Raw genomic sequence first — 1,135,926 nt, 5'->3', positions numbered from 1 at the left:
CGCAATGTCTGCGCTTTGGAATGCTAATGTTGACCCTTGGTTTGGTCTAGGTATAGTTTTACATCTTGAAGTATTTTCGCGGGTTTATTCGTGTTGTTGGTATATGTAACTAGCGTGGCAACACATTTTTTTGGAAATGGGTGTATAAATTGCTCTGTATTTCAATAATGAACTATATGATTGGGCTGGAAAAATTAATATGCACGCTCAATATATTAATAAATCTATGGTGAAAAATTCGTATTTGCAGCTTTATCCAGTTCTTCACAAAAAATTTCTAAAAAAAGCCAAAAAACGGCCTTCCCACGGGATGACCCCCTTAAAAATCAATTTTTCCTTTTTGGCTTATAATACAATATGTCTAGAATATTCCCAAAAAAATTTAAAACGATCCGAGTAAAATTCTAAGAATTTGGATTTCGAAGTTGGTCAGTACAGCCACGAGTACGTTCGAAAAGAGGATGAAGATCGCAAAATTAGAGCCGAAAAGGAAGCTATCGCTGGGATTCAAGAAGCAGGAGATCGCCCCCGACAAGAGCAAAAGGGTGCCCTGTGTATTGTCGCTGCAGCAGGCTCTTCATTATATGTGCTGCAATCAACGACTCTATATAAATAAAAAAAATTTTCACAAGTTATTTGAATCTAAAAATTTAATCGGTTTTTTTCCCGAAACTCTATTTTTCAAATTGGTAGCCAAAATTTGTCGATCTTCTTCAAATTTCCCTGTCCTAAATTATTATCCTGATTACGCCGAGCAAACTTTTTTTGAAGAGTCACAGGGGATATGGTGGCTGACTTCCCAAAATTTTTTAATAAAAATTTCACAAATTATTACTCAAATATGTATTTTTTGTGTGATAAACTGTCTGAATAAAATATTTCATTGGATATATAAAGCAAAAAAATGGTAGCTTTAAGCGTTTGAAACCCACTTAACCCCCTAAGAAGGAACTCAAGACATCCCAGTTTTATATCGGATTAAATTACCCGCCTACCGCAACCAGCATTTTGTTCACAACCAAACCGTATGGTATCGCTCATAAATTTCGTCGGTATATAGGCTACGGAATCGTCTCTTGTAGGGGCCCAACAATTTTTCGGAGAATTCTTCTCTCGAACGGGGTAAAGAGTTCACAATTTTTCTTCCTGAGAACCAAAGTCAAAGAAGAATACATGAGGACTGGGAAGATCATTGTCTTGTATAGTAAGAGCTTTGACCATATGGTGAGACGTTTCGAGCAAAACAGTTTTTGTAAGCTGAAATAGGCTTCATTGGCTGCAAAAGTGCATGCGCGAATTTCATCGTCATAGCTGTTATCGGCTGTCATTTTTGAACTTGGAAAAGCTATCATCGGTCTTAAGGTTGCAGTTTCTTCTCTTTATTGTTATCGTGTGACCAGTGTCATTTGATGTTGATGTTTCTTTGGTTTTTGGTGCTCATGTCGCCACCATGTACTTCGTCTTGCTTTTACTAATCTGCAGCCAAAGATATTCGCTTGCTCGACCTGGATAAAGGTAGATTGTATATCTGAGGTTGTTCTTCCCATGGTGTCGTCAGCATAGGCCAGTAGTTGGGTGGGCTTGAATAGGATGCTGCCTTTTTCATTTACCTCAGCATCATGGATCACTTTTTCCAGGGCCTGGAATTGAAATCGATGAAAAGGCCTTTTCAGAATTTTCTCAACCAAATTTGGAATTTTCCAAATCAATTTCAGAATTTTGTGATGACGAAAGGAAGCTACGGGGTAGCTACGAGGGCTGAACTATTCTAAAACTTGAAGAAAACGCCGAAATTGGTTGTGAACGTCCTCCAACATCTGAGGGTAGCTTCACTGAAGCTTCTCGACGATATGTGTTTGCACGCCTCTGTGTTCGCCAGGCTTGGAAATGAAGGAGGGATCCTTTGGGAATCTTCAGTCTCTTTCCGACATTATCAAAAATTTCACATGTCCGCATCCGATATGAAAGACTGGATAATAATAATAATAATCATTGGCGCAACAATCCAGGATCAGCGCCTTGAAGTGTGTTAGAGCACTTCATTCAAGACCGCAACGGTATACTACAGGATTATAGTATCCTATAGGAGGCAATGTGGTCAGCATTGCGCTCGCCCGAGATTATTACCCCGATTTGACTCGGGGACTCATTCACAGCTGAGTTTACTGGTATCCGACATCAAATTACGATACAAATCTCACTGCCACCAGTGAGATTTGAACCGCGACCTTCCATACGACAGCGTTGTGCTCTAACCATTCAGATATCCGGACACTGAAAGATTAGATCCGAACCTGAAATAAGAAAGGAATATCGCGTGACATTACTTAAAAGAATTCGATTTTAAATAGGGCAAAAGCGGCTCGAACACGAGCGTTGACCATCAAACTCCAGAACGGCTGTAGACACTACTAACTAAGAAAGTGGACCCAAAGGTCATTCATTTAATGAAAACGAATAAAAGTCCTTCAATTTCCAAAGAAACTATTAGAGGTAGAACGTAGCGATCCTGATTAATAACCAGAAAGCTATGAAAGTGCCGAAACCCAACCAACTCTTTGAAAAATTAAATATATGGGTGGGTGGGACAATCAAATTGGATAAGCTGGGTTCCGTAGTATATTCATTCAGAAGGCAATAACGAAGCGGATGAACTGGACAGGAAGAAAGCAGAAATGGTGCTCTATGGACTGGAACGCTTCTGCAGAATTGGGGAGGGTTTTATAACCATAACCTTCGGCAGAGGGCTGGAGAATTCTCAGCAAGAATATATTTGCAATTTTTATGAATAATGGTAATGGAAGGTCTTTTTCACAATCATAGGAAAGTAATTACCTTTGGGCTTTTATTAAAAATTGTACAGAGAAGAAAGGGAATGCATTGATTGATGTTCGGAGGAAAGGAGGTTAGAAAGATCGTCGGGTCCGGGTTCAATATGTACATCAAGGTTACCAATAAGGTATTCAGTTCAGGAAGGAAGAAGAAGAAATGTTGCAAAATATGCGGGACAAGCTGCTCTAAATCGAGCGAGAGAAGACGCGAGGGGGGAGTTGTCTTGCACAGAGCAAAAATAGTTATAGAAAAAACCACACGATAACATGAGTCAGGAGAGGAGTTAAAAAATTTGTCAAGGGTCCTAGAGGACTAAATAGGTTGCTTGAAGCAGAATTGACACTAGCCCGATATTATTTTCTGCGGTTTTATTCCAGTTCGTAGAGCTTTAAAGTGATCGAAATCAGCGTGATTTCCGGAGAAATTTTGCCCCTCTACAAGTTTTACATGAAATTCTTTACTAGTCTCCTTTCTTGTTTGGATTATTTATGGTATAATTGTATTATCACTCAGAGGATACAAAGATCGGTCTTTCAAGTTAAGTAGTGTAAACCCCCAATCAAGGGATTATCCTGTTCCTTGCTGTTAAAATAAACGTGTAAGGGATCGACTCGGCGGTGATGTTGCTCTGCAATATCACCCTCGAACAGTAAAGTATCCTTTATTCCTTAAAGTCTGTCTCTGTCATAGTTCGGATGTGGAAGTCACCAACACTTTGTGTAGCTATGCGGTTCGTAATGACCTTTCCGAATGGCTTGGTTTCGATCATTCAGTAACCCTTCCATGACTGCCGTCGAAACTTTACTATTTTCGGATCAGTGAATGCAGACAGAGGACATCGATCAGCCAGATGTGCGGAACGCTGCCAAAAGCTTTGACATAGTCAGTGTAGCAATTACACAATTTTCCAGTTGCGTGTCTTACAACTACCGAGTCGATAATGAGTTATTTTTCGCAATCGTTTGATCCAACTCGGCAACCTTTCTCATCCTCGTTCAAAATGTTGTTATTCAGAGGAAGATAGTCTTTCATCTTCTTTTATTAAACCTTTAAAACCTCGTTCCATAATTTCCCATAATTTGACAATTGAGAAGACATTTATAATTCTGCTTTTCATTGATTAAAGCACCTCCTCAACTTCATAAAGGAGAAGTTTCACTTCAGGTGACCTCGCATGATGAGTTTCCTAATATCAGCACTGAGTTTAGGCGTCCACTGATTCTTTGGGAATTTATTCCATGGACGTGGTCATTCAGACACACTACTAAGTCTTCATTGATGATTCAATTGGCCTTGCCTGTTAAAAATTTTTACTTCCCATACAAGTAAGCCGTTTTGCAAATCAAATTGGTGAAGCCAACAATTGTGTTTGTTTTCGGATGGGAAGCATTTCGTCATTTTCCACAGTAGAAAACTCAATATCGTTATCCACGTTGTACAGATATAATCTCTAAAACTACTGTATTCCTTGTACCAAATAATCCTTCCTGAAAAGTAATTCTTATCCAGATCTTAAATCTTTTCTTATATTCGCGAGTTTGAGGGCCAGTACAGCTATTGAAGATTTGTATTCCTATCATCTTTTACCTTGCGGATCTGGCCTTGGAATGTTTAATAACTTCGTGAAAGCTTTTCCATATAAAATTTTACAATCTATTTGGCCCTTCACTCCTATGCCACCTACGTAATTCATCATCATCAACGGCACAACAACCGGTATCCGGTCTAGGCCTGCCTTAATAAGGAACTCCAGACATCCTGGTTCTGTGCCGAGGTCCACCAATTTGATATCCCTAAAAGTTGTCTGGCGTCCTGACCTACGCCATCGCTCCATCTCAGGCAGGGTTTGCTTCGTCTTCTTTTTCTACCATAGATATTGCCCTTATAGACTTCCCGGGCTGAACCATCCTCATCCATACGGATTAAGTAACCCGCCCACCATAATCTATTGAGCCGGATTTTATCCACAACCTGTCATGGTCATGGTATCGCTCATAGATTTCGTCGTTATGTAGGCTACGTAATTGGTTCGATGATTTTTCCTCGTGAGTAATCTGGGGAATTAAATCCCTTGCTGACTCGTAGTAAGTTAGATTGATATGTTACCTCAAGCATCAACACAACTTGAAGTGGCGTTCCACGACAGGTATTCCTTGCGAACAACGTTTCACATCCAAAATTTACCGGAGGGTCGTTCGTCCTGGTACTTCCGGCTTTTGCTACTTCTACACAGTATTTGATTCCGATCGAATATATAATCCTTGGTGATGAGTTCTCTGCATAGTTCTCGTACTTCTATACATAAGTGGTCGCTATGTAACCCAAGCTAAGACATCTGTAGCTCTGTTCTATCCACTCCCCAAGCTGACAAATAACGCAGCCTACCTTCACTCTTCGTGCCACAGCCACTTTGGGTGCTGCCATTGTTGCTAGGCTGATTGTTTCGATTCACGTCCTGACGTAGAATTTACGTGGTTTTTATTGCCAACTCCTGCAGTCCGATTAGCCTGAATTTCCTACTGAATGCTTCGCGAACCTCCTCCACCCTGTAGTAGTTTTATCTTATTTGTCTAGTAATTTTTGTAAGGTATACTCCAAGCATGAAAGCAGGAGGTGCGCTGTACAGCATTGCTCTCTTAAATTGTTGACTTTTTGATCACGTTCCTAAAGATCAGTCTTAAACAAAACGTGAAGGAAACCACCAGGATTCTACAAATTAAAATAACTTCGTCATTTATTTTTGCATATTACGTTTTTGTACACATTAGACTAATTAGGTGTTCCTCTCCTTCGCCGAGAGAATCGAATAGGACGTTGAAATACAAAAAATGGCAATTTCGATTTATGTAGGCGTTGATTCCATACGAGGTTTTCTTCCATCTTCACCCAGAAACTCTAGTAACATCTACATCTATCGGCCGGACATTTGGAAGGATAATTAAGGCAAGCATCAAGACAGTACACGTCGGCTCCTTCGCGACCAGCAAGTTCACCAATTGCTTCGCACGTTTGCCTAAGAAAGAACAATTTGCAGAGTGAAGTATCTTTTTCCTTTGAATGATAATTGATACTTACGGGCAGTGACATACTGTTTCCGGACAGTTTGGTGGATACCGTAAACAATTCGTCTGACACCAGAATTCCATTCCAGGAAGTCTTCGGAAGAGCGAGGTTGGAATGCATACCTGGTCCCTGTATGAATATAAAAGGGTTTGATTAATTAAGCAATCAAAGTGGGGGTTTTTATCGAAATTTGTTTGCTACTTATCCCTGAGCGCGAAACGGAATACCGCTGAAGCAAACAATGTGTTTCTAATGATTTTTTCTTAAGTCCTTGAAGCGTTAAAAGTCTGGTGGACGGCACCGCATACTGAAGTGTGGATGTAATGCTTAGATGGGAAATGTAGTGGTGGCTGATTTCAACTATGTACGGTTTATTAACTGCCTTAGTATTAGGGTTACAGCTACTGTACAAGCGATATCAAGCGATTAAGACTACAAATCTGAATTCATTATGATTTCAGTGCTGATCGTGATAATGTAATGAACTATTATATTTATTTAACTGAAAGATATTTACAGTTTTTTACATACAACTATCTACAGTTTTATAAATAAAGAAGATATTTGGCTGCTAAAATTATACCTACCTAAATAGTTAATTTAGTGGTTAGCCTCGGAGTAATTAGTGTTTTCCTAAATACTTCAATTGATAAAAAAAAACAGAAGGGTGTGTGATGAAAGTCCTAGCCCGTCTACGTTGCCATGATTATTTCCCCCCCAAGCCTCTATTATCATATCTCCGACCGCTGAAAAAAAGGTTCGTATCCCTCCTGAGCCTGTTCCCACGTTAGACATGAAAATATGGACTGAATAGTGAAGCGATAATTTGCAGAAGAGAGATGAGTAGCGAAGCAAGGGGCATGATAGACTAAACTTCGAATGGAGCTAGAACACCGAGAACTTCATGTCTCCTTAGAACCGGGACGAAAGGTCGCTTATGTCAAATGTTGACAGCTTTACTTTTCAACGCAAAGTCGCAGATGAGGTTGAAACAAATCAACGTCAACTACTACCAAGCGGTGAAGGATCAACTCTCGTGAACCATGGGCGAGAAAGATATCGATATCGGCATACTTAGTGAGTCATATCTTATACACGGTGTTGGCATTTGGGCCAAGGATCAAACTATCCAAGCCATACTACGGACTTGCTGAAAACATGCTTTCCAGCAAATATTGGAGCATCCAGAGCAGGGATTCACAGAGCGTTGCTAAAAGAAGTTCACATATGTAGCTGCTACACTCCACCCAGTGGTACATTTGACAAGAGCAGATAATTATAATACGTAAGCTGGTGCAGTCGAACAGTGGCTGCAAGTGGTCGTACCCTGTTCGAAGCATTCGCGGAACTAGTCGTGGTACTTGCGAATGTTGAGACCTTATGCGGTTTCAGAGCAAGGGATCTGTGCTCTATAGTGGGCTTGATGTAGCGCCGCAGTAGTCAGAAGAATTGTTTGCCAAGTTATGGGGACTATATTCATAGTACACGCCAGGAAATTTGCATGGCAGCCAAGGACGAAGTTGCAAAAAAAGCTGATATAATAGAAACCCTTGGGGTGGGGCTTATAGGGTAATATGAAAATGTTGCGAAGAGCCCTGTAGGTTACCTGTCCGCGCCTTCTGAACGAAATTATTTCCACTTTGTTTCTTCACCATCACTATCGAATGGCAAACCATGTTTGAGACCAACAAGTGCGTGGTACCTCAAATTGCCGAGAAGAAGTTACGAGAAATATGTAGTAGAATATGTGACAATAAGGCCTATGGTTTGGATGGCATCCCTAATAAAGCTTTGCAGTTGGCAGTGAGAACTAAGCTCGAGTTTCCGTTAACACTTTCGAGACGTACCGAAAAGAAAGAATATTCCTGCCTAAGAAAAAAACCAAAAACTGGTGTTGCTTCTCATAAGCAATAAGTCGTCTGTAGATCTAGCATCATGTCTCAGCTCAACCTGCTAATTGGATACAATGAGGAAGATGATAAAAGGACGCATTTAGAATAGAATGTTATTCATCGTCGAAAGCAGCAACGGTATGCCTGTGTGACAATACGGGTTTTGGCGCACCCATTCTACGGTGGAAGCAAAAAGCACGGAGATGATCCTGGCAAACGACGCATTAAATTCTGATCAGAGTTGTGTCCTTTTATACTACCTCTTCGAGATAACGTTCTAGTATGGGAAAGGTAGGGGTCAGGATAGTAAACAGTCACAGCGGGGTTACGAAAGGGCTGGGTTCTGGGTTCCTGGCTGTGGAATGTCATGCATAATGCTTGTCCTCCCAAATGAGGATACGATTGCCGGCTTTGCCGATGATCTGATGGTGCTGCGCTACAAGCACGTAGAGGATTTTGGGGATCTACGCAATGCAGACGGTGCCAGCAGTAAAAAGACCGGGTTGACCGTGGCGAATGAGAAAATGGAAGTGGTCTTAATAAAGAACCGTGGAAAGAATAACACTGTGGCGGTTGGCTATCAAATACTTGGGGCTGATACGAGTTTGTGGAGCGCTGCCTTCAGGGTTGTGATGAACAGGGGGCAAAAGTCACCACAGCCGAAGAGATCTCTGAGATTACTGAAGAGGAACTGAGTGAAGGAGATATATATCATATCAGAGCTAAAGTATGGATTCTGGTCATCCCTCTTCGAAGGACGGAGAATAGAAGTAGTTATTAATCTGATTCGGGAGGCTGCACGGTGAAAACGCTAGATGTCAAGAATGCCTTGATTGGGTTAGGTGGAGTTGGATTAGGGGCATTTTGGCTAAATTGGTATGGTTGGATAGGTTTCTTTGGTATGAGACGGACTACGCGCCAAAAGAATACAATTTCCCAATATTGTTTCTGCGTTATACAGTGTCAAGTAGAATTGAGGGCTTAGTCTTCACGTGCTAGAGGAAGTAACATTGATTGGTTTTGTAGATAACCGGGCGGTGGCTGTAGTTGCGAAACACCCCGAGAACATGCAGCTATAGGAAATCCACATTGAAGCTAGCAGAAAAATAACAATCCCGTCTCAATCGACCTCAAGCTGAATTTGTGGGCGGAAGAACTAGACAATGCAACGAACCGAAGAAGAGAAAAATCTGTACACGGGTTAGTCGCACTGGATGTGATAAGACATCATTAAGAATAATCCACTTAAAATCAGGCGTGTCATCTTTACTAGATAACAAGAGCATTTGAGGTGACAGCGGATTTTCGAAAGCCAATTGGGAAGGAACCTTATAGCATAGATTTCAACAACGGCAGGATAATTCTGAAAAAGGTTGCTGCATGAATACACTGAACCGGTGCATTAAGAAATGGATCGAGCGAAAGCGTGAAAGTCGAATTATCGCCTGTCATAGGTCCTTGCGGGACATGGAAGTATTTGTATCGCTTCGGAGTGGGCTGGTCTTTGTACTTTTTCGAATACGCTACTAAACTCGGCGACTTGATATTCAACTTAGACATTGGTTCCTACACCTTTGTAAAGGAGATGTTGTGATCAGAGCCGAATTGGATAGTAGTCTATTCCGCAATAACTATGATCGAAAAGAAACGCCAAGAACTAGAATGAATTCGATGAGTTCGCCGGATACCTAACCTAGACGTCTTCTTGTAGACTGTTTTTTGCGAAGTAATTCTTCATGGTGGAAAGCTATGGGGAAAGAGTGAGGGTGTTTTTAGTAAATGCGAATTCCACACACACTGCACGTCTTTTCAAGATTGCAAGATTTTCACGACCATCCATGAAAGAAAAGATCCTACTAAATGAACTTTACACTGAGATAAATACATTTGGTTTTCATAATAGGGTCCGCATTTTTTCAATATCAGGCCGTACTTGGACAGAGACCAATGAAGAAACGGTTAAACTAGTTAGGGTAGGAGCAGAAAAGCTCCTATTTGCACTAGCACCGGTGGTGCATGGTCATGAGACTCAAGAAGGTACGGTTGAGGGAGCTACAATGATCGAGGTTACCAGGAATGGAGCAGTCTAAACTTGTTATAGCTTACATAAACTTTACCAGGACCTATCTTAAGATCATAGTCGGAATACTCCTATGTCATTGCAAGGTAAAACATTGCCTGTTTATTATATCAGAAGAGCAGTCCTATCATTTTTATCGGTTATTTGCTTCAGTCCTACAATTTTTATCGGTTATTTGCCTATTCAATACATCGTAATTATGATGGGCACAACATAACCACTAAAGGGCCCAATAATGGTAGTTCGGCGGTAGTAGGGCGCAGGTTAAACTTCCTTAATATTATTATTTAAAAGTTGTCACAATCTTTCTGAGCATTGCTTTGACTTTTACTCATCGAACCGCCGTTGGTTACACTTTTCTCCGAGGATAACTGGAGTCAGTCTGCAATCTACTTTACAAACAGGAGAATACAAGGGACTTGACTGCTCTTTGCTCTCAAAATAATCGCCTAGCGAGTTAACTCAGCGAGGGTCTTTTGCCGTAGCGTCATGACGCTCTCATTTCCGATACCCTGAGGCAAGTTCATCCACTCCAAACAGAATTCGGGTAATGCATTCGGAATTTGGACGTAGTAATCAGTATTTGACGTTGGATGTTTCTCCAATTGCTATTCGCTCCCTGCGATGTTTCGAATATATACACAAGCGAGAAATGAAATCAATAAGAAAACCTAAAACCATATTAGAGAAGTGGTATGGACGTTTATGAGAATAGCAGCTTCCCAGGCTAATATTAGAGATCTCTCTGAGTTTCCCTAAGAATTGTTTACATATTGTCCGCAACCTCTAGTGAGTGCTAGGTAATCGTCCGAGGGTTTCTTCCTCCTCCCCGCAACTCCATCAACGCAGTTATCCCTAGTCTGGCGATGTGGTTCCTTATACGCCAGTGCACCTTGCAAACCGAAGTAATCATGTACGTACTTGCATCAATCTCTCAAGCTCTGACATTCGGGTTTTGTAATTAAAGGGCTAGATCTTCCTTGACTTATGGTAGGTGGTGAGCCTTCGCTCTCTGAAGTCAGACGCTGTCAAGCAGTGCGAGTATATTCTACTCTTCACAGTCGTTGGCGGGACGTCGACTACAGAGAAGCCATCAACGGCTAGTCCATCGGCCCCTTCATGATCCTCTATATTCGTATAACCGGGAGACTTTGAGTGTGCCTTTCAGACTGTTTAGTGCATCCCTGCACTGCTTCATCAGCCTGAAGGATATCGCCACCGAGTATAAGAATTTTAGTCGCTTGGTTCCTGGTCAAAATGACAATGTTACATTTCGGGTTAGATTAATACCCCAGCCATCGACAGATTTCCAGTAGCGCTAGTTCTTCTGCTTTGAATGCATAACTGAATCGCAGAAGAGCTGTACGACTCGGCCCCACTGTGAGTATACGAAAATAACCCCCTCCCAGCCAAAGGATCATGTCTGTTAACAGTAGACCCCAAAGCATAATTCCTCTTGTAGGCTGGTTTACATGAGATGCAGTCCATTGAAAAAGCCTTGAACTTTCGAGGTACTTCGTCTAGGATGTTACAAATGCCACATGGCCGACATCCGGACTTACGGAGTTCAACACCGCTGCATGCTGGGGATATAGAATTACACTCAGAGCTTCTCCCGGGTAGGACTGCAGAGCCTCAGTAGCACTTCGATATACGGTTATTTGGATCCTATTAAGATAGGATCTACTGGATTTCCTCCCAAGCGGTGGCCACCACGCAATAGAACCGGAAGCTAGAATGGGATGAACAATGGCTGCGTAAATCCAAAGAACCATTCTGGGTCGGAAACCCCATTTCCCTAAAATGACCATCTTTCCGCCCCAGAAGGACATATAGGCCATGAAAATCCTTTACTTTTATGTCTAGTTTCCAATTTAACACTCAACTTTACATTGGCGGAATGGGCGAATCTAATCAAATTAATTTGATCTGTCTCGAACAATTGCCAATCTGGTCAGAAAGGTGGAGGAGAAGGTTCGGGAACAAAGACCTGTGAAACTTCTACGGCCTTTACACGTTACGCCACAGGTGTGGGCTCCCAAAGTTATTGGCGAAGATACTGTGTAAATTGTACTTGCACTTTTAAGTTCGTCATATTATAAAATGGTCATTACTATCATCAGCCTCGGGTTAATTTTTGTAAGGCAAATATATATCTCATTCAAAAAGTATGATTCTCTAAAAAGGAAATTAAGAATATTCACGGTATTCCAAAGAGAATTTAAGATCATTCTCTTGCATGGGTGCCGTATCACATTTTTAAGACGCCACTTGGCGGGATAGAAAATTGTCATAGCAGAGGAGGAGAGGATATTTCTCAATCAAGTTTTTAAGACTACAATAAATCTACCTAAAGTTGAATTCAATATAATGAAGCAAATGAAGCTCTGGAAGAGAACACAGCTAGACATCTGCCTTGAAGAAAAGAAGGCTAACTTTAGGCAACCTTGAAATCAAAGCAAATTCTGACCATAAAGCACAAGGCCTGGACAATGGCTGTATGTCATGAAACAATGAAAAATTATCTATTGGAAGTGCATTTTCCATGCGCATACAGTTTCTACCTTTGAACCAGTGCCTGGTCATACCTCTCCCCGGCAGGGGAAATTGTGTCATTTGAGGGCGTATGTGATAGCTGTACTAGGTGACACCGTGGTGAGTTCATGAGGGAAACATGTCGGTGTAGGTACCATTTATCTCCGCCGGTTCAATATTAATATCTGGTATGTTCCCCCTAACGTAACAAAGGCGAAATATGGGTATGTTGGACAATAACATACTTGTTAACGATTTTAACGCTTGTCGCCTGGTATGAGGACACTAAGTGATGATGAGGCAAATTGCGCCAAAAGCTTTTTCGGAGCTGAACATGGTACTGGCCAACGCTGAAAATATGGTTAGTTATGTAGATAAGTGCTTTCCTGTCGGTCAGCCCAATTCCATCCTTATTCAGTGATAAAAAATTTGCATTAAAAATTTGAACAAATTTTGAATTGAAACAAGAAAAGTCTGAATTTGAAATGGAATATTCTGAAGTTAATTTGGAAAACCTGTAGATCAAAGTAATATGAATTTTTGACGTCTTGCTTTATAATGTTAAAAAATGTCATTTCGGTGAAACAAAATTGATGAACGTATTTTTAATTTGCTTTTTAAATGTCCTACATCTCTAACCATAAAATTAATACAAGAAAGTAATTTAAAAATTACAAAATCCGCCGCATGTCGGAATGATTAACTTGCCTCTATTCTTAACCAATTGCTGTGGAGATAGTTTTGACAAGTCGAAAATTCCTATGCTAATTTACCACAATGGACGGAATGATCCTTCGAATAGCAGACCAGGAGGAAAACTACTTTGTGCTTCGCAATCTGAAGTTTTCTACGATTGTTGCAAGACCGAGCCAATAAAAGGTCTATCGAGAAGACGGAGTGTTTCAAGCACCCAACTGAATATTTGCACCTGCAAGAACTACCTGACGACAGCCGCATCGTTCATGTCAATTGAATCGAAATCTTCGCCTAAAATTGCTCCTAGCGAGCTAGTACTCAGGCAATGCAAGTCACTCCTGGAAAGTTATGATTTAGATGTGCCAACGAGGTTTACTGACGGTTCCGAGTTGACAGCAGAGGATCTTGAACTACTTCGGCGTATTATAAGGGCGAATGATCGTTACAATTATCTGAGCCAGGATAAAGTTGAAGTTTTGGAAAGCATTGCAGAGAGTGCCGAAGAGAACCTCCGTAAGAGGGAAGATATGAAAAAGGCGAAAACATGTGGCAGCGACATCGACCAAACTTGGGACGTAATAGAGGAACTTTTTCGCAACCGAAGTAGAGTTCAAGTAGAGCCTACAGAGCTGAACCAACCTTCTAAGTGTCAGCCACCAGAATCAAAACCTATTGAAATAAACTCCCCGGGATGTAGCGAGGAGTTTGAAAAAGTTCTCGGCGTCTTTGAATATGAAGAGGATTCGATAGAATACAATCCTGGAGATATGATTGATGAGATGTCGTGCGACTCCTTGGACCTTCCATCTGAAAATGACTACTCCCAAATTGATTATAGTGAAATTGTGACTGCCAAGGAGCATTTTGAAGATAACCTAAGCTCAAAACCAGAGTCCTCTAGAGCAGAAAAGACAATTAGTGAAACAAAGATTGGATTATCCTCTGGAGAAGACTGGCAAAACTACGATGAAATGAAAAACTATGCCTTTTATCAAGTTGCCTATGAATGGTATGCCTTCACGCAAGACGTGAAAAGGGTATTGCGGTATGTTCGTAAAAAGTCAGCCCTCGTTGGAATTTGTGTCGAATATGAAATTAGGTGCATGACATTTGAAGAACTACAAAAAACAAGTGAATTCTATAAGATGTGCCCTAAGTCAAGTGGGCTAGAATTCACGCAAATGAACATTGACTCCATCAAAAATAGCCCAGAAGAGCTTTTTAGTATTTTGAAACCATCAGATGTGAGCTACCTTCATAGAAAAGTTATGGAAAATATTGAAGCGAGGTTCGAAAAACTGAATGAGAAAGTCCGTAAGATTCAAGAAGGCAAGCATCACGGTAGGTTTGTTCAAAATTGTTGTGGTTGTTTCAAAGACTCTGAGAACTTAATGTGTCTTTTCGCAGTGGTCTCTATGAATACTACATGTAGCAAAAAACCTCAGAATCGCTGCACAAAAGGGAAATGCACCAGAAGAAATTACTCTGCACAAACTGGCGCAAGAGGCAAATTCACAGTGCCTAAAGATGAATTCCAAGAGGCGATTTCATCTTCGGATGAATCGAGGATGTCAGGATATTTTTCGGCTTATGACAGTGACATCTCTTATAAGTGCAAGGGTTCGTTGAAGTAGCATTTTCTTTAGAAGTAATGGTCCATTATTTTTCAAAAGTTAGGTTTATTTGTAACAGCTAGAACGGCATTGTAAATTATACGAGTACTGTAGTAAATTAATAAGACCGCATTGTGGAAAGAGTCGTTTGGAATGTAGGGTAGTGGGTTTGATACCCGATTTTAGATAACGTTGAATTTAAATTGAACGAGATCCAAAAAAGACACACAGCATTTTTAAGCGAACTAATAATAATAATAATCGTTGGCACAACAACCATTATTGGATCACGGCTTTCAAGTGTATTAGAGCACTTCATTCAAAGATTATAACGGTACACTACAGTACACTGTAGGAGACATTGCGTTCACCCGATATTATTACCCTGATTTGTCTCAGATACTCATTCATATCTGAGTGGATTAGTATCTGACATCCAACCCTTTGCCATCAGTGAGATTTGACCCGCGACGTTCCGCTCCGACCGCCCACCGCTCTAACCACTTGAGCTATCCGGACACAATACATTTGCAACACTATGCATAGGAATCCATTCGCGCAGGATGGATCAATCTAGAGCTTCGTGGCCCAAAACAGTCGAAGAAAGTAGATTTTCTGGCGTCACAAGTATCCATATAGGATTCGCAATTCACGCAGATGAACGTAAACATTCACAAGAAACCGGAATTCGAACCCGGTCGAAAGGTTGAGGACCAACTCGATGCTTGCCACAAAGTGACGTAATCCACTGCTAATTGGATTGGTACCCTCGATGGAGCATAAAACCTGGGAAATGTCTGCTGAACCAACACCAACAGCTCTACTGCCAAACCCTATCTCCACCTCCACGTGGTGACCGCTGGGAGCTCTTTCTTAACGAACAGCTTCAGACGGAGAAGAATGAAGGCGAATCTCTCGCGCCTAAAAACGGGACAAATTGTACCAACTGGTCCTCCAAGTTGTTAGTTGGGTAGGGCTGACAACCCTACATGGAAAACAACTTGTTACGGTGCCACAACAGGAGCCTCGGACTGGACGGATTATACAACGACGAACCCGGCACCGACAACGGAATTACGATTTGCGCATTTTCTCATGGAACGTGCGCCCCCTACACAGAAATGAAGCTGATAAGCTTAGCCCCAATATAGGGCTAATGTAACAGCGTTGCAGGAGCTGCGTTGGACAAGGACCGGTTTCCTGGAGAAGAGCCGCTACACCATATATTATAATGGCCATCCAGTAAAAGCCAAAAAATGAAACCTGCTCTTATCGGCTTTGAAAATATAAGCGAACGGCTATGCACTCTGCGTTTGCGAGGCAAGTTTAGAAATATAAGCCTCATTAACGTTCACGCCCATACAGAGGAGACTGCAGATTGGGAGAAGGATACCTTCTACGAGGCAGTAGAACGAACCCTCGGAGCCTGTCCCAGATATGATATCAAAATCATACTACTTAACAGCCAAGTAGGAAAGGAGCCCGTATTCAGGCGATACGTTGGCTGCATACCGCGTAATGTTGCATTCTCAAAGAACGCGGGCACGCGCAGACTTATCATGAACTCCGTCGGGGCGGAGAAGCGACTTCACAGACGGAAGAAGGAACCCTGGGAGAACCAACAAGTCTACGAACTAGAAAAGTACAGGGAGCAACCGCACCAGGCGCGCAAATTTTACCAACAAGTCACCAGGATGAAGCCTTATACACCTCGATGCTCATCCTGCCGAGACAAATAGGGAAATCTGATTTCCGACAGAATGGGCATATTAGAGCGATGGGTTGAGTACTTTGATGAGCTACTGAACAACCAGAACATCGGCGAGTTGGAGGTCCCGCCAACTGAAGACGACGGAGAAACACTGCCACCACCGAGTTTAGGAGAAACAGTCCGTGCAATTCATCGGCTAGAAAATCTTAAGTCGCCAGGAGCTGATGGAATTACAGCCGAATTGGTTAAATATGGAGGCGACCAGTTACACCAAGTGGTTCATCAACTTGTGCTCAACGTATGGGACAGCGAATCAATGCCTGACGATTGGCAACGAGGCATAATCTGTCTCATACATAAAAAGGGAGATATCACACAGTGCAGCAATTATAGAGGTATCACGTTGCTGAGTACCATCTATAAGATATTCTCCACTATCTTGCTAGGCCGGATAGCCCCATACGCCCAGAACATCATTGGCGCATACCAAAGAGGCTTCACTCCAGGCAAATCAGCAACAGATCAGATTTTCTCTCTGCGGCAGGCGATGGAAAACTGTTGGAATATGGACAACAGTTGCACCATCTATTCATCGACTTTAAAGCCGCCTATGATAGCATAGCCAGGGTAAAACTGTACACGGCCATAAGAGAATTCGGTATCCCGACGAAATTAATAAGACTGACTAGGCTAACCCTGACCAATGTGCGATCACTCTCAAGACCATTCGACATCAACAACGGTCTACGACAAGGGGATGCCCTATCATGCGTCGTCTTTAACCTGGCCCTCGAGAAAGTGATCCGTGATGCTGAGGTAAATGCAAGAGGTATGATCCTCTTTAAGCCCACCCAACTACTGGCCTATGCTGACGATATCGACATAATGAGAAGAACCACCCGAGACGTACAAACTGCCTTCCTCCAGATCGAGCAGGTGGCCCGAGATCTTGGGGTGCACATCAATGAAGGCAAGACAAAATCTATGGTGGCAACGTCAGCACCGAAAACCAACCAACCAACAACATCAAACTGCACTGGTCAAACGGGAAGAATAAAGATAGGAGACAACAGCTTTGACACCGTTGATAATTTTTCCTATCTAGGGTCGAAAATCACAACCGATAACAACTACGATGATGAAATCCGCGCACGGTTGTTAGCAGCCAACAGAGTCTATTTTAGCTTACAAAAACTGTTCCGCTCGAAACGTCTCACCATAGGGTCAAAGCTCTTACTGTACAAGACTATGATCTTGCCAATCGTCATGTATTCCTCGGAGACTTGGGTTCTTAGCAAGAAGAATTGCGAACTCTTGGCTGCGTTCGAGAGAAGAATCCTCCGAAGAATTTTTGGCCCCCTACATGAGGATGGACGATTCCCTAGTCTACATAATGACGAAATCTATTAGCGATACCATGATCGTCCGGTTGTGGATAAAATCCGGCTCAACAGGTTACGGTGGGCGGATCACTTAATCCGTATGGATGAGGATGATCCAGTCCGGAAAGTCTATAAGAGCAATATCTATGGTAGGAAAAGAAGACGAGGCAGACTCTGCCTAAGATGGAGTGATGGCGTAGGTCAGGACGCCAGACAGCTTTTAGGGATATTGAATTGGTGGACCTCGGCGCAAAACCGGAATGTCTGGAGTTCCTTATTAAGGCAGGTCTAGACCGGATACCAGTTGTTGCGTCGTTGATGATAATGATGAATCATATCAGCTTCGAATCATTTAAATATAATGTGTAAAATGTAGCTCTTTATCAACTCTTTATCGATTTCATTGTTGTAACATCGTCAACAGCTTCATGTCAGATGGGTATCACTCAGGCCTAAGATAACCGACATGTAGGACGTCCTAAAATGACATGGTGCAAAAGAATGAAAAAAGTGTTGAAGTTTCTCGAAAAGTATTGAAGCTACTTGAGCTTACCAGGAACCACCCAAGACGACGTGTGAGCATGATTGCTGAGTATAACTCTGCCTGGTAGTTGCATGTATCTCACCTTGAAAAGGCGAAGAGGTTCGGCCTTGTAAGTTCAACCCCAACTAATTTGACGAATCGGGTACTTTTAACTTTTGCTAAGAACAAAATAGGGTGAACCGTCACATTTCGCGTTAAATGCGGCTACTCTTTTTAATGACTAAATTGATTGGGCGGAGGTCAGAATAGCAACCTTGTTAAGCGGAATTGACCTTCCCCTCTAAGTAAACTATCTCAAAAATCTAAAATTTTGGCGAAATTTAACGTGAAGATATGGCTACAAAAGTTAAAGTCCAGCGAAGTGTTTCGTCGACATATGTTGGCATGTCTCTGTGCTCGCCTGGCCTGGGAATGTAGGGAAAGGGGCGCTTTTGAGCCCTTGTATTCATCACGTGTCATTGCAACGAAATTTCAGATGTCCTTAAACGGATCCGTGGTTCGCACCAGAACCTGCGTAACAAACAAGCAGCGGATTATCGCTTGATTTTTTCGGGAACAAACACGCTAGCTAAAAGGAGATAATGGTTTCACTGCGCGTGTGGAATCGACCCGAATACTGCGGTCGAGATGGAAGATCCACAACGGATCACATCCTTCGTCAATACTTTTGTTTGGCATTCTCAGGCCATTAAAATGGAGGGAATGAGGGGAGGAGGGCGTCCACAATTCATCATGTATTCTTGGGGCTCTTATACAGTCTGACTCAAACCATGCAGAAATATACCATTCTGCATACATGCCGTGCCGGCGTGCTGCCGTGATTGTGACAACTCGGATAAAAAAGCAAAATAGAGTAAAGCAATAATAGTAGCCGGTCCCAAGCCCGTTTGTGAAAGGAGGAAACTGTGTGGATGCACCATACTCCACAGAGGAGTGAACAGAAGAAATACATATTTATATTCTATGGGATGAATAAGAAATCTAAGGTCCGGTACGGATAAGAGGCGGGAGTCATCTGATTTGGTGAATGGCTCAGGCTGCCATAAAGGACAGCACGGCGTCGAAACAGTTAATAGCTGGGCGATCCGAGGTCTAGGCGCCACGATGACCAGGAGTATGGTTTCACCTTCTGAAGCTGCTTCTCTACAGTCAGCGGATGAAGTGGGCTGAGGAAATGAGCCTCTTTGTCATCGGCTCCTACCACAAAATAACACGATTGTTGGCAGGTTCCACATCTTACCACCCGTTGTTGTACCAAAGAGCGGGTTACAGATCAGTACCACTTTATTATCCGCAGCGAAACAGCGACTGGGGATCGCGGAAACTGGTGCCTAGAATTCGATGGGGTCAGAAGCGACGGCATCAATAACACCACGTTGCATTGCTAGCAACAGTTTCAGTATTCGTCGGGGTACTTTTCCTTGCCGTCCGGCTGAGATCTCCGCTGAATAGAATTATCGGAAATGGTTTCCGTGGTATAAAGCAGATATTCCTAGGCTCCATATATCTCCAGCAGCTCTCTCATCTCAAAGCAATAATGAGATTGGATGTCATTTGTGTGCTGATATACTTCTGCTGTTACCACTTGTGCATTGTTGCGTACAGTGGCGATGACAATCGCCGTGGTTAGAAGATTCGCTTGTGTTTTATTGGTTTGAGCGGCGGAAGAGATCAACAATGTAATTCGTTTAGGATGTCGGTGCAACTCATTAAGGCACACTGGCAATGTTAGCTGACGGGTGAAAAATCAAATGCAAAGAGGGGGGTTCTGGAGAACTATGCCATCCTCAGTGAAACACCCGCAGTTGAAATTCTGGACACAGTTAAACAGAAACTTTCTAACGTATGTAGCCGGTTGCGATGAAGCGGCAAAGGCTACTCCAGATGTGCTTAGAACTTATGCGAAAAACCATTGGAGCTTATTCAATGAATTCTAACAGTAGCAAAAAACGGGGTTACGGCCGTGGAATTTTAGCCTTTATTTAGTGCGATGATTACCTATCACGGTGTAGCACCCAGCAAATTAATTCTTAACGCCCATTATTAGCTGGAAGATGAATGGGCACTTTGAAACCAACAACATTCTCTTGAAAATGGACAAAGACTACCGATTCGATAGTTGTAGGATAGGGAAATAGACGCCAACAAAATCTATTTAGTGGCTATACCGATAGCACCAAGTTTTTGATAGCGTCGATCGATTATCTACGTTCTGCGTCTGCATCGCATTGATATGAAATTGAAAAAGTATTTGGCCAAGAAAGGGCCCTTCTCAGTGCACTCATTTAAAGGTACCAACAAGTCAGAGCCCATCTATATACGGTGAAGTTTGACCTGATATACTCAATGTACTTAGATGACACTAAGTTGTATGTTGGTATCTTAGAAGTTCATCTAAGCAGTTTGTTGTGCGTAGTTAGTTCTGCCGCGATTTTCGGATGGAATTTGGTTTAGACAAGTGTTGAGTCCAAGCCATTCGCAAAGGTCATCACCTACCGCATGCCGCATGCACATCCACATCTACGCTGTGATCGGAATATACTTTTTTAAGTACCTAGGAATTATCCAAGTAATCTGTGCTCGAGAAGGATGTTTTGCTATCAGAATTTCTGCTATGTGTGAAGCCGGGATGGAAATCGTGATTCTCGGGGAACAATAATATATACACACCGGATTCGCCAATCCTTCAGTGGGATATGTATACGGAATATTGATGTGGCGAAGACCTAGATCTAGAAAACGTCCAGTGGCGGATACGGACTACTACGTCTGAATTCCAAATGCATTACCTGCATTTAGCGTGGACCCTTTACGCTTATTTTTACAGCGATGAACAGATGAGTCCCTTGCATGCGGCTGTTTATTTGGTAGATTGCGGGGTGACTAGAATTACGTCGAAGGATCGATTTTTCAAACCTCTGACTGGGGTGAAATCACACGAAGAGCAGATCGATGAGTGAAAGTCGAAGCAATGCACGATAAACATGTGAATTGTCTTTGGAAGTCTTTTGTCGATCTCCATTTGTCAAATCGGTGGCTGCGGTGGCTGACCTTGCCCGGTTTGACTTCCTCGGAATTTGTTCTCAAGAGCTACTTAAGGGAAAGTTGTATAGTAATAAACTTCCAACAGTCGGTTTTTGCAGGCCGGCGTGAGGGAATCGCTGCCATAACTCCATAAATGTTTCAAAATGTTATGAAAATGGCAGCAGAAAATATTGTAGAAATTGCATTGAATCGAATTTTGGCTGGAGAAATTGCAATTGATGCATATTTCACTTACTTATTCATATACACTGTTCATGTGTAAAGTGCAGATGGAATGCTCGGTAACATTATTGACTTTATTTGAGCGGATATCGGAGTGGGTGACATAGATTTCGTCTAGATACATCACTCTGACTTTTAAGAATTTTTCGTTGAATACGTTCTAAAAACGATATCTTTTACTTTACAGCGATTACATCCCTAGCTCTGTTATTTTCCAATTCATTTCCAATCCATTGAAGCTAGTTTCGGAATGCCCTAATTAAGCCTGTTTGTTTGATAGCCAATACGGGCATATTATAAGAAAAAAGAAGGTCCATTTGCATCGTAAACCAGGTTATCCTATGCAGGCCTCTCTATAAGTTCAAACTTATTAAACATCTCGTATGTCAATAAGAAACCAAATCGTGCCACGTTATTTTAGCCAAATAATGATAAGTAAATTATCTAGGACACCTGATGAATACTGGCTTGTACAGGAGAGCCGAAGGAATGGTGTTGTAATATCAATAATAGAGCCACATCTGCAAAACTTTTAGCATACCACGATCAAATTGTGTTCCGTTATATATGATAATGAATAAATAATATAGTGTTTATGATACTGAATCTAAGAGGAGAATGTTCCCAAAAAACCCAAATCCGAGCCCAGAACGGGGTGTGTCCCGAGGAGGTCAGGGGTGGAGATAGAAGCCAGAAGATCCGCCCTTAGCTATGCTAATGCGGTAAAGAACTTGATTATACGACTGAAATATTTCCCGAGCAGTTACTCACTCGTAACGTGGAGAAATTAATTGTGGACATCATCGTCATGGGGATGTGTGAGGGATGGAATGCGGAGCTAGTCTTTACCGGCATACGGACTGGCTTAGGACTATAGTCCACAAATTGCTAGGATAGAAGAAACGGAACTGTCGAAATGTCAGAGTGACATATCAGGGGAATACATGATGATGGTCTACCTTCCAAAGCCCCAGCAATTGCAACGGAGAAGCTTCTGCGTCTCCCTATCACTCAAAACATGGATCTCCATACGGGGTTATGGAGAGTTTTCAGAAGCTAGAAAGTTGGCAAAGGAAAACTTCTTAGGATCGGGGATGATGACCGATCCTTAGAGGCAGTTAAAGGTAGCAACTGCCGCGTTAGATACATATATGACAACACACCTATGCACGCTCACAAGGAGAAACCAAGGAGTGATACTTGAGAGGATACATCGATTGGAAAATATCATCTTCATTAACATGAATACATTCATTGTCGCGATATTGTAGCTTATCCATCGCTTTCTTCAACTCCAAAACAGGAAAAGCTTTCAACTTGGCCGTTACAGATTTGTAGATGTCCTCAATCGTTGCATAATGGGTTTCCTTCATCTCCATTTTCAACCTCGAAGAGGCAAAGTAGTTTGGGGGACTCAAATCCGGAAAGTAGGGGAAGTGGCTAAACTAAGTTACAGCTTTTTATCCAGAAACTGCTGAACAACAGTGGCCGTATGCGGCCGGGCATTGTCGTAGAGGTGGAAAAAATTACTGTCTTTCAGTGGAACAATGTGGACATTGTTAACGGCATCCCTATAGCTCTTTCTGGATTTGACTCCTCTCCATCTGCATTGACAGATGTAGGCAAAAAGCGCGGTCTTCAGAATGTCCGAGAATATCAGCGAGGCGGGGAGCTACCTAAATCGAAGTAAGATTGATAGCGGTTATTAAGGCATTTAGGTCCTGAAGGTGAGTTCCAAACTAGTATGCGAATACCTTAACAGACTGAACACGCTCGATTCGCTCAATAAGGCTCTGGGTTCCAGGCCACATTGTGTTAGAAGGCAATGAGATGGCGGACGAGTTGGTCAGGAAAGGAGCAAGGGCGTCGCTGTATAGGGCAGAGTCATTCTGTGGATTCTGAAATATTTGCATGGTTATGACGTTGAAATATGAAGAGAAATGGCTGTACTGATCGAACTTACTAGCAATGGAACAGTCCAGGGTGTTCATCGGGGGACATGAACCAAAACGCTTGAGAGATTATATAAACCCCATAAAAAAGAGCTTCCGGATCATAGTCGGAATACTCATTGGTGACTGTAAGCTAACCTATCATCTGGGGGAACTAGGGTATTTAAGGACACTGTCTGTAGATTATATGAGGAGAATGACGAAACATCCACACATGTTCTGTGACAGTGTCCGGTACTTGGGCAAAGTAGATAGTGTCACCTGGAAGAATACTTAATTCCCAAAGTCAAGTTGAAATACTTCGAAGTAGGAAACGTAATAAAGTTCCTGTCGGTTGTAGGCTTAAACGACATACTATAGTTAAATGGGATATTGTGATTAGTAAACGGGCACAATAGTTCTTCGGAGACGCAGTGGGAGGTTATTGTTATTGTTATTATTATTACGTTGATTTTAGCTGGTTTTACTCAATCCACAGGGCACGTTTGATAAGCCTAGCACTTCATATTCACCATTGAGATACCAGGACTGCAATTTTAAGGACGGCTCACCTCACCTCATCCTATAATGGAATATTCATCATCATCATCATCAACGGCCCAATAGCCTTAGTAAGGAACTCCAGACATCCTGGTTTTGCGCCGACATCCACCAATTCAACATCCCGAAAAGTTGTCTGGTGTCCTTGCATACGTTCCATTTAAAGCAAGGTCTGTTATCTTCTTTTTATTTTATGAGATATTAAGTATAAGTGAAGAATTTAAGATTAGGTGTATTGTTAATGCTTTGTTCAGATAAAAATAGAGAAAATATTGACTGGGTTGAAGGCAAACACTCGTATTACTAGAAACTGAAACTTACGCAATTAAGGGGACTACGTAATACACAAGGTATGGAGCACTTATAGATATTTTTTTCTCTTCCATCAACTAACTAGATAAGAGCCCCTAGAACTACCGTTCAAATGAAAATCAAACCAATAGCCAGAAAGATACTAAATCTAAAAGTGACTCATATTTAATACTATTCGTGTTTACTATTCTCTTAACTAAATCGAATTACAAATTTCGTTCAAAAATTTGTAGATCAATTTTTATTTTACACTTAATACAAATGAGATTTTAACAACACCCCAAAACCACAACCATTGGTATTTTCCACAATACTTTGCATGAATATTTATCACTAAATTGACTGCTATTGTTTGAGTAAAAGAAGGGAAATCAGATATGGAGTGATTGCATTGCGATATATTGTGTTATTCAAAGCTTTTCATGAGTATCTTTATTGCGAATTCATAAATAGGTACGAGTTTGAACTACTAAAAACCGAATAATGACTAAAGTTTTGCCAAATAATCGTAGTTTGGTGAGAAAAGGTCATCAAAAACGTAAAACAATTGGGATTTTCTTATGAAGATATGTATGTAAGCATATGTCTCATACTTTCCCTTGCGAATTAAAACTCGATTATGAGAAAGAGTGAATCGGCTCACTCAAATACATATTGATTATTGCAATAAAAGAGCGACCTTTTTACTTTCCAAATGTCAGGGTTACTTACAGAGAATGGAGGCAGAGTGTAAAACGTTTCGCGAACATGACAATGCTTTTATTGTACGAGCATATTCCAAAGCAATTAAGATCTCCAGATCTGATTTCCAGCAACGCCCCTTTGATCAAACTGATTGCAACCTTACTTAAAATTTAAGAAAAAAAAAGCCGAAAGCCCTGAAAATTTTTGGTATTTTTTGGTTAATTTTCGATACTGGTAACTAATTGCAGATTAAGATAAAGTTAGTAAGTCGAAGGATTGATATCTGCAAAATAATATAATACAGATTAGTAGCTAATCTACGATGGGGATAAACCGAAGCATATTTACATGGGAATAGTGATTGATCTTTGATGGTAATGTGTCCTTGCCGTTAAGTATGAGAATGTCCTCTGCGAAAGCCCATATTCGCGGCTCGGATTAAAAGCAACTCACTTACCGGATAACCAGGGGAAAGATATTGTGCGGGGAAGGTGCACGGTAGTCTCTGTAGTAGAGTAGGTACGGCGATGGACTGCTGGAAACGAATGCTGGAGGGAGACCCCCAGTGTTTGATACGATGGCAATATCAGCACAATTTCTGAAAGTTTCTATAAAATGGAGATGGAATTAATAGTTACAAGTAACATTCTCTAACTCATTTAAGATATTTTCATAACCACAATAAAGAAATTACCAGCTTTTCCGCATCCCACAGCTTCAGTTCCATTGGCGCAGGTTCCCCACATGTTGGCGGTGTAGTAAGTCCATTGTAAGACACACTGAGTGCAGGTTACGTACGGAGGAAGACGAACGCGGTAACGGAAGATATCCTTCTTCTTAGCAGCATGAGGTATTGAGTAACGAACTTCACGAGTACCCGAAATAAAGAGAGGGTATTGGTCGAAGCACTCTTGCGTTGCTTCGTAATAAGGATTGTTATTTGGACATAGGAACATTTCAAAACGACCATAATGATTTGCAGTCAGTTCCACCTCCACTTCGATTTCCTGTAATATTTATTGAGTTTTGAGTCAGAAGGATTCAAGAAATAAATAAGATTTATTAAAGGAATCTTCAAAGGACTCAAAAAATAGTTCCCTATAAGAAATAAGTAAATTTAGAGAAAAACTCAACTCTCTTGTGAATGTCCAACCAATCAGGATTTTCTCCTGCTTTAAAAATCGATAAAACTTTTCATGTCCTATTGTTGTCCTAAGTTTAGAGCTTTTGGTTTCAGAGGCTGTGCTATTTTGAATAAAATTACTAGAAATTCAAAAAATATTACCATCATCATTAAAGTAGCGAGAATAGCCAACAGTAAACTTGGATATTCCAGCATACTTTGTACGCAAGTGTATTGATCTGGTCCACCAGAATGAGGGTTGGCCGACAGGCCAACAACTGATTATCTTAAAAAACAGCGAGTCAGACACCTGATAAATTGGGTTGATTCAATGGCAACGACCTTGCAAGTGGGTCCCGGATTATTCTATAGGAATATGGAGTGTGCAATTCTTGTGCACCAGCGGCAATAATGCCTTATTATCATCATCATCAACGGCGCAACAACTGGTATCCGATCTTGGCCCGCTTTAGTAAAGAACTCCAGACATCCCGGTTTGCGCGGTGGTCTGCCAAATCGATATTTCCAAAAGCTGTCCAGCGTCCAGATCTAACTCAAAGTTGTAGTCTCCTATTCTTCCCGTTCGACCAGTGTGGTTTGATGTTGTTGGTTGGCTGGTTTTCGGTGCTGGCCTTGTCACCATATACTGTGTCTTGCCTTCATTAATGTGCAGCCCAAGATCTCGGGCCACCTGCTCAATTTGGATGAAGGTAGACATAAGGTATAAAGGTGGAAGGTAGGTACGTTAATCGACAGTTTTTGCAGTTTACATACAAGTGAGTAGATTAACATACTCCAGTAAAGTAATGATAGCATACCACCTTGGGTGTGGGGGGCCACACAGCAATCTTTGCGATAGCGTAGTATAGATAAACATAACTAAAATATGATCAATTAGCGTGCTCTTTGGTGGATCGTATAGTTTTTGGAAAGGCGCACAGTCAGACATCCCGACAATGTCGCAAATACTCCTATCGCGTACTCGGCTTTCAGAGTTGCGTTCTCTATCTTTGAAACCGAATAATGAAGAGCAGACTCACATCACTTTCTATTCTACGCTGGCAAGAATGTTGGTTTTCATTAAGTAGGTGCGACTTTAACGCTTTCTCGAGAAAGTGACGCTCAATAAGTCTCTTTATATATTTGAACGAGAATAATGTTCATCTAATTTGCTTCTAGCTCATTTGGTTTGAATATTCATTTTTATGATACCTTAATCTTCTCTGAAAAGGTAGGCACAGAAGCAAAAAAGATATTTCTTAGAGGTGGTTTGCGCCTTCCTTTAGCGTCGCTGAATAAATACCATCTATGCCAGGTGCTTTCAAATGCTTAAAGGATAGTTTTGCTACTTATTCATTTTCGTTGGTAACACCATTATTTGGAGTTCCGCTTTCTTTTGTAACATTTTCATGTTGAAAGGTTTGCAGAAATTGAAAAAAATGTCTCCCACTTGAAGAGTTTTGGTGCTTTTTGGTTTCACAAATACAATTTATTTTTATTGTTTTATTTTTTTTTTTATTGTTTTCCTAAAGTAATAGGACAATTTTCTCCAGAGGACATTATTATTATTAATAGGACAATCCTCTTCAAATGCACTCTAAAAGAGCATTCAAAGTTTCCAATTGAGTTCCTGTCGAGAAAAGAAACGGTAGTCGCTTAAGGAGCTTCACTACCAAAAAGTTGGACAGAATTCATCCAATTCATTCTTCTCCGACTTTGTATTACAGTTGTGCGTCCCTAATAGAGGCAAGTTAGTTGCAACGCTTTTCCTTTTATCGCTAACTTGGCATTGTAAGATGACTCCAGCTAGGTCCGGGGCATGGAGTTGTGTCCGTGTCGTTGCTTTCCACAAAGCAGGTATCAGGACCCAGGGTCTCAGTCTTGTGAAGTTTTCATCGTGCACGATCTTGGCCCCTTATGGAGCTTACCAGCTTGTCCCAATATCACGCCGAGAGTTCCGCTTTCTTGCGTCCAATTTCTCTGGATATTTCCACACCTGGTAATCGGCATGTACTCATTTCCAAGAAGCTTCGGCTTCTTCTGCAGTGCCTTTCGCTGCCATTGGTTGGTAGTTTTCGCACGTTCACGGTGTCTGGTCTGCGTGGATCATACCATGCATACCAATATTAGACCAGTTGCGTCCACCTAGCCAATTTTCTTTTCTTCAGCTTTTCTTGGTAGAGACGCATGCGTATTACAATACTTGTGCATTTTCGATATCCCAACATAAGCATAATCCGCTTTCGTGATGAGGATACCTTCGGGAGTAAGAGGGTTATTTTTTTGACTGCCCGGCAGACAACTTGTACATTTACCGGTGAATGTTTATGAGCGTTGAGACGTTACTAAAAGGTTTTGACTCTGGTAGACGTTAAGTTATTGGCGACGTTCTAAAGGGGTGAAATCGTGGAAGCAGACGGTTGAACGTAAGGCCGTTTATTATTGTGAGCAGTGGCAGACCTAAAGACTTTATCGCAAACATTCAGCATAGTAGCAATACTAACAAAGTCCTCTAAGCGTTTTTTTTAGATTTTAATGATAATACCGCACGATGGCTATGTGCCGCCTTGATCTCAGTGACATTTTCTTCAAACCGAGTCCTATATTTTGTTATAGACTTTTCTGCATGGCTAAATGTTCATTCAAATTTAAGGTACTTTGTGGGATTTGGAGTCAACAGTATTAACCAAAAAGAAAAAGAAACTGAACTTATAAACGAGTCGGGAAACTGGAAGCTGGACGCTTCAGGTGCGAAAGGTTTTGTGAATTGCGTATTACAATTCTGTTAGTAATAGTGCGATTTCCGCCAAATTTGGTAGGATCATGTTATAGCCTATATCACTACGAAATTTCGTGGTGCTAAGATGAACTTAAGGAGGGTTTTGCAGTCAGTTAGTAATTATATTAATATTATTACCTTTATTTGAACAGATATCGGTATGGAAGGTATTTCGGAGCCCAGACACCATATAGTGGCAGCCTCTTGATTTTTTTTTCAGGTTTTTGGGTTGGGTAGTTTCTGATCATTTTCGACCCCTCGCACTTCCCACCTTTCCAACAAATGTCAAACCTAACACCAGTTTCGGAAAGTAGTACTCGAGACCTTTCTCTTGATATCCCACATGACTGACTATATTTGGTGAACAACAAGTTTTCTCCTCCCTTAAATTCGACGTAAAAGCATGTAACTCACTGTATGCGTGAGCGTTCACAGTTCCCACCTTCCCATTAAATTTGGTGTCAATCGCTGCAACAGTCTCCGAGAAAAATGCGTGTGGCGGACAGATAGACTGTAAACCGTTTTTAATAAGGTTTTGTTTTACACAAAACCTTGAAAAGAACCCAAATCATTGGACATTAAAAAGAATTATGTCCGTTTTGTGTTGAATTTATTTTCTCTGGATTTGTGCTGATTAGTTGTATATTGAAGTGAAATTTTCATAACTTTGAGACAAGTTCGCGTAACGTTCGGAATCCAAACCTCTAATGAGAAGTGTCCAATGTTTACTTGAAAAGGTTATTTATGGATGCAATATGGCTCCACAGAATAGCAACATGCTGGACTACAAATATACGAAACATAAACATATGTATTCTATCAGCTCCGTTGAGAACCTGCCCCATGAATTATTTATGGAATATTATGTTTCCAGTTACAAACTTGTTGAAAGTCTTAAATAGGTCAGCAGGTGAATAACTATCAAAGGAAAAGAAAAAGCGAAAAAAGAAGAACCCGTCGGAAAATGAAAATCATTGCCATGTTTGTGTCACATTAATTCTGCATAAATTTGGTAACATACATATTCATGTTGATGGTGCCAAAAATGAAAAGAAAAGAACAATATTCAGTCCAAGAAGAACAGAAGGAAAACATTTTTGAATAGATGAACTAGCTTTTGTCCTGTCCGGTAGCTGGGTCTAGTGTGTCAAAGCAGAACTAACTAACAATCTGCACTTCAAAGTTGTTAAAGTTAATTTAGAAGATTGGCAGGTGCTACACGGAGTCTCACTCTCAGACAACCGATACTTAGAATTTAGTTTGTCTATTGAGGGGGACCAACCTGCAATAAACGGAATTCGAGGAAAACGGATTGGATAAAGTTCAGTGAACTTCTTGGGGACAATGTGCAGCCTGCGGAACCGCGAACTGCAAAAACTAGCAGTTAAAACGACTTCTGCGCAATATCTTTCCAGCGTGTCCTGCTCTGGTCTATGTGCCTGCATCTCGGCAGAAGGTTAAAGTAGTTTTCATACCTAAGGCTGGTAAAGATGACTAATTTCAGATAGATAAGTTTTATATCATCTTCGGTGAAACGTTTGTAGAAACTGGTTGAGCGTCACATTCGCGAGAAGACGCTAAGGTCGCCCTAATTGAACCATCATGTTTACCAGCGTATGTTTCAAAAATAGAGGACGCAATTCTTAAAGGTGAGCACGCGATAGGAGCGTTCGTGGACATTAAAGGGAGCATTGCCTTTCCAAAAATTTTCTGATGCCACCAAAGAGTAGTTTAATTAAGTGAATGATTTCAACCTGAATCTGAATGATCTTTACTTTCCAAAGAAAAGGGGTATAACCCTGCATCTCTCCAAAGAAGTGAAATATCTGGGACTTATTCTTAATATAAAGTTTCTTTGGAACAGTAAAAATGAGAACGTTTGCTTAGCTTATGTGTTATGTAGGCGGAATATGAATATATGTTGCTATCATTAGATCCGTGTCCGCTTATGCATCCGTAGTGCGGTGGATAAAGGGGAAACAAAACAGTTTTTACTGTGAGAGCAACTCTCGAATCCCCATACATTTGTTTGGTAGAAAATATTTCTATCCTTAAACGGCGAGGAAGCTGGGATGAACCAGAAAAAAGGCTGCCAGGTTTCATTGAGGTGTTCTACACCGATGGTGCAAAAGCAACATGGTTCTGAAGCGAATAGAAATGACAAGTGAGGTTTTCCATTGGGGTAATATGTCTGTCTGAATCGAAGAAACATACTTCACAGTTTATCCTGTCGAAAAGCAAGAAGACTGGCAAAGGTATTGTGGGCATTCTGGCTGGGCATAATTCACAAGATCTAATTGATGACGATTGTCATGTCAGTCACGCTTAAGTTCAAGGATATAGTCAGATAATGAAAATGATGAAGTGGATGCTCACCTTAGTTGGGATACCACCACCATACTGCGTCCTACCTGATCACACCATTTCGTCAAGCGGATTTCATACAACTGACCTGGTCCTCCAGGTTGGGGGTTCAGAACAATGTACTCAGAACCAAACCAAACATCATGTGCAGAGACAGGAGCCTCGGACAGAATTGATACCACAAAAACGACGGTGCAAACGAATAAATGACTACGGCCCTGAAATGTTAAATCACAAATCTGGTGCTTTCAAAGACCAAAGACCAACAGGTCAGAAAGTGCATACAAGCTCATGGTTCTAGCACTCCAGAAAACGAATGGGATTGGTTGCCAGATAACACCTTCGAAGTTATCTGGGAAAGGTGAGTTTGGAGTTGCTTTCATCGTAGATAGAGACTTTAAAGCAAATGCGGCAAATCGACTTTATACCTATGGATGAAGGATTGTCTGCGCTTTGCATTAAACCCAAGTTTTTTAATATACGACTTGTCAACATACACCCTCTAAACTGAAGCAAAAGATGATGAAGTCAAAGAGCAATTTTACGATAGCCAGGAAAGGCTATGGACTTCCTGCCTCCAAATGACGTTAAGATATTGCTCGGTGATTTCAACGCCAAAGTTGGGAATGAGGAGCCACATCGAGGAATGACCAGAGGGCACAGTCTCTATGATATATCAAATAATATCGGACGACGCTTCACTGACTTTGCAAACATCAGAAATTTAATTACAAAATCGACATGATGCCCATGCAAAAGCATTCACAAAAGGACATGGGTGTCCCCAGATGGCAACTTGCCCAAAAGAGCAAACTGCGACTCCAACCATTACATGGTAAAAAGCGTCTGTAAACCAACCTACTTTGAGGTGGGGCAGCTGAAAAATGATTTAATATCGGGAGAATACAAAACACAACTGGAAGGACGATTAGGCTCTGTTCCCAAAAATTTCACTGGGAGGCCTATAGATGGCACCTGGCATGACCTAAAATGCGTAATCGAATAATTGATGAAAATTTACGGCAACATCGCAAGCAAGAACACAAGTCAATCTTACAAAGTAGTGAAGAGCCTGAGGCGTTTCCATCGATCCAAAATCATTCTTTGTAGAAACATCATCATCATCATCAACGGCGCAACAACCGGTATCCGGTCTAGGCCTGCCTTAATAAGGAACTCCAGACATCCCGGTTTTGCGCCGAGGTCCACCAATTCGATATCCCTAAAACCTGTCTGGCGTCCTGACCCACGCCATCGCTCCATCTTAGGCAGGGTCTGCCTCGTCTTCTTTTTTTACCATAGATATTGCCCTTATAGACTTTCCGGGTGGGATCATCCGCATCCATACGGATTAAGTGACCCGCCCATCGTAACCTATTGAGCCGGATTTTATCCACAACCGGACGGTCATGGTATCGCTTATAGATTTCGTCATTTTGTAGGCTACGGAATCGTCCATCCTCCTGTAGGGGGCCAAAAATTCTTCGGAGGATTCTTCTCTCGAACGCGGCCAAGAGTTCGCCATTTTTCTTGCTAAGAACCCAAGTTTTCGAGGAATACATGAGGACTGGCAAGATCATAGTCTTGTACAGTAAGAGCTTTGACCCTATGGTGAGACGCGTCGAGCGGAACAGTCTTTGTAAGCTGAAATAGGCTCTGTTGGCTGACAACAACCGTGCGCGGATTTCATCATCGTAGCTGTTATCGGTTGTGATTTTCGACCCTAGATAGGCGAAATTATCAACGGTCTCAAAGTTGTATTCTCCTATCCTTATTCTTCTTCGTGTTTCTGTTTGACCAGTGCGGTTTGATGTTGTTGATTGATTCGTCTTCGGTGCTGACGTTGCCACCATATATTTTGTCTTGCCTTCATTGATGTGCAGCCCAAAATCTCGCGCCGCCTGCTCGATCTGGATGAAGGCAGTTTGTACGTCTCGGGTGGTTCTTCCCATGATATCGATATTGTCAGCATAGGCCAGTAGTTGGGTGGACTTGAAGAGGATCGTACCTCTTGCATTTACCTCAGCATCACGGATCACTTTCTCGAGGGCCAGGTTAAAGAGGACGCATGATAGCGCATCCCCTTGTTGCAGACCGTTGTTGATGTCGAATGGTCTCGAGAGTGATCCTCCTGCTTTTATCTGGCCTCGCACATTGGTCAGGGTCAGCCTAGTCAGTCTTATTAATTTCGTCGGGATACCGAATTCTCTCATGGCCGTGTACAGTTTTACCCTGGCTATGCTATCATAGGCGGCTTTAAAGTCGATGAACAGATGGTGCAACTGTTGTCCATTTCCAACAGTTTTTCCATCGCTTGCCGTAGAGAGAAAATCTGATCTGTTGCTGATTTGCCTGGAGTGAAGCCTCTTTGGTATGGGCCAATGATGTTCCGGGCGTATGGGGCTATCCGGCCTAGCAAGATAGTGGAGAATATCTTATAGATGGTACTCAGCAACGTGATACCTCTATAATTGCTGCACTGTATGATATCTCCCTTTTTATGTATGAGACAGATTATGCCTCGCTGCCAATCGTCAGGCATTGATTCGCTGTCGCATACCTTGAGCACAAGTTGATGAACCACTTGGTGTAACTGGTCGCCTCCATATTTAACCAATTCGGCTGTAATTCCATTGGCTCCTGGCGATGGACTGTTTCTCATAAACTTGGCGGTGGCAATATTTGTCCGTCGTCTTCAGTTGGCGGGACCTCCAACTCGCCGATGTTCTGGTTGTTCAGTAGCTCATCAAAGTACTCAACCCATCGCTCTAATATGCCCATTCTGTCGGAAATCAGATTTCCCTCTTTGTCTCGCCAGGATGAGCATCGAGGTGTATAAGGCTTCATCCTGCTGACTTGTTGGTAAAACTTCCGCGCCTGGTGCGGTTGCTCCCTGTACTTTTCTAGTTCACAGACTTGTTGGTTCTCCCAGGCTTCCTTTTTCCGTCTGTGAAGTCGCTTCTCCGCTCGACGGAGTTCGTGATAAGTCTCTGCGCGTGCCCGCGTTCGTTGAGAATGCAACATTACTCGGTATGCAGCATTCTTCCGTTCCGTTGCTAGCTTACATTCATCGTCAAACCACCCGTTCCGACTCCTTTTGCGGCTGGGGCCAAGTATGTTTGTGGCCAAATCAATGATAACGTTCTTCAGGTGATTGTGAAGATCATTTGTTGATGCTTCATCTCCAGGTCCTCTGTTGACCGCGGTTATTGCGGCATCCATTTCCCTCTTATAGGTGTCGCGGAGGGTTGTGTTGTGGATGGCTTCGGTGTTCACTCCCACCTGATTGTCAGAGGGGATTCTAGGTGATATTGTTATTCGAGCTCGGAGCACCATGCCAACGAGATAGTGATCCGAGTCTATATTGGCCCCCCTATATGTTCTGACATTCATCAAGGCTGAGAGGTGGCGGCGTTCCATCAACACGTGGTCAATTTGGTTGAAAGTGGTCCCGTCTGGAGAGGCCCACGTATGTTTGTGGACCGCTTTTCGCGCAAACCAGGTACTTCCAACAACCATTTCGAGTGACCCTGCTAATTGAATAGTCCGCAGTCCGTTATCATTTGTTTTTTCGTGTAAGCTATGGGAGCCAACGTATCGCCTGAATACGGGCTCCTTCCCTACTTGGCTGTTAAAATCCCCAAGTATGATTTTGATATCATATCTGGGACAGGCTTCGAGACTTCGTTCTACTGCCTCGTTTAAGGTATCCTTCTCTGACTCTGCAGTCTCCTCTGTGGGGGCGTGAACGTTAATGAGGCTTATATTTCTAAACTTGCCTCGCAAGCGCAGATTGCATAGCCGTTCACTTATGTTTTCAAAGCTGATAACAGCAGGTTTCATTTTTTGGCTGACTAAGAAACCTACTCCGAGCACATGGTTTACTGGATGACCGCTATAATATAAGGTGTAGTGGCTCTTCTCCAGGAAACCGGTCCCTGTCCATCGCATCTCTTGTAACGCTGTTATATCAGCCCTATATTGGGACAGGGTATCGGCTAGCTGCTCATCAGCTTCATCTCTGTACAGGGAGCGCACGTTCCATGAGAAAATGCGCAAATCGTTGATCCATTGTCGTTGCCGGGTCCGTCGTTTTAAAGTCAGTCCTGTCCGAGGCTCCTGTTGTGGCTTCGTAACAAGTTGTTTTCCGTGTAGGGTTGTCAGCCCTACCCAACCCCAACCTGGAAGACCAGTTGGTACAATTTGCCCCGTTTTTAGGCGCGGTAGACTCGCCTTCATCCTTCTCCGTCTGCAGCTTTTCGTTAAGAAAGAGCTCCCAGCGGTCACCACGTGGAGGTGGAGATAGGGATATATAGGGAAGATCATATATGCACATCCATATTAGTGGAACAAAAGTTGCATGTGGCCACAAAAGAGCTGCTGCTCAATAAGTCCTGCCAAATTGTCGCATATGTATACGATAGAAAGAACATTGCGCGATCTTTCACATCAGGAAAGTAGATTCTTATATTTTAGCTTGACATGCTTTTCACATCACGATTGTCAAAAATGAACAGAAGGGTTGCTAGCACTAGTTTAGGCTTTAAACTTAGACTTGGGTGATAAGCGCCAAGAGCCGCTGCTGCACTACTGGAGAATTGACTTTAAAATCGATGAAAACCGGAGAGTTCAAAGTAAGGAATTTAAGTAGTTGCACAGCGATGGATAAGAATGCGTCACACCCCTCACCAAAAATTCTTTGGCAGCGAGGAAGTAAGGAAGAAAGTAAGATAATCGCGGTAGCGGCAGAAATCGTAAGATATGTAAGATATGAAATGACTACTACTACGAAAAATGCTCGGATCATCATCATCAACGGCGCAACAACCGGTATCCGGTCTAGGCCTGCCTTAATGAGGAACTCCAGACATCCCGGTTTTGCGCCGAGGTCCACCAATTCGATATCCCTAAAAGCTGTCTGGCGTCCTGGCCTACGCCATCGCCCCATCTTAGGCAGGGTCTGCCTCGTCTTCTCTTTCTGCCATAGATATTGCCCTTATAGACTTTCCGGGTGGGATCATCCTCATCCATACGGATTAAGTGACCCGCCCACCGTAACCTATTGAGCCGGATTTTATCCACAACCGGACGGTCATGGTATCGTTCATAGATTTCTTCGTTATGTAGGCTATGGAATCGTCCATCCTCATGTAGCGGGCCAAAAATTCTTCGGGGGATTCTTCTCTCGAACCCGGCCAAAGGTTCGCAATTCTTCTTGCTAAGAACCCAACTCTCCGAGGAATACATGAGGACTGCTCGGATGCTATGGAAAAGTTGAATGAGGTGCACTAACTTCACCGAAAGAGGGAAAATATAATGAACTTAACAAATAAGACTTCCAGAAAAAAAGGAAGCTAAACAACGATTAGGCGAACATATAAAGGAAAATTACGTACGTGACGTATATAGGTATTATGTAAGGATAAGAATAAAAATATCATTAACAGCCAAAAGAGATGATTGAAATATTTCCAGAAGTTATTGAACCTCAACCATTCCAGACGTCCAATGGTGACATGCAGCACAAGACAGTTGGTGAAGTAGAAGCAGCTACACCTCATCAAAAATATAAGGCCCAGATACAGGCACAACAAATCAGTAAGCGATTATTACTATTATTATAAACTCAGCTGTGGAAATTGTAAAAGCATCTCTTATAGTTTATGCTCTACAAGATTATCAAAAGGTTGGAGCCGTACACGGCAAAAGTTATTGGAGAAAACCAGATGGAAGTTAAAATCTGGCGATCCAAAATGGGCTAAATATCCGTGGTTAAAAGCATCCCTATATAACGACGAAATTTATGAGCGATACCACGACCATCTGTTTTTGGATAACATCCCGCCCAATCTCACTTAATTCATATGGTCAAGGACGATCCAACGCGGAAGGTCAATAATGGCAATAGCTATGGTAGAAAAAGAAGATGTAGCAGACTTTGTCTCAGATGCAGCGATGACCTATACCGCCACACACCTTTTAGGGACTTCTAATCGGTAGACCTCAGCACAAAACCAGGATGTCTAGCAGACCAAAAGCGGATGCCGATTGCTGCTCCATCGATAATTAAGAAACACATGCTTGAAAAGAGGAGGAAATTCAAAGTTGACCCGCACTAAGCTTTTTGGCGGATGTATGTAGAATGCCAGGTCAACAACAATGGACCTAGAGCTTCCCACCAGCAGAAAAATGCGACCAGGTTTACGCGTGGATGAGGGGCGGATTTCGAATGCACACTGAAATGGATAGCTTCAATACCCTGCAGTTCCGCTGGATAACCTCTGAACCTTCGGCAGCAAGTATAAGATTGTGGTTCTATGTTTACGTTAGGAAGTTTACATGACGAAGAAGAACCAAAGTTATATATATCCGCTTTAAGTGAAAATTGGAATAACTTTTGATTTTATGTTATTGTTTTCAAATATTTGGCAAATGGATTTCTTCCAAGACCTTTCTATACACATACTAATTTACCTTACATCTGTTTGCCTTCAACATACTAACTATTACTGATTGTAAAACCTCTACAATAATATCTGCTATTCCTTGTCACACCATTTGGAATTAAATCTCATCTAGCAACTATTTATATTGCCCCCTGTCAAGCCTTCCATTTATGTCGATTAACTGCTGCCTCATCCGCAGCGGATGCCAGAATGTTTTTCAGAACCTTATTATGCAATCGAATTGGAAGACTCTTCACACTCGTATGTACCTGGAGTGCGTACAGCTACTTTATGAATATAGCAAATTATCATGCTTTCAAAAGGATCTGACATATCTTATTTGGCATATATACAACCATAAGTATCTATGATTGGATTCAAATTCAATTTCAATTAAATCGGCCTCATCTTAACATCCAGAGGGGCAATCTTTTCTAATTTAGAGAACATTAATGGGATACTACGGAGGATTCTAATCCGGAGCGGTTCACCCACTAGTCTGTCTACGAATTGCCCTCAATTGATACCGTTTATTCGACTAAATTTATTTTGATGGGGAACAAGTATTCGTACTTTAAGTGAACGAACTTGATTCATGTACTCGTAAATATCTTAAATGTAAATCGTCACATAATTACCTGTCCAGATGTGTAATATCGTGATATGATGCCTTTGGCGAACTCGCCTCCAGCCTCATGCGGTCGTGGTGTTTGCAGATGGTAAGCATCTCCGCAGACTCCACACTGGCCTCCATTCTGCTCCCATTGGACCGCATAACCTCCGCAAAACAGTTCGTTGTCGTTATAGTTAACTGGATTCGGATAGCCAAATCTCCACATGGCATTCCTCGACGGTGGATCCATGAGTCGTCCGTGTCCGTGCGTTGGCTGCGTCGTCCATTGCATGACCTTTGTCGATAAAAATTCAATTTAAGAATGATTGAGTTAGTAACCTATAATAAGTAATTGTTATGTAGCCCTCCGTGCAAGATATGTAGTGATTTGCCATCACTTCCCAAAACAGTTGGGGGCAGCTTTTATGAAGGCCGCTCCAGATTGGAGGCACGGATGTAGTGGATTTTAAAGATACTTCCGAGCTCCACGGAGATTGTGCAAATAATGTTTAACAAGTTAATTCCGTACCTGAAGTGTTAGCAGGCATAATTTTGCCACACTACCGACTGCGTTCGACATCTGTAATTGAAAAAAAGGTAACTGAATTAATTAAAGGGATTTTGATATTGATGGAAAATAAAAAAACATATTCAATGACAATATGGTGCTAATTACAATATTCGTAAGTTGTGGTAATTACCTTTACCTGTGTTTTGTACGTATTTTCTGGAATGGTGAAGGAAAAAGTGAAGAATGTTATATTTCAAGGTAATGTTTGGCCTCCGTTTAAATTGGATAGTCTCTTATCGAAAATCTGAGGTGTAAGGATACTTGGTTCATACCGTGAAGGCAATTAGTGTCAATAAGTTGAGACTGCTTCAAATTAATCAGTTCGGAAGATTTTTTTAATCATTACTTGAGATACAAAGCATATAGTACCAGTTATGATTGTCGTTTCCATGACTCTTTGGAGGGGTATTCCAATAAAGTTGCACTCTTTGAACCTTCATTATATTTTTGGGAATATTTCACTACGATAAAGGCATAATGTAAGGGTAAGGTGTGCTTGGCTTGGCGCAGATATGGCGTTCCTATCAGCGAAGCGAACGCTAAGACAAAACTTCGGGAACCTTTTATGGTGCTTTTACCATTATACATTTAGACCCACCGCGTGGCAGTGTTCGTGGTGATCAGTTCAACCAAAACATTAGTCGGAAACCGGAAGTTCCATGCTTTAGGCACCAAAGGTTTTGTGAATTTTTATTTCTACATAATGTGTAGCGTATATGCGTTGAATATACCCAATGTCCAATGATATTGACATTTTGATTTGTAGGGAGCAATAATTTGACGGGAAAGGGGTAACTTTGATCTAATATAATTTTGTAAATGATCGTAGGATTTCCACCAATTTTATTACTGCTCTAGGATGAACATAAAAATTGTTCGCAGTAAATTTACAAAATTAAATAATATGGGCTATTATCGACTTTGTTTGAGTCGATATCGCTCCTCTCCTTTAAAACCAATGTCAAAACTAACAATTGTTTCGAAAAATGCTAATTGAGCCTTTTAATTTGATACCCCATATGATTATATTTTGTGAAAGAAAAATTCTTCTCCACTCTTTCAGGTACATGGATACTCCGTTTTAAGTTTAAGTAGTAAAGCAATGTAATTCACTGCATAGTTCTAACCTTTCCGCCTAACTTCTTGGCAATAGGGGCAACCGTGCCTGAGAAAAGTACGCGTATCAGACAAACAAACAGACAGGTAGGTAGTGAAGCGATTTTAATAAGGTTTTGTTTTCCAAACCTTAACTAATTCGAGATCTGCTTAGACATTACGGCTTGTTAGCAGACATGAGAAACTGTTGGGTATTAAATCCAGAGATTAAAAACTCGTCGAGGGATTTTTTGGGTTCTGATATCTTCATATATTTACTACATCCCCGACTGCCTGACTAGGAAAACATTATTTTCTAAAACTGGCTTATTAGAAACCTATCGTCAGATCCTATCTACCGCATTGGGGGTTCCCAAAACAGTTGTGTTCACTCCATTCAGTTTATTGGAGTTCAAAGTTATGACGTTTGAAGGCCCAGTCGTTCTAGCGTTTTATGAATGACGTAATACGAAGTACATGACAGCGTCAGGGAACGTGGTACACCTCCGGTTGCTGCTCCAGCGGGTCAGAAATTTCGGCGTAATCATCAACGTAGTACACATTTGGGACTAGTGAAATGGAGCATCTCGGGTACGTCATCAAATATCGCCATATTTGCGCGGATAGAGGCGATCAAAGACTATAAGCGCTCAGGAACCGTAAAGAGCTTTCGCTGATTTTTAGGATTAATAAGCTGTTACCGATCGTTCCCCAAGGCAACTGAAATGCAGGCACCACTAAATAAACTTCTATGCAAATCCGGAAGCAAATGCATCCTGTGGGCCATCCGAAGCCGAACGTTGCAGAGACTCAATAGTGGAGACAACATAACTGGTTCATTTTCACCATTAGACCGTTCATGGCAGGAACGATACGTAGAACTGTTTTTGGAGCATACAATCGCTGCGCTCACCACAGTAGTCGAATTGATCGGGAAAAAGTTCATCTGGCGGATAGTGCATCGCGACATGCAATTGTGGTTCCGAGCAAGTGCTAGTTGCCATCATATGCTCGGGAGGTTTGCAAGAAGTGATTTTTAGCCGTTCTGGATCAACATTTTCAATACTTTCACTTGGGCATTGTTAGACCGTTTCCACAGTCAGAACACTGCTTGATCATGCTGGATTGGATATCGAACTACGGAACATCGTTGGTCATGACCACTGACTAGAGTCCCCAATTTTAGTCGATGCATGACATCGTATCACCTAACCTTTAATGGAATGATCGAGCTATGGCACTGCACCCTAAAGTCTGCGATCATGTTTCACGAGGGCAGTAGCTATTCGGTTGATATCTTGTCCACTGTCTTGTTATGGTGAATTAGTTTTTTACCGGTCAACAGCAGACCCAGTAAATGGGGCAATATTGTGATTAAGCGTAGAGTGGTTTACCGGCACCAACATAGACGAGTGTGATATCACCTCTTCCTGACAGCATATGAGATTGAGACAGATATCGTGCCAAAAAACGTACGAAGTAACTGCGGACCTATTGGATATGTTCCAGTATCAAGCGATTTAAACGGCCCCTTCGCGACAAAAAACACTGAAGTCAGCCTCCTGGGCAGCTTAGTTGGTCCATTCTCCATCAGTCATCGACAGCGACCTTACTGGGCAAACAACTCAACGACTAAACGAGGTCATCGGTAGTCAGGTTACCGATCAATCGTCTACCGAGGGCATCACCGGTTGAATCCGTAGAAACAATAAACAAAAAAGTTTTGGATGACATCGAATAATGTTGATAATGCCATTGATAGCAATACTCAGAAGAAAGTGATGTAGCGGCTGCATCTATAGTAACTTTTAGAAGTTCATCGCTATGTTTGCGGTGCCGTTGCTGTCATTTGTTAAATACGAATATGTCAGTTTGTCGATCTGTTCGACTTCAGCTATCCAAAAAAGAAAATATCGTTTTTGTCAAATCATTAGCTTTGAATAAATTGTTGTTTCCATTCAAGTTAAAACTGTTGGGATTAATCTTATTTGCATTCTGAACACCAAGAACGAAACAGCAGTGGAACCGGAGGATGCAAACCAGTGGTTCAGCGCCGATCACATCTGCGAACCGAAAAAGTGCTGCTAATTAATCACCATGAGAAAGGCAAAGCAAAAACAGGCGAATATTTCTTCAGTTTTCCTGATCAGTTGGATATTGAAATTTGCCAGAATGGGTCCGGTTTGAAGAAGGAGAAAAAACCTCTTTTGCCAGAACAACGTGCCTTTTCACACAAATGATTATTTCAGGGATACCACCGCAGCCATATATCTTAAGAATATAATAATGATTCCTTCGTGCTCAACAGCAATCCGGGTTATATTCTTCATCGACACTCCGTCTTTACAAAAGTCACACTCGACGTTCCGAATACCTGTCAAGAACCGAACCAAAAATCATTCATATCCGAATTTTGTCATTATTTTCATACGCATTCTTGACAACCCTATTCGCCACACCGTTCAAATAACCGTGACTCAAGCGGGGATTGTCAAGAACTGTGGAGCAACTGACATAGTACACGCAGCGCGGTTGCTCATGGAAAAACATCTTGAGTCGCCCTCTTTGCTTTTCTTTTGTCGATCTGGAGAAGGCGTCTGACCGTATGCCACACGAGCTAACCTGGTATGCTTTGCGACAATACCTAGTACCAGAAGAACCCATGCGCTGGATTAAATTACTCTATCGCGATCCGAAAAGCGCTTCATATCTCCGTTGGTATTTATCAGGAAAGTACCCTCTCACCACTCTATTTTGTTCTTGTTTTGAATACTGTCACACGGGAAATCCTACGTCCAGCAACCTGCGCACAGCTGTATGCCGATGAAGTTTTCCTAGCTTCTCATGGCCTGATCTTGAGTAACTTGTTCAAAAATGGATCGCCTGATGCAATATGGTCTCAGATTGAATCTGAATGAAATTGAATTTTTGACGACCGATCCCCATGAAACCGGTTCTTTCACTGCTAGTGGCAGAACTGAGTGATTTAAATATCTCAGATCAATGGAATCAGCCAATGATGAATTACGTCATGAAATTGCTTCACGTGTTAGCGTAGCCTAGATTAAGTAGCGTTTCATAGCTGGCGTTCTTTCTGATCGACGTATCAAAGAATGTCTCAGGTTTTAGCTAGTTTCTTCTGCCCTTTTGGCATCTGAGTGTTGGCCCACTATAAAAGACAATAAATGGCGTCCGGTGCCAATGGAGATGAAAATGTCACCTTCGACTAGTGGCATAGCATGCCGTGATCTTATCCGACATCAGCATATACAGCGCACCGATCGTGCAAGTATTGCAAGAGAGGCGTCTTCGATGGTATAGTGACGTAATTAGCACTAACGAAAATTTAATTGCCAAGATTGGTCTGAACATTGATGTCGATGGGAAAAGACCAAAAGGCCCGTCGGAACGACGGTGGCTCGATACGCTAGATGGTGATCTGGAAGCCTTGTGACTATATCCAGATCAGGCCTTTGGCAGAATTAAGTGACGCAGCCAATCAAGACAAGCCGACCCAGCTTCTGAAAGGGAAAAAGACTGAAAAAGAAGAAGATATATTGGCAAAGACGATCCTTTCAGTTCAAAAACATAACCGTATTTGCCAATATATGGACGCGTTTGATGCGTTGTGTAAATTTTTAAAATCTATCGCGCAACGGAAACATTTGCGGAATGTGTTGTGCTGTATATGGTTGTGTTGCGCTACGTTCCACAATATTTTTCAGTTGACGGTTGAAATATATTTTTGGTAAAGGTGGAATTTTCAATTTTCCTCATTCTCGAAGGGATGAAAAGTTTATATAGAGGGAAGGAGGAGGTACCTCCTCTTAAAACCCGATGAAAACTCGTGGCGCCACTTTTGCTTTAAATTTTTTTTAAAGGGGAGTCACCCGCTCCATGAAGGTTTTTCACCCTACCCCTTACGTGAAGAGGATAGAATAGGGAGGATATGTAGACCAAGTTTGCATCGGGTTTGGAGAGGGGGCACTGGTTTCGTCCCCTCCATTAACTCCTCATCCTCTTCGAGGATAAAGTTTCAACTTTTACCATAATTTTACCTAGAGTTTGGGGTGAACCTAGATATCAGATATCGCAAAGTATCAAACAACCTTTGCCTAGGAGATATTGTATCCCTTAACTGTGTGTTTTGTTCATACAGTGGAACTTCGATAATCCGTATTTCCGCTTGATTCGTACGCATTTGCCGGTTCTCAGGGTTACTTTTCGTAATTTTATTCCTGCGATAATTCGCAACAATTAGTTACAGAGTGGGTCGAATGATTAATCTAGGTGAAATAAATCCAGCTGAGATAATTTGTTTTGATGTACACAAGTAACAAGTAGTCTCAGGCTCATGGCAGTTATGCAAACATTGAATTCAAAAATTTGGTATAAGTGAGTTAGTATCGGCTGTGGAAGCTATGTTTTTTCATTTAGTTACGCGCCACCTAGCCTCTTCAATTATTTTTCAAAGATGGAAGATAAGTGTATATTTAGGGATTTGCACGTTTTAAATGTATAATTCGTGATCTTAATTGCGTGTTGCGGTCGACATATTTACAATGACCGAATTCACGTCCGAACAAACAAATTGATTTTAGCCAATCAATTTAATTTAGTTTATTTCCCGAATACGTATTTCGGCAGCAACGTGTTGCCTTCTTCAGCGGAACAAGCCTAACCATAAGGATATTGTGAACTCTCTAAATATATACTACCTATTTTATAACTATATTTCAATTCTTAATTACCATATCCCCTTTGTGGTATTAGTGAATACAGATATGAGGCGTGTAACCCGTATCTATATTCAGCCGGTGCTCCTGAGTCTCTCTTTTCCAAAAAAACGAAAAACTCTCTTAAGGGTCCAATTTGTTGACCTTGACCTCTTTCAGCACCGTTACCTTCACCGTTTTAAGGTTATATTCTACCTTATTACCTCAGCTTCTTTTAAATCTTCCTTGACCCGATTGTTGACTAGCTGTTTGGTTTGCCCTACATATGTAGAAGGGTAATTTTCACAAGACATGTTGTAGATGCCGCTTTTTTCCTCTTTCTTTCTTTGGGTATTTTTCCTTGACTAAATGCGTTTTGAGCTTGTGAATTCTGCTTGATCTTACTGCTTCGAAGCCTTCTTTGGCCAAGATGTTAAATTCTGCTGCCTCGTTGTGTGTCTATCTTCATCCTCTTTTCAACAGTTGTTAGGCGATTTCGTTCCTTTGTACTTTGCACTTTCCTAATTAAACTCTGGATTAGAGTTGGCCGAAATAAATTTTTTGTAGCTGTATCTACAATGTACGCCTTTTCTGTTGAAACCTTCCTTTAGTGAGTGGTATACACAAAAGTCTTTGCACCATGGATCGGTAGGACAGAGACAGTTATTCCTCTTTAGCACTTTGATGTCAAGGAAGGGGATGCCACCGTTTGATTCTTCTTCCATCGTGAATTTTATATTAGGGTGCCAATCGTTGATTTGATCCAGTATAATTTGCTTATCCCCCTCTTTTACAATGGTCAGAACGTCATCCACATAGCATAATCAAACTCTACGTTTGGTCATCTGTCAGTCTATTTTCTTTTCTAGGCCTGCCATGAAAATTTCACTTAATAGTGGGGATAAGGGGTTACCCACCGCTGTCCCTTTGGTCATCTTATAAAATTTATTTCAAAAAATAAAATAATTTTCAGAAGCGCATGTCGTCGCTAGTTCGGTATATAGTTTGGCCTTTCTTTTACCCTCTGGAGTACTGACGTGCTGTTCGATCCATTCTTATAGCATACGTAGTGCTTCTTTCACCGGAGTGCTTGGGAATAGTCTCTCTACATCGTATGAGACCAAGATTTCATACGGCACTTACTGTTGTGGTGTTACTACTAATTTCCTGCATTTCACAAATCACCCAGTTGGTTATGTTATACGTTGGGGAGTTCGTATTTGCTATTATCTCCCTCATTTCTTCCCCGACTTCGTAAATTTTTGGTTGCCATTTAATTCTCGGAAACGCCAGGTTAGGCATTCTAAGCTGTGTCATGTTTGGCATAATTGATTTCACTGCCTTTTTCACTCGTTTAATCGAATTCGGCAATGGATTGGTTCTTAATACGAAATACCCTTCAGATTTTAGTTTTTCGAATATTCCTCTGTCATATTCCTGTTTTTCCATGACTACTAACGCGTTACCTTTATCCGCTTTAAAAATCTTTGGTTGGATAGGTTCTGAGAACGAGACCTGTTTCACTTTTTGGGATACAGATTTTGAGCCCTCACTTCTCTATGTTTCACCCAATATCCGACACGAGATCATTTTCGGAAAGTACTGATCAAGTCCTTTTGTTCGACACCCATGAGGGACAATGGCCATATTTGGTGAAAAAAAATGTAGGCCACCCTTTCACTTGTATTGGGAGCCTCCCCTATAACTCAACACAAAATGGCGCTACCAGCTATATGCATGAAGTCCAAATTCAAAAAGGAGCTTTGGTTTTAATAAAAACGGTAATAGAGTAAGCTTTGTTTAATTTAGCAAATTATCGTGCAAAAAAGTTGCTTTTACCAATAGCTTCTGATGATTGATCGGTGTAAAATTTGCTGCAGAATGGGTTAACAAAATAATTTCTTCATCTACATTGGTCATTCAACCCACTGTGCTTAAATCCGTTGACCATACGAATTATCGGGATTCTACTGTATATTATCCACATATACGTATATCCACATACACGGGTATACCATTTGCAAAAAATCTCCGAAAGTATTTGGGTCTAAATCGCCCTTATCTTTAGCCATTCATTTTAGCACTGAAATGCTGTTTGATTGGCACTTGTAAAAAAGATTGTTTTCGTTGATGTATTCAGCGGCCCAATTAAAGAACAATATTGCAGCAAGTCCTTTAAGCCTTCTTGATTGCGCACTTTCTCCATATATATTTTTTTGATAGAGCCCATGTCTATTTTTGAATCGCTGTAGCTAACCATTACTTCTTCTGAAAGCAAGACAATTTATTCGTTTTGTCAGTGCCCTTTTCTTCAATATTGGCCCGCCTATTGGAAGATACATAGCTTCCTCTCGCTAAACTGAACCACTCGAAAACAGCTTTATTAACTGTTTGATTTTTGCATGTTCTATTTCTTTTAACACCTTCAGTAAACTAGCGTCTCCAAACCTGGATTTATCTGCCTAAATGGTAGATAAATTACTATGGAGAGTTTGAAAGTAAACAGCAAATTTGTCTGTTTAGCATCTTTCCCAGTTTCCTTAATCAATCGTATTTTCGTAGAGAGAGAGAGAGAGAAATCTTTCAATCTCCAAAAACAGAAATCGATATTGTTTATGAAGTTATTATATTTTGCATAAAGCCTTATAAATAGATACTTTATGGCCACATTTAGTACACCGATAGAGATCAAATCCGGGGTCAATCATGCACAAAACTTGGTCCGAGATGAGAGATCCATCTTTCGGAGGTGTGAGCTTAGATCTTACTAGATTTCTGGCAAATATTTTCAAAATCTACGTAAAGAAGCAATTGCTCCTACTATTTATGCTCGGGGAGAATTTCATGGAATATGGTTTACTCTGTTGGAACGTTCGCAATATGAATAGAATCGAAGTTTTATGAGAACTTCTCAAAGAAGATTTAGGATATAACAACAAAATTCAGGCAATCCAAGTAACGAAATAGTTCGGATGTATGGTTGACGTTTGCAAAGAGTACTCACAAGCAGAAAAGAATCGAGAAGCTGAGAATTTAGAGTGGCATTTTTCGAGGACAACAAATTCAAAGAACAAGTCATTAATTTCAAAGCAATAAATGAACGACTGTGTGCCACCCGTATCAAAACTAGACAAGTGAGCTGCCATGCACGAACAAATGAAAAAGATGACGCAGTCGAGGATGTGTTCTAAAACACTCTGGAACGAGTTTATGATGTATCGCCTTCTAACGACATAAAAATAGTCTTAGGGGATTTCAACGCCCAGGTTGGACGAGAGGATTCTTATCGAGGTTTAGCATGAAGGCATGAATGGCAACAAGCAACGTCTTATTGATTTCGCAAGCAGTAAAAACATGACGACAAGCTTTACCTGCCTTCCACATCGCGACACTCGTAAAAGGACATGGGCGTCAGCAGATGATCGCTCATTCAGTAAAATTGACCAGTTCTAATCGAAAAACGGAAGCAAACCAGTTTGACGGATGTACGGTCACCACATGTTAGTGAGGACGAAGTTTCAATATCGGCCAGCGAAAACATACGTATTACGCGAAGTAGAGTAGGTCTCAGAAATTCGACGTTGATAATTTTAGAGACAGGCGAATAACAGCTGCATACACTGCAGAGCCCTCCAACTACTTCAGCAGTACATCGCTAGTCGAACTAGATGTCGAAGCAACGTGGCCAATCGGCTTGGAAAACAAAAGGAACCTGTAATGATTGGTTCGACGAGGAACGTCGTGATGCAATCAATTAAAGGAACCAATCTTATCGTAAATACATAGAACACAACTTATGACGAGCTTAGACGAATAGCATACTAGACGTGCAGGAGAAACCCCGAAAATACAACAACGACAGAATATTAAACGTTGACAACTACATGAAAAATAAAAATGTAGGAGCCGCATACGGCGCAGTAAAAGACTTCGTATGGGGCTATAGACCGTAGACAAGTCTCTGTAAGGATGACCACGAAAACATTCTAGGTAACCCTGACGACATCTAGAAAAGATGGATGGAATACTTTAAGAAGCTACTCAACCGAGTGGAAGCACCAGCGAAAAGTACAGTTTCGACGAACCCGGAAGTTATAAACAACACAATGGTTGAATTTCGTTCTATTGAAGAGAAGAGGTGAAAGCAATTCTCCGCGACTAAAATCTAAACAAGGTCGCGGGATTCGATGGTATTCCAGCTGAACTATTACAGAGGGAAGACAATTGCCATGATAATGTCCCCCATAAATTTATTTTAAAAATTTTGACAAATGAAAAATTATTTGATGACTGCCCCCAGAGCGTAATTTGTCCTATAAACAAAAAGGGAGACAAAGTTACCTGTGGCAATTACAAAGGTATTTCATTGTTGTGCACGTTCTACAAGATCCTGACGAAAATCATCCAAGCTAGATTAGAGCCATATACAGAGAAATTAATTTGTGGTTTTCGAAAAGGACGATCCACGATGGCCTAATTTTCACGGTCAAATAACTACTGGAAAAGGCTACGAGTCCGATATCGATGCCCATCAGTTCTTCGTCAACTTCCTTCAAGCGTATGATAGCATCAAACGAGAAGCACTATATCGTAGGTACCAGGAAAAAGGGGTACGTATTATGGAATTGACGATGGATAGGACTGACTCCCATGTAAAGGTATTTGCCAAGCTAACGCAATGCTTCAAAAAGAACTGCGGATTAAAGCAAGGAGATGGACTGGCCCCCATGCTTTTTAACCTAGCCCTTGAATATGTTATCCACAAACTGGAGTTAGATACCACAGGAACATCGCTCTACAAATCTTAGCAAATAGTGGGAACTGCTGACAACATAAATTTTATGGCACATTCAATTCCAGACGCCAAGGAAGTATTCTTAAAATCAAATGAAGCAGCGCAAGAAGTCGGCCTAAGAATTACTGAAAAGAAATTAAAATTCATGACCCAATTAAGAAGACAAGCCTAAATACGACAAAATCTGACAATGGGCGATTTTAATTTTGAAACGTGGACTACTTTGTGTACCTAGGAGTAAATATAGCGAAGACTGGTTATGAAAAAGACGAACTTCAGCGACGAATAATGATGACCAACAAATCATACCACTCAGTCCTACGGATAACGAAAGGCAAAAGGGTGCACAGGAAAAGTGAGCTCCGAACCTACAAGACCATAATATGACCTGTGTTACTGTAAGGCGGTGAAGCGTGGACTCTAATGCAGGCAGGCTCTAATGCACTAGAGAAGTCCATCGACATATTCGAACGCAAAGTTCTACGTTGAATACTTGAATCAGTAACAGATGAAGCTGACTAGTGAATTTGATGCAACCATGAGTTGTACCAGCTTTATGACGAACCAGCAGCATCGGCGATGGTAAAGCTACGAAAATTACAGTGGACCGGTCATGTAGAACGGATGGACGGCAATCGAATTCCAAACAGGGTATTCAAAAGCACACCCGAATGACTCAGTGGAGGGGGCCAGTAAAAAGCTGTTGAAATTGTCCAACTGAAGGATGCGATCGAAGGATCGAGATGGTTAGACGAGATCTATCTTGGAGACCAAGGGCCGGTTTGGCCAGTCACGCCATTGAAGAAAAATAATTTCAAGGGAAAGTGTCTGAGCTTATTGATTATTTAGTGATGCGACCATGGATAGTGGCTTTGATGTACAGATCATGTCTATGTATTAGTAGGTCTTTCTGGGGTACTTAATTGTTTTCGGAGTTTGCTAATTTTCTATACCTCTTTAAAGACTAGTATGATCGGAACATGAATCTGAAAATCTGTACTTTTTGATATCTTGCTGCAAATACTAATTCCGGGAACTCATCATAAGTACTACCGAGGGTTTCAATGTTTAAACTGTTTCTACGGTTGATTAAGAATAGAATGGCCGCCAGGAAATCGGAAATTTTGTTCGAATCGAATAAAATTGACATTTACACTTTAAATCACTCCACCTCCTGCATTTTTTCTCCAAGCTTACCCGTTGGAGTACGTGCAAATCGACAAAAATCTAAAAAGGTTTTCATAATCGCCGACGATAATGCATTATGTGGACACGCGGACATGCTTTTCATCGGCTGTAATCTGTTAAAATTTTATCTGGGTCATTACAGTACGAGTACAACATTTTTCGATACATTTCCAAACCGCAGCACGTTTCTCGTGTCATTTCACCGGAGTACGATTTCAGTTTTATTGAAAATTTGCATTTACTAAATGTTGTAATTACTCGCTTGACCGGAGGAGACAACATTTCGATTTTCCATTAATTCCAATCCGTTGATATCAGATCGATGCGTTTATAATTCTTTTTGGCGAATCAATTGGCTTTCATGCCTTAAGAGAATTGAGTTTATTTTGTAGTAATTTATCATCTAAATATGTCGCTTTTTGGAAAGCTTGTAAACGTTCACATCACGCTATAATTACATAACTGAGACCAGGGAATGGTGATCATGTGAAAATATGTGCATAAGAATTTTTGCCTGCTCTGCTATAAGCTCAAGTCAATCGATCACCTCAACTAGATGCAAGGTCCTTCCATATGATTTTAATAAAATTTACTAGAATAAAACTAATTTAATTTATTTGGAGTTTATTTTTGGAAAATTTCTGCGAAATTTAAAGTTACTTTGGGAAAAAAACAAACAGTCGGAAATTTTCCAAGAAAACAACGAAATATTTCTCCATACAGATCATCAAGGGACATGCTGAGAGATTACTGTTCAAACGTAGCAAATGTTATAAATCTTAAATATAAGTATATTTACCGTTTCGTAGATGTATGTCAAGGAACGAAAGATCAACAACCACCTCTTGACCACATAATAATAACCTTTTTGAATCAAACAAACAAAATCATAATAACGAAAGCCATTTACCTACCCACATTTGCTTTAAAGTCTTTCTTATTCAAAACACCAGGAATTCTAGCAAAAAGCTGGTTGGAGCAGCATGGGTTGACCAATTTATGGTGGACACCTTTGCGCTGACACAATTTGGGGGAAAAGTGTCTTATTAAGATGTCGTCAAATTTATCTTGGATCTAATGGGCCGAAATGACTACCACAGATGTTAGTTAGCAACACATTATTACACGAAATCTCTGAATGTTAGAACATTAATTTAAGATAAAGTTTTTATTAGGAAAGTGTTTGGAGTTTTGATGTGCTCGTGACTCAAAAGCCGCAAGATTTTTATGTCACGTTTTTGTATTTCAAAAAGTAGTTACACTTTTGACGAAATTTTGATTAATGGATAAGTTAGTGAGATCCAGGCATAAATGACGTCGTAAACTTTGTATTATCAACTGATCATATTCCACTAGTTCTAGACCTAACAACTCCAACCAATAAAACGATTATTATACTGCGAATTTTTTGAAGTCATACTTAATGTTTAAGCGAACGTTATCTTGTTGTTCTGGGGGGATGTTTTGCTTTACAATTTCGAGAAAATCGGGAAGATACAAATACAGGCAAATTGGCTAGATCAGAGGCGACCAAACCATCAAAGGACTCCAAAGCAAATATTTGTATATTTCCTCAGTTTACATGGCTCACGACCGATCAGCTCCGCCAGAAGAACTGTAACATTTGACGACCATCATAGCTGGAAACAGGGTCAACCTGTTGATAGGCTGCGACGTCAATGCAAGGCATACGCTTTGGGGCAGCTCGGAAATCAACAAAAGAGGTGATCCATTCTTTGATTTATTATTAATGCAAATCTATCGGTGTGTAACAGGCGCCCTACACTAACTTTCCATTTTCCGAGCTCGATTAGGAGCGATTAGGACGATGTCCTTGATATCAACCTATTACCCGGCAATGAGGGAGAGAGTCTTCTCAGATCATAGTTGCATAGATCCCACCGCAGAGGTCTCCAAATCTTTCAGAGACCCCAGCAGAATCGACTGGAGGAAATTTGATCTGGTTATTAAAAACAAACTTTCCGGTGCACAAAATCTCAAGATTGGCATGACAGACGAACTGGAGTAAACGGACGGGGCTTCGGAAAAGGCATTCGATACCGTCTTTAAAGACTCGTGTCCTGCTGAATACAGCAAGAAGACACTGCCACGGTGGTGAAACGGAGATGTATCCAACCCCAGGAAGCTAACCAGGGAGGTCTTCAGCATCTGCTTCAGGTACAAATATTGCAGCCATTCAAAGGCTGCCTTAAGAAATACAAGAGTGCCAGAAGAAGTACAAGACGCTGAGAGGCGGCCCTAGTTGGATTATTATCAGAATATTGAAAGCACCAGCGAATCTGCAAGGCTCAGTAGGATTCTGTCGAAGGAACGTAGGGGCCCATCCTTTATTAAAAAGTCAGAAGGCTCCAGGACGGAATCTTCTGGTGAAACTTTGGTGCTGCTGGTTCAGACCCACTTCCCCGCTAACGAGGAAAACTGTGAGTTAGAGCCTTGCTTGACGGATATGCAGCCGTGCGAGACTATTAAATCGGTAATTACCGTGAATAAGATCGGCTGGGCTATAAGCAGCTTCTTCACATATAAATCTCCGGGTCCAGGTGGCATAATGCCAGTCATGCTACAGAAGTAGGAGGGAAGGGTTGCACCATGGCTTGTTGAGATTTATCGGAGTAGTCTTTTTAGGATACAGTCTTGGAGATGCGCAGGATTGGTTCTCATACCGAAAGTGAGCAGGAAGGATGGATAAAGTGTTACGGATATTGGGCAGCAGCGAGATGAAGGAAGTGGCGTATGCTGAAGACTTGGTGATGTTGGTGTCAAGGATGGTTCCCTCCCTAGATGCGAAGCTAAAGTGGAGATTGAGCATAGAACTGCAGATTAAGAAGACCTGTATGTCCTTCTATGCATGCAAGAGAACCTTTGCAATGAAATGGGTTCTCCGGCTGAGGATGATTTTCTGTATGTAAACAACTGTGGTGCGTTTCATACTGACATTGTATTGTATGGTGGCAGGCTTCGAACAAAAACGATAGAACGAAGTTTAATGGGATTCGAAGAATCACGTGTGCAGATGCTACCGAGACTCTGAAGCTCTGCCGAGCAGGTGCTCTCAATGTACTCCTGCACCTGCGTGCATTGCCGTCAGGCAACGTGAGTCCAGATGCTGGATAACGTAGCCCTTCGGTTTGAGTAACTTCCTAGGCGAAGTACCTCAAGAAATCGCAAGTTGAACTTCATGAGAAACTTTGCTGTGGACTTTGCGGCAGGCGCATGCAAATGCATACAAGATTGCGGCGGTCTGCACGGGGCAGTCGCCTATAGGGGACCCTGCCTCTAAACTCCGCATACCCTACAATTCGCTTTGCCGAAGCTGTGGGGAGGGTGTGGGGGTTGGTGGAATCATCAGACACTTCCTTTGCAATTGCCCAGTTCGAGCTATAGTCAGACTACGGTAAACGACTCTTTAAGGACCTCATAGACATCTCTCAATGATGACCAAGGCTATAGGATTGGTGACCTTGCTCATAAAGGCCTTTGCTAAATCCCTTGAAGTAACATTTAAATCTAATACCGGCACCTCAACGGACACCGGACACCTGACTCTAACAACCAAAGAGGAAGACCAAGAAAACTTAAATTCACTACTACCTATGATTCGGGCGACATACTCGTATAATGGCGAAAAATATCACGTGGGACATCGAGGAAGGATTTCGGAGGAATTTGTGGTCCAAAGCGGAGTCTGATGAAGTTGGCTTCCCGAGAAGACCTGAAGAGAACTGACGCACATTTTGGCGAGTTGACTTCGTTGACGTATATGGTGGACTCGCTATGGCCTATTTGAGAGGTTTTTTCAAACATATTATTGTAGCAGGATTATTATCAGATCAAAGGGGTCATTCTCCTTTAAATATGTAAATGGAGGTTTCTCAGTATGGGTTCATTCAGTTTCATTGTTCAATATTGTAATACAATTTCCGTCAAGGGTATTTGACTAGGATTTAGGCCTAATTACCAAGGGATTATTTTTGATATCGGCTGATTGCGGACCGAGTTCATCTTTGGTTATTTGACATAACGGAATTTCCTTGGTTTTGTAATGGTCGCGGCTTCGCGACGAGAGCGGAATTTTATTGCCTTAATTTTCTCGACATATTGCACATTATTGAATGTTCTCCATACATGTGAATGGAGGGTGCAATTTTTTTTTCATACAATGTATTCATGTAGAGTATAAAATGAAGGGCTAAGTTAGTACTGTTCGAAACTGGCCCTACATTTAATACCGCGTGAAACGTAGGGGAATGAGGGCTCAAAATATGATCCTCAAAAAATGTAACAGGTTGTATTCTCAGAACCTATCCAATCGAAAAATCTGAAAAAAACCTCAGGGCCGCGCCTCATTGAAAAACTGAGGCAGAATAATCAATGATTGAGGCTGTGATCCGTTATGGTTCTTTCATCCCTCGATCACGGCACTCGGATTCGGAGATTTACGGCTCCACGCGCGAGTTATGTATAAGCCATACATCATCATCAACCGCGCAACAACCGGTATCCGGTCTAGGCCTGCCTTAATATGGAACTCCAGACATCCCGGTTTTGCGCCGAGGTCCACCGATTCGATATCCCTAATAGCTGTCTGGCGTCCTGACCTACGCCATCGCTTCATCTTAGGCAGGGTCTGCCTCGTCTTCTTTTTCTACCATAGATAAGCCATACATACAATATTCAAAATTTGCTGAGTCAATGCGTCGGAAACGCAGCAGACGCACAAAGGTGAGAATATAATATTATACCTGGCTAATGTGCGGACATTGCGTCAGCATTAATTTTAAACATAAGGCCAGTATGCATAGCTCTCCTCGAGTATTCCGATCTGTGTCTTTAGCCGACGTAATGTCCATTTGTTAACCATAAATTAGTAAAAATTGTCCTAAAACGTTAATATGAAAGAGTTTTAATGTTGTTTAACCCCCTTCGGTGATGTAACTACAAATCTCGCGCCGTCGAGCGGTTTTTTATTTTCCAACTTTTGTTCATGTTCTGTTTTTCTGTTTTAGCTCGTTAAGCCGTTGCGAATTCCCTCCTTGTTTGTTTGGTGATTTTAAGATCCGGCGCGGACCCACGCATCGGTACAGAGACGTTAATTTTGTATAATGACACGTGAGGGATCGAAGCACTCAAAGGACCCCTCCACATTCCCGAGCTTGGCTAGCACAGAAACGTGCAAGAACGCTTTGGTGGGGAGCTTCAGACCTTCACGGTCCATTTAACCAATCTCTTTTATATTTTGGGGTAGTCCTTCCCTCTAGGTCATCCTGGCCACTCAGGATGGTCATTTGACCATCGAAATCTCGAAAGTTTCATTACAGTTTCCCATTTTTTATTGATTTGAAATTTCGTAGTATAAATTAATTAGATGTTTTGATCGTATTATTTGCAGATAACAACTTTCATACATTAGGCGTCTATGTTGATATCAAGTAGGAGTTGTAGTGACCGCGACTTCGAGACGGGGGCGGAATTTCATTCGCCTCTTTATGAATTAATTTGTTTAAATAATGCATTACATAATGTGCAATAACCCTAATGTTCGCCGCAGATTGCACATTATTGGATGCATTCGGGCGAATTAATCTTGACAGAGGGGAATGATTTGCCGGAACCGTAGGCGCACGTGCATGTTGCTGCAACATGAACTCAACAAGGCGAACGTAGCGGCATTGGGAGCTGTTCTCGGGTGGAGCAGCTGGACTGCCGGGTGACAAGAGGAGAAGTTTGGATTGAGGCAGAAAAGACAAGAGGTGAGATTGGAAAAATTTTCGCGCGGAAGCATCTGAGCATCCGGAGAGGAAAAGTTTTGATAGTTTTGAGTAAGGAACCGCCCCTGTCCGGACTTTGGAAGCGGATCTTTTTCCGACATCGACAGAGCAGGAGGGTAAAAAGGATACGTTTGAGCAGAGGAACTTGTTGATGGTTGTTGTTATCCCAGATGGTATCGCTCGCGATTTGACTTCTGCCATTTCGGACAATTGTCCAAAGACTTCAATTGTGATTATTGCAAATCTTGTGAACTCGTGTGTATCAATTGCTGCAGAAGTTCTGAAATCCAAAGGAATAAAGTATACCCGTCGTCTGTCCGGTGTTTCAATTTTGGATATTGTCCTTGCTCGAAAATTCATTTCGGATCCATGTAAAGTTGATGTGAATACCGTTGTTATTCCGCTGGTCGGTGGACATTCTATGGTTATAATTGTTCCGGTGATATCACAATGCAAACCAAAATTGTCATTTTCGCAGCCCGATCTTGAGAAAATCCCAGTGCACAGCATAGAAGCAACCGCGAGCTCTATAAGGTATTTTTATTTGAAAAGGAAAATGAAGTAGTAAATTGTAAATTTCTGGAATTCATATTGTAACGTTTTAAATGTTTTCTTTTAGCCACTAACAGAATCCGCATTAGCATATCTACACACCACGCCGAGCTCGGAGTGATCCCATGTGTAAGTGTTAACTTTTCTTTTGTTTGGAGTTCATTTCTGTTTCTACTATTTTCTCATCTTTTTTCTTTGATTTTAATTGTTATTTTCAAATTTTCTTTTATTTTTATACATTTGTTTTTTTTTCTATTGGAGTGAACAATATTTAATGAATCTTGAATAAGTTTTATTGATTTGAGGACTTCCTCCCTCCCTCTTCCTCCTTGATCCCGCAAAACCTTCATAGGGATATCCTCTGAAAGGAAGGGAGGGAACCTCAGAGGCCGCACCTCAATCACGATCTGAGGCAGAAGAAACTATCATCGGGATTGCGATTTGTCGTGAATCCTCCATCTCGATCGCGGCACTCGGGTCGGGAGACTTACGGCTCCAAGCGCGGGGTCGAGCCGTTTTTTTTTTATTTTCCAGGGTTAGATCACGTTCCGGTTTTCATCGTTAGGCCGTCACGAATTTCTTCGTTTTTTTGTTTATTTTGAAATCCGGCGCGGACCCACGCATCGGTATAGACACGTTGATTTTGCATTAATGACACGGAATCAAAACGCTCAAATTACCCCCCACATTCCCAAGCCTGGCTAGCACAGAGGCGTCAAGAACGAGTCGACCGAGCACTTTGATGGAGTTTTAGTCTTTGCGGGCGGACCTTCACGTTTAATTTCGCCAGCTTTTCACAGATTTATTGACGCAAATAGCCGACTACCTTAATGACCATCATCTGTACGACTGTCTGAAGCCTATACACCAATGCTCGCTTGAATATGCACCTTTTAAATATCTAGATCGAAAAGAGAAAACCAGTCGAGTTCTTCTTCAACAAAATGCCATGTTATTATGTTTCTTTAATTATTGCAACTATATGGTCAAATTATTTCCCGTAATAGTATATAAACGTGATCTTGGAGTGACTGCACTCTTTATTGCACCAAGTAAAATGCAAGTTTCTGCCTTAAGTCAGTATCATTTTCATACGAATTTTAGCGCCTCATCATAATTGAAGTGTTTACGCTACTAGATTCGCATTTCAAGCTGCTAATGAGGGGCCTCGTAATTTTACTTGATAAGCTCATCTTAATAATTGGTTTGGTAAGGTAATTAGTATTCTTATTTATAAAATGATTCGTTCCTTTTTGATCAAAAAGTTATTTTAGTTGTCATTTCAGTAGCTTTTCTCGATTATCTTTTGTATGATTGGTTTACCACCATTATCATTTCTGAGAATAGTTGATGAAAGCTGCAGCCTGAAGCTATCTTCTACTCTACACCATCAGGTAATACAACCAAATGAAACCCTTTTCATACATTCAACTGTCCAATAAATCAAACATGTCTCAAGAATCATGTGAACATAACGAACTGTATGATAAACTAGAGGGACCAGAACTTCGAAATGCAAGTGCATACAGTTCACAAGTTGCCGGCATCTTTGGCCCTCGACATCCAATTGTTGTTACCGGATTCAAATTACAGAGAATACTAAAAAAGTTATGTTATTTTTCGCTGGTGAACACGTTTGAGAAGATCAACATATAGCCAGCCGCATTTATCGTTTTTTATTAGTTCTTGGGGGTTACTATTCCCTGAAATCTTCTTCTTCTTCTTTAGCCTTTGTCCCGTTTACAAGCAGGGCAGCTTGTTTTGAGCGTTGCAGCCATTTTCCTCGGTCAAATACCTGACCTGGATGCAGTCGCGAGGTTTTCAAATCACCATCCAGCGTATCAAGCCACCGTTGTTTTTGCCCGTCTTTTGGTCGTTTCTCATCGACTTCGATATTTAGGCCAATATTGACAAGTGAAATCTTGTTAGTGCGAGTTACGTGACCATACCATCGAGGACGAATCTCTCGCAATTTTTCCACAATTGGTGCAAGCCCATATCAATCGCGGATATTCTTATTTCGAATATGATCAAGGCATGTTATGCCATTAGTTCAACGCAACATTTCCGTCTCTATTATGGCGAGGCAGCGTTCATTGTCTTTAGTAGTCGGCAAACACTCAGAACCATGGAGGGAGACAAGGCGGACGATACTACAAAAATTTTCGATTTTAGACGTTCCTTGATAAGCCGATCATAGAGAATGCTTGTTGTGGGAACCTATATCATCTAGGTTGAACTAACGCAATTCATCACTGGCTGATAACATTGATTCCAAATATTTAAATCGCTTAGTTCTAAGCAGGCGTTGGGATCGGTCGACAAAAAATCATATTTGTTCATCAATCTAAGACTATGTTATATGAGGCGATCATTTCATTTTTGGCCAAATGCTCGCGATTATTTTTGCTATTAGACACTAGGAAAGCATAATTTGCATGAAGCAATGCGTAGGGTGCTCGATGTTAGATATCCCGTGTGATAGTGTCCATAACAAGAATAAAGAGGAATAATGAGAGGGTGCTTCCTTAATAAAAACCGACAGAGACACCAATCGGTTTGTTTGTTGTCAGCCACACTTTACTATTCGGATCGTGATAGAGCAATTTAACCCAGAGGAAGAGTTCTTCTGGTATTAGGTGTTGCCGCAGAGCATACCAGATAAGCTCGTCTTGCAGACGGTCAAACGTCTCCTCTGGATCCACAAATGCAATGTGAAGAGCGCGATGCTTCTCACTGACTAACCGTGCAACGTGCATCGCGCCAGAAGTTTCGCAGTTCTTGATAAACCAGGGTTGATTCACGAATACGATTGTCAAGACCTTCAGAAATCTTCATGGCATGGGACAAAAACCGGATCGAAAGGTAACTTAAGTATTCTGCTGGATATCCTTTCTATTTCCATATTGGAACAGTGGTGTTTTCTCGCCAGTCAGATGATGTGCTACCTGTCTCAATTACCCGATTGAACTTCTCACTTAGCCACAGTGTTGTATTACAGCTCTTCGCATTTCAGAATCTCAGAGGCGGTGTCGTCAGATCCTGTTGCTTTGTCCGATTTAATTCATGTTATTGCTTTCTCGAATTCAGTGGAATTGCTTCAAATGTCCGTAGTGCCTTTGGGAGTGGAGTATGAACACATTCTTCCATTTAAATCTGCTCGAAATATTGTTGCCATCTATTCTGCGCTGCATGTCGATCAGTAAGCAGAGTGCCGTGTTTGCCATAAATGCAAAAGAAGTGTTCGATATCATGTTTGCGTTCATATCGGCTAAGTCAATACAGATATCTCTCAACACCCCGAGTATTCAGTTTATTGTAGAGGTCTTTATAATGGACCGCTTGGCATTCTTGTATATTTGTCTATTGGCGAGCATTTTATCATCGCGACATTTATGTTAGAGGCATTTCCTTTCACGGACCTTCAGTGGGATTTGCATGATAATATATTTCCCGGTTGTTGCGCCGTTGATGATGATGATGAATGATTCCTTTTTGACTAGAACATAATTAGACTTAACTATAGTAAAGTGAAAGCAAACGTGTTGTATTCCAAAAGGGAAAGATGGGTTGATTTATCAGGCATCAGAAAATGTTAAAATATTTGGTTTTTCTCTTTTACATATACGAAATATTTTTTTTAGTTCTGGCCTTTAGCCTTTTTATGTTGTGCCATAAAGAAGCGTCGTATATTTCAGTAAACATATTTTAACTTGCAAACAATAAAAAACAAAATTGGATTTAGTTTCATACCTGAGTTAGCTGTCAATCAAATCAACTGCGCGTTGTGAATTTCCACACGGTTCCGGGATCCCGATCAGCTCAGTCATTTAATTAAAAAACCATCAACACCATGCTCTCTAGCGGCATCACAAGGTTTTTGGAAGGGCGCATATCCAACACCCCTCCAGGAATATCCCCAACCGGCTCTCGCAATTCAGAATTGCATCCTCTGTTCTCGAATGAGAGCAGTGTCACAGAACTTTCCACGTTTGTAAGCACGTTTGCTTTCATCTAGTGGATGCAACTTTAGCGCATTCCCACAAATATGCTGATTAATCAGTCTCTCCAGATATTTCAGCAAAAATGATGTCAAACTCATCTGTATGAAGTTCTTTGGTTTTGAATAGTCACCTTTCCCAGGCTTTGGTATGAAGACTATCTTGACTTTCTGCCAAGAGGTAGGCACGTAGCCCAGAGCAAGACATGCTAGGAAAATATTTCTTAGCAGTCGCTGTCAGCGTGTTTCTTAAGCAGCGCTGGATAGATGCCATTTATGCCAGGTGCCTTGAAGAGTCCCAAGTTGTGGTGTCCATGGCTTTGCGACATAGACATCATTTTCTTTGCCTGCGGACAATCCGACGGGGGACGCATTTGATGATACGCAATGTTCTTTCGTCTTCTCTCGTCCTAACACCCCTTAGCTTTCCCAATTTGCTCCTCTCAAATTATCAGTTCCCATTCCTATATTTAATTCAATATTTAACTTTTGAAAATTTAATTTTATTTATTTTACGAAAAACAACTGGTCATTTTCCCCTAAACTCAAGAATTTATTTACATTTGACCAATTCCAAATTTTATTTTAATTTCTGAATAGTGCAAGCCAATAATGAACGAAGAAAATGTACGTTCATCTCTTTTGCTTTTATCTAATGGTCCAAAATAGAGAAGTGGGATCATACTACTACTATTAGTGACTTGCCGGGTAGCTTACCTACAGTGATTAATTGTCTTCAGATTGACAATTGTTGCAATGATCTGAAAAATGCTGTAAAGGTTATAGACAAAAGTGTACACTTTTCGCGCAGAGGTTTGGGTGAAGATACTTAAATGTTTTCTTTCTTCTTCGCTTTTGTTGCATGGCACTGAATTTATTTTGCTTTCCTATATTATTTTTATGCTTCCTTAATTTATCTTTTCTTATTATTTATATTTTGACTGACACTTTGATATGAATTCTTGTTTTGTTTTATTATTCTCCCGCTTTTGTTTTTTTGGTTTTGATGTAAATAAAATATAATGAATTTTAGATAAATTTCTTTTGATTTAAGAGCTATCGTTTTCGCTCCTCTTCTTTAACCCCGAAAAATTCACTTTAGAAAGAGGCATCCTCCAATATAAGGATGCCAAGACAGAATGGGAATCTCGAAGACCGCACCTCAGTATACATCTGAGGCAGGTGGAACATTGATCGAGGTTGCGATCCGTCACGGATCCTACCTTTCCGTCACGGCACTCGGGTCCTGGGTGTTACAGCTTCCCAAGCGCAGTCGGAGCTGTTATTTTTTTATTTCATTTTCAGATTTTGCTCACGTTTTTGTTCATTCATGCGAATCCCCTCCTTTGTGGCATTCTCAGAAGCCTGTGCAGACCCACGCATCCGAAAGGACACGTAAATTTTTCTATAATGGCACGTGAGGGATCGAATTGCTGAAAGGTCCTCCTCATTCTCGAGCCTCGCTAACACAAAGGCATGCAAGCACGTGTCAAAGGAGCACCTCGATGCAGCTTTAATATATGTGGGCGGACGTTCACGGTCTATTTCGTCATCTTTTAGGTTTTCAGGGTAGCTCTTCCCTCTTACTCGTCTGCGGCCACTTAGGATGGGCTTTGGACCACCACCAAACGCTATTTGTCATAAGAAAGTACCTTTTCATTGATAGAACAAGGGAATTTATATCGCTGAACAAAACTCCTCGAAGGCCCTATCAAAATGTTAAGGAATCTAAGTCTTATTACTTACATGTGTCAATATGATATTAAATCAGATTGGTACATTTATAGATTTTTTTTGGTTATTTTGCTTAAAGATTGAAGGGTTATGAGCCCACATGTACTTGATGCCGGACCGGATAGAAAGGGGAGTAAGTTCATCATCATCATCAACGGCGCAACAACCGGTATCCGGTCTAGGCCTGCCTTAATAAGGAACAACAGACATCCCGGTTTTGCGCCGAGGTCCACCAATTCGATATCCCTAAAAGCTGTCTGGCGTCCTGGCCCACGCCATCGCTCCATCTTAGGCAGGGTCTGCCTCGTCTTCTTTTCCTACCATAGATATTGCCCTTATAGACTTTCCGGGTGGGATCATCTTCATCCATACGGATTAAGTGACCCGCCCACCGTAACCTATTCAGCCGGATTTTATCCACAACCGGACGGTCATGGTATCGCTCATAGATTTCGTCATTGTGTAGGCTACGGAATCGTCCATCCTCATGTAGGGGGCCAAAAATTCTTCGGAGGATTCTTCTCTCGAACGCGGCCAAGAGTTCGCAATTTTTCTTGCTAAGAACCCAAGTTTCCGAGGAATACATGAGGACTGGCAAGATCATAGTCTTGTACAGTAAGAGCTTTGACCCTATGGTGAGACGTTTCGAGCGGAACAGTCTTTGTAAGCTGAAGTAGGCTCTGTTGGCTGACAACAACCGTGCGCGGATTTCATCATCATAGTTGTTATCGGTTGTGATTTTCGACCCTAGATAGGAGAAATTGTCAACGGTCTCAAAGTTGTATTCCCCTATCCTTATTCTTGTTCGTGCTTGTGTTTGACCAGTGCGGTTTGATGTTGTTGGTTGATTCGTCTTCGGTGCTGACGTTGCCACCATGTATTTTGTCTTGCCTTCATTCATAAGTGAGTTACTCCCTGTTTTTTCGGTTTACGGACCGTTCGTTTAGGACTTAGAACCCGAACTCCAAAAAAAAATCGGCGAAGACGGCTTAACGGTTTTTTACCAGAGCAAAGCTAAATCGTCGGATTTCCTTATTGACATTTGACTCATCTGTTATCATTCATCCTAACTAAATATTTCCCCTACTCTTATACAATTTCGGTGTCTTGGATAATTGTCCTTAACACGATTTAAATTGACATCACACATATTTTTCTCAAAGTTTTTTCCATCACTCATTTTATATATTGCTTTTCAAAAATTAGGTGCTTTTCCTTTTGAGCATTGGTTAGAAGTTTTCCACTTAAAAAAATGAACAACCAATACATGGTTGCAAAAGAAATTAAGTCAGCTATAAAGAAAATAAAGGTATTTGTTCTATTTCAATTCAATATCATCTTCTGTTGACGTCAAACCCACTAACTTACTACCTCTTGCAACAGCTAATGTACTATCTATTCCTTCCTTAGTAAAGAACCTCAATTTTCCCGATTTTGTTCCTACAGCTGTTTAGTATATTAGCTTACACCACCCCCTCAACTTAGGTACGGTCTGCCACGTCTTCTTATTTTTCCGTATAAATTACTTCTATAGAGTCTCTGGGTTGCATTATTTTCTCCTAACCACCGCATCTGATTGAAACAGATTTTATCCACAAGGAAATGGTTGTGATGTCGCTCATAGATTCCTTCGATATATAGACTAGGAAATTGTTCTTCCCCTCTCTAGGCAATCAAAAATGACGAGAATTTCTCCCTCAAACGCGGCTGAAAGCTTGCAATTTTCCTCGCTATGGACCTAAATGTTCGAGAAATTCTCTTATATGAGGACAGTCAAGGAAGGCAGCAAGCTTTCACGTTATGGTGGGATGTTTCGTTCCACAATTTGTAAGCTGGAATAGCTTGGCTGGCGTTACCAAAAATTTTTTATGGATTTCGTCAACTCGTAACAATTAGTACATTAAAACGAGTTTCTGGCTTGAGTCTTTCGTTTAAATTTCGTGCTACGAGTATATAAGATCGGCTAAAGAAGGAATGGAAGGGCTAAAATCTAAATCACTGAACATGTCGGAGAAATGTATTAGAAATAATTAAAGTGGAATTAAACGAACTGAACGTGGATTGTGAGTGCGAATTGATTTCACTGATATTATTCGATCATAACTGTTCTAAAAGTGTTCATTTTGCGAGATATTGTCCTCGAAGTGCTCTTTAGCACTCAGAAAACATCTTTGTTTGTGTAAATTCTGGTCCATAAGTCAAGTTGAATAATATAGTGTATGGGATCTACAAAAGGCTCAGTTTGTGACAAATTAAGGGCCAATTTACATACATAATAACATGCAAACGTTGATTACTTGCTGAATAGAAGATAAAAATCTGAGCTGCAGGTATTGATTTATCTGTAGTAAAGTGAAAGTTCTTTCTTTGAAATTTGGTTCTGGTCTTCATTCTTTTCATGTTGCCGCCAAAAAGAGAAGCTGCGCTTTCCAATGTTCAGCCTAGTAAATAAGTAAAACCAGAATTGGATTTAGGTCCATATACACTTTGTTCTCTGATTTCAGGTAGCATATTTAGGGTATAGTCTTCCATTTAAGCAAAAAATTAACTGAAATATTATCCTTTATAAGAGGTTACAAGTAAATTAAGAGGAAAATCAGACATATGTATTCCATTGTGGTTGATCATCAATGAAGATTTCCTTAATTGAAAAGTTAATCAATTTTGTCTTGTACGTAATATCAGACCCGAGGTCTTCCTGCGGTGACATTCATGTTTCGTGCAGAATGCACACCTTTCACATAAGCCGAGAAGTTTTACACTTGTTTCTTTTGTAGGTGCTGAATCGGATCGAATATTTCACATGATTCCTGACACCAAGAGTGCAAAATCTTCAATTCAGTTTATGCGTCTCTGATTGAACTTGACAAGGTATTAATGGCGACAGGCAATCCGTAAATTGTGTAACCAATATTTGGACATGGCTTTCAACGCGTGACCTTGTGATGTGTATATCATTTATCTGATGGGTGACGTATATAACTTTAAATCCGTGAAGCAAAATAACTTTTAAAGTACTTATCCCGACAATTAAATAATAATCCTCATAAAAAACAAATTTAATTACATTTGCTACTGAAATGTAATTTATGCAATCTGACAAAAGTAAAATTAAATCTGTCGGTTTTAATTTGAGAATTAGGTTCTTGATAAAAGTGAACCGTTGAATCCGAGGGTATAATTTATGTATTAACTGAGAAGTAACGAAAACATTGCAATTATATCTTCAAGTTGAACATAATATGGGAATTTGCAAAATTTAAAGAGATTAAGTAACCTCGAAACCTATGACACCGCGAGGAAAAGATGAGTTCTTCAAGATAACAACTGAAAATGGTTGGACGTTCTAGGAAATCTCATGTTGGTTGATTTTCTTAGATGCCTGTGTTATTTATTTATTTATTTAAAGAGGACAAGACATAGAGTGAATCCATAGACAGAGAGAATAAAAGCAAACGATACTACATACAAGATATTTTCATTTGATTCTGCAACCTCTGAGGTGATGTAGATATAAATCGTGCCTTTTGTGAAAATGGATTTTTTTATAGCCTCAGGCCGTTGCTAATGTTAGATATTTACTTTAGAGAAATCTCCCTTCGTAAAATCGGAGTGACGTAGTGTGTATGCCGGAAAAGTGAAAAAAAAAACAAAAAAAAAATACGCTGACAATTACGTCACTGTGCTTTACGTGGGTACCGGTCTCGTGGACTTAATCCCACGGTCTTCTTAAGATACGGATTGATTTTGTGACCACAGTCAAAGCCCCGCTGCGACAGGGACAACGGTACGGTCTATACCAATTGCATGGCTTAGCATTCATATTGGTAGTTGGAAGACCTACCTAAATATCTACTGAACTAAGGAGTAAAGCTTCCGTGTTGAAATGCAACTCCACGTTGAGGTCCAAAGGTCCCTGTTGCTTGAAAGTAACCGCAACCTCCATGAAGCTCCCTCTAGGGGGCCAACCGCTACAACCGAGCTGAAGTATGTGAATTCAGGGGCTATCCCAGTTCCCATGGTACCAGTTTTCGTGACATATTTCCACTTCAGATGAGTCAGAGCGTAGACTCGGGTCTGGTCGTCCTAATTAGGTATTTGGAGCCGGCCGGCAAGCCAATGTGATACTGTGTCTCCCGGTGCCACCACTATGGAGGTTTTCCTCGGCCACTTGGTTTTGGTTCAACCGACAGGGTTACCGCACCATCTTCCTCCCCGCCACCTCTGAGCACCAAATGCGATGACAAACACAATTGCGCGGAATTCTTCACTTGAAATCTGTTCTAAATATTTTCGCCATCTAACCGCGGCTCGACGGTTGGTAAGGAAAGTACTGTTCTTTTCATTAGCGCGACAGAAGTGCTCGATATCCTGTGTGCGTTCGTGTCGGATTTTGGCAAGTCTATACAGATCTCTTTCGCCATCCCGAGTGTCCAGTTTCTCATAAAAATCTTTGTAATGGACCGCTCGGGTGACAGCGACCGTTTTCTTTACTTCCCGGATGATTTATAAATTTGTCAATTGGCCAGCATTTTATCGTCGAGACACTTGTGATAGAGGCTTTTCTTTTCACGGACCCTCATTTGAACATCGTCATTCAAAAACCAAGCATCTCGATTGATGAAACGGTTGCCTGGCTTGGTGGCTCCGGGGGTTGCATAGGCCGCTTTTTGGATTGCGTCTTTAACTTGGTTCCACGATTTTTCCACATTTGTAATGGTTGGTAACCCCGTAAGTTATTTTTGTTCCTATGATATCGCCACCATTTAATGTGCGGCGGGCCGGTGCGTTCTTCACGCTATTTTATTGGTGACTTGATTCGCAAGACGGCAATTAACGGGTGGTGTTGCGGTGCGATGGTCTCATAGGGAACGGATTTCTAATCAAAGATGATGGTAAAATGCCGCCGTCTTAGGAGAATTTTCCTACTTTAAAATATAGGAAGATGAGACAATCATTTGATTCACAATTACAAAGTCATGGGTGTCCTTAAAGCCAACAATTCGCCACCCTCATTGCGTGTTCTAAACACATTTCCCCTAAGGCACCTGTTACCGTTTGCCTTTTCGTCCACATGACCATTAAGCCTGAAAAGATGATATAATCATCAACAGTCACGTTGCTAGAAGGCATCTTTCTCGGCATCAAGCGACCTGTCTGTCGTTCGTACGTGGTGAAGAAGTCACTTATGCGATCAGCTGATATAATGGTGAGCTTCATCAGCCGGTTATCAAATCGTTCGACTTCTTTAATGGTGTCACGGAAACCCTCTGAAATGATAATGCCGACACCGTATTGAGTGTGTGAGCTACCAAAGTAAAGAATTTTATAACCATTTTCACCACTTTTGAGCAGCTTTTGGCCCCAGCCCAACGGGTTTCTTAAAAAGCGTAGATATCAATACACCTTTTCTGAAGGGCTCTTGCGATTTCCCCGATTTTTCCAAAGAGAGTGCCAATATTTAGCGTGCAAACAAATATTTGTTTTGTTTGGACTAACCTACTGACGTCGTCCATGCGTCAAGAACACTTGCCAATTTCTCGACAGAACCGGGGCCCGCCGTGCTGGTTTTTCCGAGGCTTGTGACTCAATTTGATCATTTTATTTTTAATGACGTTGGATGTATTTCTTTGGTCGGCCTGTCGCGGGACCTGTCATTAAGAGAGATCAGGTAGGATTTAGCATAGTGTAATAACTCCAACCATACTTTAATCATATATTTCCCTGGTCTCACCATTTTATTTTTGTTTTGCTGGGGAAGTTATAAAGTACATTCCCTCAAACCCTCCTCCTTTACAGCATGCTATGTAAATAACATAGCGGAGTTGGGTGGCACTTTTCTCTATTTTGATACAAGGGTATGAATTCTTCTTCGAAAACGCCAGAAAGGCACCCTGACTAGTTCCAGCTAATACATCAAATACATCCTGAGCTCGCCATTTACTTAAGAGAGAAGCGGAGTGAGTTGGTATTCAAATTAGAGCGGCCGCCATTAGTTGATGGCGGTCTGAGAAACATTCGAATACAATAAATTCACTTGGAATTCAAAGGTTTGACCTTATACAACTTTAATAGTAATTGTTGGATTGCCTTCAAACTTCCCACAATTGTGTCCGGTTCTGATCCAATATGGATTGTTGCGCCATCGATTATTATTATAATTAAATATACTTACTTAACTTTATTTGAGCAGATATCGTAATTTGTTGAATTTTAAGGCTTAGATTCTCTGTCGTTGCATTACTATGATTTTTTCAGATTGTTCGGTTGGATAGGTTCTTAGAACGAGACCCGTCATTTTTTGGTTGGCACATTTTGATTTCTTATACCTCTGTGTTTCGCCCAATATAAGAAGAAAGATCATTTTTGAAAAGTATTAACTGAGCCCTTTCGATTGATATCCGACATGATCATATGCTTTGAAAAAAATTTGATTCCCCCTTTCGCATATATGGGGAGCCCTCACTTAAAGCAAAAAACCTTAAAAATTAAATTGGTTGAAAATCATGAAGTTTTTGCTTTAGCTAAGAGGAACACTTTTTGACTCTAATGCTTAACCAGAAAATGCTTCTTCTCCAGCATATACAAAGTGCTGGAAGTATTGGATGATTTGGGTCTGAGCATTGTCACTTAAATAGCGGCGATCTGTTTCCGTACAAGAATGATCTATTTTCTTAATATTAGTCTGGATCATATCCTTAGCGTCACATTCTTGTTGATTCGAGTACCTTCCAAAAATATATAAACAGTTATCAATCACTTGACCTTAAACGTGTCAACACTCTGGAGTTTTGAAATACACTTTTGTACATTGAAAGCACAACGTAATTGTTCTGAATATAACCGAGACAGAACAGGAATACTTCTTTCCTACGAATACGCTAAACACGACTTCAAAAGTGTCAAAACTTGATACGGTTTATTCTGAGGGCGTTTTAAATGGTATCTCCTAACCGTCAAACTATCGGCATTTTGTAAGGTTTTGTGTGAAGCAAAACCTTATTAAAATCCATTCAATGCCTGTGTATCTATAAAGTGAACTTATATGAGCGGTAGGGGTCCACGTGTGTACCTGGTTACCAGCGGTTTTTAATTTACGTACATAACATGTTGTATATCTATGCTTATGCGCACGGAGTAAAGTGGAAATGTCTGAAGATGCGTTAAATCAATTTAGATGCACATACGCATCGGCAGACAATGTTTGTTTATTTAGGATGAACACAGTATTTATGTCGATGATATGTATGTACATACATATGTGTATCTTGGACTTTGGCAAATTATGATGGAATATTTTGTATTCTTAGTTATGTGCGAATGAGAAATCGTGAATAGAGATTTTCTCACATAAGATGAACACAAAACCTTTATACCCGAAGCGACCAGCTTCCGGCATCCCGACTTGTTTATACATATGTGACTCTAGCTCAAAAAAGCTGCAATTAAATTAGCTAATCCAACTGGGAAGTACTATTAGATACGTCGCTTCCCCCACTAATCAAGTTTTTATTATTGCTTTTAGGAAGGTACTGGGTTGCTCTCAAAATACTGGTGCAGGCAATGATTAAAACTTCACTAACAACGGAAATCTTGAATCACATGTGTTTTCAACATGGGAGGAAACTTCTGGATCTTTCTCCTGCCTGCTCCCGGGCATCTCAGCGTCCCATAAAATCGTTTTCCTGTTATGGTTTTCATGGTTTCACGGTCAACTGTATTAATTCAGAAGCTGAAAGCAGATTGCCTGAAAATTACCGTACTTAGGTGGACCGAAAATACTGGGCAGAAAGAGGCGAAGCATGCAGCCAACTAACCTGTTGATAAAAACAAAAAAACATTTGAATTTAGTTTTATCGGTAGAGAAAAGTTTCTAATCCAGGTTAAGTCAAGATCTATGTAATTTATTTAAGCGATAATTTAGCATTCTATGCATCTGAGTTATTATAGGTAGACACATAATTTGAAAAGTGCGGTATACAGTTTCAATGAAAATATTTCGTCCTTGGACCAATGATGAGCGGTCGCTTGTTCCTCTACTTATACAAACTAATATCAAGTGGATATGGGCTTTGTCTGGACTGCAGATTTTTTTCGCTGATTGTGGGTCGTAGGTATGCCTATCAGGCATACCCCTAGCTAGGCAAGCCATAATTCTGCATACTTCGACACCAAGTTGGAAAAATCGAATTGAATTAAAGTGACTTGAACATCCTTCGATCAACGGGCGCTAGCACTGTCACTAAAGCTGGAGAAAATTAAGATCTCGTCACTTAATGGGACCTACATCGGGATCTCATCAAAAGCATGACCAATGAAAATACCAGCCTCAAGCTTGCTCAAAAAATGCAGGATCTTAGCAAAACACAGGTGAACTACGATCCTCCGAGGAAGCTGCTATATTAGTGCTATGACAATATCGCATGATCTTTCAGGAAATTTTGCAGCGTTTCTAGGGTATTCGGAAATGCTCCCGCAACAATTTCAATGGGTTAAGACAATGCTAAATGTCAGCGACCAACTATTGATCAACATCAAGACAAGTCGAGTCATTCGACTTATTATAATCCTGTTCAGTCTGAAACTGGATGCAGGATCCCTCAAAGAATGGCACATATATATTGGCAGTTTGTAGGATTCGGAAACAGCATTTCACCATACTTGAATCCCTTTCAGCCACTGATTGTCACAGGAATAAGAAACGTAAACCAGGCAAAGAAGAATCAGTCGCTACCCATGCAGCACCGACGCAGGATGATCGGTTGTGCTTGAGATACAAGGAAACTTACAGATTGTTTATATTCTTAAGCAATTGATTCTATAAGCAAGGCGGGATTTTGTAAAGTCTAAAAAAATGCGCTTTAATTGTCTTGTCTAACTCATACACACAATACGTGTTCTTCCAAACATGGTTGCAAGATTTGCCGGAAGAAACACATATCACTCTATACGTGGGTAGCACTCAAATTGATATTCAAGCTCCTTAAAATATTCAGAGTTCTCTGGCACCTGCTGAGATCTCAGAAAGCCAGGTATTAATCACACCACGTAAATCTACGTGGTGTCATGGGTCATTCAATCAGAAAGTGGAATCATTATTTCACGAGGACTGTTAGATACTGGTGCTCAACGGACATTCATCAATGAATGGGTAATGCAACGCTCATGCAGTTACGCAAAAGTTAAAATCGGAATAGTTGGTCACGAAAGGAATAACGACAGTGACGACAATGGTAAAAAATCAAAGTGGGCAGACTCAATTGGGTTTCAGTCCGCTGTTTTGTTACGACACCATTAGCGTCGATCCATACTCCGACGAAAATACCAAGTGGAAATCCTACATATGGCGTACCACTTAAATAGGCAGTCAAAGGACGAAACGTGGATTGGCATTCACGATGGAGCATAAAACCTGGGAAACGTCTGCTGAACCAACACCAACAGCTCTACTACCAAACCTTATTTCCACCTCGACGTGGTGGCCGCTGGAAACTCTTTCTTAATGAAAAACGGCAACCAAAATGGAATAACGATTTGCGCATTTCCTAATGAAAGCTTCCCTCCCTGTACAGACCGAATACTGCTCAGCAGTTAGCCAATACCCTGACCCAATATAAAGCTGATGTAACCGCGTTTCAATGGATGCGCTGAACAGGGACCGGATACCATATCATATATTATAGTGGCAATCCAGTAAACCATGTGCTTGGAGTAGGTTTCCTAGACAGCCAAAAAATGAAACTTACTGTTATCGGTTTTGAAAACATAACCGAAAGGCTATGCAATCTGCGCTTGCGTAGCAAGTTAAGAAATAGAAGCCTCATTAAAGTTCACGCCCTTACAGAGGGGACTGCAGAGTCGGAGAAGGATACCTTCTATGAGGCAGTTGAGCGGACCTTCGAAGCCTGTCCCAAGTATTATATCAAAATCATCGTATTTTACCAGGCAAGTTGGTAAGATCGTTACGAATAGACGGAGTCCGTATTCGGGCGACACGTTTGCTCTCATAGCTTACATAAGGATACCAATGATAACAGACTGTGGTATATTCAGGTAGCAGTATCACACGAAATGGTTGTTGGGAGTACCTGGTTTGCGCGGAAACCGGTCCATAAACATACATTGGCCTCACCAGATTGGACCACGTACAACCAAATTAACCACATGTTGATTGAACACCACCACCTCTTAACCTAGATGAATATTAGAACTACCTCGTTTGCAAGGTGCTCCGGAATCGAATAACAACACCACCTAGAATCCCCTCTGCCAATCAGGAGCGAGTTAATACTAAGGCCATCCACAGCACAGCCTTTTGTAACACCTACACGTGGGATTGATGCCGCAACAACCGCAGCTAACAGATGTCCTGGATATGAAGCATTCACAATCACCTGAAGAACGTTATCATCGATACGGCCATAAACATCTTGGCTCCAGTTGAAAAAAAAAGTCGGGACGGCCGGTTCGAAGATAAATGCAAGCTAACAATGGCCGCATACCGAGCAATGTTACATTCTCAAAGAACGCGGGCACGCGCCGAGACTTCACAAACGAAGAATGGAAGTCTGGGAAAACCAACTGGCCCAAAAAAACCAGAGAGCAACCACAATCTGACTTCCGATAGAATGGGCATATTGGAGCCATGGGTTGAGTATTTTAATGAACTGCTCAATAACCAAAATATCGGCGAGTTGAAGGTCCCGCGAACTGAAGACGACGGACAAATGCTGCCGTCACCAAGCATAGAAGAAACAGTCCATGCATTCCAACGGCTTAAAAACCATAAGTCGCCAGGAGCCGATGGAGTTATAGCTGAACTGGTTAAATATAGAGGCGACCAATTACACCAAGCGGTTCATCATCTGATGCTCAAGGTGTGGGACAACGAATTAACGCCTGATAACTGGAAACGGCGCATTGTCCTATACATAAAAAAGGGGATACCACGCAGTGCAGTAATTAAAGAGGTATCGAGTTGCTGAGTACCATGTATGAGGTATTCTCCGCTCTCTTGCTAGGAGTAGCCCCATATGCCCAGTATATCACTGACTCATACCAAAGAGGTTTCACTCCAGGCAAATCAGCAAGAAATCAGATTTTTTCTCTGTTGTAAACGATGAAATAATTTCTGGAATATGGCCATCAATTGCACCATCTTTTCATCGACTTTAAAGCCGCCAATGATAGCATAGGCAGGGTAAGACTGTACACGACCATGAGAGAATTCAGTTTCCTGACGAAATTGATAATACTGACTAGGCTGGCTAGATGAAAGCAGCAGGATCACTCTAGAAGATCATTCGACATGAACAACGGTCTAAGACAAAGGGATGCCTATCATGCGTCCTCTTTAGCCTGGCCCTGGAGAAAGTGATTCGCGTTGGAGATGTCAATGCAAAAGGCACCATCCCCTTTAAGTCTACCCAGATACTGGCCTACGCTAACGATATCAACATTATGGGAAGAACGACCCGAGATGTACAGTATGTCTTCATTCAGATCCAGCAGGCAGCGCGATATTTTGGGCTGCACATTAATGAAGGCAAGACGAAGTACATGGTAGTAACGTCAGCGAATTTCTCCTATCTAGGGTTCAAAATCACAACCAATAACAGCTATGATGATGAAATCTGCGCACAATTGTTGTCAGCCAACAGAGTCTATTTCAGCTTACAGAAACTGTTTCGCTCGAAACGCGTCATCATAGGATTCTTAGTAAGAAAAATTGCGAACTCTTGGCCGCGTTCGAGATAAGAATCCTCCGAAGAATTTGTGGCCCTTTACATGGATGGACGATTCTGTAGCCTACATGACGTCGAAATCTATGAGCGATACCATGGTTGTCTGATTATGGATAAAATCCGGCTCAATAAGTTGGGGTGGGTGGGTCACCTAATCCATATGATTGAGGATAATCTAGCCCGGAAAGTCTATAAGGGCAATATCTATGGTAGAAAAAGAAGTCGAGGCAGATCCTAGCTGAAATGGAGCGATGGCGTAGGTCAGGACGTCAAACAGCTTTTAGGGATATCGAATTGGTGGACCTCGGCGCAAAATCGGGATGTCTGGAGTTTCTTATTAAGGCCGGCCTAGACCGGATACCGGTTTTTGCGCCGTTGATGATGATAATTGCAATATTGAAGCCCTCTGAGAAAATGCTACCTTAAAAGCGTTAAAAGCTCGGAGTTCCCCTATTTTAAGATTCCAAACAACAGTCTAATTTTATGACTACACAAGTTATTATCCATAGATTTAAACTTTTTGTTTTATGGCCTCATCCTGTTTTATTTTTTTGTAGTTGTTGTTGATGTAGAGTAATGTAGAGTTAGGTATGGTAAGATCGAGTCGGGGCTAAAACAATGGGGCTGAATTGGCAGGACCAAAAGTCACGAACGTTTATTTTGCATCATTGTCAGTTAGCTTTGTGAACAATGGAGTGGCAAATCGCGAGATTTCTCTCGTGGTTTCTAAGTCGTTTTTGCAGTTTTTCTTTCTAGTCCTATAACAGCCTTGTTACCGATTAAATGATAAGTAATTAAGTGAATAGTCATTGAGCTTTCTCTCATGATCTCTGAGTCATTCTAGTTGTTCTTTCCAGCTCATTGTTGGCTCTGTGAACAATAAAATGGTAAGTCATAAATCGCGTGAATAATCCTAATACACTTTCTGTATTTGTTATGACTGACTCGTTGATCGAAAACCATTAAAAAAGTATGACCTCGGGCAAGATATAAAGTGGTTGGATACACGATTTTAAGGAGGGAGAAAAAAGGTTTCAGGACCGGATTTCCACAGTATAGATGACTGCTATTTTTGCAGTACTCATGGCTGAGGATGCAGCTCAAAAAGCAAGAGGGTTATTTCGTACCCAAATGTTCATTTGTATTGGGTCAGTGTAGCATATTGTGTAGATATTTCTATTGCAGAACTATCAAAATCAATAAAGCTCTATGTACTATTAACAGTTGTTTAAAATGTGAGGTACTTCAGCCATTCTTTGCGTTTATTATTTCTTTTACCATTTAGTTAGTGTTTCGCGCTCCTCTTGTAACCGATACCATCTGAATTTTCTGTATCATTAATGTACGTATATTGGCAAATGTCATTATATTCAGGTAGAATCAGTACTGTCGAATGCCAATACGAGTATTTTTATACGTAAAGTAATTTCACACAAAAGACAGAGCTGCGCTCTTGATTAGCACTAATCCATATTAATTGTCTAGTAACTAACTTTACCTGTAAGAATAATAACAGCATTGAAGTTGGACTAATGCAAATTTTGCACGGTTTATGAAGTAGAAGCTGTAAAACAAGTGTTTGACGACAAAGATTTATTATGACCTAAAAGATATTTTCTATGCAATTCAAATCACTTTGCGTTCGTTTTAAGAAAGAATGGACGGAAAAATTTAATCACCCTAAAACAGTTACAAAGCTTAACCATTCGAGTCTGATCCTTAAACTATTAGGCATATAAATTGATTTCCAGTAAGGCTATTTGAATAACATTACGGGAGGGCCATAAAACGAAACTGCGTCATAGCAAGCTTAACTCGTTTAACTATTCCAGTTTCTAGTTTGAAATCGCCTTACAATAATTTGAACAAATGCCAAACCATCAAACCGATCAAAAGTCATGAATAGGCCGACTAAAAATCCTGTCTTTAGAGCCATAATTCTCAAGATTTAATATCTATCCTTCTACTCGATTTCAGCGAAACGGCTTGCATGGCTGGAAACCCACTCAGTGAACTTCTTAAGTTCAAGTCCAGTCAAGGCTCATTCAAAGCACAATAACGAATTTTGTTATGCATATTTTACCAAAATTATTATTAAATGAAAATTTGCAAACAATATTCATTATACTATCACGCATCGCATCAAGCTGATGACCTACGATTAGCCAAAATATATTTTAAATTGCGACCACGTAGGCTGGAACGATGATAGATTAAATGCCAATTTCTAACACTGAATTCGAGTAGCGTCTTATTAATTCAGGGCACGCTTTGGTCTCGGACATTGTTCTAATTGAACTAATTTTAGAGACGCCTTATTCGGATAGTATCAATGATATGCGAAGAACAAGCACGTGTGCTACTGTTGGTTTTATTGTCAGTTCAGCTGAATTTATGTGCGAATGTCCTTAGCCTGATTTTGTTTTCTGTGAAAACGAGTAATATTGAAAGCGCAGGTGAAGATCTATTGGGAATCGTTTTCTGCAGAAGAGTCTGTAGTGAGGATTTTGAACCTTTGGAAAATTTATTATGGCAGAAATTCAGATTTAACGAAGGAAAGGTCAATGTTATTTGCAGTGGAGGTAAGACGATACTGGGGATGATGGGATCTACTACCTTCACTCGGTAGCAATATCGTTGAGAACTGTGAGTTTTTAGATATGTCTTTCTGCAGGTACATGGCCAAACCCCGAAATTTCTACATCTTTCTGAAGCTTGGAGATAACAACAGCAGTACACCCTACAATGCATATTAGCTTCGTTCCTCTGTACCAGTGATAACATAACTTCCAATGAATGGCCACAATGTCGCGTTAAGTGAGAACCAAATGTTCCTGTCAACAATGCACACATTTAGGTGGCCAAAATAACCAAGTGTCTTGAATGAAGTGCTTAAGCACACTTCAAGGCCCTGATCCAATATGGATTGTTGCGCCAACGATTATTATTATTTGAAATAACCAAGTGTTCAGAGTTATTTAGAGTGTCGCATAACAGAAGTCTAGTTGGTTCCCCAAAACGACAAAATCAGGGAAGGATAGAGTATATTCATTTAGACCGGGCAATATACTCTGAAAGAAGGGGGATCTGCTCACATATTGTGAGGATGGAACAAAACCTTCCTGTATAAGGTAAATAGAAGGCCTATGAAGAGTCGCAGGGGATCACAGTATGGCGTCTTCTCCGAAGTTGGCTCCTGCCGATTAAGCTGCCTACCTAGAAGTCAATACTGGTGAGGTAATCATGAAACCTGTCTTTCTGAAATAAGTTTCTAAGAAAGCGCGGTGCACTCTCGGCACAAAAATACAGGAATCTCGGTAACATAGCACACTCTGTGTATAGGATAATGGAAAACCTTTAAAACTCTTGTAGCTGCTTTGCCTCTCTCTTAGCAGTGCTAGCCTGCGGTTCCTTTTTTTGTATTGCCTCCCCTTTAGTGTTTGAGTTCCATTATCATCACATTTAATACTATGCAGGTGATAGGCTTGCAGCTCCGGAACAACAAAACAGATGTGGCTTTCCACTCCTTCTTAATTTTGCATTCTTTATTAAAGGTACAGGCTTTTTCCCGGAATTAATCTGCTGAAACATTTTAGCATTCTGGTTGACATCCGTGACAAGGGATTGGCAAATGTAATGCAACTGAGCACGTGGAAAATGTTATACAACATACATACGAAATAACATCGAGAAGCGCGATCCTCTGGAAGCTCAATCTTTTATTTTAGGCCTTTAAACAGCCCAGGCAAAGGTTGTCTTCACTCGGAACTAAAGGGTGACGACGATTTTTGAGACTATCAAGGATTGAAGTTTTTAACAAATCGTAATAAGTACCGGATAGCATATATGTATTCTGAATTTCGCTTCTTTTCCAAAGAAATGCATCTTTTTCATGGTACTGTCGTCTCTTAGCACATTCATAAGAACACAGTTAAAAGCTCATTAGATCTGTTTCAATTCCTGTTTCTTAACCTTTGACCTGTGCAACATAACTCAAAGGAACATTGGTCTCCTACTGTGCTTGTCGAAAGCTGAAACAGAGAAGATGTGCAATGACACTATTTCAAGTAATGTTGCTAAATACCCATTTGGAACATCTGAAGTGCAATATTGTGAATTTTTCTTTGGATCCTACTTCATATGACAAGTGTTCGAGAAATTTGAAGCAATACTGAATAATACTAGGCCAAGTAACGTCTGCGAATGAGATTCCTGGACTTCATTTATTATCTTTTGCAGATGCAATGATCCAAACAACAATCACATGGAGGATGCAAAAAGCAACTACAAGATACTGACGGCGTGGATCAGAAAAGCATATATAGCATTTTCACTCACTTCGATATTATCTTGTTGAACAAACGAACCAATTTGTTTTGGTGGGGGGTTGGGGTGGTGATGTTGTTTTAGAGTAAAGTTTCGAACGAATCTGAGAAAAATTTGCGTTTGCTCATAAACAATCTTTTGTTTCCCAACTCATTCCGTGTGGTCAACTGAAATACTTAAATCAATTCATGACCAAAATATCCCTTGCTATAGGGACGAAAACACAGACTTACCATGCCAATTGTAGAACAGAATTCTGGATTGCTATGATCGTCGACTAGAGAGCATAATCTCATTGTCTATTATATATTAATAAGTCCATTTAGATATTTCGGCCTTATATGCCTGGGTTTCTACGCAAGATATTTGACTTGTGGATTTAAGTGGACGAACCACGATCAAGGTGACCCATGACCAGTCTATAGAATATCAAGCAGTGGATCGATATCTGATGGGATTGCTAGGGAATCAATATTAATGTTTTTTGTTAATGATTCAATCAACTCCGCCATGCTATTAACATGGTATGCTGATCCCAAGGTCTCCTACGTAAAGGAGGAGGATTTAAGGCAAAGTACTTTGTACTATCCTCAGTAAAACAAAAATAAAATGCTAAGATCAAGGAAAGAGATAAATAACATAAAGTATAGTTGGCGTTATTCCACTAAATCCTACCTGATCTCTCTTGGTGACAGGTCCCGCAATATGCCGACCAAGAAAATGCATCCAATGTCGTTAGAAACAACATAATCTCCATAAACGAAAAGCTTTATTTGGCGAAGCTGCAAGAACAACAAAGCCACGGCAGCCGTTATCGGTTGTACACGGCTGGAGCCAGAAGGTATTATAGAAGGCCTCAAAAGGAACCATAGCCTTGTGGCCGCTTATCTTCGCCTGCTCGCAAGGAACAAATTCAGCACGGCCTGCCTTTGCGATCTGCTTTGCACCAAGCTATGGGAAAGCTTTCTTACTGCATAAGTAACATGGCCTTTAAACAAACAGCAAAACCCGTTAGTCGGTTACATTTGCTTGGTTAAAGCCCTGATCTGAGCGGAGTCCTGAGGCTCTCAAATTACCGTCCAGCATACCAAGCCATCGTTGTTTCGGTCGGTATTTTGGTCATTTCTAATCCATTTCGATGTTCAGACTAATCCGGGCAAGTTTTCATTAGACGAATTACATGACTATATCGTTGAAGATGCCTCTCTCGAAATTTCTCGGCGGGGACAAACAAATTCTTTAGCTGAAAACCGTTCGGAATATTCCCGAAATCCATCCGATGCGGTTTGTCGATTGGTAAGCAAAGTACCGTTCTTGTCTTGTCTTGTTCAAGAACGTGGGTGTCGGCTTTCGGCAAGTAGAAATAGATCTTCCTCACCGTCCCGAATGTCGAATTTGTCGTAAATATCTTTTTACGGGATCGCTCGGGTGGCAGAAGGCGTTGTCTTTACTCCCCTTTGGGCATCCTTGTAAATTTGCCAATTATGGTAGAGGCGCTTCTTCCCAAGGACCATCATTTTGAATGGCTCACTCTGCTCGATGCCCTTGAGGGTTGCGCACACATTGAGGAAGGACGGCAACTGTATTGCGGGGTTCTACCAAGCAGGCTTACTTTACCAGGATGCCTAAGCTTCTCAGAAAATCGTGATGTAAATTAAAGCACATTGCCGATGATCGACTATGATGACGAGTAGAGATTGTTAATGAGATATGCTCTATATGGGAGTTTATAGCAATCACATATAATGTCAAGAACGGTTAAGGCCGTCAAAGAAATTGGATCAACGAACAACCAGAATAACAGCATTCATATAAAATAAAGGAGTTAAAATACTCAACTTTCCTTTTCGAAAATAATATCTTTTGAGGTTCATTAACATAACACGATACCTTCTATGAGCCAATGGAACAGACCATCAAGGCCTAGGTATGATATCAACATCATACTTGGAGATTTTAACAGGCCAAATATGGCGATACGGCGGCTCCTATAGTTTGTATAAAACACGACAAGCAACGGACTAGTGTTTTCCACTGAAGGCATCTAAAACGAAGTCTTCTATAACACCTATAAATTAGACCTGTGATTTCGTCCAGGGCAGAGGCAACTCATCAGACACTGTATCACTTCGGACTTAGAGCTCCCTCCATTCCTTAAAAAAAAGTGAAAAACAACAATTTTTGGTCGGTGATTTTGTTCTAAATAGAATTCAGACACATGTCGTCTTTTCGAATTTATATAAGGGAGCAAATACCACCTTGTAGTACTTCCGTCACATTTAGGCAGTGCCTGGTAAGTTGTCGCAAGTTTAATCTTTGCATTTTGTGTACTAGCCCAAAACTTAGGATCCGGGGACCACAACCATGGAAGTAAGTTAGTTTTCAACTGATTCGCTCCGCCACCGTGGTCGACTTACGACTTCAATTCCTAGACAAAGAATACCCATAAATTATAAATGGATCCTGCAATAACCGCAGGAAGGATCTAGAGATGAACTATCCATAAATGATCTTCATAACGTTATCATTGGTACGGCCATAAACATATTTCGCCCCTGTCGCAAAAAAGTCGGAACGACAGGTTCGATGATGAATATAAGCAAATTACGGAACGGAAAAATACTATACACCGAGCAATCTCCAAGAACGCGGCACGCACATAGACTTACCGCGGATTCTGTCGAGCGAAAAAGTGACAGAAAAAGTAAGCCTGGGAGAACTATTAGATATTTGAACTTCAAATTAAAGGGAGCAGCCGCACCAGGGCTGCAAATTTTCCCAGCAAGTCCATGTTCATCCTACCCAGATAAGTAGAGAAATCTGATTTCCAGCCATTTGTGTTGTGTAATTTAATTAATTACTCAACAAACAGAATATGAGTAGGTCTCGCCGACTGAAGGCAATTGACAAACGCTCCCATCGGATTAAGAATCACAAGTCGCTAGGAGCTGATGGAATTACAGCGGGGGAGCTGGTTAAATATGGAGGTAACAAAGTACACTAAGCAGTTCATCAACTTATGCCCAAGAATTAATATCTTAATATCTGGTAACGGGAGCATAAAGAGGGAGATATTACCCAGTGTAAATTATAGAGGAATCAAGTTGCTAAGTACTATCTATCTTCCGCTGTAGATAGTGACGAAATTGATTAGACTGACTAGGGATACCCTGACCAATATGCGGGGCCAGATAAAAGCAGCAGGACCACTCTTGAAATTATTCAAAATCAACAACGGTCTACGACAGGGTCAAAACCAGTAATAGCTACGTGCACGCTTGTTGGCGGCCAACAGAGCTCATTTCAGGTTGTAAAGACTCTTCTGCTTGAAACATCGCACCGTAGCGTCAAAGGTCTTCCTGTTAAAGACAACGATCTTACTAGTCCATATGTATTCCTCGGAGACTTGTTTTCTTACTAAAACAAAAATTGCGAGCTATTAGTGGCGTTCGAGAGAAAAATTCTCCGAAGAAGTTTCAATTCCCTACGGGAGGATGGACGATTCCGTAATCGAAATTTATGAGCGATACCACGACCCTGCTTGAGATGTAACGATCGCGTAGGCCAGGATGCCGGGGAGCTTTCAGGCATATTGAATTTGTAGGTTTCGGTGCACAGCTAGGGTCTCTGAAGTTCGTTACTAACGCAGGCCTGGATTGATTGCAAGTTGATGATGATGACGATAAAACACAGCGGCCGATTACTTGTACTGGGAGTTGTATACATCTTCGAAAATCGTAGGCAGCTTCAGCTACATGTTGACTAAGTGCTGTTCGAACCTGCTGCTTCTACTGGACTTCATCATACGTAATTGAAGGTGTGATTCCGGTAGAGATTTTAGTCGAAAGGGTAACCGCCTCCATGAGAAATAACAGGCATCAAACCTGGCAAACATCATGGAAGCAGGAGAAGAATGGTCAGCGGACTACATGAAATCACGAGAGATGAGCTATGATTTGACTCATTTCTCAAGTGGGCACAGTGATTGATCTAACTGATTTACCGCATCTTCACGCGGTCCCACTTTACTTCGTGCACAAAAGCATAGTATATATATAAATATATTATATGTACGTACAAACTCCGCCATGCTATTAACATAATATGCTGGCCCCAAGCCCAGGTAAAGGAAAAGGGTTTGAGGTAACGTACTCTATACTATCTTCAGTGAAACAAAAATAAAATGCTGAGATCAGGGAAAGAGATAAATAGTGTATAGTTGGAGTTATTCTACTGTGCTAAATCCTACCTGATCTCTCTTGGTGACAGGCCCCGCGACAGGTCGGTCAAGAAAATGCATACAATGTCGTTACAAACATGATGATCGGATTGAGTCATAAGCCTCGGAGAAATGCTAGGGCGTCCACTTCAATCGACGCGACAGGATGGACTCCGGCGTTAGGACGTAAGCAAGTTAACCCGCACACAACTGACAAAACAAATACGTGTCTGCACGCTAAATGTTGGTACCTTAACTGGAAAGACCGAGGAACTCGCAAGAGCCCTTCGGAAAAGGCGCATTGATATCCGCGATGGTCTGGTGCCAAAAGCTGTGACATTGAACGCAAACGCGGTAAAAATGGCTATAAACTTCTCTATTTTGGTAACCCACACACTCAATGTGGTGTTGGCATTGCCATCTCAGAGGGTTTCCGTGACGCCATTAAAGAAATCGAACGATTTGATGATCGGCCGATGAAGCTCACCATTATATCAGCTGATCGCACTATTCACTTCTTCACCGCGTAAGCACCACAGACAGGTCGACCTGATGCCGAGAAAGATGCCTTCTGGCAACTTCTCGATGAAAAGACTTGTCACGTGCCTGCTGACGATTATATGATTGCCGGCGACCTTAATGCTCATGTGGGTGAAAAGGCAGACGGTAACAGGTGCCATGGGGGAAAGAGGTTCAGACCGCGCAATGCGCGCGTTTTGGATGGTATGGTCACGCAATTCGTGCAAACGAGAATTCACTTGCCAAGATTGGTCTGAACATCGAAATCGATGGTAAACGACCAAAAGGCAGACCTGAACAACGATGGCTTGATACGCTAGATGGGGATTTGAAAGCCTCGAGATTGCACCCAGATCAGGCATTCGATAGAGCCAAATGGCGAAACCGATCACAACGAGCCGACCCCGCTTGTGAACGGGACAAAGGCTGAAGAAAAGGAAGATTATATGCACGTACATTAAAAAACCGTTGGTAACCGGGTATACACAAGTCTATTATATTGGTTACTACCCGCCGTTCATATTAGTTCACTTTATAAAGTGGTGACGCCATACATGCCTTAGGGTGCAATAAACTTACCTGACATGCAAAATTTGGACCTTCTATAACTTTGTTAATTATAGTTGGATTCCCATCAAACTTTCCAAAATGATGTCCTATTTTATCGCCTGCCGTACCGGTTCCTGTAAATTTCTAAAACATGGTAATATACTATTGTTAACTTTATTTGTGTAGGTATCGGAACGGGGTGTATTTTGGGGCCTAGATTTCATACTGGATTTTTTCAGACTTCAGACGGTTGGATAGGTACTGAGAACGAGACCTGTTTTACTTTGTGGGGCATAAATTTTAAAACCTATCTCCCTTGTGTTGACAGGTCTGTTTCGAAAACCACTAATCGAGCCCTTTTATTTGATACCCTACATGACTATATTCTGTTAAAAAAATGTACACTCCTCTTTCGCATGTATGGGGAGCCCCCCTTCAAATTCAATATAAAATAGCGCTACATGTAAGAAGACACGCAGATTACATATTCGTGACGATTGGTGCAAACGTTTCCGACTGCGGACAGACGGATAGAAAGACAAATATTCATTGAATTGATTTCACACAAAATCTTAAAAAGAAAGATTAGGCTCGGCTTTGGAGCAAGTAAGCTACCAATGAAAAATAAATATAGTAAATTAAAAGGTTAGAATGGAAAAACAAACCCAATTCAATTTGGGTTTGTTTTTTTTTTTTAAAATATTTAGATTAAACACTTTTTATGCCTCGATCGATTAATAAAAATATAAATATAAAGTTGAATAAATTTTCCAAACACTTTTGAATAAATTAAATTTTTCCCAGATATAATAATACAAGTCAACAAAATATAGAAATAACAGAAGAGGTTATTATTATTCCAGCAAACTACCAGGTGCCATAAATTAGATAACAAAGCGAAACAGTCTGGCAGCTGTTATAATTTCATTCAAATGCCGTTGACACGAGTGTTAACTTAGATTTATCTTATCTTAATGATGCAGATATGAATGAAATCCGATGCAAACCTTCAAATTTTATTCATTCAAATTCACTGCCAAGTTCACCAAACAAACAGCAGTTGAATGCTGATGATATATTGATCTCCAACCAAATTTTCCAACGTCTTGTCATACATACTCGTCTCCTCAATGCAACCAAACTTGAATCACCCAAGTTAAAGGTGTAAACCATGATGGGTAGATTTATATCGGACAAATTGTTCACACTCGAGTCAGAGACCTAGAAATTTGTGGACCGGCAACATGTGACTCACTCAATCGGTCAGTCCGATCTCGTTTAAGGAATTATTCAAAATTTACGACATTGGTAATGCGGTAAACGAAGATATTTGGGATAACTTAAATGACTATCAAAGCAAACAGACAAACATTCGCCATAAAATTTTGAATTTATGTACTGAGGAATCCGATAAGCGAAAAGTCTCCATTAATTTGCAACAGTCTTAAATTACCCAGAAATTACCTATTTCAATTATGGCCAACTTAAAAGGTAGAAGCAATGCTTTATGGTGCCATAAACTTCGGCTTTAGCTAAAAATCTGAGATGGTACAAATCTATCTAGGAAGGGTAGTCATGGAGTGAGATGTGGACTTGACGTCAAATTTTGCTGGCGATTCCAGTCAGAATCAGTCATTGATCCTTCTCTGGAGTGATTCATTAGAATTATGGGGTCATTGAACTCCGCGATCCATCATCTCCATAAAGGATTCAAAGACCAAACTAATTCCCGGCAACCGCGATTTAAATCACGCTCATTTCGTATGATTTGCATAAACCTGTGCACGATAACAATGAAATGGAAGTTCAACATTCAGTAAATCAAAGAATAGATGGCATGCGATAGATTTGATGTGAGTTATGAGACCCGGCCTAGGTTCTAAAACTGTCGATGATGAAGTCCGGGGCGAGTTTGAAAATGTTGTTTTTGGGTGATGCATTGTTTATATGATTTTAATGGACAAACCAGACCATATTCTTCACAACAGTGATATATGTTTCTCTAAATATGTTCACCTTTATTTAGCCAACGTGTTTTTCATCACTTGACATCGAAAAATCAATGGATATTTTCCATAACCCCAATCAATAACCCGTAAATGATACCCAAAAAATGAAGACCAATTTAAAAACAAACTTTCATTACATGGAATCTTCCAAACGGAGGGGCAAATATTCCACAATTTCAGCTGGGGTCGTTGGTTTCTGACAAATGCTTGTAGACTGCGACCCCAAAAAAACAGAAACTCCATTAATGGTTTATTCGAGACAGTTACAATTGTCCACATCTTTAAGATTCCTCTTAAAAGCACTGAAGAGGTGTGTTCGGCATTCCAGCGCTCTGATTGGCCAGCTGCGAATAACCTAAATGCCGAGATCATCCAAACCGAATGCAATATACTTTTATTGTTATCGATATTCAAAATTTTTGATTACATTTTCGGATTCGAGTCAAAACAGATTTTACAACCTGAAGATTTTATATGGTTTAAACCGAGGGCTGGTATCCTCCATGGTTGAATTAGTCAGTTTTTGCATGTTCTCTTGAATTTATCAGCCATAGATTGCAAAAAATTTGCGTTGAAATTTTTAAAAAGAGAAAATTGGCCTTAATTACCTTATGTATATTACGGACTATAAAAACGCGAACTGATTAACAGCCACGCGAGGCGAGAATTTTGTTTACTCCTTGCAATGGGAAATGCACGCTATGGTGGTTATCTGAGTATGAAATTATTTTGGCAATGAATTTTACACCGGATGATCTAATTGTTTATGGTTTATTAAGTCATGTATATTTAAATAAGATAATATTTTTAAAACAACACTTTTACGTTTTTGTTGATTTTATATCTCCATTATCCTTTGGTGACATTCCACAACTATTGGTAGAGTTTGCATCCATCCACAAACAAACGCTCAACCAAAGTGTGGTCTGAAAGTTCTGACTGTATCTTAGTTTATTATTTTACTTCTTAAGGATAAATCCCGTCAAAGGCGATTCAGAGTCACATTAGGAACGAATAGTAAAAGGTACATTATAGGGATTCGATGGGTGAAACATAAAAATTAATGACTGCTTCCTTTGTAAGTTAACGACAATTTTTTGGCTTAACGTAAGAGTTTACTTAAATATCCCCTCTGGGGATCAACGCTTTAAAGTGTCAAATTTTCTTACTTCAGAATTGGTGACAGTCGAAAAATCGTCCAACTACTTCAATCTGTAGAATGTTATTCAAGGTTGATCCTGCTGATTGTACTCTTGTGGTGCTCTTAGCGTAAAAAATTATAGGTTTTTCTTTTTGCTAGGGCTAATTTTGGTACGCATATACCGATATTTCGCGAAAAGCTTGATCCCTTTTTCAGTGCTGACTTATATTACTGAAGGAAGAAATAAAATAAACACTAGCAAAAAAGAAAAAACACGTCTATTTATTTCAACCTTGTAACCTTGCAGAACCAACACCAACGGGTCTACTATCAAACTTTATCTCCACCTCTACGTGGTGTTCGGTGGGGGTTCCTACTGGAAAGGGTTGGCAACCTTACATTGAAAGACCAATTTGTTACGAAGCAGCGAAAGGAGCCTGGGACTGGATGAATATAACAACGACGAATTCGGCAACGAAAACGGAATAACCATTTGCGCATTTTCTCACGGAAAGTGCGCTCTCAGTGTAGAAAAGCAGCTGCCAAGCAACAATATAAAGCTGATGTAACAGTCTTAGAAGAAATACGCTGGACAGGGACCGGTTTCCTGGAAAAGAGTCACTACGCCATATATTATATTGGCCATCCAGTAAACCATTTGTTAGGAATACGTTGGCTTCCATAGCATGCATAAAAACACTAATGATAACGAACTCCGCGGTACTCAAGCAGTGTCGCACGCTTTGTACGGAAAGTGGTTCACAAAGAAAGATCCGCCTCTCCAGACGGGTCCACTTTCAACCAAATTAATTGAACGCCGCCACCTCCAGCTACAGACTTGGATCAATGTCTGGTTGGCATGGTGCCCGAGGTCGAATGGCAATACCACCTAGAATCCCTTCTGACAATGAGGTGAGAGTCAACACTGAAGTCATTCATAAGAAACTGCTTCGTAACACCTATAAAGGGAAATAGATGTCGCAATAACCGCAGTTAACAGAAGTCTTGGAGATGAAGCATCGACAGTGATCTGCAGAACCATCTGAAGGACGTTATCATTATTTATTCATTGGCAAAAAAATAGTAATTTCTGGTTCGACGATCGACACAACCAGTAGGAACCTAGAATCTCAGCACTTCAGGTATGAAAGGTCTGGTATATTTTTTATGGGAGAGAATTTGGCTACACGATGGTTGCACTCATATATGCATAGCTCGTAGTGTATACATATTGAATATACCCGATATTCAATTCGATGTGGCACCGACTTTTTATCTCTTAGCGAGTAGAAGAAGAAGCAACGTTGGCCAACTATAACTTTGTTAATAATAGTAGGATTTCCACCAAACTTTTCTGGATGATGCCTCTTATTGAAATCTACTCTGTTATATTTTAAGCATTTATGATGGATATAGAGTAAGTAATTGTCGCTTTTCAGCCCCCCCCCACACTCATTTCCTTTACAACTAATGTCAAAACTAATATCGGCTTCGGAAAGTACCGGTGGAGGCCTTTCGATTTGTAACCTACATGACTAGATTCAAAGATAAAAAAATGTACAACCCCCGTTTAGGTAAACGGGACCCCTCTTAAGTTCAGCGTGCGCTAATGTAATTCACAACATGCGTAGGAGTGTGTTAATCGATACAGTCGTTTCTGAGTGCCGGACGGACAGGCAGACAGTGAACCGATTTTAATAAGGTTTTGTTTTCAACCAATCTTTAAGAAGGAAGTCTGGGTGAACCAAAAGAGCTCTGAATTCGGAAAGTCCAGGGAGCAACCACAGCAAATACAAAAGTTTTACCAACAAGTCAGCAGGACGAAACCATAAACATGTCGATTATTATCCCGTCGGAACAAAGAGGGAAATCTGATTTTTGACCGTATGGGAAGCAATAGGTTGAATATTTTGATAAGTTGATCAAAAACCAAAATGACGGCGAGTAGAAGGACCCACCAACTGATGGTGGCTAAATTGAACCACCACCAAGCATGGAAGAAACACTCTATGTACTCCATCCATCCATTCGATGGAATCACAGCTGAACTGGTGGAATATGGAGGCGATCAATTACATCTAGTGTTCCGTCAACTGCTGCTTAAGGTGCGGGACAGCGAATCAATGTCGGATGACTGGTAAAGAGGCATTATCTGTCTTATATATAAGAAGAGCGATATCACGCAGTGCAGCAATTATTGATGAAACCAACTTGGTGAATACTATCTATAAGATATCCTCTACTATCCTGCTAGGTCGGATGGAAAACTGCTGGAATATGGTCATCAATTGGACCATCTCATCGACTTGAAGACCGCCTATGATAGCATAATTTAGATCCGAGATTTTGACTGTATATTGTGTTACACTTTCGAACTATAAAAAGGAAAACAATTCGATTTTTGGAAATCGTCACATTGTAACACAATTTTGAGCGAGCTATCCCGTGTGTCAGAGAAATCAATTTTTTGGCATTAATTGTATTTAGATATAGTGTCGAATATTTGGGCAGAGTGATTTTTCGATATTCTGAGTCGTTCGAATGACTTAAAAGAGCGAGAATTGAAGCCAACGCTTTACATGTGTTTTTTTTTAAAAAACCGAAGGGACAGATTAATGGTCAGTCAATAGTTTCATATATCATATTCTAATTTTTAAATACTTTTTCTCGAAACTGCAAGTTGGAGCCGCAAATTAAACACTAAAATTTACAAAAAAAAGTTTAAAAAGAAACTAACAATACACTTTTTGATATTTTTTAATAGCTCCACTTTGAAACCCATAATAGTTTTTTAAGAAGAGCACAGCGCTCTCTAGCGTGGCACCCCGTATGGGTGTATAAGTTGCTCTGTATTTCAATAATGAACTATGATATCGAGTTGGAAAAATTGTTATGCATTATTATTATTCTGTTAAGGGGAAGTCGCATCTTTAATGACCTATTGTGCTTCTTTTGCTGGTTATACTGTATCTATTATTCATAGTATCTCAAGCAAACCTATAACCGATAGTAATTTTAGTACAATATATTCCCTACTATCAAATCTTTCAACTTTGCATCTGGTATTGAGTGTTCTCCCAGGTGCCTCAACTTACTTTCCACAAGTGCTGGACACTCTCCCAGAACGTGTATTGAGGTCCCATCAGACTCCGCACAGAACTTGCAGGTAGTGCCCGTAGATATCCCTAGTCTCCCTAGGTGATAGTTCAGCCGACAGTGACCGGTGAGAATTGTCACTATTATCGGAGGTACTTTTTGGTGAGGTTTAATTAATCCTTTGTGCGTTTGGGTTCGTGTCCCCCAATAAGCACCCTGGACTGCTCCATTCCAGGTAATCCCGCCCAGTATAGTTCCCTCAACCATTCCTCTTCATTTTTTAATGTCATAGCCATAAACCCGTTTCTGACTCCACAGAATGGGCTGGAACCATGTAAAGGCGTCCCTGCACCCTTCTCGACTAGTTCCTCCGCTGCCTCATTGTCTTCCAACCTAACATGGCCTATAATCCGGAGTATCCAGACCTTGTTGAACGTGCCGAGCGTATTCAGTCTCTCAAGCCATTCCCATACTTTAGAGTTTAGACTTCACCCGGTTGGACCTAAGTGGCTTGATCGCTGCTTGGTTGCCGGTGAGAATAACAATATTCTGCCCCCTGTAGTTCCTTTTGGGATTACAGGAGTACATCTGTCTATGACGTATATTTTTGCCTGGAATATGCTAGTGTGTGGACTAATGACACCGACACCCGCACGCTCTGCTGTGACGGATCCGTCATTGTACCATGTAATCAGTTGCTGGTTAAAGCTGTATGTCACAGCCACGCTCTCTCAGTTTGCCTTGTTTCTCCAACGTGTTTCAAAATTCTTATCAAAGTGAAACCTCATTGTCATGTTATCCCTTGGTATCAATAATTCGGGATACCGCCTAGAAAGAATATGAATCTTCCTTCGATTTAGGTAGCTCCCCACCTCACTGATACTCCCGGCCACCCTGAACATTGCCCTCCTTGCCTGCATCTATATGTGCAGATGGAGAGGGGTTAATCCCAGAAGGACCTTCAGATTCAGACGGGACCACTTTCAACCAAACTGACCACGTGTTGATCGAACGCCGCCACCTCTCAGCCTTGATGAATGTCAGAACATATAGGGGGGCCAATATAGACTCGGATCACTATCTCGTTGGCATGGTGTTCCGAGCTCGAATAACAATACCAGCTAGAATTCCCTCTGACAATCAGGTGAGAGTGAACACTGAAGCCCTCCACAACACAACCCTACGCGACACCTATAAGAGGGAAATGGATGTCGCAATAACCGCAGTCAATAGAGGACCTGGAGATGAAGCATCAGCTAATGATCTTCACAACCACCTGAAGAACGTTATCATGGATACGGCCACAAATATACTTGGCCCCAGCCGCAAAAGGAGTCGGAACGGCTGGTTTGACGATGAATGTAAGCTAGCAACGGAACGGAAGAATGCCGCATACCGAGTAATGTTGCATTCTCAAAGAACGCGGGCACGCGCAGAGACTTATCACGAACTCCGTCGAGCGGAGAAGCGACTTCGCAGACGGAAAAAGGAAGCCTGGGAGAACCAACAAGTCTGTGAACTAGAAAAGTACAGGGAGCAACCGCACCAGGCGAGGAAGTTTTACCAACAGGTCAGCAGGATGAAGCCTTATACACCTCGATGCTCATCCTGCCGAGACAAAGAGGGAAATCTGATTTCCGACAGAATGGGCATATTAGAGCGATGGGTTGAGTACTTTGATGAGCTACTGAACAACCAGAACATCGGCGAGTTGGAGGTCCCGCCAACTGAAGACGACGGACAAATACTGCCACCACCAAGTTTAGGAGAAACAGTCCGTGCAATTCATCGGCTAAAAAATCATAAGTCGCCAGGAGCCGATGGAATTACAGCCGAATTGGTTAAATATGGAGGCGACCAGTTACACCAAGTGGTTCATCAATTTGTGCTCAAGGTATGGGACAGCGAATCAATGCCTGACGATTGGCAGCGAGGCATAATCTGTCTCATACATAAAAAGGGAGATATCACACAGTGCAGTAATTATAGAGGTATCACGTTGCTGAGTACCATCTATAAGATATTCTCCACTATCTTGCTAGGCCGGATAGCCCCATACGCCCAGAACATCATTGGCCCATACCAAAGAGGCTTCACTCCAGGCAAATCAGCAACAGATCAGATTTTCTCTCTGCGGCAGGCGATGGAAAAACTGTTGGAATATGGACAACAGTTGCACCATCTGTTCATCGACTTTAAAGCCGCCTATGATAGCATAGCCAGGGTAAAACTGTACACGGCCATGAGAGAATTCGGTATCCCGACGAAATTAATAAGACTGACTAGGCTGACCCTGACCAGTGTGCGAGGCCAGATAAAAGCAGCAGGATCACTCTCAAGACCATTCGACATCAACAACGGTCTACGACAAGGGGATACGCTATCATGCGTCCTCTTTAACCTGGCCCTCGAGAAGGTGATCCGTGATGCTGAGGTGAATGCAAGAGGTACGATCCTCTTCAAGTCCACCCAACTACTGGCCTATGCTGACGATATCGACATCATGGGAAGAACCACCCGAGACGTTCAAACTGGCTTCATCCAGATCGAGCAGGCGGCGCGAGATCTTGGGCTGCACATCAATGAAGGCAAGACAAAATACATGGTGGCAACGTCAGCACCGAAGACGAATCAACCAACAACATCAAACCGCACTGGTCAAACACAAGCACGAACAAGAATAAGGATAGGGGAATACTACTTTGAGACCGTTGACAATTTCTCCTATCTAGGGTCGAAAATCACAACCGATAACAACTACGATGATGAAATCCGCGCACGGTTGTTGTCAGCCAACAGAGCCTACTTCAGCTTACAAAGGCTGTTTCGCTCGAAACGTCTCACCATAGGGTCAAAGCTCTTACTGTACAAGACTATGATCTTGCCAGTCCTCATGTATTCCTCGGAAACTTGGGTTCTTAGCAAGAAAAATTGCGAACTCTTGGCCGCGTTCGAGAGAAGAATCCTCCGAAGAATTTTTGGCCCCCTACATGAGGATGGACGATTCCGTAGCCTACACAATGACGAAATCTATGAGCGATACCATGACCGTCCGGTTGTGGATAAAATCCGGCTCAATAGGTTACGGTGGGCGAGTCACTTAATCCGTATGGATGAAGATGATCCCACCCGGAAAGTCTATAAGGGCAATATCTATGGTAGGAAAAGAAGACGAGGCAGACCCTGCCTAAGATGGAGCCATGGCGTGGGCCAGGACGCCAGACAGCTTTTAGGGATATCGAATTGGTGGACCTCGGCGCAAAACCGGGATGTCTGGAGTTCCTTATTAAGGCAGGCCTAGATCGGATACCGGTTGTTGCGCCGTTGATGATGATGATGACCTTCAGATTATCGCCCCATAGGTAATCATTGGCCATAGTATTGCAGTGTATATCCAAAGTAGTGTCTTCGTGCTGCAACCCCATTTTTTCCTGCTATGTCAAGTGATCTGTTTGATTACATAGGGTATCCTCATATTTGCCCCTACAGATTAAAGCAATATTGTGCGCGTAACGCAGGATCTGCATTCCAGCATTTGTCAGCACGTCCAGGAGTTCGTCCAGTACCATACTGAACATAAACGGCGATAATACCCCGCTCTGTGGACAACCTTGAGTAGTATTCATGACAATATGAATATGCATGTTGAAAATACTAACAAATATGTATATGGTGAAAAATTCGCGTTTGTACTTTTATCCAGTTCTTCACAAAAAGATCCCCCAAAAAGCGAAAAAGATAGCCTTCGCACCGGGTGACCTTGATTCAATGTGGGTTGGAAGTGAATCGCCACGCGAGTGTGCAAGGAGCTATATCACTAGAAGAGCAAATAACAAGGCGGATGGCAGATAGCGAAGAAGTTTCTCAGCTGTCAAAGTATTAGATAATCTTTGGTTAAGCTTCACAGTTCATTTTGGATGAGCCCTCAGTGGAAAACGCCTGATGAGTCTCCTCAATTGGGAATCCCTGTAGGCATCGGGTAGATTATCTGGTGACATTGCCATTATTCAAACGCCATACCAATTGCTCTACATCGCGTTTACCGATACCATTTCATCTAATGAGTTTCTATGCCGCTTTTAGATTCGCATGAAACATTTGTATGTACAAAATGTAAACATGGGTCCGGACTTCAAGTTTTTGCTTTATCATGAATTCCGCAAAAATTCTTTAATGCATTTTTACAAGTATTACACAATACCCGCGGTGCGGTGTCAGTCCTCTGTTTTAATCCATAAATTTTTTCGTTGAAAAAATATATTAAACTTTCTTCTCTTGTAAGATATCTTTTGTCCATTTCCATTATATTGTAATTGCAAGATGTACGGATAAGATTGCTGATCCATGTTAAGCTGGACATTGTAATTCATGACAGCTATTTCACTTGTTAATGCAATCCATAAAGAACCATGACGATTTCCAACGTTAAGTTATCCCAGAGATGTCGAAATTGAGATGGTCTGTCGATCTTTCGTAATGGCTCGAGTCCTACGGATTTAAATGTTTGACCTTGAGATTTGTTATCAACGATATTCCGACGATAACCAGTGGCTCAGATGATGGTTATGGAGGATGGTATATGCTCATGGTTTTAGTTGTGTATTACTTGCCTATAATTAAATCTACATAAAACTGTTAAATACTTTTACAGTGTTTATCATAATTTACATTTAAATGGGGTTTTTACTCATTCAAAACTATGACTGATAAAAGGGGTTGACAATGGTAATATAATTTTCCTTCGAAATGGTTATCATCATAGTTATTTGTTATGAGTGTTAGTGAGAGTTGTGAGAGGAAAGGGGTAATGTGGTCCATGGGCAGTGTAGTGTCATATATTCTCTACGTTTTCGAGTAAATTCAGCAACATAGAGTAGAATGTTATCATGAAATAAATGGAAATTTTCGAATCTATATATCACCTATCTTTTAATCTAATTATATTAAGCCTGGCAGCCTTTTGGTAATCTTTTGAAGAGACCTATAAAAATCGATCAGGAAGCACAATGTAGCTTAAGAAATCGAACCCTAGGCAGAATAGTTTTATTGATTGAAGAGTCAAGCAGGAGTACTTCGTAATTTCCAAGAACTATCCACTCCAAGAAGTTTGTAAACAGATAATAAATCTCACTTAAGAATTATGGAACTCATATTAATCTTAGTAATTCTGTTAAGAAACAAATTATTAATGCAAATAACCCGCCTTATTTATATTGAACAGACACACTTATAATCACAAAAACTAATGGCTTAATGTTCAGCATTCTTTCCGGTAATCATCAGTCCTTAATTCTTGAAAGATGATTTTAAATTCAAGGGTGAACGATACTAAAACATAAATGAGAATATACGTGTTCGACAAAGGTTTACGGATATGCCGTTTTCCTTACGTGCCTTCTCCCTACCTGAAGGTCCTGAGTTCTTTTCTTCGAGGAAGTCTTAGTCTCAGGTTGTTAAGAGTAAGCAGGATAATATATATGTAATCTCAAAGACTTTGGAGTGCCTAAACCATGTGACGAGATTTAAAAGCTGGTTCTCGCCAAGTGATAAGAAGATTGAGAACGATAAAAACATAGATCCCATGGATGACATAATAGCTGTTAGTACCTACCAAAAACCTTAAGACGGCTCTGAACCTAGATCGAGTTTCGGATCTTGAAACGTCCATTTGTCCTTACCTGCAACGTCTGATTACTCATTCTACAAAGTTACCAAAAGTTAATGCCCGGCCCAGAACTGATGCCGAAAAAAGTGCAGAATTTGGCAATTATTTAAAATCAGTGTGATACTAACATTCTACGTACCGATGACCTCTTAGGGTGCTGTAAATTTACGGGAAAAGACTATTTTAACTCACTATAACTTTGGCAATAATAGTAAGACTTCCACAAAACTAGGCAGCATGATGCTTAACATCAGAGCCTATATACTTGAAAGGGGTTGAGAAATTGACACTAAACTGAGCTTTACGAAGGACCCAGAGTATACGTACCAAAAAGGAGCCAGTTTCACCGCGTTACTTGTAGGAATATTACTAAATATTGATGAGCCGAAACCTAGTCGGAGAGGTGCGATCATTCTGTTTCAGTGCTCACATGTGTAGGCAGAAGTGCTTGCAAAACCTCAGAGACGGAAGCACGTTAATTTAGTTCACCGACTGATGGCTTTGAGGGTTTGCAACGCTTTTAGAACACATCAGATGAGCCCGTACCAATGGTGGCTGGTATGATTCCTATCGACATTTTGTCTAAAAACTTTGAACGCCCGAAAATCCCATGGAAGATGCCCCTTCGTATGCGGACGGGCTCTAATGAACGCAATGACAAGATATTCAATAACCGTTGCAAAAAATTTTACTAATTTTGGATCTATACTGACGCAGGACTTCGAATAACCAGTTGTGCGTGATGCTTTCAAAACTCTTCGCGTAATCGACATAGAAACTGAAGAAATTTCTTTGGTTTCTACATAGTTATCTGTCTCACAACTACCGAGTCGAAATGAGATATTCTTTGCCAGCCCTTGATTCGACTTGAAGGCGTCTCGGTTCCTCAGACGAAATATAGTTGGTCCAGAGGTGCGAATTGATCCTTCCACTAACAACGGATGATATGAACTTGTAAAGAAGTCCGTAGGGTTCTCCACTTTGTCCTTTTTAAGGTTTTATGTAAAACAAAACCTTATTAAAATCGGTTTACTGTCTGCCGGTCACACCCATTTTTCTCGGCAACGGCTACACCTTACTGACAGTAGAATTGGTGGCAAGATGGGAACTGGAAAGGCTAATGCATGCAGTGAGCTACATCGTTCTACGTGGAATTAAAGGGGGGGGGGGGGGTACCATATATTAAATGTTTATTTCATTTGTTTCACGAAATATAGTCAGGTTGGGCATCAAATGAAAGGTCTCGATTAGTTTTGTCATTTAATTCACAACGGAGGAGGGCGGGGTTGGAAAAGGGTCATTTCTTTCACGGGGCCATTCTCACCTATCCAACCACTTTATGGTGCCTACGCTCCGGAATACCCTTCATTCCGATATCTGCTCAAATAATGTTAATAATAGCATATTATTATAAATAATATGCTTAAGTCCATTCTAGAATCATCAAATTGCATGATCTTACCAATTTTGGTGGAAATTGCACCGTTACTAATAAAGTTATAATAGGCCTAGGTTGTCGATTCACTGCAAATTCTAAGACTTCAAACATCATACCACCCAAAAGTGGGTATTCTGGCATAATATATGCACCTACATCACGTGATGTTTTCATGAGGAAAATACACAAAAGCGTTCATAAATACAGCGTCCAGGTTCCGGTTTTCCGATTTCTTATGGATAAGGTAGGTAATCTTCCGAATTTTATACTTTGTGCCATGTATACATACATGTAGGGTAGGTAGGTAGGTATCAGTGGCCGCTCCGAGGAGCCCAATTAGCGCATTGGTGCGCCGTTTTGATGCCACAAACTCCTAAGACCGTGACTATTGTTATAAGAACAGGGAAGCTGAGTCCAGCTGGCTCGGATCTTCAGAGCCAGCCCGTAGCATTCACGAAGGAAAGCAGCTCTCCGACCCTGCAGCTAGAAATCTCAATGAGGTCCCCAAAGAATGGTTTACCCAGCGTCCGCAGCCTGACTCGAGTCAGAGCTCGGCAATCGCAGAGAAAGTGCAAGAGGGTTTCCCTTCCTTCTTCGCAGCTTCGGCAATGCGAGTTGTAGGGTAAGCCGAGCCTAGCGGCATGGTCCCCTATGTACTGGCGCAATTTTTTTATCAATTGGCAATGTTATTGAAGTCAGTCAAGCAATGAGGGGTGCCGATGTTCCAGACGAATTTTCTGTAGTATATCTCTTCGGTCATTCAAAACTATAACGCGAAATTGAATTTTCTGGTTATGCAACCTGACAGCCTTCACTGTATTACAATAGACAAATAAATTTGGTTGCAGGAGCGACATATCAACATATAGTCGAGGTGCAATATCATCATTGATTTGGGATAGAATTCTCTATTTTCTCCGTTATTAGGGATGTATGTAGCCCGAGAGTTATTGGTCTACACAAACATCCATTTCCGATACTGGTTTTTGGAGTTCGTCTCGAACCTCAGCGGAGACTTCAGTTGGCCGGTGAAGAAGAGTGTTTCGATGAGCATTGAAGCTGTTGCCCGCAGTACGGCGTGATATTGTTGCCCCCATCCACTCTAGATCACTCGTTTCCGCCATGACCTGGGTATGATATTGTACCTATTCTCTCCAGGTGTTTTTCGTAGTAGAAGGTCATTCCATTTCATCGATATGTCTTCAATGTGATTAGGCATTTTTATTGCCTTGGGGAACGACTGTTCTCTCAAAATATGAACGTTAATTCCATTGAGTAATTCTTTGATGTGAGGAGTTCTTCTCCTCTTCCTCCTAACTTCCTGAAGAGCTTACACTATATCCAAGGGGCATCTTCAATCCAGAAGATATCAAATCAGAGAGGGGACCGCTGCGGCCGGGACTAATTAAGAGACGAAGGAGATACTACCATTCAGGACGTGGTTAGTCGCAGAACTTCCCTCTTTATAGCGGCATTTAGGCCATACATTGTCCGGTGTGGAATTCTGTTAATAATGTGGGTGGGAGAGATGTGCAATGCCAAGAAGCCCCCCCCCCCCCCGCCTTCCAAAAGCTGCAAACCTAGATCGTTCTAGGAAATGCAAGCGCGTACCGACGAGGCACTTCATTGGAGCTACACCGCTTTGTTATACGACAGATAAATCGCTCGAATATATTAATTAAAAGTTTTCTAGCTAGATCAGGCAGTCTAAAGCGGAGTAAGTTTTTGTAGACAGACGAGTACAATTAGGGAGCCTGTTAGCTTTTCAAAATAACTTATAGCACTAGTTGGTAACACAGAACAAAAGATTTGCTATGCTTAGCGGCTGATAAGAGGAAACTATACCATCCGACGGATCAATATTTTGAACCTGTTCGCCATGGATAAGTTCTGTTCCTTTTACCTGTTTTAATAAGGTATTAGCGCTACACGCTATAAAACTTAATTGAAGAGTCAAGGTCAGTTCCCAATTCTTGAAAATCCTCTTCTACGTCAAGTGATTGTCCATAAAGTTATCACTAGCCTACATAGGCCACATATCCCCGATGTTGCAGCGTGGCGGATTAATCGTTTTATTCGACAGGGTCGTAAATGTGAGATTGGTTTCGTACGTACATAGCTGACTTCTTAACACGTTTCTGCATATAATGATTGCTCCACCTTTACGATCGCGTCGAACAGCGCCAGAGATTGCATTGTTTTAATTGCGAGCTGTTGTTATTTTGCTTGAATAAACAAATCAAGTCTTGGACGTTGCGTGTGTGTGGAATGTACAAAAAAAGGTCACCTGGATGGCAGAAGGTACTATGTGATCTGCATTTCTATAATTTAATAGTGGAGCTATTTGTTTACTCATAGTAATTTACAGTATTGCTTGGGTATTACGTAGATATTGGAACGAGTATCTGTCGGCAAGGTGTAGGTCAGTAAATTTAATTTGTTGCAGACGTTATTGGCATTGTCAGAACTGGATGGCTATTAGCTAATCTGTTTGTTTGTTTGTAAAGGGTATGTATTCGCGATTTTACATATATAAAACGTGAAAAACCATAGTTTTAAAAGGTTGGAAAGAAGCAATATATCTTTCACAAATATCTTATTTTGGGAGCTAGCTTCTAGAAAAGTCACTATACAGAAGAAGGGAACTTCCGCAGAAATAGTACTCCTTTTATTTGCTTGCATATGACCACTGGCTGAAAATCGCTTCAAACCTCAAATATGATATTTTTCGCTTCCTGGTTTGAACGGCGTTATATTGTGCATGTGTTATCATTATGGAAATAATAGCAAATTTCCTCATGAATAGAAGATTCTAGAAAAGTCATTGTTCAAAGGTAGAAGATGAATTTTCCAAGAAGCACTTACATGGATAAACCGAGCCCAAGATTATTGTGCAGGTAATGGACGTGAGACGCGGGAAGTTCTTTCTTTGTAGACCTTTGGCTATTGAAAATCATCTTTACGGCAAATCATGACCCTCGACCACCTAGTCATTTTTTACCCACCAGATAAACTACCGTCGCCGTGGCTCTAATAAGAAGATCTCTATCTCGAGTTAAAATAAATAAAATGTAAAGCGCTTGTTAAGGTGTTGGCATTAGAGGTCTATGCTGTCCACACTAATTCGATTTAAATTCAGGTGCTCATCCCTAAGAAGCATATCGGTGTCACTTATCTGCATGCTAAGAACGGAAACATTGCTAACACGTTGTCAATTGACCATTGGATTGGCGACCAGCCTTCAGAAGAAGAGATTTATTATGTCTTTGGGTGAACTAGACTCGAAGCTTATTGTGGTCACTCAGAAAGAACAGACAACAAACCAACAACTGCTCGATTACTTAGTCTCGGTTCTTAGACTCTTTCGATACCTCCGTGGTAAGAATGATGACCGTGACTTGTTGATTCAATGTTTTTTTTTCTTACGCTCGGAATATATGGAAATGGATATAGGTAAACGTCCGCACTAAGCATCATAAATTACTTGCACTTTTCTGATAGAAGGATTGACTCTTTGAAATGATGTGGGCTTAACTAGCCACAACCGCTTCAGATGTCAGACCACAATGAGGACCGCAGTGGTTGATGATGGTAATGGAATAGCTTCCGTTCGCACATATTTCTTGGATGATTTATAATTGACTCATTGACACGATGAGTCTTATTTCTTTAGACAGGCACGCGACTGCGGGATAGAATCCATTTACAATTTGAGTTGTTTTTTATGAAATGCTTATTTAAACCAGAAGATATCATAAACTGTCAACATAAGAACCTAATTTGTAAACATTATACCTGGGTAGCTGAAATTTGGATTTTTTTGGTAATTAAGTCAAGTTTTGACTGCCTTTTAACAAAGATATTATATTTAGAACTGCTGCAATATTTTTTCAAAGGTGCGTTGTTTGCAAATGGCAAATATGGAATAAATCCTTGGATGAGATGAATTGAGGATTGACTTTCTTTATATGAAATTCCAATATTTCTGGCTTGAATCTTTTGTTTACCTGAATTAAATATTGAATTATTTTGGAATTTCCAGTTTCCAGTTAATTTCGGATATTTCTCACCCATAGCCTAAAGTCTATTGGAAAATATTTGGTTTTGCTGGGTTACGTTGACTCAATTTTTTTTGAAAATTGATGAAGATACGTTTGTGGCGCGGCAGGATTCGCGGCATTCGAAATTTATTTCGAATGTTGCGAATACCAGCGGACAGATGACGTCACCGGTGCTCTCCACTCAGTTCAGACCTGGTTACAGGAGTGAAGAGCGGAGTAGGTGACGGAAAATGTCATATTTTTTTATGGAGAAAAAAGTGAATACGGAAAGGGACAAGATGTCATTAAATTAATAAAAATCATTAATCATTAAATTAATAAAAATAACGAGCACCAGTTGTGTTGTTGGAAAAATTGAAAGGATTCTTATAAAAGGTTGAAGGTATGAAATTCATCCTTTGTTGAAGTTGTCAGTTCCATTGTTTTTTAATGAAATAAATGAAGTGTTGTAACCAGTGAATATCCTTGTTCTTAACTTCTAAACGTTTATCTTATTTATGAATCTTTGCACGGTATTTGGGAACAAGGATAATTCCGTATGATCTGTCGCGGATCAAACGGTTTGATTCACAGAAGAATTAATAATGGAAACTGGCGAATCATCCTCGGAGGTTTACAAGGTTAGCAAGGAAGCCAGTAAAATCTTATTCCCTTCATACCACCTGATAAATTCGGTTGAAACACCGAATAAGGCAATTCATGTTTACCGGTCTACGGGCAGGAAGCTGTCACCTAAATTGGTTCGTCGAAAATAAGAGCGCTCTCAGTGCTGATCACATTCACAGTCCAAGTCCGAAAGCCTTCATCTCCATCGTTCTCATATGTTGGTACCACTGGAGGTTCAGGTCCAACACCACAAAATGCACAAAACTTTATATTTGAACTTTGAAAAGTTTAATGAACAATCATTAGTGGCGGTGGACGACCACGTTTCATCCTTTTTACGCTAGTTTTTTATGCCTTACAGAAATATGACAACACGGTTTCTCACAGACAAAAGTGCTGAAATATCTGTGTATCTGGGCTTCAAAGTTCAAAGGCCATAAGACGTGAAATACTACAACTTAGCCTTTGACAAGATTTTGCTGGGAGATTAATCTCTCCTTCTCTCGTTTTAGATCTTCCGTTGTCCGAGATTCAACAACTCAATCTACAAGGAGAGGTGGTAGAATACACAATACTGACTATTAGGCAAGTTACTGAAAGAAAACCGTTTTAGAACATCCTGCTGGAGTTTCCGGAAATAGCTTGCCTGGATGGAGCCAGAAGGATTGCATGTCATCGAACTATCCATTATATAGCCACAACGCGAGCTCCCCTCCCCACTCTTCAAATGATATATAGCTTGGGGGTCTAGGTGGCGGCAAAATGACCGGAAAGTGGAGGAACCGTTGTCACTTGAAAATAACGTTAACCACTTAACTGTTCTAAAGATTAATATAATATGTAGTGGTAGTGAATCTAAACAAGAGGTCAGATTCTTAAGATACTTCGCCCCTAAGGAGGGAACATGTTCCTTACCAGCCATCGTGAAAACGGTCCTGAAAGATGCAGCTAACCAATGCAAAACTGCTGAGAGGATTTTTAAGTATGTTAATTTGTTTGGGACGGTTTTGCCATAAACAGCAGGTGTACAGGCACCACCCAACGAAACTCGTTACGGTAAAATCAAGGGGATTTTGCATCTGCCAATCTACTGTAATTTTCGAAGATTCCAAAAAAAAAGTTTGTTGCGCTACAAATTTTGGACATCCTCTGCAATGCATTTTGGTTTGCGATTTATCCAATTTTTGAACAATAGATAAATTATAGCTGATAACCATTGAGTCTCTTCTCCAAGCAGCTTGATTTCCTGAAACATAGATACTGACCTGACGTATCTTGCGATAAAACACTTTCGTTGTATGATTGAAGCGTTTCTTGGGATTATAAGCCGCTAATTTTCATCTTTCATAAAATACCACTGGATTCTTCGTTGACTCCGTTATCTCTATTATGTCATACGAGAGCTCAAAATGCTGCAACAAGAAGACAGGGTTTCGACTGAAGCAATTGCAGGTTTTGCAATACAAGGTGTAGTATGATGTGATACCAATCCCCTTTCTATCATTTATCCATTGCGGTAAACTGTTTTCAACAAGTATCATCACTTATTGCCCGCCAGAGAAATCAATACGTCAAATTGGTGACACAATTGTACGACTGTACGAATAGGTTGCGCAATTCGGGCAGATGTGTCTGGATCTTATCATTATGTAATTCAATATTATGTAATTATAGTAAATCATTTCTTACGTTACCCGAAGGTAGCATCACCTTTCAATCAAGAGACCGTCATAGTTTGCCAGAACATATCCACACGTATAAATCTAAAGATTTGGCATATCAATTCGAACTACCTTAAATCAGGAAAGGCTAAATTGAATTTATTTAAGAGACTCAGTAATAATTTTAGAACAACAGCGTACAACCTTGCGATTAATAATATGGTAGGGGTAGAGGTCAAAGCAAAAACGCGCGGTACCCATAGTTACTGGACGTATGCATTATCTGTCGTGCCAATAGGCACCCTACAGCACTTGCAAGTAAAGCCTATTCGCAATCGTTGCAATACAGTGTTACGTGCAGTCAATAGAAATCGACACGATAGCAAACGAGTTTCCAAATTAACGGACCTGGCGGCTACTGAAATGGTGGGAGGAAAACCCCTTTTCAAAAGGCATTCGACATTAAAATAGTGCTATTATTTTGCTGACAGTATTCCAACGAAATTCGGTAGGCGGATTAAATTTCGTAGTCATTACTATGCAAAAGTTAAGCAATTTCTCATCCAACAATTTCCTGCAATCACTAGTGCTCTGAGGTGGCGAGGAGGTAATTGGGGTAGCAAATCAGTCGAATGAATCAACACCAAGTAGACGAAAGCTTCAAGGGCTTGGGCGATCAGACCCATGGGAACTCATTTAAAGTGGCTTCGGCTATCAAGCCTCACCAGAGGTTATTTGGTACTATGAGGACCGGGATAGACCTCTAAATTCATATGTTTCAAAATAATTCCTGTGGCATGTATTCTCGGCCCGGTCATTTGCGGTTGACCACCAAGTGGGGGTTTAATGGGGGTTGTGATTACATCCACATCGCGGACAGAGTGCTCTGGGTCGCGAAGAGTGGAATTGCGGTGTATAACCACCATGAACGCCCAGGCTGTATTCAGTATAAACGAGGACCGTTGGGTTTGTTAAAACAGCGATCTAATTGTGGTCACAGAATCAATCTGCGCCTTAAAAAGGCCGTGGGGTTGGGTCGATCCGGTGGGAACGTTCATGATAAACCATCAGGACGTAACTACATGCCATCACGAGCAACACATCGTGGTTCAAATTATTCTCAAACAGTTATCCGGAACAAGAAAGTCAAGTGCTTTAACTACCTTTCTTTTGTGCCGAAGTGATATTTTGCCTAAACTGATGTTCCCCCAGATGATTTCACACCACATTAGCACTCGCATAACTTCCCTTTCGTGCTGTTATTTTTAGTCTAATTTAAATTTCGTCATCTTCAGTGTACTTTTCCATAAAGAATCTGCGCGTGAAGAATTGAGGGTATTTGGCAGAACCACTCACGAAAGGACTATACCAGTTTATGAAATCGGATCAGAGAAGGCGCTAAATTGGAAGTAGGAGAATGCTTTCCATGGAGAGATAAGACCCCGTTGTGAATGACAACATTCTTCATAGAAGTCGGTAGAGAAGGCATCGAGTCTTTGCCGGTAGAATGTGGGGAAAACCTAGTGACACATCAACCGTAGCGTATGTTTCCAACTTATATGATTGAGCTTATGGCAAACAACATAATAGTCGGTCATATAATCCAATAGCACCCTGAAAAAGTTGCGAGATTCCCTTTATATCTTTCTGATGCAATAGCCATGGATCCGATCTGACAAAATCGGTGGTCCTGGATCAGTTAAGGAAATTAGAATCTTTTACGAAGAAAGATACACATTCACTAGAAGCAGCCACGCTGAGAAAATTCTGTATCTAGGATTTTGCCTTACAAGTAGCCTTGATTTTTTTTTGATTTTGTCTTACAAGTAGCCTTTAGTTGTATAGGTTGTTGTCAGCATGACGTTCATATTTGTTGGCGTACTTGATTTCATGATTATTGCTGCGAACGTAGGGCCTTCAATCCGAAATCGAACTTTCATCTCCTTGTGGTGCCTGCCAGTAGGAGTGGGTGTGAGCCATTACCAATAATGAACCGGGAACCCGTTCTGGCATTATCCTTTGATATGACTCCCGATTAAATGCCTCGCAACGGATTGGATCAATAGGAACGACCATGTAAATGCAAGCTGGACTACTCTCTTGGATCCTGTGAAGTGTGATCGTTGTATAGATCTTGACCACTAAATAACCTCTCCGAGTAGTACAAATTGAATATTGTACCAGCCCCGGAAGTGGGTTTTTGGACATGAAATTTTTAAAAGCTAGAAATCTGTTGGAAAGATAGGGGTTAGAATGACATCCGCTGTTCCGGATTTTAAGCAGAATGACTATTGACAACTTTAGAAACAAGTCGGTAAACCAAAAGCTGGACGCTTCGGGTATGAAAGGTTTTGTGTATTTCTTATATAAGGACATTTGAGTGTGCATTTGCTCCATTACTACGTAGCACGTAATATATGATATATTATGGGAGAATATCCATATTCAGGTGATATTGACATTCAATTGAATTTACAAAGAAGCAACAATTTCGACCTATTATAACTTTGTTAGTAATAGTGCGATTTCCAAACTTGGTAGGATTTCTGCTTTATACTATATTCTATTATATATTGTTGCAAAATTTCGTGGTGCTAGAATGAACTTAAGGGGGGTTATAGTTATAGTAATATAGTAATATACTATTATAAACTTTTTTTGAATAAATATCGGTGTGGGGGGTATTTCGGAACCTAGGTACCATATAGTGGCAGCCTCGTGATTTTCTCAGATATTTCGGTTGTGTAGTTTCTAAAAATGGGTCCCTTAAAAAAATGATCATTTTCGATCCCGCGCACTCCTCGACTTTCCAACAAATATCAAAACCCTCCCATTAAATTCGATGTAGAATTATATAACTCATTTTATGCGTGAGCTTTGCACCAACTTTGGAGTGAATCGCTACAACCGTCTCCGATATCCGATCCGAGATAGGAAGAAGAGGTATTGGAAGCGGCCGAGAACATCAAAATCAACAAGACTCCTGAATTAGATGGCATCGCGAACATAGCTATCAAATTGGCAGTAGGGATAGCACCAAAAACTTTAGTATTTACTGTCTGCTTGAAAGAAGGTGTTTTCCCTGCATAGTAGAAGAAACAAAAATTGAAACTCATCCCGAAGCAAAGTTACTAGGCGAACCATCATCGTATAGACCAATATGCCTCTTAAGTACTATCGGCAAACTTTTTAAGTGAGTAATCTATTATAGATTACTCCCAATAGCGGAAAAGGAAGGCGGTCTATCAGAGGCAGGCAGTTTGGATTTCGGAAAGCAAAATCAACGACCATTGCGGTCAATTTGGTGAGAAATGTTGCGAAATCGGCTATTGAAGGTAATAAATATAGTGCAGTGGTAATCCTCGACAAAAAAAGGCCTTTAACTCGACGAGGTGGAAAGAAATCATTGAGGCACTTGCCAGGCTTGGTACCGCGACGTACCTTATACATATTTTTCTCGAGTTACTAACAGAAAAGAAGCTTTGTTGCTACTCAGATCAGGGTCCTAAAGAATACCGAACAACTTGTAGTGTACCACAAGGATCAGTCCTCGGTGCTTTTTTATGGAACATTATGTATAACGCAGTGCTAACTTTGTGTCTCCCTGGCGGTATCATCTCTATTGGATTCGCAGATGACATTGGAATTACAATCGTGGCAAGCCACGTTGAAGACGTCGTGATTGGAAAATACTCGCAGAGCAGAAGACAGAGTTAGTACTGAGTCTATAAAGATTAAAGTAGGAGATGAAATTATAGAATCCCAGTCTGCTCTCAAATATCGCCGGGTGATTTTCGATCAGAAGTTGAACTTTAAACAATATTTGCAATATGCAGCTACAAAGGCGTCTAACATCAGCTCGTTGATTGCAAGAATGCAACAGAATATAGGAGGTCCAAGACAAAGCCGTCGACAACTCATTTCAAGAATTGCTACTACTGTGTGGGCAACTGTACTAGGTAATATTAGCTTCAGAAAAAGAATAGCAGAGCCTTGTCGACTTAGTGTCCTTCGAACTTAATAATAATAATAATCGTTGGCGCAACAATCCATGTTGGATCAGGGCCTTGAAGTGTGTTAGAGCACTTCATTCAAGACCGTAACGGTACATTAGGAGGCAATGTGGTCAGCATTGCGCTCGCCCGAGATTATTACCCTGATTTGACTCAGGTACTCATTCACAGCTGAGTCGACTGGTGTCCGACGTCAAATCACGATACAAATTCCACTGCCACCAGTGAGATTTGAACCGCGACCTTCCGTACGACAGCTTTGCGCTCTAACCACTCAGCTATCCGGACGCCTTCGAACTTGCTGCGCTTATTGAGCAAAATCCGACGACGCATAATGTATCATAGCTGGGATGGTACTTATCGATATCTTGGCGGCTGAAGCCCAACGGATTCGCGAAGGTGGTGAACCTAACGCGGTTCGACGAAAGTCGGCAAGGAATCTATCACTGGTAGAATAGCAAAAACGATGAGACAAGAGCAAGAAAGAACGCTAGACTCATAGGCTGATACCGAATGTTGAAGACTGGACTAAACGGAGGCATGGTAAGACGGGCTATGATTTGACGCAGTTGCTAAGTGGACATGGTGGTTATCGAGGATGCCTCCACCGTGATGATTCTCCGAACTGCCCGATTTGCGAGTGCATAACGGAGGATCCGGAGAAAGTCCTTTTCTTTTGCACAAGGTCCGCGTCATACAGAACGCAAGTGGAAGCGGTAGCCAATATCCATTTATCGGCGGAAAACATAGTTGGAGAATATGTTGAGTTCGTTTGAGGTATGGAAAGCGGTAGAACGATCAATAAAGAATATTCACGGAACGCTAGGCCAGGAGGAGTTTAGAAGGAAGAAAGAGAGGGAGAGGGTCACCATCTCGAATAACAGTTATAGTTATATATCTAGTTCCGCGACGTAATACCATAAGGCAGTACCGCGGGGAGTGTGGATAGAGAAGTAGGTGGTTTTAGTGGGCAAAAGCCCCCCCCCCTTTAACTGTATGGCACAAGTCAGCGGTAGCTTTTGAAGCTTTTCACCTACTATTCAAAAAGACAGACAGACAGTAAACCGATTTTAATAAGGTTTTGTTTTACACAAGACCTTAAAAACGAAATGCGATTCTGATTACTGTGACTGTAGAAAAGTAAAATCAGTCTCAATAAAAGCCGCGACATTGGTAGACTTCAGAATAAACCTGTGGCGCAGGCGTATATTTCTTATCTGGAGAAGAAATGAATACCCATTCTCTACGATAATGTCGAAAATGATCCCGTCAGTAGCATCTGAACAAGAGTAAGAAACCCTTGATTGAAGCCGTTACTGAGGCAATATTGAGAACGGAACTCTAATTTGACGCGGAAAGCCTAGAAATTATGGATATGAAAATCGCTGCTTACAAACACGTTGACAGAATGATATACTTCTGCATGGTTTGAACCAGACTGCGTGAGAAGGGAGGCCGTGAGGGATTTAGGTACAATACCTGTAGCTGACAATATTATTGGAACTGCAACTGCCTTCTCAAGATTCTTCCCGATCCAATAGTTCATAGTTCACCCTCTTCCCCTCGTTTAAATTTGCCAGTCCCAGTACATGCTGAGAGCAGAACTGTCGAGTATTGCTTGCGGCTCATACCGGTATACCGGAGATGTTCCACCCCCATGCTTGTATGTAAGGTTCTGGTAAATCATCTTACACACAGCGTTATGCCTGTTTGCGTATTGCATAAGTGCCATGGTGCTATGCCTGGTCGCGAAAGCTATCCGCTAACTTTCCACTGGATTTATTAATACCAATGTCAGATCCCCTTTCTGCGTTCGCCTGATTTAGCTCATACTACTGCTAAAGTCTGTCAACTTCAGATCCGTTTTCACTTTCTGAAGGCAAATTTCCTTTCTTGGAATTACTGATTACATCTGAGATGATCTCGCCTTTGTTTTTTTGTTGCCCACCTTTATCCCCGGCTTAAGTCTACAAGTCTTCCACTGCCCCCCCCCGCATTAATCAGGGTTTTAACAAGTTTCCCGAGGAGATTCGTCACCTTAGTTTGTGTGTTCTATATGTTCCATATTCTCAGGAGGTCGTGGGTCTTTGGTAGGTGCGTGATGCAATCCTATCCTCAAGGAAAACATATTTGCGAGAAGACGCAAAATGGCTTGCTTACAGGAAGGAAACTGGACCTGTCGAGCATATGAATTGATTGCACTTTGAACTTTTGCACTCAGTACCTTTATCAGCGATAAACAAGAGAGATAGAACTTCGTGCCAAAAAATTGTCTTCAATAGTTTGAAAGTTCGAAAGGCTACTCGTTGTTTAACTAACAGATAACTTTTTATTAATTTCAAGTTGCTCGCTTGAATCTTTTGTTTGAATAAAATCTGAACTCGAAGTAATAATTAATCGTATTGTAGCTGCTTGCAACATATTCACGAGCTAATGCCAACATAACAGTAGACTAGAAGACTATTTAAAATGTAGTATTGAATTATACAAATAATGTGAAAATATTGTGTAAATTATTTCAGGTTTGTCGTCTAAGTCTTTCTTCGGGGATAGAATTTGCTTCTCATATACGTAACTATCATCTGCTTTCATTCGAATTTGATGGTCGAATAATTGTCAGATGAATGTATAAATCATTGGATGTAAGGTTTATGAGGTGCAAATCGCTTCTGCAACCCACAAACATTCTTCTATTGTTAATATTTGGAACCATACCGCTATACAATTTGGTATGTTATTATGGAGGAGTATGTTAGTATACTTGAAGGTATATGAAGGAGTAGTAAAGAAAAGTTAACGCTTTTGTATTCACTTTCATGGATTCGTTATTTGCAGACACTCAATCCTAGTGGACAGACTATTATATCTTTGATGACTTAATAATAGAAAAAACCTGTTCTAGTAGCCCACGGGATTATGGGACCTCTTTAGAATGATTTATAGTCAATTCAATCTGGTGATAATATCAACTGCAGAACATTGATCTATCAACTATCCTTACTTTATGTGTTTTTTTTTTATGATGAAATGACAGACACATGGGAACAGTAAGCTTTCATGACGGATTGTGTGTCGGCTTTACCGCTCCTGAGTAGATGAAGACATTACTAAATAAGAACTGGATACTCACTAAATGTGCGGTTTTATGTGTTCTTGTGAGTCACTTCATATACATTCTGCCCAATTCATCAATCTTTATTATATTAAACGAAAGTCATTGAAAAATCCAGGAACCCATTGTTATTTACGTGGGAGTTGAATTGTTGATGAAGTGTAAAATTAACAAACAGACAGCGGTGCATTACTGAATTTGAAACAGATTTTTTTCTTTAAGATTTATTCAAACACTTTTATTTGACATGATCTAATTTGAAGGTTAATTCAAATTAGTGTTTTGATCAATGATTTTATTTTTAATTAGATGCAAATGTTGGGTGGATTTTTTTTCAACCAGATGCGGTGGGTTTGTTTGTAAGCAATGGCAGGGAAACGGTTTAATACGGGAACATTTTTACTCATCAGAAATTGTGTTGATTTGATTCCATATATCAACATATGACAATTTAGTTACTTATGTGCATAATTATTTTATAGGTGTAGTTGATAGAGTGGCAATGGATTATATGGTTACATTTGTTATTTATATTACCAAATTACATTTTTTTCAGGCTAATTGTACTTGATTATCTTTTTTTTCAATGTTTCAATCAACTTTTTAAACAGTTCAAGGTTTAAAGGCGATTAATTCGAACCCGCTGTCTGTTATTTCTATGCTCTTATTCATATTCTTCATTGAGAATGTTCCTCCTCATCTGTGACTTCAGGTGACCTTATTTTGTGCGAAGATCTCGATATGCGTAGACAGCCAGTGGGTAGCATTCTTCTGGCCGACCCAAAATACTGCATTCATTTTGTAGACTTTAACCTCATTAATATTTTTTAAAAAATGCAACATTCCAAAAGAATTCATTTTGAAAAATATTTTGACCAGGTATCGCATCTTCAAGCACCACTTTTCTGAAAAAAGTAAGTTATGCTACATATGCAAGATAAGACGTAGAATCTGCATAAATTACTGCTGCAGTTAACTGGATCACACAATTTTATTACCATAAAAAAGTAGACACCGTGTTAAAGTCAGCCCCGTTGTTTACAGTCTCGTGAGATTCTATAAACTGGTTATTTATTCTTAATCTCATAGGAGGCCGGTGTACAGCACGCTTTTAAAAGAGAGAGGCGGTGTGGCTCTGTAGTTTGCTATTGACAAAAATTTGGCTGAAAATCAAGTCCATTGACATAGAGGCTTGGTCGCAAAAATAAATTAATTGATAGTTTGGAATTCCATTTAAATTTGATACTTTGTATTGTAGAAATATGACTTCAGAGCATTCGAGGTATTATTCATTAAAAATTCGGAGTGAATAACATTCCTTGCAATAAATAAAGAGGAAGATTTATTTACGAGTCCTTCGGCGCTTCTCGTTTGTAAATGAAAATTGCATTAATTCAATTTGAGAATAGGTTTTATCAAAACTGTGTACAATTTAAATTCATACTGGCTATTTGGGTAATTTGGCATTGTTATTTATGCCCCCAATTTGCAAAGCAATTTTTCAAAAGGTCCAAATCGATTCTTTTGTCTTCTATCGAAACTGTTCATTCACTCTAATCGGATTTCAATTTTGGATATATTTTAGAAATGATAATCAGTTCAGATAATATTCCTAAATTCGGGGTCGTTGGTATCACTGAATTTAAGCTTAATTCAATCAAATTGATTTAGATAAATTTCATTCAAATGAATTCATTCTGAAAACGGCTTCACGCGTGATGAAAGATGCAGCTTGAGAGGAGAAATGAAAATTGATAGTTTCTTTATCGGCGTTTGGCTGAAAAGTTATTCTGCCAAATTATAAACCATAAATTTCGTAAATAATGATTTGAATGCTCACAAATTGGCAATTTCGCTTCACACTCTTAATAAGCTTTATTAGGGTTGTTTTTTAAAGGAGGGGCCCCGCGATATAAACTCTGCTTTTATCATTTTCTAACAACTTAAACGATGGTTAATATCAGAATTTACCAACCTAAATGTAGTCGAAGCGGCTTGATGAAAATTGTATTTCTTAAAAGAGGTTTGCCGGCTTTGCTTGGAAGTAATTGATGGGCAGCCTCGAGCGCAGATTGTGTAATGATTTTCCATAATTAATAAATTAACTTCGACCGAAGTGCCTTTATGCGTGTCCAACATGAATACCACGGAGCGAAATATGGTCAGAATAAATCACATATTGGGACTGAAGCTACTATGCTGATCTGTCCTCGCGATTATATCAATTTAAATGAATTACAGCCGGGCCCCCGCCGCCATGGTACATGGATATCTATATTCATATTTTCGAAGAAATTGCCGCGGCAGACAATTCTCTAGTACCAAAAACTTACAGAAATGCACATCATGTAATGCGTATAATTGCATATGAGCCTAAAATACTGATTGCAGGCATAGCAATATTTTATCAGCAGCTTCAACTGTCATATTTTTATAGGTGCATAAATAAGCCGGCGAAATAAGGCAGCGTGAAGCTTCATTATTGAAAGTGGATTAATAGCGTCTTAAATTTACATTAAGTTACCCGAAAAGAGTGCCTCGAACATAAACTGATGGTTACAATTACAAATTGAAGATGAAAACCATAAATGAAATAAACGATGATATAGAAAATTGCAGGTGTTTGGCCTTATTGATTTTTGGGGAAGATTTTTATATAATAAAGTCGGCAATAATTTTAATGTCTTTTCGAAAATTCAGTTCGCTATAAAATACAAAAACCTTATAATTCTGAAAATTACACTGTTCCCATGAATTTGATATCCAGCTTGATTGTAGATCTGCAGATATGAAGCATCGCACTCTCTGGTCTCTGGCGGCCCCTTGCTTAAAGAAAGAACGTTGAAATTCTACTAGGGGAGTTCAATGTGATGTCCAGATGGAAGAAGTACGTATCTTCACAAAACATTGAACGGCTGATCGATTTCATCAGCAAGGGGGATATCCTTTTTTGTCTTCAGCTTTTCTCCCGTTTAGAAACGGGGCAGGCTCGAAGATGTTCGATATGCTTTCTATAGGAGGACATTCTTAGAAAAGTAGAGGCTTCTCTAGATTATCGCTACTGGAACCAAGTAGACGATGTTTTATTCAAAAGGGGGCCAACCAATAAGCGTGGATCACCGATAGGCCTTTAGTATATAAACACATTTCTTAAGTATTAACAACATCAAATTCTTGTTTGGTTACATCATTTTACCTCAATAATTGGTCGTGACCATTGAGTGCCAAAATAATGATTTTTTTAGGTTGTTTTATGAGAAATGTTTGCTTTCTGGATGTAGATACGTATTGTCTGGTATGAAATTCGAACCCGAAGAATGAAAATTTTGAAGTCATTAAAGTTTTTTCTTTGAAGATTTTTTTACCTTCCAAGTGCTCCGGTATTTTTAAGGAACTTTCTCTAGATATTCAGTTCTGTTCCTTAAATGCCAACGACGGTAAAGGTGCCCATGAGTCACGCCTTTTAAACATCTGATGGCTGAAAAAGAATGAGGTCGAGGATACATTTGTAATGTATTTTCCCACTCTGCTTGCGACTCTTGGCCCGCGGGATTCAGCTCCTTTCAAGCGGGGTTAAAGTATCCAAAAGAACTCTTCTATATTCCCTTCAAGTGAAGCTGCACCTAGGACCTGAAAAGCCTACACTGTCAGCTTTTCCAGTTTTATGGAGAGGCCGCTATTAATGGTTGACTTTCGTCTACTGGAATGATCTTGTTGACCTCCCCTCCGCCCCTCTGTCTGTGTCGCATTTCAGTTCCTAACTTTGTTTTTATATGACAGATAGAGTCAGTCTGTCAACTTGTTTTCAACCTATCAGTATACCTATATTCAGGTATACTTGACTTTATTTCCTATATTCACTTCCCACTTTGAAGCCAGTGTTCTTTTGATTTACCCCTATGCTACCCTGCTAGCTGCACATCAACGATTCAAGGTTCTAAAGGCTTAGCCAAGCAGGGCAGATATATTACCATTTTAAAGTTTGTACCTCAAAGTCGAGCTAATGCAACGAAGGGCTCTTCTTAATACTGAGTTAACCAACGAATCATATCCCACAGCTCCTTCTCTAACACACATGAACCAGCTGAAAATGTGGCACTTGAACGCAAACAACATCCGTTAGCATAAACTAAAGTGGGGCACTTTTTATTTGACAAAGATATCGACATAATACTCCTAATATTTAAATATTCGAAGAATATTTCAATACTCTGAAAAAAAATTTTTGCCCCAGAGGATTTCAATACTAACAGACTGTATACATCTCTAAACCTAAAAAAAAAAACAAATAGAACGAGCCGCGTTCAAACAGGAGTTACAAAGCCACTTGTGGAACTTGTCACGACATTTTCCTTCAGAAAACTATTTAAAGGATAATGATATCTGCTGAATGTGAACCTCTGGTAAGATCAGCAGCAGCTGCAGAGTTGTCCATCCTATTGAAGTGCACTAAAAACTTTTCGAACGTAACCACGAGCTCACTATTTTTCTTGCTGAGGGCCCTCCCCTTCTTCTTTCCCCTTTTAGGAATGCATGAAGGCAGGAAATATCATCGTCTTGTACAGTTTGAGTTTGACCCTAGATGTCTGGAGCGAAACAGTTTTTGTAAGGTGAAATAAGCTCTCTATGAACGGATGTCATTCTGGTATTTATTATCAGTTGCGATTTTCGACTCTAGATGGACAAATTTAGGACCTTTTCAAAGTAATAATCTCTAATGTTAATTATTTTCCACAGACCAGTGCTTTAAGACGGTATTGTTTTTGCTTGAACAGCATGCATACCATTCATCTTGCATTTTGGTTCCTTGCTTCTTTGCATGAAAAAGCCATGTTCCGCCCTATCCTAATATGCGATTCTATTGTGTAGTAGCGGACGTCAAGCGTCAAATACATCGGGAGCAAGTTTGAAATGATCCAAAGATCGCATGTGCAAGTCCTCAAGTTACTCTCTTTCCCCTCACTGGACCTTGAATTAAACACGTTTTATCGTGCACTACCGTCTAATTTCGTGAGTCAGGAAGCCGGACAGCAAGTTTTACGGGCATAATAACATCCTAAATGAAGTACCACGGGAATTGTGGTCATTGCATGTGTACTATGCCAAGCACAAGGACTTTCAACCAGGGAAGAATGGAAGGGGCAACATGTTGTGGGATTGTGACGTGGTATTGTTTTTCAAAGAGTCAATTTGATTGGAGGTCGTTCCATGTGAAGAGATCTATGTTTTTTCTGGATCTCTTTCCACGCAAACCAGGTATTTCTCCCATATTCTGCGATCTTCTCCTCTTTTAGTGGAGGAGATGAGAAAAATACTCAGTAGCTTCTGTCGAAAGAAACATGACAATGTTAAAAAGCCGATTTTCAAATCCCTTTCAAAAATTCCTATTGAAATATTTGAATAAATATCGAAATAATAATTTGGATTTCCTTAACAATCTTGGTGGCTACAAGTAGTTCACTATTTACGCTTGGACGGTAATTATTTAGAGAGCATGTCTCTACCCTCTGACTTTAATATTTTTTATAGTACATACATGTGTTGTTGTGTATCTAAACGAGATCTAAGCCTCAAAATACAACCGGTCCCGATAACTGTACAAATAAAGTTAATAATATTAGCATATTTTAGAAATTTGGCCCCAAGTTGGTACTTGCATAGGGGATAATATAAGGCATAATTTTGCGAAGTTCGAAGGAAATCTATCTATTATTAACAAAGTTATAGAAATCCAAACTTTTACATTTTATGTGAATTTCGTGCATTCTAAAACGTGTATGACGTCATTATAGCATGTCAATTCGTCAATACCACAACAAAGTCAGTTCACGTCAATGAGAAAAAACATTTCGTTTAATTTTTTCAATCATTTATATATCAATATCGATTACTCCAGCCAGCCATACATATGTATGTATTTATATATAGTTTTGGGTAGTGCCTATTTCAGATAGATGTACATTTATACATTGAACAAGCGGTATTCAATATACATACTTGGTATGTACATATATATGCTTTTATGCATGAAGTAAATCGAAAATAGGTGTACGATCAATTTATATGCATGGATATAGAATACAGTATTCGGTAACAGGGAATGTTTTTTTTTAGGGTGAGCATAATATCTACGTCTGTAATATGCAAGTATTTCTTGTAGTTTGAAAAAATATGAAGGAATATTTCGGGTTTTTAGCCATATACGAATGAGAAAGTGCGTAGAAAGTTTCTCACATAAGATGAACACAAAACCTTTTACCCGAAGCGCCAGCTTCCGGTATTTCGAGTTGTATAAATATTAAAATTGCTGTTTAACTTCTGCAAAAACCTATGACAACCTGTTTTTTAAAATGAAGCTAAAAATAATTCACTATGCTCTACTTATTACAATATTTAGGCGTTGCAATGTTCGAATTTGAATGTTCCAAATACATTTATGTATGCACATCTCCAGGGAATAGACTTCGCTTAATCAAAGCCGTCTGAGTTTGATATCATCACATCTAAGAGATACCACTTTCCCACCAGTCCCCCATACTGTTTTATTGCACACTGCACATCTGAACTCAATATTTTAGTAATAAATCCATCCTCGAAATTAAATTTTTATCTTTGCTAATTAGAATGCATCAATAACCAACTGGACTTTTATATGCAAATATTATACACAAACTACGAAAACGCCGTAAAAGCCATTCATTGGAACATGAAAGTTGACGCTCGTCCAATTAAGTTAAATAAGAAAAAGTCTTAAAACGGTGCTTGAGAATTCTAAAATCAATCGATTCAATATTGTCCCGGAGAATCCGTTAGTTCAACGTGTTTATTAATTGTTTCCAAATATGAGCTTAGGAGAAGGTGCCAGAAACATAGAGATCAATATTTGTCGAAGCTATATTCGTTCGAAGTGGAGATTTAGATAAGTCTTATAAGAGAAAGGTACTAAAAGGCAAATGTACTGCTTTTCGATTCAATCTATTAATTCTTTATAAGCCATCAACAGATAGATAACAGATTTTTCAGTATGGTGCATCATTTGCGTATTCTTTTGGCAGCAATAAAATATCTCGCTAATGGCTCATAAGTGCAATGAACTGAACCCAGTGGTAAGGAAATTTGCAAATCAAAATTATGTTTAGAATAAAAATATGAAGAGAATTAAATTTTTTTCTAATTTATTTTTATGACCGTTGATTTTTTATGGATTTTCATCTGATAAATTTGCTCCTAAATGTTTGATATAAAATAGGTTGGGGCAAATCCCCAGCATCGTTGTCCGTTTATGCCAATGCGTTTCAACTCTCTTCTTGGCTTACCGAGAAACTTGCACTCCTCCTCCACTGTTCTATAGCAAGCTGTCAACGCGTGCACGTATCTATGCTGCTATATTTGTTATTGTCTCACACCTGAATAATAGAGACGACGAAGTTATCCTGCAGTCTCTGTTCCTCATTTTTGTTCATATTTTTTTTTTAAATTGTTTAGAAGTTGTAAAACCTCTGATGAGAAAGGTATTGGCCTGTTTGGAAATGAAGCGAATGGTTGGCCACTTTTGATAAAGCCAACGGACTTGGTCGTTGAGAATATATCAGATTTCATCGACAAAAGAAGGGTCTGCGACAAAACAATATGAAGCGATCTATTAGTGTTTGCTTTTTCTAAATGAAAATGGATGCAAGCTTGACTTGTAGAAAATTAATCCATGTTGAAAGAATTTCGTAATAAATTTTAAAGAGCAAAATAGTGGTCCAAACTAGAATAAAACTCGGAAAAAAGAGGTTTGTTTATTTTAGATGTACCATTTTTTAGAACCATTCCATTTGTATGTAGCCAGTAATATAGGTATATGCATTTAGCAAGTCAGACTACTCACTTTAGTGTGATATTCATTATCACCAACGGCGCAACAACCGGTATCCGGTCTAGGCCTGCCTTAATAAGGAACTCCAGACATCCCGATTTTGCGCCGAGATCCACCAATTCGATATGCCTAAAAGCTTTCCGGGTGGGATCATCCTCATCCATACGGATTAAGTGACCCCCCCACCGTAACCTATTGAGCCGGATTCTATCCACAACCGGACGGACCGTCATTGTGTAGGCTACGGAATCGTCATCCTTATGTAGGGGGTCAAAAATTCTTCGGAGGATTTTTCTCTCGAACGCGACCAAGAGCTCGCAATTTTTCTCGCTGAGAACCCAAGTTTCCGAGGAATACATGAGGACTGGCAAGATCATAGTCTTGTACAGTAAGAGCTTTGATCCTATGGTGAGACGTTTCGAGCGGAACAGTTTTTGTAAGCTGAAATAGGTTCTGTTGGCTGCCAATAACCGTACGCGGATTTCATCATCTTAGCTCTCAAAGTTGTATTCTTCTATCCTTATTCTTCCCGTTTGACCAGTGCGCTTTGATGTTGTTGGTTGATTGGTTTTCGATGCTGATGTTGCCACCATATATTTTGTTTTACCTTCATTGGTGTGCAGCCCAAGATCTCGCGCCGCCTGCTCGATCTGGATGAGGCAGTTTGTACTTCTCGGTGGTTCTTTCCATGATGTCAATGTCGTCAGCATAGGCCACTAGTTGGGTGGACTTGAAGAGAATCATACCTCTTGCATTTACCTCAGCATCACGGATCACTTTCTCGAGGGCCAGGTTAAAGAGGACGCATGATAGGGCATCCCCTTGTCGTAGACCGTTGTTGTTGCCGAATGGTCTTGAGAGTGATCCTGCTGCTTCTATCTGGCCTCGCACATTGATCAGGGTCAGCCTAGTCAGTCTTATCAATTTCGTCGGGATACCGAATTCTCTCATGGCCGTATACAATTTTACCCTGTCTATGCTGTCATAGGCGGCTTTAAAGTGGACGAATAGATGGTGCAACCGTTGTCCATATTCCAACAGTTTTTCCATCGCTTGCCGCACAGAGAAAATTTGATCTGTTGCTGATTTGCCTGGAGTTGAGCCTCTTTGGTATGGGCCAATGATAGAGGAGAATATCTTATAGATGGTACTCAGCAACGTGATACCTCTATAATTGCTGCACTGTGTGATATCTCCCTTTTTATGTATGAGACAGATAATGTCTCGTTGCCAATCGTCAGACATTGATTCGCTGTCGCATACCTTGAGCACAAGTTGATGACCCACTTGGTGTAACTGGTCGCCTCCATATTTAACCAATTCGGCTGTAATTCCATCGGCTCCTGGCGACTTATGATTTTTTAGCCGATGAATTGCACGGACTGTTTCTCCTAAACTTGGTGGTGGCAGTATTTGTCCGTCGTCTTCAGTTGGCGGGACCTCCAACTCGCCGATGTTCTGGTTGTTCAGTAGCTCATCGAAGTACTCAACCCATCGCTCTAATATGCCCATTCTGTCGGAAATCAGATTTACTTCTTTGTCTTGGCAGGATGAGCATCGAGGTGTATAAGGCTTCATTCTACTGACTTGTTGGTAAAACTTGCGCGCTTGGTGCGGTTGCTCCCTGTACTTTTCTAGTTCACAGACTTGTTGGTTCTCCCAGGCTTCCTTTTTCCGTCTGTGAAGTCGTTTTTCCGTTCGACGGAGATCGTGATAAGCCTCTGCGCGTGCCAGCGTTCTTTGAGAATGCAACATTACTCGGTATGCGGCATTCATCCGTTTCGTAGCCAGCTTACATTCATCGTCAAATCAGCCGTTCCGATTCCTTTTGCGTCTGAGGCCAAGTATGTTTGTGGCCGTATCAATGATAACGTTCTTCAGGTGGTTGTGAAGATCATTTGTTGATGCTTCATCTCCAGGTTCTCTGTTGACTGCGATTATTGCGGCATCCATTTCCCTCTTATAGGTGTCGCGGAGGGCTGTGTTATGGATTTCTTCAGTGTTAACTCTCACCTGATTGTCAGAGGGGATTCTAGGTGGTGTTGTTATTCGAGCTTCGAACACCATGCCAACGAGATAGTGTTCCGAGTCTATATTGGTCCCCCTATATGTTCTGACATTCATCAAGGCTGATATTGATATTTAGCTTTTTGGGTTGCAGTAAATTTGCACCGAAAAGACAATTTTCAGCTAGTTTACGTTTATTAGCAATAATACGATTTTGATCAAATTTGGAGATATCGTGCCTTACACTATAATCTATACTATTGTCTCTAGGTGGCTTTCTAATCGTCGTTGTAGCGTGGACACCGTATGGAGGTAGCTTCATGATTTTTTTCAGATTTTTCGGTCTGGTAATTTTTGAGAAGGGGTCCCTTAGAGAAATGAACACTTTCCACCCTCGCGCTCCCCGCCTTTCCAACAAAAGGCAAAACTAAGACTTGCTTTGAAAAGTACTAATTGAGACCTTTCATCTGACTACTTATGACTAAGTTGGGTCAAAAGAATGTTACTGTGGCGCGGCAGGATCCGCAGCATTCGAAATTTATTTCGAATGTTGCAAATGCGGACAAGTAGATGGCGTGGAATTCTCCACTTGTTTTTTTAGAACTCGCCCCGAGAGTGGAGGATTAGCGGTGAGAAAGTGCCGTTGGTTGGGACAGGAAAAGACCGCCTGGAAATAAGCCGGTCTCTTCTGTCTCCAACCGTGGCATGTAACTCTCACGAGTAGTTTTGGACATTTTAAGCCGCCTTAGCCCGACTAAAGTGCGAAAGAAATTATAATTTATTAATAATAGTATACACTATCCTCGAATTTATTTTCTTTGACTCAACTGTGTTTCAGCTACTATTATTAACTTCGCATCGTACATCAACCACGAAAGTAGTGTAGCCGGTTAACAATCCAGATTGATTATTGCGTGTTTTTAAACAAAGGAAGTTAAGTGATTGCTAAATTGGTGACCCCGACGTGATATGAACACGTAACCTTCTGCAGATCCTGCCGCGCCACATTACACTCCCCTTTTACATGTATGAGGATCCCCTCCCCCTTAACTCAACGTAAAAAGTGCAACTGCTTACAATTGTGGGTTTTCCCACCAAATTTTGACTCAATCGCTGTAGTCGATTCTATGGTAAGTACGTGTGCCAGACAGATAGTCGGACAGATGAACAGACAGACATTCCTGTACGGAGTTTCTAGATGTCCAATTATCCGCGACCCCAGGTGCGGTTAGGGGCATACCTATTGATGTGTAAATATGTGTGTATGTGCTTTTCTTTTCTGACCATGCACGGCCTAGTGTTTATTCATTTCTGGTGAGTTGACCACAATGCAGAGGCTCGGAATTCCAGTATTGGCCGCTTTTGGGAGTGAGCAAACATGCTTCCGGTCGTCAAGAGTGGGATCTTCTAAGTAATTAACAGCACCTAGGAGAAAAAATGCGGACAGGCGATTCCAAAAAGCGGCACTAAAAGTCAAGAAAAGAGAAACCATACAGCCAAAGTAATAAAAACAAGTCACGAAACCGGAAGCTGGACGCTTCAGGTATGAAAGCTTTTATATATTTCTTATATAAAGGCATTTGAGTGCGCATTTGCCCCCTTAGTAGGTAGCACGTAATATATGTATATATTATGTGGGAGTATCCACTTTCGGGTGACTTTCGTAGTCTTGAATTTGCAAGGGAACGACAAATCTGACCTATTATAAATTTGTTATTAATAGTGCGATTTTCACCAAACCTTTTAGAATTATGCCCAATGTTATAACCTATATTACTGCAAAATTTTGTGATAATGGGATGAACTTAAGGGGGATTTGCATCCAATTACTAAAAATTATAGTAATATACTATTATTAACTTTATTTCAAAGCAGAACAGTATGGAAGGTATTTCAGAGCATATGTACCATATAGTGACAGCCTCGTGATTTTTTTCAGATTTTTCCGTGAAGTAGTTTCTGAGAATGGGTCCTTTAAGGGAATGATCCCTTTCAACCTCCCCCCCCCCGCACTGCCCACCTTTCAAACAAATGTCAAAACTAAGACCGGCTTCGGAAAGTACTAATCGAAACCTTTCCTTTAATACACATGTATTTGGTGAAAAAAATTTACACATCGCTTTTGCTTGTATTGGGACGCCCCTTAAATTCAACGTAAAGGGATGTAACTCATTGCATGCGTGAGCGTCCACAGTTCCCACCTTTTCACCAAATTTGCTGTCAATCGTTATAATTGTCTCCGAGAAAAATGCGTGTGATAGACAGACAGACAGTAAACCGATTTTAATAAGGTTTTGTTTTATACAAAACATTAAAAATGGAAGGTTAAAAGTCACCAACAAAGAAGAAGTGTGAATTGTAGCAAGGGCTATCTGTTCTTCGCGGAAATATTCAAAAAGGTCAAAGCTGATCCCAGTCTGGGCAGAAACGTGAACAGAATCCAAATAACCCAGAACGGGGTAGGCAAAACTGATGGTTTTCGCACTCAAATTAGGAACTTGCCTGGGAAGAATGCTGCAGTACGTGCTCAAAAACATGAGACCTACATACAATGTAAGTATCTGAATGAGGTGACAGCGGAGGGAGAAATTTTCACTGCTTTGAAAGAACCATTTAAGTTGGAAGAACTTGCGGAGGGGTCCATTGTAAGTTTAAGAAAAGTCTATGGCGGTACTGATCTCACTAAAGAGGTGATTTAAATGAATTATGTTTGGACCACTCTCGAAGACATGCGCCAGCGACATTACTCGATCCAATTGATGCCGACGGTGTGGGGAGAACATCCATACTGCATTGTGCAATAGGGACCCGTAATGTTTATTATGCCAAGTAAAAGAAGGTCGGGATAACCGGCATATTGCCCGAAATTGAGGAAGGCGCTGACTCCAATGAGAAAATGAGGTTTACTTAAATAAACTTCAATAATTGCAAGGTCGCTTAGGACTTACTTGAGTACACAACGTATATAGGTGTATGAGTCACAAATTTGACCAATGGAGTGGAGATGTGAGCTTGTGACTTACAATCTATTCAATGTACTGCGGGTCAGCCGGTGGCTGTGTGGTCGAAAACAAGTGGGGTATATGTATACAACCGCTACGCCCCATCAATGACAGTCTTTTTCTTGGCGCAAGGGGACGAAGTCTAAAGGTGATTGCTGGTAATTTCAACGCTTGGGTCCTTGAATAAACGCAATGTCAATACCACCAGTCCTTAGAGAGCTGCTACTGGAAAACTTGTAGAAAAAGCGACCATAAAGCCTCGGCCTAGACGGAGTGCTGAATAAGTCCCTTAAGCTTGTCGTGAAATCCAGAGTGGACATGCTCGCTGAGTTGTTCGAAGCAAAAGATGTCGTATTTCCAGAATCTATAAACGAGTGAAAGTAGTAACCATATGGAAGCCGCAAGGATCCAAAGAACGGTTCTCCATGGAAATCGTCTAGGTTGTCAGTTTTGCTGCAGAAATCTTTTTGCTTCTGTTCGGAATTGCAATCCACATCGTTGCACCTTTAAAGCTTCCTGTAATTGTGAATGAGAAGTTTACCGTTAACGTTCCGCCCAGGATCATGAAAACGAGCAGGCGACCATCTGCAAGTTTTTTTGGTGATGCGATTTACAGCAGAGAAATTAGTGATATTTCCGGCAACTTCTGTTCTTCAACAAGACAATAATGGATTTTGTTTTCTGCCACGGCAATATAGTTCCCGCACCCAAAGGCTTGTCGATATTTTCCCCCCTTTTGCTTGGATACTGCGTTCTTTGTACAAAAAGATGTTTTTTTTTTTTTTAGATTTGAGATCATTGCGATTACAATGTCGCTTGTTGGCAGATAACGGTATGGATGGTATTTCGAAGCCTAGATGAGATGTCATTTAGAGACATCAACAAGATTTTTTTCAGATTTTTCTGGTGCGTGGTTTCTGAGAATGGCCCCTTAATTTAATTGACCCCTTTATGACCCCCTTAGTCCCCCTTCTCGCGATCGGGTTTCAAAATTAAGAGATTTGAAAAATTCTAATCGAGACTGACGTCCCTTCAAGCGACTCTGCTATCAAACAAATTCTGACGAACGGGGAGGTTCTTACAAGTTAATTATGTTACCAATAAAAGGTAAAAGGTCTCCTTCTATTATGTGTCCCCGACTGCTGTAGAAAATCGTTTCGACACTGCGACACTGTTTAAAACCTGATTTAAAACTAGCTCGTCAAAAAGCAACGAGCATCAGCTCGTCATTAGCAAGGATGCTTCCAAATAGGCGGTCCGAATCATAGTCGACGATTACTTTTATCGTGAATCGTCAGTTGTGTTCTTTTATATCTGAACCAGTATGGGCATCAGTGATCAAAATTCACAATCACAAGGCAGGATGCCTGATTCCGGGGATGATTCCAGTTAATGTTTTAGCCGATGATGCAACCCGTTTGTAAGAGAAACTGGAAGCGCGTCTTAGCAAGCAAATGGAGCGAATGAGATCATTGGCTGCGTGGCAAACAGCATGGGTCCAGGTGAGAAAATATGGGTGATTTTAGTCGGTAAAAGTCCAGCGTTCGCGTCCTCGATTCTAGATGCGTATCCTTGATGTATTTCCCCCGCGAAAAAAAGGAGAGACAGACATAGAGTCAACCGAATTTGATAAGGTTTTGTTTTCAACATATATAGTTGCATCATCTCTTCATAGACTTCAAGGCCGACTATAATACCATAGCCAGAGTAAAATTTTACACGCCTGTGAGAGAATTCGGTATCCCAATAAAGTTGACGTAGACATATTAGGTTGACCCTTTCCAAAGTGCGAGGCCAGATAAAAACAGTGGAATCACTTTCGAGGTCGTTCAACAACAACAAAATTCTAACACATGCTATCATGCATCCTTTTTCACCTGACTCTGAAAAAAGCGATTCGTGATGATGCAGTAAATACGTATTTAAGTCCACCCAACTACAACCTATGCTGACAATAGCGACATCATGGAGAGAACACGAAGAGATGTACAGTCTACCTTCATCCAGATCGAGCAGGCGACGCAGGATCTTGTGCTGAAGTTCATTGAAGGCAAGACAAAATGTATGATGGCAAAAACAAACAGACAACACCAAAGAGCGCTAGTCAAATAAGGACAATAAATACAGGAGATTACCACTTTGATATAGTAGATCATTTCTCCAATCTAAGAAATCCGCGCACGGTTGTTGGCTGCCAACAGAGCTTATTTCAGCTTACAAAAACTGTTCCGCTCGAAACGTCTTACAATTTAATGTACACTAAATGGTCTTGCCAAAAAATTGCAAACTTTTAGTCGCGTTCGAGAGAAGAATCCTCTGAAAGGATTTTGGGCCCAATAAAAAAGGATGGACGATTGATAATAATAATCGTTGGCGCAACAATCCAATTAGATCAGGGACTTGAAGTGTAATAGAGCACTTTATTTGAGTCCATAACGATACAATACAGTACACTGTAGGAGACAATGTGGTCTACATTGCGCTTGCCCGTGATTATTATCCTCATTTGAACCGTGACCCTTCGCTACTTCAGCCCAGCGCTCTACGGACGATTTCTTAGCCTGTATAACGACAAAATTTATGAGTGATACCATTATCGTTTGGTTGTGGACAAAATCCCACTCAACAGGTTGCGGTAGGCTGGAAACCTAATCCGGTGGTCAAAGGGTAGTATAGGTCCCTGGGCGAAACGTGGATTGGTACCCAGGATGGAGCATAAAACCTGGGAAATGCCTGCTGAACCAACACCAACAGTTCAACTACCAAACCCTATCTCCACCTCCACGTGGTGACCGCTGGAAGCTCTTTCTTAACGAAGAGCTTAAGATGGTTAAAGATGAAGGCGAGTCTCCCGCGACTAAAAACGGAACAAATTATACCAAATGGTCCACCAAGTTGGAGGTTGGGCAGGACTGACAACCCTACACGGAAAATAACTTGTTACGAAGCCACAACAGGACCCTCGGACTAGACGGATTACACAACGACGAACCCGGCAACGACAAAGGAATACGATTTGCACATTTCTCATGGAACGTGCGCTCACTGTGCAGAGATGAAGCTGATGAGCAGCTAGCCGATACCCTGTCCCAATATAGGGCTGATGTAACAGCGTTACAGGAAATGCGTTGGCCAGGGACCGGTTTCCTGGAGAAGAGCCACTACACCATATATTATAGTGGTCGTCCAGTAAACCATGTACTCGGAGTAGGTTTCTTAGTCCGCCAAAAAATCAAACCTGCTGTTATAGGCTTTGAAAACATAAGCGAATGGTTATGCACTCTGCGCTTGTGAGGAAAGTTTTAAAATATAAGCCTCATTAACGTCCACGCCCCCACAGAGGAGACTGCAGAGTCGGAGAAGGATATCTACGAGGCAGTAGAACGAACCCTCGAAGCCTGTCCCAGATATGATATTAAAATCATACTTGGGGATTTTAACAGCCATGTAGGGAAGGAGCCTGTATTCAGACGATACGCTGGCTCCCATAGCTTAAGAAAAAACAAATGATAACGGACTGCGGATTATTCAGTTAGCAGTGTCACACGAAATGGTTGTTGGAAGTACCTGGTTTGAGCGGAAAGTGGCCCACAAACATACATGGGCCTCTCCAGACGGGACCAATTTCAACCAAATTGACCACGTGTTGATCGAACGCCGCCACCTTTTAGCCTTGATGAATATTAGAACATATAGGGGGGCCAATATAGAGATCACTATCTCGTTGGTATAGTTCTCCGAGCTCGAATAACAACACCACCCAGAATCCCCTCTGACAATCTGGTGAGAGTTAACATTGAAGCAATCTACAACATAGTCCTCCGCAACACCTATAAGAACAGAGGACTTGGAGATGAAGCATCAACAAATGATCTTCACAACCACCTGAAGAACGTTATCATTGATACGGCCACAAACATACTTGGCACCAGCCGCACAAAAAACTTTGAGGTCGTTGATAATTTCTCCTATCTAGGGTCGAAAATCTGTTGTTGTCAGCCAACAGTACCTATTTCAGTTGATATGCTCGAAACATCTCACTGTAGGGTCAAAGCTCTGATTGTACAAGACAATGATCTTGCCAGTCCTCATATATTCCTCGGAAACTTGGGTTCTTAGCAAGAAGAATTGCGAACTCTTGGCCGAGTTCGAGAAAAGAATTTTGCAAAGAATTTTTGGGCCCCTACATGAGGATGGACGATTTCGACGCGTAGCCTACATAACGACGAAATCTATGAGCGATACCATGACCGTCAGGTTGTGGATAACATCCGGCTCAATAGGTTACAGTGGGCGGGTCACTTAATCCGTATGGATGAGGATGATCCAGGCTGGAAAGTCTATAAGGGCAATATCTACGGTAGAAAAAGAAGATGAGGCAGACCCTGTCTAAGATGGAGCGTGGCGTAGGTCAGGACGCCAAGACAGCAAAACCGGGATGTCTGGAGTTTCTTATTAAGGCAGGCCTAGACCGAATACCGGTTGTTGCGCTGTTGATGATGATTTGGACAAAATCCCGCTCAACAGATTGCGGTAGGCGGGTCACTTAATCCGTATCGAAAATGATGATCAAGCCCGAAAAGTCTATAAGGGTATTATCAATAGTAGAAAAAAAATACGAGGCACACCCTGCCTGAGATGAAGCGATGGCCTAGGCCAGGCCGCCAGATACTTTTAGGATATCGAATTGATGAACCACGGCTCAAAACCGGGATGTTTGGAGTTCCTTATTAAGGTAGACCTAGGCCGATGATCGAGCTAAATCAGACTGAGGTAAACATGAAGGCAAACACAATACTGTCAGTATGTGAATGATGTTAGGACGAGCTTTGAATATTACCAGGAGAAGGCATTACGGTCCAGTTTACGTATCGCAAAGATTATGCCTAATATGGGAGATCCAACCCCAGTTGCATGCTGCTGTGGCCATAGTGATGCAATCCAAGTTGCTTTATACGATTAGGAGTATTGGCCATAAGTTTTGCCATCTCATCTAATTTCACTGGATTGCACAATGCATTTGAGATAAAAATAATCCCTAGCGAAAGTGTAGAAGTACTATAAATCACCAATTTTTACTGGACATGATGGGCCATACGTCCTGCTGTTTTGGAACATTGTGAATGTAGACATACGACATTGCAATTCATAAGAAAATATCTAAGGAGATGTCACTTGTAAATGAGAAAACTTATATCTGAAAATTGGTTCCAGTTGAAATGCCGCAGATCTAGTCCTAACCAACCGACCAAATGATCTTCTAGTGAACAGTCTTGACTCTTTGATTCCCACAGATTTTTATTTTGTTTCTTTATTATTTAGGAAAGTTTCTGAATCCAAAATTTTCCATAGATTTGAATATTTCGCAAATAACCTAATATAATATATGTTGGCACTACGGTTGTACGGATCAAATGTGTATGTCAGATCTTCATTCTTAATTAAATTTAGTTCAAATAATTTTATTGGATTGCAATTTTATTGCTGAAGGTGTGAAATCTGAGCCAATGAGGTGTAATCCTATCGTTCCGAAATTTACTTCTTAATTAGTAGAATTAAAAATATATAAAAATCGGATGCTTCTGCAGTGGCTAATGCATTTATTGCTTCTTGGGTTCCAATCGTAAATTCCAGAAGGCGTAAGTGAACAGTTAAGTGGTTTTTATATTTACATTCGCACGAAACTTTTTAGACATTTAGTGCCAGAAATCTTAAAAGGCGCAAGCCAGACAATTAAATGAAGATAAAGACAAAAGCTGGAAAAATCACTTCAAACTGAGAATTTATGGTGATATCCTTGTAGAACTACTGCTTATAATTCATGGTTATTGCGGAGCTGTTTATCTGAAATACATTTAGATTTTCAAACAAAAGCTAAAACCATGGACCGCTAGATGAATTTGACGAGTTTGTTATCTCTAATATTCTGAACAGGTTGTAGTTTTCCTCTTGCACGGGGAAGGGGAAAGGTACAAACCAGTGTCGCCTTAATCCGTGCTAATAGTTTGCGTGTTCCCCCGCAGTTGTCGCGTGATATTATACCATGCATGTACCGCCGAACAAATCTTGGATTACGATTTTTCTTGTTGTGCGGGAGTCGGACACCTCATCCCAAAAAGGCGACTAAAACATAATTACGTGACAGAATGTAACATAAATAAAAAATTGATATGCCTATTTTACTTAGATGCGAACAATCATTCAAAGAATTGACGATAGACGCGTCAAAAGAGGCAAATAGATGTCGCAAAAGCGCAGCAGGAGATTCAATTCCACCGCGCAGAATATCATGACTGTCTCACCCCAAGACACTCGTTGCTTGACGCCAATTAAATCGAGCGTAATAATATTCAAAGACCGCCAACTTGCTCTAATGACTTTTGGAAAATTTAATATCTTCCCAACCTTGAGATTTTATGCTAATAGTATCTTTGAACTTCATCTTGGAACGTTGTATCTTAGTCGTTTTTAAGTCCCTGTTTGGGAGAAAAGTTTGCCTTGAACTTGACACCTGATCATTCAGTGCTTTTTCGACATTTAGAAAATTAAATTAAATTTAAAAAGTTTAATTCCGCGTGAAATTTCAGTTTTTGGTTGTTCAAAATTTCAAGAGATTAAATTTTATTCAAATTTCGATTCAAGTATCCGAGCTGTTGGAGGCGTACGGGAAGCAATAAAGGTATGCCTGCTGAGCGCTGCTTTCAATGCTGTACTGTTACCAATATTCACCTTCAATTAAAAGAATTTGGCGGTTTCGATTTGTCGTTGAGAAAGAGCCTGATTGAGTGCAAGGTTAGCAGTTTTGTCGATTCGCACCTCTCCACGTTGAGTACTTGGATGGCGCTGGTAATTCCCATTGTTATGGATGGGACGAATGCTATTTGCGATTACGTTGATTGAATTTACGTAAATGGAATGCTCATATTGCGGTTTATTTCTTGGACGACAATCGATATTGACCGGTGATATTGCTGTTAGTTCTTTAACGAGTTACTCAATAGGTGCTTGGAAGAGTTGGCAGTGCAATTGCTTCGTACATTGTTTTACACATTTCCTCTTATGTAGGTCCTCATTTGTGTTCAGGTTTGAGATTTATTTTCGACGAAAAACCGCCAATAGTCAACTCCATTGTTTGTAATGCAAATTTAATTTAGTTTAAGGTGCAAGCGAAATTTTCGGAGCGTTGAAAGTCCATTATTAACGTTTGTTATTAAGCACTCAGCCATGCATGAAAAAAAAGTTTGACTTATATTTTTCGATTCGCAAAAGCATTACATTGAAGGAGCACGTATGGTCTTAAAACACGATAATTTCGCAGCTTTTTTAAGCGAATAATTGTTGTTCTTCTTGCAATCACACATCAAATTCCAAATGGCTCTGTGACTGAAGAAGGTTTTCCATCGAATTGTGGATGGATGTACTTTGTCACGTATGATCGAAAGTACAATACCTTAAATAGGCCCGAATGCAATTCACTTTCAACCACACATCAAGTGAAATCATTTAAAATTTTATCATGATCACTTTTCCCAAAGGAAAAACACTTTCAATTTGTCTGAGAAAAATGTTCGTTCACTTTCAAAAAATCGTCTGGAACTTACCTTTATTGTTGCAGTGCAAATATAATTAACGAAATCAGCTTAATCAAAATTCAAATTCGGCTTCAACCTCCAAAAATGCAAAGTACCGCGCCGACACTATACAAAAGGCCGATCACTACTCAACTTACACACGTTAACCATTCAAATTAATATTCCGTCGATGTGCTTCCCATATAATTGATGGGACGATATTTCGAATTTGTCTTGGATCAAAAGAATTCTTGTCTTTTTCACGTCTTTGACCGACTGTGAAGGAAGAAATAGTCAATCACTGAAAGTCACTTATATCCAACTATTATCGAAAATAGATCACGATCTTGACTCCGGTCCTCCTAAAATTCTTTAAGCCGCCTTCTTGCGGGCGACTGGATATTATATTAGTCCACAAAAGCTAGTACCTTTGAAGCTACACCCACACGGCCACCGTTTTTCGAAAATAACTTTACTGAGCTCCGGTATGTGTTGTAATTGTTCACCAAAATCGAACTGATCCTAATGTAAAACGATCAACGGATCCAAAAGTCCCGAGTGTACTTTAAAAGTCGTTACTTGGCCAATGTGCCTTCAACGGAAGTCTCGGATTCACTGGAGAATCTGTTAGGCTGTTGTTTGGTTTTCTACGCCCGCCATAGTCGAGTCTGTCGTTGTCAACCATTCAGCCAGAGTTTTGCTGTCTTTGCTTGCTTCTTCAAGACTTCTTTGAGACTTCTTCAAGACGGTATCGGTAACGTTGTCGCCTCTTCGTTATCGATCCAGCAGCACCTATACTAATGCAACAAACGAAATTGTGGAGAAAGATCGCCAATAGTGTTGCGTGGTTGATTTGGCTGGTTACCCTTATGAACAGTGAATTGAGAAAAAATAGAGTTTTGTTTTGGGCAAAATGATAAATGCGCAAATGGACAAAGCTTTTCTCAAGGACATGGTCAATTGCTTCTGGAAAGAAGAATAGATAAGGTCAAAATTCACTTAATTGGCGTGACGAAGAATCTAAAACTTTTATTTGCGAATCGCAGCAGTATTTCTATTCTAGTTGCAACGCATCAGAAATTCGGAACTCACATAGATTTCCTGTGGTGAATTAAGCGTAAGAACCATGTAATTATAGCGAAGCCGGCAACTAAATATTATATCTTATTATATTACTGAAGTAAAGAGGTAGGTATCCCGCGAATCCTTAAACGTATGAAACTATATAATAGGGACTTCTATCCGCTTCTACAATCTTTCTTATTCAGTTGACCGAAGTTCAGTCCTTTGATTTGCACAGATCAATAGCCTTTTGGATCAAGCCCTACTATTTCGGGGGGTGTGTAACCCTTAGTAAGCTCCTTTACTTTTGTTATAATTACTTTACATAATGGCCCACCCCTGGTATAAACTTTTGTTATAAAAACCAAAAAAAAAAACTTCGCAGTTCGATCATAACTTGCACATTTGAACTCTTCTGCAACCATTCGCAGGAGTGTCTTTGTCAGAAGATTTTCTCATTTTAGCTAGTTCTCCTTGGAGGCCATCATTTTCAAGGTTTTAAACAATACAAAAGTAGTTTACCATCAGTCTATCTATTCCCTTATTAACCATGCATCTCGGGACCTATTCCCTAAAGCCCTGCAGAACATTTATAATTACTAGATCTATAGCTTAAACGTTGGTACGGGCTGAGCTGAGCCTCATCTAAAATTTACTCCGTACATTAAAAACTGCGCTGTTAGACCAAATAACAAGAAGAGTATATTCGTGTGGGTTTGTGTCCTAGTTGGAGGGGAGACAAACCCTCTGGCTACCCAGACCGACGTGTCCATTGTATCCGATTCCGCTATCTAACGGAATATCCCAGATTCGTTTATGTATTGCTGTATTTCCATATTGTGGATGTGATGTTACTCGCTGCAGTTGCAGCATATTGGCACAAAAATCTGATGTCCGATACGTCCCTAGGCAGGGTGCTCACATAGAAAATTGCATGGTTTCCGCTTCCTCTGCTCTGCTTTGACAGCTGTCATTATGGGAAACTTGTTCCCAGGTCTTGATAGCAAAATTAGCCAACGCTACTGACACCCCAATTGCTGATTTCGGTTCGGAGATGAGGGAAATTGAACCCTCTTTTGCTGAAGTATCCAAGATTTCATTTCTTACTACACCACACTGCCCGGGTACCCAGAGTAGTTCCACCATATTAAACTTAGAAACACATTCCTGAATGTTTTTTGAAGTGATCAAAGGCTGTTCAACGGCAACTCAGTAGCTTGACTACCCGTACAGATTGCGATGCGCCTGCCCTGCCAGCACTGGCCAATACTGAAAGACATTTACATATTATCCTAAAGTGAAAGCTCACCTCTAGTGTCTATTAGAGAGCTAGATTCCTGTTCTAGAACTCTGTTCTATTTTTGATCAATCGGTGTAGAAGATGTCAGTATATCCTAACATAAATTTCTCTGGATCATCTGAGTATTCTCTACGATTCCATATAACTTCATATTTTCTACCAAACAGGGATCCAAGAATCAGAAGTCATTGCGAAAACAGTACTCAGTTCTCTCCAATAACTCTTCCAATGCTCTGTGCCTCCATGTCCATTGCTTCCCCATAGATCCAATCGAATTAGTCTACGAGCTGTTCTCATTGTAGTGCTCTGAATAAACAAATCCAAGGAGTGGTGCATATAGAGCTGCGCCGGATGTGGTGCTCATGGCACCGATGGAACCAGACATACAGTCCTTTGCAGCGAAAGCTCTTTTGTTTCTTCTCAACCTGCTATACTATGGATGCATAAGCAAACATCGACCTAATGATAGCAACATATATCCACATTACTATCTGAGAAATGAGTCCCCACGTCTAGGCAAAGGACGCTTTACATAGTCCAAAAATTGTGAGAGCTCGTTTCAACTTTACCTCTACATGTTTGTTTCAAAAAACTTCTTGGCTGGAATTATTCGCACATATTTCACTTTTTCAGAAAGTTGTAGAATTGTACCGCATCCCTGGAAGGCAAAGACCATTCAGTTTCCTCCTTTTTGTAAATAATAATAAATAATACCATTGTGGTTTTACTTGCATTTGATGGATGTGAAAGTCCATGCATGAGGCGTAGGTGTATTTCCACATGCTATTCCGAGATCTCGGTCAACAACTAGCACAACAAGGCCATCCGCATAAGTTTGGGCGTGTATTGTCAAATTCTGCAGTTCGCATAGTAGGGAATCGATCAATATACTTCACAGAAGTAGCAATAGCACTCTTTGAACGCAGTCCTTCATCACCTCCGTTATTAGGTAGCGATCAACCCCCATCACTATACACAGAAATATCTGCATTAGCATAACATAGATCCACTTAATTAAAGTTTCATCAACACCATGCTCTCTGGCGGCATCACAGAACTTTTGGAAGGACGCGCAGTCGAACGCCGCTCCAGTGACCATGAACACCCCCATCACGTACTCGACTTTGAGAGCATCTATATTTGGAACCAAAGAGTGAAGAGCAGACCCACAGGGGTCACCACACTGGTAAGCATGTTGGTTTAACGCCTTCTCGCGAATGTGATGCTAAAGCAATCTCTCCAGACATGTTTTCGAAAATGACTAAAAGGCTAGGAGGCAGGAACAGGACGGAACGGTTTTAGAAATACCGGTATATGGGTAATTTTTATTCGGACTCTGTATAGCCTGGAAGTCTGCCTTTTACCTGCCAGTTCCTCAAAGCATTCTTTAAAGGGGTCTCGTTTCGAACGTCTTATGAGCCCCTCATATTCACGCTGTGAGATCTGGACGTTTAATCAAGTCATCTGTTTGATTTTTGGGGCTTTACAGACTATGGAATGGTTTTACTCCTTTAGCCTCGAGAAATAGGACAACTGATCTTCTGTCGCCAAAGGAGTCTTTAGTCTTCTCTTCTTCCTCGTCAAGAAGTTAATTAAACTTTGTCCAACACGTTTTTATAGGATTCCGTCCTTGTATTTCAAACCGTTCACCTGCAATAGCCAGACTAAATTTTAAGTTTCGATTATCTAAGAGTGAGATTTCATATAGTACTTGCCAGTCTCTAATCAACTCTAACAACTTGAAAGTAGGGATTATTAAGTCAATAACCTGTTAAGCGTTCAAGGCTTCTTCATTCCGCATACACTACCAGATCTGTTAGTTCTTACGTTGGCGTAGGACACATATTTAACTTAGTTCTAATTGTCATATCTAATAGCTTCATAATCCAAATGCGGTATGAATGGCTCCTCCTAAGCCCTCAACAGCGGCTTGGTTTGTGCGTCCCGAGTAATTGGCTATTCTGCCCGCTGGATGTTCCGCTTCTTCTAGCCTCTGTCTTTGCTTCAGATCGCGAAGGTACTGATCCATCTGTTGTTTGGTTTTTCGGCTCGGCACTTTCTCCCGAAGTAGATGAATCATACCCCACTCAGCCAAAGCCGCACCTTTTGGCTACCTTGGGCCACCGCTCCTTTTTCCCACTTAACAGCATGGTTTATCCGAGTGTGAAGTTTTGGGTATAGTGTCAGCTGCTCCTGTGTTCAGAACGAGTTAGTATAGCTACAGTTCACCTTGAAGGGTATCCGAATCCTAGTTGGGGATCACCCTTAACGTCTACTTGAGAGGTGTTCTCCTTGCTAGGAACCCTAGTGGCGCTCATGCTGAACGGAGTAGCTAAAATCATTATGGGCCTCTTTTAATTTGCTTTGGGTTTATTGATATTAAAGGACCAAACTTGCATCAATTTGACCAGTATTGACAGATCAATTGATGAAATAATTGAATTTATAATGAAAAGGGTGGTTTTGAGAGAAATGCAAAAAATTGACATGGTTACTTATGAATGGGAATTAGTTGGAGATTTATGCTTATAAAAGGGAAGAATGTTTCTATCTCTAACAAAATTAGTTTGGGCAAATGATTTGAAAATGGAGAGTTTAGTGCACCAGCCTGGCATTGGATTTTCAAAGAAGATGGCTGAGCTTAATGATATGAATTTGTTCCGAATATCTCTGCGCAATCGTCTTAAAGGTGCCTCCGAAATTGGTCTGGGGTTAATGGATGTCCACCATATAGATTCAAGCAGCTCAGCTGTAAAACGGTGGGAAAATAGTTCCAATGTCAGATGAGCCTAGAAGAAGCCTTACAGCGAAATGTATTCCGATCCGCTAAGTTGGTGCAAAAGGAGGAAAAATTGGTCAGCAGATAATGGGGCTATTATAATTTCCTCTAGCGAAAAAAGAATAACCCTAGTTGGTCCAGATTTTGGAGTTATGGTTCGACGTACAACCACGGGACGATGCAGTGATGAATGAGTACAGAGTACTGTAGGGTATTCTCCATATGTTATGAGCTGGTTAAGTAATTACAAGCTATGGTATTGGAGAAATGATATTGCTGGAAGGCACTGTAAAATAGGCAGCCTATGTAGAAACTATAAAATGGGCCTTTTGCCAACATTCGAGCCTTCAACTGAGCACACATGAAAAGTGGATTTCTAGAATCATTCTGTATCGTGCTATTATTTGGAATTGCTGAGAACAGCGCAGAAAGTTTTTTATATGAATATTTTGTTTCATTTTTCACAAATAACAAAAAATTATATTTCATAAAAAAGCAAAAATTGACTGACGGTTTCGTCCAGGGCAGAGGCAACTCATCAGACGCTGCCTCACCTCTGCCCTGGGAACAGCGTGACCGAAAGTAACGATAGATGGTGATTGCTCCACCTAAATATAATCGGAAACACGTAATGGGTACGAATTATTTTCAAGTGACATCCGTCATCAGTCTAGACCTAAACCAGACCGAAGCAAATAATATTTTTTTTTGAGGATGCAGTCAATTTTTGCTTATTTGAAAATCTTGGGGGGAGAGGGACACTTGGGAGTCTGTGAACTACAAAAGAGGGAGTAAGTTGCTCCCCAAGTGGTTCGGTCCGTCACTAATTGGGTGCGGACTCAGGACTCCCAGCATCCTCAACCAAAAAATATTATATTTCATGGACTAAGTCCCTATAATAGCTTGCAAACAGCCCGGAGATCAACCCTATTGGGAACGTTTTATTCGTTACAAATCTAATAATAATATTTAATAAGCGAAGCGAATCATTAAATTTGTTACAACGCACCTTCGCTAGAATGAAGAACGTTTTAAGATGATTGCGCAAAGATATTGGGGACACATTCCTATCTTTACGCTCACTCGTCTTCCCTGAAAATCGACTGTGAGACTGGCGCACTAATCTTTTCCTTCTCAAATAATAATTCACAGGCAACACCATCTCTCCGAATTTTGTGACAATTGGTTGAACCTTTTCCGACTAAATCGGATGTGCCCGGCAGATACACTTTGAATAGATTTTAATAAGGCTTTGTTTCATACAATACCTTGGAAAGGCCCATTATAAACACCTCATAATCACCTGTTCCCTCTTAGACTCTCGGCTTATTTTTAACCGCAATTTACACGGCAATCGTGTGAATGGCGTAGAAGTTGACCTCTCGCAGCGCCATCTGGTGGCAAGCTACACTGATGTGGCTGGTAGCAAAATATTTGCCTTGGGAAAATACAGAGTTAACACTGAAGCCATCTACAACACATCCCTTCGCAACACCCATAAGAGGGAAATGGATGCCGCAATAACCGCAGTCAACAGAAATCCTGGAGATGAAATATCAACAAATGATCGCCAAAAGAGTCGGAACGGCTGGATTAACGATGAATCTAAGCTAGCAACGGAACGGAAGAATGCTGCATACCGCATAAAACTGCATTCGCAAAGAACGCGGGCACGCGCGGAGACTTATCACGAACTCCGGCGAGCGTTGAAGCGACTTCACAGATGGAAAAACGAAGCCAGGGACAACCACAAGTCTGTGAACTCGGAAAGTACAGGGAGCAACCGCACCAGACGCGCAAGTTTTACCAACGAGTCAGCAGGATGAAACCAAGGAGACAAAGAGAGAAATCTGATTTCCGACAGAATGGGCATATTGGAGCGATGGGTTGAGTATTTTGATGAGCTACTGAACAACCAGAACATCGGCGAGTTGAAGGTCCCGCCCACTAAAGACGACGGACAAATATTGCCACCACCAAGTATAGTATATAATGGAATTACAGCCGAATTGGTTTAATATGGATGTGACCCATTACACCAAGTGGTTCATCAACTTGTGCTCAATGTGTGAAAAGCGAATCAATGCCTGACGACTGGCAAAGAGACATTATCTGTCTCATACATAAAAAGGGAGATATCACACAGTGCAGCAATTATAGAGGTATCACGTTTCTGAGTACCATCTATAATATATCCTGCTTCTATCTTGCTAGTCCGGGTAGCCCCATACGCCCAGAACATCATTGGCCCATACCAAAGAGGCTTCACTCCAGGCAAATCAGCAACAGATTTTCTCTCTGCGGCAAGCAATGGAAAAACTGTTGGAATATGGACAACAGTTGCACCATCTGTTCATCGACTTCAAAGCCGCCTACGATAGTAGTCAGGATAAAACTGTAAACGGTCATGAGGGAATTTGGCATTTCGACGAAATTGATAAGGCTGACTAGGCTGACCAATGTGCGAAGCCAGATATAAGCGGCAGGATCACTCCCAAGACCATTCGACATCAACAACGGTCTACGACAAGGGGATGCCCTATCATATGTCCTCTTTCACCTGGCCCTGGAGAAAGTGACCCGTGATGCTGAGGTAAATGCAAGAGGTACGATCCTCATTAAGTCCACTCAAGTGCTGGCCTATGTTGACGACATCGACATCATGCGAAGAACGATCCGAGACGGGCAAAGTGCCTTCATACAGATCGAGCAGGCGGCGATTGCAGCGAGATCTTGCTGCACATAAATGAAGGCAAGAAAAAGTATATGGTGGCAACGTCAGCACCGAAAACCAACCTACCAACAACATCAAACCGCACTGGTCAAACGGGAAGAATGAGGATTGGAGAATACAACTTTGAGACCGTTGATAGTTTCTCCTATCTAGGGTCGAAAATCACAACCGATAACAGCTACGATGATGAAATCCGCATCCAACAGAGCCTATTCCAGCTTACAAAAACTATTCCGCTCGAAACGTCTCACCATGGGGTTAAGGCTCTTACTGTACAAGATAATGATCTTGCCAGTCCTCATGTATTCCTCGGAGACTTGAGTTCTTAGCAAGAAGAATTGCGAACTCTTGGCCGCGTTCGAGAGGACAGTCCTCCGAAGAATGTTTGACCCCTTACATGAGAATGGACGATTCCGTAGCCTACACAATGACGAAATCTATGAGCGATACAATGACCGTCAAGTTGTGGATAAAATCCGGCCCAATAGGTTACGGTGGGCGGGTTACTTAATCCGTATGGATGAGGATGATCCAGGCTGGAAAGTCTATAAGGGCAATATCTTTGGTAGAAAAAGAAGACGAGGTAGACCCTGCCTAAGATGGAGCGATAGCGTAGGTCAGGACGCCGGACAGATTTTACGGATCTCGAAATGGTGGACCACGGCGCAAAACCGGGATGTCTGGAGTTCCTTATTAAGGAAGGCCTAGACCGGATACCGGTCGTTGCGCCGTTGATGATGATGAAGATAAAAATAGATACATATACAGCAATTTTCAGGGCGATCGGGTGAAGGTGTAAAAATAAATACCTTGCAGCGCCACCTAGTGGCGAACAACAACATATATATGGGGTATAAACCCTTTCAATTAAAAAATATAGGATATATATGTACCAATTTTGATGGCGGTCGGTTGAACGGTTTCGGTGTCTATCGATCGCAAACATATACAGTGAAACTTCGATAATTCGTATGGTCAAGGAACTGACGTCTTTGTACGAAATATCGGGATTACTAATTATCGGGAATACCGGAAAATTCCTACGAATTAAGGGGAAATATGAATAATCGATGTGTGATAAACGAATTTGTTTCTTTATTTAACAAACTATTTATTACTCAAAATATTCTTTGCATCGTTTTCTATAACCTTGGCCCATTTTCTGCCAGCATCCGGATTCCACGTTGGAGGAACTCCCCATTTTGATTGGGGATCCTGTGAGATACCCGGCACTTGCTGCAAACTCGAAACTCTGGTTAGCTAATTGGTTGATCATCGACCGAAGTCAATGATAGTCTGGTGGGGCAATATCTGATGATTACGGCGGATGGGGTAGCACCTCCCAGCCGATTATTGGCAGTTCCTCCTGAACCACTTTTCCGACATGCGGCTTTGCATTATCATGTTGGAAAACGACCTTGTCGACTCTGTCCTTCTATTCTGGCCACTATTTTTGCAGCATCTGATTCAAATGTAATAGTTGCTGCCGGTAAAAGTCTGCCGTCACCGTTTGACTAGGTTTCAAGACCTCGTGGTAATTCATTCCTTTCTGGTCTCACCAGATGCACAGCAATGTCTTCTTACCGTGGATGTTCCTCTTTGGCTGGGATGTTGATGGGAAGCCTCGTAAAACCCACGATCTTTCGAATTGTCGTGGTAGATCCACTTTTCGCCATCCATTACAAGCAGGAATTGCTTTCCTTCATGCCTTTCAAGATGAAATTTGCTGGCTTGTGGAAGTCTTCTAAGGGTTCTCTCAGAAAATTAATGTGTCATCCATTGTCCTTCCTTCTGAATCTTTTCCCATGGCTTTTAGACGGTATGTAATATATAATGGTTTGACCCCCAACGAGTCAGCAAGTTGCTGTTGCGTTTGACAGGAGTCTGCATCGAATACGGTTTGCAATTTTGCATCATCGAACTTCTTCGGTTGTCGGTGATCTTTGTCTTCTACACTGAAGTGGCCATCTTTGAATCGCTGAAACCACTTTTGGCGCATGCGAACTGTTGTTGCATGACCATCGTATGGTTTTACAAACAGTCGATGCGATTCTGACGAACTTTGCTTCACGAAAAAATAATTCCGCAAATGACGTTTTACAGGCACAAAACCTGACACCTTTAACATGATACATCATACTCTCATGTAATATAATAGATATATAGATGAGTGACATGCTTTGTGTTAGATATAAGGGGTTTCTCATATATGTGGGGTGCACATTTGTTTGTATTGAAATATGGAGTGTGGGGTATCAAATTAAAAGGCTCAAGTAGTGGTTTTGAAAGCTAACATAAAGGATAAGGGAGTAAGAACTCGCTACGTCTAGTCCGTAGTACCTATCTAGACAAAAAATCTGAAATAAATTAAGATGATGAACGTATATTAAATTAAAGCCTCAAAATGCATTCTGGTAAAGTAAACGTAATAATGTTATATGTATTACATTCCTTGTGAATATCATACAACTTCAATGCATTTCGTCACAAACCCTTATTCTAGATATGAAAGCAGATTTTCTGGGTTGTTTGTCTTGTGCTGCCTTTTCAGCAGAAACGGTCTTCTGAGTTCTTAAATAATTTTAAAATTTTAATACTTAAAACTTTTCTGACAGTTTTATTTCCATGTTATGAAACTTTTCTTTCATTGACATTTTCATTTAACCTTTTCCTGGAAAAAGACTAAAAAGTTTAATATCAGGAGCAAAGATATTGACTTAAAACAAAGTTTCGCGGGGTCTTGATTGCCACGTGCTTATGGAGAATTCCATTCTGGATCATGGGTGTATAATTTGTAGCCGTTCGGTTAGAATGAAAGATACTGAAAGATGCTGTTAATAGTAGAGATTAGGATAGCCTTGAATTTTCCATTGCATTTGAGGTCAATGAAAGTTGTCATTCGAATTTTTCCTCAGCCTGAGAAATTGATACATGACCGAGGACCCCATTTGAAGGATCAATACTGGGAAAGAAAGGTACTTTGGAATCGATTCACATCATCCAAGCTCTTCTCATTGACATTACGCCAGGCGTGATTTGCAGATTATGAAAACGAAGATCAACTTTCACGTTTCCAAAGGTGCAATTCCTTGCGGTTAAATCCATTAAACGTGAATCAAAACAATTGTCTGTCTGGTCAATACAGGAGACCTTGATCTTTACGTGTCCACAATAATTCACACGACGCTCTCCTGTCGATAACATTCCAATCATTTGTTACTGAACATTCCATTACCAGGATTTTGAGGTATGGTATGTACATTTGACCGTTATGCTAAGAGCACTTAGTCAATCGCATTTGCTGTGATATCTTTGATCATAACTGGTTTCACCGAACTAAATCATGTACCGAGCGTATTTGGTGCTGAATTAACATTGTTTGGAAGGTGTGAATGTTGCCGAAATAACGAGCAAGGTCGCGTCAATAAATCAACAAGAAGAAGTACTGGTACCCTCCCCTTCAAGTTCATAACAAACGCAAACAATTCTCGCGACAAAGTTACGTATTATCCGTTGAAGTATTGAAATGAAGCAAATAAAAAGTTATTATTGTCAAAATGCAAATGGAATGAATATTTAATTGTATATAGTTTCGTGTTTTTTCTTAGCTCAAGAATGAATCCACGTTACTTGGTTCGCAAGGTCTCTCGTGCGGTTGGGAATCTTTGTAAGATTATGGACTGGATGACTTCATTTTGCGAACGACCTAAATCGCTTGGAGAGAAGATAACCGGAAGATAAATAAAATTTTTACTTTGAGGAAATAAAATGCGAAATCCTCGCATATTTTCCTGGTTACCGTATATCAGCGTATTGAGATAAAATAAAACCCTCATATCTTAGAGACTATCTGCAATGAATGCAGAGTTTCGTTTTATGATTTGTTAGAGTAAGATTTTATCCTAAAATACGATGTTCGTGAACGGTAATGTCATCCATATTTTCATGTAAAAAGAATTAAATTGAGATAAAGAAAATTTTGGGATCTCAATTATCACGACATCATTAACTTGAAATTCCCATTGGGGATTATAGTTACTAACTAAGGTAACCTTAATTTCTTAGTGTGTGTTTTGTCGGCTTCTTTTCTAATTTACCCAGGCCCCATCGCGAGAGGCAGAGGGATGATTTCCTATAAGCGCTAAGTTTTCTAAAGGGTCAGGAATAGAGTCTTAACAAAATTAGATCGATTCAGCAATTTTAAGGGAAGAGTGCTCGTAATTTTCACCTTGGGCCTGGATTTTCTTCCTGTAATGCTTAATGCAACTTCTTCTGGTCTCTTGTGATCGTAATATGACAAAGCTCTTAAGGTGCATGCATGATTTACAAATTCAATATGATCTCTGGGGCACCCTGAGGGAAAAACAATATATCGTCACTTAGACATTCCTTTCTAGAATATACGCCAAACTCACTTCCTGACTGCATTTATGTCGATCTCGCTCACTGTATTATTTAGCTGTGATATCTGATGTATCAGCTCCTTCAGATGGTCTTCTGATATCAGCCAAAATATTCACTTCATTAGTCATTCTATCTATGGGAATCTTCCGTACAATGACATATGCTGCAAGATATGACGTAATCCCTAAACTCAGTAAGCTGCTATTTACCATATTTGCTTCACAGAGTTCCAGATAGAGGACTGAGTCAGCAACTCACCAAGGAAGTCGTAGATTGATGAACCTGTGCCCACCTACATATGTACCATGTATTTGGGACATTGCTTGGATGTAGATCATGAGGACAGTGATGGTGCAATAGCTGGGATGACTGGGATATGAATCTTCTGGGCCCATGCTTTTTATTCGAATTCTAGTTGCAGGCATGGATGTGTCTATTTATTGTTGCGTCACTAATGCGGGTTTATTATTTGCACAGCATGCGGATGTCCTGCAATCTATAAAGAAGTTAGCACAAGATAGATAAGTTTGTCACATAACATGTAACATGTAACAGGATAGCCAGCAAATGTTATTATAATTCTCAGCTATCCAATATATAATCTATCGTATCTAACTTGAATATCGACGAAATTTTCCACTAAAGATGGGTTTATACCAAAGCTCTGCGTAGACGCGGCCCAGGCCGTCTGGGTCACACTACCATTATCCATGTGCTGCTTCCATATAACTGCAGAGAAAACCTTATTACGGAAGAGCCCCAAGATCATGCTGTCATTGAGAGAACGATATTCCCTGATTTTGCTTAGAGTAGATATACGTGGGCTTCACCAGACGGGACCACTTTCAACCAAATTCACCGCGTGTTGATTGAAAGCCGCCACCTCCCAGCATTGATGAATGTCAAAATATATGGGGGGGTCAATATCGACTCGGATCACTATCTCGTTGGCATAGTGCTCCGGGTTCGAATTGCAACACCACGTACAATCCCCTCTGACAACCAAGTAAGAGCGAATACTGAAGCCATTCATACCACAGTCCTCCGTAACACCTGTAGGGGGAAATGGATATGAAGCATCAACAAATAACCTTCACAACCACCTGAAGAACGTTATCATTGATACGGCCACAAACATACTTGGTCCGAGTCGTAAGAAAAGTCGGAACCGCTAGTTCGACGATGAATATAAGCTAGCAACGGAACGGAAGAATACTGCAGTAATGTTGCATTCTCAAAGAACGCGAGCATGCACAGAGGCTTATCACGAACTTCGTCGAGCGGAGAAGCGACTTTACAGACGAAAAAGGAAGTCTGGGAGAACCAAAAGGTTAGTCACTAGGATGAAGCCTTATACACCTCGATGCTCGTCTTGTCGAGACAAAGAGGCATTATTGGTCTCATACCTATTATGCAGTGTAGCAATTAAACAAGTTGCTGGCTTTTCGGGCTGGATCATACTTATCCAAACAGATTAAGTGACCTGCCCACCGCATCTTATTGAGCCGGATTTTATCCACAACTTGACGGTTATGGTATCGTTCATAGATTTCGTTGTTAATTAGGCTACGGAATCGTTCGTCCTTATGTAGGGTGCCAAAAATTCTTCGGAGGATTCTTTTTCAACGAGGTCAAGAGTTCCTCTCCGAGGAATACATGAGGACTGGCAAGATCATTTTCTTGTACAGTAAGAGCTTTGACCCTATGGTAAGACGTTTCGAGCGGAGCAGTTTTTGTAAGCTGAAATAGGTTCTGTTTGCTGCAGACAACCGTGCGCGGATTTCATCGTCGTAGCTGCTATCGGTTGCGATTTTCGACCCCAACTTGGAGAAATTATCAACGGTCTCAAAGTTGTAGTCTCCTATTTTTATTCTTCCCGTTTGACCAGTGCGGTTTGATGTTGTCCATTGGCTGGTTTACGGTGTTGACGTTGCCACCATATATTTTGTTTTGCCTTATTGATGTGCAGCCCAAGATCTCGCACCGCTTGCTCGATCTGGATGAAAGCACTTTGTACATCTCGGGTGGTTCTTTCCATGACGTCGATATCGTCAACATAGGCCAATAGTTGGGTGAACTTTAAGAGGAACGTACCTCTCGCATCTTTCTTTATCTCAGAAAAATCCTTAGTTTTGAAAGATATAAAAATTTATAGTTTCAATCCCAAATCTTTCCTAGGATCATGTTTGTGGCGAAAATATCTACTTGCCTTGTTTCAGTCCAGCGTCGTGTCTATGATCATTCAAAAATATTTCACTTCATTTATTTAAATTCATCCTGCTTTCTCTGTTCGGTGAAGCCGAAGGTTAGAAGGCTGGCCTGGTTGAGGCGTATTGTGACATTTTTCTAACACACTATCCTTTTGCTACATTTGGAACTCCGATATGAGTGGGGGAATTTGTCTTATATGAATACGTTGATGATAATAGCCTATTCAGTAACACTATATAATAGTTTAAACACCAAAAGATCCCTAAACTCCTTCCGGTAAAAATCCCCTACATGTGGCGGCATATAAAGTAAAAAATATAATGCGTATATACATAGTCCGCCATTCAGCAACGATTATTCAAGTCTAGATACAATGCCTTCTACATCGCGCTTACCAGCGACCAATATCATATTGTCGAAAGTTATATCCATCAAAGTGTCCGGATAGTTCAATGGTTAGAACACTAGGCTGTTCTACGGAACGTCGCGGTTCAAATCTCACCGGTGGCAGTGGGATTTGCATCATGACTTGAGTAAAATCATGGTAATAATCATGGGCGAGCGCAGTGCTTACCACATTGCCTCCTACAGGATACTGTAATCTGATGTACTTTAACACAATTCAAGGCCCTGATTCTCCGCCTCTACCAGGAAAAGTGGAAAAAAGAGATGCTGGTGATGTGGACGAAACTGAAATATATCGTTGTACCCCGGACATCGTGAACCTGGGTGGGCTCCTAGCCGTCGACAATGCAATGCACTGTGAAAGAAGGGGTAGTTTCTTGGAAATGAGGAACATGGGCGTTGCTACACCATCATGTGTAGTAATATCCTGAGAAATCGGATGCAAAAAAGCGGAACTTTCGGCAGAAAGTGGGGACAAGCTAGTAGCCCCAGTGACATTCGCATCGGCTGCAGGTAAGTTTTGCGTTAGCGGCAGTTTTCGCATTAGAATAAAGTTGTCTGTACAAACATAAAGGTTAGCCAAATTTAACTGCAGTATGTCAAAACCTCTTCCTATCTGTAGTATTGGATCAATAAAGGAGATAGAAACTTCTTCGATGGGATATCTTCGAAACAGAGAGCCTTCGTCCTGATCAAAATTGTTAGAGGCAACCATGCCAAGATAATTCTGTTCCCAGGACTTTGTTGCGGTCAACTTACAATACCAGGTTAATGGCAAGATGAGAAACATCATAGTTGCCCCTGCTTATTTATCCTATGGTTCTTAGTATCCTCTTTCGACGCAAGAACTAAGGGATCTGGTAGTGTATGTAGAATCAAGTGGCTCTGAACTCTTAATAGGTTGTGATGCAAACGCTCAGCATATTTGTTGGGAGGGTAGCAAATGCAACCCCGGAGGAGAGAAGCAGTTTGATTTTATCCCTTGACCTGGTCAGATGACCGCGAACGTAAGGTGCGCTCTTATGTTCGTGGAGCAAATAAGTAGTTTAAAAGTAGAGCTAACAATCTGCACCACAAAGTTGTTAGAGTTGATTAGAGGCTGGTTAGAAGTTAGTTTGACTATTGCAGGCGAACAGGTAAAGTTATTAGAATTGATTAGAGACTGACGAATTTATTCTGGCAGCCGAACAATCTGAAGTACTCGGACGGTATCCTAGAAAACGGATTGGACAAAATTCAATGAACTTCTCGACAATAAAGCGCAGTTCCGTAGTTCTCCTAGTTCTGCGGTGCTTGAAGCTCAATTGGAAACCCTGACTGACAAACATTTAAAGTACTTTAAAGTTCTATTCCCGAGGCCAAAGCGGTAAAACGATTCCATGGTAAACGAAAACTGCATAGACTCAGGAAATCAACCAGACGACTACTGAATCGTGCTGAAGCAATAAGAATGAAAACTGGTTAAACTTTCAGTACTCACAGCGTAAACATAAGAAGCTCATTACACATTCGAAACGAAACTCCTTTAAAGCATACTGTAAGGAACAGGAAGGAGAAAAGGAGACTTCTAAATTGTACCAAGTCGTTAAAAAGATGAGTCGGCTAAGTTGGAATCTCTTAGAAAACCAGACGGAACTTTCACGAACTTCAGAATTGAGACTCTCTTGGAAGTACACCATCTGGAAGAACAAGTTTCAGAAAAGTGAATGAGAGAACTGGCGGTTTCCACAAACCTTTTAACACAAGTGAAATTGGGACTCTACAAGAGCGGTTGTTACCAGTAAAAGGGCGAGAGCTGTCATATAACGCTTTGAACACTCAAAGCACCTGGTATGAAAGGCATCCAGTGATGCTAAAGGAGGGTATAGAGCACTTAAAGCAACCTCTAGGAAAGAAGAATATTTTTCGAAGCTGTCTTGCTCTGGGCTACATGCGAGAAGGTTAAGGCTACGGTTGTGGAGCCTGGGAAAAATAAATATTCAAATTCAAAGAAAAAGACAAATCAGCTCAGCATTATTTTCCCTGAAATACCGCTTACCAGCGTAGAAAATCCTGTAACCCTCCTCTTCATTTTTTGGTGTCAATGATAGAGGACGCAATTCTAAAAGACAAGTACGCGATGAGGGTGTTAGTGGATATTGAAGGGACGTTTAACTGTGCGCCTTTCCAAAAGCTCTGTGATGCCGCCAGAAAGCATGGCGTTGACGAAATTTTAAGTGGAGCTAACGCAGAGATTGCCGTGTGCTGAAGTGGGTATTGATCTTTGCTTAATCACGGAAGCGACGAAAGACTGCTGGAGGTATGCTACCGCCGCTTCTGAGTCTGTTGACCGACTCTCTACTATGCGAACCGCGAACAGCCGAACTTGGGAGTGCTGGATGATAGTCGGGATCTCGGAGCGGTTTGTTGATTTGATTGATAGTTGGTGCTTTAGGCATGGAATTTCAATAAATCTAAATAAAAACAAAATGGGATTATTTACAAAAAGGAGGAAACTGAAAGGGTTGAGTTCCAGAGATGAGGGGTACAAACCTTGAACGCATCGAAAAAGTAAAATATATCTGGGAGTTATTCTAGACAAGAAGCTTCTTTGGAACAAACACGTAGATGTAAAGATGAAAGGAGCTTATGGACTGTGTAGGCGGAACTTTCCCTCGACATAGAAACTTAGGCCTCAGGTAGTCATGTGGATATATGTCGCTATTATTGGGCCGATTGCTTATGTATCAAAAATGTGGTGGGTTAAGGTGAACCAAAGGAACTTTATATGTAATATAGCCACATTAGAAAGATCTGTGTGGCTGGGTATTATAGGTGACATGAGCATGGATTTGATTGTTGAAAAAATTGTTTCGCAAATACCGATATTTCGGGAACCACCTGTTCCCTTCATCAGTGTTGTTGCAAAATAAAATTCTACACTAGCGAATAGGAAAAACAAGTTTTAGTACTTCAAATAAATAATCGCTAGAAAAACCGCGTAATTACACTCAAGTAGACATGAAAGTATCTTGAAACAAAGAGAAAACTGGCACGAACCAGAAGAATGTGGGGCAGGATATACTGGCATCTTCAACACTGATGGCTTAAGAACAGAACAGCGTTTTTCCTCTCAAATGAAAAGAGAAGTGAGCTTTTCCTAGCGGTCCTTCAGACTGCAGTATATTGTATTCTAAGGGCAGCAATCTGAATGATTGGCGAGCGGCTGAAGAGCAGGCGCATCGCAATCTGTAGGGATAGTCAACCAGTATTTAGGACCTTGTGCATTCCCTTGATTACTTCAAAAATCATTCAAGAATGTAGAAGCTGAACTGAATTAAACTCTGTTTCAAGATTCAATACGGTGGAACTATTCTGGTCATTGTGGTGTAAAGGGAAATGAAATCTCGGATACCTTAGCAAAAGAGGGTTCAATTTCCCCATGCCCGGACCGGAACCAGCAATTGGGGTGTCGGTAGCATTAGCTGATGCTGCTATCAAAAACTGGGTACAAGCTTCCCTTAATGACAGGTGGCGAAGCCTTAATGCTGCTAGACAGACCAAACTTTTCCTGTCAAAACCAAACACACAAACCTGCTAAGTTTATTCTATTCGAAAAACAGGAAGACTTGCAGAAGTATTGTGGGCATTTGCTCGACATATGTTGAGAATAGGAATTCCCCAAGATACATGCCTATCTTGTAATGAGGAAGCAAAAAAAGTCCACTAGTGGATAAATTATGCGAATCAAAGATATTGTAACATTTCGAAATTATAAAATGTGATTTGACGATGGTCAATCACAATTTTGAGTAGTCAAAGACGACCAGGAGATTAATACTTTTAAACATGAATGCCAACAGTCGACAATAGATGTATCTGCACATCAAGTGCAGTTGATGTAAATGTGAATGGGACATGGGAAAACAGAAATGGGTTCAATAGTAGAGTTGTGAAGGTGGCTTACATAGGTTAGCCTCACCTAATTGCCCACGTTATCGCATAAATAAAGCACATTTTTTGAAGGGATTCGCCAGAATTCCCTTCCCCCTCTGGATGCACCAAATTCTAAGCCTTTTCTGACTTCCTTTTATTACGTTGTAATGAATATCTTTTATCAAACAGCACATTTTGGGCATACTAAGAAGGGAACCGATTATTGCAATATTATCTGCGGGCAACTAATTTTGCTTCTACTGTAAGCAGGTAAACTGTTATACTTAACAATACCCAATGAATATACATCAGTTGTTTGGTTCGAGTCATAGATATATATCTCAAGTTTACTTGAGGTTCCACATTCGTATTGTAAGAAAAAATGGACCTAAGCGAGCTATCTTTTTTCCAGGACAATATTGTTAAGTTGCTTCTTATGTTCGCTTTTGTTCTCACATTTTCAAACTTCGATAGAAAACGGTTGCGTAATTCGCCCATGTGAGTTCCGCTCGTGAAGGTTACCCAGCATGCTTCCCTTCCTGGCGGGGAATCGTGAACTTCGAAAGTTTTCACCCGTCACCATATGTCCACTTCGAAAGTAGCTCCTCCACATTGCAATCAGAGCGAGGCCGAAGGCCGTTAATGAGAAACATCCTCATGTCCTTTTGCGAAGGCTGGATGCTCATGAAAAATTCATTCGAAGGTACGACGTAGACTTGGAGGCCTCGACATTTATTTCCGCGCGCTGAGTCCTTGTGCTTAGCGGGTTCGAGCGCGAAGTTCCAGGAATTCCGAGTTGAATTGCGGCGCCGGGATTAGGTAGGATGCGTTTTGAGGATTGCATGGGATTTGTATGATTTCTTTGATTTGCCTTCGTCTGTTGACTGAGGGCTTTGCTTCGTGGCCGCGAAAATGGTTGTCATGAACGTGGTTTGGGAGGGCGATGGGATGAATAAAAATTTTTATTGATTGGGTGGTTGGGTTGCAAAAGAGTACAATGGCAATGTTGAGGGTATCCAACTGTTTACGTAAGCATGCACAGTTCTGTATTGTACATAATAAATATGCAGATACTCTTGGTATAGAAGGGGTGGGTGCTTTGAAAAATAATAGCATCTGTTCCACAATAGTGGACACATCTAGGTCATTGGTTAATTTTTAAACGGCGTTGCATGGAGCCTTTTGTTTTGTAAATAGAAAATTGTAATTTAGTCATGTGTATTAGTAGCTGGATTATTAACGCAGTAAAAATTCTATAGGAAAGATGGATTTGCATCTGGAAATCGACATGGACATTCGCTTGTTTCTTAAAAATGATAGCATGTAAATTAGCGCACATAGTGGAATAAGAAAGGATGTTGTGAAAGAAAGCTAACAAAAAATTTTATCGGATGGGGATAGAAAGACATCGAGAAGTAAATGCAGTCTGAATAGGTGTACGAGTACTTCAGGCACTGGCTGGAATAAAGCCTTAATATAGGCGAACCCGTTGGCAATGTTCATGATGAGATAAGAGAAGTCGTCCTTTTTGTGTTGGTTGCAGCACCCTTTCGTATTAAGCCTGTTGAGCCTGGTTTTTCCCATGACTGAATAGTCACAGTATCGCTCAAAGATTTTGTCGTTATACAATTTGTGCGTAGGAATTCATCTTCATGGAGGGAACTGAACATTCTTGCTCTACGGGAATAAAAGTGCGCGATTTAATAATTTATTACCGAAGTTTCGGAAAAAAAGTCTCAGATCTAGGAAGATAATACACTTATGGAGTGAACTATCTAGCCAAAGAGACATTTTGAGTGGAAAGATTTTGAAAGACTAAAGTTGGTTCTGTTGGCTGCCTACAAACGTATGTGGATTTCTTTTGATACTCTACAGGCGAATGATTTAATTTATTCGAAGTTCTGCCTTCCTACCTGTAACTAACCATCCCTTTCCAACACTGATACCGCTATCATAAACTTGGTTTTGCTCATGCTGGGTCTAACTAATCTAATAAATTTTGCTTGAATAATGAATTCTCTCCTGGTTGTATATATGTCTTTATGAAAAATTATAGTACAATTTCTGATCGTATCCCAGAATTTTTTGTCGACTGCCGCGAGGAAAGTATCTGAGGGATTCCCGCTTTTCCTGAATTAAAATGTTCTTGAATTCTTTCGCGAACAAATACACAAACATATCACATTCTGAGTTATTTAAAAATGATGGTCTCCTATATGCATTATTTTTAATTGATTAGTGCTATCGTTGAAGTATTTGTTTTGGAGCTGAAGCTGTAACCATATAGTCTTCCTTAATTTTGTTGATATGCAGTTAGAGATCTCCCGCACCATTCTCGTTCTGCATTAAGACAGCTTGTATAATTCGTGTTGTTCTTCCCACTACATCGATATCGGCAATATATAGGCCAGTAGTTGGGTGGACCTAAAAAGAATAATGCCCTTGTCAACTTTCCATATCATTTTTTCAAAGGCTAAGTAAAAACCGTGGACGTCATAGACTGTAGTTGATGGTAAAAGGTCTCGAGAGTGATCTGGCTTCGAACATTAGCCTGGATCAGTGTGGTAAATTTTACTAACTTTTAGTCAGTGCGTGTTCACGGTGTTTCTAGCGAAAAGATTAATGGATTAAAACACAGTACCTTCTCCGTTGCTAGTAGTGGTTTTTATTTGACATATATCGACATTTCGGGAACAGCTTCTTCCTTTCTTAAGTGCCGGGTGTTTACTCCCAACAGTAAAATTTTACGGGAGCTATGTTAGCATGTACGACAGTAAAGTTAATCAAAAGGTGTTGAACCTGTTCTCCTTCTTTTTCTGTAGTCTGTGTTTGCTCAGGAGCGGGGTCAGCTTGCATTGATCGCTTGTACCATTTTAGAAAGCCATAGGCCTAATCTGCGTGCAGTTGCAAAACTCTCAAATTATCATCCTGTGTAAGCCATCGTTGTTTCGGCCAGCTTTTTGTCGCTTCCTATCGACTTCAATGTTCAGTCCTGTCAAGTGAGCTCAAGTGCTTCTCTAGCGAATTTTCGATGATCGGTGTAACCCCATATTGATCGCTGATGAGATAACTCCGGATGTGTCTATGGCACATTACGCCACTGCTCCAACACAACATCATTGCCTCCATTATATGGTCGGCCAGCACTCAGAAGCATAGAGAGTGACAGTATGGGCTAGCCTGCGGTACATTTTGGAATTGAGGCGTCCGATGATGCGCCGATCACACAAAATGCCAATTGTGGAACGCAAATTCAACCTAGTTGCACTGATGTGTAAAGCAATTCCATAATGTTGTTTTGTTCATAGTGTTGATCCTCAACGACGCAACAACCGGTATCCAGTCTAGGTATACCTTGATAAGGAACTCCAGATGCCCCCGTTTTGAGCCAAGGTCCACCAATTCTGCATCCCTAAAAACTGTTTGGCGTCCTGACCTACGCCATCGCTCCATCTCAGGCAGGGTCTAACACGTCTTCTTTTTTCTCACCATAGATATTGCCTTTATAGACTTCCCGGGCTTGATCATAAGCCGCCCGCCCACCACAACCTGTTGAGCCGAATTTTAACCAAAACCACACAGGCAGGGTATCGCTCATAAATACCATCGTTATTATTCTGTATCCTAATTAGCGGGGTCAAAAATTCTTCGGGAGATTCTTATCTCGAACGGGGCTAATATTTCGCAATTTTTCATGCTAAGAACCCAGCTCCCTGAGAAATACATGAGGACTGGCAAGATCATTATCTTATAGTAGGATGTAAGCTGAAATAGGCTGCTGCCTGAAAACGCGCGGATTTCATTGTTGAAGCTATTATCGATAGATAGGAGAAATTATCAACAGTCTCAAAGTTGTAGTCTCCTATCTTTATTATTTTCGTTTGACCAGTGCGATTCGATGTTGTTTGTTCTTCAGTGTTTGGTACAGGCATCCCGTTGTCGTAGACCGTTGTTGATGTCGAATAGTCTCGAGAATGATCCTACTGCTTTAATCTGGCCTCGCACATTGGCCAACTACAGCTTAGTCAGTCTTATCAGTTTCGTTGGGATACTGTATTTTCTCCTGGCCGTGTATAGTTTTACCATTTTAGGCGCTTTTGAAGGCAATGAAAAGATGTTGTAACTAATGACTGTATTCCAATAGTTTTTCCAACGCTAACCGCAGAGAGAAAATCCTTTGCCTCGAGTGAAGCGTATTTGGTATGGGTCGATGATGTTCTAGGCGTATGAGGCTATCCGACATAGTAAAATCCATGAGAATATTATGCAGATAGTACACAGTGATACCTCTATAATTACTGTACTACGTGACATCTCCCTTTTTACGTATGGGACAGATTATGCCTCGTTGCCAATCATCAGACATTGATTAGCTGTCCCACACCTTGAGCACAAGTTGATGAACTGGTTAGTGTAATTGGTCGCCTCCATATTTCCCATTCGGCTGTAATTTCATTGGCTCCTGCAAACTTATGGTTTTTAAGCCGATGAATTGCACGGACTGTTTCTTCTGTGCTTGGTGGTGGCAGTATTCGTCCGTCGTCTTCAGCTGACGGGACCTCTAACTCACCGATATTTTGGTTCTTGAGCATTTCATCAAAGCCCCAGTCACCACCATTTAGTACCGCTAATTGAACAATCCAGAGCCCGTTATAATTTCAATATGTAAGTTTTGGGAGCGGACGTATCGCCTGAACACGGGCTCTGTTTCTACCTGACTGTTAAGATTTCCAAGTATGATTTTGATATCATACTAGGAACAGGCTTCGAGGGTCCGCTCAACTGCCTTGTAGAAAGTATCCTTCTCCGTCTCTGCAGTCTCCTTGGTAGGAGGGTGAATGTTAATGAGGCTTACATTTCTAAATTTGCCTCGCAAGTGAAAAGTGCATTGCCGTTGGCTTATGTTTTCAAAGCCGATAATAGCAGATTTCATTTTTTGGCTAAGTAGGAAACTAACTCCGAGCTCATAGTTTACTGAATTGTCGCTATAATAGATGGCGTAGTGACTCTCCTGCAGGAAACCGGACCCTGTTCAACGCATTTCTTGAAGCGCTGTTATATCAGCCCTATATTGGGGCAGGGTATCAGCAAGATGGACAGCACACTATCTGCACATGGAGCGCACGTTCCATTAAAAAATGCGCAAATCATTCATCCGCTTTCATTGCCGGATTCGTCATTGTAAAATCCAACTTGTCCGAGGCTTCTTTTTTGGCTTTGTAGCGTTGGTTTTCCGTGTAAGTTTGTCAACCTTACCTAACCACCATCATGGCGGACCAGTTAGAGACTCGCCTTCATACATCTCTGTCTGCAGTTTTTCATTAAGAAAGATGATCACCACGTGGAGGCGGAGATAGGGTCCGATGGAAGAGCTGTTGGTGTTGTTTCAGCAGGCGTCCCCCAGGTTTTATGCTTCATCCTGGGTAGCAACCATCGTTTCATCCTGGGAACTATACTACTCTTTGCCGCCCACAGTGTTGACCCGATGTATAGCTCATGACACAGTATTGTTCAATCTGCCACCTCACCTCTGTAGGTGAACTGTCCTGTTGAATCTCGGAGACAACCGTGCTGGAAATCTGGAAGGAGTCCGCAATGTGCTCAGAAATCTTCTCCGAGTATGAGTTTAGTAACGAAAGCAGTTATAGATCTGTAAACCTCCAACCAAGATCTTGCTTCTATGAGAAATGTTGTGCACTTCTTTCGCCAAGCTTCTTTCGTCAAGTTTCACCTGTCACTTTTCTGCCGAACAAGCTGGCGCTCAAGGTTTGGGACGGCGAATCACAGGCTGACGACTGGCAACGAGGAATCATCTCTCTCATTACGTTGCTGAATACCATCTACAAGATTTTCTTCTCTATCTTGCTAGGCCGGGTATCTCCATACGCTCAGAACATCATTGGCCCATATCAAAGAGACTGCACTCCATGCAAATCAGCAACAGATCAGATCTTCTCTCTGCGGCAAACGATGGAAAAACTATTGGAATATGGTCATCAGTTGCACCATCTTTTCATCGGCTTCAAAAGCGCCTATAATGGCATAGCCAGGGTAAAACTGGACACGGCCATGAGAAAATTCGGTATCCTGACGAAATTGATGACCATGACCAATGTGCTAGGCCGAATAAAAGCAGCAGGATCACTCTCGAAACCATTCAATATCAACAACGGTCTAAGACCAGAGGACGACCTATCGTGCGTCTTCTTTAACCTGGTCCTGGAAAAAGCGATTCGCAATTCAGATGTGAATGCGAGAAGCATCATTCTCTTCAAATTCACCCAACTACTGGCATATGCTGGCGATTTTGACATTATGAGAAGAACAATCCGAGATGTACAGTCTACCTTCATCCAGATCGAGCAGACGCGAGATCTCGGGCTGCAAATTAATGAAGGCAAGACGAAGTTTATGGTGGTAACGTTAGCACCAAGAACCAAAGAACGAAGAACATCAAACCGCACTGGTTAAACGAAAACAATGAAGATAGGAGACTATAACTTTGAGACCGTTGAAAATTTCTCTGGCTAGGTTCAAAAATCACAACCGATAACAGCTATGACGATGAAACGCACGCACGGTGGTTTTCAAGCAACAGAGCCTATTTCAACTTACAAAAACTGTTCCGCTCAAAACATCTCACCATAGTGTCAAAGATTTCTTTGTACAAGACCATGGTCTTGCCAGTCCTGGGTTCTTTGCAAAAAAGAATGTGAACTCTTAGCTGCGTTCGAGAGAAGTATCCTTCGAAGAATTTTTGGCCCCCTACATGAGGATAGACAATTCCGAAGCTTACATAACAACGAAATCGATGAGAAATACTATGACCGTCTGGTTGTGGATAAAATCCGGCTCAATAGGTTGCGGGGGGCCGGTCACTTAATCCGTTTGGATAAGGACGATCGAGCCCGGAATGTCTATAAGGGCATCTATGGCAGAAAAGGAGACGAGGCAGACCCAGTCTTAGATGGAGCGAAGGCTTAGGTCAGGTCTCCAGACACCTTTTAGCGATATCGAATTGGTGGACCTCGGCGCAAAACCGGGATGTCTGGAGTTCCTTGCCAAGGCAGGCCTAGACCGGATATCGGTTGTTGCACCGTTGATGATGATGAAGAATTTTCAACTCTATTATACCAACCTATGTAGTTTAACTTTGAGATTTGCCTCAAGAAGGTTAGTTCCTTCATAGAACAATCCCCATTGTTCAATTGATCTTCTTGAGAGTCCTGCTTATGTTTACTCCCGTTTGGCTCGAGGTTTTTGGCTTTCTGAGAAAAGCATCTCATTTGAAAACCTCCCTTGACTTCGTAACAGTTACTCACACGTTATGTAGTCAATGGATAAAGCTGCTGAACTTTTCTTCGAAACGGACCACCAACTTAGCGGCAGTGGAGAAGATCCATTCAAAATAATTGTTCTATTTCGAGATCTTCAAAATCAAGGGAGTCACAATTTGCTAATACTTTCTGCTCAATGAATTCTACAACAGGAATATGCAACGTTTGACAACATTAACAGATTTCTTTATCAAAGTTTTTTTCTCATACATCTTCGAAGATGTTGTTTGCAGCCTTGATGATAGCTTTAACCAGTATGTTCTTTGTCATATTTGTCACATTGTTTGTGTCTCTTTTGCAAATTAAAAATTCCGTGTGACATGGGGTCGTAATGATTGGTCTGACCTAAATCATTCCTTCCTTGAGAGTTTTAGCGGCAACCCTTTGTGACATGAGGTTGCAATGTCTGGTCTGACATCACGTTTTTATTGTGTTTTAAGGACACGGAGAAAACTTGGAAGAATTTGCCCTGCACGTAAAAATTCCTTATAAGCAATACCATTATGGTCGAAGAACGAATCCAAAATTGATTCTTAGAAAATCGCCCAGACAAAGAATTTCGGGAGCAAGTTGAACATTTTTAAGCGTTAAACATTACTGTATATGGTTTGAATTAGGAGGTAGTTTGTTAGCCGAAGTCTTAAGATGAAAGATTGCCTTGGAAGGTGTTTTTCTTTTTTATTGGCAAAAAGAATCTAATCTATACAAATACTTATTTCGGGGACCAATTGTCCCCTGTCTGCTTGTTGTGTTTCATCTAGATAAAACACTGAAGAAGGCGACAGTTGGTCTGCGAAATACGTATTTGTATAGATTAGATACTTTTTGCCAATAAAAAGGAAAAACACCTTCCAAGGCAATCTTTCATTACAGTATAATAATTTTTAAAATCCTTTTGCAAAATTGAAAAAAAAAACACCGTAATATAGGGTACAGTCCTCGTTTCCGTCGCTTCGTCGCTTCGTCATAGAATGTCTACTGGCAAAATAAAAGCAATAATTGCCGTGATTGTACATGTTCTATTATGTTGTCGCGACAGCCTGGCAGAATGTTTCCGTCAATTCGCAACGGAATTTGTACGTCACATGGTTAAACCAACTCGTTTGGCTGGATGAGGAGACAATTGAGCTAGTCTTCGACGTGCTCGAGGACAGCCCTTACAAAAAGTTGAAGAAGCAGTTCATTAAACGCTTCTATGAGAGAAAATGCTAAATCTAATCATTGACAGATGGGCTAATGCTAAATGACCAGGTGCCAAGCTAACTGCTGTGCGAAATGAGGAATTCGGGAGGTGACAAAGTCGGCACTGCTATAGAGACTTCCTGAGAGCACACACTTACGTGGTTCCCATGCAACCTGTGGTTAGCGTAACACGATAAACCAGGTGGCTCAGCTGTAGCAGACAGTGGTAGCGCTAACCGTTATTAAACCGGTAGAAATATTCTATGCTTTGGGTCGGTAAGTAGGACTAGATCATGGTCTAGCTCTGCCTCCCAAACGAGACGATCAGGTAGTGGGGCGTCAGGATCCTCGATTAGTGCCGGAATGCTGCCGCGAAGGTTCGTGGAAAATTTCACGAAGTGTACCAGCTCCTGCACTTTTTCAAAAATGCGAACTTAGGGGCTCTATCCTTGATTACCGAAAATGCAGCACCACGTTACTTATCAATTTATGACCCTTGAGCCGGCCCCACTGCTTTATCCCTTAATTATATACTTATAGCGCAGACCTTAACAGTCGCGGCAGCCCACGTATGGTTTGAGGTGGGTGGATATGAGTCAAAGACTTTGATAAGCGTTTTCCTCACTGCATTATCGCGCAGAACTCCGATGGTAGGCGAAAACTTCCTGTACCCCTATGAATTGCTAGTTAATTGGACAGTGGATCCCTAATTGATCCTACAACCTCCCATAAGTTATCAGGAAGAATATCAACTTGCACCTCCAACACTCTTTCCGGCGTTTTTGAAGGCGTTGCTGACCCACGTATTCGCGTACTTCTTCAAAAATACCGCAACACTACTGGTTCCGCTACCTTTTCTTATACACGTTCACTGCCACCACAGATACAGATGGTCCCTAAACCCATTGATTAATGGACCCCTTGTGACGATTACAGACGTCTAAATGTCCAGACTATCCCATAGCGCAATCACTGTGTAATTCGCGCAAATATTTCAGAGATTCGTCAAATCTGCGCTGCTTTTGTTTCGTTTATTTGGGTGATATTCTGCTCGCGTCTTCCTCTGAGTCCCAGCGTTTAGAGTATCTCGGGTGCAATTTTCAACATCTCCTTGAGGTCCGCCTAGTACTCAATGCTGAGAAATGAAAATTTCTCGTCCACCTAATAACTCCTAGACGCACATAACCGGACCGGGTCAAGCCGTAAGCAATTTCTAGTTTCCCGCTTTCGAAGAAAGTTTTCTCTTGAAGACAGGCTGTTTATAGTGTTCACGGAGTTTAAGCTACTCACCTTCGTTTTGAAATAGAAGCTCGACAAAGCGTTGCATTGCCAATTTCGGCCCCTGAGCCTTATCAGCCGGTACATTTGCGACATTCAACACGTGCCTGGAAAGAATAACACAGTTGTCGATGATTTACCACGTGCTGTAGAGGTCAAGACGCAGTTCTTCGGAGCCTCAGGACCAACTACAAATGCACATTTAGGGAATTTCCTATGTTCCGCTCAACCGCCAGTATATACTCCAAAACTTCAGGCAAGACTATATATTTCGACTGATTTCCGCCGTTTTTCACGCCGTTCACGATTTAGTGCATCTAAGCATCCGGTTAGTCAAAAACATTTCTCGCCGCCCATGACGTTGACTCCTGGACCAGACAGTACATCGCATACTACCGCAAAACCATAAAACGTGTGAGGAAAAAGGGAGGTATGCTCCATCGGTCCACTACCACGCTCTCGCAAAATCTATCATATCTTATTATTTGACCGTCGAATCTTGAGGCATATTTGTCTATCCAAACATAACCTGTCGCCACCAATTGATGGGGTCATTATTATCCTTCATTGCTCGTCGACATAATGAGGAAAATCCCTTCATTTTTCCTCCTAGGGTATCTTTTTATATTTTTAAATCTCCGGAATAATAGCTGCGCCTAATAAATTAAGATTGAAATGAGATTGTCTAGTTTCCATTTAGCGAAAACACCATCAGGTGACCGAAACCATAACCGTTCTGAAATACTAATTAAGCTCCGCAACCACCAATAATTTTGAATCTAAACTCACCCACCAAATCTAACGGTCCGATCGCCTTTTGATTTAATTTGCCCCACTTCGGGTATCGATTGCGAGAGTTTTTCCCGGTGCATCCCCGAAATTTTACGTAATTTGAGGCAGCATTTATCTGGCTCCGAAACCAGCCAATTCATTTGGTCTGAATTAAACAGGGAAAACTGTGGTTTTTGGTTTCCACGTAACCTTTCAATGGAAAGGTGAAATGTATCAAATTTTCATTAGTTTCATAGGTGAGTAAACATGTAGTTCTGGTGCAGCGGGTGGTTAATGGATGTGGTTGCGGATTAAATATTGACTTAAACATGCAGTTCCATTTGATGTGCGGACAGTTTTAATGCAGATCGTTGCTGGTATAATTTACTAATTGCGACGATTGAGGTAAGCAGACTAAATTTGATAATGGAATTGAGCAATCAGCATGAAGTCCAACGCTCAAATCTTTACACAAAACGGTTGGAAATTGACATTTAATTCCGTTTAATCAGAATCCTGCAATTGGTGGTTATCAATTCTGACTTCTCCGACAGACAAGAGACAACCTCAAGCTCTAGATCGTTGCTGATAAGTAACTTTTTCCACTGATTCTGTTCTGTTCTTTGTGCAAGTCCTCAGGCTCCATTCACAGACTCTAATGCGCGTCCCTTTTGTGAGTTATTCAGGCATTTCCAGTGTCTCTAATTATCATCAGCATTATTAGCGTTGATTTCATTAAGCGCTTTTCACGGTCTCATGAATTGTCTAAAACAAACAGACAGACGCCCACACGGAGGGGGCGTAATATCCACAGCTTAATCTCCGCTTCAAATCTCCTGCAAGCAATACTTTAAAAAGCACTGAAACGGAGTCATGTTGAAAGGCAAACACGGAGATCTCGGAATGTTGACTCCAATATTCACGCCTTTATCTCTCCCTTACCCTTTTCCGCCAGTCATTTCCCGACTTTATGTATATTCATGTACTTACCCATGGCCACCCCATAATCCTAGGGGATTGGATCAACACGAATCTGTGCAGTGTATTTGGCTAATTTGCATTTTTCCTTCCTTTCGAGTAATTAACCTTCTTGTGCCAATTTTACATTTCCTTTCCCGTTTTTTCCCTTGGCACTTTACTTTTTATCCTTCCACCCTGTTACTGAGTCCGCTATATGGAAAAGGAGTGGATCCAACAGAAGGATTCCTGCAGAGTACCGCAAACCAATCTGTATATATTCCCAACTCTGAATCTCTGAAGCAAAAATGAGATTAGTGGAATTTCGGGTAATGGTCGTCGTGTGGCTGTGGCTTTCCGTCTTTTTTCAAGGGGATTTGTAGATTCGGGGGAGATGGTTATGGGTGAGAATTTCAGGGAAAAGGAAAATGAGCATGATGACAAATATAAGCTATTTTGTTTGAAAATGTAAGAATATTGAAGAATGAGTTAGGGAAGGCTATCCTCTTTCCTTTCCTTTACATTACGATGCACCTTGGCTAGAAGTGCTGGGGTCTTGTGTATCTACTGGACGATAGTACGGATGAGACTATACATTTATGATGACCAAAGGCTTGCTTGAACATCATGCTATTATCCACAATTCTGTTTTCCCCGTAATGGTAAAGATATAGTGAAGCTGTTGCGATGTGGTCAACGTGTTTAATAAAAAATGACAGTCGGGACGAAATCCCTTCGATATGATGGGCGAAGAGAAGTTTAGAGATTTAAGTCCTTCAGGGTTTTTAGACACGGGTATACATAAATCGTTCAGAAGTTGTGTCTATAGCGGTCAAGTGCTGGTTTCTCTTGAACAAATAGCGTTTGTCTGCGTGTTAACAAACCGGATATACATATTTCCCTGTACACAAAGGAAACAAGCAACATAGCTTAAGTGCCGTTCTAAAGAGGATAAGCCGAAAGACATATTTATATTTACTACCAGATGGAGCTAGTTTTCAAGGTTAAATAGATATTTGAATGTTAGGATAGAGACTAATAAATGGGTTGACCTTAAACTTTGAAGACAAAAGGGCAGCGGGAGGAAGTACAACATGAACGCCATCTTTATACAATAGAGTGGTCATATGGACACACTGGTGTAATAGTGTATAGGGAAGCTCAATGAAGCTCAAATACCAGTGGTAGTAGCAAAGTAAGATGCTTTTACCAGTTGGAATGGATGATAATACGGGGATTCCCTTAAAATTAAGGACGCCTCGATATAACTTCACGTTCTCTGAGTTTAAGTTTACGAATTCATTCAAAGTGTTCCCTGCTTGCCGCAAAAAGCGACTAAAACCATCGAATTTTGTGGGTTTGGGATCTGCAAATTTCGAAATTTTACTGCTACCAAAGCGTCAACAACGCCTCGAATAGGGACTGACCTCACCGCTACGACCTTTGGCTATCAAAAAGGGCTAATGATTGGAGTCTGGAATGTACGCAAGCTCCTCGGCAACGGTATCGACGGTCCACAGAATGCTTGCTTTCTCCAACTCAATATAACCTGGGCATTTTGGACCTAAGCAAAGGAACATGGTAGGACTCTGGAAAGTTCTCTTCTCCTTCTTGTGGTAATGTCTTTTTGTACTCTGGAAAGCCAAGTGGTAGCTACGTGCCTTAACATGCGATCTGGTGACCCGGGAGCCGGAGTCTAACAGGATTTTGAAATAACTGAAGTTTCTGATAAAGTGGAGAAGGACGGTTTCTATGAACCATTATACACAATTCAAGAGTTTGCCAAGGCATTATGAAGCCTAATGTCAAGGTAAGCTCTGACAAGAACTTGCTTGAATATGTGATGGAGAAACACGGTCTTGGAGACCATACCGATAATGGTGGGAAATTTGTTGATTTGTTTGACCGGCTCGTTCTTGGTGGCACACTGTTTCTGGGCCGATTCTACCATAAGATCAGTTGGGTATCGAAAGCGATCACCATCTGATGGTTGTTTACGTTTGCATGCGTGTTGTGTCCGCCAATTCTCGCAGCTGCGATTCTCCAAGTTCAGCATCGACTGCTTGTATGATCCAATTGTGTCTCGACGGGGGGTAAGCTATTTTGTACCTTGCTGACTGGATGGTAGATACGTTGAGTAACCCGTCTGAGAATATCGATAAACATTAGGTCGCCTTCAAAAATATTCTACACAGGTCGTCAGTCACGTCCTGAAGGAGCGTCAAAAGATCTGGTTGACTACTATCATGGATTGAAAGGATTGAAGGCTTGCGTGGCGCGCTCTAACACCGACACGGAGTGAAATTCCCGTCAATTGAGGGTAGCGTCCGGCATGATAAAAGGGAATTTGTTATTACGGTGGTCAGGGAAGCGGAAGATAACGCAGAACACAATTATTTCAAAAGAATATTTCAAGAAGGATCTTGAATGCATATTTCGATTGTCCTGTGAAGGACGTCAACGGTCGACTTCCCAGCCACGATGACGAACAAATTTCCACGTGAAGAGAGCATTTCATCACGGTTCTTTACCGTACCACACCCGGTGAGGTTCATCCACTTGTAGATGAAATGGCTAATCACCATAATATGCGGATATGGACTGTTCCTCAAATGGAAATCAACGCAGCTATCATGCACTAAAACGGAGTGAAGCCGCTGGGCTAGCCGGTCTCCCCGTAGAATTATATCCAAATGCAGTTACTGCAGGTCTGGTGCTTCCACTCGTACGGAATTTTTGGAAATGTCGACAATGGATGATCCTTAGGATTCTAAAGAAGGGCACCCATTTGAAGTGCGACAATTGGAGGGAGACCTGCGTGTCCCTTGCCGTTGCAACGATAATGCTCAAAATAATCTTGAAACGTATCACAGAATACTTTGAAAGCTTGGTCCACAGAGAACGGATTTTCTTGTATTGATTACATCAACAACCTGTGGACCATTTTGGAAGAGTGTGTTGAGTTTACGTCTTTGCTTCACCTACTCTTTTTCGATTTCGAAAAAGCTTTCGACGGCTTTGGTGTTCGTATGGCTCATTGGTTAGAGCGCTAGACGGGAGCTCGTGGCTGGAAACTCATTGATGACAGTGCGATTTGTATCGTGACTGGATGTCAGACACCAGTTGACTTAACGGTGAATGAGTACCTGAGCCAAATCAGACTAATAATCCCGGGCAACGATTATCATTATTATTATTATTTAGACAGCGTGAACAGGGAGTGTATCTGGCGCGCTCCACGCAGAAGGGGCATGCCCAAGAAAGTAATAGATAGTATCATGACGACATATGGCGGCGCAGAATGCAACGCGAGGTAAATCTCGAAGGAACCTTAAGTCGAAAGCGGAGTCTGCCAGGGTTTCACCTTGTCATCGATATTATTTCTTCTTGTTATTGGTGACATTCTTCAGGCTAAAGGACATGGAAAAGTGCAATGGGAAATGACATCTTCCCTTAAACACCTCGGATAGAAGATAAACACCAACAAAGCCAAGCTCCGTGGTCTGACGGGCCATCACATATAATTTTATTAATGAGTGCCAATTAATTTTATAGGGTGGATAGCTGAGTAGTTAGAGCGCAAGGCTATCATACGAAGGTCGTGGTTCAAATCTTCCTGGTGGCAGTGGGATTTGTATCGTGATTTGACGTCGGATACCAGTCGACTCAGTTGTGAATGAGTATCTGAGTGAAATTAGGGTAATAATCTCGAACACATTGCCTCCTACAGTGTACTGTAGTGTACCGTTACGGCCTTGAATGAAGTGGTCTAACACACTTCAAGGTCCTGATCCAATTGGACTGTTACGCCAACGATTATTATTTTATTAATTAATTTTATATCTAGGAGGTGTGGTACACACAAACAACAGTAGATTCGCCTTCGATGTCTTGTTTAAAATCTGGAAATATAATCATCTTAACACCAACTTCAAGTTGAGACTGTTCTATGCTAGTGTCTTTTCTGTGTTGCTATACGGAGGTATCACGTGGAAAGGAACCCCATTGTTACTCAGAAGCTCCCAGCCGTCATGAACACATATCTGCGTCGTATCATCGGCGTAAGCTGGCTTGATACTATCTCAAACGAAGAATTTCGTCGGCGCATAGGGCTGTTACCTGTACGCGATGTGATCGGAAGGTTTAAGTGGTAGTGGAGAGGCCATACATTAATGAGGCGCAACAATTGCATTGCTGACTATGTCTGCAGTGGAATACCCTCCCAAAATACCCCACGAGTGGGTTGCTCCAAGGGCACTTGGCCTAAAACAGGAGACAAGGATTGTAGACATTTCCGGAAGTCGTGGGGGAGGGAGGGAGCAGTAGTGCAAATCGGGTAATCACCCATTCGTAGAGCTCCTGTGTTACTTCAGCTGCCCCTTGCCCAGAATGTCATTTGATTATACCTGTTCGCTGCTTAATCCTCTGTTTCATCTCTAGCCAGTCATAAAAATAGAATTATTGCTGGACTGTAATTATTTTCTGTTTTTATATATTCTTTTATATATAACTGCAACGATGATGGCTCTACCAATGAGTTTTTTATTTTACAACACACAAAGTTTAACCCCTTTTACTAGTTATAGTGTACCTATTAACTATAGTATGTCAAGGAAGCCTATAACCTTTAGGGATTTTAATATATTCCCTACTTCCAAGTATTTCAATTTGGCATCAGGTATTAAGTATTTTCCTAGGTGCCGCATCCTACTTTGCACAAGTACCGGAAACTGCTCCAAAACGTGTATGGAGGTTTTGTCACACTCTGCACAGAACCTGCAGGCAGTTTCCGTAGCTTTCCTAGGTGATAGTTTATTCGGTAGCTCCAAGTGTGTAACCCCTTTATAAGTTGGAGGTGCGTCTTGGTGAGATTTAAACATTAAGTAAGTCTTTAAGTAAACTGGAATGTTTTTTTGCTTGCTGTGTTGTTCGCTGCCTCACTGCCTTCTATTCCAACATGGTCTGGAACGCAGAGTATTGCGCGAGCCGAGGGTATCTCGTTTTAAGGCATTCCCATACCAGTTTGGAGTTCACCAGGTTCGACCTCAGCAATGTTCTTTCCCTATAGTTCCTTTGGAGGTTAGCGTGCTTACCCATTTATTCCAAGGACTTTTCCCTTGGACCAATGACCCCGGTATCCTCTCCTGCTGTTGTGAGGGATCCGTGAGTGTACCAAATAATCAATTGCTGCTTTAAGACACATATCACAGCCGCGCTCTCCAAATTTGCCCAATTACTTCTGTTCGAAGTAAAACCGAATAGAAAGAATATCAACTTTCCATCGGTTTAGGTAGCTTCCCACCTCTCGGCCATTCTGAAGATCATCTTCCTTCGCTGTATCAGTATGTGCAGATGAAGAGGAGTTAACACCAGAAACATCTGCAGAGTTGCTGCGGGGCATGTCCTCATTGCCCTACTGCTATTTACGAAAGCGAGTCTTTAAAGTCTGTGTAACCCCCTGGCTTTTGTGCTGAGTTTAGTTCTCGCTGCCCAGATTACTACCCAATATGTAATCATAGGTCTTACTACTGCAGGGTGTCTTCAAAGTATTACCTTCAAGCTGCACCTCATTTTCCCTCTTATGCACTTGCAAGTCATTAGAGCTCTCGTAGCTTTTTGACAAGTATTTCTAACATGCGTCAAGATTGCCCCACTTTGGCGGTCCATAACTTTTTAAGAGGGGATGGGGTGCTGCTATGAGTTTTTATCACATTTGAAGAGGGAAGACTTTCCATTCTAAAAACTTTCCACCCTTGCGGGGATGGGGTTAATATTTCGGGACCAACTTGGTATCTTACATCCATTTGCGGCTTCTTTGACATTTTTTGATTTCACTCTTCACAATGGTAGAACTTTCGCTGGTTTGGGAATAAGGTTTTCACTGGAATATTTTTTTTGTAAGTCATCGATGTTTTTTTTTAATTGTGGTGAGTGATTCATGCTATGTTCATCTCTGCTTTATTGTGGAATTTTCCAATAGCGTGAACTGATTTTTCATTGAAAGGTCGACTTACTCAGATGTTGGGTCGTTGGATATTGTTTTTTCCTGGGGGTTCTCGAAAGCTAAGTTTGCTCGAAAGCGTTTTTTTCGCATTCTGGTGCCATTTTCGTTCATTACTGGTTCCTCGGAATCCAAGTATGTTTGCTACAAGGGATAAGCCGACCACCGCTGAAGTATTTCAGTAATTGAGTGCCAATGGGTGGGAACGTCTTGCTCAAACTTCTCTGCTGCTGGTAGGAATTATTCGAAACACTGCACCACTAACTTCCATGGTTGCTTCTCAGTTCTGATTCCATTTGTTGTATAATAAATGGTTGCTTTACCATTTCAAGATATTCTTTTTTTCGTCGGCGGCTAAAGATTACCCAATGGTTACCACGAGGTTAAGGGGAAATATCTTTTCGAATATATCTTTGTATGTTGTAATTTGGCAAAGACATATGGGTCTTAAAATAGAAATCTCTTTGTGCACGCTCTAGTTCATGGTGCTCTTGCGATGTATAGAAACATACGGGTGCGTAGGGTGGATTAACTAATCAAATTATATTAGAGGGACATTGGCAGCCACACGATGTATTAGTGCGTAACTTGATTTGTTAGGTTCCTAAATCTCCCTTTCTGAATCACCTTTTGCAATGATGAGGACAACATAACTTAAAAACTTTCTTTAAATCAATTTTACCTAAAGCTCATGGAATTTGGATCGGATATGCTTTGAAAATATAAGAATATGTCATTCATTTATATTGGAGAACTCTTCAAAATGGGGTCTTGGAAATAATAAACGTGCCACGAAATAAGGATCTCAATTGAAATTATTGATTTTTCACAAAGTATCTGCCTAGGTCTGAGTCCGTGGTGAGGTGGAAAGCAGGAGAATCCTGACTTATCATCGACCGATGCTTAATTTGGAGAGGAAATCATTCGTTATTAAAGAGACGAAAGGCAACGCTCCACCATAATTGGCCTAATAGAATATTATCACATTAACGGTTCAACGAATTAAAGCGGATACAGAAGGAAAGCGTTCATAACGAAGATTCTCGATCCTAGCCACGTTGCAATTAATTTTTCTAAAAGGTTCCAGTACTAAGCCCATTACCGTCCTGCCTAACCAGTAGCACTTCCAATTTTCATAAATCACCGACACAACCTTTTTTCTGCGTAAAACCTGCCCTGGGCACTGAATCTGCGAGTGTGTTGGATCTGTGTCACAAAGATACGAAGGGCAAACAGAAATTGAATTGAATTTAAACTGAACCGAATTTCAAGCCCACCCGCCAGTTATTTCAGTTATTAGCATTAGTCACGGTTGGGGCTGTTTCATTTTTCCCTTTTTTTCTCGCTTGACATGTCGCCATCTCTCGGCATCTAAATCCGTCCGAAAGAATATGCTCCTTGCCTACCCGGATAAACAAATAAAGGGACCTTAGAAGGATAACTGAGTGTATAACAAATTGGACCTAGACACGAAATACTGCTTGCTTGCCGGTCCTCAGAACTTCTACAAGAAATCCTCTTTTCAGACAGGAAGGAAAAAACGAGGGAAATATCCTTCGGGAGCGGCACGGTGGACCTCATTCTCACGTCAAGGTGAGAATATCTTAAAATATGGTTTCTTTAAGTGTCTGTAGCATAAACATGCCAGGGTATTATATCACTTGCTTAGAGATTGTATACGCTCCTGCGAACGGTGACAAGGAAGGAAGTGGAAAAGTGTGTTGAGCTCCTCTTCTGGATGCTTTTGTATGATAATGTGGATTACATAGAACCTCGTGAACTAGGTAAATATTATCCTTTCCTGCTAATGTGAAGATATGTATCTTGGGACAGATTGCCCCCTCACTCGAAATTTCTGGAAATGGTAAAAGTTCAGAAGGTTCGGTATTCAGGCACGTCATATATTTATTTAAAAGCATGTTGTGGAGGCTGCGATGCAGGAGCGGGGAACAAGAGCCCAAACTTTCGAATTTATTCATTATTTGCATCTCATTTATGATACCTAACACTACCGAGCCTAATTAATTTAATTGTGTTATCCTCCTTCTCGTTGCAGTGAGGAGAGTCGAAGTAAAAATTGGGTGGAAAGAAGTCTCCACGTTATGGTCGAATGGACGATTGTGCTATGGGGACTCTTCTACATGTTAGTTGGTTTAATTTTTGTGTTGGTTTTGCATGAGTTTCAAATAATTGACATAAGTTAAAAAGGCACAATTTGACCATAATACGTTTTCAGTTCAATGTTATACAAGTTTTGGTGAGTCAACAGAATAAAAACAAGTAAGAGATATTGCGATGAAATCTTTTATTTGTTGCTTAATGTCAATGCCCCTCTGCCAGTTCGTTTTTTTTCAAAGAGTGGGTTCCACTGTATAGTGTTACCTGCAATAAAATTGTCACCCCTCTTAATGTGTGACCTATCCATTGCCACTTCCGCCTTCTGATCATATATCGTTCACGGGTAAATGGCTTGGGAAACGATCAAGTTCTTTGTTTGAAAAAATTCAGAACAATAGATCTAGCTTTGCTAATAAGTCGACCAACCTCCAGTTCCAGTGGCACCGTAGGCAGAAACTACGCCTCCTAGATATACAAACTCAGTTCAAATTTGCCTAAGATTTTACCTCGATGAAGCACGTGACCCGCTGCCTCATCTTTTATAGCCTTGATAATAGGTATTAGTTTCCCCGGAATGCCCCCTTCTTAGATCACTCCAGATACAATCTCTGTTCACGCAGTCGAAAACTTCCGTGTCTGCGTGTTACGGTCACTAGCCATTTTATCTGCAAGAGAAGCTTCTGTCGATGTGATACCGTAAGGAATCGTGATGCAGTGTTCTTCCCATCTTTTTAGCTGTTCGCCATCGTGGAGAGACGATAGTTAACTCCCTCGTCAAGACCGTCGAAAGATTTGCGACCACTTGCAAGTTTATGATGTGGTATACACTGTGCTAGAAAAACAACAAAGGTAGTTAGAGCTACAGAAATTCACAAATCTCTCACTATTATGGTCACGTTCGTCCGTGTTTTTGCATCACATATCCGAGCATGTTATCAGAGCCCACCTTGACATTCAGATTGCATATTACGATCACAATGTCTCCTATACAACAACCCGACACCGCAATCGCATCTGCTACCACTTGACTTTCTAGAGTACAAAAGCGCATTGCTGCACTTAAGCAAAAGAGACATACTCTCCAGATTCCTACCGTCGTACTTAGGTTAGACCCTCGTTCGAGTTAGAAGCGACACCCTTGTCGTGGATTATGCGCACATTCTAGAAATAGTCCTTTTTCGATAGCCAATCGTCCTTGCCGTGAGTCTGTTCCTTATCCGAAACCTTGTTGACGTTCCGGAGGCAGTAAAGTTTTCAAATTTTTAGGTTGGTAGCCTACAAATTTCTATCCCTTTTAGTGCCCATTTATGGCAGCCAGGGAATAATTTGAGTGTATTATTAAGCCCCGACTCACAATGCAAAGGAAATATCTCAAATAGTCGTGCCAAGGATGTTGTTTCCCCGAATGATAACTCGAAGTTTGATCATACTCTTGTTCCGCTTTGCGTTAATCTGTGCTTTAGTCGCCGGGTAGAAATCGGTTAAGGAAATAGTGGCGTACTGATCCCTTGTTCTGCGCCATGTTTCTCGCTCGAACCACTCATCAACTTTTTTTACTAGGTGACCTATGCATTCCCACTTCCAGATTTGCTTCAACATATCCCTCGGTATTTGGCCCATGTTTAGGCGAAGTCCACCACTTTTATACTTTTTATTATCTCAGAGCACTCCAATGACATGCAGCAAACATGAATTGATGAATACTTTTGAGTAGCAGGGGTGGTTTCGATGTACTGTTTCCATATAGTAGCGTAGAGAGAAGGGAATTTCGAACAAAACAGCAAAGGCGGATTTAGCTAGCTAGTAGCAACCGGAGGACATCTGCATCATAGATCTGATGCCTAATGGGTCCCTAGACGGGCATTCACATAGAAAATGATCCGTGGATTCAGTTTCCTCATTACAGGAGGGAGATGTTTCATCTTGTATAATTTCTATTTTGAATATATGTCCAGCTAGTGAATTATGATCTGTCAGAACACCTTCAATACTCTTGCAAGTCTTCCTGCTTTTCGCCAGGATAAACTTTGCGGTATAGATGTTAGGTTCTGGCGAGTGTCTAGCAGCGTTTAGGCTTCGCCACCTGTCATTGTGGAAAGCATGTTCCCAGTTTTTGAAGACAGTCTTCTTTAATGCTACTGATACCCCAATTACTGGTTCCCGTCCCGGCATGAGGGAGGGGGGATTCAATCTCTTTTGCTAAGGTATCCGAAATTTCATTCCCCTCTAAACTACAATGACCAGGTACCAGTGGTAATTCACCCGTATTGAATCTAGAGAGAGGGTGCAGGTGGTTTATGCATTCTTAAAGGATTTTCGAGGTGATCAAGGGATTCAAAGTCCTCAGTGCAAGCTGGTGTAATGACGTAAATGTGGTTGCGATGGTCTAAGACCATCCTCAGTGGGCGGGCAACCAAGAGGGGAGAGCTATCCCATAAAGCTAAAATCTTGAAACTCTACCAAGGTGATTCTTTGACACAGGCTTGCATGCTTCTGTACTAGTCAGGCTCAAGAATGGGTGGCCCTCTGAACACTTCAATCCCTCACGTGTCATTTTACCAAATTCACGTGCCTTTCTGATGCATGGGTCAGCACCGGATCCTGAAAAATTTACAATCACGAGGGTATGCCAAAAAATGACCAACACGTGAGCTAAACCTGAAATTTTTTTTTAAAAAAATGACGGTTCGGCCGCTGCAGATCCTCTTTTTCGATTGCGACACTCGGGTCCGGAGTTTAACGCGCGCGGTCGAGCCGTTATTTTTTTTATTTCATTTTCAGGTTTAGCTCGCGTGTTGGCCGCACGAATAACGGTGATTGTAAATTTCCCATGTCCCATGTTTCCTATATCTTCACTCACGAAAGGTCCCATCTGTCGACACCAGTGAAGATGTTTCCACTTAACAGATCCGATCACACAAACGGGTATCAAGTCACTTTCCTTCACGTCTCTGGCTTCCCTTTCTTGCGCTTGTTCCGTAAATGGTATAGGAAAATTTCTACTACGTAGAAGTAGCCCCTTCGCCTGTGCAAGCTCCCATACGGAGGTTATACCATTGTATGCACTTGCCTTCGCGCGCAGCTCCATTGTGGGAAACTGCACCGAAGATGCTGCAATTGCTCTATCTTATGTGAGTCGAAGACCGTAATTGTTTTTCATTTTCAAATGGAGATGGAGATGGTGCTCTAAAGTTTCCTGATATGACTGCATTTCAGTCTGTGGAGCAAAAAAGTGAAGCACCGTGTGGCGACTGTTCCTGAGCACCTTCAGACTCCTTTGGTCCAGTTTAAATACCAAGCTGGCAGCCCACGTTTATAGATTGGTGTTTCCTGGCATTCAAGAACTTTACCCTGCAGCGTGCAAATCCATGCCCGGATTCTGTTCACCCAATATGCGGATGACGTCCCCTGCATTCCTTCGAGGGCCAGGTATCCAACATCCGACAAATTCTCTCCAGCGCAACTCAATGTTCAAAATAGTGAACTTGGCCCTAACGCAGAACTCAAACCTTGGATTACCTGCTGGAGCCACTTTAAGGCAGTCTCATGAGTGCACTCCAAACGGAGTAGCCTATCGCGAAAACCTTGATTGTTAAGTTTTGGTTTCATTCCAGGCGCCAGAAATTTTTTCCACTTGCATTCCCAGAGAATGGTAAATTGTCCTTTTAATATTTTGTCATCTTTGGAGGAAACTTCCTCAGCATCGTTCAGAAATCAGGTTGCAGGTTGCGCATATGTCCCCTTCCTTCCCCCTTTTGTGTCCATATTCCTATGGGAGGGACCATCTTTTTTGGGATCCCTCCTGGCATACTGGACCTAAATCGGAAAATATCCGTCTCTTTGTCGGTGAAGCAATGTTATTTTATATGTTTCAGTATTATTTTAGCTATTCTCATTGCAGCTGTATCAAGCACGCATATATTTCTTTGCAAGCGATCTTAAAATCCTAGAAATTTCACCCACGGGGATACCATTGGTCAATCTTACCCTGTTTGAGTGCATTGATGTTAGAGATAGTTTTGCTTTTATTTGGAGAAGGAGTACGCATGTTGCAGTTCGTCCGAAAGAGTTGGCATTTTTTCCAGATGTTATACGATAAGGCATTATGCTGTGGTGCGCCTTATATCTCCTCAGTGGTTCACCATTACGAAAAAGGAGCCACTTTAGCATTAAGATCACCTGCCATGTTCGCAATGTTACCTATGTTTATTAACGAATTTACCTTCATTAATGTGCAACCCGAGATCCCGCACGATGTGGATAAAGGTAGACATAAGGCAAAAAGGTAGAAGGTAGGTACGTTAATCGGCAGTTTTTCCGCCGCCTGCTCGATCTGGATTAGGGCAGTTTGTACGTTTCGGGTGGTTCTTCCCATGATGTCAATAGCGTCAGCATAGGCCAGTAGTTAGGTGGATTTAAAGAGGATCATTTACCTCAGCATCACGGATCACTTTCTCGGTTAAGGAGGACCCATGATAGGGCATCCCCTTGTCGTCGACCGTTGTTGATGTCGAATGGTCTTGAGAGTGATCCTTCTGCTTTTATCTGGCCTCGCACATTGGTCAGGGTCAGCCTAGTCAGGTTTATTAATTTCGTCGGGATACCGAATTCTCTCATGGCCGTGTACCGTTTTACCCTGGCTATGCTGTCATAGGCGGCTTTAAAGTCGATGAATAGATGGTGCAACTGTTGCCCATATTCCAACAGTTTTTCCATCGCTTACCGCAGAGAGAAAATCTGATCTGTTGCTGATTTACATGGAGTGAAGCCTCTTTGGTATGGGCCAATGATGTTCTGGGCGTATGGGGCCGGGCCGGATAGGTCTAGCAAGATAGTGGAGAATATCTTATAGATGGTACTCAGCAACGTGAGGAGAATATCTTACAATTTGAAAAATCTCAACGGAGTCAGTACATTGACATTGACATATTAGACTATCTGTCCGGCTAAGACAGTCAAGTGAATAAGGGACGTACGCTAGTGGAACAGGAACCTAGCGAGGATGAGATAAAAGGTGCAAAAGCTCTTCAATCGAGTGAAAAAAACCGTGGACTGGCAGAGGTACAAAAGACGACTGACACATAGCAGTATAGCAACGCAATCACGGAAGCAAAATGAGGCAGATTCAGGGAATTTTGTGAAGGAATAGTACAAACCACAAAAGCTTCCAGGCTATATAAAGCCGTTGGCGAAGATAAGGCAATATCTTTTGTTTGTCTGAAAAGGTTAATGGGGCATAAACCAAGAATGGGTGGGGGAGAGGATACATCTGCTTCTCAGAGCTCACTGTCACGAACACTACTCAAGGTTATCCACAAAATGGTGTATTATCATCATCACCAACACTGTAATACAGACCCAGGGTTACGCTGACAAGATTGTTTTAATCTGTAGGGGCAAATATGAGGATACTCTATACGACAGAATCCAAACCGGACTTGTTCTTTTTCTACAGGCTTTGTCCCATTCACAAGTGTGGTCGGCTCGTCGGTTTCGCCATTTTGTTTTATCAAAAGCCTGATCTGGAGCAATCGCGAGGCTTCCAAATCCTGTATAGCAAATCATGCCACCGTTGTTTCGTTCGATTTTGATGTTCAGACCAAGTGGCGACTGAGTTTCCGTTAGCTTGAGTTACGTAACCATACCGTCGAAAATGCATCTCTCGCAAATTTTCGCGGATATACTCATTTCGGATGTGATCAAAGCGTGTCACGCCAGTAGTTCAACCCAACATTTCCGTCTTCATTACCGCAAGCCGTCTCTTCCATAGTTGGTCAACTCTCAGAACTATAGAGGGTGACCAGGCGGACGACACTGTGGTAAATTTTATATTTGAGACTCAGTCTCTTATAGCTGGTGCAGGAAAGCGAGGCTGTGCTTCAATCTAGCGAGGGCCAATATAGTAACATTTACTAGGAAACGCAAGCTTGATCACCTGGGAGCCATTAGATTACATGGTGTGGAGGTGAAACGAGTAACAGAGATCAAATATTTGGGAATCACACTAGACCAAAAGCAACTCTCGAAAACACATGTTAAAAACATTTATCGAAAATCCACAAGCGCTTTGACAACTTGCGGGTTCATAATAAGGAAACAATTTGGATGCGTCCTGAAAATAATGGATTGTATACACACTGCAATGGTTGTCTATGGGACGGTAATCTGACAGACAGAACGCGACTCAGCGCAGCAGCCAGGGAGTTCACAAGCTTCAAAGACTGACTTGCATGTACCTCAGTGGGACAATAAGAACTCGCACAACGGCGCCCCTACAGGTCCTTCTGGGATTGACTCCTCTCTATCTGAACATACAAATGCAGGCAAGGAGGGCGATTTTTGGAATGTCCGGCAGTAATAGTGAAACGGGGAGCTGCCTAAATCGAACGGAAATAGTTATTCTTTCTAGGCGGCATCACAAATTAATAATACCAAGTGATAACATGATAACAAGGTTTCACTTCGATAAGAAATTTGAAACACTTCGGAGCAAAGGGGCGAACTGGGAGAACGTGGCATTGACATATGGCTTAAACCTTGGTGTCGGGATCATTGATCCAAGAAAAAAGCATTTTGGCCCAATGGTGGAAATATAGGCCATACACAGCCGTGCCTCCTTTAACCTCGAAAGGATATATAGGGGGCAGAACATTGCTATTCTAACCGATAACCTAGTGGCTATGAATGTACTTGAATTCCACCAGGCATATTCCAAACTGAACACTATCGGCTCGTTCAATAAGGCCTGGATGGTTTCAGATCAAATTTGACGAGAAAGCAATGAGTTATGAGGAGGAAAGGATCAGATATACCGCTATACTCGTAAAGGACAAAACCATTTTGTCGAGTCGGAAATGGGTTCATGATCACAATATTGAAAACTGAAGAGGAACCGCTGAGGGAGCTTTACTGGACGAATTTACCAAGAATAGCACAGTCCAGGGTGCTCGAAAGATTGTCTAAGCCTCATAAATCATAAACACCAGGCTAAGCTAGGGGTATCGACGGACACTGTTTGTAGATTCTGTGAGGGGAGCGATGAAACCTTCCCACATGTTCTGGGGCAGCGTCCGGCACTTATGCAAAGTAGGTTCAAGTACCTGGGAGAATACTTAATTCAAGTTAGGATCATAATAAAGTTTCTGTTGGTTACGGGTTTAAGCGAGATACTATAGTTTATAGGTATGCTATAACCAGTAAAGGGGACAATAGTTCTTTTAGGACGCAGGGCGACTTTCCTTGACGTTATCATTATCATTAAGATCAATGAAGAAATTTTTAGTTAAAATTAGGTCCAAGTTTCCAAAAAGTACCCAATTAAATTTGAGATAGACGTAAAAAAAATGTTGGCCGTGTTTTAATTACCAATTTAACTTGGATAATTAAACAACCCAATTATTAAAATGTGGGGTCCTTAAATAATCTCATTTTTCATGCGGGCTAAAAACGGCCAAATATACTTTTAGCAATAACAGTCAGATTAAAGTTTTCCCTTAAATTCTAATTAAAGTTCGCAAATACTGGATAGATTTGGAGAAATTCAATGCGTTAAGTAAGCCTTGTCTTCCTCAACCACATTAAATCGGTATTAAATACAGCATTTCCCATCAATGTATATTGTCCATTGTGATAGTGTCAACAAAGCAAATACCATTCTGGGTTGAATAAAATAAATAGATCCTGATTGTCGTATTCAAAGCTGATTGTTTGCCTCCACCGAGAGACCCAGGCAGTTGCATTGAAATTTCACTTTCCATTTAAATGCAATCATCATTGTTGTATCGAATCCTTACAGTTCAGGACAAATAAATGCACAGACACTATTCAATAATGTAATAATCCCCAAAACCATCCACAATCAAATCACATCAAATCCGGGAATCCTTTAATCCATCATTAAAACATGTGTTTGCTGCCCGCATTCATTTGATAATGTAAATATGGAAAGCGTCTCTTTCAACTTATGTACTTTACTCATTAATTTGTAATTCAACCGGAATTTGCAATTAAACTCGGCGAACTACGGCTAAATTACACACCAATAATGATAAGCGAAAATGTCCTGTCTGGACGCATGTTACATGTGTAAATCTGGGGGTGCCAGCGAGGAATTCGTTTCACCATTTATTGCCATTCAAGAATGCGTTGTCCGGAATTGTCTGCCATAATAGAGCCGTAAACAAAGCTCGCATTTACATTATAAATTTTTGGAATTAATCCAATTAGTGATATATGCACTTTGGAGTGTATTTTAAATGGCCGACAGTCGCTTTTACAGGGATCGCGGTATCACCGCGTCTCATGGGTGGCATTATCGCGTTTTGGATACAATTCACCAACTCGGACGATTGAATTTGGAAATTGGAAACATTAATTTTGCACTCTCTTGTTCCATTGTTGCGGGTTGCATTGTTGTTGAGGAGGGTTTGACCTTAACCTTAAATTATTTACTAATGTGAATAGATAGCTAATGATTGTGGTTTTGGTTTAGTGAGGTTTGCCCGGTCCAGTTTGCAATTTGTTTTATTATTTACTTTTTGAGAGACTTCTAAAATAAGTAGGTGGAATTTCCGCTGGGGTGAAATTGTTTTTTAATTATCTTTACATAATACTAGCTGATCCGGCAGACGTTGCCCTGCTTAAGTATATTTGCAAAAACTGGGGATATTTTTCGTGTACTTTAAGGAGTAATCAAATCAGATGATACACTTGCTCTTGAACATCGCCCCTACATATTCGAGGAGGGCTATCAGATCCAAGTCTGCAATGGGATTCATCTCAAGTGCCACGAAGTTTACCAGAGGTTATCTAGTACCATCACAATTGCCTGACGCATATGCTCCAGAGAAATCCTTGGGAGATGTGCTCCCGGCTCGATTATTTGCGTTTCAAGGTCGTTGTGGTTGTGCCGATATCGCTCTAGTCTGGAGTTACGTTGCGCAACTCGGGACTCGTACCTCTTAATTGAGGAAGATTGGATAGGCCTCTCATGCATTCAGTATAAACCTCAATCCTTGTCTGAAGAGGACCGTAGAATTATGTTTACTTGGCAGCTATTTACGTTAAACTGCCTAGACCTTCACGCCCTTGCTACTCGAACGTGTTTGGGAAATTAAGATATTTTGCAAACTTCGCCGCTTCCAACGGGTTGGCATAAAAAAATATAACTCACGAACGCGTGGACCAATTTCGCACAAACTTCACATACACCATAGCCTAAACTTTAGGAGCATACTCTTAAATGTTGATGCCTGTCGGTTCTTTAGCTCTAAAATTACAACGCACTTGCCCATCAACTGATCGACTGATAAAGGTCACCATTATATCACTTGATCACACTATTCACTTCTTCACCGCGTACGCGCCATAGACAGGTCGACCTGATGCCGAGAAAGATGCAGTCTGGCAACTTCTGGATGGAAAGACTTGTAGTGTGCCTGCTGATGATTATATCATTATTGCCGGTGACCTTAATGGTCATGTGGGTGAAAAGGCCGACGGTAACAGTACCATGGGGGAAGGAGTTTGGAGTGCGCAATGAGTGTGGCGAAAAAACACCCATAACCTTGTACTTATGAATATATGGTTCATCAAACAATTGTCCCATCTTCCTACATTTTATAGTGGGAGCAAATCCACTATATTCTCATAAGACGCCAACATTTTACCACCGTCACTGATTGCAAAGCCGTTTCCTATGAGACCAACTCACCTCAAGATCAACTGAATTTTTGACGACCCATCCCCATGAAACAGGCGCAACCACTGTCAATGGCCAGAACTGAGCAAGTTAAATATATTGGGTCAATGGTATCAGCCAATGGAGAACTGCATTATGAAATTGCTTCACGCAATAGCCCAACCTGACTGAAGTGGTGTTCTTTGTGATCGACGCACTTACCAACGAATGTCTCAAATCTAAAATTTACCGCAGTGTTGTCTGCCCTGTCACCCTCTATGGTTCTGAGTGTTGGCCGTCTATAAAAGACAATGAACGGCATCTTGCGGTAATGGAGACGAAAATGCTGCTTTGTACTAGTGGCGTGACACGTTTTGATCACATCTGAAATGAGGATATCCGCCATCGATATGGGGTTGCACCGATTGTGGAAAAACTGCGAGAGAAGCGTCTTCCATGGTATGGTCACGTAATTCGCATTAATGAGTATTCATTCGCCAAGATTGATCTGAACATCGAAGTCGATAGTAAACGACCAAAAGGCAGGCCGAAACAACGGTGGCTTGATACGTTGGATGGAAATTTAAAAGCCTCGAGATTGTGTCCAGATCAAGCATTTCATCATCATCAGCGGCGCAACAACCGGCATACGGTCTAGGCCTGCCTTAATAAAGAACTCCAGAGATTCCGGTTTTGCGCGGAGGTCCACCAATTCGATCAAGCATTTGATAGAGCCAAATGGCGAAACTGATCACGACGAGCAGGCCCCGTTTATGAACGGGACAAAGAAGAAGAAATTAAAGGAGGCAGCTTGGCTATTAAAAACCATTAAGCCTGACGCATTTGAAAGTTTGTGGATCAGTAGGCAATTTACGGACAATAGTCTTAATATAGGTCATTTTAGTTCTATTACTTGCGCCCAGGTTCCACAGCGTCCTTTCATCTAGCTAACCTGAGGAACTTAAAAACTTCTTGGTTATTATGATACCATTGTCTTTTTTCTACTCAGGTTGGTATAGTCTTCAGAAAAGGATGTATTACGTTTCGTGGGCGTAGTTCAGACTTAAGTAGGAATGTTGACTTATGGGCATCTATAGTAGACATTACAACTTTTTAAAAAACACCTTTCGCTAGATAGATAATATGTGTATAAATGCAGGAGGGTCCATCTCTGACTTTTATAATTTTCCACGAGACACAAAAAACTAAATTTCTTCCAAAGTATAATCATCATCAGCGGCGCAAAAATGGGTATCAGATCTAGGCCTACTCAATAAGGAACTCCAGACATCCCGGTTTTGCCAAGGTCCACCATTTCGACATCCTTAAAAGTTGTCTGGCGTCCTGACCTACGCCATCGCTCTATCTTAGGCAGGGTCTGTCTCGTCTTCTTTTTCTTCAATAGATATTGCCCTTATAGACTTTCCGGGTTGGATCATCCTCATCCAAGCGGATTAAGTGACCCGCCTACCGCAACCTATTGAGCCGGATTTTATCCACAACTTGGCGGTCATGGTATCGCTCATAAATTTCGTCTGCATATAGATTATGAAATCGTCCATGTTCATGTAGGGGGCCGACAATTCTTCGGAAGATTCTTCTCTCGAACGCGGCCAAGAGTTCGCAATTTTTCATGCTAAGAAACCAAGTTTCCGAGGAATACACGAGGACTGGCAAGATCATTGTCTTGTACAGTAAGAGCTTTGACCCTATGGTGAGACGTCTCGAACGGAACAGTTTTTGTAAGCTGAAATAGGCTCTGTTGGCTGACAACAACTGTGCGCGGATTTCATAATCGTACCTGTTATCGGTTGTGATTTTCGACCCTAGATTGGAGAAATTGTCAACGGTCTCAAAGTTGTTTTCTCCTATCCTTATTCTTCCTGTTTGACCAGTGCGGTTTGATGTTGTTGGTTGGTTCGTCTTCGATGCTGACGTTGCCACCATATATTTTGTCTTGCCTTCATTGATGTGCAGTCCAAGAACTCGCGCCGCCTAGATCTGGATGAAGGCAGTTTTTGTATCTCGGGTGGTTCTTCCCATGATGTCGATATCGTCAGCATAGGCAAGTAGTTGGGTGGACTTAAAGAGATCGTGGCTAAGGAGGTTTACTCGCCCAAAAGGAAAGGGTTTAGGAGGATGGGCACAAATGGAAACGTTCTGCTTGTCCGCGGCTATTTATTTACAAGATTAACTTGCGATATTCGTAGCTGACCCGGTAGGCCATGTCATTATTCGCAACCCATGACACGCGCCTGGTCGCATGCCGCTCTGCGTTTGCCACTCAGGTCGAGATTAACCTAGTACGCCAGAATAAAGGACAGATAAAGGATCTTTCTTTCCTGCATGTATTCTACAGGATTACCACTGTCCATTTCTTCTATTAGGGAAGTCTCTTCAATTAAGTCTCCAGGTCTTTTTATACCATATAATACCTCACAGACTATAACATCATTTCGATCTGTTTTATTCTGAGTTGCGTTGAATCCTGAAAACTTGTTGTCCTCCTTATCTGTTCCCACCGTACCATGTTGGACCCTCCCCTTTTAATTTAGAAGCCATTCGTCATTAACTTTGCTACTTTCAGTATATTGTTTCTTTAATTGATAATCCATTTTCAATACAAAACTTGTCAGCGAAATCCTCCCTGAAGTTCTTGAATATTCTCTTCATTGTTTTCGTTTGACCAGTTCAATTTGATGTTGTTGGTTGGTTGGTTTTTGGTGTTAACGTTGCCACCATATATTTCGTCTTGCCTTCATTGATACACGATCGCGCGCCGCCTGCTCGGTCTGGATGAAGGCAGTTTGCTCGTCTCGGGTCGTTCTTCCCATGATGTCGATGTCGTCAGCATAGGCCAGTAGTTAAGTGGGCTTAAAGAGGATTGTGCCGCTCGCATTTACCCCAATATCACGGATTACTTTTTCCAGGGCCACGTTGAAGAGGACGCATGATAGAGCATCCCCTTGTCTTAGACCGTTGTTGACGTCGAATGGTTTCGAGAGTGATCCTGCTGTGTTTATCTGGCCTCGCATATTGATCAGGGTCAGCTTAGTCTTATCAGTCTTAAAGTCGGTGAAAAGATGGTGCAACTGATGTCTATAGTCCAATAGTTTTTCCATCGCAGAGAGAAAATCAAATCTGTTACTGATTTGTCTGGAGTGAAGCCTCTTTGGTATGGGCCAATGATGTTCTGGGCGTATGGGATTATCCGGCCTAGCAAGAAAGAGGAGAATATCTTATAGATGGTACTTAGCAACATGATACCTCTATAATTGCTGCACGGCGACATTACTCGGTATGTGGCATTCTTTCGTTCCGTTGCTAGCTTCCATTCCAGTCCATTCATCGTCAAACCAGCCGCTCCGACTGTTTGTGTAGTGGGGGCCAAGTATGTCTGTGGGCGTATTTATGATAACGTTCTTCAGGTGATTGTGAAAATCATTTGCTGATGCTTCATTTCCACGATCAGTGTTGACTGCGGTTATTGAGGCATCCATTTCTCCCTTGTAGGTGTTTCGGAGGGTCGTGCTGTGGATGGCTTCATTGTTAACTCCCACCTGATTGTCAAAGGGTATTCTAGATGGTGTTGCTATTTGAGCCCGGAACACCATGCCAACGAGGTAGTGATCCGAGTCTATATTGTCCCCCCTATATTTTCTGATATGGCTCAAGGCTGAGAGGTGGCGGCGGTCGATCAACACGTGGTCAATTTGGTTGAAAGTGAAAGTGAAAGAGTATATTCAAATTAAATGCGGGGATTGTTTTTAACCTGCCATTTTTTGGGCCACATGTATCATACCGAAATAATTTAAGAGGGTCTCGGGAAGTTTTGGGGGAGTTAAACCACATTGTCAAGAACTGAAAGCGATGATTAGTGGGTGTAGTTGATGCACTATGCTCCACATTTGGTTTCATGGTTGCGCAAATGTGTGTATGTGATAGCAAAAGAAAGGTGCACCTTTTAAATTAAATTTCCAAGATCACCCCTTATGAAAATTCCTGATCCAAACGTGAATAATTCAGCTGTAACTTTAATTTTCATGAATAAGAGCTGAAATCGGAAAATTTAACAATATTGTTAACATGAATGCAGCCATGTGCATTGCTTCACGAGTTGAATTTCTCATAGGAAGTTTGTTTGATTGCAAATCTTTACCACCACATTTTCATTCATGCTTGTCTGCAAAGCCAAGTTCAGCAAGTTCATTGAATAAAGCTAAGTTATTTACACTGAAATAACCGCCAAATCATTCAGATAGGGAAAAGATAACTTTTAGCAGACTTGAACCATTTTATTCTGTTGAAACTTGTTACTAGATAGAGATCAGTCACTGAAATATCCATTTTATGAGACACTCGATTAAATTAATCACTTCCAACCATATTCAATAATTTTTTCTCGTGTCCCCAACCATAAACCAAGATGAATATTACCTTTCATCGTATAACTTGCAGGTGTCCAGATATTTATGATCCCCCAAATAATACTCCCATGGGATAAGGCATCAGATTATCTATGGCTCTGTCGATGTATAGAAGCCGAGCAAGAAGCCAACATTGCATCTCCCGGTCCTCCCTTTATCAATACAAATGAAATATTGGAAGTATTCAATATTCCCCTATTCCAATCCAACTTCTACTTGACCTCCATGGATCCTCATCAGAACGTTGTCTCTCCGTAATATCTGTGCATCGCAAGCCATAGTCAACAAAGCCAACAATTCTTCATTCCTGAAATTAAATCGGCTGCGAAGAGGAACCTACTCGTACATTCATAAAATCTAAAACAGGAACGAAAATGTGGTTTGCGTTCATTTGGGAAGATCCTCGAGCGTATTCCTTTTTTCCGGTCACAAATATGCACAAGCATGGAGAGTTCTCTGGTTGAGGATTAAGTAAGTAAACTGGATCCGTTTTGTAGTGGAATTCCATTTTCTATTTTGACTTCGAATAGATTTTTTTTTTTTTCAATCTGCTTCCGTTCGCTAGGTGGAAGGATACATACATTGTGCTTTTCTGCAGAGTTGTTCGTCCGTACATACTCCTATGCTTCGGTACTAATATGGGCTGGATACTCGCAAGATACTACATATAGGATGAGATACGAGCAAAAAAGCAACTTAATTCATTTACTTGTTATGGAACAATGCATTGGGCTTAAAGGATTCAGTTAACTCAATGTAGCGTCGGGATTAGGGGAGTTTTGTTGTTTAACCAATTAGGTTTTTGTCTCCAGAGTGAATATTTGCAGACGGCCTGACAGAATGTCAGCATAATGAAAGAGGGAATAGATTGAAAATTCTGGTTTCTCTGGATAAACGTTGCTTCATACATTTTTCTGGGAGGGAAGCACATTATGAGAACAAGGTACATATTTCATTGGAATTTATTGCCAGTAACATTTCCATGCTTGCGTGGTTGGAAGTAAGTGGAGAAAGGAATTCTTTAATCTCCCATGATTATGATGTGGCACGTACGAGTGTTGTTGGGAGTTCCGAAATTTTTTCAATTAATGGATCTGTGAACTGGGGCAAGGTCTCTTCTGTAGTTTTTTCTTCAAATCCGAAAACGTGCCATAGATAACTTGACTAGATAAGTTACGGCAACACGGAAGAGTGATCGTCCGTCATAATCCGAATCAAAAACTAACTCAACCAGGACAACAGAATCTACTTCGACAATTCACTCCGCACTTAGATTGGACTCAAATCTTTGCAGCGTATCCAATATTCGGCACAGCCCCCATCTAAGTTTCTGTGATTCAATAGTCCCGAACTTATGTAATTTCCTGTTACTAAGAGCCTAACTTATTTTTTTTCATAGAAGCTGATATCCTCAGGGTGGCAATAAAGCGCCAAGCATTTCGTTAAGAACAGAAGAATCGAGCCTGGGCATGATGAATTCCGATAGGGAACGCACTAAGCCTTCAGCTTCCAATGCTCCTTTTGCAAGAAATCGTATTAAATATTTAGTTGATAATTTGTCCTTAGCAGGAACAGAGGAAAAATCGATGGAGATTTCATTTTGGCAATTGGCTACTGTCCGATGAAAGATACAGTACAAGATGTTACACGTCACTTTGTCGTTTTATGTGTTCCGTATTAATAAAATAACGGATGACTTCTGGAAGTTTAAGATATTTCGGTTCAGAACATACCAACTGGGCGATAATGGCTGTGGCAGGGAAGACTCTGTCAATGGAAATAGCTGTTAATTGAAATCTCTCGTCTTAAGATTATGGTATCTGGGAAAATATTCAAGAAATTCAGGGAAGATTTTGCTGACAAGTTTTTTATTGAAAATGGATTATCAATTAAAGAAAAAATATACTGAAAGTAGCAAAGTTAATGACGAATGGCTTCTAAATTAAAAGAGGAGGGTTCAACATGGTACGGTGGGAACAGATAAGGAGGACAACAAGCAACTCAGAATAAAACAGATCGAAATGATGTTATAGTCTGTGAGGTATTATATGGTATAATGAAACCTGGAGACTTAGTTGAAGAGACTTCCATAATAGAGGAAAAGGAGAGTGGTAGTCCTGTAGAATACATGCTGGAAAAGAAAGATTACCTGTCTTTTATTCTGGCGTACCAGGTTAGTCTCGACCTGAGTGGCAAACGCAGAGCGACATGCGACCAGGCGCGTGTCATGGGTTGCGGATAGTGACATGGCCTACCGGGACAGCTATGAATATCGCAAGTTAATCTTGTAAATAATTAGCCGTGGACAAGCAGAACGTTTCCATTTGTGCTCGTCCTCCTAAACCCTTTCCTTTTGGGCGAGTAAACCTTCTTAAAAAATCCATAATCTGGGCTGAATTGCAGTGACGTTACATTGTATTTTAGCAGCTCCTCTCCAAATGCCTTCCATACCTTTGGAGGTAACCATGGGGCATTCCAACATTAGGGCTCTGTTGCAGAGTTGACCCAATATACGTGGGAACAAAATTGGGGAAATTATTTTAATGGGACTCCAGGGATCCGAAGACAGTACTCAACCTGTTAAAAGTCGTTCAACAACGTCAGAGCAGTTCTTAGCACTTGGATATTTTGCCGGTTATGCTGTCAACCACTAGGGACGGAAGACGTAGGCGTCGTATGGTTTGGACGAAGAAACTCAATGAATTTATGGTCCGCGCCAGGGGTTTGGAATGGAGTCCATCAGGGTATAGACACCGCCTATATGAAGCGTTCATAACCCGATTTCCGGAACTAAGTTATGTTCTGGAACAGAACATCGTCAACCAGTATCGGGTGATAATCAATAACAACCGAGTTGTCCTAGCAACTAGCAAATCTTTGAAGAAGTATCAATTGAGGGGGGAGAAGTTTTACTTGAGCTGGGGAGTCATCAACTTACCGGACTAGTCAAATGGGCAACACAAGTACTCCACTTGTAAGGCATTCTATGAACCCAGTAGTCAAGAGAAGCTTAGTAACTGAGGATGTCGACCTAATTTATAATGAGGCTTTGACCGCATTCTAAATCGCATTCACAGAACATGCTGAGATCCTCCCAAATGCTAGGACAAAGACCCCAAAACTGAAGTTCACTTCGGCAACTACGAACATCACTACTGCCGTTGACAAAATATTGGCTGATTGTTTGGCTACAGAGGTTCACAACCTGGTTGGAGCTGCCACGGTTATTCGTCTCAATAATCAACACGTTGGAGCGAATAACAGAAGCATGCATAGGAGGAGTTTACCGTTCTGGGAATTTCGGCTCAACAAAAGAGTCAAAAAGTTGGAGATGGAAATTCACGCAAGCACTTCTTGGAAATCCTTCACCAAGGGTGCACAGTTGCGTTGCCAACATGATTGGAAGTTGTCATCACTCTAATGACATGCCAATCGTTGAGGTGCTGAAGCAGAAGCTTGCGGTATTTTCCAAACGCATCAGTCGGTATCAAAAGAGCTTGCAGCAAAAGACAGATAAAACTTTGTTTTCCAGAACTAACTGGGATTTTATATAAATTTTATAAACTCAAGTCGTGAAAGTAACCTCGATCTAAATCAGGCAGAAGACTTTTGGAGAAGTGTTTGGAGACAACCTAGCCGTTGTAATTTATTACCCTGAACTGATTCAAAATCACGATACAAACCCCACTACTACTGGTGAGATTTGAACCGCGACCTTCCGTATGACAGCCCTGTGCTCTAATTACTCAGCTATCCGCACACATTCTGATGATTGCCCATCCTGAATTAGTTCCACACTTTCTCGTTAACAGGGTGCCTCTTGCCCTTCAAAATGTCTACCAATTACAGTTCTGTGCGTGAACATCTCCAAACATCTTTATGTTCATACATTGATAGCTGAGGAGCAAAACGGATGCGCAAAAGGCGCCCGAGGTTGTAAAGAACAGCTTATAAACGATGCGTTAGCTGCGAAGCAGGTTGTCCATCAAAAAGCAAATATCTCTACAGCCTACATCGATTATAAATCAACCTTTGAGTCCGTATCATATTCGTGGTTACTACAAGTTCTTCTCTTGAGAACAGTGATGAAGAATTGGAGCACGAAGCTATCGGTATTCTCACAAACATCAGGAGAGATACCAATTAGGTGTGGCATCTTTCAAGTCGTATATCAAAGCCCACTGTTATTTCGTTTGGCTTTGAATCCGCGATCCCATCTGCTCTGTGAAAGCAAATACGGGTTCCAAATTAAATAACGCATACGTACATTAAGTCATTTAATTTATATTGACGACATCGAATTGTATGCTACAATCCAGTTCAGCAGGGATATTGGCATGCGTTTGGGTTTGGAGAAATATTACATAAAAACAATTGTTCAGGGAAAATCTACCGACAGCGAAGGATACAGCTATAATAACATCTAAATTGAGGGTATGGATTCGGACGATGTCAGACACGCTCTTTCTAAATTGTAACGGTTGGGTTCGCTCCAAACACTTCTCCAGAAGTCTTTTGCCTGATCCAGATCGAGGTTACTTTTACGACTTGAGTTAGTGAGATTTTTATAAAATCCCCATTGGTTCTGGAAGAACAAGGTGTTGTCTGTCCTTTGCTGATGCCTACGGATGCCTACGGATGCGATTGAAGCATACCGCAAGTTTCTGCTTCATCACCTTCAGGATTTCTTCGATTGGCACATTATTGCGCAGATGATAGTTTCCATTGATGTTGGCAACGCATCTGTTCAGTCTTGGTGATGGATTTCCAAGAAATGCTTGCGCGACACGGCGAATCTCCTTCCTCAACTTTTCGACTCTTTTGATGAGTCGAAACACCCAGAACCGGAAATTGAGTTATCAATGCGTCATGTAATCGGTGTCCGTATGGATTCCGTTCCAAATCCGTGACACGGTAATAGGCGTGGACGATAAATTCATATAGCGGGTTCGTCCAAATCATACGATGCTTACGTCTTCCATACCTGGTGATTGATGGCATAACCGCCAAAACATCCAAGGGTCAAGAACCGCTCTGGTATTGTTGAACGACTCTCAACCATATTAGGTACTTCGTGTCCCTGGGGTCCCATCAAAAAAATTAAAGCAAATTTCCGAATTTTGTTCCAACGAGTATTGGGGAAGCAGTCAATCCTGCAACACAGCCTCAATGTTGCAATGCCTCATGTTACCTCCAAAGGCAGGGAAGGTATTTGGAGGGGAATCCAGTGTAACGTCACTGCAATTCATCCGATAGGCGTGTCGAATCCTTCACCCCAGCTACATCACGCTACATAGATTTTAAATAGAAGACAATACGGATTAAAGCCAAAATCCACAGATTGCGTTGATGACCGTTTTGCATTTCCATGTATAGTCCAGCTCTGAAATCGAGCGATTTCAGCACTTCATGCAAGTTCTGCAGGACAAATCCCGTCACTGAAATCACCACTGGAAGTATTTCAATTTTCTGTAGTCTCCAATTCTGCTTCATATCGCCCGCTAAAGCGCCGTAGTTTCGGATTTTCTCTGGCGGTTTTTCAACAGTGTTCCGGTCCCATAGTACGGCTACATCGATGATGAAGGACGCTCGTTCTTCCTTTAGAAACAGAACTAAATTGGGTCTATTGTGATACACACTGTGGTCGGTGGCTATAGTATGATCCCACAGTAGTTTGGCTCGGTCATTTTCCAACATTCTCCGTGGAGTATACTAATAATATGGAGATTCCTACAAAGTTATACTTTAACGCAAGATTTTGATAGAGAATCCCGCAGATGGAGTTATGACGAGAGGTGTACTCGGTAGTATTCAACATCGTTCACGTTATGTGCTGGTTAGAGCGTTGGGCTGTCGAAGTGCAAGGTCACTGTTCAAATCTCACTGGTAACAGAGGGATTTGTTATCGTGATTGGATGTCGGATACCAGTCGATTCAGCTGTGACTGTGACTGTGAGTACGTGAGTCAAATCAGAGTAATAATCTCGAGCGACCACAATGCTGACCACATTACCTTCTGGAGTGTACTGCAGTGCACCGTTACCTTCTAGAATGAAGGCTCTGTTCTAATACGGATTGTTGTGCCAACGATTAGTATATTTTTCGAGTTGCCCCAATTTGTCACAATGCCAAGCATTTAGGCTCGGACGATCCTATCTACTTAACTTATAAAGGGGCGCTGGTGATGGTGGCCGGTGGTAGGTTAATGGGAGAATCCGTTGAGTACTCCCCGCAACATCGAGCATGTATACAGAATGGTGTACTTCTGCATGGTTTGAGCCAGACTGTGTGAGAGTCCTAGGACATCAAGGGAAGCCGTGAGGGATTTAGGTACAATACCTCCAGCTGACAATATTATGGGAGCTACAACCACTCGCTCAAGACTCCAGATTTCTTTGATTTCCAGAGCCAGTGACTCATAGTTGACCTTCTTCTCCACATCAACAATATACGCGGAGCAACCCGTCTTGCCAACTAACAACACGTCAGGCTTGTTGTATGGTATGCGGTGATCAATTAGAACTTGCCCGACCCAATACATGCTGTAAGCAGAACTATCAAATATTGCTTGCGGCTCATATCGGTAAATAGGACATGTTCCCGTGATTAGCCTATGCTTGTATGTTTAGATTTTGATGAACCACCTCACATACAGCATAATGTCTGGTGGTGTATTGCACCGGTGCCATAACATTGCAGCCATGAATGAGAGGGTCCAACGTAGGTCATTATTGACCCGCTCGTTTATGATAAACTTTTTATGAGCTCGGGTGGCGGCCACGCCATCCTGAATGGCACAAATGAACCCCTCCATCTCAGCAAAGAACTTCCAGCACACAGCCACCTGTTCGAAAAATGCAAATCGACAAATGGCTTCCAATCACAATTCACATGTTTACCGTGCATTGCCTTCGACTTCCATTCATTGTTCCGCTCTTGGTCCGGCTTCACCACACTCATTGGATTGAATGATGGATTCTTCAAGTAAAGTGGAGTCAGTTCACAGTCTGCCCTACAGACAGCCGCATGCAAGAAACTCGCCTGCTTTTTGCTGTAAAAATAAGCCCACAACGAGTTGAATTGGTGATGATGTTGTGCCGCCACGTCAACGGCCCTACCTCCGATGTCTCGAGGCAGGTTCATCCGATCCTCGGTAGAGTTTGGATGATGCATTCGGAATTTGGACATAGTAGTCCGTATCCGCCGCTAGACGTTTTCCAGATCGGTCTTCGTCCATGGCAATATTTCGAATGCATAAACCAGTGGGGGGATATCGAATACATTCAATGCGCTTATCTTATTCTTCCCCGAGAGATGCGGGCTGAAGACTTCATACGTGGCAGTAGAACATCCTTTAGATCACCAGCTCGAGCATGAGTTCCTTGCAGAATTCCTAGGTACTTGTAGAAATCTGTTTCGGTCACAGCTTCGATGCTATGTCCGGCATGCGCCTCGTGATGACCCTTGCAGATGGCTTGGATTCAACACTTGTCTAATACCAATTCCATCCGAATATCACGGCTGAACATGTCTATTATTCGCAACAGACTTGTAAGGTGGTCATCAGGACCAGCATATAGCTTGATGTCATCTAAGTATATCAAATGTTTTAAGTGTACACTTAGAACGTAGGACATATTTTATCGCAAAACCATGGCCTCTAGCATCATTCAGAAGCCATGCAAAACCAAAGGGGAATCAACGAATCCCCCTAGAAGATGTCTCTCCGTATACGAATGGGCTTGAGGTATTGGTACCTTCAGATGAACATACTGATAAGGTGGTATGCCACCCTTCCATGACTATCGCCAAAAACTTCATTAGTTTGGGATAAATACGATACAGACGTAGGATATCGAATAGCCAGGTATGCGGGACGCTATCGAGAGCCTTGGTATAATCAATATAGCAACTAAGGAGGTTTCTTTGGCCTCTACATGCTTGTCCTACAACTACCGAGTCGATAATGAGTTGCTCTTTGCAACCCCTTGACCCAACTCGGCAGCCCTTCTGCTCCTCGGACAATTAGCCGATTTTAGAAGATTATCAATTGATCTGAAAACCTTCAAAAGATTAAAAGTCAAAATTTCTTTTTATCTTATTGTTTGGACTTATGTCAGTTGTTATATGTGAAGAACAACATCTGTGGAATAGATACCACTTGGGAATTTGCAGGAATCGATCTTCCGAAGTAACTGTCGGTGGTTTTTGACCACAAGCATAGTGGCATCTCTAAAATGTCAGTCTTCAATCACTTTCAGTTTTCTGCGTAAAGCATTATAAGATGAAGTTCTGGGTCATGCCCCAGATTTCTATAAATGTTCGTACCTGCAGGATCGACTTGAAAATTGTTTTCTGGTAAAGCACTTTCATAAAGACCATGTCAGGATTTCTGTTTCTTTTTTTTCAAATTTTCGCCAAGAAATCTTTTTGTGATGTAGTAACACCGTATTCTTAGAAAAAGACTGTATATCCCCTTAATATATATTAGTGATAGCATTTACAGACTCATCTTGCACTTATTTTCTTGAAAAAGTGTTATCACAGTTGTGGTAAACACAGTTGCCGCGAAAAAACATGAACTCCCGGACGGTATTCGAGGTAATTTGTTCCTTTTCAGGTAACTTGGACCATGTCGTCCTCCCTCATAATTTTCACATATGCTAGCAATGCAGCTTAGTTCACGGAATATGAATTCTTCCCATCTGACGCTGCGCATTCCACATTCAAAATTATCTACATCTGCTGAATTTAATCCACTGAATTGGATTACATCTTTAACAAATGCAGATTAAAAATCTTCTGATTCCCATTCAATCTTTCAATCTTTTTCCATAAGTTTATATTTGGACATGCAAATCAGATTAGGTTCAATGGATCCATCTTCTTATTTTTTGGAAACGTATCTATATTTGCCGCTTTTTCACTGTTATATGGACTTCTCTGCTTTTTCATTTGAAGAAACTAAACTTCATTCCACAAGATACGTTTGTGTATCTAATGAAGCTTTTTTCGGGCAGCTTAGACAAAATTCACTCGCTACCTATCCATCCGCTTGTATGACTCGGTGAATGTGGAATTAAAGCTGGTGCCTGCAAGGGTTCGAGGCTTCGGTTGCTTCTTATAGTATCTAGTGGCGCGACAATCATAGAGTATTGTTTTAATAATTTTAAAAGGGACAAGAAAAACGTTACTTTAACTACTTGGACATACAGAACACGTTTGCCAAAGCTGAACGCAGCACCCAACATATTTCATGACTAAGAAACATTCAAGCTGTCAGCGAAAAGATGAAAAGAGCCAAATAACCCACGTAGATACTGGAGTCAAAAAATTTTTGTGAGCTGCGGTTTAACAATTCACTGCAAAATATTTCATGATTACTGCTGAAGTCATTCACTTAGTGGGGTAGAAATTTGTAGACCGGAAACCTACAAATTCTACAAAGGGATTAACATGCGAAGTGTCAGGAAAAGAAGGATATTAGGAGAATCTCGATCCCAGAAGATACTTTGACCTAAACTTGCCTCTTCCCTGTTTCTATTTAAGAGCTATCTCCAAGAATGTCTAATTTACCTGTTTTGAATCAGGCGGGGCTGAAGATTAACAGTACACCAGTTTTATATTGAAGCCGGAAGATCTGAACCTCGAGCTTCCTCGGTAAAATGCCGTTCGCAACAGACGAAACGGACAAGTTCTTCTTACATCCTTCTCGTACCGGAGAAAAATATAGTACGTATTTCTTTATTATTGAGTGGTACCACTAGGAGGAGGAGGTTCTAGAAGTTTAACAAATAGGTAAACTTCGTCAGATAAAAGCCCCAAAAATAGGAACGGTCCTGGTCGATAATGATGAACTGAGCTTATGTTGTATATGAAAACTAATAAGTAGACACATGCCGAGGGAAATTTGCATTGTCCTTATTCCTTCCAGTTTTGAAATCGGTGTAGTATCTTGCAAGTAGAAGAGCTGAGCTTTGTTAGCTGTGAACGGCCACATAACGTGCTGTACTTTGGGCGCAGAAGTGTAAAAATCTTAGAAAGACATATTCGCTCCATCCCAGCCAGAGGAGCATTTGATTTCACGCCCCTTCCCAGCGCTTGATCCAGTTCAGGTTCTTACTCTCCACCGAGAAACTTGATCAGTATACAAGGTTATTGGGCAAAGCGGTGCAGATACTGTCTGTAGCAACTAGCATGTCTTCTGAGTAACTAGGTGATGCGGTATTTAGTCTCCTCATGGTTTTCAAAGCAATACCAACCTTTAGAGGATATTTTCTAGCCAGCCTTGGGATGATAGTAAGTCTACAGACTTCCATTTTCAGTGTGGCATTCTTACTGCGGTTTATTATTACGTTCCCGGTTTCCCACCGGCCAGAGTCAGCCGGACGTTTACCAACCAAGTCTCCACCGCTATCACTTTCTGCGTTGCGTAGACCTTCACATCCTCTGAGTGCTTTGTTGTAACAACTGGTGCTCAGAGGTGGCGGTGAGGAAAACGGGCGGCCACCCTGTCGGCTGAACCAAAACCAAGTGGTCGAGGAGAACCTCCATAGTGGTGGCACCGGGAGACGCCGTATTCACTTGGGCTTGCCGGCCGTGATTCAGTAGGCGAATGCTCCAAAGGCCTAATCGATCAGACCCGAGTCTGCACGGGGACTAATCTGAAGTGGCAATTGGCCACGAAACCTTACCAGGGGTATACTGGTACCATGGGAATCGGGATAGCCCATGGACTCACATACTCGGGAGAATTCCTGTTGTATGTGAGTACAGCTCGGTTGTTTGCGGTTGGGCTCCTAGTGGGAGTTTCATGGGGGTTGTGGTTATGCTCAAGCGAGAAGAGACCTTCGGGCCTCGGCGTGGTGTTGCGTTTCAACACGGGTGCCGTACTCCTTAGCTCGGTAGAGATTTAGACAGGTCTTGCATCCGCCAGTATGAATGCAATGCCATGCACTTGGTATAGACTGCTACCGTTGTTGCTTGCCACAGCGGGGCTCTGATTGTGGTCACAAAATCAATCCGTGCCTTAAGAAGACCGTGGGATTACGTCTCCCTGACAGGTGCTCACGTAAAACCCTCAAGGACTCACTGTTGCAACAACTATACCCAAGTCACTCACAATGCCGAATCCTAGCCTCTTATTCCACAATAGGGGATACAGTACCATGTATTACTTTGACTGTGACAATGTACTCCTTTGTACCAGAAATTCTCCAGGAACCCCAACGACAGATAATAGGCCGTTCTGGGCTTTATTTTAAGGCTCTGTTAAAACTTCTTTTCCCGGATACATGTGGCTCGAAAAGTTATGATTTCGTTCTTCCACCAGTAGTTTGCCTACTCGGGAGCAGTCACCTTCTGGACATAGTATTGTCGCCTGCTCCCGCCATTCATTGAGTGATCTGGGTGACTTTTTCTATGAACGTATCATTCAGAGCGCAACAAAAAAAAAAGTTTTCCTGGAAAACTTTCGCCGTCTACCTGCCGGTACTGCTTGGGGTCTCGTTTTCGAGTTCGGCTTAATCTTGATGCCTATCCAGATTATCTGGTGATTACTGTGAGTGTAATACTCACTAACTTACCAAGCTAGCCTTCTTACTGAAGCGACGCTTACATCTGTCAGGAAACCAGAGATGACTGAAGCGGCAATTAAAACCCGAAGCCAAGATGTGACTACCGTGCCGAGGGCTGAATCGTCACAGGGATTAAGATGTGGCCGCGAACGGTGAACTCTGGGCATCAGCAACTAACCTTGTCTCGCCAAAAAGGGACTCGGCTGGCATCGACTTATTTTGGGGGAAAACAAAGCCATAATAGCCAAGTATAAAAAAAATTAAAAACCTAAAGAACAAAATAGAAGAAAAGCACTTCGCTCATGTGGATTCAATTCTGAGCGAATGGAGAATCTGAGTCAGACTCAAATGACTGCATAGAGAGCTCGGCCAGCAACGGCCAATTCTTCATTTGTAGCCAAGGCTATCGAAGCCGATGGATGGGTCTCGTATGACGACACAAATCCATCCGGCTGTGTCCACAACGGTTTCAGTAATATGTAAGCGTTAATTTTGCGTCTTGGCATAGAGGCATCACCGGCTGCGACCTATTTCGGCGTCAAACTTCTTTGAACTCGACCGCTTCATCCGGCACGACAATGTCCACCGAAGAAAAAGCTATCAACCCGCTGCTATTAGAAAGCTTACTTCCCCATTCGGTAGACCATGCGTTGAAGTCTCCCGCGATGACAACGCGAATTTATGTAACATGAACACTGCTAATTTTAGCTACTAAGAACGTATTACTAGGCCTGCGGTTATTTCTTCGAATGGATATCGTCTTGTTGTCTATCCTATACCGGGTTATCTTCCCCTCTGTATGGTTGGCTAACATTCGCCACTTCCTCATCGAGCTCTTGGACTCACTGGCTCAAAAGATCGCGTTCGGCCTCACAATAGTTGAAATTTATCTGAGTAAAATTCATTTACTGTTTGGTTTTGGTTCCCTCTTAGAAAGCGGACATTTTTCGCTCCCTACGGCTTGATCCTTTTCAGCAATACCAATATCTTTACACAACATGCATTCAGGGTGCTTGCTTGGGCTAAATCTGGCTATATGGCCGCACATCAGATATTTAAAATACATAGCAATAGATATTTTCTCCCGAATCCTGCAATTTTTTTTATCTAAATATAGTAATGTCGGGTATCAAATGAAAGGTGTCGATTAGTACTTTTGAAAACTGGACTCAATTTTGACATTTAATTCAACAGGGGGGGGGGGGGGGTGATCATTTCTTTCGAAATACCCTCCATATCGATATCTGTTCAAATAAGGTTAATAATACACTGTCAGACGCAATTAACAGCCATCCTTTTCTTTCTTTCAATTTGCAGAAATTGATAAATGTGGAGGATAATTTATGAGAGGTACGTTGAAAACTATCTTTGAGGTAATAAAAAAACATATCTTGTAAAAAAAGTCGTTTTTTAAAGGACGTTTATCAAAAATTGGTTTTGTGAATATCTTCGATAACATCAAACAAGTCGGGAAACCGGAAGCTTGATGCTTCACGTATAAAAGGTTTTGTGTTTCCTTATGTGAGGAATATAATGCAGTTCTCCATTGGCTGACATCATTGACTCGAGATATTTAAATTGCTCGGTGCTGTCAGCTTCAGTAACCTGCCCAGAACTGAGCGAATTATATATCTCGAAGAACTGCAGAACTGCGTCATGAAATTGCTTCACGCATTATTGCGACCTGCATGAAGTGGCATTCCACAACTGGTGTTCTTTGTGATCGACTTTTCAGCGTACGTCTTAAATCTAAAATTTACCGCAATGTCGTCCGTCTGCCGCTCCCTATAGTTCCGAGTGTTGGCCGACTATAAAAGGCAATGAAAGGTTTCTTGCGGTAATAGAGACGAAGATGTTGCATTGGACTGGTGGCGTGGCACGTTTTGATTACATCGGAAATGAGGATATTCGTGATCGATACGGGTTTACACCAATCGGGAGAAACTCCAAGGAAGGCGTCTTCGATGGTATGGTCACGTAGTTCGCGTTAATGAGATTCACTTACCAAGATTGCTCTAAACATCGAAATCGATGGTAAACGCCCAAAAGGCCGCCCGGAACAACGGTGGCTTGATACGCTGTATGGGCATTTAAAAACTTCGAAACTTCCCATCCATCTGGCATTTGATAAAATAAAATGGCGAATCCGATCACGACGAGCCCCCTGAACGGCACAAAGGCTAAAGGAAATCAAGAACATGTGAGGAGCGACCAGGGCATGACAGCTCCGCGTCACATAGTTAAACATTCCATTGCCCTCTTGTTTTTAGGAAGCGATTTAAATAAATCATTTGATGGAAATCATTGTATTGATAATAGTCAACCTCATACTCTTCAGACTCTGAGTTTAATATTATTAGCAAATGCGAAAAATTTAACCTACATCAGATACAAACAAGTCGGAATACTGGAAGCTCGCGCTTCGGGTATAAAGGTTTTGTGTTCATCTTATCTAAGAAATTTCAACGCACATTTTTCTATCCGTATATAGTTACAAATCCAACATACTCCTTCATATTTTTCCAAACTACGAGACATACGTCCATATTACAGCCGTAGATATTACTCTCACCCTAAGCAAACAAACTGCCTATTTCCGAATACTGCACACATATTGGCACGTAAATTGATTGCACCCATATTTCCGATTTACTTCTTATATCTATCTGAATTAAGCACTACCCGCAAAGTCCATGTCACATATCTCGTTGGAATAATTGATATTCACATACAAATGAATAAAAAACTAACACAAAATAATCCTTTTCCACCCAATTCATGCGAACTTATTTCGTTGTGGTATTGACGAATTGATATCTGATGATGACGTCATGCAGGTTGTAGAATGTACGAAATTCACAAAAAATTGTAAAGTTTTACCCCCTATAACTTTGTTAATAATAGTTGGATTTTCTTCAAACTTGATCGAATTGTGCACCATGTTCTTCGTTACACCTATGCTAATTTTTGTACTTCTGGGATGAACATAAGGGGGGTGCCGGGTAAATTTCTAAAATGTGTAAATATACTATTATTAACTTTATTTGTGCAGATATCGGAACCGGATATATTTTGAGGCCTAGATTTCGTAGAGATGCATCACTTTGATTTTTTTCAGATTTTTAGGTTGGATAGATTCTGAGAACGAGACCTGTTACACTATTTGATGGTCATATTTTGAGCCCTCACTCCCCTATGTTTCACCCAATTTCAAATATTGAACCAGTTTCGAAAAGTACTAATTGAGACCTTTCATTTGGTACCCCACATGGCTCCTTTCACATGTATGGGGAGCCCCCCCCTTAAACTTAACACCAAATGGCGCCAGTCACTGCATGTAAAGGGAACGGCAGATCACATACTCTTACCAATTTTCGTGACAATCGGTCCAGCCGTTTCCGAATAAATCGGCTGTGACAGACAGACAGACAGACAGACAGACAGACAGACGGACAGACAGACAGACAGACAGACAGACCGACAGACACAGCGCGGGACGATCCTTTTTTTTCTGAAACATTAAGCATTAATAAACAAACCCCAGTTTAGAACCATTTGCGGGTGGATAGCCCTCAGTTCGATCTGCAGCCAAAGCAAGAGTGTGTAGGAATCAACAGACAAATTTGTTTGTAAATTATTTCACTGCAAACAGTGGAGGAAGCCGAGAATTTCGGGGGGCTTCCCACTAGCAAAACGGCTAGTGGGGAGTCGCCTTTGATGGTTTTTAGCCTTAATGATCCTTTTAGGCGGAGCGGTAAATTAGTGCGATCGCCTCCAGCGAAATCGAGTGAGAAACAGATGTCGGATCAAAGGAGCAGCAGCGGTGGAGTCAATTCTTTAAATGAGGCCGACGCGTTCACGCAGCTGGGAGCAATGATCCAAAATCTGATGGAGTACGTTGGTCAGCGGAGTAACGTCCATCACGCTATCAAAGACCAAGTGCGTTCTATTAGGGCGACGTACTTTAAGGCTAAAGAGGATGTAAAAGCACGCGAAGAAGGTATACTGCCGAACAGCCAACAGAAAGTGATGGTTACTGTAGCAACACAAACTATGGTGAAAACATCTCTTCCCAAGAGGCTTTTTGACAAAGAAGGTATCCAAGGTGAAAGAGACATCTCAGCAATGCGCAATAAGCGACAAAGAGACCCCAACGAAGAGGTACAATCACCCCAACGGACAGCGAAACGCAAAAAGGAGAAACCACTTCCGGCGCAACCTACGAAGACAGGAGACGGAAGCTTATCGGCCCACCCGGAAAAAGCCACTAACCGCGCCGAAGAATCTACCTGGACTAAAGTAGAAGGTAAGAAACGGTTGCAAAGGAGAGCCAGGCCAGACGCGCTGATCATAACAAAAACTAGCGAGCTGACGTACGCGGAGATTTTGCGCAAAGTAAAAGCAGATACCTCCCTGACTGAACTAAGTGGTAATGTTACGCGTATCAGACGTACGCAGAAAGGTGATCTGTTGCTGGAGCTTAAAGCGGGTGAAGATGTAGGCGAAAACCTACGAAAAAAAATCGAAGTGGCACTAGGTGAGGCTGCAGCAATCAAAATGAGCAGAGATTCAGTGGTGATAGAATGTAAGGACTTGGATGAAATCGCCACGAAGTCGGAGATCTGTGAAGCCTTGCAATCTCAATTAGGAATACAGTCAGTGAGCGAGGCCAACGTGCTACGACTTAGGAAGGCGTACGGGGATACACAGATAGCGTCGATAAGTCTTCCTGTCGAAGCAGCAAAAAAGGCTATAGCAGCAGGTAAAGTTCGTATTGGATGGGTGGTTTGTCGGATACGAGAGCAAAGTCAGGTGCATAAATGTTTTAAGTGCTGGCAGTTCGGCCACATTGCGAAAGCCTGTACCAGCTCACAAGACAGATCTAGTCTGTGTCGCAAGTGCGGAGAGCAAGGCCATTTTGCGAAGGATTGCAACGGAAAGCCCAAATGCGTGTTTTGTGTCGAAATGAAAAATAGCGACAGCGCCCACATTGCAGGAAGCAGTAATTGCCCAGTATTCAGAAAGGCGTTCATAAATAAGCACAAATGAAGTTTATGCAACTAAATCTGAACCACTGTCGAGCGGCCCAAGACCTGCTCTCCCAGAGCGTGTTTGAAAATAATGTCGACGTAGCTATTGTATGCGAACAATATGAAAATCTTCATAGCGGAGTATGGGTAGCTGACAAAAACAGCAAAGCCGCGATATGGAGCTGCGGAAGTCGTGCTATAGAAGATGTAAAAAAACATCCAGAGAACGGATTTACACGTGCCAAAATAGGAGGTATATACATCTATAGTTGTTATGCAGCCCCGAGCCTTACGCTGGAGGAATTCACTTTGTTGCTTGAGAAACTATCTTTTGATGCCAGGCGCTATAATCCCAAAATAATTGCCGGTGATTTCAACTCATGGGCAGAAGAATGGGGGGGAAGAACAAATGCAAGGGGGCAAATACTGCTAGAGGCATTCTCGCGTCTAAATGTCGTACTTGCGAACTCTGGGGGAGCCAACACATACCGGAGGGGAGAATTACAATCGGTAGTAGACCTCACTTTCGTCAGTGACACCCTTATCAAAGACTTGCAGTGGCATGTTAGCGAAGAGTACACACACAGCGATCATCAGGCTATTGTCTTCCAAACCTCGCGTAGGAATTACATGAAGCCACAAAAAAGAATAACGATGAGCTGGGTAACTAACAAATTCGATGAAGAAATGTTCAAGGAGGTACTTCTAGATGACACATTAGTATCGGGAAGCGCACAAGAAAAAGCTTTACAGGCCGCGGAAAAATTGCAGCGAGCATGCGATGCCTCTATGCCACGGCGTAGCGCTTTCCGAAGACGAAATCCCAATTTCTGGTGGAATTCAGAAATTGAGGAATGTCGGAAAAACTGCCTCAGAGCTAGGAGATGCTCCCAGCGCAGAAGAAATCAACCTGAATTCGTTGAGCTGCACATGCAATACAAGAACGCGAGGAAAAAATTGCAAGTAGCTATCACGAAGAGCAAATCCGAACATTTCAAGCGGATGTGTACCGAAGCTGATTCTGATCCATAGGGTGGCGCCTACAGGTCTGTAATGTCATCACTGAAAGGCAAGCGCTCCCCACCGATTACCTGTCCAAAATTACTACAAAACATAGTGGACACTCTCTTCCCAGAGGATGTGAACTACACAAATCTGCCTAAAGTGCATGTAAACCCCGACGAAATCCCTGAAGTGGTAGAAGAGGAAATTTTTGATGCAGCAAGTAAATTGGCTGAAAATAAGACCCCAGGGCCAGATGGAATCCCGAATATCGCCCTGAAAGTGGCAGCCAGGTCAGCACCAGGTATGTTTGCTAAAGTTTTTACGGCATGCCTCAGAGAAGGAGAATTCCCCGAGCAATGGAAGCTGCAAAAGTTGATACTTATTCCGAAGCCAGGTAAACCATTGGGAGACCCCTCCTCATATCGACCGATATGTTTGGTCAATACCATTGGTAAACTATTTGAACGAGTATTATACAACAGGCTGCTCGCTGTTGCGGAAAAGGAAGGAGGCCTATCCGACAAGCAATTCGGGTTTCGTAAGGGGAGATCAACCATCGATGCAATCAGCATGGTGACTGGCCTGGCTCGCGCTGCAATACAAGATGACAAATGCTGCGCAGTGGTGACCCTCGATGTAAAAAATGCTTTCAACACTGCAAAGTGGACGAAAATCGTAGAGGCTCTAACCAAACTAAAGGTTCCAAAGTACATTGTACGCATCGTTGTTGCATTTCTTCTTGGAAGAAGATTATATTGCGACTCGGACGATGGAGAGAAATTATTCCCAATGACGTGCGGCGTACCACAGGGGTCTGTCTTAGGTCCCTTACTGTGGTTAATTATGTACAACGGAGTGCTGACGCTACGCCTTCCTAACGGCGTGACAACTATTGGTTTTGCGGACGATATCGGGGTAACAATAGTGGCAAAACGCTTAGACGAGATCGAAATCTATGCAAATGAAGCGATATGGGAGATAAATTCCTGGTTGAAAAAGTCCGGTCTATCACTTACTGAACATAAAACGGAACTAGTGCTAATCAGCAAAAGAAGGAAAGACACGACCGTGAAAATTAAAGTTGGTGGAAAAACAATTTACTCCCAAGAGTCGCTTAAATATTTGGGAGTAATGATTGACAAAAGACTCAACTTTAAAAAACACATTGAGTGTGCTGCAACTAAAGCATCTTCCATCGCTGTAACGATCTCGAGGATACTACCGAACATTGGTGGACCAAGACAAAGTCGACGTCGTCTTATTTCAAGGGTAGTTAGTTCCGTGCTACTCTACGCAGCTCCAGTTTGGGCAACCGTTCTGGAAAACAAATCAAACTGCGGAAAACTAGGAATGGCGTATCGGTTAAGTGCACTCCGGGTATGCAGTGCATATCGGACAACATCAGGAGAAGCGGCATATGTACTAGCAGGGATGCTCCCCATAGACATCTTGGCGAAGGAAAGTCGGCGACTCTACGACAAAACGTATGCAGCTGGAGAGTCTAGCGCATTTCGACGGCAGCTGGCACGGTGGGAATCTATCGAACGGTGGCAACAGCGATGGGACGAGTCCCAAAATGCTCGTTGGACATACCGCATCATTCCGGATATTCGGAGATGGTTTGAACGAAACCATGGGGAATTAAGCCACGAGCTAACACAATTCTTGAGTGGACATGGAGGTTATCGTGCTTATTTACATCGATTTGGTCACGACGAATCACCATGCTGCCCAAGATGTGGTAACGTGGCTGAGAATGCGGAGCATGTCATATTTGATTGCCCCAGGTTCACCGCGCACCGAACAAGAATGGAAGCGGTCGCAGACAGGCGTTTAACACCCGAAAACATTGTGGAGTTTATGCTGGAGTCAACGGATGCCTGGAACCAGGTTGTAAGGGAACTACAAGCTATTCACCAACAGCTTAGGCAGGAAGAACTACGACGAAAACAAGGAAGGGAGAGAACCATAATGAGCCGCAGCTAAAAGCTGATCCAGCCCCGCGATGCAATACTTGATAGGAGTTCCGTGGGGAGAGTGGAATGAGAAGGAGGTGGTTTTAGTGAGTAGAAGTCTCACATAACTGCGTAGCAGGAGCCAGCAGTAGGTTTTGAACCTTTCCACCTTCCAACGCCGAAAAAAAAAAAAAAGACCGACAGACAGACAGACAGACAGACAGACGGAGAGGACACTGTGGTACGACACGGATGAGGGATCCAAGCAGTACACCGTCACCGCAGGAGTACCACAGGGCTCAGTGTTGGATCCTCTCCTGTGGAACGTCATGTACAATGGGGTCCTTGTCCTTCCCGTGCCAAAGGAGGCCACGATCATCGGTTTCGCAGATGATCTAGCTGTGGTTGTCGTCGCGAAAGAACCTGAAGACGTCGAAATGTACGCTAACGAAACCATTAGCGCCATAAAAGCGTGGCTGGAGATGGTTCAGCTTGACCTTGCGGAACAAAAGACGGAGGCGGTCTTGATTACCAATCGTAGGAAGAGGAATACGATTAATATTCGCGTTGGTGGTCACGTCATCACTTCGAAGCCGGTTATCAAATACCTGGGGGTGATGATTGACGCTAAGATCAATTTCAGGGGACATCTGGACTATGCCTGTGAAAAAGCGGCAAATACCAGCGTATCATTAGCGCGGATGATGCCTAACATTGGAGGTCCAAGGTACAGTCGCAGATTACTTGTAGCCGGAGTGGTTCGCTCCACACTATTATACGCGGCACCAGTTTGGGAGAAAGCATTAGCGTGTGAGAGTAATCGTAGGAGAGTGAATATGACTTACCGCTTAGTGGCGCTAAGGGTGTGCAGCGCCTTCAGAACAATATCAGGCGAGGCAGCGTGTGTTATTGCGGGAATGATCCCGATAGACATTCTGGCAAGTGAGACACGCTGCCTGTACGAGGCAAGGAAGATGAATCCTCTTGAAAAGGATGCAGAATGCCGAAAGGCGGCAAGGCGAGAGTCGCTGGAAAAGTTTGCAGAAACGGTGGGATGACTCGCAGAGGGGTCGCTGGACCCACACTTTGATTCCCCGTATTGAAGAGTGGATCCAGCGACGACACGGTGAGATTAACTACCATCTGACGCAATTCCTGTCAGGACATGGTGGTTACAGGAAGTACCTGCACCAATTCAGGCTGGATGATTCTCCCTTGTGTCCTGAATGTGGTTGCACACCTGAGGACCCGGAGCATGTTATGTTCCACTGTCCACGATTTCTCTCAGAAAGGAGGAGTCTGGAAAACTCCCTGAAAACCACTCTAAGCCCGCAGAATATCGTCGGGGAAATGTTGAAATCGGAGGGAAACTGGTGTGCGGTGAACACCGCCATCAAACAAATACAAGAGGAACTGGCAAGAGCGGAGCGCGTAAGGAGGACGCGAAGAACGGAAGGCGTGGTCGCGTAAAGCGCAGTCCACCCCGCGAAGTAATGCTTTGCGGCGGTCCCGCGGGGAAGGAAAAAGGAGAAAGTGGGGGTGGTTTTAGTGGGTGAGAATCCCACACGCTGCTGCAACCTGGCGCGGCAGTGTCTTTCTAAGATTTCCACCTCCATTCATAAAAAAAAAAAAAAAAAAGACAGACAGACGGACAGACAGACATCGAATCGATTCTAATAAGGTTTTGTTTCACACAAAACCTTAAAAAGGGCTAGAGAGAAGTGGATCCTTCATTAATGGAATTTTAATATTTCATTCGAATGTCAATTATTCTGGTTAATTATGACGTCAGCATCTTATTTGTATGGCTTAGGATGCGGTAAATTCGCAGAAAATTGATAAGTTTAACTGTTATAACTTTGACAGTAACAGTCGGACTTCCATAAGAGCACGAGATAGGATGAACTTAAGGGGAGTTTCTCAGTCAATTTGTAAAAGTGGGTAATATACTATTAGTAAGTTTATTTGAGCAGATATCGGAATGGGACATATTTTGAGGCCTAGATTTCATCTAAGCGCAACATCCTGTTTTTTTTCGGATTTTTGGGTTGGGTAGTTTCCGAAAATGAGTCCTGTCTCACTTTAAGTGCGTATATTTTGACTCCTTACTCGTGCGCTTTGCAATTCATGCCAAAACTAATGTCAGTTTCGGAAAGTACTAATCGATGCTTTCCGTTTGATACCCTACACGACTATATCCGGTGAAATTTTTTTTAAATCCCCCTTTCCAAGTATGGGGAGCCCCCCTCTAAGTTCCACCAAAATTTATGTCACTCGCTGTATGCGTAGAATTTCATAGTTCCCATCTATCCACCAAATTTCGTTCGTATCGGTTTAGCCGTTTTGGACAAAAAAGTGCGTATGACAGACTGACAAGGAGACAGACAGTGAATCGATTTTAATAAGGTTTTGTTTAACATAAAACCTTAAAAAATCAAGAAAAAAGTTCCAGTTGAACAAAAAAAAAAACAAAATTAATAATGATGTGGCCACCTCTGGCCCTTATGACTTCTTGGAGCCGGTCGAACAATCTTCACGACATGTTGAATATTCTATTGGAAGATATTATACCACTCCTCTACCACAGCTAGTAGGGTCGTGGGGGTTGGTAATTTTGTTCTCCAAATGTGTTAAATTGAGTTGAGATCGGGATCGCGTGCCGGGTTCGGTGGAACTTGAATTCCGACCTCATAACCCTGGAGTTATCACCAATGAATGGTGCGAAAAGTATGACACAATCTTGAAGAACATCTTCCACGTATTTTTGAGCGGTCACACTGTGTCAATCGAAGACAACAAGATCGAGCTATATAACGGCTACCATTATGAAGCGTCAAACCAAACCATTATGAAGCCTCCCTAGTAATATACGGATATATAAAGCGATATATAAAGCGTGTGACAAACCCTTTATTTTGGAGCCTGTACACACACTGACGTCGATCTAGACCTCTTAAAGTTATCCTGCTTTCATCCGAGAACAGAACGTCCTTCTATTCTCCACACAAAAGCAAGTCTAGCTCTACGGTGTTGTGGGAGCAATTGTGGGACGCGAACTGGACGAAAAGCCCATAGATTTCTTTCTGTCAATCTTCTTCTAATGATACGTTCAGTAGCGGTGCAAAAGCGAATTCTCAACACGTTGCTGACAACGCAGGAGTACATCTAGTGTACAAGCAATGCGACCCAGTGCTGTACCCAGTGCCAGCAAAAGCCACTGGCCTGGCTACACCAGTTGCATCGAGTGGCATTTTTTACAGTCACACACAATAAGCGAACACTACAAACCCAAATGAAGGTTAACTATAGTTGTGTTATAACAATGTCAAACAACGACTAAATTCCAAAAACCCGTCGGTGACGCAAATTTAACGGTATTAACGTTTAATTAATTACAAAGTACCCTTCCATAACAAGCCATAGTTCAGGAAAACAAACAGGGCCACAAACTATATAAGGTTACTTGTGCCTGTGGGGGTAGTACATTACTATCATTTCTGCAAAACCCCGAATTCTGTGAACTAGAAAAGTACAGGGAGCAACCGCACCAGGTACAAAAGGCGGAAGTTTAACCACCAACTCAGCAGGATGAAGCCTTATACACTTCGATGCTCATCCTGGCGAGACAAAGAGGCAAATCTGATTTCCGAAAGAATGGTCATATTGGAGCGATGGGTTGAGTACTTTGATGAGCTACTGAACAACCAGAACATCGGCGAGTTGGGGGTCCCGCCAACTGAAGACGACGGACAAATACTGCCACCACCAAGTATAGCAGACGCAGTCCGTGCAATTCATCGGCTTAAAAATAATAAGTCGCCAGGAGCCGATGGTATTACAGACGAAATGGTTAAATATGGAGGCGACCAATTACACCAGGTGGTTCATCAACTTGTGCTCAAGGTATGGGATAGCGAATCAATGCCTGACGATTGGCAACAAGACATTATCTGTCTCATACATAAAACGGAAGATATCACACAGTGCAGCAATTATAGAGGTATTACGTTGCTGAGTACCATCTATAAGATATTCTCCTCTATCTTGCTAGGCCGGATAGCCCCATACGCTCAGAACATCATTGGCCCATACCGAAGAGGTTTCACTCCAGGCAAATGAGCAACGGATCAGATTTTCTCTCTACGGCAAGCGATGGAAACACTGTTGGAATATGGACAACAGTTGCACCATCTATTCATCGACTTTAAAGCCGCCTATGATAACATAGCCAGGGTAAAACAATACAAGGCCATGAGAGAATTCGGTACCCCAACGAAATTGATAAGACTGACTATGCTAAACCTGATTATTGTGCGAGGCCAGATAAAAGGAGCAGGATCACTCTCAAGACCATTCGACATCCGGGATGCTGAGGTACGATCCTCTTTAAGTCCACCCAACTACTGGCCTATGCTGGCGAGATCTTGGGCACCACATCAATGAAGGCAAGACAAAATATATGGTGGTAACGTCCGCACCGAAAACCAACCAACCAACAACATTAAACCGCACTGCTCAAACGGGAAGAATAAGGATAGGAGAATACAACTTTGAGACCGTTGATAATTTCTCCTATCTAGGGTCGAAAATCACAACCGATAACAGCTATAATGATGAAATCCGCGCACGGTTGTTGTCAGCCAACAGAGCCTATTTCAGCTTACAAAAACTGTTCCGTTCGAAACGTCTCACCATAGGGTCAAAGCTCTTACTGTACAAGACAATGATCTTGCCAGTCCTCATGTATTTCTCAGAGACTTGGGTTCTTAGCAAGAAGAGTTGCAAACTCTTGGCCGCGTTCGAGAGAAGAATCCTTCGAAGAATTTTTGGCCCCCTACATGAGGAAGGAAAATTCTGTAGCCTACATAACGACGAAATCTATGAGCGATACCATCACCATCCGGTTGTGGATAAAATCCGGGTGGGCGGGTCACTTAATCCGTATGGATGAGGATGATCCCACCCGGAAAGTCTATAAGGGCAATATGTATGGTAGAAAAGGGAGACGAGGCAGACCCTGCCTAAGATGGAGCGATGGCGTAGGATGCCTGACAGCTTTTGGGGATATCGAATTGGTGGACCTTGGCGTAAAACCGGGATGTCTGGAGTTCCTTATTAAGGCGGTTGTTGCGCCGTTGATAATGATGAAAACCCCCTGAAGTTCATTCTAAAATCATAGAGTTTTGAAAGCAATATAAGCTATAAAATAAAGCATGATCCTACTCGGTTTGGTGGAAATCTCACTATTCCAAACAAAGTTAAAATAGGTCAAATTTCTCGCTTCAGTCTATACATTACGTGCTAGGTACTAGTGGGACAAATGTCCACAGAAATGTTTTTATAAAAGAAATACACAAAACCCTTCATACCTGAAGCGTCCAGATTCTGATTTCCCGACTTGATTGTTTTCTAACCTCCACCAAAATTTGAATTTATCTAAACATTTCGCCTAAATTTATAACACGATGGCATATGTGACAGATTCAATTGTGAATTCAATGCTCTAATTTACCCTGCTTTGAATTTGAACACTAATCACTTTTCCCATTGTTTTGGAAATACAATAATTGAAAATTAAAAGTGCCGAAAAGAGCCTTGATTGAAACGACCACCATTTTCCCCATACTATAGTCCTGCCAAGCAGTAATGAGAGCCTAAAACGTGGTGAGGTAATTATAATAAATATTTAACCAGCTTGTAGGCAGTGTTTGCAGCAAACTTTTCAAAATAAATACTTATGTTCACTGACTGTCGCAATTGAAACAGTTAACGAAAGGTGCATCACTGAAAATTTCCCAATGAAGAAAGTCATTTAGATGCCATTAGTAGCACAGAACCTACGTACTTAGCCTTGTGAAATAACTAAAGTCAAACCAGTCATGGACTGTAAGCACGATTTACGCTGTCACTGCCAGTTTATCTCCCTCTCCAAACTTTTGCTCTCCGTCGACAGAAATCGAAAAAAGTCCTGAAGCCTTTTAAGTGAGTCTACGAAGTTCTTATAAACTCCCCATTTATAAGGTAACAAGCACCTGACGTTGAAAAAAACTCAGAAAAGTAACGACATTCATGAGAACTTATGTGTTTTCAAATCGTTAGAGTCCTGTTAACCGAATCAAAAGCCTTAAGAAAGTGAGTCCTCGATCTAGGAAGTGGCGTGGTGCGAACTTGTACGAAATGACTGTCACTAGACGTTTCATAACGCAAAGGAAAATGTTTTCAACAATCTTGAAAACTCCAAGTCTTATGAAAATATGTTAGCAGAGAATGCTCGAGAGGGGTGGAATTACGCAGGAGCACGGGGTGGGGTGGAGGTTTAGTTGACAAGTTAAAGTAGAAAGTAAATTGATGGAGGATTCCTCATATCATACATGAGTGCTGGGAAGACGTAATAGTACCTTTTCGCTTTCTGCTGAGCGCCTGTCAGGGAATCATTCCTTTCATCCGAATTCCTCTCCTTTGGTTCAAATCGAAAGTTTCGAGTTTTCCGAATTTCTTACAAATATAGTAAGCAACCAACTGATATTCTGTTCAAAATACCATTCACGTGGAAACCGATGATATTTTCCCTGACAAACGGGTGTTCTTTGACGGATGGAATGCAAAGTCGATCCAATGAAATTTCACTTTGTGAAAGATGACGAAGGCACCAAATTGCTATCGTTTCACATTGAATTGCACTTAAACTTCCTCAAATAGAACAGGTTCCATTTCGGAACGCAGGCATACCTAGCATTGGGGAAAACTTTTCCGGGATTCATGATGGTCTGTGCCGCGTGGTAGTTTCTCGGAAATTCATTCTGAAGTATGTTAACATCGTGAGCCATGCATGCGATCTCACATATCCGATGGCATTTCGCTGACATTAGCACAAACCATCCTGGCAGGTGGAAATTGAACTGAACTGAAAAAATGTACATCCCAGGATAGCAGAGGCAGGGAAGGCAAATACGAAAGTTAAAAATACGGCGAGGTATGTCTGGAATCGATATCATATGTGAAATGGATTCCCGGGTGTCCTTTTCGGGAGATTTGAGTAATATCGGAAAATTCGATTGGCAATTTAAGGTAAATTTTAGAAAGGAAAAGTATTGGAGGGAATTTGTAGAGGTTTCTCATGGTAGGTAAGATGGCAGCAGAATTGGTATGAAGTGGGCAGCTTCTTCTATAAACTCTAGTTGCTATTTCTGCATATAATTTGATTTCTCAGCTACTGTTTGGAAGATGCGTCAGGCCGACGGGCACATCCCCTGATATTCCTACTAAGTAACTCTCTCACCTCGCTTATTCCGGGTCGTTTCCTATTGTCCGTCGGGACTTTCTCCAAAGGGCAGCTGAAAGTTGGCTAAAAAGCTTGGGACGGGATTAGAATCACAACGACTTCGGTTTTCATAAATATAGAATTCGTTTATTCTAATAAATTTTATTACTCTTAACCTCCTATTGATTCTATGCTGCAACTTACCGATCCATTCCTTTCGGGCGTTGGCGTACTACTCGACTTCTCACTCTTTTTCCTTCGTATAAGCCTGAAAGGATCTCAGCGGTATCCGCCTCCAAGAAGAACTTGTCATTCTCAGGAGCCACAAATACAACCCGATAGGCAACTGCTATTCCCAGATCCGAGGTAAAATTTTTCGCACACAAATAAATAGGCGATTGTGGTGCTTGATAGCCTCCATAGCTACATCCGATATTCAGGATAGGCTCCCAGTTGTCGTTAGACTAGGTAAATACATAACGCCTAAATTCATGAGTCGCTAGCCAAAAGAGACACGAGACCAGGGGACCTTTTTGAGCGATTGATTTTGTACACGACGTTTGGCTCTCGACTAATATCATCGACTTGGAATTCGTTTGGTACCTTGGGTTCTTCTGATTGTAATTACGCGGTGTTTCGAGCGATTAATTAATTGAAATAATAAAACTCGTTTTTCCTATTCGCTAGTGTTGACTTTTATTTTGCAAATACCGATATTTTGGCAACCACTTGTCCCCTTCATCAGTGCTGACAAGTCTCCTTGAGTTCCTCGCAGTGATCTCGACCTGTCCTTCCCAGCAGCCTGTAATAGTTTAATACAACAACATGAATATAGAACCTAAGGATTTTAACTCTCCAAGTTGCAAGAAGTCGTAAACTTCGAATCCGCCCGCAATTATGTCGCAGCCGAGGCGCAAATTTTGGAGGCCCCATAAAATTCATGTGCCTTTATGGAGAAACCAGTAGAAGATATGCTTTTCAACTGCGGAGGAAGGTGAACCTTGGGACTGCGGACATAGGCGTAACTGCACCAATAGATACGGTAGTGTGCAGAAATATCGGACGCATGGAAGCGGAATATTCGGCGGAAAGTGGGGAAAAACTGATAACCTCGGTGAGACCCGCTCTGGACGCACCAAACTCTTCATTCGGCGGTAATGGGCGTAAGAAGCGTAGGATCAATGAATCTGTGGTGGGGATCAAATCAGCGCGAGAGATCTCAATGAAGCTGGTTCCTTCCTTAGGCATACGGGCACGAAGGCGAGAAGCTGCAACTTCATTTCTGACCACTGCCATGGGAGTTTTCTCCAAGGAGGGCAAAATTTTAGAGGGACAATTTACAATCCTCCGGTACCTAGAATGACACCAAGATTTAACAATAAAAGTTTTCGTGATGGGCTCCGCCGTTTGGAGTGCACTGATGAGGTTGCCTTAGAAAGAGTCCGGCATCTAATCCCGGCTTTGAGTTCTTTCGGTCGGCCCAAGTTCACTATTGTGAACACTGAGCTGGCCAGGACAGAACATGTCGGATGTTGTTTATCTGGCCCTCGAAGGAAGGTAGGGATTTAGTTTGGTGTTTAAACTGGACCAAAAAATTCTGAAAGTGTTCAGGGACAGTCACCATATGATACTTCACTTTTTCCCAAATAGGTTGAAATTTAATCATATCAGGAAGCTGTAAGACATCATGTTCATTTTGAGAGTGAAGGACAATAATGGTCTTTGATACACACAAGATAGAGCAAATTGTAGCATCTTCGGTGCGCTTTCCCACAACGGAGCTGCGCGCGAAGGCAACTGCACACAGTGGCTGAACCCCTGTATGCGGGTTCGCACTGGCGAAGGGACTAGGGAGTGAATCCTGTCTCAAGTAACTTCTCCTGCACCATGGAACAGGCGGAAGAAAGGGAAGCCAGAGACGTGAACGGAGCTGACTTGATGTCAGTGTGTGTGATCGGATCTATGCAAACCGTACGTTGCAAACGAGTGAAGTTGTTAAGTGGAAAACAGACGAACGCTTTACGTGATGCCCCATCCATTCTCCATGAGAATCTCAGAGAAATCAAACACGTGGAGATAGAGTCTCTGCCGGTATGGTGTGAGCGAAACCCGGTCACTCCCAGACCGTGGCATAGGTTTCAAGGTTTTTAAGGTTTTTCAAAACAATTTTTATTTTTAAGAAATAGGTAACAATAATATACATACAGATTGAAAAAATGAACAAAAAAAAACAATCTTTTAAACTAATAAAAATAACTTAAGTCTAATGGCCACTGTAGGCTCTCAAATTTTTTTACAGATAGAGAAGGGAAACAGTAAGAAATAAAAATCTAACTTTATAATAAATTATCGGGAAATGGTGAAAAAACCGACAGAATTCTGTGCCGTGGGTTGGATTTAAGAGAATCTGTGGCATTGGATCAGTAAAGGGGGCTAGGATATTTTACGATGAAAGACTCATAAGACCGTGGGCTTGTGCCCTGTTGCGACGTCAAAGCGGTAAAACATTTCCTTGGTGAACTCCGAACTGCAAAAATTCAGGAAATCAACCAAGCTGTGCATAGTCCTTAAAAGGAATGAGTCGGCTAAGTTGAATTCTCTTAGAAACCCCCATGGTACTTTCACGAACTCCAGACTGGAATTAGTCTAGGTCCTCTTGGAAGTACACCATCCCGGAGAACAGGTGTCAGAAGTGGGGAATTGGTGGTTCTTGCAAACCTTTCAAAACAAAGGTATTGAAAGGGGAATTGGGACGCTGCGAGAGCAGTTGTGACCAATGAAAGGTGAGAGCGGTTACACTATCCTTTGAACACTTCCAAGCACCTGGCATGGATGGCATCTATCCAGTGATGAATGAGGGTATAGATCACTTAGAGCAATTTATAAGAAATATTTTTCCGTGTGTCTGTCTTGATCTGGCTTACGTACCTACCTCTTGGCAGAACGTTAAGGTAATCTTCATGGGAAAGATGCCTATTCAAATCCAAAAAACTCCAGACAAATAAGCTTAACATCATTTTTGCTGAAATATCTGAAGAGACTGGTTGAGCGTCACATTTGTGAAAAGGCGCTAAGCTCGCATCCACTAAATGAAAACCAACACGCTCACTAGCATGGAAAGTCCTGTGAGTCCGCTCTTCTTTCTTTGGTTCGTGGACATTGAAGAGGCGTTTGACTGTGCCCCTTTCCAAAGACTTTGCTGACGATCAAGTTCGTGCTGATGACGTGGCTGTGCATGCTGTTGATCCGCATCTCGGAACGATGTGTAGAAATATACACCTTGCCGTTTATTTGATTGACAGTTGGTGCCTCAGGCATGGACTTTCAGTTAATCCAAATGGTATTATTTAGAAAAAGGAGAAAACTGGATAGTTTTTGTATAAGTACAATCCTTCAACTCTCCGAAGAAGTAAAATATCTAGGCGTCAATCTAGATAATAAGCTTCTTTGCAACGAACATGTAGTAGTTAAGTTGACACGAGCCCTCTCAGCCTTTGGACTATACAGATGGACTTTTGCTCGACAGGGCTCATGTGGTAATATGGATATACATTGCTATCATTAGGCCGATGTTCGCTTGTGCATCGGTAGTGTAGTGGGTTAATGTGAGACAAACATCAGGCATCACCATTACTCAATTTGCAAACCTTGGATATATTTATTCAAAGCACTGGAATAAGAGCAACTCTTAGACTAATTCTATTAGATCCATTGGGAAACAACAGAGGTGGGGACACAAAGCATTGAAAGAGTTAGAGGTACAACTAAATCCAGTTCTTATAATGCTTTGTGATTCTCGGATTCCAATGCATCTGTTTGGTAGTGGATATGAAATTACTCAGAAGCGTAAATAGAACTGGGGCATCCGAACGGAATGGGTGGCAGTCTTCTACAGCGAAGGTTCAAAAACAGAACAGGGTTCTGGAGCCAAACAAGAAATTATCTTTTGGGACAGTAAGCAACAGGTTTTTCAAGCTGGAGTATATGCGCTCCTAAGGGTGGCAAACTGGGTAATTGACGAGCGATTGAAGGGCAGGCGTATCGCAATCTGTACCGATAGCTGGGCTTCAATGAGGATGTTGAGTAGTCTTTTGATCACCTCGAAAATCATTCAGAAATGCAGAAACCTTTTGAACTCTATCTCTTGATTCAATACGATGCAACTACTCTGGGTGACCGGTAATTGTGGTGCAGAGGGAAATGAAATCGCGGATGCTTTAGGAAAAGAGAGTTGCATCTCCCCCATACCGGGACTGATAGTTGGAGTATCAGTGGCATTGACTAAGGCTCCGCCTATGGACGCATCAAACTTGAGATCTATGGTGGAAATCCTGCTACACATCCTCGTACAAACAGGATCTGAAAGAGAACAAGTATGTACATTGTTTAAATATATCCATTTGAGGTTTATAGGTAAGTTGATTGTTTTGAATTTCGATTTTAGTGTTAGCAACAGGTTTAGGGATTACACAGTTTATATCGCACCATCTCCGGGAAGTGGAGTGAGGAACGCACTGGCTCACCACGCATTAAATGATGGCGATTTTGTGATAAGAAAGAAGAAATGATCTCACGCGATTACAAATCAGTACGAATATGGACGAACCGTGGAACCAAATTAAAGACACGATCCACAAAGCGGCCTTTGTAACCGAGATTCTTGGCTTTGGAATGACGATATTAAAATGAAGGTCCATAGAAAGAAACGCCTCTACCACAAGTTTCTCCAAATCTATAAGAATGTCAACCGGGAAGCAAAGAAAGCAATCGCTGTCACCCGAAACTTTATGACTGGACAGTCGCAGTGCCGAGAGAGATCTGTATCGACTTGTCAAAAGCCGACACAAACGCATTCAGGATATCGTACATGAACGCATTTAGGATATCGTAAGCTTCTGTTATGTTAATGACAAGGCAATTTGCTTACCGACCGTTGAGTCGCGATGGATAGATGGCGAGAATATTCCGAGCAGATTTCAACTGAAGAATTTGTTCATCGTCCACTTCCACAATCATTGCCGGCATTTTGAGCAGTTCCACCTGTCAGCGCAACTGGTGCTGAGAGGTGGCGGCGAGGAAGATGGGGCGGCAACCCTATCGGCCAAACCAAAACCAAGTGGCCGAGGAGAACCTCCATAGTAGTGGCACCGGGAGACGCTGTAATCACTTTGGTTTGCCGGCCGTGATTCAGTAGGCGAATGCTCCAAAGGCCTAATCAGGGCGATCAGACCCGAGTCTGCACGGGGACTCATCTGAAGTGGCAAATTGGTCACGAAACCTTACCAGGGGTATACTGGTACCATGGGAACGGGGAAAGCCCCTGGACTCACATACTTCGGGTGAACTCCTGTTGTATGTGAGGACAGCTGGGTTATTTGCGGTTAGCCCCCCTAGTGGGATTTTCATGGTGGTTCTGGTTGTGCTCAAGCGAGAAGAGACCTTCGGGCCTCGACGTGGTGTTGGGTATCAACACGGGTGCCGTACTCCATAGTTCGGTAGAGATTTAGGTAATTCTTGCATCCACCAGTATGAATGCTATGCCATGCACTTGGTATAGACTGGTACCGTTGTTGCTTGTCTCAGCGGGGCTCTGATTGTGGTCACAAAATCAATCCGTGCCTGAAGAGGATTAAGTCTCCACGACAGGTACCTACGTTAAACACCGAGGTCTTCACTGTCAGCGCAACTGAAGTCGAGGAAGCAATAAAACGAATGAAATCGGGGAAAGCAACAGGACCTGACGACATCGTATTTGGGCTCTGGAAAGCGACAAGCTTTCACCCAACACTGGGGCTCAGTGAATTCTTTAATTGGGTTATTCAGGAAGAACAACGTCTGATTAGCAGGAAAGCGCCACAGTTCCAATAAGGAAAAAAAAAAGTCGTCTAGCAGAATGTTTAAATTACCATGCGATCCGGTCACTTTCCCACACCATGAAGATTTTTGAACACATCCTTGACTATCGTATTCGCGAAATGAATCAAGCCGGATTTATCAAGCACTGCGGAACTACTGACGCAATACATGCTGTACTGTTACTTATGGAGAAAATTTTTGATGATCGATCCCCATGAAACAGGCAAAATCACTGTCAATGACAGTGACTTGCCCAGAATTGAGCGATTTAAATATTTTGGGTCAATGCTACCAACCAATGGGGAACTGCGTTATGAAATTGCTTCTCCCATTAGCCCAACCTAGATGAAGTGGCGTTCCGCAACTGGTGTTCTTTAGGATCGATGTATCAACGAACGTCTCAAATCTAAAGTTTACCGCAGTGTCGTCCACCGGGTTGCCCTTGCCTTCATGGTTGTCAGCGTTGGCCGACTATAAAAGACAATGAACGGCTTCTTGTGGTAATGGAGGCGAAGATGTTTCGTTGGACTAGTGGCGTAACACGCTTTGATCATATCCGAAATGAGGATATCCGCGATCTTTATGTGGTTGCACCGATCATGGAAAAATTTCGCGAGAGGCGTCTTCCATGGTGCGGTGGCGTAATTCGTGCTAACGAGAACTTACTCGCCAAAGTTGGCCTCAACATAAAAGTCAGCCGCCCGAAACAAAGGTGGCTTGATATGCTAAATGGGGATTTGAATGCCTCGCAATTGTATCCAGGTCAGACTTTTGATAAAACAAATTGGCGAAATAGAACACCACGAGCCGACCTTGTTTGTGAAAGGGCTAAAGGCTGAAGGAAAAGAAGAAGATGTCGATCGAAGTTGATGGGCTGCACCTAGAGGCAAGATTACAGAAAACCCTCAATTGCTGTGACTGGTTTATTTGGATGGATAGGGCTTAGGAAGATAGGATAGAGATTCGGAATGGAAAAGGAGAGGGACTTGGAGTGGCATGAGCCGTTTTGCTCAGGTGGACGGACGTGTTGAGTGTGCGAGTGGCGACCGGTATAGAGGACTATTATATCTTCTTTGTCGAGCAGACAGTTATGATTATTACAGGGAATAAAGAACTGCGCGAAGTGGTTTTTATGGAGGAATTATTTCTCGTCAATCTCAATCCACAGACACTCGGGCACTAGAGAATTGGGGTGTGACTGAAATTGATCGCGTATCTGGCGATCAAGGCATCGATGCGTGGCATTTGGAAAGAATCATAGGGAATTCGATTGGATATGCAGTACTGTCATCTTTTTTAAATGTGTAAGTTCAATGGCGGATAATTTATCGTTCCATGATGCGTCCATATGTCTAAGGGAGGTATCCTTCCAGAAGACGAAACTAAAAGTGATCAAACGTCTAACTGACTGTGTATAATAGAAAATTTTGCCCTTTTGTGGTGTGAGTTTATTGAACCGAAAGATAGGATATAGGGATTTGAAGGCACCTTCTAAACGGTTTAGTCGCTTGTTAACATGAGTAATGTTGAATAATTTGGAGGTGATGGCGACGCCTAGGCACACGACTTGTTTAGAATTAGGAATGGGAATCGATTTGATTTTGAGGGATTGGTTCTTGGCGTCAGAAGGCATTTTCGGAGTCATCCCTATTCTACGAATGCAGGATATTCGGCCATCACGGTCTGAGTGATCAGAGGCTATACCTTCTTCCTCACCAGAAAGACATACACACCCGAATCCTACTCTTCAACTATGTGAGACGATTTTCTTCATCGAATTCAACTGAACCTTACACAAGTGAGTACTGGAGAGTTTCTTATGAAAACACCGTAACAACTATATCGTAAGGTACTTGTTTTCGTATTAACCGTTGATGGAATTGAGCAGAACTGTTCAAGGAAGGCCACAAAATGCATCAAGTGGAATTGAAACGTATGAGTAGCTTTAAGAAATCATTCGCACTAATAAGGAAACAAAATTCGTCAACATCGATATGGCTGAAGTCCGCGAAAGACGCAAAATGCAGTAAAGAGTGAAACCTACTACTAGCAAGACCGTAAATCACCTTATGCTTGAACACTTTTCAAAGAATTAAAAACAATTAAAATGCAAATAGTAACAGATTGTTCCCCGACCACACAGCCAAAAGCTGGTGCTTCGACTGCTTCCCATTCAAATTTTCCACACACGTTTAATCGATAAAAACAGAAATGAATCCATCGAAAATTGGAAGTGATGCTTGGGAAGACGCGTAATTTGTCCTTCGCTGTTTTCATTCCAAAGAGCCCGCGGATCGGACATTCATTATTCCTCTTTTGCATGAATAAATAATCAAGGACCATAACCAAAAGCAAAAGGAATGCCTGAAATAAATTTGGGTCACTTGAAAACGGAAAAAAATTCAAGGTTCATTTATCCACAGCCAACTTTTGTAATTATGTCACTCGTAATTTATAAAGGAACATCAAATTGATAGTTTCCACTTCCCTTTCGTCTAAAAATAATTTAATCATTACTTTTGTCCGTAACTTCCCGACTTGCTCAGCATCATTGCTGCAACAAAGTAAAACATTCACCTGCTGAGTAGAAGTCCTCCCTCTACATCTGGAATCGTTACGTAAAAACGTCCACAGATAGTGGATACTCCCGGGTTCCAAGGAAAAAATAATAATAACATAAAGCTAAGATACAACTGCTGCCGGAGAATATCCTTTATGCTTTACCGGCACGGAAATTGTTGGGATTCCCATTCAAGGACACTTCCCTTGAATTCATTGTGACTCGCAGGAGAGCGGAACCCAAGCAATCAATATTGACACCGCGGGTAGACTATAAAAGATTTGGTCGCTCCGGTAATGATTTCTGGAGGTATCCTAGTTTTACGACTTCACGGTATTGTGTGTACACGAGGACAAGTCTACAAAGTTCTATGCAATGTGTTCTGCAGAGTGTGCTTTTTCGATGCTGTTGTGCATGTATTTCTTGAAAGTGGCAATTCAAACGGGAAACGTAAAACCTTGCAAAGTTTATGGAATGTTGCCAAAAGGGAATGTACGATTTCATCCCGAACTATGAATAAAAACACTTCGGAAGTGAAATGCGGTTTTACTCCTTTTGTCATGGGAATGTAGGCAACCGTCCTGGAAACGAACTTATGCTGGTTTTGGTTTATGGATAGCTGGAAACCTGCTCAAGTAAAGCGTCACAAAGATACAAACCATTCAGTTCAACTCTTTCACCTCCCTTTTAGTATTTATTTCGTAAATAATTCTGCTCCACACTCTAAATTAGCCAGTGTTGGGACTATTCGCAGCGCAGCTAATTGAAAAAGGGAAAAAGGAGTAGGTGAAGGAACGCTAAATCCTATTATTGGTAAACCCTTTCCCTTGAAATGTGCCAAAATTTTCATTAAGATAGTTGTAGGGTTGCAAAGTTTAATTAGAGATTCGGAATTAGGCTAGCAAAGTAAGCAAAGAATCTTTTAGGATTGAGTATAATCGTTTACTATGAGTTTGTACCCTCGCATCTTAAGAGTGTCCAGCCATAATTTCAAGAAAAAAATTTAATGACTTATTGGATGGTGAAAGGACCACCTTGGAATAGTAGGCTGACATTTGTAGAGAACGGCCCCCCACCATAAGGCCTAGGGGCACTCGGATCGGTCGTGGAGTCCGCAGCGAGGAGGATCCAGACTTGAAAATAGCCAAAGTGAGGATTGCCAATCTTGCAAGAAGAAATGGCGAACTGGCGAAGACACTCGAAGATTTGAAAAATCAAATGACAATATTGATAAAAAACAAGTCGGGAAACCGGAAGCTGGACGCTTCAGGTACGAAAAGTTTTGTGTATTTCTTAGTACGTAGCACGTAATATATCCATATATTATGTGAGAGTATCCACTTTCGGGTGATATTGACTTCGAAGTCTTCAATTTTCAAAAAAGCAACAAATTTGAGGTATTATAACTTTGTTAGTAATAGTGCGATTTCCACGAAACTTGGTAAGATCATGCTCTATATTATAGCCTATATCACTACCAAATTTCATGGTACTAGGATGAACTTAAGGGGGGTTTCTGACCAATTACAAAAAATTGTAGTAATATACTATTATTAACTTTATTTAAACAGATATCGGCATGGAAGGTATTTCGGAGCCCAGGCACCATATAGTGGCAGCCCCCTGATTTTTTTCAGATTTTTGGGTTTGGTAGTTTCTGAGAATGGTCCCCTTAAAGAAGTGATCACTTTCAACCCCCCGCGCTCCCCACCCTTCCAACGAATGTCAAAACTAGGATCGGCTTTCAAAAGTACTAATTGAGACCTTTAATTTGATACCTCACATGACTATATTTGGTGAAAAAAAATTTTACACCCCCCTTTTGCATGTATGGGGACCCCTCCTTAAATTCGACGTAAAAGGATGTAATTCACTGTATGCGTGAGCGTTCACAGTTCCCACCTTTCTACCAAATTTGGTGTCAATCGCTATAACTGTCTCCGAGAAAAATGCGTGTGACGGACAGACAGACAGACAGACAGACAGACAGACGGACAGACAGACAGACAGTAAACCGATTTTAATAAGGTTTTGTGTTTACACAAAATGGAAAGCTTACGGAGCAGCTAATGGCTGGGGAGGCGGGCCAGCCGTCTTCAAAGGTAGCCAGAAAAAAAGTGAAGCTTTCTTCGACTACTTTTGCAGTCATGGAGGAACCGGGCTGCCATGAGGGCGAACAAGTTTTCGGCAGCGAATCTATCCGTATGCAGGACATACAGAACAGTAAAGCTGACGATACGAGAGTCAGCGACAACGGTGGCGATGGAAATGTCCCAGAAGAGGGTGCTAACCAGGCAAGTTGTAGTAATGAAAATGGAAAATTGGGTGAGTTTTTGCTCTATGTTTCCAAAAAAATAAAGAACATGAGGTCAAGTTCCTCTCAGTGTCACGGTCTAGTACGAGGAGATCCGTTTTGGAAAAACGAATCCTGCCGTACTTCCTCGTGCAGATGAGCCCGGAGAGGCGGGGAAGCGATCTGATCGGCATTAGGTCGCTTAATTACCAGGCCATTCGTTTTGAGCGCCTGCTAAGGGGCGAAATAGTCCAGTGTCGAAGATGCCAGCGCTATGGTTACTCGGCAGTGAACTGTCAAATGACCTTACGATGTGTAAAGTGCGGAAAAGACCATACCGCAGCCGAATGTTCGCTGACTGAAGCAGATGGCAAGAAAAAAACGTTCTGTGTCAACTGCGGAAGCGAAGGGCATCCGGCTTCGTACCGTGGATGTCCTGCATACCGCAATGTTAAGGTTACAAGGCAGCAGGCACCGAGATCGGCCCAAAGAACGAAGGTATCAGCGGCGTTGAACGGTACCGTCCCTTCGGCATCAATCGTCTCGAGGATCTCATTTGCAGAAGTAGTTCGACAAGGGGAGCTAAGAAGCCCCAACAAGATGCAAGTGGCGGGATGAACACCATCCTCAATAAAATACTAACCAACATGCAGCATACACTACACGTACACAATACAAAAATAAATAGGATAACAGGATATTTACACAAACAGCATGTCCGCTGCTAGGTCTGCAGTGACAGCGGTACCACTAGATGGTCTCCGAATCATGGCGATTAATGTGAATTCCATCGTAGGAATCCATCGAAGAGTGGAGCTCCTTGATTTCGCTGCCAGACAACAGCCTGACATAGTCTTAATTTCAAATCCGAGGCATTCGATAACATTCATGGATTTTGAATTCGTGAGGAACGATAGACGAAATTGCCGGAATACTTGTTGATCGCCATTATCGTTTCAGGCATATTAATAGGCCTGAATTTGAAACCTTTGAGTGTATCGAAGTCTCATGTATTCTGTTTTCGCTGAACACCACAAACAATCCCAGAGGGGTATTCCTCAAATCTTGAGTAGAGCAATACCTGATAGAGTATAAATGCGAATTATATGAGTCAGAGAGTCCAACCTGGCCCAGGGCAAATTCCTATCTGGATTTGTGCATTGCTGACGCGCGCTTGAACTTTAATTTTAGGAATCCTCAACGGAAACTACAGACTCTTCCTTACGATAGCGATCATAACGCTATTCTTATTGAAGTTCTGTTTGATGGACGAAGAGTTCGCCTTCTGCCGATGGACAGTGGCGTCCACAGGCTGAACTTTAAACAAACAAATTGGAAGAAATTCCAAGAGAGGTTTATTCGGGGATATCGAGAGGAATGCCCACCTCTTGATGGGGAAAACGATAGTACAATTGCACCAGGTGACAGGAACTTGAGCAACGAGGAAATACTTCAGTATCTTCTCAAGCTGGAGAACTTGACGCTGGAAACAATTGAACAAGTCGTCCCTAAAATTAAACCTCGCAATAATATGGAAGGATATGAAACTGCAGCCATAAAACGGTTGAAAAAAGTGAAAAGCCTTCTGCTCACTCGCGTCAACAAAATCTATCGGAGATATGGGGACTATCATCATCCCATATTGGTTGAGTTCAAATCACTTCTAAAGATGGCGCGGGATCTTATCCGTCAACATTACGTAAATGAAGTGAACTCCCAGTGGCGGGAGAAGTTAAAGGGTATTTCACCAAGCGATCCAGATTCCATGTTTACTAAGATAAATACGTTATTCCGGAAGACGTCACGAATAACTGTACCGAAAATTAAAGTCGGTGGCAGCGAGATACAACACCTTATTAACTCAGGTATAGACACGAATAGTGTAACTGCTGATGCGCAAGGCAATTACATCGTGATGGATGATGCTCTGAAACACGAACTTATAGGGGAGCGCTTTGAATCGGTGCATCGGCCCAGAACGGACTTAGAGCCAACGCGACTTTCGGAAATTGTAGAACGAGATGTCCACAATTTCAAATATAGCCTGAACGGCACCACAGTTCTCCAATTTAGCTCTCATACCGAGTGATAATCTGCTTGATTATTTTGTCTCATGTGTAGAGTTAACTTCCATATTCAGAAGAGTAAACAATAAGAGATCATCCGGTATGGATGGCATTCCTAACGTGGTCCTCAGGCATTTACCAGACATTGCCATTCGTAATTATTGCATTTTGTTCAATAATTTATTGAACAATTCCTTCTTTCCAGGACAATAGAAGAAAGCCCGAGTATTCCCGATTTTAAAGAGAGGGAAGGATTCATCCAGCCCTCAAAGCTACCGCCCAATCAGTTTGCTGCCTAACATCAGCAAGGTGTTTGAGGTTTTGGTATTGAAAGCCTTGAACGGGCATATCAAGAAGAAGGAATTATTGCCGAACGCGCAATTCGGATTTCGATCTGGACATTCGACAATACATGCAATAACGAAGGTAACGTCTGATATTTGCTGGCGGATTAACAATGGTGAGTGCGTAGGCGCTTGCCTTATAGACATGGAGAAAGCCTTTAATACCGTCTGGTTGGATGGACTGATTTTCAGGCTCCTGAAGAATGAGTTTCCCAGCCACCTCGTAGCGATGATGTGTAGTATGCTGTATGGCAAGTGCTTTGCCATTACGGACGGAAATCTCACTACTAGCAGAGAATTTCATGTTCTAAATGGATTACAGCAAGGGACAGTGGCTGCGCCCACACTTTTTGCGGTATTTGCCGGCGAATTACTCAACTCTTTCGATTTGAATAAATCTCCTAAAAGGTCGTTGGTTGCCTTTGCTGACGATGTGATAGCCTATACGGCACACAAGAAGGTAATTGAGGTGCAAGTTGAACTTCAGAAGATGTTCAATGATATTAAGTTCTTCACGAACAGTTGGCGGATGAAAGTCAATGCGCAAAAGTGTGAAACGATTCTGTATCGAAATTCCTTGGCGTATGCCAGTAGGAACTTGCAAAGGAATTGGAGAGATTTCCACATTGTCGCGAACGAGGATAGTTCTGAGCGCATTCCTCATAAGAAGTGCGTTGGATACCTGGGTGTGCGTCTTGACGAGCGTCTCCAATTTAACGAGCACGTTAAAGTCGCGCTAGAAAGCGCTCGGAAGGCATTCATGTCTCTTCGAAGACTCTTTTATGCTCCACATCTTAGTCGGAAGGTTAAGATTATTTGCTATCTTACTTTGGTTAGACCGGTGCTCACCTACGGGTGTGCTATCTGGTTTAATTTGAGTGCTAGCCAAATGGAGAAAATAGGATCTTTGAAAGAAAATGTCTGCGTGCTTGCACGGGGCTTAATAGTACTGCTTCGTCAAACTATGAGCACTAGGTAACTAATGAAGTGATGTATGCAGCTGCTGCTGTGCCAAGAATCGACACAATTATCGTCAGATTGATTCGGAATTATATAGTGCGATCTGCTTCGCATGGTGAGAACTCTTGGGTTTCGCAGCCGTTCTACCCAAATGATGGGTATTTCGAGAAAACTCTCACGGCAGGCTTCATTCCTCCCGAAGCGTTCGTGTATCTTGACAGGAATGGTCTAATTCTTGATTCTGTCGGTGATCTGGTTATGTATCATATACATAGACGAGCCACGGACAAAAGGATAGAATACCCCCGAATTTGACAGTGGGGGCTCCGGGATTCGAGTGGAGATACTCCAGAGCGAGAGCAATTGATATTGAGCGGGATGAAAAAGAGAAATCCTGGTACTGGTGGCTGCGGGATGCCGGTTAGCGGTGGCCGTGCTCAGTTCTGCCATTTGTTTCTTGGTGGGGCTTTGTAAATATGTACATATTGAATGGGTGCTGACTTTGCCTCCAGTTGTAACTTATACATACGTTATTATTCTTTGTTTCTTTGTAAATATTACAACTGTTATTATTACCTTTTCTAACTATGAATGTTATTGTAAAAAAATATATAATATAAAATATATAATTATGATAGTTTTAAGCACAATAATTTAAGTTAAAAGTATCTTTTGAAGCGATAAAACATTTAAGGCCAAGTGAATTCTGTCGGGTTTTGACCATTTCCCGACAACTTATTGTAAAATTAGATTTTTATTACTTACTGTTTCTCTTCTCTGCCTGTAAATTTTTATTCGAAAACTTTGAGAGCTACCAGTGGCCATTAGATTTAAGTTATTTGTGTTATTTTAAAAGATTGTTTTTTTTATTGTTCATTTTTCCAATCTATATACTATTGTTACCTATTTCTTAAAAATAAAAATGATTTTTTAATAAAAAAAAGAACCATCTTGATCAGCTGGAGTATAACCTAGAAGGGAAATTTATCCCAAAAATCTGAAAAGTTGCTGAAATTCAGCGTGTAGGTCCACCCGCAATTATTGGAGCTCTGAAGTGCTCTGTCGAGACGCGTTCATCGCCTCCTTGCAAGCCAGGTTATGGAAGTTGAAGGGATTCTTTGAAAACTTCAGTTCTTCATGTGTCATTTTATAAAAATTCAAGCCGATCTTTTTGAGAAATAGCATGGCGAAAAAAAACAAGAGAGAGTCCTCAAATGGGAAGACACATATAATACCGGCATGCAGCTATAGTTAGAAAAAACGAAATTCATGCAAAAAATGGGGAAATATATAAAAAAAATTATAAAATCGACTAAAAATACCAGACATAAAGAGAGGACAAATTAATTAAATTTGGAAAAATGGGGAAATGATTAACAAAGTAACCCATTAGTATTGAATGGACGCCCCTCTCGTAGAGCCCTAGGGTTGGTTTCCATGAATTATACAGATTAGAATCTAGACTTTTGGTAGTGGGTTGTTATCAGGGCTTCAGGGTTTCCCCATCGGTGACCTTCTTCCTCTTCATCGAGATTTATGCTCAAGCTATTTCATAGAAGTTAATCATGGACTCGTGTAGAATTACACACCTGGACCATCATACTGTGCAACTATCTCGCATAGGACGGATAACGGTTTTCAAAAATCCCAGGCCGAGAGTTCCTTACCGTAAAATCCAGGTTCTATAACTAATAATAACGCCCACACATGTGCCTAGATTAACTGCTAGTTTGGGTAGTATGAATCGGGCACTAATGTGCGCAAGTATCTTTGTAAATTGGGATAGATAAGAAAAAATGTGGGGTTGAATGGATTCGAGTATGAGCTCAAATTTACAGAAACGGATGGAAAAATTTACGTTACCAATATCTTCATCAACCACGCAACAACCGGTATCTAGTCTAGGCCTGCCTTAATAAGGAACTTCAGACGCCGCGGTTTTGCGTCGACGTCCACCGATTCGACAAATTGGCCAGGAGGGGAGGAGAAACACCTCTACCACCTCTCTGTGGAATCGGAAATGGGTTCGTGGCTATGACATTAAAAAAGGAAGAGGAGTAGTTGAATGAACTATATTGGATGAACCTATCAGGAAAAGAGGATTCCAGTTTACTTAAAGGGGGGATTCGAACCCAATCGCTTCAAGGACTGTTTAAATCTTACCAAGAACCACCTCCGAATTATAATAGAGACACTCACTTGTAGGTAACGACTAAACTCTCTCCTGGGAAAGGAACATACACTGGATGTAGGTTCTGTGCAAAGTGTGACAAAACCTCCATACACGTTCTGGGACAGTGTCCGGCACTTCTGCAAAGTAGGATGAGAATACTTAATACCTGATGCCAAGTTGAAGAAGTAGGGAATACATTAAAATCATCATCATCATCAACGGCGGTATCCAGTCCAGGCCAGCTAAACAAGGAGCTACAGAAACCCCGGTTTTGCGCCGAGGTCCACAAATTCCACATCCCTGAAAGCTGTCTGGCGTCCTGACCCACGCCATCGCTGCATCTCAGACAGGGTCTGCCTCGTCTTCTTTTTCTACCATAGATATTGCCCTTATAGACTTTCCGGGTTGGATCATCCTCATCCATACGGGTTAAGTCACCTGCCCATCGCAATCTGTTGAGCCGGATTCTATCCACAACCGGACGACCATGGTATCGCTCATAGATGTAGACTACAGAATCGTTCGTCCTCATGTAGGGGGCCAAAAATTCTTCGGAGGATTCTTCTCTCGAACGCGGCAAGAGTTCGCAATTTTTCTTGCTAAGAACCCGGGCTTCCAAGGAATACATAAGAAGATAATTGTCTTGTTCAGTAAGAGCTTTGACCCTATGGTGAGACGTTTGGAGCGAAACAGTTTTTATAAGCTGAAATTGGCTCTGTTGGCTGCCAAACACGGTGCGCGGATTTCATAGTCACAGCTGTTATCGGTTGTGATTTTCGACCCTAGATAGGAGAAATGTTCAACGGTCTCAAAGTTGTAGTCTCCAATCTTTATTGATTTCGCTTGACTAGTGCGATTGAACGTTGTTGGTTTTTTTGTTTTTGGCGCTGACGTTGCCACCATGTACTTCGTCTTGGCTTCATTAATGTGCAGCTCGAGATCTCGACTGTACATCTCGGGGTGTTCTTCCATTATGACGATATCGTCAGCGTAGGCCAGTAGTTGGGTGGACTTGAAGAGGATAGTACCTCTTGCATTAACATTTGCTTCGGGGGCCAGGGCCAGGTTAAAGAGGAGGCATGATAGGGCATCGTCTTGTCTTACACCGTTGTTCATGTTGAAAGGTCTTGAGAGTGATCCTGCTGCTTTTATCCGGCCTCGCACATTGGTCAAGGTCAGCCTAGTCAGTCTTATTAATTTCATCGGGATACCAAATACTCCTATGGTCATGTATAGTTTTACCCTAGCTATGCTATCATTGGCGGCCTTGAAGCCGATGAAAAGATGGTGCAATTGATGTCCATATTCCAACAGTTTTTCGATCGTTTGCTGCAAAGAGAAAATCTGATCTGTTAATGATTTGCCCGGAGTGAAGCGTCTTTGGTATGGGCCAACGACGTTCTGGACGTATGGGACTATCCAGCCTAGCAAGATAGCGGAGAATGTCTAATAGATGGTACTCAACAATGTGATACCTCTTTAATTGCTGCACTGGGTTGTTTTTCCCCTTTTTCTGTATGGGGCAGATAATGCCTCGTTGCCAGTTGTCAGACATGGACTCGCTGTCCCACCCCTTGAGCATCAGTCGATGAATCGCTTGGTGTAGTTGGTCGCCTCCATATTTAACTACTTCGGCTGTAATTTCATCGGCTCCTGGCGACTTATGATTTTAAAGTCGATGAATTTTCTGTCTGGGAAGTCGCTTCTCTGCTCGACGGCATTCGTTATATGCCTCTTCGCGTGACCGCGTTCTTTGAGGGTGTTGCATTGCCCAGCATGCAGCTTTCTTCCGTTCCGTTATTAGCTTATATTCACCGTCGAACCAGACGTTCCGACTTTTCTTGCGGCAGGAGCCAAGTATGTTTGTGGCCGTATCAATGATAACGCTCTTGCGGTGATTGTGAAGATTATTTGCTGATGTTTCATACCCAGAACATCTGTTAGCTGCGGCATCCAGTTTCTTCTTGTAATTATTACAGAGGGCTGTATTGTGGATGGCTTCTGTATTCACTCTCATCTGTTAGAGGGGACTGTATGCGGTGTTATAACTCGGGCCCGGAGTACTATGCTAATGAGATACTGATCCGGGTCTATATTGCTGTCCCACCCCCATATGTTCCATTATATATATTATAACCATTTCGTGCGATACTGCTAACTAAATAATGCGCAGCCCGTTATCATTGGTAGCTATGGGAGCCAACGTATCGTCTGAATACGGGGTCCGCCCCTACTTAGCTGTTAAAATCCCCAAGTATGATTTTGATATCTTACTTGGGAGGAGGAGAGTGGCATCCCAAAGGTGCCTGAGCAAGCGATCCAAATTGCCTAGCTGGCATTAGACTTGCGCCCTAGGTAGTAGCCTCGAGAAAATATCACCTCAGTGTATTCTCCGGGCTAAAAGCTCTCCGTGGTGGCAGTTGTGAGCAATACGCTTCTTAGGAATTGAAAAATTAGAATTGGCTGGGTATTGTGTAGGATGCGATGTGGGGCAGCCCCCACCAGTGTTACAAATGCTTTGATTATGGGCACACGCATGCAACCTACCGAGGAAATAATAGGATTTAGTTCACATAGCGAATATCTGCGACGAGAAGGAGAGTTGTGTTCTTCGCAGAGATTGTCGCGGATTGTCTGGTGAGAATGTTGCGCATACTGTGGGCTCGGGACGATGGTCCGTAACCAGAGCGAAATTTGAAAGAGGTAGGACGCGGTTAACGTTATCCGCATCCCTCTGACCAACATTCCAGAAGTGCAACCTTTTATGTATTGTTAGCACAGTTCTCTGTGGAGGTAGTAGTCAATGTCAATATTTTGCGTTCAGACTGTGAAGGAAGCATTTCAGATGTAACCTTTTCGCCGGAATCTGTGGTGTCGCTTGTGGGCCGGTGGCATTGGATGTGGTTGGCGCTACCTATCAGTGTGCACTGTCGAAACCCTGTTCACTTGTAACCGAACAAATTGATTGTATTACATGGGCAATATTTCTTGCACAGCCCATACAGTAGCGTGAATTATGTGAAGACTGCTCACCGTTCTCCATAAAGAAGATGGAAGAGGCAGTACTCTCTATGAGAAATACAAAGGCGCCAGGACCCGATGGTATCCCGGCAGAGGTGTACAAACTTGTGTTTATTGGTCAAACCTACTGCAGGGCACATTTGCTTCCCGGTGGAAGATGGCGAGGCTTGCGCTGATTAGTATAGGGAAAGGAGAACCTGCCCTCTGTATACTGACCACTGTATGATTAACATCGTTAAGAGAGTGCTCGATAAGTTCATCAGTATTCGCTGAAGCGAGCGTGCTGCCTGGGACTTATTTCCAAGACAGTTTGGTTTGTGAGTATCGAGGTTCACAGTGGATGCTGGTAGGAAAATCGTTCATGCATGCGAGTTAGGAGGCAAATGGACTGCACGGCTCATTGACAACCTAGTCGCGTGACTGAATAAAAAGCACGGTAAGATTGATTATTCCCTTATCTAACCTGCACAAGATTAAGAAGAGACGATATCCTGACTGCAATGGTGGTGTGAACAACGTCAATCATATCTTCTTTACTTGTGGAAGATGGGATGGAATCCGTCAACAACTGTATACAGACACAGGGGAGCTCTCTTTAGATCACATTACTAGAAAGATGCGGAAGAGCGCTGGAGTTCTTATTATTGTTTAGAGCTCGACCGCTGGAGCGGCTGGATGACAGGTGGTTCCTTGAGCTAACAATTCTCTTTCTCATCTCCACCCCCGTTAGTGAAAATGCAGCGGAGGATTAGGCCGAAGTAATGTGATAAATGGTTCAGTCTTCTTCTCTGGGAGTGTAGAGGTGCTTAGTTGATACTCCGTTCGAGCTTGAGAATACACTAAAAGTCTGCCCTGCTTGTCGTCAGAGGCGATTAAAGGTACGACCCAAATTACGCTGCGCAACGTGACGCAGCCACATATTATTTTGCAGGCAGTAATGCACATTTGAGTGATACTGCGCGAGGCGACATTCAGCCAAGAGACGCGACGCGGGCGAGTTGCCTGACAGAGAATATTTTGCAGTGTTGCGTGCCATTTCCATATAACGAACTCAGTCACTGATACGTTTTCCAGTTTTGGGTTGTATAAACCTGTTGAAATATCAAAATATGTATTTTTGTATAGTTGACTGCCGCATTAGTGCAATATAGGCATGCTGTCGCGGCAGTTGCGTTGAACATAGTGTCGCATCGCGTAGTGTAAATGGGGTTATACCTTAAAAGAGATGGAAATTTGGATATTAGCAACCTGCAAATTTTGAAACTTTACTGGCCCCAAGGCTTCCTTCTATCGAAAATGGACCACAATTGGTTTCTGAATGTACGTGGGGCGATAATCCTAACGATATAAGCTGGGCATTCTGGGTCTAAACGAAATAAGATGGTGCAACTCTGGAGAGTGCCACAATAATGGCAATGTGCTTTTATACTATGGAAAGTCAAGTGGTAGCAGGTGTCGGGTTTTTTTCTGACGAGAAGAGTTCCGACATAGTGGAAAGTCCTGGGGTACCTGCCGTGAAGGCTTAATCCCACGGTCCTCTTCGGACGCGGATTGATTTTGTGACCACAATCAGAGCCCCGCGATGCAAGCACAGCGGTTCTGGTTTATACTGAGTGCAGGCTCAGCATTCATACCAGTGGATGCGAGGCCTATCTAACACCTCTGCCGCAACTAAGGGGTACGGCACCCGAGTTTTACAGCGCAACTCCACGCTTGAGCTCCGAGGAGCTCTGCCCGCGATGTAGGCATAACCACAACCACCATGAAACTCCCACTAGTGGGCCAACCGCAAATAACCGGGCCGAGAACACATCTTCCAGGAATTCTCCTGGAGCATATGCTCTCAGAGGGCCATCCCGGTTCCCATGGTACCAGATAACCTCCGGTGAGGCTTCGTGGCAGAGCCATTTCAGATGAGTTCATTGCAGACTCGGGTCTGATCACCCTCCTCGAGTACGTGGGGACGGAACTCCCCAACGGGTTAACTGGAATCAGCCCGAGGTCCGACATAGCGGAGAAGGATCCTTTCTGCGAGTAATTACATGCAGTGCAGGAAAGGCTTCTTAAAGGTGACATTGTGATCGTGATGGGTGATCTTTATGCCAACGTGAGCTCTGGAAACAGCTTGCTCGGACATGTGATTGGGAAACACGCTTTTGATGACCATAACGATTATAGTGGAAAGTTCGTGGATTTCTGCAACGCCTATTCCCTCGTCATTGGTGTCAGAATGTTCGAGCACAGAGCCTGCCATAAGTTCAATTGGGTTTCAACTTACCAACATCGTATGAACAATTATGATATATCGACCTCTTCACGATCAGCAGTAGATTTAGGAGATGCTTCCTGGGTTTATGTAGTAAGAGAGCCGCTGATGTCGACCTTGAAAAGGATCATCGTCCTCAGGTCGTCGATCACATCCTAAAGGGGCATCATAAAATCAGACTGACTGCGGTGTTGTGGAAGCGGATCGAAGAACGGAAGCGGTTGAAGGCTCTGTTGACCGCTTGGAGTAATTGTGTGTGTAACGCATTTGAACTGCGAGCGAAATCCGGAGAAATTCAGCTTAGTGTGCTCCGTGACAGAAAGAAATTCGCTATTCCGCTGACCAGGGAAGCGGGAGATGGCGCAGAACTTAGTGATTTCAAGAGATCAGAGGTAAAAACTCGGAGGATTTTGGGGTCCAAAGCGGAGTCCGCCAAGATTGCGCTATGTCTTCGATGTTATTTCCTTTTATTAGTGGGAACGTTCTTTTTTAACACATAATATAAAATGTTTTTTAAATGCTATTATTGCTTTAGAAAATAGATAGCCAAAATATATGGGCCTATGGGAGATATTGTGTTTTATAGAAATAAATGAAATTCACGCTTTTATTTGTGTATTTACATTTTAGTTGCCATTACTTTTGGATCGGCGTATGATTTTTGACGCGGGGTGAGATTTATTAATTAAGTAAAGTCTGTACTTTCCCGTACTAGTATTAATAAGCATACCTCAACTAGTGCTTTCTGGCTAAAAAGCGGGGTTGATATATGAGGCAGACATAAGCTGATGAGAACTCCCTATCTCAGTGCCCGGCCGAAAGGCATACCGTTGGTTTGGTTTGGTCACAAACATCGAAGAAGTGTATAGTAAACTTTTTATAAAGTCCTTGAGGGTACAACCCGTCAGCTTATCTCACTTTACCTGCACCTTTTCATCTTGCTGCATTCAGATATTCGTTCATCAATATACATATATGTATATATTGAAATACTTAACTTCGGTATTTTAGTTGTTTCGAAAATACGCGCAAACTAGAGTCACATTACCTACCATATTCATATTTCTCTCAACCGTAGAGAGAGCCATCTTACACATTCCTTTGAATCGAAGGCATCCGTTTCTGCGCATCTTCACCGCCGCCTTTTCAGTTACTCACTCCTTATCTCACGTCTCTCAGAATCCGATTGCTCAACGCTTCGACGTTTCCTCGCCAACCCCAATATCATTCAGACATCCTGCGAGAGGGACGTTGTTATGAGATAAATCTGGATCTGATATAGGTCATTAGCTGTTGTCAAGTAATGGCTAAAAGGGATGTACACGTTGGCATTTATATTAACTGGAAAATCTGCGAGGGCATGTGTGGAGTGTGTCCAAAAAAGTTTTGATATCCTGTGGCACTCGCTTCCTGTTGCTACGTCTATATAAGTCGTACATATGTACATTCCGTCCAAATACGCATTCCAGGATTTGAGTTCCGTAACCTGAATGTAGGCTTTTGGAAAATATTCAGATTTGATGGACAGCCTCATGTCCATAGGGACTGAGGAAGTACGTCATTCCTGAACAATAAAATAATGCAGAGAAATATTTCAGCATCACTGGATAACAGAGAGAAGGACTCCTATCCTGTGCTCGGCTTGCATTGGACAGGTCAGACAAAGGCGAGCAAATTTAGCTATGACACAGCAAACATGTGAGGTTGACTTCAATGAGTAATTGTGAAGTCTGTGTCTGGGATTTGAAAGGATGAAGGCGGTGCACATAAAGAGCTTGGCGCTGAGAGTAGGATGAACGGGAATGAGCTTGCTACAGTAATGATGGGGGATTTGCATGATTGCAATTTGTTTCCATGAAAGACAGAAAATGGAATCTCATAGTACGAAGGTAACAGTAATGTGCTGACAGGTTAAGTGACTGGCACTCCATACAATAGAGCCTTTGTGATGGGGTCAGCCCAGTAAATTCAAATGTACGCATTTGAGGTGAAACCAAATTCTGTTTTGCATCTTAAATCCTTCGCACTTGATGAAACAGTCACGAAAATTTGGTATGCATTACGTTCATTTCCTTTCTTTCCCCTTTTTGTAAAAATAATTTCCTGAATATTTAAATGTCAAGTAAATTTGCAACAAAACTTAAATTTTACTCTTGCGGAAAGTGGGAGGACGCCGGTAGCTTCCTATAATGGCTGGTGGAAATCAACGTCGTTCATCATCAGTGTTTCAAGGAGACGAATATACTTGACGGTGTATCAACTTCCATTCGCTTGCCATGATACCTTCAGTCGTTGTTATTCGCATTATTTGTGTATCCTTTCGATGTTGGTTCGGAAGCTGGCAGCAACGCCAATCTTCTTTCTCGCGCTTCTAGATTCTATGCCATTAGGGCATGGGTTATGGTTGAACGGATGTTCTAATGTTCACAAATATGTGCAAACTAAGAGTGCGTAGGAATTGTGGGGAATTCGTTGGCATTGATTTTCCGAACCTGATGCAAAATCGAAGATAAAATTGGTTGAGCGTATAACATCGATTTCTGTGCAATTAAATTGATGAAGTGTGTAAAGCAAATTTGCAGCAGTGAAATCGCGGAACGTGACACGGAATAGGGGCGAAAGTGTTCGCTAATTGAAAATCAAACAGAATGGATGATAGGATGTATGATAGTTAGCATCAGTTATTGGGAAACTCAAGTTTTGTAATTGCACAAGTGAATGAAGAGGTCATAATTCAAATCTAATTTCATATTATCCTATCGAAAGACTATGGGCGGGGGGGAGGTGAGAGGGGAAGAAAAGAAGGTTTTTCGGGGCATAGCATAGGAGACTTGAACAGAATTAAAGAGATATTTTGGCAGTTTTCATCATAGATCCGCATTATTTCTCGAGGATCTTGATGCATGTAAAAGGGTATTGAAGGTCCTGCAGGTTTAACGTGAGTACCTGCCGTGTAGGCATAATCCCATGTCCTGTTCGGATACGGATTGATTTTAAGTCCACAATCATGGCCCCGCCATGACTATTACAGCGGTACTGGTTTACACTGAGTGCAGGCTCAGCATTCTCACCAGTGGATGCAGAGCCTTTCTAGCACTTCTGCCGCAACTAAGGGGTACGGCACCCGAGTTTTACAGAGCAACTTCACGCTTGAACTCCAAGGAGCTCCGCCCGCGATGTAGGCATAACCACAACCACCATGAACTCCCAGAAGGAGGCCAACCGCAAATAACCGAGCAAAGGAGGCGAGCTACATTACAGCACACGCCAAATATCCAACTGAAACAGAAAAATAAAGTTAATTCCAAAGTAGTTTTTGAGGAACCTCTCAGAATTGGCAATCCTAAACCACTTTCGAGGAAAATCTACCGAAAGTGCTACTCAACGAAAGTTATTTAAATATGTATCGGAAATGAGAGTTTGATTTAATTGTGGGACTGACCTCCGTTAACGATGCGATGGTGCCTAACATAACTTGCCATTTTAATGCTGATTATCTCATCAGCGGCCATCGGGTCATTTTATTCCAGGAAAAGGCTGTTTAGTTGCCCGGCGATAGTCCAGCGAATTCATGGTGTGATTGGGAGAGATGGTTTTGTAAAAGCTGGAAATCACCAAAAAGATTAACATCAGTGTTTACGTTCCCAGAGAGTGTGGGAAAGGCCCGGTGGTCAACCCCAACACTTTGATTGGCTTTGTTCTAGAACTTTCTGCCCCTCAAAAGCTTAATTTAGCTACGGCGCCTGGTTGCACTACTGTGAGGGATTTCCTTTAATAGGTGGCCAGTAGTTGGGTGGACTTAAAGAAGATCGTACATCTTGCATTGACATCAGCATCACGGATCACTTTCTCGAGGGCCAGGTTAAAGAGGACGCATGATAGGACATCCCCTTGTCGTAGACCGTTGTTGATGTCGAATGGTCTTGAGAGTGTTGCTGCTTTTATCTGGCCTCGCACTTTGGTCAGGGTCAGCCTAGTCAGTCTTGTTAGTTTCAAACTGAAATGCTTTTTATTCCTTTCAGCCGCCAGCAAAGTTTTTGACCGGTGTGTTCGTAGGAGTTTGGGTTTTCTCCTTTTTCCTCTACCATAAGACTTCTTTCTTAGTTCTGCTTTTGGTGGACATACTTCTTCAGGTGTTACAGAATGTGTAGACGTTCGAGGTACTGCAGGAAGAGGATCATTTACTAATATCTGAGGGGGACGATCAGACATATTAGAAAGGACATATTACACTAAGACGAAATCATGCAGTTGTATTGGATGGAGTCAAAGCAAGTGGGAATGCAATGTTTGCTATTTACGGAATATGATAAATAGTCATTGTTTGTTCTGGATTGTTCGTTACCTAAGAGTCAGAGGCAGAGTTAATATGTTTTTTTGAGTCTCCATCATCCAACCTAGTTTGTTAGCATCACCTTTTGAGCCAAGTGGTGCACCTTGGAGAAAGTGCTCCTTGAACTTAATTCGTGGAAAAACAAAGGAAGGGGGAATCGTAGCTGAAACGCATGCTCCGAGAGTTAGAAGACATCCTCTTTCAGCTGAGGTTATGCGTCCTCTTTGATTGAATCCTTTTCGTGCAGTCACTCTGTCTGGTTTTTGCACTGTTGTGATTCCTGTCTCGTCAACGTTGTGTATATCTTGAGGCTCAAATTTATATTTATCTAATACTGATTTTAGCCAAGTAAAAAATCTTGAAACATTTATTCTGTTGAAACTTGTAGCTTTCGCCAGACTGGTTGCTTCCGGAGTGCACAGGGGTGCTCCTTCATGAAGTTATAAAGTCAATCTGATGCTACCATCTTGTTTACTCTCCATGACTGGGATATTTTCATCAAATTTGCTTTCGCATACTGATAGGCAAATTTCCCCACCTCTTTCGGTGAAAGCCCACACACTATGCAGCCGATTTCAAGTATTCAAACAATAGCAACTCTTGTTCAGGTGTAAATACCTGTAAGAAAATGGAAGCATAACCTAATAAGGTAGATTACTCAACTGCAAAGTTACAATTAATATAACAGCTTATAGAGGAGAGGCCAAGGACCGACTTCGAACAATAGCGCCATTGAAGAAGAAGAATAGAGGATCCTCGGAAAGACATATCCACAAGATAAAGATGAGGCTACATGAATAGTTTCAGCATTGGACGTTGTAGCATTCCCGACATATCTTGCAACCTCAGGTTCGTTTTCTTTTTGGCAATGTCTGGCCAAGCTACGAAGAGGGAATTCGGCTGATGTGAGAGATAGACTCGCGTCCTCAATAATGTGAGCTTCACTATCTCAAGAGAGTCCATTGCTCGATTGGACTTTCTTTTATAAATTCACACCATGTTGATTTGCAAGGCCAGCATTAAGTGTAGAAAAAATGGGTATATACGTAGGATTTACTTTTGAGAGGCATCTGTGCATTCATTTTGGAATAACATTTCAAACCTGTGTCTAATTGCAACTAATAGCTTATTTTTAATTCATTTTCTAAACAAAAATTTTATTAATGGAAGTTTGAGGCTAGTTTGCATAGTCCACCTGCCATGCACCAACTAACCCCAGACCTCTAAATGCCAACTAACTTCAACAAGTCGGGAAACCGGAAGCTGGACGCTTCAGGTACGAAAGGTTTTGTGTATTTCTTAGTACATAGCACGCAATATATGCATATGTCCACTTTCGGGTGATACTGACATTGATAGTCTTCAATTTTCAAAGAAGCGGCAACTTCGACGTATTATAAATTTGTTAGTAATAGCGCAATTTCCATCAAACTTGGTATGATCATGCTCTACATTATAGCCTACATCACTGCAGAATTTCGGGCCGCTAGGATGAATTTAAGGGGGGTTTCCAGTCAATTACAAAAAATTATAGTAATATACAATTATTAACTTTCTTTGAACAGACATCGGTATGAAAGGTATTTCGGAGCCAAGGCACCATATAGTGGCAGCCTCCTGATTTTTTTCAGATTTTTCAGTTTGGTAGTTTCTGAGAATGGCCCCCTTAAAGAAATGATCACTTTCAACCCCCCGCACTCCCCACCTTTCCAACAAATGTCAAAACTAAAACCGGCTTCGAAAAGTACTAATCGAGACCTTTAATTTGATACCCCACATGACTATATTTGATGAAAAAAAATTTTACACCCCCCTTTTCCATGTATGGGGACCCCCCTTAAATTCAACGTAAAAGGATGTAACTCACTGTATGTGTGAGCGTTCACAGTTCCCACCTTTCTACCAAATTTGGTGTCAATCGCTATAACCGTCTCCGAGAAAAATGCGTGTGACGGACAGACAGACAGACAGACAGACAGACGGACAGACAGACAGACGGTAGACCGATTTTAATAAGGTTTTGTGTTTACACAAAACCTTAAAAATGATTTGAAAACAATATGGCCTCCCAACCTTTTTAGAAAATGGAAAAGAAAGATTTTCAGATGGACATGCGATCACAGTTAATCAATAATCGTCAATGGATACATCGTACAACTTTCCACACTTTCACCAAACCAAATAAACTGATATCAAAAAAATCTACTTACCTGGTAGAAAAACAGAAAATTGGCAGTCCTCATTTGCTGGTAACTTCAATCAGGTTGAGACAGTAGTGGATATTGTAACACAATGGGCGACTCAAAACAATAAACGACAACATTGTGGCATCTCCGTGGCAAAATTGGGAAGCTGCATGCCAACTTACCCCTTACGCCAACTAGCCGCGGTTTCCCCTATGGTCTACCTTCATCCAGATCGGGCAGGTGGCGACGGGTCCCCGGTCCTGTCGAGAAATGGGCAAGGGTTCTTGACGCATGTACGCCGTCATGAGGTGATAATTGTCTGAACAAATACGTGTCTGCATGCTAAATATTGATACCCTCACTGGAAAGATCGGGGAACTCACAAGAGACCTTCGGGAAAGGCGGAAGGACATCTGCGCTCTACAAGAAACATGATGGTCTGCTACCAAAAGCTCCGATATAGAACACGAACGCGGTATAAACTTTTATATTTTGGTAGCCCACACACTCAGTACGGCATTGGCATTGCCATTTATGAGGGCTTTTGTGATGCCATTAAAGAAGTAGAACGATTTGATTACCGGCTGATAAAGCTCTCCATTATATCAGCTGATAGCACTATTCACCTCTTCATCACATAGGCACCACAGACTATCTGGTGCCGTGAAAGATGCCTTCAGGCAACTTCTCGATACAAAGGCTTGCAAAACTATATTTTAATAAGACACTGACGTTTTACCGCCGTTTCCTATGAAACCATCGCACCTCAACATCAATTCAAAGGCATGATCCACGAAGCATGTAACACTCGGCGTCACCAAGCCAGGTAAGTGGCTGAGAGCCAGGTAAGTGGCCAGATACCTGGCTTTGGAATGACGATGCTCAAATCACCGTTGGTGAAAAGAAATGTCTCCACCACAAATTTATCGACGATAAAACGCTCGCCAATTGGCAAATTTACAAGAGTGGCAACCGGGAAGTAAAGAAAGAGATCGCTGTCACTTGAGCGGTCCATTACGAAGATTTTTACGACAGACTCGGGATTGCCAGAGAGACCGCTGCGTTAATAACAAGAATGGGACTTTGCTTACCGACCGTCGAGCCGCGACAGATAGTTGACGAGAATATTTCGAGCAGATTTCAACTGAGGAATTCGTTCATCCTACACTTCCACAAGTATTGCCGGTATTTGGAGCAATTCCACCTGTCAGCGCAACAGAGCAAGAGCATTCGTCCATGTGCACATAAACTCATCTAGTGTGCTCTAGGACAATACCTAGTACCAGAGGAATTCATGCACTGGATTCAGTTGTTTTCATAGTGAAAATAATCATGAACAACATGTCCAGAAATGGAATGATCGCCTCATGTAAAACGGTCCCGAATTGAATCTGAATAAAACTGAATTTTTGACCACCGATCCCCATGAAACAGGCACTATCACTGTCAATGGCAGTGACCTACTCAGAATTGATCGATTTAAATATCTCGGGTCAATGCTATCAGCCAGTGGAGAATTGACGGAAATTGGATCACGCATTAGCACAGCCAAGATAAAGTGGAATTCCACAACGGATGTTCTTCTTGATCGATGTATCAATGAACACCAATACACAAGTATTGGCCGAATATAAGAGACTATGAGCGGCATCTCACGGCAATGGAAGGGAAGATGTTGCATTGGACTAGTGCGGTGATACGCCTTGATCACTTCCAAAATGAAGGGTTGCACCGATCAAGGAAAAATTGCGAGAGAAGCGTCTTTGATGGTATAGTCACGTAATTCGCGTTAAGGAGAATTCAGTTGCTGAGATTAGTCTGAACTTCGAAGTCGATGGTAAGCGATCAAAATGCAACAATGGTGGGTATATGCCCTGGCCGGGAATTTGAAAGCCTCGCGACTGCATCCAGATCAAGTTTTTGGTAGAACAAAGTGGCGTAACCGATCAAGACGAGCCAACTTCGCTAGTGAATGTGACAAAAGCTAAAGAAAAAGGAAATTAACTTTATTTGATTAGATAGTAGGTATGGAAGGTGTTTTCAGGCCTAGATAACTGGTTTACGGACCGCAATGATTTTTTTCAAATTTTTCGTTTGGGTCGTTTCTGAGAATGGGTAGTTGAAGTAATCGATTCTTCTCGAAACTCACCCCCCCCCCCGGCTCCCCTCTGTCACTCCTCTCGCTTTGAAGCAATGTCGAAACCAGTACCTGGTTTTATATTTTTAAAATATTTTCTTTCAGTGTTGCACTATCTAGCAACAAATTCTTACCCACGATTTCAGCCGCAGAGCTTCGTTTGCCATAAAACATGATTTCAGAATGAGAAAATATAGAATGAATCTTCGTCCCTCCTTTATTTCAAATTTCGAATAGTTGTAATTATTCGTAGTGCATTTATATTATATTAAAATGTCACCATTTTTCCCAATATTAATGTCCTATGCCAGAAACCACACAAGGGACGTTATCAGCATTAAAATTCCGAAGCATATAAACACACAAATGTCCTCCACAAATGACTCATCTCCTGCTAGGCTGTGTCTACTCGTATATTGAATCAATGGGTCCATCTTCTGCAATCCTTTGAGTTAATTCCTTGGAAAATATTGTCCAAGTGATTTCTTTGCTGAGAGTTGATTAAACAGGACGAGAGCTCTCAATGTCCATTTATTCATAAAATTTTCATTCAAATTCCATACCCATGGCCACAGACGTACATACAACCGAAAGATTTCAATTGATTGACGACGATTGATAGAAAATGTATCCCCGAGGACAACGTTAGGATTTGATTAAACAATTTTGCGAAGGGTATTGTAAACATTCTCAGAGGAACTGGATTCAATCAACATTCTCTCGGTTGGTAGGACCGGCTGGCCCATACCTTACATTCTACGCACACATGGAGATACTCAAGTGCTTCATTTATGTATATTGAAATGCTGATGAAATATGTATGTACGAATGTAGCTGCGGCTATGATAGCAGGCAATATTCGGTTGAGTCCCAGTACCGCAAGGCTTTCCTGCATCCTTTCCGTCCCCGAGGCTTCACATATTGCTTCGAAAACGTTCAATTACTTGCGGTCTTTTTTCCAGAGTGGCTTTAATTTCAGTGAGTGTACGTCTCCTATCAGCACTGAATTTCCAACCCCTCAGCTCCATGGGGCCATATTCCGATGACTTGTAGGAAAGTAAGGAATTATAGCGTAAAATTTCCGAGTTCACAAGAAATGACATTCGAACGAGCAGCCACTTAGGACATTTGGATTGAAATTATGTGCCTTTTTGAAAATCACCATCCCTGAATGCCGCTAAAAGATTGCAACCATTTTGGAAACGGATGTCCTTTCCCATGGATTCCCTCCGAGCAATTTCATAAAATGTGTCAGTTTTCAATTTCCTGCACTCCAAGTATCCTTCTCGGAGCATGTTTCGTATCTGCCTGGTCTTCGAAAGTCCATTAACCAATATTGATTTCATATAAATGATGTCCCTGAAGAGTTATACATTGCCGATTTCTGGAAAACGTTTATGTCATCCCATTCTCCTCTCAAGTGAACAAGAAGAATATTTCCGTATTGTAGACTTCAGTGTCTCACTTCGAGAATATCTAGCGAGACCGACATATAAACGGTATTTCTAAGAGGATGTGTACAGGCTCGGATAATGTGAAAATGGGCATAAGTGACCGGAGCTAAAATACCAGCAAATAAAGGCAATTTTACTCAAGGGAATTTTAAAGCTGGTACCAACGCGTTGAACACTTGAATCAGAGATGGGATTGAGGACAAGGAAAAATTCTGTTTGATTAAGAGTCTTCCGGAGTAATTGTTCTTCCCCGGGCTATTAACAAAGTACTAGAAATAGCTATCGTTTTTAGAGCGTGATTATCCTGATTGTTTGGGTTGGAGCGAAGTGTTTATTTTGATTAATTGTTCTATCTGAAATAGAGTTTTTGCTAAGTATGTGGGAGTTCTCTGAAACGAGGAAGTGAAGTTCTATTTCGCTGGAAATTTCCAGCAGAATTCCCAATATTTCTCCGAATGTCTTGATCAAATACACAAGTACTTCCGTGCTATTACTAGAACATGAAATGATTTTTCCGTTCCATCTAGATAACCAGCATCCGCCCATCCAGGACTCTGAAAATGATATTTGCATTATATTATATCAGAATTACCGTTTGCTTTGTATATTTGTATATCAACTATGCATTGTAAATTGCTTTAGAGTATCATGAATATTTCAGCACCGCTTATTCACTACTTACCTTTAATCGGCTCTCAAAGGACATTGCCTACTAGGTTTCGACTAACAAGCGAAAATGGAGTTGATATATAAATCTAATTAGTTGCTTAATTTCCTACAATATAATTTGAAAAGGGAACAAACAACTCCCGAAATGCATTTCAGTGAGAAGGCGGGGAATGCTTAGTTCAAGGAAACCACTGCCAACCGGCCCCTTCACCAGTTGAGTTCTATCTTCTTCACAACAAGAAAAATCCGTCCCTCAGGAGCTCCCTGACAATATTGTCTGGAGTAAGCTTCTCTGTGCCTGCATAAAGTTGCCGACAAACCCATCTCACCTTTTACAAGAAAAACAGTTGTGATCGGCGTCGTCCACAACTCCATTGCAGAATGCACAGTCACAGTCACTTCTCACGGGGTTTTCGGGATCCCTGCTTACAATAGAGTCCTCATGGGTCCCTCGTCTCCTAGGTCTGCTTTGCTTCTGCTTGTTCCAGAGCGGAGTTTTCTTTTATCTGATACTCCTTCATTATGTGTCATGGCTCCCCACGATCGTTTAAAAGTTGTGCCAAATGGCGGAGCTTATGATATTGCCGTTTGCCGCGCTAACAGCTTCCGAGTGTCGTCTTGTGTAGTTCTACATGTTCTAAGATCTTCGAAAAATCTGCCTGTATCCGTCTTTACGAAGTTTCACGCAGAAGAAAAGTGGCGGACTGGGGCACACCGCATGCCATTTTTACGTACCCTGTTATTGAAGACACCCCCAACCAGTATTCGTCCATAATATAACGTATCGTCCTCTGGAGCGTCAACCCTGCGTCGAAAGTTCAGAATCATCTTACTCGGTGTTAGATAAAGGATTAACAACGTTATCCCTAAGCTGTGAATCGAATCCAGGCAAAACCATCCCTTGAGTAACAACGCTAAGGCCGATGCAGTCTCGAATTCGGATGGGTACCTGATAAGTCGAGGTGGCGAAGATTGGAACAATTTTTGCCTCTGCAGCAAACTTCGCTGGGAACTCATGATGAGAACCCAGATGGGAGTTATACCTGATAAGTGGAGGAGATGAAGACTAGATCAGCATTTAGCTCAGCAGTGAACTGCGCTGGTAACTCATGAGCGGTTGCACTCTGGTGCATGCTAATCTATAGGATAATATCATATTACCCGCGTCCTAGCTTTTTCCATTTCTGCTCTGTAGACCGGATGATGCCCCGAGCCCGCAGCACGTGCAACCTTCTCACCAGACGCGCCACTATTCCTAATGCACCTCTCCCTTTCGCTGCAAGTATTCACTTCACCGGTTGCAAATGGGTGCCGATAATCTAAGCATCTGTAACACTTGGTGAGGATTGGCCGAATTTGCATCTTTCTTATTACACAACAATTCTGATCATCCCGCTGCTAAGAAGTTTTTGCACGTATTGGTCGGAAAATCGCATCACACCGAATTTTTTTATCTCAGTGATTCGCAGAGGAGATACTTTTCCCGGCGTTGGTAACTTTTAAACGTTTATGTTTTTATTTCGTGTTTTTCTGTGAAATCAAGATCTCAAATTTCCAGATAGCGCGTTCTAGGCTAAAAACCAAAGCCTTGCTTTCCAGTCGCCGCGTGACTGCCTCACAGAACGTAGTTTTGTTTGCTGTCTTCGGACTAATGTACTTTGATGTACTTTGCGATGACTCCACCACCCTTTTTTTCCGTATGAAAGATATTTCTGATCCGAACTTCTGCAAGCTTCTTGCAATCCTTGGTTTAATAACCAGAACTCGCCCCAGCTTTTCTTTTGGTGCTTTGCTATTCGTGTCCGCATTGTTTTTAGGCAGAACGTTTTCTGACGACGCGGTGTATTATTTCCTCTTGTTTGTCTATGTCTTTTGAGTCCTTGAGATTACCCGGGTGAATTTTCCTTCAGACGTGCCCTCATCCTTCTGATTTTTCACCAGTTTACCCTGCAACGGACTCTCTACGATACCTTTGTCTCTTACCGTGCTGTCAGCAAGAGGTGTAGTTACTTCTGCTTTTCGCGGAACTTCGGTTGCTCTCTATATCCACCTGTAGAAGGAAATACGATCCAGAAGTTCCTCCAGCTTCATCAAACGCTTTTAAGCCTTTGCTGACTTTTTTCTGGAGGATGGTTGCAGACTGCATGCGCTTCATAACTGCCGCGCACTTCTTGATAAGCTTTTCCCTTCGGAACAGCAGCACTGTTGGGTACCAAGGTTGCCCTCTTCCCCTCTCCCCCCTCCCTCTTCAGGTACCGGGGCACTTTGCGAGCCTTCCTCATTATTTGGCTTTGTACACCCCGGTGTCTCGTCAGATAGTTCAGCCCTTGCTGCCAAGAAGAGGAGTTCGTGGAACAAAAATCTGGGAGACAGTTTCTCTTTAACTGGTCCGCTCAAATGTCAAGCAGCTGCGGACCCAGGGTCTCTCAATCCTTACAAAAAAAAAACTTATTCAACCATGTCAGATATGAACAAGGTTGTTTTCTTCCCGGGGCAGAAGTGAGCCACTATCTGATCAGTTGCTTCTGGCTTGGACAAAGCGGATCCAAGTTGGAGAGCTTCTAATAATCTTACCCTATCGTCCTTTTTAATGCGTTGTTTATATTGATACTGGCAGGAAGTGGTTATCAGAAACAGCTATGTGCTTTTCCTGGAGTAGGTTCGATTGCATAGAAGAACCCACAATGTAATTGCCGCTCTTCCGTGACGTAAGCATTACGAGTATGCTATTCTAATTGTTGCAATCAAGACGGATCTTTTTTTATGGAATTTTGGTGATTATCACCCCTCTTCCGCAGTCTAGAAAAGGCCTTAGTTTTCCAATATGAAAGTAGCGACTCAGAACTGCGGAAGATTCACAGAACAGTTCGTAGACAAATTGCCAAACCCGATGGTTTTAGCCAGTTCAAGTGCATTAAATGTTGCGGGGCTTGCTATATTTCCCAGGAAGGAAGAACTTGACCAGATATCATAGAATGAGAGTCGTGGTAAGGTGTCAGTTCCGCCTCTTGAGTTACTCATTATCGTGATTGAAAAGTCTGTTGTTTATATCCATTATAGGCTTATCAATAGCTTTATGACCAGCTTCAAGCACTTTTGTAATGCGATATACCATTCTGAAAGCTCCTCTCTGCTTCCATCGTTGGCGAAATGTCATCGTAATAGACCCTCAGCGCATCGCGCTTTTCCTTGCCTACAATAACCAACAGAGGTCTCAACTCCTTACTTTCATCCATATAACCCCATGTCCCGACAGCTTTACCATCATCGTTTTTAATGGTGGTCGAATACTCGTCATGTGAAGGTAAAATCACCAGATGATAGCCTTTTTCGAGCCCGATGGCAGCACCTCTTTTGCTACGCGCATTCAGAAGACAATCTTATATTTACTCCTGATTACAATGTGATTGATCTCATTAGATATTCGTTGTGAGTCAGTTGTAACACAAGTAATCTTGTGGCAGATCCATCCATGACCAGTTGATGAAAATTGCAGAAACCATTGTTCTTATGGTCACGATGACACGTTGGCTGGTTTAGTCTAGTTGCACATTCTGTTCATTTTTTACCAAAGCTTGGTTCAAGTTCAGCATTTACCATTTCACCAAGCTTTAGTGACTCACGATACATCACACCTGTTTCATGCTACCAAACAAACAGCATTACGTCGCGATGATGATGGCCCATGAATCTTCTTGCTTTAAATTCTGGAAGTAAGTCCATCTCTTGTCAGCCGGCACGATTCAATGGAGAAAACTCCACTTCAAACCTTCCATTCTGATCTAATAGAGCATAATCGCATTATGCTTCCCAAACCGATCGAGATGATTCCCCTACAGTTTCTTTGAGTGGAAAGCAGAAATGTAATGATTGCCTCAAAGTGAGGTTGTGAGGCTCGAAAGCACATTATTACAAAACTACTAAACTTCGGTGTAAAACGTCACCCAAAATATGCAGCACAGTAGCTAGCTTTTGGAAAAAAAATTACCCAGTACTGCACGCGCAGGAATCACTAGTGTTAATGGTGCAGATATGATTAGTTCTGGAAGACTTCTCCCTTAGTAAGTGAGATAACGGTCACCCGAATCAGAGCATTGGGAAAACGCTGATCACTTAACAAACGTTTACTCGTGGAAGACCCCGAGAATCCCCACTTTTCATCTTGAGAAAACTGGTCTTCTCTATGAAAGATATGGCGATGGCACTAGGACCTGTCGGTATTCCAGTGGAGTTATATGAACTGGCACTCCATAATTAGCCAGACTGCAGCGCTCGGTGCATTAAACGCTTCCCTGAAAAGGACATTTTCCCTCTTTGCTAAAAAACGGCGAGGCTCACACTGATCAGCAAAAACACAGGACACCCTGAACTGTGGTCTGCATATCGAGTGATCGAAAAACTTATCAAGAGTAGACTCGTCGAAACGATATGTAATACCTTCAATGCTACCTTTTTCGGCTATTGAGATATTATTTGAAGGACCAGTTCCTATTCGATAAGATACTGGCTTCCGATAATTGTAGAGACAAAATAAACGATTTGTATATTGGATTGACACCCCATGCGGGTAATAGTAGACAAGGATATAACTAGAGCTTTGGCCTTAAATCGGCTAATATCAAACGTTGGAGATTTTACCTCCAGCCGGGGGTACCTCTCACAAATGCAAGAAGATGTCCCAAAAGCGCCTTAATCAAGCATAGAGACGGGAAGCTTTTTGAAGGTGGCGTCTGCCTACTGTGCTATCTCAGAACTTTCTGTAATGGGGTCCTCAGGAGTGATATTTGCCCTCCCTGCTAAGGGACGAAAAACCATCTAGGAGGGAGAGAACTCAAGGAAGGGTATTACCCCTGAACAACGGCAAAATATACTGAATGGGTGGCAACTCTCTTCGGAAAATGAATCAGGATCATGGTTGTACTGAAAATATGGTAAGGTGGATTGTTTCACTCTCCGAATAGAACATGCAGGGCAAGCCCGTGGGTATCCCCAGCTTTCCCAGGTGATAGCTTAATCGACAGTGACCAGTGAGTATTCCTGTTGCTGGTGAAGTTTAAAAAATGGACGGCACATTTCTGGTAGGTTTGCCCAGTACAGTTCCCTCAACCGTTTCTGTTCATTTTTAATATCATAACCTACTACTGCCTGTTTCCGATTGGACATAAGAGTTCTGGTCCATGTAAAGGCGTCCTTGCTCTCTTCCTGTCCAGTTCGTCAACTGCCTCATTGCCTTCTAACCCAAAGTGACCTTGGCCCCAAACTATCCAGACCTTATTAAGCGAGCTAAATGCATTCCCATCTTAGTTTTGAGTGCACCTGGTTTGACCTAATTGCCTCGATCACCGATTGGCTGTCGGTCAGAATAGACCACCATTCTAACTACGATCGATACTAGGCAAATTGGTCTGAAAGATTTAGCGTGAAAAGGGTTCTTTTTACCCTCTTTCGGAATAAAGATCACTCTTGCCCGTCTCCATGACGAGCGCTATCCTGCCTCTTATCACCTTTGAAGAGACTCTACAACGCTTTCTAGTCCTCTCCGGAGTAGAGCTGGAAAGATTTCAGTGCTTTAAAGGTTCCCACTCCTCACCTTAACCTAGCATCCGAGCATATCTCTTTCTTAATTTCCAGTTTTTCTTTTTTCCCTTTTCATCGATATTGGGGTTTCAGGCAAGTGGGGCATACTATCGCCTTCCGCCATAAGATAGCACTCCGGATAATGAATTCTGAGAAACAGCTGTACTCTGCCTTCCTCATTCTCGGTAAATCTCCCATTTTCCTTCTTCAGTCAAATAGAATACATTGCCCTCTTTTTGGCTATAACTTTGTATAGTGTGGTTGCTTCTGTGGTTTGTTTTACGCCTTCACGAAATTCCCTGACGCTGTTCCATTTTGCTTCCCTAATCGGGCTGCTATATACACTCAGTGCATTTTTGGACCTCCAGTTTTCTTACCTCTATTCTCATTCTGACTAGATTCCTATTCCATCAGGGTACATCCCTTTATGACATTGCTGTCTTTGCCAAACGGCTGGCCTTACATTCGTCAATGAAGACTTTGTTGAGATCTGCTACCATTGTTTCCAGTTCCAGTTTGCTCCTGATTTGAACGCCCCTTTGTAGGTAAGCTATACTGTTGCTTAGGTGCGCTTTATATGAACCCCAATCCATTCTCCTGGAATTTCTTATTATTGTATCTACTTCCGAATTGCCCTCAATGTCTGATGATTGTTGATGATTATTCTGTGATCCGATATAGAGGGTTCATGCGACACCCTCCAATTCTTGATCATCTTGTTCATCAGAGTATTCCTTAGAGTTATGTCTAGTAGCTCTTGTCTAGTCCTGGTCACGAATATTGCAGTGCCCTCTGTGTTAAATATTTCTAACTTATTGCTAAGAATAAATTCATGAAGGTACTCACCTCTTCGACTGGTGCCGTGCATCCGCAGCCCTCATGATGGGTATTGGCATCGCAGCTAAGGAGAAGTGATTACGCCTATCTTTCACAGAGCTTCAACAAATCTGGCGACTAGCCTCGGTGTCGCCTCCTGGGAAGTAGCTCGATGACACTACTGCCTCTCAAGCTCTCCCTTCGGCTTCTAGTGAAGCTTGGACAGCCACAAGGAACTCTGGAAGACTACATATTTTAAATTACTCTTAAGAATGATGAAAGCTCTTGGTTTTTTACAAGAAGATTCCTAAATTACCTGCATATTTCCTCGTTGTAGACTATGAATCAGCCCCCGATATACCCAGTTCTCTTCAGCCAGCACTATTTGAATGTTGTCCCTGGAGGTTTAAATGACAGCAAAGTTCTTGCATGGTGGGGATTTGCCTTCTTAAGGGCGTCTTCTGGTATCAGACCTTACTTTTGATAACGGAGGTCCCATTTAGCGCCTGTGCTACTGAGACCTGCGTCTTTCTTAACGTCTAATATACTGATCTTAGACGTGTTTTTATTTCCGGTGCTTTTTGAACAATGACCTATGTTGGTTAGGATTATCGCAGTAGGTTAATGTTGAACTTAGTTCCATTGCTTGACCTTCCAACTCCTCCTTTTTCGGGTATAATCACCTGGCTCATATTTTTTTGCGCCATATGTGCGGTAGTGTCCGGATAGCTGAGTGGTTAGAACACAAGGCTGTCGTACGGAAGGTCGCGGTTCAAATCTCACTGGCGGCAGTGGGATTTGTATCGTGATTTGACGATACCAGTCGACTCAGCTGTGAATGAGTACCTGAGTGAAATCAGGGTAATAATCTCGGGCGAGCGCAATGCTGACCACATTGCCTCATACAGCGTACTGTAATGTACCGTTACGGTCTGGAATGAAGTGCTCTAACACACTTCAAGGCCCTGATCCAATATGGATTGTTGCGCCAACGATTATTATTATTATTATATGTGCGGTACGGGGTCGTACTTGTTTGTTATTAGTTTTTTTTTTAAATTTTTCATTGGCTTATTCATTTGGTTTCCACGAGTATGAGGGTTAGGAGGTCAATCGTGCACGGTAAGGTCAAACTCACTTAAGCGACCAGGTATGAGTGGGGCTGCGTTCGAATAAAGCCATTTCCCGCCGACTAAAAACTATCTAATGAGCATGGTTCGTATGATACCCTGGATTGCGGAAGGTATTTTTCGGATCCCTAGTCTAGATCCGTGGTGCCTTGTTAATAGTAGGGTCACGTTGTACAGAGTGAGCCTATTACCACCTACGTTTGGCCGCTGAAAGCCACATATCATGCTTGAAGAGCGATAAGTTGGCTCCCAGTCACATATCAACCCCAGAGAGAGACATGTTAGATCCTAAAGAGTTATATTCCATGTCAGTCTAACCTGCAGTCCCAGCGCTTGTCCCCCAAAGTGTAGTTACTTCAACGATAACTTCAGATAGAAAATCGGAAAATTACTAACAAATAAAAAAACACTTGGAAGCGGTGGTTACAGATATTATTTGCTCCATATTACCATCAGGTTTTTTACGCCTCAGCTGAATTGAGATTTAGATTTCTCAGACCAAATGCCATCACCTCTTCATTTAGGGTGTCATTAATTCCAAGCATATATGTTAACAAAAACAATGCTGTGCGGAAAACCCTTTTCGTAGGACCACAAGGGGTCCTCCCGGAAGCAAACGTACTTTTAACGTATATTCGAGCCACCATTTACGCCAACAATTTATCTACAATTTTAAGGTGATCAGCAGGGTTGCTTTCAATTTGCGCTTCCAGATTATCTAATCCAATAATGTTTTCGCGTCAAATTTAATATAGCCATTTTTCAGCAGTTTTTCCAGCCTGTTTAATATTAAAAGTTATGATGAAAAATCTGCAACATTTTTAGTTAAGACTCTTAAAATTTAACTTCATAAAGAAAAGAATATTATGGCTATTAGTTATCTTAACTCTCGTCTTCCTTTCCTTGGTTTAGGTTCTTTTTTCAGTGTTCCTTCAGTGAATTTATGCAATTAATTTCGGAGTGAAAATTCTACAAGGAGCACTAACTGTTGCTCCTTTGATATTCCCCACGATATGCTTCACTTCCCGTGACTTTTCCAAACTATCATTTTCGACTGAGCATAAAAACTGCAAGATGAGTTTTCATCTCCTCGTTCGTTCCCTTTGATGGAAGTGCTTTGGAAGTTGAAAAATAAGTGTTATTTGGTACCCTCACGAAGGAGTGTTTAATGCTTCGCTACTTATCATCGCTACTTTGTTGGAAATGGCAAAGCATTCGGAAAACGAGATTAAAATTTTCTGCTCGAAGGTGCATAATTGGATTTCCAAAAGGTCATTTGTTTGTTTTTCCTGAGGAATCTTTGGAATATAATATATTTCCAGATAACTGGCAGAGCGACTGTAATGAAGGAATGCCAGATATAAGCAATATAGATTGATATGGAAGTATTGACTACGCTCTTGAACTGGAAGCAAAATCATTTTAATTATTCATTCAAACTTGGAATAATTTCCAGTGAAGTAAGATGGTCTCTAAAATCGTTGATATCAACGTAAGTCGGATAGAAAACTGCAAAAAGGGGTATATCACCGTAAAACTCGACTCTCTCAGGGTTTGGAAGAAGCCTTTGGAATATTTTCAACTAAGGTCCTCAGATAATTAAAATTATCTTCAAAGATTTTTCCGGTGAATGAGGTTTTTCTCCTCAAAATCTTAAACCCTTAATATTTACATTATTGGAAAAAGCTTTGATAAAAGCATCTGAACCGGCAATATCTACAGATTTGAAATAAAATCTGCCACAAAAACTAAGTACAAGAACGCTGAAATCTCCAAGAAGAGATGGTGGAGAGAAGCTTTATTCGAAAAAATTAAATTAATTTTGAGGAAAATACTCTGGGGAACTAGTAGGAAAACATCAACCTAAATAGACCCTGAAGAGCAGCGTCAAAGGTTGAGTAGTCACAGGGGTAAGATAAGAGCATGAACGGTGAGCTCACACTCATCACCATCACGTCAGCGTTTACTGTCTCAGTTAACCTTATCTGAACAAAGAGAAGCTCCAGCAAAATCGATTTGCGTTTTCCTGCAAACCTGAGCTTGTGGAAGCCAATAACGAATATCTTTCAAAAAGTAACTAAAAAACGTAACTTCGGTTCTGATTTATTCTGAATCTTCTGTTTTATGCTTCGGTGAATTCTGAAAACAAACTTTTTCGGGGAAGGTACAAAAGTGGTTCTCATTCAGTGCTGCTCCTTCTTCAGCGATCTCTTGGAGGAGGTGTAATTTATCCTAAAAAGACTTACTGATCTATTATCGTCCACATTGGCTTCGTTGGCATACTTACTTTGTATCCAGAACAATTACAATACCGTCATCTGAAGAAACCCAAGAAAAAGAGCTGTTTGACTAAGGGTTTCTTGAAAATCGAGGTGCATCAAAAAAGAGAGATCAACGAGACGAAACAACAAATCTATTCTAAGGATGGATTTAGAAAGATAACTGAGGATTTCGGTATGGGAAAAGGATAATACTAAACAAACCAGCTTTAGAGCTGCAAAGGCTGAATGATCCCAATGAAAACAAAAAGGCCAAGGCCAAAGCCAGGATATGGAGTGAAATCATTCAGTGTGATATTGAATCGAAACAGAATACCGCAACTTTTACTCAAAGTTGCGTTGAATCTAGAAGCTTGTAAATTGGGAAAAAAAGTTCGCTACTTCTTGCACAGAAGAGTCACAGTGGAAGAACCACGTAAACGCATTAGTGCTGTTCTGGCCATGGATACCAGGAATTTGGCCACACCAAGTCATATTGTACAGTGTGTATCCGGAAAATTCCATTAAACAGTTCTTCGCACCAAAAATGAAACAGATACTACGAACAGAAAATGCATAGTGCGATTTGGTGATGTAGTGGAAAACCAAGGCCAAGACGAAAATACTGCTAACAATTCAAGACAAGAATTATCTTCGATTCTTGCTGCAGTATCGAACAATCTTAATCAGTATATCAATACTATCAGCACCATGATCCAGGAACTAATAAAGAACCAGAATATCAAAATTGCTCATTGGAATGCAAGCGACCTAAGCCAACACAGAACTGAAATTATCCTCTTCTTGAAGACTCATTACAATGATCTGTTTCTAATATCGGAAACTCACTTCACAGAAAAAAATAACAGGTTCAATATTCCCGGCTACCTTTTTATGATGCTAAACACCTTGGAGCGAAAGCCAGAGGCGGGACAGCAATTTTGATTAAACGTCAATTCAAACACTATTCACTGGAAGTGGATTTCAGTCAAGCAACCTCGCTATGCTTGCAGATGTGGTCAGGAGAACTTGTCATATCATCGGTTTATTGCCTGCCGTGACATAAAATAATATGAAAGCAGTTTACTCAGTTTCTCAAGGCTTTAGGGAACAAATTCATCGCTGCTGGAGATTTCAATGCAAAGCATACCCACTGGAGTTTAAGGTTAGTCTCTCCTAAAGGTAAAGAACTGTATGAGGCAGTTTTAGGCAGCAAACTCGGCCATATATCTGCAGATTAGTCTACTTATTGACCGACTGATATCAACGAAATTCCAGGCCTAATCGACTTTGGGGTCTGAAAAGAAATCCCACGCCAATGTAGAATAGCGCAACCAATTTACGAGTTATCATCAGACCACTCTCCCTTAATTATCACGGTGAAAATTAGTACAATAACTCTCAACCTGGACTGTCTAATAAATCTATCAATCGGCGAGTATTCAAAAAGGAAATCAATAATAGTGTTTGATTCTACGTTTGATTAAGGAGTAAATCCGAGATTGATAAAGTGCTTGAGCGTTTCAACAAAATGCTACTGGAAGCTGCCTCTGTAGCAACACCAAATATTTCGAAGAGAGTCGAATTCAGAGAAGTCTAATCGTCGATAATTTTAAAGCTTTTGCGGGATAAAACATGAGCTCGAAGGGAATGGCAACTGCATAGGCCTCTTCAAGCAAGAAGCAGATTCAATGAAATCACAAAACAGTTCATATTGGCGCTTATAGAGGAGCATGAGCCTGATATTCAACGATTCCTGGGCGGGCTGTCTGCTTATGAATCCAGTGACTATTCGATATAGAAAGCAGCTAAAAATATTAATAAGCCAATGTTCAAAGAGTTCTTGCTAATGACTAATGCTGGAAATTGGGCCAAAAGTAATGACCACAAATCTAAAGCATTCGCACCCCACTTGGAAGAATATTTCAGCCAATCGATCTTCAAACGCTATTTTACCTTCCCTGATGTGCAATTAGCACCAAGCTAAGCCACCTGCGAATTTCCCTAAAAGATCACTTTTACCGAAATGTCAACAATGTTTCAGATAGGGGCTGACTGCAGGACGAAGATGTTTGGCTATCGAAAATGGATTTCTGGAATGTATCGGCCTCCACAATCTCCCTTTCTCCAATTCCAACTGGACATTTTAGGCCTAAGCTAATCTCCCTGTAAAGTGCTTTTGTGTTCTAGAATACTAAGTGCCAGCAGAAAAGAATCCGGTGTGAGGCTGACTGTGCAAGCCACCAGAAGGCACGCTCTGTTGAGATACAGATATGCAGATATACAATGCTTGATTTAATTTTTAATATTTTGTGTAAAATAAAGTCTTATTGAGCTGAAGTTTATATCATGCAATTAGTAAGGAGTATGTTGTCCTCTATATGAAACGAGCGCGGAACATTTCAGGGACTAGGTAAATAATATCCAGCTGTGTCACCAGGGACTTCCCTGTTAAGAAATTGGGAAGTTTGAATTACCAGATTGTCTCCTAAAACAAAGAAAACTACCCTGGCAACGAACCTTCTCGTGAAGAATCTGTCTGAGTTCTTTACTCAGCCTTCTCATGGAGAAAATAACCTTTGCAATAATTCGTGGTGTTAACCACACCTACTCAACCCAGGAGATTACCGAGGACGTTAAGGCCCAAGGTAACTCCAACGTGCTGTCCGTTGAACATTTCATCGTTAGAAGGCAAAACTAAATGGCTGTTGAATATCCCTGTAGCTTATCACATTTGTCACCCCTTTCGTAATAGACGACCTAATCTCTATAATGGCTATAAACCGAAGTTTGGTTGGCTTCGAATAGATGTTCAAGGAGCACGTCAAGTAGTATCAAAGCTGCCAGCGGGTTGGACATGTGGTACTGAATTGTCACCTTTAGTATTGTCAAATGTAAAGGCGCGCGCGGAACTAATGATGAGTGATCTGGGAACCAAGTGACTAACCGACTAGCCAACGCCATATGAGCCAATCCTGTCCAAACCAACATACCACGCGTGATTTCAAAACATTCCTGCACTCGGCCATTCATATCCAGTCGTATCAACCACATCGGCTCCTCAAACGAAAACCAATCAAACCATTCCGTATCTTGCACAGTTTTCCGAGCCAAGATACACTACCACTAAAGACTCCTATTTACAAAAACGCTCCTATTTCAGAAAGCCATCCCTGGCATCAGTAGCCACTTTGCCACAATTTTCAAGGTACGATTCCCCCATCAAGCCCCACCACCATCACTAACAGGACCTGTTCACTTACCTATACCTTAGATCCAGAGTCGTCTAAATCCAACTTCCCCACAACCGTCGTCTATCGTATGATGGTATAAACAGCATAGTTTGTCAGTAAACTGAGACAATTCAGAAAATATGAGAAAAACTTGTGCTGAGACTCGCCCTTCACTACCTACACCTCATCTTCCTTCCAGAAGACATTCTCCTAGACATCTCTTACAAACCCTTACATACATTCTATGCTGGATCATCCTCACCTATACGCATTAAGCGGCGCGCGCAAACCTAATGAGCGGGATTTTATCAACATGCAGAAAGACATGGTATCACTCATAAATTCAATCGTTACATAGGTGGCGGAATCGTTCATTCTCCTGTGGGTGCCAAAAATGCCTGGGAGGATTACAGAGAATTGACAACATTGACTTTTTAAGTAAGATCTCTCTCTCTTTTTGGTGGCAGGCTTTGACCAAAAAGTACAATAGAATGAAGCTTAATAGGATTCAAAATACCGCGTGTGCAAGTGCTGCCGGGGCTCTGCAGTCCTGTCTGGCAGATGCTCTCAATGTATTCTTACACGTCCTCCACCTAAAGCTCCAAATTGAATACGTGCAGTGCCGTTAGATTACGAGAGTCTAGACGCTGGACAGCAAAACCCTACGGCCTTAGTAACATTCTAGACAAAGTAACTCTGGGCATTCACTTCCGACTACGCCTTCGTAAAGGCTACGGGCTGGCCCTGAAGGTCTGGATCGAGTGAACTACGCCTCTTTGCTCTCATAATAGTAGTCACGGTTTTACGGGTTTGTGGCATCAATTCGGCGCAGCACAGCGCTAGTTGGGCTCCTCGGGGCGGCCACTGATACCCGCCTAGTCCACAGTAGGATATTTGGCCCTACAGTGGGACGTTTCGAGCAAAACAGTTTTTTAAATAGACTTTGTTGGCTCCGAACAACCGAACGCGGATTTCGTCTTCATAGCTTGGGTGAACGAGAAGAGGATCTGCCTCTCGCATTAACATCAGCATCACGGATCACTTTTTGTAGAGCAGGTTAAAAAGGATGCATTATAGATCATTGCCTCGCTTTTATCTAATTAGTCATATCAAGTTGACAGAGATATAGAATACTCACTTGACTGTTTACAGTTTTACGCTTGGTATGATATCGTAGGCGACCTTGAAGTCGATGAATTGATTATGCAACTGGTGGCTATTTTCTGACAGTTTTTCCATGGTATTGTGTCTCTGTCGCTTAGTGGTTAGAGAGCTAGGCTGTCCAACTGAAGGTCGCAGTTCAAAACTCGCTAACTCGTAATGCTTGGTTACCAGTCATCAGGCATTGATTTGCTGTCCCAAACTTTGGGCGAAGTTGACGTTTGGTGGACTTTCCACAAACCCATTGATGGTGCTGAGTGATATTTTGCACCAAATATTAGTTGGACCCAGACATAGACTCAACAAAAAAATACATAAAATGTACGATGGAAGAGGAGGTGGTGATGCTAGACGCATTATCAAAGGACGAGCTGCTGGCATGCAAGTAGGAGACAGCAAGCAACCGTTGAGGACAGTACAATCGGTGCCAGTCATAGCTAGCTGTGCTGAAATCAACTGCAAGGACCTCCGGGATCAAGGCGGCATACCCTCTAGTAGTTTCCAGCTTGAAATCCGCTGCTGCCGAGCTGGGTGTAGCGAGTATCAGCCCGAAACCGTTCACATCGGGGATACCCTCAAAAGTAAGGGCTAACAAGAAACGGTGAAATCTTTTCGCTGCCACGGTCGCAAGTCGGGAGGCCTCCAGGTCATGATTTTGGGAGTTTGTAGCATGAACACGGTGCAGCACAGTTCTAATTTGGCTTCCCTGAGTAGCCACAAATCCACAGTTGTTTGTTCGCAATAATAGTGATAACGGCCTATTCAGCTGTGAAGGTAGAGTAGTCCTCTAGGCAAGTCGCCACTCCATTGCTCAATATATTCCTACATTTAAGCAAAGTGGTCAACTCTATTCCAAAATCACCACCTTCCCCATTCTAAACTATGCCCTTTCTATGCCTTCTCCCCCTTGCTTCTGCCGAATCATATCACATCAACGATTGGAGGTTCATTTAATCTTTCATCCAGGTACCTCCCATCATCGTTTTAGGTGAAACTCTGTTAGTTTGAGTTTCGTATGTTTAAATTTAGATTAAGTTTGCAGTTAAGATTTCTGTTAGGTTAGTAAGTACGTTTTATATGTGGAGTAAAATGCTGTTTTGAGGGAAGACATGTTTTGAATCTAGAAGTATTTTAACGGATATCAAGCTGAAAGTGGTGTATGGACCAAAAGTATATCAGATTTTATGGTTTTTCTAAGAACCTTCTATGGACTTTAAGCGCCATGTGATAAACGGAGCAGAAAAGGAGTTCAGCAAATAATGATATCAGCCTCAATTCGTATACATCAAAACTCCGTGGACTAACTTTACTACATATGGAAAAAAGTTCATTACGTGGTTGAAACTTTCATAGTGGTGTCCATAAAAAATGATGTGGAAACTGATTAAAAAATCCACTAATTAATCGTACTTTGTGAACCTCCCAAGCCGTTGGGGTGCAACTTACACCTATATACAGAGCAGTCCTGAAATTTAGGGCATCCATGCGGTCTCACGTGAGCTCCAAAGTCAACGTTATTGCTGCCGCTACTGCATATTAAGCGCCACTCATTGTCGTTATAGCGAATACTTTCATTGGCAACGTCAACCTCCATGTTGCACGTTGGTTGGCCTTTCATACAAAGTTGATAAAATAGTCCTGCGAAATTCACATTCTGACGTTGAATTTAATTTATAACTCGTAACAGATGGCTGTAGTGGAGTAGTGCACACAGGAGATTGGCACTTTACCCCCTGTGCATGTAGATACACTCCAGCGCATACCGTTGGGCAAATTTAGAAGGACATATAAGAGCTTCTCGTATGGGGTACATATCTCGATACATTTGCGATAATTTTCCCGAAATCTTCTTGTGTGGGGATGCATTAGACGCTCGATAGCATTTGTTCCAATTCATTGCATCTGCGAACCAGACAAAGCAACCACTTATCAACTGCGGCTTGTGTTCGGCGTTGATTATATTCCCATTGTTTTAATTGACGCCTTAACCACTTGATAACATGCCGGGATAATATACTGTTCAGGACATCGCCTTACTTGTTTTGGTTAGAAACTGAATTTCGTTGAACGATATTGAAATGAGCTGTTGAATAAATTTAGAGATACAGAAACCGTTTTCATGGTCCTTGTAGAGAATAAAGGAATTTAACCAAAATTTTGAAAAAGAAACACAAAAAGATCTCTGCTCTCTGCTTCGAGTATGAAAATATGTATTCCTATTTTCTTATGAGAATGAGAAAAACATTTACTAAAAGTTCCACCACTCATTCCATTATAGGACCCAATATTTCCGTATTTCAGTAACTTTCAGTACTTTCAAGCATTTAATTATATTAGTTAATCAGAAATATTCCGAATTCAATGGCTGCAGACAGTGGCTTATACCGCTGACACCATCAAATGCCCCTCCATGTTTTTGGCATCCTAAATGCTAAGAAATGAGATTAGAATCTAAAAAGCATGATTATGGGTAAACTTATGGAGAAGCTGTTTGTTGTTTTCTGTTCTACGTTCGCCAGCTCCTTGCGATCACAATTGTTGGCCTCGCCCATTAGATTTCAAATTTCCTCTGACTCTAGCTGCTTTGGAGTGGATGCCTTAGTCTTTGATATACCATTGAATGAGGCGCACTACCCCACCATAAATCTTGGGCAATGGAGCAAGAGAGAGACAATTCGAATTTGCAAATGAGATCTGTCTGGTAAGCTGCGAACACAGAGAATACGGACTCCCCAATTCTCATCATCATCATCAATGGCGCAACAACCGGTATCTGGTCTAGGCCTGCCTTAATAAGCAAATCCAGACATCCCGGTTTTGCGCCGAGGTCCACCAATTCGATATCCCTAAAAGCTGTCTGGCATCCTGACCTGCGCCATCGTTCCATCTCAGACAGGGTCTGCCTTATCTTCTTTTTCTACCATAGAAATTGCCTTTATAGACTTCCGGGGCTGAATCATCCACATCCATACGGATTAAGTGACCCACCCACAGCAACCTGTTCAGCCGGATTTTATCCACAACCAAACGGCCGTGGTATCCCTCATAGATTTCGTCTTTATGTAGGGGCAGTCTTTCTTGCTAAGAACCTAAGTCTCCAAAGAACACAAAGGGATTGGCAAGATCATAGTCTTGTACAGTAAGAGCTTTGACCCTATGATGAGACCTTTCGATCGAAACAGTTTTTGAAAGCTGAAATAGGCTCTGTTGGCTGCCAACAACCGTGCGCAGATTTCATCGTCATAGTTGTTATCGGTTGTGATTTTCGACCCTAGATAGGAAAAATTTTCAACGGTCTCAAGGTTGTAGTTTCCAATCTTCATTGTTTTCATTTGACCAGTGCGTTTCGATGTTGTTCGTTCTTTCGGTTTTGGTTTTGCCGCTGACGTTGCCACCATGTACTTCGTCTTGCCTTAATTGATGTGCACTCAAAGATCTCGCGCCAATCGCCGCTCGATCTGAATGAAGGCGGACTGTACATCTCGGGTTGTTCTTCCCATGATGTCAATATCGTCAGCGGAGGTCAGTAGTTGTGTGAACTTGAAGAGGATAGTACCTATTGCATATACATCGGCATAGCGAATTTCTTTCTCCAGCGCCAGGTTGATATAGGGCATCCCCTTGTCTTAGCCCGTTGTTGATGTTGAATGATCTCGAGAGTGATCCTACCGCTTTTATCTGGCGTCGTACACTAGCCACAGGTGGCTCAAAATTGGATGAAAAGATGGTGCAACTGATGGCCATATTCAACAGTTTTTCCATCGCTTGCCGCAGAGAAAAAATCTGATCTGTTCCTGATTTGCCTGAAGTGAACCCTTTTTGGTATGGGCCACTGATGTTCTGGGCGTATGGGGCTATCCGGCTTAGCGGAGAATATCTTATCGATGCTACTAAACAACGTGATATCTTTATAATTGCTGTACTGTGTGATATCTTCATTTTATGTATGAAGCAGATAAAGCCTCATTGCCAGTCGTCAGACATTAATTTCCTGTCCCATACCTTGAGCATCAATTGGTGCTTGATGATGGTCTAATTGGTCGTCTCCATATTTAACCAGTTCGGCTATAATTCTATCGGCTCCTTGCTACTTATGATTTTTAAGCCGATGAATTGCACGGACTGTTTCTTCTATGCTTGGTACTGGCAGCATTTGTCCGTCGTCGTCAGTTGGCGGGACGTTCAACTCCCCGATATTTTGGCTGTTGGGCAGTTTATCAAAATATAATACTCAACCCATCGCTCCAATATGCCACCGAGGTGTACAAGGCTGTTGGTAGAACTTCCGCACCTCGTGCGGTTGCTCTCTGTACTTTTCTAGTTCGCAGACTTGTTGGTTCTCCCAGGCTTCCTTTTTCCTTCCGTGAAGTAGCCGCTCCGCTCGACGGAGATCGTAATAAGTCTCCGCGCGTGCCCGCGTTCTTTGAGAATGCAACATTACTCGGTATGCGGCATTCTTCCGTTCCGTTGCTAGCTTCCATTCCAGTCCATTCATCGTTAAATCACCCGTTCCGACTGTTTGTGTGGTGGGGCCAAGTATGTTTGTGGCCGTATCTATGATAACGTTCTTCAAGTGGTTCTGAAGATCATTTCTTAATGCTTCATCTCCAGGATATCTGCTGACTGCGATTATTGCGGCATCCATTTCGCCCTTATTGGTGTTATACATGGCTTGAATATTCACTCTTACATGATTGCCAGAGGGGATTGTAGGTGGTGTCGTAATTCGAGCTCAGAGCACTATGCCAACGAGATAGTGATCCGAGTCTACATTGGCCCTCCTATATGTTCTGACATTCATCAAGGCTGAGAGGTGGCGGCATTCAATCAGGACGTGGTCCTAGTTGAAAGTGGTTCTGTCTGGAGAAGCCTACGTAAGCTTGTGAACCCCTTTCCGCGCAAACCAGGTACTTCCAACAACCATTTCGTGCGATACTGCTAACTGGATAATCCACAGTCCGTTATCGCCTGAATACGGGCTCCGTCCCTAGCTGACTGTTGAAATCCCCAAGTATGATTTTGATATCTTACTTGAGACAGGTTTCGAGGGTACGCTCAACTACCTCGTAGAAGGTATCCTTCTCCGAGTCTGCAGTTTCCTTCGTAGGGGCATGAGGCTTATATTTCTAAACTTGCCTCACAAACGCAGAGTGAATACCCTTTCGGTTATATTTTCAAAGCCAATAACAGCAGGTTTCATTTTCTTGATGACTCAGAAACCTACTCCGAGCACATGGTTTGCTGAATGGCCGCTGTAATATATGGTGTAGCTGCTTTTCTCCAGGAAACCAGCCCCAGTCCATTGCATCTCTTGCAATGCTGTTATATCAGCCTTTTATTTTGACAGGGTATCGGTTAGCTGCTTGGCAGCTCCATCTCTGTCCAGGGAGCCCACGTTCCATGAGAAAATGCGCAAATCGTTAATCCGGTGTCGTTGCCGGCTTCGTCGTTGTGTCGTAAATTCAGTCCGAGGCTCCTGGCGTGGCTTCGTTACATCGGTTTTCCATGTAAGGTAGTCAGCCCTACCAAGCCTCCAACCTGGAACATTTTGTCCCGTTTTTAGGCGTGGAAGACTCGCCTTCATCCTTCTCCGTCGGCAGTTTTTCATGAAGACAGAACTCCCAGCGATCACCACGAGGAGGTGGAGATAGGGTTTGGTAGTAGAGCTGTTGGCGTTGCTGTTGGTTCAGCAGGCGTTTGCCAGGTTTTATGCTCTATCGTGGGTACCAATCCACGTTTCGCCCTGGGACCTATACTGCCGTTCACCGCCTTATTCTCAACCGATTTTGCGATTTCGATTTAATTGCTGAATATGGAGGCAAATCCGAAAATTATCAATTGATCTCTTTTCTTTAGCCTCTAGAGTGGATTCATTACTCAGTTTAAGTTTTAAACGTGGTCCGAGGACAGCTGAGAGGATCTACAATCACCATCTAGCGTGTCAAGCTGGCGTTGTTTCAGTCAGGCGTTGGATTATTTTCCATTCACTTGGATGTTGAAGACCATCTTAACCAGTTAGTTGTCGACAGCGCCTCTCTCGTAATTTCTTCACGAACCATGGTATATTGATCCTGATTGACTGACGCACTTCAAATATGTGCCATTGTATTTTATGCCATTAATTCAATTCAACATCTTTGTCTTCATTGCTGAAGTTTTCATTGACTTTTGTGGCAGGTAACCATGACAGTAACAGAGTGTACGAGGGTGTGGTAAATTTTTGAATCGAAACGTTCATCGGTAGCTTGATCGCAAAGGACGCTAACTGTGAAGCGCTACTTCAGCCAGGCTATACTGGCGGAGAATATTGGTGCGATATACTTAGTTAGCTTAGATTAGTTTTATTGGGAGTCGATCTCAAAAAAATGTGCACACTTCTCTTGTATGTATTAGGAGCCAGCTTCTCTTAAGCTCAGCATAAAACTAATTCAGACCACATACTATTACCTAATTTAGTAACAATAGCAGTGGTCGTTTTCGAGCAATTTACGTTTGTCAGATAGACCTAGGAGTGACTAGATCTACCGTCGGGCCTTCCATTGCGGTTGGAAGTATACCTTAATTTGGTGGTAGCGAAAATCAACGGGTACCTGGTGCCACCAATTACTGAGAAGCAACTGTGGGAAATATGTGGTAGGACCATCGACAACAAGGCCCCAAAGTTGGATGGCATCCCTAACAAAGCTCTGAAACTGACAATCAAGACTCAGCCCGACCTTCTCGTCAGCATTTTCTAGATGTGACTAAAAAAAGGGGTTTACCCTGCTCATTGGAAAAAGCGAAAGCTGATATTGCTCACCAAAACCAATAACCCACCTAAAGATCCAGTATGATATCTTCTGATCTGCTTGTTGAATACAATAGCGAAGAGAGCCATCTACACAAAACTATTTCCAATCGTCCAAAGCGGCAATGGTCTGTTGGAGCGCTGTTAAAGCGTTCTACGCGTAAACTCAATAGATTCTACCAAAAAAAAGCACCGCGATAGGTATCGGATTGTGGTGGAGCTGGCAATTGGCGGGACATAAACACGGAGTTGTGAATGAAAAGTTAGCCATGACTTCTAAAAAGAGAAAAAAACTTTTGAGTGGACATTAGTTTCATTAGTACCTCGCACGTGATATATATGCATATATTATGTCAGAATGTTTACTGTGTAATTTCCATCAAACTACTATATTCGGTGAAAAGAGATTTTACAACCCCTTTTTGCATATATTGAATTCCGCATGGAACGATGTAGCTCACTGTATGCATGGGCGTTCACAGGTCCCACTTCCCACCAAATTCGCTGTCATTCGGTATAACCGTTTCTGAAAAAACTCGTTTGACAGGCAGACAGGGAAACAGCTTTAAGTATTTTCACGTGTGAATGTCGTTCTGGCAAATACTGGCAGCGTTAATACTTCTCGGTGACGGGATATGGGGTCAGTGATACACCTTACGTTGGTTAGCGACACATTATCTAAGGATCTCCACTGGCAGGTGAGCGAGGAATATACGCACAGCGACCACCAGGCTATCACCTTCTAAATAGAGCATAAGACAGGAGCAAAATATATAAAGAAAGTTACTGTAGCGGGTTGGGCATCAAAGCAAATTTTCGTGGAAATACTTCTGCAGAAGACGATACCGATAGGAAACGAAGAAGGAAAGGTGATGCAGCTTTTTAAAAGGGCACAAAAAGCATGTGATGCTTCTATGCACTGCACTCAATAAACGAATGCCCAACTTCTGGTGGAAAGCCGAAATTGAAGAATTTTGCAAAGGTTGCTTCAAAGCAGGACAGGAACCTATGTGGGTATGAAGAGTTGCAAAATCGATATAAAAAGACGAGGAAAAAACTAGAACTAGCCATCTCTAGAGGTGAATTATAATAGAATACTTACATACAAGAGGTTATGCAATGAAGCGGATATCGGCCCATGGAGAGGTTTATACAAGGCAGTCATGGCATCAGTAAAGAATAAACGCTCGCCAATGATCGTATAACTGAATTTTGAAATTGGAACTGCCCAAAGGAGTGGTAATTATTGGCTTTGGAGACGGCATTGGAGTAACTATCATGGCACAAGATATTGAAGAAATCGCGGTGCTCACTGATTAGGAAAATTTTGAAGTCAGATCTTCGCTAGAAGATGCTGGTCTGACACTCGCACATTTGCAACCAATGCTTAAATATCTAAGAGTCATGTTTGACCAAAGGCTGAAATCCAAGCCTCATCTTCAAAATTTAGCAACAAAATCTTGCCTAGATTTACAGTAACTACTATCAAAACAAGTGAGATCTAATGAAATTAAGCTATTCGGACTACAGTGGCCTTTCACTCTTTCATTTTCAAATGAACTTAGGACAATTCTTCCAAGTTTCTCAAAATCCTTGTTGGGGTACATCAGCATCAAAAATCTAATGTCTGATGCATCCGTAGGCGGGGCACTCACATAGAAATGTTCCATGAATTCCACTTCCTCATTATAGAATGGACACGTATCGTCTTGGGGAATTCCTATTCTGAACATATGCCCAGCTAGTGAATTATGGCCAGTTAGAATGCCCACAATACTTTTGCAAATTTCCACGCTTTTCGACAGGATAAACTCTGTAGTATGCTTGTTTGGTTGTGACAAGAAAAGTTGGGTGTATTTAGCAGTATTCAGGCTCAGCCAACTGTCATGACGGGAAGCTTGTTCCCAGTTTTTGATAGCAGCATTAGCCAATGCTACTGACATCCCAATTGTCGATTCCGGTCCGGGCATTGGGGAAATTGAATCCTTTTTTGCTGAGGTATCCGAGATTTCATTTCCCTCTACACCACAATGACCAGGTACCCAGAGTAGTTCCACCGTATTGAATCTAGAAACAGAGTTCAATCGATTTCTACAATTCTAAACGATTTCTGAAGTGATAAGAGAACTGCTCAACCCCCTCAATGCAGCTTGGCTGTGCTGCAGATTGCAATACGCCTGCACTTCAACCGCTCGTCAATCATCCAGATTGCTGCCCTTAGGATCGCATACGCTTCAGCCTGAAAGAATGTTGTATATTGTTCCAAAGGAAAACCTTACTTCTCGCTTTTAACCTATAGGAAGAATCCTGCTCCAGAATCCTATTCTGTTTTTAAGCCATCGATGTTGAAGGTGTCAGTGTATCCTGACATGCGTTCTTCTGGTTCGGGCCAGTTTTCTCTTCGTTTCAAGATAATCTTATATTTTCTACCAAATAGATGTATGGGGATACGAGAAAATTGATTGCGAAAACTGAATTCTGTTCTACCAATAACTCTTCCAATGCTCTGTAACCCTCATTGTTTCCCCATAGATCTAGTGGAATTAGTCTATGAGCTGCTCTCATTGCAATGCTCGAATAAACAAATCCATGGGCCGCAAATTGAGTAATTCATTTTGAGCTCCGCCGGATGTCGTGCTCATGGCAACGGTGATACCCAGACATACAGTTCTATGCAGCCTGGCTAGTTTACAGTGAAAAATCGTTTGCTTCACCTTAAACGACCGCATTACAGAAGCATGAGCGAACATCGGCCTAATGATAGCAACATGTATCCACATTATTACATGAGACCTAAGTTCCCATGTCGAGGCAAAGGTCCGCCTACATAGCACATAAGCTGTGAAAGTTTGTTTTATCTTTACCTCTACATGTTTGTTCCAAAGAAGCTTCCTGTCTAGAATAACTCACAGATATTTCCCTACTTCGGAGAGTTGAAGGGTTATACCTCTCATTTCTGGAAGGTAAAGATGATTCAGTTTCCTCCTTTTTGTAAATAATTCCATTGTGGTTTTATTTTGATTTACTGGAAGTCCATGCCTGAGACACCAACTGTCAATCAAATCAACGGCGCGTTGTATATTTCCACATACCCTTCCGAGATCTCGGACATAAGCTTCAACGTGGGATTGGCAGATTTTGCAGTTCGCATAGTTGTGAGTCGACTATGCATCCTCCATGGAAGTGGGGATAGCACACCTCCTTGAAGGCAGCCTTTCGTCGTTTCCATTATTAGACAGCGATCAACACCCACTTTAGTACATAGCAATCTCTGCGTTAGCATAGCGTAGGCCCACTTAATTTAAGTTTGCTCAACACCATGTTCTCTGGCGGCATCACAGAGCTTTGGGGAAGGAGCACAGTCCCCCAAAACGTTGAATAACAGCTCTCGCCTTTTCATTGGTAACAACCGCTCACACAATGGCCAAATTCCCTTTGCAACATGTTCGCTTGGAAAGGTTTGCAGAAACGGCCAATTCTCTTCCTCCCACTTCTGAGACCCCGGGGCGGTGTACTTCCCACAGAGTCTGTATAGACTCCACTCTGAAGTTCATTGAACTTTGTCCAATCTGTTTTGCTAGGATTCCGTCTTTGTATTACAGACTGTTCGCCTACAATAGTCAGACTAAAAACGAAAACTAATACATCGCTTGTAACTGCATTAACGACCTGAAATAGGATTTTACTGACAACTGTTGACAACTGTTGACATGCTTAAGAATCCACCTGTAATTGGCCACCTATATAAAGGTTAGGTGTCAAACAATGTCCTTTGATAATGTATATATAATTTCTTGAAGTTGTTACTTGCAGCTCCAAGTAAGCTAAGTTTCAACTTTAGCTTTGATTGTCATGTAGGTATCATCTTTAAGAACGTACTTCTCGAAACTCTAAATGGTGTAGGTGAGCCTTCAATTCGACTCGGAATCGTTACTACTACGTCCAGGCTGGCACTGCTTGTTTTTACAGCTTCCCCAAACTAGTAACTGATTTTAAGGTTTCACGTTTGGCATTGGATATTCAAAGGCAGATATTTCGAAGAGTCAACCAGATATATGAGTGATAACAATGTATAAATATTGCAGGAACTCTTGCTAGAATTTCTGTATATTAACACTATATCTTATTTTCGCATTCCCTGAATAATTCTTATCAAACCATACTTCAAAATTTCCGTCAGCTTAATGCAGAATTCAAACAATCCGGAAAGCGAAACTCGTAAAACGTTCTTGCGTTAAGAGAAGTCCTGCATCGTTGTCACTTTATCTAGTCGAACCTCATTCTCTGCATACCATTCCGCTCTTTACGCCCTGCTATGCATGCACTATCTCTAAACAAATGGAACTCCATTTCGAAGCAAAACTCCAAAGCCTAGTCATGTAATCCCTATGTTAAGCAAATACCACTCACAAGTGAGCGCTAAAAGTTTTCTCAAGATATTGCCAGACACTTTGCCTGGGCACAGATAATCCCTGGAAATGTTTGCATTCCGACTTTCTACGGCTAAAAGCAGAATGTCGGAACTAATGACAGGCCTCGAATTGACCAGGCTTAAGGAGACGGAAACTTGCTCCTTCTACGTAGACTTGCGGTGCTATATGGACAATTACAAGAAATCGAATTCACATAAATCCAGCCTGCACACTACCCGGCTTCCAAGGACTTGGTAGTCCACCTGGGACCAGGGGACGGTAGTTCGGGGTAACGTGAAACAGGAAAGTGGATGATTTCCGAAAATGGTTGAGATAGGCCACAATTTAAACCAGATGACTCGGTTACATGTCCACGGACGTTTCGTGTACTTTTGACCTTCTGTGGAATCAGGAGATGGATATCCTTGACTTACTCGAAAATGAAATGAAAACATAACCAGTCCTCATCGCCTCATATCATGGGAGCTTCCCTTGCAATGGATGCAGTAAAATCAAGTTTAGATTGTCGATTATATAAGAAGTGGATGGGTGGTTACCCATGTTGCGGTTGTAATACACACGCGGGCAATAAAACTGGACATCCAACTTTACAAATAGTGACAACTTTGACGGTTGAACTTACGGTTGTTTGGACATAGAAACGGGGGCGAATCAACCATAATTTTATAGCTAAATTTTTTTGAAGTGCAATGTAAACACTGTAAAGTATGATAGTTAGTCAGGTATTCAAATTTGACTGGGGCGCACTGTTACTTAGGCTTGTCTGCAACAAGACCGTCACAGGAGCCAAACGAAGGAAGCAGGAAACGATTTCTTCAATCCTATCTTCCGGGGATGAAACATGCCGCACTCTAGATGGATCTCCTAGAGCAACCTCTTTTCATTTTCCGCTCCAGTGGGTAATCTTCAAATATGGAAAGAATTTCAAACCCACGAGTTAAAATGTCTTGAGCCGAGGAAACTCTTCCATCCTCTCCTTCGAATCAAGAGGTATCCAATATTCGAATTTCATTATTGCGGGGAATTTCCATCATGCGAATTTCAAATTACCCTTGCTCATTCCTAATTTTTTTTAATCTGATTGAATTTATTGCAAAACTACCCTGAATTGGAAATGGGTTGACTTTGGTTTTGAGAAGTATGTGGAGGAGGAGGAGAGTGTCGGGAATGTGATGTTAATTGCGTCTAGGATATGCGGAGATGTTTTGTGGACAGAAATGGGAAGGGACCAGACTAACCGAATGAGGCAAATACAATATGCAATATAGAAGTTCAATATCGTTTATTTTGCTATTTAATATGTTGGAAAGCGTCGCACTCATCGTCTGGCAAATTGTTCGCTCTTTACTATACAATCATCGAAAGGCGAAATAGGCCATAAATGAGGGAAAGATTAATAAAAGCTTGGAGAAGAGATACTTGTATAGTCGCATCAGAGCTACCGCTTTAGCTCCTCCTTAGCCACTAACAAAAAATTCGTGATTAAATGGATATAAATAAGCTGAGAATGGACGATTCCGTAGCCTACATAACGACGAAATCTATGAGCGATACCATGGTCGTCAGGTTGTGGATAAAATTCGGCTCAATAGGTTACGGTGGGCGGGTCACTTAATCCGTATGGATGAGGATGATCCCCCCCGGTTTATAAGGGCAATGTCTATAGAAGAAAAAGATGACGAAGCAGACCCCGCTTGAGATGGAGCGATGGCGTAGGTCAGGACGCCAGATAGCTTTTAGGGATGTCGAATTGGTGGACCTCGGCGCAAAACCGGGATGTCTGGAGTTCTTTATTAAGGCAGGCCTAGATCGGATACCGGTTGTTGCGCCGTTGATGATGATGATGGAATAAGCTGGATGCTTAGGGGGAGAGAGTAAAGCCGAGAATACAGAAATGATATGCATATCTCCATATCTAATAGCGCAATAACACATTACAAATTTTGACCTTCAGAAGCTGGTGTAAATTTCGCTTTGAAGAAAAAACATATAATAGATCGAAAGTGGGTTAGCCAGTAGCGTTGGTTCGATGCGTCCATCACAATGGAAACGCAGGATAGCTCAAATTGATTAAAAGGCACCATATTAAGGAGCCCTCCCTAGATGGCTGCTTCATAGGTTTTCTTTGCTAGGATCTAATACTTTCGTGGCTGTGCAGAAGTCAGGTGCTCGTTATAAGGGCTATTTAAGGATTTTTGAAATGATCATACAACTGTAAGAAAAGGAGCAGTCAGAATACTATTATCTCCGCAATTTTCGTAAAAATCTTTCATCATGTCCACCCATTCAGCCTTGGCTTCTATCTAACTTTGAGGTCGGTTTTTAGAGCATGTCAAGTTCTTCGATTTGGTGGCAGATGCAACAGTAATCGATGGAGGACAGGGTCACAGTGGTGCCTTTAGGCTAGGTAAAAATAATTCATAGTTTCTAATCTGTAGTTAGAGTTTATATTGCACGGTTATTAAGTATAAGTTAAATGGATACATATTCAGTAGCCTGAATGGAAGGAAAAATCATATAAAAAAATAAACGCTTTTCCAGCCAAAAGCAAGTCCGATTCTGCCCGGGCCTCGTGCGGTGGATTTATAATTTTAAAGGCGCCCTCATGTGGTGGTCGCAGCCGGCTCCAAGAAGCGTCCTCCCTAATAAAGACCCGCGAGCATGTCTCGAGGTCGCTAGGGTTGTCGACCTCCGATGTCATATGTCGAAACTACGTCCCTGTATAGACGCAGCATGCTGCACTTGTTGAACCCTGATCTGGTGTCAAGTACAGGGTCGGCGGGAAGCTCATCATGTATACCATATCCGCGGTATTTGCTACGAATTCCTCCCGGTGGGCAGTTCGAAGGCCAAGGAGAACGAAAGGAAAGACTCCGACAAACGGCGGATTGTCATGAGCCATTAAAGTGACCTTCAGCGTCCGGTGCTATCGTTGCAGCATCCCATTGGACTGCGGATGGTATGCAGTGGTCCTGTGGCGTTTGAAAACCAGGAGCTTGTGTAACTCCGAAAAAAGAGTAGACTCAAATTGCATCCCTTGTCTGTGATGATTACGGCTGGTACACCAAAACGCGGGTCCATTCGCGACAGAGGACCTCGGCACATGATTGTGCAGTAATATTATTGAGGGGTACTTATTGCTTCAGGGTACCGCATAAGCCTGTCGATGCCTGTAATAATAATACTGTGCGAGTCTCGCAAAGGGCCAATGATGTCGAGGTAGATATGCTTTTTTGTTCCCTTTTTTTGCGTGTTTGTTGATTTGACACCACTGGCATGCATTACACTACCTGGCCCAAGAGTTCACGTCCTTATTCATGGACGGCCAGAAATATTTTCCAGTAACTAATCGCTTCGTCATTCTGATGCCTGGGTACGCTAGGTCGTGTGCTGCGTGAAAGACTCCCTTGTGAATAAATAGCCTAGTTCCCTTTTCCGAGCCTTTTTGCGAGGAGTAGGAGTTGGTAGGAGTTTAAGACGAAGGTAGGAAACTCCTTGAAGTTGAATTTGGAGTTTTTTCTTCAGCTCTGAACCTCTACATTGTCCTTTTGCGCCTCGGCGATTTCCTTATAATCGACCGCGGTGGGTACCGTAACCTTAGAGATATGTGGCAAAGCGTCTGAAACGACGTTGTCTTTGTCTTGATGAAATTGGCGAGGAGACGCTTTGCCGGGCTTTTGTTTAAGTGTGAAGGTAAGGGGATTGATGGCCGAGGAAATGCCAGAAGTGTAGCATTAACCAGCTGTTGTTTGACGGGTTCAAAAGCCCGAACGGGCTCTGTAGACCATACAGCCTCGTGAGAAACTTTCCTTTTGAGCCCAGACAAGTAAGAGTTAAGGATCACTTGATTGTGAACGGCCATGGGCAGGAAATGACCGTAGAAGTTTAGCATGCCCAAGAACCGTCGCAGATCCTTCACCGTGGACGGCAGGGGAAAGTTTGTAACCGCTTCAACCTTGTTCTGGGTCTGGTTGGATTCCGTCTGGGGTCAGAAATTTCACTTACTTTTGTAGAAATTGCACTGTGGAATGTTTAGAATAAGACCGGTCTCGAGGAGAAGTTGAAAAATGCACTTGCGAGGGCCGAAATGCTCAAATTCGGAAGAAGAGGCGACTAGCACATCATTCATGCACACAAAACAGAAGTCCAAGTTTCGTAGAACAGAGTGGATGAATCTATGGATTGTTTGCGTTGCATTGCGCAGGCCAAAGGCCACCCTGATGAACTTGAAAAGTCCGAGCGGGGAGGACTACCAGTATTGAAGCTACTCAGAATGCTCGTTTTCTCTATGATGAGCGAGAATTCTAACCATATATGCTGGACAATCTAGGCCTTCATTCCAAGCTCTGGAGAGTGCTCCTCTCCTCTTCTCTGTACATTAGAAAGCCAAGTATTAGCAGCCGCAAATCCGGTCTCGAGTTATTTTTCTCTCTTGACTTTGAAGTCGGTTTCTGACAGGATTCTAATTGCAAGATTCCGCTCCACGTTAAGGAGTATCGCAATTGTTCTATGCTATGCACCAACGGAGGTTTCCGATATAGAAGAGAATGTTGCTTTCTAGAAGCAATTACGCACAGTTCAGGAGAGTCTTCCTAAAGATGACATTGATAGCTCTTTTGAATGTCAAGATGGGCTCTGACAACACCTTACTCGGGCATGGAATAAATTGGATTTCAACTGACCGATATCGAATGAGCAATCAAATTGACCACTTTGCTATCAACAGTAGATTTAGGAGTTGTTTTCTGGATGTGTGTAGCAAGAGAGGTGATGACATCGGCCTCGAGAGAAATCCCCATCTGATGCTCGCTTGCGTTCACTTGCATGTTGTTTATGTCATTTTTCGCAGGGTTCGAGAGCTGCGACCCCCCTTCTACCGCTTGTGGGATCCAGCTGCCGCTCAAGAGTGGGAAAGCTATCTTGCTGATCCGACGGCAGTTACATTGAGTAACTCGCCTGAGAGAATCGGTTTGCATTAGGCCGCCATAAAAAATGCTCTTTTCTCAGGTGCTACGCAGGTAAGGGAGGACATAAGATCTCGTTGTGGATTTTCAGATTTTTTGGCTGGGTAGCTTTCGATGGGCCCGTGACAGAAACTATCACTTTGAAACGTCTATGTCCTATTGCCTATAATGCCAGAACTGAAGCCAGTTTTGAAGATGTTGGTTTGGTGAAGGGAACTTGGGTTAAAATGGGTTGGGCTAATGGAGAATTTCCTAATAGGGAGGCTTTTCTGGTACGGGATGCGTGACGATCGGAAAGAGTACGCTGAGCCAGGAGGTGTTTCTCGAGATTCTGTTTTGGGATCCTCCTTGTAGAGAATTATTTACGATAAAAGCAGGTAATCTATAATTAGTTATTTAGAGATCCCGCCTTGAAGTTAAGATCCTGAAGAGGACGAGTTCGGTATACCAGCTGATAGCTTTCGAAAATCTCACTAAAGCGAACTTTCTGCAAATCGATGCCGTTATCAATCACGCGCATATTTCCGAAACTACATCTGTAAAATTTGTGAACGAAAACCGTATATCTTGTGAAAAAAGGGTGGCGAAAGAGCTTTAGACCTTTTCTTTTTTGTATAAATTTTAAATGAAAAGAACAAAAGTCTATTTTTATGTTTTATTATAATGCGATTTTTCATGAATTCCAAGATTTCCTGTCTGAAACTTTGGCACAAATTTTTTAAATCCTCCGTCCAAATTGCGTGTCGCCCATCCTGCATTGGTTGAATCAACTGCTGCCTATTCTTTCTTTCTTCTTCCTTCGTAAATATACTTCCCTCAAGCCTGTAACCCACATTTTCGATGAGATTCAAGTCCTATATGAAATGTGGATAAGATTTGGTTGGTAAAATAGAGTTTCTGAATTTGGAGGTTACTAGCCCACATAAGCGCCTTTGGAGCAACTAAGAGTTAGAATTAAGGGGAAGCTTCCTGACAGTTCTAAAAGTTTCGAGAGCAGGGGTCGTCCAATATTTTGATTCTCGAAGGGATGGACTGTCTTCAAGGGCCGGACAATGAGTGGTAAAAAACTTTCGGAAATTGGTAGCAGGAAGAGTCAAAATTAGCTATCCTTTGGTAATGGATACTAGGGCGTAGAGCCCTTGAATATTTTTGGGCGATATCAACTCGTGAAGCTTTAGAGTGGGAATGCCAAGTTAACATGTGATGGCGACAACCTAATTTTAGATAAATGGAACCTTGACTTCCTTAGTCTGGCCTTCTGAAATCATCAATTTCATTTAACAAAATATCAATTGAAACCATTTTTTATTCAAATCCATTGCAGGGCATACTACCGAAACATAGAAGGACTAATAAGGTTCAGAAGAATTTCAAGCTGCAGAACCACTTTGCCGTGCGTACAATACCCCATTATAGGTTCCAGGCGTCAAAAAAGGAATCATGGCACTTCCACTCAGACAATCGCTTTCGTCTCCGTGCTTCATTGCGTGCCAGTAAATCACACTCTTTACCGTTATTAACACCTGACTAGGAGGTGCTATGCCCGGCCGCCCACAATGCTTCGCTGTTTCTCGTTCCTTCTGCAGCAAGCAAGCAAAGACAATATTGACGCTGACTTCTTCGTGATTTCGTTTTCATTTTTTCTCTTTGTAGGGAAGGAGAAAAGGATGCAAGTGTACCATTTGGTTGGATAACGGGAATCGTAGGTAGGTGATGGATTCGGCCGTCCCTAATAGTGCATTCTTATCTCGCGTATTACCCTCGCGCCATGATGCATATTCGCGGAACTCCCCGCTAGAATCGACATCGCCGACTACTCAACCGAACTCTCCATATACGGAAACCGCCTTGGCCAGAATCGACTCCCTGGTGTATGACCCCCTGCAAGATGAACGAGCAAGCAGAATTTTTCCGCCATGTCCTTGCAGCGGAGCATTGCTCTACTGTTGAACTGCCGACTTTTTCCCCTGAAATGATTGGAACATGAAATTTACGGCCTAGGGACATGACATTTCTCAGAAGTGGTTTTTACTCTAGATGGAAGCATTATCGCGGTGAAGCACACCCACAAGCTATTTAGCCACATGGTAGCTGGCTACTACTGGTAGCTCACTGCTACTGGTCCGTCAAACTGGGAGTTATTGAAATCGGCGCTTCGTGACCGCTTCAGAGACCAGCGTTTTTATTAGGACTTAGGAGACTTAATGCGGCAAAGAGCTCAACAGAAAAACGGAACCGTTGATGAATTTTCCGAAGCTGCCCTCAAAGTCGTAAGTCAGTTGGAATATCCCTTTTCGGAGCCAGGCTAGTTTTAGGCCCGCTCTCTTCAATTTTATTATTACGAAATCCTTACAATAAACCGTTGTTGCCAATTTCTTCAATGTTTTGTTCCAAAGGGGCACATAAGGGTAATTCATTGATATCTGTGCTGAGGGCTAATTTTGCATCAGAACTGAGAAAGTCTAAATGGTCTTTTGCCAAGCAGTTTTTGTAAATTTTGGAGGCTGTCCCTAGTTTCAACATCCAGAGTACCTTATGATTGTTTAATTTTTGTATCCCTTAAGAAGATATGATGTCGCGTTCGATATTTCGCTTCGTGTGAGGTATATTTTCTGTAAAAATTACTGATCCACAAATACCGACGGAGCTGCTTCATCGTTTTGCCATCTCATATTTAACGATGGACTGTACTCCCTCTTAAGATAGTTTACATCTCTTAGCACTTATCATGCATCCTGAAAATGTGACCTCATCCTGGACAAACTTGCGTTAACTGTTATTTCTCAAATTATAGTTTCGCAGTTGCTGGCGCTATGTATGTAGTTAATGCTCTCTATCGTCTCTTATTAGAATACTCGTAACATTCATGTAAACGAAACTCAAGTCGAGATTTGTGAAAATTTAATGAATATACTTTTGGAAAGACCTTGAACCATTCGTGAGTTCGAGAAGCATACTTGTCCATGCAATGAGACCAGTGGTTTTCTTGCCCATAAGAACCTGATTGAAAGCTTTTTGCAGGTCCACTGTTGCAGATGTTATATCGGCAAGAGGTCCGGTTTTAATGGACGGATCTGGAATACTTTATGCATTCAATTTTCTGTAGTCTAGATATGGTCTTCTATTTTCGACTGATTTTGCTTCAGATGAAGTAGACTTATCCCGTAACGTTTACGTTACCTCAAATTAGGATCATCTGAGTTTTCCTGCATGTTCTGGAACACATTGCTCTGAAGCCTAATAAGAGGAAAGTGGTTTTTCAAACTCCTACAAGAGAGCTGCGTAAGCAGAAGGCAACGTGAGAGGGTCTTTGTTTGGAGTGAATATGATACTGCTTGTTGATTTCCCTGGCTGTACATTGAAAGTGAGGGCCATGATAGGGTCTATCGTTAAGCAGTCTGAAAGGTTAATTTAGAAGACCACATTCCGCAAGAAAGTCAGCGTTGATGATTCGGATGGTCGTGTCAGCTATTACAACTTTACGGCGGAAATCCTAGGTTTAAAGTGACTAGATGTTAGTCACATGTTTTGTAACTGACAAGTGCAATGCAAAGAGCATGAGTGATATTCGTTTGTGTTTTTCCGTCAGCAATTCCTGTAGCTTATTTCTCTCAATCCTGAGATGCGGGGGGATTTCTTAATCATCAATTGAAGAAATCATTTAACGGGGAACCTTAATAAGTGCAGGGGTCAAAATAAAGTTCTCGACTAGTACTTTTCGGAGCAGGTTAGTTTCCAAATCAGTTGAGACGGAGGGGAAAGCAGGGGTTAGAAGTTAATAATTTATGTCAAGAACCTGTGTACAATGAAATCTCCGGCTCAAAAGACCCTACTTCCCGATGTCTAATCAAATAAAGTCCGCAATAGTATAAAACTGCAGTTTGTAAATTTACCTCATCCTAGAACTATAAAATTTCGCAATGAAATAGAGCATGATACTGGAATATTTGGTAGAAGTCGAACTATTATTAACGTAATTATAACAGATCATAATTATCTTTTTTGCGAGAAATTTCTGCACCTTAGAATAAATAGGTAAATTTAAGTATGGCTTTGAAGCGATTAGTATATATATGGAACCATTGTGCACTCGAATAATTTTACCTAAAAAGTCCATAAAACCTTTCGTATCTTCCGCGCCGAGCTTCCTGTTTTACCTTTTGTTTTCAATACGCAGCAACGATTAGCCTTTCTTGTGTTTATTTAAAATATTATAATATAAAGGGACAAAGGATAATGAAGAAAACTGATTTGCTTCTAAATACTTTGGTGAAACAAATCTAATACGATGGTTTCTACAAAAAAACACGGTTGATAGGGCGACTCTGTCACCTCATTTTCTTATCTTAAAGATATTCGCATAGCCATGCAACTTTACTATTGGCAACTCGGTACATTCAATTTACCATCCTGCATACGAGTCCTGGGACATATCAACAAGAGTGCAATTGAAAATAATTTCGCGATTCGTCTATGTAGATTGCAGTTGCTCTTGGGACGTGAATTGTTATGCTGGTATGATGGTCAAATATGAAGAGCATACTTTAGATACCATTATGATGACGGCTAGCATGACGTGTATCCGGATGCCAATATTGGGTATATCACATATACGAGTAATTCGAATGGAAGTTTGATCCAAATAAGTTTCGGAAATGCTACTCAAACAATGGAGGTTTTAAGTTATCCTGAATGCTGTTTGCAATGTATCTAGATAAACTGGCGACCATTACTTTAACCAGAGATTTTGTGTGTACGTATGGACGTTGAACTAACACGGGTAGATAGGTAATAGCTTTATTATTTGAATATTTCGGTGTAAAATCAATCACTTCTATTGATTGAAGTAATTTAGGTCTTAGAATTAAATTAATGCGATTTTGCTACTCAAGAGAATGCGAATGAGATGTAGATCCGTTTGTATTTTTTATTTTGTTCGTACATAGATACGCCTGCCCTTCAATCGCTTGTCAATCACCCGGGTTGACGGCCATGAGAATCGCATATACTTTAACGGAGAAGACCGTTGCATTTTGTCCCAGGGGAAATGTTCATCTTTAGTTTTTATTCGAGATGTAGACTCCTGTTCGAAAACCCTGTTCTGTTCTTGAGCCATTGGTGCAGAAAAGGTCAGTATATCCTGACATACAATTTTCTGGCTCGTCCCAGTTTTCTTTTCGTTTGAAGATAATTTCATATTTTCTATCAGATATATGGGCATCCGAGAAGCGGAAGACATTGGGAAAACTGAATTCCGTTTTCCCATTAACTCTTCCAACGCTTTGTGCCTCCGACGTCCGTTGTTTCCCCATACGTCTAAGTAAATTAGTCCATGAGCTACTCTCGCTACGGTGCTCTGAATAAATAAAATGTTTCATCTTAACTCAGCACGAATGAATATAGACCTAACGATGGCAAAATATGTCGACAGTATTACCTGAGGCCTGGTTTCCATGTTGAGGTCAAGGTCCGTCTACATAGGCCATAAGCTGTGAGACATCGTTTCATCTGTACCTCTACATATTTGTTCCAAAGAAGCTTCTTTTCTAGAGTAACTCCCAGATATTCCATTTCTTCGGAGAGTGGTAGGATTATGTCCCTCATCTCTGGAATGCAATGAGCATTCAGAAATGTTGTGTATTTTTCTATACTGTTGAAAGATCAACAACTAGTAAAGCTAGGTCATCCGTATAATCTTGAATGTGTGTTGACAGATTTTGTAGTTCGCCTAGCAGTGAGTCTATCAACACCTTCACCGAAGTGGTGTATATAAACGAAATCTAGACCTCAAAATACATTCCGTTCCGAAATCACATATAAAATTAATAAGAGTATATTTCCATATTTTACCAATTTAGCCGGAAACCCCTCTCTAGGTTCATGCTAGAAGTACAAAATTGGCAAAATGGCACATTTATAAAGGATAGCATTAGGCATAACCTTAGGAAGTTTGAACCATCAAAGCTGGCATGGGTGTAGTGTGGGATCCGCACCCACTAAAAAAGCACCCCACCTCTCTCCTGCTTTTGCCCCCGGGACCACCATTTGGGCATTACTTCGCGGGGCGAGCTTGCCTTCCGTAGACCTTCAAGTTTCAAGCTCTGCAGTCTTCCGCTTCTTTGCTTCCTTCACCAGGTCCATTCTGTCTTTAGGGTAATGCCTCTCTATTTCTGTGCGCTCTTCTTGCGCGTGCTTCTCTGAGGAGCTGGGTTTGTATCCACACAATTGTGGGGAAGACGGAAGTCCAGTTTGCCTCCGACCTTAGCATTTCCCGGATTAAGTTTTGGGGTCTCACGCCGACTCCCAGGGCCTCGCTTAGGCTTTTTCTCTCCCCCCGGAATCTTGGGCACTCTAACAGCACATGCTCCGGGTGTTCTGGGATCCCACGGCATTTGTAACAGTTCGGGGAATCATTCGCACCGATAAGATACAGATACGTTCGGTAACAATCACCGTGTCCAGTGAGAAACTGCGTGAGGTGATAGTTCATCTCCCCGTGTCGTCGGTCAAGCCATTTCCTAATATCAGGAATAAGCTTGTATGTCCACCGACCCTTCGACGACTCGTCCCACCGTCGTTGCCAGAGTCTATGCGACTCCTCTCTTGCCGTTCGCCGGTGATCTGCTTCCGTTCCTGATGGACCCGCCTACCTCCGTCCAAACAGGCATCGCATCTCTCTCGCTAACATGTCAATAGGGACCATCCCTGCGATTACAAACACCGCATCATCCGAACTAGTTCGAAATGCGCGAGTTTATCTTTCTCCAGTTCCGTACGTTATCCAAAGCCTCCGCACACACAGGCGATGCATACAACAATATGGACTGTATGACCCCAGCAATCAGCAGCCTACTACACTGTTTTGGCCCATCTACGTTCGGCATGATCCTGGCAAGGGCCGTGGTGGCCTTTGCAGCTTTTTCACAGGCGTACCATGTCTGCCCTTTGAAACTCAGTTTGGCATCGAGAGTCACGTCAATATATTTGATGGTCAGCTTTGAGACGATCATATGGTTTCCAACTTGCAGACTGATCGTATTTCTTTTCCGGCGATGTGTAATGAGAATTGCTCCTGCTTTTTCCTCTGCCAGGCTCAGTCCGGCCCCTCAAGCCAGGATCTTACAGCCATGACCGACTCGGTGGCGTAAACCTCCACATCCTCTGGCAGTTTTGCAACGATTAGTATGGCAACGATCACTGTGGCTACGGAAAGCAAGAGCACCCCATTATACATCACGTTCCAGAGCAAAGGTGCCAACACCTAACCTTATGGTACCCCCGCTGTAATGATGTGTTCATTAGACCCGTCGTCTGTCCCGTACCTGAAAGCTCTGTCCGATAGGTAGCTCTCGATTAGCTTAGCTAAGTGACCAAGTGCATTAATTTTGGCAAACGACTCCTTAATGCGGCCCCAGTTGGCGGAGTTGAATGAATTTTTACATCCACTGTCACCACGGTAAAGCACTTGCCAGAGAGCATTGTCTCTCGAGCCAAGTCCACCACTCTTCCCAGCGTGCCAACAGTAGAGCGAGCTTTCCGGAACCCATATTGTTCATCCGGAAGACCATTCCCGTCTCCCACGATAGGGAGCAATCTATTGTAAATAATGCGCTCGAACATCCTCCCCATAGTGTCCAACAAACAGATAGGCCGATAGGATGCTGAGTCCCCCGGTGGTTTGTCGGGTTTGAGCAACAACACCAGATTTTGCCTTTTCCATCGTGGAGGAAATACGCCTTCCGCCATGCACGCCTCGAAGGTATTTATGAACCAGTCAGGTCTGGTCCCCACTGCCAGCTTCAGTGCTTTATTAGGGATGCTATCAAAATCCAGAGCCTTGCTATCGCCGATCCTTCCGCAGACCTTCCGAAGCTCCTCCTCGGTAACACGAGGTATTGCCTCCACCTCGAATTGGGCCTCCGTTTGATACCTGCTCCTCGTATGGTGAGGAAAGAGCGTGGTTACAATTTTTTGCAGAAGCCGTGGACAGGTCACCTGAGGCGACCTTTGCCCGTGTACCTTCTTCATAACTAGCCTGTAGGCCATGCCCCAGGGGTTTATGTTCGTATCCACACACAGTCGCCTAAAGCAATCTCTTTTGTTCCTACGAACGGCATATACATATAGGTGCATGTATGTACATATGTGTACAGTATTCTAGAGGCGTCTATCAAATGCCTGCAGGTGATAATTAACACCAAATTGAGCTTTAGGGAATACCTAGAATATGCATGCCAAAAGGCAGCCAGTCCCACCACTTGCAAAAATGTTGCTGAATATAGCCGGAGCTGACTAAAGAAATGAGTGTTCTGTATCATGCAAGGTGTATGGAGGCGAACACAGATCGTAGAAATGCGGCAAGGTCAGAGTCACATGATCTCTGGCAACGCAGGTGGGACGAGTCTACGAAGGGTCGGGGGACACACAGGCTCATTCCCAACATTAGGGTATGGCGGAAATATGGTGAGACCAACTACCACATTACACAGCTCTTCACGGGATATGGTGGGTGCTACAGGCAGTATCTGCCCCGCTTTTGGTTGGATGATTCTCCGAATTATCCCAGATGGCATACCGGAGGATCCAGAGCGGAGCAAATTCGATTCAAAAACACTGGATTTTATGTCATTCAAAAAGTTCCAAATCGCAAATTCCTGCTCACTAGTTAACTTCCGCATTTTCGTTTTTTAACACTCCAGTCCCTACTGAAAATCACTTCACGCGCATTTTCTTCGTTTCTTTGTTCAATTCCAATAATGCGACTTCTAAACCAACTTCACAGTAGCGATCTTAAAAATATTGTAGAAAAAACCAAACCTGCAATTCTCGAGTGTCTTTGAATCTTTGCATTGTACAATTGTCTTTCCCATACATTTAGTGAAATTTTGTTCAAACAAATGGTACAAGTTGGAAACGGTACGAGTAACATGTCATTAAAATGCTATTGCATCTATCTGCATTGTGATCGCGTGCGACTCTTAACTAGTCTAATTTATGAACTACATTTACTTTCTCCTCCTAATTTGAAAATTTATTTGAGGGTGGACCCAAATACTTTCAGAGATCTTTCGCGAATGGTATCTCCCCATATATATATTAAATATAACAAACAACAACCCTAGGAAAAATTATGGTAAGAGTTGAATTAATGGAGTTAATGGAGGAGGAGGGCAGCCGCGTGGGTGCGGGAGGGTTAGAGGGTCAAGGAGGTCGCCCCTATGTAGTCCCCCTTGCACATTGGGACGGTAATTGCCCTACCACCTCATTTATGATTCGATTACAGGCCATTTTCGGGGGCCGTAACCTCAACAGAAGTAGAAAGAGAGAACCTTTGTTTTCTTCTACATATCCACTCTTTCCTCTTACTCTCCGGGGTATAGTTGGCAAATCCAACTTTACCATGATGATATCAAAATACATCCCATTAGACGGGGGCATTTGAGAAAGAGGACCTCCTTTACCACTGCGGGAATCACCATCATCATTGGCGCAACAACCGGTAACTGGTCTAGGCCTGCCATAATAAGGAACTCCAGACATTCCGGTTTTGCGCCGAGGTCCACCAATTCGATATCCCTAAAATCTGTCTGGCGTCCTAACCTAGGCCGTCGCTTCATCTCAGGCAGGGTCTGCCTCGTATTCTTTTAGATATTGCCCGTATAGACTTTCCGGGCTGGATCATCCTCATTCATACGGATTAAATGACCCACCCATCGTAACCTATTCAGCCGGATTTTATCCACAACCTGACGGTAATGGTATTGCTCATAGATTTCGTCGTTATGTATCCTTTTTATAGCTGTTATCGATTGTGATTTTCGAACCTAGATAGGAGAAATTATCAACGGTCTCAAAGTTAAGGTCTCCTATCTTTATTCTTCCCGTTTGACCAGTGCGGTTTGATGTCGTTGGTTGGTTGGTTTTCGGCGCTGACGATGCCACCATATATTTTGTCTTTATTGGTGTGCAGCCTAAGATCTCGCGCCAGTTGCCGCCTACTCGACCTGGATGAAGGCAGTTCGTACGTCTCGGGTCGTTCTTCCCATAATGCTGATATTGTCAGCATAGGCCACTAGTTGGCTGGACTTAAAGAGAATTGTAACCCTTGAATTTACCTCAGCAACACGGATCAGTTTTTCCAGGGCGAGATTGAAGAAGACGCATGATAGGGCATCACTTTATCGTAGACCGTCGTTGAGAGTGATCCTGCTGCTTTTATCTGGCCTCGTACATTGGTCAGGGTCAGCCTAGTCAGTCTTATCAATTTCGTCGGGATCGTGCAACTGAGGGCCATATTCCAACAGTTTTTCCATTGCTTGCTGCAGGGAGAAAATCTGACCTGTTCCTGATTTGCCTGGAGTAAAGCCTCTTTGGTATGGGCCAAAGATGTTCTGAGGGTATCAGGCTATCCGGCTTAGCAAGATAGTGGAGTATATCTTATAGATGGTACTCAGCAAAGTGATACCTCTATAATTGCTGCACTGTTTGATATCTCCCTTTTTATGTATGAGACTGGTAATGCCTCGTTGCCAATCGTCAAACATTGATTCGCTGTCCTATTTGGTGTAATTAGTCCAATCCATATATGACCAATTCGGTTGTAATTCCATCGGCTCCTGGCGACTTATGGTTTTCAGGCCAATGAATTGCACGGACTGTTTCTTCTATACCTGATTTCCCTCTTTGTCTCGGCAGGATGAGCATCGAGGTGTATAAGGCTTCATCCTGCTGACTTGTTGGTAAAATTTGCGCGCCTGGTGCGGTTGCTCCCTGTATTGTCCTAGTTCACAGACCTGTTGGTTCCGCCAGGCTTCTTTTTTCCGTCTGTGAAGTGTATTCTTCGCTCGCCGGAGTTAGTGATATCTCTGCGCTTGCCCGCATTCTTTGAGAATGCAACATTGCTCGGTATGCAGCATTCTTCCGCTACGTTGTAAGTTAACATTCATCGTCAAACCAGCCGTTCCGACTCTTTTTGTTGCTGGGGCCAAGTATGTTAGTCGCCGTTTTTATGATAACGTTCTTCAGGTGATTGTGAAGATCATTTGTTGATGCTTCACCTCCAGGATCTCTGTTGACTGCGGTTATTGCGGTATCCATTTCCCTCTTATAGGTGCTGCGAAGGGTTGTGTGTGAATGGCATCAGTGTTAACTCTCACCTGATTGTCTAAGGGGATTCTGGGTGGTGTTGTTATTTCCGACAAATGGGATATTAAAATATATAAGATTTTCTGAACGAAGCGCACAAAATTAACTAACTCCGAGGCTATGAACCGTGGTATTTTCTCAAACTCGGTGGAGTGTGACCTACGCTATCTGAAGGCCAATAGACTAAATTTTATAATTTTTTTACAATAATTTGATTCGGTGATTTTTGTTTATTCGTGCAGGCAGAACGCCTTAGATTCATGTAAGAGGTTATGGCAGACAAGTGCATGTCGACTATCAGTAATTTTGAACTATGCGTCTGTAGTGGATCTAAGTGTATTTTCTTTTATAAAGTACTAGCGCTACTATGATAGTTAGTTTTCCTCTTTATAGGTTGAGGGAATGAGGAAATCGATTTGAGTGCTTATTAATGAACAGTACTTCATATGGCAGGCTCAGACTTCCTTCAGCTCGAGTACGCTCGTAACGCATAGAGGACCACTATCGCAAATTTAGTATAAAATAATTTCCACATCTCTTTATATTCATTATCATCACGAACGCTAAACCTACCTTATCCATGTCAGAGTTAACCCAAAATAATTTATTAATATATTGAGGGCCCAGGATTTTATCTAGCTTAGTAAAACGCCGCCATTCGTGAACGCACAGAACACTGACCCAAAAAATTGGCTTTACAAATTCTTCCTCTGAAAATTCTCGAAATGGCTCCATTGTTGCATTTGAAACTGATCGCTAATTAGCACACATCCCATTTCCCTCCATGAAGTCTTTTTTCATTCCGCTCCGAACTAGCTTGCGTTCAGATTCAGATTATGCCATTGAAATTATGAAAGCAAATATTCCATTCCTTTGGGAAATTTTTAATCAAGCATGCCAGATTCTGAAACCGTGCGTTGAATTTAAATACGGAGACATTCTAGCCGGAGGGTTGGCGGTGGTATAATGAAGTCGGACATTTAGCTTTTTAATGCTCATAATAACGAACCCACGCTCCATGTCCGGCGACATGATGGCATCGTTCGGGATTCTGCCTCCTGCGTTACCGTATCTATACTATTCCTAGCCTATTTTCCTAGCTTGACTGTAGCGTCTCCTGCGCTGGGTCTTCCTGCCAAATTTTCACTTTTAATTAAGAACTCATTTTGTTCTTGTAGGCATTCTGCAGTGAATATTGGGTATTTGTTTCAAAGCACAAAAATGGAATGTGGATGATGTAGTGTTGTGGTTATGGGAAGGTTGTTAAAGGTATTTGCATGGATAGTCTGAGAATAGTTGGTGCAGGCATAGGAATCTTCACAATTGTGACGAATTTTTAACAAGCTTCGTTGCATTTTCCCCTTTGTAGTTCCTCATTGTGTCCTCTAAATAGGTAGATAGGTAGGTATACGAGGGCAGTACTGCTACACTATTGCGTGTCGTTTTGATGCCACAAAATTTTAAGACTGTCAGTGCGGTGAGGTGGGGAAGACAAAGTGACCAGAGTCAAACTGGTTCAGATCTCCAGAGGCAGCTCGAAACGCTCATAAAGGATAGTAGCTCTCACACTCTACAACCAGAGTTTACTCCAAAGAATTGTTTTCAAGGTATAGCTACAGCTGGGAAATCGCAAATGATGTGCCTGAGGGTTTCTACCTCCTCTTCACAACTTTGACGATGCGAATTGTAGGGTATGCCGAGTCTGGCGGCTTGGCTGTCGGTCAAAATGATTGCTTCGGAGTCGGACCATGTCTCAGCCATCGACTGGGCTTCACTATCGTCAGTACCTTCACTTGAAACACACTGATGTATTTTGGAAGATCGTGTGACTACTGGGGGATTATCCTCATCCATACGGATTAGGTGACCCGTTCAACGCAAGCTGCTAAGCACGATTTTGTCCACAACCGGATGGTCATGTTATCACACATAAATTCCGTTGCTATATAGGCTACGGAATCGTCCATCCACATGTAAGGAGCCAAAAATTCTCCTCGAACTAGGCAGGAGTTTGCAATTTTTCCTGTTAAGAACTTAAGTCTCTGGAGAATACATAAGGCCTGACAAGGTCATTGCCTTGCAAGAGCTTTGATATTATGGTAAGACTTTCGAGCGAAACAGTTTCTGTAAACTTAAATAGGCTCTGTTAGCGGCCAACAACCGTGAGCGGATTTCACCGTCATAGTTGTTATCGGTTGTGACTTTTGACCCTAAATAGGAGAGCTAGATCTATTTCAATGCTATCATTGGTGCTTGCCCTGCAAATGATGATGACGATTCACCTAAGCTATTTTAGTGCTCTTCTCCAATGTAGCAGCAGTATCTTCCTCCTCCGCATGACACTTCCTTGCGTTTCGCTGACGGACTTGGGCCCTAATAGTTCTAGGTGAAGGTCGTCCAGCTTCCCCTCTGCCTACAGCAGGTCCACTTCCCGGGTCTAGAAGCTTCTCCGTATCAACCTTTGTGGCTTTGGAAAGGTATACCTTCACCATATGTGCCCCTGGTATATCATCCCAACATATATCGACAGTTCAGTTCCATCCAGGCAGTTTGGGGACTATAGACATAAGCCAGTCCGCCGCGTCCTCCATTGAATCCCCATAGCGATTTCTCAAATATTTCCTACTCCTGACGAGTCAGTATTAGCTCCAAAAATACTTTTGGCACTGCAGCCAGTCGAATGTTCTTTACCAGATTAGCATAGGTAATTGCAGGTATCCTGCCTCCTATCATTACCCTTGACTTACCTGGAATTTCATTCCTCTTGTATTCGAATTTCGATTTGTTGTTAAAATTCTCTTGTGGGGTGAACTCCTCTGCTCCCCGCTTTTTGCTTCTGGTGAAAAATTGAGTCTGTCCTGAGCGTTCATAAGGGCCTCTTCCGGTTTCAGGCCTTCCTTCAGATAATGCAGGTATCATTTAGCACCTGCTTTACTGAGGAATGTGTCCTTCCTGACGACCGATACGGAAACCTCAAATATTTCCGTGCTCGTCCCTGCTTTTTAAGCGGGGACCTTTATTGAATACGCTCTTCTACATGATGACCTTGGACTCATTGCTTGACACTCACACTTCACTCTTCTTAGGAGTAGTCCCCTAGCTCTCAATGTTGCGGAGATGTTCTTTCGCCTGGTGGGCCAGTTCGTGTGCGATACAGGGCCTCACTTGCTTGTTGTTAGGTTTTTTATTATATTATTATTTGTCACATTTGAATCCCACAAGTATGGAGGCTAGGAGGTCCGCCCTGCACAGCCCCCGTAGCACGGTAAGGTAAAACTTATTCAGTGGAGTGACCAGGTATCGGGAAAGCTCCGTTCGAATGCAGTAAGTTACCCTCGATTATTCAACAGGCACCGTGGAGGAAGTATTTTTCGACTCTTTAATCTAGATTCATAGGGTTTTGTTAATAGTGGGATCACCCCGTACAAGGTGTGGCTATCACCACCCTCTAACGACCCTGGTAGACGAGAGGCTTAGCTCCTTGGACGCCACATATCAACCACGGGGAAAGATAGATTGGCTCACATTCCGAATCAATCTATCCTGCAGTACACTCCTAGCCCCTATTGTACTTATTACATACCAATAGATTCGTTTTATTAGTAAGGTCGAACAAGACTAATCTCTCTCGTTTATTTCTGAAACTACAGCGTTGCGTCAATAGTTGCAATTAATCCGGTGGTGTTGGTGGTGCTCCAGTTTGGCCGCGGTTAAGGCACTAAGGTACAGACTCTCACTGGCCAACATGCATGCTCTATGTCTTCTTCGAGCAATATCGGTACTGTGGAATAAATTGTAATATTTGCCTGCTCAACGCGGACAAAGACCAGCAGGTTAGCTGAGCCACTGTTAGGGCGCCACGGGTATATCAGCGCTACCCTAAGCATGATCTGCTTGTGTAGGAAAACAACGGTCACCGTCAGATCGTCGATCTTCATTTCTTCTACGAACTTGTTGGCGCCCTCGACTAGGTCGCCGTCCGTTTCCGCAGAGCAAAACACTTTCACCTTTGGTTTCCTCTTTGGTCAGATAAATATGAGCTTCCTGGTCTGTCAAGGAATGTTGACGACGCAGGAACTTAAAATGTTTTTGGAGAACTGGTCTAGGTTTTTATAATATCCAGAGACTACCCGAGAGGAATCAGAATAGGGAATGCATCTTTCCTGTTCCTTTTTGGAGCGCTTGAGATGATCTATGGTTCCAACAACCTAGCTTTAAAGATTCCTCCAAACCTCCGTCAGTTTGCTGCTATTCGCAAGACACCCGCAACTGACTTCTGGCCACATCGTTTAAGGGCTTTACATCACGTGTCCCTTCACTAGGCCACTGATACTTCAGTGTCTTCAGGGGTTGCATGGTATCGGAATCTTTGCAAACTCTGTTCCTTTTGCTTCCCTGCTCGACCTTATCACGAGGTCAGCTGCGCTTAATGGCGTTAGGTTTCGTTTTCTGATGATTATAATATTTCTTAACGGGGCCTAGTATATATAATAACAAAGTCCTTTTCGTCCGACTCGTCGAAATTATGAGCCTCCTTATTCCTTTCCGTTCTACCCAAATGACGGGTATTTCGAAAAAAACTCTCACGACAGGCTTCATTCCTCCCAAAGCTTCCGTGTATCTGGATAGAAAGGTCCGTAAAAAGAATGCCTCTACCACAAATTTCTCGACGATAAAACATCGGCTAATTGGCAAATTTTTAAGAATGCCAACTGGGAAGCAAAGAAAGCAGTCGCTGTCACCTGAGCGAACCATTACAAAAATCTTTACGATAAACTTGACACTCGGGATGGCGAGAGAGATCTGTATCGATTTGTTAAAAGCCGTAACGAACGTACACAGGATATCGAACACTTCTGTTCTGTTAATGACAAGAACGGTACTTTCCTTTCTAACCGTCGAGCCACAACGGATAGATGGCGAGAATACTTCGAGCAGATTTCAACTGAAGAATTTGCTTTGACCAGTTCCAACGTTAGCGCGACCGAAGTCGAGGAGGCAATAAAACGAATGAAATCGGGGAAAGCCATACGACCTGATGACATCGTATTTGAGCTCTGGAAAGCGAAGAGCTGGGACCCAACATTGTGGCTCAGTGAATTCTTTAATCGGGTTATTCCGGAAGGAAGAACACCATCTGACTGGCAAGAAAAAACGACTGTTCCAATATGGAAAAAGGAAGGTAATCCAGCAGAAGGTTCAAATTACCGTCCGACCCCATTACTTTCCCATACCATGAAGATTTTTGAACGCATTCACAACCGTATTCGCGAAATCGTTGAAATAACCGTGAATCAAGCCAGATATTTCAAAAACTACGGAACTACTGACGCAACAGATGCTGCGCGGCTACTCATGGAGAAACAACGTGAGAAGCGTCGCCCTCTTTACATTGCCGTTCTGGATCTAGAGAAAGCGTTTGACCGCGTGCCACACGAACTCATCTGGTATGCTTTACGACACCACTTATTGCCAGAAGAATTCATGCACTGGGTTCAATTGCTCTTCCACGATCCGAAAAGTAAAGTTCGAAGTATGGCCGCTGTATCAAAACCGCTTCGTGTGTCTGTTGGTGTTCATCAAGGAAGCACCCTCTCACCACTCCTCTTTGTTCTTGTTATGGACACCGTCACAGGGGATATCCAACGTCCAACGCCTACATACTGCTTTATGCAGATGATGTTTTCCTAGCATCTGATAACAAAAATGATCTCGAGCAACTTGTCCAAATGGAATGGAATGATCGCTTCATGCAACACCGTCTCAGATTGAATTTAAACAAAACTGAATTTTTGCCCACCGATCCCCATGAAACAGGCACAATCGCTGTCAGCAGCAGTGATCTGGCCAGAACTAAACTATTTAAATACCTAGGGTCAATGCTAATAGTCAATGGAGAACTACGTTATGAAATTGTTTCACGTACTAATGTAACCTGGATAAAGTAGCGTTCCACAACTGGTTCTTTGTGACCGACGTATCAACGAACGTCTCAAATAAAAAATTGACCCCAATGTCATCCGTCAGCCCTCTATGGTTCTGAGTGTTGGCCGACTATAAAAGATAATGAACAGCGTCTTGCGGTAATGGAGACGAAGATGTTGCGCTGGACTAGTGGCGTGACACGTTTTGATTACATTCGAAATGAGGATATCCGCGATCGTTATGGGGTAGCACCCATCGTGGAAGAATTGCGAGAGAGGCTTCTTCGACGGTATGGTCACGCAATTCGTGCTAACAAGAATTCACTTGTCAAAATTGGTTTGAACATCGAAGTCGATGGTAAACGACCAAAAGGCAGGCCGAAACAACGATGGCTTGATACGCTGGACGGGGATTTAAAAACATCGAGAATGCACCCAGATCAGGCATTCGATAGAGCTAAATGGCGAAACCGATCACGACGAGCCGACCCCGCTTGTGAACGGGACAAAGGCTGAAGAAAGAGAAGAATTATGGTTTGTTATTTATTAGCAAAAAGCTTTGAGTGCCCACAGTGGTCATAATGTTTATTCCATTTTTTCTTGTTAGATTATAAGCTTCTTTTTCATTCATTTTTCTCAATCTACATTATTAATGTTCAATATTTGTTTTGAATAAAAATGGTTTTGAATATGAAAAAGTTAACTTTCTTCTAGCTTGGCCCTACATATTCTCTGCTCGTCTGAAAGCAGTTTCCAGCGGCCACCGCGGGAATGTCGTGAGATGACTTGCCCAATTAACCTTAACGTTAGTCATAATCGGATCTGGCCCTTTGGATATGAGGTAATAGTAAGGCTATTTTCGTATATTTAAACCGCAATGAAATGTTAATAATTTCAACTTTAATATATGCAAATATGAATCTCGTACGTGACTTACTGGAAAATTTCGAACATGATAGCTTCTTTTCGTCAAGGAATACTAAATCCAAATGTACTGTATTCACTGCTGATTTGGGATTTCAATTATAAAAAGTAGCTTCCTTAAAATTTCCGAACACATGTCAATTCTCTGAGGACCTTGTTCTTCACTGATATATTTCAAAGCGTCCTGGTTGCCTGCTGCTGACACGGGTACCCTGAGCATGGTACTTCCGTATGATAATCAAAAATTCATCTATTTCTACTCACGGGCATTTAAAAGTATTCTTTATTTCCCGTTTTTCAATATTCCTTAACCTTCTAATTCCAATTGTGTGTAAAGGTCGGATTCTGTGAAGAGTGCCTGGGACGAATGAGCGTACATGCAGGACGACTGTCACTTTTTGTATACAAGCAAAACTGCTGGAAAAACATACAATCGTGCTCCTCTTGTATTAGCCGTCCTTCCGAGTCAAATGTCTAGGGAACAATGGTATGTTTTTACAAGAGAACCTTTAAAAAAGTTTGGAGGACTTGCCATATCCTTAAAAGCTTTTATTTGTCATTGGTGATATTTTCCGTTATATGACCGTACTTTAGGTCAAAACTTCATTATTAGATTTTTCTCCAGAGTCCCTTGTATGATTTTCGACTTTGGTCCTAGGCCCCTTAATCCTGTAATGACGGAACATAATCTCTGGGGACCACAATTTGTGAATTCTCATTTCTTTCATTTACTTTATGGCAGTGACTTGTATGTTTTTTGGAGAATCAATGAAAGGAATGAAAAGTTGAAAAATGGGAAAATGGAGGAAACTTCCTCGTCGAGCACATGATGTATTCAATTTTCCATTATCACGACATATGAATAGCCTTTATGCTTCTGGTGCTTCAAGCCACCTTGTGTGAAAATTTCGGTTATTGTTTTGAGCTTGCCACATCGCTTTCTGGGATACCCAAGGCAAAGTATCCGCTCCCGAGGGCGGAATGACTATTCAAATAACCGAAACAAGTTGAAAACTGCTACAATTTGCATCACCGTAAATCATTATCCTTTTGTTTGGTTACCCCAGTTGGAAGTCGCGCTCCCAACTCCAACTTTAATTGGCTTATTTAGAGGGCCATTCAATTTCATTCCTAACTCAATAACAAACTTTATAATTACATGATGCATGGTAATATCCCGTCTCTCGATAACCAGTGAATATGTGAAGAGTATGCAGTGAAGTGAGGAGGACTCTGTCCTAACATATTACCATCTGGTTTGCAACGTGGGTTAGTTACTAATTTGGGATTTATTTCTGATTTAGAGCTTATCAATCAAGTTGATTTGTGTTGCGAGTTTAGGTGCTGAAATTAGCGATAATGTGTTTGTAAACTGTAACGGAGATCCAAAATTTACCGACGGGATTCATATGAAGAGCAAAATGAAATTAAAAAGATTTGCGCTATTGAGTATATTAAGGAAGCGTTTGTAGGAGCGCTGAGATATTTGAAAACAATCAATCCGAAATTCTAAAAGGAATGCAACATCTAAATTGTTTACGTACTTTGCTCTAAAGTATTCAGTTAATTTTCCTTTGTTGACGTTTCACGGATGGAAACTCCGCTGCCTTTGCTCCAAATATAACCTGCATATAAAGTTTTTTAATCGGTTCAATGTCTGTCTGTCTGTCTGTCTGCCTCTCCATCTGTCTGTCTTTCTTTTAAGGAAATTTAAGGTGGAAATCTTGAAAAGACTCTGGCCTGGGCACACCAGAGTGTGGGATTTTTACTCACTACAACCACCCCCGACTTCCCCTTCCCAGTGGAACCACCTTTATTACATCACGGGGCGGAGTTAGCTTACGTTAGCTAGATCTCCTTCCGTCTACCCGCGAGGTTCGTAATCGCGCCTTCCTCACTTGTTCTGCTTTCCGCAGTTTTTCCTGGATTGCAGCGATCATGGAATTGATCGCATCCCAAACGGACAACATTTTTCGGTGACAGCATTTCACCTAGAGTTTCCTCCTTTCTTCCGCGAACCTAGGAAAGCGTGCGCTGGGTCCTCTGGGACCTCGTCGCAGTTTGGACAATTAGGCGGGGTGTCCAATTTAAACCTGTACAGGTATTGACGGTATCCTCCCTGCCCGGTGAGAAACTGGGTGAGATTATAATTGATCTTCCCATGCTTTCTCTCCAGCCACTCCCCGACGGAAGGGATCAACCTGTCCAACGACCCTTTTCTGACTAATCCCATCGCTGTTGCCATCTGCTTATGGATCTCTCTCTTTTGGCTTTTTCACCTGAGATAAGGGAGAGATGGACCTGGAGTTATAAATGTTCATCATTTTGGTTTGCAGGATGTCAATCGGCATCATTCCCGAGATGACGAACGCTGCATCGTCTGAGATGGTCCTGAAGGCAGAACACACCCTTAGGGATGTTTTTCCGTAAACTGTACTCAGTTTATGTGTATTGCCTAAAACCTGCAGTGCTTTTCCCCAAATTGGGACTGCATACAGCATGATAGAGCTCACCACCCTGGCTATGAGCAAGTATACCGCGGGACTTCGGCATCATCCTTGCCAGAGCAATACTCGTGGTGGATGCCTTTTTGCAAGTGTGCTCTATGTGCTGATTAAAATTCAGTTTTCCGTCTATCATCACCCCCAAGTATTTGATGACCGACTTGGAAGCGATGATACGATTCCCAATTCGAATGCAGGCGTAATTTCTTTTGTGGTGCTTAGTAAAGAGGACCGCTTCCATCTTTTCCTCCGCGAGTGCCAGTCCAGGATTCCCTAACCAAGCCTTAACACCACTGATTGCTTCGCTTGAGTACAACTCAACATCCTCGAGATGCTTTGCGACAACCAGTGCTATTTTATCGGCGTAACCCATCACCGTGGCCTCCTCTGGAACCGGAAGGTTGAGTACATCATTATACATGATGTTCCACAGTAGTGGACCCAGTACAGAGCTCGTGGGACACCCGCGGAGACAACGTACTCCTTGGGTCCATTATCGGTATCATACCAGAGTGTCCGCTCTTTCAAGTAGCTGTCGATAATAGCGGCTAGGTAGGTGAGAACACCAATCGTCGCCAGCGACTTTCGTATAAGGTTCCAATTGGCGGAGTTAAATGTTTTCCTCACATCCAGGGTCACTAGCACGCAATATTTGCTGATACAACCCCTTCCGTGAATTACATTTTCGGCCAAACCAGTAACCATTTTGATGGCATCAATGGTTGATCTGGCTTTACGGAACCCATACTGCCGATCTGAAAGGCCCCCTTGGCTCTCGACGACTGGAAGCAATCTATTATAAATAACCCGCTCCAACACTTTCCTCACAGCGTCTAGAGGACATATGGGTCTATAAGAGGACGGTTCCCCTGGAGCCTGCCAGCCTTAGGCAGCGGCACCAGCTTCTACCGCTTCCATGATGCAGGAAAGATACCCTCGGACATGCACGGTTCGAACAGCTCCGCGAACATATCCGATCTACATTTGTCGGCAAGTTTGAGGGCCTTATTGGGTATGTCGTCAAGGCCCGGGGCTTTACTGTCGCCTATTCGACTGCACATCTCCATCAACTCGTCCCTGGTGACTGGTGGGATCGGCGTCACATTCTTACTGGGGAAATAACCCCTGGATTATTTTCAACAACACTATAGGGCACGTGATCTGCGGAGACGATCTGAATCGTCCTGTCACGATTTTATAGGCGCTACCCCACGGATTTATGTCCGCTTCCGAACAGAGCTCCATAAAACATTCCCACTTACTCCGCTGGATGGCGAGCTTGAGGTTCTTGCGAGCTTCCCTATGCATTCTCCTTTTGCCCCTGATCGATCCTACCTATTGCCCTCTGAGCCGTTCGTCTGGCTCTGTGGCAAATTGATTGAAGGCTGGCATGTTCACTATTCCACCAATAATTGGGTTTTCTAGTGGGGAATGAGCATCTCCTAGGTATCGACGCGTCACATGCTTTAGAGATGCTCTGTGTGATATGGAGAGCTCCATCCGTAGAGGTGCCTGCTTTGCTAGGCAAGTTTAGCCTCACCTCTATGAATGTCTGCTAATCCATCACTTTGGAAGACCATCCTGGTGTTCTTCTGGATTTCGGCTTCCGGGGTGCAGGTCTCCTGCCTTGTGACTCCGTCCTTAGTTCAAAGGTGATTGCGTGGTGGTCGCTGTACCTGAAGTCCTCGGTAACTTGCCAGGACATGTCCGGTGTCAACGCAGGGCTGACAAAAGTCAGATCTACAATTGAACCAGTTCCCACTATCCGATAAGTGTTTATATCGCCTTCGTTGGCCAGAACCACATCCAACTGGCCGAATGCTTCTAGTAAGCACCGCCCCGTTGCGTTAGTCTCTTTGCTGCCCCATTCGATAGCCCACTCATTAAAATCACCGGCTATCACCTTTGGACCTCGTCCCCTTGCGTCGTGAACAAGATCATCTAGCAGGTCTTCAAACTCAGGCAGTGTGAGGCTCGGTGGGGCGTAACAGCTATATACGAATATACCGCTTATTTTTACCAACACAAAGCCTCTAGCCGCCTGACTCATGCTATTGCATGGCTTGACGACCGCACGCCCATATCACCGCTCCACCAGTCGAATCGGTGACCCATATACCACCGTCAAGATTTCTGTACGGTTCACTAATGATAGAAATCTCCATCACGGATTCAAAGGTGGTCTACGCAAGCAAATCTTGTGCGACCCTGCAATGATTAAGGTTTATTTCTATTAACCTCATTTTTTCACTGCAGTTAACGCCTTCCTAAATTCTGGTCATTTACCACTTCCAGCAATATGCCGGTTATCCCTTCCCTCCTATTCTTCGCATAAAATGAATTTAGGGCCTCTATTGCACTCCTTGGCAATATGCCTTTTTTCCCCACACCTTCGACATCGATCGGACCGATCGATGCTGCTAGTGCACGCCTTCGAGAAGTGTCCAAACATTAGGCATTTGAAGCACCTTTTTAAAGAGATCTGTTCCCTTAGTTGGCAAACAACCCATCCAATCCGAACCTTCCCCACGGCCAACAACTTCTGCGCTGACTCCGCTGGCAGTCGCATTGTGGCCGTTTGAGTACCCCCATAAGCTTTTCTTAGGCTCACGATAGATTCTTCCCTGAATTCCTCCAACTTGAATTGTTGATTCAAGGCAGTGCAGATCTTTTCTCTAGATGTTACCTCATCGAAATCCTTGCATTGTATATATACCTCATGTTTTTGAGAACGAACCGCGACATTCTCCCCAAGTGAATTTATAACTTGGTTACGAAAGCCGTCAGTTTTTCCCAAGCTGGATTTTGTCAGATCAAACATGAGATCCGCTTTCTGAGTTCTCCGGATTTTGCTGACATTTCCGCCTAGGTCTTTTAGGTCGGGGTCAGATTTCACCTTCTTCAGTATCTCCGCATATGTTAGATGTCCTCTGCTGGTGATTACAATTGCCTCCGGGCGAATTCGCACCTTTGGTTTTTTACTTCTTTTATTCACGACCTTAGTCCAACCATCGTTCTTATTTTCTTTCAGTGTCGGTTCGCTGGTTGGTATTTGCATTCGTTGCTGAGGTCACTAAAGCATTGCAGTCACTGGTTATTGGCGACCACGGACCTGTTGATCGGTGTGGATATACGAGTTCCTGCATAGTAATTTGATGCTTCAAAGCGGTCGTTAAACCCAAACGGTGCGCTTAAATTTTGAAGTTCGAAAGGCCACATTACCAAAAAAGGTGAGAAGTCTTTCAGACAAAATCGATAATCGGTTTTTTTCTCCTTTTGCGTCTGACTACCCATGGAAAGTTCCGAAAGTGGTGTGGCATTTGCCATTTATTTGAAAACAGTATTTAGTTATATTTCTCATTATCGCGCAGGTATTCGAAAAGGTATAGCAGAAAGGTCTAGCATATAGAGTGAAAAAGTGTCTTCCTGGAGAAATGCATCGCATTTTGGAAACTTTGCTTGCCGAACGCGAGTAGGGTAGAAAATCCTTCGATCTGGAAATCATTGTATGCTGGCAGAACTCCGCCAAGGCAATGTATTATGCAAGACCCCGTGCTATACCCGACATTCACCGACAAAACACTCCAATCCATAAACCACTCAGTGTTCATCTCAGTAGCATGAAGTATTCACCTGGAGCGTGGAGAGTAAAAGTGCAAGAAACTATAAGTTCCCTCTTTTAAGGGGGAATCGAGTCGATATCAGACAATCCGTCTGTCTGTCTGTCTGCCTACATTGCATACCCGGTTTATTCGGAAACGGCTAGGCCGATTGTCACGAAAATTGGTAAGAGCGTGTGATCTGTAGTTTCCTTTACATGTAGTAAGTGATGCCATTTTGTGTTAAGTTTAAGGAGGGTGCAAAATTTTTTTTCATAAAATGTTGCCATGTATCAAATGAAAGGGCTCAATTAGTACCTTTCGAAATTGGTTCCTTATTAGATATCGGCGGAAACATAGGGGAGTGAGGGCTCAAAACATGATCATCAAAAAGTGTATCAGGTCTCACAGCGGTGCATCTCTACGAAATCTAGGCCTCATTTGCATAAATAAAGTTAATAATAGTATATTAGCATATTTGGAAATTTAGCCGGAAACACCCTTAAGTTCATGCTAGAACTACAAAATTGTGTAAAGTACAACATAACAATTTAGTCAAGTTTGAAGAAAATCCCACTATTATTAACAAAGTTATAGAGGGTGAAACTTTGCCATTCGCGGTGAACTTCATGCATTCTACAGCGTGTATGACGTCATCATCCCATATCAATTCGTCAATACCGCAACAAAGTCAGCTAATATGAATTGGGGGTTACAAAGAAACATTTCGTTTTAAGTTTTGGGTCATTTGTGTATCAATATCGATTATTCCAGACAGACATGTGTGTATATAGGTATATATGCGTGGTAATGAAGTTTGCGGGTAGTTAAGCCAACCAGATATATTTGTACATTAAACCAGCCGTATTCAATATACGTACTATATACCATATGTACATATGTCTGTTTTTATGCATGAAGTAACCCGGAAATTTAGGTACGATCACTTTATATATGTGGATGGATATGTACAGCATACGGTAACAGGCAGTTTGTTTGTTTAGGGTGAGAATATCTACGTCTGTAACATGTACGCATATCTTGTAGTTTGGAAAAATATGAAGGAATATGTTGGATTTGTAGCTATATACGGATGGAAAAATTGGCTGCGCGACGGGAGCGGAATCTCATTCGGCTCTTTCTTAATTAATTTGCTTAAACAATGCATTTAATAGTGTGCAATTGCCTTAATGTTCGCCGCAGATTGCACATTATTGAATGCATTCGGGCGAATTGATCTTGACAAGAGGCGAATGATTTGGCGCGTCCGCAGGCGCATGCGCATGTTGCCGCAACATTGCCTAACGAGTGAGAAAGGCTATGTAGCGGGAATAGAAGCGGTGCGCGAACAAAGAACGGGGAGAGGCTTGCTTTTTGGAGCGTTGAAGCGGTGCACGGAAAAAGAACGGGGTTTTTTTCGATTTGGCGTTCGGAGAACTTGGGAGGTTGAAGAAGCACCGGTGATGAACCGCAAAGGAGACGAGGGAAAAGGAGAAAGGCAGGAGCGGCTGGAAAAAGAAAAAGAGAAGGTGAAAGGTTGGAGGAACACCGGGGAAGAGCAGCAAGTGAGTTTAGGAAGAAGAAAAGAATAAAGTGTTGACGCGGGGCGCGCGAGAAAAGAAAGGAAGGGAGGCGAAGTAGCCCAGACGGGAGAAAAGAAGGAGAGGAAGGAAGAATTGACAGTTGGAAGGAAGAATTAGGAAGAAGTTCAAGCCGACGAAGGTGAAGTGATTTAATTTGTGACGGGATTGATCGTTAGTGTCAAAAATTGTGGAGAAATCACAGAAAGACCTTCGTAAATAGAAAGAGTTCCATTGCTGTACAGTTGAGAAACGTGTGGATTCTAACATAAATGATTAATCGTTACGTAAGAGTTTAAGCAATACGCCTGCTATTTCATATATAAATGAAATTAATTTTTTAATAATCGGTTTCATTATAAAATTTGTTTTTAGAACTTTGTACAGCCACCAACCGAGCTCGGAGTGACGACTAGGGGTGAGTCATTGTTTTTATTTCCTTTTTTTTTTCTTTTTTTCTTTTCTATTTTCTTTTTTTTTTATTTTTTTCTTTTCTATTTTCCTTTTTTTTTATTTTTTTCTTTTCTATTTTCTTTTTTTTTGATTTTATTTTTTTTTAAATCTTAAGTAAACCCTTAAGGCACTAAGTTATCATCATCATCAACGGCGCAACAACCGGTATCTGGTCTAGGGTTGCCATAGCAAGGAATTCTAGACATTCCGGTTTTACGCTGAGGTTCAATAATTCGATATCCCTAAAAACTGTCTGGCATCCTGACCTATGCCATCGCTCGATCTCAGGCAGGGCCTGCCTCGTCTTCCTTTCCTACCATAGATATTGCCCTTATAGACTTTCCGGGTGGAATCATTCTCATCCATACGGATTAAGCGACCCGCCCACCGTAACCTGTTGACCCTGATTTTATCCAAAACCACACGGTCATGGTATCGCTCGTAGATTTCATCGTTATGTAGGCTACGGAATCGTCCATCCTCACGTAGGGGGCCAAAAATTCTTCGGAGAATTCTTCTCTCGAACGCAAGACTCCAAGAAATACATCTTGTACAGTAAGAGCTTTGACCCTATGGTGAGACGTTTCGAGCGGAACAGTTTTTGTAAGCTGAAATAGGCTCTGTTTTGTGGATTTCATCGTCATAGCTGTTATCGGTTGAGATTTTCAACCCTAGATTCAAGAAATTTTCAACAGTCTCAAAGTTGTAGTCTTTTATCTTTATTCTTCCCCTTTGACCAGTGCGGTTTGATGTTGTTCGTTCTTTGGTTTTTTGGCGCTGACATTGCCATCATATATGCGCAGCCCCATGATGTTGATGGTCTTTTATCTGGCCTCGCACATTGGTGAAGGTTAGTCTTATTAATTTCGTCGGGATACCAATTTTGCTCATGGCCGTGAACAGTTTCACTGTCACTATGCTATCATTGGCGGCTTTAAAGTAGATGAAATAATCGTGCGCCCGATGGCCATATTCCAACAGTTTTTCCATCGCTTGCGGCAGAAAGCCAATCCGATCTGTTGCTGATTTGCCTAGCCTCTTTGGTATGGGCCAATGATGTTCTGGATGTATGGGGTTATCCGGCCCTGCAGGATAGCGGAGAATATGTTATAAATGGTACTCAACAACATGGTACTCTATGATTGCTGCACTGCGTGATATCCTCCTTTTTTATGTATGGGACAGACAATGCCTTGTTTTCAGTCGTGCATTGGTTCGCTGACCCACACCTTGCGCATCAATTGATCAACCTCTTGGTGTAGTTGGTCACCTTCATATTTAGCCAATTCGGCTGTAATTTCATCGGCTCCTGGCGACTTATGGTTTTTAAGCCGATGAAATGCACGCACTGTTTCTTCTATAATTTGAGGTGGCAAAACTTATCCGTCGTCTTCTGTTGGTAGGACCTTCAACTCGCCGATATTTTGGTTGCTGAGCAGTTCATCAAAATACTCAACCCCGCTCCAATATACCCATTCTGTCGGAAATCAGATTTCCCTCTTTGTCCCAACCGAATGAACATCAGGGTGTGTAAGACTTGTCAAAAGGTGGTAAGGTGGAACTTCCGTGCCTGGTTCGTTCTCCCAGGCTTCCTTTTTCCGTCTGTGTTTTTCTGCTCGATGGAGTTCGTGATAAGTGTCTTCTTTAAGAATGCAACATTATTCCGTATGCAGCATTTCTCCATTCTGTTGCTAGCTTACATTCATCGTCAAAGCAGCCGTTCCGACTTTTCTTGATCAATGATAACGTCCTTAAAGTGGATGTGAAGATCATTTGTTGATGCTTATTCTACAGGACATCTGTTTACTGCGGTTATTGCGGCATCCATTTCCTCTTTATAGGTGTTACGGAGGGCTGTGCTGTAAATGGCTTCAGTGTTAACTCTCAGCTGATTGTCAGAAGGGAATGTAGACGGTGTGCCAACGAGATAGTGATCCGAGTCTATATTGGCCCCCCTATATGTTCTGACATTCATCAAGAGTGAGTGTTGGCGGCGTTCAATCAACACGTGGTCAATTTGGTTGAAAGTGGACCCAAGTGTGTAAACCAGGTACTTCCAATAACCAATTCGTGTGATACTGCTAATTGAATAATTCGCACCCCGTTATCATTGGTATCCGTACGTAAGCTATGAGAGCCAACGTATTGCCTGAGCACGGACTCCCTCCCTACTTGGCTGTTGAAATCTCCAATTATGATTTTGATACCAAATCTGGAACAGAAATCGAGGGTTCCTTCTACTGCCTCGTAGAAGGTATCCTTCTCCGACTCTGTAGTCTCCTCTGTAGGGGCGTGAATGCTAATGAGGATTATATTTTTAAATTTTCCTCGCAAGTGCAGAGTGCATAGCCGTTCGATTCTCTTTTCATTCTCTTTGACTAAGAACCCTACTTCCAGCACACTGTTTACGCTATAATATATGGTGTAGTTGCTCTTCTCCAGGAAACTCGTCCCTGTCCAGGGCATATCTTGCAACGCTGTTACATCAGCTTTATACTGGGACAGGGAATCGGCTAGTTACTGAGCAGTATTCGATCTGTACAGGGAGTGCACGTTCCATGAGAAAATGTGCAAATCGTTATTCCGTTGTTATTGCCGGTTTCGTCATTGTAAAGTTCAACCTGTCCAAGGCTCCTTCTGTGGCTTCGTAACATCGGTTTTCCGTGTAGGGTTGTCAGCCCCCAACGTGGAGGACCCCATGGTGCAATTTATCCAAAAATCATATCTTCGAACCTCACGATCGTACCCACGCTTGGGAAGGCATCTCTAGGCTCAACGGTTTGGACTGAGCAGACTGTTGCTTGCTAACTGGTGACTCCAATCAAGAGCAAAGTCATATCTACACAAATCTAGAGACAGTAATTGCTCCAAAGCGAACTAAAGCGATATTTCTAAGAGGCAAGCCGCGCCCACGGGGGCCCATCTCACAATGCATTTGCGGCTAAGGTAAGCTAAAGCGGCGATGGTCTTCTTAAAATCTCATATTTAATCTAATCGACGCCAAAGAACACTCAGCCGGTAAAGTCTTTGGACTCATTTTCAGCTAAGCTTATTGAAACTGATGGATAGCTCTCATATAATAACACTAACCACTTAGCTTATGATAGCAAAAGGCGCAAGCAGCATATGAAGAAACCCCTGTCTTAATGCTGAGAAAAGTTACTGCGAGGTCATCGTTCAATAAGTGTCCCCTCAACCATCTGGATGAAAACTGGTCTGACTTTAAACGTGTGGATCACCTTGGCGTTAAAAATAATTTTTACACCACTACCTGAATGGCCAGTAGATTTTTAGGAACAACTGATAGGCCTAGGCTATCGTCGCGTTGCTCAAGGAATATACGTGTTTGTTTTGACAATTCTCGGTGGACTGGGATAAAGCTTACAACTGAAAAATTGGTCAACTGAATCCAGACGAGCTGGAAAGAAGGAGATTAATGCCTATTAGAGCCTATTTCAGCTCACAAAAACGATTCCGCTCGAAACGTCTCACCATAGGGTCAAAGCTCTTACTGTACAAGACAATGGTTTTGCCAGTCCTCATCCTCGGAGATTTGGGTTCTTAGCAAGAAGAATTGCGAACTCTTGGCCGCGTTCGAGAGAAGAATTCTCGAAAGAATTTTTGGCCTCCTACATGAGGGTGGACGATTCCGTAGCCTACATAACGACGCATTCTATGAGCGATATCATGACCGTCAGGTTGAGGATAAAATTCGGCTCAATAGGTTACGGTGGGCGGGTCACTTAATCAGTATGGATGAGGTTGATCCAGCCCGCAAAGTCTATAAGGGTCTATAAGTCTATGGTAAAAAAAGAAGACGAGGCAGATCCTGCCTGAGATGGAGCCAGACAGCTTTTAGGGATATCGAAGTAGTGGGCCTCGGCGCAAAACCGGGATGTCTGGAGTTCCTTATCAAGGCAGGTCTAGACCGGATACCGGTTCTTGCGGCGTTGATGATGATGGTGATATCTTTCACTGAAGTCATATATGTATATCCTCCAGGTGTAGGTATTACGCAGACTTAATCAGGAGAATTATGCTTCTCAAAGCAGAGGTGAGAAGAAAAACGGGCGGTCTGGTGAATGCGGTAAATAAGGCTTGGCATTACTGTGGACGGTATTTACCTACAATGCACGTCAATAGTAGAAAGAAGGCTTGAAAACCAGTTAACCAGGTCCTTCTAAGTATATTCAGTGTTATAGCAATCTGTTCGGATTCACAACGGCAAGAAGAGTATTTGCTAGTCTTATAAGTACGGTAGAATGGATTACTAGAACTTTGGAAAAGTGAGAAAATCTATTTCCTATTTTCTCAGCAGGTCGATTTTCAATTTGGCATCTGCAATGCCATAGGGCAAGCTGTCACTGACTTTTATTCTGCTTAAAACCGCTGATATCTGAGCCAACCAACTCCTAGTAGTAGTTTTATTTAAGCAATGTCTGCATCAAAGGGCTTCCTTTTCCTATCTTTCAAAAATTTGTACCATACGGACAATTTAAAAATTGGTTGGAAATCCGTCCCCGTTCATTTGTCACATAGTATATGTACTCCAAATAAGTAAATATTTTCAGAAGGTAGCATCCAGGGTTTTGTTACACTATCCAATCTAGAGAAATGTTGGCACGTCTCTTGTCGACATCCTTCAATAGCTTGATTAAAAATTTACTTACTACACAGGATCAAAGTGATTCTCATAAATCCATATTTGATGCTAACTGAGCCGATCCTTTTCTAAATGAGTCCATTCAATGTCCGAAATGGACTCTCTAACTCAGAGTACAGTAAATGCTCTCTGTTTTGGAAATTGATTCCCTCACAAAATGAAATTGACCTTTCCGTTAAATCAAAAGATGAAGAAATAATGGAAACCGTTTTAATTCAACTCCAACCATTCCGACGGCTCTAACTGCTCCCAACGGCATCTTAAATGACGTCTATTTTCCAAAATGAACAGAATAAACAGATACTCGGCTCGCTGCTACACTCGTATGTAGAGCATTCCGTGTTAGTCCTGGTTCTCGGTCCAATTTTTTGCCGTCACAAGTCGCACCGATGTTCCTTCCACCGCACCGTCGAGAGTATCAACTTCCAGTGAATTTCGATTTGAAACCACAATTTCCATACCTATCGACACGTCATCACCGTCGTTTGCCCGAAAAAGGACTATCGTTGCGAAATAAGTGTGAGCAAATAACGTGAGAAAAGGACATTGAAGTCTACCAAATTGAAGTTGGTTCTGGGTGATGGCGGGCTCCAAACGGGAGCAATAAAAAAGCCTAGTCGTATTTGTGTGTAGGGCCTTCAATAATCGATAGAATCGAATATGTAAGTTAGGTACTCAACTAGGAGGGTAGGAGAAATTGGTGTTGGACAAAAAATGTCCTTCTCCGTTAGCGAGGCCTAGATAGGGCAAATTGATGGAAGAAGCTTTTGGGTGTTTCTCATCATAGGCACGCTATTTGAGCAAATCGTCTATTTAGAAAAATAGTTTACGCTATATCCTCCTTCCATTTGACAGCGACAGTTTCCTGGCATCACTTTTACATACTTAGAACAAGTTCGAACTTACCACAATACTCACTACTCTCACCCAATATGCTGCACTCCGTTGTGCTATCAATAGGACATTTAGAGAGGACCGACGACTAGTGTAAGAAATCAAATAAACGGTTCCATTTTCGCCATACATACAGCGTATTCTGCTCTCTCCCTTTTACGGGTTCTTGAATCCTTGAGGAAAGGATAACTCGAACAATTTTGTCAGCATTCAGTCAGCAACAACAATAAACATTGCTCGTAAAAATTCATCCTTACAATAAACTGAGTACTAAATCTTGCGAAAATGTGAACCCAAAAGTGGGGTTTGTATTTCAGGATAAGGATTCCTGGAAAAAAAGGTCCGTTCGTCTCGTCAATCTGCAATCAAGAAGAATCGATAGCTGTCTGTGGGCGATTCATCGATAATAATATATTCTAATTTCGTCTGTATGACATTGACAGAATGAAATCCAGGCGGCATCTGACCCTTGCAGGATTAGCAGGTTGATGTCCCGGCGTTGGTTTTAAGGGAATTTGCAGATTTACAATCAGATCAAATCAAAGGGCGTGCGCTACGAAAATCGAGTGGAAAAACAAATCAGCGTAAACGAAATGAATTTTTAAATAATTTTTCCTGCCTAGTCGTTTGAATTCCGAAACGGTGTTGAGACAATTAATAATGTTAACGCCTCAATAAATGTCACGTCCCTTAGAAGACGAGTCCCTGCAAAAACTTAATTCTATTTGAGCCCTGGCAGCGAAAATGAACCCACATTTATCAGTGCGTTCCTTCTGTAGATTTCAGGCGCAATACTAATTTTAATAAGCAAAAAATATTTAGATCAATCATACCCTCATCGTTGAAGCTGAAAGCGATAATATTTTTCTGTGAGACACCTGTCACTGGAGAGTTCTGAAAAAAATATTCTTTTATCTGCTCCTTCCACTGTGTAGCTCACAGAATACGGGGGAAGGCAGAATACTACAGGTGGCAGTGGAGCGTTTTCATTTAACTTCCAAAGGGAATCTTAAAAGAAGGTCAATGATTTCTGTAGAATCCTTAATTTATGTTTCTTTCCATCCCACGGCTTCGACCTCATTTTCAAAGATAAGCGACTACGGGGGGGGGGGGGGGGGGAACTATGTACAAAAATTCAATAAAATAAATCAGTTGGAATGATATGGGATATGGAAAGAGGTCGAAAAATATGTGAGCCATTTGTGTTCAGGTGAATAATTGATTAGAGCGGAAACGAGCGTAGTTGGAGCTTCAATGGGAAATCAATTTGAAAATCACATTAGACTTAAGTAGGGGAAGAAGATGGAAAACTGGATTTTCTTCAAATGCTTTCTAATGATTTGCGAAGCATTTGTTATGTTTCGTCTCCTCTTAAATCGTCCATTGCTATGGTCGCTCCAGCATTTGAAGATGAAAGAAGGGCGCGCTTTGTATACATATTTGTGCAGTATCTAAAATTAAAAATATTAATAAGATCGAAAGCTATCTCCCCCAAATATATTTCGACTGGTTTCATCTGAATAATAGCGAAAAAGAAATTTAATGGCATCGGTAAAATTTAAAAAGACCCCAGTATCAACGTTGCTGTGCGCGGCTGGTAGTCATAAAATTATGCACGAAAATATCTGCCTTGTGGACTACCAATGTGCTGAATATTGATAAATACTTCACTTGAATTTGAAACTTATTACCGCTTTTTGGGATTTATTTATTCGAACTTGGCGGGCTCAATGTAGAACTCTACAACAGGAAAGCATATCAGCATCATCCTTGACGCAATCCACTGAAAACTCGAGAGTCTCTTCAAAGTAATATTCCGATATTCTCTTTAATTCCTTGGGCGAGGCTTCCCACACACAATTTTTAAAGTAAACAAAACCTAATTAAAATCGGTTTACTGTTATTTTTAAAATTTGGAAGTGGAGCGCTTTAAAAGCTACCTTTAGCTTCTGTCAGCCAGTTATCTGGGATTTTTACTCAATAAAACCACCTTTTTCTCCTTCCAATCTTTAGGCGGGGCTGCCAATACGTCGCAAAACTGAATCATTTGGTGCTCGTTCAGGATCCTATGGCTCTCTCGTTCCCTTTTCCGTCCGACATCTTGCTAATTAAGTATCTTGTGGTTGACTATTATTGCTTTTACGATTTGAGTTCATATCTATTTATTGGGGTAGGAGTGTTGGTCACATTACTTAGCCCCGAGCTCTCTCGCCTTGGGGAGCCTTCAAATTAGGGAATTTCCATCACCAACGAGACAAGAGAAGAGGAAGGGAGCTGTTCGTTCTAGGAAACTCCTGTCATCCGGTTCCTCCACCGGCCAAGGTCACATCTCCTTGACAATCTTGTCTGGGGAGAGATCCCCTGTGTTTAAATAAAGTTGTTGACGAATCCCATCCCACTTTCATCAAGAAGAAAAAGTGATCGGCATCGTCCACAACCAAATTGAAAGCACACAATCAGAAGATCGTGCCTTCCTACTCTTATGCAGGTAAGCCTCCTCCAAGTCCACCTAGGTGGTGGGTAAGGGATTAGTCAGTCTCACTATACTTCCGGGTTAGTTACGCACCTAATTTGCCAATGAGCCGCGCAGTCCATCTGCCTCTTGTCTCGTTTCGTCAGAGTCGCCACTGATTTGGTGTACGCTGCCTTTCTTCACAAACAACCACTTCTCTTGACTGTTCTCCTTTGGGTTTGTATATGGCTTTGCGGTCCTTAGTAAGAATGGCAACGGAAATCACAATCCCATAATCACCACTACGGTCGGTTCAAAGATATTGCGGATACCACCAACAAAGACTCTCGTCGCTGTACTTGCGCAAAGGGTTTACGATAGACCTCATCAGAAAACGTCGCCCGCTAGATGTAGGTCCTCTAGTGTTTGCCATTAGCAGAAGTAAGGATCAAACTCTGATTGCAGTTTTGATTTGCTTGAAAAAGCTCATCAATGAATCAAGCATCAATGCAAGGGGCAAGGGCCAACAATGAGCTTTCCTTCTGTTTTTTTTTCGCGCTGCGGGATCTTCTTTTGGTTGACTTGTACTTCGTCATTGTGGTAAATACATCCCCTCGGTGGTTTATATATTGTATCAAGCGGTAGCGTTTCTGACACTTCTTCAAGAGCTCAGTAATTTCAGCCGTCCACCAATACATAGAAGGTTTGCAACATCTCAAAGCTTTCCTGGGTATGGAAATTCTGCAAGCTTTCGTTATCAGGTTCCTAATTGAATTTGGAACAGTGTTAGCTGCAGCGCCACCACCTCCGGAGTGCCCTCAAGAACTTTGGTGGATCTACCGGAATTCACCTATGTGACATTTCACGGACAGAAAAAGTGGGGGTGACGCAAACATAGAGATTGCGTCAAACACTTTGATCGCGATGATTGATGGTCGCTTGCCGAAAGGTTTTCCAGAACTCGCCACCCGTCCATCAACGACACCAGTGATTCCGACACAGTGGTTACGTCGAGAATGTTTTCCTTACAATTTGGGCGCTGGATCGTTGAGGCGAATCCAGTATTTAAAACTACGAGTTATCTTCTCGGCGCTATTTCGAGAATTAGTTTCAACCTGGAGTTGGGGTGAGGTATACTATCAAGTGATCTGACATTGAAGTCACCCCAACCAGGATCAGCTCCGTCCTCAAGGTAACGTCAACATTCGGTGTTGAATAGATACTGAAAAACCTCAACCCGAAACACTGAATCTATACAAAGTCATCCTCTCGGCCTCGCCGTATCGTCCTGTCTCAGTACTTTTCACTGAGAAGGACTAAATCAGCATTGATCTCCCCAGCAAACTGCACTAGCAACTCGTGAGCGTTTGTAGTTCTGCTCTGAACACAGGACACCGCTCTAAGCCCGCAGTGTGCACAGTGCTTTCATCAGACGCGCCAGTATCCCTGCATTAAACGCAACTCTCTTTTCGTTGCAGATATTTGCTTTATAGCTTACCTGGCCGCATATATAGCAAATTTCCCTCCTGTCGAGTCCCCGAAAGGTTGCAGACGTATGCCCATAATGTAAACAGCTGTAACATTTGCTCGAATTTGTATCCTACATACCACCCAACCAATTTCAATTTTCCTGCTCTTAAGAAGTTTTGCCGTGTATTGCTCGGCAATATCCACCACAGAGAGTTTTCGGCCTCGGGAGCTTGTAGAGGTAATACCAATTTGGGCATTGTTTATCTCCGGATATTTGCGCTTGATGGCCTTTTCTACTCCATTTTTTTCTGTGAGGTAGCCAGGATCTCGGATTTCCAGAAAGCACGTGGTTCTAAGCTAGAAACCAAGCCGTGGCTTCCAGCCTAGAAACCAAAGTTTTCTTCATTTTCTTTGTTCCCGTCGAGCTTGATTTGACGAGGACTCCACTATTCCTCGTTTTGCGAATAGAAGACTCTTCTGCTCCGCTATCTTCAGAGTTGATCCTAAAACGAATGTCGCTAACGGCTTCCGCAAAGGTTTTGCCTTCCGTTGGTTTAATGAGCAGAGCTGGCGGTGTAGTGCCACTTTTTCTTTTGGTGTTCCAACATTCGTGCCCGCTTTAATGTTAGGCAGACGCTTTTCCGATAACGTGGCGTGCTGTTACCTATTGTTTCTCTTTGCTTTCTTCTTTTGAGCCCTGCAGAACACGTGGGTGAAACCTCCTTCAAACACACCTACCTCCTTTCGTTTATTCTGAGTTCGCTGCGATTCGTTTGGCGATTACTATTAGCGAGAGGTGCAGTTAGTTCTCCTTCTAGCGCTCCGTTTGCTCTCCATGTCCGTTTGTAGTACGAAAGACTATCCAGAAGTTCCTTCAGTTCCATCAGCCCGTTTTTCCAGCTTTTGCTGATTTTTTTGTTGTAGGGCAACATTGCAGACCGCATGCGATTTACAATTGCCGCGCATTTCTTAATAATCCTTTTCTCCTTTCAGTTTCGGCAACAACAGCCAACTGTGCTCTTATTCGTCTTATATTCGAAACCATCTGCCCAGTTTCAGTGGTTTCCACTATGCCTCTTTCCGCGGCATCAATATGGGTGGTACTGTCTTGGGGATGGATACCACATCACTTTGCAAATATTGTTCTTTATTTGGCTGTGCGCATCTCAATGGCTCGTTGGGTATTTTATGTCCTTGCTAGCTTTTTTAATAGCACATCGTGTGCAAGGAAGCGTTCCCTGAGGCCTGATCTATGCTTAGCGGATCCGGGAACTTACGGACAGATCAGCTCTCGCTCGGGGCAACGCACTCTACTAATACCAGTGGAATGCATACTTCACGACCAGGGCCTCGAAGGGACTGGCTTCTGATACACGTCAAAATTATGACCTTAGCAGAGCTATGCTCATATCATCGATCGACGTCCGGGAACTCCAGGGACTTTTCACCGGGAAACTTCCGCGTGGCGCGTCCTTTGCTAAAATTCGAGCATTCTAAGCAATATGGTGCATCGTCATACCTAAAACGATAGAAGTTGCTCGTGCCTGTTGGAAAGCTATGTTATATCGAAACCAAAGGTCAAATCAAGGGATCGCTGGATCAATCTTGAAATATCCCGTATGATTCTGTGTGCCCAGCGGTTCTTTTCTTGAGTCTTTCTGCGTTTCAAACAACAAAGTCATACTTTCTTTCCGTACAAACTGTCGCCGCGCCGGACAGAAAATTCTTCGATAACATTTGCTCGACTATAAAAACGTGGTCGTTAAAATCGCCAGGTAATATGGCAAGGTTTTCGACACATGCATCTATCGCTAGCTTGTCTGCTCTGATTTGTACTTCTCTATGTTTTGAAATAGTACGCGAAGTTTTCGATTCACCTGCTCTTCATCAATTCCCAGAAGACTTTCGATAGCGTGGGCAGGGGCTTTATCCGGCGTACTCTTCACAGGAGGGACATTCCGGAAAAACTATTAGTTATTATAATAGGTAAAATCTCAGAGGAATTTGAGCTCCAAAGCGTTGTCCATCAGGGTTGCATAGTATCACCGATATTATTTGTTCTTGCTATTGATAAGGTTCTTCATGCTGCCTTGTCCGGAGGAAGTTGAGGAGTTCAATAAACCAGGGTGTCTTTCCTTAAACATCTCGACTATGCCGATGACATCTATTTGCTCTTTCACCGAGTCATGAACATCGGACAAATGCCTCTGGATTTGCAAAAAGGGAAGGTTGACTTTGACTAACGATGAATACCAACAAAGCCAAAGTTCTCAGTCTAACAGGTGATGGTATTAGTGGGCAGATCATTTAAGGTGTCGATTAGTTTATAAATCTAGGAAATGTGGTTTCTGCCGACGGTACATCAAACTGGATTGTCGGACGCATTAACAGCGCTAGACCCGCATTCACGGTTTTATCTAAAATCTAGAAATGCAGTAACCTCAGCACCAACACAAAGTTGAGGTTGTTCTGCGATAGTGTTTTTTCTGTGTTGCTATATGAGAGTAGCACATGGACAGTGGTCTCCTCTGTCACTCGAAAGTTCAAAGCCTTCGTGAACACGGGCTACGCTGATCTGTTACTTTCAAACAAAGAACTTAGCCGCCGCACAGCCTTGGCACTTGTACGCACTATTATTGGAAGGCGGAGTGGCAGCGGATAGGTCACACATTAAGTAGGGGCAACAATTGCATTGAAGGCTACAACATGCAGTGGAATCCACTCTCTCAAGATGGCCGCTGATTGGGTCATCCCAAGGGTACTTGGTATAGAAAAGTAGAGGACGTAGCGCGTAAGTGTAGCTGACTGCGCTATATCCCACCAAGGGGTAATTAGAAGCCCTTTATATATAATTAGATCTATTTGGGTTGTTTACCGCGGAGAAACCTTGGATTTTTGTTGCCTGCTTTGACGAATAGTCGATTATAGGGGCTCAGTATTAATTAATTTATTAATTATTAAAAAAATTTAAAATTTCTGTATAAGATACTCCTTCTTTAATCCATCGTTGTTGAAGATCCTTTATAACTTTCAAGTCAAGATGCAACATCAATAACATTTCTATTACTCTTTAATAGATTCGATTATCTGCGTATCTTAAAAAAATGACCAGATATATAATATGTGTCTAATTTACTTACCATGTTTACTATATTATCTTCCGCTGGTTTCCATATTTTTGTTCAGTTCTCATTTAATTCTCTGCTTCATCCATCACTTTTAGACATATCATATCCCGCTTCTTTACTCCACTTTTAGTTTTATCCTCATAAAGACACAAATAGAAATACATTATCCTTATCAGTATTTGATGTTGCCTCATAAACGTTGTCGGCATCCTCGTTTGAATCCAATGATACAACCTTATTGTGAATATTGAATACACTGAGCACATTTATGAAAACGTCAACTATAATCTATTGGAATGGACGTTGAAGGGTCCTCCAATTTTCAACCGGCCCTACTATCTCACCCTCCCTTCAAAATAATCAACTCGAATGCGTGGGTCATTCGAGGTAAGGAGGTACACCTTTTCCGAAATTGCGTCTTGATATTTCCAAATCACAATTTCAATTCAATTTGACGATGTCATCTCACTGCACTGCCAACTTCTTGATTTTTATATGAATTCCTTTCAACCTTTTCCGAAGAAGGATGACTATTAAATACAACACACGAGCCTAAACTATTTGTATCATGTATGAGATATTCCTTATTTAGCCTTAATAAGGGTTGACACTAATCAACCCGCTTTTAAACAAAGTTAATCTCTTCAAAGCTACTTGTCCATCTTTCGTCTGCAGCTGTCATTTCACCGAATTCAAAAGGTAACATGTTTTTTTTATTTTTTTCGGGAGGGTCTATTTTCTTGTGAATACACTTTCACCATAATTTTTTCCACTGGCACATATTTTACTATTCACCCTTAAGGAGTATTTCAATTTGATTCAATCACGGGCTAATGTCCTTTAGCTCCCACAAGTTCTCTTCTACTGTTTTGCTCCATGTGTTTATGTCACACCCGTTCTTAGGCCACCTTGACATAGTGGATTCCACTGCATAACTATGGGGTTGTTGCTCTTTCTTAATATGTTATGAGTGCAACTTTCACCTTCTTTTGAACGCGACTGCGAACATCTGCTTCGTATGCTGAAATAGATGCTTGTTCCAAATGTTTTTGATCCAGAGTATGATATGACGCGGGTTGGTGTTAGCTTAAAAGTCTTAAAATTTTCGAGTTAATGTGCGATCATTTTCTATACGGTTCAACCACTCCGATGCTCTGCCCATATATTTCGATAGAGAAATATGGAGAAACGTCAAACTGGCAAACTGCGCTTACCTCCGTGTCTAACTTCAAAGCCATTTGGCTAATGTCGAACCATTGAATATCAATAGCGTAATCGAGGTGTGTAAGGGAAGATCTCATAATCTACTGAAACCATGTCCTCCGATAGAGGCTTAATGGAGAATGTCATTGACTAAAAAAGAAGTGGCATCAATAATAGAAGGCAGCTCTGGAGATTAAGTTCTTTCTAGATTTTACTTCGATATATCACCGTTGTTCAAATTAATCAAGAACCGAATAAGAAACGCCAACGAACACTAACGACAAAAACTGCAGCGAAATGGGAGCTGGAATGCATTCATTGAATGTCGAAATACCATCTAGGACACCACAAAGGAGGAAAGCGAAGCAGATAGTAAAAACAAAGGTGGGGCAACCATAATTTCCCGATTTTTTATAGACCGAAAATACCCGCAGTCATTAAGTACCAGAACCATGAGATAATCAATATTACCGTACCCCCTTTGCAAGTCTCTGATGAATTTTGCGGTCCATTTTCGTCTGGATTCGCTCTCCCAGGATGTGCTAAGATTCCAAGTCCTCTCTTCACCAGGAGTTTGCCTCCTTACCCTCCTCATCTTTTCCCAGGTGTACGGATTTGCGAGCCCCAAAATGTACAACAATCGGAATGACTCCTCCTACCACTAGCACCACCAGTAACACTGGCTTAAAGAGAATGGGGTAAGTCGCTTTACTTGCTAAGCCCTTCTCCTTATTCCAGACGTCTCCTCACACTTTAGAAGAATAGACTGAAGCACACTTATCTGCGAACAATATCCATCAGATGCGGAAACTCCACCGTTGATCAGCAGCCGACTAATCACTAACATTCGAGCAGCAGCACCAAGTCGTATAAAGAAAAACAATGGAAATCATGGATTTAGTAAGGTCAACCGGTTCCTTTTTTTTCCAGAGTTAAGAAGAATCAATACCTGATGATTCCGCTACTTACCTGAACAGTGAAAGTCAAAAGTATTTCACTAAATATCACAAATTTGGAGGCATTTCTCACGTCCAGAGTTACGAGGAGTATTACCAATTGACCACAATGGTTTAATACTTCAGCTCTTGTGGCCTTTTAGACTACCTCTTCAATTGCATGAAGGTAAACATTCCCATGAATTGGAACCAGTATTTGCACGGTTTTTGAAATACAGCAAGCTCTCAGTTTTCGGGTGGTTAACCTGCAAACGAAGCATCATAAGACACCGTTAATGTCACCCACAAAATGCTTTTTGCCTACTTATTTCGTGATGAGTTGTGAGTTTTCTTTTAATATCCCTATATTCTATGGATCTAAGGGTTATCTCGTCTTGACGTCTTGCTCTATAGTCTACCGAAAACTAACGTACCCTTTCGAAAAGTGGAGATTTCAGTTGTCCAGAACGTACAGACAACTTTCTGCGACGGAATCCTCTTTGGGCACTGAAATATTGTATTCTTTATTACATCCGTGTTTTTGGTCCATTCACCCTACGCAAAATTATATACATTCGGCGAGCGGCAGAACACCGAGAAGTGAAAGGAAATGTGCAGTCACCATCAGTCAGCATTTAATCTAGCAGTAGCCTGCAACGAGGACTACCTCCACTACAGAATGTCAAAATTTACAAGAAGGAGTCCCATCTTATCGCCTCTAATGTTAGCGACAGTCTGGTCAAGTCATGCACTATGAATCCAGGCGAAACCATCACTCAGGCCATGCCCCGCACTAAATTTATAATATCTCTTACTCAGATGGCCACAGTGCTAGATATTTTGGAATACCATGGTTATAAGAACCTATCTTGATACGTGCGGTGTTAACTTAACCTTTGCTAAGATGGGGTCATCATGGTCGTTGTCCAAATCAGATAGTTATTGCAGGTTTGTAACGCGATAAACGTTAATTTACGTGGTATTCTAGATTTCTTTCCTTATTCCATTCTAGCCTGCATTTAGAAAAGCGGGAAGTTGTTATCGAAATAAGGATATATACTGTAAAATAAAAGACTCAGTAAAATTTGAAGTGTGCTCAAAGGGTAGTATAGGTCCCAGGGCAAAACGTGGATTGGTACCCACGATGGAGCATAAAACTTGGGAAACGTCTGCTAAACTAACACCAACAGCTCTACTACCGAACCTTATCTCCACCTCCACGTAGTGATCGCTGGGAGTTCTTTCTTCACGAAAAACAGACGGCAAAGGATGAAGGCGAGCCTCCGCGCCTAACAACGGGACAAAATGTATCAAGTGGTCCTCTAGGTTGGGGGTTGGGTAGGGTTGACAATCCTACACGGAAAACCGATGTTACGAAGCCACGGAAGAAGCCTCGGACAAGATTGATTAACGATTTGCGCATTTTCTCATGGAACGTGCGCCCCCTGTACAGACCGAATGCTGCTGAGCAGCTAGCCGATATCCTGTCCCAATATAAGGCTGATGTAACAGCGTTGCAAGAGATGCGATGGACAGGGACCGGTTTCCTGGAGAAGAGCCGCTACACCATTTATTATAGTGGCCATCCAGTAAGCCATATACTCGGAGTAGATAAAAAATGAGACCTGCTATTATGGACTTTGAAAATGTAAGCGGAAGATTATGCACTCAGTGTTTGCCACGCAAGTTCAGAAATATAAGCCTCACAAACGTTCATGGCCCTACAGAGGAGACTGCAGAGTCGGAGAAGGATACCATATATGAGGCAGTTGAGCGGACCCTCGAAGCCTGTCCCAAGTATGATATCAAAATCATACTTGGAGATTTCAACAGGGGTAGGGGCCGAGCCCGTATTCAGGCGATACGTCGGCTCCTATAGCTTACATCAAAATATAGTATAAAATATAAAATAAATGATAACAGAATTATTCAATTGGCAGTATCGCACGAAATGGTTGTTGGAAGTACCTGGTTTGTGTTGAAAGCGATCCACAGACAGCCGTGGGCCTCTCCAAACGAGACTATTTTCAACCAAATTCACCACGTGATGATTGAACACCGCCACCTCTCAGCTTTGATGAATGTCAAAACATATAGGGAGACCAATATAGACTCGGACCACTATCTCGTTGGCATAGTACTCCGAGCTCAAATTACGACACCACCTGCAATCCCCTCTGAGAATCAGGTGAGAGTGAATACCGAAGTCATTCACAACGCAGCCCTCCGTAACACCTGTAAGGGCGAAATGGATGCCACAATAACCACAGTCAACAGAGATCCCGGAGATGAAGCATCAACAAATGATCTTCATAACCCACTGAAAAACGTTATCATGATCATATGATACGACACAGAGATACTTGGCCCCCGCGCGGAAAAAACTCGGAACGGCTGGTTTGACGATGGATGTAAACTAGCAACGGAACGGAAGAATGCTGCATACCGAGTAATGTTGCATTCTCAAAGAACGCAGGCACGCGCAGAAATTTATCACGAACTCCGTCGAGCGGAGAAGTGATTTAACAGATGGAAAAAGGAAGCCTGGGAGAACCAACGGCCTGTGAACTCGAAAAGTACAAGGAGCAATCACACCAGACGCGGAAGTTTTACCAACAGGATGAGGCCTTATATACCTCGATGCTCATCCTGCCGAGAATAAGAGGGAAATCCACTGGTAGTTACCGGTCTTTTCGTTTGTCCGATATATATGTTCGGGCAATCTGCGCAAGCGATTTTATATATATCGTTCTAAGAACGTAGTAATCTCTTCTTCTTGCCCTTATGACCATAATTTATCCGAACATTTCTACGAAGTTCATTATTTGTGGCGACTTTAGTTTTCGTAAGCTCGAAAATCGCCTAACAATTCTCCTTTTCCCAATAACTCCTTCCCCACCTTCTATTGCTTTTTTTCAAGCTCCACATGTCCTTAACTTTCGCTTTTTTATTCACCTCGCCGCCAAGTTCAACTTTAAAATGATCACTTCGGAAGGTTTGAATTCAACCCTATCGAGTGCCAACTGGTATCTCAATATCACTTCCGTAACATGCGACCAAACCCTCTTATTACAGCATTCTACTACATCTATATAACCCGTTTCTTTTTTACATATTTCTCTATTTCAACCCCTGCACTTTTACCGATTCGAGTATACTACTAAAGCTCATAAAATCTCTGGTTCAAACTAGCGGCATGGAAAAATCTGCTTGCTGTAAAAGGCGACTGCTAACTTCGAAACTTAAATGCTACCAAAACGTCAGCAATGCCACGGAAAAAGACTGAACTCACGGAGGCAAAAACGGAAAACGAGCTATGGTTGGTTTCTGGAAGTATGTACGATTCTCGACAACATTAGCTAGGATCCTGAGAATGCTCGCTTTCTCCAACTAGACGGAGAATTCCAACGATATACCTAAACCCAAGATTCTGGGCCTAAGGGGCCTAATAAGTAGAAGTGTCTTCCAATCGACAAACGAAGGATGTTGAAGTCCTAGTCGAATTATACCCGAGGACAATAGATGAAGGTACGCCCTGTGAAGCGGTTAAGGGAGTACTGTGAGAGAAAGCTTTGGTTTCTAGACTAGAACCGACGTACTATCTAAAAGTCCGAGACTGTCTCACAGGTAAGAATGAGATAGAAGAGGCCAACAAGCATGAATGACCGGAGGTAACCAATGCCCGGATTGGTATCACTTCTACGAACTTCCGATGCCAAAAACTCACTGTGGTGTCGTTACCAAGCAATACGGGATGGAGCTTCTTAACAGTGGGAAATTCGAAATTGGTTAGGCAATATGTGGGATACCAATCTAAAACCGCTCAAACCAAATGTTAGAGAGCGTTGCACACATTGTGGGTTCGGAACAGTGTCCAACTTTTAGAGCAGAGCTGGAAAGAGCTTGGACGTGGCTAAGATGATTGGCATCTTTCAGATAAATATGCACCAGAATGGAACCGCTGACGAGCTGCTAGCGCAGTTCGCTGTGGAAATCAAAACTGATCAAGTGCTCATCAATGAACACTACCAAAATAAGGACCCAGCTTCATGGCACCTCTATATATCAGTTACAGCTGCTATCTGGGCTCGGGCTGGCCCTCACTTTAGGGTTCTTGTCCAAGACAGTGGAGACGGCTTTGTCTAAATTCGGTGTTTAAAGGTAACGATTTTCAATGTTTATCTAACACCAAATGAGGTGATTTTAAACTTAAGACGCAGACTTAATATTCTAGAGGACGCTATCTTGGGCGCAGAAGGGCTGATCTTGGTCGGGGGTGACTTCAATGTCATGGCACTTGAATGGGGCATGCCAGACCCAGACTCCAGAGGGCGACTAATTCTCATAATGGGAGCTAAAACAGGGTTTATAGTTTTAAACATCAGATCCACCCCAAATTTTTGGCGCCCAGGCTACGAGGGAAGCATTCCCGACGTCGGAATCACTGGTGTCGCTGGTGAATGGGTAACGAATTCTGAAAAACCTCTCGGCAAACGAACATCAATGACACCTAGCGCTTTTTCTGTGCGTGGGATGCCGGGTACCAGACCTACTGCTCGGCGTATTCAACGCCCATCGAAAAGAGGGTATTTTCCCCTTTGGCGGGAAGGTAGGTAGTCCCGCGCCAGTCAGCGAAGGAAAAGAATACCCTGAGCTGCCGTCTACATACCGACTGTTGTGCATGCTTGACAAGGTTGGGGAAGTGCTCGTAAAGCTCGCTAAAGTAGTCCCCGCTGCTGCGGACTTATACCTACGGGAGTTAGGCTTTAGATGCCATTTAGAGCAAGAAGATCTTTAGTTGATCGTGGCCGCCGGGCTCAACGGGGGGTGCTTCTCGTAACGCCTGATGTCAAAAATGCCTTTAATTCCGTAAGATATAAAGACATTCCACGCATACTAGACGATACTTTCCACGCGCCGAATAATCTCTTACGAATATTAGGGATTATCTAATAAATCCCTGACTGCTCTATGAGACGCTAGAGAGTAGGACGAGGATGCAGGTCATGCAGGAAGCAAGGATCGATTCTAGACCCGGAAAATGCTAGGAGAGTCACCTCCAGTCGGTTATGCAGATAATCTTGCGGCGCTTATTGCTGGAAGCACTGTTGGACAGGCACAAAGGGGGAGGGAGGCGGTAATCATGCCAAAATCAACGGACCTCAAAGGTGAACTATTTCGTGAGAAGAGCCAACGGAGTTGATAGCTCGTGAAAAACGGTAACGTACACTAGATGAGCGGCAAATTTTTTGGCAAAATAAGACTAGAGGCAAATGGACTGCACAGTTCATTGGCTACTTAGGTGCGTGGTTGAGCCGGTGGTGAGATTGATTACTTCCTTACCCATCGCCTAAGTGAGGATGGAAGTTTTCAGTCTTACCTGCACAAGATTGGGAAGGCGCGATCTCCTGATTATGTGTTTTGCAATGGGCTAGTGGACGACGCGATCACATTTTTTTTTCAACATCCAGACAACATTGTTAAGCAGATGCTGTGGAGCACTGACTGGTGGAGCAATGTTGCGCATAACTTTCGGGGTCTTCTCGTTGCAAAAAAGGTAGGGCTCGAGGAGTATAGGAGCCGGAACGCAGTGGGTTCCTTGAGCTGACAGTTAGCTCCCTTCTCTGTCCTCCTGTTGGTGAAAGAAATACCCCGATTCGAAGGCTCTCCAAGGCAAGGAAGTACCTGAAATAATATGACAAACGGCTCCAGGCCTTCTGACGATGGGAAGGTGTCTTGTTGGTAGTCTGATGATGTACTGTTGTAGTCCAACACTCTGTGCGTAAACGCATTCACCAACCCTACCAGAAAAAAGGCTAATAAGATAGTGCGACTCTGGAGAGTACTCAATTTTTTAATCGGCTTATCAGTGTTTCGTTTATGGTAGCATATCCAGTTCAGTTTTCACTTTGGTTCACGGCAGGATTTCATTCCAGATCCAAAAAATCCTTCCCTCTCTCCTACTTGTCTTTGCTTACTTTATGCTGATTACGAAGGAGCTTAATCCTTTTCCATCTAGCTTCCACAAAAGATTGTGTTTCTCTAAAATTGAACTTAAATACTATGGAGTCCTGTTGATGAGTTTAGACAAAATGCACCCAACGCAACTCGATGTATTACTCCTCTCTTCAACTCTGTTTTCCCACTGTTTTGAAGGACACCGTTTATCATATCTGAACTCCCACCAAGGCCTCTATGTAACCTTAGAAGATAAGCCCTGCTTCGACAGCCATCGTAATTCCAGAATTGCTCGCTTCATATTGCGTTTTTCTTCTAATTTTCACTTAGTCCCAACCTCCTCAACACTCTTCAATTTTGTCGTTAAAAGCATTGTTGATTTTTGCTCCGCGGTCTGGTCCCCTTCCTAATAAAATCTTCAACCACATTCTACTTGATGGCGAGCTGGATCTATTAGAAAAAACTTTCTCCAATCTATTTCCGGAATAAGCACTCGATTTAAAAAGAAAAACAGCTGATTTCTGTTTTCTTTCGTGAACTTTGCTGAATTGTTGGTCACGCGTTCTATAGGTTTATTCAATCCTCAAGTAGTTCTCCCAAAAATTGTAGGTCACTCTATTTGATGTTGAGTTTGATCGTGGACACTACTTTAAAATGCTGTAAATATTCCGGTAGCCATTACGACAATTTTCTAACTAGAGCATAATAATCCTTCCTTTCTTTGTAAAAGGACCATATTTTTCGCTTTTGTCAGTTTCTTTTTATCCTTCCGCAGTATAATAGTGTCATAATGGAACTTTTCTCACTCAAAGTACATTCATATCCTTTCCAGGCTACAGTAGTAGAAATAAAGTCATCCAGATTAACTTCTCATGTTTAACAGTCGACAAATTCCACATAATCGTAAACCTCTGCCCAACGTCTGTAGAAGCTCCAAGAAAAAATTACGGAAGTGAAGGAAGTTGGGGGAAGTAATGCAGTAGTGCCGGTGGAAAATCCTGAAAGAGTCGACTGGCTTTTGGGGCTCAATAAAACTTGAGTTAAACAGAATACGCCGACCAATAACAATAAGTGCTGCAATAATCATTACCATTTACTACTGATGCTGCGTTTGGAATATTGCGCTGCACACACTTGCATAGCTCCTTCGTTTCAATTTGAACTTAGAGAAACATTGGAGTTTGCAGGACATCTGACTTCGCAAATATTTAGGAACAAATTCAGAATTTCTGCAAGTAAGAAAGAAAAATCTTGATCCACATGAAACCACCCCCCAGCAACATTAAGTTTGGCAGAGGCTTCTGCTAAAGTTGGACTTCCCTAGAGAATGTCCTTCCGCAATGAAATAGTTTAGAAAACATCCATGTCCGAATTGAAGCAGTTGCAACTCAATGCTGAAGTTTTCCAACTATTTGCAATGTCTCCTATTCCTCGTTCACTATCACACACAGCTTGATTTGGAAACTTATGAGCTCAATTCCAATCGTCCATTTCAGTGGCAGTAATCGAGAAGCCCATATTCTGAATAGCAATGTAATGCTTCTGAATCCTTTTAGGGATGCATTTGTAGATGCAGATATAAAACTACATTCAACCGTGGAGGAAAATCCATGAGGATACCCATCGCACTCGGCTCCGAATCATCTCCTCTGATAGGGATGCAATGGTGTGAAGGATAATTTCTGGGTAGTTTTCCTAGTTTGGAACTTAAAGGACAAATAATCAGTGCTGGTAACTGCTCCAGATATTCAGAGTTACATAATGTTCAATCGTCCGCGAACTAATTTAAATTCAGAACTTCCCAAATAAGTACACAATGGAAGCGATTATTTTGTTGCGATTGTTATGTAACTTTTGGTAACTATATTGTCGAGGTGGAGCTTGGGAATTAATGCAAATGGAGAAAAGGGGTGAACGATGCGGTACTTTGGTGTATATGTGGTAATGGCTCAGTTCAAGTGAGAAGTCCGGAATTTCAAAGGGAGCAGGAGTGATGTTATTCATTGCGGCCCAGTGAATACAAAAACAATTGAACCTTTCGGGATGGAATTTGCTTATGAACAGATTAATATTTAGCACCGTGAACTATTGTATATTTTCAGTAGAGCTTAAGGACTTACTGATACCCCGAGTGAGATAAGTGTTGTGTGTTTTAGTTTTAGGTGGCAAAGGAGGCATTCCTATATTTCGAAAAGGTGATTTGTTTCCCAGGTCTCTAAATTTAGATCACCATTCCTACAAAGTTCATGAAAGCCCCAAGCAATGTATACACAGATAATAGCGGCTAATATATTGAAATAGTTGTGCTAATGCTTTCGGAGCGACTTTTTTACATTGTAAGCATTTTGGATAAATTCATATTGAGGTCATTGGAGTAATACCCCGTACTGATTTCCTAATCTGAGATGTATATAACTCTGTCCTCACAGAAACACTCAAACCAAATCTCCATAGCCTACGAAGCTCTTCATTTTAAATTGTGGCGACACTGTCACCTGATGACATGGCGGAGCCAGGTGTTAATGAAGACCTGAAGTCTGAAGCGGCTGTCACTTTCCATGTGCTACTCCAAAATAGCAGCAAGGAGTACGGGCAAGGAACAGTCCCAATTTTAAGGAGGATGCACATACCCTTAGCATGTGCATCTATAGCCAGGCGATCAAAGTTTTGCGCTTTGACAATTCGACATTCAGCGAGCTCTTGAACGTTCAATGGCGGTCCAGTTCTCATCAATATTCTTCGGTAGACTCTCCAACACATTGGACATTCGATTGCTGAGATGATTTTCCCGGTGTTCAACCACAGATGATAGTTGCAAATTTCAGGAGTGATGCTGTCTTCTCACGAGAATCATAAATTTCTAGTTACAGTGAGGTCAAGTTTTAACGATCCCTTGGAAACTTGGAAGTTCCGCCTTTTCAAAGTAAGTCACCCATATCAGAAGTTCTCAAATTCCGCAAAACTAGTTACTTATTTATACTGTTACCCAAATGGTTTATGGGTAAGCCATTGAATCCGACCTCTGAGGGCTCATGGTTCAACAGTCGCTACTAGGAACACTATTCACTGATGAAAGATGACTTTCACCGCTTGACAAAGCTTGCTTCACTCGACGCAAGAGCAAGCGTTTAGACACTTCGACTTATGGAGAGAACCAGAAAACAAAGTTGCCATTGAAGCCTGTTTCCCTCGCCAAGTAGCTCCCACTTAAAATGTAAACCGAAACAAGAAACTCAACTTTGGAGTAGCAGAAGCAGCCTCCTAATTATATATATATTCTGCGATACGAATCCGGCGAACTCGTAGAGAATTAAAAGCCTGCCTCAGGTGCAGATTGGAAAGGTCCAGAAATAAAAACAACTGATATCACGTACACTATGTACGTAATTTTGCAACTTATGCAGCATTCCATTCGCCTTGTCCAGGGACAATCTGACGGGAGAATTCATTTCTTCGTTTTCTCACATTTAAGCAGCCCTTGACTGTGCCAATTTACTCCTTTCAAACACCCATCCCGGCATTAACGTATATCAACAATTTAGTATTTAAAATGATTGTTTTTATTTTATTTAAAAAGACCTAATAATTGGTTCGTTTCCCCTAAACCCTAAAATCCATTTCGATTCAAAAAATTTCAATTTTTATATTGCAATAATTCCCAAGTACATATTGCAAGCTGAACGTGATCGAGCAAAGGGGATGTTATTGTTATTATTGAATTCAAGCCTAGCGTTGTGCCCCTTGCTGCTCTGGGGGAATGTACATCTAGTAATGTGAAACATTTTACGCAATTTTTGCTTCTGCTGCTGAAGACTTGTAGTTGGAAGCTAGTTACAAATAAAATTGGCGGGCCTGGACCGGCTGATCAAGATGGACTGGTGATCACCAGGACCGATCGAGTGTAAAAGAGCTGACTGGAGAGACTGGCTTCGTTACCCTGGGAGAGGAAAGTGTTTGGAAGGAGTTTCTGAGATATTGTTTCGCTCGGTCGATCGTGGCCATTTTTCTAATCAAATATTAGTTCCGCTGGTGAAAATTACTAACTAAATTTCATGAATGCAATGATTACATATGAATTTTCGCTGAAAGGGCGTGAATAAATGCAGGAAATATATGCGGTCAGAACAACCGGCTGCCGTCAAGTAAAATTTGTCTAAATATCGGAGGCTCAAATGCGTTGTTTATGTCTGAAATTTTACGGTCTCTGTTTTGTCTTCGCGGGGTCCGTCACCGTTTCTTTTTGAGGGACAAGATAGCTAATTCCCACAGTAAGAAAAGGTTAGGAGTTTCTTAGGCGACTAGTGATTTATGATATATGCCAACCGACCATGTACACTGTTAAAATTTTAATGCCAGAAAGGTTGTGTGTCTGGTAGGGGAGAAGCTACAGCTTCTGAACACTCAGGCCGCGTGGGCCTATTGTACTCGCCAGATAGGTTAATGCCAGAAACTCTACATCCGGTTCAGATCAATACTCTTCCGATTCTTCGACCTATTTATGGCTCGTTGTTCCTCGTCTTCGATCACGACGAGTCGACTCCGCTTGTGAACGGGACAAAGGCTGAAGAAAGAGAAGAAGTACCTCGTCTTCGATAACATTCGCAAAATTCATTCTCGGCATGGTGAGATAGCGGATGTCTTCAGCGGCAATCCATTCGGCATATTGGGCGAATATCCCCCAAATTCCACTCCAATACTCTTTTGTTTCTGTTAGCGCAACTTCTGCTGGTTTCTCGCGTACGTTGCACTCTGCACACGTCTTTCGCCATACCGTCGCCAATCGACTGTATGCGACAGAGAGTTCCTAGTTTAGTGTGCCCAGAATTTTAACTACAGGTTATTTTTTTCTTCAATTCCAATTTGGATCGCATGTTGATCATTCCATAACTTTACATGAAGTCCCGTATTGGACCCAGGCATCAGTTAAAGGACACGTAAAGTTTTACTAGATGACACATGAAGGATCGTAGTGTTCATTTCTAGACGCAAGGATACACATTCTACGGCACAAAGCACTGAGACAACAAGACTCATGGTAACACTTCGCCCTGAGCAGTTACTGCAACTAATACCTTCAAGCTATATCTATTCGCCTATCCGAAGCTAGCGACGAATCAGCCGCATATTGCCCTCCAAGGTTTAAATAATCGGCACAATAGTTTACTGATTTCTTCAGCGCTCGTGGCAAGATATTTTTAGTGCCCAAGGACTATAATATCACGCACCCGCACTGCAGATCAAGAATGATATTTAAGAAAGGCGGACAACAGTTCGGCACCATAGGCAAGTCTAATGGGTTCCATGTCATTTCTTCCGGACAGCTTACGTATTAGCCTACAAAATTTCTGATCTTATCGATTTTAGGGTTACAAAAAGCATCCGTCGAGACCACAGCCAACAGTGATTTCCTCGCCTATTATAATCAGTATCACCAGCCAACCAATAAATTTGAAGAGAGCCGACAAACTAACAAATAAGAAGACAAACCGGTTTAAGTACAAGAAATACATCACTGCTCATCCCCATGTCAGAATTGCACTGGAAAATTGCCATGATGTCGACAGAAATCCAACAGCTGATAAGGAGTAAACGAAATTTGAGGCGAGAATGACAACAACATCGACCCCAAGACTGAAGCAGGAGCTCGCAAAAGTAACCAGAAGCTAAGAAATGCTCTGAAAGCTGAAACTGACAGAAACTTCCAGCACTTCGAGCGCAGTCTAAGTCCCTACCACAGCAACGACTACTCTCTTTGGAGGACAACCAAAAAGCTGAAGCTACTTATATAGACTGAGCCACCATTAAGGCTTGCTAATGGAAACTAAGCCAGGAGCGATGCCGATAAAGGAGCAGTGTTTGCGACTTATTTGCAGGGTGTTTTTCAACCAAATTCCTCGGGCAGTGATACACTTTTGCCCAGATTACCCCCGTGCTAGAAAAGAAAAAGTGGGTTTTGCATAAAAACGAAATACACCCTCAATTGGTACTGCAGAAAGTCAATCCGAAGAAGCCTCTTGGTTTTGACGCTAGATGAGTAACCGAACTGATCCGTCCTGTGTAAAGGCGTCCTTACTCTTTTCTTGGCCAGTTCGTCCGCTGCCTCATTGTCCCCTAACTCAAGATGGGTTGGAATATCCAGATCCAGTATCCAGACTTTATTGTGCGAGCCGGACGTATTCAGTCCCTCAAGGTGTTCCCATAACAGTTTAGAGTTAGCTTGGTTGGACCTAAGTATCTTGATCGCTGCCTGACTGTCAGTCAAAACAGCAATGTTCTCCCCCCGTAGTTCCTAAAGAGACTAAAGAGGCACGTCTGTGTATGGCGCATATTTTCGCCTGGAATATGCTAGCGTGCTTACTTATTGGTTCCAAGTACATTTTCCTTGGACCAATGACCCCAGCATCCGGTCCTTCTGCTGTGCGGGATCCGTCAGTGTACCAAGCAATCAGTTACTGGTTATGTCCAACCTGTTTCAAACTTCTTATCGAGGCGAAACTCTTGTTGTCATGCTGATGTCAATAATTCAGGGTGCCACCTAGAAAGAATACCAATTTTCCTTCAATTTAGGCAGCTCCCCGCCTCACTGGTACTCCTAGGCATTCCGAAGATTGCCCTCCTTGTCTGCATCTGTATGTGCAAATGGAGAGGGGTGATACCAGAAGGAACTCCAGGAATGCCATTGGGCATGCCCTCATTGCCTCACTGATACACACACTGCTGAGTTCAGTTTTCTCTGCCCAGATTACCACACCATAGGTAATCATTGGCTTTACTATTGCAATATATTTCTAAAGTAGTGTCTTCAAGATGCTTTGGACCCGCAAGTTGTCAAAGCCATCGCAGCTTACCGACAGGTGTTTCCGACGTGCGTTTTCCAGAGTAATTTTGCCTGGATTGATACGCAGCCTCGTTTTCCTGCACCAGGCGCTAGTAAATCTTAATCCATTTTAGATTATTTATAGGGTATTCTCAAATTTGCCCCTACAGTTTCAAACAATGTGATCCGCATAACCCTGGACTTGTATTCCAGTATTTGTTAGCTCGACCAGGAGTTCATTCACTACCTTACTCAACATGAATAGTAATAGTACCCGACCCTGTGGACAACCTTGAGTAGCATTGATGACAATAGCATTTGTATCTATCGCTACTTCACTTTGTCTCGCTATCGCTACTTCTGTTTGCCTCTTTAACAATCTGAACATCCAGAAAGTCAGAGCGTTTTCCACTCCCTTGCGATTCAAGACATCTTTTTTCTCTGTGTACGATGTGCTCCTTCGATATCCAAAAACGCACTCAGTGCTATTTCCTTTGGTTCTTGGCATCCGGTAATACATCCGTCTTCCCTGGTAAGCCTGCTGACACTAATGTAGAGGATTATACATTAGAGCGCTAGTTCTAATATAGTTGTCTATGACCTTCTCCACCGTGTTGAGTACGAACCATATTATTAGGCAAATTGGTCTGAAAGATTCAGGGTGAAAAGGATTTTTTTACCCGGTTTCGGAATAAAGACAACTTTTCTTCGCCTTCATGCCCTTCGTATGTATCGCAGGGCTATGTTGTCCCTTCCACCTTTTGAAGAGACTCTAAGATGATTTCTAGACTTTTTCTGGATGACGACTTTGTTGAAGTTTTCCACCACCGTTTCTAGTGCCATTTCGCTACTGATAGCAACGCTCCTTTGAAGGTGAGTCATGCTGTTTGCCAGCTGCGTTCCTTGTTATTCTTTTTATATCGTAGTTGCGCTCATTCTCGAATCTGATTATTTTGTGGTCCGACATAGATTGCTCCCCCGGCTTCCAGTAAGACTTGGATAGCCACAAGGTCGCCGTCAAGAACTCGGAAAGGCATATATATTTTAAATTACGTTTAAGAATGGGCAGTAAATCTACTTTCTTTATTGATCCAGTCCTTTCCGCTTCTTTGGCCTCCGAGATTCCTTCGAGAACCTCGGTAAGTTTTCCACCCGATGTTTCCGCCCAAGTGACATGACGCATGTATGTTGCCAAATGAATATTTGATATGGCACCTCCAACGTTTGATTGCCTTCATCGACCCCTATAGCGAGGAGTCTGCCCTTGCCTTCCACCTTGCTTTTGAACGCGTATGGAGATCCTCATTCTGAGCGATTAGGAGGCCGATGACGTCTTCCGCTTCTATTCCTGAAAATTTAGGAAGAAACACTGTCACCATATGTGCTTCTGGTATATAAACCTCAGCACATGTCGACAATTCTGCTCCTTCCCGGCCTGAAGAACTATAATCCTAAGCCACTCCGCAGTGTCCTCCGTCGCGCAGTCCGCCAGTATATAATCTGGTCAAAAGCATATCTCGGTGAACACAAGCTTCGCAGTCCATCCCTTGCACATTTGCCTGACGACAAGGTCTTCGATAGTTTCCTGCTCCTATTTGCCCAGGAAACGTTTTTGGCAGTATAGCCAGTCGAATACTCTTGATCGCATTAGCAAAGCTAATGGCGAGCTTCCTGATTCCTGCCTTTAACCCGTGACCCTCTTCGGTTCAGTTTTGCGTTTTTGAGAGCATTCGCCTCATGTGGGCTAATCTCCGCTGCTCCCCTCTTTCTTGATTCCGATAAGGGTCTGTTCTGGTTTCTGGTCGCCCATCAGATAATGCAGGTATCATTTAACGCCTGCGCCACTGGGGCCTGTCTCCTTCTAACGTCCAACAAATGGATCTCAGACGTATTTCTGCTTGTTCCTGCTATTTGCGCAGTGGTTTCTTAGTCCTTCTGGAAATCACTGAGGGGATTTCGTGGATTTCTTAGTGACAGGTCCCCTTGGGATTTAAGAAGAATGTGGAATATCTTGAGTATCTGACTGGGCAATACAATCCCCCCCCCCGCCGTTTCTCTCTCCGTGATGTCTTCAGATATCCCAAAGTGTCTCTGCCTTTCTATTCAGAAAAGTTTACTGCGGTTTTGCTCAAGCACAAGCGTACCTGTGCTACTGCACTGATAACATCACTTATCAATATGTACACTGGTTGGCGCCTGAAGTCCTCTCGGCTTTGCTACAGGGGCTTAACTTTATCTGGTGCCATTTGATTCCACTCGAGTATTGGTCCATTGGTCGGGTAGCACCCATTCCTAAAACTCTTAAGGATCCTGAACTTTTAAAGAGTTACCGCCCTATTGCCCTTATTAATGTGTTTGCCAAACTATTAAATTTAACCTTGAGCATTAAGGTTCGTATCCATAATTTCATTGATGAATGCAAAGTCCTGCCGGCCAACTGTTATTCCTATTCTGCAGGCAAATCTACGTCTTCTTTCATTAATGACGTTCTGTTGCACATCTCGATAGTTAAAGGGAGAGGTCGGCAGTTTCCGACTGTGGTGCTTTATGCGAAGAATTCCCAAGAGAAGGTGGGTCTTGCAACCCGGTGTGAAATAATGTCACGTTTCCATTTTCCTGCGGAAATTGTTTTATGAGTGTCAAGGATAATGTCCAATCGAAGGAGGGCTGGACAGCGTTGGCAACGGCATCCCTCAAGAATGCGTTTTAAGTCCGATGTTGTTCAACCTCTATACAGCATCCTTGCATAATAAATGTTCTGATAGAATTGAAATTTTCCAATATGTGGACGAGTTCCTTATTTTGGCAATCGGTGTCAATTGAAGCTCGACTTTCAAATGTCTGAAAAGACAGGTTAATCTGGATGAAATCTGTAGATTGGGCCCACCACTCAACGCAACCAAATTCTAACCTATATCCTTGAAGCGAAGCAGGGTAACACCGCTGTTCATTGTAGTCAATGATCCCACGTTTGTTTGTGTCAAGTCCATCACCTTCTTAGGCAGGGAGATAACGAGGATGTGTTCGGTCAGAGATCATCTGAACTCCATTAACACGAAAACCTTAAAGGCCGACAGACTGGTTAATTTTGCAACTGGTTTCTCTTGGGGCCTCACACTCCAGAAGGCCATCAATCTCAATAGATTGGCGGCAAGGCCAATCTTAGCGTACACAGCTATATTCACTATGAATCCGCCCAGATACTTTGAAAATAAGCTCTGCTCTATATCTACTTGTATTCTGAGAAGATGCATGGGGCTGACCAGAACTACTCCCTTGCACCAGATTTTTGCTGCATCACTCCATTTTAGAAGGCCCCTCTTAGCAGTCAAAGAACTTCCCAATCTAAAGGGAGGAATCCTAAAAACTATAATCTGATGATACAAAACCCGGATGCTTGACAATGATCTGTCCTCGATCTATAGATCTTTCCGGATATTGTTTGATATTGTAGTTCCCAGTGAAGTTCCGTGATTTCAAATAAGGTTCAGGTCCCCTTATCTTATGATTTGGGAAGAACCTGTGGCAGGACCCACGTGGCGGCTACCGGGCTTAAATCTAGAGGTTTTTTGGTCCTGGCGTCGGGTGCTGCCTTCAGTTCAGTCTATGCGGTGATTATTCCGGACGCGACCCAGATCTCACGCTTTTCCTTGAATATCAGTTCTGTTTTGGCGGTTGAACTTTTTTCTGTCCTTGGATGGGGGATTTTACGATGGATGAGAAAATGGTTTCTATCATTATAGACTCTTACCAGTCTTGTAAATTACTCAATCAAACTTTGCGATCTCACTACCTAGTGGGCCAAATACGTGCCCTGGCTTGTGACCCCTGTTTCAAGTCACTGAAAATTCTCTGGTGTTGTGGGGCACCCATTAAATGAACTTGCCCATTTATAGGCGCGTAAGTCTCTAGGTTTGTATGAGATTTGTCAAACCCTTCCCTTCTGATGTCATGAAACCCTCTGATACAAGGTGCTGGAGGAGGACTTTATGGTAATGTCGCGAGTAAAAGGACATTTTTTCGCCAACATTTAACCGAATTTACCTATAATCAAACCGGGGCCACGCGTGTACTTACAGTTTCCGAAGAAAAATTACTGAATCGTCTTCAAACCAATCACACACATAATAAAGTCTTTCTCAACAGGTTTGGAAACATAGCTTCGGACATATGTAACACTTGTAAAGTAAGGGAAACTAATGAACACATAATCTTCTGGTGTAAGGAGTATACCAGGTTCAGTAAAGTGTGGTATAACAAGTATTTTAACCTTCAACAAACCATGTTGAGTAGAGATCCTTGTATGATGATTGATTCAGGCTTGAGTCAGATTATGATCAGCAACGCAACAACGACTAAACACCAATTCCTAAAGCATTATTGACCAATATTGGAATACATCCTGTTTCCGGATCTCGTCGACTATACACTAAAACCTTAAATAAATCTTCGTCATTCATTCAACTGGATAACGGCTAAAACTGCTAATATGCATCATCGCTTGAATTAATATTATCAACTTAACGATTGGAACTCATTAACGACTAGACGCTCATAATCCCAAATCATTAACGACTTATGCTTGTCAATATAAGTCGTTAATGTTTGCAACCCGTGTCCAGTCTGTTCGTGCAGGCTCTGACACTCATGTGTTTGTAAGTGTATCGGTTAATCAACAAAGAATCTGATTTAATCAATTTGTGTTTGACCTTTTTCTGGCCATAAACGATAGGGTGTTTCTAGCAACATAGATTAAGTGCCTGCCATCAGTCCTGTTGGTGTACTTCGTGGGCAGTATCGAGTCCTGTTTGGACTGTTAGTCTGCCAGGTTCCAGGGGACAAAACAAAACCAAACAACAAGCAGTGGTCTTTTTTGGTTGTTTCCCTCGTAGTATGTCAATGTTGACATTGGATCCACTGGTTGACCGTAATCCCCTGGCTCTCAGTATTTCGGAGATGTTATTGTTGGTACACGTGTATTCTCTTGATTCCCACGAACATGGGTGTTAAGAAGTCCGCCATGCCATAGCATCGGTAGCACAGTAAGGTCAAACTTACTCACTGAGGCAACTAGGTACCAGTGAGGCTCCGTGCGCATACAAACTATCAAATGGGCACGGTTCGCATGATACCCTGGATTGGGGGAGGTATTTTTCGACTCTCCAGTCTAGATCCGTAGCATTTTGTTAATGCAAAGTGTGGCTATCGCCACTCACTAAAGGACTTGGTAAACGAGGGGCTTGGCTCCTGGAAAGCCACATATCACCCTAGAAGAGAGACAGCTTACTCTCAGAGAAAGATAAGTTGGCCCCAGGGAGCTATATACCGCGCTAATCTATAGTATCCTGCAGTAGACTGCTTGACCCCCTCTGTAAATGAAGGATCCTTTAATAAAGGAAAATGTTTAAAAGAAATGAGTGAGGTAAGTAATCAAGTCCATTTGCTGCAGCCGAAAAGTGGTTATCTTAGTTGTATATTTCGAAATGCGATTGCTGATTGTGTCAGCCAAGAAAACATCGGCATAGTTTCTGGATTGAAACAGTTAATGAAATAGAATTATAACGGGCTAGGCAGCGCGGGGTATTTTACAAGGTGGTGTACAAATTGAAGCTTACGGGCAATGGTACTGCGACGATAAAGGAACTTTGAGCTTAATAAAGGATATGCTACATACATCACGCCATCGGCTCAAATTAAATAAAGGTCTCTGTAGATATTTTCTTCAATGCTCTTTTCAATCCAATTTTTCCTTCGTAAGTGGCGTGAAACATTTCTAAAGTTTCATTTGCAGCTCTAGACTGAACGTTTAATTTGAGACACCATTAGCTTCTTCTTTCAACTTTTCTGCAACACCCTGACTGAAAGTGAAGCTTCCGTACTCCCACAAGACCCTAATGGACCAGGTTTTGTCCTAAGATACAATTACTTTCTAAAGCAAGTCCATAGTCTAAGAAGCAAGTTAGATTATCTTGACGGCAAAGTGGAAAAAAATATACTTTTGAAACTTTATCTACAGCAGATGATTTCAGTTCTAGTTTTTCCTAATGAATAGGGAATTTCCCCCATCTTTATAGTGTTCAGTGTTCGCCTTTCATTAGGCAAGATGGATTGCTGTCTCCCCTGACGCAAGCTCTCCCAGTCATAATGAGGCAAAAACAGAAGGTGCCTCCATAGCGAGTTAATTATGTAAATTCCAAACTTTTAGTTACAGAACACAATTAGTTATCCTTCCTTTGAAAAATTACACTTAAATAGATCTGCATAGTTTATTCCGGCATTGAATAAGGAAAGAATCGGAGGAGTATATTGTGTTTAGTGGCGAGCAAGTGGAGTTAATGGTCTGTTGAAAGTTAAATGTAGTGGCAAGCACTTGCCGGCGGCACCATTTATCTAAGGAAGTGAGTAATAGACAGAAACAAATAAATTTGATGAATGACGGTCTGGAGAGCAATGATGAGATGAAAATTTGGGACGAGCGTAAGTGATAAATCGGTGACAGCTTCATAAATTTTATCGAGTCGGAGTTTCCTTCATTGACTTATGAGTAATCAGTTCATTCTGCCTCAGTGTACCAAGAAATTTAAATAATAACGAAAATAAATTATTGTAAAGTTATTGCAGAAATTCGAAAACAGACAGGCAGGGATAATGTCTAAATAATGGGCACATCTTGTAAATGGAGTGTGGAATTTTACTCGAATCTACCCTAATCACGGCCTCAATTGAGTGAGGCCGAAGAAAGGTTAAGTATGCCAATATTAGATATAACTGGGACAGTTGCTCTTTGCCCTAACTATACTAATGCGCACTCTCATACCTAAATACGAATATAATGCCAAAGTAATCAGAAGGGCTACTTCAGCTTTCTCACATCAGATAAGACAGTCGGCGGAATTGAAGGCGATCTTTACATCTAGCGTTATGAGGAATACCACTTATCGATAGTGATAACTGCGAGCCCGGCTTGTTTGACTGTTTGGACAACTTTCCCAATCGTGTATTGCCCGACTTTTAAATCATATTTTTCATGATTATAATCAGCAGGTCTTGACTTGATGAGCTTCTCGAGCACCTTTCCAGTTGCTGGACACCATACTACTGGCAACTCATGGTCTTCTCAAATATGCTTTGAACGCGCTGAGTAGTAGGTCCGGTCTATGCCTAGGCACGACCTAGAGTCCTTTGCTGGTGATATTATCCGCTCCCGATGCCCTTTATGTTCCTTTATGGTGAAGAGTCGTGTTACAATGGCCCACTAGCTCCTGTGAGGCGTCTTCTTTTTTACCCTTAGATTTCATAACGACGTGACGAGGTAACGGCATACCCCTTTGCGCGTTGAACGAAACGCAACGTTTTCCATGGCAAATTCAAACTAACACATAGGTGGCTGCACTTAGAAAGGTCTCTTTTCGGAAGCTGATCTTCTGACTTCTCTCTTTCGAGATAATTTTAAAAATTCAATTTTCAAGTCAATTTCGAGATCTCGAGGCGAGCAGACGTGTGCTGCGAAATAAATAGAAAAAGTGAAGGTGTTAAAATTAAAAAAAAAAAGTAACAAGCGACGGACGGACAAAGGAAGTAGTGAAATATACAGCGTATCTCAATATTATTGAGACACCGTATAATAAAGTACAATTTACATGCAATTGTTTTTTTTTCTGTTTTCTTTCAGTAAACCGGAGAATTTCTGACATCCACGCGGGACAGGATTGGAGACAGGATGTCCGCCAAGAGGGCGAAGACCGGAGGCCCCTCTGACGAAGAGGCGAGCCCGAGCCCCGGAGACGAGAGTCGAGCAAATCTGCTCGAAATAATCAAGATACTGAAGGAGGAGATCGCGGAGCTCCGGACAGAGCTCAGAGCAGAACGGGAAAAACGGCAGAAGAAGGAAAACCTTGCAAGCTGGACACCCGATTGAAGTGAAGGACATCGTGGGATGTGCGTCTGCTTTCTCCGAAGCTGTCTTGATAGAGCCGAACCCAGAAGCCAACAACGTTGGAGCCAACGAGACTATAATCAGCAATATCACTGCCGCAACATCGGAGGACGAAGACCCATTCAATTTCGTCACATGGTCTAAGCCAAAAAGGAGTAAGGTTAGTGCCAAAAGTGTTAAAATTAGTGAAAGCACTCCCCAGGCAAATATTACCACAACCCCCGCTCAGAAACCAAAGAAGCAAAAAAACCGGTAATTACCGGATATTCATTAAATGTGCCTGTTCTGTTAAGGTCCCTTGAGGCAAAAGGGATAAAGGCAACTCTCAAGAACACGAGGGCGGATAAGACCCTCATTTTCGCCGAATCCATCGAGGATCACGGCAAAATCTTCGCTCTTATCAAAGAGCAAGGCTTAAACGCCACAGCGAGCACCCCTCAATCCCTGAGGACGCAGTCCCTCATTATTCGAGGACTACATCGGGAAACCGATGCTGTAGAAATTCTGGCGGAGCTCAAAGCTGAGCATCCGCAGCTTAAAATCCGGTCTGTAGCCAACTTTCTGACAAATCAGGACAAAGTCTACATAAGGGAAATCCTTCTCTCCCAATGAAGTCTCAATCGGGACTTTTTATAGTGACCCTCGAGCCCTCTCAAGAGCTCAACGACGCCTTCAAGGTGAAATACATTTTACACCAGCAGATTACCTTAGAAAAAAACGTTGGGACAGATTCAATGTTTCAATTGTCAAAATTTTGGGCACGTTTCTCAAAATTGTACAATTGTACATCGGTGCGTTAAGTGCACCACAAAACACCCGCGTGGTGACTGCCCACGCCCCTCAACGGAGGTGCCGCAATGCTGCAACTGCGGCAAAGTCGGACATCCCGCCAGTTTCCGCGGTTGCCCAGCATATAAAGATATGCTGGCCCGAAAAGAAGCTGCCAAAGCTCGCAAATCTAAAGAAGCACAGCAGACCAAACAGGCAGTAGCACAACTGTCGCAAAGTTTGGCCAAATCAGGCATATCTTACACCCAAGCCATGAAACAATCACTGCCCCGGGTGGCCCCTGCACCTCCACCTCCAACAAAGTCTCTCCCAAACCAGCCGGCTGCATTCCGTGAATTGGTTGGAGCCCTCATCTCAGCCAGCACGAATGAACAACGGTAATTCGCTGCCATAGACAACCTGCTAACCTGTTCCGCTGCGGCGGCCTTCATTAAAACGGCTGGCAATAAACGGATTCTCATTGTCTCCGTTTATATTAGGTGCCAATCTAGAAATGAGGAACTGGGCCATGACTTAAAAGTCTTGAGCGATCTCCAGTTGAAATCTCATTACCTTGTCTTTGGAGGCGACTTCAACTCCAGCCACACTCATTGGGGCGACACGGCCATTAACTGTAATGGAAAAACCCGGCTCAAATGGATGCACGACCCTTTCTCGCCTACCAATCTCGTGATGGGCTTTGCCGAATTCTCCGTCAAGGCCCAGTAGTCAATCTATATTAGACTACTTCCTTCTGTCTATGGAAATTAAGCAAAGCTTTCAGGTAATATCATGTGATACCTTACCTGGCATGTCCGACCATTTCGCGGTCAATCTCAAATTGCCCTCACCTCTTTCTCTGAAAAAGAGAGTAATGACGACAATTAGGTCTTTCGCCCACACTGACTGCGATAAATTCAGGGCTGAGTTAGCACCAAAACTCAACTTGAAAAACCTCTCAAATAATCGCAATCTTTCGGACAAAGAAATCGACGAGGCTATTAACTTGGTGTCTGACGCTATTGACACTGCTACACACAGGAACTCTAAGCTGATAAAAGTCGATGAATTTGAATTCAATTCTCTTCCACATGAGATAATGTTCCACTTGAAAGTTAGGCGGATTTGGAGGCGTAATCTCAAGCGCAAATTTCACGAGCACGGGAATAAAATAAATGCGGAATATAAAGCATTACTCTCCCGGATTAACTGTCTCAGTACGCTAATCCGTGGTATGGTGACGACCTTCCGTAGCAAGGAATTGACCCGCAAACTTGCAGACATTACGCCCAGATGGAATTACGAACTCCGTCTTAAAAAAACTTCCAGTAGCCTCCATTAAGTTCCTGCTTGCGGTTTTTAATAACTGCATTAATAATGGGTACTTCCCATCCACCTGGAAAATAGCCAAAATTATAGCCATTCGAAAAGGGGGTGTCTCCTTTGAACCTGGTAACTTCAGACCCGCTTCACTTCTATCTAACCTGGGGAAGCTTTTTGAGAGAGCATGGACCGTAGTTCTGGCCCAACAGTGCAATCTTAACAACATTATTCCAGACCATCAGTTCGGTTTCCGTGCTAAACACGGAACACAGCACGCCCTGAGCTACCTCCACGATACTGTGGCCAGCAGACTTAACGTCAATAACAAACCCACGGTAGCTTGCGCTCTGGAATTAGAAAAGGCCTTTGATTCCGTCTAGATAAACGGGCTAATTTATAAACTGATCAAATACGAATTCCCAATCCCGACGTTCAGACTTGCCATCAGTTTCTTCGAGGATAGACATTTTTACGTCAGTGTCGGAAATGAGATTTCCGATCTCTTGCCGGTTACTTCTGGGGTGCCGCAGGGATCCATTTCTGGTCCTACTTTATACAACATTTTCACTGCTGATGTCCCCTCCCCTGAGGTCGGTACAGAACTTATGCAGTATACCGACGACACACTCGTCTACTCCTCTGACAAGGCAGATAGCGATATAGAGGATTACTTGGTTGACCTCTGCTACTACCGCCAGAGCTGGGGTATCAAAATTAACTCAACCAAGACACAAGTCTGTATCTTCAGGAGGAAATCTAGATACTGTGGATCTAGATCCATCCGCAGGAAGGCTAAACGCCTGAAACTGGAAATCGGGAATACAATAGTAACAGGGTCGAAGTCGATCAAATATCTAGGAATCAATTTCAACGAATTCCTAAGATTTAACGACCATGTTAAACTCGCCATTGGAAAAGCAAATGGTGCATTGCGCAAGATCTACTTTCTTCTTCGCAATAAAGTGGGTCTAAGCATCAAAACTAAGCTGATCCTATATAAGACTCTCATCAGGCCCATCATGTGCTACGGAGCCCCTTCGTGGACCACTTGCGTATCGAAAGCCATGGATAAATGCATGTCTTTCGAAAGCCGTGTATTATGACATTGCACTGGATTGTCTTACAATTGGAAGACTAAGAAGTGCGGCAGGAACGCCATAGTATACCGGTGAGCGAATATAGACCCCAGTAGAGAATATATTCTCAACATTACGGAGCGGTTTTTCAATAAACTTGAAAATATCCAAACCCAAAAATTAGAAGACTGCATAAGCAGGGCAAAACAATCCCACTAGCGACTTTCCTTAGGCCGTGCCAGATACTGAACCCTGACCTAAAATCAATAATCCTGTCCCTCTTCGACACACCTGGTAGGAGTGCAAAGAGGCTAAGCACTATATGAATATTAAGTGCTATTGTATATAGTAGAATTAAGTATTTATGTAAGTAGAAATAAGTAGTAGTAAAAAAGTAGTAATAAGGTAGATGCAAGTAAGTAAAATAAAACCTTCTCGCGTCATTAGTGCGGACGCAGTTTTGAAAATAGGTTAAGTAATGTTTTAATTAAATACAAAGCCAAAAAACGTAGTAAATTACAGTTTGTTTTTACACAATAAAGTTAATTAGAGAGAAGGTCGGGTAGGCCAAACAATGTATAGCCACCCATTGTAATAATTCTAAGCTAGCTAAGCTAATTCTAAGCTACTCTTAAGCAAAATGTATCAGATGTAAGGCAGTAATTGGATATAAATAAAAAAAAGTCAATGGCCTAATAAATATTTGCTGATATCTGAACATTCACCACCACCATCAACCATTCACCGCAATATCGACTAAATACCCATTTTTTTTAAAAAAAAGGACCCCTGACAGAAGAGTGTAAGAAAGTTTCTTCTCAATTCGTCCGGTCTGCCATCAAGTCAATGAAGGACTACATATATATGGTTGTCATTCATTCTTTGGTGAGACGTAAAGCATAAATAACACCTACACACATTTGTTTCCTATTCGCTGAAATGCGCTTCAGCTTCATCCAGGGCTTCGCGAAACACCACCGATTACAAGAAGAAATAATATCGGTGATAACCCTGGCGAACTAACACGCAAGGAGATCCAGGGCGAATGTTATCTGTCGACAAACCTTCGAAGTATGATTGATGTGCTCCAAAATTATTTTAGCTATTATCTTTTGTTGTCACACTCAAGATGGGTATTCGCGGAATTTCCGTACGAGGAGTAGTAACAGATCTGTAGAAACTGCAAGTGCAGCGATAAATAACTGTGCGGGGAAACTGTCAAACCCAGTGGTTTGACTCCGTTTGAGTGGATGGATGGTCGATATAATTTCTCTTCTGTACGACTTCTTATCATTTGGAGAGTATTTATCCACAAATACATATTCTTGTTTTGGACACTTTTAATGGAGTAGTGAACTAGCACGCCAAGGCAGTGCCCTAAGGAACTTCAGGATGAACAGCTCGAAATAAAGAAAAACCCTCATCAGGGATAATTAGGTATCGGCAAAGCTTAAATCGTATTTCCTCATGATTTATTGACACCCCATTCGCATAGCAACTAACCCCGTGAGAGCTTTTAATTAAAATATGTAGAATCAAGATTTGAGTAAAATATATAATTGCTCGTAGCCAACTGTTAAACTCTAATGCTTCTAACGCTGTTTTAGTCAGGGTTTCTTTGTTTTCGACATGCTTTGTAAAAACTATACTAAGAGAAAATTATAATCCACTTGCAATACCAGCAAAGAAACCTTTTCCATTACCCACTTCCTAACAGCATGCTGCTTTCCAGATCCTCGCTTTCCTTTAACCTTTTCTGAAACCGCACAAAGCAACCTTCCGTTACACGATCCCTACATCATCAGAATAATCCCAGAGAAGTTGTTCATTGGCGTATTTACTCCCTGAATTTTAAAGCTCATTACTTTCCCTATCCTGCGCCACACCACACAAAATGCCAGAATTCAACTTCGCCGGCTCCCTGGATTCGCAGCGAATGGCTTATGTTCCGCTTATCCAAAGGAAGTGATAATATCATAGGATACTAAATGATTAATGAGTGGCCTTTACCCTGCTCCATGGAAAGTTGATTTATTTTCTGCTGCATTAATTAGCCCCTGAGTGGATTACGGTTCATTGCAATCCTCGTGCATAAGAGTTCCTCCAGGCAGGTAATTGCTTTGATCAATTAAAACTGCATTCCTTTTATCTGCTTTCAGTTGAGCTGCATTTAAGGGGAAAGAATCTGTTACATGTCTCTATAATTAGATCTAGCATTGCTCTGGGGAGATTTATTTATGCATCCTAGATTTTTTCTTACAACCGTTCCAATTTCAAAGTCATCGATTGCAAATCGATTTGTTATCCGACACGTTGGCAATGACACTTCCCATTAAGTCTCCGATAATGGATGCATTTTATAATCAAATACTCACAACTTTTCCCAGCTCCTCGGTCATTTCGTATTCGGATCTATCCAAAAACGAGCACATCTACTTTCCTATTCCTACCCTGCCATGCAATACCTGTCGGTGGCCGTATGCCTGGTCCTAGGTAAGAACTCGTGCGAAGGAAAATCCAAGCGTTGGATTAGTAATGAAGAAGTCAAAGCTGTTTGTAGCCAGAATTCAGAATTAATGTGGATTTCGTCTCTTATTTGCGTTGGAACAATCGTCTAGAATTAAGTCAAATTTTGGAAAGCAAATTGAATGTAAGAGAATCTTTTTGAGCGCAACTGATATTTGTTAGTGTCCCTTCTGTGCAAATATTCTAATGTTGCTGATTCTGCTGTCCAAGATAAGTGGAACACCTATCATAACTCAATCTATACCAACATATTGATGATTAGACATATTTTTTTTTTGCGCGTACATGGAGGTGGAAAATCTTAGAAAGACACGTCCGCCGTAGCTCCACCGCCCGAACGCCGGAACTACAGCGGGCGCGTGTGGGATTCACGCCCACTAAAAACCACCCCCGGTCTCTCCAGCCCCAGCCACGCGGGACCACCATTGAGGTATTACTTCGCGGGGTAGGTTTGCTCTTAGGCACTCATCCTTCTCCTATTTGCAGCTTTCCTCCTTCTTTGTTCCTTCAGCAACTCCTCCTGCATGATTGCGGAGCCAACCGCAAGCCACTTCTCGCAAATCGTGGGCAGTGAAACATCACATGCTCTGGATCCTCCGGTATGCCATCGCATCTGGGACAGTTCGGAGAATCATCCAACCTAAAGCTGTGCAGATACTGCCTGTAGCAACCACCGTGTCCCGTGAGGAACTGGGTAATGTGGTAGTTGGTCTCCCCATGTTTTCGCTCAAGCCACCCCCTAATGTTGGGAATGAGCCTGTGCGTCCACCGACCTTTCGTAGACTCGTCCCATGTGCGTTGCCAGAGATCAAGCGACTCTGACCTTGCCGCATTTCTACGCTGTGCATGCCCCTCCATACGTCTTGCATTGTACAGGACACTCATTTCTTTGGCCAGAATGTCAACCGGGATCATGCCTACCACCACCAATACTGCCTCATCTGATGTATGATAGTTCTAAAAGCACTGCAAACCCTCAAAGCCATCCGCCGGTAAACCGAGTTCACCTGCTTCCGTCTCTGAGAGTTTGCAAACGCCTCTGCCCACACAGGCGACGAGTAGAGCAGGATGGAGCGCGCCACTCCGGCTAGCACCAGCCTCCGGCAATGTTTCGGACCACCAATATTTGGCAACATTTTTGCAAGTACCGTGGTGGCACTGGCCGCCCTTTGGCATGCATACTCTAGGTGTTCCCTAAAACTAAATTTGGTGTCAATTATTACCCCCAGGTATTTAATAGCCGGCTGTGAGACGACCGTATGTCCACCGACCTCCACTTTCACAGTGTTATTTTTTCTGCGGTTCGTTATTAAGACCGCTTCCGTTTTCGCGTCCGCCAAGGTCAGCCCGGCCTTTTCTAGCCAGGACTTTACCGTTCTCACTGTTTCCGTCGCGTAAACCTTCACATCTTCTGGGTGTTTTGCGGCAACAACCACAGCTAGGTCATCAGCAAAGCCGACAATTGTAGTCTCCTCTGGGACGGGAAGAGCAAGCATCCCATTATACATGATATTCCATAACAGGGGACCAAGTACCGATCCCTGTGGTACCCCGGCTGTGACAATGTACTCTTTGGGGCCCTCATCCGTCCCGTACCAGAGAGTCCTCTCTGAGATGTAGTTTTCCACCAAATTCGCTAAGTACCCGGGGACACCTATGTCAGCCAACGCCCCTTTAATTCTATTCCAGTTGGCCGAGTTGAATGCGTTTTTGACACCACCACGGCACAGCACCCGCCAGAAATTAGTGCACCTTTTGCCAGATTTACCACCATGTTAATTGCGTCCACCATAGAGTGGGCGCGTCGGAAACCAAACAGACGTTCCGACAAACCATTGCTGGCTTCGACGATGGGCAGGAGTCTGTTGTAGATGACTCTCTCCATCATCTTCCCCATTGTATCCAACAGGCAGATAGGACGATACGACGCTGGGTTTCCAGGTGGCTTGCCAGGCTTCGGAAGCTGATCATTAGACATATGATAACCGGTTTCTGGCCCAAGCCTCATGCTATGAGGGCTTCCTGGTGTCACAGCCTCACTTTACGATGCGTTTTGACACAAAATGTCTGCGCTTTCTAGCCCTTCATTAAAAATTTTACCCTTATTAACATTTGGGCTTTCACGAATGACTTCTACATCAATAAGGTTAGTCAAAATCCTCAATTTCTACCGAATATATCATCCAAGCAGGATGGAGACCCAAAAAGGAACTGAATACATTGAAATATGGCCAAAAGAAATTGAATAAATTGAAATAGGATTTATCAACAAAATGTAGCAAACTATATCCCATAACATCCTAGCCATTCAACATTTCCTGTCAAGCAGGATAAACCCATTATTTTGCTTTCTCAAGGTTACGGTATAAACGTCACTGGACATAATTAAATCAGGAGGCTTCAGTCTTAAATTTACACCATTCAACCCCCAGTTGAAATGCAGATTTTGTCGAAAAGATAAACACCATTTGGAGCATGATATCCACAAATGACAAAGTATAATCAATGTTCATTCGTGGTTGACATATGTAGCGTTTGCCCAGAACTAAGTATGCAATTCGTTTGGTTGATAACTGATTTTAAGAAAACTAGAAACCGCGAATATTTTAAATTTAATAGGCTGTGAGTTGCTTAGGAAGAGTATCGACCCCAAAGGTAGCGCCTTATTGTTAGCTAAGATAAAAGTGATTAGCCAGTGAAGGTGCAATTCGGTAGGCGTATTCCCTCTTTTCCGAAGTTTTCTATATAACTGTTAAACATTCGGGCCAAAAATCTGACACCTGACGTACCCATCTACAATTGATAATCGATGAATACGCCTCGCATTTGTAGGTGCTTATTGTCTCTGCCGCTTGTCCTCATAACAAGCTTACCAATGCTACTGACATTCCAATTGCTGGCTTCGGCCCCGGGATAGGAAACATTGAATCCTCTTTTGCTAGGACAACGGAGATTTCATCTCCCGCTATGGTACTAATATAAGTAGCCAAAATATTTCCATGCTATATAATTTAAAATGGGTTTTGTACAGCTGAACGATTTTTCAGATGATTGAGGAACTGTTCAACGAGTTCAAAATTGTTTGACTATAGTTTCAGTTCCCAATGCGGATGTTTTCCAATCACTACTTAATCATCCAAGTTGTCGCTCTTACAATTCGGAAAGGTTGTTACCTTTAGTCCCAAAGAGAAAGCTCACTTCTCGTTTTTATTCAAAAACTAGGCTCCAGAACCTTTTCCTGATTCTGAACCATCGCTGTAGGAAACCTCAGTATATTCTGCCACACATTCTTCTAGTATTTTTCAGTTTTTCTGCATTTGAAACTAACTTTGCATCTACTACGGGTGTATGAGGATCCGAAAGTCAGAAGACATTAGAGTCAGAAGATAGATATCTTGCCGAAAGATACTTCTTGTCTATCAAATCAAACGCACTTTCAATATTTCCACACACCTTCAGGTTTCGAACAACCGTGCTTTTCATATATGCTTGTAGGTGTATAGTGTCTGCGGTTTAGTGACAGGAATGGAATTTCGTTCGCCTTTTCCGCCTTTTTTCTTCAATGATGTGTAATAGTCTCTTTATCCCCACATTTTTCTACCCCTTTAGTTTTCCCAATTATCCCCTTTATTTCACAATTCCCATCCCGTCCTTCATTAAATACAATACTTAATACTTCAACTAGCTAATGTTATTTTTTTAAAACAATCTAACAACTGGCCCCTTTCCATTAAACTTCATAGTCCAATTTCAATTAAACTATTCCAAATTCTATTTTTTCATAAATTTCCAATGGTTCCATCCAGAATTGACAGAGACCAACTGTTCATTGATCCTCATAAACTTGCCCACTATTGTACATTATTGGGTGCAGGCAGACGATTGATCATAACTGGAGGGGAATAATCCTCCGAGGACTTTAACACAAGAGTGTACGTTGCTATTGATGCTGAGCCCGGCATGGACTTTTAAGTTTGAGGCCATGAACCAGGAACGAAAATTAGCAGGACCGGGACCAGCTGATCGATGGACAGTCGAACAGCTGGACGGAAGAGTTCATGGTGTGCCTCGGAGGGAGTGAAATGTTTTGGAAAGCTTGGAGATCGCAAGTTTTTGAAGTCGGATGGTGTGTTTACTTTCGGGATGCTTGTAAATCAAGGAACGAAAAGGAGATGCGTGGAGGATTAGGCTATTTATAAAACGCGAGTGAAAATTTCTTGGCCGTAAGATGTAAAAGTGGAAATGATCAAACATTAGTGAAATTGTCCGAGTGAGCAAGTAGAAAGTAATAGGCATCGAAAAGAAAGATTTTAACTTGAAGTTTAAGGAATCTGCGCCCTAGGTAGTATTTAAATTCTATCACGGATAGCTAATCAGCATCGCATTCGTCATCAACTACAATCGCGATAATTTTTGGTCCGGGAATGTTCTCGAATGCGACTAATGGGGAGATCGGAAACACCAATTCAAAATGAAGAATAAGTATCTAGTTAAATTTGTTTTGTAAGGAACATTTACAGGTTGAATTCATAAAACGCTGATTTCTTAATCTACAGAACAAGCTAACGTATTCTGGTGTGAACCTGTCTTTTGAGAACTCTGAACTGGAAGAACGCCTTGCTTTTTTGTTACAAAGTAAATGTTTTTTAATTTTATTTTTACTTTCTTATTCTTTTATTTTTCTATTTTTAGTCTTTTCTAATTTTCATTAGTCTAAGTTATTCTTCTTAGTTTATTTTCTTCAACATTGAAAATCTTGAAAATGTTTTAATATTTTTCTTTTTCTTTAATGGTTTACTTGCATTAACTCTTTTCGTTTTTATATGGAATATAAAATAAATTGATACGAACTCGAGATGGATTCCTTTTGAGGACCGCCTTTTCCCTACTCCCCTCTAGTCATGCAATACTACTTTAGAAAAAAGGACATTGTGCAAAATCATAGCCTGAGGATGTCAAGGCAGAGTGGGAACCTCAGAGGCCGCGCCTCACATTACATCTATGGCACTCTCTGTCTTAGCAAAGCATGGATCCACTTAACTAAAGTACCAACACCGCTCTCTCTGGCAGTACTACTATATGGTTGCCACTCACGCCTTCGTGGCACATAACTAGTCCGCTTAAATGCGCTTCAATTCCCTCGCCCCTTCTTCTACTATTCCGCGACAAGGGCTCTTGAGGTAACCCACTCGTTGGCCATCGTACGAGAGTGGATCGCGCTGCCTGGTATAGCCAACAATGCAATTGTCGGCTTCTCTTAATGGTTGATCAATTCATTGCCATTTTCGCCTTCTCATCACGTCGTCCACGGGAAGCTGGCGAAGTTCTTTGTTCGTTCGTTCGCAAACCCCATGGTGGAGTGCAGAGTAACAGTGACGGTTACTTTCCATTTGCTACCTTCCAATAACAAAGGAGAAAGAACATTAGCACAGAACGCTCGAAACTTGATCTGCAGTTATCGTAACCTGCATTTCCAGATTTTAGACAAAGCAGCGAAAGCGGATTTAGCGCTGTTAATGCGTCGAGCAGCATTTAGTGCGGTTTAATCGTAGGCAGAAACGATGCTTTCTAGATATAAAAATTGATCAACACCTTCGATGGTCTGCCCATTAATGTAGATAGGGCGCGTGCGATGACCCATCAGAGTGCGAACATTGATTTTGTTGATATCTTGACTCCAACTCTAATTGCCTCTGCTTCCGGACAAGTTTCATGAGCCGATGCAAACAGATGTAACGTAGTCGAAGTGTTTGAGCGAAGATGTAATTGAACTTCTCTATGCCCCTCGGGCAAGGCAGCATGAAGAATATCAGCGACAATAAGAAGAAACAATATGGATGGCAAGGCCTCCTGGTCCGATTATGCTTGAGGTTAAAGTTGCATAATTCGGCAAGTCCTCTAACGACCTTCTCGCGGTGGCCGCTTTCCGACGGGTCAAGAGTGTGTAGGACCGGGCTGGGAGTAGGATCTGTTTGCCTGCAGGTCATGTGTTAAGGGCAAGTGGATCTGGCGGAGCGATGAGCCCATTCTGGTCTTCCCTATATTGGAGTGAGTGCTAATGGGATCCAAAGCCGAGCATACGGGTGAGTGGCAAATGGGGAGCTTGGTCCTTAGTAATCGAACTTGGGCACCTTCAATTTCAAATAAGACTCTTACCTTGGTCGCCGGCCTAGCCAGGGTAGGTATTCTTCCCGGACTAATTGTGGACCAAGACATGGACCCAATTAACAAAACTAAAAATAAAAAACCGACGAATACAAGCAGAGTAGAGTGGGCAAGAGCTCGGACGCTAAGCAACCTCTGGAGAAAGGTAAGCACAAGCACCAGCCACGAACTGTTGGAGATGGTCATTGTGCATCTCCTGGAAGCCAAAAGTGAACACACGCGATCCATCCTCTACTTCGATTCCTCTCAGGTGGTCCGTGGATTCCACGTTATAACTTCCGGAGACCACTTCTCCAGGAGCTTTCTCGGTTCGTGCGTCGGTAAGATCAGCGACGCCTGAGAGGGCATTCCCAGGAGACCGGTCGCACGCCTCTGGTTGCCGAACATCCGTATGGATAAGGATAGATTCGTCCAATCCCTATGCCTCCAAGACCACAGATGAACTCCAGACGAACAGACAAACTTTCTTACTCCGTATAAAGTAATAGTGCCTGGAGGCACTGGGAAAGGTAGACTAGAAAGTGCGGTTCGGAGTAAAAAACGCAAAGGTGAAAGTATTCGGCTCGGTTTTGCAGAGCTGCAGATGAGCTGTTGGAGGTGATGAGGATCGACGGTCCCATGGGAACTGATGAACACGCCAGGCAAACAGATCATGCTGACGTTAACACAGATAAATTTGCATGACTCGAAGTATGCTTCGGCGAATCTGCTTGACTTCCTTCTAGAGGAAGACATCGACATCGCGCTAGTATAGGAGCCTTTGATCGGAGGCAATCGAACCATCAAAGTGCTCCAAGGCAAATATTATAATTTATTTCACAACACAAGAGACGCTGATCAGGTCAGACCTAGAGCGTGTTTCCTCGCATGGAAGAGTCTGCCGGCTTTTCCGTGCTCGGATCTGAGTTCCACGGACCTAGTCGTGGTCAAACCGGAGCGATTGTGTGTATATTTCCTCGGCTTACACGGCTCACAACCGATCAGCCCCACCAGAAGAACTGCAACATTTGACGACCAGCATTATAACACAGAAGGCAACACGTTGATAGACTGCGACGCCAGTACAGAGCATGCGCTTCGCGTTAGCTCGGACAGCAATGAAAGAGGTGAGCCATTCTTTGATTTTATTATTAATACAAATCTATCGGTGCGCAACAAGGGCAGTACATCAACCTTTCATTTCATAATCGACAATGTGATTTTTGGATAGAGAAGTGGAGAGTGTCTGACCAAAGATCGTTCTCAGATCATAGTTGGATACTTTTCAGTCTAGATCTTCAAACCTTTCAGCAGGATCGATTGGAGGAAGTTTGGTCAAGTTATCAAGAACAAACTCCCCGGTGCGGAAATTGGCATGACAGACTAACTAAAGTCAAAGGTTGGGGTCCTGGAAAAGGCAGCCGATACCGCCTTTAAAGTCTCGAGCCCTGCTAAATACAGCAATAAGACATTACCACGGTGGTAGAATGAAGATTTCTCCAACTTCAGGAAGCTGACAAGAGCTCCTTAACATCTGCTACTGGCATAGATATTGGCAGCGATACAAGGAATTCCTGACGAAGTACGAATCGGCCTTCAGCCTAGTTGGACTATTATCAGAACATAAAAAACACCGGCGAACCTGCAAGGCTCAGTAAGATTGTGCCCCAAAAGTGTAGGTGCCAATCTTTTCTTAAAAAGTCGGAAGATTCTTAGATGGAATCTTTTGGTGAAACCTTGGAGCTGCTGGTTGAGACACACTTTCCCACCAGCGAGGAGGACTGTGAGTCAGAGCTTTGTACAAGGGGTTTGAAGGGTTTGCAGGTACCCCAGCCTCGCGAGATTATCAAATTGCTAATTACCATGGATAAGATCAGCTGGGTTATAAATAGTTTCTCCGCATATAAATCTCCGAGTCCAGATGGCATAATGCCAGTCATGGCACGGAAGTAACAGCAAAGGGCTGTGTGGTAACTGGTCGCCCGCACCGGAGCTGTATCTCTTTGGGATATGTACCACAAACTTGGAAAGCGGGCAGGCGCGGCCATGAGTCCGCGAAGGACTTTCAACCAATCAGCCTCATCTCTTTCATGTTGAAGACCCTAGTGCGTCTCCTGGACAAGTGTATGTCGCGCGACTATGGAGGAAACGTCTTTATATAAGTCCCAGCATGCCTACCTCAAAGCAAATCCACAGAAGCCGCTTTACATGAGGTAATTGGCACGGTTACGTGCTCCCTGCAGCACAAGGAGTATACCCAAGCTGCCTTTTTAGATATATATGGAGCATTCAATATGGTTAGTACCAGCGCCATTAAGGAAGCATTGACCAGTGTTGGATTGGAGGGGTATCTTACGCATTGAATAATATCCATGCCAAGAACCATGATAATTCAGTCGGATCTGACAAGCAATCACTTGACCAGAGCTGTAAATAAAGGTACCTCGCCGAGTTTGCGCTATCTCTCCGGTGCTCTGGTTAGTAGTGATGAGGGTCAGGTATGCTTACCTCCATTATGAGTGACATCATGGAAGGAGCGTTGCAAAAGGTGTGCCTGCGGGTCGCAAGACGCGGATTCGGCATAAATCCAACCAAAGCGGATCTGATGCTATTCACCACCAAGACAGGGGTACCTCAATTCACCTACCACGGCTGAATGAACAAAGATTGGTTCTTTCCTCCAATGTAAAGTATCTGGGTGTAATCCTAGATCCCAAGCCAACGTGGAGATTGAACATGCGGGTTAAAAAGGCCTGTGTAGCCTTCTATACAAGAGAACCTTTGCAATGAAATCGGGTCTCCGGCCAAGGATGGTTCTCTAGATGTACACAGCTTTGGTGCCAGCTTAATAGGATTCAAAAAACCGCGTATGCAGGTACTACGGGCACTCTGGAATCTTGCCGGGCAGATGCTCTCAATGTATTCCTACATCTCCTCCCCTAGATCTCCACATTAAGTACGCTGGCAACTGTCAAGGACGGAAATTACTCGCAGTGCTTAGCAACCGCGAACTTCAGACGGTTAAAAACCTTCCACCTCTTCTGCTGCTCGTTATTGTGGATGAGGGTCGACCGGCAACGTTCCTTACAATATCATTATCGAGGAGCGGGTTCATATTCCAGAAACCAATCATAGTTTGTTATCGATAGCCAAAGGTCTTCGCCGTGACCTCAGCCCATCCCGTGGCATAAAAATTCGTAATTTTCAAACTACTAACCCACAAATTGCTATTCCCACATATACTACATGGAACTATATTAATATCGCCACATTTTGACTTTCGTTTCGATGTTTTTATGATCCTTGGAAAACGGGAAAATTGAGAGTCATGTCAAATTTAGTAGACTGTGAAAGGCGTTAACTGATGTTAAAGAGTTTATAAAACGGTGACCAATATAAGAATTTTCCGTAGTTTAGATCGCGCATTTAAATGCGGTCAGTATTCTTTGATGAGTTCCAGGATTATTTTAGCTATAGTCTTCGCGGAAGCCGACAACAAATTGCGACATTTCTATTGTTGACAATATTACATTTGAATACAGAGGAGCTTCCATGCAAGCCCCTAGAAATAAGTAGCAGAAACAATTGAAGGAAGAACAAATTGTCTTGATTGAGAGTGACTCTACCCTCGTGAAAAATCTTCTTCAGGATTCGCAAGAAACACGTACAGATATTTCATGCTTCTCAGAAGTGAACACTGGGTAGCCGAATACTCTAATCCCAACTCTAAGTAATGAATACAGAAGATCATCCCCGCTCCACGCCTCTGTTTGCAATAAATCCTTCTGCTATTCATAACTGCTGCCCTTCATTGGAAGTTTAAAAACATCCATTGCAATGACTATCCGATTATGATCTTCTAAAAAACTTTTTAATCCTTGCAAACACACAACACTAAACATTCCCATTTACACAGAACTTTAAAGTCTTCTTTCCCACATTATTTGCATATTAGTGAATACAAATTAGCATTCACCAGTCGTGCTTGCTCCTCCACAATAAACTTTCTATGGCGAAAGCTGCAAAGAACTTTCACTCCTCCATAATTCATTTAATTAGCAGCACATTGTTCCCATTGTTCTGATAACAGAACAAACGAAAAGGCAAAGGAAAAAGTGCAAATGAAGACCAAACGTCCTTCTATGCGGGCTCATCAACATGGGAAAGGTTGAACCTCATCCTAGCTTTTTGCTCTGGAAGACAGGAATTTGTAATCTACTACATCCTACATGGTCTGAATATAAAATGCCGCTCCAATTGTGATCCTTGCATTCACTATGCATTGGGCCGCGGTTTGAAGCGACATGATGCCAGGATGGAAGGAATTGTCTGCGCGTGAACCCTTTTAGCATTGCAAAGAGTATGAGGTATTCTGTATTTTACGAAGGACCTTGAATCGCGATGTGAAGCAATTTGAAGAGAAAGCCACGTTGTAATCATATTTTGATAGTGCGGTGGCTAACTTTTAACCCGAAAATGTCATTAATTATTTACCAGGAAGTTTCATATCCTGGTGGGATGGAAGATCAGCTTTCCTTATTTGGAGGATGCAATCAAGTTTACACCTTGGACTGCCAGATGTGGACTTTGAAGTAAATATTTCATGCTGAAAAATACATAGGTTTGCAGCAAAAGAACTGAAAATATTTGAAAAACCGGAACAATGAATATTACACTCTAGCAGAATACTGCATGGAAAACGGACCCATATTCTTTAGCTCCGGAAATGGTTTTTATTTTTTCCTTTACTTACAGGTGGAACATAGCCAATAAAGGAGTTTTCGGGTCCTTCAAGTCAGATTATTATCAGTATTAGAATTTTTTGCGTGATTCCTCGCTTTGGACTCGTATTGTTAATAATGTGTACTTGGTGCTTCGATTTTTTGTAAGTTGGAATTTTGTCGAGCATCACGATCTGGTATTAAATAATAACACAACAGGTTTTCCATTAACAAAACTTTCCACGCATAAATTTGACAAACCACCGATATTATCGATCATAGTCTCAAATCGGAACCCAGAAGTATCTGAGTTCGGGCAAAATGCTGTAACCAGCAGCAGAAAAGTTGCAGAAGTTTAAGTTTGAAACCATCCAGCGAATCAGAAATAAATTCGGAACGAATTCGCAGAAGAGGCATAGCCTATCGTATTTTGAAGAGAAAATAGAGGAAACATTGAGAAAATGGGAAAACATCATCCAAAGGTATGCAGCCTGCCTTTTAATGCAGCCCTGAAAGGATATTTACCAGGATATGAGTAATTAGGAATAACAGCGATGGATACATTCTGATATTGATAATATGATATAATTGATGATAACCCATGCCAAGGTAGGAATGACAAGACCTTGTTCGGCCATGTGGGTCAGGGCCATGATCTTGGTGACCATACCAGCGACGGTGAAAGATTTGTAGACTTCTGCAGATTTTCCTAGCCTCGTCATCGGCCACACAGTACCTGCCACAAGGTCAGTTGAGTTTCGACTAGCTGGTAACGGATATTTAATCAGATCGACCGTATCACGATAGCCAACAGATTTAGAATTTATCTTCTGAATATGCGTAACAAAAGAGTCTCTGACATCGGTCTCAAAAGGGATCATTATATGATGGTTGCTTACCTTTGCTTGCATGTTGCTGTTGCGTTTACTCACAGGAGAGTAGATTATCGAGCCTTAAAATTCAATACAGATCATCCCCATAATTCGTCTGTCCAACGGGGAGAAAATTTTCTTGCAGCAAACGGCACATTTTAGAAACAATCCAACCGAGAATATTGACGAACACTGGACCACCAACAAAACTATCTTTCTCTCTGCGAACGCCCTAAAAGGATGTTATATAATCTGGCTGAGGGGTGAGCTGCGGAAAAATGGAAGCGGTTCGATAAACGTAAGGAGATGAGAGCTCTGTTATGGCTGCGTTACCGTGAAAAAGTGGGTAACATACACCAGTGACAAAAGGAATTCCACTATTGCGTTTGTGATTGGAATAGCAGCTGTTGTACTTGTGGATAAAATGGCAAGCCACCGTGAGATGGGGATTGATTTTCCAAACAAACAACAATATTCTGGCCATGATTGCAAGAAGTGAATGCGTCGGTTTTGGCGGTTTCCATGTGAAACTTTTCGGTGCAGCTCCTACTGTCTCTACATAGTTTTCACTTCCACTCATTCGTGAAATCTGACCGTCTGAGATCGTTCCCAACGAGTAGAAGACGATATTCGTTAATATTCTCAAAAAGGGAACCCAAATAAGACTAAAGTTTGACTCCAAATAAATCAAATTCTGACTAGACATTGCACTCCATCTATCTGCATCTCCTAAGGCGTAGATGTGTCGATTACCTTGATGGTGGTTTACCTTGGTGGCGTTGTTGCTGCCCCTGGCAGAAAGATACACCTTTGTTGTTTTATCTAAAATTTGTAAATATTAAGGCCATTATTCTGCGCCAAAGTTCTCCCTGTGCTGTTATATGAAGGTAGCCCACAGAAAATGGCCATCACTGACTGCCACCTTCTGCCTCAAGCGTGTCACCGGAGTTCTCTGCCCCAACAAAATTTTGAACGAAAAAGTTGGGGTGCGGATGGTGGGTATGTTAATTTTAATACAGAAGTGGCATTCGATAGGTGGTAATTTAAGGGAAGGAGACAGCTGTACCGCTGACTACACCATTTGATAGAATCTTTTGATCTTTAATCTTTTTAATCTTCTACCAGAGAACCTGACGAGAAAACATGGTGCTGCAAAATAGAGAAAGAATGTAAACTTCTCGGGAAGGACTAAGGAAATCTGAAGTAGATTTCGGTGAACAAGCAACGCTTCGAACGATTTTAGCAATTATATTATCACAAAAGGCGACATAGAATCTTTTGACGGATGTTTATATTGTAAAGGATGAGGAGTATTCTAAGTAATAACCTTCAACAATTATCGTAATGTTTTTGGTGAAGGTTTATTTTACCGAAAGGGAAGGAAAGTTTATAGAGAGGGAAAGCTAGGTACTGCCTGTTCAAACCCGATTAAAACTCGTGGCGGTCACTCCCCCGCCCCCCTAAAGAAATTTTGATACCTAAAAATACCTAAAAGACAAAACTGTCAGCCATTTTTTTTTTAATAATTGGATAGTCGTTTTCTAACAATAACCCTTTACTTATTAATTAATGATTAAATGATTAAAGTTTAATTCATTTAAATGAAACACTTATAAATTGGTTGTTTAGCCCTGGAATCAAAGACTCGATGAAACTAAATAAGTTAATTTTAAACATGAAGAACACAAATTTGAAACTTCAAACGGGGTTATCTCAAAATCGTGTTTTTTCTATTGTACCATTGCGGTAGACGCGATTACTAAAAAACTGCTAGTCCAATCAACACCACTTATTTGTTATGAAATAACTAGTTACCGGACGAAGGATTTCCAATTCTTTTAAAATACTTTTTTAGGCAGGAAAATAAAAAAAGTTACACCTCGAGACAGTAAAGAACGGCATCGCAGTCAGCGAATGTGCAAAGATGTCGGCCTGTTACGAGAGTGTAGCCGATTCGCGTTTTACCGTTCCCACTTTGAAATATAAGAAGATGAAATAATCGTTTGATGTACCAAGTATTGACAAGCACAAGGACGTGAATATCCACAGAACTGACTATACGCTCGCCACCCTCATTGTGTGCTCTATGCCCAGGTCTTTGCATCGAGAAGTTACCAAAAGGCATCTTTCTGTGGTGCGTTTGCGATGGATATAGTTTTGAGACGCAACAAATTGTTTGACTTCTTTAATGGCATCACGGAAACCCTCTGAGATGGCAATTCCAGCACCGCTTCGAGTGTGTGGACTACCAAAATGGAAAAGTTTATAGCCATTTGTATCGTATCCGCGTTCTATGTCGCAGCTTTTGGCACCAGATTATCGGGTTTCTTAAAGTTCGCAAATATCAATGCGCCTTTTCCGAAGAACTACTGCGAGCTCCTCCGTCTTTCTAAGTGAGAGTGCCAAAATTTAGAGTACAGACACGTATTTGTTGTTTCGGTCTAATTTACTTACGTCCTGGCGCCGTCTATGCGTCGAGAACCCTGGCCTATTACTCGACAGGACCGCGGTCCGTTCAGCCGCGACGACTAAGGTGAATCGTCTAGCATTTCTCCGAGGCTTAGGATCTCTCAACCCGATCATTTTGTGTTTTTAACATTATAAACAGCACAACGACCAGTACCCGATCAAGCATGGCTTAGTAAGGAACTGTAAAAATCCCGGTTTGCACAATTCCCGGTCTAAAAATTCGATATACTTAAAAGCACTCTGACATCCTGGCCTACTCCATTGCTTCATCTGAGGTACAGTCTGCCTCGCCGTCTCTTTCTACCATAGATACATATTGATGACCCGCCCGCCACAACTTATTGAGCCGGATTTTCTTCACAAACTGGCGGTCGTGTATCCCTCATAAATTTCGTCGTTATATAGGCTACGTAATCGCCCTTCCTTATGTAGAGGCCAAAAATTCTTCGGAGGATTCTTCTCTCAAATGCGGCCAAGAAATCGCAAATTTTCTTGCTAAGAAACCAAGTCCCCAAGGAATACACTGGGACTGCGCGGATTTGTTCGTCATAGCTCAAAGTTGTGGTCTCCTATCTTCATTCTTCTCATTTGATCAGTGCCATTTGATGTTATCGCTTCTTTGCTGTTTAGTGCTGACATTACCCCCATGTGCTTCGTTTTGCTCTTGATAAATGTGCAGCTCAATATCTCGTCCCTATCGCCGCCTGCTCGATCTGCATGAAGGTAGATTGTATAACTGGGGTTTTTCTTCCCATAATGTCAATATCGTCAGCATCGGCCAGTATTTGGGTCGATGGTGGCTCTCATATTTCCATTAGCATCGTAATTCACTTTTTCCAGGGTCAGATTAAAGAGGATGCATGAAAGAGCATTCCCTTCTCTAATTCTCTAATGGTTATGTTATCGTAGGTTGCTGGAAGTCGATAGACAGATGGTGCGACTGATGGGCATATTTCAATAGTTTTCCATCGCTTGCCGCAGACAGAAAATCTGATCTGTTGCCGCTTTGTCTGGAGTAAAGCCTCTTTAGTATGGGGCGATGATGTTCTGGACGTATTTAGCTATCCTACCTAGCAAGTTAGCAGAAAATATATTATAAATGGTACTCTGCAATGCAGTACCTCAAAAATTGCTGCACTGCATTTCACTCTTTTGTGGATGGGCCAGATAATGCCACGTTACCAATCCTCAGGCATTGATTTGCCGTTGCATGCCTTAAGCATTAGTTGATGGACCACTTGGTGTAGTTGGTTGCCTCCATACCTAACCAGTTCGGCTGTTATTATATCGGCTCGTGGCGACTTATGATTTCAAGTCAACGATTTGCGCGGACTGTTTCTTCCATGTATGATGGTTGCAGTATTTATTAGTCCTCTTTAATTGATGGGGCCTCTAACTCGCCGATATTTCTGTTCTTGAACACTTCATCAAAATACTCAACCCATCGGTCCAATATGCCCATTCTGTCGGAAATTAAACTTTTCTCTTTATCTCGGCAGGATGAACATCAACCACGGAGGACCCTGTTATGGATGGCTTCACTCTCACCTGATTGTCAGAAGGGATTCGAGGTGGTCTTGTTATGAAGCGCCATGCCTACATGTTCTGACATTCATCAAGGCTAAGAGCACATGGTCAATTTGATTGAAAGTGATTCCAACTAGAGATGCCAGATACATCTAATATTACTGGTTGCTGTTTTGTCATTAACCCGTTGGAATACTCAAACGGGCGGAATTACTTCACGGGCAATTCATAGCATGATATTCTTCATAATATGAAGATGCGGATTATGATCCATAGTTTCCTTTAAGTAATATATCGGTCCAACAGCATAAAATGGAAAATAAGTCCAAATCATAATACTGGATCTTCCATGTTTAATAGTGTTTGTTATCTATTGTGGAGTTTGTCCGTCGTCTGGCATATAGTCGAGATCATTTTGCACCATGCAGTATGATTTTAAATTCATCTGCCCATAAAATATCTCTCTCCATTTCTTGGCGGGTCAATCCTATGAACATGTTTAAATTTAATAAAAACAACTCACTAAATTTTCTTCAGCGGTGGCTTTGCAATCAATTCCCAAAAATGGTCTGAAATTCTTGTTTGACGGTAGAAGACCGCCTTAAACGTGGGCTAGTAATCACAATTTTTGAACTCCCTTGCACATTAAATTGCAGCAAAATGGAAACTGTGCCTGACACTACATCTATTCCTTCAACCCTCGGCCGTCATTGAAACCTCCACTGAAATTTAACATATTGCCTCACGCTCCCACACCACCCCTCCCCTCCCACCGTTTGCCTAACTGCACTCGTTTTCTAAACAATTCTTTAGCTCAAGGTTTGGGTCTCCTGGCAGTCAATTTCCATTTCCAGCTGGAAATAAATGCTATTTTATTAACACCAGGAGACTGCCCAAACCCCAAGGCTTTAAATTCATTGATTCTACAAGGTAGCTCTTACTCCTATCTGAATGTGCTCTTGTGGTGTTTCTAGCGATAAAATTAGTGGAAATAATTAAATATTTTTTAAGGTTTCGTTTGCAAAAGAAATCTTCAAAAGACACTAACCTGGACACGCCAGCGTGTGGGATTCTAACCCACTAAAACCGTCCACCGACCCTTTCCCGACCGTTCCCAACGCTCTTGCCATTTATTTAGAGATCTCCAAGTATTTGATGACAGGCTTAGAAGTGATGATCTGATTCCCAATCTGAATGTGGGCAAAACTTCTTTTACGGCGCTTGGTGATCAGGGCCACTTCCGTTTTTTCCTCCGCAAGTGTCAGACCAGAACTCTCTAGCCAACCCTTAACAGCACTGATCTCTTCGCATCAGTATAATTCAGCATCTTCGAGGTGCTTTGCAACCACAACCAGCGCTATATCGTCGGCGTACCCCACCACCGTGGCTTCCTCCGGAAGGGGAAGATTAAGTTCATCATTGTACATGATGTTTCACAGCAGTGGGACCAGTACGGACCCCTGCGGCCTCCGTTCTTGTAAATAACTGTTGACAATAGTTATAACATAAGCGGGAATACCAATTTTCGCCAGAGATTTCCGTATTAGGTTCCAATTGGCCGAATTGAATGCATTTCTCACATCCAGGGTCACTACCACGCAATATTTGCTAGTACTGCCCTTTCCGCGGATTGCATCTTCAGTCAAGTCAGTAACCATTTTGATGGCATCAATGGTTGATCTGACTTTACGGAACCCATACTGCCGATCTGAGAGACCTCCCTGGCTCTCAACAACCGCGAGTAATCTATTATAGATTACTCACTCTTGCATTTTGCCCACAGTGTTCAAAAGAGAAATAGGTTTGTAGGAGGCTGGCTCACCTGGAGGTTTGCCAGCCTTAGGCAGTAGCACTAACTTCTGCCGTTTCCATGATGCAGGAAATATCCCCTTGGACATGCACGCTTCGAACAACTCAGTAAACATGTCCGGTCTGGATTTGACAGCAAGCTTAAGGGCCCTTTTCGGAATGCCATCCAGACCCGGAGCTTTGTTATCTCCTATCCTAGCGGAGATCTCCAGCAGCTCGTCACTGGTGACTCGTGGTATTGCTGTGTCGTTCAGAGGTCGTTGGAAGCTGTATATGCCCTCCTTTTGCTGTGGGAATAACCCCTGGATAATTTTTAACAAGAGTGAAGGGCACGTGATCTGTGGAGATGATCGGTCTCTGAATCGCCCCATTACGATTCTATAGGCGCTCCCCCACGGGTTTACACCCGCTTGCGAACAGAGCTCCTTAAATCTTTCCCTCTTAATCCGTCAGGTGGCGAGGTTGAGGGTTTTGCGAGCTTCCTTATAGGTGCGCTCTTTTTGCCCTTGGTCGATTCTGCCTACCGCTCTCTGAGCCGCTCTTCTGGTTCGGTGACAGGCTGATCGAAGGCTGGCCAGTTCGGTATTCCACCAGTAGTTTGGTCTTCTACTGGGGAATGAGCACCTCCTCGGCGTGGACGCGCCACACGCTTTGGTGATCCATTGGGCCACATGGACAGCTCTTTCCGTAGAGGCGCCTGCTTTATTAGGTTGGTCTAACCACATCTCTATGAAGGTCAGCTCATCCAGAGCTTTAGCGAACCAGCCGGACATCTTTCTCGGTTTCGGGCATGATGGTCTTCTGCCCGGTGACTCCACGCATATCCCAAAGAAGATTATCATACAATCATACAATTACTAACAAAGTTACAGTAGCTCAAAGTTGACTTTACCGTGTAAATTTCCTGCAATTATCAATATCACACTGAAGTGAGTAATCTGACATGCTAAATGCATATATATAATGGGCTACGCATAAATGGGATAGTTCTGCTAATATTTTATTTTAATACGCATATACTGATATTTTGGAAACTACTTATATCCATCTTCAGTATTACAACTGTGGTGCTAGAAACACCACAAAAACATGTTTAGATACGGACTTGTAGTTTAGTATGTTTACTTCGGATGATCATTTGAACATCTGTCAACTCTCATGCCGATTTCACCCTCTTAAAAATGGAGTTAATGCTTCCAGAAAAGATTCCTGCGGAAAACTATTACCTCTACTTTCGGTACTGTAGGAAATTTCAACAAATATTAATTAATTTTTCCCTTGTGTTACAGAAACAAAAGACGTAAATCTAATTCACAAAGGAAAGAACCATTTTATTGTTAAATTCATAAGTTTTCATGACATTGCTTTTCAACTATGGCCAGTTGAAGCTCCTTTTCCGCAAAATTGTCAACCCGGTCATGTCGTTATCAGTATTGATGAAAAACTTTTCAAACGCTAAGTGCAGTGAACTATAACCCAACATTAATTACCCTTTTGATAGTATATTAAGTATGCACAATTTACCCTACACTCCTCGTTTGGAGGGACGACTTTCTCCACGACATTCGCTTTACAAATGTTACTCGGCTTTCCAACATGCCCTCGCATGCATATTTATAGTCCTCGAGAATGTAGCGATTGCCACTCATCCCGGCTGAAGGGTAAACGTCTTACCACTTCTCAGTCCCCTCCTTCGACACCCAGTCCGGAAACTGAAAAGGCTCTTATTTGTTAAATGTGTCAAGCAATAAATCGCTTTACGGCGCTGTTGATGTGTTTCTGCTCACCTGCAGGAACTGTAATTCTTGAATCCCCTTGCGGTGCATAATGGAGAAATTACTCAGCACGCTTAGAATGGGATCTTGTCCTGGTTCTGGGTTATGATAGGTGAGTGGCATTCAGGACATTTAAGTGAATTCAAAGTACTTAATAGTTTATTCGCACAATAGACGTTTCTCATACGACGCCTTGTGGGCAAGGCATAGTGAATGGTTTTCGTTGGAATTCAGCTTAAAAATATGGCTTCCGCATGAAAGGATTAATGCAATTATACATACATAGTAAACTGTTTTAGGGTTTCGTAGAGAAGAGTTTGAGAATTGGTACAACCGCGGTGTGTTTTCAATGTAATGGAAATCAAATAGAGAACTGGCTATAAATATTAGGATTTTAAAGCAAGACAGAAGCGGAGATAAGAGATTACCTTTCTCACAAAATGATTGATTTCTATGGTATTCGCTTTTTTCGTTTTGATCTTCATCAAGATGACTTCATGTGCGTAACATCTGTAACATATGTTGATAGAACTTTCCCCTGAGTTTAAGGAGTTAGACCACGGTAGAAATTTGGAAAGTAGGTCTTTAATTTCTTTGCTGAAAAATACTTTAAGATCTTAAGAATGATATACTCAAAGGACTAAGGTGAGAAAATAATACTTCTATTTTGAATTATGGTGCAACCCGTCTTGTGTGTGTGTGCTTAAGGTTGGGGAGAGGCAAAGCCACTGAGCACTTAGACCTTAGTGGTTCATTGTATTCGATTCCCCCTCTAACGGAATATCCGGGATGTATCCCAAGATTTCCGTTAGTGGATATGATGCTACCCGCTGCGGTTGAAGCACATCAGCACCAAAAATTTGATATATGATACCCCCATAGAAAATGTTCCGTGGATTCCATTCTTTCATTACAGAATGGACACGTATTATCCTGCATAATTATTCCTATTATCACCATATGCTCAGCCCACAGTACCTCTGCAAATCTTGCCTTGCCTTGCCTTGACAGGATAAACATTGCAGTATGTCTGTTTGGTTTTGACAGGAGAAGTTTCGTGGGTCCAGCAACATTAAAGTTCCGTCACTTGTCATAACAGGAGGCTTGTTCCCAGTTTTTGATAGGAGCAGCATCCAATACTTCTAACACCCCAACTGACACCCCCATGCCCCCAAGGCATAGGGGAAGTTGAAGCTTCTTTTGTTAAGGCACGCAAAATTTCATTTCCTTTCATTTAACCGCTCGTCAATAATCCAGGTTGCCGCCCTCAAGATCGCATACACTTCAGCCTGAAAGACCGTTGTATACTGTCCCAAAGGAAAACCCACTTCTCGTTTTTATTGAAGAGATAGACTCCCGCTCTAGAACCATTTTCTGTTTTTGACCCATCAGTGTAGAAGACGTCAATATGTCCGGACACGTATTGTTCTGGTTCGTCCCAGTTATCTCTTCGTTTCAAGATACCATCATACCTTCTACCAAAGGGATGTGTGGGAATCCGAGAATCGGAAGGCAGTGCGAAAACTGGGTTCTGTTATCCCAATGATTCTTCCAATGTTCTGTGCCCCCTCGTCCTCCTCCGCCATTGTTTCCCCATAGATTTAATCGAATTAGTCTGTGAGCTGCTCTCATTACAGTATTCTGAATAAACAAAGCAACATATATCCACATTATTGCCTGAGGCCTATGTCTCCATGTCGAGACAAAGGCCCGCCAACACAGCTAAGCTGTGAGAAATCGTTTCATCTTTATCTCTACATGTTTGCTCCAAAGAAGCTTCTTGTCTAGAATAATTCCCGGATTTTTCACTTTTCAGGGAGCTGAAGGATTGCACCTCTCATCTCTGCAACACAAACACCATTCAGTTTCCTCCTTTGTAAATAATACCATTGGGGTTTTATTTGGATTTACTGAAAGTCTATGCCTGAGACACCAACTGTCAATCAAATCAACGGCGCGTTGTGTATTTCTATACACCATTCCGAGATCTCGACCAACAGCCAGCACAGCATCCATCATTCGCATAAGTCTGAACATGCATTGGCAAATTTTGCAGTTCGCATAGTAGTGAGTTGATCAGCATACTCCGCAGAAGTGGCGATAGCACACCTCCTTGAGAGCAGCCTTTCGTCGCTTTCGTTGTTTGATAGCGATCCACACCCATTTCAGCATGTCCGTTAGCATCGCGTAGATCCACTTTATTAGAGTGTCGTCAATACCATGCTCTTTGGTGGCATCACAGAGCTTTTGGAAGGGCGCACAATCAAAAGGCCTTTCAAGGTCCGCAAACAACCCCATCGCGTACTCCTCTTTTCGAGCTGCGTCCTCTACCTTTGAAACCAAAGGATGAAGAGCAAACTCATAGGACTTCCCACGTTCGTAATCATGTTGGTTTTCATTTAGTGGGTGTGACCTCAGCACCTTCTCGTGAATGTGACGTTCAACCCATCTCTCCAGACATTTCAGCGAAAATGACGTTAAGCTGATTTACCTGAAGTACTTTGGAATTGAAAAGTCATCTTTTCCAGGCGTTGGTATGAGGACTACCTTCACTTTCTGCCAAGAGGAAGATACATAGCCCAGAGCAAGACACCCTCGAAAAATATTTCTCAGAAGTTGCTCTAAGTACTCAATACCCTCCTTTAGCAAGGCTGGGTAGATGCCATCCATGCTAGTTGCTTCGAAGTGTTCAAATGATAGTGTAGCTACTTCCACCTTTTTATTGGTAACAACGGCTCTTCCAGCGTCTCAATTCACCTTGCAACTCTTTCGTGTTGAAGGGTTGGCAGGACCCGCCAATTCTCTTCTTCCCACTTCTGAGACCTGTTCTCCCGGGTGGTGTACTTCCAAGAGAGTCTGTATAGACTCAACTCTGGAGTTCGTGAAAATACCATCCAGTTTTCTAAGAGAACCCAACCTGGCCGACTCATCTTTTTTAAGGACTCTGCACAGCCTAGAAGTCTCCCTATCACGTTCCAGTTCCGCACCGTATGTTCTAAAAGAGTCTCATTTCGAACATTTTACAAGCCTCTTATATTCACGCTATGAGTTCCGGAAGTTTAGCCAGTCTTCATCTTTATTGCTTTTGCAAGCACCATTTAGAAGTCGTCTGGTTTATTTCCTGAGTCTTTGTAGTTCTCGATTTCACTATAGAACCGTTTCACCACGTTCACCTCGGGAAATAGGATAAGCTTCTTCAAAGCACTCTACAAGTGTGCGATTGAAAGTTTCTAATTGATTTTATACCGCCAATGAAGTCTTTAATCACCTAGGGAGCTCAACTTTGTCGCCAGGAAGTTCATTAAACTTTGCCCAATCCGTTTTCCTAGGATTACAATAGTAGTATTACAATAGTCAAACCAAACTTTAAGTAACGGTGATCTGAGAGTGAAACTTCATCTAGCACCCGCCAATTTGTAATCAACTCTACCAGCTTTGAAGTGCAGATTGTTAGGTCAATTACTTCACTTCTTCTTGACCCCGCGAACTTAGGGGCACACACTACGTTTGCAGTCATCAGTCCAGCTGAAATGATAAAATCAAATCGCTTTTCTCCTCTAGGATAGCATTTACTACTCTCCCAACAAATATGCTGAGCATTGGCATTACAACCTAATATAAGTTCAAGACCACTTGATTCTGCATACGCTACCAGATCCCTAAGGTTTTGTGTCAGCGGAGGAACTATGACGTTTCTCCTCCTACCATTAAAGTGGTATTGTAAGTTTACCACAACAAAGTCCTGGGAACAAAATTCTCTCAGCATGGTTGCCTCTAATAATTCTAACATCAGAACGCAGGCCCTTGTAATTTTGCCAGCCTTGTCGCTAGTAGATAGGAAGGAGCTTTGGCATGCTGCAGGTTAAATTGCGTCCAGGTTTTTTTTGCATATCGCCACACTTGGTGGTGTAGCAACGTCCATGTCCTTATTTCCAAGAAACTTCGCCTTTTTTCACGCCTTCCGTTATCGCCAGCGGGGAGCCTTTCCAGGTTCAAGGTGTCCGGGCCACATCGATCTGTTTCCACATACCGGCGTTAGACCAGTTACATCCACATTACGAGCTTCCCTCTCTTCCGCTTTTCCTGGTAGAGGCGGAGGAGAAGGTTCTGACAGGTAACCCTGTAGTCCCTTCTCCTTTGTGGCTAAAGTTTCCTTCTGCCGACCCTTCCTCTTCCGTATTTTAGAAAAGTTAGGCAACAGTGTCACCGACAGGCCAGGTTTCCAGTTCCTCTCATTAAGGAAGTTGCTGTAATATCCTTTCTGGCTGACCGCACGTAGACACCGGGTGCAGGTTTTCCACTGAAATGGAGAAGCAGGAGAAGAAAGAAGCAAGTTTTTATGTCGTTGTCTTTGGTGATTTTTTTAAATAAAGTGCAACTACATAGGTGGAATTCTCGTTTTAGATACCTGCAGCAGGCTACCGAGGTCTTTTAAAAGGAGGAGAATCTAAATCTGATCATACGAAGTTGTTGATTTCAAATTTATCACCCAGACGAGCTTCCAGGATTGCATTTGAGTTAGATTTCAGCTAGGTGGCAAACCTTTTTGCAATATTAATTGTGAAATGTCGTGATTTCTTTCATAGGACAAGACGACAAATACCATTTTCATTGATTTACGATTCGGCGCTGCCACCTGCTGTCTTTGCCATGTGCCTAAGCACAAGGTTTGCTACACGTTCAATAATTTGGACTGCTTGTCTTGTGTTATATTACCGATAATTGAACACCCTACTCACTACTTAAACCATCCTGATTGGTGATCATTTTTTAGGTACTGTGTAAAACAGAACCTTATTAGAATCGGTTCATTATTTGTCAATCTCTCCATCTGTCTGTCACACGCACCTTTGTAAGAAACAGTTATACCGAAAAGAACAGGGAATTTTGTTTGGAACTGTGAACGGCCGCGCATACAGTGCCATATCTTTCTGTGATGAGTTGAGGTGAGGTGGTGGGTTCCTCATATCACCTTTGATGATGAATGAAGCGGAGATGTCATTTTTTTTCACTCAATACATATAGTTATGTGAGGTGTCAAGTGACTGGTTTCAATAATAACCATCCAAATCCCTTTTGACATTTGTTGGAAAGACGGTGAGTGTGGAGCGTGGAAAGTGATAATTTCTTGCACGAACACATTTTTAGAAACTACCTAGCCCCTATTCGGTGTTCAAGAACAAAATACCCTCCATAATGATATCTGTTCAACTTAATACTATATCATTATATTTTTGGGAAATTTACTATAAACCCTTTTTAAGTGTATTCTTGATTCAGGCAATAACATAGACTATAATATAACGCATGAAAGCTCAAAGTTGTCTGTTGCAACCCAAAACAGTGAATGTCAATATCACACTAAAGTAGGTAGCGTTGCATGCTAAACGAATATACACAAAACCCTTTATTGCTGAAGTGTCAAGTTTGGTTATTTTCATATTTGTTTCGTACCATTAAGTTTTTTGTTTGGCTCCTTATAGACATGCCATTTCCTAGCCCTCGTAGATGACACATATCTATAAGAAAGGACCATCTCGATCTTAATGTAATTGATGCAGAAAACAATAGTATATTTGAAGATGCATTTCTTCATTCGATTTACTAACTTTTACTTCCAATACACATCGAAACCATTATTGAACGTTAATCCTTCCTTTTTTAATCCACAAAGTCTACCTGTAACAAAGTTCTTACTTTTCCCAACATGTAATACACAAAATACTTGTGGCTGTTAAATGCACAACAATTTATGTCGCTGAACCGCAATTATTTTCATCACCGTCGCAAATAATGCAACAATGCAGGACTTGTTGACAAGTAATTTACAAACCTTGGGAAACTTTTTTAAACAGGAACTCGTGTGTAATACACAAATGACATCGAATTATATACTCCACAACAATTTTCAGAACGTAGAGGAATGATTCCTTAGTGACAGTGTTTCTAGGATACGTTAGGTTCAAAAGATACAGAGGGTGTCAAACAATGTCAATCACTAAAATAATAAGACAATGAGGCTCTAAAAAAGATGGAAGATTCTAATCGCATGTCCACATAAAAAGCGCGGATAAGCCTTTATTTGCTAGTAGGTGCCTCCTTAAGTTCTGATCTAGTACCTTGCCTTACAGATAATAGTATCAATTAGATTGAAATAAAGAAAATCAACTACAACTTTCTAATAAATTCCCGCAAGTTCCCAGTAATATTGCAGTCCGAGGATACTCAAGGTGTGGGACAGCGAATCAATGCCTGACTACTGGCAAAGAGGCATTATCTGTCTCATACATAAAAAGGGAGATATCACACAGTGCAGCAATTATAGAAGTATCCGTTGCTGAGTTGCCATCTATAAGATATTTTTTTGAGAATTATGGGGTCCTAAGTCCGCATCAACTTAATGCTGGAGTGAACCAAATGGGGAGCATCTTACTCCCCCTTTTTGTCCACGGACCTCTCGTTTAGGGCTTAGTACCCAAACTTCCAAAATATTAGGCGATAGCAGCTTTACGATTTCTTACCAGGGCGGAGGCAAATCGTCAGACGCTGCCTCACCTCTGCCCTGGGAGCAGCGTAGCAGGGAGGGTAGACGTGAGACATAACAGTTAAACGATAACAGTTACAACGATGAAGTCCGCACACGGTTGTTGGCAGTCAACAGAGCTTATTTCAGCTGACAAAAACTGTTCCGCTCGAAACGTCTCACCATAGGGTCAAAGCTCTTACTGTACAAGACAATGATCGTGCCAGCCCTTATGTATTCCTCGGAGACTTGGGTTCTTAGCAAGAAAAATTGCGAATTCTTGGCCGCGTTCGAGAGAAGAAACTTCCGAAGAATTTTTGGCCCCCTACATGAGCATGGACGATTCCATAGCCTACATAACGACGAAATCTATATACCATGACGTTGCGCCTTTGATGATGATGGGGTTTGTGAAGAGAATTTGAGTAGCTTCGGTCAATTATACACTGTATGTGAATTTTTCAGGTTTTTTTTTTGTGGAAATATCAGTGTACATATTTGCCTTCACGAATACCACATTACCCACGTCATCTGCCCATAATAACCCTCCGCCAAAATACGAATTTTAATTTTTTTCACTGTGCCTATTTTATGTACATATGTATAATATTTCCTGTCCATTAAATAACTTGAATAAAGCACAATGCATATATTGCTCTCTATAAACACTAATTATTCACGAGAATATTTCGGTTTGCTATGAATGATATCATTCTAGATAACAAAATATAAAGGAAGATTAGCATCTTACCCTATACCATCACTAAATGTCTGATTCAATAGCCGAGTATTAGCCAATTGAAATAAGTCAGAAACCAGAAGGTATGCTAGATTTTGTGTAATCTTTTCTATAAAAGACTTTTGTCTAAGAGTATTTGGGTTCACGACGATTTCATTATACACAGGTCCTGATGTACCCGATATTCAATTTGATGTGGTACTGACACCTTATCTCTTACAGTAATTTGATGTAAAAGGGGTATCTTTGATTCTATGTCCATGGACAACCATATTTTTCCCAAATTTTTCCGTTGAGTAATCTCTCCTTAAAGTAATTGAGCCTTTATGGACCCATGCACTCCTCGCCTTTGCATCCAATAACAAAACCAATACTTGCTTCGAAAAATACCGATCAAGACTTTCAGTTGATATCCAACATGGCTATATTCGGTGAAAAAAAATTGTGCACCAATCTTTTATTTGTATAATGTATAATTCACCACATGCGGGGGCGTTCACAGTTCCAACCTTTGAACCAAATTTCGTGACAATGTGTTTCACCGTTTCTGGGAAAAATGCATGCGACAGACAGATAAACGGACACGCGGACAGGCAGTGAATTGATTGCAATAAGGGATGGTTTCAAAGTACCCTTAAAAATAGAGCTGGTTGGTATACATACCCGTTTGTGATCGGTAGACTTGGTTTTTGTAAATTTCACCAAATGATGCAGCAATGGATCATTTTATCCAACTTTTAACCAGTCGTCATAACAAATAATGACTGTTGATTGGGAAGACACTACATTGTGAAAATTTTTGAAACTTTCACCCAAAAAAATCAGACATTGGAAGATCAAGCAGGCATGCATGGCAACTGGAAGCCAATAGAGCTGCTGAAATGTTTGTCATGACACCCATGATTGGAAATATAAAAGAGCAGCGCCTTCACGTTAAGAACTGTCGAAACATGAGAAGAATAAGACCCATGCCGAAAATATGAGCGGATCAGATCCTCTACTACAAGACCTGCCGAAAAGCCAAGTGGATGATTTGACAATATACGAGTTTGAGCTTTCACCTCAAGTCCTGCGGAAACATCTCGTTTACAAACCTTGTAGCAAAACACATGGCGTGTAGTTGGATACTCACTAGAGGCTCGAAAAAAATTGAGAATCGATTCCAATGAAGCAGTATTCCATCACAATGAGGGCTGAAATTACAAAATGCATCGAAATGCCCCCATTGATCTGATGGCTATATTATGCTGACATCGCCGCGCTTTGTCAGTAAGCGAATGCCTGGCATATATTGTTACCCTGACAAGATCAATTTGTCACCACTGACTGATCGGTGCTCTGAGATGGCGACGATGAAGGCGGGGCGGCAACCCTCTCGTCCGAACCAAAACCAAGTGGCCGAGGAGAACCTCCACGTGGTGGCATGGGAAGATGCTGTATTACATTGGTTTACCAGCCGTGATGCAGAAGGCGGATGTTCCAAAGACCTAATTAAGGAGATCAGACCCGAGTCTGCACGGGGACTCATCTGATACCATGGGAACCGAGATAGCCCCTGAATTCATATACTTCAGGAGAATTCCTGTTTTATGTGCGTTCAGCTCGCTTGTTACGGTTGGCCCCCTAGTGGGAGCTTCATGGGTGTTGTGGTTGCACCCAAGGGAACAGAGACCTTCGGGCCTTAACGCGGTATTACTTTTCAATACGGGAGCCGTACTTCTTAGTTCGGTAGAGATTTAGGTAGGCCTTGCTTCCACCAGATTGAATGCTAAACCATGCACACGGTATAGACTGGTACCGTTGTAGCTTGTCACAGTGGGGCTCTGATTGTGGTCACAAAAACAATCTGTGTCATAAGAAGACCGTGTGATTAATTCTCCGAAACAAGTACCCACGTAAAACCATAGAGACGTAACCACAGACTGACCAGTGCTTTGAGATGACGACGAGGAAGACCGGCGGCAACCCTGTCGTCCGTCCGAAACTAAGTGCCCGAGGAGAACCTCACGTGGTGGCACCGGGAGATGCGATGGTTCGCTGGTTGTGATGAGGTAGGCGAATGTTACCAAATTCTAATTAGGATGATCCGACTCGAGTCTGCACGAAGATTCATCTGAAGTGGCAATAGGTCACGAAACCTTAACAAGGGTATACTGATACCATGGGAACCAGGTTTATGCCGAGTGCATGAAAGGTTCATCTAACACCTCTATTGCAGGTAGAGATACGACGTCCGAATTGTGCAGCGCAACTTTACACTACACCCTAAAACGAGCTCTACTCGCAATATGAGCACCACCACAATTACATTGAATCTCCGACAAGGACCCGGCAGGACATCCGCCGAGAATTCTTCTGAAGCGTATACTTCGGACAGTGATCCCTGTTTCGATTGTACCAGATTACTTCCGGTAAGCTTCGTGGCATGGGCCACTTCAAATGAATTCCATTGTTGACTCGAGTCTCATCGCCCTCATCGACTACGTGGGGATAAAATGCAAGGGCAAGTGCATCATCAGATTTGTTCTTCCAATACAAGAAGAAAATCCGCAATTTTTACAATATAACTAGAGAGAACAGGGTCTACCGGGTTCAGCTACTTTATATATGAAAATATTTTGTTATACGACGATTCCATTCACATCGCAATCTCAACTAATTCCCGTAGAGCACTAAAAAGGGGTATCCCCTACTACTATGGCTTGAGGATGCTTAGGAAGAGAGAGAACCCCAACGGTCGCGTCTCCTGAAAATCTGACGCAGGGGAGACGTCGACTACAGATGTGGTCTATTGTGGATCTTCCTTCAAAAATTTTTTTGCTGCTTCCACGTTTGGGAACCGACGACTACGGAAAATTTCACCATTTCTTCAGATTTATTGGGAGCACTTTTAGTTTACTTTTGCCAACGCAGGTGGTCATTTGGACATTTCCAAAAAAAGAGACAGTAGATTGCTAGGAGATAATAGTATATATGAATTTCATAAATACAGTCAGGCAGTCACGCTATTTATCTCATTGTGATACTTTTTGCGGTTGTGTGTGAAACAAAGCCTTATTAAAATCGGTTCAATGTTCTCTCGCTGTCTTTTTTTCAGCGTTGGAAGGTGCAAAGGTTCAAAACCTACCACTGGCTCCTGCCATGCAGTTATGTGAGACTGCTTCTCACTAAAACCGCCTCTTTCTCATTCCATTCTCCCCACGGAACTCCTATAAAGTATTGCGTCGCGGGACTGGATCAGCTTTTAATTGCAGTCGTTATGGTTCCCTCGCTTTCTTGCTCTTGTAGTTCTCCCTGCCTAAGCTTGGTGAATAGCTTGCAGTTCCCTTACAATCTGGTTCTAAGCATCCATTGACCCTGCCTGTGTGAAACCGCTTCAATTTTTGTTCGATGCGCGGTAAACCTGAGGCAATCAAATATGACATACTACGCATTCTCAACCACGTTGCTACATCTTAGGCAGCATGGTGACTCGTCGTGATCAAATCGATGTAAATAAGCACGATAACCTTCATGTTCACTTAAGAGTTGCGTTAGCTCGTCGCTTAATTCTCCATGGCTTCGTTCAAACCATCTCCAAATATCTGGAAAGATGCGGTATGTCCAACGACCAGTTTGTGGCTCGTCCCACCTCCTTTACCACTTTTCGATAGATTCTCACCGTGCCAGCTGCTGTCAAAATGCGCTTTACTTCCCAGCTGCATACATTAGAGTCGCCGGATTTCATTCGCCCAGGTGCTTATGGGGAGCATCCCTGTTAGTACATATGATGCTTCTCCTAATGTTGTCTGATACTGCATACTCGGAGCGCACTTAGCCGATACGACATTCCCAATTTTCTGCACTTTATCTTATTATTCAGAACAGTTGTCCAAGCTGGTCCTGCGTAGATTAGCTATCTACTCTGGAAAACAGAAAAAGTCGACTTTGTCTTGGCCAACAATGTTTGATCCTCGAGACCTTTGCAGCAATGGAAGACGTTTAGTTGCGGAGCGCTCGCATATCTGTCTGAATGTCAGTCTGTCTGTCACACACGATTTACTCGGAAACGGCTAAATCGACCATTACGAAATTTGGTCAGAGCATGTGGTGTCTATGTTCCTTTACATGCAGCCAGTGGGGCATTTGGTGTTGGATAATAAGGGAGGCCCCCCATATATGCGAAAGGAGGGTGTAATTTCTTTTTCCCAGAACATGGTCATGTGAGGTATCAAATGAAAGGAGTATTTTTCGAAAGTGATCTTATTTCTGATATTGGGTGAAACTTGAGGGAGATAGGTGCCCAAAAAAACTGAAACAGGCCTCGTTCACAGCAGCAGCCCAACCGAAAATTCTGAAAAAAACCGGAGTGATGCAACTATATGAAATCTTGGCCTGAAAGTACATGCCACTCCGAACTCTGCGCAAATAAAGTTAATAAGAATTGTATATTACAATATTTTAGAAATTTACGGGAAGTCTCCCTTAAGTTCATCCCAGGAGAACGAAATCTGACATCAGCATAGACGACAATATAAGACCTAATCCGACTATTATTAACAAAGTTATAGAAAGTCAAAGCTTCGTATTTCAGATAAATTTATGGCACCCAAAATGCATAACGTTATCATCATAAATAAATAAATAAATAAATCATAAAAAGTGAACTTATATGAACGGCGGGATCGATGGGGACTTTTTAGTTCTCCTTTTTGGCTCGCGCATCAACATCAGGTAATAGACAGTGTTTCTTTATTTAGGCTGGAAATAGTATTTATGTTGTTGGCAAAATATGGTTAAAAATCGTCATTAAATTTGAACAAATGGCAAAGAATAACAAGTACCTAATTAAGTGACGTCAATGATTGCCTCGGGTTGCTCTAAACGTTGGAAGTTTTTGGTTGCTATTGCTGCAAAATTGGTGGACATCGGCGCAAAACCGGGATGTCTGGAGTTCCTTATTAAGGCAGGCCCAGACCGGATACCGGTTGTTGCGCCGTTGATGATGATGATGATTGCTGCAAAATTTTAATGTTCTGTGTGGATTCATACACCGTCTAGCTAAGTTGGTTTTCTTTCAAGTGGAACTAAATGCGCTCACCGAAGTACAGGCATTCGAAAAGATGTAGTCTAAAACGCCGGACCATTCTGGTCATAGTTGTACACTCACCAAATGACGAAAGGTCAGTTGGGGAGGATTTGAACCCTTTAAACGCCACTTTAGTTTCTGGATAATTCGAAAGTATCTTGGAAACTGATTACTATATCTCCACCTACTACCATCAGCGACGTAAGAATATCAGCAGGCTATGTAAATAAGTCACTTGCACCAACAAACTGCGCCATTTGCATTCTTCACGATTATTCCCACTATCCTTGAGGGCAAATCAAGAATCTTTCATATTTCCTAATTAGACAGAAGAACCGATGCTACTCCCGCGGTGGCTCCAAACCTATTCACCAGAAATGCAGGCGAAACGCCACGCAGATGCTTCAACAATACTTCTCGACTATTTGAATGCAGAAAAATAATTTTTACGATTTTATTTTCTGAACTTGCGGTCAAGCACAAATTATCATCATCATCATCATCAACGGCGCAACAACCGGTATCCGGTCTAGGCCTGCCTTAATAAGGAACTCCAGACATCCCGGTTTTGCGCCGAGGTCCACCAATTCGATATCCCTAAAAGCTGTCTGGCGTCCTGGCCCACGCCATCGCTCCATCTTAGGCAGGGTCTGCCTCGTCTTCTTTTCCTACCATAGATATTGCCCTTATAGACTTTCCGGGTGGGATCATCTTCATCCATACGGATTAAGTGACCCACCCACCGTAACCTATTGAGCCGGATTTTATCCACAACCGGACGGTCATGGTATCGCTCATAGATTTCGTCATTGTGTAGGCTACGGAATCGTCCATCCTCATGTAGGGGGCCAAAAATTCTTCGGAGGATTCTTCTCTCGAACGCGGCCAAGAGTTCGCAATTTTTCTTGCTAAGAACCCAAGTTTCCGAGGAATACATGAGGACTGGCAAGATCATAGTCTTGTACAGTAAGAGCTTTGACCCTATGGTGAGACGTTTCGAGCGGAACAGTCTTTGTAAGCTGAAGTAGGCTCTGTTGGCTGACAACAACCGTGCGCGGATTTCATCATCGTAGTTGTTATCGGTTGTGATTTTCGACCCTAGATAGGAGAAATTGTCAACGGTATCAAAGTTGTATTCCCCTATCCTTATTCTTGTTCGTGTTTGTGTTTGACCAGTGCGGTTTGATGTTGTTGGTTGATTCGTCTTCGGTGCTGACGTTGCCACCATGTATTTTGTCTTGCCTTCATTGATGTGCAGCCCAAGATCTCGCGCCGCCTGCTCGATCTGGATGAAGGCAGTTTGAACGTCTCGGGTGGTTCTTCCCATGATGTCGATATCGTCAGCATAGGCCAGTAGTTGGGTGGACTTGAAGAGGATCGTACCTCTTGCATTCACCTCAGCATCACGGATCACCTTCTCGAGGGCCAGGTTAAAGAGGACGCATGATAGCGCATCCCCTTGTCGTAGACCGTTGTTGATGTCGAATGGTCTTGAGAGTGATCCTGCTGCTTTTATCTGGCCTCGCACATTGGTCAGGGTCAGCCTAGTCAGTCTTATTAATTTCGTCGGGATACCGAATTTCCTCATGGCCGTGTACAGTTTTACCCTGGCTATGCTATCATAGAAGGCTTTAAAGTCGATGAACAGATGGTGCAACTGTTGTCCATATTCCAACAGTTTTTCCATCGCCTGCCGCAGAGAGAAAATCTGATCTGTTGCTGATTTGCCTGGAGTGAAGCCTCTTTGGTATGGGCCAATGATGTTCTGGGCGTATGGGGCTATCCGGCCTAGCAAGATAGTGGAGAATATCTTATAGATGGTACTCAGTAACGTGATACCTCTATAATTGCTGCACTGTGTGATATCTCCCTTTTTATGTATGAGACAGATTATGCCTCGCTGCCAATCGTCAGGCATTGATTCGCTGTCCCATACCTTGAGCACAAGTTGATGAACCACTTGGTGTAACTGGTCGCCTTCATATTTAACCAATTCGGCTGTAATTCCATCGGCTCCTGGCGACTTATGATTTTTTAGCCGATGAATTGCACGGACTGTTTCTCCTAAACTTGGTGGTGGCAGTATTTGTCCGTCGTCTTCAGTTGGCGGGACCTCCAACTCGCCGATGTTCTGGTTGTTCAGTAGCTCATCAAAGTACTCAACCCATCGCTCTAATATGCCCATTCTGTCGGAAATCAGATTTCCCTCTTTGTCTCGGCAGGATGAGCATCGAGATGTATAAGGCTTCATCCTGCTGATTTGTTGGTAAAACTTCCGCGCCTGATGCGGTTGCTCCCTGTACTTTTCTAGTTCACAGACTTGTTGGTTCTCCCAGGCTTCCTTTTTCCGTCTGTGAAGTCGCTTCTCCGCTCGACGGAGTTCGTGATAAGTCTCTGCGCGTGCCCGCGTTCTTTGAGAATGCGACATTACTCGGTATGCGGCATTCTTCCGTTCCGTTGCTAGCTTACATTCATCGTCAAACCAGCCGTTCCGACTCCTTTTGCGGCTGGGGCCAAGTATATTTGTGGCCGTATCCATGATAACGTTCTTCAGGTGGTTGTGAAGATCATTAGTTGATGCTTCATCTCCAGGTCCTCTATTGACTGCGGTTATTGCGGCATCCATTTCCCTCTTATAGGTGTCGCGGAGGGTTGTGTTGTGGATGGCTTCAGTGTTCACTCTCACCTGATTGTCAGAGGGGATTCTAGGTGGTATTGTTATTCGAGCTCGGAGCACCATGCCAACGAGATAGTGATCCGAGTCTATATTGGCCCCCCTATATGTTCTGACATTCATCAAGACTGAGAGGTGGCGGCGTTCGATCAACACGTGGTCAATTTGGTTGAAAGTGGTCCCGTCTGGAGAGGCCCACGTATGTTTGTGGACCGCTTTCCGCGCAAACCAGGTACTTCCAACAACCATTTCGAGTGACCCTGCTAATTGAATAGTCCGCAGTCCGTTATCATTTGTTTTTTCGTGTAAGCTATGGGAGCCAACGTATCGCCTGAATACGGGCTGCTTCCCTACTTGGCTGTTAAAATCCCCAAGTATGATTTTGATATCATATCTGGGACAGGCTTCGAGGGTTCTTTCTACTGCCTCGTAGAAGGTATCCTTCTCCGACTCTGCAGTCTCCTCTGTAGGGGCGTGAACGTTTATGAGGCTTATATTTCTAAACTTGCCTCGCAAGCGCAGAGTGCATAGCCGTTCGCTTATACTTTCAAAGCCGATAACAGCAGGTTTCATTTTTTGGCTGACTAAGAAACCTACTCCGAGCACATGGTTTACTGGATGGCCGCTATAATATATGGTGTAGTGGCTCTTCTCCAGGAAACCGGTCCCTGTCCATCGCATCTCTTGCAACGCTGTTACATCAGCCCTATATTGGGACAGGGTATCGGCTAGCTGCTTATCAGCTTCATCTCTGTACAGGGAGCGCACGTTCCATGAGAAAATGCGCAAATCCTTGTTCCTTTGTCGTTGCCGGGTCCGTCGTTTTAACATCCGTCCTATCCGAGGCTCCTGTTGTGGCTTCGTAACAGGTTGTTTTCCGTGTAGGGTTGTCAGCCCTACCCAACCCCCAACCTGGAGGACCAGTTGGTACAATTTGTCCCGTTTTTAGGCGCGGGAGACTCGCCTTCATCCTTCTCCGTCTGCAGCTTTTCGTCAAGAAAGAGCTCCCAGCGGTCACCACGTGGAGGTGGAGATAGGGTTTGGTAGTAGAGCTGTTGGTGTTGGTTCAGCAGGCATTTCCCAGGTTTTATGCTCCATCGTGGGTACCAATCCACGTTTCGCCCCGGGACCTATACCCCTTGACCAGCACAAATTATAAACTTATAAATACAGTGTTACCCCGGCAGCAGACCCGAACGAAATCCAACAATGAACATCCAGTAGCCAGCTGATTTCTGGTTCGCCTTCGTCTGCTGTCCAAAGTCCCGCAAATTTTTCTTCGAAAAACAAGGACTAACAGTTTCATCCAGGTCGGGGGAAACCCTTCAGATGCTGCCTCACCTCTGCCCTAGGAGCAGCGTGACCGAAAGTGGCCACAGGTGGAAAAACCATACTTTACATAATCGCAAAAGCACAACAAGGTTGCGAACTATATTCAAGATAAACCGTCAATAGTTTAAGCCTAAGCAAGGCTAAAGCTAGATTATTGTTTAGGATATAGGGGTTCTTAAGTCCACATCCACATGATGTTAGATCGGAACAAATGGAGAGCAACTTACTATAAACTTGTATTCTTCGAACTGGCCCCATTCCACCAACAAAATCAATTTTCATTCGCATGCATTTCGCCTTAGTCAGAAATAAGCATTAGCAATGCATTCAATAATATGCGGCATGAGCAGGCTTAGCAGACAAAATATATGGTGGCAATGTCAGGACGAAAAACCAACCAGTCAACAACATCAAACCGCACTAGCCAAACGGGAAGGATAAAGATAGGAGACTACAACTTTGAGACCATTGATAATTCTAAGCGTCGAAAATTACAACCGATAACAGCTACGACAATGAAATCTGCGCACAGTTGTTGGCTACCAACAGACCTTATTTCAGGTTACAAAAACTGTTCCACCCAAAACGTCCCACCATAGGGTCAAAGCTCTTACTGTACAGGACAATGATCTGGCCAGTCCTCATGTACATATTCCACGGAGGCTTGGTTCTTAGCAAGAAAAATTGCAAACTCTTGGCCGCGTTCGAGAGAAGAGTCCTCCGAAGAATTTTTGGCCCCTACATGAGGATGGACGATTCCATAGTCTACGTAATGACGAAATCTATGAGCGATACCATGACCGTCCGGTTGTGGATAAAATCCGGCTCAATAAGTTGGGGTGGTTGGGTCACTTAATCCGTATGGATGAGCATGATCCAGCCCGAAAAATATATAAGGGCAATATATATGGTAGAAAAAGAAGACGAGGCAGACCCTGCCTGAGATGGAACGATGGTGTAAACCAGGACGCCAGACAGCCTTTAGGGATATCGAGTTGGTCGACCTCAGTGCATAACCAGGATGTCTGGGAGTCCTAGACCGGATACCGGTTGTTGCGCCGTTGATGATGATGATGAGCAGGCTTATGTGAAAGTAGCAAAAAAGTTAATGATGGTTTTCGGATTATTTGAAAGATGCTATTTGTATTTAAATTTGGAACTATTTAAATGGATGGATGGTTTTGGGGGATATGAAAATTTTCATTTTCGAAATTAATAAGTTAATGCCCGGGTGGGAATTAGGAAATTGAAAGGATTGTATAGAAGAAGGTGAAGGGTGCTAAAACTTATATACTTTTTTTCTCCCCCTTTTTGCAGTCGGAGGATGTAATCGGCAGATGTATGTAACGGTCGTATTTCTTATCAAACTCAATCCCATCATTTCAGCGGTGGCTGGTATAGGCATCCAGGTGAGGACAGACTTCTACTTAGATGCTAGTGAACCTTGATTGAATTCAATTTTATCACAAACATTACATCACATCTGTATTATGTAGAGTTTAAGACCTCAACCATACATGTCGGAATTTGTATCGCAGTATGCCAATGGAAAAAGATATAAATTTCCCCCTACCCCATCTTAAATTTTGATTTAACAAATCCGAATAGCTGATATTTCGATGTTATTTACAGTCGGCGTCTTACGTATGTATGGTAGGTATGTGCCGCAGGGTATTACAGTAGTTGGCGCCAGTGGATGTTCTCTGCTACTATTAAGATAATTTATCTAATTGAATATACGTACACTATATATATAGATATTCATTACATATACGTATCTCATCTGCGACTTCATTACAGGCTTATGCCGTTCTATGGAGTCTCTAATTCTGGATACACAATGTTGATTGACAACACGCTGCCTTCAATTGGTATCACAACAGGAAACACGGGCATTTGCCTATATTGCTCGGAACCTCATCGCATCGTAGTATCTATTCCATCATTCATCGAAACACAATCATATCTTGATTATCGTGTAATCTGAAGTTGGATTTCTAAGGCCCACTTGTTCGCAATTCTAATCAGGTTAGTATCTATTAAGGAAATTAGATAAGAGCCATGAAAAGAAATCGTACGTTAACCCAGATGTCTTGCTGATTTCGTTGCGAGTTTCAAATGCGAGAATTTGATGTACGCTCACTGGTTATGAAAATTGAGTCGATATGGAAAAACAAGTTTTTTGTTAAAGAGATAGATATATTGCTACTGTTATTGTTAAGCAGAATTTGAACATTAACATCGACACAGTGCGCGAAATTTACTTAGCCGCACATAGTTTTTTTATCAGTATGAAGTAAAACAGAAGTGCCTTGATAAAGTAGATATACACGTTTTTAATTCAATAAAAAAATATGCTAACAATTCTTGCTCCAATTTGAACCAAAATAGAAATAATAGCAACTTTCGAAAATATGAAGCGAAATTTCCTTTCCTCCTTTCTGGTAAGTAGTTGGGCCACCACTTTTGTTAAAATTTTGTTTGACAATAAATAAATTAACTTTCGAAGTATCTTTATGACTAAATCCAACCACACTTGCAAAATTGCCGTTTTTAAGTCCGCTGCAGTCAGAAAATAGCGTTGAAGGAGACGGAATTTTTTTACGTTTTTGTTAGATGAATACTGTTATTGTCTTGCTAAATTATAAATTCTATCCTATTATTTGTCTTTTGAATAGCTAATTAAAACTTGCGGCGGCAAATTCCTCGCGCATTAACACCTATGGTTACAGGCAAGCGGACGTGAGTCTTGGCTTGCGTAGGACGTTCCCGTGGAGATTCATCCTGGCGGATGTCAGTTCCCCCATTTTAGGCGCAGACTTCTTGTGCCACTATGGGTTGCTAGTGGACTTGCAAAACAGACCCCTTATAGACTCCACAACCAATCTTAACTCATCAGGCCGAATGATATCTCACCCCAACAACAATATTTCCGTACTTTTGGAGGACATTACTGACTCTCGTGTTCGGGCACTCCTACAAAAGTTCAGCCAGATTACTACCTAGTGTAGTCTCTCAAAACCAGTGAAGCACAATGTGCAGCATCACATTAACTCTACTGGTTCCCCGATCTTCTCGAAGGTGCGTCCTCTACCAGCCCAGAAATTGGCTATTGCGCGGAAAAAATTTGAACAACTTGTTCAACAGGGTATCTGCAGGCCCTCAAACAGCTGTTGGTCTTCCCCACTGCATATGTTCCCTAAGCCAAATGGCGAATGACGCCCCTGCGGGGATTACAGAAGGCTAAATGCACAGATTGTTCCTGACCGATATCGAATTCCCCTCATCCACGACTTTGCGCATCACCTCGCGAATTGCCGCATCTTTTCGACCTTGGACTTAGCCAAGGCTTATCACCAAATCCCAGTAGCTCATGAAGACATTCCAAAGACGGCAATATGCACACCCTTTGGACTCTTCGAGTTCACCCGAATGACTTTCGGATTGTGCAATGCGGCGCAAACCTTTCAAAGGTTCATTCACTCAGTCCTGCGGAACCTCGACTTCTGTTTCGTATATTTGGATGATATTTTGGTCGCTTCTTTCTCAGAGTCAGAGCACTTAGCCTATCTCGAGTGCATTTTTCGACGTCTCCTTCAGGCGGATTTTGTCCTAAACGTTGATAAATGCAAGTTTCTCCAAACTTAGGTGAGATTCCTCGGCCATTCCATTTCCCCTGACGGAATACAGTCCAACCCAGATAAGGTACAAGCGTTCACAAGCTTCTCGTGCCCGAAAACTGTGAAAGAGTTACGGAAGTTCTCGGGCATGCTCTGTTTCTATTGTCGTTTCCTCCCCAAGGCCGCCCGTTTTGAACTCGTATTTTTCTGGCCCAAAAACAAAAGACACACGAGAGGTTGTTTGGTATGAAGAGGCTGTCCATGCGTTTGACAAATCCCGACAACAACTGGCTGATGCTACACTCTTGTCATTTCCTCGACAAGATGCACCCCTAGCCGTTTTTTTATGCCTCTGACATTGCAGTAGGTTCTGTTTTTCACCAAAAGGTGAACCAAGTTTGCCAGCCGTTGAGCTTTTGACAGTTAAACCCCGCTCAACGGAACTACAGCACTTACGATCGACAACTGCTTGCCGCGTACTGAGCATTAAGTACTTCTGCTTCTCCCTTGAAAGCAGGCCGTTCATAGTGTTCACGGACCATAAGCCTCTCACATATGCTTTGAAACAAAAGCCCGGTAAAGCGTCCCCTCGTCAGTTTCGACACCTGAGCTTTATAAGCCAGTTTACGTCCGACATCCAGTAAGTGTCCGGCAAGGACAACATAGTTGCTGACGCTTTGTCACGTGTCTGCGAGGTAAACACCCCCGCCTCACTCGACTTCTCGGCTATCGCCAAGGCGTAGGAGAATGACGGAGTACTTCAGAACCTCAAATCAAACCACAAATACAAATTTCGGGAGTTGCCCATTTTCGGCTCGAACCTTTCTCTCTGCTGTGAGTACTCGGAAAAGGGACCTCGGCCTTACATTCCGGCCACCTTTCGCAAGGAAGTGTTCCACACTGTTCACGACTTAGCGGATCCAGGCATCAGGACAACAAATTGGCTAGTCACCGAAAAATACTTCTGGCCCTCCATGAATAAGGAGGCCAACTCTTGGGTCAGAGAGTGCATCGCACGCCAGAAGTGTAAGGTGATCAGGCATGTAAGAAAAGAAGTGGGTTTATTCCCACGCACTACCAAGCGATTCAACACAATGCACCTCGACATCGTAGACCCTTTGCGAGACTCGCACGATTTCAAGTATTGCCTCACAATCATCAACAGCTTTACGCAGTGGCCTGAGGCAATACCTCTGAAGGATATTGCGGCGCAATCTTGTGCCGAAGCCCTCTGTCGAGAGTAGATCCCTCGCTTTGGTGTCCCTGCAGTGATTATCACTGACCAGGGAATGCAATTTGAGACCACCCTTTTTTAGGAGTTAGGCAAACTCCTGGGATTCATACGCCAGCGGATTACGGCATACCACCCACAATCCAATGGGATGCTAGAACGTTGGCACTGGACGCTGAAAGCCGCCATTATGGCACGCGACGATCCGTCCTGGACACAAGTCTTGCCTCTCGTCCTACTCGGCCTCCGAACAATCCGCCGAGGGGAATTTGCTGCCAGTCCCGCCGAGTTGGTATACGGGGAGAACCCAAGGCTTCCAAGTGATCCGGTCTTCGACAAGAGATCGGGTCTCACGGAGTCTGGATTGCTGCGTCTGCTGAGAGACAACCCTCACCGCCTTAAACCCATATCTCTCACCCGTCACACATCAGCACCTGCCTGCGCTTCCAAGGAGCTCGACACGTGTATGCAAGTCCTGGTCAGGGCGGATGCTGTCCGGAAGCCGCTGCAGCCTCCATACGAAGGCCCGTATCATGTTCTCGAGCGTGGAGAACATTTCTACCAGCTCGAGATCGGGGGACAGAAAAAGGCGGTCTTCTCATCCAGGCTGAAGCCCGTTTGCGCCCCAAAGCAACGTCGCGTTCGCTTCGCACTTCCGAGTTCGGTCGCTGAAAGCCCTTGGTTTCATCTGGGAGCGGAGTGATGTGGTGCAGCAGTTGGCAAAATTCGAAATTTACCAATAGTATTGACTAAACATATCGGTCGATATGAGGAAGGATCACCCAATGGTTTACCTGGCTTCGGAATAAGTATAAGCTTTTGCAGCTTCCATTGCTCGGGGAATTCTCCTTCTCTAAGGCATGCCGTAAAAACTTGGGCAAACATACCTGGTACTGTCCTGGCTGCCGCTTTCTGGACGATATTCGGGATTCCATCTGGCCCTAGAATCTTATTTTCAGCGAACTTCGTTTCTGTATCTAGAATTTCGTTTTCGAACACTGCAGAAATTTCGTCGGGGTTTACATGGAATTTAGGCAGATTTGTGCAGTGAACATGCTCTGGGAAAAGAGTGTCCACTATGTTTCGTAGTAATTTAGGGCCGATAATCGGTGGGAGCGTTTGCCTTCCAGTGATGACATTACCGACCTATAGGCGCCACCCTATTGATCTGAGTCAGCCGCAGTACACATCCGCTTGAAATGTTCGGATTTGCTATTCGTGAGGCAGTTTTTCCGACATTCCACAATTTCTGAATTCCACCAGAAATTTGGATTTCGTCTTCGGAGAGCGATACATCGAGGCATAGAGGCATGCCCGCTACAACTTTTCTGCGACCTGCAAGACTTTTTCTTGTGCGCTTCCCTCCTTGAACATTCCCGCATTGAATTTGTTTGTTTGTCTTCTGTCTGTCTGTCACACGAACTTTTCTCAAAAACGGCTATATCGATTGACACTAAATTTGGTGAGCAGGTGAAAACTGTGAACGCCCAGACATGTAGAGAGTGACATCTTTCTATGTTGAGATTTAGGGGGGGTCCTCATATATGCAAGAGAGGGTTGTGTAAAATTTTTTTCACTGAATGTAGTCATGTTGGGCATCAAATGAAAGGTCTTGACTAGTGCTTTTTTATTTTTGAGATTTGTTCGAAATACGAGTAGTGGGAGGGGTCGAAAGTCACGATTTCTTTAACTGACCGAAAATCTGAAAAAAATCATGATGCTGCCTCTATACGGGGTCCAGGGCTGAAAATACTCTCCATATCGATATCTGCTCAAATTAAGTTAATAATAGTACATTACTATATTTTGAGGGAAACTGAGTAAAAACCCCGAGCTTCCCGTTTCCCAACTTTTTTTTAGTTTTTTCCGATTGTTGACAAACAGAAAATTCCATTGTCATCATAGGATCATTGCCAGTAAGGTAGCTACTAATATCAATATTTTGGCAGAGTTATTCTTGGCTAATATACATTTGGTACAGTGTCTAGCCTTCTAGTGATTTTTTTTTGTCGTTTGTACTTTAGTGTTTCCTCCTTAAACTTACCTGGAGATTATGTTAAATATCAGATGGTTTCAAATTCTCATAAGTAGATAATTTGATTGTTCCTTATCGTTCGAAGAAAATAGCACTTTTCGCAAACATAATACTGTTGACCAGGACGAAGATTTATCCACTTAATCTGTCGATCATTTATCTTTCTTCGATGCATTCCCATCAATACCAATAATCAGTTAGGAGGAAGAAGCCTAAACAGTTTCTCATGAGAAAAATCCCAACTTAAGTTGGTAAGTATTGTCCAAGGAAGAAATTCCCAAAGATTCATCGAAAGACAACTGCAAGGAAAGTTTGGAAGCCGAAGAAACATTAATCACTTTTAACAAGTTATTTCTTGTACGAAACAATGATTGAAAATATTAAGATATAACATATCGAAAAGCGGTAGCTCGGCGAGTCAGGTATGAAAGGTTTTGTGAATTTCTTACTGAGGAATCTTTGTAGCTCGCATGAGTTAGTATGTTAAGATATTCACTTTAGTGTGCTTTGGGTTGCTGAAAATTTACACAAAAGGGATAATTTTGACCTGCTGTAACTCTGTCCGTAATTGTAGGATTTTCACCAAACTTAAGGATATAACGCTTTATATTATAACCTATTACCACTCTAGGATAAACTTAGGGGGGTCATCCCGTGTGTCGGGTTGGAGAAATCGATTTTTTTTTTGCATGAATTGTATCTTTCTTTCAAGCTATACTCAGTTATATTTTGGAGTCAGTATTGCGCTGTTTGTGTGTTCAGTGATTTTTTTAAATGGATCGTACCGAGGGAGATCGCTTTAACGTTCAACGACCTGGCGGTCAAAGGGTAGTATAGGTCCCGGGCCGAAACGTGGATTGGTACCCACGATGGAGCATAAAACCTGGGAAATGCCTGCTGAACCAACACCAACAGCTCTACTACCAAACCCTATCTCCACCTCCACGTGGTGACCGCTGGGAGCTCTTTCTTGACGAAAAGCTGCAGACGGAGAAGGATGAAGGCGAGTCTCCCGCGCCTAAAAACGGGACAAATTGTACCAACTGGTCTTCCAGGTTGGGGGTTGGGTAGGGCTGACAACCCTACACGGAAAACAACCTGTTACGAAGCCACAACAGGAGCCTCGGATAGGACGGATGTTAAAACGACGGACCCGGCAACGACAAAGGAACAAGGATTTGCGCATTTTCTCATGGAACGTGCGCTCCCTGTACAGAGATGAAGCTGATAAGCAGCTAGCCGATACCCTGTCCCAATATAGGGCTGATGTAACAGCGTTGCAAGAGATGCGATGGACAGGGACCGGTTTCCTGGAGAAGAGCCACTACACCATATATTATAGCGGCCATCCAGTAAACCATGTGCTCGGAGTAGGTTTCTTAGTCAGCCAAAAAATGAAACCTGCTGTTATCGGCTTTGAAAGTATAAGCGAACGGCTATGCACTCTGCGCTTGCGAGGCAAGTTTAGAAATATAAGCCTCATAAACGTTCACGCCCCTACAGAGGAGACTGCAGAGTCGGAGAAGGATACCTTCTACGAGGCAGTAGAAAGAACCCTCGAAGCCTGTCCCAGATATGATATCAAAATCATACTTGGGGATTTTAACAGCCAAGTAGGGAAGCAGCCCGTATTCAGGCGATACGTTGGCTCCCATAGCTTACACGAAAAAACAAATGATAACGGACTGCGGACTATTCAATTAGCAGGGTCACACGAAATGGTTCTTGGAAGTACCTGGTTTGCGCGGAAAGCGGTCCACAAACATACGTGGGCCTCTCCAGACGGGACCACTTTCAACCAAATTGACCACGTGTTGATCGAACGCCGCCACCTCTCAGCCTTGATGAATGTCAGAACATATAGGGGGGCCAATATAGACTCGGATCACTATCTCGTTGGCATGGTGCTCCGAGCTCGAATAACAATACCACCTAGAATCCCTTCTGACAATCAGGTGAGAGTGAACACTGAAGCCATCCACAACACAACCCTCCGCGACACCTATAAGAGGGAAATGGATGCCGCAATAACCGCAGTCAACAGAGGACCTGGAGATGAAGCATCAACTAATGATCTTCACAACCACCTGAAGAACGTTATCATGGATACGGCCACAAATATACTTGGCCCCAGCCGCAAAAGGAGTCGGAACGGCTGGTTTGACGATGAATGTAAGCTAGCAACGGAACGGAAGAATGCCGCATACCGAGTAATGTCGCATTCTCAAAGAACGCGGGCACGCGCAGAGACTTATCACGAACTCCGTCGAGCGGAGAAGCGACTTCACAAACGGAAAAAGGAAACCTGGGAGAACCAACAAGTCTGTGAACTAGAAAAGTACAGGGAGCAACCGCACCAGGCACGGAAGTTTTACCAACAAATCAGCAGGATGAAGCCTTATACACCTCGATGCTCATCCTGCCGAGACAAAGAGGGAAATCTGATTTCCGACAGAATGGGCATATTAGAGCGATGGGTTGAGTACTTTGATGAGCTACTGAACAACCAGAACATCGGCGAGTTGGAGGTCCCGCCAACTGAAGACGACGGACAAATACTGCCACCACCAAGTTTAGGAGAAACAGTCCGTGCAATTCATCGGCTAAAAAATCATAAGTCGCCAGGAGCCGATGGAATTACAGCCGAATTGGTTAAATATGGAGGCGACCAGTTACACCAAGTGGTTCATCAACTTGTGCTCAAGGTATGGGACAGCGAATCAATGCCTGACGATTGGCAGCGAGGCATAATCTGTCTCATACATAAAAAGGGAGATATCACACAGTGCAGCAATTATAGAGGTATCACGTTGCTGAGTACCATCTATAAGATATTCTCCACTATCTTGCTAGGCCGGATAGCCCCATACGCCCAGAACATCATTGGCCCATACCAAAGAGGCTTCACCCCAGGCAAATCAGCAACAGATCAGATTTTCTCTCTGCGGCAGGCGATGGAAAAGCTGTTGGAATATGGACAACAGTTGCACCATCTGTTCATCGACTTTAAAGCCGCCTATGATAGCATAGCCAGGGTAAAACTGTACACGGTCATGAGGGAATTCGGTATCCCGACGAAATTGATAAGATTAACTAGGCTGACCCTGACCAATGTGCGAGGCCAGATAAAAGCAGCAGGATCACTCTCAAGACCATTCGACATCAACAACGGTCTACGACAAGGGGATGCGCTATCATGCGTCCTCTTTAACCTGGCCCTCGAGAAGGTGATCCGTGATGCTGAGGTAAATGCAAGAGGTACGATCTTCTTCAAGTCCACCCAACTACTGGCCTATGCTGACGATATCGACATCATGGGAAGAACCACCCGAGACGTTCAAACTGCCTTCATCCAGATCGAGCAGGCGGCGCGAGATCTTGGGCTGCACATCAATGAAGGCAAGACAAAATACATGGTGGCAACGTCAGCACCGAAGACGAATCAACCAACAACATCAAACCGCACTGGTCAAACACAAACACGAACAAGAATAAGGATAGGGGAATACAACTTTGATACCGTTGACAATTTCTCCTATCTAGGGTCGAAAATCACAACCGATAACAACTACGATGATGAAATCCGCGCACGGTTGTTGTCAGCCAACAGAGCCTACTTCAGCTTACAAAGACTGTTCCGCTCGAAACGTCTCACCATAGGGTCAAAGCTCTTACTGTACAAGACTATGATCTTGCCAGTCCTCATGTATTCCTCGGAAACTTGGGTTCTTAGCAAGAAAAATTGCGAACTCTTGGCCGCGTTCGAGAGAAGAATCCTCCGAAGAATTTTTGGCCCCCTACATGAGGATGGACGATTCCGTAGCCTACACAATGACGAAATCTATGAGCGATACCATGACCGTCCGGTTGTGGATAAAATCCGGCTCAATAGGTTACGGTGGGCGGGTCACTTAATCCGTATGGATGAAGATGATCCCACCCGGAAAGTCTATAAGGGCAATATCTATGGTAGGAAATGAAAACGAGGCAGACCCTGCCTAAGATGGAGCGATGGTGTGGGCCAGGACGCCAGACAGCTTTTAGGGATATCGAATTGGTGGACCTCGGCGCAAAACCGGGATGTCTGGAGTTCCTTATTAAGGCAGGCCTAGACCGGATACCGGTTGTTGCGCTGTTGATGATGATGATGATGATGACGTGCTCGCACTAAAAAACCAGTATTTCATGGGAATCGGTACTTATCAGAGAAGAAAAAGGACTTCGCAGTTTTCTCCGGCATTTCTGCAAATTTCTGTAAATAACAAAATATACGTAGTTGTAAAAAAGGAGTGAAACGCAAAGAAGGCATTGGTAGAAAAGGGGCTGGAAAACTTACCGATAAGGTTATTAACGACCTCACTACATTTTTGGGGCAAGCTATTCGTGGACACAATTCGATAGAAGGTTGGGCAACTTTCTTCCATAAATGTTCTACAGACGAAAATCCGCAGCATCAAAATTGTCCAGCAGGCGAAGACAGTTGGTGCAAATGGCGCAAAGTGGAAGCTAAAGGAGAACTGGATAGTTTCCACCACGAGAAGGCACCTTTGACTCAAGAAGTTCAATCAGTCATCAAACCAATCTACGAAGATTTGTCACAAGATGATCTCTTGAACAGATGTTTAGGAGCAGAGACCCAGAATAACAATGAGTCGTTAAATGCATTGATCTGGACTTTCGCTCCTAAACACTTTCATTCTGGGGCCAAGGTCTTAGAAATAGCCACTTTTCTGGCTGTAATTATTTTCAATGAAGGATTCAATGGCATTCTCAAAACCCTAGTGACAATAGGATATCAAGTTGGTCACATATGTCAGGTTTATGCCGACCGCCGTAATGAAGCACGAATTTGGCGGTCCGAACGACGATCGATTGACCTCGCTAAAAGAGCCAGAATCGAAACCAGAGAGCAACAATCGCCTTACAAGCCTTACAAGACTTTTTTGAAGAAACGGAGGGTGCTCTCTATGGACCAGGTGTAGCAGATTAATGCTGAGTTAAAATTTTACTGTTGATAATCACATTTAAATTTTCAAATGCGTTTTTCTTGAAACTGCATCTTGAAAATCGGCTGCCACCATAGCTCAAAATCGATCCAACCAAATTCTTTGAAATTTTCACGACTTCTTTAATATATATTTCTACGGTCCGCAAACTAGGATAATTGCAATCGGACTGGTCGTTTGTTTTTATTCATAAAAAAGCCGTAAAAAAACACCAAAATCCAAAAAATTAAGTTTAAAAGCCCACCAAAAATTTACCTTTTAACATTTTCTAATTATGCAAGTTTGCGGACCGTGGAATATTGTCCACATTAAAATGCCGTTTAGTTTTTTTTCCTCAGATGAACACAGCGCCCTCCAGCGTGGCAGCAGAAAAACACCTTTTTTTGGAGGTGGGTGCATAAATTGACACGTATTCCGAAAATTAGCTACGATATCGAACTGAAAATCATCACATATACTAGAGATATCAATAAACATATGGTGAAAAAATCACGTTTATATCTTTATCCAGTCCTCTAAAATAATTTTTCAAAAAAATGCAAAAAAAAACGGCCTTCACACAGGATGACCCCCTTAACAAGAGATTTTCACTAAATTTCCAAAAAGCATCGTTATATACTACTGTTCACTGTATTTGAGTGGATATCGGTATGGAGAGTATTTTGAGAGTCTTTCTTTCTTTCAAATGTTTCGATTGGGTGGTTTCTAAGAATGGGCCCGTGAAAGAAACGATAACTTTCTAGCCCCGTACTCCCCCCTCTGAGGCAGCTGCCAAAGCCGTGCCAGTTTCGGAAAGAGCTTACCTAAGCTACCTTTCATTTGAAACCCTAGATGGCTATATTCGGCAAAAAAAATATTACACCCCTTATTTGCATATTTCCCCCCGCCCCTAAACGCAACGATGTTACTCATTGCATATATGAACGTTTAAAGTTCCAACCTTCCCTCCAAATTTTACGTCAATAGGTATAACCCCACCTGAGAAAAGTGCTTGTGATAGACAGACCGACAATGAACCAATTTTAACCAAGTTTTGTTCTATACAAAACCTTGAAAAGGATGAAAATAAATTATTATAAATTTTGCTTCCAAATAATATCGACAACCGTGACCGAAGAATGCATACTATTAAATCTCCACTTCAACCAAGTGCTTGGGGCATGTAGGAATATGGAAACAGTGAAAAAAGGAAGAATGGGAGTCACATGATACATTTGGATAGAGAAGTCTGTCCTCTATGTGGGATTGTATTTTGTAGAATGAAAGTGGGGCACATGCCCACCCTAAACAGTTAATTAGGCAAATAAAGCGGCCCACGGTCAGAAGGTTGTAAACCCACAACATAGGTCAATATCATGTCTACTTAAAAGCCACAGCGATTAAGGAGCACTAAATTTCCACCTTATTTAAAGGACTAACAATTCAACCTGATTACACTGATAAAGATACAATCCCAAACGAATGGATATGGGGAAGCATCCAATATAAAATTAGATTTGACTCAAATTCCCAACCACAAATAGTTCAAAACTTGTATGCATCAGAACCCACTAGTCAATGGATACAATTTCCTAATCAAGGTTCATAGCATCAGATCAATTTTATCATAGCTACCCAGCGCCAGTGTAAAGGCGCTGGTTGAGTGAATTTGATTGATTCGGAGTCGGGGCTTAAATCATTCCTGCCATATCGTCCTGCTGCTGACCAGGCTAACATTTCCGACCTTTAAATCTCTTTTTAACTTGATTTCAACCAATTCCCGTTGGTAAGTAATAGCATCGGACATCAAACGAAGAGAAGGATTTCGAGCGAGTAGAATCCTTTGCGAATGGAGCTACCAAGGTGAATTGAGAGAAAATAAAAGCAATCACTGATGGAATTAATTCGATCGTCCGGCTATGGTCGTTGTGTTTGGGAGCTGAAAAATTTAGAAAGCGATACGTTACAAAGTCGAAAATTACAAACAAATTCCAATCATTTCCAACTTTGGGAATGTTAAATGAAATCAAATGAAGGGTCGAATCGTTCAAGAGAAAGTTCCAGGAAGAACTTTCTGTTAGTTTCAGGTTGCGCAATTGGAAATTAATTTAGTTTAGAGTGTAAAATGTTTCTTTTTTATTGATTGTTGCAACAAGTTTTCCGTGGATCATCTTGAACTTATCTGATGTTGAGTTATTGATGATAGCCCACCAACATAGTATATGTCACGTTCCCTGCGCTTTGACCGCTTAAAACAACTTTGATCTTGGAAGCACCCGGCCCTAAACAAGTCGAAAACCCGATGCTCCATGTGTAAACGGTTTTCTGTATTGCTTGTGTAAAACTATTTAAGTTCATTTTTCTATTTCACGTAGCTCAGAATTTACATATATACATTTGATTACAGTAAATTTACACGAGAGAAATAATTTTGAGCTGATATACCTGGTAACCTACCTCTGCGATTCTATGAACTTGTGGGCTTTTCTCCTCAATTTTTCAAAAATATAGCAAAATACTATCATTGATTACTTCAACAGATACCGACATGACAAGGATTTTCAAGCTTAGATGTCCCACAGTGGGAACTTCATAATTTTCGAGATTTTTGGGGTGGGTAATTTTCGAGAATAGTCCCGTGAAATAAATGACTACCTTAATAGCTAGCAACTCCTCTCCTTTATAACGAACCTAAGACCGGTTCCAGAAAGCACTAATCCAGACCATCCATTTGATACCTCGTATTCTATATTTAGCGAAAGAATGTTACCCGCCCCCCCCCCCCCCATTTTCCTTGTATAGGGGCCACCTTTAAACTCAATGTAGAACAATGTTACCCACGCATTTGTGCAAGAAGAACGACCGCAAAAGATTCACCAAAACCAAAATATTCTGGAAAAGCTCTTCAACCCTTCGTGCTCCACCAATGCCAATAATGACGCAAATCAATATCAGCAAAGCACATTCAATGATAAACGTGAAGGAGAGTATAAAAGGAACAATATGGCCAAGCCTTTTAGGTACCAGAGCCCTCACGCGAAGCAATGACCATTCATGCTGCTTGGAGCAAAAATGGTTGAGCCTTCACGAGTTTATCAAGACCAAGCACAACGTACATCAAACAATCAAAAACGCAGTAGCAGCCATCAGGGTCCTCTATAATAGAAGAAGAAGAAGGAAAGGCGAAGAAAAGAAATGTGCGATGTGCGATGCCTCTAAACGACAATTGTTATCTGGTAAAGGTCGACGTTAATCCCGACCTAGAAGAGCTAGGATGAAATGCCAGCAAAATCCGAAGGAACCAGATAGACGATCTCATGCTTAAATTGAAAAACACCCAGTTTAGGCAAAACCGTAACCAAGTTAAGAACTCACTTCGTGAAAATGTTACCCTGAGTGCCTACAAAACATCTTCTTTTTCTTTTTCTTCAGCCTTTGTCCCGTTCACAAGCGGGGTCGGTTCGTCGTGATCGGCTTCGCCATTTGGCTCTATCAAATGCCTGATCTGGGTGCAATCTCGAGGCTTTCAAATCCCCATCCAGCGTATCAAGCCACCGTTGCTTAGGTCTTTTGGCCTTTTGGTCGTTTACCATCGACTTCGATATTCAGACCAATCTTGGCAAGTGAATTCTCGTTTGCACGAACTGCGTGACCATACCATCGAAGACGCCTCTCACGCAACTTTTCCACGATCGGTGCAACCCCGTAACGATCGCAGATATCCACATTTCGGATGTGATCTAAACGTGTGACGCCACTAGTCCAAGGTAGCATCTTCGTTTCCATTACCGCAAGACGCCGTTCATTGTCTTTTATGGTCGGCCAACACTCAGAACCATAGAGAGCGACTGGACGGACGACGTTGCGGTAAATTTTAGATTTGAGACGTTCGTTGATACGTCGATCACAAAGGACACCAGTTGTGGAACGCCACTTCATCCAGGTTGCGTTAATGCGTGAAGCAATTTCATAACGCAGTTCTCCATTGGCTGATAGCGTTGACCCGAGGTATTTAAAACATGATGTCTATATGCAGTGTAGATCTTGACCAAGTAACATCCAGAGGAGAAACAGAACAATTTAAGATATAAGGACTGGGAGAAGAATCCATGGTGAATTTGATAAAAGCCTATGATAATTCTTAAACGACAACAATATGATTTCCATTGGAGGCAGAGCAGAAATTGTTGTTAACCGGAAAAGCTCCAATAAGGAGGGTTGCCTGTTGTCTGAGATAGCAGATTTCATTAAAGATATACTTCAAATGGCTCAAATTTGGACCTTTGCATGCACTGACGGCATTGATTGATCCATTCGATGCAGATGGTTTGGGCTGAAAGGTCATATTACCAGCATACTGTAAAAAGTCGTTAAGTCCTATTTGCTTAGAATTTAGGAGGACGTTACCCGCAATGAAAAGATGAAGTTTATTTCAATAAACCTGAATCATTGCGCGGTGGTTCAAGATTTACTTAAGCAGACTAACTACGAACCCGAGATGGTAATTTCTTTGAATAAGCAAACTTTCATAGGGGTGTGGCTAGGCTATCATATTATAGTAGGCGCCTCTCCGGAAAGGGCTCTCCATGTGACATAATGCATCGTCATCGTCCTGTGAGTTGGGGCTGAAGAATACACATAAAGTCCTCCCTGCTTGCCGTAAGAGGCGACTAAAATGTAGCGAAGGTCCTCAGAATGATTGCCTTCTCTAACTTAAGCGGAAATTTCAATGATATAAGTTGAACATTCTGGCAAATACTTCTCTCTCTCTTGCTACGCTCAAGGCAATCTGTTTTTATACTATGAAAAGCCAAGTGGTAGCAGACGCGAATCCGGTGTCGGGTTGCTTCTGACGGCTACCGCAAGACATGCTCTCTTGACCCGGGAATCGGTTTATGACAGATTTTTAACTACAAAATTTCGGTCCAGATTAAGGAGCATCACAATTGTACAAAGCGGAAGAGGGTTCCTGAAGAGAATATTTTGATCGTGAAGAGTGATGTGAATGCAAGGTGGAATTTGACAACTCCTTGCTCGGATATGCGATAGGGAAGCACTTTTTTGGCGACGGTAACAATAACGATAGGAGATTTGTGGCAGGAAGCACATTGTTCGAACCCAGAGCCTGCTATAAGGTCAGTTGGGTTTCAACTGACCGATGCCGTACAAACAATCAGATCGACCACTTCACGATCAGCAGTAGATTTAGGAGTTCCCTTTTGGATGTGTATAACTAGAGAGACGCTGACATCGACCTCGAAAGGCACCATCATCTGATGGTCGCTCACGTTCGCTTGCGTGTTGTGATCACCACTTCTCACAGGGTTGGGAAATTGCGACCCCATAAGTTCAACATCGACCGCGTGTATAATCCATCTATCGGAGGCGAACTATCTTGCTAATCGGCCGGCAAATATACTGCAGAAAATCTCCGATACCGAGAAAAATCCTAAGAAGTTGAACGTAGTGTGCACTGTGAAAAAAGGAGTTGTTAATCGTATCGCATCTGGTGAGGTTCTGCCGCTTGTTGATGAAATCGTCAGTCACAGTACCATGCGGTTAAAAATTGTTCCTCTAGCAAAAGAGAAACCATTTCGGTCATCAATGCACTCAAACGGAGTAAAGCCACTAGGTTCAGTGGTCTCTCCGTAGACTTGTTTATCGCTGCATCTGCAGTTACTGCAGATCTACTACTTCCACTCCTACCGAAATCCTGGTAATCCGAGACCTTTCGCAGAAAGTGGAAGAAGAGGATGCTTATTAATATTTCAAAGAAAAGTACCCGTTCTGGGTGTGACAATGGGAGGGGAATCTGCATCCTGCCTGCCATCACAAAGATAATAGCTAACATAATCCTGGAACATATCAAAGAACATTTCGAAAGCTTGATTAACAGAGAGCAAGCTGGTTTCCTTTCCGGATCGTCCTGCATTGACCACATCAACACCCCACCCACTTCAAAGTGTGCGCGGAGTTTAGATCTTCGCTGGGCCTGATCCTCATCGATTTCGAGAAAGCCTTCGTGAACGGCAAATCTATCTGGAGTGTTCTACCCAGGAGAGGCATTCCGGAGAAAATAAAAACTATTATCATAGGGCCAGGAAGAATTCTCAGTTCGACGGGTCATCATACTCTCCCTATCTTCATTCAAGGGCAGAATATCGAAGCAGAAGTAGAGGATCGCCAAATCGTCGTCAGTACCTATACGGAGTACTCCGGCCTGATACTATTAAAATGAAGAACTTGGTGGGCGCACTGGCATCTGTATGCCATGTGTGGCATCTGTATGCCATGTGATCGCAAGGCAAAACTGGCAGCGGATAGGTCACATTTTAAGGAGAGGAGGCAGGTATATTAATGGCTCTTACAAGTTGGGCGAGGAGTGAATCGCCTGGACGCAGTACGGAAAAAAAGGGTGCATTTATCTCAGGAAATCGGGGCGGGAGGGGGGGGGGGGGGTTGGCGCGCATTTCAGATAACCGCGAAAGATGGGCGTGGTGGTACATAGGTATGGTTGACGCGCATACCTCTCTCTTCAAAGCGTGAATGGTAACCATTAACCAAACGATATTTTGGTGTATATTTCACCTTTTTTTAATGATTTGCGTTCTTTCAGTGAAAACACTGCAGTTCCAATTTATCGCCTTCTACACTTGTCTTTGTCAATGCAGGATCAATATTGTGGGGCTTCAGGCTCTTGCAAAAATAAGGCGGAGTGGATCTGATTTCCACTTCTAATCTCTTGTAGCATTAGTAGCCACAGTAGCTATGGTTCCCACTACTGAGACGCGGTGATCGCCGGATATCTACGACCCTTGCTAAAAAACGACCGAGTTACAAAGCCCTGCACGGGAAAACAAAACTTCTTTTCTCTTTATCCATGTTTGGTTAATTTTGGGTGTCCTTCCCAGAACGAACATTTATTCATAGGTGGCCAATTGATCTCATCTAACCGGACCAGTTCGATGGAAACTGTGACAACTAGACACGGTGAACGCAAAGAACAGACAATCCTGAGAAATTGTAATATATTCAATGGAAGGTAGTCATATGTATGTATATATGTTCTACGAGAATAAATCAGAGTTCATTGAACGTTCACATTGTTCAGAAAGATCGAGGAGCAAATGAATAAATCAAAATCAAATTGTCGGTATTGTGTGAACAGACATGCTGTATCAATTATTCAGTCAGTTCCACGGTTTCTGTAGACTCTCAACACGAGATAATTCAATTAGTCATTACAATACATCATTACTAAGTGACATGAAACTCGATATGACATTTAAGGACCCATTCCAGTCCGCCCATATTATCTATGCATGTGCATTAACACATGCATATCAGAGTCAATGGTTCTCATTAGTAAGTAAAGCACTTTCGCGAAATCATGATATATCAGGATTACACATTAACATGAAATTGGAGAGCAAATAAACACGTTATTGGAATAATAAACAGTTCGCAATCCCATCCAATCCACCCTTAGTCATACGCAGGTAGTGCTCGACATTTGTCATTAAGGGTTGATTAATTATGTTTCTGGTAGGTAGGTATAGCCTGTATTAAACCAAGTTTCCCGGGTCAATCCACAGATAATAATATCATCCGCTATTATTAGATGAACCGAGTTCCACGAAGTAATGAAAGTGCAAAGATGTCCCATTAGGCATTTAAGAATGATTGCACCTGCAGCTAAATTCAGCCAAAATGCCCGGATTAAATATGAGAAGGTTTCAATTACATGTTCTGCAGATTTAGCTTATCAGGGGTGAACGAAGCAAGGATACACTCTTACAAACGAACGAGAATCCCACTCGTGTCCTCTTGAGAACCCACATTTCAATTAGATACAATCAACCTTCGGTAATCTGATTGAATACGACATTTGACCTGAAACTTAGTGATGCGTTTCAAGATGCCTCGGTAATAGGAATCCAAGCGTAAACCAACCAGTATCCAATACTTTTAAGTCAATTACTGTCAACTTAACCACCATCGAAAAAATCCTCCCATATATCGAATTTCCAGTAAACATTTAAAAGTGGGAAACTTGATAAGGGCAAACTCGTTAGGAAGATTTCAACCGAAAAGCCTGTGCCATTTGAGCAGATAATTCTAGCCTGCAGCGAACGGAATGCTGAATTTCCAGAAGTCCCTGGCTCTGCACCAAACTCTCTGAGCTTTTTAAATGCAATTATTCCCGATTTTGCTGTTTCATGTCAGTCGAGTCGAACGGAGGATGCTGAAGGTTGCAAGCCAGTGCGAATGATAGTTTTATGCGATTCGCTAGCCTGAAGTAAAATAAGATGGAATCCGATTTCAATACTCCCATGAATCCTAGAATCAGGTTAGGGGTGGTTAAATGGGGAGCAATTTATTTGGAGTTTGACGAGGTTTTGGCAGTAATGATATTTCACTGCAAATTAGTTTGGAGCCCAAATGGTATTAACTTGTTTCGAAGCTTATCGTTTTGATCCAGTAATTAAGGTTGACGCAAATAACCAGTAACAAGCTCGGGATTGGCGTGGTTGCTGTCTACTGGAATTGATTTACTTCAGAGATACGTATAGATACGTATAGATACGGATAGGTGAAGGTAATAAGACGATAATTAGTAAGCCTCTGGCACGGTGCGATTTTGGATCTACCGCCACTATAGCGCAATGCACTTCATTGGCTACTGGGTACCGGAGTACCCATAATATTTAACATGAACCTAGCTTCGTTGCAAAGTGCTAAAACTGTTTATCTCTCATATTCTTATCGTTACGAGAAGTTTAGATAAGATTTTACCGGTTCAGTAGATTAAGAATAATTTTCCAGATTGTCTGCACGTGTGCTGGGCAAAACTTAACCTCTAAAGAAATAAAAACACTCTATTTGCTATTTCCTGTAACGAAATTAAATTTTTTAATTCTAGAAGGACATCCTGGGCATCAGTTGTGCCCTTCTTCATTACACTGTCAACTGTTTCCACTAAGTCTGCCTTCTGTTATTTATGATACTTTAATCCACGAAATCAGTGGTCCCCTAAGTGGCTGCCAGATGATTATTATCACGTGTCTCATTTGCCATCTGCCGCATCTGGTTTTATGCGGCTCCTGAATTCCCTAACTGCGTAATCGTTGTCCCTTGTGATCTTATGTCCATCCTCTATGAAGTACCGTGCTATAATCGATTTCAGAGAAATGGGGTGGCCACATTTTCGGTACTCTACCGTGTTTTCCCCAGCATACCGAAAGTAGTCTTTTATTATAATTTGTATTACATATGTAACTCTATAATTTTCTCACAGTCTCGATAGGTTATTTTATATATTCCGCTGGGTTTGTGTTTTAATTTGCGGTCTTTAATGGATTTGATTATGGATGAAAGATATCAGCACCCGCGCGTCTTGGTGTTTCAACTTTTAATGAGGGTTTCAATCACCGATGGTTGGACGCTGTTCTTAACTTCGGTATCGTATACATATTCCTCATCATTTTAAAATCTGAGAGAAGAATGGATATATCAGTATATATCTATATATTGTATCCATATTTTAGCAAGCATTTACATCCCAACACAGATAATTCTTAATTTGATTCATGAATTGATGACCCAAGAGGGGAGGCAGAGGGTTTCACACGTTCTCTCTCATATATATCCTAACAAATTTTATACCGGTTTCCCGTTTCTAAATCAAATATGTTGAATTTTTCTTTAGTTATCACTCCTCCAGTTAAAAAACGCCCATTTTACCGGCATGCCTAGATACAATTCTTCCACGTCGAATGACAGTCTTTCATCTGCTGAAGTAAACTTCCACTAGTTCCCTGATGAGATCCTGTCTATGCCTAATGTATTTTACAAAGGCAAATTCGATATTTTCTGAGGGCAAGTTTGTTGCTGTTATAATTTGCCGGAATTTATGAATCTAATGGCAGTTCGCCTTCAATGCTTTCTCCACTTTTTTAATAGAATCCGGCAAAGGGTTTTCCTTAATTCAAAATATTCTCCCATGCAAAGTTTTTTCACCATTGGCACGTCGTAATCTCCATGAAACTACTGCATTCTTCTTGTCTTGGCGGTCAAAGAGTAGTATAGGTCCCAGGGCGCAACGTGGATTGGTACCTTCGCAATCACCTGCAGAGCGTTACCATTGATAAGGACACAAAGATACTTGGCCCCAGCCGCAGAAAAGTCAGAATGGCTACTTCAACGATGAATGTAAGGGAGCAACGGAATGAAAGGATGCTGCATACCGAGTAATGTTGCATTCTCAAAGAACGCGTGCACGCGTAGAGACTTATCACGAATTGCTGCGAACGGAGAAACGACTTCACAGACGGAAAAAGGAGATCTGGGAGAACCAACAGATCTATGAACTCAAAAATTACAGGGAGCAACCGCACTACGTGCAGAAGTCATACCAACAAGTCAGCAGGATGAAGCCTTCTACACCTCGATGCTTATCCTGCCGAGACGGAAAATATGATTTCCGACAGAACGGGCATATTGGAACAATGGGTTGAGTATTTTAATGAACTGCTCAACAACCAGAATATCGCCGAGTTGGAGGTCCCGCCAACTCATCCTCTTCAAGTCCAACTACTGACGATATTGACATTATGGGAAGAACAACCCGTGATGTACAGTCTACCTCCATCAAGATCGAGCAAGTGACGCAAGATCTCGGGCTGCATATTAATGAACGCAAGATGAAGTACATGATGGCAACGTCAGCGACAAAGAACAAAGAACCAATAACATCGAATCACACCGGTCAAACGACAACAATAAAAATAGGAGACTACAAGACAACTTCAATACCTTTTTTTTTTTCTAGGGTTGAAAATCGCAACCGATAACAACTACGCTGATGAAATCCGCGTACAGTTGCTGGCTGCCAGCAGTGCCTATTTCAGCTTACAAAAACTGTTCCACTCGAAACGTCTCACCATAGGGTCAAAGCTCTTACTGTACGAGACTATAATCTTGCCAGTCCTTATGTATTCCTCGGAGACCTGAGTTCTTAGCAAGAAAAATTGCGAACTCTTGTCTGTGATTGAGAGAAGAATCTTTCGAAGATTTTGTGGCACCTTACATGAGGATGAACGATTCCGTAGCCTACATAACGACGAAATCAATGAGCGATACCACGCTTTCAGGTTGGTGCACCTCGGCGCAAAACTGATTTGTCTGGAGTTATTATTAAGGCAGGCCTAAACCGGATACCGGTTGTTGCGCAGTTGATGATAATTATTCTCCTTGTCGGTTTTCAAATAAAACACCGGACTTTCTTGCAGTTCGTTGATACTTTCTGTTAGTTTTTATAATTTCCCTAGTTTTTTCAGGGGCGATTTATTACAAAATTCATTAAAATATTATATATATTATAATATATTTAAATCGAACGCCTACCTTAATATTCTGGAGCTCCTTCGTTAGACAGGGTTGCTTCAAGCCCATGTTCAGCAGTACTTCCTGATCCTTAGTGAAGGTTTGCTTGGATTTACGAAATCTGTCAGAATTTCTGATCTATTCGCATCAGTCGCCCGAAGACCTTAACAAATAATTTAGTTTGTTCCGCAACGGTTAATTTTACGATTAAAAAATGATGTACCCTGCCCCTGCCCCTTTGGAAATTATGGCGTGGATCAAATCGACCAAATTTAAACTAAAAACTATGTTATGCCATTCATCAAAACTTCGCCTTGAGCAATCGCTAATACTGACAGTGGAAGTCCTACCAATACACAAATATATGGTTGTCATTTACCGCTTGGCGGGATGTAGCCCGTAAACCATATCTATGCGCCATCATTCCCGGTTACCTGAAATTCGATTCAGCTGCTCCCAGGGCTTGCCAAAATGCCCACTCTCTACCCGCACTGCTCTACGTCAAGTGCCCTTGGTTCGACCCACTCGTTGGCAAACAGGAGGGAGTAGTAGTCAGCAGTCGTATACCATCCACTGCCGCCTCCGCCTTCCGATCGCATCGCGTACGGATGCACGTCTGTCCGCCGACCAAGTTCCTCGCTTGAAATCATATCAGACTAACGTACCCCGATGATACGACGCAACAAGGTGTTGAAAAAGGCTATCTTCGTTGCTGCATAGCACTGTACAATTGTGATACTTTTTAACCAGGACCGAAATCTTGTAGTCAGAACTATTCATCTTATATCGTTGGAATTTTCGCTCGATATGAAGAAAGTCAGCATTCTGAGGATCATCGCTATTCTTGTCAAGGAGCTTGTTTACATTCTAGAAGTCAATCCTATTCCATTTTCGATAGCCAAAGGTCTTGGGCAGCCAGAGGTCAATCTCTCTCCGTTCTTGACTTTTCGGTGCCAGGCAAGTTTCGGAATTTGGGGATAGTTGACCGAGAAATTTCTATCCCTTTTAGTGGTCTGTTACGATACTCAGGAAAGACTTTGAGTGCACTCTCAACCCTCAGCTCAGAGCCAGGAAGCTCCAAGCTATCATCAATTAATGTCAACATCGCGTTACCGGGGTAATCTAGCCTGCGACTCTACTGTTTTTAATATGAGGTACCTTAGGCAAATTGATCTGAAAGACCTAGGATGTGTTCCTAGGCTGTACTGTCCTCTATCACTTTCAGGTTTTGATCGAGGCTCCTTGAGAATAATGCTTGGAATGTACCATTTGTTCCAGTTGATTACAATGGTTCAGAAGTTCCCACTGCGCTATTGACTATTCCTCTTTTTCAACTTTCCTTTTGTTATGGTCTCAGACAAAATGTTACCATCGTACGCCATGGGATAATAATAATTGTTGGTGTCAAAATTGCATCCAGGACTTGAAGTATGTTAAAGCATTCGAGACCCTAAACGTCCAGTACAGGTTCGTCCAGGGTCCTTAGTGTTTCCTGTTCACTGCTAGGCGGAGTATAGGCTATCCACACAGCCAGATTGCGCTTCGGTTTCACTATCATCACACATGCACACGCTGTGCAAATGATAGGCATTGCAGCGAGGCAAACATAGGCACCCATGAAGACAGGGTCCTTGAACCAACACTATTCTAGTAGGTTAGATATTGTCTTCTATTTGTAGTTAAGTCTAGAATTGATAGACCAGTAGCTTATGCCAAACTACAATTTTATTTGATGGTGTATATATATATTTCGGGAGCAACTTACCCCCTTCATCAGTACAAAGCTACTATTCTACTGCATCGGGGTATTATCCTCTTCCTTCATCATGGCATTTGTCTGGAATTCATTGTCCGCCTTGAGCCTAAAGAGATTCAGCTCTGGATCGACCGACCTCTCTTCTTGAATAGGCACCCCTTCTAGACACTTTTGGTCTCTTCCTTCCTCATGGTGCTAAACCATTCCATGGTCGAAAATGTAGACTATCAAACACATATATAGTACTAAAAATAATAAATCCAAACCTTCACTAAATATTTTTATTGTTTGCAAATAAATATGCATATTTCGGCCATCGCTTGTCGCCTTCATCAGTGCTTCGGTTTGAATGGGGAGGGAACTCCAAAGATGATAGATATTTATACTCACTCTCCTAAGTAACGTGAGGTTGGGGGTGATTAAACCTTCATTCACCCGTTACCCCATATTACTTGTCTCACCGATGAACTGGATGCTATCATTGTATTCAAGAGTGCGCCTCCTGATGAATTTGAAGGGTCTGGGGTAACCTTTGGTACCTGTTGAGAAGTGCACCTTTCGATGTTCTATAGACTTTCGGCCACGTATTAATTCCTAGCATCTATTACGTGCTTCACTAGTCTTACGTTCTCTTTGGAAATCATATGGTTATTTCGGACCATATGTTTCGCTAACTTCGAATTAAGGACCGTCGCATCCTTCTTTTTCGTCGTTTCCGTCGCATTGTTCATTTCCGCTAATTCTGTTTCCTTCAAGTATTCTTCAATATGTATTTCCACGTTATTTTCTTTTGTCCGATGTATACTTTCCTGTAATGTGCGCAGGAAGTTTCGCATATTTCGCACTTGGCCATTTGATTGATTGCATCCTTGGTTGATGCTAAAGGGATGTTGAGCTGGTTATTCCTGCTGCTAAAAACGACGTCCAAACCATGTTTTACCAGATTTGGTTTCAAAGAAAGGGAAATTTCATTGAATTCCATTTCATCTGGGTGGTTGATCCGTAGCCTACATAACGATCAAATCTATGAGCAATGCCATGACCGTCAGGTTGTGAATAAAATCCGGCTCAATAGGTTACGGTGAGTAGTATAAATATGTATGTTCTAATCCACTTTCATATAAAAATCTTGCGGTTTTGAGACGGCATGTATGTTCGAATCCAGTTTCATATGAAAATGTTGTGGTTAGGGGCGGCCGGTTTGGCGCGTGCCGGGGGCGACTTTTAGGGAAGCGTAGTTCGTAGGGGGTCGTCCGCGGGGGGTTCGGGGAGCCTCGGTCCGGACCGGGGCGGGGCGGGGCGGCGTGCGTTTTTGTTGTTGTTGGATGTCATGTGCGTATTGCTTGGGTGATGGGGAATTGCTTATCAGGTTGACGTATTTGGGAGTGAATATTAGACCGTGGGTGAATATGTAGTAAGTTTGAAAATGATGGTTTTTTTTCTAGATTTTAAATGTACTTGGCTGATTTGTTTGTTGTTGTTGTTGCTGAGGTTGCTGATAAGAGGCGATCGTTTGGGTGCCATGTGCTAATTGTTTGGATGACAAATTAATATAAATAATGGAATTTGTGAAAAGATTTTGTTATAAGTGAAAAGTTGCCGTAGAGGATGGATTCGATTAACGAATTATTGGGCTGCAAGCCGCTCATTTATATTAAAACGTCAGAGTTAGAAGTGGGAAAGCGGTACCACATCACTGGAGGCGAGAGAATGGAAACACGGTAAGTTAGAATTTAAAATTAAACTTTTCTTCTGCTAACAAGTTCTTTTTTTCATTGCTTTTTCTATAGATATGGACAGACTATCGTCGTGGATTTGGAGGGTACTATGCGGCTATTTTTACCATCGCGCTATAGTAAATGTAGCGATAATGTGTTGGACGACTTCAATACAGGGAAGTTGTCCTTGAGTTGCAGCGGTGCGGCCAATTCCAAAAACTTGGAATTCCATCTTCATATATAATAATAAACCATGAAAATGTAGATTTAGATGTGAACATTTATTATTATTCACAGAAAAATTACTTACAATAAAGAAAAAAAACAAAATTTATTATTTACAATGAAAACTTCTTTTTATTACATTTGATTATTATTTTGAGTTATAAATTTTTTCAGAAGGAATGCGTTTTGTAGCGCGCAACATCCGCTGTGGGCATTACAGCGTAACATGTCGGGATAATTTTGTTTCAGTGATTTTAGATTCGGACAGCTATGATCTTCCACATTGAATACTAGTGCAATATTTCCCAGCAAATCATCCAGCCATTTTTTCTTCTCTGTTCCTTTGACGTAGATGGTTGTATTTTTCATGTTTAGAAGTAAATATTCTTTCACTTCCCAAAATGTTGTTAGTCCACCTTCCCATTTCAATCCATGATGATTTTCGTATACCCAGTGTGCCTGGGATTGCAACTCTCTTGATAGTGTTGAAAAACTGAAGGGAGGTTTCAGTATAAAGTGTCGATGAAAATTTTCGTTTACATTTACGACAGCTAACTCTTTGATGATGAAAGTATTGTTGCATCCTCTAAATCCTTGCATATCGATAACGAAAATCGTCGTCATGGTGATGAAATGGTGCAGTTTGCTTGCGTGCAGAATGTAAACGTGATACTGGATTAACATTTATAGTTTCCATAGTTTTTATACAAGTTTTTGAACTGAAGAAGTGAGTGGGTTGTACTCTATCACACGATCATGTAGGAGCAAGCAGTAAGCTGTTGTTAAGGCAGGCACATCTACAGATGTTTTCATGTCTAACCTCATGTCCACTGAGCCAGATTTCATGGATTCATTTTGACGTGAACAATCAATTACTATAATTGGTGCAGATTCCTTATATTCGCTTCGTGAAAGTAGTGGCTGAGGTTGTACACCGTAATAAGATTGTTGAAAATTGCAGTACATATCATAGAGAAGAGCGAATCGATCACGGGAAAATTTAATATTCATATCGTCATAAGGATACGATTCGGAGTTTAAATGTATTTTGATATTTGTTAAATCACAGTGATCAAATTTGCTGGCATCTTTGTCTTTGAGATTTTTTCGATTTGTCTGTAAAGCTAAAATAACATATCGAGGTTTTTCGAGTTGACCTGTGGTTTTCACATTCCACACATGATCTGTTGTTGTGGGTAGAACTGGATATTCGTACAGTTCCCAATTTCGAAAGCTTATTTGAATCGGATGTCCCGATTCAATATATTTCAACATTGACAATTTTTCAGCGCCATCGGGATTAACATGGGGCACCTTCCACTGTAGTTTAAAAATTTTGATGTGTACATTATCAGTGGATGAAATAAATGCATTTTCATCGCTTCTTGTGCGAACCAAAATTAGCTCGTGTTTAGCGTTTACAATAATTTTCTTGTAGTCCTCGGCAAATCCCAAAAGTTTTCTTAGAGGAATAGAAAAGTTGAAGTAACCACTTGACGGTGTGATAGATTCGTTCGGTGACCAAGCGGCATTATAAAGCATTTTACTTTCGTTTTCATTAAGTGATACATAATTTTTTAACGTCGATGTTATTCCCACATTTTTGTTTCGATCGATTTCTACTCCATTCAGTTCATATCTTATCTCATCAAATAGGAAAGCTACGCTATTATTCGTCAATTTAGCTAGTGCTGATATTGTTCCATCTGTTTTATGATAGTTAAGGCGCCTTCAATGTAAATGAAACTCTGACTCGGCAAAATACACAAATCCTGTTGTTGTATGGGTATTCGGATTTCATCACTGGAGTTGTATGATGATAAGAATGGAGAGTAGCTATGGTATTCGATTTTTGATATACTATTATCAAAACTGATTTTACGTGTAACGTTCAGGATATCGCTCATTATTTTTGTTTCAATTTGAATCCCAATAACTTTAGATACTGTTTATTTTGCAATGTTAATCGCGGTCTAGCTCGTTCGATTTTTCTGATTGAACTGGTTCTATCTACATTATCGGGCAGGTATTTATCATCGTTATATAGCAGCATCCTGCGGCTTCAAATGAAGTCTAATCGTTATTGTTTCCCCTTTGAAGTTTATTATATCTCCGTTTTGATCAATCAGCTTAAGAGTTAGCGTGCTTATTCGTTTAAGGCTTACCGGTAAATAAATGACGTTACTAGGAACCTCCACTATTTTATAACCTGGTCCTACTTCAGGTGAGAATTCATGGATTGTGTGTGAGGGAATATTGTTGATGTAAGAATTTCCAACTATGTTACACTCAATCCGTATTACGTTCACTTTACTTATACTCACAGGTAGATCAGAAGTATGTTTTTCATTGATTTTCAATTCTCGTTTAGCGAATCCCAACAATTGACCAATGGATCTTTCTTCATTGAAGTAAATTGGAGCATTTGACTTTATTTCACTTTTGAGTGTATTATTATTAGCCTGTATTAAAAGAATTATTTTGTCATTGATCTTCGCTAATTCTTTATACAGATAGTTGGCAATATCATCAATTTCGTACGATCCAATGGGTATTTCTATAATGTGCTTCCCAATGTGAAATAAATTATTTTTTTCATCCACGTTAGGTATAGAATTATATGTTTGAAAATCAACAAGTCCGCATACGTAACCACCTTGTAAATCGATTGGTGGAAAATATTCAGTTGTAAGAATGGATGAATTTCCACTTAGAGTTAATGTAAGTGCCATGGCAGCATATAAAACAATGATTGATTTTCAGTTTTAAAAGTATTTATATATATATATTTACAAAAGATTGTACAAAAATTTCAAACATAAATGTCCACAGTTATATGAGTCGTAGCTTTGATATGCATTGTAGTTGTATTTTATATTAGAACCTAGATAATCTATTAGCTCTTTCGGTGGAGGTAAATTTCCAAAACTATCAAAGTATTCCACATATCGATTCTGTTTTTTGTATGCTACCCAATGAGTACCAGAACCCTGCATATTATCCAGATTTACAATACCACATTCGTTTTGCTTTGCAGCTCCCCTCGGTAAATTATTTCGCATGAAAACTCCTCTGAAGTTTGACAAGAATCTGGCGAATCTCTTTAAATCATTCTCATTTAATGCTCTCTTGGGTAGCGTTTTTAAAAGTTTTTTGAAGCAGGATTCAAAAACAACCCTAATCCTTTTCTGTACGGTTTTAAATGCAATCCTCGGCCTAATGTTATCTCCTCCATTTTTTGGTTATGACGCTGTTTTTCTTCTAAGGTCTTTTTGGCATTGGTAGCATCATTAACAGCTTTCGCTATTCCCGCAGCTCCACCTGATAGAGCACCAATAGCAGATAATCCTGCGAAAAGAGGAACTAGAAAAGGTAGAACTCCACCAACTTTAGGAATGGGTATTATCCTTGGAGTCTTGAGAGTCTTCTTCCGTCCCTTTGTTATATTCTTTGCAGCAGCTAAGGCTACTTTAATACTCGCTTTCATTGTGTCGGGTTTCTTTCTTTTGACAATCCTTCGGACTTTGGAAACAATTGTTCCAAATTTCGGTTTATTCTGCATTCCCATTCCTAATTTTACTTTAGCTTTCATCATGTTGGTTACAAGTAGTGCGTTAGCTCGTTCTGACAATCCTGCGTCTGCTGATCTGACTCGTTGCCATGCCTTTTCAGCTAATATTTTATCTAATATATGACGATCAGCCGTTTCTTTAAATTTTGAATATCCAATATCATGCTCTTTACAGGCTTGATCCAATAAGTTTATTCCTGGATCACCTCTAGCAAGCCGCTCGCTTAGTTTTGTACCAGGACCACAGTATTGATAACCAGGTAGATGCAGTTCAATTGGAAGTTTATTGATTAGGGTATTAATCACACCTCTTCCTTTCACCGCTTTTCGTGTTGTACTAGTATATTTATTTTTATGATCAATCATTTTATAGTGACCGTTCTCTTTGCGTCTATGTATGCGTATAATCCTGCTCGGTTCAACAACTCTCGCAGACTATAACACTTTTTGCAACAACGTAATTGCTTTCAGTCTGGTTGTTTAGTTGCACTGATAATGCGGTTTATACAACAACAACAAAGGTTGGTGGTGGAAAACACTGACATTACAAATGAAAGCTGTATAGCTAAACACAGCAATTTATTGCCTAATAATATTCGGGGTATTATTACGGGTCCTTCTAACTGCGGCAAAACTAACGTTATGCTTTCTCTATTGAAGCATCCAAATGGTATAAAATTTGAAAATATTTACATCTACTCGAAATCATTACATCAACCCAAATATGAACATTTGAAGCAGGCTGTTAAAGCTATTTCCGGATTGGGCTTCTATACATTCTCAAATAATAGTGAAGTGATTTCGCCTGAAGAAGCCAAATCTGACTCTGTTTTCATTTTCGATGATATTGCCAGCGAGAAACAAGAGAATATTCGATCATATTTCTGTATGGGACGACATCATAATATTGATAGCTTTTATCTGTGTCAAACATATACAAGAATACCGAAACACCTTATTCGAGATAACGCAAATTTTTTGATTATATTCAAACAGGATGATATGAATTTAAGACACATTTACAATGATCACGTAAACACCGACATGACTTTCGAACAGTTTAGAACCATTTGTGCTGAATGTTGGAATGACAAATATGGATTCTGTGTAATTGATAAAGACAGTTCTTTAGAGAAGGGTCGATATCGAAAGGGATTCGATATATTCATAATACTATAAAAGCAAATCCACAGTATGGAAAGAACCCCCCATCTATTAAAAGCATCATTACCAACTTAGCAGTCCAGGAGCAGTTCAGAGCAGTTCAAAGCAGTTCAAAGCAGTTCAGAAGCAGTTCAAAGTAGTCCAGGAGCAGTTCAAAGCAGTTAAAATCAGTTCACGAACAGTTCAAAGCAGTTCAGTTCAAAGGACCAGTTTGATGCAGCTCAATAGCTGTTCAATACAGTTCGATAACAGTTCAATACAGTTTGAGTGCAGCAACAGTGAGGACAGTTCCAAACAATTCAAAAGAGAAACAACAAATCGATTTAGGTCCTGCAAAAATCAGTTCAAAATCAAACTAGAACCTATTGAAAGAATATTTCAAAACATTTTAGATATATTTCGAAATTTGACCGATTGCATCCGTTTGCATAAACAATGAAAAGAACAAAGCTTGACAAACAGTTGCTAAGTGATATTGTAAAGACAACCGATTCAATAAGGAAAAAATATCAACAGCTGAAAGCTAACAAAGCCGGAACAGAGATTCAGTTGGAAGAAACATTTAAGCCCATCACGGAACCCCTCAAAGAATTTGTTAAAAAAGCTAAAGTATTGCAGGAACAAGACATAAAAAAACCAAAGATCAAAGAAGAGTCTTCATCAGCTCGTATTAAATGTAAAGATGAGGAATTAAAGAGAGATCGTGTTTATGAAGAAAATGAACACATTTTTGAAACCCCTAAGTCAAAGTTTAACCGGAAACTTAACCTCACCAACACTTCTTCTTCTTCTACAAAAGCTGTTCGCCAATATGTTGCCACTCCGGAAGGACAAGAATATCTGGGAGAATACCTGAAGCAAAATCATTTTTCAGATATTGCTAAGCAATATCTAGATATCTATGTAAATCAACCATCTGTAATTGACAGTGTTTATGGGGTATATAGGGATGACAATAATGGAAATCAGTGGAAAATAGGAAATTCAGATTTCGCAATCGATGATAATCATATAATTGTAGATGAAAAATCTTACATTGGAAGTCGGGGTTTATATGAACTGCTTTTTATGAAGTATCCAGATGAAACAATATATTCCGACGATGATTTAGAGAATTATAAAAGTATTCTTCTACACTCTAATGCTCACAGGCGTTCTTATGACAGTAGCAGTCAAATCAATGGAAATCGAAGCTTTAAATATACAAGAATAATTTCTAAATTGTTAAATAGAAAAGAAGGAAAAGGGTTAACACGAACCCCTAATATTAAATGCAAAAACCCTAATTTAATGGAAACGTCTAACAAACAAATTGACTATATATATTGGGATGATCCCAATGAACTAGTAAGTCGATTGCGGTTACTCATTGCGTCACAGCAAGCCGGTCACAATAATCATAACAATGAAATTATATCAATCATTGAAGAATTGAAAGAATCACAAATAATAGAATAAACACGCAGCTCACATCATTTATTAAATGGGTGTTGATAAATTTGGTCGATTTTCAAACGATACTGGAGGAGGAAAACGTGGTTTGCAAGGACTTCAAGGACCCCCGGGTCCTCAAGGTCCTATAGGTCAGCAGGGGCCCTCGGGTCCCCGAGGTCCGGAAGGAAAACCTGGTAAGGATGGTCTACAAGGTTTGCATGGTGCGGGATTTAATAAAACGGAAAGCGGTGATTACAACATCAAATTCAAACAACTCAAGAATCTTGGAGAACCCGTTGAGGATGCTGATGCTTCTACAAAGAACTACGTTGATATTAACATTGAGAAACTCAAAGAATATATAGACAGACAAATTCAACTTGAAATCGACGAACTTACAAAACTATAATGATGATGACAGTTCAAAGTCATACCTTGAAAACAACAACAAATACAATTATCAATCATATTACGAAATTCAGTTCATTCTAAAATGAGCAAACGGCAAGTAGTAAACGAATTACATAGGTCAGCTCGAAAAAATTTTAACCGACGACGAGTCATAATTAAAGGGTTGGATGACTAGTGGCAGGCCGATTTAGTTGAAATGGGAGCATATGTTGGCGACAATACGGGGTTCCGTTTCCTTCTTACGATCATCGACACGTTTTCCAAGTTTGCGTGGACGGCTTCCATCAAAACAAAAACGGGTAAAGAAGTTGCTATAGCAATTGAACAGATTCTCCAACGAGGACGCATTCCTAAAAACCTACAAACAGACGACGGAAAAGAATTCTACAACAAACATTTTAAAAATGTTATGACAAAATATCAAATAAACCATTATTCTACGTATAGTCCACTTAAGGCATCAATTGTTGAACGATTCAATCGTACCCTAAAGAATATGATGTGGAAAGAGTTTAGTATGAATGGAAACTACAAGTGGATCAATCAAGTCGATGATATAGTTGACGCCTACAATAATAAAAAACACCGAACAATTAAAATGGCTCCGTCTGCTGTGAATAGTTCCAATGAAAAATTACTCCTGTCTACCGTATACAACAACATTAAGGTGATGGGTCCATTTAAATATAATGTGGGTGATCATGTTCGAATCAGTAAATACAAGCATGTATTTGAAAAGGGCTACACACCCAATTGGACCACGGAAATTTTCAAGATTCGCGAAATTCGTATTACCAATCCCGTTACATATCTATTAGAAGATTACGAAGGAAATAAAATTGAAGGTGGTTTTTATGAGCCTGAACTATTGAAAGCTGAGCATCCGTCAATTTATCTTGTGGAAAAAATATTGAAAAGGAAAGGTAACCAAGCGTTTGTGAAGTGGCTAGGGTTCTCAACGAAACACAATTCCTGGATAAATACCAAGGATATGATATATTAAGATTCACAATGAAACACTGTAATTTTGATTGATTGAAGAATAAAATTTATTTATTAGTTAATCTTTTGTAAAACTGAACAAGGTTTTTCATTTCATTTATTCTCCTACGAACACTATAACATTCACAAGTGTCTGGTCCGCATTTTGCATCGTCATATGCCCACGGGCAGCTCACGTAATGTTTTCCAAATTGGCTGACTTTCTGCGACATTTCAGCGTATGGTTTCAAAAACGTATAGCTGCTTATAAATTGGTTAAAGTGCTCCGTAAGAATTAGCAATCTGTTGGTACAAAAAAATTGTTTCAACTCCTCAATAGAACGTTGAAGGTCGTCGTCCACATCGTTGTTATTTTTATTCGTCGTCGCCATTTTTTTAATTCGTTGTGCACAGGTTCGCGGTTCAAGCAATACTCATAGAATAGGTTTGCTTCATTTTCTTCAAGTCCAGAAATTCTATATTGCTCCTATAGTCTGGATCTGCCTGTTTTATATACTCAACCTCGCCATTACTGAGTATTCTTTCGGTTTCGAACTCATGGTATTCATAACATGCGATTTTCAGTGAGCGCATGGAATAGTTGCTATCATATGTACATCGAACTGTTAAAATTTTGTCATCATCGAACTCTAATTTAAAGTGCCTGTAAAAAATATTTTCGCTCTCGATAATTCCAGCTATTTCCATTTCCTTCTTAATCAAAGCTTGCCAAAATCCTTCTATTGCTTCATCGACTGTAACATATCTTCTAGACGGTTCTGTTGTTGTTGTTGTTGTTGTTGTTGTTGTTGACGTCGACGTCAGCCATGATGATGATGAAATAGCAACATCGGCATCATTTTGAAACGACGTGTTCGTTTCTGTTGAAACTGTACTAACAGTCATAAGTCGAAAAGATAATGTCACTTGCGCTGTATTGTTATCAGGTAGCACGAGATTAAACGCTAAATTGTTTGTACTTTCGTTGGTATTAAGATTCACCACTGGTAATGGGCTACCTAAAAGAAAAGGCACACCAAAACCTAACACAAGAAGTATATCTAAGAACTTCATTCTATTCCAATCGATTTGCGAAAACCAACTAATTGTATATTTACCATCATGAGATCTATTTATACTGCTCTGAACGATTGAAATTACCTACCCTTTCGGCTGCTTCTATTCCATAAAAAGAGAGAGAGAAAGAAAACTTTTTTTTTTTCTAGTCTACATTTATTTATTATTATCATATGAATCATTTTATTCTAGTTTGCATCCATTCTTATATTAAAATGTCCCCAAGCATATGTTCTAACCCCGTCCTCTCTTATGAATCGCTTATCATCTAAATAGTTTAATGCAATTTTATTAATACATTCTGTATACAAATTATGCATCTTAGACCTAAATATAAACATGTTACCTCTAAATATTTTTTTTCTAAATAGACAATCGCGATAATCATCTAAACTTAAACCATCCATTATTATTTTCTTAACTCCTTTGGCTTTTTTAACAAAACCGTCATTTTCTACGCTAAATGAATACATTTTAGATCTTAATCCTATAAATTCTGTCATTATCTTACCATTATTCTTATCTTTCATCAAACCCAAGACTTTAGCATTTTTTGGAGGAATATTATATATATTATCGATAGCATATTCTGATGTATCAAATTGTGTATCAATATCAGACAAAATATCTTTGTACACATCTTCCGTTTCGATAGTGTAAATGAAACTGTCCGTATCCATGTAATTTAGAATGAGCTTATCATTATACTTAGGTTTCATATAATGATAGTGAAAATCATACATTTTCAGTTTGGATAGATCAAGCACAGTAAATCCCAAGTAAATTGGTTTGTCGTAACAAGTAAATACTCTATCCATTTGAATAGCTGCCATGTTTGGTGTAAATACAGCTGCGCTGTGAAAATTGGGTTTTGAAATAAGCACTCGAGCGCCTGAATGTCTGCCTCGACTCTCCCAATCGGTAACAATTTTTACGTCCTTTCTTTTGTCAACGTTTTCCATGGTTTTGCCATAAACTGCATTATTCAAAAGTTTGAAAAAATTTTTCTCGAAAGGATTTTTACTCATTTTCCTGTAATGGGTATTTAAATCGATATATTCCTTCAACCAACTGGATTGTTTAAACTGTAAAATCCTGTAGATGCGAGTCAGTTTCAAACCATTTTGAATGCATTGCTGCAGATTCCGATAGTGGATAACATATTTTTGCTTGTCTGTTAAATCCACAATCAGTTTGTTAGTTTTCGAATTATGCGGGATTTTATTTTCTGGACATAATGGCAAATCATTGTGCTCATCATGTTTTGATATTGGATACTCCAAATCAACTTCCAATATGTATCCAATATCCGAATCTGCTGCAATATTCAAAACATCAAAATCAACTATATTTTCAACCCACTTGAATTCAGCATAGGGAAGCGGCTGTGACATTGCCCATCCGTATAGATTATTAGCATCTACATACATTAAATATTTGGAAGGATCCTCTTCTTTATAATTTTTCATATATTTATTATTTGCAGTTGAATGGCGATGCGAACATTGCGTAATACCCCCCCTAATTCCTCTTTTCACAAAGTGATGCATTTCGATATCTGTGAGAAGCTCCAGTTTTATGGATGTAATTTTAAGCATGGCATCCCATGATAAGCCAGGAGTCGTATAATATTGACAAGGATCAAGTCCATATATATTTTTACAAACATTTCGAAAGTTTTCAAAAACATCTGTTAGAAGCAAAACATCTGTTTTCAGATACAACTCCAAATAGTCCCACATAACACCACAATTGAATTGCTTCCAAACATTGAGCGCATGTTGATAATCTGCTTCTTTGCACTCAGTGTTTGACATCTTATTGAAAAATTTCTCTCGAGATGGTAGAGAAGTTTCATTAAGTCGATCCCAAGAGTTTATATATTCATAAGGAAACACACCCTTTCGCGTAAGAAGACTGAATTTTTCGCCATCTCCATATACCCCTGAAACAGTTTTCAAATCTTTATGAGCCAGATTGTTTACGAGTGCATCAAGACTGCTATGCATGAATCTGAACGAATCCAAAAATCTTAATTCAATGGTTTCAGAATCATTAAGGGGTATTTTTTTGGAAAGCGACACGTACAGTTCCTTATTAATGGGTATTATTGAAATATCTCCATCAATGCTTGACAGCTCCTTGACAAACAAATGACAATCATACCCTGAAAAGTTATGAAATAGAATTGGGAAGAATTTAGGAATCTGAAACAAAAGATTGCATGAGCTATGAGCCGGACCTCTATACTTTCCGGTAAAGTGGCAATGTTCGCGAACTCTATCACTATCCAGCGTTTTCTTACAAATGCAACATAGAGTTGCTTCTCTTTGCGTTTTTTCCTCATCTAAAGTCAAAGTATTTGACGATTTGGGTTTCTGAATATGATTTATATAGAACCATTTTAAATCAGATACTAACGAATTAATAAATTTTTTAGGAGAATCTGGTCCCTTGTATATTCTAAACCTATCTAAATTAGAATCGTAACAACACTTAATATATGATAGTAAGCAAAAGCACACGGTATATGCTCTTGAAGAGTTGTTGTTGACGCTGATGCTGGATCCGGCTGACAACTTTGAATATCTTGAAGTAGACATTCGAAATCTGCATAGACTACAAAAGGCACATCTATTTGTCTCTCGAAATGTCTATACTCCAACGTTGATTTCTCCGGGGACACCATTTTCGTGACAATTTTGCTGCAATCGTTTTCATGACTCTTCAGCTTTTCAGTTGAATAGAAATGCTGAAGACATTTGTTACATATAAATATTTTTGAGCAGTGCGATGTTTGTTGCTCTCGTATTAATCTAAGAAAATAATAAAATATATGAAAGGCTCTGAAAGAAAGACTAATCTGTTATATTCTCTTACCTTGACATATCTTTAATCCAAATGTAGTGGTTTTTTTCTCCAAATTGCAGCAGCAGCAAGTTGATGTGGTGCACCTTTTCCTCCTTCGACAGGTGATAGGGACCCACAATCTTTTTCATTTCTGAATCATACCCGAATAAATTGATGCTGATTGATGGATTCAGCTCCTCGAACACACTAATGTCTTTCACTTTAAGGGGGAAATCAAGCCCCCAAAAGTTTATAATTCGTCCATTTTTTAGCACTATTACACTATCTGTGATATCATCGATTTCATATGATGATGTTTTTTCCAAGTGAGTGTTCACGGGGTATAGGGCAGAAATGATGCTCCACTTGAAGCAATAAATATCTTTATTTCTTACATTCACACATGCACGTTTTTGGGCTATATACTTTGGGGATGGAATAAAATTCGTTCCCCGCAGTGGTTTGAACTCATTTAGGTTTAATTCGCAATGCGTTAACCTCAATAAAGCCCATCCACTGTCCTTCTCCTGAAACCCTTCCATTTTTTCCACTATTTGAGCCGTCATATTGTTAAACGCGGGCTCTATCTCATTAGCACTTAATATTGCATGCATTTTGGTATTGAAAGACTTGATGCTCACAACACTTTCACTGTCCTCATCCATTATTTTTATAAACTCCGCGAAAAGTTCAATATTAAATTTGAATGCCATGCGCTGCTCTAACGCATTACGAAGGTATTCCATCAAAGGAGCCTCCATCCTCTTTAAAAACTCTGTAGCATTCAAAAGAGCCTCGTCCATGTTTTCGTATACCAGGGTTTCGATCCGGTTACCAAAACAACCTTTCACTCTTTTCAGGTTGGCATCAATTGCCTCGGTCGCGTTTCGCTTGTGCAAATTTGTTCGCAGATGAAACTGCCACGACGAACTCCCTACCTCAATTTTACAAAATTCACAATACATAGTTATTAGATTTAGTTAATAGTTAATAAATTTTACGAAAAAAAAAAGTTTTATAACCCCCCGATAACAATCAATCAATCAATCAGTTTTTTGTTTTTATTGTCTACAAACACTTTGTACGCGCGGCAACACAAACACAGCCAGACACACACACACGCAAAATCACTTTTATCTTTATTATTATTATAACTTCACGTAACTTAACACGCAAATTCCAATTTATACCGACGGCAACACACAATCAGTTTTTTTCTAGTTCGTTCATCCGTATTGACTTCCGCGAATTCGTTAGAAATTAACGTAACTCAACTATTTATATTAGTTTATTTCATAAGCGATTTCCATCACCCCAAGCAATACGGACATGGTACTCCAACGATTACCACTTATCAGTAACCACAAGAAAATCAGCCCGAGTACATTTTAATCTACAAAACCATCACTTTCAAACTTACAATATATTCACCTGCGGTTTAATATTCACACAGTCCCTAATATACATCAACTTGATAAGCGATTTCCCGTCACCCAAACAACAATTAGCACATGGCACCCAAACGATCGCCTCTTATCAGCAACCTCAGCAACAACACAACAACAACAAAATCAGCCAAGTACATTTAAAATCTAGAAAAAACCATCATTTTCAAACTTACTACATATTCACCTGCGGTCTAATATTCACACGCTCCTAAATATGCCAACCTGATAAGCAATTCCCCATCACCCAAGCAATACGCACATGACATCCAACAACAACAAAAACGCACGCCGCCCCGCCCCGCCCCGCCCCGGTCCGGAACGAGGCTCCCCGAACCCCCCGCGGACGACCCCCTACGAACTACGCTTCCCTAAAAGTCGCCCCCGGCACGCGCCAAACCGGCCGCCCCTAACCACAACATTTTCATATGAAACTGGATTCGAACATACATGCCGTCTCAAAACCGCAAGATTTTTATATGAAAGTGGATTAGAACATACATATTTATACTACTACGGTGGGCGGGTCACTTAATCCGTATGGATGAGGATGATTCAGCCGGAAAGTCTATAAGAGTAATATCTATGGTAGAAAAAAAAGACGAGGCAGACCCTGCCTGAGATGGAGCGATGGCGTAGGTCAGGACGCCAGACAGTTTTTAGGGATATCGAATTGGTGGACCTCGGCGCAAAACCGGGATGTCTGGACTTCCTTATTAAGGCAGGCCTAGACTAGTTGTTGCGCTGTTGATGATGATGTTGATCCGGAATCAGTTTGGTCAGCGCTTGCCGTTGAAGCGTCCGATTTCATTTGCTGATCAAGTTGTTCCGGTTCGGCACAACAGGCCACGGTTGGCTCCTTAGCATGAATTCCCAACTTCTGGGTTTTATCAGTATTGCGAAGATGTGCCTTCGCCAGTAGTCAGGTAAAATTTATGTCATTTACTCTCCTCAGTCTTTTATTCAGAAGAATACAAACATATGCAGTCACCGTAATGTACAATAAGGTCAGGATTATATTACGCGGATACTATAAATTACAATACTCGCAAACGAAATCGCTCAACATCAATCTCATAGGCAACAAATTCTATATCGCTTCTCCTCAGGGTTGCTTCTTCCCTTCATTCTGCTTAACTAAATTTCCGTGGAAAGTTCATTTCCAACGCTCTGCATTTCTAGCTCTGCTTAATTGCGACAATTTACCTATTCTCGCATTAAACAGAGACAATTTGTCTTATTTATTTCGGTCCAAAATCACACGGAATCACAGTAATACGAAAAGAAGGCGAAATCAGTTCAACTCAGTTGAATCCGACTCACTTCATTTACCCTGACAAATTGAATTGCTCTTTCATCTTGAAAATCTATTCAACAATGACACAGTAGCCATCTTATTTCTCATCCCTTCAAACGATTTTTTCGAGCCTACATCCCTTGGTGTCGCTCCCCGACGCGCTGACTTTGTCTTTTCACTTAAGTACTAATGGCGAGCCCACAAGTAATTTAGGCTTAAATTTTCGCGACACAAAGTCGCATTTCTTCACTTTTGCGCTCTGTTTGTGTAAAGAAAAGTAGCGGACGGAAAAGTGCAAAACAGTGGAGAATAAGAAAATCAGCAAAGAGGCCAATTTCGGGGGTTGAATTTACTCTAAGGCAAAATAAATATCAGAAGCAATAAAGAAAAAATAAGAAAAAACGTACGGAAGTCGGCCAGTAACGAGAAAAATAACTTTAAGACTCTTCTGAAATTTTATGGAAGTCGAATGGCACGGAGATTGCTCCTGATGGCAACATAACAGGGTGTTGAATAATTTATGTCGACTAAGGAATGAGGACATTATGCTCCCTTCGCCTCTACTTCCTTTTCCAATTTTGTCCAGGTTGCAAGGCAGTGCCAGCTAACTCCAGCAAAGCTCGATCCTGTCAGTAGTCCGAACGAGACACGTGCTTCCAAGAAGGAATTCCCTTGACGCAACCGGAAAACCTCGCCCGCAAATTTTAATCCGCTAACTGAATTATGCCGAGGTTCTGTAAGAGATGCTATTGCTTCGAATTCAACAAGTCAATATTGGAAAACTTCCGCTCGGAAAACCGTTCAAAGGCACTGCACAAGACGATTCCCTACCTCTGCTAAATCTTTCATTTTCTTGACAATATTTTTTCCAGTTTTTTTCTCGACTTTCTACGTGAAACACTGTTCACAGGATGCCTGCGTGTCTTTTGCCCTTTGCCTGTTAGTCTGGAAAAATCTGAATTACATGAGAAAATTTATGTCGGACATGATGCCAAAGGCTAGGATTAGTTCTCATTAGAATACTTCGGCTAAGTTTTCTGTTCGCTTCGTTCTGCGTGGCCGCCCTCGAAAAGGCAGACAATATGACGTCCCGTGGACGTTGATAATGATAGCCAACTGTACACGCTGTATTTGCACACTAAATTAATATTCTGTCTTTTTCACAGGATTCCCAGCTCGCGGCGAAGTGAACCTAATTGCTTCTAATGTTCAGAGGATTAAAGGAAGTTATATCTTCAAATTGCTAAAGTTTACACCGAGAAAATTCAGATGTCAGTAAATCTTCTCCAATAGCGGTTTTTAAGGAGTTTTATGGACAGAGTTTCAAAGTTTTCATCTTGTTGAAATCTGTCAGAGTTTAGGTCTTATTTGTCTACTGGTTTATGGAGATTCTTTGATCTGAGCAGAATCGGATTTAATACATCCGCTTCTGACATCAGGAGGTTACTCAACGGCTACAATCTCATTCCCGTTGATTTAATTTTTCCCTCAGAGAAGACCGTATACCCCCAACCACATCCCGTAATACAATTATTTCGCGTCATCACATGCGAATGTACGACGAGTACCACCGGAAGGAGATACATAATTTATGCAAATACCACCCTCGACGTATTCATATGCTCCAACCTCCGAGATGCTTATCCATCCGGGTTAACTTTTCTTGAACAAACAGCCAAAGTTATGCAAATCCGGCTAACCGTTTATCTGCCGTAGATTTGATAGTACCTGCGGCAGACGTGGCAATCTAGAATGGCTTCAGTAAACGCTCTAAGAGAGGCATGCTGAAATCCTACTCAAGTTTAAGTAGGAACATTTGCACAATCGGATCAGATAATTAAACTGTCGCTTCGTGAAATGCAAACGTACGTCCTATGCATGTTAATTCGTCTCTGAAAACGACATTTCCATTCGATTTCATCAGGTAGATTTCATTACGGTGTTGTTTCAAAGAGCGCTCTGCCTTTCTTCACTCCTTAAAAAACAGGCAACTGCTAATTGAACGAGCTTTAATGTTGCCTTATTGAGAATGATAAGCGTACTTCACTACACATATTCTTCCCATTTAAAGTTAAATCTGGAGATTTATTAGCCTCCAATTAGTCCTTCATTACCTATATTACTGTTTTTGCTACATATTTTCTCTTTCCAAGGGAATGCAAAATAGCGGCCTAGTTGCAATATGCCGCTTGCCCTTGTGCAATGCCCACACAATCAACATTGTGGTATTTTTGTGGGTTTCTGACAACCCCAGACATCCCAGATAGATTTGAACACGTAGGGGTGAGTAACTCAAACATCCCCAACTGCGCTGCTTTACAAAAGGGGTCTGGTCGACACCTGTCTTCGGAAGGTCACGTCAAAATCAAAACAAGAAACACAAAGGTGTCCCAGGGAGCTTTTGGCGGTCAAAGGGTAGTATAAGGTGGTCGCTGGGAGTTCCTTCTTAATGATAAACTGCAGGCGGAGAAGGATGAAGGCGAATCTCGCGCGTCTAAAAACGGGACAAATTGCACCAACTAGTTCTCCGGGTTGGGGTTTCGGTAGAGATGACAACCCTATACGGAACGACGTTACGAAGCCTCGAGAGGAGCCATTGACAGAATGGAAAAATATCTTCTACGAAGCATGACATCAAAATCATGTTTGGAGTTTTTAACAGTCATATAAGGACGCAGCCCGTGTTCAGACGATACGTTGGCTCCCATAGTTTACATAAGGATACCAATTATAACAGACTGTAAATTATTCAGTTAGCAGGTTTCTCCAAATGGGATCACTCTGGACCAAATTGACCACGTGCCAATTGAACATCGCTACCTTTCAGCTCTTATGAATGGCAGAACATATGGCAAGGGGTAATATAGATAGACTCGAATCACAATCTCATTGGCATAGTCCTCCGGGCTCGAATTACAACACCGTTTACAGTATCCTCTGACAGGTGAGAGTAAATACTGAAGCCATCCACCACACAGCCCTTCGTAACACTTACAAGGGGAAAGTGGATGCCGCAATAACCGCAGTCAACAGTTGTCCTGGATATGATGCAACGACAAATGATCTTCACAACGACCTGAAGAATGTTATCATTTATACAAGATAAACATACTTCGCCCTAGCCACAAGAAAAGTCGGAACGGCAGGTTCGATGGTGCATACCGAGTAATGTTGCATTCTCAAAGATCGCGGGCACGCTCGGAGACCTATCACGAATTTTGTCTAACGGAGAAGCGACTTTACAGACAAAAAAAGGGAAGCCTGGGAGAACCAACAGGTCTGCGAACTCGGGAAGCACAGGGAGCAACTGCACCAGGCGGGGAAATTTTACCAACAAACCAGCAGGATGAAACCTTATACACCTCGATCCTTATCTTGCCGTGAAAAAGATGGAAGTCTGATTTCCGACAGAATGGCATAAGCAGCGATGGGTTGAGTGTTTTAATAAACAGCTCAACAACCAGAATATGGTTGGGTGAGAGCTCCCGCCAACTGAAGACTATGGGCAAATGCTGCCACCACAAAGTCTGGAGGAAACAGTCCGTGCAATTCATCGGCTTAAAAATCATAAGTCGCCAGGAGCCGATGGAATTACAGCCGAACTGGTTAAATATGGAGGTAACCAGCTACACCAAGCGGTTAACCGACTGATGTTCAAGGGGTGGGACAGAGAATCAATATTTGATGACTAGCAACGAGGCATTATCTGTCCCATACATAAAAAGGGAGATATCACACAGTGCAGCAATTATAGAGGTATCACGTTGCTGAGTACCATCTATAAGATACTCGCCGCTATCTTGCTAGGTCGCGTAGTCCCATACGCCCAGAACACCATTGACCCATACCAAAGAGGCTTTACTCCAGGCAAATCAGCAACAGATCAGATTTTCTCTCTGCGAGAAGCAATGGAAAAACTGTTAAAAAATGTCCATCAGTTGCACCATCTTCAAGGCCGCCAATGATAGCATAGCCAGGGTAAAACTGTACACGACCAGTAGAGAATCCGGTATCCCGACGAACTTAATAAGACTGACTAGGCTGACTCTGACTAGTGTGCGAGGCCAGATAAAAGCAGGAGGATCACTCTCGAGAGCATTCAACATCAACAGGGGTCTAAGACAAGGGGATGCCCTATCATGCGTCCTCTTTAACCTGGCCCTGACCCGAGATGCAGATGTTAATGCAAGATGCACCATCCTCTTCAAACACCCAAATACTGGCCTACGCTGATGATATTGACATTATGGGAAAAACAGCAGGAGATATACAGTCTATCTTCACCTAAATCGAGCAGGCGACTCGAGATCTCGGGCTGCATATTAATGAAGGCAAGACGAAGTACATGGTGGCAACGTCAGCACCAAAAATCAAAGAACGAACATCGAATCGCACCGGTCAAAGAAAAACAATAAAGATAGGAGACTATAACTTTGAAACCGTTGAAAATTTCTCCTAGGTAGGGTCGAAAATCACAACCGATAACAGGTATGCTGATGAAATCCGCGCACGGTTGTTGACTTGTCAACAGAGCCTATTTCAGCAAAAACTGTTCCGCCCGAAACGTCTCCCCATAGGGTCAGAGCTCTTACTGTACAAGACTATGGTCTTGCCAGTCCTTATGTATTCCTCGGAAACCTGGGTTTTTAGCAAGAAAAATTTCAAACTCTTGGCCGCATTCGAGAGAAGAATTCTCCGAAGAACTTTTGTCCCTCCACATTAGGATGGCCAATTTCCCAATTTCTGTAACGATGAAATCTATGAGCGATATCACTACCGTCTGGTTGTGAATAAAATGCGGCTTAACAGGTTGTGCTGGCGGGGGGGGGAGGTATGGGTGAGGGGCATGTGATGATAAAGCACGGTCTTGGCGACTGTAACGCTAATTGTGGGAGGTTCGTGGGTTTCTGCAACTTCCACCCCCTTGCCATTGGCGACACACTGTTCTTGGCTAGAGCTTGTCATCAGGTCAATTGGGTTTCAACTGGCTAGCGCCATACGATCAATCAGAGGAGTTAGGAGTTGTCTTCTGGATTTGCGTAGCAAGAGAGGTGCTGCCATCGGCTTCGAATGAGATTACCATCTGATGTCATCTGCCACTTCTAGCAGGGTTGGGGAGCTGCGACCCCCTAAGTTCAATATCGACCGCTTGTACAACCCAGCTGTCACTCGACAATGGGAGAGCTATTTTGCTGATCGAGCGGCAGATATACTGAGTAACGCGCCTGAGAATGTCGATTGGCATTTGGCCGCCATCAAAAATCCTTTTTTCTTGGATGGTGCACAAATTGTCGGCCACGTTCCGAAGAGGCTTCGCAAGATCTGGTTAACTGTGGACTCGTGGAAGCAGATCGGTTAACGGAAGAGGTTTAAGGCTCTAATGATCGCTGCAGCAGCAGCAAAATCTCGAGAAGTGGTCAGGGAAGCGGAAGATGTGGCAAATAGCAATGAGTTCAGAAATATATATCGTAACACGAAAGAGATTGCATATGGTTGCAAATCTTTCGATGGTCCTGTGAAGGACGTCAACGATTCACTTCTCATTCACGATGATAAACAACTGAAGAGGTAGTTCTTAAACGTATTACATCCAGTTCTCCTCTTATGGAAGAAATGGCTATTCACCACAACATGCGTATACGAGCTTTTTCTCCAAGCAGAAGAGAAATAATTTCGGCCATCAATGCACTCAAACGGTGTAAAGTCGTTGGGTTTGAGGGATGGAAATCTTGCAAATCCGAGACCCTTCTTAGAGAGTTATAGAAGGGGACGATCGTTAAGGTTACGGAAAAAGGCAAACCTATCAAGTGTGACAATTTGAGGGGCGTCTGCGTACTCCCTAGCGTCCCAAAGATAATAGATAAAATAATCCTGGAACGCATCAAAGAACATCTTGTAATCTTGATCAACAGAGAGCAGGCTTGTCTGGCACTATCTCAAACCAAGAACTTAGTCAGGGCGCAGGCTTGGCCCTCGTGTGCAATGTGATCGGAAGATGGAAGTGGCAATGCATAGGTCACACATTAAAGACAATAAGTGGAATCCACTTCTCCCAGATATCCGAGGAGTGGGCCGTCCCAAGGACACATGGGGCAGAACAGTGGAGAAGTAATGCGAGCTTCTCGGAAGCCGTGCTAAAGCGCATTTCAAATAACCGCGAACGATGGTATTTGACGCGCTATACCACCAAGAGGTGAATGGCAACCATCTATACAGGACGATGGACGATGGACGTTTCCGTAGCTTAAATAACGATATATAAGGGTTAGAGTTAAGTAAAGTAAGTTATTACAAAACAAGCACTGAAGAAAGACACACGTTGTGTCTGAAACACGTGTTTGCTACCTTAAAATAAATAAAATTATATAGTAAAGTTGGAAACTTTCCTTTTAATAACTTTATTTAGAAACAACTCTAGTAGACTAAGGAACTATTTTTATAAAATTCGTAAAACAACGGTTTATAACTTATCAGCTTCTGTAGCAGGATCAGCGAGAGTCGCCTATAAATATCTGTTTATATCTATGTTTATATGTCTAATAAGGAATTTTGTTGTTGTTTCCATTTGTAAGGCTTTCTAAAATATTTGTTATGGATATGGTACTACTAAAATTAGGAGGTCAGACCAAACTGTTCAGATCTCCCTTGTAAACATACTGAGGTCGAAGAAAAGGGACGACGATACTCACGCAGTGTGTGCGTGGATAGCACTCCAGAGAAAACTATACTCACACCAGGTATGCATGATCAGTAGTGAACGTGTTAAAGCAACCAAATGGGCTCGCCCCCATAGCAAGCCCATAAATATGTTAGCCACAAATTGGAGTTAGGTACGACGGGAACGTTGCTCTGGAAATCGTCGTAAATAGTGGGATTCGCTGACGGCATAAACACATGGCACGTTCAATTCCAGACGCCAAGGAGGCATTCTTACAACTAGGTGAAGCAGCGCAAGAAGTCTGCCTAAGAATTAATGAAAAGGAAACAAAATTCACGCCACAATCGAGAAGACAGGCGCCAATACGACAAAGCTAACAATGGGCGATTTTAATTTTGAAAACATGGACAACTTTGTGTACCTAGGTGTTAAGATAGCGAGTGATGGTAATGAAAAGTATGAAGGACGACAAGCGAATATCTAACAGAGTGTTCAAAGGCACACCCGCAGAACACCCCCCAGTGACAAAGGCACGCAAGCGGTGAGAAGTCTCAGTGGATGAGGCCAGTAAAACGTATAGCCTGGGGCCAAAGACCGATTTGGCCTGTGGCGCTATTGAAGAAGAAGAAGAAGAAAACATAAAAATAAAAAAAAAACATTTTTTGTTTATAAAAAATAAAAATAAAAAAAAATATTTTTAATAAAAAAAGTTCTGAAAGTTGTTAAATGTATGCCTTAAGATAATATAATGATCGTTTAAGGGGGTCATCCCGTATGTCGGATCCGCGAAATCGAATTCTTTTCTTGACATCAATTATATCTACATATAGTGTAGAGTATGTGGGCAAAGTGATTTTTTGATATTCGGGGCCGTTCGGAAATTATAGTGTTAAACACGTGATAAGCCACATACTAGATTTATGACGATCGCCGTAATAAAGCGCGTGTTTATCAGTCCGAATGATGTTCACCTAAGGTTTGTGGACTACATATAGCAGATTAATGATCAATTAAGATTTTATGGCTAAAAATGGCATTCTACTTTTTAAATGCATGTTGAAAATCGGCTTCCTCCATAGTCCAAAATCTATCCAACGAAATTCTTTCAAATTTTCACGACTTATTCAGAATATATTTCTACGGTCCGTAAACCAGGATAATTCCGATTCATTCAGTATTTTTTTTTCTATTTATTGAAGGAGCCTTAAAAAACACCAAAATTCACAAAAAAAGTTTAACACGGCACCAAAAATTTAGCTTTTAATATTTTTGATAATCCTAGTTTGTGGACTGTAGTTAAGTCTGTACGTTAAAATGCCGTTTACTTTTCTTCTTTAAAATTATCCCAACGCCCTCTAGCGTGGCAGCAGAAAAACACCTTTTTTGGAGATGGGTGTATAAATTGCTTTGTATTTCAATAACCAACTATGCAATCGGGCTGGAAAAATTATTATAACGCTCAAGATATTAATATATCTGCGGCGAAAAATTTGTATTTGTATCTTTATCCAGTTTTTCACAAAAAATTTCTAAAGAAAGCCAAAAAAACGTCCTTCACACGGGATGACCCCGTTAAAAAGTTTGGAAGTTTTCTTGAAAAAACTTCCTGAAAATGATTTATTTTTAAGGTTTTCTGTAAAACAAAATGAATGGTCTCGATTAGTACTTTCTGAAGCCGGTCTTAGTTTTAACATTTGTTGGAAAGGTGGGGAGCGCGGGGGATCGAAAGTAATCGTTTCTTTCACGGACCCATTCTCAGAAGCTACCCAACCGAAAAATCTGAAAAAAATCAAGAGGCTGCCACGATATGCCCAGGCACCGAAATAAAATAATAATAATAGTATAGTATATAGTGTATAGTATATTACTAAAATTTTACTGACTGAAAAACCCCTCGTAAGTTCATCCTAGAATCATGAATCATTTTGCAGCACTGTAGGCTACCGAGTGTGATGGAAATCGCACTATTATTAACAATCACAGTAAAGTGGATATTCTCACATAACATATGCATATATTACGTGCTAGGTATTAATGGGACAAATGTCCACTAAAATCTTCTTTTTCATCAGCCTTTGTGCCTTCCACAGCGAGATCAGTTCGTTGTGCTCGGTTTCTCCATTAGGTTCTATCAAATGCCTGATCTGGATGCAATCGCAATGATTTCGGCCGGCCTTGCATGAATGAAGTGAATTCTCTTTAGCGCGAATTACGTGGCCATATCATCGAAGACGCCTCTCTCGAAGTTTTTCCACGATCGGTGCGACACGGGTCGCGGATATCTTCATTTCGAATGTGAGCAAAACGTGCCACGCCACTAATCCAACACAACATCTTCGTCCCCATTACCGCAGGATGCTGTTCATTGTTTTTTGTAGTCGGCCAACGCTCAGAATCATAGAGAGCGACAGGACGGACGAGATTGCGATAAATATTAGACGTTCGTTGATATGTCCATCGCAAAGAACACCATTTGTGGAACGCCACTTCATCTAGGTTGCGTTAATGCGTGAAGCAATTTCATAACGCAGTTCTCCATTTGCTTTTAGGAATTTACCTATTTATCGCAATTTCAGGTTGCAAATGGAAAGTTCCTCGTGAGCACTAGACTTCCATGCGACGTATTCAAGTATTTTTGTTTCGGATGTAATTCACCAACTGGCCCAAAATCATGCCTCAAAAATTATTTTTAACGTCTCGGTATTTTTGATGAATGAAACTCAACTTGATGTGAAAATTAATATTATTCTACCAAAACAATTACAAACTACTTTTTTCCAACTTAAACTTCAATCAATAATCGAATTTATTGTAAGGCATAGCGAAACACGTTATATATGGCAAAACGGTTATGAAATTTTTTCAATTATTTCTATTCTGTCAAAATGGTTGGCAAAAGCCTACTTCGCAACGGAGAACACCGGCGGTGGCATCTGTCAGTCGAATTAACAAGATTCGTTTTATTCAGATTCAATCTGAGATCAGAAGAAGAGAAATTCACAAAGCCTTTCATTCCTGAAGCGTCCACCTTCCGGTTTCCCGACTTGTTCGTGTAATATGTGGGGTTAATTTCCTAATTGGTTACGGTGGGCAGGTCAGGAAAGCGTATACGGGCAATATATATGGTGGGAAAAAATGCACGGTAGACCATGTTTCAGATGGAACTGTGGCCTAAGTTTTAGGGATATGGTATTGATGGACCTCGTGCTCGTAAAAGGTAGGAAAAAGCCTTGAACGACGTAGCACAAACGGCAATCACAGTAATCGTGTTAAATATATAAAAACAGTTTCTTTTAATTCAAATTATTTATTGAACATATTTTGTTGTTTTACTTCCTCGCTTATATACTAATATTTATTATTCCATTTCAATTAAATTAGCATTTCTCTTAATGTTTTCATTACCTCATTTTTTCCATTACCTCTTATTTATTTTTTTCTCATTTTCTTTAATTTGATATTATTAAATATATTATCAACATTATTGACAAAATATATATAATTAGCTGCGTGTAAGTATGTGTTCTGTTTTATGCAAAGTATCCTTTTTTAATTCAGTGCAAATGCAACTTATTAGTACACTAGTTATTTATATCATTATCATTTTAAAAAATATTTACTAGTTTCATTTTTTTTTATTATTTTTTTCTGTATTTTTCTCAGTTTATTTAAAATGCAGAGCGGTTTAAGCAATGCTTCTCTGAATCGCTGTGATTATTTCGACGCAGTATTTCTATTTTTTTTACCTTTTTTTTGCTTCTTTTTAACATTTTGTATAGCTAATGCATAAAAATGCTACAATACCACACTAGAGTTCATTTTTTTCTCCAAGAATTTTTTGCTTTATCTTCAAAATAAGTTCTGTTATTTGCATGTGGGAAAGCAGGACGTGCGCATATATTTTTTTTAAGGTTTATTTTATTTTTTGCCTCTTAATATAAGTCATAATTTCATAATTAGTATTTTTTTTTGTTTTAATTTATCTTGGCAATTATAGGATTTACAAATTTTCTTTTGGTAATGTATCAAGGAATTTTGTTAATCTTTTTCTTTCTCTAATTTTATTTTCAATTTTCCTTAAGTTACTTGTCTTACGATAAAGTTAAGAGAAGAATCGATACAATTCAATGGATGGAGAAAATATTTCGACACGCAAAATGCCTAATCACAAAATAACTTTTGACCGAACGCTTTGAATCGATTTTAAAATTTCTCATTTATTCAAGGACAACGATTATACACATAAGGACAGGTTCTGTTGATAAATTTCGGCTAAGAAATAGGGCTAAATGGAAAAATCGGGTAAAACAGAAAACAATAATCGAAAACTAAGGTCTTTCTTATTTAATCGATTCTTAGAAACCATCACCCAAATATAACAACTATGTTAAAGAGACTAAGGATGGAAATGTTTTCTCTATATTTATGTGTAAGTACTTTCTAGGAAGAAACGAAATTTATCTAATTTTTTAAGTACATAAAACACTTCGGAAATCCATCATCCACTTGAAGTTGCTAGTCGCATACGACTACATTAAAAAGGTAGTGATATTTACATAATAATTCAGCTTTGCATGGCGCTAATTTCCTTATTCGCTAAATAATCTATTATGGACAGAATGGTGCAGAAAATTATTTATACACGCACATATGCCTTTAAAGAAATTTTGATTTCGGACCACTGCATTTATGCAAAAATTAGAAAGGTCAAGAAATTCAAATTGTTGTATCCGCAAAAAAACGCCTTTCCTTTGTTCTGGTCCTTCCTTTCAATTCGCAGTTCATGCATTCCTACGGGTTCCGTATTGGCGGAATGTTTAAATAGATACAAAATATAGTTTTTGGGAAGCGTCTTGTGCTGGGAAAAGAGGGGGGATTTGATTATTTACTGGAATGGAACTCAATTGGCGTCGAAAAGAGGTAGATGTCAGTGGCCGCTTAGAGGAGCCCAATTAGCGCTGCGGTGTGCCGTTTTGATGCCACAAACTTCTAAGACCATGAATGCTGTGATAAGAGCAAAGGAGCAGAGTCCAGCCAGCTCAGATCTTCAGAGCCACCCCACAGCATTCACGAGGGAAATCAGCTACCCCACCCTGCAGCTAAAAAGAGGCTCGGATTAATTGCGGAGCATTAGAATCAGCTATCCAAAGCCTATATATGTCCGAATTTGATATTGGGCTTTTAATTTTCGAAAAATTTATAAGGACTATTGCTTTAATTAAATGACCCTAGAAAAACAAAGGGAAATATTGACTTTTCTCTCGACTGATGGTACGTAGAGCACATAATACTCATCTTTTGACAAAAACTTATTCCATTCATTCTTTTGATGATTGTTGCCAGGTAAAGGCTTGCTCAATTTGTAGAAAAATATGATTATTCTGAGAACATTGTGGTTCCACCTTCTCAATAACCAGCCCTCCTCTTTGGCTGTCATTTCCATCTATGGCATTTGGTAAGGATGTGAAATATGTAGGTAAGTTCCATAAGCAAACAAAAGTTCATTCGAAAAATTCTACGTGACTTTAAACTTCCCTTTGATATCTGCGCTACATCATTATTCCTTTGTCGATCAATTCTAATAGCGAATATGTTGTCACAGAGAATTGTACGAATATTTTGCATGAAAGGCTCAAAATGCGTTTAAAATTAGCTGAATAAAGTTACGAAACGAAAGTCAATTTCAAATTTAGGGGGGTAAGCTTGCTTGCATTGATCATATCTGTACCAGTGCAAATCTTTTCAGTCACAAAACCTTGCCTTTCTTAATATATTCTGGTGATATTGGAATCCATTCCCCTCACACTTAGAAACGGCTAAGACTAATCATATGATACAGAGTGCCAGACTAGGAAGATGGGACAGATGACCCTTAAGGAGATTTCCTTCTTTTCTGTGGTAGGTCGTGATCTTTAATCTTTTTCCCAACTCCTAACTTCCGCCAATTTATTTGCAGCTAATATTAATATAAAAAGGTTTTCTATTGTTATCTCTTTAACTTGACTATTTACATCATAAGTACGGTGTGATTCCTTACTAAGGTATCTGTTATATGTATAAATTGAATTTTCGCCCCTAAAAGTTTTCCATTGAACATGTTTTAACGGTGTCACGAACGAGGTAAACAGATTCCGCCACTTGAATATTTCATCAAAACAAAGATTTTCTAATTTTCCATAAAGACTAAATTTTCTCTACGTGAATTGCGTTAAATTGGCAATAGGGTTGCATTTTTTTTTGGAAAAAGAAATATCAAATGCAGACTTCTAAGTACATATCCGGAAATTTAGTTGAATAAGTTATCTAATAAGGGTTTTTCGTAAGTACATATTTATGTTTGAAGCGTATGCGGATCTTGCAATTGTCATCTACGGAGTTACTCCTTTTTAGGTTGCATGAAATTGTCTACTAGATTCCTTTATATTTAATATTACTTGTTGTGATTTACTCCATTGGGACGCTACTTTGGGCGAGTTTACCCGTCGTTGAATTAATGAGGTTCCCGTTTGATATCCGAAAGAAAGCGATCCTTGGCAATTAGATTGCAGGACCATAAAACAAACAACAACGACAACTACATATCTTACAGGAGGGAATGTTAAGCACATTGTCTAGATCAAATTGCTTGAATAACGAATAAAACCGAAACTGGAAAATGTGTAAATTTCACAAAAAGGAAAGAAAAACCTTAAAAATTTCAATACCTAGTCAAATATAAATGTAAATATCAATATAAGTGCATTTGTCACGAAACTCTTTTCCACTCTCACCAGTCGGAAACAAAGTGGTTTTAAGTACAAACTATGTGTATTTACGGTTTCGAATAAAACATTTTTATAACCCCCACCACAATATAAATACCGCTATCATGTTTTTAACTACGTCTACCATTAAATTGTAACAAATGTTTCGAATAATTCTCTATTTTTAAGTACTTAGAATTAGTAATGTGTGATTTGTATTTAATATTTGGCCGCAAGTTTTCTGTTTATGTTCATTTTGGAGGTGATCCATTTCCGCGTGTTTTTGCGTTTCGTTTTGACGATAGACAGTTTCTAGAGGTTTTCGTATTTAAAAGTTATCCTATCAAGTGCACGCCTACACCCGGACAAGGACTAATGTACGTGCAGTTTATTCCCGTCGATAATATCTTACTGGAAAGTATGTACATAATGCGAAACTGTCCCGTCGCCACTTAAGTTAGTTTTCGGTTCACGGTTTTTAAAACATTTTATCGCCTTCATTTTAATATTAACGCTAGATTAGCTTTAATTCATTATCATTATTGTGATGACTTTTAGTTATCCGTTACCTCACCACTGCAGTACTCAGTAACGCTGTTGGTATTCGTGGTGCCATCTGTTGAAATCGATATGGAACACAATTATTGAACCCGTGGACAAACCTGCCAGGAGGTACCTGTAAAACAAAAAAAAAGGAGTTATTACTAGTCTGGTTCTAGAGCAATTTATTTATACAGGATCATCCAAAAACATTTAATGAAGGAAGAAATGTCGAAACAGACCGACACCAAATAGTTTTGGCTAAAAATCAGGGGGTTCAAAAACTTTCAAGATGAGTCCAGACAACTTACGCCATGGGATAAAGACAAGAAACAAACATTTCTCACAGAAATAGAAGGTAATTATGGCAAAAGGTATGTAACCCTAGATACAAAACCTTATGCCACCTATTATCATGCGAACTCAACAAAGTTCTTGCTAAGCACAAGAGACAGTCCACTCTAGGTAATGATAAGATGTTGTTACGTTTTTTCCGTTACATAATCCCACCGCTCTCGCCAATTGTTATGTTCTTCGCTATTCCTACTCGTCACTACTTACCTTACTTACTTACGTATGCTAAGATTACTGAATTGCGTAGCACTGAAAAAACCCCGTGCTATAACTTTGATATAAGCGTTTATTAAACACTAAATTATACAACCGTACTGCATAATTAATTATAGAACAATTCCTTCAACTGGTGCAACTCGAGGCGTATTCATAACCGACGCGATCTGTTCTAACTCTAGAACTAGACTGACTCGGTGGGCGGACCTCCGGCCCTTTTATATTCCGCAGAACATTCGAGAAAGTCATGCAAGCGCTCTACTAGAAAATTACTTCATCAGAGCCATCTGTTAACAATTATCGTAATTAAACATTCGCCCTACTGTTATACAATTTGGGTGCCCTGGCTAATTGTCGTTACTACGATTTACATTAACGTCACACATAATTTTCCAAAGTGATTTTCATCATAGTACTTTACTCTTATGAAAACTGGCTGAATGAAAAAAACTAAATTACACAAGTGCGCTTAATGAGGCCGTTCAACCACGACGAGAATGGAGGACACTCAAGATTATTCCAATACCCAAAAACCACGCTGATCTGAACAACACCATGAACTTCAGACCTGTCTCCCTAACAAATATTTTCAGAAAAATCCTTAACGGTATGATCAAGGCAGAATTTTCCTTCTTCCTAAAAACAAAAAACGTGATTGCGGAGCATGATATGCTATATGCGTATAAAAAAGGGAAATAGACCACGACCTACTTAAAAGACCTGTTGCCGAAAATATCTGTTGCCAAGAGTAAGGGCAGAGTTGTGAAAGCGGTGCAGATGACTTTACCATCCTTACTATGGGGCACAGGTTGACCTTTTTGTGAACAAATATAACACCCTGAAACTCCCAATGAACAGAGATAAGTCTGGCGTCATTGGCATCAGTCTCTCTAAAACAGGTACCAGAGATAACATTTTTAGCCAGGAAATAACAAAATCCCTATCCCTGAAGGATCACATCAACAATACGATTATAGAGGCCAAATAACCTTGGATGGTAGTAAGCTTTGCCACAGATTTTTCATTGGGATTAAAACATGAGAGAGCCGTAAAACAGTTTAGGACCATTGTGAGATCAGTGCTTGATTAAGTTGTTGCCTCCAAGCTCTTGATGTCTAAATACCTGGACAACAGAATAGCGACGATTGTGGCATCTAAGTTGAAAATATGCTGTTATGTTGAGCGAAATTATCTGGGAAGTGATTGACGCAATAGTGAATTTTAACTTCGACGAGATAAAAATACTGTGATACCCAGCTAAAAGTGAAATTATATTGAACAAGCAAGCACTCAGCAGCAAAGGTAGCTCTAACCAGCGGAAGAACCATAGTTTTTTCTTTTGCAGCTGAGGATGTATTATGGGTGGTGCACAATAAAATTAAGAAGGATTGGCAAGATGAATACCAGGCAACGTCGCGATTAAAAGGCGAAGATTTCGCGACAATCTTTCTGGAACTACCCATTAAAATACCAACTTTCATCCCAACAAATAGTGTAGCAAAAACTTCAATAGACTTTACTCAAACCATGTTTACAGGAACCCTTTCCTTCGGAGACCGGTTTATCGGCTTACCGTGAATTAGAGAATTAAGAGTCTGTGCTGTAGAAATGAAAATAAGTCTCAATTCGTTGAGTTGCATTTCAGTTTCATTATTTATTGTTTGTGATTCGTGAACATCAGATGTGACCCGAGGGAGGCCCATTGAAGGAAACTGCGTGCACTACGACTTAGTGTGTCCGTTTTGACTTTTCTTTTCTAATTTTTCTCGTAACGGAGAGAGTTCCACGCATGGAATTTAGCGGCAAATAGAAATGCAGATCCGCGTAGTATACCAGTTGAGCCTTCGCCTGCTTATACCTGAATTCTGTTTGTTGTTGTCCAGGACAATCCGTCCTCGATTCTGTCCATGACCAGGACAGCTATAAGTAGTGCCAACTAGTTACTTCCGCATTGATCACCGTAGCAGAAGGACTAGCGAGAAACAGTTTAGCTCCTCTAACCCCATGCCAATGTGTTGCCCGCTAAACTGCGTCGCGTCCGCGAAGGCCCAAGATTGCACACTTTATCCTGACAGCTACTGAATTTGTGCTGAATTCACATTTTAATGGAATTTCATAAAAAAACGAAAAAAAACTATCAAAACATCTTCCGAGAATATAAACACAACGATTCAGTTTAAAAAGTCCAAGTTGGAGAATTATAAAATTTAACAGTTTTCATGTGACATGTATTGTAGTCAACAGAAAAGGATAAAAATAACCACCAGGAAAATCTGAGTACTTTTGAAAAGCTTAGTCGCGTGTGAAGTGGATCATCCAAAAATCCTTTTTTTTTTGTGGAATTTCCGTACGACCGGCATGGAAAACAGAATAACAGAAAATAGGTTGTGACTCGAGTAGTGTGCGCCGTTGCACCGTCCTGTTAGAACCACATGTTTTCCAGTCACAATTCATACAATTGAGGAAGAAAAAATTCGGTAATCATGGCTCTGTAGGGCGCGCCGTCCACAGTCGCCGTTTGGTCGGGTGCGTTCTCAAAGAAAAATGGCCCGATGATTCCTCCAGCGTAAACAGCACACCACGCAATAACTTTGAGCGGGCGTAATGGCTCTTCGTGGGTGATGCACGGATTTTCGGTGCCTGCGAAATGATTATTTTGTTTATTCACGTAACCGCTCAAATGGGAATGGGTCTCATCGCTCATGATAATTTTCAATGAAAAATAGGCATCCTCTTCATCGTCTGTCGATCTTCGGAGTTCTTTTTCGACATCTTGGGCAACAGCAGCGCTATTCTCAGCAGAAAGGCTACTCCGGGCCAGCTAGCCTGGCGAACATCAAGGCGGGTTCCAAACGACACAGTTTTTGTCCAGTTGGTCTCGGATGGCCAGGAAATCTACGACGAAATTCTCGCTGCGTAAACACAGCTGATATACTACTACTTTGGATATATACTGCAATAGTAAGACCAATGATTACCTATGGAGCGGTAATCTGGGCAGAAAGAACCCAACTCAGCACACAAGCCAGGGAATTACATAAGCTCCAAAGGCTGGCTTGCGTGTGTATCAGTGGGGCAATGAGGACATGCCCAACGGCATCCCTGGAGGTCCTTCTGGGATTAACCCCTCTCCATCTGCACATACAGATGCAGGCAAGGAGATCAATATTCAGGATGGCCGGTAGCATGAGTGAGGCGGGGAGCTGCCTAAATCGAAGGAAGATTGATATCCTTTCCAGGCGGTATCCCGAATTACTGATACCGAGGGACAACATGACAACGAGGTTTCACTTCGATAAGAAGTGTGAAACACGTTGGAGTAACAAGGCAAACTGGGAGAGCGTGGCTGCGACATACGGCTTAAACCAACAACTGATTACTTGGTACACTGACGGATCCCTCACAGCAGAGGGAGGGGGTGCCGGTGTCATTGGTCCAAGGAAAATCTACTTTGAGCCAATGAGCAAGTACACTAGCATATTCCAGGCGGAAATTTACGCCATAGACAAATGTGCCTCCTTTAATCTGCAAAGCAACTACAGGGGGCAGAACATAGCTATTCTCACCGATAGCCAAGCAGCGATCAAGGCACTTAGGTCCAACCAGGTGAACTCTAAACTGGTATGGGAATGCCTTGAGAGACTGAATACACTCGGCTCGTCCAACAAGGTCTGGATACTTTGGGTTCCAGGCCATGCTGGGCTGGAAGGCAATGAGGCAGCGGATGAACTAGCCAAGAAGGGTGCAGGAATGCCTTTACACGGGCCAGAACCCTTCTGTGGAATCTAAGAAACGAAGAGAAACGGTTGAGGGAACTATATTGGGCGGGCCTACCAGGGATGGAGCAGTCCAGGGTGCTTATTGGGGGATACGAACCCATGCGCACAAAGGATTGCTTAAACCTCACCAAAAAGAACCTCAGAATCATAGTGGGAATTCTCACTGGTCATTGTCGGCTGAACTACCACCTAGGGAAGCTAGGGATATCTACGGACACCGCCTGCAGGTTCTGTGAGGAGGAGGACGAACCCTCTATGCACGTCCTGGGACAGTGTCCGGCACTTGTGCAAAGTAGGTCGATACATCTGGGAGAGCACTTAATACCAGATGCAAAGCTGAAACTTCTGGAAGTGGGGAACATACTAAAGTTCCTAACGGTTACTGGCCTGCTTGAGATACTATGATCAACAGGTACACTATAACCAGTAAAAGGGGCACAATAGTTCTTCAAAGACGCGGTGCGACTTTCCCTTAACAGAATAATAATAATAATAAAACACAACTGACGAATTCTTGCGCAAAAAAATGGAAATAATTATTTCGCGTTGTTGCGGAGTAAACCAATGCATGGCTTGCCGATTTATATTCTGCGTTTTTTTACTTCACAAATGTCAAAACCGAATTGACAATTGGGACCATTTGCAAAAGTTATAGCGTTTTCCAATAAAGTGATTACTTTTGCCCCAACTTGTATTACTGCACAAAGTGATCTTAGGATCTTGGGACAAATATTTGATTACAGTTTCGTATTTGGGAATTTAATTAAAATCAACACATAACTAATCACGCAGAGCTCTGGGTGAGGTTTTTTTCTTAGTTGTTGTATTCTTTTTGCTTTGTTTCATTGGATATGATTATTTACTTTCATTTTCTTTTTGTCGTTTGCAAGATTCGCTTATTATCATATTATGAATACAAGTTATTAGCATGAATTGGAAATAGCGCTGTAACCTGCCCAGAACTGAGCGATTTAAATATCCCGAGTCAATGCTTTCAGCCAAAGGAGAACCGCGTAATGGAATTGCTTGACGCACTAACACAACCTGGCTGAAGTGGCATTCCACAACTGGTGTTTTTTGTGATTGACGTATCAGCGAACATCTCAAATCTAAAATTTCCCGCAAAGTCGTCCGTCTACCGCTGTCCATAGTTCTGAGTGTTGGTAATGGAGACAAAGATGTTGCATGAGGATATCTGCGATCGATATGGGGTTGCACCGATCGTGGAAAAACTGCGAGTGATGCGTTTTCGATGGCATGGTCACGTAATTCGCGCTGACGAGAATTTACTTAAGCGTAAGCGACCAAAAGGTCGGGCAAAAACAACTGTGGCTTGACACGCTGTATGGAGACTTAGAAGCCTCGCGATTACATCCAGATCAGGCAGTTGATAAAATAAACTGGCGAAACCGATCACGACGATCCGACCCCGCTTGTGAGTGGGACAAAAGCTAGAGAAAAAAGAAGAAAATGTGGGGAGCGACGAATGCACGTGACACATAGCTAAAAATTCCATTGGCCTCTATTTTTTAGAAAGCGATTTAAATGAATTATTTGTTGGAAACCTCTGCATTGATAGTAGTTAACCGCATTCGCTTCACACTGTGAGTTTAATATTATTAGCAAATGCGAAAAATGTATCCTACATTAAATATAAACAAGTCGGGAAACCGGAAGCTGGGCGATTTAGGTATGAAAAGCTTTGTTTGCTTCTTCTGTAAGTACATTTGAGTGTAGAACTATCCCATTTGTACGTAGCCCGTTATATACATGCATTTAGCATTTCAGAATTAGTGCTTCGGGCTGCAAATTTACACGGTAAAGACAACTTTGAGCTACTGTAACTTTGTTACTAATAGTATGATATTGATCAAACTTGGGGATAATATGCATCATATTATATTTTATACTATTATACTACCGTCTACCGGTACTACCGTCTACAACTCTGGGATAAACCTAAGGGGGGTTTTACTCAATTTTCCCAAAAATATTGTAATATACTATTATTAAGTGAATTTGAACAGATATCGATATCGAGAGTATTTTGAGGCCTGGGCACCATATAGAGGCAGCTTCATGAATTTTTTCAGATTTTTCGGTTGAGTAGTTTCTGAGAATGGGTCCGTTAAAGAAATCACCCTTTCCACCCGTCCCACTCCTCGCTTTTAACAAATCTCAAAACAAAGACCGGCTTCGAAAACTACTAATCGAGACCTTTCATTTGATTCTCCACATGACTACATTCGGTGAAAAAAATTTTTACACCCCCCTTTTACATGTATGAGGACCCCGCCGACGCCCCCCCCTAAATTCAACATAGAAGGATATCACTCACTGCATGTCTGGGGGTTCACAGTTCCCACCTTCTCACCAAATTTCGTGTCAATCGGTATAACCGTTTCTGAGAAAAGTGCTTGTGACAGACAGACAGACATTGAACCGATTTTAATAAGAAACACAAGTGATAAGCATTTAGATAGAAAAAAAATTTATGACGAATATATGACGCGTCTATGCAAAATTTAGTACAATTCTGACGTCAAGGAATGCCTCAAGGTCTGCCCCAAGGCAAGAAGACAAGGATACAAGCAACTACATGAGCAATACAAAGAGGGACGGAAAAATCCCATGTGGCTTTGGTGAAAGGTAGGAGCGAATGCTTTTAGTGACTGGTTGAGAAGGCTGAGTCAGGTTCTTGAAATAGAGCATTTAAAGCAGTAACTTCTCAACTCATAAGGAAATCAAAGCTACCCCAAATAGTAATGAATTTTTGCAGTGAAGTGGCCACCACTGGTTTCCCACATTGAACCGATACTTATTCACCCTTGCTCGAAAAAATTTAGTCGAGCGAAGCAATTCATGACACTAAAGCCTGCTAGGAGAATGCCGCCCTATTTGTCTTGGAACATAAGACAGAAGTATTATTTATCATTAACAATAACACACACCCGCCATGGTTCTCCATCCTGGCAATGATCTTTAAGTCACCCCACGTGCCCTTGTCCCACTGTTTTGTGCAATTAATTCCATTCGCTGACTGTCTTGTGTTGTTGTGTTGCATAGCCCGCAAAGAAGTTATCGCCCTTTCTCAAAATATGACTTATCCAGTGCCGCCTCCGCCCTCCCATCAGCGCGTCTATAAACATTTCGACATAGGCCGGCAAAGTTCTTCATCTGGTATTGTCTCAGGCCAAAGTACCCCCATGACACAACGTTTAAGCCATTGGAGAATGTTCTGCCCGTCGGTGATAGTTTTACGGAGTGAACCTGTCCCTGAATAACAGGAGAGATGGAACGAGCCACAAAAGGCCGTTAGATGCATGCAATTAATGCATCTAACGTAGTTTTTGGGCGGCCAGGGGAATTATCGGGTTTTTTTAATTGGAACCTAAAAATAAGCGATAATAAAAGCCCTATTACAACAGGTGTGATATAGTTCCTTAATAGTAATAGTAATTCTGGAAATTATATCGCAAAATACAGAAACCACACACTAGAGCGTCGAAATCCATCAATAATTCGTAATTCGAAAAAATACGATGTTTTTGAATGTCTGGCTCATTGGTACCATCGTTCAACAGAAAATAAAATAAAATCGCCTAGATCTGGCGATATATAAGCAAAGCTAATACTGTAAAAGGTGATGGTGACAAACTTCAGCAATTGATGTTCAAAGTATGGAACGACAAATCAACGGTGCATAGATATCAATTGTGCCGCATAAAAAAGGATATGATACTAAGTGCACTGCCTGTAGAAGTATCACGCTCCTGAGTACCGACTATAGGATGTTCTTCGCTCTCCTATTTGAGAATGTAGCCCTATATGCCCCGAACATCATTCGTCTACATTAAAGCGAAGAAAATCAGCAGCCAGCATGTGATATACATAGGAAAAACTCCTAAAATACCGTTATAAACTGTACCTTTTTCTTGTCGACTTTAGAGCATCTTATGTTAGCGCAGATAAAGTGCCGCGGCGATGAGAGAAATCAACATCCCAACAAAAATAAAAAGAACGATTAGGCTGCCAATGGCTAATTCACGGGACCAATGAAGGTAGGCAGGGATCAGTGTTCGCTCCGACGAGCCCAACTAGCACTGTAGTGCGTCGTTTTGATGCCACAAACTCCTAAGACCGTGACTGCTGTTATCAAAACAGGGAGACAGATTTCAGTCCGCTCAAATCTTCCGAGCCAGCCCGTAGTATTCACGAAGAGAAGTAGCTCTTCCACCTTGCAGCTAGAAATTTCTCGGAAGTCCCCCGAAAATGGTTTACCCAGTCCGTAGCCTGAATTTAGCTAAAACTGGGCAATCGCAGAGGAAGTGGCTGAGGGTTCCCCTCCCCCTTCTTCGTAACTTCGGCAATGCGAATTGGGTATGCCGAACTTGGCGGCATGGGTCCCCTATGGGCCAGTACCTCGTGCAGACCGCCGTAATCTTGAATGCATTTGCACGCGTCTGGCACAGGAGTTCTCGTAATCGGGCTATATTATAATCGGGCTAAATCCTCCCCGACTGGGCACAGGTGGTAAGCTTTGCCTATTTAAGGCCCGCGGCTGCTAAGTAGTGCAAGTAGATTCCGCCCTTGACCCACCGAAGGACTGTCAAGAACAGAGTCCTGCCTGCCAATTTATCAGCCAGCTCATTCTCCTCTATGTTCCTATGACCGGGAACCCAGAGGAGGGTAACCTTGAGCGTGCGGCCCAGACTGTTCAGCGCATTTCCGCACTGCTTCACTAGCCTGGAGGATATCGTCGCTTAGTGCAAGGCCTTAATAACTATGTTACGCTTGGGGTTCGGACCATGCGCCGACCATCGACAGACTTCCAGTACCACCAGTACTGCCGCTTGGAATACACTGACAAAACCTGGGACACCATACGAGTCGGATACACTGTGTGTACTCGAGAAAACCCCTGCGCCAATTCCACAGACGAGCTTTGATCCATTTTGCAGGACGCCGCCGGTCTTCCAAAGCCAATGGCAGTTAGCGCGGAGCAATAGTAGAGGACGAGTGCGACCGTCTCGAGAAGTCGAGAAGAGAGCTGAAGCGCATTTCACGCTATACCCCACCAAGGGGCGAATAGCAACCATATATAAGTTGAAATTAGCGTCCATGTTCTTTTTTTTACAGTTAATATATAAATTAAGAAAACAACTAGATATTGTTTCTTATACTGTATATATTTTTATTTTCTTTCGCAACACAAACAACAATTGTATGCAAAAGGAAAATAAAAATATTTACTGTATAAGGAACAATGCCTAGTTCTTTTCTTAATTTTTTAACCATATAACATTTATAATGCTTTTATTTTAACAATGCAGATGTAGTAAATGTAGACTTACTTTTGGTCATGTGTCAGTGCCAATGACCGTATTCCACTGTTGCATGCTGGAAAGGCGTACAGCGGAGCTAAATTGAACGTTCTCCATACTTCCACTATACCCCTATCGCCAGCAGTCATTAAGTATTCTCCGTCCCGTGATAGCAGCATGCACTGTAAAGGAAAACGATAAAAATTTAGCAAATTCTTGAGGGATGGCTACAGATTTAGATTTTCTTCGTAATCCCTCGATGGGGTTTAAAAATTTACCTGTAAGTTGTCGTTATGACTCTCATGTCTCAACTTCTTCCCGTTTATTGTGAAAGCAGCTACGTTGCCTTTATCATAATTGACCACTATGAAGCCTTCCCGCGACATCGCAATAATTTCAGGAGACAGGAAATCAGTTGGGGGATCGAGTGAGCGGAGGAGGTCGCCGAAGGTTGTATGAATGAGCACAGGACCATCTATTGGTGGAGAAATTAAAACGAAATTGTCAGATGACGCTCCCAGAACACCTCTAACTGCAAACTTACTTATTGAACCTGAAACCACTAGTCCTAGTTCAGCACTAATAACTACCGAAGTTACAGCCTGTTCATGACCGGTTAGAGTAGCCCGGGGCGTCGGAACATCTCCTTCTCCAACAATGCTCTGGGTCCTGGCGTTCCAGTGCCACAGCAAAACAGTACAGTCCGCAGAACCAGAGGCGATGTAACAGTCCGATGTGATGTTGCACTCGGATCGCGACAGGCAAGTGACAACACCGAAGTGACCGAACACGATTTGAACGATTTTCGCTAAAGGGAGAAAATATAAGCCTAATCAGCCGTTATGTTGCGAAATATAGAATATCTTATCAGGAGGAGTAATCTGAAACTTCATAAAATGTAATGAAGCTCCTGCTTGCTTATCAGGGATTGAAGTCGAATTCACTCTGACACGGACGAGTTCACTCCTGCTACCGTCATACAATCAAACGAAACCCGAAAGCACCCACCTGTTTCCGTTGAAAACACTCGAAAACTGTTGTCCCAAAATCCGCAAGCAATCAAGAATCGACTGTCCACGGTGGTAACGAAGCAATTCGATCTAATTTTCAATTTCTGGCTGAAATTATCCCCCAAATGCCTCCTATTCATCGGATTATTGTGAGCGTTTGTTTGCGCTGTGAACAAGAAGGACAATGAGGGGACAGGATTAAATACACAGGCTCGAAACGTCGCGCCCAAATACGCATTATCTAATCATCATCAACTTACATAGCACCGGATCCATGGTCAAAGGTAAATTAGCACCAGGTGATTGTGGCGATTCCGCGTAGCTAGGACTCTGGACGGATGCTGTATAATTGCAATTCCAACGGTTCACGGCAAACTGATGCCCAGCCGTGACTGTGACTACGGACGGAAGGGATAATTGAGGATACGTGTTTGCTGAGATGTGAATAATGGGCGAGTTTAAGTGGAATTTCATGGACATGCAAACATCGTCCGGCATCGCGCTAAACATCATAGGGGAAAGGTGCATTGCCGAACTTCGGGGTGGATGTGGTTCCATGAGCAATTGGCTCGGGGTCTGTCCGAAATTTCTAATTTGATTTTCAACCGCTTCGCGCATAACCGGATCCGTGATGGCGTCTAAGTCGACGCTTCCCTCGTAGGTTAGGTAGTAGAATACATTAGTGGCGCGCACTGCTTCCGGTCCACGTTGCTTGTATCCGAAAATCAAATCAATCCATTGATGGAGTTGACACGACACGAACTCAGACTCCAGGGCCATTCGATTAATACGGACGAATTCTTCTGCCGTTTTAGCCCATGGCGGGAGCTCTACATCATTGACAAGAGTGCCATCCTCTCGTGTCCCTAGACGATATCCTGAAGAGTTGTAGAACATTTCCGGCAAGAAGTACCACTCGGGGATTAACTCCTTCACGTCAGATGTATCGCGTTGGCAGTTTTTCCATGATAAACTAACTGATGAGAACAGTCGGTCGGGGTAGTCAAACTTTCCACCTTGCATTGCTAGGAACATGGTCGTAAACGGCTCAGCTCTTACTAACCAACTCAACACAAAACTAGCCGTAGAATAGTGAGTTCCATAGTGGAATGGAGGGATTGTATCGTTGTCCCAGCTTTCATAGCGTTCTTCGAAATAAGCTCGTCGACTAGGATTCAAGGCTCCAATGGGCTTGGAAAGATCACGATAATTGGACGGTTGGCTCAGATCTAGTTCCTTCGATTCATAATTCGTCAACACCCAGGGGAAAACGGGATATTGATTTAGATCGTTGTATGTCCTGCCAGCAATGGTGTTTAAGAACATTAAGTACTCAAAGTTTGAAATTTCTCGTCTCTGCCATTTCTGTGTCATATTTGAATTTCTCATAAGCTGGCGCGGAGACATCATTGAAGCTCGTCTGGTTTGCGGTATGCCATACTTGATGCCAACTCCGACTCTCGGCAAGGCTTTGATCACTTTCTTCACGGTGTGTTGATCGGGGAAAGCGAATAGGATAGAAGTTCTACTTGCCAAAAAGATTTCTATTGCAACATTTTGTAGGAGATAGCGACGCGAAAAGATGGCCCTAACTTCCGAAAAGTACCATTTTCCGTGGAGATGATCGCAGTATTTAAGGACTTCTGGGTCAATTTTCTGGAATTCTGGATGATCTTCATCGACTTCAAAAAACATTTCGGTACTAGTAATCGACACTGTTCCAGGAGCTATGATACCAGGCGCAATCAGCTTGGCTTTCGTGCTAATGTTAACTGGGCCTGTTACGTCGAGATCGAGTTCGCGATCTTCGATAAGTAGTTCAGCATCATCCAGAAGATCTGCTGTTTGCTGAGACGGTTGGTGTGATCTGGTTACGGCAATTTGAGAATGGAATTCGTCTCTTGTTTGTAATATTGCATCTTCGGGAGTGCCATTTTCTAGAGCGGCTTTCAGAGTTGCTTGTGGGTGGCTTGATCCTCTCGGATTTTGGATCATTCGTTTTCGCCTTCTGGCATCATCTTCCCAAGCATCTAGTTTCCAGTATACTTGTTTAGTCGTACTGCCGCTGGCATCACCCCATGCTCCGTGTCTGTTACACATTATATTCCGCACTTTTTCTAGTAGGCGACTGGCAATCACATTATCGCGTCTTCGCGCGGCAGTTATCAAATGGTCACACATTCGTTCCTCTTCTCTGCGTTCCATCAAAGTTTGAGCACACTGGGATTCGAAATCGGCGTGTTTGAGGACATCATCAGCTCGCATGCGGTTCAAAATGAACTCTGCCTCGTTCGCAACTCTCACTATGTGGTCCTTCATAGCATGCGACAAAAGGCGACCTTCATTTATGAGCTCTATGAACGCTAATCCTGCGTGCTTTTGTAGACTGTTCTGCCACTCTTGCGAGCACAGCAACATGACAAGCTCTACAACGGAATGACTGTTCTTGAAGGTCGTCAGACCTTTGCCTTCCATTAGGAGTTCCTGGCCATGTGACCCAACTAGCGTTTTAGACAGGAATGGGGCAAAGTCGACCATAATCTCTCTGAGCAGTGGACAAACAGGTCCCAAGGCAATTTCCAATTTTTGCGTTAAGCTCGCCTCACGCGAAGGTGTGGTCATAGGAAGTTCACTAACCAGAGGTGGTTTAATGGAAATTTCCTCGGGTCGATTTCGATTTCCCGGTGCACCAAAGTTATCTGGAACACGAACGACAGAAATTTCAGAGTCGGGCTTATCGCCGCGTTCACCGCTTAGGTGATGGATGTTTCCTTCCATGTCGCGGATCTTCTCATTGCCATCTTCGTTTAGGTTCACGTCCGTCCAACTTTCGTCGTTCGAGTTTGTTGGCTTGTTGTCGTCCACCATTATTTCGCTGGATGATTCCACTTCTGGAACTTCATTTTCAGTAGAGTTCATGTTGAGTGATGCCACATCAGAATCGACACTCTGGGGAGAAATGAGAGAAAAATCGTTCGTTGTTAGAAACTATATGAACAGGAGTGAGTTCTGTATATATTGCAGTGGCGTCGGGTCTCCAATATATTGTAACAATCAACAAACACAATGATTTAGGGCTACTATAAGACTGGGTGAATCGGGATTTCTAAACAGCGAACAAATCATAGACACTCAAAAGGCTATTGTTAAACTACAGCATGCAAAACACACATATGTACATAGCTAGAAGCTCATTCTATACTCTCATTTTAATTACCTTTTTGCTAGTTGATGCGTATATATTGTGATTTTTACATTAGTTCACCTAACAAACGAAATACCAGTGTGGAAACGAATGCTAAGGATGTCATATGCAATGAGAGCCTATTGTTCTGCTAACTAAATGAAACAAACAGTTTGATATCCTGGTTTTCTAAAGGATATGCAGCGCTATCCTAATTCATTACCGGGGGTTGAAATTTAGCAATTTAAAGGATAAAGGCCTGAATTTGTATGAATTGATGATGGTCATGTAAAAATGTAAGCATAGTCCCCTGTATGGGTATTACCATATTCAATAGTAGCTTTGCTTACGTCTCGCTGATTTAGTATTGAAAGGATCATACCAAATAAATTAAGCGGAATGTGTGTAGCATCACATGATGGATTATCGGACGATTATGGAATTATTCGCGTATCTAATGCAAGATTGGCCACACATATCCAGTTCCAAAGGAAACATATTCCGATAATTTATGCATTTTGGGAGAATTTGTTCATCTGGAAGCTGAATCTTAGGAGCCTCACAAACAATACTCAAACATGCGGGGATAATGAGCCAAGTCCCGATGAGATTGCAACTGCGTTTAACAAGGGTAATGACAATAGCGTGTGTTTTGCGGCTTTGCAAAACTATGCTTCAGAAAGACGTAATTGAAATGCTTTTGCAATTATTCTATTATGCGATGTCATATCCAGATACCAGCTCGAGGGAGAATAGAGGCATTAAAGCACGCACCAACAGATGTTTCTCAAAAGAGCCTCTGAAATCTGGTCATCTTCCTGAAGTGAGTATGAAAATGATATTGAATTGGCGTTAGAAATATCTATATTCTGGCACAGAGCTGACGCGAGATTCTAATCCAAAGGTTTAGGACAAAATAGCGAAGAGTTATGATTCAGCAATCAAACGAATCGAAGATCGGAAGCTCGGCGCTTCAGGTATGAAAAGTGTTTTTTGATCTACGCGTAGTGCTAATCGAAACCTTTTATTTGCTATCTGACATGATTATATTAAAGATATTTAAAAAAAAAAATCACGCCTCTTTTACGAGGAAAAAAGGTAGCGGTCCTCATCACCAAGACTACCATCAAGCACGTGCAGTATACTTGCGACAAAGCCAAGAAACACAGCCAACGTAGCAGGAACGTACGTACATGAGTTTGAAGAGTTGCACAGCCGATATAAAAAGGCGAGGAAATCTCTAGAAGTAAAATTGAACACTTCAAAATTTACGCAAGAAAGCGGATCGCAACCCATAGGGAGGGCAATTATGGCACCGGCATACAAAGCCTGATTTGCTACGAGATATTATTAGTAATCGCTTCCCACAAATTTCATGTGAATCAAACCCACTGTCCAGACGGATCCCGGTGAAATTCCCCTGAAGAAGTCCTAGAAACCGCGAAGAAGGTTGTCGAAAATAAAGCCCTATTCTTAGATAGCATGGCGAAGAAAGCGCTGGTTGTGCTAACCCCGGAGTCAAATAACCTTGGGTGATCGTCCATCTTATAAGTATATATACCTATCAAACGGCTTCGACAAATTTTTCAAACGGACCATCTTCAGTAGGGTTGTACCGATCACAGTAAAGCAGAGTGGTTTCTCAGATAAGCAGATCGGATTCCGAAAGGCAAGATCTGCAGCCAATGCAATCAATACGGTGACGAAAATTGCAAAAGAAGGAATCATTATCATCAACGGCGCAACAACCGGTATCCGGTCTAGGTCTGCCTTAATAAGGAACTCCAGACATCCCGGTTTTGCGCCGAGGTCCACCAATTCGATATCCCTGTAAGCTGTCTGGCGTCCTGGTCTACCCCATCGCTCCATCTTAGGCAGGGTCTGTCTCGTCTTCTTTTTCTACCATAGATATTGCCCTTGTAGACTTTCCGGGTGGGATTATCCTCATCCATACGGATTAAGTGACCCGCCCACCGTAACCTATTGAGCCGGATTTTATCCACAACCGGATGGTCATGGTATCGCTCATAGATTTCGTCATTGTGTAGGCTATGGAATCATCCATCCTCATGTAGGGGGCCAAACATTCTTCGGAGGATTCTTCTCTCGAACGCAGCCAAGAGTTCGCAACTTTTCTTGCTAAGAACCCAAGTTTCCGAAGAATACATGAGGACTGGCAAGATCATAGTCTTGTACAGTAAGATGTTTGGCTCTATGGTAAGACGTTTCGAGCGCAACAGTTTTTGTAAGCTAAAATAGGCTCTGTTGGCTGACAACAACCGTGCGCGGATTTCATCATCGTAGCTGTTATCGGTTGTGATTTTCGACCCTAGATAGGAGAAAAAAGAAGCAATGGAGATTAATAAATCTTTAGTTACTCTTAATGGGAAGAATAACTTCAGTACTGCAAAATAGAGCAAAATAATTGCGCCTTTAGCCAAATCAGGCGCTTCCAAATACCTGATGCGCATAGTTATAGAATTCCTCTGGGGACACTATTGTTTTACAATGCGGGAGTTGGACCTAACGCGTATAGAACACTCTGCTGGGTATGACATGGATCGGTTCCCGGCCCTCTTCGGCGGTAATTTTTTAAATCAGATCCTAGCTAGAAGACGCTGGTCTGATGATCACAGAGAAGTTTTTATCATTAGGCGAGGGAAGCAAACGTCAATGAAGATCATAATTGACAAACGCATTATACATTCGCTGCTGCGCTAGAACCGGAAACTGAAATTCAAACCCAATCTTGAGAATGTAGCAACCAAAACTTCCGGGGCTGCTAGATTGCTGATAAGAATGTTACTGAATGTAGGTGGCCCTAGGCAAAGCACTCGTCTCGAGAGTTGTCAGTTCCACCTTGCTTGATGCAATTCCAGTCAGTGTATCGGCATTGAAGCAAATAGAAGAAAAATCACAGCCACGTATCAATTGAGTGCATTGCGAACGTCATGCGTTCCCGTACAACATCAAGTGAGGCAACATGTGTGATAGCAGGCATGGTTCCCATCAGCATCTTGGCCAACGAGGATCGGCGCCTTTATGACCCATCATACGCTGTTGGCGAGCCTCGCACCTGTCATCGACAATTGGCACGAAGTGAAGCTATTTTGGTATAGCAAACTAATGACAGACTAATAACAGAAATTCAAAAGGCAATTAAGGAAATTAAACTGAGGCGAATAACAGGACCTGGCGACGTTCCAGCTGAGCTCTGCAAGGCAAAAAGCTGAAATTCATCACTCACGCATAGTGAGTTGTTTATCGCATCAAAACCTGATCTGACTGTCACTACTACTCTCCATGCCTAGTCCCATCCCATTCATACTGCTTTACACAGACTGTATTTTCCTGGCAGCTCCCAATCAATTTATTTGACTAGGACAATAAACAGAAAAGCAAATTCCTTGTTACATATTGTCCTCAGAGGGAGCAACAAGTAAGGAAGGAGACAAAGTCAAAGGACCCAAGTTGCATGGCGTTGTAGGACCGGCATAGCTAAGGGATCAGGGAGTGAAAGTAGATATCGAGATCCGCAAAGGGTACTTCAAAAATGTCCATACTATATGTATTATGAGAGGCGGTGCGGAAAATGATACCAGAGTTGGCAGAGTAGTCCATCAGGCAATTGTAGAGTTTAAAAAGGTACACATGCCAAGGAAGATAAACCGTTGCTGCAGGGAAGCGAGCTTGAGGGTGCGTAGCCATGACGGATAAACCACTCGAGGAAGGTTCTTTTTGAAGAGAAGATGTCAACGATTGAAATGAAGTTTGTCTGCGAATATTACAACCAGATCTTGAAAGGAGGTCAGTAGTAGAGAGGGTTGTTCACTATGAGAATAAGGAAAGGATGTCGGGGAGAGTTTAAGCGAATAGCACATCCAATGGCATTCGCTGACATTCAGTATGAGCTTGTTAAGCGAACACCAACGGACCAGAGAATCAAGGTTGGATTGCAAAGGAGCACAGTCTAGGTGGCAAAATAGAGGCAAATAATTTAAGGTCGTCTCCGTAAAGCAAGTACGGGCAGATAAGAGGGGAGGCGAGTTCATTAATAAAAAAATAGGAAGAGTAGGGAGGCAAGTATAGAACCTTGGGAGCACCAGAGGTACGAGATGAGTAACCATCAAAAGAAACTCTGCGGGGACGATATGAGAAATTCGAGGAAAGTCAGGAGATGATTGAGGGAAAGAAGATGAGTAGGGAGAGTTTGGAGAAGAATGGCCAAAGATTCGGAGCAGTCTGCTGAAGAGGCGATGATGGAAGAATGGAGAGATGGGGTAAGATTATGGGAATAGCGAGTGTGGAACTAAAAAGGTTTTGAGTTACCGCGGGCAAGAGCGGTTTCGACGCTCAACAAGTACCTTTTACGCTTGCGCTTTAAACATCTACTTCACAGTCGAGCGCGTAGCTTTAAAGCGAGCAAAATGCCGTCGTCCTTAGAAGTCCGAAACTACTTCCGCAGTGCATGTTTCAGGCGAATGTTAAGGACCTTCGTTGTGGACCAATTTGGATACGAACGCAGGAAAGCAGGGAAAGAGGGGACATAACAGGAGAGGAGAGCGGACAGGATATTGCAAAAAGTGCTAAGAGCTTGATCACACATTGAGTTGCATAATATGTGCTCCCAATTGAAAGACGCTCAAGTTAAGTTGAGGAAGTTGAACTTAGTAGGTTTAGAGCAGTTTTGAAGTTTAAGCGGGGGATCTCTTCTTCAAATTTAAGTGGGAAACGGTGGGCGTCAGTTTCGACTTACGGGGATGTTCAATGAAATAAAGAAAGTTGGCGCGCGCTGAGGTTGGCAAGAAAGAGATCGAGAGTGCGGCCCAAGGAGTTTCTGGTGGTATTCAGGTATTGATAAAGGAAAAAAGTAGAAGGGAAGAATGGGAGAGGTTGTTGGCAGGAATTGGAAGGCTAGGATGATTAGGCCAGTGGAGCAGGGGGGGGGGGGTTAAAATCTGTGGAAAGGAAGAAAGCGAGGGAAGGGGATCTAGTAGTAAGGAGTTCCGGCAAACTGCCAAACAATTCTTGCGACAGGTGGGCAGGGCAGGAAACGTATATGCAAGATACAATGAACGGGAGGGAGTTGGGCGGGGAGACACGGCGAGAAACACAGTCTTAAGGAGAACAGGAGGAGGAGAAGACGAGTTCGGTGCGAAGTGTCACTTTTATTGGAATTAGGATCCCATTCTCGATGAAATTAAGTGATGCATCACGGTCTCTGTTACAGCGCAAAGTGGAGTAGCCTTCGAAGAGCTCGGAGTTCCATATGGCATCGTCCAGTCAGTCTTCCGAGATACAGGTAGCATGGTATTACTGAACCAGCACAGATAAATTGAAGGCCCCAGCTTTGTGTTTAAGCCCCTAACAATTTTGATAGAACAGTTGGCCAGTAAACAAAGATTCAGTAACATTGCTCGGCGAGAAAGGCGGGTAGTCCTCAAATTTACCCGCGAATTGGTGCGCTTGATGAACTCACCTTCAGGTCAGAAAAAACAGATTGCCGATGACGTCAAATTCGTGAGCATAAGTGACCTTGAAAGACGCTATCACTCTGTCGGGATTGCTGGTGATCTTGAGTAACTAGTACAAACGTGGAATGATCGCCGACATTGGTTTGACTATCCAAGTCAATGGAGAACAACCAAAGAGCTTGATACATTGAACAGGGATTTGGACAGACTTTGGCCTGTCGACTCCACGGTCGATAGAAATGACAAATTCGATCCAGGACAGCTGATTCCATTGTCAAACAAGATAAAGCCTCTAGAAGAAGAGGAATATGTATAGAACCGATGTCGTGACATGTGACACGTGGCAGTCGGGAATGTCGAGTGTTCAACGCATATCAACATTAAATTAAATTTTCATTTTTAATGTGCTTATCATATTTGTAATTAGTAACATTAACATGTCAGCTACAGTGACATTCTTTAATCAACAAAAGGCCTCCAGTTGGCAACACATCACTTTTGTTCAGCACTATTTGAGGTATTCAATTAAATGGACAAACCAATAATGAAAAAAATTATTTGCAAACTATGCTGATTCCTATCATAAATTTATGATTGAAAAAAAAAACCTAATTGCCAAATTAATTTCAAAAGCAACCTGACAATTCGCTAAATATTCTGAATTCTGAATATTCCCACCCGCTATTTCATTAATTTATGCAATTCGCATCAGCAATAATGAGATTTCCAAGGTTTTACTTTTTTTCCTGCGTAGTGACCCCATTGCTTTTGATGGAGATATTACCGGTGTTCATTGTATGTGATTACATCACACCATATTTATCAATTTCAAATATGAATATATTTGCGAACGCATTCATTCAGTGCTACCACAAATAACATTTCGCATATTTTGCCAATTCGCTTTAGCTGATAAGCCAATTTAATATTTGCAGCTTTGGGTATGTCATGGAGCACTTGATGGCGTATCTCATTAAAATTGCATGGCCACTACAGATACAATATTTTGCAAATTTAATTTGCTTATTTAAGCTTGTAAAAGCAATTTAAGCTTAGCCCAAATAACATGCACGAGTCCAGACTGCATTCGGCCTCTATGCATTTATTCCGCAGATTATTATTTCGTGGAAATATATCATTAGGGGATGAATTTAATATTATTTCCTCTGTAGCAATCAGTAATATCCAAGGAAGATTAATTCGTTTATGGATGAACTCTATTACGAAATCATGTACTTCGCATATATGATTATTGTTGGATATGAATGACTTGGACATGATGAACTTCCATGAAAGCGCCCAGGCCAGCAAGGTTGCCTTATATAAGATTTTTCCAGATCGATGGTATGATAATTTTAGTGCAGGACTTCATATTATGAGGATATAAAGGAAAATTATGAGAAGGAATGTTTTTGTCCAAAGCAAAAGTAAGGCGTGTGATGCGGACCAGTATTTATTACATCGGGATCATTTCCTGTGCGTCCCAGTATGGCCGAAATATACGAAAGAGCTTCAATAGTAGAATGATGAGGGGTCACCCTCCAGAAAATATTCAATCTACTGAGATACATAATTGCCTCGATAAAGTTCGAGGCATTCTAGGATATACTGAGAAGGATTTTATCCTTATGCGGAGCGACAGGAAAAAATATGGAGGAGGTGTGAAGACTTTATCAACAGAGATTATATTCAGGGATTTTAAATACTTGGGGGAATCCTCTAGTAATAACTCCCAGCCAAAGGCAGTTTTTCACATGCTGCCCTATTTTGAGAAGGCATATCGTAACGCATAAAATTAATGCCGACTGAGCTTTAATTCAAAGGCTATAAATTCGAGTTTATTCTGATTGTTGACCGCGATACTGACTTCAAGCGTTCCTTCTAGGCCTAGATCCAAATTGGATTATTGAGCTATCGATTATTATAATTATTATTTCGTGTGTGGGGTATAATGCGCCAGCATCGCCTACGCGCTATCGTTATTAATTACTGACACTGAATCTCGACCTCCCCAGGATTTCCAAATAAACGCACAATGAATTGAATACCAAATACTTCATTCAAAAATGCATTTATATCTGGGGCGGACAAAGCCGTCGCCTACGTCTTAAAAGGAGGAACCTGGTTGGGGGCAGATCGATGAACGTAAGGAGCTGAGAATTCTATTGATGGCTCTGAATGGGAGTGAGTGCAAGGCACGGATGTTCCGTTAGTGTGAAAAAGAGGCTGCCGCAAAGAGCAAAAATGTCGCTACCATATATGATACTATGGTATGTTAACGGTAGGCTTCTCATCCTCAGTGATGGGCAGCTAAAGTGCTGCCACCGCAATTCTCCAAGGATACGGCAAACTACATTGATATGAAAATATACAGACTGTTCCCCTCAACAGAAACCAGAACAAAGCCACCATTCTTGATTGTCCTCGTGCGGAAATTTCCCGTGCAGCCTCTACAGTCTCCGTAGAATTGTTACTACCACACATTCAAAGATCGGAGAAACTGATATCTTTTCCAATGAGTGGAAGAATGGCACCCACCTCGAGTATGACAACCGGGTATTTGCATGCTTCCTGCCGTCTTGAAAATACCAGCTAAAGTCTTTCTCGAAAGCATCAATGAAAACCCCTAACAGAGAGCAGGTTGTTTACCTTTCTGATACGTCTGTAGAGACTATATTTACACCCTTCGGATGATTATGGAGAACTTGCGGTGTTTGCATCCCAATTCCACCTGCTCTTCACCGATTCTGAGCGCGCCTACAACAGTATCAAACGAAGATAAATGTGGAATGCTCTACGTAGGAGCGGCATTGCGAAAAACTGATAGCTATTGTCATGTGCTGGACAGAACGAAATCTGAGATTAATTGGTCAGGTAAGTCAAAAGTGGAACTCACCAGGGTTGCATCTTGTCGCCGATATTATTTCTTCTTGTTATCTGCGACGTTCTTCATACTGTTTTGGTGGGAAGAGCCGGTGGAGTTCATTGACTCATATCACTTTCCCCCAAACACCTCCAGATAGGCCAGGAAAAGGAGGCGAAAGTTCGCACTTCTCCCATTTGAATCGAAGACGTTAAAGTATCTATATATCTTGGTAGCGTTATTTCTGCCGACAACAGTATCGAACTTGGTACCGTTCGACGTTTGAGCAGCGTAGAATTCACTTTCGCTGTTTTGTCCATAATCTGAGATTATTTGTCACTAATGTTGTGTAATCGTATATGGAAAGTTACAACCATTGCTACCCTTTCGAAGCTTTCATAAATTTATGTCTGCGTAGTATCATCGGGATATTATCGTCTAAGACAATGAATAACGTAGAAGTATAGGCCAGATACCCGTGGACATGTAGGTCAGAATACAGAAGTAGCGGTGATAGTGGGTAAGTCACACATTAAGAAAGAGTACTAACTTTATTGTGGGTTATGCCATGCATCCGACTGGGGCGAAATGAGTGGCGAGTAGGTCACCCTTGAACTACGTGGCGTAGGTCTATTCTACGCCAAAAAGAAAGAAAAATCAGGGAGGGGGCTGTAAATGTATTACAGCAACCGACAGCGACAGCCCATACATGTAAAAGGGGGGGGGGGGGGGGGGGGGTGATGAACATTTTTTTACAGAATATGGTCTTTTGGGATATCACGTGAAAAGGTTCAGTTAGTACTATACTTTTCAAAACTCTGGACATTTTTGATACCGGGTGAAACTAGGGACCGAAGGCTCAAAACGCTTGCCCCAAAAAGTGCAGCAAGTCTCATTCTCGGAACCTATCCAACAGAAAAATCTGGAAAGCATCACAATGGTGTATCTATACGAAATCCAGGTTTCAAAATACATTGCATTCCAATCCTGCTTAAAGAAAGTTAATAATAATATATTACCATATTTTGGAAATTTACCTGAAAACCCACCTCCTTCCTAGAAGTACAAACTTTGGTACGGTTATAAATACAGTGGAATCCAGATAACTCATACACCGATTATTCGCATTCCGGCTAATTCGTACAAATTTTCCGGTACCCAGAGTTAATTTTCTTTTTTTGCACTCCCGATAATTGGTAATTCCTATATTTCGTATCAAATCTTCCCATGACCATGTGAATTATCGGAATTCTACTCTAATACACTACTCTAATACATAATTTTGGAAAGTTTGACTAAAATCCAACCATTATTAACGAAGTTATAGAGGGTCAACATTGTGTATTACACGTGAATTTATCGAATTCTAGGACGTGTACGACGTCATCATTACATAAAGTGAACTCATATGAACGGTGTAGTTGGAGTTTGGCAATAAATATGTATATTCAGAAATATTTTGAATTGGAGGCATACACGAATGGGAAAAGGTGAATAGGGAATCTGCCACACAAGATGAACCCAAAAACCTTTATATTCGAAGTGTTCAGCTTTCGGTATTCCGACTTGTTGAAACCTCTTTTGGTGGGTATTACACGCAACAGCGAATGTTTCCATGTATTTTTTTAGTGTTTCCTGTTCACTTCTTAGTGGGACTGTGCTTCAGTTTCACTATCATCATACTTAACGCTGTGCAAGCACAGCAGCAAGACAAACATAAAACGAAGACAGCCACTAATGGCCACTGGGATTCGAACCCAGAGCAGCGAGATTGGGAGACTGACGCTTTACCCCATCAACCATCGCGCCGTGGATTCCTTTGGTGACTTACTAAAGAGCTCACCGCTTTTCTTGGTATATCGCAAATAATGTATATTCTATAAAATAGCTCCCTTAAACTTTTCTGGCTTGTGAAATTTCCATTGGTTATCACAAATGCTTTTTCTTTCCAGACTTGCGCTACACTCAAATAGCACCGGTGCGGATTAATGGCTAAACGCTACTAAAACTCCTATCTTTTTAATGAGTTCATACAGTCGCCAATATATGTAGAGGCTTAACCTAACAAAGTCCTTAACAGCTGACTTAATCTCCCTGGTATTTTATTTGAGCTACTAAGACATACTTCGTGGCGTTTGGAAGATTTCGTTACGAATTGGTCCTGGGGATTTAACGTGAGTGCCTGCCATGTAGGCACAATCCCACGGTCCTCATCGGACACCGATTGTTTTAAACCCGTGTCTAACACTGGGACACTGGTTTATACTGGGTGAAGTATCACACCAGTGGATGCGAAGTCTATCTAATACCTCTGTCACAATTAACAGGCTCCAAGGAGCTCCCTCCGCGATAAGGACACAATCGCAACCACAAACAAACCCAGATAAGAGCACCATCAGCAAATAACTGGGCCAAGAACACATTGCCCAGGGATTGTCCAGGAGCATATGCTTTCAGAGGGCCATCTCAGTTTCCATGGTAGAAAATAACATTCGGTAAACCTTCGTAGGAACAGCCACTTCAGATGAGTCTTCGCAGATCCTAGTCTCATGGGAGTTCGCTCCCCAATAGATTGACTGGAATCAGCGCAGTGCTGAGAACGGCGATGAAACTTTTCCACCAGTTAATCAACGTTCTGCGTACAAATGAACATATAAGACGTCACACCAACTCAAAGTACACGGAACCGATGGCTGTCTTCCACCAAGGAAGGAACTGTCTGCGTCACCGGAAGGCAGCAGGCGCATATGAATTAGCGTATTGATGCGTACCCCTGCTGGTAAGGCACTGATTCACTACATGAACCGCCATGTTTCCAAATTGCGGATGTTACATTACGCTGGACAGAATTTGAAAAGAGAAACTCTAACATGCTCCGTCAGGAGGAAGCTCGTCCCGACAACAAACACCACAATAAATCTCTCTCTCTCTGCTAGCTTGCCGGACACTACTAGATCAAAAACGAGCAATACATACATGGCGTCAGTCACTAATCAGTGAACTATTTCGCAACGGTTTTTTTTTCCGTCGAAACCGCAACACCGACGGAGACTAAGCACGATGCCCATATTCAGTACCTCGCTGCTCGAGCTCAAATCACGGTTTCTCCCTAACAAAAATGAGGATATCATCCGCGTAAGAAGCACATTCAACCATCGAATTAAGCTTAGCCAACAGTTCATTCATAATCACGTTCCATATAAACAGGCTTGCTGTAGATCACTTTGGGCAGCCATACTCCCCAATAATCCACATACGCTCAGCGACACCTCGGAAGAATACTTTCTGACCACTTTCATGGTGGCTTTTTCACGGAGCTAATTCTTGGCAGCCACACTGACAAGTTTCAACAATACTAGTCATTAATTAAAAGATTCCAAGGACGTATCAGCCAATGGAGAACTGCGTTATGAAATTGCTTCACGCATTAACACAACCTGGATGAAGTGGCGTTCTACAATTGAAGTTTCGTGATCGACGTTTCAACGAACGTTTCAAATCTAAAATTTACCACAATGTCGTCCATCCTGTCGCTCTCTATGGTTCGAGTGTTGGCCGACTATAAAGGATGATAAACGACGTCTTGCGGTAAGGCATACGAAGATGTTGCGCGTTGGACTAGTGGCCTGACACAGTTTGGTCACATCCGAAATGAGGATATCCGCGATCGTTATGGAGTTGCGCCCATCGTAGAGAAGTTGCGCGAGAGCTGTCTTCGATGGTGTGGTCATGTAATTCGTGCTAACGAGAATTCACTTGCGAAGATTGGTCTGAACATCGAGTCGATGGTAAACGACCAAAAGGCCGAAACAATGGTGGCTTGATACGCTGGATGGAGATTTAAAAGCCTCGAGATTACATCCAGATTAGGCATTCGATAGAGCTAAATGGCCAAACTAATCACGACGAGCCGACCCCGCTTGTGAACGGGACAAAGACTGAAGAAAAAGAAGAAGGAGGAGGTAATTGTTTGCACAACGAAAACTAAATTTTTCACATACATGAACGCATCAATGGACCTGCCGGTTTAGAAGCCATGTTACTTTTTCGATACTAGATGGCTTTGCATGCAAAACTGCAAAGGAAGAGTTTTTTCACTGCCTCCTTCACTATGACCGCCAGTAGACACCGAAGGCTCGGATCGAGAAAATACTATCACGCCATGGGTATGCCTTCTCCATTCACTTCGATGTCGGCAATGTTGTGACTTCGTTTCCGTTTACATACTAGGTAGACAGTTTTCCAAGGATTATTTCTCATGTTCACCGACGAAATGCCCCCAAGCTTCTGGCTTATTCGTCCGAATAAGATAATAGACTTCGCCTGCTTAAATTGATCGGCATCAACAACGAGGTTAACTTCACTTTGACGTTACGCGCTTTGGAATCTTTACGAAGAACATTCATCCACCACGTGACAGGCTTCAGTTACAACCACGGGTATTCCAACGAATCGACGTAAGTGGGGGATCGACACCACCCTAACCTCAACATACACCGATCCAGTAAAGTTCATGACTGGGCAAATGCATTTTCTGTAACATTGCCCAGCGCAATAATAGACTTCATTTTGTTATGGTGCAAGCTACGGTGCACCTTCCGAGATTCGTCACGGTATCGGACCTCGAGCCCATCACGTTCGTCATCACCATCCCTTACGATTACCGGCCCGCTTTCAAGGTCTACAGTTAGTCTGGTCTTGTGACAACTTTAGAGATAGATTCTAAGGAAGAAACATTTTTTATCGCGGCCTAATGTTCATCAGAGTGTTGCTCACAGTGTTTCATTCTCGAAAAAGTCTAAAACTATATTGGTCCTTTTTTGCAAAATACCGCCCAGTATGAAAAAAAAGCCATTAGAATATTGTTCAACAGACAAGTAGTAACGTATTCTTTCTACTTTGGTTAAAACCATTAGTGGCCTCATCTTTTATTGTTTTCTACTTATTTTTCCCCATGCTGATAATCTTCATTCAAGCTTTATAAGTATCCACAAGTTTTCAAACAATAAACTGTTTTTCTAACAACTCAGATTCCACCCAAGCAAACCATAGAAACCAAGTTTTGCTTGCCTCATACGTATGCCTGTACAGATATTCCTCTACTGAAGAAAGTCTACAATTCCAAAGAAATTCTGCATTTCAATTCCATAATGGAGCGAATTTGAATTGTAAAATTCCAATCAGAACAACAGCTAGATGCAAACGCTTCTATTGTCCCTTTTTGCACCCAAGAGATGCAAATTCCGTTGCTTTGAATAATCATTGACGTCAATCAAGTGCGCTTTATTTCCTCACAAAACGAGAACATCTTCTTGCTTGCGTTTCCCACAAATCAAACAATCAAAAGGACTCGTCCATGGTTTTTCCAGGAAAATCCTTATTCAGCACTTTCCATGAAGGATATACTGCCACGTAACTAATCAATTTGTCGGTTGACTAATCAAAATCGAGATCCATTTATCTTTTCTATGTGAAGGGTTTTCACCTGAATACCATCTCATTACAGGATGATAGCTTCATTTTTCGAGACCATAAAACATAAAAGCAATCAGACATCAGCGCTATAGTTCCACCTCTGAACATACCACCATATATAGGTATGCTGGATGCGTTCCAGGATCAAGCCGTCTCCCAAGTATACAAAAGGAGAAAGAAACTGTAGTCTAGGCCTAGAGAAAAACTCCTGTTTTTATGGAGAGACATTAAAGCATTGAAAGTCCGACGTTTCGGTCTATAAGCTCAGCACAATGCCCGGATGAGAAAGAAACCCACAAATCCTTGTAGGTTGAAAAAAAAAAGCTAGGAAAAATCTTCGGAAAAAAGTCAGAGGAGTACAAAAGCAAAACAAATTGTGCAGATGTATTACACGTTGGAAGATGGAAAATTGTTAAACACTAACACCTTTTTTCTGGTGACGATTAGTGTCGTCTTGCGTAAATTAAAACGTGTGGGAGCTAGAAAAATGGGGTGAAATTCTGTTTGGAATGTGTCATACAGCGGAAATCTGTATTTATTCTGAGGGGCCAAAGGAGCTCGGTACATATGTAAGGCCAAGGGGAAATATTTTTAACACAATTTATGAGATTTAGTACTTCAGGTGATTAAAAAGTAAATCGGTACAGATTGCTACATGTGTGTGTATTTTCACAGGCAATTCTTTAATTTTTGGACGATAAAGTCCAGCATAAATCTAGGATATTGTAAGGTGTCCTGATATCCATTTTCAAAACCTAGATATTTCCATTAAAGTCCTGCAAATTTGTTTTGCAACGTTTACATGCAGAGCTTTACGCGAAGGAAGGGAAAGTCATTCTATAAAAATGTCCATCCTAGAAGAGATAAAAGCAGTCCTGTTCATGGTCACCCAGAAAGGCATACACTTTCCATTGGAGAATTCTAAACACAATACTGCACACTTATTATGTATCAAGGTTCATTTACGCGCAAGGTTAGGTCCTTGCTGCCAGACTGAGGGGATAAATTACTAGGTCCACCTGAACAAGTCACCCTTCAGGGTTGTTCATTCACCAAGTGGTGTGTTTCCATTTCCGAGGTAGCGCGGGTCAGCATAATAAGATGGCTAAGGTGATTTCCATTCTAGATCCCCATCATGTTCAGATGTTTTTGTACAAAACAGCATCCTGATTATTAGACTCATCAATCTCCTCATTCAGTTTCAGGTTTTCGACTGTTTTAATTCCTTGTAGTTCTGTAGTAATTACAGCCCCACCGCCCCTCTATAGCACACCAATATTTCCCGTTAATGAATTAATTATTGCAGTTTTGCATGGCTCTCATTTTCCAGTTTTTTAAGGTTTTACTGGTATTCGTGGGTGCGATGGCTTTTTATGCCGTTCCTTTTCTTGGGAGTATGGGTTACAGCAGATTCGTACTTCCTCCTTAGGTTATCAAAAATATCTATGCTTATCGTATTCAAATGAGTACAAAAAATAAAGAGACGAAAAAGACATACAATAAACAAGCGAGACTCCGTACCGTACACAAATTGGCCCATCAGGTGGAGGCAAATCACCGCAATACTGAGAGCCAGGTGTCTACACCCAAGACCCAAACATTCAGCGTTAGGGCTAAGAAAGCGGAGAGCAGTGGAAATCGGGCCAACAAGGGAAATACCCCCAAGAAACCTAAGCCCGAGTCCCAGAAAGGGGAATTCTCGGGGCGATCAAGGATGAAGGGATGAGCCAGGAGATCCGCCGTAAGCTATGCTAATGCAGTAAAGAGCACTCAACTGGCCATACCCCTGAATATATTCCCGGAACAAATACTCACGTGTGAGGAGTAGGAAATAATTGAGAACATGATGGAAATGTGTAGGGGATGAAATAAGGGAAGAATGCTTCGGAGGACACATCGGTTGGAAAGCCCATCAAAGCCCCCGCAGAAAGGGAAGAATAGACTGGGACTCCTACACAAGACATCTGATTGATAACAAGGCTTATCTACAGGACACGGTGGCAGAAAGAGCGAAATAGAGCTAGAAGCCGTGGTGGAAGGCCTCAACAGAGTCGTCAATGACGCATATCAGGCCAGCTATCCAGCTAAGACAATTAAATCGTGAGGAATGTTCACTGGCGGAACAGAAACCTAGCCAGAATAAGAAAGGAGGTGCGGGAACTCTTTAACCGGGTGAAACAAATCGAAGACTGGCAATAAAGGAGAACTGACGACGTATAGCATCGCGATCAGGGTACCAAAATGAAACAGCTTTAGGGAATTCTGTGAAGGGATAGAACAAACCATAGGGGCATCAGGGCTATATAAAGCTATAGTCAAAGACAACACAATATCTTCTGTATGTATGAAGAAAGAAAACGGGAGATTAAATGAGAATGCTTCTCGGAACTCATTTCCCGGGGTCCTACCCTCCGCCTGGAGGCAATACTATTCCGCCTGATACTCAGATAACGGACAGAAGGGGAAAATTAGCAAAAGAGGTATGCTCGGAAGCTAGAGTAAGAGGAGCAGTGTCAACCTTTAAACCACTGAAATCACCCGAAGCAGATGGCATTTTCTCACCACTACTACAGAGGCATTGAAATCACCATAGGATCTCTCCTAAGAATGGTAAGGGGCAGCGTAGTATTGGGATATTTACTAAAAACATGGAGACAGGCAAGAGTAGAAAGCATCCTTTTCACCCTAAATCTTTCAGACCAATCTGCCCGACATCGTTCACTTTTACGTCGGTTCAGAAGGTAATAGACAACTATATAAGAACTAACGTTCTAATGTGCAATTCCCCACATCCATGTCAGGATATTTACCAAGCAGGTCGGTCAACCAAAAGTGCCACCATTAATGTGGAACATAGTAGTCCATGAACTTATTGCTTTAATCTGTAGGGGCAAAATATATACCGTAGGTGACAGAATCCGAACCGGACTGGAATCGGTGCAGGAAGGCGAGGCTTAGCATAAATCCAGTCGAAGCCAATATAGTCTCATTTAGTAAGAAGCGCCTGAGAGCCATTAGATTACATGGGTCGGAGGTGAAACGAGTAACAAACAGAGGTCAAATATTTGCAAATCAAAAACTACTCTGGAAGATGCATGTTGAAAACATATGTTGGAGAACCACAAGGACTGACTTCCAAGTCCATAGCAGAGAAAAAATGAGATGCACCTGGAAAATACTGCACTATATATATACTGCAATAATAGGGCTAATGATTATCTATGGGGTTATAATCTGGGCAGACGGAACAGAACTCAGTACAAGTTCCAACACTTAGGGAGTTACACAAACTTCAAAGACTAGTTTGCGTGTGTATCAGGCGGGCAATGATATAAAATCGATATCAAAAGGTCCCTTACCTCCCGTCCCGTTTGTCAAATGCACGCTCATATTAAACATGCTTGGTGATACTGACATAAGGATCTTTATGCATTTCCTTTTAAAAATGGTTTATGAGGAAATCCCAATTTCAATTATATAGAATCAATTACATTCAATCGAAGTTCGATAAAATAATGGAGAAATGGACATGCCAGCCTTAAAACAAGTTGCGACATCTATGAATTGCTATCTAGTCCTTTCAGCGCTTCATGGATGAGGTGCTAATGGAATCCTATTGATATTACATTTGTGATATTTTAATCCCATTAAACAGACACGAAAGGCACCAGCAACCAGCACGAATCGTTTTGGAGGGTCTTAGCCACTTTGGCATCGTAGGAAAATTAGTCCGAGCAAAGCAAATACGTGCCTGCATGCAAACATTGGTATCCCCACTGGAAAGACCGAGGAACTGGCAAGAGACCTTTGGAAAAGGCGAATTGATATTTACGCTCTATAAGAAACAGCATAGTGTGGGCCCAAAAGTTGGGACGATGAACGAATTAAGGTTCGTGGAAAGACACGCCTCTGCCACAAGTTTTTCGACGATAAAAGGCTAGTCAACTGGCAAATTTGCAAGAGTGCCAATCGAGAAGGAATGAAAGCAATCGCTGTTACCCGATCTTTTCAATAAACTCGACACTCGGGATGGCAAGAGAAATTCGTATTGACTTGTCAAATCCGACACGAACACACGAGATACTGTACACTTCTGTTGCGTTAATGAAAATAACAGTTGTTCGCTTACCGGACTGCGAGCCATGATGGATAGGTGGCGAGAATATTTGAAGGAGATTTAAACGGAGCAATTCCACCTGTCAGCGCGGCTGGAGTCAAAGGAGCAATAAAACAAATCCAATCGGGGAACGCAACAGGACCTGACGACATCCCATCTGAGATCTGGAAAGCGAAGAGTTGAAACCAAGCTCTGTGGCTCTGTGACGAAAGAAGGAAGTAGGCTTCACCGTTTAAATATGGAAAAAAAGGTAGTTGAGCAGAATGATCAAATTACCTTCCGATCCGGTTGCAGTCCCATAGCATGAAGATTTTTGAAAGCACGCTTGAGAACTGTATTCGCAAAATCGTTCAAATAATTGTGAATCAAGCCGAGTTTGCCAAGAATTGCGGAACTACTGATGCAATACACCCTGTGCGGTTACGCCGGGAAATCACTTGATAAAATGGTTGTACCCGACTTAACATATTTTAGAAGATTGTGATGAGATGATATATGCATCCCCTATAGGTTTTCCTAAAAAGAGGGCAAGTGTTTCAAAAATGTGAAGTCGTTTCGCCAGAAGAACCGTGCTGCAACCAGCAAGCTGGCAACTTGGAAGTTCAAAAAGGAAAACAACAATTGGGACGAGTTTCTGCTTTTCAATTAGACGATCTCATCATTAAACTAATTATTTTTGTTCAGAAGTTGAACTTATTTTGGTGCTCCTTAATTTCCACAGGACCCTGAAAATTAAAAATCAGATCCTTACATCCTTTTTCCTTTTACTTAAAATAGCATTTCAACGTAAGTTTTGGCGACAATCCTACTTGAAAGTTACAATCAGTCAAGGATTAAGCGTTTCCCCAGAGCCCAGAACAACGAACAACAAGAACAAGGACTAGATTTAGTGGTGGCTTTTATTTCGCACTGCTTTCTCCCTATTTTTTCCATCTACAAGCATTAATTAAGCCACAACTTGTGTGTTAACATCCCCGTTCTTTGGGTGGGGTGTGGTACTGCAAGAACAACAGGTGACGTTTCACTACGTCCCGTTAAATAGAATAAAAGGACATGAGTCGTAGGAAAAACGGGTAGGCGTCGAGAAAGGAGTTTGGGGGTGCGAAGACGGGAAAAACAAGGTGCAAAACGGTTTACCAGTGACAGCTACTCCTCCGTAAAGTGTCGTGTGCGGAATACGCTTACAATTACCCGCTGCTCCCCATACGTACGTGTACTGAAATCAGCAGTGAAGTAAGAAGTAACAGGTGTTTGATAAGTACTACTACAATACTTGGCTGGGCGGTGGTAGCATTTCTTGTGGGGGGTGTGTGATGGATAACGCAACATATATAAAAGGAAGCAACCAACAAATGGATGAATACAATGTGGAAAAAATCGTACGGAACAAAGTGGAATGGTAAATGGTGTGGGTGAACGTGTATTTAAACGAACAAAAGGGAGAAAATATAACAAAAAATAGAAAAAAATATCGCAATGTATTTCTATAACGCAGGATGTGTTGTATTTAATATGGACGTGATATATAGGAGTAAAAACGACACGAAAAGAGACAAATAACTGTGTGTAGTTTTTTTGTAAGCATTTACAGACTGAACATTGTAAATTACCTTTTTCAATTTTCGATGCGGAACCGGCTTTGGTGGCGACAAGGGCTGAATGTTGTCACTTAACGATGATCGCTTAATCTAGCATGCAATTAGTATTATGGTTTCGAGTTTTATGCTTTCAATTTGTTTTATTTGTTTCGTGTTATATTTTGTTAAATTAAATGTTTAGAAAATATAGTTTGGATACAAAATAAGAAAAAATTTATTGGATATAAGAGGAATACCTAATAGTACAAATTTCTGCTCTACTTACTATCGTTCCGAAAGAATTTCAGAGCCGATTTTTATTCGTTTGTGATGGTCATTTACTGCCGGTCTAATTAAGCTTGATTTCGCCCAATGTAAATCTTTTACCAGGTACTCATGAAAGGTATTTCAATAGGAACGATATGATTCTAAAACACTATGACTACCACATTTGTTATATTAAAAACGCGTGTGGGAAAATAGCTTTTGTATTTAAGGTAATGCCATGACCTTATATTTTACTTGTGGCATGTAGCACTGCGCCCATAAAAATCACCTAACTCGTAATACCCCTCCCTGGCGCCAAATTATCCTCAAGTTTCTACAACAGAGCAGATTCGGTGAATCATGATCACAGGAAAATAATATCAAAGAGGAAAAGATATTGCTTAAAACTTTTAAAACAATTTCGTCCACGCCAAACGAAACGACCATCCTCCTCGTTTGCCGAGCAAGGCAGCAAAGGCAATGTCATTGTTGATAAAGAGGGGTACCGACGATAGAGTGCAACGTCGCCGGACTGCGCTTTGGACCACAACATTTTCAGAAATTGCGCGGTCATATTCGCTCTATTAGTTTCGCTAGAATTCCCTTCCTGAGTAGAACTTTTTGAATATATTTCGAGTTTACATAATTAAAAGCCTCCTCGAAATCCATGAAGATCAGTTGATCTGAACTTCGAACACCGTCCCAAAATGTTGCCCAGGATATTAAGGTTAACATTGTAAGAGAGCCCGGAGCGTAAAATAGTCTGCTTCCTATAGACCCAGCTTTCACCGTATTCCTTGATGCGATCCAGGATAATTTTAGCTATTATCTTTGCCACCGCAAAGAATCCTGATGATTATGTGCCTGTTGTGAGCTGACTGGAAAATATCTCGGATACTCAGGACTTACGAATGAGCGGAAGTGGGAGCTATGCAGAGACTGCAGGAGCTCCAAAGAACAATTCCGCAAGGTGACCGTCAAATTAAGCGGCGTTGCCCCGCTTGAGGGCATTGATGACCAAGATGACATCACTTTTGTTTTGAGGAGCAGTCCGTATCCGCATGCCACGTTGACTCCTTTATCCATCCAGCCTGATCGTTATCGTGGACTATCGAAAGCCAAACGATCACTTGCAAGTTCTTTCTTGATAAGGTATATGGTGGCGAAATTATTACTACCTCAATAATAACTTCGCTTTTGTCATGTCATAGCTACGCTGCACTTCTGCAAATTAGCCACGATACCGGAGCTCAAGCGCATTACGTTCGCCTCTACTTGCAGCAATGGGAACAGCCTTCAGCTTCCTATTCGCGTTATTTGCCTCTGTTTCGTCTCCGCTGGATAGTGCGCTCTTGCAGTCCAACCTTGACTCTTTGGTCCGTGGGTGCTCGGTTAACAAACTTCGCTTCAGTTTCCACTTCATTGATATCCTCAATCGAGCTTCCAAAATGTCTGGTTTTATTCTACGCTCCTCCTCTGACTTTACGTCAAGCTTTACTTAACACTTTTCAACATCCTTGAATATCTCTGTGTAGTTCGGTCCCCAATATAAATAAATAAATTTGTCATGAATAATCTATTGATGCTGATACCAACTTCCGACGCAATTTCAACGATGGGGTGGCGGTGATTACCCTCGATAAGGCAACACCAGATGCTCCTGAATCTATGAATGTGGCCATTTCTTACTTCAATTATAGCCACCTATTATTCAGATCTCTAGTAAGAATGTCAACTCAAAATTCCTATCTATCATAGATACAGTGGCGGAAAAAAAGTTTTTAACGATGTTTTCTGTTAAAAAATGAATGTATTTTTAATTTTTATGTTATATAGTACATATGATTTTGTAGCATACTTTATATAAAGTGAGATGTGTTATTTCAATTTTCGAAAAAAGTCTTCATAAAGTAATCACTTTCAGTCTCGCCATTTTTTCATTGCTGGGATTAATATTTCCAATTTATGGTTAATTTATCGGAGGAAAAACCTGATCAATGTAATTTTCTTGATTTTCTCTTGATGATTTCAGAATATGCTGTTAGAAACACTTCCTCGAGAGGCTGAAGCCCCTTATAGTTAAAGTGATATAAAAGGCCCTAGTCAGAGAGTCGTTGCTGAGGAATTTAACATCTCGCAATCCGATTCCATAACACGAACCCCGTTACAAGAAGGAAGGGTAGCGGAAGTTGGTAATCACGACAGGTATATTTTGCGATGAACAATGCAATTTGTTTTTTTTTGTCTTATTTATGTTAAGTTATGTTGTTCTATATCCAGCAATGCAAAACCGATTCCTAATCGACAAACTCGAAACGCATAAAATCGACAAAAATTGTTACGAAATATAATGGTTCGCAAAAAAGAACGTTGAATGGAGCCTAAAAGGCTGGACCGCCCTATCTTATCAAAATGTATCCCCTTTTCAACAGAAGCGATTCGTCAAGTTTGACTACCTTTTAGAAAACGTTAAGACACCAAAAACCGAGTTCTGCGTTCAAACATGAGGCCGGACCTATGATGGTGCTCTTTGGTTTTGATATATATGGTCCAATGTTTAAGGTTATAGTTTCAACGGCTGCAGCCAAACATTATAATTTTTTATCATCATTGGTCCTTATTCTCACGACAAATCGGGTAACAATTGCATTTTTAAACACATCAACAATCCGGAACTTTCATCTCGAATGCCGTAGAGTTGGCTGGACGACAATGATATAAACGCCCATCTATGGCCTGCATAAATCCCTCACCTGAATCCGAAAATCTATGGAAAATTATTGACAAAAAGGTCAAGGAACAGAATTTCACAAAAAAAGTGACCTACATACTGCCAATGAGTAGAGTGCGCGAGATTTCCATTGAATCTGATTTTTTGGTCTGTTTACTCCATGCTTCAGCGCGGTCGTGCAGTTTTTACTGCGAAATTATATACGACAAATTATTGAACCTCTAATTAGCATACTTGTACATTTTCTCATTTTTATTCAAGTTAGTTTCTAGTAAAGATTTCGTATTTTCGAAATTTTTTTTTTGCCCAAAATATTGACAAAAGTGGCAAGAATGGATTGTGATACTTTTTCTTTAAAATTAAACATCTTATTCTATATAAAATATGCTGCAAAATCATATATAAACATATAATATAAAGATTAAAAATATATTCGTTCTTGGACTACTTTTTTCGGCACTCTATGGAGAACTCTCCTGTGACAAAGGAGCTACACTCACAGGTAGTTGCCGTGAACGAAACCGCGAGTCGTCTACACATTTTTAACAAAGAGACTATGTGGATGTTCTATGCTCCACAAATGAGTATACAGGAGACAGATTTTTCGTTGTCCCTTAGATGCAGGAATTGTTTCAGTCTAGCTTTTGGTAAAAATTTACTTATTAAGTTAGCTCAGTCACTAGCGGCTGGATATTTCCCTTTTATTTCCGAGTACTTTCAGCCAGATTTCGTTTCATAATCCTCTTTCTCCTTCCTTCCTTTGACACGGAAGCTAAGAAATTAGAACCAAACCCCAAAGCGACTCCTTTGCATAAACTCAAAACTGTAACCAGCGTGTAAATTTTTAATCTACAAAACAATTTGGACACCTTTCTTAGATTAGATAGATTAAATTCTTAGATTTGCGGAGCTCAACTCTAAGGATAAACGAGTATCTCAAATGATAACCGGTGCTCCATGTTAAATGAAGTAATCGAAGATCCACAAGGACCTGAAAATTCCAACTCCCCGGGGTGAAATTGCTAATTTATTAGATCGGTAAAAAAGCTGATGAATCAAGTGAATATACTAGCTAAAAACTAAGGCATGGAAATTAAAAAGCTGACTCTCATAACTGATTGGTGATCCACCTAAAGCATGTCAGTCAGCCAAATATTTTTCAATTGTACAACCACATCGTTAGAATATGGATCTTCGTTTTCCGTCGATGTTAATATTGACCGGACTGCCAGTAGTTTACCGGCAACACTACTGAGTGTGGTTGGATTGAAAGTTTCCATCAAAGGTACCCACCAAAAGCAAAGCAGGGCAGATAAGTATTTATGTTAGCTTTTTGGTAAGTTCTTCTATCATAGAACATATCGTCTCCATTCTGACAACCTGCAGGATTAACGAATCTGCACTTCGATTGTCAAATGAATATTCTACTACAAAAGTTTATTGTAACAATAGGTCTTCACCTTTTCCATTAATATAATATTATTCTCCAAAAATTGTTTTCCATAATAAAAAAAATACAATTTTGCAGTTTTGTAGTTTGCCACACTGCAGACGATATACAGCTTGATGACATTACCCTGACCTATCTCCCACGATAACAACAAGAGTTTTTCGTCGTGATTTTACATATATTGCATGTTGGCTAAAATGTAAGGCAAAATATCATTACTGATTTTAAGACTTATGTTAGTTTTCGGCATAACTCTGATGAATTGGTAGCTACAGAAAATTCGAGATCCCTTCTTGGTAATTACGAAAAACACGCACATAAAATTAGTCCAAGGCGCAAAAGGAACACGCAAGAACAAGGTTACAGTTAGCAAGCAAATCGCTTAGGTGTAAGATTGCGCATAATCCTGTGATGTTTTTTTGCGAAATAAAGTAGAAAAACTAGAAAACACTTTTCTGGCAGAAGAACCAGCCTTTGACATTCTGGACAGATTCCCCTTGGTAGTCCATTGTTTTAACTGTGTTCTTATCTCCCTAAAATAATAGTGCATCCAAGTTTCAACTTCAGTGATTGTGTGTGTATGAAGTAGGCGGGAGGCTCTGAACACTCAGGTCGTAGTGGTCCATTTTACTCGACTCCAAGGGAATATCCTAAATTCTTTTATGTATCGCGGGATTTCACATGTCCAACTAGTGAATTATTACCAATCGGAATGCCCACAATACTTCCGTAAGTCTTACAGCTTTTCGATAGGATAAGCTTTGGACTATGTTTGTTAGGTTCTGACAGGGAAAGTTTGGTGTTTAGCAACATTAAGCTCAGCCACCAGACATTATGGGAAACTTTTTCCGAGTTTTCAACAGCAGCATTAGACAATACTACTGACATCCCAATTGCTGATTCCAGTCTCGGCAAGGGGAAATTGAACCCTCTTTTCCTAAGGCATCGGGGATTTAATTTCTCCCTACCCCAGAGTGATCAGACCCGGAGTAGTTTCACCATAATAAATTTAGAAACAGAGTTCAATCGGATTCTACACTCCTGAATGATTTTTGAGGTAATCAAAGGACTGCTCAACAGCCAGATTGCAATGCACCTGCCCACTTCTCGTTTTTATTTATTCCTACATTCTCTTCTTGTTTCAGAACTCTGTTGTTTTCGAGCCACGATGTAGAAGACCTCAGTATATTCTGCCACGTCTGGTTCATCTTAATTTTCCCAATGTTTAAAGGTAACTTTATGTCTTCGACCAAAATCAACTAAACGCCTTCAAGATTCTAATTTATTGTTCCTAAACTACGCTAAGAAAGCATTGGAAATATTTATTCAAACAAGTTTTTAGTCCAGAACTTGGGTTTGTGAATGCCACCCAAACAGCCATCTCTGAATGCGGCTTATTAAAATTTCAACATGTAAACTGATGGCGATATATCATTAACTTATTCACACGATTGTCAAAGAATTACTGCGGGTCCAAAATAACTGAAATTTTGGAAAGTGCCTATCAGAGATATTAACAACTAAAACTTTTCAGATAGACCCCGTAATAGAAGCAGTTTTTAGGACGCAGGAAACACGAATTAGGCTATATTCATATAATCCAGCAATTGTTCCATACATTCACAAAGAGTGTATTCATACAATCCACCAGCAGGCATTCCGGATTCGGCCAGATGTAGCTGAGCATAGGTCAGAATTCTTGCAAAGAATATTTTCCCCATGCTGGAAAGTTTCCCAGTAGTGAGATTGAAAAGCTACTCCATTAGAAGTGAAGAAGTACAGACGCAGCATAAATCATGCACATGAGTTTTTTGGTAATTGCTCCATCGGAGGTCAATCTATATCAAAATATACCTCTCACCTAGTATGGAACAATTCTTGCGCATTATGCTGGACACGCTAGCTGCTGGATGGTATGAATAGAGCTTTTTATTTTTTGAAAACCAAGATAACCAAATGCAGTGAAATGGCGTGCAGTGTTGTACAGCGTCATAGATTTTTTAAATGTAAGCGACCATTTGTTGGCATGAAAAGTAGTTTCTCGACAGTACTGTGCTGAGAACAATAGAATCAACAAAAATTGCTTCCACTGTACTATCTTATTTAAGCCACCTGCCTCCAGTTTTAGCATCCACCCTCCATAACCGCAAACAACTGGTTCTTGAAGTACTAACAACGGAAATGGCAAATTTCAACTTAACAGCTAACTTCTGATTTCTTTTTGATAATGTGATAATCTAATATCATCCATAAATTATACAATCAATTCATAAAAAAGAGAGATTGATTATGAAGATTGAATATGCTCTGTAAAAAGGGCTTATTTAGTCCGGAAATCACATCGTTCTTACTGAAAATACCTTACACAGCCCGTTCTTTCAATTAAAAAAACAATCTTGAGTCCTAACAAAGTATTCCATCTTATATCCAATTATTCCATTTCCAAAAAAAGAATAGAATCATATCATTAACAAGTCTAAAAAATCATGCGTTTAATTCATTTTGTCACGAATTCAACGATAGTCAATCTATTCTATTTCTATACTCCATACGTTCTATACATATTAATTCAAATTTATTCAAATTAAGGAGAATAAATTTCCACTTACCTTTATTGACGGAGGACCACTGGAATGGGAGTCGTTGTCAGCCAGGACGGATGGATTGTTCTCATCAACGACAATTATCTCATAATCGCCATCTTGGATCGTTCGCGAACCTGTTGGGGAAACATACTTAGTTTTGAAAACCATTTATAGAAAATATGAATTATGGCGAGACTATAAAGAAATACATTGCAATATGATAATGTAAGGAAATATGCAAAATTGAATTTAAAACATTTGTGCAGTAAAAGGATAGTAAATTTGAAGTGCCACTAAGCAATACTTGACCACTAGTATCTATGTTATCTAAGTATGCGTGAGCCGAAAGATTAGTTTAGAATGCAAGCTGCATTTCAGAGTTAGATGTTGAATCATTACCATCAGCTCGCTTTGGCTGAAAATCGTCCTTAAGTGTAAAACAAATTGTTATATTTAGTTTTTATGCTTTTAATGTTTTAGACAATTTACACATTTTATTCATTGTTCTCAGCGGAATGAACTTTCCTCCTTCGAATTGTTAATCTCTGAAATAATTTTGTTTCCTGCAAAGTAACGTTAGCGCTGCCATGAGTATCCCGTGGTCATATCAAGTATCGAGGGAAGCGCTGAAGGTATTTTTGGCAAATTGGTCCCAATTAGAAAGTGACGCGCCGATTCATATACTTCATATAACGCTAGATTAGACTACCAAATCACTGGATAAGCTTCTGCGAACCTTAGTGCAATTATGAAAACAACGCTTTCATTCTCATCATCTTAGATCAAATATTCTCAGCACTTAATGCAGAAAACAGTTGGAAATATTTTGGTTTGCCTATTCTAGAAATTCCATGATCCTTCAGATCATCCAGTGAAGTATCATCGATTTTCTTGCGTCCTCGATATTCTGACCATTAACACAGATAGGAAAAATGCGATGACCTTGATAGACAGAAAACCTTGGTTTTGTTGGTTATTATTTCCAGTACACCTCAGTTTACCTCCGTCAATAAGTCCAGAGTAATTTGGTTAGGGTTCATGACTCAGTGAGACATATTTTTGATGTTGTCAGTATAGTCGAGGTGTTAGAAAATAGATAACATAGCCCGTTGAACGCCTCCAAACTTTTCAGCCACGACAGCATGAAGCATGTCAACAATAACAGAGAAAGACATCGACGGACTTCATTTTCGTGGACTCCACTTTGTACTTAAAATTCCTCCAAAATTTTACTTGAACGCAGCACACTTTGTTCCATCATATGTTTTTTCTTTGATTGGTGGAACTCCCAGGTCTTGGTGAATATGGAGCGTAAGAGCGTACCGAAGTGATGGCTGTTAATATTTTCGGCTGCAGCCTTTGTAGAAGAAGTCCGTAGGTCCAAATTAATGTTTGTATGGTTTTATAGATCATGCAAGTTGGAATGTCTATTCAGCAGTCGAATAGGGTAGTGAATTTCAGAGTAGAGAGGGAGAGATTAGAGTTGGGTTGTGAAACTTTGCTCAGCGTAAATGTAGAATAGCATAAATAAAAAAATTTCCGATAGTGGCAGTATCTGTCGTATAGGAAAGGCACAACGAAGGAACGAGCAAACTGCTTTGTAACACCCTATTTTTGAAGTTAGATATCCATAAAAAAAGTCATTATTTATGACAATAAATTCTCTGGCTGTAATTCTGTAATAGTTTGTGAATAAGTCGAGGTAAAACAATTGTTTTTGAGGCAAACGTGGTAAATTTTGTCGACCGCTTATGCTAGATCTAAAACAGGAGCTGAGCAGAAGCACCTTCTTCAAACTTTCTGACTATTTTTTCATTTAGGCGACATACTTTCTCAGTATTGCTATTTTTTCACGTGAACAAGGATTGGGGAGATTTCCGTATCAAACTGTTGCAGAAATCCTGGGCGGAAAACCCATTTAACACATTTCCGAATAATTTTGAACACCTAGGTCCTCTAGGTGGTCAGAACAAGCTAATTTGAACACTCACTGATCATTTAATTTGGCATTATGCTGATGATCGCTCCATAAATGCTGAAGAAAATGGGGGCCCTTTTCCAACATTCCTCCGAACCCTATTGCCGTCTAGTGATGGGCGGACTGACCTATTCATAATTACCACTCCTCCCGATATGAAATAATACGAGGTTGAAATGTCGGAAAAGGAAAGAGGAAAAGTCGGATTTTCTAAAAAAATATTTGGAAACCCCTTTCTTCATCTTAATAGTTTCATTCCATAGCTTTTTTTCTTTTGCAATTTTTTGAAATGGTGGGGGTAGATTCTCGCTAGATCAGGTGCGTTCTGTAGCCGATTTATGAGCGTCATTAAAAAAGTTCATTGTCATGTCGAGTTTAACGCTCAATTTTAAGCATGCATTCGTTATTAGGGGTTTGGTAACATACTGTTAATATCTAAGCTGGTTAATTTTCTTTTACGTAATTTTTAAAGACACAGAAATATGAGTGCCTATATTCGAGAATGATGGCAAAACTGGAATGCTTTCGGCTGAATATGCCGAAATGGGTGAACAATGTCATTAGACCCAAAAATGCACAACAAATGTATTAAGAAACATTTTAAAGCAAATATTAACCTGTTTCTTTTAACATACAATAAAGATTCGTTATACAAATTGAAACAGCTTGAATTTAATCTTAAGTGATGTCGTTCATCATTCGGAAAGTATCAAAAGACAAAAGCTAAGTTTCCTAAGGTCTCTCTCATTATGTTCTCTATGGATACTGGGAATTGTTTCATGCTATGCAGAAACTGGAGCATCATTGATTTAACACTTCCTATCGAGTTGTGAGGGGTCATCAATTTGCATTGCTTCTGGAACGCCTGCATAACATAAGGACGGTAAGGTAATGCAGTACTAGTAGTAGAGAAAAGTAGTCTTGCCTATCATTATCGCATTAAAGATCGGTTGGAAACTTTGGAGCACTTGAGGTTGCAAATGCACTCACAGCAATGCGTATCAGCTGTCATTCTCAGAACACATAATCCAAAAAAAATCACCGTTTATATGAAGTCTGAGCCTCAATGTGGATGTTATTCAGATATCTCCGCAAATAAAATTAATAATAGCCTGCTTGAGTTGCTCCTCGTCTACCTTCCTCGTCTACCGCTTTGGGCCATTCAATTATTGGGCAAACCCATGCATGACATAGCCCACAATCATTTTGCCGATGTTTCTCAATGTATGTCCAATCCATTATGCTTAATTCGAATATGTTGATGGGGTGTTACGTCACTGATCCAACATTTTCATCTACATTACTGCGAGGCGGTGTTCATCGTCTTTGATAGTCGGCCAGCACTTAAAACCATTCAAGGCGGCAGGCCGGACGAAAATATGGGAGCTTTTGTACTTGAGACGTTCGTTAATAGCGCAGTTAACTGTTGCATATCTGGCCCATTCTTGTTCCTGTCCCCTGACCCGTTCAAAAGTGGGTAATCTGTCTGATTGAAAATCTTGAATTTGTTGGTATTTATTTCCATTCCGACTCAGTTTGTCTCGTTCTCCAAATCTAATCCATTTGGCGAAGGCCCATCATTCGGTGAGTAACCGAGAAGACCCTTTCAGCGAAGTTGAGCTCTTTGAGGAAGGAGGATTTTGCGCTATCATATATCGCTCTGATAGCAGCTACTAGTTTTACTAGATTCTCCTCATACATAGAGCACTCCAGATATATTCCCTATTGAAGCTGCCGACAGCTTTCATAAAATCAAGAAGAATAGGTATAACAAGGCACTTATCTCCGCGAACTGTTCGGAAGGAATTAATGTGGCCGATACAGGAAAATTCAGAGGGGAAACCAGCATGATCACTATAATCTAAGCAAAGAGTTTCAAACTAAAAATCCTTCCAAAAGCAGGAAAGTGCACATTGCGGCAGTTATTAGTGCCAGTGTGATACTCGACTTGCGTATACTACCAGTAATCACTCCAGTGTACAAAAGAACAGGATCACAATTCTCGCTCAACTAGGAGCCATTTAAGCAGACATATATTTGTTAGATTCATAAAGTAGAATTCTCAATGGCTATTGCGATTAGTGATGTAACTGTTTTTTGAAGTTTCGCACAAAAGATAATTTTATTAAAATCGTTTGTCTGTCTCCCTGCCTGCCAGACATGTTTTACCTGGAAATTGGAACTATAACCTCGTCGATTGAAATCAGTTTTCTACCAATTTAAGTCAAAAGAGTATGGAGAATGGTTTAAAATGTCCCAACTTGATGAGTCCAGTATTGTGTGCAAGAAACGCTCTCTCCTTTTTTGTCAACATTCCCATTTGTTTTGAATATCTTTCTTGAACTTACTTAGGATCTCACAGTATCCTGGAATATAATAAATCCGCGCTAAGGCAGAAGTACGACCAAAATGATCGCTTTTCGGTTCTTAGAAATAGTGGGTGTGATTTTTTTACCTGAATTTGAAATCTTGGATTTCTTTTTCCTTTGCAGATGGGGATATATAACTGCCTTTCTGTTTCAACATTGTAATGACCCATTCAGGTTTCATCTCCAGCCACAATCAAGCTTAGAAAATTCCCATCTCTCCATCCCCACCTTCGGAATTCTGTTGGTTGTTTTAGGACATATCTTGAACACAACTTTCGGAATACCGGCATTTCTGTAATTGTTCAATATAAGCGAGATCATCGCGGATTGTTTTCTCCATTTTTCTGCACTAACTTATGGTTCAAAATGGAAGGTTTTAGACTCGCCTGATGATTATGAACATTCGTTCAGCTTTCATTAGACTTACAACGCCACTTGAGTAGGATTGTTCCAGTGTTTTACCTCCGATGAGATGAAACCTGATAACAAAATGCACCTCATAGGCTTAGTTCACAAAAACGGGCAGTACGAGATGAATTGCTATGACGTCCACTAACTTCTGCCAATTGTTTTGAAAGGCTACTTGTGCAAGCGCACGAAAAACTGAACGTATGGCTCTATGGCTCTATGGCCAGCAGAACAGGGTGGGACTAACATATACTTTTGAGAGTTACTCCATAAAATTTCCATAAAATTTTGAAAAAGCTTGAGATCCTCCGTCAGAGCTAGTTCAGTGCCAATTATTGAAATGATAAGAATTATTACTACGCTATGCAGCCCACTGACATAGATCCACAAAAGTGTCTGTTTAATTCGTACGTTAAAGGGACTTTGGGACTCTTAGGTATTACAAAACAAACGTGACAATAACAAACGTGACAATTGCTAACAGTGCCAGCGTTGGGATTGCGTAGCTGAAAATATTTTCAAACAATTCGAGAATTTCAATGTAGAGCAGCTGAAAAGAAAGGTGGCGTCGCTGGAGCCTGTGAAGGTAAAATTATGGGAGCGACTTCGTGAGCCTCTGAGTGTACTGCAAAAACTTACGAGCATGCAACGACAGACAGAAATTATGAAATGCCACGAGAAAAAAATAGACAAAATTTTAGCAGACTTGGGGTAACTGGGAAGCAAAAGGCAAACATTCGAGAAGTAACAGAACAACAAGTAGAAAGTACAAAGTGGCTAAAGGATTCCCTTAGGAAAGATCAAGAGAGACAAGAGTAAATGTAGAGGGGTAAGATGAAAAGGCAATCCATAAAAAAATGGGAAGAGAGAAGATGGCAATGCAGGATGAGAAAGTCATGCGGGAACTTCCAAAACCGCAGGTGGTGTTCACCCGCGAAGTTGAAAAATTATCGAAAGAAGATGCGAAATTGGACATAGATACCAGTAAAGACATTAGAAAACTGCAACAAATGACTATTCGATAGATGTTAGGCTAATAAGCGGAAAACGCGAAGGAGCAGGAAAACGTCGAGCAGCAACTCTCAAGATAGTAGTAAGGAAATCCGAAGATACAAAGAGTCAATATAATGATAACAAGAATAATTCGAGGACTTTTAGAACAAAGGTAAGAATAGTCATATGGCAGGGAATCTAAAAGCAACGTACAATCCATTTAATGACTTGAAAACAACGGCTTGCCTAGCTATGAAATTGCTGAAGTTAACGTTTACGTGCATTTTGAAAGCTAGTGTTATAATAGACTCCCCACCTTATTTTCATAGTACAATTTAACAAAATCCTCAAAAACCGTTTTTGAAAAAATATTATACTTTTTAAGTTATTAGCATTTTAAATTTCAACCAAATACAAATGCACTAAAAAGCTCGCGCCTTTGGGAGTGACGTCACAAACCGCGTCAAGAAACTTCAGTAGATCGGTAACTGGCAATTGCTCATTAAAACCTCAAAATTTCGAAGTTAATTTCGCGCGTGAAATGTGAAGAAGGGCGGCGAAATATTGTTTCGTACCTTGCTGCAGAAATAATTCCGTAAAAATCGCGCTGAAAGCATTTTGAGCTGCTTCAAAAGGAAACATTGGATTTCGACAGAATCCAGTTTCTCTGAAATCAGGTTTAAATTGTGAGAATCATTTCAATGTGAATAAAACTTTAATTCCAATCTTAATTGATAATAAACGATTGCGTTAGAATTTTGTGTCACTATTACTCAAATTCAGATCAAGTCACAAGAGAAGAGATACCTCAGAATAATCAACCGGGCCAAGGTTCTAATCCAGCTCAGCGCAAATTTATTTTTTTTGCGGCTTGTCAACCTTTCAGAAACGTATGTTCCATTGCCACCCAGGTGAGATGTCAGAATTTGCTATATAATTTGTTACCATCGCTACCAAAACGTAAGATAAATTGAAGGATTGTTCTTTCACGCAACAATTACCCACTTTTCTGTTAATAACTGATTGATTACTTTAAAAGTAAAAAGTAACAAACACTACACCGTACCTTACGTAGATAAGATCCAAATTACTCGCTCCGTGACGTCACTAGAAGTGTCAGCCAATCATGGCGTTTTCTTTTCCGTCTTGTCAGAATTCAATTTTGAAACCAACTACTAATTGGCGTCAAAAAAACATATAGTTACGCGGGGATTCTATTGGACCAGAAAGAGGCACTTAACACGGAATTATAAGAAGTGAAGGGAACAACTACTGTGAGTAGGGCGAAATGGTGCACAAAAGAAGATCGGACAAGTTGGCAAGCAAGGATACACCAGCAGCATCGTGATGCGATTCAGTAGTGTTTGGCCTTTGTGAAGCTATTGTGAAGGAAAGGATGACTCTGAAGCAAGTATGGCAAGGCTATAGAAGCGATCTAAAAGTTTAGGAGACAATTAATTTTGAAGAACAGAATCAACTCTGTCAGTTCCCATAAAGAATTCACAACCGGGTAAGGAAAAATTACTAGTACCGAATGACAAGCGATCCAGTGATACGGTTCCATGGAAATAATGTGTACAATTCGTACTACTGCTAAGAATTACGTGCGAGCACGGACAGACAAGTGACCATCCACCTAACAAAACAATAGGCGCGTACGACGTAATCCAAGCCACATATCGTTTCTCACCAGAGCCTTTGTGGTTCGAGAAACCAAATAAGGGTTAAGGCAACTTTCAGTTCATCTGGTATAAACTTCAGATTTTCATCTATAGCAGACCAAACCTCTCGTGAGTAGAAGTGTGCTTCAGGTGTGTGAGCACTTCCGGCCAATACTACGGTAACCTTGGAAGTTTCACATTTAATGTGTACTACTATGTAGACAACCAATAACAACCACGAGAATACTGAAGATATTTATATGTACATTTAGCATTTTCCAATACCTTAGTTTGCAGATTTTGCCTTGACTCGAGACCCGATGGATAAACATAACCCTGGGGCTTTGAATTATGAGCGATTAAGATACTTTATCGAAAGCGCACAGTGAACTTTATCGCATATTAAAACACCCTTTAGCACCTCTTGAACGATTTTGAAACGCAATGCGGAATCAGTAATGGCGAAGTTTCAAAGTTGAATTTTACACACGATTTGCTGATATTGCTATTATGTAGTTGAAAGATTCCTTCAATTTGACATTTTAAATTTACATATCTTCGTGATTCCAGCCAGCACGTACCACATGCTCAATCGCACCTAATGAAAGCTCTCATAAGAGATTGATTATAACCATATCCTTTCTGCAAATAACTTTGAAATTCGAAAATTATGAAATACAACCCTCGCAACAGACTTAAAGTGGCTATCTTTTCCCTGTTCATATCCATCCAACTACATCATGAATAATAATTTTATCGATCTTATGTTGGTAGTCACCAGTATCGCTCAATTCGATTACGACAATGAAAACTTGAGCAAGAGGCAAGCGGACGGGCACAAGGTTTATACGAGGACGATTGAAGGCGAACCTTGAAAAGGATGGATATGTGCGCTATGCAGAAATTGTGTTGATCGGGTGAAAGTTGCCCGTTATCCATAATATCCGCTATCCGTTGCCGTGTAAGGACCCGAGCCAAGTGCTCCATACGATTTTATGCTCTATTTGTTTTAGAGGCAAACCCATTTTGTATTTATTACTCGGTTGAACGCTCATATGCAATCCTTGTTATATCTTCATACATTTGTGTGCAAGCTTACATACATATGTGTATGCACACATATGAACGGTAAGTTTATTGGAAAGTGTTTGTTTTTATGCGTCTATTTCAATAAAAAGACATGTAAATTCGAATCGAATCAATAGGTTTTCACATTCACTGAATCTGAAAACCGTTCGTTACGATTTCCCCTCCAGAGCATTTGCTCTAGGATAACAGGTGAATTTCATGCTTCCTGAAAATGGTAATGATATCCCTGCTTAACGAGTTTTTTTTTTAAGTTCAATTCATATGCGAAATCTGATTGGATTCATTGAAATGATTTCGATATATTCCAGAATCATTGAATGGAAAATTTTAAACTGGAAAATATACCTCTAGGACGCCTAGATTTATTTGAATATTTTACAGATTTAGGATGAGCGCTGTAATTTTTAAACCTATGGAGAATTAAATATTAATCACTGAAATGCTAATTCCTGATAGGAAGGTTACTGAGTAAGGACAAAGAGGCAGGGAAGAGGGGAGCGGAAGGAAAGATTTTGTAATTTCAAATGTCATTGGAACTGCCCACAATCTGTAATTTATATGGAATGATGATTGAATTTTTATGCGTGTCGTGAAAGTAGAAGAGATGGTTCTAAGCATAAGTCCTGTTTCTTTTCAAATTTGTACTTTCAACCCTCTGCGTTGCAACCGATATCCAATTTGTGACTAGTTTCGTAAAGTACTAATTGGTAACTTTCGTTTGATGCCGAGCGTGGCTATATTCGAAACACAAAAAATTTCACTCTCTCCCAGCCCCTGAATCGTTTTCAATTCCACACAAAATCATTATTTTCACTAGGACGAAACAAATAATCGCCGGTGCCTACTGCCGTGTCATAGATTTAGAACAGAATCGTGCTGGGTACTGACATAGACCCCATGACGCGTCGATAACCCGATTCTTGGAATTACATCATGTTTCCGGAAGGAACATCGTCCTGCAGTACCAAGTGATAATGAAAAATAATCGAGGTATCCTAGCAAGTAGGCAGCAGATCCTGAGTGAATTGAGCTCGGTATTGAGTCATCATTTAATCGGAATTATAGAAGCAGCAACTTGGATATCCCATTTGAAAAGTACTCCATGAGCGCAGTAGTCAGATAGGGTTATCAACGGTTGAATCTAATCCTATTTATAATGAGGCTTTGCCCAAAAACTCCCAAAACTAATGCTTACTTCGGCAATCAACAACATTATAGCTAGCGTTCATCGCTACGCGTATGAGATGACTGTGCCAGAGGTTCATAGAATGAGTTACCGTGCGGTTGCCACGATTATTCGTCGCCGCAAGCAACCTTTTGAATTGAGCCAAAGAGGTATGCGACTTTACCATTCTGAATGTTTAAACTCAACAAAAGGGTCGGAAAGTTGACAAAAAAAATGGTCCTGGACTTAGAAAATCCTTCACCTACAATAACATGTCAACTGCTGAAACCTTGGAGGTACTGAAGCAGAAAGTTGCTGGATGTTCTAATTCGACGCATCAGTGTCAGGACAGCATATCTGATAAAACAGAACAGAACATTTGATACAAATTTATTCAACTCGAGCTGTGAGAGTAACCTCAATCTATATCAGCCAGGAGACTTCTAGAGAAGTGTACCAGCGACTGCAACTTAGAAGCAGCAGGGCTTCCACGTGCTATGCGTTTATAACCCGCGAAATGGTTTCACCTGGTAACTGAAGGGCGCCAGTAATTGATAAGGTACGCAATTTGTAGTAAAAGTGGATTAAGAACATCCATAAAGTATTGGCAAATTATTTTAGTCACTTAATTGCTGACCCAAACCAATTCCATGATTCTCAACCAAGGGGATAATTTGCCTTATCCCCAGCGAGTAGAGTGCTCTTCCACTTCTCAGCGCGGATATCACAGAACTTCTTGATATTCATAAATTGATAGCTGAGGAGCAAGAAAGATGTAAAAAATGTTTCAGATGTTGTAAAAAAGGACCAAATAATCGATACAGTAGGATTTAAGTAGGCTACTTGGACCATAAATCAGTTTTTAAATCCATACCACATTCGTGGCTACTACAATTATTACTTACAAAGTCAACCCCCACCTCCCCAGACCAGTGATAGAGAATTGAAGATACCGATCAAGTGTGGTATATATTAAGGCGGCTTTTTCCTTGAAAGTAAATACGGGTCTAAATTCAAACATGCCATATTGTCAAATGTACATTGTGCCATTTAATATATACTGACGACATCACACGGTACCTCCGATCTAAAGTCCCTCACTGACGCGCGTTTTTAATTTAGAACGTCCTATGTGCATTTCGTTGCAATCGAAGCAGGAAATTTTGTATACTTCAAATTTAGAAATAAAACGAATGAAACCGGGGAAAGCAACAGGACCCGACGACATCGCATCAGAACTTTGGAAAGCGAAGCGCTGGGACCCAACATCATGGCTCAGTGAATTCTTTAATCGGGTTATTTAGGAAGGTAGAACACCATTTGACTGGCAAGAAAACACCACAGTTCCAATATGGAAAAAGAAAGGTGGTTGAAATTACCGGTTCGATTCATGCCATGAAGGTATTTGAACGCACTTTTGACAACTGTATTCACGAAATAGTTCAAATAACCGTGAATCATACCGAGTTTGTCAAGAACTGCGGGACTTCTGATGCATTAGACGCTGCGCGGTTACTCATGGAGAAAAACAGTGAGAAGTATCGCCCTCTTTACATTTCATTCCAGGATCTAGAGAAAGCGTTTGACCGTGTGTCACCCGAACTAATCTGGTATGCTCTACGACAACATTTAGTGGCAGAACAACTTGTGTACTGGGTTCAATTACTCTACCACGATTCGAAAAGTAAAGTTCAAAGTGTGGTGGGTGTATCAAAACCGCTTCGTGTCTCTGTTGGTGTTCATCAAGAAAGCACCCTGTCACCACTCCTTTTTGTTTTTGTTATGGACACTGTCACACGGGACATCCAACGCCCAGCGCCCTATACACTGCTTTATGCAAATGATGCTTTTTAGCATCTAATAGCAAAAATGATCTCGACCAATATGTCTAAAAATGAAATTCTTGCCTCATGCAACACGATCCCAGATTGAATCTGAATAAAACTAAATTTTTAACGATCGATCCCCATGAAACAGGCACAATCACTGTCAGCGGCAGTGATCTGCAGAGAACTGAGCGATTTAAATATCTCAGGTCCGTGCAATGCTAGCACAACCTGGATGAAATAGTCAAGAAGACAACGAACTTCTCAAATCTAAGATTTCCCGCAGTGCCGTCCGCCCTGCCGATTTCTATGATTCTGAGGCTATAAAAGATAATGAACGGGGTCTTACGATAATGTATACGAAGATGTTGGGTTGGATTAGTGGCGCGACATGTTTTGATCACATCCGAAATGAGGATATCCGTGGTCAATATGGGGTTGCACTGATCGTGGAAAAACTACGGGAGAGGCGTCTTCGATGGTATAATCACATAATTCGCGTCAACGAGCAAGATTGGTCTGAACATCGAAATCGAGGGTAAGCGACCAAAAGGTCGGCCGAAATAACGGGGGCTTGATACGCTGAATGTGGATTTGGAAGCCTCGCGATTGTATCCAAATCAGGCATTTGATAGAGCCAAATTGCGAAACCGAACACGTCGAGCAGGCTCCCGGAACGGGACAAAGTAGGGCGGCCGAAACAACAGTGGCTTGATACGCTGAATGTGGATTTGGAAGCCGCGCAATTGCATCCAAATCAGGCATTTGATAGAGCCAAATGGCGAAACTGATCACGATGAGCCGACCCCACTTATGAACGGGACAAATGTTGAAGAAAAAGTAGACGGACCCTTGATGAACAACAGAAGAGTTTTTACCTGACTATTCCTCTTAACACTCGCAAAGAGCCCACATGTTGAAGGACATCAAGACTTTGTCTTTCCTTGAAATTCTGAAATTTCTTAGCTAACCATTTGGCTATTGGATGTACTGGTAAGACATTTGTAGAAACGATTTCAGTAATTTCTTTTGCTTGGTTTCTGGATCCTGGAAGGCTCTTTGATTCTAGGCAGTACTAAGAAAGCGATTCTCAGTTTGTTGTTTCCGCAGAGTGGTTGATATTCTTTGATGACGTTATCCACCTGTTTTGGTTGAGGATCAGATCGAAATTTTCCATATAATCCACTCCTGCGCTTGTCCTTTATTTTATTCTTGTAGTCCACCAGTTCCGATACAATTAGTGCATTTTCTCTGTCCGCTTTAATGTAAAATACTGACTCCTCTAGGAGCTCGTAATTTATCTTCTCTAATGTGCGGTTTTCAATTGATCATCGGCCGCCTGAACAATTCAAACTCACAGGTCAGCCGAATTTCACTCTTTCAGATCGCCATTAAACTGCGAACCGACAGGCCGGCCTGATCCTGGATAACAGGCATTAGATTGAGTTAACTGTTAACGTTTTCGTTCTTTTAAGAATATTTAAAGGGGACATTTATTTTCTAATTCGAAAAAAACTCTTTTTTTTTCATAATTCATAATTTCTCAAACATTACGGAAATACGCTCCCACATCGTTTTGAGAAATTCTATGTATAAAAAAAGTTATAGTCACAATCGTAGCCGTAACCTAGAGCTAGGTTTGGGGGCGTCGAGCACGGTTTGTGCAATATTTACTTCGTCTCGTGTATATGCAGCTTTTATATGGGCATATAATATACATATTTTGTTTACATATATTATAGAGCTGCTTTGTATCATTCGCCGAGAAGCACGTACTATATTTTCTTAAGCTTTGACTAAAAATTAAGTGTGTGAAAATTGCAGGTGGAGATACATAATGCTGCCGATCTACAGTATTCACCACCAATGACGGAATAATAGATTATGTACAGAAAAATATATTTTTATGTATAAATTATCAACAAGAATGTCGAGCGTGTCAGACTGTAGTCATCCGATTTTAAAAAAAGCATTCCATCTTTTATATAAAATATTAGAGGATATACCTGAGACAACTCTTTCTTTTTGTAATACACCTAAAGAAATAATCAATTTTTCAATCTTGTTTAAAAATCATGAATAAGAACACGAAAGAAATTTTTTTTCATCCCCTAGAAAAATGTCTAACGAATATAACCAATTTTTAGTTTTGAGCTGATATTTATTAGGAAGCTAACAAATGTCCCACCGTTTAGAACGTGACTTTGGGAAGGCGCTCCTACTGTCGATATAGAAAATTGAAAGTCATAAGAAAGTCATCCAAACAAAGCTTTTCAATACATATAAATTTAAAAAAAAAAAATTTAGAAAGCAAGTGTCCGCTTAAATGTGACTTCTAGTATCTATCAATGAAAATATTGGTTTACGGCGAAAATATTATTTTGGGACCAACAGTAAGAAAGAAAGCATCACTCTTGAAGAATTTCTTCTTCTCCGCAGCACCAACGCTCTATTTTGGCAGCATAACATTTGTAGAAAAGAAACGAGTTTGCTCTAGCAAAGAACAATTTATTATGAATAGACCAGTTAAAGCTAAGCTTAATCTAGGGAAACTACTTTGCATTGAGATTCGAACCAGGGAAAATAAAATCGAGGGGCCGAGAGGTTCACCCAATTCAAACTCCATGTTTGCACCATTAGGTTGAGGAACTCATGCTTACTATATAATTCAACTTCACAAAAATCGTAACGGAGTCGGAAGCTTTCCATTGTGCTGATAGCGTTCTTAGCATAGCAAAAATTCAAACCATCCCCCCTTGTAGTTCGCCATATCCTCGGTAAGGATTATGCAATTTCTCGTGCCCTGAAATTAAGCAGCTACACTAGTGGCACGGATTCAATATCCGGCCATCCTGAATATTGATCTCCTTGTCTGCAGTTGTATGTGCAGATGGAGAGGGGTTAATCCCAGAAGGACCTCCAGGGATGCCGTTGGGCATGTCCTCATTGCCCCACTGATACACACGCAAGCCAGCCTTTGGAGCTTATGTAATTCGCTGGCTTGTATGCTGAGTTCGGTTCTTTCTGCCCAGATTACCGCTCCATAGGTAATCATTGGCCTTACTACTGCATTATATGTCCAAAGTAGTGTCTTCGGGCTGCAACCCCATTTTTTTTTCTGCTATGGGTATACAAATCATCAGAGACCTCGTGGCTTTCCGACAAGTGTTTCCGACATGTGTCTTCCAGAGTAATTTTCGGTCTAGCGTAATTCCCAAATATTTGACCTCTGTTTCTCGTTTATGTAATGTTATGGCTCTCAGGTGATCAAGCTTACGCCTTCTAGTGAATGGTACTATGGTGGTTTTGGCAGGGTTGATCCGCAGTCCCACCTTCCTGCACCAGGCACTAGTAACCCTTAGTCCAGTTTGGATTCTATCACATAGGGTATCTTCATATTTGCCCCTACAGATTAAAACAATGTCGTCCGAGTAACCCTGGACCAGTATTCCAGTACTTGTTAACACGCCCAGGAGTTCAACCACTACCATACTCCACATCAGCGGCGATAGCACTCCACCCTGTGGGCAGCCTTGAGTGGTGTTCATAATAATAGAATTTGTACCTTTCGATACCTCTATTTGCCTGCTTTCTAGCATTTTGCCCATCCAGCATGCCAGAGTGTTTCCCACTCCTTTGCAGCTCAGGACATCTTGTATCTCTGTGTGCGATGTGTTGTCGAATGCTCCTTCGAAACGCAAACAATATATTCTAAGCAGAATTTCCAGCATATGTATATTTGTCAATACAAATAATATAGTTGCCATAAACCCCCACGTAGAGCATATCTCGCCAATAACAAAAGTTGGTTCCTGGCATCAGCTCACTCCACGGCTTTCAGATAAACTTTCACTCTGCCTCTACCATTGTCCATCATGTAAGCCTAGGGATTCAATCGTCGACAATCTTGGGATAGTGGGTTTCAGTCAAGGGCATAATCCGCAATCGAATTGTCGCCCTTTCTTACTGTTACTTCCGCCTTCTCATCAACGTGTCCACAGGTATCTGGTGCGTACATGGCCAAGTTTCCCATTTCTTGTTGTCTTATGCCAGAAATCGATGACACAACGTAGGTATGAAAGCTTGGAGCCTTCACGTAACGGTGGTGGCCACCTTCAATCAAAGCGATATAGAGAGAATGCCGGAGCAGGATAACCTTTACTTTATGTTAATGATGAGATATTTGCATTTTGGGCAGGACAGCAGGGTGGATTTAGCGGTGCTAATGCATCGAGTAACGTCAAAGCCTTCCTTTAATCGATGAAAAGCAGATCGACCGGCGAAGCAAATTTCGCACACTGTTCCACAATGTTCCGAAGGGTGTTGCGGTCAGTACAGAAGGTTCCAGACCGGAAACCAGCTTACTCCCTGTCTATCAAGCTTTCGATTGGCTCTTTGATGTGTTCCAGCATTTTAGCTCTTATTTTTGAGATGGCAGAAAAGACGCAAATACGCATAACTTTAGGTTCCCAGAATTTAAGAAGTTCTTCAGAAACTGCATAAATTGTAGAAATAATTTGGTGTGGAAACCGACGAGTCCGTATCCGCCTATTATAATATGTAGTTTGCTATATTATCCACAAGAACTGAAACTTTATCGTATGCTATACAATTCAGAATCGTGCTGAAGTTTTCCCTTCATGCTCATCGCAGATGAGAAGCCTATACAGGTTCATGGTATGGTGGTGGAATTGTTGGCACCTTTCACTTCCCCAACTAGCATAATGATCCCTTCGTCGTGACATACGCTACAATGTACTTCACGTACTTTGTCAAGGGATGATTTGAACTGACCTAGTTTTCGAATTGAAACCAATAGTGTGCCGCTAATTATGAGGTTGTGAGATTTGTACGATTGGCGCAAACTTCTCATTGCTCCTACTACGATCACGTACTTTGTCGTTCGTTGACATACTGTCACATTATTTCAACTCGAAGCCAGTAAAAACAGGCAATTTGACACCTTTGCGTGTTTCCAATGATAATTCATGAAAGCAACGACATAGAAATCATTCGTTAGAGGTCCAATCGTCACCACAACTGAGTTTGCTCAGCCACCCAAGTCGTGGTGGACGTAGGAATATTCAAACTTTCACTACACTTTGGAATGAATCTAACCGTAAAATTTTCACTGAGAGGCTACTTGAAGAAGCCTTTATATATTCTGTTAATTCGTTTTGACATATCCTAAAACATCATTGTTATGTGGGCAACTATGAAATGGAATATTTCTTATAGATACATTTTGAGTGAACTGCTTTCCCCAAACTACCGAAGATGACGATACAGTCTTCACCTTTCTTCCCCCAAAAATGATGCTGCGTAACTCGACTTCAGAGGTTTCATAGAAAAGATATTAAGAAAAGCAGAAACCAGTTCTTCTGATGTGACTCTTAGGTTGGCCAGTATAGCATTATCCGAAAGTAACAGATTGTTAAACTTCTTTCGTTTTAAAGTTCACATTATCTTGAAGAAGTCACAAATTCATGACGCCTAGCAATGTGAAGAAGTCCAATAGGTAGCCATAATCCACCTTACTGACTTTTTTTAATTTGCACAGGTGTGATGTATTTCCACTATATATTTTGCTGATTAACGTGGGTTTTGTTTTAATAAAATTGCCAAAGTCTAAAAGACATACCTTCACGGTTCATCTTTTAAAGTCGGCTTTATCTTCGGAACGGAATTTAGTAACCAAATTTCTGACTGTCCGATAAACAACTAGCCCTTTACTATATAAACTGTATATTTTTTCAGCTGCCGTTTTAGTACTATTGCTTTGTTTAAATTCGTCGTTGTCACCTAGGCTCTATAGCCCATTTCGGGCGTTGGCCTCCGGGGATAATCTTTCTCCAACCATCTCAAATCCATCGATCGCGTCCTCTAAAATAGAAATCCAAATAGTGCGCTGTTTTAGCCAACAGGATCAGCAGCGTTTTCAGGGTTTTCCCATCGGCCTTCGTCCATCTGTTCTGTCTTCGAATAGTCTTTTAGGTATCCGAGTATCGTCTATATATTAAACGCGGCCCGCCCATTGCAGCCTCTGAAGTTTTATTATTTTGGAGACTTCAAGGCCGTCGTCGTTGATACAGTTTATGATTAACGATTGGTCGTCCTGATGTTCAGCTCCTATTATTCTATTTTCCTCCAAGGTATTGGCCAGTTTTCGGAGGTTTGTATTAGGGTCCATGTTTCTCATATTTAGCAGCGCGCATGTATCATTTTGTATGTTCGAAGCTTTGTTTTCCTGTGTATCCAGCTGATTTTTAAAATCGGCAGACGCGAATAGAAGACAATGTTTCCCAACTGAACTCGGTGTTTTATTTGGTGCACTTCATTCCCATTTTTCGTCAGTTGTACTCCTGCCAGTTGTGATATTTTGTCTAGTGGCGTTCATTTCATTCGTTTTCCTCAGAATTTGTTGGTCCTCCAACCTCGTCAAAACGAAGTTTATAAAAATCTTCTTTACGTATAGGAAGGATCGCACCATGATGTTTATATTGTTCGCATGTACAATGATTTGGCATGACCTATAGAGCATCGCGCTTTTTGTTTTTACAGACAACTTTCATATAAACTGCTCCAGCGCCAGAATGAACAGTAGAGGTGCCAGGCGATCTTTTACTTCAACCCGACGTTTGTCTCAAACGCAACTCTTAGTTTGTTATTTATTTTGATCTGCACTGTTGAGTGGGATATTGTCATTCTAGTAGGGATTACCAGTCAAGTCAAGTTAACCATTATTTTATAGAGTACAAGTCGGCCAATATTGCAGTATGCTGCTTTACAATTTGTTTGTATGACTCGTTTTTCTTGTCAAGCGCTTCCTGGCATTCGTTGTCAAACCAATCATTTCGGACACCGGGATTCATGTTCACCTACTTCTAGTTTTGACAGCACGCTATATTATCTATGGGTCATAGTCATTTCTCCAATTTAACCTTTTCTGCTGTCAAATCATGTCCTTTTGTGAATGTGATTGTGTAGGAAGTATGTCGATTTAATAATTAGATTTCTGGTATTTGTAAAGTCAATGAGGCCGTTGTCATTCGATATATCATGGAGACTGTGCCCTTCGGTCGTTCCTCGATGGGTCTTCTCGTTCTCAACCTTAACGTTGAAATCGTCGAGCAATATCTTGAAGTCATTTGGAGGCGTCTAGCCTTTCCGCACCAACATCAAATTATTCTTGAAGCCCTCAGTTGAGACGTGTGTGTTGACATATACATATATTAAAAAAGTTTGTCTTGATACGAAGCGCACACAATCTTTCGTGTATAGGTTTGAAGTCAGTAATATTTGCTTTAAAATCCTTATCTGCGATGAAAGTGGCTGGTTCGAATTTTCCGTTTCTTTGATGGTTTCCCACTGTTGAAGATTGTGTACTACCAAATGTCAGTTTCGATTTCAATTCCTTTCCGGGACTGCCAGAACCTGGAGCTTGAACTTGCTGGCTTGTTGGAATAGGTCTTTGGCAGTACCAGATTTGTTTAGCGATTTAATATGCCAGGATTCAGAATAAAGTCATTCTTTGGTTTGCATGGTAGTTTCCGTGGTATCGATCCTGTCCGAGACTGTTCATCCTCTCTCTGTATCTGATGTTTGATTTTTTGATGGCTGACAGATTGTAAGTAGAACCCACACCTGGAGGGCCAGGTCGGCCAAAACATTACAAGAGAGATATGCCCTTTCTTACTCCTCATTTCACTTCCGTGTAACGCACATTGCATAAAACTCGTTCCCGGGGCAACCCACCGCGGATAGATACGAATAATATATACATACTAAGCTGCCTCAGAAGTTACTTATAACTCGTCCTAATATTGTTTAATTAAAACGAGAGTTGTTGATCCAACCCTATTTGTTATTGGACCTACAGGGCAGTAACTTGCAACAAGATACTCACTTCATTAACCGAATTTGGAAGTATTAACAATTTTCTTGAAAAACTTTACTCAATTTTCGTATTTCCAAAACATAAAAAAATTGATGTAAATGTTATCCGGATTTCTGGTTCTACAATTTCCATTCCTATTTTTTGCATTCTACGTGACTTGAAAACAAATAAGAAGGATCTGTGACAGATTCTGATATTTTACAGCATATTCGACGTTACCTCGAATGTCCCAGATTACTTTTCCCAAGTACATGAACATCTCGACTCGTTCCGATCCAGACAATATACCACTTTCGTCCTTCTCAAAAGCATTCGCAACGTAAGATGCAGTTCGCATCTCTGCATTTCTCTTCATCATAATTTCCTTCCGCTACTCGAAAGTAAGCAAGCAAGCGCTGCAACATGCACTACATATTCAGATAATTAAGTTTAGCCTGCATTATGTCATTTTGTGGGACTGTCGTGCATGAAACCACCATAATTGACCTACAAAATGGAACGGAACCATTTGCGAAAATAGTAGGAAGCCTTGACCTACACAACCTTGAAATGACTAATCTTGGAAATCATTCAGCCATGCAGGTGGAAGCATGTCAGGATGCCATGAAGGGCTGTGGGGAGGATATAGATGCATGTAGAGCGTACGGTAATTGCGGTTAGTGCAAGCGATTAGCATATTGAATTTTTGTCCTGAATAATGTGGGTTGTAAAATTTGATGTGCCCGGAAGAGCGTCCTTGCATCGTAATGAGTGAATTCCAGGACATGGAGTGATATGATAACCGCTTGCCTCCCGGCGTTACAACATTAGCAAAAAGGCTTCAAATGATTTTGTTTGGCAGCCAACATAATAAAAACGAGTTACTTCCTGGAAGGAAGTTGCTGGCAAGAGAGTTTGAGTATGTGTTCGGTATCGCTAAACAAACATGTACAACACAAATAAAGAATATACAATGGAAAACATCATGATCTCTTGGTCACCTGTGTTGTTCCTAAAGCGATAGTTATTGCTGAGTCCATTATTTTTAAGATGCATTCCGACACCACCGCCGCCTCCATTGTTCATGGGACCGATGCCGACTCCGCCGCCCGTCGTACCCCCACTCAGTCCGTTTCGACCTCTCATGTAGCCCGAGTTGTTCATACCGGAACTACTCATGATGGTGTGACCACTGTCCACCATGTTGTTTCCGCCGTTGGCGCCTCTCAAATAATAATTTGTATTCAAATCGTTCTGATAAGCCGTGCTATGGTTATTGTGGATGTAGTGCCCGTAGGACTGGTGTCCAGGGTTACCCGACATATTTATGATTGTGCCCCCGCTGCCATTAGTGCTAGCATTGCTTGAGGAGCTACCACCGCCATTTCCTCCCCCGTTAGTTCCGTTCGTCAGGGATGAATTCATTAACATGTGGAGATTTCCACTGTGACCGTTTAGCGATTGTGGCGGCTGGTGTGAGCCCAGGGAATGATCCAGGCGAGGGTTCGAGGGTTGCTGACCAGATTGCTGCTTGTGATGGTGAATAAGTCCTGCCTGCGACGGAGGCACGGCGGGCGGGGACGACGAAGATGATGATGATTGATGACTATGATGATTATGCTGATGGTGGAATTGATGATTGTGTTGCATTTGTTGTTGCTGAAACGCAGACTGTTGTTGCTGTTGCGAGTAATGGTAATGGCTGTGTTGTGGGTGGTTTGGATGCGATCCAGGCAAAAATTGAGGGTAGACGTGGTGCGACCATTGGGGGAATAAAGGTCTAGCTGTTGACTCTTTTTTCATGGGTTTTAATGATGGTATTTTGCAGGTATTTGATTGGTAGTTACGGGGTTGTTAAATGATATATTATACATTTGAATTTTGATTACCAGGGATAAAAATTATGTCAATTTCGGATTAGATGCATGAGTTAGAATTTTTTTTCAATAAATCCGAATAAAAGCAGCGTGTAAATAAAAAAGTGGGAAATACGTCGGTTAGCAATACGAAAATTCCAGAATTGTGACATGAGAAAATATACAAAGAACGAAAAATCTAAAACTTGATGGATTCCTTCTACCTATGCATATGCTAACTACGACGATGCCAAGTACATAGGAATGAAAATATAAATATGTTGAAGGAACCTTGCGAGCTTTGCGTCTGACTTTAGAAATAGTGGCCTTATAAGTTGACTTACCTAGGCCTACCCGAAATCATTGGTCGTCGCATACAAAGACGCAAAACTCACAAACTCCTCAATAAATGACCTAACGAATAGTGTGTACTCACCTGATGCTGTTGCAGCTCTTTGAGCAACGGGGGATGATCTGATTTGCGGTTCCGCCGGTGGCTCAAGGATGTCGCGATACTTGGAAACCATCAACACGGAGATAAAGTACACAATCGCTAACGATAAGAATTGGGCTTGCTTCGTCTCCTCCTGAAACATTCGTTTCTTATACCAGTGTTATTTTGAAAATATCTCTCCCACGTTAACTGGGGGATGGAGCTGTTCTCGATTTTGAGTTGTTTTTGTTGTCAATTTTCGTGTTTTCAATTGGAAATTTGATATTTCAAGCAAGCTCGAAATGAAAACAGCTTGGATGAGGCAAATAGATGGGACGTCGATTGGGTGGAGGTCTCCTGTATGCTGGAACCATGTGTGTGACAAAGTTCATTTTTCATAATTGCATACAACCTATGAAGTGTTCCCATGGAATAGCATGAATATTTGGTTTTGATACTTGACCATAGATAGCCTGTCAGCAGTAAGGATTTCCTAAATCAAAGTAGCTTCGTGTCAAAGTTTGCTAAAGACTTTTGGAATATTCACTGATTTTGTTAGACTCCAAAGCAATATATGGCCTTCGAGGATAATCTGATTTGAACCACGTATGGAGAAGTATCAGTTTATTGATTCACTAAAGTTACCACTAAATGCGACTGATAATAAATCGAGGGGTAAACGGAAAGTTAAGTGGAAATTTTAAATGGGATGAGCGAAAACTGAACGCCAGATTATGCTTCTTTTGACTGTACATAATTTCCGTTTTTTGATGGATTATTCCTCACGACGTTTTACATAAAATTGAAACTTACATACATAACATAATATAACATAAATTTGAAACTTGTGGCAAGACTTCTTCAACAAATCGGTGATTTGCCTCCCCGATTCCTGGTCGCCTCAGTGAGTAAGCTTGGTCTTTCCGTGACACTGTGAGCCATCGCACAGCAGACCTCTAAATCCTACACACGTGGGAATCAAATGAAAGGGCAATCTAAAATAGAAAAGAAAAAAACAAACAAACAGCCAGGACCTCACACCGCGCACAAACTCATCCATCAGGTGGAGGAACATCTTCGCAATAATGTGGATCTGGGAAGTCAGACATTGGAGCTACTGCAAAGACTACAACCAACGAAGGTCTTCGCTCGGAAGCCAGGAACAGCAAAAATACGTCCGAGATTAGTATATCAAACGACAGCAAGCAGTCAGACGTGGGTGCTAAATGGAAAAGAAGGCCTGGAACCAAAATAGGCCTTTAAAAGGGTTCAAAATAGAACTAAACCTTCAACAACGGAACGAAGGAGATGGGAGCAGCAGAGATCAGCCCTCAAGAGGGGAAGAATGCTTCCAAGAAACCCAAATCCGAACCCAGAAGGGAGGAAATCCCGCGTGGGTCAGGGAGGTGTCTCAATAAATGCTAGTACGCTTAAAGACATTTTGAAGCAAATATTCGCTTGTGAGGAGCAGGAATCATAGAAGACCTTCTCCTCCTGCGAATATGCAAGGAACGAAGTACGCAGCTTGTGTTCACCGACGTATGCTTTACACCAGGTCTTGTACTGATAGACTGTGAGATGAACGACGCGGTGATACGCCTTAGCACCATATTCCTTAAATTGTCACAATAGAAGGTAGCAGAACTGGCAATATGTGCTGGGCATGATATACCATAAGTACGCGTGGTGACAGTCTACCTTCCCAAAGTGCAGTGGTTGAAACGGAGGAGCTTCTGTGCACGATCTCAATGCACGATTATTGACAGTCCGCAGAAGCAGAGAGGAGGGCAAAGACAAACTATTGACGATCGCTATAAGAACGTAACTCTATTAACAATTACAAATGGAAATACACTTATGCATGTACACAGAAAGGGACCAAGGAAAGATACTTCAAAGGACATAATAATCGTTGGCGCAACAATCCATTTTGGATCAGGGCCTTGAAGTGTGTTAGAGCACTTCATTCAAGACCGTAACGGTACACTAGGAGGCAATGTGGTCAGCATTGCGCTCGCCCGAGATTATTACCCTGATTTGACTCAGGTACTCATTCACAGCTGAGTCGACTGGTATCCAACGTCAAATCACGATACAAATCCCACTGCCACCAGCGAGATTTGAACCGCGACCTTCCGTACGACAGCCTTGCGCTCCAACCACTTAGCTATCCGGACACTCGGGAGTAAAGCCTATTGAAATCCCCAAAGGAATCGCGGAAGCTGCAGAGGCCGGAAGAGCAGAACTGGGGAAGGACGTGCCCACTGAGAAAAGCTCAGGGCGAGCAGCCGTATGCAGAGAAGCGCGATGCTGGAGGAGAGGGATAATATTCCAACATAAGAGAAGCGCCGCAAGCATCAATGAATCCAATGGCCAGTACTAAGATAGCACAGGTAAACCTCCATCATGCAACAGCTTTACCTGGAATAATTGCAAGCGCAATTTCCAAGGTTAAAATTGGAATAGTGCTGGCTTAAGAATCCTGAGTGTACCGGGGCAGATTATTGGCCTTCTTGCGAAAAACAAACGGCTGCATCATTCCTAAACGCAATTAAAAATATACACCTCTTTCACAGTTCCTGGAGAGAGACCTGCAGACCTGGCGGCTGTAAGTTTCATTGGAATACGGGGGAGAACTCGAAAAGATCCTTTCCATCCGAAATTTTTCAGACCAATTTATTTGCCATCGTTTGCATGCAAAACGGTGGGGGAAATCGTAGACAACTGTATTAGAACTAACATTCTAATCCATGTCAACACGATTACCGGCCAGGACACTCAGCCGAAACCGCTTTGCATCAGCTCGCGGATGTATTACGGAATGCCACAGAAACAAAATAAATATGCGTTTTTGGACATCGAAGAAGTTACACTCTGACTTTCTGGATAGGAAGAATGTTAGAGAGTAGAAAAATGGAAGTGCCGGCAAATATACATTCTATAGTTATGAACAGTAGTCAGCATTATTCACAGGGAAGGATAATATCATCGTTAGTATGAAGCATAGTAGGTGATGAACTCTTAGGAGAGGTAGAAAATGCAGGAATACAGATCTGTAATTACGCTGACAACGTTGTTGTAGGGGCAAATATGAGGATACCCTATGTGATAGAATCCAGACCGGACTAAGATTTACAAGTGCCTGGTATAGGAGGGCGGGGCTGCGTATTAATCAAACCAAAGCCACCATAGTACCATTCACTACGAAGAGTATGCGTGATCATCTGGGAGCCATTAAGTTAGATGGCATGAAGCAAACAAGTTAGCAAGCTGACAAGTTAGCACTGATGAAGGGAACAAGTGGTTCCCGAAATATCGGTATTTGCATGAATAAATATCCACACCAACGAAAAAGAAACAACAAGTTTTTATTATTTCAATTAATCAATCGTTAGAAACACCGCATAATTTCACTCAGAGCGAATGATTACCTAGTATATTGTCGGATAGCTTATAACAGAGAGAGCCTTCGCCGCGGTCATTGGTCCAAGGAAAACACACTTTGAACCAATAGGTAAGCCCACTAGCATATTCCAGTCGGACATATACGGAAATATACAGATAGATGTGCCTCATTCATCCTGCAAAAGAAATATAAGGGCAGAACACTTCTATTATAACTGACAACCAACCGGCCATCAAGGCACTTGGGTCCCTCAACTGGCATGGAAATGCTATAATAGACTAAATGTGCTCAGCATGCTAAATAAGGTACTTGGGTTCTGGGCCACAACTGGTAGAATGCAATGAGGCAGCGGCTGAGCTAACCTAGAGGGGACCAGGAACGCCGTTACACTGACCAGAGTCTGTCTGAAGAATCAGAAATGGGTTAATGACTATGACGCTGAAAAATGCAGAGGAACGAATGAAGTAGCTGTGCTAGCCGGAGGTACTAGGAATGGATCAGTTCAGTTACTCATGGCGAGGTAAGAACCCAAGCGCTAGAAGGGTTATTTAAAACACACAAAAAAGAGCTTCCAGATCATGGCAGGAATGTTCAATGGTCATTAAAGGCTACATTATCACCCGAGGAAGCTAGGGATATCTTCGGTCACTGTTTGCAGATTCAGCGAGGAGAGTGACGAAACCTTTATATATGTTCTGGGAAAGTGTCTGGCGCTTGTGTTAAGTAGCTTCAGGGACTTGGAAGAATCCTGAATACTAGATCTCAGATTCTAGACAGGTAGAAGCAAGGAACTTACTGAAATTCCTATTGGTTCTAGGCTTCATTCGAATAATATAGTTCATAGGTATATTCAGCAAAGGGTCACAATGATTCATCTAGGACGCAGTACCGCTTCGCTTGACAGTATTATTATTATTGTTATTAAGTAATTATTAGCTCGCCCAAGACAAAGTACAGGCCGCTACCCCTTTACCTCGAACAATAAACTAAAAATTTATCCCCGGCGTAGAGCAGCAGTATTTTCAGGCCTTTTCGCCACTTGTTAATACTGCTGCCGCAGTAACAAAAATTTCAAATGGCTTTTCCTACTTGCAATTTTTGCAACACGAATTCACAGCTTCACAATTTTACATAAATATTGATTTCTCCATTGCCTGTATCGATCCGTTGGGCAAAATATATTTGTCTGCACACTGCCGTGGGAATAGCACTATGATGCTAACTATTAGAAAAAAGGATAATAAACATTTCTGGTCCAAAAATATTTATAATTATATGAGTACGAATTAGCATTTACAGATTCGGAAGATTTTAATGTTGAGGGTTTTTGGTTAGAAATTAAGTTAACATGATCATTTGAAATAAATATTTATAGGACATTAAACTTTGCTATAGTGGGACCGAGATGGGTCGAAGGAAATGGAACTGTGGTTATAAAAAATGTAGTAGGAAAAATCTCTCCATCAGCTCCAATCAAATAAATGGAGAAACAATGATGATTTACAAGTCGTGAAATTGGTGCATACCACGAAGTCCACGACGGAAGTGCTGGTTAGAAGGTGTGAACAGAATCACGAGAGGTCTGGAATACACCCAATAATTTCGATTATCAAACTGCGGAAGTTCCAAGTAACCCTATCGATGTTGAATTCAGAAGTTCCAGGGTTTCATGTAACAAAAGCCACTGTGTATGCAGAAGTTTCGGGACCTGATGATTTCTGATTTGAAAACTATTGGAAACTCTAAATGATGTGCATCAAATCACCCCGAGTATCTACTTCATCAATTACTTCATAAACACATTTGAAACTGAAGCGAAAATTCGAAAGTGAACTTAAAAACCTCAAACACTTCCACAACAATTGCTTCAAATTTAATTAATTATATTTTATTGAACACAATCGCCTGCCAAAATTTTCAGCTTCAATAAAGGCTTGTGCTTAACCAAAACCCCAAAAGGGACAAGCGAATTGCGAATGTGGCCCTACAATAATAATTAGTTGTAATAGCGTAACCAACACATTTTATGCGCATTTAATTACATAAATGATTGCAGCCATCAATCGAATCCTTGACAGAGAAGAACAACCCAACTACATGCCAAATATAATTAACTCGAGTGGCATTGAAACTGCACACACATCACCATACGCATCTGAGGTGGGAGTAATGAATTCCACCCTATCGCCATCTACTTGCCTCTTTAATGAAAATGACCACATAATAAATCAAATTGGAAATTAAGCACTTTCTCTTTTTCTGTCTACTTACCACATCACGATATATTACGGCTCGTAATCGATTAACATCCATATCCTGCAATAACTTTTCAGGATCCTTGACAGGCGATAATTGACCGGTGATTGATTCAACAATATTCTGGAAAAGGAAGGAAAAAATGAATATCTAGAGACAGATCTACACTTGTAGATTAAAGAGCGTTTTCTTTGTTAAACTTTTTAGCTTTTAATTAAATATTTCACGTAATGACAGGGCTTTCCTAACTTTCTAGCTAGACAAAGGACACTAGCAGGGGCTGACATCAAATTTGAAACCTTCCAACTACGCCTAAATATCCTATCCACCTTCAAGGGGTTTCAGTGATGCAGCCATCGATAACCTTGAAAGGAATGATTTGCCAAGCATTTCCTACAACATAAACGCGGATTTAATGGAAAATATAACGTTGCGAAATGATTTCAAATATCTTTCATTAAGGTTCTAACATATTCAAAGAAGAATTTAAATGTGATTTTCCGGTCTGCTAAAATATGGCGCAGAAACCACTTGAAACGCATAGTAGTCCATTTGGGAAGTTGAAAAACCGTCGAAAAAAGCTGCGACGTTGCATCGTCTGCCAGAGTCTATAATCACATGACGTTTAAGAAGGCTATAAGACAGTTAGCCTGTTGATATCCCACTGAGTTTATCACCCATACATAAGTGTCTTCGATTGCAATAAATTCAAGCAAAATGCAAAATTTTGACCTTCTATAACTATAATATAATAATAGTTAGATTTCCTTCAAACTTTCCAAAATTGTATTGTATATTATATTCGCGGTTTTCGGGTAAATTTCTAAAATATGGTATCATGTTATTATAAACGTATTTAAGCAGGTATGAGAATGGGATGGATTTTAAGGTTAAGTTTTTATATAGGTGCACCACAGTGATTTCACATTTTTCGGTTGGATATAGGCTCTGAGAACGAGACCTGTTACACCTTTTGGCGCATACATTTTCAATCATCATTCCCCAACGTTTGACTCAATATCAGAAATAAGACCAATTTTGAAAAGTACTAATCAAGCCCCCTTCTTTCGCATATATGGGGAGCCCCCCTTTAAGCTCAATAGCAAATGGCGCTATATGTAAGGGGATTCACAGACCTCACCAAATTTCGTGACGATTGCCGTTTATAAGTCAATCGGGGTGGCAGACGGACATGCAGAGAAAGAGACAGACAGACGGACATACATCACAAATAGGCTGAAAGCTTCGTACGCCAACAGAGGAAACAATTCTTTTTTGACAGAATTTGATTTTATTATTCAATATAGTTGCCTTTGAGGGCGGTACAACAATTATAGTGGTCAGACAATTTTTCGAATTCATTTTTATAGAACGATTTATCTTGAGTTTCAAAATAGGCCCCAGTTTCGGCGATTACCTCTTCAGCCGCGCTAAATTTCTTTCCGGCGAGTTTTCTCTTAAGGTCTGGGAACAGGAAAAAATCACCTTCAAGCAATTCGTATCCTAATTCGTGCAATTTTACCATCGTTTTAATTGATTTGTGACACGGTCCATTACCTTGAAGAATCGCCACTTTCTTTTTCTTCGAATGGGGCCGTTTTCCATGATTTCATTCTTCAAACGTTCCAATAACGTTATGTAATAGTCGCTGTTGATGGTTTTTCCTTTCTCAAGATTGTCGATGAATATTATATCATGCGCATCCCAAAATACTGATGCCATATCCTAGCCAGCCGACTGTTGCGCTTTTGTACGTTTTGGAGTTGATTTACCGCGTGCAGGCCACTCAGATGACGATGGTTTTCACTCTGGTGTGAAACAATGGAGCCATGTTTCGTCAAACGTCACATATCAACGCATAAATTCGGGTTCTTTATGGCAGAAGAGCTTCATGTTCGGATAGCTGAGTGGTTAGATCACAAGGTTCTCGTACGGAAGATCGCCGTTGAAATGTTGCTGGTGGCAGTGGGATTTGTATAGTGATTTGACATGGGATGCCAGTCGACTCAGCTGCGAATGACTACCGAACTATCGAACGTAATTCTGACCACATTGCCTCCTATAGGGTACTATAATCCTGTAGTGAACCGTTACGGTCTTAAATAAAGTGCTCTAACACATTTCAAGGCCCTGATCCAATTGGATTGTTGTGCCAACGATTATTATTATTATTATATTATCGATTGTGAACTCCCGCCAGACCCACTTTAAACACAGCATTTCATGCACGATATGTCTAACACATTCCACTTCACGTTGCGGTCATCCTTTTGTTGTTTTGGTCGGTAACCGCCTTGTTGTGACGTCCACTGCGTGCATCGTTCTCAATGTTCATTTCGCCTTGTTTAAACTTAGCAAACCATTTCTCAATGGTTGATTTTCCTGGCGCAAAGTCCCAGTAATATTCATCAAGCCAAGCTTTGAAGCTTTGACTTCAGCTAATATTTTTTTCGCTAAAAAACAATGCTTTATTTATACACACAAATCCTTTTTATTAATTTTCTGCAAACTAACAAAAGTTCCTTTACTTAAAATGCTTCATTCCACAAAGTAGTATAATAATAATAGTCAGCTACATTGAATCGATTTTATTTAAGGTTTTGTCTCACACAAACCCTTAAAAACGGCAATTGTTAATATTACATGACCTTTGACAAACAGCCATGCTCTTTTTGGTAATAGGTTTTTGGGACTTCCCGGAGCATTACTAACTCCTTTTATGAACGTCAGTAGGAACTTACGGCCTGTTAGTTGGGGCTTAAGAATTCACGCAAAGCCTTTCCTGCTTGTCGGCAATTAAAATGATAGAAATTTGTATTTAAGCAACGGCAAAAACCCTCGAATAGGGACTGACCTCAATGTAACGAATTTTGACTATCGAAAACGGCCTATGATTGGTTTTTGAAATGTGCGAGGGTCCTCAGAATACTCGCTTTCTCCAACTTGAGTGAGAATTCCAGCGATATAAACTGGACTTTCTGGACCTAAGCAAAGTAAGATGATGGGATTCTGGAGAGTACTCCCCTCCCTCTTATGACAATCTGCTTTTGTACTCTCGAAAGCCTATTGGTAGCAGATGTAAATCCGGCGTCGAGTTGCTTCTGGCGGCAACCGCGAGGCGCGCTCTCTTGACAGGTTTCTGAGAGACTTATAACGCAAGATTTCAGTCCAGTTAAGGACATCACAATTGTACAATGTTACGCACCAATGGAGACTTCCTATTTAGTGGAGAAAGATGCTTTCTGCGAGCAATTAAACGCAGTTCAGCGGAAGCTTGCTAAAGGTGAAATTGCGGTGAAGATGGGTGATCTGAATGCGAATATGAGATTTGAGAACACCTTGCTCAGATATGTGATAAGGAAACACGGTCTTGGCAATCGCAACGATAATGGTAGGAGGTTCGTGAATTCCTACAACTTCCACTGCCTCTTCATTGGTGGCACATTGTTCGAGCTCAGTGCCTGCCATAAAGTCATTTGAATTTCAAATGACCGATACAGTACGAGTAATCAGATCAACCACTCGGCGATCAGCAGTAGATTTAGGAGTTGTCTTCTGTATATACATAACAAGGGAAGCGCTGACATCGCCCTCGAAAGGGATCATGAGATAATGGTCGCTTACGTTCGCTTGCATGTTGCGTCTGCCACTTCTCGCAAGGTTGGGGAGTTGCGACTCCCCAAGCTGAGTATCGACCACTTGTAGGATTGAGCAGTCTCTTGTTGACCTAGTAAGTAACCCGTTTGAAAATATCGATGAGCATTGGACCGCCGTCAAAAATTCTCTTTTTTCGGGTGCATCCCGAAGGAGCGTCATAAAATCTAGATGACTGCGGAATCGTGGAAGCGGTTGAAGATATTACTGACCGCAATGGGTGATGGTGGGCGTGACGCGTTCGACCTCCGACAGAAAGCGAAATCTCGAGAATGTCAGCGTAACGTAGGCCTTTGCAAGAGAGAATTTGCTATTGAAAATGAACTGTATACCGTATCACGAAAGAGCGTGTAGTCGAAAATATTTGGGTGGTCCTGTGAAGAACGTCAACGGTCGACTTCTCATCCAAGATGATGAACAACTGAAGAGATGAAAAGAACCAGTCACCATGGTTTTTAACCGTATTACATCAGGTGAGGTTACTGCTCTTGTGGATGAAATGGCTAGTCACCGTAGCAACCTCCGCGCAGAAAGGAAAACATTTCGATCACCAATGCATTCAAATGGAGTAAAGCCCGTGGTTTCGACGGTCTCCCTGCGGAGTTTATTTTGCTACAACTGTAGTCACTGCAGACTTGCTACTTCCACTCGTATGCAAATCTTGAGAATCCGTGACCATTCCCGGAGGCTGGAAGAAGGGATGATCGCTAAGATCCAAAGAAGGGAACCCGTTTTGTATGTGACAATTGGAGGGTTATCTGCCTACTACTTGCCATCGCAAAGATAGCAACTAAAATAATCCTCGAATGCATTAAAGAACATTTCGAGAGATTGATGGACAGAGAGTATCGCTGGTTTCCATGTCAGATCCTTTTGCATTGCCCACATCACCTCATCATTTTGAAACTGTGTGGGTCTTCGCTGCACCTGCCGAGAAACCGAAAAAGGTTTCGATAGCGTGAATAGAGAGTTACTTCGCAGGAAGTGCATTCCTGGGAAACTAATAATTACTACCATGTCATGCTGCACCGTCCGGAGCACGTGAAGGAATTCATTGGACGATGACATCTTTTTTCAAACACTTCGACTACGCTCATAACATCTCTGTTTGCTCCCTCATCGGATTATGGACCTTTGCCAAATTGCTCTGGATTTGGGAAGAGAGGCAAATAGGGTTGGACTGAATATAGACACCAACAAAACCAAGGTTCTCAGTCTGACGGATCATCGCACTCTCCCTATTTGCATTAATGGGCAGGATATCGAAGGCATCGATCAATTTGTGTGTCTAGGAAGTGTGATTTCTGCGGACGATAGCAGCGAACTGTACGTTGCCTGACGCGTTAACAGCGGTAGATCCGTCTAAAATCTGGAAATGCAATTATCTTAACACCAGGATCAAGTTGAGACCGTTCTGCGCTAGTCCTTTTTCATACTGCGTCGCGCTGTTTTCATACTGCACGTTTCCGCCCTGTGTCGTCTCACTTTACGTTCAACTTAGCGTGTTATTTTATACCTTTTATGATAATATGGTGGACTGAATTCATCGAAAGGGCTATTTTGTTTTTGCAAATTCACGAGAGCTATTTTACAAAGTGGCAACAGGCAGCCTAACGTTACCAGTTCAACGGTTCAGTCATTTTATCGTTCAACTAAAGTGGTATTGCCAAATATTAATTTCGTCAGGGTTTTTGTTGAAAGGTACTAAAAAGTAAGCACTGAAAAATTGGAAAAAGTGCTGAGGTACTAATGAACTTCGAGAGGTACTAAATTTAGTACCTTTGATATTAAAAAGTCAACAATAATCGGAATACTTCTTTCAGATATTGAGGCATTGTCCAGGAGACCACACCCTAGTCTAACTAATGTTGGAGGGTCAGAGGGGATGCAGATTGCAGATCTAAACCGACTGGTTAACATCTAGACTGAGCAAAAGCGGCTACAGGTCGCATGTCACGCTGCTTTCCAGGCAAGATGCGCCGAGGCAGCGTCTGATGAGATTTTTGAAAGCGCCCAAGAAAAAAGTAGTCCGCGCACTTAACAGAAGAAGCGAGTTGCTTCTTAAAGTAGTGCGGTCTAACATTAAGTGGATGGGGGCTTGAAACAAATTATTCCCAAACAAAATTTTGTTTATCTAATAAGAATAAGTCCGTGGCTAAATCTCGCACTGGGAAAACCGAAATGGATATGTTGACTAAAAAGAGAATCCCAACCAGGTCCCGCAGCTATCGATGAAATGACACTTTGCTCGGCGTTCGGGGTTTTTTTTTTTTAATTTGAACACTTCTTAGGGAGAAAGCGCAGAGGAACTAGCCCGAAGGAAGGGTCAAACGATTCCAGGCTAGAGAAGGGGTGTGTTTGATTGCTAGCCCGATGACTTACGGCTGCAAGAGTATAACACTCACTGCGAAAACAAATCCCACCCACAAAAGTGTCTCTGACGTCATTTTTTTCCGGCGGTGTAATCAAATGTCTTAGCCTAGTTAGAATACTTTAAGCATGATCCATGATCTTATTCGCCCTAGTTTGAGTAATCCAATTACGTGTGCAATACGACGAATATCCATTTTTAATGAACCGTCTTTGAGATCATCGTTAAGATTTAAGAGCGAGGGCATTGTTTGTTACCTAACATACTGCTGCGGGCTCCAAACTCACTGTTGCAAATGAATTAATGCGTGATTTTTGAACCACAATAAATGATAAGAAAGGACACCTACAAATGTGTGAGAAAAATTCTGCAGTTTATAGCTTTAAAGGATTACCTAGGGCTATCGTAATGTAATCAGTTGCAAAAGCTAGAAAAGCAACACGAAATTATGCTACTCCTACGACACATCAGTAAGGGAGGTTGTATTTATCCACTATATACCTATAAGCAATGATCCTTCCACTTTCTGCTAAAGGCTTGAACTGTTGCACTAGGAACTATACAGGAGTACGGTATAGTAATTGAACTTTTCTGATTATTGTGTGAGAGCGTAATATATTCGCAACGGAAGATGAAATTTAAAACTAAAGGCAGCAGAGCTTATCAAATATTATGATTGCTTAGCCTCGACGACCGTAGACATAAATGCCAAGTAACGTCGTGGTAAAATCATAAAATCAACGTTTGAATCGTCGTTATTCTAAATAGCGTCATAATGCCATATCTTAATTCTTATCCTTTTACATAAATTTCCATTACACTCTGAACTTTCGCACATTATAACTTCTTTAATACTTCAATTTCTTTAATTTACTGCTCCACACTGCAGAACGCTCCATGCACGAAAATATCATATCTTGATGAGCTTATCTACTCTAGTGCACGAAGCACTCAAAACCCCAAACCAATCCCGTAATAATAAATAATTCATTAGCAATGCCTGGAAGTATGTCTAAATTAGCATCAATTAATCTTACCTTGGGAGAGGCCTGTGCACCACGAATTAGAGCCTGCAAATGTGCTGCTCCTGGAACATCGCGTGCTATGCCTCCATTATGGTATCTGGTGCGCTCCTTACATTCCAAACAATTTCTCACGGCACACGTACAAACTAATCGCAGGCACTGACGTAGGATTCCGCCACTGGACATATTCTTCTCGGCCTCGAGTTCACCGAAATTTAAGGATGTAGCAAAAATGAGTACATCGGCCATGTTAACGAGCCGCTGCAGGAACGAAACGGCCACTTCGAGGGGCATGCCTTGCGTAGGCTCGAGGACATCAAGCTCGGACTGTGGGAAGGGAAAGCAAAAATAGAAATCAGCTGCTGAGGCTAATTCGAAAAGGCATTTATCCAAAATATAATTTGCACCTTATCCTCCTTTAACGTGAGAAGGTCAGATGCTCGGATCAGTTTCACGCTCCAGTTTTGGAAATGAGAAGCGAATGGCTGTCATTCGTCATATCCCAGTAAAATTTTCCATATAAATTCAATATTATTAATCCAATTGATTACGTGCAATATCAGAAACTGATCCGAGCATTCAGGGCACGTGGTTTGTGGCGTGATGAGCCTTCGTAACGATGGCGTCTGTACTTACATTCGGGGATGTTGCGCTAGCCAACAAGGGTAACAGTCCCCCGCAGGCAATAATGAGATTATCCGCCAATTGAGATATCAAATGAACTGTATTGACAACGAATATAGCATTTTCGCTGGAATTGACGAAATCAAGGACACTTTTAGTCGAATGACTTCGCCACACTTGAATATCAGTTTCGAGAGAGAACAGGACATCGGAGAGGAGACGTTGGTGGATGTACGACCACTTAAATTCTGGTATCCTAAATGGCGGACGTGTCGGTCCTGGGCTGAACATGGGTCGCGTTGATCCCGATTTGACTCGCTTGTGTTCTGTGAAATATGATTATAAGTCCAATGTCATTACAAACAAACAGGAGTTGCGAACAGTACAACACAAATTTCAAAGGAAATAGACGCAAAGCCAGTGGAGCTCATATCAGATGCTCATTTGAATACAAATGAAATATTTATGCTTTGTACACAGAGTATCGGAGCGCTTCATTTGTATCAGGTTAAGCACCACCCCTCCACCTTCTCGTCAAAATGCGCTTTGCATCCTATTTCGGTTGAATCAACATTTCGATCAATAACTCACCGTAATGTGCATTTTCGTATTGCGTACTGGTAGACGTGCTTTGTGACTTCCTAATCTGTGATGGTTGGTCCTCACCGGGCGGGGGAGGAGGCTCCTTGGCTGGCGAGGGGCTTAACGAAGCGTCATCCATATCTCTAGCATTTCCATTCACATGACTGGTGGCTGCTGTGTCGGAAGGCTGCTCTTGAACGGTATCTCTCACGCAGCTATCTACGATTTCATCAACAATGCTCTTAGCGATGGTTTCATTGCATTCCTCTTCAATCTTGGAGGCTGCGGTGTCGACGGCATTCTTAAGAACCTCCTCGACCACTTCCTTCGCATGCAGCTGGAGAGCTTCGTGTTCAGGACTGCTATTTTCGGGAGCAGATTCACCCTCAGCCCCCACAAGGCTTTCTCTATCTACGCTAGTGGTGATGGTGTTGTTATTGCTCTCCTCAATGCACTTGTCGATTACATCGTTTACAATTTCCGCGATGATTTCTTTAATATCCGCGTCCTTACTTTCGCCGCTATTACTAGTTGGACTACCGTTATTATTATTGTTATTAATATTTGTAATTATTGCACTTGATAATGTTAAATCAGTCTTTTGATTATCAATGTTAATGGTATCTATCAATTTGTTGCTAGTCGCCGTGGTAGTGGTTAAATTGCTATCGCTAAGGTTGTTGTTGACTAAGTTCTCCTCGTGACCATCCGGCACGTTACTTTCCTCCTCGGTTGCCTTGATATTCTCTCCTGGAGGACATTTGCTATCTGTTGTAGCCGCATCACTCGGCAATGCTGCGGACGTCGTCAAAGACGACTTTTTCTCTGTCGACGTTTTAAGGACACCTTTCACAACTTCATTTACAGCCAATTCAATTTCCTCGTCTTTTATGACTGGCGATGCCGTCTCGTTTTCCAATCTGGTCTCGTCCAGGAATTGCTTGCAATCATCCAACATTTTTTCAGGCTTTTGCATAACTTCATCGACAACTGACTGGGCATCGAGAGGATTCGCGGCGTCTGCCTCTTCCTCGGCCAGGAAAGTGTCGATTTCCAGTGATTTTTTCAGGATTTCTTCAGAATTATTCTTACTGGGTTGCTGGGGTTCTTTGCTTTCCTTGGCTGGAGATTTTTCATCTTCCGTTGTCGGTTCACTATCTCCGACTGCTCCATTGCACACTATTTCGTTTTTAATCTGTGCATTATATACATCACTAATGTTTGACACACTGGTAGCTGTAGCTTCTGAAGCGGAAGGCTTGCTACCGTCTTTAGGTTCATTGTCATCATCACAGGCACATTTAAGGTTTTCTATATTTATCTCCTCCTCGCTGCATTGTTCATTTTTGTTTACTTTGTTACTGGAATGCGTCACTTCAGGCGTTGATTTCGAATCACTGGCTTTCTCAATCGCAAGTCGGTCGCTCGGTGTCTGAAGGGCATGGTCATCGATGTGATCCTCACGGTCATCGCGGTCCCGGTCCCAACCGCTTATCGTGCTGATTGGACGAGCCTGGCGAAGGGCAGGATCTGTGATGTTGTCAGTCCTTTGACGTTCGTAATGTTCGTACATTTGAGCGAACTGAAGCTTGAACTCCTCATAAGACACCTTCGAGTGGACGATGGCGAGGGTATCGACCCAAACGCGCCATCCCCCATATTCGTATTTGATAGCATGATGAAGGAGCATGCGAAATAACGAATAGACCATATCGGATATTTTCTGTTCTTCACTGTTTTTCGGATGAATGTATGCCATTGCAATAAGCCACTCCTGCCAAACGGACATTTGTAGAACGGTTCGTCGATTTTCACGATTGCTGTTGCAGAGCAATGTCATATCGGAAAGGAACAGCTTTTTTACTTCGATTAGCTGCTCCGTTTGCTTCGATTGCCGAATTAGGGTAGCAACTACTTTAAGGATCACTGAAATAAGGAAGAGAAAGAAAGAAATTAGGTGATGAAATATAGATTTTGACACCTTAATAGGAAGAGAAGTGAAGTTTTTATTTTTTTTTGGTAGAGCTCATAGAATCTGAATTCTAGTTCATTTCGCGGTTTTCTCTACCATTATTGCAAACTAGTGGCATTAGCAACCAATTAAAATACTCAATTCAGCTTCGGCCTGCTTATGGCCAGAAATACTAGGTGGTTTTTTTTTCCTGGATATAATTCGCAATCATGCCGCGTTTGCGGATTAATAAAAGGGAGCAAACTACATCTGTTAACTACTTCGGTCACGCTGCTCCCAGGGCAGACGCAGCGTCTGATGAGTTGCCCCTGCCCTGGACGAAACGTAGCCGAGTTGCCTTCACTCCGGTCGATATTCCCCGAGAAGGGATGAGATCCGTTGGGGGTCCTCCGCTAAGCCCGGATGGTCGAACAAATATCTTTTCTGGTTTTGGCTCAGATTTTACATCCCGCATGTTGATTTATAAGATGCGGCAGACTGTATTCTCTTGTCCTTCTCTGTCTTCTTTTTACTGCGGCCTCGAAGCTATCTGGATTAAGTCTCCTCCTTTCTCTATTTGGCTCTTACGGTGAGCTCCCAGCGAGGATTACGGTTGCTTCCGCATTCTTTTGATGACGCATCTTAATAGATATGCATTTCCAAAAAGGCTTCCTGTTCGACTCTAGCAAGAGCAACCACTAGATCTAAGTCCGAACCACCTGCCCAGTTTTAATGAACTAGTGTAGACATCTTACCTAAACATCAAGCCCAACAGAGTACTGGAGTTAGCAAATATAAGCAGTCGCATCATTTTCTGATACTCCCTTTGTGTTTGGACGTGCGTAATCTCGCTCTACACTTTAGCCATTGATACCTCCTTGGCTACGCGCTGCGGCGTGCACCGTTTTCGTACTGCCACCACTTACAGTGAGCTCTTCCTCCTTCCCCACCATCTCTTAAATTTGAGTTTTGCTATTATTCATGGAATTTAAAGAATTTATACCAATGCATCAAGATCAAGGGAGAAGGCTGCAACAGTCAGGAATCGGTGTACCCTCGTCTACAAAGTCCCTAACCCTCCCTCCCTTAGCTTATCTCGGGACTCACGGCGGATCAGTGGTTGGTTACTATAACACGATTTACTAAGACTGGTTAAATACACGCTCCCAAACTGGAGTCCCGCCCTTTCCGGTTTTGTCGGTGACCTATATCGCCTTATCTTTTCCTCTGTGCATTTCTGTCTTTCGGCAAGTTCTCATGACACTTTCGGAGTGAGTGGCTCAACAGATTGTGCGATCTTGCTGTGGTTAAAGTTGCTTCTTTCTGAACTTTCTTAGCAGCAGGCATGTTCCCATGGCGATTGTCTCCAAGACCTATACCTTTGTACAAGTAAGTAGATTGCTAGGTTACTTCTTGAGAGACATTTTTATTCAAAGGAAATTTTCAAATACCTAGCCTCGGTTTCTTGTCTTACAGCCATATTTTCCAACCTAATGGCTTTCAAGAATTTCAGCTTTAGTTTACCAACGAATGGTATCGCAAGAGTTTTCGCTGGATTGATGTTCAATCCGTATCAGAGTATCCTGGTATATATACCAGAATAACCCTGGGCATTTATTGCAGTATTTTCCGGCATTCCAGAAGCTACTACGATACTCCGTTTAGATGGTGATAATAGCTGACTTTATGGACAATTTCCAGATCATAGTTCCGCTAACTTACTCTCCAGCATCTTGCCCATCTAAAAGGCAAGGGTGTCCTTGACAGCTCTACGGATAAAGGAGTTCTACAGTTTCTTAGATCAAATGCTGGCGAAGGAATCTTCGATATTCAGAAACATACACACGACTCTTTTGTTTCTATCGTATCACATAGTGCATCTGCCAATGTCCAACCCAGTGTTGATATAGATAAAGAGGATTATGTGTTGGATCAATAGTTCTAATATCGTTTCCAGGAGTTTCTCTAATGTCTTCAGTACAAAGGATGTCAGGGATGAGAAGGATCCTTTTTACAACTTTTGCTTGCCTTCATGCTTTTATTTCCAGGCTGCACTGCACTCTTAATATTATCGAAAGTGCATCCAAAAGCTTATAGGCCTCTTTGAAATAATGCGGAAATAAAAGAATTCGTACCGGGTGATTTTAGTAGCTTAAAGGCCCCCGTATACCATGTTATTCTAAACTCTCATATGTCGATTCCGCGAATCTCTAGGTTATACCAAAGTGTCTGCCACATGATACTATGTCCCTCGGAAATGAATGTTCCTTAATCGAATCGCTGTACAATGTCTTGACTAGGGCCTAGTTTGTTCTGCTCGATTTCTGATTTATTCTCAACTTGGCTAGGTTCTTCCTCAACCAGGGTATATGACGGCAAACTCTTCTAGTATTGTTGCGAATTCCAGTTCTTTTCTGCTATCTCTTCCGACCTCTAGACCAGTTGTGCTATTCCTCAGATGTCCTACATAGAAATCCCACTGTGTTTTCCTAGAATATCTTATTAATCTTTTATAGTTTGTCATAGAACGCTTATTTCACATTATCCAGTTTCTAAGTAACCCAGTGACGCTAGGACTATGTCAGGACCCTCTGTCTAGAACTTGTAGAAGTATAATTTGATGAGTAGGAGAAGAAAATATTGGCGAAATCTTCTTGTTGAAATAAGAATAATCCACTGAAACCGCTGCTAGAGTCGTTGTCCAACTTTCTATCCTAGGCTCAAATTATATAGCCGTACACAACTTTGCTTATATCTTCGGCAATATAAGGAATTCTTTGCATTATCACCAGAGCCATTGTACAAATCCAGCATTTAGTCCCCATTGTAAGTGAAACCCGGCATTCATCAGAACCCAAAAATAGACGGCATTCGTAGAATAACTTATCATAATGCAACATTCAGATGATTTTTTAAACTTGACCCTTGTACTACCTTTCTTTAGGTCGATACATGCCTAATTTCGCTCTAATTGGTGAGCATATTGACAAAAAGATTGGCTTGAGTATTTAGTAATGAATTTTATCCCATTTTCATTGGACCCTCTCTCTTAAGTTCCAAAATCTGCTATCACAGAGGCTTATAAGCATGGCTGGACGGGATAATTGAGTGAAGTTGCATTTAGGTGCTGGTGGATCTTTTGCTATTTTTTTTCTATTTTTGGGACATATCCTCCCTTGCGGTTGATCCCAGCCAACCCAGAAGATCATTTTGGCCTTCGCCAACTTCGGCGATCATTACAAATGGCGCCCAATATGAGACTAAACATTCGGTAGGTTCCACGATTGTGAACCTGTGGTAGCCTATTCCGAATACAAATTTCTGGATTCAGTTTGCCGGATATATATGTCATAGTATCATTCCCTCGGCTTTATTTCTAGTTACGGTTCACGAGCATTTGACTTGAGTTTCCAGGCGTTGTAGCCTTGCCCCCGGAAACACCCACCCCAACATCTCATCTCTATCCTTCCCTTCACTTCAGTAAAATATCACGAAAACTGGCTTTTCTTCTATTGTCTTGGGTCCTCCCATCTTGCAGGTGATTTTTCTTCAGAAATCTCGAAAATGCTCGGTTTTGCGGCTACTCTCGTCGCAGCTTCTTTCCCTACCTTTATGTGAAACGACATTCGAAAATTATTAATATGTAGTTTCTTCCCCGTCTGGATGAGAAGACGAGTATGTTTGACGTATTGATGGAAACGCAGAGACAATTGACAAATGCTGTGCCTATTCCGTCCGCAATAGTCCATTCTAATTATGTTCGCTCTTTGGTTTTATTTGGTTATCTTATATTCCACAAGGAGGAGCTGATGAGCTTCTTCTTAGCTTCTCTTGAGTCTTACGTGGAGTGACAGTGGGATATTTAGAAAAAAAAAGAGTTTTCAAAATTTAATTTATTGTTTTCAAACAAATTTGAAATTGCGCATATAATATTATTGTGAAAATATATTTACATATGTATTGAGCAAACTACACCCAATAATCTTTGCATCATTCCAAAGTAGTGGTAGGCATATTCTGAGCGATGCTGGCGCCGTCTTCGTTGGGCGTTCAAAACACCATTGCTAGGGGCAGTCTTACAAGGAGTCAGTCTATCGAAGCACAGATGGCACTGACCTGCCCAGAATTGAGCGGTTTAAATACCTCGGATCAATGTTATCAGCCAATGGAGTACTGCGCTATGAAACGACGCATTAGCGAAACCTGGATGAAGTGGCGTTCCACAGCTGGTGTTTTTTGTGATGCCGATCTATCGTTTCAAACCTAAAAATTTACCGCAGTGTCCACCACGGCTCTGAGCGTTGGCCGACTATAAAAGACAATGACGGTCGTTTCACGGTAATGGAGACGGAGATGTTGCGTGGGACTAGTGGCGTAACACGCCTGGATCACATCCGAAATGAGGACATCCGTGATCAATATGGAATTGCAGTGATCGTGGAAAAATTGCCAGAGAGGAACTTCAATAATATGATCAGATAGCTCGCAGCTAACGAGAATACACTTGCCAAGGTTGGTTTGAACATCGAAGTCGATGGTAACCGACCAAAAGGCCGACCGAAGCAAGGGTGGTTTGATATCCTGGATGGGGATTTGAAAGCCTTGCGACTCCACCCAAACCAGGCCTTTATTAGAATAAAATGGTGCAATCGACCACGATGAGCCGACACAGCTTTCAAAATTGACAAAGGCTGAAGAAAAAGAAGAAGAAAGCTTGCGGGCCCAAGCCAGTGAATATTGTCGTTTGAGGACGACGCTGATGAGTAGTACTGGAAATCCCATCAACTCCGTGGAAACATAGATTGTTCAGATATCAGATCTTGACCTCCGGGACTAGATTCGAATCTATATCGAACCAGACCGGAAACACCTTGATCAATTCTTCAGGGATACCCAGAAAATGTTGAATTTCTCTCAACGCCCGCCACGAGAAAGGATGGAGACCTTCCAAGGTGAGTTATGACAAAGCTTGATGAAAACTTTTCCCCTAGTATCCACCGATACTGTACAAGAATTGCAGGGTGGACTCACACGGTCGAGAAATGTTGGGGTCTCGACGGCAGATTGCTGCTACCTTCCCAACGGTACGCATCAGAGTTTGACAGTTACATCACGGATATCAAGATTGTCTAAAAAGCAGCAAAAGTAGCATATTCTGCTACCAGTGTGTTTCTTTCAATATCTATGCATTTAATGTACTGACTTAAAAACCGAAACTCGGAAAACATTAAGCGTCTCTCTGTCTTTCACCCAACATGTAATCCTTGTGATCCAGCTACGGTGACCCTTCACTTCTTCGAATTGAACATTGAACAAGAATAACCCAATATCATTTTCCATCATTTCGAAGTCACTGACACTTGCGATTCTGAAACCATTTCACTGAGACCAATAGCAATACCAAACTCCTAGGAAACGCATCTTTAGTATAACAGAAATAACATATGGACACCTAATAGCTCCAAAAAAATTCAAACAAATACGAAGATTCTTACGAAAATGTGGTTGGTACCAGGGTTTTGTATTACAGCTAAACTTCGCTAACTGCACCTCTGATAGTTATATTTCAAAAGAAGAATAAAAATTGCTGGTCCCCAACCATTCGCCATATATTATAGCGCAAATCAACATGGTTCTGGAGCAGTTCTGATGCCTATATGCCGAGGAAGCTCACATTGACACAGCGAAGCTACACCATTACAAAGTAAGAATATATGACAACGGTGGAAGCAATAGACAGAGTATAAATAGAAAGCACAGTTTTTGAAGTAGTGGCAGATCTGCGGGTATGCGACGTCTTTCTACAGAGATGTTCCAATTTTTCTACAGGAAGTCAGCTGCAGGCGCAATAGGTCTGCACCTTTTGATTCTACCTCCACTGTTACCCCTTGAGCGTACAAGGGAGTTGGTATAACCCTAGGACGATTGTGCATGTAGTTCCATTGACTTAAATTGGTTTCCCAACTCAAAGACGGCTGTGTAATTTCGTCCAGGGCAGAGGGAACTCATCAGATGTTGCCTCAAACAAAAATGGGATATTCTCGTCTCCAAGAGAATATTTCATTATTGGCAATATTGCCTCAGATTATCGACACAGGCAATATCAACGTACGTTTCACAATTCGGTGGCTATTTGAGTGTTTATTGAATTCCTGCAGTTATTTGTTTTATTTGTTTGTTCGTCAGAATACATAAGGTTAAGACTGATATTCAAAGTCTTGGATTTGCACAGAAGTGACAAATTTGACCTATTATAATTTTGTCAGTAATAGTGCGGTTTCCACCAATCTTGGTAGGATTGCGCTCTACCTTATAGCGTATATTGTTGAAATTTCGTGATTTAAGATGAACTAAAAGGGGGATTTTGCAGCCACTTACTAAAAATTGTACTAATCTACTATTATTAACTTTTCTTGAACAGATATCGGTATGAAGGATATTTCGGAGCATAGGCAACACATGATTTTTTTCAGATTTTTCGATTGGGTAGTTTCAGAGAATGGGTCCGTGAAAGAAATGATCACTTTCGCGAAAACCACCACCCAGAAAAGAGTGTAGGGGGCGGGATGTATGGATGTACGATTAATCGCTGTGGTTTCCTCCTGTTGAACATGGCCCTAATATCTAGAAGAAGTTCCAATGAATTCTTTTTTGCTAATTTTTTGCAATTTCAATTGCCTCCGCAACACATTTAAAATAGCTTGCAAGGGATGAAGGCTCACATCCTAAAACTTGATAACGCAGTAAATTACCAACTCCTGTAACTATCCACTAATTTCCGAAGAGGAGTTAAAGCTCTACCCGCTTGACTGATAAAAGTTGGCTCTCCACTTAACAATAATCTAAAAAACTGATCTTCTATGTATCTATAAAAATATTTATACTTACTTGGATTTTCGAGACGATAGTGACTCTCGGGCTCGGGATGCCTTGTATACAGGATTTGTTGCGAAATATGTTCGGTCATGATTTCATAAAGGACATTATATGTCGGCAGCGACAACGATTCTTCATAAAGTAATAAACGCTCGGCTAGTAGTGTGTATAAATTGTGCGGCGACATAACGTCATATTTTCGTCTGTAATAAAGTCAGCGAGCTCATATAAGCAAGGACAACATAAACAAATGTTATTTTTGCAAAGCAAGGATCTGGGAGGGTAGTAAAGTCACAGTATATTGAAAGTCTCATATTTCACGACGAGACTAACAAATAAATATCAATTTTGATGTCAAGTATATAAACGTGATTATGCAGCTTAACGACTTGTGTGACGTTACTGCTCCCTTCGGGGTCGAAAACAATATTTTCATTGATGATGGGAGACACTTTTCGACAGGAGTGTGGAAGGTGGTCTTATTTTGGATAATTAGTATAGAGAGATCACGTAAAATTCAGATACTTACTTGTGTGTACTCCGTGATAAAAAGAATCCTAATAATTTTAACGCTTGTAATCTAATCAATTGACTCTCGGCGGCCAATAATTTAAATATAGTTCTAACGCCATGTTTAACATCGAATGCAGGTACCATTGAGCTCGGATGCTCGGACATTAAGGATATTAACATCTGTAGGACATCATGAAGATTTTCATCCTAGTTTTCATTGAGAAGAAGGAAAAAACGCATTATTGTATGTTCTTGATGTGGTGAAGTAGAAGGTTTCGAAGCAATTTCTCCCAACCTGTTACTACCATTCCATGCCATTTTGGCATTTATAGGAAGCACAAAGTGAGACATTCTCTGCTGCTTATATGAGAATCTAGTACGGAAGGTAATTTTCAGAATACAACGCAATAAATGGTAGAAACATTTGGAAAGTAATGCTAGGTTCGAAGGGATACGGCTGAATGTGATACAAACCTCATGCATTGTTGTTAAATAATTTAGAATGCTCTGCAACTCATCCTCCTTCACGCCATTCCCAATCATAATAAGTTGTTTAAGAAACAAAAGGATATAAGCACGTATCGCCAGAATATCTTTTTGTGCCGGACGTGGTCCATCTGTTACCAAAACATAAATTTCCGAATTAATTCGTATCCATCCCCCAATCGTCAATCATGTCCATATTTCGCTGTAGCTCCTACGACCTACGTGATGCATTACAACTTACCTAAACCTTTTGGAATAATTCCACTTTTGGTACGTGGATTCACAACCCAATAGTAAAACTTAAGCGTATGGACTGTTTGTAGAACGGTACTAACACGTCTAACATTACTGTAAATCTGTGTATCACTTAGAAATTCGGTTGCCAAGTAGGAATATAGGCGAGCCTGCACATTGGCCGGCGTGTATATCCACAACGAGGGGTTGAACAGCACGTGATCGAGGAGCTGCCATGTGAGGAATGAAAAACAAAACAACTTCACATTAGTTTAGTTAACATATCTGTCCTGCCACACACCAGTTTTTTGGGCATGCAGCAAGGATACCAGCGGTAACACAATGCAAATCAAATCAGTCCGAAAAATACAATTAAGGAATTCAATAATTGCACGAATATCAAAAGCAGAACAATTATTTAGAACATTCTGAAGCAAATATGTTACTTTTTCATGATTTATGATTAACATCTTATATTTTGATACGGATTCAAATCCAGAAACTTAGGCAAATATTTTGGAAAACAACTGGGGTATATTAGTAACTTCTGCTTCAAAATAAAGCCCACAATATTTAACATTTTAACGATATTATACAACAATGGATTGCATGAATTTGGGGCTATTACCCAATTTAAAAAACATATATCCAGGATAGTTCTTTTCAAATAGTTCTTCCAAATAGCTCCTTGTGAAAATTTCTTATTTCATGCCAAAGTATCTGGGTTTTAGTCGCTTCCAGTTTAACTAGCTTCGTCCCAGCAAAAAGATATCGCGTCGAGACCGACTTATTTTCATCTTTAAAACTAAATCCTTCGCAACTAATCATAGAAACACTACATATAAAAGTTAACAAAATTTTCGACTCAAGGATTATGAGAGATCTAAGCGAGAGGCAATCCAAAGCTCACCCATGAATATTCCAACTTAGACTCCAGTTTCCGAAATATTCGATCAAGAACTCCCCCGCACCCCTCCCACTTTTAGTACAGGAGTCCTCTTATCAACGGACGAGTCAAAACAGGGCCTAACCGCCAACGCCGACGCCTCAATGTTCCAGTCAGTGTCCTTTTTGTTATGCTAAATCCTTGCACGCGCTTTCAAGCAAACTGTTTCGAGCAGGCCGCCTTTGGACAAACCGCAAGTCTAAACCTTGGAGTGTACCACCGACGCACGAAAAGGTTGCTCTAGGACAGTTGCGATAGTTGCTGATAGCGAGCAGTGCGCACATCTTAAGAGGCATCTACCCTTAGCTTTAGAAAGTGTAAAGTGCAAGTTGCAAAGTGGTATTGGTTGCCATGAAGCAAGTGGTTCAAACAATACAGTTCCTCCGTCAATAATATGGAGAACATTTGTAATTAGTCCCAGACCTAGGAAAAGTAATTGCACTACCAGCTTTCAAACGGTCTGCATTTGGAGATAGAGTTGAAAGGCTCGAAGGTTGTCCGACTATCAGCCTCCTGAAAAAAGTCCTAGCTTTAATACGTAGCAATCTAAACGGCTGATATATCTGATGAGAGTAGAACAATCCAAATTAAACCACCATTCACTGAAATGAAAAATCATCAATATTACGGGTGCATTCCCTTGGTTTAGTGTCTTTAGTCGGGCCGTGGAAGGTATCAAACCATCTCCCAACGCGTTTAACTGTGTCAACTTGATTTCTATGGAGTTTTGAGCGCAATGGGTATCCCGAAGAGAGTTACGTCCGCATTACGACTAGGGCACATCTACATCTATGGACACCGCCTCAATCACAAGAATTTGCGCGAAGGCTGCGGATGTAGTGGACTGAGAAAACGAACCCCTTTATCATTCGCTTTTACTACAAAAAAATAACGTGTACCTGATTGTACAAGAGATTGCAGACCAGTGCCGGTTCATTATTCGCAGCGATACAATCCTGGTAATTATCAGAGTACGTATTCGACTTGAAGCAATCGTGGGGACAAGCGGCAGAGATGGCGGCATCAATAACACCACGCCGCAATGTGGGCTGAAGTCTCGGCTGAGGTTCGGGACGAATTCCAAAAAGGGTGTATAGAATAGGTATTCCCAGGCTCTTTGTATCTCCAGCAACTCCGAGAATTCTATCTCAAATCAATAATAAAATGGCATCTAGACTGTATGCTGATATGTCGCTACTGCAACTACAGCCACTTGTGGCTGCCAGGTTGCACGGTCAGAAGATTCGCTTTCTTGTTATTGGTTTGAATGAACACACATGAGTTCCACTATGGGGAATTAGTTTGGAATATTGGCACGACTCATTGAGGCAGAATATTACTAGGCTGCATTTTATTCAGCAGCAGCGCAGAGGAACTATGCCATCCTTAGCGAGACATCCGTAGTTGAAATTCTGGTCATACTAAAACAGAAACTTTTTGGTGTATGAAATCAATTACGATGATACGGCGACAGCCACTCCAGACGTATTCAGAGCGCAACGTATCACATGGGCTTTTGCAGATCACCCAACAAATCTCAACGGAATGTCTAGACAAAAAAATATAGAGGTGAACTTAGGGGTTACCCGTCCAGCTGCTGAGTGGGGACACGAATTTTGCGGATATTACCGAAGCGAGCTACAAATAGCTTGAAAAACTAGAGGCGCCCTGTTCTGCCTCGGGTGCAGAAGTTCTGGTCCAAAAAGTTGACTAGTATTCACGGTCGGTTGACAGTATAAATCAGGCCATTAGTCGAATTTCCTCCTTCCTCAATGCGTAGATTACCTATCCTGCCTAAAGTAGAAACGGTGCAGGACACCCGAGGCACAAACCCATTACTTGCTTACCAACGCTCTATAAATTCCTAATATCCATTTTTAGTGGTCAAGGTTTTGTATAACACTGAACCCCATTTTATGGATATTGAATGGGACTAAGAGACGTGGTTTTCCAAGTAAATATGGTTTACGTGCTGAATGCAAGCTGAAACACTTGGTACAATTAAATGACATTACGCTGCATACTTCGATATTTTAGAGACTTTAGATGTCTGTTGCGAGTAATATCATAGATATATTTAGCCGTGATATTCGCATGGCATTTAGATTAGATAAGAGTCAAACCCGAGCCAAGGTCACCACGAACCGCATGCTGGACAGAGCATTAGAGACCTCCATATCCAAGCTATGACCGAGACAGATCTCTTCAAATACCGAGCAATTCTACAAGAAACACATGCTCAACTTATTAATATACGACGTGTGGGGCTAGTGCTTAAATTGCATTCCTCGGGGAAGGATAAAATAATGGCGGATACGAATCACTATCAGTCGATTCCGAACCATATGAAGATGCCTCGTGACATCGGAGGCAGGGGTGTAGTCAACGTGTTTATTTTTGCAGTAAAGAGCAGGCGAGTCCGTTGCATGCAGCTGGTGATCAATCTTTCAATCCTGTAAGTGGGCTGGGGTCACACCCAAAGCGGATCGATGAATAGAATGGACGATGAAAGCAATGCACGGTAAACAAGTGGATTGTCCCTGGCAGCAGTCTGTTAATCTCCATTTGTCGACCGCGAGGGAATTTTTTTCTGAGATGAAGCGACGTCGGTAACTACGTAGCGCTCAAGTAGATGAAAGTGGTACAATACTGTCCTTGTCGATGAAATTACCAAGGAATAACCCCTCAAAAACACTAATCCAAACCAAGCTGAGTTAATCACAATGCCACAGGTCCTTAGTCATCGTAAACGCAAAAGCTTCGCGTGTTACCCCGAGTTCTGGATTGAAACAGAAATATCGTCAATGTATGCAAAGGAAAAATCAACTTCCCTTAGTGCCTTATTTACAAATGGAAGGATTGAGCGGAATTTCATAAATCAAACATTATTATCAGAAACTCGTGCAAGTAGAAATGAGTAATTATGGCGGTAATTACACAAACCAAAAAAATTCGTCTTTTTGAGTACCTGAGATGAAAACTGTTTTCTAAATAATAGTGTCCGCTCCGCAGAAGAGATTTAAATTCTAACTTCGATGCGGCTAACTTTTCGAGGGTCAGCCGGCGAACTTTTCGGGGACTGGTGAATCGGTTATTATAATACTGTATTATACGGAACGTTGCTGTCCTGTAGGCCCAGGGGTCAAACAAATTAACGATGGAAATTGCTTGAGCAAGCTATGATAGCCGACTTGCTCGGCGATAAGGACGACTACCAACCTTAGTTGATGAATTAATTACGTACTGGTTACGAATATCAATAGACAACCAAAAGTCACGACAGAAGTCTGCATCGAAAATAGGCTGAGAAACGACAGCCACATATTTTAGGTAGGTTCCACCGTAATCGTGAATCTCCAAAGTAAGTTCTGAAGTAATTGTAAATCAACTATATCTTGAACGCTTTTGAATGCGCGGATATTAGTTTTTCGCCTTCTCTGGTCTGGACAACTCTTTTCGTATAACATCCAGTTGTGAGAATGGCCTAGCACACTCCATAACAAAGACACAAGCAAGAAGTCGTGCGTCGGAGACTTTATCCGTAATATTGACTAAACGTGACAGATTCGCAACCTCGAATAGGTTACTATACATAGCTAATACATCTACTATACATAGCTAAATCAGTTTATTGAATTTGTGCAACTAGATACTCGTCCTACCGAGATCAACAAGGATATCTGATATTCGGCTGTATACGTATATTGCTAGCCCGCCATACCAAGGCGGCTTCTCTCCAGGCAAATCAGCAATAGATCAGATGTTCTCTCCATAGCGGTCAACGAAGAAATTGTTGCACTATGGTCATCAGTTCCACAATTTTTTCATTGGTTTTAGCCGCCTATGATAGCATAGATAGGATAAATCCATACACCGCCGTGAGCAAATTGGTATTTTAACAAAATTGATAAGACTGGCTAGGTTCATGATGACGAATATGCGAGGCCAGAAAAAAGCAGCAGGATCACTTTCGGGACATTTTGCCGTAAAAAAAAAGTCTAGTGCATTGGCCAGGTTCAAAACAAGTGCCCCAGAACGCTGAGCTAACTGCTAGAGGGAAATGGGAAGAAAACCACGAGATGTACGAATGTACTCGAGCCAGCCGAGTGGGGGTACGAGATTTTGGATTGCATCTTAAGGAAAACATGACAAAATTGATAGTCTTAACGTCAACCTTACAAACAACATCAATATCCAATAGGACTGATCAAAAATACGAGACTATAACTTTGAAACTGTTCAGGCAATCTAGGCTCGAAAATCACAACCTTTTATTCGAAACGTGTTACTCTAGGTTTCAGGCCTGGCTGCGGAAGTTTCCACCATATCTCGTTCAGCGTACACCGTACCTATTTTGAAATCTCACCTTCAATTATTCGGTGCCAACGTGACGTCAGTTACAACGCAAGAAGCTGCAAAAATCCAGTTTGATCAGGGGTTCAAGAAAGTTTTTGTTTTACCATTTATGTAGCGAATATTGGCTGGGTAATATTTGGAGTCGATTTTCTAGCGCATTTCTAGCTTCACTGGCTTGCGCACCCAGAAACATAGTCTTAACAGAACTTAAAATTAACAACTCAAAGTACCTCAGACGCAACAATTGTGTCAAAATAATTACTGTATTGTGCAGCTCTACATTCTAGCCTCTTTACCTCCTGTTGCAGAAGCAGAAGCATTCGATTCAATGTTAGAGCGTGACATTTGCCTCCCATTAAGCAGTCAGTTTCAGAGTCCAATACAGGGGGTTAAATAGAAATCAGGAGGGACAAACTTTCCAAAAGACGCTTGAAAACCAACGGTGGAATATGTTTTTTTTTTCTTCGGAAAAACTCCCATAGACTACATTGCGCAGAGAATTAGCACCAAAGAAGTGCAACGAATGACAAAGGGCCCTCAATAGAACACTAGAGGAATATCAGCGTTTGAGTGGTGAGAGACTCAGTTAGCAAATGCACCATTATTGGCGCAGAACGGAATCCAATAGCGGATGTTAGCGGATGCATGGGGGCGGTATTGGAACCAGTAGCAAGATTATGACGACTTCAAAATTCTTCTCTCGCAAACTACAAAGGATTGAACTTCGCTACAGTATCTCCGGCAGAGAATCAGTTGCTATTTGTGATGCAGCTAAACATTTTTGTTATATGGTAAAGATTCGGAAGTCATACATTAAGATAAATCACATACCCCTGATCTACAGTTTCCCACAACAATAGGATTTTTGCAAGACAATCACGTCAGTTCAAATTCCTGGCAAAAGCCTCGACTGGCATTCCGTATATTTTCGGTGCTGGAAATAGCGTTGCGGATACGCTCTCTCACGGTGAGCTTCCAATATTTATCAAGACTGAACAGTTAGTAATTGTTCAAACCGACCCTGGGCTGAAATAAATACTAAAATCGGAAACTGCACTTCGACTGCACAGTATTAATGTTACAATTCACTCGATGTCGCGCGATGTCTCTACTTACAAGCATCCAATTTCCTAAGCCATCTCAACGTTTCGAGCATATACATATCGATCAGGTTAGACTACTCGCATTAGACTGATCCTAGCTGATTCAAGCTCTTAAGACAACCGTGGAAGTTTCGGCAGACCAGTCAATTACAACGGAACAGTACACATGTAAACGGTGGTCGGCATGTATGTGGAGTTAAGCTGACTTGTCAGTTCAGACTGTACAGGCAGCCGGTGATAGATTGAAAAATGAATCGGTTAGTCGGGAGGGAGTTTAGGTTACTGGCTTGCCTTGTGTGAGTAGGATGCGAAGCCAGGCCGACGGTCGCCGATAGGTTGTAGGGAGTGTTCCGTTTATCATACGACATGCATGAATTTAAAGTTTAGCGGTTTGCATAATCAGATTTCAACTGATGTCACCTGGCTTGTCAGTATCGGTATGAAATATTCAATTCCAGCTGTAACCGGATGAATTCTGGACTATTGCGGCGTAACTAATACGTTTGCAGGACGCATACGTTTACCTTTAGGAAAGTGGTTGGTTGCAAGAAACCGCAATTCACAGGTAGGAATTGAAAGCTACCCCTTTTAGCCTGAGAATACCGCTCAGAGCATCGGTTGCTGAGCGGCAGGATGGATCTTCGTTGAGAGTCCCTAAGGCATTTATTTTGACGAGTTTAAGCTCGCCTGACAGTCAAAAGCATTTGCGAATCGTATAAATGAAAATCACAGCTCATGATTCGATTCCAAATTTGATCTTCTTCAAGGAGCCTCATACTTGCACGCACGTACTCCTTCAAACTAACGCTATTCGAAAATCATGGCAGCCACTGGCCATACATAGATCTTGCTAATGAAAACCAATTCACCTTCAAAGTGAAAAACGACGAATGCTGGTGTCAACCGATCGTCTGAAACCAGCATTCTTAGCACGTACCGATGAAGGACATGTATTCAATAGAACTGCAAAAACACGGTTCTTCAACTTACAGTACAGGGCAAAAAAATCCGATCAGTTAAGTGCGCGTCACGTACTTTCGCGTAAGTTCGTTATTTTAATTGGAATTGACAAGCGGTTTTTGTTGTTGTATAAATACAAATGTGGAAAAGGTGTTTGTACAGTTAGATTGTAGTTTCTCGTAGTGGAAAGTTTTTGAAGTGCGTTAATTTAGAAGAACGGCAAAAACGCGTAAAATGTGTGAGATCGACAAAGGTGAAATAATTGCCTTATTTCATAAAAAAATATAGTACACGACACGGTCGTTATCGGTTTTAGTCCGCCCTCTGTCGTTGACTTTTTAAAAAAAATCCTGGCAACTGGGTCTACTGCCCTGAAACAGGGTTCTGGAAAGCCGAGAAAGACTACATCAGCCGAAAACAGACTGATGCAGAGATTTTGCCTAAGGGGTTGGTTCAAAAGTACATCGGACATTAGAAAAGAGCTCAAGGATGCCATTGGCACAGAAGTTGATGCATCAACGGTTTCAAAGGCTTATAGAGAGTGGATTTCATGGCCGACGTCCCGCGAAGAAGCCTTTTTTAAATGGAAGAATGCGGAAGCAACACTATTTATGGGCAAAGGACCACGAAAATTGGACCCTGGAACAGTGGCAAACTGTAGTATTCTCCGATGAGTCCCAATTTAATATTTTTGGGTCGGGTGGGATTCATCACGTATGGAGGTGAGCGATTCAGTGGGGAGTGTATCCAGACGACAGTACGTCAGCCGGTGAGCAGAATGATATGGGTCTGCTTTTCGTTTTACGGTGTGAAAGGACTGTTATTAATTGATGGAAGAGTCAATGGTACAACCTATAAACAAATCTTGGAGGAGCATCTGATACCTTGCATTGAAGAACAATATCAGTATTCAAGTGAGGTCATTGACGATTCTGCGCTCTGTCACATGTTCCAAATGATAATTAATATTTTTTTTTTATTTTCTCTGATTTATAAGAAATATTGAAGATTCTCCAATAATTTGACCTTTTCTGCTTGGGAGGTGTGCAACTTTCTGGCCGAAAACTGCAGCTGACCTGGCCCGAGAACAGCCCAGATATAAACCCCATCGAAAACTTGTGGGCACTAATGAAGAAAAAGGTAGCTAACCAGAAGCCGAAAAGCCAACATGAGCTGGATTTAATCCTCTTAAGGACATGGAATGATGAAGTTGACCTGCAGATTCTGCAAAATCTTATTTCATCAACGCCAGCGAGAATTAGAGCCGTAATTAAGGCAACGGGAGGTGCAACGAAATACTAATTAAGCATTTATGAGTTTATTATTTAGTTACTAAGTAAACAAAAACAAAAATTATCATGATACGACTAGTTTTGTGATTGATATGAACATAAACCAAATTTACCTACTTTTCGTAAAGTAGATTAATTTTTTTTGGCCCATGGACCCCTCGTTTAGGACTTAGCACCCAGACTTAAAAAAAAACCTTCATCGCTTAACATTTTTTAAAGTTTGGGCGCTAAACCCTAAGCGAGGGGTCCGTGGACCAAAAAAAAGAGGGAGTAAGTTGCACCTTATTTGGTCCGGTTCGGCATTAAGTTGATGCGGACTTAGGACCCCACAATTCTCAAAAAAAAATATCCTCATATTTACTTTTTTGTCCAGCTCGATATTGTTTCTCAAAAATCAGATTTTCTTACTGATCGGATTTTTTTGCCCAGTACTATATGTACATATAACACATATACAGCATTAAGTTACGTATTCGGACTATTTTTTAATTCTCATTAAATTCAATTACGCCACCTTTTATTTCATAGGGAATTTGAATATACATTAAAATACCATGCAATTTTCATTTCTTATGAGAATATCCATATTCTGAGTGAATTATCTGACTTTCCCTAATCGCCCTAGTGTTTCTTTTTAGTATATATCATTCTGTTGCTAACGGTAACATATTTAACCTGAACTCCCTAAATTTTAATAATTAATGACAAAATGTATTTGAAAAAAAAACCAAGAACTTCCCAAACGACACAGTCAAAGCGATAATCAATAAAAACATACCATTCAAAGCGTATTCAGACAATTAAATGTACAAAAGTATCTTCAATCTTTTTCGTAGGTTAACAGTTCGATTTCATTTAATTTACAGACAAAGCTCCAAAAATTGACAAAAGCTAAAAAATTCACGTTCAATTTCAATATCCCAAAGTTCGTACTTGGGCAATTCGAGACAAAATTCATGCAATTCATTTGAAAAAATAACAATAAACCATGCTCTGATAGCATTATCGACATTACAGAAAAAACATTATTCTTTATAAATAAGGGAAACGAGCAAACAGTAAATTCTTTCATTTATGTACAAGACTTTTAATGAAACGTTGGTTTCATGAAATCATTCGTGCAATCAAGTTTTAAAAAAAAGAAACAAGCGCATAGCATCAAATCTAATATTTAGATAATTTCAGCGGATGAGATTTTGAATATTTTCCATCTAGATATTCTAATTCTATGCATAATCTTTTGTAAGAAATATTTGTTTCTTTTTCCAAAACAATTTTATGTATTTTATGTATATTATTTATGTTTTTAAACGGAATGAGCTTTAAATTTAAACATTTTCCAGGAAAACATTAATTATTATACAAGAGGAAAGTCCCCAAGTAAAACTAATTAAATTCTCGATTTTCTGATTTTACTTTCAATTTTTTGATGATGAATTCGAGGATGAAGAAAGTACAAATTTCAACGAAGCAAAATAGCAGGCTTACCTGTTTCAAAAGGAGATCACTATTTGCTGATAAACAGGTAACTAGATATTTCGTTAGGTTTAAAAACGAGCCCAAGACTTCCAGCGTTAAGTGCTCACGTGAAGATCTTTGCAACATGAATGAAATGACTAGAAATCCACGATTCTGAATCATATGCTGTTGAACGGTTTGGGAGCTCTCCACCAGCTCGCATATGAAACCCAATAGCTTCGAACTATAAAAAAGATATTCGAAAAGCAGATATGAATAACAGATATAGAAACAAGGTATTGAAGCAAGCACATGTCGTTATCTGGTATCGAAACATTATACCTGACTAAATTCGAAAATAAAACAACGACCCTGTGAACAGCAATCCCGAAATGCAATGTGATATCATAATTCAAAATAAGGACGATATAATAACACAAAATAAGGGCGAAGACAAAAGATACAACATCAGAAATAGAATGGATTCATACAACGTTCGTATGTTCCACCCTATCCACCTTGCTACTCCTGAACCATTCAGCAAATATGCATAGATTTTTGCCCCATTATCCTGCCAGGAGTACACTGTACATTTCGGAATGCCCGACATAAGTACGTCTACGCTGCCGAACGACATGCTGCCTGACTCAATTGTTACCGATAGGAAATGTCATTATAAATGTATTTCGTAATTTACATACCATAACGTGGGATCCCGCTTGACATCACTGCATCCGTCGTAGGGCATATCGAGTTGGGAGAACAGCGGAAACAGGACTTGAATTCCGCCAATAGAATTCAATGTACAATGAATGGAATGTGTAACAACAGCTTTGACATCCTGTGAAGTTAAAGAATAGAATAAAATTTTATAGAAATATTATTCGAAATAATTTTTGCGTATATTTTTGATTCGTGCTTTTGGTAAGGTAAGAGTTGTTTTTTCGGTTATTATATTAAATATTTTGTATTGACAAATTGTGGCTGGCAGTGGTCAAACCACCATTCTGAGTGGTCGGAGATGACCATTTGGATCCCTCAATTGTCATTGCACAAAAATGCACGTGTCCTTTCTGATGCGTGGGTCCGCACCGGATCCTGAAATAAACAGCAAGGGGTTTCGGGCGAGCCAATCGAATGACCAACAGACGAGCTAAACTTGAAAATGAAAAAAAAGAATAAAATCTCCGAGAAAATAATAAACTCAAACTGCATTCCGTAGTTCGTGATGATTACGGCTGGTACAGTAAAGAGTGGGATCCATTCTCGACAGTAGGCCTCGGCACACGATTGTGCCGCAATGTCAAACTCCTTGAACTTGAAATCTGAAATAATAAAAAACTGTTGTTCTTCCTCGTTGGTGTGCATATTTATTCTTGCAAAAACCGATATTTCGGGAACCACTTGTTCCCTTCATCAGTGCTAACAAGTTTGCTCATCTGTAGGCTTATTAGTTGTTACAACAAGTGGTTCCCGAAATATCAGTATTTGCAAGAATAAATATCCACACCAACGAAAAAGAAACAACAAACTTTTTTATTATTTCAGATAATTAATCGGGCTTAGATGGGAAAATAAGCGGTTTGTGGTCCGTGAACACGGTGAATTGCCTTCTATCGGAGATATTTTATAGCGAAGTGCGCGAGTAGCTCACGATCGTAGGCGCTGTAGTTACGCTGAACTGGGTTGAGTTTTTTCGAAAAGAAGCCCAACGGTTGCCAGGTTTGCTTCCCCCTTGGTGAGGTCCGGCGCTTACTGCTGTGTCTGAGGTATCAATGAATGCAGCTAGGAGTGCACCTGGCGGAGGAAATTCCAGTAGTGTAACATTAACAAGCTGTTGTTTGACCATTTCAAACGTCTGCACCGCCTTTGGTTGTAGGACCAGACAAGTAAACGTTGAGGATCGCTTGGTGATGAACAGCCTTGGGTAAGAAACGATGATACAAGTTTAACATGGCCAAGAACCTTTCTTCACCGTGGTTGGCAGGTGAAAGTTTTTTTATCGCTTCAACTTGTCTCGCCCTGGTTGAATTCCGTCAAGGGTAATCAAGTGGCCGAGAAATTTGACCTAGTTCTGTAGGAATTTGCATTTTTCACCGTTTAGAACGAGCGCGACCTCATGGAGATGAAAAATGCACTCGAGGTGGTCTAAATGCTTAGATTCGGAAGAAGAAGCAACCAAGACATTATCCATATGAACGAAGCAGAAGTTTAAGTTTTGTGGGACAGAGTGGATGAACCTCTGAAATGTCTGTGCAATATTTCACAAGTGAAACGTGATCCAGTCCGAAAGCTACGCAGGTAGCAGGTTTTTGGTATGTTTTCGGGAGCAACAAGGATTTTTTGATACGCCTTGGCCAGATCTAAGGTCGTGAAAATGCGGCACTTTGTCAGTACGCGAAATCATGAATGAGTACAACAGACTACCGATCGGGAATTGTCTGAGCATTTAGAGGCCTGTAATCTCCGCAAAGCCTCCACTCGCCATTTGGCCTAGGGACCAAATGTAGTGGAGATGACAAACAGCTGCAACAGGTCTGCAAATACTCTGTTTCATGAGATATTCGAAATCTTTTTTTGCATTAGCTAGCTTTTAGGATGATAAGGGACTCACCTTTGGAAAGATCGGGAAGCCGTTTGCGCAGGTGGAAATCTTTCCTGACGACTTTCAAAGGTTGCGGGGTCTATTAGGGTTTTGTTCTGAAGGTACACCAACAGCCCATAGTGACACAAGAAGTCGGCGCCTAAAATGGGGGTGCTAATGTCTGCCAAAACGAATCGCCAAGAAAGCCACTTCGGTCACGTTGCTCCCAGTGCAGAAGTGAGACAGGCGTCCGATGAGCTGCCACTGTTCTGGACGAACTCGCAATTTTTGAATGACAGTTGAAGTCTTTAAGATTGACAGCAGCATATAAACGTAAATTGTAGATTAGACGAGTGAAGATATTTGCTTAGGATGGAGAAAGCAACGTTGGAAAAAGTGTCATCTTATAGAGGGTTGCGAGAAAAAAAAGGGGCCGAACAAGATAGTCTTGGTTGCAAATAATGGTTCAGTAGCTTCCTTGAATACTAATCGTTGAGGATTTCGTTTGTAAAAGGAAGAAACACTTATAATTTTTTGATACTTCTCTGATTTGCATTCACCATTCTTCCTCTTATATCCTTGTTGTCGATTGGAATAGGTGTGAATCCTTCGATTTTGCTAATTCAGGGGGCATTGAATCGAAGCCACTTTCTATTGATGACGATGATCTAGTTTGGCAAACAAAGGATATGTTTGATAATTAATTTGGTAACTTCCATGAACGAAAAGACCACAAATAGTAGTAGCGCTAACTGTAAAAGAAGACGACCAAAAATAGAGGAGGCCGGAGGAGTAATTGTAGACTTGATGGGACGAAGACCAAATTTGTTGAATGTTTGCCTTTCGACCTTGTCACCCCGGCTTCGAATCCCGCTTGGTCATGGATGTTTGTGTTCGTCATTGTATTTTCTCGTTGCCAGAGGCTTAAAACTTGTTCAAACATAAATGTGATAACAGTGAAACTTAATCACAATCTCACTGAAAATCAATCTGGAGAAAAGTCACAATACGAGATACAGATTGTGTGGATGACTCTATGCCTCACAAAGGAGTGGGCAGGAAAATTATTGCTAAAGATGCTTGTGTGCTTATTCGAATTTTGCGGTTGCACAGGTTTGGGGAATCGATTCCACAAAACTAAACATATTAATAAGGAGAAGCACGTGGGCTTCCTTATAGCAGGTAGACCGATACAATCGCCATCGGGGAACATTATATTTTCCCTATTGAATACGTTGATTGCTTTCCAGCAGATATAGTCATCTTTTATTAATCCATAAATCCTCTTATGATGCTGATTAATTCCTTGCTTCGTTTCCTGAATTATATAGCCACCCACCACTAATTACTAGTCATATTTCCTCGAATGAAGGTAACATTATTATTCCCACGCCAACTTGCCAATTACCGTATTCAGTTACCAATATTATTGTCAACAAGAGCTCCCAATGAATGGAATTAATGGATATCTGGTGCTCAAATCAATTTCATTCAAAATAAAATATTTTCCCTATAGTTGCCAGGAGATGTAATATTGATACAATTAATAAACATGGGATACTTTACCTGTAGCATAAGGGCATGCGGTGTGTGAACAAAATATGAAACATTGCCTTTGGGGGCTGATTGTAAGCATAGCTGGCCATCAGTCGCAACTGGATTGTACATAAACACAATTGCATTCGATAGTTTCCCGTCATAAAGAACCTGCAAATATTTTACCTTTATTATTTCATTTTTAATTGGAGAATAAACTACGCTAGCGGTAATGGAGCTCTACGCATAGAACGCTAGTACATTTACTACTTATTTATGAAAAGTCAATGTTGTAGGCTTTAATTGAGTCTGATTACAAAAATATGCACGTTGATAGTATGTTATGTAACTATGCATTTGGAACGAGGTGTGTACATAAAGCTCGTCGATATCAGTTGTATCGGGAGTTCCGGCGAATATTTAATTCAATTTGTAAAAGCACCAAATAAACGTTGAGTGCCAAGCGTATAAATTAATTGGAAAAGGAAAATGAGAGCAAAGAAAAACACTTGGGTAATAAAATAATTACAAGGATAAAATAATTGGTTGTGATATGGAGGGCTGTGTGTCAGGGAAGAAGTCAAGTGCTCAGCAGCTGCCCTTTTGGGTGTAGAGTGACGACCGGCCACGCAATTTGCAGCCCCTTGGGACTCAAAACACTACTTTCCATGAACAAAGCCCAGCCCATCGACAGCAAAACAAAGTTCATGAAAAGTCAATCGAAGCCCATACTCGTTCATCTACATCTACTTCAGGAGACCACGTAACAAACTATTCTCTATCACAAAATGATCTATGCCTGGCTGAATACCGCACTGCCACCCTCTCCATTCGAGTGTCCTCCAGGGAACATTAAAGTTCCCAGCAAAGTGAATAAATTAAAAATAATAAAGATAGATTGAACCGACGTTGATTAAAAACACGAGGATGATGATCCGTACGGGCACGGAGGATACCATATGCAGTATGCAATTAATCAGCGAGGCACCATCTACAGAGTCCCAAAGGCTCGGTGGCAATTAAATGTGTATTATTTGCAGAGGCTCAGGTATAGGAAATTCTGTTCGGTGTTGCATGACATAGGTGCACTCCAGCGATGGAAGCTCCTGCGTCAAGTGCTAACACCAATAATTAACGAAGCAAAATATGCTACAGTTCACCTTTGAGGATGTTTCCACAGTTCGATGGGTGAAGTGATGGCAGATAGGAAGGTCAAAACGTCTCACTCGAAAGACTTTTCAGAACAACATACAGAAATCGACGGCTTCGATAACCGTCTAGAGAGATTCATTAATTTTTCCAGAAAGTTTCCGCTAGGGCTGACGATGATGCGGCAAGTTTTTCAGGGGTTTTCTATAGAGGCTCATTCAGGTTCATTTGCAAACTTGCACACTTGTTTGTCTTCGTATCTGAAAACGTGGATAAATGGGTCATCAAATTGAGGACGAGTCTCTCAAGTAGATCAGATAGGGAGTTGAACAAGTCAAACTGAGGCCATACAACTTTGGAAACAGGAAACCTGAGCAATTGGGAGTAACTGGAAAATCACAACCTACTTTTGTAAGCTTTCACGTTTTGAAATAAAATGAAAGGATGCGAACTGAATCAAAATTTGAAGCCGAATCGAACCAAGGGAACAATACTGCTATAACTTAAACTAAAAAATTATTATTATAGTATTTTCCAATCAGCACTGGATTTATAGATAGATAGATTTTTTTATTTCTTTCTCGTTTTTACTTTCCGTATCTAAGCATGAGCGTGGAATTTTTTAGAAGCACAAAATTGAACCCAGAGGGTGTCTCCCGATTAGTTCTTGTCTTTCTTAATTCAGTAAATTGAAAATGATTATCAGCAAATGGAGATATATAGACTAATCTGAAGTTTCTTGGTCCTCGGGGAAACATTGCCCAATGCAAACAATTGAAATTTCGAAGATTTTAGATAATTTCAGAACAAAAATATTCAATATAGGAAAACTGCGGGGTGCAAAACCACTCCTCGGCCTAAATTCCAGTGCGAATGGAAAAAAATAAAATCACTAAAATATCGATAAAAAATTGAACTAACTAAAATAAACTTAGTATAAAGTACAAATAAAGTAAATAAAAAAAGCATGCTTACTGATCGCAAATTAAGTTCATCACTACTAGTGGCACTGATGGACGAAGCAGCACCTGCTGGAGTAGCGTTTGCCAAATTCGATGGCGCAACGTTACTCATTTTCCGTCCACTACCAACAACAGGCGTTACCGATCCCGACGCTACGCTACCAGTTGCCGTTACATCTTTCGAAGTACTGGTCGTTTCTGTGGCTATTGCTCCAACAGGATTAAAAGGATCACTAGTGACCAGATCGCCAATGGATAGCGGATCTGTACCACTTACGTCCTCTAGTACACTCACCCGCTTATGATTGTCCGGCAAATTTAAATAGCACTCGTTGTCGAAACGAAATTGTGACTGTTGTTTTTCGTTAGGTGCAAAAAGGATTTAGGTCATTGTAAGGAGTTTCGTCCAGTGATTTTGGGTCCAGGACATTCGGTAGTCAGTCGGATGTTTGTTTATTTTGTTTTGGTATTTGCAAGAAACAGCACAACAACACGAATGCAATTTAATATAATTTGCGGTGTCGCCAGTTCATATACATAATATGAGACAAAACACAAGTGCAGCGTGTAAAAAGACGAGAATGAAAAGAAATGAAAAATTATAAATTAAAAATCGTCAAATTCTAAACATTTTAAAAAATTCTGTCACAAAATATTATAGGTTGAAATTATTTACAGATACTATTGATTTTGCATCTATTGTGAGACTGTCTGGGATGCGAAGGGAAGATTTTACTCACCTTGTAACCGGGTCCTAATCGATGCATGGCGCAAATTTGTTGTGTTGTTAGAGCTTCACTAAATAGATAAATGGCCGACATTTGACCACAAAAGACACGTTCTTCGTCCAATTCTGGTGTTGCACCAATGTAACATTTGTCGAATGGCTGCAAAACAAAGAAATTGTAGCGAGAGAAAGTGAATTTCAAACAATAGAAAGGCTTTTGATTCAATAGGAATCAAAGTGAATATCTTCTTGTAGTAGCCGAGATTTGAGTTGAGGCCAACAAATAGAAATGGCTACTCACAGCTACTAATATCAATAGCGAAACAATGGATCTCCGAGGCAATTTCCATACCAAAACTAACTGGCATAAAGTCTGTCAAATAAGCGTTTATGAGCGGGTTTTTGCCTATTAATTTACTTAAGTAAAGTAAAGATCAAAGATGTTGGTTCCCCAGAGCCGTGAAACTTTAAAGAGGGATACTACATTCCATCCTTACATTGTGTTAAGAATCGCGAAGAAGCAAAAAATCTGCAATGGAATTATAAAGTTTGACTATTTCTTCTGAACAGACTCAGCCGGCAAGCCAGTTGAAAACACAGCGAGGATTTCATGTTTGTTTAGACTTTCGCGAGAATTTATCGCTGGTGTACATTTTTGATAAGTGCTCACATACAAGGCCTTCCACGGCCACAGTTGAACTAACGATGTTGGGGCTTGCCGCTACAAGGGTGGTGCTTTCAGTTCAACAGGCAGCCGGGTGAATTGCGGGCTCTTCCGGCGTAACTGGCAGCCCGAACTGAATGTAGATGGCGGGCTTAATACGGATCCCGGTTGTGCATCCACAGTGATCCACTAGCGATAATGCGTCACTATTCCAAAGAATCGCCAGAAAAATTCCGACTCATTTCGTTAAAAATTTGTAACGGCTGCTGGATTCACACCACAGTGGAAATTCACGTGCTGCGTTTGGCCTAAATCATATCTAGACTAAATTCTCTTCCTCCTACAGAGTAACATTTTGAGTCCTTTTGCTGCTAATCCTTAGTTCCTCCACTACACACCTAAATCCTTAATCAACGAAATGGTCACTTTCAAAGCTAATAAGAATAATAGTAACACCTGTGGTAAGTTTGTTTTTAAAATAGTTTTTTTAACCGTTCCTATTCTCTCCTCAGCGTTATGACCATAAGCCCTTCCAAAAGTATTGAACAAACCAAGTGTATTTCATATATCAGAGCATTCCTCTTCTAGTGTTTAATCCTTCTGGTTGGGTCTGACTGCCTTAATAGCGACCTGCCTGTGAGTTAGAACGGCAACGCTCTGCTTCCTACAGTTACTTTGGAGGTGAAAATAGGAACACGTATCTAAGGTGTATATTTTGCTTATCATTATTTGTTGAAAGTACTTTTTTCTTAAACCAATGATCCCTGGCGGCCAAAAAGTGGTATAGGTTCCAGGGCGAAATGTGAATTGGCGCTCACAATGGACCTGGGACACGCCTGATAAACCAACACCAAGAACTCTACTACCAAACCCTATTTCCAACTCCATGTGATGACCCCTGGGAGTCCTTCCTTACTGAAAAACTGCAGATGGAGAAGGATGAAGGTCTCCCGCGCCTGAAAGCAGGCAAACACAACGATAATTAATTAAATAAATAAATAAATAAATTATAATAATGGCCATCCGTTAAACCATGTGTTCAGACTACGATTCCTATTCAGCCAAAGAAATGAAACCAGCTGTTATTGACTTTGCGTTTGCGAGGCAAACAGAGCAGGCTGCAGAGTCGGAGAAGGATACCTTCTACGAGGCAGTAGATGGAACTCTCGAAGCCTGCTCCAGGTATGATATCAAAATCATGCTTGGAGATTTTTACAGCCAAGTAGAGACGGAGTTTGCATACAGGCGATACGTTGGCTCCCATAGCTTACACAAAACAACCAATGACAACGGACTGCGGATTATTGAATTAGCAGTGTCACACGAAATGATTGCTGGAAGCACCTGGTTTGCGAGGAAAGCGGTCCACAAACAAACTTGAGTCTCTCCAGACGAGATCACTTTCAACCAAATCGACCACCGCCACCTCTCATTCTTGATGAATGTCAGAACATATACGGGGGCCAATATAGACTCGAATCACTATCTTGTTGGCATGGTGCTCCAAGCTCGGATAGTAATCCCACCTCGTATCCCCTTTGATACTCACGTGAGAGAAAACACTGAAGTCATCCATAAAAGGGAAGTGGAAGTGAAAATGGATGCCGCAATAACCGCAGCTAACAGCCCTGGAGATGGAGCATCAACGAAATGATTTTCACTTCTGGTTCGACGATGGATGTAAACTAGCAACAGAACGGAAGAATGCCGCATACCGAGCAATGTTGCACTCCCACAGAATGCGGGCGCGCGAAGAGGGCTATCCCGATCTCTGTTGAGCGGCAAAGCGACTTCACTGACAACAAAAGGAAACTTGGGGAAACTAATAAGTCTGCGAACTCAAAAACTACAATGAGGAACCGCACCAGGCCCGCCTTATGCACCTCGATGCTCATCCTGCCGAGACAAAGAGGAAAACCTAATTTCGAAGGAATAGACATATTGGAGCGATAGTTCAGTATGGAGGCGACCAACTATACCAAGCGGTCCATCAATTGATGCTCAAGGTGTGGGACAACGAATCAATGTCTGATGACTGATAAGCAAGAATTATCTGTCCCATGTATAAAAAGGGAGATATGGCGCAATGTAGCAATTATAAAGGTATCATTTCGCTGAGCACTATCCTAGCATATTCTCCACTAGGCCGGATAGCCCCGTACCCCAAAATGTTATCGGCCCATACGAAAGAGGCTTCATTCCGATGAAAAAACTGTTGCAATACAGAAATTAGTTGCACCATCTTTTCATGGACGTTAAGGCATAGTTAGTGTAAAGCTATACACGGCCATAAGAGAATTCAGCATCCCGACTAAATTGATAAGACTGATTAAGGTCAGATAAAACCAGCAGGATCACTCTCGCGACCATTCAACATCATTAATGTCCTATCATGCATCGATGCAGATATTAACGAAAGAGGCACCATCCTTTTCAGATCCACCCAACTACTGGCCTTTGCTGACGATATTAACATTATGGGAAGAACAATCCGAGATGTACAGTCTAGCTTCATCCACATCATCAGCGGGCAGGAATGGAAATGAGATTTTCGGCTGAAGATTAATGAAGGCTAAGGCGACAAAGAGCTCTCTACATCACTGATATCCCCGCATATTTTGGTCTCCTCGACTGCATCTCTTTGTGAAGACGAAAGGAAGTTAACCCCAGAAGGACCTTCAAAGATACTTTTGGGCATGTCCTCAGAGTATAACGCCAGCGATAAACACAGAAGCTAGTTTATAAAGTTTATCAAACTATTTCACTGTTTGGTCTAGCGTAATTCGCAAATATTTTACCTTTGTTGTCCCTATTGGTGTCAGTAGCTCACCCTGTGGGCAACTTTGAGTTGTGTGGATGACACTGAGCAAGAAAGACGACTCACAGTTTCGGAGCGATTCCCGTCTGTTGCCACCTTCGATCACGCTGCTGTCAGGCCAGAGGTTTGCCTCTGCTTTGGACGAAACCATTCGTCACCTTTCTTGCTTTTTTGCTTGCTTTCTTTTTGAATTTCGGTTGATGGGGAGTCGAGCTGCTTCGTGTCAGAAAGGAGTAGCGATTGATTGTAGTCTAGTGGATACCAGAGATACCCCTGTGCTAAAACTAACTACTGGGATTTCCGGTAGTTAGGCGAAAAACGGATTGTCGGTTTGTAGCTCGAAAACTATATCAATATGTCATCAAAATGGGTTTATTGCCTGTAGTACAGTAAAAGGCGGACCATTAACTACAGTTTAGGGTTTATGGAGTAAAGGACGGTAGAGATCTGGATCCAGTTGCCATCACCAACCAGATGTTGGAAGAATTGAAGATCAGCGTCCTAACGAGGATGTCCACCACTATACAAGGAACGGATTTGACCGTGGTCGGATTGGAATTGATGGAAACAGAGAACTTGTAAGTTTCTTCGGCATAAATGGAGGAAGTGGAAACAGCAACGTAGATATCTTCTGTGAATGACACACATCCCCGATCTCACATCTGGAGATGCATGCGGGTAGTCTCCAAACCGAAAGCAGGCATACGTAGTCATGAATGAAATTTGTGTTGAAAACAGTAATGTGTGTCCTAGATGTCCACATAAGGATGATTATTATAGAAAGATCGCATCTTTGCAACCCTCAACGCGTCTACCTGGTCTTGTTTCTTTACAAGGCAATTAGTACATTTGAACAAACATGAACATGAAAAGGACATTAAATAATATTAGAAAGGCCTCCTACACAATGGGTATATCTATGCTAAGAATCAGGACCGTGAACCCTGCCATGGTAGCGTCATCTCGCTAGTATTCTTCCTCGACGCGGACGGTAGCGTCTGACGTCGACGTGGCAATATTGATACCAGGGATGTTTTCCACATTAATCAATGGGATTTTGGAAGGAGTACTGCAAAAATGAGTCCCTGTGCTGCAGAATAGGCACTTGTCATAAATTCAACCTGAAAGTATTCACTACCCGATACCCGCCTGTGCTTGAATGGGAAAGTACTGCCACTTCCTCCGAATCCTCGATGAAACGATATAGTGGGGACTAACCACAAAACTGCGGATTAAGAAAGCTGGCATGGCAAAACGCCCTTCGTGAAAAATATGGTTCTACGGATGCAGTTGTACTTACGTTATTATTATTCAGTGCCCTGCCCGGAGCAGGGAGTACAATAACACCAAGCATAAAAATACCCTAAGAAACGGTTGCGTGGGCGCTACTGGAGCTATGCGCTCATTCGGCACCCTCAAAGTTTCCGGCAGCACCTTCCACTTGACATAGTAGCATATTGTCGAGCTCCGGGAATTGGGATACTGGAAAGCGAGGCCCGATGCCTAGGCGACACATAGACCTGTTTTTAGGAGAAACTTCGATATGGATTCCCAACCAGGGAGGAATGGAAGGGTGATGTATTACAAGGTTATGATATCGTATTTTTCACAGAAGTGTTCAAATTGGACTCTGTGGGAGTTTTCCCACATGTTTGAATCGTACAGTGATCTAAGTTAGATCAGCGTCTTTCGAGCGAAGATACGGACTAAGCAGGAAGGATGTCGACGGATATGAGAACGATACGAATCTTAAGCGAAATATAGCTATCTTCACAATTTAAGAGTTAACCTTGACATCTTCTAGGTTGGTAAGGCCATTACCCAGCTTTAGATAGAGGCAAAGGACACAATATAAATCGTTCTTTTCCAACTTCAAGGAAATCTCTCTTGCCCTTCACCCCTTAGCGTGAATTCCAGTCTGGCTCTAAGATTTCGAGCTCGTCAGATTTGAAATCTTCTCTGAAACGCTATGCGTCCACTTTTACTTAAAATCTAGCAATAGTCGAGATTGTGACATCTCGGAAATAAAAATAAGCAAGATACAATATCTTATATGGTTTAAATCAGGTAAATATGCAGAAAGAAAGAAAATGAATTTTCATTTAATTATTTGCATCAATGACTTTTTTAAATACCACAAATCAGGTTCCATTCGTTCAATTTTCTCTTTTCATCCATTGAAATTGCTTCCAATAAAAAATACCTTAATAGACGATAAATATGTATATAACGAATTCATGCCCTACTTCAACACAACTAGAGACACTTAAGTTAAATTTTTTTATTGAAATCTCAGGAAAGCTTTTCAAAACAATTATTTCCTGGAAAAAAAAGTTTAAATTTGGAGTGAAGTATGGAATCATGCTTGATTCGGCTGTGCTCCTTGTTTGACCTAAATTCAGACACAAAAGTATTTCTCAACTGAATTTTAAATTGCTGAGTGTTACAATTACGAGCAGAAACCATTTTTAATCACTACTTTCTCTTGAATTTCCCTACAAAATTTCAGCACCCCTTGGGCAAGATTATATAATATCCTTTTGTATATTTTAACCGTTAAAAATTGGTAGTTATGCAACAATTCTTAGGTTCTTCTATGAAGGTTTTTAGATATTGTACATAAAGTAAAATTCTTTCCTTTTCACAAGCAAGATTGCTATATGTAGGATGTGGGCAAGCTGTCATCAAAATAGCTAGCTTTCCTAGAAATTTACTTAAGGGAATTCTTTGAGAAAATATGACCAGAAATCTTTTCTCTTCAAAATGACCAGAGGAGACCTAATTTTGGTACTTTTCTTGTTCCATAACACAAAAGAAGTATTCAAGTTACATTTATTGTCCGCTGGAAAAGTATTTTAGCTTTTAATAAGATGTTTTCCTTTGTCCTCTTGCTCATTACATTCTTCATCTGTGATTCGAAACCACATGGCGATGAATCATGGTAGCCTATTGCCTGTTTTGGACATTTCATCAACTTATTGGACGCACAAATTGGGATTTGAATTTGGACGAGCGAGAGAAGTAATTGTGTGTTAATGAGAGGACTAATTTGTAAGTGACAACAGGAATGTGAGAAATTATCGAAAGGAATGTGCCGAGCTAAGTAGATTCTCAGGAAGCTATACGAATGCGAGTGCATAGTCCTTTATTTAATCCTTCATGTGAATGGCAACATCAATGCTTGTCAATTTCAGAAGAAGGATATAAGGCGAAAATAGCTAAGTAGAGAAGTTAACTTGATAAGCTTAATTAGGAAAAATAATTTTGGCCAAATGAAAAAAGTTTCAAAATATGCTATTTTTCGAAGATTCCATTTTAATTCGTTCCGTGCGAACAATAAATATCTTCAAGTCCAACCAGATACTATGCACTCATCTGTACATCTACTTTTTGACATTAATGGTCAGCAAACTCCACCGCTACTCAACAGGTAATCATTTATGTGTAAGAGTGAAGTTTGTTTGATATTATCCATTATTATCGATGGTGTTGCCATCTTTCTGGTAGAACCACGATCCCATCTTCATAAAGTTTCTGTGGTTTGTGGAAAAGAACTGGGATAAGTGATTTTCACAGTCACTTTCTGAATTCAACTTTTTCCTCTGTAAAGAAGAAGAAACTGGAGGGGATGATTTTGATACAAAGTTAGGTATATACAGTAAGTGGGTCAAAACTTGCAGCCAAGCTCCTCCAGTTTTTGTCGGGTGATCAAAGATGTATGTTGTCTTGCTGGAAGAAGACACCACAAGATATCGTCAATTCTGATGGGTTTTTGAGTATTGAGTCTCGTTAATTATTGACAGTAGAGATCGAATCAATAGTTTGGCCAGGCTGGAGTAGTTCATGGTGGATGATTCAGTTGTAGTCCCACCACACATCATCACCTTGTTATTTTGAAACCATTTCTGGAGCTTCTGATGGTTTCTCCTACGGGCGTTTCCACTGCACATTGTCGTACGTGGTCCATTTCTGATCCTTCGATTTCTAATCATCCGTATCAGACTTCCCATGTCATCTAACTATATGATACAGATTACACACTCGTGGGGATTAAAATTTGCTGGGCCAGAAGGATCCCTGGCGATAGACTGACTTTTATATCGAGTGGAGACTTTGAAAAAAAATATATAGAATAATTTCCAACTTCTTACCTACTCACATGCTATTTGAAGATGATGCGGCCGATTGGTGCTGAGAATACCACCAACCCAGAGGAGGTTATAGATGACCAGATTTTTCAGAATCAGTTAGATAGGTATTTGGAAATGAGCTCACAATCATACCCAATAGGGGCAGAATCATTCAAAGACTATCAACGATAAATTCAAGTCAGAAATCGGAATCCGCCAGTCAACCTTCTCGATCTTCTTCGGAAACTTGGTTGTTTAACCCAAAAAAGAGGAGTCCGTGGACTACAAAAGAGGAAGTAAGTTTCTTCCCAAGTGGTGCGGTCCGTCACTAAGTGGGTCCGGAACAGAAATAGTGGGATGTCCACCTGGAATAGAAATAGTGGGATGTCCACCTGTAGACCTCTTCTTCTTTTCAACATTTGTCCACTTTACAAGTGGCGTCGACTTGTCTTATTTGACTGTCTCATTTTGCACTATCAAAGGCTTGGTCTGTAATAATGACGATTTCAAATCACCATCCAGCGTATCAAACCACCGTAGTTTCAGACGGCCTTTTGGTTCGGTTTCCATCGACTTCAATGTTCACACCAATCTTTCTTGCCAGTCAGACAATGTTCTAGCTTCCCTAATAACCCGACTGAAGAGCTCACTGACACACAGTTTTATAGAATTTTGCTTATATAGAGAATGAGCAAATTCTTCCGTTGAAATCTGCATAAAAAATATTCCCGCCATCCATCTGACGCGACTCGTCAATCGATAAGAGCATTAAAGATTCCTCTGGCTATCTCGAGTATTTGGTCTATCGTCAAGATCTTTGATATTAGAACTGCGCAATTTTATGGGTGTATGATAAACGAGTAGTTTCAGGTTGCGGATCCTCCTTCTTCCGGGCCAATTAATGTCAAAACTAACATCCGTTTCGAAAGGCACCAATCGAGACCTTTCATTTGATACCCCACATTCCTATATTCGATGAACAAAATTTTACATTCATTCTCTACGTGTATGGGAACCCCCTAAAGTTCAACGTATAGCAATGTCATTTAGCGCATATGTCGAGGTTCACAGTTCCAACATTTTTAACGAATTGCGTGTCAATAGGCAGGCGAACAAAGAGTCCAGTGCGTAGTTGCAAGATTTCCCATCTGTCACGTGCCTTTGTGCAGATAAGCTTGGCAGGGCGTATGTATATGAACGCATGTTTAGGTGTGCATGGGTATATTTATGCGCAGGTCAGGTAGGTGGGTAGAAAATGCCCACCCGTGGACAAAAATTACTATGGGGGGTTTTGGAAGTTGGCGACTGCTGTGGTGGACAGCTCATTCCCCGCAATACCTAATCTTACAAGCAGATTAGGCAAGGAGGTGTTAAACCAGAGCACCTTGTTCCCTGGAACATCTGTTACAAAAACGTAAAGAAATGCGCTCAGGAGAAAACGGTGGATATCAAAAGCCGTAGTGACACCAACCGCATCCGAGGGAAAGGCATCAGTACAGCATCTTCAGGATCGAGTGACGAATCCGTTCAAGAAAATCTCAACAATTATGAGATCTCTTAAAATATCCAAAGCAGTAAGAGGCCTGGGCCAGCCAAAGGAGGAAACCTAAAACAAGTCGGGAAACCGGAAGCTGGACGCTTCAGGTACGAAAGGTTTTGTGTATTTCTTAGTACGGAGCACGTAATATATCCATATATTATGTGAGAGTATCCACTTTCGGGTGATATTGATATACATAGTCTTCAATTTTCAAAGAAGCAACAACTTCAACGTATTATAAATTTGTTAGTAATAGTGCGATTTCCATCAAACTTGGTACGATCATGCTCTACGTTATAGCCTACATCACTGCCGAATTTCGTGCCGCTAGGATGAATTTAAAGGGGGTTCCCAGCCAATTACGAAAAATTATAGTAATATACTATTATTAACTTTATTTGAACAGATATCGGTATGAAAGGTATTTCGGATCCAAGGCACCATATAGTGGCAGCCTCCTGATTTTTTTCAGATTTTTCGGTTTGGTAGTTTCTGAGAATGGTCCCCTTAAAGAAATGATCACTTTCAACCCCCCGCACTCCCCACGTTTCCAAGAAATGTCAAAACTAAGACCGGCTGCAAAAAGTACTAATCGAGACCTTTAATTTGATAGCCCACATGAATATATTTGATGAAAAAAAAATTTACACCCCCCTTTTGCATGTATGGGGACCCCCCCTTAAATTCAACGTAAAAGGATGTAACTCACTGTATGTGTGAGCGTTAACAGTTCCCACCTTTCTACCAAATTTGGTGTCAATCGCTATAACCGTCTCCGAGAAAAATGCGTGTGACGGACAGACAGACAGACAGACAGACAGACAGACAGACCTGTGAGGAGTTGCCAGATCTCCCATCAGGCGCGACCCCAGGTGGCGGATAGGGGCATACCTATTGATGTGTAAATATGTGTTCATGCACTTTTCTTTTCTGACTGTGTATGGGCTAGTGTTTGCTCATCTCTGGTGCGTGGACCAAAATGGCTATGGGAAGGATACCCAGAACATAAAACCACCATGGAAGACGAGAGAAAGAGTAAACTTACGGTGCAGGGGCTCGGAACCCCAGTACCGGCGGCTTTTGGGAGTGAGCAAGCGGGCTCCCGGTCGTCGATATCCCTCGACCGCAGTGCCTCGGTGGTGGACAACTTGGCCACCTTGGCATATAATGTTACAAGTGATTTGGATCAGGAGAAGGAAGTGTTCAAGCGAAGTGCGACCTTACCGAGAACACCAGTAGCAAGAACAACCAAGGATGAACTGAAGATGGATCGTTGGACGACAAAAACTGTAACAACACCCACAGCATATGTTCAAGATGCGCGACAGCAAGAGGTGCTCCAGGAACAAGATAAGGATCCATTCAAAAGAAGCTCATCAACTTTGAGATCTCCACCAATGCTAAAGGCGATGAAGGAAAAAGTACAGGCAAGGTCAATAACTGGCAAAAGTGAAACAGCGTATAAAAGGAGTAACCCTGTCGGGGCTTATAAGGAGTGGAGTCCCGATCCGGAGGAATTACCCTTCGCCCAGCTTGGGGCAAAGATAGTTGAGCTGTCCGAGTTTATCAAAGACAAACACAACGTGCACCAAGCCATAAAGAATATGGTGAGGGCCATTAGAGTCCTCTATAATAGATCACAGATGGAGGAGAAGAATAATAACAACACGCCGAACCCCGCTGTGCCAACAGTATCACAAGCGACCCAAGTGACGCCTAACCGTACTACCATCGAATCCCAGCGAAATAAGCGAGTACGTGAAAAAGAGGGGGATCCTTTAAATAATCAGCAGGCACCTAAGAGAAAAAAAGGCGGACAGGACATCCTGAAAACCAACACCAACAGTTCAGAAGGAGGAAAGCATACCTCGAATCTAGGAAACTCGACCAGCGTTGCGAAGCCCAAGACGAACGAAAACGATGGATGGACTAAAGTAACCAACAAAAAAGCGAAAGGAAAAGCAAAATTGCGAACTCGTCCGGATGCGATTGTTATCTCCAGTAAGGGCAATCTGTCCTACGCGGAGATACTCAAAAAGGTCAAAGCTGATCCCGACCTAAAAGATCTGAGCGGAAATGTGAACAGAATCCGAAGAACCCAGAAAGGGGATCTCATGTTCGAGCTGAAAAGATCCAGCGGTGGCAAAACTGATGACTTTCGCACTCAAGTGAAAAACTCACTTGGGGAGAATGCCGCAGTGCGTGCCCAAAAACATGAGATCTACCTTCAATGTAAGGATCTCGATGAAGTTACATCGAAAGGAGAAATTTGTACTGCTCTGAAGGAGCAATTCAAGTTGAAAGAACTTACAGAGTAGTCTGTTGTCGGTCTACGGAAAGCCTATGGTGGCACTCAAACGGCCACCATACGAGTGCCAGCGGAGGCAGCGCAGATGTTGTTAGCTGCCGGAAGGGTTCGGATTGGATGGGTTGTTTGCCGTTTAAGGGAGCAAACTTCACTAAAGAGGTGCTTTAAATGCCTCATGTTTGGGCACTTCGCGAAGGCATGCACCAGCAACATTGATCGGTCCGATCGATGCAGAAGGTGTGGGGAGAAAGGCCATATTGCCAGAGAGTGCAATAGGGACCCCAAATGCCTATTGTGCGTAGCCAAAGAGGGACAGGATAACCGGCACATTGCCGGAAGTGCCAAATGTCCGGAATTTAGGAAGGCGCTCACTGCAATGAGAAAATGAGGTTTATTCAAATAAACCTCAATCATTGCAGGGTCGCTCAGGATTTACTTGAGCAGACCACGTTCGAATCTAAGATGGAGGTTGCCATCATAAGTGAACCGTACAGAAACCGCCACGGTGGCGTATGGGTCACAGATTCGACTGGTGGAGCGGCAATATGGGCTTGTGGTCGACAAGCCATACAATGTACTGCAAGTCAGGCAGCCAGTGGCTTTGTGTGGGCGAAAATAAGTGGTGTATATGTATACAGCTGCTACGCCCCACCAAGTTTGACACTGCCTGAATTCGAGCAAATGTTTGATAATCTTGTTCTCGACGCAAGGGGACGAAGTCCAAAGGTGATTGCTGGTGATTTCAATGCTTGGGCCCTAGAGTGGGGTAGCAGAGAATCAAATGCTAAGGGGCGCAGTCTATTAGAGGCTTTTGCGCAGCTGGACATGGTTTTGGCTAACGAAGGTGCCGTAAACACCTTTCAGAAAGGGGGGTCAGGGTCGGTTGTGGACCTGACCTTTATCAGCCCTGCGCTGGCGCGTGGTATGTCCTGGTGCGTCAGCGAACGCTACACCCACAGCGATCACCAGGCAATCTTCTTTGAGACATGTGTCGAGCCACAGGGCAAAGAGCTATCATGCCCGAAACCGAAAAAGGTTTCAGGCTAGTCTGCAAAATCTTTGGATGAGCAGAGCTTCTTAGAGGTGTGGTTAGATCAACCTGATATAGCGGGCGCCTCTACGGAAAGAGCCGTCCATCTGGCTCAATGCATCGCCAAAGCATGTGACGCGTCTACGCCTAGGAGGTGCTCATTCCCCAGTAGAAGACCAAACTACTGGTGGAATGATGAACTGACCGGTCTTCGATCAGCCTGCCACCGAGCCAGAAGAGCGACTCAGAGGGCGGTAGGTAGAGTCGATCAGGGGCAGAAAGAGTGCGCCTATAAGGCAGCCCGCAAAACCCTCAAGCTCGCCATCCAGCGAAGCAAGACAAAATGCTTTAAGGAGCTCTGCTCAGAAGCGGACATCAACCCGTGGGGGAGTGCTTACAGAATAGTGATGGGACGATTCAGAGGCCGCTCCTCTCCGCAGATCACGTGTCCCACCCTCTTGCTGAAAATCATCCAGGGGTTATTCCCCCAGCAAGAGGAGAGCACCGACATATTCCAACCACCTCTGAATGTGACGGCAATTCCGCCAGTCACCAGAGACGAGCTGATGGAGATCTGCAGCAGAATAGGAGACAATAAAGCGCCGGGCCTGGACGGAGTGCCGAATAATGCCCTTAAGCTTGCCGTGAAATCCAGGCCGGACATGTTCGCTGAGCTGTTTGAAGCGTGCATGTCCGAAGGAATATTTCCGGCGGCTTGGAAGCGACAGAAGTTGGTACTTCTGCCTAAGCCTGGTAAACCTCCAGGTGAACCATCGTCATACCGACCCATATGTCTTTTGGACACGGTGGGGAAAATGTTAGAGCGGGTAATCTATAATAGATTATTCCCGGTTGTTGAGAGCCAAGGCGGCCTTTCAGATCGGCAGTATGGGTTCCGAAAAGCCAGATCAACCATTGATGCCATCAAATTGGTTACTGGCTTGGCCGAAGATGCAATTCACGGAAAGGGTAGTACCAGCAAATATTGCGTGGTAGTAACCCTGGACGTGAAAAATGCATTCAATTCGGCCAATTGGAATCTAATACGCAAATCCCTAGCGAAGATTGGTATTCCCGCCTATCTCGCTGCTATCGTCGATAGTTACTTAACTGAAAGGAGGCTATGGTATGACACTGATGGCGGACCGCAGGAGTACGTTGTTTCCGCCGGTGTCCCACAGGGCTCCGTATTGGGCCCACTATTGTGGAACATCATGTACAACGATGTACTTAATCTTCCCCTTCCGGAGGAAGCCACAGTGGTGGGTTATGCTGACGACATAGCGCTGGTTGTTGTCGCAAAGCATCTTGAAAATGCTGAGTTATACTCAAGCGAGGCAATCAGTGCTGTCAAATGCTGGTTGGAAAGCTCTGGTTTGACGCTTGCGGAGGAAAAAACAGAAGCGGTCCTCATCACTAAGCGCCGGAAGAGAAATTACGCCTGTGTTAGAATCGGGAATCATATCATCACTTCCAAGCCGACCATCAAATACTTGGGGGTGGTGATAGACAGGAAGCTCAGCTATAAGCAACACTTACAGTATGTTTGTGATAAATCATCCACTGCTAGTATGGCCCTGGCGAGGATGATGCCGAACGTGGGAGGGCCACGGCATACCTCTAGGTTGCTTATAGCCAGGGTGGTGACCTCGATCATGCTCTATGCGACCCCAGTTTGGAGGGAGGCGTTGTGGATGTCAGGGAATGCTACCAAACTGAGTTCAGTCTACAGGAGGACAGCCCTGAGGGTATGCTCTTCCTTCAGGACTGTCTCAGATGATGCAGCATTCGTCATCTCTGGAATGATGCCCATTGACATCTTGGCAGATGAGATGGCGAATATATACAATGCAAAGCCAACCTCTTCCTCATCGCGGACGAAGAACGCTGAGAGGGAGAGATCCATAAATAGATGGCAAGAGCGGTGGGAACGCTCGGGAAAGGGCCGGTGGACGCACAGGCTCATTCCTGCCATCAAGGAGTGGTTGGAGAGACGACACGGTGAGACTAATTATAATCTCACCCAGTTTCTCACGGGACACGGAGGATATCTCCAATACCTTCACAGGTTTAAATTGGAGACCTCACCCGATTGTCCAAATTGCAATGGAGTCCCAGAGGACCCAGAGCATGTATTCTTCCACTGTCCGAGATTTGTGGAAGAAAGGAGGAATCTAGAGGAGACTCTAGGAGAGGTGCTGGTACCAGAAAATCTGGTACCGAAAATGCTAGCACATCAAGAGAATTGGGATGCGGTCAACTCCATGATCGCAGCTATTCAAAATAAATTGCGAAAGGCAGAGGAAAGGAGAAAAGCGCGGTCACGTGCGCCGCGTATAGAAGAAAGGTGACAAAGCTAGAGTGAGCTGACTCCGCCCCGTGATGTAATACCTTATGGTGGTTCCGCGGGGCAGGGAGGGAGTCGGGGGTAGTTTTAGTGGGTAAAAATCCCACACGCTGGTGTGTCCAGACCAGTGTCTTTTTGAAGATTTCCACCTCCTCAACAAAAAAAAAAAAAAGACAGACAGACAGACAGACGGTAAACCGATTTTAATAAGGTTTTGTGTTTACACAAAACCTTAAAAAGAAGTAGAAAATAAGAATCCGTCCCGAGACAATCATTATTTTAAACACGGGTAGCATGTCTTATGCAGATATACTACCAAAGAAGAAGAAGACTCTGATCTCAAAAACTTGCGGTGAAACGTAAACGAGATCTGAAGGGCCAAGAAAAAAATCATGCTGGAATTGAGAAGGTCCGAAGAGATTAACCTGAAGAATTGCGCAACCAAATAACAAAATATAAAAATACTGCCGTATGTGTTCAAAAGCATCAGATCCCTATACAATGCAAGTACCTAGACGAGGTCGCTTCTAAGGGAAAAATCTGCACTTTTTAGCAGAGCAGTTTAAGCTACACGGCTTGAAGGAGGTATCCATTGTAAGACTTAGCTACCTGCTACTAGTAGAGGCTGCGCACAAGCTGCTGGATACCAGGAAGCTCCCTGTTGGAGAGGTATTTTGTCGCTTTACAGAGCAAATCTCTTTGAAGAACTGCTTCAAATCTCTCTTAAACGGATATTTGATGATGCAGAAGATGAGGAGTAAAAGATCATATTGCCCGAGAATTTAAAAAGGATCTCAAATGTATGCGGTTCAATGAAAAGAAGAGCCTGGACAGGGGTGTACTGTCGGAAGTAACAAGTTTTCTGAGTTCAAAAAGGGGCTACATGGAATGGGAAAATTAGATTGATCCAAAGGAACCTCAACCATTCTAGGGTCGCTCAAGATCTGCTCCCACAGACTTCTTACGAAGCGGAGCTGCAACCCAACAGAAACCCAAACAATAATGTATGGGTAGCTGATTTCACAGTTAGGGCTGCTTTGTGGGCAAGCCATATAGGAATGGCAAAACTAGAAGACATATCAGTCCAGATTTGTTACACTCCTCCCTGGGTCAGTCAATTCAGGGTAATAATTTGGTGACCATATTGTTTTCTACAGTGTACTCTAGTACACAATGACGGTCTTGAATGAAGTGCTCTAACACGGTTCAAAGTCCTGATCAAACTGCATTGTTGCCTCAACTATTATTATCATTATTTGTTTACTCAGAAGAGCGTCAGCGGTAACAGTCTTCAGAGACATTTAGATAAGGCTGTAATACCAGCAGTAACGACAAAAGAAGTACTGGAGATTTACAGTAAGCTGCAACACAACATAGCATCATGGCTCAACAGTATGTCCAGAAAAGTTCTTAAGCTGGCTGGCTGGGCATATTTCTAGAATTATTTGAAACATGCTTGGTGGGTGGAATCTTTCCTGAGATACGGAATCGCCAAAGGCTAGTGCTGTTGTCTAAACTTGGAAAGCCTTTCTGGTGAACCATCTTCCTACAAACCTATATGTCGACATTATGGGAAAAATGCTGGAGCGAATAATTTATAACAGATTGATTCCGGCTGTAGAGAGCCTCGTAGGCTTATCAGACTGACAATTCAGCTTTTGTATTATTAGATCAACCGTCGACACTCTCAAACTGGATTCTAACTTGTTTGAAAATGCGGTGAAAGTATTGCGCAATAGTTACCATTGATGTGCAAAATGCATCCAACTCGGTCAATTAGAACCTTCTAAGAAGGCCATTGGCGGCGATTGGTGCACCCAGTTACTGACCAGCACTTGTCGAAAGCTATTGAAAAGATAGAAGGCTGTTGTACGACACAAACAATAGACCTAAGGAATATGTTATCTGTAATTTTACTGCTGTGTATGTCTAGCTCTGTCCAGTTTATATATATTTGGTTAAAAAAACCAAACAAGTCGGGAAACCGGAAGCTGCATGCTTGAAGTGTAAAAGGTGTTGTGTATTTCTTTTGCAAAGCCACTTGAGTGAGCATTTGTCCCATCAGTACCCAGCACGTAATACATGCATATATTATGTGAAAATATCCACTTTCGCGTGATATTCACATTCAAATTCTTGAATTTGCAAATAAGTGACAACTTTCACCTATTATAATTTTGTAAGGAATAGGTGATTTTCACAAAACTGGCGCTATGCTATAGCCTACACTGCTGCAAAATTTCATGGTTCTAAGATGAACTTAAGGCGGGTTTCGCAGCCAATTACTAGAAGTTATAGTAATATGCTATTATTAACTTTATTTGAACATATATCGGTATGTAGAGTATTTCGGAGCCTAGGCACCCTATAGTGGCAGCTTCGCTATTTTTTTTAGAGTTTAGGGTTGGATAGGTTCTGAGAATGGGTCTGTTAGAGAAATGACCACTTTTCAGCCCCCTGGCCCTTGTGAATAAAATGTCAAAACTGAGACCACTTTTGAAAGTACTAATCAAGACCGCTCATTTGATATCCCACATGGCTATATTTAGTGAAAAAAAATATAGCCTTTGCATGCATGGGGACCTGTAGCTCACTGCATGCGTGTGCGTTCATAGTTCCAACGTTCCCACAACATTTTATGTCAGGCGGTATAAACGTTTCTGAGAAAAATACATCTGACAGACAGACGAACGGACGAACAGAAGGACAGTAGAACGATTTTAATAAGGTTTCATTTTACACAAAACCTTAAAAAGACTAAAATTTCGTAGAATGCTGAAAAAGGTTTTTCATGTATCATATATCGATATTTTTAGGACCAGTTGTCATCTTTCTCGGTGAGTTTTAGTCCGACCTGCTCATAGTACAGCTTCTCCTTTAAATACCTAAATTTTAGTTCTATCTGTTAATCCAGAAAGCCAATTGTTGTTCCTCTGATCTGCACGTGGAAAACGTCGAAAAGGTGGAATCGTTAAGCAGGCGGCAATAACTCTGAAACCTGTGGAAAAGGGTCGATAGCCCCGGAGATTGATTCGCAGCGTTAAAATATTAAAATATTTGAAATTTGATAATTTTTAAAATTATTAAAAAGAGTATTTTTCTACGACACTTTTAATTTAATTTTTTAAGTTTTTATTATAATTAATTTTAGTTTTTTAATTTTTGAAAACGAATATATTCTGATTAGTAGCATTTTCAACAGGATCTTCCATATATAAGGTAACTAGTGAATAGTGAGTTGAAGATGGGATGGTTTTAAAATTTACCCGGCTTCACTGGTTAATCTTTAACTTTGAAAGAAAAAAGCCTATGTAAGTCATCTCCTCAAACTACGATGATTTTGCCCCGAGAATTTTATATGGATCCAGTCAAGGTTCACTTTCAACCTATGATTTTAGAAGTGTGGCCATTCTTCTACTTTAAGTACTTTTAAGGACTCAGCGTTTTTATTACCCTGCGATTACTTAACTGACTTGATTTTCTCTTTATTTTAAATAATCTGAAATTCTGAAGGGACAGTATCTATACCTATTGTTATATACCATATTTATGATACCTTCTTTGCCAAGTTGCTTTTATTGTTTCAAGCCATAGCAACATTTGCGATTACGAAATTTCTTCATCATTTTCGTGCGAACTAATTACTTAGATTACATAAAACCAAGGATAAAAGAAGATATTCCCTACAATTCCCCGCGCAAAAATAAAGGATTCCGCAAAAGAATAAAAACAATGAAACAAGATGCTTTATCTCTTGCCTGCAGCGAAGGGACTGCAATAATGAAAGTAAAATACTTACATCGTTTGTCGAAACAAACCAAGCCATTTCCGTACTAGACGCTAATTGTCCGTTGACGAGGCACTTTATTTCACTTTTAGTCCAACGATTGTAAATATACACTATTGCTATCATATACCACTGAAACGAGAGAATAAAAGTTAAAGAAATTCAATGCAAATGAAATGGGGCTGAAAATGTAAGTGTATTTATCAAAGAACAATGGGGACTTTAAGGCAGACTTTGCACCAGATATCCATCTGAATAAGCCAAATGCGTATCCTTACGAGAGACGAAAGATATTCATTTTCACCTGTCGTTTTCGAACAATCATTTTTACCAGAAACGGAAATTTCTGGATAGAACTCTTCCCCCCACCAACCATCGCAAATTTAGATGCTGCAAGTTGAATCTCTCCATCGTAGAGGAATTAGTTTCAACTTTATCTTCCAACAATGTATTGTAGGAAATCAAAACTGAAAGCTGAAGCATCCTCCCCGCACAGGGCAAGAAAACTGAAATCTTCAGATTATCAGGAAACTTCTACGTACAAGTTGGAAAAAGTTGTGGTAATCAATCAGCTTAAACTTTGTCAGAGAAAACATGCTTCCAGGAGAAAGCCATATTCTATGAAGCTGGAAAATAGTAACAAATTATAGAGAATAAGTCCAGCAAATAGAAACTGGAAAACTTCAAGCTGAACAGTTCGAAAACTTCTTTCTGGAACCTAAAATCGAAAAGTACGAAAAACTTTGTTTCAGGACAGAAGACCGTGGCGGTCAGGTGTCCTAGCGCTTCAAATCGAGCGTCGCACAGCTTCTGCTTTGAAGACCTGCTCACGTTCTTGAATAATAAATTAGGCCATGATGAACTAACAGAACATATTTCACGGCAATCACATCACGTTGTTGCCATCATATATTATTCCTGACGATGTTCTAATTTTCAAATTGCATCCACCCTCCTCAGTCCCTCATTCATATGTGATGACTACCCGTTCAGCAAATTGTTATGAATGTGCCGGATAGGCGGCCGCCAAATTACAAATTTAGCTTTGTAGCTTAATTTGTGCTACAACCTTTCTCGTGACACATCCTGGCCTGACATTTCCCCGATACTCATTACTCATGCATGATGAAAAAGACCCCATGCTTACCTTTCTAGGCTGGAATTCATATTTGACACAATGTTGGAATCCTTTTCCCTTAATTTTCATCGAGGTTAGAACGAGACAATTGCCAACAAAGTGTGCTGTATAACCAACACCTTTCGATGTTTTAAAGCTGGAAATAGACAGAAAGTCATTAAAGGATTATTTGCAAATGGACTCGTAAAATGTTTGGATATTTATATTTTATTGACCCAGGACTGCGGGAGTGAGAAAAATCTGGGAGTTTCCAATCATTCTCAGCAACTTGAAAGTACGAGCTAAGCTTCCAAACATCTCTCCCTGAATTGCGGAGATTTATCCTCAAATCTTGTACTTACCAATATAAGTAAGGTTTCTCCCGTTCAATATTCACGGAATTGATTGGGTCTAGGCGAAACCACGTCGTAAACGTGAAACCGTTTTCATACGGCCATTTAGCTAGTGGAGGTAATACAACGGCCTGAAACAAAAAGAAAATTAATTTTCTTAGTATGATTAGCACAAATAAATTAATAGAAGCAGAAAAAAAACAAATTAACTGAGCTCCATCATGAAAGTATAGGCGGCACCCAGGAGAAGTCAAGAATAAATCAAAATCTAAACAATGTAAAACGAGAGAGAATCAACCAGAAAAGATTTTCAACAACTTCTCCATTAAGTTTTTATAATCTCCTCGTTGTTAGGCTAATTTATTGTTGAGTCATTCTGTGAAATGAATTCCATTCATTGCGTCCTAAAAGGAGCGAGATTCAAATCACCAGCTGCGAGCAACCGGCCCAACACGAATAATATAAATCCCGAAAAGTTAGCGAAGAAACAAAAAGGAAAAAATGCAGACGAATTTTTTCCTTTCCGCAGGAATCTAAGGCATGTTGTCGCCGCCCTCCGCAGAAATCTAAGACAGTTTGGCGAGCAAGCGGAACCCACTCACTCTCTCATTAAGGACACCTACACTTTTGCCCCAGCTTCCTATTCACGTTTCCTCTAGGTTGGCTCCTTTTTGCCTAACGCGTCTCGTCGAGGCACTGGAAATTTGAAATTTCTTTAATTAAAAACTTTTCTGACTTAACGCGCCGCAGAAATCCGTAGTTAATTTGTTCGTTAAGGTCGACACGAGAGGGAGGTGGAGGTGGCCAAATGGATTTCGGGAAAACTTATCACTTTTATCCAAGACTAATTTCTCGTCCCAACGTTGCTGTTTGTTTGTTTATATTTAATTTTTAAGTTCGTCGAATTTTTCTCTGACAAAAATTTATGCAATTTGGTATGCTTGGATAGGGGTGGGTCAGAGATGCATGAGCAATTTTGGAAATATGGAGATAAATATTGACTTTACTGCGTATAGAAATTCGAGAAGTCTCCCAGAAGCCGGAATGTTTGAAACAATGGAAATCAGAAGCTCTTGTTACGACTTTATCTGGCGAAAGCTGGAAAATTGAACAATGAATGTTTGCTCTGACTTTGCAGATATTATACAATGTTTACCCTCCGGATAAACATGTGCCGGTTTAATTGGGTATGCGTTTAAATTTCGTTTATGTTTTCAAGAAAACAGGTTGAATCTATTTTGCTAGAAAGCGCCTACGGATCACCGTGATATTACAATCTTTCAGAAACAATTACGTATTCTACTGGATACTATTCAATACAGTTCCCTGTTATGCTACATCTCCGCATGAGCCTATACAACTGTTCTAAACAAGAAAAATTTGGACTTAAATCAAAAATGAGAATCTTTTCTTAATACCAGAGTTCACATCAAGCTTTTTCCCCAAATGTAGATTGACAGAAAAACTGAAACATGCCCGTTTATCTCCCCACCGCCAGAAGCTTTGGTACAGTTTATTTGACGAATTTAATTTGACTTGAAAATCACGGTACCTATACAGGCGGATGTCATGCTTTCTCTGTTAAATATATCCCCAAGATTAGTTTCATCCCAAATTTGGTGAAATATGATACCCTTGGGGTATGAAATAATGATGGGTCAGATATAATTCGTGGAGCAGGTGGGCTGTTACAACACACAAGTTTCAAGTCAGAAAGAACTCATTCGTAGAAACCACCTAACGAAAAAATCTGAAGAAAACAATGATGAAGGTACATCTATGCCTATGACCTGCAACGCCACGCTTCCAGTTTCCGACTTATTCTATAGTAAATGCTATATACTTTTGTATGTGTTTAAATCAGGTACATTTTTACCTAGCGGATCGATGCTGGCAACAGAGAAGCACTTAATGGTAGTGTATTGTGAACAAATGCACACTGCACTATTCGCAGACGGCCGAGGCAGCCTGAAGTGTTCGTTGTTGGACTCCTGTACTGTTCTATCTTTCGTATAACCGGTTGATGACATTATGAAATGCGGCGACCGGTTAGGCAGAATAGCAAGTTAACGATTCGGAAGATCGGGCAATCGCCGTTATGGAAATTTCAAAATCGTATCGCATAAGCTAGGGAAATATTTTTCACGTCGCGTTGTACTGCGAATTTCATGAGTTATTCACGTGACAGCAATTCTCTTGATATAGGATGTTTTAATAATTCCCGGATCATGTGAACTGACTGTCCCCTAACTAACTGACTGAAAGAGTGCGGATTACGTGCACTATTTCCCGCAGGGTTAGAGAAGTACCACCTTCCAAATTCAATAACGCCAGCTTGTATGATCCAGCTGCTGCTAGACAATGGGAGAGCTATTTTGCTGATCGGATGACAAATAGTGAGCAACTCGGCTCAAAATATCGCCGAGCATTGCGCTCCCATAAAAATGCTCTCTTCTCGGGTACTACACATGTCGACCATCATGTTCCGAAAGGGCGACATAAAATCTAGCTAGCTGCGGGATCGTAAAGCGGATTGATGATGAACGGTAGCGATTGAAGACTCTGCGAATGATGGCAGGAGTCACGTGAGAACTCCGATACCATGCTAAATCCAGGAAGATGAGCGTAATTTGTGCGGTGATAAGTGAGAATTTTTTATTGCGCTCGTAATGGAAACAGAAGATGCCACAGAATGCAATAATTTTAGAAGTGTATACCGCATCACAAAAGAGCTTAAAGAACTGTGTAATCGCAAATTTTTCGGTTATCCTGTGAAGAAATTTAACGGTCGGTTCCTCATCCATGACGACGAGCAGCTGAAGAGATGAAAAGAATACTTTTTATATCACAGCCGAAGAAGTTCTTCCCCTTGCGAATAAAGTGGCTAGTCACCGTAACATACGGTTACGGACTGTTCCTCCGTGCGAAGAGAAATCATTTTGGTCATCAATGCACTCAAACGGGTGAAACGGTTGGCTTGCCCGTTTACCTGCAGTTACAGCAGATCTGCTGCTTACACTAGTACGGAAATCTTGGGAATCCGAGACCTTTCCCAGAGAGTGAAAGGGGATGATCGTTAAAATTCCAAAGAAGGGCACCCGTCTTGAGTGTGGCGAGTGGAGGGGTATCTGCGTGCTCCCTGTCGTTGCAAAGATAGTAGCTAAAATAATCATGAAACTCATAAAAAAACGTCTCAAAATCTTGAACGACAGACTTGCATTTTTTAACCTATATTATTTCTTCTTGATATTGGTAACGTTCTTCACTGTTCTGAGGACGTGCAGGAGTTCAATGGGCTATGACATCTTTTCTTAAACACCTCGACTACGCTCTCTTCCCGGGTTTTGCACCTTGGCCAAGTGTGATTCCAATTAGCCCGACTGTCACTCAAAAGCTCCAAGTTTTTATGAATACTCGTCTGCGACCACCTCAAACAAAGAACGTCGGTGTTCAGGCCTGTCACCAGTGGATAATGTGACCGAAAGGCAGAAGTGGCCGTGGACAGCTCACACATTGAGGAGGGGCGACAATTGCATTGTTGACTGTACCATGCAAGGGAATGCACTATTCTAAAATGGCGATGGTCGGTTCTCACCAAGAGCACTTGATAAAGAACAGTGGAGGAGGATTCCGGGTGCCTGGGGAACTCCTAGGGGGAGCACATTTCAGTGAATCGTGAACGATGGCGCGTAGGTATAGTTGACGCGCTATACCCCACAAGGGGTGGTTTGCAACCATGAATATACAACATGATCAGCAATGGATTTGTGAGCTGAAAACCGTCAGCTTTGGTGATCTGCGAGAACTACTTTTCAGATCGAACGATAAATATTTTGAATAGGATACCAGATAGGTAAGCACTGGATCACCCTGACAAGTGGTTATTCTCTGATAGAAATCTAGTTGGTGAAGACGTCCGAAAGGGGCGCCATAAAAACTGGCCGACTGCTGAAGCTTGGAAGCTGGCTGACGAACGTGAGGATATAATTGCTCTCATTGCCATTACTATTGAAAGCATGTGCTCAAAACCTAAAATGTCAGTCTCACATTGACCGGTTGGCCGAATCATTTTTTATTGGATAACCGACCGCCTGAACAATCAAAACTGACAGACCAACTGCATCCCAACACCGTTACGGCCGCTGGTCATATGCGTCAGGCGTGTCAGAACGTGGATTGCGATCTCATTTAGGCAAATTACAAAATTTTGATTTGCATTTAAATTTTTCAAATTGACAAACCTGAATTTAAGTGGGAAAGCAAAGTAATTATGAGTGAAACATTTTCAAATTATAAATACTCTTGTTGCAAGCCGCTTATCTACCTGTCGAATTTTATGATTTTTTTCAAGTTTTTATTTTACTCTGCTTGGAACTGTGGTAATCGCATGATGATGCCCTTGGAACGCTTTTCAGTAGGACTTGTCAGGATTTTCAGCAAATTGGAATTTAAGGTTGGATGAACATCAACCAATTTCTTGGAATACAGAACACCATCATAATTTGTAGCTATTTTTAGATTTTTATTAATGCACGAGTACGTACTAAAATTTGCATTGACCTAGGATTAAATGAGTTCAAAAGCGAGTCCTTTTCATACACACGTATATATGTGCATGTACACCTTCATCATCGATTGTATTTAATGCAAGCTCTACAATCATTCCATATCAATATCCAATTTTAATCCTCAAATGCATAAAGTTTCTGTTCACGATAAGATACAAAGGCTTAAGAGCTAATGGGTATTAAATTTTTCAATTTTTTGTGGGCTATAACCATAAACGAGATTGACAATCACGGTCTTTAATCAATAGGAAATTAGTCTCTGAATTCCACAAATCACTCCTTCGTTGGTCAATTTAAAAAGTAGTGTTGAATTTCAGTGTAGTTTTCATCCTCCCGGCAGTTCAAGCCCGATGTCGACAAGAACAGGAATTAGCGGGAAGGAGACCGGCTGATCGGATTAACAGCTGATCAGCGGGACGCAGCAAGGGAAGTTGATTTTGTCTTCACTTCACATACTCCAATTTGAAGTTTTGGAGGAGATCGGTTCTTGTATTTTCGACGGAAGCAGAAGGTGACCGTTTTTGGTATTTCAAAGGAAGCAAAAGGAAACCGTTTTTGTCTTCAAAACAAAAGCGATGTGGAGTTTTGTAGACTTAATCTTAACCGTTTCCGTAGATTTTATGGATTTCGAGTGTGATGCTTCTGAATTTATTTTTAAACGCTGCAATTGAATAATTTCGGCAAACACCAGTTCGTTGCCGCGCGCTGCCTCGCCGCCCGATAAAACATGAAATCCAATTCAAAAATTTATCTTTAGTGGAGAGATCGGAAACACCAATTGGAAAACAAAACTTGAGATGCAGATTTTTTTTCTTGGATTCAGTTTTAAACAGAAATAAGATGCTCAGCTGTTTATTCATAACGAATTGCCGGTTCCATGTGTGGAATAATTGCGCATAGACTATGAGCTATGGTAGTTTGTGATTTTTAAGAAAACAAAATAGAATCTTCGTGCTACTTCAGAAAATGAAAAAAAAACGAAAAGAAAAATGATTTATCAGATACCAAATAGAGCTCTATGTGAGCTTCCGGAATGTCTTCATATTTTACTAAATTTCATTTTGATTTCTTTTTTTATTTAATTTCTTTATATATTATTTTGTTTGTTAAATTACCGTCCGATCCGGTTACTTTCCCGTACCATGAAGATTTTTGAACGCATTCTTGACAACCGTATTCGCGAAATCGTTGATATAACCGTGAATCAAGCCGGATTTGTCAAGAACTGCGGAACTACTGACGCAATACACGCTGCGTGGTTACTCATGGAGAAACACCGTGAGAAACATCGCCCTCTTTACATTGCCTTTCTGGATCTAGAAAAAGCGTTTGACCGTGTACCAACTCATCTCGTATGCTTTACGACAACACTTCGTGCCAGAAGAACTCGTGCGTTGGGTTCAATTGCTCTACCACGATCCGAAAAGTAAAGTTCGAAGTATGGCGGGTGTATCAAAACCGCTTCGTGTCTCTGTTGGAGTTCATCAAGGAAGTGCCCTCTCACCACTCCTCTTTGTTCTTGTTATGGACACCGTCACACGGGATATCCAACTTCCAGCGCCCTACACACTGTTTTATGCAGATGATGTTTTCCTAGCATCTGATAGCAAAAATGATCTCGAGCAACTTGTTCAAAAATGGAATGATCGCCTCATGCAACACGGTCTCAGATTGAATTTAAACAAAACTGAATTTTTTACGACCGATCCCCATGAAACAGGCACAATCACTGTCAGCGGCAGTGATCTGCCCAGAACTGAGCCATTTAAATACCTCGGGTCAACGCTATCAGCCAATGGAGAGCTGCGTTATGAAATTGCTTCACGCATTAACGCAACCTGGATGAAGTGGCGTTCCACAACTGGTGTCCTTTGTGATCGACGTATCAACGAACGTCTCAAATCTAAAATTTACCGCAATGTCGTCCGTCCAGTCGCTCTCTATGGTTCTGAGTGTTGGCCGACCATAAAAGACAATGAACGGCGTCTTGCGGTAATGGAGACGAAGATGCTACGTTGGACTAATGGCGTCACACGTTTAGATCACATCCGAAATGAGGATATCCGCGATCGTTACGGGGTTGCACCGATCGTGGAAAAGTTGCGAGAGAGGCGTCTTCGATGGTATGGTCACGCAATTCGTGCAAACGAGAATTCACTTGCAAAGATTGGCCTGAACATCGAAGTCGATGGTAAACGACCAAAAGGCAGACCTAAGCAACGGTGGCTTGATACGCTGGATGGGGATTTGAAAGCCTCGAGATTGCACCCAGATCAGGCATTCGATAGAGCCAAATGGCGAAGCCGATCACGACGAGCCGACCCCGCTTGTGAACGGGACAAAGGCTGAAGAAAAAGAAGAAAGAAGAAGTTAAATTTTCCTTTTATATGATTTTCCATTCTATTCCATTTATTTAATATTTATTTATTTTCGTTTATATTATTTTGTATTAGTTACTCCTCCTCTGACCCCGCAGAACTCTTTACATAAGGAGCATCTCCCAATGGAACGGCCTGAGGATATCAAGGCAGGGAGGGATCCTCGAAGGCCGCGCGTCACCATACATCTAAGGCAAGAGAAACATCGATCGAGGATGTAATCCTTCGTGGATTCTCCCTTTCGGTTGCGGCACTCTGCTCTAGAGTTTTACGGCTCCATGCACAAGATTGAGCCATTATGTCTTTTTATTTGATTTTGAGGTTTAGCTGGTGTGATGCTATTGCGGTAGGCCTGCGCGAATCCTCGGTTTGTCAATTTTCAGGATCCGGTGCTCACCTGCGCATCGGAAAAGCCACGTGAATTTTAGTATAATGACACGCGAGGAATCGGGGCGTTGGATGGACCCTCCCCATTCCCGACCTTGGCTAGTATAGAGACATGCAAGCACGTATCGACGGAGCTTCAATATTTGCGGGCGGAGCTTCACGGTCAATTTGACCACCTTTCTTGGGATAGGTCTCCCTCTTGGTTATCTCCAGTCACTTAGGATCTTTTGACCATCGCTCGCCCCATTCGGTCATTATACATTTTTCCTCTATACATGCACGTTATAGTTCATACATTGAACTACGAACTATAAACATATTCAAAGATTCCTTTTTATCATAGATGCATCTATTTTCAAATTATGTACATTTTCATTATGAACCTCCTAAAATGAACACTTTAATCTTAATTTTCTTGACAATACCAGAATTTGCATAAAAAATATTTGCACGTCGAGACACATTTATTCACACCCTGTGCTTCGGAAAATAGGAATCGAGAAAATGGCATTGGAATAGACAATTAAAGTTAGAATAGGTAATTTTTGCTTTGTGATGAAAGAAGGAAAATTCAGCGACACTTGGATCAGAATAGCAAAAATGAGCAGAATGCGACGAAAAGATAAAGGACAACAGCTTGAACTTCTCCACAAATACCATTGCGTTGGGGATTGGTTTAAATTGGGTTGAAAAAAAAATAAATGTTTAAAAGGTTTTAATTGTTGAAAAGGTTTTTTCTTGTACAGAAGCTTTCAGTGTTCACATTTACCAGTATGCGCTGCATACGAAGTGCACTAATTAATACAATAGCATTCCATCTAGATGCAAATTGCATCTGATGCAGAATAAATTCAATTGAAACATTTTTTTTAAATAAAACTTCATACCGTCCAAACAGAAGTTGGTCAGACCTAAAGCTTAATTAGATTGACAGGCTTTTAGCTTCGGTTTGACAAACTGATACCAATCGCTTTGAGGTTTTTACATAGGATCAAGGAAATGTTCCTAGATTAATCAATCCTCTTACTTAAAATGTGGTACAACCACAATCCAGTTATGAAAGTATCATTTACGTATGTACATTACATACTTGTTATGATATGAACAATGAACCCAAATAACCAAATTCATCGAGGTTGGTATCCAGAGTTTCTAATACACCCAGGGAAGGTGAAATTATCCGTGGTGGTTATCCAACGTGAAAATAGAGGAAAATATTAAAAGAAAACATACAAACGTGTCCATTCCATTAACTTGAGTACAAAACTAGATCTGGAGCCAATTTGGAGCAATTATATAGCCATTCTTTTCATCTGCTAAAGCCTGCAAAAATGAGTACCTTCCACAACAATATGACCACTTGCAAACGAAAAAACTGGAATAATAACTACATTGTCTACTTAAGCCAGACTTTTTTCAGTATTCAAGGAGACCATAGTTTTTATTAGTGGTAAATTGATTGCTTTCGGAACTCCCGAGTTTCTTTTCAAATATGGACAAAAACGTCTTTAAAATTAACACTTCCGATAGTAACTCAGTCTAGAGGCGATACTTCAGCAGTGGATCGCTGTTGAGGTCAGAAGGAAATACTAGAGTCCGTCAAACAACATAAAAACCCACATATAGAATACCTAAAGCAAACTCCAAAAGCTTAAGGCAGATAGTTCTATGTGGTTCGCACAAGGGGTGCTTGAACTCAAGCTTGGTAAAAGTAATGATAATCGAGTGCAAGGACTTGGATGAGATCACCACAAAAGCGGGGATCTGTTAGCCCTTGAAAACAAAACTTGGATTACATTTGATGGTGGTATTCAGTTGACAATAATAGTCCTCTTAACCAGAGCAGCAAGAAAGTTATGTGTTTCTGTGTGGAATTTGAACACATCAAAAGAAATTGCTTCAGCAAGAATGATGTACGTGCAGAAGAGAAGGTCACAGTCACCCTGCAATGGAAATCCCACATGTCTGCTACGCAGAGAAACCCAGGAGAATAACATTGAGCATATCGCAGGCAGTACCAAATATCAGGCGTTCAACCAGAAGATTTAAGATCTTTGTAAAATGATTTCTTATAGCTGAATTTGAATCATTACCAGGTAGCTTGGTAACCGCTTTTTTTAAGAGTGCTTGACGTTGATATCATATGCGAACAATAAGGAGACCTTCTAGCGTTATTTGAGTATCTGATAGGAGATGCAAATGGACAATATGTACCTGCGGAAACCGAGCCATTGAAAACACAATCCATAGTCCAGAAGACGAGCTAAAGTCACCTAAATATCCAGTTGCTCACTAGATGCATTCAAATTCATGGTGGAAAGACTACTTTCCAAAGCAAATCGCCATAACCGAATAAAAACAACTGGCATAAAACCGCAAGAAGAATTTTCGGGTCTGAATGTAGTCCTGGCAAATACCAAGGGGATCAATACTTTTTGAAGAAGCGATATAGGCTCGGTTATAGACTTTAAGTTTGTTAGTGACATATTATCCAAGGATCTCCAATGGCAAGAGAAAGAAGCATATACCCAAAGTGACTATCAACCCATCATTTCCCAGCTGAAGAATGGAGCAAGAATAGAGTAGACCAAGAAAACTCTGGTAACAGTTTGGAGATTTACGAAATTCAATAAACAAACGTTCGAGGAAATGTTATTTCAAGTTACAACACGTATGTCCAGCCTCTGGTGAAATTCCAAAATTCAAAAATGCCTGAAAGTCAAGGAAACGACTCATGGGAGAGGGGGGGGGCATTCAAGGTGATTTTGTTATCAATAAGAGACAAGCGATGTCCCACATCACACACATTCACTACCAGAGTACAAGGGTCCAGAACACATGAATACGGAAGCTACAGTTTATAGCTCTTCAAGCGGTAGGGAGTCACAGACTTCCAACCGACTTGAACCAATTAAGTCGCAGCCGAAGCACGTAGGCTTTACCAGGCTCATATTCACTTACCTGTAAATTTACGGAAGACATGCTCTCCACTCCAGCGGAAAGCCTGCACTTACATAGTATCTACCGCGCGGTCAGTCAGAAAAGAAAGAACAGCAACTCCGATATGGAGACGGAGTGGAAACCCAACCATGGCTACTCTGTCGATGGGAAAATGTAAGAGGAAGGCTTGGCAGAAGGGGACTTCAGCCTTAAGGAGAGGGAAATACAAGCTAAATCCTCCTTGTCGGAGCCTTTTCTTCCGACTCTATCAAAAAACCCGGCAGAAAGCAAGACTGGTAATATGAATGCAGGTGGTTCAATACCAGCACTTGGAAACGGATTAATGCAGACTAGACCAGACTAGACTGTGAAGCTGGGAAGGTTCCCAATCGACGACAGTGAAAGGTGCTGCCAAAAAGCGCGCACCTTCTTGGAATTGAAGACATGCGTTGCTGGACTACCAGGGAGAGAAGAGTACTTTAAAAAAACTTGTCTTATTACCCCAGCCAAACGGTTTCCGAGAACTTCAAAAACAAATAATCAACCAGAAAACTTCTAAATCGGGCTTGTAAATGCAATAAAAATGAAGACTGGTTAAACGTCTAGAACTCACAGCGTAAATATAAGAGACTCGAAAGAAGCTCGAAACGAGTCTCCCTTAGAACGCCCTGTGATGAACTGGAACGCGAAAGAGGAACTTCATGGCTATGCTTCTTAAACGAGACGTATCGATCAAGTTTGCTTTCTCATCTTATCTATGCTGTACATTAGTAGCAAAGACCGCTAGTTGTTGAAGTAAGTTATATGTTTCATGACAGCAGAAACAACGAAAGGCCACCGCAAGCAAGTATTATACCCCCACTTCGAGGAAGTATGTTGAACGACTCTCTGCAATGTGAACTGCGAAATTTGCCAATATACGACCGCACTTTATTTCTCTGAAGAAGTGAAACATCTGGGAACCAATCTAGATCAAAAATAAACTTGGAAAATCCAGCAGTATGTGGGGCAGAACATACTGAGGTTTCTTACACTGATGGCTCAAAAATCGAAGGCGGTGAAACGCCACGGTCTTTGAGGCCAAAAAATATGGGATAGTAAAAACCGTTCGAACCTTTTTTTTCTTGATTTAATACGGGGAACCAATCCGTATTAGTGATCACTGTGGTATGGGAAATCTCGGATGCCTGAGGAAAAGAGGATTCAATTTCTCCCTTGCAAGTGCCCTGATTTACCATGTGATATTACTGATACTCTTTTCCTGCGAATGCCGGACGAGATAAGCCTATCCGCTATGCAGGTAAATCTCAATGAACTTGCCATCATAACACGGAAACACTAGAAATTATGAAGAGTACTTATAAGACCAGGGCTTCAGGCTTCCAGACATCCCCAATAGCTTTGTTGGTGGCTACAAGACTGTACCAAATTAGTTGACTGAAACATTCTTCGTAAACTAATAGCAACAAAAGCCAGTGATGACTGTAAAATCAAATAAGGTTCTAGGCGGCCCGTCCTATAGGGTTACGTGGCTACTAGGACGAGTCATCTACATTAGGCTGTTGCCAATCGCAGAAAAGGAAAGTGGTCTCTCAAATAGATAATTTGGACTCTCCCGAGACAGCAATGGAGGCTATTTAATATTGCACGAAGGTTACGCTTGTTGTTGCGAATTCCTTCAGTTGTGCGAGATAATGCACAATTATTGGAACTTTAGCTACACACTCAATTCAGCTGTGAATGAGCAACTGAGTCAAATCAGGGTAACAATTTCGGGCGAGCGCAATGCTTACTACACTGGCTTATACAGCACTGTAGTTTACCGTTATGCTCTTTAATGAAGTGCACTATCATGCTTAAAACCCTGATCCAATTGGATTGCCGCGCCAACGATTATTGTTATTATTATTGGCCACATTACGTGCTATCATAAATAATAACGTATGACGGCAGTCTGAGGTGACAGCATTCTAAATGGGTGACGTTTATTGACATTTGACATTTGAGTGGCTACCATGGAACAGGATCGAGAAGACCGAAATCTTTATACGCGAAGAAAATTTTCGAATTTGATCCTAACTTGAGAGCGCTGGCCTGGGATAGTGATGCATGGTGATCACGAAACACAGAAAGGAAACCTTCATTAAGATCAATAGCCGCAGACAGCCCTCAAATATCTAGGAGTAACGATTGACTAAAAATTAAACTCCAAAATGCACCTTGGCAATTTAGCCACAAAAGCATCTGGAATGGAATGTTCTTGACGAGAATGTTGCTAAATATGTATGGGTCAAGCCGTCAATTCCCCTCGTAGGAGTTACCACCCCCATTTTCTTATATACAGCTCCGATCTGGGCCTTGGCCTCAGAGAAAAAAATGTTATAATAAAAAAAGGGCTTGGTATTGTTTGAGCACGAACATTGCGCGTCTACCATACAATATCCAACGAAATAGTATTAGCGATAGCAGGCATGACCTCCATTAACATTTTGGCAAAGGATGGTCCCCGCTTCATTGACTCAAATATACAGTCAGCGAATCTCAGACCTATCTTCGGCTGCTAACAGAACTGAATCTAGTCTGGAGTGGCAAATGAAATGGGACGACCCACCTAAAGGGCGCAGGACCTACAGAAGTATCCCCAATGTTTTAAAGTGGATTAAACAATGACATGGGAAAGTTGCCTACCTAAGTTTCTCAGCGGACAAGGGGGGGGGGGGGGGGGGGCTGCTGTCACCCGAGAATATCGTGGAGTATATGCTAGCTTCAGAAATAACTTGGAAATCATTGGAAAAATTCTTGAAAGCGGTCGACAATGTGATGGGAAAGGCGAAGCTACGAAGGAAGATGATGAGTATCAACAGCCCCAGTTAGTGGCTAATCCTTTCCCGCTGTGTAATATCGTAATGACAGTCCTACAAAGTAAGTGGAGGAGAAGAAGATGGTATTCCTCAGCAAAAGTTTCATAAAAGCGTATGGCAGGAGGTAGGTGTTGAACCTTTCCACCCTCCAACGACCAAAACAGATAAAGAGGCAGACGGACAGAAAGACAGATAGACAGACAATGAATCGATTTTAATAAGGTTTTGTTGTCCACAAATTTTCAAAACTAAAAACATTGACTTAGAACTCAGAGAACAACTGGAATTCAAATAATATACTGTTCTTCTGGGCGTAAAAGAATCTATGAAGGTTAAATCAGAACATTAAGGGGGTTTTCCTATATCGCGGTTTGGAGAAAATTATTTTGGAGGGGAATGTACTGAAGAAATTTTGGATTTAAATCCCAAATATTTATCAAGATACAGTAAATAGAAAAGGACGCGGTATGTGGACGAAACCACATTTTTTCAACTGGTGATCGGACTAGAATTTTTGACACATTATCTGTTCTTCTGGCCCGAACCACGATTACGTATTTTCATTAATAATTTCCTAAATTTACACTGGATTTCCTCGTAGAAAGCACCGTCATGAGTTCTTTCATATTTTTCGGCTAGTTAGTTTTTGATAATGAGCCCATCTCACCTTTGGACTCCCCCGTATTACAGATGTGTTGCACTGATGAAGGGAACAAGTAGTCCCTGAAATATCGGTATATACAAATAAAAATAAATAACACTAGCGAAGAGCAAAACAGTCTGATTATTTCCAATCTTCCGTATTGCAATTCAAGCCTAAACAAAGACCTGATTCGGAAAATGCAAATCGAGATCCTTCATTTGATCTCCCACATAATTATATTTGGAGAAAAGGGTATGCACCGCTCGACTACTCAGTCCGTAGTTTCAACCTTTCCACCGAGTTTCGTACCAGTAGATCTAACATAATCCTTTCTGAGAAAAGTGCATGTGGCAGACAGGTAAACCCAACAACGTAAGGGAAATTAAGCTGACATTAGAATTGAGAGTCATTAAATACTTATGAGCGATTATAGATGCAAAAGCCAATTTGAAGCAGCACGTGAAATATACCTGCAACAATCCATTCAAGTGGGAGTCTGGCAAGAATGACGCCACTATACTTACAGACCGCTTATAGACAATTTGCATTAGGCCGTCGTGTTTTATGTAACGCACAAAAAATTAGTCCCTTAGGGGTGTGTGCTGCTTTCAGGACCGTCTCGGAAGATCGTTAGTATCTCTACGGTTTTAAACTGGGCTCTTCAACTGAATGTCCAAACTGTGGTGGGGGGTAAAGCAATTCCACTTTCACCATTTAACCTTCATGAAAGAAAGAAGAAACCTCCCTTTATGGGATGAAATGAATACAGAATTATGGGAAAAACAATTGCGAGGAATCAAGACGGACACCATTCACTCGACTGGATGACATGAACTATGCGAATGATATAGTATTACTAGTGCACATGGTAAGGAACCGAGCTGAGAATTAATCAATAATAAAGTAAATAAAAATGCAAGAAAGCAGAAACCGAGCGAAAAAATTTGCAATGGACAGAGACAACTCCTGATGGAGAAGAGGTCTTACGGCCGAACAGAGTGTAAAGCAGAAAAAAAAATTAAAAATAGGATGTAACAATTGAAGTAGCCGCTTTTGAAGGCTCATCTAGCGTTTTAGTTTTAATAAAGACAAGAGTTCCTGCCCAGCTCTAAACTAGGAACAATGAGATGAGTGAAAATCTACAAACTCCCGAACAACTTCACATGAACATATTTCTTATAACGATTGAAATTAGTATTCTATGTTTTATTCAAATAAACCAGGGCTATTTATTATGCATTTTCATGGTATGCATAGTTTTATCTGCTTTAAATACTTTTCAATGTTAAAACGGTTTTTCTCATATAAAAATCCTTGAAGTGCTCGAATCCCATATGTACTACATTGATTCGCAATTGCGCTGCAATTAAACAGAATTGCATTCAGTTTCGATGGTCCTGTTTTCTCGTTTCCACAAATTAACGAACAATCAAGTACATTCAATGCTAATTTATGTGCAATCACTATCTGATAGGGCAAAGAGCACACGCCTGCATATTTTCTCACCAGTCGATTCAGACAATGCAATTTTCTGAATTTTTTTCCCAATATACATTTATCTTTTTTTAAACAGATACGTTTGCATTAATGTCGAAGCGGTTTATCAGACATTATATCGAAAAAAGTTCCCATTGGTATCCAATGCAACCCATTTGCCTTCAATTTGTAATCAATATTGTTGGTCGCAGATAAATTAAGGTTCATGATGAAGTAAATAAAATATATTTCTCGACAGTTCATTTAAAATGCGTATCGCATTGAAAATATTTACTTGGCCCACGTTGACAGTTTGGAATGCCTTAGATGCATAGCAAATTATAGGCTACAATTTCATCCCTAATTTGTAAAGAAGACGAAGGAACATCCCGTCAGACCATCATTGTATCTACTCTGCATTATGACAGGTAATTGCGAAATGGATATTTTTGAAACAAACACATACCCTCAAGGGAGAATTCTGTTGACTCCCAAACAATATCAATTTTAAATGAAATAAGAGAAATGGACCTAAGAAAATGTCAAAAATATCTGTGCGTAATGATCAATTTAAAAATGTCTTACCGATCCTTTGCGACCTGGAAAGCTAAAAAACACATCGGGACCATTTCGATGTGGCATCTGCCGAAGTACGTTCAGAAGTTTGGCAGAATGTCGGGGCTGAAAATAAATATTTGATAAATGAAAAATATTCTGAAATTTATGATAGAAGTTGGAAGAATTTGGGAAAATTGTGGGATGTAAGGAATCATTAATATAGCATAGATGGTTGACACTTACCCATTTGCCGTTAACAGCTTTCATGGCTCCGAACAGTAATTTTAGCTCTTTGACTGTTATACTATAACTGGCCAAAACGCCAAGCATTTCTATTAGAAGATCTGAAAAAAAGATGGAAACAAATGATAACATTAATTCTATATGTATATGTGTAGTAGAAAATATCAATATTGGTAATTCCTGTAATTCTGAAATTAAGCCCTGGAAATATTTCTATCAACATTAGATTATAAAAGGACATTTTATGCTCGTTATTCTTTTATTCAATCAAAGATTTGATTTTTGATTCGTTTATAACTGATAATTTCTTACAAGTTAGATTTATGTGCCTAACTATTACATTTGGATATCTTTGTTAAAATTCGAATCCAGGAGAGACACAGTATGAGAATGCACAGGCAATTATCCGGATTCGTAACAACCGCTCTATTTTGAAAAATTTACAGGACTTCAGCCCGTGTATTCAGACAATCGTGATGATAGCAAAGAAGACAAGTCCGCCTTTCATCCATTCATTTAATAGAGCATTCATTCATACATTTTTTTCTTCTGGATTAATTGCGCAAGAAATCCAAAATTTCCAACTTTTTTAAGGTTCGAAGAAAATGTGGTTTTCCAGAAAAAAATAACTCACTTCGACTTGATAAAAAAAATCATAAATTTTTCATTAATACTTCTTCATTTATGAGTGCCAATCTTAAAAATGAAGAGTTTCAAAATTCTAGGTGAGAAAAAGTACCATTTTTGGTATACCTCATAGTTATCCGCCTACCAACTATTTCAATCCATAAAGTAGTCCTCCATTCTCTTCGAAAAGTTCGTTCACATATGTTTGCTCTAATCTACAGCTGCCCTCAAGGAGGTGTGCTATCGCCACTTCTGTCGAATATGCTGATTAACTTGCTACTATGCGAACTGCAAAATCTGCAAATACATGTCCGAGCTTATGCGGACGACGTGGCTGTTGGTCGAGATCTCGCAATGGTGTGTAGAAATACACAACGCGCCGTTGATTCGATTGACAGTTGGTGTCTCAGCCATGGACTTTCAGTAAATCCAGATAAAACCACAATGGAAGACTGAAAACTGAATGGTCTTTGCCTTCCAAAGATGAGGGGTACAACCTTCAACTCTCCGAAGTAGTGAAATATCTGGGAGTTATTCTAGACAAGAAGCTTTTTTGGAACAAATATGTAAAGGTAAAGATGAAACGAACTCTCACAGCATATGGGTTGTGTAGGCGGACCTTTGTCTCGACATGGGGACTTAGGCCTCGGGTAGTAATGTGGATATATGTTGCTATCATTAGGTCGATGTTCGCTTATGAATCTGTAGTGTGGTGTGTTAAGGTGAAACAGAAGAGTTTTCGCTGTAAACTAGACACACTATAAACAACTGTATGTCTGGGTATCACCGGTGCCATGAGCACCACATCCGGCGCAACTCTGAATTCATTACTCAATTTGCAGCCCTTGGCTCACAGACTAATGCGATTAAATTGGGAAAACAATGGACGTTGGGGACACAAAGCATTGGAAGTGTCATTGGGAGAACTGAATCTAGTTTTCGCAATGCTTTCCGATTCTCAGATCCCCAGTATTGTGGGTCTTCTGACTTGCCATAATTCACTAGCTGGGCATATGTTCAGAATAGGAATTATCTAAGATGATACGTATCCATTCTGTAATGAGGAAGTGGAATCAGATTTTTGGTGCTGATGTGCTGCAGCGGATAGCGTCACATCCACTAGCGGAAATCCTGCGATACATAAACGATTCCGGGATATTCCGTTAGATTACATCAATTAAAATTTCGAACTGGAGAGCAGCTATTATTTCAGCTGCTTTAGGAAAGTTTTAAGCTCAAATACACCAATCTAACTCTTCTCAAAGATGCTCAATAAGATTCAGATGAAGACTTTGAAAAAAGCAGGTTTTTTTTGTAACTTGGTTGTCATTTGGGAAATTCGGGACAAACTTGGACATGTGTTTAGGGCCATTTTCTGTGAGAAGACCCAGTCTTTTCCCATCTTATCATAAGCATGTAATGACATGTGCTTCTCCAAAATGTCACAATACATTGGCTATCTCATCACTCCTTCAACTTGAACTAATGGACTAACACCATCACGGGAAAAGCACCCAATAATACATGGTGTTAGTGCCGAAAATTTCACACAGAAGTGATATCAGCCCCAAATTATTACGCTTTCACTCCCATGCTTCACCGTTGGTACTTGATATTTGGGGTCGTTTCAAGCCTTACCCTGGATGATAAACATCTAATTCCATCAGCACCTAACAGATTAAGCTTGCTTTCGTTCCCCACAAAACGCGACCCCAATTAGCCATTGATCAATCTTTATGCATTTCTGCAAATGTTAGTCTGCTTCTCATATTTTTCTTTGAAATTCAAGGTTTCTCATGGCCGTCGTCCCATTAGTCCATTTTTACTAAAAATTATTATATTTAGGCAATATAAATAAAAGTCAATTCAAAATACGCTGAACAGCTGGTGTCGATATTTGAACGTTGTGCACTATTTTTGTACTGATTTTCTCGTACAGCTTTAACCAAGGAACTACGTATTGATTTCGTTAAGTTGGGAATCCACCTCCTTTTGAACGATCTACCGTATCCCGTTACCATTAGTTCCTTTATCTCATTTGAAAATATTTTAGTGCCAGGAATCTTCTAAAAACTGTTATATCGAATGTTAAAACTAAAGTTTCCAAAGGTTGGACGGGCTAAAAATTTTCCGATTTTAATTTTTGTTTTTTTGTTTTTTAAAAATTTTAATTCACAGTGGTTGGGAGGGGCTTTTGCATTAAATGTCTTAACTACAGCATTGAAAAGTACTAATCGAGACTTTTCATTTGATACCCCTCATGACTATATTTGGTGAAAAAAAATTGAACCCCTCCTAAATTCCACGTTGAACGATATAGCCTACTGTATGCGTGATCGCCCACAGTTCTCACCAACTTCGTGTCAATCAGTTGAACCGTTTCTAAGAAAAGTTCGTGTGGCGGACAGACAGACGGACAGCCCACCCCACGATCGACGCTATAGGCGTGTTTTTGCAGCTGGTTCGGGACGCGATGTCGTCTAATGAATGCAGGGTTATGGTGACGTTGGACGTCAAAAATGCGTTCAATTCATTGACTAAAACGAGTGACCTTAGTTATTTGACTAAGCTCTTCAGAAGTTACCTCTCGGCAAGGACACTTTGGTAAAATACGGATGAGTGACCCAAACAGTACACCGCCAGAGCGGGGGTTCTTTACTGGGTCCTTTCTTGTGGAACTTGATGCATAACGGGGTCCTTATGTTTCCCATGCCAAAGGAGGCCACAATAATTGGTTTCGCAGATGATCTAGCCGTGGTTGTGGTCGAACAATAACCTGAAGACGTTGAAGTACCAGTTTGGGAGGAAGCATAATCGGAGGAGGGTAAACACTGACTTACCGCTTAGTGCCGGTAAGGGTGTGCAGCGCCTTTAGAACAATCTCTGGCGGGGCAGGGTGTAGGTAAGTAAGGCACGCTGTCCGTACGAGAAAAGGAAAACGAATTTACTTGGAAAGGATGCAGAATATTGAAAGGCGGGAAAGCAGGAGTCGTTGAAAAAGTGGCAGTGGCAGGGGAATGATTCGCTGGACCAAACGCTTTTAGTTCCCGTATCGACGAGGGGATTCAGCGATGACACGATGAGATTAACTACTACCTGACCCAATTCCTGTTAGGGCACGGAGGTTACGGAAAGTATCTGCACTAATTCACCTTTTGTTCTGAATGTGATCCTACTGTCCACAATTTGCTCAGAGAGGAAGAGGAAGAGGAAGAGGAAGAGGAAGAGGAAGAGGAAGAAGAAGAGGAAGAAGAAGAGGAAGAGGAAGAGGAAGAGGAAGAGGAAGAGGAAGAGGAAGAGGAAGAGGAAGAGGAAGAGGAAGAGGAAGAGGAAGAGGAAGAGGAAGAGGAAGAGGAAGAGGAAGAGGAAGAGGAAGAGGAAGAGGAAGAGGAAGAGGAAGAGGAAGAGGAAGAGGAAGAGGAAGAGGAAGAGGAAGAGGAAGAGGAAGAGGAAGAGGAAGAGGAAGAGGAAGAGGAAGAGGAAGAGGAAGAGGAAGAGGAAGAGGAAGAGGAAGAGGAAGAGGAAGAGGAAGAGGAAGAGGAAGAGGAAGAGGAAGAGGAAGAGGAAGAGGAAGAGGAAGAGGAAGAGGAAGAGGAAGAGGAAGAGGAAGAGGAAGAGGAAGAGGAAGAGGAAGAGGAAGAGGAAGAGGAAGAGGAAGAGGAAGAGGAAGAGGAAGAGGAAGAGGAAGAGGAAGAGGAAGAGGAAGAGGAAGAGGAAGAGGAAGAGGAAGAGGAAGAGGAAGAGGAAGAGGAAGAGGAAGAGGAAGAGGAAGAGGAAGAGGAAGAGGAAGAGGAAGAGGAAGAGGAAGAGGAAGAGGAAGAGGAAGAGGAAGAGGAAGAGGAAGAGGAAGAGGAAGAGGAAGAGGAAGAGGAAGAGGAAGAGGAAGAGGAAGAGGAAGAGGAAGAGGAAGAGGAAGAGGAAGAGGAAGAGGAAGAGGAAGAGGAAGAGGAAGAGGAAGAGGAAGAGGAAGAGGAAGAGGAAGAGGAAGAGGAAGAGGAAGAGGAAGAGGAAGAGGAAGAGGAAGAGGAAGAGGAAGAGGAAGAGGAAGAGGAAGAGGAAGAGGAAGAGGAAGAGGAAGAGGAAGAGGAAGAGGAAGAGGAAGAGGAAGAGGAAGAGGAAGAGGAAGAGGAAGAGGAAGAGGAAGAGGAAGAGGAAGAGGAAGAGGAAGAGGAAGAGGAAGAGGAAGAGGAAGAGGAAGAGGAAGAGGAAGAGGAAGAGGAAGAGGAAGAGGAAGAGGAAGAGGAAGAGGAAGAGGAAGAGGAAGAGGAAGAGGAAGAGGAAGAGGAAGAGGAAGAGGAAGAGGAAGAGGAAGAGGAAGAGGAAGAGGAAGAGGAAGAGGAAGAGGAAGAGGAAGAGGAAGAGGAAGAGGAAGAGGAAGAGGAAGAGGAAGAGGAAGAGGAAGCATAAGCCCGCAAAATATCGTCGGGGAAATGCTGAAAGTGGGGCAAAACTGGTGTACGGTGAACTCCGCCAAATGATTTATTGGAACTTGGGGAAGTGAAACGCGTACGGAGGGCGTGAAGAACGGAAGGCTTGGTCGCTTAAAGCGCAGTCCTTTTTTTATGCTTCTCGACAATGTTGTTTCGGGCTTAGTTGCCAAGGATCTATCCGGGGTAATTTGTGACCATAAGTACACCTTCTATGCTCAGAAAGTTTGAGATGAAGATTCAAGAACAGAAAGATAAAAAAGTTAATTATGCGTGGACTCAAGGCAGAAACACTTTGTTAGAACATATTGAAGTTTGCTTAAAGTATTATTAAGTTGGCAGCGCACAGAAATGGTATATAGGTATTTATAGCATATGAAATTATTCACTGCTTAGAACTTTTCGGTTATGGTCTACCCACAAGAGGCCGCTTTTTCGTTGCGCACTGATTTCTTTCTGGCTCCACCATAGCCTATTCGAAAGCAGTGTCGATGTAGCCGTTGGGTGTGAACAATATGAAAATCTGCATAGCGGAGCCGCGAGCTATAGAAGACGTAAAGAAATACACAGAGGATCGATTCGCACTTGCCAAGATAGGAGGTATGTATATGCTACCCAGTCTCACGATAGAGAGATTCATGTCATTGCTGGAGAAGTTATCCTTCGATACCAGCAGCTAAAAGACCAAAATAATAACTGAGAACGACGCATAGGCAGCAGAGAGGCAGCAGAGAAACCAATATAAAAGGACGGATATGACGAGAGACATTTTCATGCTTGAACGTGGTACTTATGAAGACTGGAGGAGTCAATAATTTTCGGAGGGAAGAATTCCACCACCAACCTTCGCCAGCGATACGCTACCCAAGGATCTGTAGTGACATGTCAGAGAGGAGTACACACATAACGATCATCCCACTATCAACTTCCAAACCTTGCAAAGCAATCATACGAAGTCAACAAACAGAATTAAGATGAACTGGATAACCAACAAATTTGGTGCGAAAATAGCTAGAGGAGTGCTCTATTGTCAAGAAGCGCAAAAGAAAAAAATTCGGAGGTCGTGCAAAAATTGCAGCGGATAGGTGATGCCCTAAATCAGAAATCGACGAATGTCAGAAAAATTGCCGCAAAGCTAGGAGACTTTCCCACAGAAGAAACTAACCTGAATTCCAGGTGTTACATATACAAATTGCAAGTAGCTATCATGAAAAGCAAAAAAACAAACATTATAAAAGAGTGTTTACCGAAGTTGACTCAAATCCATGGGGTGGCCCATATAGCTAGGTGATTTCATCACTAAAAAGTAAGCGTTTCCCACCAATTGCTTGTCCTAAGTTACTGCAGAATATAGTGAATACTCTCTTCCCAGAAGATGTACACTATACGAGAAAGTTCCTGTAGTGGCAGATGAGGAAGTTTAATAGGCAGCGAAGAAATTCAATGAAAATAAGACCCAGGGCTAGATGCAACCCAGAATATGCCTTAAAAGTGACAACCAAAGCAGCACCAAATATGTTTGTCCAAGTTTTTATGGCATTCCCCGACCAATGGAAGCTACAAAAGCTAGTACTCATTCCGAATTCAGGTGAACCATTGGGTGACCCCTCCTCATATAGACCGGTATCTCTGGTCTATACCAAACTGACAAACGATTCGAACGAGTGATAAACAATAGGTTCCTCAAATTCCAAAAATGGAAGGAGGATTTTCTGACAAGCAATTCGGAATTCATAAGGCGAAGTCAACCGTCGTCGCATTCAATATAGGCAAATCCTGTGCAGTGGTAACACTAGATTTGAAGAATGCCTTCAGCTGTGCAAAATCGAAAACAAGTCAGAATACCGGGAGCTGGCACTTTAGGTATAAACATTCTGTGTTCACCTTATGTAAGGAACTTTCTATGCACGTTAGGCACATTAATTTGTGAATGATGTCGTATCGTATCAGGCATACTGATGACAAATTTTGTACTTCTAAGATGGACTTAAGGAAGTCTCTGGTAAATTTCGAAAATATGATAATGTGCTATTATTAACTTTGTCTGAGCAGATATCGGACTGGGATGTATTTTGGAGCCTAGAATTCATATAGATGCTTCATGGTTATTTTTGTAGATTCTTTGGTTGGATAGGTTCTGAGAATGAGAGGGCACCAAAAAGGATTCACGGATCACACGTTTCATGACAATATGTTTAACCGTTTCCGAGTAAATCGACTATGATAGACAGACCGATAGTCATTGAATCGATGTTGATAAGGCTTGGTTTCACACAAAATTTTAAATATCATCGAGGTACTAGTCAAATTATAGGCCCCAATATACATTGTATGCATTGTTGTCGAATTCCTTCTGGAGAGGAAGCTGCATTGCGACTCGCACGATGGATTCAAGACATTCCCGACAATTTGCGGTGTAGGACTGTAAAGTCGTCTCTGTCTAACATTTTTAATAGTTTTGGTGCTAAGCCCTAAACGAAAGTTTCATGGACGAAAAAAAGAGGGAGTATTATTATTATTATTCTGTTAAGGGAAAGCCACACCGCGTCCTTGAAGAACTATTGTGCCCCTTTTACTGGTTATAGTGTACCTATTGATCATAGTATCTCAAGCAGGCCTATAACCGTTAGAAACTTTAGTATGTTCCTTACTTCCGAGATCTTTCAGCTTTGTATCTGGTATTAAGTGTTCTCCCAGATGCCTCGACTGCTGGCAGTGTCCGTAGATATCCCTAGCTTCCCTAGGTGATAGTTCAGCCGACAATGACCAGTGAGAATTCCCACTATGATTCGGAGGTTCTTTTTGCTGAGGTTTAAGCAATCCTTTGTGTGCATGGGTTCGTATCCCCCAATAATCACCCTGGACTGTTCCATCCCTGCCCAGTATAATTCCCTCAACCGTTCCTCTTCATTTCTTAGATTCATAGCCCTGAAACCGTTTCCGATTCCACAGAAGGGTTCTGACCCGTGTAAAGGCGTCGCTTCTTGGCTAGTTCGTCCGCTACCTCGTTGCCTTCCAACCCAGCATAGCCTGGAATCCAAAGTATCCAGACCTTGTTGGACGAGCCGAGTGTATTCATTCTCTCAAGGCATTCCCATACCAGTTTAGAGTTCACCTGGTTGGACCTAAGTGCCTTCATCGCTGCTTGGCTATCGGTGAGAGTAGCTGTGTCCTGCCCCCTGTAGTTGCTTTGCAGATTAAAGGAGGCACATTTGTCTACGGCGTATATTTCCGCCTGGAATATGCTAGTGTACCTGCCCATTGGCTCGAAGTACATTTTCCTTGGACCAATGATACCGTCACCCGCTCCCTCTGCTGTGAGGAACCCGTCAGTGTACCAACTAATCAGTTGCTGGTTTAAGCCGTATGTCCCAGCCACGCTCTCCCAGTTTGCCTTATTAATCCAACGTATTTCAAAATTCTTATCGAAGTGAAACCTCGTTGTCATGTTATCCCTTGGTATCAGTAATTCGGGATACCGCCTAAAGACGGAGTAAGTTGCTCCTCATTTGGTCCAGTCCGACATTAAGTGGATGTGGACTTAGGACCCCGCAATCCTTACAAAAAAATGTTCAACTCTGACCAAGCTTTGGCGTAAAGTATGAGCGGATTTACGCTCAATATAATTCGCAGTCATGTCGTATATAAAACTGCACTTAATATCTGCGAGCCGATTCGGTCACGCTGCTCCCAGGGCAGAGGTGAGGCCGCGTCTGACGATTTGCCTCTGCCCTGGTTAGAAACCGTAAAGCGGGCTTCGCTTAATATTTTTAACTTGTGGTGGGTCACAGGGTTCTGCCCTAGGTCCCTTGCTGTGGTTAATTATGCATGATGGAGTATCAATACTACGCTTTACCAACGGCGTGACAGCCATTGGGTTTGCAGATGAAATCGGGATCGCAAATCGTCTAGACGAGATCGAGATTTACGGCTAGGTAGCTAGGTGAAGGTAGGAAACAACCGTGAAAATTAAAGTTGGCAAACAAATAATTTACTAGCAACCAGCGTTCAAATACTTACGAATAGTAATTGACAGTAACTAAAGTAACTTCCATTGCTGCAACAACCTCGGGGACGCTGCCGAACATTGGCGGGCCGAGACAAAGTCGACGTCTTTTTCTTTCAAGGGTAATCAGTCCTGTGGTACTTTACGCAACTCCAGTGTGGGCAACTATGCTGAAAATTAAGTTAAACTGTGGGAAACTAGGAATTGCGTGTCGGCTAAGTGCACCCTGGATATGCTGAGCTTACCGAACAACATCAAGAAGCCATCTCTACTGTAAAACGTATGCAGCAAGGGACAAACGCAGTTGGCATGTTGGGTATCTGTCCCAGAATGGCAAAGAAGATGCCACGAATCATAGAGTGCTCGTTCGACATAGCGCATCATTCCGGATATTCAAAGATGTATTGGACGAAGCCAAGGGAAATTAAACCACGAGTTGGCACAGTTCTTGAGTGGAAATGGTGGTTATCGTGTATACCTACATCGATTTGGGCACAACGAATGGCAGTACTGCCTAATATGCGTTAATATGTGGAGCACGTTGTGTTTGATCGCCTCAGGTTTACAGTGCATCGGACAAGATTGCCTGTCACAAATAGGTGCTTGTCAAACTCATGCTAGTGTCAACGGAGACATCGAGACAAGTTGAAATATTCACGAACGGGTTAGTCAGGAACAGCTCCGAAGAAAAGAAGAAAGGAATTGAACCAGAACGAGCCGCAGTTAAGAACTAATCCAACCCCGCGATGTAATGCTTTAGAGCAGTCCCGCGGAGAGAGTGGAAGGAGAAGAGGTGGTTTTAGTGAGCAATAATCTCATATAACTGCATGGCGGGAGCCAGCAGTAGGTTTCGAACCTTTCCACCTTCCATCGATTTTACTCGATATTACTAAGGTTTTGTTCCACGTAAAACCTCAATAAAAGCGAAAGATTGATACTTCGTGCAGTTTACATTTTTCTAAGAATATGAAAAAATGAACGAGAGCATTCGCGATGTGATTCGCACAACAATAAACTTTAAAGCTCCATATTCGCCATTCATGTTCCCCAATGTTTTCAATCTGACTCGGGCAAATGAAGGACTTCTCAAACTTTATTTTGTATTCGGGTCCGAACCCATATCAAAAAATACTAAAACCTTCCATATTATAGCCTTTCAAGACTGTCTACTCTGATCATATTCTGTCCATCCCCAGGAGATAGCTGAGACTTCATGTTTTCCCCAGCACACTAACGAGAAAAGGAAGCTATTGTTATTGAGGATTTCTTTCACTTTTAACAACATTAACATTAACGGTGGAAATGCCATTGTTATGGAAATGATGTACTTAACATAATGCTTCCTGACAAAGTCACTGCGGGAGCACTCTCACACACTCTCCTTTAATCCTGGGCTACTTTCTATTCATTTTTTTTCGAACCGTAAGCACTCAGGAATCTCCTGAGCACGTAATCTTTGTGAATTTTTATTATTACTGTTATTGCGATAATCTTTATCGAATTCATTTGCAATATTGATTTCGGCCTTTGTGTTCGTGGAGGACGCGGACGTGATCCTTGTGCTGATAATTCCAGAATGGAACATAATGGCCAGAAAATTTTAAATGGATTATTGCAGTGATTAATGCAGTATCAGGGTTTATTGGGTCGGATTGAATTTTTTTCATGAGTGATTTTGAAAGATACTTTGGGAACATGGGAAACGCGTGATTTGGATGATATTTCAAATTATAAATTGAATTTACAAAAAAATGCGGATTGATTGAGGATAGTTGTAGTGTAGTGTAATTTTTTCAATTGTTAATATAAATCATTCTTATAACATCTCCTGATTGTCTACAATAGTATATCATTCATTGTAATCTTTTTAAAAGGTGCTTTTGCACATTATGTTAAACAAGGAATCCTGTGCTATCCGCATCAACACCTTTCGGACTATAGTATAATATCTAAAAGGGACTGGAACTGAGGAGAGCCTAGATTCTAAGTCTAAAGAGTCTTCCAAGCTTCCTATTGCATTGGTGAAAGCTGTTCAATTTGCTTAATGTATAAGAAGCCTTAACTACTCCTCCGCTCTTTAGGGTGGAATTAGCAACCTTGATAACTTCAAGTTCAACATTTCTTCTTTCGTTCTTTCCGGCAGGACTGGAGAAAAGATTCTACGGCTGACTGAACTCTACTGTTGAATACACTCACTCAATAATGAGAGGCGCTGTGGAACTACCCGCCGCGTTCATTTATCTATTTTCTTGTGAAAAAGAAGCCATAGCCCTCTTAAGTGGTCCTACATTCTTGCTAATCAGACTGTTGTTCAAACCATGACTAAAAGTAAGATTCGAGCCAGGGCACTTCAGGTGTGAACACCTTAACCACACGATTAATGGAGGGAAGAAGCGTAGGATTGGGTCACATAAAACACCGTTTAATCTTCTAGCAGTACTTGGAGTTGCGGAAGTTGCAGGCTTTGCTGCAGCAGTCTATAATTTACACAAAGGCTACGAAGTGATTAAACGATCACCCGAATGGACTGCAACCAACTGTGAGGGAGTATATTCCAGTATTCAGCCCTCGACGCTAGGAATTAATAACTCAACAGGTGGTATTGGAAACTATAAAACAACTCGCCTATTAATGTTATTAACAAATGTAAACATAACTGACATAATCGTCATCCGTCGACTGGAATTTGGTACCAATATAGATGCTCTCAAGCTTACTTGAGAAAGGAGAAAAGAAAATTCTCGATAGAATGAATGTTAGCGAGGTCAATTGGAATGTTCATCTCTTTCAATTTGAGTGAATATGGGCTGCTACACACGGAGTCACACCTAATCAAGTCGTGAGCTCGTTTATTGATCTTCATATTCTTGTGACCGTGAACTCAGAATAGCAAGACTTTGAAAGAACTCCCGCGACTGCGCGTCACCGTCAATATCTCTATCTGGAAATCACTGGTATATCCTAAAAGGCTTTGTAGTTCAGATATGAACTCCACAGGCCATTTTTGATCTATCGGTGGAAAATGAAGAATCATAACTACGCTGCACATTGTCGATTTTTCACTCTGCCTCGATTTTGGATCCTGCAGCAATGTCTTTCCTGAAGTTCAGCCTTCATATAGGCAACCCGTTGGAGATATCCGAAGTCTCTTTAATCACAGGTCCAAGATCTTACTGTGCCCGTAGGAGCTTGCCTTTCAGCATTCTCACTTCCGGGGCCCGACGTACTGCTATCAGACAATGTCTATATAATATGAAAATTAAGTGAAAGGGGGGGGGGGGGGGCAAGAGTACCTTGAGGGCGTCTGCTGGGCAAGATTGCATAGCCACAACAGTGTCTACAGTTCATTGCATCCAGTTAAGTTTGGTCCTATTGTATTCATTGATAAACGCCGATTAGCACACAACAAGCGATAATCGGACGAACTGCCAATTAGAACTGCTTTTGGAGGAAGGCCCCTTAATACGCAATTCTACAAATATCCGGAAACATGCGAAGAAATATTGGAAGAAACTTAAACTAAAGCATTTTCGTCTTAACGGTGAATAGCATCAGATTATGGTAGCTTCGGGTGGATTCATAGTAAGTCTGTAACATGCGACCTGCAGCTCATCTTTTTCGAGTGTACCCTCCACTGAATACGATGGGAAAATATCGATTATCCCAATATTACCACATCCCGGCATTCGCTATTGTCTTCACACCACAACTGTCCAGTTTTCTTAGCATTTTATCCATGACTATTAGCTTACGGGAGTTTACGGGAGAAATGGCGCACGAGGTGCGGCTCTCTGTCTACGGTCCTTGTTAGGTGGGTGGTACCCAGATTGGATTGGATTTCTCTCGAGAAGGACAACTTGTTGTATAATATCCGCTCATTCATGCTCATGGGCCTAGTGAGAGTTCGCAAGAGATGACCTTTCCGAAGTCGTCTTTAAATAGATGTCTAGGATACGTTCCAGGATTTTCATCACAGTAGTACACACGATTGCTTAAGTCTTTCGTAAATTCGAAGATGCGTCTGCCCGTTGACATTTTAAAAATTACCGGAGCACCTCTCCAGCCGTCTGGTAAGTACCTGAGCGCAACACAACTCCAATAAGCCTCTACCAGCTACGGGACAATTCAATCTTCCTGCTGTTAGAACATAGATGGTATTATTCCATAAGGGTCAGAAGAGTGACAAATGTCGCCCATCAAATCACATATCCAACTCTGGGAATGAGCAGTTCTTTAATGTTATCGAAGTTCTGCTAGGGCTCTAAAATTGAGACCTTAACAATTAGGAGGAGGTTTCTACGGAAGTATAGGCATGTTAAAATCTATACATTTTTCCGACAGTCAAGTTTCGTCAATAGCTATTGCACCACCTGCACCCACATCTAAATTAGTGTGGGAGTGCCAGCAAAACTTGAAGGCCCTGCAACTGAAAACGAAATAACAGAGATTTGTAGGGTAGCAACCTGCAAATCCCCAATCTTAATATGGTTTGGAAATTACTACCATGTGTAGGAGGCAGTAAATTTTCTGAAATTTACCAATCCTATATCACGACGGTAACGAAGCCAACAGTGGTTAATTGCTCGAACTTCATTGCTAAGAGCTGGACATTCTGGGCTTAAGCGAGATAGGATGGTGAAACCCATCCTCTTGTGGCAGCATACTATCATATTCTGGTAAGCCTACCGCTAGGCGTATTTTGATCTCGTAGGAATCGGCACAGGACATAATATTATCTACGAGATTTCGATCCAGAAGCGGAACATCTCAGTATTGAAGTGCAGAGGAGAAGGAGGCATGAGCAACTTAATGTAGTCCAGAAGAAGCTTCCTAAAGGTGCAATACTGAAATCAATGGCGATCCGAATGCCAAAGTGTGTTCTGATAACACCTAGTACGAATATGTGATAGGAAAACCTCGTGAAGACAGTAACAGCAATGATGCAAGGTTTGTGGCTATCTGCAGCTTCCACCACTTCATCATTGGCGACACACTGTTCGAGCGAAACATTTTTCGTAAGGTCAGTTTCAACTGACTGGTGACGTGCATCGTACCAAATCGCCCACATCGTAGTGAACAGTACATTTAGACGTTTTGGCTATGCAAAACCAGAGAGGCGATAACATCGACAACTCGGGTGAGATCAGCACTTAATCTTTATCGACATTCGCTTGCGTATTGTGCGGTGGAACCCACTCGCCTTAAGTATATCCCTGTGAAACTGTTCCTTGCGGAACACACAGGCTCGTTAATCTTGAGAATCTGCAATCCTTTCCAGGGAATAGAAGAAGAGTTGACCGTTAAAATTCTGAAAAGTATTCGCGTTTCGGGTGCGACAATCATAAAAGTACTGGGGTCCTCCTTGCTGTCGCAGAGATAGTAACTAAAACTATGCTGGAGCGTATCAAAGAATAGCTCGAAAGTTCAATCCACAGAGAACAGACACGTTTTCGTTCTGGATCGTCCTGTACCGAACTCGATGTTACTCGTCGCATTAATAGCACTAGATCCTTTTTTGTTGTTCTGTCTAAAATATGGAAATGCAGATACCACGTCAAAAACATCAAATAGAGGTTGTTTTGCCCAATGTGTTGTTATATGGAAGCAGCAGATGGAAAGTGCCCACTCCAAGACTCCAAGCCTTCGTCACCACCTGTGCTATCACTTTACTCTGCCTCGATGTAATCGCGATCGAAGAAGAACCTTGAGATACGAGTGAGGCATCAATGGAAACGTTGATGAGAAGACGGAAATGGCAGTGGATAAATAAAACATTGCCATGCAATGGACCCATTATTCCAGAGTGGCCAACGAATGGTCGCCCCATAAAGACGTGGCGCAAAATAGTACAGGGGGAACGCAGGCTTTGCGGGAAACCTGTAGAGTGCTGAAACATACTTCAGAGAATCGATACCGACACGACATAGGTGTGCTTTATGTGTTATGGTCATTCGGGTCAGGGTGTAGTAGTACACCTTGCATTTTCATCGGTATTCCAATAGATATTTCAACTTATATTTCAGAAGGAGAACTGTAATAAATTTACGAAATCGTGCGGGAACTCAGCAAGGAGAATTCTCCCGGGAGTTAGAAGAGAAACCTGCAGCTAAACAATAATCAAACTCTAGGCCAACGGGAAACTACCGCGACGAGGGCTGAATGTTCACAGGGGTTACGATGTCGCTGCGATCGGCGAGCCCTGGGCATCGTGCGACTCCCAGTTTCAAGTAGCCTTGTGTCGTTGGCAAAAAGGAAACCCCCTGACATCGGTCTAGGTCTGTTATGGAAGCAATAAGACTGTTTTTTCCCGCGCGTCCGTGGGTATCTGGAACGCTGGAAAAACCGACAAGCAGCTTGTGAGCTGTTGCAGAGACTAAGTCGCTTATAATGTCAACCCCTGCCAACATGTTTCGTCAAGGAGCGTTTATTGGAATAACGGTACGCGGTCGAATTTTCAGTAAAGTTTGGTAAAATGGGCAAAAATCTCACGACATGATTAAGGAGGATTGCGGTGATACTGTCATGGATAGTTCGGGTGTTCGACCACCAAGACCAACCAAAATGTATGAAAAATTTACTGAACAGTGATCATAGAATTTGTATCAGAATGAGCGCTAATGACTTGATCATCGCTAAAAAAAGTTTCTGAGATCCTCACAGTAAGTCCTCAGAAGACTGCGAAAATGCATTGTTATTATCCACCCAGTTATGGTCAACAATTGGGGGATCTACCATGACGCCCTTACAACCCTGGCTTGGCCCCACCAAACTTGTTTCTGTTCCAGAGAGGCAAATCGATGCTCAAGCAAAACATCACGAGGGAGCATTCCGATTCAAGCGGTTCCAGAGGCGTACGAAAACAGAAACAAACTCGTTGGTAGTAGAGTAAGGGTAGGGTAGGATAGTACTTTGAAATATTCAAATTGTTTGTACTATTCCAATAAATAACTTTTTTTAAATGAGCCCTACTACTTGTAGAACAGACCATGCGCTCCTGTAAAGCAAAAACCATAGCAGCCAATTATGAAAGATATTGCAAATAAATTAAACCAAAACAAAATTTCGATCGTAACCATTCAGCCTTGCAACTGCGCTCATTGCTAAAACCTAACTCTATAATCAGATTCTCTACTTATTCCTTTGGGAACTAATTCATAACGAACGACCTAAAGGAAGTCTCACCAATGAGCACTTCTGACCCTGGTTTCCAGATGTCACCACATGCTCAAGTAAAAGTTCTAGCCAAAAGTCAGCATTTGCCCCTGTGCTGAGCGCCTGTGCTACAATGATCGGGAAGCCCATCAAATCCACTGTCAGAATTGAGTGAGCAACCCAGATTGTATAAGAGCATTCAAAAAGAAATTTTCCAGTAAGATGAAAGAAAGGGCAAAACACAACGCTAAAACTAAAGTTTAACAAAAACAGAAGAGAACGACAAGGGCACTGTTCGCCCAAATCCTGAAGTCTTTTTCAACCGTTGGTTGAAATCGGTATTCTAAAAGGTTAGGTTAAACGATGATTATGAAGAAGCTTTTTCAATGTATGTACGCATCGTCTGGTGGTCGATGTTAGACTTTCTAACAGCAGAAAGTTCAAAAGTTTGGTGCGTAAAGAGTACTGGAGTGATGAGAATTCCGTCGAATGTGGCACTCGAAACTGTTCTAAGTCTGTCAAGCCAGTTGATGTGCAAATGCCGCTTAAAGAAAGATAACTCGGAAAGTTTTTCTACAATGAAGAATCTGCATACTACCTGGTTCAGATAGACATTTTCAAATTGCCGTCTGGTAAGCCATTTTCGAGCTTCACGCTGACCTATTGCATGCCAACTGAAATGCTACCCCTCGCTCAGAATGAAAATTTGAAAGGACTTCTAGGCAAATCTAGTTAACGACCTATGGAATGGTGACATCACAGCGGTCAAGTTAGCCATACGAAATCAACATGAAAATATGCAAATTCTTTGAGGTTCTGCTTATTTTCCCAACAATGAGGATGGATGAAGTTACCAGCGGAATGCTCATAACACCCATTCTGTAGGCCAAGACTAAAGGAATTATGGTAACAACAGGCTGTGCTTTTAGGGCCCACCATATTTGTTTAGAAAATTCTAACAGCAACATGAGGGGATCCAGGTTATTATCTAGTAGGGACCGAAATATGGATCTTCTTCATAAGTAATGGAGCCACAGTCTTCAATGCTGTCAGACGAAAGATCATTGACATCGAGGTAGTAGTCGCTAACAAAGCACGCTAGTAAATCAGAGGGCTATTGAAATCGTAATGGGCGGAGATCCATTTTCAACTGGTTCCTTTCGGGTGAGACTCTAACTAGTGCTCACGATCATTAGGAGGCTAATTGAATCCATTGCCAAAATTGATTGATGATGACAACTTATTAGCTTTCAGACAGAGTGAACCACTCAGTACGTCAAAAAAGGGTAAATTACCATAGGGGCGTTCGGATTTGCCAAAAACAGAGGAGAATAACAAGGGCATTCCTTAACCGAGCTCTAGAGTAGGATTCAGCTCTTGGTACGAATTGGTATAAAGAGGTTTACAGAGCTCTGAAGAAATCCATAGGACTAAACAGTCGTTATAGAATTTCGGTAGCCAAGATCTGCAGCCTTTCATATAACGGGTTCACTACTACTGTATACGCCTATAATAACGACCATTTAATATGCATACATCGTCCGATGACCGAGGTTGAACTTTGTTAACAAGAGGAAGGCCCAAAAACAAATGGTAACACTCAGTTTGGCCGCTAGCACAAGCCTAAACGCTCGGTTGCCTAAGTATTACTGGAATAACGAGAATTACGCTGACCGCTGCATATATCTACCTCCTCTTTCCTGACTCATTTGGCGCCGACCAACCACATTCGATCGTCATTACCAAATGAAAAGAATGATTAACAAGAGGGGATTACAAATTTAATAACCATCACGAACATCAGTCATGGAAAACGGATCGGGCTCAGAGGTTTTTTATCAGGGATCTGTCAGAAAAGCGGCGACCATATTCCAGGAAGTATAGGGCATTTTATTGATAGCAGAAAAATGTTTGGGTCAAATATGGCACCATTCAAACGCGTTCCGACAGTCAGGCAGTGTTATTAGCACTAAATACCAACACTAGATCCATCTAGTTGGTATAAAGCTGTCACGATTTGCTGTTTAGAGCAAGATACGTGGGAAAGGTTTTCTAGAACGTGTGGGCACTCTCTGGCTGTAGAAAACGTTTTCAAATTCGCGAATGTTTGTGTACGCGGTAGGGGGCAGTACAACCAGACATAATAAAATGCGATCTTGGACAATTATCAAACTTTATAATAATGTGTTGTTCTATAAATTTTATTTTTGCACTTAATTCACTAATTACACATATATCTATATTTGCGACAGGTCTCGATAATAACACATTTCTGATCAAAAGAGTCAATTCTACTTTGAAATATGACCTTGTGGTATTCCTTCCATCGACGGAGCCGAACCGGTTCCTTTTCTAAATTTCTCGTGCGTTCAGTCACACCGCAATTGTTATCGGTAAACTGTCACGTTCATACCCTCACCCTATTATCCCTATCAAATATGTTCGCCAGTGTTTTGCGATACATTTTCCTATGATTGTTCATACCTCGTGATAAAATGCATCCTTGGTTCAGTGTAGGTCATCATATGCTAACTTTACCCTACCACAACTAATGTCAGTTGTCCTTCGATTTGGGGAAATTGAAAGTAGCCATTTCCGATGTACACTACACTACTATAAACATGCTTACAGACATATAATGCAGTTTCATTTCTGGATAACTATTTGAGCAATGTCGCTACTTTCTCTAAGCTACACTTTCCCCCCATTCTTCTACATATATCCTGCTCTACTCAGAACAGGAAGAAAGGGCAATAGGACTGAAATATTAATAAACTCCCATATTATGGGCAATAAGCAATGGTAATGCCTTCAACAAAGCGTACGAGGTCGTTTAGTCCAATGTGTTCTCTTTTTTATTCGCCATGAATATTTTATGCGACATTGCTTGCTGTGCTATCAAAATATGAGTAATATATAGTTCGTGCTTATGTAACTCGACCACTATCACCACACATACACGAACGGAAATATATCCTTGCGCAGCCAAATTAATCCTCCACGAACATACAATTATTACGGCCATGAAAATCTGTCGAATGTTTGATGAAAGCAATATTAATAAAGGCCAATATCATTTTCCTCGCCACGCTCACTCTCTATAAATTTTCTTGTATCGATTTCGTTTAGCACTAAGAAATAGTAGATAATATCTTAGAGGGATGATTTTTCTTAGGATGCCGAGGATAAATTGTGTACCTTACGCTTGTTGTGTTGAGTGGCATTGCGTAGAGAGAAATCAGGTCACGTAAACGACATAATCGCGCAATCATTTGCTTTTGTGGGCAATTCTAATGGTAGATCCACTTTTATTATCATGACCACCAAAATCGTATTTCGGATGATAGCTTGCGTCCCTTATTTTTATTCTGATCACAGGCAGTTCTTTTTGAAGAGCACGCGGACTGCTGTATATGTGGTTGGGCGACATGTAAAGTAGGAAAGGGAAAGATGCGAAATTGGCAAGGATTCCCGAAGAAGTAAACGTGGAATGATCCAAATCGATTGATGATGCGGGTGCAAGCATTTTATTTGGAATACGAGAAATGTAGAAAGCTCTGAATTTTTCTCTATGAAAAATGTGTTAAAAATTCACATGGAGTACATGCGTGAAGAATTTCGCTTCCAAAACAAATGCTACTCCTTGTTCAATCCGTGCAATACAACAATACCTTATGAGGCTCACTTGCGGTGATTTTGATTACATTTTGACTGCTGTACCAGCTGATATAAAGGTGGCAGGACAAAAGCGAAAATATTCTGCAATCGACTCGATGAAAACCCGATACCACACCGATTCAAAAACCAATCAACTAAAAATCATTTTCGAAATGGAGTATATTCGTCTATTGATTGGTCCCCCAAATTCCTGTACACCCAAGTACCTACATTCAGGTCTTTTCTTTTGGTGCTTAGATTCGCAAATGTAAGCTACAATAAACCTACGAAATGAGTAATATCCAAAATGGATCCATTCTACCTATTCATTGCCTCATGCAAGTTGTTAAGCATGAAGTCATTTGGCTTCCTACATGTACTTCAAATATAAGTTGTATTCGCATTCGTTATTTCGCCATAGACATGGGATGGCCGCATAAAAAAAAGCACATACAAACCCTTGAAAGTATTACGGCAAAATGTACGTGTTTTATTACTAAAGATTTCACCTCACCTGCCACTACGGTTTCCGAACGTTGCAACCTTACTAGGACGTGTTCAATTAAACCTACATCCGTGCAAGCTTGAAGATTTCGTACGCTTTTTCGTAATATGGCTATGAAAACGCTCCATATTTCAGCCTGAAAAGAGATAAACAAAAAAATATTTATAGAGAATTTATTTTGAATAAAACATTTTAGCAAAAACTTGAAAAATAAACCTGAAATCTAACAAACAATTAAAACTAAGGTAGAACGCATTAGGAGGTGGTGGATTGGGATCAGCCAGTTGATTCAAGAGGGAGAGATTCAGTTGAATAATTCGCAAATCTAAATTTTGGTTCTATCGATAAATCTGGAGAATTTCATTCAATATATGTAGGGTGACGCGGATTTATGAGTTCAGGATATTTTTTCGCAAAGAATAGGTACCAGAAATATTCGTAACAGCTTGAACTACTATGTTTGAACATTTAATAAAGATAAGAAACACGGGCCTACATTTTCCAGCGAGGTTTGCTCTTCTTTTATTTCTTTATGTTTGGAATGTAAAAGGCTTAAAACCTACTGTTGAGTCCTACCATTTAATTGGGGAAGGTTTTACCCGCTAAAACTATCTTTTTCCCGTTCCACTCTTCTCACAGAGTTGCTCTAAAGCATTGGGTCATAGGGCCGGATCCCTGACTGCGGCTCATTCTGGTTTACTCTCTTTCTGGTTTTCGTCTGAACTCTATAGTAACCGTCGCTTTGATGGTCCTCGAACGAGTCTCGGGAACCTGCATCTGTGGCTTCACGATATGCAAATTTCTTTCGTCTCTATATTTTCTTGCGCCGAGCCACAGGGAAAATCTATTTGATTGTACGTCACCTTTCTCCTTTTCCTACTATATAGCATCGTTTATCATCGCCATCATTCCACATTCGATTTCATAAATCTCATCCTGACTTAACATTAATAACAAGTCGGGAAACCGGAAGCTTAACGCTTCAGGTATGAAAAGTTTTGTGTTTCCCTATGTGAGGAGCATAACGTAGTTCTCCATTGTCTGATAGCATTGACCCGAGATATTTAAACCGCTCAGTTCTGGGGAGGTTAATGCCATTGCCATTGAGATTTAAATATCTCGAGTCAATGCTATGCTTCACGCATTAACGCAACCTGGATGAAGTGGCATTCCACAACTAGTGTTCTTTATGAATTCAAAAAAATTTACCGCAATGTCGTCCGTCTGCCGTTCTCTATAGTTCTGAGTGTTGGCCGACTATAAAAAGCAATGAACGACGTCTTGCGGTAATGGGGACGAAAATGTTACGTTGCACTGGTGGCGTGACACGTTTTGATCACGTCTGAAATGGTTTGCACCGATCGTGGAAGAACTGCGACAGAGGCGTTTTCGATGATGTGAATTAGGTTCACATTAACGAGAATTCACAAGCAACCAAAAAGCCGGCCGAAACAACGGTGGCTTGATACGCTGGATGGGGATTCAAAGTCCTCCCGATTACATCCTGATCAGGCATTTGATAAAATAAAATAGCGAAACCGATCACGACGAACCGACCCCGTTTGTGAATGGGACAAAGGCTGAAGAAGAAAAAGATGTGAGGTGCGACGAGTGCAAGACAGCTCCGTGTCACATAGTTAAAAATTCCATTGCCCTCTATTTTTTAGAAAGCGATTTAAATAAATCATTTGATGGAAACCCCTGTATTGATAGTAGTCAGCCTCATACGCTTCACACTCTGAGTTTAATATTATTAGCAAATGCCAAGAATGTAACCTACATCAAACATAAAAAAAGGCTGGGGGAATTAGATTCTTCTTCAATAGACACTAATAGTTGGATTCTGATGAAACTTGGCATGTGTATGCACGTGTATGTGTATGTCGGTGCAAAATTAAGTACACCTAGTCAATTTCTAAAAGTTGATAATATACTATTAGTAAAATTTATTTGACCAAATGCCGGAATGGGACATCTCTCGAAGATTAGATTTTACATAAGTGTTTTACACAAAACCTTAAAAAAGAGCTGCAGGTAAGTAGATTCTTCATAAATGCGATATTTCACGCGAATGTCAATTAGTCCCGTTAATTATGACGTCAGCATCTTATTTGCATGGCTTTGAAAGCAGGTAATTCCCGCGAAATCGCTAAGTTTGAACTGTTATAACTTTGGTGCTAGTGGCCAGATTTCCATGAAATTTTGCACGTAGGTAGAAAATTCGGAATCCCTAGGATGAATTTAAGGGGGGTTTTCAGTAAATTTCTAAAAGTTAGTAATATACTATTAGTAAGTTTATTTGAGCAGATATCGGAATGGGACATATTTTGAGGCCTAGATTTCATCTAAGCGCACCACTCTGATTTTTTCGGATTTTTAGGCTGGGTAGTTTCCGAAAATGAATCCTGTCTCACTTTAAGTGCGTACATTTTGACTTCTTACTCACGCACTTTGCAATTCACGCCAAAACGAATGTTTCGGAAAGTGTAAATCGAAACCTTTCATTTGATACACTACACGACTATATCCACTGAAAAAATTGGTTATATTCCCCCTTTGCATGTATGGGGAGTCCCCTTTAAACTCCACCGAAATTTATGTCACTCGCTGTATGCGTGGGATTTCATAGTTGCCATCTGCCCACCAAATTGCGTTCGGATCGGCTTAGCCGTGTTAGAGAAAAGTAAGTGTGACAGACAGACAGCCAGACATTGAATCGATTTTAATAAGGCTTTGTTTTACACAACCGTTCAATATCCACCAACACCTTTTACATGTAGTCACTTTTCAGAGTTTCATCATCAACCAATGAAGCCAAAGACTGAAGCGCAGACTAACGGGACTTTCTACGTCGGTAACCATGTTGCTTTCATTTAGTGGGTGTGATCTTAGCGCCTTCCCACAAATGAGAAGTTCAAACAGTCTCTTCAAGCATTTTAGCGAAGGTGATGTCAAGCTGATCTGCCTGAAGTTCATTGTGTTTGAACAGTCATCCTTCCCAGGATTCGGTATTAAGACTACCATAACATTCTGCGGAAAGGCAGGCACCCAGTCATTCTAAGTGCACTATACCTTCCTTTAGCATCGCTGAATAGATGCCAGAGCACCTGCCATGTGCTTAAGTTGTTCAAAGGAGAGTATGACTGCTGCCCCTTTTTTATTAGTAACAATGGCTCTCGTAATATTCCAATTCCCCTTGCAACATATACGTGATGAAGGGTTTGCAGGGACCGCTAACTCTCTCCTGTTCATTTCTGCCACCATTTTTCCTGGATGGTGCATTTCCAAAAGGACCTGTACTGTTTCCAGTTTGACGATTGTGAAAGTACCATCAGATTTTCTAAGAGAGTCCAACTTGGTCGACTCATCTCGTTCAAGGACTCTGCACACCCTTGAGTCACTCTTTCACCTTCCAATTCCTCAGGGTATACTCTAAAGGTGTCTTGTTTCGAACGCTTAACGAGATTTTGATATTCACGCTGCGAGCTCCGGAAGTTTAATCAGTCTTTATCCATATTGCTTTTACAAGTACGATTCAGAAGTCATTTGGTTGACATCCTGAGTTTTTGCAGTTGTTGATTCCCCGAGGAATTGTTTTACTGCGTCTGCTTCAGAAAATAGAACAAACCGCTTCATAGCACTAGCAGTGTGCGATTCAGAGTTTTCAATGCATCTTCTATCGCCAAAGGAGTTGGCAGTCGCCCGAGTAGCTGCACTTTATTGTCAAGAAATTCATTGAACTTTATCCAAATCATTTTTCTAGGATTCTGTATAGACCGTTCACCAGCAATAGTCAGAATAAATTCTAAGTAACAGCGAATTGACAGTGACACCTTTGAAATGCAAGGTGGTTGGTCAATCAACTCACTTCTTCATGGTCTTATGAACAGTGGGACACACCCTATGTTTCGCCTTCCTCCTCTGAGATTGCATTTGCTATTTCCCTAACAAATATGTTGAGCGTTCGCGTCCAAGTCTGAGTTCAAGACCACAAGCCAAGAGTTCAAGACCACTTGATTCTGCATACGTTAGCAGATCTCTTAGCTCTTGCATCAACGGAGGACACAACGAATCATACGGTAAGTAACTAGGGGCTACTATGATGTTTTTCCTATCGCTTTTAATTTGGTATTGCACGATGAGCGTAACTAGGTCCTGGGAACTGTCTCAGCACAGTTGACTCTTACCGTTTTGAGATTAAAACACAAGCTTTCGGACTGATCCAATGCCACAGATTCTATTAAATCGAACCCATGGCTCTTGCACCAAAAAAATAAAACGGCAGGCCTGCAGCTTTGTCAGTTTCGCTGCCAGCAGATAGGAGGAGGCTTGCCTTATTGGGGGTTATTTTGAGCAGCCCTATTGTTTTCCAACATAAAATTAGTCTAATATTCAATCGGAAACAGTTGAAAGCGTATGCCACGATCATTGATAAACCCGATTTCCCACACACCATACCGTCAAAGAGTCGATCCACTCATTTTTCATTTCTGTGAGAATTGTCGCATTTGGAGGTGCAGCAGTGCCCTCATAAAGGTTGGCCTCTCTTCACGCAGAGCATTTTTCCGTTTTGCACTTAACACCTTCTTTCATTTGCGATGTCACCTTTGCGTAGATTCGATAATGGAACTAGTTCAATTCACGTCTCCGACTTCTCTTTCTTCCGCTTGTTCTGTAAAAGGGGTAAGAAAAGTCAGAGCGAACCCCCATCGTATGTACTATTCTCCGCGCCCAGTTCCATTGTGAGAAGGCACGAAAGATGCAATTTGATCTATTTCGTATGGATCGAAGACCATTATTGTTCATCGCTCTCAAAATGAAAATGATACTTTACAGTTTTTTGACAATTTTAAATTTCAATCAATTCAGAAAAACGTGAAGCAACATGAAGTCCTTACCCCTGAGCATCATCAGATCCTTTTGGTCTAGTTGGAAGGCTGAAACCCTCTACGTTTGTGAATTTGTCTTTCCTCGCACTCATGAACTTTACCCCCCAGCGTCTGAAGTTAATGTCCGGGTTCTGTTCATGCATGCGGACGATTTCTATTCATTCTCCTCCCTTCCTTCGAAAGCCAACATTCGACATTTTATTCCCGGTACAGCTGGATATTCACAATAGTGAACTTGGACCTACTGCCAGAACTCAAAACTGGGATTACCTGCTGAAGTCACATCGTCAGTGCACTCCAAATGGAAGAGCGAATCGGGAAATCCTAATAATAAAATCTTTGCGTTCGTTCCAGATTTCATCACTTTTTCCACAGGTATTCTTGGAAAATGGTAAATTGTCCCTTTGAATTTAGCCGTTATTGGAGAAAACCCCCATGGCAGCGGTCAGAAACGAGGCTGCAACTTGCGCATGCATCCACTTATTTCCCGTCTTCATTGCTGTGCTCCTACGGGAGGAACCATCTTCATTAGATATCTTGTTGACTAGATCACCTCCCAGCACACCGGTACTATGATAGTTCTTGCTGGAAGCGTAAATGTGAGCAATAGTACGGGGCACAATAAAACGTTGCCCAAAGATATGTTGATTGGGCATTACCACTGACGGAAAAGTTTGGTGCGTCCACTTCTGGTCTCATCGGGGTTACCAGTTTGTCCCCACTTCATGCCAAAAATTACACTTTTTTGCGCCCAATTTCTCTTGATATTACCGCAACTGGTTCTGCAGGCACATCCGTGTCCTCGTTCCTAAGGTATTCCACTTTCTTTCGCTTCACAGTGTCCGCGCCACTTGGCTCCATTTTCACATACCGGGGCTAAACCAGTAGCGCCCACTGCACCAGTTTCCCTTTCTTCCGCTCTCCATAGCAGTGGTGATGGGGAACGTTTTGGCAGAATTCAGTCTGTAGCCCCCCTGGCTGAAGTTTCCTTACACCGAGTCTTCTAGATTTAGGTAGTAGCACCGGTTTTCCAGTTTCCAATGTAAGAGTTGCCGTACTTTCCTTTTTGCCTGTAGGCACTTCATGTTAGCTTTCCATCGAATTGGAAGTCTTCAAATAAAGTTAATAATAGCATGCTAGACAATTTTTTGGAAATTGCCTTGATCCCCCTTGAAGGTAATTCTAGAATTATCAAATTTGAGCGTAATCATAATCCCAAGCACGATACTACTAATTTTGGCCAAAGTTACGTCAAATTTATCTCTTTTGTATAAAGTCACTGCAGCCTGTTCAAATGGAAAAGCTGTACCCAAATGTCCTTACGTAAAAAGACGCAAAACGTTTCACACCTTCTGGTTTTCAACTTGTTTCATAATACTCCGACTGAACATTAAATTATAATCAAGCTGGTGTCAATAGAAATGGCAATTAAACTGATGCAAAGAGCAGCTTCTGATTTCCACCCTTCGCCACAGTCCGAAGCCAACTTTAATGAAATCCTTTGTGATCCCGTTCGCTCTAACAAAGTAGTTAGCATTCAGTATTTTCGGAAATAGCAAACACCCAAATCCCGAGTGTATCGAAGTGCAGAGACTCCCGCTGCAATTTTCAAAACAAACTGCGTTGCAGTTTTCGAGTTAGTTAATAAAATCCCAGAGAAGTTTTCGTAACTATTTAATTTTATTTCATTCTGAAAGTTTGCGCTACCAGAATATTTGCATCTGAATATAATTATACGCCATGGAAATGCCACGTAGTCCCCTTGGAGCTGATAGATACGATATGCAAATAAATAAGAGCAGAATATCTATACAGAGACCCCTCCCCCTAGATTCTAACTAACTTTCGACTTTTACTGATTGCAGCAGAACTTTTTCTAACTTTCAAAACACCCACAAAATAGTGAAGTCTCCTACAGACGCCCCGGCTCTAAGCTGCATTATAAATTCCTCAACCACTAAACTATCAAATGAATGTGAAATTTCAAATAGAAACTTTCCAGGCTTAAGCTTCCGGTACACATAACTGACACCCCATACCGATTAGCATGGCACCGGAAAAAAGAGAGAATTCCGTTTGACTGCATCCCATGTCGTTGCCCAAGCATCCCCTTGTCCTGCAGCATCCCGGGTAGATGGCAACATGTACCACAAACTGCAGATGCAATAAATTTACTTCGAAGCTTTTGTGTAAAGTTTGCCCTAAATTGTATGCACTGTACAAACGAGATGACTTCATCCTTTGGCAAATATATTTCAAAATTTACAATCACCTTCGAGAAGGCTGGGAAGTTCCAGAGAATGAAGGAGGATTAAAGTGCCAAATCGGGAACAAACTACGGAGTAGAGAGTGTATCTTTGCATGGGTCTCGACGGCGGATTTAGTGTCGATGATTTAGTGGATGAGTTATGGGTGGTGGTGTGATTTAGAGGAGCTCAAGTTATAAATATAACCAGATGATTTTCAATGTGGTCATTTGGTGGAAGGAGATTCAATGGTAGATTATCGATTTTCTTAGCAAGAGGAATATTCTTGTTGAGGAAGATATATATGACATGGTTGAGCGCTTGGTGAATTGTTTCATTTTTATTTATATTTTGGCAACAAACCTCTACGTTTTAGTTCCCCGTCATGACTTTCCGAGAAGCCTGCACTCCTTCTCTACTGTTCTGCGGAATATAGCTTAAGGCGATCCACTAGTCCGACATTCTGGGATACTAGATTCCATATGATGGAATATCCAATAATGGATATCTTGCCTTCTCTCAATATGTCACCCATCCAATTGCCACTTCCTCTTTCTGATTAACACGTATCTGGTCCATACGCCGACCCAGGTTTTCATATTTGGGATCTCATACCAGAGTGCCCCGAAAACATTATGCATACAAGTGTCAACGAACGCTTGAAAATTTCGAATAACAATGGTGGTCACATTTCACATGTTGCTTTCACGTATAAATATACAAACTAATAACCATTCCAGAATCAGATCAAAACCAACAACAAAATCTTTCGATTGCCCAATCGTGGATGATAACGGTTGGCTCCTCACTCAAAACGATGACTAGCTTGAGAGATGGAAGCAAGTTTTCATCACAATACTCAATCGTATAACGTTCTACATCTTCCGGACGAAATGATTAGTTAGCGTAATATGCGGAGACGAACTGCTCCTTCAAGTAGAAGTTAAACGACGAGGAATTGTTCATTTCAATCCCATTAACCAGAAATCTTGATAATATGAGACATTTCCCAGGGAATGTCAACAGGGGATGCACGTTAAAATTTCGAAAAGTAGCGCCCGTCCTGTATGCGGCAAATGAAAGGACATTTACGCGCTTTCGGCTTTCTTAAAGATAATAGCTCAAGTAATACAGGAACATATCAAGGAATACTTCCAAAGTTTGGTTCACAAAGAGAATGCTTCGTCCTAGATATTATTGCGCGGATCATATCAGCACCCTGGGGATAATATTGGAACAAAGTAAGAAATTTAGATAGGCGCTTTGTCGGGGAGAAGCGCTAACAAAGCCATCATCGTATTCTTCTGACTTCCATTTATTTGTAGAGCATTAAAGCCATTGATTAACTTGCAGGTGTTGCAGCTACAACGATTCATTATTCTTATTAAGCCTACAGGTATTTGCGAATTTGAAAACATTTTCGGCAGAGAGTAAGAAAATTCGTCGTTCAAAAGAATTGTTATCGCACTATCTTCCACTAAGGCCTGGGGAATCCGGATTGCTGTATATGCTGTTTCAACCACTCCGACAGGGTGAAAGGTTACATCTCAAAGAACAGTAAAAATTTCACTATTGAAACCCCGAGTTTCTTCACGAAGATTTTCGGGTGCTGATAGGAATTCAAATTTCTGCCTTCGGCTGCGTGAACCTTTACAAATTTGTCTTTCAGAGTAGACCACCATTATAGCGACAGAGTTTTGACAAACCAATCTGCCAGCCTAATCATTGCCAACGGAATTCGCACTAACTAGTGGGAACTCCACACCAAATATTTAGTGATGATAACCCTACCAGACTGTCGTAGCAGATTCGAATGGAATGACTCCTGCATTTCTGATGCAAAGCAGTTTTCTGTTGCCAACAAAATGGTGTATATCCTCACCGGGAATATGGTTGTCATTTTTCTAATAGGTCAGACCAGTTCCATAATCGCAACACCTTCCAACCCGATCCGATCTTGTAATTCCAAAAGGCTAGTGGTCATACATCAACAACTTATCTATTTTCCTTAAAGATAAATCTGAAAACCATTTCAGGTATCGGAACAACCTGGCTTTGCCCGGGAGTTTTCAAAGGGACGCATGGCAATTCACAAGCCAATTCCCTTTTACCTCTAAATGAATAGAAACTAGATTTAGGATGGAACGTAACTATTACTCTTTGGATCTGTACTAGCAACTTTCCACTGTCAGCAAAGTCCAATTTTGGCCACGAGACGATGTATGTGTACTTCAAAATGAATTTTATGATGGATGTGTAGATTTAGTGAACCCGTTTTGGTCCCCAGGTCTTACCTACTGCAGTTCTACAGCACCAGAGCCATCTGAACGATTTCTGACATTGTTCCTGGATATGATGCCTTAACATTAACTTGAAGCCGACATGCACTTCTAAATACTAGACTGTTCCTACCAGCTGAACCTCCATCCCTGATAAGGTGGGTAGCGTGTAGCCTCATATAATCCTCTTTAGCATTTATCTAATATTCTTAGCAGTTAACGTGAATCTCTTACTGAGGCGCAAACTCCAGGATTATCTGTAAAGTTACGTTCAAGTGGTCACAAACTGCGTCTGAAAACTCGCCGATAATTACTAAAGCCGTGCCGTGCTGTGATTTGGGTGTCTTGGGAGTAAAAAAATAGAAGTTTCCCGCTTCCTCATAGCGCGTACTTCCTAGTTACGTTTTTTCACAAGGACTCGTTTAAACTCGACCTAGTAAGTCTCTTCGCAAAAGCGTCTTTATGGTCATTATTAAGCTGACCTTATCCTCTACTTCCTAGCTTTCTGAACCTCTTTCTACCGGTTCCAATTTACATTTGATTCAGGCTTCTGACGTCCGTTGAGGAGTTTTCTTGTCATTCTCTTCTATTTTGTCAGACACGAGTAAACCATGGTGATGTTGAATTCGGCCGATCAGCGTTAGTTAAAAGTCACCCAGTTAATCTGCCCCAGATTCCAAAATGGAACGGACTTAGGTGGTATCCATACTCACTACAACAACAATACGTGTGTGGTCTACAACTGCTAATAACCGCCACTCCCCGGTAAAGACCGCTATGCCAAGGAATGCCAATGACTTCTCCTCCTGTCACAATGTCAATTTTCACCTTCCAAGTTGGGAATGCTCAATATGGTCCCTATTCATTATTTTAGTAGTTTTAATTGTTGACGTTAGAACTTCCCTCATGCCTTTACTTTGACACCGGATATCTTCCTAAGGATTTTCCACTCGCAACTTCGTTCTCACTGAAAGGGAAATAAGCAGAGCAAAAAATCTTCTTATTCCATTGTTAGGTTTTTATAGTTAATTTGATTGCTATAGTGTCCCAATTACATAAGTCATTAACCGAGATAGCCTGGAGATCTTACGAAATCACCACGAAAAAAACGAATTCTAATACTTCTGTTGATATGCGGAAGATGTAGGTCCCTAACTTCCTAATCAACAACTCATGGTTCTTTCATAAGGTATACAGCTGTCTCACAGAAATTTATTGGGTGATTAGTGTGGCGGCTAAGTTACAACGCTGCAAATTTATCTGAGAAACATTGCTTTGCATGTATGCCTCAAATAAGATGCCGCCTCACCTCCACTAGCGTTATGACGATTGCAAGACTGAAGTAAGCTGGCAGCTCGTTGGTTTCCGAACTTACTTAATCCCTTTCAGGAGTTCCGAAACTTAATCCTTTGTACTTTTGGCAGCAAGATATATCAAAGCTTGACGCATTGCAATGATGCTCTCTTTACCGTTAGGAGTTTCATTTTAAACTGTTTACGCTGCTTCCTATCCTATCCTGTTTTTTAAACGGGGAACTGTAGTTCCAGCGCTCAGGCTTTTTAGTAGGCCCTAACCCTTTCGACAATTACAAACATCCATGGCTATAACCGGGATTCGAACTCAAAGCACAATGTAGAGATCGTGAAACTGACGTCCCAACTATTTCGGCCATCGTAACGCCTATCGTAACCTAATGGATTAGTTTTTCTATTCTATTCATTTTTGTAGCTTTGGCTGCAAATGAAAACTTAGCCAGTGCCTCCCGAGTCTTGTTTGCTACTATTTAGACTGGCTTGTCCTTAGTCATACTTCAGAAGGTCCTTTCCCCTCGACATGGTGTCGGCTGTCCGATGGTCCTAGTTGTGAAGACGGTTTGCTAGCAGAAAAGCCACTGGGGTTAAAGATCGAGGGTGTAAATAAAAAGGGTCTGCTTGAGTTCGGCCGTTATCGACAATTGGATGGATGAATTTCGAATCGGGTTCTCTATGAATGAGCTCAGGACTGCTTCTTCACTTAGGGTTAGATGATCAAGACCGACATTTAATTTTAGTTTTTGTTATTATAGATTTTACTGAGGAAAATTGGTCGGTCTCGCAAACCTCAGTTCTTTCGAGAAAAGGCTGGCCGTCTAGTAGCAAAAGTTAGTCGGCACGACTTTTGCAGTGGCACAGGCTTGAATCATTTATAATCATTCATAATAGTTTGAGATTTCTCCGCTAGTTTCCCAGAGGCTATTCCTTAGTGAGCTTCTTCGTTCCGGTAAGGTAGGGCATGATATCCAGTTTATATGTTTGCTATTGCGGTTGCCATCTCTGAGCAAGGTCAAGCGTGGAACTATAGCTAATACTTTCATAGAAATGGGGGGAGAGTGAAAAGCTCCGTAAGTCCTTCTTTAGAGGTCGCTCGGATGAGTATCCTCCATGACACGATAGTATGCTACTCACGCATCCTTTGATAATTAAATTAAGGAAGTTTCCAGACTATAAATTTCGGCAGCCAAAAGGAAAATTCGCAACCATAAACAAGTCGGGAAACCAGAAGGTGGACGCTTCAGGTATGAAAAATTTAGTGTATAAATATATAAAAACATCTGAATGGCTATTTGTCCCAGTAGTACCTCGCACGTAATGTATGTGCATATATTATGGCAGAATATTCACCTCCGCGTACCACTGGCAAGTCTTAGAATTTGCATTGTCACTAATTCGAATTATCTCTGCATAGCGCGAATTCCTATGGGGATTTTCGAATCACCGAACTTAAAGAGGTGAGGGTGGCTGAAAACCTTAAACAACTTCCGTAAAGACTTGATGTTCTACCGATATTATTCGAATCAGTCTGTCGAGATTTTCGGTCGTTAACCTTTTTGCAGCACTTCTGATCCGATATTCAACAAATTTAAGATAACAACGTAATTCTCAACAGCAATCAATGATTAGATTCCTTTACAAAAAGACGGTATCCTGGGAATTCGCTTACTTCCAACTTATTGGTGGCCATTTAGTGAATTATAACCGCACTAACTTCTCTTTTTCCAGGTTTTGTTTCAAATTTGCTAACCTCATAGATTCAGCTTTTATTAAATTTACTCTACTTTACAAAAACATTTCTTCTCCAGCTGTTACGAGGTGGCACGCAGCATAACCTTACTAATCCTTGATTTTACCTTACCAGTCACTTCTATCGAGTTACCGATCGGTCATGCGAAATGAACAGAATTGCAACTTCAACACGCACGAAAAATTTCATGTGACCGTTGCTGCTTGTAAATATATGTTGCTTCACAACATTACCTACCTAAATATTCCTTTATTGGCGCTATTGAATTGCTAGAAAAAAATACGCCCGATTGCATTCTAACATGCTAAAATACATAACATCGCCCATACCAAATGTCTTTTTCGAAAATAATAAAAAAAAAATAATTGTGTAGTTAGTAAATATAATTAGTAAATAAGATTTTAGGGTTGGAGGGATTTATGGGTTGGCGGGTTTTGTGTAGAATTTCAAGAAAAGTTAAAATTAAACATGATGTATATTTAAAATACGCTTATTTTCATTAAAGATGAGTCGGGAAGGAAATTACGAAATAATGAAAGAGATGATAAAAGAGGATAAAAAATGGATGCTGTGCAATCAAATAGATTTTCCAAGCTCGGCATCAGGAAACAGAGAGGCAAAAGAAATTTGTAGTAGGCTATAGGGCAGCTTGGCTTTCTTCTCGAAAAAAGATAGACATGACAGCTTCACTAAAATACTGAAACAATTAGAATATTTCCTTCGCATTAATTCAAAATTATAAATCAAACAAAACGCAAGAAGCCTACTGAATAGTTATCCATATCACCGGGATAAATCATAAGGCGGCGGTGCGATAGTCGAGCTTGTTGGCCGTTAGCCTCTCTATGTGGTTAACTCGGGTTCGAACGCCGGCTGCATCATAAATATTTATGTTCGACTAAACGCCTAGCCCACTGCCGTAGGCTCATGATTTCCATAGAACTAATATGGTTGTAGGGGAACCAAGCACAGACCCTTTGTAAAAGAACAGGGAAAAAATAACAATAAGAAGGAGACTGATGGAAGCCCTCTGTTCCTCTTAAAAACTAATAAGAAACAAAACTTCTGGCAAAAAAACTCATAAGACGGATGCATATTACTTTTGCATTTCATTTACTTTATCAGTTTCTACCTACGTTTCTATTTATCGGTACTCTGCAATTGTTTGGCACAAAATTCACATTCAAATCCCTTCTGAAGTCCCAGAGTAATCCGCTACCATTAGAGTCAAATGGAATAAAATATCGACTTCTCAGATAAAACACTGTAAAAATATCAAATCCAATCCTTTTGCATCAATATCCCAGAAATGTAAATATGTATGCTATTCAGCTTAGCCTGACATTTTACAAGAAAGACCCTTCCACCCATTTTATCTAGATATTCTGAAAAGTCAGTTTCTCGCAACTCTGCATAAATACTTGTCCATTGGATTTCGCTTCTACTTCTAAAAACACAGTACTTGGCGAATATTGCGGGGTCTTCTGTTCTCGTATTTTACACGATATTGCACATGCACACAACGAATGTCCGTAGATATGTTATCCTTTCAAAAGGATTTATTATATCAAATAACAAGGAAAATGTTCCGTGCTCTCTACAAAATTCACTCGTAGACACAGGCGGACTAGGACGAAATACATAATATAAAAGAAGATATGGCATGGCAAATGGGAAAATAGAGTTTTTATCGTACTGTAAGCTGCAGATGCATATCTATGTATATATGAATGTAGGTAGAACAGTAGCAGCTGGTATCTACTCCATGCATTCTCTGCAAAAAAGCCAAATTCTCTTCTCCTACATGGAGTTTTGTAAATATTTTTTTATATGATAATTTCTGGTTTCTCGTTTCCTGGCAATTTGTTTAAAAGATATTACAAAGATAATGGAGACAAACATTCATTGTTTTCATTCAAATTTCACTTAAGAAAAGCGTAAATTAGTGAAAACCACGCGCTTTGTTGGCCTAACATTTCTGGGCTGTTATCTTAATTGGAAAGCTCCGGTCTGCGTAAATCCACCTGCCACTTCGTGTACACTTTTTATCCACAGTCGCCTTTTACAGGATAACAAACAGGAACATTATATCCTTGTAATACTTGCGGAATGTAAGTGCACATTGTGCATCTTAAAAAAAATTTTTGAAACATAACCCGTCATCGTCTAAATGGTCTTGATAAATGTTTGCACTCAGTCTGCAGGTCTTCCTTTTTTGTGAGGAATTGCTTGGTCGGTAGAGGTGGACTTAATATTTTTTACTCTTTCTTTATGAATTATAATGTCAAGTGAAATTAAGGAGAGTATGCTGCTGAGAAATTTTTTTAGACGAGAGCCTCGTTCGCAATTATTCGTAATTGAAAAGCGAGCGTACACAAGGGGGGAAAAATTCATAAAAAATTCAAGCTCTCTGCAAATTTCGCTCCTATTTTATATAGCACTTAACACTTTTATTAAAATTGCAGAAATCCTTGACGCCGGTATTGAATTGTGATCAGGGGATCACTAATAAAATAAATGGCTCCCACTTCTTGTCTTGGGAGCATCAAACAAAATTTTCACATTTTCTACATATTTCCGATTTTCAATACTAAACTATATTGTAAAACCCGTTTTTAAGTCTACCATCTTGGGAAAAGGGTTTCTTTGACCAACGAATTCATTGCTGATGCCCGGGTAAAGTGAAATGTTACCCTTTCGAACTATCCAATGCCCATACGTGTAACAACTTACGTTATTGTAAAGTTGATTTCGAATGACCTGGACCTAGAAAGCAATTTGCGAACTGTTTTTCTACCTTTATAAGAAAACCATTGGGTTTACGGTTCTGGGATGTGAAAAATGCATGCACTTGACATTTGCAATGAAATGGTTGTTTCATGTACTACGTACATACTAAACTGCTATAAAATGGAATATTTTATTCGTTTCAGGGGGATAGTTTGGGGTTTGCATATTTTAATAAGAGTTAGGTCCGGTCTTTCCTATACTTTCTCATATTTAAAGCATATAGCGTTGAAGTGAGCCAGCTCTGGAAGCCATTTTCAGATTAACTTGGTTTTTATGAAGGTACGATTATGTGTATATGTACTTTATTTCAAGCCTTGAAAACTGTTTGAACGCAAGTTGCACCGTAAACCAAGCTTCCCTTGTTTCCTTATTGTCTTCAGCTCAAAATGATCAGTTTACCTTTGCTAATTTTTAACCAAAACTCTATCAATCTTAGAACTTTCCGTAACTGTAATGAACAAATTGATATTGGGATGGTCAAACGACCATCCTGGGTGACCGAAAATGACCTAGAGGGAAGAGCTATCCCAAAAACCTAAAAAAAAATGGCTAAATCGACCGGGAAGGTCCGCAAGCAAATTTTGAAGCTCCATCGAAGTGCTCCTCCGACACATGCTTCCACGGCTCTGTGCTAACCAAGCTCGGGGATGCGGGGGATCCTTTGAGCACTTCAATCTCTCACGGGTCATTATACAAAATTTCACGTGTCCTTGCCGGTGCCTAGGTCCACACCGCGAGCTAAACCTGAAAATCAAACCAAGTCGAGAAACCGCAAGCTCGGCGCTTCAGGTATGAAAGGTTTTGTTTGCTTCTTCTGTGAGTATATTTGAGTGCAAAGCTATCCCATTTATACGTAGCCAGTAATGCATATGCATTTAGCATCAGACTACTCACTTCAGTGTGATATTGCAGTAAATTAACACGGTAAAGTCAATTTTGAGCTACTGTAACTTTGTTAGTAATAGTATGATTGACTGCTACAAGCTTTTCTAACTCTAGGAAAAACTTAAGAGGGGTTTTTACTCAATTTTCGCAAAAATATGGTAATATACTATTATTTACTTATGATAATTTGAGCAGATATCGATATGGAGAGTATTTTGATGCCTGGGCAGCTTCGTGAATTTTTCCAGATTTTTCGGTTGGGTAGTTTCTGAGAATGGATCCGTTAAAGAAATCATCGTAAAGCAGGCGCTCTACGGAAAGAGCTGCCCATGTGGCCCAATGGAACGCCAAAGCGTGTCACGCGCCCATGTCTAGGAGGTGCTCATTCCCAGTAGAAGACCAAACAACTGGTGGAATACTGAACTGCCCAGCCTTCGATCAGCCTGTCACCGAGCCAGAAGAGCGGCTCAGAGAGCGATAGGTAAAATCGACCAAGGGCAAAAAGAGCGCGCCTATAAGGAAGCCCACAAAACCCTCAAACTCGCTATCCAACAGAGCAAGAGGGAAAGCTTTAAGCAGCTCTGTGCGGAAGCGCAGAGTTGTGATAGAGTTGTGATGGGGCGATTCAGAGTCCGATCATCCCCGCAGACCACGTGCCCTTCACTCTTGTTAAAAGTTATCCGGGGGCTATTCCCCCACCAAGAGGAGGGCATTGACAGCTTCCAGCGACCTTTGAACGACACCGCAATACCGCCAGTCACCAGCTGCTGGCGATCTGCGCTAGGATAGCAGCTAACAAAGCTCCGGGTCTGGATTCCGAATAGGGCCCTTAAGCTTGCCGTGAAATTCAGACGGGACATATTCGCTGAGTTGTTCGTGCATGTCCGAGGGAATATTTCCTGAATCATGGAAACGACAGAAGTTGGCGCTATTGCCTAAAGCTAGCAAACATTCAGGTGAGCCAACCTCCTAAAGACCTCTTTTGGACACTGTGGGCAAAATGCTAGAACGAGTAATCTATAATAGGTTACTCCCGGTTTTTGAGAGCCAGAGAGGTCTCTCAGATCGACAGTGTGGATTGATGCCATCAAAATGATTACTGGCTTGGACGAAGATGGAATCCACGGAAAGGGCAGTACTAGCAAATATTGCGTGGTAGTGACCCTGGATGTGAGAAATACATTCAATTCGACCAATTGGAACTTAATACGGGAATCTCTGGCGAAGATTGGTATTCCCGTTCATCTTGCAGCTATTGTCAACAGCTATTTACAACAGCGGAGGTTTCGATACGACACCGATGACGGACCCCAGGAGTACGTACGTACTGGTCCCACTGCTGTGGAACATCATGTACAACGATGTGCTTAATCTTCCCCCTCCGGAGGAAGCCACCGTGGTGGGCTACGCCGACGATATAGCGCTGGTTGTGGTCGCAAAGCACGTCGAAGATGCTGAGTTATACTCATGCGAAGTGATCAGTGTGGTTAAGGGTTGGCTAGAGAGTTCTGGTCTGACACTTGCGGAGGAAAAAACGGAAGCGGTCCTCATCACCAAGCGCCGTAAAAGAAATTGGGAATCATATCATCACTTCTAAGCCTGCCATTAAATACTTGGTTATGATGATAGACGGCAAGCTTAGCTGTAAGCAACACGTGCAGTACGCTTATGACAAAGCATCCACTGCAAATGTGGCCCTGGCAAGGATGATGCCGAACGTGGGAGGACCACGGCATGCTTCCAAGTTGCTTATAGCTAGGGTAGTGAGTTCAATCCTATTCTATGCAGCTCCAGTTTGGGGAAAGGCATTGCAGGTTACATTTAACGCTAATAAACTGAGTTCAGTCCACAGAAGAACAGCCCTAGTTTCTCACGGGGCATGGAGGATATCGCCAGACCAAACAAAACCTTAAAAAATGGCTCGCGCGCGTGGAGCCGTAAAACTCCGGACCTGAGTACTGCGATCGAAAAGGAGGATCCAAGTGGGCTCACATCCCAAAGAAATTGCAGCGCTAGTCAACCTAAGTGAGAAAGTTTCAAGAATCAACTTTCAACTTCTCCTGGAGTCTCGAAAGACGAATGAGAAAAAGAGAATCTAATTAAAAGAACCACAGTAGAGGAGCGGTACTTCCCCAGATTACTGAGTTAACTATGGAATTGAAGGGAATTTGTACAACTATTTCAAACTCCAGACAAAGTACTTTTTGCAAGTACTTGCTTGCGTTCACACGCCGATGATGATAATCATTGTTCGCCATTGGCATCCGAAAGAAAATAACTCCCGCTATTTGTTACCTGGAATACAGCTACGTCACCAAATTCTAAACCTAAACAAGCACTGTAGATCTGGTCGATGCAGATAGTGTAGCGAAAAAGCACATAACAAGGAACTGCAAGAAAAACTTTGCATGCGTGTTTTGCAAAGATGCAGACTTCAATGACAAGGAGGACCACGTCGCAAAAATAAACAATACAGTAAATCAGACTTATTCTGATAAGCCCTAGAATTTCGAGGCAACACACAATCTACTCGAGCAGCCAGCTCAAGAGTTCGGTATACGCTTAGTGACCATTAACGATCTATACAAAGAAAAAGCCAGCGATAGCAACCAAAAAGTGTATCTGCTAAGATAACAAATGAACTCCAAGGCTATGATAACGTGTGGAAAATCAAACGACTTTGATTGTTGAGTGGCGAGTTTTGGCAGATCAGCAAGACTCTTCGGGAGCTGAGGGACTGAAAATTCGATGTGAGCTTCCTTGAAAGTTGTATTAGTATCAGACTTGACTAAGAACTACTCAACAAACTAAAAATATTACCGCATGATACATCTTCATTGGCTTCAACGTAATGTCCCATCATAAGGATCGTACATTGGATGATTTTTTTATAAAAATGTCCCTTCTTTTCGAAAGTATGGCTAGGGTTCATGGGGCCGACAATCATGCTGGTGGCTACCTTATCGATGAAGACACGACCAAAAGTGTAGAAACATCCTTCTCACTTGCCCGTACTTTCATTGAAACATCATCAAAAGACCGTTTGGGTTTCAGGCCTTGACGGAATCAACCGCATTCGAGGAAATAACCATAACCCCTAGTAATGGATTTGTAGGAGCCAGCTGTACTCCACAAGTTGCAACAACGTGCAATATGAGCAACTATTACATGACTAATGTTGGTCGTGTTGGATGTTAAGATTCGATCGCCCATTTTATTGTAGGAGTCTGTCTGCCAAGTGATAAACCGAAATGTAAAGTAATAGGGGTTGATACTATTGAAAGCTTTTTCATCACTGGATATTATGGTTATAAACATGGGGAGTACCAATTCCCGCCTTAAGCAGGTAGGCTTTTTAGCATAATGGAGGATCAAGCAGCGAGGTTCGATGTTGTTTGACCCGAGCAGATTCCCGAAACTCTGATAAAATGACAAAATCAAACAAGACGGAATCGCCAATGTGCAAGCAATTGGCAGGTTATTGCTCGACATATAAAACTTACCGAAAAAAAGTTGCGAAAAACGAGTCGTTTACGGAACTGTTCGAAGAGGTCAACATCAACCCGTGGAATGGAGCTTATAGAGTCAGAGCTTCGTAGGTTAGGTGCCCCGTAACAGACTGGTAGTAACTGTAAACTATGTGCCTGGAGAGTAAATGGAACCCACTGGTCAATCTGACTGAGGAAGCAATTGCTGGCGTAATGTTTGGGTTTAGGAAAAAATACTATACTTTCGTCACCTGCGATATGAGGATTCGAAGCATATTATAAGATCCCTTAACCAGCTGGACGTGATCAAATATATTTGGAAAGTCACTGGGAACAATTTTGCAGAGAAGATGATAACATATGACGTAGTTGAATATTTGCCAACAAGCGGAGTACCTAAAGGATCTATACTGGGTATATACCGGGTACATTACCTTGGATATGTTGAACGACTATGTTACCGAGCAAACTCCCACATAGCATGTTAGTGAACGACGACAGTGCTTAACAAATACTTTGAGGATTTTATTTTGGCATGTGAGGCATCGGCTGCGGCTGGTATAATATCCCAGTTTTGCGATGAGGTCTACCAATTTGATATCCCTAACAGTTCTCAGGCATTCCGATCTACGACATCGCTCCATCTAGGGTCTGCCTATCCATAAATAGTGCCAACCGACAAATTATATAGTATCAAGGAAAGACAATTAATGTATAATACCAAAGTCATTTCTGAAGGCATACTTGTAAAAGGATTAGGTACCATATTCCCATATTTGCCAAAAAATATCACAACTTTGTGGGTAATCCAACCATTCGGATAAAGGAAGCTACTCAAACGAACAGATATCTGAAAAACAGAGACTTCTCGAAACTCAATGCAGTCGGCGGAAATTTATTTCGATAAAACCAATTTGATAAAAATTCAGCTAGCACACCATTAAAAGCCAAATACTCCATATGTTTGGAGTGTAGAAGCACATACAAAAAAAAACATACTAAAAGCTCACATCGTAACGATTTAATGCCCCCAGGAACAACCAAATTCCCTTTGAAGTTCATTTGCTCACTGTTTGTTGCATATTCCGGGAACAAATATTCCCAATTAATCCTGATTTCTCGAAGCTATCATTTAAATTGAAATTCGGTTCCATGTTTCCCTGTTCCGTGAAAGCACGAACTGATTTAACAGTCCTAGCAGTGATTGGCTTTCATGGCAACTGGATTCTGATAAAATAAAATAAAGTTCCAAATGAATTGATACATATATTGGATAGAATTAAATATTTGTTTGTAACAGAAAAATATACAGTTTTGATGGAAATGTGCATTGCAAAACTATGCTCAAAAAGCGAGGATTCAAAGTGAAAGAGTAGATAAGGTTTGTTGTGAATAAGTCCTTGTTAGTTGAAATTACTCTACCCAACTTTATTCAATAGAGTTTCACATCATCACAGTTAATTGAGGAAACTTTTAATTCGACTCGCTATAAATCATTCAACAGATTTCAGATAAATATTGAGTTTTTGGAGCAGCTACCGATGGAGAGCATTAGCAGTTTGGGTGTGCAACCTAACTCGGCCGGCTATTTGGCCTGAAAACGCATTTATTCAAAATATATTATTTTAAGTATGGTCCATCGCTAGACGCTACTTTCTCTCAACTTTTTGGCAACTTTAAGTAATCCAATTAAGTAATTATGATTACTTATATTTTTATTAAAATATTTAAGCGAACTCAATGCGAATTCTATACAGCAAACTCAACGCGAATTCTATACAGCAAACTTAACTCAAATTCTATTTTTTTAATTCAAAAAGGACTTCCATATTCTTTAGCAATTTTCAACTTAATAATTAAAATTCAGTGACAGGTCTGAAAAACATAATTACTGCGATCTTCCACTCCCTTGGCATGCCACGCAAAGTGGATAGATCCGCGCCATCTATTCGCTCGCAACATTCGAAATAAATTTCGAATGCTGCGAATCCTGCCGCGCCACATCACTCCGCCCCCAGATGAAACCTAGGGGGTTTCAGCGACTGATCCCCGAACTTCGTTCGCCGTTAATCCACAAAGCGGACACGACGTTGCTTCGGGGCGCACGCGGGTTTCAGCCTGGACAAAGAGACCGCCTTTTTGTGACCACCGATCTCGAGCTGGAAGAAATGTTCTCCCCGCTCGAGAACGCGGTACGGGCCCTCATATGGAGGCTGCAGCGGCTTCCGGACGGCATCCGTTCTGATCAGCACATGCGTGCATGTGTCCAGTTCCTTGGGCGAACAAGCAGGTATGGACGAGTGTCGAGTGGGTGGTGGTGCCTTGATGCGCCGGAGATTGTCCCTCAGCAGACGCACCAACCCCGACTCCGTGAGACCCGATCTCTTGTCGAAGACCGGATCGCTTGGGAGTCTTGGGTTCTCCCCGTAAACCAGCTCCGCGGGGCTGGCAGCAAATTCCTCTCGGCGGGTTGTACGAAGGCCGAGTAGGACGAGAGGCAAGACTTGCGTCCAGGACGGGTCGTCGCGTGCCATAATGGCGGCTTTCAGCGTCCGGTGCCAACGTTCCAACATCCCATTGGATTGTGGGTGGTATGCCGTAGTCCGCTGGCGTTTAAAACCAAGGAGTTTGCCTAACTCGGAGAAAAGGGTGGACTCAAATTGCATTCCCTGGTCAGTGATGACCACTGCAGGGACGCCAAAGCGAGGTATCCACTCTCGACAGAGGGCTTCAGCACATGATTGCGCTGTAATGTCTTTCAGAGGTATTGCCTCAGGCCACCGCGTGAACCTGTCGATGATTGTGAGGCAATACTTATAACCGTGCGAGTCTCGCAAAGGCCCTATTATGTCGAGGTGTATGGTGTGGAAACGCTTGGTAGTGCGGGGGAATGAGCCCACTTCTTTCCTAACATGCCTGGAGACTTTACATTTTTGGCATGCGATGCACTCTCTGGCCCAGGAATTGATATCCTTGTTCATGGAGGGCCAGAAGTATTTTCCGGTGACTAACCGGTTTGTTGTCCTGATGCCGGGGTGCGCCAAGTCGTGAACTGCGTGGAACACTTCCTTGCGAAATGTGGCCGGAATGTATGGCCGAGGTCCCTTTTCCGAGTCTTCGCAGCAGAGCGAGAGGTTTGAGCCGAAGATGGGCAACTCCCGAAATTTGTATTTGGGGTTGGACTTGAGGCTCTGAAATGCTGCGTCATCCACTTGCGCCTTGGCAATAGCCGAGAAATCGAGTGAGGCGGGGATGTTAACTTCGGAGACACGAGACAAAGCGTCAGCAACAATGTTGTCCTTCCCGGACACGTGCTGGATGTCCGACGTAAACTGGCTTATGAAGCTCAGGTGTCGAAGCTGACGAGGGGACGCTTTGTCGGGCTTCTGTTTCAAAGCGAACGTGAGAGGCTTATGGTCCGTGAACACTGTGAACGGCCTGCCTTCTAGGGAGAAACGGAAGTATTTGATGGACAGGTATGCGGCGAGCAGTTCACGATCGTAGGTGCTGTAGTTCCGTTGAGCGGGATTCAACTGCTTCGAGAAGAAGCTCAACGGCTTCCAAACTTGGTTCACCTTTTGGTGAAGGGCAGCACCTACTGCGATGTCAGAGGCATCAACAAAAACGGCTAGGGGTGCATCTTGCAGAGGGAATGCCAAGAGTGTAGCGTCAGCCAGTTGTTGACGAGATTTGTCAAACGCGCAGATAGCCTCTTCAGACCACACGATCTCTCGTGTGTCCTTAGTTTTGGGGCCAGACAAGTACGCGTTCAAAATGGACTGGAGATGGGCGGCCTTGGGCAGGAAACGACGGTAGAAGTTTAGCATGCCCAAGAACCTCCTCAACTCCCTCACTGTCTTTGGACGCGGGAAGCTTGTGATTGCTTGCACCTTGTCTGGGTCGGGCTGTATTCCTTCAGGGGAAATGAAATGGCCGAGGAATCTCACCTGTTGTTGAAGGAATTTGCATTTCTCAACGTTTAGGACTAAACCGGCCTCAAGGAGACGTTGAAAAATGCACTCGAGATGGGCTAAGTGCTCAGACTCAGTAGAAGAAGCGACCAAAACATCATCCAAATATACGAAACAGAATTCGAGGTTTCGCAGGACTGAGTGAATGAACCTTTGAAAGGTTTGCGCCGCATTGCACAATCCGAAAGTCATTCGGGTGAACTCGAAGAGTCCAAAGGGTGTGCATATTGCCGTCTTTGGAATGTCTTCAGGAGCTACTGGAATTTGGTGATAAGCCTTGGTTAAGTCCAAGGTCGAAAAGATGCGGCAATTTGCGAGGTGATGCGCAAAGTCGTGGATGAGTGGAATTGGATATCGGTCAGGAACAGTCTGTGCATTTAGCCTTCTGTAATCCCCACATGGGCGCCATTCGCCATTTGGCTTAGGGACCATATGCAGTGGGGAAGACCAACAGCTGTTTGAGGGCCTGCAGATACCCTGTTGAACGAGTTGTTCAAACTCTTTCCGTGCAATTGCCAGTTTCTGAGATGGTAGAGGACGCACCTTCGAGAAGATCGGGGAACCAGTAGTGATAATGTGGTGCTGCACATTGTGCTTCACTGGTTTGGAGAGACTACAGTTGGTAGTAATCTGGCTGAACTTTTGGAGAAGTGCCCGAACACGAGAGTCGGTAATGTCCTCTAAAAGAACGGAAAGATTATTGCCTGGGTGAGATACCATATGTCCCGACGAATTAAGGTTGGTCGTGGAATCTATAAGAGACTTGTTTTGCAAGTCCACCAGCAATCCATAGTGACACAGGAAGTCTGCGCCTAGTATGGGGAAGCTGACATCCGCCAGGATGAAACGCCACGAAAACGTCCTACGCAAGCCAAGACTCACGTCCACTTGCCTATACCCGTACGTGTTTATGCGAGAGGAATTTGCTGCCGCAAGTTTGAGCGGTTGAGGGAAAAGTTGATGATGCTGGGGTACGGGAAGAACCGAAACCTCCGCACCCGTGTCGACGAGGTAGTTGCGCCTGCTGAGGGGGTCGAAAATAGTTAGGCGACGTGGCGCTGCGTTCTGGGTGGCCGCCGCCAAGACCCCCCGCGGACCTAGTTTTTTGCGGTAGGAGAGAATCTACACGGTAGCGTACATCGTGTCGCTTTATCCCCGAATCTGCGGTGGTACCAGCAAATCCCTTGGTCCGTGGACTGTCTTGACGACCTGCTACCTGATCGCCCTTTTCGGATGGCAGACCGCGAGCGTGCTCGCGATCTGGCGCCCGAACGCTGAGCGTCCAACGTCGCCCGCATCTCGGCCATACTGGCTGTTAATGCAGCAATCTCGCGCCTCATTTCACCCACCTCATCCGACGGTGGTTGAACGGCCGCCAAGGTTGGGCGTACGTACACCTCCTGAACCTGGTCGGCCGTCGCTGCCAGTTCCTCCAAGGAACCGGAGACGCAAGCGAGGATCGCCTGGGTGCCCTCCGGGAGCCGACGCAGCCAGAGCGACTTGATCAGGTCTTCGCCGATCTTACTCCCACCCAATTGCCTCATTTCACGAAGCAATTGGCTGGGAGTTCGATCACCTAAGGTTAAACCTGCCAGCAAGTGGTCTAATTTTGCCGACTCGCTTGCCGACAGGCGCCTGATCAACTCGCTCTTGAGCTGCACGTACGATGTCGACTTCACCACGTCGGACACCAGAAGTATGGACTCTTCGTCCAGGCCGACCACCGCGTAGTTGAAACGTGTCGCGTCCGATGTGATGCCGGACATTTGGAACTGTGCTTCCAAATGCACGAACCACAGCTCGGGGTTCCGCCGCCAAAACGGAGGGACGCGTACGGCGAGGGCGGTCACTTGCGGGTTCGATGGGCCTGCTGCGTCTTTATTGTCAAAAGACATCTTGTTTCACGAAAAATACGAGATTGAAATGCAAACGCGGTGAGTTTATTCTGAAACGCGGTGAACTTTACACCGACACGGCAGGCCGCACCCACAAATGCACGCACGAAACGAGAAAAAAAAACGAAGCGGACGCTATCCAGCGCAGACCAAAAACACCACCAATGAGAATGGAGGACTCGCGATGTTAAACACCTGCACGCCGTCTCTTGCAGCGATTTCAATTTTTTTATTACTATTTTTTTTTTTTTTAACTGAATAAATAAATAAATATTATATATAAATGAATAATAATTTCTCTTAAGTATAACTCCTCGTTGTTTGTCGGCTGTAGCTGCGGTGTTGGCGGTGCTGGGGACGTCCGTTTGTTGCCGTTGTTGATCGTTGTGGCAATGATGACTAGTCCGGTGCGTGAAAGGTGTTGTGCAGGAGGGCGTGCGTACGGGAAGTCGCGTGAAAATCCACTTCTGGTGAGGGTCCGACGTGTGTCGCGCAGTACACTGTGTAGAGAAGGTTTTCTCGCGTTTTTCTTTCTTGCCTCTGCTCCGACTCGGGATGTGGAGATGTGACACGTTTTCGTGATGTTTACCACGGCACTCCACACTCAACTGTAGATGCGAACGCGTGAAAATCGCTTGCCGTACGGTCTACTGATGTTTTGGAAGGATTTCTCAGTCCTTGGAAGTTCTATTTCTGCCGTGTTGCTCGGACGAATTTTTGTCGTTAATAGAACTTCACCAATGTCGGCGATGGTGGACAATTATTCACTTTTAATATTGACTTAGAGTGAAATACAATTAACTTATAACAACTAAAACGGCGGCACCTGCTGAGGAGGCGGCGATGGTGGCGGAGCCTTCGGCTCCTGCTGCGATAGCGATGGTTGCAGCGGTGATATTGGTGTCGGCTGCGACGGTAGCGGCTACGGCGGTGACGGCGGCGGCTTCGACCTCTGCGGCGATGGTGGAGTTGAGTGCGGCGGCGAAAGTGGCTGCGGCAGCGATGGCGGCTGCGGCTGCGGAACTCTTACTTAACTCCAATCGGTTGTTGCGGCTGCCTGCTGGGCGATTGTGCTTGCGCAGACTGCGATTTGTTGATGGGGATGATGATGTGCTTGAGTTTTTCAATTTTGCAGGTTCTGGGAATTCGGGATCCTAGTTGTTGATGCTGTTGGTGCGAGTTCCGGGGTCACCAATTAAGTAATCCAATTAAGTAATTATGATTACTTATATTTTTATTAAAATATTTAAGCGAACTCAATGCGAATTCTATACAGCAAACTCAACGCGAATTCTATACAGCAAACTTAACTCAAATTCTATTTTTTTAATTCAAAAAGGACTTCCATATTCTTTAGCAATTTTCAACTTAATAATTAAAATTCAGTGACAGGTCTGAAAAACATAATTACTGCGATCTTCCACTCCCTTGGCATGCCACGCAAAGTGGATAGATCCGCGCCATCTATTCGCTCGCAACATTCGAAATAAATTTCGAATGCTGCGAATCCTGCCGCGCCACAAACTTATGGGTTACGTCGCGAAAGAAGCTTCCATCCTTTGAAGCCAAGAATGAATCGGCCCAATTTTTGACATCCTGTTCTGAAGGGAAGCGTATTCTAGTCAAAGCGTTTTACGTTGATCGAAACAGATGATAGTCGGAAGGAGCGAGGTCTGCGTCATAAGATGGTTAAGCCAGAACTTCCCATCCGCTATTTTACAAATCGTTTTAATCCGAACAGCAGTATGAGGTCGAGTGTTATCATGGTGAAATATTATGGACTCGTGTCTGGTTGCATATTCCAGATACTTTTCGGCTATAGCTTTCTTTAAACGGATCAAATGTTGCTTGTAGAAGTCTTCCATGATTGTTTGGCCAGGCTTTAGAAGTTCAAAGCAGATCACAGGTTAGCCGGGCTTTACATAACATACTACCTTCGACTTTTTGAGTTGTTGTACTGAATCCATAGGAGATGAAATCTCCGATTATGATTCAATGCAGAAGCGATTTTTTTTGTCCTTTTGAAGCAATATTTCTTACATGCAAAATCGTCGTTCAATATCACCCGGTATTAGCTCGAATGAGAGCCGATTCCCTTGCTTGGAGTCACTCCAAAATAGCTTGTTGAGTACTTTCCAACGAACGTCGAACTTTAACGCGAAGGCTCCACTGAAATTAGATTGACCCGGTGGGCGGATCCACCATAAACTTCCTCCAGCATTCAATGCGCCTTTTCTTCCAATTGAGACAGAAAATCAAAGCTTGCTGCAAATGGTGCTTATTTGGAACGCGACTCGACATTTTCAACGCAATTAAAAATAAACTTCTTGTGCTGGATTCAAAGGTTTCTAAGCATTATTTGGTTGGCAAATATCGACATTTCACTTTACATCAGAAGACAAATGTTTCCGATAAGCATCTAACCATATTTGGGAAGCGGACCGCATTAAGTTCTACAGCTAATAGCTTAATAGAATATTTATTTACATCAGGGAGATGTAAGAAAGTTAGAAAATCATGACCAGTTCTGTTTGAATCACTACGAGTGGGACCCGAGCCAAAGCGTGCATATATGAATTCACGCACTAAATGTTACTTACATCTCTTCAAAGCGAGTTTTCTTCATTCTTGCGTCCTGTAATAGCTCCCTTAATTTTTACAACTACAAGCGGGCAGTTGTTCATTGCAGCACACCCTAGAATTTTCAACGGTAATCTTTCAGTCTCGCATCTGCTTTAATGGTGTGATCCCCTTTTCGTGGTAATTAAGGGTAGATAATTTAAAGCAGTACGGACGTGCTTTATAACATCCTCTGCCCTCCATAAGAAAGTACGTAATATAGTTCTTCCTTTCTCCACATCTCCACTTAAGCCAATCCCTAATATACATGTATCCACTAACCCTTTATCGACTTATCCCATCCACTCCACTTATCATTTCGCGACTCTATCTTTGCCGCTCGCCTATGTTCTGTAGTCGCTGCCTATGTATCTATCCGTTTTCTAAGGTAAGGCAAATGAATATCTATCGAAAGTATGTCGACTGAACTCATATCTTAAAAATGCACATCCTCAGTCGTTCTGCAAATTTGTCAGTACCGCAATCCGCATGAACCACGTGCACCTAAAGCCAAAAAACCTATCCCTAAATGAAACCAGTTCTTCTATATATTTCCTACAAACCCACCTGGGCAACTGCGTATCGAGCGTTGGTTGTATTGACCATCATTTGCTTTTGAGTTTTAGCGCTGAGTAACCGCCATCAGCCCACTTTGCTCTGCCCGCCTAAGTCGTTCCGTCCCCACGTACTCGGGGAGGGCGATCAAACCCGAGTCTGCAAGGGACTCATCTGAAGTGGATCTGCCACGAAGCCTCACCGGAGGTTATCTGGTACCATGGGAATCGAGATGGCCCTCTGAGAGCATATGCTCCAGGAGAATTCCTGGAGGATGTATTCTCGGCCCGGTTATTTGCGGTTGGCCTCCTAGTGGGAGTTTCATGGTGGTTGTGGTTATGCCTACATCGCGGGCAGAGCTCCTCGGAGCTCAAGCGTGGAGTTGCGCTGTACAACTCGGGTGCCGTACCCCTTAGTTGCGGTAGAGGTGTTAGATAGGCCTCGCATCCACTGGTATGAATGCTGAGCCTGCACTCAGTATAAACCAGGACCGCTGTGCTTGCATGGCAAGGGGGGGATTGTGATCCCAAAATCAATCCGTGTCCGAAGAGGACCATGGGATTATGCCTTCACGGCAGGTAGTCACGTTAAACTCCCAGGACTTTCATGCCCGCCTAAGTCGACTCGGCTTCCTCCCACAGTGGCTCGAAACACCGCTCCTTCATACAGCCTCTCTCTTGCTCCTTGACATTACTAGCTCTTCCTCTGAGTCGTTGATTAGAATCAAGTCACAAGCAATTGTACTACTAGAAGACATTCACCCTCTAAGCATGGTTCCGTTGAATACTTTTGTAACCTATTGGGCAATTTGGATGACATTTGCCATAAGAGTAGATCAGAGCAGCGTGACTCAGAATCGAATATACTGCAGGCGTACAGATTGTAATATAAAAACGGGATCGCAGCAAAACGGATAGAGGTAGTTGAATAAAGGGTTAGATTTAGGGTGCCTTGAAGAAACTTCTACTCTCACAAATACGATAAAACTGTTCCTCAGTGAAACCGAGAACTACAAAAACTCAATCAATGAACCGACTTAGGAATCGTGCTGGTAAAAGCAATAAGAATGAAGATTGGTTAAACTTCCGAGACAAGTATGTTAATTCTCCATGTTGAAGCTCCGGCGACACACGCGCGCTTCTAAATTTCGTTGAATTCAATTTACGAGATTTCGATCAGTACTATGTTTTACTGATTCCACCCTGAAACACCTTGGGGCTTATCAAGGAGCAAAGAAATTAAAAAGGATTCCGGCTTTTGACTTAATCTATTCTACATTAAAATTATGGCCTATTGCTTCACTAGATACCTGACAGAGACTTTTCAAGTCTTCTCAAAAGAAAAGTTCGACTTCTAACTTGAAGTTACTTGCTACCTCACTTTGATTGCAGAATCGATTGTGGCAGGGTATTCTTCACTTCCGGAGATTATCTACAAATTTGTCTCCTCTATTCAGCCACCAATGGTGAAGGATAAACCACAGGCAAGATCACTAAACGCCAAAAGCGAGGTAACGTATAAAAGGAGTAACCATGTCGGGACTTATAGGGAGCAGAGTCCCGATCAGGAATTACCCTTTATCCAGCTTGGGGCAAAAATAGTTGAGCTGTCTGAGTTCATCAAGGACGAGCACAACGTGCATCAAGCCATAAAGAATATTGTGAGGGCTGTTAGAGTCCTCTATAATATATCGCAGATGGAGGAAAAGAATACTAAGGATACGCCGAACCCCGCTGTGCCAACAGTGTCACAAGCGACCCAAGTGACACCTAACCGTACTACCATCGAATAACGGCGAAATAAACGAGTACATGAAAAAGAGGGGGATCCTTTAAATAATCAGCAGGCGCCTAAGAGAAAAAAAGCGGACAGGAAACTCTGAAAACCAGCACCAATAGCTCTGAAGGAGGAAAGCGTACAGAGAATGTAGACCAGCGTTGCGAAGCCCAAGAGAACGGAAACGATGTATGAACTAAAGTTACCACCCAAAAAAACGAGAGGAAAAGCAAAAGTGCGAACCCGTCCAGATGCAATTGTTATCTCCAGTAAGGGCAATCTGTCCTACGCGGAGATACTCGGAAAGGTCAAAGCCGATCCCGACCTAAAGGATCTGAGCGGAAATGTGAACCAAATCCAAAGAACCCAGAAAGGGGGTCTCATGTTCGAGCTGAAAAGATCCAGCGTTGGCAAAACTGATGACTTTCGCACTCAAGTGAAAAACTCACTTGGGGAAAATGCCGCAGTGCGTGCCCAAAAACATGAGATCTACATACAATGTAAGGATCTCCATGAAGTGACATCGAAAATAATAATTTGTACAATTTGGCAATTAAAGTTGGAAGAACTTGCCGAGGAGTCTGTTGTGACTCTACGAAAAGCCTATGGCGATACTCAAACCGCCACAATACGAGTACCAGCGAAAGCAACGCAGAAGTTGTTGGCGGCCGGAAAAGTTCGCATTGGATGGGTTGTCTGCCGTTTAAGAGAACAAACTTCACTAAAAAGGTGCTTCATGTTTGGGCATTTCGCGAAGGCATGCACCAGCAGCATTGATCCATCCAGGAGATGTGGGAAGAAGGAGTGCAATAGGCACCCGAAATGCCTATTGTGAGAGGTGAAAGAGGGACAGGATAACCGGCATATTACCGCAAGTAGTAAATGTTCGGAATTTAGGAAGGCACTCACTGCAATGAGAAAATGAGGTTTATTCAAATAAATCTCAATCATTGCAGGGTTGCTCAGGATTTACTTAAGCAGAATCTGAAATTAATTATGATCTCGCCCAGTTTTTCACGGGGCATGGCGGATATCGCCAATACATGCACAGGTTTAAATTGGAGACCTCACCCGGCTGTTCAAATTACGATGGAGTACCAGAGGACCCAGAACATGTATTCTTCCACTGTCCGAGATTTGTGGAAGAAAGGAGAAATCTAGAGGAGACTAGGAGAGGTGCTGGAACCAGAAAATATGGTGCCGAAACTGCTAGCACATCAAGAAGGAAGGTGACTAAGCTAGATTGAGCTGATTCCGCCCCGTGATGTAATACCTTATGGTGGCCCCGCGGGGCAGGGATGGATTCGGATGTGGTTTTAGTGGGTAAACATTCTACACGCTGGTGTGTCCAGACCAGTGTCTTTTGAAGATTTCCACCTCCTCAAAAAAAAAGACAGACAGACAGTTGGACAGACAGACATCGACTCGATTCTAATAAGGTTTTGTTTCACAAAAAAACCTTAAAAATGGTATGTGTTAGAAAAAAGGAGAATTAAGCCAACGAATGGAGACGAAGAAAAGATATGCTTCCGAACGTGGGCGAGAGCAGCGGCCAATAGAACTTCGTCAGTAGTGAGTCGATACTGTTTCGGGCACGACCCTCTTTGCTCGACATTATACTTATATCCACTCCGACCTATTCGACCTATATACCCCAATATTGTTGACTTATTGTTTGCCTGTTTACTTTGCAGGTAAAAGTCACTACTAAAGGTATCAAATTGTAACGTCCAGCTACATATTTCTGGACCATTATTCACACTTGAGTGCAAGATACTTGCGTCACTGTATGATAAGGAAGATACATCAACAGAAATCGAACACACCATTAGCTACGAACAAATGTAGGATACAGAACACTTACTTCCGACATGTTAATAAATCTTGACAAAAACTTGACCTGATTTGCATGAATGAATAGAATCGCCACCAGAACTAAACAGTTTCCAACCCAGCACGAAACTATACCCAATAACAATTATGTGGACGCTTAACCGCTCGATTGCCCGCCATCTTATTGTCTCAGTAAATACGATGCTAAACCATGTCGGATTATAATGAAATGTTCATTTCAAAATTACAAGAGGAACCATTTGTTACAAAATGGGTAGCACAAAACTCGCATGAAAAACATATCCACAACGAGAGATTGGTAAAGCCTGGTCATGATTAAAAGAGGAAGTATTCCGTGTTACATTTCCTGCCGTCGCTCCCAATGGCTTACGGAAGGATCCCAAGGTCTGAAGTTATGAGGAGAACAGAAGTTGGGCGGGAAAAGGGAACAGAGACCATCACACTGCCACAAGACGGTCGGAAAAACTTGGATGGAGAGAGTCTGGAAAGCATTCTAGTAAAAATGATTAAATGCCTGGAAGAGTTCTCATCCTGCTTCCGGGTTAGAACCGCTTTCCTCATGACGTTTTTATTGGATGTATCTATGCATATATAAATTTGTGGTCTTTCTGTAATCTTGCAAGTGAAATCTTTTTGTTGAATTCCATTCTCGTGAATGAAATATAAGACAAGAATCTTGCGGTCTTGAGGCGATGTCGGTAGTGCTGCTGGAATCTAAAGTGGATTATCTTCTGGTGGGTACGTACACAATGTGGTTACAATTTCGAGCAAGAGATTCTGTAAGGTTGCTAAATTATCTTATTTGTACTCAGTGGAATTATAAGATATGAAACATGGCATTTTTTGTCTGGAGTTTCCTACGAAACAGTCATGGGGCTGACATGTCTCTGTTTTAATTGGCAGGCAGACGAGCTAAAGTCGACTTACATTTTTATACAACACCGCCGGCTAATCCAAGAAAATCTTGAAATATCCCCTAAAAATGAAATTAAAAGAAAATTAAACAGAAAAGACGGTTAAGATACTCAGGAAAAATATTGATCTTTCCACACGAAGGGAGGAATAAGTAAAACATAAGGAATCAAACATTCAACAGAAAAATTCCAGGAAAATTGGCAGAAATTGAGCTTATTTTTGATGTGAAGTCAGAGGCCACCAGTTACACGACATTTTCAATTGAGCGGAAACATCACAGATGAATTCGACAAATTGGGGGCAAAGGCAAGAAAATCTAGGCCAACATGAGTTAAACTCAAGTCAAAAGGAAGAGAGGACGCGACGAAATATTTCTATGGCGGGGGACTATGAAAAATATTGAAAAAATAAAATAGCGAGAAATGAAAAGCAGCTGAGCATGCTTTAGAAGCAAGATAGAAGAATTAGGTGGTATAATAAGATTAAAACTGTCCTATAAAAATTCAGGAACGTGTCTTGCTTCCGGCATTTTCGAATATTGTATTAAAAACAAGCAAACAAGAATAAATTGAAAAAATGAAATATTTACTAGGAAAGACCCTATTGCGGAAACAATTCAGCAAAAAGGAGGATTGGTGTTTTGTTTTGTTTTTTGTTTTTAAAATCATTTTTATTTTTAAGAAATAGGTAACAATAGTATATGGATTGGAAAAATGAACAATAAAAAACAATCTTTTAAAATAACAAAAATAACTTAAATCTAATGGCCACTGTGGGCTCTCAAAATTTTTGAATAACGATTTACAGACAGAGAAGAGAAACAGTAAGAAATGAAAATCTAATTTTACAATAAGTTGTCGGGAAATGGTCAAAAACCCGACAGAATTCACTTGGCCTTAGTGGCAAATAAAGAAATATAAAAAGTAATAATAAATATTTGATCGCTTCAAAAGACACTTTTAACTTAAATTATTGTTCTTAAAACTATCATAATTATAGATTTTATATTACACATTTTTTCTTTTTTTTTTAAATAACATCCATATAATAATATAATAATAACGTATGTATTTACAAGTTACAACTGGATATTTACAAAGCCCCACCAAGAAACAAATGGCAGGACTGAGCACGGCCACCGCTAACCGGCATCCCGCAGCCACCAGTACCAAGATTTCTCTTTTTCATCCCGCTTAATGTCAATTGCTCTCGCTCTGGAGTATCTCCAGTCGAATCCCGGAGCCCCCACTGTCAAATTCGGGGGGTATTCTATCCTTTTGTCCGTGGCCCGCCTATGTATATGATACATAACCGGATCACCGGCAGAATCAAGAATTAGACCATTCCTGTCAAGATACACGAACGCTTCGGGAGGAATGAAGCCTGTCGTGAGAGTTTTCTCGAAATACCCATCATTTGGGTAGAACGGCTGCGAAACCCAAGGGTTTTCACCATCCGAAGCAGATCGCACTATATGATTCCGAATCAATCTGACGATAACTGTATCGATTTTTGGCACAGCAGCAGCTGCATACATCACTTCATTAGTTACATAGTGCTCATAGTTTGACGAAGCAGTCCTATTAAGCCCCGTGCAAGCACGCAGACATTTCCTTTCAAAGATCCTTATTTTCTCCATTTGGCTAGCACTCAAATTAAACCAGATAGCACACCCGTAGGTAAGCACCGGTCTAACCAAAGTAAGATAACAAATAATCTTAACCTTCCGGCTAAGATGTGGAGCATAAAAGAGTCTTCGAAGAGACATGAATGCCTTGCGAGCGCTTTCTAGCGCGACTTTAACGTGCTCGTTAAATTGGAGACGCTCGTCAAGACGCACACCCAGGTATCTAACGCACTTCTTATGAGGAATGCGCTCTGAACTATCCTCGTTCGCGACAATGTGGAAATCTCTCCAATTCCTTTTCAAGTTCCTACTGGCATACGCCAAGGAATTTCGAAACAGAATCGTTTCACACTTTTGCGCATTGATTTTCATCCGCCAACTGTTCGTGAAGAACTTAATATCATTGAACATCTTCTGAAGTTCAACTTGCACCTCAGTTACCTTCTTGTGCGCCGTGTAGGCTATCAGATCGTCAGCAAAGGCAACCAACGACCTTTTAGGAGATTTATTAAAATCGAAAGAATTGAGCAATTCGCCGGCAAATACCGCAAAAAGTGTAGGCGCAGTCACTGTCCCTTGCTGTAATCCATTCAGAACATGAAATTCTCTGTTAGTAGTGAGATTTCCGTCCGTAATGGCAAAGCACTTGCCATACAGCATACTACACATCATCGCTACGAGGTGACTGGGAAACTCATTCTTCAGGAGCCTGAAAATCAGTCCATCCAACCAGACGGTATCAAAGGCTTTCTCCATGTCTATAAGGCAAGCGCCTACGCACTCACCATTGTTAATCCGCCAGCAAATATCAGACGTTACCTTCGTTATTGCATGTATTGTCGAATGTCCAGATCGAAATCCGAATTGCGCGTTCGGCAATAATTCCTTCTTCTTGATATGCCCGTTCAAGGCTTTCAATACCAAAACCTCAAACACCTTGCTGATGTTAGGCAGCAAACTGATTGGGCGGTAGCTTTGAGGGCTGGATGAATCCTTCCCTCTCTTTAAAATCGGGAATACTCGGGCTTTCTTCCATTGTCCTGGAAAGAAGGAATTGTTCAATAAATTATTGAACAAAATGCAATAATTACGAATGGCAATGTCTGGTAAATGCCTGAGGACCACGTTGGGAATGCCATCCATACCGGATGATCTCTTATTGTTCACTCTTCTGAATATGGAAGTTAACTCAACACATGAGACAAAGTAATCAAGCAGATTATCACTCGGTATGAGATCAGCCTGCAATGCAGAGCTAAATTGGAGAACTGTGGTGCCGTTCAGGCTATATTTGAAATTGTGGACATCTCGTTCTACAATTTCCGAAAGTTGCGTTGGCTCTAAGTCCGTTCTGGGCCGATGCACCGATTCAAAGTGCTTCCCTATAAGTTCGAGTTTCAGAGCATCATCCATCACGATGTAATTGCCTTGCGCATCAGCAGTTACACTATTCGTGTCTATACCTGAGTCAATGAGGTGTTGTATCTCGCTGCCACCGACTTTAATTCTCGGCACAGTTATTCGTGACTTCTTCCGGAATAACGTATTTATCTTAGTAAACATGGAATCTGGATCGCTTGGTGAAATACCCTTTAACTTCTCCCGCCACTGGGAGTTCACTTCATTTACGTAATGTTGACGGATAAGATCCCGCGCGATCTTTAGAAGTGATTTGAACTCAACCAATATGGGATGATGATAGTCCCCATATCTCCGATAGATTTTGTTGACGCGAGTGAGCAGAAGGCTTTTCACTTTTTTCAACCGTTTTATGGCTGCAGTTTCATATCCTTCCATATTATTGCGAGGTTTAATTTTAGGGACGACTTGTTCAATTGTTTCCAGCGTCAAGTTCTCCAGCTTGAGAAGATACTGAAGTATTTCCTCGTTGCTCAAGTTCCTGTCACTTGGTGCAATTGTACTATCGTTTTCCCCATCAAGAGGTGGGCATTCCTCTCGATATCCCCGAATAAACCTCTCTTGGAATTTCTTCCAATTTGTTTGTTTAAAGTTCAGCCTGTGGACGCCACTGTCCATCGGCAGAAGGCGAACTCTTCGTCCATCAAACAGAACTTCAATAAGAATAGCGTTATGATCGCTATCGTAAGGAAGAGTCTGTAGTTTCCGTTGAGGATTCCTAAAATTAAAGTTCAAGCGCGCGTCAGCAATGCACAAATCCAGATAGGAATTTGCCCTGGGCCAGGTTGGACTCTCTGACCCATATAATTCGCATTTATACTCTATCTGGTATTGCTCTATCCAAGATTTGAGGAATACCCCTCTGGGATTGTTTGTGGCGTTTAGCCACGAGGTATGCTTAGCATTCAAGTCGCCAGCTATAATATAGTAATTATGCAGCCTATTCAGTTCGAGTATCGTAAACAGAGAATGGAATTCCTCCCTGAACTTGGCTCGGTTGTTTCCCACTGCATAGACTGACAGAATGTATAAATTCCCTCCTCTAGGCAGTGAAAAAAGAATACATGAGACTTCGATACACTCAAAGGTTTCAAATTCAGGCCTATTAATATGCCTGAAACGATAATGGCGACCCACAAGTATTCCGGTACCACCTCCCCCATCACAATTTCTTCTATCGTTCCTCACGAATTCAAAATCCTTGAATGTTATCGAATGCCTCGGATTGAGGTGGGTTTCTGAAATCAAGACTATGTCAGGCTGTTGTCTGGCAACGAAATCAAGGAGCTCCGCTCTTCGATGGATTCCTACGATGGAATTCACATTAATCGCGATGATCCGGAGACCATCCAGTGGTACCGCTGTGACTGCAGACCTAGCAGCGGGCATGCTGTTTGTGTAAATATTCTGTTATGCTATTTATTTTTGTATTGTGTACGTGTAACGTATGCTGCATGTTTTCACACATGGTTAGTATTTTATTGAGGATAGTGTTCATCCCGCCACTTGCATCTTGTTGGGGCTTCTTAGCTCCCCCTTGTCGAACTACTTCTGCAAATGGGATCCCCGAGACGATTGGTGCCGAAGGGACGGTACCATCCAACGCCGCTGACACCTTCGTTTTTTGGGCCGATCTCGGTGCTTGCTGCCTTGTGACCTTAACATTGCGGTATGCGGGACATCCACGGTACGAAGCCGGATGCCCTCCGCTTCCGCAGTTAACACAGAAAGTTTTTTCCTTGCCATCTGCTTCAGTCAGCGAACATTCAGCTGCGGTATGGTCTTTCCCGCACTTTACACATCGTAAGGTCATTTGACAGTTCACTGCCGAGTGACCATAGCGCTGGCATCTTCGACACTGGACTATTTCGCCCCTTAGCAGGCGCTCAAAACGAATGGCCTGGTAATTAAGCGACCTGATGCCGATCAGATCGCTTCCCCGGCTCTCCGGGCTTATCTGCACGAGGAAGTGCGGCAGGATTTGTTTTTCCAAAACGGACCTCCTCGTACTAAACCGTGACACTGAGAGGAACTTAACCTCAGTTCCCGTCTCCCGGAGCATTTTGAGCACCTCGTCGGGCTCTTCCTCCGCATCCAAGCCTTTCAGAAGGAAGATTTGCACCTTCTCTTCCTTTGGAGTGTAGGTGAAGTGAGGAGCCTTCACTCGCTCGAGGATCTCCCGTGCTTTTTTATAATCTGCAATTTTATTGCATTTGACTTGGGCTCTCTCGGCCCCCGTCTTTTTAATAACAAAATTTGAGAGCCCCGCGCTCCTATTAAGTAGAGTGGCTAAATCTCTACCACCTAATTTATAAACATTAATGGGGGGCACCCTTTCCCCCTTTTCTTTATTTCGGGTGCTAATTGTATCCCCAGTCGGACCATTTTTTAAATTTTCACTCGTACTTGCATTATTTTTTAAATTTTCACTGGTACTTGCATTATTTTTAACATTATTTAACATTTTTTCTTGAGTTTTGTTTTTTTTCTTTAATTTTTTGGAAACATAGACCAAAAACTCACCCAATTTTCCATCTTCACTATTGCAACTTGCCTGGTTAGCATCCTCTTCTGGGACATTTCCCTCGCCACCGTTGTCGCCGACTCTCGTATCGTCTGCTTTACTGCTCTCTATGTCCTCCATACGGACAGATTCGCTGTCGAGAACTTGTTCGCCCTCAAGGCAGCCCGGTTCTTCCATGATTGCAAAAGTAGTCGAAGATAGCTTAACCTTTTTTCTGGCTACCTTTGGAGACGGCGGGCCCGCCTCCCCAGCCATTAGCTGCTCTGTCAGCTTTTCATTTTTTTTTATCAATATTGTCATTTGCTTTTTGAAATCTTCGAGCGTCTTCGCCAGCTCGCCATTTCTCCTTTCAAGATTGGCTATCCTCACTTTGGCTATTTTCAAGTCTGGATCCTCCTCGTTGCGGACTCCACGACCGATCCGAGTGCCCCTAGACCTTATGGTGGGGGGCCGGTCTGGTCCGCCACCCGCCGGCGGCTCACCGCTCATTCCCGCCAAGCCAAAAAAAACGAATGTTTTCTCAAAACTTTTTAAGGAAAAGTAACTTAGATAATAACTCAAAAGTAAATTAGTTTCGATTAAGTTTTAAATTATGTATTATTAATTAAGTAATATAAATATCTTTTTATATTCTTGATAAAAGTTAATTTAATTTCAATTTTAAATTATTTTTATTAATAATATCAATTTGTAGACACGTCCGTTCTCTACAAATGTCAGCCTACTATAGGAGGATTGGTGGATGTACATATAGATGTACCCTGAATACTTTAGAATAATAGGAGCTTCCTTGTGCCACTGAGTCCTTTACGTGAACGAATTACTAAATAATTTCCCTAGTCCCCCATTTCTATTGGTAGATTTTATTTGTTTCATTTTTTGAAGGTAGGCGTCAATATTGACATTCCAAATCTTATTAGGAATCACTAATGTTTCGTGCAATCTTCTTTAAGCAGCGTGGCTTGTAAAATTGTGGACTCACACAGATTTTCAATATTGATGACCGGAAGATAGTAAGTTAGGGAGGTATTTCTGAGAAGCTTGCACTCTCCCTTCATTGATCCGTGCCAGGTAGCATTAAGGTATTCCACTCAAAATGAGTGACAGAAAAATTGTTCGAATCCAACATAGCAATGATTTGATTAAAGAAATTAATTGCAAGTGGGAAAACCAAAGCTTGACACTTCAGGTATGAAAGTGAGAGAATGTTCCTCTCCTGGTCCAGCCAAAAATCAAATGGCTACGGACTTAGACCGTTCGTAATTCTTAAACCAAAAATTTGTATCGGCGAACAAGATTGAACAAGGTGGTTTTAGGTCGAAATATAATCACACTCACGACTTGTTTACGAATATGGCAGCAATCAGCACCTAGGAACCACTTACGTTGCTCGGCTTTTCATTTTAATATGATTCTGACATCCGGATAAGAGGAAGGAACTTAGGGATCAAAGGCCTTGAACTCGCGGCCTTTGGCAGTGATCATTTCGCAATCGTGAGAACACCACCACTAGACGCATAGAAGGAGAACACTTCTGGCAAAGGGGGTCTGGGCCTTCGGAGGAAAGTAATGATGAAATCGAAACAAAATATAATGTGCTCTTAAGGGATGAAATCAAAAAGCAGTTAATGGAAATTGTTAAGCTACCTAAACAGGACTCCAGCAATCATCGACAGGAAGCTATCAAGACAAACAAACACTGATGTGCTACTAAAAAGGGCTGCTCTATTCGGACGAGCCAAATATTTAAATCCGATCTTATCAAAAGATTCGGCGATGAAAAAACGGCAAAGTGACTCGTTTCTAAAAAATGTCAGAACAAAGCCTATAGGAATCTACTCCGAAATCTATCTAATCCCGCTTCATTGGCATACCTACTATGAGTAGTATGAGGAGGATAATGAAAAGAAGGCTGATGAAAAATGCATAGCATTCAAACGAAAGCAAAATGCGGATATTACAAGGAAAGCAAGCAAATGGGGACAGGTAGCCGACTTGCTCCTCGAACTCAAAAGGATTGCAAAGCACCGACCATTAGACGAGGATTGGGGAGAATGGTTCCGCTACACTTAAGAGACAATACTCGAGTGTAGAGACCGAGCCACTCCTAAATACGACCTTCAACACAGAAAACACGCAGTGGAACACAAGTAGCCATCATTAGCTTGATAGAAATGGGGCAATGGGGTTCTTAATTAGTGAGGAAAAAGTTAAATGGATCATCTGCAGGTTCCGAGAAAACGTAACGCCGACCAGGTATTTTAGTTGTTTGAAATACGGCCACCTGACTAGAGCCTGGGAAAACAATGAAAATAGTTACATTTAAAGCAGAAGCGCCATTGATGCAGTCAGTGGAAGATGAAAACAATAAGGCTGCTACTTGGTTTTGCGGAAAACATATTTATTTTATATATGGGATGGCAGGTGATGCAGTGTTAGAAGCAGAGCAGTTCATCAGATTCGAGGGAAGTTGGAAAAATGTGCATAATTCCAGATAGGTTCCTTCAAGGGAACACAATCATACTTCGAGGATACTTCTTACGCGGCGTTAAAATCAGAGAGGAAGCCAAGTATAAAGCCCGCCAATTTTGCAGGCCGATTGGTGACTTCCAGGCAGTGGGTGCCCGAGCAGAACTTATTGTCGAAAGTCGCTCCAAGTCCTGATATCATATGATAGAGAATATCCGCCAAAAGAGTAGAAAAGGAAGTGGGTGAAAACTTAAGAGACGTTAAAAACACCAAAACTATGATTGGAGAGAAACAAATTCTATAGGCGACGATATACTGGAAAAGAACTTAAGGTCGTCGACATAGAGCAAACATTGAAAAGTAAGGAAGTGGAAAGGTCATTGATAAAAAATAAAAATAATAAAGGGCCCAGAATAGACCCCTGTTGGACACCAGAGGAGGAGAAGGAACGGGATGTGCACTTATCAAAAGAAACGCAGTAGAATCGGGTGGAAAGGTAAGATCAAAGCCGAGAAACAAGTGATTTGGGAACACTGAGAGGGGAAAGTTTGAACAGAAGTCTCTTGTGAATTACAGTATCGAAGGCTTTATTAGAATGAAGTAGATAGCGTGCACTGCTTGCTGTGAATTTAGACATTTGGCAATAAATTTAGCGAAGTTGAGGTAGTTGGAGGGGTGAACCTACGCTTAGCAAAGCCGTTTTGTTATTTCAAAATGAGGTTGCCAAAGTGGGCGAACAACCCGTTGCATACATACTTTTCCAATATTTTGGAACAGGAGGAGAGGAGGGAAATGGCACGGCAATTCTCAGCAAGAGCGCGGTCACCACGTTCATGAGTGGGGAAGATGAGAGCCTCTCTCCACACGTGAGGAAAATGGTTCTCTTCGAGGCTCATCTTGTAAATAATGGAAAAAGAAAGAGAAATAGACTGCACAGTCTTAAGCAAATAGAGGTTTCAAGCATGCCAAGGAGAAGTGTAAAGAGGGGAATGCTAGGAGATACGGGGCAGGCTACACCCATTAGTGGGAGAGGAGAGGAGGAGGAGAGAAGGCATGGACTGGGGGCAAGTAGCTGTAGAGTAAATCACAAGATAGTTGGGAGGAGTTCGCAGAGAAGTCAGAGAGACTCCGGGAGTTGCGAATGGTTTGAGGTTTCGCGCTCCAGTGAGTCTTCAAAACGGGCCACATATTCTATTCTGGGCTTAAGTATTAAGGATGACCGAGGAACACAGATTATTGAAAAACAACAGGTTCCTGGCAGTGAGTTTTTGATGAAGCTGGTTGTGAGCTTCAGTGATGAACCAAACAGAGAGAAAATAATAAAATAATAGGAAAGAAGATCTGATTGAATGGTATAGAATGCTGAGTGATTGGTTAATTCTCAACCAGGGCCGAATTTAGAACTTTGTAGTTTACTTGATGAAAGTTAAACTTGGAGAGAATCAAGGGTGCCATTTACGTGATTTCTGGAAAGGTGAAATTGGAAGGCAGCAGAGGAAGCGACAGATGGTTGGTGTTATTGGAAAGGAAAGGAAGGCCGTTAGTAATAGATCAAAGGAGCATAGGAATGATAAAATTTGCACAGAGGTTAAAAGGAAGAGACAAGAAGAAAACAGTTATAACTTTTGGTAATCAATCGAAGAAACCTTCGTACATGAAAGGTTGGCTGAGGCAGAGAAAATATACACAGGATATAGGTTCAGTTTCTATCACAACAAAGGGGAGAGTAACCAGAGCTTGGAATCTAACATCCTGTTATCCAACCAGGTTTCAGTAATGCAGATAACGTGATGTTGGAATGCTAAGACAGATAATTTGAAACTCGACAGCTTGGTTCTTAGACTCCTTACATTTTGGGAAAAAATTATAAAAATTATTCAAGGTCAACAAAGCAAGTGGGCGGGCTGGAAGTTTTTTCGGCCTTTGGTCCTTTGATAAGGCTTGAAGAAGACCTTCACGCTCATATCCGTGTGGGAATATGTAACTCTCAAGGTAGTTTTCACTCGGTCGAGAGAGCCATCGTTCGCTTCATGCATCAGAGAGGTGAGAAAGTTGAGTTTGCTTTGCAGCTGATGTAGGGTTTCGGTAATGAGGAATCGTTCATGCCAGGGCCACTGGAGGGACATGAGAACGGAATGACGGCATATGTGGCTTGTGGCTTCTGGCTTCAGCGGTGGCAGGCGACGATGAAACGCTAAAGAGAGCGCAGGGAGGCGCCCAACAACGACAGTGGGGCGATCGTCGCAGCTACGTAGCGCAACCTATGCCCGGTAGCGAACGTGTCCCTCGGATACAAGGTGAACGCTAAGAATGATTTGGCTGTGAAGGAGTAGTCCGCCGGGGAACTAAGGTATGGCGCCAGTATTGTTAGGCGCATTCGGTGGCAGGCTGAATGCAGAGCCAGGCTACTATGGTGCCGGGTGAAGCAGAAGCTTCACGCAGCAGATTAAATGGTAACGTTGAAACTGCATATTGAATCGACGCTAAAGTAGCCGTGTGTAAATGCAGCAGTTGAATTGCATCAGATAGCTTAGTACCACAACGTTCAGAGAAGGAACGCAGACGGAATCCCCAGACACGCAGTCCAAAAAGTTTTGAGCGAATAGAGTCTGGCTCTTTACAAATAGCACAAAATGTGCCATCGATTGGCGAAGAAGTTGTCATAATAGATATGAGGATAATGAATATGAATACAGCTAACCACGGGAGGCTAACGATGGAAAATGATACGCCGTGTAGTCACTGTATCCAACTGTCGGCAATAATGAATAAATTGCCCAACAGAATTTGTTTTTAGCGAAAAAAAGTGGGAACCACTTTTTTGCGTATCAAACTAGGTACCTTACGTACACTGGCCCAGTGAGTGAGGCAGTAAAGTAAAAACCTTTATGGAGAAAGTTGAAGCTAGCCACACCTGGTACAAGTCATTCTATCATGACGCGAACATCGATCCCTGCGAGAGAACCTATAGAGCGATTATGATTAAAGTTAAGGGAAAAAATTCACTACAATTTAGCTCTAAAATGGTGCATAAAATAGCAAGTGCACTGCTTCCTCGACGATCAGAAGTTGTCGTACTGGGTAAAAGAGTATCGCTAATATGGAGTTTCCACCAACAACTGCACAGGATCTGATGTCCAAGGAGAAATAATAATGCATGGTTTACATGAAATTCCTAATAAAGTGAAAGTTGCAATCGAAAATAAAGCGGATACATTCATCAGCGCCTTAACCGCTTATTTGTAAAAGGGAGCAATTCCCAGCAGCGAAAAAGTGAGGAGGAATCGTTGATATAGGATTCGACGTTGCAACAGTCTTTCATTTAAAATGTATAACATGGCTGGGGAGGGGGATCCAGAGCAGGTCTTGTTCCATGGCTTATTTATGGGAAGAAAGAACTGCACTCGGGCCGAGTGGAGCATTGAGATTTGAAACACCTAACCCCATAAATGCCAGAAACGAGGAAGTATGGAATGCAGTGAAAAAGGCCATCAACTACATTCACAGTGGATTGAGAGAGGCGAAACGGAGAAGAAAGGCGTGGATTGAGGAGAGAGTTAATGCTGACGGCAGGATGTGATGATTTCCAAATTACCGGAAGCCGAGCGCCAAAGTGTTGGATAAAATAATCCAAATGAACCAAATCCGAAGAGAATGCATTTTGAGAAGTCAGAAGTAAAGTCAATTCAATATAAAGAATTGGACCCACGGGTCAGCTTCCTTTTATCTTAGTGTTATGAGCTTTGCTGGTATTCGTCATCTCAGGCTAGTATTTCGTGCAGACGGAAGTTAGCCTTTGCCGAATGATAATGCACTAGATAATAGATCAGCTTTAATAATGGAATTTTGCCAGAAAATGTTTTGTCTTTAGTACTAACGTTTCACCGTATTCACCTGATTCGGAGCTGTGCATTCAGAAAATTATGTTTAAAAGAAACGCGTTATTCAAACATTGATCATATCCAAAAATCGACCACCGCCGCCATGCTGAACAAATTTTCTGAAGACGAAATATGCCTTAAAACGCAGAACGCGGATTGAATCCAAAGGGGATTATTTTGAATATATTTTTAATATATTATATCAACTTTGTAGAAAACAAATTTTACTTTTCTGGGAGCACTTAAAATACACCACTAGGATAAAAATGGACTATGGAAAGGATACCCAGGAATAAAAACGAACATGCAGGAGAAGTGGAATGCGAGGAAACTACACTGCAGGGTTTCGGAATTTCTGTATCGACGTGGAAAGTCGGCAGGTGGGCTCCTAGTCGTCGATATCCAACGACCATAGTATGCTGGTAACTTGCTAGTAGCTCCTAACACCTCATAAGTTCGCGTCGCATTCTGAATTCATGTGTTTATCTTATCAGTTTACCGAGATGTCATCTCTCACCTCCCATCTTCTACTTCCCCCTGCAGAAGAAAATAATTAATAATAATACCTTAAATAACATCCTCAGCTCAAACCAAGGGCTCCTATTAAAATCGTTCCTTCAAATTTTAGTTTTCTCCGCTACCAATTCATTTTTAATTTTTGCCTCCCTAGCAATAGGAACAGATGTCATAGTTCATTTACAAATGCAATGGTCCCAGACGCCCCTATGACACAATCATCATCATCAACGGCGCAACAACCGGTATCCGGCCTAGGCCTACTTAATAAGGAACTCCAGACACCACGGTTTTGCGCCGAGGTCACCAATTCGATATCCCTAAAAGCTGTTTAGCGTCCTGCCGACCTACGCCATCGTTCCATCTCAGGCAGGGTCTACCTCGTACTCTCATCATTCCATCTCAGGCAGGGTCTACCTCGATTTTATCCACAACCAGACGGTCGTGGTATCGCTCACAGATTTCGTCGTTATGTAGGTAGATAGGGAGGAATCGTCCATCCTCATGTAGGGGCGAAAAATTCTACGGAGAATTCTTCTCACGAACGCGGGCCGTTCTTTCCATGATGTCGATATCGTCAGCAGAGGCCAGTAGTTGGATGGACTTAAAGAGGATCGTACCTCAGCATCACGGATCACTTTTTCCAGGGCCAGGTTAAAGAGGATGCATGATAGGGCATCCCCTTGTCGTAGACCGTTGTTAATGTTGAATTTTCTAGAGAGTGATCCTGCTGCTTGTACAGTTTTACCCTGGCTATGCTTTGATAGGTGGCCTTAAATTCAATGAAAAGATGGTGCAACCGAATGCCATATTCCAACAGTTTTTCCATCGCTTACCGCAAAGAGAAAATCTGATCTGTTGCTGATTTGGCTGGAGGGAAGCCTCTTTGGTATCAGCCAATGATGTTCTGGGCATATGGGACTAGCAAGGCGGAGGAGAGTATCTTATAGATGGTTTTCAGGAACGTGATACCTCTATAATTGGTGCACTGCGTGATATCCCTCTTTTTATGTATGGGACTGATAATGCCTCGTTGCATTGATTCGCTGTTCCATACTTTGAGCATCAGTTGATGAACCACTTGGTGTAATTGGTCGCCTCCATATGTAGCCAATTCAGCTGTAATTCCATCGGCTCCTGGCGGCTTATGGTTTTTAAGCCGATGGATTGCACAGACTGTTTCTTTTATGCTTGGTGGTGGCCGCATTTGTCCGTCGTCTTCAGTTGGCGAGACCTCCAATTCGCCGATATTTTGTTTGTTGAGCAGATCATCAACATACTCAACTCATCGCCCCAACATGCCCATTCTGTCGGAAGTCATATTTCCCTCTTTGTCTCGGCAGGATGAGCATCGGGGTGTATAAGGCTTCATCCTGTTGATTTGTTGGTAAAACTTCCGCGCCTGGTGCGGTTGCTCCCTGTACTTTTCTAGTTCACAGATTTGTTGGTTCTCCCAGGCTTCCTTTTTCTGTCTGTGAAGTCGTCTCTCCGCTCGACGGAGTTCATGATAAGTCTCTGCGCGTGCCCGCGTTCTTTGAGAATGCAACATTACTCGGTATGCGGCATTCTGCCGTTCCGTAGCTAGCTTACGTTTATCGTCAAACCAGTTGTTCCGACTTCTTTTGCGGCTGGGGACAATAGGAGACCCAATGTACGAGTATTATTCAGACAGTTTCCTAATTGCGCCGTTCGCAAGTTCTTGTACATCTAAGGATGTCTGCTAAAGATAAACTTATTTCACTGACAAGCAAATATACTGCGGGAAAACCTTTTATTTGTTACATTGCGTATATCTAAGCGGTGTTTCACGAGTTCTGGTTTACCTTGACAAGTATATAAATTCGTCATAGAAGCAGTGCGTGCCAAGGTAGTATAATCTTAAGTTTGAGGAAGTCGACTACATAGAGATGAGTTTTCCTCCTCTTTACTTTTACAACAGATAGTCAGCCCAACAATGCCCTGTTAGAACCCCCATTAGTATTCACATGTTTCTCTCCTTTCGCGACATTAATAATGCCTTTCTAACGACTTCAGGTTCCAACACAAAGATTTTCGCTCCCTTACTATGTACATTCAGAAAAATCTTGACAATACGAGGCAGTCTATCAGCTTCTTCATTAAAAAATTAATCTAAAATGCCATATCATTCACCATTCAGTATCACTCCTTCCAGTCGAACGAGTTCAAGTATGATATTAGGCGCTGCAGTGAAGTCGCTCTTCAAGGAGGCAGGAGGTTATTAATATTATAGACCAGGGGATACGAACGAAAAGATTTGTATCTGAAAACGAAAAGATAACAGTTGAAGCAAAAGCAAAAGTCACAGGTCTGGAGAACACAGTGACCTTTGAGGATGTCAGTAAATCTCTATGTCGGAATATTCGGATACGGTACAATAAACTAAATAAGTAAAGTAGGAAAGTACGTCGGCAATCGCGTACAGGGAGAAATTGTTGCGCACCTTATGTACAAATTTAGAGTTACAGGTGAAGTGATCCATCTTCCGCCATTCAGTCAGTAACTTTTTTAGAGGTAAATAATACTCCTAAAGTTTTTTAGTAAAAACTGATTATTCATGCATTCAATTTTTCCCTTACTGGCAACATAATTTTGTCATTTTCGTGGACAAAATTCAGTATCTACTGCCCTAATTTCCGAGTATAATTTATTCTCGGATTTATGTCACACGCTCTTGCTTTCGATACTTTGCATATAGAAAAAATTAAATCCGCAAACCATGACCATATATGCATGACAAGTTAATATTTTAATATTCTGGGATGAAAATAAAAAATGTATGCGTACTACCAATACTTTGACCTCAATTTACTAGGAAAAGCCTGGTCATCATAAACCCCTCAACCAAAATTTATTTTAGGGATTCCATCCGTCTGTCAATATTAAAATTTCCATTGTGAAATACACCATGCACTTTAACCTTTTGTTTTCCACAGAGAATTCTGTGTAAAATTTTATGCAAGTGACAGAAAACTAAAAGGGGGTAGTCATGAAGCCGAGATGATCCGCTCTAAATAAATTATGAAATGGCGGACTACTGATGTGGTTCCATTGTGTAAAGTAGAAATGTGTTTTTTTTCCAGAGCACGTCCATCATCGCGTGCAAGGACTTTGTGTACTTAACTACAAAGCTATTATTTTGACTCAAAAATGCGATGGCACTTCAGGGAGATATTATCGTAGGATACTTTTTTTCTGGAGAATAATTTCAGGCTGGCTGTAAACTAAATTCCCTGGTACGCTGGATAATAATAAATACGCTAGACCCTCAGAATTTTACTAGGTTTTAAGTTAGAAAATGTCCATTAAATTTTATTTTCTTATGACCACTGCTACTTTCAAGAAAATTTCATTAAAAGTCAATGGTTCTCAATTTTGGAAAGGCAACACTAAAGGCGATCCATACAGATATTTCTTGAGGACCGCGTCCAGTGGGATCGACACAACACGACACGACAGTTTTCCTAACGGCCACGTGGAACGACACGACACGACAGATTTGCTAACGCCCACTGGGAACGACACGACAGAATATTGCCTAATGTATTTGCAAGGCGAACACATTGAAAATACTATTGTTAACTTATGTTTGGCGTAGGATAATTCCTCTGGCTGCCTCAAACAAAGACAGACAAATCTGTGTCAGACAACAGACAGATAAATATCTGCATCAGAAAAATATCTACGTCACACACATGTCTCTTTCAGACCAAATGTTTCTCTGCAGTTGACAAATGTCTGTGTCTGTTTCATACTTCAGACCGACATCAGTCAGGCAAATATCTGGGTGTGGAATCAGACTCAGACATTTGCCTGAAAGATGTGTGAGGCAGACACAGACATTTGTCTGACAGATTGGGAGGCAGACACTGACACTTGTCTGATGCAGAAAAAGGTTTTGTTTGAAACAGATATTTGTCTGTCTGATGCCTAATACCGACTCAGACAATTGTCTGACTGATGTGTGAGCCAAACACAGACATTTGTCTCTCTATGTATGAGGCAGCTGGAGTCATTTCCCTACGCCAAACCATAAGTTAATAGTAGTGTCTTCAATATGGTATACTGTCTGTCGATCCCAGTGGGCGTTAGCAAATCTACCGTGTCGTGTCATTCCCAATGGGCTTTAGCGAAACTGTTGTGTGTGTTGTGTCGATCCCAGTGGGTGCACTCCTTACGGGTGCAGGCTTAGTCCATCCCAATTCAAAAACAGATACTATCAGTATTTACATTAGCACTTCGTGCGGACATTCTATTTATAAGGTTTAAAAGCATTGAAATCTAGAATAATCAAATTACTCTACCACTCCATATGGACGAAGTTTCAAATTGACTAGATTATTTTCATAAAATCAGAAGAAGTGGAAATGATTGACATATAGAAACCGATAATCTGAGACGAGAACTTCTTGTGACTTTTTTAAACTACATATGACATTGGTTTTAAATTGATAGAAGGAGTCCTGATATTCAATTGTTGCTTGGTATTCCCATCATTGCCAACTATATACCGCAAGAAGCTCTGTTTCTATATTTATATCTCGTTTCTCGTCGTACAACAGAACAACCGAAAGTCTAAGGAAATATTTATCAATCATCTTTCTTTGATAGAAAATAATTGGAATCTATGCTTTATTCGAAGTATTAGGTTGCAGTACATGAAATGACCAATTTGGCAGTCAAGTGGAGTTAGTTACGATTTTGCTGTACCATACCACCACCAGTTGGCGTTGTTGGTGTCGGATAATGAAGTACAAATACTCCTACATTTAATCAAGGAGTTATTTCGGTTTTGACCATCGTTGTGATAACAGCGGATAAAAAAGAAAACATGGAAAAGAGCCAAGAACGTATAGCTTTCTTTATGAGTTCAGACTCGGTCATACAGTAGCGGAGGCGACCACCTTTGGAACTGATTCGGTAAGCGAACGAACCACGCGACGGTGGTTCGAAAAATTCCGGTCAGGCTACGTAAACCTTCAAAGCGAGCCACGTGGACATCCAGGACCATCGATTGACAACAATTTGCGTTTGCTAGTCGAATTCGTCACATGTCAGTCTATGAGAGACATTGCAGAGAAACTGGGCGTACACTATTCGACAGTTTCCCGACACTAGCAACAACTTGGAAAGGTGAAAAAGCTCGAAAAATGGCTTTGGCATGCCCTTACGGAGCAAAACATGACGCTTCGAATGGAAATTTGCAGTTCTTTGCTCTCTCGCAACAGAAGCGATCACTTTTTGCATAGAATAGTGACATGTGATGAAAAGTGGATATTATACGACAATCGTCATTCATCGTTTCAAATTTTAGTACCAAATCGGCCATTTCATGTGCAACAACCTAATAAAATATACTGCAGTTGGTTCCACTATCATCCCATTCTCAATACAAATAAACAGATTTATTGAAAATGAAGATTCCTTTTTCAAACTTGACTTGACATCACGACTAGCCTGATGAATAGAGAAAATTACCCAAAGAAAGTGTAGATCATTGTCTATGACGAAAACAAGTTGTACAACCGTCGTAATCAATGAGATTGAACACCTGTATAGAATAAAATGTTTGCTTCACTTACTGTCATCATTAGAAGATGAAACGAAGAAGTCTGAAACTTACCTGCAAGAAAAAAGAAAATTTTAGGTTAATTTAAGAGAAATGTCTATTATATTGGATATAATTTTTTTTCATCCAGGTGGAAGTTTTTAATATACTGGCTTCTGCGCCAACATGCCCTGAAAGTGGGAGATTTTTGCCCACTTAAATACTCTTTGCTAAACTACCAAAGCTCTCCCCATCCAATAGTTTCCTTTACGTACCTTGACCTTGACATTTGTAAGGAAAAGACGTTGATGTCAACCCTAACACCTCGGTGGACTTTATTCAGACTGTTGTATGCTTTTTGATAACCTCACTGAGTGTTTATACTCGAAAGTCCCTACGATTTTTTTTTGTTTTATGCAAAACCTTATTCAAATAGGCTTACTGTCTGTCTGTACGTCCGTATGTCTGTTTATCTGTCTATCACACGTATTTTTCTCAGAAAGGGGAGAGGGGGAAGGCAAGACATCCATGCAAAAGGAGAGAATAAAATTTTTGTTCACCGAATACAGCCTTGAGGGGTATCAAATGAAAGGTCTCAATGAGTACTTTTTAAAGTCACAGTTGAAAGCACAGAGTGGGAGGGCGGGGCTGAAAAGTGGTCACTTTTTTCACGGATTTTTTTCATCAATCCGCAAAATCTGAAAAAAGCACGAAGCTACTACTGTACGGTACCTGGGCTCTGGGTGGTTTAAGCTTCCTTGTTGCTTCCTCAGTATTTTTTCTCATGGTGAAGATAGCTTCTTCACTGGATTAAAAGACTGCCCTGCGGTACGCCACCTACAATTTTTTCGATTCAAGATATGCTCCCTAGTATTTCACTGTAAACAATCTCTCAGATACATGAGAGCTCAGAATATCGAAAAATAGCAGGGAGCAAATACCACCATATAACCACTTCGGCCACGCTGCTCCCGGAGCAGAGGTGAGGCAGCGTCTGATGAGTTGCCTCTGCCCTGCACGAAACCACAAGTGATAGGTTTTTATTCCATTTCAGGGTTACGTTTTTATGCCGCACCTCATTAAATTTCTGAGAAATGGTGAAGCAAATAGTAAAGCACATCTACTTTTTTGTTATACTGTCAATCAGATTCGTGATACTATACACCTGAAGAACCGTGGAAAACCAATACCCTAGAGACCATAAATTCATATATTACAATCCACGTAATACAAACTGGGAATTCTACAAAGCGAAACCTTACAATTGAGATGGGCATATAAAGAGGGTGGTCAAAACTACATGCCACATCCAGGTGGTATTAAATGAACGAAACTACAAATCAATCATCACATTGTATGAGACATAGAAACGTAAGCGCAAAAAGTCTTGTTGATGGAATCATAATCTAACAAATTTGTTGCAGAAGGCACGCGGTCTACGTCAACGCAAGCAAAGAGGACAGAGCAGGAATATACCTGAACATTCACCAAGTATAACAAGATCCTATGGAGAAATGGAAACTCGTCCAGAATAAATGTACGTCCAAAGAACTCTAGCTCAATATCCAGCTAATACCGATAAACCGCATACATAGATTGGAAATGAAACCACATAAATCATTCTATTAACTCATTTTTCTAGTCCCGAAATAGAAAAGCCCAGTTGAATGAAACAATTTTAAACAAATATGGCATGTAAAATATCTGGCACCTTGCGAACTTGATCGTAACATTGAATAAGGTGAAAGGAAAGGCCATAAACTCATTTAACTCAACTCAATTAGTCCAGATGTAATCTAACACATTCTCTTTCAGTTGAGGATTATAAAGCTGCAACAAGTTAAAATCAATATTAGTGGAGTTGGACTGGGATATATATTGAAAGTGATGGGCAGATCGAACCCGTGCAAAAGGGTGTAGATCAATAAGACTCACCTTCCTGGCCAAAATCATAGAAAAACTGGTTCAAAGACACATGAGAAAGAGTTCCCCCATATTACAAGGAGCGCGCTAACTAATGACAAATGCTTTCGATACTTCGATAATATCTCCACGCGAACAATGACAATGTCAGGAGACACAGTATCAAAAGTTAAAAAATTAAGTCTGCATCACTCACCTTAATAAAGGCAAGTGTACAGTTTTCATCACAATTCCAACGCTGAGACCACAACAACTAGGGCAAGTGGGAATCACTGGATTAATAGCCATCTGAGGAATCACATGTGTATACAGATGAATATATGGCAGAAGGTGGACCAAGAACAGATGTACAAGGAATGAATTCACATCACTACATGTCATAACCCTCCAGGTGAGCATATCACTTTTCAGGCAACGGTATATACAATGAACTTGTGTGCCATTCAGAACTTATAGAGGAAGTACGAACATGCTAACATTCATATTGTCCCGGACAGCCAGATGGCATTCAGGGCTATCGCATCATCCGAAACCTAATCAAAACTAAACTGAAAATGCGACCGGAGTCGTTACGCTGCTTGTTCATAGGCTTAGTCTAGGTGGAGTCAGGAACCTCTTAAATCAGCCACCGCTATTCCGGTCGCCCTTTAGGTTCTTTCCTATCGACCTCGTCAGCGCAAATTACATAACTATACCCTCGGGGGCGCCTCTACCTCCATTTCCCCTGAAGGGGGCAACCCCATATCGATGTGAGGATCTCCTCATCTCAGCTGACTGACCGAATTAAACGGAGATACTTAAAACTTTTACAATTGTTGGCAGATCGCTATCACTGACAGTGATACTGAGTCTCTTGCATTGAGGGTCAGTAGTAAAAAACTATATTTTATTTAGATTCACGGAACGAATAAAGGAGCACAAAAATATTAATGACAATGAACGGGAATTAAATAGCAAGAAAGGGGTGAGAGGGGAACCCGCATTTGCAATCCGGAAAGTTGCAGTTGGTGGTTGCAGTCAAACGGTAGTATAGGTCCCAGGCAGAAATGTGGATTGATACCCACGGTGGAGTTTAACACCTGAGAGACGCCTGCTGAACCACCACCAACAGCTTTACTATCACACCCTATCTCCACTTCCACGTTTAGATCGCTGGGAGTTCTTTCTTAATGAAAAACTGCAGACGGAGAAGGTTGAAGGCGAGTCTTCCGCGCCTAAAAACGGGACAAACTGTACCAACTGGTCCTCCAGAATGGGGGTTGGGTAGGGTTGACAACCATACACAGAAAATTGACGTTACGCAGCCACGAAACAAGTCTCAGACAGAATGAATTTTAAAACGATGAATGCAGCAACGAAGACGGAATAACGATTTTCGCATTTTCTTATGGAATGCGCGCTCCCTGTCCAGACCGAATTCTGCTCAGCAGCTAGCCGCTACCCTGTCCCAATATAAGACTGACGTAATAGCGTTGCAAGAGATGCGCTGGACAAGAATCGGCTTTCTGAAAAAGAGCCTCTACATATATATTATACTAGTCATCCAGTAAACCATCTACTTAGAGTAGATTTCCTAGACAGCCAAAAAATGAAACCTACAGTTATCCGCTCTGAAAACATAAGCTAAAGGCTATGCACTCTGAGTTTGCGAGGAAAATTTAGAAATATAAGCCTCATTAACGTTCATGCCCCTACAGAGGAGACTGCAGAGTCGGAGAAGGATACCTACTACGAGGCAGTTGAGTGCCTGTCCTAAGTATGATATCAAAATTATGCTTGGAAACTTTAAGTAGGGACTGTGCCGGTATTCAGGTGATACATCGGTTCCCATAGCTAACATAACGATACGAGTGACAACGGACTGCGTATTATTCAGTTATTATTCACGTAATGATTGTTGGAAGTACCTGGTTTACGCAGAAAGCGGCGCAAAAACATACATGAGACTCTCGAGATGGGACCGCTTTGAACAAAATTGACTATATGTTGACTAAACACCGCCACCTACGTATTAGGGGGCGAACATAAATTCGGATCTCTATCTAGTTGGCATGGCACTCCGGGGTCGAATTACAACAAATTCCTCCATACCACCTATAAAGGGGAAATGGATACCGTGATAGCCGCAGTCAACAGATGTTCTGGAGATTTCTTGCTAGGCCGGATAACCCCATATGCCCAGAACACCATTGACCCATACCAAAGAGGCTTCACTCCAGGCAAATCAACATCAGTTAATTTTTCGCCCTGCCGCAAGCGATGGAAAAACTGTTGAAATATAGCCATCAGTTGCATCATCTTTTCATCGACTTTAAGGCCGCTATGATAGCATAGCCAGGGTAAAACTGTACCCTGCCATTAGAGTATTCGGTATCCCAACGAAATTGATAAGACTGACTAGGCTGATCCTGACAAATTTGCGAGGCCAAATAAAAGCAGCAGAATTACTCTCGACATTGCACCCAGATCAGACATTCGGTAGAGCTAAATGGCGAAACCGATAGCGGCGAGCCGACCCCGCTTGTGAACGGGACAAAGGCTGAAGAAAAAGAAGAACATTACTCTCGAGAACATCAACAATGGTGTAAGTTAGAGGGATGACCTATGATGCGTCTTCTTTAACCTGGCCCTGGAAAGAGTGATCCGTGATGCAAGAGGCACCATCCTCTTTAAACCCACCCAACTGGCCTACGCTGACGATATTAACATTATGGGAAGACCAACCCAAGATGGATAGTCCACCCTCATCCACATTGAGCAGACAGCACGAGATTTTCGGCTACACATTAACGAAGGCAAAACCATGTACTTTGGTGACAACGTCAACTTCAAAAGCCAAAGAAATAACAACACCGAATTGCTCTCGCCAAACGAGTGAAATAAAGATGAAAGCTACAATTTTGAGACCGTTGAAAATTTCTCCTATCTAGGGTCGAAGATCCCAACCGATAACAGCTATGACGACGAAATCCGCGCACGGTGGTTGGCAGCCAACAGAGTATGATGAGGCTGAGGATTAAAGCTCTTACTGTACAAGACTATGATCTTACCGGTTCTCATGTATTCCTCGCAAACTTGCGTTCTTAGCAAAAAAAACTGCGAACTCTTGGCCGCGTTCAAGAGGAGAATTCTCCGAAGAATTTTTGGTTTCCTACAGGTTGGTGGACAATTCCGTAACCTACATAACGATGGAATCTATGTGCGATACCTCGACTGTCTGTTTGTGAATAAAATATGGCTTAGCAGGCTGCGGTGCGCCGGTCGCTTAATCCTTATGGATGAGGATGATCTAGCGGAGAAAGTCTATAAGGAAAATACCTATGGTAGAAAAAGAAGACGAGGCAGATCCTGCCTGAGATGGAACGATGGCGTAGGCCAGTCCGCCAGATAGCTTTTAGGGATATCGAATTGATGGGCCTCGAGACAAAACCGGAGTGTCTGGAGTTTCTTACTAAGTCGGGATAACGGTTGTCGCGCCGTTGATTATGAAAGTTGCAGTTGTGAGAAGGTCTAATAACGGATCAGCGGCCCACCTAATACGATATGAAATAGTCTCCCACATCTTATTGAACTACCACGCACTTTCGCGATGGAAACATACCACCAGTAGAAGGGAATAAGAAAAATGAAAAAGGGTTGATCAGGTGTTTCTAGGGAATTATCTCCTTATCCCAGTGGCTAAGATAGGGCTTTTCACATAAATGACATACAACAGGCTGCAGTATGGGGTATTCGTAAATTCACTCATCTCAAATAACAAAGTTCTGGTAATGTCAGCAACAGTGCGTATGTCGCTTCAAGGGGTGGCCCGCGGCAAGTGAAAGGTGGTGCACGCTTCCAGGATTGCTGGTGAGAATATAAATGCATAGCCCATTAGGAATTCCCGAGCTTATATTTCTATTCTCCTCGTACATTAAGGTTAAGGTTAACTCGAGCTTTAACCAAAGACCGTTACTTGAAAAAAAAAAAGTATGTCAAAAAAATTGGTCCAGGAATCGGATGAATCTCCTCAAAAAGAGTTACATCTTCTTCCTAAAGGCCGCCTTAAAAAGCAATTTAAAATATAAGACAGAGGAAAGAGTATCTATAAATAGCTTGTCACGGTCTTAAGTTATGTCCTTCACAAGTCTCGTATAAATCTCGCTAGGATGACGCAAATACAACTAAACCCATTATAGTTTCATCTCCAGCTCTGGGTGTATTCAGTTTGAATTTCAAATTTCGCTAGTACCACACATTACGCGAAATGAAAACTTTCAGTTTTCACGCTAGGGCTGTGTATCTATATAGATAATACCATATACTCGTATATCAGAAAACGTACGTAAGAACGTACATATGTATGTCATTTAAGTATGCAATGTGAAATCGGCGACACTAGTCATGGAACATAGTCCTGAAGCTCTTGAAGAACTAGGTGGGCATGTAAACGGTGTGAAGAATTTGAAATTTAAACTTACTTCCGCGTTACGTTGACGCTACCGCCGTATGTGTTGGAAGCTGTGAATTTTATGCTTGTAGATACATATATCTACATTCATCACATCTAAATATGTACATATAAAGTACATTATGAAGAATATCCTTCTCTTTTCCAAATCTAGGAACCAAGCTAAAGTTGGATGATACTTAGGCAAGGATATATAACGTACAACTTCCCACAAATCCTTAGACGCGTATGTATCATGTGGCTGACACTTTTGCATATGTAAATACATCTCTGCCCCATATTTCATCTACAAAAGAATAAGAATTTCTTTCGTTCGCCATTCACAATGCAAATTACTGGGATGCTTCCACTGATACCGCAGGGTAATTGGGATTTTTCTTTTCGTGACGGTTCCCGTAGTGCGGGTAAGTTCTCTGAGCTGAAAAGTATCTGATTCTTTTGAATTTTCGCGGCTACCTTTTGATGTACAAGATTTCGTTGTTGTATTTTTATACGGGACTCCTGAAGTTTTGCAAAATTGTCTCTAGGTCCTGTGATGATTTGTACTATTTTTAGCGATTTGTTTATTCAAGGTAGAATGAGGTAGTTTCGAATTTAGAAACATTTCAGCCAAGAAGTATTGATTTTTTTGTAAACGTGCTTCTTGGCAGCCGAAACCAATCGATGAAATTTCCATCTAGGCTTTAATTCTCTAACAATATTTACATTGTGACAACTCAAAGTGATTGCGATAGAATTCCCCAGAACGCGTATCAAAAAATTCAAATGAAATCCGAATTGCAAATCATTCTTTGATATTATTCCTGGAAGCACTTTATGTCCATTTTCCGTCACTCAATAATCATGAACGGTTTTAAGTTGCCATTCAGAGTGCGCGTTCGCGTTCTTCATTGCTCCCACTCAACGATATGAATTATTTTCCTCATAAATTTGCTCCAATTACTATGATTATACCAAAGTATTATTTCCCAAAGAATGGGACAGAAGGTAAGCAAGAGGCATCACCATAGCGACGCAAGTATCTGCAAGAAGATATTCAAATAAACACTCAACAGCAAACTGATACTGTACCGCACTCCCACAGGAAACACCATTACGGGAGTCCTTAATAATCGCCTTCGCCTGTATTTCATCGATTCGTTTCCTACTTTTCGAAGAGAAGGTACGTTGCCTTGTTTTTGCTCTGTCGTTCATTGTTTATTCGATCCACGTATTCAAGGTCCTCATTATACTCGTGCTCACGAGAGCGCCTGTGTCTAGATATTTGGATGGCCATACATCTGCAGCCGAGGATATCCTTCAAACGATATAGACGGCCTAGCAAAATATAAATACAGGCGGAGGCCCATTAATTCAGTCCGAAGACATGAACATCCAGATAGCGTAGTAACGTAATCATTGGAAGTTTCTACTTCTGCGGGCGTTACGCAGACGACCGAATTTGCATAAAAATTTCATTTTGCAGAAGTTAATTCAATTTTCACATCAATGAAAAGAAGACGACGAAATGGAATGACAGGAAAAGGCGTTCTTTTGCTCTGGAGGGCGGACAGTGGAGGCAGCAACGGTGTGGTTGCGTTAAAACACCGAAACGGTTTATCGCCCTGTGACTTTGCTTTAAATATTTTTTTCATTCCCTTTCCGTGTGAACAAGAATGTCGAGGCCTGCTCAACTCCCATACATTATAAATGAGCCAAGAGCCAGCAGTCAGGCAGAGCTCTACCGTTTCCTGATGTACGAGTGTAGCTGTATTGACTGATTCCGTCAAGGGAATTTGGCAAGAAAGGCTTTATTGTGGGAATTTGACCAGAGAACCAGGAAGAGGAAACACTGCTCCATGGAAAATTCATATCAGCATAGCCATGAATAATAAAAGAACAAACAAGCACATGCAGAATAATAAAACAAAGCCCAGACTGCTCGAGGAAAACTGTTCCAAATTCATTTATTATGGGTATTTTTCTAATGCTTAGGAAAATTCTGAAGGACACTATGAAAACGTTCCTGAAAATGCATACAAAAATGACTGTTGACAAATATCCTCAAGTTCCTTTAAATATTGACAAAAAGTGCAGGGACATACTTCATTCGAAAATGAGTTCGGTAACCAGCACGGCTATCATCGTATAGTACTCGTCTTTGAAGCTTCAATTTTAATAAATTTTAAGAGGGTGGATGCACCCTTCGTTGGCGGTAGAAATTGAATTCCATTCATTCATTTTATTCACTCACTGTTTTGAGTTTGGAAAATGAATCATTTGCTTTTAAAAGAGAAGAAATGCAGAAGAGAGATTAATCAAAACTTTAATATAGATTTCAGCATTCCGACAAATGAAATGTATCTATGGGTACACACTTACAGGGATTCGGATTTAGAGGTAAATAGCGCCTTTGTTGCTAGTTTATCTTCCCGAAAAAATAATAGAAAAAATTCGTCATGATCCGAGTAATTAATTACTAGTAAAATTGATGAAATATCATGCAAACCGGCATATCAGTCGGCTCTAGCACGAAATTCGAAATTCAAAACCATCATCACCAAATTAAGAGGAACTCAAAAAGTCTTGGAACTCTCTACGACATTGACAAAAGCGGAAGTTCCAAAAGGACTTCATGAAACTTTGAATTTGGTAGGTTTTAATATTGAGGAACTTCATTTCCTGCATGATTCTACATCGGTTATTGAAGCTCACAAGGTAGCATCTGGAACGTCAGCTGTAATAAGTGAAGGTAAGCAATAAAGCGGCGTCAGTGGCGTATCCCCATGACCTCCACTCCATTATCTAATCTTCTTTTTAGCTGCGCTGCGAAAGAAACTATGATGAAATTTCCGTGCTGAATTGGTTATTGTTGTAAGATATTTCTACCAAAATCTGAAAGATCTAAGGACCCACTTTTACGCTTCAATTGATCTACTCTGAATGAACAGCACGGGAACAACTGGGAGACAAGTCCTTACTGCTATTAGGTCTCTTTTCCGTTCTGAACCCATATTTCACTCTTTCTGTTCCCCTTAATACTTCTTGGCGTGAAAATGTAATTGGATCCAGGACTAGAAGTGCGTTAGCACACTTCATTCAAGACGGCACGCTACAGGATCACGATACCCCGTAAGAGGCTTCCCGATCAGCATTTCTTTATTTAATTAGTTTATTAAATTTAACGGACAACAAACAGAGCAAACTCCAATTACTTATTGTGCTCAGGAGGAGGAGAAAGCAAAAATCTTATGTCACGTTTAAAACTACTTAAAGTAGAGAAGTTATTAGGACCAAGCTGTTGTGCGTTGTGATTTCGGTAAAGCCTAGGAATCAGGGAGTGGAAGTAGACTTCGAGCTCTGCGAAAGGCACGTTAAAAATGTCTGCGTAACGTGTATTATAAGATGCAGGACGGCAGATCATGGAGCAATACTCGAGGGTATTCATCACGAGGGAGTTGAAGAGAGCTAAGGAGGGTTGGATGGAGTCAAAATCAGAAGAGGAGCGAAGTATAAAGCCTAAAAATTTTGCTGCTCGATTGGTGACTTCGAAGCAATGGACGTCAAAGTGGAGTTTATTGTCGAAAGTGACTCCGAGGTCTTGACTGGAAGTTAAGCAGAATAAGAAATGACCGTTGAGAGAATGAGAGAAAGAAGTGGGTGAGGATTTTGGGGAGTAGCACATAGAGTGACACTTTCTGACGTTTAGCGCTAAACCATTAGTCGAGCACCAACAAACCAGACTGTCCAGGTTAGATTGAAGGGAAACACGGTCCATAGGCGATGATATAGCGGGAAAACAGCTTAAGGTCGTCTGCAAACAGGGACAAGTAAGGATTGATTTTGATAAAAGAGTGTAAAGCATTGTGCTTACCCATCATTACTACCCTGATTTCACTTAGGTACTCATCCACAGTTGAGTCGACTGGTATCCGACATCCAGTCACGATACAAAGCACAAGGCCACCAGTGAGATTTGAACTGTGAACTTCCGTATGACAGTTTAGCGCTCTAACCACTAAGCCATCCGGACATCGCTTTTCCTCTTAGAATTGTATTACAGTACGTATTTGCGCCATACCTATGTCGTTTTCGTTGTCTTTATTCCCCTATCCTAGATATTTTCCCCAGTACGAGTAATCTTTCAGGAGATTGCCGGAAATCATATTTAGAGTAACTTCAATGTCCCTATGCTTCCCGTTAAATCTCAACAGAAATCACTGAAACGAAACTCTTGACCTTGTCTTCTCGAACCTGGCTAGGTATTTTATTTCCCAATTTTCAGATGTCCCTCCTTACTTCACCCCTGATGCTAATCATTCTGCTCTTCAATTTAATAAGCAAATTGCTTATTTTAACTCCCATGTAGCCGTAAACCTACTAAGTTTAACTCTCGATAGTCTGAATTCAGCCCTGGCAAATACCAACTCGGATCCAATTCTCACTCCTTTAATACGCGAGAAAGTGATCAACTCCATTTACACCATTCTACCAAACTTATTTACTTCTTACTTCCCTTCTTCCCTCGCGCTCCCGCACTGTTGACCATTCCAACTCACATCCACAATAAGTTGTCTGAAGCTCGCAGCAAGGAAAACATATAATTCTTTCGGAACCCAAGCTGATTTCGATTACTCTTCGGACATAAGTGAAGTCACTTACAGTTGAGTCCAGGAACGAGTATTTGGCCAATGTTGAGCCGAATTGATAAGAGGAAACCTCAAACTTTCTGGTCTAGGATCCGCAACAGAAATTACGCTCCCTAGATATACATACAAATTAATCAAAAGTCACCCATCAGTCTGAAAACCTTGGCTTCGTTGGAATTTATTTTTAGTTCAGGTTGACCACTTGTCTCTCTTTCCAAATCCAGAGCCATTTGACCAAATTCTATGACCCGGTGAAAAAGCAAACAAATATAATCAGTGGAGTTGAGGTTTGGGAATTGCCTGATGAAGTTGATGGTTGGAAGCAGAAATTTAATAAAAGTTTTTTTTATAAACTTAAAGTATTTATTTGAATCCATTTTCGGACCTGTTTGTTACTGTGTTTTTCACAATACGAGAGCTCTGAGTAGGCTGCCGCTTCTACCGAGTGATTGCTCTACTGGACGCTCTAGTAATTAGTTTACTTTTAGAGAGTTGATCACTTCGGTAGAAAAGAAAGGTAATTAAACAAGCCTTGATTCCAGGCGAATGTCTGGAAGAAATTAGCACCGTCAGAGAGTCAACGGTAATAAGAAGAAATAATATTGGTGACAAAATACAACCCTGGCAGACTCCGCTTTAGACCTCAAATTCTTCAGAGATTTTCATTAATTTTTCTAACGCATGCAAGGAGAGTACATCGACACCTACGCGCAAAAGTGGTGATCGTACTGTTGAAAATGAGTGTCCCGTTTTCTTCCCTCCCCCTGCTCCAAAATCCTTGGGGATTGGCTACTTATTTTTGCGACCTTATAGTCAAGGAACACACGGGTTTGTGAAACGCCGGACCGCTATTAACAACCTACAAGACCTCGTAGTCAAGTGTCTAAATTCTTAGCAAGTCCACATTAGGTACACGCATTTCTCTAAAGCCTTGACCTCCATTGACCAAATGGCCAAATTCGCTTTGCTTAGTACTCCCTTATTAACTATTACATGGCTCGTCCCTTATCTCTATCCGTTCCGACACCGTTTTTTTATGGTTGCATATTCCGCAGCTTTTACGCCTTTATTTTTTTATTTATTTTTATTCTCCAGTAACGACCCTACAGATAACCTCACTATTCCCTGTTTGCTTCATGTGTACGAACTCAAGCTCCTTTACTCCGTAGCTTCCCTAAAAAACTGTTAACTTAACTCTTCTTACTTGGACTCTGCCCCACTTCCCTTAACACTCTTCAATTCGATTGCTCGTAGCATCCGGTGGCGAGGTGTCGGCGAAGAAGACTGGGTAGCAACCCTAACAGACCAAATCTGAGTGGCCAAGGAGAACATCCATGTGATGGCACCGGGAAACATTGTACTCACTTAGTCTTACTAGCCGTGATGTAGTAGGCGAGTGCTCCCATCAGAATGCCAATAACGGCCATCAGACTCCAATCTGCACTGGGACTCATCTGAAATGGCTTTGGGTCAAGGGTATACTGGTACTATTGGAACTGGGATAGCTCCTGAATTTTTATGTTTCAGGAGAATCCCTGGTTCATGGACGTTCAGCTCGGTTGTAGCAATTGGCCCCTAGTGGGGGTTTCATGAGGGTTGTGGTTAGGTCCAAGCAAACAAGAGGCCTTCGGGCCTCAAACGTACTCTTTCGTTCGGTGGAAATTTTATAGGTCTTGCATCCACCAGTATGGATGCTAAGCTACACACTGAGTATAGACTGGTATCGTTGTGCTTGTCTCAGCAAGACTCTGTTTGTGGTTACAAAATCAATTCATTTCTTAAAAAGGCCGTAGGTTTAAGTCAACTCGACAGGTACTCACGTTAAACCGCCTAGGATGTAACTGTTCGTAGCATCCATGAGTATTGCTCCGTGGTCTGATTCCCTTGCTGGAACTATCACTCGCTTTCCCTTGCAAAAGCTCAACACAATTTCACTGGATCCCTCTTCTTTAAGAAGAACTTACCTCATCCGGGAGACCTTACCCGTCTCCAATTTTCTGTGGGTAAGTTGGCTTCCACGGCATATTGCATGAATAACTCCACTTTGTAACACGTACAGTACGTGAGTAGGTTAACAGTGGACGGGATTAATAAGCAGCCGAAACATTTTTCAAAAAAGCTAAACTGCGAACGAATCGATTTGGAAACGCTAATTCCACGAATTACAGAGTCAATAGTCTTAACAGAATCGCGCCTTTTTCTTTAAAGTAAGTACTCCAATTGTAGCAAAAAAAAGGTATACTGATCCGAGTCCACTAAGGTTGGCCGATAGCAGAATAAGTAAGATTATGTATACAATGTGCACCTCCAAAGGTAGCCAACCACGTTCAGTTCGCTCCTTCAGTTACGCCTGAACCGTCCGCAGTTGACCGGCGCCCGGGACGTGGATTCATAATCGAATGAAAAGCGATTCGGCCAACCGACCACCCGAAAAGTGATAAGGAAAGCCAGTACGTGTGTATATTAATGCGCCCTGCCGATGGTTGCTCTACCCACCCCTGTTTAAGCAGTGAGCAAAAATTTGTTTGTTTAAGCTGTGTGCGAGAATTTTTTGGTCACCTTCATCGGTTACTTACATTCACAAAATTATCTATGATACCGTTTAGCTTACTAGTGCGTGGGTGGTCCCTTCAGTTCAACCAGCGTCCAGGTGCACTGCGGGCCATTTGCGTGTGTCTGAAAGGTTGATCTAAACGTGGATAGCGGCTTTAAGAGGACGACAGAGATAGGTTGGAATGCGACGCCAGAACAACATACATCCGAATGTGATTTTATGACTGAAGCAAAGCCGTAATCGTTAAGTGACAAAGAAAAATTCTATCTATCAACTATTAGAGCAAAAGCGGATTCCATTTGAAAGCCAGTGTTGTTCAAGAATTTACAATAAAATATAGGGAAATCGCTAAATGCACAATCAAGATTCAAAGGACCATGTTGGGAAATCAAAGAATTTAATGATTTTGATAAATGATTAAATGAATTCCAGTTAGAGTACTGGACTAAAGATATCTCAAATGTCAAATGCCCATCTACCTAGAAAATTCAGCGAGGTATAAATAAGCTCACAGTCCGCCCTCAGAGTTAACAGTCAGTCAATTCACGATGGCTGACAGAAAAATTAATCCACCGTAAAGCGAGAGCCCTGGAAATTAACTATGCGTGCAACGCTATTAGCATCTCACGTACATGCAGCAACCCGACCTTATATAAAAGTGGGTACTGAAATATGTCTTAGAAGTAAGGGAACTAGAAAAGGGAGAAGGTAGCAATGGCAACTGACCAGGTAGGTCATGAGAACCTTTGGCTTATCACACTCAAAACAGAGCTCCATTTTCGCAAAAAAAAAACCCTATTAAAAACCCTCCACAACAAAGTTCTGCCCATTTCAAGCAAATTCAATATATAGATGAAATACTCTTATAATAAGAGGGTTAGACAATTCTTACCCAGGAAGCAAAAGCTGTCTGTCCTTACGATGTAAGCTACTCATGTCACAATCAGAAAGAGCTGTATTTCCTCAAAATTAGATTAGGCTTCTTGCTTGCCAAACCCACTGAAATTCGCACTTTGCTCCGTACGATAGTGCCTCTTGGAGCTACCAGAGCACAAGAAATAGAAGTAACACACTGTTAAAACTACTAGAGCATCGATCATCATCATCAACGGCGCAACAACCGGTATCCGGTCTAGGCCTGCCTTAATAAGGAACTCCAGACATTCCGATTTCGCGCCGAGGTCGATATCCGTAAAAGCTGTCTGGCGTCCTGGCCCACGCCATCGCTCCATCTTAGAAAGGGTCTGCCTCGCCTTCCTTTTCTACCATAGATATTGCCCTTATAGACTTTCCGGGCTGGATCATCCTCATCCAAACGGATTAAGTGACCCACCCACCGCAACCTATTGAGCCGGATTTTATCCACAACTGGACTGAAAACAACCGTGCGCGGATTTCATCGCCGTAGTTGTTATCGGTTGTGATTTTCGACCCTAGGTAGGAGAAATTATCAACGGTCTCAAAGTTGTATTCTCCTATCTTTATTCTTCCCGTTTGGCCAGTGCGGTTCGATGTTGTTAGTTGGTTGGTTTTCGGTGCTGACGTTGCCACCATATACTTTGTCTTGCCTTCATTGATGCGCAGCCCAAGATCTCGCCCGGATCGCCGCCTGCGCGATCTGGATGAAGGCAGTTTGTACGTCTCGGGTGGTTCTTCCCATGATATCGATTTCGTCAGCATAGGCCAGTAGTTGGGTGGACTTAACGAGGATCGTACCTCTTGCATTTACCTCAGCATCACGGATGACTTTCTCGAGGGCCAGGTTAAAGAGGACGCATGATAGGGCATCCCTTTGTCGTAGACTGTTATTGATGACGAATGGTCTTCAGAGTGATCCTGCTGCTTTTATCTGGCCCAGTCAGTCTTATCAATTTCGTCGGGACACCGAATTCTCTCTTGGCCGTGTACAGTTTTACCCTGGCTATGCTATCATACGCGGCTTTAAAGTCGATGAATAGACGGTGCAACTGTTGTCCATATTCCAGCAGTTTTTCCATCTCTTGCCGCAGAAAGAAAATCTGATCTGATTTGAGAGCATCGATCATGCGCGTAAAATGTTGTATAGTTGCGTCTTAGGTCAATGTAAACTTAAAGAATGCCAGAAGAAGCGAAAAAATCCCTCATATATGGCTCACGGTTTCTACTCCCATCGATCAAAAAGATAATCCTAAGAAAGTACTAAGAGACGAGCACTCCTCTCACCCCTTTGTTGAATGAGTCCCATAAATGGACCTTAAAATAATTCATTTCAATAAATACCCGAAGAAATACAACTACAATCCTGTCGGCTTACCATCTAAAATGTAATGTAGCTAAGGTATCAGTTTTATTGATCTGCGGTACTTTTACAGCCCTGAGCAGCCTCCAGACCCAATCGAATTTTCCTGAATAATACAATATCTTAAGAAATAAACCATCACCATGCTAAACAAACAGCCACTATTAACCTTTGCTAAGGACTTCAGTGCAAAGCATTAGCTCTATTACAATAAATTTACCAATTTTAATGGCACGTCTATTTTCAATCAGTATAGCCAGAACTCTTCTACCCTCCAAGCAACTTTGTTATCTGTTACCTACCTTTGACTACCACCGAAATAATTGCCTGCCTGTTCTAGGTTTTTCACTGTAAGCCACGCTTCCTTCATCCTCCCTCACCCCGTGATCTTTCCACCATTCCAAAAATAAGTGGCCAGCATACATTCAAAACCGTTTCCAATTTCAAGTTTGTGAACTACAACCAAATATACCGAAGTTTAGTTGAAAAAACATGACACCTTTCTACTGTAAACCTAATCCTAATCGTTCTTCACTATAATCCGCGCCTGCCGAGTTATGTAAAGATATCCCACCATCATCTAAACAGTGCCTAGTGACTCCAATCCCCTGAAAACATTATCTTGAATATGTATTCATCTGCGGATACCATAGAAACCATGCAGAAAATTCTCAATAAGTATTTTCCGCCTTGCATGATTAATTTTTGTGGTGGTCAAAGGGTAGTATAGGTCCCGGGGCGAAACGTGGACTGGTACCCACGATGGAGCATAAAACCTGGGAAATGCCTGCTGAACCAACACCAACAGCTCTACTACCAAACCCTATCTCCACCTCCACGTGGTGACCGCTGGGAGCTCTTTCTTGACGAAAAGCTGCAGACGTAGAAGGATGAAGGCGAGTCTCCCGCGCCTAAAAACGGGACAAATTGTACCAACTGGTCCTCCAGGTTGGGGGTTGGGTAGGGCTGACAACCCTACACGGAAAACAACCTGTTACGAAGCCACAACAGGAGCCTCGGATAGGACAGACTTTAAAACGACGGACCCGGCAACGACAAAGGAACAACGATTTGCGCATTTTCTCATGGAACGTGCGCTCCCTGTACAGAGATGAAGCTGATGAGCAGCTAGCCGATACCCTGTCCCAATATAGGGCTGATGTAACAGCGTTGCAAGAGATGCGATGGACAGGGACCGGTTTCCTGGAGAAGAGCCACTACACCATATATTATAGCGGCCATCCAGTAAACCATCTGCTCGGAGTAGGTTTCTTAGTCAGCCAAAAAATGAAACCTGCTGTTATCGGCTTTGAAAGTATAAGCGAACGGCTATGCACTCTGCGCTTGCGAGGCAAGTTTAGAAATATAAGCCTCATAAACGTTCACGCCCCTACAGAGGAGACTGCAGAGTCGGAGAAGGATACCTTCTACGAGGCAGTAGAAAGAACCCTCGAAGCCTGTCCCAGATATGATATCAAAATCATACTTGGGGATTTTAACAGCCAAGTAGGGAAGGAGCCCGTATTCAGGCGATACGTTGGCTCCCATAGCTTACACGAAAAAACAAATGATAACGGACTGCGGACTATTCAATTAGCAGGGTCACACGAAATGGTTGTTGGAAGTACCTGGTTTGCGCGGAAAGCGGTCCACAAACATACGTGGGCCTCTCCAGACGGGACCACTTTCAACCAAATTGACCACGTGTTGATCGAACGCCGCCACCTCTCAGCCTTGATGAATGTCAGAACATATAGGGGGGCCAATATAGACTCGGATCACTATCTCGTTGGCATGGTGCTCCGAGCTCGAATAACAATACCACCTAGAATCCCCTCTGACAATCAGGTGAGAGTGAACACTGAAGCCATCCACAACACAACCCTCCGCGACACCTATAAGAGGGAAATGGATGCCGCAATAACCGCAGTCAATAGAGGACCTGGAGATGAAGCATCAACTAATGATCTTCACAACCACCTGAAGAACGTTATCATGGATACGGCCACAAACATACTTGGCCCCAGCCGCAAAAGGAGTCGGAACGGCTGGTTTGACGATGAATGTAAGCTAGCAACGGAACGGAAGAATGCCGCATACCGAGTAATGTTGCATTCTCAAAGAACGCGGGCACGCGCAGAGACTTATCACGAACTCCGTCGAGCGGAGAAGCGACTTCACAGACGGAAAAAGGAAGCCTGGGAGAACCAACAAGTATGTGAACTAGAAAAGTACAGGGAGCAACCGCACCAGGCGCGGAAGTTTTACCAACAAGTCAGCAGGATGAAGCCTTATACACCTCGATGCTCATCCTGCCGAGACAAAGAGGGAAATCTGATTTCCGACAGAATGGGCATATTAGAGCGATGGGTTGAGTACTTTGATGAGCTACTGAACAACCAAAACATCGGCGAGTTGGAGGTCCCGCCAACTGAAGACGACGGACAAATACTGCCACCACCAAGTTTAGGAGAAACAGTCCGTGCAATTCATCGGCTAAAAAATCATAAGTCGCCAGGAGCCGATGGAATTACAGCCGAATTGGTTCAATATGGAGGCGACCAGTTACACCAAGTGGTTCATCAACTTGTGCTCAAGGTATGGGACAGCGAATCAATGCCTGACGATTGGCAGCGAGGCATAATTTGTCTCATACATAAAAAGGGAGATATCACACAGTGCAGTAATTATAGAGGTATCACGTTGCTGAGTACCATCTATAAGATATTCTCCACTATCTTGCTAGGCCGGATAGCCCCATACGCCCAGAACATCATTGGCCCATACCAAAGAGTCTTCACTCCAGGCAAATCAGCAACAGATCAGATTTTCTCTCTGCGGCAAGCGATGGAAAAACTGTTGGAATATGGACAACAGTTGCACCATCTGTTCATCGACTTTAAAGCCGCCTATGATAGCATAGCCAGGGTAAAACTGTACACGGCCATGAGAGAATTCGGTATCCCGACGAAATTAATAAGACTGACTAGGCTGACCCTGACCAATGTGCGAGGCCAGATAAAAGCAGCAGGATCACTCTCAAGACCATTCGACATCAACAACGGTCTACGACAAGGGGATGCGCTATCATGCGTCCTCTTTAACCTGGCCCTCGAGAAGGTGATCCGTGATGCTGAGGTGAATGCAAGAGGTACGATCCTCTTCAAGTCCACCCAACTACTGGCCTATGCTGACGATATCGACATCATGGGAAGAACCACCGAGACGTTCAAACTGCCTTCATCCAGATCGAGCAGGCGGCGCGAGATCTTGGGCTGCACATCAATGAAGGCAAGACAAAATACATGGTGGCAACGTCAGCACCGAAGACGAATCAACCAACAACATCAAACCGCACTGGTCAAACACAAGCACGAACAAGAATAAGGATAGGGGAATACAACTTTGAGACCGTTGACAATTTCTCCTATCTAGGGTCGAAAATCACAACCGATAACAACTACGATGATGAAATCCGCGCACGGTTGTTGTCAGCCAACAGAGCCTACTTCAGCTTACAAAGACTGTTCCGCTCGAAACGTCTCACCATAGGGTCAAAGCTCTTACTGTACAAGACTATGATCTTGCCAGTCCTCAGGTATTCCTCGGAAACTTGGGTTCTTAGCAAGAAAAATTGCGAACTCTTGGCCGCGTTCGAGAGAAGAATCCTCCGAAGAATTTTTGGCCCCCTACATGAGGATGGACGATTCCGTAGCCTCCACAATGACGAAATCTATGAGCGATACCATGACCGTCCGGTTGTGGATAAAATCCGGCTCAATAGGTTACGGTGGGCGGGTCACTTAATCCGTATGGATGAAGATGATCCCACCTGGAAAGTCTATAAGGGCAATATCTATGGTAGGAAAAGAAGACGAGGCAGACCCTGCCTAAGATGGAGCGATGGCGTGGGCCAGGACGCCAGACAGCTTTTAGGGATATCGAATTGGTGGACCTCGGCGCAAAACCGGGATGTCTGGAGTTCCTTATTAAGGCAGGCCTAGACCGGATACCGGTTGTTGCGCCGTTGATGATGATGATGATGATTAATTTTTATTCGATCCCAGCAAATGTGAATTATCGTCTTCCAAGGAATGAAAATGAAGCACGATGACATACACCCTAGAATTGTTGTTTGGGAAAAAATACTCCAAATGAGCAATCTACGACATACTTCGGCAAAGCCACACCACGCCTAAGAGTTATCGTGATTAGTTCATCAATATGTGCTTCCAGGTCTTTCCGAGAAGCCTACACTCCTCCCCCACTGTTCTGTCCCTCGTGTTCCTGGGTCGACTTGCTTGTCAACCATTGCAGTATATAGAATAAAATAGCATAGCTAGCCTAGGAGTTGCCATTCTTCCTTAAGGTGTGATTTATTCATCGCTGCTATCGATACCAAGGGCGAAAAATTGACATATATCTTCGATGCTCTGTCCGCTGATGCAGAACGGAAGAGTGTGATGACCAGTCAAATTGAGAACTTTGAGCTTACTAGTGTTTCCTTTCAGACCATCCAGAATCATTAAGTCACAGCGCAAAACTCGACCAGAAAGTAAACGCATGTCATCAGCGTAGTAAAGGTTTTTGAGGAAACATATCAAGAACGTCACCGAAAACAAGAAGGAATAGTACCTTGTCGGGCCCACTCTGAACTCCTCCGAAACTTTACCTTGATCCAGGACGTGATATTTTTCCCACGTCATATATCGCGTAGAGCATTCCAGATACCTGCTCAAATTGTCGCCTCTTAGCGGTCAATGAAAAGCTGATGAAACTTACATCTCCGCACACTGATCCAAAATGATGTGACCAGTATTGGAAGATCCAGAGCGGAAACCAGTTGCTCCCTGTCGATCAAGCTTTCGAGGTGTCCCTCGATACATTCCAGGTTGATTTTAATTATTATTTTTGCACTTAAATACCCCTCCAATTGTGGGATTGAAGCTTCTAAAGGAGTCGGATATGTCGACCGCATGTCTCTACCGGTATATTTTTGGTACCACAAAAATAGATTATTTCTCTCAAATAGAATGATATGTCTATTCTATATCACGGGATCTAGCAGAGTTTTAGCATCGGTTGTAACCATTCTAGGAGCTATTTCCAAGTTAACTTCTCTCGACCTTTGAATACCGAATATAATTGACAAACACATGGGCGTAATCTCCAATCTGATTTCCATCTTATCTCTTAATCACAGGAAAAGTACTGAATCCGGTTGCTATACTATATCCCTTCATTTCTGGAATGTGTTCAGGACAAATTTATTTTGTAAAGGTCAACCAACACACACACCTTTGATGTGAATACCCAATTTACTTCCCTCAGAGAAAAGCTAGGTGATATGATACACACATTAAAGGAACATATGTTATGTAGTAGCAAACTCACGAAATGTTTCAGAAGGGGAAGATAAACAATCCGAAACCCAATAAGGAAAATTCGATTTATATGCTAAGGAAAAGTTTCTGCATGGAATTGGAGCATCCTTGAGCATCTAACTTGAGACAGTTTCTCTGGTACATAAATTTCAAAGAACTTGGAGATATTTCTAATGCATTCAATTCCCAAATTTATCAAAAAGAATGTGGTTAATAGAAAATTTGGGATTGGGGTGAATCCGCAATGACATTTGAAATGCCACATATATGAATGTGTATTGGATGACCCTCTCGCCTTTTTGTGGAACTCAGGATTACATTTACAGACATTGAAGGTGGCTGAATTTACTAAAGCTGAATACCAGTCAATTTCCAGGTAATTATGGTCGTCTTACTCACTTTTACTAGCTTCAGCGCAAATGTAAGGGAAGATGCGACCATATCTAAGTTATATGAGAGCATTACGAGAATATCTGGCCTAATTATTATTTATGAGGTATTTTGACTCTTGATGCATGGAAAAGGTCAAAGGACCTTCATCACTTATTAGTTGTAGACACTCATGGGAGTTGGTGCTAAGTTGTTCTATTACCTTTGGTTTAAATCTCGTGGGCGTTAAGTGTTTGGTAATTAAAGTTTGATGAAAGTGGTCCACTTGGCACCGGGTGTAGTCACCTGTTCAGTTTACTCGGGTTAAATCAAATTTGTGTTAATTGGGGCGCTTGTAAATTTGCAGTTGATATATATTTCTGCGAGTATTTGTTGGTTCAGGTTTACATTTTCTTGCAACATGCTACTGCTATTGGTAGATTGAAGATGGTTTTTTTATGACAACTGCCTGAAAGAGATTCTGTTGAAGATAATTGGCTCCACTGGCTCATTTTCCTCATCAACTCCAACAATATCTTTAACATTTATCTACTGAAAATTGAAATATGGTACTTATTTATTGATGGAACTAACTTTTTCACAACTGGGTACTTTTGGCTTCCAACTATTTTCACTGTAGGAACAATGAGCGATTCACTAGATATATCCGAGTAAATTTTAATATTTGTTCCCTTTTGCTGTCAACACCTCAGTTTTGCGGTTTGTTTTAGGTGTCGAAACGCAGCGACTTTATCGTACTACGAAAAAGTCGGCCTTGTTACTGTGGTCTCGCCTCTTTTTTCCCCTTTCTGTTACCGTGTCACCATAAAACCGAAATAGCCAACAACCTGGGGCTTTAGAAACAGAATCTGGCTCAATATTACAATATCTTGTCCAGTGGTAACTGATTTCTTATTTTTTTTAAATGTCTACCATACCAACTTAGATATCAATTTTGAGGCTTCCTTTCATAATTCTTCATTTTTCTTCTCTCTTAAGAGAGCACAAAATGTACTTTGAATTTCAAAATACAGGGTTTGCTGAATCCTGCTTGCCAGAGTTCAGCTAAGAAGTCGGCAGGTCCGGTACCCTTCCCCGATTTCGTTTCTTGGACTTGCTTTTTAACTCTTTTGACATTGACCTGGTGAAATTACTAAGATGGTAGTTGAGCAAATTGCTCCCGTGAAATCTGCTGACTGTCTCCGAGGTAGCGAGGTCGGCTTGTTTTGATCGATTGTTCGATTTTGCAAAGTCAAAGGCCTGATCTGGATGAAGTCGCGGGGCTCCCAAATCACCAACCAGTGTACCAAGCCATCGTTGTTTCGGTCGGTGTTCGCCATCGTGAAAACGGAACTAACCATGGCAGATGTTCGATATATTATCTTGGAAGGAAGGCAGGAAACAGCATCTGCATGCGGAACAGAAGGTGGGTGCTGACCTCGGACGCTAGAGAGACTAGTTCGTAAGCGTGAAGAAGGAAAAATCCACAGATGTAGAAGGTTTCATTTTGGTATCTAACAGCAACCTGCAATAGCGTTTATTTCATTGGAAGAACGCATAAATGAGCTCTATGAATTCATCAAGGAGGGAAGGCTTTAACACGTTGCATAATTATTAGGGCAGTAGAGGAGAAAAACACCCAAGTGTCATGTGGCAAAGTCACAGACAGAGTCACACAGCTAGGCGACGACTACTCAACATAAGGTAGGTAAGAACGTGGGCAAATAGAATAGGGACAGAATAAGTGAACCAGCATGCGGCCAAAAAGAAAAAAAAAATCTTCGCCCTGAGCTGACGTAAATGTCGGGTAATTCTTCGATTATGACCCCAACTTTGACAAAAAGGGAGGGGGGGGGGGCTCGTAGGCCTGAACAATCGAAAAAGGTGGCCGGCAAAAAGCGGCAAGAGGAAAAAAAGAAGATTCGTCTGGAAATAATCATTATTTTCATGAAGGAAGATATGTCTTACGCCGATATCCCTCGAAAGGCCAAAGCCTATCCGGAAGTGACAGAGCAGAGCGGCAATGTAAGTCATATCAGGCAAAAGGCGGGCCTGACACTGGAGCTAAAGAAATTTAGCGAGAAGACAGTGGATAGTTTTCATGGCCAGGTGGAAAAGGTGCTAGGTGAGCAAACTAAAGTGAAAACTCGAAAGCAACAGATAGTTATCAAATGCAAAGACCTAGACAGGGTCACATCACGAGAGGATATATGTGCTGTGCTGAGAGAACAATTCAACCTTAGCGGATTAGAAGAAAGCGCAATAAAGAGAATAAAAAGGGCCTATGAAAGCTTATAGACCGCTATTATTAGTTTGCCGGTTGAATCAGGGATTAAACTGACTACCGCGGGTAAGGTAAGAATAGGTTGGATTATGTGCTGACTTAGGGAGCAAGCTTCAAATGCTTCGATTTCAGTCACTTTGCACCAACATATACTATGAGCACGATAGGTCGAAAAGGTGCAGGAAATGTGAAGATGAGGGCCAGCTTATCAAAGACTACACTGAGGATATTGTGCAAAAGGAAAAAGGTGTCCATTCCGATCTGCACGCTACAGGTGGTGGCAGGTGTCCCGCATATAGGAGAGTGCTGAAGGGTGGGGCTCAATGAGGTTGATACAAATCAAAAGAGTCGAATGTGGACGTGGCAGTAATCTGTAAACCTAACTGAAATTACAGCAGTGGTATGTAAATGAGAGCCTAATTTAGAAATGCTGCAATATGGAGACGCAGACGGCAAGCAATTGAAGAAACAATAGCATTCCCGGGAGCCGGTTTTGTAAGGGCAAAATCCAGCGGCGTCCAAATCTACAGCTCTTTTGAAGAGGAAATGCTAGACGGTTTGGTTTTGGACGCTAGGGACCATAGCCCCAAAATCATTACCGGCGATTTCAATGAGTATGCTTGAGACTGAGGAAGTGGAGTGACGGACATCAGGGACCAAATCATGTTTGCATCCTTGGTGGAACTGAACACCGTACCTTCCAAGGCAAAGTACTAGGCTCGATGACTTACCTCACTACCACGTTGTCAATAAGGATGGTCTGGAGGTTGCGTTGGGCGGGGGGATTGGACGGGATTCCAAACAAAGCGCTGAAGTAGGCTGCTAAAATTAGCCGCGCATGACTTGAAAGTACAGTTGGATGGTGGAAGGAGAGTTTCCCACCCAGTAAAAAAGACAAAGGATGGTTCTGCTACCGAAGCCCCAGAAACCACCTAGCGACCCCTCTTCATATCGCCTCATCTGTCTTTTAGACATTATGGGGAAGGTGTTGGAGAGGGTGATATACAACAGGCTGCTTCCGTTCTTCAAGCTAAGAAGTGGTCTATCGGAGCCGCAGTATGCGTTTCGCTGAGCACGGTCAACTTTCGATGGAATAGCAACGGGGACCACCCTGAGGACGTGGAACTGTATGAAATTGAAAACATTCATGGTGATACTGGACTTGGTGGAAGATAAGACGGAGGCGGTCCTCAATATCAATCGCAAGAAAACAATACTGTCAAAATCTGGGTTCTCAATCACGAGGTCGTTTCAAAATTTGTCATTAGGTACCTAGAGGTAATAATCAATGCCAAATTGAGCTTGAAGGGGCATCGGGACCATGCGTGCGAAAAGGCAGCAAGGGCTAGTTCATCTCTAGCAAGGATGATGCCTAATATTGGTGGATAACACAGTGAACCAGGGAAGAGTAAGTTCATCATAATGCCCAATCGCTCTGAGGGTGTCCAGTGCAGATAGGACCGTATCCGGTGAGGCGGTGTGTGTCATCGCGGAGATATAATAATTTCCTTGGATCTTCTGCCGAATGAGGCACAATGTCTCCACCGGAAAAGGAGGGCGACTTCGGCCGAAGCGACTGCAGACTTTTAAGAAGCCACTAGGAAGGAGCTATAAAGGGGGTGGAAACAAGGATGGGATAATTCTGAACCATATACTGATCCCGTGTATTAAGAGTGTATTGTGCCAGTTTGTAATGATCAATGGGGAAAGTACGATGGTAAGATGAACGTCCTCAATGGCCGGATATGACCAAACATGAAAACTTGCGGAAATTAACCGTGAAGGTCCGCTCGCAGAAACTGAAGCTCCATCCAAGTCTTGCGTCAAATTGCGCTTGCTTGCTTCTTTGCTAGGCTTGGAAATGTGGAGAGGTCCTTTGAACATTTCAGTCCCTCCCGTGACATTTAGCAAAGTTTAACCTATCCTTAGACATATATGCTTTTATGCAGATTCCATTTTCAACTAAGCCCTAAAAAATGAATAAACGGTTACTAAGGTGGTAAATGATTAGTAAAATATTATCATTGTGGAATGTAGGAACCAGCTCTAAAGTTGATTCACAAGAACAATATAATTTAATTTTTTAAATTTTACTTATCTAGTTATCGCGCATTTCTATTACCAAGGCTAATTCAAAGAATTAAGACATCCCACCACGGAGTCTTCGTTACTCACAATAGCGCCTTGCACTGCTCTAAAGTCGTTCTCCAGGCAAATTCCAAGAGTGCCAACTTGCCGACGTCACCTTTTAATCACTTTAGTTCACTCTCATGGAAGAACTTCTCCCAACAGGAACTGACAGTGTCATTTACTCAATTACCTTTCGATTCAGGACAAGAGTGGTCTTCAGATTCATTGTTGCACATATTCCCAAAATAACATTTACATCCAGGGGATTAGCTTTACCCTGTGATTCAACCGTGATCCATAACAGGCGCATGATCAACCAAGTTCGGATAATCATTTAATTCCTACGACAGTTTCGAATCCTGCTCGCAATTTGACGCCTCGCCTAGCTTTTTGCAGTTTGCCCAACACACGATGATTATTACGATCACCAATCTGATGATTTCTAGATTCCGCTAAGACCACAACCACCGTTTTACCACCGTTTTACACTAGAAATGTGTAAATTGAATTTTCCAAAAAGGAATGGCGCACTACTTGCTGTTGGTCACTGACTAAAACTGCTCAAAACAGCAACGGTACCAGTAGATCCCTGCAATCGCATGCATAATATTTCACCCTAGCCAGGAACACGCGTTAGCAATGCATTTCGTAATATTCAATATGATTTAATCTATGTGCAAATAACAACAAGAAAAAGAAATTATGTAGACGCCGGGAAGACTTGGACACTACAAGCAACTACTAGTATCTTCCTTCAGAAACTGTGGAGCCTCAAAATAGGCTAGAATGAAAAAAAATTTCTAGATGATATCATAAGAGCCTGCAGAAGCTAAACCAAATTAAGGAGGAAGGTAATTGAATTGTTGTTGTTGAGCACTAAACTTTTATGAAATAGACGGTTCTAGGTGGGTAACAAACAAAAAAACTTAATGGAGGGTTTGCCGAGAATCTACACAGCAATCAATGTGTAATTCGAATCCATTTTTGGACGGGTTCAGGTTAATAAGGGGTAGTAGACGGCTGGAAGCTTTGAGCTTAACTTATGATAAGAAATTGATTTTAAATGATCTGAAAAAAAAGATCTTCATGTCGGACGACAGGTTTTATTGGCAATATAGAGGTAAAGATTTTGGTCTATCAAGGGCAAGGCAGCCATAACATCATTCGTGGGAAGCGCGAGAGCTAAACGATGACGATATCGATTTCGCTGGCCTTCTATAAAATCACTTTCAGGACGGAGGCAACCACGGGTAAAAAGCGTACCTTTTTGTTACTTTACAACCAAGGCGGTTTACCTAAAGCTGGTGACGAACGTAACGGCAGAAGAATTTCTTAACACGATGAATCGATTCATCGAGCGGAGAGAACAATGCAGTTAACTTCATAAGCGCAAAAGATCAGCCTGCAGTGTTAAATCGCAGCATAATTCAATTTAATAAAACAATATAATTTGCTTCGATTAGTGCAGATATTCAGGTACTCATGCACATAAGGAGAAGTCTTATCTGGTATTTACTCCTCCGAGGAGTATAAGGCTTGGTGACCACTTTTCCCTTTATTATTTTTTTCGAATTGTAATTTTTAATAAGACTGTGCCCCATTTTTATTATCATCCCTCTTATGACTGCCGCTATGCCGGGTTAAGCGCAAAAATAGACATCCATAAGTCAACTATGATTTGAATCCGAAGCATTAAGCAGCCAACCAACTCGAGCATCATATCTGGGAAGAAAGCTATGCTCAGTAGCGATCCGTTCCAAATTTAAGTCATAGTCTCGTCGTGCAAGACTACTCTACTTACGTAACTCGTGTAGTAATAAAACAAGTAGAAAACCCGAAGCTCCTGGACTTAAGGGGGTTTCCAGTAAATTTTTCGAAAGTGTGGTAATATACCATTATTAATATTATTTAAACAGATATCGCTATGAAGGGTGTTTTGAGGCCTAGGCACCGTATAGTAGCAGTTTCGTGATTTCAGTTTCAGCTTCTGAAAAAGGGTCCTTGAAAGAAATTACCACTTTTCCCGGCTCCACACTCCCGCCTTTCGTATCAATCATCAGAATTGATGTTACTTTTGGAAAGTACTGATCCAGACGTTTCATTTGACAGCCCATACGAATATATTCAGTGAAAAAAATGGACACCCTTCTGTTGCATGTACTAGCACCCCTTAAACCCATTTTGAATAATAGAGACTAGAGGCGACACTTTATCATTAAATTTTTGCAAAGTTTTAGGTAAAGTCCAACATGTTAATCACGTCTACTACAATACTTCACTTGCCAAGCCTTTATGCAAGTGTACGTTTCTAATTTTTTTTTTGGAGCCAGTAGTCGATCTTGTTAGAAGAATGGATTACGCAGCCATTATTGGCCTTTGTTAAACTGCAGTTTATCCCCTGTTTTGTTTGATTTTTTGTTTGACATTGTGTCAAGTGAGGGTACCCCGATAACAAGACCAGAATTGACAAAGCTCTTAAAGGTGAAAGTATTTTTTTCCATTTGCTCATTTCAATATTGGAAATAAAGTACCCAATTGAAAGGTTTCAACATTCCCGGGAATTCGATATGCCCAACCAACGGGAGCCATAGTGACCTGATTTCAAATTAAAACCATTCAATCTCCGAGTTTTCGCGGCCGTATTCTAGCAGAAATAGGAAGTTAACTTGACTCTTGTTTAGTACTCTACCTGCGGCATCGAATTACCTTAAAATTGAAAAATAACACAATTGGTGGCATCACAAATCTCCATTTTCTCCAAAATTGGTTCAAACTGGAGAAAATGTTTGTCAGTAAGAAGTTTATTTGCAAATTTCTTACTTAGAATGTTCTTTGCAGTAATTCCCTCCCCCCCCCCTCTGGTTTCCTTGTTGCTTTTTTGTCAGAATGATAAAACTTTTCTGTTTGTTTTCAGTTGCACGAGTCAAATTGAAAGCGAAATGAAATGTTATCCAATTTCATGAAATTTGCCCCAACATTTTTGTTCCTGAATTTTTTTCGATAGGAGGGCGATAGATACTAATGGAATGATATTAGGGAAAAGTTTGTTTGGAAAGGATGTTCAAGATTGGGTAATTTTAATTCGTAAAAGAAAAAGATTTTCAATCCAAGCATTAAGTGATGAGAATTAAATTGAATGTTGGGACACTGACAGCGTCTCGGGAAAGTTGGTTGATAAACAAAAAAGATTGAAAAGTTTGAAAAGATAAGTGGCCAAATGCTATCGACGCTGAACTGATCTGGGACGATGGCCCCTGGTGCAAATCGATACCCTTGATTTATTTGTACCTATTTTCCATTTTCCCATTTTTCGGGGACCAGAAAAGAAATTTCAGGTAAAAACGCCAGAATAAAAATACTTCATTCTTTAACCTTATTTGGATGAGGAGCTACGCAAATCTTGATGTCTGGAATCTCCTGAAATTAAGATGCTCTACATGTTATCAAAGAAAAACCAGCCCTTGACTGAATCTAACTCCAGATATCCACGTGATTTAAAATTGTGCTCCGTTATAGAAAATTAAGTTACTTTCACGTACTATCATAAAACCACTCTCCTTTTTATTTCTCAGCTAATGCCAAAAATCCACAAACTTTCGCAGCATTGCCAAAAAAAACTTCTGCCTCTGAAACATGTCCTGAAAGGGTGTCAAGCCAGCATTAAAGTTGTTTACTTTCCTCCAACACTTCGCTAAATATTAGAGAGGGTGCTCCCTCATACACGAAATTTGTGCAAAGCTAAAAGCTTTTACTCGCAAGGGGATATGCAAGCCGCTTTTAAGTAAAAACCTAAGATTTTATCTCGTCAATTACTTCACTTACAGCTGACGGAAAGTGGTTGCTAAGATATTTGTATCTGAAAATGTTGTATTTAAGCTTCCGTGTCTTTTTCCGCCATACACTTAGAGTAAAAGCAAACACATTTTTTGTGACTTTTGCTAGCAATTTAGCTCCCTCGCTTTTTTTCCTACATCGTCCCCATTGATAGTACAACATTGCGGAACATGGCTTAATGTTAATGTTATCCTTGTCAGTTGTCTAGTTTGTTAGATTTCGGAGGTTTCACTCTTTTTGTGAGTGTGATAAAAGGGGATTGTGAAGCGCGCGTAGCAGAAGCAAGAGAAGAAAAAGTCAAATCGGCTCCTTTGAATTCTCGGAACAAAAAACAGCACGGAGTGAAAAGCAGAGGAAGCTGACGTCTATCTGCCCCATTATCCTAAAATCTTATCTAAACTGAATATTTCTTTTTTGATATTAAAATAAAACTTATATCAGTTGGCACTCTAAATGGATTTGATTTCCTCCCAAAGCAGAATGCATGATGGGTTCTTAATCTGAATACCAGGATGCAATGGGGGTTCACTACTGATTCATGCAATTACCATGCTTTACTCTATATTGATCCAGCGCTTTTCAAGGATAACGCACAAGGAATAACGCGAATCGTGACAGCAAGTGGATTTGATATAAGAGATCAAAATCGCGCCATGAGAACTTCTTTCTTCAAAAAGTTGGGGAACAAATTGGCAGCAACAATAAAGGGAGAAAGCGATTGAACGTCAAATGAGAAGGATTCATTTGAAGAAGGTGTTCATAAAGACGCTTGGGGGTAATAATAGGCGGATTGGAAAACTACAATTTCACGAACACACAAAGAAACGGAAAGGAGCATGTATGATACATTAGACAAGAACGAAAAAATAGGCTGAAATTGTTTCCTTCCCGGAATACAGTTTTCGTAATTAGGAGAATGAAAAAAGGACTCAAATAAAAATTATTTTTCATCCTGCTGGAAAAATTGCTTACCGAAGCGCATAAACAGTGCGCCTCTGACAATGTACCATGAAATTAGCAGACAAGTGAATATTAGCGGGAGCAATTTCAGCCTGGCCGTATCCTGGAAAATAGCGGAACTGTTTAAGGGCTGAAAAGTATGTATCAGTTGTTTACAGTCTATATAAAATGAATCTCATTAAAAATGGAAGGGAGTTCATTTGAAATTATATCTTTTATCAAAAGGGTATTCACAATGTTGTAAGGAGGGGATTTTGAATCATATGCAGATCAGCATTTCAGGTTCATGGCTGACCCGATGTTTTTTGCTTTTGCGGGTACTTTTCGTCTGAATAATAATGAAGAAAGAAAATTTGGTTGGACACTTGGCTGTATGCATAGAATTACATGAATTTTGATGTGAGATTTCATTATTCATTCGAGGAGAGAAATTCTTTTCAGACAGAATTTAGTGACTAAAAGAGGATTTTCAATTTCTCTATCTTTACAGACTACTTGAGAAATGCCCATAGCTTCTATGCGCTGTCCTTTACAAACATACCTAGGGGAAAGGGTTATGTATTTGATACGATGTCAAAAGTGAAATACCTCGGAGACAGGTAGTATGTACATTTGCAGTGAAATCAGAAAAGAACTTTCTACGGCTGGTATTTTACCATGACCATCGACAAATTCTAAAGTACCAAGAACCGGCCGGTAAGGATAACTAGGTTTCCACAAGTCACAGTTCTTGGGGTTAGACAAATTTCGTTTTGATTGAATGCTGCAGTGCTTTAAGGACTGGTGACAGAAGGAGGTTAGACAGGATTAGATACCCAGAGTGATTCTACGAGACCTACTTCATTCATAGACTAACATCGCAGGTTTCCATATAATGCGGGGGAGAAGGGAAGGTTGAATTTCCCAGAGATTTTGTTGAAACTCCCACAAAATGAATATTCTAGCTATATGGTAACTATTGAATATGAAGCCTCAAGGATTATGCCATACACACTGGAAGCTGTGATACGACCGACAAAGCTATTTTATGCCGGTCAGAAAATGTCCACATACCACAACATTCGGAAGGTGTATCGCAAATAGTAAGGGACTGACAAAAAAGGAATGGAGCTACCCAATGATTACGAATAAAATAGGGTAAGCAATGGAATCTAATGAAACCATGTTCTGAGAGGAAGGAGGTAAGAATTGGCCTTCCCACAGAGTTAACTCTTTAGAAGAATAACATGTCTTCTGTTTGCAAATATATTCCTTTTTCAGGTTATCCTCTAAAAATTTTCTTTACAGAGAATGCTGTGTAGCTTACTGAACTTACCAAAGCAGGAAATATTCCGTGAGAAATGTAATGAATAAATACTGAAGAATTCATGGAGCCAAGCAGTGTACTGCAGGATAGATCGATGTGAAATAGAGCTATCCAGCCAACTAATCGCTTGAGGGCTAATATATGGCCATTCAGGAGAAAAGCTTCTCTCCTGCTCAGACCTTTAGTGCATGGCGATAGCCACAACCTGTATAAATTGATACTACTAATAATGAAACGCTACTGTTCCAAGACTTTAGAATTGAAAATCGCGAAAAGTTGTCAGAAAGTAAACCGGCGTCAGTGGCTTAAGCGCCATTTGAAGAGATGGAAAGAAGATGAAACCGATCACAACGAGCCGACCCCGCTTGTGAACGGGACAAAGACTGAAGAAAAAGAAAATAAGTTCGGAAGAGGCTGCCAGAAAGTACATGGTAGACTTAATCTTCAACGGTGGAACCAACAAAGAAGGAAGCTCCCTAGAAATGCTAATCCGAAACCAAGAAGGAGGAAACGGCGGAAAGGTCAGAGACGAAGGTAAGAATCAGAAAACTCGACATTAGCTGCTACCTCGGTGAAGGATATTCGATCGGCCATTCCACCCAGATCATTTCCAGAGAAAATACTCAATCGAGAGGAGCATGAAGTTATCTAGAACCTTGTCGCAGACCCCTAGAGGCAATCAAAAGCAACAAGCGCAGTATCATACAAAATGGAAGGGGAATACTTCGAAGGACATATCGAATGGAAAATCTACTAATATCCATACAGCAATCAGGGAAATTGTGGAAGCCCAGACAGCAAAAGCGAATAAGCTAATGGACCTGCTGCCGATTCAGAGGGGCTGGACGATCAGAGCGAGCCACAGGGGAGTGTCGTGCCGAAGGAGCAGGATGATACTCCGGTATTAGGGAAGAGCTCTAAGCACTCACGGAACCAATGGTGAAAAGCAAGGTAGCCCAGGTAAACTTCCACCATGTGAAACATGCGTATGCAGTAGTTACAGATTAAAGTTGGCTCAAGAGCCCTAAGTGCGCAGGGAAGACGTATGCTGGTAATTTGGGACTCTTTTCCTGAGCTTGCATTATTTTTAATTTCAAATTAATATAAATATATATCTTTGACTAGAGATCTTTTCGGTGGCCAAATCCCACTGGAAACCAGTGAGGTAGTTAGAGAGGCAATCACGATATTAGGCTACTTGCCGACACCCCTATCCCATCGAAACGAATTATAAGACTAGTGAAGTACTGCGAGAGAGAAGTGTCCCCACTTTCATTTCGCCAAGATGCTGTTTTACAGACGAAACCTTGGGAAAGCGAATACACCTAACGAGAAAGTACATTCATGAATTTATCGCTAGTAATAGGTGTGTCCAGATAGCTCAGTGGTTAGAGCATATGGCTCTCGTATGGAAGGATGCGGTTCAAATTTTACTGATGACAGTGGGATACCAGTTGATTCAGCTATGAAGTAATACCTGAGTCAAATCAGAGTAATAATCTCGGGCGAGCGCAATGCTGACCTGCTATAGGGTACTACAATCCTATAGTGTACCGTTACGATCTTGAATGAAGTGCTCTAACACACTTCAACGACCTGATCCAATTGGATTGTTGCACTAACGATTCCGAAGAATTTTTGACCCACTACATGAGGATGGACGATTCCGTAGCCTACACAATGACGAAATCTATGAGCGATACCATGACCGTCCAGTTCTGGATAAAATCCGGCTCAATAGGTTACGGTGGGCGGTTCACTTAATCCCACTAACGATTATTATTAATAGGTTAGAAGTATACAATATAGGAAAACACCAAGTTTTATGGCTACCATCGAAATATGTCATAGATATAACCTTCGGGAACCCTCATATGAAGGGTTTAGTCGGAGAAACTCTATGTCGAATTACAGAATAATATGAGGTGAAGTGGAGGGCTGCCCTGAAATAAAGAAAATAGCCCGGAATCTAAGGAAAGATTAGGAATACTGTGAAAAGCACTTGTGCTATACCACAGTTCATATACAGATGGGTGTTGAGCATAGTGAGCATAGTCAGCATAGTCATTCTTAACGGATATGAAGCCAGCGATCCGGTTCAGATAACTCATCAAGGGATGTACCCTAGTGTAATCTAGCCAGAATAATGACAGCGGCCAGAAAACTGATGAACCGGACGAACCAACCTAGAGACTGAAAAAATTCTCAAACGCACTGACAACATATAGCGACGTGATCAGAGAAATAGAGCGAAATGGCTTTAAGAAACCCTGCGAAGGGATTGATGATGCTACAGAAGTAACCAAGATATACAAGGTTATAGCCAAGGACAGAATAATCTGTCTTCCTAAAGAAAGAATATTTTCCGAGGATGAGGAGGACAGAATACACCTACTTCTCACAATTCATTTGCCGCGGTCCTATCAATAACAGAAGAAAATAAAACTCGAAAAAATTAAAGAAATAAGCTCGGACACTAGGGAATTATGGCAGTAGAAGTTTAAATCACTAAAATCAACTAGTGCAGATGGGCTTTTCCCACATTGCTTGAAAGCAGTTTAGAATTCATTCTAGATTCTCCCTCGGGGATGTTAGAGAAGTATAAACTCGGCACAGATACTAACGGCATAGATGCCAGCAAATTATCTTCATTCTAAAAAAGGGTAAAAGGGATCCTTTTCAACCCAAAGCTTTCACACCAACTTGCCTGACATTCTTCATACTGAAAACAGTGGACGTACTGGGCAACTAATTGGGACCAAAATTCTCACGTATAATCCCTTACGTTCACACGATCGTGCTTATCGGGCAGGCCGATCAGCCGAAACTACCTTGTGTCGTTTTACGGACGCATCCCCCCAATGTAATAGAAATGAACAGAATATCTCTGTGTGTATTTTTGGATATTAAAGGTGCTTTGGACAATGCAGAATACAGAATGCCCTAACTCACAAAGGAGTCAGGAATAGTGTGGACTTCTGGATATCAAAATTTTAGAAAGCAGACAGGTAGAAGCACCAGCAGGAGCGTGCTATTATCATGAACACAATCCGAGGATGGAGTACTTTCACCGCTAATGCGGACTACTATTAGAAGGGTTAAAAAGTATTAGAATAAAGGTCCAGAGTTTCGATGACGATATTTATTAGCATGAAGGGATAAATATGAGGACAGCATATGAAGACAGCTCGATCACTTAAAAGCTATTAGACTGTACGCCATAGCGAGGGGGGTCAGTCAAATAATTGGGAATTTACACTAAACTCTGGAAGACGCACACTGAAACATAGCAAGAATTAGGGGTGCATCCCGAAATTACTACTTTGGATATATACTGCAAGAGTAAAATCACTTTGGGAGTCCCATAAATTTCAAAGAGTGGTTCATGTGTGAACCACTGGGGTGATGAGAACATTGCCAACGGCATCCCTAGAGGTCCTTCTAGGATTGGCTCAACTTCATCTACAAATGCAGATTCTTGGCAGGGATGACAAATTTCACGTCTTCTTCTTTTAGGTGAGATCCCGAATCACTGATACTAAGGGATGGCCTGACAATGAAGTTTCTTTTTTTTAAAGATGATAAAACAACAAGGCAAACTGGGAGAGCGTAGCAATGATCTATCAGCTTAAACCATTAACTGTTTTCCCAGTATACTGATCCTCCTCCCAGAAGAGGGAGTTGACGTAGTGGTGGTCTGTTGTCCAAGGAAAACGTACTTTGAACCAATGGGTGTACCGTAGGTAGGTGTCCCCATTTTAACCTCCAAATGAACTATACAAAACAGAATCTTGCAATCCTAATCGAAAATTAAACAACTATTAACTCAGGCGAACTTTAAGCAACGGAAAAATGGAAATGGCTTTATAAGTTCTAACTGGCTGGAGGCTTTGTTCGAGTTAGTGTTGATTGGATGGTGATCTTTGAACTTAGAAGTTGGTTAAAATGTTTTTGTGAACAAACGAAATGTTATAAAGGGACGTAGGCGAACTATCCACAGGAAAACCACAGTGGCCGGCCACGTGATCGGAACAGGGGGATCGATAGTAAGTTAGCAGGGAACAGTTACCCCTTCAGTTATCATACTCAACGTAGCAGCGCGAAGACCGGCCTCTAGTTCTAAAAATTCTAATTGGATCTTTAGGCAAGGTGGAACAAAATACCCCTAGGGCTGCGTGGCCAAATGCAAGCTTAAGCATTTTCAATTTCAAGTAAAACCTGGTGGCCGGGTTCGCCAGGCTGGATATTTTTCCCAGATAAATTGTGGAACCAAACCATCGACTAAAATCTTACAAAACAAAATAGAAAAGCACGACGAAAGAGGAAGAAGAGTGTTGATGTCAACCGCATCATTGTTGGTGGCTGCCTGGAGACAGTAGCTGCCGGAAGCAGTACAGCCGGTGCCACTCATAGTGCCGCTATGCCGGAACAAACAGCTGAGATGTTAGAAAGCGAGGTGGCAGACGGATCAGTGGTTTCTAGTCTGGAAATTTGTGTCGTCGAGTACCAGCAACAGTACTACTACCCCGGAACCGTCGAAGTCGAGGATTCTGCCAGCATCAACCGTCAATAAGAATTTCGGCTACCAGAGGTCAGCGAATAACCGAAGTCCGGTGGAACCCTGGTCAAGAGCCAGAACCAGAATGCCATCCATATTTTGAGCAAGACTGCGAAGAATAAAGAGGAGGGATGGAAAGGACCTCGCTAAATACCAGGTGTTTGTCGAGGAATATTACAACAAACGCCTGAGAAACCAACACAAGGCATATGGGTATGCAGTCCCTGCCGTGTCAGATTCCCCGCAAATAAATGTTTGGGCTCAAAATGCATAACAGCAATGAAGGCTAGTACCGTGGCTTGTAGGCTGTAGGTGCGCCCCGGAGTTTGTGAACGAATTTCGGCCAATCAGCCTTACTTCTTTCGTGTTGCAGTCGCTAGAACGCATTCTGAACATCCACTCCTCCTCCAAATTTCACCACGCCTGCCCGAAAGATAAATCCAAAGAAACAGCTCTTTACGTCGTTACATTCAAGGCAGTTTATCCTAGCCACTTTCCGGAATATAGGCGGAGCAAGTTAGTACCATAGCCAGCAAGGAGGCTCTAATCAGAACAGGATTAGAAAGGTGTCTTATGCATTACATAGCGCCCATGCTAAGAACTGTGATAATAATCTTGAAGGTAGCTACTTAACCAGACCCGATGGGTGAAGGGGGATATCAAAGATTCTGCGTATATTGGACAAGAGGAAGGGGAGAGGGTGGCGTGTACTGACGACTTGATTATATTATTGTCGTGCATATACCATAAAGACAAACGCAACCGATCCACACGCCCAGCGGCTACATGGGCAAAGATTAGTACTTTCTTCTGATATAAAGTATCTGGGTCCTCGTATCCTCGATCCTAGGGCAAATTGGAGAGAGAGCATAAAACTGAAAGTTAAGAAGGCCTATATAGCCTTCTGCACCTGCAAGAGCACCCTGTAAGAAAATGGAGTCTCTCTCTCTATTCAGCGTGCTTTTTATACAACAATCATAACCTTCGAAGTTTGTGACGTCAACTCTCCACAAAGCTAATTGAACTCCTCGGAGCGGCCACTGATGCCATCCCTTTTCTTTTACTCATTGAAAAAGACCTCGGAATTCGAGAATTTAGGAATTATTGGGCTCGTATTTTGGGCCAAGTTATCTTTAGTTGATCAGCGTTAATTAAGTCGTTCTATGGTTTATTTCCAAATTAATTTTGCAAGGTAAATTCTCCCGTCAAAATAAAATGCCCCAACTTCCTTCTTTTCGGCTATCTTCTGTTTTTAACGTGTATTTTGTTCGTATGTTATCTGCTTTTCATAATCCTTTGTGGGAGAATTCGTCCTATTTCTTTCTCCATGCCTACTGTATTTAGGTGGTTGCATAATCCGCTTCCAGGTCTTTATGTCCGGGTTTCAGTTTTTCCGTTCTCTGTGGCATTTCCACGGAATATCATTGGTTGGAAGTTTCAAAATTCGTCAATTGTATTTCGAGTACTTTTAACTCTGTGAAAATCAATCATCCATAATGAAAGAGTTTTTAAGGAATAAGGTCTACTTCTCGCCAAAGTTTTCCTTATTTAGAAACAAAACTAACGTAAAGAAGGTAAAGATACTATTTGCTAGTCTGCATCTAAGCATTCGAAGCAAAAAGTAACTTGATAAAAGTCATCAATTTCGTTTTAATGGATTGAGGAAACTAAATTATTAATTTGGCGAATTTGCCTATTCGTAGAAAGCCCGCTGGTCAGAACAACAGCAATGCACGGCAGTCATGCGAATATTATAGCTTCCTAATAAAAGGGATACGACAAGCTTTACTCTCCATAGAGCCCAATTCTTTAAAGAAAGAACTCCTTTGTGAAGTGACGGTTGAGTACTACGTTGGTTCCCTTTGACCCTGTTTCATGCACCTTGACTTCCGCCTTGAGAATCCATTCACTTGCACTCTCCCACTTCTAAAGAGGAAGATGTCCAATAGTATGCATCTCCAGACTCTAAGGGAATTAAAACAGCATTTCTATTGCCCTTCTCCTTGAGCCATGACTTTGCTATTCATTTCTAGCTTTTGAAATGAAATTTCTTTTGAAAATTCCAAAACTACTTTCATGTAAGGTATGATCGTTCTAGGATAATTAAGTCCCTCCTTCTGTCTTTCCCGACCTTGACAATTAGGTTGAAAACATCATATTGTAGAGTATTCACCCATCAGTTACCTGTTTGACAATTCTAAAATCACCGGTAATGAATGGAGTTATTCTGGGAAAATTCACTAACTTGGCTAGGAAAACACATTACCGATTTTACTATTATTCCTAAATATTCAGCTCTCATGAATTTTCTATTTAATCCTCCATTCAAAGTTGCAGCAGTTCCCTGAGTGCCAAGCAAACACTGTTCAAACTCACACATGTACTTACCTACCACGTCATGTGTAGCATCATCAACTCTACCTAATTGCAACTATAACATTATATACGATATCGTAATATATTTAGGACTAATTACATCGCCACGATGAATAAAGGATCCGTGCATACAGCGCCCTACACGGCCTACTTGCTTCCCACACCCTGTTTTCCTCTCTTCATCATTTCTTCATTATTTATTCCTCTCGTACGGTATCTGCTCATAAGGGAATTTTATATGCAATGTCACTTCGCACTAATTAGTGACTCAGTGAATAAAAGCAAACCTCTCCCTCTTATCATTAATTAACCGTCAGTCAATAAAAGGAGGGAGCTGGAAATTGAGCGAATTCCACTAGGTGCTTCTGGTGTACTACGATAGTTATGACGCAGAGCTAGTTATTCATAAGATTCGGTATAAATAGCATTCCGTTGGAGTGGTCTATTTGAAACGTCCTCGGGGGACATGTCTCGCCAATTTGGCACAGGCAAAGCGTTGGAAATTGTAGTATTTAAAGGAAGACATATAAATATCTGGGAAACTGTGATTTACAAGTTTTTCATTATGAGATTACGAATAAAGTCCAGGGGATATGCTTCACGTGCGGGGAAATATGAAAATAAGCTTTTGGCTTCGTATCTGTTCAATTCAGTTGGTATTTATACTTCAAATGGCAAACTGTAAAAACTTTCCTTTTATTTGATGACGATGTCAAAATAGGAGATTAGGCAATATCTTCATACGGAAAGTCCTTACATTGCTAAACGGTAATGTGCGCTATACCACTACTATAGATTCCTCCTCTTGCACGTAAATTTTTTAAGCCCTTACTATATGATTTCCGTCTCAAACTCAAGTTATTCAATGACTTTGGCAGTAATCACGGCAAATAATTGGAGCATCATTATCAAGATATCCAAATAGGTAGCAATTTACAAATTGTCGGTTTGTCAATTTTGATAGGAGTACGAGAAGACATATTGCCTCATAATTTCAATGCAACCTTTTTTTTATATTTACAAGTTCCAGGTGTCAGATATTGTTTTAACTAGGTTAACTGACGGAAGGTTCTTGATATGGATGCCAGACGTGGTTGACAATGAAGAACTTGATAAATTGACTGAGCTAACTACAAAAATAATGAGACCAAAGTCACCAGTAGCGTAATTTGAACCCCTGTCAGCACTGATTTAGAGAACCTTAGACAACATAAAGACTCTAGTAGAGAGGCCGTGGCGGCATAGGTCATTTTTAGGCATTGTCAGACGGCACTTCATAACCATCCACAGTCTCACATACTTGAAGCATAGACACCTCGGATGAGTCCCCTTCAATGAAGAATCCAATTGCACTTCGATAAGGGAGACAATCTTAAATGCAAAGAAGTCTGAGAGTGATGCAGCAATAAACTATTTGAATAGACCTGACAACAGTAGATTTGGTCTATTACGGGCTAATTATTTGGAGCTGCGGGGATCTTAGGGCCAATATTTAAATTGTCTGGTGTGATTAATAACCTGTGTGAGAATATAAAAAGTATGTAATATACTATTTTTTTCATTTCCAAGATAATGCTGAGATGGATATAGTACTGGCCACTTTCTAGAGTTAATATCCTGCCCAAATTCATTACTAGGATTCTCATAATTCTTTATGTATGCCGTATATCTACTTTTCAGCATCTTTGATAAAGATGCGTTTGGCTTAATGATGAATTACGAACAACATGAAGCAAGAATCAGAAGAAAAGTTATTCAAGCAGCTAACGCAGCCAGTTGTCAACGCAAGGGCTGCAGAAAGGACGAGGAGAGCACCAAGCAGAAAAGGCTCGCGTTCTTAATGATGCAACGAGGAAATAAAGATACTTAAGGCTAAATGTCTGCAAACCCTAGGGATCACCCTACGATCTAAAAGAAGACTGCACTTTCAGGAGCAGCTTGCTACTATCGTCTCCCAGCCGTGATTCCTCAGGAGTGAGTACTGTCTCCATTCTTGTGGAATATCATATACAATAGAATTCTGCGCCTGCCTTTACCAGAAGCAGTAAAGTGGACAGCAGCGAATGAAAGAATCTCGGAAAGGCAAAGCTGGCTTGAAATTGCGTAACTCGGGGATCATAAAATGAAAGCCGCTGTACGAGAAGAGAAAGAGTCTAGGATACTTCAGAATACAAGTTGGCAACCACTCCCGCGGTTGCTATCAAATATTGATTGATCCAGATACCCCATGAAAATGTGTGGCTCTATGCCGTTACTGAATGGGTTGCAGTATTGACAACCAAGAAAATCAGAGGAGGGCTGTCGAGGTCATACAAGTGTCCGGATGTAATTAGCGGCTTTGGAACTATATTGGATGATGCAACGTTCCTCATAGCCGATTCTGCATTAGGAGATCGACAACTCAAAATGGTGTTTTCAAAAACCAGGAAAGGACAGCATCGACGGCCAAATGGCAAACGGATATTTAAGCCACAATGCTCAATTTTTTTACGCCAGGAAGAAAAAGTAAAACATCAAATATTCATTTGTAGTCGCTTCGCAGCGTGTCCTGGCAGAGCACTTGCTACCAGCGGAAAACGAATTGCCAGAAGAGGTGGCATTTGTAATAACCTTTCAAAAAGAGCTGCTGACAGCGAAAAGAGGGAGGCAAGGTAAAATGATAGCTACCTGGTTACACGAAATAATATCCATGTGGAGAGAGGTTGAAGGGTGCGCGGGTATGACTTAGTACGTAAACGCGAATTTTTTGTCATACATCAGCGATTTTCACTGAGAATATTGCGAAGATTCCACATCCTTATGACTTAGTCGTAAAAAATACATCCACTTTGCATTTGGCATGTGCCAAGGAGATTTCCCCTGTGAACATATACGAGACATTAAAATCCAGTTAGCCCTCTGTGTACTAGCAGTAATCCGAGAGCAGCGTTCGCGACCTTTTGGAGTAATGCCCTCAGAAGCCTTTGAAAGCCCCAGGCCTCCAAAATCCGCAGTTTTACCTATTGGTCGAAAATGAATAATTCTTACTAAGGTGCTGGTCATATTACCATACACCAGACAACGTCTAGCTTGAGTGCATAGAAATCAACGAGAATAAAGATAATCTCGAAAATGACAGCTTTCAAATCCAGTAGGTGCCTACAAAAGATTGAAAGTGGATGTTGAGATCTGAAGTCAACGAGAACAGATAATCAAGAATCAATTTGACTTAAAAGTAGAGAATCTGCCTCAGGTGGGGGTAAATAAACCATTTCGCAGAACCGGAGACATCCGATATCTTGTTATGCACTTCGACAAATGTAACACGTGCCAAAAGCCATTGAAGTTTAAAAAAATTGATACATATAGTGGCGACAGCACATTAACGTTAAGACAACTCAGAAAACTGGAAGTTGCGATGCTTCAGGTGAAAAAGGTTTTAGCAATTTCTTATGTCAGAATATTTGGCTACACGATGGTTTCAATTACATATACCTCATAGTGTATATACGTTGAAGATACCGTATATTCAGTTTGACACAAAAGAGGAAACTTACCGTAACTTTGTTAAGAATAGTAGAATTTCCACCAAACCTCCACCTGATACCTCCAGCCAAAGTCCATCTTCCGAATGAACTTAAGGGGAACAGACATCGTAACAGGGAGTATTTTGAGGCTTAGAACTATGTGCGCGCACCGGCATATTTTTTTTTAGATTATTGGGTTGGGTATTTTCTGTGAAGTTGTCCCTGAAATACTTGGCTTATTTAGGATCCCCGCACTCCTCGCCTAACTAATGACAAAACTAATATCTTTTTCGCGATGTGCTAATTAACACCTTTCATTTGATACCTCACATAACAATATTTGGTGAAAAAAATCACAGCCCCCCCTTTTGCAAGTATGGGGGCCCCCTTCCTTAAAACCCAACATAGAGCGATGTTACACGCTGCATACAAATGGATTCGCATCAATACAGGTAACCACTTCTGAGAAAGTGGGTATGGCACGCAGAAATGCAGTGACTTTTGCAGAAAAAGGAAAAGGTTGCACTGAAGTAGAAAACGTCCTTAGAAGAAGTTCCAAACAAGTCGACATATTGAATGCTTTACATTCTTATCAAACATTGAACTCCTGCAAAGAGGGCAGTCCAAAATACTTAGAGCCATCACAGACGGCTCTTAGCACGTCGAAAACGATTACATGCACGGCCCTCAATCGAAAGGTAAATTGACAGAACAAGCAAATCATGCAAATACAAATTGCAATATAATCTAAACGAATTGGTCTATTTAAATTGCCAGCAAGCAAATGAGACAGGAAAGAAGACGCTTTTGACTAGTGAGCCCGCATAGTATGCAATTCGTCACGGTATATAAACTTCGAACAATGGCCCACTTCGACCATCTCTGATTATAAGATTTGCTCACATTCCGTAAATTTTCTTCCAAATTTGGATATAAAGGGAAGGATGCATCACAATTTTACGTCCCTCTCCACTATCACTACTCTATTCGGGACAAGGTCCTGGGGGTTGAGCCTGAATACCTGCTTTAGGATTGAGCAGACCACTCACCAGTCGGAGATGGAAGTTGCTATGGTAAAGCCCGCCAGCGACGTTTAGTTCGGCCTGTCAGTTACTCCTAAAGAACCCCGTGCAGAGTGCAGTTGGTCTTCCATTTTGACTGTTCAGGCGTTCTGTATTCGACTGAAAAATGATTCAACCGGACAGACATGTTTGTTTAGGATGTGAGCGAGGATTTTTTGGGCATCTTTATGGCTAATGAACATTTTTGATAAGTGCTCACACACGAGAGTATTTCAAATTCTCGCCTCAAGGCCTTCCACGATCAGAATTGAACTAATTATGCCTTGCCAGTATGTGGATGGAACTTTCAGTTTAACTGGCGGCTGGGTGGATTGCAGTTCCCTCCGGAGAAACCGACAGGTGAAACTGAATGTAAACCCCTGGGGGAGCATGTAAGCCCCTGGGGTGCGCCCATAAACTGATTGGACGATTCGGAGGTAGGTTATTCATTATTCCCCCAGTAAGAGAGGGGTGCTGGCACATTCAGAGAAGTCCATATGTAACGGCAATTTCGGCAGTAACCACAGACTGGCTGTTGGAAGCGGAATAGGTGACAACAAAGTTCCGGGCCTGAACGAAACACCTTAGGCTCGCCGTGAAATTCAGACCGAACATATTCGTCGAGTTGTTCGAAAGATATTTCCTACAGCATAGAAGCAGCAGAAGCTGGTACTGCTGCCTAAGGACGGTAAACCTCCTCCGGTCGATGTCCCATCCTCCTATAAACCCATGTGGCCCCTAGACACTATAGGGAATATGTTAGAGTCCGTTATCTTTAACAGATTGTTCACGGTCATTGAGAACCATCAAAATTATTGCATATCAGATCGACAGTATGAGTTCCTTAAAGCCAGATCAACTATTTATGCCATCAAAATGGTTGCTGGCTTGGCCGAAAAAAGCAATTGACGGAAAGGGTACTACCAAGAAATATTGCGTGGTAATAACCCTGGGTATGAAAAATGCATTCAATTCGGCCAACTGAAACCGTATACAGAAATCCCTGGCGAGGATTTAGTCATATATCACCACTTCGAAGCCTGCCATCAAATACTTGATAGTAATGAAAGATGCAAAGCTCAGTTTTAAGCAGCACATGGAGTTTATTTGCGAAGGGGCATCCACTGTCAGTATGGCTCTGGTAAGAATGATGCCGAATGTGGGAGATTCACAGCATACTTGCAGGCTGCTTGTAGCCAGAGTGGTGAGTTTTTTTTTGTATGCAGTCCCAGTGGGTGACTGAGCGCGGCTACAGAAGAACAGACCTAAGATTGCACTCCGCCTTCTGGACCGTCTCAGATGATACGGCGTTCGTCAACTCAGGAATATACCTCCTTTATTAAAAGCGAAAAAAGCCAAAAGGGAGAGATCTATTATTAGATGGTAACAGCCATTGGACCACTCAAGCAAGGGTCATTGGACAACCAGGTTGATCCCTAACAACAAGGAGTGGTTGGAGTGAAATTATATCAATACCTGCATAGGCTTAAATTGGACAGGATTGGGATGCAACCAACTCCATGATCACAACGATCCGAAGTAAACTGGAAGAGGTGCGGAAGGCGCGATTGCCGCAGGTAGACGTGTAATATCGGAAGGGGTCATGGGTGGTTTTATTGGGTGCACCGACGTGTCCGGGTCAGTGTCTTTTGAAGACTTCCAACTTCTTAAAAGGAAAAGAAAGGGAGACAGTAAACCGATTTTAGTAAGGCAATAGGAAGAGTCGGCGATACATAATTTATATGGGCGGCCCCCTCGTGAGCTACGAATTCTTTATTTGGTTTGTTTCCTCGTATTTTACGCTCTTCAGCTGAAATCATAATCGGCACCAACAAAATATAATTGTAGTTCTCCGATCATACCCAATCACTTTATTAAGGATATCTTCGGTTTCCCAACTTCCCAATTTTCAAACATTTTGAATCTTCTAACCCTTATCAAAAACATCTCTCTGTATCAAGTAAATCAAACTATTTGAGGAAGAATGCAATCATGGTCACTTGGTTGCTATTTTGTTTCTCTTTGTGTGCTAAATTTTCACCTCCTTCAAAAGGATTTACCACTTAAACTTACTAAAATGGAAAACTTCTTCTTCATTTAACTGAAAATATCTTGACTTCCATTCCGGAAGAATTCCTTCTTCTATGCTAAGTAAAAAGTAAATGGATTTCTGGTTTTTCCACTCCCGCTTTTAACTATTTAAAGGGAGTATTTCGTTTCTCTTATATTTTCAGAACTTTTAAGTTTTTACTGCAGCATCCATTTATCACAGCCCATGCACAGGATAAATAAAATGAAGGAAATTAATGAACATTGTGCTGCTTTAATGGCGACAAAAGAATAACTTGAACACAAGCTGGTGCAATGAAAGGAACTTTTGCCACAATTTCAATTACGAAGAGAGAGAAAATAGGATTAGAGAGTGCTCATTGGAGACTTCTTAAATTAAATAAGAAGAAATTAGCTTAAAAAGAGGATTCAGAGATACAATGGAGACGCTCATCTAGACGATACGATGTCCGAGTTGTTGAGTGCCAGCCAGGTGGTCTCGACTCGAATCATGGTTGGGTCATGGATCTTTGTTTTCGCCTTTGTGCTTGTCCCGCTGAGCATTAAGTGAAATGATAATGAAATTGAAGCACAGTCTGATTGAAAGCGAAATGGAGAAAATAACAATAAGAAAGAACAGACTGAGTTCCCTCTGCAGTTGGCGTCCGCTATCGAATTTCGAACGTTTCGTAGAGTACCCTCTGATGCTCTAATGCCAATAACTAATGGAAGAACAAACAAATATTGAGGTTTATATCATTCACATTGACAGACATAGGATATGAATGAGATCTTTTCCCATCAAAAGTTGAATCCTTTCACAACCAGTCGATATTCAATTAGGTGTGGAAGTCACCGAATGAAATTCAACTTTTCCAAATCACTTACATAAGCTCCGTAACAACACCCAACGCAAACATTCAAGTTTCGTAACAAAGTTCACAGCAACATTGTTAAATTTTCCTCATTGCTTGCGTTGCTCGTTTCAAGCACTGCAACTTCCAGCGGCAGATACGGCTCCTGCTCACATGTTTCCATGATGACGGACGAACTTTGCAAAAGTGCAGCTGGAAACGCGAAAACTTCCCAGGATGCTCTTCTCACACCGTTACAGTGGAAAAAACACAAGTTTCAGATGACAAAGTAGAAGTCGGTAAAAGAAAAGAAAAATTCAGTAAAAACTCTCTGAACTCTTTTATAGATACATTACGACCCTGCTGGAAGTGAGTCAAAGGACCTGATGGTGCTTGCTATACTTTTCGAATTCCAAAACTGAGTCGATAAAACGCTTCCTTGCTTGCATAGCAACTGAATTGTTCAACAGCAACTGTCAGTTGGCTTCCAATTGAACAAGGAAGTCAGGCGAGGGAAAATTATTCAGAAGAAGTTTTGACAAAGAAAATCAATTTGCCACTGATAGCGGTAATGGGTGAGGACAATGAGGAACATTTTACATTACCAAAACGATTGCATGTTCGGAGGATTGTTTGCTTGGCTTGATTTCTTAGAATTGATGATGACAGAAGGTCCTTTCGGTTTTTTTTTTCGTTCTTCTTTTTTGTGAAATTGCATTAGCAACTGATGTTTAGAGCTAGGATGCCTCGAACCTGATTGCGAAGCGGATCACGAAAAATGCTCTTCATCTTGTTATTTCCTGATGGTTTCGGAGTATCTGTCGGTAGGTATTAATCAGTCCATTACCTTATGTCCTTGTTACCAGGAGCAATAAAGTCCTGAATGGGCAGCAGATTATGTGTAGGTTCTTTACTTTAATGAGGAGTATGGAGTTTCCTGGGTTCATTCTGACATAACAGGATTCTAGTTCTCACTTTTCAAATTTTGGTTGTAATATGTATAAAAGCAGGAGGTTCCTTATCCCTTTCTTCAATCTGGTGCGTGCTGGTATGTTTTCTAACATCTATTATACTCTACTAGAGGCGACTATAAGTTATGTCAACATTGTCTCCGAAAGTTGACATTTGTTCCTCTCCTGGTATAAAGTCATCTTCAAATATCATTGTTAGAGCAAGGGTTATACTGGAGGAACACTATGGCCAAAACTAGCTTCAATTGGATCAGTGGTTTATAAATGAGAGCTTTCTCAGGATTGTATCATCAAAATTGAGTGAATTTGGTTGGTGAAACTTGTTTTGAAACGATACTGGTTCAAAACTAATTCGAAACTCGTTTCTGATAGAACGAAATTTTGGGCGGCCAAAATTCATTCGAAATCGCATAGTGTGTTCCCAGGATAAGAGGTAATTAAGAATTTTAGTTTTTACTGGTAGAGGAAATTTCAATAACGACTGAAAGCATTTCCTGTCCCGATTTGAAAAACGGGAAAACCGCAAAAAATGTCAAACATAAAATCATTGAGACTCCTTCATACATATGTGGTCAAACATCTCTACATCCATAAACAACATAATCGATGACGAAAAACAAATGAAAATGCTTAGCTAGATCTTGAAAGGTCAAGTAAGAGAGCGCAGTATATAATTAATGTCAACCTTTCGCTCCCGAGGAGTCAAGCCCCTCGTCTACCAAGACAGATAGTGGCTAATGGTAGGCACACGCTGATCGAGGTCACTCTACTATTATCAAAGCGCTACAGATCGGGAATGGGAAGTGAAAAAACACCTCCCCCAATGTATGTAAATCGTGCCAATTGGATAATTTGTAGTCAGAGGTAGCTGACTGTATTTGAAGAGAGCGTCGCTGCTACCTGGTCGCTTCAGTAAGTTTGATCTTACTGTGCTACAGGAAGTTATGTCAAATGAACAAGCAAATTAAACAAAAAAACCAAGAAGAACAACATCAAAAAGGGGGACTTCATACGGAACAAATAACTGACACCCATCAGGCGGAAGCAGTACTGATAGACGGTGATTATACCCGAAAAGAGAGAAATTGGGAAGTCAGCTGTGAAAAACGCAACAATCTAAGGTCCTTGATCGAAAGGCAAGGTCCAACAAAAGTACGTCTCAGGTCAATTTATTAAACGTCAGAAAGGAAGCAGGCCTGGTGCAGGCGCTGAATGGAATCTATGCCATTTGAAGGACGATCTGAAGCAAGAAGGAGTCCTTAAAAAAGCACAAGATAGACCTAAGCCTTCAACGGCGGAACCGAAGGAGAGAGGGCCAGCCCACAAAAGAGGAATGCTACCAAGAAACCAAAATCGGAATCCAAGAAGAAGAGGTTAAATGATAGGAGCCAGGAGGCCCGCAATTAGCTCTGCTGCTCCGTAAAAAGGGTATCCGACTGAGCATGCTGCCGCAATCAATTCCGGAGGAGATATTCACTCGCGAAGAGTAGAAATCATCAAAGTCCTGGTCTGTAGGCAGATGCGCAAGTGATGGAGTTCTGCTCTCATTTTCACCAGCATATGCTTTCGACCGGGCCTTTTGCTGGTAGACTACACGATGAAGACACGGGGGAATAGGTTACTACCGCAGCTTCTAAGTTGCCAGGTTGGAAGGACCAAAACTATCGACATGTGCTGCTCACAAAGCAGTGATGGCGAGATGGGAACTGTTGAGCCTCTTAATCGCTTACAGTAGACTTTCACACGCGGCTGGGGGGGTTTTTAGAAGCTAAATGGAGGGTAAGGACGACAATACCTTGGCATTCAAGAAGAACTTCAAGCATTAAAGAAGCCGATGGCCAGCGCTTACATAGCCCATGTAAACCTACATCGCAATGGCGATAACATTGAATGCCTTCTTCTTCAACTGGCAAGAAATATATTATGTAGGGAAAACACCAACATTCGTAATCAGCACCAGGCAAGAGATGCTAGACATAACGCTAGGGAATACTCCAATGAACGGTCTGGTGAAGAATTGCCAGATAAGTCTCCTATGTCTAATGATCACAGAACAATCGAGGGCAACTCTGAAGTAAAAAGAATATAATAGTAAGGAATCTCAGAAGAAAAGATTGGGACTCCTGTGGAAGCAATAACATGGCTCATCTGCAAGAAGGTGGTGATATTAGAAGCGAACTGGAAACAGAGGTGGAAGGATTCAACAAAACCGTTGTTGATGCATGTGAGGCCAGCTGTCTGTCTACGGTCTGTCTAGGAAAGGATGCAGTGTAGCAGAACAGGAATCTATCCGAATTGAAAACAGAATTCCGAAAACTCATTAACCGGGCAATACAAAACGGGGACTGACCGAGGTACGAAAATTTACTGATGACGTATAGCAACGCAATAAGAGAAGCACAACAAAGCAGCTTTAGGGATCGAACAAACCTCAGAAGCATCCAGACTATTCAAACCAGATGCCAAAAACAGGAATATCCTGTTTATCTAATGCGACATTTGCCTGGCCCTTAACACACGACGGAAGGCTAAAATATTTTGAGTGACACCCGAGCAAAGGACGGTAGAAAACAAAAGGAGAATTAGAAACTAGCAAAAAGGGTATGTTCGAAGGCTAGAGTAGGTAAAGGATCCTTTTTACCCTATATTTTTCAGACCAATTTACCTAACGTCAGCCGTACTCAAAAGGGTGCAGAAAGTCATAGACAATCTAATGCGTAATCCCCTACATCCATATCGGGAAGGACGATCATACAAATGTATTACGGGATGCAATAGAAACAAAAGAAATATCAGTGTGTGCGTTGTTGAACATCGGAACAGCATTCGATAACACATCGCACACAAATAAACGAGGTACCCTGATCTGCAAGAAACATTCTGGCCTTTCGAATGGGCAGAATGTAAGGAGTCGGTAAATAGTAGGACACAGGTCATGAACACTTTTCAAGATTGTCCACAGAGTGGGGTACTATCACCGCTTATGTGGAATGTTGCAATTGATGAACCCCTGCGGGAGGTAACAAATAATGGCATAATTAATTCGTAGGGGCCAGCATGAGGGTATGTGATAGAATGGAAATTGGACTGAGAATTGCCTTGTAGAGGAAAGCGGGGTACGCCTTAATCCAGGCAAAGCTGCTATAGTACGATTCACTAGGAAGCCCAAGCTTCATTATTTGAGACTCCTATTACACCATTACGGACGATTCCGTAGCCTATATAGCGACGAAATCTATGAGCGATACCATGATCTGGTTGTTGATAAAATTCGGCTCAATAGGTTGTGGTGGGCGGGTCACTTAATCCATATGGGTGAGGATGATACAGCCCGAAAAGTCTATAAGGTAGAAAAAGAAGACGAAGCAGATCCTGACTGAGATGGAACGATTGCATAGGCCAGGACGTCAGACGATGCGGAGACTCGCCCAAGTCGACGGAAAACTGATCTTCTTGATCTCGAATTACTGACACCAAGGGGTAGCATGACAATAAGTTTTCATTTGGGCAGGAAATCTGGAACATGATGGAGTAACAAGGTAAAGTGGGAGACCGTGGCAGTGACCGTAGACAAGCAACTGATTACCTGATGACGTATACTTCACAACAAGGGGAGTGCGCGCAGGGGTCCAAGGAAAACTTATTTGAACCAAGCGCACTAGCATATTTCATGCGAAAATATACTCCTTAGATAAATGTGCCTCCTTCAACCTTGAAATAATATATTGGATACGCTCGGCGCACACAATAAGATCTGGATACTCTGGGTTACAGGACACGTTGGGTTAAAAAGGGGTGAGGCAGCGGATAGACTGACCAAGAAAAGAGCAGGAACGCAGGAACTTCTATTGAATTGTAGTTCATAGGTATGGCGATAAAGAACGGCTGAGGGAACTATACTGGATGGATAGGAACGCAAGCGCTAGAAAGATTGTTTAATACTCAGCAAGAAAAGCTTTCGCAGGAAGCTCATTGGCCATTGCAGGTTAATTGAACACCTGAGGAACAAGAGATATCTACAGAGAATATCTGCAGATTCTGTGATAAGAGAAGTCTTCATAGCTGTTTTGGGACAGTGTCCGACACTTGTGCAAAATAGGTTAAAGCTCGTTTCACAAATATATGATTTCATTCGGTTTGGCTTCGATCGTTGCCGACAAGTGTGAAATGGTATTTCGGTTTCAATTTGGTGTCTGTTCGGTACCTAATTGAAACTGCATAGCACCATATAGTCCCTCAGCACGAATGGGTTTTATCAGGTTTTAATACAATTCGAAATATTTTGCAAGGAACAAAAAACAATCAAGTCATTATTATTATTATACGAACTGCGGCCTAACAGAGCCGTCACAATTTAGTCAAATGTCATTCGTGAAAAGATGACGGATTTTCCAGAAAAGGTCTTATGGAGGGAAACAGTTTGTCCGACTATTACCTATGACTCGGTTGTGTAGTGGCTTGGGCTAAGCAAGAAATACAATACGACAAAGCTATATAGAATTCGAGGAATCGCACGATTGGAGTAATTCAGTGTTGACCAATAGATGCCCTCTAAGAAATCGTGCACCTCCTTCTACACGACCTCTATATCAAATGGATATCGGGCGACGCTGTCAAATTTATCCATCGTGATGACGGACAGTAAGGTTAAATTACCATAGCAACATCTTGAACCTTCAAAGGAGGTCTTGACATTTCCAACGGACTATGCTATATGTAACTTAGGCTACAGGAGCAAGTTTGCTATGGCATCCTCAACAAGAGCGAAGTGCGAAAGTAGCAATGTGTGGTAAGATAATGGCACCGTATTTTTGAACGAAGCATAGAAGTAAGCGGTGTAGTTGGACCAGGAGTTTTCTCGAGTTCAATGTCTTTCAGTCAAGCTGCCACCAGTTTTAGAGTCGATGATGACATCCTCAGAGCTGGTGAGCCAGTACAGTATTGAATTGAACGGTCTAGGCAATTCGCTCAAACCCTCTCTCTCTTCTGGGTTCTCAAATATATGAATGTGGAAAGGAACGAGTAGGCCAACGACCTGACAAAAGGGGCTCTGCTTTTCGGCGGCGCGTTCGCGTCCAACTGGCAGCGACAAAGAGCAGAATCCACCTGTGTTGCTTGTCAGTTGCTAACTCCTGATGATCCTTCGACAAAACTCGGACATGAGAGCTTATGAGGTATGTACGTGGGAATACTTACACAGCCGCCAGATTCGATCAAAGCTAAAGAAAGACAATTGACACCACCATGCACTTCCTCTGCAAGTTAACCGTTCTTCCGCAATCTCAAAGAATCTTTTAAGTGTACGCTCAGAGAGTTCTGTTGTCTTTCCTTTTTCATGAACGTCACGGGGTGACAGAGTCCATCAAATTTGACTCTTAGAGTTGTGCAGGCAGGTGAGAAGGATGTGATCGAAAGTCGGATTCAAATGATTCCTGATCCTGATTCAATGCGGAATGACATTTTTGGGAAAAACCTTGGTTAGACAACAAAAAAGTAGGTATTTTGTCATAGCACAGACTGGTTGACCCTTAATACGAAAAACGGAAACGGAAATAACGCACAAATAGAAATCAATAAAATTGAGTTATTCGATCCAAAGGCGCACACCTTGCTTATCTGCAAAGGTATACAACTTATGTTACTTCACAGATAAACAGATAAAAAGTTTGAATAAAACTCTATATGTATTCGCACAGGCAGATACTTTCCGTGAATGGCGTGTTGAGTTGACTCTTAGATATTGTAGTCAAATTTTGGTAAATTTTCATAAAATCTTGGTCATTATTAATAAGATGCTCGTTCTGCGAAAAGTTTTTACTTACAACTCTTCATTACTCATTCATTCAAGCGGAGGGTGTGGCACTTACCTGAAAATAAATGAAAATATTATTGCAGAATATCAATTACCGATTAAAATATGTGAAAACGAGAGAAAGAACTAACTTTAACTTCGCGTACTCTGAGCTCAGTCAGATCCAACTTTGAGTAAAGAAGAGAATGGAGCAGCATTTCAGAAAACCAAAAAGTTCAAAAAGTATCTGGAAGAATACCAAGGAGGAAGGAAGGAACTAGAAGCCATAAAATCGCGCACATATTATCACTTCAGTAGCCTCAGAAGGATTGGCCCAATTTCAACATCCCTTTTCTCAACTGACGTGTCGTACAACGAAATTAAGTAACAGGACGAAGCACCAAATATTTTTGAAACAAAAACTTTTAGTTTAGTGGCGCTTCCTGATTTAAGTATGCCCTGCATGTAGAAAACATATTTCTAATTAAAACGGCAAACTTTCGCCCAATCTAAAACAACTTAGTTCGAACTTCCAACATTCTAGAATGGAATTATCCAGAAATAAATGAGAAATTTGATTCCGGGCCCAGATATCCTCTCTTAAAAGGTTTGAATACGTAGATCTCTCATAGATAAAAGATTATTGTTTAACTTATTCAAAGCCATTAGACACATTAACAGATACCAGGGATATATTTCACAACTACCCAATTCGTAGAAACATGTTCCCAAACTCTAAATCCTTTTCAGTATTGATTTTATATTCTCGGTAGGTCCTCTTGCTCCGAGGATATTCCGAATCCATGACGTCGTAATGGTTTGTATGTAGTTCTGGATTTTAGTAATTTGAATCTCTACCATTGCCTTTCGTTCCAGTTTTACATTGAGCATACCTTAGGGACTTTTGTACTTTATGACCGAACGAAGCAGTGCTGGAACTATTTTAGGCACTTATGAGGGATGAGGTATTTTATTTAGTTCATTGGAATGAATGTTTGACTATTTCAAGGATTTCAGAATTGAAGAGAGCAGGGTTGGAAAGTTTATCCTGTCAAAATCTCACTAAAAGTTGGTAGTTAACGGCGAAGACCCGAAAAGATGAATATGGAACATGCAAAAAGGATACAGATAAAGAATGGATCACCTTCGACTTGAAATAGTCAGAAAATCATATACCAAATCCCCCCTGATGTCAAATATAGAAATTCAACAAATACTATCCATTACAATATCTGAGAAAGTATTGCCCCACAGGACTCCCACTTACAATATGTCATCATTACAAGAGCGGCCTATTTTGCCTGTAAAGAATGGGATATTCGAGGAGCAAACGTCGCCACTGAACGAGGAGAAAAAACATTTGTAATATAGCACTTGAAAGGGTTCCGGAGTAAACCTTATTCCTCTTCAGCACTCTTGCTGTAAACGGCAAATTGTTGAAGTGAATTGTAAACTGAAAAAGATTTCTTTTCCAGAAATGAAGGAATCCTTTTGAACTTCCAAACAAATAAGTTTTTTTTTCTTCGTTGTTTGGGATACTTTTCATAAGCCTGCGTCTTTGAGTTCCTTTACAAAAATGTTATGTGACGTTTAAAATTGAATTAAGATTGAAAAGAAGGAAATTTAGAATGCATAAAGGCGTATGACCCTCGCAGGAAGTTAATGGAATATTTGTTAAGATCTCATCAGAAACCAACCACAATGGCAGGACTATGACTTTTAAATGTTAGTCGGAGCGATGGAGCTATGCAGATGAGCTTGGCCTATTCGAACCGGTTGAAGCTTTCCTCACAAAGGAAGTTTGCTCTCATTCGGTTTCTGAGTATACTTTTCTGAATCACTTGAAGAGTCATATACGGATCCCGAAAGCCATACTTTTTGTATACAGAAATATAGCACAAACGTATTTATAGAAAAATCTTCTTGAGCAAAATTTGGTGCTGAGATAAATTTAAATATGGAAGCTGATACTTCGTTTACATTTGGGCATTGATAACGTTCTCAGTTTTACATCGCAACCATACATGCTTTCACTTAAATCTTATTGTATGAGACTAATTGAACGGCATTTCAAAGGGAGCATCCGATTTAAGTGTCTTCCCTGCTCACTTAAGCTCCCTGGACACGATACTTGCTTTAGATACTCGACTGCCTACGCGAGGCACACCCAGAACAAGAAACCAATATGAAGGAACCATGGAGTAAGCAAATTATCATAGAACATTACGTCATAGGAACTCGAAACGCCTGCGCCAATGGTATCCTTCGACCAAAGGTGTACATCATTAACAGGGACACCCTTTGCAAAGACAATGAAATATGCCCCATAGCCGGAGCATTCGTCAGTTCACAGTGGGGCGACTGCACCTGGTCAGGAGTGCGCAAAAAGAAAATCAAACAGAGGAGCAACGCCAGATGACTCATCTTTGGTCCTGTTTGAAGGAAGAATAATCCACCCAAAAGGACAAATAGACAAATAAAATGTGTACCAAGCAATTGAAAAAATGATTAGAACCTTTAGTATGGTATAACTGTGTCAACGATGAAAAATGCCACGACGGAATCAAGGGTCACTCAGGGAACGCAAGTAATGCTCACTCAAAACTCAAACAGTGGTAAACTTGAAATGAGGACTGGAGAGGGAGTGAATTACTTTTTTTTATCTTCGCAGTACACTCAGAGCATAAAAGCCTCTCACTGGACACAGGCGAAAATTAACCAAACAACCAAAATTGTAGAAAGGAACACCGCCAGCTCCAAAGAGTATAAAGAAAGTAAAGCCCCCAAAAGCAACTGCAAAAGCATGGATCAAGATTTGTGCAAAGAAAAAAGCGACTCGCTAAGGCAGATTACTGCCCGAATTGAACATCATCTCTAAAACAGGTGATACGACATACACCGATACTTTCAGAAAGATCAAATCCGATACGTAGCTGATGGACCTTGGAAAAAACGTCAGCCGAATCAGACCCAATTTGGATCCCTGTTTTAAACGAATTCGCAAGCAGGGAACTTAGGAAGCATGCAAAAGGGAACTATCATTTCGCGGCTGAAGTAGTACTTAAACTACTTCACTTGGTAGAATGGAAATAAGCTGGGTCTTTTGCAGATTCAGAGAGGTGGCGTTGGTAAAATTTTGTTTGACTTTGAATTGAATTGCTACAGTGACAGAGCTAGGTCAAAAAGGTCAGAGGTAGATCAGAAAGGACTGTCATGTGGACGAGCAGGTCATGCATTCAACGAGTGCAAAGCTGGCCTCAAGGGGAAAGGGGCGTTAACTGTCGAGATTTCGCAGGTAGCCCAGTATTCAGGAAAGTCTTCCATATAAGGACCATTGCAGGACTCCGCAAGACCTGCTCTCACTGATAATCCATGAGAAGGGAGTTGAAATGGGTATGATCAACGAGTCTTTTCGAAACAATAACACCAGAAGCTGGGCCATGGATGTAACTAGCAAGAAATTATGGAGTTTCCGAAAGTCGGATTCATTAGGGTAAAAATAGCTGGCATTTACAGTAGTTGGCAGTTGGTTGCTCTACCAAGCACAACAATGGTACACTACAAGAAAATGCTAGGTATGTTGATATCAAATGCAAGTAGTGGAAACCAGAAAATCATTTTAACGCATGGGCTGCGATTTGGGGCAGCCGAACTACTAACACGACCGGCCTCATTCAGCATTCTACTTGGTATTTGTAAACATTGGAAATGTTGAAATAATAAAACTTGTTGTTTCTTTTTCGTTGGTGCAAACAGTTGTTTGCACTGATGAAGGGAACAAGTGGTTCCCGAAATATCGGTATTTGCAAGAATAAATACCCACACCAACGAAAAAGAAACAAGTTTTATTATTTCAATTAATTAATCGTTGGAAACACTGCATAATTTCACTCTGATTGGAAATGTACCGGAGGGACGGTCTCGAACTCAACAGTCGACCTGATACATCTACGGACAAGGAGGATACTCTGGCTTCTTAGTGAACACTATCCTCTAGGTTGAAAATGGGTCATGCAATGGGAGTTGGGGAGCTGAAATCAGGATTGATCTAAGCAAACGTATTCGGGAAGACGCTATTGGAATGCCATGATCCTTCAGAAAAGATAGCGCCAGAAAACGCATAACGAAATAAGCGATGCTGGCGCGCTAAGGCGACAAGGTTTCACAAGTAGACGAACAAACTTTTGGTGAAATGGGGAAAAATGCGGGGTTGTGGGCGAGCAAGCATACTTTCGAGCAAGAATAGTCTACCGACAATCTAAAGGAAGGCTTAATTTCGGCGAAAAACAGGAAGCATACGTGAACCGTCACGATAGGCTTAAGTAGGTAATACGCACCAGTAAGCGATTATGTTCTAAAGTGCGCACTACGGCTAATCTAAACCCCTGAGGAACACTGTACAGAGTTGTGACGAAAAAGATGAGGGCTCAACTCCACAACCGACGTGCTCGAGACTTCTTCTCGATCTAGTGACCGCGTTCTTCCTCCCTCAGAAATGGAGATTGGAAAAACTATAAACAAGCGTCGGACGGCAACTGAGGAGGAAATTGTAGATATTCTCAAGAGAGTCGGTAATAATAAAGGTTCCGATTTCGATGTCTCTCTCAATAACGCCCCCAAAATTCAAACCAAACGTGGCTAGTTTATCAGCGTATTCAAAGTATGCATGATAAGCGAAGTTTTCCCCGCTTGGTGATTTCTGCAACCTAATAAGCAACTAGTAGACCCGTTAGCATATCGCCCAATTTCTTTTAAAGAGATGCTTGAAGGGGTTGTTTAATAGTCTGCTCCCAATCATAAAATATAGGGATGGTTCATCGGAGCGATAATTTAGTTCTCGTCAACATCATTCAACGATTGATGCTATAGACGTGGTTTGAAGCTGGCCCGCGTCACGATGTTCTCCAATAAATGTGGTGCCGTGGTAATAACAAATATAAAGAGTTCATTGGTTTAAATGAGTGTCCTTGGTTGCCTGAGTAAGCTACTCGAAGATTACTAAAATTTTAGCACGATACGGATAAGGAACCAAAAGCAGTAGACCATCACGGCCGATGTACGGCAAGCTTCAGCTTTCGGTCGTTCCTTGTGGATCGTGATGCACAATAGAGTGCTGGTCCCTCCCGGGCCGAAGGGTGTTACGATAATCGGTTTTGCAGATAATCTTCTGGTGAATCTGAGAATATTTAACTGCGCCATCAACACCACAAAAGTGTGACTGAAAATGTCCACTATGATTTAACGGAACAAAAGACAGATGCGGTCTTGACCGCCAAATGTAGGAAAAGGAATGTCATTAGTACTCGGTGGTGGGCACACCATCATTTCAATGTCGGTTATCAAATATCTGACTGGTATTAGGATGTATTTCCAGGAACACCTGGATTATGCTTTTGAGAAAGCGACAAATATCACCGTACCGCTAGCACGGATCATACCTAACACTCAAAGCCTGAGGTACAGCCGCAGCACCCGATACGCAGCATTGGAGTAGAAGGTAGCGCTAGCGTGTGGAAGCAAACTGGGGAGGTTAATTATGACTTACCGTTTAGTGACACTAAGGGTGTGTAGCGCCTTTAGGACAGTCTCAAACGATGCAACGCGATTTAATGCGGGAATAATCGCGATTGATATTCTGACAAGTGACAAATGTTGCCTGGGCGAGAAAAGGAGTATTAATCTACAGAATCCCAATGATCAGCGAGGCGGGAATCATTTCATCTCCAAGTGGGAGCAGCAATGGAATGAATCGCTGAGGAGTCGTTGGACTCACAAAGTGACTCGCCATATGAAGAAGTGGACCCAATTCCTGTTAAGGCATGGTGGTTAGAGAAAATATGTACCCCCAGATTGGATGATTGTCCTTTTTTTCCTGAGGAATCACAGCCGGCCATGTTCTACTGTCCGCGATTTTGATCAGATTGGAGCAGTCTGAAAGACTCACTGCAAATCAGTCTAACCCCACATAAAGTTGTTTGGGAAGTGCTCAATTCGGAGGGAAACTAATGCACATATAAAGAATGAACGCGAAAGGCGGGACGCTTGAAGTGCAATCCTCCGCGTAAAGTAGTGCTTTGTCGCAGTTCCGCGGAGGAAGAAGAAGGACAAATTCGGAGTGATTTTAGTAAGCAAAATTCGCAGATACTGCAGCAAACTGGCACATTTCTACCTAGAGCCATAATAAAAACAAAAAAAAATACACATTTCGATTAACTGCGGAGTGGTGTGACTATCATAATACTTCAGATTTATTGCAGACGCTCAACGTGAGGATGGCCTGTAGACCATCCCAACAAGCAACACTCCAAACGACAATCTATAGACCAAGAGCTTGAATTCCAGGCAAGGTAAAGATAGAATTTTTATCTAAAAATCTCCGCCAACAAGAAAAGATATGCAGGTTGGCTTTTATTGCGAACTATTACTAGGAACTAAATCTAAAGTCAACCTAATCGAAAGTTACTTTTACAATCGCCTAATCATTATTTAGGAGCAACAAGTGGAGGTTTTTCTGAATCCAGTTGGCACAATTCTTTCACATCCAGCGAGCAAGTTGCCTCTCCTTATAATTAGCTTAACTACGTCGAATATGCTGAATATTGGTTTAAAATTGAGAAGCATTCACGGAAATCACAAAGCCCCATTTTGAGGATCGGCAAGCATTTGCATTCAACACGCCTTATCAAGTATGTACATTGTCAACATGGTAATTGAAGAAACCACGAAGGACTAAAAACTAAAAATTCCTATTATGGGGAATGGAATTTGTAATCTAATAAATACGAGTACAAAGCAAAGCTAACCACTCACTCAAATAAAATGAGGCCGGAAAATTAATGACAAGATGTAGGGGAGGTAACGACTATTTACCTGTGTTGGGTGATGACGTACATACAACTCATATATAATTTTGAAAATTCAGTCATACTTACCCCGGAGTTTTTAAACCCTTGTGCCGCTCTAGGACAACCTTCGACTATGTAGATGTACTCCTCGAAACCATCGGAATCGAATAAAGAGATCGAGACAACCTAACAAACAACCTAAAAATTATGTACCCATCCACCCTAACATCATTGGGAAAAACTCAATTCCAGAGCCTCCTTTCGCCATTCACACTCACTACGCCCATTCGCTCAAGTGGGGACGAAGTAAAACAATCCCAGGCATAGCTTGGAACCGATTCAATTATTCAACAGCTCCATCGTTTATCATAAAATATTCACCCTTTAACCACCAGCCGACTTCTACTATCATCATCATTCATCTTTTGCATAAATTTCGCCTTCCGTTTATGTTCCGGCATGTGCCCCCAAGCCTTCACTTTAAGCTCCATTCAAAGGTGGCAGGAAGGGAGCGAAACTAAGTTCCCTAAGAAGTTTATCATCATCGTCATCATCATCACCGCAGTCGTTTCCATCTCATGTTTTGTATTCGCCCTTATCCTTATGCTCTCGTTTTTTGTCTATGCCTAACAGCTTAAATGCCAAAAACAGTTTTGAACCGACCTTCAAAAAACCAGGAATGAATGGGAAAATGGAAAAAGCGGAAAATTATTTCGGGGAAAATATAAAAACGCATTAAACGTTAAATACGTAAGGAATGTACCCATTATGGTAATACTAAATAGGCTATCATTAACACCTTCGCGCCAAACTGAATGACATGGAGTAATTCCCCACCAGTTATTATGACAACGGTTTTTATTTGTAAAGGGATCGCGTGTAGTCCTGCCCTGGTTTTCACTTTCAATTCACAGACAATGTAATGAAAAATTTTTAGGTCAAGGAATGGATTAGCCGAAATGGAGGGTTAATGTGAAATTTACAGTTTTAAAGATTAGCTGAGAGGATGATTTGAAGGCACGCATGATAAAACTCGACTTTATGATGACAGGAGCACGACTATTATTAGAGTCCTTCATGATAGGAAATCCAGTTTAGCTTGCACAGGCACAGGGACTATTCAGCTAATATAGGCCACATATTAAAGTTGCCAATCACCAAGTTACCCACATCAATTTGAATGTCCTTCAGCTTTCCCAACCGCACAAATTTCTAAAAACTGGGATGTTACCTTAAATCTTTCCAACACGACTTTTACGCTAACCTTTTCTAGCCACCTACTGTGGCCTAAATCATCACGATATGTTACAAAATGCGATATATCATTTTTTACTACGCCTTCTTCCGTCAACAACACCAGGTTTCATCACGCTACAGGTATGCAGCAATGGCTTAGTGACAGCAATTTTTTATTCGCCACATTTCGCCTGAAATACAAACACCGTTCATAAGGGTTTAAAATGCTCTGGCCAGCAGCATCCGGTTCCATTCAACTAGAATTTCCGTTTTTGTCCTTGATACCTTAGAAGCCTGGCAGCGTACGGTGGTGACATGTATTATAATGGAGTTGATAGATGGAAAGGATTTTCGCGAATGAAAACCTGCAAAATTTTTAAGGAACGAACCAAAGCCAGAGTTTTATGTGGTGTTAGGCTAAGGATTGCAATGGGAGATGGATAACCGTTATTATTTCGTTTTTGACTGTTAAATGAAAATTTATGAAGCTGGAGACGGTTTCGCCGGTCATTAATCTAAATTCTGATGATGCATGGAAAGGGATGACATATGATCCCGACTTTGCTACTGCATATTACCAAAATTTAAAATAATAAAAGACTTGTCGCGGAGTATGTGGAAAAATGAAAGACGTTTGTTACGAAAACATAATATCCTCAGTTAAGGCATCATACCCTCGAAAAGGCTGAAAAATCAATTCGAAATTAAAACTCGTGTACTGATCCGCGGCTTGAGCGGATTGCTTAAGATCTAGTGGGGATTAGCTTAACAAATTCCGTTTAATTTTGCGTTTTTTATTCGTTCAAATTTCAGGCCTATGTTTTCTTTTTGTCCTAATATATTTCCATCAAAGTACATTTTTTGCAAAATTCGCCGGCACCATACAAATTCCGAAATTTTGCCAACTTCCCAGACATTCATTTGATATGAGGTCTGGAATGTAATTTTTCTCCCGAAGGTGGTTTTGAAATTCTGATCGTGATATGTGAGCATACCATAGCAAGATGCCGTTGTTAGGCGATCGCTTGGAATTTTGTTTTGGGTCAGGAGGAAAGCTGGGGACTTGATAGTACGATTTTGAATGGAGGCAGTCGTTGTCGTTTTCGTTGAGGAGAAGACGTCGCAAGATCAACCTCCAAGGTCGATCGACTGCTTTTTGATTTAGAAGTTGAAGAAGGCAATTCTCCAACTGATGCAATGAATAGTCACAATTGCAACTCTTTTTGATTGATTACTGTATTCCATTCTATTATGGACTTTCTTCGAACTTTTTATACAACCCATTTGAAGTGCACTTTCAGGACTTCCCAGAGAAATTTCAGTTCATTTATTTGCACTGTAAATTGTGCTTCGCATTTTTTGTGATCAGAAAAATTGACTTGCCCATGTGGAGCTAGATGGAGAAAACGAGAAGGAATGCATTTGTCGGGAGTCACCAGGAAAAGGATTTGGACTTTGTCGTTGTCGTCGTACTTTCTCTGGATTTCGAATAATTTCTAAGCAAATTCTTGATTTTTCTAGAAGTTCCACCTCACGGTTGAAGGGTCTAATGGTGAAAATGGATAATCGCGCATATTGAAAATCCGGTGTAACCTACCATCTTCAATTACAACCGCAAGGAAAGCAAAAAGAGCGAAGTTGGCAAGGGCTCTGGTACCAACCAACTTCTACATATAGCGAAGCAGCAACGGTTAACTACGGAAGACGCACTGCAAAATACTTTAGCGATGGGGTCAGGAGCCACTAACAGGTGGCATTGACACTAGCACCAGCGTTGATGGCAGTCTACTCTTGTAATCGAATATATCTCGGGCCGGTTCGTGCGTCGCTAAGATGAATGACACCTACGAGGGGTGAAGCTTACGACTGCTCTATACGACGAGATTTCCGGGAGATCAGTTGTTCGCATCTGGTTGTCAAAGATATACATAAACAAGGACAGGCTCTTTAAATCCTTGCGCCTTCAAAACTCCAGGAACGCCCTAGGCGACTTGGTGGTAATAAAGGATCCCAGGTTAACAGTCAAAATTTCCTACCCGCAAAAATCGATAGTGCCTGAAAGCATTGGAATAGGGGAACTACAGAGTGTGATTTGGACTCAGGGAAGCAAAGGTTAATTTCTGCTCTACAAAATAGGAGAACGATTTGGACCCAGTCAACGCCGCCAACAAACTTTTCGAGGAAATAAAGATTGACGGTGTTACAGGCCCCAACGATTCTGCTATGCAAGTACACCATGTTGATATACTGATCTAGATAGATAGGATAGGTATCATCGGCTTTCTGTGGCTGGAACTGAGTTCTAACGACCGAACCGTGGCAAAACTAGAACAGCCGACAACGAAGAACGTCTCTTCGATTAGCTCTACCACAGGAGTTACACTATCAGATGTCTATCGTCGTAGCGAGGAAGGCTAAACTGTTGTAGCAAGCGATAAAAATGGGAGGCCTACACATTAGAAGCGGATTATCAGGATTAGGAGGAGGTCGCTGATATCACTTACTACAGGGTGAAATATTGAAGATTGTCTGATTCTGATCTGATGACATCTGCATATTTTTCAGCAAAATCTGTTTAGTTTAGTTTAGTCAAGTTATCAAAGCTAAAACCTTCTGTCCTCCCAATGTCAACATTGGCACAATAGACCCACCTGAAGTTAAAAATATTCGAGTAGTCTTCCGTAATGCTAAATACGGCAAAAACACGTCACAACCGTAATGGAACATAGATTTTTCGAATCTCAGGAAACTAACTAGATAGGTTTTCAACATCTGCAACAAACATAAATATTGGCTGCCATATATAAACTGCTTGGAGAGATGCAAATTGGACATCTTGACTGCCACGAAGCGTTAGACAATCGGTATGCTACAATGAACCTTAACTGCTTTCCTAAATATATAGCGAGCATACCACTAAGTGATTAATAGACTCATCAAGAAGAGTTTAATTGAGAGGTGTCTTACGCGATGGGCAGCACCTGCTCAACCAGAGTTATCAGCAGAGCTACGCCCTTGAATTGCACCACATCTGTGGTGCTCTGATTAATGGATGAAATTCTGCGGATCTTAATGGAAAGGGTAAGGTAGTGACGTATGCCGATGAAAGGCTAATATTGGCATCAAACATGTTCTCTCCATTATGAATGAGATTATGGAAAAGTGCACGTATGGACTGTAAGACAAGATGAAGCATAAATCCAACCAGTACGGAGCTGTTAGTATTTACCACCAAGTCAAGAGAACTTGAATTCCACCTCCCGCAACTAAATGGACAAAGATTGTCACTGCCACAATGTAAAGTGCCTGGGTGTCATCTTGGATCCTAAGTTAAATTTGATATTAGACAAGGATTTAGTCAATTTAGTCTTCGACGCCTGCAAGAGGACCTCATAAGGAAATAGGATTCCCAGCCGAGGCTGATTCTTTGGTGGTAGATAGCTACGATTCATCCCGTCTTAGCGTACGGTTCCGAGCTGAGCAAAAATTACAATAGGACCAAATTTAGTTGGACTGCGTTTCTGTTCGAATATGTTCTGTTACATCCCCTTCCATGGACCAACATAATAATGCAGTATAGTGAAATGCAATTTTGTCAAACTCCGAAAACCCGGATGCTGAGCAGCGAAGCCCTACGATCATAGTAATATCCTAGACGCCGTGCCTCGAGAATGTTTGTCATTCCCAACGGACTATGCCACAAGTGTAATTTTTCCGCAGGCTTTCCCACCAGAGCGCAATGGAAGATCGGGGGTTCACTACGAGGTTACGGCACGATATTCTTTACTGACGGATCGAGAGCGGCTTTCTCAGCCGGAGGGGGAGTATTTAAGGGAGCCAAGTCGTATTGTCTTCCAGGATTCGCCAATATATTTCAAGCGGAGATTCTAGCAATACTAGAAACCTGCAGATAGCTTGGATACGGTTCGATCCTCAAGTATCACATAGTCATTCTAACTGACAACCAATTGGCCAATGGATATTCTCCAGGCTGGAGGAGATTAAAGAGATGCGCTGAATAGCCTGGGTGGCAGGCTCAAAGTCACCCTGTTCCAATTACCTGGTTGGAATCATAAGCAGTAATGCGGAAGCCAACGAATTGGCGAAGCGAAGCTCCACTATTGATAGCCTCTCTGTGAGCGCAACTAGTGTCTCGCTGGCGACTGTCAAAGGTGGAATTTACTCGCAATGTCATCAAGCTCAGCATATCCGAAAATCCACATTTTTAACATCGCGTAGACGGAGGAGAAACCCTGAGGAATTTTCTTTGTGGTTGCCCAATTCTAGTTAGAGCCAGGCTACCAACATTGGGCAAGGTAGGTAGGGATCTCCAAGAAATTTCTGGTTGTACGATGTAGTCTTTCTTTTTAATGGTTGAAAGCAAAATTTGATTGACATATTTTGAGCCACCAAACTCGAACTGCCATTAAAACTTAAAGCAATCAGACCGTTAAAAGGATTATCAATTAGGAATGAATGACAAAATGCAGTATAGCATCCCTAAGGACCGAATACGATATTCAACAACTTCCTTGAACCTGTTTTCCACAAAGCATAACTAATAACGTTTTCGCAGATAGTTTCTACTAGAATTAGGTTATGGACTCCTTTCGACTCACTGCCACTCCTTCGCTAACAGGGTGATATCTAGTTCTATCTTCTTATTTAATCTTGAGTCAAACATGGTTCAATAATTTGCACAGATAAATGATTATACCGGCCTTTTTTCCAATTGCTCCTGGGAAACTTCTAGACTTCAAATCTATATATTGGCATTGAACGGAAGGGAAAGCACCCTTTCATCCATTTCTTGATTTTTTAGGTAATCTGAAACGCATCCAATCATACGCTGCTCAAAGTATTTCGATTTGACGTTTTATTTTGCAGATTCTAACATAGTACTGTAATTGGAAGTGTGATCGTCTTGGTTTTCTTGGTATTTTGATATGAGAAAGTTATTCCATCAGTCCATCAACATCAAAAATCTGTGTATATAATAGGTAGATACTAACCGGGTTAGAACTTGTGCCAAGAAATTATTCACGTCCTGGGCCACTATAGGCGAGTCTAGAAAACTCAGTATCTAGCTAGTTTGTTAGTGATTTCGGTAGAATGGACCTTGGTAGTCTTTTGTAACTAGCACCGAGGCAGATGCTAGGTAGGACTATTAAGTCGGACCCTAGATGTATAAAAAAGTCAACAATTTATTTCGTTTTCTTAAAATTGTATTTGGAACTAAGTTGGATTTACTTTCATTATCATTCTAGTTTACGCTGTTTAAGTCGCAAGGACGAATATGTACCTAACGGGCTTCGAGCCCGGGCAACGGGTTTTGATCCTCTTGTTGAATTTTCTAAGTCATGATAGCCCCAAGATAGTGCTTCTATTTAAGCAATACTTGAAGAAAGTCAGGAAGAGCGCATCTAGGATATTGTAGGCAACTCCATTAAATAGGCGAATCTAGCTAGTACCACGATCAAACAAAAAAAAATTCTTCAAAGCAACTCAAAAGGATATGTGCTCCTTTGAACGCAATTCCACGAAAACATCTCTCCTTATTCGTATCGATTCCACAAATAAATAAAGTTACGCATTCCACCACACCTCAAAGAAAAGCTGTGAAATATCTTTGAAAATTTCTCCAACTCAGAGAATGTCCTATAATTGATGTGTCACAAGCAAAACTTTGCAGTCTTCCACTTTGACTCTTTGTCGACTTGTTTTCCTTCAACTTGGCGAACAGACAGATCACGGGGGAGGTATTGCATTCCTTCCAAGTCAACTATTGAACTAGAAGCATTCAAACTACAAAGCCGAACAAGAACAACATTCGATCTCACTTTTCATATTCTTCCTTTGTCCTTGCAGAGGGTTGAGTTCTCGGGAAAAACTTTCATGGATTTGCATGCAAATTGAAAATTTCTCAAGTTGCTCGGCTCCTAGGGGAGGCAAATATGCATAGATACTGTACATACACATGTTTGTATGTAAATATTCCACAATTTGCATTTGTTCGACTTTCAGGATTCAGTTATCCTTCTTTGCCGTTTCACGACTTCACGGAAAAGAATAATGAAATTCCACCAGAATTAACGGGGCACGCTCTGCTGGAGAAAAGCCGACTTCAATCATACGCTTCAATGAGAAAACTTAATGGGAAATTTCTAATCTATTCCCAGATAACAGATTCGAAGGCCGGCGCTTAATAAAGCTTCTATAATGAAGTATCAAAGTGAAATAAATTGAATTAAGCCAGTACAAATGGGTATCGATAATGTGGCCAGTAATTAGTGGCAGTTCTTTGAACTACTTTGAAGCTTTTTGCCATTCTGCTCAAGGACTGCTGCTTCCGCTCCAGTGCGAATATTCATGGATATTTTCAAGGCAAACGAATGTATGAGTGGTCTTGTAAGTCAGTAGTTATCTAAGGAGTTACGCTTGAAATCAGGGTTCTTACTATTCATTTTTATCAAAGGTAGGTAAACATCCCTTAGAACTCGATGGAACCGTCTTCTTCGTTAATATATTTTGGAACTACTTTTAGAATGCATCCTTTGCTTCGAAAAATCACCTATTTGATCAACGAAAGTTAGAGGACGAAACTCCGAGGCGAAAATCGCTACTATTGACAATTTATAGGATACCGCCATTCTTTACCCCAGAGCCAATTAATTTATACAGTTTATGCCGCCAGAAACTTATTACTAAGTCTTAGCTGGGGTGTTTACTAATATCTCTACCTATATCTATTAAGGATGTATTCACTCCAGAATTGTCCAGAATTGACAGAACGGGGCCAAAAATATTGGAATAATTGATCTCATTCACGGCTATCACCTGCAATGTTGGGAGTGCACGCTTTAAAAGACGCTTTAACAAGGAGCAACCGAAGGAAATAGTGGCACGCTTTTGTGCAAGCATTAATCATGATCCACAGGAAAATAAAAAATACAAACTAACAGGCGAAACATGAAGCTGATGCAGGATTTTCTCAATGGAGGCCATCGAGCAACATATGAGGAAATACCCGTGACACGGCTATCAACTTCATCGTGAAAAGTGCTTAGCAAAAAACGAAATTTTCGGCTCGTTAAGTCCATTACTGACCAATAAACAGAAGAAAAAACATATGAACATCGTAACACAGACCTCTTCCTGACGCTCCTGGTCAATGCTTAGCCAACGATGGGAGTCCAGGAATGGTAACCACCGTGGCATTAACCAGTAGTCCTTTATTCGATATGAAAAGGAAACCAAAAGATTATAGTTGTTAGTAGAGAAGAGATTACAGTGTAGAGACATATCTAACCAATACTGGCAGGCAACTCTTATTTTTATAGATGGCAGCAAGTAAATAGCAGTTATAAACACCATCTTTGCTGATATTCCACAAGAAACCATCCTTTTGAGCCTGATATAATGTATGCCAATACATATAATATCCACAAAGGAGATAGCATTCGGGGATGTCTATCCAGGTTGGATATCTTGTCCTCGACCCCTTAAAATGCCAGTTGATAGTTTTCCTCTGAAAAACCAGAGTGAGATCCAAGGTAGTATCGAACTTTTAGAACCTCTGAACCAGAAGTTACACCTTGATGTCATTGAAACCTCAAAAGTGTTCACTACCTTTCACATGCAAAACAACTTCGATCTCGATTTCATTCTCAGTAGCAAGAAGCCAAGTTACAATCTTTTGCCGTAGACAACTAATTCGACAATAAATCATTTTTTATACATCTATTGCGTCAAAAAAAATCTGGGACCATACATAGTCGTAACGAACCAACTCGGTCGGCAGATCGCTCGCTAATTCAAGATGCCTACATAACTCAGCAGAGGTGATGATGACGATGGTGAGTTCTATAGGTGCAAAAGCCTTGTCTTTATCAATGTTAGGGTGACCATGGAGTCACACGAGGAACAAAGATTTGTTAAAATTCAGCTTTAGTAGTGTACGGAGCAAAGGCGTGAGCTCTTTACGAATGGATTTGGTGACGCTCTTATATGCCAAAGCCGCGTACGAAGTTTCGATACTATCACACAGCATACACCCTTAGCATAATGCATAATAGATCCATCAGATCAATTCAGATTATTCTCAAGACTTACAAGCTCCCCTTCAAAACGTTTCGATTGCGACAGAATTTTTTCCAAGCGAATCTTACCCCAGTTAATTCGAGACTGCCAAATTTTCTGTACAGGAACCGTAAACGTAATCGGCACTAACCAGTGAAGCTCGTCGAAAATCAACGCAATCGTTGATAAAAGGCACTTCTTTTTTAGCCTCCTTAGCGATACTTTATCATTTTAAGGCTAAAATCGTCCTTCGAAGGGTTTCATATTGCCTGTAGCACGATCCCGTGTAATTCAACTTCGTTGGATTTCTCCGGAATATTGCGTACAAGACTAGGATCATTCAACGGTCACTTGCGTGGGTTAAATTTTTCGGACCTTAGCAGTCCGCAAGCTAAGTAACATACGCTTAGACGTGTGATACTAAGTAAGTACCTACTCTTAGACTCTTGATCCGCAGATGGACTGTGTAGTAAGCACCATATTTTCTAAGTCATCCTGCCGTCTCGATCCGGTATAAAGTTTACAGTTTAGGTTCACCCCGATTGCTGTAATTTTATTGTGGAGGGTTTCAGCTGTCTTTAGACTGTGTTATAGTATATCTATCGTCGGCGGGGTACTAACCTCACTTCACATTCACCCATTAGGGACACGTCCTCAACTGTAAGATCAAGGTTAAAGAAGCGAGAATCTGCTTAGGATTTGTTAGATGTGAATGTGTTAACTCCAACGTTGTCCAATGGAACATTACCCGACACAATCTAGTTCCGTCTCCTGAGGTAATAACGGCCTACCCTTTCGCAATCTTCGTCTAATTATCTCTTCAAAGACCTCCGCTCCTAGAGTCAAATTGATTCCTACTTTGATACTGGGACCAGGTAACTGTAGGCTGAATGTCCATTTTGGCTTATGTGTTTATTTGCTTCATTTCGAAGCAATGACGTCAAAAAGGTAATTATATAGACTTCCATCATTAGTTAGAAATTGGCCGATATGTGTACGAAAGCAGACTTCCTAATGGTTGCTGTGTGTACGCCACCAATTATGCTTAACGAAGGGAGTGTGTCTCGCTTCTAAAGATACAGCTTTCAATGAGATAAAGGATGTTTGGGATTCTGTATCAAGCTCATGAAACTGTGAATCTTTCATCAATACTGGACCGCTTCGCGAGGGCGGCAGCTCAAAGAATATGGGAAAACTATGGCTCTGCAGCCATGTGCGTATTCCTTTTTGAGGTATAATAGCGTACGCTGATTTCTGCTGCACTTGAGGCAGCGTGCCTTACCGTTGCATTTTTGGCATGCACTAAACAATTTCGCTATAATCACTACCGTTTTGGGAACCAACACCTCTCCCTGTCTTAAGCTTCTTAAGGGCATCACAGACAAATCACAAATGTTCCCAGTTGGAGCAGTAACTGTTGTTGTTTGTTTTGATAACGGAACAAACGACTTATGTAAAACGAGTTACGTTTTGAAAGGCTGTGATCTAGTCGCTACAATAGCGTTGCGTAAATTGACATCACGCTATTTGTAATCCTGTTTGTTTGAGTCCTTGACGTCATTGTTTGAGTCCAGGATTTTTGATGCCATTTGTTGGGTACTCACAAACTGTTTCTCCAGTATGGTAAGCGCCGCCTTGTATTCTGCATTCTTTAGCTGAAGATAGACTGTCGCATCCTTTGCGGACCCTGCAATTTTGGATATCTCTTGAGCTCCTATTATTGTAAATTACGGTCTCAAAGAAGCTAATGAACTGGCTCCCTTTCTGCTTTGGACTGTAAAAATCTGGATTTGTCACTAGTAGCAGGCGCGACAACGCGATCTAATTTTTGGTTACGACAGATCGGGCTGGACAAAAATCATCTTCGAGCTTACCCTGTTGTTCTTAGATTTCTTTGAGAAGGTCTTGAAGTGCTTGAGGACCTCATTTTAGTGCTTTAGCGCCACGGTGGAGATTTGGGCAATTGTTTTTGGCACCAAGGAAAATAAGTAGCTAGAAGAATTTTAAAGAAAATAACGCCCTGTGAACCTTGTGAGGACAGGAGAGGGTTACTAAAGATAACATTGTGGTCGTTATGGGTTAAGCCAAATTCAATATGGGCCGTGTCCGCGATCCGGACAGTTGGAAAACGATCTTTCTGCATAAAGACACAAACACTAACCAATCCGCCTGAGTTCATTGGTAAACATTGGTCCACTATCAAAAATGTCATTGTCCCTGGTGCGGATGAAGTTGCGGTCACGTTTCACAAGAACATCACATCCGGTTGCCAAAAAGCTCTCTTAATGGCTGCACATGAGGTAAGCACGCTATACCGGAGCTCCATTACTATGAAAAAGAATGAGAAGTACCACGTAGCCCACGCCGTGACAAAAGTAATTCTACCATTGTGTTGATCAGGGAAGCAGAAGTTGTCGCAAATAATAACGATTTCGACAGACTATTTTGCATTGTCATAAACCTTTCCATGATACTCTGAAGGATGTTTCGCCTACGCTTCTCATCCACAATGATAAGCAGCTGAAGAGGTGCTCACCATGATTCAGAATCGTAGAACGTCCAGTAATTTTCCACGTCTTGTATACGATATTATCTCTATATGTGATATCATTCAGATATGCACTGCTTTTTAAAAAAAGCGAAATTATCGTTGCCATCAACCCGGCCAAGGGGAATAAGACCCTGCGGAGTTGGTGTTTCCCTTACTCGTAAATCCGGGTAATCTGAGGCCATTTCCGGTGGTTGGTAGAATGAGATGATTCTTAAAATTCCAAAAAGGATATCCGCCTTGAGTTCGACAACTGGAAGGATATTGGAGTCTTGGTCGCTATCGCGAAAATACTAATTAAAATCATCCTTGAATTCAGCACGAAACACCACAAAAGCTTAATCGACAGGGCTGCTTTCCGTTTGGAATTCTCCCAAAAAGACCACATTAACACCCTTCAGATTAATTAGGAGCAGTGTGCAGAGGAGCCTTTCGATAGCGTGCACAGGAATGCTCCACGCAAGAGGAGAGCGACATATAGTGGCGTAAAATATCACATGATATATTGAGGTAAAATCTCAGAGGAAATTAATTTGGAAAGTGAAGTCCAGCACAGTTGCTTCTTGTCTCCGACATTTCTCCTTCTCATTATCGGTGCCGTCCTTTATGGTGCCATTTTCTGAGGAGTTGGATGGAGTTTAATGCCTGAAGTCACCTATCTTCAAATTTCCACACCACCAACATTAATGGCATCGGTTCGCTCTCTCACTGAGCCACAGACATTAGGCCAACGTCTCTTAATTTCGAGGAGGCAAGTCGAGTCCGACTGAAGATAAACACCAGCAAAACCAAATTTCTCAGTCTAACAGGTCAGCAAAATCTTCATACTTGCATTAATGGAAGAACGTCGAAGACATCGGATTAGGCACTGTTGTTTCTGCCAATGTCTACTGACGCATTAAAATCCCTTACTTTCACCTCTGTTGCTTTGTTCAAATGTAACCATCCCGACATCAGCATCAAGCTTCGGTCCAATATTCTCTCTGTGCTGGTACATGGGAGTAGCATATTGGGCCGTCTCCGTCAATCGAAGGATCCAAGCTTTAAGCAGTTCGTGTTTGGGTTTTGTCATTGGTGTATTCTGACCTGAGAAAAAAAAATTTCTTTGGCATACGGGTTAGATAAGCGTGGACATGTTGAGAAAGGACGATAATATCATTGCGATGGAGCCCACTATCCCAAGATGGCCGAGAAATATGTTGCCCTAGAACTATATGGCGCAGAATAGAGGAGAGTGCAAGCTTCTCGGAAAATCCTGACGTGAACTGAAACGTAATGTCTCCAACCGACACTGAGAGCGCGCAACAGTAGTTGATGCACTATACCCCATATCATCTCACAAGCCGTCCGATTTTGGGCCGACGTCCACCAATTCGATATGTGTAAAAATCTTGCGTCCTGGTCCATGCCATCGCTACGTCTGGCACGTCATCGTTTTGTTCCAGAGAGATCACTCTTATAGACATTTCCGGCTAGATCATTCTCTTTCAAATGAATTAAGAACCCCCCCCCCAAGGCGAGATGAATTTTATCCGTAACAAGACGGTCGGTCAGCATCACGGATCATGTTTTTTTCAGGGCAGGTTAAAAAAGAATGCATAAGAAGACATCTCCTTCTCTTAGACTGTTGTTGATGGTGAAAGATCTCGTAGGTGACCCTCCAGCTTTTATCCAGCCACGCACGTTCGTCAGGGTCAGTCCAATAAGTTTTATCAATTTAGTTGGGATATCGAACTCTCTCAAGGCCGTGTATAGTTTTACCCTGGCTATGTTATCATAGGCGGACCTTGAAGTCGATGAAGAGATCGTTCAACGACTGGCCATATTCCACAAGATTTCCATTGTTTGTCACAAAGAAACCGATGGTACTTGGGAAAAATAAGGAGCAATGAACTGGACAATTTTGTAGTTCACCTAGCTCGAGACTACTACATAAGAATTCCACAGGGGAGAGCGGTGTCCACCCGATGACATAGTGGGGATTTTATTTGAAAGTCTTTCATCCCTAGGATTGAAACGAAACACGCACAAGACAGATATGTTGGACTGCGCTGAGTGCTACGTACACATCAGAAAAATATATTAGATTTGATTTTATCTCCACTTTGACGAGTATTGGAGCTGTGAAAGAAACATGATTGCCTGCTACCCTTGTCAACACAATTATATCTCCAGAAATATTTTCAAAACTCGAGAATTTTTCTCGTGTAAGCTTTTCATATCTCTCTTCCGAAGAAAACTTTCCTCTCGGTCTTCCACATCATTCCGAAGATCAATGGTTCCAAATCAATAATACACAAAACTTTCAACAAATTACTTTTTGACCCTTTTCTCATTCGATGCCAGGTATCCTCGTTGGGGTTTCTACATCAATCGTTTTCTATCACCAGATCTAGATTTATTCAACAAGCAGATCTCATCTCATCGCTTCGAGCCTGTAGTTTCATCCTATCCCCATCTCCTATCCTCTGCAATCAGTCCTTGTGTATCTCTTTTTCAATACGTCGAAAATTACATATTCGAGAAAAAAGATAGAAACTTCACAGAATCGAATTTATTGCAAAAAGATTGATGAAAAGACCATCATGAAAAGTTCCATACGGAATAGGTCAACCTGAGATTTGAAATTCCGTGAGGGAAACATATCGCATATACTCCAAACGTTCGATGGAATAGTACGGGAATGAGAAAACTTGTTTCGGAATATTTCCATTCCTCTGGGGTTTCCAACACGGTGCCCTTTGGGGTCGAATATCAGTGTCTGCATGAAAAATCTTTTCGCCTGTGGGAACTGTCGTTATGGAAAAAGTTTTTGGAGATTCTAACCGTCTTTCGTCAGTCGTTTGTAATCTCGAGGGTAGGAGTCGGCCGGAATAGGGAGTGTCATTTTTTTTTCTGAAATTGAATTTTTGGGACATCATTTGCCTTTTCCGGACCCATTCCAAAAAATGCTATCCTGCAAAATCAACTGCATAAGTCGATGGTCTGAAAAGTTTTGGAATATTGGGGTGTGATTGATGCATAACGATGAGCTAATGTCGGTAAAAGGGATACCATAAAAAATCTACTTTATATGGCCTCAATCAGAATTTTAATGATATTCTCTTTTCTTGTTTGCACTAGGGATCATTGTTCATGTTCAATACAAATAACACCATCACTTATATATGTTCCCCTAAATAAGGACTGAATTGTTGCTGGATTAAGGCTCCCTTTATATCTCCCAACAGACTATGAACTGGAAAAACTACAAATTACGAATAATTGAGCTGAAAGTTGAAGAAATCCCATTGTGAACAAAGAACCTAAATTGGGATTATATTTCCAACACCCGATGTACTTCGGCACTTCCTTCCCTTCCTCATGCAGTTCCTCTCGCAACAGTAAGAAAGCGAGAGCCCTCACATCCGTCCCATGCCGGAATTATCGACCCTTCTTTCACAGCTGGACACACCGAGGATGGATCGGCTTTGAAATCGCATCCGCACCGGCCAGTCCCATAGAGACCATGAAAACTTTTAATTGAATTGAACCGTATTTTCAGCTGATGTTGTTGCTGCCAACCTCGGTGGATCCTTAAAAGGCTATTATTTATGGGAATAGCAGTTTTTCACAGGATAAAGCAGCCTGGCAACTTGTGGGTCACTGCCAGGTCACCTGAAGAAAGACAAGATTTTCAATGTGATTAATGGTTTTACGGCTGCAATTTTTACTTTGCGATGATGTGACACCAATGGCCACAAGAAGCATTTTGCCGTCGTTTGGGTGCTTTGTCGTTTCACCCCAATTTGTATTGACTTGGAAATCGATTAATTTATGAACTTTTTTGTGCCATGCGAATCATTTTTTATTATCATCCATTAAACTTTATTTGGGGCATTTCTTTTAAAAATTGGCTCCAAAGTTTTCGCCGAATTGATGAGAAGCATAAAAAATTACGGGGCTGTAACTAGTTTATAAAAAACGCTAAGCATTTTACCAATTAGGGTGAATGCCAGCCCCCGCGTCGGAGACTGCTATTATGGAACAATGCTAATTATAATCTACAAGGAGTAATTACCTCGGCAATTAGGTCACAATTTCGAAGGCTCCTTGGTGAGCTTCGATTACAGTTGCGAATTATCGAATTGTCTGCTCCTCTGGCCATTCCTACTGTCATCCTGTATCTTAGCCTTAGATTTCAAGATCAATTTAATGGAAATAAGTTCATTGTCACGCTCCCAAGGTGAAGTTTCTTTTCCTAATTAACAGCTTTCCGCTGAAATTTCACAGTTTATATTTCGGCATACAATTACTCGTACCTCCTGAATTAATTTGGTAAAAGCTATTTGGACAAAAACCCTCCCCAGAAATTATTTGGTAAAGCAAAAATCAAGGGGCTTTTAGCAAAATGAAAATTGGAATTTGAAATTCGAAATTCTGAATATTTTATTATATGCTCCAAGTCTCTAGGCATCAGTTTGTTTTTGACTATGTGAGCTCTATTTTCAGAATGAATACGGAGAGCCCTAGTTATTTCGTTTGCATTACTGAAAGTGCCACTGAAAAATACTGAAATGATTTTTCCTATTTTAGACGAAAGAAGTAAATTTATCTTTATATAAGGCAAAGTGGGATGAAATAAAAGCTGCTCCAGTTAATTTTAGGAACGGAAACGAATATTGCAGTTCAGGCTTCACCTCAGTTAACTCTCACCGAATCTTAGTTAGTTAGTTCTTAGAGAACGCTGAATAATAAAGACAGACTTATTTATTGATTGAAGGATTTACTTATGTCCTCTAAACCTGGTGCTTTAAGATAGCGAGGAAGGAGACGGCAGTAATGCTGTCGACTGAATCAACACTAAGTAACTGAGGAAAACCTCCACGTGGTGGCACCCGGAAACGCAGTATCCACATCGACTTGTTGGTTGTGATGCAATAGGCGAATGTTCCAACGGCTTGGACAAACAAAGCCGAGTCTGTAGCCATATGAAGTGGCTTCGGTCACAAATCTTCACCAGAAATTATGTCGTACCATGAGGAACACTGAAACCCTCTGAGTTGTTGGGCCGTTGTGACAGCAGGGCTCTGATTATAGTCCTCAAATCAATCCACGTCTTAAGAAGCCCGTGGGATTTGGCTGACATGGCAGGTGCTCCCGTAAAACCACCAGGATCCAAATGTCTACTGTATACTTTGCGGCATTTTGCGACAAAGTGCACCACTGTTAACTATCTAGGCTTACAGTACAGGCACGGAAACGCTCCGAATACTACTCGGCAATCCAAACATACTGAATTGTGTGATGTTTCTGCTACTCCTAATAGCAGATACCCCCAGCAGATAACCAAGAAATACATTTTGAAGAGGAGAAAACCCCTCAATGCGACTCGCAACGAACAGTCTCATCTACAACAAACAACTTAGTTCAAGAGGTCCCATCAATCCGGCCTGACGGTAGACCGGCCAGAGGAATTGAAATGTAACCATGGGCGGTGAAATCTCGATATCAAACACCCTCTCTCCCGTGTTCATATTTCCTCGGAGAAAAGCAGCTTTCCCCAGGCAAATTAAACGCTTTACAGCCGACCGAGAGAACTCACAAAATTTTCGCAAAAAAATGTTTGGTCAAATGGCTGAACGTCAGCCTCTCGATCTCTTAAAATAAGCTTCCATTTATATTGAAGATTTATTTGATTATTTAGAATTTTGCAAACTATTCTATAGAAATAGCACTGAAGAATCACACATACTGTGTCCAAAACACGTCCTTACGAAATTCTAAATAATCAAATTAATCTGCACATCCACAGACCTACAGCGAAACAAAAGAATTTTTCTTTCTGAAACCTCTCGATTTCACTACCCCGGGTTCGAATTCGTGTCATCCCAGAAGTTTGCGTTCATTTTCGGTTGGTCCGCTGCCGTAGACTTGTCACTTGCGCAGCGTTAACTGTGATGATAATGATACTGAAACAAAATTTCATTGAAACCAGATGTGGATACTTTATACTCCACAAAGGAGACCAGGAGAAAGTCGTGGTCAAGAGATTGCTGAGACGAAGAGCAGTGGAAACCCCACTTTGCAGGGTCTGCATTGAGGTTCTAATACCTGCGACCTCTGCATCCATAGCTGAGGAGCTTCCCTTGGAATTCGCATTGGTCGAACTGACAGCCAACTTCACAACACTACCAGCAGCCCCGAGAATCCATAGTATTCATCAGGGATCATCTAATTACAGCCTAGACTATACCATAAATGGTACTTGGATCCCCAAGCTCTAGTAACTGTTTTAGTGATTTAACCAGGCAAGTGTCAGGTTTTCGTGCTGTAGCACCAACGGCCGCATTATTCACATAGTTGGAACAGAGAAATAAAGAGTGACCTAGAAATAAAATTTCCAAGCATTTCCGACTCTTATATGGAACACTCTAACCGCTCCGAAATTCAATGTACAGCTTTGGAAAACTTATAGAATTTCTAACTTGGCTGTTGTGTCTATTGCTGAATCACTTCTTACAGGTTATAATCGGACCATCGGTCTCTAAAATGATCCTGCAGCCCAAATTTATAGAAAGTCCAATTCAGGATACGACCGATAATACTGTCAACATAACATGAAAGCATATTAAGACAGTAAATCCCTCTTTTGGCCAAGCATGGATTAACCTAATGTCTCGGCCTGGAACAGGAAGCGCTCCATGGGTTACAGTCTTCCTTTTTCGAGAATTCAGCAGTCTAGACGATGATAATATGAACAAAACTGTCTGTTATTGATAAAGGGGGGACCGAGGAGCTGGTACTGGAAAAGAAGGTACTTGTGAGGTAGACGTGGTTGGTCTGGAGCAAAGACATAGGCAAAAATTTTAACTTTGCCAGCTCGCGGTCATGCTCCATGGTGTTAATCTTTCCTAGTACTATTTCCACTGGTGTAAAGGCAGATAGAGACTGGCGTTTCAAGAAGATACGCCATTGCCGATGACAATGCAATCATCGGATTGATGTTCAATACATTCACGGAAGTTTGTTGCGAGGTAAAGAAGCTCGTGCCTTAGGTTTGACCCCTCGCCTACTATCAAAGCTGGGACGAGGTATCCCCCCAGTGGAATTCTCCCGCAAACCTCCAAACGTTCACAGGACCCGGAACAAAGATCACTGTCGCGCACACGGTTCGCATAGAATATGAAAACCTAGGAAAGGAAAAGGAAGGGAATCTTCTTCAAGCACAAAACATAGTCTCCGGCCTTTACCATCAAGTTTTGAGCAGGGAGCAACCCTGAGCGCATTAACGATATTGAAATGTTGATATTGCTGACACAACACGCGGACAGCGATAGAAGATAGATTCCAAGTGAAAACGCGAACTTGGGTTATGCTACTTTGAGTTGCACCAACGATAAGAAATCCCTCGAGATATTAGCAGTCAAGGGTAAACTAAAGCGGCCACAAAATTTGACTATTAAAAGTCATCCAATCTAATCAGTTAGAAAGGGCAGGTCATCAGACTACAAAAATGAACGGCATAAATAGTTCAACACCTGGTTCTATACGGTGACAAAGTAACAAAGCCGATCAATTTAGACGAATCAACCCCATCACTAAACAGGATAAAGGGAAAGGATAACACCATTTCCAGTGGTGCCCTTTTGAAATTCGGGGAAGATCTTTTAGCCAATGTACAAACTAACATTGAACGGCTAAGTCAAGAGCCCTTGGAGGGGTTTGCATTGCCAAAGAGAAGCCAAGTGTGCTTGTGAAAACAACCCGGATGGTCATTACTAGCTTGAGAAAAGATTTTAAGAAAAGGCGCCGTCAGAGCGTGACACAGAAGGGAAAAATTCCATAGTGGGACCTAGATTTTACAAAACATGTCAGAGTGAGAACGGCGCTTTTTAACCGAACTACAAGACCTTACTAACCTTGGTGTACAGAGGTTCAAAATGCTGCGAAGAAGAGTGGAATCTATACGAAACGATAATTATGGAGATGATTTTTCAAGGGGCCAAATTCGCTTGAAGCAACCTCGCCTGCTTTCAAATTAAAAGAAATCCTAGCATAGCCAGCAGCTGGGCAACTCTTGTATACAGGACGAGAAAAAGTATGGATACGAAAAGGGATGTAGGTCCACCATTTGCTTAAAATACACTTTCAAGGCGGTATCGAAATCCATAATAAAATCTGGGCCGGTAGAAGTATACAGTAATCAACCTGGGCTTGCCTGTTCGAAATACACATATTTCACATGATTATATGCTAATTAACTGATGTGATGTCAAGGCCATATTTACTACCAAATTTGGAAAAATAACCTGTTTAGAAGTAAAAATCTTCCAATTGATCAGTCCATCTTCATCTGTATATAGGAAAACTTTCGACACCGGTTTCTAAAGGATACATTAAAGAACCCACACGGTAGGAAGATTGGACTAGGTGACCAGGGAGTGGAAATCCACCTATCGCAATCAGTCAAGTATCTAGAAGTGTATATCAAATTAAAGGGCAAATATTCTGGAATAGGTATTCTCATCACCACTGGTTTACTGGAAGTGCATAAAAAAATAAAAATCATGCATCCATGATCTCGAGCTAGCACCTATCTAAAGGATCGCTCGGCATACGATTGCTGATGCGAAGTGAATTTTACCAACTGTGGCAAAGCTAGACTTATCTATGGAAAACCCTGCATCATTGGCGCGTGGTAAGGGATTAAACGTTCATAAGACTTCCAGACTTCCCAGAGAAACTACACTCCGTCGTAATCATCAAAGGGAACAATGGTAACCAGAGGTCAACGTGTCAGTTTTAGAAGAGGACCAAATGCTCTCTGAGTTTTTGGGAAATCGCGCTATGGAACTTTTGGAAAAATGAAGCAATACACCGTTAACCTTCCGTGAACTGCGAAATTATGAAAATTAATTTATGCAAGCGAAAGGACTCACAGCGGCAGATGTAAATCTTTGTGGAAGACCTTCTGATCACAGAAGAGTATTTCTATTGTCCCCTAAGAAAAACAACATGAAAATCATAATAGGACTTGTAATGACACACTGATCCCTAACCTATTGAAAGGTGTTATTTGCTGGGTATTGAATAATAATCGTTGCAGCAATAATCCGATTGGATCAGGGCCTTGAAGCGTGTTAGAGCGCTTCATCCAAGACCGTAACGGTACAGTACAGGATTACAATACCCCATAGGAGGCACTGTACTCAGCTTTGCGCTCGCCCGAAATTATTACCCTGGTTTGACTCAGCACTCATTCACGGCTGAGTCAATTGGTAACCGACGTCGAATCACGATACAAATCCTACTGCCGCCAGTGAGATTTGAACCGCGATCTTTCGTGCGATAGTCTTGTACTTTAACCACTCAGCTATCTGGTGTTTGATTAAGCTAAAAAGTTCGCGAGACATGCTCCACTCCACACTGATTGAATTCAAATGGACCACAAAACTGAGACGATGCTCATCAGTGCAAGAAGACCCCAAAATACTTAGAATATAATATATAATAATATAAATCTCTGATCTTACCTTCAATAAAGTAATTTGGGGTGGTAATTGAGGAAAGGACGGTATTTAAAGGCCAACTCGAGATGCTGAATGAGAAGCCAGAAAAAATCGCCGAATTATCGCACATCTAACCAAATATTGGACAAAAACAATCCACATACGGCAGTTACTGCTACCTAAAGTGGACAACTCATAATTTACTTAAACGGCACCTCCTCGGCCAAAGCAAAAAAGAGGCCGTTACGCAAGAAGTCACTGGCAACAGTATCCCACTGAAGTGCTCTCAGAGTTGCAGGTACTTACAGAACGACATCGAAAGACGTAGTTGTTTGTGGTGGCCGGGAAGATAAGGGAACCTATGGTTTTGCGAGGAACATCTTCAGCTATCTGGTAAAGAAAGTGGGATAAATCGCTGGAAGGAAGGACTGATTGCAAGAATCGATCCATGGCTGATGAGTAGACACAGTGGAATAAATTATTGCCTCATGCAGTTCATTACTGGATTTGGACAGGAGTTATTTGCACCGCACAGGACGTGGCAATCGATGTGGTGCATTACAAGATTCAAAACACGTCAATTTACGAAAGTGCAATAACTGCTGGGGTCGACGTTAAGTATAAGCTGAGCTTGAGTTCCTTCGTCTGTCCCGTGACATACCTTGAAAGGAATTACGTTAACGGCGTGGAGGCCCACACGGCAGCTTTCGGGGTTTTCGCATCTACAAAAAACAAACAGTCTATCAATGTTTATAGGGTTTGAGTTTACAGACAGTCTTTGAAAATTTGGTTCTTCGGTAGTAGCAGACCGCGAGATAACGCTGAGGCAAGTGTGCGAAAAGCCCCAGGAATTTTAAAGGATTCTGACAATTTCAACAAGGCGGGTATACTTGGTGCTGGTTTAAAAGAGCCTATTTTCTCACTAACTGCGGTTGATGAAGGTTCTAGAGTAGACTGACACGTCACAAATAAAAGTTTTCCATTATAAAGAGGCTTGAACTGACATGAGAAACTTCGGCAGCTACAAAGAAAGAATCGAACCGCAGTGTAAGGATTATAGACACAGCATACTAGCACCCCAACAAAAAATTCCAATAATTTTGAAGTAAATCGTATCATTAGAAAAGATATTGCGTGAAAAATTAACAACATCTAAGCTGGTAGCTTCTAAATATGACTACAAACAAACAGAAAGAGGAAGATGAATTAGTATATATATAATATGTATGTCACCAGATAGGACATCAACTTTAGCCACATCGTTTGCGTGCTCAATATTTGCGAAGTAAGAACCAACATATCCATCGAAATAACAGAAAGCAGGGTCCATTGGCTTTCACAAAACCTCCTTCTTCTTTCCGTATTTGCGTCGCACTAGCAAATTAATTGCAGTGATTTTCCTGGCAAACTCTCATCTCATACCTCACCCTCTAGCCTATCAATTTTCATTAACCACTTAATTTGAAATTCAAAGACATCACTAGTAATTCAAATACCCCACCGTTTCCAATTTGGATGATGCTATGTGACGCAGGACACGCACACTTGAGGAAGCACAGAGCACAGTCACATCCTGGAGGACCGACTTTCTAAAGATAGGCGAAAGAAGTTTCGAGTGAAAGAAGTCAAGTTCGGGGCTAAGTAATGTTTTGTCCTGAATTTGAGACAGTTCACCCCCATGGCTATTATGTTCAGAACAGTGGAGCGTGGGGAGCTAGTAAAGCTATAGTGAAACTATTCATCCCGGTTTGTAAACCGTTTCACGGGAACATAACATACGCATACATAACATATGAGTGCATAAATGATGTTAGGTGTAATTATAATTGACACTTACAACGCTAGGCTGATACAAATAACTTTTTGGCAAGGTGCAAAATTTGCGAAGTGCGTGTGAATTGTTTTATGATCAGAGGACAAGGGTGATTCCATTGAGGAAGGTGGCAGACAGTACCTTTTAAATTCGACAAACAAGAAACCAATTATCTAACAGCACCCGCTGAAAACAACTTGCCGAACGAATAGCTCTAATTTTTGCGAACTAGACTTCCGCTATGAAAAACTTCGGTTTAGGGTTCCCCTAGCCACCCCACCCCTGACTGCGTTTTGTGTTCATCTAAAGCATCATTGGCTTTGTTAGGCGAAAAAGGTTGCATAAGAAATTGAGAATGAGGGCTGTATTTGGATCCCGGTTCACATCGTGTGAAAAAAGTCGATTTTTATTGATACCGCAGTCTTTCAGATGACCACTTCCATTACGCAGGAATCAGAACCGATCAATTCACGAAACACTAAAACTCTTTGAATTTGCGACTATTGATTGACCAAGAGTCACCTCAGTTGCTTCCTTCACTGTCCTGTTCGGTTATTCTCTAACTAACTCTAACTCTCTAACGCGAAAGTAGCTTTTAAGGTGGGTTATTTTGCTTTTGGTTTCAGAGCTAAGTGTTACTGTGCCTTGAGTTGACTTTAAATCGAGTATATAAAATCTTAAATCTGCTAAGTCAAGTCGCTATATTATTTAGACACAAATAGGCAAACAGTAAACATTTTGCCAGGTAATTTGCACCAGTGTCAGTTCAGTGTTCAAATCCTAGTCAGGCTTCTGCAGGGAGTTGTCAGATCTTCCATCCAGGTAGCAGATAGGGGCATACCTATTGATGTCTAAATATATATTCATGAACTTTTTTCAGACATGGGCACGTGTCTGCTCATTGATGGTGCGTGGATCAAAATCGTGAAAGATACCCAGAACACAAAACTAACATCGAAGATGAGAGAAGGTGTGAAGTTACGATGCAGGAGCCCTGGACCTCATTACCCCCGATTTTCGGAAGTGAGCAAGCGGGCTCCCGACCTTCGATATCCCTTCACCGAAGTGGGTCGATGGTGGACAACGTGGCCGCCGTTGCATCTTTGAAGCAGGAGGTAATCAAACGAATCACAGCCCTTCGAAGAACACCAACAATAAACACAAAGGATGCTGGGCTGAAAGGAATTGGCTGGCCAGAGAAGGCGATTGCGGCACCCACCGCATCTACTCAAGAACCGGTAAAAAGGATTAATCTGGCCAAGACGCACCGAGAACAGAGCACTGATCCAGAAGAACTGCCTTAGCTTCGAGCCAGAATAGTGGAACTGTCCGAATTCATCAAAGTATAATGGGCCCCAAGCCATTTCGAACATAGTGAGAGCCATCAGGCTGCTTTATAACAGGTCGGAAGAGGAAGAAAGAAGGAATATGAAAAGTGACACCAAAATGCAAGATCAACGACGCCCAACCACGTAAAAGAGTGCGATAAAGCATGGCACTTTTAAGGAATCAACAGGGGCCTAAAAGAAAAAAAAAGAGATTCTGACCAGTCTAATAAACGGAATCAAACGTTTACAAAGGGGAAAACATGTGGCCAAAGTGGAAATTTCGGATAGCAAAGCGAAACCCAAGGAAAATAAAAACTGTGCAAAAGGTGCATTTGCGGAGACGAAATTCTAATCTCCAGCAACAAACATTTATCGCATACAGATATACTAAAACAGGTCAAAACTGACCCCCACCTAAGAGACCTAGGTGGAAATGTTAGCAAAATCCGATGGACACAGAAAAGAGATCCAAAAAGATCCAGCATGGGAAAAACTGACGACATTTTTAATCAAGTTATACAGTCGCTTGGGTGAACGCCTCAGTACGTTCTAGAAAACATGAGATATATGCACTGCAAGTATCTTGATGAGGTGACATCCAGAGAAGAAATCTGCACTGCCTCGAAGCAACAATTCAAGTTGAGGTGTTTTCGTGTTTAGATGCTTTGCGAAGCCGGACGGAAGAGTACTTTTGGAAGGTTTTCACCAATAGGAAACATTGGCATTTGCAATTTTCTCCATATAAAAGAAGTCTGGACGCGATTGTCATCGAGAGCAAAAGTGGTAAGATTTGACATTATACTACCTAGATGGCAAAGTTTCAAGAATCAAAAGAATGCTCCTAGGGTTCCGGAAGACGCAGCACGAAAGGAGATCCAACTGCCAGATCCAGGTGAATAGATCCTTAGGAAAGGAGGTAATAGTGAGGCTACTGACCCACGAGATATTAGTAGACTCGAAGAACAACGATGGCTCGTTTGTAGGATTCGAGAACGAAATATCGTTTGCTATTTGTTTTACGTGTCGGAAGTACAGTCATATAACCAAATCTTGCACAAACAACCACATTGGATCTGATAGGAAAATGCTCGCTGTCTAAGAGGGACCCAACCACAAGGAGCAAATGAGGTTTATTGAGATAAACCTCAACCACTGGGAGTATGCCAGTCAGTCCAAGAACTCTATGTTGATATGGCCATTATTGGAAAACCATGCACAGTAAAGCACAACGTGGAATGTACAAGTGACAAAAGTGTACAGTGGTCAATTTTGACAATAGTAAGATACTTATTCGAGAAAATAACCTGGTGACGGATTTGTAGGAGCCAAAATTAATGAGTGTTTATAGTTGCAGACGCAAGCACACAGTTCCTAATTGTCATCGTGCGAGACATCAACGCATGGGCTAACGAGTTGGAATGGAAAGCTTCAAATAACAGGCAACTGATATGACTGGAAAGCTTTCCGTTGCTGGAGTAGGGTAGGTTCAGTGGGAGATTTTACCTTCGGAAGCAGATTTTACCTTCGGAACCTGGCGAGTTAGTGGACACTACATTAATATTGACTGTCAACCTATACCCCTTAGCAAAATGGATAGAAGGAAAAGGAAGCAGTAGAGTTCAATGATGTCTGAAATGTTCGTTGAGATATTTAAAAAAACTTCCAAGCCAATCGGTACGGAAGAAAAATCTAAACAAATTGTTAGCAAAGTGGTCGCAGAACGTAATGCCTCTATGCCAAAGGCCAAAAATAATGCCCACAGATTATCGAAACCCTGGAGGAATAATGAAAGCTTATAACCGCGTACCGAATGCCTGCAAGCGATAAGGAAGTGGAAAAAAACAGATGATAATGCTGCCACCAAAAAATGACAAACTACCTGATATGCCGTGGTCGTATTGCCCCATTTCTTTACTAGACAGTATTGGAAAGCAGCGGAACCACATTATATGCGAAGGTCTGATGCGAATTTTAGATCCCGCTGGAGGGATGTTTACACAACATCCGGCTTTTGCACTAGAGGATCAACAGTGGATGCCATCAATACAATGGTCAATCTGATTACAGAACCAACTACAAACCTACAAGGTGTTAAACCGATATCAAAAAATGCTATGCTCTCAAACTATGCTGATGTGGGTACGTGATGTACGGCGATGCGCTACGCATCAAATACCTCAGGAGATTGCAATAATAGGCAAATAACTTGAGGATATTATCTGGGTGAAACATCGTTCAGGCTGACAAAAGAATGGCTAAAAGCATTCGGATTACAATTCGGTGTACAAAAAACGACGATGCGGGAACTTCGATATCGTGCAGAATTTCGTGTCGAAAGGGAATTTTTAATTGCGCTGGTCAGGAAGCGGATTTCCGTAGTGTACACCGCATCATGAAAGAGCTTGGATGTAGTTGCAAATCTTTCGATGGTCCTCTGAAGGACTTTAATGGTCAACTGATCATTCACGCTGACTGAAGAGGTGGAAAAAACACTTCACCACGGTTCTTAATCGTATCATACCCGGTGAAGTTCCTTCTCTTGTATAAGCAATGGTTAATCACTTTTAAATGCGGATACAGATTGCTCCTCCAAGTAGAAGAGAAATCACCTCGGCAATGAATGTACTCAAACGGGCTAAAGTCGCTGAGTTTCATGGTACCCCACAGAGTTATTTACCGAGGCGCCTGCAGTTACTGCTGCTTTTACTCGTACAGAAATCCGAGACCTTCCCAGAGAGTGGAATAAATAGACGATCATCAAGGTCCCAAAGAAGAGTATCCGTTTTGAGTGTGGCTATTGGGTAATAGTAAGTGGTATAGGAACACAGCAAAGAACATCTCGCAAGCTTAATTGACAGATAGCAGGCTGGTTTTCGCTCCGGATGCTCCTGCACTGATCACATCAACACCTTACGGGTCATTTTGAACGTTCTTCACGCTGTGGAGGAGTTCAATCGACGATGATATCTTTCTGCAAACATTTTGACTACGCTGCTATATGTTTGCATCTGGGAATTATAGACCTTGGCCACATGGCTCTGGATTTGGAAGTGGACGCCGGACTGGAGGTCAACACCAACAAAACCAAGGTTTTCAGTGTGACGGGTCTTCACAGTCGCCCTATTTGCATTAAAATGCAGAGTATCGAAGGCGTCGATCAATTTGAATACAGTAGAATCCCGATGATTCGTATGGTCAAGTGACTGACGATTTGGTATGAAAAATCGGGATTACCCATTATTGGGAGTGCAAAATAAAGAAAATTAACTCTGGGAATTAGGAAATTTGTACGAATTAGCCGGAAATGCAAATATTCGATGTGCCAATTATCGGGGTTCCACTGTATCTAAGAAGCGTTGTTTCAACCGACAGTGGCACCGAAGTAGATGTCGCCCAACATGCAGCACATGGAAAGTGACCCCCACTGTTACTCAAAAGCTCCAGGTACTACACCTGCCGACGCACGTACCATTGGAGTACACTGGCCTGGCATTATTATACTATTACAACTTGGTCGGTTTGACAACCGCACGCGATGTGATCGCAAGGTGGTCGACGGGTGAGTTGGCCCAAGGGCACTTGGTGTAGAACAGTAGACAAGGAGTACAGACGTCTCGGGAAATCGTGAGTGCAGTTTTCACCCTGCCTGATCAGCAGGGTATATCATCAATGCAGTGGACAATCTATCAGAAGAAACAATAGCAGTTATAAGATGGCAGTGCGGCGCTATTATTAGCCTCGACGTGAGAAATGGTTTCAACTTTGCTCGATGCAGCATTAGATCTCTAAACCAGCTGGGTATGCCCACACATATTCAGCTAATTATCAGGGATTGTTTCGTGGATAGAAAACCCCTCTATAATACCGACATTGGCCAAATTGATAATTGGTAACTGGTAGAGTGTCTCAAGGATTGATGCTGGGCCCGTGCTTTACATTAAACTGCTGTGACAACGCGTTTACGACATCGCAATTGTGCTAATTGATAAACATCTGGAGGATGTTGGTTAGGCATGTGAGACATTGGTTAGGCTGATCAAGGAATGGCTGACATCAGATAGTTTAGAGCTAACGAAAGACAAGACTGAGACTGTATTAGTCAGCCGCCGCAAGTTGGAAAAGCTCTAAGATTATTGTAGGATAGTATGTTATGAAGTCCAAGCCGGACGTCGAATATCTCGTAGATGAAGATCTATTTTGTTATGCGCAATATCAGTTTGAACAAAGGCCCCTAATGTTAACGTGTAAAAAAAGAAACTATCGGCAATATATCGTCTAAGCGTATTAAGATTTGCTAGTGCATTTTAAATAATCTCAGATCTTTTGGCTAAGAAGATTCGAAGATTGTACGACTGGAAAGAATGCGGTGACCATAATCCTGAAGAGTGGCGACGTGCAGCTCTGGGGATGTCCACTATAACTTGATTTGGTTTCTGATAAGGCATGGCAAAGAGTAAATCGATTTTACTGTGATTTTTCTTTACATAGAACGTTTAAAAAAACGAACCAAATTAACCAACCATGTTAATGTGAGAATACGATATACCTCTTTAGCTTTGAAAGACCATTACTGATTTACTGATGACTGGGAATGCCATCAAAGAGTCTATTCTGGATGCTGTTTCATTTCGTTAGGAGTATATCATTCCTAAAGGTAAGATTATCTCTCAACCGACTAACTAATTTTCTACATCAATTTCACATCCAATATCTGCAATCTCATACTCCTTTGATCAAAGCAGATTTTATATTCTCTTCCCTCCACTGCAGTCTGACGATGCCACAGTACGTACTGTTGGGGCCTTTCCGCACCCTTGTAAGACATACAGGGACTAGCCAAATGGGATAGGGTTATATTGTAGGAGGAGTAATGTACAACGGCCAAGCCATTTACCACCTCACACATAACAAATTTAGTGCGACACCACAAAATAATGTTTCACACGAAAGATAAAAGCAAATTAATAGCCAGATTTTAGGACAATGTCTAACATCTAATGTGACACGTTACGTTCTCTCCGCATAAAATGCCATAGAGCCACTGTGACCATCACAAGATTCGATGATGTTGGCATGACATTGTTGGGCTTGTCTGCTTGGTATCACCATAAGTGCTCGACAAAATGTGGAGATGGAATCCCTAATAAGGAGCATAGATGACATAAATTCGACACTAGTGGGATACATTCATTTTGGTAAGTAGAACTCTGTTGTGAGCAGACGGTGTGTAAGTATATCCCTGAACACTGGATGCGATGGTGAACCTATTCTCTCTGATTTCCAGGACTCCATAATTTCCCATGTTCATAGCATCATGAATTCATTGTTTGTGGCTAACACTATCTATGTAAATTAACTTACCTGCAAGTTAGGTGGACAATGGTCTAGTAATTCGAGCATATGTTTTATATTTTGTGCATCTTGAATTACAAAATTTAATTCCATGTCGAATTCACCACCGACGAGCTGAAAAAGACAGAAAATATATTTTTAGTACAAAGAAGGCATGAATGGAATATAATCTATAGAAATGATTCTGAGAAAGAGAAATAGAATTATATAATAATAAATTACGCGCGAAATAGGGACCACAGATTTTTTTTTAAATAAAGAGAGCAGTAGGCAAGGAGATGTCCCCTGGAGCCTTTTCATTTTTGGGGAAAATATACGCCAGTAAGAATAATCTTATCATTACCATTCGAACACAAGGAGCCAATTTCCTGGTCTTTTTTCTATAAATATCTTGCTTTTTTTCGCCACAACTAAATGTCTTAAAAATAGAACTGCTACCCTTACGGATCCATCTACATCACGTCAGTTTTAATTTTTCAAAAACTCCGCAAGCCATATCCTGTCTTACTTATCAAAGCGTTCTGTCCTTCGTTTTTTTTCATTCTGTCCATATCAAAGGAAAAGTTCACGGAAGGGACTTCTTGAACACGCCCCAAGGATATTTTCATTCATCCAATTCATATTCTAGAATCGAATTCAGGAGAATCTAACTAATTCAACAAAACTTCACGAAAATAACACACGTGCCTGGAAATCTTATTTTACCCCCGCACGCCATTTTTCTGTTGCGGGTGAAGAGAGAAGTCAGGTCGTTTACAGTTTCTCACCCGGATGCCCTTTTGTGATTTCTAATTACCTTCTGAAGAGCTTCATTGCTGGGGTGTAATTTCAAGCGATGGTCGTTGCGCAACAAATGATTGAAGTTAAAGGAAAAATGTATTGAGGGTTGAAAACTAATTAAAGGAAGGGTACATTACAGAATCGTTCTGAAATAAGGCGGGTGATTATTCGCAGTGTTCATTGAACTGAAATGCATAATTTTCGATTAGCTGCATCCAGAAGCACTTAACTGGAGTCAAAGCAAGTATATTTCCTTTGCCCGAATTTTCTTTTTCGAAGGGTAGCCCTGGTATTTATTCCCAGATTATATATTAAATCCAATTTGCAACCTGACTATGTGGAGCTATATTAACATATCATCAATTAAGGAAAACCAGATTATATAAGTTTGACTTCTTTGGTAACCATGCTACTAAATAGGCAACAGAAAAGTAAGGTCTGTCTTATATTACTTATGATTTTATGCTTTTATAGCAAAATGACGACAAGATTGAAATATGGGTCGAGCTACCTAAGGAAGAACTCATTACTATCGATACGGGCATCACGCAAAAGAGAGCGTCTTATGAGTGAACTCAAGCTTTTTCAGCAAATTAATGACTCTTGGCTTCAGTGCTCTGGATTGGATCAGCAATAAACTCATTTCGCCTTTCTTGCTTTTATACTCTCGTCAGTTCTAAGGTCCGATTTGTGAGATGCAAAAAATATCTAGGAAAAAAGTTGAGAACTTTCACCTTTGGTACAACATTTTAACAACAACATTTAATGGCCTCAGTTAGATACAATAAAATATAAGTCTAAAATGGAGTGGTATGCCCTAAATTATTTTGTGCATAAAATATTACATTGCGATGAAACAACCAGGTTGTCGGTACGAAAATTTTCATAGGAAAACGAGTCATTTGCCAATTAGAAAATGTACAATTAAAGCATGTCGCAACTAGAGAGGCCAGCATAACCTCCTTTTATTTGAATTTTTGTTTAGAAATTTGAGAAACTTTGTTCCACTGTTTTGGACCATGCACACTTCTGTTCTGGGCTAGCACCCAAATTTACAAATAGACTGCTTGCAGTTTTGCCCCGAGCAGAGGCAACTCGTCAGACGCTGTCTCACCTCTGCTACAGGAGTAATGTGACCGAAGCAGCCGGTAACCTTCCTGCTGTGATTCCTTAAGGGATTCTAAAGTTTATATTATAGAGCCCAATTTCCTAGATCTTTTAAAATCGCGAACTATCGCAGATTCTTCAAATCTAATAACTAGAAAACGCATTATCCAAGAAACTGTTGATAAATTTTATCCGTAGGTCAGTTATCGCACATTGTTTCTGATATTGCAATTATAGCCCAGAATCCTGAACAACTCTATACAAAAAATATAATAGTAAATGGAAGTTTTTCTGTTCGTTTAAAAAGAAATTATCGAAAACTTCCAGAGAATGGTTTGCACGGGAAGCGATACTTAGCTAATATTATTTCGGGTGTTATCATTCACCCCGGATAACAATCTAGCATAATACGACTAATCTAGTGCAAATTATCAAAGAGAAAACCAATACAAACCCTATAGATCACAAAAAAGGAAACCAAGCCGACTTACGATTTCGTCCCCCCATCACCCCTTTTTTCCCCTCACCAGACGTTACGTCACTTCCGCATACGAGGGAAGCATAACTAAAGCGGGTCTCAGATGTTTAACGCTCCGTTTTTATACATTCACAAACCCAATGTGGAGCCAGAGTTGTTCTTTAGGGATTGAGGGATGCCAACTTGGCATCCGGGCAAAAACAAAATGTAGATTACACACTCGAAGATCTATTTTGCGACTAAAGACTAAACTGCAAATGTGCATGCAGCACTATATCAAGTGCAATCAGGACTAGTAATAATTCTAAAGTGTACAAGTTCATACACAGTTGAAGCTATAAAATCCTATTAAGAAGCCCATCCAGAGAGCTCTTCCGGCAGACAGAAGCTAAACATATTTAACTGGGAATTCTAACAGTATAAGCAACATATTTTGAACCTAAGGGAAGTAAGGTAGGGGCAGTTTAGAGTTTACTCCTCCCACCTCCGTCTATTACCGCCAGGCGTTTCAGAATACAAAAGCACACAATTATAGAAGACATTCCATGAACAACTATAAGTAGTTCGGGAGAGGCTTCCTAAAGGTGAAAGGCTTGTACATTTCTGCAACTTTCTGGAGCGAATATTTAATCAGATCAACCACATTGCCATCGACAGTATATTTAGGAGTTGCATTCTGAATGAAGGTAAGAAAGGGAGCAACAACTTCGACCTCCTAAGGGACCATTCTTCGCAGATCCCTACCTTCGCTTGCGTCTCATTATTCCGTCTACTTACAAGGAAAGGAAGGGAAGGGAAGGGAAGGATGTAGAGCGTCAGCTCCTCGATCTCGTTGCTCTGACTTCGGATAGATGTCTGTGCTCGTCTCGCTGTTGTAAACTTATCACTTACTCAGCGTTGAGTGTGATGATAGTGAAACTGAAGTGCAGTCTGACTGTGTGAAAGCCCTATACTCCACTGAAGAGCAAGCAAGAATGCTTTCACGATGCGGTTATTGTTTAGCAGTGGAAAAGCTATCTTGTTCCCCGATGAACTTCCGTGCAGCTCCTGTTGTTTCTACACAGCTACCACCATTCATTGAAATACTCCGGAATCTGATATGTTTTCCAGTGAGTGGAAGAAGGGGTATCATAACAAAGTACCGGTTTTGAATGTGACAATCAAGTCGGAAACGTCATGTTTAAAATAATTCTGGAACGTGCGAAGCACACCTCAAAAGCTTGATCATAAGAAAAGTGGATCTTTATGGATTTTGAGGAGGCTCTCGACAATAGCTATTATCACAATGACATATAATAGCGCAAAACGTCACTGCTGCATTGAGGTTCAGTCTCAAAGGAATTTGAAGTTGAAAACTGAGTCCGCCAGAGTTACATTTTGTCATTATTACTTTTTGTTCTCGTTATCTTTTGTGCTGTCTTCACTGAAGAATGCGGAAGGGTCGAATAGTCAAATGCTATCTTTTCCCACACACTTCGGCTAGACAGCTGCTTGCTCGCCGAGTATTAAACCATCCCGAATGCTTCTGGACTCGGAATAAAAGGCAGAGTCAGCCAGCAGATAAATAACAACATAAGAAATATTCGTAATTTGTCTAGTCACCACATGCCTCTTATTTGTGATAATAGGCAGAATATCAAGGGCGTTGATCATCCGAGTTAGTTAGGCTGATATTACCCACTAGCAAACGAATGAAAAACGCGCTCCGTTCTTACTAATTAGAAGTAGAACTGACTATCTTACAGAATATTTAACAAGAAAATTAAAAATTTGGAAGCTTCCATGTAAAATGAAACTTCATTAAAATTGATCCATTTCCATTTGCAATGATTCCATTGTTTGTCTGCCTATGTACCTACGCGTTTATCAGACACTCCCAATTGGTTCGAACGCACTTGACACTTCACAATTATCCGGTGGCATGTACCAACGAAGAGTTCCGACATGGTGGAGAAGGATGCTTCCCATAAGTAATTACACGAAGTTCTGGGGAGGCTTCCTAAAAGTGACATTGTAATTTCGATGGATAATCTAAATGTCAAGGTGGGTTCTGACAATACGTAACTCGGTTAGGCGGACTGATGGGGGAACAAGGTATTGGTGACTGTAAACATAATATTGGCAGGCCTACGGATTTCTGCAGCTTTCATCGTGATTGCTGGCACATTGTTCGGCCATAGAACTTGCATCACAAAAGACATTGGCTTCGAAAGGCATGGTGTTGCATCCGCTACTTCTTGTAAGTTTGGTGAGCCGCGACCCCCTAGCTAAATATCGTCTGTTTATATGATCCAACTGTCGCTTGACACTGAGAAAGTTCATCGGACGGTAGATAGATGGACTAACCCATTTGAGAATATCGATGAGCACTGTGCCTGGGCCTGCGAAAGATAACCTCTAGTACCGTACGAAATCTCGGGAAGTTCAAGGTAGTATGTACTATGAAAAAAGACAGGTTGTTGTTTCGCTGGTTAGGAAAGTTAAAGCTGCCGCAGATGGCAATGATTTAAGAACCATATACCGCACCACAAAAGAACACCTGGTCGCAAACCTTTCGATGGTCCTGTCGGGGATCTTAACGATTGACTCCTTATCCACGATAAAGAACAACTGTAGAAGTAGAAGAAACGGTGACGATGCTAGTTATTTCAAAACACTTGCCTGGAATTAGAACTAGTTTTATTATCTTTCTTTTCTACCGAAGCGATCTTCTCCATAAAAGTTAGATAATTGCTAGAGGTTCAGTAGAGCAGTCCTCCGGTAGACTCCTCGGAGGTCGGATGTTAGAAATCTATTCAAACAAACACGTTAGGTTTACATTACAAATATCAACTTCATCTGGTAATTCCCGAAAAACACTTTACCACGGTTCTTAACTGTATCACATTCGATGAAGTTCCGCCCCTTGTAGATGAAGCTATTTCCCAAACAGAAGAGAAGGCACTCAAACGGAGTAAAGCCGCGGGACTTAGCGGTCTTCCTGCAGATCTACTCATCGCTGCTCCTGCAGTTCCTGCAGATCTTGATAATTCCAGAGCTTGCCTTGTAAGTGGAAGAAGGGAATGGTCATTGAAACTTTAGAGAAGGGTTCCCGTTTTGAGTGTCACATGCACGCAGATACCCGTTCGTGCTCCCTGGCGTCAGAAAGATGATAGTGAAAATAATTCTAGAACACATCAAAACACTTTTGATCGACAGAGATCAAGGTAGTTTACAGCCGGGGTTTTCGTACAGTTACCACACAAACACCCAGCGTATCATTTTGAAACAGTGCGCGTGGTTAAGGTTTTCGCCATGCTCACTGCTTTTCATCGATTTCGAGAAACATTTCTGCAACGACAACAGAGAATCTATCATTGCTTTACGTAGGAGAGGCATTCCGGAGAAATTAATAGCTATTATCAAAGCCACATATAATTGCGCAAAATGCGCATGGATTTAATCAAGATTGCAGCCAATCACCGGTATTATTTCTTCTTGTTATTGACGACCTTCTTCACTCTGCCTTGCCCGGATGACCTCAGTGGATAAGGACAAAGACTCTCGAACACTTCGACTACGCTGGTGACACATGTTTGCCCTCTCACCGAGTCACTGGCTTTGCCCAAATAGTTCTGAATTTAGAAAGAGAGCCAGGTGGATTCAAACTAAAGATAAACATCAACAAAACTAAGATTCGCAGTCTGATGGGTTATCGCACTCCACTTTCAGAGAAGAGCAAGTGTATCGTAGGCGTCGGTCAACTTATATATCTAGAAAACGTCATTTCTGTCGAACATAGAACCAAACTGGATTGCGTTCGGCACATTAACAGTGTTATATCCGCCATCGCTATCTTGTCTCATCTGGAAATGCATATATCTCAACACAAACATTAAGTTGAGACTGTTGTGTGCTCCTCTGTGGAAGTAATACATGGAAAGTGAGCTCTACAAACTTGTCCGCGACGGATCATGGCGGTACGCTAGCTTAATAACATTTCGAAGAAAGAGATTTTTCAGCGAACAGGCCGGTTACCATCAGACGATGTGATCAGTAGGCGGAAGTGGCAATGGATAGGAACGAAGATAATCTAGCTCGTAAATTCTATAAGGACAATATCTATAGTAGAAACAGAAGATTTGGTGGACCCTACTTGAGATGTAGCGATATCATAGACAAGTAGCCCAAACAGCTGCTATAGATATCCAGTTAGTGAACCTCACCTCAAAACCGAACCGAAACTGAAGTATAGAAGCCTCAATATTCAAAACTCCACCTTAAATACTACATGTCCAGCGAAAGTCACAGAGTTTAGGGTTTAGTCGTTATACGTTATTAATGTGCTAGTAAAATTCATTGGCATTACCTCAAAACCAACTCTACTGATTTACTAGTTTTTTGGTAGTTTAAACTGTAAAATTTTACACTACCCTGGTATTGACAACACTAAGAGATCTGTATTGTCAATACCAGGGTGGCAAATAGGTGGCCAATAAAGCACATTCGATTTATGAGGGAAGGGAAGTAAATCTGTCTATTGTGACCGCAAGCTTCTGAAAAGGTAAGAATTGTACAAAAAATGGTAACGACAAACACTCCACTCGGAGAATAACAGCAAGAACCAAGCATTGCGTATTTAGAAGTCAGGAAATAAATGACTACCTAACCCAATCCCTTAGTGGTCATAGAACTAGTCCGACTCGTCCATTCATCGCCACATACGAGGACTCGAATCATCCCAAAATCCCGTAAGAAGCTAATGGACCTCATGAGAGTGAACATGCCACTCCATAATTGGTTTGAAAATATATTGAGGTCAAAAGAAAACTGGACCGAGGTAAGCACTCAACAGCGGCGATGCAAAACAAGCGGGGTCGGCTCGTCTTGATTGGTTTCGCCATTTGGCTTTACCAAATGCTCAATCTGGATGCAATCGCGAGGGATTTAAATCCCTATCAAGCATAGCAAACCACCGTTGTTTCGGCCGTTTTTTTGGTTGCTTACCATTGACTTCGAAGTTATGACCAATCTTGGCTTCTCGTTAGCGCGAATTACGTGACCATGCCATCGAAGACGCCACTGTTTCGTGCTAGCGTTCTTTCTGTATTGCTATATGGGAGTAGCATATGAAAAGTGACCACCATTGTCACCCGGAAGCTCCAAGCCTTGATTGAAACCTGTCTGTCTCATACCATCGGAGCACGGTGGCCTGTTGAAATTACAAACGAAGAACTTGGTCAGCGCACAGGCCTGGCGTTCGTACACGATGTAATCGGAAGTGGTAATGCGTACGTCAAGCATTAATTAGTTGCGATAATTGCATTGATGACTACGCCATGCAGTGGAATCCACTCACCCAAATTGACCGACGGGTGAGTCACCCTAAGGGTACTTGGTGCAGAACAATAAAGAAGGACTGCGGGCGTCTCCGGAAGTCTTGGGGAGAACTGATATGCATTTCAGGCAACAGCGAACGATAGCGCATAGGAGTGGTTGATGCGCTATACTCTAACGAGAGGTAAATGGTAACCATATATTATAGATTAAAGTCTCGTCCGAACCGGGAAGGCTGGAAGTATATGCTGTCCGTTGAAGAACAATATACCTGGAGAACTTTAACTGTGGCGGGTATACAGTCCTTTGTTTTCGAGAATGACATAATAAGCTGCTATATTTTCGAGACTGCCCAATCTAGGATACTGTCCTGGAGCTCATGATACTTGCTGACAGGATAAAGTATACCATAATAAACAGCATGTTGCATGGATCTATGCCTTTTTCCGACTCCCTATGAAATTCAACGAAACGAAGGCTCACTGTTATATTTATACTCTAAATGAAGTTGTAATCCAATGGCAAGACATGGACAGGTTGAAGCGGCGTAATTACCCAGACAGCAGAGTCGAGTATATCGGAATAGAGTACGACGCTTCAGTATAAATTTAATTGGGGAGAGGTTTTATTAAAAGCTTGGTGGAAGAGCCCCAATCTACTTCTATTTTCAGATTTTTGCAATTAATCTACTTAATTATATTTCGGAGTAATATGATATGTCCCCAAAAACATACTCCTAATGATTATTTTTGTCCTTGAATTTATAAAGAGACGCATGCAAAACTTTGTTGGTTCTCCGTACATCACCTGAGGCTCATGTTACCATTTTCATAAAAAACATTCTCTCTACCCACTCTGCAATTAGGCTAATGTCATATTACTGTGGGCGGATATTTTTCATTCATTGTTTTTTGGTCGAGGCCATACACGATTTCATTTAGTAAAAATTTCCAACTAATCATACCTCCTAGAACCACCTTTTTAATCAAATCATTTTGGGAGCCACATTTTATTCAGTACGTGTAAAGGATAATTGCAACAGCAAATAATTAATATTAAAACTTCTTTAATGAAACCCCATCTATCTTCCCTACATAATTGAACTTTCATCTACCTAAATAGCCCACGGGACTCCTAGGGTTTCCAAACTCTATTCAAACAAGAGCGTTATTATGCCGTAATTATTTAGTTTTGTTGCATTTCTATGAAAATTTAGCTACAAAATAGAAGTTAATCTATGCATCTAAAACTGTCTAGGGAATTTCCATATTGCAACAAATTTGTGGAATATTAACCGCACATAATTCAAATTTAGTCAGCTAACCAAATGTGCTTTTACAGGTATTAACGAGCTGAATTTTTAGGTTACCAAGGGAATAATTCCAATTTTACAGAGATATGTAAAGGATAAATTTCAACCAGTTGTTTTCTATTTTTCTCGGTGACTTTCGATGTCTTCCTGGTAATTTCACGAATCCGAATTCAGACTGCGTTTCCCTTCTCTCTAAGTGTGAATTTCGTGTACATATGATCTAAGACCTCCCTTGTCAGTGACAATTCCTATATGTCTTAATTGGTCAAACGATCAAATTCAGTGTTAGTGAATCAGTCAGCAGAGAGTACTGCCACCCCGTGTTTCCAAATCAGCGCCCTGCGTCAGTTTGCGGCTAATTCAGTAGACCATTTCCCAAGATTTCAGCGAGTTTTGTTGGCTCTTTGCATACCTTTTTTTTGCGGCTTCGTTCTTTGCGCTGTTGTTAAGTAGCAGTCTGCTCTAAGACCCCAGTTGTTCCCTCGAGGAACAAACGCCGGTAACATAACATGGTTGGATTTAATAAAGGACTCATTGATAAGGGCATAAATAACCAGAATCTCGGTTATTTCGGACGGGAGGATCCTAGTGAAACCACAAATTAAGGATAAAAATGTCAATTCGACTAATTTTTGTTCGGCTATTCTCTGCTCGAGGACCTAAAGTTAAATAACATCTGCAAAGTTGAGGGAAACAATTTTGGATGCGTTAAAGTCATCTTTGACGTAGTGTAGTATTAAGCTCTCTACATCGGAACGACACATCGTGAACAAGACATCTTTCCAATCGTTCATACCCAATTGATTCACGAAAGTTGCTTTCCATGGTGCAGACAAAATTATTTTCAAACATTGACAACTCAAAGTTGTAGGCTCGTCTGTAGCTACGCCTTGTCAATGCATAAAACGCCCAGGTTTAGACCATACAGAAAGCTCAAGATGTTTAAAAGGGGGATCGAGGACAAATGTGAAGGAAAATGTCCATAAACCTTCAGCATATTATTCGAAGGCTCCTTATGCAATGCAACTGATCACTCGTGCATAACATGGCATCAAAGTCAACCCGCTTGGAATTGCAGCAGTTCACAAACACAACAATTGGAGAAGCGGCAAAGTAGTCAGTCAACTATTATATTAGCTTAAATTCCGATGAATCATGTTCATCATCAATAGCGCAACAACCGATATCCGATCTAGGCCTGCCTTAACAAGGAACTCCAGATATCCCGGTTTTGCGCCGAGGTCCATCAATTCGATATCCCTAAGCTATCTGCGTCCTGACCTAAGCCATCACTCCATCTCAGGCGGGGTCTGCTCGTCTTCCTTTTCTACCATAGATATTGCCCTTATAGACTTTCCGGGCTGGACCATCCTCATCCATACGGATTAGGTGATCCGTTCACCGCAACCTATTCAGCCGGATTCTATCCACAAGCAGATAATCATGGTATCGCCCATAAATTTCGTCGTTATTTAGGCTATGGAATCGTCCATCAACATTTAGGAAACCAAAAATTCTTCGGAGGATTCTTCTCTCGAACGCGACCAAGAGTTTGCAATTGTTTTTGCTAAAAACCCAAGTTTGCGAAGAATACATGAGGACTGGCAAGATCATTGTCTTGTACAGTAAGAACTTTGACCCTATGGTGAGACGTTTCGAGCGACACAGTTTTTTTTTAAGCTGAAATAGGCTCTCTTGGTATTCAACAACCGTGCGCGGATTTCATCATCGTAGCTGTTATCGGTTGTGATTTTCGACCCTAGATAGGCGAAATTATCAACGGACTCAAAGCTGTATTCTCCTATCCTTATTCTTCCAGTGCAGTTTGATATTGTTGGTTGGTTGGTTTTCGGTGCTGACGTTGCCACCATATGTCTTGCCTTCATTGATATGCAGCCCAAGATCTCGCGCTGTCTGCTCGATCTGGATTAAGGCAGTTTGTACGTCTCCGATGAATCACTTGACAATAACTTCCCCGCATTATCCACCTGCAGACCTCCAATGAGCAAAAACTCCCAAGAGGAGTTAAAAAGATTGATGACCTGTAAAAAGGTCGGACAGTTTGTTCCTAAAGAATTACAATATAGTCATACTCTCTCCGCGATATCCCCATGTAGGTGAAAGGAGCCATGAGACTCAATGTGCTCCGTGTTCGAACATTAGTCCTTCGCCAAATTGAGCGAGTTCTAACCGTTCCTCAGTCAACTCACCAACCTAGTTAATGGTCTAACTGCCCAACAACACTGACGTTCAGAAAACCCTGAATGATACAGTACAAGATGACAATCCTCTTCAAACTGCATGTCCCACTCAACTACCTGAATGAATGATTGAATAATCAAAATCCTACAGAACAATATTCAAAATTTATCCAAGATTAAATGCACGATCGAATTCTTCGCACAATATGACATACTTGTCTTGCAAAAGACCTACAAAATAAGTAGTATGTACGTAATATGTAATAAGCACAAAGGCCGCTCGGCCCCGGGATGAACTGGATTACATTCTAACATGTGGCCTGGCTCAGTTCCAAAGCCGAAATGGCTCTGCTTGAATTATTCCAATTCCTAACAGAAGAAAAAATCTCGATGATCTATGTCAGTTGAGATAAATTGCCCTAATCATTGCGGAGCGACACTATTTACCCCCTAATTCCTATGCGTACGGGCCTATCCCTGGCATCCATCTTCGTTGTCAGAGCCAAGGAAAGTTACGTTCATGCTATTCGCTTTGACGTAAAGAACACTTACGAAAAGAAGGCCTTACCACGCTGGAGTACAGCTTGGTTTGGAACCAAATACCCACTGACATATCGGTTTGGATAGTCATATTCTTGCCCCACAGGAGATAGATTCCAGGCGAAGGATCCACCGAAGTGTGCAATGACAACGTTGTGCTCTCATCCCTGTTCTGTATATAGATTCACTCTTTTCACACTAAAGTATCCAAGGACATTAACATTTTCCGATAAGCCGATGAGTTTCTGATGATAGTGGGAAAGCCCATGGAAATGGTAGTTTTATCATTATCCACACAACAGACTCACGAATTTATAAGCCAATGCACGAAGCTGTCGCACAAACACGAAGAATTTAAGATCATTTTCTCAAAATAATTGCACGTCAGGCCTTTATATCTTCGGATTACAACTTCTGCCTAGAATTAGTAAGACCCATTAAGTTTCGGGGGAGAGTGCTAAGTAGTACCTTTCCTCTTAAGGAGCACATAAATAAGGTGTTTCGCAAAGTAGAAAAAGCTGCTGGGATACTCAGGTTTGTCTCGAATCATGCAAGAGGTCTTCCACCTTAGCTACAGAGAAGAAAAGAAGAATTTATACAAGTGTCCATAACTGACTATACAACTTGATCCACCTTGCTCTCCCCCAAGTATATGGAATTTGAGCGAATTAGTCCTCACAAAAACACTCTCTGTCCATATGGCCTTCACCTTGGCCTCCTCCCCAAGAGACAAAGCTGCTTGCAGCTAAGGAACTCATCACACTGAAAATGAGATGCCCAATCATCTTCCATATTGTTTCAAAAAACCCAGATGCTGCAAACGGCTTTTCGAAAGTCTATAAAAGCTTAGAAAGATTCTTTTAAATATACTGCGGGCCAACAAGGCATTGAACCCCTTCATCTAAACTCTAACAGTTGCAGACGAGATATAACTGAGGCATGCGAACAATACTCCTTACAGTTTAGTCGAAAAGGTTTCACTCCTATGGCGACTAACACCACACCACTAAATCAGATGTTGTGCGCCTACATACCCCTGACGCTGTGAGACGCTTTATTCTAAACGAAGTCTCGATCATCACAGTCGACCTAGTTACCATCCTGCAAGCCTTTCTAGCTTGGCCGATGCACTCCATACCTGCGCACTGGCTTCCAAAATCCCTGTTCAGTGTTTGGCGCAAAGAATTCATCAGTTCTTATGGAGCCAGGAGCAAGTGCGCCCACTGTGGTGTTTCGCTCATTGCGCCAATACCTTAAATGAAAGTAATACAAACTCACAAGGGACCGCCCTGAACATACCACTTGTTAAATCTCACGGACGAAGGGAAGATTTTTTGTGAGCTTATTTGCCAGCCTACATTTCTGTGTTTTACAATGATATTATGCAATACTGTACCAGAAAGACAAGATGCTCCTACATCAGCTAAGAGCAGATGATATGAAATGTCAGTAGCGAATCCTTGAAAAACCCTGACCTTCTCTACTTTTGAAAATTGAAAAGATTTTCTTGTCAAGCCAATAATGCATAAAGACGTCCCTACAAAGAAATGCCAACATTTTTGACAGGATTTAATAAAGCTCCATTTATCCCTAATGTGTCGTATAACGGAGGTTGTGTCCTTTCTGAATTGTGAACCTATTTCAACGTTGTAATATTATGCTTACGTATAATGTCACTTTGCAGCAAGTCATCAAGTAACTGAAGAGATCTAAGGAGAAATTAATAATGTAATCAAAAGGTGCCTTTTTTTCTTCAGGAAACTTTTCTAAGGTGGGTCATTTGCACTTGTTTTTCGTCTACAAAGGAATGCATGTAATTAGCTAATTTTACAAATGCGTAAGTCCTAATTTGGACAGAGCGCTGACTATGACATACATTTTGTTATTACAAAATATGCAAATTATTTTACTGCAACCCACCAGAAGTTTATTATAAAATATCTTTTCTACCAATAATTTACACACGAAAAGCTCTAAATTACATTCCTTCAAAAAATATAAATTTAGCTCTTCTTGGAATACGCCCCGATTGGGCTTCATATGTGCAAATATATAGGCTTCAACCACATAAAAGAAAGAGCTGGGAATGTTTATTTTCATCATATTTAAACCTTCATGGAGTTACCGACATGCCATTTGTAAATTACCAAGCACGTATCGTCACTTGGGAAGGATTCTCAAAACATAACACGTGAACCGAAATCAAAGCAGAAGCCAACGGAATATTTCATTTAAACTTTTTTATCTAACATCGAAATCAATTTTATTGGTTTGCATAGTCGTCGAATGCAAATAAATACTTTTGCATGGATGTTTGCTGTCTGCAGATCCAATCAAATTATTCAGTCTACGATTATAAATGGAAAAGGCAAATTCAAACGTGGCTCTCTTGAAAATTTGTTTAAATTGAAAAAAGAAAATGTTGACAATACAGAAAAGGTTCGAAAACATTACGCACACGTTTCTGCCTGGATTTATATATTTTCCAAATATTTACGCCATTATGCAAAATTTGCCTTTGATTTACTCCAAGCATACATTGTTAACCCCACTTAGAAGTTGGAGGGAATTGCCAGGCAACGCAACTTCTGTAAGTAAAGGTCATGGTCTTGAATATATGATGCGGTTTATGGTGAAATAAAATGAAGTCGTTGAAGACAGGCTAGGTACTGCTTTGCACATCGACCAAGCCTAAGAATCATTAGTGTAGATTCTAGTTTCATTTTTGTTTCCAACTTTGTAAGTAAAAAAATCGGCCTCGTCGTGAGAGTAGATTTTAGAGACAAGATTTCATCAAACTCAACTTCGAGGCTTACCGCGACCTCCCTCGAACGAAGAAGAGGTTTCACACACAGCGAAAGGAAACCTAAGAAATCTGCCAACTCGAGAAGTACAGAGAATAACCACAACAGGGGCGAACATTTTATCAACCAGGTACCAGGATAAAACCACATACGCGCCGATAATCACCCTGCTGAATATGGTCATCAGTTCAACCTTCTTTTCATAGATTCAAGGCCGCCTATGATAGTATAATATGGAAAAAACTGTACACGGCTATGGAATAATTCGGTATCCCGAGAAAGGTGGTCTGTTTTAATTATGCTTCAGGTTAAAGATGCATAATTCCATATGGCCTATGGCATATGGACTAGACAAAATTGTGCAGGGCTGGCCTCGGAATAGCTTCATCCAACCAATGAGGATTTGTTTGTCCACTGCTCATGTTCAGGAAAGAAAGCGACAGTCCGGAAATGATCTTCCTTGTACTGGAAATGGTTGCAATAGGACAGCATACTTCGGATTCCACGTGTCGGAGGGAGAGCTTATTCTATAATATGCGGTCTCTGAATACCATGGGCACTTTCAGTCTCAAATAATACCTTTATCCTAGTAGGATTACCTAGAATGGATATTTTTCCCGGATTACCAATGGGGATAAGAGATGGACTTAAAATTTATAAAAATAAGAACTAACAGTGATAGGTTCGGAAGAAGTGCTAATGCCAGGTGTATCACCGGAGCACAGCTTTCCAGCCTGGAAAACACTGTCATCGAACTGGATGTAGCGAGTACCAGCTACATTATTGAAGAATAAGTAGATGGTTAATGTCGACAAGCGGGACAAAAAAGACCTCGCTAAATACCAGGCGATTGTCGAAGAAAACAATGACACACCGTTCGAAGCCAGGAGAAACCGAAACCTACTGCCTTTCAGCGCAACTGATCTCAGGATGAGATCAAACAGGAAAACAATAGGAGCAGACTTTGTAGGGGTCTGGCTGCCCACCAAGCACTGGTAATAGTAAGGCAGCAGTTCTCAAGGGAGAGCCGACGGAGCGCACATTGCAAAGCGTATTAGCGGAGGGACCAGGAGTCAAAGCGGTTGGCTAGTCCGCTAGCGTAGACTGACGCCCGAGGTATGGACCAGTGTTGAGACCGCACTTGCGGAAAAAGATAAAGAGAAGTAGCGCGGATATATTTCCAGTTTTGATTCTTCCCAGGAACCACCAACCAACCGTGGGTACCACGTAATCGCATGCATGGAGCAACTCTCCCGCGGCGTTTGCAGTTGACACGTCAATAAAGCCAAGTCCATTGAAAGTAACAATCCTCCTACGCAAATAGATTATGCTTGGAGGCCAGAACAACGAGTACCTCAGCTAATCTGTTGGTCTTCTTCCGAAAGGAAGACGTCGATATCGCATTAATGCAGGATCTCTGAATCGAAGAAGACTGAAAGAACTCCAAGGTCAATGTTATAACCCATTCCACAGCACAAAAGATATTGATCGCAACAAACTCAGAGCATGCATCTTGTATCTGCAAGCGAGGGCCAGGAAGAGGTATGTCCCGAGTTCTAGCGGCATAATCGTGGTCAAACTGGTGCAAGCGCACGATTTGGACAATTCGTAAATCAACGGAAGAAGTGAGTCTCTCTTGGAATCTGTTACTAATATAAACCAATCAGAGCGTAACAAAGGTAGTACACTAACCTTTCCCATCCGCAATTCAGAGAATTGTGGCGGTTTTGACGAAGTCTTCGATATAGATTTTCTAACCGATAATGAAACTTTTAGGGTAGAGAATTGGAGAGAGCCTGACTAGAGATCCGTCTCAGATCACGGTTGGATGCTTTTCAGTTCAAATCTCGCTGCAGAGGTTTTCTACTCTTTGAGAGACCCCAGAAATATCGACTGAAGGTTTGGTCAACATGCCAAGAGCAAACTCCCTGATCCTCGCATTGGTAACATTGTCACGATAGACGACTAAAGTTAAAGATCCCGTGCCCCGCTAAATACAATAAGAAAACATTGCGATTGGTTGAATGAATATACCAGGGAGGTCTTGAACATATACTGCAGGCACTGTTGTCATCCAGACTTCGTAACAGCCCTGGCCCTAACCACGGAAGATGCTAGCGACGGATGGTAGGACTTTTTGGATTTCCACAATAGTCTTTCAGCTTGAATAGCTGAATGCAACCGGTAGTTTCAAGTACGAGACTTCTTACAAAACATAAAACATGAAGGTTGAATCGGTGTTGGTGCATTAACAGAAGCAATCTGGTGGTAATTCCGGGCAAGGTTGATAGCGTTAGAAAATCTTTTGAAGCAGGGTGGAGTTTAGTTTTCTGCAAAAGCTTTGAGCGGGATAGCCTTCCAATAAATTCAAAGAATTAATTTGAAGTAGTTTTTTTACTTCCCTTGAAAGAGTTGCAATTTTGGTTAACGGGGGGTGGGGTAAGTTAGTGATTAAATATTTTAGGATTTGCAGCATAACCCAGAACGTTCAAATATTACAAAATATGAACGGCTCCTCAGCAGAGCGAGCACTACAACAGAGTAAGGCCGATCCAGAGAGAGGCGTCGTTCTAATTTGGAACACTCCGGAACAGGCACAAATACTGACAAGTATCCAAGGACTGCCTGAAGGGGCGTAATGGGACTGGATTACTATCAGAACACTGCACAGCAATTCTGCGAGGCTCAAAGAGATTCTTAAAAAGTCGGAAAGCTCTCTGGAGCTGCTAATCCGAACATCAACATGGAGGACTGTGAGTCAGAACCCTTCTTGGACTTTATCCAGCTCCAGCTGTGAAATGAGTTCAGCTATATACAGCTTTTCGCATATCAATCTCCAGGCCCAGATAGCATAATGTCAATTATGTTCCATAGACAGCAAGAAAGGATTGTACTTGAAAATTCTACCGCAGCTGTATTTCGTTCGGATATGTACCGCACTCCTGGAAACGCACGCATCTGGCTTTCATACCGGAAGCGGACCGGTGCGGCTAAGTGTGCTGATCAATCAGCCTCATCTCTTTCATATTGTGACAAGGTAGTGAAATTGGTGTCAGGAATGTTTCCCTCCGCCATTAAATTATGGATGGCACATTGGGAAAAATATATGTGTGGGCTGCAAGATGTGTACGCTATATAAATCCAACCACAACGAAGCTGATGCAATAGACAACAAAATTTAAAATACCGCCTTCTATGGCTAAATGGACCCAATGGCACTTTGTCCAACGTAATGTATCTGAGTATGATCCTGAATCCTAAGTATTGGAGACTAGGCACAAAACTGAGGGTTCATTTTTATTTTCAAAGTTATTTTTATTTAGCAAAAATATCGAATAGCAATAATGTAGATTGAGAAAAATAAATGGAAAACAATTGTATTATCTAACAAAAAACTTGAATAAACATTATGGCCACTGTGGAAACTCACATTTTTTGCTAATAAATGAACTATAATTAATAGAACAAAAGACATTAAATTGAAAAATAATGTGTAAGTTGTCGGGAAAGTTACTGTTAACTGTGTCTTGTTGTCGAAAAAAAATTGAAAGAAATCTCCTAACCTAATTCTATATGGCCTTCTTGTGCCTGCAAGAGAAGTTTTGTAAGAAAATAGGCCGAAGATGATCCTCTGGATGTTATATACTACGCTTTATTGTGTGATGAACTAAGCTTCATAGGATTCGACGATTCGCGTGTCCAGGTTCTGCTGAGGCACTACAATCTTGCCCAACGGATGTCCCCAAAATACTCCTGCATCTCCTTTCTCTGCACCTCAAGATTAAATACGTTGTAGCCCGCAATGATATCACACTATATGAGTCCGGATGTTGGGCAACAAACCCTTATGACAATAGTAGCATTATAGACGAAGTACCTCGGGAGCTTTGGGTATCCAAACCAACTACACCGCACGCAAACCTAGCTTCAGGAGGAATTTTACTGTCAGCTTTTCAGTCGGGGAAAGTGAAGGACAGGACGCATGTTGCGAGGATATGACAGTAGAGAGGTTTCCTAGGGTAAGCATATTGTAGTCGAGTGGCACTTTCTGCCAGGATTTGCCAGTGCGTTCCAAGCTAAGGTACTCACGATGCTGAAGCCCTGTCCGTGACTGGGCATGATCCGCGCTCCACGCGCAATATAGTCGCTCTGATCGACAGCCAGGGGGCAAGTAAGGTTTTTTACTCAGTGACGATATCCGGCTGGTGGGGCAGCGCGATACACGCTGAACAGTCTACGTGGTGCACTTAAAATTGCCCTTCTCTGGGTTCCCAATCATCTTAACTGTCTGTCGGTGGGCTCGTTTTAAAGGATTGGTGTCTATTATTGCTTAACATTCGCTGACTTCAGGTAGTAAATGCTTACCACCACCTAATAAGACAGTGATGCCTCCCTAGTGAAGCGGCTCTAGCCGGTTATATTTTTCCAGCGTCCATTTTGTTTGTTCGTCCGACCATTCCGTTCAATTGTGAGTGCCGGGTTGGTTAGGTTTCATAGGTGTAAATCGTTTACCGGCCTTAAGAACGGAATAATCAGTAAAAGTCAGTCGTCGTGATGTTATTTTTGTCAACCAACCGAATTTTGATAAGCTGTTTATCATTATCAATTCTTTCATTACTTCTGCAAAATTTCTTTGAGTTTCTCCTCCTCCCCCTCCCTCCCTTCCGGCTTCCTTACATTATAAATATTACAGAGCAAGGCTACTCTAGGTTGAATATTTCTCCAATCCTTAAAGGCTTGCAACAGAATGGGGCAAAGGCTAAGGAAGAAGAAAAAGTTGCAGGTCTTCGTATACTACGACATCTAGACCAATTTAATTACTAATCTTATCTCAATTTTCTCGCATGGTCCTGCCTTAATTTGAACTATTTCAAAGTATAAAATTTTTGAATAGACTGTCACACCCATACTGAATACATACGGCATTGAGGCCATTCGTGATTTGTGATTCTATCGGTTTGTTTTCAAAATATCAACGGTTTTTCAACCGGAAGTGGAAGTGGATCAACATCATTTCGGTGATAAAGAGACGACATGACTTTGAAAAGAGTTTTCCATATATCCGAAATGCATTGTTTAAAAGTCAGAGGTGTTTCCTTCTGAACTTTGCCTTGCTTTTGAAATTAACCGGAAAAGATAGTTCAGGTGCAAAAGTGTCATGAAACTCATTTATCTGAAAATCACAAGATAGGAGCGGTTACACGTCTCGTCAGAGAAATGAAAGCAGCAAACGCTCTTTCTAAAGAGTTGATATCACTGACGCTGCCTTTGCATTCAGCTTGAGGCTAGTTCCTACAGAAAAGCAGTCGAATAACGCCGTATCACGGATTTCATAACCCTTTCTGTACATATATTTTCGCAAATTTAAAAAAAAAGTTATTTAAAAATACACTTTCAGTTCGTCATTCAATGTTAACACTTTTAACACAAATGATAGTATGAACTATCGGATAGCCTTCCCGAGGTATACTTTTGTGTACAACAAAACCTTATTCAAATCGTCCTGGTATTCACCTGTTTATCTGGCTGTCACAGCTGATTTATTCAGAAGCGATTATACCCAAATACGAACTTCGGCGAGGATACTGGAACTGTGAACCCTCACGCAAGCCGTGCATTACATTACGCTGTTTTTTACGGAGGATCACCATACATTGTGCGGCCGGATAGCTCAAGTGGTTCGAGCACTGGGCTTTTGTAGCGGAAGGTCGCGGTTCAAATTTCACTGATGACAGAGGGATTTGTTATCGTGGCTGGATGTCGGATACCAGTCGACTCAGCTGTGAATGAATACCTGAGTCAAATCAGGATAATAATCTCGGACAATATGGATTGTTGCGCCAACGATTGCTATTATCATTATCATCGTATATTCAAAAGGCAGGTGTAAAATGTTATTTATATTTTTTAGAAATTGAGATAGAAACCCCCTCAAGTCCATCCTAGACTCGGTTTTACTATAATATGGAGGATACTGAAAAGTTTGGTCGAAATCCAACTACAAAGTTATAATGGCCCAAAATTGTATCTTTCACTCAATTTACTGCAACCAAGAAACAGGATGAAAGGAAACCCTAAAACTGAAAACCAAATCCGAAAATACCATATACGAGTATGGTAGAAATTGTTCTACTACCCGGACTCAGTGTGTTAATTGATGCTACAGTACCAAATCGCCATTCATTTGTTTAGAGCATAAAAAAATTGCAGAAGTTTTCATATTTGGCGTTCATTCCGTAGTTCAAACTGAAATACAAGTAAGTTTGCCTGGAAATCTAATCTCTACCAAATAAAAACTGTTCAACCCATTCATCGTGTGTAGGACTTACTGTGTCACCTCTTCACAAACATGAATATTGGCGTAAGGTTTAAATGTATGCACACCCTTCTATTCTTTACCCCCTATGCAGTTGCAGGCATATGTTATTTTGCAGTTTCACATGAATCCCCGAGCGAAGGGCAACATTGCAGTTGCTTTCATCCAGGAATCATCTCGGAAATAGACGCTTTGCAAAAATTGAACTGACGTATGTATGCCGGACATCCATTTTTACATTCTCGTCATGTAGATGAAAACCAACTTTGATCCGTAACTCGCATCCAAGGTCTGCTGCTCTGCATCTCTCACAGTTTGTGGGGTTGGTTTTTTTTCCCCAAGATTAGATTGGACAAAAAAGGTGAAACTTTACATTCACCGGACATGACCAGAGTGTGTACCCTTGCTTTCCGCCAATGACATGCTTTAATCTTTTCTAATTAAAAGTTTTAGCCGCAACCCAACTATCCGGAGATTTAGCTCTCCGTTCCTACTTTTCAGGTTTTTGTCAGTTTTTCATCCGTTACGAGAGTTTTTTGGTTTTCGTATGTGAGTGAGGGAGGAGGGCGGTATGCCTCAATCTCTAGACTGAAAGTATATGTATTCATATAGCCATACCAACGGTGTAATGCTTTTTCGCCCATTCCTATAATACCATACATTTGATTTAAAGTTTAATCAACGCTGTTAAATTTTCAGCACTATTTCGAGCGCAGAGCGGAATTAGTGTTGTGAAGGGGTTGCAGCCATTATTTGGGACAGAATGCAATACAAGTTGGTGGGGCTGGAGCTGACAATATGAATTGGAATAAACGGAAACAAGGTTAACTTTCAATCAATATCAGAGTGTCGGTAGTTTTGGGGTCTTTTAGTAAATAACGAGCTTTGATTAGAGCAAGTGAATGCGGAACACGGAACTCTAAAATTCAGTCGTTTTCGTTGGAAATCCTGGAATGAAAATGCATTCAAAAGTAGGTAATACATTGATTTGTATTAAATCCTATTTGAATGAGATATGAAAAAAATTTATGAAAAATAACAGAAGTTAGTCAGTGACCCCTCATGTTATTTGTTATGCGCCTCTCTGCTTTAAAGCTTGCACCCTTTCTGGCTAGCCCACATTGTATTTCTATTGTAGCCAAACCTTTGCATATGCTAAAGTTGTTCTCCCCCTCTTTGGATTTTGATATCTCCAAGGTTAGTGAACTTAGCAACAGCTCCAGGAAGATCCCCATTCTGAAATTGTATCACTGCTCCCAATCAATTGTGATGTCAATCAACCTTCCCCTTTCACTCTCAAGCACTCAACTGAATTTATCACTGAAAACCCCAAACCATCAGCACGACTTTATGATCTGTTTACATTTCATCGATCCTAATCACCTATTCAGGTTGTTTTCTCAACTACCACCATAGCGTAGTGTATGTAATACTTCGCTACCTTTTTGACGATTAGCATAATATTTCCCCGAAAACCATTGGCACAGAAAATATCCTACATCCTCGGCGGTCTTATTTTCTACGTAATTTTATCCCAACTTGCCTAGTTACCACCGGACGGCAACAACAACCGAGGGTTGTCAATTAAAATTTTATCCAATTAATACTTAATGATGGGTCGCATTTCGCTTTCGCCTTTTGTGAAGGGTCCATAAATTCTCGGGTAACCGAATTCAATTATGATTAATACAGTGGAGATATTGATGGAGGTAGGCTGCTACGTAGGTAGCCGAAATGAATGGTGGTCTGTTACAAAGTACACATATAAATTCTGCTCATTCCATGAAATTACAAAATTCGAAGGATACTACGGTCGTCCGTACTACGGTTGGCGTTTGTGTATTCTGGAAATGTTACAAAACTTTTGCCATTTTATTTTATTAAGCCATAAAAGACCTTCTATGAATGTTTAGGATGTATGTATCCTTGCGGTGAAAGTTAGGAGTTCTGGTCGAATTTCATGAGGAACGTTGTGGAAACTTTGGAGGTAGTAACGGGCTTGGAACAAAGAAATGGCTTTATATTATTGACTAAACGTTTCAAGTTTGTTTAACCCAGTGCTTGCTTCTCATTGCCCTTTACACATGATGTATTTGTCATATGCCTGTCAACTTGCTTCCCCAGAAATGAAAGGTTTTTTTATGTCTTTGGTTGTATACAAATCAGAATCAAACAATGAATTCAGAAGAGCAGGGGAACTACGGGTCGATTTTCAAACTATGAGGACTTAATTAGTCCTGCTTTGAAAGATTGCTTTTATCGCCACAGGGGGTATGGATATGTTTTTTCCACAATATGTACCAGAATATATTTTGAATCAATGCCACTTCACTTCCTTGAGATACTGGCATCCCAAAAGGCCATGTTCCTTTTCAAAAGTAAAAATCAATAGTTATCAGGTTATATAGAAATATATGGATGTCCCTTATCTAATGATAACAAACTCCGGAGCTCTACTTTTCAAATATGACAGTTTTGACGTTTTACTATCTTTTGAACTTTGGGTACACGATTGTTCTATTTTAAAATAATAATAGCTGAACCCGGTAGACGTTGTTCTGACAAGGTATATTTGCAAAAACTGCAGATTTTTCCGTGTACAGGAAGAAGAAAACAAATCAGTTGATACACCAGCCCTTGCATTGCTAGTCGGCAATGGGACTCATCTGGCTCTTACCACAAAGTTTATCGGAGGTTACCTGGTACCATTGGAACCGGAATGACCGTCTGAAGAATATGCTCCAAAATATGCTCCCAAAATCAATCTGTGTCTGAAGACGACCGTGGGATTGTGCCTACAAGACAGGAATTTACGTTAAACTCCCTGCACCTCCATGAACTTGCCTTTCGAATTTGGGTGTGAAATTACCATATTTTGCAATATTCTTCGCCCTAAACGATGCTATTTGAAAGCATTAATTGCATTTCCGAATATGCTTTAAAAAGTGTTAGGTTCTTAAGTAGCTCTAGTAATATAAGTTAGAAGTGGCTCTGGCGGCTCAGTTAGGCGTGACCATTTCTTACTGAAACTTCAAAGCGCAACAATATAACCATTACATCAATGACAACATTTCGACACATTTTGCAATCGTAGTCTTCATTGTAATTGATTGGCGCTTTATGGGCATCGATTCTCAATATTGATCCGATCTGTCGTGAGCATTCAGTTTCACCATGTTGTATGTCTCGCCCTTCGTGAATTGTAGCAGCTCTGAAAGTAGATGCTTTTGCTCGTAGATTTGTAACTGGTTCAACACTTTATTGAAATGTTTCGACACATCTTAAAGTGAAAGTCCAAACTCGCAAGTTTTAACAACTTCATGCATCTCACTTTTTTCATGTTCCAGTAGCTCTAGAAATAGAGTCTCCGATTTGTTTTGTTTAGAGTCGTGAGTTGGGCTCTTCAAATATTTCACCAGCTCTACTGGCTGGCAGCCCCATCTCTAGAGTAGGATGGACGAAATGCGGAATATTTTGATGTTGTCATGATTAAGTTAGATTTGTCAACTGCACCGCAGGAAGGGAAGGAAGTAAAGGGAGAAGGAATAAGAAAGTCTATCCTTTCTGTCCCGTGCTAACAACTTATAATAATTACTTCTTCTTAAAAAGTTACGATGCCCTGAAAATTTCGGAGAGGGCGTTTAGACCGCTTCGCTTCAGCACTTCTCTTCTCATTACTGCCAGTATTATTACCACATCGAAAGGATTCTGGAAGCCGTGGCACGTCCGTTTTTTCAACTAAATAAATTCTGTACAGAAGTAGATGCGAATACGTAATTTGCGGAGCTGTTTCACCTTTGAGTCAAAACCCTGCAATCATTTCTACAAGGAGTTATATATCCACAAATGTTTGCTCGTCAATTGCGTTTGTAGGCCAGTCTGATATACTCAATCCATCTTAGACATCCCGAACCGCAGGTATTGTTCTTCAAGATGAAGACAGTTGTGGTCGCTGTGGGTGTATTTCCACTGTTATGTATGTTTTGCCCGGCTTGGTTTTTAGCAAAAAACAAAAAAAAGACAAAATTTTCTTGTACTGTAAAAAAAATTTTATTTATCATATTTCGATATTTTGAGAACCAGTTGTCCTGTTGTTTAATAATAGCTAGTTATTTATGAGAGTTAAGAGTCAACTGTCTTAATAGAGTTGAAAATATAGGAAATAAAGAGTCCTCAAAAATTTGCATTAGGCTTAGCATTATTACCTTCATTTTTCAGACTGAACTATATATGTATATTTTGTTTCGGCATGTTGATATCCCAATTTTTTTGTTTTTTTTTTGGTTACTCAAAGTGGTTGCTACCTGATATAGATGTTCTCTTTCCTTTTGAGAGTAGAGTTTTACTTCTCTTGCCTGTTGGGAAAAGTACAGAAGAGAAACGGAAACGGCTGAGAAATATAAAAAGAACAACCTGTCTCTGAAATCAATGGTAGCACACCATATCATAGAAAGAGAAACGTGAAACATGGGTCTTAGGAAAGAAACGAAACTGTATTTATTTTTACTCTAGCAGTTCTTACAATTGACCGGGGACTATTATTACTTTGAGAACAGTAGTTCGATGAAATTTGAAATCAGTGCAGTTTTGAGGCCCTGGGGAAGATCCATTGCAGGAAGTGCAATAGCGCAGTTTCAAACCAACGGGTGGTGTTAAACCGAAAGCAGCAGCAGCAGTTCCGTCGCAAACTCGGAGACTATTTTGAGTATATATTCGTGTAATACTGAAACTCCAGCTAAATGGGCAGTGACTAAGTATGTATCTACATATAACGACAGTTAATATAACTCTTCCACCAATGCTTCTATTTTGTGTATATTGATGGACTTCTGAAGAACCATTGGAACTTAGGAAGCTGATTCAGGAAGAGAGAATGTTTCCTTGCAGCGACGTTCCTGGTGGATATTTCGATATATTGAAAATTGTCCTCATTTCTCATAAGATTTCATATCCTTAAATAGTTTAGTTTTTCTTATGTTCACCGTGAATCCGTTACTGAGATGCGGACTATTATTACAGCTAAATTGCCCGTAAATGCCTGCATAGAAGCCAAGGTTTAGGAGTAAACGATAACCCCGCTCTGTTGGGAGCCCCTAACAGATTCTGTCTCACCAGATTTCTGTCCGACCACTGTGCGATATTTTTCCATTCCAACATATACATATTTTTACTGATCAATAGCGGATCAATTCCATATTGCTTCGTTAAAATCGAGGCATAGTTAAAGGCACTCTCGATTGTCATGAATATGCCCAAGTCATGTGTTTCTTTTTCGATATCGAATTCTCAATTTTGTCGTAGAGAATTGTCTCCTTGGTTTTGCTAGAAATGTATATATTTGTTATGAACCAATGTCCAAGTGTGTTCACGGCTTTTTAGAAAGGAAGCTAGCCTGATCGACCAGAAGCTTCTTACGACCGTGTAGAGCTTTCCTGGTTTGAGAATAAATATCGCGCCACTCACTTAGAATATAAGCGTGTGCCCACAATACCTGGTACATCTACTACATATGGAGATCCAGGGCATCTATGCCCTCTACTATTAATTCAGAAATGATGTCATCTTGGCCTATATATTGTCCACTTTACTTCTTCAAGTGACACTATCTTGCATGCCAAAATTTAGTCACTGGATTGACGCTCCCTTGAACAAGCTGCCAGCCCGTCTTTGTCAAAAAACTGAAAAGTCATCAATCACCAAAAATGAGCGAAATGCTTCCAAATTTAACAAAGATTTGAAACAGATGTTGAACTGTTGGTGACAGAAGTTAGGTGTGATAAGAAGTGAAAGCGCAGCGGTCCTCCAAAGCTAATTGGTAGGCATTACCTCTTATTAGTCCAGGCAAAGAACAACAATGTACGGATGGCTGAAGTGGTTAGAGCACTGGGCTGTCGTACGGAAGCCCACGGTTAAAATCTCACTGGAGGAGGACGAAACCTTTAGACACGTCCTGGGACAGTGTCCGGCACTTGTGCAAAGTAGGTTCAGGCATCTGGGAGAACACTTAATACCAGATGCAAAGCTGAAAGATATGGAAGTAGGGAACATACTAAAGTTCCTAACAGTTATAGGCCTGCTTGAGATACTATGATCAAAAGGTACACTATTACCAGTAAAAGGGGCACAATAGTTCTTCAAGGACGCGGTGTGACTTTCCCTTAACAGAATAATAATAATAATATCGTGACTGGATGTCAGATACTAGTTGACTCAGCTGTGAATGAGTACCTTAGTCAAAATCAGGATAATAACCTCGGGTGAGCGTAATGCTAATTAGATTATCTCTTACAGTGTACTGTAGTGTACCATTAGGGGCTTGAATGAAGTCCTCTACCACACTCCAAAGCCCTGATCTAATATGGATTGTTGCGCCAACGATTATTATTATTAAAGAACCAAAATAGCGAAAATAATTAAAGGGAAGCTAATTTTGGCACAGTTGTTGGAGAAAGTTGTCTGAATAACACACTAAAGGTGCTGATTGTGAGTCTCTAAAGGTCTTTTTTTCCCGTTTTTCGCTAATTACTTGAAAACGACTGCCTCTGGAGAAAAAATGTCCTAACATTAAGGGGATCATCCCGTGTGTCGGGTTGGAGAAATCGATTTTTTTTGCATGAATTGTATCTATATATAGTGGAGAATATGTGGGCAAAGGGATTTTCCGATATTCCGAGTCGTTCAGAAATTACAGTGTTAAACAGGTAAGGAGTTTGCAGCCGCAGCTAGAGTACTCGATGAGAAAGAGCATTGAATATTTTTTTAACTGAGACTTATAAATTCGAACACAGGTATAAATATAAAAAGATAGATAAAGATAAAACCAATCAATTGTCTAAAGTTATTTCCTGTTTGGAATAAAAAGGATAATCCAGTCTAGAGTGAGCACTGAAAGGCGTTCAAGCTATAATCAGTTATATTTTGTTGTAAGTATTGTGCTGTTTGTGTGTTCAGTGATTTTTTTAAATGGATCGCACGAAGGGAGATCGCTTTAACGTTCAACGTCATGCTCGCACTAAAAAACGAGTATTTCATGGGAATCGGTACTTATCAGAGAAGAAAAAGGACTTCGCATCAACAGCAGCAAAGAAACTTTTAGCAAGCATGAACATGGATGTTCCAATTGCGACAAGTTTTGTATATTGTATATTGAATTTTACTGGAGTTTTCTCCGGTATTTCTCCAAATTTCTGCAAATAATAAAATATACGTAGTAGTAAAAAAGGAATGCGTAGGACATGTCGAGAAAAGAATAGGAACGCGGCTTAGAAATGCAAAGAAGAATCACAAAGGCATTGGTGGAAAACGGGCTGCAAAACTTACTGATAAGGTTATTAACGACCTCACTACATTTTTTGGGCTAGCTATTCGTCGACACGCAAATTCGATAGAAGGAATGAAGCAAGAAATTTGGGAAACTTTCTTCCATAAATGTTCTACAGACGAAAATCATCAGCATCAAAATTGTCCAGCTGGCGAGGACAGTTGGTGCAAATGGCGCAAAGCGGAAGCTAAAGGAGAACTGGATAGTTTCCACTACGAGAAGGCACCTTTGACTGAAGAAGTTCAAACAGTCATCAAACCAATCTACGAAGATTTGTCACGAGATGATCTCTTGAACAGATGTTTAGGAGCAGACACCCAGAATAAGAATGAGTCGTTAAATGCATTGATCTGGACTTTCGCTCCTAAACACCTTCTTTCTGGGGCCAAGGTCGTAGAAATAGCCATTTTGCTGGCTGTAATTATTTTTAATGAAAGGTTCAATGGCATTCTCAAAATCCTAGTGACAATGGGTTGTCAAGTTGGTCACATGTCAGGTTTATGCCGACCGCCGTAATGAAGTGCGAATTTGGCGGTCCGAACGACGATCGACTGACCTCGCTAAAAGAGCCAGAATTGAAACCAGAGAGCAACAATCGGCCTTACAAGACTTTTTTGAAGAAACGGAGGGTGCTCTCTATTGACCAGATATAGCAGATTACTGGTAAGTGAAAATTTTACTGCTGAAAATCACATTTAAATTTTCAAATGCGTTTTTCTCGAAACTGCATTTTGAAAATCGGCTGCCACCATAGCTCAAAATCTATCCGAGCAAATCCTTAATACATCCTTCTTTAATACATATTTCTACGGTCCGCAAACTAGGATAATTGCAATTGGACGGGTCGTTTTTTTTTCTTCATAAAAAAAGCCGTAAAAAAACACCAAAATCCAAAAAATTAAGTTTAAAAACCCACCAAAAATTTACCTTTTAATATTTTCTAATTATCCCAGTTTGCGGAGCGTGGAATATTGTCCACATTAAAATGCCGTTTAGTTTTTTTTTCCTCAGATGAATACAGCGCCCTCCAGCGTGGCAGCAGAAAAACACCTTTTTTGGAGATGGGTGCATAAATTGACACGTATTCCGAAAACTAGCTACAATATCAAGCTGAAAAATTTATCACATATACTAGAGAAGAGGACCCCTTAAATTAATCTTAAAATCCTATGTGTATCTTTTTTGCTAGAATCAATATATAGAGGTGTACGGTTTGGCACTCTTTTAGAGATAACGCTGGTTAGTATACTATCTGAAGAAAGCACTTGGAATGGGTAAAAAACAACAGTTCAAGATTTCAAAATACACTTATAAACGGCGTTTGTATTTAAGACAAAAGTCATAAATAATTATATATTGCATGCCTTTGTGTTATGAATGGGGAGAAACTTTTTTATTCTGAATTCATTTCAATAGAATCAAAATGGTACCAGCTACGAATTTCCACAGTATCTGAACAAATCACTCTCTCTTTTATCAATTCAACATTTATAAGCGTGCCCTTCACTGGCACGATCGTGCAATAAATAGCACAATCAAAGGATATTGGAAAAACTCCAGCTGAAATGTGAGAATAGATATTTTTCTTAGACTTCGCACCAGGTGAAATATTGTCACCGATTCCTTTCAGTCGTTTTTCTGTCGGCGTTTTCAATAGGTTCCTCCAACCCTCTAGCCGGCATATATTGCAGATTTCCAGCACTTTTCTGTATTCAATTTATGCGCACATTTGTTTACAATTGTCACCTGGCTGTATCCCGTCTGCAAGTCAAAGACGTATAGTATGGGAACGGAATGAAAACACCTATGAAAGGAGTTCTAGAATGGTTGGCTGGGGCTGTATTGAAGGTACATTGATTCGTGAAATTGGTAGTTTAATTCTATGTGTATATTTTTTTATTGCTATAAAATTCGCGTACCAAACAGAGAAATAAGTAAAGATTAAAATCTCCTGGAATTTTAAGATGAAAAATAGAGCAAGGACCGTTCGCGAGTGTTAAAGAAGTCTGCATTTAATATTACTATAATAGTTCTTTGTTCAAAAACCGTTAGTATCAAAAATGCAACATAATCACCGAAGCCACTCAAAGCGGCACTTCAACCTTCGTAGGTCCTTAAGCAGTTTTCCGCTCCTTGCACAGTAACTTCACATTTTGCATATTCCTTCAACTTTTTCACCTCTGCCATTTGTTGTGTTTACCTGCACATGTTTTTATGCATATTAAACCATATTCGAGGATGTGCACTTACACTTACTCATGGCAACTGAACGCATGAGGAAACTATTGAAATTTTAAAAGAGTCACCCACGAGTTACGACAAAGGACCCCATGCAAACGAGCTCGACTAAGAAAGTGAATTATGATGGCACTTAAAGGAGCATAAATCTGAGAAAAAAACACAAAACGGAGCTAAGGCGCACATAAATATCGACATCTATTCAGCATATGAGGGATGAACAGGGTGTGGGAAAGAGCACCTGCCACTTTTCGTGTTTTCCTTTGGGACTCGCCTAACCAGAACGAACGGGAAAAATTGACAATTTAACGAGCATAAAAGACTTCTCGTTGTTGGTATTTCTTTTCCTTATTGCAGACCAGCACTTGAGTGTTCAGTGCTATTCTTTACCCTTTCTTTGACCAGGTGTACAGGTTATTGTTGCTCTTGTTTATATTCTGCACGTACGAAAATGTCGATTTTACGTTGATGTGCCGGGAGACGAAAATGCTTCAGAAAGGATGAGCTTTGCAGAGATTTATAAGTTAAAATAGCTCATACTGTATGCATGTATGAGTCAAAATCTGCAGGATGTTTCTAGAAGAAATTGTGAAGAATATTCATTCAAGGACATTGTTGTTTTCAAAGTGAATTTTAGTTGAAGCATGACTTGGTTCGAAAGATGTGAGAACATAAGCATACAATTTCTACGCGAAGAGCTTTACGATAGATACAGACAGATAAATCTTACCCCATTCTACTACAATATTTTTTATCTCTTAAGTGCTTCTAGTGAAATATCCCTTCGAGCTTTCTTGCATAATTAACATATTATATGATTTCCGTGATTGAGTTTTTTTTTATAGTTTTACTACTAATAGAGCATCTTATTATTCAAAGGTTGCGCTAGCGCTCTACCCGAAGGATTTATTAAGGGCCAAGTTTCATGTTCCAGCAAATGCATATGTAAAGTTCTACTTTCAGGCGAAAGAAAATTTAGACACTGGAATTTTCGCGTCACACGTAACCTACCTTTTGTATTTAGAAATATCCTATACAAGAATAATATGAGAAATCCTGCAGATTACTCTGTTGCGAGAAAAAAACCGGGAACTTTCACACAACAGACTGGGTGTATCCATCCATCGACGATTAACTACCTTGTCGCAGTAAGGGTATGGCCGTGAACCGTGAACTTTGGATACTAGACATTCCTGATTCCAACAAGCCTTGTCTCGGTAATAGCCCCGCCGAAGTCGACTTACTTTCGGCGGTAAAAAAAGGCCATGCAGTCAATTATGAAAAATCGCAAAACATAAAACCTAAAACCAAACCAATTAAACTACGATCGAGGTAATCCAGCACTGAGCTCGTCGGTGGAGAACCTGAATCTAAAAACAGATTCTCCACTTATTTAATTGGGAACCAATCTAATTGGGATCCCGTCCTTAACAAACGAGCCGAAGCAGTCCGCTTCTGTTGGCGCTCTTGACACCCAGCTAAAATCTTGCAAACGAGTAAGCATTTGTCTTTGGACAAAAAAACAGCCTTCGGACAACCCGCCTTTAGGCACATCACAACCCTCGGGTTGTGCCTAGATTAAGGGAAAAGAAGCATCCGGGGCAGCTGTGGTTAAGGGAAAACGGACCGACAGTGTCCTATGATGATCCCAATTCTTCGGCCCAAAATGGACGGGTCTTGTATGACGACACCAATCCAGCCGGTTACAATACCGAGTAGTGCAAGCAGCTTAGGAGGAAACTCCTCCTATCTGTAAGGACTGTGTCCTCGGAGGGTATTAAGCCTCGCTTTGAGCTGCCGGGTTTACACCGTACAATACTACGAGAGCATGAATGAGTGGCTCAGGCAGTGCTACTCCTCCTTTAACGGAGAGGGTCTTTGAGCTGCCTTTGTTCAAAAAATGCTTCCTCCGGCTTACAGACGAGGATCGTATTGGTGCTGAGGTTTCGGAACAACTTAGTATCTGGAATAACTTAAACACCTCCACCTAGATGCGTTTAGGCAGGAGAAGATAGGACGATATACTTCCCTACTACCGGCGTTCCTGAACCACATATTCAGAAGATTCGGGAACAAACTTGCTGTCTTTCTGCTAGGTGCCGGCTCATAAGACCATTGAAGGGAAGGTGCAGCCCACGGCATCTTCATCTAAAGAATGGTGCTATATTTCTGTATTCAATCATCATCATCAACGGCGTAACAACCGGTATCCGTTCTAAGACTGCCTTCGTAACGAACTCCAAACAACTCGTTTTTGCGTCAAGGTCCACCAATTCGTTATCCCTAAAACCTGTCTGCGTCCTAAACTAATCCATCACTTCATCTCAGGCGGGATCTGCCTCGTCTTCTTTTTCTACCATAGATATTGCCCTTATAGACTTTCCGGGCTGGACCATCCTCATCCATATGGATTAGGTAACCCGCTCACCGCAACGTATTAAGCCGGATTTTATCCACAACCAGATGATCATGGTATCGCTCACAAATTTCGTCGTTATGTAGGCTATGGAATCGTCCATTAACATTTAGGAAACCAAAAATTCTTCTTCTCTCAAACGCGGCCAAAAGCTCGTAATTTTTCTTCCTCAGAACCTAGATTTCCGAGGAATAAATACTTTATCGTCATAGCTGTTATCGGTTGTGATTTTCGACCCTAGATAGGAGAAATTTTTATTGTTTTCGTTTGATCGGTGCCACTTAATGCTTTTGGTTCTTTGTTCCTTGGCGCAGGCGTTGCCATCATGTACTTCGTCTTGACTTCATTAATGTGCAGCCCGAGAGTTATCCTTGCCATAATGTCAATATCGTCAACGTAGGCCAATATTTGGGTTGACTTGAAGAGGATGGTGCCTCTTACATTGACATCTGCATAGCGAATCACTTGCTTTAGGACGAGGGTAAGGAGGACGCATAATAGGACATGCCCGTGTTTTAGACGGTTGTTGATGTTGAAAAGTCTCAAGAGTGATTCTGGTGTTTTATATCGTCTCGCACATTGGTCAGGGTCAGCGTAGTCATTCTTATCAATTTCGTCGGGATATTGAATTCTCTCTTGGCCGACCAAGTACAGTTTTACACTGGTTAAGCTACCATAGGCGGCATTGAAGTCGATGAATAGATGGTACAACTGATACCTATATTTCAGCAGTTTTTTCATTGCTTGCCGCAGAGAGAAACTTTGATCTGTTGCTGCCTGGAGTAAAGCCTCTTTGGTATGGGTCAATGATGTTCTGGGGCTATGGGCCTGGAAAAATAGTGAAGAATATCTATAAATGGAATCACGAACGTGATACTTCCATAAGTGATATTCCCCTTTTTATGTATGGGACAGATAATGCCACGTTGTCAGTCGTCATACCAATGCAAGTGATAGACCCTGCTCCTGCATGGTGATTTCAAAGGAGGTCCAGGCAATCTTAATTAACGACCTATTTCATGGCAACACTGCAACGGCCAAAATGGACAGAAGAGGTTAATTAGCAGAGAAGGAGATTCTTTGAATCAATGAACTGGTTGAATTTTCGTAAGTATCTGCCTTGAAAACTAGAGGTGAAATAGACAAAGCGCTGTTGAAATTCAACGGAATCACGACATGTATCGCCAATCTTTCAAAAAATAGTATATCATTACAGAGTTACTTACGAGGTTTATCGCCAGTCACATCAAGTGATTTTTCGCCGTGGAAAGCTACAAGAAAATTGAAGAGACCTGTCCAATGCCATTCGCGACTGAGATCAGCAGACTGCAGGTGGACAAGAAGTAATGACGGGAAAGAGGCAGCATTTGCAAAATACCTGCTAAAGGTATTTTTCCTCCAGTTACCGGGAATGGATTCAATATATCAGGGCCTTGAAGTGTGTTAGAGCATTTCATTCAAGACCATAACGGTACATTACAGTACACTGTAGAAGGCAATATGGTGGCATTGCGCTCGCCCGAGATTATTACCCTGCTTTGGCTCAGCTACTCATTCACAGCTGAGTCAACTGGTATCCGACGTCAAATCACGATACAAATTCCACTGCCACCAGTGAGATTTGATCCGGGACCGTCTGTACGACAGCCTTGTGCTCTAACCACTCAGCTATCCAGACGACAATGGAGTCAAGGTTTCCAGAAATATCCACGCCTTCGCCGAAAAGAAGCTTCTCATTTAGAGAGAAACAACTTGCTCAAGTCTTTAGAGGACAAGTCTACCTAATTACGGGAATAGTTCATAGGATTGCATCTGAGGTATAGAAGCACTGGAGAATGGGAAACATTGCTCAGCGGTTTTTTTGGGTATGGGGCAAGCCTTCGACACAGTGTGGTACGAACTGAACTGAACTGATTTTTAAAATAAAGAAGCTGCTTCCAGTACAGTTTCATGGAATTTGAGAATCATTTCTCTTGGAGGGAAAATTCGTGTGAAATGCAAAAGCTTCGCGGCTCGTGTGTATAACATCCAACAACCTGGAGTCCTTCAAGGCTTTCCTGTGTCCTTGGACCGACACTCTACCTCATCTACACTTCGCATCTACCAACGGATCCTAATCTGATAACTCTAACATTTGCGGATGATACTGCCATTTTAAGTATTCACACTAATCCTCAGGCTACATCAAAAAACTTACAAATCCACCTAAGACGAATTGAAAAGCTGTTTACAAAATGGAAATTTCATGCTAAGGTCTTCATCAATAGTGTAACGATCACTCAAGAGAATAGTGTAAAGTATCTCGGTTTGCACGTAAATAGACGACTAACATGGAGGGAACATATTGAGATGAAGGCAATGCAAATTAAGCTTATATCAAAAAGTATCTATTGGCTTCTAAACAAAACTACTACTTGACTCGACTAGAAACACTTATTCTACAAAGCCGCCATAATGCCAATATCAACTTACGGAATTCAGTTGAGGGGTTCAGCGTGCACATCTAACATCGAGTTGCTGCAGCGATCCCAATTGAGGATACGGATGATTACCGGTGCACCTTACTATATGAAAAACCAAAACCTTCACAGGAACCTTCAAATTGCGACAATGAGAGGTGACAAAGTACAAAGCAAGGTTAGCTTCCCATCCTAACCCCTTAGCCAGGAGACTGCAGCGTGTGCATGGTATCTATATTTCTTTTCAGATATTTTGGTTGGATAGTTTCCGAGAACGGTTCGTTGAAGTAACTGACTCTTTTCGGACCCTCACAGTCCTGTCCTTTGCAACCAATGGTGAAGTACTAGTCGAGATCTTTCATTTGATACCCCACACGACTACACACGATGAAAAGAAATTGTGCACTCCCTTTTAAAAAGTATGGGGACCCCCTTAAACTCAGCGTGAAACTATGTTAATCCCTGCGTGTGTCCCACCCTTTTACCAAATTTCGTATCAATAAGAGTAACTATTTCTGAGATATAAGGTATGACAGACAGTCAATAAACCGATTTTAAGAAGGTTTTGCATTACACAAAACCTTAAAAGCAGGCTATTCTAGTTGCTTGTTTTCAATTCATCCGGAGAAACGATCCACCGGGAAGAGTTGTTTCGGAACTGGATAAGGGCTGACAATTTTCTTTTCTCGCATTCATCGTCGTAGAGAAAATGGACGTCGTGTTTCGTTATTCGTTCAAAATTAAACCTGAAAGTTGGATATTTACTTATTTCCTTTCTTCTAATTCATTCATCTCACGCCATTTCACCCCACAAAGCTATCCACAGAAAATAGCTTTGTTCTAATAATATATTGTCATTTCTTTTGAAAAAAAAATTCTCCCTTAAAACAAATGAAAGTTGTTGTTGATTACTGTTGTTCCTTCAAGCTTGATCCTAATCTAACATACGATCCCTAATAAGTAAATTCAAAGCTCTACGTGCCTTATAGGCCATAGATACTTTTATTACTTTCAGATAATATAATTTTATCTACAATATTCGTGCTACAACAAAAATACTCTCACGCATTTCCATTTAGATTGAATAACTTACAACAGTCAAACCCTGTGTACATTAATTCCGAGAAAAAATAACTGAATCCTGACACGACAAAAGAAAATTCTCAAAAGTTCATCCTTATTCCATATGTATTTTACGCATATTTACTTATAAAATGTGAACATTTCCCAAAAATATCTATACTGAGGAACTTACACGAGTCAAGGATATCTCTCAAAGCAAAATAAAAAGATGTGTTCGTGTAGTGTATTGTGAGCATATAAATAAATCCTCCCACGCTTCAGAAAGAAAACTTTCTCTTTTCCAGTGGAGGAAGAAGCCCAACAACGACGCTCACATTATAATTTGGGTTATTCAATCTTCTGTCGATAGATTATTTGAAGCATATCCTTGGACTTAACCTGGAATACCATAATGTATCCTTGCTTTTCTTGAAAGTATTCAGGGATCCACTGCGACTGAAGTTCTTATAGGTCAACTGCAGCTCAACGGTAAAGGCAGGAATTTCATTATGCAAAATGATTGCATAAATCTTGAAGAGACTTTAGATCTGGCTAAGAGGAATATTCAGGACTAAGTAATTTATTTTGAATAAGTTGCAAGGATTAAAAGTTGCTGCAAAGAATATCCTCGAGAAAGATAAGCTTCCTGCGGAGTAGTTTTGGCTTGCAGTATTTAGTTTCGCTGCGCAAAGCTGTGCTGGAATTGGCTTTTGTTTAGACAAGGAGAGGGTTCATTATAAACAAAGTTTATTCAACTATACTTTCCATCTGAGATAAAAAAGTTCTAAGGACAAATGGAAGGAAATATTAAAATGCACCCGCAACAGCAGAGGGGACACTTTTAGGATCAGTCATGAACTCACTCCACTGTTTTGTGTTCCACTGATTGACTAGCTCCTTAGTTGTAGGTGATTGTATGAGTCCTCAAAATGGTCAGAGGGAAGCTCGTGGTTTCAGTTCTTACTTCGGTTCGGTTCGTTTACCTCCGTAGAAGCACTTTCTTTCCAAAAGTGGATGATTCCCTCAAAAGAATAGCGGTTGCTTATACTTCCTTATGTCTCCTAGCAAAGGTCCATTATTCACATAATAATATAATTTCATCAAAGGCCGTTGAGAACCACAACAAACAGCAACCGACAGTGGCTCCACTTTGCCTACTGTTTGTGGCCTGTGGGCGGAAATTTCCTCCTCTCAGCTTCAAATATAGTGTTATCAACAATGCGGTTGAGACTGCAATTAAAAAGTGGTTGTCATTGAGACCATTGTCAGCATGCAAATTTGAAGTCTACTTATTCCTCATTTATAAGTCTTCCATTTTCCGGGAGTAGTCAGGCTCTCATGTGAACCCGGCGGACCCCATGCCTGTAATAACAGTTTGAATTGCAGCAAACAATCATGGAAAGACTCCCTGCGGTATTTCTCCGCGGCGAAAGTGCCTTTAATCGTACGCGAGTGTTACAACGTGAATCCTGATTAATATTGCGATACGACATTGTAATGAACGATGATGATAGCTTTGCGTCAAATAACGTAGAAACAATCCCATAAGGAATTCCCCCAAGGATTTCAAACATGAATATGGAACATAATCATACATGGGGTGGATAATTGTTTACCAAAGACAAAGGTTTGGCTCTGGAATTGTTAATTAGAGGAAATTTGTTTGAAGCAAGGCTGATAAGAGACGGAAGGTCGCGGGGTCATGAATCGGGCATGAAATAACTCAGTTGGGGATTGGTAGTGGATCACGTTCTAGTCTATGCGTACGTAGTTTGTATAGCTGAAATATGCACTTCAGAGCTTTCGTTATGCGACTGTGCATTCATTAACTCAAGCCTTGATTCCATTGTCTGATCACGTGTTTAACATTTCACGGGAGTCTACCCCCAAGTGCTAAAGCAAACTTGGCAAGTTAACAGGGTGTGAAATACACCATTATGAAATGCATACAAAGAGATGTTGAGATGCTGAAGTAGTGTAGACTTTCGTAAGGTTTTTGACCCCCTTTTGCTTATACTGATCACATCTACTCATTTTAGTCAGTTAGTTAGTTATATGCCACAGCAACAGTTTGATTTTGTGCACCTGATGCCACTAGGACGTGCAACTACAGAGAACAAATGTCGACTGGGAAGATAGGAAACTACCAAAAACAACTTGTAAGCCATTACTTTTTTCAAGGATTTAACATGAGTTTGCACTATGCGCGGACAACATGACAACATGATTTGCACAACAAGGTTCAGTATTTCTCAAAATCTTTCAATTCGGGTGAAAGTGATATGTTTCTGGGAACGAAAACAATGAAAAGTACGCAACAGAGTGACACATTTGTTTACTGAACACAAAAACCATACTCCGGCGTACAGAGGATCTCTGCCACTCTATCGGGCATCTCAGAAATCTCCTGAATGGTAAATCTAGTCGGTCTCATCCTGTATCTTTCTGATTACATTTGCCTACGAGTTTCCGATTCTTCCACTTCCTATCTGAATTCAAAACTAATAAAGTTGAAATTTTAAAACTTTAATTGTAAAAATTTCTCCAGTTTACATTCTACATAGACTTGTTGAACCCCCATATAAAAGATATTTGCTTACATTGAGTTTCCTTAATATTGTTGTTGTGCTGTTGCCGACTTGATCATCATGGATGTAAGGGTCGAGCATAGGCTAACTGATGAATGGCAGCAATATAGCACGGAGTTATTGTGATAAGTATCTTAAAAGGAATTGAGGAAGTACAGCTAGCAACAGATAGTAGGTATATCTAGAAGTAGACGAACAGCTGAACCCATACGACAGAGGGGGAGGGAGAGAGGGAAGTTATGCAACGATAATAATACAGAAAGAAGGATGAATTATGGAGGGTTGAAATTGAAACGACTTTTTGCGTATTTCTATGAGCCGAATTTCACATTGATAAATTGTAGCTGCAATGTGGACTAAAATATGGTCAAAATGGAAACGCTGAGGAGAAAGGCATGGATAAAATGACTTCCAGAATGGTATATCTAAGAGCCGGAAAAAAGAAGAAAAATGTCAATAACTGTTTTGAGAAGATTTTCAAATCGGATACATAAACAAAAGACCGGCAGAGAGGGTTTATGCAAAGAATGTGTACATCAGGGTTTTCAAGATGGATGTGTAAAATTCGCGGTTTTCAGCGGTTAGTTGATTGTGTGCCCATATCGCCAGCAGAGATCCTTGTGAGCTCAAGTACGGAATTGTGCTGGACAACTGGGGCACGGTCCCCTTAGTTGTGAATGAGGTGTTACACATACTTCGCATCGACCAGTATGAAGCTGAACCTGATCGAAGTATAAACTGATACTGTTGTAGCAGTCACAGCGGGGATCTGGTTAGGGTCTCCAAATCAATCCATGTCCGAAGAGGACCGCCGGATTATATATAGGCAGCAGGTACCCACGTAATACCCCGAGAGGCTTCAAGTGTGGTTAGGAGGACGCAAGTTGACCACGGAACAGAGTAGGTGGTAAAGTACTGCGAGGCTGTAACTCTTAATCAAAATTTTAATAATTTGTAGCATTTGATAAATCTAAATCACAATAATTCTTCTGAAAAACCGAGCTTACGTCAAGCAACTTCTGTGTTTATTAGCAATTTTCATGTTCAGTAGTAAGTACCATTTCTGGACCGCCTGTTCCGAAGGTTCGCATTCACACTTTGTGCAATAAATCAGACGGATCAAGCATACATGAAGATAATAAGAGTTCCTAATGGGAATAACCTCCAGTATTGATAACATATTATCCGGAGAAATTAGTTTTCGTGGCCGCTATATAATTATGTGCATCTTTAACCGTGCGTGGTTCACCTCATCCTAAACTACGGTTTTAATGTGCGGTGGCTGGCAAAGTGCGAAAGAACCAGACTTAGTAGGGTCCTGAGGATTCCACATGGCAGGGACCCAGTTCGGCTCGGTGGAGACTCTCAATGTGTTCCTACGCTCCCCCTCTGAGCCTCCATACGTGGTTAGACTACGTGAGTCTTGATACTGGACAGCGAAGCCATAAGACCATAGTTACATTCAAGACGAAGTGCACCGGAAACTGTGGACATTTCCAGCGGACTACACCATACGCACGTCCAGCTTCATGGCAAACTTTGCAGTAGGCCTTCCAACCATGGCATAGTAGAAGACCGAAGATGATCTACAAGGTTTTGACAAAGTATTGTTTACAGACGGATCGAAGATAGTCTGCGGAGCAGGTGGAGGAGTAGGAGCATAGTATAATTCGAGCGAAGGTACTGGCTATACTGGAGACTTGTCGATAGCCGCGGCATGATCCGGGCCTTAAGAGCAACATAATGCTTTTCATTGACTATTCGCAGGGTTTTTCCATCTCTCCACAACTTTGTTGAGAAAACCCTCACACAGCCTTAGCTAGTGTCAGACTACGAACACTAAGTAAACAACGCCTTGAGAACATCAAAGATATCGGTAGTCTCCTTACATTCCTCACATTTCTTACATACCTTACATTTTCCTCCAGTTGTCCTTTCTAACATTAGTCCTTGATTTAGAAGTTTGTGATATCAAAACGGCACACCACAGCGCTAGTTGGAGTCCTCGAAGCAGCCACTGATAGCTACCACCTTAACTGTTGTTACATTTATTCAGCGATTGTTTACGGAACTATTTTGGGCGTTTTTTCTATGCATTCCCACGATTTATGTGTTGGCAAGGCAGAGAAAGGATCTAATAGGGCGAACATTGCTAACAGCTGAGACAAAAAGGGATATTAGACGGGGATGCATTCTACCTTAAATTTTCCCTCGCGCGATGATGGCATTCAGGTTATTGCATAATTGCAGAGCTTTCGGGGATTTAAAATGCGTGAGTGAATCAGGTGCATACCAGCTTCTTATTCACTTCTTTGTCGAATATAGAGGATTCAAACGTCCCTGTTTTTTACTGGTTTTCATTGTTGAGATATTGACTAGGAACCCCCATTAAGTTTATCCTAGAATCATCAAGTTTTCTAATAATAAAGGCTATACTACAGAGATACTTCTAAGTTTGGTGGAAATCGCATTATTACTAACAGAGTTGTAATAGGTCAAAGTTGTCACTTTTGTGCAAATTTATGCATTTAGGGAATCACCAGGTGAGGTTGATAGCAGAAATTCAATGAAAGCCTTTTTTACAAATTTCATGTGTTTATTTGAATGCAACATCGCTCTTGAATCTCATCACAATGTGATAGCTATGAGTAGGGTGTCTCTTCTACCGAGTGACTGCTAGAGGGTTAAGCAGTTAGCTAACTTTTAGGAATTTGATAATTTCCTTAGAAGAGAAAGGCGATTAAAAGTTCTAATTGCAGGCAAGGGTCTAGATAACTACTTCTACCTTCACCGCCGCAGCATTCTAAAACATTGAATAATAATACTAATGTCAATGGTCTGACAAACGGGACAAATGTCCACTCAAAGATGCTTAAAGAAGCAATACATAAAACCTGTTATACCTGAAACATTTAGCTTTCGATTTCCCGACTCCTTTTCTAAAATGTGCGATTTGCTAAATGATTCGATAGACCCAAATTTGCAAATATCTACTGGCATACAAGATCCTTTCCGTGTTAACACCACCAGTTACTATAACGTAATTCCTAAATTCAGCCATCCACGTTCAGTTCGGCCATTCTGTTATGCCATAAAAGCCCGCAATGCACCCGGCCACCAGTTTATCTGAATATTCACGTATCGGCAAACCGCAACATCTGTCCGTTTGGTCGAACCATTTTTCGTTTGACCGCCGACCGCATGAACAGTCAAAACTGCCAGACAAACTGCACCCATCCGCGTTAAATGTGGACTACCCAAACGTACCCGACAGGCCGAACTGAACATGGATGGCGGTCTTGAGAGGCCTAGGATGAATATGCTTCCAAAGGCACACAATTTATCCACGGAGAAAAGCACTTGCCTCCATAATACATCACTACATGCTGCATTCTATTGAACTCTGGAAGAACGAGTGCAAGCCCACAATAGAATTGATGTTGATATAATCTGCAAGGCGATCGCTTACATCGTTTGAGTCGATTCCAGACAGACTTTTTCTTAAGGTTTTTCTACTTAGTTTGAAGCAAAATATAAAGTCCAATCTAATGCAATAGTGAAGCGACTCATGGCCTATACCTAAGGGGTGCATTGTCACTATAGTAAATTTGGACCGGAGGATAGACTCGTTTCGTCTGGACTCATGAAAGAAGAAAATATTTGACTATTTCTGAAATTTCCACTGATACAACATCGATGAAACTCTGTTTGAGACAAACACTTGCCAAATCGACTGCTTTCCTGGGGACCAAGAATCATCCAGATTTTTATCAAAATCACATTAAAAATTTGGCTTTTGAGTGTATCTGGAAAAAAGCATTGATATTATCCTGCAATCGACCCACAATTCGATTGTTCCGGGCTTCTATTATGGCGCAGTATCCAAGCCTAAGCGAGACTTCAGCGAAAATAAACCCTGGACGTGCGAGACCAAAAAGATACACACGAATGTAAAAAAAGCGAAACTGACCCAAAAATGTCTGCGACAAAAACCCCTAACCGATTCCAATCTGAACAAAATGTTGAAGCATTTTCAATGGAACAAGAGATATCAGTACAAGTGATCCATTGAAGGAAAATTCTGAGCCAAAAGAAGTGAGCCAAAACAGAATAGCTTCTGTCATAGCGACTACAGATACGTGTAATGATACCTCTTATACCAAAGCCGTTATACCCACGCAACTGTTTTTTATTGAGTAATAACGACAATGTAACACAATAGAATTCAAGTTGTTGCAGAAATATCCCTGAAAATGAAGTAAATCCATGGTTTCTGCTCCCTAGAGCCGTTTGTTCGCAACCATGTTTCAAAATCAGTGATACACTTCAAAAAGGAGCGCTAAATTGGCACATTCGAATTATGTAGTGCTCCTTCCCAGCTTCAATGACCTCGCACTAATAACCAGCTTGTTACAATTCAAAAGTGTTTATATCCAGTGTTTACGACCACAAGCTACTTTACCACCAAGAAGACAATAAAGCGCCGGTAATAAACTTAACATTCTCCCAATGTTACGGGCTGTTTGCGATGGTAGCGCGCCTTCACTGGAGCGAAACCGAACTCAGCAAGACTTGTAACCAAAAAGCAATTACATCTATCTGCAATGTTCCTTTTTGTTGTGCCACATAAATGAGTGTATCTAACACAGTTCTCTGCACTTGAACTGATAGAATCAACCGTCTAAGATGGAATAAAATCACTCCAGAGATCTCAATCCGTAAACTGAGGAGAAGGAAAAGAAGAAAATCATAAAACCCAGACGGCAAACAGCTTAAGAACCAATAGAGAGAAAATACAAAGAGGTCTGAACTTCATTCTTGCCGTCCCAATTCGCTCTCTTTGTGGCAAGACAAGATTAATTAAATCTCTTGCAATTCTGGCACAATTCATTCATATCGGTCGAAATGATCCTTTCAAATTCGCTGCCTTCCGTCACCCTTACTTTCTGGTTTGCCTCCTTTCCACGCTCTCTGCTGGCCTTTATTTGAAATGGAAACTTCAAAAATAGAACTCGGCTAAGAAATGATCCCTTTAATCGAGAAATGTTAGGGATTTAGTCGAGCGTACATTTTCCAAAAAAAAGGACGAAAAGATTGTAAAAGGGAGTTCATGGCTCGCAACGTCGACGCGATGAAATGAGATGCGGATATGATGCGATATGGTGTGGTTTGCAAATTCTACCACCGAACCGAACCGTATCCTCAACTAAGAGATGTACACAATTTCGAAATGAAAAAGGTCCTTTTGCTCGGGTTGTTGATTCTGGTGGTAATTTTATATGATATTACATCGGGTTTTGGAGTTTACAGAGATATTTTACAGTCAACGATTGTTGTGTGGAGTCGAACATTTAGCAAGCATTTCTGGACAAATTATGTCAGACAGATCATGTCTTTTGGAATTCAAATTCACTTAATAGGGATTATTTCAACTATTTTTTTTCCTTTATCTTTTGTGTTTATATTTGGCAAATGCGGACGAATTTGGTTGCTTTAGTTAGGGCAACTTTGAAAAACAAAATTGTAAACAAAAGTACTCAAAAACTGAAAAAAATCATCCATAGTAAAACACGTGTGGCGTCCTGATCTACGCCATCGCTCCATCTCATGCAGGGTCTGCCTCGTCTTCTTTTAAAGATCTACTTTAACCTGATAACTCCCTGAACCTACAAAAAATTTGAAATAAACCATTTTTTAGGAAGTCAAAAACTGTCTAGTTCGTCCGTCGTTACTAACGGGTAAAGGGTGGGATATCCAATCCATCCATCCTTCCAATAATCCAATGCGCTAGCCTTTCCAACCCACTCAAGAAAAAGATTTCGGCTCCCACAATGCTGAATTTTCTGGGGCATGCATTTTTCCAATTGGCCAAAACATTTCAGAAAACGTGTTTACCAGAAACATCAGGTTCTCTGGTGAGCCTGGTTAGACTTTGCCAACATTAAGCAGATGCTGGTATAGATTCAAGGAAGGCTACCTGAACGTTTCTAACTAAAACTAATTTTACTTCCTCCACCTTTAGCTTGGAAAGTGGACCAATTGTACAACTTTCATTTAACATTTTACAGAAAAAATTCTGAATCAATGTTTAGTCTCCTTCTGTTCCTAGTGGTGCCCTTTGGTCTGAGGAATGCCATTCAAGTGTTCTAAAGTCACATCAATTAAATCATCCGAAACCTTCCATTCATCTTCGGCTACATCGATGGGGTCATGGTCACACTAAGCTTAAACGATTTAAATATCACGGATTGTCAATAAGTCTAGACAAATGCGTATTCAGGCAGCACAGATGGCTTATCCTTCATGAGGAAGGACATAAAGCATACTGCAACAATTCAGCTTAAATTTCTGAACGCAGAAATCAAAAGGAGCTGCTACTTCCCCTGGGGGTCGTCAATTCCTACTGCAGATGCACTCCCAAAAAATTGAGTTCATCTGAAAGTGGAATAAAAACAAGAGACCTAATGGGCACCATTTAAGAATACATCCAGACTCAATTGTCTTCTCATGATATCAACGGATGTATCAAACGGACCAATTGTGCAGTGAAATCTGGAATCGGATGAAGTGCGTATTCATAAGATCCAATTTCCGACAATACATCTAATCTGACAGCATTGAAAGCATAACCTTCCCCTGATGAATTTTTACTTTTGAAGCGGTATGAGGCGAATCTGTGCATTCTTTTAAGGGATCCATGTTTCATCACTAATCATAATATTTTTTTAAAAAAGGTTAATTTTATTATTTGATTTTAGCAATATATTGTAGTCGTTAATACGACTCGTCAAATTAAGGTTCAGGTTAAGGCGAATACTTTCTTGATTTACTTTTAATATTTCTTCAATGTTGCCGGTCGTGGGTTTGACTTGATCTCTGCCACAATCTTCTTTTGACCGTCAGTCACCAAGGGTCATCTTTGATACCGCAGATCTTTTTGGAGCATTTTCACCGTGAACTTCAAAAACAATTTTCACGGACTCCACTCATAGACAAATATGGCCCAAATGCACTTTGGTCTTTCATTTTTCAACTTATTTTGAAATTTCTAAATATTACCGGCACCTTGAATCGTCACCTGTCAAACAGCATGTGACAAACGTATAAGGTGTGGCGGACCCCACTGAAACCAAAACTAAATCAACACTATCTGAATTCAGAATTCACTTTTTATTCAATCCAATACCGCCACTGAACATCGACTTGAGCACATCAGCCTACTGTCACACCTCAATGGAAACAATACACAGCCTGTGGCAACCAAGTTGAAAAACCAACTTGCTAACAGTTACGGCAACATGCTAATCTGCTTGATTTTAATGCCACCTGAAAAACATATAATGAAACTGAAGTTCGCGATTAACAATTCGACCACATTCACAGTGACATGATCATGCTACCGGGGGTCGAAGGATTCAGGTGCAAGTATCAAAAGAAATCGTTTTTAATGTTGGCTCGAAGCTGTACCGCTCAGGAATGGCACCGCTGATATCCCTCTTACAGCTGTATGCAGCTATCGAATCTCCTACTTTGAAACTTCCAAAACCAAAACGAACAACCAATGCTGTTTAACGCTTTAACCGACGTGATAAGTGGGGAAAGAGTAAGGCGCAAATCATATCACCCACCACGAAATGAATTAATTGCGTACTGCCACCACTCGGTAAAGGCATCGCTCATGTGCTAACAAAGCCCATAGTCCGACAGTCTTGCTGGGTAGATAGGGTAGGTATCAGTGGCCGCTCCGAGGAGCCCAATTAGCGCTTTGGTGCGCCGTTTTGATGCCACAAACTCTTTAGACCGTGACTGTTGTTATGGGAGCAGGGAAGCAGAGTCCAGCCGGCTTGGATCTTCAGAGCCAGCCCGTAGCATTCATGAAGGAAAGCAGCTCTGCGACCCTGCAGCTAGAAATCTCTCTGAGGTCTCCAAAGAATGGTCAACCGAGTGTCCGTAGCCTGACTTCAGCCAGAGCTGGGCAATCGCAGAGAAAGTGAATCAGGGTTTCCCTTCCTTATCCGCAGCTTCGGCAATGCGAGTTGTAGGGTAAGCCGAGCCTAGCGGCATGGTGCCCTGTGGGCCAGTGCCCCGTGCAGACCGCCGTAATCTTGAATGCATTTGCACGCGTCTGGCACAGGAGCTCTCGTGATCGGGCTATGTTATAAGTGGGCCAAATTTTCCTTGACTTGGCACAGCTTCTAAGCCTTCGCCATCTCAAGCCCGCGGCTGCTAGGTAGTGCGAGTAGACTCGGTCCCCGACAGCCGCCAGCAGAACACCGACTGTATTCGCCGAGGGACTGCGAAGAGCAGAGCCTTGCCTGGCCAATCCGTCAGCCCGCTCATTCCCCTCTATGTTCCTATGCCCGGGAACCCAGAGGAGAGTGACCTTGAGCGTGACACCCAGATGGTTGAGCGCGTCTCTGCACTGTCCCACTAGCCGGGAAGATGTCGTCGTTGAGTACAAGGCCTTGATGGCCGCTTGGCTGTCGGTCAGAATGGCTATGTTCTTGCTGGGACTTTTAATAAACTTTTAATAAACTAACAGCTAGCTGCCGATTTTACCGCACACAAGCACTGGAATCACTTTGATTATACTAAGTGAACAAATTAGAACTTGATCCGAGCTCAAGTAAAAAGTAATATTCATGAAAAGAAGACTTTGGTGCTTATCTAGTGGAACCAGAAAGGTGAAATATATTCTAAACTACTAGACCAAAGTGAACGCAAATAGGTCGCTCTTGCAGAAACTAATTATTTGTAACTAGGTATTGACGGTAAAACGCGCGAAGTATGTTAGGTTTGCTTCAGGACAATGCTCGGCCGTACTTTTCAAAAGTGGTCCAGGAGACGTTAGAGACACCAACCTGTGTACTAACCAGACAGCTCCCTGGTATTGTGATCTGTTTTATTTAAGGCATTGGGGAATGACGCCCCACCCATTAGAAGAGAGCAATCAGACATATGTTGGGAAGGGATTCATGTTACTTATAACCGGAGGTTATCTGGTACCACGGAAACCAGGAACATATGCTCCGAGAGAATTCCTGGAGGATGTGTCCTCAGCCAAGCTATGTACGATTGCCCCCATCGCAGGCAGAGTTCCTTATGAGCTCAATGCATAAAGTTGCGTGTTGTAACTGAAGGGCCGTACTCTTTAATTGCAGAGGAGGTAGATAATTTTTGCATCCCTTGGTGTGAGTGTTGAGCCTGCACTCAGTATAAACCAGTGGCGCTTTGCAATCTTTAGTCGAATATGACCGTGGGTTTATGGCTACACCGCAGGTATTCACATTAAACCGACAGGACCTTCAAGTGTGATATGTGTAAAACTAATTTTTATTACAATCGGAGGTGTAGAAGGCCGCCCGCTTAACGTTTTGAGTTCCCGGACTAATTTGAATTGGAGGTTGAAGATTTTTTATGCTCGATTGCAACTGGAAGTGAAACGTGCGCGGGACGAGGTATTACACTTCTGAGAAAAAAACAGACAGCACGCCAGTTCCGGCATAATAATAAGGACCACTAGATATCGGGACCAAAAAAGACCATTCTGATCGAATTTCGGCTCAGAAGGCGACTATTAAGCATGGTGAGATCATGAAAAAGCCTAGGGGAGCATTTCGAAGCAAATTAAGGGGAATATCTTTTGGTGACAACGTTCGACAACATACGGTCGACGTTACCGAGTTGTTTTTTGAATCACCGACGGTTCGAACATTTTGAGCACCCCGAAATACTCTCCTTATTCCCATACTTTCATTTTCCTGGAGACCCACATGCGTGCTAGACAATTTTCAACCGGCAAGTTGGTGAAATAAGAGGTCCTAAACTGGAAAAAGAAAATGAGGAGGGAATTATTTCAGAGCAGCATGAAAACGCTTGTGCCATGGCTCACTACCTATATATAATAGAATGATAAGACCACTACTGACAAATTTACTGACGAAATCTTATAATTTTATTTTAAATATTTTCACATTTACCTACCCGCAGTATGAGCTACGGTAATATATAATGCGAAGAGACCTTCTTTTCTTTTTGAATCGATGCACATTCTTCGAAACAGACTCAACGTCTTGAAGGATGAAATTCGAAGCATGGAACCGAAAGTTCTAGTTAGAGGAGACTTTAACACCAACCAGAGTCTCGAGGCGCACAAATTTTAAAAATGGTTGCGTGGAAGGGACTTATTATCCTAAATATCGGTATCACTCCGATATTCCGACGCCTTAGTGGTGAAGGCACTTTTCCTAACGTGACCTTTGCTACAAAATCCTTAGTGTCAGCGGTGATGGAAGATTTCACGGCTAATGATCACCAGTACATTTTCTTCGAAGTGACAAACGGTTCTACCCGATGTTCTGATGGTTCGCTGCATCTGAATCGTTAGCGAACTCAACAATGAGCCTTATCACTGAACCTTGCTATACAACGGCTCCCCAAAATTGAATTATGAAAGAATTGTCTTAGACTTCGGGGGACCACACAGTACGCAAGAGACCAATAAGAGGCTACTCTTAGATCCGAAGAATACAAGAGAGCAAAAAAGGAACTCCACCATCAAATCAACAGGCAAAAAAACATGCTACTGGGAGTCACAAGTCATCGATATTAACAGAGATCCACTGAGCCTCAAGTATAAGTTTGTTAACAAAAAAATCGGTGCTAAGAGGGAAAATTGACTGCAAGGGAGCTGGAAGAGAAATTTTGTCCAAAAAAAGCACCGCGATCGTATGGTATTTCCAGCCCCTAACCGATATAAGCCAGACTTGTTACTTACTGCCTTGAACGAAGACCGGCTGTTTTTCGTTTCCAATGGAAAGTTGCAAGGCTCGTGCTAAAAAGCAAAGACAAAGGCGACCCTGACGTACCGTCACCCCAACGTTCTCACAATATGTTTGACGCAGGAACACTCGAACCACTCAAGATGCCTGATGTACGGCATCTAATCAAATACGCAGATAATGTTGTGGCACTACTCGCCTCCCCCCTTGATTTAGGACAACACCATATAGAGACCTACCATTTGAGACGACAGACGTCCAATATTTGAAGGTAATCCCTCCTTCAGAATGAGAGACATTTCAAGTGAAACCCGCATTTTATTGTTTCCACACTCATACAGCTAGAAAATACTCACCCGATTTTAACAAACATCGACCCAACGTACTTCTTCCTTTTCGTGCATAGCAACATTAAAGTCTACGGCGGAAAGGAATTAAATATAAATCTCGGTCCTTTTAATGTCCTTTTCTGCTTCTTATGCCTCCTCCTCCTTTCCACAGAGTTTGTCATTTTTTATCCGATATTTCCAGACAATTTCAGCCCAACAACAAGATTCAACAATCAATACCATCCCATCCCCGAAATTACCCCTCAACCCCCAGAAATAATTCCTCAACTTTCAATTCGGATTTTGCTCATTTTTGTCGAAACAAATTTGCTGTCTGCGGGTTAATTTCAGTAGTTAATCGCCAGAGACATTTTATAGCGCGTAAAAGGTTGATTGGTGCTACTGAGAGCTGAAAAAAAAGAAAGCAGAACTTTAAGATTCGAAATGGGATGGGGGCCTTTCTCTTCCTTGATGGGACGATAAAGTAAGGGACGAAAAAGTGGTTGCGGCTATTGCTGTGATTTTCTCTTGGATACAATCCAAGGTATGATATACGAGCCTGCAGAAAGATGGGTTCGCCATTAGTGGAAATCATAATGGTTTTTCCTGAAAAGCGCCAAAAGCAATTGTCCGTTTCATGGTTTGGCGATTGGATTTAAAAACTTGACTGATGGGTGCTTTCAAAACCATCAAGTGGGGATGTAAAAAGGGAAATTGAAAAGGTCATGCAACTATAAAATGGGTTTTATTTTATTCTTGGGTAGACTGTTAAATGAAAAAAGTATCAGGAAGGTTAATTAATAAAGCAGCAGGCGCTCCACGCAAAGTCATTTGCCGCGTTTTAAGGTTATTAAACACACATTCGCGTATATAAAGTTACCGGACCCATTTAGGGGTAATTCTATGTACACGTGTGCTTTCTCTAGATTGCGAGGTCTCGTAAAATTTTCATTTGACTTTGCAAACACACAAGCGTATCCTTTTGGGAATGAGTTCAATTGTTTGATTTTGAAGATTTGTGGAAATCGGGAAATTGCCGTACTAAAAGCAGAAATTATTCTCCTTAGAATTCATATATTCCCTGGATCCGTTATACTGTAGTTTCCGGGAATATTTTCCTAAGGATTATCGCATTAAAATCTCACTTGGTACGATTACTTGCAAAATTTTCCACTTCCACTTTAAACATGATGGAAGCTGTGCCCAGTACACCCTTGGTATCCGCAACGTAACTCCTGCTTTCGAGGGAAATCTTGCAAACTAATCTTTTGTTTATGTTACAGGACATCAAATTAATCAGTGCAAAGTTGCTGCCAAGGCACACTAAAATTCACTAAGCAAACAACCACAGGAAAATGCATTATGCGTGCTACATGATAGCGAGGCACTTTACAAGCATCGCAACATTAGACTGAGGTGGTTTTGCCAAGCCACGGGATCGTGTTCAGGTGAAACATGGATCCTACTTTCCGCATAGCAGATAATTCCGCCAAAAACACAAAAACAAACAGATCCTTTCCACCATATCTCTTCTTGTTTATGAACACAGTACATATTCCTTCTGGTTAGGAAATAGTAGGGTTCTACAAGCCCATGACCCGGTGCTGTTTTGTGCAGAAACCCTCCAGTCTGGACCGACAGGGACTCTCGGGCTATAGAGAATTGTAGGCTATTATAAACGGTAATCGAGTGAGCACAAGTATGGTTCGCCTAATTGCTTTCATTCTCCATGTTTTGAGATGCGGGGCCATTTTTTCATTATCCTGGACGTTCCTTGCGTACTACGGATACATCTAGCCTAATCTTGGGCCAGCAACCTCCAGCAACAGCAGGAAACTTTACGGTTATTGTGGGGACGCTAGTAAACAAAAAAAGGATTTTGTCATGACAGCGTATTTAATCCTTACGGTATTTGTTTTAATTTACTTGAACTGTAGCCGATGCTTGGAGTTTTCCGGATCATGGACCGATGTTTATAGTTCTTCTGCTTTTTTTCCTACGGAACGGAGATAAATTTCAATTTTCGTTGTTGGGGTGGAATCTTTATTTTACAAGAGCATCATACACAAACCAGATAAACTCACTGATGGCATTTTATCCTTGCTACAGTGGAGCAACCGAAATATGGAGGAAGAACTATAATATTAGAAAATGAAGATTGGGATTTTCTTTTATTCCTAACTACCGCAGTAAAAGAGAAACCGAATTAAGTTTTAATAGCACATAAAACAAAATGGGCAATAAAGTTGCAGTCAATTCAAGAATGGAAAATGCATGAGATATTTACATTTTCCGAAAAATTGTTGCCAGACATCATGGCGTTTTTCATTAAGGAAATAAGCAACTTGAACGCTCGGCCTAAATACCAGCAACCAACCTTCTTAATTCCTCAGAATATCTGCAAACTTTAAGAACCACCAGAATACAATCTGTAGTCTCCTCTCCTCCATTCTCCGACATAACAAACTTGAAACTCTGATTCCAAATCGATATTATAAACAATTAACACAAAATCCAATCACAACGATGTTAACGAGAAAACTTTCTAATCCGATCCTGTTCTCCTTCCGTTATCCTTTACTATTTCAAATCGATTTTTCCCGTCGAAAAGGGATATCTACTTTTTTCTCTATTTTAATTTGTGGCTTGTGTTTGCCAGGATTAAATTTATTTTCCATTAGATGAATGTGACTATACATTTCAAATGAGAACGGGGATATGAAAAGGACAAGAACGGGATGGGGCAGTGACGCTAGAATAAGGGCTCCTGACTCGGATAAGCTCTAACGACCAACCCGTTCCGGAGCTTTGTTAAGAAATGTTCAGAATGCGGTTGGAAATTGTTTCAATTTGCTTCCCAAAGCGAATATATATTTAGAGATTATCCCATCTTGTATTCTGATTAATGGAATTGGAAGGAGCCGATAGTTTAATATGTGGATTATGTGATAATCCCGCCTGGGGAATAGTTTGTGTAGGATGTTTGTACAAGTCCCACGGAGCTGAGAGTAGAATGAGAATAAATGGGTTTGGATAGTGGATATCAGGGGTTAGAGCTCACCCGGCTGATCATGAAATATAGTACCGTAAAAAATCTATTATATGGTTACTTCTCCTTGTTGAATTTTACGGAATGAATTTATTAGACGACGCGGAAGGGGAGAAAGTTATGTTTTCTGAACATGAGGGAAAAGGACGGGTGTCATAGCGTAAGTGAGATGAAGGGGAAAGTGAGGCTACCTAAAAAATGGAGAATGTTCCCAAAGGACATCTCGAAAGCAATAAATGGTTGCAAGTGATCAGCCCAACAATTGACATTGTCGGAGTTTATCCTTCTCACTACACTATTCTCTAAGGAAAGTGGCTTAAAAAAGCTAAACTCTAAGAGCGTTTTACTTAAACCTCATGGTCCATGAATTTCGGCCACGTCAATTATAGCTGTTTTATTATTTTCGAATCTCCCCAGACTGGCGACCTTTTAGGTGATTTTTCAATTTAGGGAAGAGAAAAAGTCACCAGAGCTCATGTTTGGTGGGAAAGAAAGATTATGAGTTTTTAAAGAGAGTCTCGGTAAAATTGACGATTGACGGTTTAGTTTTGAAACACAAAGAATACAAGCACCATTCCTTAGTTATCAAAAATAAGCCATAAAAGCAGTAGAGGACAATCGTTGCTTATTTGGCCAAACTGGAGGATTGAAGCGGTGTGTGTGCTGAACGCGGCTTTATGACATATGCAACATTTCCTTTGCGTTGTCCAGGGGCAATCTGACGGGAGAATGCATTTAATAACATGCAATATTCCTCCGCTTTCGTACGTTTGATTTCCCAATTTATTCCTTTTTGATCTCCCAATTACCATTCCGGCATTCATTTACCTCATCAACAGTTAACATTAAAATTCAATTTATTTTACAAAAACTTAACAATTGGTCGCTTTCCCCTAAAATCCTAAGAATTTATTTATATTTGAACAATTGCAAATTTTATTTATTGGTAAGTTCCGAACAGTGAAAGCGAACAGTGAATGAACAAAACTTGCGTCCACCTTTTGCTTGCAAATTTGCAGTGTCAAATTTTGAAGTTCAAGGTGAAGGGGCAGGAACGGCAGGAACGGGATCGGCTAATAGTTGGTAGTTGATCAGCTGGACAAAACAAGATCGTTTTCGACCCTTGGAAGGAATAAGAGCTCTGTTATCGTGATACTTTGGTGATACTCGGCGAAATCCCCATGAACGTTATTAACTTTCTTTTTGGAGTATAACGGCAAAGACTACATATAACCGTGTCACGACTAACAGTAAGTATAGAATTTTCAAGATGTTCCGAATTGAATTGAGTTCGAAATTTTCTTGAGGAAGTGAAGTAGAAGCTTTTGATTTGATTTTTTGTTCATTCATAAGCTTAATCCTAATATCTCGTGCAAAAAAGGGGAAAACTAAAAAAAAAAGAAAGTGAAACATTCCTAACAAGAATTTATCCAAGAATCAAGTAAGTATCTTTTCGTCATCCAGAATTTCCGCGTGGTGTTGTTGATCATCAACTCTTGGCACCAGTTTCCGCTGCCGATCTTCAGTTCAATACGCCCCCTTATCATGGCCGGGATTGTGCCGCTGCAAGTAATAAAGTGATGCTGGTCTGCAACTCGCAGCACAGTCACGTGCATGTATTGCGGAGAATGATCGACAAGACGAGATTTTGTACCTGCTTCCGCCATTGCAGGAACGGATAATAAAGAGGTTCGCCATAGATTGTGGCGAAACAGTTATGGCAGACGGAACCGTGCTCCTGGTTATCGTGGTCCTTGAGATCGAACCGCCCACGGATTCGACACCGTGCTGTCCATTACGAAAGTCCGACCGAGTCACCCGAACAAAAGATTCACGCCAGTTACTCATACCGGATCTTAAATTCCTGCTTCTCCTGACTGTATGCGTTTGCATTTTCTATCTAGCTGCCAAGTGTGGTGATAGCTTCTTTAATAAATAATCTACAAGACTAAAAACTTCATCCTCCACATCTCGCTGCGGTGGCGTATATCCATTAAGACTAAAGCTATCCATCCCTTCTCCTTCTTGGGACCGGTTAAAGGGGAGTCATGATTTTCCTTTTTATTACATTGTTTTTTTTTTCTATTTTGGTTTAGTATTTTATTTTATCCTTTAGTATTTTCCATTTTTATGTGTAGTTAATTTCTTTCGGATTTAAGGTCTTTCTTTTCCCCTCGTGGGTCTTCACTCTCGATAGCGACACTCGAGTCCGAAGTCTAACGGGTGCACCACGCCTGCAGTCAAGCCGTTATTTTTTTTTTATTTTCATTTAAGGTCTACATGTCATAAGGCCGTTGGTGGAATTTTCAGATCCCCTTTGCAGCCATATTTAATGATGAAAAACACCATAACGCTTTGTGCCAAGAACTACGACTGTAGGCACTATTTCATAAAGGAATAGGACGGCAAAACTTCTCAGTTATGGTAAAAGCGACACAACCACGAGACCTTATGCGCAAAATTTATCTCCTGCAATTACCGTCACGGTCGAAGATGCGCAATAAGTTTTCTCCCCATACAATTTAAGAGAATGTGCTGGGAGTTGAATCTCCTGTAAACAATCTTCTTAGAGATAAACTATTAAATTGAATTGACGGCTGTGGTATACCCTGGTAAATTGCATTAATTGCATGTTCTGCGGTTAAGGAAACAGACAACCTGAAAAGCAAAGCTCTCCTAGGCCACGATTACCTCCAACAGGTCAAGGTTTAATTCAGAAGGCATCTTGGATATCAACTTCGCCCTCTAGTCCCATGCGAAATACACCTAAACATGTTAGTTCGGAGTGGGCTTTAACATATCCTTCCGCAAATCAAAGCTCCTAAGAACTCCACCCATTGAAGTCTGTAAATATCACTTGTATTCGATCTCGTTGTTGGCTGGTATATTGTATACACATTGGTACTGGAAACTAGCCTTGAGTAGCGTTATTCGTACATTATACTCACAAATCCTTCTTCTTTGGACAATATTAAAAGCTGTCAACTTACCTGAAAAGAGAAAAAAATGAAAGATAAATAATTGCACTCAAATTAAATAGTGAAGTAACAGTATTGATAAGGTTACGAAAAAGCTAACACGTATTTATGAGGGAAGAAACACGTAGTTAGGAAAACTGGACACCTATTAATGGAATCCCGCTTATTCAGTTCAGACCCTTTATATAAAAGACCCGGTCTGTTCGGTCATACCTTGAAGATTTTCCTCGCTCAGTGGAGAAGAGATAAATTGTTCAATTCACTATGCGTAACAAATATGATTGTCGGATCTGGCCGGACTTGGGATTCCAATAACACATTCAGCTCTACCGATTTGAGCCGAGTAAAAACTGTTGGCTGAAATACCATAGGTGCTCTCTTTTAACTTAGAAAAAACTGTGGCTCGCTTTTGGGGTAACTGCATTCTGATATAGATCGTAGTACATTATCAAAGCGAAGAGTGAACATGTTTAGATAGAAAAGGTCGGCCAATAAAGATTTGGTTGAAACCGTACTTGGCTGACCTAGGTGAATGAAAAAAAGGTAACCCGATGATCACGAAGGATAGGAACAGAGACATTGCCAAAGCGAAAATCGTGGGACATAAGCCAACTATCAACTAACTACAGTTTGTCCATCAAAGCCAGCGTTATTTGCACACTTGCACTTATATGGTGCTGTATGAATCAGTCAAAGCAAGGTAAACATTTGTAAACTCCCGGAGTCGAAAGAAGGTAAATTCATTCATTCAAGAGAGACGTTGGTAAACTCGTTGAGTTGAAAGAAGGTCAATTCGGTTTAAGCTTGATGGCTATAAGGTTCTGTTAGTATTATAGTTGGAGAAATGACAATTGGTTTATCCATCTTCTTGCGTTGGAAGTGCGTGTGCTCTACCAGGGAGGGTGGATGGCCATATCGATTGCAGTCATATAATCATTAGCAGCAGGAGTGCGATGAATTCCCGAAGAAAAGAAGGAGAAGACGATGGTTCGAACAGAAACAGGAGGAAACGAATAACCAATGTTTACTTTTTTTCATAGGACTCTTGTGCTATTCTACGCAATATTTACACTGTTTTGAACTGATTATCGGAATTTTTACAGATTCAGTAGCACACCCTAAAATGCAAAGCCTGTGTATATTAATTACCCATTGTTCCTGGTGACGAAAAGAATGCTGATCGAGGGTGCGAAAGTGAAATATCACTAGGAAGACTCCCACCTCAAAAGAGAAATTTCTTGCAGTTACCCCAACAAGAAAAATGCAGGACGTGCTGTTTAAAGGGAAGACGGATAGGAAAATTTAGAGAATTCCACTCATTAAGGCCTAAAAACAGGATCAATTTGAAGAGCAACAAATCCGCCACAGAATTGTTAACTTAATTGTGAACCTCTGCTTTATGCTAAGCATGATATTCATACTTCTTAAGGTGACAGCGGACTATTGTCCATCAGAGAATACCACCACCGCAGTACTATTTCAAGACTTATCAAAACCTTATCAATGAATTTATATCAACAGCAGACTAACACATGGAGCTTCCGATTGGTAACTCTAAAATGGCAAATCTATAGATAGCTCTTATGCAAGACTAAAGTCTTGACATAGTTTCCAATGAAACTCTAGCGTGCTGATCACCAGGCCTAAAAGCAACTGCTAAGCTCATAGGCTTTGCCTTCTAATTGTACTTCCTTATTAACCCCTAATAATAAATACAAATTAGGAATATACAGGCATAAACGCTCTGTCATTAGCGAAAATGGTGAATATCCGGAGTAATCAAATACGAGGGCAGAGTTACCCCAAATAGAAAAAGTGGTGAAAGTTGACTATCCAGGTTCTCTAGCATCTAAGTACACTGTCCTTTCGGTGCTCATTTACACGACCCTGTGCTAACCAGTTTGGAAGGAGTGAACCCTGATCACTTCAGCCGCGTAATCTCTGCATTATGTGAAGAACTACACATGTTTGCCCGGTGCATTATGATCAAAACAAAATTTGAAAAAGCAATTTAGGAAAATCCACGGAAGTCAAGTTAGGAAGTTAGGAAAACAAGAAAAAATCCCGGCTCAACTATGCACATGGAACCGCAAAATTTGTGATACTAGTACCGCGACTGACGAGGGAAGGTTGACGACCTATCACATACTCAACCGATACCTGCTCCGTAGAGTAAGCAAAGTAACTGCAAAGAACACATCGTTTTCGCCTTGTATTAAGGGAGTTTTAATACACCTCACGAAAACTGGATTCTTAACAAGTTTACGTTTGAACAGACCCCTGTGAAGGAAACGCCTAAGGATAAAATAGTTTTCACAGTTTCAAGGCGATCGTTTTATCAGTTTATGAAAATGCTATAGGGGCCATATTTGGATAAAGTCATCCCTGCTACTTTTAGACGAAATGGTTTTTATATGAGACGCACTAGCCTGACATTGAAAATTTGTATTGAAAAAGATTCCAATTTGGGACACATTATAAGATGCGCTAAGTAACTGCGGAGATTCTTAGGAAAGTATGGTTGGTACTAGCGAGTTATGTAAAACTACGTGTCACTGACTTTACCCCTGACAGATATGCATCAAAGTAGGCGTGCATTCCTCTGGACTGAGAAAGCTCTTCTGTAGCAGTTTTGATGAAAAAGGCAGAGGGACGAGGTACCGACCCCTACCTATCATGAACCGCGGAACTATATGATTACTCGCAGCGGTGGAGGTAGTGCTCAAAGTAGAATGTAGGAGACATAGCTTTGGAAACGGTGACAGACCGCACTTCACCCAAATAGCTAATGGACCAGTTTGACTTTTACAATAGATTGGCTGTGAAGCTTCATGCATATTTGTTCACCATATTAGCTGGAAAGACACGCAACATGTGTGGGATTCTCTATTTGGTGAATATCAGCTGAAGTAAACTTTTTACAAAGACGCCGCAGACATGGGCTTGCACTCATCTCATTTTAGGTCTGCTAATTGGGAGCCTAGCTACCAATGGGTAAAGTTCCCGCCTCCCAGAGTACATTCCAGCACCCGTATATTGATTTGATCGGTCCTTATTATTTATAGCGCCTAGGCGACTTTTTGATTCTCTTGTGAAGTTGTGTATTAGCGTCACTTCGGACAATTCGTTATAGCACACATTTTCAGTTCCACATATGCAGTAGCCCGAATTTTTGATTATTTCATTTCAAATTTTCCTCCTCTGAATTTTTATTATTTCAGATTATAGAGTGATCCCAACGTGCCATGTATAAGACACATGACGTGAGAGGGACTAAAGTATTCAGAAGAATCCCCTCCCCCCTACATTCTTGAACCTACCTACACGTGCCGACGGGACACTTCAGTGCAGCTCGACTTTGAAGCAGCATTTTCTCCGTTTTCTCCATTTTGGGGGAGTCCTCATGGTTGACCATAGTTAACCCGGATGGTCATTTGCTTCATTAAAAACGGAGAACAAGGAAATCCACATGTTTACTAACTTAACAAGGTGGCAGCTTTTTATCCAGTGCCGGATCGTACCTAATTCAACAACCTTATTTTCGAAGTTATCATTAATCTATTAAACAAAAAAATAAGTATAAGACTAGGTAACTGATGTCAGCGAATAAGAAATCTATTATGGTGCTTCAGTATAAGGAGCTTTAAGACTGAACAATACTTTGAAAAATTATACAAAATTCAGTCAATGTTCACTTTGAAAAGCGACAAAACCTTTGAAGGGACATACAAAATAAATATCTGATACTATTACCCAATGGCACCAGGGTGAGCAGCGATAAGGAGAAGGGAAGCGGATTTTGTTGAACACTTTAAAGAATTTCATTATTAAACACGACATACACTACCATAATAAAATATCGAAGTAGAGATCCCTCAAGGTAATAACATTGGTGCTATGCAACACATACTTTAAGCAGCAGTCTGCAATAAAGGTTAACCGAGGATTTACTTCCTAAACAAATGGAGTTACCTTTCTTGGGGTCAATCTAAATTGAATAGCTTACAAGGTACAAACTAAGAAGACTACAGACAGGAGGAGCAAATCAAGTTTTTAGCGAGCACGGAACCTCATTGGTAGGTGAGCACACTAATCCACTACACCATACATACGGCACTAACACCAGAGTAAATACGCAAAATTTTTCACGCGCAAGTGATCCAAGAACGTCAAACATGTGCAACGCTTTTCTTCGACCATACAAATTCAAACAATGCGTTAGGAGACGAGTCTCCTCTGTGTAGTGATCTTGGTGCAAGCATATTCAAGCAAAAAAAACGCAAATAATAAACTAATGACTTGTAAGAATCGTACAAATGGGCTATAAGGTGTTAATATATGTAAAATGCTGCTGCATGCCCATGCAGACGTATGTTTTATTGAGTTCAGCACGAACAGCTGACGTCGGCCTACTGCAAAAGGCTCAATCTCTGATATTAAGAACAATTGCTAGGGAACTCCATTTTCGCAAAAAAAAAATACATCGGAATCTCGAAATCCCGGCGCTAAACCAAGGAGTTTTCTGATTCAAATAAAGGGACAAAGAAGGGAAAAATGTACCAGCGAGAAACTTCACCAACAGATGCAGTGTGTGGGCAATGTGATTCTAGTTTAGATGCAAAAAAGACAGTTCCAATTTTCCCTCGTTACGAACGCCTACTCTATTCCAAAAACTCTACCCTTACATGTAGAGGCTCACAAAATATACACAAATTCCAAATAAATTCTCGGAACATTTGTTCAAATTACTCAAGGAATTCAAATCATTCTGCTGAATCTTAATCACAATCAGCATCAACATCTCCTGCGCCCCCTCGTAACCTTACTTTATATTCGCTGACGAAAACATTACAAAACTCAAAAAAAATTCAATCCCAGCACATACCGCGTGAAGAATTTCATGATTAGGAGTGTCAAATCCAAGAAATTTAGTCCTGGCTACAGGAAAATACATGACGAGTCCTGCAAAATGGAAGCCAGAGCACGTAACCCTAGTCCAAGTACAACATAGTCATTCCGCATTCCTTTGAAGCAAAATAACAAGTGCGCTACACGTAAATAACTAAACATGGTCTATTTAAATTCAGCTCCTGTGTCTGCCGCCACCGCTCGGAGACCAAAGGGACCAAACGAGGAATAGCAGACAGCAGAGATGTATAGGGGTTTCTACTCGTCTATGTCCCATTGTGAGTTATGTTACGTGTAGAGATAGTGTAGGGCTCCAGGATTTTCCAGTCGAATAGACGAGCTATTAGGAATGCTGAGTTCCATCGTCGCCAGGATTCGAATAGATTCCAGCTATGCGAGCCTTGTTATGTGAACCATGTAACTAATTTCGGAGCAGAGAATTTTAAACAGATTAGTAAACTACTTTTAAAAGAGATACCTATTTCAAAGTGGTTTGAAAATGAACTGCAAGTATCTGTATAATATCGAATTCAGCATAGTGGAAGACTAGAAAGTCCAAAATTTCAGAAGCAAACTCTTCCAATTACATAACATTCTGCTGGTCCAAATAAATTCCTTTCTGTTAGATTACTCGCACATTCTGATGCTGCATACTGCCAACCCTCTTTACAGCTTTTCTACCACATTCACTCCTTCCCGGAGCAGATATTATTTTGTATTCGCCGACAATCATCAAAGCGCGTCCTGAATTCGTAATAGAGTCGTCTCTATCCAAGTTAACACGCTAGACCCTGCCGCAGCGATACGAATATAAAATGTGTGCTCGCTATGAGCACCTATCCTAACCCTTGAAGGATAAATAAATTTGAAGACTCTATTCGCTACGTCGGAAAAATAACTAACTCAAATAAATTTACGTAGTAGTCAGAGTTACAATTAAATTGAGACCTCACCTACGTATACCATAAATATCGGAGGACGTTCTGTGTAAACTAGGCTGCTGGAATTCGTGGAGTGGGATGCGAAGCGAAGAGAAAAGTTTGGATAAACAGAGGCGTCTCCTAATTGTTTGTGAAGGGAACCGGGGGTGGTTATATTTGTGTACAAGAGTAGTTTAGTGAGATAAGAAATTATTAAAATTCTAGAGCTCTTGACAGGTGTGTGTACTCCTAAAAAGGAGAAACACTAAACCCTTACTAATCACATTCTCCAATTTCCTTCCTCTAACTCAAAACCATGAGACATACACCTTGGTAACCTTTGAAAATTCTTTACTTGGAACGACCTACGTTCTAAAAAGTGGAGCTCACGTACTTTTTCCCTGGTGACGGCTGCTAGGTGTAGCCATCGCCCAAGGTCATCTCCGTAACTAGCCAAGCTCAATAAATCGTCAACCCGCAGCCAATTGACCACGCTAACCTCCATGTTGAGAAATATCCATAAAATTCGAAATGGTCACGCTGAAACCAGTCCTTTTTCATATGTTTGTTGATTCGGTTAAATCATTTCACTCCGATATGAAAGGATTACGTGGACTGTGACGCCACAACACTCAACTGGGCTGGCAAGCGTATGGGTATTTGGGAAGCAGAGCAATAATATTCGGGTCAAATCTATCCATATACATCACATCCTGGACCCTTGCGATTGAGCCCGACATTTAACGGACAATCATACTCATAATACAGGACTTTTTCACAAGATTGACTACTTAAGATATGATCCATCTTTTACTGTTCTTCGTATCCTTTTTCATTCAGCGCAATGCCGCTGTCCCTCGACGAGGCTACGCATATGAATCGATTGGAAATTGTAAATTGATGCCTTTTAGGTTGAACTTTGTTCAATTCATTTTGTCCATTTTACAAGGGATGCCACCAATGAAATGTGGGTTTATTGTTGTTAAATCCAAACAACTGTAAAGTCGTACCGAATTTATGCAAAACTGTGGAAAATGGGTTCAACTTGGGTGATAATTTCCAAACCGAAAATCTGCTCTTGATACTATTTGCGAGTATGCAGGTTATTTGATAATGGTCCCAGAATGGTTTTGCTGATTGCGGAATAATTTATGTGATTTTGAATATCATGATTTTTACGGGTTTGTTGCTGTGTTAGACTGAAGTCGATGAAGATGGTGATTGTTGAAGTGTGATAAGTTAAGGCTTCCTGAGAGCTAGCAGAGCGTGGGGATTAATTAATGCTAATGGCCTGATTTGTCTAAAATGTCCCAAATCCAAAAGGTAGCGAAAATAAATCACAATATCGTCCAAAATATGTGATATCTTGACAAACGGGCTCTTTACAATGCAAAAGAATTCCGGAGGGCTTGAAAAGATATCCACTTATAAGGTGGCGATTCCTAGACCTTTGCGGCGGGAAAGTCGTCAAGTAAAACAAAATGGTAGTGACCGCATCTGAATTACAAACATGTAACTGGAATACACCAGTATTTTCACCACCATCAGTAAGAGTAGGTGTCTTAAGTAGGAATTCATCGAAATCTCCTTTCTTGTTTTTCGTATCCTTGTTTCTAATGAAAATATTGGAACGTTGAACCAATTGACGCTCCTCGTCTGAATCGTAGGGCAAATGTCTTTAAATTGACTGGTTTTTTTGTCAACCACAGTCGGAATAACATAGTGGAGTACTTTTGGACAAAGTTACAGTAATACGATGTAAATCCATCATAACGTACTAAAAAGGATTCCAAATAGAGGAATCCCATTGGGTCGCTCAAACGACGACGAAAAAGGAATTTAATTAATTATTTAATTATAAGCTTTCTTTACTGCGAATATCATATTCACTTATCAAACCTGAGAACCGTCTTGATTGTGCTGCGAAACCTACTAAACTCCTCACAATTAATGGCGAATTCGATCGAATTCTAGAACGTTGGAGGTTTCAATTAGTATGCTAGTTTTGTTTCTTGGGTTACCAAAAATATTCCCGTTTTTTTAGCTCAGTCCCGAAATCTAAGAAGTAGTCAAACGAAAAATGGCAATTTGGGCGGAAAGAGTTGAGTTATAGGAGTTTATCAAGGAAGAACACTAAGTTCAACAAGGCCAATGAAATATGGTTAGAGCCCTGAAAAACAGTGTCGCAGGCGACAAGTGACACGCCTAATATTGTCATCGACTTTCATGAAACAAAACGAGTCCAGAAACAACTGGACGAATCCTCGAAAAAACCAGAAAGTCCTTAAAAGAGAAAAAAATGCTTTGATCATTCCTCGAAATGGAACCTAAATGCATACGCCATGGAACAAGATGAAGTCATGGAATAAGTGAGAGAAAATTTCAACCGGATTCGAAGAATTTTTTGCGGAGGCCATTAGCTTTTAGCCATCTGGCTAATAAATGCATAGTGCGCGGAAGAAACCAGACTGGAAAGGCATTCACGAGGACAGAGCTGCCGATATGATGAAAGTATAGGACACGTTAATGCGTTAATGCGTTAAAGCAGAAAACCCAACTACCGATGGGATAGTGAATTGCCAAATTTTGAATAGGCTTGCAACCAAGCTAGAAGAGCCGCTCACAGAGAGCTGGTGACCAGAGCAAGCATGGAAGCACGCAAAAACTCCATGTGAACCGGCCGACAAAGCAAGGAAGAATTATTTAAGGTGGACGTAAAAACGAGAAGGAATGCCTGTTAAGTGGACGTCCGCCCTCTTCAGCCGAAGTTCCGAAATTATTCATTATTGAACAATGCAGACGTGTTTTGTTCTCCAGTTTTTGGTAGGGATGATGTTTGACATCACGCAGTTCACAGATGACCTGCCCAAATCTGCCTATCTACAGACAATCCAATCAATTCACTCAGTAAGCGGGAAATTCTTTACTCCAGAGACCTTTGGATGCGACAGCGCAACAATAACCAAACAGGAGCTGCCAGGAATCTCCAATATAACAAAACTCCAGGGGTGGACGGCATATCAAAATAAGGCCTTTGCAATCGCAATGAAGTTCAAAGCTTATTATATTTTATAAGTGGCTTGGGGAAAATATTGAAGCGAATTATCTACAGTCGTTGCTGCGGGCCTTGGTCGATTCATTAGATCAGTAGTGTGGTCTCCATGAAGCCAAAAATATCAATGGCATTATCAAAGTAGTCAAATAACCGACAATATATTTCAAGGTAAGGGTACGAATAGAAAATACAGCGAGGAGGTTCCCATAGACCTCCGTTTTGTGCGCAGATTTGCCGAATTAAATAGCTCAAAACAAAAATTGGTATTCCTAACAATCGCGATGCTAAAAAAAGAAAAAAGGAGTTTCTATCAGTTCCGGAAAATCCCACGATAGTGACTTACGCCTACGATGGAACACTGGTAGTGATTATAAAGTATTTTGAGAAAATTTATTTGCACTCATGCGATGACAAAGCTTACAGCTCTTTGCTTTCTGGCACTGCACTCACATTTGTGTAGAAAAATGTAGAAGCGCAACTCATTATAAAAAGTCACAAGAGAAATTACGCTTGCGTTAGAATTCACCATGTTGACCATCACATGCCTGGGAGGCGATGACGAGCACAAAGCTCATTTTAATCAACCTTATGTTCGCTACAAAGCGCCCTGATAGTGCTGAAACTCCAAAATTCGTAGCGCTACACTTGTAGATTGCTCGTAGGCAGGGTACTCTATGTAAAACGCCAGGTTGGGAAAGGGCACTGCATAGCTTTTACAATACACAGAAGATTAGATCAGTGTACAAAAGGATATCCCCGATAGCATAGATAGACATTTTGGAAGATGAAGTGATGAATTTACTATATATGCAGAAAGCGTCGAAAAAGGAGACGAGACGAGGTCAACCTTTATTATTAAGGGATATCGCAGAGCATGGACGATATCGGCAGTATATCTACAACACACTTCACAAGATTGTTCAAGTTTCGAATCCCAAAGGACGTTCCATCGCCCGAGATTTAAGGACGAAAAGGGAAGGTAAATCTGGGCGGATTGGTAGGCTTTCGTACAGCGAATATTATTATTTCAGGAGAAATGAATTGCACTCAACCCCATCTTCACCGTAAATTGATAGTCTCTGAAACTCAAAGAATCGTATTCATTATATTGATAACAAGCCAAGAACTCCGCCATAGACTATCCCCAGCCCGTTTAAGAGAGAAGAACGGAAAAATCCCTTTCGCCTAAATGGCCGTGCGACAACAAGCCTCTCATGAAACCGCTGAGATAAACTTCAAATGGACTAATAGTACAGTAGTACCTCGCTGAGGTCGTGACTGAGAGCGGGGTTGGGGAGTTGAAATTCACTCGAACATTGTTGGAATAAAGATTTTTTTGCAAGCAGTTGCAATTGTGGAATTCCTTTATGGATTGGAAATGGCTACAACGAGTCGGAACTGACTGAATGGACTGGTCTTTCGGCTCATAAGGGGCTTATAATTTGATTCTGGAATGTGCGGACGATTCTCGGTGACGCTATCGGGTTCCTCAGAATGCTCATTTGCTCCAACTTGAACGAGAATTCTCAACGATAGAGGCTGGACATTCCTGTGTTAAGCGAAGTAAGACCCCCTCTTTCCTCTTGCGGCACTGTACTATTGGACCTTGGCGGAAGTAAGTACAAATCCCCTGTAGTGTTAATGCTTGCCACATCGAATAAGCGTGCTTTCTTATCCGGGAAGCCGTTATCAGACAGAGTATTAGTTATGAAATCCCGCTCCAAAAGGAAGAATAGCGATAGGCTTTAATAAGACCTTACTCGGATGTATGATGAGAAAACACGGTTTTGAGGACCGCAATGACAATGGAAGGAGGTATAGAATTTTCATCATTGGCAGCATGATGTTGCACTATAGAGTCTACCATAAGATCAGTTGACTTTCAACTGAACGCAACGTACATATGATTATATCGATCACATTGCGATTAGCGCAAAATCTAGGAATTGTTTTGAGACGTGCGAGATGAAAGATGCGCTGACATCAGCCTCAAAGCAGATCGTACCTTAATAGTTGGGTATTGCGTCGGCATCTTCCCGCATGAGTGGGGATCCTCGAAGTTTAACGCGGTCTGTTTTCTGGATCTGGCTGTCGTTCGGCAGTCGGAAAACTATCTTGCTGACCAGACGGTAAACATTTTGAACACCTTGCTAGGAAGCATTGACGAGCATTAGACCCTTTGCCACAAGTGAAGTTGTTGGCGATATACCGAACGCACCCCTTAGGATCTTGTTCTCTTTTGAAACTTGGAGTGAAAAGATGAGCGTTAGGAACTGAAGGCTTGTATTCCCGTTGCGAAGGGGGGGGGGGGGGGGGGGGACTATAACAACTTTTTTCACAAACATCGACTACGCTGATTACATCTGTTAGCTCTCTCACCGAGTCAAGAGTCCTGACCAAATGGCTTTGTATTTAGAAAAAGAAACAAGTTGAGTCGAATTAAGAAAAACACCAACAAATTCAAGGTTCTCAATCCGACCGGTCATCGCGATTTTCCTATCTGAATTAATGAGCAGAGCATCGAGGGCATTGATCAATTTGTATATCTAGGAAGCGTTGTTTTTGACGACGGTGGTACCGAACTTGGTGTTGCTCGGCGCATTGATAGCGCTAGATCCGTTTGTCTGTAGTAATATCTGGAAATGTAGTTATCTCAACACCAACATCAAGTTGAAACTATTCCGTGATGGTGTTTTTTCTATATGACAGTAACACATGGAAAGTGGCCAGCACTGTAACTCAAAACCTTCAAGCCGTCTTTAACACTTTTCTCCGACAGATACAATTTCGGTGAAAACAAAAGGAAATTAAATTTAGAAATCTTAGAAGTGAAAAATGGCCAGATCTCCCATCATGTTTTTGGCCGGAAGCGGAAAAATTAGAAAGGTAGGTTGCAGCGATGTATGGTATTCTTACACACTAGAAGCACCCCGTCTCCTTATTCCTTCCCGGTGGAGCTACTGCAAAGCATTACTTCGCGAAGAGGACTGTGCTTCAAATATTATCCATTTTTCGGGCATATCTTCCGCTCTGCCTGGATAATCATTACAGCGAAGTTCTCTGCACGCTAGTTCCACTTCTACTTTAGCATTTCTTCGATAATGGATTGCGGACTCAAGTTTGCTTTCGCAGAATCCTCCAAACCCCTCCTTTCTGGGAAAATCGCGGGTGATAGAACCTGATATGCTTTAGATCTTTAGGCAGGCACCTACATTTAGGATAAAAGGCAGAATAATGGAACCTGAATCAGTGCACATATCTCCTATACACACCATGTTTTGTAAGGAAAATTGTCAGGGACCAGCACTTTTTGCGTGTTGTTGCTGAACCCACCCCCTAATGCGGTGGGTACGTGCAGATTAATTGTGATGTTCGACCCCACAGCTTCTTTAATAATAACTCCGTACATTACTAACTAGGGATTTTGAACTACTTTGCAGAAGGTCCTTTGAAGCATCCCGATTTGCTGGTGCCCATGGTCTGCTTTAAACTACTTAAAACTACGCCAAACTAGGGCCCTCTTTTGGTTCGGAGGCAGATAACACTCTCTAATCATCTTTCCCTCTTCCATCGTGCCTTCTTGAGATAGCTTGGCCACCGTCTTTTGGGATTACAGACCTAATAATTTTCACTGACTAGTTAGCCATGGAAAACTCATCGGGTGCAGGGGTGTCCTCGGGAAATCCGATTATCTAACTGGTCCGAGACTTCAGAAAAATGATGACCATATTCCAGACGGAGATGTACGCCATTTCATTGGTAGCAGAAAATATCATACTTGCAACAAAAATAGTGGGATCGCACCATTTCAATCTATTCTGAAAGTCAGGCAGCGTTATCGGTACTAAACAGCAGTAACGCACCAAGCCAGAAGTTGCAAGAATTGCAGCCGAATGGAGAAATTTGAGATCCTGTCTGTAATGATTTGCAATTCTTGAGGGAAAAAACGGAATTGAATAGAAAGACTAGCAACCAATTCAATAATTAGTTACTTTTGGAAGGCGAAATGAAGTGTAAACTATTCCGAATATCCAATCAGCTAATTACTTACAAGCTGGCCAACATATTATGGCAATGGTGTTCAAAGCCGCACAATAATTAATTTCGTAGAAGCTATAGTACTCAAAGGCGGACTCATTCAATCATAGCCACAAACAAACATTTATTGCCCATCAATTGGAATCCATCAAACCGCTACACACGAAATGATATCCTTGGAACTCTCTCATCATCAATGAATTGAGCAGTCCTTGGTTGGTCAAACAGCACCAACAGGTCAATCATTTACGCTATCGATATCCTCTCCATATTACCTCGGAAACGCAACCGTCCATTATGCCTTTGAACAAACCCAATGCTGGTCCTTCCGAAAGCTTCACAAAGTATCCACACGGCGAGACCGTTTATTACAGAGCGCCCTGTGCACGCGGTAGAACATTATAATCCACTGTGAAGGCACGGTCGTGCCCTGGAATCAGGACGATAGAACTGTATATGGTCAACTAGACTTGACGGAGCGAACTCACCACCGCACAGTGATAAATTTCATCCATTAGAGTTCTTATTAAACCGTTCACCAAGCGACATAAATCGTCCTCTGCTCATTTGGAATGTTTGCTCATGTCCATCCCGCTGTCAGCCATTTGTTTATTTTCTTCGCTCTTCATTTCAAGGAGCAAATGTACGCGTTCGCCTCTGCATTATACGAAGCTTGTTTAGCATTACCTCGTATCACATCGTTTAATCCTCACTTCTCACATCCGTGCGATATCTGAACGTATCCATTCTGCCATTCCTTGGACAGAGATATATTCCTTGGCACTTTATCAGATGGGAGTATGTAAGGCTCCTGGCACCAATCTCTATCTTTGCCTCCGTCATCACCGCCTCCGTTTCACAGAAATTACAATGCATCACCGTTTTCAATTCATAGTTTCCATTGCTGTTGTCCTTTCTAATGGCGGTGGTGGCCGTGGTGATTTCGGACTTAATGCGGTCGCCATTTACGTTAATAGCCTTGGTCAGTTGCCATGACATACAAAACATCAGAAATGATGGGCAATTAACTGTAAATGCCGCGCCAAGGTTCGGTTCACACAAATTAAAATGGTTCGCCAATTTTTAGGAGTGGCGGCTGAACTATCTTGAATAAATGTCCTTTTAAAGGAGGCAGTCCCTGAAATTGTGAGAAGAAAGATTGAAAGGCGTAAAGGCTCTTGTATTATGCTGCCCTGTCCGCTTTGTTTCTGACTTAGAGCGAAGTGAAATAAAAATTACTGGTCATAAATTTGGCGTTCAAGTACTAGGTGGGTGGAGGAGGCTAAATAAATAAAGAACACTTTTGACAGGTTCGCAAAGGAGTCAAGAGAGTTGGATGGAGGCACCGGAAACATTTTAATTGTGGTTATCAACCGCTTCGGGTGGTTATTTTTGGAAAATTACATTATTTATTCTAGAAGGGGAAATTATTTTTAAAAGTTCAAACATAATCAGATTGGAAGGCAACTTTTACCCAATTAAGTAAATTTATCTCGTTCGATGGTTTAGAAGGAATTGAGAATTTGATCTGAAAAGATGGTGTGATAACCTTGGCTTGCGATACAAAATATTTAGATGGTGCTAACAATTACTGTGGCTTATTGTATATCTATGTCACAAAATGTATCTCATTCCTATTCATTGTTTATATGTTTATATCCTTACATTTTGAGTGCTTATCCTAGGATTACTTCACAAAAGCATGGAGTTTACTGATGGTGTATTGTTTTGTGTAAAATACGCTCTCATCGAAAGAGATTCTGCGCACAACGTTAAGTTAATCAATCTGCATCTTGAATCGCCCATCAACTGTTGTTACCTTGCATGCGCACAAGCATTGTCAGATGATAGTGATTTTCGTTTTTAAATTTAATTTCTTCGGTTCAAATATATCGTAGTTACACCACCCTGCCGATAACAACTTCTTTTCTTAGTTGGTTTTCTTTCGGATAATTTCCCTTCGATTGCTATAAATCGTTGTAAGACTAAAAGTTTTCAAGAGGCATGCTATCTAGAATTCTAGATGAGGTCCAAGCCGTCGCAGATTTCAAAAAGATGAGAGCAATTTTTATGATTGTAGTAGTAACAATAATGGATGATGGTATACATATTTCAGGTTTCATCATTATATGAGTATCCATAACATCATGCAGGAGGATCAGCCCACGTAAAGGAAGAAGTGTTGATGTACTGTGCCTAGTGTTATTGCCTAGGCTAACCCCCGAACTGCCCCGCCCTGCAAAGTCTCCATATCAGGGAATTCCTTTCACCAACGCAAATAGAGTAGAAAGGGAACTGTTACTTCAACGCACAACTCCATTGCAAAACACACAATCTGGAGATGCCTTTCAAATTTTGTGCAGGTAAGACTCACTTAAGAACTGGCTAAGGAAATAATCAGTCTCACCATGCTTTCAATTCAGCTACGCACCTAAAACAGCGTGAACCGTGAAGTCCATTTGCCTCTAGTTCAATTTTGCTAAGAAAGTTGCCACTCATCTAGTGTGTGTTGCTGTTAACTACCTTCCTTGTATCTTTTCCCTTCCGTTTGTATACGGCTTTACGTTCCTTAGCAAGAAGGGTAACGGGGGTCACTCATGTGATCATCATCACGGCTGGTTCAGAGACAGTGCGGTACACAGACGCCACCCACAGAGCTCCCCGTCTCTGTACTTGCGTGAGATGCTTTCGATATACCTCCTTGTTAAAAGTGTCAGCCAATACCTCTGCGCCGAAGAACAGGACAGACTGCGTTGAACTCATCAGGAGACGTCGCCTGCTAGACGTAAGCCAAAATTTGCCGTTAGCCGACTTAAGGCCGAAACTCCAGTTGCAACCTTCTTAGCTGCTGGTACCTTACCAATGGTTTTGACTCGATTATCGACAACGCCGATCGATATGTGACGCAGGGTCTGAATTCTCTTTTTACTCAGGATGACTACTTCGGTTGTTTCCAGTGCAAGGTCGCAACCATTAGTACTCATCCATCCACTTACCCGTGGCATCAATATGCCAAGTCTGCTTTACGCAGACAGTGCGTCCAGCAACAAGCAACGCGACATAATCTCCTTAACAGACCAGGCAGGACTCCTCTGGCATATTCAGATTAAGTAGGCTATCATAGGAAGCGTTCCAGAGGTCTGGCCCTAGGATAGATCCCTTCGCTACCCTCGACGTGACCTCCATCCTCTCTGGCCCTCCAAAATTTCATAGAGCAGGAAACGGTTTCTCAGATAGTCGTTCAATATCCATGATAGATAGTTCGGCACGTATAAAGTATTGTCTAGTGTGCCTAGAATGTTTTTCCATTGTACGGAATTAAAGGCGTTTCTGACGTCAAGCGTTACAGGGAGCACCACCTGTCGAGCCCGGCGGCTATGTGTCTCCGTTCCCCGAACGTCATCCACGACGTGCATGACAACATCGTATAAACGCAGTCAACACATTCTCCATTCACACTATATCCTCGTTCGTATTGTTTGTTTTCGCCATTCAAGTTTTTTCAGCGCATCGTGCGCAAGGAAGTGGACCGTAATACTCAGAAACGGGTATACCCTTTGGGGATAAAGCCCCTACCTCAATTTCCTGAGGGCTGACCTAAAGATTAACTGATCCCGGAACTCACGGAGTGATCAGCGCTCGCTGGTTGCAATGTGGTCTACTAATACCGGCTCAATGCATGCTACCCGACCAGGGTCCCGAAGGGGCTGGCTTCTGATACATGCCGCAACTACCACCTTGGCAGAGCTAGGCTCACATCACCTCATCGACATCGTCGAGTTGCCGACGGCTCCAGGGACTCCTAGTGTGTACTGGCATGGATCGGTCATTAGCAATTTGCTATTCACCGAGAAATTTTCGCGGGGCTACTATCTAGGACGCAGGTATTTTGCCCGCTAGGGGGTAGGACTACTTGCTCGAGCACCGCGGGGACGCCACTCCCCGTATCATAAGCGACCCGTTAAAGATTATTGACGACCCCTGAGGAGTAGTCCCGAAAGTTGTGACGTTGGTCGACAATATCGTCAATAGACTTCACCGCCGTTACTGAGAACAATCTTGCCTTTTTTCTGCATGTCGGCCTGCCCTATGCGAACCACATGGAATCAACTCCCAAAGAAAAGAAGTGAAATAACCAAGACAGCCGACTTGTACACATTTCGGCCATCGTAGAATCGATAAATCAAAATGAGGGTCAGTGAGAACGGGACAATAAACCACCGGCTAATCTGTTGGAATGCCAAGTTTGGAAACAAAGAAGCGGTTGCTGTTTATATGATGGCCTACTACTAATAACTTTGCGGCAAACATGGCGAGACAATGAACAAGATTCGTATCGTCTAGTCAAAAACTAACATCAACGTGCTCATTGCATAGAGTATAGAAATGAAAGAAAAGCTTCCAGAAGCATTGAGAACATTCAGTGTAATTTAACATGCTATCATCGTCACAGAAGTCGAATGGAGATCAGTGAATTTTAACGAAGAAAAAACGACAGGACCTCCAAACATTATAGATGAGCTATGGAAAATGGAAAACCGTAATATGACGACTTGGCTCAGTGAAATGTTCAATAGCCGTTTTGAGGAAGACAGATCATAATCTGACTGACAAGACAATGTAATGATATTTGCAAACCACCGTCTAATTCCATTGCTGAGTTTAAATACTCATAAGAACCATCCACCAGCATCTAGTGTTAAGGAAACTTATCGGTTTGGTGAAGCTTGGATACTATAATTCGGGATATTCAAGGTGCCTCAAACCGAGGAACTTCTGCTTCTCACTACAAAGCAAACAAGCAACCCACTAAAATTTGAAATGATTGCCTCCAGCAACACGTTCCGAGGTTTATTTTTCAGGAAGCCCAGTTTCTGATGGTCCTGATGTAACTGTCAGCGACAGCGATTTCGCTAGAGTTGAGTGCTTTCTATGATTTTAAGTGTCACTTAAAACAATGAAGACAACTTGTAAATCTCCATGAACCAATGAGAGGTAATAAAACCCAGAAATCATCAAAAGTGGTTCTTGTCACCAAGCTATCTAGTGCGATGGAAATGCGGGTAGCTTCCATTGAGCTAATGCTTCAAAAGAAATCCTGGGTATATCCTTTCGTTCCGATAATCTGAGCTTTGGAGAGATTTATGGGGGCTATAGTTATTATCACAACAAAGTACCTTGGAAGCTTTAATTTCGATCATAGGTTCGCCCACATTGCTCATGGAGCACAGACAGCGATGCGAACTAAACAAGCCTATCCTCCTACCGCTGCCGAAAGGGATAATGGTTATGGAGGACGGAAGGGCATACTCAATGAACCTGACTAGCTGACCAAGGGCATACTTAATGAAACTGACTGGCTGACGAACTTATATAAGGCATCAAATGTTCAAGAACAATGGAATGGCGTTGTTGGGCTGGACTCCCCAAACTCAATTCATTTGCATGGTCCCCAGGAACTTATTAAATGTAGATGAGCTATCCCAAATATAAGTATGGTGTTCGCCTGAAGCATCGTACTAGACTGCATTCGCTATTCTCCTAAAAAATATTTGGACCGAACACTTATAATAGGCCCCACTCTTCTAGATCTCAAATCTCTTTCCCACTCACAACTGCAAAGCGAGAAGAGGACAATAACCGGGACAATTCCAGCCATACATAAGAAGTAGTAAGTGGCACACCCTGCCAATAGGTTCTGTGTGTTAGAGAGAGACAGCACAATAGAACTTTCAAGCTTCTATGCAATATCGCTCGCTTTGGCCCTTTGTTGCTTTGGGTAAAGAGTTTTACTTTGAGGTGATGAACACTGTTACTAGCCACTTGGAGAAACAAAAAGTTTCAATAAGAGTGGAAGAAAAGAATTCTTTTTTTTGAGATTCTTCTTGAATGTTCCAAGGGAGATTAAAATAAATCACCATGACGTAATTTTTCATAAATTTTTCATAATTGTAGATGAGTGTGCAAAATTGTCAGATTATTCAACTATAAGCAAGATGACAAATGGATCGTAGCTTCCACTTCATCGATATGTGATACTATAAGAAGAGAATAAAATAAGAAATGCAACTTACGGTGTATACCAAACTAAGAAAAGGGTTCTAAAGGACCAAGCTACAGACCACTGACCCTGACATATTCTTGGAGTCGACGAATAACAGCGGAGGGGGGATCGAGTTAAGGTCGAGAGAAGAACATAACATAAAGCGCAACATTCCAAATGAAGAATCAGTGACATTGAGACAGCATAATTTAAAGCTTCTAAAAAAGATTGGACTCGCTGTCTGTCTTCGTCTCTATATCTGTCTGTCTATCACGCGCAGTTTTCTTTGAAACGGTTAACAAGATAAGAAAAAAGGGTCAAATATTTCAAGGACCTAGCCTCACTGTTCAGTATTTAATTAGAAAATCTGAAAAAAAATGATGGCCCATGATGCCATGTAGGCTCAACACCACGATATATGCTCAAATAAAGTTAACAATAATATATTTTTATATTTTCTAAATTTACTGCATACCATCCTGAAATTCATCCTGAATCCATAAAATGCAGCAATATAGCTTTATTGTGGACCATCATACTGGAAAGTTTGGTGGAAATCCCACTATTATATGTTATAGTAGGTTGAAGTGGTCCTTCTCACGTCAGATTATATTGAATTGAACGTCGGGGATGTTCAATGCATATACACAACAAGGTATGTATAAAAGGAACCATCTTGTATCCAAATATTCTTATATAAAAAAAAAAAATCTTTAATACCTGAAACGCTGAGCTTCACTTTTCCGACTTATATTTGTATGGTAATCATCATCATCAACGGCGCAACAACCGGTATCCGGTCTAGGCCTGCCTTAATAAGGAACTCCAGACATCCCGGTTTTGCGCCGAGGTCCACTAATTCGATATCCCTAAAAGCTGTCTGGCGTCCTGGCCCACGCCATCGCTCCATCTTAGGCAGGGTCTGCCTCGTCTTCTTTTCCTACCATAGATATTGCCCTTATAGACTTTCCGGGTGGGATCATCCTCATCCATACGGATTAAGTGACCCGCCCACCGTAACCTATTGAGCCGGATTTTATTCACAACCGAACGGTCATGGTATCGCTCATAGATTTCATCATTGTGTAGGCTACGGAATCGTCCATCCTCATGTAGGGGGCCAAAAATTCTTCGGAGGATTCTTCTCTCGAACACGGCCAAGACTTCGCAATTTTTCTTGCTAAGAACCCAAGTTTCCGAGGAATACATGACGACTGGCAAGATCATAGTCTTGTACAGTAACAACTTTGACCCTATGGTGAGACGTTTCGAGCGGAACAGTCTTTGTAAACTGAAATAGGTTCTGTTGGCTGACAACAACCGTGCGCGGATTTCATCATCGTAGTTGTTATCGGTTGTGACTTTCGACCCTAGATAGGAGAAATTGTCAACGGTCTCAAAGTTGTATTCTCCTATCCTTATTCTTCTTCGTGTTTGTGTTTGACCAGTGCGGTTTGATGTTGTTGGTTGATTCGTCTTCGGTGCTGACGTTGGCACCATATATTTTGTCTTGCCTTCATGGATGTGCAGCCCAAGATCTCGCGCCGCCTGCTCGATCTGGATGAAGGCAGTTTGTACGTCTCGGGTGGTTCTTCCCATGATGTCGATATCGTCAGCATAGGCCAGTAGTTGGGTGGACTTGAAGAGGATCGTACCTCTTGCATTCACTTCAGCATCACGGATCACTTTCTCGAGGGCCAGGTTAAAGAGGACGCATGATAGCGCATCCCCTTGTCGTAGACCGTTGTTGATGTCGAATGGTCTTGAGAGTGATCCTGCTGCTTTTATCTGGCCTCGCACATTGGTCGGGGTCAGCCTAGTCAGTCTTATTAATTTCGTCGGGATACCGAATTCTCCCATGGCCGTGTACAGTTTTACCCTGGCTATGCTATCATAGGCGGCTTTAAAGTCGATGAACAGGTGGTGCAACTGTTGTCCATATTCCAACAGTTTTTCCATCGCTTGCCGCAGAGAGAACATCTGATCTGTTGCTGATTTGCCTGGAGTGAAGCCTCTTTGGTATGGGTCAATGATGTTCTGGGCGTATGGGGCTATCCGGCCTGGCAAGATAGTGGAGAATATCTATCTATATATGTATGGGAATAATAAGGATAATCTTTGGCTAGGCAATTGGTTTGCTTCAAATTTCCTATCAAAAACTATGCTAAGGAATGCACCGATGAGTATTTAGAAGAATAAGGCTCGGAAGACCTACAGGATTTTTTAGGGCAGCTAGTAGTGTAGTAGTAGGATAGAACTGAGATGTGAGATGAGAAAAGTTTCAAATCCATGCACTTTAAGAGGGCTTTTGACGGTAGTCCAGTAACCAGAGATTCCAGAAGATTCTATTGAAGATTTTACAACGAAGATGTGAAATAATCAAAGTCAGTTCGTTTCCAGAAGTCAAAAACTCTGTACTTGCTACATTCTTTAGACAATAGGGAATCTGATTCGGGAAGAGTGTAGATACTTGTAAGAGAAAATGACGTAACTAAGAAGCAGGTCAGACAGGCCATAATAAAAGTAGTAAGGGCTTAATGCCGCGTTAAAGAAGTCAGCTTGTAAATCTAGTAGACTGTTTCCAGGGTAATTTCAGACCATCGGAATTCCTCCCTCGAAAGTTAAATTTAGTAGGATCGTGTACAACCTTTGAGTTAAGATTTCAGCATCATATTTGAAAGTTGGATGAGAGAAACCAGCGCTCAGAAAGTTTGGAGATGACAACATCAAGGATACTATTCAACTGATTCTTGGTGAAGAGCCAAGCAAATGATTTCCAGTGTGGATAAGAGTAGAAAGATATTAAATAAATAATAATTCATTTCGAAATTTGAAATTCTGGCTTCAGAGTCACCCGAATACATCTAGATTAGGCCTATTAGAGCTTCCTCCTTACTCCTTAATGGAGTATAGGGCATTTACGAGGTTTACGGGGTTTCATTATCATAACACTTAATACCGGGCAACTAATAAGCTCACAACAGCAAAACAAACACAAACATCTAAGACGCCTGGGATTCGAACCCAGAGCAGACAACGGAGATAACACGATCGTAAATAAGGGATAAAATGACTTCAGTGTGGATTGGAGGCTTAATGGCGATGAAAACACCTTGATAGGTAGATTGACCAAACTACGCCGCATTCTTTCTCAGCAAGAAACGAGATTATCCGTCGAGTAACTAAAAACAACATTTTTTCATCTAGTCAATTTTTGGAACGTATAGAGTATGACCTGAAAAGGCTAGGTCTAATAAATTGAAACTTGATTGTTTAGTTAACTGCCTCACATTTTGATAGGAAAGTCTACAGCTCAGAAAGGGTTCATATATGTAGGCATTTGATCCAAAATTTGCCTGTGATTCATTATTTAAATAAGACCATCCATATTCTTTTTCAACTAGGAAGAATGGTTTGACAGAGGTCACTTAAATGATGAGAATGCCACTTTTCCATCAGTTTAACACAAGAAAGTGACAAAGGACATAAGGCAATCTTGTTTTAGTGCAATCTGAAACCTCGACCGACAAAGCTGTACATGCTAACATAGATAAAAAGTTGTCTAAGTAAGGAACTTCCAGTGGAGTGAATAGGATGAATGCTTCTTTTGAAGATCGATGAAGTCGATGTTGCCGTGGTAGATATCGAAGGTATGTTAAACGTGCGATGTGGTGTAGACGAGGCACAGTTCAATATATATCTGGTTATTATTAATTGTAGCATTCCCCCAACATATCAGAGGAGACACAAATGGAAGACGGGAGAGCACAGAATTTATTGTTTCTTCATGAAAAAGCATGTAGAAGTTTTCTAATCAATACGAATATTGAAGGTAGCTGAAATTACTATTCAAGTTGATTGGAATCAGCCACAGGGACAATTTTTACCGTGTTCGTTTTCTAATTGTGGGTTTCTCGTCTTTTCTATGAAACGATTGCCCCTTTGTCTCGTTCTTAGCTCACCTTATAAAGTAGGGTTTTCAGTTCTAATTTTCTCAACATAAAGGAGAGCCCATGTCTTCTTTTGAGTACTACTTAGTGTTAAATTATTTCATTGTATTACACACAAGCCATTATTCTACGACTAGTACTACAATCCGAAGATTCCTGCTGGATAACTGTACAGCCCAAAAAGGAGGTTTTTCAATATGTAATCTGTACAGTTTAGAATATTTCATCCAACTACAGAGACAGAGTTTTCAATCAGCACGTCATTGCCTGAAATGTTTGAGACAATTCGGAATATTGCAATATATTTGCGGATACCTGCTAACACTATGCTCCAATGTGAGGCATAGCGCATCAATCAGACCACACCAGATCAAAACCACTGCTTGAATTTACTACGAAAATCTTTGCCTATTCAAAACTATTTTTGAAGGATTTTGTGGCAAAGTCTATCAAGAATGAATGATAGCGTCTTACCTTGTAATCCATTCCTTTTATATAAAACATACCATATAGTATCAAGATCTAGCTATAAGCGCTAAGACACCAAACTACTCATGCAAAAATTCTCGACACTAAATGATGTTTTTTGGTTTCCAGTTAAATTGTTCTTCCTAATTTCCAGGTGGCTCCCAGTAAGAAGAAAACTGGGTTTTTCAAGGGAGAAGTCTTTGAAAGTATTCGTAACAAATAGCAACCATTATTCTGAACGGTGAAGCCAAAGAACCCATTAATCAACCTAATTTGAACGGAACAAACTTCGGAAATATGTGTAATGAGTTCGATGAATATGAATAAGCCAACGTTCCAACTCACCACCAGGATTTCTGCGGTGAATTTTAACTGCGGTGTGGTAACTAACAGCCATTCTTCGGAGTATGGAGAAGATGCTTTCGCGGATCTTTTAAAATAAGCAGAACAGAACTCCAGGAAATAGCACTACTGATGTAGACCAGAAGCCGAACTGGAAATGATGGAAATAATGAGCTTGGTTTAGAAGAACGCGCTGAAAACCTAACCAATGTAATGAATTCGAACTAAGAAGCTCCACCTCTTATCTGAAATCATCTCCCGAATATAAAGAGAATGGACCATCTATCCTCATTCACCCCATCCCCTTACAATCCTGAAATAAATCACATGCTGTCCAACGACCTGGAACAACAATATTATCAATACCCCGTCCTCCATACCCGTCAGAAGACGCAGAGTCAGAAATCGAATGACCGACAATTCCGCAAGACGGTACTACTTGAGACTGATTGATAGCTGTTTAAATGACATATCTTCCTTTCCCTATTTCCAGGACTCAGACGCTCAGCACACAATGAAGTGGAATCCATGATATCTCGCCCGCTGTCTCCTGATTGTTATGATATACTTCGCCGCATGATATTTTTTTATTTCGCCAGCAAAGATTATGATTAATGGCGGTTTGATGTAGTCACTTTTGAAACGAGGGCGCTCAATTGTTCTGACAAATATGTCTGTCACGTAACAATAAAATAGAAATAGAAACGTAGGAATTATGGTAAGCAATTGAATATGGAGGTAATGCTTGCGGATATGGAGATCGATATATTTTGCGTTCTTTTTTTGAAGACAAAGTAGACAATTTTCAAGAAGGGGCCTTCGTTTGTAGGGGTGTATTCAGAGGCAGTTCAGTGGCGGCGTCAGCATGAATCACTTTGAAGATTGCTTCAATTTCAGATTAAAGCTCTTCTGCATATAATCATCTCCGGTAAATGTATGTAAATGAGCTTTCATGACGACTACATTAAATTGTAAATTACAGAAGTCTTGAAACGTACTTGCATAATTAATATGTTTTCCCATTCTCTCTCTAAAACCCACCCGGCGAAGTAATATAAATGGAATCGATTATAGCAAATCGGATCAAAATGAGGATCTGAGAATCCCATATACTCGTAAGTAAGCTTCAATTGCAATCATATAATATTTTACTAAAGATGCCCTGTTTTGCTGTGGTTAATGTAGTGAAATGGAAATGGAACTGACAGAGTCCCCAAAGGGGATTTTAACAGCAAGTGAGTTGAATTGAATGGAGCAAAGAGAAAAGTTGACCAGAAAGTACCATTCAGGTTCGAGCGTCAGTGGCAGTCAATACAGACGTACCCCTTAATTGGTCAGCAGCATCAGTAAGAAGGGATCTGAGCACGCATTCTAGAATTAATAATAAGTCACCAAGCAAAGTAAGTCTTCAATGGGAAACTTGGATGTTGAATTGCTGAACATTAGCCGAATAGAAGTTCCATCAGGTGACAGAGCAGGATCACCAACATTGGTCAGGAAGATATGCCGCAGACTTCAGTTATGAAGAAGCCTTTATTTGGCCTGAATCTACTAGATACAATAAGGCAAACAGATTAGGCGCAGGAGTTTTTGGGGCCAAAGGAAATATATTTCAAGCCAATCGGTAAGCACACCAGCATATTTCAGGCGGACGTAAAGTTCTGGCTAGAATCATCAGAGCTGACGTTGCCGACATGAAAACGAAAGCGGTTTCGATAACAAACCGCAGGAGAAAGAACACTATGAAAGTGGTCGTGTCAAACACCTGGGGGATAACTTACACCAAACTTAGCTTCAGGAAACACCTAGAGTATGCATGCCAAAAGGCAGTCAATGCCATTGTGGCACCAGCAAATATGTTGCCGGATATTGCTGTACCGAAACACTGTCGGAGGTTGCTTCTAGCCCGAGTGGTGCGATCTGTTGTGCCTTACCCATCACCTTTGTTGGCAGAGGTGCTTGTAAACTCTCGAAGACAGAAGGTGATTCGGTTTATCGGCTGATGCTTTGAGGGTTTGCAATGCTTTTAGAATCACATCAGATGAGGCAGTACTGCTGGTGGCGGGTATGATCCCTGTCGACATTCTAACGAAAGAAATGATTGTGCTGTACCATGCAAGATGTATGGACGGGCACACAGAACGTGTGCAAGATCAGAGTCGAATGATTTCAGGCAAAGCGGATGGGACGAGTCTGTGAAGTGTCGATGGAGGCTCGTTCCCAACATTAGGGTGTGGCTTGAGCGTGAACGTGGGGAGACCAACTACCATATTACCCAGTTCCTGACCGCATACGCTGGTTACTCCAGGCAGTATCTGCACCGCTTTGTATTGGTTCATAGGATGCAGAGCATGTGATTTTTCATTGCCCAAGGTTTGCAATGGAGAAGAGAAGCTAGAACCAAGTGTTGAGCAGGAGCCCGGAGAAGATGCTTACGGTTTCCTCCACAATAGTGAAAATACAAGAGATGCTACTGAAGGAGGAAAGCCGAAAGGAGCAGAAGGATAAGTGCCTAAAGGAAAACTCACCCTGCGAAGTAATATCTAAATGATGTCCTCGCGGGGCTGAGGCGGGGCTGGGTGGTTCTTAGTGGGTGCGAATTTCACACTCGTCCGCTCTGCCTCCTGCTTTGATGCCGCAAAAATTTGTCACCTCTGTGCACGCACAAGAAAAAAAACCAAATTTTCAGGCAGATGCCATAGAGAATTGTATTGACTTCAATTTCCAAAGGAAACAGGATGACAAGACAGTCAAATCCAACTAGGTGCGCTTCGAATTAGTATGGGAATATCGTGATAAATGTAATGCGCTCCCTTTGTACAATAAGGTCTGGTTAGCATGGGTTCCAAGCCATATTGGGTAGAAGGCATTGAATCAGCAAAAAAGATAACAAAGTACAGATTAGGGACACCGTTTTATGCAGCAGAACCCTGCTATACACGATCCAGCAGGCCTAGCAGTGACCCTTGAAAAGTCCAAAGACAGCCGGTGGTCGAAACATGTGTGAGTTGCAACCAATCGGTCAGTTCCGATTTTATATATAGGCTGACAGTTATCGATTGAACAATTAATTGGCTAGGTGGCTGACTTGAAGAAGGTTCAGATAAGCCGGGACGTCAGATACAGATAATAAGCATTCAGTTCCCCATATTAATTTTATGTCCGACGTTTTTCACGCCAAGAGTTCAACCGTTCAGCTTGCCGGCACCTGAATTGAGTTTTCAGTTCACGAGACAGTCAGATGGAATGTAGACAGTTTCGGTGTAACTAATAGCCCTGCCGGAACGTTTATGACTGATTTTACGATCATGGTGGATATGCTTATAATCCATAGTTCGAAGATGGGGGCAGCAGTGGAACTTACATAAAAACGCTGAGGCAATGGTCGGCCCTCGTGTCCAACAGAAGAATACCTAAAAGCAAGTGAAAAGCATTTTAAAGTAGACGATATACTTGTAGGTTACGGGAGTGGCTGATATACTAAACTATCGAAGGGTCACAACAGCTCTTCGGGACGTAGTGCAATCCTCTTTCATTATTGTTATATCTGGAATGCCATAGTATTGTTGTGTATTACCTAATGCAACCTTTAAGTGCCAAGTTGTTAAGCTCGTACGACTTTAAGAGCCTTGAAAGGAAACAAAAGGGCTTTCGTGGTGGTGACCGAAAACGCCCGTGGAATTAAGCATGTTTGCAAATTAACCACTTCAACATAGTTTGATTTATGTTTTTAATCAGGTATTGCGTATTTATTGAGGTGATCAGAGATAGCGAGGAGGTAGACGGCGTAGCAACCCTAAGCAAGGAGAACCTCCAAGCGGTAGCACCGGGAAATGCTGTATCTAAATCGGTTTGTTGATCGTGATGCGCTAGGGCGTTCCGACCCGAGTCAGTACGAGGACTCATCTGAAGTCGCTCCGGCCATAAAAACCCATCAGAGGTTATTTGGTACGATAGGAACCGGGATAGCCCTACGAGTTCATATGTATTAGGAAAGTTCCTAGAGTATGTGTTCTGGGTCCAGTTATTTACGGTTCGACACATTGTAAGAGTTTCATGGGGGTTTATTATGTTGATTATGTCCGTTTTGCGGGCAGAGCTCCTTGTGAGCTCCAAACATAGAGTTACGCTGTACACAGACAAGTACTCACGTAAAATGACCACGATTTATCTCCATTTTTATTGAGGTCAAGCACGGTAAGGAATCTATAAATGATATTAGAAAGTGGATCCGGTGTAGTTTCCTTCGTTCAATTGCGGCATCAGGACTAGCAAAATATAAGAACTCATACTATATCAAGTCCGATTTTACATTTTCTACCAAAATTAGCCTTAGACAAGTCCCAAATGCGCCAGATTAAGATACATTCTTTTGATGCCATGTGAGGAACCGAAATGTCAGAGCACACACGTATCAAACTGTGTGGAGCTGCACTAGTGGACTTGAATGGTCAAAGTTCCCTAATATTCTGAAAAAAGTTATAGCACTGCATTATTGCTAGCTACCAACCATCAATTCGGGTGATATTTTGACTACACCCAATCCCATGGCTATTATGGCATCTACATGAACTTTTCGCCCACGTTCAATTACAAAATTCGCATGAGACATTCAATGGTAGGGCGCGACACTACTCATCAGCTGGACACATGTCGCTAATAATGCGTTATCAAAACCTCGGATAAAGACAGATTTATCGGTTAAATGACAAGGATGGTCTTTTTATGTGTACACACGATCTAGGTGGCCACTGAAAAGCTCGTTATTGTAAATAGGACGATGGGACTCTGGAGCGCGCTCACCTTTTTTATATGTGCGCTCTAGAAATCCTGTCGAAAGCACGCGTCTAGTCGCAGGGGTGGGACATTCCGAGCCCTTAAATTCAAGACGAAGCGCATTCATGACCCAGCTGTTATTCCGCAGAAGTAGGGTTAGCTTCCTGATCAGACTACAGATATCTGAAATATGCAGCTGGAGAGGGAGTCATCGCCGTCAAAAGTGCTCTTTTCTATAGCGCTAATAAAATTCGAGGACACCACCAAACTGGAAATCAAAAGACTTGATTAAGTACAGAAACGCGTGAACAGATTGTTCGACTATCCGCTATAAGTGAGGGTGAACATGACGAACATCTTATTCAACGCCATTGGAAATCGTGTAAAGTGTCCTGCGGTAACTAAATAAAATGTACTCAATTGTCCTGATCAGAGAAGCAGAAGCTGCCGCAAATGATATAAATTTCGATAGAGTATACCACCAATTACCAAAGAGCTTGAGAGTGATACTCATAAGTCTCTCAACGGCTCAGTAAAATATGTTATAGATAGGCTCCATGGAGGTGCCGTCTGAACTATGGAACATCGAAGAGCAGGTCGTTCCAGCTAGCTCTCATCGAAATTGAGACGGGTAAATGCCGTCTTTAAAGCCATCCTCTATTTCCCGGCAGAAATTTGATAAGATGACAATTATTAACTGCTTGTATTCCTTTCTTCTAAACGTTAATCTGTAAGTCCAATGGTCTCCTTCCGATCGGTCCTATCATTGTTGCGACATATTTAACAGTTTCCGTCATTAGGAATCTTCGCGTGCCAATCAGAGGAACTGCATTTCCATCATCGGAAATGATTCTGACTACAATTTTAGGGCTGGCTACCCGGTTGGTTGTGGTTGTGTGTGGTTGCTGCACTGGGCTTTGTCGGTTGGCGTCATACTTGCTACCGCGATGATGGAACGTGTGAAATGCTCGCGAAGAGGACGTACTCGTTGGGCAGTCCTGTCAGATAAGTGTAGCAGAGGAAGTAGGTACACCTGTCGTTTCCAAGAATTATTTTATTAGGCCTCAAATGACCAAATTTAGTGCATTGCTTGCAGCGAAGACAATCTCTGAACAATATTTCCTTGTACTACTTTTTCCATGTATTGCACTCGTGGTCGAGCTATTATTCTCAGAGAGGGGGCCAATACAATGATGATTCGCCCGGTGGTTTATCGCTTTAGAAACCAAAACCAGCTTCTGGCGTTACTACGATGCAGAAAGGACCTCATCTACCAAACATGCCTCAAAAAACTCTAGGAAAATGTCTGGCATGAACTTTCTCGATATTCTTCCATCCCCGTCCTGGTACGCCGGTACCAACATGGTCCCGAACGTTTCCAGAGATGAGGATTACATCCGCTCTCCTCAAGCAATAAACGTTAAATGAATCTCAGAAGGAAATGCATGTGATTCGTAGAGATGCATGGTTCTGAGTCTCGTCATTATAGCCGTGTGGGCATTTCTTCATGGCTTCACTTTCGTTAGCCAATATATGACGATATGAAATCTGGTGAGATGCGAACTAACAAATATCCACGGCATAATTTTAAGTTGAGTTAAGGAAGAAACCAACCATTATCTAAAGGAAATATTTAATTAATTTTTCCCCGAATATAGTAATGAGAAATAGCAGATGAAAGGCCTCGATTAGAACTTGATGAAAGTTTCCTTTGGCACTACTTGCAAGGGAAGGGAAGTGGGAAGGGGATCGAAGGGTCATCGATTTCAGACATAAAGACATGACAGAAGAAACCAGTCTGAAAAAAAATCATAATTTCTCTATCCATTTCGATATGGTCAATTAAAATTAATATTAGGAAGTCCATCCTATCAATGCAACAGCCGGATCAATGTAACAGAAGGCACGATACTTGAAAGTTTGGTAAGAGTCCTGCTATTATTTACAAAATAACATCAGATCAAAATTGCACTTTTCGTATGAACTCACCGCACACGTTAATGGAATGTCAGCATCATATTAAAGGCAATAGTTTAAAATACCAAACACCCATATGTATATATTTAAATGTATATATTTTATACCGTGTAGATGCAGGAAAATCATAGAATGACGTTTCTGCAGGCTCACCGCCTCCTCGTGCGAGACCACAACGTCGAGCATTATTGCATAGGGTGTGTTATGATTTAAGCCATAATATTAACAGATATCCGCATCCTTCTCTCACGTTGCTTCCCCCATGGAATTCCCCCTTCACTCTTTAGTAGAGTATAATGCATCCAATCTCCCTGCTGCTATAATATTGTTTTTTACCCACCATTATTCAATGTGGCCAATCTTGGCCAAGTAAAGTTCGTTTCCTAAACAGTTTCAAAATTACCAGTCACATACACATATGATATAAAATTACAATATATAGTACATTACACTTACAATTGATGAGAAGATGAACTCCAGGTGAAAGAATAAAACCATACCTCACCTGGCCCAATGGTTAGCTAGCATTTACATAGGGGACCAAAAAAAATGGCTGCGATTGTCTCCTAAATGGAGCATAGTATTTCAACCGCATTTCCGCGCCATAATATTAATGCGATATAAAAACAAAACAAGGAGCTCTTTCCATAAATTTTGGATGATGCAGCACTTACCATCACATAATATAAATTGAATTCACCAAAAACGAAAACTCGGCAAACCCGTGCGACCTCAAAGAACAGCTTTGTCATGCTATCAAACAAATGATCCAAAACTTCTTCTGGTTCGTTAAAGTTTTCACTAAGTTTTCGATGAATTCCTTTCAACTTGAATATCAGAACACTACCTTCAGACTCGTATGCCTGTCAGAGGTTGGTTTACCATTCAAGATGTTATGCGAATACCTTCCTCAAATTCTGTCGAGTAAAGTTTCTATCACCCACATAATATAAAACTTTCCTGCTGCTGATAGGAGATAATTTCAGCTAGGACTAAGCAGATTATCGACCTTGGAGACATTCTTTAGTTGGACATGTTGAAGGACGAATAACAAAAAGTATATTCCTTCGAAATAGTTTTTGTGGCATGATATTGACAGCAAGCTTAATGACATTTTCGTCGAACGTAATATTGCGGTTACCTGGATTTAATTAATCCAACACAACTGAACATATCGAGAAAACTTAACGGTCGACGGATAAGTTCCAAATTCGGAACCGGAAAACCAGAGCTTTGCTGAAGTTGAAGTATGTAGATCTACCAAAGTTTGGCTGATTCAAACTCTTAATCCCTTTGCGGTGACAAAATGTTATGCTTACTCCAGATTTCCATTCACAAAAAATGTCCTGCATCTGCTGTTGACGAAACAAAGGCCAAAATTCACCTGCGTAAAAGTAATGCTGGCAGCTAAGCCCTGATGTTTCGTGCCAACTAAAATCATTTTTCACCTTTCCTCCATGACCTGTATAATCGCTTATGAGTTGAAAAACTGAAGATAAACCTTTTGGTTGTCCCTTCCGATTTGTTATTCTATCAACCCCTTACAGGATATGCGACAGTGTGTTAGTCCTTGCAAAGCGAAAAGCACCAATCTGGGAGCACGAAAGCCAGCTACAAAGCATGCACATCCACCCAACCCGAATAAATACCGACCATATTGTATGGAGCAAGGACATGGAATAATAGTAAGTAAATCTGTGATTCTGTTATCCTTGAGGTTTTTGGCCCGTGTACGAAATTTAAATCTGATGAAAGCTGCTCCGCAATACGTGAAATTTTCCTTATGTCTATTATTTTCCACAGAATGATGGGAATTACCGAGAACACGACCGACAACAGGAAAGATGATAGACGCACGCATAGATAGTCGACAAGGAGAAAGGAAAACTGATAGAAACGAGAATGGGTTTTCCATGCAGCGAAAGATACGACGACCACAGTTTTCGGTGAGGTTTAGTTATGTCGTATATGAGGCAGGTTTTATGGAAAAGATATTATTTTTGGGAAGGTGTCTGGATCTGTCGGTAAGGAGGAATGACATATTCATTTTATTTACATTTTTTCCAGCACGGTTTCCCTTATCCCATGTCCTTCGGAATATTCTTTCAAGTTGAGCTATTTCAAGATTCGGATGGCAAGGTTTCGGCTACGGCAACAATAGACCGGAATATAGTAATAGGATGCGTGAAAACTTTTTCCTTTTTTTTCACTTCCTATCGGGAGTCTTCATCACTGGAGAGGAAAATTGATGTGAGCTGCGACCGGCATACATTATAAGGCTCAAGGGCTTTGAAATATTACGTTCATAAGCATAATGTTCTTGAGCAGAATAAATTGTTTCGTTGCTTCTATGAGATATATTTTGTAGACGTCGACGTGGGTCGATTGGCCTCGACGGCGAGATTTTTTATTTTTTCACGCGTTATACATTTGAATAGGCGCATTCAGGCAGATACATTTTAGTTTGAAAAGATTGCGTTAGTGATGCGCAGAGAAAGTTAAAAGATATGGATAGATGGAAAGATGTTAAATGCATCACTTCAAGTAGCACGTAAGGGAGGAACGCTTACAGGCAAGGATAAATATAATAAAATCATAAAAAATAAACAGAGCAAACAGAATAATATAAAACTGTAGTTAGTCATGTAATCAAAAAAGTGAGTGTTGTCTTCATTACGGAAAGGACTCTTTCAAAGCAGTAGCTTGGAAACCGTGCAAATTTACTTCAAGCGAATATTGAAAATATTTCCGTCTATTTTGCTGTCGAGTGTGCTCCCTCTCTACACCAGAAGACTAGAGACAGCACAGAAATCCTTCGCACAAGTGTTATTTTTCGTTACATCCTTCGAAAAAGATGTAAACAATGTCTACTCAAATTGAGAACGTGATCAAACCAAATATCAAGTATGCACACTCCACAAAATGCCTGCCATGAGTGACGAACCTATTATATTAAATTGTTGAGAAACGTTTTAGAAACTGTCAGTGTTACAAATTGTTTCGTTACATCCCGCGCCAGGCTTCTAGTAAATGCCTACGAAGTAGTCACGAACTTAGCTCCTCTCACCACTCTTGAGGTAGATTTTAACGAGTCCACCCGGTTTCATACTGCGTCAACGCTTTCAGGAGATGCTACGGTAATTTAGTTGAGACATTTTTCACTGAAGCTCCTTTCGAAGGACTTTGTGGGCGGCATAAAATCATTAACAATGTCTTGGGAATTCCGCCTTGGATAACCTGGCTAGGAAAAAGTCAATTGGAGACGGTTTTCTTCTTCAAATGTTTTCGGAGGAGAAGTAGAGTGAATTAAATTATGAAAGTTAATTTGTTGCCTGTCCCAGTTGCTGTTTGCCTTTGTCAAATATTATTTCATAACTTGACAAAGAAACAAATAAAGACTTCTATTTAGACAGGGAAAGAATAGAACATGTGATGATACTTTAGGGAAGCGGAAGTGAAATTTATAAAAACATATAATGATGGAGAGCTGCTCTGGAACAGCACAAAATGAAGGAAAACAACCAGGAAGAAATCATGCTGTACTTCATCAACGGGCATTCAATCTACTGTCGGCCATAACCCAAACGTATGTTTGGAACGAAACCACTTCTTTATGCCGTTAGGAAGGAACACTTAAAGTCCAGCGCACAGATCCCTATCTGAAAGATACATTCGTACAAAAGGTACAAGTTGTGAGTAGTTAGTTATGAAATATTTTCTGTGAATTGGCTACAAAGCCAAACGTTAATAAACAACGTCATCTAATATATTGTGAATGTCGAGGCTTGCGTACTCAGACGTAAATACACTTCCTTGATCTTCAGAGTAGCTCGTGCTCTCCCCGGAATATACTTGTTTCAAGTGGATTTTTTGTAGGATGTAGTCTGTCAATCATCTCTACAAGCCATTACTTCTCTAAAAGATCGTCCCTGAAGACTGCATATCTCCTCAAGTGTTTTGTTCTCGAAACACGCAATGACCCAGCCTTACTTCCCATTTTGTTCCAAATCTGAAACAATACGAACCAGATTTCTCGTTAGGATACAACTCCTGCTGGCTTCTCCGCTTCTATCCACCCCTTTATATAAAACACCAGGTATTTGTGGACCGAGATCGAGAAAAGAGATAAATAAAGTATAGTTAGAGTTACTCCACAATACCGCGCATTAAATGATTGCAGTTTCCTGAGAAGAAAGAAGAAATGATCACACTTGCGCGCTCACCAACCATTACGAATGAAGAAGAATCGTGGAACCAAGTTAAAAAATACAATCGACAAAGCGACAATGCAACCCCTGGGATCACCAGGCGTAGCAAGCAGTTCATGAACCGAAATAGTTGGTTTTGGAGTGGCGATGTCCAAAATGAAGATTTTTGGAAAGAAAAGCCTCTGCTTTAAGTTCCGAATTTATAAAAATGCCCAGTGGGAAGCAAGGAAAACGATCGCTATTATCGGAGCGGCCCATTACAAAGACCTTTGCGATAAACAGCCGGGATGGTGAGAAGGACCAGTATCAGCAAAAGTTGGCACCAACGCATACAGAATAGCGAACACCTGTGACAAGAACGATACTTTGCTTCACTAGAGGTTAGCTGGTACCATGGGAATAGAGGTAGTCCGGCGTCAAAAGAGAATTCCTGTGGAATGTGTTTTCGGCCTGGTTATTTATGAGTCGCCTCCTTAGTGGGAGCTTATGAGGATTGTGGTTATGTCCACATCGCGAACAAAGTTCTTCGAGTGCCAAGCGTGGAGTTGTGCTGCACAACTCGGATGCCGTACTATTTATTTTGATAGAAGCTTTAGATAAATCTTGCATCCACCAAGATGAATGACGAGCTTGCACTTCATATAAACTGGTACCATTGGGCTTCTGAAAGCCGGGCTGTGATTGCGGTCACAAAATCAACGCGTGTCTTAAGGAGGACATAACTGTCAGTGCCACTCTAGTTAAAGAAGTAATAAATTGAATAAAGTCGTTAAAAAATGTGAATCAAGCCTGGTTTGTTAAGAACTACGGAACTGCTGACGCAATACACGCTGCGCGCTTACTCATGGAGAAACACTATGAAACGCATCGACTTCTTTAAATTGTGTTTTTGGATTTGATCGTGTGCCACACAAACTCATCTGATATTCTTTGGGGAACCAGGCGAACTGGTGCGTTGGGTTAATTTGGTTTACCACGCTCTGAAAAGTAAAGTTCGAAGTGTGGTGGTATACCAAAACCAGTCCGTGTCTCAATGTTCATCAAGGAAGTGCCCTTGTGATGTTTTCCCAGCGTCTCTTAGCAAAGCTGATCTAGAGCAATAAAAGAACTAATTTGATGAAGAATTCCAAAAAGCGACCGCCAAGAAAACAAAGCTTGCCGATTACCAAGTGAATGATAAACACCAGCTAGATAAAACTCAGGCAACACAGTACGAGTATGCATGCCGAAACAGGGAAATCTTGATGAAATATAAACAAAAGGATGTTGACAATACGCCCAAACAAACAAACAGGATTTGAAACTGCGAACGGCCCTCTGCCAAAATAAAGATATTCTGAAAAACCCTAATAGGCCTAAACGATGATGCAGACGTCGGAGAAGTAGATTGACGCATTTGAGAGGGAAGTGCTCTGAAAAACACATGGAGCGCAATGAAGGAGGAGCATTTCGAATCTAAGGCTCTCACGTGTTGTTTTTGATGTTTAATGGTCCAACTTAATTCAATTTTGCAAATGGAATGGACCGACCCCTTAGGACGAAAAAACGAAAATCGAAACCCGGGACGATTAGTCAAAGGCAGAGTCCAAGGAAACCAACCAATAGAGAAGCCATGTGAAAGACGAGATGATTCCATTAACATGAACAGCAGATGACTTCTAAAATTTTTAGACCAACAGAAAAGGAAAAGATGCCCCTAGGATGTTAGAACTCGTTCTTCAGCTTAAGCGCCGCAGAAGGAAAGTGGATACTCACCACGGCACAATCACTCTTCGAGTAGACCTAAAGTGTCGAGATCACTGGAATTCTTCCTCAAACAGGGGAAAGTGAGCCCCAACGTAGCGAGTAGCAATAGGTGGTTTGCTATTTTGCAACCGAAATTCTTATATATTCATTTTCAAGCGGTCACTGAAGAGGAATAATTTGAGTCGTTCCGACTAACTAGGAATGTTGCGTTTCTTAACTCAATTTGATGGTCTATTTCGCAACCTCTACTACTTCTATGATTCGATTTGCAGGTGTTATTTCTATCGAGATTATTAGGTTAGGTCCCAAATATTTACCTCTCCCTTGGTTTATATCCGTGTAAACTAATCAGTGACAGGCTCTCAATACCATCTATTCAAAAGTGAAATAGCAAGTCCTCGATCCGCATACAGATAGACACGAATAAAAAGAATTTTTTCCGCTCTCCCTACGACTAACAGAATAGCACTTACCAACCACTACTTGCTAAATACAGCTTGAGTTTAAGGAGGGTCTTCATACATGCAAAAGGCAGGTGTAAATTATTTTTTTACTAAATATAATCATGTTGGGTATCAAATGAAAGGTCTCAATCAATACTTTTTGATGCTGGTCTTAATTTTGACATTTGTTGGAAATCTGGAGAATCATACTACTACTAATAAAGTTGTCAAATTACTGCAACCCAAAATGTGAAATATCCACACACTAAAGTGAGTAATTTGACATGCTAAATATGTACATACAATACAGGTTGCGTACAAATGGGATAGTTCCGCACTCATGAATTTTTTATGAATGACTTCAGTTATGACAGCTCGACTTTCTCAATTTATTCAAAAATGATATCCGAAGTGACTCTTTGGATTCTGTATGACCTACGGGATGTTGCGATATCTCCCATCAGGCACAGGTCCTGTTAAAATTTTCTTGAGGCATACCTTTGAATCACAGTGGATATGGCAATATCTGCACATATCAAATTTGTATCCCAAAATGGCTAGAGGACGGACATTCCAAAAAAGATACCTGAAAGTTACGATATATACATCAAGTTCACAAAGATGTATTTCGAGGTATAGATTTCTTATTGTGATTTTTTCAGATTTTTCTGTTAGGTTCTAAGAATCGAGACTTGTTATACTTTTTGGGGCACACATTTTTAGCCCTCATTACCCTATGTTTCACCTGGTATCAAAAACATCATTAATTTCGAAAAGTACTAATTGGGTCCTTTCATTTGATAGTTCACACGACCATATGTGAAAAAAGGAATTTACATCCTTAGACCTAAGGCGAAACGATACCACCCGTTGTATGTAAATGTATTCAGACAGGTTCTCACCGAATTTCGTGGCAATTGAATTAGCCGTTTCCGAGTATATTGGGTGTAGGCAAACGGAGAGACAGACATCGAATCGATTTTAATAATGTTTTGTTTTACACAGAACTTTAAAAACGCAAGCGCATCTACTGGGAAGATTTCACAACAATTACAAATAGGCCCATTTAAGAGGAACTTCGTCAATCATTCAATTTCTACGAATACTAAAAGTAGTAATAGGTGAAGGTCGAGTTTCTTCCTGTCAGAAGAAAAGTCTGAAATCATTAAGAACAATTGTGATCAGTTATCAGGTTTTTATATAACAATACGAGGGCCGAGAAAAACGTTACGAAGAGATTAAAATTCGGAGGACGCAGTAGCCGAAAGGAGAAGTAGGGAGGGCAGGAATGAGCCTCTCGATTCCTTACAAGATTTCAAAAAACAAAAGGGATTCAAGCCAATGAAAGCCAAAGGCTATTGCTCCTGTAGAAATAGCGAAACTAGCCTCTATGTGTTTTGAGAAAAAAAGCCTAGAAAAAGAAGTACGGAGGCGTGGATAAAGCTTGGCTCAGAGAAAAAGAAATCAATAAACAGAAATGCTAGTGAAGCCGCCTCGCCTGGATCGGATTTGGGACTTCACGCTTATAAATCCACCGCTCTGAATTCAATGTTTAAATCAAAATTAGCTAACGAGTTATCATATAGGTGGAGAGCGTTACCGTACCATCGAAGGCCTTTTGCAGCCTCTACACGATAAGCGCAACGTCAAATTGATGGCGAACGTCCTTACTTCGGATCCTGGGGAATATCTTCATTTCAACAAGATAGTGTTCATTATCTTTGGCCCTTGACTATCATTTGGAAACACAGGGAGCGACAGGACGAATGACGCTCAAGTGTTTTGTACTTAATGCGTCTATCGCAGGGGTTCTGAATTGCGCATCGCCTTATTCACCAGGTTGTACTAACACGGTAAAGGAAGGATCAATGTCGAGCCTAACCCATTCTCCTACAGCAGAGATTTCCAGAAAAGAGCTTTCAAGAAAATTTCAAGCAAAGCAACATGTGTCACAGGAGAAATGTCCCAGATAGAACCTTTGATAGAGGAAACAGCGTAGGAAAAATTCTTAAACGGCTATTGAACTCAACTGAATAAATCACCATTCCTCTTTGCTACCCACTAACAACACGCATACAGGTGACGACATAGCGAATAGTAAAAACTACTTGATATACTTCGTAACGGGACACGGTAATTATGTAATGCTCTGTTCTTATGACCAAAAGCAACTAGGATCGTTTTTAACGATCATCATCATCAACGGCGTAACAACCGGTATCCGCTCTGAACCAGCCTTAGTAAGGAACTCCAAACATCCCGGTTTTACACTGAGGTCCACCAATTTGAAATCTTTAAAAGCTGTCTGGCGTTCTAACCTACGTCATCGCTCCATCTCACGCAGGATCTGCTTCGTCTTCTTTTTCTACCATAGATATTACCGTTGTCGATTTTCCGGGCTGGATCATCCTCACCAGTAGGAATTAGGTGACCCGCCCATCACAATCTATTGAGTCGGATTTTATCCACAACCAGAAGGTCGTGGTATCGCTCATAGATTTCGTCGCTATGTAGGCTACGGAATCGAACATCCTCATGTAGGAGCCCAAAAACTCTTCGGAGGATTCTTCTCTCGAACGCCAGGCCAAGAGTTCGCAATTTTTCTTGCTAAGAACCCAAATTTGCGAGAAATACATGAGGGCTGGCAAGATCATAGTTTTTGACCCTATGGTGAGATGTTTCGAGCGGAACAGTTTTTGTAAGCTGAAATAGGCTCTGTTGACTACCAACAACCGTGCGCGGATTTCATCATCGTAGCTGTTATCGGTTGTGATTTTCAACCCTAAATAGAAGAAATTATCAACGATCTCAAATTTGTATCTTTATTATTTTCATTTAACCAGCGCCAGTCATTGTTGTTGGTTCTTTGGTTTTCGGCAATGACGTTCCCATCGCCCAATCTTATAAGCCACACGACTCAACATTCGTTAGTTTCGAGATCATCGTTTGGCCCAAAATAAATGAACCTATGCAAGGTAGCCGTTTCTGGCTTCCAACTGCGTTTTAGTGTGTAGGATAGAGAGATAACATTTTGCCAACTATGATCCCCAGCTAAGCATTATGGTTTTTTTTCGGCATTTTCCCCTGAAGTAAGCATTCCTATGTCTCGTTACCATCCCACCTTGTAAAGTAGAGTTTCTCATTCGTTCCTTTGGTAGTATATCTCAAGAGCTTATCGTTTTTGTGTTTGATTTGGGACTAATTGTCTCCTAGGTGATGGCCTTCCAGTCTATGGATACACGGGCCTGTGCCGTTCGTGAAGAGTACCTTTCCATAAAATGACTATCGCTTCTTTTGTTTATTTCAAAAATATTATATTCTTTCTTATTCGTCGATGAAGTGCCAAGTGAAATGGAACTCCGATGGAACACGGACCAGTTGACTTAAGATATGCCTCTTTCGCTATCAATGTTTCAGACTTAAATTTATTCTTGAATTTTAGATGAGGAAAACTAAATTTTTGCGACTCTCTTTCGTTTTTATTTGTTATCACGTATCCTACGACGGGGAGCAACTCAACTGAAGTTTCTTCTTTTAACTAATGCATTATGTCCGGGAGTTTTTCTTGTGCACATGAAGCTACCAAACTTTGGGGTTGCGGTTGAGCGTCGATAATGAATAATTTGGGAAGGAGAGTCCTCAAGCCTCACAGGCTTTCTTTCCTTTCATCTGCGTTTTGAATATTTTTTTTCTTCTAAATATTTTTATGCTTTTCCGCTTTATTTATTCCTTTTCTTACAATCTCTTCGTTTCCTTTTGGATTTAGCCACATTATCTGAACTCTAATTTTTATGTTCTCCTTTTTGGGTGACCTTTGCACAACTTTTTGGCGTTCTCGTTCTTAGGTAACCTGAAACATGTTGCATGGTAGAGGTCACTTGCCACACGATCGACGTCGCCGTCAACTTCCTTAGGCTTACTCTTCGGAACACAGCGCATACAGTGGAATGAGGACACGAGGATACATCCTGCTGGTTGCAATGGTCCTTCCACGCCGGATGTAGGATCGATGGACGCTTACACCGCATCACAAGTTGAGATATTGGTTCAGGTGCGATTGGCTGCGGTTCAACCCTCGAACCCGAACATGTAACCAGTACACCAGGCATCACAGCAGCTATCTGCTTCAACACATGTACTTGAGGAGGACGATGAAGTCCGAGTCTCTAATGGGACTCATTTGAAATGGCATTTGCCTCACCGGAAATTATTTAGTACCATGAGAACCGAGATGACCCCCTGAAAGCATATTTTCCGGGAGAATTCCTGGGAATCAATTCGTATCTGAAGAGAACCGTGAGATTATGCCTAAATCGCAGGCGCTCACGTTGAACCTCCGGGACCTTCATAGCTTTTACAGACATGATGCGAATTCGGACTTGATTACACGTATTGATACCACAAGCAGAATCGGTAACCTCTAGGATTTGCTATATGATGACACAGCAACATCTTTGCCCATCAACTAGTTACTTTTCCGCATGGGTAATTGGGTGATCCAAACCTACATATGCACGCATCTTTTCCAAAAGTAGAGCAACAGGTTGGTATAAGGATTAATATGCAGTATGCCAGACAAATCGACTAAACCTCTTTTCATCGCAAACAGCTTAAATACCGGTTGGATAGCTGGAGTATCCTTGAACTTATGTGAGGTCACACCCAACATTCATGTAATTTCTAATGCTGTGCGTTCGTTAGCGACCTTAAAGCTGAACGAACAGCTAGCAAAGCGACTAGAAACTTACTTAACGGAAGATAAATTAGTAGAGTTGCTATGTGGTTGACTGAGAGCCGAAGTTCAGAGGCAACTTATTTAGTTTTTGGCTAATATGATCCACCACAGCAGTTAGTCCAAAGATTTTAGGTCTGATTTGCCCTGCTCGAATAATACGCAACCATCATCTTTATTACTTTGTTTTCCTCACCAATCGGCCCAGCCGATGTGTGATATCCGATCTTATGCGATTTTACAGTTTTGATTGAACCTCCGGACTGATTGACATCAGAATCATCGTAAGTTATTTGGCTTTCTATTTGGCATGGAAGATCATCAACGACGATAGTCACAAATGGAAGAGGTTACGAATGGGTTTGAAGGCAGCAAATGTGACTAACGACTCGACAGTAGGCGCAGTGTCGACTGATAACACGTTTCGCGATCGAACTCCTTGTATCGTCGTCAACATAAAATCTGTATCTTGATGCTGATTTTATGCGCAAGATCGAACTCACACAGGACATATTTCCATCTTCGGTTTGTACAATAGAGAATATCCACGTCACGTCACTTTCTGTGTTCATGTTTTTGGGATAACTGGCCTGGGTCAACTGGGACGGTTTGCGGATCATCCTTTATTAAAGTCTAAAACCGACAAGACCTGTACCGTAGGTTGCCGACTGATTCATTTCAAGATGTCAGCCGCATGCCAGTCACATCAATCCCATAATTCAATACAAATGGTGCTCAACTTGGGGCCCAATAATCGTTATGCCCAGGGCGAGGCATCGTTTCGCTCCACGTAGATGAACCTGTGGAAGATGATTTTTTCCAGTTCCCTACTTCATTGATGTGCCGTATAAAGAGACAATAGTTTCCCTACTTTGCCCCGGCTAGATTTCAGGTGTACTCGACTTCGTTTTTCATTCGCATCCCAACTTGTAAAGCAGAGTTTCCTATCATTTCCTTTGGTGGAATCAATGATGCTGTGGCTTCATTTCGGGTTTTTTGCCTCTCTTTCTCCTTATTTGATAATCAGTAAAAAACTCGTAGTTTACAAGAGACACTTATAAGCTAATTATAGAGACCAACGATTCTAATTCCAAGATTAACTACAAAATTGTACTTATCACTGCAGGATGCTTATTTCAGATTTCAGATGCTGTTTCATGAGTCTGTGAACTTCTATTCATTCACTTACCTGAAAAATAGAAAAAAAATTGGTCAGTGAAGTTGTCCTTTCAATGCTTTTCTCTGTGTAAATTGATGTAAATTGTGTAAAATAACTACATATTGGAAATTGCATAAGCAACCCTTTATCAGCTCTGAAAACAGAAGGCAAAACACTTCGAAATAATTGAATGTCACGAAACGTTTCCATTCCTCAAAACATCCTGAATATAATCTCCACTTCATAACAAGAAACAAACCTGATGAAAAGTGCACATTTCGCAAATACTCCTAAATGAGATTAAGGGAATTACATCGATGGTGAAAATGTTAATTTCCATCGAGTGCGCAGACCAGCTCTATTTCACTTCGTGCCAAAACCCAACGTTGCAGTTCGCTCATTAAAGGAATCATCCTGTAATTGGGCAAGAGCAATTTTTACTGCGAGTTGTGTAACACCCAGCAGTCTCCTTTCTACTTTCATTTATTCCAGCAAAATTAATTACATAGGAGTCTCTGTTTCATCCCCTTACCGTGTCTGCCTGTCAGGGTAGTGGCAAAAATGGCGCAGCCTGTTTCTCTCTTTGGCAACAAACAACACACCTGAAATTAAATTTCATTTTGCCAACCATCACTTCCAACAGTTTTTCCATTTGTCTAATGGCGCCCTTGTTACCATCATCATCACCACCATCATAATCATCAGCAGCCCGACGGCGTAAAGAAAGATTTGGGGGCATTGGAAAGGATAAGGGCGGTGACGGAAGTTATATGTGACAATGTCAAGGATATACTCCAAGTGTAGGTACATTTAGTTAATTTTAGGTATCGATGCTACTATGTTCATTTTATTAAAAAAACAGGTAAGAATAGGGAGCAATATGGCTCCAGTCATATCTGAATTTCAAGGATATTTTTTGTAAAAAAATAATGTAGCAGACGCTTTAGTTAGCTAGAACTTAGGGAGTCTGGGGTAGCTAATTGGAGCAAAAAGCGTAATATGATCTGGAAGCTGTCGACGTTCCACGTAAGAAGTCTCTAATTATTTGCATTTGGTCTTCATTTGGCTACTCATGCTCTGTGCTCGTCCTGGCACACGATAATTTGAACCCAAAGCACCCTCGAGAGTCAGTCGTTATGGAAGCTCAGGACTATTACCATCATAACTATGAAACGAGCAAAAATAGCATCCACTGTAGTCCCCTAGACATAATGCCAACTTCAACACGAATGAACTGAGAGTGGAGATGGTTCACGATGTCGATGGAACCTGCTACCAAGTAGATGGTCCTCAAACGATAAGTTTCCTCTACTTTGCTGAATGTAGTGTACCTACTACTTTGAAAAGGTTATCGTACTATGCTCCAACTCAAGTGAACACAAATATATATGATTATGTGCATATATAGAGAGTAATATCGAGATATTGTAGACATCGCGCCTTGGGGGTTGAAAAAGTATCGCCAGGAAGACTGGCGACATGGAACTTTTCTGTTTTTTTTTGTTCGATGTCGACGACACTTTCGTCGTAGCTATCCTGACTGTGGTATAGGCGGTTCGTAGAAACTATGCATATTTTGATGGCTTCTTATTTATCCTGACACTGTACAGTGTACACTCTGCATGAGTGTATTTATAGAATAAGTGTAGAATTTCAAATTTAGCTTTATGATGAGTAGAGGTGGGAGACGGGAGTCCAATGAATGTATCGATCACATTAAGAGAGTTTCGGGTAGAGATGTCTTTTTGTGCGGCGTCTAAAGTTACAAGAATGAATGAAGTTCTTCCGAAGAAAGTGGGCAGTAATTATATTGCTGTCATTGAACTGTTGCGAAACAATAAGGAAGGCTGAAAATCTTCGTACTTAGTATCAATATGCATTGTATTCTGACGAATACCCATATATGAAGATGCTACCTGAATAGAATATTTTTAACAATTACTACATATATGTATATGTGGTTGTCACCCCTTGGTAAGGTATAACGTGTCAACCACACTTATACGTCATCGTTCCTGGTTACCTGAAATGCCTTTCAGCTCCCCCCACGGCTTCCCCAGACGTCCGCACTTCGCCTCTACTGTTCTGCGCCATCATCATCGGCAATCTTGGAAGAGGGAATTCCACTGCATGGCGTAGCCCACAATGCACGTCCCTCCTTACAGTGCGACCTATCCACTGCCACTTCCATCTTCCGATCACATCGCGTACGAGTGCCAAGCCTGTGCGCCGACTAAGTTTGAGATAGTGTCAGACCAGCGATGATACGACGCAAACAGGGTATTGATGAAAGTTTAGAGCTTTACTACTACTGCCGTGGGCAACTCATCCTTCAACCAATCGGTTTTAAAAATTCCAGAAAAATGGAAAGCAAGCAACGAAATTGGACAGAAAACTCTTTACCAATGGTGATGAATAGAACCACGAAAGTATTTCTACAGCATAGGAAACTCACGGGATTGGAACGTGGACAAATAAGCGGGGAATCCTTGCAAGATATTCTTAGCCAAAAACATTATGAGAGTCTTTAGCAGCTTTAGCAGCGTAAATAAGGAGTTCACCTGGTGATCTGTTATGATGGGATTTTATCAAATTAAAGAAAAGAAAATATTAAATTAGAGAAGTCTTATCACTTCTATTTAAAAATAGAAATGAAAGTATCTTTCCATACGGAGCCTTATTATTCATACATAGGGCACAACTTCATGTCAAGCTTTCTATTACGAATAAGGTAATCAAATAAAAAAGACACAGCTTGCAGTGAAGTGGAATGGATTTCCATTTCGTCAGTCCTACAACTGGAAAAATACGAACGGTCTAGCACATATCGACCCTAATATGGACAAATAACAAATGGGACGAGGACCATGTAGGCCAAAACATTTATGGAAAAAGGCAGAGTGCGATGAGTAACCCGAAATGTGACGATGTGGATGCAAACTAATCACAGTTCCAATAATCGCAATTCGCAATGGCCTTCAAACTTGAATAGCTCTCCAAATCGAGGTAAGTAAGTTCAACCAGATATTGAAGCGGATCTGAAACCGGTCATTACAGAGCGCCTAGTCTCCGTTTATGATTTGCTAGTGCTGCGCTAGACGGCGAAGCTTGTGATTCGTTGCTGCAGAAAAATGGACAGTCACTTTTTCGTGAACAAACTTGGATGCAATGTTTCAACCAGATTCCCGTAGAAGATTCCCTCACCGAATCTAGTAACACACGCGGATCAGGTTGTCGGCTTTCTAACTAAACAGCGTTTTTCCATTTTGACCCTCTAAGTCCTTTCAGCAAGAATGTGGAGGTGAGTGTGAAAATAAAACTACTGCACAAGAATATAGACGGCTTGTTTGACACCCGTACATATTAGAGCGAAAGCGACTGACCATTTGCAGACAGCACGTAATTATCAGCATCATCAACTGCGCAATAAGCGGTATCCGGTCTAGGTCTGCTTCAATAAGGAACTCCAGATATTCCACTTTTGCACCGAGGCCCACCAACTTATCCTTAAAAGATGCCTGGCGTCCTGGTCTACGGCAACGCTCCATCTCACGCAGGGTCTGCCTCGTCTTCATTCCTACCATAAATATTGCATTTAAAGAATTCCAGGCTGGATCATCCTCTTCCATACGGATTAAGTGATCCGCCCACCGTAACCTATTGAGCCGGGTTTTATCCACAACCAGACAGTTGTGGTATCGCTCATAGATTTCGTCGCCATGTAGGGTATAGAATCGTCCATCCTCATGTAGGGGGCCAAAAATTCTTCGGAGGATTCTTCTTTCAAACGCGGCCAAGAGTCCGTAGTTTTTTTTTGCTAAGAACCCAAGTCTCCGAGGAATACATGAGGGCTGACAGGATCATTGTCTTGTACAGTAAGAGCTTTGAGCCTATGGTGAGACGTTTCGAGCGAAATAGGTTTTGTAAGCTGAAATAGGCTCTGTTGGCTGCCAACAACCGTGCGCGGATTTCGTTGTAGATAGGAAAAATTCTGGTCTCAAAGTTGAAGTCTTTTATCTTCATTGTTTTCGTTTGACCAGTGCAATTTGATGTTGTTCGCTCTTTCGATTTGCGCGCTGACGTTGCCACCATGTACTTCTCCCCGCCGTCTGCTCGATTTAGATGAAGGTCGACTATACATCTCGGGTTGTTCTTCCCATGATGGCGTCATATCGTAGGCCAGTAGTTGGGTGGACTTGAAGAGGATGGCGCCTTTTGCATTTACATCTGTATCGGGAATCACTTTCCCCCGGGCCAGGTTGAAGAGAATGCATGATAGGGCATCCCCTTGTCTTGGGTGGTTGTTGATGTCGAATGGTCTCGAGAGTGATCCTGCTAGCCTAGCTGTCTCCTTGTCTGTTTTTTTGACACAAGATTTTCCGCACAGGATTTCCGGGTTATAATACTTCACCTAGAATTTCCTCTAGTTTATCTTTTCTTGCAAATCTCTGGCTCTTCCAGGACGCATCGTAGTTTGAACAATCAGGTGAAGTGTTCAATTCAAATTTGTAGAGGTACCGATGGTGTACTTCATCCCCTCAGAGAACATGAATCAGATTATAACTAATTTTCCCCTACTGTGTCCAATGGGTAGTCCCATCGGCTCCCCTTCTACAACAAAGAGGAGAATTACAATTAATGCCTTTCTGAGACATTTGAAACTTCTCTTGCAGGGCAAACGATTCATTCAATTCGAGTTTTTCCTATGGTCAACAATTTCTCCGCTGCATACACTGGTAGTCGTGTTTTGGCCATTTGAATACCACTATAGGATTTTTCCAGACCCACATTCAAGTTCCTCGAATTTAAATTGTTTTCTCAAGGGAGACTTCTCTTGTAAATGTCACCTCACCGTGCTCCTTGAACAGAATATAGATCACATGTTTTTGGGAATTACAACGCATTCTCCCCAAGTAAAGTTTTAGCTTGGTTATGAAAACCATCCAGTTGATCCACGATGGATCGTTTCAGCTCAAACAGTAGGTCGCCCTGCTGGGCAGTTCGCATCTTCCTGACGTTTCCGTCTTTTACTTCAGAGCCTGCTTTGACCGTGGACGATAGATTGCCTTTGTCGGAGATTACAATTGCCTCTGAGCAAATCCACATCTTTGATCTCGCCTTTTCATTAGCAATCTTGGTCAGTCTATCGCTTTTATTCCACTTGGATTTTTTTCGTTAGCCAATTCTTCCCTCCCCCTTCTACTTAGTTTCTTTTTTGAATTGCCAGAATGTCTTTTGTCCTTTTAAACGCTAATCGACATTAACTAAACGATTCCCCTATTTATCCAGCATTGTTTTGTTGAGGGACAAGTCAGCGGCAGTGTCATCCAATGTCTCTTGGGACTCTTGTAGCACTGTTCGGCTTTTCCTTGAGACCTCCTTCTATCTACCACGACTCATTATAAATTACCTAAATAGCTCTCACCATGTTTTTGATGACTTGGCACACGGTAGTAAATTCGGACAGCTTTAATATTTTTGCTCTAAGCTGGTGATTATTCCGAATTAGGACTCTGTTTTCTAGCGGTTTTGATTCGGCTACTTTTTATACTTCCAGAAAGTATATCTTTTACCGTTTTTGATATTGGAACAGACCTTAGAATTGACAAGCTTCCCAACAATGAGTTCATTTTTTGTTTCCGCAGTATCTTTTGAACACATGCAATGGATGTCGAAACCACTTGTTGGCCAGTGATCTCCTTTCAGCCCATCATTCTTCGTCTTCGTTTTTGGTGTTCTTGGTTGAGTCGTGTTTCTTTTGAACACCTCCATCTCAACATCTCTTGGTTTGAGTTAGGAGGTGGCTAGTTATCATCATCAACGGCGCAACAACCGGTATCTGGTCTAGGCTTGCCTTAATAAGGAACTCCACACATCCCGATTTTGCGCCGATGTCCACCAATTCGATATCCCTAAAAGCTGCCTGGCGTCCTGACCTACGCCATCGCCAAAGTTTAAATAAAATGAGACGATGAGAAGATTGTTTCCTTTATTGGCTAAAAATTTGAGGTAAAACAAATACCGTATTTCAGGAACCAACTGCCCCATTCTTTTGTATGTTCTCTTATTTTAATTTCTTGTAGCGTTAAACTTAAGGTTGTCGGTTCTGCATAAATTTGCCGTAGCCTATGGCTAACAACAGTGAAACGGCCAATGAAGCAGCGATCATAGCGGCGAGCAGGTAGCCAACAAAAAAAATATGACCTCTTGCACATCCATAAACAGAGCTCCCAGTTCCGTATCAATCCGTCATCATGATTCTGCTATCAAACCAGTCTTGTGATGTTCTTTTAGGAGTGGCTGACAAGTTCGTTCGCCTCAAAGGTAGACACCCTTAATGCGACTCAGCGCTCATTGTTTAGCGTTTACGCCGTTTGCAAGCAACACAATCAAAATTAACGAAAGTGAATATGTTAATTTTCAGAGAAAACAGATGAAATAATAAGGCAAGAAGAAAAGATCTCAGTTTAACATATTAAGGAGCACTAATAGCAACTGAATTACCTACTTTTATATCTTTGAGGACCAATCGAGAATGTATTTTCGGTTAGGCGGAATTCCTTTCCGAATACAACAACAGATTCAAATATTTGGATTTTGATATTAAGAATATAAATGGCAAATGTGATAGGCTGGCATAATTGTATGCAAGCGGAAAGATATTTCTTGGAAGCTGCAATTTGGAAGAAGTATCCCTACACAATCAGTATTCGCCACCTTCTGTTGTCTAAACGAAATTTGTGTCAATTGGAGCAATTTTTTAACCCGACTCTGTTTTGAGGGGTTTTTACTTGTCGGTGCTTCTCTAAATCACGCACAAGCATTAGCATTAAACCTTTAGTATTCATTGTGTCGCGACATATAAATCGAATCGCTTCTGTCCTGCACTGAATGACTGGAAAATCTATTTGCCTGTATGCAGCAGCTTTTCCAAGCAGTATTTTTATCCACATCCATTATTCCCTTTTTAAATTCCTAAATCCCATCCCGACTCGACATTTGTAAATGTACATTAAGGTACAATATTTTAGATATCTATTTATACATAACTGATCCTTTTTAATCCTCTATTAAAGACAAAACCCCTCACATATAAATTCCCCGGAACTTTAAAGCCTATTTAACCATTACATAAAATCAAAATGATCACTAATTTCTTTTTTGGCTTCCCCAATAAATTACATTTTCCGGTTATGTACATACCCATGTTGACGTGCGGATCAGTTCGGGCAATTGGAAAACATTCATGTATTTATAATTTCTTACAAAAAAACTGAATGTCTGTGGTCCTCCAAAGTTATTGTTGTTGTGGGTTCAATGGAAATTTCGGACTATTGTTTGGGGAAAGCACAGCAGATGCTGTTTTTTTATCTTTAGTGGGCGGCGCACTGAAATCCCCGGAAAAGGAGCGAATTTTGGAAATTACACGAGAGTTAGTAGTAGGGCGTAGAAAAACTAAGGAAATTTTTGCATTATTGCAACCAGAAAATCAAAAAAGTGAATCCTTATAAAATAGAGTGAAATTTAAAGAAAGAGAATTTAATTGAAGTTTTGTTGGAGAGAACAGACACAGCTTTTGATGAGGGAGGGTTCAGTACAAAAGGAGCGAAGATTAAATAGGACCTGTGAAGTGTTATTTTGAGAGCATATGGCGACGAAATTTTGCCACAATTGGATAGAGAATGTAAATCTTTTCGGCAACTAACAGGAAATTTTCATTCAGTTTGCCGAGTATACTTTTGAGAACACCAAACACAACATCCTTATTATCTGATGCAGGAGAAACGCCAATTGAGACCGTGCGTTGTGGATGTTTCCTCACGATTGCGGCACTCAGTTTCCGAATTTTCCAATTCCATATGGCATTTTAGCGGGTCTTTTCATTTCTTCATTTAGAAAGAAAGTTTTGCGTGCATTTTTCTCTAGACTCTCACCACATTCCCCGTATTGTAATTCAGGTTTTGTTATGGTCCCCAAATTAGATTTATTAGATTATTAGATTAATTAGATTGAATTAGATTGAAAAAGTTGTAAATCACCTGAAAGGGCCTGGAGTAACAAAAGGACCTCTTCCTCTCACATCCCTAGAACTGGCTACCACAGAAAGACGCAAATGCATATCGACGAGACATTAATTGCAAGCAGACCTCTACGGTCAATTTAGCCACTCTCTGCGACTGGCCATTGCTTACCGTCTTACAAGGCAAAAATATCTTCTTTCCGGAAATGCTTTGTAGCTTTTTTGTGGCTTAAGAGGATAGAACTGCTAGAAACATCCCCAATTTCGGAGCACTTAAGGCATTGCATCACAAGAGAGAAGTTGATATTGGGTGAATCACGGGCCATATAATCCTCTAAGCTAATCCTACGCCTTATATAAAACGGAAAACGAAAGAAATTTAATTTCCCCTCTCTCTTTTTTGGATTGAAATGGTAAACGGTACGATGATGGAATTATTTGGGCGCACGCCACTCGACCAATTGGCTTCGTTTTCGACAACTGCTTGAGTAATAGGAGTTAGTGTTCACTGTAAATAATAAAAACTTGTTTGTCCTATTCGCTAGTGTTGATTTATTTGTCTTGCAAATTTCGTCCTTGGACCTGTTAGCACTGATGAATGGAGTGGTTCCCGAAATATCGGTAATTGTAAGACAAATAAATCAACACTAGCGAATAGGAAAAACAAGTTTTTATTATTTCAAATATTTAATCGCTTCAAATACCGCGTGGTTACACTCAGTTATATCCTTCCCTACTATACACTTATCTCCTGTAAGAAAATTAGCATGAATAATAAAACTGAAATAGAATCTTATCGAAAATCAAAAAGGGAAAATTACCGATAAAAGAAAATAGATGCTCCATGCTCACAAAAGATTGAACAGGAAGCATAAATTGGATTTGTATTTAGCACTGAAATTTTCCCTCCTTAAAGATGGTGAATAAGCCTTCCCGCCTACAGAAATCCCAAGGTAATGAAATTGCAATATGTAACTACAACCTATAAGGACTACGTCTTTACGCATAAAAGCAATATATTCAGAACTATTTCTGGTTTGTATTTCACCTATTTCTCAAAGGAATAGCCAAGGAAAATGCAGGTGAAATAAATTTTCTAAAGATAATTGAAACGATATTAATAACATCCGAATTCGAAAAACATTGCCATCTTACAAGTCAAAGGGCAGTGAATTTATCTTTCACTCGATTCGTAAAAGTTGTCACAGTTTCAGGTTTCTAATGAAAAAAGTTTTCCAATTAATCAAGGACTAGGTGATACGGAATAAAAGTTGATATTAGACAAGTTTGCAAGGACATGACAGTCATATTCATAGGTTTGATTCATGCGTAATGGAGGATAGATAACCGTTGTATTTCTTTGCTTCTTCTTAGGTAGGTATTAAGGTATGTAATTTACTCCAGGGAGTCCTGTATCATTTTGTCCTATTACGGAAAATAATAATCTTATTTCGACTTTGGTTTCATACTCCTTCGTAAGACATGACCTTCGATTTGCCAATAACATATGAACGTTGGTTTATAAAATTACATGATTCAGAAATAACTCCAACAAAAATAAGGATCTATTCTTTGGAAATCTTCTATAAGGATCAAATTTTTATGTAAAAATGCGTATTATGGATATGTATAGGAACGTGCTCAGTTCAAGTGAAAGAGATAAGTCAATAGAATCCATGAAACCATACCAAGCAAGACACGTTTTACGTCGATATTATGGATAACAAAAACTGTGTCCTTGATTTCCCAAAAGGGATGCACATTTCGAAAGAATTTCCTTGTAGAAGCCGAACGAGTATAGCATAGTGGTATGTTAGTCTAATATTTTTCAGCATCCCATCAATGGTTTTCCTGGAATGTGGGATGAACTGTGAAGCTGATACAACGGTTAGAGTAAATATCCTATCCTGAAGCAATTTCTTTTCAATAGAGTCTAATTAAGCTGGGAAAGCCAAAAACCTAACTAGGGAAGGTTCGTGGCTGGGTTGGCTCTACTTATGTTATGAACCATTGCCTCCAGGTTTTTCCAGGAAGGAAAAATCCTATTAAATTTTGTTCTACTCGTGGTTCGTTTCATAAGTTGGGTTTAGCTATTAGTGTCAACCTCATATCAACATTGTGAACATCCCACGGTCAAATCTGAAAGGAATATGATTTCCTTTACCGATGGTATATAAGCACTAATTCCAAATCATGAAATATCCTATAGATTTAGAAGCTTGTAGCTCCAGGAATATGAGTTGATTAAGGTTTTTCCAATCGGGAGAAGAATAGGGAGGAGGATGAGTATAGTTATTATTTGTTGATGCGATGAATTGGTGCGAGGAAATCAGTTTGTCCACTATTGGAACCTCATGTGAGGAAATTGTGGCATTTGGCCAGACTTTTACTCATATACTTGCAGTCACTAAAAAAATAAAAAAAATGTTATGTACGATTGGAATCATTAGAGAAAAATTACAAATTTTTATATTCAGTGATCTCACTTTGTCAAAGGGTAACTGCTTATAAATTAAGCGAAGTCACTCCACAAATTTCACATTTTAAACATAAAAACTAAAAGGCATCCACACCCATATAAAAGTAAATAGGTGGAGAGTTCAATGGAGGTACGAGCTACGTCTTTGTAATCTAATGTAAAAAGGGCCCGCCAATCCCTTCTTTTCGAATACTAAGTAGTGGTAAACACGTCGTCCTTTTAAAATATCAGATAGATATGTTTTTTTTTTCGGACGGACGTCACCTTATTTGGTGAGAAAGTAGGTAGGTTACTATCTATTGAACCTAGTACTAATGTGCTGCTTTTGTGAATCATTGTTTCTTAGCATTTTCTCCGCTTTTCATTGCTTTTCCACGGGCCCATTTCTAATCGTATCCTCTGAATATACTTTGAAGCATTTGAGAGTTATCTGTCGATCGATCGGAAAGTGGTCGGCGACCTGCAAGTATCGAAGGGAAGCATCGACTCACTGGGTTCAAAGTGAATACTGAAGTCGGATCAATCAAACAATATAATACATATCTTTTATTTGCATCAATTTTCTGGTACTCTGGCCTAGAATAATTTGTTGATCACTGTCCCAGTGGAAAGGTATCGTATCGGGGAGCTTGCGAATGGCGTCTGCCTATTGTACTGTCTCAGAATCGGCTGTAATGGTGATAGCGGGAATGATCCTCGTTTCTCTCCTTGCTTAACAGTGCGAAGTCATATACAATCGCAAGGAAACAGACCCAATAAAGGAGGAACGACATCATATTTTGAATGAATGGCAACTCTCATGAAAAAACGAGTGAAGAGGCAGATGCAATGGACAGCTCATCGGCAACTTAGGTTCGCGGCTGAACCGCAAGTATGGTGAGGTTGATTATTTCGTCCACCAGCTTCAAAGCACCTTACTTATATAAGATTGGCAGGGCACGATCCCCCGATTGTGTATTCTGTAAGGAAGTGGTGGACGACGACAGTCGCATCTTTTTTTCTTGTGGAAGATAGAGTGGCATTCATCAATAAATTACCTTAGTCTCCGTTCGGATACCACCTTGACACGTTGGGGCAACCGGAAGTAGTTTACTACCACTGGTGTCCAAGACAAAGATTTAGAAACTAGACGCTGTAAGTAGTAAAAAGCCAAGTCAGTTCCAATTAATCCGCAGCTTTGAGCAAACAAGTCCCGATTGAGGGGTGGATTTTGGAGGTCTCATTAAGTTCATGTTCTCTACAGCGAAATCTATGGAGGAAATGCTTTCCACTTCATTAAAAAGCCTACACTTCATACCAAGGCATAATCAGACAAAAGAAACACTGCAATAACTTCCATAATACTCCTATGAATGATGCTCTAGAGCACACTTCCAAAGTTTCCCCTTGGGTAGCGACTAGTACGCGAGGAGGTATTCAAATCAGCAGACAGGATCTTAATGAAACTGATCGCTTCTACAGGAGCACTAACATGAAGGCGAGAAAGTAGAGGTCGAATGCACAAGCTGCAGTCTTGTTTATGACCGTTGCCTCTATCTTATCTCTACGGAACATAAAATGTCATACGCACAATTTAATATATTGCGAGAATCCACGTGGAGAAAGCAAGATTGGAGCCTGGAAGCCAAGGTCCAATGATTAATGTTTCGCGATTGACTGGTTCACCTTGAGTGCTCTGATGAAGGCTACCTTAAGCTGGCTCGCATAGGCAATACCAGCAATAAGTTCTGGTTGTCGACTTAAGTTCCTCAACGCAGACACCGAGCTATACAGGGCGAAGCATGTTGGATAGTGGATACCCGACCCTCAAAGGAAAGAAGAAGAAATCATTAAGATGTTTACTGAAGAAAATCCAGGCACTGATTTCAGATGCTGGAACGTACAGTTCATGAGTGCCAAGAAGGACAGAAGTAGAGGGTTTACGTTTTGCATTTGAACTGAACCCAAAGTGCCTAAGAGCCTCATATGAAATCCATCCTAGCAATAAACTGTCGGGTTAAATTTTTATTCGTAGTGTGAGCCTGCTTGATGTGAGCTTATGACGACACGAAAATGATTTGCGTGAAAAGGTGTGAGGCAGCGGCTGATGAGTTGCCTCTACCATGGTACGAAACCGTGGCCATCTTCGTCCCTCTTTTCACTCTTAATAGGTTTTAATGCGAATATATACGCTGCGAAGTAGGAAATTTACTCCTAAAAAAGAGAAGTTATTTGAAATGAGCACCGCATAGAGAGGTAGAAGAAGGTAGAAGTGGAGTAATTGACCTCATAATTAGTACTTCAAAGATGATGGAGTTGATTAGAAGTTGGCCACAGCGAAATTTCACTAGCAGACCACAGCTGCTTGGAGCTAGGTTGACCATTACGGGCGATTAAACTGTAATACTAGGATGAAATCTAGGGAAAGCAGACTGGATGGAGTTCAACAATCTTCTTGGTACTAAAGTGTAATTTGGATTTAGGTTTTGAGGGATTCTATATCCGCATCCATTTGATGCCGGACCAGATCAAATGGAAAGCAACTTGCTCCCACTTATTTTGGCTGTTCTTAGGAGGAACAGCGTGACCGAAGCGGCTCCCAGGTGTTAACATTGGTGTTCTTTACATTCGTAAAATACTCCGCGATATAAATCCGCCATAATTCGCCTTGTAATGTATAAAAAAAAGAGGAAAGATGAGGTAGCACCTGATGGGTCCCTCTGCCCTAGACGAAACCGTAAGCCATCTTTGCCTTGAAATAAACCGCAGGTCCTCAGGCAACTAAGGACTTCGACGATAGGAGGATAGAATCCGAAACGTTGAATTTCACAATTTTAGAGTGCTCTAAAGAGGATTGTCCTATTACCCGAAAAACAAGACTTAGTGGAATCGAAAACTGAAGAAACTCAGGAAATTCACCAGACAATTTCTGAATCGCGCTTATAACGAATATGAGACTTCTAATCTAAGGAGAGTCCGTAAGTGGGAGTTGCCCTCTCTCACAAAACCAGATCGATCACAAAGCAAAATCCTAGACCCCAAAACTCAGCTGGGAGAAGAGGTAATAGAATTGAAAAGGAAGGAAACACTTGTTTCTGGAAACCTTTCAACAAGAAATTGTTGAATAGAAATTAGAACACTATGAATTCTGTGAATGACGGAAACTATTATATTATCCTTTGAGAATATGAAAGCATTCCAACGCATCCTGAAAGAGAATAGGAACACCTAGATCAACTTCTAAGAACAATTTTTTCTGTCGAATCTTGATCTAGACTAAGTGCCTACGTCTACACAGAAAGTTCGGATGGTCTTCACCCCCAAAGCCTGAGCGAAAAATTACTAATCAAACCCAAACAACTTAGTAAAATCAACTTCACATTTACTCTCTCAGAAATGTCTGGAAAAACTAGTTGAACGCCACATTCGCGATAAAGCGCTAAGATCGTACTCATTCGGTGAAAATCAAGATGCTTAATAGCTCAAAACATCCTATCTGCCTACTCGATTCCTTGGTTTCTAAAATAGAGAACGCTACTTGAAAAGACGTGTATGCATTGGGAGTTTTCGTGGATATTGACGGAAGTTTTGACTGTGTGCCTCCCCTGCTTCGCGTAATATTATAGTCGAGTGGATCTGCGCTATCCCAATGCAAAGATGGATGCGTGCTAAAGTGGGTGTTGATCACTACCTAACGATAGAAGCTACGAAAAGTTGTCTCAAAAGGGTGTCTTATCGTAAGGCAAGAGGCAAAAGCACTTTCACCGTAAGTTAGTCACATGAGACTAACAAACGTGACATTCGGTGAAGCGATGCAATGAGAATAGTGAGACTTTATATAAGAGATATTGAGAAAACTAAATCGAACTTTTCTGATCCTTTTTACTCCTCTAGCCTCCTTTTATCTGTTTAGTAAAAGTATTGAGTTAGCCGTAACCGCGGAGAAAACTGAGAAGGAGTCTGCTACACTCATGACTCGCAAGCGGAATAGGATTTTGCATCAAGGGTTTACCTTTCGATTTTTGTGCAACACGGCCTTTCAGGTTGAAGCATATGACGAACGATCTATAGCGACTGCCAGGCAGCCTTGAGGGCATTATTCACCTTAGGAATGCACAACTCGTTTAAATTCTACATCTACATTCAATGCAGTGGAACTACGTTGGGTTCCTCGTCACTATGGCGTGGAGAGAAGTGATTTCTCGACTCCTTAGCAGAATTCAGTTTCTCCCATGCCAAGAGTGAAGCAAGCAGTTGAAGCGCTGATAGCAGTTGCCCATCCTGCCATCATAAACTGGCAACAGGCTTCCCATTATGACAAGTAGCAACACCTAAATATTGGTAGAAACACGAAGATTTTCCCGTCAGAACCAAACAAACATACTATAGAGTTCGTCCTATCGAAAACTAAGAAACTATGCAGTAATATAGTGGACAGTCTGATTTTCGAAAATTCACTTGCTGGACATGTGTCCAAAATAGAAATAGCTAATCCTTTCCCTGCTATAATAGCGAAGCAAAGGCGCCTATATGTGACCTGGCAATGGACACAAAAGACTCCAATTGCGGCGGATAGCATCACATCTATTAACCGAAATTTTGCACTATGTAACCGAAGCTAAAATATACTGTTAGAAGGGAGCGTGTAAAGAAGATGAGACTCTCCCCATTTCATTGATACATGGCATGAGGCAAACATCACATTTCTTTGAATGCCGTATCTCAAAATTTAGTACCAGAGAAATGTCTTGAAACCAAATTTTGTTACGACATAATATCTTCAACCCTTCGATTCATTAAGAATACGCAACCACCGACATACTTCCATACTTTTCATACCAAATCAATAAAAACGATGCTTCAAAAGTGTCCCACTTTCATTTCTGAATACCAAAAAGGACTCTAGCTAATTCCCGAAGTATCGCACCACGTTCTCTTCGATAAAGTATTCAATACCTAAGCCGCGATACAAGAAAAAGTTATAAAAAATCCTGCATTTACCCTCTTCAACATGATACCCTTTGATAACAAAAGAAACGAATGGCGTTATTACCCACCATTACCACCATTCTTATGCCATCATTTGAAGCAAGACCTAGAAACAGCAGAATAAAAGGTGGGACGACGATGATAAGTGGTAGCGACAAGGTGGCACCTAGGAACCAGGCCCTAAGCGCATTTTTTGCCTTTCGTTCCTTCTTATTTGTCTTCCGACGTAATTTCTTCCCACTTTGATATTGTTGCCAACGGTACCCGTTAACGCGCTGCCATAAAGGTGGGCACAGATGAGTATGTAACGTTACACGTCCTTAGAGGGAACGGAGTGCAAAAGACATTAAAAGGCTGCCGATTGAATGTCTTGGGAGGTGTTGGAAAAACAGCAAATATTATATCGACTCCCACACTTGATCTATTTATTCCTGGGTAAGTTTTACTCATGCACTTGAGGGTCCTCATGGCCGCTTTTCATCATTGTAATAGCAGGGAATATACAAAAGGCACATATGTAAGTGGCACTGTTTGCTAGTAAATATTGAAAAGTTTCCGAGAACGCTGGAGGGAACTCATATTAAATTTCAGAATTTCCTTGGGAAGTTTCCCCAGAATTCAAAGCGTACAAATTCGAAGTTCTAAAAAATAGCTTGAGAGGAAAAAATTAAAACCACTTTTCTCTAGTGATCACAAATAGAAAAGTTAAGTGAAAACTTTGCGTTAAATCTATTCTGTACTTGCTCAAGAATGTCTCCATACTGAAAGCTGCCATACAAAGGTACCCGCTGTCTCCTTCAGGGAAAGCGGAATGGAAACTACTAGTGCGAAACAGTTCACTCCAAAGTCCTTTACATGCGCCTCCTGTTTCCCGCCAGAAGAGCACTTTTGTTTCTTCCTTTTAACTTTTCATTCCATTCAGCGTGAAATGGAATCAAGAGATAACAACTGTACCGAATCTGCGTGGAAAGAAATGTTGAAAATAATGTCAAATGCTTTTACTTTTCATATCTAGCTTAAGGCATTTCGAAGAGAATATTCTCTTTTGTGATCTAGTTTCTTTGTATCTTAAAAATGGAACTCAATCGTTAGGTCACTGACGCTTGGGACCGTGGACGTCCCTTTGCGGGTGTTCGGATATAAGAAGGTAAACTGCGATAGTCGGAAACGAGAAAAGGAATTGCAGGTGCGCCCGTGGACTTTGAAATAAATATTTTCATCATATTTCAAAAATCTGGGTCAAATTGCTCCGCTAGAAGCGTTTTCCAAAAGAATGATTTGAATCCACCAAGGAAATTTTTAATTTGATAAAGAAATTGTTCATTGGAGGGAGAGAAACTTTTAGAACAATCGCGAAATGCTTCCTTTTATCGTCTTGACAATTGTTTTTTCAAGCGTTAGAATTACCAGATAGTGCAGATATCGTGGAGACAAAAATAAATCTTAGATAAGTCTCAGTTTTTCTAACCATATTTTTGCTTCCATATTCGAAGCCATCTGAAGTCTTGTGTCTTCTTTGCGGAGCACAGGGTCGTAAGAGCTTATTCGAAGAAACTTCTTGTCATCTTGACATTCCCTCCTATCATCATGATTACAGCCATCTCTCCTCCATTTCTAACAAGCTTACAGCGAATTCCATTTAATATCTCGCTGGGATAACATCGTCTTATTATTTCACCCGGTTTTGCTTTACTTTATTAGGATAAATCTGACAGCGGATCCATGCTATCCTCGGAAAACTGCCCATATCAGTGGCCATCAAAACTGTGGGCCGCTAAAGAGCAGTTGGTTGATCTATCGGTATTTTATGGAGAAGGCATTTCGGGCTGCTTTAGGGTCAAGGAGTGAAGAGAACAGCGATTCGAAAGGTAGGTCGACTGTGTCAGCCTGTATTTGAAGCATATGAAGCTATAATACCCCCACGTCGCTTGCATCACAGTATGAAACCCAACTATAAGTGAACCCAGGAGATCCTGATATTGAGCTTGTTTCCGCTAGAAGAGACGTTTCCGAATGGCAAGGGCGAAGCAGAGTATCAGGAGCTGGCAGAAAAATACCCAGATTTCATGAGCAAACCGCGAAGACCGCAAACAACATTTTTAAAAGCAACTAGTATTCAGCTTAATACGAACCCTGGAGGTAATGCCTACAAATTTGTAATGAACAAGATACATATGAGAGTATCACCTTGAGTAAAGTGACCGCGGCTCTTGTTGAAGATACTTACAATCTTTTCTTCCCAATAGGAAGAGGGTGTACCTCAGTAACTGGTTCAACAGAGTACCTTCTTGATTGTGGAAATTACCAAAGGAGAACTATTCAAAATCTGCGGGCATATTGGAAATAGCACAGCACCAAGATTGGACGAAAATCTTAACTAAGTTGACTGCAAAGGTTAAGCCACCGTACACGCTGAAGAAAGTATGTATTTCCCACTCAGAGGAATAGGCAGAAATTCATTTTGCTACCAAAGGACCAAGCGCTACCCAATGTGTTCTTTTCTTATTGTCTTATCTTTCCTTTCAACACTCTAGACAAGATGTTAGAGAGAGTCATACAGAACAGGTTGCTTTCATTGATCGCCCAACGTATGGTTTATTATAGCCATTCTAGGGGCTTTCGCGAGCCTGTTCTCCATTCGATGTGTTGAAAACCGTCATGGCCATGGCAAGTGGTACGCAGTTATGCCGCTAAATGTCAGGAATGCGTCCAATTTGAGGAACTAAACAGAGGCTTCTCTAGTACGAAGCAGCATTCGAACCGAAAGAATAAATTATGACGGCAGGTGTTCGCCAAGGTTCTATATAGTGACCTTCGTTGTGGAACGTTATGTAATATAGAGTGGTTAGCTTTGACTTTTGTATTATAGACGGACTGGGTTTGTGGTTGTGACATTGCTAATTCGCATGAAGCTATATTGAAATAAAACCATTCATGTAAAATCAAATCATCAAATCAGGCAAACCCATTTATAACAAGAAGGATACCTAATATCGGGGCCGAAAATATAGTCATAGGCTACTCATCGAAAGCGTAGTTGAATCCATTCTATTATATGAAGCTACTATTTCGGCAGACGCAGTGAACAACAATAGGACAGCATCAGAAGAGGCAGTGCCTTCTATCGCAGTAATAATCTTCTAATGTATGATTGCTGACTTCTAAAGAAGTCCTAGGAAGGAACTGTACAGAAAATGGCAAATAGTCGGATAATTCTGACGAAGGCCGTTGGGCTTATACACTGACTCCATGTATTAAAAAACTGATCGAGTGAGGCGACAGAAAATTAGATTATTGTCTGACACAGTTCGTTTAAACGAGGCCTTTAATATAGGCGTTGGAGCCGACAACCTCGTAAAGGAAGTGCTGAGTTGAGAGGTAAACTGGAAATGCTGCAATAACCGTTGTTCAAAAGAAGCGTGAGGAACTAGAACGAACCCAGAAACCTCGATATAAACATTACCCGGATGTGCTGGCTAGTGCTGGACTAGGGCCCTTCCCGTGAAGTATTCCGCGAATTAATACTTCACAGTAGTTTGGGGAGAACTCACGTGGTTTAGTGAGTGAATGCAGCAACGTCTTTCAGCTTTATCTGTGAAAAAGAACAGTATCACCCTGCGCATGGACCCTTTAAAACATCATCAACGGATTAAAAGTGATCAACTAATACTTAAGAAGTATACTTGGAACACTCTGATCAAGGTGAACAGCCTATGGAAAACGAACTATGAACTGATAGCGATATAAATTAGAAAATCGAAATAGCGCTGGACTGGACACTAACTGCAAAGGTTACTAAACAGCATCTTAAGCCATGGCGAAAAATGTAGAAACTAAAGACAAACAAGGGGTGAAAACCACTACAATGGTTCAAAAAATGTCCTAAAAGGGTGACTTGCTGCGTCTCAACTAGGAGAAAAATATTCAAAGTACTTTGCTGCGATGTATTCTAAAAAAAAATATGGCGCTGGGATCAAATATTATATCTGAAAAACTTACTCTTAGCGTTTAAATATTGTCGTCTGCAGTTTGTTTCTGTATTTTTCGAAAAGTTCTACCCCCAAAACGTAAAAATTTAAGTACTCCAACTGCTGAATCATTTCCTTCTGTCGGCCAAATATACTTGAATAAATCATCTTCAAAAGTACTATTATTCGATGGTCCTGAATACTGGCTGACTACCAAAGACAATGAACCCCGCCTCGCAAAGCAAAGCTATTACGCTCTGCCCCTTGGTTGACCCTGAGTTCAACCCGGATGTTCATCCTGAGTATCTTCAGGACTCAAATTCAGTACACAAGTGATATCCAGGTTTCGACTTTGAGAATGCATGGATCGATATAATTAATCTCTAATTTAAGTTCGCACGAAATATGAAATGCACCCTAGATATCTGGGAGACTAGCGCTTTTGAAAATCTTTAAATAGGATGTCTATCTAGAAATCTCATAACTGCCTGTATAGGAAACCTTCAGGATTGCTAGAAAGCGCCGGAAATGCTCCATGATCAATAAATCAATGACATAAAACTACCAGAACACATGGATAATGCGGCAATTTCTTGCGAAAGTTATTTACGGAAATTGGTCCTTTTCATTTATTTCGTGTTCGTTTTTTCCTCACTTAGTTCTGAACGCTACGTATGTATATTACCCATAATTCGAATATGAAAGGCATACAAATGAATGAGCTCAGTAGATTGCCAAAGTTCAATGACTCCCCGCATACCTACCAGCATCCATGAAATTCAATATTATCCTCATATAATCCCATCCTACACGTCCCATTCAAATCCAAGCCTCACAATTTCTTACACTTAATTGAAGTGAATCTGATTTTGATTGATCTTCCTACAATTCGTCGCATTGCTGCTCAATTGAGCATGTAGAGGAAAAAATCAGAAAATTCTTTATTAAGCTCAGATCCAGGCAGAAGCAGCTATGCCTTCTCATATCCTTTAGTCGTTACTTCCAACCCTCAACTCCCCGCCAAAAGTTTCTTTTTACAGTTGTCATGTTCCTGAATAGAACGACAGATTCATTGAAATCAATATTTCCACCCACATGCTATCGAATTGTTTTATATCTTTTATTTTATCTTTATTCTCGCTATTTTTCAAAAAAAGGAATATAGACAGGAAGTCAGGAGTTCTAATCAAGTGTGATTCTTGACGCTATTCATCCTTCGATATTAATGCCCTGTTGATATACACTGGATTCAGTGAATAGGATTCCATCGAGATTTTGAATGTTGAAGCGGGAAGGGTGTTCTTTTTGAATTAGTTCTCTATGCGGGGATGATAGGATCATCTTGTATCAAAAGAAATCAATAGAGTTGCTTTATGTTTACGTACGCGATGTAAATTGAGAAGGGCGTGGATGGAAAACGCTGTACAGGGTTACAAGGATCGGAGCCATATTTTCGATATCTCGGCTGCCATTACTTATTTGCCAGAAGCAACCCAACAATTTGTGCTTGCTTACATTGTGATACCTTCGCGGGTTTCTACAGGCGCAAAGTCCAATATTCTTTTTTGAGCTGTTTTGCGAAACTTCCTAGGCAAATACATTCTTGTGCTCACCATGGCACGGAACGTAACAACAGTTTTCAATTTAAGAAATTCCCTTAAGGCGCATTACGAAAATATTGTGTTTGAAACTGTATTTGGGCCACCCATTATCAGCGTGTTTCGCTGTCTGCTTACTACCGAACCTCTTCAGCCACCTCACATTCCTCTCACTATAAATTCTATCCCATTGAGGAGTTCCTCCTTTGACAAATAAAGGATGCTATCATTTCAGCGTTGCATCTTTCAATTTCAGGGGATGTTATACGATCTCATTCACTTGTTAGCACATGTAAGGTACTTACGGGGACGACGAAAATACTACATAATTTCTTGTACGATACAGCGGAGACTTTCGGTTTTTTGCAAGATAAATTAACTGCTGGCTTCTGAGATAGATTGCTCAGAAACAAGCTGCATCCAAGGCGCATTTCAGCAATAATCATCCACTCTTCCTGCCTTCCTATTCCCTTAGTCTTGTGCGACATCATTCAAATCCAAGACCTGGTACGGAAGCAACCTGAAGTCGAAATGCTGGAGGAAGCTAAGACGATATGTGCATGACGTCGAAAAATGCAAAAGGCGAGAATCAAACCAAAGAGTTGGAATCTTCGTTAGCAAGTCTGAAGTGAAAATAAGTTAGTGGCATAGAATGCACTCCGAGTTAAAGGTTACCGCGGAAGTGCTTAGATGAGATAATTCTGCAGAAGAAGTAAACCTTTTCTTCAGCCTTTGAAGTCAAATCGTTTAAGTGTACGTGTGTGTGCTCAGATGTGGTTTTCTCAAGATAAAGATATTAAGGATAAGAACCTTTGACTTTGACGATGCTAAGTTCAATGTTGTGTTTTCTCACGGAGTGGCAGTCGCATGTAGAGACTATTAAGTGGTTACGTTTCTTTTCACGGTACAAACTTCCTTTGATAGTTCTTCTTCTGGTCTACATATTTTCGTCTTCGTTTTTAAAGAGATGTTTTCAAACTCTTGGCTTTTGCTCTCGTCATTAGGGATTCTAATTTAGTTCAGCGATAGCATCGTGTAAAGAGAATGAAAAAATTGAAAAGTTAACACGTCCACATACGCTTTTAAAATTTAGAATTGGAATGGCTGAGATCAAACTTGGGTTGTAATTTTCAGCCTCCTTCCGAGTTATCTTTTTCAAAGAAAGACAGCATCATAAATTCATGGAAAAAAATAATCTTGAGACAAAAATCAGTACTCACTATAAACTTTTAGAAAATATACGACAAAAGAAATCATACAATACCTAAGGATCATCATGACTCTTAGGGTCAACTTTTGTCAACATAGCGTACAATCTCTGCATCATCAGAGATAGTGACCTATATACATGTATAGTATTTTTTTTCATTGGTTGTCAAGGCTACCCAGTTACATAAGTTAAGGACAGTATCCTTTATATGCAAAACGTATTCCCTTTCGCGAAGTCGTGATCGATGAAGCATATTTGAATTCTCCGACATCATACCAGAGATGCGTGAAACATCACCTTAATAGGTAATATGATTTCACTCCACTTTTGAGAGAAGTTATATTACAAAGCAGTATCACAAACGTCACCTTAACCAACATATGATGTTATATCACGAACATCACATATTACACTCACCAGCCGATGTCATCAAATATTGCCCTGCATTGCCTCATTCATAGCACAAAATGAATGAAAAATGAACCATTTATGCAAGAGAAGGAAAAAAAACAAAAAATTAGCATGCATTATAGTATTATAAAATATTTGCACATACAAAGAATCATGATTCTTGTGAATGAGCGTTACTTATCGCTTAGAAGGATAGCATTTTCCAGCACTTTGTTGGGCTTTTCAAAGAATTCGCACAGTCAGAAGTAATCGCGCGCAAACCCGAAATCATTTTCCAGGGCAAAACTAGTCAAAAGAACAGGGAATCATAAGACTAATAGATTCGCAGGCGATAGTCGGAATTGGCACTCGATAACCACCACCACTAGGTGATGTTTGGTGATCCTTTGTAATATGATATCACATCGGCACAAATAGTACATAACATGACCTATTCTAATTGAATCACTGAGCGCTGTAATGTGAAGCAATGTTGTAACCTTAAGTGATGTTATGATGTTGGGAGATGTTGTAGTATTTTATCAAACGCGTATCGTCTTCGGTGATGGTAACACCACCTCACATTTTAAGGTGATATCACTTTTCGAATGTTCTATACATTGCCCACATTCCACAGGATTAGACGATCCTCATTTGGGGGCCAGCAAATACAAAAACATCTGAGGCGGATGTTACCCAAGACCATAAAATTGGCTCTTTTCGTAAATACAGTGGCTTAACTTATCTTTTGGCTCCTGAGGATCGAACAGAATGTTTAAATCGACTTTGTATACATCTTTCGAAAGTGTTCAATAAGGAACACTTTGCCAAACCTATAGGCTTCCCTAGCAGATATATAAACCAATTTGAGTCCAATTATTCAGAGGAAAATCATCTTCGGCTCGGCTCTGATGAGTACTTTTCCTCAGACCGCTAGAAACCTAAAATAAGCTCAGTGAGGTGAGAACCAATGAAGGTTAGGAACTGTATGGCTGGAGGAACTATGACATGAACGAAATTCTAGAGGATTAAGGCGGACTGCAGTGCGATTGTAACGCATGAAATACAAACCGCATTTAACTTTCACGAAAATAAGAAATTATAACGACCCTAGTTATTAGACTTTCCGTGTTTGCCCACCATCCACCGCGCAGAATTAGGATCTACGGTACGGTAGCCCACAATATTACTGTTTCCTAGGTTGTAATGTTACCCTTGTTATACATCTCTTGAGTATAGGCTCCGGCTGTGTATCTAAATCAGGTCAACTGCTTGCTAGTTTACTTACGGCTCAATTAGGCATTGATTTTGTAAACGTACTAGCATATTCCAGCCTTCAGCCCGGAAGCAACTGTACGGCGCAGAATAGTGCTATTCCAACCGACAGCCAGGTGAATTTCAAACTAGTTCAGGAATGGCTTAAGGCGGAATATCATTGGTTCGCTTAGTAAGGTCTCGATACTTAAGGTTTCAGGCCGCATTGGGTTAGAAGGCAATGAGGCGTCGGGCGAGCTGGAGGCCGCCACACGGGCCAGAGCCATTCTTTGGTACAAATAGGTTCATGGTTACTGAGATGAAAAAAGGAAAACAACGGATGAGGGAATTATATTGGCTGAACTTACCAGGAATGAAATAGTCCAGGGGACTCATGGGGAATATGAGCCCAAATGCTGTAAAGATTGTGTGAACCTCACCTAGAAAAACCAAGCCAAACCTGTTCTCCTCCTCTATTGTTCTGCGCAGAGTTATTTATGGGCGCACCTACAGTTTCTGCAGATCTGCTACTTCCACTCGTATGGAAATACAGGGAATTCACGATTTTTGCCAGAGAGTAGAAAAAGGGGATGACCGTTAAGATTTCAAAGAAGGGCACCCATTTTGAATGCGACAATTGGAGGGGTATCTGCGTACTCCCTGTCGCCGTAAAGATAGTAGCTAAAATAATCAAGGGACACCAGAAGTTTGGCTTTGGCACTAGATCCTCCTGCATTAACCATATCAACACCTTGTGGATCGTTTTGAGAGCGGGTGGGACAGGGGCCACATTAAGGAGGGGCGACAACTTGAAGAAGAATTTCAATCACATTGACTAGACTTTCTGGGTCTAGACTCATTCTCCTCATTTAATAATATACTATCCTATTCTGGTAAGCTCAGCGATAGTGGGCGGTGATAGACTTATGTTTTGTGAGCCTGGACTTCGACTACATACATATTTTAGGAGAGAGAAAAGGCGAGGGACGAGAGAGGAAAGGACTGCCCCCAAATTAAACTTTAGACATTTCCGCAATCCGATTGCTAATTTTTGCTCTATCGACAACAGAAACAAAAATAACGGATTGTTGGAGGCTCTGCCACTTTTTTGTGAACCAAGTTGTCTCCTTACGTTCCTTGCAGTTCGTGTAGTTTTTTTTTAGAATTGCTTCTACCGCTTATTCGACAATCCTGGGGATCTGAGACCTTTCTCAGTGAGTGGTACACTCAGACACAGGCCTTCAACGAATGCTTCTAAGAGCCGTTGGATTTAGAGCCAAAGGCAAGGGGATGCTCACTCACAAAACAAACAATAATGTGATGCGTTACTCTCACCAACGGTATTTTCAAACCTCGAAGTTTTTCGACGTATTAGCACCGCTGAATATATTTGCTGTTTTCAAAATATGACGCCACTACTGGACAATTTTTGGAGTTGGAATATAAGAATGCCCTCAAAGGCCTCACTCGCAAAAGGCCACTAAAAGGATTGAAAACTTGTGGGGTAACAACCTGCAAATTTCCAAGACTTACTGTTACTGGCTATCGAAAATAGACTATGGTTGTTTTTTGGAATGTGTGCACGCTCCTCAACAACCGTATCGTGGGTTCCCAATATACCCGTTTGCACTAATTCCAGTAAAATTTCCAAAGATATAAGATGCCAGTTTATATTTTGGATTAAGCGAAGTAAGATTGTAGAACCCTGGAGAGTACTCCGTTCCCTTTGGCCACACTTTTGGGAATTCGCTTTTGCACTCAGGAAAGCCATGTGGTGACAGACGTGAATACGGTGTAGGATTATTTCAGACGGCTACCGTACGGCGAGGTCTATTGGCCAAGGAGTCGGTTTCTGACAGAATTGTGACTGTAAGATTCCGGCTTTGATTAAGGAGCATCACAATTTCACAATACTACACACCAACGGAGACTTCCGATATAGTGTAGCAGAATACTTCCAACGAGCAATTACACGCAGTTCAGGGGAGGCTTCCTAAAGGTGACGTTGTGATCATATCTAAATTCCAAGGGGAGTTCTGATAACACCTTACCCGGACATTTAATAGATAAACACGGTGTTGACAACGCAACGATAATGGCGGGAGGTTTGTGGACTTCTACAGTTTCCACCGCCTCGACATTATCGGATACTGTAGGAATAATCAGATTGACCACTTTGCGATCATCAGTGGTTGCGTGGTTAGAGCACAAGGCTGTCGTACGGAAGGTCGCGGTTTCAATCTAACTGGTGTCAGTGAGATTTGTATCGTGATTTGACGTCGGGTGCCAGTCGACTCAGCTGTGAATGAGTACCTAAGTGAAATCAGGGCAACAATCTCGGGTGAGTGCACTCCTGACCACATTGTCTCGTACAGGGTTCTGCATTGCACCGTTACGGTCTTGAATGAAGTGCTCTAATACACTTCAAGGCCCTGATCCGAAAAGGATTGTTGCGCCAACGATTATTATTATTATTAATGGATTTGCGATATCGGCCTCGAAAGGGATCTAGATGGTGATCGCTTACGTTCCTTTCCGTGTTGTGTCCGCCTCTTTTCGTAAGGTTGGAAAGCTGCAACCCCCCAAGTTCAATATTGACCCCTGTCGCTCGTCAGTGATATTGCTGAAGATTGGATCACTATCAAAAATGCTCTACTGTCGGAAACTACGCAGATCATCGGCTACGTTGTAAGGTCTGCTTAACTACGGAATTGGGGAAGTGGATTATTGAACGAAAGGGCATAAAAGTGGCGAGTGATGATGAACGCGATGCGCTCGAACTCCGATACCGTACGAAATCTCAGGAAGATCAACATAGTGTACGCCGTTACAAAAAGAAATCTGTTATCACGCTGGTCAGTGAAGCGGGAGATGCCGCAGAATACAATGATTTCAGAAGCGCATACTGCCTTACGAAAATACTTACATGCAAATCTTTTGATGGTCCTGTGAAGGATGGTAACGGTCGACTCCACATCCACGATGACGTTGAAGAGGTGGAAGACGCACTTCACCATGGTTCTTAACAGTATCAAACCCTGTGAGGTTTAGCCATAATCGTTAAGATTATAAAGAATGGCACGCGTTTTGAGTGTGACAATTTGAGTGCTGCTAAAATAATCCTGAATTTCTGCCAAACAAGTAAAAATTTTCTGCTTCGGATATGAGGGATCCTAATCCCACATCTACTTGATGTCGGACCGGACCAGATAGGGAGCAATTTACTATGACTATTTTGGTACACGAACCCCTCGAGTGAGAGGGTAAGTTGCTCTCCATCTTCTCCGGTCCAACACCAACAAGATGTGGATTACGAATCTCTTATATTCCAAACAAAAAATTTTGCTTTTGCTTGGCTTAAGGTACTGGCGGTTCTAAGTTGGATATGCGATTACATATATTAAAAGGAGCAATTTTCATCTGTTACCACTTTCGGTCATGCTGCTCCCAGGGCGGAGGTAAGGCAGCGTCTAATGAGTTGTCTCTGCCCTAAGTAATGAAACCGTTAGCCAAACTACTTTCTATTTTTAAGAAAGAATGCATCGAGTATATCTTGACAGGAAAAAATTAAATGAACTTCCAGGAACTAAATTATTAAAGGATAATCTCATTACGATCTAGACGAACTCAAAAATAGGCACCTGTAACATACATGCATGAACTCCTCGTTAACGAACAAATTACAATTGCGGTACTATTAACTTCCCGCTGGAATTCACACTTTCTGATTTTATCCGCGTAATTTCTTTCCACGTTTCCGCATACTTCCACCCAACCCCATGTACATACATTATATTCAGTACAAAATTTCACTTCCCCCCTCCCTATGAATTATTTTTCAATTTAAAGGTGTACAAGTGTACATACTTACAGAAACTTGGTATGCACGCATGGTTTACCGCAAAACCAGGAAAATGCTGTGTTACTTACTCGAAACACTATAAAAGTTCCGTCAACAAGTTCCAGAAGTTTTGATTCCGACTATGTCACCCTGATCGGTGGGGAGCATGTTTTCACATTTGAATACGAGTATATGTGGAGTATCAGGGTGAGTTTAGCAATTAGTTACAGCCCGACTGACTTCATAGCACAAAACAATGTCTACACTTTAAGTTCTCCTTACGCTCGTTAGCAATTGTGGTTAGATAGGTTCACTCAAGATTGATGAGGATAAGATTTGCCGCGTGGTTACATGTCTACGTTAACCCAATGAATTCGGCAGCCGAAGCTGGTTCTAATCTATTCCTGGAACTGAAGTGAGTTTCAATTCAGATTACCTTGGATATGGGGGAGTACCAGAGACAAAGTTTGCTTGTTTTCGAGGCAGATGTTCGCTACCGCAACAAATTGCTAGGAACATGTGCTCAAAATAGCGGTAGACGCTACGGAACGGAAGATGAACAACATCTATTATGTATTCTTCATCATTTCAGTAGCCATTAGTGGTATACGACCAGAAATCAGATTTCGAGAAAGTGATACCCTAGTCAATAAAAAATGAGGAGCACCTTTCTAACCTGTAAGACCTAGGGTTAATATTCCCAACCACATTACTCCAACAAGGAGGTTTGCTATCTTAAAATTATCCTCACGTAAGAAATTTAGAGCAGTATAAAATCCAAGGAGTAGCCAAGAATGAGTTTCAGACTTTCAAACTCCTTGAACGCTTCGAGTAAGTTGTTTCCCCTCCGCGGTTGCTCGCACGTTCAAAGATGGAGGTAGAATCCTGAACGAGGGAGAGCTTAATCTAAATTTATGATACGAATTGACGGCGTTATTTCTCTCCCGTACTAAAAATTATTCTAATTGTGCACTTTAGTAAATATGTCAAGTGCTAAGCCAGTACAAAAATATACACCGCACAAAACATCAAGGAGAACCCTTCATCCATCCTTTGCGCTTACGTTTTTAGACCACAGTTTAGTAGTTTCAATAACCCTGTGAGCATTTTTCGTGCTTTCTCATATGTTCACTTTCAATTAAACTTTTCCTTTCATATCACGAGTCGTTTAGGTTATTCACACACTGGGTTAAGGGGGCGTAGTTTGATGAGGTTGTGGAGAAAGCATTCACTGCGGATTATAAATTCTGGCTGAGTTGACAGGATTCATGGAAAACATTTGTCACATTTAAATGGAGTGCATGTAGTTTTTTACAGTCGCTGCAAGCAATTAAAGATAATTTATTCTTGTGACTTGCTCTAATTTACACGAAAAAAATATATTTTTGCGGAACATATAATTCATGAAGATATCATATGATAACGGCCAGAAAAGTGCTTTTTGATGAGGCTTAGCGATTTATACTAAGTATACTATAAAAGGAGTCACCTGATAGGGGACATTGTGTAGTAGAAACTGCTACTAATATTAGATGAAAAATTGGTTGTTGTTAATATCCTCAGATGGGTTTGCTGACATCTACTGAAGTGACCTTACAGTATCGCACTGCAAGTCCTCAAAAGGGATCATTTATTTACATTTTTTGACCCACATTTATCGCGCTTACGCAAATGGAAAGTGCACAAAATTTAGTTACCATCCATTTACTAACCTTCTGCTGTCCTTCTTCATAATTCTGATAGAGAGAGATATATTATCGAACTGAAGACGAGAAATATGATATGTCACTTTCGAAAATAGACAAGTCGAAAACCGGAAACCTAAACATCAACGAACAGTTTAATGTAATTTAGGGTCTCCCCTTCCATTTAGGGTACGCTTTAAAGATACTCTCCTCTGAATCAACTAATAAGCGAAAGACATAATCATGTGGTAAAAGGACATTTTTATCCTGGCAGTGTGCTACCATAAATTTACTATTCCAATTCAAAAGGATATGAAATGCGTTCAAGTGGTTGGTAACAAATCCATCGACCTTGTGTCTATAATATCTTGGATTCCCTAGAGGCGAACTACGGAAACAATGACCGTATATCCTTCCAGTTTATAACAAAGGTGGAATTCCAACGTTTGCCTTGACAAATTTAAACAAATGTAATGGCTGAGACTGGGAAATTTCAAAGTGAACGACTAGAGGTCTTTTTTTGGATACCAACTCTCTTCAATATAAATCCTAAGACAAAGATTTTGAAGCCTTACAGGATCCCCGGGAGAATCGACAGGACCCAGCCAGGTTTTTAGATGTAAGTTAGCAATACTAACATCTGAGATATATCCACGAAAATTGAATTCAAAAGTAAAAACCCTAGAGAAGGATATATGGGGAGCTTACATGCCCTCCTGGTCGAACAATATAGAACTCCTACCAAAGCAATGAACACAAGACATCTCTGATCTAAAAAACTGATAAACTCACATCGAATCATGAACCTTGGTTCTAGAGAAGGAAACAACCAAAATCGAACTGAAGGTAAATACCAACAAAACCAATCTGCATTCACGGGAAGAGAATTGAAGGCGTCATTCAATTTTTTTATCGATCGTGGCACTCAACTCGATATTACTCGATGCAATCACAACACTAGATCCGCTTTGGCTATTTTGGCCAAAATCAGGATATTAAGGTACCGGAACGTCAACATCACGTTCAGGTTGTTCCGTACCAAAGTCCTCTCTGAGATGTAACCGCTCTCAGTCGGGAGCTCCAAGTGATCGTTAACAGCTGACTCCGCCATTTTATCAGAATATTATGGCTACACACAATTTGGAACAAAGAACATATGGACCCAGTACGAGTAGCCGTGTCTATTAGGAAGCGGAAATGACAGTGGATAGGTTACATTTTAAAAAAGCGTAGCAACTCCTTTGTTGACTATACCATCAATGGAAATCAATACCCAGGCAAGAACTAGTGTGGTGCAAAACAATAGAAAAGCAGTGCGCGCTTCTCAAGACGACCTGGCAAAAGCTGGGTCATATCTCAGGAAATTGACCGTGATGCAAGTGTGATTGACGCACTATTTCCCATTTAGCGAATAGTGGCAACCATATATGTATATAAAAACCGCTTTGAAATTTTTAAAAAGGCCATCAAAGCTGTCAACAAGTTGCAACCCTTCTAAAGGAATTGGACGGGACTTGGATACATCCATTTCTTCTATATTACAGGTTATGTGTGTGTGTTTGAGGTGGGGGTGATGCAAAGCCTCTGAGTACTCGAAAGCTAGCGGTCCATTGTACACAATTCCTCCGTCTAACGGAATATCCCGGATTCATTTCTGTATCGCATCCGAGATTTCATTTCATTCTACACCACAATGACTGTAACCAGAATAGATCCATTGCTCTTGACGGAATCTAGAAATTTAATTTAGAAATAGAATTCAAGCAATTTTTGAAGTGATCAAAGGACTGCTCAACGCACTTCATGCAGCTTAACTAACCGCTCGTCAATCATCCAAGTTGCCTCCCGTAGGATCGCATAATCATCATTCTGAAAGACCGTTGTATATTGTCCCAAGAGAAAAGCCGAGTTCTCGTTTTGATTCGACAGGTAGACTCCTGCCCCAGAACCTGGTTCTGCTTTTGAGCCAGACGTCAGTGCATGACAGACATGCATTATTCTGGTTCGTCCCAGTGTTCTCTTCGTTGCAAAATAACTTCAAATCTTCTACAAAACAAATGTATGCGGATCCGAGAATCAGGAGGCATTGCGAAAACTGGATTCAATTCCCCCAATAATTCTTCCAATGCTCTGTGCCTCCACATTGTTTCCCCTTAGATCTAATTGAATTAGTCTATGAGCTATTCTCATTGCAGTGCTCTGAATAAACAAACCCCAGGGCTACAAATTGAGTAATGCATTCAGAGCTTCGCCCCATGTCATGCTCATGACACCGGTGATACCCAGGCACACAGTTCTTTGCAGTCCTAGTTTACAGCGAAAACTCTTTAATTTCACCCTAACCCACCACCCTACGGATGCATAAGTGAATATCGCCCTAATGACAGCAACATATATCGACGTTACTATCAGAGGCCTAGGTGCCAATGTCGAGGCAAAGGTTTGCCTACACGGCCCATAAACTGGAATAGTTAATTTCATCTTTACTACTGCATGTTTGTTCCAAAGAAGCTTCTTCTTTGGAATAACTCCCAGATGTTTCACTTCTTCGGAGAATTGAAGGGTTGTACCCTTCACCTCAAAAGCAAAGACCATTCAGTTTGTAAATAACACCTTTGTGGTTTTATTTGAATTTACTGAAAGTTTATGTCTGATTCACCAACTGTCAATCAAATCGACGGCGCTCTGCGTATTTCTACACACAATTACAGGTCATAGTACTAAGTATGAGTGCACCAGGCTGAGTAAATATTCGATCGGTACCTATAGAAGAAACAATAAAAACCATACAAGTCCCATGGCTTTAACGGGATATTGCCGATAGCCCCGTGGCTAAAAGGGGTCTCCGGAGACTATGTTTGGCCCAACTATATTCCATATCCCCGAAGACGAGCGCTAGTCTCCTTCATCCCAAAAGCTGAGAAGTAAAGCTACGATTCTGCGAAGAAAATCAATCCTATCAGCTTTAGCTCTTTATCTACTTTGATATAAAAGAGAGGTCCTAACCCTATCGTCGCCAGCTAGCCGCAGTATACTTTTCTGAAAGGAAGATTCGTTGAGGTCGGTACAATCGCTAGAGACCGATGAAACTGCAAAACATATGACAAATCCAAACCTTCCCCGAAGAAGGTAAGGATGACTGTTCGGTGATCTGCAGCGGGAGTTATCCATTATTCCTTTTTTGCAAAGTGGTGCAACGATTATTACTCAGAAGCACTGCGCCCTATTCAATAAAATTCATGAAATATGGGGAATGACCTAAATTGCTCAACCAACGATCTCACATATCCAGAATAATGGCCAAAAAATTTAACAAATTGATGTATGAGACTCTTCCTCATCTACCATATCCGCCCGAACTCTAGACAACCAACAACCACCAGTGTAAACAATTAAACCATTTTTTGGCGGTAAACAAAGTTGCCTTCGATTTTCCGAAATTTGTTCACACTAGTCCATCAAACTGGTATAGGTGCTATAGTATCTCATTGAGAGAAGAGTTTCCATGCAGTGACTTCAAGAAAGCAACCGCGCTCTCTTGGCCTGCACGATTTCGGGGTCGCGAGGTGATGTCTGCCACCGTCTGCAAAATCCTCGAGGTGTAGGCGCGCCCCGTGGTCGCGTGGTCGGTATCCAGGTATACACGACGAGAGGTTAACGACGTAAGGCAAACAACTTTGCTCTCAGGAGTTAGATCTCGATCGCAGTCAAGGTCGAGGTCTGTTACCCTAAATGGCCATTCGGGTAGTCGCTAGGTGCCTCGATGGCGACCATACGAAGTGCACTACCACGTCGCCCTGTAATATTCAACCCTCTGAGCAGACGTTGCTTTTTAGTCGACCAAACGACCAACTGTGTCCGGATGGCTCAAGTGGTTAGAGCGCTGGGCTGCTGTAGCGGAAGGTCGCGGTTCAAATGTCACTGGTGGCAGTGGGATTTGTTATAGTGACTGGATATCGGACACCAGTCCACTCAGCTATGAATGAGTACCTGAGTCAAATCAGGGTAATAATCTCGGGCGAGCGCAATGCTAAGCACATTGCGTCCCACAGTGTACTGTGGTGTACCGTTACGGTCTTGAATGAAGTGCTCTAACACACTTCAAGGCCTTGATCCAATATGGATTGTTGCGCGAACGATTTATCACAATCTCGGCAGATGCCGGATTTTACCTAATACTAGCAATCATTTAGGCTCGGACGATCCTACCTACTTAAAAACTAAAGGGGCACTGGTGGTGGTGGCCGGTGGTAGGTCAGTGGGAGAATCCGTCGAGCACTCCTCGCAACATCGAGCGAACGATTATTATTATTTTTATTATTAAACACACTAGTATCGCAAAACTTACGACTGGCTGTCGCGAACTCCTTTCCAATTAGTACTTACTGATTATTATTGTTGTGTTAAGGGAAAGTCGCACCGCGTCCTTGAAGAACTATTGTGCCCCTTTTGCTGGTTATAGTGTACCTGTTGATCATAGTATCTCAAGCAGGCCAGTAACCGTTAGGAACTTTAGTATGTTCCCCACTTCCAGAAGTTTCAGCTTTGCATCTGGGGGGGGGGGGGTACTTACTGATACAGGCCGGTGAACGTGAATGAGACACTAACACCCCCATTTTAGGCGCAACATCCTGGGTCATTATGGACTACTGATGCTGACAATCGGCCTATGGAATGCAGCGCAGACTTTTCAGGGGTTCATCCACTCTGCCCTATGTAACTTAAACTTCTGTTTCGTCTAGATAGATGACGTTTTGTTCGCCTCTTCTTCCAAATCTGAGTATTTGGGCCACCTCGAGTGCATTTTTCAACATCTCCTGGCTGGTATTGTCCTAAATGCCACATAATCACCCCTAACGGAATTCAGCAGGCAAGGTTGAGGCGATCAAAATCTTTCCCCTGCCGACCACGGTGAGAATCTGCGACGGTTCTTGGGTATGCTAAACTTCTTCGGTCGTTTCCTGCTCAAAGTCGGTCACACTTTAACGCTTACTTTTCTGGACCCAAAACAAAAAACTCTCGTGAGGTTTCATGGGCTTACAGAGGTCGTCCAGGCGTTTGATTTCCGATTCACTGAACTAGTACCGATACATCTGGTGGCCAATCAATAGGCCTGTGTGGAGCGGTACCTTCTTCTCGCAGTACGGTCCGCGTAGTGCAGTAGTATTTAATCAAATTACCAATGATTTTCAAACAAAGAAAAATTGTAAGTTATAAAAAAGTTGAAAACAAAGAAAGCAAATAAAATAGTTAGAATGGGCTAACGTGGAGAACTAAAGTATTATGTATCAACAACCTGGTAGTTCCTCCGATGAGAAAGCAAGTAGAAGGCTAACTGATCAACTTTAATGATGCCTTTCAGTGACTTGTTAGAGGAAGCATTGTCATGCAAAAGTCTCAGTTACTTCATCGTTTCCTCAATCATACGAATTCCACACACAGCTAAACCCATAAGCCTTTGGGTGATTTAATGCACTTCCACTGGCTTGTATCTACGAGTACCACTTCGGTTGTTCGCGCACTTGTTTGATGCGGCAGTACTTGGGTGGAGATATACGAAATTATCTGTCTTTCAAGAAGGAATTGCATTGTTGATTTGCAGCTCACTTGTCTCCTCAAACAAGCTTATCAACTGATTAACTCAACTTAGGCTAAAAACAACTCGAGAAGCATCCCTTACTTTTAGCTTTCTGGAGTGAATTTATTAACAAGTTAGTCACGAAACGTAATTTGTTCTTATGGCTTACGCTAAGTAGAAATCCACATACACCCACCTAAAATGCCCACTTTTTGGAATAAGTTGAATCGAATCTTTTAAACGAAAATATCTAAAGATACATAACCCTTCATGTACTCAATTCAGCTTCGAATTCAAAGCGACGCATCCCCTCAATTCTGAAGTCAGATAGGAATAAATTTACAACTCCACCAGCGCACATTTCAGGACTTAACCACAAATGCAAAATTCCTGTTAGATACTCTCCAACGGTGGTTGTGTATGCACCCATGAATTTATCTGCAATATTTCAGAGTATTAACCCAATTTCATATAGAGTCTTACTTCCATACAGTTCAATAGTAGGGAAGGAAGTCTCCAGTAAATAAAGATGAAGAGGGAATGGTGTTTAGGTTTATTAAATAAAGTAGGCTCAGGTATCAAGTGAAACCGGTTGAAATAGAGTCTTATTTTTCAAAGCTTTTTAATTGGAAGAGGAAAGGAAGGGAAGTTTCGCTATGTGAACTGGTTAGGGAATGCGTACAAACATTTTTCGTTGATTATAAATATTTGTAGCAATATCACTTTCTTGGAAACGACACCCTTTTGAAGCCTAACTTATAAATCTGCTATTGTTGAATATTGAAAAACGAACGATAATAATTGAAGACTTTTGGCAACTAGATATTGAGTTTTAGAACCCATCTTCAAAAATGAACCCCCCCACACAAATGCCATAATTTCAGGTGAATATGAAACAACAATAACAGGCACAGGTGACAATTTCTGGCAGATTCTTCCATCCTATAAATTGAGCATAAATCTGGACGTGCGCATGAAAGTCGTCGGCATTTAATATGAGTACCTGCCATATAGATATACATATTTCCACGGTCTGCTTCGGTCACGAATTGATTTGGCGAACACGAACAGACCCTTGCCGTGATCAGCACACCGGTACTGCTTTGTACCATACTAAGTGCAGGCTCAGCATTCACACCAGTGAAAGCAAAGACTTCTACCGCCTCTGCTGTAATTAAGGGATAGGGTGTCTAGTAGAGGAGTTCCACGCTTGACTCCACAAGGCGATATGGGCGCAACCACAACTGTCATGAAACTCACGTAAGGGGGCAACCGCTGGACCGAAAGCATAACCCTCCAGAATATTCCTAGAACGTATACTTTCAGAAGGGCAACCCAAATCTGTATATGTTCAAATAAAATTCCCTGGCTCGCCGCAGATATTTTTGAATGTCGTTATAATCAGGTTGTTAAAGGCTAACCATTCCAATAATTAAAATATTGTAAGGATTTCAGTCCAACTAGTTGAATCATCTTTAATGCTATTTTCAGAGGAATTCCTCTGAATACATTTACTCCCACCCTCAAACTGGAACACATAATTCTAAATAAAGCTTTCAAATGAATGACAACCGTCAGAAATCACCCCTCCGTCAGGCTCAAAGCAAGAAAACAGAATTAACTAATCATTTTCAACTTTAAATTCCTGTAAAGTTCAAATCGAACGGAATCTCTACGATACAATTCGAACCTTATAAAACGTTCATTATCAAATTAATTAGATTAGTCTAGCTCTCTCTCTGAAATTTCTCGTTATTAGATTCGTTTCATTTTCCTATAATTCGATACGATTCCAGGAATTGTTCGGGAAATGAGACATTAATGAGTTGCCATTTACACAACGCCCAACGAAATCCTTCCTTGACTTAATTCTTCCTCTTGACTTCTCCTCGGGATCTTCTCTTTTGTTCAAACCAAAAGCGAAAGAATCGGAATCAACGCACAATTTTTCTTGCTCACATACATCTCTGGTACTTATGGTACGGAATCATTAATTTGAAATCTTAATTAAGCTCGATTGCCAAGGATATTAAATATGGGTGGCTGCAAGATGTATTATAATATGCGTCTGTTTTTGCCAAAAACCATTCCAACTTTATAATTAATTATGAGTCAAGTGAAAAGGGAGAATTGTCAGGGAAGAAAGTTTGCCCTTAGCAGGGGCTTGTTCTTTGGAGTTTTTGTCATCTTTGGTTTATTAGAAAGGATTTCACTTGAAGCCTATCAAAAACTCGAGGAGATTGTTAAGAATGTCATCTAAGATTTAAGAATGCCTTGATATTGATGTACTTTGGTGGCTTCGATTTCTGAGTTGGAGGAATTCGAGGGTATTTGGGGTAATTGACTCTTAGCATTATGTGTCAGGGAAAGTGAGGAGGAAGGGTAGTGAACAAAGCTTCATCCTTCAGTTACTTTTCTGCTCGTTCATCAATTGTAATAAAAGTTTATTTCCCTTCACTTTTCGCGTTTCATTAATCCTGGATCATTTATTCTTCGTTCTGTGGTCTCGTAGTCGGAAAAATTGGGGTATTGTTCAATTGTGCAACTCTTGCGAAGCTTTCTTTCGGTGAAATGAAATTGTAAGTGGTTTTCTTCGAGGAACGAAGAAAGTTGAAGTGCTATTTATACCTACTTTGTTGTTTTCGAAAGCTAATACCGAATTTTCCCTTACCAATCTTGGGTCTCCCACGCAATTGTAAGTTTGTTTTTATTTCTTGAAAAAGTATGCCAATTAGTTATTCGACACAAACGGTAGATCACATCCATGCAGTTTCATCCCAACATATCTTTTTATTCAAAGTTACACCGACTGGGGTTTATAAATAAGCCAACAGTAGTCAATGGAAGTCATCTTGGTGAAGAAGTATTACATTGTAGATATAAATATCACAAAGCGAAGCATTGCGTCGACGTGATTATGGCTACTTATCAAAAAAAGAAAGAAAGAACATAAGCATTTTCTGTAGCTGAAGGATATGGTATGTATCCTGCCAGAGTCCTTCTGCGACGTTAAGAAACGTGGGGACCTTCCAGACCAAACGTCAGGATTTTAAAATTCCCCAATTCTTGGTAGTCTTTTTTAGTCTGAGTCTACCTGAAAAATGAATTCACGGAATGGTTGCGACGAAATTCCAAATTAAATCCGTGTTGAGGATCTAATGGTAATAGCTTCGGGTAAAATACATGTGTTGTTGAGGACTTTCGATGAGTACTTCTCAAATCTTCTTACTAGGCAGCTTATATTGCCTTTAACAAACGAAAAACCAACCCATCTAGCATTGATTTCTTGCAGTAAATGTATATTTTTGTAGTTAGGCACATCATTTTATTTTGTAATATCTGATCCCCGGGTTACGCGATAAGGGATCTACGACTGGAATATTAGGCAAGTCTCAGACGAGATGTTTTTCTCACTAAAGATAGATAACTGATGTATGTGATATCACAAAAGCGATATCATCTTAAAGTGTTAGACATTACCGTCACAGAGAGCTTTTCAAACATCACCAAATATCACAGCATTATTTCGCATCACAACATTACAATAACACTTAACGTGACAATATCACACACACCCAGTAAAGAAATGAAGATGATTGTATTACTTTAAGTAATATTTTGTAATGTCAACACCGATGTGATATCACATTACAAAATATGACGACGATGGTGATATTTGTGATATTACTGCATAAGATTATTTTTTTTTCAATATGTGATGTAGTATGACACTACCTTCTAAGGTAATGCCTCGCACATTTCTATTTAGGAGTCCACAGCTAAACACTAACCATGAAAAATTTGAGTTGGAACCATTATCCAAGAGATTTGCCTGCTAAAGCTATGCAAAATATTGGGAAGAGTCTGAAAGAACTGTTTATCAGTCAACATTTCATGCTATTTGCGTTGGATATTTGGTTAAGCAAAAAATCAATCGAAGCCAGTACGTATGAGACATTTACATTAGCTTGGTTGCATTTACTAGATTTGCCACAATGCGATAATCAAGTTCGTTGAGCGCCAGTTTCCCGGACTCGTTACTCCGGCTCTTAATCTAAGTTTGCCACTGATGTTTGTCCTCATCTTTTAAAAGTCGCGTTGCTGTAGTCCTACTACATCTACAGCATTGCGTGTGAGGATAATGGAATAGAAGCAGAACAATACGACCAAGTGGGGAAACCGGAAGCTGGACGTTTCAAATGTGAAATGTTTAGTGTGTGTTTAGTGTCATATAAAAATATTTGAGTGGACATTTGTCCCATTAGAACTTAGCAAGTAATATATGCATATATTATGTGAGAATGCCCACTTTCACGTAACACTGACATCCAAAGCCTTGAATTTGTACAGAAGCGACAAATTTGGCGCGCGATTTCCACCAAACTTGGTAAGATCATCCTCTATCTTATAGCGTACATTGCTACGAAATTTCGTGATTCTAGAATGAACTTAACGGGGTTTGACAGTCAATTACTAAAAATTAAAGTAATATTCTATTGTTGACTTTATTTAAATATACATCGGTATGGAGGGCATTTCTGAACCTACGCACCGTATAGTGGCAACTTAGCTTTCTTCAGATTTTTAGGTTGAGTAGGTTCTGAGAATGGGTCTGCGAAAGAAACAACCTTTTCCAGCTCCCGCACTCCCCCCATGCAAGAAATGCAAGAATGATTAGCGCTGGTCTGAAGTGAGAATCGCAAATTTATTGGCCAGCGTCCCAATTTGCGTATCGATATTGCATCTGAATAAACCACGTATTACATTATTACAAGCACCTGAAGAAAGAAATATCAGAATATATCAGACGAAGCTTACCGGGGATTGCAACGTAAAAAAAGCGATGAAAACTACTATGAGCGAAAGTAGAACAGGATTGGAGGAACTGTTTTTTATAAGAGGTAACGAGTTATACTGATTTTCACTTGTCATTAGAAATCTAAATTTCTGCATTCACCTGTGAGCACCTTTGCAACTTCAACCTTCAGAATAGTTTCTAAAACCTTGGCGAGCTAGTCTGTCAGACTCCTCATTACCAGTGACGGTCTATACTTTGCTTTGTGATCCTGAAGTTTGGATCAAAATAGTGGAGGCAACCTTCCTGAGATATAACACAACAAATCTACGGCAGAAAAGTTTGCGATATCACTAAAACGTTGGTGATAGATAGCTCATACATCTATATATGTGGACAACTTACAAAGAGATTGTGTGCTTGTCAGGAAAAGAGAGCGTGCAGAGGACGAGGTCCCAGAAAATCATCCCAGTTTCTCCGTCGCCTCTAGGGTTTCGGTGGCAGAGTATGAAATATATGTCTAAAAAGTCTATCATCGGCTTTTCAGACAACTACGACAATGTTACGTAGCCAACGACAGCAAACTGCAGCTTAGCTGGCAAAGTCCATGTCGCGCTTTCTTAGATACCCACTATCGCCAGAAGAACGTTATGTATACCAACATCTTCTTATTCAACGCAGAAACACACTTAAGGCAGTTTAACATTTGTCAACCAACTACAAAATTGCGAATGGGGATATAGGCTGCCAAATAGGAAGCGCACTACGTGATTTCTTCCGGTCGTAAATTTACAATCGAAATCCAAAAGTCGAGTTTATCCTCCCTCCGGAAGGATACGACATGCGTAATATGATAAGGCATTTGATAGAGTCAAATGGTGAAACCGATCACGACGAGTCAACCCCGCTTTTGAATGGGACAAAAGCTAAAGAAAAACAAGAAGGAGACATGATTGCTACATGTCACCGATCCTACATTCATCCTCAACCATCGTTTGGATTTTTCCTAGAGGTTGATTAAAGTGCACTTGTCCAAACTCATACTCGTCCAACAACTCAATTTACTTATCAAGGAAAGGTGACAGGATGTTCTATATGAACTAGAGAGGAAGAATCCTGTGTCAGAATATCCTATTGGAGGTGCTAACGACACTTCTATAGGGTATGTTGATCGACTCACTACTGTGTGAACTGCAAAAGCAGCCAATACATGCCTAAACTTATGCAAATGTCGTGACGGACAAACCGTATGTAGAAATATATAGCGGGGTGTTGATTTTGTTGGGTGGTGTTGGGCAAGACAAAGCCTAAATGCTGTGAGACCTACCAAACTTCCCTGCAAAAAATAAGTCAATATGTTTGAAGTTGTTGTGTCCAAACTTTCCCTTTTTAAAAAGAAACAGTCTGTCTCACCAAAGATATTAAGATTTAATTACTGTTGGGAATCACTCCACCTTTGCCAATCAAGAACTAGAAACGGAATGTGTACAAATGTTTCGTTACCCACAAAAACTGACTCATGGCGAAAATACTACTTTACATTGACCAAACTATCGTTATGATACCTCTCCTTCCTTCAAACAAATTGACACTTCTTTGTATAGCCCCAACGCAAAGTATCAACCAATTCAGAAGTCTTTTTCCATTGAATAGCCCTGTACAATCGAGTAAGCCTATGAGAAGCTATATGAATTTCGGTTCAGAAAAAGGGAATCGCACTAGAGGGTTGTTTCTGAATATACCTCAAGCCTTGGTTAGGATACGGATCAAAGACACAAACGCCAATTACAAGTCAAGCCTCCAAGAGAATTCTATTCTATTCTAAAAAAATCACGTATCCAGAATAAGCTTTAAAGATAATCTCAGGAAGTCTCTCTAGTTCGCTACTATATTTACTATATTGGTCGAACCCCTTCCCTCACAGCCGACACGGTTATTTTCTAAGTCCATATAAATCCGATCATAGACGTGAGAAAACTACAAAAACTTGCCAGCAAGGTCTTAGACTGGTCCGGTGGAAAACAAAAATTGATAAGAGTAAAATGGAGCAGACCACTTTCACTTTTAGCATGGAAACATCTAGATCGATTAAGGTCAATGGAAATAAAGACTTGATGTATCTTAATATTTTGCTTGATAGGAAATTCAACTGGAGGATAACACACACGAAAGAAAAAGAAGACTGCACAAGACTGAGTTCTAAAAACTTCATTACCTCTGAATCAATACCAAAGAAACCAATCTGGAGTTAAGACCTTCACAGATAACAGAAACCGAAACCAAAATCGAATTTAGATGCAACCCGCTACGAAATAGGGATACACTACGTGGTACTGAATTAAATACTAATTATATAAGAGAACAGCACAATCACCACAATGGCTTCAGCAAAAAAGATATTTGCTGATTAGTACAACACTAAATTGCTTACGCTAAACTTTCACAGACTTTAAACCAACATAAAATCACTTACTCTCAAACCTGAACTTATTAAAGGGGTGAAAACGAAAGTGAGGCAGGAGAGTGTAATTTGTGAGATGCTCAGGTCAAAGGAGCACATATTTTTGATTGCCTCCCCAATTGTAAAAGTACAAAATGCGATGCTGAAGGGGCAGGAAAAAGGGAAACTGAAGTTGAAGCATGAAGCCTAAGAGCAAAATATGAAGGCCTAAGAGCAAACCTATCCCGAAAAGTAAATAGTGTGCCCGTGGTGCAAAGGACGGAGAAACTGGGGCTGATTTTGATTGAGTGTAAATTCCATATGCAACCGCTTTTATGCCTTCGTGTATTAACAAAAACAGGCTAAATGATGCTTTATTGAAGAAATCAATGAACACCTCCGTTTGTTTGCACGTAAGGTTGTATGTTTTTGCCAAACTGGCAGACCTATGCTCTCCCGCTAATTTTGCTACACCACGGCCATATCTAAAGAGAACTGCTTACAGTATTGATTTCGATGATTTTAGCTCATTTGAACCAAGCTCAATGATTCGAAGCAACAATAATGCTTAATGAGGTAAAAGTCAACAGTCGACAGTTGAAAAAATAATGAAGTCAATAGAGAGACTCCGTCTAGAAAGTGTCATCTTTTTAAAATTACTTGAGTTCACTGGCTTCCTGAGAGGAATAGTTTAAAGGAAGAGCTTAAAACACAAAAAATATTATACACAATATAAGGCTAGAAAGTGAAGCAAGGCTTCAAAACTAAGTAGGTTTTTGTAGCTAAGCGATTAGTAGGCTAGTTTCAGAGACTGAGGAGAGCAGCTCTAATCATTCAGGCCTTTTATTAGGCTCATTGCATTATCCTCTAAAATTGCTTATTCAATGGTCTCCTGCGACGCGTCGGCAGACTTTTCTTTATAGAAAGGAACCTTTCCGAGGTAGGTGTATTCGCCTAAAGCCTGAAAAGATTGGGCACCTGCATATGAAGTGCTTAGTGCTTTCTGTTTACTCCTTAGTGGAGTGTAGGGCATCCACACAGTCAGATTGTGCTTCAGCTTCACTATCATCACACTTAACGCTGTGCAAGTGATAAGCACACAGCAACGTGACAAATACAAGACGAACACGGATGCCCATGATGACTGGGCTTCGAACCCAGAGTAGCAAGATTGGAAAATGGTCTCCTCAACCATCGCGCCGTCGAATATGAAATGCTTGGCCATCTCCTACTCTTTCTCACATCGCACTGGCGCAACCACACTATTTGGAAATTTCCAAACATTCTCATTGCCAGCTTCAAGTCAGTAGCAAAGAATAGAAAATAAATGCAGACAAAAGTTTAGATATTGGAATTCCAGCGAAATTTGCTCAACGAACTAGGAAGACGGATGACCAATTCAAAAGTGCATAAGTTGTCCTTGTTTTTGCATCTACCACAAAAGCGCATAGTATGTAAAGCGCCAAAACGTTACCAAAAACCAAAATATAGTATATCTTCGTAGACAAACTAGATCTGCGCACACTTTGCAGAAACACAAATCAGTACCGCACGCAAGTCCGAAATTCTTTCTAAAAAGGGTTCTTCAGTTAACCAAAGCTGGAGAGGACTAATGACGAATTAAATGCAAACAAAAAATGCACAAAATATTTAATAAGCCTTACATATCACAGTTCCGGAAGATAATTAAACGAACATAAATTCCTCGCATAGAAAGTCAAACGAACTATGAATTCTTGAGAGAGCCTAGCAGAATCAAGGATCAAATTTGCAAATCGGAATATGTGATCCGATACCATTGAAAACAAAATTCTCTGAAGATAGAGAGCTGAATGCACTGTAAATCAGGATCACTACAGAGTTGCATTTGTCCTGTTGTATCTTAATCTTCCGTTGGTAATAGATAGAATATTGAGTATAACTGTCATAGAAGTCAACCGCAATCTCAATTTATAATCCAATAACGCACCCCCTATATCTTACGATGGAACAAAGTTTTTGGTCCTAATTTTCATAAACACTCCATACTTAACTTACAGTTGTAAAAAGTTTTGATATCATTTGGAATCCTATTCCTTTTCATTTAAGCAAACCTTCGTGGCTAAAGGAGCACTTCAAACTTTATACCTGCGTCATCCAGTAAGAATACAAACATGTATTCCTTTATCTAAATCCGTATATCACATTTTTCTTATCCGAAGCTTTTATTTTATTTTATTGTCATTCTATTTTAATGGCAATTACTCCTTTCGCTGTCCTTCCTAAGACCGAGATGCACATTTATTACTTACAACGTTCCAATTCTCGGCAATAAAACTTGACATTTCTTTAAAATGATATCATCTTGAATTCAATTCATTCGCTTACCTGGAAAAAGAATGAAGAAAGAGAACGAATTAGTGTTTTCTGTTGAGAATCTATGATAGTGTTGTAGATATTTATGGGGGCGTAATAGATACTGTATGAAAGTGCAGACATACATATTTAAGTTCTCCGTACAGGTAGTCAATGAAATCGATCAGACCCCCAATGTGGAATGGTATCGAATACGAGTCCTTATCATGTCCAGGTTTAATGCTTTCCACGGCAATAAAGATTATTTATTTGTATGTATCTATTATATATGCATGTGTGTGTTTGTTGGTAGAGAAGATGTTTAAAAGTTTGTGCTGAAAGAAGGTCACTTTGATGGGAAGGAAATTTTGTCTGACTGAATTCCAACAACTTTTTGAGTACTACTCGTATATCTGATCAGGGAAAAGTTACGGAAAAATGTTGAATGGAAATTGAAAAGAAAATGAATTTAATTTTAAACTCTTTTATGGATTTTGCCAAATTTAAAATTTCGAAGTTCGATTATCCCAAATGAAAATTAAGCCCGTCATGAATTAATTCTGGTTCGGTTATCTGTTCATTATCTCTCATAATTACCCTTCACATAAATATATTTCATAATTTCATTTTTCCGGTTATATTATCTCTCAATAATTTCCAACAACAAACTAACACCAACAAATCTGACGCAGGGGCTTTTTTTGAGTGGGAAGGAATATTCAATTCAGGTTTCCTCCGAGTGAATTTTGAGAAGGTATCAAGCGGCGAATGCCTGGGTGCAGCAGGATATACTCGCAGGGTTTACGAAGCCCGTTTCAAATAAAAAAGTCAGTATTTAAATCTTTTTTTTTATTCCCGTCCGTTTATCAAGGGTACGTTCGTCAATGGCCTTATTAGGAAAAAAATTTTATTAAAATTAGTTCACTGTCTGTCCGGCAGTCCGTACATCTCTCCGTCTATCTATAACTTTTATAATAAAGTGCAAATTTTCAAAAGATTAAACTAGACACCCAAGGCACAAAAGCTGCCTCCGATACCCTATACCTAGAGAAACCAGCATGAGACATGACAGCAGAGGTTGCTTTCTAGCAAGTCATTTTACTTCTTGCAGTTTACGTTGTATATATCCGATCATGGAGATAATCGCATTCCAATTTTTCCGCCTTGCTAGCGCAGATACTAGGCCTTGATCTAGAGTGTCCTCTAGCTTTCTTTTAATGAATCTCAATGGGAAAATATGAGCCCTGAGCCTCCTGGGACTACATCGCAGTTTGGATAAGCAGTTGAAGGTCCCTATTCAAAGCTGTAGACGTAGTGACGATATCCTCCATGTCGCATAGTATATGTTCGACATTTTATCTGTCAAAATGCCAACTAGCTAACATTATTGCTGCGCTAACGTTCTCAAACTGGAACGGCATAGCGCAGAATGCAACTCGTCAGCCTATATATTGTATAAGCCCTCCTACGTGAGGCATCATCCTTGCCAAATCCATACTCGTCGTTGATACTTTGCTATACTGCATATCGCTAATGTTTTTTAAAGTTGAACCTCGCGTCTATCATCAATTCCAAGTATGCCATGCCAGAGCCTTCTTTCTTCTAAGTAGATAACGACAATAGCAGACAGCTGGGAGTACCAATCGTCGCCAGGGACTTCCGTCTAAAGCTCCAACTGGTCAAATTAAATGCATTTCTCACGTTCACGGTGATCACCATACAGTATTTGCTAGGAGTACCCTTTTCATAAATTATAATTTCGCCAAGCCAGTATGTCATTGATGGTTGATTTAACTCTGCGAAACTCATACTACTGATGAGAAAATCCACCTTAGTTTTCAACAACTAAAAGCAATCTATTTTATAGGACCCGGTTCAGCATTTTCCCCATGGTGTCTACAAGACATGTGGGTCTCTAGAGCGATCTTTAGGCAACAGCAACAAACTTTTCCGGTTCCACAATGGGAAAAATATCCTCGGATATGCGCGCTCAAACAACTCGGGAAATATATATGGTTTAGACTTCACCGCCAACTTAGGAGCTTTATTCGATTACCGCCTAAGTCCGCAGTTTTGTTGTGCTCTATTTTCCAGCGGATTTGCAATTGTTACTCTCTGGTGACTGCAGCAGAAATTACTGTTGCATCAAGATGTTTCCGAAAGCCATCCGTATTTTTCTATTTTGAGAAATGTGAAGGGGGAGGAGAATGTACATATACAATTTTTGCCACTGAATTATAATGGCAAAATTGAATGGGCGATGGTCAAGCGACCATCCTGAGTGATCGAAGACGACCAAGAGGGGTAACTATTTCAATAACCTAAAATGATGGCAAAATTTACTGTGAAGGTCCGTCCGCAAATATTAAAACTCTATTAAAGTGTGTCGTCAACACGTGGTTACATGCCTCTATGTTAGCCAGGCTCGGAAATGTGGGGTCCTTTGAAGACTTCAATCTCTTACGTGTCATTCATGTTTAACAAATAAGGGACATCCTCCAATGGAATGACCTGAGGATGCCAAAGTAGGGAGGAAACCTCGACGGCTGCGCCTCATTATATTCAATCTCATTTTATCATTTCTGTAATGATATATGCAATCAAATGAAAGGTCTAGATTAATAGGTTCCGAAGCAGTGCATTCCAAGCTATAATATTACAAATCAATGATATAAATCCGAAGCTAGTCCAAAGAAGAAGCAACAATAGCAACAATAGATTCGGAAGTGATACTCGTCGTCGGCATCAGTTCGACACTCGACAATTCCCGCCGCCGCTTGTGCCACAAGAAGCGGTATTGTTAGGCGGTGTGGTGATATCACAAAACATTACCTATCAGAGAAGTAATATCAACATCACCTTTCTAATGCATTAATGTAATGTTAGAGAACGCGTTGATATTAGGTAATGCGGTGATGCTGTAATGTTTGGGTCGCGCTCGGTGATGGTATTGTGATATGACACTTTAAAGTGATATCACTTTTGCGATATTATCTGTATCAGCTAGCTATTTGTAGAAAATGGGAGAAATATAAATATGACAATTTTCTTCGACATAAAGAATTCAAACTTCTTTTAACCAACCTAATCCGAAAAATTTAATTTCAGTCCAGCTTGCTAAAAAACTCGTGTATACGATATACATAGTTTAATGTAACATGTAACGTCAGAAAATTATCATGAACTTGCTAACCATGAGTGAGTGAGTAGTGAGTTCAAATGGTTAAAGCTGGATGTAGTCAATTGCGAAAAACTCTTGCTGGAATTCGCCAAAACATGGAGCTCCTTTTCAGGTAATTTATTCGCCTCAAAAACATCAGACAAAACCCAGTTAAGACGCAATATTTAATCTATCTTTATCTACTATTTACCTAAACTATCTATCTAAACAATAATTATGCGGAAAAATGTCTGGCCTTTCTTTATCTTCCAATCCAATTTCCAAGTGTAGAAATTTCTTGCAGATATTACATATATCTTTAAATAGAAAAATCCATGAAATTTCTTTTATTGCCGATATCTATTCTCCATAATTTTCAATAACTTTCCATAGAAATATTTTTTTCGTACTCAAACTGTATGTTCAATGAAGGAGAACGATTCAATACTGATATTCCACGATGGTCCGATAATTTAATTTGGATGCGTACATCCAACCTCAGGATATGGAGATAAATAGGTCTTTCTAATGAAACTCACATCAAGAAACCGGATATAATTCTAGATAATGTGGTTTGGGCTTAATTCAAATGGTTTTCCGAAGACCATCATTTGCTATTACGTATCAATAGGCTGCAATTATTTAATTAAAATTTAGATGAAAGAAGGTGGCTTTAAAAGCGGCAGGCGAAAACCTCAGTAAGAACCACTTTCATGGTCCACAGATATTCGCATTATGCGGCAAGTAAACTGCCTAAAGCCTGCAACAAATACCGGTTTTAAGTGCCACCAATGAGAAAATGTGAAAAGTTGGAAGGTTATGTCTCCTTTGCACTGACGAAGAAAGGTAGAAAATGTAACGTTACCATCAATATTTCCCCCTTCCTTTATCATTGTCAGCGACTGACAAAGTTGGTCGTTTCTTTCCTCTGTTGGAATAGGGAGCCATAAATGGAGCTTTTACCTAAACTTCAAGGAGAGAAAAATAATTCTAATGAGAAAGAAATTTCCTGCCTCGTTCATTCCATATTCTGGCATTTAAAAAAACGGGTAGGTTTGTTTGTAATATTCGACTGATGCGAAAACGCATGAACATATTATTATAAACTGTAGTGGGAGAATATAATTTGTGAAAACTTTCATCCCTATAATAATGATAAAGGCATCCGAGCTTATGCAAAGCTTATCATGAAAAAGCGGGTGAAGAACGACCAGTGCAGAATGTGTGGTTCGGCGTTAGAGACGTTGGATCATCCCATTTCTGGCTGCACTGTTATGGCGCTGCTGCAATGCACGAACAGGCATAATGCTGTATGTAAAGTCATCCATCAAAACCTTGCATACAAACATGGGCTGATCACGGGAACATATCCGGTTTACCAGTATGAATCGCATGCAGCAGTTGATAGTTCTGCTTACAGCATGTATTGGGACCGGCAAGTTTTAACTGTTCACCACATTCCACGCAACAAGCCTGACGTACTGTTAGTTAACAAGACCGGTCGCTCCGCCTATATTATTCATGTTGCTATTCCCCATAATAGGTACTGAAGTCGCATCTCTCGGGGAAGAATAAAATAAGCGCATTATTCGTTTTGCTATTCCTTCACTTGCCGTGGAGGAAGACCGATCTGGAAAACGTCCAGCGGCGGATACGGAGAACTATGTCCAAATTTGGAATGCATCATCCAAAGTCTGCCGTGGAGCGGATGAACCTGCCTCGTGACATCGAAGGTAGATACGTGGTTGACGAAGCGGCACAACATCATCGCCAAGTCGACTCGCTGCGCGCTTACTTTTACAGCAAAGATCAGGGAGTCCCTTGGATGCGGCTATCTGTAAGACAGACTGTAGATTGACTCCACTTAACTTGAAGGATCGATCTTTCAATCCTCTGAGTAAGGTAAAGTCAGACCAAGAGCGGATCGATGAATGGAAGTTGAAGGTAATGCACGGTAAACACGTGAATTGTCTTTGGCAGCCATTTGTGGATTTGCATTTGGTGAACACATGGATGTGTGCTGGGGAGCTCTTTGCTGAGACGGAGAGATTCATGTCTGCCATTCAGGACGGTGTGGTCGCTACCCGAGCTTATAGAAAGGTCATCATGAAAGAACGGGTAGAGAACAACCAGTGCAGAATGTGTGGTTCGGCGTTAGAGACGGTAGACCATCTCATTTCTGGCTGCACTGTTATGGCACCGGTGCAATACATTACCAGGCGTAATGCTGTATGTAAGGTTATCCATCAAAAGCTTGCATACAAGCAGGGGCTTATCACCGGAACATTACAGCATGTATTGGGACCGGCAAGTTCTGACTGATCGCCATATTCCACATAACTAGCCCGACGTACTGTTAGTTGACAAGACCGGTCGCTCCGCGTATATTTTTGGCGTTGCTTCCCCTATAATAGCAACATTGAACAGAAATACGTGGAGAAGAAGGTAAACTATGAGCCGCTGGTTCGTTCTCTCCGAGTGACTAACCACCGGCCACCACCATCAGCGCCCCGTTATAATTTAAGTAGGTAGGATAGTCCGAGCCTAAATGTTTGGCACTTAGTGCTAGTATTAGGTAAAATCCGGCAGCAGCCAAGGTTGTGACAACTCGGAATAATTATTATTAATGTTCCTGTTTAATCATTTATTAAGAAAGTTTTCGTCAACGACAGTGTGAGATCCTTCGGCCACCACCCCAAACTGACTTATATAGTAGTATGCGATAAATATCGGAGAATATTTCTCTGGAGCTGCACATCAGCTAAGTAATTTTTTCACTCCTTTCCGGTATTCAAATATCAACCATTGCAGGTTTTTGGGATCCCCAGGAACTTTGCTAACATTAGTGAGTATTGAAAAACCAATTGAAGTTCGCCGATGGCCTAGCGGGTAGCTGTAATATCGAAAACCACCCACTAAAATATCTACATATGTCTATCATCCTTTTTTACAAAAAAAAAGTATTTAAAAACCAAAATTGATGAGAATACAATTTAACTTTTTTCGCATACCTACATATTCAGTTTTAATTTCAAAGTGACGCATAAAAATACCAAAGGTAAGGAGAAACAAAGGCGTGATTATTTGCAAGGTTTAGATATTAATTTCTTCCATATAAATAGAAGGTGCTCAAGGATGTCTACCGTGTGGGATCTGCCTCGAAATTCAAATCATTCAGACTTGAAATGTCTGACGTGACGATACGTGCGGATGCAAAAATAAAATTGGAAAATGAATCAAAATGGTGGAGAAAAGGCTGAGCTCACATCCCACCACTTAAGGATTCCTCATTAATGCAGACATGTGTCTAAAGAATCACGACAAAAAACCGAAGGAATGAAAATCTCAATGTGCGAGCGCTTCAATGCTGCAAAATTTCTACGTGTGAGAAAACGAAAGTGGATATGTGATTTATGTTCAAAGCTTCGAATAATGGGAAGAAATTTTCATCTTTGGATTGTAGCCTTCATTCTCCCATTCTTTCTTTTCGTAATCTAATGTCGATTCGAAATCAGAATGGTAAACAGATTCAATACTCTTATGATGCTACTTAGTTTGAAGGAAATTGTTAAAACGATTTTTTTGAAACAAAATATTTGAGAGTTTCTTCATCGCAGACTGAAATAGGGGGAAGGGAAATTCTTTTTGATCAATGTTAATGAACTCAACGCCGGACGTTTATTCAATGTGCCGAGGAAGAAGGGCGAAGACGAAGAATAATTGTAGTGTCTGCGGCTTCGTGGCATGTGAAACATTCCGTTTGTTTTTTTCCGGTGATAAGCTGAGAAGAAAATGTTTTTGCTAATATGCAGCATTTTGCTTTTCCACGTCCTAGCATCCCTTAGCTTCTCCGATACACTCCTTCCAATTTCCTAATTCCCATCATATTAATTTCATTCATAAAAGAAAATTGAAAATGATCAGTTTTATTTATAATTTTATTTGTAAACCCTATCACCTTTTAACTTACCCCAAAACCTTTAAATCCATTTATATACATATTTTCAAATTCCCATTATTAACCCATTTATTTTTATTTTCACATAGGCTCGGTCATGCTGCATATTACCAGTGGTATTCTTAGCGTTTGTTTCTGGCTAAAGCGATATCCATACTATTTTCTCAATAGACGGGTTTATGGACGAGGCCAAACAAAAAAAAAAAAATAGCGGGACATTGGGTAGCTGATAAAAGTTGAATGGGTAATCAGTTGATTTGACACGTGCAAATTTGGGACGCCGGTGGTGTCGTTGCATTTTGTTGGTGAAGAGTCTAGAATTTAAAAGTTAACAAAAGGTTGGTGTAATTAGTATTTTGTACCGTGATAATTCAAGCTGTTTCACTACTGCAATCGCGAGAGAAAGTGCTGACGTTTAAGTCAATCGTTTAACAAGATTATTAAGGAATTTCAAGTGAACAATTGTGGCTAAGTTCAGTCGAGAGGTATCCTTGACGCATCGGTTTTTTGTGTAAGAGCGAAATTTGAAAAACATGAACTCAAGTGGAGGAATTGATTGCCGTTTTGGATGGCCAGATGCCCGGCATTTTTTTTGCACGCCAGTACTAAAGATGCCAAGGGATGGTGGAAACTCCAAAAGCCGCGCCTCTTCCCATCCGATCGCGGCACTCAATTCCAGAATATTACGGCTCCACGCGTGCGGTTCAGCGATTATTTTCCTCTTTGTTTTATTTCCAGCGTTTCGAGGGTTGGAACACTTCAGTGATGCTTTAATATTTGCGGGCGGACCACCACGGTCAATTTCCTAAAGTTTTAAGGTTTTTGGGATAGCTTCACCTCTTGGTCGTCTCCGGCCAATTAGGATAGCCCTGACCATTAGCAAATCCACTTAGATAATTACAGAGGGTCTGCAAGAATATTTTTGGAACAATGCAGATGAAAAGGAAAGTTGAACCGCCTCTGTAAAACGCACTTCCATGATTTCTTTCGAATGAAACCAAGCCCTTCAAGATTCTTCAATGATTAACTAGGCTAGCTAATAGCCTAATAGCTAATAGCCTCTTCACAAAAAATTCTCTAGACAGAATTTATGAATATGGCGAGTAAAGCTTTCTCAATCAAGAAACTCGCTTCCTGCCTGTTCACAGGCTGCCTAAAGAACGGATATCTTCCCACAGAGTGGAAATTACAACAGCTTATATTAATTGCGAAGTTAGCTAGGCCGAAAGGTGAGCCAGCATTTTATAACATAGGTTATCAAAGCGTTCATTGCGGGACAAATACTAAACTGTACATAAGGTATAATCTTCGATTACTTCCGACAACGAAAGTTATTTAAGCTATTTAAGCTATCACTGACTTTCGATTTCAAATTATGCTTTAAACCCCATTTGAAGCTTATTGGAGAAAATGCAGCAACCGTCAGCTCAACATTATCAAGGATACGTCTAAATACAGGCGGTCCGAAACACAGCCGACGACTACTCTTATCGCGAGTCGTCAGCTCTTTTCTTTTATACGCGACATCACTGTATGCATCAGCGATAAAAATCGTAGAAAGTCGTAAACAGCTTCAAGCTACATATCGTATGAGGCAGCATGCGTAATTGCGGAGATAATTCCAGTAGATATTTTAGTCGATGTGTGTGGTTTGCCACGTATATGACAAATAGGAAGCATGACAAACAGCATGGGACCAAGCGAAGTGGTCATATAGGCTAATCCCAAAGATGGTTATATGGACTACGCGAAACTACGGCGACACGAGCTACGATTTGACACAATTCTTAAGCGGACAAGGGGGTGCAAGAAGTACCTGTACAGATTCGGGTTGGATGAATTGCCTACGTGTGCATTTTCTTCGCATGTCTAAGATGCCAAAGCCCAAGGAGAAACCTCGAGAATGAGCTCCGTCCTCCTTAACAATGAAAAATCTGGTATATACATATATGGTGAAACCGGATACCGCGTCGAATGCGGTATTTGCAACGGATTTACCAACGGCTAAAAGGAGAATCTGAACGGTGGGATAGAAGCTACTGCAATTAACACTGCGGAAAGCAGCAGAAGCTAATCCATGAACAGCCCCGCGAAGTAATACCAAAACGGTAGTCCCATGAAGACAGTAGGGAAGGTTTTAGTCGGTAAGAATACGGCATGTGCGTCCCCCGTTCCAAATGCGTATTCATAATGGATTTCCTGCAGCAAAAAGCAAGTTGAAAACCGGAAGCTTAGCAAGCGTCAAAGGTTTTGTTGAATTTTATATAACAATATTTGGGTGCATGATGGTTCCATTTATATATAGATCATAGTATACGTAGTATACGTAGTAACACGTAATATCTACCCGATATTCAACTCAAAGTGCCACTGACATTTTATCTTTAGTAGTAGTAGTAATTTGATGAGAAAAAAGCAACTTTGACCCATATAACTTGGTTAATAATAATAGGATTTCCACCAAACTTTTCGATATGACGCCCCATGCTAAGAGCTATATTTATGCGATGAACTTAAGGGGGTTGGCAATAAATTTTCAAAGAATAATTAGATACTATTATTAACTTTATTTGACCAAATATCGAAACGGAGATTGTTTTAAGGCCAAGATACTATGTAGGTTGTCTACCATGATTTTTTTCAGATTTTTAGGTTTGGTATTTTCTGAGAACGGTTCTTTTAAATAATTGATTGCTTTCGGATCACCGTTCTTCTCCTTTTTTAACCAGTTTCAAAACCAACATTCACTTCAGAAAGTGCTTATCGAGACCTATCATATTATATCCCACATGGCTCTATTTAATAATAATAATAATAATCGTTGGCACAACAATCCATATTGGATCAGGGCCTTGAAGTGTGTTAGAGCACTTCATTCAAGACCGTAACGGTACACTACAGTAGACTGCAGGAGGCAATGTGGTCAGCATTGCGCTCGCCCGAGATTATTACCCTGATTGGACTCAGGTACTCATTCACAGCTGAGTCGACTGGTGTCCGACGTCAAATCACGATACAAATCCCACTGCCACCAGCGAGATTTGAACCGCGACCTTCCGTACGACAGCCTTGTGCTCTAACCACTCAGCTATTCGGACTACACATGGCTCTATTTGGTGAATAAAAAATTTTTCACCCCTCTTTTAGGTGTATGAGGACCCCTCCCACGTTTAGGTTCAACGTGGAATTGTAATGTAATGTAATTCACCGCATCCCCCACACATGTTTCACTTGAACTTGGACGCAGTATTTCGATGGTGTATACATAAGTATTTCGATGGTGTATCAAGAACGTTAACGACGTCCACCATAACGATTAGTTCATTAAAAAGAACTATAAATCTCACTCATATAAAATTCGGTGAATCCGGGGTTTATCTCTTATGGACTGATCTAACGCAACATGCGGATACACATTTCTCTTCGAAATAGAAAATAAAATATTTTTTGTCGTCCGGAAACATAATTATTACTTTCACTTATCCATAAATTCTGCAAATTTGAAATATTTTCCAATGGGTTTAAGGAGGACTATGATCATTGTGCTCCAATGTTGAAAAAAGCCAAATGACTTGAAAACATCCTAGAAAAAATCGAAAGGTCAATCGACAGAGAGTAAATTGGTTTCCCCCCGTGAATCCTTTACAATATCCTTCGTGTCATTGTGGCCCATTTTGCATAGTTTAGATGGAGTGCTCTACGCACAAGTGGCATACCAGGGAAGCTAATAACTACTACCAGGGCAACATATGACCTTGCAAAATATAACGTATTGCATCCAGGTAAAATTCGGGAGTAGTTTAAAATCCATCCATAATGTGACGTTGTCGCCGCTGCCTTGTCCAGGAAAACCTGGAGGGTTCCAATCAACTTTTATGTTCTTTCTCAAAACATCTGAAAAACGCTGACGCAATTTTATCTGATCTATCTGGCTGAAGATGAGCACCAATAAAACTCGTCAATGTTGGTGCTGCTCTGCGCGAATGTTCTCCCTGTGCTACTAAAAAAGAGCCGCAAGTTGGAGGTAGTTATCACTGAAAGCAATAAGCCAATATTAATAGCTGTCTACAGCATGTCTTGTCTGGCCCGGTAAGATAGCAAGCGAACAATTATGGCAGGCAGCCTGAAGTTGACACTTTAAGAAAAGGCGACAAATCCATTGTTGGCTCCGCCATGCAATTCATGTGCTTTCCCAGAATGGCCGACGAGTGGAACACTTAGGAGTTGCGTGCTATAGAACAGACATGAGTAGTATGAACTCCTCGGGAAATCTTGGGGAGAGAAGAAAAACACAGAAACACATTTTATTGGCAACGATGATGCGTAAGCTTGGTAGACGGAGGGGTCACTATCAATTATAGATATGTGTGTCCAAAATGCATGCCTCGAACTCCATCCCATCCTTATATTTACTTAAATATATTAATAATAGTGCATTTACATTTCAAAATAACAGTGAACAAAGTTGGATTTCTCAAGAAATGTGGAATTACTGGCGCATTACACGCTGCGCGATTACTCACTCGCGAAATATCACCCTTTCTACATTGTATTTTCGGATCTAAAGAAGGCGATTGATCGTGCGCCACACAAACGTATTCAATATAGTTTGCGGGAACACCTAGTGCCAGGGCAACTCCTACGCGCGGCTAAATTGATATACTAAGATAGGGAGAGTAAAGTCTGAAATGTGGCTGACTAGTAAATAAAAACAGCTTCACTGTCCATCAAGGAAGCGCTCCCTCTCCACTACTCTCTACTTTTGTTATGAGCACTATCACACGGAACATGCAACGAGTAGCGCTCCATACACTGCTTTATCCATGCTGCCTTCCTAGCGTCACGTAACAAAACTGCTCTGTAGCAATTTTTCTAAATACGGAATAAAAAACTGCTTAGAATTGTACCTGCGTAAAACAAAATTTTCGAGAATCGATTCCAATGAAATAGGCGCCATCACTGTCATTTGCAGTGACCAGTCGAAAACTGAACGGCTTAAACATTTTGAATCCGCCGGCAGCCAATAGCGAACTACGTTATGAAATTGTTTCATGCAACAGCGTAACTTGAGAGGTTCTAATTACTAACCGACTACCAAAGGCAACTGACGGCACCTCGCGGCAATAGAGACGAACATGTTGCTTTGGACCAGTGATGTAAGGTACCATAATCGTATCCTACATGAAGAATCTGTAATCGATATGGGGTTGCACCAATCTTGGAAAAACTAAGGGTTGGGGGAGAGGGTAGCATTTTCAACAATATGGAAGCATTCCGGAGAAGGAGGTTGTAGGCTTCGGAATTCGCTTTTGGAGCCGGTATTTCTCGGGAAGTAAATACTATTGTTTTGTTCCAAATCCATTTCGCAATAACAATCACTTTCTCAGCGATGTGCCACGTTTTCCCTACTTGTTTTCCCTAGTTGGTTTCAGTCGTATCCTGAACGCCAATTGACTCGGACAGTAAGTTTCTGTACGGTAAGACTGATTCGATTTATAGGGTATAAAAAAGCAGGATTTGTCCATCCCCGATGTTTTTGTGATATCCTGAGCACAAATGATGATAGCTTCGGGCCACCTCAACTTTAAGCCAGTTATTTTGAGCATGTTGGTTTAAAAAAGCAAGCATGAACGAGGAGTTGAAAAAGTACGACTTTAAATTAGATAAGTTACCTCAGAAACCATTTTACTAAGAGAAACATGTAACCTGTAGATTATTGAACTGGCTAATATCAATGTCATCACATTCTTTTGCCATCAGATGCAGTTTGTGGGAATCTTTGAGATCATCGGCTATCCTCCGCTCGTTGATTTCTATGGAAGTTTCAAGCTATAAAAATTTCCGCTGTGAGTTGGGGCTTAATACACTCAAAGTCTTCAATGCTTATCGTAAATAGCGACTAAAGGGATAGAAATTTGTGAAGTAGCAACCAACAAATTTTGAAACTTTATTGCTTCTAAAACGTCAATAACGCTTGAGATAGAGAATGATCTCACGCCGAAGATCTTTGGCTATCGAAAACGGACTATGATTGATTTCTGGAATGTGTGCACTCTCTTCGACAATGATATAAGCAGGACATTCTGCGTCTAAGCGAAGTAAGATGGCGGGATTCTAGAGAGTACTCCTCTTCTTGTTGCCAGGACAGGCTTTGTTGTGTGCTGTGCTTTTGTACTCAAGAAAGCCCAATGGTAGCAGACGCCGCCGATGTCGAATTGTTTCTGATGGATGCCGCAAGATATGCTCCCTTGACGTGCGAACCGGATTCTGACGACTGCAAGACTCCAGTCCGGGCTAACGAGGATCATAATCATACAGTGCTATGCACCAGCAAAGACTGCCGATAAAGTGGAAAAAGATGCTTTCTACGAGCAATTACACGCAGTTCTGGAGAGGTTTCCTAGAGATGATATTGCGTCGATGATGGGTGATCTGAATGACAAGGTGGGCTCTGACATCACCTTGCTCGAACATGTGATGAGGAAACATGGTTTTGGCACCCGTAACGATATTGATGGGAGATTTGTGGATTTCTGCAACTCCAACCTTTTTACCAAATTTCATGACAACAGGTATAGCGCGTGCGTCCTACGATAGTAATGAACGAAAGAATTCATAAGAACTCCCACATAAAATATTTCAATACAAAATGTTTGCAACTGGGCTCTCCAAAATTCTTATTTATTCAGACTAAATTAAATTGTACTCAAGCATTCAACCATGGACGCAAATTTGCAAATATCCTAAGTAAAGCCTCAAGACTCCCTAAAATGCTGGAATAGCCTCCACCAACAAAATGCTCATTAAAGAGGGAGCTTTTTCTTATCCCCCAGGTGCGAAGAATTCATCTCAAAAGCAAAAATCATACATATTTAATTATAATACCAACATAATTCTCCCCTAAATCCATCCCAAATGATATTCACAATTTCCCCGAAATTCGTCCTTGCATATAAATGTGAACATTACCCCGCCATATCAGAAAATCGAAAGGGCGATAAAGTACTGTTAATTCATCCTAAATATGAGATTTTTTAAAGGTTTTATGCGTTCACTCGCCTCCCCCCATTTTCCAACCATTATACGTGCTCTTTAATGTCCTCGATAATGGATGATAAACGATTTATTGATATATTCACAAATAAAAATAAATCATTCATTTCGAGGAGCATATAGAAAACGTTTCAAGGGTCCGCCCGCCATCATCCCAAGGATGTTCAAAATTGACATGCAAATGTATATATCTCAGGACACCGAGCACAATGGGACGGATAAGTAGATAGGTAAGGAGGATGAATACAAAAGATACATGACACCTCCGGTGCCTGAAAAGCCTGACACCTCGGGGACAAGAATTTGCACAACACACTGCGATAAGTATCAATAGGTGACTACATCAAGTGGAAAATAAATCTGAGAACTCACAAGAGGATATTGGATAAGTATATGACACATGTCGGTATTCATGTGTACCAGGTGTACCTGTATGTGTTTGCTTTTTCATCCCTACACAGCCATAGATATTTAGACATTATACAGAGATCCCTAAGCTGGAGCAGAATACGATGGGACATAAATGAAACGGAAGGACGAGAAAAATGAGATTTTTATTAGACCGGATTTTTTTTCGCTCCTTGAATGCGAGAGGTGGATGCTGTAAAAATTTTATGGTCAACAAAAAAATTCACAGAGTTCTTGTTGTGGATTCACGAGCAATGGAGGCAATGCAAAAATATGAAGGTATCCAGGAAGAACGCACTGAACAGGATGAGATGAGCACAATTAGAATGCAAATTCATCGGTCACTGATATTGAGCCTTTTGATGGGATTTTGCGTTGAAGCGAAAAATTCAAATCCCCGACAAAATTTCAATTGTTGTAACTTTGACTATAACTTTGGGTTTGGGAGATTTTGCGAAGCAAAGGTAAAATAAATAGCGAGAGTGATGTGCAAAATCCATGGAGTTAGCTCCTTAATCGTTGGGTATAAGATTAAAAGAAAAGGTGAAAATTGGGAACGGAAAAGTGTCAGATTACATCTAAGATCAAATTTCCAACAATTTTTTATAAATTTGATCGTTGAAGTATTTTATAATGATGTTGCCCTCAGAGAATCCAACCTGGGCAAGTGATTGATAGCAAGGGTGAAGAATGAGAAGAAGGGATTATATCCTAAGTAAGAATAGAATATTCTAGGAATTGAACTAAGGGCAGATTAAATTGACTTCGAAATTTTAAACTCCACTCCAATACATCAAATAATCTGCAGAGTCATTTTAATTCTTATGGATCTGGATTCGACATTATCCCTTGTTACCAGAAGGTAAGAAATGTCAGGTAAGTAACCCGTAAAAATTAATCTTGGGATTCGTTTTTTTACTGTAAACCATAACTGCATCTGGATTATGAGCAGATTATTTGGATATGATTGTCGATATCGGACATTGCAGCTTTTTAACTCCCAAAATATGTAGTGTTCGTTCGATAACCATACATTGACGTCAAGGTATTACTGGCGGACTTCAATGCACAGGTCTAAGGGCAGCAAACATATAGAGAAGCAGCAAGGATATACAATCTGCCTAGAAAATGCCACGGACAGAATCTTATTGACTTTGTCCATAGTAAGATACCCAATAAACTCAAAAACTCAATGGTCAGCTTTATATAAAATAATAATCGTGAGCATTCCGTTATCGTAATACACCGAACAGCGCGTTGTAGACCAGTATCGTTTTATTACTCCACGTCACCAAGATAAGGCTTGAAGACGCGGTAAGTAGTGACCAAGGGTGGATGCGACAAAAGCAGGCCGTAATGTGTGCAACAGGTTCAGCACTCGCCAAAGCACTCATCTTCACCGACCAGACATTTCAAAGCTTTATTTATCTGTAGCCACTCCATCTTAAACCAATACGTTGAATCGTTCGCGTCAAAAAGTTCATATCGAAGTAATGTGGAACACTATGAGTTCCCTCTCAATGATGAAGTAGTCATCTTTACTATCTCAAGGAGAAGCTTGCATCACGACTGTCTACTGATACGTCGCTGCAGCAACTGCTGTCATTTGTGTATTGTGGGGTAGTTGTGGCTAGCAGGATGCACGGTCAGAAAATCTACTTTGAGATTATTGACTTGAAGTAATCTAAAAGGAAAAATTCGTTTAGAACGTCGAAGCGACGCATTGAGACAGGGCATTAACAATGTTCAAACTAGTGTCGGCAATGCTACCAAATGGAGGAGAAGTAAAGCGCAGAGAGTCTACTGAGACTCCAATGAAATTTCAACAGTTCAAAATTTTGACGCACTTGAGTCAAAATCTCTCTGGCATATGTAGCTAAATGCAACAGTATGGTAAAAGTCACTTCAGACTCAAAAGGCCACGTACCCCAGATCACTTAAATAATCCCTTCATAGCATACAATAAATTCAGTTCCGGGGAAAAGAAGTGAAAGGATATTGGGGTAAGCTTTGATGATTACCCCCAAAGAATAATAATAATCGTTGGCGCCACAATCCAATTGGATCAGGGCCTTGAAGTGTTTTAGAGCACTTCATTCAAGGCCGTCACGGTACACTACAGGATTACAGTACCCTGTAGGAAGCAATGTGGTCAGCATTGCGCCCCCCCGTTTCCCCCCGGTTCGAAGAACCATAAAAAGGTCGAAGAAGAACGAAGCTAATAGATGCCTTGGACGAATTCTCGCCCTTCCTCACTGCGGGAATTACCTATTATACCTACTCCCAAAAAAGGATATAGTAAAGAGGCCCCAAACACAGGATTGATTAGATGCATGCCAACCCCCAAATTCAAAACGTCCGTTATTAGTGAAAGATTTAGCATCTTCCATCTAGGACTAATTCTCTGCGAGGAGCAGAAGAGTTACCGAATTTGATCAAAGGGATGCAAAGAACGTTTCATTAACATCTCGGGAAGCAACTACAGATCAAAGAAAACATACAAAGGTGACATGCCACCCTGCGAACGCGCATCTGAAGGTATCACTACCTCGAAAGTCATCTGTATATGAAGAAGCATTTACAAAGGACATTCATTAAGTTCCTTTGGGTTTCATACTCACTTATTTTGTTTATTTATTCAAATCTACAATATATAGAAAAAAGCAATAGAATATTATACAAACATACATAAAAAAACAATATCCGTTTTCACTGGCTTGTTTAAAATCCTCGGAATGAAGTCATCTCAATACCAAATCAAATTGAGACTGTTCTGTGCTACTATATGGGAGTAACACATGGAAAATGACCACCACTGGTACCCAAAAACTCCAGCCCTTCGTGAACACTGCAGTGTATTATTATGTAGTATTATTACGCTGGCCTGATAATATTTCAAACCCAAAATGAAGCCAGACACTTTGCAAGGTCAACATAGTAAAGATTAAACCAAAGTAATCACAGTAACTGATAAAGCCTGACCATCCAAGTAATAAAAAGGTGGCCGGGAAGGAGAGCTCAGAGAAAAAACAGACCTCAAATGCAAACTTATTTTGTGTATACCAACGAGGCAGAGCGTCGAGGTTCGATTATAGACGGTTATATTCAATAAAAATAATAATGAACGTTGGCCTGCGTTTCAAGAGCATAATGGTACACTAGGGGCATTGTGTGTGCATTACCCTCGCCCTACTGATTATGATCCTAAAGTGACTTACAACTGAGTCGACGGGTATCTGACATCCAACCATAATACAAATCCCTCTGTCGTTTTCCATTCAACAGGCGATTGAGCAATGAAAAATTTCAAATCGCCTAAGTAGTGAAAATAGGGACAAGTAAATAAGAAAGATAGTTCATTCATAAACAACGAGAATAGGAATGGACAAAGAATAGAACTCTGGAGGACACCATATGAGCAGAAAACCTGTTCAAGGAGAGTCTCCTTATTCACCACTTAGGTAAGACTTCAACCCGGAGAGAACAAATGATTGACCGCCTTACGAAGGGGCCACTTGGGGAGTCGTGTAGTTTGTAGACATCCTTTTTTCATTCACGAACTTAGCGACGAAGTAGGCAAATTCGAAAAAGTAATTCTGGATATAGAGGCAAGCGGTATTTTTCAGCCATAGTTGCATCACCTTTCCTACGAAAGATGATGATACTGGCATTCTTCTTCGTACCTAGAAAGTCCTTTAGATAAACTTTTGTTAAAACAAACCGAATGCAGGCAGAGAAATATACTGCTCCAATTTTTTAAAAAGAGATTTGGAGGATCATCAGAATCACGATTGTCATTAATATAAACCTGTCGGTGAGAGGTTCGACAATGGCGGGGTTCGGAAGATGAATGGAGAGGTATAAGGTGAAGTGCCGAAAATGGGAGGAGTATAGAGCATGCACACAGTCAGATTCAACTTTAGTTTCACTATCATCATACTTAATACTGTGTAAGGGATAAACTCAGCAGTGAGACAAACACAAGACGAACACAGACACCCACGACGACTGGGATACGAGCCCATACCAGCGAGATTCAGAGGCTGACGCTTTACCCTCTCAAACGTTGCACCGTAGATGCAGAAGAAAAGAAGAAAAAATTCGAAGAAGCACATATGCTGAATGAGGAGAGTACAACACGAAATTTATATTGGGCAAAACAGTAAAGGAGCGGACAACCCTCAATATTTGGAACAAGCATTGTTGATAAAGGTTTTTGTGAACGAACATTTGGCTTAACCATCTGTATTTCCTACTTTTTTTTCCTATTTACGTCGCAATCTCAGCCGAGACCTATGTTTTTAGCGTAATGAATCATATACTTCCACGGTGATCCAAAATGAGTATCTACGCAAATTGGGATGGGAGGTGGTAACCAAGCAAATAAGAAATCTTTGAAGGAAATTATAAAATATCAAGACAGCATAGTTGGATGACAAATTTTGAATAGCTGCAGTTCAATCATCTGAGGAAAGAAACTTAAGAAGACCTAAGATATCAGCTTTATGAAATTATAATTTCGAAATCTTGCATCGTGGTTGCAGTGTGTGTAGTCAAAGGGAGAGGGAAAAGACGTAGAGTATCGATTCTAAGATGTGCCGAGTTGCTTGGCGCTAAAGGGAATCAATAGTGACGAATGTTGGAAAAAACAGATCAGAAGGGGGACCTTAATTAAACTGTAAGGCGAAGCAAGAATCCATTAGCCCTGTGAGAACTAAAAGTAAAGCCGTGACATCTTTATGGTAGACTAAACTGAAAGAATATCCGACAGCACATCAAAAAATATTCAGCTAAAGAGGGTGGAAGAGAAAAGCGACAAGTGATTTACTTACTCATAAAGAAACTCTGAATTAAAAATTCTACTGTCGAACTTCAAAAAGGTAGATGGCATCGTGCGCTGCGGAGGCCGAATGGGTCCCAAACTCCAGCAGCTTCGTCTTGGTGTCTTTCACATTCAAGTGGTATAATATAAGTAGAATTGAATGCGCCATCGAGGGCAGCGATCTCTTCAAAAAATTTTCAAAATCAAAATATTTGACGAAAACACTGGGCACTAAAAGCGACGGCTCACATTACCGTACAACATCACCGCCAATACGACGCGTTGCGCACTTATTTTTACAGCAAAGAGCAAGCAAGTCCCACGCGTGCGGCTATTTTTAAGGCGGATTGTGAACTGACCCCACTCAATGAGAACATTTGAATTTTCAACCCTCTACGAGGAGAAGGAGGAGTTAACCAGTCAAAGGTAATACACGCTAAATAGGTAAATTGGCTCTGGGAGCCGTGGCGGGGATCTCTTTGTTGAGATGAAGAGATTTACGTGCTTGATCCAGAATGACACTTTTAGAAAATTTATGATGAAGGAGGGAGTGGAGAATGGCCAACGCAGAATGTAAGGTTTGTTGTTACATACATTGGACCATCTGATTTTTGATTCTTTTTTGATAGCATCGCTGTAATACCCAAACACGCAATGGAAAATCAAATAAATTAGAATCTCGACAAAGCGATTGTAGTTTACATGATATTGTCCGCTACAGGTGTTGTACCTAAAGTCCTAACGGCTTCCCTAGATATCCTGGAACTCTCGCACAGTCTGTTTCAAACCATTCTGCAAACATGTTCGATGGTGCAGAAATTGAGACTCCGTGTTCAAAAGTCCAGCATGAATTCACGGAAAATTTCGAAGTATTGAAATCAAAAAAAAATATCTCATTTTGGCTTCAACGTAATTTTTTAAACAAATCCCGTATCTCGGCAATCTTCATTTTTTTCCAGAAGAAAAAATTAAGCCACTTGAAATACCGGATAACTCAGTGGTTGGAGCACAAGGCTGTCGTCGGTTCAAATTTCACTGGTGGCAGTGGGATTTGTATCGTGATATGACGTCAGATACCGGTCGACTCAGCTGTGAATGAGTACTAGAGTCAAATCAGGGTAATAATTTCGGGGAAGTTATAGTTTGGAAAATGCAAATCATTTCATTTACTACATCAACCTTGGCAAACATGCAGGATTAGAATTAAATTCAGCGTCAAATCTTTCAAGCATATAAAACGCTATCAGTAAAGTCAAGGTAAGAGCAACAAAGCTTGCGTATGTACATAAAACAATTGTAAGACCTGCATTACTATATGGCTGTCTGGATATTTTTAGGCAAATAACAAAAGACGATAGATTTGTAGCACGCTATATCTTACTACAAGTCCTGAGACCAGTAAGAGAAGGTTCAGAATGGTGTATATGATACAATATTGAACTGCACGATTTGTAAGGCGAATCGTCTGAATTAAAAAGCTATGAAAATGCGAATACGATATTCTCAAACGTTGCACACAAAAAAGTATAATCTGAGGAACACTGTCACTTCAACCTTTGGCAAACTATCCTAAAGTGGGGAAGAACAAATTGAATATTTTTGACTGAGAGAAAGTTCTAGTCTAAATTTAAATTTGTTAAGGAGAAAGAAAACAATGAAGAAAGGAAAAACTAGTTCCCAAAATAGGGTATTTCCCTAATAAATTTCTTTCTATTAAAAAAAGGAAAAACATTCTATAAAATAATGGTTAGTAACTCACTCCAAAGTCTAGAAAGTTTTATAACTGCCAAAATTTTTGTGTAGTCTCCACTAGCAAAGAACTCATTAAAGAGTAAGCTCTTTCCCATTACAAGGTTAAAAAAAATTACAATACCAACATAATTCTCCCCCAAACTCATCCCAAATTATATCCATTTATCCCAAAAATTCGTCCTTGCATATAAATGCGAGCATTATCCCTCCATACCAAAAAACTGAAGAGGCTATTAACTCATTCAAATACTCATATGAGATTTTTTTCAAAGGTTTTATGCGCTCATTCGCCTCCCCCACTTCCAACCATTATACGTTCCCTTTAATGTCCTCGCTAATGGATGATAAACGGTTTATTTATATATTCATAAATAAAAATAATTCATTCAATTCAAGGAGTATGTAGAAAACATTTTAAGTGTCCGCCCATCATCATCCCTAGGATGTTCAAAATTGACATGCAAATTTATATAATATATGCACCTCCGTACTTGGTGTACCTTCAGATTAAAAAGTACTAGGATTTTGTAATTCGAATGAACTGTACACCCTCAACTAACATCTGTATTAAATTTGAGCTTAATCATCTCATTAGTATGTGCCTGGCGTTTGTTTATTTCAGCCATATTTTTCCCTTTCGGCAGATTTGAGAATAAACAATTTTTGTTGTTTCTTTGAATTTTTTGGTTCCAACAGAATTTATTATGTTAATTCAGAGAGGCAACTCTGCCTAGAATTTCAGTGGTGTAAAGAGCTAAAAAGTAACCGTGAAGGAGTCGATCATTCGCCCCTTTTGAAATTCCTATTAACATATGGTACATAGATTCATATCATTATTACAGGTTCTACCAAAAACTATTGATTGCTTGTTAAAAATAATAGGATTTGCTGCAAACTTTCCAGTACTCTTTTCTACATTAGGATCTACGACTGTTTATTAGTCCCAGGAAGAATGCGGTATTCTAGAAAATTCATAGAATAAAATCCACTAACAGTATTTTGTTCGAACAGTTATCAAAATATTAACTATCTTGAGGTTCAGCTGTTATTTTGCATTTCCGTAGTTTTTCATAATAGGCGTCTAAAATAAGCGTGATCTTTTTTACTTCACTTACGGAAAGTCCATTATCATCGTCAACGGCGCAACAACCGGTATCCGGTCTAGGCCTGTCTTAATAAGTAACTCCAGACATTCCGGGTTTGCACTGAGGCCCACCAATTCGAGGTCCTTAAAAACTGTGTGACATTCTGGCACCCGGAAGATGTGAGATGTTTCCCTATCTGGCAGCAACATTTTATAGGGAGACATAACCTCTATAAGAGAAACCAAATTTAGAGACCAGGAAACTAAGACTTTCGCTTTAAATTTCTGGATTAAAAAGAAAGGGACACTGGGTTCTTGACGAACTTCATAACATCTTCAATCTTATTTCTCTTCTTTGAAGATGTCTTTTGACCCGTTAATCTGCTACTAAGCTTCAGAATAAATTGGTATCCACCGCTTCGGTGGACTGACTGGGGTTAATTTATCTGGTGGTTTCGAATCCCTTGTGAGTATGATGATGATGGTAAAGAATCTTCAGTGAATGTGTTCACTCCTCCGCCCTTCTTTTAACTAGAAAGAGATTTTTATTACAACTTTCTATTTAATGGATGTTTCAGGATTTATTTTTTTGCAACTTTCATTCGCACTAGATATCTCAGCTCCACAGGTTAACACAGAACAAATGGCTGCTTTATAAATGCGTGCTTTTGAAGACTTAATAATGAATTAGATGGTAAAGTGAATTTGATTGCAGTTCATATCAACTTGAAGTTTGAGTTAATGTTGTTAAGATTATTAACTGGGCCCATATTTGTTTGATCTTTCGATCATAGAGAGTAAGTTCTTCTTCCTCGTTAAGACCAGTGACCAGTGGAGAGATTTTAAGACCCTACAACCCAGTCTGGAGGTAACTGGAATTCAGGGTATGATTAATGTCTTCTTAACTATGTTCATAATTAAAGGACTTAATGAACCTCAGAGTACAATGCCTTTAGTGATGTTAATTGCTGCCTCATATTCAGGGTGATCTCAGTGAGGATAGCTGATCCTTTGTCATTCAATGGATTTACTACGTCCTCCATTCCAGTATAGCATTTTTGTGTTGATTGATGCAGAAAGCCTTCGAGCCCTTGCTTTGTCTCAAAGGAATTTTTATAAGTTGTAAAAGCAATTCAAAGAAGTTTTTGAGAGGGTTGAAAACGAAGAGTGTTCCGGATAACCATCAACCACTACCTAAGTGCAATACGTCACGGAAATCAAAGAACTTGTATTTGTCAAACGTAGAATGACTGCTGCAGACCTTTCTGATACTGTTCGTATTTCGAAAGATCTGTCAATACCATTTTAAAAGATATTTTGGGCCTGGAGCGTGAGAAGTCTCGTCTGGTGCCAAAATAACTCAATTTCTTCGGCAAAAGAAAAATGTGTGAAGAGATGCTTTCTCTCTCTAAAAATTCCTTCTATTAGGCCATTGTTATTTGAGTGTTATCCATCGTTTGCGGGAAGCTGTTCGCAAGAAGAGGCCTGAATTGTGGGCAGACAATATTTGTTTTTTGTATCACGATAATGCCCCTTCTCACACTGACAAACTCGTTTCTCGCGACTATTTCACAAAAAATTCGATTTATATCGTTCAACGACTACCGTATGAGCTTGATTTAGCACCGTATGACTTCTGGCTATTCCCGAAACTCTGCAGGGAAATCGTTTTGAGACGATAGAAGAGATACAACGTGAATCGATACAAGCTCTGAAATCCATTCCAGAAGGCAACTTTAACTCCTGTTTCAAGAATTGGAAAATACGTTGGCGTAAGTGTATTTATGTGTGGAGAAGACTACTTTGAAAACGATGAAATATATTTAGAAAGAATAATTAAATACATTTTGAAATATATAATAATTGGTCCTACGTTGTGGACACAGTAGTATATACTTACGTAGATTTTTTTTTGAATTAAGGAAAGATCTGAAACTCACCTGAAAATAGACAGATAAAATTAAGATTAGATTCGATTACAATAAATTCGGCTGGTAGTAAATATTTAGTTATTTCACAATGAATTAAAGAGTAAAGAGTCAAGTACATTACCATGGATTGGACGGAAAGCAACGAAACCCGAATGAAATAGACAGCATCCCTATCAGTGACTAATAGTGAACTACCACTGTTATTCAGTAAACTGCGACATAAAAATTCATTGCGTATAAGAGCAACTTGTTTGCCTCGAGAATCTGGTTGAGGCATGCTCCATTCGAGGACTCTGGCGTTAAAGTCTCCTCCGATTAGAACTCTCTCTTCCATGCTTCTCATCTTATCCTCAAAGTCTATTCCGGAAAGCCGACATAGATTCGTTCTGTGTGGAGTAAACGCTGAAAAACGTTTCTTCCTCACAACGAACCAAAACGAAGCTATTTCCGCAAGTTGCACTCCTATGAATATTTGCTCGAAGGATGTGGATCATGGTGCTTGGCTTTTCGCTCTTTCTAACTCTTCTTTAAAGACTTGGAATCGCCCAGAACATGAGCCACATCTTCCTTCTGCAAACCGCGGTCTACGCAAAGGACACAACACCTTGCCGACTTACAAATCTTCGCTCTGTGCTCGAGTTCGCCACACTTGTAACACAAAGTGTTTTTGTCCTGCCCTTTGCAAGCCCCTGATATATGTCCGTATGCCCTGCACGTAAAACAGGGGGCCGGAAGTGACATTCGTCGCTACTTGTTTCGTTTGATTACCACCTTACGATATTATGACTTGCAGATTCACGCTCTTTTCCCCTCGCCTACTTTGTCGATTGTTTATCCCCCCTTTGGCGGCCTGAGGGCATTGCGTTTTGCTGCGTTTTCTGGTACCAACGATATGTGTTTTTCTTCAACTCCTCTTCGGCTGTCTTCAAGCAGTTTTACTTTTGTGCAATAAGGTTCGGCAGTCCTAACATCACCATTATTCTGTTTTAAACATCCAGTGACCCATCGCTGGATTTTGCGTAGCAAGACCCAGAACTCCCAGAAGCGATGAGCGGCTATTTTCGGCTATGTGGTCGTGTTTGTGATTGCTGCTATTATTGATAGTGTTGCGACTTTAGTTTGGGTCCCAGCGGCAACCCGCTATCTCCGCTAAAATGCACAGTCGCCTTAAATAATCACCGTGATTGTCTATGCGAGCAGGAAGAACATGCTTGGATTGACACAAATCCTCTTATGAGGGTTTGTGTTCAGGGCGGGACCAGTCCATCTCAACTGAGCCTGCACTGATAACTTAATGGTGGCATAGTTTTAAACGCTAAGATTATTATTGGAGTGGAGGCAGCTGTACCATTAACCTAAAAGCCGTTTCGTGTACTAAGGTAATAGAATGCCACAGCTGTCAGCTCATGTACAGCCTATTCTTAGACACAAATCCATCACTTTGCAGAAATTAGCATTTGTTTGATTATCCCCATACTTTACTTTTTAGCGCTGTCGTAGCTTCCCACTTTTCGCAGAAATAATTTGATGCGTCTATGGCCAAATGACATTCTTTAACTATCAACTCGTTTTGTCAAGATTCAAAGATTCCCTTTCATTAAAATTTTAATGAAAACTCTCGATTGCTTTCTCCTCTGGTCCATTAACCCCAGTTCCTGAGGCTACCAAATAAAAGTGGGAACATTTTTTCTGAGCAGGGTTGGCTCTCCCACATATAAGAACGACGATATCCCTATATTATAAAGGGTTAATACCACCAAAGAAAGAAGCAGTGGCATAAGAGTAATCTTTACTAAACATAATTTCTCAGTGCACTCATATCCAGGATGCCATAAGAAGCTATGGCAAGTTGTAGTACGTAGAGCTCTCCCTTACCAAAGCCAGCAAGGCCTAGTAAACTGTAGGCGTTTCAGTTGAATTGATGAAACTGCTTCCGTGAAGCAGATTTTCAAGTCGGTATCGAACTGGTCTTTCCCATCCATCTATCGTTCTTGGTAACAGGACAGAAACTGAACTCAGTAAATGGCTAGGTTTAAAGTATTCGAAAGGCTTTTCTGAAACACTTACATTTTAGCATATGTTCTGCCAAAGCCAGCATAGTGGCGATTAGGTGTCAGTTTTTCGCCTTCAATTCACGACTTCATAGTTCAATTCATAGGTGTCCCCGTCCTTCTTTGTGTTTGTCCAACTGATACAGACACAGTTAATGGGGTGACAAGTTTTTAGTGTGAATGCCATATCATAAGTACCTAAACGGAAGATAATACATCAACTATGTCTCGCCTTGTTTGGCTTTGTTAGGGATCGCCATACAGTTTTCTTCGGGCCTGCCCGTAAAGAATGCTTACAAGCAGACAACATTCAAGAAGAAGTTCCTGGAATATACTATAAATGGTACCTACTGAAGAAGCAGTTTCCAAGGTGTTGGCTATGTTGAAAATTGATTTCTTCTTCTCGGCTGGATGTGAGATAGGTCATAGTAAATCTATAGAGGAAGTTTTTAGCTAACACTATTGCACCAAAATTGGTCAGGAAATTAAGGAAAGGATTTTTCTTTTATTTTGCTTTTCGGAAATCAGTTGTCACACGGATGAAGGAAAAAAGTAGTCCCGGAATACGATATTTGTGCCGTAAGAGAACATTTTAGCGCAAAATCATATTAATGTAAATGATTTTCAAGGACGAATGGGCGAAAATATCGGCTGGGTGACACATATAGTGCAGAAAAATGGTTTTTAAAATTACCATGGCTATTGCCTTGGAATTTCCGTCACCACATTTTCGTTCGCCTGGATACAATCATGACAACCACGTATGTATTTTAAATTTACTACAAAATTAGCATTTTCAGGAACCATTTCAAGGTATACAGGAGCATAGCCTTGTTAGGCCAAAGGCTTTCGGATAAAGGGTTGATGTCTCCCTTCCATATCTTCATCGGTTACCATCAAAATCATTCAAGCTTTCTGCAATCCCTAGAGGTAAGATTTTGAATTTCTCTGTTTTTTTTATTCAATCAGTATGCGTGAATTTTAAGTACCATGGAGAATTGATAAGGACCACTACCGATTATGGAGACTATTTAAGAACTCCTTTCCAGAATCCAGCTTATTAAACCTTAACTAAAACTGTACACTTGTTCCACTTCTAGTTATTCTTGTTGGTCGATGGATCAAATATATTTCTCAAGTAAATGCTCGACGTCGCAGGACTTTTGGTATAGCGCTCTTAGTATGACCGAGGTTAATACAGGTTTTCAAAGTTTTTGGCAAAAGAAAATTTTATCAAAATCGGTCCACTATCTACCCATCCGTTTGAATACCTCTCAGGCAGCTACCATTTAGAAATCTTGATATTTAGATATGAAATTTGATGGGTATATTATAGCACCCCTTCCTTACTTTTCCTGTCCGTTCGAAAAGCGAAGAACGCGAAAGATATATGTTGTGATTTGAGGTGTATCATTCGCCAGTAAGAAAACGGTCCTATTGGAGAGAAGTGTAGCTTGCATAATTCTGGCATTTCCGAAGGCTTATGAATTTGACACTTTGGTCTGGTTGTTAGGTAAGTTAACTAATTAAGCACTTTCAGGCTTCGAAAAATTGCAGAAACATATTTAACTGCGTATTCTAACGTAATAAACACATACTGCGAGAGCATTTTGCCGGCTCCTGAGAACCGTTTCAGGGCCTTTATTTGTAGGAAATCACAGTTCCAACACTGAAGCCTTTAAGGGGGGAAACTACATTAGAAGTTTTTGTGAATCGACTTTTTTTTATTCCATAAATCGTTAGCCTAGCTTTCTCAGAATATGCTGCAGAAATTTCAAAGCGAAATTCGTGGTCCTTTTAGATTATATGGGGGGCTAGAAGAGAGCGATTATCGGATACAGGCTTAGGTTCCACTGCCCAGAAGATTGTCGTTTTATATCCTTACGAAATCTGGTAGCGTTATATAAGTAGTGTATTTATACATACTTGACATCAGTCCCTTGTACGAGAGCATATATTTAAACCAGAATATGAAACTGATTTTCATTTGCAAGTTCTAGAGAATGTTTATTCCAAAAACGTTGGAGCACTATTGCTAGTGGTTCCCTCTATTCAAATGTTTTATGATATTTTATAAAGTACAATCAAATCGTTTTTAATTCAATCCATTCGGTCTTTCCAAAATAAAAACTTTTATGAAACCTGAGAATAAATCATGTGAACAATTCGCTCAATTTAATATAATCGAAACCATCTCTTTTCGTGCCAAAAATCATCATCAGAATTGCGATCCAAAAAAAAATCTTTTATGAAAACCTATTAAGTAGAAACATACGTACGAACAGTTACTCATACAACAGCACTAAAAGTAGACAGGATACTCATCCATGACATTTGCTCCGATTCAAGGACTTTCACATTCAACTCTTGAATGCAATACAACCATTGCGACTGCATCGCTGGACAATATTTCAATAATTCGCATGCACAGCGAACACATAAACCTTTGTGGCAGCATCCCCACAATTCGTCTCTATCGAAACGGAAAATGCATTGATGTCCAATGGTATGAATTATATATCACGAAAAAATGAAGAATGAATTGTAGCGTCCGTAATATCCGTGAAAGGACGCAGAAGTGGTGCCTTTTAAGCGCTGCCAAATTGTTATGTTCGCTTTTGTTGGACAATTGGAGGAGGGGGGAGAATAATTTCAATGAGTGATATTCGCTATGTTCGTTTGAATGCCGACGAGGGTAAGGAGATCACTGCAAAATTCATTTGGAGAATAACAATAATTGGGACTCGGTATGATGTGGAACTGACGGAATGTATAATGTAGACAGCAGAGTCCTTAATAACTTGTTAGAGCTTCGCTTACTTAAGAAAGCCCGAAAATTTCTGAAAATAAAACTTCTTTGAAGTGAAACTCTCTTTGTCCAACGAATAAACAATTACGCCGGCTAACTTGAAGCTTCAAGTTGGAGTGCCCAGAAATTATGAAAGATTTACTTGAAAAATTTATTACATAAGCCATCCTCTGACTTCACAATAGGGATTCCTTCATGTTTTTTTGCATATTCTACGAAAAGATTCAAATGGAGCAACAAATTTCTAGTAGATGAAGAACAATTTGCGTTCATCCAAAATTAAGAGATGACAAGAGAGGACTGGCAGAGGATGCAGGCAATATTTAGTTTAGCTAGAAGAGGTGGTGGCATGTAACCTGCAGCATAAAAAGAAGAACACATTTCTATTATAAAAAACAGAAATGAAAAAAATACATCTTTTTAAAAACAAAGCAAAAATATGCGAATATATATGTACATCTGTACATTTAAGTGGTATTGAATATAGGGTGACCGTACAGGAAAGTGTAACTGGCAACAATGTATTCAAACCTAACCAATTTACAAATAAATTTTCAGTAAGGATAACGTTTTAGTTTCAAGGAAAACTTGATTATATTTTTTCAAAGGATATAGATGGTTTTTGTTAAATTTTCTGTGAAACTATCTCCGAAAGGAGATATAAACGGCGTCCGAATAGAAATCTATGAAGCAATAATATCTTTCCCATACCTTCAAATTTCGACTTTAATGTCAGTGTTGTTAAGTGTAAGTGCAGATAAACTATATCCAATAGCTATTATGAAAACATGTGCCAATGTCTGATCATCGTCATCATCAACGGCGCAACAACGGGTATCCGGTCTAAGCCTGCCTTAATAAGGAACTCCAGACATCCCGGTTTTGCGCCAAGGTCCACCAATTTGATATCCCTAAGAGCTGTCTGGCGTCCTGATCAACGCCATCGCTCCATCTTAGGCAGGGTCTGCCTCGTCTTCTTTTTCTATCAGACATTGTCTCGTCTATGAAAAATCAAAGGGCTACAGAGAACGGTAGGAAGTCTGACATAGTGTTCTTCGAGCAACAACTTTCCTCATTCTCTATATGTAAAATATGTACTACTAACGTTATGGACTGAAAGAAAGTCCCCTTTACAGTGTATCTGTTGGAATAATGCGAATTTGTCAGCTCTATGAGTAATATACCGAGATAAGGGAAGCGGCACGCAGAATATGGCATGAACAGCGTACATGCCGTAAACAGCACTGGAGAAGAATACAAGTGGTTCTCGAAATATCGATTTCCACACAATCGCAGTATTTCAAGTGTCAACGGAATTGCATCTTCGGCAACTTCTTCAATGAGTGACAAAAATTGATCGCGACTCCAGCAGCTCATTTGCAATGGTGAGAGGCCAGTGCAAGGAATGCGCAATCAAGTCCTTATTTTTGGAACAAATTCCCAGCGTTATCGCAATAAGCGCGTTTAGAGATGTGGTAGGCCTTGCGGAGCAAGCGAACCGAATAATGTTCGGAAAACAATGCAGAACAAATCCCAAGCCCAGCAGAACCCTTGATGCAAAAATAAGCAAACTTCGCCAAACTATCCCTGATGACGCACATTTTCATACATTAAAAGAAGGAAATAGAAACCTTTAATTATCAGGTGTACTCCTAATTTCCGGTTTATTTCGATAGATGGCGTTCCATATTTTGTGTCGCTGTTGGTCACACATAGCTGTCATTTTGTTTAGTTGTTGTCGAGTATCTAAACCGCGTTGATGCTTCCCGAAAAAGTTCCTCCAAGTTTTTATTGCGCGTCAAAAATGTCGGCGTACATACCGAATTTCGAGCGTATGCGCCATGCATTGCTTTTCATGTTCAATCAAAGAAAAAAAAGTGTCCGGGAGCCACTGTGCACTTGTGGAAGTTTATGGCGATCGTGCATTAACACTTCGAACATGTGAAACATGGTTTCGACAATTCAAAAATGGAGATTTCGACCTGAACGACGCCGCACGCTCCGGCAAGCGAAAATCGTTTGATGATGCCAAATTGCAAACATTATTGGATGAAGACAACACCCAAACGCAACGACAGCTTGCAGATACGTTGGGAGTTCAACAGCAAGCAATTTCGAAACGTCTACAAGCCATGGGCGTTTTGGGTTTTTTCCGGAAAACCGACTAGAATATCAACAAAGACAGAAGAAGGTAATTTTGTTCCACGAGGTGCTTAACCATGCGGCTTACTCATCAGACCTGGCCCCATCGGATTACCATCTCTTTGCTTCGTTGCGCCACTAGTGGTACGAAAATTTGCGGAAATGGCTCACTGAGTGATTCACCTCCAAAGACAGTCAATTCTACTGGCGTGGTATTCACAAATTATCAGAAAGGTAGAAAAAATGTGTAGAAAGCGATGGAAAATATTTCAAATAAAATAACTATTACGGTTCCCTTGTGTGTTATGTGTTTTATTCACAAAAAAACCGGAACTTAATTAGGAGTACACCCAGATAAGTCTCAACAATTACAGCTCCCGGGGAAAAGCATATATATGAGAAAGCCGGTGAAAATGGATCCAACCGTCGGTTAACTGCCAATGCCAGGGCACATCAAGGAGACCGCCAGCAACGCAACGAAATATTTCCTAATATCAATCTCAAGTTGCCGATTTTATCTACATCCATTCGATGTGGAAGTTTTATTTTCAAGTATGACGGTGAAGATGGTGTTATTAAGGCAAAATTTCACATCTTTGATGTGGAAACGGTAAGCCGGTATGCTCATGGAACTTACCGGGATATGCATGACAGAGAGTTACTTTATATTTTAAGAAAATTTTACAAAGGAACCAAAAGTTTGCCAATGGCCCTTCTTGACTGACCTATTCTGAATAGGATTGAGAATGGTCTACATTTTAAAGACCTACTTCCTGAAATCTGGAATAGAAATTTAAATTATATTTTTACTATCGTTCAGAAAGATAAAGATGCTGGAGGTTCTAAACAAAGCGCATCGGACTTGCCATTGACGATAGAAGATGAAGGCGATGGAGAACTCTCGTTTGTGAATTTAAAATTTATAAGAAACCTATTTTCACCTAACGAATGATTACGGAACAGTTCGAACCACTCTCCGCTACAAAAAGTGCATACTTTCGTGCAACGGCCAATAGATGGTTCTTAGTGTCACTCAGTGCAGAGAGATTCATAAACGGAAAGGAGTATACCATGGCCATCAATATTACGAACGGTTTCCAACCATCATAGGAACGGAAGAAGCGAGACACTAAGAAGTGTGCGTTCAGATATACCTCGTTAGCAGCACCGAAACCAAGAGGAAAATGGGGGGCACATACTTAGCGGTTGCGCCAAAACTCACAAGACTGATGAAAGGCTTGAAAGTCGATATGTTTCCATGGAGTAGGATACCCTATATGAAAGCCAAGTTATAATCTCCCAGAGTAACGTATTCAGATTGATAGAAGAGTTACATGTGACAAACCAAAGGACTGGTTTCGTTACGATAGCAAGATAAACGAAAACGGTCCGTAATAGTAAAAGACAGAGCAAATTTTTGAAATCGATGACAGCATGGCATGCCTTACAGAAAGAACATAGAATCACATGGGACAATAATTATAAACATAGTAGCAACAACAGGAAACTAAATACACAAGAGAATCTGGCCATCTCAAAGCATGATACGGGTTATATTCAGTAGAAGCTGCTCAGAGATATGACAAATGAGACACCTACCTTATTATATGATGAAAACACCCTTTAAGCCTCACCCAACCCCACCAAGGTAGAAAGGAATTTTGGTGAAAAATGGAATCGTTAAACCTTCGTCAATTACTTAATAGATACCTCGTATTACACATTCAAAAGTTCGCACGGTAGCTATACAGACGCAAAATTTTCTCCACGATGTACTTAGAACGTCGTCTGAAAATAAATGCGTTATATTCAACGTCCAAGCGGTGTCGACTGGGAGCTCGCCACAACTCCAAAACATCAAGGGTATCAAGGGCATCAAGGGCCTTAAAATGGCAGCAATCGTAATACTCCTCTGGGTTGGAGATTCTATAGTAATAAGTTTGCGACCTGTAATTTACAAAAACATAACATAACATAATGTACAGCAGAAGGAAGAGCCTTGGACTGGATTGATACCACGAAAACAACAGCGGTTTATGTTCTTGTATTCTGGAATATTTGATCACTCAACAGAACTAGGGCAGAATGGATGCGCCGTGAAATAAATAACATGGAATCATAGAAAATTTTCAAAAGTTGAAAGCCATCAGGAAGCCAGGAGTCGGTGAGGAGCTGGGAAATGAACAACGCCAACTGCCTGGCTTTAAAAAAAGAAACTCAATACCGTGCAAGTACATTGCTACGCACACAACAGGGAGCTGCTGCGATTCAAAATCCAGATTTAGATAGAAAACTGGATTATTGGCCTATTGATTATTATTATTAGGCTTGTATATGAGAAAAACATATTTCCCGTATAGATGACTTCACAGATGATGACTTTTCAGGCATAGATTTGATAACGATGATGACAATTTTTTGTGCTGCGAAGAAATGAAACCATGGATTAAAAGAACTACACACCCAGGTTCTCTTGCTTTGAAACAGCTTTGCCATAACAATATCACGACACCATTGCCAACATCGCAGTATATTATGTTTCAAAGAACAAAATTCAACTATATATCAGGAAAGCACTCAGAACGAAAACATTCAAGAGGTTAAACTAAAACAAATCTTCAACTTGAAGATGAACAAAACCATGAAGACATTTGCATTTCATGCAAACCCCTTGAACTTTGGAAGTAATACTTGATAAAATCCCACAACATATTCCACATCCATATCGATTTCGTCGGGACTAAAGCTGAAACCTGGGGGCACAAATGTTACCCTAAAATGTTTCATTATTTTGCGTGGTGACGAGAGGCGTTTTCAGTTGAAGGCATTTTAGTGAGTACCTTCGTGGACTCATTCTTTGGAACGTGAATGACACGGTTCAGAACATAAACACTAATAAGAACGGATCGCAGCTCTACTCATAACTTTTCGATGCCTTAATCCATTGGATCTGAAACCGAATCGAAGAAACTATAGCATATCACAGTAATTCAAACGGGAGAGTCAAATGTTGACAACCATCAGGTGTCACGGAACGAAGGGTTTGGTAAAACTACTTCCCATCGTACTACTCACATTACATTACAGTTTGAAAGAAGACATGGGAACTTCAATTACCTAGCTAGTTTAGGAACTCTAGTCTAGGACTAGAGCTAGTCTAAGGAACAAACTTCAAGCAAACGGAGAATTCTTTATGGGAAAGAAACCAGTTCAGAGCCCATGACATTTTTTTGAACATCTGAGGTCATCGATGAAAGCACTACAACTGTGTGCGCGTGCAGACTATAATCGGTCAAGGACTTTTACACCTTACAAAAAATCCCACTTATATCTTTTTTAGGAATTGAGGAGTCCCAAGTCCGCATCCACTTGATGCCGAACCGGACCAACTGGAGAGCAACTTGCTCCCACACTTGATTATCAATGGACTCCTCCTTTTGGGTTTAACATACAACTTTCCAAAATTAATAGAGGGAGGAAGACAGGTACGATTTCTTACCAGGGCAGAGGCAACTCTTTAGACGCTGCCTCACCTCTGCCTCTGCATCCACTTGACGCTGGACCGGGCCAAATGGAGAGCAACTTGCTTCCGCTCTTATATACCCATGCTTTTGTGAGGGAAGATCATGTAAAAAGAATAAGTATTTGCAAATAAATAACCGATCTCGTTTTAGGAAGATATCAACTGTTTTTATTTAGATACTAAGTAGTTGTTATAACTTTACTCAGAATATCGAACACCTGCTCTAGAAATTGGTAGTTTCCTATGGTAGGAAAACTCTCCTCAGGTATTGAGTTATTACAATCGAAATGTCTGACTCCACAATGAAGTGAAGTCGGTTACGGTTTTGGTGTTCTTCTTCCTGGTAGTATCGGCCAATAAAGTGTAAATACTCCTATATTTGGTTTTGCCGCAAAAGCTTTTGGGGGAGCCAATTCCAATTCCAGCAACAAGAACAAAATAAGTTTTGGCAAGTCTAGTACACGACGGATGAGGGCTTTAAAGAGTACATCGTCACAGCGAGGGTACCACAGCGCTCGGTAAAGGGTGCCATGCTGTGAACTGACATGTATTATGGAGTGCTTGTTCTTCCCGTCCCAGAAGTGACTAAGGTTTTCGACTTTGATGATGACCTGGCAACAATTGTTATCAGTACCTAGATGACGTGGAAACCTAAGTTTTGAGGAGTGCCTAGAGTAAGAGTGTCAAAAAGCAGCTAGTGACACCGCCGCCTTTGCAGAAAAGATGCCGCAAGTTGACGATCCAAAACACTCTCGCAGATTGTTTCGAACAGGAGTGGTCAAGCCATTCTGCTTTACGTGTCACCTGTTTGGGCGGAAGCGCATATAAAATCTCAGAAAAGGAAACAGGTGAACTCAGTTTGTTGGGGGATAGCTATGACGGTTGGCAGCATTTTTGGAACCGCTTCAAAAGAGGCAGTACGAATTGTTGCGGAAGTGATCTCAGGGGACATTCTAGCGAAGGAAGCATGCATGCTTTACCATGCAAAGCACATGAAGGGTAACTCAGAACCAAGCGAGCGGCAAGATCAAAGTCGTACGATATCTGGCAACGAAGATGGAGCGAGTCTTCGAAAACTCGGTGAACGAGTAGGTTCCAGCGAAAACACGAGGAGATCAACATATCTAACTGCTCAAAGAACATCGCTTCGAGCTGGATGTTTCACCGAATTGTCTTGAATACATTGTTTTATCGGAGGATGTAGAGAATGCGATATTCACTGGTCGAAATTCCCGACAAAGAGAGAAAATCTGAACCAAGCACTGGAAATTGTCGAGAGGCCAGTAATTACATTTGGGGCGAAAGTGAAGTCAAAAGAGGACTGTCTTACAGTTTCTTTCGCAATTGTAAAAATGCAGGATAAACCGCTGAAATAAATGAGGAGCAGGAAAATACACAGAACCAAAAGGAATATTTTCTGGGTATTAGGAGTAGACACGCTGGTGGTTCGAAAACTTCGGCCAAGCGATGTGGATGGTCATATGGTCACAATGACGAACTGCGCTTGTTGGAGAAAACTGACATGCGGACATCTGTAAGAGATATTGTAGACAAACTGGGCACATGCTATTCAACATCTTTCCGACATTTGCAACAGCTTGGAAAGATGAAGAGGCTCTTTCGTAACAGAAATGATACCTTCCTGCAGATAATAGTGATTTGTTATGAGTGATGTGTGAGTAGATATTGAACTATAATCATCACAGATAAGCTCAACGGCAATGAGGCTAGGAAACACATGTCCGAATCAAACTTTCATACGCAATATGTAATGGTGACTGTTTGGTGTTGTAACTGGCGTTAACCACTTTTTGAATTCAGATATCAGATAGAACAGGAACAAAGGAGATTGTTCAATACCACTTTCACTAGCATAGAATACCGGAGAAAAAAATCTTGAAGATCGATTTACGTCTAGCCGAACGACTCCAATATAAGGGCAAATAAGCGGTAATCATTCCATGCTAGAACAGAAAAAATAGCTCGGTTTTAAGGCTGATGCTAAACTGCTAAGCTAACTCTTTAAAGGAAAGCGCTGCTACGCGTTTTGTCACTGATAGCTCACGTGTCTAGTTCTGTCCACAAAGTATGTTGGTGCAGGAGCTACAATAAATATGAAATTGTCAAACGATATGAATCGATGTGAGGGTAGAATAATCGAGCAGTTTGAGGATCGATCTAGTGCAACAGATTGGAATATTGGTTTTGATCATGGCTGATTGATTTCGAAACATCGCGATATGAAAAAAAAGACAGAATATATGGAAGAAGAGGGGAAGATAAACGACGGGAAGAAGGAGAACTGTAGAGCGCCCCTCGCCATCCTAATTTAGAGTGCCCAAATTTCAGGCAGCGACCACATTTGCTACGGTTATTGTATGTATTTGTCTCAAAACAAAAATGGTTTATTGAAGTATTATAGAACCTTATAGATTAGTTTTAGTATCTACAGAGAAGTTTCTTAAGAGAAACCATTATCAAGATTGAATCTTTACCATTTTTTTAAACTACATCCTTGGATCCGGTCCCAGTCAGGGACTGTCCGTAATCCACTCAAATTGACAATGTTAAGGTACATTCAGAAGATGCTAACTAGGTTCCTCCATCGCATAACACCGTGAGCTCAGCTAGGTTTAAATTAGTTCCCAAGATGATAAAAGATACTCATTTAACAATCAAATCAACACTCCCTATCCTTTAGCAATCGATATCCGCCCATATTTTCTCAAGTTAGTGAACAATCGCATCATTTGATCCATAGCATTAAGTTCATTCATTCACTGCAAGAAGCGTCCTATTCCCATAATGTCGGATATCACAAAGCTCTCATCTGAAATGATTTCATTTCTATTCTATTAATATCAACTTCTATTATCACGACCGTCTTGAGAATTTCATTTTCAATCAATTTCCTTTATTTACTGCAGCAATTTGCTCAAAAACTTGATAGTCGTGCCAGTCACGCTAACCACTCCTTCGACCCTCCAACACCCTCAACAAATGCAAATCCAGCTCGGCACTCAATATAAAAAATTTCCACGTTTTATAACTCAATCAACACAAGTTTTACGCTCCGGGATTATGCTGTCGTGCCGTAAACGAATTCGTCCTGTTCCTTATTTTTGTATTATTTTGTACAGTGCCAAGTATTATTCGATTCGTCTTCTTATTCTTACATTTTCTCCGTTTTATTTTTACGGATTTCTTACTTTTCACTCTACTTTCATTTTCCTATGTAAGAGCCGACTAAATCTCTTCATTTTCTATCGATCGAGATGTTTTCAAAAGTCTCGTCCTGTTGTACCCGGTACGCTCGAAAAACTCTCTTCCGGAGCTGGTACGTCTTCAGTAGGGAAAAGCAATTGATGATGATTCTACAGCGGATTTTCGAAAAGCTTTTGTTGAGATGAAAAACTTTTTCATTTTACATTATATGGATTTTAATGATTCCACTCGTCGCAGTGTTGAAGGCTTCTGTTTTCGCCCCCATAGTCAATTGTAAAAGAGATTTTTTTTATATTTACACGGCTCGAATGAAAATTAATTTTAAAAGCATGGACATGAACAAAAAGATATAACTTGGGAGGCTGGAGAGCGCGGGAGTGGGGGAGAGAAGATGACGTGACAAGTGGTATTAAGTTTCAAACTTTGCGGAAAAACGAAATGAAATTTGAAAGTAGATTATAAAAATGAGCACCCAACATTCTGGTGTGAAGGAATTCGGGACTTCAGCGACACTCCTGGTGCTGGTGGAAGTTGGCTCCGCAGATTAAAAAACGAAATTCACAAACTCGGAGGAGGCTCTTTTCACTGTGACTGGGCTACAGTAAAACTTTTTAGAAGTGGATGGAATTTCAGGCAAAAAATATTTATAAACACAACTGCGAAAAGTCAAAATTTTCCAAGAAACATTTATTTGTCGTCAGTTGCTCTGGGCTGTGCATTTGAGACAACCGGCTTCTTTCAATGTCTGACCTATTCATCATTGTTTTTGGCTTGTGAACAACGTGTCTAAGACCGTCCTGACACGAGTTTGACGAAATTCGCAAGGTTCATAGAATCGTTTGGCTTCTGTGTGGATTATGGGACATTCACACAATTTCAATGCCGTTAGGGGAATCTTTTCCCCTTTTTTGTAAATTTCCAGTGAGACTATGCCTGAGTTTCACTATCAGCACACTTCATGCTGCGCAAGTGATAAGTTCCCAACAGCATCACAGCGAATCTAAAATCAGCTGTCAAGATAGTACTAAAAATATTCGTCTCAGTATTTCTAGCAGTCACTAAGAAGGAATCTTCTCGTCAATGGCAGAAACAGAAGCTAGTATTCACTGCAAAAACGGACAAGGTCTTAGCGAGCCTTCATCCGATGGGCCGCTAAGTCTTCCAAATACCATTGGTCCTACTCTAATTTCCATGTCGTAATTTGGTATTTGCAGCCAACGGGAGAGAGAGAGAGCAGTGGCTTCCATGCACCGAGAAACAAGAACCTATGCCATACCCGGAAGTAGGTATAAAAAGCTAGGGGAACGTCACCCTGCAAAATAAACCTAAGCCTCCGCCCTGCAGAAACCTTGGCAGACTCAATGTTTCAGCACCTTTAAAATGGTAGTGCATATTTCTGATAAAATCAGATCTGACCTGAAGACAAGACTACCACGTCTTGCATGAACTCATTACTTGCGTAGATAACTATGTGATTCAAAAATAATTGCACACCCGAACAATGATAACAGCTTTGAAAGTGGATCCAACTAATATATGTAGATGCAAGTAACATTGGTAACACCAGTGGTACGAAAAAGTGCAAACTAAAATTCGGAAAAGAAGAGGTCGAACGGAGTTTGAAAATCCCATAAACGATGTTGGAATGGCGGGATTTGAAGCTCGAAGAAGCGCTGTAACAAAGAGGAAGCATACCGCGAGTGTAGAGTCCTCGTATCCGAAACGGGAGCAGAAAGTGACAACGAAGGCTATAACGGAAAATCCAATTAAGCAAGCAAATGTTACAAGCCAGAAATGGGTGTCCGATAGAGAGTTTGAGCACATTCTGCAGAAAAGACAAGGCAGAGAACCCTAGTCACATTACTGGCAACAATAAACATCCGAAGTCACGAGTCTGGAGTCTATCAAGGTAATATAGACAAATCTCAATTATTGCAAAAAAGTTCAGGGTTTCTTGGCACAAATTAGAGAGACGGATCAATTCCGAACAAGGATGAAACAAATACATATAATAAAGCCGTGTGGACCATTAACATTACTTTCGCCGATTATTACCTTCTCCTTAAGATGAAATGCTGGGTCATTACAACGACTATCAGGCGAAGAGAGCACAGAAAGCGGCAAGAACCCAAATTGGCAGATCCAAAGTAAAGGGGATAATAAATTTCGCTAGTATGAATCAAGTGCCACTCGCTTCAATAGCTAATTCATTCCGTCGTCAAACCGTACATTTCAGCAACATCGAGAAAAGCGCTCAACAGGAAATGCTGGAATGGAGGGAATAAAGATACTCAAATCAAAGTGCCTGTAAGCCCAAAAAATCGCATAGAGATCAAGAATAAGGCTGGATTTCTAAAAGCAGCTCGCAACAAATGAGGGACAACCCGCCGAAGGCAAGCAAAGAAAGTGAAAACAGAAGCTTTATTGGTGCATCCACATGTTTGCCAAACCTTAACAAATAGTCACAAACGCTAACGTGTCGATAGGCTATTCAGCTTGGTTTCTGTAGGTTTGCTAGCCCTTGCAAGCGATCTGGCATGTCCACATACTTGCCTAACCTCCACAAAGCGTCGTGAACAATGTGTAGATAGGATGTATGCACATCATGTGTATGATGTAATTGCACCTCAAATCGCAAGTTTGCGAAGGTTTGGAGGTTTGCTAGGCAGCAAACAGCAAATATATGGAGCTGGCTCAATACTAGGCACAAACAGCACAAACATGCAACCAAGTTGTCAAGCAAGTTGTTGGTTGCAGCGAGACTGCACGTCTGTGGCCAAATTGCGGTTGCAGTTAGCCTGCACGTACCACGGGGCCGGCTTCAAATCCCTATAGCGAAGGTGACGTAGGGGCACAGCCTACAGAGAGGTAGTGTCTGAAATAAAGGAGAAAAAATCACAGCAAAGAATTTACTTGATAATGCTGAGATCAACAGTGAAGGTACTGAAGATCGAACGCACTAATTGAAGAAATCGTAGTACTCAATTCAGGAAACGTACGTCGTTTCATAAAAGATGAATTCCTCAAAGTATGCAAGAAAATAGGCAATGAGAAAGCACTGGGATCTAATAGTATTCCGAACAAAGCACACAATGGACCGCGGCCGTGTTGCGATGGAACGCGATATAAACGGCTAAGGAAATCAGAAGAACCCTATGAACCCAATGGCGGACCTTCTTATCAGTCTGGCGTCAGTCAGAATGACAAAATCATCTAGCATTTTTGTATGGCAATGGCTGATGAACTGATTAAAATTTAAATTTCTAAATAAAATCTGACGGACTGGCTGCACTGACAATTAGTTGAGTGTATTGCAGTTGTCATTGTGTTGGTAATCCAACCGATTTCCAAATGCTTCGGGTCTTTAAATAGATGCAACAAAAGTTATTTTTTGTCGTCTTGTTTATACTAAACACGTCAATCCATCAGTCATTTCATCAGTCCATCTTTGGTGGATTGACTTATGGCAGATTGATGAAATATTGGTCGTCTAAGTCCAGCAATACAGGATATCTATCCTGAGCAGTGTTGTTGGAAGCGGAAAAATCATGATATTACAAAATGTGACAAAAAAGTACTAAATAATACTTTTATATGAGCGTACTTAAGTTCAAGCGAAAAAGAAAAATCGCCTCTGCTCTTGTTATATTTTGTGTCATGTCCATGTCCATGTACATCACGTAATGCGGCTGCCAATATTGTTGGGACAATGCGAAAAATTGTTTTGGTAGAAAAGACATTGAAGAACGCACATCTAAACACGTATGAGACGATACAATGAGAAGACCAATAGATTTATTCCCATGTAATACAGATAAAAAAGAAAGGCAAAGAAATGGACTCAACCGTAAGCAACAAAAGTTTAACCATTTTCGTGCATCTTCTAAAAGTGAACCTGTCCGCCCGTGCATGAGCAGACTTTTGTGTGAATTCCGAATAACGTCGAAGTGGATCGTCCCACTTTATGTCCAAGATAGTGTGTTATTTTATACCTTTTATGATATGGTGGACTACATTTGGTCCTAAAAAGTTAACACTGGTCCTGAGGGTAAGTAGCTGCTTTCGAACGATATTAAATGACGCAGCGATCGTTACAATTACGATATTTCGAGGACCTTTACCGCTGAACGGAGCAGTGATAGAGAGCCACTGGGCATTTCGAAACATTAGGTAGAATATTTTAAGCCAGATACAACAGTGTCACAACAAAGTACGCTGCGATCTGATGAAGCCTCTGAAAGATAATAATTATGACAGTTTGGTGCATTGCCCGGAAGCGGAAATTTCCGGTGAAATGAGCCGAAAGAAATGTTACTGGGACCCCCGAAAATATCTAAACAGGATTTTGATTTTGAAATTTACCACCTGGTACCGAGAAAAGAAGATATTCATCCAGGTGATACAGCTGTTGAATGAATTGTTGCCTATCATCAGAGATCACGCTTCGCAAAGTGGGTGGTATTGACTTGTGTAGAAAGTCGTAGTTTGCTCACATTTCTTGGATCGGAAATTTCGCTAAACAGATACAAAACCAATCATGGACTCAATTAAAATCGAGTCAACCGATCTTGTGTATTTTAAGTTGTTTTTCGGATGGCGACGCTATTGATAGATCCAGTGATATCGGTTATTTTGAAAGAGAAGCTGGGGAAAAACGCGGTTTTGTGCACGAGCATCCATGCCAGTTATGTATATTACTGAACAATACAGCCTTTTATTTACAAGCTCAGGCTGCAGTTTTGCAGTTATTTTTGGATGTTAGTTTGTGATCACTAAACTAAAAATGTCAATGAATTACGGGATTGCAAACTGAACTAATAACAAGGTTTCCGCAGTTGGGCTTTGCCTAATGCATTAGAGATATAGTTGCCATAGAACCGTGGTTAGCCTTAGTTGCTGAACCGAAGTTACTTCGCAAAGGAACGATTTCATCGCCAAGAGGCACCAATGAAGAAAATGCTGTTATTATGAGATAACTATCAGGTTTTGTTGCTGGGCTGAAATTAAATCGCAATAATATGGTTTCCAGATGTTCTTTCTCACTGCAAAATTTTTTCCAAAATTTTAGGGTATTCTGCAGCAAAAATTGAGGATATATTTTTAGTTTTCGTTGTCTCCCACTCTACGGTTGCGCCTAGTTCGAAGGTTTCGAGGTTCAGACTGTAGTGTTTTTTCTTGGCTTCCAGAAAGCATACAACTCCATATATCGGAATATACCGTCAAAATTAATCTGCTATACAGAAATAACCATGAACGATACCGACTCCTAAGCCAGCACAGAGTTTCAACACTGGTTCGGGCCTGGAAAAGAACATAGTCTTGCCACACGTCAAAACTGAACTCAGCAATGAAAGAACTCAGTCCCATGGCCAATGAAGCCAAAAAAACGGAGAACGCAGATTTTTTCATTTACTTTGGTCTATATCCCAATAAAGATTGAAGTTTAAAGGGCAACATTGAGCAGCGTATTCATTTAGAGAATAATAGACCTCATTTAGTCACTCCTGCCGACGATAAAATAGAAAGTGAAGACCATAGTATTACATATAATGATGGGCTGTATAAAATATATGACCCAACCAGCGTAACTCATTCTAATTAACCTGCGAAAGTTGAAATGTTAAACTATTGATGATAATATCGGTTTGACCAGTGATGAGTTGCCAGTATAGTAATAGTTATTCTCGGCTAACTAAAACGACACGACGAAGAGACTGTAAGGAAACATTTCTGAAGTGGGTGCCAGCACAATCGAATCATTGTTTGACAGTTCAAATTACGAAAATAACCAATACTGATATTGAATTAATACTTTTCAAAACCAATATTAGTCTTGACATTGGTTGCAAAAACCGATAGGGCCGCACCGCAGGAAAGGACAGACATCTGGCAGACGCAGGACAGGAAAGCCTCATGGACGCTGGGAGGTTTAGATTAGCGTGGAAAGTAGTGGAGTTCGCGACAGTTAGATTGGAACAATGGAAAATAAATCATATTAAAGCCCAAAGCTTAATTAGAGCTCTCATGCTATTGATAATATAAAGCCAGTCGATGATTCCAGGCCGACTGAACAATTTTGATGTGGGTGTCAGTGTATTCAAGCATGGTTAGTAATGAGGAGCCTGAAAGTTGGTTCGCCAGAGGTGGAGCTCTGCAGCATTGGAAACAGAACCGGCTTTTTGAAGATCAATAAACCAATTCAACCCAATCCCCCGCTAAATAGCGTGGCGGCACGCTCAGGGTCGCCCTCCTCTGGGTTCCTGCCTATAGAACATAGAGCGGAAAGAGCAGGCTGACGGGCTGGCCACGCGGCTGCTAGCGATTGTCAAAAGCGGAATTTACACGCACTACTTAGCAGCCGCGGACCTCAGTTGGCGAAGGCCCACCACATGTGCTAAATTAAGGAGGATCTGGTCCGCCTATTGAAAACCTGATCGTGTGCTAGACAGACAAATAGATACAAGATTACGGCGCCGTGCACGGAGCCCTGGCCTATAGAGTATCATGTTGCCAGACTCGGCATACACAACAATTCGCATTGCCGAAGCTGCGGGAAAGAGGAGGCAAACCTCAGGTACCTCCTTTACGATTGTCCACCTCTAACCAGTGCCAGGCTATGGACAACAGGTGAACCATTCTTTGAAAACATCAGGGGAACTGGATGGTGGGAGAGCTGCTTTCCTTCCTGAATGCTACTGGCTGGCTCTGAAGATCTGAGCCGACTTAACTCTGCATCTTTGCTCTTATAACAGTGGTCTTAGGAGATTGTGAGATCAGATAGCGCCCTGCAGCGTTAATTAGCCTTCTCGAGGTGGCCACTGATTCCCCCCTTCCTACTCTACTATCTCACGGCGCATTGTATGAATTTGTATGGTGAAAGAAAATCATTGCATTCGATCTTCTTTGGAACTTGTGCGAAAAACAATTATTGTTATTGCCATGAAAGTAATACAGCCTAGCAGTTCATGTCTTGCAACATGAAATGAGGAAACGCATACTAGAAAACCGTATAGGTGCCATCAACATACCAACATACCAATACCTGAACCACAAGGGCTATGGACCAGTTAACTACCTCGTACCTACCCGGTGAAGAAAAAATGACATTCCATGCTCTCTAGATATCTGATTTACCATTCTTGTGTTTAGTCTTCTTTTCCGAGGGTTATTTCGTATAATCAGGACTCCTACTTACTAGAGTTAAAAAAATGGATTTTCACTCTATATATACGCCATCACTCATTCTACAAAAAAATATCTAGGATTGCTCTACTTATCTAACTATAACTATATATTCTCCTCTCCTAATCTAACTTCATGCACCTATTCAACTGGGGACTACAAGGACCACAAATCCAGTCAGGGATAATAAATATATACTATATAGTGAAAAAAATTAAGAGTTAAATAAATTAAACGATTTCAACCATGTATACTTCAAAAATTGATGAAATTTTCAAGGAATTTTCTAAAATTTTTTGCCTGACTTTTTCAAGGAAGTCCAAGCAATTTAACCAAAAATCAACATTCGTTTTGGGCTAAATATAAACTAACGAAGTAAAGCCTTCTTAAAAAGAAGGACTCGCTAAATTGTTCTCTAGATTTTCTCTACTAAGTGGGATATTCAACAAAAATAATTTAGCAAAATATTCTTTTCCCCATTAACAAGGAAGAGAAAACTGGGTAAAAGGATATTCATATTTTCCTCAAAAAACAATATTGACATATTTTCCGAATTATTTTAAATACCTTCCGGCTCCTAAAAATAGAGGGGTTACGAGATGATGCATGGATTTTCGGGATTTCATTGTAATCTAATCGAGTTCTATAAGCAGATGGATTTTCATTCTAATTTTGTGATGAGAAAAAAGCTTATATTTAATTATCAACAAAATCTAAAAAGGCAATTTCGTATAAAGGATAGTGCAGTAAAAAAATATATGCTAGGAACCAAATGAGTGAGACAAATGTGAAGTGAGTGAATAGACTAAAACCAGGAAAAATGAAATGCATGGGGTCAAGTTCTATGCGTATCTAACTAGTTTCACACTACACGACATTATCCTTTCATTGAAAACAAAAAGTTAAAGTAGAAATTGGAATTTTAGAAACTTACCGAAAAAGCTTTAAGGAACACCAAACACTGGATAATGCCTTCCATTGTATCGCCCGTTAAACAAAACGTACCGGTTAAATGGCGTCCCTTACGACCGACCGCGGACGCCAACGAGGCATGAACCAGGGCACGTTGTTGTCCTTTTGTTCCGGGCAGACTAGGCGGTAATGGGGCCGCACGCATTAAACGCTCTAACGAGTCCATGTTGGCTTTATGGGAATGCATAATTTCTTACGTTTCCAGTGTTCCAACTTTGAAGTTTTCAGTTTCTTTGGTAGTTTTTATCTATCGCGTGCAACAAGAATCCTTTCACGTTTCCCGGTATAATAAAAAACCATCACCACCTCTTTCGACACTTCTTTCTAACCACACACAGTCTCGGTAATTAAGTTCCACTACCTTAAATTGTAGTCCTGATCAAGGCATCTCAAATAGTTCGAGATGTTGGCATTTAAACTAAATTTGAACGTGGTTTCAGTACTTTTTGCTGGTGTAAAATCGCACATTTTCCGTTGGTTTGGTCTATTTTTCGAGGGAAAAATTACAAAGTGCAGAGATTGGAATGAAAAAAGTTTTCCTCGTGTTGTAAAATGAAAAAATTCCCAGAATTTTTTTCTGCCGTTTTTTTCGCTCCACTACCCTGAATTTTCAAACCCTTACGCTTTCAAACGGATTGGATGGAGGAGGAGACTTGTGGCTGACGTACTTTGAGGAGATGCAAACGTTGATCATAGCTGCACGTGAAGGTATGCATACGAATGTAGCAATTTCCGAGCCAGATGTGGTCGGAAAAACGGGTGCGGCCAATACTTCCAGGGCTCTCCGTGTAGGCATAACATTAAAGGAGTTAACTAAATAATTGCAATCCGACTTGAGTTTTATCTCAGGCGCAATTACGTGCTCCAGTGTTCGCGATAAAATTCCGATCTCTTCCTCAGTTAATTTATTTACTTGTTTGCCGAGCCCAATCTCGTTTCTCCGTTTGCACAGGAATCAACCTGGCAAAGGGTATGTACTTTATTTGAAAAATTTGCAGAGATTCAGAAACAGCCTCGTTTACGAAAAAGGGTTTTAATTTTCATGAATTGTATTCTTCTCTGCAGTCGCTGGCCAGGAAAATGGTCCTACTTTCCCACTTTATATTTTAACTTTCCACTTATTTTCTCTGTACATTTCTCATATATACACAGCACGGCTACCACTGCCCGGTGGACCACCTCCCTCTTGAACGTCTGCTTTATTGTGAGATGTGAAAATTGTGCTAGTGGAGCTTCGTCGTCGCAATACAGCATATTATGTTGGAAAATGAAAATGGAGTGAATCTCTCTAAAAGCTTTTTCATTTCATATCGTTCGTTCGGTACAAATTAGATTCCGGTTTCTACTTTTCTTTTTGTTTCCACACTTGATTTTGTTTTTTGTTCGTTCGCAACGCACTTTTATCAATTATTTCAAATTTGAATTTAATTTTCCCTGCTTTTGTTTTTGTCGAAATGAAAGAGAATAGAGAAAATGACGGAAAAATAAAAGGATGGATAATGGAAAAAAATGGTTGCAATTTTCCTCGCATTACAGTCGCTCTCATTAACCCAGTTTCTCATTAAGATGGTGTTACACGCGACAGTAAGGGTGACGTGTGTAAATGGGGCTTTCCAATATTGACGTGAGGGTAAACCATGAAAAAGTTTTATTCTAAACTGACATGCCAAGTGCATTCACAGGAGAGTCGCGGATGTTACATGTTTCGTATTTGTGTGGAACCTTTTCGATCTTCTGTTGAGAGAGGAACAAAAATTCATGTCATTTAGCTTTTCACCAACTTTTAATAGGAAGGACTCTAATTCCATTTGAAAACTTTAGAGCCAACTGTATTCTGGAAAATCCTTCTTTAGCTGATGAACGGATTTGCAAATCCACCCCCTTTTTGTGAAGGTTTATCCGCGTAGAAATGACTTTTTTCGTCCCAATTGAATGGAGCATCCTTTGACGCGAATAATACTGATTTTTATTGAGAGCACGCAATTCATTGCTACAAAAGATGTCTTGGACGAAATAAAAGCTTCTCAGAAATGATTAAAATATGAAAAATGAGACGAAGCGAAGAATATAATAACCAGCAGACAAGCAAGCATTTAATGAAAATTCCAGGCACTTTGGGCCTGTTGCTGATGGAAAGCTATTTGACTAACTCAATTTGAACACTGATTTTTCCGAGAAGCCAAATCTCTAGTGACCCCGAAATAAAGCGTGGACAACGCTGGCTATTTAATAAAAGGCAGCAAATGAAAAGATAAAGTTGCTTGAACCTTCGCGGCAGTCCTGGTTAGAGGCTACCTTTTCCAGCGCTTACGCCCGCAAATGTTTCTATTAATTTACTGAAAGTATATCATGACCTAACTAGGGTATGCATGTAGGTCTTTTCCCTGTAAATTTGAAGGCATCCCAAATGAAGCCCATCGACCAATATGAAAGATTACATCGGTATAGTATAGCTATAGCTTAAAAACTAACTGATTCCTCTCCAAGCTATAGCTATACTATGTCACTCATCCCTCCACTCTGAAAACTTCTTGGGTCTACTAAGAAATTATTGAAGACATATAAGGATATTTTTTTGGTATTTTGATTTGATAAAGTTTGAATTTTCAGCTCCATCCCGGAGGAAGGTGGAAGGTGAAAGGTTTATGGACAACAAAGGTGTAGGTGCCCCCTTTCAAACCCAGCCAGTCACCCCCGTTAAAAAATAAGTCCCCTTAATTGGAAGATACATAGAAGAAATAGCAAGGTCCCTTCTTCCAAATTCCGTTAAAGAAATGAGGCGGCCATTGCTAGAAAACCCATGACGCCTCAAAGTGTGGCTATTTTCATTTCAAAACGTTAACATTAAATTTTGGATCCTATCTCACAGAAGGGGAGAGCACGAAGGGAAAACAGGATATCCTCTCAATCAAACACCGTTGAAAAATCTCAGTGGTCAGCCCCCCTAATTTTTCCAGAAAGCGGAAGAGGAAAGCTTGACAGAAGAAAATTTCAGCCGCAAAAGGACAGAAAGCTACAGTCTAAATCTTGCTTGGCACATTTTCTCCTACCGCTACCAAAAGAGTGGAGGTGATGTAAACGCATCTGGTGTAATGCCGGTATGCGGAAACGGATCCATGCAGACGGACCAACATGGAAACTGAGAAGGCTCCTAGTGGACTACAGTGGAAGGTACTACGAAAGTAGCGAAGTTTATTGGAAATAAGGACATAAGCATTGCTGCATCATCAGGTGTGGCAATATCCAGAGAATTCGGACGTAAGGAGGAGAAACAACGGGCAGAAGTATCTTCAGTTGGCGGCGGTTTACAAATCACACTAAACTTATGTCTAACAACATCCAGATTATTCAAGTTAACTAGCAGCAACGGAAGCCCCTTCCTACCTGCTGGCAGCAAAGCTGGCAACGTTACAGAAATGTCGTTATACATTTTTAATACAAAGACCATGGGTTCAATTTAACAGAATTTGTGGTATTGGATCAGTAAAGGAGGTTTGCATCTTCAAGACCGAGAGTCTGGGTCTTGATATCAAATTTTGAAAGGCAACCACGCTAAGACAATCCTCTTCCCAGGACCTGATTAGGGTGATCTTACAATAGCAGCTTATAGCAAGAAGATAAATGTTGTAGCTGCTTCTGCTTACTTACGCTGTGATTTTTTTGTGTCCTCCACAGATATAGGAACCAATTTATCTAGTAATGTATGCAAAATCAAATGGCCTTGAACTTTTAACAGATTTTGTGGTTCGTAAAACGTTCGAAGCGAGACCCTTTAGGCATTGGAACCCGAAAAGGAGATTTCAAGACTACGCAGAGCCCTTAAAAGGGACGAGTCAGTCAAATTAGAAAACCGGATAAAGTTTCCAAGTATTCCAGAGTTGTCTTTATACAGGCTTTTTTGGAAGTACAGAATCTGGGAGAACAGGTGACAAATGTGGGAGAAAGAGGATTGGCGGTTTCTACAAACCTTTCAAGATGAAAGTGTTGCAAGTGGAATTGGAACACTTTGAAAGCAACAGTTCCGACGATGCTCCTTGGCATAAAGTTAATGTAGTTTTCATACCGAAGCCTAGGAAAGATGACTATTCAAATCGAAAAAACTTCGGACAGATCAGCTTAATATCATTCTTGCTGAAATGTCTGGCGAGACTGGTTGAACATCGCATACGCGTAGAGGTTCTAAGGCCGCACTAATCAAATGAAAACCATCGTGTTTACCAGCGTGGAGGGTCATGTGAGCCTGCTCTTCACTCCAACTAGCGGAAATATGCATTGCATGACTTAGCAACATCGAGGCGGTGAAGGAAGGGCCACCCAAGTTATATGCTGTGGTTGATGCTGAGCAGGCTCCAGTTGGCCTCTGGGATGCATTAGTCGTGCCCACTATAGTGGCTAAGCTCATCACAGTGCACTGGAGAAATGGCAGCGTCTACCTCCGAGATCCCCAAGTTTCAGGATTTGTTAAAGTTTATGGAGAGACGCAACTTCACAGACGAGTCCTGTCAGACCTAGGACTCCACCGCTCTGTGAGCCGTTTTTGGCTTTCTCACTGCGAGGTGGTTATGCATTAGGCAGAGCCTACACTTTCAGTAACTTTCGGCATTGACATTTAGGCCTAGCACTTTGCAGTTCTGTTACTTTATAATTGGCACACCGATTCGAATTATGAAAAACTTGAACCGATGTGGACGTGGTAAGTGTAGGAGCGCCCCATACTGCTCGCTCATTCGGGATGTCAAGTATCTCTCTTGACTCGTTATACTCGGAATTTATACCTAACGGAGCGAATGATGGCGATAATTACTCCATCATTTTGAGCAGCAAAAATTGGCCCAGCATTTTGGAGAACTACATTTGACCGATCCAGCATTGCCTCTTTGAGATATCACTGCGCACGCATGGCTTACTTTTCCTAATGAATTTGATGATTTCAATCACCTATACATTCAGCCATAGCACCTTACCGCATGACTGCACGTCACTCTTTATCAAACCCCAGTATATAGGCTTGTGATACGGTTGTTTACGCGCATATTCATGATTTCGTCGACCAAATTCTTATTGCCTTCATCACATGATGAGCAAAGATGCCTCCTCTTGAAGTTACGCAACGGGTCACTTTACCACAACACAGTGCCTCTTCTGGTAACAATTGTGGACAAAATGCATTCAACACACTCGTGTTCGTTGCATATATTGCAGACTCCCAGGTCGCTCTTTCCCGGTTTCAAAAACATCCAACGAAATTAAAACTTTATGCGGGTAGTTGTGTGATGAAAATCCAGGCGCTCACATTGCCAGCGGATCAGCGTTATGTCATTGGCAGCTGCAGAACTTCTCAACCATCCTTTATAGTGGGCAGGCTTAGTTTGGTTCACCACTTCGACGGCAGTTTCCACGTTAGCCTTCCCCCGTCGACTTCGAGTAAGCTTAACTTCAAAAGCAACGGCCATTATTCGCACACCCACCGTTTCTATGTGCAAAGCAAAGCAAGCAATATAATAATTTTCATCTTGACTTTATTTGTTTAAATTCAGTGTTTGCTGGAAATCATGGCTCGCATTCGACATTGGAACCCTTCTCGACGACATTTCTTTGGTATTGCGATAAATAGCACCCATAAACTAGGAAATGCACTGAACTACTTGCAGCAGAATTTCAGGTAGTTTGCGATAGCTCTCACTAGGCGATTTGAGTGCTCTCCTCACATTCACTTCATGTTTGGAAGATTAAGGACAACTGCGGATAAGAGGACAAATTGTACACTCTAAGCTGAAGCACGAATAGCACTTTCCGATCATCCTACCCAAGGCCGACGCTTTGGTTCAGCTCATCATCCATCAGGAACACCTTATGACTTGTCACGGTGTGGTGCAGCTCATGCTGCAAATAGTGTGCACGCACTGCTGAGGGTTGCAAGTGCGACAAGCAGCACGAACTCGGGTTCATGCCGGCTTCTTCAGAGAGATTTATCGAACAGCAAGTGGTACCGCTCCAAGCAGCGCAAATGCTGACAGCGTAATTCCCTCTCTTGGCTTTAGGAATCGACTATTATGGTTCCTTTACTCTTTGCATTGGCACTAAGCGCTCTCGCACTACCCAGAAAGTATATTGGGCGATCTCCATATGTAGGGTTACGCTTGTCATGCACATTCTTGTAATTTCCCAGCTTCCAGGGCACATAGGTTTCTCCAGACGCCAAGGCTGTGGCACCGAACCATAAAAGGACTATAGAATGGCCTTCATCGGTACAAAGAGAACCCTTTAGCGGGATCTTCGACTTAGGAAACGCCCAGCATGTCATCTGCAGACATGTTTCTCCATCTCCAAGGAGGATTATGACCGGTTTGGTAAGAAGGCAGTTCCTCTGGGTGGGGTAATTAAACACGATTTGAGCAGACTTATCTTAACTCTAGGCCTACCACAACTCTTTGGATGACTCAGACAACAGATTCGCATTATCTCCGGGAGAAGACGAAGATCGATCTTGCAGGCAACGAATTCAAATTATGGCAGCGACTCCATAAAATTCACCAGGTCTTCTGGCGATAATGGCGTGATGAGTGTTTGGCTACTGTCTAATTCACGGCATCTGCTTCGAACGATATTGGCGACAATGGCAAATGCGGTTTCGTGACAGACCCCACCGGAAGTTTTGTTTGACTTGACGTTTATATATTCTTGGCTTCTTTGTTTATGCATGATGGTTGTTCGTTGGTCAAACGCTTTTAGAAAAATAAATGGTGGGTTCTAAGCTAGTGTCCCTTCCGCTATTCAATAATCAGTCCATTATATTGAATAGATCCAAAAGGGGAATAAGTATGTTGAGGAAACCACCTACATCCTCAAAAATATGCAGACCAAACTGTGCATTGTACAGGAAGCCACCTCCATCCTCAAGAAGATGTAGATGAGATTGTGTATTGAAAAGGTCATCAATATGATCATCCATATATAGTTATATCCAAGGCAAAGAAAACATTTTAGCTGAAAACTGGTGGTGGTAAATTTACAGTCTTCAAAAGCAAACTGAAGTCAGCATAGATTATGACAAACCCAGAAAACAGAACTGAAAGGACGAATCGTTTTCGTTGTGGTTGGACCCGCAGATATGATATGATTTTCTGTGATCTCAATATGACGTGTACGGTTCCCATGTTGAGGAAGACATCCGAAATTTTCGTGATAGAAAAATTAGGAAGTTAACAAAATAAAAAACCAACTTCTGGCTGATAATTGAATTTAAGGGCTCTCGAACATCAAAAGACTTTTCCCTGCCTTTAAACGAACTCGTGGTACAACTTTTGAAAAACCTCTCTGCCTCAACATACGTGTGATGCTTTTGTGTATATTTTGACATCTAAAATGCTGAAGATTTCATCGTAAAATGAAGTACAGCTGATTAAGCCCAATAGCGGTTTCTAACCGGTTTCTCAGGGGCTGACAAAGTCAAATTGGTGCCCCGATATTTTAAAGGACTCATTTGAAAAACTTCATATTTGGTGATGCCTTTATAAGAATGTACCACTTTTGAAACTTATTCAGTGTTTCGTTCGAGGACCAGTTCCTGAAATACAAAGAACTTCCAGGAAGTACACAATAATTCTTGCTGTTAGAAATCAGCCCTCTTGTCTTCTGACCCACCCCCATGATGATTTCACCAACACATCATCATTATTCCGATTTTAATATTTCACAATACAGATAATATGAGGCTAAAAGTAAGAGCGTGATCACTGCATCCCCTCACATAATTCCAATAAAAAATAACGCAATAAAGCCCCTAATAAAATTATAACCTATTTGCCAGTAGATAATCGTAAATTCTATTCACAGAAGCTTATACTAATGGCTAAATTGAAAGAAATTGAGCTAACAACGATAGCTCACACTTAAGACACTAAATCCAATGGAACACACGAAAACAACAAAGAAATTATCCCGGATCCCTACGAGATGTGTTCTCCGCCATTTTTGAACATATTCCATTTTCAGTGTATCTTTGAACCAAGTATTTCGAGGACAGAAATAAAAGCTCGAGTAGTCTTTAAGCAGTTTCAATTTTATTCACGTCATGCTTTCAATATTTATTGCTGTTGCCGGAAGGCATGGTTGCTCCGCATGTTCAATAAATTAAAATGAGCTAACCTACCCCGAGTCCGGCCTTCTACAGTTCCGTGGCACCCCACCGTCTGATTTAGGGGCTGGCGGCAATATCCACGACGAATAAATGAGATGCTGATTCATTGTGAAGGGCAAAGGCAAGTGAGATGTAAAACACTTTAGATACAGAATGTACTCACAGAGAAAAATATCGCGCGATAGGATGTGAAGATAGTCCCAGTCCCTTTGACTTTCTTTTCGACAGGCAACGTTATCCCGGACGCCATCATGAACGCTCTGCCACGGCAAATACGCTGCTCAGAATCCCGGACTAGGGGGGCAAGTAAATCTCAGTGGAAGCTTTTGGCTAAAGTGCGGTAAGTGTTATTTAACTGTTCTTAATGAGATCCGTTGAACTTTTCATGATTTCTTTGGCAGCAATCTCGGAACTATGCGTCCCTCTTCCTTTTCCGTTGGTCCGCCGGTGGCATACAGATTGTTTTCAGAAAAACGTAACTCTGAGTTAAGGTTTTACATTGAAATTCGGCCTCTGGTTTTTCACCGGCTAAACTTCTTAAAAAATATGCTCAAATTGTTTCACGGGGGCTAATCTATTTCTTTTGGGGTTCTTTGGGTGGCGAAGGTTGTAGACAGAAGTTTAGGTGCGCCCCCGCTTTATGGGATTAATGGAAATTCCATTATGAATTTGCAAGTTCCCTCGGGTACCTTTATAATGAGATAAGTTGGAAATAACCGAAGTTTTTTCCAAAGAATTTTTTTGAGGTTTTGCAATTTTTAACTTTAAAAACTGGTGAAGAAGATACTTCAAAACCATTTGAGGTTTCAGTGGCAGATGAATCGTGATTTTGTATATCTTACAAACCATCGACCCCAGAGAGGTAGGTATGGCATTGTTGCACACACTATGCTCTGAAAGTTTTATGCATAAACATTCAACCTTCCAGGCAATACGCGAAATGAGATCTCTTTGGAATTCGGATGTACACTTTCCTTTGCCGCTTTGCCTTCTCTTTACATTTATTCCTCCGAAATGTTTAATGAAAACCCTTTTTTATCCTTCTTTGTTGGATTGTAGGTGGCCATCACTTTGACGTTATTATTCCGCTTCCGTTTATCTGCTTTGATAGTAAATAATGGAAACGGGATTTGCTTCTGCAGATTGTTTCTCTTTTGACTCTTATAGCACATTTAGTGCGGAGTTGGGAGGGAGATATGAAACCAAGCATACCACTGGGCAAAGGAATCATGGACGGGTAACGAAGCAAAACAAAAAGAAGGAGAGGTATGTTTTTGCCGCCTGCAGGAGATATAAGGACATTGTATGAATGTCAGGTTAATGAACTCTGAGGTTGCACTGCAAACGTAGAATACATCTTAACTATGACCGGATTTTGAGCTCTATTCTTCAGGATTTATCTAATCCTATACACCCACCATCGGGATCAAATCGCATTAGAGAAGTTTTAAAACGTAAGTCTTTGTACGTTTTTAACTAAAGCGGATTTCGTTGTGGCTTAAAACTTCAAAAGCGCTGAAAAGAAACTCACCCAGATACAAAGCGTTCGCCTGCAAATCGGGACACTCCAAGATCAAACATCAGCTTTTCATCTACTGAACCGATAAATAATTGAAAAGATATTCAAAGGAAACTATTTTCCATGTATTGATAAATCCATTCACAGATCCTTTTCCCATTTAACTTTAGAATAGAAATCTTTTCGCCTAAAATGTTTACTCACGTCTGAAGCACCTACAACTCCTGACCTGTCTACCCCCCTCATCCCCGTCTCCATAAACTTTCAAAGGCCAATTGCTTTTAACATTGAATGGGCGTTAGATTTTCGACACGATATCCATGAAGTTGTAAGAGTAAAGAATGCAGTATCTCCGATTTCTGCAAGATGGATAGGGTTGAGTAGTCATGGAGAAAACCACTTAGATGCCAGTTAAGGCCAGGCCAAAGCATACATGCATTCCGACATAGTTTGAGCGACATGCTTGGATTTTCTCTGGAGTGGCAGCACTTTGAATGGTCCTTATTGAGTGGAGGAGACAAGTTTTCAATAAGATGTTGTCAGTTTGCAGTACTTTCTCAGCATAAAATGCACTTAAGCTCAAGCCAGTTAGTTTGTTGCAGAGGATGCTGATTTTCAATTGATTTTCAACTGATTTCATATTGAATGGAATTGAGGTGTACGTTTGGATTTAGTAGTGGTGTTCGATCCTTGAATGTTTTCAAGTTATAGTGTGAATTGGAAACGATTTGGGTAAGATGATTCTCGCTTCCAATAGAAAATATTTTATCGACAATTGAAGAGATATTAGATGCAACCTGACACTGCTGGATTCAGAAGTCAAGTAGTATTTCGCGTGAATTGGAGAAAAAATTTCATTAAGCCTACTTGGAATGCTTTTTTGAAAGAAAGAGGGCAACTTAGTGTTAGTACTCCATGTTCCACAGAAGTTGGCAGAAGAATTTATTCTCAAATTATCTTCGGTTCAGTATTTTGCTTGGGTCAAATAAAAGAAAACTTAAGCTGAAAATAGTGTTTCTCCCGTCTTCACTGTTCAATGACCGTGTCTCTCAGTTGAATAATCTCAAAAGCGACCTACTGTGTGCTTCAATTGAATCCTCTCTTTTGCATCATGCTTCGCCGCGCAATTTTCTTAACGTGGGCTTCTGTACGGTTGGGTATTCTACAAGTAACCAACTCACTGCAGCTTTCGTAGTTTCATGAGGGTCGACTTAGATGGTTTATCATACGAAACAAATAGCCCGCAATTTGATGCCCTAAGGATTCATTATAAAATACCAAATTATATTATTTTATTTTTTGCTATTAGACTGTCCTTCCGCTTCATCATTGTCACATTTAATGCTATGTAAATGATATGTTTACGACAGTAGAACAGCACAAAAGTCCATGACGAATCGGGATTCGACCTCGGGGTAACGAGATCGAGAGATTGGCTTATATTCACCTCAGCCATCGTACCGCCAAGGTATATTCTGTGTTGTGATTTATCTGACTGCGTTTCACATCTATATAGAATCGCACCTCCTATAATTGCTCTATAATGCATACATTGTCTTCCTGTACACGTTTCATGATTGGTAGAACGACGAGGAAGTGGGCGACATTTTCCAGATTATAATTACTCAGAATCAGGTTTTGTCCGAATGGTCTGTTGGTTCCAGTTAGCATAAACGTTTTTGTTTATAATTCGTTGATTTTCAATCCAACTCACTTTGTTGTTGAATCTAACATATGTCTAAAAACGTATCCTTCTTATAAGGGACTAATTTACCGCTAGAAAACTTGTGACGAAGACACGAACGAGTAGTTCAAGCAGTACTGCTCCTCCCTCAACGATGCGTGGGAGGATGCGCGATTAACCCTGAAAATGGTTTCTGAGCTGTCATCATTCAAAAAGTGGTTCCTCTGGCCTCCAGAAAAAGAGCGAAATGGTGCAGGGAACAGTAGCAGTTATGACTTATTTGCGGATCCTTAATTTGGGGAATGAACCCACTTTCTTCAACATGGTCAGGCGAGAGGTCATCGATATTCAGGTGGTATGCCCTGAGCTCACGGATCACAAACGCATTGATTTCGTAATGAGCATGGATTCACCTCCAACCACTCCATTTCGGAATCCGCGGAAGACAGATTGGGCGACGTATAAAATATAACTGTGCGCCAGAGTCACGATCCTTGGGAAGCGCATCAAATTCTCTGCTAGAATTGAGAAGACAACCCAGATGATCACAACTAACATGAGAGAAGCTTTCGAAAAAAGCTGTCCACTCAAGATGCCAAAGAAGGGTAAAACACCATGGTGGAACTCAGATTTAGTAAAACAGAGGAGAACGACAAGGATGCTCCTCAATCGTGCTCTGAAGTGTGATTCAGCCGCTGGTTGGAATCCCCATAAAGAGGCACAGAAGGCTCTAAAGAACAGCACAAGATCGGCCAAACGATCATTATGGAGACGCTTTTGCGAAGAGACTAACTCAACAACAAAACATTCGAAAAAAGGATCATACCGGTTGATGTTCCTATTCGAAAAATAGAGTTGTCTTCTCTATTAATCTTCCATCTGGACTTAATCAGTTCTAGATGGCATTTTATGTAACACCTCTGATAACTTATCAGCGCGTAAACCATGATAGTGAAAGGTACTGATCCATACGGTCACGCTGGCCAGAAATTATCATCATGTGCTCACAAAATCATTCTCATTTAGTTCACTGAAAAAGGCCAGTATCCGGTATTTCGTGCACGGTTGTTGGCAGCCAACAGAGCCTCTTTTAACTTACAAAAACTGTTCCGCTCGAAACGTCTCCCACAGGGTCAAAACTCTCACTGTACAAGACAATGATATTGACAGTTCCTATGTATTCCTCGGAAACTGGGATTCGAGAGAAAAATCCTTCGAAGAATTTTTGGCTCTCTACATGAGGATGGACGATTCCGTAGCCTACATAACGACGAAATCCATGACCACCAGGTTGTGGATAAAATCCGGCTCAATAGGTTACGGTGGGCGAGTCACTTAATGTAGTATGGATGAGGATGATCCAGCTCGGAAAGTCTATAAGGGCAATATCTATGGTAGAAAAAGAAAACGAGGCAGATCCTGCCTGAGATGGAACGATGGCGTAGGCCAGGACGCCAGACAGCTTTTAGAGATATACAATTGGTGGACCTCGACGCAAAACCGGGATGTCTGGAGTTCCTCATTAAGCCAGGCCTAGACCGGATACCGGTTGTTGCGCCGATGATGATGACGGATAATAATCGTAATCCCGCACCCAATTCCTTCCCCATATTCCTCGAACGCGCTCACTTAAAAGTGACAAATTCGAAGTCAATTTTCCTTGATTGGCCCAAATTTGAAGTTATAAATGCTGAGTATGCATACCGATAAAAGAAACAACTGGGTCCCAAAATGCAGTATTTGTGGCTTCAAATAAAAAAATCGACCAATACGGGAAAAATCCGTTTCGAATTTGCTTTCTCTATCTAACCACTGGCTAACAAATAGCCTCCATAACTAAACTAAGATAAACGTGTTGCAAATAAATGCCAGCTGCTTTACAATTCCATGTTTTTTTACGATATTGTTTTGATTTTGTGTCGACAATAAGCTATGACTGGATATTAAATGTCAGTCGACTCAGTTGAGAATGAGTACCTGAATCAAATCAGGGTAATAATCACGAGCGAGCGCCTTGCTACATTGTCCTGTAGTGTATCGTTACGCGTTATGTGTATCGTGGTCTAACACGCTTCAAGGCCCAGATCCAAATGGATTATCGTGCCAATGATTACTATTATTACAATCACCAATGGCACCTTGGTAACAGTCCAAGCACAACGCGAGCACTTATGTATGAAGATATGAGAAACTTCTTAGGTTTCTGTCAAAGCTGGCAAGACAATCACACATAATGAGCTAGGAAGGAGCTCTGTATAAGACGTGAATGATAAACTTAGCTATCTTGATGAGAATTGGTATAACCGAACATTTTCTAAGCAGAAACCTTTTACCATATCGATCCAAGGTTGGTACCTTGAACGACGAGGTTTTATGCGTTAGTTAGTTAGTCTAACGTTAGACAAACTCTTTGTAGGTTTGGGCTTGGCCATTCATTTCGGCAACATGGGAAATTTTAGTGAATCATTAATTTAGGTTTGTCTTTTGTATAATATTTTTTGGAAAGGACGCAAGTAGATAAGGCCTGCTTTTTGACAAATGTTCTTCTTTTTATCAGTTGGCATACATTAAGTCGTTTGGTGAGCCGATTTACGGAAGAGGTTTGTTAGCCAGCTTCCAAGTTTGAATGCGAATTAAACAAAATGTCATTTTTCCTGGCTAAAGGTTTTTTTTCCATTTACACATAAAAAATATTTTGGAAACCTGTTCTTTTCTTCTTAAAGAACTCACTAACTGAGGTTGAAAACGGCCCAAGTGTCGACAGCAGGCTTGATACGCTAGATGGTGATTTGAGAGCCTCTCGACTCGAACTGAACCAATCCCATGGACGTAAAAAATGTCGGATTCGATCTGGACGAATCACACTAGCGAACGCAATAAAGGCTTGTGTGTGTCTGGGTTTGAGGTGGGGGGAGAGGCAAATCCTATGAGCACTCAGACCTTAATGGTCCATTGTACTCAATCCGGAATATTCCGGATCCGTTTATGTATCGCAGGATTTCCGATAGTGGATGTGATGCTACTCGCACCAGTTGGAACACATCAGCACCAAAAATCTGATGTCTGATGCGTCCGTAGGCGGGGCACCCACATAGAAAATGTTCCATAGATTCCGCTTCCTCATTACAGGATGGACACGTATCATCTTGGATAATTCCTATCCTGAATATATGCACAGCTACTGAATTATGGCCGGTCAGAATGCCCACAATATTTCCGCAAGTCTTCCTGCTTTTCAACAGGATAAACCTTGCAATATATTTGTTTGGTTCTAACAGGAGGAATTTGGTCTGTCTAGCAGCATTAAGACTTCGTCATCCGTCATTATGGGAAGCTTGTTCCCAGTTTTTGATAGCAGCATCAGCCAATGCTACCGACACCCCAATTGCTGGTTCCGGTCCGGGCATGGGGTAAGTTGAAGCCTCTTTTGCTAAGGCATCCGAGATTTCATTTCCCTCTACACCACTGTGACCAGGAACCCAGAGTAAATCCATCCGCATTAAATCTAGAAACAGAATTTAATCGGTTTCTACATTCCTGAACGATTTTTGAAATGACCAAAGTATTACTCAACGCCCTCAATGCAGCTTGACTATCGCTACAAATTGCGATGCGCCTGCCCTTCGACCGCTCGTCAATCATCCAGGTTGCCGTCCATAGGATCACATACACTTCCTCCTGAAAGACCGTTGTATATAGTCCCAAAGGAAACCCCCACTTCTCGTTTTTATTCGAGAGGCAGACTCCTGTTCCAGAACCATTTTCTATCTTTGAGTCATCGGTGTAGAAGACGTCAGTATATCCTGACACGCATTCTTCTAGTTCGTCCCAGTTTTCTCTCGGTTTCAAGATAACTTCATCTCTTCTACCAAAGAAATGTATGAGATTCAGTTCTCCAAATGACTCCTCCAATGCTCTGTGCCCCCACCATTATTTTCCCATAGATTTAATCGAATTAGTCTATGAGCTGCTCTTATTGCAGTGCTCTGAATAAACAAATCCAAGGGCTGCAAATTGAATAATGCATTCAGAGATGCGCCAGATATGGCGATCATGGCACCGGTGATACCCAGACACACAGTTCTTTGCAGAGTGGCTAATTTACAGCGAAAACCCTTTTGTTTCACGTTAACCCACCACACTAGTGATGCTAAAGCGAACATCGGGCTAATGATATATCCACATTACTACCTGAGGCCTAAGTCCCCATGTCGAGGCAAAGGTCCATCTAGACAGCCCATAAGCTGTGACACATGTTTGTTCCAAAGAAGCTTCTTGTCTAGTATAACTCCCGGATTTTTCACTTCTTCGGAAAGTTGAAAGGTTGTACCCCTCATCTCTGGAAGGCAAAGACCATTCAGTTTCCTCCTTTTCGTAAATAATACCATTTTGGTTTTATTTGGATTTACTGAAAGTCCATGCCTGAGACACCAACTGTCAATCAAATCAACGGCGCGTTGTGTATTTCTACACACCACTCCGAGATCTCAACCAACAGCCAGCACAAGCACGTCATCCGCATAAGCTTGAACGTGTATTGACAGATTTTGCAGTTCGCATAGTAGTGAGTACACCTCCTTGAGGGCAGCCTTTCATCGCTTCCATTGTTAAGTAGCGATCAACTCTCACTTCAGCACACAACAATCTCTGCGTTATCATAGCGTAGATCCGCTTTATTAGAGTTTCGTCAACACCATGCTCTCTGGCGGCATCACAGAGCTTTTTGAAGGGCGTACAGTCAAAAGCCCCTTCAATGTCCCCGAACACCCCCACCGCGACTTACACTTCACAGTTGCATTCTCTATCTTTGAAACCAAAGAATGAAAAGCAAGAGCAATAAATAAAGGATTTAGAAAAAAAAGAAATTAACCCCCCTTTTCAGCCTGTTCTGTTCATTAGGACAGAGGTTTTCACAAGGTTCGCTGATCACGGTAATATTTTACCTTATATTCAAGTCTAATTTAAACTGATTAGCTAACCTAAACCAGCTAACTAACTACCCCACCTAACAGAACTTACTCGTTATGACCCTTTGAGCAGTTAAGTATGCCCCTCGTGGCTACACACTTCCTTTCTATCTATTCATTTCCTTGGCTATGTGTCATTCCCAGCAGTCGCGGTATATGTATTTTTATTTAAGCCACGAAAGACATCTTTTTCATGAAGTCAGCTTCCTGATATAGAAATAAATTTGCTTTGAGTTTGCCCTATAACCAAAAATTTGTATGGTACCGATGCATATTTGAATGTAGTCATTTCTTTCACTTCATCTGCTGAGATGTGAATTCGCAAGAAGTTTACAGTCGCTAAAGGTGTTATGGTTTGAAAGATTTAGCTGGGTAATTTGCGGCGACATTTTAAATACAAGAAAAAAGCTAAACTTGCCGCGGAACTTGTTTTGAGCTAGAGTGTGAAACTACATATCCTACCAATATTGTTCAGAATAGTGTTATAAGAGCAACTCCCATGAAGCATCAATAACCACAGGGCAAAGTCACACTGAGTCATAATGGCCTTCCTCAACTGGATCGTGAACTTTAGTTTATATTTGATAATTACCAAGTGTCACCTTTTCCATTACAAGGTGTCTAAGATCGTTTGATTTATAATCGGAAAGGCATTTTTTCTGCTGCACATCGATATATATATATTACCTTAGCCCTCTAAGGGAGAAAAATCTACTTTGAATATCTTGAACCCAAGACTCTAAGTATCTCTTTGCTATATTAATATAAAAGTATCGGAATCAATGAGCAGATTCGGGAAAATGCAACCATTTTTTTTTATAAAACGAAAATAAAACCTTAAAATAAAATCAAATTCTTGAATCAATTTCATGGATATCTTTTTTACCTTTCGAACTTCCATTTTTACACGCACTATTATTTCTTATTTACACCATTAAAATTAGATAAAACACACTCAATTTTAGATATTTTCTTATTTCATCATCAAACTTTGTTTAACGCTTACACGATACATTCATCTCCCGCATTTACACTAAATTAAATTAAAATTATCTAAATTTTCACTTATACTAAAAACTTTTCTACAATTTTCACTAGATGATAGCGTTGAGGATATAGATTCATCATCGTCGCAAGATTCATCGCTTTCGTCGTCATTATCTGATGATAGATATTCTTCGTTACGATTTTCGTTGATTAGATGGACACGATTTAGATCGAAAGCGCTTTTAGGGGATCCACTATAACAGATATTTTCCTCAGGAACTGGATTTAGTGAACTGGTTGGTTCTTTCGATGTTTTCCGCTTGATACTCGGTGCAGTCGTGGTGGTTGTAGATTCGTTTGAATCAATCAGAAGATGGCGATCATCCGGTCGATAGTTTTGATGCGGACTATGTCTACATCCTTGGAAGAAATCCAATGCTTCGTAGAGTATAAAACACAGTCCAAGAACGATAAATGTCTCCATCATAAGCTCATGGACATGACGATTGTTATCTTTCGTTTTATCACTGAAATTTTCTTATCCTTTGTGCGAGGACTATTCACTATGATTTTTTGATATGATTCGCTTATGTTTTGGATTAACTCAACTGGTTGGTCTGCATTTATCAATTTTTGGTCTTTGTACCCAATTTCTGGTAAGGAAAAAATGACATTAAATTTTGCCAAGCTTGTGGAAGCTTCAGATGGAAATATTTCTTCGATTGTTTAAGGAGAGTCTTGGAAGTCGTCTAACTGACAGGCCTTTAAGATCTTTAATGTTGGCCCAGACGACCCTTAATGTCAATACTTTCGAGGCAGACCTGCTTGTTTGGTATGAACTGGATTTATAGAGGGTACCGAAAGTAAGGGTCCAGATCCTCAGCATTAATGGTTCTAGAGAGCAGGTCCCGGTTGTCAATATCCCTTGACAATATTATTCGAGTGTTGAATTACTTAGCCGATCTAGTAGATAACATCAGAAGTAGTAATGAGAGGAGAAGTAGCCAGGCTTTTTTCAAGCGAAGTTGTAAAGCTCTCTTACAGGGATTTAGCCATAGGGAGGGAAGGGGGGGCTAATGTAAAAGTCAAGAATGACTACTCACAATATATCATGTTTCGATATAGTAGAATTTATAGAATTTATTTGCTGCGCCTTGCGGGCTGGTAAATAACTTTTTCCAAGAGACGAGTAATACCTCAACCACCCTTCTTAATTCGTTTGCAACAGAAGGTGCTAAGAAGAGCAATGCAGTCCTGGAAGAAGCAAGACTTCCAGCCATTAAAAAGTAGAAAAAAAATTAAATTGGTAAATTTCGGAAGATAACTAAGTAGAGAATCCGAATTTAATTTGAAAATAAAAGCCAACCAAGGGCAAACCACCATCTGAACAAAGCCGAAAGAAAGTTGCATGAAAAATAATTTCGTCTAGACACAATTATCATCAAACATAAAATTATTTCAATTCCAATTGGGAGGTCTTTATTTTAGAAACTAGCCATGACACATGACACATGAGGGTTCATTAGAGTGCTTCCCTGGAGGATCCTTTCCTATATACATCGGAGCTCACCAAGTGAGATAGACGTGGATTATAAAGGGAAGGGTTTCTCGTTGTTATCACGAGTAGATTTTCATAGCTTACCACATGGAGAAACAAACTCCTTAATAATGCGGAATTAATGTTCTTTCTCTTGTGGTACAGTCAGTGCGTATATTAATAGCAACCCGGTTGACAGTGGTCAAACATATGGGCAGAGCTGGCGCAAAAACATTGAAGGTGGTAACCTTACAGGCCCGCCAGCACCTTATTGCCGCTCCGTTAAAGTATCAAGTTGCCACGTCAACCAGAAGAGGGCGGGGAATCCTATGGAAACTATAGCCCCTTTCATTTCCAAAGCTAATTAGCATAAACGGGAAAGCTCAGTAGTGTGCAGTTAGGTTTTGAGCACTAGACTTACACGGCAACTTTAATCATTTTTGGATAGACCTATGGTGTCCGGATAGCTCAGGGGTTAGAGCACTAGGCTGTCATACGGAAGGTCGCGGTTCAAATCTCACTGGTGGCAGTGGAATTTGCATCGTGATTTGACATCGGATACCAGTCGACTTAGCTGTGAATGAGTACCTGAGTCAAATCAGGGTAATAATCTCGGACGAGCGCAATGCTGACCACATTGCCTCCTAGTGTACCGTTACGGTCTTGAATGAAGTGCTCTAACACACTTCAAGGCCCTGATCCAATATGGATTGTTGCGCCAACGATTATTATTATGTCAATCCGGTTGAAAATTTTGGCCATCCGCGTTAGATTTTACGACACTGGCTTGTCGGTAAAGTTATCATCCGCCTCAAAACTTTGTTCCCGACTAGGATTCACTTGCACACTTCTACGTGTAGTTTTTATTAGCGTGTCTTTTCCCCTTAAAACAATTAAATGTATGCCAAATTTCCATTCCACCTAGTAGAGATGAGTTTTCTTTCCATTTGCTGTAGTGTCACAAAAGCTTGTCATTTTCGTGTTCGCCTTGAGTTCTATCGTTTCTCGATTGTTTTCCAAAATTCTATGGAAATACAAACGTTTGGGCCTATATACCGAAAGGGTTGCGGTCCAAACTATTGATGAGTACCTCCTTACTCAAACAATTTGAATGAATACATTATATGACGAAATTATTTCATCGTATATCGTTTCTATCATTTCCATTCATTCATTTGGATTTAATTAGAGTCTAATGGTAGATCCAGAAATAGCTAGTGGAACTGAATGTAATGAAGATGCTGTGGCCGCGTTCGTTAACCCTTGCGAAAACGGAGGACGGTCTCGCGAAGTCTCGGCCCATTCAAGCAGAGATCACACTTCAGCAGCAGAAATAACACTAAGAGGCACGCTTTATATCTTACGTAAGCAGGCTGATCTGGATAGTATTTGGCGAGAGATACCGTTCGTCGACCCTTCGGGATCCTAACATGTCAGGCGGGAGTCCTAGTTTAGCATCACCGCTGCTTCTCAATAACATCACACTGCGACCACCCGAACCAATTCTCACCTACCTCGGACTAAATCATGTCTATATTCGCCTGAAATTTAGGGAGCCGGGAGCTGGTTTTGCGATAGATATATACCGAGTAGAAGGTTTTACGCCTTTTATGTTAATTCTTGTCTTTTGACAGAGAACACTCACGTAGTGCTTCGGGGTAACGCAGGAGATTGGTAGTGGGAATATCATAAGCTCCATAGGAACATGGATTGGGCGAACCTTCGAGACGCTTTACAGGATTTGGAAGCGCATCCAGCTTCAACTCTTAAGCTTCCAGGTTCTCTATATGTTAGTGAAGGGGAAAAAGAAGTATTTAAACAGCTTTGTGATATTATAACCCTTTGCCAAGGCAAATTACAAAGTAGCAAAACTATAAATAATGAGGATGACAGCTGCTACTACGGTTTTGTTTGTCTTAAGAACCATGCTTCATTGTAGCCCATTAAGCACTCGACTGAATGTGGAAACATCATGCCAAGTTAGTGCAACATCACGTTGAATGAAGCTCAGAAGCGTGCCACAAAATGTCCTCACACCTATTTCAGGGACAACCTCGCCTCCTCCCACTTAAAGGGAAGCACTGGACAAAATAACCGCAACTTGTGAGACCTCTATGCTGAATGTACGAAATTGGTGGAATTGAAAATAATCAGGTAACCACATACGTACTCGTCGAAACTCACCAAATTAAAAGATTCGAGCGCAGTTTACCCAAGAAAGTTGTGGTCAGTATGCGAGAGAAAACACGAGGTCCGTGAGGACCACATGGAATGCTGATTATTATTTGCAATCAAGGGAATCAAGACAAAGCAGATCAAGTACCCAGGAATGTTGCCCTGAATAATGACGATCATGTTAAATAGGCTAAGTCAACACCATAATTGAAAAAACTAGAATAACTCATGAAATATGAAATAAAATATAAATAATTTCTCTCAATCGATAAGTTCCTGCTCAATGCCGAAAAGTTGGCTAATTCGTCTCCACAAGGGAACTTTACCTTCCCGATGGAACATGCGTACATGCAATTCGTCGGGGACGTTACTGACTGATAGCGAGAGTATCAGCAGTCGAATACAGAAGAAGACCGGCTCTGTGTGTTGCGGGATTAATTTCGGCTAGCAGACATTGATTTTTCGGAGCAGATCCCTAATTCAACACAAAAAGAAAGCGAGTCATGTTCAGGTTACGGCCACATCGGAAACTAAAGTTGGTAGAAACTTTGCGCCGGAGTTTGCGACCCGAAAACATTCTTCTAATCACATCTCTACACCCCGAGAGCTAGATGCATGGATCAGCAGAAAATCAGGATACTCGTTCCCAAATGCCAAATTTCGGAATTAAATACTGACGTTATGTTATCGGAAGTGATCAACAAGGACATCTTCGAAAACCCTGGCAACGGAGGTGAAAATCCTACACCCACATAACTGCTACAACTGCCATAATGTTGGACTGTGTTTTACTATAAAGCTGATGAAAACGATCCGCTGTCAGGGGGGGCTTGAATCGTGGCCTTTCCTTGCAAAAACTTATTGTTCTAACCGCCCACCCAAAAAACACCCTCCAGAAAATATTTCAGCTATCATCAAGAGCGAGCATATCGTTACCTGCGATAAGTTAATGAATAACAAAGGAGCTGAGTTGGGCAAAATATTTGAAATGATTATAGAAGTGGCAGTTGGAACAAAGTCCGGCTAGTTTATTTATACTTACAATAGATGCTTTAAAAAGAACCCTACTTTGCTTATAATCGCGCCACACTATTCTTTTGTTAAATTGCGCATGGAAATACTATGGAGCACATTATATGCAACAAACTGGTCTTGATTATAAGTCAGGTAAAAGGGATGTCGGAGAAACAGTGCAAGCGTGAAGCCAATCAACAAACGCAATAAAGGCTGTGACTAACTTGATGCTTCCAAAGGAAAATGCTCTACCAGTGGAAATCGGTGGCGTTTGTACTCATCGATGAGCCAGGGGAAAAAGTGGTGACGTGAGCCTAGGTGTTTGTACCTAAACTATGAATTTTGAGTATCGGTGACTGTACCAACACGTACCGATGGCTTGGCTCGGTCCTTATCATACAGAATGCGGTGACTATGCACCACAAGACGTAAAAGTCCACCAGCTCGAAACAATTAACTAAAAAGAAAAGAACTTGAAATTTCCGAGAACATTTGGACAGGTTGGGCGATTTTAGTAACTCGAAGAAGTCGAGGTCGGCAATCCAACAACGCCATTTGATGAAAAGATATGCCAGGTCCACTTTAGCCAAATTTACAGACAGCACAAGTCACAGTAGTCTATGCACATGGTCTTCAGCAGATTCTTTGCTTTGAAAGACAAACTAGGGCACAATATCGAGCTTAAACCATACTATATTCAATTCACAAAACGAATAAGAGCACTTAGGACACATGGAGGAATTTAATATCAGTTCTGTTCAGTAGCCACGAAACTGCGTGTCGTATTCAATTTATCCGCCACTACGACTTCGGGTGTATCGTTAAACCAAATTCTGCACGCAGGGGCCAAAAGAAGGGTGGCCCGTTTGTAGTGCCGATTTGTTTTAGAATGAGTTGATTTGGTGGAGAAACAACCCAGAGGAGACGTTGAAATATTTTAAACTGAAGAGCATTACATACGCGATAATATGCAAAATAGCCCTGAGCAGTTAAAGTATTACAGCGGATCCCTCGTGTCGATGACGTCAGCGAATTTCACTTCTTGTGCGACGCTCTAAAAAAATAAATTCAGTACCAGGCTCTTCTCCGCCAAGAACTGCGGACTACACCCCCCCCCCCCCCCCCCGCGTTAAGGTGGGTGCTTATACCCAGTTAAATATAAAAAGATAATTTGGGGATCGGTGCAGGCACACTACCCACAAGAATCATAGTATAGGCACAAGCACTTAGGCGCAAAATATCGTCCTTTCCCTTGGCTCATCGATGAGTAAAAACACTTACCTCAGCACGACCTTTAGAGTCACTCCAGCTGAGGAGCCAGGATGGCGATATGAAGAAACATTAAACTGTTAGCACCCTCGGAAGGATTTCAACTCCACGTAATTAGGACATTTCGCCTCGCACTTATTCAGAAAAATCTCAAGGCGCTTCTCACGCTGGCTCAAAGTTTGGTTCGAGTTGCAGAACATAGGACTAGATGCTATGGCGCGTTGTCATCTTAAAAACGGCTAACCTCAACTATGCAAATGAGAAAAGAGAAAGGGTGATCAAAGTACTAACTGGGATATATTCAGCGTTACAGGACCCAGACTACAAAACAGATTGTTTTGAGAAGAGTTTGTTACCGAGGAAAAAATAAGAGAAAGCGGACGCCTAGATTGATTCAAAATACATTGCGTATTGCGAAGTCATGGGATAGCCCTGCCATCAGTAAGATGCAGAGTTCTATGCTTTTCTGTTACTAGAAACTGGCTAGGAGGAGGAGACTAACTTGCATGGATACACCTTTTTCAAAACTGTTTGAATACTAAGAAAGAGATGCAAAAGTTGAATGCCTACAGAGAAACGGTTTTTATTTGAAAACAACCTGTTTTCTTCCTCAATGCAAAGTGCTTTACACTAGGCCGGCTTCGGAAAGGGTTTAATACCAATTACAAGAAAAAGTTGTATCCGCAGATCAGCTGAGCTAAAACCAAGGAATGTTAAACCTGCTGAGTACTTAATCCCACAGTTTCATTCACATATATTCTTCTTGCGGTATCGTAGACAATTCGTCACTGGTATTCGTCACTTACTGGGCCTAAGGTTCATCCGATCCGACTTTCCATTATAGCTTACGCGCCAAGACTTCACTAAAGAATGTCTAAGGAAAGTATCAAATACGGTTCACAATACTCCTCTCCACTAAGCGGCAACAAATGTAATTATATGATACCTTATGTCAAATGAGTGATTCGTAATAACCCCTGTTCAGAGGCGAAGGGGGGGGGGGGGAACAAGGATAAACCAATAATAACATAACGAAACCTGCCGAAAACTCAAATGCAGAGCCATGGGCCTATGTAAAAAGAAAAGCCGGAAGGAGGACATCTATACTAGTGTAGTGTGAGACCATGGTTGGAGAACTCAATCCACTGGAAGGACGGATCTATCGATTGCACATTACAAGCCCCATCAATTTCTGCAAATTTTCGAACAATTCGCAGATATTCGCAGCTAAATCGTGATGTCTACATCAGATGTTAGAAGATTCAGTAAAACCATATCCGTAGGGGAAAGTCACCATCAACATTTCGATACATTCCACAAAAGTAAATTCCTCCGATGTACAGATTTTCAATTCGCTGTTCTGAGAGTACAGTATGTAGCATAGTCCTAACGAGAAAACCAATTCCAATTTCCGAGCCTGCAAGGAATATTAATGGGAAGCTGTAGTTATTCAATAATTTGCCGAAGCACTCTTTCGCAAGTTTCCAATATATCAATTAAGACCACAGTCTTCAAGGTGATGCAGTTAAACTTTCTGCGATAAATTACATTTAGGTACCTATTACTCCAGCCCATATATCATTTTTATGACGTCTTTAATTTCCTGTCGAGCTAATCGAAAATCCAAGCTCGAACGATTACTACGATAGCAACCACGGCACCAACTCCTCCCGTCTCTCCTCGTCTGATGATATCCATTGTCTAACCCCACAAGGACTTGCTCCTAGACATTTCTCAACATTTTACATCAAGTTTTCCTCGACTTACAAACGATTTACGTCTATGGAATTTAATTATATTGGTTAGTCCTTACACAACTTCATTGCAAAGGAGGAAAAGGAACGGAAGGAAACTCTGGAAAAGATTTCCACTACACATTTTTCTCATTTTACAAGACAGCCGTGCAAAGGCGAAAGTTGCTCTACATGAAGTAGCAATTCAATCTTCGTCTATTCACAACTGCTGCTTCTGCTCAAGCCATTGTTGGCCAACAACTCGCAAACTACCCTCGATCATGAAAAAATTCCAAGTTTTCCATACCAACCCATACGGCGCATTCGACGTCGACCAAGTTCGCTTCTTTGTGGTATATTCGCATATTTTTGCTCAGCAAACAGGATGTATACACCGTTCCATGCTATTCCGACAAATCTTTTGCAAACACACCATGTGGACCCGGTCGCCATATGCGTCTCTCTGGAAGTTTACCAAACTCAACAAAAGTATGTATGAAGTATTCCCATATCCCTGATGTCCATAAATCGGAAGTAGATCAATCAAATCTGGAATTCAGTTACCCGAAGAAGTCCGCCAAGTGAGAAAAACATTATTATACACTCGATGAAAAAAGGCGAAAAAGGATGACTCTACGGGCAAGCGAGGACGCAGATATGGAGCAGTTGGAAAGTTGAGTTAATGGTCGTAATTATCCCAAATCACTGTATTCAATTATGGATATATAGCGGGACTATTGGGACCGAGGTATCCCTCCCACTGAGGATGAACAAAGCGAAAGGAAAAGCTCTTGCGACGACCAAAGAGAGCAAACCGTCTGTTAATTATCGCAACTATTAAGACATTTCTTGGGACTTTATGTATTCAGGAGAATGGCCCAGTCGAGCCCAGGGTTAGGGGTTTTTGTGAAAGCGAAGCTTGATGACAGAGAACAATTCAGATAATTAGGCTACATTTTTTACGCACCAATTCAAGCATTGGAGAATGGAGAACTCACAAGTGTGTGGAGGCTATATGGTGCAGACAGCATGATATATGCTTGAGTGCACTCATCGACCGGGCATGCAGGATACACGCGGCGATAAGGAGCGCTGAACACAGGGCTTCGCTGTCATGCTTGAAATATTCCTCCTTGAATTCTCTGCAAATTGCGGGAACTTTACTTTTTAATGCTTTTCAGGTTCTAGTAACATAAATCATTTGGTAGCTTAACTTGGAGAATATCTGTGAAATGTAGATACCAGAACGGTTGGGCTTTGATATATAATTTCCAATTAGCAACTTTAGCTGAGTTATAAATTAAAATGAACGACAGAGCTTGCCTTTGCGGTAGAAGTATTTTATGAATTACGCCTAAGCAGAGTGGCTCAAAAAATGTTCGTTCTTTGCTCTCTGAAAGAATCATCGGGAAAGACCAGCTTCATCCCACACTTAACACTCACGCATATCTCCCTGAACATTTGTGTCTACATCTACATATCATGGGGGTGCACAATCTTCCTGCGCCTTCTTCTAACTTATGCAAAATCGCTAAAGGTATTAAGAGGACTTTGTATAACTTCTTTAGAAGGTTTCTAACTCATCAAAAGAGTCGTATGCACGTATGGGTTTTAGGCGAGTAATCAAGTGTTCAAATCCTTGTCGACTAAAAAAGCCCTTCATGACTTTGACGACGACGTTTATAATCTGATAATACTGTAAACAAAAAACCCTTAATCCGCCGACTACAACGACAACGCAATGTTTTCTACGCGCATCTTAAAAATGTTTTACCAAATTATTTTCTCGGGAGAACTGCTCGTGACATGAAAGGCAAAGAGAAACTCCACGTTTGTTTGTACGGAATAATTGATTCTTGGATCTGCACATGATGCCAGCAGTATACAAGTATACGCTGTATGCAGACCTTTCTCACAGCATTTTTTTTCGCCTCGCCATCCTTTCGTGTTTTAGTTTACATTCAGAAGGACATACCTTTCAGTGTAATGTTGTGTTTACTTCATACCTTTCCCGGGTTCATCATCGCAAAAGTTATACAGTTATTTTTTGCTATCCCTGGATTTTCTCCCCGTTAACTCGGTAGTCAGTTCCCTTGCACCCGGCCTGTTATCTCGCCGGAGACCGGCAACTAAAAAGATAAAATAAAAGCTGAAGGATATTAGCAAGGGAAATCTTGTTGATACATCAAAGAGATAACCCTTTCCCATCATCCGCTCCATTTTATACGCTTGCTTTGCATTATTTTGTTTCTATGTGTGTGTGGGTAAAGAGAAAGCATGGAAAAACTTGAATTTCAATTATTCAGGCTTACAACTAATCCTTTTCATGATGTGATACATTGATACGTGTCAAAGGAGCAAAAATGTTACGCAATCAACCTAGTCAGGTACATAAATTCGCCGGGAGACATGCTGAGAGCCAGGGATTCCTTCCCGGTTTAATTATCTTGCGGGATCCTGTATCCCTCCCAGGATTTAAAGGAGATTTCAAGAGGTTGCAAACATGGATTGATATTGCATACCATGATATGAATGAGGGTTTACGCGTTTTCAGTGCCATTTGAAATTGTCACACAACATTAAATAATGATGTCGGCGTGAAAGGTGCTACAGCTCCCATACTCGTAGGGTAGGATAAGACGTAGGAATTGAAGTGGATGATAGGCACATACTTGTAGGAGAAATTATTACGGGCGGCTTGAGTAAAATTTATTATGGGGTCTTCTGACGGTAGGTTACCTTAAGTAGATGTAGCTCTCGTGGAAACTCAACAGGTATTGAGTGTAAACTTATGATGAAATAATTATGCGATGTGAGCTACCAACGGAGTAGTCTAGTACATAATCTAGGAGTTGCTGAAGTCAAATTAAGAAGGCAACTGCGTAAGCAGATACAAAATCAGTATCTGTAAAAGGGTGGAAGGTTAACATGGCAATTGCAAGAGAGGGCAACTATATGATCATCGTTTCACCCTTAACCTGCCCACGGTCTCATCAAAGCCTACAGTCACGAAACCTTCAAATGTGTTGAAATTTGAGCAATTTATATCGCTGAAATGCTTATATAAAGCAAGCACGCAATTGCTGCCAACGATTGCCGTAAAATACTTGACTTTATGGCTGTAAAGGATTAACATTTTTCAAGATATGATTTTGAGTGGAAACAGCTCATTAGAACTAGATAAAGTACGACCCGTAGCAGGTGTACATCTCCAGTTTACTCTTTTGTGGATTACACGGCACAATTAAAGTACAGTCTCTTTCTCGTATTATTATTTTTCTCCTATTTAATTTCCCGTGAGATATCACACTTAATATTGCGCAGGTGGGAAGCCTACAGCAGTGGGATAGCAGAAAGATGAACACACACATCCATGACCAAGAGGGATCTGAACCCGGGGTAACAACATCAAGAGGTTGACTCCCACTCAAACGTCGCGACACCATGATCACCATAGTTAGCACAAAGTTGCTTGGAACTGGTATATGAACCACCCCCAATAAACCATTCTCGTTGCATTGGAAGATGAATTGGGCTCTGAAAAACATAAAGCCAAGTAAACGGGAGGCTTAGGTTATCAGTTATAAAAGGCATGCAGTGAGTTTGTTATCCAATTTTGAAAATTGGAGTCAGAGAAGATATTTCTGTTTTCGACTAAATACTTTATTTCAGTTCCATATGTACCGTATTTCGGGAACCAATTATTCTCTCCTTCGATGGGCAATCTTACACTGTCCAAGAAGAAAATGTCTTCCTTGATTCACACTAATACTTCGTCTCTAGCTTCCTGGACAAAAAGAATTTTGATACATCAAAACTGGTGTTGATCTCTATATTAATTGTTCTAGTAATTTAGAGGTTCCTCAACTTTTCTCCGGCAAAATTAGCATTAATTATTGAATGGGGGAATTTTGAGTCCGCCATCCACTTGACGGTAAACCGAACCAGTTGAGAAGCAACTTACTTTCACGGTTGTGGTCCACCAGCTCGTCGGTCCTCGGCAATCACCAAAGTTGCAAAATTTTGTGAATTGCTATTTCCTGCTTTGACCCGGTTATAATTCATTCATATGTCGTATTTTGGAATTTATATAAGTAAGAAAATATTACCTTCCAGCCACTTCAGTCGCGCTGCTACGAGGACAAAAGTGAGGCAGCGTCTGATGAGTTACCTCTACCATAGATGACATCACACCCCATTTAGGCCTAACAAATAGTAATTGGCCCTAGAAATGCAGGATTTCGAAGTTATTACACCCGGATAGGTTTCCGGAAATGCCTCTATCCTTTCTCGGTACAATTTTCAAAATCCGTCGCCATTTCTTGTTCTTTCTTAGGGAAAAGAAAAAGATTTGCGATGAGTATTGTAGTAAAAATGGAAGTAGTCTTCAATTCTTTACTTTGAATTGATAATAATCCTGTCAAGACAAGTTGCATTACGTCCTAGAAGAGTTACCCTCTTTTACTGGTTATAGTTTATCTATTAACTATAGTATGTCATTAAAGCCTATAACCCACAGCAACTTTATTATATAATACTATATACTTCCAAGTGCTTCAACCTGGTATTTGGTATTACATAAGTATTCTCCCAGGTGTCTCAACATACTTTGTACAAGTCCCGAACACTGCCCAAAAACAAGTTTGGAGCTTTCGCCACTCTGCTCACAGAATCTACTGACAGTGTCCGTACACATCCCAGGGGACCATTTAGTGATATACGATGATTTGGAGGCTCTTCTTGATGAGGTGTAAACAATCTTTCGATCGCTTGGGTTTGAATCCGCCATAAGCACCCTGAATTCTTCCATTCCTAGTAAGTTCGCCCAGTAAAGTTCCCACGGCATCTCCGACTTCACAAAAGGGTCCGTGGTCAGCTTATCCACTAGCTCATTGTCTTCTAACCCAATATGGCCTAGAACCCAGAGTATCCAGACTTTATTTAGCGAATCAAGCGGGTTCGGTCAATTAAGGTATTCTCAAGTCAGTTTGAAATCCATCTAATTGAAATTAAGTGCCGTAATAGCCGCTTGGCTATCGATTAGAATAACCATTTTGTGTCTTTAGTTCCTTTCGAGGTTGAAGAAGATACTTTTATTTATTGTGCCATTTAAGACGCAGAAGAATCGATCGATACATTGTCCTTTCCGCAGTTTTTGCAGAGATTATTAAATATGTGATGACAATATGAATAAAATTAATTAAGTTTAATTCACCAGTTTCCTTTTATATATTTGTGTAATGTCGTACACATACATTTTGAGGAGTGACACACAGTACCGGTGACATAACACTTGAAGAACTTGAAACTGATAAGAGAGAATCATTTCCTAAATTGTCAGTTTCAAATTTAGTAAGGATATTTTCCTCCCTCTTGAAGTTGGTTTTCCCTCTCCTTCTTTTAAATGCTCTCTCATTAGCAAAAGTATCCTTTTGGATTATTTGAAACAACTGGTTTGATTTGGCTAAAGGGAAGAATAAGGGGGCATATGACATTATAAGGTGACACCTGTCCGATTGGGAGATCATCCCCAAAGTCGCACATCATCTCAGGCTGAGAGTCCATCAAGCGAGGGATAGGGCATTATCAGCACTTCCCCGTGTCGATTCCGTAGTTTAGGTTTCCATAATATTTCGGTAGGTATTAGGTTTCCATAATATTTCGGTAGCGATTACTGCTCATATTTGCTTTCATTGCTTGGTCATTTTTGGATTTCAAGTCTATATTGTCCTGAATCTCAAACGTAACAAATGAAGCCAAAGAATTTCTTTATAATGATGATGAAAAACTTCAGCAACCCAGCCTACGTTGTAAATTCGCCTCAGGTGAATTTAACTTGAAACTTCAAAAGAAGGTTATGCTCTCAGTGTAACAGGGCTAGGAGGGTGTGGTATTTTTTGAGCTCCTTCCAAAGTACTGAATGATCAAATTCGAAAGAGTAATGTTAGCAATTGGACAGTTTGAACAAATTTCTCATCCACAAACCCTCGGAACTCGTCAATCGTTTCATCACGGCAATGCGAGGCTACACGCTTATTTGATAATCATAAAAAATTATTAGAGATTTGAAAAGCATATGATGCGTCACCTAATATATTAGCCGGATTTTCTGCTATCAGACCCATGACATATATTTCGCGCTTTATAAGGCGGTTTGAAACTGCACGACTTTCTTCGTCTCTTCGTGCGTTTCAAAGAGAGAACCAAAAAGCATGGTAAATACGCTACTTCTAGGACCAAGAAACCCGAAGGAAAAGGCCTAGTAGTTTTCATGGGAAACATTGTAGTGCTTAGTGAAAAACTGATTTCACAAGTAAATCTACTTATAAGCTTATTGCGGGAAACCAGAGCGGTCAATTTCAAACACTGCCGGATACTGCATTCTGATCTTGTGTACAATGTTTTCAACAATGGCGAGTGTTGTAAAATCTAAAATCTGCCACGACGTTGTCTCTTTCCAATAAAATTCTGCGCATCGCTTTTCGGATTCTTCCTTTCATAGAGTTGTAAGTAAGAATAACAAATATATTTCTTTGCGAATTGTTTTGAATTTGTTCAACGCACCCGCTGACTATACGACTTCCGAGGGTAGGTCACAAAGTATCAATTTGTTTTTTTTTCGGATTAATGCAGTTTTTGAGCACAATACTTATATAATTGTGGGCAACGAAAGACAGAAGAGGAAAGCAGGTGGAGATGATGAGAATCAGCTGATGACAGGGCGGAAAAAAGGAAGGCTTCCTTCTCTATTTGGAGTCGCCTCATTCATCGGAAAATACTCCTGTGGCGGTGCTAATTACTTCTAGACACTTGCCTGGAATTAGAATTAGTTTAATTTTTCTACCGAAATGATCTTCTCCCTAAAAGTTAGCTATGTTAATTGCAAAATCTAGGGTCAAGTAGAGCTGTCACTCGGTAAAAAAGTCAGTGTACTCACAACTCTCATATTGTGAACACCAAAATGAGAAGCGGGATCGATATTGCAGTCAAATAAATAAATCAAAGTTATAAACAAGCCGTGAAACCGGAAAGTGGACGCTTCAAGTAGCAAGGAATTTGTGTATTTCTTTTATAAAGACATGTGGGTGTGCATTTGATTGCGCGTGATATTGATATTCAAAGTCTTGAATTTGCAAAGAAGCGACAAATTCGTGATTCTACAATGAACTTCAGGAGGATTTACTATATTTGAACAGATATCGGTACGGAGGGGTTTTGGGAGCCTAGCCACCATATAGTGGCAGCTTCATGATTTTTTTCAGATTTTTCGATTGGATAGTTTCTAAGAACGAGTCCGTTAAAGAAATAAACACTTTCGATCCCCGGAATCCCCACCTTTTCATCAAATGTCAAAGATGATGCGGAAAGCACTAACCGAAATCTGTCATTTGATACAATGCATGACTATATTTGGTAAAAACCCCTCTTGCATGAATGGGAACCCTCCCCTTAAATTCGACGTAGAATGATGTAACTCACTGTATGGGTGAGCGTTCACAGTTCCCACTTCTCCATCAAATTTAGTGCCAATCGCTATAACCGTCTCCGTGAAAAATGCGTGTGACAGACAGACAATAAACTGATTTTAAGAAGGTTTTGTTTTACACAAAGTTTTATACAAAACCTTAAAAACCCTTCCGGTGAATTTCTGCTATCAACCTCACCTGGCAATTCCCAAACTCCAAAAAAGATATTGTTAGTATTGTGAAATCATACAATTATAATGATAATAATCGTTAGGACGACAATTCAATTGGATCTCGACCTTGAAGCATGTTAGAGCGCTTCATTTAAGACCGTAACCGTACACTGCAAAACTATGGCACCCTGTAAGAGGGAATATTACTAGCATTGCGCTCGCCCGTGATTATTACCCTGATTAAACTCAGCTACTTATTCACAGCTGAGTCGACTGGTATCCGACAGACAGTCCCGATATAAATCCCTATTCCATCAGTGAGATTTGAACCGCGACCTTCCGTTGCTACAGGTTAGCCAAAAATGCCAAAAATTTGAAATAAATGATTCAGAATGCAATACGTGGTTCAAAGAGCACGAAGAGAACTGCAATGCAAATCGCAAGGGCAGCCCTGGATAAATGGAAACAGATGCAGGGTCAGAGATATTTTGTCGCTCGGTGCAGCGTTCACATTATATAGGAGTGCCACCGCTTCCTATCAAACCTACATACATGGCTACCTGCGTTTTTAATGAAGATCGCCCTTCGATATTAAAGGTAATGGCCGTTATAAGAGTGAAAAGTTGCACGGAAAAATATGGCATTGCTGTATCGGTGTGAAAGATTTCTGAGAACGCGAAAAGGTCCAGACTCGTAGAAAAGCTGAATCGGCACACCATTCAGTTTTTACAAGGAACAGGAGAGAAAGAGAGAGCAGGCATCTCAGATTAATTACGAGTTATAACAAATTTAACATGAACCACTTCCGGGTTTTAAATTGAGCTTTTCTCGGAACACTTCCTTCTTCAGTTTATTGACAGAAGAAAAAAATTAGCGTATTTAAACACTTGTAGCTATAACCGAAACCAAGAGCAGTATCTTTTGGAAAGAGTTACAATCTCTTTGAAGCAGAAAAAATAGGAAAAGTTTTGAAATGATTTTTCAAATGTGTGCATTCTTTTGAATTTTGAGTTATGCTTAGCTGGGGCAAAAAGCGTGGAGTTCAAGAATATCATATTTTTTTTCAATTTCAGGGAAAAGTAGAGGAGATTCAATGCCCGCCATGGATTCTGTTCGACAAAATTTTTTTCGGAGTAGAATTATTCCAGCTACCTTACATTTCTAAAAACAAATTCCATTGGTCAAAGATTTATCAAAACCCTCCACTTCCTTATTGCCATGCAAATAATAAGCCCACAGAAGCGGGACAACACAAAGATGAACAGACATATCTACGACTAATTGCTGACAAAAGAGAAACCATCAAGCGAACTACGAATTGCTAACAAAAGGGAGACATCACTGTTTGGAGATGCTGGAAGGAGCAAATCAATAGTTAGAGATGTTGAAATAGTAACCGAAAAATGACAACGGTCCTTTTATGATGATCATCATCAACGGCACAACAACCGGTATCCGGTCTAGGTCTCCCTTAATAAGGGACTCCACACATACCGGTTTTGCCCCGACATCCACCAATTCGATATCCCTAAAAGCTGTCTGGCTCCATCTTAGGCAGGGTCTGCCTCGTCTTCTTTTTCTACCATAGATATTGCCCTTATAAACTTTCCGGGCGGGCTCATCCTCATCCATACGGATTAAGTGACCCGCCCACCGTAACCTATTAAGCCGGATTTTATCCACAACCGGACGGTCATGGTATCGCTCATAGATTTCGTCATTGTGTAGGCTACGGAATCGTCCATCCTCATGTAGAGGGCCAAAAATTATTCGGAGGATTCTTCTCTCGAACGCGGCCAAGAGTTCGCAATTTTTCTTGCTAAGAACCCAAGTTTCCGAGGAATACATGAGGACTGGCAAGATCACAGTCTTGTACAGTAAAAGCTTTGACCCTATGGTGAGACGTTTCGAGCGGAACAGTCTTTGTAAGCTGAAATAGGCTCTGTTGGCTGACGACAACCATGCGCAGATTTCATCATCGTAGCTGTTATCGGTTGTGATTTTCGACCCTAGATAGGAGAACTTGTCCTTTTATTATGATGGCTAATATTTTCTGGCTGACACTGGCAAAAAATCAGAGCGAAAGATTCTCTGTTGCTATCTAGGAGTCCTCACCTACTGATAAAAATTGTTTGTTATAAAGTAACCGCTTCAACAAAAGGCAAGCTTATTAAGGATATTGAGTGAAAAGTTTCACCCAGGAAATCTTGACAACAAACTTTTAGCAATGAATAAGGAATAACGACGACTTAGTCCACAAAGTCTTCTTTCTCTTTAGTTTATTCATATATTATATATTCGATAGAGACGCCGATCCATCTAGATCAGTTTCATCATTTAATGAGCTCTCAAACTTCCTCACCGGGTATTCACATTCGGGATCGTTTTCTGAAGCATTAACAGAGTAGCCCTAACCTTGTTTAATAGCAGTAGTGATCACCAAAAATAAATTAAAAATTGCAACAGGAAAAGGAAGAATCTGCATTTATACAAAATTATAGAATCTCTGACCTAAATTTCTACGCCACAAACGCAAGGACCTTGAAATAATCCGACTTAAACTGGGACAACTTTTTGGTATATAATAAGCAAAAACCTGTGCAGACCTTAATCTGGTACCAACGAACCCCAAATTTATATGCAGAATTGCAAAAGAAAAATTGATTGGGAGCGCATTCCTACTTTTTCTTTTCCACGCTTGCTCTATTGATGCATGAAAATTTATATCAAATATCACTAGTTGAGTGGAATTCCGTATTATTCATGAATGCAAATACTTGACAAAAATACGCCTCTTCCAGATACATTTCGATTATCCAGTGAACTTTCTATTTTTGCCTTAGCTGACATGTAATTTGACATTCAAATTGAGATTGCCTACCTGGAAACATTTTAAATTTAAATATCTCTTAGTTCAAGTGAGTTTCATATTCGTAAGGGATTCTACGCCCATAAACTTGGGCATTCTCCCAATTTTGAGTTCAGGACCAAGGCGATTTTAAAGCACAATCAGATTCGGTCCTGTAGTCCTGTATTATGACCTTTGGGGAAAAAGACATGACTTGTAGTCCAAAAGAATCAGAGTGCACTCAAACTATGGTCACGAGTAGGTCAGACAAAATCCCAGACAGGACCAAGTGAGGGTGAAAGCTGGCACTGTCAGTTTGCATATGACTTCTCTCTGGGTTAAATCGTCAATTCGATGACATCAAGAGTCTTACCAAACTCACAAAATGAAAATTCAGATAATGCAAATCCTCCACCTTACTTCTGTGTTCCATTGGTAAACATAAAGAAAATTGTCCTTTTGAACGAATCCTGACACGAAGGACGTAAAAATCTCACTTTCTGTTGAATAATAAATAATTCGCAAGCGATGACATTGTGAACGGTGTACTCAATTCACAATGAAATTTTCAAACAAATCAAACCTAGAACGCGAAAAGAGCCGCCCGCATTCTAACCCCTCTAATTTCTGTTGACATATCTCCCCATACGGCAGAGCTAAAATTGAATCATTCAGTTTTTCCCTTCGCCATTATTGACAGAGCAGTTGATTGAAAATCGATTTCGTATTTCTCGTCGCATGATTTGAATCCCTGAACCCATATCTGATTCGTCAAATTAATTTCCCAAGAAATCGAAAAGGAAGTTACCCAAATCACTTACGGATGTAAACACACATGTAGTACGTACGTAGATACAACATACAAGACCGTCTTCTGAAACGAACAAGTTTTACACGCGCGTATCACACAGTTGCCTGAAAATTAGTAGACAGGCGAGATACAGTGCAAGCATGCCAAGGAGCTGAGAAGATGGATCAGAAGGCGCAGCAATCGCCGAGCAACGTGGATAAGCAGGTAGACGTAAGGATATACTACGTGTACGATTCAATACAACAATTTAATACATACAACAAACAGCCCAGGAAACGTGAAGAAAACATCAAAATAAAACATTTCAAGAGTCCTCGAGAAAATGAACGAGCGAAGGAATAGGAAGCAGTCGTACAAAGTCTCGTGAGCGAGAGGACAAATAGGCGAATGAAGGAACTGTGTGTGATGTGACGAATCCAGAACATACTAAGAACCATAAGAAAGCTCCTTGAGAAAATGTGATCCGAAAAAGTCACGTCGCTAAGGTGAATTAGAGATGAAATACAAAGTACAGGAGTCTCATCTAGAGTCATAGGGAACTCAGGGCAGAAGCTGGGCCTATCTAATAGCGCTCGGCTCTGGAACGGCCTAGAGCATCAACGTAGGCAATGTACACATATGTATATCGGTGGATCATCTATATTGCAGACACACAAAACGTAGCATAGAGGTAGAATATTAATAATCAACAGCAGGTTGCCGTTATGGAGTTCTTGACTTTGTATCCTTTCACGAGTATGTGTTTTAATCCTTATGGACGAGAGCTATTGTTTTACAGGCTACTCTACTTCCGGCGAAACGGCCCTGAAGAACGTGTTCACCGTAACTCTGAAGAAATATTTCCATTGAACATCAAGTAATTTGGTGTTTTCCAATGCACTAACACAAAACTCTCATTCTGATATTTTATCAAACTTTTACACGATATTGCGCTATTCCTGATCACCGAAACATGTATCTGATTCCTCTGACTCAACAGATTCAATTCACTGAACCGATAATTGGGTCTGATGCACGCTGCCACTGCTTCACCACCACACACCGGGCATTCCGGACTGTCGACCCGTACGGTCAGTGCAGTGCACCCCCATAATGGCTCTAACTAGGATCCGAATTTCCGCAGGAAAGAAAACCTCGACACTGCAAGCAGCAGCAAACACAAGACCTAGCCACGAAAAACAATCTTATCTTTTCCGCGCGACTATTCGACGCCCGTGCCGAAGACAGACTGGAAAAATTAGGGTTTATCCTTTACAGAATAGAATGAGAGTTCGCACTCTTCTCCACATTTTTGCATCAGGAGAGCAGCAGAAATACGGAGCAAGGAATTCTCAAAATAGCATCGATTCCAATTTTCCAAATCTCGGCGAAATGTCTATGTACTTCTATATGTATAAACATCACATGGGTATATATAAGCCCCAGCATGGTACTGATGACGCCACTCTGCATCCAACATCCTATTCCCCGATATCTGTAGATGCCCATACTCGTATCTATCCACACAATACGTAATATCCTTTTGTAGGGAGCGCCGAGAGTGCTCCAAAATCATGGAAAGTGGATGCTGTGCACACATTATGTGTACAGAACATACAGAAATAGCAGAAATATGGGGAAGCATCCATTCATCTCGGACGGAGAGAGAGCCCTGTACGAAAAGAGAGATGAAATGGAAAGGCAACAGCAACATGGACTTGGATTCCTTATTCCAGTAGAATTTCACTGGGAGTAAACACAACATTGAAAACATTTTCACCACACAATGTTTTAACGTTTCATCGACTCTAGCACGCCTATCGGGAAAGCTCGCAAGCTGGCATGACGGTGGTGATGTTTCACAATGGCCAGTTGTTTCCCTTTAGGAAGATTCTAGGAGCCTGCGCACTGCCAATGTTTTGATATGGACTCGGAATCATTTGTGTGCCTGCTTTATTTGTTGACCGAATCAGGTTCTCAGACTGGGTGAACAACCAACGTTTCTGCAGACTTATTACAGGCCAGATGTTTGGAGTGTATGGACTGTGATTGGAAAGGAACACGTTCGTCAGCAGGGCGAGGAACAGTTTTCTCTAAGGAGAAGGAATTGTCCAAGTTTGAAGGAAAATAGTGTTTAGTTTAGGCTGATAGTTTGAAGAAGTTGCTGTCGTCCTTTTGTTGGATATATATCTGAATGTCGTTCGAGAGATTTGCAACATATTGAAAGGACCTGAAATTGAGAAGGCAAGGAAATACAACCTTTAGATCGTAAATAAAATCGCTTTGGTCTACTAGTTAGTGCTGGAAATTTAGTATCGCCGACAGGAAGAAAAGGACGACACAACTTCTAATCCGCATTTAACTAGATTTGAGGCTACTTGACCCTTCGAATTTCCTTTTAAATTTTGTGCAGCTTAGTTAGTATCCTATTTAATTCTTAAACGAAATTCCTCAAGGTATGACACTTTCTTACTCTTTTCGCATGGGTTTACCTCAATAATTATTCGTTTGTACCGTTACTACGGTAGCAATTCGATATAAGAAACTAGCGACCTTCACAGCTCCATTAGTTTTCTGCTTCCTGTTCCCAAGGGTCTTCTGTCGCAACATTTTCCGATAATCCGCTTGTTAGAAGAGTTCATTACGTGTTTAACTTCACCATGTGCAGGAAAACGAGGGAATAATCTAATTTCCTGAGAAGGATGTTAATGACGCCTCTGAGGCTATTTAGCAGCAGAAAAAACAGAGAGACCCATATTGAGACGTTAAATGGGATTATCGGATTGTGTTTCGTTGCTTAGCTTCCTCCATGGCTTCCCGAGAAAGCTGCACACCTCCTCCGCTGTTTTGCGCCATATGTTGCTGGCACCCACTCGTCGCTCATACGAGGATAGTGGGCTTGATAGCATGACATAGTCAGGAATTCCACTGGTTCCCTTTCTTACTGCGTAACTTGTCCACTGCCATTTGCAGCCAACCTGCAGATCAAAGGAGTATCTGACTCGAACGCCAACGGAGCACTTCCTTTGAAATTGTGTCAGGCCATGACACTTCGCAGTCAACTCTATCGTAGATGATCCCAAGCCCGTTTGAAAGAGAAGTTTGGAAGAGCCACTATAGTTTTAATGGCTGTGTATCACTAAGACGTATCAGGCAGTGAGTGAGCTAAACTCGTTAGGGTTAATAACATCTAGTGTTAAGACGGAAATCGGCGTCCTCTTCCACCTCCCACCTCCGTGAAGGTGACGTATGGTATACAAAAGTACAACTCCAAAGCAGTAGAATCAGATAGGTTCTGCGGAAGCAGAGTGCGAATTTTAAGACGAAGGAACAGCTAATCGCTCGTCTCTTTGCTAACGGAAATGGCCACTAGCCAACTCATCAATCATATGCCAAATTCACAATCTTAGCTGGAAAGACCTCAAGATTGGCTGACACTGGAGACACGATAAGTTGCTTGCTTTTAGATTTAGTGAAGATAGTACTCTATAATGCAAGATACAAGTTCGGGAGATTCAAGCCAAAAGTGGGGCTAGCCACAAAGTAGCCTTTCAAATGATGTTACATACCGGGATTAAAAAGAGCAAATGATGTTCCTTCTTATCCAGGTATAAAGTTCTTGTTCTGGGTTCTAAAAAGTAGGTTTTTTTCGCCCCGAATTTTTGTGAAACAAAGCTTGACTTCGCTAAACTGTTCACCATCAGCTGTGGTGCGAATTAATACCATTGCAAATAGACTATTAATATAGGCATTCAAAGTTTCCTTTCACCGTTGTACAATATAGAAATTCGCAGCATATTGTTCGATTCTTCATCGAGTTTAACCACCAGCTGAAGTGAATGCTTTGGAGAGAATTGAAAATATTATACTTTACCTCAAAGTTTTCACTTCCAGGTGACCTTAAGAGCCTTTTACTTGCCGGAACTTCAAAGCTCATTTCTTTTTCTCATGTCCTCGTTTTCAACAAAAGCGTGTATTAAAACCGCTTTTCTAGCCTTGAAAAAAGAGTGCTAATAACCTGCGCCCACAAAGCATAAGCTACCTCCATTGCTAAAACAAAAGGTGTATTCGAAAATCTTTGAAGGCCTTCCTAGAGCCTTGTGGAAAAGGAAGAGTGGACTTGACACAATTTCAAATATCAATAGTATCTTCTTGCGATGTCACCAGGGAACGCGTATCCGCACGATATGCTGACTACGATGAGTAGGCGAAGACTCTGAGACAAAATCCTCATTGGGTAAGGTAGCTTTGTGCTAAACATAGAGTTGACATTACATTCGGTATGACTTTCAACATCCCTAGAGTAGTAAAAGCAATCGTACAGTTTAACACTGATCATTTAACTAGTATTTATCGCGATAACACATTATTCATAGAGAAGTATGTTACGTGGAAAAGGGTCAGGTAAACAGCTCGCCATATTTTGGCCTGTTCATAAAACTACGATGGGAAATACCGCCACTGCATTCCTTAACCGATGTGCCATGGAACACAAATTTGTAAGTGAACTCTCATCAGCAGAAAGCCGCGACCCTACCATGATAAATACGAGATACCATGGGCTGCCAGGTAACCTCTCTCTCTATGTAGAGCCTGAATCTTGAGGTTGGACTCATAGCGCGTGGAGAAATACATGTTGTTGCGTTTTCAAACAGGCTTACGAGTCGTTGATGTAGCAGAAGTTAAGGTAAGCTTCGCTTTAAAAACACTGGGTTCATCTATAATACATTCTTAAAAAAACTGCCAACGGTGTGGACTATTTTTCAAATGTTTAATGATTCCACTAGAGTATGGAATTCAAGTCGTGTACTGACTTTTAGGAGTGTGGAAAAAGAAACAAGTAATGACCAACAGGTTAGGCAATCAAAATGAAACCACGCTGAACAAACTCACTAAAACTTAATCAAAACTTTATGGAAATACCTAAATTTGAATTTTTGGAAGACATCAATCGATCGAATTTTGAAGGTTCCTTTACGAAGCTAAAACGTCTCTTCACACTTTGTTCGGCAAGAATTAATTAGGTTACAGCAGGTAAACCACCCCTAACCGCCACCGATCATGGTTTACTGAAATGTGTTTCAACTCCTCCAGGGCTTCCCGAGAAGCTTACATTTTTTCTCCACTCTTCTGGGGCAAAACTCCCATCGAACAGCAACGAAATGGAGCAGTCTCCACTTGATGTTGGGAAACAAAACAGCGAAGGCATTAACATATCGAGCGACATCAAGTTCAGAGTCACGGTCGGCAGAAATGAGGTTTCCTAGATATACAAATTGATCAACGCCTTCAATGCTCCGGCCATTAATGCAAATACGAAGAGTGCGATGATCTGTGAGAATAAAAACCTTGGTTTTGTTAATGTTTATCCTCAGTCCTTACTTACTTGCTTCTCTAAACCTAAAGCCATTTGGCCAAGATCCATGGCTCAATGGGATAACAGACAAATTTCATCAGCATTTGAGGAAAGACATCAAGATACATTGAAGTCCACCCCATCGTCCGGATAAAGTAGAAGGGAACGTAAGCCTACGCTTTTCAATTTGGTTTTAGGGAATATTATGAGAAAAATTGAAATGGGAATTGTTCTGCTAAGATGTGAAATAGTAATAGCTACTCCAGAAGTGGATAGGCTACTGAACCAATGTTTCTACGTTCAGTATGTAAACCAAAATGGAGCAGCCCCCAAGAAAGGCGGATAGATTTATTAGTGGTACTCTATGCGGAGATCCAAAAAGGAGGGCCATTATTCAATGCAACGGTTATTGTGCTAATTAATTGGACAGAATACATTCTGGCAATGGAATGTGAATTAAGGCTGCTTTTCTAGGAATGTTGGTAACTTGACTCTGCACTTTACTTAATAAGACTCCTTACGTTCAGAATTTTCCTCTTCACTCCAAAATTATTTCATTTCAAAGTAATATTTGAAACTCAATACTCCAAATTCTCCTAAAAGTTATTCTTCAACTTTCTCCAATTTAGCTGAAGCGAATTATGAAACCTTTTACGTACTTCGTTACAATTCCTACAAAATAATCCTTAAAACCTCCTTCAAAATGCCCTCCCAATTAACTTAGCCATATTCAACAGTTGTTTATTCAAATAGTTTGGAGCTTGTCATCGCGAATGAATTACGACTACCGATTCAAATCGGGGAACCATGGCCAGGATAACAATACTTTCAGCAACGAAGGAAAAGAGTCTGATGGCATTGTTATTTGTTGGCGATAGGAAGGTACGTGGACGGGTGGATGAACGCGGTGCCTCCGGCCAATAACTTTATAAGTGGAGGTTTAGAAGGATATTCGCCGCTCACTAATTAATTTTCCGTGTTATCCGTGATGATTGGCAAAGTACGCGGAAGCGAGTGTTTTTTATGCTTGCGGAAAAATGGGACTAAAGGTCTTGTTATTTTATAGATCAAATGGAATGAGAGTGTTTCGAAAATCTGACACTGGAGTAAGGGGGGAGGAAAATTAATTGCCTAAAAGTGTGCTGGGGAGTCATTCAATGATTGTACGCTTTCGTCTGATTATAAAGCGTTGTTTCAGTTTTAATCTGCCGTGTTACTGGTAAATTAGCGGAAATACTAATCAAGCATTAATTGGAGGAGAAATGAGGTAAGAAGTAGAAATGCGATTTCTTGTATTGGGTTTTGGATAAGATTTTGAATCCGTATATTTTCCGGAAATATTGGGAGGCATAGCAGTCTTAATTATTGTATCTAAAAAACGAAAATCTAGAGCAATCTCAAAAAGTGATAAGATGGAGCCATTCTGTTTTCAGATTATAATCAGATAAAAGAAGTTTTCAGATTAAACTTTTTTCCAACTGTAATAACGATGTAACTTCTCTTTCAATAGTATCTACAATTACCATTAAATTCCCAAAAAGTTTTGGAATTAAGCAACAATACGCAAGACTATCATATATAGAGAGTTTAATTCTTTTAGGTAGGTTTCAGGCTGGAAAAAATTGAAATCCGTTTATTTGTGTCAAAAGTACAAGGACCAAAATAAAAGAATTAAATGTTAACAGCGACATAGGCGAGTAAGTAAATGAATTAGATGAGGAAAATGAAGTATAGGCAGATTACGGAAAACTTGTTCCCCTTTCGAAAAGATTTTTCAACTAAGACGCAAGTGGTTTTGTGCAATTTTTGTCTACTCTTCGAGAGTAATTAGCTTGAGGTGGTTAGTCACTCGGTATATTTACCTTTTAGTGCCGACCTTACTCTTCAACATATCGCAGATAGAGAAATGTAACGGGTTTCCATTCACAGATTTTTTCTCCTTTTTCCTTTTATTGTTAGTAGACGTGCCCATGGCTTCAATATAGCTCCCGGAGCACTTTCACGATAAGCAGCTACGTATATTTTGACGTCACGATCCAAGAGATGCGCCTTTCTCCTGGTGGACATTTTGAAGCTATACATTTTTGTATGACCTTCGGCTAAACTCAATTATTTCGTTTAATTACGTGTTTTTCGGTAGCAAGTGGGATCTCATCAGAGAAGAAAATATTCCGCAATTTGCCATTTTCCATTCCAGTTTTCTTCAGCTCGCTAGCCTTGTCTGTTGTCTTTTAGAGGACTCTAACAAAGCCCGATGAGGCTTTTCATTGTTGAATTTGATTTCCATATTAGGTAAATTTCTGTTCTGCCTAACTTAGATGTAAATGCTGCAACCCACTAATAGACAATAGAATTGACTGTTTTTCGTATAATATGGACACACTAGTATTGATGGTTTGGTAGATATAGTAGAGTGACGTTTTTTTTACTCTTTGAAGTTTTCTTTTTAAACAGTGGTTTGAGTCCATTACGCTTACGCTTGAGTATTGGATCTACCTAACCTTATTAGAAACCCGGCTATCAATTGCTTGATACTGTGTTCTATTCATTACCAACAGATTTAAAGGTCTGACAAAGCAAACAAAACGTCATCGACGCGAAGTGCAAGCCATGGTGACAGTTAACCTTATTCTGCTGATGTGTGTGTTCGGTTCTCAACAAGCAAATGTTTTTCATGACAAATATACAGAAGACTATTTTCTACTCAAAAACTATGCATAAGGTCCTAGTAAAATATGTACTTCTATTTCCAGTAAATAAATCACTTACTTACCGAAAGCCCAAAAAAATTTTTTCCGTCAATTACAGAACAGTACAGAATCCTAAAGAAGTTAATTTCGCATTGACAGCTTTATTACTGAACTTACCTGAAAAGATAATAAAAAGGTAATTAATTTAGTTGTATATATATTTTCAGAGGTTTGTGCTAAGAGATAATTATAAAAGTAATAATGAAAATTGAATACTTGTATTAACTAAAAGTTTTCCCTACGGCAAAATAGGTGTCTACGTTACGTTACTCAGGGTTTCTTCTTCGTCTTCTTCAGCCTTTGTCCCTTCAGTTCAGAAGCGGGGTCGGCTCGTCTTGATCGAAGGTGACAATATGCCTGATCTGGATGGAGTCGAGAGGTTATCAAATCACCATCAAGCGTATCAACTAATGTTGTTTCGGCCAGCCTTTTGGTTATTTCCCAATGACTTCGATGTTCAGACAAATCTTGGCATCAGTGCGATTGAGATCAGTGCGAATTATATGTTCAGTCCAGGCCAACACAGACTTCTCACTCAATTTTCCCACGATCAGTACAATAGTGATCCCAATTGAAATGTCACGGCTGTATTCATTTCGTATGTGATCACAGCGTGTTACGCTACTGGTCCAAAGTAATATTTCCGTCTCCATTACCGGAAGGTGGCATCCATTGTCTTTTATAGTCAGTGTCGTTCGCCCTATTGCTTTTTGCTCTGAGGGTTGGCAGACATCCCCCCAGCCATAGAAAGCTATAGGGCGAACGACACTGCCGTGAATTTACAAGTTGCGCTGATGCGTGAAACAATTTCGTAACGCATTTCAACATTGACTGATAGCATTGATCCGATTGTTGCATGAGGGGATCATTGCATTTTTGAACAAGTTGCTCGAGACTAACTTTGCTATAAGCCGCTAGAAAAACATCATTTGCATAAAGCAATGTGTAGCGCGCGGGGTGTCTCTTGTGACAGTGTCCATAAGTACAAAGAGCAGTGAGTGGGTACTTAGGTACCTTGATGACCACTGACAAAGACACGGCGCCGTTTTAATATACCACACTTTGGACTTTACTTTTCGAATAGAGCAGTTTACGAGTCCCTTTGTCACTAGGTGTTGTCGCAGGACACACCAGATGAGTTTGCATGGTACACGCGAAACGCCTAAACCTAAAACCAACAAAAACGTTATTATGTTTTAAGTGTTTCAACTTGACATCTAGTATTAAATATTTTCTCAGGTGCCTCAACCTACTTTGCACAAGTTCCGGACACTGTCCCACTCTCTTCACAGGATCTACTGATAATGTACGCAGAAATCCCTAGCTTCCCGAAGGGATAGTTTAATCTGCAGTAACCGAGTATCCCTACTATGAGCCGGAGGCTTTTCTTGGTGAGGTTTAAACAATCTTTCGAGCGCTTGGGTTCGTATCCCCATATGAGCACCCAGGATTGCTCCATTTTTTATTGTTTGTAAGTTCGCCCAATAAAGTTCCCTTAACCGTTCCTCTTCATTGTTCAGTGTTGTGGCCATGAAATGGCTCCGCTGTATACTGGCATTCTTTTTCTGTCCATCTCGCCCGCTACCTCATCATCTTGTTGGTTGTTTGGAAATTACCTGGTAGGACCTATGTGCCTTAGAACAGCAATGTTCTGTCCTTATAGTTTGGTGGTTGAAGGAGGTACATCTGTCTATGGCGTATTTTTGCACCTGAAATATGTTGGTATGCTTACCCATCGGTTAAAAGTGGGTTTTCCTTGGACCAATGATCCCGGAGTTTGCTCCCTCTGCTCTGCCATCAGCGTACCAGGTAATCAGCATATGGTCCAAACCATATCACGCTCCAATGCTCAAACTTCTTATCGAAATGCAACCTGTTGGTCATGTTATCCTTTGGTATTAGTAATTCGGGAGGCCGTCTAGAAAGAATATCAACTTTCCTTCAATTTAGGCAGCCTCCCGTCTCACTGGTACTCCGGGAAATTCTGAAGATCGCTCCCCTTGCCTTTATCTGCATGGGCAGATGAAGACGAGTCAATCCCAGAAGGATCTCTAGGGATGCCGTTGGGCAAGTTCTCATTGCTCCAGTGATTCACAAGCAAGCCAAGCTTTGAAGTTTGTGTAACTCTCTGGCTTTTGTACTCTGTTCTGTTGTGTCTGCCGAGAGTAGCACCCCATAGGTAATCATTGGTCTTACTATTGTAGTGTATATCTAATGCAGTATTTTGAGATACATTCCCATTTTTTCCCTGCAATGGACCCGGAATCCCCCTTGTGGCTTTCCGACATATGCTTTCAACATGTGTCTGCCAGAGTAGTTTTTGGTCTAGTGGGATTCTCAAATATTTGACCTTTTTTGTTACTCGTCTGACCTCGTAGCCATGAATTCTAATGCAAGTTTGCGCTTCCTAGCGAATGGTACTGTATTGTATATTGGCTGGACTAACGCGTAGCTCCGCCTTCCTGCACCAGTTACTAGTGATTCGTACATAGGCTATCCTCATACTTGCTATTTGGCTATTTCAGGTTAAGATAGATTGCTCATAACTTCAACCCTCTTCGACGTTGTTTGCCATTTTAGATGTGGGACGCGTCGCTGATCGGACTGCTAAACCTTAACCAAAATGAAAACAAATTCGCAACCAGAAGCTCAACGTTCTTGGTAAGGTTTTGATGACTAGAGTCTGTAATGTTTTTGATATTTTAGGGCTATTATAAGGTACTGTAACGTCACCAAAATTTCTAGTATTATATTCTATATTAGGGACTATATTAACAGAGTTAAGTTTCCGATTTCCAATATTAATTTTCAAAAAATTTCCCCCTAGTAATTACCAATATGATATGAAAATTAGGGACTTTGAGGCATAGATGTTGCATAAGGCATTGTCATCTTTTTTTCCTCAGATTTTCAAGTTCTGTAGTTTCTGAAAATTTGTCCTTGAAATATATGTTCACTGTTCACATCTGAGTTAAAACTAGAGGTGTTCGATTATGAAATCTACTCAAAGGAATATGCTATAATAAGAGCAATCAGGGCAAACGATTCTCTGAAACAACAGAGGTTTGATCTCTCGTTTTGTGTGGGCCTAAAGTGTAGAGTTACCTGAAATTATAAAAGAAGGACAAATCAATCAAGGCCCTGTACCACAAATCGAAGAACAAGAGGAAGAACTAAAATTCCTGGAATTATTCCCTTGATGGTCACTTGACTAACATAAGTGACATCCAACTGAATACTTGCGGATTTGCCGACAAACAAAGTGTAAGAAAGACAAAATGAACGCAAGTGCAAGTGCAAACCAGCGGACGACGTCTACCAGACGTTACAAAGTTAACTTTCGGTAATCCTTTGCTAGCTCGTCCGTGAACACTAACACTGACAGCGACCACTGGGCAAAACAAAATGGTTGAGGGTCTATACGTCCGAAAACTAAAAATATGTCAAACTGAGTTGCGAAAATACTGAAGTATCAAATATTGCTGAAATTTTGGCAAGACCAGGACACCATAGCAGACCCACCACTGCAGAGAATCCTTCATGTAAAAAATACGTTATAATAGCATCAATACCGAAAACAATACCAGTAGAAGGCCCAACTTTTGCCGGAGTAGTGAACTATCTAACTTTCGAACATCAAATTACCGTGCTAGATGAGCGACCCAGAGAGCAATTGGTAGAACTGACTAGGTTGTTAAAAAGCCCAGAAATCGCGGGCTATCGATTCTGCGAAGCTGCGAATATATATCCGTCGGGGACCGCCTACAAAATTGTAATATACATATTCGATTCAATAGGCAGGACGATGGGAAGAGTGTCAGCCTCTTAATCTCGCTGCTCTGAGCTCGGGTCCCAGTCGTTATGGATGTTTTCCTCGTAGCTGTGTGCTCGCCACTTGCACAGTGGAACACAGTGATGATAGTAAAACTGAAGCGCAGTCAGACTGTGTGGATGCCCATTACTTCACTAAGGAGCAAACAAGAACCACACCAAGATTCGATGGTCACGCATCTACATGAAACCATGTGTCCCAAATTACTCATTCCTGGTGAGGGGGATCTTTCCTCGTCATGGAAACGTCAGTGTTGTTGCCTAAAACCGAGAAGCGCCCTAGTAAACCACCGTTGTAAAGAACTATACGCTTTTTGCGCATAGCAGGCAAAAATGTTAGAGCAAGTAGAGAGGATTTTTGAAAGTGCCATTTTTCCGCTATTTCGCCCTGCAAACGCTCCAATAACGATATGTAATAGCCGCTGTTGATGATTCCCCTCTCAAGATGGTTGGTGAATATGCGTATCCCAAAATGCTAATATCACTGCCTTGCTACTTGCTACTTGCGACTGTTGCGTCTTTGCATGCTTTGCAGTCGGTTCACCACCTGCACTCACATGATGATCTTTTTAATTCTGGTGTGAAATAATGGAGCCATGTTTCGTTCATTGTCACATATCTACGCATGAGTTCGGGCTTTTTATGCAGGAAGAGCTTCAAATAATGCTCAGAATAGTCAATTCGTTGTTGTTTTTGGACGATTGTGAGCTGGCGCGGCACTTCCACGTCCACTGCCTGCGCCGTCCTCGGTACTCATTTCGACTCGTTTAAACTTAACAAACCACTTCTCAACAGGTGATTTTCCTGGTGCAAAGTCCGAATAATGTTTATCAAGCCAAGCCTTGGCTTCAACAGTATTTTTTTTCGGCAAAAAGCACGCACGAAATTCCTTTTTATCCAGTTTCTTCAAATTAAGAAAAGTGGAAAATGTTCCATTCCACAAACTAATAGCCCGGCAGCTGTCAAATTTGATGGTCAGGGTCAACTAAAAATCTGTGCGTTAACCTACGTCCTTTTCAGCCCAACTGTTATTTTACGTTTTTTGTGATTATTGATGTTAAAATGCCCAAAATCTTTTTCTGTAGTGTTGTGATCGAAATCGATAATATGTTATCAGCGGCGAAATCAGGGAGTTCTTGATATACTAGCAAAACCTGAATTACCCACTGAAAATTTATAACTTTCCAAAAAAATTCTGCATAATATCAACTCTCCATCTATTATTTCCTTATTTCAATCGTGTTTCTATTCTTTGCTGGGACTGGCGGGAAAGACCCTCTTTCCACTTCCCTCTCACTAGGTTTGCTTCTGCAAGGAAGCACTTCGGATGGCTAATGCATAGATAAGGGGCTTCCGAAAGCATAAATCGGTGCTCAGTCGCCTTCGCAGGGGTAAAATCCAGCAAAAACCGAAAATCGAAAAGATTCTTTGAATGTAGATCCATTCAGGAGGTCAGGAGGTACGAGGTTGATTCTCCGAGTCCGAGTTTTCTCGGAAGACGAAGTAGACAAGAGAAAACTTACAAAATAAAATTGACTTTTGAAACGTCCACGCGTTCAAACATACCAAAGCTTCTTGGGAGAGCGGGAGGAAAGGGTAACTGGCCCATACCCGGACTTCTCTCAGGCGGTCTGGTAATAAAAACTTTAGTGAAATTAGGCTGAATTTGAAAGTGGAGGGGCCTTAAGTATTTAACATTCTTTATTTTTAATTATTGTTGTATATTTATTAATTAAGTATTTAACATTCTTTATTTTTAATTATTGTTGTATATTTATTATTTATTAATAACAAATGAAAAATTATTGAATTCGTTCTATTTTTAACTTTAATTACAAATTAAATTGGCATGAGGAGTATTGCTTTTTCTCTCGAACTCATGGCACACTTTTCTCCGATCTTCCACTCCCGTGGCGTGCTACGCAAAGTGGATAGATCCGCGCCATCTATTCGCTCGCACTCGCAACATTCGAAATAAATTTCGAATGCTGCGAATCCTGCCGCGCCACATCACTCCGCCCCCAGATGAAACCTAGGGGTTTCGGCGACTGATCCCCGAACTTCGTTCGCCGTTAATCCACAAAGCGGACACGACGTTGCTTCGGGGCGCACGCGGGTTTCAGCCTGGACAAAGAGACCGCCTTTTTGTGACCACCGATCTCGAGCTGGAAGAAATGTTCTCCCCGCTCGAGAACGCGGTACGGGCCCTCATATGGAGGCTGCAGCGGCTTCCGGACGGCATCCGTCCTGATCAGCACGTGCGTGCAAGTGTCCAGCTCCTTGGGCGAACAGGCAGGTATGGACGAGTGTCGAGTGGGTGGTGGCGCCTTGATGCGACGGAGATTGTCCCTCAGCAGACGCACCAACCCCGACTCCGTGAGACCCGATCTCTTGTCGAAGACCGGATCGCTTGGGAGTCTCGGGTTCTCCCCGTATACCAGCTCCGCGGGGCTGGCAGCAAACTCCTCTCGGCGGGTTGTTCGAATGCCGAGTAGGACGAGAGGCAAGACTTGAGTCCAGGACGGGTCGTCGCGTGCCATAATGGCGGCTTTCAGCGTCCGGTGCCAACGTTCTAGCATTCCATTGGATTGCGGGTGGTATGCAGTAGTCCGCTGGCGTTTAAAACCAAGGAGTTTGCCTAACTCGGAGAAAAGGGTGGACTCAAATTGCATTCCCTGGTCAGTGATGATCACTGCAGGGACGCCAAAGCGAGGTATCCACTCTCGACAGAGGGCTTCAGCACATGATTGCGCCGTAATGTCTTTCAGAGGTATTGCCTCAGGCCACCGCGTGAACCTGTCGATGATTGTGAGGCAATACTTATAACCGTGCGAGTCTCGCAAAGGCCCTATTATGTCGAGGTGTATGGTGTGGAAACGCTTGGTAGTGCGGGGGAATGAGCCCACTTCTTTCCTTACATGCCTGGAGACTTTACACTTTTGGCATGCGATGCACTCTCTGGCCCAGGAATTGATATCCTTGTTCATGGAGGGCCAGAAGTATTTTCCGGTGACTAACCGGTTTGTTGTCCTGATGCCGGGGTGCGCCAAGTCGTGAACTGCGTGGAACACTTCCTTGCGAAATGTGGCCGGAATGTATGGCCGAGGTCCCTTTTCCGAGTCTTCGCAGCAGAGCGAGAGGTTTGAGCCGAAGATGGGCAACTCCCGAAATTTGTATTTGGGGTTGGACATGAGGCTCTGAAGTGCTGCGTCATCCACTTGCGCCTTGGCAATAGCCGAGAAATCGAGTGAGGCGGGGATGTTAACTTCGGAGACATGGGACAAAGCGTCAGCAACAATGTTGTCCTTCCCGGACACGTACTGGATATCTGACGTGAACTGGCTTATGAAGCTCAGGTGTCGAAGCTGACGAGGGGACGCTTTGTCGGGCTTCTGTTTCAAAGCGAACGTGAGAGGCTTATGGTCCGTGAACACTGTGAACGGCCTGCCTTCTAGGGAGAAACGGAAGTATTTGATGGACAGGTATGCGGCGAGCAGTTCGCGATCGTAGGTGCTGTAGTTCCGTTGAGCGGGATTCAACTGCTTCGAGAAGAAGCTCAACGGCTGCCAAACTTGGTCCACCTTTTGGTGAAGGGCAGCACCTACTGCGATGTCAGAGGCATCAACAAAAACGGCTAGGGGTGCATCTTGCAGAGGGAATGCCAAGAGTGTAGCGTCAGCCAGTTGTTGACGAGATTTGTTAAACGCGCAGATAGCCTCTTCAGACCACACGATCTCTCGTGTGTCCTTAGTTTTGGGGCCAGACAAGTACGCGTTCAAAATGGACTGGAGATGGGCGGCCTTGGGCAGGAAACGACGGTAGAAGTTCAGCATGCCCAAGAACCTCCTCAACTCCCTCACTGTCTTTGGACGCGGGAAGCTTGTTATCGCTTGCACCTTGTCTGGGTCGGGCTGTATTCCTTCAGGGGAAATGAAATGGCCGAGGAATCTCACCTGTTGTTGAAGGAATTTGCATTTCTCAACGTTTAGGACTAAACCGGCCTCAAGGAGACGTTGAAAAATGCACTCGAGATGGGCTAAGTGCTCAGACTCAGTGGAAGAAGCGACCAAAACATCATCCAAATATACGAAACAGAATTCGAGGTTTCGCAGGACTGAGTGAATGAACCTTTGAAAGGTTTGCGCCGCGTTGCACAATCCGAAAGTCATCCGGGTGAACTCGAAGAGTCCAAAGGGTGTGCATATTGCCGTCTTTGGAATGTCTTCAGGAGCTACTGGGATTTGGTGATAAGCCTTGGTTAAGTCCAAGGTCGAAAAGATGCGGCAATTCGCGAGGTGATGCGCAAAGTCGTGGATGAGTGGAATTGGATATCGGTCAGGAACAGTCTGTGCATTTAGCCTTCTGTAATCCCCACATGGGCGCCATTCGCCGTTTGGCTTAGGGACCATATGCAGTGGGGAAGACCAACAGCTGTTTGAGGGCCTGCAGATACCCTGTTGAACGAGTTGTTCAAACTCTTTCCGTGCAATTGCCAGTTTCTGAGATGGTAGAGGACGCACCTTCGAGAAGATCGGGGAACCAGTAGTGATAATGTGGTGCTGCACATTGTGCTTCACTGGTTTGGAGAGACTACAGTTGGTAGTAATCTGGCTGAACTTTTGGAGAAGTGCCCGAACACGAGAGTCGGTAATGTCTTCTAAAAGAACGGAAAGATTATTGCCTGGGTGAGATACCATATGTCCCGACGAATTAAGGTTGGTCGTGGAATCTATAAGAGACTTGTTTTGCAAGTCCACCAGCAATCCATAGTGACACAGGAAGTCTGCGCCTAGTATGGGGAAGCTGACATCCGCCAGGATGAAACGCCACGAAAACGTCCTACGCAAGCCAAGACTCACGTCCACTTGCCTATACCCGTACGTGTTTATGCGAGAGGAATTTGCTACCGCAAGTTTGAGCGGTTGAGGGAAAAGTTGATGTTGCCTAGGTACGGGAAGAACCGAAACCTCCGCACCAGTATCGATGAGGTAGCTGCGCCCGCTGAGGGGGTCGAAAATAGTTAGGCGAAGTGGCGCTGCGTTCTGGGTGGCCGCCGCCAAGACCCCCCGCGGACCTAGTTTTTTGCGGTAGGAGAGAATCTACACGGTAGCGTACATCTTGTCGCTTTATCCCCGAATCTGCGGTCGTACCAGCAAATCCCTTGGTCCGTGGACTGTCTTGACGACCTGCTACCTGATCGCCCTTTTCGGGTGGCAGACCGCGAGCGTGCTCGCGATTTGGCGCCCGAACGCTGAGCGTCCAACGTCGCCCGCATCTCGGCCATACTGGCTGTTAAAGCAGCAATCTCGCGCCTCAATTCACCCACCTCATCCGACGGTGGTTGAACGGCCGCCAAGGTTGGGCGTACGTACACCTCCTGGACCTGGTCGGCCGTCGCTGCCAGTTCCTCCAAGGAACCGGAGACGCAAGCGAGGATCGCCTGGGTGCCCTCCGGGAGCCGACGCAGCCAGAGCGACTTGATCAGGTCGTCGCCGATCTTGCTCCCACCCAATTGCCTCATTTCACGAAGCAATTGGCTGGGAGTTCGATCACCCAACGTTAAACCCGCCAGCAAGTGGTCTAATTTTGCCGACTCGCTTGCCGACAGGCGCCTGATCAACTCGCTCTTGAGCTGCACGTACGATGTCGACTTCACCACGTCGGACACCAGAAGTATGGACTCTTCGTCCAGGCCGACCACCGCGTAGTTGAAACGGGTCGCGTCCGATGTGATGCCGGACATTTGGAACTGTGCTTCCAAATGCACGAACCACAGTTCGGGGTTCCGCCGCCAAAACGGAGGAACGCGTACGGCGAGGGCGGTCACTTGCGGGTCCGATGGGCCTGCCGCGTCTTTATTGTCAAAAGACATTTTTCTTACCGAGAAGTACGAGATTGAGATGTAAACGCGGTGAGTTTATACTGAAACGCGGTGAACTTTACACCAACACGGCAGGCCGCACCCACAAATGCACGCACGAAACGAGAAAAAACGACGAGCGAAGCGGACGCTCTCCAGCGCAGACCAAAAACACCACCAATGAAAATGGAGAACTCGCGATGCTAAACACCTCCTCGCCGTCTCTTGCAGCGATTTCAATCTTTTATTACTATTTTTTTTAACTTTTAATGTATTGAACAATAATTTCACTTAAAATAAATTACAATAATGATTCGCTGCTGCGGCCTCTTTGGTGAAGACGGCGTCGATGTGAAGGCGGCGGCGGTGGCGGCGGCTTCTGCTGCAGCGATGGTGGCGGAGTCTGACTTGTGATCTTGACGGCGAGGGCTGCAGTGACGGCGGCGGCTTCGACCTCTGCGGCGATGGTGGAGACGATTCCGGCGGCGGAAGTGGCTGCGGCAATGATGGTGGCTGGGGCTGCGTTGATGGCGTCTGTAGCGACAGCGGTGGCAGCTGCTGCGTCTGTGGCAGCACCGGTGTCAGCTGCTGCGTCTGTGATGGCAGCGGCGTCTGTGGCGGCAGCGGTGGCGGCGACGGGGACAGCCGTTTGCTGCTGTTGTTGATCGTTGTGACAATGATGACTAGTCCGGTGCGTGAAAGGTGTTGTGCAGGAGGGCGTGCGTACGGGAAGTCGCGTGAAAATCTACTTCTGGTGAGGGTCCGACGTGTGTCGCGCAGTACACTGTGTAGAGAAGGTTTTCTCGCGTTTTTTCTTGCCTCTGCTCCGACTCGGGATGTGGAGATGCGACACGTTTTCGTGATGTTTACAACGGCACTCCACACTCAACTGTAGATGCGAACGCGTGAAAATCGCTTGCCGTACGGTCTACTGATGTTTTTGATGGATTTCTCAGTCTTTGGAAGTTCTATTTCTGCCGTGTTGCTCAAACGAATTTTGTCGTTTTTTTTAAATATCGGGGTCACCAATTAAGTATTTAACATTCTTTATTTTTAATTATTGTTGTATATTTATTAATTAAGTATTTAACATTCTTTATTTTTAATTATTGTTGTATATTTATTATTTATTAATAACAAATGAAAAATTATTGAATTCGTTCTATTTTTAACTTTAATTACAAATTAAATTGGCATGAGGAGTATTGCTTTTTCTCTCGAACTCATGGCACACTTTTCTCCGATCTTCCACTCCCGTGGCGTGCTACGCAAAGTGGATAGATCCGCGCCATCTATTCGCTCGCACTCGCAACATTCGAAATAAATTTCGAATGCTGCGAATCCTGCCCCGCCACAGGCCCATAATTTGCATTCTGTGTTCGGAGCTCCTCTCTATAACCCTGGTTGCCCGTCTAAGTAAAAGTTACCAGTGTTAACCGCAAATCTTCTACAGCATAAAATCCCAAAGTGAAATAAAATTCTTGAGTTAGAGGAATTTGAAGTCTCGAAAAGAATTAATTAATGTAATTAATCAATTCAAGGAACTATGCTGGCATGAGGTAATTGTTAAAATAAGTAATACTTCATAGAGAATCCAAAATAACCTGTTTATTCATTTATCATCCCGTTTAATGGAAATGATGAAAGAAGAAGGAATAACTCGGAAATTCCTCCTCCCTCCTCTATGAGTCGAGGTCGATATTAAGAGGAATATTACTTTCTCTATCAAAATTAAGTGGAAGATAAGAAGCCCCTACCCCATTCTCCAGGGTGGTGTTCCGAGCATTAAATCCAGCTTGAACACCACCCTGGAGAATGGGGTAGGGGCTTCTTATCTTCCACTTAACCTAACCTAACCTAACCACTTAACCTAGTGCACGCATGACAATGTATGTATATTTTAATGCAAACCGATAATAACTCATAAGCTGCCACGCAGAGTTAAATACACTCTTCTAGTATTGCATAAATTTCTAAGTAGAAGAACGTCTTACTGTCGTATGATATTTGTCTGAAATTTTGGAAAGATTAATGTAGGCAGCTTTTCTAACCCCTTCAATCAAAAGAAACTAATCTTGACGACCGATCCCCATGGAACAGGCACAATCATTGTCAGCGGCAGTGACCTACCCAGAACTGAGAGATTCAAATACCTCCGGTCAACGCTATCAGCCAACGGAGAACTGTGCTATGAAATTGCTTCATGCACTGACGCAACCTAGATGAAGTGACGTTCCAGAACTGGTGTACTTTGTGATCGACGTATCAATCTAAAATTTACCACAATATCGTCCATCCTGTCGCTCTCTATGGTTCTGAATGTTGGCCAACTATAAAAAACAATGAACGGCGTCTTGCGGTAATGGAGACGAAGATGTTACGTTGGACTAGTGGCGTGACATGTTTTGATCGCATCCGAACTGCATCAGTCGTGGAAAAATTGCGAGAGAGGCGTCTTCGATGGTATGGTCACATAATTCGTCCTAACGAGAATTTACTTGCCAAGATGATCTGAACATCGAATTTGATGGTAAGTGGCCAAAAAGCCGGCCGAAACAACAGTGGCTTGATACGCTGGATGGGGATTTAAAAGCCTCGAGATTGCATCCAGATCAGGCATTGATAGAGCCAATTGGCGAAACCGGTAACGACGAGCCGACCCCGCTTATGAAAGGGGTAAAGACTGAGGAAAAAGAAGATTCTAGACGAAGTTTGCAGACTTTGTAATCTCAGATACGAAATAAGGTTCTGGGCGATTTTGCAGAGGTTACCTAGAATTTGGCAGATCACATTCTACATTGAGTGCAAAAAAAGACGTTAATGGCTGGGAATTGAAGGAAAGGCACCTTAAAAACGTTAGCATTGTGGAGGCTAAACAACAGTCCATTAGACCATGGCGTAAATTTCCTCGGAACTGAATCCATAAGTAAGGACACCATACTACTGAAGCATACTCCAGAATATTGCAGACAAAGGAGTTATACAGGATAACTGAAAAATGAACATTCTTAAACTGCAGGGCGAGCGAAGAACGAAAAATTCTGTAAATTTATCTGAGAATGTCAACATAATGACAATTAAATCGAAGCTTCCTGCTGGAAGTTACGCCAAGATCCTTATTGGAGGAAATAACTCAAAGAGGCTGGCCATTCAAGTAAAAAATAGATGTAGGGTCTGGGAATTCTAGAGAAAACACAAATGTGAAACATTTACTTACATTAAGTGCCAACTTCTTTTGCGTACACTAGCGGGACAAAGTGTCGAGATTTGATTGCAAGTAATTGAGACCTTTAATTTGATACCCCACATGACTATATTTGATGAAAAAAAAATTACTACCCTCTTTTGCATGTATGGGGACCCCGCCTTAAATTCGTCGTAAAAGGATGTAGCTCGTTATATGCGTGAGCGTTCACAGTTCCCACCTTTGTACCGAATTGGGTGTCAATCGCTGCAACCGTTTCCGAGAAAAACGGGTATGACGGACAGACAGACGGACAGACAGATAGACCGTAAACCGAATTTAATAAGGTTTTGTGTTTACACAAAACCATAAAAAGGGTTGAGACGCAACTGTTAAAGGAGACTCATAACATACAAATAAGACCTTAACTAGGAGAGCACAGATGGCGGAAAGTAGGATATGATCAACGGAGTTAAAGTTGGTAAACTCCAATGAATTAGTTACGATGGAACGCCCTTTTTGAAACGCGTGCTGTTCCTTCGAAATGAGATGTCTGAAGCAAGACGAAAGGCAGTCTTTGACATATTTTTCCAGAATTTTAGACAAAGCGTGAAGAAATGATAAGGGGCGGTATTCTTCAGCTAAGGAGGTATCTCTTTTTGTGTAGGCGGATGAACGTGCCTCCTTCCAGTTGTTTAGAAAAACACCTTTAGATAAACTGTTGTTAAAATCTAGCAAAAGAGAAAGGGAGATATTTTGTTTACATTTTTTTAAAAAAGTATTAGGAACACCGTCAGCACTACAACCTCCATTAATACCTAAATTATTGATAAGAAATTCGACAATGACAGAGGAGGAATGGAAGAGGCATAGGGTGAAAGAATATCTAAATTACCGGAAGAAGGGTGGGAAGGCGAAGTAGATGTAAAAACTGAAGAGAAGTAATTTCGAAGAAGCTCACATGCATAATTTGTGGAGACTAAAACACAGTTATCGAATTTTATGTTCACCACCGGTGGAGTGGTCGAAGAGCAGGTAAAACTGACATGAAATCTGAACGAGCCTTCCATATTCGATAGGTATATTGAACAAGCGTTTCTAGTTAAGGTTTTTGTAGACGAACGTAGGACGTTAAAGTTGGCAAGATCAACTACACTGCTTTTGCGACGATATTTTAATCAAGACCGGTGTTTCGCACACAAGGCATCAAAAATTTCTAATGTAAAGCATACCGGGTAGGTATGGAGCTTATGACACGGAATGGGAACAAAGCATGGAAGCAGTTTTTCCAAGCTGTCATAAAACGCTGAGACAGCCTGGTTGCAAGATAAAAATATGGAGCGCCACGGTCCAATGAACCGAGCTCAGATATTTATTTTATATATACTATATTTGGAAAGAAATACTCCAATTGTCCGTAAGCGTAATCGCAATGTGCACAAGCTTTACTGCAAACAAATCACGTCGTCCAACTGAATTTCAAAGAGTCTCCTTGAGCGACCTGCAGCATTCGTGGGAAAACCCGGTGACGCAATCGATAGCGATATTATAACCCCAAGATTCGATAGAAATGATTGAAATCAAGTTTCGTCAAACTCCTCTTACTTCTTCATAATAATAAACTTCGATTGTTGCTGATGATTATTTCAGCATTTACACTACCCCCAATTCCAATTACCACAAAACGTCACCAGCTCAATTATTAACGGACATGATGCCATCACGAATATTGGATATAAAATAAACAAGTAAACACTCCAAAACACTTTACCCTTTTTCAACCCTGATATCTTCCCCATTCTTCAACGGTTTCCTAGCTGTCACGCCATCTAAACGTCTTTCTCGGCCCAGTAAATCTCTTTGATTAAAATATCTACTTGAGAATTTTCAAGGAAATTCCTCTCATTTCAAAATGCTTATCAGCTAATTGACTCGCTATCTTTGCCTCTTCTTTTGCTTTATGTACGTCTGGAGAAACGTTTAATGTTTTAATTCTAGGAGTCACTGATTCGAGGAAAAAGTAGTTTTAATTTTTAAAGGTCCACTTCATAATATTGCACAAGGGGTTGGCGAGTGGTTTCTCTTAATTTTTCTGAAAGCATTCATATAATTGTCGGCAAAAGACGTTGTTGGACCTACATTTTCAGGACGAAGGATGTCTTAAACATAATGTGATTGCAGCGTTGATAGAAAAAGATAAGGGGTGTTGGTGTATTGAAAGACTCCCAATGTTTTTTTCCTTTCTTCCTCTAGGATCTGCCATGCTCCGTTCACACCTGAAGCTCTTAATGGATGGAAGTTGCAAATACACTTTTAATAGCACGAAAAATTAAAAACAATTTATTGACTTGACCATGGATTTTCAGTGAGAAAGAAATATTGATAAAAATTTCAGAACCAGCGAGTCAAATCGACCGAACAAATAGATCAAACCCGGACCATATTAAAAAATAATTAAATTGAAACAGGAAACGATTTATTTGAAAGACGACTGGCAATTGTGCTCTTTTAATTCAGTGCCATTCCAAATAACGAGCAATTGAATGAGAATCTTGTGTTCCTGGGACGGGGAAACGAGATTGCAATCATCCCGCTGTTGACAAAGGGTAACGTTAGCAATGAAATATCATTGAAAGAGACAAGAATCAGAAAAAAGCTCAAAAACGATTTCAATTGCAATCGGAAAGTTGCTTGAAAGGACAAACTGACGATAAAATTAATTGAATCGACAATGTCGTAGTTGGAAATTAATTCAATTTAAAAGGAACACGTCAGACAAACTTTCCAGCACTTCAAGCTCTAATTGAGCCTCAAACTTATGTTTACTGTTAGCGATTTTCGTGTGGATAATTAAAATGTAATCAGATGTAAGTGCAGCGTTTAGTGCAATGGTTTCAATGCTGGGATAAGTGCAGCGAGTATCCTTTGCGGGTTTTGGGGACATACTTTCAAATGTAGAATCATATTAAAACTGTGAGCTTCGACCACTACATTCTATTGTTAAACATAGTCGATTACGAACGTAGGACGAGGCTTCATTAGCAATGAATCGAAGTCCTTAAACTGAGTATTCTTCTCTCCATAGTAATGTGAAAGTTCAAAGTTGCGGTGACAGTTTGGTTTGCTTCGAAACTTACTCACTGAAAGTCATGACACAAAAACGTTCTTTGAACACATTGCAATGCAACCGTTGTTGGAAAGTTTGTTCATTCTTCGTAACATACATAAGAGTTTTGTTCCCTCGGACGCCACCTTGACGTGATAGAAGTCCACTATTCCGCCTATAGCAGTCCACTATTATATAAGCCTAGGATTTGTACTGTCTAAGTAGTAAAATGTCATAGACTTCGAATGATCCCGCGAATATAAGTAATTAAAGCCCAGGGGCCGAATTTGGAGGAGGAGAAATCTGTGGACATGTTCAACGCTTCCTTGGAAAGTCTGCACTCAGTGTCTATGACCCCAGTCAGACCAGAAAATGGAAAAGGAAGGCATAAGACAAGAAAATTTCAACAGGGCAAATCTAGCCAATCAGAGTCTTCTCTTCCGCCCCTACCAAGAAAAGTAAAGGAGAGAAAACATTGTGATTTGGATTCAAATGCTATGTGACGGGCCGATGCGGGCCGAACTCAATGAAGAAGAAAGCGAAACTCCTTGGGAATGTGAACATGGGGGTTACTGCACCACTAGGTTTGGAAATGTTCATAGATGTAAGGGAGCTCAACCCTCGGCGGAAAGTGAGGAAAAGCTAATAATCCCAGTGAGCCCCACGACTGGACTCACAAGACCCTACGTTCTTCGGAGCAAGAAGAAGAAGAAGTAACGTAATGGATATAAAAATAGTAGAGGTGATTAATGAGAGACCCTCGTTATTGAAAATTCACTGACTACTGAAGTCGAACGGGCTTACGGAAAAACAAGTCGGGAAACCGGAAGCTAGACTCTTCAGGTATGAAAGGTTTTGTGTATTTCTTTTATAAAGAGATTTGGGTGTGCATTTGTCCCATTTGTATATTATGTCAGAAGATCTACTTTCAAGTGATATTGACATTCAAAGTTTTGAATTTGCACAGAAGCGATAGCTTTGACTTATTATAACTTTATTAGTAATAGTGCGATTTTCACCAAATTTGGTAGGATCATGCTCTATGCTGTAGCCTACATTGCTGTGATTGTGACTCTAGGAGGAACTTAAGGGGGGTTTTCCTGCCAATTACTAAAAATTATAGTGATGTACTATTATTCACTTTATTTAAACAGAGATCGGTATCGAGGGACCTACGCACCATACAGTGGCAGCCACTTGACTTTTTTCAGATTTTTCGGTTAAGTAGTTTCTGAGAATGGGTCCGTTAAAGAAATGATCAATTTCAACCCCCGGCACTAAGCGTTCACGTTCCAACCTTTCTACCAAATTTGGTGTCAATCGCTAGAATCGTCTCCGAGAAAAATGCGTGTGACGGACAGACAGACAGACAGTAAACCAATTTTACACAAAATCTTAAAAACGGAATCAAAGGAAAACTATCTGGGTGAATTTCAATGAACTCCTCTGCAATAACATCCAGCACTTTAAGTAGCTAAAAACTCCTTCAGGAATTGAAGCTCAGTTTGAAAAAATTTGATTTAATGGAGTGGAAAATCTTAGAAAGACACTGCCGTGCTAGGTTATAGCTGTGGTTCTCACCAACTAAAACTCCCCCTACTTTCTCTTTCTTCCTTCCCCACTGAACCGCTACCAATCACTTCAGCTACTCCGTAGGGATGATTGCACTTTAAGCGATCAAGCCTTCCGATCTTCTCGGCCTCCTTACGCGCACCGCATTTCCAAGTTCTGCCTGAATCTTTTCAATTATCGAGTTCACCGCGCACCAGTTTGCCTACGACTTTAGTATTCCTCCGAAGATCTTCTGAGGCCTTATGCTGATTTTCAGAGAGGCTTCCAGGTTCCTCCTCTCTGAGCAAATCGTGGACAGTAGAACACGACATGCTGCTGGTTCTCGAGTGAGCAACTACACCTAGGACAAAAGGGAAAATCCAGCCTGTATTAGTGCAGGTACTGCCAATAACCATCATGTCCTAATTTGGGCCAGGTGGTAGTTAATTTCGTCTTGTCGTCGCCAGATTTACTCCTCAATACAGAGAATGAAAATCCCACCTTTACTGGCACTTTTCCAACGACTTCCCCCTTACTTTTTCAAGTAAATTTATTCCCTTTTTTTCATAGAGACAGTGTGAATCACTTACGACAATGTCTATGGAGAGTATTTTGGACCATTTGCCTTAGCTGAGATTGTTTTGAAAGCGATACACATCTTTAGCACTACTAAGCGTGAAAACATGTTTACCTCCGATTGCTCTCATAGCTAGTGCTTCCTCCCGGACGGGTGCGGCGTATAATAATGTAGAGCAAGTCACTCCAGTCACAGATAATCTGTTGTTGTATCTTGGGCCTCCAATGTAAGGCATCATCCGAGCTAACATAGTCCAGGTGTCTCTCGGAAATCCAATAAATCACCCTCAGGTATTTGATAACCGGCTTTGAAGTAATGATGTGGTCACCAATACGAATGCTAATCGTATGCCTTTTCCCACGGTTTATCAAGAATGCCTCTGTCTCTTACTCTGCAAAGTCAATATGAACCATCTCGACCCACAATTTGATGGCACTGATGGTTTCGTTAATGTACACTACAACGTCCTCAAATTGTTTCTCGACGACAACCATGATTAGATCATCCGCGAAACAAACTATCGTGTCCTCCTTTAGCATGGAAAGGACAAGCGCCCCGTTGTACAGCACTTTCGAGAGGAGAGGACCCACTACTAAGCACTTTGGTACTCCTGTCGTTACAGGGCTAACTAGAAACACCCGTTGTAGCCAATGAACTTTTTATCCACTCTCAACTTACTGAATTGAAGGCATTTTTTACTTTCAATGCTACCACGACACAATATTGTATTATTGGAGCGCATTGCCTCTCGAGCTTGTTCATATTTTTACGCTCTCCTTTATGCAGGTACCATCTCTATAACGGGCATTTCGGTTATGGTGTACGGTGTTCTAGCTAATGAGCTACTCACAAACATATGTCAAATCCAGTATTGAGCCCGAGCCCGCTCTCCGAAAGCAGATAAAATACATTTCCAGTACTTGGAAGTGCCAAGTTTAGCTCCGCGAAAGTCTTGAGTAAAATACAACTGCTCCAATCCACAAAATCCTAGTGGGCGCATTGAAATCACCTGCTCGACTTCCTGCATCGGAAACCACCCACCCCATATTTTGTGAGCGTCGCGCTTGTTGGAGCATAGTAACTGCATTTGAAAGTCCAGCTATTTTTAACTAACAGATCCAACTTCCGGAAACTCCATAACTTCTTGGATAGCTTGATTTCTGCTTGCCCTTGTTGCCGCTTATGTTGCTTCTTATTGTTGCGATAAGGTTAGCTTATTATGACCACTTCGACTCCCACTTCATAGATTGCCTGTGGAAATAGGTCTTGCACTGCCTCGTAATGGTTGAGATTGATTTGTATCAACCTCATCTATTCATCGAATCCAAGCTTCTCTTAAATAATTTGCATATACTGCTGCCTGTAAGGTGCCGACAGTTGGCACCCTTTTCCCTTTGCAAAGCATACATTCAAGATCAATATTGCCATCCTTGGATATAATACCTTCACACCCACATTTTCTGCACCTCTTTGAACTATCAAAGTCATCGATGCATTTCGCTGCTACGTAAGCTAATAGTTGCCGTGTGTGCCTCCAAAGGTCTTGCTGGGTCCTCTCATTGCGAACTCTAGCAAAACGAATTGTCCGAACTCTTTTTCAAGGACCTCGCGGATACCTTTCTTCGTCGTGGCTTCATCAATGTATTTTCATTGTATCACAATCATCTGCTTTTTCGCCCGTACTTGTTCCTCTTCTCCTAAAAACTTTTCCACCTTCCCGAGGAAATTTTTAGCTGTCTTACCCGCCGACTTCTTCAGCTTCAGCATTAAATCTCCTTTTTGAAAACGTCTAATTTGGCCGACGCTTTCCCCAAGGTGCATCGATTCCGAAGCGGATTTGACCTCTTTTTTAGAGAAGCGATTTCCACAATTTTGCTTATTTTGTTGGCGCTCTCCTTTTCCAGTGAGAGGTCCTTTTGACTTTTAGCTCCCCGAGCTAGGGTCCAAAAGAAGAATCAAAGGACGGAACATTTGTCTCCACTCTTTTCGAATTGATCGTCCTTCGAATTTTGAGGGCCGTCAGTTGTGTTGCCTGAATGATGTTTGCTTTTCTCGGGGCATTTAATCCTTGGGATTGTTGTACAGAACTCGAATGGCCATGTTTTTAATGGCCTGGTGAATTGGGTTTGCTCATTATGAATTCAGACAACTCTATCGTTTTTCCTCGTTGGCTTCTGACGAGATCTCAGGAGAGTCGAGCTTATTTTAAATTGGCCGGCCGAGCACTAATTCGTACGATATCTGCAGACCAGGTGTAATCACCCCACTGGGAGCTGACGAATGCCCAGTTTGTGAAACCTCTTTTCGCGTCTTTGCAACAGGTGCCCGCGGGAATATTTACTTCCTTTTCAAGACTACTTATAGTATTAGATGCAACGCTGGTCAAGTAATCCATCGAGGAACTCCAATCAAAGGATATCGACAACCGGGAACTAACTTGTCCGCTCATAAAAGCCACCGCTATTGGGGTTCCGGGGCCCTGCACCGCAAGTTTCACGCTCCTTTTTTCTTCCATATTTGTTTCTTGTTCTGGGTGTTCTTGTCCACGAGTGGGTGTTTTTCTCCCACCTACCCGACTTGCGCATTAACATGCCCACGTACGCTCCAAATACATATAAATGCATATTTAGACGCATCCGCCGAGCATTTCCTTATTCGCACGAAAGGACGCGCCTCATGGGAGATCTGGGGAGGGGAGGCTGAGTACGATCCTAAGGACCTTAAGTTGAATGAGTTAACCAGCTTATACTCTCTTAGAAATGCAGATGGTACTTTCACAAAGTCTAGATTTGCAACCTTTTCAACATGAAGATATTTAGAAAGAAGCTCGAATACTGCAAGAATGATTCTTACTAGCGAAAAAGCTAGGGTGCTATACTGTCCTTCGAGTATTTCAAAGCAACTGGCATGGATGGATTTAATTTATCTTGCGATGCTGAACGATATCATTGAGCACGCAGAGAGACCTCTAAATCTCTTTCTGGTAGTTCTTGGTTAGGTTACGTATCTACCACCCAGCAAAAGATTAAGGTGATATTCATACTAAAAACCTTTCAAAACCTTATCTAAACCCAACGAACTTCAAACCAATTAGATTAACACCATTCTTGCCGAAATCATTGAAAATCCAAACGCTTTTTAACGCGAAAAGTCCTATGAGTCTGCTTTTGAATCCTGCGTTTCCAGGATAGACGACATAATTCGATGAGAGTATTCGTGGTGACTTCTCAAACACTTTGTGACATTGCCAGGAAGATTGGTGTTGATGATAAGTGAGTTACATGAATTGATGCTATACTAACGAAGAGATCGCTGCTGCGGGGCTACCCTCCGTGATAGGTATTACAGTCATTTCTGTGAATTATATTCATCAACTCGCAGTTATGTGAACTGCAGAATCAACCAGACAACGCCCAGACGCGCATAATGTATTTGTACTATTTGTCCATCGGGTCCTCAGCAAAATGCGTGGAGAGTTGGAAATGCCTGATCTGTGGGAAGCTTCCAGTAAATCCAGATAAAACTACTTTGTTATTAATTGAAGTAATAAAACTGCAATTGGGTTAGCGGGTCACTTAATTCATATGGAAGAGGATGTGATAAGCCCTGCTAAAAACTTCAAAACCGGGATATTTGGAGTTCCATATTAAGATAAGTCCAAACCGGACTCAGGTTGCTGTGCCATTGATGATGATGAAATGATTGTTTGTATTATAATTCTTGTCTTACCTGATTGTATCAATCCTGCAGCTTTTCAAATTTATCGCAGGCTTCATCCAGAAAATGTCAGCCCGATGGTCATCATACGAATATTTGTCACTAACAATTATCTCATATTTTTTCTCCGAAGAGTATTTGCGAGAACTACATATATTCAGACGAGCGAATTGAGCAATTTACAAGAGGCTTGCATTGATTTTACGGTTGCCCCGGTCCAGCCGTTAAAGCCGCCACTTATTATTATGTGGATATCATCAATAAGAATTCATCTAACGAAAACTGGGCATGGCATTGACTGGTTTCCATAGGTCCACATTTCCGCTTTTTCGCTTCTATCTGATTCCAAATACCAAAAGCCAATTTAAGTTTCGAGCACACTTTGTAACAACAGATCCTCAACTGCTTGGCATAGGGGATTCCAATTTCGGCCTTTGCAAATTTCTCGCGATACGTCCGAAATCAGGCCATTTAAAACATCTCTTCGACGATACCTGTTCTCGCAGTTGGTACCTAAACCAGCCAATTCAAATCGCCAACAACAAAAACTTATTTTGGCCGTTTCACCTCGATTTACTTTCTCCGGATTGAGCTCTGGTCACTTTTTACGTGCACCTTACGCGATTCAGGTCTTCATTCGGGTGCCTTTCCTTTTTCTCTACACGTGGAATCGTTGATGCGTTTCTGCGAAGGATCAGTTAATTTTTTTTAGCTAAATTTTATGTTTGCATCGGTGGTGTTTTCTCCTCTCTTCTCTTCGCCATGGCATTTGCGGGATGCCGATATTTCCTTGTCATATCAAATTGGATCCACTGCTGAGTTATCGTAGATGGTTCGTGGTAATGCCGGGGAGGACGTTTCTGTTACTGCTTTCATTTGTGACTTCCTTTTCCCTGAAATGTTTTAGTCTTAGAACTCTCACCAGTTTGTTGGTCGCCTCATATTGCGATAACCTTCGATTATAGAAAGATGGGTAGCAATCGAGGTGATTGATCGTAATCTGCAGCGATTGCCAGGCAACAGTTCCAAGATCACCTCCAAAATCGTTCAAAAATATGAATTGATCCAGATTCAATACGATAGAACTACTTTGGGTACTTGAAAGCTGTGGCATAGAGGGAAATGAAATCTTAGCCGCGCTAGCAAAAGCGGGTTTAATCTCTATTATGCCGCGTCGGGAACTAGTAACTAGAGTATTAGTAACAGTCACAAACGCTACTATCAAAAACTACAAACAGGTTTCCCACAAAGACAAGTGGCATGTAGTGCCTAAATGCCAAGTGGCATGTAGTGCCTAAATGCCACTTCGCACACCAAACTCTTACTGTCAAAACCAAACAAACATACTGCTGAGATTATCTTGACAAAGAGCAGGATGTCATGCAGAAGTATTGTTTGCATTCTGACTGGCCATAGCTCATTTGCTGGATCTACATGTGTTCAGAATAAGAATTTTACAAGATGATACATATCGACCCTGCAAAGAGGAAGTAGAATCCACGAGACATTTCCTATGTGAGTTCCCCGCCTATGAACCTATGAGAAGACACAGGCGGAGGAACGAAAATCGAAACGAAGACCCAACAACTGAACTTCTCCCCTACCCTATCCACACGGACAACCAAGATTAAATCCTAACAGAGAATCGAAATTTCGCGTGGGTCTACGTCATAACGAATAAAAACTCTTCCATAACATAATTTTAATATTCTTTAAAAATGTTGTAAAAGTTGCCTTCGAAAGATAATCTCTGTAAAAATTCATTTATCATAACCATAATCCATAAACTCTCCGTTCTGCTTTCCACCGCCACAAAATCGAGACTTTCATGTGCTTATCGAGTGTCAATCGATTTTACAGACATTACTTTATAGATATGCCGTTAACGTCTTTCTGAATTTTCCGCCAATTCCAAATTTTATAACGATTTTATGGGAAATTTTAAAGATACTTAAACTTGGTGGAATTTTCCCAGTGCTTTATTTAAAGACTAGTGAGGCGACGAGGAGCGTTGTTAATGGATATCAAAGTTATCACTTTTCTCTAAGACAGCTCCTCCGACAAGGTTGACAGTAAGATGGGATATATGAGAGTTTCATCGATTTTACAGGGACTGGCTTTTCAGTGTCATAGACTGGCTTTGACATCTGTTCAGAATTTTAATTGACCGCAGAGCAAATTAAATGGATATTGGACCAGATTTACATTTACAGTATTTTGGTATAATAAGCATAAGCTGTCCTCAGTTTTCGACAAAAGGATGTAGTTAGGTTGTAGCGGAGTTTAATTACAAGCTGCCAGATGCATCTGAAGTCTGTGAGTAATGAATCCTTTGTAAAATATGTTTGAAGGCTGTTGGATGTAATTATATTTCAGTCTATGGAAAATAATTGGTGAATCAGTGACGGGGCACTGTGGAATGACACTTTGTGCTAAGAGAATTCTAGGACGATGCCATGCTGTATTAATAATAGCTTTAAACTAACTTGAAATTATTGAAACGAAATCTCCTCATAATCTTACCACTTCTATAAAGGTCGTTGTGAAATCTGAACAAGTATGTAGTCCATAAGTTAAGCCAAGCGAATTTTTAACATTTGATAAAATAACCAACTAAAAAACTCTGCGGAGTCTCTATGGAGGTGATAGCATTTAAATGCAATGAATAGCAATTTGGATCGGACTCGGCGGACTCCGCTTTGGAGTTCGAAATCCTCCGTTTTTAACTAGATGCAGCGCGCGACATTTTGCGTCATCATACGTCGCTCGCTATTAGTTTCGCCTACCCAGAGTACGACAGGTACTCTCCCGGTTCACACAAAGCTTTCTCGCAATCGATGAAAAGCACCTGAAGCGGAGATTTAAACTACGCGTTGTGTTCCCAAATGATCCACAGGACATTAATACGATCAATGTAAGAGGATCTAGAAAGGAAACCAGCCTGTTTTCTGTTGATCAAGCTCTCAAAATGTTCATGTTCATTGATGCATTCCAACATTTTTTTGAGCTACTATCTTTGCAAAGACAGAGAACACGCAGAAACGGGTGCCCTTCTTTAGAATTTTATCCATCATCCTCTTCTTCCACTCTTTTGGGACGAAACCTTTCCCAATCCCGAAGATTTCCGTACACTTGACAGTACCAGATTTGCAGTAGCTGCTGGTATAGCGATAAAAATTAATTTTGTGCGAAGGCGTGCGGAGGCTTTACTCCGTTTGAGTGCATTGATCGTCAAAATGATTTCTCTTCTGGTTGAAAGACCACTTCTCATCCGCAAGTTACGGTCAGTACTTACTTAATCCACAAGAGAAGGAACGACACCACTACCACCTCTTCAGTTATTCGTCATCATGGATGAGAAGAGAGACCGTTAACGTCCTTCACAAGACTATCGAAAGATTTGAAACCACATGTAAGTTTTTTCGTGACACGGTATAAACTTCTGAAATCATTCTGTTGAAACCCAGCTGATCTTATGGAAGGCTCTGTGCGCAAACAATGTGCGACCAACGGCGAGGCCGTGGAAACTGCAAAAACCCCCAATCCTCCTTTTCCTCAGTTAGCTTTTAATTCTTAGAAGAATTTAGAAAAAAAACAAAATTCTGATCATTATTTCAAACAAGATCTTTAAGTTGCTGGATCAGAACAAGAAAAATGTCAAGAGGAAAGTGAGAACATGGCCTCTAATTCTAATTATCACTGAACATTCGAGAACGGTACAAAAATCATGATATTCAAGCTGAATAACCACTGTAGATACTGGAGTTTTATCGCTCTTCGCTCTTACGGTCAACTCGTCAAACAGCAGTCACAGGCTTTCTCTCAGTATCGCTTTCTCTCGGTATTGCTCAAATGTCAAATGAAAAGAAAAGAAGTACCTCAAAAACTAATGAAAAAGGAAGCTTAAAGTCGTATCAATAAAGGCCGAGAATAGCTGAGCCATCCAAGAGATCACCATTTTATCCAAAAAAAGTGACTCACTATCACAAGTAGGTTCATTTTAACAATTCGGACAAGCAGATTCGACAGATTTTCAAGAACCTCCATATAACCAAAACACTGACGTAAAACTCTACTGTGCCTTGATCCGTCTGCGATATGCATCACTTAGTAAAAATTATCCTACTTAAATTTATCTGATTTTAAAGATATTCCACGATACTTCGAAATTAGTAATGACCGGTGATTGTGTTAGAGAGATGGTAGTGTAATCTAGTACAAGTTAGCTTAAATTTAAAACAGTTATTATAGAAGTGCACTGCAAGATAGACCATAGGGCTCCATAGGGCCAACCTAACTCTCTCTGAGAATGAGCTATCTCCTTTCTAGGGTGATATGTGGCTTTCCAGGGGTCAAGACCACTAGTGAGTGGTGAAAGCAACGCCCTGTATGAGGTGACCCTATTATTAACAAAACGCTACGGATCTAGACTGGGGAGTTGAAAATCACCTTGCCCAATCCAAAGATCATACGAACTAGGTCGGGGGTAATTGACTGTACTCGAACCTGGTCGCCTCAGTGAAAAAGCTTGACCTTATCGTGCTACGGGGAGGGGGGGGGCTATGGAACTGCGGATATTCTAACTTCCATACTCGTGGAAATCCAATGAATCCACGTATAAAAACAAAAAGAAAAACCATCAAACAAGCGGGACCCAGTACTACACACAAACTGGCCAACCAGGCGAGAGAAAATCTCCGAAATACAGAAATACAGGTGAACACATCCAAAAAGGGAGAAGTTGGAATGACAAGTAGTGGATCCAAGGTCAACACTGACATACTGCGAAGACAACAACCAATAAAGGCCACTCAAAAAGCAAGGACAGGCAAAAGCACGTCTAAGATCAATATATCAGACGTCAGGAAGGAGAGAGGCCTCAGTTGGATCTGAAGGGAGGCCTGAAATCAGAAGAGAAGAAGAAAATTCAGGACAGACCTAAGCCATTTTTATCGGAGTCAAGAAAGCGGGCAGCAGCCCACATGGGGGAAATGTTCCCAAAAAAAAAACACAAACCTGAAACCAAAGGCAGAGAAAACCCGGGTACCCGGAGTTAAGGCAGAAATCGGGAAGGCTGTTATTAGCTATGCTAGTGTAGTCAAGGGCATTCGTTTGGCCATACTGCCAAAAACGTTTCCCGAACAAATGCTCACTCGTGAGGAATAGGAAACTATCAAAGACCTTGTCGTCAGGCAAATGTGCAACAAATGGACTGCGAAGCTTGTGTTCACCGGGATACGCTTTCGGTGAACTGCGCGACGGAGAACGCTGCAGAGCGGTTCAGGACTCCTAAACTGCCAAGCTGCAAAGAAGCGGAACTGTCGGCATGTGCCGGGGATGATATAACAAGAGCACACATAGTGACAGTGTTTCTTCCTAAAGCCGCAGCGATAGAAACGGATGTTGAGGCCCAATCGCTTAGAATGAGGATCTCCATACGCGATTATGGACAGCCTTCAGAAGCAAGGTGGGGGGTAAGGGTAAACTCCTTACGATCGAGGTGGATGACTGATCCCTGGAGGCAATCAAAAGTCGGAGTTGCCATATAAACTAAAGATTTGGCAACATACATGTGTACGTGCACAGGCAAAAACCGAGATAAGACACCTCGGAAGACTCACCGAGGTCCCCGAAAGAAGGGAGGAGGCGGAATGGACTCGAGCAAACAGGAAAGTAGTGCACCATGCACGAGCTGCATCTGGGGTAATTGAAAAGGTAAGTTTCAAGGAAAACATTGGCATAGTGCTGGCTCAGGAGAGGCAGATTCACGTTCTGCAAGGAGGAAACGTGCAGCTAGTTTGGGCCTCCTCTTGCGAAAAACCAACATAATTTAAAATATCTGCTTCGAGCGTTCCTGACCGGAGACCTTGTGGGTATCTCAGTCCCACTGGAAGCCGGGGAGCACTCGAGAGGTAATGAGGATGCCCAACGGCATCCCTGGAGGTTCTTGTGGAATTACCCCTCTCCATCTGCACATACAGATGCAGGCAAGAATATCGATCGATCGAAGATCGATATTCTTTCTAGGCGGTACCCCGAATTATCAATACCAAGAGATAATATGACAACGAGGTTTCACTTGGATACGAAGTTTGAAACACGTTGAAGCAACAAGCCAAACAGCGAGACTGTGACATACTACCAGCAACTGAATACATGGCACACTAACGGATCCCTCAAAGTGGACAGAGTAGGTGCCAGGGCCACTGGTCCAAGGAAAATGTGCCTGGAACCAATGTGTAAGCACATTAGCATATTTCAAGGAGAAATATATGCCATAGAGAGATGTGCCTCCTTTGCTCTTGACTGATAGCCAAGCGGCGATCATGACACTTAGGTCCAACCAATGAGACAGCGGTCGAACTGGCCAAGAAGAGAGCAAGGACGCCTTTACACTGGCGAGTACCCTTCTGTGGAACCGGACACAGGTTCACGACTATGACATTAAAAAATGGAGAGGAACGTCTGAGTGAACTATACTGGGCCGGCCTACCAGGAATGGAGCAATCCAAGGTGCTTAGTGGGAGATATGAACCCAAGCGTACAAAGGACTTTTTAAACCTCACCAAAAAGAACCTCCGAATCATAGTGGGAATTCTCGCTGGTCACTACCGACTAAACTATCCCTTAGGGAAGCTAGAGATATCTGGGGACACTGTCCGCAGATTCTCCGCGGAGTGTGTCGAAACCTCTATGAACATTCTGGGACAGTCTCCGGCACTTGTGCAAAGTAGGTCGAGGCACCTGGGAGAATTAATAATACCAGATGCAAAGTTGAAAGATTTGGAAATGGGGAATACACTAAAATTCCTAACGGTTATAGGCTTGCTTGACATACTATAGTTAACAGGTACACTATCACTAGTAAAAGAGGCGCAATAGTTATTTAAAGACACAGTACGACTTCCCTTAACAGAATAATAATAATAGCTAGGACCAAGATCAATTCGAAAATCAACAATCGCTTCAGATGACAAAGATGGTTAAATGTGCAGCCTCTCCGTGATTGCAAGAAACTTCAAAACATGGAAAAGCAAAGGGATATTTAGCATATTGTACAACGGATAAAAAATGACAGAGAAAAAGTCATGCACGTGTCGCGTCCATATAGTAACATGGGTCGAATTAGTTCCTAGTAGATGCGTAGTTCATTGCGTCTGAGTATTTTCTCCATCTCATTATGGGGAGGACCGCATGAAATGCTTTACCTGCAGTAGTAATCCGTCTTTAGATCTCGTATTTTTCGTTTCTGTCCTTCGAGAGTATGATTCCTAGGTAGACGAATTGGTCCACCTGTTTGAAATTATGCTCGCCCATTGTAATGTTCTACATACTAGCAGCCGCCTTTCAAGTTTGGGTCATTTCGTTTTGGATTCATTAACTCTTGAACGCCACGTCACTCGCTGCTGACTCGAACTGTTCGAACACTTCTTTTGGACGAAGCATCCATCGAGCAAGAATTCCCACGTCGTCTACGTATATTACCACTTGCGCGAATTTTAGGAGCAGCGTTACTCTGATATCAACTGTGGCCCCCTTCCTGACGACATATTCGAGCACCAAGTTAAAGAGGATGGGGACGTGACAATCTGCCTGCTTAGGTCCTGTCACAAGAGAAAATTTTATGTCTGTTTATTTTGGATTGTACCTAGCACTCGTTGTTAATTATTGTGGCTCTCACTAGCCGGACAAGCTTCGGTGGGATTTTGAGCTCGATCATTATTCTGCACAGAGCATTATGATTTGCACCGTCATACGCTTGACAGAAGTTAACGAACAGTTGTGCACATCGATGCCAAATTCCCAACACTTTTCAAGCCCCTGCTTAACTGCGAATATTTGGTCCGTTGTCGATCGTTCGGAGTTAGGCCACCCTGGTATTTTCCGATGATGTTGTCTGTATACTCTCTCAGTCTTTACCCACAGTGTAGCTTCGACTGGTGAGCTCTGCCCCTCCTCGGCTAGGATACCATCGATTCAGAGAACTTTATGATTTTTAAATTTAAACAGAGCTGCCTCTACTTTGTACAAAGTCGGGGGTGTGAGTGCTTCTTCTCCCTTTGGGTCATCTGGTCTGACAAAACGGTGGAAACATGTCGTCGTTGGATTCAAGAAGTCTTGAAAATAATGAACACCTCTTGCTTTTATTTGAGTCATGCCGCTGATAATATTGCAATTCTGATCTCTGCGGAGGGTGTTTCGCGGTTTAAAACCTATCCTCATCTGTTTTACTGTCCTAAATGCTACTCGTAGGGCGGTCTTGTTTAAGCTGTCGTCAAGTGTGAAAATTTTGTGGTCCAAACACAGTTTTTAGACTTATAGTTGCTCTAAACCGCCTTTCTCCTTCATAGCCTATTACTCCAATTAGTTGCGACTCTCTTCAAGTAACATAATGCATGTCCGAAGCGAAGGGCCTGATTTAAGGATTCACTCGCATTCCCAATCACTTCGTTTTGTTGAAAAAGGCATGCAAGACCTGCTGTTATCTAGAAAATAATTCCCGCACTCCCCTATTTTGTATTAAATCTTATACTACCGTTCCCCCATCTTCAAAGAAAAGTGAAACTAAATCTTTTAAGAAGTCCTCCGACTTGACCGTTTCAGACTTACTTAGTCCACAGATATTGACTGAATTTAGAGGGCAAACTGAATTCTCTAGACACAAGTAGCAAAGCTTCATTATTGAATATTCTCCATTCCACCATTTTCTATCGTGTTTCTCTGGGATCTTTTCATTAAATCCCTTTCAATGGGGCAGCATTTCCACGATTTAATGAACAAACCTTGGCAGTATCCAATTAGTGGATAATAAATATTATTACTGTCTAGACTTTCATGTAATCTCCTTTGAACAACCCGAGTCAAAATTTCATTCATTTCTACATCTGCATACGGCCTCTCCGGGCATAACCCTCTCGTACAACAGTTCATAGCAAGGATATTATTATCTTCAGGGTGTTCTCACATTTCTCCATATGCTGTGACCTTTTCGCTTTCAAATCACACATAAATGACAAATAAAAGCCGAAAGTCGCATCGTACAACTTCAAAAAGGCAAACAATTGCTGACTTTCCCAACAACTTTAAATTCAGGATTTATAGTCCTCCTCAGCGCTGACGTCGAACGGTAGAGGAAGGAAGGGAAGCGTGATGAAGTTGGCATGATATAGTATCTCACCTGTCCTCCCCGCCTCCTAATATCATTCCTTTCGTCCTTATCTCGTTGCCAAACTTCGCTTGACTTTCAATATGGATTTATGGTCCGCGTTCAATTCGAAAATGAAATAAATTCCATTCAACGTGCAATTCAAGTGTAGCGTAAAGTCGCCGGTGTGTTGGTTTGTTACAGGAAAGGAAAGAAACTTGTTCGGTACCAGGTTCCTGGAGTGCCACTATGGCACTAGAAGGAAAGGATTCACGAGTTACCATGGAAAGAAACTTTGCCTGCCTGAAGTAGAAATGCAGGTTGCAGGACATCGTTACGGAGCCTGTTGTCTTATTAGACTCAGGTGAGGCTCAGCCAGCAACCCCAGCATACAATACTCCAGCGGCATTTCCTATAATACTGCAGTGCTCCCCAGCTGAGGGCCGAGGGTGGCGTCTGTACAAAATACGCGAAAATTGACGCCAAGGCTTTTGAAGGTGGGCTTGAACCGCTCAACTGCTGCCTTCGATAATGCTCTTCCTGATACCTTCTCGCCTGCTTTTGTTCTCCTGCAACGTTCTTCGCGAATTTTCCTCTTTCATTTTGCGGACGATTCCCTGCCCACAGTTCCTCCGTGAAAAGGAACTCGTGTATTTATCGCACCGCGAAAGAAGCAACATTTTTCACGGATGTTGTAGCAGATGTTTATTGCATCCCGTTTTTTTGTGGTATCGCTATCAATGACATAGATAGGAGCACCACTCCTGCTCGGCGCTTTATCCTTTTCCATTTTCCTTGAGGGGTATTTAATACTTTAGTCGTTATGATCCAGCTGGGATCTATGACGAGGCAAACATACACGGAGCTGCATCGGTGTTTGTAGATGTTACAAGTACCGAAATAACGTACCTTCCCACACTACACACTCGTATATATATATCGGGAAGAATTCGGTTTTTCTTGCCAATAAAGTTATTGAAAATTTAATTTTACTTGAGAACATAACTTGGAAGATTGCAAGAATTGCTCTCAAGTTGCAAGTCAAGATGAACAGCAAAGAAACGAATTGAATAAGAAATTTCATTGCATAGTTGGGAATGTACAGAATCAAGCGGGCAATTCTTTTGTAATGTTCGACTCCGTACCATGAGAGTTTGTTCGTGAAAGTGCAGTTCTCGTGGAGGAAAGAATCAAAGAAATTTACAAAACTAGAGAAGAAGTCCTTGGGGCAATCAACTTTCTCAAAGGCAACCCTCTTGACAGGCAAAGCTATAGTTCATATATCACCTCGTAGCTCATTAGAATGTCGGGTTCACGGGCATAACTTAAATATGTGTCTAAATAATAGCGAAAGTTGGTATATAGTACCACAAACAGTTCGTCGTGGGAAGTGAGGGGCGTTAGGTCGCATACATGTCGAGGACTTTCTACTCTCTTCACATACTTTCTTGCTGAGAAATCTTGAGTAATTGCAGCTCTTTCTTTGGACTATAATAAGAAATCTGTATCGTGACTAGATGTCAAATACAAGTCGACTTAGGTGTGAATACCTGAGCCAATTCAGGGTAATCATCACAGGGAAACGCAATGCTGTCTATATTGCCCCCTACTGTCACGACAACGGTTGTTATTCAACGAATCACTGACGATGGAAGGAAGGGTAACTGTCAGTACCCTTTTATTGCTTCTCTTTCAACGGAAGCAATCATTCCGCGGGAAGCGTCATAGACGATACTAAACCTGGAACGGAGGAGCTGAAGCTAGCGAGAAAGATACTTTCGGGGGCCCACAGATGAAAGGAAGTATTTCTAGTGGGGCAGGCGATTTACGCCCCAGCCCAAAACTGGAAGCAATGAAACTCAAAGGTTGAAAAGGTTGAAGAGCGAAAGTGTCCCCGAGGTCAAACTTAGCGATTCAATAATGCCGAGGGAAGCCATTCAAAAAAGCATTTGTTCAGCAGTTGTGGTAAACAAGTTAAAGTAACCTCCGGGCAGGATGAAACTATCCATCGGGCTACTCTATCCGAGGTGTACAGGGCTTCAGTTCATAAATGCCCGGAATTTGCAGGCTAATGATTGGTACCTTCTGTCTTACTGTAGGATAATTGATAGTGGATCAGTGGGGGATCCCACTGATGAAGGTAGCAAGTTGCTACCGAAACGTACATTTGGAACAATAAATGGTTCACGTACTCAAAAGGAATAATTTTGGTTTTTGGAAAAAACAGTCAGTGCAAATAAGCCGGATCAACTTAATATTACTATATTAATTTTTAAAAACTTATTTCTATATCCTGAAAAAGAAGAGTTTTTTTAACTACTTTTAAAGACTTATTTGTACGATATATCCTGAAAGAAGAAGAGTCTTCGATTAGTTTTTTTAAAAAAGAACCGGGTGGAACATCGGGAAGGAAAGGAAACTGCGTCCCGGGAAATTACCCGTGTCCTGGTGGACGGCTGAAACTGAAAATATACAAAGGAGTTGCCTCAGACTGCCCCGGATTGCATAGCGCGCAAGAGGCCAGGACGAGGTGGCGTTTAGATCCGCTGCAAAATCAACGGACAGAAGGCATGCTATTAGCAGGAGCTAATCAATGACGTCAACAGAGAGCCGTAGGTATAAGCTGGTTACCAAAAACTCGGTGCCCATCAGTCATCCTGTTCTATGTTCCCGTGCGCCTCATCCGAACTGACGCTGTCGATGAAGGATTGGGTACTGACGAACTGCAGTACTCTTCACTGCAAAGGAACTAGAGGAGGCGGACCGGATGGTACTCCCAGCGAAGTGTTGAAACTCATATGTAAATCCAAGCCGAACTTGATACTCGGCGGATTCAACGCATGTTTGACAGCGGGTGTTTTCGCACCCGCGTGTGTGTAACCAAACGCAAGGGCGACCCCGAGGCGCCGTCAGCGTTTCGTCCGCTTAGTATGTTGGACATAGCGGGCAACCCACGATTGACTGACGCAACACGTGCTGCGGGAGACAACTCACCAAGACAATATAACTTTAGAGCAGACCGATCCACAATTGATGATGGCTGAGAAACATAGTCGCCACTATCACTGCCTAGATTTCTTTTAGATACACCACTGTGATTTTTTTCAGATTTTTCGGTTGGATAGGTTTTGAGAACGAGACTTGTTACACTTTTTTAAGGGTTATATTTTGATCCCTCACCCCCTTAAGTTTCGCTCGATATCAGATATGGAACCAATTTCGAAAAGTACTAATTAAAATCTTTCATTTGATATCCCCCATCGCCCATTCTGTGAAAAAAATGTTGCACCCTCTCACCCCTCTCTCTTAATACAAAATAGCGCCACTTGCTGTATGTGAAGGGAACACCAGACCACAGGCTCTCATCAATTTTCGTGACAATTAGTCCAGCCGTTTCCGAATAAATCAGGTGTGACAGACAGATAGACATACATACGATTCTAATAAAGTTTTGCTTCACATAAAACAATTCTGCGAGGTGGTGCCACATGCTTGAGGCAGTGGGAAATCGCTTTCATACTCCGTATGTTGAGGGGATATTTAAAGGACCGTGCCTTACTCTATGAGACCGAAAAATGCCAGCGCCTAATGAAGGTGCCATGGGGGCGGCTCGGGGATCTATCCTTGCTTCGGACCTTTGGAACGTTTTATATGATAGTCTTCTGCGACTTGAGATGTCTGATGAATCGCATCTGGTCAGATACGCGGATGATGTTGCGGCACTGATTACCGCACGCACGATTGTGTAAGCTCAGCGCACACTGAGAATGGTGATGCGATAAGTAAGGAGATGGATAGCTGAGCATAGATTCTCCCTAGCCCTGAGAAAAACTGAAGTCGTTGTGCTGACCAGGGAGAGGGTTCACACAGTTGTCCCTATTCAGGCTGGTGACACCATGGTCATATCGAAACCGGCGGTGAAATACCTCGGCATCATGATAGATACGAAGATGACCTTTTTCGAGCAGATCTGCAGGAAAAACTATATGGAATGCATGATTGAAGGGGCATATAAATGCGTTCCCAACTTTCCTCATTCATTCTCTTTCGCTCCGATAGGCTGTAAATTTCTTGACTCTCGGGGATGTCCAACGCCCGTGTTCAGTATTTTGTAGTTCCCCGGGGTGATTTCTTTGCGGTCTATCTAATGTTTGGCTCCCATACCCTATTCAGTGCTATTCGTTTATTAGACGAAGACCAGGCCCCCATTCTGGGCAATCAATTCTGAAAATCCCACTCCTTTCATTCTGTTGCAGACAGTCCCAGTTTTTGTCTTAGCTGCTATTTTCTGCTTGTTGGTATCGGGACTAGGTTGGTTTTCAGCATAAGTTTTCAGTGCTATCTGTTCACCTTGAGTAGATGAAGTGGAATCTTTTGTTGTTTTCCCGCTTTCCGGTTAGGTCTAACTCCTTATTTGAGTTGCCTCTCTCGGTTGTTGAGGATGAATTTCTTGCCCTTGTTGAAATTTTCCTTACTTACTGGGATCATGTACGCTTGGTGAACATGAAATAGGAAGGAGCCCTTTTGTGACTGCATTCATGGTTGGAAGTTATAAATGCGTAGTTTTTTTAGACGTCTAACCCAACTTTGCCATTCTGTGTTTAAAAGACAGCTAGGAAACACTTTCTCCAAGAACCTGAAAATCAGTCTATCCAACCAGACGTGATTAAAGCGGTCTCATGTTTCTAAGCTAGCTGGTCCACCCACCCGTGGATAAAAATTGGCTGGCGAAGGGGCTTCGGAAACACAGTAAAGGTGTTTTTTAGGAATGGGCAAACGGTCTCCCACCGGTCAATAACCAGCGATGGCAGTGCCTCAGCAATGGGAAACTTGGCTGCTTTGGCATATAATGCCATAAGAGATAATACTGGAGTAGAAATGAGATGTATACCGGATCCTTTTCGCCAGAAGTCTAAGTTTGGAATGTCACCACCGACGGCAACGTTTCCCCTAGGTTGTCGAGATGTCGGGGGATTGGGAAAGGAACACGGATAGTCCGCGGATTGACATATATTGTAAAAGAGGAGCGCAGAGGGCAGCAAACTGCAGCATGGTTTGTTTCACTGGGAGAACACATAAATGAATTCTATGAGTTCATCAAGGAGAGGGAGAATATGCATCAAACTATCAGTGTTCGAACACAGTTCATTAAGTTGTCCTCTATTAGGGTGGTGGAGGAGAAAACACCCAAGCATCATGTGGCAAAGTGACTCTACAAACGCAGGTGACACATTATCAATATAAAGTAGGTGAGAACGCGAGCAATCGGAGTAGGGACACAATAATTGGTACCTAGTAAGCACCCAAGAAGAAAAAACCTCTTCGCCGGAGAAAGCTTAGCCTCAACTTTGACAAACGGGAAAGAATCTGTAGTTCGTAAACCTGAGGAATGGACAAAAGTGGGCAACAAAAAGCGGCAAGGGGAACAAACAAAAATTAAAGCTCGAAAGCAAGAGATTATGTTCGAGGGCAAATACCTAGGCGAGTTTACATCACGGGAGGATATCTGTATTGGACTAAGAAAATAATTCATTCTTAGCAGAATAGAGGAGAGTGCAATAAAGAGGATGAAGAAGACGTATGGAAGTACACAGACCGTTATTATAAATTTGCCGGTTGAATCAGAGGTTAAACTGATTCCTACGGCAGGGCGATAGGTCTGAAAGGTGCAGAAAGTGTGGAGAAAAGAGCCATCTTATCAAAGATTGCGCAAGAGGTCTACAATACATGTTGTGCAAATATAAAGAGAGACTGGATGACCAGTACATTGCAAAGGGTGGCAGAAGCCCGCATATAGGAAAGCTGAATTGTAGGGCGAAATGAGGTTGATAAAAATCAAGCTCAATCACTGCAAAGCAGCTGAAAACTTGATCTGCAAGCCATTCCAGTGGCGAAGTGGATGTGACAGTAATCTGCGAACCTTACCGAAATTAAGATAATGCTACTTACTCATCTAGAAAAGTGGAAGGTGGAAGGCAAACAATTCAAGAAGCAATAGCATTTCCGGGAGCCAGCTTTGTAAATGCAGAAGTCGACAGTATCGATATCTAAACCTGTTACGCCCTCCTAGTACATCATTAGCGCAATGGGAGAGGGTGCTAGAGTTTACAATGCCACGACGTCGGAAAAATAATACCACGATCTTCGAATTAGTCTTAAGAAGACCATACGGAAAAGTAAGCCGAATTGCTGCAAGCAGTTGTGCCTTGAAGCAAGTATGAACTCATGCGACACTTCTTACCAGATTCCTGGACAATAATTAAGCAAAATGACGTGCCCGTGACTCTTTTTCAAAATAACCGCAATTACTTTCTCCCAGCAGGAAGAAAGTGGACTTCAGCAAATGGCACAACAGAACGTCTTTTCAATCCCTGGACTGACCGAGGAGGTCTTTGGACAAATTAAGGTAAATGAAATCAGGTCCATAAGCATATTTGAATCGCGCATAGTGAAAGGAGTATTTCTCGCCCAATGGAAGAAGCAGAGGTTGGTTCTACTATTGAACTCGCGAAAACCAACTGGCGAACCCTCTTCATATCGTCTGTCCTTTAGACACTACGCAGAAGATGTTTGAGAGGATGATACACAACGCTCGTCGAGCTAGCGCCTGGTCTATCGGAGCGACGGTATGAAATTCGGAGAGCGCGGTCGGGGCCAACTGGTGGTGCTAGATTAAAAGCATCGTGACTAAACTGGGTATCCCCGGTTACTTAGCGGGATAATCTAGAGTTAACTCTCAGGCAGACTTCTTTAATATGATTAAACTGAACTTTGCGAGCGATAAGGTAGGGGCGGTGTTTATTACAAATCGCAGGAAAAACAATGTCGATATATGGGTTGATAATCATGAGATAGTTTCAAAACCGACCATTAAATACCTGGTTGCCATGATCTATGCCAAGTTGAGCTTCAAAGGGCATCTGGACTATGCGCTAGAAAAGCCAGCAAAGGCTATTTCTTCACTAGCAAAGAAGACACCTAATATTGGAGGGCCACAATCTAGTCGCCGGCTGCTTATCCCAGGGACAGCGATATCCATCTTGCTATACGCGGCTCCTGCCTGGGCGAGAACACTGGGCAACACGGTCAATTAGAGAGGGGTGAGTAGATATAGGACAATATCGTGTGAGGCAATGCGTGTCATTGCGACAATGATTCCCTTGGATCTTCTAGCGAATGAAGCAAAGTGCTTCTACCGGAGAAAGAGGGCGAATCAGACCGACGTGACTACTCATTTCCGGTAAGCCACGGTGATATAATCATTTTGCGTAATTCAGTGATGGGTCGAGCGAAAACAGAGAGAACCGAATTAACACTTAACACAGTTCCTTAAGGGGCAGGGATGGTTTTAGTGGGTGAGAATCGCACACATTGCTGCAACCTTGCGAAGCAGCGTCTTTTTCCACCCATAAGAAAAGGTAAGTGCTTACGCAACAAACTGATTAAGTGATAGTTCCTAAAGCTCAATAAATCTTTTATTTTCTAAGGAAAACTCGCACTGTGTTCCACTCTACTCCAAAGGATAATGCAGTGATGAAGCAGTTTTTCAATCGCCATGAGACGAGCCATCATCGCAGGAGTGAACTGAAGAAACTTAATGACCTTCAGACTTCGGAATGATAGATACATCGTTACACGATTTCTGAAACTCCCATTGGCTTTAGGTCTATTCTATGGCGAAAGAATCTATAGATTCCAAGTTCAATAGTTGAAGTTTGGTAATATCGGTGATTTCTAGCACAATCCAATTCTGAAAAAGAGAAATGTCATCACTTGAAGTACTGGGTACCAAACCACTCCAAAATGGCAAACTGAATTGTTGGCAGAAAGTGAAATTCGGAGGAAGAGCTATGGTCCCGACGCAGAGAAAAATCGAAGGTCACTTGGAGCAACTTCAAGGAGGAAATTTCAGAAGCGAACAGAGGACAGTAGATCAATGATTTTTCGAATAAATCCACATCAAGGAAGGTCTAATAGATATCTAAAGGAATCTAACCAAGGTCTACTTTTCTCATGAATATCAAAAATGTCATAACTTAACCTAAGCATGTATTCTCAGTATTTATAATGAAAACCTTGAACAATTGACTTCCTCCACACTACATCAGAATCTTCTGTTATTATTCAAATTTCTCTAAACCCAGAATACTTCCCGAAGGCAATAATTTTTTAATGAAATTCCTAGCGTTCCGCCATTGTATTATAAATGGTTATATGCTCATGGGCAATATCCGACTTACTTTCCTCGTATCAATATTTCTACGTAGTTCCATTTAATATGCAATCTATGCGTTCCTATGAGTTTTCTGCTTGATCAAAAACGAGAGAATGCCCAAAGGGATAACATCCTCCACTTTGATTTATCCGCAGACTGCATTCTATCACTGGAGAAGTAGAAAGGCACGGAACCTGGTAGCTTTCTCTTTGATAAAAAGGTGATGAAAGTGGGAGTCCTGTAAAGTATGTACGTTGCTTCCGTGTTCTGGGGTAAAGGCGAAGGATAGATGCGTCTTTACATATCCTCAGATATGGGTTGAACTCCTTCGATGGCTGCGAAGTAAGAACCAGAGTACTATTTTTATATTCACATTTAAGGGCTTTGTTTCATAGAATCTCTCTTATTCAAACAAATATCATGAATGCAGGTGAAGTATCCATTTATAGACTCTGGTGAATTAATTCCGCTCCAGGGTATGAATAATTCAGATGCGTCGTAGGATTTGTCCTAGATGTTAATTATTCTATAAAAAGACGATGCGAAACGCACGCCTACAACCCCTTGTGGAGTTTGCGTTCATCGAATTTTATATTCTGTTTGAATATGTCACTGCACTTACGTTTCCGAGGAAGATATCTCACAGAGGTTACACTGCTTCCATTTGTTGACAAATTTAGGTAAAAAATTATATAATATTACCTGGCATATTTGTTAGTACGATTTGCTGTCACAATATCGTTTCTAATCGCAATGATGAGAAAACTTCCCCTTGTCATACCCGCAGTGCTCTTAAGCCCCTTGCGGTGTGTTTTGTAGGATAGCCTCGGGCGAAGTAAGTCAAAAGAAAAACCAATTAAGACAAGAGTTACCAACTTTTACACACCTATGGGTTAAACTTGCTTTGGATTGGCAGGGTGAGACGTTGAGGTATTCAAGGGTTATTACAGTCGACACGTATAATTTTGAATATCAAGTAATATTTACTTTGTAAATAATCCCAAAATGGTTAGGCTTAAATACCAATTATTTTTCACCAGGGACTCAAAACGGCGCGTCACCCTACAGCAAATCACAACCCCCAAGAGCAATGCTCTTCTCCGGTAAATTGCTGTTGACTTATACTTCAGTACATATTCCCATAATACGCATGAATACCATATTCGGAATGGGGGTGCTTCGAAATTATGCCGAACATATGCTCTAAGATACATACATAATATCCTTTTGATATTTCTTAATGCAAGTTGTATGTTATTGCCTGCAGGATGTTGTTGTTACCAAGAAGATTATTTCAGCTGTCTACCACGGAAAGCCTACAATTCGATAAGCTAATTCCCCCCCTCCCTCTCATTGCTAGTCACCACGGGCACTACTTGAACACACCCTCCCCGATGCAAGTGCTTAGTTTAGTTTCCAGCGGAAACTTGGGTCTTTAGTTTACAAAACTTATTAAAAGTTAAATTGCTTGAGGGGCTATCAGGCAAAAGACAACGAGTAAGACTCCGGCAATGATGACGAGAACGACGACACCATCATTCTATTGTTAGCATTTGATAGCGGACCAACGGCGTCCTTTGTACACACCAGCTGTATAATGCCGTCACTAGTTAGTTTGATAAGTTTGAACTCTTTTTTCGAGAGGGAACAGATGGCGTGTAGTGATCCCCACGGAAGCGGTAGGTAAGGTGCCTGCAGGGGTTCGGAGTTTAGGTGAAAAGTTAATAGCACAAGAAGAAAGTGTAATAGCGCTTTGTAATGCAGTCAACTATGTGCCTTATGACTTAAGTGATTTAAGTTCAGGAACTAATTTGCTGATTGTCCATTGACCGGTGAATAGGGCACTTTTGAGACTCGTGGACTTTGAAAGTAGTATTAAGGCTATTATATAATTACTATTATCTATTAGGGACTGGATATTATAGATTGTCGTGCTCCTTAAGGAAGGATCGTTTTCCAAAGAACCAACTAAAGCGGAGATAGATAAACAAATAAGCCAGACTCCTGTACCATATGGTAAAGGTCTAACTCAATTTAAATGCTAACGAACATTGTCTAGTAAAGCAATCGAAAATCTGTAGAAAAATCATAGAAGACGCATTTGCTTGATGAGGTGTCTGATAATGTCTTGTTCAGAAAGTCGTGGGGCACGAAATAATCTGAAATGTGTATTTCAAAAATCTTGTTGGGTGTTTAATGAAGAAGATATAAAGTGCGCATGTTAAGCTTAAGCAAGGAGAGCTGCCGAAGACCTCTAGAATCATCCTCTTCTTCTATTAGCAAGACAGTGAATTCCGAGCACACTGAACCATTTTATGAACTACAAGAGGTAAGGCGGTAGTTTTTAAACTATGAGCGATTCTTTTCATTAAGGTTGAGGTGTATCACTAAGTAACCACGTATTGACCTGGTTCTTCTGGTGCGAAGCTCAGATAAATCTCAGAGGAATGAAAAGCAGCAGCACTCTCTCTTGTCACATATTAATATGTACCCCCTTTTCAATTGTCTTAAATTTCTCCCTGCAAACTATGAAATTAAAGCTTCGCTGGATTTCTTCGTACTCCATAGTATGACATCCAAACTCACAAAAATTCAGAGAAAAACATTTAAGGCCCCAGCCGACCTCACTAATTTAGGGATTAAAACTATCATTAAAATCATCATCATCAACAGCGCAACAACCGGTATCCAGTCTAGGCCTACCCTAATAAGGAACTCCAGACATCCCGCTTTTGCGCCGAGGTCCACCAATTTGATACCCCTAAAAGCTGCCTGGCGTCCTGACCTACGCCATCGCTCCATCTTAGACAGGGTCTCCCTCGTCTTCTTTTTCTACCATCGATATTGCCCTTATAGACTTTCCGGGGTGGATCACCCTCATTCAAACGGATGAAATGACCCGCCCACCGTAAGCTATTAAGTCGGATTTTATCAACAACCGGACGGTCATGGTATCGCTCATAGATTTCGTTGTTATGTAGGCTACGGAATCGTCCATCCTCATGTAGAGGGTCGAAAATTCTTCGGAGGATTCTTCTCTCTTGCTAAGAACCCAAGTAATACATGAGAACTGGTAAGATCGTTGTCTTGTACAGTAAGAGCTTTGACCCTATGGTGAGACGTTTGGAGTGGAACGGTTTTTGTAAGCTGGAAAAGGCTATGTTGGCTGCCAACAATCGTGCGAGGATTTCATCGTCGTAGCTGTTATCGGCTGTGATTTTCGACACTAGATAGGAGAAATGATCAACGGTCTCAAAGTTGTAGTCTCCTATCTTTATTCTTCCCGTTTGACCAGTGCGGTTTCATATTGTTGCTCTGAACCGAGCAGGCGGCGCGAGATCTTGGGCTATACATCAATGAAGGCAAGACAAAATATATTGTGGCAATGTCAGCACTGAAAACCAACCAACCAACAACATCATTAAAATATCCCCTTCTTATCCCATAAAGAAGAAGCGTTTTCTCTTCACTCCTTAGAGTAGTATATGGTAAGTCAAACTTTGCTTCAGTTTCACTGTCACCACACCCAACACTGTGGCGGTGAGAAGCTCACAGCAGCCAGGCAAACATAAGACGAATACAAACGCCCATGCAAACTTCCCAAGTAAACCCACCTTGGCATAAGGTTCCTCTTCATTTTTCAATGTTGTACTCATGAACCAGTTTCCGATTCCACAGAATGGCTCTGGCCCGTATAGTGGGGTTGATGCTCCTTTCCTGGCCAGCTTGTCCGCTGCTTCATTGCCTTCTAACCCAATGTAGCTTGGAACCCACAGTATCTAGATATTATTGAGTGAGCCGTGTACAATCTGTTAAGGCATTTCCACACCAGTTTGGAATTTAGGTAATAGGACCTAAGTGCCTTAATAGCCGCTTGTTCGGTTATAATAGCAATGCTCTGCTTCCTATAGTTCGTTCGGAGGTTGAAAGAGGCACGTCTGTCTATGGCGTCTATTTCCGCCTGAAATATGCTGATATGCTTACCCATTGGTTCAAAGTGAATTTTCCTTGGACCGCTGACCCCAGCGCCTGATGCCTCTGTCGTAGGGGATATCCATCAATATACCAGGTAGTTAGTTGCAAATTTAAGGTGTATGTCACGCTCTCCTAGTTTGCCCTGTAGCCCTAACGTCTTTCAAACTTCTAATCAAAGTGAAATCTCGTTATAATGTTATCCCTTGGTATCAGTAAATCGGAATGCCGCCTAGGCAGAATATCAATTTCCCTTCATTTTAGGCAGCTCCCCGCCCCACTGGTACCCTCGGACATTTTGAAGATCGCCTTCCTTGCATGCATTTGTACGTGCAAATGGAGAGATGTTATTCCCAAAAGGACCTCTAGGGATTCCGTAGGGTAGGTATCATGGCCCCCTGATACACACGCAAGCCACTCTTTCAAGTTTGTTTACACTTTGACTGTTATACTGCGTTCTGTTATTTCTCCCCCGATTACCTCCCCATAGATAATCATTGGTCTTGCTATTGTAGTACATATCCAGTATAGAATTTTCGGGGTACATCCTCATTTTTCCCTTTCCGATATATGCTTTCAAAATGTGCCCGCAAGAGTAGTTTTTGGTCTAGTGTTATTCCCAAATAATTTACTTCTGTTCCTCGTTTTCCTTACATGCCGTATAATCTAATGGATCTCAGGTGATCAAGCTTCCGCTTCCTAGCGAATAGTACTGTATTGGCCTCGACTGGATTTATGCGCAACCCGCGTTTTTGCACCAGTTACTAGTCATTCGCGGTCTGGGTTTAATTCTTTCACATGGGGTATCCTCATATTTGCCCCGACAGATTAAAACAATATTATCTGCGTAACCCTGGACCAGTATTCCAGTGTTTGTAAGCTCTCCTAGGAGTTCATCAACTATCATGCTCCAAATAAGCGTCATCGCCGTTTAGGTGGAGCACCATCTTGTGGGCAACCGTGTTCGTACCTGCCGGTTCTTCTTTTTGCCTACTCTCTAACAATCCGTCCATGCAAAAGGACAGTGTGTTTCCCACTCCCTTCCGGATTAGGGCATCTCGTATCTCTATGTGCGAAGTGTTATCAAACACTCCTTTGATGTCCAAAAACGCACACAGTCCTATTTCTCTCGTTTCTATGGCACCCCGTACTACATCCGACACCTGATACAGGGCAATTTTAGTTGACCGTCCTGCCCGGTAACAGCGTTAACATGGATATAGGGGATTGTGTATTAGAACTTTAGTTCTAATATAGTTGTCTGCGACCCTCCCCATCGTTTTAAGTATGAACGATGTCAGGCGGATTGGTCTGAAAGATTTAGGGTGGAAAGGATCGGGTGATTTGTATGGTTTAAAGGTACCTACTGCCTATCTTACTCTAGCTTCCGCACATACCTCTTTCGCTCATCTTAAATTCACCCTTTTCTACTTCTGTCCGTTATTGTGATGATAGGCAGAATGCTATTGGTTTCCGTCGTGGAGTAGGACCCCGGGAAATATGAGAAATCTAAGATGCATCCTGTACTTCTCATTATCGGTAAAAGTCCCTCTCCCTCTCAGACAGTCTCCCTCTTCAGACAGACAGAAGATTTATATAGCCTGCACGCTTCTCTGTTTTTCTCGATTCAGGTAAGGTAAGGTAAAAGTCCCTCTCCCTCTCAGACAGTCTCCCTCTTCAGACAGACAGAAGATTTATATAGCCTGCACGCTTCTCTGTTTTTCTCGATTCCTTCACAGTATTCCCTGAAGCTGTTCCGTTTTGTTTCCCTGATCGCGTTGCTATACATCAGTGCTTTTTTATACTTCCGCCAGTTCCCAGTTTGTTTCACCCTTTTGAACAGTTGTCGCACCTTCTTTCCCTTTCTGGCTAGGTTCATGTTCCACCAGGTTACATTCCTTAATGATTTGACTGTCTTAGCCGAGACCTGGCCTCATATGCGTCAATGAGGACTCTGTTGAGGCCATCCACCACTGCTTCTGGCTCTGTTTCGCTCCTCATATCGCCACCCTGTTGAAGGTGGAAGAGCCATATTGTCACTCAGGTGTCTTGTCCCGAGTCCCAATCTGTCCCAGTACGCCGAAATCTTGAATCTACACTATCCCAATGTTATCCTCGGAACTTGCCCTTGCAATTACTGCAGATGCAGATGCTTTTGCATGGTTCGACCTTCCGTTAGTGCTTGGAATTTTTCTCCAATGTCGTATCAATATCGTCCTTATCCGACATTTCGTTTCTATACTTTTCCCTGTCCGACTTGAGCTCTAGAACGCCTAGATCAAGGTTGTCCAGTTTCCCCTCTTCTGTGGGTAGCAAGTCCACTTCCCTGCTCAGTCCTGTCTTTTCAGCCTCTATGGCTTCCGCGATTGCTTCGGGGGCCTCGGTAGTTTTACCAACCGATGTGTCCTCTGGAGTATACTTCCTTGGTTTCTCCCTGTGCACCTGCACAAATGTGCTATCAAATCTGTAATTGATGTGGCAGCTACGAAGTTTAATGACCTTCCGTTCATGAGGAGTTTGCCTTTGCCCTCTTCCTTGCTTCTAAAAACTGTGGAGATGATAAGGAAGCGTACAAGTTTCCCCGTTTCAATTAGCTAAAAGTAGAACGTCACCATGTGTGCTCCTAGTATATCATCCCCAGCATATGCCGCCAGTTCCTTTCATTTCCATCCTGTTCAGGGACATTAGTCCTAAGTCAGTCTGTCGTGTCCTCCATCGCTCATTGTACCTGTACAAGACTTGGTCGAAAGCGTGTGCCGGTGAACACGAGCTCCTAATTTCATCCCTCACAAATCTTCATGACGATGACGTTCTCAGTTATTTACTGTTCCTCACGGGTGAATATTTGCTCCGCAAATGGCTTAGGTCTGTCCTTAGCTTTCTTAAGAACCTCCTCTGGTTTCAAACCGTCCTTCAGATAGCGAAGATACTATTTAGCACCTTCACCACTGAGACCTCCCCCTTTCTTGACGTCTAATATGGTGACCTCAGATGTACCTTTGCTCGTCCCTGCTTTTTGAGCGGGCACCAAATCATGTGGCGGAAAGATGCGCCATGAACCGATTTTACACAATATTTTAACTGCGAAATTTTGGTAAAGGCATGGTGCATTACGATAATCCTACAAAGTGTCAACGGAAACTTCCAAAGAAATATGCTTTCAATGAGCAATTGCACTTAGTCTAGGAGAAGTTCTGTAAGACTGACATTGAGCTCATGATGAGATTTTTGAATGATAACACACCTTGCTCGAGCATGGGTTCGGAAAATACATAGGTAGCGGAATGTTTGTAGACATATGCAATTTTTACCGGCGATGAACAGTAGTTTAGTATCGCAAATTCCAAACTAAACACAACTGATATCAGCCCCGCCACCCCTATAAATTCAATCCGAACTGGATCGCAGCTGAATTTTTTCTCTGGTAGCCTACAGGATATGCTTGTCCGAAAGGCAAATAACTGGCCTCATCCTAAAAAGCATCTGAATAAGTGCATTTCTTATTCATAATTATCAACAAATTAATAAGTGGAACAAATGAAGTGGAAAGCCACAGAGACATTCGGATATACAATGTCCGCTTTGCGAAAAAAAAATCATTCAAGGAATCAATGCACCCAACCAAAATTCGGTCCACAGGTCTTGACGATCTCTGTATGATATTTCCCAAGAAATATAGCATAGAATATTTCTGATTCCAACCTCAAATTCCTACGGTTGCCACTAAACTTTCTCGGGTGTTGCTGTATATTTTAGCCCATATTATCTGGGCTTCTTACTTCGACATTCACTTATGTAAAAATATTAATTTTGTAAATTATCTTTTTTATTTGCCTTTTCATAATCCATTTAAATATTTCCAAGTTTTTCAAGTTCCGGTGCGGATTCACGCATGTGAAGTTTCGTTACATGACACATGACTCCTCCCTTTTCACCACATTCCCGAGCCTGGCTAGCAGAGGGGAAAGCAAGCGAGTGTCGATAGAATACTTCGTTGGGGCTTAAATTTTAGAGTTTTTTGGGATAGTTCTGCACTTTTAGTCGCCGCCGCCTACTTAGGATGGTCGTTTGGCCATGGGCAATTGCATTAAATAAGTTTGCACTTCCCACACCCTCTCCTCCTTTCACAGCCAGTGTTCAAATTAAAAAAATACTTATCAATTCATTTGTTACGTCACAACACACACACGTCGGGGGAAGTAAATATTACAGTATCTTTTGCATGTCTGGACATCCGCCTTTGAATTGGAATGGAGAATAAAGTTATGATGTCATGTTTGGAATACCCAGTTCCGACGTTTTTACAAAATTTGGTGTCAATAGGCGTTACCGATTCTGGATAAAGTGTGTGTAACCGACAGACTGATGATACCAGAAATAGGTCGGCCTCTGTTTTAAATGCCTGGAGGTTCACGATTAATTCGATCGATAAAACTGCGTTGATGGGGGTTTTGGTGCCAAGGACCAGTCACTTCAAGAGTACGGTATAGGCTTGGCTAGTTATTACTGAACCACACAAAGAAAAAGACAACTCCATAAACACTAATGATGCAAATGGATGCGACCTACTTTGAACGGCTAGAAGATACCACCAGGACTCGAACCACAGATACAAGAACGAAAATCGCAGTGCCAGTTGTTACAAAACTACTGTGGATCTTTTTAACAAAACAGAAATTTAAAGTCGATTCTTGATCCTGTATTTTTGGAAATAGGAAGCACGCAGAGGTCATTGTGTATATGTAGGTACATACCATATCACAACTGGGTTGAGAGCGTTGACTTACCTGTAATTGAAAAAGAAAAATATTTAGCGATTGTCGAGAGAAAAAAATGCAGAATTTATTTATTGATTTAAGTTTTTTCATCATTAGCATCAACGACATACCCAACCGGTGTGTTGTCTAGCCCTGCTTTAATAAGGAACTTTAAATTTTTCCAGTAAATCTTTTGGGGATTCGCACAAATTCAAAATTAAATATAATTTGCTAACCCTTCCATTTTATTCAGCTACGTTGTTACTGATATTGTGTAAATATCAACAATAGAAACAGAATAGAAAAGAAGATTGCTCTCTCCACCTTTAGTCATAGTCGCTGATTTCAAGCTTATCAAAATCAACGGGAAATACAGATGATTTCCTTAACAACTTGGTATTGACTTAAATAAAAATAAACAATTTTGAAAGATTTCCTTAAAAATAAAGCTCTGAGTTAGGGGGTATCGCTGAGTTGAAGAAAAAACAACGCAGCCATCCTTTCTCGTGCATTTCCCAAGTGGTAGCTTGACACAATCTAAATATTGATATTCAAAATTCGGGGTAAGTTGTATTGTTCAACTCCTTGAACATGACATGAATGTGCTCAACTCAATGTAGGTTGCCTTTTGCTCTTTTGTTTGATAGCAGGGAGCAACTTTCTAATGAATTTCAATTTAGCTAACACTCTTAGGTAAATATGCTTTCGTGAGAATAACGTTGGAAAAACGAATACAAGAAGTAAGGATGGGAATATTTCTGGAAAATTATATGAAAGTATATGGATTGCTGGCTTCGAGGGTCCAATTCATAGGGAAAATTTATGAGGACAAAGAAATAACTCAATAAGTGACTTCATTCCATGGAAAACAACTTTTCAAGTACAGTTTGGTCTCCGAGTTAGAGGCGATGGGATCAACGAATTAACAAACGAACAACATATAAATTTAAATTTGAATGTATAGGGAAAACCTTCAGGCAAAGGAAAATCGTAGCTTAGGATTTCCAGTATTTTACTTGCACGATTTCGCTCTAGAGGCCTCGGTCTATACCTGTCAATGCATTATGGAGTATGTGCAGTTTATACCGGTGTGCTCATGGATGCAGTTCTACGCTTTAATAAAGTAGCATGTCAGTGCGATATAAAGAGGAAATATCATAAAATCTGAGCATCGAGGACCACTAATATACACCCTTTTACAAACCAAACCTCATTGCCATATTGCTAGCTTAGAGAAGACGTTAAAATCTCTTAACTCTGTCGGAAAATAAGAAAATCGTATTGGTTACATAGATTTTAAGTTGAACGGTAGTACAAAACACAACAGAGCACCTTAAATACTTTAGTTTTCAACAATAGGTGGTTAAAGTGCTAAGCAGGTGGAATGCAGGCTCGCAGCTAACATATCGGAGTACATACACATCGGGTAGAAAACTCAGCGAGATCCGCGAAGGAATCACGGCGGCCATAGAGATCGAAAGCGCAGGATGGAGCAGGGGAGTGAACATGTTACCCACTGAGGAGGAGGAGCTAGATGACCTAGACCTGGATCTTCTAGTGCTCAAAGCGGACGGCGAAAAACAGGGAAGTGCCATATCGGAGAAAGAGAATGATACTTCGATATTGGAATCAAATCGACGCCAAACACCAAGATAACTCAGAAGGGCAAACTGGGAAAGCGTGCTAATGACCTATGGCTTAAACCAGCAACTGATTACCTGCTACGCCAACAAATCCCTCACAGCAGAAGGAACCTAGTGCTGGAGTCATTGGTCCAAGGAAAACATACTTTGAACCAATGGGTAACCACACTAGTATGTTCCAGGGGGTGAAATATACGGCAAAGTTAGATGTACCTCCTTCAACCTCCGAAGGAAATTTAGGGAGCAGAACATTGCAACTCTAATCGCGAGCTAAGCGACTATTAAAGCACTTAGGCCCAACGAGGGGGGGGGGGGATGGGATTGAAATCTGGCTACTCTGGGCTGCAGACCACACTGGGTTAGAAGGCATGGAGGCAGCGAACCAGAGCGCTTCTGTGGAATCGGAAATGGAATGATAGCCATGACGATGAGAAATGAAGAAATTATTCACCTTCTCACCTAAATGTAACGTTGTTCAACGCAAAAAGTTGTAGTGTCCGTGTCTCTGCGACAAGTGCAATCCTCCCTCCGTCTTTTCCAGAGACAATCTAAAAGGGAATACATCTACTTATATGCAGTATTCTCCCAATTTCCTCCATTTTTATAACCATTAACCTTTCCCAATACACTTCTCCCCCCGACATATACTTACATAAACCATTTAAAATTTTAAAAATCAATCACTTCATTCTTTTATTTATCAAAACCAACCACCTGAGATTAGTGAAACCGGGGACCGCCTGAATAGAGGGACAGCTCATGAGCTGGACCGGGAGTCTTCAATTTGAAAGTGAGGATATGGCTGTGATTCGTGAGCATCAGATATGTTCCTAGAGAGGCCCATTGAAGGGGATTGCGTGCACTGCGACTTGGTGCGTCTGTTTTGGCCTTTTTCTGATTTTTCTGGTAACGGAAAGAGCTCCGCGCACGGAAGTTAGCGGAAAGTTAAAGTGCAGATTCACGTAGTTTCCCCTGTCGAGAATGTGCAGCAAGAAAAGAATTGTGTTTGCTGTGGTGTTGCGTGCCCAGGACAATCCGCCCTCAGCTCCGCCTCGTCCAGGACGGCAGGACTCCCGAGGAATAGTTTAGTCTCGCTAACCCCATCCAACTCTGTTGCTAGCTAGACTGCTTCGCGTCCGCCAAAACCCAACTTGCCCTGACAGTCACTGAATATGGTTTTTTTAACGTGTTGAATTCATATTTTGAAGGAATTCCTTGAAGAAGCGAAAAAGGAAAAAAGAAATACTCCTCCAGAGTAGCGATCGCTAGAGCTCCCGGCAAGTTTAGGTTTTTGTTGAGAAAGTATAGGGGCTGGTACATTTTGTGGCCACTGACTGGATGATCCAGCCCGGAAAGTCTATAAGGGCAATATCTATGGGAGAAAGAGAAGATGAGGTAAACCCAGTCTAAGATGGAGCAATGGCGTAGCCCAGGACGCCAGACAACTTTCAGGGATATCGAATTGGTGGACCTCGGCGGAAAAACGGTTGTTGTGCTGTTGGTGATGACGATGAAAAGACATCCCTATGAAAAATTTTTCCAACATTATCCGACAGGAAAGCAGTGAGCATGGAGTTTGATAAACACGAACGAACCACTGACGATCCATAGGATCTCCTCGAAGGAAAAGAAGCAAAAGGAAAAGGCGCGCCCGTGGAACCGAATATTATTGAAGAGACGAATCGAAAAATTACAGTACAGTGTCACTGCCGCCGAACATTACTCGTTCTCAAAAGTGTAACTGAATAATTTCCAGATTATCCACTCAAATGGCTAAAATGTTCATATGCATTTACACATTTACTAAACTAAATCCATTATAAGATATGCATTTTCCTGACACTATAATAATTAATAATGAGAATAATTGCTGGCAGAACAAAACCTTTTCTTCTTCGCCGACCCTCTGGTGTCCTTTCAATATAATTGGTTTAAAAAGACATACGACCTCCTGGGACTTCCTAAGAGCGGAACATCTGACATAAATTACTCGAGTAGTTCATAAACCCACTTAGAAAAGAATCAGTAAAACATAATATGGAAGTAACGAAGGAAATCTTCAATACAAACTAAAAGAAAAGGAACAACCAGTCGGGGGAAATGAAAGGACGACGATTAGTGAATAACGAAAGGAGTCCCCACAAGAGACGAGCATGAAAGTCAGTAGTATCTAACAATTGAAACCATACGAAGTAAAGCCTCGAATGGGAGAAGCAGAACGCATTCCATGGCATTGTTTTCTGAATAGTTTAAGTAAGTTTAGCCGGGAAAAGTTCTTGTGCATTCTTTCTGCGCCATGAGGATATGTTTTGTTGAATGGTCTGGATTGCGATGCCCTTTCTTTATAATTGTGGCAGGCACAATGGTACCGGTAAAATGTTGTTCTGCTTCTGACGAAAGAGGTTCCCTTCCCCTCTCTGTGTGTGTTTTTTCTTTTGCAAGGATTCCGAGTCTCTTTCCACCCGGAAGTTTACATTATGCTTCATAAGTCAAGGATTTTTCTAGATGGTTTTCCGCAATTGAGGTTTTCTATTCAACCTTTTGTGTCAAATAAAATGAAATTATTTGGAGAAATTAAGTACCACGTAAGAAAGTATGAGGCAAGATATATGGAGGCGGCGCAGTTGTTCAGGAACGGAAGATGTATGTTAGCTTCAATAACTGAACAGTGAATATGTGGGTCGAGGTTGTTTGTGTAATGGATTGATCTCCTTAGAAAGGAGAATACTTCGTTTTGATTTATTCAAGGAATTCGTTGGTAATGAATATAGGAAAAGGCCAGGGGCTGTATTTATGTACATGAATAAGAATTTTCAAGTCTAAACATTCCGCTGATTATGGACATAATAAAGTTCATCATTATTTCTAAGAAAAAAGAGAAATACCACCCAACTGATGCATATCCTTGAATCGACGGAAAATTCTTCAGAAAGTACATAACCTCCAGAAAATCTTGATTCAAACCCGCAGTGGAATAGGCAAATGTGAAAGCTTTTCATCCTGCATCGACAGCTGATTATTGTTTTGGAAAAATAGAAGAATACTACATAGATAGATAGGCGAAAGTGAACCCAAGTGGGGCGAATAAGAAATTTAACTGCTTATGATTAAAGTCGAGGTAATGAATAAATAGACAGAAAAAGCACGTGAGATACTCCTGATAAATTGTAAGTACTTAGAAGAAACCCGGGAGGCGAAGTGAGATCCGAAGCTTAGAAATTGGAGAGGGAGACAATAAACGCGACTAATGTAGAGTCGACTTTTAGCACCGCAGGTTGACATGGGCCCTGTAGTGGAAGTGGACTTCAACGTATCAAAGAGAGCATATCACTCTCAACGCCTCGCACATTAAAGATCCAACAACACGCAAGGTAAAGAAACCGATCCTGTGAGACAATATTAATATTTGTCCTGTCAGACGGCGAATTCAGCACCACTCTATTCTCAAAAAAAAGTTGCAGTCTATGCTCAGACCAACCAATTTCGAAACCGACGATGTTTCGGCCAATATAGTTGATACCTACATCCGGTTTTCGGACTGATATATTCGGAGTCAATAACATCGGGAACGCTGTCTCGCAAGACAAGGTTGTAGCAGCGACTGATGAGTTTGCCTCTGCCATGACCACAAATCCGTCAGCAAATTTTTGGGAAAGTTGAGTACCCAATTCACCCAATTAAGAGTAGTTTATGCACTAGGAGGGAGGAGTTAGTTGATCTTTACAATTAATGTCACGTTGTTCCGCAGAATAGAAGAGAGGCAGTGTTTGATTTGTGAATAAAAGCAACCCCCTCTCTACTTCTAACAGTACCCAAAAATGTGGCTGCGTCAGGGGCTACTAGGACGGTCATTGTCTTTGTGCTGAGAGGCTTACTAATGAGTGAGGTGAATGTGGCACAATCACGGGGCCTTTGAGACGGTGGTTTTGTGCAAGCAATGTTTGTTAGGCACGATTTATTTTGTCTGAATGTCCTGTCAAATATACGTTTGAGAGATCCAGGGGCGTCAGCGATATTGATGTTACGTGTGTGAATGTTACAGCAAAGGCGCTGGTGCAGTCATGGAGAATGTTGCTTGGAGCCATGTTAGTGTCATCCTGGTCAACAGGAATGTGAATGTGAGTGTTGATCCTCAGTTACCCTGACGTTTGAATACGCATGTGTGCAACTAGGTGGAATATGCCGATCGGATGAAGGAGTTATCCGGCCGCTCAGCTCTTTCTGAGTATGTTTTTTTGTCAATGGATAAAAAAGTGGAATTGTTGAATGAATGGATATTTTTTGACAATAACAACATGCTGAGGAAGTCCGTATGGAGGGCTAAAAAGCATGCCACATGAAGGAAGAATGCTCTTCGTAGCGGAAGGAAGTCCGTGGCCTGAGGCAGGGATTCCAAAGGGCGCGTCGTCAACATGTTGTCAATCCCCACGTTGATGTTAACTAACTTAGGCTTGTATATTAGCGAGATGTTTCGTATTATAGAGAGCTGTTGAGGAAGTCGAAAAAAAAACTGAAGGCATTTTGTTGCTGAGCATAGCAATGGCACTTGGGAATGGTCTACAAAAATGCAAAGGGAAAGGAAATCACGAGATTGGCGGCATCAACGTAAACGGGGAGCTTATGTTGGCATGGTGTAATAGTGTGTGTGCCTTCCTGGGTGAACTACTTCCGAGATCCAAGCCTTCGGTCTCATGACACTCGCTTCGGAAGATCGAAGAAATTCCACCTCTAAGGTATTGTGAGAGCGAGGAGTGCAGGACAAGATTCAAGTCTCAGAAATCGCCTGACTGGGATGGGATGACTGACCCGATTAGTAAAGTCATCTCGGGCCATGTCCACTCTCTTTTCGAATGTTGTTTACTGGAGAATTATTTCCGAGCTTTCTGCAAGACTGCTAGTCGTATAGGGCCATATCTCTCCTTCGGGCTCTTTCCAAGGTGCTGGAAGGGAACTATGGTGCAGCGAAAACATCCTATCACGTCAGACACCAGGGCAGGTAGAATGGCTTCAAAACTGGCAAACCAACGAATTATGCCTTCATGTCTGTTGAAAACGTTATTGTTCGTTGTGTTAGCAAATACGTCCTTTAAATCGTTGTAAATTTCAAAGGCGCAACTAATTCCCTAAGTTTGTCTGTGTCATTGCAACTGCTTGAGTGCGGCTGTCAGGAATAACCTGTGTGGAAAAGCTACTTCCATGGTAGCAAAGAATTCGTCCAGCAATGACACGCTTCGATGCGCTTCGTTCCTCAACCCAACTTGATCTACATTATGATAGGCGAATGGTCATAGTGGCATAGGGGACAGCCACCAGTCCTGTGTGTTTTCTGTTAGTTTTGTCTTGTGATGTGTTATCTGGTGGAAAAGTTTCGTTGCGTTTCCCCGCACCAAGCTGATTGCAGTCAAACCACTAGAAGGTGCCGTCTCCACGTACTCGAAGGGGCAGTCAGTCCCGAGTCTGCAATAGGATTCGACTGAAGTGGCACAAGACAGGAAGCCTCAGCGAATGTTTTCTGGTAATCCTTGACGGATATTATCTCGACTCGGTTATTTGCGGTTGGCCCCTTATGGAAACGTCATGAAGCACAATGAATATCACAGAAACTCATCTAATCTAATCTAATCAATGAACGATTTCGATTTGATTGTTAGGACTCCCGCACTGACATATCTAGCGCAGCCTTGTCTAAAGTCTGGAAATGCAGCTCTCTCAGAGATTAAGTTGAGACTGTTCTACGCTACTGTTCTATCTGGGGTGCTATGTAGGATACATATGGCACTAGTTATGTGGAAATATCACATGGCAACCACCGTTACTCAAAAGCCCTTAGCCTTCGTAAACACTTGTCTGCATCCCGCCATCAGGGCACATTGCCCTGATACAATTTTGAATGAACTTCGTCAATGCACAAGCCAGTCACCCGTGGAGGTGTTAACCAAAAATAGGAAGTGGCAGTGGATCACACATTACGGAAGGCGACAAATCCATTATAGGCTACGCCATGCGGTCGAATCCACTATCCCGAAATGGCCAACAAGTAGAGAAGGAGTGAAAGAGTTTCGGAAAATCCTAAGGAAAGTCGAAGTTGACTTTCGGCGAATCAGTGTGGTGGCGCGTAGACGTGACTGAGAAACAATATCCCATTAAGAGGTGAACGCAACCATAATGAGTGGTCTTTCAGTCAAGAACTACCGCATTTCGAACATCAAAATGAAAAGTAGCTCTCAGCATATTCAATTTATCCAAGAAACTTCTCATTCAATTTCTATCGAATCATCAGTCGCACCTGAAAACACTGGGGTTGACTTTGAAGTTTATTCTTTCAGCATACTAACTGGACTGTCGCCGATTGCAGTTGTCCAATTTTGCAGATGTTACTGCAGAGGATATTCCACAAGCTCCAAGCGATTCAAAGAACTGGAAGGACTCTGCTCTGGATCTGGTGTAAAATTTTTTGTACGAGAAGATCACCATTATACACGTTCCATGTTAATCACTTAATTAACCAACCCCACTGCAGGGATTACCTACCTTGGACCCAAAAAGGAACCCACCAACACAAGACCACTGACTTGCCAATCCTGAGCAAATTCATAACGTCCACTATTGCAGGAAGGATTAGTGGGCATCGGAGACTAATAACATTCGGGAAACAGACGGGCTATCGATTCGGAACGAGGGGTTGCAAAGAGCAGCTCATTACCGAATCGATAGTTGTAAGAGATGCAACTGCAGGCGAAAGAGTATTGGCAGATCCTTACAAATCAATATCTTACGAATGCATGGTTTTGAATGGCGATGAACTCCTTCATGAATGGTGCTATAGTTGATGCACTTAGATGGCATCAAAGTGTACGCTGATACTGATGATTTTCGAACGATAGGATTGGTGACCTCCTTAGATTATGACCAAGAGAAACTTCTGCAACCATCTAAGGATGATTTGAAAGATGCTCCGCCATTTGAATCCTTATGCCATCAGAAGCTGGTGCTGAAATCACATGTCTCAGGCCAGAACAAAACAAGCGCATTGAATATGGTCGTTATCCATTCACTTGCATGTATTCGAAATATTGGCAAGGACCAAGACCAGTCTGAAAAAAGTGAAAATGAAAAGTGGAAAGCCAAGCCAAAAGTATCCTACATTAGCAGATCAAAGCTCCTCAAGAGATCGAAGGCAAGGGCTTGGTTGACGTTGCGACACAACGTCACCGGCAAGCCGACTCGCTACGTGCAAGCTCGAGGCGAGTCTCTCGTATGCTATTTCTAGGGCAGTTTGCGGGTTGACCGAACCTTATTTCGGGGATCGATCTTTTAATCCTCTGACTAGGTTGAAATCGGAACCCAAGCGGATTGATGAGTGGAAGTTGGAGTCAATGTGGGGTAAACACTAGTCAGTTTTCAGCCATAGCAGAATGAGGCAGATAATGAAAGGAGAAGGACCTAAAGAGAATCAAGTAGTGCAAACTATACTAGACGAAAGGCATCCCCACGAGAACCATGATAGCATGATGGAAACCTCGAACACATCAGGCGTGTTCGAAAACCCTGTGAAACCAATAAACACTTGTCTATCGGATAGTACTAAACATAATAAATAGAAATGTATAATCTATTGTAATAAATAACTGTCTTATCTATAAGCTATGTTTTTTTGGAAGTGGAAACTTTGTAGCCTGAATGGACATACTTTGGGCACATAAGTGAAAAACGGAACTTTCGATTCGGGGCAAGGGTTAAAAAATGCCGTATAAATAAAACAAAAAGGGTTCATATCGTATGACGGAATTATCAGTCAATGCAAAGTGTGCGACTGCCACTCGCACCAGTGGATTCAATTTCTAGCTACCAGTTGTGAGGGCTTCACAAAGGGGCTAACCGGAAATAACCACATCAAAAATAAGATTTCATGCAAGCATTGAGCCCTACTTCGTTCTAAGATCAACCTTCCCCTCGAGTATCAATTGAATCCTGGGTAATAGTAGATATATACATGGAAGAATTAATTACGGGGAAAGGTTTCTTACTCAAGACTTCTCTTGTTTCAGGGCTACTTCGTGCACGCAGTCTAGTCGAATCGCATTGGGAAATCGCGGAACTCGAGTTCCTAGGGGAATATCCCCGAGTATTCGTAGGTGTGTTAAACGTTAATATCAAAATTCGAAGCGGGTATAATAAACTATCAAGAATCCTTCTACACTTGAACAGGACCCAGTTTATATGGTTCATTTCCTGGGAGATTTATTTGTGAATAAACGAAATATATGCGTTATGATGTTTTATGGCAGAGCTTGCCAACCTATCTTGAAGTAACTCAGGATGGGCGTTCAGATGGACTTCAGTTCAAACAACTATTTTGCAGACCTGCATCCCTCCCCAACTGATGCTGACAAAAGATTGTCCGTGCAGTTTAAAGCTTCATAGTAAGTGAAAAATCCACAAAAATGGCCGTTTCTCGAAAACAAACATCATTTTCGTTTTAAGAAAAAAGACAATAATGAACAAAGAAACACAAAGTAAACAGAACGACGAATGATATCCACTGTCCCTATTCCCGTTATCAAAGACTCATTATTTACCTCCATTTACAGCCATTGACTCAAGGTCATACTGCCTTAAGGTACATTAAGAGCCACCAGAAATATATCCTGTTTGAACAAGGAGCGCACATGTCTCCTTAAATATCTCTAAGCACAATTTTGAACAAAAGGAACTCAATTTCAAAAATTCACGAGAAAAGAGCTTGCACCAACATATCTTCCACGAAAAAATTACTTCATGGCAAACATTTCCTTTCTGTCACTCATGGTTACTGGGAATGGTGGACACATTCTCCCAGCCAATATAATTCTCTCGAATACGCTCGAATCATATTACATTTTCATGAAAGGGAAACTAAAAACTGGAAAATGGAGCACATGTAGTACAAATGCAGCAACAAGAGGTAGGACACATTCCGGGAAACCCTTGTAAGTTGGTCGGATCGACACCCCATCCAGCTGTCCCTTAACGAGGACTCAACAAAAGTACTAGTGACTTCAATCAAACATCACAATGGCGATTGGTTTCGGTTTGCTTTTCTATATGTCGTCATCGTCATCTTCATCGCTCTGTTGAATTTTCAGGGGATTGAATTGTGTCTGAAAGGTCGACAGAAGTGTGAATACAGCGACAGTTGAAAAAAATGTGTCGGTGATTTTAAAAAGGGACGAATTAGTTATATTGAAGTTATCACATAGTTTTTCAACATTAAATAGGCATCCAATTTTGCGAAATGATTAGCAGTATCCCTTTTTTGTGATGGCGGTAACGATCACTTATTATTTGTGAAAAGAGCTCAGCATTTATAAGTAAGGAAGAAGGAAATTTCAGCAAGTTCTCTCCCAGGAGCTAACCATATCACCGGGGAAAAGGTCAAAAATAGAAAAGAATTCATATGCACAGCAAGACGTCCCTGCCAGAAGTTAGGTTTCTTAGATGAGAAAAAACACATCAAACTCGAAATCATAGCTTTCCTCCAAGGAATTATCAGGCGGGATCTTGTTGTGGGAAGAAAACCATGAATAACAGACCCGAAATATGATGTTGGAAAAAAGTTCACCTCGAAGGAATTATCTTTTGTCTGTACTACTAAATGAAACGTACGGAATGAGTACAATTCCTGGGCCGTTGGAAAAGGGTAAATATAACAGGGGCAAGTCTTCACATACTATTTGACTGGTCGATTCGAAAAGGGAGAACTTTCCCTATGACCTGCAAATTGGTGAATATCGGCAAAAGCGATCCTTTCCTTTTTCTAAATATGGAAACGTAAACGAATAGTATTCCTTGTTAAAGATCTCGTTAAACTTGGGATTTTCGTTCCCGCTGGCAAAAGTGTAATGACAACTAGGAACTTTTCAAAAAAGGGCTCTTTCTGTTTAAAACCCCGACTAGCCCATAAGCATTGAATGCAATCAAGGATCGATTTTGTGATTACTTGGCGAATTGATAAAAAAACAGATAATCACTTCCCACGTTGTACTAATGTTAATGCTAAGATCCCAAAACTGTCAATAAATGACATTAGGATACTCTATGTGGGGAAACAATCCAGAATTGATCATATTATCACTTATATAAAGCATAAGGGAGCAAACAATTCCGTTGGACTTTCGTAGAACGTAGAACATAGAACGCAAAGCAAAACGGTGAAAGGCTGTCTGAACTAAATTGCCAAAGTCGCGAAAGTAGCGGACCCAGCTTCTGAACACATAGGAAGAAAAGCCCCCAAAAGAACAGACGTCATACTCAGGAGGAAATGCTGGGAATGTTGGTTTTTGGATGTGAAATCTCTGAATCTCCAAGTCATAGCAGATGATTTTGCCCTTGGGCTGTGGGTTTAAATATTAGAATTTGAAACATTGGAATAGAGATCTGGTTCTAGTAAAGACCGAAAATACACTCATTTCCTGACAGACAGAATGTGGCTCGATTGTCAAAACATTTTAATTTTTCGACATAGTCTCCTTTTAGGCTTCGTTTAGACTTCGTCCAACGCTGCTCTAATTTGTTGATCCCTTCCAAATAATAGGATTTATCCAAAACTGAAAAATAGCCATTCTTTCGTTTGAATAGACCACAACTCCTGAGGCGTAAGCTGGTACGTTGTGGTGATGGAAAAGGCCTTTTTTGTGGACAATCCTGGCGTCTTTCTTACAGCTCAGGTTGCAAATAGTTGTACGCTTTTCCAGATAGTCGATGAGGGTTATTCCTTGCAAATCCCAGAAGACAGTCGCCATATTCTCCCCGGCGAACGAACTGTCTTCGTATTTTTCGGCGCAAATTCACCCTTGATGACCCATTGTTTAGACTGTTCCTTGGTCTCAGGAGTGTACTGGTGGATCCAAGTTTCATTCACGCTGACGAAATGACACTTAAAGTCCTGCGGATTTTTCTGGAACAGCTACAAGGCGTTCAACACTTTACACGCCGCATTCGCCTTGCATCTAGCTTTTTCATGTCCAAATGTGTGTGCAAAATATCATGTACCCGTTCATTTCAGATGCCTATAGCAGTAGTGCCTTCAATCCTCTGTCATCAATCACAATATCATGGATTTTTCCAATCCTTTCTTGAGTAGTAACCTGAACAGGGCGTCCAGGACGATCAGCGTCAATTGTGCCCTATAGCCACTTCGAAAATTTTGAAACCACTAAACTGTTCTAATCGAAGATGCACAGTCATCTTAATGTTTATCTGGCTTCTTTTTCATCTCCTGAGGCGTTTTGCCTTTCATAAAGTAAATTTTTTATCACCGCCGAAATTCTTTTTCGTGCATTTTTTGAAAATCACTCCAATTCCTCGATTCAAACGAATGCCAAACACAAAGAAATAAACTGATCTGACAGAAACTAGGTGTCTGTTTTCCCCAGATAGACTAACTAAACATGCGCCAATAGTTTCATTTCTCTAACTGTGCACGGACTTTTTAAACGACCCTCGTACGATGGTGACGTTTGTCTGTTATAGGTATATAATGAAACGACCATGTCTGAGAGGAGAAAGGGTCGTCCATTATGAGAATTCGAAAAAATTATATTGCCAAGGGGGTACTGTCATATCCATAGGAACATAACGATAAATTTGTACGTGAATTTAGCCAGCTAGAAGGATAATATGATATCTACGGGACCATTTTGATTTGACTCCTACTTCCAGTGAAAACAGGAGAAAGTCTTAGTAGAATAGAATGTCCGGCGGTCAGCTTACAGAGACCTACATATATCCGTGCTTCCTACCTACCGATAATAAGATGAGGAAATTTTGAATTTACCGCCCACTCTGCTCTTTTCAGGCTAGATTGAAACACAAAAAGCATTAAACGTTGAAAAAAAAAACAAAAAAGAAGGATTTCTCCATCCTTGACAAAATCACTGAATTTATAAATCAATTCTCAAAATTTAAATGTGAATCAAAAGCCAAGTTTTTTTCCGGCTAAAGATTTTATTTCATTTTCCTATATGCGGTGTTTTGGGACCCAGGAAAATGTCCTCCCAGCTAGCTCAAAAATCAAGTATGAAGCAAATTAGCAATTTTGGAGTGAGTTTGGCAGTCTGTCCTTTACTTAAAAATAAAAAGAATGGATTGCCTTTGGTTGGCTACAAGTTTCTTTATTAAGACAATCGTATCGTATTTCGGGAATCAGTTATTCCCTTCCGTATTACCGTATTTGTTTCAATAAAGAAAACTGTAGTCAACAAAGGATACCATCTTTTTTTAGAATTGAGTCATACTTCTTTTTAACTACAGAAATCGATTAATTTTCCGGTTTATTAATGTCAAATATTGGCTCAATGGAAATTCCTCAACATGCTTAATTAGCAGCCAGAAAAGGTAAATAATCGGCTTTCATACTCTCCATGGAAAGTGAGCGGTATTCCAACAAGATTCTATTAGTGTTGAAAATTTCTCTTGATATTAACATGGTCTTAAATCGGGGACCACGAAAGGAATGAAATCCAAGGACAGCAGAAGTAGATTTTTGGTTACCATTAATGAGGCTGTTCTCCACGATATTACGGATTCTGCTCTTTGCTGTGTTAGCTCAATATTCTGTGAGTTTCTCAAAGTATCTAGGATTGGGCGACGCTTCCAAAGGGGTGGGTATTACGTGGACTAGGAACGCAGGCAGAAATTAGATGTTTTCTATTCTATTCTATTCTACCACTCCTATGCAGGATACGAAAAAAAATAGTGAAATGGATTATAATTGGGAGGATAGTTGTGAGCCACTGTTTCGAAAAGAAAAACAAAAAGAGGGAAACTTTTTTTTCGTGGCGGAATTTCTTTGAAGCAGCACAAATCGTGCATTTCGGGAACCAACTGTTTACTTCACCAATGCCCTTACTGATAGTTTCGGAAATACACAGTGTTTCATCCTACCCGTAGCGACATAAAAAGGAACCATATGAAGACTTTAACTTTGCTAGACGAAGCGCTCTAACTTTCTTTCGTCATTTTATAGACCCAGTGGAAAGCAGCTGATTACAGAAAGTTTAAAGGGAAAACTAAAATGAAAGTCTCTGGCTATTTCAGTCAAAGAAAAAAAAGGATATTCAGAATGGCTTTCTCCATTTAGCGACCAACATTTCATAACATTTTACCTGCTATTTCTATTATAGCGAACGAAGCCATAGTTCAACTTCAAGAAATTTGCCATGTCCACTTTTAATCCTTTCATAAATACCAGCATATATTTCCTTCGAACTGAAAATTTACTATTACGATTCACTGTAAAATCCATATAAGGTGTTACGAACACACCCATCCCACACCAGGTGGATGTTCTACCAGTATCAAGCGATTTCATCTTTTTCTGATGAAGACGCATTCGAGTGCTGGTGAAGCAATATTGTCGTTGAAAATTGACAGTTTTTCACGCAGTATGTTTTGTTGGCAGACGAAGATTGAAATGGCAATTGTTTGCCCTTCGCAGCATTTCGTTTTGCTTTCCTCCCATATTTTTCATTCACTCAAATATGAAATTGAAGTTCTAGTAACGTGATGGACTCGCGAGCATTTGAAGAAGGAAAGATGCGGTATACCCCTTTTCCAATTTTCTTTGGGATGATTCGAAGGGAGTTGATTGGAACTAGTTGTTGAAGGCTTAAATTAGAAATGTTTCCATATGAAGATATGTGAGGAGTATACTTCGCTAAAGGTTTTTCGCCCAGAAGTCCATATTTTGCATAGTAGAAATTCACATTGAACGAACAAGACGAGCGAAGACGAGCAGACTATTTCATATTTACTTGACTAATTTTAGCACACTTCTATTAGCAAAACCACGTTAGAGGTGGTGCCAACCGTTACATGGACCCTCCATGTTACCAACTATACGATTTACAAAATTTTTCATACTAACTGAATGAATACTGAATTATGTTTTATTCCAAGGCTTACTACATCGATTTTAGAGCACTCTGTGGTCTCATTTATCAGTTTTGCAACCCCATCCTTAGTTTCTTATAATCGCCTGAATTCCCTCGAGTGACTCCTTGATAAAATACTAGTTACATTAGACGTTAACAGATTGAACACATGCAGGTAAACTATGTATCATAAATTAGTATCGACTAACAGCGAAGGAAAACAGCGTCTGTCTAAGACTTGCCGCCATCATATTCATAACTTAGTGATGTCCTATAAATAGTTGTTGGTGATAGCAATCTCCTCAAAATGAATGTTTTAAATAGCTTAGATCGGTGCCTTAAACCAATGGTGGATTGTACTATGAAAATGTTTTTTTGTTAAATCTACCACAACGCCGTTACTGGAGAACGTTCGAGGGCAGTGGATGTCGCCTCGTGATTATGGAGATGACGGTATTGCGCTTGACCACAAAGAGTCACACTTTAACAACGACCTGAAAACCACTCGCCCCATCCAGACCAGGAACAGGGACAAACCCAATCCAGATTGAATGATTCGCTACCAAAAAGAACGCAAGCTGAAGAAAAATAGAAAAACGAAAGTTAGATCAGAGGAACTCCATCTCGATAACCTACCCAGAACAGAGCGATTTAAATATCTCGGGCCAATGCTATCAGCCAATGAAGAACTGCGTAATGAAATTGCTTCACGCATTAATGCAACCTGGATGAAGTGGCGTTCCACAACTGATGTTCTTTGTGATCGACGTATCAACGAACGTCTCACATCGAAAATTTACCGCAATGCCATCTGTCCTGTCGCCCCCTATGGTTCTGAGTGTTGGCCAACTATAAAAGTCAATGAAAGGCGTCTTGCAGTAATGGAGACGAAGATGTTGTGTTGAACTAGTGGCATGACACGTTTTAGTCGCATCCGAAATGAGGATATCCGTGATCAATATGGGGTTGCACCGATCGTGGAAAAACTGCGAGAGAGGCGTCTTCGATGGCATGGTCACGTAACTCGCGCTAATGAGAATTCACTTAACAAAATTGGTCTGAATATCGAAGTCGATGGTAAGCGACTAAAAGACCGACCGAAACAACGGTGGCTTGATACGCTGGATGGGGATTTAAAAGCCCGTGATTACATTCAGATCAGGCATTTGAAAAAATAAAATAGCGAAACCGATCACGACGAACCGATCCCGCTCGTGAATGAGACAAAGGCTTAAGAAAAAAAAGAAGATGTGGCGAGCAACGAGTGCATGAAAGTTCCGCGTCATATAGTTAAAAATTCCATTGCCCTCTATTTTTTAGAAAGCGATTTAAATAAATCATTTGATGGACAGCACTATATTGATAATATTCAGCCTCATACGCTTCACACTCGGAATTTAATATTATTAGCAAATGTGAATAACTTAACCTGCAACAGATACAAAAAAGGGCTGGGGAGAACCAGATTCTTCATAAATGGAATTTTAGTATTTCACTCGAATGTCAGTTATTCTCGTTAATTATGACGTCGACATCTATTTGTAGGGCTTAGGATGCTATTAATTCGCTCGAAACTGATAAGTTTGAACTGCTATAACTTTGACACTAATAGTTGGGTTTTCATGAAACTTGGCATGCGTATGAACGATACTGTCCTCTTTGTATTCCTAGGATGAACTTAAGGGGAGTTTTTCAGTCAATTTCTAAAGGTTAGTAATATACTATTAGTAAGTTTATTTGAGCAGATGTCGGAATGGGTCATATTTTGAGGCCTAGATTTCATCTAAGCGCACTACCCAGATGTTTTTCAGATTTTTGGGTTGGATAGTTTCCGAAAATGAGTCCTTTCGCACTTTAAATATGTACATTTTGACTCCTTGCTCGCATACTTTGGAATTCGCGTCAAAACTAATATCAGATTCGGAAAGTACTAATTGACCTTTCATTCGATACTCCACATATTCGATGAAAAAAAATTTGACATCCCCCCTTTACGTCTATGGGGAGCCCCCTTTAAAGTGCACGCAAATTTATATCACTCACTGTATGCGTGGGATTTCATAGTTCCCATATCCACTAAATTTCATTCGGGTCGGTTAAGCCGTTTTGGAGACAAGTGCGCGTGATAGACGGACAGACAGTGAACTTTAATAAGGTTTTGTTTTACACAAAACCTTAAAAACTAACCCACCAAAAACTACATCAATACGAGTAGAAATCCAAAGTTTAATCCACGACAGTAGGCACGTTAATATCAACGATGTACATGTTAGGCGCAGTTTTCAATAACCCTAACTATTCAAGAACCACATCAGCAGGGAAAAGAAGCAAGCCTGGGAAAAGCCACTAATTACGAGAAGTAACGCGAATATTTTGATGAATATCAGAGTATCAACGACTTGGAGGTCCCGCGAACTGAAGGCGATGGACAAACTCTGATGCTATACTATTCAAAACCGTTATTGTTTGTGGTAACTTCTGCCTCCTTGGCCATTGCGATTATAAATTTTCTTTTCACACGGTTGACACATGACTGGACGTACCCAAATTCGTTGCGGCACCGCAGGTCGATATTCTCTAGCGAGTTCTTCAAGTTGTCCTGAAAAGTAGAGGTCCCCCATTATTCTATCGGTGTCAAATTATGAAAGTAAGCCATATTAAGCTTGGCGGGTCGAAGTTTCCCAACACTGTGTGTTCACTTTCGAGGTGAATGCCAGCATTTATCTTGTAGCACGAATTATTGTCCCATGGACTAGACTTTACCCTTACATGTCCAATTAAGGCGCTATCCAACTTCACCTTAACATTCAGATTACCCAAGAAGATCGCAATGTCACCTTTAAGAAACCTCTCCTTGGCTGCATTAAGCTACTTATAGAAAGCCTACTTATTCTCCATGTGGGAACCAAATTTGGCGTATAAGCCTGTGTTATGCAGTTTGCACGGGAATATCGCAATCAATATTTTTTATTTTAGTTTCGAGGACGAGTTATTCAACATCAATCCAACAAAGAATTTACGTTCACTTACTGAAGGCTTACCAGAATAAAATAATATAATGATACAAGAGTAAGAGAAGCACTCCCCAGAGTCCACCATTCACCTCACTCAACTCAATTAAGTTATACCGAGAGGGCGTACAGAGGACCCTAAGTAGCATCATCATCATCATAATCGAAAAATCAATCAACTTCCGAGACATTCCGAACCATTTCAACCATACTTTGGTTCTGAGTGAAATCTGGATGAATGGCCTACGATGAGCCGGTCATGGAATCCATATGTACTTGGCTGTGGAGCACCAGGAGGAGCTGTAATAGATTTCGAATTGGTGGAAATAGGTGAAAAGCCGTTATTCTGGGAATTCCTTACTACACGGAACCCTGGTTTTTGCATCGTTGATGATTGAAGATTACCGAGGCACCTCGAAAAAATATAACATCAACAACCATCCAGAAATTTTCTTCGTATTGAAGCATCTCTTTTCAAGTTTGAGCGTAGTGGTGGAAACATCCACCTTTACCACCAACTTGAATCAGGAACTCCAGACATTCTGGCTTTGCGCTAAGGTCCACCAATTCAATATCCCTAAAAGCTGTCTGGCGTCCTGGCCTACGCTTCATCTGAAGCAGGGTCTACCACGTCTTCTTTTTCGACCATAGATATTGCCTTTATAGACGTCTTACTCTGGCTATACTATCATAGGCGGCCTTAAAGTCGATGAAAAGATGGTACAACTGATGACCATATTCCATTTTCCATCACTGGCCCCAGAGAGAAAATCCGATATGTTGATTATTTTACTCGAAGTGAAGCCTCTTTGGTATGCGCCGATATTCTAGGCGTATGGGGCTGTCTGCCTAGCGAGATAGCGGAGAATACCTTATCGGTGGTACCCAGCAATGTGATAAGTCTGTAAGTGCTGCATTGCGTAATATCTCCCTTTTTATGTATAGGATATGTAACGCCTCGTTGCCAATCGTCCGACATTATTCACTGTCCCACACCTTGAGCACAAGTTCATAGACCGCTTGGTGTAGTTTGTCCTCTCCATACTTAACCAGTTCGGCTATAATTCCATCGGCCCCTATTGGAAATCAAATTTCCGTCTTTGTCTCGTCAAACTGAGCATCGAAGTGTATAATCCTGCTGACTATTTGGTAAAACTTCCGCCGCTCCCTGGTGCAGATGCTCCCTGTACTTTTCGAGTTCACATACTGCTTGGTTCCCCCTAGACTTCAATTTTCTTGAGATCGCTTCTCCGCTCGACGAAGTTCGTGATACTTCTCTGCGCATGCCTACGTTCTTTGAGAGTGCAACATTGCCCGGTATGCGATATCCTTCCGTTCCGTTGCTTACATTCAACGTCAACTAGTTGTTTTGCCTTGACCGAGGCCAAGTATGTTTGTAGCCGTACGAATGATAACGTTTTTCAGGTGATTGTGAAGATCATTTGTTGATGCTTCATCTCCAAGACATCTGTGAGCTGCGGTTATTGCGGCATCCACTTCCCCCTTATGGATGTTACGGAGGACTCTGTTATGTTCACTGTCACCTGATTCTTAGAAACGATTCGAGGTGGTGTTGTTATTCGAGCTCGAAGCACCATGCCATCAATATAGTGTTCCGAGTCTATATTGACCCTTCTATATGTTCTGACATTGATCAAAGCGGCGTTCGATTAGCACATTGTCAATTTGGTTGAAAGAGACCCACATATACTTATGGACCGCCTTCCGCACAAACCAGGTACTCACAACAACCATTTATTGTGACACAGTTAATTGAATAGTCCGCAGTCCGTTTTCATTGGTAGTTTTGTGTAAGCTCTGGGAGCCAACCTACCGCCTGTATATGGGCGTCGGGTTGAAACATTGCTCTTTCTAAATCCATTGGGTATGCTTGCTGCGTTCTGGTTTCCATAAACATTGTGTAAAAACCGTAAACGTACAGGCAAGTCTAATGTATACGACCTAACAATTGTTCTTAAGAGTTATCCTGTAAAAATTATGGAAACGAAGAACACAGCTTTACCAAGAAATAAAGAATTAGGGGCAAAATTACAATGCGACAAGGATTGAGCGGTCGTGAGCCTCCCACACAGTCCTTGGCGAACCGCACTGATTTCGATGAGCAACTGACTCATTCCTTTTTTTGCAGACAGGCACTTTCTTATGAACATTACTGACGGTTTCGTTGAGGAAACAGGAGATTGGTCGCATGGTCGGAAAAGAGGAGACCCAGCAGAGGACATAGTCCCCACGAATTCTCGAATAACAGCAACAGTAATTGAGTTGTAGCTACAGCCTGTTTCCCAGATCGAAAAACCTACAAAATGATAAGAGCGCTACTTGAAGAATCAAGTGTGTCATTTGATTGTCGACCAATTGAGGTCCCTAGCATACTCGATCTAAGAATTTTTCACGCGACGAATAGCGACGCAACCCATTTTTTGAAAGGGATAAAATTTAGACGCCACATTGATAGCTTTGCTCAAGCAAAAAGAATTTAGGACTCCAAATACCACGTGAACAAATCAAGTAATTAATCCATTCCCGACAAATTTACATCAAAACCCTTGACAGAGCCCTTCAGGCTGGGACAGAAGAACCTAGTAAAATATAATAAATAGCATCGGGAAAATCGACGAAGATATGCAGGAGTGAAAAAACAGGGAGCAGGAACAATTGGTTTGACGTCCAACGGAGGGAAACCCTATTCCCGGAAATACTTAAAGTCACCCAACTCTTTGAAACTTGATGAGGAGTGGCGAACTATGAGGCGCTATGGGTAGGAAACTATAAGGTGACTTCAAAGACTGATAAACTATAATCATTTCAGAAGATACGGAAAAAATGTTGGCAAATATAACAGTGACGTAGTGACAGTAGCGTAAATCGTAACGGCCTACATAAACTATTGCAATAATAAGGTTTTTTCTTTTAGGAATTGAGGAATTCGGAGTCCGCATCCATTTAATATCGGACCGGACCAAATAGAGAGCAACTTGCTCTCACTCTTTATGGTACACGGACTCCTTTTTTTGGGTTAACACCCAAAATTCAAAATGAAAACAGGGACGAAGACGGCTACGGTTCCGTACCAGGGCAGAGGTAATCGCACCCGTCTTCGTCCCTCTTTTCAATAATAAGATGTCCCGCTTCCAGGAAACCAGGACCAAGTTGACCGGCAATGCTACTGGGGAGCAAGAAGAAGGGACGGTTACATAGATATGGTTAAAAAATCAATTTATGTTCAAATTGCTCCGAGGAATTGTATCTATAGGGTGACAATCACCTCAAACCCTTTAACCACCATATGCTAGAGCTAAAAGCGTGTTCCTCGGATGCGGTATATGGTACTGAAAGCAACAATTGTGACAAAGTAAGAAACTCAGCCCATAATTAGAAGTGGCTTTTTGTGAGTCAAGAATGCAAAAAAATATGAATGGAGCTGTGAACTTCATAGGTATACCTTTATAGACACCTTGAAACGGTCAGCAAGATATAATAAAATATGGGTATGTATATGAACGGTACAATTGGAGTATCAGCTGGTGCACGGATCCCTCACAGCAGAGGGAGCGGGTGCCGGTGTCATTGGTCCAAGGAAAATGTACTTTGAACCAATGAGCAGGTACACTAGCATATTCCAGGAAATATACGCCATAGACAAATGTGCCTCCTTTAATCTGCAAAGGAACTGCAGGTGGGGGAACATAGCTATTCTCAACGATAGCCAAGCAGCGATCAAGGCACTTAGGTCCAACCAGGTGAACTCTAAACTGGTGTGGGAATGCCTTGAGAGACTGAATACACTCGGCTCGTCCAACAACGTCTGGATACTTTGGGTTCCAGGCCATGCTGGCTGCAAGGCAACGAGGCAGCGGATGAACTAGTTAAGAAGGGAGCAGGGACGCCTTTACACGGGCCAGAACCCTTCTGTGGAATCGGAAACGGTTTCATTGCTATGAATCTAAGAAATGAAGAGGAACGGTTGAAAGAACTTTACTAGGTGGGCCTACCAGGCATGGAACAGTCCAGGGTGCTTATTTGGCGATACTACCCCATACGCACAAAGGATTGCTTAAACCTCACCAAAAAGAACCTCCGAATCATAGTGGGAATTCTCACTGGTCATTATCGGCAGAACTATCACCTAGGGAAGCTAGGAATATCTACGGACACTGCGTGCAGGTTTTGTGAGGATTATGACGAAACCTCTATACACGTCCTGGGACAGTGTCCGGAACTTGTGCAAAGTAGGTCGAGGCATCTGGGAGAACAGTTAATACCAGATGCAAAGCTGAAAAATCTGAAAGTAGGGAACTTACTAAAGTTCCCGACGGTTATAGGCCTGCTTGAGATACTATGATCAATAGGTACACTATAACCAGCACAAGGGGCACAATAGTTCTTTAAGGACGCGGTGCGACTTTTCCTTAACAGAGTAATAATAATCAGCCATTAAAAAGTATGAATCGCGCGTTGTCTTCCAAAAAATGTAACTTCATGAAAAACATTTGCGAAAAATTAAGCTTTTAGTTACCAGCACCACCGTTACTTCAGAACAGAAATTTTCCAGACAAAGTTCCTGATTGTTCTTCGTCTTAGCAATGGGTCCCACTTTCTTTTGCTAAGTAGAAATCTCGCAAACGTTCCGTGCGCCAAGACAACTTCAGCAACTACGAGAGGTTTATGTATGAAATTAGAACCGCTTGAGACCCACAATTCACTTCAAGTTCTACTAAAATGTCCTTTCCAAATCTATCAAAGCCTCAAACTCAAAAGTTCCTGAAAGCCAAGATGCAAAAGTTCCACTTCAAATTCAACTTTCTTCCTGCACTGAACTTAGAATCCACTGGGAGTCCTCGATAAGGACGAAAACGAGCTTTACCCTCCACCACTGCAGGAATAACGTTACACACTTTGCCGCTTGGAGTCTAATCATTTCAAGTCCTTTTAGACGCTACAAATACTGTTTCGAAGACAAACCCCCATACACGAGTATGTAAGCTTTGCCATCTGCCGAGATGTCTATCGATAAACGATTTATTATGACACATGGAAGCAGGTTTGTTCTCCTTGTTGGCTCATGTTCCCACTATATCAAACACGGATAACTTGCAGAAATGAGTAATTGCTTAGATACCGGGTAAATCGTAATTAATCAATATTGATGACCGTTTCATTAGCTACATACTATGTGTATCTATTTTTTCTAGCGAAATAGGTTTGCGATTAAGACAGCAAAGATGGGATTCAGTCCAGCTGATTAGATTCTTAGTAATGATGTCATTTTGGCTTGTGATCCTGTGTACAGTGGGGGAGTATCAATCTTAAGATGGGGAATTAGCTTTTTGAAGAGCGATGACCAGTGTATCGGGCTTATCTGCATTAAATTAAAGTGGGGGATATGAACGCAGCCTACATAACGACGAAATCTATGAGCGATACCATTACCGTCCGGTTGTGGATAAAATCCGGCTCAATAGGTTACGGTGGGCGGGTCACTTAATCCGTATGCATGAGGATGATCCAGCCCAGAAAGTCTATAAGGGCAATATCGATGGTAGAAAAAGAAGACGAGGCAGACCCTGCCTGAGATGGAGTGATGGCGTAGATCAGGACGCCAGACAGCGTTTAGGGACATCGAATTGGTGGACCTCGGTGCAAAACCGGCATGCCTGGAGTTCCTTCTTAAGGCAGGCCTAGACCAGATACTGGTTGTTGTGCCGCTGCGCTTCTCAAGGCTGAACTCTTTATGGTAAAATGGAAGCATTCGTTAAAGGAATTGGAGCTGAGAAACACTACGTTGATTTCTCCTTTTCTTCCTAAAAGGAATTGAAATTTTGTTACTCGCAATTCCTAGAGCATAGAAATCTATCTAAGTCAATTTTTTTGTTGAATCAAGGGTCCTTAAACTGGAATTTTTTACTAGCATTCAGCCAGTTGATTTTCGATTTGTAATTATATCTAATTGTCTCTAACCTTAGAGGCTCTTTAGGTCTTCCCTAGTAATAAATCACCGAATGCTCTGGGTAAGATCTGACCATAGTAGATAGACAAACCTAGGAAAGGACAACTTTAAGAAAGGGAAAAGAACGATAATTAGAGTCATAATTAAGGGGGATATGTCTGCAGTATTGGGTTACGACCGTCAGAATTTTTCCACTAAGCCCTATTAATTATGATATCTTTGGAGCAGTTGTACAGTGAACAAAAATGAAATCCAGATAGCGTCGTATGAAACACATAAATGTTCAGAAAGGAGTTGAGAGGAGTTGTACCATATGTATTTTGCTTTTTTTTACAAGAAAGGAGCGTACAAACTATTGGATACGATACAAAAAGAAACCCTTTCTGAAGGCGAATAACAAAAGAAACTCTTCGTAGGCAAAATTAAAACCCGCACAGAATTAAATAATCGTAATAATGACCTTAAAGACTGAAAAAAGTGACTAGTTAATACCCCGTATGGAGGCCATTAGCATCATATATAGCCTTCACTGGCCAGTGGCATGGATTCGACCAAACATTGGATATAATCGGCTGAAATTTTTCACTATTATTCTTGAAAACGTCCCATCAAGTATTTTGTCCTCGAAATAGGACCTCCGTGAAGCCTATCCTCCACATAATCCGGCAGGATCTCAATAATATTGCAGTCCGAGGATTGTAGAGAAGTTTTGAGTAGTCTCGGACAATTAAACGATACCACATGGGTGTTTTTCACGCTTTTGTCACCGTTTTGGCATATCTTGAATGTTTGCAAGTACCCAATTTCTCTACGCTACGCGCTACGAATACCACATTACCCACGCCGTCCGCCACGTAACAGCCACCCTACCGCCATGCATTAGTCGTATCGCACAGAATAAAGATTATGAAGTCAATCAAGTCAAGCGATTTAAGTCTGCTCAGGACTAGCTTTTTGAAGATCAAGTGTTTTGGGGGGAAGTACTCTTTCACAGAAAATCTAAATTTAATATATTCTCCAGCGATGGAACAGGAAAAGTGTAGAGAAGCAACACGAAACTGGAGCCGAAAAACCTGAAAAGCACAATTTAGTGGAAAGCGTCATGTGGAGCTGTTACGGAAAGGACGACGTGGGTAATGTAGTATTTGTGGAAGGGAATATGGCAGCGAATACAAGAGGTACATCGAAATTTTAAAAAAATTGATAAGCCAGCGTAGAGAAATTGGGCGACCAAAAGGTAACGAAAAGGCCCAGGAAAACGTGCTATTCTTATGGATCTTGAACATATGCGAGAAGGATCGCGCAATAGCATCAGGATCATGGCCCTCCGAAAAATGAAATAGTTGATGAAGACAGTGAAAAATGAAGTATAAAATGAAAGACGAAGATGATTAACGAACCCTAAATCCGAACCGGACTAAACGGAGCGCAACTCGCTCCGCACTTTTATGGTCCACGCACCCTTTTTTAAGATTTTGTGTAAACACAAAACTCTATTCAGATCGTTTCAATGCCTCTCTGTCCGTCTGTCTTCTTGTCTGTCATACCCGATTTGCTCAGCAACGGCTCTGAACCGATTGTTACGAAATTTGGTGAGAACATGTGGTCTGTTTGTTCCTTTACATGCAGCGAGTGGCGCCAGTTTCTGTTGAATTTTAAGCAGGATGCGAAAGGAGTGAGCATGATCATGTGGGGTATCAAATGAAAGGGCTTAATTACTGCTTATCGAAACTGATATTGGGTGAAACCTAGAATAGGTAGGCCACAAAAAGTGTGCCCCAAAAAGTGAAACAGGTCTCGTTCTCAGAACCAACCCAACCGAAAAATCTGAAAAAAAATCACAGTGATGCAACTATATGAAATCTTGGCCTCAAAATATATTCCATTCCGATATTTTCACAAATAAAGTTATGTTTAAGAAATTTACCGGAAAACCCCCTTACGTTCATCCCAGTACAAAATTTGAAGTCAGTATAGACGAGATGAGGATGATCCCACCCGGAAAGTCTATAAGGGTGCGACTTGTTTGAGTTTAGCACCCAAATAAACAAAAAATAAAAGACGAAGAAAGAAAAAAGAGGATTGAAGTCAGACGAAAACAAAATAAAATCTGGTATAAATTCTTTGAAATCTGAGTTTTGTCTCGTCAACAGAAAGTAAGGAAGATGGTTATCAAAAACAACAACCAAGACCGGCTGGCAACCTGCTACGTAACGATACAAAGCGCTTCCTTGGGAACTCGAGACAATGAGGCTAGCCTAGTCAAACAACAAGAAGAAATGGTTAGTTAAATTGACTGTGTCCTGATCGAGAAAATAGGAAGTATACAGCACCATAAATGAAAAAATCCAAGGAAGAACTAACAGCGACTCGGACACCTATCTCGTACAAGCCTAGTATTGGTGCCAAATAGCAGCAAACAACGCCACAAAGAATGCAAATTAGATCTCGAGAACAGGAAGGTTACGTGTATCATGGTGCTAAGGCGTGTAGCGAGCGATGAGAATTATCTTCGACTTTCCATTGTCCATTGTTTCGTCCAGAGTAAAGGCAACTCATCAGACGCTGCCTCACCTCTGCCCAGGGAGCAGGGTGACCAAAAGCGACGACAGTTGGTAATCGCTCTATTTCCCCTGGACGAAACCATCAACCAACTTTTTTCAAAAAATAAAAAAAAGCCCGAAAACCAAGGCTCCGTGGACCAGAAGAGTGGTTGGGTCTGATATCAAGATTAGAATAATTAAACGAATTTTCCAGTTTGGTGAAGTTAGCGCGTAATACCTTTTGGCCACTAATAAAAAATACTGAATTTGCCGCTTTTGCAGACACCTACCAAAGTTGTTAAATTGGTCATAAGCTAAATAAGAGACGAACCAAAATGGAAAGGGCCCTGTGGCTTTTATTCATTTTTTTAAGTCCTGTGAAAATGTTGATTACCAATTTGATCCATAAATGTTCGATTATGTAAATTTCAACCACCGGAGCTCATAGATCCTTTTCCAGAAAAAGTAACGGATAAGCCAATGATACTCCCCCGTCGATCGCAGCCCAAGAGACTCGAGTTTTCTGGCTCCACACGCATTTTTTAAGCACTTAACTGAGAAGAGAATAATTAATTGGGCAAATATGACGAAACATTAAGGAAGATATTTGCAGGCAAAAACCGCTGACAAGCTAAGACACCAGTAGTGGCGAAAACAAAATGAGTTTTGCGGTTGAAAAAAGAATGATCTTGATAAGGCTTATAACGTTAATACAGGATAGAAATCAAGTAACAGCCCCTTTCGAATGTATGCCCAACTTATGCCCAACTTACAGTCTGCAGTTCTTTCATTGGATACTTCACATGGCTATAAGAACAGGAGAAAAAAAGTATATATCTCCAAAGCCTAAAAAATAACGAATAAATACGAACTCATTTTAAAAACCAAAATGGAAAAATTATGAGTAAAATTACTGAGAAAAAATCTACGTGGATTGGATACCTCCGGGATCCAGAAAACCGTAAAATTCCGACCAGGCTTTGGAATAGTGAGTTTGAAATGGAGATAGCCTTACCCAAACTAAAGCTACGGAAGGATCTGACATCGGCGAGATTCCTATAGAAAACGGAATAATGACGAAAAGACCAGTATAGAAACTGATCGCTAAGATAAGGACAAATGTGAGGTATAACCTGACGATATTTTATTTTATTCATTATTTTATCTCCAATCTACAAAACGAGTAGAATAATAAATGGAGATAGAAGTCTCTCCGAAATCCGGTACAAAAGAACCACAATGGGAAAAGCAGTGAGAGTGCCAGGTATGATTTCAAAACAAACCGACTCTTTCGTGGCTTCCAGCTTTAATTAAAACGAAAGTGTCGGAAAACTTTATCGACGCATTTGAGCGAAAGATCCTCCGAAAGGAAAAGTGAAAGACGAATTAGGTGTGACCATGAGTTGTATAAGTTATTTGACGAACGATGGCTATCAAAATATGGGCTGGGCATATCGAGCGTGTGTCAGAGCAGAATTTCGAAACGAATCGTAAAGGAACTCGCCCAAAGAGAACGACCTAAACGAGGACTTCGTCTGCGAATCGGTGGATCGAAAAAGATGGACAGTATTCAGGAGGACAAGATTCGGCACAGGATGTTTTAAAATACCCAGGTATCTTAGGCAAACTCAATAACAAATCGCCACAAGTAACCTAGCCTAGCGACTACCCAGGTACTAACGCCAGTACAATTTTTCGTCAAACTCAAAACTTGTCTATCAGCAAAATAACAATACTAAGATTTCCTTACTAAAAAAAGGAACATCGATTTGATTATGAACCAAAAATTTTCAATTTGCTGTTGGTACTCTGCACTTAGGAGAGTAGTCATATTTTCGGAAAAATAAATACGATTTCGACCCTTTCTGGTAGAGATGAAATAGTGTTCCATTGTCTGACGAATATGACTAGTAAATTTAGAATCTTTCCACCTAGTTTCCGTTAATTATATCGGGAATGTTGAAAAACATTCGATCATTTCGTCGACACTGTGGTGGTATGTTATCCAACCATTGCCCTTTCTCGAAAAACCAGCATGACTTTATTAGCTATTTTTAGGAATTATTCAAAAATATAATGCCATCTGATTCAACTCGAGAACTCTTTGATCATTCCAGATGCATATCGTAAAATATCTAGCATAGGTCCTTTGATTAAAGTTAATCATCCGAATCCTTTTTAGCATTAAATCATAAATTCGAAGCCTATCTACATCATCTCCATACCTACAACCGAATAAACGAGTTCTTGAAAAATATGGAAACGTCTGAAGAGCAATTTGCCAGTTCATTTTCAGAATTTAACGTTCTGCTGCTTCCATTAGCAGAACTCTACACTTAGATACCCATCCAAGCGTCTACAAACTTTCGGAATTGCTAATCTGCTCATAATCATGGTCACATTTTATTGTCTTAAAATAGCTTAAAAAGTTAGTGGTTTCTTCCAGCGAATAACAACAAAGCCACGCATATAGTATAACTTTCATCCGAAGCTAGGAAAGGTGTGAGGTTTCTAATGAAGTGAACAATAATTTTGAGTCTGGTAATCGCAGATAGACTCTCAAATCGTATTGCAATAGTATTGGAAGGGCAATAAAAATCCGTTGATATGGGTTATCATAAAAAGGATGGCTTAGTGGTTAGAGCATTGAACGGTTGCCATGAAAGGTTGCGATTTAGGTAAATCTCACTAGAAGCGGAAGGATTTGTATCGCTACCGGATGTCGCCAGCCAACTCAGTTTAAATAAGACTCCTTCAAAAATATTTACTCAGACCTGCCCACTCCATTTTCATACGCATTGTCAACTTTACCTCATTTGTCGACACATGGCAATGAGTGGTCAAAACATACTTACTTCCAATGTGCAACGGGCTATTATTAGAGGGTTGGAAGAAGACCGGAACCTTTTATAGTATGCCTGAGCTTCAAGAATGCACATTCAATAATCAGTGAGGCAACTTGGCTTCTCAAGGAACTAAGCGGGTTGCTCGGCTTCTTTCTCTTGATATATGAAACACTCGTTATTCATCAAAGGCTGACGAAAGAGAGTACTTTCGCAGCTCTATATGCTTGAAGACAAATGGGCGAGCAAAGTCTAAAAACTCAGACATGAGACTGTGACAGTATTATCTGTAGTGTTTTGGGATTCAAAAGGTACCCTTTTGGCTGCTTTCCTCTACATTGGTAGGATAGCGAACACATTGACGATTATTAGGCTTAAGAACTAGGCAAACAGAAGCAGAATGTCGAACCTTTTCCCAATCAAGGCCAGGATATTCTTTGACAAGCTCAAAATAAATTACATCCAATTCACTGGGAGTAGCTATATATACAGTGTATATGATTGCTATTTATCCCTTGATGGTGGGTTGCGCGTCAATCACACTTGAGCACCATCGTCCACTGAAATGCGCTTCAACCCTCCTTTCCCCCAGCAGGACTTCCCGAGACGCCGACACTCTTCCTCTACTGTTCTGCGTCAAATGTTCTTGGAGCGACCCAATCGTCGGCCATTGAGGAATGGGTATTATCACAGGACGTAGCCAGCAATGGAATTGTCGTTCCTCGTTAATATGTGACCTACCCACTGCCAATTCTGTCTTCCAATTACAACCCCTACGAGTGGCAGGAATATCCAATATTTGTGCTGGAATACCTATCAGTATCAAAGCCTTTTATAATGATCCAAAGCGACCAACTCTAACTGTTTGACAAAACCAACTATTTCGAAGCCAAGGATACTCTTCTGTTTCTAGGTTCATCATTGGGATTATACTATATATAAATTTGTCCCAATACTCTCAGAATAAACCACAGAAAATGTTGCATTCGTATACATACCAAGCCTTTCATAGGTCTGAAATGTTGACTTACCTGTAAGGAAAAAGAAGAAATATTCAATAACTATGCAGGAAAAAAATGAAAATATATCATGTTAATGACATTTTTTTTTTTGAAAAAAATAATTTACACTTATATTGTGTTTGTGAGTATATGCGTATAAGGAGGTCAAGAACACGCGGCAATTAATTTCGGTCGCGTGACTCTCAAAGCAGAATAAACTGCCTCTACATTGGAAAAGGCAGTTATCGTTTTTTTTTAAAATATATGCTTTACCCAAAACGGGAAGTCCGTAGGTCTAAGAAAATCGGAGGCAGTTTCTCCTTAATTGTCAAGTGGATGCGAACTTAGGGGCTTCCTCAATTTAAATAACAATAATCGATGACGCAACAATCCAATTAGATCAAGGCCTTGAAGTATATTAGAGCACTTCATTCAAGACTGTGACTACAGAATTACAGTCAGCATTACGCTCGCCCGAGATTATTACCCTGATTTGGCTAAGGTACTCATTAACATCTGATTCGAATGTTATCCGCCGTCAAATCACGATACAAATCCCATTGCCACCAGTGAGATTTGAACCACGACCTTCCATATGACAGCCTAGTGCTCTAACCACTAAATAGATTAAAAATAAATAAACCTAACATTTTTCGTAAGTAACAGGTTGTAAATAAAAGACTTTCCAAAAAAGACTGACGAAATAACTGTTGTTAAAACAAGGATTGAGCTAACAATCCATATTAAAAAGATGGCCAGGCTGGTTGACCAGTTCGGCCCGAGTAGTGGTCAATATTTCCGGTTGTCCTCTTGACTGGACAGTAAACTTTTTTGGTCTTCCGGATAGAGCAAGTGAAGCAAGAGCATGACAAATGAATTGACGTGAGCCCAAAAGACTGGCTACAGGAAACCTATCGCGGAACATGTATTCTCGGCATCCCTTTACCATTACGTTCCTGCTGCTGATTTTATTCCTTTTTAGCTGTTAACTTATAAATAGTAGATGACGAGGTTTGATGTGACAGAAGAAACCAATCCAGTTTCAGCCCCTAGTGATGGTGTCAAATTAAAACTCTTGCAGTTACGTGCGTATATACGCCGACTTCTTCAAGGAGAATAGAAAATAGTATACAATTACGTGCGGGATCACGAAAAAGATCAACCGTTGCTATCATCTTCCAATCCCAGTCGTGATGATGCAGCAAAGGAAGTGATGTTTCGGTCAAACTAAAAAGTAGATGCTAGTTAGGCAAAATACCACAATTGAGGAATACAACTTATATACAGGATTAAATTGCCGAAGTACATGAAATGAAAAGGAGAATATCAGTTTTGGTATAAATCATTTTATCATATTTGGTTCTCTCCAACATAAAATCAATAAGAATATACGGGAAAACGAAGCTGCCTATAATAATTGTCAGTCGCGTGTTTTGTTATGGATGCACAGCCTTGACTTTGAGTTAGGGAAACTATTAAACGCTTCTGAAAGGAAGATCTTCAGCAAAATTATGCTGCAGGTTTGAGAGGATGGCGAATAAAGTAGAAAAGAGAGCTACGTCTGACGAATTCAATTTCATTAGAATGTCCTCATCCACCATTTCCGCGACCACGACCAACTTTTGGATCAGCACCGCAGAAAGTGACGAGGCAGTGAAATGAATGAAACCAGGCGAAACAACAAGACTTCAAAACTTGAACTACAGATGACGCAAAGGTACTCCAAAATCTGCTCAATCGAGCTGTTGGAGATGAGAGAATTCCGTCCGATTGACAACAAATCACAACCATTTCAATTGCAAAGAAGAAAGTCAGTCCAGCGGAATGTTCGAATTGCCGTCTGATGTGATTGTTCTCCATCGCATGAGAATTTTTGATCAGGTTCTAACGCAATACACGCTGCTCAGTTACTCATGGAGAAACACCGTAATAAGCAATACCCTCTCTACATTACATTTCTGGATCTAGAGAAGGCGGTTGACCGTGTATCACACAAACTCATCTGGTATACTCTGCGGCAATACGTAGTACCAGAAGAACTTGTGCGATTGACTGAATTGATTTTCTGTGATCGGAAAAGTTCGAAATGTGACAAGTGTATAAAAACTGCTCCATACCTCTGTGAGTCTTCACTGCAACACTTTTTTACCACTCCTCTTTGTTCTTGTCATTACACAGGATGATGGAGATCCGCCGTTGATGATGAGTTCTTAGCATCTCACAGCAAAAATGATCTCGAGTAGCTTGTCCCAAAGTAGAATGATCGTCCCATAAAGAACGATTAACGAATGAATTGACCCCAATAAAACAGATACTACTACTGTCAGTGACAGAAACCTTCTCAGACCTAAGCGATTTAATTATCTCGGATAAACGTTTTCAACCAATGCACAATGGAATTGCTTCGCGCATAAGCGTAAACTGGATGAAGTGGCATTCCATAGTTTGCGGTCCTATTTGACCGACGCATTAACGAATGTCTCAAATCTGAAATCTCCCGCTGTGTAGTTCGCTCTATAGTTCCGTCCGTTGCTCGGCTTCCGAAGACAATGGACGTCGTTTTGTAGTTATGTGCCTAGACAAGGATGTTGCGTTAGATCAGCGACGTAGAATTATACATTCCAATATTTTGGAAGCGTCACCTTTGTGTACCTGCACAATTTAAGCTTCTTCACAGATGGTCTCGAGCCAGTTTGAGAAAGGAGGCGGAACGAGTGTCTATAGTCTGAATGACCGAAAAACGTTCAAGTGTTTGAGAAAGTAAGACGGGGGACTTTAAATTATTCGTAATTAATTTATTCCGTCTTTATCCTACTGAGATAGTGACTCTTCCGTGAGATAGGACTGAAAATTCCTACTGCTGAACAATAAGTCGAAAGCCAAAAACTCAGCGTTTCAGGCATAAAAGATTCTGCGTATTTCTATATAAGACTATCTCAGAGTACATTTGCCCCATTTGCACCTATCTATTTAGTACGTCAGCCTATTCACTTTAGTGCAATGCTGAGATTCAGTTTCAGATTGAAGCGAATTTCCACAAAAGAAGCAACTTTGACCTATTATAAGTTTGCTAATAATGGTGATCTCCTCTAAACTTGGTAGTATCATGCTCTATATTGTAGTCATATTACTGAATTTAGGATAAATTAACGCGGGGTCTCCAGTAAAGTTTCAAGAAATATAGAAATATGCTATTATTAACTTTATTTACACAAGCTTCGGCAGGGGAGTATCTTGAGGCCTAGATTTTTATATGGTCCGTGAAAGAAACTATCTCTCTGACATACCTGCCTCTCCTCTCTCCTTTGTATTAAATAACAAAAATAAAGCCTCTTCCCCCAACCAACAAAATTCAATGTGAAACTATGTATGTTACCCACTGCATGCGAGGAAACGCAAAGTTCCCACCTTTCCACCAACTTTTGTATCAATGCCTCCCAATAAGGGCGGGATTATTGGTAACGACGTTTTTAAGGTTTTGTGTAAACACAAAACCTTATTATAATTGGTTTATTGTCTGTCCGTCTGTCTGTCTGTATGTCTGTCTATCTGTCTGTCTTTATTTTTTTTGCGGGGGGTTGAAAGTGATCAATTCAGAGTTAAACTAGGTCAAAACTGTCGCTCTGCAAATTCAAGACTATGAATGTCAATATCACTTGAAAGTGGGTATTTTCACATAATATATGCATATTTTACGTGCTATATGCTAATGGGACAAATATACGCTCAAATCTCTTTATAAAAGAAATATACAAAACCTTTCATACCTGAAGCGTCTAGCTCCCGGTTTCCCGAATTGTTTTGTTTTGAAGTAGGGTACGTCTGGCTCGGTTTTTACGCACAGAGTGGTCGACTCCCGCGAATGTACGCCGTCCGACTACCAAGTAAACACTTTTCTAGCACCAGAAAACTGCTTAGGGAACTTTCAAGTCAGGGTACGGGAGGGAGACCAAGAAGGGAACTCTTAGTTCAGATTTTTAATGTGCCTATCTGTGATATGCGATATGAGGAGCACTATCTGTCAGGACGGCAGCTGTGTGCCTCGGCTCGATGAACAGCATCCACCGTGGACCTCCTTGTTCAAAATTCGAGCCGCATTGAGGATAAGTACCCGGTAGCATAAATCGCCTCAGCGAGTCTATTCTTGATGAGATTTTCGAACACTCTCCCAACAGTGTCAAACACACACAGCGGACGGTATGCAGACGGCAGCTGAGGGTTTCCTTTTCCTTTGATGATAAGCGCAAGCCTGGCAAGCTTCTAGTGGCAGGGAAAAATGCCCTCCAGCTAAGTGTTCAATGACCCGATCAAAAATTCTGGCCATTGCCGGAGCACCAGTTTTACCCCACTCTCCACCATAAGGACCTGCGCCTTCCTATTTTTTGTGGTGAGAACTTCTTCGCCGAGCTCTGTAATTTTGAAAAAGCAGTCCTCGGCGCCTCCCACCCTGTGGACATCAATGCTCCATCGAGTGAAAACTTTATCGCCAAGTCCCCATAGGTTCTCATTTACCTCGTTGGCTAAGTTCTGCCAGCCGCGAACTTTACTTTTACTTATCATGCTTCGTGCTGCGGAGGCTCATCACTGAATTTACGATAGTGTCAGCTGCAATGCTACCACCCCCCGAAGTATCCTATAGCGTTCCAAGCGCTTCGATGAGTCTCCCGATGTTCACCTTAACAACACATCCAGGGAGAGCTTTGAGTTGTTGCACGCCAACAAATAGCGTCAAACACCTCCAAAGCTATGCACTGGTGGTCGTTTGCCGCGAAATCTTCTAGAACTCCCCATCCGTCCACAGATGGTGCCAGAGATTCCGGAGCAAAAGTTACGTCAGGGATGCTTCCTTGGCAGCCTGGAGCCGGAACGTTGACGTGGATCCGTGTTTAAAACTGCGAGCCATTTTCAGGTTTCATTTCTCTCTGGCATCTGAGCCCTAGCATTTGAGTCACCTCGTATCAGAATTCGCCACTCCGTGCCCGAATGAGCGTCCTCCGGTGTCGTCCCATTCGGCGTAGGGTAAACGTTAAAAAACATTATTCATAAACACCGACATAGCCATTCTCCCTACCTTGGGCAAGAACACGAAGTCAAATGCCGTCCCACAGATAGTACGCGGTACCCGGGAAGTCGAGATGCAATGAAACCGGGTCCTTGTTCTCTGATTAGCATTAGATCAGCTTTTATTTCCATAGGGAATTGCGATACCAGTTTGTGAGCGATTGCTTTTTGGCGCTTGTTCATTTGTAAGATACGAATCATGTTAGTCACGTCCTAGCCCTTTCAAATTTCGCCTTGAAGACTGGACACCCGCAATGTGTGCAACGCTTCTACTAGACGGGTCACGGTCCTTGCGATTTTCGCTTTGGTTGTAGGCGTTCTCTTGGTGACCTATCCTACGGTCGGGTCCTTGCAAGTTGCAAACATTTGTCTGTAGTCCAGACACATGTAACACTTGGTGGGGGTTATCCGCATACGTACCCCCGTACATTTTGGGATTAAGTGAGGTTAAGTAATAGGACTCTTGAAAGTATTCCTTCTCTCCCCCCGCCATAAAAAATGGTTCCATTCTCCGCTGCTACGCAGATCATCAGTCACGTCCCGAATTGGCATCACAAGATCTGCTTGACTGTATAATCGTGGGAGCTGATCGATAAATAGAAGGGAGCGAGCGAGACGGGCTCAAGCTCCCATGCCATGTGAAACCCGGGAAATTCAGGGTTGTGTGCGCCGTGATAAAAAGGAATTTATTATCGCACTGGTTAGGCAAGCAGAAGCTATGACAGATAGTATAGATAGTGATTTCAGAAACACAGTTCTGCTTTTCAGTTGATAGATCACACCCAAAAGAAATAGCTGGAATGTGGGCAATATATAAAATGAGTAAGAGACGATAAATCCTTCGGAGATATAGGTCATCGGTTATTCGCTTTCAGATCTTATTCCGTACGAAGACTGAAGCAACAATCATCTATTCTCTTTCATTGGCAGAGGAACTCTGTTCTATTTAAGTGCTGAGGAGATCGTTATCCCAGCCTTTAACATTGTATTTGACTCCTAATTTGCTTATTGAAATTTTGAAGGTTAGCGTTTGAATGAAACCGCACGATTACTGATAACGTTTGTGTTCTTCATGAACTAATATACCATCCCATACAGAATGCGAATAGAAACCATAGAGGAGTTGGTTAAGAAAATAGGACATGTAAAAATCCACATTGAGTGCATCAAAGTTCTGCGAGAGGATAGGAGCTCCTGATTGAGATAAGAATTAAAACATTGATCAAATTTGAAATTCGAAACATAAAAGCTTTGGGCCATAAACCTTACGCTGTCTGATACGTCTTCTGTGCCAGGCACATACTCAATCCCTTCATGTCTAGAGTAGAACCGTTCCGATCCAAATAATATTATTAATGTCAATGTCTCAAATGAAATCCTTCCAACATCCCATAACGAAATGTTTCAAGAATTGAAATTTAATCTGTTGCAAATAAACACTCTCATTCAAATCTGCCCCAATATCGAATTTATTCCCTAAAAGCTTCTGTTCTGTTGGCTTTCCATTGCCATATATTGTTTCCACTTTGACTACGTTCTTCTGAGACTCCTCTGAAATTAAGATGGGGGACATCTGTCGAAACAAGGAAAGAAAGATGTTACTCTGCATTTCCCTTATAACTAATCCCAATATTTGTCAATCCTTCTCTTGGACAAATCTCATCTAATCGGTCTTATATTTCAGCTTGATATTCCTGGGCGTACTATGTGCCGAAAAGCGCCTACAAGTCATGGAAAGGAATTGATCGAATTCTTCATAAATTGCCGTTACCAAGTCGTTTTTCCTGTATTTCTTGGAAGTTTCAACAGGGAGATACGGTGTTAATGGTTGGCTGATTATTCAGATGTGATGAGCTCCTTGAAAATTTTGTTGAATTTATTCATGTGCTGTCAGCCCACTTCCTTTCAACTCTTGAATTTGCGGGAAAAGTGGATTTGTGGTATTGATGTTAACTGATTGGTTGAATGCGACTTGATCCTGCAATTGAAGAATTCAATATACTCATCGCCGTATCTCAGCTCTCCCCTATTGTTTCCCGTAAATATACTCGATGAAATAAAAAAAGATAAGCAAATTTAACGCTTTGCGTCTTTCTGGATATGCTGACTTCGAATTGCCACGAAAAAGCCACTCCACCCCCTTTCGGAGATGCTTATCCCATCATATATCATCGTAAAAGGGGGTCCCTTTATGCGTTCTTGCAAGTCACTTGGGAGACATCAACCCACCCCCGTCTTTTTGCCTAACACCTCCATAATGTGTATCCTATATTTTATGCTTTGATATGTGTTGACTGTTTTTTACGTTTGCCACTTCATCTCTGGACTATTTTGTGAATCTAATCGAATCACTTAAAAGCCTGGCGGGTGATAAAACGTTTGATGGACTCAAGTGTGGATATATGGCACGTAAAGCTCTGAGATATGACACAAAGTTGGTCGTCTCTGGGTGACCTTCCAATGGCCGATTTTATGGTTTACCCTGATTGGTACCAACCGAACGTTATGCCGATTCAATAGTAATAAATTTGGTTTTATGAAAGTTGATTCTGATTGGCTTCAGTGCTGCAACTGGATCGTGGGCTAACTATGCCATTATCGGAAAGAAATAACAATTTAAATAATGGTGTCCTTTGCGGGAATGAACGTAAATCTGAATCAGCTCGAGAAAAGTGTATCTGGAATAGTGAAAGAAGAAAGTTCTAGGGATTTACTTCGACTTTCATATACTGATGCTGGCAGTTTAACCCAATTAATGCAAATAACCACTCAGCACTTAACATATTTCAAAGTTGATGGGCAAAGTTTTGCCGTTTAGAGAAGTGAAAAACTCTTTTCCGCATTATCCAGAGGCACAGAGGAAAGTAACCGCCAGCAATTCAGAAAAATTTAATACTTCAAAGGGCTTTGTTGTTCTATTCACGTTGAACTGGAAGATTTCTTTTTTTCGGGGAAAGCTGTTATAAATACTACAGGCCGTTCCCTCGACCGTCAGGTTCATCAAAACGGATTTTTTCTCTCCTAAACCCTTGATCTCCTATTTGAGGAGCAACTTTCAACGGTTGGTTAACTTTATTCGAGAGCCCCGAATCTAGAATTTGACCCATTCTCATTAGAGGAAAGAACAAAACGTAAAGATAATAGAAGCACCTGGCGTTGTTTACCGAAACAGTTGAGCCCAGGGCATTAACAAAGAGTTTTTTCTTTCCTACCCTGGATTAGTCGTTTTTAGTGAAATGTTTAGGAATATTTGGTAACTTTTATACTTTTCGAGAACTCATCTCCGCATTTCTTTCCGTGAATAACTTGTATGACTTTGTAGTTAATATGAAACTCTGTGAAGTGGATTCATTGTCTATTGAGGCAGGCCTGTGAGGGTTTCTTAGATATGAAATGTGGGGCAGAGAATTAAACAATATCTTTTGGTGTGTTTCTTGTATGAGGGGTAGAAAAATATTTTCTGTGGAATACTCGCAACAATATCATACAATAAAGTAGTCGTGTTTATACGATGCTGAGCCTTACGCGAATGAAACATTATTTGATGTCCTTTCTTTTTTGTGAATTTACGCCTAACACACAACCTTATTAAAATTAATGCAATGTCTACTTCTTTTCCTTTTCTTTTCTATCCGAATATAAACCTTAATATTGGCCACGATATTGGCAAGTTTGGTGCGAATCGTAATAAACTTATAAGTCAAAGTTATATTTTTTGAGTAGATGTACACAAATCACAGTATTACATTATAGTGAATCCTCTCCTCTTTCTTCTGCGCCGTGATACTCCAGCCCTTATTGGGAGTTAGCTTTCTACCAAGATTGGCCTCAGTAATTTTGGGTGAGTGAATAGAGCCAAGTCAAAGTTTTCTGGGTTTTGTAATGACCGTAATCACTGGAAGAGGCAATGATCATCTGGATTGGCTATTACCAATAACGCTTCAAGAGATGAATTGCAAGATCAACAGGGCGGGGAACTTTGAATTCAGGAGAAACTGCCGACACAGAAGACCGCTCGCGCCTATGATCATCTATTAAGGGGGTCATCCCGTGTAAAGGCTGTTTTTCTGGCTTTTTTAGAAATTTTTTGTGAAGAACTGGATAAAGATACAAATACGAATTTTTCACCATAGATTTATTAAAGTGCGTAGTAATTTTTCCAGCCCCATCACATAGTTCGTTATTGAAACACAGAACAATTTATACACCCATCTCCAAAAAAACGTGTTTTTCTGCTACCACGCTAGATGGCGCTGCGATCATCTTAAAGAAAAAAGTAAACGGCATTTGAACGTACATACTTATCTACAGTCCGCAAACTGGGATTATTAAGAAATATTAAAAACTAAATTTTTTGTGACTTGCTAAACTTTTTTTTTTGAATTTGGTGTTTTTTTACGGCTTCTTCAATGAATAAAAAAAAAACTACAGAATGAATCGGAATTATCTTAGTTTGCGGAACGTAGAAATATGTACTGAATAAGTCGTGAAAATTTCAAGGAATTTCGTTGGATAGATTTTGCGCTACGGTGGCAGCCGATTTTCAACATGCAGTTTCGAGAAAAACGGATTTGAAAAGTAGAATGTGATTTTTAGCCATAAAACCTTAACTGACCATTAATCTGCTATACCTAGTCCGTAAACGTTAGGTTTCTTGAAGGAAGACATGTACGGCCTTGGCTTCAATTCTTGTCCTTTTAGCGAAGTCATTCGAACGTCATTCGGACCTATGAATACGAGCTTTATTATGACGATCGACGTAAAACTAGCATGTGACTTATCACGTGTTTAACACTATAATTTTCGAACGACTCCGAATATCAAAAAATCACTTTACCCATATATTCTACACTATATCTAGATAAAATTGATGCCAAAAAAAAATTCTATTCCACGGATCCGACACACGGGATGTCCCCCTTAAGTGCACATGCAGGGTCGGGAAAACGTCAGAAGCGGAAACCAAACTCTCTGGCATCCAGAAGAGAGAGAGCCCGAATTTCCAACAAAAGGTTTCATCCTATACCGATCTGATTAGCCCATACCCCAGGTCCTGCACTGGAAATATCGGTGCAATCGTTTTTCTCGATTCTCGCTCGATATCTTCATTTGTGCAGTGTATCATACGGTCTACCATGGAGGTGCTAACAGTATATTTGAAGAGGTGAACCTTCATTCGTTTTAATCTCTCGGTCGATAACATTTTACAATGTTGTACAGCTTAACGCGACGGCATTCAATGAGATTTGAGCCAATATTGCATTCAACTCATTTAGAGCAAATAATACTCGGCGCAGGCAAATGTCACAGAAGGAGTAACTCAGTCACTAATGGCTGGTATACACGCATAAATCGGTCCTGACTAAAAAGATTGAGACACCAAATTATCATATTTTAACTCTGTGCTGTGCTCTATAAGGTCACCTTTGGAAAAGGTATAGCCAAAAATCAGAGTTCTCACGTCCTTTTGCAGTGGCTGAATGCCTTGCAAAATGCACTCTGGAATTCTATCCTCAGAATAAATTTTCTACTCTGAAAGCACGCATATCCTGCAAGGACGAGAGGCACAGAAGAAGGATAATAACCTACGATCTTGAAGTCGCAAATTCCAAATCGCAGATATCATGTAAACGCATTGGTACAGGTCATTCGCTGTCTTTTCCTGAAGCGCCGCTTATTATCAGTAATTTCACGACCTGCAAATTATGTTGTTTCTTCATTGTCATGAGTTAATCTGGTGAAGACTTTCATTTGATTGTGCACAGCATTGACCTTCTTCTTACTACATTGCATTTTTTATTCTTCCCCGAACTCCCTTCTGATCCCACTTTTATCCCATTTAGTAAATCTAGTAATTAGCATCGCTATGCCATATACTTTCGCGTCCCACCGCACAATTAAATGCATTTTTACGTAATGGATCGATACAGACAACAGGAGAATTTTTATGTATGCCAAGTTGTAATGGGACCTGCGGCAAGTGCAACCTAGTGAGTCAACGATCAGCTTTCTCTGTTTCAGATGATGGATTGATGGAGCGGGGGGCGAGCGTTTGTGCAAAGCACATCTTCCTTCCTGGGTTATAAATAAAATCAGTAAGAACCGACTAGGCGGTAACCTGTAGGGAGGAGAGAGTCTGGGGACAAGTGCGGCGACGATCCGTAAGAGGTTGAAGGACGAAAATATTTGATTAGAAAAGAGGAGCTGAGACTTCGAAGAATTAAGTGATATATTGGATGGTTACAGTTTGATTCATTGGCAGACGAAACAGGTTAGAGAAGTTCCCCGGATATTTTGTTGGCGAATAATTAAGATGGATGAAGCAAGAGACTGGGAAGAGGTCCAAAAAAATGCCTTATCGACACCTGAGGTCACTACCAGTATTCACGTCACGTGTCACGTGTACCCCGGAACAACGTACGCGGTGGAGCCACGATTCCTTCCCATTTAGCCTCACGCCCGTTCTCTTGCGATTTCCTCAATTACATATTTTGAGATAAGGTGCGGTCCAAACGGTACAAATCAAAAGACACGTCAGGTCTTCTTTAACGGTATGTGAGAGATTGAAGTGTCCAAAAGGTCTGCAGTAGACACAGGTCCAAGTACGTGTCGAAGGGAAACTTCAACAGAGCTGCCTTCATGATTGGTCGCAGCTAATTGAGAGGGTTATTGTGGCTATCTCATACATCTACGTAACAGTTTGCGGACAGTCTAATCTTGTGTATACAATTGGATTTCAGGAGGGAAGAGTTCCACAATTTCTTCTTCTTCAAGCGTCGCTTCCATTTATCAAGTAATCAAACACTTTGTTCGGAACCGATTTATCCTACTATTCTATTGTTTTGACTGCTCTCCTTGACAGCAAGTGCGAGATTGAAATAAATCCTTATCGAGCGACCTATTTTTCTTAAGCTGCTATAAAATAATTTGGCATATTGGTTAAAAGTGAGTAAGCGTAGTTCAGGTAGACTATGAATATCCAAACAAATACGATCTTTTGAAATACTCATATAATGCCGCTGTGTTACAAACACAGTCATCCAGTATCGTTTGGTGAACTTCTCCATATTATGTCTTTGACCATAGTTTTTAATCGGCTTGAAGGCTCATCATCTGACAGATCACTTGCCTGTTTTTTCATCTAGCGAGGTAGTGCAAAAGAGTAAGGTTAAACCCGGATTTAGCAAAAAGGGCAACGACCAAGGCAAGCCCTGAAGTTTCATTCAGCTGTGGACTGAAAGATACAGAGAGGTTCAGAAAGCCATAAAAGCTAGAAAAAGTAAAACGTCAGCCAAACGATTGTTATTCAAACTGAGGTAGATCCTTGTCAAAGGAAGCAGCTAGCAGCGGATAATCTATGCTTATAGAGGGGGAGGAACACAGAAGGCGATGCGCAAATAGCAAAGCATCTGCTTAATGTACATACAGGCAGCATCCACAGTTTAGGCCCGGTAGCGATATGCAGTTTTTAACTCAGAGACTGGATTTTGGCTTGTAAAACGGTCTCAGTTCATCCGCAGTTGTAGGTACCAACTATGAAATGCACTCACGGTGAACGCTACGAAGACGGTGATCCACAATTCAATCGGTCTCTCTGCCTACTGAATAGAATGCGAACAATCATGAAGAAAGATTTCTACTTATTGCCTAAAATAGCAGTACGGGGTTCACCGCATTTGCTCTACTATTGACATATTAAAGATGTTGTGAGACTGGAAGTGACGAGGCAATTTTTACTTCAGAGAGGGCTCCTTAGTAAATGGTCAAGAATTTCATCATTATCAACATCAACAGCACAACAACAGCCTGCCAACAGCCTGCCTTAATAAGGAACTCCAGACATCCCGGTTTTGCGCCTAAGTCCACCAATTCGATATCCCTAAAAGCTGTCTGGCATCCTGGCTTACGCCATCGCTCCATCTTAGGCAGGGTCTGTCTCGTCTTCCTTTTCCACCATAGATATTGCCCTTATAGACTTTCCGGGTGGGATCATCCTCATCCATACGGATTAAGTTACCTACTCGTATTGAGCCGGATTTTATCCACAACCGGACGGTCATGGTATTGCTCATAGATTACGTCATTGTGTAGGCTACGGAATCGTCCATCCTCATGTAGGGGGCCAAAAATTCTTCGGAGGATTCTTCTCTCGAACGCGGCCAAGAGAACAATTTTTCTTGCTAACAACCCAAGTTTCCGAGGAATACATGCGGACTGGCAAGATCATTGTCAATAAAATATCTGTGACAAAAAAGGCAAGGGTGAAATCATTAAATAGCAGCATCCTATCAAGCCAATTGCTTGGTAGTGGGACCAGAGCCAGCAATTGGCATTAGGCTATCATCTGTAAAGTGTATTCCGAAAGGTGAGATAGCAAGGGTTCACTCATCCAAGTAGAGAAATCTTAATTTCTGCTGATTCTTTAAGAAAGAACATGGGGCCTCTAGAACGGTAGTTTTATTCCCATTTAAAAGAATCTTTCCTAATGGGACTCCGCTTCTCTACTAGGTAGACAAACACAGCCAATAAGGGTCCTGAATTTTATATGTGACTGCCTCAGACTTAAAACGAAAGGTTCTTCTCAACCCAGGACCTGCGTATTCTCTGCCTCTAAAAACGAAACGACTGAGTAATTGTAGCCCAATCACTCAGCCTACCTTAACCTAACGCAACCATGTAGTGGTCTTGAAATATACTATGAGTTAAAAGTAATAATTCTGTCCTCCCCCTCAGACCCCACCTTGTCGTGGTGTGGGGTGTACTAGTTTACTACTATACTGCTGTTGTGTTCAAAAACACATGAAGCAATGCATTGTAACTCTCCAAGTGGTAAAAAGTCACATACTTCGAATCCACCTGTGACTTTGAGGAACCAGGTCCTGGCTTCAGACAATATATCCAACGAGCAACCAGAGTCAGAAAAAAAAGTATAACGAATTACGGCGAATTTCGAATAGAATAATTAATGTAAGAAATGGAAATGACAAGCATATAGACTAGTGAATACAAAAAAGGCAAAAAGTTGACTGACGGTTTCGTCCAGGGCAAAGGCAACTCATCAGACGTTGCCTCACCTCTGCCAAGTGGGTGCAGACTTAGGACTCCCAGCAACAAAAAGTAGTGAATACAATTAAGAATGGTAATCAACCCAGGCCTAGCTTTTGCAAGGATAAAGATGGAAAAATCATCAACGATGACGACAGCATCAACAAACGCTGGGAGTTCTATTTCTATTCTGAATCTGACACCACGCGCCCCGCCAAAGTAGCCCAAATCGACGGCGGTATTGGTGATCCTGGCCCCACTACACATCAGACTGCAGAAGAAATTGATCTCGCCGTGCTGTCACTGGAATCAAACAAAGCACCGGGTGCGAACGACATACCAGCCAAGCTGTTAAAATCCGGTGGAACGGATCTACTAAATGTGATACACCAACTAGTGCTACGAATCTGGGAGGATGGGGAGATTCCAGACGACTTGTGCAGAAGCCTCATCTGAACCATTCACAAAAAGAAGATAGATTACGTTGTCAAAACTGCAGAGGCATTTCACTAGTCCGTTCGTCCTATAAAATACGAGAATTCTGGAGAATAAAGTAAGACCATACGCCGAACGACTCATAGGCGAGTACCAATGCGGTTTCAAGCCGGATCGCTCCAGATTTTTACCGTTAAACTAATACTGTAAAAGTGCTGAGGATATAACGTCGACGTGTACTAAATCTTTGTCGACTTCAAGCAGGAAACGGCAGTATAGACCGTGGTGTGCTTACCAACATACATGACAGACGGAGATAACTATGATCAACTCCATCGCACACGTTAGGATCGAGAGGAGGTAGATTGATCCTTTTGAAACACGTACTGGTTTAAAGCAGGACGACGGACTGACGCTGAGGCTTTTCAACCTAGCACTCGAACACGCATGCAGATGACATTAACAGCATGTCTCGAAAACTGACCGACGCAGAGAAACTCCTGCACACATTTGACACTGTTGTGTAAGAAGTTGGACTACGCGTCATTGAGGACAAAACGAAAATAATGATGCAATCAAAAAGTAGAACGCTGGCTCATTCGAGCATCAAAGTACTGGACATCAACATCGAATTCGTAGGTAACAGCCTGTCAATGAACACCAATGAGACCGACGAGGTCAAGCAGCGGATACAGCTAGCAAATAAAACTTTCTTCTCGGTCGTTCGCATAATGAAATCGGAACATGTGCACAGAAACACGAAGCTCCGCGTATACAAAACCATCATACGACCAGTGCTATGCTATAGGTGCGCAACCTACCCCAAACCTCTGAAAATCTGCTAACCACATTCGAGAAAAATCGAGGGCACGGTGAGAGAGCACAATATGTACGGACGCCTACTGGGCTTTCAAGATTATAGAACGCGGTCGCATGACCGCGATAATTAGAGGACAACGATCCAGGCAGAGTGGTGTCACGATGATGATGATGGTGGCCAAGAAGAAGTAATTGACTTAACAGTCTGCACTTCAAAGTTGTTGATTAGAGACTGGCGAGTGCTAGATGAAGTCTCACCCACAAATCAGCGTTGCTTAGAATTTACTCTATTGAAGGGAAATAGTCTGTAATTCAAAGATGGAGTCTTAGGAAAACGGATGGGACAAAAGTTCAATGAACTTTTCGACAACAAAGTCCAGCTCCCTAGGCAACAAAGGACTCCTTTGGCGATAGAAGGTCCATTGGAAATTCTGAATCGCACACTTTCATTTTCCGATGCCAAAGCAGTAAAACGGTTCCATGGTAGAACCGAAAACTACAGAGACTGAGAAAATCAACCAGACGAATTCAAAATCATACACCCGGAACTCACAGCGTGAATATAAGAAGCTCGTAAAACGTTCGAAACGAGACTAATTTAGAGCATACTGTGAAGAACTGGAAGATGAAAGAGAGACTTCCAGCCCATGCGGAGTCCTTAATATGGATGAGTAAGACAAAGTAGATTTTTTTTAAAAACCGGATGAAACTTTCACGAACTCCAGAGTTGAGTCTACACAGACTCTCTTGAAAATACACCACCCGGGAGAGAAGGTTTCAGAAGTGGGAGGGAGTGTATTGGCGGTTTCTGCAAAACCTTTCACGTTGATCACTTCAAAAATTGCTCAGAAACCGATTGAACCCTATTTCTAGATTAAATACGGTGGAACTACTTTGGGTACCCGGTCATTGTGATGCAGAAGGAAATTAAATATCGGATGCTTTAGCAAAAGCGGGTTCAACTTCCTCCATACCCGGACCGAAACCGGCAATTGAAGTGTCAGTAGCATTGGCTAATGTTGCTATCAAAAACTGGGAGCAAGCCTCTCATAATCACAGGAGCCACAATGCTGCTAACACCAGGCTTTTCCTGTCAAAACCAAACAAACATACGGTAAAGTTAATCCTGTCGACAAGCAGGCGGATTTGCAGAAGCATTGTGGGCATTCCGACAGGCCATTATTGACTAGCTGGGCATATGTTAGAATAGGAATTCTGTCCATACTGTAATGAGGAAGCGGAATCTATGGAACATTTTCTATATGAGTGCCCCGCCTATGAACGCGCCAGGCATCAGATTTTTGGTGTGCTGCAGCTGCAGCGGGAAGTTAGGTTATCAAGTATATCAAGGATTAAAGTACCGCCATCACCTTATCAAAAGAATACTAGATTTCAACTTCACGTAAGTCAAAGTAGTCATACTGAGGCACTGTTGAGAACCTGAATTCGCAAATAAGACCATGTGCCCGATTCTTCATTTGAAGCTTCCTTGAGGCAGGAACAAATATAACACTATTTGAGGCAAAACTCCTCCTCCTTTTCATAATATTAAAAGTACTGTTTAATCGAAGAATTTCATATTAACCATTGCACAGTAACGCGAAGGTGTCATTGAAACCCAATCTTAATATTTTCTGCCATTTTTCTCCAAGCGCTAATCCTGTTTCTCCTCCCCTTTTCTATTGGTATTTTCGTACTTCATCCGTTGTTTTCATTTACTCGCCCTGCGAAGAATGTGCGCTGCGAATCTTTCAGGCTTCATGTCGAAACATTGCACAATAGTGATAAATTTTGCACTTAATTACATACGCTTCCCGAGTTATGCCTGCTGCTAGTTTTGGTTGCATCCACTTAAAAGGACTATGTCCCATAAGGCGACAGTATCCATTGCCTACGTACGCTGGCCTATCATGAGCCCAGAAAATCTCTTGCATAGCACATAATACCTAATGTACGCATATATGGTCATAGGACACCATAATACCACCTGAACTTACTTAGCAACCTACGCAACCACTCCTGACTACCTCCAAGAATGAGAGGCTCAAAGTCTACTAATTGGAGTATCACTCAATAACTTTCAGTTATTTAAATGACGTTGTCAAGTTGCCAGCTTGCTTGGATAGTAGTTATGCGTCCTACAGACCTAATGAAAACACCAAATTGCCACTTTCGTGGGCTTGTTTGGCCTCTATCCACTCAGGCGCACACACATTCCCTACGTGCTTTGGAGACGCAGGGAATGATGTGAGAAGGAAATTTATTCAATTTTCCATATTCATTAGAACTAATCAATGTACGTATGTGAGGCTATGAGGGTATAATTACGGGAATGTAGGATGCTTGGATCAAGTTGTTCATAGGATGTCGTCGGGAATAGCTTTGAGCATGCATTTGGAGTGCTATCCTGATCACATCCTTTCCATCTGAACATGGAACTCCAAAAGTATAGACAGGGTACTCTTCCGGTTATCCGGGCTGAATATATTTGTCACAAGCAATATCCGCACATACATGGTATGTACAGATTATGATGGGAAAGCTTTGAATACCAATTTTACTGGCATTAAGTTGTGAAAGGATTGGAGAATCTTTCTCATCCGGATTATAGCCATCGAATAATCTACTATGCCAGTAAACACACACTCGACAAGCTGGGATGATTGAGTTAAAGTCGAAATAGAGCAACAAGGATAAATCCAATAAACTCGAAAAACTCATGAATCATAAACGCTGCACACATACTTAGTCGTATTTCATGCATAAATATTGTCTGTAGGGAAAACTATGTGAGATATTTAATTATTTCATCATGCAAATTGCATGCAAATTTTCAGCAGGTGAGCCATTTCTGCTTAATTTGGCGTTAAGCGACATGACTACGAGCTGATGGAACTGTACTACTTTTTCTACTACAACAATCACTTTCCCCCGCCCCCACATGATGTAGGAATAAAACCCTTTTGAAAGTTTTCGGTGAATGAATACCGGCTTTCACCTATGAGAGATACATGTATCTATGTCATTTTTTTCGACACGAGGATTCTCACAAAAGATACCCTTTTTACATATACTTTTCACCTTCACTTATGGCACTATTTCACATCGCTTGGCGCCTCACAATAATGAGCCAAGGATACTATACCAACCAAGCTCCCAAAGGAGATGATAACTGAGCGCAAAATATCCAATTCAAAGGTTCCACGTCACACTCCTCATAGTTTAAAAATTCTGAAAATTCTCCACTCCATGGCAGCGACAGATTCATTTGAGGTAATGTGCGCTTATTTAAGGGAAAGGGGTGCCGAACACATGTGAAGTAAGGATGAAAATCAGAAAGGATATAATATGTTCACATACACTATACATATGTATCTCGTGCATATACACAGTATATACGGATCCTCCTGCAGGGAATTCAGTTGCCATGAGGCAATATGAAACATATTTTATAATGTTATTGCGAAAATTGCCCTCCCTCAGAAAAGGGTGCTTTCACAGCGCAACCCAGGTTGCTGCCTAGGCATTGAGCATACACACAGAAACCTACATACGTGATGCAAATTAGATTCAGTGAAAAATATACCAATCATTTAGAGATATGTTTACGATAATGTAAGCAACATGCGAAATGGTCTTCATGTCGATCCTGAACATTACACGGTGTTTGCATTATTTATGGCGCTCGTAATTTAGTAATAGGTGTAATGGGGAAGCTTAGGATTGAATTTTGAAATAAAAGATTAGCAGATGCGAATCAGTGGATGGATGTAGTTGGAAACGTGTTGAGAAAGCCTCCATTCAGATAGCACCGGAACGATGTGGGGAGGTAATGGGCTTCTCAACTAGCAGAAGCAGAAATCTTTCATTTTCACATCATGAGGAGTAAAATGAACTGCATTAATGGCTTTTACTCCACGAATATAAACACCAAACATTCAACTCCCAGCATATTGTTCGAAATTTTTTAATAGAGAAAAATCATTGCGCATCTTCGACCGGGACGATATTTGCGGGAGAAAAATTCCGCGCATAAGGTCTGGGGTTAGTGCTCTGTATGTGATGGAGTGCATTGGTGTGCGGCCACGTAGCTGCGAATGTACGGCTAAGGGCGTTTCGCATTGCACAGCTATTTACGGCTTGTCACATGGGATGGGAAGAAACACACAAGAAACCATCTAATCGCCGACACACCAGTACATTAACCACATGGGTCACGGGCCAGTTAGCTCCCTCGCCCCTATCCCAAAGATATACAATGGCATTTCGTGCCCCTTTACCGTTGGATTTGCTTCTGCCTTGTACAGTCTTCTTGCTACTATCCAAAGCAAACACAACGTGGACTGCAGAATAGGCTAAAATGAAATATAGCTCTCTACGCTCCTTTTGCCCCCAGACCTGTGCAATCCACACAAGCACAGAAATCAACAAAAACAAAAAAATAAGCGAAACTCCATACCACACGCAAATTGGGGAATCATTCGGAGGCACATCTCCGTAATACTAATGACCAGGTGATTACACCCAAGAATGAAAAAGTTATGAAATCGGGTGGTGAAGTGAAGTTCAATATTGTTCTCCGGCGGAGACCGCAACCAACTAATGAACGAGCAAAAAACGTATAGGATTAGTATATCAGACGTTAGAGAGGAAACAGGCATCAACGGCGCAGTCGCTAAATGATATCAGCGCTATCTGAAGAAAAGTCTGTAATCCAAAGAGCCCTTAAGAAAACTCGTGGTAGGCCTAAGCTTCGATAGCAGAACAACAGCAGAGGAAAGTAACGGAGATCAGATCACAAGAGGCGAGTGCTCCCAAGAAACCCAAATTCAAACCTAAGATGGAGGCAATCCCGGGTAGATCAGGAACGAAGGTAGATACCAGTAGATCCGAGATTAGCTATGCTAGTGAAGTAAAGAGCATCCAACTGGTCATACTACTGAAATCATTCGTATGGAGTGGGAAATCATCTAAAACCTTTTCTTCAGACAGATGTGCAAGGGATGGACTGAAGAGCTCGTGCTCACCGGCATACGCCTTTAACACGGTCTTACAGCGGTACGCTGCGTGAAGGAGGATACGGCACCAAGCTTAACGACAAAATTTTCTAAATTGTCGTGCTGGAAGGGAGTAGAATCGCCGGTATGTGCTGGAGATGATATACCAGGGGCACACATGTTGACAGTTTATTTTCCCAAGCCGGAGACGAAGGAATTTCAGGGCCTTTTAATTGCTCAGAATAAAGATCTTCTCGTGCGGTACCGAAGTCTCTTTGGAAAAAAGATAAAGAACAAAAGAAAATTCTTCACAATCGGGGTAAATGACCGATATCTGGAGGAAAAAAAACAACAAATACAACATATCCTAGTGTACGCCCAGAACGAAAACGGAGATTATGGGGCTCTAGAGGGCAGTAGTAATGGACCTGCTGCCTATTGAGGAAGAAAGGTTGGACCAGGACCTACACCACGATCTTCAAAGGCTCAAAACAGACAGCGGATCATGAAAAAGTCACATGTCAGAGACACTCATATATTGAAGAAAAGCTCCAAAGATTAGTGAAGCCAGGAATAACATAGCCCAGGTAGGCGGCCATCACGCAAAGCTATTTATGCAGTAAATGCAAGAACAACTCCATTCCAAGGATAACACTCGACTAGTGCTGATTGAAGAAGCTTGGGTGTACTGGCACAGAAACGTGGTCTGGGGGAAGAAGCGCCCATCATTAAAAGTGCTACCCATAATGAGAAGAGTCTATCGGGAGTATATTGAAAGAAAGTAACTCCGACACTTAATCACCGGCACAATGTAAGATGCAGCGACCAACTGAGACCTGTCTATATTTCCCTGAGTAACGAGATCATAGAGTCCTGCGAGTTTCTCAAAAAGCGCGGGAATATCCATTAGAATATAAAAGTCATGACAAGAGGCATCAGGTAAGATCAGAATGAAAGGGGAGTGAAGAGATCAGATAAGAAAGTATGCCAGATATCACAAGTAACGCCCGTTCAATAGTCGAGAGAAGAGAAACCGACGAAGAGGCTTTTTGAGTGATTGAATGAATCAACAGGGCAGCATGTCCCCGCAGGAGAAAAGGACTAAACTTCAAAGAAAGTGCAGCAGATCAAGAGGACGGCTGAAATTGCTGACGAAGCGAACGTCACTGCAATTCCGGAGAAAAGGAGTGGACCTCACAAGGAGGAAGCAGAAGACAGGAGAAAGGTGACACCCCGGAAAATGGAACTCGTAGAAAAATATGACCGCATCATCTGTGAGCATTCACACGCCAAAATTCTCAGAAGAACACACCAATTTGACAGATAGCGGGAGCCGCATTGGATGATCTCAGAAATGAGTTGGAACTTTTGTGCCAAATCGGAAATTCTTTGAAGCAGGGAGCCGATGTAAAGGTTAGAAAGCTCGAGATCACTATCGGTTACAAGTGCATAAATGAAATTACCATAATGGAGGAGGTTTGCAAAGGCTTGGAAAGTTCGACTTTATCGGACTCTTGAATTACCGTAAAAAATCATTGTGGAACACAATCCGCCCTTATCAGCTAGCCAATGGAGACAGTACTCAAGCTGTTGACAGCAGAGAGAAGAATAGGCGGGGTTATGTATCTAATTAGGGAGCAGATTGCACTAAAACGTTGCCTTCATTTTGGCTACACCGCAAGGTGTGCATCCGTGCAGAAGAAAGGTTGAAGGAATGTAGAAGATCCGGAGCGGAAGGCCATATCAACAAGGATTACGGAGCCCACCTAAATTACATACTATGCAAATAGGAAGAGATTGTGGACCATTGGCACATTCCTAGCAAAAGCAGGTAACCGAAGAATAGGAGATCCTCCAACGCAAATTGGAGGCGAGGCTGATACAAATCAACCTCAGCAACTGCTAGGCGGCGCAGGACCTACTCTCGAAATCCATCTGCGAGAAAGATATCGAAATGACCATCAATAGCGATCCATATCGAAATCGCAATGGTGGCATTTAGGTCAAAGATCGAACAGACCAAGTAGCGCTATGGGCTTGCACAGAGCGAGCATTTCCTCCGAAAAAGGGTTCACATCAACAGCTGCTATGTTCCACCCATTGCTATATTTATCGAGTATGAGTAGATGCTCAACGCTCTGGCTTTGGACGCGAGGGGAGATTGACCGATAATCATAACGGGGGATTTAAACACGTGGACTTATGGCGGCACATCGGAGGCAAGAACATATGACTGCATTGCCGGCGATGAGAACACCTCCGTCAGCGCACTGAATTGCCACTGACATAGCTGGCAGTCTGGCACAAGGGCGGCCCGTTGCACTTTCACTTCCTTCTGGTTCCGACCGCCAGCCAGTGTCGAGCAGTGCACATAATTGTTTAGTTTTTTCCCTTCTTAGTCACATAGCGGGCTTTTTCCGCAAGGTGTTAATGATGGTAATCAATGAAGTGAAGAGAAAATTAAATCAGGATCCCTCTATATTTTCGTAATAGTTTGGGCTCACGTTAACCCAACAGACTCTTAAGTGGGGGAGCCGGACAACCAATAAGAGTGGAAGCGTTTGCAGAGCTCGAAGTAGTGCTCACTAATGTTGCGACCTCATACACTTTCAAGGGAAGGTGCCTGGGCCTCCTCAATGGCGAAAGCAAAAGCAGATTCTGCTTCCCAAATCCTATAAGCCCCCTAGAGATCCAGCATCATACTGCCAGATCTACCTGTCCGATATAATGGGGATGATGGTAGTGTGAGTTGGAGTTGGTTGGAAAGACTTAAATTCCAGGACACTTAAATGGAGCTTGCCTCATCCAGATTCTAAATGGAAATAGATCCTAAAGATGACAACGTGGACGGAGCTCCTGGTTTTAAACATTGGTCCACGCTAACGTGCAGGTTCCTAGTCTACGACACAATCTTCGCGTTGGAGTTAATAGTTTCGCCGGTAAAGGAATGGAGATTCCTAGGGCAGACAGAACCGTACTGTAGGATACTTCGATGGTGAAAGGACTGCAGCTAACACTAATATAAATTTAGTTATGAATCTGATAACGTTAAACTGCAGCAGAGGACAACAGTATGTATGGGTTGACATCCGAAATTTTTCTATTGCGGAAGGAGTCTTATAAGTTTCGCCAGACGGCACCCGTTTAAAGCTTAAAAAATCGAACCTTCACCTTCTGGACTTAAAGCTGAACAAATGCCGACATTTTTCTCTGCACATTGGGATTTATGTCAACAGCGCAAGAGGTATCGAGGACTTCCGACTTTTCACTGAGGAAAATCTAGCCTGGCACAATCGGCAAGATGCTCGAAAAGCTCATTAAGAGCCAATTTGTCAAAGCAATACATACTGTCGGAGACTCGAAAAATCTCTCTCTCCTTCCTCCATGAGACGGTGAAGAGCCAGAGGAGAATGAACATCCCGCCGGGGGTAGAACAATCATTGGACCTCTAAGATACTAACTATAATAGTCTGCTAAAACTCAACATACCAAAGAAGCCAAGCGCTTGGTTGCCTATGCAGCTGATGTTGCGTCATTTGTTGTCGGATTCATTGTTCAACAGGAACAGATCAAAGAAACCATCTCGTTAAAAAGGGAAGGAGATGATCCTACGCCTTGCTACGATCGAGTAGATGATTACAGAGTCAAAGCCAACGTTTAAGTACGCTTGATCGAGCAGATCAAAACAACGGCGAGAAAGGCTACAGCGACAGTGTCGATCTTAAGGCAAACTATGGCGTGGAGGTATTGTCTAAGGGCCTTAGCGAAAGAGTGCATCGGAAGGGGGATTTTATAGATCTGCCCATCCCAACGTTTCAGCAACGACGAAGAGGTTGGTTTATTACAGTAGTCACTTATGTCGCCCATTTTGCTAAAGAAAGCAAGACTTTCTATAAACGCAAAGGATAAGACGCAAAGTGGGGATTGCATGTAGGGAACGGTACCATGACGCTGAGTGGGTAGCAATTCTCTTAGAAAAATGAGTCAACAGGCAGACGGACCGCTCTAATGCGTCTTATCGAAAACTTACACTCACCTTACTTAAGGCACAGACCTCTGATTGTGTTCTCTAATGGCACAGAGGACGTTACCAACAACATCGTTTTTTCTTTTCGAAGGTGGGGCGGGATTTTTCAGTAACTCTATGAAAGCATGGAAGAACTCTCTCAGGACAAGGCTGCTACATAGGTGATGGGCACTGTGAAATGGAGTCGTTTTGCACATAACGTTTGGGTAATTCTTCCACGAAAACAGTTGAGCTCGACCGGCAAAAGTAACAACTTTCCTTCGTCCTTTCCTCTCTCGTTGGTAAGAGGAATTCGAAAGGGGAACCATCGATGGCTACGTCTATGCAACTTTTTCTAAGTCTTTTAATTTATCGCCCTAGGTACATCATTGCTAATGAAAAGGACGATTTTCGTATAAGCAGAGGTTACAGAGAAAACTTTGAAATTCTGAAAAGGGCCTCTGAAGCTTCTCTGACATCAATCATGGATTTAGTTCATAATTTGTACCGTTGAGGTTGAATAAGTGTTACTATAGGACAAGCATTTGAAGCAGACAAACCCACTAACACTCATTCGATTTCAGTACCACATATAATCCTATCAAGTCCTTGAAATTAAAATAACCCTGTTCGTTCCGCTTGTTATGCTAGAGACATTGAACAAGTGAGTTTCCATCGAAGAACTATTAATAATTCCTAAAGAACTTAACAACTTGCTCGACTAAAACCACGGCCAGGCAAAAGCTCGTTCATATAACGCAAAATCAACAAGACACACTTCCCTCCCTCCTCCCTCATCTAATATGAACGGGATTACAATTCTTTTGTGGCGCTCACTTAAGCATTTATGAAGTCCTCTTCACTTCCCAATAAACTTTATTTGTGTCACTTTAATTCAGGACAACTTTATCGATTTCCTGTCGCACCGAGAAATAGGCGCACATGAGCATCCCCGTAAGTATGTAGCTTAATTTTAGAACAAAGGAACATGAAAATGAACGGCAATTATGCCTACGAATGCACATTCCGAAAGGGAAAAGTCCTGAATGTTATGTTCTGTGTAGCTATTTAGGGGTAGCAGTGATACGAAACGTTTGCTGAGCTTTGCTTGGTTGACGATATTCGAGAGAAGGTTGACGTATTTGATTATGCATAAAAAGGAAATCTTCTGGTGAAGATCTAAAGCGAATATGGTTCAGGAACATGGCCAATCACAGCAAACGTGTTCAGAAAGGATTCCCAACGAGAATTTCAAATTAGCCCCACCTAAAGTACCATATTCCGACCCGATGATATCATTTATTCAGAATCAATTCCATCATGGTTTGCTCAAGGAATATTTTCTGCTCCCACGCACTATCAACGACGAGCCACTGACTCCTGTCTCTCCAACCTCATTGGTCTAAAGGAGTAGGCGCAATTCAAGCAAATAGGGTGGATGACTACGAATTTTTTCAACCCACCATAGAAACTGACATCAACAGTTTTACGCTGGTAAAATCATCAAGTTCTCAAGCCTTACCACTCAAGCATTTACGTATATAGAAAAAAGGACAAAAGTCCTGAAAAATTTTTATGGGTCGGTGGATTTTTCTTGTGCTTTCTGACGTTCCATTCTACATATTATATTTTGTTGCTATTGTTGAAATGTTTGTTTGTGCATGTTCGTTATGAGGGCGGAAGAACATGTTACGCAATGCTTCTCACGGATTCCTTATGCTAAGCGCCAGCGAAAGGAAAACATCGAGTTTAACGAAAACGCCACGTAATCTTTCCGCAAGGACTAACACAATAGTAATTTCTTTCAATCCGGAGCAAACATATGGTTCCAGTGATAGATATGAGGCTCCATTGTTGATTTAAATTTCATTGGGGTTAAGCCTTTATGGAAATTCTGGTTTGATTTATGATGTTTGGTATACGGTAGATAAGCAGGTACGGCCGTAGTTTTCACTATATTACCTCTTACGTCAAGTGATGGCACAGAATAGACGCTCTGCAAGTCTTCTGCTCCACCATGTTATCTTAGTTTACTGAAACCATTGTCTTCAACCAAATCAACTGGAATAAGTGCGCCATTTGTGGATTCTTCACAACAAGGGCTCTGTCACTAACCCCCACCTAATCATATCACCATTTGCTCAATAAGTCCTCCCACCCGCATGGAACATATGTTGCTAACAACGGACACGCGGCCGCAACTACTCTCTTCATTATCAACGCAAATAATCATTGAAATCAACGTTTTATCACTTTTATGTCCAGAATCCCTCCCATGCAGCTGTAAATAAGCAATAAGCTCTTTGGACAAATTTCCGTCGTTTCAGTCTTCCTGATTTTCGGTTAATGTCTTGCCTGAAATGAAAGGCATCTATGGTCCGGATTCAGAGCCAAAGCAGCATTTTATAATCTAGCCATATGCGACATACGTGCTTGCGGGACTTTGCCGTTTCGTCGGGACAGACGTAAATTCATATATCCGAGCTACAAAATGTTGATGACTCGAACACGGGAAGCTAAATTCATGTATTTCTGCTATATCCGCCACAGTGACTGCAGCACATCGACAGGCTCTGCCTACGTCCTAATAAAATTTTATTAAATGAAGCACAACATTTATGACCCGACGGATTATGATTGACGTTGTCCTGCTATTTTAGTGTAGGCGACTCTAGTTCGACCTGAAGCAACACTGCCTCTCATCCCCTAAATTTGATAATAAAAATACGAAAAAGGATAATCCTGTCGTGAACTGTGTTATATTCTTTGTTCATTCACATGTCGGCACACTGAGTCCCATTTTCATACCATACCTATAACCCCCAGAAGACATAATCCTGTCCCATCCGTTTTCATACAAGCATACCCTCTTGATTTTTTAAATGCGATTCTGTCGAATCACTTCTCGTTTTAGGCAGAAAAAATGTGTAGGATATTTGCATGAACCAGAAAGGATGACCGAAAATTCACCACACGGACGAATGACAACGTAAAAGTATCAAAAGGCAACCATTGCGGGACTGAGGATGCTTTTTATTCGGGAAAACGGGAGAGCTCTCATAAATTTGTGTAATATAGTTCTCATGTTAGATGTAGTCGGATATCGGCTCCACCCTGGGTGGAAAATTGATATGGGGTCATCGAGGGAAGGAAGTGAATGAGGAAGGATCGACAGATGGGCGGAAGGAAATCTTAAAAGAAATGTGCAAGCCTAGTGGCGCTCAAGGAAAGGACAGGTTGCCCAAAGAATTTACACTTTTGTTCCCTTATTTCCCGTTGGCAGGATAAGAAGGACGACAACATAACAGACCGGATTGATTGATTTGTCGGTTTTAATTGTTCCGGTGAAAGTCAGGAGCAATGTATTCACAGAGTGTCCTTTCAACTTGTCTTTGAAAATATCAATTTAGGATGTTAGGAACGAAGTTATTAGGATATGAACCAACTTCGCACCAATCGCTCATTTGCCTATTTAGCACTTAGGTGATGAAAAAAAAGTCCCCCGAATAGGGGTTATATTTGGGCGAACCTTGCTGATTTACACACATACATACGATTTCTTTGTCTTTATGGTGTCGATCTTTTAACTGATTCAGTGATGAAGGTAGTGAAATACAGATGAATATGCCTTCTTTTTCTCATAGCAATGTATTGCAAGGTGGATTATTACATAAGCTACAGCTTCTGAGCACTCAGGCCGTGTTGGCCCATTGTACTCGCGTCCCCGTCTACCGGAATATTCGGATTCGTTAACGTATCGCAGGATTTCCGTTAGTGGATGTGATGCTACCCGTCGCAATTGGAGGACATCGGCACCAAAGATCTGATGCCTGATGCGTCCATAGGCACATAGGTCACATAGGAAATGCTCCGTGGATTCCGCTTCTTCATTACAGGAGGGACACGTATCATCTTCGGTAATTCCTATTCTGAACATATGCCCAGCTAGTGAATTATGGCCTGTCAGAATGCCCACAATACACCTGCAAGTCCTCCTGCTTTTCGACAGGATAAACTTTGCGGTACGTATGCTGGGTTCTGGCAGGAAAAATTTGGTGTGTCGAGCAGCATTTAAGCTCTGCCACCTGTCATTATGGGAAACTTGTTCCCAGTTTTTGAAAACAGATTTAGCCAATGCTACTGATACCCCAATTGCTGGCTCCGGTCCCGGCATAGGGGAGATTGACCCCTCTTTCGCTAAAGCGTCCGAGATTTCATTTTCCTCTATGCACCAGTGACCAGGTACCCAGAGTAGTTCCACCGTATTGAATCTAGACATAGAGTTCAAACGGTTTCTGCATTCCTGAACGATTTTCGAGGTGATGAAAGGACTGCTCAATGCCCTGAGTGCAGCTTGACCAAAAACAGGACCACTACTTTATATAGTATGTCACGTTCAATCAGTGAGAAATGGCATGAGTTCTCCCAAGTGACTGATAGTGAAATACTTATTTTTGTGTAAGCAGTTGCGGTTGCAACCGTGTTAAAATCTGTGTAGATGGAAACGAGAACATCCAATATGTCTGGATCGAAAGGTCTATGGAAAATGTATTCTGAAAATACCCACTAAGGAAGAAATTTAACAGTTCCATGGGTGGTTGTGATAAGCGATTGAATTGCCTATCAAAAAGCGGTCAGCACTCACGAACTACCTGGCAGCGAACGGTTGAGAATGAGTTCAGAATGAACGGAAAGTTTTTTAAGGAAGTTGATGTGCTTGACAGGCATTTTCGTTGACGCACTATGCCCAAAATAGAAAACATAGCCCGTTGAAGAGACAAGTGTGCACGTTCCAGTATTGTGGGCACCCAGTGGGCACGGTTTTTGGGTTAAAGTTAACTTATTTCCGGCCTTCGATGTCAAACGATCTTGGTGCGATTGTACGTAGAAATTTAGCATCATGGAGAAGCAGCTGAATGAATGCAACTGACTCCTGGATCGACAATCCCGTATTCATTCGAATACGCAATAGAAAGATAAACTGAACAGGGCGAGGTCTCCTTTATTTGACTAACAGATTGATAAACTGCTTGAGTTGGCAATTAATTAACGGAGTATCCAACGAAGCGCCCTCCACCAGATAAGAAGCATCAAATTATTCTACGTTACCAGATTTGGCACCCAATCGTTCATATATGTTACATGCAACTTGAATATTGATCTGCGGAAATGAAACACCTCGCCTCTCACCTCACTCCAATCTAGCCTTCATGCGGTAATGCTGTTAACCCTGATCAAAGATTGTTTGACAATGTTCACATAAATTAAACACCAGTGGAACATATGGGAACCAAATAGAACAAACTTCGACCCCAGTGGATTGGTTGCTGATGAGGATAAGATCGGAGCAACGACCTGCGCAAAAAAAAGTCGACTATTCTATTGGATCTTAGAATATCTGAACACTCAACAGGGGCGTTAAGAAAACGTTTACAGAAAATTTCGGAATATAAAATCAACATTCTAAGGGTCCCAAAAACAAAATGGCTTAGATGCACGATAGACTACTTGCAATCGCACACTGACCTCATAAGTGGGAAAGGTTCGGTTAAACAAAGAGTTTGGAAGGGCCCCCTTTCTTTTGAACATCTACTACTATGCGCCAGTTGAGAACCAGGAGAAAGCAACAAAGGACGAATTTTATTGTACGTTGAAACGGGCATGCATAGTAGTAGAGGCAAACAAAAACGGGACAGGAGGAGCACAAAATAAATAATGGCAATCGCCAGCGATTAGATGCTTCCTACATCGTGATATTCATAAATGAATGTGGACCTCACCGCACGGTTGCACCCTCACATATAGGTTGTTCCAATTGAAAAAGAGCTGCCGCAAGCTTATTAAGCGTCAAAGTGTAGACCATACCAAGCGAATGCAATTGTCTGCAGTGTCCTCGAAAACAATGGAAACAGTGTCGTTTGCGCAGGTAAAAATTTCTCTTGACAACTTCAAAGAGGTTGCTTCGTCTATCGAAGCTTTGTTCTACAGGTCCACCAACAGCCCATAGTAACACAGGAAGTCTGCACCTAGAATCGGGTGCTAATGTCCGCCAAAACGAATCGCCAGAAACTTTCGGCGCAATCCGTGACTCACGTCCACTTGCCTGTAGCCGTATGTGCTGATCGGAGAAGAGTTCGCGGCAGCCAGTCCCAAGTTTTGCGGTATTAGCGTGTATGGATGGGGTACGGGGAGAACCAAAACCTCCGCGCGCATGTCGCCCAGAAAGCAACGTCTACTCAGAGGGTCGAAAATTGTAAGGCGACGTGGTACTGCGTTTCGGATAGCCGGTACCAGCGAGCCTAGTTTTTTTTACATTGAAATTACGTCTTGTAATACATTTAGTCGCGATCCCTGACTGCGATCGAGATCTGCATCCCGAACGCAAAATACTCACATTCGTTGTGGGTTTGGAAACTCCGTCCGCAAGTGAAGCCACCGTTTCTCTAAGGTTATCGACTTCTTGACGTGTATCACTAGTCACTTCAGCAACCACCGAACGCTCGTGCACGGGAAGCTAAACTCGTGGACTATATCGACAGTGGCGGACAGCGCCTCCAGTGACCCCAAAATAGCACAGACGCTTTCTGGGAGTCACTACAACCACAAATATTTCAACAGTTCTGAGCCGACCTTATCCCCACTCAACTGCTTCTCGAAGCAAGCTGGCTTGGGATACGATCGCCCAGCGTCAGCTCATTCACTTCACTTCCTGATAGCCGACGTATGAACTGCTCCTTCAGTCGTACTTAGGAGAAGTCTTCCAACACGTCCGCGACCAACCCGACGGTCTCCTCATCGAGACCGATGAGCGCATCCTTAATGCGACCGCTGCCACAGGGGCCTCCTGCCTCCCGATATCACTTTGTACTCCTGCGACATATTATGTGGCGCCTATCAAGTGGAGTGAGCGGAGTGGAGGTGGAACACTAGAGCGGACAGAAAAGAGTTCTATTATTCTCCCGCCGAAGCAATGAAATCAGGCAGCCTCTCAGAAAACGACCTGAGCAGAGAACGGAGCGGAACCTTTTTCTTCACAAAACCTCATGCCGACTCTTGCAGTGAGTGGACTTTTATTAATTATTTTTGCTTGCAAATATACTCCTGTAGGAGGAGGAGCACTCGACGCACAAAGGTTTGGTTGGGGCAAGGATGTCGATGACGGAGTCACCAACAACGTAGCCACGACGCGATTCTTTCTCGAGTTTTGCACACTTCCTTCTACACTCCTTTTACACCACTTTTCAAACCATTCACTTTAGTGTGATACTGATATTCATAGTCTTAGAATGCAGGAAATTTGCACAAAAATGACATATTTGACCTATTATAACTCTGTAAGTAATAGTGTGCCAAACTTTGCAGTATTATGCTGCATAGCATAGCCTATATTATTGTAAAAGTTGATGATTCTAGGATCAAGCTAAGGGGGATTCCCAGTCAATTTCTTGAACAAGATTCTTATAATAAATATGGTAATATACTGCTATTAATTTAATTTAAAGACCTTCGGTGTGGAGACTATTTTGAGGCCTGGTGGCAATAGCCACAATAGGAACTCTCTACTTATCACATCGCAGTATCGAATAGGCCAAAGCTAAAGAAAAAGCAAATTTGGTCAATGCCTTTATTTAAACCGATTATGTTCACATAAAGTTGATTTGATACTTTCACCCCCGGCGAAGTCACCCCTGAGTTCAAAGATGGAGAATCTGAGTCTAGATTCAGATTTCCACACATCCAGTTGGAAGTCAACTGCACTCATAGCACTTCAATCCTTGTGGACAAGCCAAAGCAGCAAGTTATGAAAACATTGCGAACATGAAAGTTCATCAACACCACCTGTTTAAAGCAGCATTGGTAAGCATTTGATTCCAAGTAAAGTGATGCCATCGGGTAAGATACTGGGTGCGTTGTTAGGTAATAGGTCGGGAACTTTTCTAGTTATTGATATTCGTGCCCGGATGTTCAGAAATTCTGCCAGCTTTTACGAACTTAAGATCGTGAAGAAGGACATCGACATCGCACTAATACGGGAGCCCTGGGTCGGAAGCGACCAAACCATCAAAGGAATCCAAGGCAAATATTTTAATTTAATCCACAGCACAAGAGACGCTGATCAAGATAGACTAGCATGTATTCTCGCAAGGAAGAGTCTGCACGCTTTTCTGTCTGCGGACCTGAGTATCAGCGACCTAGTCGTGGTCAATCTGAAGCAGCCGGGGGCAGAGAACGTGTATATTTTCTCGGCTCACATGGCTCACGACCGATCAGCTCCGCCAGAAGCACTACAGCATCTGACGAACAACATAGCAACAAAGAAAGCCAACCTGTTGATAGGGTGCGGCGCTAATGCGTATGCCTTGCTTTGGGGCAGCTCCGAAATCAACGAAAGAGGTAAGTGATTCTTTGATTTTATTATTGCTTCAAACCTATCGGTATGTAACAGGGGCAGTACACCAACCTTCCTCCTGCTCGGAGAACTGTGACGGTTGGGAGGAGGTCCTTGACATCACCCTAATAACCGACAATGGGATTCTTAGGGTGGAGGACTGGAGAGTATTTGACCAAAGATCCTTCTCTGATCACAGTTGGATAGTTTTCAGTCTAGATCCCGCCGCAGAGGTCTCCAAACCCTTTAGAGACCCCAGGAGGATCGGCTGGAGAAAGTTTGGTCAGGTAATTAAGAACAAACTCTCCGGTGCGCAAATTGGTAAGATGGACACGACAGACGAACTGCAGTCAAAGTGCTGCCTTTAAAGTCTCGTGCCCTACTAAGTACAGAAAAAGGACCCTGCCACTGTGGTGGAATAAAGATCTCTCTTGCCTCAGGAAGCTGACCAGAGAAATCTTCAACATCTGTTACAGGCAAAGATACTAGCAGCCATATAAGGACTGCCTGAAGAAGTACAAATCGGCCATAAAGACCACCAAGAGGCTACAGAAGCACCAGGAAAGGGTTTTGCCGTGGCTTGTTAAGATTTACCGGAGCTGCATCTCTTTAGGATACGTACCGCAGTCCTGGAGGCGCGAACGAGTGGTGTCCATACCGAAAGCGGGCAGGCGCGGTCATGAGCCCGCGAAGGGCTTTCGACCAATCAGCCTGACCTCTTTCGTGCTGAAGTCCCTAGAGCGCGTTCTGGACATTCACTTAAGGACAATTATGGAGAGAACGCCGAAGTCCCAGCATGCCTACCTAAAAGAAAAATCCACAGAAATCGCCCTCCACAATGTAATGGCACGGTTGACCGGTCGCTGTAGTACAAGCAGTATACATACCCTCGCTGCCTTCTTTGATATAGAGGGAGCTTTTAACAACATCAGTACCAACGCCATCAAGGAAGCCTTGACCGGTATTGAATTGGGGTATCTCACGCATTGGGTTATATCCATACTAAGTACCAGGATAATCCAGTCGGATCTAGGAGGCAACCACGTCACCAGAGGCACGTCCAAGGGTGGCGCCATCTCGCCAGTGCTCTGGTTAGTAATGGACAAAATTTTACGTACTTTGGACAGCAGCGGAGTGAAGGTGATGGCGTATGCCGACGACTTGGTGATATTAGTATCAGCGATGTTTCTGTCCATTATGAGTGACATCATGAAAGGAGCGTTGCGAAGGTGTGCCTGTGGGCCGCAAGATGCGGACTCAGCATAAACCCAACCAAAACGGAACGGATGCTATTCACCACCAAGACAAGGATACCTGAATTCCATCTACCACGGCTGAATGAACAAAGATTGATTCTTTCCTCTAATGTAAAGTATCTGGGTGTAATCCTGGATCCAAAGCTAAATTGGAGATTGAACATAGAACTGAGGGTTAAGAAGGCCTGTAGAGCCTTCTATGCCTGTAAGAGAACCTTTCCCAAGAAATGGGGTCTGAAGCCTAGGATGATTCTCTGGATGTACGCCGCTGTAGTGCGTCCGATCCTAACGTACGGCTGCATTGTATGGTGGCAGGCTTTGGGGAAAAAATACAATCGAACGAAGCTTAATAGGAGAACCGCGTGTGCAGGTGCTACTGGGGCTCTGCGGTCCTGCCCGGCAGATGCCCTCAATGTACTCCTGGATCTCCTCCCCCTATACCTCCACATTAAATGTGCTGCAGCGTGCAGTGCAGTCAGGCTACGTGAGTCCAGATGCTTGGCCACGAAGTCCTACGGCCACAGCAACATCTTAGATGAAATACCTCGGAAAATCTGAGCATTCCCACGGACTATGCCACACGCAAGCTGAACCTCACGAGAAACTTTCCTGTGGACCTTCCAACCAAGGTAAAGTGGAAGACCGGCGGCGTGTTGCAAGACTATGATACAGTATTCTTTACAGACGGATCAAAGAGGGCCTGTGATGTCGGCACGGGGGTTTTCTCGAATACACATCCAAGTCGTATGGTTTCCCAGGTTTCGCCAGTGTATTCCAGGCGGAAGTACTGGCGATATTGAAAGTATGTCGATGGCTGGAGCCACATTCGAGCCCCAAGCGTAACATAGCAATTCTGACCGATAGTAAAGTGGCCATCAAGGCCTTGTACTCAGCGACGACATCTTCCAGGCTGGTGGGGCAGTGCAGAGATGCGCTGAACCGTCTGGGCGGCACGCTCAAGGTCACTCTCCTCTGGGTTCCCGGGCATAGGAACATAGAGGGGAATGAACGGGCTGACGGATTTGCTAGGCAAAGCTCTGATCTTGGCAGTCCTTCGGAAAATACAGTCGGTGTTCTGTTGGCAGCTGTCGAGGGCCAAGTCTACTCGCACTACTTAGCAGCCGCGGGCCTAAGATGGTGAAGGCTTACAAGCCATGCCCAGTCGAGGAGAATTTGGCCCGCTTATAACATAGCCCCATCACGAGAACTCCTGTGCCAGACGCGTGCAAATACATTCGCTATCTGGGCTCCTCGGAGAGGCCACTGATACCTACCTACCTACCTAATCTAATTCGCTGAAATTATTGCTTTAAGGAACTTTTTCGGATATTCAGATTGTTGTGACTCCTCTATTCTTCGTTTCCGATCAGACTTAAGAGTGTTTTTGGTCGGGTTATGCCTTATCGCCCATCAAAGTTCCAAGTTATTACATGGAGAAGTCATTCTCAGGTCGTTATGTTTTCATAGATGTTTTATTGCTGGTAGCAGTAGGTGAGGTGAACGCAATAGTTCCATTGTAACTATTATACATGTATATCATTTATCCAAAAAGATGAAATAGTTAGCATATCCAGTATATATATATGCTTTGTTATGTAAGCGAGCTTTTTAGAAATGTAAATTTCCAAAAGCAAACATTATGTTCTACGAGCATCCACAAAGTAACTTCAAACATGAACACCTAAAATTGCCTTAAAATCCATTAACCCTCACCTCATTATTTTCACTGTACACAGAGAAATGAATACAAGAAGTCACCTAAATTCCTTCTTGCAATCCGTTGGTTTCTTTTCACATCACAAAGGACTTAATTTAATCCAATTAAGATGTTATTTCTGTGCTCAATCACATGGCATTTGATGCTTTTTGACGAATCAGCATTACAACTTAAACACCGTCGCTTACAAGAGGCGCCAGCAATGTTACGTCTCCAGTCAAAACAACAATAGCAACATCAGCAACAACAATTCTAATTACAAGCAATTAGTATTTTAAATGTGCGTTCATTACACCCGGATTTTCTTACGATATTCGGAAGGTGCTCAAGACACATTGCTGAAAAGAATCGTGTTTCCTTACGCTCCTTCAATCAAAAGCGGAACAGATATATAAATCCCTCCTACAACCTGCCTACCTCCGTAATCCGTAGATTTTTCTATAGCTTCGTACGATGAGGTGGTTTGAAGTCGTGCAACTTGTGAAACGCCAAAATGAAAATCTAAGGAATGGAGGGTGAGGAAAAGTTTGAATAGTAGGGTGCGCCTCAAACGTCCTAGTCCTTTTTATGTGATGAAAAGGTCAGCAGATTAGGATGGAGTAGAGAAATTGGATTCAGGACAATACTTTCTGCATGTAACGTGCTCGTAAGTGGATTCTTAAGAACGGGTGAAGAACCTGGCACAGGCTTATTCACAGAAGAAAGGCATCTCTGGATCTCGAATTTTTTTCCCCCTGTGGCACTCCCCGATCACTAGATATTTAGGAAACTACACAGAAGCTCAATAATATGATCAAACAAAGGAGTTTTGTGAATTTTTCTGCTGGAGTCTATTACGTAAATATTTTATCTGAAATCTAATTCCGAATCCTGTGGAACCCATAAAAAGTTTTTGACTTTTTATATAGTACACTGCCATGGTTCCTAAAAACATTTATCCTTCCAAGTCCCCTTACATAACACTGAATGACATCAAAAACAATATTCTGGGCAATTATTCCCCGGCAGGATTTCTTCCTGCTTACTTTTGTCTTCGTTTGCGTTTTCATCCCCCCGCTTAATTACAACAATTTATCTTTACACTTTGCTCCTAAATTTACTGTTCAAACAAGGCTGTCTGATATAATAAATCTTCGAGAAGCAGGAGACATTGAGGCTGGGGTTTTTGTACGTTCTGTGCATGACTCCTATGTATTTAAGCTAATGCAACGTATTTAAAACGAAAGTTCAAAGTTTAAATAGTCCGTAATTAATTCTCTTGTTTGGTAGAGGAGCCAGAGTTGGGGCTGGAAAAACCAAATGCATTTAAGATAAAAATCTGTATATGGTGGTGGGAGATAAGTATCACAAAAAGAAATTAAATAGATGGATGTGCACGCAGGCAGTGGTGCTGAATAAAGAACAAGCTAGCAAGGATGTCGTATTGTATGGTATTCAGTACATCCAGACTACCATCAGACATTAAAGAAGGCTGACTAATTCGCTAAAGCATAACCAATTTTGTTTACGAAAGGGAATTAGGCAAAACTATTGTTTTGCTCTCAAGCTTGCTCAGCTATCTTTTACTTCATTTACCAAAAGTTCCTTTTGCATTGTTGAGGATGGCAAGCAAATTGCAGTCTCCATAGCTTCATAATTTTATCACATTTCTATGGTACACTAAATTCTCCCTAAAAAGAATTAGTGAACTCCATAACACCAGTAGAACTGCATGCCCTCTTCTATCAAGAATAGAGTTCCCTCCTTCATAGAGTCTTCTTCTTTTTGTTTAGCCTTTGTCCTAGTAGTAAGCTTGGAATCGGATTCAGTACCTCTCTCGAATGCAGGCATTCAATGTCAGAGATTCCAACAGGAGCGTTCCTAGTTGGCGGAAGAGGACACTATTATTGATGGTCAAATATGTGGATAGATACTCGGCGCAGTTGATGTTTCCACATCTATGGCATATTGACCAAAAGGTCGTGATAGCAACCACACCTAAGCAGGGTAAGTTACAAGAATCACTGGAGAACCTAAAGTGAAATCCACCAACACGAATTAAAACCTGTATGACGGTTGTACCCAGGTTGGACTAAGCACTTGCATTATTTCCTATCCAACTACAATAATGGATGAACACCAAAGGTCCTCAACCTAGCAAAGTGTGCCGAGAGCAAGTTTGAAGCAGATGATTAAAAAATTTGCTTGACGGGAATGCCATACTGCGTGCTCCAGAGCAAGATGTCTTCGAGTGCAAACCCACTGCCTGCAGGACCTACAGGAAACGTCTATTGTGAACCCCAGGAAAGCGTTTAGTGACATCCAGGCCGCAAACATATAGCTAAGTTGCCATACATAGGAAAGTTTTGCATTGTGTAGGTCACCTGACGTTTGAAAGGGCAGAGTATTTTGAAAGAATGCTTGAAGTCTTACATATTGGGACGTATTGTGAGAGCATGTTCAGCTGATTTTGATCGATCGAACCGGATCAAAGCATGTGGAAAAAAATGCGTGTAACGCTGGTCCTAAATCCACACTGTTTAAAAAAAGAGAGATTAGATAGCAGACGCACTGCCAGAAGTGTCAACTATCCAGGATTTAAAAGAGTGTTAAGTACAATAAAAACATTTTAAATCGGCTTTAACCAACCTAAAATGGCTCTAAATTTTCTGGGTCAAATTACCTACAAGTCAGGGGAAAAACTATCACACCATCATAGTAAGCGCTGATTATACAGAAGAAAATGAAGCAGTTAACCCCCACTTTCCTCTTGCCCTTATCCATACAGGACCCCCATAAAATATTACTTCGCAGAAGTTCTAATATGTTCATGTTAACTGTCCGCCTCACTTTCTGAACACTCCCTGGTTTTTGGAGGGTACTTTTGTATGGTAACAAATGTTGCATTTACCGCGATCTAGATCTAGCCAGGCGGAAAGAACTGGATCACTCAGGGAAGTAGACCTGCTTCCCATTGAACAGCAGAAGCTGGACCTAGACCTAGATCTTCTAGGGCTTATGGTGGAAGCGAAGGAAAGCGCCATATCGGACGAGAAGGGTGATATTCCGACAGTGGAAAAGTGCTCCAAACAATAAAGAAGCCAACCATCCAACCATGCGAAAACCATGCATAATCCCTGAACGTAATTTAAAATATATATGTCTTTCAGAGTTCCTGACTGGAGACCTCGATAGGTAGTCGTGGCATCAGGCAACTTCCCAGGATGCGACATCTAGCTCCCAACGCAGCTAGTCGCTAAAGTGGCGGAGTACTGTGAGAAGAGGACGTTACCACTTCTCCTCGACTGCGATGCCAACGCCCAACAGGAGGCCTGGGAAAGCAGCGACACCAATCGAAAAGGGTGAATTCCTTCTTGAATTTATTCTTAGCAATAAGTTAAAAATATATAACATAGGTAACGTTCCAACAATTGTGACCAGCACTAGCCAAGAAGTACTAGACGTAACTCTAGGACTCTAATCGACGGACTGGTCAGGAATTGGAGGGTACCGGATGAGCTTTCTAAGTCTGATCACAGAATAATCAGGTTTGACATTGAGTGCAACTCGAAAATAAAAAGAATAATAAGGAATCCCAGGAGAACGGATTGGGATTCCTATGCAACGCAGCTGAGTAACAACATGGCTCACCTTCAAGGGGGCGGCGACATCATGACCGAACTGGAACTAGAAACAGTGGTGAAAAACCACAACAAAGTCGTCATTGACGCATATGAGGCCAGCTCTCCGGCTAAGACACTTTAGTCGTCAGGAGATGTACCGTGGAGGAATAGGAACTTAGCCAGAATGGGAACAGAGCTACGAAAACTCTTCAAACCAAACCGGAGACTGGCCGAGGTACAAAAATGCACTGACTGCGTATAACAACGCGATCAGGGAAGCAAAACGGAACAGCTTCAGGGAATTCTGTGGAGGGATCGAACAAACCATAGAAGCAACCAGCAAAGCTTTAGCCAAAGACAAGGCAATACCTTCTGTCTGCACATTTAGCGAGAATAAGGAGAACAGAGTATGTCTGCTTCTCAGAACTCATTTCCCGGGACCTTAACCCACAGCGGCAGGCGACAACATTTCGCTTGACACCCCAACAACAAATAAAAAGGGAAGAAAGGAGAACTGGAAACTAGCATGCTCGGAAGCTAGGGCAGTGGAAACTTTTAAAACATCGAAATCACCTGAAGTAGATGGTATCTTCCCAGCACTAATCCAGAGAGGCTTGGAAATCTTGGTCTCTTCTGAGGGTAGCAAAGCTCTGGGATATATACCATGGGCATGGAGACGGCGAAAGTGGTCTTTATTCCGAAAACAGGTAAAACGGATCCTCTTCAGCCTAAATCTTTCAGACCAATTCGCCAACATCGTTCGTACTCAAAATGGAGGAGAAGATTATAGACATAGAACTAACGTTCTGAGCCTGAGAGCTATAAATTTAGATGACATGGAGATGAAACGAGAAATAGAGGTCAAATATTTGAGAATCACGCTAGACCAATCTGGGCAGAACTGAACTCAGCATACAAGCTAGAGAGTTACATAAACTCCAAAGACTGGCTTGCATGTGTATCAGTGGGGCAATGAGGACATGCCCAGCGGCATCTCTGCAGGTCCTTTTGGGACTAAACACTCTCCATCTGCATATACACATGCAAGCAAGGAGGGCAATCTTCAGGATGACCGGGAGTATCAGTGAAGCGGAGAGCTGCCTAATCCAAAGGAAGATTGATATACTTTCTAGGTGGTACCCGGAATTATTGATACCAAGTGATAACATGACAACGAAGTTTCATTTCAATGAGAAGTTTAAAAGACGTTAGGAGAACAGGGCAAACTGGGAGAGCGTCGCTGTGCCATATGGCTTAAACCAGCAACTGATTATTTTACGGAGTAATGCGAACAATGACGGATCTCTCACAGAAGAGGAAGCGGGTACGGGGGTCATTGGTCCGAGGAAAATGTACTTGAACCCAATAGATAAACACACTAGCATATTTCAGGCGGGAATAAACGCCAAAAACAGATGTGCCTCCTTTACAGGGGGTTGAATATTGCCGATTTCACCGACCAGGTGAACTCTAAACTGGTATGGGAATGCCTTGAAAGACTGACTACGCTCGGCTCGCTCAATAAAGTGTAGATACTCTGGGTTTTAGGCATGTTGAGCTGGAAGGCAATAAGACAGCGGACGAACTGGGAAGGGAGCAGGGACGCCTTTACACGGGCCAGAACCCTTCTGTGGAATCGGAAACGGGTGCATGGCTATAACAATAAAACATAAAGAAGAACAGTTGAGAGAACTATACTGGGCGGTTCGGCGAAAATGGAGCAGTCCAGGGTCCTTACTGGGGAATTCGAACCGTTTTTACGACGCATAATACCGATCAAAGCATCGCCAGATGACATCTGGCCGGTAAGTGACAGTTGTTGTTTTGCTTTTTTAAAGCCTTACGAAACGAAAAGGTGACAATGGCCTTTATTTGTCAGATTACATTTGCTAGGCGTCGCTAGGCGATCGGTCTCTTTTGCAGGGTTTCTCAACCTGTGAACATAGCCGGAAGGTGGAATTTCCTTCGATAAAATAATTATTATAGTTATTAAGGATGCGTTACGAGCTTTTGGCGCATCAGGGAAAAATTGAGAAGTTTCAGACCTATCCTGGGATTTCTAGCGCTCAGACGTAGTCACCTTGGATACTTTAAGTACGCAGATTTTCCTGACTGCCTTACCTTTTCATATGGCGTCGTTATAGTTTTGTCAGTAGCTGTTCCAAAGATATCGTTTATCTTGGCATTAAAATCCCTGATGTAAGTGCTTTTCTGATAATGCTTCACCACAGAATATTATTCTAAAAGATCCAGCAATTAAATTGAAATATATTTAACAGATTCTATCTCGATAAATTCCCCATGCCTTAACGTATTTCAACATTACCCCATGCGATATATTATTTTAACCCATTCACTACGTCCTCTGTTTGGATGCATTCTGCATTTCAAAGGCATTGTGCATACAAGCAATTTGCCTAACACTAATTTACCACCACTCCGCAAATTACACAGATGAGAAGACGCATGCAGGAATTTTAGATACATGAATTAATTTGGATCTGAACTTATGGTTCTGTACTCAGTCGTGTATGCATATGCCAATGCAAAATTTCAGTTTCACTTTGATAGTGTGAAAACATTTTGCATAATTCCCAGAAGTTTGATGGGTTGAGGGCCCCCTTCGAGAGTTTCTATAATTTCTATGGCGTTTATGACAATGGCATGCAGATGAAGTGGTATCGGCTGCAACTAAGGGGATGAAGGGTATCTATCTTGTAGTCGGAGTTTTGAGATGAACGAGCACTCTGCATTCGAAATGTACATAATTTACCTGCATGCATTTCCGGAATAGCGAGAATGCGGGAAAAGGTGACTTGAGGCTGCAACTCCGGAGGAGATAGATCTTGAATGCACGTAAATTGCCTTTATTTGCACTGGAAGGAGTGAAATGTAAGTTTTACGCAACCACCATATAGAATATTATGCAGATAGTACGTCCTTCAGAGTTTATATGGATTTGTGTGTATGCATCTAGGTATGCATCTTAGGATTCAAGACACAAAGCCAGAAATCGCTCGAGTACTGTCTAACTAAGAGTATCTTATTCTAAGTACATTAAATTCCTTTAGTTGATGAAAACTATAGATTTGTCGATTGAGGTCAATTACTGAGAGAAAATTATCGTCTATGGTACATAGATAGGGCCAACATGAAAAGGATCAACATTTTAACTAAGTTACTTTTGGGTATTATATGATAGTTGAATTCTTCTGTGGAAAGTTACCAAATTTGGTCAGGCGCGTCTTTTCGGGCGGATAAGGGAACGCCTGGCGGATGCGATGTGGACATGCACATGTACGCATCAGGAGGGTAGGTGGGAGCAAACGCCCACCCATGAATAAAAAAGGATATCCAGAAATCAAACCGAATATGGAGGATGAGAAAGGAAGCCTTTTCACTGTGCAGGACTTCGAAAATCTAGGAGTGGATATAAGGTCCACATCAGAATCTCTTCATGACAGCTCTAGACTTAGAAGGTCACCACCGAGGGCAACGTTATCCCAGTCGTAAGTCGTCACAGGATTCCGAAAGAACACGGATAGTCCATAGATCGGCATTAATGCTGCTGTTATAAAAATGACCGTAAAACATAGTAAACTAGAACAGCGTTTGCTTCACTGAGAGAACAGATAAATTAACTCTGTGAGTTCATCAAGGAGAGGGGGAATATCCACCAAAAATATCAGGGCTCTGACACGGGGTATAAAGTTGTCTTATATTATGGCAGTGGAACAGGAAAACACCCAAGCGCGATGGGGGAAAGTCAAGCGAAAAACACAAGTAACACCTCCTCTACATAAAATAAGTGATAACACGGGAAAATAAAGTAGGGAGGAAATTAGTGAACCCTTTATTACCCATCAAGCAGCCAAGAAAAAATAAGCCCCTTTACAAAAATAGCTGAGCCGGCGAAAATTCTGGAAAAAGTTTATAGGTATTAAATTACGGTTGTAATCTTGAGAACTGAACAACAATGGGCACGAAGAAGCGGCAACGGATCCGGAAATTAAGACTTGGGCGCTAGTGTGAGTCGTATTAGGCAAACGCAGAAAAGGAATCTGACGTTGGAACCAAATAAATCCAACGAAACTTCAGCTGAAGATCGAACGAGGCATATGGCGACTGCTTGCCCACGGAATCAGCAATTAAACCGAGTTAAACGGACAAGGTAAGGCGAGGTTTCATCGGGTGCCGACTTGGGGAGCAAACGTCTCTCAAGAGATGGGCCAGGTGCCAAGATTTCGGTCATTTTGAAGTAGCATGCACTAGTCAGCACAATTGGTTGAAAGGTGCAGGAAGTGGGACGAAGGGAACCGAGGGACCACCTCATCAAAGAGTGCTCTGGAAATCCACCATGAATGTTGTGTAAAGGAAAATATAGTGTTTCAGGTAGTGACAGGTGTCCGATGTGGTAGTGCTATGTGTGTGAAAGACTCACCTGGGAAAGTGGCGATATGGGCATGCGGAAGGTAAGCCTTTGTAAGGCCTTGTAAACTCAAAAGCCACCTTTCACATCTACATATGCTACGCACCTCCTAGTGCAACATTAACACAATGTGAGGAAATAACAGACAGCTTGATGTTAGACGCTAGAGACCATAGACCTAAAATCATTGCCAGCGATTTGAACGTGTGGTACCTGAACTGTGGAGGGCGAGTGACGAGTACCAGGGGCTAAGTCTTACAAGCGTTAGCGGACCTGGAACTTAATTAAAATAAAACCATTCAGCCATAGACCAGTAGCAAGAAAAACAATACTGGCAAAACCCGGCTTGGTAATCACGACATCATTTCAAAATCAATCATTTGATACCAGGGGATAATCATTGATGTCAAGAGCGAAGGCTAGTTCTCCAACAACGATGATGCGGGATATCAGAGGCCAAAATCTAGTCAACGGCTGTTTATCGCAGTGGTGATGGAATCCATCCTGCTATACGCGGATCCTGTCTGGACGGAAGAACTGAACAACACGGTGAACTAGAGGAGGGTGAGTTCCCGTCTCGGCCAATCGCGCTAAAGGTGTGCAGCGCTTCGAGGACACTATCGGATGCAGAAACCTTCACCATAGTCGCAATGAGTCCCTTAGATTTAGTGGATGAGACACACTATCTCTACGAGAGAAGAAGGACGAATTCGGATGACGTGACTGTGGACTTTCGAAAAGCCAGGGAGAAGCTATATGGTGGATGGGAGTAATGGTGGGATTATTCCGGAAAAAGAAAGATTAAACGACGCTGTGAACATAGATATAGGACCCCGTAATGATGTGGAGGAGTTCAATTGTCTTAATTATCCGTACTCCCAAGCATCTTTTCCACTGACCAAGCAGAGTTTATGAGCGAAGTCAAATATCGTAGCTGTGGTGTTTTAAACGCACTTCGGACGGTTGTGTTATATAGCCAAATGCAACTTTAACCATAAAGGATAACCGTTGCAGAAATATCCTTATTTTAATGGCTTTGTACATATATACAGCCCCCGTTAGGTAGACTTCCGCACCTTTCTAGTTTCAGATGCCATATAACACTTTTCACAGTAGAGGACAAACTATACCCGACGAAATTTAGCTACAAAAGGTAAATCACGACCGGCAGAATACCCTCGAATACCCTGCTCCGAACAGAGACATAGAGAAAACCGCTGAAACTGGGCAGATGGCTTTGAATATAAACCGAGCGAGAGCGTAGTCGACTGTCCTTGGGAAAACCGTAGAGGAATGGTTAGATTACGGGCACATGTCCGCAACCTGCCGGGGACCTGATAAGGGCAGCATACCGCCGATGAGGTCAGCTCGGTCATAAAGCGAATACCTGCGAAGAAAAAGAGAGTGGTGTTCCATGTAGGGATTGTGGCGGGTCTGATAAGATGGTGCACATACCTCGGGCTCGTTGTAGTGTCTAGTCTTCGGAGCAAAATTGGAAAGAGCTGAAACGCGGTTAACATCATCCGCATTTTATAGATCAATATGCACCAGACTGCAACCGCTCATCTAATCATCATCAGTAAAAATTACGGAAACGGATCCAGGCGCTGCTCTAAGTTCAGCTATAAACCTCACCACAACAAGCTGTGGAGTTTTCCTGGCTAGGTGGGCATCGAGGCGTGACAAATCTTCTTTGAGTTAGTGAACGACGGAAATTGCAGAACTCCGAACAGATGGACCGAATTGTACGAATTGATGACAATCGCATGAAAGACGCCAAGAATTGCCCACTTTCCTCTACAAGAAAGTTGAAAGAGGCAGATCTCCCTATGAAAAACAAGAAGGCGTCAAGACCCGATGGTATCCGGCAGAGGTATACAAACAACAAACAATACAAACAACAATATCGGCTAGACCTATTGCTCGGCGCATTCAACTTTTGCCTGAAAGAGGGCATTCGCCTCCCCCCGAAAAGTAGTGGGGATTACGCAAAGGAAAAGTAGACTCTGAACTGCTGTCCGCATACCGACCACTTTGTATGCTTGACATGACATGTGCCAATCTACCTCTTACGAATATTTCCAGATTTTCTGAGAAACCGAGATGGTCAGAGGGCGCTGGAGATAACGTCGGGAGTAGCACAGGAATCCATCCTAGAGGACAAGGACAAGGCTACAATTGGAATTTCGGACTCAAGTAGACTAATGGCAAACATTGGGAGTGCTATATCTAGCAGGCGACATCTAATGATTTCAGAGTAGTCTACTTTGCTCTGCGAAACGGAAGTATGGACTGATACCCTGTGCAAGAAGGTGTATCATAAACGCTTTGCCTAAGTACAGAGATGGAGTTTTGCCGAACGTGATGGTGTTCGCGGGAGTGATTCCCGTCCTTTTTGCTAAGGAGCGAAAGACGTGCACGAGCGCAAAGTTGCCCGTGAAGTAGGGCAACGTACACTAAATGAGTGACAATTCTTTCGGCAAAAGAGACAAGAGGCAGCTCATTGACAAATTTTTTTTTCTTGTGAAATATGGGATGAAATTCGTCAGCAACTTTATTTAAAAGTGTTACGCATTACGTTTGGTTTTTTTTGTTGCAAAGATGGGGTCAGAATGTTTTGCCTACTAAGGCAGTATCAGCACCTCATACGTTATATGTTTGCGTAAATAAAACTAAATTAGGTAATCTTGAAGCAGAACTAGCCTGTTTATTTTCTATCATGAAAAGATGAACAGGCTCAGGGGAACTCGACTTTCATGAAGCGGAGAGATAATGGCAACGGTAAAAACTTATTTCATAAAGTAATTTCAGCACTACTAGGCGCTGCTTACCAGGAGACTTTGTTGAAAACTAAAAATACATTTAACTTTAGCTCCAGATTTTTTCGGACAATCCTCATAACGTAAAATAGACAAATTTTTGGCCTACACTAGTTTTTTAATTACTTCGTTTCCTCTATCATGATGAGGATTGCCTGTTATGAAATACCTTTCCCACAAGTAGCACAGGCTTCAGCAGGATGCACTTCGAAACTCTCGAAACAAGGAAGCTAGAAGTATACCTTAGCTCGACATCATCCTTGCAATAGTTGTATCAGCACTAGATACTTTACCAAGAATGTACTAAGGGCGACAATATGGCTGGAATTCTACCCAAACATAATTTTTCTGACGACGTTTTGTAATGAGAGTCGCTTATGTTTTTCCTCCGCAAATATCAATCCTATCTTCTCTAATCACACCGTTGTTAATCTGGGCCTGTTGAAGTCGCACTGTCGGTCTAATACCCCTCTTAGATTTTTAACAGCGGAGATCAATTTCAAATTTGCCAATTTATTTCACCAGTAGGATACGAAAAGTAAATGAGCATATCTTGCCTGGCGGTTTGTCAGCTTTATTCATCCGCAACAGCTTCCTGAAAATTTTTATTGGAGCACCAAATGTTCCATAGCCTCAGCTCCTCCCAATTCCTTCTCCTTCCTTAAGGAATGTGTCGCGACTTCTCCGGATATTATAAAGCTTTAAATAGGGTAAGTTCACTGATATGTCAATCTATCCGAATATAATGAAAACAGCTAGTTTTACTCATTCCTTCCTATCCCTATAATATCTTTCCACAATGTAAGATCCACATCGCTAATTCCACAATCCTATAATCCTTCATTTCTCAACAAATCACCATTAAACAATAGTCTGTCATCCAAATCCCACGCCAACAAGGAATAGTCAAACATCCGAGGTTGTAAAACGCACCGCTGCCACCGAAGGTGTTTTCAAGGTTCAACGATTACGCAACTACAGACAATCTTCCATAAATGCATTTCGTTATCTATTGGACTAAACCAACCGAACGACAGTAACAAATTAATTGAACCCTTCAGACTCAACTACTAATATGAGATCCTGTTCGCAGCGCGTAACCCACGAAGAGTTATCTAATTGGATCCAACGAAGCAAACACTCGCATGTTCGACAGATATTCCCTCCCAGAGTTCGAATAACCGCCTCATACCAAGTATATATTGAAAATCCTGTAACCATTGTTACAATATCCGGTATTTATAGATGTACTGCAAGCTTGTTCCTGAAACGGTAATGCAGCTACGACGGAAGAGCTTAAAAATAGCAAACAGGATTTGTTAGCGTTTCGCGCAAAAAGGATTGTGGCATTCGTCGACAAGTGAGTGCACCTTGCAGGCAGCGGGAGACAGTCCATACATACGAATGTATCTATTTGAAGCAAGCATGCCATTATCAGGATGCGAGCACGGAGCAATATATCCTTTTGTGAATATGTTATGCGTCTCGTCTGTCTGAACTCGTCTGCATGTCGTTCATGTGATTCCCTATTTCTGTGTTGTTTTAGCGAAATAGAGATTTGCATTTAAATTGAAAAATGAATTTCAATGAAGGATGGTGTACTGAGTGACGGGAAAGGAGGTTCCGTTTCCTACGCTAGCTGTCCGGCATACACCTCGGTATTGCCAGTAAACTATCAGGACTGGGTATAATTTTCGCGTAAAGAGATACAAGATGAGGTAGATCTCTGTTCACCTCTATGGAAGGTAGCTGTCTTGAGTAAAACCTCCCACTAGTCGCTATATCAAGTTGGTGTTGTACTGATAAGAAAGGGAAAGAAACATCCCTAGATTCTCGGTAACAATCGGCTGGATCATGCTCTGCTTTGAACATCTTATAAGCATACATTCAGAATATTCTATACAAAAATTACATCTAAGCTATTACAAATTCCCTTTGTGCCTCTATAAAGCTTCTACATCGGGATCTGTCATGATGTACACCATTTTCTTCAGTTATTCTTAACTTTTTTTCAAGGACTCTTCCCCTTACGGTACGCGGCCTATTTTATTTAATGGAGGAATTACTTTGACACAGCGTTTGCTACTCTTCGTAGAACGATTATCGTATTTTTATTTTCGTCATTATCATGGTTGTTTTTTATTGCCGCCTCCTACCTAATAAGCCACCTTAACTCCTTATAACCGTTTCGTTAGCAATGTCTAAAGAGGTTACTGCCACTTGTGGTTTACTTTTCTCCATGGTTTTTGGATTTAGACCAAGCGACATGAGGTCCTGCCTTTTCGGTGTCAAGAGACTCTATCTGGAAGGACTGCATGTCTACTATCCCCAACATAACGCAAACCTCCAAAAAGTAGAGCCACGCGAGGAAATAGGACATACAAAGGCTGCCAGCATTTATAAGACCATTTTTAGTCCAAGGTCAATGGTTTCTCTGCAGTTAGTTTCGCTTGACAGAAAGGCGATTCGCCAAAAAAATTTTTGTATTTTCGATCGCCTAAGATTTGATCAGCCTGGATTAGCCCTTATGTTGAAGGCTATTTGTTTTTGTAGTTGAGGAAGTCCTGAGACGCATCTTTTTCATGATGGACTCAACCAACTGGGAAAAACCTCTGTGATTTTTATTTACCAACTCCTTTGGGTAAAGCACTCAATTTTCAAAAGAAAAGGTTTCGTTTAGGGCAGAAATGAGGCAGCGTCTGAGGCCTCTACACTAGATGAAACCATTAGTCCACATACTTGAAAGTGGTTATTGCAGACATTTGTTCTAATTGTTGGGTCACCTCCGTTTGCAAGACAATAAGCGCACGTTAGGGTTTGATTGTAATCACACTATATCCAAGAGACACGTACTATAATCCAAGGGACGCCGGCCACTTCTAGCGTTAATGAAGACTAGTGGTTTTAGCCCGTTGAAGTAACCGACATTTTGTTAATCGATACAGTTCATGAGAATAATATTAGTATCCTCGGAAATATTTGCATGAAACTTGGACTTTTTTAGGTTTAATCGCATAGTCAATGCGCTAGGACTTTGGAAACCAGACCTGATTAGGATTGGCACAAAATATAAAAGAACATTCACAAATGGGGGTTGGGAGGATGAACAGCAACTGACCTCATCGCAAAGACAATAACGCTGGCTACTCTTCGACCTTGTTTGAAACGTAATTTGGCGTGCAGAAAACTAAGTTCTCGTCATCTGTTTACAAATTAGACAGAATCCCTTGTTTTAGGGAATACTTATATAGAACTAATGAAGAAAGACCATCACCTGCCAACTATGAATAAAATCGTACACAACGATGATCAGGAACTCAATGAAAACCCATAAATCTGGTCCTAATCCACCCTGAAACTACAGCTTGCGAACTATAAGCTAACTACGTACAAACGATTTATCGATATTAGCCCAAATCATTTCAAGTGTTAGTAGCAATCTCCTGAACTCATTTTTCTCAAAACTCTGCCCTTCAGCCATAAACATGTACCTTTTGTGTCTAGAAAAGCAGCTCGGATCCATTGCTTATATAAATATCAAGACAGGATCGACATCCAATGAAAGTAATATTTAGACCCAACGCAAGTCAACCAGCTCCGCAGTCTGTGTGTTGCGATAATTCGGTAAGGCGTGAAAAGCAGCGGAATACCGAGGGTTTTGAAGGCTTTGAAGGCCTAGAAAGCGTATTGGCTCAAAAAACTCCAAGGGCTTGTGACTAACTCAATTACTGATTCAAATGCGATTAACAACCATTTCTAAAGGGCTACCTGACCTCTGGGAATTAGAATGGAATATGGGCAATTTTCGGTTCGATACACTGGAAACACAAATCACCTCTTCAAGGCAAGAAAGGAAACAAAAATAGTAAGAGAGGAAACATTGAAAAATGATGATGTTGGGATCATAACGAGGAAAGAAGTCTTTTTAAGAAAGAAAATTGGATAAAAACAGAAGGAATTGAAAGTTCGAAATCGAAATGCAACAAGAAAAAGAAGAAGGACGAAAAGAACAAAATATGTCCTTCGCTGATATCCTTCGAAAAGTGAAGTGCGATCTAGAGATGAAGCAGATTGAAGTTTTCGCGACATCCGAGCTGTGTAAAGCGAACACGAAAAACGAGGCTGACATTTTAATTAAATAATACGTACGTTGTTGGTACTTATCGGTGTATAACTTCTCTCCTTCCTCTCCTCTTCCCCTATTTTGACGTAGGATGCTCGTGCAGCTTCTGTTATAACCCTCCTTACAACATCCTTACTCAACATCAGCCGCGGTTCTGACAGCCTTAACACTTTTTCCACTAAAACCAAACAATTATTATTTTTTTAAAAAAACCTAAAATACAGTCCCCAAAAATTGTCATCCAGTTTCCTTCCTAGGCTCCTGTTTGAAAGTCCTTGCCTGATAAGTCAACGACTGGCTGACTGTTCACTTTGGTGACGAGCAGCACGCCCTTCTGAAATGCCGGTTCACTGCTTCTAAGGCCCTTGACTCTATTCATCAAGTGATACTTCTTTAACATTCGCCGCGAACCATTAAATAGCTCACCTCCTATTGTTCTATCCTGCCGCTTATCCCGTTCCATTCTATTTTCTTGTGGTATACCGCAAGGTTCCATTCTGGGTCCACTACTTTTTTTTTATCCTTCATGAATAAAATCCCCTCTCTCCTCGCGGTTCTCCTCTTGCTTTGGTTTACGCCGATGATATTAAACTTTTATCATCTATAGCTTCTCCTGTAGACTTCGTGTCTCTTCAATCATACTTAGACATTTTGCTTCGCTGGTATTCTATTAAATAAGTTAGCACTCAATATTAGCAAGTGCCATTCGATGTGTTCTCTCAAATCCTCTACTCCTATTCTCTTGGGGCGTACTGCCTTCCAGAATGTTTAGCTTCATATTGCGTACCTCCTCTGACTTTGACTCGGTTCAACCCTGCTTACCACTTATCGACTCCCTCGTTCGTAGCACTCTTAATTATTGCAACGTTATCTGTTTCCCATCCCGCAACTGTGATTTGCTTTTCCTAGAAAAAATCCAACGAAATTTCTCCCGAGCTCTCTTCATCAAAAATGTGACTATGTTACCGTCTCCACTGCCTCAATCCCCTCAATTCCCACCCCCCTATTAATGTGCAGTCTTTCTACTGGCCTGATGGACTGCTCTTCCTTAACTGACTTCTCTTACTTTGCTTCGTATGGCAAACACAACGCCAACATTTTCGAAGCACCTTTCTTGGATCTCGATCTCTATTTTCACTCTCCAATCAAAGGTTTCGTCGGTGCTATGACGTATAACAGCTTAATCCGCTAGACCACTGTGCATTTTATGCAAAAAGCAAGGACTGGATGACCGAATGTGGTAGATAGTGGCACATGTTCGAAGTATAAAAGGTGGATGAACTCTTCAGGTAAATAAGACTGGATGGCTAAGGAGCGAAAAGAGTTGCAACCTTTTTCAGTTACCAGATCATGGTGCGGTTGACTAATCTTTAACGGTAAATTCTACTCAAAGGCTTTGCAGAGTTAAATGTAGTCCTGGACAACGCTCATTAAATTAAGCTAAAGTACGTTAGTGCCTGTTCGACGAGGAGGCTGATCTCGGGGTAAGTGAACATTACATCTACAGTAATTTCTAGGTAATCCATATTGGGGACAGAGGAATTTGTAATGGAACGCGTTTCCGTAACAAGATAGCCAAGATACTTGACTATGATGTCCCAAAGAGGAGCATCGACGAATAAGGCGAGACACTCTATGTACGACTAATACTTAATAAGCCACCATACCAAAAAGGCATTTGCTTTCTAGCAAAAAATCCATACTTGTGGAACTCTGCCCTGACTCCACACGAAAAGACTTTTTTTAAGGGCAAAAGAGAGACCGGCCCACCAGAAACTAAAGCAATTTTAGAAGCATTCCAGAAGTAGCTTCTAGAGATGAAGGAGCAAATAAGAAAAAAAAATTATCAATATCTGAGGTGGTTACCGCAAACTCTTCCCGAAATTAATGATTAACTGCAAGCTCTCGATGACTGAAAAAGGCCACCAGGCCGGATTCGAAAGGTACTTTGATTTTGCTCGGAAAAGACGACTATGACATGTTTAGCGAGAATAGCGTTTAATATTAGGAGAATGCAATGGAGACATAGGTTGCTCTGGGTGGGAGGGAACCGAGATTTGCAACGAACGCGGCGGTAGGGACGGTAAAAAGTAAGTTCGGAAAATTGGAGCGTATCTAATTAGTGAGATGGGCGACGTGAATTAATATTTTATCGTGGAAGAACGGGGTAGAGGCCGGGTGAAAATAGAAATGGCTTCAGTGAGTGAGAACCCCACACATTGCTGCAACTTGAGACATGTCTTTCAAAGGTACGTAGCAACCGGTTAAGTTTTGAAAATTTCATCTTTCAACAGCGCTGTGGCTGGATTAAGCATCAGCCCCTGAATCTCGTCGCTTTGGAGTCGACATCCGGCTGTCACGGATCTTTACGTTCATCTTTATGGGTATTTCACTTCTGTAGGCTAAACGTTATTAAATGTGATGCTAATGAAATTGAAGCACAATTTCATTGAAAATAAATAGTGAAAGAAGACCACCCCACGAAGAATTTAAAGGGACACATATTTCATCTTCATAAGTTCATTACATCTTGAATCATTAGCACTACTCTCCACAATAACATTTTGGCTTGCATGAGGATCCAATGCAATGGAAGGCATTCTTGGCACTCAGGAAGCTCAACAATGTGCAAAGTGTACATCACCATCTTATAGTTGACTACCGACATTCTGCAGATGCGGTTCGCGGTCTGCGAAGTTTGCAGTTCATTCGAGATTACATAATAAGAAGAGTTGTCGCGGTGGCACGGTGATCCGATAATTTTTCTCAAAAAATAAGGGCGAAACACCGCAGACCCCCGCACATAACATTCTAACAGAACGTGAATGAATCTCTGAAGTTCGATTTATTGAAACTTTCTAATATAAGAAAATATGTCCTCCAATTACAAAGCTCTTTCTCCTCCCATGGCGTGTTTCCCAGTAGAATGATGAAGGCTTAAGAGAAATGAATGTCGGGCTGTTTCCAAATCTTCGGTAGAATGCACTTAACGCATTATATCCAGTGGGCTTTTCCTAACAAAATTTGGTCACCATTAAGGTACCACAACAAATACTGCACTGCCAAACAGATTCGCTTACTTTATAAAAACCCCACGGTGCCGTTTCCAAATAGCACAATTTTAGAATTTAAATGATCCTCCCTAGATCCCACTCCCTCGCTGTCGAGTAGAGATATATTCACTTTTCAAATGTAATCACTGAAATCCATCAGTTCCTTGAAAAATCAGTTACCCCCACTCCTACACTATGGTATTTTTTACTGTCAAAATTCTTTGACACAATTTTTCACAACCCCAGAAATACAACCCCGAAAACAAACAAATGCTCCGGAATGTACTCAAAATCGACTCAACTTGTCTTTCACTATAAATCTCCACGAATGGCAAAACTCCGCGTGTAAACACTATTGACATCCCTTCAACCTTCAGCAATACAAGGACCACATACAAGCATCAAGCAATGGACACTGGGAGGGTGTCCTTTGCAACTTGACGGTATGAGGTATGATATATTTGCATGATATACAGATGAACGAGTCTATGTTTAGATTAGATCCTGTCGCATCTAGACTGTCGGTGATATATCACTGAATTCATTAAAAAATTCCAACAACCTGGAGCTGGTCTAAAGAGTGCGCGAACGACCGAGCGGGACTGGAGTGTAACGAAGCTGAAGGATTTTCGTTTGTTTTATGCATGACAAGAATTGATAGAGGTATCATTTTAGTGAGAAATTTCATATTCGTTTGCAAGTCTAAGTTGGTCCCGGCTTCAATCGTGTTCAGTATCGCCTGCTGGTCCGGATTTGTGTTGGGGGTGGCTGGTAGAGAAGGTGTTGAATTTGATTTCCAATTTTGTGGAAAATGAAAATTTCTCAACCGATTTCCCAGACGGTGTGATGGAGGAATGTTGGTTTTACTTATGTAGATGCATGCAAATTGTGTTTGGTGATGTTGGAAGGGATGGCAAAGGATATGGACACACACATATGGTTCGTTAAGTGGTACGAAGTTTGAGTAAACTAACTTCATTGACCTATTTTCAACAGAAATGGAAATTTATTCTGTTACTGCAATAGAAACTTGAAATAATTCTATTATTGTACGAAATGCATATATTTATCGAAAATATATTGGAATTTCAAGAAGCAGTTCGCCCACTGCAATCATATTGGCCAATCGATAGCAATCATAGCCTGACCACCAGCAGACATGAAAGTATAAGCTGTCAATGGAGAAAATGGTGTCGAACTAAAATAGTATTCCAACTTCTTATGGCTTGAAATACTACGAAATCCATAACAGAAGGGTCTGAACGAATTCTTTCAACAGTCTCGCTCGATTTAGATATATGGGTGCGATCAGATATAGAAAAACCAGTCTAGGCAAGGAATCCCCCTCTCCCTTGTTGGCATATAAACGTTCTATAACAATCCACATCCAGTGTGACTACAAAATTTGCATTTACTCGTAGTTAAGATTCGAAATTGTCTCCACAACCTATAATAGGGTTTGCCAATATACTCTGGTTGTCATTCTGAATATAGCGGGAGCATTCAATGACGTTTGTACCAAAGCCATCTAGGAAAATCTAAGCAGAATAAGGTTGGAGGGGTGGATTGGATAGTATCCATGCTAAAAACCAAGATAATTCAATTTCATTCGGGAAGTAACCACTTGACTAGCTGTGAGCAGAGGCGCGCCCCAGGATGGTGCCATTTCTCCGATGCTCGGCTTGATAATGATGAGAGAGATTTCACGCGTATTGGACAAAAGCGGAGTACGATTGGTGATAATTGGTGTCAAGCATGTTCCTTCCCCCGTTATTAGTGAAATCGTGGAGGGGAAAATAGGAAAAAGGTTACCTATGGGTAGCAAGATGCGAACTCGGTATAAATCCAACCAAAATGGAGTTGATGCAATTTACTACCAAGACAAGGATTCCCCTTTCCGCGGCAAAGTGAACAAAAATTTGTTTTTTCTTCCAAAATAAAGTATCTGAGTAAGATCGTGGATCCTAAATTAGATTGAAAATTGAGCATGAAACTGAGGGTTAAAGAGCCCTGCTTAACTTTCTGCGCTTGCAAGCGGAGTAAGGTAGTGGAATCTTGGGCCGCGGATGGTTTTCTGAATATACACAGCCGTGGTTTGTCCCATTCTAACGTTTGGACGCTGAGCAAGAAGTACAAGAGAACCAAGTTTAGTAGAATTCAAAGATCCGCGTGTGCAGGTGTTATGGGAATTTGGTACTCCTGTCCCCAGGTGCCCTCAATGTGCTCCTGTGCCTGGTCCCCTTGAACCCCAACTTTAAATGCCAACAGTGGGTAATATATTCAGACTTCTCGAATCCAAATGTTATACAGCGAGGACCTCAGGAACTGCGGGCATTCCCTACGAATTGCGACACATGCGAGTCGAGCTTCACGAGCAGCTTTGTTCTAGGATTTTCAACCAATGCAAAATGGAGGTCGGATAACGCGCTATGAGTTTATGACATAATATTCCCGATTAAATCAAAGGTGATCTGTCGAGTCTGTACCGGGATTGTTTTGAATACTGTAGCTGAATCGTACAAACTCCCAGGATTTGCCAGTGTATTCCAGACGACATTACTAGCGATCCTGAAAGTTTGTCGATGGTTGGCGCGTAATTCAAGCCCCAAGCCTAATACAGTTATTTTGATTTAAAGTCAGATGGAAATTAAAGCTTGGTACTCGGTGACAATATCTTCCAGGTTGGTGGGCCAATGCATAGACGCGCTGGCACACTGGGCGCTTGAAGTAATCCTCTTGTGGGTTCGTGATCATAGGAACATAAAAGAAATTGATGGTGACAGATTGGGCAGGTGGCGCTCTGCAAAGATTCGATCGATATCCACTCAATAGCAAATTATGAAGGGTCACTACCTGCTACAAGTCAAGGCGAATTTTGCCGCCTATTACAGCACCCGATTGCGAGAGCTTCTAGCCCAGATGGGTGCAAATGCATACAGGATTATGATGTATCATAATATAGGGTATCATGGCGTCAGACTCAGCATAACCTACAATTACATTGCCAAAACTGCAGAGAGGCGGAAGAAAAAATCAAGCACTTGCCTGGCTGCAAGCACTAGGCAAAAAATTTGTTGAAAACCTCAAAGAGATATCTACATAGTTGCAGAGTCCTTCGTAAGCGCGGCCGGCTATGAAGATCTGAACCAGCTGGAGTTTACTCTCATCGCTCTTCCACAGCAGTTAGAGTCTTAGGAGTTTGTGGCATCAAAAGACTAATTGGTCTCCTCGGAGCGAAGACTTATACTTAACCTACAAGCCCTTCTTAATTTTAAGCGTTAAGCGTGATAATTGAAATAATACGGCAGGAAGCCAACTTTGACTACTATGAAAATAATATAGGGAATAAAATCAGGTTTCAAATTATGCAACCATACGAAGAAACTCAGAAAAGAGCCCTCCAATAAAAGTATATCAGTTAAGACAAAAGGGGCCAATGGTAGCAGCGCAGAACCGTTGAAGTCAGCAGAAAGGGCACAATTATCCTCACAGCTTCCGTCTGTTTTCTCAAGAGGAAAGAATCTTATGTACTTTCCTGAGACCAAAGACACAAAAAGTGAGTCGAAATTATTAATTTGATTTCAATAAAAGGCAAGCAAATTGTTGCCGTTAGTGCACCGGTCTCGCGAGCGAACCGAACTCTTGGCTATTTTTGGGATCATTTTTATCGATGCATCGACCACCTAAACGCCTACCCCACTAACGTTTCTGGCAATGGAATCAATTCTGTGACCGCATTCTCAAATTGGTGAAGTTTACTTTAGCTTTGGTTCCTTGACTTTTATGGTAAGCAACTTTTTTACACTTACGGCACAATTACTTTCCAAGTGTTCTAATGAACGTCATACCTTCCACATAACCAACCCATTGCAGTTTATTTTAATTTACCAACGATAGGCACAAGTTGATTGTTACAAAACGCGTTGAACAGTAGTCTCTATTTTGTGCATTCTTACTTCACTCCTTAACTCCCCTTACTTCACTCCCTAAATGGTTCCGTGCACCTTCCCGGACTAGTATTGTTTGCCGAATTGGTACACTACATTACAGCCGAGCTCCCAAGTATAAATAAATGATGAAACTATTATATTCTTCCCGAGCTAAATTTTGTTTGATTGGCCACTTTCTTTTTGTGTGTATGAGCTATGAACCAGTGTCCTGTTAAAAGCCCGACTAGGGTCCTTAAGAAACAATAAAAATATCATTCTGGAGGACACGAATTTTCCACAAAAACTTTCACCTGTCCCAGGAATTTAAATTTCTCCATTTGGTCCCATGATCCCTTGAAATATCAACCTTTATCATAGTAAATTTGACAGCGGAAGGGCGGATACCAAATGCTGGCTCTGGTTCTACCAGGACTTTGGCAAGTCAATTTGTAAGCCTCCTCATTACCAGCGATGTTCAAATGGCCCCCACATCAGAAATGTTTCCTTCAGCCGGTTAAGTTTCAGCACCTACTGGTGGCAACTAATTACCAACTGGCTTGACATGGTGTTGTTATTTAATGCTGATGAATCTGCCTGAATGTCGGAATAGGTTTCAATGGTGCGATTCCACTATTTTTATCGCCGTTATTCTTCTGCTGACAGTAAAATGGCATATATCTCCGCCAGGAATATAGTCGACATTTTTCCGAGAGGTGAGGGCATTTCCATACTTGGATTTTCAGAGAACACCTAGAGCCCCATCACTGGTAAATACTACGCAGAGTGATTGCAACGTTTGAAAGACAAATTGCAAAAAACAAACGCATATGATGAAGAAAAAAATTTTGTTTCGCCATGACAACGCACGCCATACGTCAATCGTTACAATGGTTTCGAATTGTAACATATTTACCAGATATACCGCTCCCAGCGACTATCATTTGTTTCCTAACCTTAAATAAGCTGGAACGGAAGCTGGACGCTTCAGCCATTAAAGTTTTGTGTTAATCTTGTGTTAAGAATTTGCTATGTACGTTTTGCATTCGTGCATAGTTAAAAGTTGAAAATATTTCTTAATATATCCAACTCCGCCGTCCATATGAGTTCACTTTATGTGATGATGATGTCATACTCGTCTTAGATTGCGTTAAATTTACGTAAAATGCAGAATTTTGACCTTCTGTAACTTTGTTAATAATAGTTGCACTTCCTTCAAACTTTTCATTACTGATAATGGTACCAAATTGTAGTTCTAAGGTCAACTTAAGGGGTCTTTTCGGGTTAATTTCTAAAAAATGTAATATGCTATTATTAACTTTATTTGACCAGGTATCGGAATAGAATGTATTTTGAAGCTTAGTTTTTGTACACCATTGTGAATTTTTTCAGATTTGTCGGTTGGATAAGTTCTAAGAACGAGATCTGTTACACCTTTCGGGACACACATTTTGAGTACACGCTACCCTATGTTTCACCCACTAACAGAAATAAGACCAATTTTAATAAGTACTAATCAAGTCCTTTCATTTGATACCCTACATAATTATATTTTACACCCTCCATTCACATATATGGGGAGCCCTCCCTAAACTCAACCCCAAATGGCACCAATTGCTATATGTAAAGGGATTCACAAAGTTAATGTTCTTTCAAACTTTTTAACAATAGCTTCAGCCGTTTCCGAATAAATCGGGTGTCACAGACAGACAGACATTGAATCAATTCTAATAAGGTTTTGTTTAACACAAAACTTTAAAAAAGGCTAGGAAGCAAAAAATGGGGATAACGGGGTACGTTGATTCACATTATAAAAATGGCATCACTGCATTAAAGCACCGTTATGAAAAACGAACAAGTCTTTATTAATGCTATCTTTTGAAAAATAAAATAAAAAAGCTCACAAAAAAAAGGTTTTTCCTTATCATCTTCACCCCACTCTAGTACACCCAATAAATCCTTTGTGATTAAAGTCCTCAAAACTTCACTATGGCAGTGCTACAGCACCACACCAACCCCCCAAGTTAGCTGGACTCGAAATGTACTTCTAAATACTTAGCTGTTTATAACAACTGCATTTCCATCCTGATAAGGTAAGTGGCTTATATTTCCATGTGTTACTTTAAAACCGGCCCTTCCTCGCCGATTCTTTAACATTGGAAAGAAAAGTAACAGAAGGATAATAAACCAGTTGCAGAACTGGGGAATAGGCAAGCGGATCATAATGGATTACAAATGCTACCTCACCTGAATGCTCACTATATATCTTAAACCGAGCCACGCCGAATCTTCGCTTTCGCAGGAACTGCCCCCTTCCTTCGTCACCCAAATAGATACAATATTACGATGAAGGTTATCCCAAGTCCTCAATAAGGGACTATGGGTAACATAAACATACTGCTTGAACCAAGACGCACAAAAGAATGCAAATAACCTATCATATCTGGCGGGACCTTCTTAAGACGCACATTATAATAAGCTGTCAGGAAAATACCTATAAGATAACATCCACATTGTAATATTATCATCACAAAAGTTATTCCAAACATTCTCTAAATTATTGCATCAATTCCGAATATCCATTTAGTTACAAAGCCTTCTTGTTCTCGCCCGGAATGTTTTCCCATTTCAGATGATTTCATAATTTAACTGGATGACATCTAAATATCTTGGAATTCGGACATCTTAATCCATCGCTTAAGGCAGTCAAGAAGCTTACCTGAAAATAAAGAAAATATTTTGTTAGTTGTCATTTAATCAATAAAGAAAATGTGATGAATGTTTTAACTCTAAATAAATTAGGAGCATTAGAAGAGGAATATAATTACAAACAGTAAAATAGCAATATTTATTACGATAAAGAGAATTGCCTTCTTTCAAAAAGCTAATGGCACTTAATCAAATTGATTGGTAACTGAACTTTAAAGTAAGATTCAACTAAATTTTTTTTTTCATTATATGCCGATGCCAGCCTTTGATTCCAGAAGAACTTTCCCCCTCTTCCAACTTCAAAAGTTCGACAGGTATCTGTGTTGAGAATTCAGTCCATCCATCGATTTTTAGAGTTCGGTTCAGGTTTAGAAACATTTTAAATGCCTTACAAAGTAGAGACTAATGACATACATGTTTAAAACGGTAATTGATAATCAAATGTTTCTTTAGAAAATGAATTTAATAATGCCCTATAGAGCACAATAGGACTCTCAGACATTTGGGTATCACATTGAACTCTGCTGTCACGTTTAAACCCCACATCGAAAAAAGAGCGGCCAAAATTAGTACTAGAAATAAACTACTTTACAAGCTTGCTTGAAGCCTTTGGGGAGCCTACCTCAGCATACTGTACTTCAATCTACTTCCCTACACCTGTTTTATCCAAAAGCCCAACTATCCATCAATATGCCTGAATAGATGAAGTTAGATATACTGACACTGAATTGTGAAACTATCCAATCGAGTTCGATTCAACGGTCCCCCGTCCTGGGCATTAGCACCAATTTTTGCTTAAAAATACAAGTTCGGCAGTGCAGCGCAATTGTTACAAACCTTACAAACCTATCATCATCAACGGCGTAACAACCGGTATCCGGTCTTGGCCTGCCTTAATAAGGAAGTCCAGACATACCGTTTTTGGGTCGAGGTCCACCAATTCGATATCCCTAAAAGCTGGCTGGCGTCCTGACCTACGCCATTGCTCCATCTCAGGCAGAGTCTGCCTCGTCTTCTTTTTCTACCATAGATATTGCCCTTATAGACTTTCCGGGTGGGATCATCCTCATCCATACGGATTAAGTGACTCGCCCACCAGAGCCTATTGAGCCGAATTTTAACCACAACCTCACCGTATGGTATTGCTCGTAGATTTCATCGTTATGTGGACGATTTCGACCATCCTCATGTAGTGGGCCAAAAATTCTCCGGAGGATTCTTCTCTCAAACGCGGCCAAAAGTTCACAATTTTTCTTGCTAAGCACTCAAGTCTTCGAGGAATACATGAGGACTGGCAAGATCATAGTCTTGTACAGTAAGAATTTTGACTCTATAGTCAAACGCTTCGAGCGAAACAGTTTTTGTAAGCTGAAATACGTTCTACTGGCTGCCAACAACCGTGCGCGGATTTCTCCTATCTTTATTGTTCCCATTTGAGCAGTGCGATGTTATTGGTTAGTTGTTTTTTGGTGCTGATGTTGCCATCATATAGCCCGATGCTCGATCTGGATGAAGGCAGTTTGTACGTCTCTTATAAACCTATGCACGAGGTTAACTATATACACTACTCCCGTCGCTTAAAAATCCTCCGTTAAAGAACACTACTGAACTTTAGATTGCAGTCAACGTAGATGAATAAGAAAGAGCCGAAGATACCGGAGGAGACTTTCTCTTCCAACTGGGAGCAACTTCGTTGCATGCTTGTAACTGTGGCGAGACTTACTTTCTACATTGCAAATGTCCACCACAGCTAATTGTCGTAAGCTTGACTGATTGTATGCAGGGATAGTTGCGTCTGATGACAGTGTTGTGCACACTGCAGGCTCAAAATGGTGTCCAGCCTCGGTTAACATTATCGGCATCCTACAAATAAATATGCACCGGATTGAATGCGGAGATCAAAGTGAATAGTATTGAAACAAGGATCCAGCTGCATGGCATCCCGACATATCACGAACCGGTTCCATCTGGGTTCGGGGCTACATATACTTTAGGGTTCTTGCCCAAGGCCGAGGGGACGACTTTGTCTGGATTTGGTGTCTAGGGGTTGCATTTTTCAGTCCTCTCTAACATCGAGTGAGACGATGCGGGACTTCCGACGCAGGCTTGATGTTCTAGAAGATGCTATCTTAGGTACAGGGGAGCAGATCCCGGTCGAAGGTGCCTTCAATGCCAGGCCACTTTCAGAGGGAAACGAAGTCTCGAAATGGCAGCGAGAACAGGATTTAACAGCGGATTCATCCGAACATTTCGGCGCTCAGGCGGTGAGGGAAGCATTCCCGATGTAACTTTCACATCAGAATCACTGGTGTCGTTATGGAGTTCCGGAGGACCTCTCGGCAGGCAACCGTCAATATATTGCCTTTGACTTAAACTCTCAGTGTGCGCTACCCCGGTGCTCTTTCTGTGCGCGGAATGTCGCGAAGGTAAATACTGGGAGGTTTGTCGAGACCCTTGAAGCATGCCCTTTTTCCATGGAAAGGCTTATTCCGCACAATGTCTACAAACTATCCAGTTATTTTATGAAAATTAGTGGTCTGTGAGGAAAGTGTTTCTTGTATTTAGAGCAACCTATGCCCAAGATAGCCGGCCTACCGAACCGTAAAGTCCAAAGTCTACATGGATAAGCCCGCTACGGTTGAGACGATTCGGGATTAACATTAGTCGAGTCATTTGTCAAATACCACTCGATATGGTGGAAGAGGTCATCGAACATTGGAACTTCAGAATGGACCATCTCAAACGTAGTTACAGCCAACAATGGAAAGAAATTATCTTTAAAAAATAACTGTCAAGAATGGTTGCCCTGTATGATATAAAGGGTTTTTACTGGATATTTATATTTGTGGAGAATACGACATCCATGAGTTCTGGTTCTTCAATCTCATTGTCGTCACTTTCATTGTTGTGCGAACTACACGCCCACAACAGCAGGACAAACACGAAGATAAAATAAAATCGGTAATGTAACTGGCAATCTAACCCGACAACAAGAACGAGAATCTGACGCCCAATCCAAATACGATGGGATTCAAATTCTATTTCAGTATAAAAAAATGTAAAGTCCAACCCAATGAGTTAACTAGCCACATTTCACGTAGCACTGAAAATTCAAATAAACCGATTTAATCTAAAACTAACTCAGTAAAACTATGTAAATATTTTCTCTATTGCATGAACCCCATACACAAATAATCTAAATAGAATTCTCCAGAAATCCCTGGAAATTTATCCTGGATCGTCATCATCAATCACGAAGAAAGGAAGGGAAGTAGAATAAGGATGCCAGGCATAGAACAGAGGGCAAAAATATGAACTTTTACCATTTATCTTAATAGTTTATTATCTTTAGCGTCCGGTGTTCCCTCTCTTATATTTTATCGAGGTCAAGCCAGATAAGATAAACATTAAATGGATTAATTCCAATGATATTATTATTATTATTATATTATATATATATATTATTATTATAATATATTTATTATATATATATATATATATTATTATTATAATGATGCAAAAATCTGTTTTATTTATTTTTTAAGCGGAATAGCAAATCTTCATAAAAAACAAGGATTCTGCAGCCACACTTATTGCATGTTCTTTTGAATAATAAACCGCTTCTCAACAAAAACCTCAACATTTTGACATACCAGTGCGGCCATATTTGAAGGAGAATTTGATGAATGAATTTTGATTAGCATCAATAGAGTCTCCGGTCCTTTTCCGACTGCCCGAGTGGTCGTTCACATAGGGATGAAATTCAATGGTGAGTTTTATTTTGATCCTCTTATTCCGGAACTAACGCCTTTCAAACCTAACGAGTCTTTTCTGTTTGTAAAGAGAATCTTTCGCGCTCCGTGAGCAACAAGGGATATCTCTGAGTAGATGTTCCTGGGAAACTAATTTCAGTAAAAAGCCGAAAGACGAAATCTGATTTTTCCGGACCAAGGAATAGCAAGAGTGGAAGTTGGGAATAAAAGTAGTAGCAAAAATAAAAAAAACTCAACGAGTTTGTTCGATCTCTCCAGCTCCCACGGTGAATAGTCAGGCCAATCTCACTCCCGCTCAGTTAAAAGCCTGCCTCTATAAGAATAATTTGACGTTTAAGATAGTTCTATACTCGTATATGAGTAACTATATGAAAGAATTATATTAGAAGAGACTTTCAATACCAACCATATACCAGGTTATATGTCGTCAACAATGTTGAATTAATCTAAAAAAATAGGAGATGTCACAGTACAACCCTGTAAAGAATTCTGACTTTTTGTAAAGAACTCTGAGCAAGGCAACAATTTTTTGATCGCATAGTGAGCAGGTACACAAGAATGTCAACCAACTATTACCTATCCAAGCCAAAGCGGCGCTTCAGGGCAGCGGCAGGTTGAAGCGCATTGGCCAATGCTGTAACATAAGTCGGAAACAACTAGCTGTTCCAAATGCGAAGCAATAAAAAAGATCTATTGTGTAATAGTGAGTCGCACAACACCTAAAACGGCGCTCTTACTTCCTACAACCTTGTTAATAATATTAGGATTTCCACTGAACTTTCTAATACGCTTCATATTTTGGCCTATATTACTGCAAACATGTTTATTTCTAGTATGAACTTAAGGGTACTTCCAGTAAATTTTTAAAATATATAGTACCATTACAGATTGTGAAACTCAAGGCTACCAAGGAATAAATCTTCCTTCAAGAATTCAATACAAATACCAACGGAGTTGGTATTATCTCAGTCCGCTAGCCAGCTGGATTTAACATGGATGGTGGAGTCGTGATTGTGTTGAGTGAAGACATTTTCTTCTGTCGGATTACCTTCCGAACAGAACATAACATAATCATTACCGAAATCACCAATCTGAATCTCAATCTAATTATAGGCACTGCCCCTTGCTGCCATCTATATATTATATGATTTTCAAGGAATGGTCCGCATACTTCTTGAAATTTGATTTCAATGCCATCCACTCACTCAAAGACCGCTCTCTGAAAGTCCAAGGTCCTTACAACTCAGATAGGAGAACGTAGATTGTTTTCCGAATCAAATGAAAATGGCTTAGTTCTAAATGACTGGTAATCTCAGTGGTCGTAGTATATATTGTACATGACCATCAAACTTGCTTCTATTTCCAGCGTTCCCGACCCCGGACACTAGATATAAAATAAAATACGACTGAAGCACGACTTGCCAAAAGTTTCCCTCAATCAAAGCTTGAAGAAACCATGAGACCAAATTCAACATCCCATCTAAATGGCAGAGGCTCTGTCCACAAAGAGCGATGCAATGCAAAAGTGAAAGCACTTTCCCAACCAAATAATCTGCGCATATGCATTAGGGCAATAGCAGCAAAAAGACAAGATATCTGGAGGTCCTTCAACGAGAATCCTAAGGACATTTGGCCTTTAATGGTTGGCCCGATACCCTTAATGTCCTGTCCGGTTCTTTCCGACAGAGGACCCCGATTATAACACAATTTTCTGTATTTTCTCTCTAAGTCACAAAAACAGTTTTAAGTGGTATATTTTTCTCAGAGCGAGCAATTCAACATGCTATTAACAATTAGGAACATTTCTGGTCTATCTGAAGGACCATCTAGCAGGCCGTCAAGATAGTCCACGAAAATAGCAAACCCATTACAAATAACTGGTATAACAGGCCTTGTTGGTTGGAGCTGTTCGCTTAAATCACACACCTGTGAGGTTAGTAGAGCAAACAATCACATATTTTTCTTTTATACGACGTTGCCAGGTTCATTGAAAAGTTGAAATTTAACCATCAATGCACCCGTTTCGCCACTTTTTGTTTCATATTTTCTACTTAACTCCGACAAACCAATTCACATTACTGCATTTATTCTCGGAGGAGGGCTACCAATAACGGAAGAAAGTTTTTTCTTAACTGGTCCGGTGTGCTAAGAAATGGATAGCCGATTGAGGACTCCTTGAATTCCTAAACAAAATCTAGATTAACTTAGGTCGATTTAGGCTTGAATTTTACTAGGCGATCACTGTTCTGAATATAATTGATACCCACTTCATGTTTATACATTATGTAAGGGAGCAAATATCAACTTGTATCCACTTCAGTCACCCTGTTCTTAGGGCAGAGGACAAGCAACGTTGGATAAGTTTAGAACTACCCTGGACGAAACCAGAAGTCATCTAGCTTTAACATGTTCAACGAATTTCGTGTCAATAGTTTCTGTGAAAAGTGCGCATAGCAAACAGTCAAACAGATAGTATATCCGTTTTAATGAGGTTTTACTTTCGAGCAAACCTTAGAAAGAACACTTGGTATGAACGGCATACTTTGCTGCAGCCTACCTCCCAAGTTTAATGAGGAACGTCTCGAATACTTACTTTTGAAAGAGCGTAATGATTTTGCTAAATCGATGATCAAGGACCGTCCTAGCTGGCTGGAGCAAACAAACCCAACGAAGCTGACTTGTCTCGCCGACATACAATTACACACCTCTATACTAGCCAGGCTTGATAAAATTTCACGTGTAGTTTTTTTTTATTAAGAATGGAGGAGCTTTGTGTCCGCCATCCACTTGAAGACCGACCGGACCAATTAAGAAAAGTGGGAGCAAGTCACTTTTCTGGTCCATGGACTCCCTTTCTGGACTAACACACAAAGTTTCGAAAAAATCGGTTTCCTCCAGAGAGGCAACTCATTAAATGCTGCATCTGCATCGCGTGACCGAGCCCCAATTGGTCAGCCATCGATTCAGGGCTCCCTCCATAAAAACAAACATTACTTCAGCTTGACCAGCTTAGGCGAGAACGTGTATGCCGTTTCCAAGTTAAGTATAATTCGTACCCATAGCGTGTTTGAGAATTAACGTTATATAAACGAACAAACTACATCCTTGAACCACTTTGAACCGCCCTGGAGGAAGCAGTAGTTGTCTGAATTTGTCCACATGCGCTTTAACCGATGCTAGGGATAACAACGCACCGGGAAAATGCCGCATCGCCAGCACGTGGAGGCGTAAAACGCACGACGCAAGAAGAAAGATCCACGATGAATAACATCCTCAACTGATATTTCTCCTACTTTTGATCTTGAAGAGATGTGACTGTTGGGGTCTCCACCCTTCCTTGGCATGCTAATAACCCAAAAATGGAGGGTGCCCTCATGATTTGGTGTAAGTTCGCGGGAGTTAAGTGGGGAATTATAGAATTAATTAGGTGAATTTATGGAATTTATTTTTCGATCATTTTCTCTTCGTGCATAGTTTCTTTTGCTTTTGTTGCATTATAATCAATATTTTTTTTCCTATGGTACTTTAAATCCCTCTTCCGGCTTGGAAACTCTGATACTGAATTCCTTTGAGTTGGAGTGAGTGTCTATCTTTCTATCTTTCTGAATACCATTGAACATAGTTGACTTAAGCTTGCCTCATCAGCATGACTCATATTCCCGAAACCAACGTCGCCTTACGTCAATTGCAACAATTGATGGTGGTTGAGACCACGAGGAAAGATTCTGTGGGTAGGCTTAATCCTTGTACGGTCCACGACGGACGCATATATCGCTTCACGAGCTGAAAGATTACTTCAAGCGCGATTGGCTACGCTTCAGTCTTCGAACGTGAACACATACCCAGTGCATAAGGCTCCACAAAATATTCCAGCGAAGGAAATAACGATGGACATTTTTACAAACAGGACATCTAGCAACTTTTTCAGACTTGATGGCAAACCAGATGACAATTTTGACAGATATGGCAAACTAGACTATGGCGTATCAACTCTAGAATGCCAGGCATGGCGCTTAATTCCCTCTCAATGGATCGTGTCAGCACTATCATCGCGTCCTGAAATCTGGATTTGTATGGCACACCTCTACCCATCAAGCATTTTTCTTTCGGTTGGGAGGTGTTAGTCAACCTAACCTTACAGGGGATTTCGGTCTGCTGTACTCTGAGTCTCTGAGAGGTAAACAGGCAGTGCATCTCAGGGAGTCATTAGTTCAACGAATAAGATTTTGTTCCGCTTTGATCTACTAGAACACATCTGAAGTATTTGTTTGAAATAAAACTGAGTCAATGTTGACAATTTTGCAGCTTTATAGATTTTCCGTGAAAATAGCATTAGTTTTTGAGACAAATTGTATGTTGGAGTTCAATTGGGGCTTAACGAGAAAATGACAAATTAATTTATAAAAAAAAACGTAAATATATTTTTTATGAAGTTTTGCTCCACGTTGAAAAAGTATAGGCATAGGCCGATTAATACTTTGAGTTTATGGCGCTTATTCTTTTGGGAACGCTTGAAACTGTTTGGCACTAGCTCCCTGGAATTCGTTTCCATTGTACGTGTACTTTCTTCCAAAAAATGGCTAAAGAAGACGGTGGTGAACTGTTTTAGGGTAAGCGGGTTAAGGTCCGGGCTTTGAGCAGATCATTCTAGGATCGCGAAAGGTTGCGTCTGAAACCACTTCTTTGTTCATATGTTTTGGATCTCTATCGTGTTGGAACGTAACCCCGCAAAAGACATTGGCATCCACTTCATAGAATTCAGCACTTATTTTTTCAGTATATTTTAATACTGATACTGCTCTATTTTGTCTTCTATAAGGCGTAATTCCTCAATGCTGAACGTACTAAAACATCCTCATAACTATATTGGGCCACACCATCCTTGCTTTATAGTTTGTTGGACGTAGTTTGCCTTCAAGCCCTCACCTTTCCGTTTCCAAGCGCTTTTCCTTTCCGTTACTGCCGATACAGTAGAGGTTGATTTTAGTATCGTCAGACTACAGAACCGACTTCCAATCTTCATCAAACCAGTTTGAGTACTGACTAGCGTAGCTCAACCTCGCTGTTATGATTTTCTTCGCAAGCGCCAGTTTCTTCTTTTTTTCTATGGCTTCCATACTCACACGCTTTAAGGAGCGGTGAGCTGTCCACTTGCTTATTGCTTTGCCCGTAACTACGCAAATCTCCTTGGCAGCTTTTGAAGCAGTTAATACATTGCTAGACAGGATGTACCTGCTCATTCATCCTGGTCTGAGTGTTTCCTGAGTCTAAATTTGGCTAACCTGGCCGGTAGATTTCCCATTGTTCAGTAACTGCTCCACTGTCAATACCTCTACAGAATCGCCACGAGCAACGAAACACGGTGTTCTTACATTAAAATGAAGCAGAAAAAGGAATGGGAGATACGACGAAGCATTGGAAAACCTCTACGCAAGAAAGGATATGATGGTTCGGGAGGTCTCCTGTCCTAGATGGTGTTTGAAAAGGCCACGATCCGTCATGTGAACAGATTTTTAACTGAACTGAAAAAGCTAGAAGAAGCCAAATTAAATCGCTTACACGACTTAAACCGTTGAAGCCGTTACCCAATAAATAGAGTCTTGCGATAATAGGTTACCGTTTTTCACTTCCTTTCTGATTCAACAATTGCTTCGAGACGCGGCCTGACGATCCTTGGTGAACCGGCATGACTTAGTGGTCGAAGCGGTGGCCAATGGTAGCAGGTTCATATCTCACTAGCGGTAGGGGGATTTGCTATGGTAACCAGATGCTAAATGCCAGTCAATTTATAAATCAAATTAGAGTAAAACTTCGAGCAGGCGCAATGGTGACCATATTGCCACCTGCTGCGGTGTACCCTTTCGGATTTGAATGAAGTGCTCCAACACGTTTCAAAGACATGGTGAACGTAGGGCATCAGTCAAGTCTAAACAAATCAGGTGACAATCACGAATGAACGCTATCCTGAACACATTGCTTCTAAACGTGGCGTTGCATATCGGAAGCGAGTGATCTAAGACGCTCTTAAACTTATGCTCCAACTAGACTGTTGAGAAATTTATTATTCCATTATCCCAATAGTAAGCCACTGTCACACCAATAAATTGACCGTAGCGAGAAAGATAGAAGCGACATTCAAATGAGTGTAGCATCAAACGACAACATATCGTTCCACACCATTCAAAAGAATTTTCCAGGACAAACATCTAACACACTTTGTGACTGCATCTTCGCCTACTTCCATACAAGGTGGCATAGAAACAAGAGCTATGGTTAATAGACCATAAGTTTCGCCGGGAATTCGCAAATTGGATTTTAGAGGCAACAGGAGAACAACCCAAAGTCCATCGAAAAATGCAGGAATGAAGCCCAATTTTAGTCATCATTACAGTATAGAGAAGAAGAGAAGACGAGACAGACTCTGCCTAAGATGGAGCGATGGCGTAGGTCAGGACGCCAGACAGCTTTTAGGGATATCGAATTGGTGGGCCTCGGCGCAAAACCGGGATGTCTGGAGTTCCTTATTAAGGCAGGCCTAGACCGGATATCGTTTGTTGCGCCGTTGATGATGATGTAAATCAAACCCCAAAAGCGTTCATGAAAGAGAGAATTCCTATCTTACGATTTCCGCACGGTGACATAATGTTTACCTTTATCCAAAGACAGGCAGGAAGAAGTGCAATCTGCTAAACAGCGATCATTGCAATGAAGAAATTTCGTGAAAAGATAGGATAACTGGATAATTTCAGAACATTTCTCGACAAATCTCCCACCAAAATCCTGTTATTTAACACCAATCCAGTGGAAGATTTAAATAAATTTTCGAAGATGCTGAAGATGAGATATAAAATAAAATATGAAGCAATTATATCCGCGATCCACTATAATTTCAAATTCGACCTCTGTTCTCGAGAAACCTTGCATGCGCTTTTAATCAAATCAGACTGCAAACAAAGAATACCATCAGTCAGCGAAGGAAAATTAAAATCTTGATTGAGAACGCGAAGTGAAATCTCTCAGCAAGCTTCCACTAATTATCACGTTCATAGTGGGGAGATTAAATCATAAGCGAATCTCTACAATCAACTCGTGAAGACAGAGCTAGATTTCAAACCCCCGCCAGTCGGTGGTACCCGTGTCTGCAAATTATCCAGATGAAAATTTTTAATAAAATTATGGAAGAAGGTTGTAATGAAGACAGAATACGAATCAGCGATAATTATGAAGTAAATAGAGGGAACTAAGAACATGCCTTCAACAATTTTCTCTGTACAAAACCATTACTCGCACAAAGCGACTAGAGTAAGTTGTATTTGTTTGCTTCAGGTATTCCTTTGATAGGAATTTCCTCCTTTCGTGCTTCTTTCAACAGGAAATATTCTTGTGGAAAACTGTAGGAATTCTTCGCTTTGTTTTAGAAGAAAACCGAACACAATTTTCATTAGAGAGAAATGCAGAAAAACAAAGGGGATACCTTTCGAAATGATTTGATTTCAAGTTAGCATTTCGTTGCTAAGTAGTTTTTGTAACCCTTTCCTAGTGATTCGGTGTTCCATTGGTTTAAATGCGAACTCTGCCCTTGTCAGTGATCCCAGTAAGAACTTCCCTAACATTAAGCTTGTGGAGCACGTATTTGAATAATATGAATTTAGAGTGGGGAGAGAGGAATATCTTTGGATACACGTAAATATACATATGTAAATGACAGTTCTTTGGACTGTAAATTTCAAGGCATAGCGTAGCCCGCAATGGAATTGTCGCCCCACCTTAATGTGTAACCTATTTACTGCCACTTCCGCCTTCCGATCGCATGATGTTCGGGTGCCACAGTTGAGGTATTCGCGAAGGCTTGGATCTTTGAGTGATAGTGAGGGTCATCTTCCATTTGTTACTCCCGTATAGCAACACAGAAACAAAACTAGCACAGAACAGTCTTCACTTGATCTTTTTGTTGAGATAACTACATTTCCAGATTTTAGACAAGCTGCGAAACCGGATTTAACGCTATTAATACCGTTCATTGCCGCCGTCGGTGGCAATCACGCTTCTTAGATATGCAAATTGCAGGTAGTAAGTGTGCTAAGACCCGGCAGACCGAAAACCTTGGTTTGGTTGGTGTTTATCTTCAATCCAGCTCTACTTGCTTCTCTTTCCAAATCGAAAGCCATTTGGCCAAGTTCAATGACCTGGTGAGAGAACAAACAGATGTCATCAGCGTACTCGAACTGTTTGTGGAATGAATGTCATAGTCCATTGAACTCCGCTATCTCTTCCGGACAAGATAGCATGGAGAACGTCGCCGATAACAAAAAGAAATAATATCGTTGACAAAATGCATTTCTGACGGACTCCACTTTGGACCTCAAAATCCTTTGAGATTTCCAATCGATGCAGCAAGTGACATTTTGGCCTAGTTATAATATGTTCCTGTGATAATAGCTGTTAGTTCCTCCGGAATGCTTCTACTGCATAAAGCACGCAAGACACACCACACGCCATTGAAAACTTTCTCAAAATGGATGAGGAGCAAGAGAAGCGAAGATCAAAATTTCAATGCAGGAGGATCTGGAACACAAACCAGGCTGCTCTCTGTGGATCAGAGATATCGAGATGTTCTTCATTCTTGCATTCCAGGATTATTTTAGTTATTACCTTTGCGACGGTAGAGAGTACGCAGATACCTCTCCAATTATTGCCCTCAAAACAAGTGTTCTTCTTTGGAATCTTAAGTATCCGCATTTTGCATTGACTAGTCATTTCATCCACAAGAGGCAGAACCTGAGGTCAGGAGGCATGGTGAAGTGTTCTTTCGACCTTTTCTGTTGCTCGTCAGTGTGGATGAGGTGTCGACGGTTAACGTCCTTCGCAATACCATCGGAAGATTTGCGACTACTTCTGAAAAGCATTTTCCGCTTAGTTGATTTGCAGATTACCCGCACATTATAGTGAACTTCCCGAATTTCGCACAATACTAAAGCTCGACCGCGCCACGCCCACCATCGCTCGCAGTGGTCTAAAAAAACTTTCAGCCCCTTCCTCTCTAATCTAGCCGCCCCTTCAGGACGTGGCCGACGACCTGTGTAACACCTGAGAAAAGGGCACTTTTGATGACAGCCCAATATTCATTGATATGCCAAGCGGGTTACTAAGGGAATCTGCCGTTCGATGAGCAAGATAACTCTTCACTGCCGACCGATAGTTGGATCATAATCATAATCCGGGAGATTGCAGCTCTCCGGCCCTGGAAGATGGTCCGGATGACGCACGCAAGCAAAAGTAAGCGGCCATCAGATATTAGTCCCTTTCGAAGCCGATGTCAGTCTCTCTTGTGACACATATCCAGAAGATAACCCCCAAATCAGCTGCTGATCACAAAGTGGTCACTCTGATTGCTCGTGCGGAATGGGTGCACATTCCAGAATCCAATCATAATCCGTTTTCGATTGCCAAAGGTCGTAGTCTGTGCAAAACTGAAGCACAATCTGACTGTGTGGATGCCCTATATTCCACGAAGGAGTGAATAGGAAATACTAAGAATCGTAGCCGCGAGTTCAGTCTTTATCCGACGCGTTCTTGACGTTTCAGTAGTAAAGTTCCAAAATGTGCAGGTTGCCAGCCCGCAAAGTTATATCCATTTCAGTCGCCTCTTACGATAAACAGGGAAGGAACTTTGACTGTATTTTTAAACCCCCACCAAAACGTAAATGGCAACCATATATATCAATGTCTACATGGAGAGAATAGTCCATGCGGCACAATACATTACCAAAGTAAGAGACGCGGCCATGCCTAGAGGATGCTCATTCCCCAGTAGAAAAGCCAACTACTGGTGGAATAGTGGACTCGCCAGGTTTAGATCAGCCTGCTTTCGAGCCAGACAAGCGGATCACAGAGTGGCAGGTAGGATCCAAGAGGACAAAAGGAGCATACATATAAAGAAGCCTACAAAAGCCTCAAGCTCGCCATTATTTAGCTGGAAGGAAGGTCTGATATGACACAGATGACCAGCATACGTGATGTGCGTGGATATCCCACAGGTCACCGTACTGGGAACTGTGGAGTACCATGTACACTGACGTGCCTTTTATTCCTCTTCCGGACGCGCCTACGACAGTGGATATCTACTGGTTGTAGTCTCAAAGCATCTCGAAGGTGCTGAGTTATACACATGTAAAGCAATCAGTGCTGTTAAAGGCAAGCTAGGCAATTCGGATCTCATACTTGCAGAGGAAAAAATTAAAGCGATCCTCATTATGAAGCGCCGTAAAAGAAATTATGCCCGCATTCAAATTGGGAACAATATCATCACTTCCAAGTCGTCCATCAAATACGGGGGAATGATGAAGCGAAGCTGCGTTATATTTAACACATGCAGTACCTTTGCGACAAAGCATCCAAGTGCAAGTATGGCTCCGGCAAGAATGATGCCGAACAAAGGAGGCCCACGGTATATCCTAGGTTGCTGATAGCCAGGGTGGTGCGGTTGACCAGGCTTTATGCAGTCCTATTTTGGGGAAAAGATTTGCATATTTTAGTTAAGACTCGTAAACTGAGCGTGGTCTACAGAAGGACAGCCCTAAGAATGTTCTCCGCCTTAAGGACTATCTCAGATGAAGCAGCTTTCGTCATTTCGATAATGAAGCCGACTAGCGTCTTCACAAATGAGATTACGAACATATACAAAGCGAAGCTAATCTCTTCTTTATCGCAGGCGAAAAATATGCCGGAGGAGAGAGATCTGTAAAAAGATGGTTCGAGCGTTGAAAATGCTCGAAAAATAAAACACAGCCTCTTCCCTGCTATCAAGGGGTGATCGAAAAGAAGTTGGTGAGATCAACTATAATCGTATTATTTGAACAGGTTTAAACTGGACATAACACCCGATAGTCCAAACTGCCATGGAGTCCCGGAAGATCCAGCGCACATATTCTTCCATTATCTAAGGTTTGTGGGAGAAAGGAAGAACCTAGAGTAGACTATAGGAGATTGGCTGATACCAGAAAAGCAGGTGCCGAGAATACTACCATGTGAGGAAGGTTGGGATGCGATCAATTCCATGATCGGACCTAGTCAGAGCAAACTGAGAAGAGCAGAGGAGATCTACGGACCCCGGTTATAGAAGAAACGAGACCAATTAAATTCGAGTGAGTCCTCCAAAGCTCTTCAATTAAATGAAGAAATCGAATAAGACGAAGTCTTAGTGCCTTTCGTCGTCAGGGTTCTTTTTACGAGTGTCCCGGTGAAAGAAGCGACCGTTCTAGTCGCGGATTGGTAAGTATAATAAACAGTTAAAAGGTTTCCCGATGAGGAATCCCTTCTCCCTTATTCACCAGCGTGCATAGTGTTGCTCTTCCAGGCGGCCTGGAAGACCGGCTAGAAAGATAAAATTAAATGAAGTTTACAATTTAGTCAAATATTTGTGGAACATTTCCTGCCTTCAAATGCAAAATTTGACTGACCTACTAAAGGTTCCCCTTTTTAGATCGTTCTTTTTTTCGAAAGCAAACCATTTGGGCTTAAAGTTTCTAAGGGAGCCAGGGGTTTTCCACGTGAAAAAAACCTGATTCTATTATTTTCTCCACATTTCAAAATGCATGAATTCAATATGAGAAAAGAAAATATGTTTCTTTTACTTTGATGTTGGTTTCTTAAAAAACGTCCTTTTCTAGAAAGAATAATACTCCCCTCCTCCCCTCCTTCGTTGTGCCCCACCACATATACCTACCACCTTCAGTACACTGGAAAATGGCAAAAATACAAGTAAAAATAGCCAAAAGCAACAAGCAAGCAGACAAAAGATAAAAGTTCGCCTCCAGAAAGATGCAAGTCAGTTACCTTTGAGCCAAGTTCCATTCAATTCATTCGTACTTTCAGGAAATTGATTTGAATTCACTTTTTCGTCACGAGTGGAAATATGGAAATTTCCATTTCGTTTATGGTAATGTAACGAAATGTCTGCAGGTGGGATGGGGATTATTTTCCCTTTGATGTCAAATCGTACTGAATTGGGTGAAAATTAATCGCGTTGATATGCCGTGGTGCAGTTCAAATTGGAGGGAAATTACGGCAAAACCATTACACTAAATAGGCAATAAATCAAATTTGGCAGGCGATGAAGATTGAAATCGGTGGCTGGAAATTAAAACAAGGATTTGATCAAATCAATTAAAACCTGGGGTTGATCAAAGCAGTCGCGTATGCACGTGAATGTGCTTTATGGGTCTTAGTGACAGTTCCGGTTATTCGAATAAGGACAATGGAAAGGAAAATGGCAGAAAGGGGTTACTGACTTATGATAAATTACAACATTGAGAGGAAACGTCAAGATGTAACCCGTATCGGCTCATTTGATTCGGTTAACGATTAAATAGAACTCCAATCCGTTGAGAAAAAATCATGCACACTCAAAATAAAAACCCTAGTTCCGAGTAACCAAAACGCCAACAATCCCAAATCTTTGGCTTTAAGCCATAAAAAGGAAGTCCACACCCAAAACACTGCAATCAATATCATAATCTGTTGCCCGATTGGATTTCTCCTTCCCGGGAGATCCTCAAAAAGGACCCATTATCAGGAAATCTGCCGCCTTAGTAGCTCCTCGTTTGATGACAATCTTATAGTTGCTAATAACTATAACCGTATCGAATTACATTTTCATAAAATAATGACATCAGTAGCGTATATAAATGGCTCCAACTCAAATAGCTTTAGCAGAATTTATTACTGATGCTTGTTTATCTTCCCCAAGCGTTTCTCAGTCGCCAGTCATCATGGGCTGCGTCATTCGCCGCCACGAGAGTTTAACGTAGAATCACCGCCAACATTGGCCACCATTGTCTTTGGCAGCATATCATCTCATCTCCAATTTCTTGCTACGTCCTCAGAATTCAACCCTCGGCAGTGGCACTGTCACTGTGCGTACTTTGAGAAATTTAGCTGACAGGATCCATTATGAGATAATTTTATCGTTATCAGAGATTAATGGAGCCTTTGCCGAACAACAGCAGCCATCGGGCTCTCGACGAGACTATCAGTGGGTAGTAGCCCGTTTCAACGTTTTTTTCTCTGCATATCTTCCTTTTCGCTACGTGGAAAGTGAAAGACAAGAAATATTTCGGAAATTAAGCGTTTCAAAAACGGAAGTGCCTAAAAGGTCATGAAATATAGTCAAAATCTTTATTCGCTTAATAGCTCACAAAACCCTTTTTGCAAAATTTTATCCCCTTTGTCGACAACTGACTGATTCAGGCAATATAGAATTGGAGCGGCACAGAATAATTACTGATGATTCTACCTAATTTTCAGAAAATATTCTGAAGAAAGAAAAAAATTAGCTTCATCATCAGAAAATATGTTTGCTCTAATTGGATGAGACGTGCTTAAAAGTAAAATAAGAGCCGAAGTGTTAGGGTGGATGGATACGGCAAAAACCCTGTTGAGATACTTTCACTCCATGGGAAAGAAGTCAATTGTTATTAATTATGAAGACAGCTTAATGGTGCAAAAACGAACTTTTTGCTTAAGAGTGTATATTTAATCTAACGCCAGGCTAAGTTCAAGAACAATTAATTAAGGCCATGAAAATGGCCCCTATGTTTTCAAGAAACGTCTCCGTCCTGTGTATATAAAAGCGTTGGATAGGCGCCCCGAGTAAATTTTGGGGAGACTTTCAGACAACGGAAAAAATTATGAGTAAATTACTTTTTATAATTTAAGACACAATCTGGAAATTCTTTAATATCCACGGAGCTAGCATAATATATATGTTTTATAAAAAAATTTGTATGGTCACCTTTTTCGACCTATGAGAGCGAATCGGTTCCTTCAAGCTATTCTCAAGCTGAAATTGGCATCGATTTCGCCATTTCCAAACAAACATTTACGGGTAAGGAAGTCATGGAATTGGGTATACATACTTTACTGGCCGGGTTCAATCAAGATGGATAACTCTGTTAAAAATTCTATACATAATGGACTGCCGAGATCTTCTGCAGATGACTACGAATCACGGCTGATTTGGTTAGACTCTGCAAGGTTCCAGCTGCCTTCTAGAGACAACCTGCAATGGACATTCCACACACAAAATCTCCTTACTTCTGTCCTTCGCCAGAAGGATACCAATATCAATTTAAATTTGCAGTTCAGCGAATATTGTCTTCATTATCGCCATCACGATCGAATGATTGATAACCTGCGCATATCCGATAATACTCCCACACCAACTCCGCACATCATTTTTGATCTATCGGTCGCGTGGTTCGGTGGAAATGCCCATTATCACTCAGGAATGTTACTATTGCTGCAGAGCGCCATCATCATCAACGGTGCAACAACCGGTAGCCGGTCTAGACCTGTCTTACTAAGGAGCTCCAAGCATCCCGGTTTTGCGCCGAGGTCCACCAATTCGATATCGCTAAAAGCTGTCTGGCGTCCTGACCTACGCCATCACTCAATCTCAGGCAGGGTCTGCCTGGTCTTCTTTTTCTACCATAGATATTGCCCTTGTAGACTTTCCGCGTGGGATCATCCCCATCCATACGGATTAAGTGGCCCGCCCACTGTAAACTATTGAGCCGGATTTTATCCACAACTTGACGGTCATGGTATCGCTCATAGATTTCGTCATTGTGTAGACTACGGAATCGTCCATCCTCATGTAGGGGGCCAAAAGTTCTTCGGAGGATTCTTCTCTGGAACGCGGTCAAGAGTTCGCAATTTTTCTTGCTAAGAACCCAAGTTTCCGAGGAATACATTCCTAAATATTGCAACTCAAATATCACATACGTTGAGCTGGTGTTTAGTACACGTGTGGATCAGCCGTTAAGACCTATGTACATCAGTAGACAAATCCGCCTTACTTCAAGAAACGATACCATAATCATCTTCCTTACGAGCACAGAAATCTTCCTTACAAGCGTGAAAATAGTATCGGAGGCAGATTGTGGGTTTAAGCAACTTCAATTAAGAACTCGATGACATTTTAATTCGATTCAATTGGATATTTTGCGTAGATATCCATTAGCGGCTTTGATAGTAGCTAATGATTTCTTTGGAATGCCTCTACACCTCCTTCTCCATAGAGTAGTCGAGATACATTTTCCCCTGGCGCTCTGCAGAAATTTCTTGACAATAATGAACAATGTTCCATAATAACCCATCAATGTTAATATGGGCAATCATTTACATATCTTGTTCAAGTACCTTGTCGTTGAGATATTTTTTCATTCAAATAATAAGTAATATTTTATGGCGCATTAAACCGCAAATCCGCAACATATGAAAATGATTCTGAATTTCAAAATTGACTGGAAAACGCGGAATGCATCTGCAGGGAAAGAACCAAATCGACCTTACATAGCCTTCATGTCCAAATTGTCATCAAATATGGAACTGCATTGAATGTCATATGTATATCAAGATCTTAAAAGTCTTATTCAGAATTTTCCAAACCAAATTCAGAATTTTCTAAACTAATTTGAGATCTTTTCAAATTAACTTCAGACTTTTCCAAGCCAATATTAAAATTCTCCATTTCAAATTCAGACTTTTCCTTTCCAAAATCAGAATTTTGCATTTCCAATTCAGAATTTTTCCAATATTTTGCTATAAAGTTTTAATAAAAATATTAACACTAGATAAGGATTGAAAAAAATCCGAACTGGCCATCACTTCTTTTATCATTATTTGTTTTAATGAATCGTTGTATCCGGTTTGGATTATAATGGTCTAATGATGTCCTCTAGGAAGCTTTTAGCCGCTACGCACCTTTTGAAAATGTCTTCATCTTAACTAAATAATTAAGTAATTTTTAGGAGAAAGATAACTTCGGCAGGAAATAAAATAATGAAAGCACTTAAGATGGCTCCCGACTTTTCGTGTGCTCCGGGTAAGTGTCTAAAAGTAATTAGCAACGCCACAATTTAAACTTCTTAATACTTGGTATACTCTCGATTGTTAGGGAACATTAATGAGGTTCTACAGGAAACGATGGAATTAATTAGTCACAAGTTAAAAATTATTAAAAGAATTGTTAATTATAATATTAAAAAAAACAGGAAAGAGTGTAAAAATCAATGGACTGCTCAGAGTTCTTAAAGAATCCCAGCTCCATCCAAGGTTAATACCAGCTTTTTACCACTAAATAAGTAAAATGCTAGTATTTACCTTCATATTATCATCATTTGGAATGGAAAATTCTGATATCGAAATTAATTTAGAAAGATCCGAAATTAATTTGGAAAATTGGAATAGCTAAATCATCATCATCATCATCAACGGCGCAACAACCGATATCCGGTCTACGCCTGCCTTAATAAGGAACTCCAGACATCCCGGTTTTGCGCCGAGGTCCACCAATTCGATATCCCTAAAAGCTTTCTGGCGTCCTGGCCTACGCCATCGCTCTATCTCAGACAGGGTTTGCTTCGTCTTCTTTTTCTACCATAGATATTCCCTTATAGACTTTCCGAACTGGATCATGGTATCACTCATAGATTTCCACCCTCATGTAGGGGGCCAAAAATTCTTCAGAGGATTCTTCTCTCGAACGCGGCCAAGAGTTCGCGATTTTTCTTGCTAAGAACCCAAGTCTCCGAGGAATACATGAGGACTGGCAAGATCACTGTCTTGTACAGTAAGAGCTTTGACCCTATGGTGAGACGCTTCGAGCGGAAGAGTTTTTGTAAGTTGAAATAGACTCTGTTGGCAGACAATAATAGTGCGCGAATTTCATTATCATAGCTGTTATCGGTTGTGATTTTCGACCCTAGATAGGAGAAATTATCAACGGTCTCAAAGTTGTATTTTACTATCCTTATTCTTCCCGTTTGACCAGTGCGGTTTGATGTTGTTGCTTGTTTGGTTTTTGGTGCTGACATTGCCAAGATTTCACGCCACCTGTTCGATCTGGATGAAGGCAGTTTGTACGTCTCGGGTCGTTCTTCCCATGATGTCGATATCGTCAGCATAGGCCAGTAGTTGGGTGGACTTAAAGAGGATCGTACCCCACGCATTTATCTCAGCTTCACAGAACGCTCTCTCCAGGGCCAGGTTAAAGAGGACGCATAATAGGGCATCCTCTTGTCGTAGACCGTTGTTGATGTCTTGAAACTGATCCTGCTGCTTTTATCTGGCCTCGCACATTGGTCAGGGTCAGCCTAATCAGTCTTACTAATTCCGTCAGGATACCGGATTCTCTCATGGCCGTGTACAGCTAAATGGAATCGATCTATTTCTGCTGTGCAATATACACTCCGCCTTTGCACACTGAAAGTTCTAGGGTCGCACTAAACCAACAAATATGTCAGAATTGAAATGAAGTGATCAAATTTCATTTTAATCTTAGAGGTTGCACGAAAAACTTGTGCCAAATTTCGCTTAACCATATACACTCATAAATATTGAACAAATTAGAAAATACCTTCACACTTGCTTAATATTGTAACATTATTACAGAAATTATTCGAAATATTCACTAATTTATTACATCAATCAATGAACTGATGCATCTTCATAAGATTCCTTTTATCTCATATTGCACTTTGCCTCAATTATCCAAATTATATGAGAAACAGAACAGTAAATTGTCTAAAGTGTACAAATTATTACAAATCCTTTTGCTTTCTTCAGGAATGTTTGGCCTTGTTGGAATTCCTAACATCTTCATCCATTTCAAAGGGCAGTCAAGAAGCTTACCTGTAAATAAAGGAATTATTTCATTAGTCATTGCTTAGTCAACGAAGAAAGTAAAGTGTACATACATCTATATTAATACCTAATAAATTGGGGTTATTGCAAGAAGAATGGGATGATAGAACGATGGCATGACGGGCATGCCTTTAAGATAGCAAATATTGCATTCTTTCAAGAAATTAAACCGCTCAGTCAACTTCAAGGACGAGTGTTTGTTAACTTGACTAGTTAACTTGAGACTAGTTTTCCTTTCTATTGTATGATATGTTTGGATGTTCTAGGCGAAAAATGGTTTTCCATTTTTAGCAGTTGAGCTACATCGCCTTAACTCGCCTACTGGATAATATTCGCTTGACAAAGTCCTAATTGCCTTAGTCTTTTGTGCAGCCTCATGTCTAGATAAGGCATAATGCAATAACTTAGCCGATACTAACTTAGCAGGATACCTAATTAACAAGGTTCCGTTTAGCATTCAAGGGTGGAGTATGGAGTACTCGATTCGGTTATAGCTGCTTTTCGTAAGACCCCACTTTACATTTGATCGAGACGACGAATTCAGTTAATACTAGTGTAGGTATCCGAACAACCTTTGCAACGCGAGCTTAACTTCGATTCCACCGAAAGCCATTTCTATTAAAAAAAACTTGTTAACAGTAATTTTTATTCTTGATATTGGTTATTGGAACTCATCATCATCATCATCATCATCATCATCATCAACGGCGCAACAACCGGTATCCGGTCTAAGCCTGCCTTAATAAGGAACTCCAGACATTCCACAATTCGATATCCCTAAAAGCTGACCCGCCCACTGTAACCTATTAAGCCGGAATTTATCCACAACCAGACGATCATGGTATCGCTCATAGACTTCGTCATTATGTAGGCTACGGAATCGTCCATCCTCATGTAAGGGGTTAAAAATTCTTCGCAGGATTCTTCTCTCGAACGCGGCCAAGAGTTCGCAATTCTTCTTGCTAAGAACCAAAGTCTCCGAGGAATACATGAGGACTGGCAAGATCATTGTCTTGTACAGTAAGTGCTTTGACCCTATGATGAGACGTTTCGACCGGAATAGTTTTTGTAAGCTGAAATAGGCTCTGTTGGCTGACAACATGTTGATGTTATTGGTTGGTTGGTTTTCGGAGCTAACGTTGCTACCATATACTTTATCTTGTCATGTGCAGCCCAAGATCTCGCGTCGCCCGCTCGATCAGGATGAAGGCAGTTTGTACGTCTCGGGTGGTTCTTCCCATGATGTCGATATCGTCAGCATAGGCCAGTAGTTGGGTGGACTTAAAGAGGATCGTACCCATCGCATTTACATCAGTATCACGGATCACTTTCCCCAGCGCTAGGTCAAAGAGGACGCATGATAGGGCATCCCCTTGTCGTAGACCGTTGTTGATGTTGAATGGTCTTGAGAGTGATCCTGCTGTTTTTATCTGGCCTCGCACATTAGTCAGGATCAGCCTAGTCAGTCTTATCAATTTCGTCGGGATACAGAATTCTCATGGCCGTGTACAGTTTTACCCTGGCTATACTATCATAGGCGGCTTTAAAGTCGATGAATAGATGGTGCAACTGTTGTCCATATTCCAAGTTTTTCCATCGCTTGCCGCAGAGAGAAAATCTGATCTGTCGCTGATTTTCCTGGAGTGAAGCCTCTTTGGTATGGGCCAATGATGTTCTGGGTGTATCGGGCTATCCGACCTAGCAAGATAGAGAAGGATATCTTATAGACAGTACTCATCAACGTGATACCTCTATAATTGCTGCACTGTGTGATATCTCCCTTTTTATGCATGAGACAGATTATGCCTCGTTCCCAATCGTCAGGCATTGATTCGCTGTCCCATACCTTGAGCACAAATTGATGAACCACTTGGTGTAACTGGACGCCTCCATATTTAACTAATTCGACTGTAATTCCATCGGCTCCTGGCGACTTATGATTTTTAGGCCGATGAATTGCACGGACTGTTTCTCCTATATTTGGTGGTGGGAGTATTTGTCCGTCGTCTTCAGTTGGCGGGACCTCCAACTCGCCGATGTTCTGGTTGTTCAGTAGCTCATCAAAGTACTCACCCCATCGTTCCAATATGCCCATTCTGTCGGAAATCAAATTTCCCTCTTTGTCTCGGCAGGATGAGCATCGTAGTGTATTAGGCGTTATCCTGCTAACTTGTTAATAAAACTTCCGCGCCTGATGCGGTTGCTCCCTGTACTTTTCCAGTTCACAAACTTGTTGGTTCTCCCAGGCTTCCTTTTTCCGTCTGTGAAGTTGCTTCTGCGCTCAACGCAGTTCGTGATAAGTCTCTGCGCGCGCTCCCGCGTTCTTTGAGAATGCAACATTACTTGGTATGCGGCATTCTTCCGTTCCGTAGCTAGCTTACATTCATCATCAAACCAGCCATTCCGACTTTTTTTGCGGCTGGGGCCAAGTATGTTTGTGGCCTTATCAATGACAACATTCTTCAGGTGGTTGTGAAGATCATTTCTTGATGCTTCATCTCCAGGGCCTCTGTTGACTGCGGTTATTGCGGCATCCATTTCCCTCTTATAGGTGTCGCGAAGGGCTGGGTTGTGGATGGCTTCAGTATTCACTCTCACCTGATTGTCAGAGGGGATTGTAGGTGGTGTCGTAATTCGAGCTCGGAGCACCATGCCAACGAGATAATGGTCCGAGTCTATATTGGCCCTCCTAAATGTTCTGAGATTCACCAAGGCTGAGAGGTGGCGGCGTTCAATCAACACGTGATTAATTTGGGTGAAAGTGGTCCCGTCTGGAGAGGCCCACGTATGTTTGTGAACCGCTTTCCGCGCAAACCAGGTACTTCCAACAACCATTTCGTGTGATACTGCTAACTGGATAATGCGCAACCCGTTATCATTGGCAACCCTATGTAAGCTTTGGGAGCCAACGTATCGCCTGAATACGGGCTTCTTCCCTACTTAACTGTTGGAATCTCCAAGTATGATTTTGATATCATACTTGGGACAGGCTTCGAGGGTCCGCTCAACTGCCTCGTAGAAGGTATCCTTCTCCGACTCTGCAGTCTCCTCTGTAGGGGCGTGAATGTTTATGAGGCTTATATTTCTAAACTTGCCTCGCAAACGCAGAGTGCATAGCCTTTCCCTTATATTTTCGAAACCGATAACAGCAGCAGGCTGACTAAGAAACCTACTCCGCGCCAATGGTTTACTGGATGACCGTTATAATATATGGTGTAGCGCCTCGTCTCCAGGAAACCTGTTCCTGTGCATCGCATCTCTTGTAACGCTGTTACATCAGCCTTATATTGGAACAGGATATCGGCTAGCTGGTCTGTACAGGGAGCGGACGTTCCATGAGAAAATGCGCAAATCGTTAATCCGTAGTCGTTGCCGTGTTCCTCGTTGTAAGATCCATCCTGTCCGAGGCTCCGATTGTGGCGTGGGAGACTCGTCTTCATCCTTCTCCGCCTGCAGTTTTTCATAAAGAAAGGACTTCCAGCGATCACCCCGTGGAGGTGGAGATAGGGTTTGGTAGTTGAGCTGTTGGTTCAGCAGGCGTTTTCCAGGTTTTATGCTCCATCGTGGGTACCAATCCACGTTTCGCCCTGGGACCTATACTACCCTTTGACAGCTCAGCATTGCGGTCGCCCAAAATTATTATCCTAATTTGACTCAGGTACTCATTCACAACTGAGTCGACTGGTATCCGACATCAAGTCACGATATAAATCCCACTACCATCAGTGAGGTTTGAACCATTACCTTTGGTACGACAGCCTAATGTTTATATGGCGAAGGATCGAAGGATAAGGGGCAAGCATAAATTTGCCATAAAATCCAAACTTATAACTACAAGCCATTATCGATGATGCAAAGAATGGTTTCATGTGATCCATCTGGGGGTTGCATTAATCACATAACTACAATAAATCTCCCAATATAAGCAACATATATTGATCATGCTCAATATTATAAATTTCGATATACTAGATATTTAAATCCTGCACTCGTAATAAATCAACCCCCTCCTTCTCTCCCTCAATGGCCTACAAAACATTTCAGCAACAATAAAGCAACGAAAAGCTATTCTATTGTGAAACCAAAAGCAACAGGTTACATACGAGTATGTGCTATTCTGCACAATTGTTGGAGCCCTGTATGCATAAAGTTTCATACAATTTATGTCTTTGTTATTTCAGCATTCAACCCCTCATGCTATTCATAGTGGGGATGTTTGTGTATGGTAAGTGCATTCATTCGAATATCATACACTCTCTCGCTCCCAATATGTTCGAGTTGTTTTAACACATTTGCATCCCTTTTAGTGCTTTGTTTATTCAATATTTCTTCTAACCGATTAAACAGATGAAGTGAGAATAGTTCGTAATGAACTCAATACCATAAATTTGTAACCGGAGGTATCTATGTAATTGGTAAAACAGGTGATAAAGCAATGGATGACTGGTTGTAAATTAGACAGAACAAAACTAGTTAGCAAGTTAGTTAATCGATAGATTAACTTTGTCAGGAGAATGGTTTTAGTTGTGCTGTTTCCTTGGTATGAATAGCCATGTTTCCAGCAGATATAATCCATAAATGTTGAACTGTTCTCCAAGGATTAGAGGTATCTTAACATTTAAAATGTGCATAAGCTCTCATCCCCAGCATCTGTTAGTCTCTGGCTTTGCCTCACAATTCAAGAAGTACATAAATTTATTGCCATCCACGTCATTCTAAAGTGCAATTGTTGTAATGGTCGGACGCCAACCTATCGACCTCGTTGCCCGGGGTTCGGACGCAGGTCGTCATGAATGTTTTTTTTTCGTCTTTGTGTCTGCTGTGTGTAGTTTTCGGTCACTGGACAATTAGATGCATTTTGCTAAGCCAAGCTTGCTCGAGCCATTGTAGAAGTACGTGTGGTTTGAATCTGGCGGATGCGATACAGTATGTATAGTGTATTTTAGAAGCCAAATAAGATTAAGCAGTTGAAGCTGTTGTGATCATCTGCTTAGTAATAAATTACTTCCTCAAAGCGAGGCGTAACATTATTACTAACGTGTTATGATTAGCCGCTCGAAGAGAAGCACGTATTGCATTAGATTTAATCAAAATGGAATGTGCGTTATGTGATATAATCTTCTTTTAGTTAGATAACTTATGGTAGCAAGGCAAGAGAAACACCAGATGAGGATGCGTTCCATCTTGGATCTTCCCTCCTCGACAACACATCAAAGATCTCGAGCTTTGTGACTAAGCCTCAATAAGAGATTAATTAATTAAATTTACGATATATTTCTATCACTTTTAAAAAATTCCACTGAACTGAAAAAATTTAAATTTTCTTCTGTGTCATACACACATGCAGATATCTACATAAAGTTTTATGCCACAATTTTGCCCAAATTTCTCATATAAGCATATAATTGCCTTTATCCCCACTTTCATAAAAACTGTTTTTCACGCTTTACACAACACAAACACGTAGATAATAGCCCAGAGACACAATAACCCATTGAACAAAAAAAGGATCCTGGCACACAATTAACCCTGATGAGATTTCGTATCGCCTAGTGGTTGATAATGCAATTCTCTGCGAATGGTATCAGTGTTTTTATTTCAAAATTATCCACTTACACCAAATTTATTTGTTTTATCTTTTTTAGCAGAGAAAAAAACAGGAATCGCAGAGCCTGTGATATTGTGTGTATGCAGCAAATTTTCATGTTGAAGTGCAATTTAATAAAAAAAAATACACGCTTCAGCGAACTCGGTCAAATTGCATGTTGCAAATAGGACAAACTTAAGGAAACATGAAATAACTTATTTCAATTCTAGTCAGTCAGATTGCATTTTCATACCGATTTTCAACATAGCCACAAAATGTTTATAAAGACAAAATTTACCTGTCTATTACCACAACGAGCGTCAAATTGTCGGCACAAAGCCAAACCAAAAGTCTACCTGGAACGCTCGGTGACTACCAGACTTAGATTCGGAAATAATATCCTTTTTCAGGGCTACGAGGAGGAAAAGTTTAGTTTGGTAGAGGGAACTGCCGTTCCAAACACTACTACGTTCTGTTAGGCCTCTTGTACTATCTAAACTTGCTTACCTAAATGAGCTCCCGCCTGCCCCTCTTTCGAATCTGATAACATCTTTCAGAGGCGAAAAGTGCACATATTCGTCTGAAATCTGAAGAGCCCGGCAGGTCCATACCAAGTGCAGGCCCCTCTCCTCCAGGGTTCTTATGCCTTAATTCATGAGGGACAATAAAAAACCCTTGGATCTGGTCCCATAATTGCACATTCAGGCGCTCAATCAGCCAGTCTATCAGTCTCCTCACTCCTAATGATGTTCGAGCAGCCTTGCACTCACTTCAAGAATGTTTTGTTCAGCCTACCAAGTATCAGCAGCAACTGGTGGAAACTCCACGCTAAATGTGTATCCATATGTACGCAAACCGCCTGATAATTGTTGTAGTAAGGACATCAGGAAATACTGGTGGAAAGTCCTTGTGTTCTTCAGAAGCCATTGGAAGGTGCCCATTATCAGGAGCCACAATAGAGGAGAACCAACGCCTCTCAGTGGGCAGCCCCTAAGACATATAAACTTATGGTAAGATGTTCGGCCAATATGTAAATCTTCCTCCATTCCAGCATATGAAGAATCGAACTGATTAGCGCTGTTTCATCGCGACACAGATCGCCACGAATGCGGCATAAATAAAAGTACCCTCGATGACCATGAATGTACGTAGGGCGTATTCTTTCCCGGATATCGGGCTCTTAATTTTCGCGTGTGATAGGCATTGCGCGCATGACATATAGTATATTCCTAATATGTAGGCCCAAACCTATTACTAGAACAGGGACGATGTCATCCGAGTCCGCAGGCTTGTATCTATGGAAGGAGTTAAATGATTATTTTATTCGCACCGCACAAATGATAATGGTTTCTATGCTGGAGGCCAGTCTCTCGGTGAAGGGTTTTATGAGACTGAAATTTTGAATTCTACCTGAGAAGTTCACTTTAAGTAAATGGTCTGCCATTTCTGGATCGCATTCGTTGTACCTTCCGCTCTGTAAACGTAAACTCCCCAGCTGCTGGCTACTTTCTAGACAAGGTTCCGCTTCAACTTTGAGGTAGCATCACGCGAGTTAGTCTCTTCACAAAAGCGTTTCCATGACGACGATTTAAGCGACCTTTTGCTCTTTCTTATCCTCTTTATTGAGTAGTACCTTTGTCGTTCTCCTCTGTGTTGCCAAATCCGAACTCCGCCAACACCATCGTACCCTTCGTTGGCTTATTGAGTGAACTTTTGAAAGGTTCCTTGCCATTAGTTTTGATCATGTGGGTTGATGTTTCAATTCCAGCTGTTGGGTAACCCATAGACGCAACTCGGGCGTTCGGTTCCTTTCTGTACATCACACAATCTGTCTTTCCCTATTTGCATACAATAGGTCAACATATTGGAAGTTTGAGCCCCTCACCAACAACTTACGGTCCTCGTATGAAGGTTATAACTGTTTTGAGGCTATTGATCCGACGACTGATTAGTGCAGCGGCCGATTTACAATGTTGCAAATTTATTTGAGAAATATTCCCCCTAATCTACGCCCCAGATGAGGATGCAATGGGCTACACGTCTTCTTCACTGGCCTTATAACCCGACACTTGAAACGTGACGGTCCCAGGACCACAAAAGGGTCCCCCATTTGTTCCTTAAACTTCTTAATATCCGGTCCATGCTGATAATAATGAAACTCCCCGGTCAAGCGCAGGTTATTCTCGGTAATAAGTTGTTTCTTAAGCGCCACAACGCTCCTCATCTGAAAATCAGAGGAAGCATTTTTCGAACGATAGCAGCTTGGCGATCCTCTTCAGGGTCTGCCGCGCACACTCGCACAGATTGTTGAGGGAGGGCGGAAAATGTTGCGAACTTAAGTCGATTCAGAAGCTCCTGCTAAAGCATGCTCCCAGAAAACATTTGAACCGTTCCAGACCTCATTTAAAATACACGACACTTCATTATCGTTTAGTAAGTGAGAAATTTAGAGCCAATTTTGGCAAAGTAAGCTTTATTGTCAGAAGCCAGTCTAGATTGAAAGGGAAAGGAGAAGCAGAACTGTATTTATCCTCCAAGTTGTCTCGATGCTGAAGAGCACCCGAGGGCTTCGGTTTTCTCCACAATCGCCTGAAAACCACAACTTACTGCTGGAACCCTGCTGATGAGGAACCAACAGCTTATACAGTACTTTGAGAAAGAGACATCAGCCGAAAAGGTAGCATTAGCACGAAGAAGAAATCAGCCCCGTCAAAATATTCTGCTACCAATGCTAGAAGCCAGCAGCTCAAAGTAGCGAAAAATGAGCTAGAATGATCACTATACTTTAACCTCCAATAATTTATAGTGCGAACGTACATTGCCTTTAGCATCCAATATACACTCCACAGCTTCCCGCGATTTCCGCAAGTTTAGGGTTCTCAATGAAGAAAACGGCAGTGATAAGCGGTCTAAAAATTGTTAGCAGCTTAAAGAGTGCGAGATCGCCAAATGACCATCCGAGTTGACCATGGTCAACTAAGAGAGCAGGTACCTCAAAAAGTTGTTACAAATGGCGCCTAATGTTTGGCCCAACGCTCGTTTAGTTCCAAATAAGTGAAATTCTGGAAAGTGGGCTTTTCTGGTTCTAAAGTTCGTTTTCGTGTGTCGAATGGGGATGGTGGACTTCGGGTTGGGGTTGTAGAGTTTACCTCAACCTTTCCAACATTAATAACTTGCCAGTTGTGGTGTTTTTCTCGACATTTAGTGTCTCGTAGATGATTGCTTTCTAGAAATCTCTGAATCTAGGCGCCTTTGTGGCCATATAACGAAATGAGAGATGAGAGGAAACTTTGATGAAATAACGGAGGCATTTGTAGTGTTTCATTCTTATCCATATTATTCATCTCTTGTTTT

The 1,135,926-nt window shown here is 41.5% G+C and overlaps 7 protein-coding genes across 21 annotated transcripts; 2 read left to right on the top strand and 5 right to left on the bottom strand.

Annotated features, from left to right (window-relative positions):
* Window positions 1-5,539: 5,539 nt before the first annotated feature.
* Window positions 5,540-132,138, bottom strand: LOC119657455. Its single transcript, XM_038064369.1, has 7 exons — window positions 131,498-132,138; window positions 38,958-39,008; window positions 38,454-38,723; window positions 25,798-26,110; window positions 25,561-25,711; window positions 5,908-6,024; window positions 5,540-5,845 (listed from the first exon to the last, which is right to left on the bottom strand). Exons 2-7 carry the CDS (start codon window positions 39,006-39,008, stop codon window positions 5,728-5,730), a joined length of 1,020 nt encoding a protein of 339 aa, XP_037920297.1. The 5' UTR covers window positions 131,498-132,138; the 3' UTR covers window positions 5,540-5,727.
* LOC119657456 lies at window positions 14,061-14,846 on the top strand. Of its 2 annotated transcripts, none has more exons than XM_038064370.1 (2): window positions 14,061-14,439; window positions 14,506-14,846. In XM_038064370.1, the coding sequence occupies exons 1-2, from the start codon at window positions 14,070-14,072 to the stop codon at window positions 14,730-14,732; spliced, it is 597 nt and encodes a 198-aa protein (XP_037920298.1). In that variant the 5' UTR covers window positions 14,061-14,069; the 3' UTR covers window positions 14,733-14,846. The 2 variants fall into 2 exon arrangements, with proteins under 2 accessions (XP_037920298.1, XP_037920299.1); XM_038064371.1 differs by having other exon boundaries at window positions 14,061-14,443.
* Window positions 132,139-189,316: 57,178 nt separating the features above from the next.
* On the bottom strand, window positions 189,317-189,724 carry LOC119658108. Its single transcript, XM_038065375.1, has one exon. The coding sequence runs from the start codon at window positions 189,722-189,724 to the stop codon at window positions 189,317-189,319; it is 408 nt and encodes a 135-aa protein (XP_037921303.1).
* Window positions 189,725-404,119: 214,395 nt separating this feature from the next.
* Window positions 404,120-405,324, bottom strand: LOC119658107. Its single transcript, XM_038065374.1, has 2 exons — window positions 405,183-405,324; window positions 404,120-405,123 (listed from the first exon to the last, which is right to left on the bottom strand). The coding sequence occupies exons 1-2, from the start codon at window positions 405,322-405,324 to the stop codon at window positions 404,120-404,122; spliced, it is 1,146 nt and encodes a 381-aa protein (XP_037921302.1).
* A 4,311-nt stretch (window positions 405,325-409,635) lies between these two features.
* Window positions 409,636-409,995, top strand: LOC119658106 (collagen alpha-1(XXV) chain-like). Its single transcript, XM_038065372.1, has one exon. The coding sequence runs from the start codon at window positions 409,636-409,638 to the stop codon at window positions 409,993-409,995; it is 360 nt and encodes a 119-aa protein (XP_037921300.1).
* Window positions 409,996-412,243: 2,248 nt separating this feature from the next.
* On the bottom strand, window positions 412,244-415,771 carry LOC119658105. Its single transcript, XM_038065371.1, has 6 exons — window positions 414,936-415,771; window positions 414,579-414,871; window positions 414,361-414,528; window positions 414,144-414,222; window positions 412,402-414,068; window positions 412,244-412,356 (listed from the first exon to the last, which is right to left on the bottom strand). The coding sequence occupies exons 1-6, from the start codon at window positions 415,706-415,708 to the stop codon at window positions 412,244-412,246; spliced, it is 3,093 nt and encodes a 1,030-aa protein (XP_037921299.1). The 5' UTR covers window positions 415,709-415,771.
* An 11,821-nt stretch (window positions 415,772-427,592) lies between these two features.
* LOC119657303 (neurobeachin) lies at window positions 427,593-939,101 on the bottom strand. 14 transcript variants are annotated; one of them, XM_038064152.1, is made up of 31 exons: window positions 939,072-939,101; window positions 732,413-732,517; window positions 591,231-591,357; window positions 570,848-570,948; window positions 570,632-570,727; window positions 554,803-554,924; window positions 554,471-554,597; window positions 553,336-553,455; window positions 534,713-534,859; window positions 533,986-534,324; window positions 531,892-532,032; window positions 528,443-528,582; window positions 527,772-527,985; window positions 517,634-517,886; window positions 517,381-517,523; window positions 516,923-517,113; window positions 516,406-516,596; window positions 507,576-509,492; window positions 506,997-507,310; window positions 506,373-506,687; window positions 499,326-499,433; window positions 493,652-493,817; window positions 492,361-493,152; window positions 472,019-472,128; window positions 464,995-465,072; window positions 442,532-445,220; window positions 442,270-442,437; window positions 441,806-442,069; window positions 441,540-441,736; window positions 441,292-441,443; window positions 427,593-431,724 (listed from the first exon to the last, which is right to left on the bottom strand). In XM_038064152.1, the coding sequence occupies exons 1-31, from the start codon at window positions 939,084-939,086 to the stop codon at window positions 431,634-431,636; spliced, it is 9,933 nt and encodes a 3,310-aa protein (XP_037920080.1). In that variant the 5' UTR covers window positions 939,087-939,101; the 3' UTR covers window positions 427,593-431,633. The 14 variants fall into 14 exon arrangements, with proteins under 14 accessions (XP_037920080.1, XP_037920076.1, XP_037920082.1 ...); XM_038064148.1 differs by lacking the exon at window positions 939,072-939,101 and adding an exon at window positions 921,838-922,268; XM_038064154.1 differs by lacking the exon at window positions 939,072-939,101 and adding an exon at window positions 921,838-922,268 and having other exon boundaries at window positions 534,268-534,324.
* Window positions 939,102-1,135,926: the final 196,825 nt, after the last annotated feature.

The sequence above is a fragment of the Hermetia illucens genome, chromosome 5 (assembly GCF_905115235.1).
Source record: "Hermetia illucens chromosome 5, iHerIll2.2.curated.20191125, whole genome shotgun sequence".
Classification (NCBI taxonomy): domain Eukaryota; kingdom Metazoa; phylum Arthropoda; class Insecta; order Diptera; family Stratiomyidae; genus Hermetia; species Hermetia illucens.
This window is presented reverse-complemented; position numbering and strand designations above follow the sequence as displayed.

Bases quoted from the DNA above. Each gene is read 5' to 3' on its own strand.
- LOC119658107 (XM_038065374.1), bottom strand. From the start codon at position 405,324: ATGAGCGATATCCTGAACGTTACACGTAAAATCAGTTTTGATAATAGT. The intron at 405,124-405,182 runs GTATTTTGCCGA...ATCATAAAACAG, and splicing joins CATACAACAACAGGATTTGT to ATGGAACAATATCAGCACTA.
- LOC119658105 (XM_038065371.1), bottom strand. From the start codon at position 415,708: ATGGACGAGGCTCTTTTGAATGCTACAGAGTTTTTAAAGAGGATGGAG. The intron at 414,872-414,935 runs GTAAGAGAATAT...TTATTTTCTTAG, and splicing joins TGGATTAAAGATATGTCAAG to ATTAATACGAGAGCAACAAA. The intron at 412,357-412,401 runs GTAACATGTTTA...ATTTGTATACAG, and splicing joins TAGAAAAAAAATATTTAGAG to AATGTATTAATAAAATTGCA.
- LOC119658106 (XM_038065372.1), top strand. From the start codon at position 409,636: ATGGGTGTTGATAAATTTGGTCGATTTTCAAACGATACTGGAGGAGGA.
- LOC119657455 (XM_038064369.1), bottom strand. From the start codon at position 39,008: ATGTCGAACGCAGTCGGTAGTGTGGCAAAATTATGCCTGCTAACACTT. The intron at 38,724-38,957 runs GTACGGAATTAA...TTATCGACAAAG, and splicing joins TATGCCTGCTAACACTTCAG to GTCATGCAATGGACGACGCA. The intron at 6,025-25,560 runs GTAAGTGAGTTG...ATATTCATACAG, and splicing joins ATCTTTCCCCTGGTTATCCG to GGACCAGGTATGCATTCCAA.
- LOC119658108 (XM_038065375.1), bottom strand. From the start codon at position 189,724: ATGTTGGAAAATGACCGAGCCAAACTACTGTGGGATCATACTATAGCC.
- LOC119657456 (XM_038064370.1), top strand. From the start codon at position 14,070: ATGAAAAACTATGCCTTTTATCAAGTTGCCTATGAATGGTATGCCTTC. The intron at 14,440-14,505 runs GTAGGTTTGTTC...GTCTTTTCGCAG, and splicing joins TCAAGAAGGCAAGCATCACG to TGGTCTCTATGAATACTACA.
- LOC119657303 (XM_038064148.1), bottom strand. From the start codon at position 922,062: ATGCATTCCCATAAAGCCAACATGGACTCGTTAGAGCGTTTAATGCGT. The intron at 509,493-516,405 runs GTAAGTATAAAT...TCCTTATTTCAG, and splicing joins CTATCGTCTCGAAAATCCAA to TGATCCTTAAAGTAGTTGCT. The intron at 499,434-506,372 runs GTAAGATTAATT...TTCCTTTTCCAG, and splicing joins GTGCACAGGCCTCTCCCAAG to AATATTGTTGAATCAATCAC.